Below are 1,153,433 nucleotides of genomic sequence, written 5' to 3' on the forward strand. Positions count from 1 at the left end.
AGCACATTTACTAAAAATGTGTTCCTAAAATGTGAAGAGAATATTTACAGTGTGAGAATATTCTGTCAAAAAGATAATAATAATAATAATAATAATAATAATAATAATAATAATATACACGATTTCCCTAAGAAGCATGGCTAACATAAAAACAAGAAAAGAAAATTAAAGATATATACATAGCCTACACTGACTCTAACTACAATGGAAATCAAAGCATATTGGAAAGAACTGATAGGTCTAGCTGAGAGATTTCTTTTTCTTATCATCAGATGCCTAGTAGCAGGGAAATGAGCATGAAAAGGCATTTAGGAGCCTTGGGAATCAGCTGTATTTCTTAATTGTCTCTTCTCCTATACAACAAAACACTGTATCACCAACATATTTGTCTTGAGTGTGTGTGTTTGGGTGTGTATGTGCACATGTGCATACATGTGCACATGCATGTGCACATGCATGTAAATATATATGCAGAATTTTAAAATAATTGAAATTGAATTAAAATTCTAATGGATCTAATGTGACCAAAATTTCAAGAAACAAATATGGGGTTGAAGGTGGGGAACTAAGCTTTTGGCCTCACCTCCTTGGCAGCTCAGGGTATTTCTGTGCTGCCCACCCACTCGATCCTATGCCAGGAACTAAATGAATGCTTTGTTCCTCCGAATTACAGGTCCTGCCTTGAGGTAGCCGATGAGAGGCAGCTGTGCTCCTGGTCAAACACACACTCACTCACAGACTCAAGCACACACAAACCAGTTGTGTTTGTAGGTGGTATGGGGGCAGAGTATCAATTCACAAATCACCACAGCACTTTTCTTCCTAGTACTAAGAACACTTTGTGCAAATTTTAAGATGAAGTGATTAAGTGGGGTATAATGTTTACTTTCAAAAATGTCAAAATGGCCAAAGTTTATGTTCTTGAATGGATCTGCATATTCGTTTAAAACAACTATGGTCTGGTAGATGTCTCAATAGACTGTTAGGATGGTGGTTGGAGAGCTTCTCCTATGAGGCAATTACCCCAGAATGACCATCCTAATCACCCAGAATTCAAATCAAAGTTGACAAAATTTTATTAAATCAAACTTATTAAATAACTGTGTGTTCTGGCCTGTGTCTACAAAATTGGTGTCACATCAATTTTTAAGATCCAAATGTTCTCGCTCATGTGTCAGTATATTCAGAGGGTCCGACAGTTAATTGTCAGAGTCTCCAAAAGGAGGCTGGACGTGAAACCAAAACTAGTCTGTCAGCTGCAGCCCATGTTCAATGTCTTCCATCTTGTTCTTTATCACCAGCTCCCACTTGTCCGTTGTGTTTGGCCTCGAATTTCCATGGAAACTCACAGATGTTGTTCATTGTGCCCATTGTGAGAACACCATTATAAGTATCCAGGTCCTGTCTCTAGAAGTTTCCAAAGCTGCCAGTGTTTGGGTTGTTAGAGTAATCTGGGTTCTGTGAAGAGTGTGGAAAATGATGTGCTCTCCCACTGTCTGTCTTTCCCATCAGCTCAGACTTAATTCCCTCAAAAATTTCTCTCTGATACCATTCTTTTCCCTCTAAAGAAAAGTTTTTCTTCCCAGAGCCACAAAATCACTGCAATCTCCATTTCAGCTATAGGTTTTCCCAGTACCTTTGTCTTAACAAAACAACGCAACACAATCCCCTTTACACCATTTTTTTTAGTTGCAATCTTTTATCTAAAATAATATGTCTGAAGCAAAAGAGATTTCCAGTCTCTAGCTCTTGCACATAGAAAATTGCTGGAAATTTTGAAATTACAGGGTTTGGGGGTTCTGTTCTGTTTTGTTTTAATTTTATGCCCACCCTCTCTGACCCCAACAAGATTCTTGGTTTAGTTAAAGCTACTTAGAAGGCACTGTGAACTTCTCAGCAGTCTCTGATAATGCCTGATTTTAAATGAAGACCTAAATCCTTCAGTGATGACAGTGGATTCTCAAACGATGGATCCTTCCAAAGGCCTACTCTAGAAATCATGGCCCTCTGCTCTTATGTATTCAAAGCATCATACCAGATGCTATGAAACCTGAAAAACTATCTATTCTTCGTGGTCTTATAGCCTTGAAGAATAGGGAGATAGATATAAATATAGGCATAGATAAACATATACAGATGCATATGCGGTCTGACAATTAAGTTTGCGAACTCATCCTAGAAAAAGTGCTACATACCTCTTTGCTGAATATCACTGCAATCACCTTTGAAGTACTCCCCTTGGGAAGCTATGCCAATATGCCAGCACCTAGTCCAACCTTTCAAAGAAATTTTGGAACTCTTTTTCTGGAACGGCCATCAGAACTGTCACCGTATTACCCTTGATGTCCTGAATGTCATCCACATGTCTTCCTTTCAATATTTTCTTTAGCTGAGGGTAAAGAAAGAAATCACTGGGGGCCAGATCAGGTGAGTAGGGAGGGTGTTCTTTATTGGCTAAACACTCTCTCACAGACAGTGCCATGTGAGCTGGTGCATTGTCGTGATGCAAGAGCCATGAATTGTTGGCGAAAAATTCAGGTCGTCTAACTTTTTCATGCAGCCTTTTAACCACTTCCAAATAGTAAACTTGATTAAGTGTTTGTCCAGTTGGTACAAATTCATAATGAATAATCCCTTTGATATCAAAAAACATTAGCAACATTTTTGCAACAAGTTCGTGAACTTAATTGCCAGACCTCATATACATGTACATATATATGTATACACATACACGTACACATAAATATACATGTATAATTCAATTCCAAGGCAATCTGTGAATAACTACAATTACCTAAGGGAAGAAGAGCATATCTCTGAGTTTTTGAGAAGAAGTCTTAGAAGACTTGACTTTTGACTTAGGCGTTGAAAGATGACTGCTGCATTAACAGACAGCTATGAAGGCGAAGTGTTCTGTAGACAGCCCTGAGGTAACTAGGTAGACAAAGGCTTGGATGCAGTGAGGTGTGAAAGGATGGTAAGGAACGTATACTGTGAAGGTGAAAGGTAGTTAACTGGGATAATCAAATTATTAAGACACTTAAGCAACTGGCTAAGATGTTTGAACTTTAGTCTCATTTAAACAATTGGATGTTGAGTTTTTGGAGCAGAGAAATAGTATGATCAGATTTGGGTTTTAAGGACAATATAAAACCTATGAGCTTAAAAGGTAACTGATAACTGTAAAATAGGGAAAATGGGAGAGGAGAACTATATAACCATTTTTTCTCCCAATATTAAAAGCAAGTGACATACACCAAAGACACATAGCCTATTGGGATTGCCACATGACATCCAACAATAATGATTTTCAATAGGAAGTGTGTACTGGTTCCTGCTTAGCTCAAGATCAAATATCAATTTCTTTGGTTCCTGGGAAGAAAGCAAGGAGGAATGTTGATTGAACCCCATACAGAAACAAATTGCCTTGCTTTAAGGAGTTTTGTCTCCAAATAGTCTCATTGTTTCTATAGCACTAACAATCATGAATTCAGGAATTGTGTTTGTATGATTCTGAATGGACTTGCCTTTAGATACTATTATCTTGAACCATATTGTAGCAGTCTGGAAATATTTTCAAAACTGTTAGTTCTTGGAATCTAGAAATATGTCTGTTGGCCATGATACTGTGAGACCAGCTGAAAAAAAATGCAAATGAAATGCATGTTATTATTCACAGGAACAATTAGACGAGTCATGCTGTAATCAAGCTATCAATCTTATGTTGAGCTACTCACTCTCCCTGATGGCTTCATGATACAGCTGAGTCAGAAGGAAGATACTGTCAGTAAAATGAAGACTCTCTTCACCTAAAATCAAAACCGCTGAAAGTGGGGATGCAGGAAAGTAGAGTAGCTGATTTCTGGACGGGAACATTTTTGCCTTCTTACTGAATTATCGGGGCTGTACATAACTTCAGGAAGTTTAATTCCAAAACCTCTTTACCTTAATAGTCACTCATTATAACCCATAAATGTTGCCTAATGATTAATTCAGGCAATATACACGAGGCATTCATACAGCTCAAGAGATTGAAAGAATTAAATGTAGTCTCTTGACATTTTGCTGTTAGTCCTCAGGGTTTAGTTGGTGTTCTTACAGCTTTTTCATAGGAAATAAATACATATATATATGATATAACATACTGTACATACTGTACAGTATGTACTGTACAGTATGTATACTGTACTGTAAAACATACTGTAATTTAGCATATATATCATATATATTATATATATCATATATATCTACAATGTTGTATTACTAATGCTTTGTATAGCATGGGCTTTCTCTCATAGGAAAAAAAAAATTATAACAGAGGCCAGCAAACCGCAGCTCACGGACCCAATTTGGCTCACTGCCTCTTTATGTGATGCCTACTAGCTAAGAATGGTTTTTACCTTTTTTAAATGGTTGGGGGGAAAAAATCACAGGAAGAATAATATTTCATGGCATGTAAAAATATGAATTTCAAATTTCAGTGTCCATAAGTAAAGCATGATGGGAATATAATCATGCCCATTCATTTATGTGGCTGCTTTTAAGCTACAATGCCAGCCTTGAGTACTTGAAACAGAGACCCTATGACTCACAGAGGCAAAAATATTTACTATCTGTCCCTTGACAGAAAAAGCTAGCTGCGCTCAAGTTTACAGCATTCCTGCAACAAGAAATCAAGAGTCACTTTTCTTTTTTTAAGTCAAGGAGTTTTTCTAAAAAATCATAGCTATCTAACAAGAGAGCAAGAGTTTTCTTTACAAGGTTTTGGTTTGTGTGACAGAAATGCCAGAATTCTCACTCGGGTAGCTGAAAGTATGTGATTTTAAACTGTGCGGAAAAATATGGGTCAGCCAGTAAAATAATACATGAAAGGATATAGTGTAGGCCTGTATTCCCTGCAAGGCTTGAGAAAATAAAGTGAGTTAAGGAACGTGTGCCTGTTTGCATTTCTTTCTGGCAGGCATGTAAAACGGAACTATTTATAGTGAGTCAGGCAGTAGCTAAATGCATGGTAGCTAAAGAACTACCTTAGAAAATAACGAGAATAGTTCTTTGGGAGAGGGGAGGAGGACAAAAGGCTTCGTTAAATGAACCAGAATAGAAAATAGTCTAAGACAAAGAAGAAGGTGACACGTATTTGAAAATGTGAGAGGGCATAGCTAACCCTCTGACTCGAAAAGTCTACTTTTAACCAATTCTAAGGACTTTACTGTCCCTCTAGCATGCAACTGGCACAGCCATGGGATGTTTCCGGGTGCAGTCTTCTAATCTGGTACTTTAAATCCATTCCAAGACACATACCTAGTATTTCCAGTGCCCTGTTCAAGACATTTCTCTGACAGAACTGGGATCGCTCTGTGAGGATAAAGATCAATTAACAATCTTTACTCCATTTACAGCCCCCACCCCCGCCACCAACATAAAACAGAAGAGGAGAAAGAAACAACCTGATGAGGTGTCTGTTTTTATTCTCTACTCCCTACAGATCAAGAAAACAGAACCAGTCTAAATGGTTTCAGGCTTCCATGGCAGCTTGTGGTATTTACTGGCATCACAGCACAAATCAAATGAGCAAATCAAACCGCTACTGCTGTGAAAAGAGACACAGAGCTCAGAGGGAGCCATTTGCAGTCCTCTGACATGACGCAGAGTCTCGCCTGGGCTTCTAGAGCCCTGAGGATGTACCAATTTGAGCATATTTTAATATACGTCACTAGGATTCATCTTTTCCTTTTAAGTCAAAGGACCAGCTCTGTGCATCAGGACTTAAGCCCCCAAATGTCTAAACAATCCCTCTGTGCGGTAGAGCTGGCATTACAGAATCAGAACATGCCGTCTTCAGGGACAGCTGTTGCTTTGGGGCCAGCATCATATTATTGCTTCCTTGGCATAGCCATTAGCTGGTTCTCTACCTGAGCTTTGTGGCTTTATCTGATTTGGATGTGATTGCCCTAATTTATTCCTTCAATTCATTGAGTTGGAGCAGCTGCTCCAACATTCATCCAGCCTTTTCTTGCTACCCTCCATCCTTGCATACAGCTCCTTCTTTCCCAAGTATTGAAAAAAAGAAGTATTTTCCTTTTGCTGAAACAATTAAGTTGTTCTTAACTAATTAGGTTGGTTTAATCTGATAGACCTGGTTTTCACATCTACAACTTTCCCTGGGTTGATTCTACCATTATTCTGCGGTCTGGCTATAGTTGTTATGGCTGTTTCCAGTAATTGAACAAGCAACATACTGTAATTTAGCAATTGCCTTTTAGCTGTGGGTTAAATTTTCTCCAAGTGTACTCCTTCAAAGTCTCCATTTTTCACTCATATGCTTGGTTAGGGCCTTCATTTAAAGTCAGAATTTTATTGTGTGAACCAGTAATATTTTTAGCAATGTTAGAAAATTGGCAATCGCCACCTAAAATGCAGTAAAGATGAAAAAGAAAGCAATAATAGGAGATGAAATGAGTGCTGGAGGTTGGCAATCAGTGAAAAGTACTGAGGACATCATTTGTACCTAACACTTGCAAAAGTGAAGTAGCAAGTCCGGTGAATAGAGAGGAAGATTCTGTATTTATTGGGAGAATTATATGAAATATAGAAGTACAGAGAAGGTATATCAGTTTTATTTTAGAAATACAGCATATAGAGTGGAGATTTTAAAAATTACCCCTCATTCTATTGCATTGTACACTCCAAAATAACACCTAAATTCTCCCATTTTTAGCACAATGTCCAATACAGTGTTGATGGCTGAAAATTAAATTACCTCTTTGTGGAAAAAGGAAACACAAGATATTAGAAAAGAGTCACTGCAAAATCTCTTCAACTAATCAATTAAAAGTGGCAGACAGTGCAAGTAGGTGTTTGTTCCAGCAAATATAGAAGCAATATATGGTACATGCTCAGCAGGTCTTTATAATTATGACAGCCAGCTTGTTATAAGCAAAGAACACACTGGATTTGGAATAAAAGGGCCTGTGTTATTTGTACAAGTCACTTAAATTTCCCAAATCTTAGTTTTTTTGGCTTTAAAGGCAGGGATAGAAATACTGGCCCCCCTCTGCTACCCCCCCCCCCACTGAGTTTGAGGAAATATACATGCAAGGTATTTACATAAGACCAATTTGTAAATTGGGGAGCCACTATATCAAACTGATTTTGATTTGACAGACTTCTCTGTCTGGTGCCAACACTACTGATATTGGTAATAATTGTGTTTCTTGAGCACCTGCTATATAATAGACCTTCTGCTAAGGGCTCATGGTATACTTTCTCTACTCTTTATGACATCCCTGAAAAGTTAGGTATTGTTACTACTATTCTGACTACAGGACACATTTTCTAGGAACTTAGTCTCTATTTGTTAAACATGCACAGCTTCTTCTGCTGTATTGTAGATAAAATCCTCGATACTGAATTATCTCTTGCTCATCCTTTAAAACCAGGCTTTAGGCCCACTTGTATTCCCATGCTAGGCCTAGGACCCTCTGCTTCTCTAGTGGCAATTCTTATTTTCTGTGCGAGTTTAGACAGTATCACAGATAAACAGTACAAGACACATAGGGGTTTGTGTGGAGGAGGGGAGAACACAGAAGTCTCCTCATTTTAACATAAGAGCAGTGATTGGGGAGAAAAGTACCACAGATAAGATTAGAATTGTGGGTTTGGGACTGAAAAATGTTAATGATGTTGTTCGCTAAAGGGGATAAAAACACGTGTGCCTTTAAAAATTGATCTCTTCCACTTATTTTCTCTTTGTTTTACAATGGTGAGAGCAGGTGCTTCCCTGGATGTTTTGCAGACTGAATTCTATAATTTTCTACGTGAAAGAGACATTTTGATGAATGAGTGGGGGGATAAAATAGAACGTCCCCTTCTGTTGTGGTGCCAGAGCAGAGTTGAGGGCACAGTTTCCAGCCTTGCTCTGTTCCCTCTGACTTAATACTGGTTCCAGGGAGTGGCCACCTGAGCCCCCACCTCACGCTGCAGGCTGGGTTATTCTGCTTTGGAATTCACGAAGATTCTTTCCAGACTAAGAATTTTTAAAGTTCTGAGGACACTGGAAAATAAGCTGCTTTTTCTATATGTTATGAAGTTCAATATAGATCTTTTAAATCTACTTTATTAATTACACTATTTAGATTCTGTATATCTTAGATGCTTGGTTTTTCTGCCACATTAATGTGTCAAAGATTAAGGGAAATACATGAAAAATGTCTCCAGTTCTATATTTTTAGAAATGTTTTTATTTAGTGTTTATTCGGTGTTATTATTTTTTACTTTTATTACTTAGTGTTTTATTTGTTTATATATCTCAATGTGACATATTTATTAATTCATTAATCTTCATTAAAACTACATCTACATAGTGATTTGGACTCTTCATCAAGATAACATAATCACTTCAGTCCCACAGTTAACATTTTTTATCCTGCATTATTTTTTGACTGATGTTAACTGTTGCTTTCTTGCTTTCTCTTTATTTACCACTATTTTATATTCTCTTTTTTAATATCACTTTTTGTGTATTTTACATGCGTAGCCTATATCAGTGGCTATAGTTTTTGATTCACTATGAGTGATTCTTTGGGGGTTTTTCTGTTGTTGTTTGTTCCTTTATTAGAGATACTTAACCAATTTACATTTATCTTTTTTAATTTTTTTAGTAAATGTATTGGGATATCCTTAGTTAGTAAAATTATATAGGTTCTAATGTACAATTCTATAATATATCATTTGTATATGCATTGTTTGTTCACCACCCAGAGTCAGTTCTCCTTCCATCACCATATATTTGACCCCCTAACCCCTCTTCTACCACCACCCCTTTCACATTTTTCTTAAAACAAATATTAAAACTTTTTTCTATCATTTGGTCCTAAGATACCTGGGTTGGGTTTTTTGTTTTAGTTTTGTTTTGCTTGCAGGGAATTCTTTATCTTTGTGCTTTTGATATATGGACTATTCTTTTTTATTCCTTTGCTGTGGTCTTTCCTGAAATTCTGAAAGCTATATACTTTATTTCTCATTTTGCTGATATTTAACCTTGCATTTTTTAGAAGTAGCTTTACACTTTTTTTCTCTAAATAAACTGTCTTTTGAATACGTGAAACAAATATATTTAAAACATTTTTATTTATCCTTCCTACGTCTTTAATTTTTAGTCTTTATTAATGCAATTATTTCAAATATAGAATATCACTTTTATTACTACTATTTTTACATTAATAAATTATTTTTAACATTTATCTTTAGATTTTAATAATTTTTTTTCTCTCTTTTCTGTATTTTTACAGGTTTTGGTGGGTGTGGGCAAAATGTTCATGGTTTATTTTCATGTTCTGTGAATTTTCCACTATTGAGCTTACAGTTGGTATCAGATCTTGGTTGGTTGGAATATATATACTGGGGGTGCCAAAAAATGTGTACAAGTGTATATCTTTTCCATCAAAAGCCTATGCATTTTGTACCATTGTCTTTAGCCATTTACTATGACATCAAATTCATCAGATGCCAACCTAAATTTCCCCCTATGTAATGTCACCAGCATGGTACTACTATCTATTCTATCTAGCTATACACCTGATTATCGTGTTCAGCTGCTCTCTCTTCATAGCCAACAACCACCTACCCCCACACCCCCACACACAGCTTAACTGGTGATCAATTTTTCACCCATCCATCCATTCATTATTCATTTATTCAACACATTTTTATTGAGTTAGTTTAAAATGCCCTGCCACAGGAATAAGGAATAAAGAGACATGATGCCTTTTACAAGATGATCACAAACACTGCCATAAACAAAAAGCAGGCAATGATAGCAAAGATGACCTGATGACATGTCCTCGGGCAGGGCAGGAGATGGAGGAGGGCACAGAGGAACTCGGAGTATCTGCACCAATTGCCTCTCTCTTCCACATAGCCATGCTGGTTAGGAACTCCTTAGTGCTTACTGGGACATTCTAGTAGCCTGGTAACAATCACTCTGCCTCAGACTTTTCCCTCTAAATCCAGTCTCTGTCATCACCAAGCAAACTTATCTTTCCAGAACCTTAATATGATTCATCATGGCTCTGCCAAAGCTTTAATTCCCCACGGCCAATGATCCTGTCTTCATTTTAAATTTTATATTTACTATGGATTTTCACATTAATTTTAATTTCTTTTTGAAAACAATGCATGAAAATGTTATTTATCTTGATTACTGGGTTTTTTGGGTACCCCCTAAATTTATTTTGTGCCACCCTAATAATCGTGGGCCTAGCCGAAAGGGTGAAATACAAACTCCCTGGCATAAGTTGCCAAGCCTTTCAAAGCTGGTCCAAATTACCTTTCTTGTATTCCCCGTTCATGACTCTTCCTTAACTTCTCAAAATTCCACTGAAGCTGAACAGTTATTCATTTTATATTATTTTATTGAGATAAAATTAATATGCCATAAAATTTATCCTTTAAAAATATAAATCAGATCTTTAGCATAATCACAAAGTTGTGCAACCATCACTACTATATAATTCCAGAACATTTTCAGCGCTCCAAAAAGAAACCCTCTCACCATTATCAGTCACTTCCCATGGCAACCACTAATGTACTTTCTGTCTGTATGGATTTGACTGTTAAACAGTTATTCTTAAGGCAAGATAAGTTCGTCATTGCCTTTTGCCTGCACCTGGATATGTTTTCCCATTCTCTTCCCATTTCTTTTGGGGACAAAATCATACGCATCTTTTAAGAACCATATTAGATCTTACTAACATTTCCTCTATTCCTGGAAAAATTAGTGGCTGCTTTATTCTTGCATGGCTCACACTTTTTATGCACTTACTACCATGACACCTATTGTATTGTGTTGCCACAATCTGTTTGTCTTTACTTAGTAATGAGGTCTTTGAATGTAGACTTGGAATGTGGGGACAATTTGATCCTTCTGTATTTTTGCATTCCTAGCATTCACATTAAAATATATTTTCCTTCGATTCCTTTGGAAAACTACTTTTCCCACTCAAATTATTTGCCTTGACAGGGGCTGGTCTTCTTGATATTTTCTGCCCACTCATGTTGGATATGCATAAATCATAATACTTTGGCTTCTGAGATTGGCTCAAACTTTGGCTATGTGACCCAATCAGAGTCAATCAGAATACTTTGCTGGAAATTTTACACATGAATCTGATGAGACAGAAGTCCTTCCTTTCTTCTTAACTCAGATGTTATAAATATGTGTATAGCCAAACCTGAGGTAATGAGGCAAGCTTCTCTTCTTAAAGAGAAGCTGAGATAAGAGATGGAGGGAAAAAGAGAGAGTCCTGAAAGTATCACCTAAAGTCCTAGAGAAAGAGATTAACGCTTAAAGCCAGCTCCCCTTCTTTACTTGTATCACATGAGCTATTAAATTCCTTTAGTTAAATACAGTATTGTGCTAATTAAATATACTATTATTCTTTATTTTATTATAAATACTCAGTATAGTACTTACCTTTCACATATCAGGTACTCAATAGGTTTTTGTTAATACAATAGGTGTTGTTAATTTTACAGCTTCTTCTTAGTTAAATGAACTCTTTCTTATCTCAAAACTCCAGTGCCCAACAATTGATCCATTTCATTCATTTCCCCCTATTTTCCCAAACCACAAATGTTTAGAAACATGACTAGAATTGTGGCAGGAGATGGTAGTTCTCCTACCAAATTCATTAGTTTACTGGTATTAAATTAGGGGACAAAAATCATACCTGGGGCCAGTTCAAGATTTGCCACTAATTTGATGTTTGATATCTGTCTTATTATTTTCATCCATCCCTCGCTCTTAATTCAAAAAGACAAGTTCTGGCGTAAAGAGCAACCTCTGGAAAGACTTCATGGCGTAACTGCTTTCATGGGCCTCAGAGCCTGTTGGAAGCCACAGGGGCAGAGTGTCACGTCCCCAATACAGTCTGGACCCTTTGACCAGCTTGTTGTATAACTTGCACAAGTTGTGCGTTTTGGGGTTTCAGCTTACTCACTTAAAAAAATCAGGGCTTGGGTCCTATAATTTCTAAGATTTCTCCCCTCACTGGCATGCTATGATTTCATGAATCTTTGCAATCAAAGATGCTTCAATAAAAAGAATTTGTTTTTATGATAATTATAGTATCTCAGTATTCCTTGTTTTTGCAGATATAGCCAGGTATTGGTATTTGATTTTAAAACATATAGCATACACTCTGTCAACATGAACCACGGAAGGATTGTCATTTGTGTATCTAAAATATAACAACTAAGATACATTTCCATATATATATATATATATACATATATATGTATATATATATATGTATATATATATATTTGACATATATATGTACATATACACACACACACACACACACACACACACACACACATATATGTCAAACGCAATGTTGTGGTCTAACTTATTTCCATTTTAGGGATGAAATTAAATCACTGCTTGAATGGATAGGAGTAATTATGGTGTACATTGTAGTAAAGCAACATTAACCAGAAAAGAAATCTCCTTTTCCTATAGGCTTTCATTTTAATATAAAGTATTTGGCCTCAAGAAAATATCATTCATTAAACTGACAAGAATACTTTTGACAAATAAAAGATTAAAATAGTGTGTGAGGCCACACATCAGACTAGAAATAATAATATTGTGAATATTTTTATTGTGCTTTGTAGATTTCAAGTTCCTTTCTCTAGTGTTAATACTACAACTGAGCCCTGAGAGTTTCTCTCATCTCTGGAACCAGAATTTAATTTTCTTCCTTCTTTTGACTATGATTGAAGAATGATTTATGAAGAAATATTTAAAAAGAAGAAAATATATGTGTATGTATAGTGCCCTAGGCATTCTCTTATCAATCATCTCATGTAATTTTCACACAATCTTTCTATACATATTATATAATGAAAGAAACTGAAGCTCAGAAAAGATAACAAGCTATTAAATGGTAGAGCAACAATTGAACTCAAGATGTATCTGATTTTATTGTATATAACATATAATAAGATTCTAGAAAGAAATGTGGGAAAGTCCTTTTCTGTAATTAGGACAGTGTGAACAGTTTGTTAGTTGGTTTATAGAACATTTAAGAACCAATATCAGCTTCAAAATTGATGACAAATCAAATTTTTTAGTCATAATAATAAATGGCTGCCAAGCACTTAGTGAGAGCCAACCATTGTGTAAAATACTACATGTGTATAACCCCATTTAACTCTTACAAACCCTGTACAATAAGAACATAATTGTCGCCACTTCATAGATTTGCATTTTAGTGTTCTGAGAGGTTAAGTAATTTAATTAGCCCAAGGTGGACTGTTAGTAAGTGAAGAGGGGGAATCTGAATCCAGGTCTCCCTGACTCAAATGGCCAAGCTTAATTACTGTACTATGTCAGGTACTAGATTAAAAGGAGAGCTGGGCTCCGTGGTAGACTTCTGAGGAAGTAGAATGAGAACCTTTTAAGGATTTCTTCCTCTTTTCAACATCCTATGAGTTTCCATCGCATGAGGCAATTCTCAATTGTACAAGGATCAAGCTCTCCAGTCTTTTTCCACCTGACATTATTTACATCTGGAGAGAGAGAGACAGAGAGAGACAGAGAGACAGAGAGAGAGAAAGGCAGAGAGAAGGAAGGAAGGAAGAAAAAGAAAAAAATGGTCTGCAATGTATGAACTTCAGCCCCAAGTCAAGTTTTAATTTGGGAAGTACCATTGGTTTCAAACTGCCTGTAAAATAAATACTGACAGAATTACTGACTCACTTTGTACAGGTTGTCCTCCTGGACATATTTAGAAATTAGTATGAGAGAGTATAAAGTTTTCTAGAAGAAGAAAACTTTATAATTATTACTTCTTAAAAAGCAGAGTATAAACAGAAGAACCAACATCAAACCCATAGAATTTTTTCCTCAAATGTAAAAATTTGGATAGGAAGGAGAACAGTCTCCATCTGTTTTCATCATCAAGGTTGTTGGTTGGTAGCAGAAATCACAAACTGTACTCTTGCAAGTTTCCGCTTGTAGGTTCATTTTATAAAAATTGTGAAATATATACACAAGTGTATTGTACATATATGTGCAATGTATACACATCAACCGTCTTAAGAATAGATTAGAAGGAGCACCTTAGAATTCCCCCGTGTGCTTCTTTCAAGTCACATTCCCCAACCATTTTTCTGAGGTGACCTCTGACCTGAGTTTTGCGTTAATCATTCCCTTGCTTTTCTTTATAATTTTGCCATTTACCGATAATGTAATGTTTAGCACTATATGATTTTGAACTTGACGTAAATGGGTAATCGTACCATATGGGTTCTTCTATTACTTGCTGTTTTTATTCTCCATTATTTCTTTAAAATTCATCTATGTAGCTATTGGTTTTTTCTTTATCACTGATTAATTGCCTTGATGATTAATAGTATTAAATATACTATTTACAAATTTACTGTACAGTTTATCCATTTTACTGTTAGTGGATCTGTAGGTTATTTCTGCTTGCTTTTTTTTCTTTTTTCTTTTTTTTTAGTGGGAGGGGGATTATTTTGCTTTTGTTGTTGTTTTTGCTGTTACAAACCCTGAACATCCATTTATCTGTTTCCTAGTACATACATGCAATACTTTCTCTAGCATTTATACAGGGAAGAGTCATTGTTGGATCTTTGGGGATTCACATTTCAGCTCATAAGCTAGTTTGATACAATTGATAGTTTAAAAATTAATTAATCTATTAGAAATATTTAACATTTTGGAGCATGAAAGAAGCCATAATCCTATTGAACTGTAAAAGCTGGCTTCCTGCCTGTATGTCAAACAAAAGAATAATGTGCCTAGTTATCCTTAAACGGCTTTAACCAAGATGTTAGTAAAGCCTACTAGAAAAGCAAGTAGAGTGTTACCCTGAGTTGGGCTACTGAAAGAAGGAAAAAGTGTTAGTTTGTAAGACTATAAGAAAATCAGCATAGGCATAGATAAATGAAGAATACAGTGAAATTATTTCACACATTCTGTGTAATAATTTTGAAAGATGGGCAGGTCTTGTTTCTTTTCTATTAATAATTAGATATTTATGTTATTTCAACTTCCAGGAGATGACCAGCTTCCTGTGAATTTTGTGTCAATGAATGTAAGCTTTCAAACTGGGAACACCAAACAATTTGTATTGAAGTTGCCTCATCTATCCTTCTCACCCATGCCTTATTCCTCCTCCCCTCCCAACCCCACCATTCCATCTATTCCACTTCAGTCATTATCAATTCCAAGAATAACTCTCTACTCATGCTCTGCTATGCTCCATGGGAGTCATAGTACAGAGGAAAAATAGCTCAGAATTTTCTAAGTAATTGACATCTTAAGGAATATGTTCTTAGAAATATAAAAGACAATACACAGAGGTCATTTTTTAATGAGTTTATGCTTTTTTTCCTTTATGGAGTCTCTTGGAAGTTATTCCAAATGGCCTTCAAAAAGAATTGCCTGAATGTTCCTCGTTGGTAGTTATTTCCAGCCTGTATGCCATGGACCTCAGTAGGCACCACAGGCTGTTCCAAGTGGACAGTAACTTTATGTATACAAATAACATTGTCGGTGAGCTAAATAAAGGTAGTGCACCTCACATACCTATGGACAGAGACTATTCAAATGTGTGTAGATAAGGTTGCCATGATAAAGAGCAAATGTATTTAACATCACAGGTTAATCCTATGTAGCTTTTCATCCTCTTAATCAGTGAATATATAGATTTCAGCTATTGTTCTGGAGGTAAAACATTTTTTGATATTAACAGTGTTTTGGGGAACTAAAAGTGTGGGAACAACTGCTATATCATATACATCTGCACTTCTCACCTCGTACACACACACACACACACACACACACACACACACACACCTCTAGATATATCGAGGATGCCAAAAAAATGCATACACATGACTTGTAGTCGTCTTTTGTTATCGGTATATATTATTACAATTTTAGTAGTTTTTTCCTTTCTTAAAATGTGCATACGAAGTCAAACAATTAAGTTCGCAAACTTGTTGCAACGATGTTGCTAACCATTTTTTGTATCAGAGGACTTATTCATTATGAATTTGTACCAACTGGACAAACAGTTAACCAAGTTTGCTATTTGGAAGTGCTGAAAAGGTTGCATGTAAAAGTTAGACGAAAATGACCTGAAATTTTCGCCAACAATTCATGACTCTTGCATCATGACAATGCACCAGCTCACACAGCACTGTTTGTGAGGGTTTTTAGTCAGTAAACAAATAACTGCATTGGAACACCCTCCCTACTCACCCGATCTGGCCCCCAATGACTTCTTTCTTTACCCGAAGATAAAGGAAATATTGAAAGGAAGACATTTTGATGACATTCAGGACATCAAGTGTAACATGACAGCTCTGATGGCCATTCCAGAAAAAGAGTTCCCAAATTGCTTTGAAGGGTGGACTAGGCACTGGTGTCAGTGCATAGCTTCCCAAGGGGAGTACTTTGAAGGCGACCATAGTGATATTCAGCAATGAGGTATGTAGTATTTTTTCTAGGATGAGGTCACAAATGTAATTGCCTGACCTCATACATTTTTTTGGCATCCTCTGTATTTTATAAAACTCCACAACCTCAGTAAGATGGGAAGATATTAAGAAAATGTTTCTGTAGAAATGTACCTTCTAGCTGTCTCTGAGGCTGCATTTTAAATTATTAAACAGAATAAATAACATTTGTACTTGAACATTTTATTTGTAAACAGATAGATTAGACTATACCATACTTTGACAAGATTTCTCACACTGCAAAAAGAACACAGGGTTCCTTTTAGTTGCATTTTTGTAAACATTATTTATAAATCACTAAATATTTAATAGGGAAAGGATCAAAGAACAACTTGATTAAATATGAATCAGAAAATAAGATGAAGCAAAAATTGTATAGTAGTAATTATTTATTGTCCAAGATTTGAAAGGTTAAAAGTTAAGGTTCATTTTTATTTCATTTTGCCAATTCAGTTGTTACTAAAACACAATTTCTTGTAGACAAGAAAATAAGTAGCAGTCCTGAATATACACGTGGGTACATTTATATTTTCTTCATTTGAGCAAAATTTCCTTGAGTGGAAGAGACTGATCTTTTAAAAATAGCATAAAAATGATACTCCCTCCTTAAAACTCAGTTTTATAATTGAATTCTTCAAAGAAAATGAAAATAACAAGAATGATTCCTCACATGGCTAAGACTCAGCATAAGGATTTCTCTTGCTAACGCCCCTGAGAGAACTGTTATGGAAAATCACTAAACCGGCCTTTGACAGTGTTTTTATATATAAAACAAAATATAAATGACAGTATTTTCATTACTGCTAATAATGAAAATATTGATGTCTAAATGTTTATACTCTGGAGAAATATGAGATGAGAGCTTGCCTGAATAAAACATGTGTTGGTCATTGAAATAGATTAAAAAAAAAAATTGAAACAATCAGCATCTAATGTCCTACACAGTTACTTCTTCTCCAATAGCAATGCTTAAGATAGTTAAAATGAAAAACAAAGTGAAGCACATACACTAAGGAAAATGATAAAGTTAAGAAAAATTCTTAATTGGATGACCCATGAAGTCCCTACTCTTATTTGTTTTTTCCCCTGTGGGTCATTCAATAAATATCATGCTTGAGAGAGTTCATGTAAACAGTGTCTTGGCACCAGGGAAAGGTAAGATTAGCACTAACTCTTGCAATAGGTCCTGGAAGCCTTGTTGAACTCAACAGTTCTTTGATGTGAGTTGATGGGGTAAAGATTATGTATAGAACAGTTTGTCCTTTGTATCTGCTGTGTTTACAGATGTGAAAATGTAGCTGCTGTACAGATACAAACAGATGAATAGCCATTTGAGAACATTTAAATCTGTTGCTCTTTTAACACAGTTTAGATTCTTGCTTTTGCCCTTCCATAGAAACTTTTCTATTCCCATATGGAAACAAAATGTTGCCACGCAAAGACCTGGCTAATGAGAGTTAACGTTTAACACTCTCTGTTTGGAGCATGAGGGTGGCCTTTGTGGAAGAGTTTGGAGTTTCTGGCAAGCCCTATCTGCTAATAAACAGAGGACATCTACAAAGCCAAACTCCTTGTAAGAGGCTGGACCTGAATCCTAGTAGTAACCCCTCCAGAGAAGTTCATCTGTTCAGAAAGATACAATTTCCTTTTGAGCAGGCACTTCCCAGATAGTAATGATTTCTCACTTTATGAAGCCGAGGAAACTCATCTTTCCCTCCTAACACTTCCACACCCACAGGAACAAGATCCCCTTAGCTACCAGACACCTACCTAATGGTAACTTTATCGTTTTTCATCTACTACATTCAATTCATTTTCTCCCCCAAAGCAAGAGGATGCATCTTCTTACATATCTAAACTTCACTTCCACTTAAAAAATATATCACCAACTTGCTCATCATAAATTTGGTTAGTCATAAACTATACCAAGAATGGAAATGCATTACATCTATTTTCTAAAAGAGCATAAGCAAGCGAGTATGAACCACGGTCAAACCATTTCTAATTCTTCTTGGTGTTCGAGGTGTTTAAGTTTCAGTTTTGACTGTTAAAACAATCATGCAGATTCACAGTATTACAGTTTAGATTTGTCTAAATACAATGTTGAATTGTGCCATCTTCAAGGATGTAGGAACAAGTCATTTGGTCCATTTGAATGCCCTGGGGTAAAGAATTCTCTAATTAAAATTGACCTCATATTATACAGTATAATAACTCTCATGAAGTGATAAAAACTTTGTTTCTTAGAAAAAAGATTCCCCACAGAAGGTATGCCTATAGCTGTAGAGATTCTATAGAGAGTTAAGAGCTCCTCCAAAATGAGATGTGAAAGATCTAAGGAGCTCCTTACATATATCAGAGGTCTACTGTATCAATGGATATTTAGAGTTTTCATGGTATAAATTCAACTCCATCTGGAAACTCTTGAAAGCACAAATATTAACACTCTGAGTTATAAATGACAAAAAAAAAAAACCCTCAAAAACCATTTTACAAAATGAAAAGGAATTCCGTGCTTCACATAACTGAAAAGGTCATGGGAGCAGGGATGGTTTCAGGTGGGTCTTAATTTAGCAGAGGATGGTCCATGTCACTAAGACTCTTCCTCTGGGTTGGCGCCTCGTGTGGGTTCTTCTTTCATGAAAGCAAAATGCTTGCAGCATCTGCAGCATCACATCCTTCCAACCGCAAGTCTAACGGAAAAAGGATCTGCCTCTGTCTCAATATTCCCAATTGAGATTTTCATTATTATGTCTCATTGGCTCTGATTAAGTCACATGCCCATCCCTCTGTAAATTACTGTTACCGGGAGACTACAAGAAATAATGTGCTGTGAGACCTTAATCACATGTTCCATTCCTAGAACTGAGGATGGAACCTATGTGGACTAAAGGAAGAGAATGGGGAAGAGAAACTTAAGCTAAAACTGGAGAGTTTTGCCAAAAGGAGGATGGTTACTGGGGACACAAAGTAAAAATTGATGACAAATCAAATATTTTAGTTGTAATAATGAATGGCTTCACAGCTTCACCCTCCTGGAAGTGTTTGCTATCAGCTCATCAGACACAATCACATCTAATATTTTTCTTTTTTGTGACAAAGATGTTTAAAAATTCTTAAATGGAGGTATAATTTTAAAGACCTAATAACATGTATTCTCGCATACAATATTTAATTTTTAATAAAATTCTTAACTATATTAAACTCAGTATTAGCTATTCTTTACGTGGGTTCTTTATATTAACATGCACAAATACTTGCATTTTTAAACCAGTATGTGGAATTCAAATTTTGTTTTCAGTTTAAGGCAAAGGATAATATTAGGATAATTTACAATTGCATGGATGTAAACAAAATCATTAAACTCTTCCCTCCCTGCCAAGATAGCATTATATAATATACTGCATTTTATTTATTTTATTAAACCCTCCTCCAAAATATGAAGAGCAAGGATTGATTACAAACTGTGCCTACAAGCAATAGAGAATACTGAAAAAAAAAAGCATATTACTAGGTGCAAACACTCCAAGTAGAGTATAAAAATACTATAATGTTTAATATATTAAGTATTCATTTTTCATGGCTGGAAAGGACCATAGAGATCATTCAATCTAAAACTTTTTAATAAAGATATTTTCAATATTAATCTAGTGTGCTAAGCAAAAGAGATTGGTTTGGTTAGATATTTTCTAGACAAGTGGTATTCAAAGTATGATCCGTAAAACTGGTGCTCTTACATGAACTATTCACTATGGGTCCATGATAAGGATCCAGAAACTTAGTGGTGGAAGCCATGAAGATCATACTACAATTGCCAGATGAAATTCCCCACAACTGAAGGATCCTTTGTCTAAATCTAAAAGTTTCTGTTGAAAGCAGGACAAACCAAATTGGAGTTGACCAAAGATCAGGACACAAGACTGGTTCATGAAGAAATAATAGAGATCCAAAAAGCAAGCCACAGAAGTTGAGATCCACTGCACTGGATCAGCTCCTTCAAGGTATCCAGCAGCTGACAGAGTCAAAGAGGTTACTCGCAGAAGATCCAGGAACCTGTTACCCATTATTGCAGTCTACAGGTTTTAAAAAAACAAAGCTACACATATTTTCATTATTCACGGTGGCCAAGACATGAAAACAACCAAAGTGTCCTTCTATAGATGATTAGAGAAGATGTGGTATATATACACAATGGAATATTACTCGACTATAAGAAAAGATGAAATGCTGCCATTTGAGACAACATGGATGGAATTTGAGATTATCATACTCAGTGAAATAAATCAGACAGAAAAAGTTGAGAACCATATGACTTCACTCATATGAGGGATATAAAATTGAAAGCAACAAACAAACAAAACAAACACAAAAAAATCATAGACACAGACAACAGTTTAGTGGTTACCAGAGGGTAAGGGTAGAGAGGTGTGGTAGATTAAGGTAAAGGGGGTCAAATATATGGTGACAGAAGGAGATTTCACTTTTGGTGGTAAACACACACTGCAATACATAGATGTATTACAGAATTGTACACGTTAAACTTGTATAATTTTATTAACCAATGTCACTGCCATAAATTTAATAAAAAAAAGATATTTTCTTGGTAAGCATTTGTCATTATTTTCTCCATAAGATAGGCTGGCCAGGAAAACATATTCACACTTAGCATATCACTGTGAAATAGATTAATTTGGGCTGATTCCATAAAGAAATCTGCTTGTCCACGGGGACACAACTGTACTCAACTCAGCTGATTCCTTCCCAGGGCTTCATTCATTCCAAGTGTCCTGAGCCTCTCCATGCCCCTGTCACTGTGGTAAGTGCTGGGATACAATGATGAATGAGATAAATGTGACCTGTGACCATATGATGCTATCAGTCCAGTCAGGGTGTTCATCATGTTATTACACAAATAAATTAATCAATACAAACTGTAATTAGTTTTATAACAAAGGAAAAGATCAGTGTCCTGTTATATGGGTCTCAGAGCTTATCTGGCCCTGCCTGCAGACAGAGAAGTTGCCTTTGAGCTGAGAGTAAGAGACGGATGAAAGTCTGGGCTGCACCACATGCTGCAGGCAGTGACAGCCCCCCAGCTGTCTGGAACACAGAGGACAAGGTAGGAAGTTACTTTGCAGACAGATCATGCAGGAACTTGTCAACCTTAAGGTTTCTGGTCTTTGTTCTAAAGTTTTAAGCAAAGGGGGACATAGATTCACATTTGAAAAATCACTCTGGCTCATGTGTAGAGAACAAATGCAGATGTTGTAAAAATGATGTGAGAAGAGTTAGGAAGCTAATAGAGTAGCCTGGTGAGAGAGGGAGACGTGATGGTGGCTTGTCCTAGAGTGGCACTATTGGAGAGGAAATATTTGACAGATTTGCAAGAGATTTTGAATATAAAATAAAAAAAAGACACCAAGTTACAAGAGTCATTGAATGCTAGCAAGTTTTTTTTGTTTGTATTTTTCAGTGTATTTTCTGAGAGGTCTGAGAACCAGTTTCAGTTTTCCTAACGAAACTCATACAGACTGTCATTCTATGACAGCTGCATTCTGTTAGTTTAGCATGATATGTAAGTACCTCTAGGAACAATGATATCCACACCCTATAGTTTTCTGGTTAGATCAAATGCCTTTGGACGGTCTCCTGAATTGTTGACCTTGCCAATTCAACTCTCTATTTGCTCCTGACTGAACTAACTCATAGACACCTTGGAAAAGTAAAAACGTACAATAATCCAGGGTGCTTATGTGTCTGGAAATTTTGTGAGTCATATCATAGTTTATAAATATCCATTCCTTAAATCCTTACACTAACATAGTCTGGAGGCCTTTAAAGGCAGTAAACATAGCTGACCTGACATAACATATGGATATTTTTCCTTAAACACATGCTATGTCCTGAAATTCAAAGTTCACATATAGACCAAAATGATGTTAGCATGATTATTTGCTTTGCAAACCTTCCATTTTGCTTCCACCTATCCCTTTCCCTACTGCCCCCTACAGTTTTGGTGTTTCCCAGAATCTTGCTGTAGGTCATTTTCTCTTATTCCAAACAAGAGATTCCCAAATCACTGGTGCTACTCCTGAGCTTTCAACCTTCATGCCCAACAACGCATGTATATTTGTTCAGTCAACAAATATTCTTGAGAGCCTATTCTATCCCAACCCCTATTAAATATCTCTATGCTATGGCCCTCCAACAACTCTAATCTACATATCTGAAATTTATCATCCGACCTCCCAGTCACAAGTCCTATGACTCCTCCTCTTAGACCTCTTTCAAATTCACAGTAATAGAGTTGTCTAGAAAGAGGAAAGAATAGCAATAATAAAAGACCTCACAGTGAGTTTTCCTTCATCCAGTCCGGGCTCTCTTGCCAATCAATCTTTCCAATCCAAGCCATCTATTACAACGACTGATCTAATCATGTCATTTCTGTGCCTGAAAATCTCAAGAGTGAAGTTTCCTCATTGTCTTTAAGACAAAATACTAATGTCTCAGTAGTACAGCAAATAGAACCTTTAGGAATATGCTCTTACATCCTTTAGCTATATCCTAACTTCTCCCCCGACCCCACCCACAGACAATAGTCACAAATGATTTCTTGTTCTGCAGTTTTATACATGTTCATGGCTACATATTTGTTCTTCTTTCTATCTTCCTGTGCCTTCCTACAATTCCAACTATCACCTTCAAGATTCAGTTCTAATACTATTTCTCTGATCAGGATTTTCAGTGTCAGGCACATGTGTATCCCAGCCATTCTCCTTTGTCCATCTATTTATTGGGACACTCAGGTCACAGTTTTACTCCAATCATTTGTTCACATCTCACTCTTTCCCACTAAATCCAACCCTCTGGAGCACAGGTTATCTTTTTATCCCCTAGGACTTATTACACTGCATAACATGTAATAAGTGTCCAACAAATAGTTGGTGAACTAGTACTGAGAATTATCATAACACTTAAAAAGTGATTAAGTGCTTAGTATGTGCTAAGTGTTTTAACAAGTTTGGGAGAAGTACACACACACACACACACACACACACACACACACACACACACACAGGAAACAGAAGTAAAACTTGGGTAAGAGAATAAGTAAATGCAAAACCTCATTGTGGGACTCCTCAAACAGAATGAATTTCAAGTATTTTTTTCCTACACAACCAACAGTAAAAATATATTTTATTTCACAAATCCTCCATCACCCAATAATATATAATAACAAACAAACATCTTACAAAAACCATACCATGTTTCCCCAAAAATAAGACCTAGCCGGACCATCAGCTCTAAGGCGTCTTTTGGAGCAAAAATTAATATAAGACCCGGTCTTATTTTACTATAATATAAGACCAGGTCTTTAATATAATACAATATAATATAATATAATATGCACATGGTGGGGGAGGGGAGGTAGGACTCTGCAGAGGCAGCTGTCCAATGCAGGTGCCAGTGCCTGAGTGAGATGAGGAGCACATCTGAAGTGAGGGTGAACATGGAGTGTTGCAGCTACATACAGTGAGATGTGTAAAGAACGGTTCAGGGGACAGTAGTGACAATAGACTGGCAAGTAGTGTCCAAGTCCCTGTAGAGTAAGGAGGGCAACCGTGTATTGAGAAAAGGAGTGGCAACAGTGACTGATGATTGATTCCCTCCAGGGTGTCTGATCAAATAAGAATATAAAGGATGATGAGAGTCAGGTTTCTCACGGTCAGAGAAGGGAAGTACAAATTATGGAAAGGGAGAAAACTAGGATGAATACTGTGGTATTGCATCAAAATTGGACATATCAGTATGAACTCATGTTTTTCAATGTATTTAGGTAACACAGAAATAGACGTAGAGGCAAATGTGTATGTTTTAGAGTTCCTCAGAAAAATAGAACCAATAGGATGTCTCTGTGTGTGTGTGTGTGTGTGTGTGTGTGTGTGTGTTTATCATAAGAAATTGGCTCACATGATTTTGGAGGCTGACAAGGCTCAAGATATACACTTGGCAAGCTAAAGACCTAAGAGAGCTGATGATGAAGCTCTAGTCCAAAGACCACAAGGAAGAACCTATGTTTAGGTCTGAGTCTAAAGGCAGAGAAAAACCACACAAAACTTGATGTCCCAGTTTGAAGGCAGTAAAGCAGGAGGAGTTTCCTTTTACTTGTGGGAAGGTCAGTCCTATTGTTCCATTCAGGCCTTCAATTGATTGGATGAGGCCCCACAACATTGGGGAGGGCGGTCTGCTTTACTCAGTCTACTGTTTCAAATGTCACTCTTATCCAGAAACACCCAAAATAATGTTTGACCAAATGTCCAGGCACCTCATGGCCCAATGAAGTTGACAAATAAAATTACCATCACGATGTGTATGGCTGTGTTTAAAATACCTAGCACCTAGATCTTGGTTACTAAATACTATTCTTCCTTAAAAGGGTTCCTTGGAGAAATGGCTGAATCCAAGGCTGGGCAGGACATGTTATAGATGATCCTAGAACATCTTGTGTGACTTAAAAAATTGCTCAAAGAATTATGAGAACATGTCAAAGGACACAAGGGCCAGCTTGAAAAGGCTTTCACTGGCCAAAGCCAGACAATTTAGCATCAAAAGTAGTAATAATAGCAACAAATTACAATATCAAGTAAAATAAGATTCCATGAACCCATCTTCACATTAATTAATTAATTGAAAGTTTGATCAGACCATCTCTCAAATTTATATAATCTCAAAGTACATGCACACTAATATGTATTAAATACAAAAGGAAAAATAGTAACTTTTCAGTGTGGAATCCTGGCAGACACTACTTTAAACAAATGATCAACATTAACATTAAAAATAATAGAACAAATCAAATCATGTACTGACTGATAGAATGCAATGAAACAAATACAGTATCACTTCTATGGTATTCCTGCAAGAAATAAACTGCATATTGTGAATCTAATTATAAGGAAACACAAGACAAACCCAAAATGAGGGACATTCTACAAAACAGCTGACCTTCATCTTCAAAAGTGTCAAGGTCATGAAGTCAAGGAAAGACTGAGGCTGTTCTAAATTGAAGGAGAATAAAGAATGTGGCAACTAAATGAAACGTGTGATTCTAAACTGGCTCCTTCTGCTACAAAAGACATTATTTTAATAAATAATAAAACTTAAATGGGGTCTGAGATTATATAGGAGTGCTATATTTATATTAATTTCCTGATGTTAATAGTTTGCAGTAATGTAAGGTAATGTCTTCATTTATAAGAAATACTCATTGAAGTACTGGGGGATGATGGATCATCAAGGCATCAACTTATTCTCACATTCAGGAGGAAAAAGTTCTTTACTCTGTTTTTGTAACTTTTCTCCATATATATGTGTATATATATATATATATATAGAGAGAGAGAGAGAGAGAGATTTTATTGCATTGGCAGCCTGAAACATCTCTTGTTTCCTTGAGAATACAGCTCTTTTTATATATTCCCTTAACTATTATGTCTGTTTACTTTGGTGTGAAAAGGCAGTAATTACTATACTCTTCATCCTATAAATTACTACTTATGATTTTTTAAATCTGAAAATCTTGAGTTTGGATTTTCATTATGCAAAAAATTTATCAAGTAGCGGTACTTGCACATAACTAGCCATAGGGAGGACATTCCCATATTTTCCCCTTGAATACGTCTTTTATTTTTTAAGAAATTTTCCCAGTATGGTCAACCCTCCCTGCCACTTCAATGAAACAGCTTTAATAATTGTTATCACTTATCTCTTTTTTCATTATTAAACTCTGAGGATACTCATCAGTCCTTTCATGATGTCTCGGAAACATTTGATACTCTTGGTCTCTGTCTCCTGGAAACTCTCAAGTCACTTGACTCTGTGACAAGGTCGTCTCGCACTCTTCCTGCCTCAGCAGCAATTTCTTCTTAGTGGCATTCATGCTCTTTTCCCTCTGAAAATCCCTAAAAGACTGGTGCTTCCTTCTCTAGGTTCTGGTCTCATCTGTTCCTTAATGCACACTCTTCTTAGATATCTGTTCAAAATCTTGATCGTCACCCATGTGTTCGCTGATGGACTCAAATATCTATTGCAGCCAGGTATTACTCCTGAGCATGGACCTAAATAGCCCACTGCCTACTAAACACATTCAAACCTCTATCTTTTCAGTATGTCAAAGTCAGTAACTACAAAACTGAAATCTACAAAATCCCCATGTCCCATTCTCCCTTACATGCCTGCCCTTCACCGGGCTTGCTGTTCTTTTTTATTCCTCCCTAGTAAAACACAGCACCATACACCTAGTGGCCAATCAGCCAACAAGTTTTTTGACTTTCTTATCATTTATCACATCCATACATTTCTTTCTTTCCCCTCCCACTGTCTTAGTTCAGGCCATCATTCTCTCATTTCAAGTTTATGGCCTCATAGTTGGTGTCCTGGACAGAGTTTTGCCCCTCTCCAATTTGTCTTCATTATGATGCCAGAGCATACACATTAAAGCACAAATCTGGCCATAAAAATTCTCTGATGGAAATTCTGCGTTGTCTTCCCATTGCCTTTGTGCAAAAAGACAAATTTCTCAGCAAGATGTGCATGATCTTTCCCAGTCGGACCACTGCTCACCTCCCCAGCTTCATCTTTTCTCATTCTCTTTCATCAATATCATGCTCCTTGCAGTTCTATAACAAAGTCACATTTTATCCAACTTCCAGACTAGAATACACTTCATGCCCCATTTCCTGTCTCCTTCATCTAGTTAGCTGTTGGGCATTATTAAGAGGCGCCATGTCTTCCAAGGAACCTTCCCTGGCAGCTCCTCAGCCACTGGTTTTTCCCTCAGAATCTTGTAATTATCTCTTATTTCTATCAGAACCCTTAGCATACTGTATTACTATTATCTGTCTCCACTGTCATATCCACAATTAATGTTAAAACCCTTCAATAACTTTCCTTATCTCTGTCACTTTACACCATTTCAGTTCTCTGCATAGCACTCATCACTGCTGAATATTTTCATTAATTATTAATTTGCTTATGTCTTATCTATCTGCCCCCAGCCAGAAGGTAAACTCCATGAGAGCACAGATTTTGTATGCTTTTTTTCTTTACATATTCCAAATGCCCAAAAAAAATCTCAATAAATAATGAGTTGAATGAATGACTCCCTCATACAACTACAGGCTTCTTGAGAATAGACTGTATCTTAATGATCTCCATTTATGTGACATCATACTTGGCATATCAAAGGCAGTAATCTCAATTCACTCAATATTTATTATTTCTATATCCAAGGCCCCATGTGGTGGATGCAAGTGAGAAAAACACAGACCAGTGACAAAAACTCACAATTCTCCAAGCATATACATGCAATTCTATTTTCACAAATTCTCTAACCTCCCAGAATCATCCTCTAATCACATATTATAAGATCAAAAACCCAAGCCGAGTGAAATTTAGTATCCTTGTTGATATTGCTAAGAATTCATCAGAGAATAGGGTTTAATTAGTTTCAGAAGCCATTTGTCACCTCTTGCTCCAAGTCCTTGCCCCAAGCTCCATTCTTTTTTTTTTTTAATTCTTCATTCACATGTTCAACTTTACTTTTTTATTTATTTTAAGTGTGTTTTTCCAGGACCCATCAGTTCTAAGTCAAGTAGTTGTTTCAATCTAGTTGTGAAAGATGCAGCTCACAGTGGCCCATGTGGGGATCGAACCGGCAACGTTGTTGTTAAGAGCACCGCGCTCTAACCAACTGAGCTACCCGGCTGCCCCACCAAGCTCCATTCTTGATGTCTTCATACTGTCTTATTTCTTATGGCTGTTGTCCATTATCCCCCCACAAAATAATGTGCCTCCTTTATTCCACCAAATACAAACTGGTTGCAACTGACATGTAATGAAGATTTGGGGAATTAGAGGGAAATTGTGATTCAAAACAGAAAACAATCTACTATTATTGAATAGTAGTTCCAAAAGCTCACATACTTTTCCCAAACACAAAAACTCTCACTAGCCATTTTTCTCATTAGTCTCTAGCCTGCCACTGTACTGCTTGAGCCTACCTCCACCTACAGAGATCTTTCACCCAGAAAATTCCCATTACTTTATTATCTAGAAAATTTAGCTTCCCTTGTATCACACTTTCTGTCTTCAATAATTCCACACATCACATTCACAAGGGGGTCACTAATAGGTTTTCTTAAACAAAAGAGCTATTCACGCCCCTCGGTGGGGACATGATTCTATTTGAATAGGGCAGAGTTATCATCTCCTTCATTTTAGAGAATTCTTCTGTCAACAATGCCTGATATTACATTTAGTTTTAGGTTAAATGACACAATTGACTCATTGAAACTGTGTAGACTGAAACCTTTAAGCCTTTCAGAAAACTCGCCTTTCAACAGCATCTCTCTCATTTCACACTTGTTTATTTGGAATTTTGACCAAGGTACAGACATTTATCCCTGTTAAATTTCATCGTATTATGTTTGGCCCATCATTTCAGCCTGTCAAGATCTTTTAGAATCTCGGTTCTGGCACGCAACATACTCACTATCCCTGCCAACTTCGTGTCAAATGTAACTTGCTTAACTATGCTCTCTATCTTTGCAAAAGCCACCAAAAATGGCGAATAGGAATGGGCCGTTTCGTTACAGGATTCCAAGAGCTAAAAAGAAGATAAAAGATCACCAAATGAGACATCTAAGGACAGGTACCATTAGATTGAGAGTGAAGGTCTCATATTCAAGCACATGTCTCTTATTTCTCTTCATAATCCCTTCACTACTTATTTTGAGGTGTGGCTTGCTCTGGAGAGGGAATGAGGACTTTAATGTGTAGGGGCCTGAAAATGTATTTTAATGTGGCAGGGCCAGGGCGAGTCTAAGGCAAGTGAGAGATCAAACAACAGAAAGAAGGAACTCTCCCTCAGGGTCTTGCAAGATCAGGGTGGCACTTGCATGACTTTGGGAGTGAGTGCCTCCTTAAATTTTGTGCCCTAGGCTTTCCACTTGTCATCCTACTCAAGTCCCATAGGGAGGAGGAACATTTAACTTGGAGAAGGTATCCTTGTCCAAGTTTATTCCTTAAGCCTAAGCATGAGCTGTCACATTACCACCTTCCTCATTGCGAGCTGAAACCCCACAGTTAATAATCCTAGCAATCTTCAAGTCATTCATGAATTTGTCTTCAGTTCATTTCTCCAGTGATCCAAAGACCCGAATTACTGAGGGCGGGTTCCAGGTATCAGAAATAATATAAAATAGATTTAAACAACCTTTTTGTTAAGAACAGAGACCAAAATGGCCAGTTTTCTTATTCAATGCATTTTTGCAACCTTTTATGAGTATGCCAGCCAATATTAGTTTCTTTGTTTTGCTTTCCCCATTTCCTTGCCGTTCGTTGCACCACTTCCAGGAAAAACAGGTTCTAAACCAATTCTGACCTAGTTAGAAGGTGTATTGGGATTCTCTTGGCAACGCTGTATTGATACATGCAATCAAGTTGCTCTGTCCAGACTTGCCACTTTTTCTGGGGGACTGTATTTCTACTCGATGTCCAAATCTTTGGTTCCCAGAACTGATGCCTAAGTGATCATGTAGCTGCAAGCCATAGCATCTCTCCCTTCCTCATTCCTCTGCCCGTCACTATTATTACACAAGCACTGCTGAGTGCCTGTGGGGGTTGTATTCTCTGTTACAAAATTATGTGTATCTCTTTGCCTATGCTTTTTAAAAAATATATAGCTGTTAACCTGGTCAAATACACACAAATCTTCTTCTTTTTAAATAGTAGTTATTTCATATAGTTATTTGATGAATTCATGAATGAACTAATGAGAATGATCAGAAGGCACTAGGCACTAAAGCAGATTTCAACACTGAGGAGGCCATCATTAAATTACTTGAGCTGTTAATCGACCTTGCAGTGTGTGAATACTTGGGAGCCAGGCAGAAAGCGTTGTGATATCTGGGTATCTTCAATATAGCTACTCCTCACCAACTATAAGCATTGCTTTACTTAAGCACTCTAGTTGCAAAATCATAATTGACAAGTTCAAAGTCTAGTGAATAAAGGGAATTCTGCGAAAAAAATAATGAAAAGGGTATTGTGTATGTATGTGCATACACACACACACACACACACACACACACACACACACACAGAGGTAGATATAAATTCTAAAGGGCAGCCAGTCCCAGAACAAGACAAATTCTTTGCCACTCTTGCTTGCTTTAGTATCACCCCTTTTCATTGTTCAAAAACAAGTAGCTGAGGTAGATTTTCAAAGAATGTAAGATAATTTATTATGCTAACTTTATGTAAGACAGATTGTATCCCTCCTTAACATTTCAAAATTTGATCCAACTGGATTACAATTTAATGGTTTTATTATTGTATTTGCACTTCCTCTGATGATGTTTTCACAAGCCCTATTTTCTCTTTCAGCAACTATATTTCAAGATATCAGACATTACGATAGGCCCTAGGAATACAGCAGTGGAAACATTCATCATCCCTATCTTCTCAGAGTTTAAAAACTATAAAGACAGACAGAAGTAACCTGTACTTAAGGAAACGTTTGGTTAAAGATTCATTTATCTCATTTCCAATCAAGGTCCCCCATTAAAATTTTATGAACTCACCAATTAGAAAAAGAGGAGATGGGTCATAAACAGATGAGAGATTTTAGCAAACTTATGGAATGCATAAAAGAGGTGGAAGAGCAGTAACTGGTGAATTAGGTCAGAGGAATTCTCCAACCGAAAATACACATAAATAGTTATGGTCTTAACTCATCTGTAATGCAGAATCTAGGTGATGTTTGGACTTGAAAAATGCTACATTAAGGGGAAAGTTAGGCATGAGGCTAAGAGTAGGAGTGATAATAGAATGGTTATATGTGGAACAGTGAACTAACCCACACAAATGTATCTTTCCAATTTCCAAGTGAAGCATGCTCAAAAGCAGGCTTCTATTCACAAAGCAAGAGGGTATTCCTCTAAGGAAGTTGAGCAGATCTAGAGAAAATAACTTGTTTAAAGTTTCCCTAGCATAGGAAATTTAAATGTAGGGTACACTCCGCAGCTATGCCACCATTACTCTAAGGAAGTGTTTACCTGTCAGTTAGCACTGTCCACATATAAAGAGCTACCAATCAGCTTTTTTAACCAGCTTATATGTAAAAAAGAAAAACAACAACAAAAATAAAAAACGGTGGACCAGAAGCCTGAAGAAAGTTTTCATTATGAAAGAGTGACCAAAATAAACTAGCATAAAAATATAGTTAAAAAAACAAAACAACAACAAAATTCTTCCAATTGTTATCTTCAGAGATTTGTGAAGGAATTGCATCCACAAAACTAGAATAAGAAGCTAGAAAAAAAAAAACCCAGAAAAATCAGAGTTCTTGTATATGCAATATACAATACTGCCAGTTTCACAGGTGGATTGAAAGATAAAGATGAAGGATTCTTCCTGAATATATAGCAAAAAAAACACACAACAACAACAACAAAACAACAACAAAGGGACTGAAGATGTGAGAAAATCAAAGCATAGAGAAACATTCTAGAAGGTTCTAACATGTGATTAATAAAATAGAATCTCTAGATAAAGAGCAGGTAAAAATAGGGCCAAGATGGCAGAATAGATAAATGCTGTGCTTGACTCCTTTCATGACCACATCAATTACAACTAAACTACTGAATAACCATTATTGAGAATAACCTGAAATCTAGCTGAACCAAAGCCCTACAACTAAGGACAGAAGAAGCCACGTTGAGACTGGTGGGAGGGGCAAAAATGCTGGATGGGCTGGTCCCATGTCCACATGTGACCATTAAAATTGGGGGAATATCTCAGCTGTGAAGGTCCTCCCAGAGGACTGAGGAGTCCCAGGCCCACACCAAGCTCCCCATCTCAGAGTTCCAGTGCCAGCAAGAGAAGTCCTCATAACTTCTGGCTATGAAAACCAATGGAAATTGTGGCTGAGTGAGAGGCCAGTGGCTGCAGTCCCAGGTGCTTCTCTTAAACGGACCACACATGGATTTACCAACAGACTCATTTGTTCTGAGCTCCAACACTGGGGCAGCTGCTTGAAACATGCCAGGGACACACGGGGAGGAACTGAATTGTCTGGCTTCAGGGTGAAAGAAAATAAGCCAACAAAAGGGTAGTTTATGGGGCCTCTGGGACAACGGCAAGCACACCAACATTTGCATCATAGGGACACCAGAGAGAGAGAGAGAGAGAGAGAGAGAGAGAGAGGACTTGAAAATCTGTTTGAAGAAATAGTGATGGAAAACTTCCCTAACCTGATGAAGGAAACAGACATAAAACCCCAGAAAGTCCTAAACAAGATGAACCAAACAGCTGGCACGAAGACACATCATAATTAAAATGCCAAAGCCAAAGGACAAAGAGAAAATCTTAAAATCAGCAAGAGAAAGGCAATTAGTTACCTACAAGGGAACTCCCTTGTAGCTGATTTTTCAACAGAAACTTTACAGGCCAGAAGGGATTGGCACAAAATATTCAAAGTGATAAAAAGTAAGAACCTACAACCAAGATTACTCTACCCAGCAAGGCTATCATTTAGATTCGAAGGACAGATAAAGAACTTCCTAGATGAGAAAAAGCTAAAAGAATTCATCATCATCAAACCAGAATTACAAGGAATTTTGGAGGAACTTCTTTAAGATGGGGGGAAAAAATATCAAAATTATTAATTAAAAAAATGGCATTAGCTACATATCTATCAACAATTACTTTCAATGTAAATGGATTAAATGCTCCAATCAAAAGCATGAAAGATCCTTGCATATGCTGCCTCCAAGAGACTCACTTCAGAACAAAAGTCACACACAGACTGAAAGTAAAGGGATGGAAAAATATACCTCATGAAAATAGAAATGGAAAAAAAAAAGTCTGGGCTAGCAATATTTATAGCAGACAAAATAGACTTTAAAATAAAGACTATAACAAGGACCTATATAAATATCTACTTCTGGGTATTTATCCAAAGAAACCAAAAACACTACTTCCAAGGGAAGTGCATCCATATGTTCATTGCAGCATTATTTCCAATAGCCAAGATATGGAAGCAACCTTGGTGTCCATCAATGGATGAATGGATAAAGAACAAGTGGTACATATATGCAATGGAATATTACTCAGCCATAAAAACGAATGAAATCTTGCCATCTGCAACAACATGGATGGACTTAGGGGATATTATGCTGAGTAGAGTAAGTCAGGCAGAGAAAGAAAAATGCCATATGATTTCACTTGTATGTGGAATCCAAAGAACAAAATAGAAACAAACTCATAGATACGTAGATACATTTTGATAGTTGACAGGTGGTAAGAGGGATTGGGAGGATGGATGAAAAATGGGAAGGCATTAAGAAGTACAAATCGGTTGTTACAAAATAGTCATGTGGATATAAATTATAGCACAAGGAATATAGTCAATAATATTGTAATAACTACGTATGGTGTCAGTACCCACTAGATTTATCAGGGTGATCACCTTGTAAAGTTATGTAAATGTCTAATCACTTTGTTGTTCACCTGAAACTAATATAACAAAGTACAGCATGTAAAGTATAATTGAAAAAATTTTTTAATATTTTTTTAAAAAGCAGATAAAAATAGAAGAGAGAAATGAACAAACAGTTGAAGATAAATCTCCAGAGTTAAAAGATTTAAAGCCTCCAAACTGAGAGAGGCCACTGAATAACTAGAACAATAAATTCAAATAGACCACATCTGGATTCCTTAATTCTGATATTTTAGAGCACGAAATATATAGGAAAGGGTTTAAAACCTTTCAGAGAGAAAAAGTCAGGGCATGTACAAAGGAGAGAGAATCATAGATGAGGAGTATTCTTGTTTTCTTTTGTTCTTTGTTTTTATCAGCCACAGTGGATACTGGAAGATAATTAAACAATGTCATGGGAGTTCTGGGAGAAAATTATTTTCAGCCTAGAGCTCTATATACAAAAGTTGCATCAAATGATACAATAGATTTAAAAATTTTCGGACGTGTGAGCAATCAGAAAATTACCTTCCCAAACTGGCAGGTGAAGGTAAGTGTCAAGATACCAGCTGTGCTCAGGTTTAGAGACGAACAAATACAGATAGGAGCAGAAGGATGGAGGATAAGCATGTAGCTAGGAATGAAGATAATTAAAATGTCCAACCATATGGAATAGTTAAATAATCATGGTCCAGCCATAGAGCCTGATCAAATAAATATCACACAAGACTATTTGTTGACATGTTCATTATGTATGTTAAATAATAAAAACAGAACACAAGCATTTTGCCAGTAATGTATACAAACATATGCCATATATATATGTGTGTGTGTGTGTATATATATATATGCCTTTTCATGTGTAGAAAAATTCTGGAAGATTATGCATTAAAATTTAAATATTAATAGTGTTTTTCTCTGGAGTCACAAGTGTTGTTTTTTTTTTTTAACATCTGAATCCCCCCCAAATAATGAATGCATATTATTTTTGTGATGAAAATATAAAGAAGTATTTATTTGGTTGTTGTTGTTTGGTTTGTTTTTAAGTAATTTAAACATGCTGTGTCTACTTCCTTATTATTATTTTTTATTCATTTACTCCTAAACCTTCTGCTATCTAGCTTCTACCCCCAAGTTTTCATAAAAGTTATTCTTCACCAAGGTAATAAATGGCTCATTATGGCAAAGGCCATGGATGGCTTTTTCATTACTAAAACTTCCCATGCTATTTAATATTATTAATTATTTTCCTCTCCTTTAAATTCTCCCTTCCTTTGGCTTTCTTGACTCCACATACCTCTAGCTTCCTGCCTACCTCTCAGTACCCTTCCCTGTGTCCTTTTTGGGCGTTCTTCCTTTGTCCCACCCTTTCCTTGTGAGTGTTCCCAGCATTCTGCCTTTGGCCTTTGGTTGTTCTCTCCATTCCTTTCCCATATAGTCCCATGAGTTCAATATTATCTCTATGCTGTTGACTCTGCCATCTGTATTTTCAGTTCAGATTTCTCTAGGGGGGTCTGAGAAGCCTAATGTCAAGCTGCCAACCAGACCTGTCCACTTGGGTCTGTAAAACTGGGCTTATTATCTTCCTCCTTGCCTCCAAGCAGTCCCAATTCTTCTGTATTTTCTATCTCAGTTTTACATACCATTTACAAGCCAGAAATCTCCATCTTGGTTTCTCCCCCCTGATTCATTTTACCTGAGGTCAGTCTAGGACTCCTTATATGCCTTAGATCAGCTCCTCCTCACCATTTCTGCTACCATTGCTTTTGTATAGATCCTTTCATCACTTACATCTCCCCTTACAGTGATGTAGTGACTTCGAAATCATCTCCCAGTCTCCAGTCCTGTCCAACTCCTCTAAATCTACCCCCATAACACATACACTGTGGCTAGAGTGATCTTCCTAAAATGCAAATCTGCCTTTCCATTCTCCTACTCATAATTAGTCAAAGTTTACCGATTACCCTCAGTAAAATTCTTATCACATAAGACTTTTTTTGTTTGTTTAATCTTTCCTCTCCAGTCAAGACTCGTATTTTCCATTGACTCCTAGACTCTAGAGATTTCTGTGAACACTTCTTCTCTCCCAGGAAAGGCCTTCTTTCCCAGATGTCTTGTTCACTTGGATGCTCTTACTCATTCTTCTGGAATCAGTCTGAGCACTTCCTCAAGGAAGTCTCCCACAATCCCCAACTCATACTTTTGTTTACTCATATTCCTTGTATTAAATTGTGTTAATGGAAGGAACTGCATTTTTTTTCATTTTTATTAGATTTAAAAGTATAAAATTCTTGTTTTTAGGTCATATGTTAACAACTTCATGTGATTTAACTGGATATATCCCAACACTTAACATGATACCTAGCACTTAATGACTATTAGATAATATTTTGTTGAAAGAAATAATAGGTTTTACCAATATAGGGTAGGGAGGAATTATTCTTGACATCTGGGTTGGAGATTTATCAGTAAAGTTTAGGAATAATAAAAAAAAGACTTCACTGTTATAGGGTAAAATTTAGTATTTTAGATCAGAAGCTAAATTGTCATCTAAGTCAGCAAGGTATTTTAAATTAATGATTCTAGCTATACTATTGTTTTAAACTCTAACACAAAATCTCTCAAACCCAAGAAAGGAATCATTACTTGAAATATTGGAAACACTGAAAATCAAATAAAAATGCAGTTAGGCTCTTAATATATAAATTACAGTGTGTGTTTTGTTTTTTTTGTTTGTTTTTTACATGATCTGCATGAAGAGACTTTTTTCATATGGAAAAGAGAAATAGATGTTATTGAATATTCTGTGTTCTGGCTCCCTGTGGTTAACTTTCAGTTAACAGTATGTGGTAAAATCAAACACTTTTTCAGTCATTCTTGGCTTACATGGATGTTTAAAAGAAGGCTACCTGCTGAATTGGAAATGAAAAAATTATTGATTGAATATACTGAAATCAGTTGGACCTTTTAGTGTTTTATATCTGTTTGTTTCCTACTAGCTTTCGAATGGGTTGACTGATTTTGATCAAATTTGCTGCACTTCAATTTTAAGTATGAAGATCAAGGCCAATGTTAGAAGAAATCTTCCAGTATGCAAAGTTTGTCTTCAGGACATTCCTAACCGTCAGGAGAGACTAGAACATTTCTTAAGCAAAATCACAAAGCAGATCCAATATGTCCCAGAAAGCCTATATCTGTGTCTTCTCCATTTTCTCTCTCTATGGTCTCTTCCTTCCCTCATGGGATCAGATACATTTTTAATCAGAAATTGAAAGGTATTTCTCCTGACATAGGAAGTGTAGGTTTCAATGACAAGAGGAAGAGACACTAACAAAGGCAGGCAGGCTTTCCCACTACCCCTGAAAGCATTTCAAGTTTGATCTTGCCCTGTGGAACATGGTACAATATTAATTGTAGAAACATGGGAAATTAATTTAATCTCCCTGGGCTTCTATTTCATCATTTTAAAAAATGGATGAAAATACTTCCTATCTCAAACAATTAAGGGTTTTATAAGAAAATGCATATATAGCTCATAGCGAAGTATCTGACAGTTATCAAGTATAAAATTTTATATGAAGTATGAAATTCTATATCAAGGATAATATCAATAGGTGACTATTGATACTGAGTGCTACTGAGTCTACTGAGTGCTTGATAACTGTCACCTATTGATATTATCCATCTGCCAACAGATCATGTCTAGCTTATCACTTCACATCAGAAGTGGAGGCTCCACACTTTAACTTCAGTGGTCCTGTGTACAGATCATGCAATTACGTCCAATAATAACTTCTTGAATAACCACACATACAATATAACATACAATCCGTAAAGTTGATATTGGTACAATCCACAGTTTTTACTAGGTTTGTGTGCATATATTTGTATCGGATGCGTGTGTGTGTGTGTGTGTGTGTGTGTAGTTCTATGGAATTTCAGCATGTGTATAGATTTGTGTAATCACAGCAATCAAGATACAGATTGTTTCACCACCACACTCCGTTGTGCTACCCCTTTCTAACCTCACCCGCTCTCCTCTCTTCTCATACCTAAACTCAGACAAGCACTGATCGTACTCTATCTCTATACGTTTATTATTTCAAGGATGCTGTATAAATTGAATCACATAGTATGTAACCTTTTGAAATTGACTTTTTATATTCAGCATAATTCCTTTGAGATACATCCAAGTTGTTATGAATATCAAGGGTTTGTTCCTTTGTATTGTTAAATTGCGTTGCATGATACAGGTAACACAGCTATTTTGACATTTGTTAGGAAATATGACTTGTTTTCAAGTTTTTGGCTATTAGAAATAAAGCTGCTATGAACATTTGTTTACAAGTTTTTATGTGAATGTAAGTTTTTATTTCTCTGGAATAAGTGTTTAAGAGTCCAATTATTGGGTCATAAAGTATATACATATTTAGTTTTGTAAGAAACTGTCAGATTTTATTTCCCAAAATTGCTGTACTATATTTATTCTCACCAGAAATATATGAGTGATCCAGTTTCTCTGGATCTTCAGCAATATTTGGTGTTGTCACTCTACTCTATTTGAGCCATTCTGATAAGTGTGTCGTGATCATTGCATTGTGATTTTATCTATTTGATGTCTGCAGAGCCTGAAGTGATATTCTCTGTTTCATTCATGATATGGGCATTTGTGTCCTCTGTTTTTATTTGTCTGTCTTGCTAGCAGTTCAATTTTATTGATTTTTTTTCAAAGAATTGGCTTGCTGTTTCCTTGACTTCCTCAATTTTTTTCCTGCCTCTAATTTCTGCTCTTATTTAATTATTTCCTTTCTTATGCTTCGGTTTATTTTTATCTCCGTTTTCTATTTCTTAATATAAGGTCTTGATTAGTTTATTTATTTGAGATGTGTCTTCTTTTCTAATGTAAGCACGTAATACTAAAAATTCCCTCTCAGGACTGGTTTAGCTATATCCTATCAATTTTGATATGTTGTTGTTGCTGTTTTTGATTTTCATTCAGTTCAAGTATTTTTATGTCCTTTGGGACTTCCTCTTTGACCCATTATACATATAGAAATGTGTTGTTTAGTTTCCAAGAGTTTAGAAACTTTCCTGTTATATTTCTGCTATTGATTTTATTTTGATTCCATTATGGTCAGAGAACACAATCTGAATGATGTCAATTCTTTTAGATTTGAAGAAGTTTGATTTATGGCCCAGGATATGGTCTATCATGGTAAATTTGTGTAGGTTCTTGAAAGAATGTGAATTTTGCTGTTGTTGTGTGGTGTGTTCTTTAAATGGCAATTAGATCCTGTTGGTTGATGGTGTTTTGAGTTCTTCTATATCCTTACTAATTTTCTCTCTAGTTGTTTTATCAATTATTGAAAAGACGTGTTGACATCTCTAGCCATAGCTATAATTTTCTTTTGTTTTCATTTCTGTCATTTTTTTGGTTTGCTTCTCATATTTTGCGGCACTGCTGTATGGTGCATACACATTTAGGATTACTATGACTTTGTGGCGGATTGAGTCCTTTATCATTATGTAATGATTATCTCTGTCCCTGCTAATTCTTTGTGCTCTGAAGTATACTTTATTTGCTATTAACTTAGCCATTTCTCCTTTATTTTGATTGATATTTGCATGGTATATATTTTTCTGTCCTTTGAACCTACTTACATTGTTCATATGTTTTTCTGTACTTTCAACATACTTATATTGTTATAGTTGACATGAGTTTCTTGTAGACAGCATAAAATTGAATCATGTTTTTTAATCTGCTCTGTCAATCTCTGTCTTTTAATTGCCTCATTTGTATAATTTACATTGAATGTAATCATTCATATTTTAAGGCAAGTCTAGCATTTTGTTTTTGTTTTCTATTTTCTTCTCTCTGTTTTTGATTTCTCTTTTATTTTTTCTGACTTCCTGAGGAGTACTTTGAACATTCTTCAGAATTTCATTTTGATTTATCTATAGTATTTGTGAATTTATTTATTTGTATAGCTGTTTTAGTGATTTCTATAGGTATTAGATTATGTATACATAATTTATCACAGTCTATTAGTGTCATAATTTTACCAATTCTAATAAAGTATAAAAATCTTACTTCCCTTTATGTCTCTTAATCTTTCCCCATTTATATTTGCCTTAAATATTTTCTCCACATACATTATGTACATACAATGTTATAATTTTTGCCTGAATCATAAAATTTAATTTAGAAAACTCCAGAGAGAAAAAAAGTCTATTGGATTTTTCTTTTTTTTTCTTTTTTTTCTTTGTTCCAAGATTCCTTCTTTCATCATTTCCTTTCTCTTCAGAAAAATATCGTTTGGCCATTCTTTTAAGTTAGCTCTTGCTGGCAACAAATTCTCTTAGTTTTTATTCAATTGAGAGTGTCTTGATTTCCCCTTAATTCCTGAAATTTATTTTCACTGGATATGGAATTCTACGTTGCAGTTGTTTCTTTTAGCAGTTGAAAAAATACTGTCTCCCTTCCTTCAGGCCTCATGGTTTCTGATGAATAAATCACTGTCATTCAGATTGCTTTTTGCCCATAAAGAAATTACTACTTCACTCTTGATTTTTTTCTTTGTCTTTAGTGTTCAGAATTTTGATTATGATGTGTCTTGGCATAGATTTCATTGAGTTTATCCTGTTTGGCATTTTCTAAACTTCTTGAATATGTAGGTTTATGTCCTTTGCCAAATTTAGGGAAATTTCATCCATTATTTACTTGAACACTTTCAAATCTCACTGTATTTCTTCTCTCCTTGTGGGACTCTAATGGCACAAAGATTTTATCTTTTGTTGTAATTCCACAGATCTCTGAGGTTCTGTTCATTCTTTTTTTCAGACCTTTTTTTTCTCTGTTTTACCAATTGGTAACCTCTATTGTTCTGTATAAATTATTCTGTGCTCTGTATTCAAATTCCTTCCTCTGTCATCTTTTCTCTGCTGTTAAACCCATCTACTTTTTAAAACTTTGGTTATTATATCTTTCAATTCTAAAATTTCTATTTGGTTCTTTTTTATGTCTTGTAACTTTTTTTTGCAGTCTTTCTTTGATGAGTGTTTCTGTCTTTTCAATGGTTTCAAACTTGTTGAAACATTTTTATGATGGCTGCTTTAAAATCCTTTTCAGATAATTCCAACATCTGTTTAATCTTGGTTTTGTCATATGTTGATTATCTTTTCTCATTTAAGGTGAGAATTTTCTGTGCCTTGGTATAACAAGTGATTTTCTATTGTATCTGAATATTTTGGTTACTTTGTTATGAAATTCTGAATCTTATTTAAATAATCTGTGTTAGCAGACCTCCTCTGACATCAGAGAAACAGAGAAAAAGAAGGAATCTTGGAACAAAGAAAAAAAAATAAAAAAGAGAAAAATCCAATAAACTTTTTTTCTCTCTGGAGTTTTCTAAATTAAATTTTATGATTCAGGCAAAAATTATAACATTGTATGTACATAATGTATGTGGAGAAAATATTTAAGGCAAATATAAATGGGGAAAGATTAAGAGACATAAAGGGAAGTAAGATTTTTATACTTTATTAGAATTGGTAAAATTATGACACTAATAGACTGTGATAAATTATGTCTATATATAGACATTTCACCAAAGAGGATGTACAAATGGCAAATAAGCACATAAAAAGATGTGCCACATAATTAGCCATTAGAGAAATGCAATATAAAGCCATATTGAAAGAAACCCAGTCCAGTCCTGGGGACAAGATTGAGTAAATGCACTTCTCCTTATTATTCCTGCTAAATAAAGTTTAAAACCCTGGATTATATATTGAACAAACATTGGAAGAATTTGAAAGCTGAAGAGAAAGAAGCAAACCAGGTAGGTACCTTGGGACCTGAGAAATTACAGTGGTGAATTCCCTGGGTTTCGTTTTTTTGCCTCACATCTCTGTGTGCTGAGGAAGAAAGGGCTCAGAAACCCCAATGGGTCAGAAAAAAAAGTCTTTTCACAAGTCACAAGATAAGAAAAGGGGTAGCCTAGCAAGATAGAAAACTTTTAGGTAATAACCTCCCTCCCTACTCCAACCAAACACCGTGGAAAAAATTGTAACTGTACTCCATGCTGATAGCAAGGGAAAAGTGAAAGGCCCAAATTTCTACCCTTGTGAGGCTGTAATAAGTTTCCCCCTTCAACACTGGGGTGAAATCAGTGAAGGTGAAGTGGGAAGCTAGACATTTTATCCCTTCCCAAAGGTAACAGGCCCCCATCTCACCCATCCTCATGGTATCAGTGGAGACCATATCAAGAGAAGTAATGAGACCCTCCTTCTCCAAGTCTGAACTCCCACACCCACCCAGTAGCAACAGGCATCCTTCCCTGTGGTATCAACTGAGGTTAGTTGGGAAACATAGACTTTCATTCCCATTTAAATATTTAAACATATATAAAACATTTAAAAATAAAATCCTGTTTTAGAAAACAATGAAATAATAAAAACCATCAAACAATACAATACCATAACTGACAAGATAAATACATTAAGAAATTGTATGCATAAAGGATAAAGTAACATGAATTTAACCATTGGATAAAAGTTTCGAAATGTACAAGTGGGAACTAAAATTTAGTGAAGTGATAAAAATGACTTCATAAGAGGGAGGTATCAGAAAGTACAGAGATGTGCTCTATTTTTTCTAAAAAAATAATCTATGAATTTGAATTTATAAATATGGTTAGAATTAAAAATAATTAATAAGAATTAAGAATTAAGTCATACCAGAATTACCAATTTTCTTTAAATCAAATTATCATCATGGTGGAGGCAAATGAAAACTTTGAAATTGTAACTGAAAAAATATTCTTCTTAAAATACTGATTATTATAGTCTTGAATCTTCTCAAAAATACTGCATTAATTTTTTTTTCTAAAACAAAGGTAATAAAACTTTCTTCAAACTGCTTCTTAAAATACATAGCCAACTTCTAATATGATTTTGCTGACTGTGGAGTCCAAGGGTCATCATCATCATTGTTGATTTTTTTCTTTAAACCAACACCACTGTGTCAGAAGCAATTCATAAAGGAGAAATCTTCGAGGACGGTACAAAATGGTACAACACATAAAAGAATGTGAAAGTGTGATGGCTAATTTTATATATCAACTTGACTTGGCCACATGGTGCTCGGATATCAGGTTAAACATTTTTTCTGAGTGTGTCTGTGAGGGTGTTTCCAGATGAGATTAACATTTGAATTAGAAGGCTGAATAAAGAAGATTGCCCTCTCCAATGTGGGTGGGCATTTTCCAATTTGTTGAGAGGACCTGAATAAAACAAAACAGTGAAGGAAGGAAGAATTCTCTCTGTGTATATTTGACTGCTGGAGCTGAGACATCAGTCTTTTCCTGTCCTGGGACTAAAATTTATACCATTGGCTTGCCTGGAAATCAGGCCTTAAAATTTGGACTAGAACTTATGCCATGGTTATCCTGGTTCTCAGGCCTTGAGACTCAGACTGCACCTATACCACCAGCTTTTCTGGATCACTAGCTTGTGACAGCAGATTGTGGGACTTCTCAGCCTCCATATAGCATAGCTAATTCATTATAATCTCTCTCTCTCTCTCTCTCTCTCTCCCTCTCTCTCTCTCTCTCTCTCTCTCTCTCTCTCTCTCTCTCTCTCTCTCTCTCTCTCCCCCTCTCTCCCTCTCTCCCTCTTTCCCCCTCCTCCCTCCCTCCCCCCCTCCCTTCCTCTCTCACTACTGAGGTTGACTATCTCTGGCGAGAAATGTTCACCCTCCCCAGAATAAGAAGCGGAAACCTTCCATATCTAATTGACTATTTTAGTCCCAAGAGACTTCCTAGCTCAAGGTTGAGCAGAGAGTCATGCTGAAGCAGTTGTCAGAAGTTGCAAAAAATAATTTTCTGCCATCTTTTTAGTTCTTCTAGCTATACTAATAATCAAATTTTCATGAGACAGATTAACCGAAAAAATGAATATTTATTATGTATGTACATATTACACCTGGGAGTTCCATAAAAATATGATACCGGAACACATATTGGGAAGTTGAAGTTTATATGTCATTCTGGACTAAGGAAAAGAAAGCAGAGGGCTGGGATTTCAAGGAGGAAGTAAGCAATTCATAGGTAGATGAGAAAAGCAAATGTGGTAAACAAGTTCTCACTGAGCCACCCAGAAACAATGTGACACAGAAGGGAGTCCCACAAACAGAGTTTTCTAGATTTCACCCTGTCTGCCACACTTAATTCATATATGCTAAAATGAATAACTAAAGTGAGTATCTCCCTTCCTTTAAGCAGGTTTTCTATCTAAATTCCTTTAGGAAGGTAAGAAGGAGTGTCAAATTTTCTTTCTGAGTCTTTTGTTTATTAGTAACAAGCTTAAAATCAATATCCAAAAAGTCATATTTGGGGGTGGCAAGTTCTGGTCCCCCTCGCAATGAAAAACAAAATCCATGTTCAATTTATAATAGGTAATAAGTTACTTTTATCTTTGATTGGACTGTCTCTTATACACATTTTTCCCGGTGAATTTAATCAAAGACTTTATTTTAAGGCAAAACTCTGAATGTGAACAAGTTGTCCTAGCAATAGGCTTTTATCTCCCTAGGAACTGGTCAACAAAAGCATTTTGTGAGTGCTCATGTATGCTGAAAACTGAGCGAGCTGATGTGTAATTAGAAGGCTGTGACTATGATTAATAGCAGCCAGAAAATATTTATGAAGAAGAATCTAGAGTTCCCACATACTTTTCCTTGCACTTCTTTTTAGCCCCTTGAAAAAGTCATAAAGTCGATTATGAAGCGGAAGCTATTAGTAACCAGGATATTTGAGAGAAGAACATTCTGAAATATGACTTCTCAGAGAAATTGATTGCTAAAAGGCTTTAAGTTCAGTACATTTCAGATAAGATTCTTAAAACCAAAGCTTGTCTTCCACTTTATATATATGAGATCTTACGATCACTTCACTCACCTAAGCAGTCATACTGCACAAGAACCAGACAAACTTTGGACTCAAAATATAGCCCTCTTGGAAGGAAGCCTTGAAAAGCTATGCCGAGAAAGCTCTGTCTCCTGGCTTAAGAGCTTTTCAGCTCCTGGAATGATATCCTATTATTTCATTTTGTGCCTCACTGAGTATTTCTCACTTATTCAGTTCTGTTAATTCCCAAGAAGCATTTTACTTTCTCTTCCTCCTTTGGTTTTTCTTCTCTTGTCAGAAAGAAACATCACTCCCACAGTTGTTTTCTTCTTTTTTGCTAGAGTAGAGTTCTAAAATTACTTCATTGTGCCAGGTGGTGAGGTCTTTTCACACGCTAATGAAATGCTATTGACAGAACTTAAGCCACTGTCACAAAGCATATAGTTTACAGACTCCTTCCTCATTTGTAAAGTTAACTTTATCCTTATGATGCACCTTTCAAAAAACTGTTCCAAGCTGAGCTTAGCTACAAAGAGGCAAATCATGTTTGTATAGTGGGGGAAGAGCTCAACGCAATGGCACAGAAAACTGCAGGAGTTTTCCAAATGCTAAAATATCTATACATATTTAGAGAAATATAAGTATGCATTGCAAATGTCAAAGAAAATTTATTTACAGAGAAGAAACATGGTCACTAACTAGATTAAAATTAGGAGAAGAATAATCATATGAACAAATTACATGAAAGAAACATTTATTCTTTCTCCTTAAATGGAGTTTAGCAATTACTTTTTCAGATTCTCCCTTTGAAGAATCTCACAGAAATTCAGGATGGGAAGGCTTAAATAGCCCCCAGATATGACCACATCCCTGGAAAAGGATCTTTCAGCCTATTCCTAACCACCTCTAGTAATGGAAAACACCATTTCCAAAGATCGCCTTTTTCCTTGGATTTCTGGCTTTCCTGGAGTAACTCAGTGCCTTTAAATATAAACATGTCAAATAACTACTGCCTCCTCCCGGGAAGCTGCCTCCTCCTCATCATCCATAATCATTCCTCACAGGGAGCCAATATTTTTATCCCTAAAACTTGGACTCACTGGTTCTTGCTTTGCCTTCTTACACCATACAGAAGAAATCTAATTCATCTTCTGTATAAAAACACTGTACTCAAAGACCACCCACCATGTGCCCTCCCTCTAGTCTTCATTCCTATAAATTAAACATCCCATTCTCCTACAACCATGGGATATGATTTCTAGACCACTAGCTATTCCAAACGCCCCCCTCTGGATACCCTTCAGGAATCTCCTTATTCTTGAACCAACAATTCCTAGTGAGGTCTAATCAACACACAATCCAGCACTACCACTTAGAAACTTTCTATAAACCTAGCCTAAACCACAGAAGCTTTCTTTGCGAACACATCTGCTCTTTATTCATTGGGTTGACAGTTGGCTAAACCAAATATTTTGTATCCTAGAATTGTACAATTTGACTTCTGAACCCAAACATATAACTTTGCATTCAGACCTCTTACATTTCTTTATATTTACCTGAATATTTTAGCCTTTTAAAGTTGTTTTTGATTCCTGCTTCTTTATCCAACATGTTAATTATTCTTCCTAATTTTTTATTCTCTGAATTTGATTCATATGCCATTGGTATATTTGTCTAAGTCCATTTATTTAAACTGTTGAATAAAACAGGAAGAAACACAGAGTCTTTTGTTACATCCCCTACAGAAGTACACCCAGATTGACATCAATCCAATAGCCTTTCCCATTCTCTTTTGGGAATAACCACTGTGGCCCAAATACTGCAGCCTGACCTTCAAAAATAATCACTCTTCTCTACTGTTTCTTTTAAAATAGGAAACTCTATCAACACTATCAATTTTTTACAGACACACCATCACTTCTCCCAAGTACTCAAAGCCATATATAGTGGTGGACACAACTGAGATTGTTATAAATTATGAGTAGCAGGATCCTTTTTTGTGTCCCAGGGTCCTTTGCATAGTGTATTCTGTACGTATATCATCCCAGCTGCCCTATACCCTTTACAAAAAAACAATAAAACAATGTTATATGTGCTTGACCTTAAATCAAATTCTGTGTGGTCTACAAGGGCAGAGTTAGAATCAATGACTCCAAGTTTTAGGGAAAAAGATATTGGCTCACTATGAGGAATGAGTATAGATAATATGGAAGCAATTTCCTGGCTGGGGGCAATGCTTATTGGACGTGTTCATACTTAAACTTACCGTATTATTCCAGTGAAAGGAGACAAGGTTCAGTCTCATTGCATTACCTCCCTGTATTGTATCACGCTCTGCATCTACTCACGTCCAAGAAAATGAGCAGATGTCCTCATCCCAACCACCATCCTTCTACCATAGTATCTAGTCTAAATCCTTCAACACCAGGAAATCTCTCATACCCCAGACTTTTCTTTATTGCACCCATACCCAAACTGAGAGCATACGTCCCATGTTGGAAATTCTCTTAATAGATAACTATATTACTGAGTTAACCTTATATATGCATTTGAGTTAGGTGTGAATGTTGACAATAATTAAAATAACACACCAATTAATATTTGCATTTACTTCTTTGATTCTATATTGTGGATTCTTAACTTCTGTGTCAAAAAATCAACTGTATTCTTCCACTGACTTGTAAACCAGCCCTTAAACCATGACTATCCTTAACCACTGTGTAGGCCCTCATCCAAAGCAGAATGATTGCTCTGTCTTTTATTTTATGCATTAATGATCAGCGCTGTCAACCTTCCCTAGTTCATAACCTTCCCTACTTCAAAATCATTAAATAGATGATTTTATTTCAAAACCTGCCTAGTGAATAAAGAGGTTTTTCTCCAAAGTTCAGTTTTCTATATATTTAAAACATCCTAAATAAGAACAAAATGTCAGAAAGATTTCAAAAGCAATACCCAAAAGGGAATTATCCACAAAGACAATAAAATAATACCAGTATTACCAAACATTGTAGAAACTGGCCTTGGATGTCAGCTTTCGTTACAAAAGATCTCAAACACCACCCCTGAAGCTGCATCCCATCCTCACATTAAAATGTAATCAAGTTTTTTAAACTGTCATAACAACATCTGCTCCCAAAAAACAATTTACCAGATCTTGAGTGTTTTATGATATTTTTCACCCAATTTAATTAACATTAAAGTAGTTCATATGTATATAACCATAAGTGTATATTTTGGATTGTGTAAAAGAAATTTTAGTCAAAACTTTATTAGTTTCTTATCTCTGGTGATCCTAGCAAGCTTACCAATAAAAGGACTTGTTTTCAAAGGTTTGCATCAAGTGGTTTGTAAAAAAAAAAAAAAAGGTGTATATATTTTAAATATATAGATATATAAAACATATATATAAAATACATATATATATGTATATAAATGTACAGCTCACAGTCTTATAAGGATTTAGAAGGGATTTTGAAAAGTCCTCTTAAACATTTAACTCTACAGGTTTACCAAAGCTAACTTCAGAAAGATGAGTAGCCATTTGTTTTCTTACGGAGGAAAGATTTCATAACCAAGAGCATCCATAGTGTGCTGTCATTCCTGTTATTTAAGATAACATCCTTGTCGCTGTGATCATAAAACCCTTACTTTCTGAAACACCCTTTTGTGGCTGTGCTTGCGTCCCAGTGCGGGAAGCAGCAGCTCCTTTTATGCATAATGTACTCATAAGCTCTTCTCAGGTTATCGTGAACTGTTTTTCTCTCAAGCTCAGATTCAGTAGAGATCCCAGAAAAAGATAGAGAAGAAATTTTTACAACTTTTATCTCCCAAAAAGTGTGTTTGTGGAGGCTCAGTACATCTCAGAATAACCATTGAATGTGTTTTACAGTGATAGTGATGACTTACTTTCCAGTCATTCCAGGTTGGTTGGTTATTATCCCCATTTTGCGGGAGGATGGCAGGGAATAATGGCAAGGATTATAGAACCAGACTGTGTAGGTTCAAATTATGAACTATTTATTATAATGGTTAATTTGGCAAGACAATAAACTTTTGTAGTTTCTGTTTCCTCATTCATAAAATGAGGATGGTAATAAGGTTGATGTGAAGAATTAAGACCACGATGTAGGAGGCTTAGCTAGTCCTGAGCAGGTATAAGCACTTCAGAGAGTTAAGTTTCTCCTTCATTATCAGTATCATCATCATAACCATCATCTTCATAGTTTAATTAAATAACTTACTCTGGGTCATAGAGTAAGGGTTTAAGCTAGACCATCAAACTCTAAATCCCAGATTTGCCCCACACCCTGCTGCTGTCTCCATTACGTATAACCTTGGACTATTTAAACAAAGGACAGAAGATAGACTAAATCAAACATCACTGAGGAACTAGTAAGTGAAAAGCACCACTTATCAAGGACGAGTATGCTCTATTTAAGTAATTCTAGTATAAATGTTGCCAAATCAGCATTCCATCAACCATATAGAAGGAGAACATAAAATCTCCAATTAGGTGACGTCGTATCTGACCTTCACAGACAATAAGGTGTGCATCAGACAGGACTGGTAACACAGGTTCAGAGAAGATAAATGTTTGCTCAGATCACAGAGCTACGAAATATGAAACTAGGACCCAAAGTCAGGTGTCAGGCTTCCAAGTTTGGAACTTTTATAACTGCTTATTATTCCCATTTCTTACCATAAATTATTTGCTTGAAGCCTCGCTTTTATTGTTGTTCACATAGTGGGTTGAGCTTGCTCAGTAAAATGGGTTTATTACTTTTCCCAGGAAGCCAACCTACATGTAGAACACTATTGATTGAAAATCCTGTCCCCATTCCAAATGAAAGAGAGGCTTTTGATTTCTATGCTACTCACGAGTTTTTAGCAGATCCTAAATCAACTCTATTAACATGGGCCTTACTGTTGATCACAGTGGGTTTGGATGATTATTTACCAGATATGCAGCCCCAGCATCATTTCCGTCAGTAGCTCATATTAGCAGTCTTGGCCCTGATTGTGAATTTCCTAAATAGTAACCACGTGGTTACGTGCCTGTCAGTATAGTTGAATCTAAACTATGCTGATCAATCTTTTTGCTTCTCTGCCTTTAGCAATCTGTGTTTACAATACAGCCACCCTCGGGAATGTTTTATTGCCAGAGATTTGTCTATATAAAGATTTTGTAAACCTAGTAAAGATGGATTTTTGTACAAAATCAGATTGTCTTAGAGACATATGTAAGAACGTTCACAAGTGCATTTATTAATTGTCGATGCACTTAAAAACCAGAGTGAGGGGGAAAGCATCTGTTGTGAGATGAACATACGTAGCAAATTTGTTCACTGCTTGCTTAATACTGTTGATCTGTCAATATCTATGTTGGGTAATTACTCAACTTGTAAGTGTTAAATCTGAGAGATCTGCTAAGAGAATTACAGTAAAACAGAATAAGTTAGTACCAATAATAGAAACTATTAAAATGTATGGAGAAAGATGTTCCCAACTCAGTTTATAGTTAGTCTTGTTCAACCATGGAAGAAATCATGGATATAAATTGTTTTAGTCAACATTTAAGAATTTGCAACAAGGACATTAGGGAGAGATGATGTTCTCATTTCTTATGAAAAATGCTTCCTGATGAATTTTGTTGCTCATCTCCAAATATTCCATACACTGTAGTCAGTTTTGCAAAGGAAAAAAATAGGCCGTAAGTGCATTAGAAGCAGAATGAATAACACATGAAAGCAAATTAAAGAGATACTGGGGCTTTGGGGAGGAGGAAAAATAGATGTGTGTTTACTTAATTTCAACATTACTTAACCTAGTGCTGATATTATAACTTATATAAGGAATGTGTCTCCTCTGAAAGTCTGAATTTGGACTATAAGCCACCCAGGAGTTTTGTGTTCAAACACAGACATACACATACTCCAGCTACAACCCCATTTCCCCAAAGCATTATTACGTAGTTTCACTTTATGTCTAGATATTTTTAGAAAAATTACATCTTTTGCCAACACTGTATAGAGTGATTATTTAGTTGCTTTGAATCTTTATGTATTCACTCAAAAGGTTGCTCTTGTGCAAATGTATTGTAATAATCCTAATAGAATGTGTGGCTACTTTTCAAGACATGCTATTAAACAGATTACTCATTAAAATCTTTATTGGCTCTTTCCTCTTCACAAGTGGGAGGCAGTTGGAAGTATATCACCACCAGATGGAGAGGGAAATGTATGCTCAAGCTGGGTAATGCTTCTCTGACATCAGGGAGAGAAAAGTTTCCAGAAAACTCCCTAAAAGTGGAGAAAAGTCCTCACTTTACTTGATTTGTCTTTTTGGTACTTATAGAGGACAGCGTATGTAAACAACGTTTCCCAGGTTACTGCCCCTAAGCAAGGGGTGACAGTCATGCTCCACCAGTTGTGCCATCCCTCCCTCACGTGTAAAGTCTCATGGTTACTCACAAAGGTACCTTACCTTTTGTTGCCCCTGCTAACCTTCCTTGTCACAAACATACCCTGGGAAGCCTCCCACAACTGCTTCCAGCGTTGGGGCTTCTTTCCTCTGTAGTAGCACTGTTTCTGACTCTTACAGTTACTAAGAGGATGTTGCTGCGAGAGCCATCCTGCGTCCCTAGCCCAGGGCTCTGCCACTCCCCTTTGACTTCCCCATCTCCACATGTCACACTGCTGACACCTGGCAACCTGGCAGCTGAGCTGTCTTCCTCAGGTAACTGTCAGGGCCACTGCTCTGAGGTAAAGCATGGGCTTTGCCCTGAGGCTGCCTCACAGAAACTCTATTTCTCCTTGGTATTGCTCCAAAGTGAATTTGGATCCTTTAGAGATTCACACATTATTCTCTCCACCCTCCACATTTTCAAGGTTGTAGCTTCTCTCTAGTCACAGGAACTAAGAGGAACCCTCCTTCCACATCACCCTTAAAATTTGAAGTGGCTGGTTCTCCTCTTGCTTCTACCCAGAGATTAATTTCCAGTATCTTATGATTTCTTCCAGCAGTTTATCAGCATCATAATTCTAATTGTTCCTTATGTTTTTCTTATGGATTTACTTCTTTCATTGAAAACCTAAATTAGAGATGTAAAGAAAAGCAAAGTTGATTCAACCCTCCAGGTATATAATATTAGCAAATAAACGAAAAGGAGTAAGAAATGGGAATGAGGTCCTCATCATGTTTTCTTTAGAGTTGACAACTAAGATTCCACAGACAAGCACAGAAGTGCTCACTCATATCTGTTTGGGCCCCAGAACCCATGTCTGTTTTCCCTCTACTCCCGTGTTCTACTGTATGACTCAGATGTCCTCCAGAACCCGTATTATTGAACATCCCCCTCTGTATTCTAACTGTGAAGTGACTATTTCTCTTGATCTTGCAGAAGTCTCCAACTGGCATCCTGTGAGTGACTAAGTGTTGCTTAATAATCTGAATTTTAATGCCAATAGATAGAAGATTTTGTCAGGTTTAATAAGTCTTCACCATTCCCTACTGCAGTATGTTTTGCTGGCTTTCCTTATTTGCACGATCCAAGTTCTGGGCCACTATGGACTATGTCCTTTGACAATCTCAATTGCCTTTTTCACTGGTGAATCACTAGTATGTTAGCACAGTGCCTGGTACACAAGTAGTGTCACTGAATGCATAAATGAATGAATACAAATTTTATTTGAAAAAAATGTATCTGTGGGTGAAGAAGAATATGTAAACATGTCATAAAATAAACTGTCGTAACGAACTATACTAAGATCTGATTACACAGTAATGTACACCTCAGGTTGTCATAGTTCCTCCAACACCAATCCAACACCTTCCTAAGTCACACTTCATTTCTGAAACTTGATCAGTCCCTAAATGTCATCATGTTCCCCCATCCCCATCCTGGCTCAGTTAGGTATCGCTTATCTGTGCTCCCTCAGTACCCTGTTCTTAAGGCTTATAGCAAAGGTATATAATACATTTACCTATTTCCTTACCTGAATCCTTCACTAGTCTGTATCCTACCTGAGGGCAGGGTGTTCTACTTGTGTCCTATTCAGAGCTATATCTGTAGCACCCAGAAAAATGCCTAACTGCCTAACACCTAGTGGGCTCTCCATTAATATCTGTTGAATGACTAAACGCATGCTTGATTGACCCAAAGTCTTTCAGAGTTTTAGTCCCCATTTTATTTTCTTGACTTTTATACATTATATTGAGAGAGATCAGTCAAAAGTACATCCAAGTAAAAATATTTGAGTAAAAAGATGTCTATTTTTCTAGTAGTTTGAAATTTTTAAATATCTCCTCTAACACAATGAGAGATGAAGTCAAGCATGTTTGCGTGTGTGTGGCAAGGGAGGAGGTGCAGGAGGGAGAACTGGCTTGAGCAGAGGAATTGAACTTGCAGTTTCTAGACTATAGGTTGTCTCTCAGGAGTAACATCTCAGCTTCTGATCTGTGAGATGTGAGGTTCTGTCAAGTGAGAGACAGAACAGAGAAACCTTTCCTTTAATGACATCCTGTGTCAGGAAGCTTCTCATCAGGACAAGACCTGGATAGGATAGCTCCCTTACTCTGCGTAGTCCTTCACAGCTTTTAGCTATATACTCGTATGTTCTCCTTAGAGGATCTTCGTACTCCTTAGGGAACTTAGCAAAGCAATACTGCAATAAGGATTTTTTTTTTTTAACTCTAACAGATTTTTTTCCTACTACTTTATCAACTTTTTATTTTGTCTATTTTGTTAGAATCCCAGATGTCCTTTTGAGCTTAAAGACCACCTTTAGGAAAAGGCTGACATTCCCATGGCTAAAACCGTAAAAGTCCTGCTGCTCATAACTCAGCCAAACCATAGTCTAAAGTTTTTCCCAAAAGATATATTGGGGCAGACACAATGACAGCTCAAGATAGCTGCTGAAACAGTGTCATCATGTTATCCTTAGGTCCAGTGAGGTACTAGGTAAGAAAAGCTGGACATTAGATTGCAGTCTCTAGTACGACCATGTTATGGAAGTAGAAAGAGAATGGATTGACAAGAAGGTAGAAACAAAGGAGAAATTTTCAATATACTAAGTGAAGTAGGATATAAATAAAAGCTGAGGCTATAGAAATGGAGAGACACTGATGAGACATCTGGATATGGAACTAAATTGATTTCAGAAACAACTACCAAATTCAGGTCTTTGTTATATCTGTCTCTCCAGTACCAGCTTATGAACCTGGAGATCAACATGGCTCAATCTCAGAGCAATGTTTTTGTCAAAGAAAGATCAAAACAGCCAGCAAAAATTTTGTTTAATTTTAATTTTTATTCAAAGTCTTCAATCACATTTTTCTAAATCCGTGAAGAAGATCCAGATATATAGATTTAAAATTTCATATTTAGATCCCACATGTCTCCTGCCCCCTTCCCTCACACCCTGTGGCACTGCTCCAATAATTCTCTCCAAATTCTCCCCAATCCCTTTCCTTCACCTCTTTTTTTCCAGCCCTGACCCTCTAATTATTTGAAAAGATCAAATTCCAGATATCTACAGGGAGCCTTTTACAGCTGGTCCTTATGTCCTTTTGATCATGTTTCCATTATGTTTTGATACCTTTTTACTTTCTGCTGAAATAAGATGTTCCAAGATCATCTAGTACTTTTCCGTGTCCCACTCCTAAAGTCAGCCTTTTCTCCAAGAAGCCCTGGTTCCTTTAGAAAGAATGATATTTATAAACCAATGTCAGAACACTAAATATACTTATTGATACTGATGTGTCATTGCTTCTAAGGCTTCTCAACAACAGAGCTTTAAAATGTATGTGTGTGTGTATAAAATGATTCACTGTAATTACTCAATTCAATACGACTGGGTATCTCACAGCATTTTTCCTTATTTATAAATCCCTTCTCTAATAATGATAAATTTGGTTCGCATTATTTACCTTCAAAATATTTACTCATTTGCACCAGCATAGACTACAAGAAAGTAGCTTCAGAATTGTTAACCCATAATAAACCTATTAATAAAAACTCTTTTATCTAAAAATGCAGTATTTTGCCTTCATTTTTAAAAATATTTTTGTTGGCTATAGAAATATATGTTGACCACTGTTTCTTACAGATATTTAAGAAATTGTCTCATTTTTATTGAGCTGAATTATTGGCTGTATCATTTCTGAGAGGTCTATTGTCATATGAATCCTTTGTTCCACTGCGTGCTGTTATTTCTGATTGCTTTTAAGATTTTTGTTTTATCTTTGGTTTTCACTCATTTAATAATGATGTTCATAGGTGTAATTTTCTTTGTAATTATAATGCTTTGGATTCATTGAGATGTTAAATGTAAAAATTTATATTTTCAAAAAACGTGGGATATTTTTAGCCCTTATTTATTTTTTTTTTCAAATAATTTTCTGCTTCATTATATCCCTCTTTTTTCAGGACTCTAATTGTACATACATTAAGACAACATGATATTTTTCTATAGGTCATTTTCCCCCTATAATTTCCTCTCCATTTTTCAGAATATCATTTCTCTTGCTCCAAATTCAAATTTACTAACCCTCTGCCATCTCCAATTTAAGACCATCAGTAAAATTTTTTAAGATATTGAAATTGTCAGTTGATAAATTTCCATTTAATTCTTTTTTTCCCACGTCCCTGTAGAGATTCCCTATCTGCTCCTTCATTATGACTCTATTTTTTCTTTCAGTTCTTGAATATGTTTAATATAAGTTCTTTAAAGTCCTTACCTAATAATTCTAACATTTCATATTAGATTCTATTCCTATTGACTTCTTTCTCTCTTCACTATAAGCACATTTTCCTATTTCTTTCCAAATTTACTAATTTTTAAATTTTATACTAAACTTTGTGGACAACCTGTTATACAGACTGAATTTTATCATTTGTTTCTGAAGACTGTTGATTTTTGGTTTAAGAGAGTTCATTTGGCTGGACAGAAGCTACAAGCTCTGTTTTCCCTGCATTTGGCAGCAGCTGAAATTGAAGCTCAGTTCTTTCAAATGTCTAGCTCTATCTCTTTAGTTTCCTTGTGATTTCTCTAAGGCTTGCATAATTCAGGGATCAACTAAGGATATCGTTTTTTGTTGTTGTTCTTTTAGATTTTTAGGGCTTCCACTCTGTAGATCCCTTCTTTTCATCATGTTTCATTAACTTTCCAGTCATTATGACAGTACGTAACATCATCCACTGTCTCTAGTCAACAAGACAGTGGTTTTCTGTTTCCGTTACAACTCTTTATCACTATAGACTGGGAAAAAAAAAAAATCCATGTAAATGGGAATCTCTCCCATTTTTTTTTTTCAAAGATGATTCTCCTCAAATTTCTGCCTGCTTTTATCCTTCTTCCATACCTTCAAATATTGTTTATTTAAGTAGTATTCTGTACAGGGCTTATAATTGTGATCTGCAGTAGTGTCAGCCCAAATCAAGATAATCCATCATTACCAAAATCGGTACCTCTATGTGTTCATCTTCGATAATCTCTTAAGGACCCTTTTCTCTTTTATTTCCTTAAACATATTAAACAAACTCATTTTATATTTAGCATCTCATCATTCTGATTTTTAAATATTTTATAGGTCCATTATATGCCCTTTCTCATATGTTAGCTTATGTTCTTTATCTATTTGTGATTTTTTTTCAGATCATGGGTTTATATTTGTTGGTACTTTTTTATACTTTGAGGTATGCATTTAATGTTCTTGTTTCCTGGAAAGTATCATTCCTTTTGTTTCACTTTCAGTTTCTGGTTTGTTTGTTTTTGTTAGCCATGAAAAAGGATCCCCCAATTCACAATCACTTCAAAATAAATTCTTCTAATTAAGTAGTGAGAATTCTGGCTTCAAACCCACATGAGAAATTTTCTCCCATACCCATTTAAATCTGTGGGAGGAAAGTTTCTTTATTTATGTAGTTCACCCTTTAAGCATGGGTGTTGCCCTTCAAGGGCTCTGGCTTTGTAATGGGATTTCTAAATCAATTTTTTTTTTATGGGCATTAAGCATTATTTCCTGAATTCACCCCTTTCCCACCACCAGTACACTATATGGGGTTCATTTCTAGGTCATTGAGGATTAAAAGATACTCAGAAAAGTCATAGCTTAATGATTGCTTACTTCACTGGATTTCTGTTTACCATATTTTTAAAGTGTAGTTGGCATATAATATTATGAGTTTTAAGATGTGCAACATAATTATTCAGCACTTATATACCTTACAAAGTGATCACAGTGATAAATCTAGTAATCACTGAGCGTCATACGGTGATTACAATACTATTGACTAAATTTCTAGACTGTACATTACATCCTTGTGGCATTTTATGGCTAGAAATTTTTACCTCTTATTTTCCTTCATCTTTTTTATCCAACCCTCTACCCCTCTCCTCTAACAACCATCAGTTTGTTCTCTATAGCTATGAGCCTGCTTTGTTTTTTTTATTCATTTGTTTTGTTTTTTAGATTTCACATCTTAGTGGAATCATACAGTATTTGTCCTTCTCTATCTGACTTACTTCACTTAGTATAGTACCATTTAGATCCACCCATGTTATCACAAATGGCAAGATTTCATTCTTTAGAATTTTAATTATAATGTATCTTGGCATGAGGTCATCTTGGTGTGGGCTCATCTTGGTGTGTTTTCATCTTGTTTGGAACTCTCTGAGCCTCTTGTGGTTGTATGTCTATTTCCTTCACTAGGTTAGGGAAGTTTTTGTCATTATTTCTTCAAATAGGTTTTCAATTCCTTGCTCTCTCTTTCTCTTTCTGGTACCCCTATTATGCGAACATTGGTATACCTGATGTTGTCCCAGAGACCCCTTAAACTATCCTCAATTTTTGGATTCTTTTTTTTTCTTTTTGCTGTTCTGATTGGGTGTTTTCTGCTACATTATTTTCTAAATTGCTGATTCAGTCCTCTGCTTCATCTAATATACTGTTGATTCCCTCCAATGTATTCTTTATTTCAGTTATTGTATTCTTTATTTCTGACTGGCTCTATTTTATGTTTTCTGTCTGTATTTATGTTTCCTATCTCTTTGTTAAAATTCTCACTGAGATCATTGAGCATCCTTATAACCAGTGTTTTGAACTCTGCATCTGGTAGATTTGTTGTCTCCATTTTGTTTAGAGAACTTTTTCTGGAACTTTGTTCTGTTCTTTCATTTGGGACATGTTTCTTTATCTCCCCATTTTGTCTGCCTCCTTGTGTCTGTTTCTCTGTGTTAGGTAGAGCTGCTGTCTCCTGGTCTTAATAGGGTAGCCTTATGTAATGGATGTTCTGTGGGGCCCAGTGGTGCAATCTCCCTGGTCACCTGAGCCAGGTGTTCCAGGTGTGTCACCTGTGTAGATTGTGTGTGCCCTCCTGTTGTATGTGAGCCTTGGTTTTTGTTTGCACATCAATGGGAGGGATTATACCTCAGGCTGATTTTTTTTGTGAGGATGGTTGTAACTACAGTGGAGGAGCTGTTGTCCAGGGACTGACCCCAGGAGCAGGATTCACTTTAGTGGGGCTCTGGTGCTTGCCCTGTCTTCCCTTTAGGTGTGTTGTTTGTGAAGGTGGTTGTGTAGTGCTCTGGTGTGATCTGAAACTGGCAGCCAGTTTTGTTGGTTCTGAGGCCTCTTGTGAGGGACTCTGTTGCAAGCCAAAGTTAGCTGCTGCTTTTGTCCTGTTCAGATCTACTTGGTATAGGCTACAAAGTGATCTGCAAATGGTTGCCATTTACGCTAGGCTGGGAGGTGCCTGGGAGAGACCAAGCTCTGAACTAAGGTTGGCTGCTGCTAGTGCTGGGCTTGGGGCTGCTTAGCAAGTAGTATAGGGCACATCAAGGCCAGAAACTGCTTGTTTGGGGTTTGTGAACCCTTGGGAAATTTTAAGAAAATCTGCAGTGTGAGACAAGACAGGATATTTGGATGGAAAAGTCACCAAAGGAGGCTTGGGTGGGCCTGCATTTGGTGTGCCAGGGTCTCAGGGAATCATCAATACAGGGTGAAAGGCATCACCTAGGTTGATGGAGACTTAGATATGGTGCTTGCCAAAGTCTGCACTATGGGAGAAAAAAAGTTTCAAAAAAGGAAAAGTACCTTCTGCCACGACTTCTGTCTGGGAGAAAGCTACCCCTCTAGCCCTCATCCTGCAGCCAGATATTTTAGTTCCTGCTGATATGTCCCTTGCACCTTTCAAGTAGCTGCCCAGCACTGGATCTCATAGCGAGTGAGTCCGTGAATGAGTAAGTCTATGTGTGAGCCCTTCAAGAGGAATGCCAGGTACTCCAACCATGCTCCATCTCACTCAGCCTCAATTCTTGCTGATTTCCACAGCCAGAAGTTGTGAGGACTTCTCTTTCTAACACTGGTACACTGGGCTGAGGACCCTAGTGTAGGACTGGGGTACCTCACTCCTCTTTGTGGATCTCTGCTGCTGAGATTTTTAAATGCCACACATGGATGTGGGACCAGCCCTTTCCGTGTCTCTGCTCCTCCTGCCAGTCTCAAAGTAGCTTCTTCTGTATATTCTTAATTGTAGGATTTCTGTTCAGCTAGTCTTCAGATGATTCTCAATAATGATTGTTCTTTAGTTTAGTTGTAATTTTGATGTGGTTGTGAAAGGAGGCAAGCACAGCGTTTACCTACTCTGCCATCTTGACCAGAAGCCCTGATCATGCGATTTTTTTATCCTTCATTTTGTTAATGTGGTGTATCACACTGATTGATTTATGGATATTGAACTATCTTTGTATCCCTGGAATACATCCCACTTGATCATGGCGTATGTTTTAATATATATCTCCTTCTAATGTATTCTTGTATTCAGTTTGCTAATATTTTGTTGAGAATTCTTGCATCTATTTTCATCAGAGATATTGGCCTGTCTTTTTTTTTTTTTTTTTTTTTTTTTTTGGTGTTCCTGACTCATTTTTGTACAGGATAATGTTGGCCTTGTCAAATGATTTAGGAAGCATTTCCTTCTCTTCGATATTTTGGAAAACTTTGAGAAAGATAAGTATAAATTTGAATGCTTGGTAAAATTCACCAAGCATTTTCAGCTTCAATGAAGCTGTCTGGTACTGAAAGTTTGTTTTGTGGAGATTTTCGATTATTGTTTCATTTTCCCTACTAGTAATTAGTCTATTCGGATTTTCTATTTCTTCATTATTCAGTCTTGGAAGGTTATGTGATTCTAAGGCTTTATCCATTTCTTCTAAGTTTTCTAATTTGTTAGTGCATAGGTATTTTTAGTATCTCTAATGATTCTTTGTTTTTCTGTGTTATCTGTTGTAACTTCTCTTTCACTTGTAATTTTTTTTAAGACTTCTCTCTTTTTTTCTTAGTGAGTCTACCTAAAGGTCCGTCAGTTTTGTATAATTTTCAAAGAATCAGCTCTTAGCGTCATTGATCTTTTCTTTTGTCGTTTTTGTCTCCATTTTATTTCCAGTTTTTTATTTCTTTTCTTCTACTGATTTTTGACTTTATTTGTTTTTTTCTAATTCCTTTAAGTATGAGGTTAGATTGATTTTCTTGTTTCTTGAGCTAGGCCTGTAGTGCTATAAACTTCCCCCTAGGTACCATTTTTGTTGCCTCCCATATATTATGGTATTGACTTGGTATTGATTTCTCAATTGATTTCTTTGTTGACACAATAGTTCTTCAGTAGCATGTTGTTTAATCTTCACATATTTGTGATTTTTCCAGTTTTACTCTTATAGTTGATTTCTAGTTTCATACCTTTGTGCTCAGAAAAGATGCTTGATATGATTTCAGTCTCCTTAAATTTATTGAAACTTGTTTTGTGTTCTAACATATGGTCTATCCTGAGAATGTTCTGGGTGCACTTAAGAAGAATGTATGTCTGCTGCTTTTGAATAGAATGTTCTGTATATATCTATTAGGTACATCTGAATTAATGTATCATTTAAGGCTGATATTTTCTTGTTGAATTCCTGTCTGACTGATCTACGTATACACTAAAGCAAATGGGTTTTAAAGTCCCCTTCTGTTATTGTATTGCTGTCAATTTCTCCCTTCAGTTCTGTTATTAGTTGCTTTATATATTTTGGTGCTCCTATGTTGGGTGCATATATACAGTGGTACCTCGGTTTTCGAATGCCTCCGTTGACGAACATTTCGGTTCACGAACACCGTAAATTTTATGGATCTATGGTATCATTAGATAGTAAAATTCATGCTAAATTTGCAGTTTTAGGGGTTGATTTTAAAGGTCTGGAATGGATTAATCTATTTTGCATTACTTTTTATGGGGAAACCACACTTTGGTTTTCGAAAGTTTCAGAGCTCAAATGGTCTTCAGGAACCAATTACGTTAAAAAACCGAGGTACCACTGTACTAATGAATGTTATATCTTCTCAATGGGTTGTCCCCTTTATCATTATATAATATCCATCTTTGTCTCTTGTTACATTTTTGGCTTCAAGTCTATTTACTCTGATGTAAGTATGGTTGCACCCATTTTGGTTTTTTTGGTTACCATTTGCTTGGAGTATAATCTTTCACCCCTTTACTTGGAGCCTATATTTGTCTTTAGAGGTAAGATATACCTCCTGAAGGCAGTATATAGTTGGGTCTTGTTTTTTAATCCTTCAGCTACTCTGTGCCTTTTGATTGATGAGATCAATTCATTTACATTTATATTAATTCTTGGTATATGAAGATTTACTGTTTTCATTTTATCTTTTGTTTCCTGAATGCTCTATATCTCTGTTGCGTCCTTTCCTTTGTGTATCTGTCTGTCATGTTAGTTTGGTAGTTTTCTGTGGTGGTTTCCTCAGTTTTATGTTTTCTTCTGTTTCATGTCTGTGATCTAGATTTTAAATTTGTGATTACCAATGAGGTCTGTATAAAACCGCTCACAGATAATACAGTCTTTTTTCTGCTGATAGGATCTTATCTTCGTTTGCCTGTACAACTTCCATCTTTTTCCTCCTTCCATTTTATGTTTTTTTGTCAAAATTGTCTTTTATGTCTTTTATAAAAAAAAAACATTTTTTATAATGTGAGTTTGCTATTAAATTGAAGTAGCTATATTTTTAATGCTTTCCCCCCTAACATTTATCAAATAATTTATTCTGAAATAGCTTAGTAATTTTCTGATTCTATTTATCACATTACTCAAAGTTTTGTATGATTTTGATTTTTCATTTCAGGTAATAGAGCTCCTTTCAACATTTCTTGTAAGGCAAATCTAGTGGTGGTGAACTCCCTCAGCTATTGTTTGTCTAGGAAAGCCTTTATTTCTCCTTCATATCTGAAGGATAACTTTGCTGGATAGAGTATTCTTGTCTGGCAGGTTTTATCTTTCAATATTTTGAATGTCATTCTACTCTCTCCTGACCTGTAGTGTTTCTGCTGAGAAATGTGCTCATGTCTTAATGTGGTAAACTTTGTAATTTACTGTCTTTTCCTTGTCTGCCTTTAATTTTTTTCTTTATTGTTGACTTTTGATAGTTTTAGCATAATGTGTCTTGGAGAGGGTTTCTTTGCATTTTGAGATAATTAGGTATTTTGTTTGCTCCATGGACTTGCATATCCAGTTCTTCCCCCAGGTTTGGGAGGTTCTTAGCTATTGAATATTTAAATAAGCTATCCACACTATTCTACCTTTCTTCTTCTTCTGGGATACCTATTCTCCTTACGTTACCCTTTCTAGAGGTCATGGATTTTTCTCATAGAGTTTCTTCATTTTAAAAAAAATTATTTCTCTCTTATATTCTACCTGAATTTATAGATTTCCATCTTTGAATTCACTAATTCTTTCTTCCATATGGTTGGTTTTATTTCCAATGCTTTTCAATGCATTCTTTATCTCATTTATTTAGTTCTTTACCTCCAGAATTTCTGTTCTTTTTTAGAGTTTCAATCTATCTGATAAAGTACTCTTTGTGTTCATTAATTTAATCTCTGAGCTCATGGAAATGTATTTTTGAGTTTTCCTATAGCTCATTAAGTTTCTTCATGATTGCCATTTTGAATTCTTTATCATTTAAATCTCAATATTCTGTGATTTTAAGTTTGCTTTCTGGAGATTGTCATTTTCTTTTTGTGATACCATGTTACTGTAATTTTTCACAGTGCTAAATAAGTTGTTCTTCTGCCAGCACATTTAAAGTAGCAAACCCCTTTCTTATTTAGGTAAGCCTTTGTTTACTTTGACTCTAGCCATTCAGCAGGTTGGTAATTGTTTTCTAATATTTGGCCTATAGCACAAATTTTTCGTTTCTCTTTCCTGAGTTGCCTCTGATTATATTTGAGAGACAGAACTTTCCATCCTCCACTGCCTCTGCCACAGGTGTCACTGGTATTTTTCTTGTCACTCTTTGTGCTTCAAACTCATTGGTGCCTTACTGATGCTGGTGTCACTGCAGTCACAGGTGTCATTGCAATGGCTACTGTAATGTCAGGTTCCTCCCTTATATCTGTGTTCACCTGGGTCACTGGCACCACCCACCCCAGGGGAGGATTGGGCAGGAGCCAGGGTCACAGGTGCCTCTGCCACATCTATCCTGTTGGCGTAACAGGTGCTGCCACCTCTGCTGGGGTGACTTGGGTTGTGGGCTCATCTGCCACTGTTGTTCAGTTCCCTGTGGCCTTGGGAGCCACTGTATTAAGGGGCCAGAGTCGCATGTACTGCCTCTGCTGCTGCTACCAGGTTCTCTGGGGGTCCAGGTACCACCACTGCTGGCGGCACTGGGTTCACAGGTATCACTGCCCTGCTGGCAGGCCAGAGTTCCAGGAGCCACCACAATTCCTAGAGCCTTTGTTCTTGGGTGCTGCCACATTTTCTGGAGCCTGAGATTGCAGGTGCCACCACTGCTGCTGGGAAAGGTGGGGGATGAGGGGATGGGAGTCTTTGGCACTGCTGCAGTTCCTGTATCCTCCAGTCTCAGGCACTGCTGCAGTTCTGATCATTGGTTGTGACATTGCTGCTTCTCCATTGCCCTGCCTCCATGAGGTCCAACCTACACATCTTCACATGTACTGATGTATGGATCTCTCTGATCTCCTGGTATACTGTGCAGAGTATCCTTTATTAAGCTATGGATGTCCTAGTGGTTGTAGCTTAAATGGTAGAGACAAAGGGAACCGCTCTATGATGCCAATATCACTCTTACTTTTATATTTAATTTAAGTGTTGACAATGTTGTGGAAGAGAGATTTATTGTGCTCAACAGGAAGGTCCTTTGGTGACTTTCTTCAGTCTAGTGGCTTGTATACTGCATATAGCAGAAATTTTGCACATTGATGATACATTTCCATAGTTTGCCAGGCTGATGCTGGATTTTATGTTTCTATCTGAAATGATAAAATTTGTCACCTATAATCAAGCTACTGACTTTCCTGGTACTATATTAGTGATGCTATCTACCTACAAAAATGGATAAAATTAAGTAAGACTGTTAAAGGATTAAATTGTGTCTCAAGAGCACTTCTGCTTCTAAGAGTTTATGAATTTACGAGGTATGATCAAAAATACGGTGAATGTTTAAATAAAAAAATATTTATTACAGTAAAAGACACATTGCTATTAATCCCCCTAAAAATACTCTCCCTCACTTCAAACATACCTATCCCATCATTCCTGCCTCTTTCTGAAGCAGTTCTGGAAGTCCTCTTTTGTGAGTGTCTTCACTAGCGGTTAAGAAAAAATGTGTATAGAAAACTGCCTGAGAAATGGGCAAATAATTTCATTCTCCATCAGGACAACACTTTGTGTCACATATCATTTCTCATATGGCAATTTCTGTCAAACGTTTTTTTAATTTAAACATTCACTGTAGTTTTTGATCATACCTGATAGAGAGAGTTATGATCATAAAAACATTATTCTCCTACTTCACATACATGAAATTTGAGTGATCATCTAATCCATTCATTCCTCTTAAGCAAAATGATAATGAAATAGATTTTTATAAATTAGAATGCATTCTATTTAAAGTTTTCCAACGAAAACCACTTTTTAAAATGTGGTTGTAGTATTTATCATCTCTGACTCTAAATAAGCTTCTTTCTTCTATAATCATGGCCTCAATCCCATCTCTCTTACCCTGTCTGTTACCTCTTAATTTCCAAAGTCTTCTTCAGATCTACCTGAAGAGAAATGTGAAAGGTATTGTAAATATTCAGAAAAAAAGTGAGATTAATTCCCTTTCCTATCTTTGAGCATTAAATAAGAAAAATCATTGTAATTTTACAAGAGAAAGCCCAACTCTTTTTCTATCTGCCACTCTCAGGGAGGTTACTATGGCAAACCCACCACACCTGCCCCACATGGCTTCCACATTTTTTAAGTAGCTTACTAAAATGTCTCTGAGAAAGAAAACAAGATAATCATAAAAATCCAGCATTTTCTCTAGGCTTTAAATACTACAGCATTCATTCACTCGTATTTCCTGAGGTTGTTATGTTCAATATATAACTTGTACTTGATGCCAGCTATTAAACCAGTCTTGAGTTTGTTCTCCACTAGGAAAGTTAATCCCTATTCTTTTCATTTCTTCTCACAAAATATAATTTTCTTATCCTTTAATGATGTCAGTGGCTTTTCTCTGAAATCTTTTTAAGACTATGATCCTCATTTGCATCTCAAGATGAGTCGTCATACACATGCCTGAAATGGAAACCTTTCAGTTGATTTAGATTGATGTTGCTAGACCTTTTCGTTCTAGGCTCACTTATACATTTATAGTGTTCTTTAATGCTGAAAGCAATAAACCAAAGATTTTCTTACACCAAAAGCCATGATGTTTAAGATAGCACTAAAGTGGAACTAGAGTGATAGGTTGAATCATAGAATTTTATAGTTGATAGGCATATATATATATATATATATATATATATATATATATATATGATTTTTCTAAATAATTCCATATACTTTTTGGTGGTAAATATACACACCATAAAGCTTACTATTTTAACCACTTTAAAAGTATAATTCAATGGGATTTAGTACACTAAAAATATTGTACAACAATTACCACTGTATAGTTCCAGATATTTTTATTACCCCCAAAGGAAATCTGGTACCCGTTCAACAATCATTCTCCATTCTCCCTTCCCCAAACCCCTGGCTACCAATAATCTGCTTTTCATCTCTTTAAATTTTCCATTTCTGGGTGTCTCACATGAATAAACTATATTTACATAATATGTAGCCCTTTGTGTCTGGCTTCTTTCATTCAGCCTAATGTTTTCAAGCTTCATCCATGTTGTAAAATGTATCAGTATTTCAGTCTTTTATGACTGAATAATATACCATTGTGTGGATATAACAGATTTTTTCATTAGTTAATTAGTTGATTAAGTGTTTAATACTTTTTGACTATTGTGAATAGTGCTGCTATGAATATTCTTATATAAGTGTTTGTTTGACCACATGTGCACATGTTTTAATTCTTCTGGGAATTGCCAAGTCATATGACAATTCTATGTTTAAGTTATTGAGGAACTGCCAAACTTTTCCCATAGCAGCTTCAGCACTTTACATTCCATGCAGAAATGCACAAGGATTTTAATTTCTCCATATATGTATCAACATCCATTTTTTTAAATTTTAGCCAGCTTAATAGATGTACATCTCGTTGTGGTTTGGATTTGTATTTCCCTAATGACAAATAATGTTGAGCATCTTTTCATGGGCTTGTTTGGCCATTGTATATCCTCTTTGGAGGAATATTTATTCAAGTCCTTGATATATTGACATTTCCCCATGAATCAGGAATGTTCTTAATGACATCTAGAATGGTGAATCCTTCCCAGAAGGTTTTCAATATATTTGGCACAGATCCATCAGAGGAATCGCTATCAGTGACTTAAAAGTTGAAATTATTCCATGATCCATGGCCTGCAGAAAGGACGTTGTGTTAGCAGGCATGAAATAACATTAATCTCATTGTACATCTCCATCAGAGCTCTTGGGTGACCAGGTGCATTGTCAATGGGAAGTCATATTTTGAAAGGAATCTTTTTTTTCCTTTTTTTTTTTCTACACTGTGGAGTAGTTCTCCACAGTGAGCTTAAAATATTCAGTGAACCATGTCATACACAGATGTGCTGTCATCCAGACTTTGTTGCTACCTTTACAGAACAAAGACAGAAGAGATTTAACATAAATGTTAAGGGCCCTATGCTTTTCAGAATGGTCAATGAGCATTGGCTTCAACTTAAAGTCACCAACTGTGTTAGCCCCTGACAAGATAGTCAGCCTGTCCTTTGAAGCTTTAAAACCAGATATTGACTTCTCTCTATCTATGAAAACCTAAATGTCATCTTCTTCCGATATAAACCTATTTCATCTACACGGAAAATCTGATGTTTAGTGTAGCCACCTTCATTAATTGTCTTAGCTAGATCTTATAGGTAACTTGCTGCAGCTTCCACGTCAGCACTTGCTACTTCACCTTGCACCTCATGAACCAACCTCTGCAAGCTTCAAACTTTTCTTCTGCAGCTTCCTCATGTCTCTCAGTCTTCATAGAACTGAAGAGAGTTAAGGCCTTGCTCCAGATTAGGCTTTGGCTTACAGCGATGATGTGGCTGGTTTGATCTTCTATCCAAAGCAATAAACCGTTCTCCATATCAGCAATAATGGTGTTTAGCTTTCTTATCTTTGTGTGTTCACTGGAGCAGCACTATTAATTTCCTTCAAGAACTTTTCCTTTGCATTCTCAACTTGGCTGACTGTTTGGTACAAGAGGCCTAGCTTTCAGCCTATCTCAGCTTTTAACACGCCTTCCTCAATCATTTCTAGCTTTTAGATGTCTGACTCTTCTTTTCACTTGTACACATAGAGGCCATTGCAGGGTTATTAAGCGACCTAATTTCAATATTGTTGTGTCTCTGGGAATAGGATAGAGGTGGAGAAACAGCTGATTGGTAGAGCAGTCAGAATACACACAATTATTAAGTTCACTGTCTTTTATGGGCGCTGTTCTTGGCATCCCATACCAATTACACTAGTGACATCAAAGCTAACTGATCACAGTCATCAAAGCAAATACTATAATAATGAAAACATTTCAAATATTGCAAGAATTACCAAAATGTGACACAAAGGCGCAAAATGAGCAAATGCTGTTGGAAAAATGGCGCTGATAGACTTGTTTGAAACAGGGTTGTCAAAAATCTTCAATTTGTAAAAACTACAGTGTCTGTGCAGCACAGTAAAGCAAAGTGCATTAAAACAAGGGATGCCTGTGAATATTAAAGAATGTTTGTGCCTCATAAGTTGAATTTCTTCTTCACATGTCTATACTGTTTTCCAATCACCTATGTAAGTGTGATAAAGTTTTAACTAGAAATCAGAAGAGATGAGACTGGCAGAGTAGCTAGTGGAAGCAAGCCAGATACCGGCACACGTAAAATTAGATACAAGATACCTTAACCAAGTGGAAACTGTCAGTGGTTACATATGAATGTTATTTTTATGGTGGAATAGTATTCAGGCCCATTTTGAAAACCTCAGATTAAGTGGCAATTCAACTACTCAGGATTGTTAATGAAGACATAATTATAAAGAGGTTACAGATTTGCAAAAGGTATTTTCCCATGGACTTTGAAGTTATAAATGTATATGTTTTCATGAAATTTATGTTTGTTTGTTTGTTTGGCATTTTTCCTACAGCTTTAAAAACAACAAGGAACTCTTAAGCATTGTTCTCCTGTGTTCAGCTCTGTGCCCAAATCTTTGCTTCACTTCATCTGACCTCTCATCTTTATCAGACTTTATTTGCTGTGGAGGGTAATAAGGAATCTGACTGAGGAGGGAAACTTAAAGAATATTAGAAAACATTCTCACAACAACCAACAACAAAATGCTAATGTCATAGATGCAGGGCTAAGATGCAGAGTTTATAAATGAACACTAGTGCCAGATTATATCATAATCATCTATTTGGTAGAGAAGAAGAGTTAGATGATTAAAATTCACTTTCACATACAAGGTTTGACAATTAAGTTTATGAACTTGTTGCAATGGTGTTGCTAATCTTTTTTGATATCAGAGGAATTGCTCATTATGAATTTGTACCAACTGGACAGTTAACCAAGTTTACTATTTGGAAGTATTGAAAAGGCTGCGTGAAAAAGTTAGACGACCTGAAATGTTCGCCAACAATTCATGGCTCTTGAATCACAACAGTGCACCAGCTCACATGGAACTGTCTGTGAGGGAGTTTTTAGGAAACAAATAACTGCATTGGAACACCTTCCCTACTCACCTGATCTGGCTTCTAATGACTTCTTTCTTTCCCCGAAGATAAAGAAAATATTGAAAGGAAGACATTTTGATGACATTCAGGACATCAAGGGTAATATGACAACTCTGATTGCCATTCCAGAAAAAGAGTTCCAAAATTGCTTTGATGGGTGGACTCAGCTCTGGCATGGGTGCATAGCTTCCCAAGGGGAGTACTTCAAAGGTGACTACAGTGATATTTAGCAATGAGGTATGTAGCATTTTTCTGGGATGAGGTCATGAACTTGTCTAAACTTGTAAGTGTAGAAATCACAAACTTAAAAGAGATTTTTAAAAGCCTATTTTTGATGTTTGAGTATGGGTAGCAGTGAGATATCAGAGAAGTGTATGAGAGCTAAGCTGAATTCATGGCTCTGAAATAAGAGGTTGCAGAATATCATAAAGAAGTTAATGGCACTGCTCCTGAAGTTTAGTATGATGAGATTATAATGATACCCAGAACAATTTTGAGAGGATGAATTTAGTGGGATTAACTCCAAATAAATTTGACAAAATTCATAAGGAATAACCATGAGATGCTGGGAAAGGATGACTAACATTATTGGGTCTTCCTTGGACTGTGGAAACCAGGGATGAGTTAGATCGATTTTGAGCAAACGGGTATGTGTCTAGCTTTTGCAAACAATATTAGGTTGCATAAACAGAAACTATAACTAAATACAATGGGGGACAAAACAGAAATGTTGTCACATAGCCATCTTTTCAGCTATATTAGCACTGGAAATAATAGACCAATAGAAACTGAGAGCTGAACAAAACCTTAATGATATTTTGTATCATCACATTCTGGGTTGCAGGGAAGGAAACCGAGGTAGAGAGGCTTGTGGCTTGTGAACCAAATTTGGTTGTGTGTGTCTATATACACATAAAACTCATGCACACACACACACACACACACACACACACACACACATATACACATCTTGTCTTTGATGTGACTCACCCTTTTCCAGTATAACTTTCTTCACTTTGATGATCAAGCCCCGTGCAAAACGTCTTTCATGAGCAGCGCTGTTTTCCCGTTCAACATTAGCAAACAGAGCAGGCTACGCTTGTTAGCATGTATGTAACATACCAAAGAGTCAAATCCCTGTGAGAAAAATGCATTAAAATCATCTGAGAGGATACACACAGCACCAACAACAGGACTTACCTCAAAAGAGCAGATGAAGGGAGAAAAATTAGGGTGATGATCAAAGGCAATCTTTACCTCATCTAATTTGATCATCACCCTAATTTTTCTCCCTTCATCTGCTCTTTTGAGGTAAGTCCTGTTGTTGGTGCTGTGTGTATCCTCTCAGATGATTTTAATGCATTTTTCTCACAGGGATTTGACTCTATGGTATGTTACATATATGCTAACAAGCGTAGCCTGCTCTGTTTGTTAATGTTGAACGGGAAAACAGCGCTGCTCATGAAAGACGTTTCAATTTGGGGCAAAGAGAATACCTTCATATACCACTTGTGTAAATGAAAAAGCAATGTAAAAAATAGTGTTTTAGTAAATATGTAAATTAATCTTAACATATTTACATACTCTTTTGCTTTCTCAAATTTATATTTTCTTAAAAAGCTTGAGGCAGAAAACATATATTATCATCTTCCCCATTCTAGTTGTATTTTCTCAAATAACTATTTCTAATAAGCATATCAAGGGGCAGTTCTTTCCCCTTCAATTTGTACCATAACCTCACGTGTACTTTTTCTAATTGATAGATTACTACATCACAAACCCCACAAAAGACAGATTGTTTTTCTGTGGTACCTATTACCAAACCAGGCACCATATAATGGAAGTTACCATAAATTAAAATTTTGTCTGAAAATTTTACAAACTACCAGAAAACGAAAATACTTATAAAAAGAGAAATAAAATTTCAGATGTACAAATATTTTACGAACACATGCTGAAAATAGACAAACCTAAGCTATTAAACCAGTGCTACCTCCATCAATAATTTGACGGGAACCAGTCTCATCTATAAAGGCTAGCTTCTGATGCTGTCATGTTTACAAAATTAGGGACTAGTATTCACATTTGCATTTTGAAAATTTTAACATTTTAGACATATTGTTAATATCACATTCTAATATAATATGGATAGGCATGTAACAAAAATAGAGTTTTGGACTTGGGAAAGTCTTCTGATTCAGCTTCTTCAGATGAGAAATCAAGAACCAAAAGGTGACGTTAATAGACTTAAAATCGCTCAACAAGTTAGTAATGACTTAAGTCGTTACAAATGTGCTGATCAACATATATAAATGTGTTTTCTTATGTGCAGTCAAATTAGAAAAGCAAAATGAACATGAAAAAGAAAGCCATCACAGTTCATTAAATAGTCTAAGGTAAGCCTAAGCAAAAGCTTGCCTCTAATATAGAATTTTTTAAATATTTTGTTTTTCTGTTTAACAAATTTTGCTTTCCCTCAGTTAATATCCCAGCATTGCCCAGGGCTTCCTAATTGCAATTAAATTCCTAACACTGTTCCTCACAGAGCAGTATTAGAACAAGTGGATTCTTGCCATTTCCTCAATCACTCGTTTTATAAACTTTCTATTTTTTGCTCTCCTCCTGTGACTAAATCAAACCTATGAAGTGCTGCTGTGCAATTCCCTTTTTTCTTGTACTGAAAAGTGCTTTCATCTTGCAATCTGATGTACAATTGAAATTTTCAAACTGCTAATACACAGCTTGGATTCCTGGGTCGGAAAGCAGACCATCTGTGTGCCAAACACCTGGGTGTAAAGAACGAAGCCTCTCATTATTGATTCAAAACATGAATATAAAGTGGAGAACTCTGGAATATGACCAGACAATTCATCAAAAGGTGCTAATAAACTAAAAACTTCACACGGTGCCCTATAGATGCTGTTTCAACTTCTCTTAAGCTTTTCTTTTTTTCATCCTCTTTTATAGAGTTGTCAGATTTAGCAAATAAAAACACAATATGTCTAGTTAAACTTAAATTTCAAATAAACAACAAATAGATTTTTAGTATAAGTATGTCCTACGCAATATCTGGATCATACTTATACCAAAAAATTCTTTGTAGTTCATCTGAAATTCAAATTTAACCAAGTGTTCTGTATATTTTATCTGGCAATCCTATTTGTATGCAAATAGTTTTGAGCTATTTCTGGAGAGAATCTGGCCTTTCCAATGAATTAATATGTGATTTTTCACAACTTTAGGGAAAAGAGATATTCAATGAGCGAACAACTTAAAAAATTTGTCTCCAGACCTAACCAGGGAAATTTGCCAGACTTGTTATGTTGGGTGATCCATGAGTGGGCAAACATTCCTAAAGAGTCAGATAGCAAATATTTTAGGCTTTGCAGGTCATACAATGTCTATTGGAACTCTTCTTTTGTAGTGTGAAAATAGTCACAAGGTAATAAATAAATGAGTGTGGCTGTATTCTGATAAAACTGTATTTACAAAAATCGGTGTCAGTCAGGCCAGTTTGATGGACAGGCTGTAGTTTTCCAACTCATGTCACAACTGAACTAGCACTTAGTGAATATTCCAATGACATTAAATTTAAGTTATTGGAAAATCAGTTCAATTGGATATAGCTGGACTCTCAAAAATCATAAAAGATGGTTACAGCTATGTTCTGAAATATCATAAAAATAGCATGATTGATAAGGGAAACAGAAATCAAGTTTTTGCACATATACTCTGAAAATGTGTACTGTATTCCCCTGTTATTAAAGGGAGATGAGAATAATCATATGATTACTTGGGTTTGAAACACTAATTAGAACTAATTAAATTTATGATAGCATATTATACTATTACTTAGTTCATAATATGGAGAGGCACTGTCACTTAGGCAAATTCTACTTTTAAGAAAAGAAATTAATACTATATCTCACATATGAGTGAAGTCATATGGTTCTTGACTTTTTCTGTCTGACTTATTTCACATAACATGATAATCTCAACATCCATCCATGTTGTCGCAAATACCGTGTTTCCCCAAAAATAAGACCTAGCTGGATAATCAGCTCTAATGCATCTTTTGGAGCAAAAATTAATATAAGACCTGGTGTTATATTATATTATATTATATTAGACCTGGTCGTATATTATAGTAAAATTAGACTGGGCCTAATATTAATTTTTGCTCCAAAAGACGCAATAGAGTTGATTGGCCAGCTAGGTTTTATTTTCAGGGAAGCACAGTAGTAGTATTTCATCTTTTCTTTTGGCTGAGTAATATTCCATTGTATATATGAAAGCAACAAACAAACAAGACAAACAAACAAAGAAACAAAAATTCATAGACACAGACAACAGTTTTGTGGTTACCAGAGGGTAAGAGGGGAATGGAGGTGGTAGAAGAGAGTAAAGGGGTTCGAATATAGGGTAATGGAAGGAGAACTGACCCTAAGTTGTGAACACACAATGCAAGACGTATAGAGAGTGCCAAAAAAAAGTATACATATTTTAAGAAAGGAAAAAACTGTATTAAAATTGTAATACTATACACCTATAACAAAAGATGAATACAAGTCATGTGTATACATTTCTTTGGCACACCCAGTATATAGATGATGTATTATACAAATGTACACTTGAAACCTATATAATTTTACTAACAAATGTCACCCCAATAAATTTCATAAAAAGGAATTAATAGAAATATTTAAAAATAAAAAAGAGGATGGGGGCTAGCAATTTAAAAAAGAGAATTTAAATAAGAGAAATAACTCTGAAGAAGGCAAATGAAAAAGCTTGCTGTTATACAAGGGCAGCTGAAAGGCAGACAAATCACAGAATAAATTGAGAGAGACAAATCTTGAGTAGTTTCCATGACTCATTGCTGAGCCGCAGTAACCAGAGAAGTGCAGACTGATTCAAAATGGATACAGGGAAAGTAAATATGGCATTCAACAAGAGGGACAAAGAGAATCAAGGACCAAGAGAGGATGACATGGGGTGATGTTTTAGAAAGATACCCTTCTTGGCAAGACAAGTGGAAAACAGAGCCACAGAGATTGGTTTTATTTAGGATCTCTTGCCAGCAACTACTTGTTTACAATACAAGGGTTAAGACAAAGATGACAGGTGTACCTGACGATGACAGAAAAGCCTTTTTCACAGTGTGTTTTGCTGTCCTAGGGGTTTAGTCTAGTAGGAAGGATTCAGGCATACATTTGAAATCAATCATGCATGTGACATCCAACAATGTATTTCAGATAATCCTTTGGAACAAATGTTTCATTTGCTAAATCTGAGGCACAGATAAAGAGATGCAAAAGCAAATTGAGTGGAAAAAATCACTTTATTAAGTTTCTTTTTTTCCTTTTCATCAACATCAAAGCCAGAATCAACCTGACACAACAGTAACTGTGGAACTGACTTAAATGCAATAAAGAGATTATTGTCATTAAATAGCTATCCCCATGGCAATAGGAATAGATTGTGTACAATACAGAGTGGAAACAAATGAATGAATAATGAATAAACACAATACGTATTCTGAAAGAAGTTGATGGTGGATAGGCTGTGCCAGAAAAACACCCAGTTGTCAGTATCTCAGAAATGATCAACATTCTGGCTTTGTTAGAATTTGCTAATATGTAAGATAAAATTATTCCCAAAATAGAGTGTGAATTTAGAGGAAATGGCCCAGGAACGCTTTAGCTAGGCATAGCTATTCTCAAGAAAAGAGTATCTGAACTAATCCTAACAGGATAATTTATATACTCTAATCAAATTAACTTAAAAATATTTTTTTCCAGCCCCTAGGTGAATATTTTGCATTTGTCACATTAAAATAGATAAGGAATTCTTTATTCTGATGAAGTCACTAGATAGCATCAAAGACAAAATTTATCTCACTGGAAGCATAGTAAGTAATCTTTATTGAGCACTTTTTAAGTGTCAGGCATGGTGGTCAGTGCTTCTGTATGTCTTACAACAATCCTGGAAGGAGGTATTTTTAATATCTCAATTTCTATATGGAAGAAAAATGAGGCCCAGAAAGGTTAAGTAACTTTCTGAGGAGCACAGCTAAGAAGTGACAGTGCAGGTTATCTACAGCAGGCTGTCCCACCCAAAAGCTTTCCCCCCTCTCCCAAGTCTGTGGGCAGCCCTTGGAGGCCCATTCTTTGTTGTGGATATTCATAAAGGACATCCCAAATTCCTGATGGAACTAATCACAGTGCAATGACTGTTGAGGGCAGTTCTAATCAAAGTATTGTCCTCAAAATAGCAGAGCAGCAGCACCTGCGAACTTGCTAGAAAGTCAGCTTCCTGGGCCCTACCCTGGACTTAATACGTCAGTGTCTTTGGAATCTGCATTTTATCATGATCTCCAGGTGTGTTGCAAGGACATTAAAGTTGGAGAAACATCACCTTAGGGAACTTCCTGTGGCCCTCACTTTTCCTCATGTTTGGAATATCCATGGACACCAGGACCCAGGGCAGCCACTCTCAACCTCAGCGGACTAGAGATTTCCCTGGGTGGAGATAGTAGATGAGAGTTGTAGCCTGAAAACACTTGAAAATATTTCTTGTTCATTGAATTGTCAATTGTATGTTTTTCTTGGAGCCCTAGTTCTCCTCAGATTCCCAGTGAAATCCATGACACAAAAGCTTCACATTGGAGTGAGACCTGTCACATCTTTCAGGTACACCTTGGCTTTGTTGTGCTTTACTGCATAAAATAACTCAAAGCTGAGACTGAAAACCCACACAAAATTCAGTTCAGTGTAAGATGGTGGAAATTATGGCAGCTGTCAGTGAAAGTTTGGTGATAGATTTGTGATCGCAAAAAACCACTCCTGTCTCCCATTCGTTCTCTTTATTCCTGGCTGCCTCAGTAATAACCCTTCCCTGAATGTTTATTTAATATTCCAGAGATTAATTTTGATTAAGTGTCTAGTGCCAAAGTCTTATCCTGCCAAACAAAAGTTTATAGTCTACTTGAAGGGATGCCATGAATGCATAAATTATAGAAGGATAATATAAACAAAACAAAAAGTTGCAAAGAAAATCACTAATTATTTATATTACAGGCTGAATAGAAGCTCTATTGAAGCTTTATTTATGAGCAAACCCCAGCAAACAATCTGTGACAAAATAAGAAAATTAAACTTGAGTTTCAATTGTCTAGATCCAGGGGTCTTCAGTGTAGACTGCAAACAAATCAAGCAGTTAAAAATCTGAATTTTTCAAAAGTGGTTAGTGCAGATTTCCCTTGACTTTAAAATTAGTTTTCTTCCCGTTTTTCATCTTGTACTAAAATTTACCCCCACCTGTCTCTACATCTCACTTCCTCCTTGTCTCTCTCTATATCTGTTACCCTATCCTTGAAGTTTTTGCATCTCTCTCCTTGTGATCACACAACTTATTTTAGATCTCACCAGAGTCTCTTCAGAAGGTTTCAATCTGGACTCCTAACACCCAGAATTTAAATTCATTCTGCATCCTGGACAAAGCAGGGATGAGAGACTTGTAGAGACAGACATAGCATGAAGGCAGATGCCAAACAATAAAGGATTAAGGAAAGACATGTGTTGAGGGAAGCAAAATTCAGGTAGGAGAGAAATGAATCAATAAATACATAAGCAGCTTAAATAGCCAACAAAGAAGCATAAAAACCCTATAAAAAGACCACAGGATTTTATAAAATCTAGACATAAGTCCCTCAACTAATCATGGTCTGGGCATCTGAAATTTAGTACTTATACATGCAGTCAACTTAACCATTATATAAATTTAAATAGCACAATTACTCTTCATTTGTGAATATACTTGACTATTACTGCAGGCAGAATGGTCAAAGTCATTGTTATATCAAAATGTAAGTTAAGTATGTTTTCATTTTCTAATAGTCTATTAGCATCAGCAAAATTATTGCATGTACTGCATGTAACTTCTCAAAAGTAAAGAGGTACTTTGGCAAGTGGGCAGTATAGGATATATGGTCTAGTTTTTAAAAGCATCTCCTAATCTAATGGTGGATCCAAACAGAAGCAGATTGTCAAGTTTGCAGCCAGTAGGTCTGCTAATAAGAACTTGCCATGTAAATCTCCATTTTGTTCCTTATGGGTCTCTAAACATTTTGATATTTACCTCATATTTGAAAAATAAAAAAAATATAAGCAAACACAACTAAATACATTGTTTAGAGATACTTATATATGTGATAATACTTTTAAATGAAAAATATTTTAATATTTTTTGAATAAAAATATTTTTATTTTTATGAAAAAATTAATATTTTTATTCATAAATTTAATAAATTTATGAATATTTTTATTTTAATAAAGAATAAACACAAAATTCAGGATAAAAGTTACCTTCCAGAAGGAAACCAGTGAAATGCAATAAGAAAAAGTGCTATGATTTTGATAATGATCTAATTCTTAAATTGGGAATAAATGTTCATTTTATTACTAACTGTCATTTGCTATATATACACACATGTCCTTACATGCGTAAAATATTACATCATAAAAATTTAAACAAATTATCTAAATTTTATTATGCTGCCAAAGCCATAGAATGCCAATTCAGAAAAACATAGAATTAGGAAAATTAATGTTTGGACACTAATCACGCAGGGATTAAAGGAGGCTTATGCCTTGAAATATTTTTCTAATTGAGTTGAAAGCAGAGAAGACATCACATGCCAAAGAAGTCAAGCAAAGGATACCTGGACCTTCTGTTTCTTGGTTGTTCATGAATATAAGAATGACAATTTTGTTTTTTTCCAAAAGTAATTCTAAGCAATTTTTCCCACAGAAACTGTAAGTTTTGCAGATAGGTTAGGATGGGTTTCAAAATGGAATGTTTTTCTTAAATACTAGAGTGCTATGTATTTTAGTTTGAATAAATGTCTGTAAATGCCAAGAGGGTTCAAAGATCTATCATAATTTTAAAAAAATGTTTCTATTTTTTAAAGGCTAAGTTCATGAGAACAATCATAAAATAATAAAGACTTGAAGAGTTGCTTTACCAGTATATTTCAGTATCTTAGGATATGAATATAAACAAGATAGATAAATGGAGATTGAGCACAATGAGGTAAATTTGTTGAATGACTTGCCCCTAAAATGACTCTGATGAATGGCTGGCAACAGGGCTCTTCTTAACTCAGGTGATGAAGTAAAAGTAATCTTTATCTATGTAGCAGATTACACAAAGATGAGAAAATTAGCTAATAGAAATGTAGGATATAACCAATATCTTAGGGTCCTTCACAAACTAAAATGGTTGATCAAATCCAACAAAATATATTCAGTAGGAGTATATGTAAAGTCTGACACTTAGTTTTTAAAAATATAGTAAGAAAGTATATGTGAAAAGAAAAATTACTACAAATGAATTTGATCTCTGTCTGCATTAAGGGAAGTAGAGTATCCAGAAGAAGTGAGGTGATCATTCTCTACTCTGAACTGGTCAATGTCCACTCAGGAAGTTTTGCACTTATTTCTGAGTGCCTCATCTTAAAAGAAATGTTGAAGAAAACAACCAGGATAATGAGTTGCCTTGAATCAACATCATATATGGGATAGTGGATATCTAAACCAAAGAAAAGAAGAAAGACATAACAAAAAAAGGAAAATCAAAGTTCAGCAATATGTACAATTGCTTCAGAAACACTCATGTGAGTGAGTAATTTGATTTGCATGCTTTTGTCTTTGAGGTTTAGGAGATGCCCAAAGAAAGGAATTATCTAACAGTTACCTTTCCTGGAAATAATTAAACTAAGGTAGAATACTATAAAGGAAACTCAAATATTTGACATAGGGTGATGTTAGATAATTTTAAGATTACTTCTGAATCTAAACTTTGTCTGTGCACGCACATGTGTGTGTGTGATTTTAAATTTATGTACCTTTCTGAATTAATACAATTTTTATAGATTTTGAAAAATTATTAGCTCAATAAAATTTTGACTTAAGCCATAGCATGAAGGCAAAGTAAAAACCAGAATTGAGGAAGTCTAGATGAGTTGATGTTAAGAAAATTATTAAACCAAAGAAAATTCAAATGTGGTGACTAAGACAGCCTTAACTTTTGCCCTCAGCTTGACTAAACTTCAGACAGTTTACTTCCTGACTCTAGTCCCTGACCTCCCTTTTCTTAGATCATTTACTTTAGAAAACTTGTAAACTCTTTCTGCCCCTTTGAGATGTAAATTTTTCCAAGCCTCTTGCTAGTTTTACAACTCAGGAATATTTTTCTCAAGGACCTGTGAGCCACCCTTTTGAAATGAAATCAAGGAATATGGTGCCTCTATTGTCCAGTGCATGTGGAGGGTAGGAGTCTAACTTGATGGCAATCAAGCAAACCAATCAGCAAACACAGATGCTCAATCACAGACGAGAACACTTGCAAACTCAGGAATAATTGGCTATTACAACACCACCATTGTTCAACCTCTCCTACAACTGTCCTCTAGTACTTTCCACTAGCTCACCCCAGCACATAAAAACCCTCCCACCTTTTGTTTCAGCATAATTTAGTTCAGGCTAAGGTCTCTCTCCCACATTGCAATAGCCTTGTATAAAATCTCCCTTGCCTGTTTAATCTTCTCCAGTTCAATTTTTGTTTTAATGCAGCCAAGATCCAAGGATAGAGAGCCAGGCAAGAAACCAGGCACTATGCAAAGTATCACCATTCAAAAAACAATTTCAAATGCCTATATGCTCTCTATACTAGCAGGAATATGTTATTTAGATTGTTAGCCCAATAAGGTTGGGCCATGAATGATTTTAAGGCAGAATGGAAAACACACAGTGGCTTGAGAGATACTATAAAGTTCTATGATAGAATCATAAATTTCTATGATTGGTGCTAGAGAAGAAAGACCCATATGTAAAACCCCGGCACAACAAGAATAAAGCAAGAAACATTTCACACAGCTAATATTAGAGCAGGAGCTAGTTACCAGGCATAAGTAGGAACGGAATTATTGAGTAGGTGATATGAAGTATAAGTGGTGGAAAAAATTGCAAAGCCTGTCTCTCCTCATCACTTGATTAGTATATGGTCATCAAGAGAATGGGGGTTCTCTCTCTCTCTCTCTCTCTCTGTCTCTGTCTCTGTCTCTCTCTCTCTCTGTCTCTATACTCACACACACACACACACACACACACACACACACACACACATACATACATAGTGAGGCTGACGTTTAAACTAAAGCTGATTCTAGAACACATATTCTTATCTAATAAATCCAGTGATCCTCCATTCTAGCTAAAAATTAGAATTATCTGTAGTACTATTTAAAAATATCAATATCTGGATCCCATCCTCAGAGATTCAGATTTAATTGGTTTGGGGTAAGGCCTAGACATTAGTATAAAAAAATAAAAACCAAATCAACCCTCCTCAAGGTGACTGTAATGTTGTGAACTATGGTACTATGCTATTGTGTTTCTTCCTCTACCATTTCTGTGGTAGAAATAATAGCATCAATCAATACCAGCGGAGACAAAACAGGCTTTTGACCACTTCCTCACCTCTAATTCACCTCAGAAAGCAGTCTGGCTTCCACACTCACCATCCACTCAGACTGCTCATGCTAACCCTACCAATTAACTTCTACCTGACAAATCCACTGTCCTTTAAATACTCAGTCTTCCTTAATCATTTTACACTATGCTTAAGCATCATGCTTAAAACTATGCCTCTTCTCCATTTTGTAAAATAAGCTATCTACCTAACTGTCCTGCAGTTCCCAATGGATTTTTTTCTGTAGCTCATCCCTATAATTTTGTCATTTCTTAGGGTTGCTTCTTCACGCTCTACCTTTCTCATTCAACACATTTGCATTTCTGCAGTTATATCACCCACTTCCACATTATTAATTACCCTCTAAGAAAAACAAACTCTTTATTTCTGCTTCCTGCCCAGTCTTTCTCCTGGGCCTCATTCCCACATATCCAGCAGAGTATTCCGAATGTCTCCACCTACTTCATTGCAGACAAAGGAGGATGGCCCAGGAGCTTGGGGTCTCTGTTTTCTGCAGGGTCTGTTGTTCTATACATTGTGTAGGAGCAAGATGGTTACTTACTCCCAGCTCCTGAGGGTGAAGTAAATGCCTTCTAAGCCCACCTCTTTAGCCTCAGAGGTCATTGTACTGATGATGGCAAGGAAACGCTTACTAAGAATTTTATTTTAATACAATGTTAAGGAAAGAGAAATCAGGAGAAGTACATTCTTTTAGATCCTTTGCCTATTCTCAGGTTCACCTATACACAGTTATCCTACCAAGATACAAGCCAAAGGAGAAATTGCTCACACTCATGGTTGATTTCTATTTCTCAAATTTCTTTATCTGACTCTTTGTATTACTAACTAGAACTAGTGTATTCTAGTTTTCCTCCTTTATTCACTTCAAAAGTTTACCATATTTTGCTGTGTATAATGTGCACATTTTTGCCCAACTTTGTAAGGGAAAAATGAGACTGTGCATTATACATGGATAGTACTAATTCCATATGTATATAAATGTTTTTAATTCTTTTATTTATGCTTATGAGTTAAAAGTATAACTCTAGAAATCAATAACAATATCCGTATGCAAAATAATACCCTGGAATACGATAATCAGTTTTGTTGAATTTACAACATACTTGCAACGACAAAGAGTTTTCAGTCTTCTATGATGCGTAAATATCATAAATTTCTTACGGTACATAAAATTTCTTATACCTTGTTTCCGTTCTTGTGTTTTGTAATTATTTATTACACAAAATTTCTGTTCTTGTTTTTGTAATTATTTATTACATAATATGTTAAAAAATAAATGCTAAAAATTCCTTTATAATAAAAAAAAACAAGTACCTAAGTGTAAACACATAAAAATTTTAATTAAAAAATTGAAACAAAAGAATTTTTCCCTGAAAGTTTGGGCCAAAAATGTGGGTGCACATTATATACAAGAGAATATTATACATGGCAAAATATGGTATTTTCAGATTTTCCAGCTATCTTTTTTCTGTTATTGATTTCTAGTTTAATTCCATTGTAGCCTAAAAGCAGAAATTGTAGGATTTGTATTGTTTTAAATTTGTTAAGGTGTGTTTTATATCCCCAAATATGGTATATCTTGATGAATATTCCAAGCATGAGAAGAATATGTAATCTGCTGTTGTTGAATGAAGCAGTCTATAGGTATCAATAATAATCCGCTGTTTGATAAGGCTATTGAGTTCAACTATATTGGTTAGGTCCTTCTCAATAAGTAAAGTTTATGATAAGGAAACTTCAGACATTTTATTTCCATTAAAACTTATCATCTACTTGGAAGTCATTTGTCTTCAGAATAATGAATGATACATTTTGCTCCACCTCTGTTATATGATAGTAGTTAGAGTATATTTTGGTTAAAATTCAAAATGTGTTTTTATTTTAATTTGGGGTGAACATTTTAGTTTCATTTAAATTTTAGTATAAAAGTTGTAATTGGAGAAGATGGAGAAATTGGTGGCTCCACTAACTCCTACTTTTTCAACTATGAACTTGTTACATTCGTCTGATTTTGTTGTTTTTGCAGTGATAAGAAGCTGCATCCAAAACTACAGTGATTTTTTTTTCTAAATCAGAAGAGATGAGATATACTTTTTTTGAAATTGCTGCTCGATTGGCTTTATTGGACCTTGTTTTTTAAGCATTCATCCGAAGAATCCCATTTATGTAAGCAAACTGTTTATTAGATTAAGTGACAAGATCACCAATAATTTTTAAGTTAAAAATTTTACAAAAATACAGTTTGTTTTATTTTTACATGCCCAGCAAGTGTGAATTAATGCTCAAATTGCTATCATTAATGGCACTGACCTCACAAGACTACAACTACCATTCAGTTTTCATCTTTCTTATATTTTAAAAACATTAGCTAAATTTTGAATTAACTTACATCTGCACTTTGAGAATTTTAGAAGTAGAACAAAACCACATTATCATTATTAAACTCTTGAGTAGTTAATGATTTTTAAAGACTAAAGAGACATACTCCTATTTTTCTTTAAGAGAAAAAGGAAAAATGCAAAAATTAAAAGATCGCTTACTGATATTTTATATTCTGCTGTGTATAGTCTTTGAACAACCAAATATCAAGAGCAGACATGGATCCTAAAACAGCACTTTGTCAAAAACTGCTGCTTTAAAATGTGACACTCTAAGGGGCTCTCAAATGCCTAGCCAGTTTTCACTGTGGCATTTACTATAGAAAATCGAACAGAATGTCTGGTTGTACTTTTCCATTCCTAGTGGCTCTCCAAATACCAAATGACGTTACTGACCAGAATGATTCTCAGTATTTGCTTTCTCTAAGCATGAATTTTAAAGCTGTTTTCACATCATGAAGTTCAGCAAGGACAAGTAAGCCATGGTCTCTGCCCTCAAGGAGCTTACATGCTATCGAGGGATAGCATGTAAGAGATAAATAGAAAATTAACTATAGATAGTCAGGTAAATACTGTGCTCTTTGTGGGAACACAGGGGAGGAAGGTAGTAATTCTCCTGAAAGAGTTAGAAAAACTTCTACAGATGAGGTGAGATTACAGTTTACCCTTGACCATTGAATTTATTCCACAGAAAACACGTCTGAGGAAAATGGGGAGAAATTGAAGAAGCAAACTCACACACATTTTTGAACTTATAAGACTGTATAATTGGTTACTAAAAATAACCTCTAATACAGTTATTAGAAAATCAAGAAAGATACTCAGCACTGGAAGCAATGGAGCTATAACTTAGGATATTAAGGAAGGATTCATTTCTTGTTTCTAAACTTGATCATTTTCTAATGAGTATAAAAATCAAAGAATATAAAAATGCTTGCACTCTAGCTACCATTTGAGTATTTATTATAGGCAGGGCATAGTGCTAGTAATTTCTTTAAATGTAATATCCCAATTGATTCGGTCAATAACTCTTTCAGTTAGGTATTAACTATTTCCATTTTACTCGTATAGCTGGAAAAATACCCCACAAAGATTAGTAAAGGTTAAATAAACTTCCTGAAGTCACTTGGCTAGTAGGTGGTATAAGAGGGATTCAAATCCACACTGTCTAATTCCAAAGTTGCTTCATGCTCTTCGCCACTGTGTTGCATTATCTTCATTGGACAAGAGACGTGCTGAAAAGAACATCAAGAAACCCAGACATACCTGATCCCTACTTTCTAGAAGGAAGCACTCAGAGTGGGGTCTTAGCCTGAAAGGAATCTGCAGAGACTGAGTTCAGAACACAAACCACGTCAGCTTTTTTAATTAACGGATATCACTATGACTTTAGCAATCCCAGTACTTGGTTTCATAATTCAGCATATCACACCTCACATCTTATGGTTAGGGTTAGAGGACAGTCTGTTGACCTTCCATTTATTTGGCACATGACTACAACATCCTCACCTACACACATGGAAACCCATACTCCCAGTCTCTGTCCTTAAAATTCCATTGATTTAGTCAATTTCTTCTGTTTTTGATGCTAGGACTCTATATCAAACTAGGAATTCTCCACTATTAATAACTGCAGATTGCACTGCTGGAGAAATGTGAGACAGTGGATGGAGATGGGGGATTTAATTTTGGCCGAATATTCCTAAATAGATAACCAAAGAGAGAAGCACTGGCAGCCAAGGACATTTCTGTCCCAATTTTCGTTTGTGATGACCCACAGACTCCAGGAAAAAGAGTCTGGCAGACTCGCTTGTAGTTGACGCAAATGTCTATGAGTCACAGAAGACCAGGTGGGTGTTGGTCAAATGCCTGACTTCTGGGATTGCCCAAAGCTAGTCTATAATCGATAATTCTTGTTCCTTCACAAAATTATTACTCAGAAATACGTCAATCAGTCACATTTCTCATGAAGCTTTTGTTTTACAGATTAGATATTACTTCTACATTGAAAAGACAAGTGAAATCCATCCTTAATTCACCTATTTCACACTTAATTGAATACCATAAAGAACATTCCGAATGGTGAGTTACCCATGAAAACTGCTTGAGTTTTTCTCTCTATTAATTATCTATAAGAGGATAGCATTGGAAAAGGCAGTAGATTTCAGCAGATTTCAATTTTTTTATCACACATTAGACTATAAACCATCTCATCTAAAGTTGTCAGTTCAGAGATATACTTGAAGTGGAAAAGGACGAATTAAAATATCTTGGAGAATCTTTGCCTTCATAGGCAAGTTTCAGCAAGTCTTACTTGGAGAACAGTGAAATGATGCTTTTTAAAAAAATATATTAAACTCATGAAGCAAAAAGGGGACTCCATGGAATACTTCTGAAGCCAGTGTGCACAGTATGCATATTAACTCGTAAGCTAAAGGAAATTATAACAGAAATTGATTTAAAGATTTAACACTGGGAAGATTATTTTAGTATGACGAAGTTAATATATTCAGTAATGGAATGACTACATTTGCAAACCTCCTAATTGGATTTTTGTCTTTATATAAATTGCAAAGCACTTCCACCTATTGTAAATGAAATGGCACATCTACCTAGATAATTCTTGAGCAAGCACCTCTGAGCTTGTAACTCATATAAATTTGGACTTTTATGATTAAAACAGGTGTTTATATACTTTTAAGTTATTACTCATTTTTAACTCTAGTAAAATAAAGAATGGAATGCTCTAATATTCTTCTGATATATTAGAGATAAAAATTTAAGATGGACACTAGTAATAGGCATTATAAATTATAAAAAATTCATTAAAGAAAAGAACTTACCTGTTACCATCACTAGTATCACCAGTAGCATGACTGTTAAAAATAAGGCTATAAAATTTTAAAATAACTTGTAATAAACTGATTTCTTTCACAGTATTATTACTTTACAGGGTAAAATGAATGAACATTACTTTATCAAAAACAGAGACATATAGCTAACAATTTGTCTTTACTGAAGGCATCATATTTTAATGAATGCGCTCTAAGAAATGAGAAAAAAGCAGGGAAATACATCAACTATATATAATTAAATAATTGGGAAATAAGTTATATTTCTATCATAGTTTGCCATGTATAATGCCCATCCATGTTTTTGGCCCAAACTTTCAGGGAAAAAAGTCTTTCATTTTAATTTTTTCGTTCAAATTTTTGTTTACATTTAGGTACTTGTTTTGTGTATTATAAAGGACTTTTAGCATCTATTTTTAACATATTATTGTACAAGAAATTTTATGTAACAAATAATTACAAAATACAAGAACAGATACAAGGTACAAGAAACTTTATATACTGGTAACAAGTTTACGATATTTATGCATCATAGAAGGCCATAGAAGTATGCATTATACATGGAAAAATATGATACTTAGAGATTAAACAATACGTTTCTAAATAACACATGGTTCAAAGAAGAAATATCAAGAGAAATTTAAAAATATTTTAAACAAAATTAAAATACAATTTATAAAATTTTGTGAGATTCAATGAAAGCAGTACTTAGAGGGAATATATAGCATTGAATGCATGTTCCCTAAGGTTAAAGCTTAGGTTATTGATTTTTGATCTTAAAAAAGAAGAAAGATCAAAAATCAATAATCTAAGCTTTAACCTTAGGGAACTAGAAAAAGAACAAATTAAATCCAAATTAAGCAGAACAAATGAAATAAAAATTAGAGCAGAAATCAATGAAATTGAAAAAAGAAATCAATACAGAAAATCAACAGAACAAAAGCTAGTTCTTTAGAAAGATCAATAAAATTGATAAGCTTCTAGCAAGACTAAGGGGAAAAAAAACACACAAATTATTGACATCAGAAATGAAAAACAGATTTTGCACTATGAACAACCCTGTGCCTACTAATTTGATAACCTAGATGAAATGGACCAATTCCTTAAACAACACAATCTTTTAAAACACACAAGAAATAGACAATCTGAATATGCTTATACCATTAAATAAGTTGAATCAATAATTAATCTTCCAAAACAGAAAGCACCAGACCCAGATCTATTGAATTCCACTAGTAAATTTTACCAAACATTTCAGGAAGAAATTATACCAGTTTTTTACAATCTCTTCTAGAATATAGAAATAGAGGGAATACTTCTTAACTCATTCCATAAGGCCAACATTACACTAATACCAAAACCAGAAAAGGCATTACAAGAAAATTACAGGCTAATCTCTCTCATAAACACAGAAGTAAAAATCTTGATTAACAAAAAATCTTGATTAACAAAAAATTAGATAATCAAATCCAACAATATATAAAAAGAATTATACACCACAACCAAGTAGGATTTATGACAGATATGCAAATCTCATTCAACATTCGAAAATCAATTAATGTAACCTGTCACATCAATGACCTAAAGAAGAAAAACTGATCATCTTAAAAGATGTAGAAAAAAAATTGACAAAATTCAACACCCACTCATATAAAAACTTTCAGCAACTCAGGGATACAGAGGAACTTCCTCAATCTTTTGTGATAAAGAATATCTACAAAAACCCTGCAGCTAACATCATACTTTATGGTAAGAAACTTGAAGCTTTCGCACTAAGATCAGTAACAAGGCAAGGATGTCCCCTCTTGTCACTGCTTTTCAACATCATACTGGAAGTCCTACCTTATGTAGTAAAAAAAAGAAAAGGACATTAAAAGTATACAAATTGGGAAGGAAGAAATAAAACTGGTTTTGTTTGCAGATGACATGATTAAATAGTAGAAAATATGAAAGAATTAACAACAACAAAAGAAATCCTTAAACTAATAAGCAATTACAGTAAGGTTGCAGAATACAAAATTAATATACAAAAATCAATTGCTTTCCTATATACCAGCAATGAACAAGTGGAATTTGAAATTAAGAACATATTAATATTTACATGAGCACTAAAAAAATACATTTCTAACAAAGTATATAGAAGATTTATATGAGGCAAACTATAAGCCTTGGATGAAAATATCAAGGAAGAACTAAATAAATGGAGAGATATTCCAAGTTTGTGGCTAGAAAGTCAATATTGTCAAGATGTCAGTTCTTCCCAACTTGATCTTTAGATTCACCACAATAACAATCAAAATCCTAGCAAATTATTTTGTGGATATTAACAAACTGATTCTAAAGTTTATATAGAGAGGCAAAAGACACACAATAGCCAATTCAATATTGAAGGAGAAGAACAAAGTCCAAGGACTGACACTACCCACTTTGAAGATTTACTATAAAGCTACAATAATCAAGACAGCGTGGTATTGACAAAAGAATATAGAAATATACCAATAGAACAGAATGTAAAACCCAGAAATAGACCCCCATAAATATAGTCAATTGATCTTTGACAAAAGAGTAAACGCAATACAATGGAGTAAAGATAGACTTTTCAACAAATGTATGCTGGAACAACTGGACATTCAAATGCAAAAAAAAAAAAAAATGAATCCAGGCACAGATGGATTCATTTTTCAGAAAATTTTTCAGAAAATTTTTCAGAAAATTTTTCACAGATTTTTCAGAAAATTAACTCAAAATGAATGTAGATCTAAATGTAAAATGCAAAACAATAAAACTCTTAGAAGGTAACATAAAAGAAAATATAAATGACCTCAAGTATGTGATGACTTTTTAGATAGAACACAAATGGCACAATCCGTGAAAGAACTGATAAGTTGAACTTCATTAAAATTCAAGCCAAATAAAAACCCAAAACATCCTTCATTAGGTGACTGAGTAAATAAACTGTGGTACATCCAGACTATGGAATATTATTTAGTGCTCAAAATAAATGAGTTATCATGGAGGATAGTTAGTACACACCGTGTTTCCCCAAAAATAAGACCAGGTCTTATATTATTTTTTGCTCTAAAGGACGCATTAGGGTTTATGTTCAGGGGATGTCATCCTGAAAAATCATGCTAGGGCTTATTTTCCGGTTAGGTCTTATTTTGGAGAAACATGGTATTAGTAAGTAAAAGAAGTCAACATGAAAGGTGACATACTGCATGATTCCAACTATATGATATTCTGGAAAAGGCAAAGCTATGGAGACAATGAAAAATTGCCAGGAGTTACAGGGGAGGCAGGAATGAATAGGTAGAGTACAGAGGAAGTTTAGGGCACTGAAATAATTCTGTATGATACTACAAGGGCAGATTATCATTATACATTTGTCAAAACCCATAGAATGCTCACCACCAATAACGAACCTAGTATACCACGGGCTTTGGGTGATGATGAGGTGTTACTGTAGGTTCATTGATTGTAACAAGTGTACCACTGTGGTTAAGGATACTAACAGCACAGGAGGTTGTGCGTGTGTCCGGCAGAGGGTATATGGAACACTCTGTGCTCATTTTGCTCTACCCTAAAACAGATATACAAAATAAAGTTTATTACTTTAAAAAATCTTCAAGTAACAATGCCATTTATTCTCTGTAGACGAGTACTTAAAAATTGGAAATGTCATCAAACCAAATGTGGCAAAATTGAAAATAATGACTTTGCTACATGTATACAAAAAAACCACTTATCATGTAAGATGGGAAAAACATTTTTTGTTCATGTTTCTCTTCCTCCAAATAATCAGCAGACTTTGTTATTCATGGATCATTGACAACTATAGAATTGCTCTCCAGTTATATACCTCAAACTTATTTGATTCCCAACACAATTTTTAAATTATGATATACTTCCAGAACCCCAATAGGGACATATTAATCTATGAATTTTTCATATACCTTATACATTGAAAATGTTACCATTGTGTGCTAAAGACAGAAAACCAGAAGATACAACATGAGGAGATGGTCAATGTCAATGATCCAGCACCCAAGTATTGGTGATGCTGCCTCTGCTTTAACACACTGATCAAACAGCATGGATCAGGTACTTTCTTTTTTTACTTCCTAACATTGTTGGGAATTTTCTTAAAGTTAGATTCCAGCATAATATATCTATATATCCATATACCTATATATCTATATATCTATATCTATCTGTCTATATATATACATATACACATATATGTATGTATATATATAGACAGATAGATATAAATATAGATATATATATATATATAGATATATATATATCTTAAACTTTTTTTACATTTCAAATACATCTAAAAGGAAAGGTGTTGTTACTACTTTTGCATAGAACACTTATTAACATCTTGAGAAACACTAGTATTCTAGAGAACAGGATTTGAAAAATTCTGCACTAGATGAGTAAGCCCCTCCAGAATAAAGGAGAAATAAGTCTATTGAAGTGAACAAACAGTATTGTCTTTCATCCTGACAAACACTGACAAGGTATTAATAGAGAAGTTTGCTAAGCCATCGTGTTATTTCTACTCTTAGGAGACACTGTTAGAAATAGCACATATTATATTCCTTCAAAAGCTGTGGGTTTTCTGATATACATGTGCATGATGAGCACGTTAGGGCTGGCAGAAATCATTAAAAGCTGTTCTTGAAGATGGAGAACCTTCAAAAAATGATGAATATGAAATTCACAAGTCAGTACTCCATTTGTGTTATAGTTTGATACATAGGGCTCTCAGGCTCTCTAACCTGATCAACCAATGATTTCCTTCCTCCCCCTACACAATTATTCTGGAGAGAATGTTTTCTATATAAGGAAATGAAAGAAGAATGATACTTGATATCTCTACTTCATATGTCTACAGCAGTTGGTCATATTTATTTTCATCTGTGTTATATGTAGAAATAATTTGATTAAAATTTTCAATTAGTAACAACAAAAAAAACACAAAAAGATTTCATAATTGTTAGTTTTAAAATGTATACATGGCCGAGGCCAACTGGAATAACAAAGAGTATTGTGGCACAAGTCAGTCTTTCATGGCAACTGAATATCATTCCGTGATGCAGGTTCACCAAAACGTTCCAGGCTTTGGGTATCCATATCCCCTAATGAATTCATTCTCCTTAAACAAAAGTTCAACTACTGAAACCAGATGGACTAAAATGCTATTTTCCTATTGCATGATAAATACATTTCAAAACTCATAACACTTTATGGTTCTGATATAAATATGCATTATTGATGAAAATACATACAAGTTACTTGTGGACTAAAAAAATTCTTTGATTTTTATTTTCCATTGTAGACATTAGTTTAGTTCAATTTTATCTATGGTTAAGTCATATGTTATGTGGTATCTAATGGTATTGTAACTTAACAATCCAATCCTGCAACAAAGACCAGTTTGCTAAAGAAAAGCACACAGTAGAGAATAAGAGCATAACTGAAAAAAACATTCTACAACACTGCTTCAGTGGAAATACACAGAAAGAAGGAACAAACTGAAAGCATAAGCAACACACTAAGAATCAATTGATATTTGCTTTGCCATCTATCCTACAAATCATCCTTTTTCCTGGAATATAACAATTACACACGTTGTATTTTATGTTTCCAAGGTGAAAACAAATGAAGGTGTTTAATCTTAGAATTAAAAAGTAATGGCTGTGATAGCTCACATTTCAGAAAGTATAACAATATTCTAAGTCTTGAAGAGGCGCAACAAGGTTTTTATCTGTATATTTATTTTGAATATTATAAATTCTTCTGAAATAAGAGGACAGTGTATGGCACTTGCAGTTTCTGTTGTGTAACTTGTCTTGAGCAGGCTGTATTCAGTTAGTTTATCTCATTTTTCAGGCAATTTTCTGACCCTTGAAGAAGCAATTAAGGAAGACCTCTTCCTGGCTGCTTTGCTAAATGTGCTTAGTGCCATCTGCTGCATGCTTCCGGCTACTGTAGCAGGAACTACTCTAGTTAACAAGAGTTTATGAATCTAGAAAGAGCTGGCATCATATATATCAACTTGCAATCCATGTGTGGAAAGTAAACATACTATATTAGTATTCTCACATAGAACACTCTTTTGAAACTTAGAAATAGTTAACAATAATGACTAGCTTTGTGATTCTTACACTACAAATATTTTTTAATGTACTCTATTTCCTCTTTTTAAAGGCTATGTGTAATGTTTCCGTCTGATATTCATCAGTAGCGTCAGCTTCACCTCTTCTACCGTGAAGCTATTATCTTTCAGCTTGCTCCTTAGAAAGTAATGAATCTATTGTATTTGGAAGCACCAACAATAATTTAATGGCACTAATAATAAGTTTATTGGGGGAATTTCACATTGTTCTTTTTTTTTAATGAAAGGTTTGATTTTGAGCTAAGAAAAACAAATAGGAAGATATAGAATGACATCAAAAAATAGATGAGCCCATTATTCTGAAAAGTATTTCCAAAGATACATGTTAGCAGCTAACTACCTAAGTGGAGAGAAAAGTCTGCTTGTGATTAGATTATTTCGTAGAACAGAGCAAATTGCACCCAGGTAAGCAATCCTATGACTTCTTAACCAACAACACCATTTGGAAACAACAGGGTCTGTAACCCTTTTGAAGACTGGTGTACACCATGTAACTATATTACTTTGATACTTTATTTTCTTTCTTAGGTTGTCTTTTTCTGATATTACATTCATTACTGTAAGATCTGGTATATGTTAGGGTGGCTTCTAGTCAAGATCAAGCTCTTGTGTCTACTGTGGTTCTAGTTTGTCCCATGTTCTAATTCTGGTTGCTGTGAATTTCCTTAAGGGTCAAGCAAGCGTGCTGCCTAAGCGACTCTATTATTTAACAGATGTTTTTCCATCTCTCACCTCACCTGGTTGGTCGTTCTTCGGATTACTTGCAAGGGACTCAGTATAAATTTCAACTAGATTTTCATACTTGTGGCAAGCATGATGAAACATGCTCTGTTGAGATAATCACACAGTTTAATCCTTAACAGTCAAGTTTATTACCTAAATATGTGGGTATAAAATGCCCAAAAAGGATTGCCATAGTCTTTATCTCTTAAACTATCTGCTAGCAACAGTTACTCTGTAAAAATCTCTTGAGCTCGTTTTTCTTTTTGTTCCAGAGAATTATACCTTCCTTTCACTCTGTCTACAGAACATCCTCATCTGGCAGATAATTAATTCAAGAATCCTATTCCCTGGAGTGTTTTAAGATCATAGCCTCCGAAAAGTACACAAGCCACTTCCTCAATATTGGAAATGAAGCAGACAGTGTGATAATGCAAAAGTTGTTTAATTATTTATGAAACAAATCACAGTTGCAAAGTGATAAAGAAATTAGAAGCATTAGAGTAAAAGACTTCAAGGATAAAAATGATCAAAGGCTCTGCAAGCTAATAACAAATGTATTGCAAAGATATTTAGATTACCAGGACTCTTGAAAGAAAAGTATCAGTTATTATTTCTAAAAGACAATTGACTAGAGTTGATCAAAATATTTCCCAATCCCTATGAACATAAAGTAATATTTAGATTTTCTTTTTTAGTCACAAAGAATTAATGTTATTTTGTGTACAACAGAGATAGAATTTCACAGTATTCAACGCAAGCCCAACTATTCTCCTTCCCAGGAATTCTTGTCACACCCTACGCTGATTAGGAAAAGGGCAGTTTTTTGCCTAGAATGCCTTTTTGTTTCTAAGACACCTTTATTTAACATTGGTAAAGAAAACCACGAGACAGCTAATGTATTCCATCTGTCCTAAATATCCCTTTGCTATGTTCCATCCAGTCTCCATGTTTTTATGCTCTCCTGATGCTTCTCTTAGATCCAAGTAATCTGATAAATCTATTCTCTCTACACTGCAGTGCCTAGATGAGTTTCCTTTCATGGTAGATTTTACATTACAAGAAACAACCACATGGCAAGGTATTACCTTCCAAACACTTGCCCGTGCACAGTAAACCTGACCATAGCTGTGTGAGGGGCCAGGTTTGCTTATCCATTATGGCTGGAAAATGTGTGCTGCACACACTATTCATTCAAGTCTTTCTAATTCACACTATTTAACCCATAACTGCTAAAAACAAACAAACAAACAAAAAAGTAGTAGTGAAACTACTGTTTTAACCCAAGTCACTTGGGTCCAAAATACATTCCTTTTTCAGAGAACTACACCTACAAATATCAACAGAGCTACATAAAAAATCAGGGTTAGACCCAGAATATCACGAATTTCTGCCAGTGATCTAGCCTATTCTGTTCAGACTTTGTCAAGAATAAAAAGCCAGCATTTAGGCTTATTTTTCACCTTTCAGTTTGACTTAATTCTTTAAACTATCCCTTTACTCAGGCACCTATCTTTTATCCTGACATATTCAACATCTCGTCTAAAACATGGCATGTTATGTTATCAAAACATTTTCTGTTATCCCAGTCTAGGCCCCATTTTAACACTTATTTCAGTCTTTCTTTCCTACTCTTCATCCATTTGCCATCCCTTTTGGACTAACCCACATCTTCTACCATACCACCTTCCATTGTATTTCTTTTCTACCTTTCGGAAAAGGGACTTCTTAAAATATTCTAGAAACGATAGGAAAAGTCTAGAAATAAATTCAGTAAAATAAGTCAGGTAAATATAAGATAAAATTTGCAGGAGTTGGTTGGGGTAATAAAACAGAAAAGAAATTTGGGATTTGCTGTGATGGAAAAATGAGTTGGGCATTTCTAGGTAACAGTGGCTCAACAACAACAAAAAGCCTCTTGAAAACCAACACACCAGTATACAGAAACAAATTGCTTCTGAGAGAGCTCTTTTTTTGTTTTGTCAAGCATGAAATGTCCAATACCTATCAGTAGAAATGTGAAAAGGCACTCCTAAGGCCCTCTTGGATTCATGCTTTGTTCAAAGCCTAAAAATTAAACTTCAGTTCTATCCCATGACAAGAGCTTATACTCAGCTCTCCCCTGGGCTTTGCAGGAATGAGACTTTAGCCCTCAGAGGAGAGGCGAGTAATCTCAAATTCCTCTGTGAGTCTGCATAGGACTCAGGGTAAACATTCTCTGCCCACTGAACTACCTTAAAACACTCACATACCTTGGGTGAGAACGTCTGTGTATTTTGTGCATTTATGTATTGTACTAAATACTACTTTAGAATGGTATATTGCTTTGATTTCTTTCACCGTTCATTTTTCTGATCACAATATTCATTCTATTTTGCTGAGTAAATTGGATCAGATTAATTTTTATGGTATAAGTAGTAGTAGAGTGTAGGAAAGTATTTTTTGTTACGTGAGAGTACCATACAATCCAATATAACCACTTAGTTCAATATTAAAAAGGCACCTGTAATCAGCCTTTCAAAATTACTAATTGATGTGCCTAAAATTATAAGGAATGCTTCTACATGAACTTAGCTATAAAAGTCAGCATTTCCCCCCTTCTCCCACCGGAAACAGAAAAGTCACAAAAACTGAAACCTGCAATTTTATTGAAACTAGGAGACAGATATATTCCAGACTCAACATACATATAAGGTGGCAAAAAATATATTTTTTTAACATGGTTACCAGCTGTGTATGAGAGTTCTAGTTCCTCCACATGCTCACCAACACTTGGTGTGGTCAGTCTTTTTAATTGTAGGCATTTGAATAGGTGTGTACTTGTTTTTTGCTGTGATCTTAATGTGTATTTACCTAATGACCAGTGCTGTTGAGCACATTTTCATGCGCTTATTTGTCATCTGGATATCTTTGGTGAAGTGTCTGTTAAAAGATTCTGCTGATTTTAAAATTGACTTGTTTTTCTTACCATGTTTTGAGAATTCAAATGTTGCCAATCTGGTGGTGGGCAGCGCGGGGTAGTATTGTTATCTTATTATGATTTTAACTAGCATTTCCCTGATTATAAAAGAAGTCAAGCACTTTTACAAAGGTTTATTGGCCTTTTGGACTCTTTTTGAGGAAGTACCTACTCATGTGTTTTTCCCTTGTTTTTCTATTGGATTTTCTCACTTTTTATTGATTTGTACAAGCTCATTGTATGTTATGGAGATGAGTCCTTTATCTGTTGGCAAATAGGTTATCTCACTCTGTGGCTTGGTAATCATTTTATAGTACCTTTGGAAAGACTGAATTTGTAATTCTAATGTAAACATATCTATTGATTTATTTTTGTAAGTGAAAGGACTTTTTTTTCTTCTTTTTTTCTTTCTATTGATCCTTTATGCTTTGTGCTTTGTTTGTCTTATTTGAGAAATATTTCCCTTCCCAGATATTGATAATATATTATGCAAACTTATTTCCAATAGCTTTACCATTGTCCTGTCATGTTTAGGTGCCTCATCATCCACCTGTGAATGGTGTAAGATAAGGATCCACTTTTATTTTTCTCACATAGATAATTAACTATTATTGTACTATTTATTTAAAAGATATCCTTTTCCACTGCTCAATCCAATGTCCATAAATGCATGATTGTGTTTCTAGGCTCTCTCTTCTGTCCCACTGGGCTATCTTAATAATTCCAAACTGTCTTAATGTTACTAAATCATGATATCTGGTTGAGATATCTGGTAACTTGTAACGTGTCATAAACTAACATATTTACCAATTTCTTTGCTTTTTGTCCCTATTCATCTCAAATCTTTCATCTTGGGTTATTTTTATTCTTATTAAGTACATCATTTATAATTTATTTTCAATACAGTTTTGTGGGTGTTGAACCAACTCCCAATTTTTTCTTTCTCTGAAGATTTTACATTCATTTTTAGAGGACAATTCACTGGCTATCTATCTTAAAACTTTAAAGATACTGTTTTACGGACTCTTAGCATCCTTGGTCACTGTTAAGAAGTAAGCTGCCAGTCAAGCTGCTGTTTCTTTAGAGGTAATCTTCCTTTTCTTTCTCTTGTTATGTTTAAGATTTTCTCTTTGCCTTAGGTATTCTGCATGTTCATTATTGTATGTCAAGACGTGTGCTTTTTTTTTTTTAATTCAGACTGTATTGAGATAATGGTAGATTCTCAATACAATAGGCAGGGGTAAGAAATAATACAAAGATCTCATGTACCCTTTTCCTAGCTCTCCCCAATGTTAAAACTTTTAGTATAATATCGCAATTAGGAAATTAACATTTATACAATCCTCTGATCTTATTCAGATCTCTCCAGTTTCACTTGTATTTACTTGTATGTATTTAGTTTTGTATAATTTTATCACATATGTAGGTTTGTGTGTCCCTATCCCAGTCAACATAAAGAATCTTTGCAATACTGTTAGAATCCTTCATGTTGCCTTTTATTAACCACACCCATCTCCCTCTTGCAGCCTCCTGGGTCTAGAAGGACAAACTCAAAATTCAATTACTACCCATGTTGTTTTAGACCTTCTCAGTTTATTTCCTATGTCTATTATAATAGTACGTCATTTACAATAGTACGTCATTTACACACACAATTTCCATCTTTTTGTCCTTTGATGTCGCATTCTGGAAAATTTATTCTAACCTATTTTCTAGCTCACCAACTTTCTTTTCAGCTCTTTCTAGTCAGTTGCTAAATCTTTCCACTGAGTTCTTAATATTAGTTACAGTTTTAGAATGAGAAGGTTGATTTGATTGAAATAAGTATATTTTAAAAATAATTTTCTGTTTCTTAAGTCTGTTATTTTTTATATTTTTAGCTTATAAGCATAATTTGTCTTATATGTCTGTTAATTTAAATATCTGAATTCTTTATGATTTCATTTTATTGTCTACTTTTCTATGCTGGTTCTAATTTATGGTATTTTATTTTCTTGTGTGTCTGATTACTATATATGAAAAAAAAAATAATTGCAGGAATAATGTGAGGACTCAAAAGAGAATTTTCATTTGCTTTTGCCAGGAACTTGGGGGTACTACAAAGCTGTCATCTACTGAGGCTGCAGGTTCAAGTAAGGGCTACTTTCCTTCTGGTTCCCCCTTCCTCAGAGGGTATAACTCTTTTCAAACTCTACAGTCAGGTAGGAATTGATTTTGAAGTCTGTCTTTTTGCCCCAGGAGGCTGCCAAAACCACAGCTCAGTCCCACAGCTATAAAAGCAGCTTTTAATTTTGAGCCTAACCCTCGGAATTTTCAGTTTATGCTAAATTTTGGCTAGGTAATTCTTCATTATCTTGGTATCTCATTTACAGTTTTAGAAAATTTTTAACATTTTATCCAGCTTTTTTAAGTTGTCATTCAGGATGATGAGGACCCACTAAATACCATTATTTTTTTTTATATTTTTGAAAATTTGAATCATTTAAATGTAATACCAATTTAGAAATTACACACACACACACACACACACACACACACACACATTCACACATTATGGAAGGATTCCAAAGATGCACTTGTGAGAGTAGGAAAATTTGGGAGAATTTTATCACAGCTATCCATGCCATAATACTCTGTAAAGTCAACCACACAACCATGGAGTCTGTGTTTTGTTATTTACGTTTGAGGTTAAAAAAAAAAAAAAAGATGTACAGATTGCCAAAACTTCTTGGCACAAATACAACTAAAACACAGAATGGAGTATAGGGGTGAAGGAAAGCAGACTAATTTTCCATATTAATCACATAAGTTCATTTACTATTGGAAGTTTCTAAGGCAGCTGAATTTAAAATAATAAATCAGACTTTTTTTTTTCAGTTTTAAAAATTGTGCCCTCAAATTAGCTATAAGAAAAAATGATAATTGGTACTGTTACATTTAATTTGTCTTCTGTAGCCTGCTGAGCTCGGAAAAGTCACTAAATGGAATCTGTGAAGATAAGAGAGTAAGGGGTATCCTGCACAAGAAAGCTCAGGCCTTGATCTACGATTAATTGAAGGCACATCTGTACAAGGCAGCAGCAACTTCAAAAAGTCATAGTTAAGTAGCTCTTAAATGTGGCTCCTTGAACAGCAATTATGCCGTAAGCCAAGAGTTATAGATGATAGGCTCCTTGAAGAGGGGAACAATTAAGATAACACTAATAAGGAAAGACATAAGGATCCACATAAAACTAAGGGGGGAGAAAAACCTCAAAAGTATATACTTGACAAAGACATTTCTTTTTAATATCCTGTAAAATAAAGCAACAATGGTTGGTAGCTCATAACGTTGACTGAAACATAGTAAGATATTTTCACATAAAAAGAATCAGAATTTAAAACAAAAGATGATGCGGAAAATCTATAAGTAAATCCCATTTAACATTGTCTCTAAGTGCATCCCACTTAACCTTAAAGTAGGCCCAAACAAATTCACTCAGAGATCAAGCTGTGCTTTTATCCTCAAGATATTTCAACGCTCCACTTACAGCAATCTTAGGAAACTCCAGAATAGTAAAGATTTGGGAGCTCTCATTATCCTGTTGTGGATCTTTCTTCTTACCAAAAATGGCTCAGTAATGTCAGAGGAGGGTTACACTGAAAAAAGGTATTTAAGAAGTTGAACCAGGGTTGACTCATTCAGAATGAGATCTTCTACTAATTTTCTCCTTCTAATCCCTTCACCTTCTCGCTATCCCCCCCGCCATCTAGTAAGCACTGCACAACTGAAGCTGAAGTAAAATAATATTGTACGTCAACTACAAGAAAAAAATATATGTACTATATGTACATAAAATATATGTGTGTGTGTGTGTATATATATATGTACTATATATATATAGTAACAGGAGGTGGAATATAGCATAAGAAAGATCGTCAGTGGTAGTATAACAGCTATATAAGATGTCAGAGGGGTAGTAGCTTGGGGGAGGAGGATTATCACTTTGTGATTGGTGGAAATGTCTAACTATTATGTTGCTTTGTACACCTGGAACTAAAAAGAAAAAGAAAAAAAAAATCAGATCTACTCTGATAGCCCCTAGGATGTCTCAGGTAACACTAACGTCTCATAGGAAATGAACTATTAGAAGAATGAACTTATTATACATAATAATACAGTTATTACAGTATGAATATGAGTTTGCTCTGCAGCACTTATTGAAGATAGTTTTTTTTCAATTTTTTCATTAAATATTGTGTAGATTCAAAAATATGAATAAAGTATGTATAAGGTACAAAAATATCAGTGTAATACTTCAATAAACACATGCTTATTGACAGTGCAGTTTAAGAAACCCAGAATTTCTGTCACTTTCTAAGTCTCCTAGATGCTGTTATCCCATCTCATCTGTTTCCCTAGCCCTCCCCACTCTATCCCAAGTAACCATAATCATAATTTCAGTATCATTCCTTTGCTTTTTAAAATTGTTACCAAGTATATTTATATATGCAAATAGTATATTGTTTACTTTTTGCATGGTTTAGTACTTTATATAAATGGAATGATATCAAGTGTGTTCTTGAATTTGTTTTTTTTTCTCCATAGAGATTCATAAACATTGTATATGTGGTTGCAATTCACTCATTATCCCATTGTTTACTATTCCCTTGTATGAATATTCCACAGTTTATTTATTCAATCTAGTATGGGGTTGTTTCTATATTTTTCCTTTTTTTCTTTTTTTCTTTTACTGTTAACAAACAGTGCTTCTAATAACATCCTTGCACATATTTCCTGGTGTCCATGTGTATGTGTTTCTTGGAAATATAGACAAGAGTGGTATTTGTAGGTCATAGAATTGGTATATCTTCAACTCTATTGGAAAATGGCAAATATTTTTGAAGTGATGGTTCCAATTTACACAGCCACCAAGAGCACGTAGTAGTCAGGTGGCTCCACACATTAGGCAAAATATATTCTCACAGGAATTAATTTCTCATTATAGTCTTAATTTCCTTTCCCCTGATTCTTAAAAAGGTTGAGCACTTATATTTTCTGGCTTTCTGTTTCTCTCAAGTGAAATGACTCTACACTTTGTTTTTCTCTTTTTCTCTCTTTTTGATCTATTTTATTAGATTGTTTGTCTTTTTCCTGTTGATTTTGTGTGAATTCTTTATAGTCAGTTATATACACTGCAAATAACTTCCAATTTTGGTTTGTCTTTTTATTTAATTTATGAATATTTTGAGCAGAAGTTCTTTATTTTAATGTACCCATTAATGCTTTTTGGGTGTTGTTTTAGTAGCTTTCTCTACGCTGTAGGCATAAAGATAATTTTCTATTATTACATCAACTGGAAATTATTTTATGTTTGTATTTAGGCCCAATTTCATTTTTCACTATAATTATTCTAATGCCTTTTCTTTTAAAGTCTCTTTATCACCATTAATATGAAATGCCAACTTATCATCAATCAAGTTTATATATATTTCATTCTGTTTCTGGGAACTCTTCTTGACTGATAATTATTATAGTTTTATAATTATTCTTTACAATTTATCTTACTAAGTCAAGTTTGTTCTGTTCAGCAGTGTCTTAGCTATTTTGAACTCTGCTCTTCAATATAAATTTTAGAGCCATTTAGTTTAAGTTCCATAATAGAACAAAACATATAAAACGAAAAAAATAAAATCGTCAGAATGTTTGTTAGAATTGTATAATATTTACCGATTAACTAAAGGAAAAGCTGATATTATATGATGCTATATCTTCCAATCCATAAATATGGTATTTCTCTCCATTTATTTAGGTCTTACTTAGTACTGTTCAATTAAGTTTTATAATTTTCCCTATGAATATCTTGCATATTTGTGATAATTTATTCTTAGGTACTTAATTTTTTAATGACATGGTAAAGGTTATATTTGTTTGATTTCATTTTCTAACTCTTTGTTGCTAATGTATAAAAATGTGCTGGCAGAAGTTTTCCATTGATTCGTGTGTCCAGAAGCTTTGCTAAATTTACTCAAGGATTCTTTAGACGTTTCTACATAAGAAAATACATACGAGGTCAGACAATTAAGTTTATAAACTTGTTGCAATGATGTTGCTAACCTTTTTTGATATCAGAGAGATTATTCATTATGAATTTGTACCAACTGGACAAACAGTTAACCAAGTTTACTATTTGGAAGTGCTCAAAAGGCTGCATGAAAAAGTCAGATGACCTGAACTTTTCACCAACAATTCATGGGTCTTGCATCATGACAATGTACCAGCTCACACGGCACTGTCTGTAAGGGAGTTTTTAGCCAGTAAACAAATAACTGTATTGGAACACCCTTCCCATCATATTTCCCTAAAAATAAGACCTAGCCAGACCATAAGCTCTAACGCGTCTTTTGAAGCAAAAATTAATGTAAGACCCGGTCTTATTTTAATGTAAGACTAGGTCGTTAATATGATATGATATGATATATGATATATGATATAATATAATATAATATAATATAATATAATATAATATAATGTAATGTAATATAATACCAGGTCTTATATTAATTTTTGCTCCAAAAGACACGTTAGAGCTGATGGTCCGGCTAAGTTTTATTTTTGGGGAAACACGGTACTCACCTGATCTGGCCCCCAATGACTTCTTTCTTTACCCAAAGATAAAGGAAATATTGAAAGGAAGACATTTTGATGACATTCAGGACATCAAGGGTAATACGAAGACAGCTCTGATGGCCATTCCAGAAAAAGAGTTCCAAAACTTCTTTGAAGTGTGGACTAGGCACTAGCATTGGTGCATAGCTTCCCAAGGGGGAGTACTTCGAAGGTGACCATAGTGATATTCAGCAATGAGATGTGTAGCACTTTTTCTATTATAGGATGAGTTCACGAACTTAATTGTCTGACCTCGTGTATACCATCTATGAAAAATAAGAGACTCAATCTTCCCTTTTCAATTTTATATCTTTTCTTTTCTTTCCTTGCTGCCCTGATAAAATATAACTGTGGTGATAGCAGGAACTCTTGTCTGTATTATCTTAAAAGGAATGCTTTCAAAGTTTTATCATTAGGTATGCTCTCAGCCTTTTGAAAATGCCTTTAGTTAGGGAAATACTTTTAACTTAGTTTGATAAGTATTTTAACACAAAGGGAAGTTTAATTTTATCAAATCCTTTATCTGCATTCTTTTAGATTATTGTACATTTCTTTTTGTTAATATGGTATATTATTGAAACATATTTTCTATTAAACCACATTATATTCCTGAATGAACATACAGATGTCAGATGTTAAAATTAACATCTATATTCACAAGTTAGTTTGGCCAGTAATTTTCTTATACTGTCCTTTCAGGTTTGAAACCAAGGTAAAGAGAACCACATAAAATAAACTGGGAATATTTCCTCTATTTCTGTAGTTTAGAATAGTTTGTGTTGGATTGGAATTAATTAATCTATTGAATGTTTGGTAGAAATTAGCGGAAAGGTATTTGAGCCTTTTTGGGACGTGCATGGGAGGGGAGACTTTTAACTACTGATTCAATTTCTTAATGAAAATGCTATTTAGTTTTTCCCCCTGTTTCTCCGTAAGTTACTATAATTTGCATTTTTCTAAGAATTTGTTCTTTTTATATAACATCTTACATTTATTAGGACACTATTTAAATATTAACTTTTCATTTAAAAATTGTAATTTCAGATTTGATAAGCTAAGTGGGTATGCTGAAAATGTTAAGGTAACCAAAAAAAGAATAGATATAAAAAGTATAACTTTCAAATCTATAGAATAAAAAAAAAAGTGAGGAAAAGCATCCAATAAATATTTTAATAAAATAAAAGAAACAGATAAAGTGGGACCAATATAAAACAAACAGATAAAATAGTAGAAATAATTCCAAATAGAGATATCTCTCACTTATGAGCTCTCAATATTTAGATATTTGCAATAATGACTTACACATATTTTATCAAAAATTTACTATGTGTTTCCCCGAAAATATGCCCTAGCATGATTTTTCAGGATGACATCCCCTGAACATAAGCCCTAATGAGTCTTGGAGCAAAAATTAATATAAGACCAGTCTTATTTTCGAGGAAACATGGTATCTGAAATTAGAATGAACTATGATAGATCCTGAATATGCACCAGGAAATATGTTACGATCTGTGTATGTTCAGAAAGAGGTTTTACAGTTTTGCAGAAGTATCTCAGCTCTTTTCCTGATATTGTGTTATCTCTTGCTAAGTTATTTTCCTGAGGGTTTAGCTCCTGCATTTGCTTCTCCCAGTTATCTTGGGGAACTAACACCTAGATCCAATTTACATAGTTATAACATTCTTCATCTATCACTTGCATAATGTATCTTTGTTCCACTCTTCCATTTTCAAATTAAATATTGAGGTTTTAGATGGGTTTTTTATTTTTTTTAATCAAAACTAAAAATCCTTGTCTCCTAACCAGATCTTTAATTATATTTTAATACTTTTATATTCTTGCAAATAAAATTCGGAGACAATACAAAAACTGAGATCAGTTTCCCCAAATATCACTAGAACATTCTAAAACTCATGTAACAAAGTCCCAAAGATTTCTACATTACTTTGAACATTTTAAACCCAACTTAATAAATTATTTAGTGCTAAATGGATGTTATTGAATATGTTATATTTAGTGTGTATTTATTCTGCGGAGTGTTGAATGCAAATTACCTTGACTTTCTATGCTTAATATTAAATAATATGTACTATTATAGAACTAAAGAAAATATATGTTAAATATAGTAAGTATACTATGTAAATTGGATCTAGGTGTTAGTGTCCCAAGATAACTGGGAGAAGCAAACGCAGGAGCTAAACCCTCAGGAAAATAACTTAGCAAGAGATAACACAGTATTAGGAAAAGAGCTGAGATACTTCTGCAAAACTGTAAAACCTCTTTCTGAACATACACAGATTGTAACATATTTCCTGGCACATACTTGTATGTGGATCTATCATAGCTCGTTCTAATTTCAAATAGTAAATTGTTGCTAAAATATGTGTACTAGGTCATTATTGCAAATATCTAAATATTGAGAGTTCAGAAGTGAGGGATATCTCTATTTGGAATTATTTCTACTATCTTATGTGTTTGTTTACATTGGTCCCACTTTATCTGTTTCTTTTACTTTATTAAAATATTGATTGGATGTTTTCTCCTCACTCATTTTTATTTCTACAGATTTGAAAGTTATACTTTTTATATCTATTCTTTTTTTTGTTTGGTTGGTTGGTTTTTTTGGTTACCTTAACATTTTCAGTATACCTACTTAACTCATCAAAATCTGAAATTACAATTTTCACTTCTTTAAAACAATGACCTTATTAAACCTTTACATCTGATCATGCCTTCCTGACTTACATAATTGTTACTGGCTATCAGAGTTCTACCTTGTTTTAACTCCAAAGAGAAGTATTGTTTTGTGCATTCAGTATTGTTTTATTTACACACATATTTACCACTTTCTTTTTAATCATTTTTGCATCTGCCCTGTGAAATTGGTTTCTTTAGGCCTGGAGCACATCTTTTGAATTTTTTTTAAAGTGAATATCTTTTGTTACAAACTCTCTCACTTTTCTTCATCTGACAATATGTTTTCCTTTCTTCAAAGTTATTTTGCTAAGTATATCATTCTAGACTGACAGGTATTTTTTCCTCATCACTCTGAAATATTTCACTATTTTCTGGCTTCCATTGTTGCTGAGAAATCAATTATCAGCCTAATTATATTTCCTTTCTCTCTGGTAGTTCTTTTAAGAATTTTCTGTTAGTCCATGGCATTCTCTACTCCAAGCGAGGTTTGCTTATTTTTCACTTATTCTACCTTGGACTCGTGAATCTATAAATGAATATTTTTCATCAGATTGGCAAATTTCTCAGTCATTTTCTCTTCGAATATTGCTTCTACCTCATTATTTCTCTCTATTTATAGAACTCCAATTATTTCAATTACATTAGAATTTTTCATTCTGTTCTACCTGTCTCTTTTCTGCTTTTTTCTTATACTCACTGTGCTACATTCTGGATAAATTCTTCAGATACATCATCCAGTTCACTAATCGTCTCATGAAGTATCTAGTTATCCATTAAACCTAACCACCGTTTTTATTTCAATATTTTTTTTTCATTTCTGAAAATTATATTCCTTTTCAAGTCCACTTGTTTAATTTTATAGCACATTATATTTCAATCTTCTGTCTTTTAAAGCAAGTATTTTTTTTAATGCTAAACATAGCCAGTTTATTGTCTGATAAATCCAAAGTCTAAAAGTTTTGCTGGTTTGATTCAGTTGTTTGTTTACGCTGATGGTGCTCATTCATGTTGTCCTGTTTCCTTTTGTGTCTGTGATTTTGACAATGAGTGCCCACTCTTTGGAATGTCATCTGGAAGTATTTTTTGAGGCCTGACTTGATATTCGATAGCATGTTTTCATTCACTCTTCCAAGTTCCTGAGGACACTAACAGCCCTGAGATATCTTTAAACTAAAATACGACCAATATCTTTTTTGAACTACCCAGATGATATGACTTCAGACTGTTTAGAATTATTGGGAAAGCCTCCTTTCCCATAAAGCTAATGCCAAGTTTTAAGACATAATTTTCCCTTTAATCTTCTTTGAATTAGCCCTTTAATTGAGGATTTAGCCCATTAAAATTCTATGCAAGGAGAATCACCTATTAGACCCCCTACCTTGAATAGTTTTGCCTCCTGCCACTCTCTGCCCCCAACCCTAACACCCTGTGAAAATTGAATTTCAAGTTTACTTAAATTTGGCAAATATGTTAGTGTGGTAACTCCACTTACCTGTTAGTATTCTCATTTTCATTAGCTTTTGGCCTCTGAGGGAGGCTGGATCAGAGTTTATCTTCCTCCAAATGCCAAAACGGACCAGTGGTATGTTTCCTTATTACTGCAATGTGTGTGTGTGTGTGTGTGTAAAAATACCTGTTCTCTACTGTTCATTAAAAATTAAGTAATTATTTGAATTACATATAATGCCTCTCCTAGGATAACATTAAGATACTTATGTTTATTTAACTAACATTTTTGATCACCTACCATTTTCAATCTGTGTTGTTTCAGCGTCAGTTGCATTTGAATCCATAAGAGCCCCTCAAAAAAATCTTGTACATAGAGTCTGTAACCCCTGACAGCACTGTGTAGTGGTTTTTCCCTCTCCTAAAAAGGAAATGAATTAAAACTCAGTTTCCTGTGATGTCTCCCAGATGACAGAAAATATCTAATGTCATCAAATTCCCCATTAAGTCTTTTTGTTTGGTGTTTAGTTTGCTTACCTTTCAAATTATATTTGCTTGCAATTTATGTTTGTATAAAATAATAGAGACAAACAAGCATCTCAGTGTCCCAAATGAGGTAAGAAATTTGTGTTTGGATGTCACTATGGCAGTACAATTTCTGCTCTAGGAAAAGTAATAAAGGGAGTCTGGAATCCTCCATCTTGGACCGGTAGCTCATTCTGGAGGTGAAGACAAAGCCCAGGGTCTTAGAATAAAAAGTAAATAAATAAGTTTTATCTTTCTTAAAAGAACTCATTTCTTCCAGAACAAGGAATTTTACGAATCTTAGTAGATCAGTGAAAGCAAAAATAACGCTAATATTTTAGAGGTTCTGTTTGCTCATGTGTCTATATTCAAGTTGAGTAGGCATATGTATACATAAAAAATAAACACTACTTGTAGAAAACATGTCTTTGATTAAGAAAAGAAAGCTTAAAAACAAGCTTTGCCATTAAAAAAGGTAGGTAAATTTATACTTAGATAACATGATAATAAGAACATGTATTAAGTCACTTCGATTCTTTTGATATTTTTTTCATTCTAATAGATTTTCTTCTAATCCAGTGACCATTGCTATGCAAGAAAATAAGCCGCTATAGTACATTCATGTATTATTAACTAAAGTAAAAAAAATATTGTCAGTAGATATAACTCTTCTAAGGTTATTATTACAATAAGGAATGTGTGTTTTTATTAAATTTTTCAAAAAAGATGCAGCAACCCACAATGGAAATAATTGCATTAAAATAACACTCAGACCAAATATCTATGCTTGAATCTCTCATTAAAATACCTCTAGTGAAGTGGTGAATAGGCAGCTATAAGCCATAGTTCATTTACATTGCTGATTGGCATTTTACCATCCTAATCTAAAGAGCTCTTGCATAAATTAATATAGAATTAGATAAAGCTTTAATAAACCTATAGTGTCAGTTGAAGGATCTATATTCTGATGCAATCAGGAAAGGATGTCTCAAAGAATCCTCAAAACTCTGAAACAACTGGCCATTCATTTGTTCCTTGACACTTTTGCTGTCTCTTTCATCTCTGTCCTATGGTAGGCAGAAAGATGTGTTAATTTTTATGTATAAGTAATACTGATTGTGCTTTAACGTTCTAGACTATTACTGAGATAGACATGCTTACTTACCTGTTTACCTTCCCTGGTATTGAATACATTGAAAGGTTTTAAGTGGTAAGATATTTTTCATATGCATATCTAGCATAATTTTCCAAGGCACAGACTGAAAACTAAAATTCTAAATGTAGAAACAAATGGTACATAGACCAACACATGCTCAGGTAGCAATACTTATACCAGACAAAATAGACTTTAAAGCAAAGGCCATAACAAGTGACAAAGGACCCAGTAATCCCACTTCTGGGTATTTATCTGAGGAAATGCAAAACACTACTTCAAAGGGGTGTGTGTATCCATATGTTCATTGCAGCATTGTTTACAAGGGCCAAGATGTGGAGGCAGCCTGGATGTCTGTCGATGGAAAAATGGATAAAGAGTAAGTGGTACATGTATACAATGGGATATTGCTCAGCCATGGAAGGGAATGTGTTCTCACCATCTGCGGTGGCCTGGATGGACCTGAAAGGTATTGTGCTGAGTGAAGGATGTCAGACAGCGAAAAACAGGTGCAATGTGATTTTGCTTATATTGGAATTTAAAGAACAAAATAAACAAAACAGAAACCACCTCATAGATACAGAGAACATTTTGGTGGTTGCCAGGTAGATGGGAGGGGTTTGGGAATGGGTGAAAAAGGGAAGGGATTAAGAAGTACAAATTGCTTGCTACATAGTCAGGGGGATGTAGGGTATAGCATAAGGAATGTAGTCAATAATACTGTAATAATTATGTATGGTATCAAATGGGTACTAGATTTATTGGGGTGATAGATGAGAAGAGATTTAGGGGACAAAAAGGTGAAGGGATTGAGAAATACAAATTGGTAGTTACAAAATAGTCACAGGGATGTAAAGCATAGGGAATATAGTTAATCCTATGGTAATAGCTATGAATAATGCCAGGTGGGTACTAGATGAGTCAGGGGATCACTTCTTAAATTATATAAATGTCTAACCACTATGCTGTACACCTGAAATTAATATAAACTAATATTGAATGTAAACTGTAATTGTAAAAATTAAAAAGGGGGAAAAAAAGTGAAGGGGAATAAGAGGTTCAAATCTCCAGGTATAAAACAAATAAGTCATGGGATGTAACATTCAGAATAGGGATTATAGTCAATGATATTGTGATAGTGTGGTACAGTGTCAGATGGGCTATTCCAAGTGGGTCAAGGAAGGTCCTACTACTACGAATATCCCCATATGTCCAATACAAGGCATCCTGAAGATGGCCTCCAGAGAATCCTTGTAAAATTAATTCCTTTAAGAGGACAGTCCAAGAACTCACAATCTGGGAATCCATAAACTCCAGGTTTATGAATTGTTTCAGAGTGTCTGTGCACTCTAGCAGTTGTATGCAAAATTATAGGTGCTTTTCAAACATTTTCTAAGGTTTTCACCAAATTCTCAAACCTCTGTCATCCAGAAAATCTTCACAATCATAAATTCAAAGATATTCTAGAGTGATGAATTCAACGTATCACCAAACATCTAAAACATCATATAAATTTTAGAATTAAACACCTATTACCATTTGAATATTACTGTTATGAGTATAATAATATCCAAAGCTATATAAATGTCTTAAGGTTTACCTTGTTTAGTTATATCTAGTAGCCTTTAATAAAGTATTGTTAAATAAATGAATGCATAGCCTAATATATTCTCAGATATGGTCGCTTTCATTTGCTTTTAAATTTCACAGATAGTGCACCTGAAAGCTATCATCTGCAAAATTTAAAGTTTCACTTCTGGGTTATCTCAAGGTTTACCCATAAAAAACATATATATGTTTTTTTTGTTTTGTTTTTTTTTTTACAAATTCATATTTCTATCATTTTCAGTGCCTGTTAAATTTTAGCTAAATGTTAACAAGTACAGAAGTTAGAAGTTAATTAATGTTTTAGAAAATTAACCAGCTATTAGTTTCAAATTACAGGCTAAATCCCCAACTCAATCTAAGGTAAATCTCGATATGCATGAACATTAGTAGTAGCAATTAGCATTTATTGGGCACTAATCATGTGTCAGAGCTCTGCTAGGCCTTTACATGAACTATATCATTTAACCCTCACAAACATTCTGTGGTACAAATATTATCATCCCCACTTTAAACAAGAAGGAAATGAAGACTTAGGGAAATTCAGTAACTCAGCCTGGAACCAGGATCTCACAACTCATCGTTTCGTTTCTGACTCCAAATACAGAGCAGCTTAAAAACAACATATAGGTATTCACTGCTCTACTTTCAATTCTCATCACCCTAAACAATATAGGGTCCGGTGGCCCCCAGTTTCTTCCTCATTTTTAATCTTCCTGTTCACATCAGGAAACACCTTCTTCCTTAAAACGATTTTCAACTTTGTCACTCTTTTTTTCAAAATGCTGCAGTCTCACATAAAAATAACAAGCAAAAACATTGAAAACACTCCAAGTAATACTCCCTCTATTTCACTGACCTTTTCAGAACTTTACACCATAGTATAAGAAACAAACAAACAAAAAATACAGCTTGGTTACAATCCCTCTGTCAGTTTTTCAGGACACTTGCCTCTCATACAAATAAACTCTTTTTACTTTCAAGATTCCTACACAAGGTCCAGGGTCTCTTTGCAGCATTTGCTCCTCACCCTTTCCATAATCCAGAGCATCTCAGCCTCAGTGCTGCAGATCTCAAGATGACCAGCCTTTAGGCCAGTAGCTCTGGCTGTCATTGGCCTCTTCCTTTTGCCCCAGTGGGCCATGAGTCTTACTACTTTGCAGCCATGACTCAAAAATACAGGAAGTGTTACTCTAAGCAGTCCAACAAACAGGACTAGTCTTTTAATCATTGGTTTTCAAAAATAATTTTAGCAGCCCTTTCTGATAAAATAATTTTATTCAAGAAGCCTCATATTTAAAAAAAGGAAAACAAATCTCTGGTTAAAACTCCAGGAACTTGGAAGACCCCATCCCTGCTGATTCCCAACCTGAGAGTCTCCAGGTATTCTCCTACTCTCTCTCTCTCTCTCTCTCTCTCTCTCTCTCTCTCTCTCTATATATATATATATATATATATATATATATATATATATATATAATAAAATATTATATATAATATAATATAGTATAGAATATATTATATATATATATTTATATATATATATATAATTTGTATATTCTGCCCCCACCCCCACTCCCCAGATGACATGGTCAGTTCCTCAGCCTTTCATTATAAATAAAATCAAACAAAAATGTATCATTTATCCAACATGCCTCGTCCTTCATTCCAGGTTAAATTAAACACGAGAAATGCATAATTATTAAATTGAACTTTCTTAAAAATGTTAGAAATAAAAAATGATAGTTTTTATTTAAAATACTATAAAAGTACTGATTAACATCAACAGAAGTTGTCCACGGTGTTTCAGACATCACGATTGACAGTGAAATATTGTCAGTCAAAATTGCAACTCAGATGTCCAAATGCCTGCTCAGACACAGACACAGGACCGATACGAGTAACCATGATGGCCACTGGAGTCTCACAGCATCAACATTGTTTTAGACCGTTCCTCAAACCCAAATCTGCTTGCTACTGCCTCTCTCCTACCCTTCTGAATCATTATCTCCACTCCCTAATCTTCAAATTCTTTCTTTGCCCAGTGTGACCTGATTCTTATTTCTATAATTCTGCAAGAAAACAAAAACAGAAACAACTTCTTCAAATGGCCTCTTTGTTGCCAAATCCAAAATCCTTATCTCTTTTGATCTCTTTCCAGCATTCCCTGTTGAAGCTTCTTTTCTGGCTGCTATGGCATGATTCTCAGTGGTTATTTAGTTTTCTCTCTTTCACTCTCCTTCCCTTCTTTTTCCTTTTCCCTACTCAAAATGCTCGTGTGTACCAGGGTTGGGTCCACAGGCCTTTTTCTTTTTAAGCAAATATACATGATTTCCCAGGTAATCTGATCCCAACCTATCACTTTCATACATGACATGCACATATAAGTTGATAATTCTCAAATTTGGATTCCTAGCTCTCCCTTGAGCTGCAGATCCATATACAATTGGACATTTCTACTAGGCTATCTCAACTGGCATGTCAAACAATACAAAATCAAACTCAACATCTTCCCTTTCCCCAGATCGCCTCCCCGGATAGTCTTGCCTAGTTCAGTGAATGATACTACAAAACCCCAGATACTCATGCCTGAAATCTGAAGGTGGGACTTAACATCTGTCCCTGGATTGGTAGCTATCACTCAGCTCCCAAGTAGACACTTCATCTTTGAGTCCTCGGCTTGGAATAGTAGTGTATGCCACACATAAGTGCTCAATCCACAATTTTTTCCCCATTAAACTGAACTAATATCGAGTGCTTTTCTGAAAGTGGAAGTAAGAACATGTACAGTTTCTTGCTTAATATTCTTCGGTGGCTTCCTACTTAATTCATAACAAAATCCAAAGTTCTTGCTGAGACCTTTAATCATGGAGCTCCTGCCTTACTTCTCTCTCCTCCTTACAGTCACATCTTCAGAATCTTCCTGGGCTCCAGTAGAATCCAACTACTTGTCATTCTCGCAGAACGATCAGCTCTCAAGACTTCACATTTTCTCAAATGTTTTCTTTTTGAACACCCTCCCTCACGTTGTTACCAAAGTCCAATTATTCCTCAAGACTTAGCTCAGCTGTTTCACTCTTCAGGAAACGCTCTATGGCTTCCCACATCCTGTGCAAACCTCTGTGAACTCATCACCACATTATAATTACTTGCCCATTTATCCATCTCCCCCACTGGTCCATGAACATGATACCAATCAAGACAGTTTTTCATTTCTGCACCCACTCCAGGTCCATAGCACCTGATCATTAATGATTGCTTATTGAAGAGATGAATAGGTTTGGAGAGACTCATAAAGGATGCTTTCTTAATTCCTCTTTGGGAAAGAAAAAAATGGTAAAATGTCAGTACCACTAGGGGGCACAGAATTATAACAGAATTTTCCAGTACACTAGCTCAAAGGAGATGTTTTCCTTCTGTATCAACCTCTTCAAACAGTTTCTAAATATATGGATCTTAAAAAGATCAAATATTCAAACTACTTCCAAAAAGAAGTGTTTAAGTAGTTGTTTGAAATAGAGTAGTGCTGCTATACTCACGTGTTGGAAAAAATGAAATCAGGTATAGCCCAACACCATAAACAGGGTTTTAAAACTGAAGGTGGTGTTGGGAAAAAGATCAAAATGTAAATATAATCTCAAGAAATTGATACTACAAGATTTGAGACTGTTTTAAAATTTTCAATACAGGAAAGTATAATATCTACACAGGGAAGCCCTTAGTTGTGCAGGAAAAGTAAAGAGGAATATTGAGACTATTTCTGTGTTTAGAATAAAACCCCAAATCTTACTTTAAAACAACAAACATAAACTTTCCAATACTTCTCTTTTGGAGAGAGAAATTGTCAATATTACTAATACATAATAACAGGTAAGCTTTTTATTTCAAAAGTTCATATAATTCAGTAGTTTAAAATTTGGGTTTGTTTGTTTGTTTTTGTGGATTTTGTTCTGTTTTGTTTTTGCATTAAATACCCATAAGTTTGAGTCCTGGCTCAAATATTTATTAGTTTTGAAAAATTATTAACTTGTCCACACTTCAGTTTCTTCCCTTATAAATTGGATATGAATATAGTGCCTACTCATGGAGCTATTGTCAGAATCAAGTGAAATAATTTTTGTAAATCAAAGTGCCTAGAACACAGTAATGTATGCTAAGTATTTGCTATATTTTGCTTTGCCAATGGTGATCAGCACCTTATTTTAATATTTTTAGGAAAATAAATTTTGATAGTTGCTGGAATGAAAATGGTGAAAGCTTTTGAGCCCTTTCCTGCTCTGTCTGCTCCCATACCCACTTCTCTTCACAAGTACATACACTCAGACATACATATTCTTCCTGCATCCCTGGGGCCAAGGCTGTTCTGAAGGGTGATGCCTCATCCACTGTGTGGGGCAGGGCTGGGATCCCTGCTGTGTTAGGAGCTTCATGTAGTCTGACCAGGCTCAAATGCTGCCCTGGGTTCCCTGATTAATTTCTGCTGGTTGGAGAAACATCTTGAGAAGCTTAGCATCATATCAGATAAGAACTCTTGAATGATTAAAAAATGGAACAGTGTGTACTGTGGTACACAATGCTGATACATGTAAAATAATAAGAGGAGGTGAATATGTTTACTGAACCAGTGGTTATAATAAGATACCTAACAAATACGATTATGGTTGCTATGCTTATTGGTTTGGTTATAACCTGATAGGAGGGAAATAAAAGCTGAGGAAAAAGTCATTCTATTCAGGAGCTGGGCGACTTCACCTCTACCTCTAGGCCTACAAAGCAAATAGCTGAGCCTCGAGCAAGACAGGGAACAGCAGCCAACAACGGATTTCCATTCCTTCATCAGTAAATTTGCCTTTTGGCTCTAAGGAGGGAGGATTTATCATCACCACTCTGATTGGCTCAGGAATTTCACAGTGGATCAAAGTGCATCCACATCACTAAAAAGTGGTGCTTACACTACATTACTCATGGTCGATCAGAACCATGAACGTGACTTGGGGGGTATGTTGAGGTGGTAGGGCTGGGACAAATGGGAAGGTGGGGAAGTGAAGAGAGGATGGAAAGGAGAACAATGGGGTCATGGACATTTTGTGAAACCAGCTCAGATCTAATTATTCTGCCTTAAAAGTCTTTCCTGGGCATCTCTAGCTCTTGTATAGAATTTTCAATGTTAATATTTTAGTGTACCCTTCAGAAGAAAAATACAATGGGATAGAAAACACACTGAAATAAAATATTTCTAGTAAATATTTTCAGTTGAAACCATCTCCATGTAGACTTCAGAGACTAGAAGTCTCCAAGGTTATAAATTTCAGGCAGGCATCCTACAATGCGTAGAGAAGGAATGGCTGAAAGCAGACCATCTCCAAAGGATGGGGAAGACAATCAATTGACAAGCTCTAGACTACCAATAAACATTTGCCTTTGACAAAGGTGGTTGTCTTTTACCTTTAATTCCTCTTTAGAATGCTCTAATAGAATGATTATGCACTGCATATACACTATATTGTTTTACTCTTTGCCCAATATGCCCACCCTCTCTTTTGATATTTGGGTTTTAACATTTCAGCAAAAGGAATGAAAGGCAGTTACCTAGCAACATCTGTATTCAAAGGCACCACAACAGAAACAGCTTAATCACAACACTTTATTTCCCCCACAGTTAATTCCTGCCTTTTGAGGGAAGTTAGCAGGTACTAAAGGAAGTGAGGTACAGATAGCCTGGTAAGGGAGGCTGTGCGCCCTCCCTTGGCCTTCCTTCCCCAGCATGCAAGCGCAGAATGGTTAGAGCTTGCAACTGAACACCTTTCCCAACGGTAGTAGGCAGAGACATTGAAATAAAGCCATGTGCTTTTTAAATACATACTCTATTGGAAATGGGGACAACTGGGTGGAAGGCATACTGTACTGGGAGGTGAGGTTGCGGGGGTTTCTACTAATCCTCATACTACCTACCTGTGTGTGAATGCTTGGGCTGGTCTCCTCTGGGCTCTCTTACTGGAGGTTACACTAGAAGTGATGATCCCAAAGGTCCTTCCCAGCTTTAAACCGCTACTGACCACTGGATCTGGTTTTTTAGAGTTTAACGGCATTTGCTTAATCAACATCACGGTTTCACTAATATTATTGCGGCGCCCCCAGGAAAGCAGCACTGGGTAATTAAGCAGCTGGCTGTCTTCCGGGGAAACGTGTCCTTGTCCCGCCTTCCAGAGACTTCCTGCCTGCATGCTGGGCCCAGACGCACCAGTGAGATGGAAGTGACCTGACCTACCCTGCCGTGGTGGTCAAAGTTTCCGAGAAGGAAAACTTCTTGGTTAAGAGGAAATGGTTTTCATTTTCCTGCCTGCAGAAAAGCCAAGAATTTCAAGTTTTAAGCGTGCACGCGAGTCATTTTAAGTCTCTAGATCTTTCTCCCTGAAAGTCCCTGTACAGAAACTCCGCGGGGAGTCTAAATATAGCAACAGCAACCCCCCTCCCACCCCCAGCCCTCAGACCCGGCCCTCGCGCAGCCGGAGGATTGGAGAGCTTACTCCAGGGCGCTCTCTGCATCTGCCTCGAATAGCAGGGCACGGAACAATCTCTCTTGCACCTCCACAGCGCGTGGGTGTGAAGTGTATTAGAGGAAAACGAGAGCGACGCTGGGTATTGGTGCTTGGTGCACAGTCAATCACGTGGCACCGCTACCAGCTGCACCGAGCGGCTCTGAGCTAGTGCCCGCCGAGAAGCTTGGGGAAAAGGAGGGGGGGCAAGCAGGGTCCTGCCAGTGGCCAGGAGCCGGCAAGAGGGCTTCACGAAAATAATAATAATTATAAAAAAAGTTAAAGTGAAGCATTTAAATGGAACTACTGCCAGAGGCAGAAAGGAGCTGCCGCGGGCGTGGGTGTGTGTACAGGAGGGAGTTGGTAGAGTATCTATCTCCGAGGGGCGGAGATATCTGAAATAAGCCTTTTGCTTTAGCATTGCCTCGGTTTTAGCCTTCGGGAAGGAATAAGGCACACGGAATCACGACCTTACAACGATGCGCTATGGTTTTATAGTGGGAGTTTAGTTCTTCTTTCAGTTTAACTTAGTGATCATTTTCTTTCATACTTTTGGGGCGGAGGGAGTTCAGGGGGAAGGTGAGGGGGGAGAAGTCTGCTCTGTTGGAAGAACTTCCCAAGCCTGGCTTCCTTTCAGTTTCCCCACGCTGACTGTGATGTTTAACTCTTATGCTTTATAACACAGGGTTGCTGAAGGCCAGAGGCCGCAGCCTGTGGCACTGTGGCCTCCCTCCTCACCAAGGGCGGGGGCTTTGGGCCTCCAGAGTGTCAGAGGTGGTGGGGGATCCAGCCAGTCTTAACTGGCGACATGTGTCTCACCGTGTAAGTTATAGAATACAGCAGTAGGGTGGCGACTCTGAGAAGCCATTGTCCTGGGCTCTCCACCCTCCAGGATTTTTCTCCCAGGCACTGGGAAGAGCACCGTCACTGTCCAGACTTTCGCAGTTTTATGACTTTCTCGGACTTAAATGGAAATTTCTTGACGGAGGCAACAGAGTTCGTTTTCCCATGCTTTGAGCCGCTGTCAGGCAGAGCCCCCAGGCAAGTCGTTAACAGCGAAGGAGCCACTTTGGAGTTTTTACGCCCTCCCCATACTCCACCCCCCGGACTGGGAAGGATGGCCAGTTACTCGAAGGCTTGCCGTCTGATGCTGGGATGGAAAGTCACAGCCCGCAAGCTGGAGTAAGCCGCGGGGAAATGCCGGGTCCCCGCCTCGCGGTCTCGGCAGGGGTGTTCTGTGGATCTGCACACTGAACTGCCAAGGACTCCACAGCTGCGTGGGGACCGAGAGCCACTACCCGACGCGTCGCCCCGCGCGCCGGCTCGGGGACTGATCGGTACCTGACGGGCAGGGCAGGGCCGTTCCCGCTCACACACCCCTTGCAGAAGGATGGCAGGACCTGGCCCGGCAGCCTAGCGGCGGGAGAGAGCAGCGACCTGCATCTCCAGTTTTCACTCAGGGCACGAGGCCGACTAACCATCGGGACAGCCCCAAAGCCCCAGAAAGAACCAAACCGAACTCGCGCCTGAGAGGGGCTTCCGAGACCTGTCCCCTCCCGGGGAGGTGGCAGACGCAACTGAGCGCGGAGAGTGGAGGACGAGAAGAAAGGGGGAGCCTGGGGCTGGGTGTGCGCGCGTGGGAGCGCGCCTCGGAGCGCCCAGCTCTCCCCGTTTCAACCCCGGGGGCACTTCGGATGGAGGGAGTGGTAGCCGCGGGAATCGGAGGAAGCAAGAAAAACCTTCTCAAAGTGACGCCTCAACCAGGTCCTGCTTTCGAATTCAAAGCTAACGGCTGCTAGAAATTGGGGCTCCTCTGCCTCCTCCGCACGCCCCCCTCCGCCCCAGCGCGGAGCCCCGATGGTTTGCTAAGCCGCTGGCTTTCCCACCCCCGACTCAGAGGTCGCGGGCCGGCGGCGCCCGCTCCGCCGCGGCTTCCTCCTCGAAACCCGCCAGCGCGCATGAGGCCGCTGCCCCCGCCGCCGGCACTGGCGCCCCCCTCGCGGTGCCCGTGGTGATGCCATGCCCCGCCACCACGCGGGAGAGGAGGGCGGCGCCGCTGGGCTCTGGGTGAAGAGCGGCGCGGCGGCGGCGGCGGGCGGGGGGCGCCTGGGCAGCGGCATGAAGGATGTGGAGTCGGGCCGGGGCAGGGTGCTGCTGAACTCGGCGGCCGCCAGGGGCGACGGCCTGCTGCTGTTAGGCACCCGCGCGGCCGCGCTCGGCGGCGGCGGCGGCGGCGGCGGCGGCGGCGGCCTGAGGGAGAGCCGCCGGGGCAAGCAGGGGGCCCGGATGAGCCTGCTGGGGAAACCGCTCTCCTACACCAGTAGCCAGAGCTGCCGGCGCAACGTCAAGTACCGCAGGGTGCAGAACTACCTGTACAACGTGTTGGAAAGACCCCGCGGCTGGGCGTTCATCTACCACGCGTTCGTGTGAGTACCCGCGCCCCGCGCGCCCCTCGCGCGCCCCCAGCCACGCCCGCTTCGGGGGCCAGTGTGCCTGGCCCCCTGGGACGCGCCCCGTGCCCACGCCCTGGCTCGGCGCGCACGCGTGTGCACACACACACACACACACACACACACTCGCACGCACACGTGGTGGCTTTTATTTCTTTGCACGTGTTTATGGTCCTCCTCATAGAACCTTCCACCTCCTTCAACCCCATATCTCCCACCTCTACAGGCTGAACCTTCTCCCCGAGCACACTTAATGCGCTGTCCGGTAGCTTTAGACACCAAAGGCGGGAGCCAGGCAGACATGGGACCGAAGGAAGCTGCGCTGATAATTGGGAGCGATTAGGTCCCGAGATACGTAAACTTCAACCCAGCCCGGCGCCGGGGAGCTGGGAAATGGCAAAGGGAGGACGTGCGCCGGTGTGAGGCTCGTTCGAGTTTACTGGAGAGGTTCGGAGGTGATGGCAGGGTAGGTCAGGGTGGAGAGTGGAGAAACAGAGGGTTGGGTCCTCTGTCGTGGGGGCAGAGCTGGGGAAGCTGCTTCTTGGTGAGGAGAGCAGCTCGATTTTAAGTGCGCCCGGAAACACGCCTCGCCACCAACCCAGCCACCACCAACGGAAAATCTGTCACTGCATGTAGCCCTTCTTGCCACAGAAGTGGCCAGGGTCTAGAAGAGGCCAGCAGGGCCGAGCGAGGTGATGCTCCCGCGTAGTGGCAGAGGCCAATAGGGAGTCTGGGTCGCAGGAGCCCGGGCATAAGTGCCATAGCAGAAGCGCAAACGGGCCGCCCAGGACAGGGATCAAGGCAGAGGGTTAAGTAGGCATTTGTGGCGCTGAGTTAAAGTGTGTGTGTGTGTGTTAAGTAAGCCTTCCCCGTCTAGCACAGAATGCTTAATGAGAAAATGATTGGAAGCAAATGTTTATTTTCCCCTTAGGCATTTAAAACCTTTCAGTGGATTTCAAGTTTACTACTGTTTTTCCCACAACGTCCATTCATTCGGTCTCCTGGTAGAGTTAGGTTTATCTGGACATTTTAAGGCAATTTTTATGCCACTGCACCCTCTTTAAGTCTTTTTTATTTCTTCTTCTCTTTTTAGTTATTTTTTCTGCTTTTTAAATGTTAAAATGAAATATAAAGACACCAGCCTTAGGAGACCGGTAGAGAAAGTTACAATCACTGATACTTTTCCTTATTTCCTAGTAAATCGGTTTTGACCACATGAACTAGATTTCTTTCAGAAATGAGGCATGCCATGCAAACATAGCTCTCACCTGGGATAGAAGATTGGCAACACCAGAAACATTTTTTGAAATAACATGGAAGAAGGGGCTGGTTTTGTAAATAGGTGAACCTGGAATTTGACCACGTAGGAGTCAGGAAATTGGTGGAGTCTAAAATCTGTGGGGCTCTGGTGTCTGGAAAATTTTACAGTCCCAGATTGATGTGAACATGTAACATTAGCTGGAATATTCCAGCCAACTTTCCATCTTACAATGGACACAAGGAGAACGTTGTGTTGCATTATTATTGCATCAAAAGGTATAACTTTTATTATTCACTTATGTAAGATTCACATTGATTTAGATGTGGTTACTGTAACAAATGATAGACTTAGAGAAACATTACTGATACTTTTCATGTTAATCCACTCTGAGTTGATACATAATTAATCCTACTACCTAATGAGCCTGATAAATTATTTTGACCTATCGAGATGTACTAAAACATTTGGCGATAATGATCTGTGCTCAATTTGGCAGCAAAATATATACTGTATGGATAATGACATATTTTTACAAGAGTATGATTAAAATACTTATAGCTTTGAATGTACAATAGGATGCCATTTATGGCCTTTAATTTTTGGTAAATTATGCATTGCCTATTCAGAGAAGATTAAAAACAAAGTTGGTTGATGGTCTTACTTTATATGTCTTATGTGTTGCCCTTGAATCTGAATGAGGGGTTGGAATGCAACATTTTTTTCAATATATTTGTGTTTAACAGGTTTTTATAGCCTTACAGAACTTCTAAATTTTGACACATGATTTCTTCAAGAGGTTCACGTTTGAATAATTCTCTATTCACCAGGCTTAATAATCAGTCTATAATTTCTTTAGTGGTAGATATGAAATAAATTATGTATTTGTCAGTACAATGTGCTAATGTGAAGTTTTGTGTTATACATTTTTAGAGTCTGAAATTGTAATGTTTGAGTAATTAGATAGGGGTACTAGGTCCACATTAGCACAAAGAGGGATTAAATAGTATCAATTTCTGGGAAGATTGTGCAACTACAGCCGACCCTAGGGGACAGGCCACTTTGGCAGTTGCTGTTTATGATTTTAAACAAGGTTTTAAATAGCTGGACTTTACACACCACATTAATAAAGGAAAGTTACTTTGAGCTGTGAGTCTAACAAGACTATTAGTGCTAAAGGAAATTAGAAGAAAACAATTTCTAGAGGGGTATAACTAACTAATACCCTGCCAGCCTGGGAATCTCCAAATCATACTTTAATAACAGTCTTTGTAGCACATTAAGCTTCTTGCCAAGAACAAGTGCACCATGATTAATGAGGTACTTCGGGGATGGATTTACTTCGTAGACCCATGTTTTCACTGCCAGGAAGCAAGAAAAGCATGTTTAAAGTTATGTTTCAGATAAAGAAAAATATTTGTTATAGACGCAAAAATCACTATTATAATGATATTTTAATGGTATAAAATATGTCAAATGTATATATCCTAGCCAACTGATGAGATGGCTGACAAGAACAAGAGATGACCTACTTCAAATACTTTCTTCCCATCTTTTTAAATTAGTGGTGATTAGGAGAGTTCATTCCCTTCCTGTTCTTTAATATTTACTAGACGGCTATGTTTCCTGTTTCCTGACTTCAGCTGTTCTTCAGTTCAGTAGACAAGCTATTCAAATATGAGGACATATTTCTTTGAATGTTGTTTGTCTGTTTTTAATTCCTCCTCTTTTTCGGAAAAGTGTAGAAGAATAATAGTTGAAGTAGGGGAACACGTTATGGGGCTCCATATATAAATTTGCATTGATGCAGCAAATGTGGTTCTGAGAAATAGCCTGGGAAACATCATGGCCGATACATCTAACTCATCATTTTGTACAGTGTATCTTTGTCTGGTATAACGCCATGGATCAGAATTTCTAACTATTTTAAACTGGAAGAACTAGTGCAGTCACCCAAGCTAGGAACCTGGAAGTCATCCTTGACGCCTTCATTTTTCTCATACTTGCTCCTGCTGGCCATTCAAATGATCATTAAATTCTGTCTATTCACTTATAAATATTGTTTTCAAACCTATTCCCTTTTCTCCTTTGCGACAGCCACAATCTGTTTCTCAATGTCTCTCCATTGGATTATGTGTAATATTCTCCTACTTAATCAGCTAGCTTCTGTTCTCAGCTTTCTGGCTCTCTGTTTTGACACCATAGTGATCTCCCTAAAATGCAAATATTATCGTATCATCCCCTTGATTAAGTCTTTCCATGAGACTTCACCATTCATTCATTCATTCATTCATCCACCTGCAAACATTTGAGTGTCCATTATGTGCTAATCCCCAATTAATAAGGCAAAAGCCTCCATTAGCAACGAGGGAAAAGATTCCACAATGGAATGACTACAAGCTTGTGAACAAGTATAAACCAATGTTATTGGTACTATTATAGAGACAAGTACAAAGTTGCATGTGAAAAAGAGAGGGAAGTAGAGATGAAGGCAGAAGGGTTCAGCACAGGCTTCAAAGAGGAACTGAGGTTTGAGCTGCGTTTTCACAAATGAGTAGTTAATTTTCAGATGGGAAAAGCAAGAGGAAATGAGTAATCCTGGTAGAGAAAAGAGCTTGGGAAAAAATGTGGAATTGTGAATCAATACAGTAATTATAGGTACTGTTAGGTATTTGCAGGATGCGGATAGCCACAAGAAAAGAAGGTAGCACAAAAGGCACACATATCTGAACTTGGATGGTCTCAGATGCTAGCCATGAAATCTGATCTTTACCTGGTAGGCAGTAGTGGTCATTGAATAGTGATAGTTAAAGGAATGATATAATTTTGGAAAGATCTTGGATTGGTTCAGGAAATAAGTTGGAGAGTGCAAAGTGGAGTCAGTATGGCCTATAAAAAGATAATAGCACTTGTCTAAGTTTTCCATTCATTCTTATATTCTTTTATCCATAAATTCATTCTACAAATGTCTGTTGACTACCTACTATATGTCATGAACTGTTCTAGAAAGGTGAGAGATGATTACCTAAGGAACTTAGGCGGTAACTGGGGAGACGAGAAGGAGGAGTTTAGTTAGAGAAATGTTATGTAGATAGCACTAGCAGATTGTTTTCACCAGTCTGATGTGTAGTGTGAGAAGGATGATTCTGACTTGGATGATATGGGAAAGGGAAGTACCCCAAACCACTATTATATGGAACAAAGGATGAGGAGCTCACTTTCAGGGCAATATAATGAGTTCAGATTTAGACTTGTTGAGTTTCAGATTTGTAAGACATTTAGTTGGAGATTGTAAGTGATAAAAACTCAATTGTGGAACCAAGTACACTTGGTCTCTTTCAACCAGAACCATTTCTGGCACGTAGAGAGCACTCAATAAAATATTTTTGAATGAATAAATGCTTTTATAAATCTAGAACTTAATCTAAATATCTAGATTAGATATTTATATTTGGAAGCCTCTAGCAATGTTGTGGTAGTTAAAGCAATGAATAGAATGTGAGATAGCCCAGAGATGCAGAGTAAGGTGAGGGCAGGGGAGAGGATAGAGTCTGGGGAATACCGACATCAAAAAGTGAATGGAAGATTAGGTGTCCACAAAAAAAGCCTGACAGAGCAACCAAAAGGCCAAGGAAAAAGCCAGGAGACCTTATTTTCATAAAAGCAAAGAAAGAAGTTTGTAGTCTTCAGTTTCCAGTGCTGTAGAAAGGACTAGAGAAAGCATGTAAGATTTCATTGGATTGGTCACGAAGGAGGTCACTGAGTGCCTTTGCTACAGCAACTGCAGGGGAATGTTGAGGGTCACAAATGTGATGTAAGTGAATTGAGGATGTTAAGAGTTCAGAAAGTGGAGACAGTAGTGTGAGTTAAACTCCAAATTCCTTGGAACAGCTCACAAGACCTCTCATAACTAGGCCTCTGCCCATCTTTCTTGCCTCATCGATAATTTATACCCCGAGCGCCAGCCTTACATCCTGTGTCTCATGCCATGCCTTTGCTCATGCTGTTCTCTTGGACTCTTCCCACTTCTTCCACGCTGGCTGTCCAGCTCCTACTGTTTCTTCAAAACACAATTCAAGGATCACTTCTTCTTGGGCGTCTCTCCCCACGCCAGAACCCCTTGTCTCAGGTTCCATGGCACTCTAGGAATACCATTATAATGGTGCTTGTTCAACTGGGTTGTCATTGTGTACTCACCACCAGAAGGTGAGCTCCCCACACACAAATTCTACTTATCTCTGAATCCCAAGCACCTACCGTGTTTCCCCCAAAATAAGACCTAGACGGACAATCAGCTCTAATGCACCTTTTGGAGCAAAAATTAATATAAGACCCGGTGTTATGTTATGTTATGTTATGTTATGTTATGTTATGTTATGTTATGTTATGTTATAGACCCGGTCTTATAGTAAAATAAGACCAGGTCTTATATTAATTTTTGCTTCAAAAGACTCATTAGAGCTGATTGTCCAACTAGGTCTTATTTTCCAGGAAACATGGTAGCAAGGTGCCTTGTATCTAGTAGATACTCAATAAATGTTTATGTAATTAGTAAGTAAATAATTTTCCTTGGAATTCTTCCAGAGAGGAGTTTCACAGTGAACCAAAGCTGAAGGAACTACCAAATCTTTTTGGTTTTCTTGGAATATACTGATGATTCATTTAAGAGAAGAACGGTATAGGGCTGGAAGTAGACCAATTGCTTTGCTCTCAACTTTCCCACTCATTAGCTTTGTGACTTGGAATAAGTCATTTCACCCTTTTGGGTCTCTAAATCTTTATCTGTGAAATGGGCACAATAGTGTCTGTGATCCAGCCAAGGTGATGGAGGATACTGTGGACTACCTAAAATGCTGTCGTAAAGAAAAGAAGTATTTGTAATAAGAAGTGAGCTGATTTTTTTTATCATTTCCCTGCCTTATCTCTGAGCTTCAGGGCCATCTCCTAATTGACCACTTCAAATTTACTCTTAATTCCTGGTGAGGTCTATGTGCCACATGTTGCCAAAGTGATCTTTCTAAAAAGTTAACTGGAACACATCACCCCTCTGCTTGGAGGAAGAATCTCTTTATTGACTACCTCCACCCAATTCCTTCAAGTCAAGAGCTCTCTCCATCTTCTTCTGTGCTATATCACCAGCACCCAGAACAGTGTCTGCCACAGAAGATGCCCCAGGCATACAGATTGATTCACTTACTGGTACTCCAAAACTCCAAAATATATTATAGGTTTCCTAATGGGAGATGGAATTTTGCTTTCTGGGCGATTCCCTGTGTCAAGACTCAGACCTGATGAGTGACTTTATTATATATATAATAAATTTATATAAATATAAATATATATATATATATTATATATATATTATATATATAAATATATATAATATATTTATGTAATATATTATATAAATATATTATTAATATAATAAAGTATATATATATTCTATACTGAATTAAGTCTATGTCTATAGAAATGAATTTTTGCATTTTATTTTCCTCTTGTATTTCTTAAAAATCACTGATTTCCTTTAAGACAGAGACCCCTTATACAAGTTATACGGCTTTATACCTTGCTAATATAGTAACATAAAGTGCTCCATATACCCTTCAAATCAATCTGTTTTTAGAAATTTAAATAATGTTATAGTATTTGAGGATAATATTACAATTAAAAATGTTGAAAGTGTTAAAATATTAGCATTTGGGAATATTATGGTCTAAAAGAAATGAAACATGAGAATATTTAAAAATGGAATGAAGTCTTGATGTAAGAAACACTATAAACAAGGATGATAGCAAGCAAGCAGCCTTTTGATCATTGCTTGCAAAAAGGTGGTGCCAGTTTTAATTTTTAATTGAAATGGCTATTTTGGCAGATGAAAATGCCAGCAGAACATATTTTATCCTAGCCCAGTGGTGTGAAACTATTTAAAGTCCAATTTTTGAACAGCCATAGCTCATAGTTATGTTTATGATTTGTAGATGTTTCCATTTGATTTTTCTTCAACCATTTACAAGCCTTCTATCTGAAGTTTTATTTTGTTGCAACTTGAGAGATTGGCCACACCACTGCATTTTTTCATAATTATTGAAATTCTTTGAGGGGTCTTAGAGTTTCGGATGATCTTTTAATCCTTTCTATCAGTTTGTTTAAAGAATGAACTCAATGTATTGAAGTCATCTATTGAAAACTAAATGTATTGAAGTCATTTATTTCTGAACTTAAATATGTGTGTGTATAGATATGTATTATACATATACTCACAAATGCACATACAATATATACATACATACACTGTATCCTTTAGCAGACAGCTTGTTAGTGCAAATATTTACAAATACCTTATTTTTGCTCATCTAAAGGTAAATCAGACATTAGAATAAAAAGCAACTTAAAAATAAAACTAATCTTAAAGTTACTGTTAATAATAAGGAAACTGTATCATAATTTGAAAGATACTTAAATTTAAGTATATATAAAGAGATACACTTTTTGTAAACTTAGTCATAGTGTTCATTATTTCCATTTATAGTACCTTTGAGGTAATTCTAGAATCTCTGTTTCTTCTTCATTCAGTGGCAGGATGACTTTTTGTAATGATCATGTTATAATTTCTCTTTTTAAAAACAGACAGTCCAGTTTAATATTTAATTAACAGCCAAATGTGTACCAGTCAATGTGCTAAATGCTGGTGATTCAAAAGAGGGAATAATGTCGACCTTTACTTCAAGGAAATTCCACTGGGGAACATGATTAGATTTGGATCTAATTATCAACTTTACCTTTACTGATTTGATGATTATGAGCAAGTTGCTTCAAATACCATCTACTTAATCTGTAAAATAGGAATAATAATGTTACATCAAGGTATTATAATATTTTACATATGCAATATATATGTATATATATATATATATATATATATATATATATATATATATATATAATTACACTTAGCATGGTGGCTGTTCTTAAAAATAGAAAATGGAGGTAATGTGGTGGAGGGCTGTATTGCTATGTTAAAGGTTCAGGATTTTATCCTGTGGGTGACAGGCAGTCTTTGAGGTAAGTGACATTTAGGGAGGTAATAATGTCATTAAATTTCTATTTTAGATTGATCACTCTGTCAGATATGCTATGAATGATGGCTTAAAAGAGACCACCTGGAGGTAGGAGATCCATTTTGAGACTGTTGTTCCAACTTAGGCAAGATATAATTAGGACTTAGTCTGGGGCAATGGTAGTAAAGAAAAAGAAAAAAAATATGCTGATAGAATTGAAATATATTAATGAATGAGTGAATGTGGAATATGAGTAAGAGAGAGAGATTTGTTATTTCTCGATTTCTGGTTTGGGTGGTTGGCTAGATAATGGGATCATTAACTGAGATCAAGAATATGTTGGTGAAGCAACAGGTTGAGGAAATGTTGGAAATGATAAAATTAGTTTAGCTTTGGAGCTGCTGAGCTTTCTGTGACAGTGAAACTTACAACTATATATGTCCAGCAGCTGTGAATGAAGATTTAAAACATATAAAAGTACAGACACGAGAGCATGTAAAGAGAGAGAGAGCAATAGCTCAAGGACGGAAACCTGGGGAATACTAACATGTTAGGGTAAACAGAGGAAAAGGGGAATGAAATGGAATAGATACCAAGGAATCGTCGAAATGGAATAGATACCAAGGAATTGTCAGACAAAAATATGGTTAGGTGGACAGCAACCAAGGCTCAACTACAACAGGAGGGCACACACAACCTACACAAGCAACACACCTGGAGCACCTGGCTCTAGTGTCCAGGGAGACTGCACCACTGGGCCCCACAGGACACCTACTATATAAGGACACTCTACTAACAGCAGGAGATATAACAGCTCTACTTAATACATAGAAACAAACACAGGGAAGCAGCCACAATGGGAAGACAAAGAAACATGTCCTAAATGAACAGAACAAAGCTCCAGAAAACAAACTAAACAAAATGGAGACAAGCAACCTACCAGGTGCAGAGTTCCCAACACTGGTTATAGGGATGCTCACTGATCTCAGGGAGAACTGATCTCAGGGAGAACAAAGATATAGGGAACATAAAAATGAAGATAGAAAACATAAAAAAGAACTAGTCAAAAATGAAGACTACAATAACTGAAAGGAAGGACACATTAGAGGGAATTAACAGTCGATTAAATGAGCAGAGGATCGAATCCTCAATTTGGAAGATAAAGTATCTGAAGGCACCCAATCAGAACAGCAAAAAAGAAAAAAAGAATCTGAACAAATGAGGACAGTTTAAGAGACTTCTGGGACAACATCAAGTGGACTAAACTTTGCTTCATGGGGGTACCAGAAAGAGAAGAGAGGAAGGAATTGAAATTCTATTTGAAGTAATAATGATGGAAAACTTACCTAACTTGGCGAAGGAAATAGTCATACAAGTCCAGGAAGTGCAGAGAGTTCCAAACAAGATGAACCCAAACAGGTCCACACCAAGGCACATCACAATTAAAACGTGAAAGTCTAAAGACAAAGAGAGAATCTTAAAAGCAGCAAGTGAAAAGCAGTTAGTTACCTTTAAGGGAGCTCCTGTAAGACTGTCAGCTGATTTCTCAACAAAAACTTTGCAGACCAAAGGGACAGGCATTAAATATTCAAAGTGATGAAAAACCAGGATCTACAACCAAGGTTACCCAGTAAAGGTATCGTTTAGAATCCAAGGACAGATAAAGAGCTTCCCAGATAAGAAAATGCTAAAGAAGTTTGTCCCCACAAAAACAGTATTACAAGGAATATTAGAGGGACTTCTTTAAGATGAAAAGGAAATAAAAAATGTGAATAATAAAATGGCAATAACTACATATCTATCAACAATTAATTTGAATGTAAATGGATTAAATGCTTCGATCAAAAGACATAGGATGGCTGCATGGATAAGAAAACAAGACCCATACATATGCTGTATACAGGAGACTCACTTTAGATCAAAAGTCACACACAGAGTGAAAGTGAAAAGATGGAAAAAGATATTTCATGGAAATAGAAACAAAACAAAACAAAACAACTGAGGTAGCAATACTTAAACCATACAAAACAGACTTTAAAACAAGGCTATAACAAGAGATAAAGAAGGATCCAGTAATCGCACTTCTGGGTATTTATTTGAAGAGATCCAAAATACTACATTGAAGGGACATGTGTATCCATATGTTCATTTGCAGCATTATTTACAATAGCCAAGATATGGAGGCAGCCAGGGGTATCCATCAGTGGATGAATGGATAAAGAAGAGGTGGTACATATATACAATGGGCTATTTCTCAGCCATAAAAAAGAATGATATCTTGTCATCGATAACAACATGGCTGGAGCTAGAGGGTAATGTGCTGAGTGGAATACGTCAGACAAAGAAAGAACAAATATATGATTTCACTTATATGTGGAATCTAGAGAACAGAATAAATGAACAAACAAAACAGAAACAAGCTCATAGATATAGAGAGCATTTTGATAGTTGCTGGATTAGGGGGTTGGGGGACTGAGTGTTGGGAGAGAAGTGATTAAGAGGTAATCACTTATAAATTGATAATCACAAAATAGTCATGTGGATGTAGAGTATAGCATGGGTAACACAGTCAGTAGTATTGTAATAACTATGTGTGGTGTCAGATGGGTATTAGATTTATCGGGGTGATCACTTCGTAAGCTATGTAAATGTCTAATGACTGTGTTGTATACCTGATACTACTATAATATTGTACGTCAATTTTACAATTGAAAAGTAAAACAAAAAATATTTTAAAAAAAGATTGTCAGGTGTTCATGGAATCCCAGAGAGGATATCCAGAGAGTTTCAAAAAAGAGTCAACTATGAAATGTAGAGAGTAGGGAAGATTATTTATCACAAACAACAGTTATTTTAATTATCAATTATGTGTTGAACATTTTTCTAAATTCTTTACACACATTAACTCTTTTAATCCTCAGAATAGCCCTAAGAGATATTATGAGTATCATCATCTCCTTTTAACAGACCAGAATATTGAGGTATGAAGAAGTTCAATAACCTGTACAATGTCAACCACTGAGTTAATGGCAGAATAGGGCTTTGAACTAAGGCAAATTGGCTGACAGCCCCTGTTCTTTGCCCCTATTGTTTGATTGTGGATGGTACCTGTGGGCCCAGGGCCCCTCCTCTCATAATTACCAAAACTACTTTTGGGTCTAGCATAACTCTTAGCAATGTAGTATAGTAAGTCCTCACTTAACCTTGATGATAGGCTCTTGGAAACTGCATCTTTAAGCAAAGCAATTGTATAAAGAAACTAAAATTTTACCATAGTCTAATTGATGTAAACAAGAGTTAAGTTGGCATATTTCTGGTCACAAAAACATCACCAAACTTTTAAATAAACACCCCAAACACTTCTAATATTAAACAGTGAAATAAAATAAATTGAAATAAATTTCTTATACATATGTTAAAAAAATTTAATAAAAAGAAGATAATTATTTTCCAATGCACTTATTCCATGTGTGGGTTACAGGTGCACAAACCCCATCCTGGCAGCTCAGGGTGCAAGGTGGGAACCACCCTGGGCAGGATGCCCTTCCATTGTAGGACCACTCACACTCTCTTAGACTGGGACAATTTAGACACACCAGTTCACCTCCCGTGCACATTTTGTGATGTGGTAGAAAACCCATGTAGACATGGGGAGGACGTGTAAACTTCAAACAGACAGTCGCCCTGCCTGGGAGTTGATATTGAGCAAAATGGTGTTATTTGAGGACCTGCTGTATATGCACAATAAATATCTGTTGACAAAACTGACTGACAGTTAAAATCCCTTATAACATTGTATCAGAGAGTTAGTTATATATAACCTGGTAGTATTAGGAATGCTTGTTTCTCTGTCTTCAAATTCTAACCAGCTCAAGATCTAATTTTTCCATAAAGTTTTTCCTGGTAGTTCTGGCTTATTTCCTTACCCTTATTTACCTCCCATAGCTTTTATTATTTGGACAATATATTTTAGCCCTTAATTACATTCTTGCATTGTCTTCTAATTGGATTATTTATCCAGCTTTTCACACACAAAAAAATTGTGTCTAAAGAAACTAAAGTACCCTCTTCTTTTGTATTTTCTGTGGAATCAAACCCAGATTTTCATTCTTTATTTTTAATCAAAATTCACCTAGCTTATTGCTACCAGGGGCACTATTTGAATGTTATAACTTTTTTTTTTTTAAAGGAATTTCCTTAAGTTCTGCTAGTTTAAATTGTGGAGCAACTTGTGTTGAGGACCCAAATTGTTATAACAACTTCTTAATACCATTTTCTAGGAACATTAAATTCCTAATTTATGCTTTCATTGCAGAATGCCGATGATTCCTTAAAAAGTAACAGCCATTGCTTCATTTAAACTTCATAATGGCTGAATATAGAACCATTTGCTCCAAACTGATTTTATAGGATTTTCTTTCTTTAAACTAATAAATAAAATACTCTTGTTTTCTTTACACTAATATGAATACATTCCATTTATCCTCCACGATTCTTTCATCCCCCTCCCACAGATACATTTTTCCTGGACTTTTCTTCCTTTCTCTCCTGTTCATTTCATTGTTCTCCCTCCCCCCAATTAAATTACTCCTAGTTTTGTTTGTTTGTTTGTTTGCTTGTTTGTTTTTGTTCTCTGTGCATGTGTCTTTCTGGAATGGTGTTTCTCTTCATTGCTTTTTACCATGTTGTATAATTTGATTTCTCTTCCTCTTAAAGCTGTCTGCTCTTAATCAAGAGATGCACTGACCCTGTAATTCCTTACAAGCTCCAAAAGTGCACAGGGTAGTACACAAGTAGACAGGGCTACCTAATGTACACATCACCCTGCAATAATTAACAGAGGCCTCTAGAAAGATATAAGGGTTAGAGAACCCTACTTTTCTTGGAGTTTCAGTTAGGCTCACATTTCTTAGAAAATAAAGGAGTGAAGCCTTAAAATTTCCCTGAGGTTTTCTATAATCTATTATTTCTGAAACCTGGGAATACTCAGATGTACAGTGAGTAATTTTTAAAAGATCATACTTTCTATTTTGGAAGTTGACTACTATATGTAGTTGAGAAACAAATTAGAAATTATTTTCATTCTAGGTGGAATTATTATAGAAAAGGCACATTAAAATCTAAATATGTTTGTAACATAGTTAAATAGCAGTTAACTTAAAAATATTTATCACATAGACTGTTATAGTTATTATGAGTTTCCCTAGTGAGCCAAGAAATAATCTATAATTTGTCAGCAGAAAACTGTAGTTTTCCTGTTTAATTGGAGATTAAAGCATGGACTCAAAATGCAAGTTGTCAAAGGAGTCCATATGAAATTAAAAACCACCTGTATTTTCTCATAGTTGGAAATTTTTTCAAAGCACAGACCTGGTGGAAGCTATTCCCACAACGTTTTATAGAATAGAAACCAAGTTTAGGGCTCCCATTTCTCTAAACCTGTTTTCTCTCACACCTGAATGAATCTAGGATAGGTTGGAGTTGAGAATTGAAATTCTTCCCTCCATGTATTGAGTCATTGAATAAATTTCTCAGCTTTTTAATTTATAAAATTAGGACGTAATTCTTCAATGTTTGGTTAGTAACCTGACCTTATGCTATGTGTAAGTCCCTGAATAGGAAGTACAGGGCTGAACAGAAATAAAATGTAGCTTATTCTCTCCAGGAATTTTTACTCCAGAAGAACATTAGTTTCCTATTTACTGAGCTCCAAAAACCATCTCCCTGAACTGACTTGGGATAAAAGTGAAGGTTGGCGCTTCTCCAGCATCATTTAGCTATGGCTCCTATTGAAGGATTACAAGGTAAACTCTAGGATCACCGTATAAGAACTGTTGATTGCCAGTTTTCTTGACCCCTTGGGAAACTTTGGAGCTTGGTGATCAGCTGCCTGTCCAGGTGGGCGTTCTGCTCAGGGCATTCCCACACAAAGACCAAACATAGGAGTTCCCACTGATCATAGTAATTTCCAAAGAGTAGTAATTAAACTAGTTAAACTAAATGTTCTAGTTAATAAAACATTCTGAGTATGTTTAATTTGCTCCAAAGTATTTTTAAAAATAGGAATAGAAAAACTAATGCTTCTTCATAATACTTTGGGGATGTTATTTTTTTCCCTCTAAAATGGCTTATGAACAATAATGTGAACTGAAAGTTATGTTTTTAATCAAATGAAATGCCTGTTTATTTTCAGTATGCACTCTAATTTTCTAATATTAACTTCTTTATTCTAGTACATGAAAGACAAATATTATACCCAGCCTTCCATGGGGCCTAGAATTCATTCATTCATTCATTCATCCATTTATTCTTTCTTTCTTCCTTCCTTCCTTTCTTTCTTTCTTTCTTTCTTTCTTTCTTTCTTTCTTTCTTTCTTTCTTTCTTTCTTTCTTTCATTTATTCAATATTTGAGTGCCCACCACATACCATGTTCTTGGAACACTTTGGAAATATTCCTTCCCTTTTGATTTTGACTGACTTTCTTCAGGATTGTGAAAAAAATGACTCTTTTCTTCAACTAGAGAATGGCACTTCAGAGTCAAGGTCAGGTCAGTAAGTGTAAGAAGGTTTGTTCATTGTCATCCCTAAGGTGTTCTTGATCCATCTCCTTAGGACTACCACCTAACCCTTCAGATGTATGTGTGAAGTAGATAGGCAGTATGGTTAAGGAATTACATCACGAGATTAAATTCGTTTTAAATTTTCCATGACAGATGACAAAATCCTATAGTAGTTTTGTTTTGCTCCATCAAATGGAAAAGACAAAGAAGTTGAAGGGCAACACAAATGACTTTGGGAGAACCCATTTATGACCTTCAAGATAGGATCTTGAACCCAAGGGGCATCTGTTCTTACTCATGCAGTCCTTGACAACTAGAAGAAATGACAGTCACTATGTTTAGGGGCAACCTTTTTACCAAGCTTGAACATTCATGTTGTCATCCAAGTTGTTTTCTTTTCCTTTTTTTTTCTTCCCAAGTAAAGAGCAAGGTAAGATCCTTTAAATTCAGACCCACCAAGGGATAACCATAATGAGATTGTTTAGAATCAGCCCAAAGGAACCAGCTACCTAGTAACACAGTCTTACCTCAATCGTGCACTGAGATGGCCCTGTAGACCTTCCAAAGGTAGGACAAGAGACACACAGGAAAGAAAAAAGTATCCAGTCATCACATTTGTGCCAGTCATGTTGACTTGTAGACAGTCATTCTGACCATCAGTTTGGTTTGACCGTACTGCAGTGGCCCATTGTTCCCTTCTCTTAGTAAAAGGCAATAGTAGTCGTGCCACTGAAAGTGGGAGTTGTCTTTAGCAGGAAAGATTCCCTTACATGGATCCAGAGCTTTTGCTTCCAGTGTTGGATTTGATGTGTTATTTTACAAATTACTGTTCCCAAACTAGTTGGGTCATGCTGCCGAGAGCTGTTTTCCAGAGCTCGTGGGTATAGAGTTTTGTTCCAGGCTTCGGGGCAGGAAGTGAATAATAAAAATAAGTTTATAGATGGCACTAAATTGAGGTAGCCTAGACAACCTTAAACAAGAATAATCAATTAGCTGTCACATTGTGCTAGAGAAAACAATATTCCTCCAATTCAACGGTAGATACCGTAATTTGTAATTGTCATCAATGAGAGATCATCCTTTTTCCTCCAAAAAAGGTTAAAGGCAATTACCTGATTTTTTTTTTTCTTTTTGGTTTGTTGTTGGTCCAAAGTCCCTTTCCACATTGCAATCTTAATATAGATTGCCAAAGCACATGATAATACATTTAAAAGATATATTCACAATAAGTCTATTATATGATTTGGGGTTTGTTTGGTTTTTTTTCCTTTTTAAATATTTGATTCAAGAGCCACATAGAAAGCTCATGATTGCTCCAGAGTAATGGTGTGGGAGTGGTGCAGCAACATAGCATGGCAAGGGCCTGGCCTGGAGTGTTAGCTCTGAGAATGTGAAGGAAGGAGGACAGGAGAGAATTCAAAGGGAGAACTGGAGTTCTTAGTCCCTGTTTAGTCTGGTAGGCAAAAGAGATGAAAGAATCAAAGTTTTCAACGTTTCAAGCAAATGTGATTGTGACCAAGCAGAAGTGGCTTAATTCTATTTTAGGAAGAGGCTGGGTGCACGTGTGGACACCTGTTTGGGCTTTGGGAGAGAAAGACAGAGGGTCATTAGTTACCAATGTGGAAGTGATGGAAGAAGACATAATAAAGGTCTTGGGAAAAGAATGTAGGGAGAGTGGTTTAGAGAACACTGGCATTTGGGGAGAAAAAAGGAGAAGGGTTTGTGAAAGAGAGCACACAAAGGCTAGGGCAATACAGTGTCTACAGGAGGACCAAGTCCCAAAGAAGGGTTGCAGTGGGGTGAGAGTATTATAAAGAAGAGAAATGAAGATGTAAATGATATAGAAAGGTAGGATAAAGGAGGAGGGGGCAGACCCTAGAAGAAAACTCCATCTCAGAGTGGACAGCACCTAGAGCACCATGTACTAGGAGGACATCCACTATCACAGGAAAAAAGAAATCATGTCCTGGAAAAATGGCCAAAATAACCCTCCAACTAGGTAGTACGCTGGCACAGCAATCAGTGTCTTGAAAGGCACCCCACCAGCTGAGGGGTGTCCCAGGAGGTATAACTGGAATGGGGCCTCCAGGAGAGAGAGAATGGTGTTCAGAGAGCCTCCTGTGAGAGCAGGGAAATCTGGTTTGAAAGCAATTTTGCAGTCCCTTGGAGAGACGCTGATAAGTGCAAAGCAGTTCTAAAGAGTTTGAGATAAGGCACCAAACAGTGCTTGGAGGGGAAAAGGAGGAGACAGATTAGGTTGCCTAACTGACAGTTAAATGGGTGAAGAGAGAGGGAGAATGGTAGATTAGGCAGCAACAGAGTCAAACGAAACCTTTCTTTATTCCTCCAAGCAGCTGGAGGTCTGTACGAATATGAAAGGTTGGGAAAAAGGTCCCTCTAGAAGGGGAAAGATGAAAGTAGTTGGGAGAAACAAGATCCTGGAAGAGGAAAGATAGGGATTGGTGGTAAATAAAAGTGTGGGGTGGCGGCTTTGGGGTGTGATAATGCCGCAGCAGGAGGTGAATAACAGGGTTTCTTGACAACAGAGAAGGCCCCGATGGAGTTTGGCATGACCAGCAAGAGGACTCAGTTTGTGTGGTCCTAGGAATCTAACAGTAGTGTGCAGGGGAAGTGAAAAAAGCAGATGGAGCCATAACCCAGAGCTGGCAAGTGTGTGGCCAAGGTAAAGGGAATGAGAAATGCTCATAGAAGTCCCACACACCGAACATGTGTGACCTTGGGCAAATCACTAACATCTCTAACGCACCAACCATCTGGTAAAGGTGGAAATGTGCGAGTGTGAAAGCTCTTTACATAACTGCTGGTGCACATACACACACACACACACACACACACACACAAATGGTAGTTTTTATACTCCCTAACCAAATATAGTCTTTTAGCCCATTCAGAGGAGGAAACACTGCAATTATAGGCACATGTGGAATATGTTTAATGAATAAAGGACGGAATAAATGAATTCACCTATTATTTATTTTACTATATATAGCATCGTATACAGTACCAAGATTATATGGTCAGAAATTTCTTGTAGTCTATACAAGCTGACTGAGCTTGAACAAGATTTTTCTCAGAAATCAGGAAATATTTTATAATCCCTTAATTTTTGAATACGTGAATAAAGTATAAATTTGAAAAACTACCAGAGACTACTGCTTTGCACATTTAAGTAATAGGGTTATAGAGCTGGAAGGACCTTTGTTCAGCTACTCTAACACTGTCCTTATTTTAGATGGGAAAACGGAGACTGCAAAAACGTTAAGTCACCTCCTTCAGATCAAACTCTTACTGTACTGTGACAGGCAGTGCTGGTGGCCAGGGCTTCCCATTGCCCTTACAGAAATGACTTCAATTTTAAGTCTTGTGAGCTGCCCTAACCTTCCTCTTGTGAAGATTCTCTGTTTTTAAAAAGATGAATAATGACATTCATTTCAAATACTGTTGTTCGTTTAACTATTATATGAAGAATATTCTATTAAAAAGAATTTTCGTACCTTTTCACTCTGTGTATTGACAGATAGACTATTTCTCTCTTTTACAAATTCCTCAAAGCCAGCAAAATATATTAATTTCTATGATTTTTCTTTCTTCTAAAGAAGTCAAATACTGAAGAAAGGGTCTCTTGGGGGGATTAAACAATATATTGACTTGCTCTTTAAAGTCTCCAATAAGTAGATGGATCAAGTAAGAAATAAATTAACATTTATGCCTTCAGTTGCAGCACTGTGGTTTCTTTCTGATATGAAAATTTTGTGAGAAATATCTCTAGAATTTGAGCAAATGAGAGTGAGAGTGGAGAAGAGTACATATCAGTGTTATATGAGGATTCCAAAAGCATCTTCCTCTCTCTCTCTCTCTCTCTCTCTCTCTCTCTCTCTCTCTCTCTCTCTCTCAGTCTCTCTCTCAGTCTCTCTCTTTCATTATACTTGGTAAATTCATTAGGGAAAAGCAAATGTTTCATCCAGAAATTCAAATGAGCTCAATCGTCTATATTGAAATGTGCCATATTAAAGATGCCTAGCACCCAGTTTATATGCCCAAGAGAGCCTGGGCCATGACAGTCAAAAATAGACCGGAAGAGAAGGATGAGATGACCGTAACTTCTGAAAATTCTTTCCCTACTTCATGAGAGGTGAGGCACATCTCCAGCTTTGCAAGCAAATTATATGTGTGTGTGTGTGTGTGTGTGTGTGTGTGTGTGTATATATATATATATATATATATATATATATATATATATATATACACGAATGGTTATAATTTACTTAAACTTGCATTCCACCCTCATGGTCTTTCTTTGTCTATATCTGATAATCTTTTTAAAAAAATCTTTATTGAGAAATAATCCACACACCATAAATTCACCCATTTAAAGTGTCTAATTCAATGCATTAAATATAGTCACAGAGGGGCAGCCGGTTAGAGCGCAGTGCTCTTAACAACATGGTTCCTGGTTCGATCCCCACATGGGCCACTGTGAGCTGCGCCCTCCACAACTAGATTGAAACAACTACTTGACTTGGAGCTGATGGGTCCTGGAAAAACACACTTAAGTAAATAAAAGTTAAAAAAATAATAATCTTTTTAAAAAATACATTATATAGTGTCGCAGAGCATCCATCATCACAGTTTTGGAACATTTTCATCACCTCAGTAAGAAACACTATATTCTTTAGCACCCCTCTAACTCTCCACTCCAGCCTTAGGTAACCATTAATCTACTTTCTGTCTTTGTACATTTCCCTGTTGTAGACTTGCATATGAATGGAAACATATAATATGTGGTCTTTTGTGACTAGCTTCTTTCAGTTAGCCTAATATCTTCAAGATTCATCCATTCCTAAACTGTATAAGTACTTCATTTTTAAAATATTTTTATTAAAATGTAGCTAATATACAATATTATATTAGTTTCAGGTGTACACCATAGTTATTCAACACTTATATACATAAAGAAGTGATCACCATGATAAGTCCAGCAGCCATCTGACACTTGTACCACGCTATCACAATATCACAGTATGACACTTGACTATATTCCCTATGCTGTACATTACATCCCCTTGACTTATTTGTTTTATACCTGGAAATTTGGACCTCTTATTCCCCTTAACCTTTCCCCCTCTTTTTAAATTTTTCAATTCCTGTTGACATTCAATATTATTTTATATTAATTTCAGGTGTACAGCATAGTGGTAACACATTTATATAATTTAAGGGATGACCCCCGACTAGTCTAGTACTCACCTGGCACTATACATGTTATTACCATATTATTGACTCTATTCCCTGTGCTGTGATTTATATCACCATGCTGTGAACTGAGGATGGCTGCCACCAGTACTGGTTCTGGGGTAGCTCCACAAAAAGTCAGGACACACCAAGGCCGGCTGCCACCTGCCAGCTCCCTTAAGGTTCAGTCCCTGATAAAGCCTTGTTTGGTTGGGTGAAGCAGAGTCTCAGGGAGTTACTAGAGTGGTAAGAGTTGTGGTCAACAGGTTAATGTGGACTCTGGTTTGGTGCCAGTGCTGAGCCTGAAGCTACTCAGCAAATCTCAGAAAACACTGAAGCCAGATGCCGCCCACCTGGGTCCTGCGGACTCTGATAGTGTTTCACAAAAGCGTGCAATGCAGGTGGGGCTTGCTGCTCATGGATAATGTGCCTCTGGTGTGGGCGAGTTAGGAGGGGCGGGGCCTCAAGAAGTCAGCAGGGTGGAGCAGTGGAGCTCACCAGGCCAATCAGATTCAGATTTGACCTCTGGGGAGAGGGCTCAACACATTAAAGATGGTGTTCACCTGCTGGTTGCATGGGAGAAGGATCCTACTCCTGGGTAAATGGCAACTGTCCTCCAGCCCTCGCTCCAAAGCCACAGACATCAGTTTGCCCTCTGTATGCCTCCAAAGCCTCCCAAGTCACCGTCCCTCCACCGGAGCCAAAGGTGAGTACCTGCGAGTGAGAGAGTCTGTGTGTAGGCCATTTAAGAGGATGCCTAGGTTTCCATTAGCCTTCCCTCCCACCCATTTGGTTGGAATTCCCAGTTTTTCACAGCTAGATTGTGGGAGCTCCACTTCCTGGCACCAGTTCTCTGTGCTGTGGAGGCTGGTGTGGGGCTGGGGTCCCTTGCTCCTCTGGGGGGAACCTCCGTGGCCTAGATATCCCTCCAGTTCTCAACCTCCACACGGAGTTTTGGGGCCAGCCCGTTTTGCGTCTCCACCCCTTCTACCAGTCTCGACGTGGCTTCTTTGTATCCTTAGTGATAAAACTTCTGTTCAGCCAGACTTCATATGATTCTCCAGGTTGGTTGTTCTACAATTTAGTTGCAATTTTAATGTGTTCATGGAAAGAAGCAAGCGCAGTGTTTATCTACTCCGCCATCTTGGATTGCATCTAATAAGCTTTTTATGGTTAATATTATCATTAGAAAATTAATGGTTTCATTAATGAATTATGAGGAGAAAAGAATTTTGGTAGTTGTTTAAAATTGTTGGCCTATTAGTGACCATTTCTTGCATGAGTCATGTACATACATTGAGAAGTTAATGTGTACTATATGTGCTTCTTCAGGAATCTTCCTTCTTGCTAGAAAATTTTGAGGCAGAGAAGTGACTTGGAGAAAATGAAGGGCTCTCATTTATTCTTATGAACAATTCTTTATGCCCTAAGTTATTTCCATGAGTTTTGAATATCTACAATATTCTTTCTTGGTGGTCATACCCCCCTCAGTGATGGTCCTGATTCAGAGCTACTTCATTCACTACCCAAACACAGCCAACGGGGGAGTTTGGGGTAAAGGACAAGTAAAGGAGAGGCTTGATTCTCTTTGGGACATGACTATTGCTTTTTTTTCCTTATAGAAAAAGGATGGTTTGGTGCCATAAGAAAAAAAGCCCTTTACAAAAGCCTCTCTTCATCATGGAGCAGATTTGTACACAGATGCAGAGCACTTACATCGGCCCTCAAATAAAGGGGCTCTGTAGTCATTAAACCCTGACTTCACCTATCGAAGAAATTCTGATTATGTGTCATTTGTTAAACATCCACAGTGTGGTAGCCCCTTTTCAGCCACATCAAACTCATAAGCCAACTCCCACCCTGTATAGTAATATCAGTCTATGAAATTGTTTGATGGCTTCTAAGGACACTAATGTATTTGTTACCGAGGGCAGAATTTTGTTTCATTCAGAGATCTGTGTTGTTTGCAAAGATATAAGCTCAAGAATGTTTCCTGGTGCATTGTTTCGTCATTAAAACAATACAGAAGCAACATAAAACTCTATCATTAATAACTAGTTAAATCAATGGTGGTAGAATTGTCTAAGGGAAAACTGCATTCTTTGAAAAGAAGGAAATAAATATGCATGACACGTTATGGATGCTTTCTAAAATGAATTATTAGGTGAAAAAAATCAAGGTATAAAACAGTGCATATAGTATACACAAGTATCCGCTTTTGTAAATAAATGAAATACATGCACAGTAGATTCTCATTATTCACAGTAGGTATGGTCTATAAAGTCACTGTGAACACTGAATTGGCAAATACTGAATCATTGCTCCTAGCAGAAATACAGGGGTAGGCTCCCTGCAGCCTTTGGTCACATTTTCATCAACCGATTAATACATAACCTGTTCAAAGACACATTATTTCATTATTTAATACATATTTGATTTATTAAAATTGAACTCATAGCCAGTAGCAGCACTTCAACTCATATCTGAATGAAGCTTATTTTACATATATATATATATATATTACTTTACATATATATATATATTACTTTACATATATATATATATATATATATATATATATATATATATATATTTACTCTAGAAAGTACATCACAGCCTTCTTGTACTTGAGAACACTAGACAGTACTTCACCACTACGGTGGGGACCATTTTAAACAGCAAAATCACCAACAAAACAAAACAAAACAAAAAAGGCAGAAAAATGAGAAAAACATGGCATTAAATAGGCCTTGAAAAAGACACTTGTTTATAATATGAGAACTGAAACAAGAAGGAGAGGGTCACTTTCTTCAATGTTAGCTGGGAAGGCGGACATCAGGAGACTCAGATTTTTGACTGCTCTTTGCATGTCCACAAATGACCATGAATGCCCAGCAAGTGTTGATTTCAGGGTTACAAATAAATTTTAGGAGTAAGCAAATTCCCAAATATAGAATCTGCAAATAATGAAAATCAGCAATATATGTATACATATGCACACTCATTTATGCGTGTATACAAATGGAAAGTTTCTACAAGGACTAAAAGTAACTGCTTGATGGAAGTAATCTTTGGAGAATAGGACTAAAGGGCAGAAGTGGGACAAAATACACCTTTTAGGGTAACTCTCTCTGTCCCACATGACATTTTTTTTTTTTTTTTTTTTTTTTTTGCTGTGGATATAACATATACCTTCTTCTTTGTCCTCTCTCCTTTTCCTCTACCATCACCACCATTTCCATTCTCTCAGCAAGCCACGTGCATTTTCTGAGAAGCTCTAGGACAAGATTTTACTTGAGCCAAATTTATCCCAGTGAATACCCACTGAATCCTGCTCTTGTAAAATTGGTTAATATCGGTTTGCAAATGAAGAGTGTTTTACAAATGCTAAATATGATGCTCAGAACATGAATTCTCAGGGTGATGTCTGTTAAAGAATATTACCGTGTCTTCCAGATCCTGGGAAGATCTGAACTTCAGGGCCCTTCAAGCCTGCCACATATTCTTGCTTAAATTCTTACCACAGGTTACCTAATAAGTAGGAAACAACTTAAATAATATTAATTCTATAATAACTATGAGGTCAGTATGTGGGACATGTGTAGAAATTCCTGTCAGGTAGAACGCCAGATTCTGGTCTCCCATCTCTTCCTGTTTTGGTGGCAGGAGAGGTGGTGAGTCCCAGGTTTGGGCCCCACTGGCTTCATGCTGAGCTCAGCCCCACCTTCTTGAGTCCCATCTTCCCCAGAACATCCAGAACTCAAGAGCATGCGTTTCTGTCTTGTTTTCAGCTTGTCTGCTTGGTTTCTTGGATTAATTTGAAATCTTGCCTTTCATAACTCGTAACTTTAAAAAAGAGGGAAAAGCTTTGATGTTGTCTAATGTTTCATCTCTTGCATGTAACATAGTGTTCTTTTCTTTTCCACCCATGCAAAGCCTGACTAGAAAGTAACCTCTCTTAAAGGCTTTCGTCCTAATTAATCTAGAGATTTCCACTCTCCTCCGGGTACTTCCCACTACCTATAATACTGGTTGAGAGCAAGCTGAAGCTAACCTGACAAGAAAAAGTTGTATAAGGCATGCCCATATCTAATTATAGCTGGGATTTGTTCATATTAATGATCTCCCATGGACTGTCACCTTATGTCCATTGTTAGTTTGTAATCTAAAATAATTCCAATTTCTGTATAATTGGATTCTGCCAGCGGTATTCCATCCCTCACTGTATCTCTTCTCAAACACTGAGAATACTGTCTTTTAAATATGTTTGTATGCATATACACATATATAATCAAAATGTGTGAAAACACCACTTCATTTGAAAAAAAAATGAACAAACTTGTAAAAAATAACTTTAGCAACAAATGGTGAGTTTATTTTAAGAATAAACTTTGTAAATGTATGGACCTTTAAAAATAAAAATAGCAAGTTTTCTCAAATGTTTACTTTTCTTACCAAATATGACAGTTATCCACAAGTGGAACAGATTGTAGTTATTACTGATCCTATGTCTGCAAAACTACAGGGTTTTAGAAAGAAGCCTATGGATATCTATTGATCTGCATAGTTTATAGTTGCATCTGTACATAGGAGCCTTCAGTAAAACTAAAGGGACCTTTTTGGATCAGAACCTGTGCATAGTGAGTGTGTTTGACTGGTCAAGTCTTTCCTGAGTTATTGAGGATGTCTTTTGGCTGATAACTGTCTGGGCTCCAGGTGTCCGTGATTGGTTTAGTGGCACTTGTTTCATGAGTGTACATTATAAGGTGATACTGCTGCCCAGGTGGAGATGCATTGTCCCATTTACAAATCACCATCTAGCCACGTCTGTGAACCCTGAGATATGAGTCACCATTACTTTGTAAACTTTAGTCATATTTGAAGGGGTTCTTCTTGCTTACTAGCCCTATAAAACTCTCTAATGAATTAGACCCCTCACATTTAATTCTCTTTCTGTAGGCAAAGCCATGAAAAACCAAACCATCATCAGAAGGTGCCTTGGTAAACATAAGCACAGAACAATCAGGCCCTGGTCAATCAAGTCTTGCAGCTCTAGGTCCATTGCCTGTTCCTATTCTCATTCTATATAAGGGCTGCCAGTAGAGGCCTCCCATTCACATTCCCTTCTGAGACCACCACTGCCTAGGCTACAGGCCACTTCCAGCCTGCAACCTGTTTTTATAAATAAAGTTTTATTAGATTACCATCATGCATATTCATTTATGTATTGCTCAGGACTGTTTTGATGCTGTAACAGCAGAGTTGAGTAGTCACAACAATGATCTTATGGCCCACAAAGCTGAAAATGTTTACTATCTGGACTAGACCAGAAAACTCTGTTTTCTCTCATGTGTCCTTGCCCTCTGGGCAGGTGACTTATGGAGACCTGGGATGAAAATATAAACCTGGTGAATCAATTGTCAGTAGAGTTGAAATTGGAAGGTTGCCATTGGTTGGAGTTCAGGTCGTGGTGAGTGAGTGAGAGTACAGGGTGGTGTCATAAAGGAGCAGAAACCATGAGTTAAGCAGAGGAACCTGATCAGGAGACAGAGGGGAGTAGATCAAAGCCAGAGAAAAATAGAAATGCCATAGATGAGAGAGAGAAAGACCTGAGACAGAGATTAGCTTGTTCCTCAAGCTTCAAGGGTTTCTTACAGCTGTCCAACTCACAGATATATGTATATAAACCCCCTTTATCTGTATAAGGCAAGGAGCTCTTCTCTTTGCAATTGAAAGAGAGGGAGTAAAAAAGACTATTAGGTATTTAGCCATCATGGAGCAAATTTAGTCCCCGTATTTCTAAATTCCTGTGGTGATAACTGCCCATTTTGGATCTCAGTATTGGCAATAAACACTAATAAACTAGCGTTGGCAGAAAAGTCATTTAATGTAGTGAACAAGTCCATGTGGAAAGGAAACTGACATGTAATGTTGACTGCAGTTATGATACCTCATACTTAATGAAATTAACATTTGCCCTGTTGTTTCATTTGTTCAGTCACTCAGTAAATGTTGGAGACCTACTAAGTATAAAGAACTTGTGCATGACAGCTTGGTGGATGAGAATATGTACCTAACAAGAATATTTACCCACTCCCAGGGAACATAAGCAATATTGTAGGAAAGTTGGGCTAGGTAGACCAACAACTACCATACAGAGAAACCAGTGGTATAATAATTCAATTTAGTAAATATTTATAGTGAGCTCATTATGTACTGAAACATAATGCCAGACACCATGGGTACTGACATGGGTAAGGCTGAGACTCTGGCGTTGGAAGAGCAGTATTGCTGTGCACAGAAGAAGGGAGGGTTTCTTCCTGCCATAGAGACCAGGGAAGCCATCATGGGGTGCAGATGGGTACATGAGATATAGTTAGAATGCCCACTGCAGCATCATTAATAATAGAAAAATTATATATTCATGAAGAGAATAATGGGTAAATAACTGGCAGTGTCATCATACAATAAAATACCATCTAGTAGTTGAACAGAATGAATTAGAACTACATGAATCAATATTGATAAATCTCAAACCTAATATTGACCCAGAAATAAGGTACAGAAACCATTCCTACAGTATGAGAGCAACTATATGATATTTTAAAACATGGCAACCAATACTTATGTATTGCTTAGACTAGCATACATATAATTTTTTAATGTCTAAATTGATCGATACAAGGATAGTTTTAAATCCAGGGAAAGAAAGAGGGAAATGGGATTGAGGGGACTGGTTTGAACTGTATCTGAATATTTAATTCTTTTGTTTGAAAAGCCTAACCCTGAAGGAAATGCAGCAAAATGGTGATGGGTACATGGACTTTTATTTTATTATTCTCAGACCTTTACTATTTGAAATACCTCAGAAGAGAAAAAAAGAAAAACCTAAGTGTGTTTATACGGAGACATATTCTAAAGAAAGGAAATATGGGTGGTTACACTCAGTTAACCTCTTAGGCCAGATAAAATGGATTAGAATCCAGTTTTAGTTCTGAGTTCCTCCATTTTATTGGGTGCTTAATCGTATTAGTCAACCAAGTGAAATTGCTTTGTGATCGAGTCAAGGCACCACTTCATGTGATCAGACTAGTAAATGAAGCCCAGAGATGGTTGTGTTTGAGCACAGGCTTTGTCCTGCTCCCAGCTGTGCAGCTGTGCATATATGGAGAGCAGCAGAGAGGTTCTGAGAACTGAGTGGCAAATATGTCAGGAATCCCTGGCCAGTACTTCTTCCGCAAAGACTAAGGTTCCAAATACTTTGGGGCCACAGCTCCTTTCAGAATATGAGAAAACTATAAGCCATCTCCTTACACAGATATGCACACTTGTGTGTACATACACATCATGATTGCATACATTTCCTCAAATTCATAGACCAGGGGATTTGACAACCTTGGTTAAGGCCCTAATGTATAGACACATTGATTGCCTCAGATAAATTTGTTGAAATCTTCCAATGAAGACAACTCTTGGTGCAATTTCTGTGACTATACACAGGACTCTGGAGACAGAGTTGCAGATTGAGTCAAGATTGTGCCACTCAATGAGACTTCATAGGTGCATTGATTTATATACCCTGCTAGCTATCATTAATCTTGGAGCACAAATGACCAAAATATACAGAATCTCTCCTTGCTCTAATTGTTTTTTTAAAGTTCTTGAATGGTTCTTTAAAGAATGAAGCCACTGGGCATGGAAGATTCTTCAGCTAATTCTGTCACCTCATGTGCAATCATCTAGGATGGTGTAATCCAGCTGAAGGATTACATGTGAAAGGAAAGTAAGATTACAAGCAAACTCTTGGCATCAAATTCTGACCACCAATGCAGAATATGACTAAGGAATGAAAGTTTTGTTAAAAGGTCACAGACAACACAAACTTAGCACATTTTTATTCATCAGGTTGTAAATAGAAATGAAATCCCAGAAGACTGGTTCATTGAGTAAATATTGCAGTGACTGACATATTCAAATAAATTTAATAAAGACAGTCTCTCAATGCAAGTGTTATTTTTTTCCTGACTGTCACACATTTTATTCATGAGACTTAATGATACTTTATAATATTAAACACCATTTTCCATTCTTCTGAAATAAGATTTTCATCATTCTTGGTTTGATTAGACAATTAAAATATACTTACATGAGATATAAACTAAGTTTCTTTTTCTTCTTATAATTTAATCTGTATTAGAGCATTCATCTAGTAATTGTTCTTCTTATACTTTACCCTATTTCTTTTTTTTTCTGAACTGGCTGACTAGCTGGGGTATATAAAATAGTGACTCATGGGCATCTATTTTGAAATAACCAGTATAAATAGGTGCAGTCTGGTTATACCACATTTTAAACAACCGTCCAGCCAAATGAAATGCAAAAAGAAAAAGAGAGTATTGCAAAGACCTTGAAATGTGTGTTTCAAGCTGACTTTTAGAACAGGTCCACATTTATACAGTTGTGTAAAAAGCAAGAAAAAGAAACTAGAAATTCCAGAGTATTTTCAAACTGGCTTAGACATTTTGACACTTTACTGTTTTTCTCTGCCAGGAGAGTAAATGAATGGTTTGCCCTCTGGGGGAAAAATCCATTTAAAAGAGAAAATATTTTAAATTCTTACCTTTAGAGAAAAAAAAAGGTAAGAGGTGAGATTTCTGCCTTCTTGAAGCCCTGTTCTCGTGCCTTTTGTCCATATATTTAATGTAGCTGCCTCTCATTTTACTATAATTACCTGATTACCCTTTCGTCTGCTCAGTACAGTTCTCAACAGCAGGAACAGTACTTTATTCTTCTGTATTCCCTTGTGCCTCGCACAGGGCCAGCACCTGCTGGGTATGAAAGAATGCTCTTTTGGTTGAATTGAATGAATGAATGAAAGGATGGATGGACGGATGGATGGACGGATGGATGGATGGATGGATGGATGGATGGAGGCTCTGTATGTAAAAAGAAATGTACTTGGGTTACGATTGCTTTAATGGAAAAAACAACAACATAGGAATAAAAAATGCAATACACTGGGTGTGGTAGTATGTAAAAATATTTTTACTAGAAATACTCTTGGACTTTATTACAAATTAGATATTATTTCCTCCTATGCCTGGCCCTTCCAGAATTTCACACTCATGCATACACTAGTACACTTGTTAAATTGTTGGACTAACTTCTCCATTGATTTGGAAGTATATTCCTTCATTGATGACAGTTTTCAACTAGTAATGAAAGCTTTCCAATTAAAACACTCTGATTGTGCAACGTGTACCTCAATTTTGTGAAAATAAACTGCCCAGTACACTGGAAAAAATCTTAATTCTGTTAAACTCTTTAAAATGGTATTACATATCAAAAAGTCCACCTTTTAACTACCAATGGAGGAAAAATAAAATAGCTCTGGAGACACAACGAGAGCAAACAGACAGCTGGAATTTTGGGGAAATGTCTGTGGTATTTGGGTTTATTTTTAAGGGAAAGAAAATTTTTCCATTAAATTTTATTAACACAATAACATTTTAAAAATGTATATTCATAAGAATATAATGCTGATGTAAAACTCACATTATATTTTATTCATGAATTATAGTTTGTTTTTCATGGGGGTGGATAGGGTAAGAAACATAGTTTTATAAGCTTCTTCCATCTTTAATTACCTTTTCCTCCTATCTCAGCGCACACACTCACACCTGGATACTCACATCTTTTTATTTTTATTTTTCGTGGGACATACTCGTATGTGTAAACAACCCCACACCACATATAAACTTAAAAATACTCCAGATATCCACTAAGACATTAAAAGGAAAGCAAACATAAAACATTCTGTAATGTGTAGGCAACTTTAAAAGTGCTTGAGACAGAAGGAAAAAAAGACATTTTCTAGCCTTATGTCTTTTTTAGTTAGATGTTTCAGAAGATGAAGTTTTAATTATGTGCTTGCTTAGCAAAGTGGGACATTAAATCCTCTGAATCATTCTCGCTAACTTAGAGTCCCACTCTCATTTTTCTCTCCCACTTCTTGCCCCCACCCAACTTTCTTCTCTCCTCTCTTTTTTTCCCCTATCCTCCACTTCCACCCTCCTCTACCTTCCACAAAAAGCCCGAAGAGCTTGGTGATTCTCGAATGAGCAGAATGGAACTGAGAGTGATTCCTGCTTCCTTCTAGTCCCTCCTTTCCTCCACACATCTTTAAGGAAGTGACGAGAACCTGTATATACTTAGATCCTTTAGGCTTTTTCTGATCCATATCACAGCCAACCTTTCCCCTCACCCTGGTCACAGGAATTGCTCAGGGGTCTTTGGAAGGATGGAGGGCACATTTATTAATATCAAAATTGCTGCATTCTGTTTCAACACTGAAAAGAGGCTCCATACTAGCAAGAAAAGCATGCTCAATCCTAGTCAGAAGTCAGCTTCACAGAGTACTCTGAGTATGACCTTAAATGAGAAAACTTCCAGGTCCCAATTTCTTCAGCTATAAAGTGAGATTGGTTAGACCTACCTCACCAAGGTGTTGTGAGGATTATGTGAAATGGTGTAAGTAAAAAGCCAGGCACCCAAGTGGTGCCTAGTACAGCTTTCCTTCCTTCTGTGCCACTCTGGACATGTTCCCCCTTCTAACTGGTACCATTTACTCACAATCACAGGTATTCACAGATTATAAGAATTATAGTAGCAATTGCTTACTGTACTTTTTTAATTGCACAAGAGTTGTTTTAATTAAGTTTAAGAGACAGCCATATCTCTCCAGTTTTCATTACAATGTGTTTCAGCTGCCACATTTTCTGAATCTTCCATGTCTTGAAGCCTTTGTGTTGGTGTTTAGTAACCATTCTGCAGGTTGTCAGATTCAGTGGAGCAAACCATGTACTGCATGTCTTAGACTGAATGAGCCTCTCTGCTCCTAGTCCTTCAATTTTGCTTCAAGGATCCCTTTTGGTTTGAGTACATTTTTTTTTTATCAGTCTATTTTGTAATTTTAGCTCTATCTCTAATTGTGAAATTTGTTTCATACACGTTAATTTTCTTTCCATGCTATTCAAAAAGGAGAAGATAACGAATGGCACCCAAAAAAGGAACCTAAAAAGAAATGTCTATTTGCATTTTTACTGCATTTTGGTGATTTTTATCAGCTGCATTATTTTATAGTTGTCATTATACTGCTTATTAAAAATAGTTGTTTGGAATAACTGCATTAATGTCAATCTCTGAATAGCATATTTGTGAATGTGGCATTTTATTTTATTAGTGCAAATATGTACTAAGTAACAATTCCTGTTTCTAAGTGTGGCGACAAAAACAGTGAATTCTCTTGCTAAAAATAATTAATTATCGAAGTGACATTATCTTAATAATTTTTTTCAAGACATCTATTTCAAAATGTTTATTAGAGAAAATATTCTAGGCAAAATTAAATTATAGGTATTACATATTTGACTATGTGATGGAAACTTGTACAAACCTATATACTGATAGTTTCATATACAATTACATATTCTTATACTCAATAAATATTTGAAAGACTGTTTTCTCATTTGTAAAATACAAATAATAGTAGCATCTTCTCATCGAGTTACTTTGAAAATTAATAAAAATAGTACCTTCAGAACTTGACCCAGTGCTTAGCATATGGTAAGCACTTAGTAAATGCTAGCTCTTATGATTGAGCTCATGCCATAAACATAGCCCAGAATAAGCCCTTAGAGACATAAGAATAGGAATAATCAACATTTTCGTTCGGTGAGGACAGAAAGGAAAAAAACAGAAATCACTTCTATGTTTTGAAACCATGTAATATAAGAATAAGAATAGGAGAACATTGGGGCCTAGGGGCAAGGAATTGGGAGTGTTTGGGGGAGAAGGGGAAATACTGAGTTATGTTTGGGATACATTGAATTTAAAGTGATAGGTCATTGCGGTGAAAATGTACTATAGCCACTTCAGACATCGGATTAGAACTTTTATCTTGTTAACTTATTTTTTTCAAGAGGTATCTACTGTGGGCCAACTGTGTAGTAGATACTGTGCTTAGGGGAGAAACCTAGGGTGGAAATATGTAAATCTGTGAGTCAGTTTTCTAAGGGAAACTTAGGAATGATGAAGAATGTTCTAGTCATGAAAAGCTGGTCAATGATTACAAATAAGAGGAGGGAAGAAGGAAGGCTTCTCTAAGGAACCAACACAAGAAGCTGAAGGCATATCAAGAGAGAGCAGTATGAGGACAGAAGAGAGTTTCCAAAAATTATGGATGTTCAAAAGAATCACTTTTATAGGCATTGAATATGCTTTTTAGAGTTTAGGATCATTCTTATAAGTTGCAGTGATAGAAAATGAAGATAAAGGTAGATTATTTTTGGCTTACATCTACTATTTACAGATGAAAATGATTACATAGATCTGCTTATTCTAGTATGAAACCATTGTTTTCATAAAAGTAAAGGTGTTGAAGCAGTTGTTCAATGAACAATGAAGGATGTGCTTCTGCCTCAATCCTAATTAAGTATGCTCAAATGTTTGCAAATGCTTAGTTGTGCAATTTTCTGCATAATTTATAATAAACCAGACATATCTCTGATAAATAATGCTTTCTTTCTTTATGTGTAGTAGCAAGTATTTTTTTTAAGAAAAAATTTGTAAGTCTTTTATCTTAGTGGCTATGTGCAAAAAAAAGGGAAAAAATGGGAAAAGAGCCTTCAAAATCAACTGTGATAGACCTATAGTATATATAACCCAATGCCCAATCACTAAAGAAGATCACAGATACTGCTGGATTTGATTCGAATCGGACAAATATGTATTGGCCGCCCATTTTGGAGCAATGTGTTACGTTCTGCAAACAACAGGTTCACTATCTTTAAGTGTAAGGAGACAGGTACAGTATAAATAACCAAGACACAAAGGGAAGTGTGTTGATCACCGTGAGACATTTTCAAAAGACAGTGAAGATTCTAAGGAGAAAGACACCATCTGGTTGAGTGAGAACAAGAAATGATTCATGGAGACGTAGAATTGGAGAGAAATGAGACGTAGGAACTTCTCAGAGTGATGCCATGTCCTGACATTGGGAACAACATGAACAAAGATGTGAAGACGGGATTGGTGCGTGGTGTTCCTGGGGAATGATTGTCCTGTTGCCTGGAGGAAAAGGGACATAAAAGTGGGGCAGTAGTAGGAAATTAGGATAGAGAGGGAGGTGTGGGCATACTGTGAGTGCTAGTGTGAGGAAATTCTGGTTGATTCAGTAGGCAGTGAAGAAACATTAATGGATTTTGAGTAGGGGAATGATATTACTGGAGTAGTAATTTAGAAGACAGATGTGTCAGCAGTGCATAGTGTGTTCTGCAATGAAGACAGATAGGAGTTGGGGAAACTGACTGGGAACCTATTGTTACAGTCTAGCAGTTAATGAAAGTCTGAACCAGGGTGGGATGAAAAGGAAAGAATCTATAGCTGGGTCTTTCGAAATGCAACAATTTGGGAACATTTTAGGTGGAATTCCACAGAGCACATATCTGGATGGTTGTTTTAATTTTTCACTTTGCCCTCAGATATTTGGTACAGACTGACCTGTGGTCTGATTTGGCACAGGTCCATTTCAGCTGTAGAGGACTGCTTTTGTTCTGTGTTAATGGGATCTTCTCACCTTCTCAGGGCCAGGAACATGGATATATAGGTAAAGTCAGTTGCTGTTTCTGGTCTGCTTGTCCTGAACACTCATACAGTCAAATTTCACTGTGGATTCAGGACCATTTAAAATAGTCTGGTGTTATGAACTGGTTGCCCCAGGAGTTTCAGAGATGCTTCTTAATTACTTTAGAGAAACAACTAACTGCTCTCCTCACCTGCTATAATGTGGACATTGCATGTTTGCCCTCTGCGTTCAGTTCCCGAATGCACTTCACCTGGTATTCCATCAGGAGCAATTGATGTGCTTGAAAATTTATTGCTTTGTTTATTTTTCAAGTATCCCAGTTTCCCAGTTCAGTAAAGAGAGTAATCTCTCGGCAAAGAGCATTTCAGTTAGTGACATCATATTATTTATTCATCTATTACATCTTTGAAATATTACAAAGCATTTAATTATAATAAAACTTCTTACACAAATAACTATAAAACAAGAATCAATGGTCAATCATTCTTGGCCTTGATTTTATCTCCCTTTTACCTAATGAAAAGTAAATTTAGTTTTCTTCATTTTAATGAATTAAATAGACATCATAGACTCAAATTCCCGACATTTATGCTCCATAGAGCTTTTGCCACCACACCCGTGACTGTCCACTGTGAGCCCCTTATCTCTAGCTGTGACACTTTTGCTTTGGACTTAATCACGTCCAGTGACCAGTGCATCTGGGATACATTTGGCTGTGTCACTAGGTGCTTTAGGACATTATCATAAAACATCATAAAACAAATTATTTTTTTAACCAAAATCCTATGAATTGAGCCTAATAAAATGATGGAGCAAAAAAAAAAAAAAAGGAAGACCCATCTTTTAAAAGTCCATTACACACTTTTTTATCCTCCACTCAATTATACCAACTAATCAAGTCATGTTTTTAATTGAGAGAGGTCTTACAAATGTAGAATGATTTTCAGTATTTACAAGTAACACTTATATGTAATTACTATATATGGTATCAGGTAGGTACTAGACTTATTGGGGGGATCACCTCATAAGTTATATAAATGTCTAACCACTAGGCTGTATACCTGAAACTAATATAATACTGAATGTCAACTATAATTGAAAAATAAAATACACACATTTTAAATATAAAAAAATTAAAAAATAGAAGTATCATAATTTTTTCTCATTCTCTTTTAAAATATATCTCCTCTTTAAATCACCCGATTGACAGCTGGGGCTTTTTTCAGTGAAATAGGTTTAAGTATTATAATGTACTTTTCAGAGCAAAAGAGAGTATTATTATTATTATTATTTATTTATTTATTTATTTATTTTTGCCTCGTGGACTATTAGAGCCTACAGGAAGAAACAGGGTCTTGTTCACTCACAGTAGATCCTAAGAGGTGCTTAATAAGTTTACTCAGAGTTGCAGAATGTGCCAAGACTACAAGCATAAAACTCTTCCCTCAAAGGCCTTTGTAAATAGAAATTCATAGGTTATTTGCAACTGATATTATGATATGGTCATAGCTTTTGTATTTGTCAAACTTGTATAAGTACTAGGATTTTATAAGATAATTTAATGCAGCCTATAAAGCAACATTAGTTTATCTCTGATATTCCCAAATCTACTCATTCTTTGTTGTTATTCTTACCTTGCAACTTGTCCAACTTCACCTTTTTTGGGGAAGGTATTCAGACCCTGATACACTCAAATGCTATTAAGATATAAATATCACCAAATTTCTCACAATATTTGCATTTGAATCCACTAATTAGATTCCAATGAGTCATCACTACTTGTGGTATTTGGGGCATCTGCAGGCCAGGAAGTATGACGGGCAGTCCAACGAGATTTCCTGGAACTTCTGAAGTCCTTCCCTTCCGTGCTTGGATCACTGATGAAAATTCAATCTATTAATACATTCCAAAATGTTGTCTGTATTGAACAAATAAATGCCCAGTAGGACCCTTTGAAAATAAAATAGGTTTGTTCTGTGAATCAGTTGCATTTATTTGTAGCAGCTTAAAGAGTCAGTTTTTTAATTTTTTGTGATATGAAGACAGTTCAGTTTGAAAAATAAGAATAGAGCAGCTACAGGGGGCAAAGTAAAGCCCATGGAGAAGGCTCTTTTATTGTGCAATCCCTTTTCTAGCATGCTTCTTCTAGTTCACATTCTCAATCTTGCAAGTTCCTAGCTTCCTTTAAATTGCTCTGAAAAATCACCTCCTCTCACAAGTTTGTCCTGGAAATTCGGTGATCCAGGGACTGACTCCACTCCTGTGCTTCTTCAGTACCTTGAGAGCCCTTAGTAGAACACATAGGAATTTCTCCTGCAACACTCATATCTCCTGTGCTAGGCTCCTCTAGGCTCTAGCTTTGACTCTTCATCTTTATTCCCAATGACTGGCTAGCCAAATGAGTAAATACTAAGTTGTTAGAGACTGTAACCAGCTTCCAATCTGAATTGCAGAGAGTTATTTTAATGTTTGAATCTTGCAACCAAGCAATGATTAGTGTTCCTTGGATCAACAGTTGAAATCTTTTGACTAACCTTCTCGCCTTCCTGAGTATTGGCCACTTCCTGTGTTCTTACTCAAATATGCACATTTCATGATAGACGTTTCTTAGAACTGTGACTATTTTTACAGTGCTCTGTGGCTTTAGAGAGTGTGAGGTTCCCAGACATATTTAACAGCATCCAGACAATGCCAAAGTCTGCCATGCATGCAGCTTAGAAATTATTCAGACAATTTTTTTTACCTGTACTTAGCTGTCCACTTGGGATTGCTCTTTCAACTATCATCTCATATTTGGGTCTCATTCCAGGCAATATAATGTAATCAATGGTGAGTCCATTTTTAAGTCTTCAGCCCAGATGTCTGATCTTGTTTATCCAAGTGCCTCCTTAACATCTCCACATGGATGTCTGACAGGCATCTCCACCTGAACATGTACAAAACCAAATCCCTGGTCATCCCCATCTCCTCATCTCACACCTGCACCTATATAATGTCCCCCATGTAGGTATCTTGCTGCTTCAGACTCCATCCTTCTAGTCACTCAGACAAAAACAAATATCCTCCCCCCAACAAACAAGCAAATAAACAGCTCCCTCCACACACAAGAAAGTGCATCATTTTTGCTCATCTTAACTTTTCTCTTTCTCTCAAAAGCCATTTGCAGTCGATAAGGTAGTCCCTTTGTGATATCTCTGTAACCTTCCCACTTCTCACCACTTCCTCCCCTCTCAAGTTGGTAGTTACTGCATTGGCCGCTTACATAATTTTCCTGATTCTACTCTTGTTTCCTCCAGTCTGTTCTCAACACTAAAGTTTGGTGAACCTTTTAGAACTTTAGTTAGATCATATATCTCCTATTCTAGTGATATCATCAAAATGGTATCAACGTTATTAATAATACTTTAAGTTACTTTGTGTTGATCACTTATGCTGTAACAGAGCCTATGCTGAAAGCCTACATGCCTATTCTCATTTTATCCTTACCACAGTCTCTTTTTATCACTGCTATCTTACACATGAGAAGACTGAGCTAACACAAGATTAAATAACTCTCTGAAGATCACTCAGATAGTGAGGCTGCGAGCTGTTCTTTGAACGTGAGCATCCAGGTTCCAGAGCACAAACACTAAAAATCTAAGCTCAATTTTCTCTCCTTTCTTTGTAACTGTTTAACTCTTAACATGGCATATTGTTATAAACAAGATCTATCTGCTCATCCATTTTTATCAATGAAAAGAGCCAACAATAATATGTAATATATTTAGAAGGGTCACCTTGTGATGAAGTTGTTAGCAGTACACTGAGTAATCACCAAGTATTTCTCTTGACACTGATGGCCCCAAGAGTGGTTTTGTCTTGCTGGAGCTACCACTAGTAAGTTTTAATGTTGATTTTGCACCTTAGTCCTTATTGAAACTCTGCTATCAATGTCTTATTTTGACTTTTTTACCATCACTGTATTTTTAAAATCGTTCATTAAAGTGATAAATAAGTATAACTGATGAGTGCTGTTCTAAAAAAATGCATTAATAGATTCTATTCTTTATGAGAACTAGCAGGAGCTAAAAGGAATGTAATTACAGATAAAGAAGAATTTTAGGTCAATTGGGAAGTATTCATTTTACTGTATTTTATCAGACTAATAATAATGATGGTCAAAATCATTAAAACCTAAATATTGGCATATAATAAAAATCACTGTTAAAAATATACAAGAGACACATTTTTGTGGGTGACAAAATTTTTTAAATCACATCTGAATTTTTCCCTGAAGTTTAAGCAAGTATAAATATTATCTACTACCCAGTCCTAATAATTCTATTTCTTTTCCAATATTTATTATGATATCCACATCTAAATAACTGTTCAAAGAAACTCATATATAGCGAGATGTAACCCTCTTGCCAAGAACTGAGCACTAATATATTCTTCAGTCCTTATTGTTTTAGCAATGTAAAATTCTATATAATTTATTATTATTTCTATTTAAATTGTTGTGAATTTCTATTATTATTTCTATTTAAACGTTGTGAATTTATTGAATGGAATACAACATAAAATTGACATGATTTTACACCTTTATGTACTTTTAAAACTGGGTTAATTTTTCTTTAGTGTTAACATGAAGGCTTATAAATTTAGCATGATCACTGTTGCACAATTATATAATAAAAACAATTAAACGTAAATGCTTCCCTTGAGGAACTATGCTTAAATTGAGAGTTACTTTTGCAAAAATGCCAGTTATATTATCAAATTACTCTAGTATAGTTAAAAGCACATAGACAATTTTTCCCCATAGGGTTGGTTTCCTTACATACGTTTTCTATTTATTTGGCTTTACTTTTTTCGTATTGATTTAGGCTTGGACATGTTTTTCATATTGTCCTGGATTTTCAATGACACACCATTGTGGACCACTAGAGTGTAGTGATTAGATGAGCTTTAGAGACCTGAAGACTTGAGCTTAAAGGCTGGCCTGATGCTTACCATATTTTGCCCTGTATAATGCACACTTTTTTTGCCCAAATTTGTGAGGGAAAAATACGGATGCACATTATACATGGGTAGTACTAATTCTGTATCTATAGAAATGTTTTTAATTCTTATGCTTATGAGTTAAAAGTGTAACTCTAGAAATCAATAATGATATCCTTATGCAAAATAATACTCTGGAATACTATAATCGGTTTTGTTGAATTTATGACAAAGTTGCAACGGCAAAGAGTTCTTGTCCTTCTATGATGCATAAATATCATGAATTTGTTACCAGTACATAAAATTTCTTGTACCTTGTATCTGTTCTTGTGTTTTGTAATTATTTGTTATGTAAAATTTCTTGTACGATACTATGTTAAAAAATAAATGCTAAAATTCCTTTATATACAAAAAATAAGTACCTCAATGTAAAGAAATAAAAATTTGAATTAAAAAAATAAAATGAAGGATTTTTTTCCCCTGAAAGATTGGGCCAAAAACATGAGTGTGCAGTAGACATGGGAGCACATTATACACAGCGAAATATGGTAACTAGTTTTGTTGGCTTTGTTAATCGGTTAAGTTATCGAACCTTCCTAAGGGTGTTTTTCATGGGTTTGTGTATGTAAAGCATTTAGTATACTGTTTGGCACATAATCAGATATTTTTCTGGATTTATAGAATCTTATCATGGGTTAAAATAAGCTTAATGAGATGCAGGATGGACGGCTTCTAAATTTTTTACTTATTTTTAACCATTATAGCACTTGATATAGTAGAGAGGGCTGCATTCACAATGTATACAAGTGATACAGGGACCCATGCTCGTGATTCCCTACATATTTGATCGTTTATCATTTGATGTTTGTTTAATATTTTTTTCCTTCTTCTAAACTCTATTTGGCATGATCTTTCTTCCTGTTTCTCTTCTTATCTGATGCATAATTGTTCACCTATTTTGAAAGCAGTATTTATTTTGCTTCTTTTAGTCTCGTACATTTATATCCTGAACCTCATGGTGCAGCTAAGAATTATATTACCATATAAACATATTTACTTTTACTGTTTAATATTTTTTAAAGATTAAAAGTACTACACATGAAGAATAAGCACTTATATTCTAGGAATAAGAGGAAAAGAAAATAAAATTTTGTCCTTTCTTTCTGTAGTAAAATATCTATAGTTAGTTTCATTTTATTCTTTTTAGCCATTCAATAAGTGTGGTAGTGATGTGATGACATGAATAAGTTTTGTGTGGAATTTTTCACTTATTGAAAAGCAGATATGAAGGAAATGAAAATAAAACCACAATTAGATACAACTACGCACCTATTAGAATGGCCAAAATCTGTACCACTGACAACAGTAAATGCTGACGCGGACGTGGAGCAACAGGAACTCTCATACATTGTTTTTGGGAATGCAAATTGATACAGCCACTTGGAAAGGCAGTGTGGAAGTTTCGTGCATAACTAGATAGATTCTTAACCATACAATCCAACAGTTGTGCTCCTTGGTATACACCCAAAGGAGTTGAAAACTTGTGTCCACACAAAACACATAAATCTTATCTAAAGCGGCTTTAACAATTGCCAAAACCTGGAAGCAATTAAGATGCCTTTCAGTGGGTGAATGGAAAAACACACTGTGGTGGTACATCCAGACAATGGAATATTATTCAGTGCTTTAAAAGAAATGAGCTATTAAGCCATGGAAAGACATAGAGGAAGCTTAAATACATATTAACGAGTGAAAGAAGACAATCTGGAAAAGGCTATATACTGTATGATTCCAACTATATGACATTCTGGAAAATGCAAAACCAAGGAGACAGTAAAAAGATCAGTGATTGTCAGGGATTGGGTGGTAGGGATAAATAGGTAAAGCACAGAGGATTTAAGAGGCAGTGAAAATGCTCTGTATGATATTATAATTATGAATACATGCCCTTATACTTTTGTTCAAACCCACAAAATGTACAATACCAAGAGTCAACCCTAAGGTAAACTATGAACTTTGGGTGATTATGATGTGCCAATGTAGGTAATTCGTTGGTAAAAAAATGTACCGTTCTGCTGAGCATTATTGATAATGAGGGAGTCTCTACATATGTGGGGGCAGGGGTATGTAAGAAATCTGTCTACCTTCCTCTTGATTTTGCTGTGAATATAAAGAAAATTCTTGAAAGAAAAAAGCAGATGTGGAGCAGCTACTAGATAGATAACATTACACTATGTCCATAAGAGACAAAAAGAAATTAAAAATTAAATAATATTTACAAATAATCAAACTGAAACAAGTAACTGATCAAAAACTTGGGTTGTCTCATGGAAAAGAACATTTTTTTATATACCTGAAGGTATATGTATTTTTTTACCTCTAGAAAGAGCTTATGGTGTCATTTAGCAAATACAATTTTGGGGAACTTAAGAACTGACTTCTCTTTATCCTTTTAGAAGATTGCTTTTTTGTTGTTATTGTTTTGTTTAAATAACCCTAATTATTGGTAAGAGAAAAATAAAGAAAGCTATTTTTACAGCTATAACCTATAAATATGATGATCTGGAATAATTGCCAAACTTCCTCTGAACATAAAGGCATAAGAGTGCTATTGGTGAGTTCTGTGCCGCTTTTGTAAAAACCTGCCAAGAGGAAATATTTTAAAGGTCTTCCAGAAAACTCATGTATGGTGCAATAGTAGTTCCCTGATCATTAAAATAGTCATGTTTTCAAAGAGGCTTAAAGTTTCATTTCATTAAGATTTGTCAAGGATGTGAAGATCATAATTATAGTTGATGTTTAGTATAATTTATTTCTTAACGGATATCCTTTAGGGTCAGTTGTTTCAAAATATTTTATTCAATAAGTGTGGTAGGATGTGATGACATAAATAACTTCTGTGTGGAATGTTTATAAATGAGTGCACTACTTATAAGTGAGAACACTGAGCTGTACTGAGGTTTATCTCTCTGAGCCCTGTCCTCAGTCCTCTATTCTCACTCCCACTCCTCGTTCCATGGTTTCCAATCTACTCTCTTGTGGCTGTCCCCTTATCAGAAGGGGCTGTTCCAAGCATGGAGATGACTTTGACCCCCACACAGATAGTAGAAGGCAGAGAGGTGAGGACAATTTTAGCGTGGCAAGTCCATGGCACCTTCAACATGGGACCAGACAACACTGCTGACTTTAGTTCATGCTTCCCTTGTCCCACCCACTTCTTTTTAGCACTGTTCTGGCCTCCCCAGGGGGTATTCTACGGTCAGGTAATTGCAGGGCCCCTGAATATCAACAACAAAAAAATGATGTAGTTTCTCTAAGGAATCTCACAACTTGTTTCGAATTCACTCTCTGGACACCTCTCTGGTTTCACAAGAACTGAGAGCAGCCTCATCAGAGATCTGCCTTTCCTTGTTTCCGTCACATCCCAAAAGTGGAATAAGAAGAAAGCCTCATGAGTTATCACCATCCCTGATGTGGTGTAAGAAGGGCAAGCAAGGGAATGATAAGGAAAGGCCCTGTGGAAAATATTGCTGTGGTTGGAGAGAGCAGTGATTCCTGCTATTGGGGAAGCAGTTGTTCTTTGAAGGTGTCACGTGATGCCTGGAATAGGAAGCCTTAAAAGTATATAAAAATTAATTTTAAGCTTGTCCCATATTATATTGTGTGTAGCTGGCATAAGAAAACCAAACATATTTTGGTCTGGTATCCAACACTGCAGAACTCATGGGAGACCATTTCTGAGGTGGGGAAATAAAATGACAAAATATCTTACATTTTCCAAGGGTATATACTAGAGGCAAGTTTACCACAAAATGAATGAACCTTAAGTTTCACCATCCCTCACTTGCACAACCCCTTCCAAGGCTCTGATTTTAATTTCCCAATTTTATAGTTGTGATTTTGCATTTTTTTCCTCAAAGATAGATCTACCTTTGCATATACCTGTGGTTCTGTGATAAATTCTACCTAGTTGTAATGTAACTCTCGTCCAATCTGAAGGAATAAGTTGTATAATTTGTTGAACAGTATAATTTAATTCTACAACACTCAGAATTATTGTACTGAAATGTAATGAAGCCTGGGATTACCTAGACCAGTGTTTCTTCAGGGCTACTTCCTAGTAGGTTGAGCCCACTGACTCCCTGCTCCAGTATCCTTGGCCATCTACGATGTTGACTAAGACTAGGAGTGAGTACTATGAAAATATACCCCCTCTTCCCTTACATACTGCCCAACATTAAGTTTTTAGGATGTCATACTTGTGTAAAATTAAATGGAATTTTCTTAATGTTCAGATTTTGGTTATCCTTACATCCTTATGATGTAAGCCACAAATAAATCTGAAATTGGCCCACTAAATCAAAAAGATCTCAAATATAAATTCAAATGAAATTAAGGTTTCAAAAAGCAACCTAAGTCTAATACTTTGCCACTAAAGTACAGTGTTTTTAAAATGCATACTGCAGTCCTAAAATAAGATTTTCTTTCAAAGGCACATCTTTTTCAAATTTTATGGGGTGAAATACAAAATGTATGCTATAAAAATACAGTTTATGTTAATTAAACACAATTTTAGTAAATATTTGGAAAGCTACATGAGAAGCAAGGAGAATAAATTAAACTCATGAAATGAAAAGCTGAGAAAATAATATGATCAATGCTTGATTTAAGGCCATGACTCAAAGGAAATTTATGGGAATAATGTGAATTAAATAAATAATAATAAATAAGGATTGTTATTTAAAACTCTTACTGTCACTCTTACTATTAAATCTGTTTGTCATTAATCTCATAAATCTCCCATGTTTTAGCAAAAACCATGAAGTAGTTAGCTACATAGATATTTTATCAGAAAGACAGACTGTGGTTTACTATATGCAGATATATTTTAGAATAAAAGCATTGTTTTTGATAACAAAGCTTTTTAAAATATAGAATTAAATCTTGCTTATGAATAAAAATGCTCTCCTTTCACAAGGTAGCATTCATATATTACTTGTGGCAACAATTAAAATTTTTGATTTTTAAGACTGTAATTTGTGGACAGAATCCACTTGGCTATGATGGCTAAAAATTTCCAGAGTCCAAAACTCTATTATCGTCATTTAGATCCACCCAAGAAATGACATGACTTTCTGGAAGGAGAATCGGTAGCATCCTGGTAAGGCGTTAATTAACTCAGTATGGATTATTCATATTGCAGTTGGCCATTACATGAGAAACCACTCTCAGAATCAGGACTCGTATGAGCTCGTTAGAAGCTTGGTAACTCTGCCCAAAGCACACAAGCTACTTCCTTTCCATATAATTATATTTTTCATGGATAGCCCACCTTTTCAAATTTCTGCTTGTTTACCCCCCATTGGTGCAAATGATCAAGAGCTGCTTGTGTGAGGGTAGTTACAGTATGCCAGGCAGGAGTTATATACTACAACCCTGTTGTCCTTGAGGTAATATCCCCAGAGGCTATACTTACCACAGGTATATATTACAGTGGGGGCTGTTTCTCAACTTGGTTGGAATTGTCTTCAGTCACTTAATAAACCACATAAGAATTTCAGCCACTATTTGGCTTCCGCTCATGAATGAAATCCCAAACCTGTCACCCTCCTTCCTCACTACTCTTGGCTCCTACTGGTTTCATCTGTGTTTCCATAACCAAAAGGAAATAATTCCAAAGTAGGAGTTCCACAGGTGGGTTCACATGTGGGAGTACAATAGGAACAATTTCAAGGCTTCTCCATATAATTGTACCTTATCCATGAGCATTCAAGTCTGGAATCCTCAAGGATCTGGTGAAAAAAAAATTAAATATCATTCATTTTTCAGAAGCTAATACAATAAAAAAATAGAGCCTTATATCATATTATAAAGGCTTGTAATGTCATTATAAAACATTCCAACTCCAAACTTGTGTTTATTTAAGCAGTCTATAAAAGGAATATAATAAATGGATTAAATTTACATTTTGATTTGTATCCCAAGTTTTATCCCAACTTCTTGATATTATCAAATCACGAGGATTGATATCATAAAACTTAATCATTTAAAAATGAAACAGGATTTAATATTTTTTTCACCAAATGTAATAGGCTGATACGTGATTTACCCCCATTTTGAACTGATATAGATCTGTAAGTTTGAATCTTATTTATGCCCTTAAAAATTCTTTAATTTCTTTTGGAATAACTTAAAGTATTGAAATTATAAATGTGTATAGGAAAAGATTCAAAATATAAAATATACTGGAAGGTAATCTAAAGTATAGATTTATTAAATGTTAACATGAAAACATGAGAAATATTTTAATAATTCACTACAGTGACTTCCTCATAATTATTTTATCATGGACATTTATATTTTAAAACTTTTAAAGTGCATTATTATAAAATTCACAATAAAGTATAGCAGAAACTTTATGAGGTATAGTCATAATGGTGAACTAACTGCTAGAGTTTCAACTAATCATACAATTTATAGGTTATTGTTTCCATCTTTCACAATTATATGTTCCATTGTTTATAGATACACTGCAATAAACTTTCCTAAAATACTAGCTAAGATAAATCACCAAATAAATCAATTAATAAAAATTTTAAAACACGTATGCTACTACATTCCCAAATACTCATTAAGAAATTAATGAAATGCTAACTTTTTTATAGATGTGAAAAACAGTTTCTGATAAGAAATACCTAATGCCTATTGTCCCCCATGTCCCTCTCCTCCTACACCTATTTTCAGTTGCCTTTATAACAAGCCTTCAAGCTAGCTCAGCTCAAAAATTGGATCCCACTATAAAAGGAGGAGAAAATGAGGGTGATGGGCTTGCTCTATCAAATTAAAGCAGCCATCAAAGCTACTTATGCCTAATATCTGTCCCTGCTCTGCATGTGGATGCCATGAGCCTCCTATTGTGCTGGTATTGATCCCTTAGACTCTTATTTGGCCTTCACCCCTTGTCTCAATATGCAGGGAAGTCAAGGCTTTTGCATTTTGTTTCTCTAGAGAGGGCTGCAGTTAATCAGTTTGTTTTGAAAGTTGACAGTTCAAAAAAAATATGGAAAATAAAAAATCAACATTAGCTAAACACCATAGAAATCACTGTTGCTAGCAAGATCTGCCAAAGGATGCTAAAATGAGTAGAAGAAAGCTAAAGGAAAAATAAGATATTTGCACAGTCTCAAAGCGCCCCCCCCCCCCGCCCGTCAGATATTTATTCATTATAAGGAAAAAATAGTTACTTTATATTGGAGAAAGCCAGAAGACACCACTTTAACCAAACGATCATGGTTAGCATCACCAATAAAAAGATACATCTATGTCTTTTTTCCAAATATGTTGGTAATAGGACATATTAAAATCACAAATCCCTATATGACGGTATTTGTGTTAATAATACATAACCTCAATTTAATAATAGGAAAAACCCAACTTGAGGAATATTTTACAAAATCATTGACCAGTAATGTTCAAGTTTCAAGGTCATGAAAGGAAAGGAAGGAAAAACTGTCACAGATTAGAGGAGACCGAAGAGAGATGATAAGTAAATACAATGTGGGATTTTGGTTTGGACTCTGAAACAGAATAAAGACGTTGGTGGAAAAAATGGTATAACTGAAAACAAAAACAAACAAACAGAAAACCCCAAACAACTACAGTTTAGCTTACCATGATGTAATAATGTTAATTTCTCGGTTTTGATAAATGTAGCCATTTGGGGAGGCTGGGTAGGTGTTAAAAAAATTCAGCTAAGTAAATTTGAAGATCTAATTGGCTTTATTTAGTAATTCGTGAATCAGCAGCATCCCATCTAACAAATAGAAAGGAGCTGTACAAAATGGAAGGTTTTTATCGGCAGAAGGGGCAGAAAAAAGAAAGTTTCTAACAAACAGTGGATTATTTCAGGCAAAGTCACCTTCCTTTGGGGAAGAGTAGAGGTGTATCAAGCAGATTACTTCACTAGTGCTGACCAGATAATTCCAGATTGACTGGTTAAAAGACGCATTCATCGGACAGGCTGAAACTGCAAATAAGTCTTGGTTTGCTAATGTGGGACTTAGTACAAGTGATTCCATTTGGGGCCTGGTGTTTCTTTTTTAACGAGGGTATAATAGGACCTCTCTGTACTATTTTTGCCTCTCTTTGGTAAGTGTAGAATGAATTCAAGATTTAAAGTTATTTTTAAAAAAGGAAACTTGACAGTCAATTGTATTGACTAAACATGATTACTGAGCACCCATTATGTGCTAAGCACTGCAGAGGATATGATGATGAGTAAACACAGTTTCTTCACTCAAAGAATTTATAGTTTGGTGAGAGCAATAGTATAAATTAAGCCAGTGGCATGAGAGCTGACACAAAAGAGGCATAGATAACCTCTTGTTGGGGCTGTGTATGTGTTTGAGTGTGTCCATGTGTGAGTGTCTGTTGTGCGTAATAGGTTTAGAAAAGCTTTGTGTGAGTATAACATGATAGAACTTGAGGACTAGATTGAACTTTGACAGAAAACAGAGAAGAGTTCCAGGCAGAGATCAGCATAAAGGAAGGCAAGAAAATGAGGGTGTTTGGGACTAATACCTAGGTGGCCCAGTTTGTCAAAGCATAGACCATTATTTGTGTGCTACTCCAAGTGACTAGTGGATGTCTTAGTGAGCTCAGGCTGCCATAACCAAATAATATGGCTCAAACCGTAAAAATGTATTTTCTAACAGTTCTGGGGGCCGGAAGTTCCAGATGAAGGTTCTGGCTGATTCAGTTTCTGGTGAGAACTTTCTTCCTGAGTTGGAGACGGCTGTCTTCTTGCTGTGACCTCACATGACTGAGAGAGAGTGTCCTTATCTTTTATAAGGACATTAATCCTATCAGATCAGGACCCTACCCTTATGAACTCATTCAACTTTAAAGGCCGAAGTGCAATCACATGGGGTTGGGGCTTCTACATATGGATTTGTGGAGGACACAAACATTCAGTCCGTAATATTCTATCCCTGGTTCCCCCAAATCCATGTCCTTCTCTTATACAAAATACATTCATTTCATCCCAATACCCTCAAAAGCCATAACTTGGTCTGGTACCAACTCTACAGTCTCAAGTCCAAAGTCTCATCTATGTATCATCATAATCAGATATGGGTAAGTCTCCAAGTACAGTTCATCCTGAGACAAAATTCCTCTCCCACTATAAACCAGTGAAACAAGTTATATGCTTCTACAATACAATGGTGGAACAGGCCTAGGATACACATTCTCATTCCAAAAGAGAGAAATAGGAAAGAAGGAAGGATGACAGATCCTAAGCAATCCAAAACCCAGCAAGGCAAATTCCATAAAATTTTAAAGCTAGAGAATAATCCTCTTGGCTTGATATCCCACCTTCCAGGCCTACTGGGGTGGCATCCTTTCCCCTTTGGCTGGATAGGGTATACCCACTCCTTCACCTGTGGGTAGTGACCCTGTCCCCTCAGCTCCCTAAAGAGGCACCAGGCCTCTGAAACCCAGAGGTTGCCCCTGGACTTGTAGTGGGAGTGGTAGCCCTAATTATCTCAATTGCCTTAGGGGTCAGTCTTCCCTTTTGTTGAAGACTAACCCCTGCTCCCTGCTGAATAGCTCCTTCTTCTGTTCCTGTAGAACCCAATAAATCTAACAGCCTTTTTTTCTCTGTCCACCTTAATTCAAACTGGCAGTGTCTCTGCTGGTATAACCCCATTCCTGGCTTCTGCTAAAATGGCTGATTAAATCCTTGAGTGGAACCCGTAATCTCTTTATCAAATAATTGTTCATCCACACCTTTAGTGTTCTCTTCAGCACAAGCTTTCTCTCTCTCTCTCTCTCTCTCTCTCTCTCTCTCTCTCTCTCTCCCCCCCCCTGCCCCCCCCCCTCGCTCCCTGCCCCTCTCCTTCTCCCTCCCTCCCTCCCTCGCTCCCTACCTTCCTCTCTCATTTTGGAATATGGATAGACTGAGAATTTTCCAAATCTCCATTTTCTATTTGCTTCACAACTCCTTCCTCAATTCATCTTTCTCATCTCATATTTTGCTGTAAGTGGTAAGGAGGATCCAAGCCATACTGTCAATTCTTTGATTAGAAATCTCTTCTGCGAAATATCCAGTTTTATCTATCACAAACTCTCCCTTCCACAAAATACGAGGCCACAATTTAGCCATGTTCTTTGCCACTTTATAGCAAGGATTGCCTTTTCTCCCATTTCCTATAACGTGTTCCTCATTTCTGTCTGAGATCTCACCAGAATAGCCTTTAACATCCATATTTCATAAACATTTTGTTTATGATAATTTATGTGTTCTCTATGAAGATGGAAGCTTTCTTTTTAGCTCTCCTCTTTTGTTCTGAGCTCTTACCAGACTTGTCTTTAAATCCATAGTTGTATAACAGTTCGTTCGTGGCATTCTTGACTTTTTCTAGCATGTACATCAAAACTCTTCCAGTGTCCACCTACCACCCAGTTACAAAGCCATTTCTACATTTTTAGGTACTTGTTACATCAGCACTCCACAGCACTTCAAAATCTGTCTTAACTTTAATTTCTTCCATAAAGACCTTATCTCCAAATACAGTCACATTAGGGGTGTGACTAGGGCTTCAATATATGAATTTTAAGGGGATATGACATTCAGTGAACAATCAGAAGGAAAGGAATAGGGAGACAGTTGAGTTTCAAAGGGAGTCTGCAATGAGGGCTTTCAGGGAGGGCTATGGTGAAGGCTTAGATTTGTTTATTGTCAGAATAGCCAGAAGGGTTTCTCGTAGTGTACTCAGTTATCTTCCACCTTACCTCCAAACCACATGCCTTTGTGTTCTTGGGTTTTGTTTTCTAGAAAGTCAAGATAATGACAGTGAATACATTTTTATTACTTTAAGATTGCGCTGCCTCATGGGTTTAAGTTTTCTAATATTTACATAAGAAATAGCATCAATTTTATACAATATGTAGTAATTTCACCTTTCTACATAATAAAGTGTACTAGGATTAGCAAAGTAACCATGACAACAGGTTTCCTTACAACCCAGTCCATGATGGCAGAGCACATGGGCATGCTGATTCTTAGCAGGAAGTATTTGTTTATGGTGATGATGTAGGATATTTTCTTTGTGCCTGGATCGTGTCTCATGAAACTGAAGAATGGAAGCATGGATCAAGGAGAGGTGAGGAGTTTTAAAAGAGGATAGTTTATTAAAAGTAAAGAGTAAAAAGTCGCAGCTCTCGGAATGAGAGGAGGCCCTGACCGGGTTGCTCAGTGATTCAGGCAAAAGTTCTTACTTTTATACCTTCCCTTGCCTGCTTGTGGCAGGGGGGCTGGCGACTTCTATTGGAATTTGTCTATCAGGTTTGTCCTGTTTGCCCACCCTAAAGGGATTAACGAACAAATCCCTATCTATCAGATCTGCTCCTTTGTCCAGCCAAAAGGGATTTATGAGATAATTTATTAACCTCAAGGTGCATTCTCATATCTTTGTCCTGGAGTGAAGGAGACATTCCAGAACATGGAGTTTCAGGATATGGCCGCCTTTTCTTTATTTCACGAGGGACCTCCCTGTTTACCTAATAACATGCTAACTAACCTGTCTCAGTGATAAAAGTGAACTGGCATCTTAAGATGATTAACCGCAGAGCTGGGAGGACTATGGGTGGAGCTGGGCCCCTTGTTAACTCTCTAGTTCTGACTTCCTGTTAAACTTCCAGGTAACTTCCACGGGGAGGGATTTATATATGGAGAGAGGCCATCTTAAGGAGGCTCTCTTCTTTTTGCATGTGTGTGGCCGATTGGAGCACCAGCCTGAGGTATGCATTCACACACTGTGGGGGGGTCTTGTTTCTTTTTCTTTTCCCCAATAAACAACTCTTTTGGTAGATTTTCTGGAGAGTTATTTTGGCCAGTTGACCATGGTGATACCATCTTTCCCCAAAAATAAGACCTAGCCAGACAATCAGCTCTAATGCACCTTTCAGAGCAAAAATTAATATAAGACCCGGTCTTATTTTACTATAAGACCCGGTCTTATATAACATGATATAATATAATAAGACCGGGTCTTATATTAATTTTTGCTGCAACAGATGCATTAGAACTGATTGTCTGGCTAGGTCTTGTTTTCGGGGAAACATGGTATATGTATATAGATGTAGATGTATACATATATAATTATATACAGTATAAAAATTGTATATGTACACATATATTAACAATATTTTTAACAGAAGAAAGATAAAAAGATCCACTCAGAATGTCTGATAAGCTTTGGCATGAATGGGCAACCTAGTGTTTTTAAAAATAAAAAGGATAAATGTTTTGGTGTCATAAGTCCCAAGTTGTAGTTTAGTTCTTGGCTGTGCATTCTTTGGAAGGGATAACATCCCGGAGCTTCAGTTTCCTCATCTGAGAAAATGAGAGCCATATTCCCTGCCAGACCTACCTTGCAGACTTGTCAAAATCAGCAGACATGCCCACAAAAGAACTTTGTAAAGTATTACATGATTTCACTCATTATTTCATTACTATAATAGTGATTCTTTTCTTACAGTTATCGATTTCACATTTCATATTTAAAGGTGATAGTAAAAATCTAGACACATCAGTATTACAGTAAAAAATGATAGAAGGAAGAAAAAGCACTTACTTTTTTTAAAGGTTAAATGATTTGTAAAGATGGTGTATGAGGAAGAGAAGGCCAGTAGATAATCCAATAATTGCCTTCAAGCCCATGAAAACCATTCCAGAGTTAATAACGATGAGCAGAATGGGAAAGTTCAGCATGAGTTATTTAGGCTAATTAAACAAAATAACTTTGCAGTAGTGAGAGTCACTGTGAAATAGAATTGGCTTCAGGGGAGGCTGTGGAATCCTGTTTGTGGCAGCTGTCCCATTGGCTGGGGACGATTGACTTCCAGCCTTGCCTTGAACTGAGGCTCCAGAGACCTTGACGTGAGCTTTGTGCTCTGTGCTTGCATATAAACCCAAGGTGCTGTACTAGTGAGTAAAGGAACTTCTTATTGTCCTGGTAATGATTGTTTACCTACAGAAAAAATAAACGAACAATGGAAAGTCACACACTGAACACACAATGCATTTTCCCTCCTTGAAAACTAAAATGTTCCATTTTTATTTTATAATATTGGAAAGAAATTTTAATGAGTATGGTAAATATTAAAATATACTTCTTTCCAAGTTTATATTTGTTTAAAGTGACTGTGTAGAGGGAGAACACAAGAAAAACAAGTGAAGGAGGAAGAGAGGGGAGGAAGAAAGGAGACTGGATTGGAGGCATGCAGACAATGAGGGTTATGCATTGAAGAAGAGAGGAGGAGATGGAGAGGAGAGGCAGGAGGATGTGGAGTGAGGGTGTCCTAGATTTAGTAAAGGTCACACCCTGCTGTTCATTTAGACTGTGGAAATCGGCATTGTTATAGCCTATATTTTCTGCTTTTGGAAGCTAGTTACTGATTAATGACTTCATCTAGATTTTCAACCCTCTGATTCCTTTACTTTGGTGCAATAACTTGAGAGGTCCACAGAGTGGACATTGGAAGTTATTTTCTAGGCTGCAGTAGCAGTGACAATGCAGTTTCAAACCAAATGTTTGCAAATCAGAAATTCTCCATTCAGCTGTTTGAAGAAGTTAACAGGAATTAGCCTTTTATGTCTAGAATCCCAACCAATCTTAGTACAATATGTTACACTACAAGCATTAACAAATTATTTATTTTATTTTAATGAAACATTATCTTATAGGCTAACTTTGAAAACTGAAACTACACAATGAATAAGTATCACTCCAGATCCTTTTTGCAAATGGGGGAAGATATATATCTATCTTTTTATCTATATCTATCTATCATCTATCTGTTTTATTTTTTAGGAGAAATTATTTTTTACTTTCTCAAAGCCTTGATAATAATTAGAGTTAAATTTCTTAACTAAATGGGTTGGAGGATGGATTCAAGAGATGCTAAGTGGACAGAAGTTCTTAAAAAGTTTGGGAGTAGGTGTGGCAAATTGTCTTCTGGCAATCTAAGTAAAGCTTTGCTATCAACTCATTTTGATGCTCTGCTTCATAGAATAACTCAGCTTTATTTTTCAGTGAGCAAATATGTGTGTGAGCATAACTGTATGAATGCTACTCAATCTTTTAAGTAATGTAATAATTACATAAAGACTTTTATAGAAAGTTTTTGCTAAGTTGTACTTCACATTTTTCATTTTGTAAGGCACTGTAGTTGTCTTTTAAAAAATCCAGTAGTAAATTTTTGTTTTGCTGAGGTGTTCCTGAGACAAAAACAAACAAACCTTCTCTATTTATATTCCCCAGAAGACATTATATATTGGGACTAGGGGAATCACTTGATTTTTAAAAATTGAATATCCAAAGCACTCTTAAGGACACATAAGACTTAGTCATGAACTTATTTGTTAAGTTATTTAGTTATACTTTCTATCCAAGGGTTTTCAAAAAATTAGAAAATTGTCATCTTTTGCAAATAAAAGTTTAATTCCAAGGGAGTTTTAGAAAAAGAGGTCCAAATTATATTAATTTATTTTGTGATTGAAATAACATTTAAGTTAAAACATTGTGCTTTTGAATCTGTTGTGGAAAGCCAGTCTTTGTTTATGAGTCACTGATTTCAATTTTTGATTCTGGCTCTAGTGTCTGCTCCCACTTTGTCCTGCAGCATTGCGTCTGACACAGACAAACAGCTATCTGAGATTAACTACCATTGGTTAAGACTGAATGACTAGACACTAGTGAGAACTGCCATTGAGACAGTAATTGTGATCTTTCCTGGCATGCTTCTGAAGGTGTGTGTCACAGTTCTCCAGAATGACCTGTAGTGAAACTCTGCCTTTATGGAATTTATCTCCCTTATTTCACTATAGATTCTTATAAAGTAAGCCTTAGGGTTTTATATTCTTGTGGCCTTATACTATTAATTTTTAGAGTGGTGATTTTATGAGATGGGAGATGTGGCTTAGAAGAATCGATCTATTTCAGAATTGAGGGAATAAATTGCTAGACGTTTTAACCTAGTTTACTAGGACAGTCTTTCCATTGTTTTTAAAATATATGCAGCCTGAGCCTCTTGTTGATTTTGAATGTGTGTATTATTCCTTTTGTAACTGTTTAAATAAATTCAGAGCATCATATCTTTGGAGCTACTATTAGTGGATCTGATTTCATTAACTCTTACAAAGACCTTCTGACTTTTGAGGTTACTGATGGGAGGTGACTAACCTGCCATGATCCATAGTACCTCCTGTTTAGTGCCCCATGGAAAGGGCTGATTATTCTGTACTCCTCTCTTGAATACAAAGACAACTCCTAGCATGTGAGCTAGGAACAGGAAAAGTACATGGGGATGCAGTACATCCAAATGAATGGACATTTTTTTCTCTCTCTTTTTTCCTGGATTGTTTAAAGATTGTTTTTCTGTCTTGTGAAGTACTAGAATAAAAGTCCCATTATAAAGTATTTCACTCTTATTATAAACTCAATTATACTGAATCAGAGCATGCTCAGGGATGACATAGAAGAGACAGCATATTTCTGTTGTGTGGTAAGTCTAAGCAGAAGCAGGTTGTATCCGTGTCCCTAGTTACTAAAGTGAATTTCTGGCATAAGCATCTCCAGCTTTCCGAGATTGAAAAAGAATATAAAAATTTCTGTGTGGAAATGATAGAAAACAAGACTTTAGTAATTAGGAAGGAATCTAACTATTTATTTCTTCATATTGCTGTTGTGACATTAATTGACCAGGATGACTTTTTTAAAATGCTGTTACTTACCTTTTCATTAATATCATTTTTACGTCTTACTGTAAATTTGACATTCTCTTTGAAATCTGGGTGAAATCTTTGTTATGCTAATTTTTTTCTGATTGCTTATTAAAATGCTGAGTTTTAAACCTCTTTATGTGGAGATGAAATTGATGTATTTAGATCTTTCACTTTGTTTTTATTCAAAAGCCAGATATGGAATAACATAGGACTGACTAAATGGTAGGAGTTCTTGTCGGCCTAAGTCTGAAGCAGCATTTTTGGATAACAGACAGTGTTTAGGTGTTGGATACAATAGCTTTTTTGATGAGTATTTTTCTTTTCAGCTATGTTTTTGGCTTGGGTGTGTGTGTGTGTGTGTGTGTGTTTCCATAACAAGCTTTGAACATTTTAAGGCTTATCTTCTTGGACTACTAAATCAAATTAGTTCAGTAATTGTAGTCTTAGTTCATTTTGTCTTCCTAACAACGAGACAGTCACAACCTGGCTCACAGGATCAAATGCTCACCACACCACATTCGTTTCTGAAGCCTCCACTGCCCTGCGCCTTGGCTGGGACATGTCACAAGCCAGTTTGAGGTTACTCACATCAGAACCAGCAGTAACTGGTGAGCACTCCAGGCTTCTCCGGCCCCCCCCCCCGCCCCCCCAGAAACCAGCACCAGCCTTTAGGTTTAGGATTCTCTCCAGGAACCGTGCAGGTGGGAGTTTCCAGACAATTTGGGAAGCTTCAGAATGGGAATGCTTATATTAAGATGACAGAATTTTTTTTTTTTTTTTTTTTTTGTAGAAGGGAGGGATCTTGTAAAGATTACCATCACTATTCACTGTACCGTGAACTTTTCTCAGCTACTTAAATTTATCTTGAAATGTGACTATCGTTCCAAAGGATAAATGTATCTGGCATGAACATTTCATTGATGCTTGCCTTGCCTTTATTAAACGTTTCCTTGTAATTAAAGAACTTGCCTATTTTTTGTTCTGAATACAACATGTTTCAGGGTAAGGTGTTAAGGTTTATGTAAGAAAGCATGTTTTAACCTGTAGCTGTGACACCTAGCACAATGCTAGGGAATTCAATTGAATGAGAAATTCATTCTGGGCACATATCATGTTCACAACATAGTGAGTACCTAAGAATTCCTTATAGACTAGATGCAAGGCTACCAAACTGTAAATCAAATATCAACATGCAAAGTTGAGTGAGCAGCCTTGTTTGCTTCTTTTCATTTTTCATTACATTGATGGATACCACATGTCTTTTGTAGGTGATTTTTTGGGGGGTGGTTAGTAATTAAACTGCCATTATTGTCTGTGATACGGTGGTGCTCAGATAGTAGCTATTCTGCTTATAATCAAATGAACAAGATATTATGTTTGGCTTTGTTTATGGAAAAAAAAGACATTTTATGAAATTGTGGTTAGAGGGCTGTTAGCAAAAAAGGATGAGTGGTTTTTCAGAATTATAATTTGAATTTTTGAAGGAAAAACAGAAAAGTGTCTCACTGTAGGACTAAATTGATTTGTGTCATTGCTTCTCTAGCTGAAATCAGTATGGGTTCTATCAGAAGTGTCACTGAAATAAGAAATGATCCTATAAAAGGACATTAAGCAATGCTAAAAAGAAAAAAAAAAGATTGTAAAAATACTCTCGGCTCACTCTGTGCCCAGCATCATATTAAGCATTTTAAATGTGTTATCCCATGGAATTCTCACAACCCTATATGATTATCATCATTTTACAGATAGAGAAAGTGAGGCCTATGGAGACTAAGAAACTTTCTCAGGTGCATCAATAGGGGAATCAGGATTCCAAGCAGTCTGACTCCAGGGCTTACGCTCTTCACCGCCATATTGCTACACATTATTGAACAAAACCCTGCATTATTGGTATTTCCAAATGCATTACACTAAAAAATAAAGAAAAAGGTATCACTGATCATATGTGTGCATGCACTTTTTAACAAAAATTACACTATTCTTTTTGTTTTTCTGGAAATTTTCATTGCATTAAGTTGCTAGAAGATCAAAATATAAAACTTGGCATTTTCCCAGCCAATGTGTATGATGCTCAAGTAAGTGTTTAAGATGTCTTTGGAACAGCATTTAATTTGCGAGATCTTTTTTATTAATGGGCTCAATTAAGTAATTATTTCTTTTGCACTTTGGATATGTTCCACACTTGATCTTCTGCTGCTTTCAAGAAGCAACACAATATAATTCTTACTTAATTTCATTTCGACTCCACTTCATTCCCAAAACAAAAACAAACAAACAAAAAGAAATGGGAAGCACTTCTTTTACCGATGAGAAAAGCCAATAAAAGGGAAGAATCACCCAAGGCAATTTTTTTCACAATTTAAAATAGGTAGGAAATTTTGTTTGTAAAACAATGGAAACCAACTTGAGATTTAAATACAATGATTTTAAAATTTGTTCTTCTAACTCAGTGCCACTCAAGAATTCCCTGAACCTCACAAGATACGCTTGCAGTGAATGTTTGTTTTGGAATATGATGAGGATGACAGGCAAAAATTTCTCCCGTAGAATTTTGAGATACAACTCACGTACACACAATTCACCCTTTTAAAGTATAAAACTCAGTGGTCTCTAGTAAATTCACAAAGTTGTACAATCATCACCACTATGTAATTCCAAAACATTTTCAATTCCAAAAAAGAAACAATTGCAAAAAGAAACATCATCCCCAGTAATAGTTGCTCCCCACCCCTACCACCACCACCTCAGCCCTAGGCATCTCAGATATACTTCCTGTCTCTGTGGATTTGCCTATTCTGGACATTTAATATAAATGGAATTGTTACGGGAGTCTCGGTTCTTCTTGCCGACTCAGTGAAGAATCAAAGGTCAGCCAGCTGCTTAGTGTGCAAGCAGGTTTCTTAGTGATACATTCTCAGGGAAGAGAATGGGCCTAGCTGAGGTGGGAGGGAGAAGGAGGGAGAGAGAAAGAGGAAGGGAAAGAGAGAGAGAGAGAGAGACAGAGAGAGAGACAGAGAAAGAGAGAGAGAGAGAGAGACAGAGACGGAGACAGAGAGACAAAGAGACCTAAGCCCCTTGTCTCGAGGCCTTATAGTTTGCTGGGTGGGGTGAGGGCGTTACATATTGATTTGATCTTGCTCCAGACCACCTCACTTCATCTGTTGTAAAAACATACTTGGCTGGAGACAGTTAATCCGAGTTATTTATGAGCTTTTTCTGTAGGCACTATGGACCCCCTGTACCCCTCCTCCTTCTCCTACATTTTCTAACTTCTACCTAACAGAATTACACAGTATGTGGCCTTTTGTGCCTGGCTTCTTTTACTTGACGTACTGATTTCAAGGTTTATCCATGGTGTAGAATGTTATCAGTACTTCATTCCTTTTTGTTGCCTAATAATATTCCACTGTCTGGATAGATCATATATTATTTATCCATTAATCATTTGACGAATGTTTGGGTCATGTACTTCTGTCATACTAAAAACATGAAGAGTGGCAGCAGGAATATAGCCCATGCTAGTTTCCAATTGGAGGACAATAATCAACATTCCTGCCTTCTCTCTCATATTAACAAAATCACAGCCTATGAACAGAAGATACCTTTAAAAAGGAAAACCCCGATTTCCATTATTCAAACAAAAGAGAACTACAAGGATTGTTTTTCTCACTAAAATACCTCAGCAAGTTAATTTTGCTTTTCTTTACTTTGCTTGACATTTGGTAGTATGAATTCATTGGCTGGAACAACAACAAAAAAAATGCACATTAACAAAAATTTGTTTTGGACCAAACGAGGTCTGAAAATAATCAGTATAGTATTATAAAACCTAGAGTAGAAATTAGCTTTATGTTTTCCTTATTGTCTTTGTTGGATTATTACCAGATAAAAGGAAACATAAATTCCAATTTATAGTGAATTTTATGATCTGATACTTTAAGTGGGTGTTTAGCAAATGGCAATAGAAGAAAGAGCACTAGATTGCAATTACTTATTGCAAATCACAAGCTGCTAGAAATACCACTTACTAATTATGTACCAAAGAGCTTGCATGAAAAAGCATAGACTGGTGATGAAGCTTTGCTCATCATGTTAAGTACTTGCTTATGTGACCACGATGCATGATAAGTGACCTGTGCGGTTATCATAGGTCTCCTAGGGAAACACAGGTCTTGCATGTTTGGGAAATCACAACATGAGGGGGTGCGAAGCAGGCTTGACAGCTTGCTGTGAGATGATGCTTGTCTGTAACTAATATAATGATAACAGCAAGGATGGTCAGAGATAATAACAGAAGCTGTTATTCAGCTTACTTACTATCTGCTGGGGACTTTGCATCTATCTCTTACCTCTTCGCAACCCTGCAAGGTAAGCTTTATTATCACCATTTTACAGATGAAAAAGTATGGCACTGAAGAGTGAAGTGGTTTTCCCTGTGTCACACAGCTAATGAGTAATGGAGCTGGAATTCAAACACGCTTGACCAAATCCAAAGTCTCTCTCTTTGAACTAGACAAAGATGGGTAATTCATGTTTGACATCAAAACTATAGATGTCATACACCCATAATGTTGGTGATAATACAGATTATGCAGCCCAAAAGATGCAGACACTGAATGCATGCCCCAAATAAACCTGTTTTCCTGCTTTGTTCTGAATCTTGCATCTTCATAACTTCTCCTTTAAGCTTATCCCTATGGCTTGCCCTTATGCTGTGGTCTTAGACTACTCAGACAAGGTATGATAAGAGTTTTGATGAAATCAACTTATGAACCATCCCCTTTCAATACCTTCAGTGCCTGTTCTGACTTATAGAATCTAGAATCATCCTAAAATATTTTGATTTTCCTTTGAGGAGTGTCTAGATGTACCCTGGGCTCGCTCCTGGCTTACCTTGGTGAATGGAAAGAGTTTGTACCAGAGGGGGAACTGGGAAACTCCTGGAGTTCTGTAGGATTTGAGGATTCCCCGGCGTGTCAGGAGGTAACCCCGCTTCTTGTGAGATCTTCAGATCTTATCCAACTTTCAAGTCCTTGGGAAAAGAACCTGATTGAGCTGTTTCTGTACAAGTTCACATAATAAAATATTTCCATATATATTTTTAATGCTTAGCAATCCCATTTATAATATTGAAGGGAAGGGATGAATTCCTCTCACAGTCAAGTTCTTTTGGCCAGCACAGTTTTATTATCAATTCCTGTCTTTAGGAACGACACTTGCTTAAGTTCTCACAGTCCCCTCTGGTATCTGTTATATAACATCTGTTCCACTTCCATGATTGACATTTTCTGCCTGACTCCTCAAGACATTTGTTTCTGAATCCCCTGGAAGAGTTAATCTTCTCAACTTCAGTTCTACTATTCTGTGATTCTCTAATTATTTCCAATTCACAAAACAGGACTTGCATTACTTTTCCTTTGATCTCACACATGACCCTCCTTGCTTTCCCCCACCCCACTTCACTTCCTTTCCCTTCAGTGCCCGACACCCAGTGCCTCCACCCACTCTTGCCTGTCCACGATACACATGTATTCTCATCACCTATTACCTACATGTATGATTACCCGGTCTCTACAGAGCAATAAATCAATAGGCCCGCCGCGGTTCTCCCAGCTCTCCTGGATGAGTGTAATCCCACTTTACCCATTCAAGGTTTTTCCTCAGTCAGGTCCAGGAGCTCTTGTTTTGCGCTAGCAGAGACCACATCCCACACTCCCCTGACACCCAGAGGTCCTGACAGACAAGACCTTGGCCACTTTCCCATTTTAAGACACATCCACATAGTGGTGTGAGACCGTGCATTGACGAAGAATTTGGGCTTCTTCCCAAGGTGTTATTAATATTTAGCTATTTCACTCTGACAGACAATAAAAGCTTCCAAAAATGTTTAATCAAGGTCTTTTGGAGCAGGCCAGCCTTTGCCACCAGGCACTGCTCTATTTCTTGTCCGTGTGGTGCTCTAAAAACTTTTCCCTTTGGGCTGCATTTCTTGGACTACAGCATGCTCTCTTCTATTCTGTTTGTTTATACATACGGCCCAAAACAAATAAGTACAAAGCAACACACAGAATGAAAAGCAAAAATGGCAATAAAAAAAGGGGCTTCAGAAATACCATCAAGAACATCTTTTGTGCAGCACAGCACCTTTGGGGGCTATTCAGGACCTCCCAGGTACCTAGGTTCTTCAAGCCACTCTTTTAAGAGTTTTTCTGTTTCCTCCATTGTCTAAGTCTAGACGCATCCAAGGGTTTATTCCCAGCACTTGTTTAGCTTTACCCCTTATCATTTGTGGTTTGGATGTATGGTTTGGGAAAACAGATGAAGAAGCTTGTCAGAATTATACCTAAAAGAAGTTACAGGATCCTTGTGACAGTATGAGGTTCCTCTTACAAATAAAAATGTATGAGTTTTACAGTGCCAGAACATGTGCAATCAATTTTGACTATCATCGGATCTTGTAAATTTATTGTTGATTTTTCACCAAGATTCAATATACTTGAGGTTTCTGAATAAGTTACCTGGTGCTAGGTGTGGTAGGGTCGTACATAAAAAATAAAATATAAAAGATTTCCAGAACACATTTAATGTCATTCTTCAAACCCTTTATTAAAATTGCATCATATTTATCTATAGAAAACATTAAGTTTTTATTGTCTTTATCCATCTAACTTGTTTTAATGGTACATAATGATGTAAAATATCTATGATTGGAAAAAGTGAGTTTTTAAAAATTTCAGTCTTTTGGCATGTTGTTTTCTCATTATACCCAACTTGCAAAAAATTATAAGCTCAGTAAATACTTATCATCTCCAGAAATATTTCCTGTCAAAATAGAGCACATATAAAGGAAAAACAATTCTTAACAGAGAAACATGATAGCTATAAAAATAATTGGAGTTTTTACCATTAAAAATGTCACAGTAAGTCATTAAATATTTTGTGCTCATTCAAAGTTACCGCAGTTGGCAACTTAATTTACCCATGGTCTATCTGTAATTAATTTTGAGGTTTAAAATAAACTTCACAGAGACAGGCCTCTGGAGTTCTCTGGTTAGACTACAGACACTGTGCAGGTACTCCAGTTACTCTCCAAATGTGTGCAGCTCTCTAACAGAAGCAGTTGGAGCAGAATGAGTGAGGGCCGTGACAGGGAGGCAGTGACTAGAGGATCTCAAGCTGTGAGTCTAATTCCCCAGTGGATGGAGGTGACCTTCACAGAAGGAAAACCAAACAGAAAATCTCTAGCAAAAAAAAAAGATGTTCTGCCATCTCAGGCATCATCCCCAAGCTCGCCCGGGCCTCTCACAAACCTAACCATTTGTTACAAGGGACTCTAGGAGACAGAGAACTGAGTGTCAGCTCATGAAGACAAGCATCAGTGGAAGGAGGGTCTGTCTGGAGCAGCATCCTTGCTAACAGACTAAAAGGCATTTGTGACAGATCCACAGAAGATCTCAGTCCCCTAGGAAAGCTAAATTTCAGAGGTGACATGCTTTTATAGTAGCTGAGATGTTGTATTTAAATAAAAATTCAAACACTATCTATACTCATACTTACAAAGTATTAAACAAACTCTAGTTTATCTATGTTCATTATGTTAAGTTTTTTGTTATTACTGTTGAGGTAAAATTTACATACTGAAAAACACTACAATTCAGCAATATTACATGAAGTTTTAAAGTAGTCTAATTATATTTAGTTTTCTTCAGTTGAAAACAATTGTGATACAACTTCAATTTTGAAGGAAAAATGAAAACACAAAACCCCATAGTAAGTTGACAGTATCTGATTCAGTAACTGATTTACTTAAGAGTTATTTAAGAGTTAAAGAGTACAACATTAAATTTGTAACATGTGAATTTTAAAACTTAGCTGGAATAGCTTGCAAAAAGCATGAAATATGCTGTTTCTATAGAATACTTTTGCCATACAGTCGTACGTAGTCACACTCCCAACGCTTATTAATATAATTTCATCATCATCATCATATTTACAAGCTACTCTCCCTAAATTTTTGACCTGCTTCCAATTCTCTGTGCTTTATTTTCCACTCTTCTCTTTGCCTTATCTCCCTCACTAAATTACGTTTTATAAAAGCAAGGCTTGTGTCCTATTTAGGGCTGTGGACAGAGCACTAGTAAAATACCTGCCATACATTGTGGAATTGAATGGTCTTAAACAATATAAAACATTGATGTTAGCAATGACTCGGCATCTTCCTACAGAAGACTTACAATGGATGAAGCAACGCCTGTGTGTGTGAACATAAGTAATGCGGCTACGCATCCTAATGTCAATGTCCGTTCCCCAAGCACACAGAGAACTCTAAAATTGGGTGACACATGACTTCTGGAATCTGCTGGAAAAAAAAAAAAAATACCTAACAGCCCTATAATTTAAATTTCTTAAGCTACAATAGTGGATGTGTATTTTTTCTTTGCAATTCTTTTCATTCTTTGACTCATAAGACAGGTGCTAATGTAAAGTATACATTAAATATCACTGAGAGTACTATACATGAGTTATATATTAATATAAATGGGCTCCAAAGAGCATAAAGAGAATAAAAATTACAGTTATCCTTTATGTGTTTCTTAAGAATAGATTGACAATTGTCATGAATCCAATTATTCAAGCGTATCCAGAATCATTAGCAGTTAAATCATTGCATTTCTTTTTTTAAACTTTTTAATTTTACTAAATTTATTGGGGTGAGACTGGTTGGTTAATAAAACTACATAGGTTTCAAGTATACGTTTCTATAATACGTCATCTGTATATCACATTGTGTGCTCACCACCCAGAGTCAGTTCTCTTTCCGTCACCATATATTTGATGCCATTTACCCTCTTCTACTTCTCCCCCATCTCCCCTTTCATTCTGGTAATCTCCATACCGTATCTGTGTCTACGAGTTTTGTTTGTTTATTTGTCTTGTTTGTTCATTTGTTGCTTTCAGTTTTCACATGTGAATGAAATCATACAGTTCTTGACATTTTCCATCTGACTTTTGCTTAGCATGATATTCTCAAGATCCATTTGTTGCAAATAGCAGTGTTTCATCTTTTCTTATGGCTGAGTAATAGTCCATTGTATATATGTACCACATCTTCTTTATCTAATCATGTATTGAAGGACACGTCAGTTGTTTCCATGTCCTGGCCCCAGTGAATAAGGCTGCAATGTACATAGCGGTACATATATCTTTACAGATAAATGTTTTCACATATTTCGGGTAGATACTCAGAAGAGGGATTGCTGGGTCATATGGTAATTCTATTCTTAATTTTTTGAGGAACCTCCATGCTGTTTTCCATAGTGGCTGTACGAATTTACATTCCCACCAGCAGTGTATAAGGTTCCCTTTTCTCCACAACCTCTCCAACACTTATTATTTCTTGTCTTGTTGATAATAGCCATTCTAACGGTTGTGAGGTGGTGTCTTATTGTGGTTTGGTTTGTATTTCCCTAATAGCTGGTGAAGTTGAGCATCTTTTCATATATGTGTGGGCCATTTGTATGCCTTCTTGGGAGAAGTGTCTGTTCAGGTCCTCTGCCCATTTTTTAATTGGATTGTTTGTTATTTTAATTGTTGATTTGTTTGAATTCTTTATATGTTTTGGATATTAACGCCTTAAAGATGTTGTTTGCAAATACTTTCCCCATTTGCTTGGTTGCCTCTTTGTTTTGTTGATGGTTTCTTTTGCTGTGCAGAAGCTTTTTAGCTTGATATAGTCCAATTCATTTAGTTTTGCTTTAACTTCCCTTGTTTTTGAGATCAAATTTATAAAATCCTCTCTAAGTCCAAGGTCCATAAGTTTAGTACCTATGCTTTCTTCTAAGCAATTTATTGTTTCAGGTCTTATATTTAGATCTTTGATTCATTTTGAGTTAATTTTGGTATATGGTGAAAGTAGTCTAGTTTCTTTTGCACGTAACTTTCCAATTTTCCCAGCACTGTTTATTGAAGAGGTTTTCTTTTCTCCCATGTATGTTTTTGGCTCCTTTTTTGAAAAGTATTTGCTCATATATATGTGGGTTTATTTCTGGATTCTCAATTCTGTTCCATTGGTCTGTGTGCCTGTTTTTCTGCCAATACCATGCTGTTTTGATTATTGTCACTTTGTGTAACTTGAAGTCAGAGAGTATGATGCCCCCAGCTTTGTTCTTTTTTCTCATGATGTGTTGTCTATACAGGGTCATTTGTGATTCTATGCAAATCTGATGAATTTTTGTTCTATTTCTTTTTAAAAAATGCCATCGGGATTTTGATGGGGATTGCATTAAATCTGTATGTGGCTTTCAATAATATACCCATTTTAACTATATTGATTTTTCTAATCCATGAACACGGAATCTCTTCTCATTTCTTTGTATCTCCTTTAATTTCTTTTAATCATGTCTTGTAGTTTTCAGTGTATAGGTCCTTCACATTTTTTGTTAAGTTTATTCCTAGGTATTTTATTCTTTTTGTTGCAGTTGCAAAGGGAATTGTTTCTCTTTTTTTTTCATTTCTCTTTCTGAAATTTCATAGTTAATCATTGGATTTCTTAACCTAAACTAATAACAGACTGCAAATTGGCTTAGCTTTTTAGCATACGTTCTTGAATGCTTGAACTAAAATTAAAGATTAGTAAATTCAAAAGAAGTTATAGTTTCAGAGTACTTGACATAATGTATTTGAAATGAATATGAATTCCTTTCACTTATCTCTGTTTTCATTAAACTTGTGTCACTTATTAGGTTCCTCACCGTAGCCTTACTAATAAAGAGATTTCAAGTTGGGACGTATAGTTCTATTTTTACAAGTATTATTTAGAAACCAATTTATAAGCTGTGTGATTTATGAAATATTTGTGAACAAAACTTCCAATGTGTTTGGAATGATCCAAATGAAAGGGGTCTTGTATTGAGCAATTTGCCAGTTTGAGGCCCCCCTTTTACAATTGCTATGCAGTTGACCCTTTAGTCCTATTTTGAGTTACCAGATGAAAATAAGGTTTCCCTTCAAGAGGTGGTTGCTAAGGGCAACTAGTACTGACGCCAAAAGATGAATACTTCCCCTCCTTAGTATGATACCTACTTTGTGAGCTAAATAAAGAGCTAAATTGCAGAGAAAGGATCATATAAATGTGAAATATCAAGAAAGGAATAGAAACAGGAATAATAAAGATGTGAAAATCAGGAAGAGAATTACTATCAGCATGTTCTCAGTAATTGCTTGGCATTTTGGACAGATATTTTATTCTCCTGGTCTCTCTGCACTGTTACTTGTCATAGCTAGAAAATTAGCATTGGACTTTGTTTTGTAACAAATGTATATCATTCATTCTTAGTGGATTTTGAAAAAATCCAAGTGAGATTCTGATAGAATTTCATACAGAAGTATTTGTCAACTCTTTTATCTTGTATCTTCAAGCACAAATAGTTTGTGCCATCATGAATGCGCCATGCTATTCGGAAAATTTTTGTTGATAATTATCTCTAACTACAGTTGAGGAATAAATAGTTTCGCGAACATCGTGGTTTAATTGGAGAGACTTCACAGTCCATACAATGTGTTTTAGCAGCATTCATAATTTCTTTGACCAAATTGTGCTATTTTAATATAGCCATTGCTATGACTGCCAAAATCCTGAAGAAATGTCTCCTTCATTGTATCCTCAGCATTACTGTTTTTGAAGGGTGACTTCATTACTTGTTTATTGGCATCTGCTCTGTGCCAGGAGTCATGGACTGATTGAGAAAATGGACATTAAATCAAGTAATTATAGACTAATATACTTTGAACTATAATCAAGGCATAAAGTAGATGTTATAGGAACACAGAGAAAGAACCCTGTTCCCTGATTAAGTCAGATTTAGCTTGTGCATGAGAAACATCTGCCTGACGCAGGTCACTTCCTTGATTATCGAGGTTCATCCAACTGATCTGTTTCTTTGAACATCTCTTTCCTCTCCATTTCTGAAGCTAATTTGTTGATTAAAGAAGATAACTAGGAGAGATTCTTCCTCCCAGATTAGGGATTCTAGAATATAGGTTCCTCTACCCACGACTCTGCAAATACATTCTATGTGAGAATGAATGTTTTTCACATTTTCTAAGATGAGGGATGAAGAGAAGAAAGAGTTCTGTAGGCACAGTTTGGAACAGCTTCTTCTTCCCAGGCTAATCCTAACTTCAAATGAGTCCTTTTACCCCAGTGAGACCCTCCTTATCAGACTTTATGTCCTAATGCTCTTGACCCAGGACATATGGTCAATGTAGCAAAGATACAGAGGAATGGAGGAGGACTGGTGAGGCACTGCTGTGGTGTGGTGCAAGGTTTATAATAAAGAGCATTAAGAATTGAGACTAGGAAGTAATACAAGGACATATTGTAGAAGGTTTTCTCTGCAATACTTAGAAATGTGGACTTTGTCCTGCAGGCAGAGTAGCCATCATATTTTTCAATAAGATGTATGATCGTTTTTTAAAACGAGAATAATTCTAGTAGCAAAATGGGGAATCTCGCTACTAGAATTATTGGATTTGGGTTTCAGGAAAGAGATTGAACTTGGAGGTAGAAATTTATGAGTTGCTAACTTATTAATAGTTAAAGTCATGGATGGGAGGATAAAGGGAAAGCAGGGGAAATCAGAAGACAGTCAGGAAAGAAGTAAACAATCTTTAAAAGCATCTGTGATTGCAGATAAAAGGAGGAGGAACAAGCAAGCAAGACTGTGAAAGAGTGGTTAGAAAGAAGAGAACCAGGAAAGTATGTTCAGGAGCCAATGGAGGAGAGCTTTTTAAGATAGAGGAGTTGGTAAGGGGTGCCAGTGCTATCAAGGAGTCAAGTACAATGAAAATTGAAAAAGTACCAGTGGATTTGGCAACTAGATCATTTTTACCTTAGGGCTGTTTGGGTTCACTTCGTAAGGTCTTGTTTGTTAGAAAAAGAAAAAATAACCTGTTAGTAATGGGGTAAAGGATTTTTGGGGGGACAAGAGAAAGAACCTAATGGAGTACAAGTTTTACTTTAGAGGGAAAAAAGAAGGATTACAGGAAAATGAAACTAATCTTACGGCAGTAAAGGAAGCCCTAATCTCAGAATTACAGGACTGACTATTACTGGTTTTTAAATTGTACCACCATAGACCAAGACTCCCCTTAAACTATTTCAAAGAGGTGAATATTTTAATTGCTTATATTGAATCCAAATTATGAGCTAATAAGCAGAGGTATTAAAACTAGCACCCCACTGATTTAATTTGGAGAGAGACATTTATATTAGCTGTTTCTAAGACTTTTCTTTCAACCTTTTTCAAAACCATAGTTATTTCACAAATGGTTCTCATTTTTCAAAGTAGAACTGCTATAGTAAAAGAAAGAAATATAGCTTCAGATGTTTTCGATTTTGAAGGTTTCAGAACTCCATGTTTCTCTTTTATTTTTCTTTTCACTGGTTTTTGGAGAACATTGATTAGCTTAGACTTTCAGATTTAATTTTTTTCCTTTGGGCCCTTACACATGAATGCCTGCTGCCTTCTGCCCAGTGAAAATGAGGGCAGTTCATTCCAGCCCACCTTGTTTTAAGCAGCAAAATCACTGAGGGTGTAGTGAGAAATTGTACATTTTTATGTAAAATGTGGATAACTTTTTTCCTGGTAATTGTTCTTTTCAGTATTTTACAAGGTACCATTTCCATGAGAAATAGTACAATGGAAATATGCAACATCGTGCCCCTTAGATGGGATGCCCACACTGTGGCCCTCAGGGAGGCCGGGGACGTGCCCCTGGCTGGGAGGAGGGCTTGCTCTGCAGATAAACCAGCTCCATGACTGAAGGTTTCTGCTGTTTTGGTCTGGATGTTTGACGTGGTACATGTCTCCTTTCTTTGTGTCTCTCCTTTCTTCTTATGGATTGAGAAATATGGAAGGGATCATGAGCAGACAGGAGTAAATGCTCTCTCTGGCCAAGAAAGAAAAAGTCCTGGGCTCCAGTCCTGACTTGAGCCCATATTAACTCTACAACTGGGCAAGTCAGTGAAGCTTGCCGAGTCTGAATTTCCTCATCTATAAAATAAAGGCAATAAAGCCATCCTGATGACCTCACGAAATGGCTATGAGTATCTAAGGAAAGACTACCTGGGCCAACAACCTGAAGAAGTATGTTGTCATTATATTGGAACTACCTTTCTCTGTTAAGAGGAAAAGTACTATCTAGCTATTTGTATACATAAATAATTATTGTCTTAAAACAAAGCACCGTGTGTCTGTATTTCATGGCTCGGTGCCATCTCAAATAAAACTGAAAGCAAAAAATGAACAAACAAAAACTCATGGACACAGACAACAGTTTAGTGGTTACCAGAGGGAAAGGGGGAAGGGGAATGTTATAGGAGGGTAAAGAGGGTCAAATGGTGATGGATGAGCTGACTCTGGGTGGTGAGCACACAATGCAATATATAGATGATGTATTACAGAAATATATACTTGAAACCTATATAATTTTACTCACCAATACCACCCCAATTAATTTAATAAAAATTAAAACGTAATTTTAAAAAAGGACATTAATTTCTACTTAAATTCAATGTTTTCATCTCTAATTTTTCATTACGAATTTTTAAGCTCACAAAAAATTATACATGTTCTTGTAGTTTCCGTTTAGATAAAACGGTGTTGCCATTTTACCTCTTTTCCTTCAGATTTTCTTATAAATGAAGTTTGCAGATCATGCTGAACCCCCACATTCCCGTCCCAGGCCCCTTTCCTCCTCCAAATGTTACCATTATCTTTAAGTTGGCGTCTGTCTATCAGTTTCATACATGTATGCTTTTGGACCTTTTCTACATGTGAAATTTTCCATAAAGCATATATAAATATGCTTTATGTGGTTGCCATCAGTGTCCAGACACTTCTGATTATGGCAAACTACTGCTTCAGTGTAGATAATATCTCTTAAAATGTGTATACTTTTTTTTAGCACCCCTGGTATAATTGTAACATATGCCAGGGTTACCAGATATATACCAATATATTTAGAATATATACCAATTCTAAATTATATATATATATATATATGTGTGTGTGTGTGTGTGTGTGTGTGTGTGTGTAATATATGTGCACACAAACACATGCTGTTGGTTTTGGAGGTTTTAAATATATACATAAATTGTTTCATTCAAAAATAATGTTTTGAGAGATTAATCCTATTATACATATAATTGTAGTTCATTTTAACTTGAAAAGAGAATGTGGTTTCTTATATTGTTGGTAAGTGGGTAAATTTGTACAAATATTTAGTAGAGCAATTGGGGAATACTGAGCAAATTTGAGAGAATATATATCCTATAACCCAGAAATTCCACTTGAATGTATAATCTTGAGAAACTCTCACACATGTGCAAAAAGATGTATATAAAGTTTGTCATAGCAGTGATTTTAATAATAAAACATGAAAGGAATCTAAGTGTCTCCAAATAGTGAAATGGACAAACAGTTAAAAACTATACAGCAGCTAAAATGCCATTTTAATAAAACAAATTATGGTAATCTTAGAAAAATTATCAAACTATTAAAAACATATAAATGTACAAACAATACTTGAGAAAATCCATGTGTGAAAAATTTAAATATTAGACACTTTATAAAACAAGGTATGTACTCATATTGCACTCACCATAATTTTTATATAATCTATTTCTGTTTTAAACCAGTATATTGGGCTTGCATGAGATAACTACAGGAGAAAAATAAGACATCTCCAAAACAGATGCAGGTTAGTAAATAGGCAAGTCCTACTGTGCAATTTTATTTTATTTTTTAAAGATTTAAAAAAATATGTAGCTAACATACAATTTATATTAGTTTAAGGGGTACACCATAGTTACTCAACATTTATATACCTAAAGAAGTAATCACCATGATAGTTTCGGAAACCATCTGATACCGTACCATGCTATCACAATATTGTTGACTATATTTCCTATGTTGTACATTACATCCCCGTGACTTATTTGTTTTATACACAGAAATTTGAACCTTATTACCCTTCACCTTTTCCTCGCCATTTAAAATTTTTCAAACAGTTGCCATTCGATATTATTTTATATTAATTTTAGGTGTACAGCATAAATGGTCAGACATTTATATAATTTAAAAAGTGATTCCCCGACTTGTCTTGTACCCACCTGGCACTATACATAGTTATTCATATTATTGACTGTATTCCCTATGCTTTATTTTACGTTCTCATGACTATTTTGTAAATAACAATTTGTATTTCTTAATCCCTTCACCTTTTTCACCCATCCCCCCAAACCCCCACCCGTCTGGCCACCATTAAAGTGTTCTCTGTTTCTATGAGTTTGTTTCAGTTTCATTTGTTTAATTTGTTCTTTAGATTCCACTTATAAGTGAAATAATATGACATTTGTCATTCTCTGTCTGACTTACTGCACTCAGCACAATGCCCTGTAGCTCCATCCATGTTGTTGCAGATGGCAAGATTTTATTTTTTGAATGGCTGAGTAATATTGCTTTGTATATATGTACCACCTCTTCATTATCCATTCGTCCATTGAGGGACATCCAGGTTGCCTTCATATTTTGGCTATTGTAAATAATGCTGCAATAAACATATGGATGCACACGTCCCCTTGAAGTAGCATTTTGGGTTTCTTCAGATAAATACCCAGAAGTAGGATTACTAGGCCTTTTTTTGTCTCTTGTTAAAGCCTTTGTTTTAAAGCCTATTTTGTCTGGTATAAGTATTGCTACCCCAGGTTTTTTGTCTGTTTGTTTTTTTGCATTTTCATGAAATATCTTTTTCCATCCTTTTACTTTCAGTCTGTGTGTCTTTTGATCTGAAGTGAGTCTCTTGTAGACAGCATACGTATGGGTCCTGTTTTCTTATCAATTCAGCCACCCTCTGTCTTTTGATTGAAGTATTTAATCCATTTACATTGAAAGTAATTGTTGACAGATATGTAGTCATCATCATTTTATTATTCATATTTTTAATTTTAATTTTAATTTTTTTGGTTTTAAAGAAGTACCTCTAACATTCCTTGTAATACTGGCTTGGTGGTGATGAGCTCCTTTAGCTTTTTCTTATCTGGGAAGCTCTTTATTTGTCCTTTAATTCTAAATGATATTAATAGCTTTCTGGGTAGAGTAGTCTTGGTTGTAGGTTTCATGCCTATCCCTTCTGGTCTTCAAAGTTTCTGCTGAGAAATCAGCTGATAGTCTTATGGAAGTTCCCTTGTAGTTAACTAACTGCTTTTCTCTTGTTGCTATTAAGATTCTTTCTGTCTTTAACTTTTGACATTTTAATTATGATGTGTCTTAGTGTGGACCTCTTTGAGTTCAACTTGTTTGGGACTTTCTGTGCTTCCTGAGTTGAATATCTATTTCCTTCACCAGGTTAGGGAAGTTTTCAGTCATTATTTCTTCAAATAGGTTTTCAATTCTTTGCTCTCTCTCTTCTTCTGGTACTTGATGTTGTCCCAAAGGCTGCTTAAACTATCCTCGTATTTTTGTATTCTTTTTTTCTTTTGCTCTTCTAATTGGGTGTTTTCTGCTACATTATCTTCAAAATTGCTGATTTGATCTGCTGCATCATCTAATCTACTGTTGATTTCAGTTGATTTCATCTAATGTATTCTTCCTTTTAGTTATTGTACTCTTTATTTATGACTGTGTTTTTTATATATTTTTTTAATCTCTATTTTTATATTTTGTATGCCTTTGTTAAAGTTCTCCCTGAGATCACTGAGCATCCTCATAATCAGTGTTTTGAATTCTGCATCTGGTAGATTGGTATTCTCCATATTATTTAGTTATTTTTTCTGGATCTTTGTTCTGTTTTATTATTTAGGACATGTTTCTTTGTCTCCCAATTTTGGCTGCCTCCCTGTGTTTTTTTCTATGTGTTAGGTAGGGCTACCTACCAGTCTTAGTAGATTGGCCTTATACGGTAGGTGTCTTGTGGGGTCTAATGTTGAATTCTCCCTGGTCACCAGAGCCAGATGCTCCAGGTGTGCCCTTTGTGAGGGTTGTGTGTGCCCTCCTGTTGTAATTAAGGCTTGGTTGTTATTTGTACATTAGTGGGAGAGATTGACCCTTGGGCTGATTGGCTGTGAGGACTGGCCATGACTACAGTGGAGGAGTTGTGTTGCAGAGGCTGACCCGAGAGAGCCAGATTCACTTTAGCAGGACTCTGGTGCCTGCCCAGTCTGCCCTCTGGGTGTTTTGGCCTTGGAGATGACCAGATGATTCTCCAGCTTGGTTAGAAGCTGGCCTCCAGACATGCTGGTTCCTAGAGCCTCCTGAGAGGGGTCCCACTGTTGGCCAAGTTCAGCTGCAGCCTGTGCCCTGCCCAAGGTCACCTGGCAAAAGCCATAAAGCAATCTGCAGATGGCCACCACCCACACTGTGCTTGGAGATGTCTCGAGAGTCCAAGTCACAAACCAAGGCTGGCTGTCATTAATGCCAGGCTCAGGGCTGCTCAGCCAGAGTTATGGGACATGCCAAAGCCAGATGCTGCTTGTTGGGTGTTGTGAACGTTTGAGAGATTTTAGGAAAGTCTGCAGCATGAGCCAAGCTAGGCCATTTGTATGCAAAAGCCACTAGAAGCAGCTTGTGTGTACCCAAAAGTTGGGTGGGGCATGGTCTCAGGGAATCACTAGGACAAGGCGAATGAACAGTGTTAATCAGATTGATGGAGACTCAGATATGATGGCTCAACATATGAGGGCTCACCAAAGAAACAATGGCTTCCACCAGCTTCTCCATCCAGGAGAAAGCTACCTCTCCAGCCCTCTCCCTGCAGCCAGACACTACAGTTTCTCCTCATATGTCCCTGGCACCTTTTGAACTGCTGCGCCAGTGCTGGACCTGAAAGTGAGTGAGTCCGTCAGTGGCAAGTCTGTTCACGGGCCCTTTAATAGTAGCACCTGAGAATACAGCCTCCCTCCATCTCACTCAGTCAGTCTCCACAGTTTATAGAAACAATATCACACGTTACACGTTTCAGAGACAATATCACAGTATATTGTCCCTCCAGGGTGGGGGGACATCTGCAGCCAAGATATCCCTCCTGAGTTTTGAAGATCACATGTGGGTGTGGGACCAGCCCATTCCACATCTCTGCCTCTCCTACCAGTCTCAAGGTGGCTTCTTCTGTCTGTCCTTAGTTGTAGGGCTTTGGTTCAACTAGACTTCAGGCAATTCTCAGTGGTAGTTGTTCTGTGGTTTAGTTGTAATTTTGATGTGGTCATGAGAGAAGGTGAGCACAGTGTTTACCTACTCCACCATCTTGACCAGATTACCCCAAGCAGCTACTTTGCAATTTTAATCCAATGTTTTTATGCAATGCTGGGTGGCAGCTCCCTATACTATCTCTTAGTGGTTCACAATCAAAGAAATTCCATAAGTTAGTGTTATTTGGGAGCTCTCTGCTTTAAGAGTACTGTAGTGATAAGCTCAATGGAAGATGAGGATAACCATTTTACTATTGCTTACCCTTCCAAAACCTCATAGTTGTAGTCAATCATGGTATCAGTCTTCATTTCCATATCTTGCCATGTTTATCACTGTGCAGCATATAGGATCGTCTTTTAACTCTTTCTGTAAAACTACTATGTTATAAATCAGATGATCGTTAAAGTCAAGCAGAGTTTAGTTTTGTGATTTCATTCTACTCAAGAATCACTGAGTGACCTTTTCCCTGTGAAACAGTATCTCAACTACAACTCTAATAGAATGATTGTTTTTACTGGCCATTCAGAATGTTCACTTATACAGTAGATCTTACCAATTATGCATTTCTGGGCACCACTTGAAATGAGGAGGGAGCAGGTGAGATGCATGGAGAGGAAGGAAGGGCCATGTAGAATAGTTATGGAATCAAGTAGCTCATGATGGGTCACAGCAGTTTATTTCAGCAGCTTCTTCTGCGGAAGTTTGGAATACAAATTCTAGGTTCATTCCTGGAAGAACATTTTTCTCTAAACTATATGTAAAGAAAGCAGGTGAGGGCAGCAAAACAAACTGCAATCCAAGATGAATTTCAGAATTGGAAATTTTAGAAGAAATTAGGAAGTGTGAAAGTTTTGCTCTACTCTTCCTTGTGGTATGAAATGTTATTTATCAGATGAATGTGTCAGGTTCAAACTAATGACAATCAAAGATGAGATTATTGGCTAAATGTTGACAAGCTGTCATTTAGAGATTTGCTAATTGCTCCAACGGCCATGGAGGAATAAACAATTCCTTTATTCATGCCAGCTGAGTAAGACCTTGCTTAGCTCTCCTGTTGACCTCTAAAATTAATGATTTAGGTCATTTTTTTTCTATGAGAGTTAAATTATCCTACTTGGCTGCTTATATCATCAAATGAATTAGAAGATTGCCAAATCTCTGAGTCTACTGTAAGCTACATAAATATTGTAATTGAAAAATAAACAATAGCTTTATTATTCTTGAGAATTTATAATTTCATGAGTTGAAATTTTATTTACTATAAGAACCATTGGCCACATAATTTTCATTCTTAGCCACATAGCCAGTTTGGTTTATGCTGACATGAAATGACTAATTTGAACTTTGGTTAATCTGAAAATTTAGCATAAGTTGGGCTTAAGTACTCTTATATTGGAGTGCCCCTTAATACTTACACTATTGGAATAAATTTCTGTGTGCAAAATAGTTAACATTTATTAAATCTGTTCCAGACATCATGCTCCCCTTTCATCACACCTTGCTTTTCATGCAAAATTAATTATTCTTTATTTCTGCTTCTTCATCTGTAAAATGGAGATAATAACTAGAGCCATCTCAAAGGTTTGTTTGAGAATTCAGTGAGATCATTTATATAAATCATTTAGAACAGCAGAGAGTAAGCACTCAATAAATGTAAAATATTAAAATCAGATATTTTGATAAAACAACCATATGAGATAGGCATTATTATTATTATTATTATTATTATTATTATTATTATTGGTATTATTATTGGCATTTGTTTTTTAAATGTACACAACTGGTAACTGGCAAAGCTGAGATGCAAACCCAGTTCTGTTTGGTTTCAAAGTTCAGTCCCTCAGCTGCATTCAAAGAGCTAAATAGCAATTAACTTTTGTTTTACTTTAACATATTCCAAATTTTTCCAACAAATGCTACAACAAATAATCCCATTCCTAGCATCACTGTCCTAGCTCTGCTCAGGCCCATTCAGCTCTTTCCAATTCATATTTTTGTTGTTTTTAAAGAAGATTTATCAGATTTAGATGGAGTTACTACATTTAGAACACAATATCTCATTCTGAGGTTCTCAACCACAGTGCCAGTTGTTAGATGTGTCACAGGTAATTTTAGTCATAACAATAAAATAGTGCAATAAAGAACTAAAGTTTATAAGTGACTTTTTAAGTATAAATTATAGCATGTTCAAGATTATCCCTAAAACAATGCCCCATTCACTATATTACAAACATATGCTTTCTTAAGGGGAAAAGCAGGGGTAGAGTTGCAAACAGTCCTCTGGGAATCTTACATAAACTACAGACCTATGATCTGCACATGCATAAGAGGGGTCTTCATGACATCCATTAGGATTGCTGGGGTGAAAGATAAAGAATGGCTGAGCAAACCCACCCTTCAGCTAAAGCTCTACAAAGATTTTCTTCCTAATTAACTGACCTGGTAAGGAAAAAGTATTAATATACCTAGAATCATCCCATACCCTGTAAGGTCAGGACTAAATGACATTTGGTCACTCTTCTATCATCTGACTACATTGATGCTTACTAAGTTCATTCATGTTTCAACTCATTTTAGAAAACCAACAGCACAACAACACCAAGTTCTAGGTGGTACTTTAATACCAAAAATATGGGGGGGAAATTTTATAGTTAGCTGAGTTCCTAAAATGACTCTCTGAGAAGATTGATAGATTGTATTTTGGTGTACTTTGTAGAGTGTTATTTGTACCAGTTCAAAGTAAAAAGATGTTTGATTAAAGCTCTGTATTCATAAAAATTTAGCAAGTAATCCAGAAAATTAGCCAAACTTTTTATATCTATATAGTTGTGCAAAGGTTAACTGAAATTGACATAATATTTAAAGCTTTTAACCCCAACTTGAGACCCTCTGAAAATGGTAAAAACTGTTTTAGCCCATTTTTTTCTTTTTACTTTTGAAAAGAAAGTACCACATATTGTGATTAAAGTTTTGCAAATAAAATACTGTCAAATAACAATAAAAAATTTTGTAATTTTATAAATAGCCAGTATTATTAATTCTATAGTTTAGAATTATTTTGTGTTTCATGCATATGGAGGCGAGACTGGTTTTTGTTGTAGTTAATAAACTATTATATCACTGTATATCACTATTAAGAGAATGTTCAACTAAGTTGTTAAATTCTTTCCACATTAGAAATTACAGAATAATTTAAAACATTAGAATTATAGAATAATCCAAAACAAATACAATATTGTTTTTTGGCTGCTCTTCCTAATTTGCACATATTGTCTTAGAACAATCTTTCAGACAAAACCAATCTTCACAAATTAATGCCTTTTCAATGGAGGTGCAATATGAGGGTGAGAGTGTGGCTCAACGGAAATACAAGTGGGCATTCCTGAGTTATTAGCCAAGCTTAAGGAAATACAGGTGTATTTTTTTTCTTTTTTTTTTTAAGGAGTGTATGAAAAGGTTTAGGAAACAGCTAATTTTTTGCAAGCGATAAATAAGTATTAACTTCTTGGAATGTTGCAATAAGTAGCTATGGTTCAAATAGAAAAAAAAGATGTGTTTTCAAATTTCAAGGAACAAGAACTCCCTTTGTTTTATTCCACTCTCTGTGGAAATACTTTAGGACTCAGCCCCAGGTCTGTGTGAGGCATCAGATAAGTTCGGCTGTTGTTCTCCTCAGCTCGTGACTCATTCATGTAGAACTGACAGACAAACATAGGTTCTTGTTGTCAAGAAGTGTACATTACTCTAGATTTCTTCGCAATTGAAAAAAAAAAAGGTGACTTTACAGTAATATTTCACTTCGTAAAGCTGTATTTGGCAGGTCCAAGTGAAAAAAAATTCTTCATACTTATTATTGTTCCAAGTGTTCAGCCTTTTCATCTCCTTAGAATTAGTCTTCATTCCTTTTTAAATTATTTTCCTAATCTTTCTCCTCTTCTTCACCCTCTGTGATCCCTGACCTGCCTCAGACTCTATTCAGCTCTCTCCCATTCAAACAGTCTCTTAACTGTACGAGCTATTGTTCCTTCTCCACGCCGTCCTCTGCACAGCCACAGCATGATCTATTTAGGGAGCAGAACTGTTGCGACACCCCCGCCATGCCCACGCCAGGGCCCCACAGTGGCTCCCCATGACCAGCAGACAGAGGACAAGCTTTCATCAGGGCAGACCACACAGGAGCAGCCTTCTCTCCATCTTCTCTCCCCTAAGACTCATGACTTCACTCCAGCACCCTGAACTGCCTGCAGTGTCCTGTCTTTCCCATTCTCAGCTTTTGCCCATGCTGCCCTTCCATGCCCTTCTTCTTCTTTTGCTCTAATTTCTGCTTTTAGACTCCCCTCCTAAGTCCCTTCCTGCAGATGTGGGTTGAGTGGCCATCATCCGTGAGCCCCTGTCCTGGGCATGTCTCGATTACTGCCCTTCCGCGGTTGTTTTGTAATTATTTGTTAAGTGTCTGTCTCCCCCAGTAAATTAACTTTTGGGGGATGAGAACAATGTCATACCAATCCAACAAAACCAAAAGGCCTGAAAATGTCTAGTTAAACCATTTCTTTAAAAAATATTTTATTTGGCCAGTATTAAGGTACACAGACTTAAATTCTAGCCAAGAAGCCAGCTCAGTCTATAAACTAACAATTTCAGGTGTTGTAGATGTGTGTCTAAAGTAGTTAAGTATTTAAGTAGTCCTTCATTCGGTCTGATTTTTTTTCAGCATTTTTGCATTTATCTACTTCTGTTAGTAGTGTGTGCTTTAATATTCAGCTAAATTGCAGGAATGTACATGGCCCTGCAAAGGAAGTAATTACCCAAGATGAGGACATCTGATATATTTGCTGTTCTTGTGAAACTTGTAGAACTACTCATTCTAGGAGATTTTTCTCTTAAAATAAGTTTTTAAAAATAGGGCAAATTCAATAAATGGTTTATTTGTGACTGCTTTTAAATATCAATATTTTGTACCACATTTTTGTGTACCTTAAAAATATGGCCAACCCATACTTTTCAATGAAAACAAAAGTAAATTTTACCTGAGTTCTCTCTGAATACTGATAACTGCACATAACATATGGTGTTAATTGTGTTTAAAAATTTTTATCAATAGTTTCTATTCTAGAGTTGCGCTTCATATTTTTAGATATGTTTTCATTATCATAATTAGGTTTGTGGGAAGATCATTTCCTTTTTTATGTATGCAACTTAAATCTTTAGAAAAAAATGTTTCTTCCTGTATTTATGGAATGATTGTGGAATCGTGTTAAATTTATTTTTAAAAAAATTAGTTTTAATACACATAAAGATCAAATTGAAATATTTTAAAGTTCATTATTTGTCTTTAAATAATACATTGATACCATACATATTCTCCTTATGTCTTTATAAATTGCCCTGTTTCTCCTTTCTCAGCAGATTACCCAGTGAGACACCTGAGAGATGTCTGTAAGAGATGCTCAATAAATTCTTTTAGGCAACTGCAATAATGACTTTCTTTACTTAGAATGATATGTTTAGTATTTTTCAAAAAATATATCACATGTAGAATGATATATGCTAATAACAATTTTATAACTTGAGGAATTCCTTCCTAATAAAAGAGGAACATAAATATGAGTTTAGATTTTCCACATGCCTTGTTCTTGCTTTTGAAGAAGGTCATCTTGGTTTTTCTGAAAAATAATTGTTATAAGTGATAAAAAAGTTATTTCCATTCACATAAAATGTAAACTTTCATTTTTGTTTAGAATTATCATTTCTGTAGCAATCCTTTTTAAAACATGCATGCTATTATTTGATCTTTATGTAGCTCTAACTGCCTACTCTATTCTATTACAAATCTCTTGATTTGGTGGTACTGTATAAAACATGCTATTTCTTTCCCTTTTCCTTCCTCTACTCCATGAACTTTATTGCACTTAAAACATGGTTACAATGCTATTTTATTAAATATAAAAGTTATTTACAGAAAAGATGTTACCATTTTAGATTTTATTATGACTCCTCCTTCGGAAACAAAGAAAGGTATTCCACTGCTTACACAAAGGCTTAGCCTGCTTTCAAATTTTTTCCCCACTTGACTCTTTCTTGGTGTCTTTGCTTCAAATAAACTGAATTAGTCAGTGTTTCTCCAGTGATGTCTGCTCTTTTCTACCTCTCTGCCTTTGCTCAATCTATGTCTTCCACCTGATGGGCTTTCCTCTGTTTTTGAGTTCAAATCCCATCCACATCAGTTCCCTTAACCACATAGGGGGTGACTTTCTTGATACTTGGACCCTGTGATGTCCTAAGTAACTACTTACTCACTTCAATTTAATGATTAAGTTGTGAGGACACACATCCTGGATCATTAGAATTCACTGCGTGTCTATCAATCATCAGTAAGATTAAACAGCAGAAGCTAAAACTAGAATGTGTCTTCATATTGAATCCATTCACTACATTTGTCAGTGTTTGATAAGTACAAATAGGACAGGCATACTTTGCCAAGACATAACGGTAGAATTGTTTCAATAGAGGAAAAGAAATACTTGTTGCTTCTCTGAGGAGACTGTTTTCTTCAGAGTAAGAAAGTTTAAGTAGTTGTAGGTTTAAGTGTTGAAGTGTTTTTAATTGTGTGACTATTCTTAAAAATATGCCTAGAGGGTCTTTTTTTCCTTTTTTTAAAAGTTTTTTTTCAATTACAGTTCATATACAGTATTATAATAGCTTCAGGTGTAGTGATTTGACATTTATATAACTTACGAAGTGATCACCCTGGTAAGTCTAGTACCAATCTGACACCATACGTAGTTATTACAATAATTTTGACTATATTCCTTATGCTTTACTTTACATCCCTGTGACTGTTTTTATAACTGGCAACTTGTACTACTTAATCCCTCCACCATTTTCACCCATGCCCCCATGCCCCAAACCCCACCCATCTGTCAACCATCAAACTTTCTCTGTATCCATCAGTTCGTATTTGTTTTGTTTGGTTTTACTATCATTATTTTTTAGGTAACACACAGCCAATAGAATAAACGAAAATTTGTAAACCTTAATTTCTCTTCCTGTAGGATTTTGTAGTCGCTATAAAAAGTAAGCTGGGGAGGAGTAAAATTTTCAAAGCAATTATCACCTCTAATTTTTAACACAAAAAGAGCTGTCAGATTTTTATACCTTAATTACTTCAACTTGAGAGCAAATTTGTTACATTGTTACAATGTTGACAGGCTCAAATTCCCTGAAATAAATGATCAAATAAGAATTGTAGTATAAGATAAAAATTTTACTCTTTTTGATACTGCACTCTTTCTTTTAAAAAACGAGTGTGAAAGAGAAAGAATAGCAAACTAACTATTAAAGTGAGATATTACATTTGCATAAATTATTTTGCAATAAGTATTTGACAGATGTTTTTTGCATTAAGAGCTTGCTTAATTTACTTTGAAATTTTGCTTAAATGAGACAGCCAAAATCAGAAATACTAAACATTATAAATTTAAATTTGGTTAAAATGTTACTCAGTGTAGTTGTATTTTTTCTTTTTACAATGAATTTTTGAGCAATTTAAAAATGAAGCATCTTATTGGCCATTGTAAATCTGGCTATTATTATCTTTCCTTTCATTAAAGCAGAAGCATTTAGATACTCTGAGAACAAACTGAAATGGAAAGGATGTTTTCTGTATAAGTTAAGATTCTGGTAAATTTAATATTTAAAAAAATACCTTGTTGTACTTGAAATATAAAAGATGTCTGTTTTAAAATAAGACTATTAATATATGTATATTCATTCATCCATTAGACATTTACTGGTGCTTTCTCTTTGCCAGATACCGATAGACACTCAGGATCAAGAGATGAATTATAACTATCATTCCTCAGAGTTTTGCAATTCAGGGAGTTTAAACAGACCCATAACCAAATAAATACAATAGAAATAGTGGATGTTATGTAGATGTGTATATGGGGTATAGTGGAAGCACAAAGATGATGACTTACTGCCTTACTTTGCCCATGGCCTTGTGTTGGGTTCTAAAGTATTTATTCTACATGCTATGATATATTCAAAGCATTATATATGCTTTATAATTGCAAAAATCTGAGAATATATGTGAATGTGTATGTATATACTAGGGATGCCAAAAAAATGTATACAAGTGGACACTTCGGTCAACGTTGCTCAAGCAGTAGTTCACCATAATCAGAAGTGTCTGGACGCTGATGGTAACCACTTTGAGCACCTCTTGTAGTTGCAGAAATCAAATGTGACTTGTATTCATCTTTTGTTATTAGTATATATTAAGTATTAAAATTATTATAGTTTTTTCCTTTCTTAAAATGTGTATACATGTTTTATGGCACCCTCTGGAAATATATATATACATATATATATACATACATATATATATATGTATATATATATATATACACACACATTCATGTTTAATCAGTTTATAAATATTAGCCCATAACCATTTGTTTCATATTCTTCCCACATCAAATCATATCTTGATATTAGATTAGGTAAATGAGAAAGCACATTAACTCTGTTAAGCAGATTCTTTATTTTTGTCAGTTTCTAGTGTGGCACACTAATGGTGTCATAATGGCCTTGAAAGCCTCAAGATGCCTTCCTAAAATATCTAAATTAAAACCAAGATGTAACTTAACCAAAAAGGAGAATGTAACTATAGTACAAATGTTCATTAAAAAAAAGTACAGAACAGTTTTCTTACAGTAAGCCACACATTAATGATTATAAAGTGTCATCTTTATTCTCTTCTTCACATGTGATAATTCTCTATGCTCATCCATATTCATAGATATGAAGACACCCACGCCAATATCATTATTCTACTTGTATTAAGATACTTTTAGGGATAATTTATTAATTCAGTTGTCTCTTGATTTTCCGTATCAGGGACAGAGATGTCTAGGTAACATGGTCATACACGCCATGACTGTATGTATGTCTGTATTCCCATGTGTAACAACTAAGGTTGCAAATTGGAACTGGTAATTAGCTAGCTCATAAGTGATGTTTAGATTTGTATGTATATTCACAAAGCTACCTGATTTTTTTAAGTATTGTCCAACTCCATTACTACGTAAAAGTGAAATTTTGAATCTCACAAATGTTGCCTATCCCGCTAGAGAATCAATGTTGACATTCTTAAATATCAAAGCAGAAAGCCCTAACTAAACTGATATAGCAGGATGAATTTGTCTTGGTAATTGAAGTGTTCTATATGTGATCATTCTTCCTGCACCCGCAGGCATTACTCAGTTTTAGATTATGCACGTGTGTGTGTTTATTTTTTAAAAATTAATGACATTGTACTGTGTATCTGGGTTGATCAGGAAATAAAATAAAATTTAAATTTGTCAATTGAAGTGAATAATATTGAAAAAATCCAAAAATAGCCCTTGAGATAAATCGTAGCTAAGATAAAATACTTAAGAATGTTCAAATTATTTCACGATCCTTGAATCTCCTAGAATTTAAACTATACATTAACCTGATAATAGTTCATCTTGAACAGGAGAGAAACTAGATACCAATTATAATTTTTGTATGTACATGTTAATGATTCAGCACCACAGAACTTCTTAATAAAATCTGAATCAAAATGACTTTTTCCCCACTAGCCATCTAGAGCCAGTGGACAGTGGTCAGGGTCCACTGCTGACATCCAAGCATTCAGTCCATCAGCCAGAATTCAAGGGTCTAACTCTGTTCTGGTCTTTTATCCCAAATCAGCTCCAAAACTATATTTCTTCTAGTTTAAGATTCACCGCTTCACCTCCATTTCTCTTTTATCAGTCCTCCCCACCACACAGCCTCAGCATGCCCACCATCTGTTGCTAAACTGATCACCCATCGCTTTGGAGCACCTTTCAAGAAGTCACAGCACTTCTTCAAATTCCAAACGCAGTTTTTAGGAAACTCAGCTCCTCCTTAGCCACACCTTTTATTTTCCCTCCATTAACATCCTGTAATATTTCCAAAGTATCCTCCTTCTGTGAGCTTATAAGGAATTCTCTTCACCTTTTATTTCATTGCTTTCTCTCACACTTACTTCACAGTTCTAATTTGGGCCTTTGCAGACCTCTTCTCCATGACACACGAAGTATACTTTCCACTTAATTTTGTCTTTCCAAATCCCATGCTGTTTTCAGAGGCCATGTGAAGTTGTACCTTCCAAGAATTACCCCCAGGGCTCTCCACTACTCTATATTTTCTAAATCACTGAAATAAATAATCATAGTAATACAGGACATCTAGAATTCAGTGGTATATGTCTTCTGTTTTACTGTGATATTGTCTCTGAAATGTGTAATGTGATATTGTCTCTTTATCACATGTAATGTGTGATATTGCCTCTGTAAAATGGACTCAGATTTTTAAGAGAAAAAGCCATGTCTTATTCTTCTCTTGATTCCCATGCAGAACACAAAGAGACCTATCAGGTACTCAGTAAATTCTCATTTATTGAATAGATAATGAAAACATTAAGTCAATGATGTCCAAGCAGGAGCAATTTTGCCCCCCCCCAGGGGACATTTGGCAATGCCTGAAGACATATTTTGATTGTCACAATCAGGATGGAGGTCCTAGTAGTATCTGAAGAAGTCAGGGATGCTACTAAACAGTCTGGGGTGCCTAGGACACCCCACAAGAAAGAATTATCCCTAACCCCAAAACGTCAGTAGTGACGAAGTTAAAAAAATTCTATTTAAATAGATGTTACATTTCACCGTAAATAATCAAGAATCTTACATATTTCCTCAACAGAAAGAACCCAAGGGATTCCTACAAGGGACACAGTTATATGCAGTTCCCCTCTTTCTTCCCACTACTTACGGAAGATCAAAGAAATACTCAGAGATAGCCAGAAATAATTTGGGAAGTTAGTTCTTTACACCCTCATGTGGCTACCACACAATAAAATCAAAGATAAACTGAGTCTACATTGTATTTATCAAAACATTGTAGGGACTACCTTAGTCCTTTAATAACATCTTTCTTCTTTGTAAAGTTACTCTTTGATCTGTGCTATCCAGCAGCTTTTACCCTTACTTATTTATATGACCTCTTGCAATGAGTTTTTGTTTTTTGGTTTTTTGGTCAAGGTATTTTTTGATAGTTAAATTTTAATTACAACCAAGTGGCAACGTATTCATAACTTGGATTTTTTTTTCAATTGTTACTCATATTAACACATATTTTTATATTTATTGAGATACAAAATTTTTAAAAGTTAGGGTAGAAAAAATTGATTGAAAAAATTTTGAAATGTAAAAGGGGAAATTCTTTTAGATATTCTTAAAGACATGAAATTATTTGGAATTTCATCCTATTGCAAAGACAGAAAAAAAGTTATACTTGAACTTACTGAACAAATACTTTTTTTCAGACTGTCCTCTAGATGGGGAGACAAATCAAAATGGCAATAAGTATAGTTCTTCTTTTGGCTCATGTACTTTTCAACAAATAATCAGTTTCCTCCCAAAATATTTAAAAGAAGAATACAATTCTCTAAAAAATTGCAAATATTACAACTATAGATTATTTTCATTATGTTATATCTGTTTTTCTATAAATTCCAATGTGATACATTATCTAAATATATTGATTAGTTTTCTTTCCCTTTAAGATTCTCTAAAAGTAAAACAGGCATAGAGAACAAATTTACTTTGTCAAAATTACTTTGGTTTAGAGTAGGAGTCCTTCTAAATGTGTACTTTTATTGCCTTGTTTTTAAGACATTTATTTCAATCCATACAAAACATCCAAATAATTTGGTCCTGGAATCCCATTCATTGGTGAACTAAAAGATGATCCAAATAAATAATAGTCTGGGATTACGCATGGTCCTTGGAAAGGAAATATTTCTACAAATAAAAATACTGTTATTCTTTCTTCTGTAATTTTCATAGCACTCTAATGGCAGTTTTATGGCCCCTAATAGAGATTTGGCCCAGAAAAGACATGTTTAAACAGAGGGTGTACCCCTGCTAAGTCAAAATGAATTGTGAAATAGCTACAAATGCCACCACATCTCTTCATGTTCTGCAAATTGTTTCAAGATGTTTTCTATAAACTTTCACTATTTTTGCTTTTTAAAATTTTTATTCTTTCATTCAGCAAATATTTACTAAGGCCATATCACGTACCAGCCACTAGTCTTAAGTGACCAGTTACTGGTGAGCATAACAGACATTCTTCCTGTATGACAGAAACTACAGACTGATAGGGCAAACAGATTAGAATCAAATAGATGGCCTCTCCAGAGGTTATTTGAACAAAGAGCTGAATGAAGAAATGGAATGAGCAGAGAAGAGAATTTCAGGCAGGAAGTGCCTGACATATTAGAGGATGAGCAAGGGGACTAGACTGAGTGAGGGAGAGAGGCCGGAGACAAGGTCAGAGAGACAGGAAGGGGCCAGATCTTATACATGGCAAACAGCTTTGGTTATTATGAACTTGGGAAGTTCTCTGTGACAAATACAAGGTGTTAAAATAACAGATACCTGGGAACCTAACTTAATCTAAGGAATTAAGGGAGGCTTCTGTTAGGGACTGAATTGTGTCTGCCAAATTCATATGTTGAGGTCTTAATACCCTACGTGACTGTATTTGGAGAGAAGGCCTTTAATGAAGTAATTATGTTTAAATGAAAGGAGGAACGCTTATCCAATAGGACTGGCATCTTTAAAAGAATAGGAAGAGATACCAGACACAGAGGGAAAAGGCTACGTGAAGACATAGTGGGAAGGTGGCCAGCCATCTGCAAGCCAAAGAGAGAGGTCTCAGGAGAAATCAAACCTGCCAACACTTTGATTTGGACATCCAGCCTCCAGAACTGCGAGAAAATGTACTTCTTTCATTTAAGCCACCAGTCTTTGGTGTTTTGTTATGGAGGTGACCTGTGAGCTGAAAAGTGAAGATGAATAGAAGTTAAACTCTTGAATTGAAGCATAAGGGAACAGTGTGTGCAAAGGCTCTGCATTTGGAAAGAGCAGAGCATGTTTGAGAACTTGAAAGAAAGCCCACTGGCTAAGCCCTGAGAGCAAAGATAAGAGCAGTATATGGAGAGCTGAGGAAGGCTGAGGAAGGTCAAATCCTACAAAGTCTTGAAGGCTTATGAAGGAGTTTGGCCTTTACCTTAAAGAGGCTGGCATGATCAAATTTGTAGTTTTAAACACCATCTAGCTGTGGCGAATTGGAGTAGGGAAAGAGTGGGTTCTGGAAGATCCACCCCAAAGGTCCCAGAGAAATGAAGTAGCTTGGATTGGGATGGTGGCAATGAAGATGGAGAGAAGTGGATTGATATTTACAGATAAAGTTGATAGAACAAGGATTACTCCCACATTTCTGGATTCTGCAGATGGAGGGAAGTTGATACCATTGCTGAGGTAGGGAACACTGAGCTCATAATTTTATCCCCAAACCTGACCAGTTTCATTGTGGGAATCTTCAATTTGAGATGCTTCTAAAATATCCAAATAGAGAATCTGTAAATGGATGAATATGAAACTCAGAAAACAGATGGAAGCTGGAGATACAAACATGGAGGCCACTAGTGTAGATATAGCGATGGAAACTTGTTGCAGTGTAAGCTGTCTGCAAACAGGGTTTTTATTTATTTTGTGCATTGATGCATCCCAGGTGCATGGAACAGTGCTGACATACAGTAGGCACTCAATCCATATTTGTTGAGTGAATGAGTGAATGAATGCATGCATGAATGAATGAGTGAAAAAACGAACAAATGAATGAATAGATTACCCAGGGAGAGAGTTTAAGATGAAAAGGAAAACAGGTCAAGAATGAAACTTTGAGGAATGCCAACATTTTCAGGCTAGGTAGAAGAGAATGAACTTACAGAGAAACAGCAAAGGAATTGTCAGAGTGAGGAAGAAAATTAGTAAGTACAGTCTGAGATCTGGGAAGCCAAGGGAAGAGAACATTTCAAAAAAGGCAAGTTCATCCTCTGAAGTGAGTGACATGCACTAGCAAGCCTAGCACATGAATGAACACTCCTAAATTCTAACACCTAGACAGGCTTTAAAATACTTGAATTTAGTTATCACTGTTGTCAATCTCTGAATCAAAGAAGATTTGATTGCTTATGTGTAAGATTTACCTCAGATAATAGTCTCTTGGAACCACCTTTGAAAGCACATCTCTGACACATTTCCAGCCTGGGCGTATATATAATTACATAATCATTCTTTGCATTAAATTATGATTATAATGACAGTTGCAAAAAACGTATTAAAGTAATAGAACACCAATAGCTTTTCTTGACAGGTTCACTTGTAGTCTCCTCTCTGGATGAAAGCTTAACCACCTTTTACCTTTCTACCTCCTCCTCTCCCTCTTTTTATTTCACTCTGTGCATCCCCACACTCTGCATGACAAAGATTTTATTAGCTTCATGCATAACCATATGATGAGTCATAATTAAGATTTGGTTGAAAAAAGTAATTTCATTTCACTACCTGTATACCTTATTAAGAAAAAAAAAAGACCGATTAAAAGGGGAAAATGATATTTTGGTGCAGATTGTAATTAATTTCCAAGGTTGTGAGCATAATTTGTCCAATTGTATTTATTCTCATACAGATTCCCTGCCTTGCAGCCGAGCTGTGGGACCCTCTGGGGACCACTCCTAATACTCATGAGCATGGTTTTCTTGTACCTAAATTGGGGTCACAGCTCTCAATTTAGAGATTAAGGATACGTAGCAGAAAGTCCTGCCTTTCTAGCTCATCTGAATGGCTTCTTCCTTGAGGTAGATAACTCACTTGACTTGTACATGTTATTATCTGCAAAGGAAAGAATAAGGAGTAAAAGCATTAATTAGTCCGTGATTTAAATCTCAACTGTAGACTGTAAATATTTAGTTTAAGAAATACTTCTGCCTCTCTCTCCCTGCTTTATTTTTCATCAACACACTTACCTTATTTGAAATTTTATTATATTGTTATATTTCATTTGGTCTTGATCACTCTTCCTTTGAAAGATAATCTGCATGAGAACAAGAACGTTGTTTTTCATGTTTCCTGTATCTCCAATCTCGAAACTATGCCTGACATATTGTAGGTGTTCAGTGATATTATAGAATGAATAAATGAATAGATGCTTAAAGCCTGATGGCAGGAGGTAGATATAAAAATGTTGATTGAGTTTGCAATTCAGTATGAAATGCAATTCCTGATACCATGTCACACTTTTTATTATTATTTTTTTTGGTCTAGTGTCTCTTCTTATAAGGACTCTAATCATTTTTTTAAAGTAAAGTTTGTTGGGATGACAATGGTTAGTAAAGTTATATAGATTTCAGGTGTACAATTCTGTATTACGTCATCTATATATCACATTGTGTGCTCACCACTGAGAGTCAGTTCTCTTCCCATTACCATATATTTATTTGATCCCTTTTACCCTCATCCGCCACTTCCCTCCCCCCTTACCCTCTGATAACCACTAAATTATTGTCTGTGTCTGTGAGTTTTTGTTTCTTTCTTTCTTTGTCTTGTTCCTTTGTTGTTTCAGTTTTATATCCCACATTATCAGTAAAATCATATGGTTCCCAACTTTTTCTGTCTGACCTGAAACAATAAATTGCATAGAAGAGAACATAGGTACTAAACTTATGGACCTTTGGTTCAAAGAGGATTTTATGAATTTGACCTGAACAGCAAGGGAAGTAAAATCTGAAATAAATGACTGGGATTATGTCAAACTAAAAAGCTTCTGCACGGCAAAAGAAATCATCGACAAAATAAAGAGGCAACCAACCAAATGCGAGAAGATTTTTGCAAACAACACCTCCAATAAGGGACTAATATCCAAAATATATAAGGAACTCATACAACTCAACAACAAAAAAAACAGTCCAATTAAAAAAAAATGGGCAAAGGACCTGAATAGACGTTTCGCCAAAGAGGACATACAGATGGCCAACAGACATATGAAAAGATGCTCAACATCACTAATCATCAGAGAAATGCAAATAAAAATCACAATGAGATATCACCTCAGCCCAGTCAGAATGGCTATCATCAACAAGACAAATAGTAACAAGTGTTGGAGAGGCTGTGGAGAAAAAGGAAACCTCATACACTGTTGGTGGGAATGCAGACTTGTGCAGCCGTTATGGAAGGCAGTGTGGAGGTTCCTCAAAAACTTAAGAATAGAATTACCATATGATCCAGCATTCCCTCTCCTGGGTATCTACCCAAAAAATCTGAAAACATTTATCCATAAAGATATATGTGTTCCAATGTTCATTGCAGCTTTATTTATGGCGGCCAAGACATAGTAACAACTAAAGTGTCCTGTGATAGATGATTGGATAAAGAAGATGTGATATAGATACACAATGGAATACTATTGTGCCATAAGAAAAGATTAATTAGTGCCATTTGCTACAACATGGATGGAACTTGAGATTACTATACTAAGTCACACATTTGAAATCCAGGCAACATCTTGTTAACCTCTTTAGCTGAATTGTCCTAAGCTCCAGCCCCACATTTAGATGTTTCCACAAGAAGGTCCAACAGGCACTTTGACTTCAATGAATCCCAAACACCATTTTTTTTTCCTGTCCCCACCCCAAGCCTCACACCTCATCCTCCTGAAGGATTCTTATCTTTGAAAGAAGCATCACTGTCGACCTGCTCATTCGAGTTATAAAACTTCTCTCTCTCCTTCAGATAGCCATCCAATCACCAAATTCTATTAGCTGTGCCTCTGCAGCATTATGTCTGTTATATCCACCTTCCAAATGGCTTGGTCCCTGTCCCACTAGTTGCAGTACCTCCTAAGGTCTTCTGGGGCCTCTAGTTTCTCTCTTGTCCAGCCAATATTCCGTATCGTCAGCTGAGGTCTGTTACAATAAGATAACAATTAACTGATGTGAATATTAATTACTCAAATACTTGTTAAATTCCTTTTATGTGTACATTCAGGCTCAAGGAATCATCTTGTCTTGTAGAAGGGCATAGAGACTAGATAGAATTGCTCACGTCACTGCCCTTCTCAAAAACGTTCAGTAGAATTTCCAGTAGAATAAGACTTAATTCCTCAAAGTGATATCCTTAAACTCTCTTGCCTTTCTAGCTTCGTTCCAGACCATTCCCAAGGCCCTAATCACAAACACTCTCCGTAACTCCTGCATTGTTTCCAGAAGGGGTATGCACTTCTGTCCTGAGTTGTCTTTTTTATCTCATTCCTCTAACTGGGATGAATTCCTCTTTCGCCTTACACATGTGATAAAATCCCATTCGTTCTTAGAAGCCCAACTCAAATGTCAGCTCACCACTACTCCAGGCAGAATTAAGCCTTTTCTGTTTGCTCACAGGCTTCATTTGTTCCTCTGTAAGAGCAGTGGCAGCTGCTGGGGAGTAGACTGTGAGCACCTTAAAGACATATGCTCCTGGTGAGTCCATTGTGTTTGTTTCTTTCAGGCTTCTTTTTAACTAAGTCTTAATTTCTACCTAGTTACCTATTTGAGGTTTCAAGTTTATATCAAATGGCATATTTCTGTGGAATTCCTAGGTTCCCTCTAAAGTGCTAGCCACAGCTGTGTTCTTTTTCCCTGAAGTTCTCTGTCTCTGAGCTGTAGCAATGAAGGTGGTTTTATAGCCTGTTGCGTAGGAAACTTCACACTGTCTTCAGAGTTCAAAATGAAAATGCATCCTCCCCTGAACTGAAAAAATGCCTTCATAGAATGTTCTATGTAACATGGCTAAATACTTTGCTTTCTCTTCTTTCTCTGATGTAGCTCAGGACCAGTTGCTTATGTACTTCATGCCTAATGCAGTGTGGTTACAAAAGGACTTAAAAACCTCTTTTATAATAAATATGAATAGTGGTAGTCTCAGGTGTTGTTTGATAGCCACTGTGCCTTCATCAATGACCGCTGGACTCAAAGCTTAATTATCAACTGATATGCAGAAGGTGCCCCTCAAAAATTTTAAGAAAGGAAAAAAACTGTATTAAAATTATGCTGAGGGTAACCACTTTGATCACCTCTGGTAACTGCAGAAGTCACATGTGACTTGTATTCATCTTTTGTAATTGGTATATATTATTACAATTAATACAGTTTTTTCCATTCTTAAAATGTGTATACATTTTTTGGACACCGTTTGTATGTCAGAACTCCATATACTGGCTAATTTACGTCAGTTTCTAAATGATACCTGCTAATGTCAAGGCCATTCAAAAATAGCAAAAGCTTGATTTCCCCTTAATATCCTGAGGAACGTATTCATGGGCACCAGGGAGTCTAGGCAGTAAATCTGATGGATTTTTGCCATCATATTTAGAATAAACAAATTAATGCTCGAAACAATTTTCTAACAGGAGATAATAAAGGAAATGGGCAAACAAAAATAAATGTTACAAAGAGGAAAAATAAAATCTCAGTGAGCAAATTAGTACTTGCTTTAGTAAAATAGATGGAACTTTTAAATGTAGGCAAGAGTTTTAAAATTACACAATTCAGCTAAATCACATAATATTTGTTCCTATCATTAAGTAGTTGTCTTTCTACTGGGGCCAAAATTAATGTTTAAATATGTTTATGACAAAGAAGTAAGCACTTGCCAAATTATTTACTAATGAATATGTAATTGGACTGAGACGAGTGAGAGTATGATTCATCCCTAAAGTGGCAAACTTCAGGCAGATCATTGCAGGGTGGGTTGGAGGATGACTTTGTCCTTGTACCTGTGGTGAGATCACTGAAGAACAAACAGTGCATGGAGCACACAGCATGACCAGTATCTGCGTGTGTTCACAGGACCACCAAGCTCCCCAAACGTGTCCCACCTCCCTTGGTGCTCTGGCTTTGTCGGGCAAACTTTGGCAATTAATCACAGCTGCAGTCTTATACAGGCTATAGGCTCTCAATAAATGTTTGTCCTTTGATTATTACAAAGGCTTTTTTGGTACAGAGGTTCAGACAATACTCCGAAGCGTAGGATGAAAAGAGAAGTTGCAGAAGAAGCCAATTCTAAATTTTGCTGAAATTAACTCTTGTCTTCACATAATAGGGAACTTCCTTGGTCCCTCCTGACCAGGTGGAAAGAATGAACCCTCTTCCTGGCTGAGGCTACGCACCAATTTAATAAGGTGTACTTTACTCTGTTGGTTTTGTTTTTTTTATTGTATATATTTAAGGTGTCTAACATGATGTTTTGGTATACATACACATAGTGAAATGAATATTCCAGTCAAGCTAATTCACATATTCATCTCCTCACACAGTTAGCTTTGTGTGTGTGTGATAATAGCACCAGGGATTCACTCGTTTAACAAATTTTCAGTAAACAATGTTATATTACTTATTATAGTCACCATACTGTATATGAAATCTCTACAACTTAATTCATCCTGCATAACTGCTTACTTTGAAATGCAGACACATCTAAAGAAAGAAAAAAGGAAATCATAAGATGACATAATATACCTTAAAAATAATATTTGGTTTTGTGCTATGGTGTTTTGATTCTGATAATCTAATACTGTGAAATTCTAATATATTCACATACTGAGTTTTTAAAAATAATTATTTTACAATATCCAAATATTTTAATATTGTCTCAGTTTTTCATCTGTGTTGAAAAATCTTGTATCTAAAAAAATAATTTCCCTTCATAACATATATCAAAACTCAAGAGTTTATAATTGATGTTTATGATACCATTGCTTTTGCATTGTTACATGTAAAATAATGAAAATGTATTGGAGATTGTAATTAAGCATCTATTTTAAGGCAATATGAATTCTTGTACAGTTTATTAAGGCTAAAATGCAATGAGAGAATATTGTCTCATAACATTAGAGTCCACATAATATTTATGTGTACGATAGACACAATAATGCAGCTGATTTTACTTTTTTTTTAGTTTTGAAAAATACTCTCACATAGAGCACTGTTAGTCCATATGATTTATAGTACATTAAAAGATAGCTGATGAGACCATTTTAATATTCTCCCACATTAGTTATCAAACTTAAAACTTTTGTGCTCTTAAACTTTTCATATCCTTTCTGATCTTTTATTTAATGGAAATATTTTCTACCATATGTATACATATTTAAAGAAAATATGTTACCATATTTATAACTTATAACAATAATTTTATGCATGTCACCTAATAAATGAAACACCTATTTTGAAGAACTTCTAAAGCAGTAGGTGAATCGCAGCTGTAGAGGCTTCTCTAGGGTCTTTAATTTTAATCTCAACAGAAGCTTTACTTTCTACAAATTAATCCGGGGCACCGCATTTTGTAAAGGCTGGGAATATAGCCATAAGATTAACTTTAGTTTCATGTTTTTATGACATGAATAAGACCATGTCTGTTTGGTTCACTGGCGTATATGAATGTCACAGTACCCGGTTACATAGTAGGTGTTCAATTACTGTCTGTTGAGTGGATGTCGGATGTCAGACACACACTTTGTCATATTTAGGTTTCCTGATATTGGAGAGAAGTGTTCAACTTAGGTGAGACAAGAGAGGAAATTGTATTTTAACAAAAGCAATTTTTGGAGAAGAGATTTCAGAGATATTAATTCATAAAGTGACATATAAAATTCTTCTTCCTCTTTAGCCAGTTTCCCCTCAAAGCAGCAATTTAAATTTATTTATGCATTTAATCAACACAATGTTTATTAAACACTTACTACATGCCAAAGAGTGTTCCAAGGCCTGGGATAACAGCTACAAACAAAAGAGAGCTTTGTTTTGCATTGTAGTGGGGAGGATGATGATTCTCAGAGATATCATAATGTATTTGTGAGCACTGTTTCTGGTTGTTGACAAAATGTGAGAAATGATCACAGTGTAGTGGCATCTTACTGGCATGATTTTGATAGCTTCATAAACCGTATCTCAGAAGGGAGTGCCAGTTGTCTAGTTTGAGCAAATCTAGACATTTGGATATCTAACACTTAGCATTCTTTCACTGATACTGTAAACGGACTGTTTAAGATGAACAGTTGACCACCTTGAATTTTCCAGGAGTTACCAAATAACGTGTTAAAGAGAACGTTCTTGGATGACATGTGCTTTCAGAAAATAACACATGTCAGTACAGGAACACTCATTTGGGGTACACTCTTTATTTAATAAAGGCTACAGACGTTGGGGCTTTTGATCTTAGCATTAGCCACATAGTTAAAGGATGGTAGGCACAGCATCACCTAAGTCATTGATTTAGAATCCCTCTCCCTGAGGATGCCTCTAGATTTTGCTTTTTTTTCAACAGCCATCTAAGCCAGAAATCAAAACTGGGTGAATACTTTTTTTTATGTATTCATGAATGCCTTTCCCTAAAAGCATGAAAAATATCTCTAGCACTAAGGAGGCGTTAGAAAAATTCCTTTATTTGTCTAGGCCACTTGTTTAGTAGATGTTCACTCAGCTTTGACAATACAGTACTACCAATAGTGGCTGGAATCCTGCCCTGGAGCCTTCCCTGGCACGACCTCACAGGCCTCTCTTCCTCCCAAACAACACACTGCCAACCATTAGCCATCAATCTCTAGAGGGATGATTGTGTTTCATATGAGCACCCCTTTGATCCCCCATGGCCACCCCAAAGCATACACAAAGCCTCACACATTTTGCCAATTGATTTTACCAATTGTTTGTGGCAAAGAGCTGCGGAGAGCTCTCTCTTCCTTGCCTTGAATTGCCAAAAATTTCCCTTGAGTGCCTTTCCAGAGAAACTGAGGTTGCCTTAGCAGCCAGCATTTACTTTTTCTTTAGATACACATGATCCTATAAAAGAGTTCCTCTGAACTGATCTTTAAGAGGGTTTGAATTGTTAATTATGTTACAAATGTAGGCCTCATCCTTCGCCAGTTTTCCATCAGCAGTTGGTGGCATTAAAGCAACAGCTGCCTTATCTTTATCTTGCTTTTCACTTGGAGATTCGGGAGCTAAGCCAGGTCTTGAGACTCTTCCCTTCTGCTCCTTCTTACGGTCTAATCTGAAATCCTTTTACATATTTGGGATACCCAAAAAAGGAAGGACAAAAAAAAAAGGACATTTTCTCCCTACTCCCTAATGTAAGTTTTATCTTAGACCAGCTTTTGTTATGTGCTCATATTTTATCAGTTGCTCTTTTTGTATTGAAATGTAAAAATATTCTAGCTTTGTTTTCTAAAAATAGCTCCTAAGAAGTAATTCAAACATAGATGTAAAATGTAGTCAATGGGGAAAAAAGATACTGCTGGGATCAGAGGAGAGGGTATTTGTTCAGCATTTAAAATTGGATGCATTCATTCAACAACTATTGAGCTTCTACTATTTGTCAGGATCTGTGGAACATGCAAAGATGAACGAAGCATAATTGTGCTCCCTCCCTTAAAGCATGCAGCCTATATGGAAGAATCACAATCTTGTACTGAACCAAGAGAAGTCTGAACTCCCACTGAGATTTTTATATCCCTACTATGCTAGGTTTTCTGATGGAAACGTGTGATGATTTTTTTCTTTGCTCTGAGAAATGTTTTGAAAGACTAATACAGTCTCCCTTCCCCAGTGATGGAGTGTGTAGAGGTAGAAGACAGAGGCAGAGATCCCCCCAGACATTAGATACCTTTTGCTGTTCCATTTACCTGCTGCTTCTAAAAGTAACTCAGAAGTACCTCCTCTCACATATTTCTTCCTGAGTGCATCCAAAACTTCTTACATAATGATAAAACAACAGAAGAAAAATTTTAATGAACTGAAGTGCATCTACATACCAGCAACATTTTAATTCATTTTTCACACCAATGAGCTGAGGTAGATATTTTACCTGTGAAAAACCTGGATACTAAACCCCAAGCCAAGTCAGATTCAAGGCCAGGTCTATGTGACTCCAAAGCCATATGCGCTTTTTTTTTTCAGTTAAAGTTTATTGGCATGACAATGGTTAGTAAAATTAAATAGGTTTCAAGTGTACAGTTCTGGAATGCACCATCTATATATCACGTTGCACTTTTAAAGTCATAACTTTGTGGTGTCCTGCTTAGAGGTCCTTCTTTGTGAGGTGGCATTTTTTGTTGGCAGTGGTGGCCCATCGGCCCTTTATGAGTGGCTCTCCTAGTTTCCTCTCTTGCCTGTCTGTAACTCCCTTGCTTCCTCAAACAATTCCTCGTGGATTAGAAGCTAAGTGCTCTCACAGCGCCATCTCCAGAAGCCTCTAGTGCCAGCAGCAGATCTCCAGACCTCTCCCAAAGCACTTCCTCAAGGACTGACACACCTGATTTAGGCGCTCTTGTCATGGTACCATAGAGCCAGAGTCTTTCACCACTTGTCCCAGACTACTGGCACATCTGGCAAGAATCTCATATTCCTCTTCCTCCTATCCTTCTTATGCCTGATACATAAACTAAACTCTGGTGGTGACTCAGTAAATGCTGAATCAACACTAGAGCCATGATCCAAAGCCATATCTCTCTGGCACGCAAGGTAGTACTTATCATCATTTTCTCATTTGGCCTCTGGAGTGTCCTTTGTCCCATACAAAGGAGCTTCAGACCCATGTTTTTGTGTCATTGTGGCAGCTTGTAATAATTTTACTATCTTCTCCATTGCTTTTTACTGCTGTAAGTGCACAACTCACTCAACCTTCTGGTGGTTTTGCTGCTTTTAATCTGCCATGGAATAGATGCTTTTTCGCATTGTATCTAAAATGAGAAATGACAAGAGTCCCAGGGAAAGACTCCTCTGCATTCACTTAAGTTTCTGAATCTCTCAAATTACTTGTTGTGTTTTCAGAGGCAGTTTTTACCTACTGTATGGCTCTCAGCTATATCATATTATTTGTGTTGCCCCGTCTTTGGAATAAGTGAGTGGTAAGGAATATTCTTTTCTTTGTTATTTACAGATTCTAGGCAAGATTTGAGCATGCAATTTTCTTCAATTTCTTCCTTATTTAGACTTTTTTTTTTTTTTTTTCAGACAGAGGTCTCTGCTAATACATAGAAGTTCTTCTTGGAGGAAACTATGACCAAATCAGTGTGGAGTGATGTCATGTTTGATGTGATTTATAATTACTATAAATCATAAAATTCCCAGAAATGCAAAACAATATGTGATCTTAGAGATTATTTTGTCTGGTCTTCTGATTTTCAAATTGGGAAAATGTAGGCCATGGAGATGAAGGGATTTGTTTAAGGTCTCAAAGAGACCAGAGCCAGGATAAATTCCACCCTCTGGTTCTCAGCCCATAGCTTCTACCTCTTCTCCTCTTATTTCTTTCTCTTCTAAAAAAAAAAAAAAAAATCAGGTATATCTATTAAGTGATTGTAGATTTTCTATTTAAATATATGACTAGAGTGGTTAATCTTCTGTAGGTTAGCAGAGGATAAAGCAGCAGAGTAGGAAATATATGAATTTAGAAGCCAGACAATGACCAAATACTAGTTCTGTGGTTTTCTAGCTGCGTGATGTTGGACACGCTATTTAATCCCTGTAAACTTCAGTTTGCTCACCCACAAAATGGAGATTATAATACCAACTATAAAGGGGATGAAATAAATTCATACTATATAGTGCTTAGAATAGTATCTTGCTCATAGCAAGAGTCCAATAAGTAAAATGACAACAATTCTCAGATGTCTTCTTCCCCCTTAGCCGAAATAGGTAAAAAAATTTTCCCTTTATACTTAAAATAGTGACTTTCTATTATATTGTGATTATTTTAGCTTTTTGATAAATCTAACAAACAAATTGCTTTGTAAATAAGTTTAAATGTACATTTGATTTTCATGGTTTGTTTGTTTGTTTTAATCTGATATGATTCCTTGCAGCAAGTGGGGAAGGAGTGAATGTAGATTTATGAAAGCATTTAAGTGTCATAGACTAGCATTTCTCAAAGCATGATCTTAGATCACCTGTGTCAGAATCACCTGTGGGGATTGTTTAAAAGGGAAGATTCCTGAGCTCCACCACAGATCCAATGGATAAGAATCTCTAGCAATGAAGGGTCCCAGGAATCTCTATTTTATAACAAACTCAAACTGTGATTTTTACACAGTCTATTTTTTACCTCTGCTGTAGATGAATCATCCTAAACACCAGGTTACTCAACCTAAAATATTACATTCATCATGCTATTTTCTTGTTTCAATAGTCTTCAGTAATTATCATGAATGTACAGTTCAGCAAGGAGGGTTATCACTATCAGGTTGTGTGAACCTGCCTGTCTAGTCTTGTGATAGGCTGAAAAATGTTCCCCTAAGATTTCTAATATCCAGATTCTAGAAATAGGGTAACTTAAATGACCAAGGGACTTTGCAGAGGTCCTTAAATGACACACCTTGTGATGAGGAGGTTATCCTGGTTATTGGGGTGGGCCCACATAATCGCAAGGGTCCTTACAAGAGAGAGGCAGGAGGATCAGAGTTAGTATGTGACAACAGAAGCAAGAAGTTGGAGTGATAGCAGGAAGGGCTGCTGAGCAAGGAAGACACGAAACCTCTAGTAACTGAAAAAGGAAACAGATTCTCCCCTCATAGCCTCTGGAGGGAACCAGCCCCTGCTGATACCATCACTTTAGCCCAGTGAGACTGATTTTGAACTTCTGATCTCCAGAACTATAAGATACTAAATTTGTGCTGTGTTCAGTCAATAAGTGGGTGGTAATTTGTTACAGCAGCAATAGAAAACAAATACCTTTATTTTCTCCACGTACTTAACTTTTCAGAACCTCAGCATCTCTCTTACTGGGTCTTGCACTTTTCCTTGAACTAGCCTTGCGTGTTCTAGTCTTGCATCTCGGAGTTATGCTCACTTTCCACCTACCAGGCATACTCTTCCTTTACTTTCTTTGTGGTAATTAAAGTAATTTTTCAAAGCTCTGAATAAATCCTTTCTCCTGTTTGTGTAAAAGCCTTCCGTGACCTTCCTAGCCAAAAGGGATTACTCCTTCACTGAAATTCCAAGGCAATCAGGATCTGTGCAATTTGTTGTGCACCCAGTTATGAAAATCTCCACCCAGCAGTAGTTAAATGCAAAATCTCTCAAACCAGAACGCCTGGGTCTAAATCCTGATTCTACCACTCCCTTGCAGAAGTTTCTAAAACTCTCTAAGTCTCAGTGTCTTCATTTGTATCAAGGATTGTGTGTCTTCATTTGTATCAAGGATTGTGAAGTTTAGACATGGTCCACCTAAAAGTCAATTGACCGGGTGGCTGAATCAGGGTAACGACTCCATATATGTTGGCAATCATATGAAATATCAGTTAGCATATGTCTGATTATTGTCTTGAAGAGCTATTCAACCATGTTTAATTTGTAACATGTTCAGGTTTTTGTTTCCTATTTTAATGTCATGAAAGTAAGCATGATAATAACTATAACAGCAATAATAATAATGATGATAATGTTAATATCAAAGTGATATAATGAAAGGAGCATGGGGTTTTGGAAGGCTGTTTCAGTTTTACCTTTACAATTTACTGGCTGTCTGAAAAGAAAAGAAATTGAGTTCCTTCATCTGTAAAATGGTAGTAATGATAATGGTATTTACCTCTTAAAATTGATTTCAGGATTCAGATGATCAATTTAAAATCTTAACACAGCACCTAGAACATAGTAAGAGTTCAGCACATGTTAACCATTAATGGTAATCAGTATTTAATTTTCTCTTTACTTGTTCTGACTTTATAATATAAATCTTGATATTCCTGTTACTTCATGTATGGCAATAATATGAGAAACAGGAGAAAGAAAATTGGGTATATGTCTAATATCTAATGTCATGCTTTGCTAGCATGTGTGCAATAAACTATACATCTCACAGGCCTTTAGGGCTTGCTGTTGGAGCATGCTCAAACCACAACAGTGTACAGGAAACTCATAAAGCCTCCAGCTTTCCCTCCCTCCTTTCTTCCTTCTTTCCTTCCATCCTTCCTTCCTCTCTTTTATCTCAGGTGACTGTATGAATAGTTTGGTATTTTAAGTACTTTGAATACATTAGATTTTGGAATCATTTTTGAAAAAAAAACAAAAAACGGATTCAATACATTGCCATTTATCATGACCTTCCCTTTACAACCCTTCAAGCTATTTTAGTGCAGATGAGAGCTCTCCTATCCCAGCTAATTTGAATTCATTTTTCAAATGAGAGTTCATGAGCTACTATGCTAAATTAAGGTCTGTTACATCTTCTGCACTTCCTTTGTCTGTTAATGTTGTAATATGATATTTAAGTAATTGAGTTTCTTTTGACATGATTTCTTCTGTAGAAACTCAAGCTTATTTGCAAGTCTTTTATCTCTATACAGGTTTATATATTTTATATAGATATTTTCTCCCTGGTTGCCCTTTATTATAGAGAGACTTGGAATTGCTCATTTTTATTTAAACCATATAAAATAGATCAATATCACCAAGGAAATATGACACAAGAATGCTAGGAAAAATTGGTAGTAATGACTACTTTTGTTGTTAGAAGCAGGAGAGAAAATGAAACTAATTCCTATGAAGAAAAAGAGTAAGTATACTTAAGTATACCAAATAAATGCCTCAGAACTTTGCCCTTGTCGTTTATTATTTTTCAAACAAGGAAAAATTACCTCCTCTTCTTTTTCCTCTGACGATTTTTATTTAAAGGAAGACTTAATTTTGTAGATAATTTAGAGGATTAAACTTACCTAAAAGGCAACTGGGCTTTTCCCCTGTGACCTGTGGGACAGTCTGTTCTTTGTGTATTTTTGCTAGAATACAACAGGGGCAATCCCAGTGATTGTAGGCTCTCCCTGGAAACTTTGTTCAGTAGCCCAGTGCCTTGAAAAATTGTCTATTCTGCTCTAAGAAGTCATTCTGACTCTGGACTACACACACACACACACACACACACACCCACACACACACACACCGCACAAGTGGATTTAAAATGAGAAATGGAGAAGTCATTTGACAAAGTAGAAAACTTTTGCTCTATTGAGAGATTTATGTCCTTCTTGGTCACCATGCATGAGTGCATGGCTCAGAAGTGAGAAGCAGTGCTGAATGAAGCCTATAGACATGGTGACATGTGGTTTTACTTATAAATAAGCAATAGCTCATGTCCTTTAGGTGTGGGTCTCTCTCAGTTAAAAAGAGGCATTTGAAGTCAAATAGAAAATACTGTTTCACTTACCATAGGCTTCAGAGCAGAATACAAATTGTTATACTTTCTAACAAGGTTGCATCAGGAAATGGAAACAACAAATTTAAATAACTCAATATGAACCTTCTAATGTATTAGGTCGCTCAACATGAATTTAACAGTCTTAAAGAATTTGTTAAAAATTGATTTATATACAAAAATAAAAGATACATTTTTTTCTTACAATTGTTCCTACTTTTCCCCTAAACATGATTCATTTAAAAATGACTTATAGAGGAATCATGGTAGGTTTTAAAATAGTCTTTTTAATGCAGTATTAAATTAAATTGTAATCTAATTGATGACAAAATAACACTGAGTTACATTCAACTCTTAATATATAAACATATACTCCCAAAATGTGTAAACTCTTAATATATTTAATGAAGGCCAAGTGGCAATCATTTTTGCCTGTGTTTACACAAGTCTATCAAAAACTAATTGATCATATTGGTTGCTGGTTTGAGGGGGACTTCACTGATTAATTTAAAAGTAGTATATATTGTGGGGCATGACTTTTCTTTAATAAGTGTAGTAGGAAAACATAATTTGTATAAGAGTTATTTTTAATCGCCAAAGATAACTTTTCTTTATTCTTAGCAAGAGCCCTATTTTAGATTAGAATATTTGATTTTACAGTGAGGATAATTTATAAAATCAGCCATATTTTATCAGATATTTTATTATATAACAAAAATCATGATGGCATCTTTCTTAGTACAGTTTCCTAAAATGCCTTACTCCCAAAGTAATTTTCATACAGAATGCATGGATTCATTTATATAAAATGTCTCATCTCACATAATCTAAGAAAAAAATACAAAATATTGTAAAAAAAATTTTACTTAATAACATGATCCTTTAAATTTATCAGAGAAATCCAGATATTTACAAACTATAAAAAAAATCTGTTTTTTTAATATTGTCACTTTCTCACAACCAATGGCTTCTTTTCATAAATTTCAGCATTCAAGATAAACAGGGCACCTTTTTAAATTCTTGTCAAAAGTGACTGGCCAAGGCAGAGATGGCAAATAAGCAGAGATGATTAGGTTATTAAAAAGCCATGTTTTAAGTGGAGAATAGACTATGAAATGTTATTGAACAAGTACAAAAAATATATGTATACTGCTCTTTAATTCTATTTTGTCATTGAAGGAATGGACAAACAGTGAGGAAAAAATTTAAAAGAATGTTATAGATTGAAGTTTGTGGCCTCCCAAAATACGTATGTTGAAATCCTAACCCTCAGTGTGATGGTATTAGGAGGTGGGGTCTTTGGGAGATAATCAGGTTTTATGGATGGAGCCCTCACAAATGCAATTAGTGTCTTACAAGAAAAGACACAAACGTTTGCTCTGACTCTCTGCTCTCAGCGAAGATACAATGAGAAGACAGACGTCTATGAACTAGGAAGCAGGGTCTCATCAGACATTAGATCTGCTGGCACCTTGATCTTGGACTTCTAGCCTCCAAAACCGTGAAAAATGAATGTCTGTTGTTTAAGCCACTCAGTCTATGATAATTTGTTATAACAGCTCAAGCTAACTAAGATGAAGAGAAGATATAAAAAGAGGGAGTAAAGATAGAATGAAGACCGTAAGTTCTGTGGCATGTTGATTAAAGGTAAGCTGTTCAGATCACAGTCATGGTATTCAGGAAAAGTGATTTCTTTTCAAATATTAATCAGTTGGTTAACTGCTATACCAATTCGTTCCTTACACATGGAAAAGATTTCTCAAAAAGGGGCCTATGTAATCATCAACATAACTGTGAGGGACCACGTTCCCTATGTAGCACATCAGGGTCTCAGTGTGACCTGCCACGGACTGGAGATTTCTACTTTACATTGACCAAGATTTATGGGGACATAAAAAGTGCATAAAATGTCAAGCCCATCTTTGAGGTAATGATTTCTAGTTTGTTAAAAAATTTTACTTCATAATATCCAAACATTATTCTTAATATTAAAGAAAAATGTTTCCATACTAAAATTCACTTATAATATTTATATACTCAGTGTCCCATCCTGCATAATTCATCTCCATTATTTTCTGAGACAGCCCTGTGATTTCGCAATTTTTCTGAATCTTTTTGGACTTTTTTAGACATGTGCTAAATAGCAGTGATTTCCCCAAAATTGCCCCTGAAGTAAGTTGGAATCAGTATCTATCAACTGTTATTTCTTCAATAAATCTTCAGATTCCTGGATTGGTATATCAGTTAACTGTTACCACAATAACACTGGATAATAAATTACCTAAACCCCAGGGGCATTCAGGAAGCATTTATTTCTTCTTTATATGTCAGTTGAGATTAGTTGGAGTTCAATTTATCTATTGCTTCTCGGCCTTTTGGCTAAGATCAAGTGTGGAGTTTGGTTTATCTAGGCTGCCCTCAGCTGGACTTGGCTTTAAGTTGCAATTTTGGTCTAGGTCTGCTAAACCTTTCTTTCATCCTCCTTGGACCAGAAACATGGAAAGCACAGTCTTCTCATGGCATAAAGCCCAACCAGGCAAGAACATTTTAATCCTCTGCTCAAGTACTTCTACTTACATTCTACTGACCAAAGCAAGTCACATGGCCAAGCCTCCAATCACTGAGGAAGGAAAATATATCTTGATTCTAATGGGAGGTTCTGAAAAGTCACATGGAATATGGTATGGCTATGGGAAAAGTGGAGAATTGGGAGCAATAATGCAATCTGTTATGCTCGATCTTCTAGACCACAATTATTTACATGCGTTCCACACACAAAATACCTACACCTAATAATCTCCTTTCCCAAAATACCCCAGAATTACCATGAATTTATGGAATCAGGTTCAATATTCAGGATTTTATGATTTATACTGGTTCCAGATGAAGCTCCTCTTGATCTGGATATATTTAAAAGACAAATAGCCTAACCCTCCCCCACAACATACACTCCTAACATACAATTGTAAAACAGGGACAGAATGGTCACAGTGTACACTCTATTTAAACGGCAACAATGAGAGGCACATAGCAGTCACTGGTTCATAGCAATTCTGAAATTTAACTGGAAGGATCTTACCAGGTCTCCCTACCCTGGATTAGGTACAGATTCTGCTCCCTGGGAATTAGCTAGAAAGGAAAGGAGGCTGTATCAACTCTTGCCTTGGTGAATATATTCAGAAACCATGAAGATTTTCAAGAAAAGCAAAGGAAAAAATGTTCCTTTTATTTTTGACATTTTCTGTGCTTCTTTAATATGACACCTCCTAGGACATAATTCCACAGGTCTCTAGATGTTGTGTTTTTTTAATTATGAATGAGGAAGAAGTTATTTCATGTATCTATGAGCTATTTGTATTTTTTTAAACATATAAGCTGTTCTTAGACTAAGACCATGTTCCATTGGGTTGTTGGATTTTATCTTACTGACTTCAATACTTATCGAGTGAATATTTTGTAGGAGCTATATATATATACCAAGGAAATTTGTTCTTTTTTAGGTTAGTTGAATCATATATTTTTCATATTTATTTACTGTGCTTATACATTTCAAAACTATTTAGAATTTTATTTGTTTTTCTTTAATATATGGCCTACTTAATTTTCCTTTTATGGCTTCTAGATTTTGTGTAATAGAAAAGTCTTTCTCTACATTATGGTTATAAAATAATTCTCATGTACATTTTTTCTAATACTTTTATTATTTTCTTTTGTTACACTTGATCTCTGATCTTTTTATAGTTTGTTCTGGTGTATGTGTAAGAAAGAGATTCAACATTTTTTCTAGCAATGCAGCTGTCTCAACATCACTTAATATGTAGTCTATCTTTTCTCCATAGATATGAAATGCCTCTTTTATCATATACCAAAATTCTGTATATTTTGGTGTCTACTTCTGAACTTTATTTTTTCCTTAAGTTTACATCTCTAGTCTTGTAATAGGTCCATATTGGTTTAATTACTGAGGCTTTATGGTGTTTTATGTGGTAGAGTTACCCATTCCTCATTACTTTTTTCCAGAATTTTCATAAATGTTCTTGTTTATTTATTTTTCCATGTAAACCTTAGAATGACCTGATTTTGTTCTAGAAAAAAATATATTGACTTATTTTGACTATTACATTTACAAGTTAGCTTTGAGAAGATTAACGTCTTTATGGTGAATTTTCCTATCCAAGAACATGGTATACATTTCTATTTGTTCAGGTTGTCTTGTATATTCTTTTTCGAAGTATTTTGAAAGTCTTCCTCATATGGTTCTTGCATATTTCTCCTTAAGTGCTTTTCTTTCTGATGCTACTTATGGTTTAGCATAGGGGATGCTGAGAAGGAAAGACCTGGTAGTTGTTTTAACCCAGACTCTACATCCAGATTCTTGCAGGATTAGTACAAACAGACAGATATTGTACTAAGAAGGCAAATGAAAGTTTTCACTGAAAATGAAGGAACAGGTGGGAAGGTATAGAATATTGATTGGGTTCTTAACTAGCTTTTGTCATCCTGCCAACAAAAGCCACCAGATTTGTCTGGCACACAGAGCATGGGCCAAGCACAATGTATATATAAAGGGCATGGAAGGTAGAACAAAGTCATTGACAAGTAGGAAAAAAATGGGAGTCTAAGAATCTTTATCAATTAGGCTTGGCTGTATGTAATAGTTATCCTAAATAACAGTGACTTTTAAACAAGATAGAGGTTTATTTTTCTCTTCTTTATATGAGTTCTGGGTATTGGCACTCCAACATTGGTGTAGTAATTCCATAAATATCAGTGATTCAAGTTCCTTCTTTCTGTTTCTGCTACTGACTGTCCTTAGTGTGTGATTTCCATCCTCAAGTTTGCCTTGTGGTTCAGGGGGCTACTACAGCTCTCGCCAACATTCACATTTTGGGCATGAGGGCAAAGAAAGAGGAGCAGGGCAAAAAGTGTGCGCCACCCAAGCTAAACCAACCCTCTCCTATGACCTTTCAGAAGCCTCACTCTTTTCGTTTTATTCCATCCTTATCTGGACAAGGGGATGTTCCCAAGAATATAGAGATTCTGTTACTAAGGAAAAAGGGAAGAATGGATTTCAGGGAGGCAACTTCCTGTCCCTGTGACAAGGAGTAAGCACTGTTTTTCATTTTCTCCTCAAAGTGTACTGAGAAGGGAGAAGGAAAATACCAATAGGGAAATAGGAAAGTGAATAAAGTGAGTATAGTTTGGTTACTTTTTACATTTTAGGATCATTTAAGACAACCTGATGTTCAGCAAAATCTGAGCTGGAACTCACTGCTTCGGTGGTTTTGTTTCTCAACTCTAAAATGTCTGTAAAAGGAATTGAACCACGTGTTCTGTTTTTCTTCTTTAGAATTGACAAAACTCAATAAGAAGTTAAAATATAATACAGTGTCCAGTTTGTATAGGGCTCACAAAGGGATTAACACAGTCCCTGCCTTTGGATCCACAGGACTGCCAGAAAATATAGATATTTTTTTCTTTTTGAAAGTCACCAGACTGACCAGAGTTACAATCAGCTTCCGGAGGGGGCCTAAGGGAAAGCTTGGGTGGGTATTGGAATGTGTTTTTCATCCTGTGGGTCTTGTAGTAGGGCTTGATATCAATTTAGTGTATAGAGAACAGCACGGTTATGTGTGTGTGAGTGTGTGTGTGTGTGTGTGTGTGTGTGTGTGTGTTTGTACTATTGATCTGGGGAACTTTTCCTGTTTTATTTAAATATTAATGAACTCACATTGAGTATTGACTTTGTTATATTTTTACTTCACCACAATACTTATAGGTAAGTATTGTTTCGTAAAAGTCTCGTGTGTGTGTGTGTGTGTGTGTGTGTGTATGTGTCAGAGAGAGGGAGAGGGAGATGGAGAATATAAAATCTATTATTTATAATTTGAGTAAAAAAACTTTGAAATATACTACCTTAGAGGGCAAAAGTAACCTGTTGATAAGAGAGGACTGAAGACATTGATCCTCCCAAATCCTTCAGATTCAAAACCGTCTCAGGCCCCCGAGGCCTCATTCACCTGGAGGAGGAGTTCTGGGGCTGCTTTTAATTCTTAGAGACATCATTGTAGAACCCAGATATTCTGATGGGTAAAATTGTATTCTTTAAATAACTGTAAGTATACCAAGATGTTACATTACACTTTGGGGTCTCCACTCTAACCATTTAATATTTTTCAATATATCCAAAACTGTATGCAAATAAACTGGTAAGACTTTCAATTCACATATCCCTTGGAATATCATATTTTTCTTGATTTGCTTTTCTCTTTCTGTTGTTGTATTGGTTTTATTATATTACTCCCCATGGTAAATTACAAGAATTTGGATGGTAGCATAGAAAAAGTATTTTCAAAAGGAATTTGTACCAAGGTTTCTTTTAGTAGGTGAATGAATAAATAAATTGTACTACATTCAGACAATGGAATATTATTCAATACTAAAACAAAAACACACACACACACACACACACAAAAAAAACCCACTATCAAGCCATAAAAAGAAATGAAGGAAACTTAAATGTGTATTACTAAGTGAAAGAAGCCTGAATCTGAAAAGGCCAGATACTGTATGATTCCAACTATATGACATTTTAGGAAAGGTAAAGCTACGGAGACAGTAAAAAGATCACTGGTTGGCAGGGGTTGCTGGGTGGGAGGATGAGTAGGTGGAGAACAGGATTTTTAGGGCAGTGAAATGATCTTGTATGATACTGTAAGGATGGATACATGACATTATACACTTGTCAAAACCCACAGAATGTACAACACCAAGTGTGAACTCTAGCACAAACTATGGACTTTGGGTGATAACAAGGTGTCAATGTAAATTCATCAGTTTTTTTTTTTTTAAATGTTCCACTTTGATGGGGGATGCTGATCGTGGGGGGAGCTGTCCGTGGGTAGGAGCAGAGCCGACATGGGAAATCTCTACTTTCTGCTCAATTTTGCTGTGAACCTAAAACTGCTCTAAAAAAATAAAATCTATTTAGAACATTAAAAAAATAAATTGGTGATTAGTATAAGAAATCAGTTCTCCGTTAGGTAATTCCATATAATAACTCTGCTGAAAAAGCCTGACAATAATGCTACATCTGAAGGACAGAAGCCACCATTTGTGATGTATTGTATGGAACCAATAAATAGGATATGAGGAAAAAATTTAAATTTCCACCAACTGCTCATTTTGGTTTTACTCTGCTTGGTCTCTATTGCTTCTAAACTTCTTTCATTTCATAACAGAAATTCTGAGCTTTTGCTGCTTCACTAAATTTCATTTTAAAACCTATTCTTTCCTCCTAGAAAGGGTAATATAGACACTTTTACAAGTACAACATTTAAAGAAAGTCATAGTCCCCTAAATAATTTGTTTCTCTATCAGAGAAGGCAACAGAGCTACAGATGGTATGTTCAGTGAGCCGAGAATTTAGGGCTGAGAAGTTATTAATTCTCACAGCAGCCCTTCTACTATTTTATGGTTCCACAAATTAATGTCATTGAACGTCTGCTTCATACACTATAAATCTATAAAATGATAAAATAAAATTAACTCTTATATTTTAAGAATATCTATAGCATATAAGCTTAGGCTATTGTACTAGCTATCTATTGCAGTGTAACAAATTACCACAAACTTAGCCACTCAAAACAACGTAAGTTTATTGTCTCACAGTTTCTGTGGACCAGGTGTCTAAGCACCGTTTATCTGGGTTCTCTGCTCAGTGTCTCACCAGATTGAAATCAAGGTGCCGGCCACCACAAAACTAAAGTACTTACCAGACAAGTAGTTTTTCCAAATTTTTATTACACTAATCCCATAGCCTTCTCGATAAGTTTCAATGTTTTCCCTGGATAGAGTGGCATCTGCAGAGAGCCACTGTAGTTTTTCCATTCCAGTTATCTTCAGTTCAGAAATATTTATTGAGCACCTCTGATTTACCAGTTCAAGACTCTGGAAACACTAGAGGAGTCAGAAGACCTGATCTCAGGGGATAAATGATCTAGTAGTGAAGTAGAATGGGGGAAGGATGTGAAGGGAGACCAGGCCTGAATCATTTTGTGGGGAGGAAAGAAACTCAGAGTAGCTGCCAGCATCAATTCGTCTTGAGAGAAACTTCCCTACTAGTGAGCAGGAATTCCCTGCCCATGATAGAGTTGCCAATGGGAGCTGTTGTGTTAGGACACTATGAAGCAGGCTGCAGTGGTTATCCAAGTTGGCAAGGACTGACAGAAGACTGAAAAGCTAAAATTAGATGCTTAATAACAGACTAAGTCTAAAAAGCGTTATGACAAGGTTTGTAGTTGGAAGATACAGCCATGTTCACCCAGCACATAAGGAAGGTGGGATTCTGAACAGAGGATTGAAGGGTGGATAAAGACATTTCAAGGCATCATTTTGCAAATGGAATTAAAGATTATAGGAAGTAGAGTTATATGCTGAAAGTTTATCAAAATGCTGGTACCATCTTATACCTCTTATACCTTGAACTCTAGATAGAACCATAGGGATTTTAGCTGCTAAGTGCTGTCAGGTTTTGTGTCCTTATCTAGTCCCTTCCGCTATCCTCTAATTGTGATTGGATTGATGCTGAAATTGAGCATCTTTTGGGAGAGAGATCTAGGAATTGTTCTAGGATTTGTGGTGATTATGGAGGTCACATTCCTGGGCTTTCAGTTTAATGAAACTTGTACCTGAAGTATCACCACTAGAGGGCTCTTTCTGAGGGAAGAGATTAAACATATGAGGGTGAAATTAGTCACCTACAAATTGGGAGTCTGGGTGGAGTCGCTGATGTGTTGTCCTTTCTCTGAGAGTATGAGATAGGAGTCATAAAGTTAAACTGGCAGTGAGTTGAAACTTAGCTGGCTTAAGTTTGGATATAACATTGCCAAGAAAATGGTTAGGGTCTCTCAAGTGTATCCTGAGATCACACAGTTTTTCCTTTTCTGTGGCCTTTCTAATAGTAACAGATAACCAAGAAGACTTTGCTTTAATTGGAAGGAGGGTGCCCCTCAACTTTTTACCTCCTTAGGAGGCAGCCTATGAGAGAGTCCCAAAGGGTGAATGACAGTTGGGGAAGCAAGAGTCCAAATGTCCTTAGGACATTGTTTCTCAATCTTATATGGTCATTTGAATCACCTGGGGCTCTTATTAAAATGCAGGTTCTGATGTAGTAGGCTACAGGGGTGGAGCTGGTGAGAATTTGCATTTCTGACAAAGTGATACTAATTCTTCTGATCCACAGACCTCACTTTAGCAAAACTTTGGAGCATTAGAATAGGGAAAACATATCTTCGAAGATGTGATTATGGTCTTCATAACAAAACCCAAACAAATACATTTGCTGAAGCAAATCTCTAAAAGACATGTCAGGAGAGAACAGGAAATCTGGCAGTTGCTAGAGAAGCAGACAAACCTAACTCCATTATCCCCTACTCTAAAGGATATGATCTCTGTTTAAAGTTCTAGGGGCCACTTATACCAAATGGTTAAAGAACTCTGCCACAGCCGCACATCCCACCCTACTTCCACCCCACCCCGTTTCGTGCCATGCCCTTCATCCCATGCCTGCCACTGGCTCTCACTGGTTTCATATAATAGGGAAGCAATTGAAGGTTCCTTGCTTGTAGAGGAATTTTAGATTTGGTTATCAAATATTATAGAGTGATTTGGCTGGGGGTGGGGGATGGTATATGAAATCTTCCTAGGGGTGGAGTAATGGAGGAAGGCTAGTTAGAAGATAGCTTCGGTATCCTTTAGTGTAACAGGTCATTTGAATATTTAATGCAATGCAATTCAAAGATAACCAAAGAATTTGTATTTCTCTTAAAACTTAATACAGTAAAACTTCCCAAGTATAATAGATGCTGTTATAATGCAATCTTGCAAATAGTTTTCCAAGTTCATAAGGATCGCAACAGTTCTACTTGATCTGCTCACATATACAAATGTGACTTCCCCTGCTCCTCTTTCTACTGCTATTTATATCAGCTGCCCTACAGGAGATCAGCTTTCTTTTCAGTGTCTGATATAAATAACCACAGTTATCTAAGTATGAGCTGCTCAAGATCTCCAGGTAGTTCATAGACTGATATCTGGTTATTTATATTCATGATTTGGCAGTGATATGCTTCTGTTACTAACATAAATTAATACTTTTTATATAAAAATGCAATAACCATTACATCTGGGTGTCAATGATTTATTTAAAACTCTACTATTCTTAATGAGCAAGTAAGTCGAGTTTGGACATTGCAGGGACATTCAGAAACAAGTAGAAGTGGTGGTCTTTTGAGGCCATGCACTTGACTTGGAATTTCCATGAGAGATTTAGTGAAGTCCAGATGCAGAAATGAACATAATATGCTGAAGAGAGTACAGCTGTCTCAGTTGCCCTGGGTCGCCCTGATATCTTTCAGATCTAGGGGGTGTGGGTTTCTGCTTATTTTAATGCCCCTTATACTGTAACCAAAAGAAATCTGAAATATTCTTGCGCCTTTGAGAAAAACATCAATCAACAAAAACTGGAATATAAAACTCTTTTTAAGGGTGAAACTAATCAATAACATTTTTATGTTGAAATGGTCCATGTTAAAGGCTACCCTGTCTAGCTTCTGCCCCAACTTCTTCAAAAACCTTTAATCATTTTCACCATTTTACATCTATCTTGATCTAAAATGATCTCTTGACTTCAAGTAATGTAGCAGCAGTCATTAATACTTAGGAGATTTAAAGATCAAAATATGGAAAAGAAGTAGAAGTGTTGCTATGTATATAAAAGCATTGATAAATTAGTAATCTATAATTTTTCTCTACTGGCCATTAAGTCTAATTAATGAAATCTTTCATAATATAAATAACTCATTTTATTAAGTATTTTTAATTTTAGTCATTAAAATGTAATTTAATTATGTTAATAGAATTTTAATGGAATTTAACATTAACATGCAGCTTCATAATTTGAATTTTTAAATGAATTTGTAGTAAATACAAACCCATTTTATTTTTATTTTTCATTATACAATATAATGGATGAAAACAACATAATGGCAATATCACAAATTCAATTTATTAACATCTCTATTAGTAGTGACCATACCAATATTATGTTGCAATAAACATGCTATTTTAAAATCCAGATCCCATCCTTCCTATTAGGACTATGATAATAATCACGTTGTATCTATTACAAGCGACTTATAAAGGAAAGAATGCTGGACCTAGACTCAACTTTCTGGCTTGTATTCTCACCAGGTCAGTAACACTATACCTTAGCTTTCTCTTTGGTAACCTAATCTAAACTCTGCCTGTCTTATGGAGAAGTATTAATTGAGGTGAAAAAGTATCAGATACAGTATGAATTTTTGTCATTGTTTCTCCCATGACAGCTAGGTTTTGCTTCAGTAACAAAAGAAAAACAAAGCCCCAAATCTCAGTGCCTAGAATAGCGGAAATTTATTTCGCTTTCATGCTTCAGGTCAATAAGAGCTCGTCCCCTGTGAGACCCTGTGAGCCCAGACCCCAGACTCTGTACTAACTCGTGCTTCCACAATCACTAGGTGAGGGGAAAGATGCTGGCAAATTATGCACTGGCACTTAGAACTTTCTCCCAGAAACGGCACGCCGAGTCTGCTCACATGCTTATGTCTCATTGGCCAAAGCAAAGTCACACGGCCACATCAAACTTCATAGTGAGTGAGGAGGTGCAGTTCTACCACACACCTGGAAGGAGAGGGGGACAACATAATTGTGATGCACTCTGATGGTTAGCACAGGTATTTAAATGTGCAATTGGAATTTATTTATCCTGACACGAATTTAGTGAAGAAATTATTTTTGCCGTACAATGGTAGGGAACACGGTTACATAACTTTCTCCTATGAACTTTGGATATGTGCAGAAATGGAGATTTGAGAAAAGGACATGTTTTGAAAGGAAATAAATAAAAATCAGGATACTTTTTTTGAGGCGTATGCACTGTTATTAGGAACATATATGCATATATATTGTATATATATTTGCATGTATACATATATATAAAATATGGGATATACATACATACATATATATATATTCATATATCATATATATATATATATGAAAACAGTAAGAAAGGCAGAGGCACACCACACTTGCTGAGGAATCCTACAGGTAGATTGGGGAAGGTTTTTTGGGAAACATGAGTTAAGAACAGGTATCAAAAAATAGGAGGGACATGGATTTATGGGAAAAAAAGGATGAGCTAAAATAGAGAGGAGAAAAATTCCAACACAGAAATTCTGATTTCAGGGTTATTCTTAATGAGCACATTTATGTTGTTTTGCTAAAATATCAGGACCTTTTAATCTAATGACTCAGCTTTTCTGTGTCTGTTTCTCTTGCACTTTGTCTTCTTGCTTTGCCATTTAAAAGCCCAACAATGAAAGAAATTTTGGAAACTATATCCATTTCTATGTGCACAATTGGTCCTTAAAACTGAAAAGATCAATTAGGAAATCATTGGATCCTTCATACTTCTTTTGTCACCTCTAATCATTTAATTGATTCAATTGTGCTCTCCAGACTTAGCAATTCATTCTAGTTTCAGATCAATAAAAGCTTAAATGTTTAAATCAAGTGAGTGTGTGTAACTTTCACACTTTTTGCAATTTCTAGGAACCACCCCAAATCATTCATCATTGTCATTGAATAATGGCAATAATCAAAACTAGGGTCAGTTTGGATACTTGCAACTTGCATTCCCTATCCTAAATATTAGCCTACATTATGGGACTATCGCAACCATGCTCTTTTGAAACTGAGCTTATATTTTGGTCCAGAACTAAAGCAACTTTTTGAGATGGAAATTAGGTGCCACCTTGACTGTAGTTATAGTGAATTTCTAACTTTTCTGAAAGGAGATGATTGTGTTATTTTTCTTAGGGCTGCCATAACAAATTACCAGAAGCTGGGTGCCTTAAAACAATAGAAATTTATTCTCTCTAAGTTCCAGAGACCAGACGTCGGAAAAAAGGTGTTAGAAGATCATATTTCCTCTGAAGGCTCCAGGGAAGAATCCTTCCTTGCCTTTTCTTAGCTTCCGGTGATTCCCAGCATTTCTGGTGATTCCCTTGACATTTCTCAGCTTGTAGCCACATCACTCCAGTCACTGCCTCTATCACCACATGGCGGTTTCCCTTCTGGCTCCCTTGTGTATCTCTGTGTCTCTGTGTCCAAAACTTTGTCTTCTTAAAAGGACACCACTCATTGGATTTAGGGCCTACCCTAATCCAATGTGATCTGAACTTAACTATATTACATCTGTAAAGACTCTTATTTCCAAATAAGATCATATTCACAGGTAACAGAGTTTGGGACGTTACATATCTTTTTGTGGGGACATAGGTCAATGCACAAAAATGGCAAATTTTCTGTAATTCTCTGGCATTCTGCCTGCAGAATCCTGTGGAATACCTTCCCTCTCAGCCCTGCAATACATGACAGATACTAATTGCATCAAGATTCTGATTGCCAGATAACAATTTCCCTGTTCTTCTGATTGCCACGTTATCTAAAATGCTGCATCATTGTTTACTTGACCTAAGACCTGGTTCCTTGATATCAACTCTCTATTTCTCATGATTTTCTCGGTGGGACTTGTTAAACTTTTACCTTCTTTCTGAAAGTATTGAGAGGCAGTTCAGATGACCCAGAGTAGACATGCCAGTGATTAAGGGTGAATCACTATTTCCCCCCTCCGTCAGGAATCTGCTGACAGATATTAAAGGTAGCTGTCATTGAACTAAAACTGAAGCAATGGTAAAAGAAAACAAGGTTGGCCCTGCTTTTAATGAACATACTTAGAATTGTTTTCCCTTTTACTCTTCAGCAATTATACTGGGTACACTTAGCTAAATGCGTTTTTTGTGTGTGGTGTTTTTTTTAATCTAAGCAAAATCTTGGAACACCACCTTTTCTTTCAAAGTAACATTAATATAATTTTGAGTATAGTAATAAGAGAAAAAGTTAGAAAATTCCATTTAGGGTAATAAATTGAGACCCAACAGTGCCAGACAATAAATTCAGATATGATAGCATCCTTTTATATTATATTGCATGACTATATTAAACTACTATATACCATACATTGTATATACTAATATAGTAGTTGCCCAAAGTAATCAAACTACTTGATTCTATCTAGCAGAACTGTACACCTTTTCAATTGTAGTAACAAAAGTTTATATGTCGCGTGTAAACCTTGCCTAGAAGGAGACCAGCCAATGGATTTTGAAGTCTCTTGAGGGTTATATTCTTTTATAACTCTAATATTTACTTTCTCTAGTTCAAGGGTTCATAACCTAAGGTCCAGACCTTGGGTAGAATTTTTATTTTCACTAACTCTAATATGTGATACATCCTTCAATTATGAATGTAAGCAACAAACCACAATAGTATTGGCACCAATAGAAATCAGATTATTTTTAAATCACATCACAGTTCCTGAAAATACACCAAGTGTAATTTATACTCATCACTACTTCAAACTTATGTTGGTTACTAGACCTGCTGCTAGACCTTGTTAAGAATTCTTTTAGTAATTTAATAACTGTTTCTGTATAATTGTTTTTCATTATAATGTGTTTATTTCATGCATTTAAATAAGTGTTTCCACAGGCTACATGGGACTGCCAAAAGAGGTTAAGAACCTCTGTGTTAGTTTTAGGATCTTCTGTTTCACAATGGTAGGTTAAATGGTCAAATGTTGGCATCACATACATGGTCTGACAATTAAGTTCGTGAACTTGTTGCAACGATGTTGTTAACCTTTTTGTTTTTGTATCAGAGGGATTATTCATTATGAATTTGTGCCAACTGGACAAACAGTTAACCAAGTTTATTATTTGGAAGTGCTGAAAAGGCTGCATGAAAAAGTTAGACAACCTGAACTTTTTGCCAACAATTCATGGCTCTTGCATCACGACAATGCACCAGCTCACACGGAACTGTCTGTGACGGAGTTTTGAGCCATTGAACAAACAATTGTACTGGAACACCCTCCCTACTCACCTGATCTGGCCCCCAATGACTTCTTTCTTTACCCGAAGATGAAGGAAATATTGAAAAGAAGACATTTTTATGACATTCAGGACATCAAGGGTAATATGATGACAGTTCTGAATGCCATTCCAGAAAAAGAGTTCCAAAATTGCTTTGGAAGGTAGACTAAGCGCTGGCATCAGTGCCTAGCTTCCCAAGGGGAGTACTTCAAAGGTGACCATAGTGATATTCAGCAATGAGTTATGTAGTACATATTCTAGGATGAGTTCACAAACTTAACTGTCTGACCTTGTACTACAATTTTATTTCTTTCTCAGTCAACCAATTTATTCATTAGTTGAATTACTTTTTTCTCAGAATGTTATAATATCTAACATTGGACTAAGTGACTGAAGATACAAGGTCCTAAAAATAGAAGTATAACATAATTCTGGTCATTGATGACATTACAGTCTAATTAGTTGCATCACATATGAATAGCTGTTGTTCATATATCTTAAAATAATGACTTATATTTGTATAATGTTTTTAAAAATGGTTTCCAAATCCTATCCTACATAAGAACTCATTGGGCATCTTCAATAGTGTTGTTAAATTGGTAGAGCAAGATCATACACGTTTCTAAATAATGAAGTGACTTTCCCTTAAGCAGAGAAAGATGGAGGAAGAAAAGGGTCAGCTCTTCAAAATGGTGGTTCAGTAGGATTTTCATTTCATATCACTGTTACCTTAGAAAAATCCGACATTAGAAAAGCCCCAGTCTTTTGCAGTATCTAATCCATACATTTCTTAAAAGCATAAGATGGCTTGTTAGGAATAAAGTGGGTTGAAAGACTTCAAAAGAGAAAGAGAGAGAGTGATGTCGGAATTAGGAAATTTGTTACAGTCTATGAACTTTGATACCGTTTATGTGCAATCATTTTTTATCCCAACCTTTTCCTAAATGCAAATACTCACAGAATGAGGAAAAGAGATGATTCAAGCTGAAATAAACGCAACCTGGCTTCCACATCATCTGGATGGTTGGAACCTTCCTGTTAAAGAACTGCCCCGTATCCTTTTTATTCAGAAGGTGTTTCATTAGAGCATTACATGGCAGCCTGTTACGAAGGAGAATCTTGAGCCCCACCCCTGACCTACTGAATCAGAATCTGAATTTTAATAAGATCCTCAAGTGATCAGAATGCACATTCAAGTTTGCGACGCACTGATGACTTAAGTTCAGCCATCGTAACTGAGAGATGACTGCATTCCTACACCTGACTCTGCCATAGTCTGAGTTTTGGGCTGTTATTTGTACCTTCATCAAGAGATATGAGGCTCATACTAACAAAAATGCCTTAACCACTCTGGGTAAAAACATAAAAAACTCTCAGGAAGTCAGGCAAATGTTCCTAAAGCACCTATAAACAAATTTTTATAATGGAGAGCACAGTGTATTAGAAGAAACAGCCCCTGTCAACACTACAGGCTTGCCAGAAGAGCTCAATGAATTTAAGTGGTGACTGTTTAGCAGGAGCAAGAGGTCCCAAGTATTGCATTAGGCAAATCACAAGTGCATAGTATGCCAGTGACAACTTTTTCCTACACCAGCTCTGACATGTTCACACATGAATGTATTTCATTCAAAAAAAGGAAAGGCGCAAGAATGGCAGTCTGGTTTGATGAGAAACAGATGTGTCATGGTTCACCCACTCCCTGACCACCTGTGGTTTGCCCATGACTCAACTTTGTTGAGTAAAGGGAGTTAACTCTTGGATCTGGAACAAATTCTAAATTACATATTTATTTTCTTCCTCCTCATATTTCTCTTCACTACTCATTGCCATGACAGAACCTTACAATTCACAGAAGTCTGAATAAACTACAAAAGAAATTCTCAACACTCCAAAGCATTTTCATTTAAAGGCAAGGACTTGTTCTGATATTTGGACTGTGGTTCTGTTAAAAATTCAAACAGAATACCAACATATCCAACCAATTAGAAAGAGTGATTTTGGTTTATAGTTTAAAGCTACCTGGTTATGAGGTGTTTTTACTTACTGCTTATTTTTTAGTTGGGGGTAGGACTTATTCTCACTCAGAAATACGCTTTAGATGCCATTGGTCAGTCACTTAACCCTCACCTACCCCTGTCCGTGAAACAATGTGGAAAAATTAAAACCATTAATATTCCACAAACTTCTGTACCTGCTGTTAAAACTCACTCTGAACCACTTCCTCCAATTGCTTACAAGTAGCCAAAAGTAAGGACTTGAACTTCATTACATTTTATTTCTCCTGCCATGCTCTGCTTTCCATTCCACAGAAAATGGGCAGGGAAATGGTCCAAACATAGGTAGGTGGATGGAAAAATACAAGGCACAAATAGCCCACATAGGGAATAATAACCCCTTGAACAGTCACTGACAATATTTTTTAAAATATTTTTATTTCCATTTATGTAATCAACTTAAGGTTGTTTTTGACATACCATTGAGACATTGGGGTTTTTTTTCATAGACTATTTTTATTTGTTTCTTCAGAAAGGATTATCAAAGCAAACATATAAATTAATGTAGCCTGTCAAGGAAGTACTCACCATTCATGGGTCAAATTACAATGACAACTTTATAAATAAAAAAAAAGAAAAAAAAAAGAAGCAAAACCTTTTTTAAAACTCATAATTACTTCATTGTTTATAATTACAAATAACATAGAACTTAAATTCTGTAAAACCTTGGTCTGTGTATCTTGCTATCACATGGAAAATTTTACATACTTTTTTGAAATAGGATACTTGAGCAACAAAGAAGTAAATAACCTGGCCACAGGGTGAGTCATTCACAAACTTTGAAAGGGAACTCACAAATGTACTATCTCTATCCAGAGTGAAAGAATGCTCTGGAAATAAATAATCTATCAAGTCTGATATAATTAAGTTTTAATTGTTTAGTAATAAAAAGTTATTAGAATCCAATGTTAATGTCATTTTGAGATTTAGTTTTCAGAAAACAAAATATTCCATTTCAACATAGTAAGTTTGGAAACACAGAACTAAAAAATTTACTCAGGTCAGGTAACCTTCAATGAATTATCAATGTACTTTGGGAGTTATTAATTTTATAAAGCATAAAACCCGATGAGATTAGATTTTGGTCATAGATGAAGCTATAGAAAAGTAATAAGCTTTTAATAAGTAATATAGAAATGATGTTTTTTATGTCCATTTGATTTAAAAAGTCACAATACTATCACTTCAGAATGTAAAGTTATTCTATATGATCAAATATGGTTCTATTTGCTACATGAAAATCTCTGAATTTAAGTTAAAATGCTTTTAATTAAACAGATATATAATAAAAATGTCTGGCTCATTGGTCACACTTATATGACTTTATATCTTATAAGCAAAAGCTATACTGATGCTAAAAAAGTATAACTTGCCCCAGATAAATCCTTTTACCACATTATAGGATTCCTAAAAAAAGTTTTACTGTTCAAGCCTTGCACTTTCATCCCTTCAACATATATTTAATGAGTTTAACCAATTTATGTCACTCAAAACTATATATCTTCTGAGTATGTCAGTTGGCCAAAGATACTACTTTAGATGTTTGCTTGGGTAGAGCTGGTAGTGGAATGCAGAAAATGCTACCATGTGGTTCCTACCATTAAGAAGCCAACGGTTTGGCTCAATAGAAAAACCTGTCCATAGTTAACTTTATAATATAAGAAGAGTTATTCAAAGCAGTGGTGGGAGAGGCAGAAGCACAGAGGAAGAGTGGAAATAGCATTTGAACTGGATCTTAAGGGATAGACAATATTTTGATAGAAATGTTGAAAGGTAATTCCAAGGAGAGGGTATAGTGTGAGCCAAGGCATGAACTCAGAAAGTACTCTGTGCATTTAGATAATGTATCATCTGGTAGGATTTGATCTCAGAGTGGAAAAAAGGAATTAGAAAATAAGGATGAAAGTGTAGGTTGAAGTTAGATTTGAGAAGGTTTGAATTATGTGCTATGGAATTAAGACTATTCTTTAGTAATGGGAGACCAAGAAACAATGGTGAGTTTTTCTGTCATCAAATCACATTCACATTGGTTACAAAAAGGAGAAATGTAAAGAAAATATACATATTTAGAATAGAAAATCATCGCATAGTTTGAACCACTTGAAATTGCCGTTTTTGAATGTCAGCAGCAGTCAAATATCATTTTCATAGAGTTCACCTTAATTAATTTTTCCTTTAATCATACTATATATTTCACCTTTGACTTGTTATATGAAAAGACATTCTTAAAATATAATGTAATTAAGATTGAGAGAGGCATCACTGTAATTTAGTGCAAAAAGAAATGGATTGATTCTATATTTTTGTAACCACCTACTATGTGCTAAGTACACTGTGAGGCACATTACATACTTCTATTAATTGTTACTAGACACATTTTAAGGACAAATAATGGTCAGAATGTTTATATAAATTTCCCCCAAATCATTACCAAGTAAATGATAGTGTTGGGATTCGAATGCGTCTTTTGCTTTTTATTGAGTTTGGGTTTGGGTTTGAGTTTTGGCTGCACATTGACATTAAGCTATTTCTGCAGCATGACCAGCAATCTCCTAGTGGAAAAGTAAACATTGTTGAGCACCTATCCTGAACAGGACACAAAATCAGCAGCGGTGTGAACGGCTGTCAGCAGGGAAGATACTGTCCTTTTTCTATGGAGCTTATAGTGGAGTCGGGAGACAGATTTTAAAAACACTAATCACAAAGTAATTGCGTCACTAAAATCAAGCTATGTGCTACAAGACAAAGTACAGGAGAGTGGGTAAGAGTAGAAACTTGATCCCAGTGCAGGAAGAATGGCCTCAGGCACGTAAGCTAAAACCTGCAGATGAGTAGGAGTTAACAGGAAAAGGAGATTAAAGGATTTTCCACTGAGAAAATGACTTAGGTAAAGATTTCTGTTTTCTTTAAAAATAATAACTGTATCGCAAAGCAAATGAGCTTGGAAGTGAAAAAAAAGAAAAAAACGTTTCACTCTGGTTCTGCCCTACCCATTGATATGGGAACTCATATTCAAAATCAATGCCAATTATTTCTGAGCCTCCACAGAGTATCTCACATGTTTACTACCAACGGTCCATTGCAAGAATAAGATCCCCATACCCTCCTGAATTGCCTACATTCTAATGTGTACACAGTTTAAACTGACCAACTGGGACAGCCAGTACACGTAAGATAGGAAATTAGACTAGGTTATTCTGAAGCTGTATTTCTGTCCTAATAATCTGTAATATTGCATTTCTGAGTTTTATACAGGTATTAATACTGCTCTGAATTGAATAGGTGGTTTTGTCAGCAACAGGTCATAGCAAATATGTGCAGTGACAAAGGGCAGGGAGTGAAAATCAATTGATCCAGATTCTTCTAGATTCTAGAAGAATACTTGCTGAAGAGAGAGGAAAACTGTGTACCCGTTATGAATATTTGAATGTTATCTATAAATTAATAATTAAAATATAATGCATTTTCTTGCCTGCTAAGAATACAGGAAAACTGCTTTCATATGAGAAAAAATTTAATGTATTTGCTATTGTAACAAAGAATGACAAATATTAATTAAAACATACAATGTAACAGGAGAAAAATTTGATATCTTTAAGGAAGAAATCTGATTTTTTGGCTACTTTTCAATTTTTCTTCTTCTAACATTGAATTATTGAATAAAGCAGAATTCATATTTTAGCTTCTCTAATGTACTTAGCTTCATTTAAGGTTTTTATCCCTCTGAATGTTCCACAAAATACCCTGTCAGATGCTATGATGTTTCTAAAGATGCTTCCTTTGTGGTATCATTTTTGTTTTAAGACAGGTTTGTTGAGGTCTAATTTATATGCAGTAAAATTTACCATTTTTAGGCATACATATCATTTGATGAGTTTTGAGAAACTTGCACAGCCATGTAACAAACACCACAATCAAGCTGTAGGTTATTTCCATCATCCCCCAAATTCCTCCATTTCTATTCCCTCATCCTTCCTAGCAATCACTGATCTGTTTTCTGGCCCTGTACTTTTGCCTTTTGCAGAATGTCACATGAATATTTTTCACTCAGCGTGATGTTTTTGAGGTGAATCCATTTTGTCGCACCTATCAGAGTTTATTCCTTTATATTTTTGAGTTGTATTTCATTGTATGAATATACCACAATTTGTTTATCCTTTCACCAAAGGATGAATATTTGGGTTATTTCTAGGTTATGATGATTATGAATAAAACTGCTCTCCACATTCTCATGTCAGTCTTTGTATGGATATTTTATTTGGATAACTATGTAGGAGGTAGAATCCAGGTTTTACAGTAAGTGTATGTTAACTTTATAAGAAATTGCCAAATGTTTTTCCAAAGTGGTTGTGTCATTTTGCATTCCCATCAGCAATATGAGAGTTTCAGTTACTCAACATCTAGAGCAGCACTTGGTAGTGACCGTTTTTAAATTTTGGCCATTCTAATTGGTGTATAATGGTATCTTACTGTAGTTTAATTTGCATTTCTCTAATACTTAATGATGGTGAACATCTTTCCATATGTTACTTGCCACCCATTTCTCTTCTTAGGTGAAGTTATCTTTTTAAATAATTTGCCCATTTTAAAAAAAAGGGATTGTTTGCTTTATATTATTGATTGTAAAAGTTCTTTACAAATTCTGGCTAGAAGAGTGCTTTATTAGATATGCATTTTGCAACTATTTTCTCCAAGTCTATGACTTGCCTTTTCATTTTCTTAACAGTGTCTTTTTAAGTTGTATAGATTCTTTGACATTTCCTACATAGACAATCATGTGATCTACAGATAAAAGACAGGTTTATTTATTGCTTTCTAATAATTTGTATACCTTTTACTTATCACACATGATTGCATTGGCTAGGACCTCTACCACAATGCTGAATAGGAGCAGTGAGAGCAGAGAGTCTTGCCACGTTCCTGATCTTAGCTGAAGGCAGTCTTTCACCATCAGCTGTGATGTTAGTTGTAGGTGCTCTTTATCAGGTTTAGGAGGTTCCTTTCTATTCCTCGTTTACCGAGGGGTTTTATTCTGAATGGATTCTGCATTGTGTCAAATGCTATTTCCATATCTACTGAGTAGGTTATATTTTTATTAGTGCAGCAGTTGCTTTTAATTGCCTGGATATTGAATTAACCTTGCATTTCTGGGATAAAGTTACTTGGTCATAGTGTATTTTTTTTTTTTTGCCATGGGAATTTATTTGCTAAAACTTTGTTGTGGTTTGAGAGCATGTTTTATATCAGAGATTCTTAATTGAGGACAATTTTGCACCCCAGTGGACATTTGGCAATGTCTGCAGACCTGTTTGCTTTTTATAACTGGGAGGAGGGAGAGGGTTTGCTACTGGCATCTACTGGGTAGAGGCTAGGATGCCGCTAAACATCTTAAGTTGCGCAGGAAAGCTCCCCACAACAAAGAATTATCTGGCTCCAAATGTCAATAGTGCCGAGTTTGAAATATTTTGCTTTATAGGTTTCAAATGTTTTAAATTTGTTCAGATTTGATTTATGACCCATATTATGACTATCTTGGTGAATGTTCAATATACACACACACACACACAGAGGAAAAAATGCATTCTCTTGATGTAGAGGAAATGTATAAATGTTAATTAGGTCAGCTTGGTTGATAATGTTGTTCAAGTCTTCTATATCTTTATTGAATTTTCTGTCTGCTTGTTTTATAAATTCCTGAGAGAAGAGTGTTGCAATCTCCAACTATCGTTGTGAAATTGTCACTTATTTTATTTCTATCAGTTTTTACTTCACATACTATGAAGCTATGTTGTTAGGTACATTCAGGTTTTTTATAAGTTCTTGAAAAATTGGCCTTTTTAGTATTATATAATGTCCCTATTGTTCCTAGTAATATTTCTTGTTTTAAAGTCTACTTATTTTATATTAATATAGTCACCCCAGCTTTCTTTTGATTAGTGTTTCTGTGGTGTATTTTTTTCATCCTATAATTTTTAATTTATCCATGTCTCTACATTTAAAGTGTATTTTTGTACACATCACATAGCTGGGACTTGCCCTAATTCAAGTTGACAGTTTCTGTCTCTTAATTAATGTGATTAGAGCATTTACATTTAATGTGATTATTGATATGATAGATTTAAGTCTACCATATTGCTAGTTGTTTTTTTTTTATCAATTCCATATATGCTTTATTCTTTTTTTCTTCTTCTCTTACCTTTGGATTAATTAAATATTTTTATGATTCTATTTTATCTCTATTATCGGCCTGTTAGTTGTTCCTCTTTTAAAATATTTCAGTTGTTCTAGAGTTTACAATATACATCTTTAACTTATCACAGTCTACCTTCAAGTAATTTTATACCATTTCACCTATAGTATAAGAACCTTACATACAATGTGATATATAGACTATGTATTACAGAATTGTACACTTGAAGCCTATGTAACTTTACTAAACAATGTCACCCCAATAAACTTTAATTAAAAAAAAGAACCTTACAACACATTTACTCTTTGCCATCCTTTATGCTATGTTATCATCCATTTTACTTCTATATATGTTATAAATCTTATAATACATTGTTACTATTCTTGCTTTAGACAGTTATCCTTAAAAGTGATTAAAAGTAAGAAAAAAATATTTTATATGTACCTTTATTTTTACCACTTCCAACACTTTATTTCTTTATATAGCTCCAAATTTCCATCTGGTAACATGCATATTCTGACTGAAGAACTTCCTTTAACTTTTCTTGTATTGTAGGTTTATTGGCTCCGTGCCTGTTCCCCAGAGGCAGCAGGTCACCTCCTGCATGTCTCTGCTGCAGCAAAGACCTCTCTCTCTAGTCTCCTGCTCGCAAGCTTTCTCATGAGCACCTGTTAGAGGCCGATGGGAAAGAGTTTATGAGCAAGTGTGGACTCCCCTGTGTCTGCAGTTCCTAGCTATTTCAAAGTGACATATTAGCCCATGCAGTCCTTTATAAATTCATTAGAATTTTAGCTTCTTTCCTCTTACCTCTTTGTAGGGAAGCCCCTTTTTCTCCCCCACTTGGCTAAAGATAGTTTGGCATAAAATACTTTTTATGTCCCTCTTGGAGGGGCTTGTCATTATTTGAAATTTAGTTTACTTGGTTGTCTGCACTCAGCTCTCTAATGGGCTCAAGGAAAGATGTAATTTTGTACCTCTTCTGGCTTGTTCATTGATTGAGGAAGCGACACTTTCTTGTGGTTTTCTACATTCTGTACCTCTCTGTTGAAGTGTAATTCCCCTTCCACCTCTTAAACAAATACAAGTGTTAGCTAACTTTGGATTTGAAATGACTGAAAGCATTTTAGAACTCTATTTTACATGTTTTAGAATGGAGACTATATGCCATGAAATGTATTATCTTAGTTATTAATTATTCAGAAGGATATGTGTCACCTACTATTTCATTGTGGAGTTTTTGATTTTAGAGATTATTTATCATGACCTCAAATGGTCCATTTCTACATAAGCATTAGACTCATTTCCCAAAAAGCAGTAATGGTGAAAGTGCCATAGATTCCATGGCCAGAGATTGGGAGATTTTTCGAGGTGATGGCATGTGATGAGATTAACCTTGTGATGTGCCTAAATTCCTATTTATTACATCTTACATGTTTTAACGCCTGTAAATTTTATACATAAGACTAATAGCCAACTGACTTCTGAAACGTACTTATCATCCCCTGTTTATATGTATTCAAATAATTTAAATATATATATTGATAAAAGCCAATTTAGTTCATTTAAAAACAATACTTATTTTTAATTCCTTTGAATCTGGACTGCATGCAAAAAAAAATTCAGAATTCTCTTAAGATAGCTATATATTATTGAATAATAATTAAGGCCAGCTTCTGCATGTTGAAACCTGCCTTCCAGGTGTATGGAATATAATACAGCAATTCAAGTATAAAGAATAATATTAATGCCCGTAAAACAATTTCACCTTCATTTATACTGGGATGAAGTGTTGTGAAGAACTTTAACATGGTGTGGATTAATATAAAAAGAACCTATTTGGGCTGTCATACAGCACTCACATTGAGTTTTTCATGTAGCACACTCATGTTAACCCTTAAAAAAATGTGAATCAGATTGAATCATAGGAGCAGTGAGTGATGGAGCAGAGTTTGCCAAGGAACTCACCCTAGGAAAATGCCGTTCACATAACATTGCCCAATCTGTGCATTTAAGGCATCGTTTAAGGAAAATATATACATTCTTTGTATATGGGCCTTTGTTATTTTACTTTTTAGAATGTTCCACTATAAAAAAAATTAATATAATTAGGAAATTAACACTTGATTTAACTCCATTTCTGAGAACAGAAGAAAAATAACAAAGTTAATTATGAAGTTACAAGATACATCAATTAGTTCTTTCTGGAGTTGGAGGAGTTTAGCATTTGAATTAAAGTAATTCAAGAAATATTTAACTGCCAGGCACAGTTCAAGTACTTCAGCAGCTGCAGTAGCAGTCTCTGCTCTCCAGCTATGTCCAGTCTGATAAGGGGATGAGGTAAACTCATCACAAAGGACAGAAAACAGAGCCATTAGCATAAGAGCTCTAAGAGGGACACAGCATTCAAAATGACCTGAATCTCCCATTTAGCCAAAGGAAAGAGAACAGGAGGATGGAGACCATTGCAGGAGTGCAGCTTTGCAGGAAGAAGATATAAGAGAATCCCCTCTTCTCATGATACTGTTCATAAGATTATAGCCTCCAAACTGAGCTTATTTTCTTTAAGAATATGGATTCCATGTGCGATTATTTCTCCCATCAGTAATTACCGTTCTATTTTGTTGTTCAGATGAATGCACTTTAAAACTGTGCTACTTTAGATCTATTATTATTTTATTTTTGTGTCTTTGTTTTGTATTATTTTTTCAGGATTCTAAGCCATGTTTATGAGAAGATTTTAATAATTTGTGTGAAAAAGCATAACTTTACCAAGTCTGTAGCCACAGATAACCCAGGGAAGGTTCAAGGGAACAGGTGTAAATTTTCTCTTTGTGTCCTCAACAGTCACCTAACTACAAGCACTTAGGTCAAACCAGAATTTAAGGCAAAGCAGAAAGCTGAAGCCTGAACTGAGAGCCAGGATAGAGCAAGAAACCTTTAACACTACCAGCCACCAATTAGGAAAAGTGTAAGCAGAAGTACACAAATGAGTGAAAAAATAGAAATGAGATTTAGGGCAAATATAATATATTTATTTGGTGCTTATAATCATCTTTGAATGTACTCATTTATTTAGATTATGCACTTTGTGTGACATATTTATTTATTTTTAATATTTTAATTAATTTACCATTATAAAAAGATAGTAAGTTATGCATCTATAAGTAGGAGGTGTATCAGAGCTAGGCGCTGTCCAGAGTTCTTACTTACTTGGTTGACCTAAAGATACAACCAAAGGAATGTAAGCATGCTAGGAAGAAAAGGTTATTAACTTCACCCAGAATGGCAGAAATTTCAACATGAATAATAATGAGTGAGAATCAGTTCAAACTAGTGTTTTAGTAAGGAGAGAAAGTGTATCTTTGGCTTTCAAAAACTTTCAATTGAACAAAGCACCTTAAAGCTAAAATAAATTAAAGGCATCAAGTGATGTACCTTATTTCAGATGAACCTGGTTCTCCAGCACAGAAGCACTACTAAGCAACGATCACAATTGTATCAAATCCAAAATGTGGGGAGATAAATGGTCTCTCTGGAAATGCAAGGAGATGGGGTCTAAATCTGAAAACCGATCCATAAATTTTGGAACTGTAAGTCTGAAGTCAAAAGACATAAGTCTTAGCAAATAAATTTCTTTTTCTCCAAGGCTTTCAGTGTTTCCCACTCCAGTTGTAAGCAAAAAAGAATTATGGTAGAAGAGTGATCAGTTCAAGCTGATCTTGGCTAAGGTTAAAGGAGAAGAATATCTAAGTTAGTGTCATATAATAATAGTCTGCCTCTTTCCATTTTTATTTCATACCCCAATAGAATAATGATCATGCAATTGAACGTTTTGTAATAATTATTTCTAATAGAGGCATTACCTAGGTCTTACCTGTACATAAATGGAGGATTGTGTCCTTAGGGGTACAAGTAACCAGGCTGCCCACCTTATCTGGTACGGTCCCAGTTCACATCCTTTCATTCTCAAAGTATGGTTTAGATGAAAACATCAAACCACAGGTCATCCTGCTAATAGGCCACTCCTCTCGCGATAGCACCACCCGGAGGGGACACTGCCAGCTAAATATATCCACAGGTAGTATTAAATACTGCTGAAAAGTAAACTTTATACATTTTATAGTCACGTTAAAAGAGCTAAAGTAAAAGAACTACAATATAAGTAAAGAGATAAAGAAACACACACACACACACACACACACACACACTCCATTCTTTGTTCAAAATGAAGAGGCTTGGAAGTATGGTAAGAAGAAAAGGGAAGAAAAGGGAAGAAAAGGGAAGATGTGCAAATGCTGCAACCCTTACTAAGGATGAGAGGGCAAGGAGAAGCACTGCTATCCCTGAACAGAGCAGACCGGAACACTCAGCATTCCTGTCCCAGAATGACACGGAACAAATAATTTCATGTGAAGGGGAAAGGAACCTTGTTCCAGATGACATACTTTCTCTTCAAAATGAGGGTGTGCTCCTATTGGACTTTGTCTATACTTGGTGACTTTTATTAATAAACCAAGACCAGTAATTCTTGCTGTACCGAGAGAGGCTCTTGTTGGAAGGACAGCATTAACCACCAGATTTGGGTCTAACAGACAGGGTAGCAAGGTCTCTTGGCTAAAGTTTTAAGAGTAATTAGAGCTAATTAAAAAGACAGGCTTGTCAGCACCTGAACATTGTGGAAAAAGAGCCAGTGACTTGGCTTTTGACTTTGAGCTACACCCAAGTTAAAGCTGAATACCATTGTTTTTCAGGAGTGTGTGTGTGTGTGTGTGTGTGTGTGTGTGTGTGTGTGTGGTACATTCACGGGGGTGAGAGTTTGTAATCATAGATACCAGATCAGCATTGGAATAAAAGTGAAAGGCATTCTTCGCTGCTTTCAAATTTTCTAAAAATATCCACATTTCTCTGCCAAAGCTAATATAGACCAGGATTCCCATGGAAACCCTCTGGGCTAGAAGGGACGAGCGTTGTTTTTTCATCAGTTATTGGTTGAATGACTCTTGCTCATTAACACATCAATCTTCTTCATAACGTAGAACTGTATCTGTTGTCAAAACTGATGAACCAAACCCTAAAGGTGCCTGCTTATCTGGAATACTTATCTAAAGGAAAAAGAAAGTACAGCAGTGACTGTACTTAATAGAAAAATTTCACCAAGAAAGTTTAAGCCGGAAAAAAACCAAAACAAACATAGGCCACCTTGTTTCACATGCTGCGCTTCTGCTTTTAGTTTTTGTAACTAGTTTCTAATTCCTAGTTGGATCCCATGGCCATGGCCAGATCTTATTATATTGTTTCTCTCATATATTTATCTGTGAATATAGTTGCCATTCTTTACATTTTCTCATTTTGAGGGGTGTCTATTTTGGATGTATTTGTCAATTCTGAGGAACTAAGAATTTAAGGACATAATGCAAGCCTGAAATTTGATATTGTGAAGTTAACCCTTAGGAGTTTCATTTTCTTCACTTTCAGAAGGACGGTAGAAATTTCAAAACATACTGAATCAAGAATAATCAATCTATTTGTCTCTTATCTCTTGCATTTATAACACCTGTGAGAAAAGAACTTTGACAAAATAAATAGCTGTAATCGCTATTATTTGTTACCCAGAACCTGAGATAAGAAGAACTTAAATATTTTAAAGATTACATAAAGCAAGGATACAGTAAAATTATAAACATATTTTCCACATAATTTTCAGCAGATAAAAATTATGACTAATTTAGTGACTAATAATCATTTAAAAAATTCTATAGTTTCAAAAGTTCCAGTCAAGATGGTGCAGTAGGTAAACACTGTGCTTTCACAACCACATCAAAATTATAACTAAACTACAGAACAGTAATCACTGACATCTAAAGTCTAGCTGAACTGAAGTCCTATAACTAAGGACATACAGAAGAAGCCACCTTGAGACTGGGCTTGGAGATGCTTTGAGAAGCCAAGCCATGAACGGAGTCTGGCTGCTGCTAGTGCCAAGCTTGGGGCTACTCAGTAAGAGATATGGGCATGCTGAGGCCAGATGCAGGGCAGAGATGCAGAATAGGCTGGTTCCACACCTATGTGTGGTGATTAAAAATCAAGAAGGATATCTCAGTTGTGGGGGTCTCCCTGAGGAGAAAGGGATCCCAGTGCCTAGGGTTCCAGTGCCAGGGAGAGAAGTCCCCACAACTCTGGCTGTGAAAACTAGCAGAGATTGTGGCTGAGTGAGTCAGAGGGCTGCCAAGCATTACTCTTAAAGGGCCCATGCACAGACTTACTTGCTGGTGGACTCGTTCACTCTGGGCTCCAGCACTGGGGCAGCAGCTCGAAAGGCACAAGGGACATATGGGGAGGAACTGAATTATCTGCCTCCAGGGAGAGGGCTGGAAGGACAGCTTTCTCCCAGACAGAAGTGCTAGGAGAATCCATTGTTTCTTTTATGAACCTGCACCACTGGGCTTCACAAGACACCTACTACATAAGGCCACTCTACTAAGACTGGGAGACATAGCAGCCCTATCTAATACATATAAACAAACACAAAGAGGCAGCCAAAATGGAGAGACAAAGAAACATGTCCCAAATGAAAGAACAGAAGTCCAGAAAACAAACTAAACAAAATGAAGCTCTGCAATCTACAAGATGCAGGGTTCAAAATACTGCTTATAAAGATGCTCGGTGATCTCAGGGAGAACTTCAACAAAGAGATAGGAAACATAAAAATGGAGATAGAAAACATAAACAAGAAACAGTGAGAAATGAAGAATACAATAACTGAAAGGAATACGTTAGAGGGAATCAACAATAGATGAGACGAAGCAAAGGACTGAAGCGATTTGAAAGATAAGGTAGCAGAAAACACCCCCTCAGAACAGCAAAAAGAATCCAAAAAAATGTAGTTTAAGGGGCCTCTGGGAGAACATCAAGCATACTAACATTCGCATCATAGGGGTACCAGAAAGAGAAGAGAAGAGAGAGACCAAGGAATTGAAGAAATAATGATGGAAACTTCCCTAACCTGGTGAAGGAAATAAACATACAGGTCTAGGAAGCACAGAGTCCCAAGCAAGACAAACACAAAGAGCCCACATCAAGACACATCATAATTAAAATGCCAAAGGTTAAAGACAAAGAAAGATCTTAAAAGCAGCAAGAGAAAGGCAATTATTTACCTACAAGGGAGCTCCCATAAAACTGTCAGCTGATTTCTCAACAGAAACTCTGCAGGCCAGAAACGATTCGTATGAAATATTCAAAGTGGTGGGAAGTGAGGTCCTACAACCAAGATTGCTCTACCCAGCAAAGCTATCATTTAGACTCAAAGAATAGATAAGGAACCTCAGACAAGAAAAAGCTGAAGGAGTTCATCAGCACCAAGTCAGTATTACAAGTAATGTTAAAGGAACTTCTGGAAGAAAGAGAAGGAGAAATAGATCAAAAATACGAATAATAAAATGGCAATAACTACACATCTGTCAACAATTATTTCAAATGTAAATGGATTAAATGCTCTAATTGAAAGATAGGGTAGCTGAATGGATAAGAAAACAAGACCCTTATATACAAGTATACTGCCTACAAGTGACTCACTTCAGATTGAAAAACGCAGACTAAAAGTAAAGGGATGGCAAAGATATTTCTTGGGGGAAAAAAAAAAAAGCTGGCATAACAATACTTAAACACCAAACAAAATAGACTTTAAAGTAAAGGGTATAACAAGAAACAAAGAAAGAACCAGTAATCCCACTTCTGGGTATTTATCTGAAGAAACACAAAACAGTACTTCAGTGAGCATCCATGTGTTCATTGCAGCATCATTTATAATAACCAAGATATGGAGGCGACCTGGGTGTCGATCAATGGATGAATGGATAAAGAGCAGGTGTTACATATATGCATTGGAATATTACTCAGCCGTAAAAAAGAATGATATCTTGCCATCTGCAACAACATGGATGTACCTGGAGGGTATTTTGCTGAATGGAGTATGTCAAACACAGAAAGACAGGTGCAATAAGCAAGGGATTTTGCTTATTGTGGAATCTAAAGAACAAAGTGAAGAAACAAAATAGAAACAGACTCATAGATACAGAGAATATTTTGATAGTTGCCACATGGAAAGGGGTCTGGGAAGATGGGTGAAAACGGTGAAGGAATTAAGAAGTACAACTTGATAGTTGCAAAATAGTCCTGGGGATGTAAAGTAGAGCATGAGGAATATAGTCAATAATATTGTAATAACTATATAGGGTGTCAGATGAATACTAGATTTATTTGGCTGATTACTTCGTAACTTTTATAAATGTCTAATCACTATTTGGTACAGCTGAAATTAATGTAATATTATATGTCAACTGTAATTTTAAAAATAAAAAATATATTGTAAAAAATTTTATAGCTTTATTCTTTCATTTTATTTTTCCCCGAGCCTTTTTTCTAATAATGTATTTTTATAAGCCTCATTATACATAATAATTAACATGTGCACATGATTCTTAATAACCTACCAAAACTTGTCCATATATATCAGATTTAATCAATCACAAATATAAATATAAAAGGTTGTAAAGTTATATTGTTTTGTAATTCTTCCAGAATTATTAAATAATATACATATTCTTAACATGTCATTTCATATTCTTACGTGGTTACTGTCATTTGACCTATAGTTCTAATAGATGTCTTTGTAGTAACTGTAATTATGCATAATTTCTTGTTTAGTATTTATCTTTACATAAGGGTTGGGGCGAAGACGTAGTAACCAAAAATATTACAGCTTACAATTCCCACATATGTGGTGAATTTATATTTTAGAATATTCTTGTGATCAATAGCCGTAGAAGCAGCTGGAAACAAACCTTTGATAAGCAGAAGTGACCAAGATTTCTAGATGGTATCTGAAAGTTTCCAAGGCCAGATGCTGAAAAGGTCTGGTTTTACTCCCCTGTCACCGTGGCCACAAGGCCAGTGCAGAGGAATTTTTGCATCCTGCACATACCCCTCTTCATCATTAGAGCTGGATTGTGGTTATATCCAAGAAACATTTTCCTTCTTCCCAGCCTCACCTACAGGAGATAGTCACTGTTAGTCCGAGAAAACCCCGGTAGAGGAGCCCAGTCAAGCAAAACTATCTGCTGGCATTCTATATAGGAAGAATTTATTTCATACATCAATTAGCCATTTGTATGTCCTCTTTGGAGAAATGTCTGTTCTGCCCATTTTTTAATTGGATTGTGTTGTTGTTGAGTTGTATGAGTTCCTTACATCTTTTAGATATTAGCTTCTTATCAGAGGCGCTGTTTGCAAATATTTGCAAACAAATATTTGATTGGTTGTCTCTTTATTTTGATTGGTTGTCTCTTTATTTTGTTAATGGTTTCTTTTGCTGTATAGAAACTTTTTAGTTTGATATAGTCCCATTCATTTATTTTAACTTTTACTTCCCTGGCCTTTGAGGTCAAATTTGTAAAATCCTCTTTGAATCCAAGGTCCATAAGTTTAGTACCTATGTTTTCTTCTATGATATTTATTGTTTCAGGTCAGACAGAAAAAGTCAAGAACCATATGATTTCACTGAGATGTGGGATATAAAACTGAAAACAACAAGGGAACAAGACAAATGAACAGAGAAACAAAAACTCACAGACAAAGACAATAATTTAGAGGTTACCAGAGGGTAGGCAGGGAGAGGGTGGTAGATGAAGGTAAATGGGATCAAATACATGGTGATGGAAGGGGAACTGACTCTGGGTGGTGAACAAACAATGTGATATATAGATGATGTATTACAGAATTGTACACCTGAAACGTATGTAACTTTACTAAAAATTGTCACCCCAATAAACTTTAATTTAAAAAAAAGAATTTGTACAATCACATTAAATGTTTGGAGGGGAGAAAAAACAGGATTTCATAATCAGGAAAGAATGCTGAGGGCTTTTTGTTTGTTTGCTTTGTAACTGTACAGATTTAAAAGTATCAGTGCATGGTTTTAATTTTGTGAGAAAGCATAGGGAGGTGAGAAGAGGAAGTACAATGTAAAAAGCATAGGCCTATATTTGAAACACAGCTTTGCCACGAACGAGCCGGGTGATCCTCGGATGTTTTTTTTTTTTAATATATTTTTAATTTGGACCCTCCACATCTTTTGACTGAAGACAACACATTTAATGATATCAGATCATTTGTCATCTTAATCAGACATTAGCTTTCACTTTGGTCAAACAATGTTTGATGCTGCAGAATTTTGAAAACATCAGAAACAAAAAGCAGTACAGCATGGTCAAAAATGTGATACTATTGGAATCTATGAAAAAACTAATTTAGACTAATTCATTCAAAGTTGAGCAGTTTTTCCTAGGCACTAGAATAAACACAATCTATTATCCAAATAAGAGGAGGATGCCACTATGTTGTGATTAAATGAGTAACTAATAGTATACATTGTTTGCTGCTGTTTGAATAAGTTACATTTACTGCTGTGTCTCAAAAATCACTTAAGTAAGTATATTACATTCATCCATTTTAGTTAAAGTTTTGTATGCTTTCTGCTAAATTGGCCTATTATTGTCATTTGAATCTGATTTAAACATTTAATCTCATCTTCCCAAGATATGAAGCTAATTAGATAGTACTGAACCATTTTAGTAATTCTTGTAGTAAACACACACACACACACACACACAAACCCTACACAATTATATTAATAAGCTATTGTCCAGAATCAGATCTGTTTTTATATAACAATAATAAAAATGGGTTCCACAGATGGTAGATTTTACCTATGAACAATGTAATACATCACTTTTTTATAATAAACTTTGTATAAAAATTCTCCGTCAGATAAAGATATATCTTCTTATTTATTTTTCTGAAAAAGTGCTAGTGCCCTGGGCACTAGATGTGTCACTTCCACAGCACATTGAAAAATACTAACAAACCATACATTAATTTATTTTTTAAACAGGCCTAATAGCCCCAAAGGCAGGATGTGTTGGCCTTAAAGGGATGAGTTATTATAAACATTATCTGTGTAGACATTTGCAAGAAACAGCGTGGGAGTATAAATTACAGGTTCAAGAACCTATTTTTCGTCTTTCTCCCACACATACACTCATCTCCTGTCATATTCTTTCCCAAAAGTTTGCAAATTCCAGTGTTTCTCAATAAATCCTTCCTTGAAGTAAATGTATAAAGTGTCAATTGCAAGTCATGCGTGGTGCCCTTTATTGTCTTGTGTCAAGATTCTTCATATCTAAATACTTAAAATATAAATTCTTACAATTCTAACACTTTAGAACCAGAACAAACTGTGTTATCAGAGGAAAGATGTTCATTTCAGTTCTGGGACTTCTGTTATAATCTCTGTCATAAAAGGAAGCCTCCAGCTAGTGCATTCTCTGAATTCCATAGTATTCTATTTAAGATTTGGCAAAATAGGAAAAAGAAAGCCTAAAGAGGAGGAAGGTACATGGAGGAACATTTTCAATGTTTCATGTTTCCAAGTAGTCCCTCGAGGAGTAACCATGAGCTGTTGTAGAAAGAACAAGACATTTGAAGAGAAAAAAGAAACCTGAACTGAGTTCTGGCTCCACCATTTCCTTGTCTTGTATCTTTGGGAAAGTCATGTATCTCTTTGCACTTTAGTGTCCATCTCAATGTACAATGCTAATGAATACGAGGGAGCAGGTCAAGAGCTTGCTTTTGTAAAATGACTCTACTCTGTAAATTCTAAGTCACTGTATGACTAGAAGGTCTTAGGACCATTGTTTTGATAATAGCTACCTAGAAAAGGAAAAGAAAATCTAAGTAAACCAAGTCACTAGAAAGGCTGTATTTGTCAAGGCCATACTCAGGACACTAAGCAAATATTATGAATATGTGACTTCTAATCATGAGGAAACACCGTGCTAGTTTAATTGGAAGTATTTTCTCAATTAAAAATTGTACTCATTTGGAATAACAAAAACAAAATTAAACAAACAAACAAAAAGACTGTAGGAGACTTTACAGAATATCTAGAAATTCCTCTAACTAGAAATTGGTGTTTGGTACCAGATAAGATGGAAAAAAAACTGTTCTATGCAACAAATAAATATTAAGCATCTAGTATGTGCCAACCACTTACTAGGCGCGGGGCATACTGTGTTGAACAAGGCATCACAATCCCTCGTCTCTTGGAGTTTTTATTCTAGTTGAGAAGGGGAGGGGGAGGCAAACAATCAATCATCAGTTAATAAGAAGAATTTCAGGTCAAGACAAGGGCTACGCAGAGAACTAAAACAGAGCAATGGGTCAGAGTGACCAGGGTCTACTTTATACTAAGTGGTCAGGAAAGTTCCTTGTGACGAGGTGATATTTAAGCTGAAGTCTCAGTGACTGAACACAAATCAGCCCTGTGAAGACTGGGGTGTGAGTGTTCCGTTAAGAAGGACCAGTTACCATGTTTTCCCAAAAATAAGACCTAGCCGGACAATCAGCTCTAATGTGTGTTTTGGAGCAAAAATGAATATAAGGCCCAGTATTATATTATTACATTATATTATATTATTATATTATATTATATTATATTATATTAATTATATTACATTATATTATAAGACCTGGTCTTATATTTTAGTAAAATAAACCCAGGTCTTATATTCATTTTTGCTCCAAAAGATGCACTAGAGCTGATTGTCCAGCGAGGTCTTATTTTCAGGGTACTAAAAGGCCCCAAAATGGGAATGAGCTAGAGTTGCTTGAGGCTCAGTATGGCTAGAGTATACTGGTCAAGGTGGAAGTGTGCACTAAGGTAAGGAGAGAGAGGCAGAAGATGGCTCATATCTACCTTTCTATACTACAAGTAAGGAGTTTGGATTGTATTATATGATTTTATTGCATGTGTTGTGTTGTGTTTAGATCAGATTGTATGATGAGTCTCCACTAGAAAGTTTAAGCAGAATGACTTGATTTGATTAGCATATATAAAACATAACACTATCTGCTCTATGGAGATTATACTGAAAGGCAAAAATAGAAGCCAGAAGACCCATTAAGAGATTACTGAATTGTTAGGCAAGACACCATAGTAGCTTCAACTATGATAGTATTAGGTTGGTGCAAGTAATTGCGGTTTTTACAATTATTTTCAACCTTTTAAACTGCAACTACTTTTGCACCAATCTAATAGTAACAAAGATATTTACTGATTCATTCATTTATTCAACAATATTTTTTGATGTCCTGGTATGTGCCAAATCCTGCTCTAGGCATTGGGCATGCAGCCAGGGTCAAAAGCACAGAACCTGCCCTCATGTACTACTTTATATTTCAATGGAAGATATAGACAATCAAGGGAATGATGTGTGACTGAACTGTTTTAGACAGGCTGGTCTGGGAAAACCTCTGATCACACATAAATGAAGTGGGAGATCAAGCACGACAGTTGCCTGGCGAAAGGAAGACTCAGGCCGACGCACAGCAAGAAGACCCGTGAATGGGAATGTGCTTGGGGAGTTGCAACAACAGCAGTATGGCTGGAGCATAGTTGGGTAGGAGGCAGTTGGAAAGAGTTGAGGTCTGGAGGCTAACTAGGGCAAGATTGTTCAGGGTCAGGTAGACCATGGTAAAGACATTGAATCTTGTTCTAAATTATATGAAAAGCCAGTGAAAGGTTTTGGAGAGAAGTTCTACGTTTTAAAAGAATTACTCTGGCTGCTCTATGAAAAAGAGACAATGAATGTGGAATGGTAGAAAGGACCTATCTGGAGACTGTTGGAGTAAACTCGGCAAGAGATGATGGTAGCATGGCCTGGCTTGGTGGCAGTGTAAGAAATGCTCATATTCTGGGTATAATTTGAAGGTAGAGCCTGCAGGATTTGCTAAGCCATTAGGTATTGGGTGTGAGATTAAGGAACCAAGAAAATCCGAAAGCTTTTATCATGAACAATTAAGTGAATAGTGGTACAATTGCCAGAAATGGGAATGGGAAAATGTGACATGTAGGGAGTGGTGGGAGACGGTTGGGGACTACGTGTTTCCTTTAGACATGTTAAGTTTGAGATGCTTTTTAAATATCAAGTGGAATTGCTTGTAAATAGCTGTATACATAAAAGTATAAAGACCGAAGTAGGAGATGAAACTAGAGATATAAATTTGTGTTGTCACAGCATATAGTTTGTAGATAATAACTAATCCATAGAACTAGGTGAAATCACCTAAAAAGGTGAAGATAGATAGAAAAGAGAAGAGAAGATGAAGAGAACAAATTTAATGTGTGTTTTGAAGATGGAGAAAAGAGAACATGGTGATGGATCAGGGAAAGAAAGCAAGCATAAATTATTGGCTTGAACAATTGAGTGTATAATGGTATCATTCACTGAGTTGGGGAAGAATAGAGAAGGAGAAGCAATACGTTTATAGGGAAGAAATCAAGAGTTCTCTTCCGGCATATTAGATTTGAGATGCTTGTTAAACATGCTAAGGAACTTGTTAATAAGCAATAGATATTAAAAACTAGGAAGGGGTAATATCAGCCAGTGGTGCTGGGACAACTTGATAGCTACATGCAAATGAATGAAGTTGAACCATTACCTCACACTATATGCAAGAATAACCCAAAATGGATCAAGATCTAAATGTAAGAGCTAAACCTATAAAGTTCTTATAATTAAACTTAAAGGTAAATCATCATGACCTTGGATTTGGCAAAGGATTCTTAGATATGCCACTAAAAGCATAGGCAACAGAAGAAATATACATATATATCAATTGGACTTGATCAAAATTAAAAACTTTTATGCTTCAAAAGACACCATTAATAAAGTAAAAAAATAAGCCACAAAATGGGAGAAAATATTTGCAATCATATATCTGGTAAGGGTATAGTACCCAGAATATATAAAGAACTCTTACAACTCAGTAATTAAAGGACAAATAACCCAATTTTAAAAATGGGTAAGGCTCTGAATAGATATTTCTCCAAAGAAGATATAAAATGGCCAATAAGTACATGAAAAGATGTTTGACACCATTAGCAATCAGGGAAATGCAAACCAAATAACAAGATACCAATTCAGTTCCCACTAGGATGGCTATAATAAAAAAAGGCAGGTAATAATAAGTGTAGGAGAGGATATGGAGAAATTGGAACTGTCATACGCTGCTGGTGGAAATATAAAATGGTGCAATGACTTTATAAAACAGTCTAATAGTTCCTCAGAACTGGGTTACAGTTACCATGTAACCCAGAAATTCCACTTCTGGATATATGCCCAAGAGAAATGAACATATATGTTCACACAAATTTGAATATGAATGGCCATCACAGAATTATTCATAACAGCCCTAAAAGGGAAACAACCCAAAAGTCCATCAATTATTCAATGGATAAAATATGGTATAATTCAGCAATAAAAAGGAATGAAGAACTAATACATGCTACAACATGGATGAGTCTTGAAAACTGATTGTCACAAAAGATTACATATTGTATAATTCCATTTATATAAAATACCCAGAATAGGTAAATCTATAGAGACAGAATGTGGACTAGAAAAGAAAAGAAATAAGAATTAGAGCCTAAATCAGTGAAATTGAAAACAGAAAATTAATAGAGAAAATCACTGAAACCAAAAGCTGGTTATTTACAACAATCAATAAATCCAATAAGCCCCTAGCCAGACTAAGAATAAAAGTGGGAGGACAATCACTATCAAAAATGAAAGACAGACATCACTACAGAGCCCATGGATATTAGAAGATATCAAAGAATATTATAAACAACTCTATGCCCCAAAATTTGATAAACTAGAAGAAATGAACCAATTCCTTGAAAGACAAAATCTGCCAAAACTCACCCAAGAAGAAATAGACAATCTGAATAGGCCCATATCTATTGAGGAAATTGAATTAATAATTAATAACCTTCCAAACAGAAAGCACTAGGCACAAATGAGTTCACCGGTGTATTCCAAACATTTCACAAAGAAATTATACCAGTTATCTTTAATCTCTTTTAGAGGATAGAAGCAGAAGTAATACTTCCTAACTCATTTTATGAGGCAAACATTATCTTAATATTAACAAATCAAATCCTACAATGTGTGAAAAGCATTATACATTACAAAGAAATGGGATTTATCCCAGGTGTGCAAGGCTGCTTCAACATGCAAAAATCAATTAATGTAATCCAGCACATCAACAGGCTATAGAAGAAAAAAAATCACATGATCATATCAAAAGGCACAAAAAAGCATTTGACAAAATCAATCACCAGCTCATGAAAGCGGATTAGTGACTGCTTAGGGCTGGTGGGAGACAGTTGAAAGGAAATGGAAAATGACTGCTAAAAATACAAGGATTTTTGGTTTGTTTTTTGAGGTGAAGAAATGGTTTAAAATCTATTGTAGTGATGATAACTCTGAATATGCTAAAAATCATTGAATTCTACACTTGAAATGAATGAATATATGGTATGTGAATTATATCTCACTAAAACTGTTACCAAAAATATATATGAAATAGAAGGAGAAAAGGCAGAGCAGCAAATCAGTGGGCAGGGAGCTGGAAGAGGAACTAGTGAAATACATTTACACAGGAGCTGAGAAGAGTAGGTTTCTAGAAAGAGGGAATAGTCAACTGAAATGGATAAAGAGGAAAGTAGCTGAGGAAGGGACAATAGCTACTGATAGCTTCTTCAAGAATTTTGCTTAGAAAGTAAAGAGATGAAACAGATACTGAGTTCAGGAAGGGCAATTTGTGTTGGGCTTATTTTTATTTTGTTTTAGAGCAGCTTTGTTCTCTGATGTGATTGTTTTAGTACAAAAGGAGCGAAATAATGGATACCACAGCAAAGTCTCTGAGAGAAGAGGGAATCCATAGTCTACTTGGAAAAGGGATGAACCTTAGATAGGAGCTGAGACCCTTTACCCAACATAATTGGAAGAAAGGAAGATAGAATGCATACAAGCAATGACCCCTATTATATCAATCCAGTTCATGATGTTTGTGAGCTTCTTTATAGCTGCCTTGTTTGTAAGAACATTGTACATGCATGTGTGAGTGTCTGTGTGTGTGTGTGTGTGTGAAATTTCTTTCAGTTGTAAAACCCAACTTTTGGTTCTCTTTCATCGTGTCCCAATGTGGGACTAGCCCACATGGTTTACATTTATTAATATTTCACTGTCCACTTCACTGTTGGAGCTATGTTTTGGGCTTTAGCCAACAATTCTTGCAGTGGTGGAGGAGAGGAAAGAATTTCATCTTGTGGAAAAGAATCACCCCCCAAATAGCCAGTCTCCCTAGCTCTGTCCCTAGCCAGGTACTCCCCAAAAACTTCTCTTCACCAAATACTTCTCTTCCCCAAATTCTTTTCCCATTTCTATTCATGCAGTGATCAGAAAAGGATGAACTAGCAGTAGAAGAGTAGAAGACAATAAAATAATTTAAAAATTGAAACAAATGCTATGGCATGCCAACACATAGATAGAGAACAAATGCATCTATTTTCAATTTTGTTCAATCTTTTCAAAAGTGATTTTGGATTTTTGAAATGAAGATGGCAGTAAAATCAATGATATAATACCTAATGTTATGTATGTAATAAAAATACAGCCTTGAAGGTAACAGTTGTGTTTTGGGCTGTTTCATAGAATTATAAAGTATCAAATAAATCTAAGCATAATCAAATGCAAAATTATAGATACATCACAGAACGTAAAAAGCTATCTGTATTTTTTAATCTTTAGAGTCATCTGGAGAGGTTTTTAAAGAAAATACCAATGCATAAATTTCACCTCAGATCATTTAAATCAGAATCTCTGGAAGAGGATCTAAGCATTGGTCTTTTTTTTAACCTTCTCTAGGTGATTTCAGGTGCTTCCAGAGTTGAGAACCATTGGGCTGATCATTAAAAATGTCTTGTAGAAATGCACAGAACTGTACCATCAACTGGTACTCTGATCATCACAAACTGCCTACTACTGAAATATGGGAGGAAAAATAAAACTATTAAAATGCAATTCTATATCTTCAGAAACTTCTTATTTCATAGCTTTGTTGAAAACAATTAATATAAATGACAAGAAGTTAAAATAATGGGCTTTTCTCTTGCTTTGTTTCAAGATGGGGAAATGGAATAAAAAGTTCAACAGACTTTGGAGATATAAAGGACTCAACAGTTGTTAATTCAATTGAAGTGGGAAATCAGCTAGACAATTTAAGGACTATTTTTAGGCACTGTACTGACAAGTGATACATTCTATCACACCCTCCTGGAGAGGGGTTGCCTGGAGTAGATATGAGTTTTAAAACCATGTTCAAGAAAAGAAACAAAATCTTGTAAATCTGTAAACAGAGGCTACAGCATGGAAGCCCTCTCAGTACCACCTCAAGCAACAAGTTGAGAAATGGTGTAAAATGGATTCTAATGGCTCATTTGACTGAAATTTCTTTTTAGAACAAATCAGTCCTAGAAAATGTTGGTAATTTCATTAAGTAAAATCATTCAATTATCAATAGTCCAAAAATAGAAGCAGTATGAAGAGAGAAAAGAGGTGTAAGGATAAGGAGGTCTAGTTCTTCGGGTGACTGGCAGGTATTACCTGGAAAGACATAGGGAGACTTCTCACCTATCCTTCAGCTTTTGCATTAAAGACATTAAAGCATCAGTGGATGATTGTGAGAAGTTTTCATGATTACTTGATGTCTGAGGAAGAAGAATGACAAGTAGATTTTCTTCAGGGCTTTGAAAGGAATGAAATATGAAAGTAAATCTTATAATCTTTGAAAGAAATAAAATACAATGACAGTAAATATAATCAGCAGAACAATCAGTTTGGGTTTTAAAAACTGTAAGATGAATTATTTTTAAATCAAGAAAATTCAGTATGAAATCAATAATTATGTCAAATAGAAAGGAACCATTATTCGTATATGTAGTCAGTTTCATTTTCCACACTTTTAGGGTACTCTGTTGCTTGTGGACTTAGATATTACAATCCTTGTCTGTTACTGAGATTCATTTAGTACTTCCATGTGCTATAGAAAAAATTAAACTGAAAATGTGTACTTTAGGACATTTTTTGTGCACAATACTCACCCCTAAAGGAGTTATGTGCCTAGAGTTAATAATACTATATTGCAATGTAAAAATTTGAGAGAGATCTCGTGTTAAGTGTTCTTACCACACTAAAGAAATATTTTTTAAATAAATGTGCAACTACAGAAAATATTTCCTCGTTCATTTATTTATCCACAGACTTTTATTGTTTACTAATGTGCCAAACACTGTATCAGTCATTCAGATATATCAATAAATATGGAATCCTTTCAGCCTTCAGGGGACCCGTCGTCTAGAAGTAGGTAATGGTAGGGGGATTACAATCAAAGAAAGGCAATAAATCAGATGTGCCGAAAGAAGTTCATGCACATCGAGAGGACTTGCAGATAAAGGAGTGGGCAACCTTCCTGGAAAGGGGAGCAGGAGACCAAAGAGTAAAAGGTTTGCTGCTTGCATGCAGGTTTATGGGTGACCAGGAATGAGGGGTGATTAGGGGACAGTAACAAGAGCAGATCTCAGAGTAGGCATTCAAGACTCAGACAAGACGGGCATGGATTCATGTATTCTAACTCAAGAAAATAACAATGAATATACTTTCACTTGAATTAACCTTATTTTTTTGAATAGTTTGAAGAATGGGATGATTAACCCATTAGGAAACAAAATTATTTTCCAGTAATTTTAAAAATAGTTGCTGATGGCAATGAGATTGATGAATTGGAAATTTTTTTCAGACTTCATTAAAATAGGACTTCTGTGATTTTGATAGCAGTTTTATTTAACAGTTTCTGAGAGCTGAGAAGCTGGGGAGGCAGGTCCAAGGGAGTAGAGGATGAAATCTATGGACAGGGAATTTAGGGATAGGGAATAAGGACTTCAAGAATCCCTGAACTATTGTTTGCAAAAAAGTCTGTGTGTGTGTGTGTGTGTGTGTGTGTGTGTGTGTGTGAGTGTTCTGGAGAGGTAGTCTATAATTTTCAACAAATCCTAAAATGATTCATAATTCCAAAAAGCTTAAAATCTTTTGCCTTAAAATAAGAACTTATTTTACATATCTTATGGTGTAGACTTTTCACTATTCTATTTCAGTAACCTTATTATTCTGAATTTGTGAAAAATTCAGAATGCACTATGAAATTTGGCCTTAATTTAGTTCTTGAGATATTTTATCTCTGATACACTTACATTTTAAAAAAATCCTGTATATATTTTAGAATAGTCACTGCAGGAAATACATTGTTGTAAAAGATTATCTGCAAAATTATAGTGTAGGCCTGAATTTGTAATCATTAATTGCAATAGCATACCTTTTGCAAAGTGCAGTGAAGAGAGTTGTAAGGATAGTTGTTGAAAAGGATAATAATTGACAAATTTTAGAAACTGACCAGCAGTTTGTAACATTTGTGCATAGCTCATTGTAAATTGTTAAGTGGTTTTATATAAGTAGTGAAATTCCTTTTTTATTTTGCTAAAATACATTGGCTTCATAGATGTAAAAATTCTTAATTTATTAATTGTTGCTTGTTGAGTAAGAGGACAATATTTCTTTTAAAACAGACCTCACTGAAATTCAGCATTTAAAGAGAAATAACAGCAGTACCCTCCCCCGATTCAAAAAACACTGAGAGATTTTGGGGATAGTTTTTCCTAAGAACGCTGAAGCTATCAAAAAAGTCATATTTATTGAAAAGATAATGTCTTCACACCCACCACACCTGAATTGTGATGGATACTTTAAGGATATCAAGCAGAAAATTTAAAAATAGAATTAAATTTTCAAGGACATCTTTTATGTCAGTGTCACAGATAACCTAGATTTTAGCTTATCAGTGTTGCACTTTATAAGACACACAATATACAGAATATATCAATAAACAAAATAATAATGTTTGAAACTATCCACTAGTCTCAATATTTTTAAATTTCAAATTTATATTCTATTTGAAGCTTTCTTTTTATATCTGAAAATTATATGTTTTTTATATGTTTCTCTAACAGTAAAAATATTTGGAAAATCAATATCAAACTTTCTAAAATGCATATGGAAATGCAAAGAATCAAGAATAGCTTCTGGTGAACTGGTATTACAAAATATGAGATCTATTATAGAACAGTCACATTTAAAACAGTGCAGTATTGGTGCAAGGCAGAACAGCAATAAATCAGTGGAATGGAATCGAGAGTCCAGAAACAGTCTCACACGTACAGATCCCCTGATTTATGACCAAGACAACGCTGTGGTGCAGTGGAAAAGGGATTTTGTTTTTTCCCAGTTAGAGCTGCAAGGTCAATTGGATAGCATTATGGAAAAAAAATGAATCTTGACTCCTTTTCACAACATACACAAAAATCAATTCTAGGTGAATTGCAAATCTAAGTGTAAAGGTTAGGGAAAAAAAGCCTCTAAAATATGAGTTGGCAAACTTTTCTTAAAGGGCCAGAAGTAAATATTTCAGTCTTTGCAGATCACGCGGTCTCCATTGCAACCATTCAATTATCTGCCACTGTAGCAGAAGCAATCATAGATGACATGTAAGTCAATGAGCCTGTCTGTGCTTCAATAAAACTTTATTTATAAAAACAGAGGACAGGCCAGATTTGGCCTGTTAGCCAAAGTTTTCCAAGCCCCGTTCTAAAATATCTTTCTGATCTTAGAGTAAGCAAAGATTTCTTAAACTGAACACAAAAGGTGGTAACCAAAAAATAAAAATTTGATAAATTAGTCTACATTAAAATCTTAAATCTATTCATCAAAACCAGTGGTAAGATTGTGAAAACGTAACCCTATTTTATTAGAATAAAATATTCAAAATGCATATATTCTACAAAGGATTCATATCCAGAATACACACACACACACACACACACACATGCACACATCCTACAGATAGATTTAAAAGAGAAAAACAACCAAATAGAAAAAGGACATACATTCTTTTTCTTTTTTTTTTTTAATTTATTTGGGTGACAATTGTTAGTAAAATTACATAGATTTCAGGTGTACAATTCTGTATCACATCATCTATAAATTACATTATGTGTTCACCACTCAGAGTCAATTCTCCTTCCATCACCATATATGTGATCCCCCTTACCCTCATCTCCCACAGGACATACATTCTTGAGTGTAAGTTTTACAAAAGGAACTCCACAAATGATAATATCCAAATGGCCAATAAACATTTCAAAGTTTCTCAGCTTCATTAATTATCAGGGAAATACAAATAAATAAAACTTCAATATCATACTACAGTATATACACAAATGAAAAAGGTGGGCAATTCTAAGTGTTGTCAAAGATGTAGAACAGATGGAATTCTCATATCCTGCTAGTGAGAGTGTAAATGGGCAGAATGTCTTTTGAAAACCGTATTATCTACTTTAGGTTGATAATATGAGTAGGTATATCCTATAATCCAACAATTCCATTCTTTCGTATAAAATCAACATCATCATCTTCGTATGTTCACTAAAGGACATGTACCTGGATGTCCGTAGTGGCAGTATCCATAATTGTCATAAACTATAAACTACCCAGTCCACATCAACAGAAGAACAGAAATAGCATGTGGTGTGTTCTCACTATGAATACTGTACAGCATTGAGAAAGATCTGCTACACACAAGGAAACACATTGTGGTGTATTCGCAGACTATATAGTCACACTACACAGCAGTAAGAATAGTCTACAACTGCATACAATAACATGGATGACTCTCTCCTCAGCTTCCCCCTCCAAAAAATTATTGAGTGAAAGGAGCCAGACACAGATAACTATGCATATAATGTGATTTCATTTGTATGAAGTTCAAAAACGAGCATAACTTTGCCGTTAGCATTTAGGGTTATGGTTACACTTAGGAGGGAGGACATAATAACTAGAAGGAAACAAACATGTGTAGGGTTCCCAGAGGGCCAGTAATATTCTACTTCTTGAACTAGGTACTAGCCTCCTAGGTTTGTTCAGTTTGTGAAAATTAGCTGAGATGTACATTATATCTACTGTTCCGCGTTTAGTACATTTTGCTATAGTTTACAGGGGTTTGCATCAGTTGGAAAGAATCAGATTAGCATCAAGATGAATAAAGGTGACGCTGCTTGGCTCCCTGTCTCCCTCTCTGCTTCATTTTGATGTTGTTTTCCTTTTATGTACTTCTACTTAATGAAAATGTTATGTTCCAAAAATAACCCACAATCCATAGTCCATACTGATAAAAATAAATAATTGAATAAATTAATAAATGGGAGAGAAGAGAGAAGTCTTCCATGCAGAAGAATTGAAATAATTTATGTAAATACTCCACCCTCAGAAAGGTAGACCATACCCTCCCATTAAGGGGAGGCTGAACATAGTAGCTTCCTTCCAAAACATACAGCATATAAAGAAGAGAAAAGAGTAACTTTACAGTATGAAAACCTGACAGCATTACCTCAGCCAGGTGGTCAAGATCAACATCATCACTAATAAGTCATATTGGTCATTTGTACCCTTAATATGATGTGATAACAGTGATATTTTACCTCTATGGTCTTCCTCCAAAAAACCATAACCCACTCTAATCGTGGGGAAAAAAACACAAAACTCAGACAAGCCCAAATGGAGGGACATTCAACAAAATAGCTTACCAGTACTCCTCAAAACTGTCAAGGTCATCAGAGATAAGGAAAGGCCGAGAAACTGTCAGAGCCACTAAGAGCCTAAGGGTATACAACATCTAAATGTAATATAGTATCCTGGATGGGCTCCTGGAACAGAGAAAGGATACTAGGTAAAAACTAGAGAAATCTGAGTAAAAATATGAGCTTTAGCTAATAATAATAATATATCACTATTATTCATTAATTATGATAAATATACTCTACTATGGTAAGATGTTAACAATAGGGGAAATTTGGTGCAGGATATACCGAAACTCTCTATACTATCTTTACAACTTTTCTGTAAATCTAAAATTATTCTAAAATGAAAAGTTTATTTAAAAGAAAAAAATATCTCACATAATAAGCTTAAACTAGGAAGCATGACTTACAGAATTGAGTTATTAACGATAAGAAAATCTAAGAGTAGGAAACAAAGACTAGTCTCATAACCCAAGAGTGAGTTATAATGTAGTAATTATATTTTGCTTTCGCTACAAGTTTAAATGTATTTGTAGTGATTAAACTTTGTGAATGTGAAATTACTTTCGTACTTTGACACGTTAAGGTGGGAGCTTTATGCACTATAACTTACTCAGAGATATTTTAAGTTAAACCTCATGCAGAAGAGATGAGTGGTGAAATAGGGGATGTTTTTGTTAGTAATTACAGACCATGAAATATAAGTTTTCACTCCATTACACTCTTTCAACAAATACAATAGAAGCATGATAGAATGTTGGAACTGCAAGGGACATTTAAAAGATTAGTTCAACTCCTTAATTTTGTATGAAATAACTGAGTGCCAGTGAGTTTGGGACTTGCCCAGGGTCATAAGAAATTGGTGGGAGACGATTTTCCCAAAGTGCTGACTCTGACCTTAATCAAAACTTAAGCTTTCTTCATGTCAGTGTGATTTTACAGCTTCCTAGCCAATCAGCTGCACACATGCAAGCTTATGCAGTGAAAAGCAATGTAAATTTGTAGTAACCAATCACAATGGAAAACAAGGTACTCTCTCATTCATGCTTTATAAACAGCTGTAACTGCTGAAAGTGAGCTTTCTCCTTGAGCAGTTTGTTTTTTGCTCGATAAAATGTTCATAGTAAGTAAGAAAATAATAATAAATAATAAATAAATAAATAAATTGGTAGGAGAGCTGGAATTCATTTGTTCAGTTGAACAATCATCTACTGAGTATTATGTTTCAAGCACTATGATAGGTGCTAAAGAGATAAAAGTAAGTAACCTTTATCCTTCAGAAGGAGAAGGCAGGGTGGAGAAAGGCAGGCAAATGAATGGATGGATACAGTACAGTGTGGAAGTGAGCCAGCCGACGTGAGTCCAGGGTGCCATTCAAATGAAGAAGCTGATCACCTGACACAGCTAAGAGTCACCTGAGCCTTTGGAAGGTGGTCAGAATTTGTACAGGTGAGGAGACTGGGAAAAGATATTCCAAGCAGAGCTGATCACATGCGCCAAAGGCAGAAGAGAGCAGAAATAATGTGTTATACAGGAAACTGCTATTGCTGTAGCGTAGTGCAAGCAGGAAGCAGGACAGTTCAACTGAAAACGCTAGGTTATGGAAAAGCCCCTTTTGTGCCCCTTAATGAGCTGAGTCTTTATCCCGTAAGAAATGGAAAGTTATTGAAGGCTTTGCGTTTTAGCCAGATGACTTTGTGGAGGACAGATCTGAGAAGGAAAAGACTAATTACTGGGAACTCTGTCAAAGTGGTTCCTGCAGCGCTTAAGAGATGGATGGTAAAGGACTGGTTTCGGAAGGTGGTGGTAGATATGAAGAGAAGGAGGTCTATTCCAGAGATATTTACTAAAAATGACTGGTGATTAATTGGATGAGATGGAGGGAATGGGGTGGGTAGATGAAGGAGCTGGCCCAGGAGGCTTAAGCAGGGCCCCTAGTCCCCACGGCAGGTCTTCAGAATTTCAGATGTCAAGGAGCACACAGTAGTCCTGGGCTCCATCTGCCCAGCTGTCTACCTCCACCATAGGGAACGGCTCTGAATACCAGCAAGTGAAGCAGTGTGAGATGCACATTCAAAGGAAAACAAACAACAAAAACAAAACTCTTATCCTAGGATAAAAGGTATTTCCTTGCCCTGTATTTACAGAATCAGGAGAGACCATGGAGGTGATTCTTTGCAGAGGCAAGAGGATGTGCTTCCAAAGCTTATGTTTTATTATTATTAAATTTATTGGGGTGACATTGGTCAGTAAAATTGCATGGGTTTCAAGTGTACAACTCTATTATACATCATCTATCTGTTGCATTGTGTGCTCACTCTAAGGCTGCAGAGAGCCCACCCTAACGTTCACATACACCCCAAAGGGCACCACCTTGAATCCCTGCCTTAGTGCATCCACGTTAGGCTTTGGTGACTGTGGATGACTGTACTGCCAATAGAGAGAATATGGGAAGAGGATCAGGAGGAAAGATAATGAGTCCAGCTTTAAACAAGCTAAATTTAAAATGCCTGTAGAATATTCAGTTAGAAACATTCAAAAGGCAGTAGGATATTCAACTCTGAAACTCTAGGAAGACTTACCAATTTGAAAGTCGTAGGTATGGTAAGGAAAAAAAATCATGAAAGTGGCTGCCATTTCTCAAGGACAGCCCCTAGGATAAGAAGACCAGTGGAAAGAAAAGCAGGCCAAAGATGCAAGGCATAAAGTCACCTGCATTTGGAATAGAAGAAAGGTCCTCCATAGAAAGTTCAACAAGATAGTCAAAAATAGACCAGGAAAACCAGAAGGGATGTGTATCCCTGAGCGTAGAAATTTAGATAGTTTTCAGGAGAGTTTGCTCAATGGCACTGAATATAGAAGAGAGCCACTAAAAGCAATACCTCAAAACATCCATTAAATTTGGCAGTGAGGAGCTCATAGGTGACTTTAGTGACAGTGATGTTACTACAGTGATTGCCCTTCATTGAAGTGAGGTGGGTGATGGGTATGTGAGTGATGAAAAAGTGGAGACTGCTTTTCTGGACTATTCTTCAACAGTTTGAATAAAATTCAAAGAAGACAAGACAACATCTAAAAGCAGAGCCCAGGGAGATTCTGGGCTTTCTTGTTTTTGATGAGATGAGATGTTTTGTGTATTTGTAGGTGACAAGGAGCGATGCCCACTAGAAAGGCAGGTGTTGATGAGAGAGGCATGATAAGGCAGAGTTCTGGAGGAGACTGTGTTCTGGAGGCCAGGGCGAAGGACACAGAGGAAGGGCTGGCATTTGACAGTTGCAGGAATATTTCCTTCTCAGACCCAGGAAGCTGAAGATGAAGATCACGCTTGAAGACTTTAACTATTATTTACTTATTGATTCATACTTCTAGTAGGAGGTAGAGTCACCTGCTGAGAATAGGAAATCATCAGTAGAGTCATAGGAGAGCAGCAAGCGTTTGGATGAAGACTAAGGCATGTGGGCAAGGGAATTACTGAGGATAAAAAGAAGATTAAACCGAGGCTGTTAAGAGTGGGAGACTTAATGTTTGACAGCAACAATCTGCAAGTGTGTATGGTGCTTTTCAGTTGTGCTCATCCAAGAGAATTTTTTAGAAAGTGTTTATTAAATATCCCCGAATATATTCTTGGGATTATGCATTGCAAATATTACCCCAGTTCCAGTAGGTAGGTATGTTCATTACCCCAATTTACAAATTAAAGTTTAAAATTAAACCTCTCCAAGGTTGCACTTCTGGTGAGAAGGCAGAGCAGAGGTCTCTCCAACTCCAGACACCTATGGTTAGCCAATATGCTATATTTCCTCTCAAGGAGTTAGAGCTTTCAGAATTGATAAAAGGTTTTGCCTAGCCTCAGGGAACTCCTAATCCACAAAAGAAGCTATGTTAATAAATAATCGCATACAAATGCAAGGGGTTAAGATGTTCAGAGAGCAGAGAAGAAGACCTCATTAATCTGACTGAGCCTTCTCGGGGAGCAGAGAAGTGCTGAGCAGATCTGAGTCAGTATTCACCCGATGAGCAAGAAATCAAGGGCCTTCCAGACTCAGGGACTGTATGTTCAAAAGCAAGGAGTCATAAGAAGCCATCATATTTTTGCTCGACGCACCTGAGACATAGGGTGACTGTTGAGTGAGAGAAGGGAGAGTTGAGCAAGATATGGGACCAGATATTAAGGGCATTGTATCTACTGAGAGAGAACTTACTTTATCTGGTAATCATCTGGGTAACGTGTAAGATTTTAAAGAAGAGAATGACATCAGATTTGAGAATTAGAAACATGACCCTGCCAGTGACAGGCAGGAGGGATTATACAACAAGGAAACTAATAATTATAAAAATTATAACCTGCCACTTACTCTGGGTCAAGCACTATGTAAGTGATTTACACAGATTCAATGATTTAATCATCTTAGAAACCCTATGAGGGAAGTATAATTATTCCCATTTCTTAGGTGAGGAAACCAAGACCCTGATAGGTTAAGTAACTTGCCCTGGTCTCAAAACCAAAAAGTGGGAGAGGCAAAATTTGAACACAGACAGACAGGCTAAGGCAGGGATCCCAGTTGGGAGTCCATTGCAATGGCCTGGGGTAAAAGATACTGAGGACCAGGCCTAACACAATAGAAATGGAGCTAGAGAAGCCTAGGACCAGCCCCAGGTTCCTAGATCTGAGCCCAGTGTTCTTGCCATTGTGTTTTGTTTTGTTTTGTTGTAGTTTTGCTGTTTATATTGAAACATAGATCTCATAACACCTGTAGTGGTTTGAATAGTGTAGCCCCAAAATTCACATCCATCCAGAACCTCAGAATATGATCTTATTTGGAAAAAGGGTCTTTGGAGATATAATTAGTTGTTAAGATAAGGTCATACTGAATTAGAATGGACCGTAAACCCAATGACTGTCGTCCTTGTAAGAAGAGGGGAAGACATACAGAGAAGAATGTGAAAATGGGGCCATATTGGAATGATGTAGCTATAAGCTGGTAAAGGCCAAAAATTGCCAGGACCCAGCAGAAGCTAGGAAGAGGCGAGAAGAGTCAGTCCCTAGAATCTGCACAGTGAGCATAGCCCTGATGACCCTAAATGCAGTTCTAGCTTCCAGACTGTGAGAGACTAAATGTCCATGGTTTTAAGGCCAAAAACTGTGTGGTAATTTGTTACAGCAGCCATAGGAAACAAATATACCTTTCTTTACTCAAGTTAAATTTCTACTCAGGGTTACATTTTCATATATTTACAATTGAATGCAAAGAAGTGTGTAGTTCTTGAGGAAAAACTCATTCACAATTAATGATTTCATGAACCTGCCGTCTTTATTGCATTTCAGTGCCATTTGCCCAATAGACTAACCTCATCTGGATTCCCTGGGCAAATCTTGCTTTCACCTTCATATTGTATGTCCACATTTTAAGTATTTGGGATTCCAAAAACAGAATTCTGTTTTACCCGAGCCTGGCAATAACATGAAATTACGACTTAATTTATAACCAAAACATCTACCTGTTGAAAAAGAGGATAAAAGTGCTGAAGCCGTCTTTAGGCTTGACTTTTGCATTGACCCAGTAGTTGACAGAGTCGGCTCTTATGCAAGACACGGAAATATCAGGGGATGTTTGCAAAGCACATGATAAGTAACTGAAGCAATTAAACACAAGGGAGGTCCTTTCACATCTTATTTGAAACCCTGAGTTTCCACCTAGAGTTGTAAGGTTTTAGAGCTTGCCACCTAGAATTGACATGTTACTTCTATGTCACCAAAAGGAATTAAAATCATTTCAGTTTCTGCCCATACAATGGCATTGACTTAACTTTAACCCTACATTATTCTTTTCTCAAACCATTTTTTGTTGTGGTTGATATGTCACTTATTTTGTTACCTATTTCACAAATGCTGTGGGCTTGGTTTTATTTACCATTCATTTTTTAAAGAGAAAAGCTGGACACAAATGTATTTGGGATTTTCTGGGGCTGCTTACTCAGACTCATCAGTCACAGAGACATCCACACACACACACACACACTCCCATAAAGCTTGAGATGCAACCTGATGGTAAAGAGGGAAACTTGGTGACTCAAGCATTCTACTCAGTGCTTCTTCTCCACGTCGCTACCCTGGTCCTAGACAATGTAATTCATTTTATGCTTGCCAGTGAGCAAGAGTATTGTTAAGTGGTTCGTGCATAAGGAGGTAAATGACTACTCTATTCTCCAGAAACACACATACACTGTAACAAAGCATGTACATTTCACTCCTGCAAGGTTTTTGTGATGGTTGTTTAGATGAATTAATCATATTAGGAGACAGAATGCAGGAGGATCAGCAATGAGGGACCTCTAGACATTTAGATTTTAGCTGCAATATCTCCTTCTTATACAGGTCCCTCAACCTTCGTGTCATGTGCTCTCCATTTTATTTTGTTGTAACACTTGCCTGAGTTTTCTTACTTATTAATGTATTGATTGATTGATTTTCTATCTGTCCAGACTGGCAGACTCTTACCACCTTACTCACGGCATTACCTCCAGAGCTTAGAGTGTGCCTCTCGCTGATCAAACATTTGTTCAATGAATGAATCGATGCGTACAGAGTAAATATCCCAGGAACCATAAGGAGTGGGGACTGAGAGAAAGAAGCTGTCATAGAAGCTAAAAGTAGTTGAAGACAGAGTTCCTTAGCATAGGAGTAGGGGACCTGGGGCTAAATCTTGGGTAATGTTGGAAAAGGGTTGGCTTGCCAATCTTCAGAGACAAAGGAGGGAGGCTTCCCGAGATCAGGGGACAAAGCAGTGATGGGTCAGGGACAAAAGGGCATTTCCTAGAGTTATGTCCTTTGGGCAGGTGAGTAGAGAAGCAATGGGGGATATGGAAGCTGAACATTTCTAAAGCTTGCCTATAACATGTGACAAGTAAATCAGGCTGTCACAAAAAGAAGTTGCTAAATTCCCAAGTGCCGTTTCTAGGGGCTTTACAACAAAAATATGCATTTTGAAATCCTATCTTTATGTATATACTCCATCGAGAATGGTATTATAACATAGGAGTAGTGTGCAGTGCAGTAACATTGTTGGGGGAAAAAAAAACAATGGAGACTTCGAAATAAAACAACTAAGTTAAAATATGCAAAACATTTCGGCAAATATTCAGGTAACATTAGCTCTGGGATGTGCCTCTGCCTGTTCTTTCAGCATCTTATCCCACATGGCTTTATATAGGAAACAAGAGAGGCTTATTTCACACAAAATATCCTAGGTATGTATTTTCAGATGAAGAAATTGGAGAAAGAAAGCAGAGGATATCACTGTGTCGAAAGAAAAGTGGAGAACTGTAGTTATACCAACATTACCCAATGTCACCTAGTGACATTAAAAAGTTCTGAATAAACAGCTCGAGGGGTAAAAAACATTTTCTTTTCTGAATTAATATGTCTCTGTGCTGTTGTCTGGGCATCTTTTCAAGTTTCCTTTGTTGACTTAGCTGTTTTTGGATTGGAGGCTTCTTTTTCTTATCTGTGGGGAAGAATGCTTTTCTAACTAGAGCCTGATGACATTGCTGGGGTAGCAAAGTTTGTGTGGAAGTACCACAGAACACAAAAGCCTGTGTCACCCATAAAAACCTGAAATATGTCCTATAGTGCCCGAAGGCTCACCAATGGAGAAATAAGGTGAGCATGCCAACGTGCGGAGCTGCCACCACCACCTCTCCTGTCTCTGTACCTCTGGTGGTGAGTTCACCCTCCCTCCCATCCTGGGCCTGTGTGGCCAAGGCCCTGAGCACACATTCAGCAAACTGTTCCGATGGGACTGCTTTGCGCAGGGAGAGCGTGACCAAGACCTCTGGGGAAGGAGGGAGGGCCAGGGGGTGGGCTGCATGTGTTCCTGACCATGGTTCTAAACCACCATTGCTGTTCGGGGCACTGTGTTTCTCCTCTATGCAACCCTGCCTGGGAATTCTGAATCTGATGAACAAGACTCGATAGAGAGGAGAGAAGGGAGAGAACAGAGGGAACAAGGCAACTGGTTGGAAGATGGAAGAGAGGCAGTCATTGAGAGATTTCCAGGAAGGAAAAGAAAAAAAAAAAAAGACTTTTACTGTAACATTGTTATAAATAATAGTTACTATATTAGTGAAGATTATAGTCATTGTAGGTAATAGAAAATTGGACTAACAGTGGCTTAACAAGTTCAGGATTTCTCTTTTTCACACACACAAGAAATCTGGAAGAAGTAAAGCCTCCACTATATTATTAAGGACTGGGGTTCTCTCTGCCTGACGTGCCTCAGTTTGTCATGCTTATGTTTATCTTCTCACGGGCACAAATGGCTGCCCCACCTCCAACCTCACAGCTGCGTTCCAGTCAGGTAGCAAAGGGACCAAAAGGCTCTTCTTCGCAAGGCTTTGCCTTTTCGTGAGAAAAGGTCCTTTCCTTCCTACTTCCCTTGGGCCAGAATTGAGTCACCTGGTAAACCTTATTTGCAAGAGACACGGAGAACTTGGATATTCACTTCTCCAGCCTCTGGGGAAGAAGGACAGCATAGAAGAGAGATAGGGATGGTTGTGGATTTTGAAGGAATGAACTACAATGGATCAAGACCAAATAATCACCTAACCAAAGAAAGAATGTATGTGAGCGCCAATCTGTGCAAAGATGAACAAGGGTTATGATAATCAAAGGCCATGCAGGTAGAGGAGCCACATCAGCCACTGAAGACAATGGCACAGGCCATTGACTGAAACCAAAGTGCCTTAGACTTTCTTTGCTTAATTTTCCTATCTTGTTAAATGTTTCTATTTTCACACCATTGAAGAACAAATTGGACAACACTACTTTGTAACTTCCATAGGCAATTTTCTCTCCCAGGAGGTTGGAGAGCCACTTGCCCCCCTGAGTGTCCCTGGCACTGTGTGCTCCTGGTCTGGGACAAAGATTCTAGGAGCAAAGATTGGAGACACTGTGAAGCTGAGAGAGTGACTAGACAGGGCCAGGGAGTTTGTAAAGAAACAAAAACAGGGAAGAATGTACATATCTTCCTCTTTGGCACCGGATTAATTTAGCCGTTAAATGTGAGGTGAACCATCACCTCTGCCTCGGCCTGGGCATCGCATGCCCTCTCCAGTGGGCTAGCCGAGTGCACGCATCGCAGAGGGTTTGTGCCTTTATCAGAATAACATTCTTTCCCTCAACAAAAAATTGCCTAGAACCCATCATGTTCCCTGCTCTGCCAGAAGCCCAGGGTTTAGAGCAGTTCTGCTCCTGCGCTCAAGAGCCACGCTGCCCAGTAGAAACACAATGCAAGCCCCATAGGTAATTTTAAGTGTTTTTATTGTCTACATTTAAAAAAGGTAAAAACAAATAGGTGAAATTAATTTTAATAATATGTTTTATTTAAACCAATACATCCAAGATATTGGTGTAAATATTTATTAAATATTGCAATATCAATAGTATACCAAAATAATATTATTTGACATGATAATTATTACGTATAAAAATTATGAGGGAGATATTTTACATTCTCATTTTCTTACTGAACCTTCAAAATCTAGTGTGCATTTTTTTCTCATAGCACATCTCAGTTTGCACTAGCTGTATTTCAAGTGGTCAACAGCCACACGTGGCCATGGCTCCCATACTAGATGGCACAGCTCTAGAGCACATGGACCTTAAATAATGATTTATTATGAAACTCATTAGTTATGCCTAATAAATGTCTCATATAGTGAGTTCATGGCATGTGGTAATGAGGGAAGCAGTCTCCTGTGAGGAAAGCCAGCTGCTCCCCTAGTCAGGTCCTCAAAAGTAGGCATTAATCTGACTTTACCATTGCCCAGAGTCTAGATCTCAGCCTCATACATTTAGAAAGACTTGATTTATTTGAAGTCCTAAAGTTGATTTACTTCAGATTCCTGGCTCCCAGTGACAAGATTCTGAGACTGGTGTATAAAAATGAGAATTCCAGTTCATTTGTAATGAAACATGACAGGAGATCTGTGCATTTGTGTCATCTCCATGGACTAGGGTTTGGCACCCCTGGCCTGTGAGAGAAACCCAGCCCCTCACCTACTTTTGCACAGCCATGAGCTAAGAATGGTTTTTATACTTTTCAGTAGTTGAGAGATTTATATTTTTCAATAGTTGACAGGAAATCAAAAGAAAAGTAAAATTTTGTGATACATGAAAATTGCCTGAAATTCAAATATCGCTGTCTATAAATAAAGTTTTATTGGCATAGAACTGCACTCATTGATTTAAGGATTGTCAATGGCTGCTTTCATGCTATAATGGCAGATCTGAGTAGTTGCAACACAGACCCTATGGCCCACAAAGCCTAAAATATTTACTATTAGGCTTATTGCAGAAAATGTTTGCCCCGCCGTAGACAAGTAGTTCTCATTGCATGTTATATATGTGAACCACTTGAGAAGCTTTCCAGAAGTACAAATATCCAACACCTACCCCAAGTAATTATAATTAATTAGTCTCTGGTGAGTCCTAAGCATTAGTATTAAAAAAAGAAAACATTATTCTAATACTATCGCCAATCTATGTAGGAAGCTAAAATAACCAGAAGGTTGTGTGCACAGCGTGGGCACAGGTCAGGAAAGCAGCTGGAGTGTCCATCCTCTGTCAATCCAGGCCCATCAGCATACAGGCCACTTGAGTCAGCATGCCAAGGCACATTCTTCCAACTCAGAGCTCATCTGGGCCTGCCAGCGTTCGCCTCTTCACCTGTGACTGTGACATTCCACCACTGCCAAACTTAACCAGCTCCTGCTGATTGACGCATTCTTCCTGTGCATTCACCAGTGAATCCGCCCTTATCAGCCTGGGGGCCATCCTGTCTCTAACATGGTTTTGTTTATGTCTGTTCTGATTCCCTATGTGCTGCTTTTATAGCTTTCTCAAGACCAATCTGATTTTTTTTTTTCTTTTTCCAAAATATTTCTTGGTTGCCTCAATGCCTGTGCCTTAGACAGTTTATATTCCAGTTGTTGCTTTCCTTGGGTGTCTTTGAGTCTCCAGCCCAACATGTCACTAAGTGTTTGGTGGATAAGTTCATTGATAGTTGAATGAATGAATGAATGAATGAATGAAATGTCAGAATGGAAGAAAAGTTAGAAAAAATGCATAGGAATTTTACAGACTATGTGTTGTAGGTATAGAGAATTTAAAATCAAATTCAAAATCAGATTCAAATGCTGGCTCTGCTACTTTCCCTGAAAAGCACCATGGGAAGATCACTTCACCTCTCAGAGACAAAGATTTTTGATACTTGTAAGATGGGCAGAGTAACACTTCACAGAATTGTGTGAGAATGACTTATCTTACTAGGTACTTACTAGGTTATCTTACTAGGTACTACTTACCACAGTAGTACCTAGTATAATGCCTGCCCCACAATAGCTCCTTAATAGAAGTGTCCACCTTCCTTCTGCATGGCTGCAGCATCCTTTTGCACCTGCATTATTTACAGTTATAGTTTGCAGTCTTATTTATTAAATTGTGCAATTGAAAGCAGTATTATTAAAGATGACTTGGTTAAAAAATCATTTTTGTGATAAAAATTTTCCGTTCTAGATGATAAAATTTTATACTTGATGTTGTAGTTCAATAGCATGGCTCTAAGAATAGATTTTTTTCCATAATAAAAGCGTCACATAAACGTATTCATTTTGCAGGCCTGTCCCTTTTTATATAACATTATTTTCTTTTTCCCCGAAGACTTAAGTTTTGAGATAGGAAATTACCTGAACTCATGTCTCATATTTTATGTACTTAGGAAAAACATGGTCTGCCCTTAAAAATATTGTGCTTTCCTATTTGTTGGCTCCAGAATAGTTGTAAGATAATGAAGAATTAAAAGCTTCTGCCCCAAGCTTTATGCTGTAATCACCTAAGGAGATAACTTTTAAATTCCAATGCCCAGCCCCACTCCAGACCGGATTCTCTGTGGGTGGAGCCAGAGGGCATCATCTGTTGTCAGTCTTCTAGATGACACCAATGTGCAGCCAAGATTGGCAGCCACTGTCCTATCCTACCACCTATTCTTAACATATGAGGGAAAGTGAAGCCCAGAGCTTAAGTAATTGGAGCAATGCCCCTCAGCTGAACCAGAACTGAAACCCAATTTTTCCATCTCCAGACCAATGTTCCAAACTAATCCTAAGCCTAGAGTTTTAGGATGCACAGTTTTCTTGATACCTACAAAAACTTCACCATATGGAATATTGCTTAAGTTCATTTAAATATATAGACATAAAGAGAATATCAGTGATAAAAGGATTAAAATATTAACTTTTAATCCATTCTTTAAAATTCAGTTAAGTACATTTTATGTGTTAGATATGGTGACTCTTTAATTATTAGGTCATTTTTGTGAGGTGGATATTACCATATCCATTTTAAAAATGAGGAAATTGATATGCAGAGGTCAAGAGACTTTCATTAAGTCACACAGCTAGTGAGTGGCAGCCAGAGAATGAACCCAAATCATAGGACACAGTTCTCTCTCTCTTTTTCCTTCCTAAAAATAGGATCTTATATTTGTACAATTCTTCATCTTTTGTGATTTTTTTTCCCCTACAGACATTATTATCTCAATTGATTTGATCAATAATTTAATTAACTCTATGGCAAAATTCTCTTTATTTAGAAAACTGAAGAAAAATACATGAAAAGGTGAACTTGTAAATTTTAAAACCTGTATCTAATAGTTAAAAATCATCTAAGGAGTCTTAGTAAGATTTTATAAGGCTATTTCTCTGATAAATTTAGTATTCTCTGATAAATTTAGTATGGGGTGTCATTTTTTATTGTTTTGTTGTTGTTGTTGTTGTTGTTGTTGTTTTGAGGGGGAAGGCTGCTGGCCGGAAGGACCCATTGGAGAGGATTGGTGAGCAGAATGTACTGACGTTTCACTAAGGGCTATTTTGTGATGACTTGGATGGGTCCCAGTGAAAAGAATATAAGAGGAGGATTGAGAAGAGGGGATCCTGCAGGGGCCAAATAGAATCAGAACTAGGTTCAACTTGTCAAGAGAAATGTTTGACCCGTCTCTCCGGAATGCATTAAACGTTGATTTAAACATTAACAATTTCTTAAAGTGATATCTTTAGACCCTTAAATCTTATACTAACAAGTTTTTCTTCATTCTCCTTGAAATCTAGACCCTTTGGCTCTCTATAGAATGAGAGTGTCACAAGGAAACCTCCCAAAGTAGTGACGGTTCTTCTGTGTAAATGCAAGGACCAGTGAAGCCCAGGGAGGCCGCAGCCGGCATTGTATGAACTGAAATGTGATGATGGTGAATTCAATGGCTGATGTGCTTTGGCATCAACATGAGCTATAGATTAAATATAGAAAAATAACTTACATAAATATTTCTTTCTGTAGAAGTGAAAACCTACTTGGAAAAACTAAAGTGGTTTTGAAAGTTAAGGAAATTAATAGGATAAAGTACAAAATATTAAATATGAAGATAAAGCACAGAATTTTCAGGTCCAGAGCATTATATTCAAGGTTTGTTTACTCAACAAGGATTTTCTTGAGTGTTTTCTGTGCACCAGGAGTTGTTTGTTCTAAGTTTGGAGGTAAGAATGATAAACAGTACAGACAAGGGCCTCGCCTTCCAGTGGCTTGCATTCTAGTGAAGAGAAATCACCAGCAAACAGCTGGAAAGTCAATAAACAAGGTCGTTGAAGCTTTTTAAGTGCTCTGAAGGAAATGAACGGGGTGTGGTCTCAGACAGTGATTGGTGATGGGTGAGAATGGCACCTTCCATAGAGAGCCAGGGAGGGCCTCTCTCAAAAGATGACATTTCTGTGAGATCTGAAGGCTAAGAGCCGGCCACAGGATGAGTCAGGGGAGGAACATGTGAAGCAGAGAGTTCAGTTTATGTAAATGACTGAAATCGCAGCTTTGCATAGGAGAGGAATAAAAAGGAGGCCAGCATGCATAGTCGTGTGTGTGTGAATGTACACACGGGCGTGCGCACACACACACACACACACACACACACACACACACACACACTGGATTATAACAAAGTACGACATCAGCTAGATGTGTGTACAGAAATTAGGATGTCATATTTTGAGGTGTTCTAATTCCCTTCTTTCCTACCCCTATGTCTTCCCTGATCTCAAACTCACACATGTAACAGGAAAGATTTAAAATATTGACTTCCAGAAAGTCAATATTTCTAGTTCAGATTCCAATTTCTAGTTCAGAATGTCATAGCAAAAGGCTTCTGCCTATGCTTGGTTGGTAGGTGATTTTTTGTAAATTCAACTATTTGGAAACCAACAGCAAAGAAGGTCCTATATTTTCATGGAAAGAAAACTAATATAATATACTGCCTAAACTGAGACTCCCAGAAAATAAATTTCTTTGGATACCATGAGCATAAAAAGTTTTGCCCTTCATTTCTTAGTCATGGTGGCAAGTCAAACTGTGGAACACATTTGTGACCCTATGAAGAAAGCCAGTGTTTTATATTTCAAACTCTTAAATATTTGTTTCTTAAGGAACCCTCATCCACTGTTGGTGGGAATGCAGACTGGTGCAGCCACTATGGAAGGCAGTGTGGAGGTTCCTCAAAAAATTACGAGCAGAATTACTGTATGACCCAGCAATCCCTCTCCTGGGTATCTACCCAAAAAATCTTAAAACATTTATACATAAAGACATATGTGCTCCAATGTTCATTGCAGCTTTATTTACAGTGGCCAAGACATGGAAACAACCAAAATGTCCTTCGATAGATGAATGGAAAAAGAAGTTGTGGTATATATACACAATGGAATATTATTCAGCGGTAAGAAAAGATGAAATAGGACCATTTGTGACAACATGGATGGATCTTGAGATTATAATGCTAAGCAAAATAAGTCAGACAGAAAAAGCAGAGAACCATATGATTTCACTGATATGTGGTATATAAACCAAAAATAACAAAAGATCAAGACAAACAAATGAGAAACAAAAACTCATAGACACAGACAATAGTTTAGTGGTTGGTTACCAGAGGGTAAGGGGTTTGGGGGGTGGTAGATGAGGGTAAAGGGGATCAAATATATGGTGATGGAAGGAGAACTGATTCTGGGCGGTGAACACACAATGGGATTTATAGATGATGTATTACAGAATTGTACACCTGAAATCTATGTAACTTTACTAACAATTGTCACCCCAGTAAACTTTAATTTAAAAATATATATATATTTGTTTTTTTGTTGTTTTTTTCAATGTTTCATCTTACGGTCTTTTTCTTTTACCACGTCCATTTATTTCTCAAAAATCGCTGTTCACAAAACTTTTGCAAAATCTTGTTTTAAAATCAGGTTTCTTCTGCTCTGGTAGGGGAAGATCTTGCCATGTCATTCTTTTGACGTTTGAAGCACAATAAAATAAACATTAGAGATATCCTCTTTTGGATATCAAAAAGCATTTTATTTTTATTGGGGAAGGGAAACAGGACTTTATTGGGGAACAGTGTGTACTTCCAGGCCTTTTTTCTAAGTTAAGTTGTTGTCCTTTCAATCTTAGTTGTGGAGGGCACAGCTCAGCTCCAGATCCAGTTGCCGTTGCTAGTTGCAGGGGGCACAGCCCACCATCCCTTGCGGGAGTCCAGGAGTTGAACCAGCAACCTTGTGGTTGAGAGCCCACTGGCCCATGTGGGAATCGAACTGGCAGCCTTCAGAGTTAGGAGCATGGAGCTCTAACCACCTGAGCCACAGGGCCGGCCCCTCAAAAAGTATTTTAGATATCAGTATTTTGGAATCAATGTTGTTGTTCTTTTTTTTTTTTTTTTTTTTTTTTAACCTGTCTTTCAAGTGCATCAGTTCTTGAATGAAATAGATCTTTAAATAAACACAGCTCTTAAAATGGCTGTATTCTGGTAATCACAAAGTCATGAATCAGAACATTTCAATGACGGGTCCTGTGTTTTTTCAATCTTAATTTAGAATTTTTTTTTCAATTGACTTTGAGCTGTTATTACAGTTCAACCTACCTCTCCTGTTTTATAGGCCTTAAAACTTGTTGCTACCACATAATAACTGGGAGAGCATAACTGCAGGGTTCCAATTACTCTGGCAAAGGGAATTTATTACATTGTCTCCAACTAAGCATGTAATTAATGTCTCTGTTTCGAGACCATTTCAGCAAATTCAAAACCCAGAGACTATGCATACGTATTTAGGGATGCATAGGAACCCTGGTGATGTCTTCATTGCAGTGGACAACAAAGCCAGAGGGATTTGGTGAAGAGTATGGACTAGTTTATCATGTGTTGCAGATATTTTATTGTAACTGAAGATGTGGTGTGCAATAAAACCTGTAACTCTAAAAAGTCTCATCAGGGATAGAATTCCCACCCTCCCACCCCCCCCACCCGTTCACCTCCCCTACCCCCCCCCCCGCCCTCACCCCCACCCAAGGAGTCTTTTAAGTGGGTGAGATGTTTTCAGGTTGTCACAGTATCTGGGCAGAGGTCAAAAACGCTGGAGATCGGTGGGCTGTTGCACTTTGAAATCCTGCTGGACATTTACATAGGTAAAAAGCCTGTTAACCTAGTCTGAACTTAAGCCTAGCTCCGTTTTACAAATAAACACAAAGTATTTTTGCACGATTTCAATACTCATGAAATTTTGCAGGAATGCAACTGCTGTATAAATCAAGAGACAACTGTAGTTAGTTTTATTTGGAATTTTACAAACAGTTGGTTACCATTTTTTTATAAAAGTATTCCATTGATGGCAGGCCCAGCTTGCAGTATTTGAGTTGCCAATAAAACATGCCTATATTATTATACATTTTCAGTACTTGCAGACTCAAAGATTCTGTGTTTAGGTGCCACCATCCAACACTTTAATTACATCTTCTAGTCAAGTGTATCATGCCCTAACATTTATTGAACTATCTTTTTATTATGCATGACTTTCCTTCTATTTTCTTTATGTTGCAAGTTTTTGGAGAATTGTATGTTTCTCCAAAAATTATTTTATTCATGAATTTCATTTCAGGGTAGTAGAGAGGCATTATAAAATAATTATATTTTTAAAGGAGAGTTAGGTGAACTAAGATTAAGAACAATTCTTCTAACATATATCCTTCCTCCTTCCTCAGAAGGGGGATGCTGCACAAGTGCAGACGTGTACACTGCAGTGCAAAGAAAGAAAAGGCAGGAAAGGGGCCTGGGAAACTTGGCCCCGATTTCAGCTCCTACTGTGTGTCAGGCCCTGTGCCCTGCCCTTCAAATGCATGGTCTCATTTGTGTGCGCAGTGCTGAGAAATGCCACGTGTGCTGTGAATCTCAGAGCTCCGGAGTGCCACATTCAGAGCTGTCTGCTTGACATTTGGAGAGCAGAGATTGAGCGGAAATGAGGGGATGAATATTCTTGACATTGCAGGAATCTTAAAATTATTTTAAAGTTCTATTAAGTAAGTGACAGTCTCAGAGCCTGATTTAGGGGAGCTAATGAAATTTTCACAAGGAGGTATTATCATGAAGTTTGAAAAAAATTTATAGTAGATGCACACACGCATTCGTACGCCTATGACTGTCAGTGGGCTCATGCTTCCTATTTATAGCTTCCAGGACACATCCGTAAGTGATAAATGAACATTGAAATGCTACACATATGTTTATATCCACTTTTAGCTATGGAGTTGTTTCAAAAGTAGTGTGTCTCCACTAAGCCAAATCCCAGGCATTTAGAAAGTACAAAAATTTAATTTTCAAAAAAAAGAACCAAAAAGTAAAAAGAAGGAAAACCGAAGACTGAAAGATATGGCAGTCATAAATCTGACACAAAATTATATTTTAAAAAGGACTGCATGAAAAATAAACTTTATCAGAATTCAGTGCTAATCCTTCTTTGTTGGTTGGATATAGCTTTTAAAGACTGACAAAAGGGAACCTTTCTGATACAGAGATATTGCCTAAGCCTTTTTAAGCACTGATAATTTTCCTGTATAACATTTCAGAGGTGTCAATTTAAACATTCTATAATTTTAAATAAGTGAGAGATTGCTTTCTTTTTTAAATGCCCAGGTAAAGCTAAAGGTTAGTATTTAATAAAGAGAAGGTATCTGTGCATCTCATTTTTGACTGACCAGAGTATTCCTTAAGAAGGAATAAAGCTAATGTAGGAGGGGCCGACTTCGAGAGAGAGGGTGCCTAGGCTGAAAATGTGGCATATTGCAGCCATTGCAATAAATTGGAAGATAACTAGAATCGATCTTTACAAATCCCTCTTTCTTAGATTTCCTTTGTTGCAAGTTGTAGAAACTCAAATAAAACTATTTTAAGCAAAAATGAGAATGTTCTAGCTCACTTAACTGAAAGTCCAAGGGTATTATTTGCTTCCGGCATAGCTAGGACTCAAGTTTTATTATTAGATTGGTGCCTTACTCTCTCTTTTCCCATTTCTTGACTCTGCTGTGCTTCCTCTGAATTGACTTCACTCTAGAGTAGACTGTCAACATGTTGGTTAATGGAGGCACCATGCCTAAATTATCCTTATCCAAGCAAAGTGAAACTTCCTTTTTCAAAAAAATATAAATAGATAAATAAATAATAGATGCTAAGATAAGATAAGACAAGATAGTGCTGGGATGGATGTGTTTTATTGAACCAATTTGGGTCCCATGTCCATAAAGCAAATACTATGTGCTGGGGGATGGATGGATGAAGCTAACTGGCCAGGACAAGGTCAGGGGCCTTCCTGGGGGAGGGGTGTCAGCTCCACCAGAACCTGAGCCAAATCACTGAGATTGGAGGAAATGAGGTTCTATAACCTCCAACAGCTGGCGGTCCTGCCCAGGGGGAACAGCCAGATATGGAGAAAATCTGTTTTACATATATTACAGTCACATAAATCATGATTTTATTCATCTTCCTCTTGAGATATAAGAATGCATAGTTAGAGAATGACAGAATTTTAAAACTGAAAGAGACTTTGTAAATGTAATTGAAAACCATCAATTTGAGTAACTTGTGAGAATTTGCTCATCTTTAATTTGAGTATTGCTAATTGCAAGAGGTGTTTATCTTATAGCAGTGCAAAATTCTTGAGTGGAGTAATATAAAATATAAATCAGAATTTTTCTAGAAGCATTCAGTGTGTATTTCAAAGATGTTTTAGTAATGGTTCCTTAAGTGGACTACAGGAGTTAATACCAAAAGTTTACATAAAATTAAAAAACATACCCCATCTTTTTCCCTTCCCAGCTGTGTTATCATTTAAGGTGTTTATTGAAAATAATTCTGATTTTTTTTCTTCTTTGTATTCTTGATTCCTCTGATCACTGTTTCTCCTGATTACTGCAGATAAGCACAATTCATTTGCCCTCTTTGCTAGCAGAAGATAATCATTCCATAAATGAATATGTGATCATTTCAGAAAACATACACCTTTAGAAGAATGTGAAACAAACTCCAAATGGACAAATTCTCCCAACTCTGACAATGATGTGAAGCAGGGGTCATATTCCAAAGCAAGCCAGGACCACGGGGAGCCAAAGGAACTCATTTGGGTCAGTAACTGGGTCTCTCAGTTCCTTATAGCTGCTGATAAGGAGGGCAAGGTCAGGTATCTGACCTCTGGGAGTGGCTACAACCCTGAATCGGAGGCCACAGACCATAGCACTGATTTGAAGGATATGGATAGAGTAAAGCACAACATTCCCCAGCCCTGTAAGCACATCTGAGAGCATTGTGCTAGTAGCCAGACTTTTCATTCCAGGCACATTTACATCATATGGGAGTTACAAAATGATAGGGAAAGTATCAAACTGATTTTTGCTGACCCGTGGAAGTTTAAGTTTTAAACATAATTAGATGTCTTTGTCATATTAAAGACAGTAATATTAAATTTTGCAGGAAATACTGATTGAAAAATTTCCAAAGGTCAAAATTGAAATACAAATAGATACAGTAATAGGATTAAAGGGCAAGAAGAGCTAATGGTGAATCTGTTCATTGAATGTAATGAGATTATTCTCAAGCAGATGAGTCCTCAGCTTAAACAAGAAAATAAGCTATACAGAGCAGAGCAGACATGTAATATTGCACCTTCTATGAACTCACTACCTTTCTGTGTTTTGTTAGCATATCTCCATCCTGATTTCTTTTCGGAAAACAGAAACATTTTTCATAGAATCTCAGCAACGCTTCATGGAAGTAACTAAATTTGTATTTAATCCTAAATTTACCTATGTCAACTAGGTATTAACTATCCTAGTTAGTCAGAACAACATATCAAATAAAAACTCAAAATGACTTTGAGCTATGTCATTTTTTTATTTAATAAAATCTTAAGTATAAATATTATTTGTTAGAGTTACATTGGCAAGTACACAAATACTCTGTCAGAACACAGCCAATTAAGTTAATGATATATTTAATAGGTTATTATAGTGATATTATTTATCTCAAATGAGTTTTAATTCTGTGAATAGGATCATATTAAGAAATTTTACTAGATTTTGATAAAATTGTGACTTCTTTCATTAGCAACAACAGATCTACAATATGAATAAAAAAATAAAAATCATATTTTGGCTAGTATTTTTGGGATAAAAAAATCAACATATTAAGTTATTAGGATCCTATTTACAGTTTTTTAAACTCTCATTAATTCTTTATTAGAATTATATACCTTCGATCTTCATTATTAGTTACCATTAATCAATTCTTGAGTGCCTAAAATAAGAATGTCACTATGTGTAAGACATTAAACCAGTCTCTGGGGAAACAAATAAATATAGAAATCATTGATCTTCTTAAGGAATTTACAGCCTAGATGGAATGCAAGACATAAAATACTTAAAATAACAATTAACAATATAAAGCATTCTATGATACCCAATGAGTGATTTGGAGCAAGACTATTATGGGAACTGAGCTAGGTCTTGAAAGACAAAGATAATTCGTGGAATGTGTTTGAAATCTCACAAGTACGTTCAGATGCCTCTTAGGCCAATATTTCCTTAGATGTGATCAGTCAGTACTTTTGAAACTATCTTTTAAGCTGATATTTCAGTTTCAGGCATGAGGTTTCACTAAGACACATTATAATACATAGTATAATTTATAAATATGAATATTCTCAGGTGGGGCCACAGAATGGGATTTTTCAAGCCCTGAGTTCATGGAACATTGACATCATGAGTCCAAAGGCTGCCTTTCTTTTTATATAACATTTAATTTTTTAAATTGTATTTGTCCACTTTATCTCCAATTTTCAATTCCATTTTCCCACATAGTCACCTCTGTGTGTATATTTAACGAAAGCCCTTATACTCCATATTTATATATAGACATATAGATATAATGGGATATTTTGAAGTTTACAAACAGTTGTTTATATAAATGGAAGAGCATGACATATTAGTCAGAGTTCTCCAGAGAAAGAGAACCAATAAGATATTAGGATAGGAAATTGAGAGACAGACAGAGAGAGAGTGAGAGAGAGAGACTCGTTTCAAGGAATTGACTTACACAGTTGTGGGAGCTGGCAAGTAAGTTTGTAGGGCAGACAGGCAGGCTGGAAACAGGCAGGAGCTGATGCTGCAGTCTTGAAGCAGAATTTCTTTTTCCTCAGGGAAACCTCAGTTTCCCTCTTTCAGCCTTTCGACTAATTGGATGAGGGCCACCCATGTTATCAAGGTAATCTCCTTTACCGCAAGCCAACTGATAGTAGATGTGAAAACACATCTACAAAATACCTTCACAGCAACACCTAGATTAGTATTTGATTGATTACGGAGCCCTCTAGCTTAGCAAAGTTCACACATACAACTAGCCATCACACATGGCTTCTGGTGTCCTGTTCTACCTGACCAGATCTGACCTCGACCCATCAACTAACTTTATTAACTTAAAATTATATGCATAGCTTCGATAAGAGACTACATTGTGAATTTAACTAAGTTGTACACCCCATTTAAACTCATAAAGCAACCAAAATCTGTATTCTCTACAGCCCAGTCTAGTAACATTTTCCTTGAGAGCAAACATGCAGGCTCCAGAATTACAATGTGAAATGGATATGAGGAAGGCACAGAGACCAGTTATTGGCATAATAGTCCTTAACTCTGGGATGGTCCCTGTGCTGTTGTTGAATGAAAATGAGAACTCGCCTTCAGTGAACATATCTCAGGTGCCAGACCCTGGCCCAAGAGCTTTTCATGCCCTTCATTCACTTCTCGCAGCAATCTTATAAAATTCTTTCAAATAGTATAACAATCTATTTGGGCGCCTTCCAGATGATGCTGGAGAAGTATCAAGTCTACCTTGAAAAAATATATTTCTAATTTTATTAATTATCCTTATTGTATCAAAATTTCCTACTTACTGCATTTTAGAGCCATTCACAATAATTCAGACTAAAACGGGACATGCGGTGGGATCTGTTTACTTTGATTGTTAGCACCTATCATTCAGTGCTTTAGATCTCATAATCTTAATAATCAGACTAATAAATAATTATAAGAGAAAGCCTATCTTTATTTCCACCTTCATGCCATAGTCCCCCAAGTTACAGTTTGGGTTTCAAAGAGTAAAGCCACATACTTCTTAATAAAGTTTTATTTAACCTTCCATCCCTTCTGCAGCAAAAAGGGGTAGCAATTTTAAATTAGTCAAGCATTTTATCCAATCAAGTAAGCAGTCCGTACCTTACCTGCTGATGAAATTAACCTCTGACTCAGTTCTTGTCCCTCATGCAAGGAAAGGAGAACGTGACCTCATATCATTGTTTTAACGTACAAAGAATTCTATTTGTGTTACCCATAGTCTCATTTCAGTAGCAAGGATAAAAATAAGACATATTTCTAAACATAGGGTTTTTTTGTGTATTTCTGAATCAAAGCATTTAGTTTAGAAAGAGCCTTGGAGTCCATATAGAGGAATCTTCTTAAGGTCCAAGAGCTCATGTTGTACAGAGAGTTAAAAATAAAGCAGAGGCCAGAACCCATGCTCCCACCCCCTGGTTCAAATGCAGCCCAGTCAATTATGCTGTGTTCTGGTCTTATTAGAGTTCAGTCTCGTAAAAGTCATTTCTCCTTGTAAACTCTTTCCTCTTATAAACATGCATCTCTGTGTTGAACTTAAGGAATTATAACATGATCATTGTATTATAGTAAATAATCTTATTTATGATTCTTCCACTATCAGTCCCTGGGCTGCACCAATGTTAAAGTTTCCAGAGATAATCAGGGAGCTGTTTTAAGAGATGGCACCAGGACATTTGTTCTGGTCTCTAACAGCGGTACCTGATCTGATTCTTGAGACAACCACAGGGTCAAGTTTCAGGCTAACCACGGTCAATACTTGTCTTGGACATAATCTTTGTTCTGATTGTTATACTCCCGTTGATCTCCCTGTTTCTAAAGAAACTCCATTTGGGGAATGGAGGGGGTGTGGAATATCATCATGTGTAGGTTCATTCTCAACATTGTAATTTTGCAAATACAAATAATTTTATCCAATGGACTCAAGATAAAATCTGGGCCAGGAACACACTTAATGGGGAAACAGTTACCACACTGCCTACTTGCTAAGTCGTAAGAGCCACGGCCCCCTAAGTTTGGTATGGGAATTGCCAAGCATATACATTTCTCGAAGGATCTTAACTCTCGTAGGTGTTTCCAAAAGTTTATGCTTAATGGTTTTAGTTTCCAAAAGTAGAGCTTGCTATCTATACCAGTTAGGTCGGCCTGGTGTGTCCACACCAGAATATCCTTTCATGTCTTAGATCTGTCCGATAATTTAGTCTCATACCAGATTTCTCCCAAAAAATTCTGGAGCCTTGGCTACATTGTGTTAATGCTTTAAGTGTCTTATATACTTGCTACAAAAAGAAAACATGTTTCTAATATGTTCACAGACTGTAGTTACTAGGACATATTGGTCCTACTTGTCATCAAATAATTTACTTAATTTGTTCTTTGGCTATAGGCTTAACTCCACAGTCTCTCTCATCTTTCTTATTTTTCCAAAGTGGTTTTCCAGAAATTCCTTAAGAAAGATTTTTCTTTATTCTTAGAAATAATACTTTTGTTTGTGAGAAATATAAGAAGCCCAGTAATCTTCCCTTGATAACTTTAATAGCTATAAGATGCATTTTAGGAGAGGAGTAATGCGTAGCATATTATAAAACTTAGAGTCTTAAATATAAGCAAAAGCATTTTAAGTCACATTTTTATGACTTTACATTTCACTGTTCTGGATTTCTGAGATGCTTCATAGTATACTTAACTCTTTCCTGATACCTAAAATCTACTAAGAGGCAATTAGTGATCAAGACCTGAAGAAGGAAGCAGGGTGGCAGTGGAGCCCAGAAATATCTTGGTCTCTGACTTTATCTATTTTTTCAATAGTCTGCCATAGTTCTCATTTTTTGACTTTCATGATGCGAAATTAGTCCCATGTGCCTAGACAGAAGCTTGCAAGAGTATATTCTCTTTTATTTCTCATTGATTGAGGTCTTTGCCAAAGAGTGCTAATTTCTTAACTATGTTCATAACCAGAAAAGGGGGATAGAGGCATCACTCCGAACAACATTGATAAAGCCAGCTGGCACAAGTAATAAGACAGGCAAAAATGCAAAAGGCGACAAAACCTGCAGCCCGTAAGGAAAGGGTTAGTCACCATGTAAGTAATGCCCTTAATAATATGTTTGATCCCTTATCTTACTGGTTGTAAATATAATATACATTTATTGGGTTAAAGTAGAAAACTGAAAAAAATAAAAAGAACAAAGTTTTCTAATAATTCCACTATTTGAGTAGCACTATTTGTACTATGTTGCTGTATTTCTTTCTGATCTTTTTAGAATATATATGCTTAGACCGTTTACTTAACTTTGCAACATAATATTTATGTTTTCTTCAAAATTCTTCACAAAACTTATTTTAATGGCTTGGTAATAATCCATCATGTGGAATTTCCCTATTGATTATCATTTTGTTTATTTTAAATTTTTCACTATTACAAATTCTACAATGATGAACACCTTTGTACTAAAACCATTGTGTGCGTGTGTGTGTGTGCGTGTGTGTGTGTGTGTGTGTGAGAGAGAGAGAGAGAGAGAGAGAGATTATTTCCCTGGAATAGATTTCTAAAGACGGAATTACTGGTTCATAAAGTTATCTCCACACATATTATAAAATTGATTTTCCAAAGGATCGTAGCAATTTATAATTTACACTTACATCACTCCTTTACTAAAGTCTTAATTACAAAATCCATCTATGCAACAGGTGAGGGGTAGGTTTTCAAGTACTAGTGTAAATGTAACTTTTAAAAAAGAGAATTTATGTAAGAGCTCTTTGGTAATGTGAAACTTACGTGGCATGCCCTTTCTGAATGACATAATATTAAATATGGAAATATTAATATTAAAAGGAGCACTTAATTGCCAGGTACTACTGATTATCGTCAGTGAATTACATCATAAGCTTCACAGATATAAGTACTCAGAATCTAAAAGAATTTACTACAGATTAATGAAAAAAAACTCTCTTTTATCCTGTTTGTTGTTGTTTGTTTATTTCCTCTTAATGTTTGGATGGCTTTTTTAAGAGTCGTAAAGAGCAGGATAGAGTATGTGTCTTTTTTCTCTTATGTTTATCCATAGCTGTTAAATTGTTTTTCACATGCTGCTCTTGTCCCCACAATGCTTCAGATGGGCTTAGGGGAAGACTTTGTGGGTTCCAGCCCAGGGTTGTAAAGTGCAAGAGCAAAACTGGGACTGGCTTGGTAAAATAGTAATATACTTACAGGCCAAATCAACAATATGGAATTTCTTTCCCATAAGTTGATTATAAATACATACATACAGTTATTTCCCAACAGTATGGGATTTATGTCCCAGCATGACATTTAATTCCTAGTTATAAATACATTGGCCAAACATCTTGGTGTCTTGGAATTTTCAGACCAAATTTTATTTCCCATACAGGCCCTCTCAAGATGACCTCTTGAAACCTAAGCATTACTAGTCTATGCTTATTGCCTTACTTTATCTGCTCTCTTTTTTTTTTTTTTTTCTGTCCAGTTTTGGTCCATAGGGCTTTTGCTGAACTTACTCTAACTCCTTACCTTATCTTTTTAAGGATTAATCATTTTCTTCTTTTTAATTTTGTTATTTTTAGTTTTATTTTTCCATTGTATGGGAATAAATCTATTGATGGCTTATGGCTTGAAGATCTCTTTTATATACATAATAAGCATTCAGTACCATAAGCAGCCTTTGTCTCTCTCATTATTAATTACATGTATGTCTCGTTTGCCACAGAGATTTGTCAATGAGCATTCTCTCAGTCTCTGTAGTAAAGAGCTTTATTCCAATTATTGATATCTGTGTTTGTTTATTTTTGATGTCAGAAAATCCTACAGTTGTATTATTTAAATCAGCCAACAGTAGTGTTAAAACAATACAGGTTTTGATATCAGAATATCTTGGTTCAGTACTAGCTACCTCTTGGTGGTATAATATTCATACCATAAAACCTGGCTCATAGTAAGTACTTAATAAATTTTTATTTTTACTTCATCATGTTTATTTAGTATTTACTATGTGTATAACAATAGAAGAGATGTCTCAAAGATATAATTGATTTATGCAATACTCACCTTTTCTCTCAAGGGAAGGTAGAATCTATCAAATTATAAATTATAAATTAAATTATCATCTAAAGTCAACATGTTTTGTACTTTGGAAATATTTCTCTACTTATTATCTTCTATCCTGATTAATTTTGAGCTGAAGCACAGGTTCTCAAAGTTTGGAATACATCACAGCCACATGAAGGAACTTGTCAAATAGATGTCTAAAAAGCATCCCAAATCTATTGGACAGTGGGGCTCAGGCAATTGAATAGCGGGGCTCACTAGAGCTTGCAAACCACTGAGGTAAATTATTATTGTTTAACACTCCTATGTGCATCCAACATACCTGTTCCGTGGCCCCCACCAAACCACCTAGAAAAAGTGGCATCTGAGATAAGACCTGAAGAACAGGAAAGAGTTGCTGTCTGCAGGAGGCTGGGAAAGGATGTGGGAAGGTGTTCCAGGCAGAGGAAGCTGCGAGTGCAAAAGCCTACGGAACAAGAGAACGGGGTCTTTGTGGATAACTGGAAGAAGCTCAGTATGGCTGTTGCATGGAAAAGGATGTAGGAAGTAAGTAGTGTGAATAAACTGGACTTTATCCTGAGAGTTGCCAAAAGAAAAGTTGGCAGGAGATAGATGTGATCAAATGCTTCTTTTAAAAAGATCCTTCTTCTGGCAGCAATATGAAGAGTTGACTGGGGTCAGAAATTGGAGGAGAGTCAGTGGTGGCCTTATCCAGGCTAGTGGCAAAGGAAATGGAGAGAAATGGGCTGATTTAAGAGATGCTTAGGAGTATCTAAGGGAGAAGTCAAGTATGATTTTAAATTTTCTATATCAAACAACTGAATGTACAGTTAAGACAGGAAACAGGAAGAGCATTTACCATTGGGAGTGGGAAAAGTGGAGAGGTGCAACATAAGAAGCAGCGACTGAGTTGATTTCTTTTTTGTTTGATCTCGAATATTCAGTTAAGTTGCCTACATTAACCAAATAAAAAACATATCTATTAAGCCTCCATTTCACTGAGAAAGATGTAACCATCACCAAAGCCATGTTACCTTTTGATTAGCCAAACCTTTATTTCTATTTCTTGGGTAAGTCATCTTGATGACCCACTATATATCTATTTAAAACAAATCGATTTAAAGCTAGAAAAACGAAATGTCCTTTTTATTTGTTATTTTTATGTCTTGTGCCTTGGAACTGACAAAGAAGTCTTTCCCAAGCCAGGTGGTGAATGAAAATGACTGTAAAAGCGACACCACATTTTTTGATTCACATCCATGTTGACTAGGCGAAACCTTGCACACAGAAGAACACATGTAAAAATAATAATCTATGTGGGCTGGATGCTGACTGCGTTTGATGGAAACTTGCACACAGAACACTTCCTTATTATTTAATCCAAATAATGTCAAGACAAAGGAGCATTTACTGGCAGTCAATCTGCCCTGATAACAGAGATATGTTGCTTTCTAATGCTTCCCCTTACTTTCACTTTTTTCTAAAGTTCACAGATGTGCCCTTGATGTGGTCCGGGTATTTTTGTGAACTGCTGGAAAATTTCACTCACACACTAATGGTTCCAATGAACACAAAATACCTCTTCCAGAGAACAGTTGCCAATAAGCTGTATTTTTAGAGGCACATGTCACAGTTTCTGTTTGCCTCTGTTGTGACTGTTAATGGGCCCTGAATGATTAGGAAACAGCCTCTGATAAAAGGCATTACCCCACTGCTTCATTATATACTACGGGCAGTAAATATTTACTACACTTTAGGCTCAAGCTAACATGTCATTAAACTGTGTTCTAGTTAAATAAGTTCCCAGCGCGTAACTGTTACTCCCCTGAATGTGTTCGCCATTTCCCTATGTCTGAAATAGCAAATCTTTCCTTTTGGGTTCCTACAGCTAAATGCCCCTACACAACAATGTTATATCATGTATGCATTCTACCTCGGGTAAGCATTTTAGTTAGCTTTCTGAATTCTTTGATAAACTCGGCTACTCACTCTAGGAAACTATCCCTGTTTCCAATAATATCTTTGCCCTGTTGAGTAAAGGAATCCTTTTCAAAGAAGTAGGAGGTGAAAAACGCAGTACATGGATCTAGACACTGAAGTTGATATGACATTTTATTGCACAGAATGCATGCACTGTGATATTCTGGTATGCTGGGAATAGCTTTCCTCTAGGGGACAGAGAACCAGGATTTCTGGTATCAGACCAGAGTAGAAATCGTTTTTTCCTTTCCCATCATAGGAGTAGTAAGAGTATCAAACTTTCTCACCCTCCAGCTCTGCAAGGAAGCTTTCTGTTTCTTCTGCTGTGTTTGAAAATGGAAAAGGAAGTGCTTGCTATTGAAAACAGTCCCAACTACTATAATGTTAGTGCTAAAAATTATGACTGTAAGCAATTAGAGGGGAAAAGTCATTCAGGTGCCATTTTGGCTTTCTGTAAGCCTGGCTATAAAAATAAAGTGCCTCTTTGGGCATGCTTAGTCATTACTTTGGGGTTAAGAATGAAGACAGGGAAAAAATATCTGAAACATAAACATGTGTTTTTCATTCTGACATATAGAGTTAACATTATTTTCCACAGCTACAACTATGAAGGGTTAGTATCTTTAACCTATTTTCTAAAACATCATGGTAACATTTTTATGCTGGCTAACCTGGAGGTGCTAAGAATACCTTGTGTCTGGTTCTCCTTGGTACAGAGTATTCACTTTTATAAACTGATGAAGTTCATTTCCATGTGTTTACACAAGGGCAGGAAAATGTCTTCTTGCCTAGAGCTCAGGCATGGCATCATCGCACGTGGCTTTGCTCGAGCACAGACCTCGCCAGGTGGCTTCAAAATGCAGGGGGAGCGGGGAGCTGCCAGGGTCGGAGCCTGTGTGCAAAATAAGCTGCCACAGTTGGCACTGAACTTCCATAATAATTCCCCGTGCTGTTTGAAGCAAAGGAAAATTCTGGTGACAGTCAGCATGCTTTTGGAAGAATCGTGGAGGGAGACTCTTTTCTTTCCTTCTCTTCTCAGAAGACTCTTGTATTAGGTTGGTGCAAAAGTAATTGCGGTTTTTGCAATTATTTTTAACCTTTTCAGCCACAATTACTTTTGCACCAACCTAATATTTATGTATGCTTCCTGAATCCAAGGAAGTCTAATAAATTCCCAATTCTAGAGAAGGTCATGAAGTCTCACTTAAATATTATCAGCCAGTCAGCTCTATCTTTCCCTGTCTTAGGAAAAGATAATTTATTTTTCCCGTGTTTATGGGTAAATATATGTTTCCCCGAAAATAAAACCTAGCCGGACAATCAGCTCTAATGTGTCTTTTGGAGCAAAAATTAATATAAGACCCAATCTTATATACTATAAGACCCACTAATAATATAATGTAATGTAATGTAATGTAATGTAATGTAATATACTGGGTCTTATGTTAATTTTTGCTCCAAAAGACGCATTAGAGATGATTGGCTGGCTAGCTCTTATTTTTGGGAAAACAGGGTATAAACGATATATGCAAGCATTTCCTTCCTACTAAAAAAGAACACTATTCAACCAGCAGTTTTCTTAAGACAGGTTCCTCTCGTTATTAATCTTCTGTACCCCCACAGCTCTGTAGCAGTAACAGCATGTCTCATGCTCTGCATGTATTAGTTATTTAAGGATGATTCTTTCTGTCCCACCGGATAATGATCCTGTGGGTGCTAAGCTCCACGGCTCACTCGTCTCTGAAACCCATTCCTACGACTGGGAGCCCCGCTCCTCCTCCAATGCATAGTCCAACACTTAACCCTTAGTGGGTACTGAAATCATGTTTATTGAATACAATCATATTGAACAGAGAGCCCACAGGGAACAGCACTTACTCTACGCTGAAAATATTTGCTGTCAGAATTCATTTCGTGGTAAAACCCCTGTGTGCTCTGTCGTGGACTTACTGCTAAAATTGTGTACACAGAGTAACTTGGAACTGTCATGAGAAAAATAGGTGAGAACGAGCTAAAGAGCCACTTTGTATAAGGAATATCACTGCGGTGAGGAACGGAGGTGGGGAGGCTGATTATCTCTGCGCAGAATGGAGCTGAGCTGACTGAACTGGCTTCAAAGGCTAGACCCACGGGGAAGCCACAGTGAGCAGCTCAGTAAGTGTTCCCAAGCTTCTCTCCTGTTAGGAGACGTCACAAAGGTTTTAGGAACAAGTGAGAGCAAATTATAAAATAAGCAGCAAGCCACGCTTTACCCCAGGACCTACTGTCCTGAGAATTCCTGAATCAAGGGAGGGGCATTTTTAAGTGGAAATATGTATTTGTTTTGTTTTTTTGCATTTTCACCCTGAACATGTCCAATCTCGTTTGACCTCGGAAGCTACATTAAGCAGGGTTGGGCCTGGTTAATACCTGAATGGGAAAAAATTTTTTTTTTAATTTAAATGGACTAAAATGCATATTTCCCTATATGATTTATAATCTATTGAGAATTTATTTATGAGATAGTGTTACAATATAGTGTACCCTGTTTGGGGAACATTCTAAATGTGATTTCATTCCTGGTGAAATCAAGCATTCAGTTTTGCTTTGTTTTGCTCTTCTCTGTTTTATTCCTTACCTAGAGATGCTATTTATTCCCCAGTCAGGAAACTGTGGTGTTTCATCTACTTGATTTTTGCAGTTCACTGTATTTGATTTTTACCAGTCTGAGAAATATATATTTAAACCGAACAAAACTTTTAAAATAGCCTTCTTTACAGGGGCTTGTTTCCAGGATTCTCCCAGCATGAAGGTCTCACCCTGAGAATATGTTAGCCAACTGGAGAAACAGTTATTTTTGAAGCCACTTAAGTCCAGCTTATTGCTGGGTAACAGTAATATGACTGTGCAAGGTATTTCAGTGGTTCATTAGCATGTGGCACCTATGAGAATAGAGAAATAACTCTTGAGCCAACTGAGCCTCTTCCTGTACTTCCCACAATTGACAGACATTGCTTTATCTCACAACTACCTCATGTACCACCTTTTAAAGCGAAGGCTTTCATTTAAGTTACCTTGTGGTACCCCTTGGACCAGGCATTTAGCAACAGTCACTGGGCTATTAATGGATGATCTTGGGCTTGCTGGCTGTATTGAGCCCCAGTTCGTGCTGCCATCACCCAGAGACGATGGGGTCAGGCCGGATGAGAGCAGGAAAGAGGGCAGGCAGGGCTGCTGCCAGAACAAGAGCACAGCCCAGCACGGTGCCAGCCCCCACACTACTAAGGCACAGCACTTTGGGGCAAGGAAGAGAATGGAAGGAAAGTACAGGGGTGCAAGACAAACAGTGATACAGCAAAAGGAGCAGAAAAGGGCCCGGTACCCAGTGTAGGGCCCTCATGCCTCCTACAAAGAGCATGTCTTTGGGGAATGTGGACCCTCGGAGAATAGGATGAGTTAGCTGTTTCACTGCACCCTTCAGCCACAGTGCGATGTAGTAGTTCACTCCTTAGACTGCACCTAAGCTGCCTGGCTTCAAATCCTCACTCTGCTACTTACTAATTGTGCCACTTTAGGAAGATGACTCAAGCTCTCCTTGCCTGTTTCTTCATCTATAAAATAGAGGTTATAAAATCATTACCAACATCATAGATCCCTGTGAAAATTACTTACATAATATAAAATTACTTACTCTCTGGCTCACTCCTATGAAGAGCTGCAGCTGACACTGGGAGTTAAGTATTTTTGCATTGTATTGTCCTTTGCAACTCCAGAAGCATGCTACTGAATTCTTTCATTTCTGTATGGCTTTCTTACACCAGTAGTGTTTGCAAGAGTCTTTGTTTTCTTATCAAATCCTTTGCAGTAAATTAATTTTAAATTTTAAATGCAGAGGTTTACTCATGTGGAACACCTAAGCATGGAGGGATAGTCCCGGTCTTTCCTTTTTTCATCTTGTTAATTGAAAATGGTACTGGGGATACTACCAATCCAGGTCACAGTGACAAAAAGAAGAGTAACTTTTCCTTCGCTGTTTTTGTATGCATTTCTTTTAAAGCAAAATAGAACCCTTATTTAGAGTTCTAAGTGGGAAACAATTTGGTATAATAGTCACAATTTTGCGTGAATCTTCACATAGAACCATAAAATAAAATAGCAAATTCAAAAAAGAAACTAGCAAATATCAAGAGTGCATGGAAACAGATTGAAGGAGTGGACCGTGGTGAGCAAGTTTGGGATTCAATTTTTGGTCATCTATTCTTAATTATGTATGTATGGAGTTCCAGTGCTTGGTGTTTTGAGGGACATAAAAAAGAATCAGACATGCTTTTTATTCTCAGAGAGCTTAGAAATTTAGATAGATGATATGGACATGGGCACTTCACGTCCCCAGAACCTATCACGCACCTGGCAGGTAGGACTTGTGAATTGTTCACTTGCTATCCCCAGAAGACGGCAAAATGAGAAAATACAGCAAAAGATTACAAACAAGTTTTTATACATGCGCTAAGAGAGACGGAAAACTCAATGGAGAGATGAGGGGAAAACCTGGACAAGCCAGGTCTTCACTGATGTGCAGGACGTGGGCTTTGTGGATAGAGAGGTTGGGAGCAAAGCAGTTAGCAGGTGTTAACAGATTTAGGAAACACAGGAGTAATTGTAAGTGCTTCAGTTTGACTAAAGGGAAGTGGTATGAAATGCGGCTGGAAAGTAGATTGGCTCTGGACCTATCAGGAGCTTGAAAGTTAGGCTTGGCAACTTGGACTTGATTCTAGAGGCAGCGAGGACCCATAGAAGATGTTAGAACAGGGTAGTAGCATGATCAGAGTTGAGCTTCGGGAGGATGAATCATTAAAATGGATCAGTAAATTTCCAATGCTGGATACAGTGGGGATGAGTTGAACTATCTGGCACTGAGTATAGAAAGGATGAGACCAGTGCAAGAGGCACTTAGAAGGTAAAACCGATGACTCATTCTGAGCCTCTTAGTGACAGAGGATGCTATGATTAGCAGAGCTAGGCAGCCCAAAAGGGAGAGCTGGCTTGACAGGGCAGATGAGGAGTTTCACTAGGGTCATATTACGTGAAAGGTTCTGGCAGGACATTCAACATCAGAACTCGAGAGAGAGATTTTCAGTGGAGAGGTCATTCACATACAGAAGATATTTGAAGCTTTGGAATTAATTACCAAGCGAGAAAGGCCTAAGAACAGAAGACTAAGGCTATATCCTCAAGAATACTTCCACTTAAAGAGCAAGAACACACGAAGAGGGAATGGCAAAAAATAAAATGAACACCTTGGAGTATCGAGGAAGTCACAGAGAGCGAAAGTGTCAGAAAGAAAAGTGCGGACAAGAATTTTATTGTTGCAAATAAATATAGAACCTGAAAGGAGATGCTGAATTTGGTGACTAGAGGAAATTGGTGGCCTTCCATGAGAGCAGGAGAGTAGCGAAGATCAAACCATGCTACAAAAGATTAAGAAGGGAATGTGTGGGGAGAGAGTAGATTCAATGAACATACACAGTCTGACAATTAAGTCTGTGAACTTGTTGCAACAATGTTGGTAACCTTTTTTGACATCAGAGGGATTATTCATTATGAATTTGTACCAACTGGACAAATAGTTAATCAAGTTTACTATTTGGAAGTGCTAAAAAGGCTGCATGAAAAAGTTAGATGACCTGAACTTTTCACCAAAACTTCATGGCTTTTGCATCACGACAACGCACCAGCTCACACAGTAGTGTCTGTGAGGGAGTTTTTAGCCGGTAAACATATAACTGTATTGGAACACCCTTCCTACTCACCTGATCTGGCCCCCAATGACTTCTTTCTTTACCCAAAGATAAAGGAAATATTGAAAGGAAGACATTTTGACGGTATTCAGGACATCAAGGGTAATACGATGACAGCTCTGATGGCCATTCCAGAAAAAGAGTTCCAAAACGCTTCAAAGGATGGACTAAGTGCTGCCGTCGTTGGTGCATAACTTCCCAAGGGGAGTACTTCAAAGGTGACTGTAGTGATTTTCAGCAATGAGGTATGTAGCACTTTTTCTAGGATGAGTCCGCAAACTTAATTGTCAGACCTCATAGAAGACATTTTTTAGAATGTTTGATAGTAACAGGAAAGAAATCTTAGAATTATCTCAATTTTACTACTCCCTTAAATTTTGTTTGGCAATGAAAGAATTAACTTTGTAAGAAAAAATTAACTTTGTAAGAAAAGGGAGAATGCAACAGGGCTATAAACTGAAAGAACGGGTCCAGGACACCACAAGAGAGTAACTTGAAAATTAATGGTGGATGGTACAAGATCACAAAGCAAGTAGTAGCATATGGGACCAAAGACATAACTGATATGTTCCAATTTTATGAGATTTACATTATGCGTACAGGTTACTGTAATAATTAATGTGGTCTCCCAAGCAGCTCAGAACTGGCCATGAGGAGAATACCAGTGGTGGATGCGCCGTTTTATGATCCAGCCATGTGGTGGCCCATGGATATGGCCTGTCTTCCCATGGATGAATTACCTTACCTCTCTACTACCATTGTCCTTCCATGACCGTTGTCTTAGTAATATCACAGAAATAGCCTGAGTGATCTCTTCACAAGAGAGTTCCTGAAGATGGAAAAGGAAACCAGACTAAGTAGTGCATTCAGGAACGAGCAGGGAGTTCTCCTAAAACCTGCCTTGCATCTGAAAGACAGGAGTCAGTACAATTGTTTCATTGGCCTAAGACTTTCAGAAATATATATGGGGTCCTGTCCAGGGGCTACTAGAATGCATGTATTGCCAATGTCGAGTAAGAATTGCTTCAGAGTAAAATATCGGGGAAGGTATAATGAAGATTTACCTATTTCTCCAACCAAGAAAGGCTATATAGACAACTCCATCTTAAAAATAAAATCATATTCAAATGCTACAATTAATGTGATTGTTATTATTAGTATTATTATCTAATACTAATTATCTAATACTAATTATCTAATACTAATAATAATTAGTATTATTAGTATTATTATCTAATTATTATCAGCACTAATAAAAATGGTAAAAACATATCTTCTCACTTGCTGTAATATATCTAATTGAGAAATGGTGAGAATAAGCTGTAATTTATTCTAGTTTAATAATGATGCAATTATATGAGAAAAATTATCATAGCATGTTCACTTTAAATACCTAAAACCCCAAAATTCCGCTATTTATTTGAGTGTATATGACTCAAAATTAGATTCTAAAAATATGAAACAAACATGTTGCTACAACACAAGTACAAAGGCAGCTAAAAATACAGTATAAAAGTAGGGATAATATTTCAGAAAAAGGCATTAAAATTGAGCACCAGATTTAAAAAATACCATTGAGCACAATCATAGAACCAGAATTAAAGGTGGGTGGGACCTTGGAGTCTCCTCTGGTAGCCTCCTGGTTTTAGAATTGAGGAAACCGAAGCCCAAGGGGTCCAAGAACACCATTAAATGGATACTTGCAGATTAATCAAGCAAAATCCCTTCAATAAATCAGTAGGGCACATTAAACTGTGACAGATTTTAAATTTGTATACTCATCAGTTAATTTTTTTAAAATATGTAAGTTCAGTTTGAATGAAGTTTAACTTACAAGCAATAGAACTAGCTCTTTTAGATCACGAGTTAGAAAAATTTGTCTAAGCATTCACACGTACTTATTTAAACTTGTATTGAGTGTGAAGAAATGCTGATTAATAAAAACATGGCCTTGAGAAGTCGTATGTTAATTTCAACATAGTTATTAGAAATTAACTTGCTTTTTTTGTTTATTAAGACCATAAATCTCCGAATTCAATAAATGTTATGGGCACTACTTAATACAGACTGCATTATTGTGGATATTATTAAGATATTTTTATAATTTTAACAATATGTTTTTGTTTATTACACAAAGTAAGCATATTGCAGAGAAAATAGCTTGGAAGGGTATTTTTCTGAGTGTTATACATTTTAATTGTGTTCTGCATGTGTGACTGTTTTGATTATTGGTTTTATGAAAGGTAAGATCAGCTAATTTGAAATTTACATAAACACTGCCATGAATATTTAACATCTATGCATTACTTAAAATGGATGTGTCATATTCGTCATGTATTTTGCAGAAGTATAAATATTACATCATGTGGGTGATTCTCTTGACCCTTACATGTTAAGAATTATTTGAGGTATTTTGGAATTTTTTAATAACAGAATTATTTGACTTGCATAGTTTCCTATTTCACAGTAATACTGTAGTTTGATACATGCATATGCTTTGTTAGACATGACACACACTCTGAAAAGAGATTTAATATCTATACATTCATTCATTATGGAGTAAAAAGCTCTGCTCCTATTGATATCCATTATTTCATGATTTGAAAACTTGACAAGTTAGTAACATGTACAGTAGATACAGGGAATTAATGTTAATCCAGCAATAAAGCTACTAAATCAACAGTAAATCTGTGACTAGAAATACCAAGAATTGAAAATGAAATCATGACATCATATAACTTAATTCATATTTCTTCATAATTTGGAGCTCTCTCTTTTTTTTTTATAAAATCACAACTAAAATCAAAGCTGTTTGATGTTTCTTCCAAGAGTTTTCAAGAATAAGAATTATCTAATATTCCAAAAGCAATCTAAGTCTGCAACATCTAAGATAAATGCTCAGTAAAACTTGTAGGGCCCTGTAGATGGGTCCCTTTGTTCCAGAAAAGACTGCTCTTCCTCCCTCCTCACCCATATTCTTGTCCAGTGCCCCAGGGACTTTAAGGCTCATCAGCTGAGATGAGCCATGGTTCCTGTTTGGCATGTCTCACCCAGTTGAGTAACTTCTCGCCTATCACGTTTTGCCAGCTCAGCTTTGGCCAGTGCCTCTTGAGCTTCTCTGAAGGTAACCTAAGCTTCCTGTTTGTCTGCCGTTGCAGTAGCACCTGATTTCCACTTCCTTGGCAGCCTGTTGACTTGAGAAGAGAGTCCCATGTTCAGTTCTGCTCTTGGATCCTTTCTGTGTTTCCTCTCTTGTCTCCGCTACTCCCGTTCCTTCCTCTGCCCAGTGCTTTGCAGACCCCCTTAACAGAGGCTCGTCTAGCGGCACATTATGCCGCTTCTCCACTTTCCTCACTCTCCACATCTCGGGCCTTGGAGTCCATTTTCCTTACACCAATGCAGGCCACTAAGCTCCCACACTTCTACTCTCTGCCATAGTAATTGTGTTTTAGTCTATATTTTTCTTTTGGGACACCTATCAACTCCTCTTGTCATAGGGTGTGGACGTTCAGGTTGACCAAATAGAGGACCTCATAACTCTCATTTGAGGGCCAAAATGCTATTGTCGTTAACTGGATCGATGGGAAAACTGAGACATAAAGAGGTTAAGTCACTTGGACAGGCCACGCATCTGGTGGTAATTAGAGCTGGAATTCAAACTCACAGAGTCAGGATGCCCATGCATGTGTTCAACACCTCCCTGGACAATATGAAGGTAAGCAGGAGGGGTGGAATACTGAGGAGACGACTTACAAATCTAACCCATTTCAAGTCACCAGCAGGCCTTTACTTTTCTTTTTTTGTAACTAGATTTAATAGGTTTGAACTTATATATAAATTCTAAAAAGCAGGTGTGTTCTTTAATAATGAGTATATTTAAACATCTCATTTTTCTATAGTAGGGAGAATAAAATGCATTTTAAACAGGAAGACAGAGTAGGCCTGGGGGAAAAGTTCAGGGAAGAAATGGCAGGTTTTTGTGCTCTCTCTGGCATCAAATCAAAGACAGATTCACAAAAGGACATAGGCAGCCCTGGAGATACGAGTGAAATGTATCATTTCCCTCTGAAATGAGGATCTGCCTCTGAGTACCAGAGAAATCTTAGATATGAACGTAAGGGTTTTGCAGAAGTATTATAAGAATTATCATTTTCCGAAGAATTATCCTTTTCTTGTGCGTTTCTCTTGTGATTGCTGGAATATTTTATGATACATTTATAAATGTGAAGGAGCTTCATTAAATTATCCCACTCGACTCTTAGCTGGACTTCTGGGGAAGAGAAGCTGATATACAGATAATGAATATGCATGTTGTGACAGGAATGGAAGGACAAAGAAAGAAAAGTTACGGGTACCACCAAAGACTGTGTGGCTTTAAAGACTGATGGAACAGTGAAGTTATTGTGAGGATGTTGAGATAGACTGATAAGACTTCTAGTAACTATGTTCGACAGATTTTAGAGATGTGGCAGGGGTTGCAACTGTAATATTTGGTAAAGGATGGTGGAATATTCTGCATAGTTACCTAACATTAGTGTTTAAAGCCATTTGAAATCTGTCCACAAAAAGAGCTCTCTACTAAAATTTCTGTTCCATGCACCCTCCTAGCCACCCCACCCCCAATCCAAAACAAAAAAAAAACACTCTAAAGAAGGAATACCAGAGTTCAGTCCTGGGTTCTAATTCCTTTTCTCTAACATATGGATACTTACAGACATTATTCTTTTCCTTGAGCTTAACTGCAGCATACATATACATGAGAGACAAATCTACTTGTCTTCCTCCCAAATTGCCTTGCATTGAATTTCATAAATTATGTCCTATCATCGTGGAAGACATTTGGAGTTAAATATTCCATCACTACTGAAATGCCACAGCCATTTATCTCTCCTCCAAATAGTGTCTTTTTGCAGAGTGGCCACTCACGAAGTTTCCAGGGGTTTAAATGTATATATATATATTACAACTGTTTCCATATTTCTGGTCAGCTGGTAATTTCTGACACTAGCCATCTCTCAAATCGTCTCTCCACCTCCTTTGCTTCTACTTTTATTAAAAACCAGTTATTTTCTACAAAAACTATTATACTTTAATTGCATTTCTTAAGGTCTGGGACTCTGTACTATCTCACTGAAGTAGCTTAGTGTTGCTTTCAAAAATGCCCTCACTGAACTCTGTTTAATAATTTCTAGTTTTCTCTCCAAGCCCCTTGCAATGCTTCTTATTACCTAATAAACCAGGACCAAGGAATTCATTCTCTGCATTCAGGATCTCATCACCCCCTCTGACGGTCCCCCTTGCATCCTGTGTGCCTCTTGTTCGCTACTCTTAAAAAGGCTTTTAATTTCCTGAGCAGTCTTGTCCCCAAGGACCTACGCTCATAGCATGCTCCACACCACCCTTCTTTTTCCCTCAAGGAATCTTGGAAAATCTGTTTCCTGCATATACCCATTCCTGACCAACTTGGGTAACTATCAAATTCCTGAAATGACTGACAGGATGTAGCCTCTCGGGCCTCCCTGCCCTACAAATGCTAATGTGAACTTTGCTCCTATGAAAATTTATTATTACCTGCTGTCTTGATCAGCTCAAGCTGCAATAACAATATGCCATAGACTGTGTGGCTTAAACAACAACCATTTATTTCTCACCGTTCTGGAGACTGGAAATCCAAGATCAAGGTGCTGGCAGATTAGGTTCCTGATGAGAGCTCTTTCTGGCTTCTGCTGCCTTTTTGCTGTGTCTTCACCTGGCAAAGAGAAAGAGAGCTCTGGTCCCTCTTCCTTGTCTTAGAAGGACATTAATTCCATTTTGGGGCCTCACTCTCATGATCTCATCCAAACCCTATTACCTCCCACAAGCCCCATCTCGAAATACCATCGCATTGAGGGTTGGGGATTCAACATATGAATTTCAGACGACACAGACATTTAATCCATAATAGCCAATCAGTTTCTGCTTGTGTGTGTGATCATTTGGGTGATTGTATTTCTGCAAACTCTCCACCAACCACAAAAGACGTGTCTAATAAACACTTAGAGATTGACTGCTTGATAAAGTCGTAGAATGATGTGCCATGTTCTCCTTCGTACTTTCTCCATTCACCTTTCTTCGTGTGGTGTGTGCTAAGCTTTGTTCATAAGGATGGTCTGCACCATGGTACCCAGGGGTTAAATCACAAAGTCCAGCAGTAGGAGAGACATCCACAGAGATGCTTCCCTAAAATGTGCTTCTTAAGCTGTGCATCTGGGAACTTGCGAGTACTTCTATTTCTTTGTGTTTTTTTTTCTTTTTTTAAAATAAGTTTTATTTTCTATCCATTTTTACTGAGCCTCCATCATTCATTGGAAAATGGGAAGACAAATCAATTTATAAACTCCATGCATCAGTTTCCTATTGCTGCTGAAATTACCACAAACTTCGTGGCTTCATCACAAATTTATTATTTTACAGTCTGGATGTCAGAAGTCCAAAATGGGTCAGAGCTAAAGTCAAGGTGCTGGCAGAGCTGCATTCTCTTCTAGAGGCTCTAGGGGAGAATCCATTTCCTTCTCTTTTCCAGAGTCCAGGGGCCCCCTAAATGCCTTGGCTCCTGACCTCATAGTCACTCAGAGCTCTGCTTCCATTGTCACTGTTCCTTCTGTCACTCTGTCCCTCCTGCCTCCTTCATATAAGGACCCTTGTAATCACACTGGGCCCGCTCTGACAATTCAGGATAATCTCCCATCTCAAGATCCTTAACTTAATCACATCTCCAAAGTCCCTTCACATGTAAGAGAACATATTCACAGGTTCCAGAAATTAGGACGTGGACATCTTTGAGGGACATGGAAATTATTCTGCCTACCCCACTCTCCTTGGTTGTCAACATGAACCTGTGTATAATGCTTTTCATGTACTGAATTGAAAACAAACATATTAATATTCAAATGAAGAGAGGAAAGTTGTTTTTTTAAGATCCCGGCAAGCAGGTGCTTACTGATTGATAGAGCATTATGTTGTACTTTTTTTATGGAAGATTATTTATCACATATTCTTAATATACCATGGCGGTTATATATCAAATTATTGATGCATAATAGAATACATGCATATTCGTAGTATGTAGCACTAAAACTGAACAAGACATGAAAAATGCCAGAGTTCCTTTCATACAGTTTCTTAGAGGAATCTCCTAGAATTATGAAATGTAAGGATATGTCAAATTTCTGAAAAATTCTCCCACTGACACTTTTTCTCACTCTGCCTATGGTTTTTTCAGCATTTCTATTTGGACACAAACACTTTTCCCTGTAACACCTCATGAGCCAATGACAGCTGCAGAAGGAGCCCTGCGTGTTGTTGGCTGGCGCTGGGGCTCCGCCAGTCCCTGACCCAGGCCTTTTCTGAGTCTGCCAGATGCTTCCCAGCTCCCTGAACGTCCTGCTTCTGCCACACGACTAAGGTTGCACTCTGTGGGCCAAACCATATGCTAGCTCAAGAACTCAAAAATAGAGAACGTTGGAATGAAAAATATTTTAATTAACTTTGGAAACCAAATATACATGGGTAGATTGTGGATTGTCAGGACAACACATTTAAATACATTTCATATGGTGTGGTCTGGCCAACTTAAATCAATTAGTTTGATCTACTTCATCTACCACATTTGTCTATGATGAATTTTCCTTCGTAGTCTACAACATGCAGAACACTTTCATGTGTTTTTGTTAGATTCATTTTAATTTTTCCAAATTATTTCTAATAACAGGTAACACTTTGAATGGTTTTCCTATAATTCTTATTTAACACGTGAGCACTGTATTCCAGTGCGACAAAAATTAAACATTGAAGGTGTGGTTCCCATATTGTTTCAGAAAACTAGTTTCCCTTTAAATAATTGCTAATATTAGAAGATGATTCTCATAAATAAATTGCAAGCCCCCTACCTACTATTTTAGAAGTAATTGAGCAATAGCAATAGAAATGGTCTTAAAATTTATCAGTTCTCAATCTTTACTAAATTTAGAGGGAGAGTGTGTGAAATAATGAAGAAGAAAAAAAATGACTTTTTATAAAGGGAACAAAAGCGTTAACTTTGTTTGATTAGGAAATTAGGAAATCGTTAGTTTTATTTCTTCTATCAAAATAGTCATTCATTTTGACATTTGTTATGTGTTCTTAAAAGTCATACTTCTTTCATCAGTGTTTCTCCTTTCCCATTTGGCTATTATTGTTATTTTCTATTGCCTGAGTAATTAGCCTGCCTTTCAATTTACACATTTATTTACTAGGGTAAAGTCAATATTTTTGTCAATGCCCTAGAATTGGGCATATGCTTTGCAGTCTAATGGCAAAGAACAAAATTACCTCAGAAGAACAAAGCCGTGGTGGCCAACAGCAGTGACTTACAGGTGAGGAAGGAAGTCTCTTCACCTGGACAGAGTCAGCCAACAGCTTGGTATGTTTACAAGCCAAGCCTGTGTTTACACCTCTCTCTCTCTCTCTCTCTCTCTCTCTCTCTCTCTCTCTCTCTCTCTCTCTCTCTTTCATCTTTATACTTCATGCACTTAATAATGTTTGGATACAGGAAGAGTCACCTCACTTGTTCTAACACAATTCTGCAATAATAATGTGGAGGATTGCCAGCATGGAGAGCTTTCATTGTTTTCAAAGCATCTTCATAGCCATTCTCTTCTTTGATCCTCACAACTACCCTGAGAGGTGAGCAGGAGAGACAGTGATGTTCCCATTTTGACACATAAAGAGACCTCTTCAGCAGCTTCAGCAGCCTTTGAAGGCCTCTGGGCAATATTATCGTCTGTAACTGCCAGGTTAACTTTGCTCTTAGAGCAGCCTGGGGAGAAACAAAAAGCAAAAAACGTGTCGGCCTGATACATCTCTGACATTCCCAATGCCCTTTCCTCCTTTCCCCTGGTATAATGTTCACCACCACCTTCAAATGTTCCGTGTCATCAGGCTGTCTTTTTCCCCATCACTCCTTTGAATCTACTCTGCAAAGAGAATATGGCACCTGCCCCCACTCCCAACACCCTCTGTTCCCCTTTTCTGCTTTGTTTTCCTCATCGCACTTACTACTTTTGGACATACTACATAGTTCACTTGTTCACACAATGTATTAATATTTGTTGTCTGGTTACCCACTGGAATGTAAGATCCTTGAGGGTAAGGATTTTTGTCTATTTTGTACTCATCTCCCCAGTGACTGGAATAGTGCTGGCAAAGGGCCAATCAAATGCTAGCGTGAGTCACTGGGTATAGACTGGAACTAAGGACAAAGAAGATCAGCTGCTGCTCCACTGGGGAGTTCTCTCCTTCTCAGGGACTTGGGTGACAATAGTCTTATAAGCAAGGCAAATACAGCTTGAATTAGAGTAACAAATAGTCAGGCCTTAGGTATCAGCCCTTTACAGAGGCTTATGGGGCCCCCACTATCTACCATGTGGAACCTTGAAGGCCCAGGATAAGCTGAGTTTAGGAGCAGACCCTCCTGCTTAGAGGAGGGGAGTCCCGCAGTTCCAGCTACTTCATTCCCAGGCAACCTGGAAACAGTTGTTAGCATCATTCCTGTTTGTCCACCCAAAATGGCAGGTGGGAGGCACTTCATTTGTCGAACAAATGAATGAATGAATGAATGATAAATGAAACCAGTTATTTGTGTGTGAAAATAAATCAATGTTATATAATATTTTATTTTTAATTGTAGCGAGAAAACCTTAATCAAGCAAAAGTCAGCAAATAAAGGAGGGATATTTGGGGTATGGGAGGCCAACTCATTTGCCCAATCACATCTGCCTTTATGCGGTCAAGGTTAGGTATTGCGCCAGCAAGCAATGGCATTTCCCTAGTTGAAGAGCCACTGTGCCTCTGGGGCCCTTTCCCCACTACTTCCCTTCATAGAGCCGTGGCAAGGAGGTTCAGCTCTGAAGACTGTCGTTTACACATGCCAATTGCAGGTCTAAATGCAAGGCTACAAGTTTGCGAGATAAAGATACCAGTTTAATCTGCTCTAACCATCAAAAGATACATGTATTCATCTATGACATTAGGAATAGTTTAGTCACCCATCATTCTTCCGCAGATTAGTCATTAGACCCTCTGATCAACCTTGTTAATGCCTTGAGGAAAACCAGATAATGATAATGAGCTCTAAATTTAGAAACAACAGTCATTTTTTGTGGATTGGAAATAGTGAAAGTCAGTGTCTCTCTATCAGTCTTTTCACCTCAGAAGCTGCAAGAACATTGTAAGAAATAATGAATAGAAAGAAATATGTTGTGCTTCTAACTGAAAAAAAAATTGCTTTTATTTCAGCTTCTTTGGATGCCTATCTGCGTAAGCATAAGTATATTTATGTTGAACATTATCTCCTAGGTGTTCTATCTAAGATCTTAAGATTTTGTAAAAAGTACTCCTGGTTTTAATATAATCCTCAAAATAAATGAAGATACATAGATAGATGGATAGATTTAGATGTAGATATAGACACACACATACACATATATGTGTATTTATCTATGTATATATTTGTATATATAAATCTGTATACATATATGTGATATATTCATGGTAAATCGGTTTGACTGTGATGTGGCCCCTACCTGCTGGTTCATTTCTTCTCCCTGTGCACCATGGCTTCCCAGAGATACTCTCATATACTGTACTCCCAGGGCCCCAACATATGCCCAATTCTACAGCAGGACCCCTCACAGAGAGGGCCTTGTCAACTACCACTACTTATTTCAGTACATTCTTAAAAATCTGAAAACCTTAAGACAACAAGGGAACTTATTTTTTAAAGTGGGATTTCATGAAGCAATTATATAGATGAGAGATATTTTTAGCCCAAGGCATTTTAGTAGCACTCAACATGTAAAGGAGTCTTCTTGGTTCTGCTTGCAAATGGCTTTCCAATAGTATTAAAAGTCTCTCTCTCTCTATCTCTCTCTCTCTCTCAGTCCTTTATGCATTTATTTAACACATAATCACTGAATACGTTCTATATGTAAAGCACAGTGGGAGAGGCTTTAGACTCATAAGCCTCATACTCAAAATTCTACAGTATGAATTTGCCATGTGAATAGATGTTTGAGACAAAGCATGTTTTCAAGTTTACATGAAACAGAAGTTTTCTGTAAGAAAGTGATGGGAAAGTGGAAGTAGAAAAATTTGTGGCCGCCAGAATGTGGATAATCCCAAACATGGGCTGAGAGCCGTTAGATTTGTGGATTGATAGATAAGTAGAGCCATTAAAGATGTTTCCAAGGGAGTGACATAATTAGAGGGCCCTTTAGTAGGGTTAAACTGGGGATAAGAAGACTGGAGTGGGGATTTAGTGAGTTCACGTGGGCCCGATTTCAGGAAGACTTTAAGAAGAGGCAAAGCTAAGTGATTATGAGGGAGGAATGTGAGTTAACAGAGAGGGAGGAGTCCAAGGTAATCAAGGTATCGATCCCAGATGTCTGATAGGATAGTGGGCCCTTTACTGGGATTGGAAAATCAGGAAGAGGGCATTCTCAATTTCTTACAGGGATAATAGGTCATCCATAAAGAAATATCCAGCAGACAGCAGGAAAGACGGGATTGGGATTTGAGAGTCTATACTGAAGATGAATATTAGGGAGTCATTCCCATAGATATGAGAATTGATGAGATTGGCAATGGATGAGATATTTGAAAGAATGAGAGCAAAGATCATAATTAAGGAAAGGATCTTACTGGTTTTTACCCAAATTTTAATGACCAGCCCTAGCTTTTATATTCTCCCTGTTTTAGATGACTCTCTACAGCAGCATTTCTCAACTGGGGGAGAAATTTGTTAAAAGTGCGGGAGGACGGGTGAGGTGTTACTGGCATCCAATGGCAAGAGGACAGAGCAGCTGGTAAACATCCTACAGTGCACAGGATAGGCCCCCACAATGAAGAGTTATCTAGCTCAATATGTCAGTAGTGCGGAGGTTGAGAAACCCTGCTCCGTGTGCCAAAAGAAAATCCCTTCAACATCTTGTTTAATCAAATGAACATCATCTCCCAACTGCTCTCATCTCCTACGAGAATTAAAAAATAGAAATCCGTTCAAATACAAATAAACTCTCTACAAGGGTCTCCAACTCTTCCATCACATTTCCCGATTGGAAAAAAAAAAATTAAATACTCAAATGAGAATGCCAGTTTTGTACAAATTATTTATACAAAAGCAAAAGGAAATTCATCTTTTTTCAAGCAATTCCAGCTTAACACCTATATGGTAAAACCACTGGTAGGAAAATTAGGAACAAGTTCAGACTTGGACATATTTGTCCAGGGTGTTCACACATGCACGTGAGTGTTCACAGATGCACATGAGCAATAAGAAGTGTTCATGTGCTTCACCAGCCCCAGCCCGCCCTTAAATTTGTGCCAGCCTGCCAATGGCTGTCGCAATCCACAAGCGCTGTGCTGTGCCTGCCATGCATTGCCCAGGTTCCTAGTGTTTCTGCACTTGGAAATAAAATGTTATTTTTGTAACTTTCCTCAATAGATGCCTACTTAATTCATTGTGATGAAATTAGAACAAGAAGTAAATGTGAAAGAGTCAAAATATTTATGAACCCCTTGACAAGTAGACTGTATACTGGTATGTCATTTTTGGAAATATGCGTGTGTGTCTTTAGAGAGCCCCATACTCAAAATATTAAAAGAGTATTAATATTCGTTTAACTTTGTGGATGAGAGATTGGAAGAGACTTTATTTGTCTTTTGCCTGGTTGATTTTTAAATTGTCTCCATTGGAATTAAATTTTTAAGTGAGAAATTGGAAAGCAACAGATTTTTAAAGATGACAAATTGCATTTTGCATGTATTTTTTTTTCAGGATTGCTTTTAGAAAAACCTAAATGTCTATCCATAGGAAAATACAAAATAAATTTTGGAATATTTATACGATGAGATAACTATACAGCAATTAAAAAGAATGACCTATATCTATGGTCAACATCAATGGACCTCAAAAAGATAAAATTGAATGAAAGAAGCAAGTTATAAAATTATATGTAAAATTATATTACTTGTGTAAATTTAATAAGCACTGTTAAACAATACTATAAATGGATTATGGATTATGTATGTAATAATGGTATAAAAATGTAGACTGGAAAGATATACACCCAATTTGTGATATTAATAGTAACTGTAGCTGGTGAGGAGGTAAGAGAAAAGGCTGGGAAGAAAAGAGGGACCTTCACATTATGAAAAGTTTTACAGTTCTTTTTGTTTGTTTCTTTGTTTTTGCTTGTTTATTTCCCCCAACTTGACTTTCATCTTTTTATGAACAATGACCACACCTCACTCATCTTTTTACCCATAATGCTTCTCACTGCATCTGGCAAAAATGGTGGTGGTGGATTATTGTCAAGTGAATGAATGAAGCATCAGTTGAAAAGCATTTTTTGGTTCACAACTTTTAGAAGAAAGAGGCAAATGATAAGTTGTACATTTATTTAAATATTTTTCTTTATTTTTAATTGTGGTAAAAAACACATAACACAAAACTTCCCATCTTAACCATTTTTAAGTATACGGTTTAGTAGTGTTAAGTACACTCACATTGTTGTGCAACGGATCTCCAGCACCTTTCTGTCTTGCAAAACTGAAATTCTATACCCATCGAACAGCTCCCCACCTGCCTCCACCGCTCCCCCCACCCCACACCCCCCGCAACCACCATTCTTTCTAAGAGTTCAACTGCCCCGATTACCTCCTACAAGGGTAATCACACAACACCTGTACTGTGACTGATCTGTCTCACCCAACACAGTGTCTCCAAAATACATTCATGCTGCAATATGCAGTTTTGCAGTTTTTTTATGAAACCAAATGAGTATATATATATAAGAAGCAAAATGACAAAATATGAACATTTCTGAATTTAGGGGTTGAGTACATGAGTGTTTGTTATATTATTCTCTATACTTATCTGTATTTTTAAGCTTTCAAAAAAAAAAGAAGAAAGTATTACGTTAAATGGGACTTGAGTGTAGGAAAAAAAAATTGACTGCAAAGTAATGACCCTTAAATTGGGATCATTTGCCAAGACCTGCACTGCTCGAAAGGTAACACCTATTCCCATTCCTGTAAGAGGTTCAGTATTGAATATTATGGGTAATTATTTGACTCTGAAGTATGTACCTAAACAGGACAGCTGATTTTGTTTTTTGAGTAGAGACTCTAAAGAGAATACACTGAAGATGCTTGGAGAATCTAGGAACTGATTTTTATAATTTGAGAAACTTGATTCTATATAGTACAGTACCCGTCAAAGGTTTTACATAAAATCATCCCACAGACCATAAGCTGCATCTTGGTAAAAAAGGCCAAGATAATTAAATCTTACCCTATTCACTTAAGGAAACGTTAGACTTGGCCTTCTGCTGCAAGACTCTGCAGGCCTTGCTTCTTTTATGTGGAAATGGGATTGTTATACTGCTTGGAAAGCCAAAGCAAGTTCTATAATTTTTTTCTTAAAAAGGCATGTGTAACTTCCATTAACACATATCCCAAATAATATTCCAGCATCGCTATTTTTGTTGTATGGCTCTCAAATGGAATGTGGAAAAATATCCAGGAATGTTGATTTTTCTTTTGATTCCAAGTCCCATTTGCTTTATATCATTTTCCATCTGACCCTCCCCCAAAGAACTGCTGAACTGGCCAGTTTTGTTTTCTTGCTTTAATTCTGACTATAAATTATGTAAATTTTTATAAAGTCACCGCCATATTTTAGCCAACTTCTATTTCAAATATATGATACCACCCCCAAACTCAGAAACATTTTTTTTTCTTTGCAAGCAGGGTGCACCATACATTTTCTACGTACATTCCATATACCTAGATCAAGGATGTTAAATGCATATAATGCTTTTTTTTTTCCCATCCATCATTAACCATAGTGACTATTGCTTATATATTAAAGTGCTCTTTCCTGCCAAGCCTAGAAGCAGCCTCAGAATCCCTCTCAATATACAACTTCAGTCTGATGCTCAGTTAATCAGAATTAATACCTTAAGTGAAAACTCTCACTGCATCTGTATTCCAGAATGTATGGAATTCCTTTCTGCTTTACAGTCAAGCTAATAAAACATCACGTCTATCATATTGTTTGAGTGCATTTTCCCCTTTCAGGTTCTAGTAGTAGATTATCATCTACTATCTGGGAAGCAAAAATCTCCTTGTAGAACACAAAATAAGAAATATTTTCTCATCAACAGAATTTCACTTTTTTTAGCATGAACAAAGTAATTTTATCAACAATGTATTGTGGTATCAACAATGTATTGTTGTAGCAACAATTTATAATAATATATTGAATGAATTATTGTTTCAGACACTGTACTAAATGTCATACAAGTATTTCCTCATATTATCTTTGCAACAACTCTATGAAGTCGGTACTATAATTATACAGATGAGAACACTGAGGTTTTGAGATCAGGTGACTTGACTAATAGTATCTGAAAGTGGCTGAGTCCAGTTTCAAACACGTGTGCCATACCCTTTAACAATTATACTACACTCAGTGTTGTGCTGGAGCCTGTTCGTACTGGCTCATAAGAGCCAACGATTGAATTTTCAGGAATTTTTCAAGCTGGTCATTAAATACAGCCATTATTAAAAATTAAATTATGTAAACAAAACTAAATAAATTACATTAAAAACAAAGACAATAAACATTCTAAGTTCATCACTCAATTATTTACTACATTTTACTATTATGACTCCTTCATTAAAAGATTTTTATTAAAAATATAGCTAACATGCAGTATTATATTAGTTTCAGGGATACACCATAATTATCTGACATTTATATACCTAAAGAAGTGATCACCATGGTAAGTCCAGCAACCATCTGACACTGTACCATGCTATCACAGTATTATTAACAAGATTCCCTATGCTGTACATTACATCCCCATGACTTATTTGTTTTATACTTGGGAATTTGGACCTCTTATTCCCCTATACCCCCCCACTTTTTAATTTTTCAATTACAGTTGACATTCAATATTATTTTATATTAATTACAGGGGTACAGCATAGTGGTTAGATATTTATATAATTTAAGAAGTGATCCCCCTGACTACTCTAGTACTCACCTGCACTATACATAGTTATTACCATATTATTGACTATATTCCCTATGCTTTACATCCCCATGACTATTTTGTAACAACCAATTTGTACTTCTTAATCTCTTCACCTTTTTCACCCACACCCCTCCCATCTGGCAACCATCAAAATGTTCTGTATCTATGAGTCCATTTCTGTTTCGTTTGTTTATTTCGTTCTTTAGATGCCACATATAAGTTAAAACACATTGCATCTGTCTTTCACTATCTAACATACTCCACTCAGCACAATACCCTCCAGGTCCATCCAGGCCACCACAGATGGCAAGAACCTATTCCCTTACATGGCCAAGCAATATTTCATTGGAGTTGGGTAGGGTGGGGTCCCAGTGAGTCAGCAGGTGGAGCAGCAGAGCTCACCAGACCAATCAGATTCAGATTTGGCCGTAAGCGTAGGGGGAGGGCTCAACATAGGAAAGATGATGCCCACCTGCTGGCTGAATGGGAGGAGGGTACCTCACAGGGAAAATGGCGGCTGTTCTCCAGCCCTTGTTGCAAAACCACATGCCTCAGTCTGCCCCCTGTGTGTCTCTGATGCCCACCAAGTCACTGTCTCTCCGCCAGAGCCCAGGGTGAGTACCTGCACGTGAGTCTGTGCTCGCCCCTTAAGAGGACGTTTGGGTTTCCCTCAGCCTTCCATCCCACCCAGATGGTCAGAATCCCCATTGTTTTTCACAGCCAGTTGTTGTGGGGGCTCCTCTTCCCGGCACCAGGACTCAGGGCTGGGGAGGCGGGTGTGGGGCTGGGTCCTTTGCTCCTGCAGGGGTAACCTCCAAAGCCGAGATATCCCTTCTGTTTCTCAGTCGCCACTCAGAGTTTGGGGGCTAGCCCATTTCGCATCTCCTCTCCTCCTGCCAGCCTCAACATGGCTTCTTATTTATATCCTTAGTGATAAAACTTCTGTTTAGCTAGACTTCAGGTGATTCTCCAGGTTGGTTGTTGTATAATTTAGTTGTAATTTTAATGTGTTCACGGAAAGAAGCAAGTATTGTGTTTATCTACTCTGCCATCTTGGATCTCTCTTCCTGTTATGACTCTTGAGGTTATTTATATCTTTTGTGCTTTTGGTGGAATATAGTAGTATATTACGGCACTTTTCTTCCTAACTCGGCATTCAGTGGCATCATAGTGGTAGGTTAAAATCAGCTGTGGATGGAGAATTTATGCTACAGAAATTGGCAAATGCTGTCAGTCAGGGTTTTGATTTTGTTTTGTTAAGAGCCAGTTGTTAAACATTACCAGTACAACAGTGAGTATATTGGTGGAGGTGTCGTCAGTTTTGTTTATTTGTTATTTTTGTAGTTGTTCTTGACATTGGATTCCTCACTACTACAAATTTGGCATAAGTGGATGCGTCTAATCAAAAAGTGAGAAGAATGATGGCCTCATTACATTGTTTAGTCAAGCTGTAGGTTATTAACAAAATAGACCTGAATTTTAAGAACAGAAATATTCAATAGATGAGAAGTAAGAAAATATAAAGTGGGGCTTTTGGGTATAAACTTATGATTATGTGAGCCTCAGGTTAAGTATTTGAAATTTAGATTGTATTTATTAGAGCAAAACTAGGGGAAATTTGCAAATTTCACAGTGTATATAAACCTATTTTTATACAAGCATGATGATTTACTTTATAATGTCCAGTTGTCTGCAATGTCTGGGACCACTGTCCGTACCAGATAATCTGTTATTTCAATTTCTAAGGAAAGTTATGAGTTTTTTAAAATAGGGCCATGTCTTTTTATATTTCCATTTTTCATTCAACTCTTTGTCTTTGCACTATGTATTGCAGTTTGTAGGTGCTGATAAATAACTGTGGAATTCATCTGGTCATAAGATTTATAGCAAGTCTTCTCTTTGTAAATGTTGTTGTATATTGTATCTCCTGGAATTCTGTTAGAATGTGGAACTAAGTGGAAAATGTGCATATTTTTATTATCACCTTGTATTGACAAATGGTATTTTTGTTCACTTTTTATATGAGCCTTCAAAGGAACCATTTAGCCCCTCTTAGAGATGAATATGAGATAAAATTTTCCAGTTAATAAAATTAAGTCATTATTCATTTATTTTTTCATTTAATGAATTTTTTGTCAAGTACAATAATAATGTAAGCACAATAACTACTTTTTTAGTACTTACTGTATTCCAGGTTCTAATATATGCACTTTACTTGCTCTATCTTATACAAAATGTGCAAGAACTTCATGAGATAACTGTTACTATTATTTCCATTTAAAAGATGAGGAAACTACTTTTTGGAGAGTTCAAGTTACTTGTCCAGATGTAAATCTTAGATAAGTGTTTCTTAACTCTGAGCTTCTGTATTTACCACCTGTGCTAGGTGCTGTATGGAATGTCAGAGAAAAATGTAACATAGTTCTGAATGTTGAACAACTTTCAACCTCATAGGAAAAAAGACACGTGGGAGTGGTTACATAAAAAAAGATGAGTGTATGTCCATTGAGCCACAAAAGAAAACCCCACAAATATAAAAGACAGAAATAAAGAGCTTGCCTCTCAATATGTAATACTGAGTTTCCTTTACTGTACAGTTATGTTTTGCTGATCGAAAACATTCATATTATCAATCCTGACAGCAAATTTGAGAAATCATATACTCGTACATGTGTTGCTACCGTAACATTGGGAGGATACACTTCAGATTGAATTAATGTTAAATAGAAACCTGATAATATATAACATGGACATCAAGTTCTTTGATAGCTCTTGTACAGTTTCTTCAAACACCACCTCTCTGAAGAGGAAGGATATCCCATCTAATACCTCAGTAACTCTTTTTGTATGCACAATACTGTTGACTGAATAATTCCTTTGCTTCTTATGCTTCTTATATAGTATGCTAGAAAGTTCTCATCAAAGTGGTTTACAAAATAGATCTCTGTATTCCCTGAAAAAAACAAACAAAATACTACTTTGTAAAAGGAAGTCAGTAAATGAAATTGAGAAATCATTCACAAATACTCTCTACCATCTTTGTTGTGACCAATATATGTAAACCACAACTTAATATAACTTATAATCACATTGCTCACAAATTATACCTTTCATTTTTCATGTATTATGCTTTTTTATGTATTTTGTATTATACAACCTAAAAAAAAAACCAACATTGAAAAAATAAGTTATAGACAAAAAACTTTGTGAGAAATCAACTTTATACCACTTTATGTAGCTGGTATCCTCTTTATAAATGTTGTTATATTGAAGTCTGTTAGAACATGGAACTTAGTGGGAAATTTGCATACCTTAGTTCTCACCTAGCATTACTAAATTATATTAGGTCACTTTTTGTATGGGACTTATTCCAAGTACTTAAAAGTAAAATTTCCTGGGTTAATTTTAACTATTTTGTGACCTTCTAAGGCCATAATATGGCTTTAAATATTTTCCAGGAATATGTATTTGATTGATACTCCATACAGTGCCTTTGTGAAAATCAGTAAAAGATACCCTTTCCTCCAGATACTTTTTCTATTTGTTTAGAAATTGTTATAATGTATTGGTTTTATTTTTTAAATTTTCTCTACAGAGAAAATTCTGTAAAAAAGAAAAACGTCATTTTCTTCTTTACAAGCATATTTTGTTTTGTCACCTTGAGCATATTATAATAGCTGCTTTAAAATCCTTATAATTCTAACATGTGAGTCATTTTGGGGTTGGCATCTATTGGTTGTTTTCCCTTGAAAATAGGTCATGTTTTTCTTTTTGTCAAATAATCTTCAATTATTTGGATATTTTAATTGTCATATGTTGGAAACTCTAGACTATTCTATATTACTTGATGTTTTTGTTTTAGCAGGCAACTGTCTTGTTTGGAATCAAACTGCCAACTGTCTCACCTACAGTAGTTGGCAGGTCAGATCACCATTCAGAAATTGTGTGCCTCAGGGGTTGGTAAGGGACTTGGGCAGAATTTATACACAAAGCTTGGAGTTCACCTTCTCAGGCCTTCTCCTTTCTGAAAATTTCCCCTCACTTTCAAGAGGCTTCTTTATCTGGTTGCTCCAGCTACCCTTAGTGTAAAACTGCAAAAATCTGGAACTCAACACATGCTCATCGTTCCTCCAAGTTTTACTTCCCCTTCAAAATGTTCCTACTTTTGTCCGCTCTTCAGAGTTGTCAGGTAGTTTTTTGTATTTTACCCAGAATTTATAGTTATTTGCAAGAGGTTCAGTTAGGAGCTTGTTCATCCACACCAGAAGTGGAAACTCCTATATTGATTTTATAGAACAAAACATTTTATTGCCATTTGCCAGAAACACATTGCAATAACATATAAATTTATGAAGTCTTTGATTCAAACAGCTCCCTTGAGGGTTAGACAGTTTACAACCCTCTGTGTGCAGCAGCCCTGACAGTGTATGCATATTGTTGCAAGCACACACAGTTACTTTATTAGAGTCACACCATTAAACCTGAGGGAGACTGTTTTACACAAAATCTAAGAATACGTTTCACTTTTGTCCCTGGTCCTCACCTTCTCTGAAACACTCACCTATAGCCTCCAGACTGTTGGAAGTTAATCTCTCTCTCAAATAACTACACAGAGAGTTTTTCCGCCCCTTTGCAAGTAATCCATTGCAATACTTAATAGAGGATTTCCAAAGAAACCTAACTTAAATCTAGCCTACTGCCTCTGTCACTGCCACAACTTGCAATCTACAGCCCACACCTCTTCACATTGTACCTTTTCAGTCACACTGCATGTTGCTCACTGATTTTTTGTAATAAAACTATCATTATTCTTATTAGTTTTGTAAAACCATTATTTTGATAATGAACTGATGATGATGAAGACCAGCAGGTATTTATGACTTAAATTGAGTCAAAATTTCTATCTAGCTTGAAGAGAACTTCTTAAACCGAATTTTTCCATTCTTCCAACTTTCTTAACTACTACTATGTTATGAAAATGCCACCATCCTTATTCTGTCACAGATATACCATGTCACTCCTCATCCAGAACTGTGTTACAAAATGCTTAGGATATTGAAATAAGTCTAGATTTCTACAGTCTTTATTATTTTTATTCCTTTCAGAACCGTAATTGTTAAAGACTGTAGTGTCATATTTCTTACGTGCTGTTTTTAATCACTGTAAATACCTTGTTCTTTCTCTGCCAATATTACACCTGATTATTTATTAAAAACCACATATGCATGAAAATGCCCCTCCTTTCATTTACATACATAATGCTAATTAAACATTGAATCCCAGTATTTATTTCTTAAAAGATGTAGAACTCATTATGTCCACTTGTATCAATAACAGATTAACTTTATACATTATTGCAATTATTATGAAACGTTTAAGTGATGCTGATATTCAAATCAAATACAGCATAAAACAAATGTACCAAAAAGTTGATGAAGTTAAATAACTTTTAGAAGATTGTTTTGGGGTCTTCGTTGTCAAAAGATCGCCAATTGCTATCATATTGCCTCTTGATTAATGCACATAAAGTAGAAATATAATTTTAATCAAAACTAACTCAAGAATAGACTAAATGAGAACTATCAAAGGATTCTATTAACTGGAGATTCCCACACATCATAAATCAAGGGTTCATCAGTGATCAGGCCATAACGTTTCCTGGTGAGGGAGGGACAGCTCTAAGAAATGACATTTGGAAGCTAATGGAATGTGGAAATGAGCATGCCAATATGTTGACATCATCTGTTGAAATGATTTCCTGAAAGAATGAAACATCTTTCTCTCTTATTAAGTTCATTGTCAAATCTCCATTGTCCGTTTACTTTGGCCCTATCTTTATAAGTAACTGGAAAGTATTCATTCTGCCTGTAGGGCTAGATAGCAATAGCAATGATAACAAGAATTGACAACTACAATTCATTGAGTGGGTACTATGTGCATATGCCATGCCCATTTGTGTGGCCAGTCAACCTGTAAATTAGTTATCATAGTCTCATTTTTCAGAGGAGGAACCTACACTCAGACACATTGTAGTTTATCCAAGGTCACACTGATGAAAGTGACAGAACCGAGATCATAACCCACATCCATCTAACTGACAAGCTTGAATTTGTAACTACATCATGACACAGGCCCCTACACTTTGGGGGGATGAGCTCGTCTAATAAGAACATACCTGGTAAACTCTCTCTGGAAAGGTTGCAGCCGAGATGTGAAAATGCTTTGAAAGCCAGAGTCTTACAGAAATGCAAGGCATTCTTCCTTCTTGTCTACTTGTTTTTCTTTGTTTCCCCCCACCCCCTTTCTCTCATCACACTTGGTACGCCAGTAGATGAGTCATCCTGAAAATGTGTGCTTCTCTTCAGTTTATTCATCTCTAAATCTATTCCATAATGAAACATACTCCTCAAAAGCTGAAGACAGTATAAAAATAGTAGAATTCAGAAAAAAATAAACCTTTTAATTCAAGCTCTATTAGCCTATATTTTCTGTTAATCTAGCTTTCTGTAATGACTAACTATAATACAAAAACAAAGGAATCAACTTAAAACCTTACTCAAGTCTTTACTTTCAAGTCTTATATGAAAGCAAAATTATAATGATAGAAGCAAAAAGTTTTACATAAAAATCCTGCGAACTACATAATTTTTAGAAGTAAAGCAAATTGTAAAGCAATTGGTTCTATAGAAATAACATCCCTAACCTTTCCCTAAATTACATGAAGGTTGTGACATTTCATGGCCACTGGCACAGCTAAATATAAACAAATTATTCTGTGCCTGCTCCCTGTGCTTTTACTGACTGACACAACAATTAAGGAAACAAGTTTCCTTTGTAAATTACAGCTCCATGCAGCTTTGAGTAAGCAGAGAGTGTACATTAGAAATATTTTTAGCTTGACATGAAACTTTCCAAAGGCTCCTAATTAAGCATTTAAGCTCGAGAAACTATAATTGCAACTGCCAACATAACTGGGAAATCATACCTTTGGTGGGATCAATCTTAAACTAAAACTATTCTTTGGAAAACCTTATGGAAAGGCTTTATTATTGTTCAATATCTTCTTAAACAAGAGGGTATTTCTAATACTGCCCACTTTATGAGAAATTCAGGTGCATTGTTTATGTGCAGAGAGTATGTACGATAAATGTGTCAGCCCATACAGATGAAAAGAATGACTGTAAATATCAGTCTTTTGTGACTAGAAACAAAGCTCCCAGTCTCGTCCTCCTGAGCTCAAAGCAGAGCACCCCACAGCCGTGGTCAGATGTGGATTCTGGCCCTGGGAGTTCATCTGTCAGAATCACTGGAAAAAGCCTGCATAGAACACCGTCTCACTTATAACTTGATCCAGAACCTATTTAATCTTCATAAATGTGCAACATTTCCAAAAGAATAGTAATGGAGTTTTATGCAGACTACTTCTGTACAGCTCATACTTCAAATATTATTATCTGAAGGCAATATGCTTTTTAAAGTTTAAATGCTGAGAGCTTTCAAATTAAAACAGCAGTTGCTTTTAATGAGGATTTTTCAGAGCTATTAGCATATATGAATTTAAAATAACTGTCATCTAGCTACTATTGTCATAACAAGTCATGTTTTGGTCACTGGTGCAATTACCTAGATAAATTTCCCACGAATATTTTTAGAGGATTTTACATCCTTGCAATTTTAAATAGATAATCATATGAAAGTGATGTTGTTTACTTCGTTATTATTGTTTATTTGAATTTAAGTTATTAACTATTATTATGATTCATTTTAATCCCAAACCTAGAATTTTAGCAGCAAGAGTGAGTGACACAGAATGGACTGTCAGTAAAACTTCGGTAACAGCTGATGTTTGTGAAGTACTTACTGTGGGCCTCGGGCAATGCGTGCATGTACTCTCTGTACCCCCCCAACAACACTAAATTTATACCCAGTCTAGTCAGATGAGGAAACTGAGAACGTCAGAGGGGTTAGGTAACTTTGTCCAGAGTGACAGAGTACAAAGTATCGTAGTTGGATTTGGACCCAGCCTGTCTGACTCAGGGTTCTTCTCTTACTATCCACACTATGTTGATGGGCTAATTCTTGTTACATGAGCAAATGACTAGACGAATGATACTCCGGCTTAGAAAAAGACAGACGCTACAACAGAATGTGATGGTAAAAAATGAGGCTTGTTTTCAAACAAATACATCACATATTTATATACTTTCAGAATAAGCCCCTTGGGACACTCTCATCTCATACTAATGGCACCACCAATTCTCAAAACAGTTGTGGAGCTATCCTTGGGAATTGACTTTAGAGTCAATTTATAAGCCATAAATGGACACAACTTAGCCTAATGGCTTTATAGTCCCACCTTTTGTTTTCAACCACAGAGGATTATTCTGTATGAGTATGCGCCTTCCTCACGAGAGTTGGCTCTGAATGACATTTGGCCGTTAAAGGAGTCAAATCCACCCTCAGAGGGTGAAAATGTGCCAACTGCCAAAGTATTTAAAGGGATCTGTCACAGTTTATTTTAATCAGTTTCAAAATTGTTTTGAGTAATAAAGGCATTGTTATAAATATAGTCCACTAAGTTGGAAACTTTGATGAGAATCCTATTTATTTGGATAAATAAGTTGTTCAGAAGATCCAAAATGGGCCTCATTCTTTTAAAATCCCAGTGTGAAAATCTCTGCCTTGCTCTATGTTTTCTTGCTGAAAAATAAGGGATGGGGTAGAGAGTAAGGAGGATAGCTACTGATTTTCCCCCAGAATGTTAGGAGATTTAGGTCTGAAAAATTACTTGCCCTCCAGCTGAGTCTCTTATTGGTGCCGGTGAGGACAGAAATGTTGTCAACAATGGTTTACTAAAAGTGGAAGATTAAATGATTTTTAGTATAATAGCAATTGGGAATCGGTCTTAGGCAAAACTTAGAAGTAGAAATTTTGTTTTTTGAACCCCCTATTCAATACCCCTTAGCCTCTATTTCCTCCCCCAATGAGATTGTACCCCCAATCCTCCTTCCCTCCCCTCAGGATCTCAATTCTCATTCTGTGCTGGATGTCAGGAAGGTACTAGCTAATGGTAGTTTACCATGTGACCAACCACCCATATTTGCATTATGCAAAGAAACTTTTAAAGAAGGCAAATGCAGTCTAACTCTGCCGCAGATGAATGTTTCCATCCTCTGTACCCGCTTCTCTTCATCAGACAGTAAATCAGTAGAGACTTGCAAACCATCTCTGTATCTCAGAAAGAATGTCAGCCCCTTTCTTAGACGGAGAAAAACCAAATAGCTTAGAAATTTGAATTAAATTTGTCTGTATAACCAGAATAATATATCACAAGCAGTGAATATCTAAAGAGAACCTTGAATTTCTGGCATTGTATGTCTATCCAGAAAAGCTAGGAAAGAAAACCCCCAATGAAAACCATCCAGTTTTAAAGGAAATATCTGAAACTAGTCTCACCCAGCGGAGGCATGGATACTAGAGCTGTGATTTTGGCTGGGCACTTGAAGTGGCCTCTTCATGCAAAACTCTCAGGACAGCTTTTTTATTATTGATAAGGTTTACTATTCACAAGGTTGTAATATTGATAAACACTAATATTGATCAATGCTGATTCATTAATAACAATGAACTTAGTTAACAAGATTAAAATTAAAGTTTTCTTGTGTGATTTGGAATGAACAAAGGGATATTCTGACCTGGCTTTGTAACTTTAATAGCTCCTTACCCATCCCCAAAAGTCTGTCTAACCAATGGCTAGCAGGAAACTTATGAAAACATCATTCTAGCCTTCACATATCTGACAGACAAGGTTAAACATATTTATCTCAATCAGCTCTACTGTAAAACAGCCAACTATGTATTAATTGAAAGAAAAAAGAGAGGTAGGCCAATTTAACTAGCTAGATACCCAACAGAATTTATAGTGTGAATTATTAAATTTAAGTGTTCCCAAAGTAATCGCTAAATATGCAACTAAATGGAAGAGGACCAAAGCAATGATCCAGGGTCAGAGCTGTGAAAATGCATGAGGTGATGAGGCAGAATTCCACCAGAGGCACTGCTCCAGAGGCCTGTGAGAAGGACAGGTCCTAACCTAGTCCTAACCTAGTGCCACAAGGTTCCATCTTGGCATGGGAAAAATCGATGGTGAAACAGGTGCCACTACTGAAGGCCCACCAAAGAGATTCTGAGGAAAGGGGACAAAGAATGTCAGCCCCTTTCTTAGACGGAGAAAAACCAAATAGCTAAGAAATTTGAATTAAATTTGAGAGGCCTAAAAGATTCTAGCGATTTAAAACTGTGCAGCCATACTTCTTTTTATTTGCCCTCCATGATGGTAAAGAGCTAGATCCTCTTCAAGAGTGTTGCATCAACAATGGGAAAGTCCACGAACCATTGATCCTATTGTGTCTTCCCTCCCCACTCAGGAACATTCGTCATCCCCACTCCATGGTAGATTTATTGCTCGTCATTCACAAACAGTTCCAGAGTTTCCAACATCCTGGAATTTGCAATAAACATTCAGGAATAAATCTTAAATACTCTAATGTTTAAAAACATTTTCCAGTATCAAGCCTATTTCTTTACCTAAATATATTGGTCTACTGAGTATGTTTTTGTGTTTTTTTTAAATACAAACTTTTGCTGTTCCCTTCTTGAGAACTAAACCAATTTATGAATTTTTATAGAAAAGAAATTTTATAACATCAGGATTTTTTTCTCAAGAAAGAAAACATTTATTTAGAAGTAGTTATGATTTCTAGGGAGATTTATTATCAGGTAAGAGATGTAAGGTTGGCTCAGTCTTGTATCAGCTATTCACAGGGAACAGAATTGCTGTCCATTCTAATGAAAGATTCAGTGTCTGGCTTTTAGTTTGGATCTAAAAGAGTTCACTTACCTGAGATGATTTTCACAGTTAGCGTGAACTACAATACTGACTTCAGAATTGCTCAAGGTCTGCTTACCATGTAAAAAGTTATCAACCAGAAGCTGAAGGTTGATAAAATTGTTTAACTCGAGAAAAGTGCAGATGCCCTGTAGGACATCCAGAAGGACCTAAAAGATTTGTAAATTCTACGTTCTAGGCTGTAGATATTTAAAAACTACAAGGTGATTCATTGTGAGCCTTTAGTTTTCATTTATCTACATAGATCGCATTTGCTTTTATCTTTCTAATTATATGAATCTGGGCCCATGATTGGTTTAATGCTTGCAATGTGAGCCATTGAACAAATAAAATGATTGGATTGTGAAAATAAAAAGAATGGAAGGAAGGAAAGGAAGGAGGGAAAAGCAGAAAGAAAGAAAAGGAGGAAGGGAGAGAAAGAAGGAGGGAGGGAGGGAGAAGAAGCAGAGCTGTGGCTTGCAGCTCAGGCTGTACTTCAGCTCTATTAAATGGTATTTATTGAGAGCCTACTACATGCACAGAAGAAGCACTCTATCAATTTCTTTGTGACTCCTGGCAAACATCTTCTGCATGACTTTTGCTCCCAATTCTCCTGTGAGAATAATAATCTTTCACACTATCTGGTTTGTGGGGATGCTGTGAAAATTGACAAGTGAATGTTTGTGAAGTACGTGAAACTCTCAGATGAAGTCATATAAACAGGGAAGAATACCACCATTCCAGGCCACAACCAGAATCTGGAGCTTCTCTAACAATCCAGGTTTTTCTCATTGGATGCTACTTGCCTGGGGCTGTAATAGTCTGTGATAATTGACGTGCCTTTCATTAATATGTGTTCATGACTCATGGCCCAGTAGAAGATAAGGATATGAAGATTAGATTCAGGTCAGGATGGCAGAGTAGGTAAAGTCTATGCTTGCAACCTCTCATGATCACATCAAAGTTACAACTAAACTACAGAACAACCATCATTGAGAATGGCCTGAAGCCTAGCTGAACTGAAGTCCTACAACTAAGGACATACAGGAGAAGCTACCTGGAGACTTGTAGGTGGGACAAAGATGTGGATTGGGCTGGTCCCACACCCGCCTGTGACTGTTAAAAATTGGGAGGGATATTTCAGCTATGGAGGTGACCTCCCGAAGGAGCAAGGATTTCCAGCCCCATACCAGCCTCCCCAGCCCAGGGTTCCACTAACGGGGAGAGAAGTCCCCATAACTTCTGTTTATAAAAACCAGCAGAGATTGTAACTGAGTGAGACTAGGGTAGCTGCAGTCCTAGGCACTCCTCTTAAAGGACCAAGAATGGACTTACTGATGGCTTCACTCGCTCTGAGCTCCACTGCTGGGGCAGCAGCTCCAAAGACACCAGGACATACAGGGAGGAACTGACCTATCTGGACTCTGGTTGAGGGCTGGAGGGGCAGCTCTCTTCCAGATGGAGGAGCTGGCAGAAGCCTTTGTTTCTCTGATGAGCCCGCCCCCTCCCTGCATGCAGACATAGGCAGCTGCCATATTTGAGTCTCCATCAACCTGGTTAACATGTTTTGTCTACCCCGTGCTGGTGATTTCCTGAGAACTTGCTCCTCTCAACTTTTGGACACACTGAAGTCTCTTCCAGTGGCTTTTCCATACAAATAGCCTGTCTTGGCTTGTGCTCTGGACTTTCCCAAAATCTCTCAAAGGTCCACAAAACCCAAGCAGCACTTGGCCTCAGCATGTCCATGCCGCTTACTGAGCAGCCCAACCCCAGCACTAGTGGCAGCCAGCCTCAGTTCATGGCTTGGACTCTCAAGGAACCTCCAAGCCCATCTTGGGTTGTGGCCATCTGCAGATTGCTTGGTGGCTCAGGTCAGGTGGCCCCAGGCAGGGCACAGGCAGTATCTGACCTTATCCTGTACCTGAACCCTTTCCAAGAGGCCTGAAAACCAACACACCCATTGGTCAACTTCTGACCACACCAGAGCACCACCCAATTACCTCCATAAATGACGCACCCAAAGGGCAGACTGGGCCATCTCCAGAGCCCCACTAAAGTGAAACCTCCACTGTAGGGTCAGCCCCTGCACTACAGCTGCTCCACTATAGTCATGGACAGTCCTCACAACCAATCAGCCCAAGGGTCAATCTCTCCCATTGACATACAAACAACAACCAAGGCTCAACTACAACAGGAGGACACATAAAACCCACACAAGGGACACATGTGGAGCACCTGGCTCTGGTGACCAGGGAGACTATGCCATTGGGCCCCACAACACCTACTATATAAGGCCACACTCTACCAAGACTAGCAGACATAGAACCTCTACCTAATATATAGAGATAAACACAGGGAGGCAGCCTACATGAGGAGACAAAGAAACATATTCCAAATGAAAGAACAGGAGAAAGATGCAGAAAAACAGCTAAAGAAAATGAAGATAAGCAATCTACCTTATCCAGAGTTCAAAACACTATTTATAAGGATGCTCAATAATCTCAATGAGAACTTCAACAAAGATATAGGAAACATAAAATTGGAGACAGAGATTTGTGGTCAAGACAGTGGAGTAGGTAAACACACTCCCATAAAACTGTCAGCTGTTTTTTCAACAGAAACTTTGCAGACTAGAAGGTATTGGCACAAAATATTCAAAGTGATAAAAAGCAAGGATCTACAACCAAGATTACCCAGCAAAACTGTCATTTAGAATCCAAGACGAAGAGCTTCACAGGCAAGAAAAAGCTAAAGGAGTTCATTACCACCAAACCCTTATTACAAAGAATCTTACAGGGACTTTTTTAAGACAATGAAAAGATTAAAAATATAAGTAATAAAATGGCAATAACTACATATCTATTGACAATTACTTTAAATACGAATTAAATGTTCCCATCAAAAAACATAAGGTAGCTGAATGGATAAGAAAACAAGACCTTAGGTATGCTGCCTACAAGAGACTCACTTCAGATAGAAAGACACTCACAGACTAAAAGTAAAGGGATGGAAAACGTCATTTCATGAAAATGGAAACAACAACAAAAAAGCTGGGCTAATAATACTTATACCAGACAAAATAGACTTGAAGACAAAGGCTATAACAAGAGACAAAGAAGGGCCCAGTAATCCCACTTTTGGGTATTTATCCAAAGAACCCCAAAACACTACTTCTAAGAGGTATGTGTGCATTCATAGTTCACTGCAGCATTGTTTACAATGGCCAAGATATAGAGGCAGCTGGGGTGTCCATTGATGGATGAATGGATAAAGAGTAGGCAGTACATATATGCAATGGAATATTGCGTGGCAGTGGAAGGGACTGTTTTTTTCCGTCTTCTGTGGCATGGATGGACCTGAGGGTATTGGGCTGAGTGGAGTATGTCAGACAGAGAAAGACAGATGCAATATGATTTCACTTGTCTGTGGAATCGAAAGAACAAAATAAACAAAACAGAAACAAACTCGTAGATACAGAGAACGTTTTGATACTTCAGATGAAGGGGGGTTGGAGAGGTGGTTGAAAAGGGGAAGGGATTAAGAAGTACGAATTGGTTGCTACAAAGTAGTCATAGGGATGTAGGGTATAGCAAAAGGAATATAGTCAATAATACTGTAATAACTATGTGTGGTTTCAGATGGGTACTAGTTTTATCAGTTGGATAGATGGGAGGGGACTTGGGGGACAGGGTTAAAAAGGTAAGGGGATTAAGAAGTAAAGATTTGTGTTTATGAAATAATCCTTGGACTGTCAAGTAAACCACAGGGAATATAGTCAGTAATATGGTAATAACTGTGTATAGTGCCAGGTGGGTACTAGACTAGATGAGGAGATTACTTCTTAAATAATATAAATGTCTAACTACAATGCTCTACACCTGAAGTTAATATAAAATAATATTGAATGTCAACTGTAATTGAAAAATTTTAAAAGAGGTGGGGGGGGAAGGTACAGGGGAATAAGAGGTCCACATTTTCAGGTATACGACGCATAAGGCATGGGATGTAATGTACAGCTTTGGGAATATCGTCCATAATACTGTGATAGCATGGTACAGTGTCAGACGGTTGCTGGGTTTATTGTGGTGATCACTTCTTTAGGTATATAAATGTTAAATAACTATGGTGTATACCTGAAACTAATATAATATTACATGTCAGCTATATTTTAATAAGAATCTTTTTAAAAGATCAAATTATATTTTACATAGATTAAATGGCCCCTAATCTTTTTTATTTCTTTTGAGTAGAGTGCCTCAAATCTTTGTGATTCATTACACGTTAAAAAAAAATTAAAAACTTACTTCTTGACTATAAAGCATTCCTTATGTTCAGGAAGATTTTTGCAAAGATGTTGAAAACCTAAAGGATTGCTTGGAAGTTGGTTTATATATAATTGAAGTGAATAATTTTTAAAGTCCTATTGAATTTCAAAACAATTTAAGAAGTTATCACATTAAAATGATGTATTATCAGTTTAAGGATCACATTGTTATCACCTGTTCAAGTAGTTCAAACATTAGAGAGCAATTCATGTGCAGTTTTATTAATAGACTTGCAGAACATTTTGCAAATTTATTTTGTAAGTTGCTGAAAACCTCTACTATTTAAAGTTGTCAACATACATCTAAAATTATTAGTGCAATGACACTTTTTGAAAAATACAACTTTGTGCTTCTTGTAATGTGTGTCAACAGCTACCAGCATTAACATTCAGCAGTCAGGAACTGAGCTCATTTCCAGCTGTTAATCTGGGACTAACTCAACAAAGACTCTTGTAATCTAAACAAGTCTGGCTACTGGTCCTTCAGTTCATAATATGTCATACTTTTCTCGGTAGAGCATTATTCCCTTTTTTTTACAAATACCTACATTGTTATTACTACTGCTTGCAATTTACTGAAAAGGTCACTTTCTGAAGAAATGGGCACATACACGAGAAAATACAAAATCTTACCTAAGGTAGAGTACAGGTTATTTAGATTTTTGATATATATATTCGAGTCTCACTAACTTCTTTCAACCCACTGCAAGTGATTGCATAAAATGTAAATTATTCTGTAAACACTGTAGGGGAAAAGTGATAGTTTTAAAAATTATCTATATATGTTTAAAAAGTTAAGAATATTTATGATTTCTTTATAAAATTATATTTTGTAGTTATTTTCTTGAAAATAATTGAGATGCTTTTTCTAGAACATAGTTTATTTTTACATGTAGATCAATATAGATAGATCTCACCATATTAATTTTTATAGCTAGATAGATAGTAGACATATATTTTATATATATATATATATGTATATATATATATATATATATATATATATATATATATATATATATATATATGGGGGGGAGATATTTTGCTACACAAACACATGTACAGTTGACCCTTGAAGGGGTTAGGGATGCCAATACCCCACACAGTCGAAAATCCACATATGTCTTTTGACTACCCGTGAAGTTAACTACTGATAGCTTCCTGTTGACTGGAATCCTTACTGATAGCATAAATAGTCAATTAACACATATTTTGTATGTTATATGTATTATATTCTGTAGTCTAACAATAAAGTAAGCTGGAGAAAAGCAAATGTTACTGAAAAAATTATAAGAAAGAGAAAATAAATTTACAGTACTGTACTTAGTAATTGAAAAAAATTTATAAGTGGACCAACACAGTTGAAATCCATGTTGTTCAGGGTCAACTGTACATAGTCTTAGCGAGTAATAAACTATCCCTTTCATTTCTCATTTTTCTTCCAGAAAATTACTTATTAAACAGCAGTTTTCTCTGGCCTTTCTAATAATATTTAAGATGAACTCTATAACAAAAGAGAACACAAACAATAGTTGAAGTGTAAGTAGGACATACTGCACTATATTTTGTAGGAACATAAAAGTCTACCTACCCCAGCAGTTTGCTAGAAGTGTCTCATACCATCTTGTGGGTGCTGAATGTTAAATTTTCAGGATTTTTGTACACCAATTGTTAAACACATACATTATTAAATTTTTAATTATTTAAATTTTTTTTAGTTTATGGTCTTTTATTAAATGTACCAGATGGAAAGACAAAACAACACAAAGCAAAACAAATCAAAAACAAAATCTCTACAAAAATATGAAAAAAATAATTGTTAAAACTTGGGAACACTCGGAAAAGAAATCAAGAAATCAAGTAATTTTTGAAAGTTTTCTTTAGTTGGATAAACTGGGTGAAGGAGGAAAGTTTTGTTCTCTGTGGTACATGATGATGGTATAACCATGATGTGGTACATTTTGGAGTATAACTAAAAACCAGTTGGGTTTGCTATGGCTTATTTCAATTTTTTATGTTTGTTTTCAGGAAGATAAATGAGCTACTGATATCATCTACCCCATTTTTGAATCTTCATTCCCATAATTATTTAAATTTTTAAATAAAGTAGCTTTAAACAAAATTAATAAATACTGAAAAATTATCAATCCCTCATTTTATTTTTATTTTTATTTTTTTTAGTAAAATCATATTTTTTTTTAATTAGAGTTTATTGGTGTGACAATGGTTAGTAAAGTTACATAGGTTTCAAGTGTACAATTCTGTAATGCATCATCTATATGTCACATTGTGTGTTCACCACCCAGAGTCAGTTCTCCTTCCATCACCATATATTTGATCCCCTTTACCCTCATCTACCATCCCCCTCCCCATTTACCCTCTGGTAACCACTAAACCATTGTCTGTGTCTATGAGTTTTTGTTTCTTTCTTTGTGCTGTTCATTTGTTGCTTTCAGTTTTATATCCCACATATCAGTGAAATCATATGGTTCTCAACTTTTTCTGTATCACTTATTTCTCTTAGCATACTAATTTCAAGATCCATCCATGTTGTCACAAATGGCACTATTTCATCTTTTTCTTATGGCAGAATAGTATTCCATTGTGTATATATACCATATCTTCTTTATCCAATCATCTATCAAAGGACATTTTGGTTGTTTCCTTGTCTTGGCCACCATAAATAAAGCTGCAATGAATATCGGAGCACATATATCTTTACAGATAAATGTTTTCAGATTTTTGGGGTATTTACGCAGGAGAGGGATTACTGAGTCATATGGTAATTCTATTCTCAATTTTTTGAGGAACCTCCACACTGCCTTCCATAGCTGCTACACCAACCTGCATTCCCACCAACAGTGTATGAGGGTTCCTTTTTTTCCACAGGCTCTCCAGCACTTGTTATTATTTGTCTTGTTGATGATAGCCATTCTAAGTGGTGTGAGGTGATATTTCACTGTGGTTTTTATTTGCATTTCTCTGATGATTAGTGATGTTGAGCATCTTTTCATATGTCTGTTGGCCATCTGTATGTCCTCTTTGGAGAAATGTCTCTTCAGGTCCTCTGCCCATTTTTCAATTGGATTGTTTCTTTTTTTTTTTGTTATTGAGTTGTATGAGTCCCTTATATATTTTAGATATTCACCCCTTTTCAGAGGGGCTCTTTGCAAATATCTTCTCCCATTCGGTTGGTTGCCTCTTGATTTTGTGAATGGTTTCTTTTGCTGTGCAGAAGCTTTTTAGTTTGATATAATCCCATTCATTTATTTTAGCTTTTACTTCCCTTGCCTTGAGGTCAAATTCATAAAATTCTTTTTGAACCCAAGGTCCATAAGTTTAGTACCTATGTTCTCTTCCATACTAATTTTCTTATCTATACTCTTGAAATTATTTATTATATATATGAGGGAATATTATATAATAATGAGCTACTGCACATCTCTCCCCAGCTTCCCATATGGTGACATCATGTTGGTAGCTTGAAATTGGCCATCGTGGGAGTGTTTACACCTCAGAAATCAGCAAATCCTATAGATTGTTTTTTTTTTCCCCCTAAGAGTGTTGGTTCTTAAAACATTTACTGGCACACCATTAACCTATCCTAACTAAACTATTGGAGAAATATCTAATTCTATGGATTCTTTATGTGAATTTATCCTTCTCCTTCAGGTTGACCTTAGTGAAAATGAGCAAAGGACAATATTGTATATCACAGTCTATAAAAAGTGCTTTGAGATTTTATGATTCTAAGTCCTCTTTCTAAACTTGAAAATCAGGTCGGCTCTGACAGCATTAAAAAATTCACTTCAGTGGTAGGTTAGCAAATAATTTTTCCCCTTCTGTAGGGCAGCCCTAGCTCATGTACAGCCAGGTTGAACAGCTTGCCCTTGTGTCCAGTATCAGGAATGAAGCTGAGTTAATATTCGTTGAAAAGAGCAACCTTGGGCACGGGTAAGCGTTCTCAGCCTACATATAGCTCATCCAAGTAACTCATCAGGGGTACTCTTTCCAACAACACTCCAAACCCTCACAATTCAGTTTCCATTCATGTTTGTTTTCTAGTGTATTATCATGTTTCTTGTAGACATTTAGGGTTGCATTATTAATATGTACACTTAAACCTTAAAGTAAAACTATATTTATAACTTACTATACACTTCCTGGATGGGTCAATTTTTCTTTTTGTATAAACCTCATCCGACAGGGAACACAACAGACCAGATCATGCCCATGCCTACTTTGGAGTGAAATGTCTGTGCCGTGAGATTACAATGACCTAATAAATGGAAACACAATAAGAATGCTTTTTAAAAATCTTCGTGCAGCATTACATTCAGGATTTAAATTAGATTGTTAAATGAGTTCTCCTAAAATATAAGACAGGCCTTTATAATTTAGTAGAAAAACATGCTTGTTCTAACTAGTAAAGTAGAAAAAGAGGGAGAAAAGGTGTATGAATGTCAATAAATCATTTCTTTACAATCTGGTTGTATTGAAACTTCAAATTAACCAACTAATGTTACATATATAACACTTGTAATAACATTTTACTGAGACAACACTAATATGAGATGATCAGAATATTATCCATGGTGGCAAAACTGCTAGGAGATTATGTAGCTTTAATTTATGGAAAAAAAATTTTTTTTACTATTAATATATGTTTGTTTATGTAAAAGACATTCAATATTGCTCTAAAATTCTGTCATGGTTTTTTTCAAGTGACCTAAAAATGTTTACAATGTCTATCATTATTTTTTAATAGAAAGAATAATTGTTGAATAAAAGTTAAAGGATTCTTTTATCATATTTTAGTCCTTTGAGGGGTTGTATTTTCTATTCAACTTTTTTTATAGTATCAAAGCATTAAGAAATCATACCTAAATTACTTGCTAGGAAGTTGGTAAAAGAGAATACACACACACATATACACACAAAAGAAAAAAAAACATGTTACATGGATGATCAGAGCAAGTAGATTAATTTTATCATGCCAGATGGGAAGTGTCATTATAGATTCACAATTTTCCTATTGTAATTACATGGCCTTGCGGAAGAGAAGAAATAATTATCATTTTCAGTGTCCCTGGCCTCACTGAGCAAATGGCTCTTGATATTGACATTTTGTACCATGGATAATGATACTCTTGCTTCATTCAGAGGAACAAGAAGTGCCATATAAGCACTCACTCATCAATGGCCATTGTTTTATCATCAATTATCACACATTAGAAAAGAAACATCACCAAGCCTCACCCAGTGCAAATTATCATGTTCTCACTATGCCTCATCATTATTAAACTTTTAAATTAAGTTCATGCTTTTGATATGAAGATAAGAAATTATGCCATGGTGGACCAAAATATTTTTTATCGGGTGTGGCATTTTAAACAAGATAAAACTATTTAAAATTTAAAAGTTTATTTTTAAGGCACATGAACTTGCTAATATAAATTAACTAGAAACTAGAATAATGCTCATCTGTTACATTAAAGGCGCTATTTTACTAAAATGCTGAGTTTTAAAAAAGCAATTATTAGAACAAATAGCAATTCAAACAAAGAAAGGTAATCTTTGTTTCTGACTATATAAGTATGTACACATACACACGAAAAATAATCTAAGCAAAAGTACGTAGGTCTTAATTTTATGTACCACCATCCATTATATTGGTAGACATGGCTAGAATACAAATAATTTCATTCAGCTTGGTTAAGTATTTTCATTTATTTTGATGAGACACTAAGGAAATGATATTCATATGGCTTAATATATAATAGTTTGCAAAGGCACTCTAGTGAAATTTTGGCTATTGTTAGACTAGGAGGAAAGAACTGTTATGGAAACCAAGGGTTTCATGAGTCAGGAGCATATTAAGCTATAGAAATAATGAGTGCTACTAGCTAAGATACAAAATTCATCATGGAGATTTCACCCTCTGGTATAGATAAGATTTTTAATTAAATTTGAGCAAAAGGACTGTCTTCTGAAAATCTTAACTAAAAATGTTGCTTTGAATATTTCAGTATAACTGAGTTTACCTTGAGATTTAATAAACCAGGAAGTCAAACATAGGGTCCTACATAAAACCATTGTAATTTGTACCCATATCTCAAAAGAAGCTAAAATGAAGGGTTTTGTTCCTTATAAATTGAGGAAAGTATACACTCTTAATGTTTAAATTTTGAATGAGAATTTTAAAATACATTTATTAGATACAGCTGCATAGAAGTGGTATTTCTATTTTGGCTGTGCTCTGTTAAAGAGTCTATCATTTCTGTCATTGTCTTTTTCCCGCAACTTCTTCAAGCATTCCAAAAAGAAGTCTTTTGAGAAGTCAACACACAAGAAACTTTGGTTTAGATCACATTGTTGATTTGTTTTGTTGTTGTTACAATAATGCTTGCGGTTGACAGTGACATCAGTTGGGGAAGCCTCTTCCCTTAAAAGGTTCAAAGATTCCCTATATGAATTTTAGTCTTTCAGGTAAGGATTTTTATATAGTTGGAAAAGTATGATTTAAGAATTAAAAAATGAAAGTAGGTCAATTGTAATTTTACCAATCCTTCATAGCAATATATATTTATTATATATACATATGTGTGTATATATGTGTGTGTTTGTGTGTGTGTGTGTGCGTGTGTATATATATATATATAATAAACAATGAAAATGAAAATGCCAAGAAAAATGAAAATGCAACAAAGAAATAAAAAGTAATAATGCTGGAAGTGAAATTCAAATCAAATGTAAATAGAATTATGGTAGAAATAGCTGATAACTGTGGGAATGTTGACATTACCCCATTCAACAGACTGTAGATGTGCAGCCAGAGGGACTTGGTGAAGGCGAACCTTTCGACATACATGAGGAAAGTGGTAGTGATGAAAGGATGATGTCCCAGAGAAAGTGATGCCAGCGGGGGTTGGGGGGTCGGAGGAAGGGAATCACATTAAAGGAATTCTCAGAGATATTTCATGCCACGAAAGTGTAAAGGACAAAATGTTGGAAGCTAATCCAAACCTAGAAAGGAGTATGACAGTTTCCCAAGCCATAGAAACATGTTTTTTCTATATTGCAAGTGTTCCACCATTCACTGGGTGACCAGGCTATGCAGCCAAGGTTAAAAGGCAAGTAAGTGCCACCCAGGGAACAGACCCGTGCATGATTCAAGATCACTGAGAATAGACAACACACAACAGGTGCAAGTGATTCAGCATTTACTCACAGCAAGAGGTGAAAAAGTGCACACGACCTAATTCCTTCCAATGCATCAGTCCCCCATAGCCAGCAGACCCACTCCACAACCCACTCGGGCAATGTAGCTGTACACACCCCACTTGGTGCTGGAGTAGAAGGACCCTAACCCCTCCCTATGGGCTCTGAAATACGGAAACGCGGGGTGTGCTTGAGGGCCGTCCATGAACATAGTTACACAGAACCACGGAGTCTACATCAGGCCCAGATCAGGGAAAGAGACGCCTCCCAATAAGACTAACACAAGCTTGATTGCTGTTTGTCTCCCAGTAAGATAAGGCTAGAATACAAATATTTCATTCAGTTTGCTTAAGTATTTTCATTTATTCTGACAAGACAGTAAGGAAATGACATTCATATGGCTTCAGGGCCGAAAGCCACTCTTTTTTTTTTCCATAATATTTTTACCTTTATTAAGTAGATCTTAAGCATGCTCACACTCCCCCCAAAAAAGTTACCTGTGTTAACTCAGTCGGGTGATAGATGTGTTCATTGCCAAGGCCACTCTTGTGAGGCTGTGCATGGGGTGAGAAGCTGTGCACGTTACGTAACAAGAAGAAGAAAGCAAGCACTATTGACACTAGTGATGTGTTTTTACAAAGAAGTGTTAGGTTGGTGCAAAAGTAATTGCGGTTTCAAAGGTTAAAAATAATTCCCCAAACCGTAATTACTTTTGCACCAACCTAATAGAACACGTTAATTCACAATCCTTTGAAGGTTTTACATTATAGTATACTAAAAATATTTGTTTCGTGCTTTTTTCATTTCTCTATCCCTTTATAACTGACAATGAGAGTTTTAATGTTTTGGCAAAAATTTGTAAAGATCATGGGTCAGTGGTCTTTTCCCCACTGCTTATGAAGGTCCCGGTGCCTGGTTTTAGTCTGCAGTCATTTTCACAGCCCCACACTCCTATGCAAAGCAGAGACTGCCTGCCAGCTCCTACTGTTGGCATCGTCTACAGGAAGAACAGTTTTAAGTACCAAACAAGTTTACAAGAGGAAGCCTTAGCAATTATCTGAGTATTGACCTTGATATTCTGCCTTTTGGATTAAGCATAAAACTAAATGAGCATTTGCCCAATGAAATCATTTGTGTTTATTCCATATTTACAAGTCAAGAGAGAGAAAATAATGCTGATTTTTTTTGACCCAGGACGCTGAGTTGTGAGCAGAAATAATGGGAATTCTCTCAGTGTGCGTTAACGTCATGCAACCTGTTTATGAACAATTGTTTACTAATAGCCCACTATTTATACAGGAGAGGATACAGAATTGCATGGCATGGCCCCCACTTTCAAAAGGTTTGCAATTTAATTAGAGAATAAAAATATATTCATTAGCTTATTTAAGGAACATTTGAATGCCTACTATGTGCCAGGCATCAGGCAAATTCTTGGGATACATCAAAGGTTGAAATGCACAAAGAATGCTGTCTCACAGAACTTGCATTCACAGCAATAAGTAAGAAAAGTATAGTTAAGTGAAAAATGATGTGGATCAAAAAGGAGAACAAATAGTAACGGCTTGAGAGGTTGGGAGAAGTCATTGGAGAATGAAGAATTTGAGCTGAATCACAGCTAATAGGACTATGTAGGGAGTCTACATTAGAATACAATTATTCTAAATTTCCCCCATGGTGTTTAATTTTAAAATACTGTTTTGCTTTGAAAAATATATTTATAAATATAGCAAAAAAGTTTTCAGATACTGATCTATGCTTAAAGTTGTTTCTATATTTCTATTAAAATATCCACATGAAGCATTGCAAGGGAGGCAGCCATCATGAAGTTCTCTCTGCTTATTAGTCACACGACAGCCACTGAACAAAGTAATTTCCATTGGCTAAGTTCTTCTCCTTTAAAAGCCACAATCTAAGGTTAATGGCCTTAAACCATCCTCTCTCAAAATGAATACTCAATTTCATTCTTCAGATGAGTGCAAACTTTTGGTAAAACAGAGAATGTGTTCCTGGAGAGAACTACCATTGTTCATCCTTACTTATATATATGGCATACAGACTGATTCATTCATAATCATAAAGCCAGAAAATGGCCTTTGTCTTGCCAAGAAAGAGCTAACCTCTAAGATTTCCTGGTTCTGAAGTTGAAAAATAGCCATTGAATATATTTACAAAGGAGTAGTCCTAAAATGCACCTTTACATTTTTCTTTTTATTACTCCAGTTCCTCCCTTTTCACACCTGCCTTCAACACCAACACCCCCAAAATAATAATGGATTCTTTTCCATTTCCAAAATAAAATTGTTATTCTTTGCTCATTCTTAGCTTTTGAACATTTCTATTCCATGTAATCATAATTTGTTGGAAGAGATATTGAAGTTAGGGACATAGTGTAGTGCTTGGCATATGGTAAGTATTTAGGGATTATTGCATTACTGCATGATTCTTAGCTGATTGAATTAGTCAGGGTGCTTTGGCCTCAAGTCAGAGTCTGGTCATACTTGACTAAAACAATAGGGTTTTATTTGATCACATAACAAGAAGTCCAGAGACAAGATATATCCAGAATTAGTTCAGTGAACAGAACTGTGGTTCAGCTTCTCCGTGACTCTCTTGACCTCGCCTCATGATTGCAAGACGACTGTAGCAGATTCAAGCATCTTATCTTCACAGAACATCAATAGCAGGAAGGGAGAGAAGAACTTCTTATCTTTTTTTTCCTCTTTCTCGGTCTCATTCTCCTTTTTTTAATACATGAAGAAGTTCTTTCCTGGAATGCTTTCTAACATGCTTTCCTCCAACTTGCATCAGTCAAAATTAGACTGTATAACCGTGTCCCAACTGCAAAGAAGGTTGAGAAAGCAAGTTCAAGTTCTGTAACAGGAGGTGGGCTCTGTTGGAAAGAAAGAAGTGTGGAAAAATTGATACTGTTTGCAGCATTGGCATAAACATTTTTACCAACTATAAAAATGTATAATTCCACTAGGATTTTAAAAAATCCCTATTATAGCTATAGTCTGTATAACCCATTTGTTTTGATTTGAGTAATGATCTTATTTATAACATTTTTCTAAATATCTGTGACCCTGTATCCATAAAAATTTATTTCAGTAACTCTTTAGCATTTCCACAATCAGAAACAAGGGTCACTTGTTTCAAGAACAAAGGCTGTTTTCCCAACACATGTAAAATTTTATTGGGTTAGACCATTCCCTCATTGCGCAACATGTCACTTATACATTTCTATTTCCCAAGTCTTCTGAAGGTAGTAACTTTTTTTTTAATTGGGGTGACAATTGTTAGTAAAGTTACATAGATTTCAGGTGTACAATTCTGTGTCACATCATCCATAAATCCCATTGTGTGTTCACCACCCAGAGTCAGTTCTCCTCCCATCACCATATATTTGATCCTCTTAACCCTCATCTACCACCCCTGGTAGTAACCTTCAAAATATGATTTTTTACATCATTGCTCCTCAATCTTTATATTTATATTATTATATGTTTTCCCTTGTATTTGATTTTTCCAGTTTTTTCTTTGAAATCTTCTGGCATTATAAGGCATTTATTTGTCTTTCCTAGAATAGCTTTCTTATATATAGCATCTCTTTATTTTCTGATCCCTCATTTTAAAGTTCTGTATCTCGATCCTGGTTGGTAGCACAAATCTATACATGCAATAAAATTTCATAATTTTATACATATACATTCAAAAAAAGCATAAAACTGGTGAAATCAAAATAAAGTCTGTAGTATAGTTAATTGTATTGTGTCAATGCCAATTTCTTAGTTTTGATAAAGTATTATACAGTTGACCCTTGAACAAAAAGCAAAAAGATTTGAACTTTGTGGGTCCATTTATACTGCAATTTTTTTTCAATAAATACTGTAAATGTATTTTCTCTTTTTTATGATAATAACATTCTTTTCTCTAGCTTACTTCATTGTAAGAATACAATATAACATACAAAATATGTGTTAATCATTGTTTATATTATCAGTAAGGCTTCCAGTCAAGTGTAGGCTATTATTAAGTTTTGAGGAAATCAAAAGTTATACTTGGATTTTTGATTGTATGGGGGTCCACACCGCTAACTCCTACATTGTTGAAGGGTTAGCTAGAGTTATGTTACCTTGGGGAGAAGCTTGGTGAAGAGTATACAGGACCTCTCAATTTTTTTTCCAACTTGTGTTAAGTCTATACTTATTTCAAAATTAAAAAAGAAAATCATCGTGTTCTCTCCTTCTGATCTTTCTTCAGATTGGGCATGTTTATGCCATGTAAATTTAAAAGGTTTATATACTCAAAGAGTGTATAAAGTTCCTTATTAGAAAGTTCTGAGGCTCTGTCCTATGATAATCAAGTTTTACTATAATAGAGCCCTATAATAATAAAGTTTTCCTTTTAACTATATATGCTTTCTTATTACACAATGCTGTAAGAAAAAAAATTTCCGTCACTGGCATTTTAAAAGTCTATTGATAGGAATAATACTGTTATTTTTTTTAACATGGGTAACAAAAGTTATTTAATTAACTTTATCCCAATGTGTAAAAATGGCTGACAGATAATTTATGATTCTTTTCCTCAAATTTTTCAATTTTTCTTTCAAATTGATTGCGTTACATATCACGTCTTCCAATATGATTTTATTTTTGCTTCTCCTGAAATATTTAGGCTCTGTACTCTTTTTCTTATATCTTTGTGCCTGCCTCCCTCACTTATTCCTGATTTTTAAATACCTATTTTTCTTCCTTTTCTGTTATTTCTTTATAATTTCATAATCTTCTTGATCAAAAATATTGTTCCTTTTGTTGTGTCTTCTTCAATAAATAATTATTAACCTTCTCTGTGTAGATACTGGACAGGACACCAAAGGGAAGATATACTCAGTATGCTCTTTTCTAGAAACCCAAGGCCCAGTAGAGAGATAGGAAAGATAAGTACTCAAATAACAAATGACATGAGGTGCATAATGCTAAGTGTCACAAGCCATGGTGACATTTCCCCAGCCTTACCCCCATTTTGACTTTAACTAATCTTGTCTTCCTCTGAAGTTCCACCTGCAAGGTAGCAGAACACAACACATATCTGAACCCTATTTTTGTTTAATCTTTACTCCAATCTGGTCATTTCAACAAGACCAGTCTTTCTTGGGGAAAAAAGTTTTTTTAAAGTCCTGGCATATAGGAACTGGAGTCCTAGCTTCACCTGACTCAGTGTGTGAGTTTGGCTAGCATAGCCTTTTCTAAGTTTCAGTTTCCTCTTCTGTAAAATAATGGGAGTGATAATACAGAGTTGTTCGAAGATTATGTGGGATAATTCATGGAATCACTTACTAGTATCAAAAAATTGGCCAGCACGTCCCTGTGTATATTTTTTTCTCCTTTTTTAATTTTCAGAGTCAGTGACTTTTAGAGGATCAATTTATTCATTCAATGAATGACATTCATTCAATATTAATCAAACAGTATCCACTTTCTCTGTAAAAAATCCATTAATTCCAGGTATAATTTTCCCTTTAAAAACATTACTGTATTTCATACACTAGGATATGAATTTAATTCCTATGCTCTTTATTTCTTTTTTGTCTTGGAATTAATGTATTGCTGGCTCACTGCTGTGTTTCATGGTTATTCGTGTGTGTGTGTATGAGTTCATCTGTGTTGGAATAAATAGAGGGAGAGAAGAGAGAGCATTCCTCACTCTGAGTAGTTTTCCCTTTGATTCTATTTTTTTGTCCATCTCATGGAGATTAGTATTGACGCATACCATATTAGAAGCTTTATCTGATGTGTCCTGTGCATATTGGGTTTGAGAGCTCACATTTCAGTAGTAAGTGTTACTACTCTGTCTCCTAAAGTATTCTCAGGCTCATAGGATTAGAAGAGTAGCCACAAAACCATTTGAAATTCTTCTAAGATGTGACCAGAATGAAGAAGTCCAGCCGAATGGAATCAGCATGTGCCTCATGCTGATTTTACTTGAATTTACTTTTTTATTGATAATGATTCAAGAAGAAAGCAGATGATTTTAACTATACAACCAGTCAGCAAAATTCCAAATACAGAAAGTAAATATTAGAGATCCCTTTAAAGAATAATTTAAAACACAGGTAAATTCCAAAAGGACCAGAAGTAAAACTGAAATAGTAGAAGGACTAGTGAGGTATGTGGAGAGTTTGAGAATGAATTAGTGAGTGTTGCCCTCAGAATCCCAGGAGCACATAAGGCTTCCCAAGATGGAATGGCTAAAAGAAAGGATTCACCAGAATGTCCCTAATTAGGGGTCTCTAGAAAGATTCCTTTAAAAATCAGTCCTGAGCATGGATGAGTAGTAAATGCTGTGTTTGCCTCCTCCCACGACATCAAAATTACAGCTAAATTACAGAACAACAATCATTGAGAATCGCCTGAGAACAACAATCATTGAGAATAGCTCAACAAATGTCCTATAACTAATGACATACAGAAGAAGCCACCTGGAGAATGGTGGGAGGGGCAGAGACACAAAACAGGCTGGCTCCACACCTGCATGTGGCAGTTAAAACTGAGGAGGGATACTTCAGCTGTGGAGGTCCCCCCATGAGGAGCGAGGGGTCCCAGCCCCACACCAGGTTCCCCAGCCCAGAGTTCCAGTGTTAGAAATAGAAGTCCCCACAACTTCTGACTGTGAAAACTAGTGGAGATTGTGATTGAGTAAGAGGGAAAACAGCTGGAATCCCAGGTGTTTCTCTTAAAGGGCCCACACATGGACTTAATCACTGGTGGACTTACTGGCTTGGATATCCAGAGCTGGAGCACAGTTTGAAAGGCACCAGGGGCATAGAGGAGGAACTGAATTGTCTGGCTGCAGGGCAAGGGCTGGAGGGCAGCTTTATCCCAGAAAGAGTTGCTGACAAAAGCCATTGTTCCTTTGTTGATCCCCCTCACACACACAGTCTGGTCTGATGCACAGGTGGACATCATATCTAAGTCTGTATCATCCTGGCTACCATTCATCGTAACACTGTTCACCCTGCCCTGGTGATTCCTTGAGACCCCACCTAACTTTGGGGCCCGCCAAGCCACTTCCGGTGGCTTTTCCATACAGCCTATCTTGCTTCATGCTGCAGACTTTCATAAAATCTCTCAAAGGTTCACAAGCCCCAAACATGTAGCATCTGGCCTCAGCATGCCCAATACCTCTTACTAAGCAGCCCCAAGCCTGGCATTAGCAGCAGCCAACCTCAGTTTGCAGCTTAGCCTCTCCTAGGCATTGCCAAACCCAGCACAAGTGGCAACTATCTGCAGATCACTTTGTAGCTCATACCAAGTGGCCCCTGGTAGTGGCTGTCCTTGTCCTGCACCAGATCCCCTTCCAAGAGGCGCCAGAACCAACACACCTGGCGGCTAGCTTCAGACCACATCAGAGCACCACCCAACCACCTCCATAAATGGCACCCACAAAGGGCAGACTGGGCAGGCACCAGAGCCCTGCTAAAGTGAAAGCTCCTCTGTAGGGTCAGCCCCTACACAGCAGTTCCTTCACTGTAGTCAAATGCAGTCCTCACAACCAATCAGCACAAGGGTCAATCCCTCCCAATGATGCACAAACAACAACCAAGACTCAACTACAACAGGAGGGCACATACAACCCACACAATGGATACACATGGAGCACCTGGCTATGGTGAACAGGGAGACTGTGCTACTGAGCCCCACAGGACACATACTATATAAGGCTACTCTACCAAGACCAGGAGACATAGAAGTTCTACCTAATACATGGAAACAAACACAGGGAGGCAGCCAAAATGAGGAGACAAAAAAACATGTCCCAAATGAAAGAATAGAACAAAGATCCAGAAAAAGAAAGAAATATAATAGAGATAAGCAATCTGTCTGATGCGGAGATCAAAACACTAGTTATAAGGATGTTCAGTGACCTCAGGGAGAACTTCAACACAGAGATAGGCAACATAAAAAGAACCAGTCAGAAATGAAGACTACAATAACTGAAATGAAGAATACGTTAGAAGGAACAAACAGTATAGTAGATGAAGCAGAGTATTAAATCAGCAATTTGAAAGATAAGGTAGTAAAAAATACCCAATCAGAACAGCAGAAAGAATAAAAAAAATGAAGATAGTTTAAGGGACCTCTGGGACAACATCAAGTGTACCTACATTTGCATCATAGGGGTACCAGAAGGAGAAGAGAGATAGCAAAGAATTGAAAACCTATTTGAAGAAATAATGATGGAAAACTTCCCTGGCCTGGCAAAGGCAATAGACACACAAGCCCAGGGAGCAGAGAGAGTCCCAAACAAGATGAAACCAAAGAGGCAGACACCAAGAAACATCTTAATTAAAATGCCAAAGGTTAAAGACAAACAGAATCTTAAAAACAGCAAGAGAAAGGCAGTTAGTTACCTACAAGGGAGCTCCCATAAGACTGTCAGCTGATTTCTCAACAGAAACTCAGCAGACCAGAAGAGATAGACACAAAATATCAGAATGATGAAAAGCAAGGACCTACAACCAAGATTACCCAGCAAAGCTATCATTTAGAATCCAAGGACAGATTAGGTGCTTCCCAGGCAAGAAAAAGCTAAAGGATTTCATCACCACCAAACCAGTATTACAAGAAATGTTAATGGGACTTCTTTAAGAAGAAGAAAAGAAGGATCAAAAATATGAATAATAAAATGGCAAGCAGTACGTATGTAGCAACAATTACTTTAAATATAAATGGATTAAATGTTCCAATCAAAAAAACATAATGTAGCTGAATGGATAAGAAAACAAGATCCTTAGGTACGCTGCCTACAAGAGACTCACTTCAGATGGAAAGACACATACATGCTGAAAGTAAAGGGATAGTAAAATATATCTCATGAAAATGGAGATGAAAACAGAAGCTGGAGTAGCAATACATATACCAGACAAGATAGACTTTTAAAAAAGACTGTGACAAAAAACAAAGAAGGACCTAATAATTCTACTTCTAGGTATTTGTCCAAAATAACCCAGTACATTAATTTGAAAACACGTATGTATGCATATATTCATTGCAACATTATTTATAATAGCCAAGATATGGAAGCAACCTATATGTCCATCAATAGGCGACTGGATGAAGAAGAGGTGTGCATATATACAATGGAATATTACTTAGCCTTAAAGAAGAATGAAATCTTGCCATCTGCAACAACATGGATGGACCTAGAGTGTATTGTGCTAAGTGAAATAAAACAGAGAAAGACAAGTATCACATGATTTCACTTATATGTGGAATCTAAAAAACAAAATAAATGAACAAGCAAAACAGAGACAAACTTATAGATACAGAGACCATTTTGAGGGTTACCAGATGAGAGGGGGATTGGGAGATGGGTGAAAAGGGTAAAGGGATTAAGAAGTACAAATTGGTAGCTACAAATAATCATAGGATGTAAAGTACAGCATAAGGAATATAGTCAATAATACCGTAATAACTATGTATTGTCAGATGGGAACCGGACTTATCAGGGTGATGGCTTCATAAGTTATATATGTCTAATCACTGTGTTGCACACCTGAAACTAATATAATATTGTATGTCAACTATAATTAGAAACTAAAAATATTTTTTTAAAAATCAGCCCTGATTCCCTCTGATCTACTGCAGAAGATCCCTTTTAGTGTGTTTTTGGATGTCTTCATCAGAAATTACTTGATTCTGTAAGCACAGGTGAATGTAAAGTAACTGAGCTTAAGCTTCAGGGCCCCTGCAATGAATTTTCTATTGTAATTGTTAGTTCTTCTGAAAGAAGGCTTCCAAAATGGTATATGCTTTAAGCCCCACAAAAACATGGATCCACCCTCAGTTGTCAATATAGAAACTCATTTAAACCAACTCAAGTAATTCATCTCTCATGGGGTTTTTATTTCTTGTCTCTAATCCTCTTACTGTGTCTACTCCATTTTCCTACCCTCTGCAAAACAGCTTTCCCGCCTGCTATTGGCATCCTGGACTCACTCGTTCCATGGGCTTGCATGTGGATTTGGCTGGCAGTGGTGCTAAGTTTGGCTCCAACTCTACATGAACTTTCAAACCAAATCCCCACAGGCAAGTAACTGATTCCTGTCCTTATGCTCCAATTCTAAATTCCTCAGTGAGGGACCTGAGTCCAGCTCAAGTCAGTTGTCACCTTCATCCAATCAGCTGTGCGTGGGCTAACTGAGGAAGGTCCTGTCACGGGCTAAGAGAACTGTTTCTTGGGGAGGAGGGAGGCAAATTCTCTAAGGACAGTGAGGAGAGTGAGTGGATTGGCTTGAAAGTTGTGTCTACTGTATTTACAAAGGAAGTTGACTCAGTGTTTTTAGTCTACTTAAGATATACTAATAACTGAACAAGGAGGGGCAATAACAAATGGCTTGCTTTCTCACTGTGATTCACATAGTGCTCAGAAACCTGTTTTCTTGAAATCTTGTTTTTTATACTTTTTAATTACTTTCAAATCTCTCAGCAAATAGCTCCCAAAAAACATTTTTACTAATTTGCAGGATATTTCATAAGCTCATTCTAGTGCTGTAGCATCTTTCCAGTGACTCTGTGACATCTCCAGTGACATCTTTCCAATGTCTTTTTCATGTCTAAAGATAGTAACATGTGTTTGTTTTTCTCTAAGCTAAATAACTTTGCACTATCATTCATAGAAATATAGCCAAAAAAAGAGAAATGGTGTTATTTTCTAGAGAACATAGGCTAAAACCTGGAAGTACCTTATGGCAATCGATTTTATATATATAAACATACTCTGTAATGTGTAAAGGATATATTTCATAACAAGCAGGTATGTCTAACATGAGTTAGATGGCAATATAAGAAAGCCATGATCCCAGACTTCTAGGAAAATCAGCCTTTTTCCGATCTCCTTGTTTGTATACCCATGTGGAATATCCACAGAGAATGTAATTTTTCCAGATCCTCCCTTATATGTTAATCCTTATAAGCGAGTTACCAGATGCTCAAGACAAACAGGGTCAAACAAGTCTGTTCTCAGTAGGCAAGATGTGTCATCCTAACACCATAAATCGTTTCCACTTTAGAAGTAAGTATTTTTTAATCCAATTGTCTTTTTCAGTAATGTATTCCTAAAATTTACATTTTTAGATTCCTGTTTTGCATATGATTATGAAATACTTATCTCATTAAATCCAATGCATTTTATTGAAAAGACTTCTAGAGGGTCTAAGGAAAGGAAAATTTAGCTGCTAAGATAGCCAGCTAGACAATCATTCTGAGAAATAATAAAAAATATATATTTTTAAATAGCTCAGTTGTATATATAGGGGAATAGGTAGACCCAAAGAAGACTGGTCAGTTTCTACCTGGACAACACAGTAGGCCATTAGTTTCCTCCAGGTATAGGTATTTCTGTAACAAACACTTCTTTAGAGAGCTGGATTGTTTTCAATTTTGTGTGTGTTTTATTTATTTGAAAACATAAATTTCTTTAAAATGGTTTTGAATATGGGAAACAAAAAATTACAGCTGAAAATGTCAAATATTTAAATTTATATTACACGAATAATTAGAAGTATTGTGTATTGTAAGTAAACAGTAAAAGTATGCACTTTCTTTCAACCACCACTTTCTCCTTTGGAGAAAGTGCTGGTTAACGGAAAGGGCTGCCTTGTAGCAGCAGTTTGTGTCTCAGTCCATATCCGACTCCTTATTGGCATCTCAGAGGGGTTGCAGCCTCCTCTGCAAGTAGCTCAATGCCCGAATATCAAAACTATATCTCGACCCTGCTTCCCATGTTATACATTTTTTTTCCTCAACATTCCGTATATGTTTTATACTTTCTTTCTTCTTATGCCCTTTTCCCTTCTACTGCCGGAAATGCAGCACGCACGTTGGCCTCGTGTGTCGCATGAAAGCTATTTCCAATGATACCTGGCTCTCTGTGCAGCTGCTTTTCTTTTTATACCAAAAAGTATTAATAGACAGGACTACTCAGGACACAAAGCTACTTATTGCACAAATAGAGTAAACTACTAAGTACTATCCTAGTAGCCTTACTAACCTAATGCCAATTCCAAAATTCCAAACACTTTCCCTAGAAGCAGTGTTTTCATACTGGGAAAATCTGGGTCAGTACCTGACCTTAGTAAACCCACTTGTCTTTTCTTTATCTCACTTTTTTTCCTGTGGTATTATCCTGGTTATTTGGAAACTAACCTAATATTCTCACAAGGTAATTCCATTAAACATTAAAATTTTAGCAGTAACCAGAACTTGAATAAATTTGACTTTATGAAGATATGCAGAATTATTTGAAAAATGCTAGTTTCCATTAGTAAAATAATTACATAATTTTGTTTCACATACACACAGACACACACAGGCACACACACAGTCCCAAAAGTCTTAGTGAAGTTTTAGACTTTACTAACTTAGAGAAATAAATGCGACAAACTTACACAAAACATCATTTGAGTGTTTATTTACTTAGATTTCTTTTCCATTTATTTATTTTGGTGAATTTTGAATAATAAAATTTTAGTTTTGATTTTTCTTTTAATTGTTTTAGTCATTTACCACCTCCAGTCATAGAAACTGTTGTATATTTTATAGAAATGGAAAAACTAGAGCCCTAAGATTTACACAGAGCTTTTCATAACTTTGTCAGTATTTGAACTTTATTTCAATTAGTAAAGTTTCTGCTACTTGGAGAATAACCCCCATGAGAAATATTTCATGTCGTTGACCCAGAAAACACTTGTTGAGAACCTTTTACCATTAGAGTCTACATTACATTGTTTATATTCCTTCCTTTAATTCTTGCAGCATTTTTGGAGGTGAATATCAATATTCTTACTTTGTAGGTGAGGAACCTAGAGTCTAAAGTCGTGAAGTGACTTTACTTAAATGATACTTAAATATATGTTAAAAGCTGGGCCTGAATCCCAAATCCTCTGAATCTGAATCTCAGGTTCTTTCCATGCCATTGTGTTGTCACTCTCCTTTTTGATGATCTACACATAGACTCCATTGTCATTCAAGTGTGGAAGTGACTAAACATCATCATGAAAATGTATATTGAGAGACAGACTTAGCCAAAATACAGAAAATTAATTGATAAACTATCTCATAGATATAATCTCCCTTATCCACCATAATTAAAAGGAACTAAGTGGAAATAATGGATTCACTACAAAATATTGAACCTGTCTCGGGGTGATATAATGATTTTGAAACAATCCTACTCTCTGTAAGATTCAGTGCATTATCTCTTTGAAAGACTAATCTCCATGCTGAGGTCTTTTGATCATAAGGGATCCTGAACAGGATGTTTTGCCATCCAGAAAACCAGCACTACTGGGATGCCAGCTGGAGACATGTCATGAAAACTTGGCCCCAATTCCAAAGCCAACAGTGTGTTGAAATTAGGACATATCGTTTACTTAGGTCCTGGCTACATACTTTACAACTGAAAACTGGAGATTACTGATAATGTCTCCTACGCATATGTACCCTCATCCAGGAAGATTTCAAGTCATCATATTAGTGTGTAGCAGTCATTTAACACTCTGACTATGGGGAGGTTTTAAGTCCCCAAAATCTCTAATGTGGGGCAATTGGAAGAGAAATATTGTTTTTCTCCCAAGAAGGGCTACTGTACACAGCTCCTTTGTGTGTGTGTCAACAGAAACAGCATAACTCATTATTTAAATTGGAAGGATAAAAGCTGGTGTTTCTAACCAGCACTGGAACCAAACAAAAATTACAAATTAAAGATCTAAACCCAGATATCCACTCCTTTAGTCACCTCCTGGTACCATATTTCTTGTTTATTGGTAGACAGATAATAAATATTTCGTTGAACAAATACTATTTGCTGGGAGCTTTATATAATATAATCTTAATTAATTCTTCTAATAGTGCTTCAAAATAGCTATCATTAACCCCATTTTATGAACACAAATACTGACTCAGATAAATTAGATACCTTTGCCAGATGTCACACAGTGTAAAGTGACAGACAGGACTGAAACTATGTCTGTCTGACTCTGGAGTATCCATATTTACAACTTTATTATGTCATCCCATAATCATCATGCTGATTCTCATTCCCTCCACCCTCTTTATTTCAGCCATTTTCCTCTTGGTCCTTCTCTATCTTCGTCTGTTGTACTAAAAAAGCCAAAAAAGATGATACCAATATGTGTTAATAGTTGGACACATAGATCTGACTCCAAACCACACTTTAGTCAGACCCTTTAGTTCAGTTCAGTCCTTGACATGCATCCAAATCATCAGTCAATTAATTTAAAAGCATGGAAACTGTTGCAGAACTCAGATGGTGCCATAATCTAACTACAGTGCCTAAGTATCTGAGAATTCATTACCTCTGTCATCAACAATCTCAATACCACTAAAGGCATATTTAGACGATTCTTCCTTAATATGGAAAACTACTTAAACCTCTTTGTTTTTACCATATCCCCTTCATCAGCATGATCTCAAATTGTTTGCTCCCTAAATAAATTTAAATTTTTTTCTGTCTAGGCTTTATGAAATTACTCTAACCCATTAAGCGCTGACACTGCTACAACTGATACAAGGCACAGATTGCACATTATTTTAATAACTGAATGATAAATATGTGTGTGTACAAAGACTCGAAGGAAGATAGTATTAAAATATGTATGTAAATCAGCATCTGCTTTATGGAGGAAAATAAATTACTAAACCTCAATCTAATTAAATTTATCGCAAAAAATTGGCTTGACTTTTGCTTTCTCAGTAACTCACAACTTTTTTAATTAAAATTTATTGCAGTGACAATGGTTAGTAAAATTACATAGGTTTCAAGTGTATAAATCTGTAATACGTCATCCATAGTGGAGTGTCAAAAAATGTATACAAATGGACACTTTGGTCAACTTTGCTCAAGCAGTAATTCACCATAATCGGAAGTGTCCGGACGCTGATGGTAACCACTTTGAGCACCTCTTCTAATCGCAGAAGTCAAACATGACTTGTATTCATCTTTTGTTTTCAGTATAGATGGAGTATTACAATGTTAATACAGTTTTACTTTCTTAAAATGTGTATATAGTTTTTTGGCACTTTCTATATATTACATTGTGTGTTCACCACCCACAGTCAGTTCTCCTTCCATCACCATATATTTGACCCCATTTACCCTCTTCTACCACCCCTCTACCCCCCTACCCTCTGGTAACCACTAAACTATTGTCTATGTTTATGAGTTTTTGTTTCTTTGTTTGTGTTTTTCCTTTGTTGCTTTCAGTTTTATATCCCACATATCAGTGAAATCATATGGTTCTCGATTTTTTCTGTCTCACTTATTTCGCTTAGCATACTAACCTCAAGATCCATCCATGTTGTCACGAATGGCACTATTTCATCTCTTTCTTATGGCAGAGTAGTAGTTTACTCTGTGTATATACTAGATCTTTGTCAATCATCTGTCAAAAGACACTTTGGTTCTTTCCATATCTTGGCCAATGTAAATAAAGCTGCAATGAACGTTGGAGCATATATATCTTTACAGATAAATGTTTTCAGATTTTTTGGATATATACCCAGGAGAGGGATTGCTGGGTGATATGATAATTCTACTCTTAATTTTTTGAGAAACCTCCACACTGCCTTCCATGGCAGCTGCACCAATCTGCATTCCTACCAGTGTATGAGGGTTCCTTTTCCTCCACAACTTCTCCAGCACTTGTTATTTTTTATCTTGTTGATGATAGCCATTCTAACTGGTGAGAGGTGATATCTCATTGTGGTTTATATTTGCATTTCTCTCATGATTAGTGATGTTGAGCATCTTTCATGTCTATTGGACATCTGTCCTTTTTGGAGAAATGTCTATTCAGAAATGTCTGCCCATTTTTTAATTGGATTGTTTGTTTTTTTGTTATTGAGTTGTATGAGTTCCTTATATATTTTAGATATTAACACCTTATCGGAGGCATTGTTTGCAAATATCTTCTTCATTCAGTTGGTTGCCTCTTTATTTTGTCGATGGTTTCTTTTGCTGTGAAGAAGCTTTAGTTTGATACAGTCCATTTACTTATTTTAGCTTTTCCTTTGCCTTTGAGGTCAAATTCATAAAATCCTCTTTGAACCCAAGGTCCATAAGTTTAGTACCTATGTTTTCTTCTATGCAGTTTCTTGTTTCAGGTCTTATGGTTAGGTCTTTGATCCATTTTGAGTTAATTTTGGTGCATGGTGACAGACAGCAGTCTACTTTCATTCTTTTGTATGTGGCTTTCCAATTCTCCCAGCACCATTTATTGAAGAGACTGTCTTTTCTCCATTGTATGTTTTTGGCTCCTTTGTCGAAAATTATCTGTCCATATTTATATGGGTTATTTCTGTGTTTTCAATTCTATTCTATTGGTCTGTGTGTCTGTTTTTCTGCTAATACCATACTGTTTTGATTATTGTTGCTCTGTAGTACAAGCTGAAGTCAGGAAGTATGAAACCTCTAGCATTATTCTTTTTTCTTGGATGGCTTTTGCTGTTCGGGTTCTTTTGTGGTTCCATACAAATTTGATGATTTTTTTTTTTGGTTCTATTTCTTTGAAAATGCCATTGGTATTTTTATGGGGATTGCATTAAATCTGTATATTGCTTTTGGTAATATGGCAATTTTAACTATGTTGATTCTTCCAATGTCTTTCCATTTCTTTGTGTCTTCTTCAGTCTCCTTTAAAAATGTCTTACAGTTTTCAGTGTATAGGTCCTTCACATCCTTGTTTAAGTTTATTCCTAGGTATTTTATTCTTTTTGTTGCAATCGCAAATGAATTTTTTTTTCATTTCTATTTCTGAGATTTTATTGTTACTATATAGGAATGCAATAGATTGCAGTGCCTTGATTTTGTAGCCAGCAATTTTACTATACTTTTTTATTGTTTCTAGTAGGTTTTTGGTGGAGTCTTTAGGGTTTTCTATATATATAGCATCATGTCATCTGCAAAAAGTGACAATTTAACTCCTTCATTCCCAATTTGGATGCCTTTTATTTCTTTCTCTTGCCTGGTTGCTCTGGCGAGGACTTCCAACACTGTGTTGAAAAGCAGAGATGATAGGGACAGCCCTGTCGTGTTCCTGAATGTAGAGCAAAGGGCTTCAGTTTTTCACTGTTAATTATGATAGTAGTTGAGGATTTATCATATATGACCTTTATTATGTTAAGGTATTTTCCTTCTATACCCATTTTATTAAGCATTTTAATCATAAATGGGTGTGTATCTTGTCGAGTGCTTTTCCTACATCTATTGATATAATCATATGATTTTTGTACAACTCCTTTTTAATATTTGTTTTTAAAAAAATGATTTTAAGAAAATATAAGTATGGTTTTGTTCTGTTTGATAGTTATTTAACTTAGAATACTTGCTATTTGAAGCTCAGAGTTTCTCTTGCCAGCCTGTTCCAACTCTCTGCAATCATAGGCTGATTTAAAAGAAGCATACACTGTTGTAGAACAAAGAGAATTAGAACCTCACTCCACTCCACTTTGGTGAAACCAACCTGGAGCATTGCTGTGTTTGGTTTAGTGTGTACTTGTAGAAAAATGTAGATAAAGGTAAGCATGTTCCAAACAGAACCAACAGGGAGTTGAAGGGATTTGAAAACATTTGTGAGGAGGAATAACTGAAGGAACCTGAGATGAGAAATTATAAAGGGAATATAATAGCTGTTACAAAATAATTTGAGAATTCTCATATGAAAGAGCTATTTAGTTCTGTTGTTTGAGACTTGAAGCCATAGAACCAGAACTAATCCATGGACTACCACATTGAGTCGCCTGGGAAGTGTCCTGCATAAGGACTCCCAGCGACAGCATAAATGCAGGCTGACATTCTGCTTGTGCTCCTTTGGCCAAGACCTGTGGCCTGAATTAGGCTGTTAGATGGTAGAGACTCTTTTTGGAAATTGGTCTGTCTAGACGGGGTGCCTTTTTCTACTTTGCACAAATGCACTGTGTGTGTTATGTGGTCCCTGATTTCAAGTTCATATAATAAAAGCATTTCTATTAGTCATTAATTTTCATACAAAAAATGGAGTTCCTCAAAAAACTGTCGGGTCCTTGGACCTCTAAGTTTCAAGCAATTGGACGACCACTTAATAGACATTACATCCTATTCATGATACAGGGAAGCGCGTTAACCAGAGGTAGTCTGGGCAGGAGAGTATCTGAGCCTTGATTCCAACACTGGCAGAGGTTGTTGAGAGAGGAGGCCTAGCTGGAATTGGAGGAAAGGATTCCGGCAGGTGTCACATTGCATTCAGTGAGTACTATGACAAGCAGCAGGTGTCTGTGTAGTTGCAGCTTTCATCAAGAAGAACCAGGCAAAGGTAACAGATAACTGTAGCACAGTCATGGGAGGAACAGGAACCAGCAAGCTCTAGAGGCAGTCTACATCAGAAAGATAATGTCTGAAGGTAGGAGAACTCCCATAAAAAGGTGGTGGTCTAACGCTGGCAAGGATGTGGATAAAGGAAACCCTTGTGCACTGCTGGTGGCAATGTAAATCGGTGCAGCCACTATGGAAAACAGTATGGAGTTTCCTCAAAAAATTTAAAATAGAACAACCATATGATCCAGCAATTCCACTTCTGGGTCTATATCCAAAGGAAATGAAATCAGGATCTTAAAGCGATATCAGCACATCCAAATTCATTGCAGCATGATTCACAATAGCCAAATCATGGAAACAACCTAAATGTCCATTGACAGAGAAGATATGGTATATGAATACAAAAGAATATATTCGATCATTAAGAAAAAGAAAATCCTGCCATTTGGGAAAACATGGATGAAACCTGAAGGCATTATACTAAGTGAAATAACTCAGACAGAGGAAGACAAATACTGTATGATATCACTTGTATGTGGAATCTGAAAAAACTGAATCCATGGAAGCAGAGAATAGAACAGTGATTGCCAGGGAGTAGGGGGTGAGGGAATTAAGGCAATGTTGGTTAAATGGTACTTCCAGTTAGGAGAGGAATACGTTCTGGGATGTAACGTACAGCATTGTGACTATAATTAATGATACTGTATTGTATACTTAAAAGTTGCTGAAAGAGTAAATCCTAAATAGTCTCACAATAACAGCAAAAAGGTAATTATGTAAGGTGAAGGATGTGATAACTAACTAAATAAATAAAAATAATTTTTTTAAAAGAGAAAAGGTGGTGTTCTGCAGAACCTGAGTAAAGCAGCCCCCATTTCCTAAGGAAGATAATGAAAATAGAGATTCAAGCACAAGAAACAATGTCAAGAGCTAGTTTCTGGCAAGGACTTAGTGTCAGCTACAAGTACAACACCCACTTAGAATTAGTGTTCACTTACAGATGGGATTTGTAATGAGGCCGAGTCTTTGTGACTGTTGAGCCAGAATTCCTTTTATCCTCACCATCTGGGGAGCTAACCTTGGGGCAGACTGACATTGTAAGTGAGAGTCAAGTGACTCTTACCTGAAGAGAGAGCAATCTTGTGAGAGCAGGGAACCAGGAAACATGTGGATAATTCTAGTATTAGCTCAGTGTTTAGACTACAGACTCTCTTAGGTATTTTCCAATCCTTAAATACTCTGATTCTATAATAATGCATGGACATTTTTGCACTTGGTTGTCCCATTTTTACATGTACTTTAGATAAATGCATGAGTGCCTTTTCTTCCATAGGTCTCCTTGCTCATCTTTTACAAGCATAGCACTTGTAAATACAGAACATTTTGACAAAGTCTTTTTGACATTCAGTCACTTCAAGATGTAAAATTTATATATATATATATATATATATATATGTTGAGGGAGGTGGTGTTTTTAAGTAATGAGCACAAGAGCTGCTCATTACTTAAAGGATGGCACTCTGTGCTATCCTTCATGATATTCTCCACAGGGTGAGTGAGACCCAACATCAGATTAAGGCCAGACACGTATTCCAGTGCAACTTCTGGACAGTTCAAGCACCAGGGGTGTGGTGTCAGGGAGAGAATGAGGATGCCTTTTTTGCAAAGAACTTGACATTTTAAGAAGTTGAGAATTTAATGGTCTGCTCTTTAGGGTATATCAAAATGTTCCCTTGCCGAAATTGCTGCATTGAAATGTCCACAGCTCACACTGGCCATATCAACTTCACCTGCACATGCTCGTACTGTAAAGTACAACTATTTCTGAAGCGCAGACATTTTCAATACAGTTTTATTGGACTATTTGTTTTTAATGTTAAAATTTGGAATCATGGTATAATTGTTACACTATGTAATCGGATAACTGGATTTCTGTTGTGACTACAATGACGTCAGGATAACCCTGCTACTCCAGTGATGCATTTTATGACTCTTAATATTTCCATGCTGCTATGCCCTATATGCTTGGCAAAAATATAATAAATCCCTCATAATTATTAAAACATCCAAATATTTAAAGCCATCACTCATTTTTAGACTGATTTACTATAATTCTATTGCCTTGAAAGTATTATGTTATTTCTTTGAATGCCCTTTTATCTAACGTAACCAGATAGAAATTTTATACCCAGGGGAAAATTTATAGAAAGTATAAGTAATCTAGTACTGCACATTTCTTGTGTATATCATCATAATGACTATAATTTACTCTATGTGTAATACAAGGTCTGACAATTAAGTTCGCAAACTTCTTGCAACGATTTTGATAACTTTTTTTGATATCAGACGGATTATTCATTATGAATTTGTACCAACTGAACAGTTAACCAAGTTTACTATTTGGAAGTGCTGAAAAGGCTGCATGAAAAAATTAGACAACCTGAACTTTTCGCCAACAATTCGTGGCTCTTGCATCACAACAATGCACCAACTCACATGGCACTATCTGTGAGGAAGTTTTTAACCAGTAAACAAATAACCGTATTGGAACACCCTCCTCACTCACCTGATCTGGTCTCCAATGACTTCTTTCTTTACCTGAAGATAAAGGAAATATTGAAAGGTAGACATTTTGATGACATTCAGGACACCAAAGGTAATATGACGAGAGCTCTGATGGCCATTCCAGAAAAAGAGTTCCAAAATTGCTTTGAAAGTTGGACTAGGTGCTGGCATCAGTGCATAGCTTCCCAAGGGGAGTACTTTGAAGGTGACCATAGTGATATTCAGCAATGAAGTGTGTAGCACTTTTTCTAGAGTGAGTTCGCGAACTTAATTGTCCGACCTCATACGTATTTGTCATATACTCAACAGAAGATGGTTACTTCCCGCTGCTTCAGTTTCTCTTGTGTTAATTTTTCCTTTTATGTTTTGAGTGCAATACTCTTGAAAAGAACAGGCTTTCTGGCTTATAAGTCGATACCCTGAGAATTCACACACATTGGCCCAGGGTTGGTCTGACTGATGTTTTATACTCGTATACAGTAATAGTCACTGTTGGTGAGTGTCCCCAGTACTATGTACAGAGTCCCAGGTGTTCCACCAACTGTCTCCCTAATCATCACCACATATTTTCAAGAAAAGAACTAGCACCCCCATTTAATAAAAATATGCAACGCCAAGAGGACTTCTTAATTAAATTATTTTTTAATTTGGAAAAAGAGGCAATTCAAATATGTATCACTTCCATAATTTGACTTCTAATTTTTTATTTGACCATGTAACATACTATTACTGATTATGCAAAACCTAGTAGGAAATTCTGGAAACAAACAGAAGTAGATTCCTAGCTTTTCTCTTTTTCTATTATAGTCTACTCTCTGTAATATATTTACATATTTATGTAGTAAATGTTGTGATGATATAGCTGCCAACTCCTTCATTATTTAATCGGTTAAATAAACAAATGTGTGCTGGAATCAATCATTAAAGAACTGGTTACTCACTAAAATTAAAGATTTATTTTACTTTGAGTATAAATAACTCCCCTGTAGTAGTAACAAGCAATATTAAGCAAAAATATTCTAAATTATACTTGCCATATTAATCCGAAAAGACCAATATTTAACCTAAATGTAAACTAAAACATACCTTGTTGGTTCACTAAATGCAGAATAATAAAAGCCAGGGAAAAAATCAAAGAAACTGACCCAGGTTCCATGTATTTACTCTCATTTTGAACGTAAAGAAGCTTCTCCCTCTTCCTCCCACTCCCCTGAATAGGATACTTTCCATCTAGCAGAATCTGGGATTCAGCAAACATTTATTGTCAACTTCAGATTTTTTTTTCTAACAGAGCATTGAGGAGATGAATATTCATTCTAAGAGTATAGGAGAAATTTTACTTTTCCTCCCTCCTTCCAGGATGAGAATGTCCCTTAAAGAGTAAAAAGGGAAAACAAAAAGACAGAGAACAACAGCAAAACAACAAACCTAAAACTCCAGGGAAGCATGCAAACTTCATGGCAGTGTTTCTTTCATCTTTTCAACCCCCTATGGATTTTCAGTAAATATTTGATGGGTAGAAGGATGGTTGGATAGATAGATACATGGACAGATGCACAGATGGATGGATGGACAAATGGAAAAGGAACTGATTTTAATTTAACAACCTTATCCAAAACTGTAGCCTCTTTATCACCATGTATTTCTCTCCCTTCCTTTTACTTCCTAAAAGAAGTGTTGTCAGCACGACTGTGTCGTTATCTACTGTGACATATGCTGTTATTAACCTGCTACTAAACTTAAGTGCTGATGTTTTCAAATTATTTCTTATTTTAAAATAGAATATTTCTTATTTTAAAATAATGTCATTCTTTCTTATTGGCGTTCCAATATGATGTATTACAGTATGTATTAGAGTGTGAACGCTGCTGTGCAGAAAAGGGATCAACAGGGAGTGTTGCTCCTGTGGACATATGAGGTCAGACAATTAAGTTCACGAACTTGCTGCAATGATGTTGCTAACCTTTTTTTGATATCAGAGGGATTATTCATTATGAATTTGTACCAACTGGACAAACAGTTAACCAAGTTTACTATTTGGAAGTGCTGAAAAGGCTGAGTGAAAAAGTTAGATGACCTGAACTTTTCGCCAACAATTCATGGCTCTTGCATCAGGACAATGCACCAGCTCACACAGCACTGTCTGTAAGGGAGTTTTTAGCCAGTAAACAAATAACTGTGTTGGAACGTCCTCCCTACTCACCTGATCTGGCCCCCAGTGATGTCTTTCTTTACCCAAAAATAAAGGAAATATTGAAAGGTAGACATTTTGATGACATTCAGGACAACAAGGGTAATACGACAAGAGCTCTGATGGCCATTCCAGAAAAAGAGTTCCAAAATTGCTTTGAAGGGTGGACTAGGCACTGATGTTGGTGCATAGCTTCCTAAGGGGAGTACTTCAAAGGTGACCATAGTGATATTCAGCAATGAGGTATGTAGCACTTTTTCTAGGATGAGTTCATGAGCTTAATTGTCCTACCTCGTAATCGGTCTTGTGAGTCTCAGCAAAAACAAGGTGTTAGGAACTTCTCTGAAATAATGATAGCAATAGCAGCTTATTGAATAATTTCTATGTGCCAGACATTTTCCCAAGAGCTTCACTTGCATAATGTCATTTAATACTCTCAAGAACTCTCTTAAACAGGTATTTTTAATCCCTATTTTACAGCCTAGTGTGGTTAAATAACTGGACCAAGGTCACACAATTAATAATTGTTTGAGCCAGGATTTGAAACCAGGCCACCTAGCCCCGGAGCCTTTGCTTTGCTGATTTACAAAGAGGAACTTTTTTTTTTTTTTCCAATTTGTGCAAAAATAGGGAGATCTACATTCAAAGCTACATGAACAAAACACTCTTCATTACGGCCATCTCTGGAGAGGATTCAAATTATGTATTCTATGACCAAAATTGGAAAAAAAATATTGAAATTGTTGTTCATCTTTTACATTAAATCATTTTTATATAGAATCAATCACTTGTTTATACAGGTATTGGAGAATCTTGTTGACTTAGCATATAGCTCTTCTACTAAAACAAAATCAGAAGATATGCATGATTTTTCTGCTCTGGAAGTCTCCAGTATGAGAGTGCTCACGTTTTCCTTAGAGACCCTTGCAGGCTTAGAGGAGGAACCTCCTTTCCTTCTTATCTAAACTCTCCTAGCATTAATACAGCTTTCAATTTCTTTTTCAACCTATGAAGTCAGATTTTCATTCTCTTCAATTCAGAGAATTTTCCTATTCACGTTTTCTCTCTGACATTAGTATTACTAAAAGCTAAAATAAAATGTGCCAATTAAAGTGATATTCAAATTCAGTGGGGTCTTTTTTCTTATACCTCCTTACTGGAATGTTCTTCAGCTCAGGTAATTTAGGGACAATTATTGTAGTTTATGGTTCTGTGTTATATCCTCCACAAACATGATATGCCCTTCCTGAAGTATACTATTAATTTTGTGAAACCCCACTAAATAAAGTAGCTCTGCAGGTACCTGCACAATTTGGGTGAAATTTCATGACTCCATTGGAAATCTTATTCTAATACAACCCTCCAAACTGCTATGGATGGGAAAAGAAGAGAAATGCTTACATGGTATTTCTGCTCCAGATATCAGATGTGATTTATTACTAAGGCAGCCGGCACAATGGTTTTAGCTGGCTTAAAAAAGCCTAGCTGTACTTTCTCCTTAATCATATTAGTAACCATCTTAGTATAATATGTTTAATTATATTTCCAAAGTATCTCAATAGAAGTAGTGTTGTTAGTACATTTTTAAAAATCTAGAAAACTCTATTTTTGCTCACTAGACAGTTAGATGAGCTAAGATCTAGCAAACAGAAAAAGTCAAATATAGTCATTTTAATAGGTACATGCATATATTTTGAAATACTTCCCTGATACACCATACGTATATATCTTTTACAAAACTTTAATAATAGTCAGCAAGTATATTGATAGTACGAGTTGAGAAAAGACTGTATAAACCGTAACACACAGTAATAAAGAGGCTTTGAAAAATATCTTTGGATTAATGTTCCTTCCTCATTTTACTCATGTGAGGAAACCTAAATCCAGCTGATATTATACTTAATGTCTTAACTATGATATCATGGGCATTAAAAAAAAATCATAGTTATTTAACCCAGATGAGAATGCCCCTCAACCTAAATAAAAGGACAAATATTTTAATAGTATAAAATATAATTTATCTTTGCTTTATTCAGAGTGGTAAAATTAAGGAATATCATAGTTTTAGTTTTCTTGAAAACATACTATCAATAATTTTATCAAATTAGTTAGACAAGCTAAATATAGACTTGGTGGTGGTGGTTGTTTTAGAAAAATAAAATTTAAATGAATACATTCATTTTCCTGGAGCAAGTAAATATTATCATCATACTGAATATCTTAGAGTAAGTTAGGTGAAAGAGCTGTAGACACAGTGGGGAATATAATTCTGGGACCTAACTGGTCCACCAGCACAATTCTTTATTGCAAATGATTTAACAATCATAGAATGAGATTTTTCAGGGAAATTTATTTTCACTTCAGTCACTGAAGTAATAAAACCAAAACAGAAAAGCATAGTATTTCTTAAATCTAATGTGAGTAATTTAATAAGAAGAAAAAAGAAAACCAACGGGCCATTTGTCAAATGAATAATAACATCATAAAAAATAACAACCATAATCGTAATAGCTATCTCTCATTATCTGCCACAAACCAGGCACTGTTCCAGGTACTTGCCTCTTTGTCATGACTCATAGCCCACTGAAGTCCTCTCATCCCCATTTTACTGATGAACAACCTGAGTCTCAGATACTACTTTAAGGGCAGAACATTAATTTCATCCCTAGATGAATCCATAGCCCATATGATGCATTATGTTATATGCTCCCCTGAAATATTTGTCTTTAAAAGTTCACAGAAAACAGGAAATCATATTTTTGCAAATTAGAATGACAAACTTCTCAAAAAAAGGACAACAGGGCTTATAGTCGAATTTTATTTTTCTTTATATAATGCTGTATACACTTCTTCCAATAATGTTGACATTACTGAGAAAGCTTTGGGAATCTGCTTCTGGAATTGCCTGCAAATCCTGCAGCACACTTTCTTTTACTATCTTTACCAATAGAAAATCTGTCCATTAGAGATGGATTTCATTTTTAGAAGCAGCCTGAAAGCATTTGGAACCCTATTTAATGCTTAAGGTGGATGATTAAGGCAATTAATACAATATTTGCTCGAAAGCTCTTTTATTTTTTTATTTTTTTAATTTTTTTTTTAATCTATTGGGGTGACAATTGTTAGTAAAATTACATAGATTTCAGGTGTGCAATTCTGTATCACATCATCCATAAATCACACTGTGTGTTCACCACCCAGAGTCAGCTCCCCTTCCATCACCATACATTTGATCCCCCTCACCCTCATCTCCCACCCCCCAACCCCCTTACGCTCTGGTAACCACCAAATTACGTTCCCCAGATTAATTTTCAAACCCGTGGCCATCCTATGGTCACCGATTGCCCTCCAATCCCCTCCCCCTCCCCCTCACCCCCCACCCCTCCCGCCCATCTAGCAACCCTCAGTTTCTTTTACAGCAAGTCCATTGTGACAACATCATCGTTGTGAAATCAGCCACAGCCCCTCAATCGCTTGGCTTTGTTTTTTAAGGAATGTCTCAGATGCATCATAATTTCTCCATCACAATAAATTTCAATATTTTACCCAATAATATGAATTTTTCATGAATAATGTCATTGATATCACAAAAATAAATCATCATTCATTTTTCTTAGATTTTGGCAAGTAAACTTTTCTCCATGTTGGCATTTCCACTGCAGACTACTATGATTTATTTCCAGGTTTTATTGGAAAGAACATATTTCATCACCAGCTACTATTTCTCTCACATGCACATTATTTTGTCTACTTTACTTGAAAAAACACAACAAGTTTCAAGTTGTCACTATGGTTGTTCATCATTCATAATGTGTGAGACACCTTGGCAGAAATTTCTCCCATTCTTTTTTTCTTCCAATTTTATTTTTTCAATCTTAAGTTGTTTTGTTTTAAATTAAAATTTTTTGTTATCTAATTTTAATTATTCAGCCATTTTTTTCACAGTTTATTTTAATAGCCCAAGTCTATGTCCAATTCACTATTTTTATCGGTCCCTTAGTTTCTTCATGTATTATTTGAATCTTTACATTACAGATATCTTAATTGAGAAAAACTAAAAACACAAATGGATAATGTAATAATCACCAATGTACCTGCCACCAATAAAAAAATTAAAATTTTGTCATGATTATTTTAGATTTTTTTTGACAAATATATCAGATAAAATTGATGTCTGCTGGCATTCCCCCCTCAGTTCACATTTAAATATTTTTGTTGCTATCTGTATGGTAATCCATACACAATATATGGAGTGGTTTGTGTTTTCTTTATTTATAAAAATTAAATGGCATGTTATTTTCTATAGCTTGCTTTTTTTTCACTTAACCTAGTCAATTGACTTTTTGATGTCCTGGGAGAGGTAGTTTTTATATAGAGAAAAGAATATCTGTAGTTACTTGTGTTTAAATTAATATCCTATTCAATAGAGTTTTCATTTTAAAGTCCAGCTTTCATAAGATTTCAGAGTACTTATTAATCTTATTTTTTAAACATTAATTTTATGAATAAATTAAGCACTAATTTGTATTTGTCCTTGAATTAATATTCAATTTATTTATGCATTTGGTAGATTAAAAATCCCCTCAACACTTTAAAATATTTAAAGAAAATTTAAGCAAACTGTCTTAAACATTTTTAAATAAAACAACAAATTTGATATATCTGATTCTTTCTAGCACTTCAAACATCCAGGAAGGCAGGCTTTCAAATACCTACACACAAAATAAAACCTTCCTAAGCACTCAAACACTGTTTACATATACAATAAATCTAAATGGATAGTTCTAATAAATCAGGTTACCTTGAGCATCTAAACATTGGTCACAAAGTTAAATTAAAACTTCCTTGGATTTCAGTTAAAATCTCAAGTCCTTCATATCAGAATCCTTTAAAAGCCTTCTCTTTAAAAAGCAAATGGTACAAATACAAATTAACAAAGTAATTACAAATTCTTATTACACTTGCACTTAATACAAATAATAGGAATTTGGTTTGTTTCTTTGTCATCGCCATCATTTGTCATACCACCCTGTGTCAGAATCATTTGCTGTGGAAACAAAATGACCATCTCAAGATAGCTGTTTGGTTAGAAATTAAGTTTACAGATTATAGAGTTAGGAACTCGATATGTTTATAGATTTAGATTATTAGCGAGAGTTGAGACCAAACAAAACACAGGAGCCTGGGTGTACTTTCTTCTGGTCCCACAGAGCCACTGATGATTGGGATGGGAGCCTGCTACGATACCATCTGCTGCAAAGTGTCAGTTGGTCTATTGTTGAGAAGTGGTTTCTCACAGCCTGTCCCATGGGCATCCCTTAGTTGTCACCCTTACTCATTTTCTTCTCAGCATTTTCTAGACAACTTTTTAACATAGCTTCCTCCTGAAATGTTTACCATCTGATATTTCCTAATGGAACTGATGAAAATAAAATGCTATATATTTACATAGTTTCGGTTGAAATATGGATTTTCTATAGACATTATTGAAAAATCCATAGATACCTTTGCTTCTATATGCTCATATGAATTACCTAATTTGAGGAAAATTATAAACTCATGGCCTGTGACAGGATTATTTTCTTTTTTGGTGCTGGTGCTCTAATTGTCACAACCCCTGGAGGCATATTTTTCCCTGTAGTACTGCCCCCAGACATCTTTGAAAGCGGTCTCACTTTCTGGTAACAACTACACATTTCCAATACAACTTTATTTATTTATTTTTTTCCTGCTCCATGACAGGGAATTAACTGCTCTTCAAGAAATCCTGGCTCCTTTTATGGAACATAGAGTCCAAAATTTGGGCACCACGGGTGCATGTCGTATTGTGACTCATGATCACTAGAGATAAACACGGTGACATGTTCCCAGGATACTTAATAACAGCAAGGAGAGATTTTTTTGAAGTTTATGTGAACTTCATGAAATTCATTTTACCTTTAAATTCAATTCTATCAAGGTCTGTTACAAATTTTTGTTCTAATATAAAACGTTTTCAGTTTTTCCCTTTCAGACTACCATCCTTTCACCAATCTGAATATACCATGTAATATCATATCATATGATTAAATTATGAGAATGTCTAACATTTGTAAAATAAGATGTGATTTCTGTAGATCCTGTATCCACCTCAGTTGTAACTATTTTCTTTATATAAATTATCATTTTGCATTCATTTTTGGATAAATATGTTTTCAAGATATATATATCCTTCATATGACTGTACTATTATTTATCCATGAGATTTAGACTGTTTCTAACTTTTTCACTATTAGAAAAAATGCTATAAACAACTAACCTCAAATGTTTCTCTGTTACCAGGTGCTAGAGTTTTTCTGGGATCTGCACCTATAAGTATAATTATTAGGTTATATGAGGTATAATAAAAAAAATATGGTGAATGTTTAAATTTAACAAAATTTATTAAAGTAAAAGACACATTGCCATTAATCTCCCTCAAAATATTCCCCCTCACCTTGAACACACTTATGCCATCATTCTTGCCACTTTCTTAAGCAGTTCTGGAAGTTCTCTTTCATGAGTGTCCTTAGTTGTGCTATCGTGGCTGCCTCGATGTCCTGAATTGATTCAAAACATTTTCCTTTCATGGTCATTTTGACTTTGGGAAAGAGCCTGAAGTCACACGGTGCCAGATCCAGTGAATAAGGTGGATGAGGACACACCATAATGTTTTTATTTGACAGAACTTGCTGTACCAGAAGGGATGTGTGACACGGAGTGTTTTCATGATTCAGGATGAAGTAAAGACATGAAAGAGGATTTCCAGAATTGCTTCAGAAAGTGTATAGAATGATGGGATAAGTGTGTTCAAAGCGAGGGGGAGTGTTTTGAGGGGGATTAATGGAAATGTGTCTTTTACTATAATATTTTTTTTTATTTAAACACGCACCATATCTTTTGGTCACACTTCGTAGGCAGTGTTAACTTTCAACTTTACTAGATATTGATAAACTGCAATTCAAACTGGGCTGACAATTTGCACTCCCACCAGGAGCACAAAAGACTTCCAATTTCTCCTTATTCTCACCAATACTTGATGTTATCAGACATTTTAAATTTTTGCCACTTCTGATAACATGAAATGTCTCCCCTTCACTGCTTTCACTGACTTTATTACGAGTGAGATCTTTTCATACATTTATTTGCCATTCGGGGTTCCTGTTTAGTGAATTTGCTGTCCACATCATTGCCTATTTTATGTCTTTTTCTAAATCATGTTATATATTCTAATTTTATACCATATGTTATATATGTTAACAGTTTTTCAAGCACTTTGCTTTTAGCGTGTGGTGTCTTTTATTGTAGGGAAACTTTATGTTTTAGTTAATTTATCCATTTTTTTCTCATCTTGTGTTTTTTTGTCTTATATAAGAAATCCATTCTTGCCTTGATGTAATAAGGTTATTCTCCTACATTTTCAAGTTCTTTCTTCATGTATAGGTCTTTAAATCATTTGGAGTTAACTTTCATCTATGGTATGATAAAGCAAGTCTAATTAATTTTGTTTCCATTTCCAAAGGCAATTATCCCAAAATCACCATTAGCCCATTTTACTATTACCCCAGTTGATTTGTAAAGCCTCCTCATGACATACCAAGATCCACATGTACTTGAGTAGGCTCTTGGGCTCTCTATTCGTTACACAGATATACTTTTTATCTATCCCTGTGTCCACCAATATTCTTGATTATTATATATTTAAAACATCTGGTAGGTCAACTCTCCCTTTCTTGTTTTCTAATTGTCTAATTTTGAACCTTTATTCTTCCATATGCTAAGTAAATCACTTTATTAGTCTGTTTCCCACCCACCTACCCCCCAAAAATAATCCACTTATGATTTATTTGGAAATTGACAGAATTTACAGAAAAATTTGAAAGAACTGTATCTGAATAATATAGTGTCTTCCCATTCATGCATTTGTCCTAGCTTGCCATTCCTTCTGGTCTTCAGTGAATAACAATAACATCACAGATACATGCATGTCTTTGTTGTATTTATGCCTGGGAATCTTAAACATTTTGTTGCCATTGAGAATAGTGTCTTTTTTCTATTCCATTTTCTATTTGGCTGTTGCTGTTGTATAGAAACAGTACTGGTTTTTTTATGTATTGGTCTTATACCCTACCACCTTGTTGAATTACATAATTAGTTTTAATAGATCATCTTATATTACCTTGGATTTTGCATATAGATGATCAACTCTATCCATCACGTCAACTCATTTCTCTACCTTTTGAGCTCAGTTTCTTATCTTATTGCTCCAGCTAGAACCTCTAGTATAAGGACAAATGGCAAGAGCAAAACAATGGGCAGTTGGATTGATTCAAGGTTGATAGAGCAGAGACAATTCAGGATTTAAAGATTATATTTGAAACAGTTGACTGTAAGAATCCAGCAGGATGGTGATAATGATGATGATGGTAATGATGATAGCCAATATCTAATGACTGAGTGTTACTACATATCAGAAACTGAGCGGTGTGATATTTGATCCTTAGGAAAGCCATGTGGGGAAAATAACTGTTAGTATACCATCTTAGAGATGAGAAAATGAATCCTAGGAAGTTTAGTGACTTGCTCATGGTCAGACAACTAGAGATTGCTGGATACAATATGCAAAAATTAGGCTATTTTTCTTAGAACTCTCAACATTAAACCATCAGCTAATTTCTTTAATTCTCTGAAGGACAGAATAGAAGTAATAGACTTCAACTCCAGCACAAATCATTTTAAGCACATTTTCACTTCTTTCTCAAATGTCTCTGATTGTTTTCTCTGGAAGCTTTTAAAAAGAGAGTAGAAACCCGTGTTCCTTACATCCCAGTTAACAAACAATTATTGATCACCAATTATGAGCTAAGTGTGAGACATTCAAAAATAGCTAAAAACACAATTTACTTAAAGAGAAGCAGACAAACGAGAATGTGACCCACTGTAATTACAGGCAGAATAAAAGAAGTATTATAAGTAAAAGTATAAGCAAACTGTTACTTGGGATGAAAGCCAGGGAATAGATTAGATTACCTTTTGAGACTCTTTCCAACTGGTAATTCTGCAATTTAGTTTCTACTTTTCAGTTTTTTTATTGTGTACTCACTGATAAAATAAGAAAAGGATAGAGATAAGTGAATTTCTATGGAGGCTTGCCCATGCACTTGATTTTATAATGAACAGAATGGAAAAAATAAAGAACAGTATATCATTCCACTAAGTAATAATTTCATAAAATATATTATTGTCACTTCAAAAACCAAAATATCCCAATTTAAGTTTTAAAGGTCCAGCACTATTATAGATATATTTAATCTCTGAATTTTAGGGCTACTGTACAGAGAGAGCTTCTTGTTACAAGTGGATGTGGGTGGTTCTGAGATTTATTTGCATAATTGTTAGTAATGCAGAATTGAGTACAGACATCAACTGGGAAATTTTTTTTTTTAAGGGCCTGAATCTGCACAAACAAATCTTGGGTAAACCTCTAAATACGTAAGATGTCATAAAAATAAAGAAAAATGGAAGAATCCGTCAGTAGTCAATGTCTTCAGGAAAAGCAACAACATTGTATAAAGTTGTTAAGAGAATCAGATTTAAATGCTCAGAAATGTTGATACTTTTACTTGGCTTCTCTTTAACTTCAGGTATTCATTTTTCTAAAACTGAGTGCTTTTAAATTCACTATTGAGAATTTGGGAGTAATTGTGCATATCAGGCATATTATTATTGTTGTTACTATTTTATTCTGTTTTTATGAGCACACATCAAACACATTCTAGGGATGGTTTAACTCATTTCTCTGCCTTCTGTTCGGTTTGTGTTGATTGTGAGATGTTTTCCTGAAGAATTGAGAGAAGTTTGACAATAGTGTGTGCATAATTGTAGGAGCTTTATGGTCTTTAATGTTCGAATCCTCTTTTATTTTTTCATGTGGGGAAAAACAGATTTATATCCTATTTATTTTCAACTTGATTTAGATAGAGAGTTTTAATGTGACTAACAAGTTATGACTCATGCAGTTGTTGGTCTGTAATTAATCATAGGCCTAAGATCTATCAAAAAACCATTCTTCTGTGAGATTTCCAGCAGTTGTGAGCTGTAGAGACACCAATCTTCTTTCTCTACCATTAACGTGCACCAGATAATCATTGTCTGATGAGAGCTGCTAAAAATTAGAACACTTATGCTTTCTGCACTTCTCAAAATGTTAAACAAGATGATTTTTCCTCTTACACTGTTTTCATCTATTTACATATACTATCTTTTCCTTCTAGTACAGTTGATGCCTCCCAATGTGTTTTTTTCTGATGTGCTTACTGTCTTTGTAAAACAAAGTGAGAAATTATAATGTGGAAAATCCTGATAAGACCACTTTTCTTGCTAAGCTCATGTTCTATTACAAATCCCTGAAGCATCCACCGTTGGATTTTATAGACTCCTCTTGAAAATTCAGAACCAAAACTTTTTAAAAGGTTTATGAAGAAAAGGCAAAAGAAAAAGAAATGGGGGGGAGAATCCAATATGAAACAAAAACACTTGGGACGGAGCTGACTCAGAAAGTAAGATGAAGTCATCAGAATACAGTATTTGCAAGCAACAGGAAGATATAATGTCAGAAAGAGAGCACTGTGTATGCATAGAGGCCAGAGGTGCAGGAGAACTGAACAGAAAAGTTTCCATTACTACCTGCAGGAAAATCTCATGCTGCAACTCATCATACAGCAGGCAATGAGTGAGAGTAAGAGAAGGCCAGGCAGCCACCTGAGCTGCCATAAAAGATAAGGAAGTGGAGAGAACAAAGAACACAAGAGGCTAGAATCTAAAATAAGGCAGATTAAGTGGAGAGGGGACTTAAAATGTCAAGCTCAAGTGAGGCTGAATAAAGTACAAGTTGCTGCTGGAAGGATGTCATTAATAAATTTAAATTCAACTATATATTGCATAACGATTACTCTTATCATTGCTTGATATATATTAAGAATCCATACAATTAAGGGCATGTACAATATGTCTCCTTCATTTTCTCAGAATTTATATGATCACATAAATCTCTGCCACATCAAGTAGGTGTTTAAACATATGACTCACTGAAAATTCTATGCATGTAAAATAACCGAGGTTTGAATTCTTTTAGCAAACGGTTTCATGCTGTAATTGGAATGGTGTTCTTGGCTAACAATATTCTCTCCTTGATACTGGGTACACCTAGAGCTATGACTGGGTCCATCCTCAAGTAGGAAATTCCCTACTTTCCTTTACATATGTTCAAGTGAATCGCTGCAACTGTGTGTGACACTGAGTCTCTCGCAATAGGCAACCATTAAGAGAATTCAATAGCAAGAGATTATTTAATATTTTTAATTAGATCATGGCTAGCTTACCATAATAACTAGCACACTTCTCTAAGTCTTAGTCTTCTAGCCTTTAAAATGAAATAACAAAAAATGGCCAACTCATAGGTTAATTGTGAAGAATAATATAACACAATAAATATAAAGCATTTATCAGAACAACTGGCCATTTGTTGAACTAGAAATGACTCAACAAATGTTAGCTTTTATTATCTTTAAAGTGTCAGCTGTGTAAGTTCACAGAGCATTTCAATTTTGACCACCTCTGTATATGTAATAACTAACTCAGTGCATCAGTGCCTAGTAAATGATAGAAGCTGAATAATATTTCTTTACTGAATAAACTAGTACATGGTAAGAAACAGTTTCTGCCCTCAGAATGAACACAATCAACTGACAGAAATGGAAAATTTCATTGAAACTTACAAAATAATGTACTAAATGCTATCAAATGGGTAATTCAGAATACTGAAAAAGGGATTTTTTTCTAACAATACAATGGTACCCTGAAATCCCTTTTAAAACATCAAACTAAAAAACTAAACTAAAAAGTGCATAACTGAACTGGCAGGAAAGTAAGGGAAGTCCTCAAAGGCCAAAATTAAGGAGACATCATGAATCCAGAGAGAAGGCAGCTGTCCTATGCCATGTGCTTCAGCCAAAGCCTGTGGCCTGAAGCACCTTAGATCACACATTCACAGGGGAAAGGAGGAGGAGCTTAGGGGTTGATGACAGTGTCCCAAATAAAGAAAGAAAAAGAAAGAAAAATTTCTATTGATTCAAATTTATCAAAGCAATTATTCTGACTCATGAAACTTAACCTTTGACACTTCCTAGGAAGCGTATCTTACATACATCCTTAGTCCTCCAGTGGAGGTCAATATATTACATTTAAAGAGGAAGTGATTTAGAAAACAGCCATAAATACACAGAGTTACCCAGTGCCTTGATATTTTCCTATTCCTCTGCTGGCATTCAACCCAACAGCTGTCACTGTTACCTCCGTAGAAATTTAGATCTTGTACAGATCTTTGAGTGGCATTGAGCTTTGATAGATGGTCATAACATCTTGTTAGAAATTATATGCAGATTTTTCCAACAGATTATGTGTCAAGTTTTTATTCTAAAAGCAAGGGAAAAAAGCGACACAAAAAAAGATTTCTCTGTAAATCAAGTATTAAGAGATGGTGAACATGAATTTCCCTCCAGCTTTGTCTTGGTTGACTATTTTTTTTCCCTCCAGCTTTGTCTTCGTTGACTATTCTTTTGGGGTAAGGTTGATTATTTTTATGACTCTTCATAGAGACTGTCAGATCTGTCTGATTAAGCGAGAACTAGCATAAGGAGATTGTATAAAGAATATGATTCCTATAAAGTCATTTCTTTTAGAAGCTAAAGAGGAAGTTTTGTTTTACATAAAGGGAAATTCATGTACTTTATGTCAGTTGTCATATTTTGATTATCAAAAACAACATTTTGAATTCAGTGTGATAACTTCAGAGGGACAATTAATCTCAGAGAGATTAAATAACACGGTCACTCAACTATCATGTAGTCAGACAGGGATTTGAATGAGATAATCCCCTGGAAACTAATGCCCAAACTCTAAAGCAATCAGACACACATTCTTAGCTATCAGTCGTTTCTTAATGAAAGGGACATGCAGTGGTTGTCACCTAGGGCTGCCCATGAGAACACACACACTTCGGCCTCAGCTCCGTATGTTCTGATACAGTAGATTTAAGGTGGGGTCTGCAAGTCTGCATTTTTTAAAAGCTCCACGGTGATGTGGATTATCATTCCTGGTTAAGAACCACCACCAAATATACCATTTTAACTTCAGCTGGGCTGTGAAATGACAATAATGCTGGCCATACATCTGATGAACAGTTCAGAAGTATGCCATTGTGTGTGTGTGTGTGTGTGTGTGTGTGTGTGTGTGTGGATATCTAGGTATCTATATAGCTATATAAATGTATAGATACAGAGATATATAAATACATATATGCATATACATATATATTGATGGGGGCAGGACCTTCTTTGGAGGAAAAAGACAGCATGCAGTTATAAAGGATTCTTTAAGAAAATACAAAACCAAGGAGAATCAGAGTTAGGAGGAGCATTAACTGGTACAGTATACTGCACTCAATTTACGTGTAATTCAAGCACTGATGATATGTTGATAACCTGTCTGTAAAAGGCCTAATACATTTATTTTGTATTTAACTATATACATTGAAACTGTCCATCTTTTTACATAAGGACAAAAAGAACTTTTAGAGGCTTTTTCATACATCCACAATAATCTGTATTAATTCTCAGAGGAGTTATAATGTGTTACAACTCAGAAAGTGTTTGTATCTACTCCAGAAAATCTACTTACTTACTGGAAGTTCCAGTGAGTGCCTGAAATTCCCTAAAGTCTCCCAAGTGGTAAAAAGTGATGCTCCTAGAATCTTAGACACCCCTCATCTCATAGCCTCTGGTACCTTCAGCTGCATGGTGGTGGTCACGGAGACATCTCCAAAAATTAATAGAAAACTCAAGTATTATAGAAACCACACCAAACGAAGTGTTCTTTAGTATTCTTTTGCTGAGGAATCCTCAAAGTCCTTTTTTTCCCCAGTATGTTCTCAGCTCCCATATTCTGATATTACAGTGATCTTAGGAGGTCATTCCAAGTAAAATGGAAAGCAAGAATAAGAGAGTCAATGAGTCAATGTAGTAAACAGAATAGATTTGGATAATGGTGAGAAGAGCAGAGTAATCCAGGAGTAGAAAAATGGGTGAAGGTCAATAGCCAAGATATGGAAACAACCAAAATGCACATCAATAGACAATTGGTTAAAGAAATTATCGCACATTTATACAATGGATTATTATTCTGCCATAAAAAAGAATGAAATCTCACTATTTTTAGCAACATGGGTGAACCTAGAGAATATTATGCTAAGTAAACTAAGTCAGACTGAGAAAGACAAATACCATATGATCTCACTTATATGTGAAATCTAAAGAACAGAATAAACGAATAAACAAAACAGAAATAGACTTATAGATACAGAGGAAAAACTGATGGTTGCTAGATTGGAGGGGCAGTTAGAGGGTGGGGGAGAAGGTGAAGGGATTAAAAAGTACAAATTGGTGATCACAAAATAGTCACAGGGTTGTGAAATATAGTATGGGGAATATAATTAATAATGTTGTAAAGACTATGTAGGGTGTCAGATGGGTACTGGACTTATCAGGGGGATCACTTTATAGATTATATAAATGCCTAACCACTACTCTATACACCTGAAACTATTATAAAATAATATTGAATGTTAACTATAATTAAAGATAGTCATGGGATATAAAGTACAGCATAGGGAATATAGTCAATGGTATTATAATAGGTATATACGGTGTCAAATGGGTAGTAGATTTGGGGGAGGGTTACCACTTTGTGAGGGGTGTAAATGTTTAATCACTATGTTGTTCTGTACACCTGAAACTAATTTTAAAAATTATTCAGAAACAAGAAAAAGAGGGTGAAAGTGTAATATTGGCTCACTTTGGTGCCCAGAATAATGGGGAAAATAATTGGAATTTCTCTGTATCTGGGATGGAAGTTATTAGAGATTTTTTTTAATAAGAAAATAAGGGACAGTCAGAGCTGAAACTGTTGGTTTATTTTTTTTTGGTTAACTAAGAGGATACACATGAAAATACTTGGTAAACAATAAAGGCTTATGAAACATTATCAGAGTTATTGGGGGTTCAGCAAAAATAGAACCAAGAGAAGAGACAGAAAAAGTAAAGGGAAAAAATGGAAGAAAGAAACAAAATGATTGAAACTAAGCTGGGGCTACAACAGGACAGACCCTGTAAATATGAGGAAGTAGATGATTTTTCTAAGATCAATTTTAAGATGAAATTAACTTTCTAGGAAATATTTTTACCTTATAATTGATCATACACTTATTTTAAAAATGAGGCTGTCCGTCCTAGCTATACTACAAAAATTCTGTCTCTCCTTTCCTTACTACCAATAAAGAGCAAGGTGGGAATATTTTCCTTAGAAATTTTGTTTATCTTCAGTGGTAAATTAAAAGTTCAAGTACTAGCAATTTGCTATTTAATTTAACATGTGTACAAAGTGTGAGTTTTTTTGTTTATTAGAGAGTAATGACACACGAGGGAAGATGTCTATTTACCTATTTTCTGAGAGATTATTGAGCAAATAATTTCATGTCCTGATTTTTTACTTACGTTTCAGCAAAATCATTTTTCCTGATATACCTGTTATTTTTCAAGTCATTTTAATACCCATATACTATTTCAACTTGTACATGTACCAAAATTTTTCAGCAACCATCATCCTTCCTTGATACATTTAAGATTCTTTTTCTCTTACACATGATATTGAACTGAGTATATCTGTGGGTAAGATTTTCTCTTATCTCCAATCATTTACTGAGGATAAATTCATAATACTGGCATTACTGGATGAAGTATTATGAGTGTATTTGATGCACTAATTACTTTGAAAATAGAGTTGTACTTTTTACACATATTCTGCAATAAATGAAGTTTTTCATGTTTTGTTATTTTGATAATGAACTATATTTTTCTAAATTTACATTGCTTCGATTATTAGTTAAGTCTAACCTATTCATAATTTTTCCATCTTCATAAGTTTTCTATTTATGTTATTTTCTATTTACTAATTGAGATCATGACATTTTTCTTTTTTTTTCATTAAAATTTATTGGGGGGGCAATGGTTACTAAAATTATATAGGTTTCAAGTGTACAATTCTGTAATACATCCTCTATATATCACATTGTGTGCTCACCACCCAGAGTCAGTTCTCTTTCCATCACCATGTATTTGACCCATTTACCTTCTTCTAACATGCTGCACCCCCCTTACCCTCTGGTAACCACTAACCTATTGTCTGTGTCTATGAGTTCTTGTTTCTTTATTTTGTTTGTCTTGTTCCTTTGTTGGTTTCAGTTTTATATCACACATATCAGTGAAGTCATATAGTTCTCAACTTTCTCTGTCTGACTTTTTTCGCTTAGCATAATAATTGCAAGAACCGTCCATGTTGTCACAAATGGCACTATTTTATCTTTTCTTATGGCAAAATAGTATTCCATTGTGTATATATACCACATCTTCTTTATCAAATCATCTATCAAAGGACACTTTGGTTGTTTCCATGTCTTGGCCACCGTAAATAAAGCTGCAATGAACATTGGAGCACATATGTCTTTATGCATAAATGTTTTCAGATTTTTGGGGTAGATACCCAAGAGAGGGATTATTCGGTCATGTGATAATTCTATTCTTAACGTTTTGAAAAACCTCCACACTGCCTTCTATAGCAGCTGCACCAGTCTGCATTCCCACCAGCAGTGTATGAGGGTTCCACAGCCTCTCCAACACTTGTTACTATTTGTCTTGTTGATGATAGCCATTCTGACTGGTGTGAGTGATATCTCATTATGGTTTTTATTTGCATTTCTCTGATAATTAGTAATGTTGAGCATCTTTTCACATGTCTATTGGCCATCTGTGTGTCCTCTTTAGATAAATGTCTATTCAGGCCCTCTGACCATTTTTTAATTGGACTGTTTGTGTTTTTGTTGTTGAGTTATATGAGTTCCTTATATATTTTGGATATTACCCCCTTATGGGAGGTGTTGTTTGCAAATATCTTTTCCCATTCAGTTGATTTCTTCTTTGTTTTGTCAATGGTTTCTTTTGCTGTGGTGAAGTTTTTAGTCTGATGTGTCCCATTCATTTATTTTAACTTTTGCTCCCCTTACCTTTGGGGTCAAATTCATAAAATCCTCTTTGAACCCAAGGTCCCTAAGTTTAGTACCTATGTTTTCTTCTATACAGTTTGTTGTTTCAGGTCTTATGTTTAGGTCTTCGATCTATTTTGAGTTAATTTTGGTACATGGTAACAGATAGCAGTCTGGTTTCATTCTTTTGCACGTGGCTTTCCAATTCTCCCAGCACCATTTATTAAAGAGACTGTCTTTTCTCCATTGTACGTTTTTAGCTCCTATGTCAAAAATTATCTATCCATATTTATGTGGGGTTTTTTCTGGGTTTCAATTCTGTTCCATTGGTCTATGTGTCTGTTTTTCTGCCAACACCACACCGTTTTGATCACCGTTACCTTGTAGTACAAGCTGAAATCAGGGAGTGTGATACCTCCAGTATTAGTCTTTTTTCTTAGGATTGCTTTGGCTATTCGAGGTCTTTCGTGGTTCCATACCAATCTGATGATTTTTTTTTTTTTTTGGTTCTGTTTCTTTAAAAAATGCCATTGGGATTTTAATGGGGATTGCCTTAAATCTGTGTGTTGTTTTGGGTAATATGGCATTTTAACTATGTTGATTCTTCCAATGTCTTTCCATTTCTTTGTGTCTTCTTCAATTTCTTTTAAAAATGTCTTACAGTTTTCGTGTATAGGTCTTTCACATCCTTGGTTAAGTTTATTCCTAGATATTTTATTCTTTTTGTTGCAATTTCAAAAGGAATTTTTTTTTTAATTTCTTTTTCTGAGATTTCGTTGTTACTATATAGGAATCCAATAGAACATTGATTTTGTGTCCTGCAACTTTACTGTATTTGTTTATTGTTTCTAGTAGGTTTTTGGTGGAGTCCTTAGGGTTTTATATGTATAGCATCATATCATCTGTAAAAAGTGGCAGTTTAACTTCTCCATTCCCAATTTGGATGCCTTTTATTTCTTTCTCTTCCCTGATTGCTCTGGCGAGGACTTTCAGTGCTATGTTGAATAGCAGTGGTGATAGGGGACGATCCTGTCGTGTTCCCAAAAGTAGAGCAAAGGGCTTCAGGTTTTCACCATTAATTATATTAGCTGAGGTTTTGTCGTATATGACCTTTATTATGTTAAGGTATTTTCCTTCAATACCCATTTTATTAAGTGTTTTAATCATAAATGGATGTTGTATCTTGTGAAATGCTTTTTCTCTGTCTATTAATATAATCATATGATTTTTGTCCTTGATTTTGTTTATGTGATGTGTCATGTTGATGGATTTGCATATGTTGAACCATCCTTGTGCCCCTGGGATGAACCCCCGTTGATCGTGATGAATACTCTTTTTAATGCATTGTTATAGTTGATTTGCTAGAATTTTGTTTAGGATTTTTGCATCTTTATTCATCAGAGATATTGGTTATCCTTACCAGGTTTTGATATCAGGGTGATGTTGGCTTCATAAAATGAGTTAGGGAGTATTGATCGTCTTCAGTTTTTTGGAAGAGTTTGAGTAGGACAGGTATTAGATCCTCTTTGAATGTTTGGTAAAATTCACTGACAAAGCCATCTGGTCCTGGACATTTGCTTTTGGGATGGGTTTGGATGACTGATTCAATTTCCTTACTGTTGATCAGTCTATTTAGATTTTCTAGTTCTTCATGATTCAGCCTAGGAAGGCTATATGTTTCTAAGAACTTGTCCATTTCTTCTAGGTTATTAAATTTGCTGACATATAGTCCTTCATAGTATTCTTGGATAATCCTTTGTATTTCTGTGACATCTGTGGTAACTTCTCCTCTTTCATTTCTGATTTTATTTATGTGTCTTTTCTCTTTTTATCTTAGTGAGCCTAGCCAATGGTTTGTCAATTTTGTTAATCCTTTCAATGGACCAGCTCTTTGTTGCATTAATTTTTTTCTATCGTCTTTTTGTTCTCTATTTCATTTAGTTCTGCTCTGATTTTTGTTATTTCCTTCCTTCTGCTGACTTTGGGTTTCATTTGTTTTTCTTTTTCTTGTCCTTTAAGGTGTAAAGTGAGGTTGTTTATCTGGGAATTTTCTTCTTTCCTGAGATAGCCCTGTAATGATATAAATTTCCCTCTTATTACTGCTTTCGCTGCATCCCAATAATTTTGGTAAGAGGGTATTTTCATTCTCATTTGTTTCTAGGTATCTTTTGATCTCTCCTCTTATTGCTTCTTTGACCCAGTCGTTCTTTAAAAGTATGTTGTTTAATCTCCACATATTTGTGATTTTTCCTGCTTTCCTTTCCAGTTGATATCCAAGTTCAAAGCCTGTAATGAGAGAATATGCTTGCTATAATTTCAATCTTCTTAAGTGTACTGAGGCTAGTTTTATGTCCAATATATGGTCCATCCTTGAGAATGTTCCATGCACACAGGACAAGAATATATAGTCTGATGTTCTAGGATGAAGTGCTCTATAAATGTCAATTATGTCCATTTCCTCTAAGGTGTCATTTAGGGTTGGTATTTCCTTATTTATTTTCTATTTGGATGATCTATCCATAGCTGTCAATGATGTATTTAGGTCTCCTACTATAACTGTGTTTTGGTCAATTTCTCCCTTTAGTTCTGTTAGTAGTTGCTTTGTAGATTTCAGTGCTCCCTGATTGGGGGCATAAATATTGATCACTGTTAGTTTTCTTGTTGTGTAATCCCCTTTATCATTATGAAATGTCCATCTTTGTCTCTTGTTACCTTTTTAATCCTGAAGTCTGTTTCATCTGACATAAGTATAACTACACCTGATTGTCTCTGAATACCATTTGCTTAGAATATCAATTTCCACCCTTTCACTTTGAGTCTATATTTGTCTTTGTACCTGAGAAGTGTCTCTTGGAGGCAGCATATGGTTGGGTTTAGTTTTTTGATCCAATGTGCTACTCTGTGCCTTTTTATTGGTGAGTTCAAACAATTTACATTTAGGGTGATTATTGATATATGAGGATTTCCTATCATTCTATCTTTTGTGTTCGGTGGCTCAGTGTCTCCTTTGTTTCTTTGCCTTTTTGTTGCTGTCTGTTATTTCAGTGTGGTGATATTCTATGATTTTTCCCTCTGTTTCTTCTTTTTTTATATTATATATTTCAATCTGGATTTTTTTTAAGTGGTCATCAATTTAAGTTTATGTAAAAGAAAGTTTTGTATTTAGAGTATTCCATTTTCTTTAGTATGCTTACTTTCTCCATTCCCTTGTGCCGGTTCAGATGTTTACTCTCTCCCCTTTTGATTTCTGTTGTTACAAATTATCCCCACTTATGTTGTGAGTTGATTTCAGTGTTGCAGTAGCAAGTTATTTTTTTCTTCTTTACCCAGTATGTTATGTTTAAGCATATAGTGTCCTATTTAGTGTAGAGGTTGCCATTGCCTGCTTCTGTCTGTCTGTTCATAATACAACTCATAGTTTTGTATTCTTTTGATTTTATTGTTTCAGGTCCAATAGGTTCTTGTATTTCTTGTAATGTAGGTCGTGTGTCAGAAAATTCCCTCAGCTTCTGTATGTCTGGAAAGGTCTTTACTCCTCCTTCTTATCTAAAGGATATTTTTGCTGGATATATTATTTTTGGCTCATAATTTCTCTCTTTCAGTAGTTTGAGTGTTTGATTCCACTCCCTCATTGCTTGTAGAGTTTCTGCTGAAAAATCTGATGATAATCTAATGGGCTTTCCTTTGTAGGTTACCGTCATCTTTTCCCCGGCTGCCTGAGGATTCTTTCTTTGTTATTACTTTTTGACAGCTTCAATATAGTGTACCTTGGAGAAGGCCTTTTGGGATTGAGGTTATTAGGTGTTCTATTTGCTTCTTGGATTCGAAGATCCAGTTCTTTCCACAAGTTTGGGAAGTTTTCATTGACTGTTTGTTTGAATATACTCTCTGTTCCCCCTCTCTTTCTTCTCCTTCTGGTATGCCCATTATTCTTATACTGCTCTTTCTGATGGAGTCAGAAAGTTCTTGTAGAGTTCCTTCATTTCTTTTAACTCTCATGTCTCTCGCTTTTTCCATCTGTGTCATTTCCAGATTTTTACCTTCAATGTCACTGATTCTTTCCTTCATCTGGTCAGCTCTATTACATAAGCTGGCTGTTTCATTCTCTATTTCTTTTATTGAGTTCTTAATTTCCACAATTTCTAATTGGTTCTTTTGTAAAATTTCAATCTCTTTGATAAAATGTTCATTTTGTTCTTTGATTGTGTTTCTGAGTTCGCTAAACTGCCTGTCTGTGTTTTCTTGCATCTCGTTGAGTTTTTTCAGAACTGCAATATTGAATTCTCTGTCATTTAAGTCACATATTTCCATGACATTAAGTTCATTTTCTGGAAACTTTTCATTTTCTTTTTGAATTGCCTTGTTACCTTTGTCATTCATGGTAATTAATGAATTATTATTTCTCTTCCTAGACATCTACAGGAGTGGGTTCTGCAACAGGTTGGTAGGAAGAGGTCTTTCTTTTGCTTTCCAGTAGGTGTTGGTGAAATGTTTTATTTTCTGTCCCACTGAAGCCTTTTATTCTCTCTCATGCTGTACATTATATTTCCTCTTGCACTGTTCCAGCTTCTCATGTGATGGAGGCAGGAGTTCCCTGAAACGTTGGCTTCTCTGTAAGCAGGTGGCCTGGGTCTCGGCACTGCCTCCATGGGGGGATTTAGAGCACTTCTGAAGTCCCAAATTTATTCCTGCAACCAGATTCAGAGGCTCTGGTTGCCCCTGCAGGGATCCGCCCAGATAGCTGGGGGTGGGGGTGGGGATGGGGATGGGGTGGGTTGTGAGAGGTGGCTCTCAGCAATGGTGACTGCCAGCTCACAGTTGTCTTGCCCCTACACTTCCTTCCCTATCATCAGAATTAGTTGCGCTGTGAGTCTATGACTATGGGGCTGCCATTCTCAGAGTTGTATATATTCTGTTCTTTAATCTGACACTGCTACCATTTCTTCTGCTGTCCACTTCTAGCACTGAGAGGGTACGGGGAGGATTCATCTAGGCTCCGTGTCTATGTTTTCCATCCTCGGCTTGGCAGTGAGGGCTTAAACCACTGTTCTCACCCATCTTCCCTGAGTCTTCACTCTGAGGTCTCTGCCATCACCATTGGGTTCAGCCGTGTTACTATATGCTGATCCCTCAGGCAGGACTGTGGGCACTAGCAGGCCGAATTCTTCCCTCTCCCACAACTGCTGTACCTCTGGACTGCAGGGAACTCCCAGCTCCGGTCAGCGTCCTGCAACCTGAGGCCCGAGGCCTGTGTCTCTGCACTTCCCCCTTCCCTCCTCCCCTGCTTGCCCAATTTGCCCTCCTATAGATGATTCAATTTTAAGGTCTCTCAAGTATGCCTGTGTGCCATGCAGGAAGTCCTTTACTGAATTATAACTGTTCAATTTGTTGTAAATGCCAGGGGAGATTTCAAGAAGCACTTCTCATGCTGCCGTTTCTGTGACGTAATAATCCTCATAATGTTTTTCTTAAAGATTTGGAAGAGTTTTGTAGTCCATAGCTGTCATCGTGTTGTTGACCATAGTATATTTTTTCTCACCAGATTCCTTTTAGATTTCAGTGTATTCTTTCAGATCACATAGAAACTTAAAATAATTACTTTTACTGTTATTTCTTACATGGTTTTAAAATTATACCCTCATATTCATTTTCTATAACTAATTATTTACATATTTATTTAGAATTCTGAGCTTCAAGAACCATCATGTGCAAAATAGGTTATTTCAGAGTTCTAAGCAATCAAGTAAAGACTTTCTATAAAAAGTTTTAGGTACTTTTTATTTTTTTAAGAGAAAGAGGTCAATTAAAATACATAGTGTTTCAAACCCACACCATTAGGAGAATAAAGGCTTAGCGGTGCCTTTCTCTGTTAATTTCTCTTACTACCGTTCACACTGTGACACAAATAGAGATGTGGGCTTTTTCTTTTCCCCAGGGATTAGCACATATGGTGAACCATGACGTGTAATTATCCTGACCCTTGAAATTTTAATATATATGAACATTGCCCCAATGTTATTTTTAGACCGATCTCCTAAATTTCTTTTTACTTAATCTTTTCAATAATATATACCCTGAAAATTCTCAGCCTTCAAATTATTTCTAATTCTGCCTGAGTACTGGCATCACATTTTCCCACTGGAGGAAGTGGTCCTCTGCTCCTCCACCTCCCTCTGCACAAATAAAGAATCCTAGTCAGAGACAAGCTCAAGTTTATAAAGCCACTAGTGGCTAAGCCAGGGCTTGAGTCTGCAGCTCCTGCATACCATTTCATTGCTCTCTCAGCCCTGCCTCATGACTCTGATATTTTCCCATTCTATTGTTTAGTTGCCTCATTGAAACAGAGTCGTAGTAGTTTATCAGGACAATCAGGACAGCCATCTGTTTTTTCTTGCGTTGGAAAACAAAAGTAGCATACAGCTCAGTCTGAACCAGTAATACTAATAGAAATGCATTGACAGGCAAAGGCATTTTCTTCCACAGTGCCTTTGCCTAGTATGTACATTTGTTCAACATTTCTATCATCAAGAATTTGGGATTCTGCTCTTTATTTTCCCCTAGACATTTAAAAATATGTGAAAGAATATACTTTATCCACAAGCAGATTTTCCATATCCATTTATGTCTCCAGAAAGCATTTATCAAGAGAAGCTAAGCATATGGACTTTCTAAAATTAAGAAAATCTTTTTTGGAACTTGAAGAGACTTTTAAGTAATGCTGGATGCAACAAGCCATAGTGAATTATTAAAAAAACAGGACAGCAAAAGAGTGAAGGAAACAATTTTGTGCTATAAAATTAAAAGCTCTGTAAATTAATATATGCTGATATTCGGGACCGTTTAATTTGGTGGCATGGAAGAGAATCAAATGACTAAAAGAAATTCTTATAAATCTATCTTCTTTTTTAAAATTGAAGATAACTACTAATTTGAATATACCACCTGTACTTTATTCTGATGTTCAACAGTTTATATAAATTGAGAAAAATGCATTTAATTTTACAAATATTCCTCATTCTCTGCAATTAAAAATATAAACATATAATTTAAATTCTTATGAAATTGAATATATAAGATAGAAAAATCCTAAACAGACCTTATTAGATGAGCATCTTTGTGATGTTTTCAATTCTTAGATATTTTAAAATTGTAATAATAACACTTCAGAGAGGAAGTTTTCAAATGAAAGGTAAAGCTATAGAGGCATAGTCAGATCTTAAGTCACTTGAAAGAAAAACATAGGTGTAAGGGGAAAAGTTACAGGTAATGAGATTTAATGGTTGTGAGAAATATCAGACAAAAACTGATAGTGTTCTTTAGAGAAAATAGCTTTTGGGCAGACAGAAGAGAAATGAGGTGTGATACTGAGTGGAGTTTTAGAAATAAAGAAAACAGAAATAGAAATAGCAGAGAAAGAGAAAGAATTAAAAAGAAGATTAAATCAGAAGAAAGAATATAAGAGATCCCAAATCTTTTTCTTTAATCAATCTAAAGGAACACTAAAGCACTAAGAGTAACTTTTTCCAAAGTAGGAAAGATAATCTTTGGCCAACATCAGATTGTGTCCATGGATGGGGGCTAAAGAAAGGTGACAGTTGTGGCAACTTAGGTGGGGAAACAACCAGCCTGTACTGTGACTCTAGTCCAGGACTGGGGCTTTAAGAACCACAATGAGAACACATCTGGAGGTCACCATGCCCCTATTTGTAGGTGTCTTAGCTTCGTCAATATAAAAGATAGACAATTTAAAGCAGAGATACCTAAAGCAGTATCTGGGACTTTCTAAATAGACTGTGGCTAATGAAAAAAGGAAACAATTCCAAACTAATAATCACGGGCAATTTTACATCAAGTAAGACCAAAGATTTAGGACATCCCATCAGAAGGACTTCAGATACCAAGCTCATATTTAGTGGATAAAGTAAAAGGTGATCATCAGTGAGAAAAAGCCCAGATTGATCCTTTACTGTTAAATGGTACTGAATTTCTTTAATGCAGAGTTATATCTTCTCTGCATTAAATATGCAGATAATAAAAATGTAAGAAAATGTATAAATCTCTTTATCATCTACAACTCATTTTTTACTAGAATTGCATGATACCAGCACATTACTACCACCTGATGGTGATACACCTAAGTTGCAGGAATAGTATTTAACTGTACAGCTAATCTGATCATTTATAACATTAAGCTGTAGGATTCATTATAATTTTATTCCTTACACATTTCTAAGAAAATGCCAATAAAATTATTGAGTCTGGAGCTGGACATAATATTAAAGTTTGTTTCTCTGAACCTTCTCATCCTACAGTTGAGGAAATAAAACATAGAATTTTAAATCTGCTCAATGTTACAGTTAGTGACAGAGACAGAAAAGGAACCACCTGCCAGTACATTTAATCCTTATATTATGAAGTATAAGAATTATATTTCTATTACTATCATCTATCATTCATCACCTGATTAGCTATTAATGTGTGAACATTCATAAATTTAAGCCCTTTCATTTAGAATCACATTTAGGATTTTTTTATTAGCTTGAGGCTGATAAATTATTGTCCCCTGTGTACTGTTCTCCTATATATACTTCTTTCTCTATTGCCTACACCTCCCACTCCTCTTACTCAAATATCCTTGAACCCTGAATTTGTTTGCTCTGAGTCTCTGAACAACTTCCTAAATGAGAAGCTGAACGAGGATAAAAATGAACATGAACAACAATATGTATAAAGTGGCAAACATGAATGTGACTTAGTACTCACCGAATAAGCAGCCCTGAAGCAGGTACAGCGACTCATCAACTTCATATCAACTGATCACCTCAAGAAGCCATAGATGGAAGACACACGTTGTCTTAGACATTCGCAAGGGGGAATGGGTGAGAAAGGCCTGAGGGGGGAAGCTCAGACACAGGGCCTATGTCCATGACTCCAAATAGGGCCAAGGTCTGGCTGTGAACAGCTTTGTTAGCTATACTGAGGAGCTTTGAACTTTATCCTAAGAGCAATGGAAAGCCCATAAATAGTTCATAGCAGGAAAATCACATGACCAGATTTATGTTTTAGCAAAATCATTCTGGTTTAATGTGAAAAATAGAGAAAGAGTAGTCAGAGGATGAGTGGAAAGTAAGACGGATGCCTAGAATGGCACCTGGCAAATAAGAGGTGATTTATAAATGATTGCTGAGTGTGAAAAGAGACCAGTTATGATGCTGTTGCAGAAATCCAAGCTGGAGAAGCGTTTACCAGGCCAGCATGGTAGCTTGTTATTGAGTGTGCATTAGGATTAAGTGTCCAATACAAGTTTGCAAAACTCAGAACATCCTATGTATTTATGTTGTATGCTGAACGTAGAGCAAAGGAAAAGTTTTTGATTTTGTTTGACAAGGTAGCATTTCCCTTTTAGCAGTTTCTTTTCTTTAAAGATGTTGTACTCTTTTGCCACTGAAGTTGCATTATTTCTGAGCTGGCAGTTTTGCTGATGGCTTTTGTGCTTTGGAAGGCTCACCCATCCATTTTCTTCTTCCCCGTTAGGCAGTGCACATTTCTTCCCTCATTCTTCACAGCAAGGTTCAAACACATAAGCTTTCTAATTATTAACATCTAGGAGAGGAAGAGATTAGAGAGCAAACAGGAGAGGGTAAGCAGATCCACACCTGGTGAGTTATTGCAGAGTATTTTTATTAACTAATGTTGTTATCATCCCAAATGTTGACAGATCAAGCTTGGGTAGGATCCAAAATACTCACCATCACTGAAAAGAGTTCATTACTTGGGGGAATTGTGTATTGCTGGCAACACACAGTTATTCAAATAAAAGGCAAATGAAATAGACTTAATGGGTTCATTAATCCATAACTTTTTCAAAATGAGCATTAATGTATTAGATCTGTTCACTAAATTTATAGATACTTCCACTAGAGAATAGAGCTTTTCACTTTCTTGTTAAGAGGGTCCCTCTTGCTTAGTTTCAGAGCTGTCTGTGATTTCCCGGAACTGGCAACAACTGTTTTCCTTTATGCTGAATTTATCAGAGAAGTTTGTAGCCTCATGTAATGCAAAATGCTCAGGCTTCGTCATCATACTGATTTGGATTTAAATTCAAGTTGCTGGACACTTCGGCTTGGCAATTGTGTACCAGTTGTCAAACTTTTCTGAGTCTGACACATACTTTAACATCCTTCGTTCATATAGATAAGCTTAATTTACTTTAGATAAAAATCCTAATTGAAATGTTTGGGATATTCGCTGCAATCTGAAATTCCGGGTGTGTTTTTCCACTTTCTCTTTTCTCGATCAGTAGATTTTAACTAGATTTTAGTCAGTTGTATTTTTCATGGTAAACGAGCTTGGGGAACATTCAGGTTATCCCCTTCAGTACAATTATAGAAATTCAAACCTAAAATTGACCTTCAAGGCCACTACATCATCTTGAGAGTTTAGAATAATAAATGGCACTGTGTCACCCTCACTGTTCCGTGGAGCAGCGGTTCCTGTTGTGTATTCTGAGGACCACTGGGAGACTGAGTCATGGCACGGAGTGTGCAAGTCCCTGGGTCCACGGAGCATTGCCCATAGAAAATCAATGTTAGCTATCTCACATATGGACAGCTGTTTTCCAAGGTGTACAGAGGCTCTTGTGATTGGAAAAATTCACTCAAAAACATTACTAAATTTGAGGAGTGTTTTGTCATGTGCTTTCTCAGCTAACAGTTGTATAAACTACAACTGCTCTCATGTAGAACCTATGGACATTTGAAACAGGGCCCTTGTACTTGAAGGTCAAGGACTTGGAATAGAGCAGCTTGGAACACAAAAACCATGGCATGTCCAGATGGCATTTGGAGAGGTTACTAACTCAGTCCAAGCTGGGGAAGAACAGAATGAGGAACTTCATAAAACAGAATAGTAAAGGTATAGGGAGAAGCTCAGCAGGATGCATAGGCGTGTTTCATTGGTGAGGGAAAGGGAAATAAGATCATTTTTAGCCTACAAATATATGAATTTGTTTCATTATCAGAAGTAGGTGTTTCAGGGGAGTGATTATCAAGAGTCAACAGAGGAGATCTTTCAGGACCAGGGTGCCCTTGTGAACTCAACTTCTTCAGTGCTGATAAGAGGGGGAAGGTGGAGAGTCTCATGTTTCGGGCCCCAGATTCCCACATATCTGCCATGCTGCAGGGCGCCCCTTTCCCCATCTGAAGTGTGAAAATATAAAGCATGATAAAAGCAGGTTTTTTTTAAAAAGTGGAATTAAACAGGAGAACTCCCATTGTTATGATAAAAGCATCAACGCTCTAAAATACTGAAGGATAAATCTTAGGTTCTTTACCAAAGAGAGTGTTCTATGGGAATAATTTGCTTGCTGGAGGAGGGATGGGAAGAGGGAAAGGGGAGGGGCTTTTCAAACAGTGGTGATCCTGGGAGAGGTACTGGCTGAGTCCTTAAGCCAGGTCTCAAGCCAGGATTGGGGCAGTTATGTATTTATGTACCTGCAAAGGGTGGGAGGAAAGGGGGAACCCTTTGGAAGCATGCAAGCTCAGCAAGTCGCCTGATCAAAGGAAGCATACAAAACCCAGACCAAATAAACACACTTGGCAGTCTCTGGCTTGCTCTCCCCACTCAACATAGAATTTGCCTTTTCTGTGGTGCTGCATCTTCGCAAAAAGAGATGGGGAGAAAAGTTACAAGAATAATATAAGGACCAGAAAATAAACTGATTAATTCAAAAAAGGTAAAGGAGTTGGGGTTATTTAGTCAAGAGAAAAGATGCCAAAGAGATGACTTAATAATGACTTTTAGTGAAAAAAATGTTGCAGCAAAAATTCAGGTCTATTTTCTTTTACTACTGAGACAAAATATGAAGGACCCAGAGATGTCAGCAAGATATGTTTGAATTAGACATAAGGAAGAACTTCTAGACTACAGGGACGTCTAGATGTACAAAAAGGATATACAGCTTTGCTATAATTAGAAATCGGACTTCTTATTTTTAAAAAATTGAATACCTATTTGTTCTTATTTTTAAAACATTAAATAACTATTGGTTATGTTTTAAAGAGTAAATAACTTGGTTCTTTGCTCCCAAATAAAAAGGTCCACATTTCTTCCTTTTACTTGTCTAAAATAATCACGACAAAGAATCAGAAAAATTTATTAAATGGCTTCCATACTGAGTAATTTTCCTGAATGGCCCAAAAATAAACATTCCTTAAATCTCCCTGAAAATAGCAGATTCTATCTTAGGTACTTACATTTTAGAAAACATTTCTTTGAAATAAGAAATGTATCTGTCAATGCTAGCGACTTAAAGACTTAAAGGGTAGCAGATCTTTTCTTGTATGATGTGCTTCGTCTTGTGTACATACACACACACACACACACACTCACAATCACAAACAGGTACACTCACTAAATTTTAAGTGCTGTCAAAAACACTCAGCCATTTGACAAAAATGATCAATTCAGTCCTTGTACTTCTGTTTTCATGTTTAACCTCATGTAGTTATTTATGTAAGATCATGTTTGAACATTAACACATGCAAGTGAATCTGGCTTGAAACGTAAGATCTGTGAAATGCAGACGCTACTACCGTGTTTCCCCGAAGATAAGACCTAGCAGGACAATCAGTTCTAATGCATCTTTTGGAGCAAAAAATAATATAAGACCTAGTCTTATTTTACTATAATATAAGACCAGATCTTATATTATTTTTCTCTCCAAAAGACATATTAGAGCTGATTGTCCGGCTAAGTCTTATTTTCAGGGAACCATGGTAAAAATCATAGTACCAAGGTTCTCACTTGCACAGAAATTCTAGTGCAAACAGAGCCCCACAAGTGAATTTGCTAATTGAATCCCTCCCTAGACTGTAGATATTAAGTGTTTGGGTTTTATCCCTGATAGATAATCTTGGGGAATTGAGACATAGTTATAGAATCAGTCTTTTGAAGAAAAGTAATTTATTTTTTATTGTTAATATTAAAACGGAGTTCTTTTATACAACTCCCAAAATTATAGTGACAGAGCAGAATCATTGGCAGTTCCTAAGGCAGCAATTTCTCCTGTCTTCTACCCAGCCGCTTTACTATTTACACAGGATTAGTAATGGCTATTAATTCCCAATACAAAGCAAAAGCAATTCAGGTTCTACCTCCAGCATTATATGACCATAACCCAGTAACTTCCAGACAGTGTGCCTCCCTGGAACTATTTAAAATGAAACTGATATTAGCACATGCTCTCTTAGACCTTTCAGGGAAATAGCTTCAGGAGAAAATCTGAGTGAGCCAGAGGGGAATAATAAATAAGGACTGCCTTGGCACTGGTGATCAGAAGGAAGACGTTTGCAGTAATGAGAGGCCAATGGATTTGGTCAGCTCTCCTCCTGGGGAACACTGTGCGGGCCCCACTGCTCCCTAAGTACTAGGGAACAAGAGCATGCTTGTGCTCAGCTCCATTAACAAGAGCTGTAGATCTCAGCAGCAGAACTTCTCAAGTCTGAAAAGGAAAACATTTTCCCTGTTGTCGGTTCCACTGAAGTGGAAGGAATTCTTCCCTTTCACACCTAACCCTTAAGTAAATATAAAGAGTTTTCTTATATAACTACTGTCTTCTGCAATATTTGGTTTAATAATTTTGCTTTTATTAGCTGAAAAAACGATTGACGTTAATACTTAATTATATTGACAATGATCTATTAAGGAGCAGCTTGAAAGAATGTTCTAGCTTTATTTCATTTAAGCTTAAGCTTGGAAAACAATGGGAGAACTGTCTAACTTCTCAACACCTCCCAATGGCTGTCTGATCTGTGGGAACATAGCTTTCTGTATACAATTGGCCAGCTCTAGTTGTCAACCAGTAGCTGCAAAGGGCCAGGAGAAATGGATAGCAGTGTTATATTGGGCACCAGTCACTCAGTGAACCCCAGTGAGGTGCCAGTGAACCCCAGGCACCTCAGAGTGTTAGCATTCCAAGACAAACTGGGGAACCGCCACGGAGATTGGGAAGACTAGTGATCTAGAGCAGTGGGCAGGGGGAAGTGTCCTAATATGGCTCAGTGGGACAGGGAAAGAATCTACACCCCTCTGCTTCCTGGGCTGTTTCCGCTTCTGGCAATGATGTTTCCTGATGACAAAGAATGCCTCTGAAAGATATCCTCAGATGTCAGAAGTCTCAACTTCTTCAGTCTTCCACAGGACAGATTTGAGAGGTGCCAGGCAGACCCCGCACTGGGAAAAGAAGTAGGGCAACTCCAAAGGAGTGCAGGACACTGAAGGAAGAACTGATATAGAAAGAAGGTAGGGAGGAGACAGTACTCAAAACTGCTCTGCTGCTGCTTATCCCCACAGCGTGTGATAGAAATAAATTAGACCAAGTCAATCTTGAGAAAGTATGAGGCTAGGAAAAAAAAGTGCCAATACTTATTTCACCCTTCCTTTTATGCTGTAAATTTGAAATAGTTTTAAAAGAATGAATATAATAGGACTGAGAGCTGTTAAAAGCATTTTGTTGAACTGGGAACATGGAGGACCTGCAGAGAACTTATTCTGGTATGGATTCTAAGAGATTTAAGGGCTTTTGATAAGGTGTCTTGTCTTAGGAAGGAAGGCTGTGCCCAAGAAGCCTGCTGCCCACCCCATCTTGTTATTGTTAATATTACTGGATCAAGTTAGTATAATCTAGATCAGGACTTCTCAACCTCATTGCTATAGACATCTGGGGCCAGATAATTCTTTGTTGTGGGCAGATGTCCTGTGTATTGTAGGATGTTTGGCAGCATCTCTGGCCTCTGTGCACTAGATGTAATAACAACCCCCAAGTGTGACAATCAAAAATGTCTCCAAACATTGCCAAATGTTCCCAGGGAAGGTGGGGGAAAGGGTAGACAAAATTGTCTCCGATTGAGAACCACTGATCTTGATTAAACTTTCCAAACTGGGTTTTCTGTGTCACTGCTCCCTGAAAAAGTGACACCTTGGAAACTGGTGTATGTTCTCTCCCCTTCTTCAAGATCCCTACTGCACATCAAAATTTTAGAATATCTCAGAAGTTCTGTTTGACTTTGTTTAAACCCAAGCCAAATTTATTTTCCACTAACATCTATCAGTATTTTGTGATGCTCTTTGTCCTTAAAACACACTTTGGATGGGCTTTGACGGATACAGCCTAGTATAGTAGACAGTTTATGTTATTATTTTAATGGTTCCTATGATCAAAAATCTCTGAACATAGAGGTAATCATTTCTGTGAATATGTTTCAATGCCATAAGAAAGGTCTTTTTATAAGGAGAGGAAAATTTTATTCCTCCCAGAAACTTGAGAACTGGGGGGAGAGTCAGAGCAATAGAGAAAAGGCTGGAGCTGACAGTTAAATTCCTAGTCAGAACTTCAAAGGAAATTGAATGTGGCTGCCCTTCATTCCTTTCCATTCCAGAATATCAAACTAAACCAAACAAACTAATACAATGAGAGAGACAGTGACAATACCTGGTTTAACTCGCTAGCAAGTAAAAATTCAGAATCCTATTTATTAATTGGGGATTCTTATGCCATGTATATTATTTCTATGGTATTGTAATATGTTCCAGAGAAAAAACAAAAATTTATGGAAACAAGTAAACAAGTGGTCAGTAAATATTGAAAAGTTGTGTAAAGTCCAGAAAGGATTCATGGAGACTAGAGCTAGGAACCAGGAACACTTCAAGAGCCAAAATACTCTCTTGTCTTATATAGTCTCGTCTCATCTTGCCTCCGCTTCCCTTCCTTTCCCTTTCTTCCTCTTCCTTTCCTTTCCATTCTCTCACTCTATCATAGTCTCTCATCTCTTCTTTTCTCAGCATGGCTGTTACATCCTCCTCTCCATGTATAAGTTTCTGCTTCTTCACTGCTGCAGTTCTCATAACTTCGGTTGGCACATGACTTTATTCTGGCCTGAGCCTGATTTTGGCCTTAATTCTATATGACCTTCTGCCAAATGATTTGAGTATCCATGGCCATCCAGTGGACTCGTTAATAGGCCCTACGTCAGGTATTTGCCTCTGGTATGGTACTCTGCATCTAAGAGAAGAGGGGGACAGGCACAAAATATTTATAGGCTTGCCTAGATCTGCTTATTCAGCAGGCTGCAAGGGCTGAGATAACTCTTATAGAAAGAGATTATAGGTGAGACAGAAACCCCAAAACATAGCTATTACATCTCACTTCTGTGTTTAGTTTACAACAGTGGTACTGACATAAATCATAATAATAATAACTAGCATTTGTTGAGTGGTTGAATGCTACCTATATGTACGTCAGGTGCTTTTCTAAAAGCTTTTTGGTCATTCACTCATTTTATTCTCATGACAAACCTATGATGTAGATGTAATTATTTGTCCCATTTTACAGATGAGGAAACAAAGAAGCAGAAAAGTTAAGTTCCCCAAATCCAGCAACTGATTAAGTGATTAAACCAGGATTCAAACCTAGGCATCTGACTCGGTCTATGCTCTTAGTTACTCTACTGAATTCCTGCCCCGGGGAGGGGGGGGGAAGAGGGAAATATATATAAAATACACACATACACACACACACACACGGGATGCAAAAAAAATGTATACACATTTTAAAGGAAAAAACTGTATTTATGATTTTAATGTTTATTAAAATCATAATACTCAATATATACTGTTAACAGAAGATGAATACAAGTCACATTTGACTTCTGCAATTACAAGAGGTGCTCACAGTGGTTACCAACAGCATCATCTTAATACAGGTTTTTCCTTTCTTAAAATGTGTATACTTTTTTTGGCACCCTCTGTGTGTGTGTATATATTAATATATATGTAATGTATTAATATATACTCTATATAATATATATTATATACAATATATATTAAAATATAATTATATTTGTAATATATATATAAAATATATAAAATCTATATAATATATATATATTTTATATATATATAAAATCTTGGCAAACTACCTTGAGTTTTCAGAAAAAGCATATTTCAGAAAAAGCATTAGCCAATATTAAAGGAAACCTGCCTATAGTTATAGGCCAATCATGTAGCTGTGTCAGAATTTCCGTGCCCATGATGGATGTTCTGTGTGAGTTCACTAGGAATTTCCAGCCCTTGGAGAGTGCCTGCTGCGTGGAGCCCAAGCGCCTACAGCCCAGAGTCTGCTTGGCACAATCCCAACCGAGTCCCACCGCTCACTGAGGCTCTTGCAGAAGCACTGCCTCCACCTCCACCTCTTCAAGGGAGGGGATCCTGCCTCCCTCCTCACCTCCTAGTCTGCCTGTCTGCCTGTGTGATGATCTGTGTCTCTCTTCTTCATTGGTCAGTCAAAAGAATAGCTTGATCCCTTTGAATATAATGGAGCATTCTGAACCAGAGTGTGGAGTGCACATCAAAGACCATCTATGACCTTATGCACATCACTATACTCTCCCTAACTCTTTCTCTTATTAATACTGTGGCCATTAGAGCTACTTACTGAAGACTTCTGCCACTCGGATGTGATGTCAGAATCAGGAAAACTCTAACTTTTAACATTTTCCTGATATACATTTTAGTGAAGACTGACGTTTTTTCTTTTACTGTGTTCTACAATTTGGCTCAGAATAATGTTAATGGTTCCAATTCCTCACTCAATCCCAAGCTGTATTTTAGAATCATTTTTCTTACTAAATCTTAGCCAACCCTTATGTTAACATTTAGTCTGATTTTTTTTTTAAATATAGTGGTTTTGCTCGCTACTTCGAGGGGATGTATGCATCCCTATGTTCACTGCAGTATTATTTACAATAGCCAAGATGTGGAGGCGGCCTGGGTGTCTGTTCATGGATAAATGGATAAAGAGGAGGTGGTACATACAATGAAATATTGCTCTGCCATGGGTGGGAATGGGTTCTTGCCATCTGCGGCAGCATGGATGGACCTGGAGGGTATTGTGCTGAGTGGAGGATGTCAGGTAGAGAAAGACAGATGTACTGTGGTTTTACTTATATGTGGAATCTAAAGAACAAAATAAATAAACAAAACAGAAACAAAATCATGGATACAGAGAACATTTTGATGGTTGCCAGATGGGAGGGGGATTGAAGAAGGTGGGTGAAAAAGGTGAAGGGATTAAGTACAAATTGGTAGTTAGAAAATAATCATGGGATGTAAAGTAAAGCATAGGGAATGTAGTCAGTGAGATGGTAATAACTATGTATAGTGCCAGGTAAGGTGGGTACTAGACTAGAGGGGGAGGTGGGGTCACTTTTTAAATTATACAAATGTCTAACCACATTACGGTATATCTGAAATTAATATAAAATAGTATTGAATGTCAACTGTGATTGAAAAATTTTAAAAGGGGAGAAAAGGGTGAAGGGGAATAAGAGGCTCAAATTTCCAGGTATAAAACAAGTCTTGGGGATGTAATGTATAGCATAGGGAATATATAAATAATATTGTGATAGCTTGGTATGACATCAGACGGTTGCTGGACTTATCATGGTGATCACTTCTTCAGGTACACGAGTATAAATGTTGCATAACTATGGTGTACACCTGAAACTGATATAATGTGTGTTAGCTATATTTTTTAATGAAATCATAAAAAAAAAAGAGTTGGGAAATAAACACAAAAAATATATAGTGGTAGTGCTACACACTAAAATTTGGATAGATCTGCTATCTTGTTTAACCAATAGTCAAACATATGAGCAGAGACACGGAAACAAGAACGCACGTGACAAGCTTAGAGAATGGTGTGAAGGTTGATTGGGTTCAACAGCATGTTAAGTTCAGGAGAAGAGTAGGAGATGAGCCATAAATAATTGACCAGGGGCATTTCTGGAAAACCAAAGTGTGAAATGAGTGGCAAAGAACAATACAGTAGAACCAGGAATATCGGAGTTTGAGTCCTGGCTCCGCCACTAACTAACTTGCACACTTACTAACTTACTTGCTTGCACATGAGAATCTCTTTGAGTTTCAATTTCTTTCTCTGTAAATGCGGAAAAAAAAGAGAATTCATTTCACTACATTCTAGTAAGGATTATATGAGCTACACCATGTTAAATTCTTAATTAGTACTCAATAAGTACTTATTAATAAGTACTCAAATTTTGTTAGCTAATCTTTTATCCTAGAGAAACTTGAATTAAACATTTGACAGTAAATGGACTGAAACAAAACTGTGTGTTAATAATTCATAACTCATGGAGTCAGTGAACCTAAAACTTAAGTAGGCTCTGTGGCCCTAATATAGTAACTTTGTCAGGTAAGGATGAAAAGAAAAAAGTTAAGACATATGGCTTCCTCAGCTTGAAACTCCTGATATGGTCAAAAGACATTTCTCCAAAAGTGAGGAGGAGATTTGCAGAGAACAATGCCAAAAACAAAAAAAAAAAAAAAAAAAAATCCATCTATTTACAGTTCACTAAGCAATGGTAATGTACATAACTAGCATTTCGCTCAAAAGAAATTAAAAGAAGAGCCGCAGTTCTGTATTAAGACTGACTTCATATGTGTGGCCATATTTGTAAATTTCCTAATGAATCTGAGCATATAACAAATGCTCTGTCAATTCTAGTGAAGTATTTAAAAGAGTATAACATTTTCTACCTGTGTTTTTGTTACCTAATGTATACGACTCTACTTTTTTATACATACTTTAAGTAAAAGAGAACTATAAACCCAGCTTTTATCTTTGGGGATTGTTTTGAACACAGTGGTTTCCTTTTCAAGTCATTTAGAAAAAGGTATTAAAATCATTCAATCAGTTTCCTAAGTTAGAACATTTGCTAATACTTTGTAGGCAACATCAATAGCATTCAACTTGGGAGATATTTATACTATTTTCCATTTTAGTTCCTTTTTCTAAAGAATTTTTAATGTGAAAAGAAGTTTTCTTATAGTTCATCTTCTAATCATTACATGCCATAACATGTTCATCTGCAATTTACCAGTCATTTTCAAAACAACTTCCAGTATGGCTCAGATATGAATTCATGACAGATTTTTTTTTTGAAACTATAAAGCAAAATTAGCATTTTTTTCTGTACAGAAATTAGCATTGGAACTCTCAACTCAGTCATTTTAAATAAAAGTCAAAATTAGGGATCACTAAAATTCCACTTAGAGGTATTCAGTGTGAAGTAAAGGTACTCCTTGGGTGCGTCCTGCAGGGGGGGATTAAGTTTACTTCAACCCTCTTAAGTTCCCTGGCTGGGTCTGCAAAGTAAACCGACAGAGATAGATTAATAGGAGAAAAACATACAAGTTTATTTAAGAGAAGTTTTACATGACATAAGGAAATGAAGACCAAAGAACCAGTTAGAACTGTGTATTTTATGGGAGGTCTGATGAAGAGTGGACAATCATAGAGGAATATGATAGATTAAGGAGTAGGGAATTTTGGTTAAACTGGGGGACACTTAGCAAGGCCTGTTTGTTAGGATTCTTCCTGGCATTCCTTTGTCTTTGGAGTTAGGGATATACTCCTTTCCTCCAGGAATAAGGAGGGCACCTGTCACATCAGGGGTTTATGACCTATTTCAGAAAAGAAGTCGGGGGGAGGGGAAGGAGAGTCAGAATGACCTTTCTTCTGCCATCTTCTCAAACTCCTTCAGTACGCCAAGGTGCCATACTTTGGAGTAGCATGTCCTGAGCCCCATCAGTGCGCATCCCCACCTTGGTTAGAGGCTTCAGCCTGTCCTTCCAGACCACACATTCTGGCTGTGACGCACAGCACGTGGCCAGCACTGTGATGAGCTTGGTGTGTCATTTTGAAATCTGCTCTTCAAGTTCAAAGCCTGCCTTCAGGTGGCAGATTCCTCTCTTCCTTCCCAGAGCTGTGCAAATTTTAATTCTTTTTCCCCTAAAGTGTGTGAAAAAGGAAAAGAGGGTGCTTTCACTGCTCAATTATCTTTTTTCTCATATGTGTTCATTTTAGGACATGATCAAAATCCTTTTATAAACCAAGAAAATGTTTATTTTTATTTAAAATGTGTAACAGAAATAGATGAACCTACCCTTGAAAATTATCTTTGAGTAAAACATTAATAACTGCTAATAAGGGGGATAATTTTAATTTTTTTTCAGAAAGATATATAATAAGTATGCCTAGCATCTGAATCAATTAATTAAATGCTTTTAACACAGCTAGTTCTTTTGTATCCTGCAATTATACCCCTAAGAGACAAACATCATCAGAATAGATCTACAAGTTATCATTCACCTAAGCATCCAACCATTTTTAATTGAGCACCTATTATGTGCCAGTTGCTCTTCTAGGCATGATCAGACAAAACAGTCTCTGCGCTTGGCCTCACAGAGCTACTTTTTTATAGAACAAAAATAATCCAATAGATATATAATTAGAACTCAAAATACAGGCCTTGAAGGAAAATAAATGGGTACAGCAGGGAGAAAAAACAAGGTGGTTTTGTTGGCATCTGAAGGTTGAGGTCATCCAGGCAGGGATGAAAGGGGTATTCTAGGTAGAGAGAACAATTTTTGTGAGCGAGGAATTCTCCTAGTCGTGCCAGGAATCTGAGAGAGATGCTGCAGCTGAAGCCTTGCAGGCAAAAGGGAGATCCTGCTGAAAGTGACAGTCACTGATTGCACAGAACCTTGTAAGCTAGGGCAAAGGCTTTGCATTTTATATGAAATGCCATGAAAAGCCATATCAGAATTCTACACTTAGATGCTTAGATGTGTGGTCCTATTGATGTTGATGTTGTATAAAGATTACTCCATCTATCATGGTGAAAACAGACATGGAACCACAAGAGAAATCACAAGGAGCCCAAAGAGCCTGCAGGTAGGCAATATGGTGGCCCAGGAGGGATCCTCTGCCGGTGGGCGGTAGAGAACACAGAGTGTCTGTTGCTCGCTCTTTTGACTTCAGGGATCCACCTTCCTGCACCCCATTAACTTCCAGGGAAGATGATAAACCGCCATGCCCCACAGAATGTTATTGGTTTGGGACACAGAATTGGGTAGAAAACGATTAATTACTATTACTGCTGCAAGAAATTAACAGCTCATGAAAAGCTGCACTGTATTAAAAACTAACGTGCTTGCTTTGTTTATGGAAAACATCTGTCCACAGTGTTTGCTGAGGCATCATTTCTTTCCACTTCCCTCCTTTCTCTCTGGCATTGTAGTCTGGTTTCTGAAAGTCAGTATATTTTGGACTATACTGATTACTTCTAATCATGTAGCTACTTATGTAAACAATGGCACTTAATAACTCCCTAAGCCTCAAACTATATTAAAAGACAATGAGCATTATCTAAGGGGTACCGACAACCCTAATGTTCCTTAGAATTTTCAGTTTAACTCTTTAGAAAGGGGGGGGGGCACACCTCTAAATGTGAAAATTCAAAATCTTCTTCATACATTATTTTTAAGGGAAGTATAGACTTTTTGTTTATTAAAAAATATGTAGGGACAAATGATGTGCTCCAACGAGTTTCTCATTCCCATAGTAAATTCTTATCTTTTAAGTTCAACATCTTTTTTACTATTTAGTATGTGTTTAGATAGAATCAAGACTCAGAGGCTTCATTTAAAAAATAAAAACTGAAGCCTCACTAAACCTTGCCACAAGGAATTAAGTTCTACAAAACTGGCTAATTTTGGTCTCACAGCGGGAAATTTTATAGTAGTTTCAGTAGTATTTAGTGGTTCTTTATTAGCCATGTGGCAATGCTAAAACTTTTACAACCCAGAATTCTGTAGTTTTAATACGTGGCAAATATCCCTGGATTAAGTCCCACTGAGCTTCTCAAATATTTCAACTATGACAAGCTTAAATTTTTTTTTCAGAAAATATGACTTGTTCATATCTCATTTTGGAAAACTATTTAATTTCTGTATACTACAAATCAGAGCAGCAAGTCATTTCTTATTTTATGATGATTTGTATTTTCATATGTTCTCTTATGACTGAAGATCCTAGAGATTTCTATAAACAAAGGCTTTTAGCCCAGTGTAGGTAACAATGAGACTAACACAGTTAGAATTTCAAGTACATTCATACAATCATTTCAGTCTAAGAAATAAGAAAATGGGGTAGGGAGGGAGGGAGGAGAATCTGACTAATTTCTTCCTATCAGAAAAGAAAATATTTAAAGATCATGATGTAAATAGAATGAATGCCAACACCACCTTGTACTTTTCTTTAATATTGCATAATTTCTTGCTCTCTTTAATTGAATTTTCTGTCAGGGTTGCTTTGCATTTATCACTTTGTTTTAAGGAAGTATATTGATATTAATTTGCAGTCATTTATAGGTTACCAAGACAAGTGTTTCCTTCCACTTATTTTTGCAAATGGTAATTCTGAACTCTCAGATCTCTAGGCACTGTTTCTGGTCACAACAGGTATTCAACAAATATTCGTTCCCATTCCTGTACCTGAGACCTTCAAAGCATTGGAGAAAAAAAAAATATGACCCCTGAAAAACTTAGTCCAGGGAATAAATATATGAAAAGGAGGAAGAAGAGAAAAACTGCATGTTTAAAACTGTGTACTACTTAGAACTCTTTAAGCAACAAGATTATTTTTATCAAATGCAGACAAGGTAAGATTACCTTGAGAAGAAAACAAAACCTGTATGTTAATCTCTTTAACATGTGTCAAGTCCTCAGGTACACAACAGATTGCAAAATTACTAGTTTAGTGGTATTCTAATTTAACTAGCTAAATCAGAAATACAGCTTTCATTTTAGCCAGTTATACAGGGTAAATATTTAATTGGATACTTCATTGAATTTAAGAAAGAGAATGTTCCAAAACACGCCCAAGTATCCAATGGAAGGAGAACTACTGTATATGCAATTGAAAGAACCCATTCCAAAAACACTCTGAGAAACGTTGGAGATAGTGTTCGATAAGCACATAGTGGGCTTCATAATTGCTCTGTGGGTTACGTTCATATTAATATCCTTTCTACGTAGGAAGAATGCTGGCATTCAATAATTTTCTGTTAGCCTTTAACCACCTCATTCCATAAAATTTTGGAAACAAATTCACTTAAATCAGTTTTAATATAAGAGAATGTAAACAGAGCCCCATATTTTTCAGATCTGTGGTAGCATGAGAAATCTTCATTTTATTTTTAAAGAAGCCTTAATTTGGCAAAAAAAGAAATCCATAAATAGATCCTACAGAATATACTCTAATATATGTCTACATGTGTATCTACGGGGAAAAGTAATCCTTAGTTTAATTGCTATGGACATGAGACATTAAAATGAACTGCTAATACCCCCAACACAGTTCCCCACTCTGCCGGTGCCAATATGCTTTTGATTGTTTTCATTCATGAATTTCTTTACTCAATCAACCAACGTTTATTAAACATTGTGTCGGGCACTTCTCTAAGTGTTGTAGACATGAAGATCAATAAGACCTGGTCAATGTATTCAGAGACTCACAAAGCATCCTAAGGTTTGCTCCCAATCCTGACTCATGTATATAGGACTATGGGAGGATCGTGTGTATATGAGTTTAGGAGGATAATTACGATTATACAATTAATCAGTTATACAAGTGATATTTAAAACCCTAGCCTAAAAATGCTGACTCCTAACTGAGGTTACTTACCTCGTTCAAAATTCATGAACAAATCCCTTAACTCGCCACTGAACTGAGAAGTTTGAATTATAAAATGTGATGCTGAACCTAAGATCCCTTCTGTATTTACAGGATTGAGCTGGAAGTGATCATTGATCAAAAGCCTCTTTAATGAGGAGAGGAGAAATGAAAGCTTGTGTCAGTTAACCAAAGGGAAGAGAAAATAAAATTCAGTGGAATAAGACTAAATGGACAGTATGAACTGGCCATTTCTCTTAAGCCTCCCACAGGCACATAAATTGACTGCCAGAAAATGTAATTTCACTTGTCTGGCACAAGGAAATATCTGGGATAGTCTCTTATTTATTAAAAGTGAACATATATTAATTAAAAATTTTTCTTTTGGAACTATAAAACCAACTCCATGTTTTGTGAGATTTTGAATTGCAAAATTGTCCATATACAAATGTTTGGTTGTGCCAAATAAAATATAGAGAATACATTAGATTGAAACAGACATTTAATAGAAAATGGCCCAGGACAACAATATGCAAAATCCAGAACATTAAAACTGTTCATTTTATCCAAGGTAATTTAAACCGTATACAATTTGTCAAATATAATTGTTGACAAAATTAAAAAAGAATATCAAGAAAACCATTTGATAGATGTTAATATTAGATACAGCCTTGTGATGGGAAATAACAAGAGCAGAGACTACGTTTTATTCATTTTTTTTTAAATCTAGATTAAACCTATGTAATTTAATTATTTTTTGCCATGAATGTTATTAGGTTGGTGCAAAAGTAATTACGGTTTAAAAGGTTAAAAATAATGGCAAAAACCGCAATTACTTTTGCACCAACCTAATAGAAAGTTTAGTGTAAGATTTGATGAGTGTCACAGTAACTAGTAACTATTTGTTCTCTCCTCCTGTTCTTACATTTGATTTTCTTATTCTATGTTGATCTCATTAGGTCAATGGCCATTTTTATAGCTATCTTAAATCATTTTTGCAAAGAGATGGTATGTAATAGAAAAATGTACCTTTGCATCACAGTTGAACAGTTCTTTATGTAGTGTAGCAGCTTAACACACATTTGACACATTAAATATTAATTTTTCAGTAGAGTCATTAAAAAGTAAATAAAGAGAAAAAGACATCAAATAATGAGTTAAAAGCAATTCAGGTTTGTCTGACAGGAACAACTATGGTATGTTTTATAACCTTAAAACTTACAAAGGGAAGTTTTTCCTTAAATATACAATACTCATATATCAGTCATTTCCAGAAAGATTAATCCTTGCTTTGGCTTTTGTGTATTGTAGCAAGTCTTGGTTTCTAAATCATATTTAAAACAGACAGAGCATTTGAGCCATGTTTGCTGCTTGCCAGTTTCCCCGAAAATAAGACCTAGCCAGACCATCAGCTCTAATGCTCTTTTTTGAGCAAAAATTAATATAAGATCCAGTCTTATATTATATAAAACCTGGTCTTATATTATAGTAAGTAAGACCGGGTCTTATATTATTTTTTTCTCCAAAAGACATGTTAGAGTTGATGGTCCAGAGAGGTCTTATTTTTGGGGAAACACAGTAAGTAATAAACAACAAGGTTTTGGCTAATTTTTTGAGATCATTAACATAATGCAGTTAATCACCTTAGTTAAGACATATGGGCATTTTCCACAAAATCTGTGCCCATTTTCCTCGAAATAAGGTTAAATAGATCTAATTTATGTTAAATTTTAAGTAACCACATGCATTACTACATGATAATGTTCATGCATATGTTGCTTACATTAATTGCTTTCATAAGTTAATTACCGTAATACACGTTGGCGTCAGTTTATTTGAAACTTAACAAATGTTCACACCAGCTGTGGAAGTGATTGAAGGCAATAAATGAATAAGCCATTGGTTTACTTGTTTAAATTAAATCTGCTATCTCAAGCTGTCCTGAGTCTTATACATTAGAAAAGACTCTTGGGAAGTAATGATCATGTAATTCCAATTTTAATCACCGTTTAGTCATACTTAGTTAAGTAATAGAGTTGCAAACCTTTGCATTTGTTTCCATCTTCTGCTCTCTTTAGTTAATTGAGTCATCACTGTGATTTACTTATTGTGGCAGACTTGATGTGTACTTTTTTTTTTTAATTGGGGAACAGTGTGTTTCTCCAGGATCCATCAGCTCCAAGTCAAGTCATTGTCCTTCAATCTAGTTGTGGAGGGCGCAGTTCAGCTCCAAGTCCAGTCGCTGTTTTCAATCTTTAGTTGCAGGGGGCGCAGCCCACCATCCCCTGTGGGAATTGAACTGGCAACCTTGTTGTTAAGAGCTCACGCTCTAACCAACTGAGCCATCCGGCAGCCTCATGATCTGTACTTTTATACAATAGACATCACCTGGTCCTTATACAGAAATGTACAGACTATATCATGCCTGATGTCCTTTATGGCCACTTTTAATTGGATGCTAAAGTTTGTGTTTAGAGAGATGATTCGTACACACAAATGGCATTTTTTTAAATAATAGAACTCATCTTTTATTAAAACAAAAATTTACTTTTTTTGTTACATCATTTTGTTTCCCTGAATCCATGCCATGTTGGCTGATATAGTATGATAATATGTCACTACTAGACTAATTCATATAAAAACCTGTATTTTTCTTAAATATCCCCACCTGACTCCCAAAACATCTACAAAGAGGATTACACCCCTCAGGCACTGGAAGAGCCTTCCCTGGGGAATTTCCATAGCCTAAGAACAAAGACTTGACTCCATAGAAAACAGGCGGGGGCAGAGTAGGGTTTGGAAGAGGTCCCCATGAAAAGGCCCAGCCAGATCATTTATACTAAAGCCTACCTAGCTCCCAGCTCCCACCCAGCTTTTAGCCTCCTCACTGAGAAGCTCAGCTGCAGATAGGGACTGTATGGTCTTAATAATAGAAACACTAAACATGGATCCTACCAAAAACATGTCCTAACTCGATTAGGACAGCAAGAGCTGGGGCACAGAAAGTGTGTGTGTGTGTGTGTGTGTGTGTGTGTGTGTGTGTGTGTGTGGTGAGAGTAGCAGGAAAATGAGGAGAAAGAAATACTCATCTTTCTAAAAGGAAGTCAATAGATAATGCCTGAAGAAGCAGTAAAGAAGCATCTTATTTAGATTATTTTTAAACTAAGGTCAAATAGCGAGTGGAGAATGACGATTCTCAATGGCTACCTTCATGGGGCTCAATAGCTTGTTAGACATTTTATTAAATGATACAACGGTTCCTTAAAAGTGATTCTTAGGTCTTCAGTTAAGGTGTATCGTTAGCCAAGGGCATCAGTGGCAAAAGTTCATTTCATATGGCCAAAATGAGATCTGGATATTTGAAAAACTGACACACAAAATTAGCTGAGAACTGGAAGTAAAACCACAAAATACCAGAGGTTTTGTGCTTTTTTCTTTTTTTTTAAATTAAAGTTTATTGGGGTGACAGTTGTTACTAAAGTTACATAGATTTCAGGTGTACAATTCTGTATTACATCATCTATATTGTGCTTTTTTTTTCTTAATCAGTTAGACTTGAAAACAGTTAGCATGAAAATAGAACCATGTGACTCTCCATTATATACATATATCACTTTGATTAAAAAAACCTAAATTTAATTAAGAAATACAAATTGGTAGTTACAAAATACTCATAAGAAGGATATAAAGTACAACATAGGGAACAGACTCAATAATATTGTAATAACTATGCATAGTGCCAGGTGGGTACTAGACTAATTGGGGGGAATCACTTCGTAAATTATATAAATGTCTAATCACTATGCTGTACACCTGAAACTAATATAAAATAATATTGAATGCAACTATAATTGAAAAAAATAAATAGAATAATAATCACAAAAAATAAAAAAACTGTATTTAAAGTTATAATAGATGCTGACATAGTTATCATTTAAAAAACAAACTTTATTGAGGATAAAAGAAAGTTGTTATTCTTTCTTTACGTTTCTCAGAGTTTGTCCTTTATAACTTATTTTCATGTATATTTTATGATGGACTATCATCTGAAGACCTACAGAGCCCTAGGAATTATCATTTTTGGATGTCCCATCCTACATTATATTGAATAGCTCAAAATGCATCTATATCCTGCATCAAGTTTAAATTATATGTGGAATAAAATTTAAAAGGATTTTTATACTTTTGCTTTTAAAGTATTATTGCTTCAAGGAATTCATTTCCCTTCTGATTTGTTAGCGTTATCAGCTTTTCTTTATATTACACTAAAACTGCTTTTTAAAGTGCCTGGAAAATGTTTCTTAAAAATTCTCGTGAACTAATGTATAACATTTTTCTTAACTAAGAATGTATGTCTGTCAATGGGCTATGATTCATATGAAATACAAATTAATTATATTGCTTTAAAATCGATTCGAGCATGAAAAAAAAATGCAATGCCATTCTTGAGTAACAGTCCTCAGCAAAGCACCAAGCAGGGGGAAAAAAATCTGAATTTTTATAAGTCAATATATTTTGGAGTGTATGTTAAATGAAAATTACCTTTGGATGCTCAGATTGGAAAGAATTCTGAATAGAATTTACTATGTTAAGAATTTCAGTTGAAAGTCCTACTTAGATTAGGATTTACCATGAGAGGTATTATGAAAAATGTAAATGAGAGTCAAAGGGAGCTTTGAGATTAACCTGTCCTGTTTCATCTCTACATCAGGTTAGTGTCTATCATCTGCTGAAGGATGATACGTTTGCTTCTAATCTATGATTCTCACAGGATGAACATCCAGTCTCGGGGGGAGGTGGGTGGCAAGCAGTACCCTTATCCTTCTGGAGATTCGCACCTTGTCTCTGAACACATTATGTTAACTCAGTCTCTGCTGTAAGTACCAATTAGTGATCTTCTATTACTTGTCATAGGTAATTAATTCTACTTGATTATTTCAAATTAGGTCTAATGACTTGACCAGTACTTGTCTTTCACTCCATAAGCCTAAGTCTTGAGAGTTTTAAAATATATGTCGCAATTATGCATCAAAAATACAGCGTGTAAATCAATTGCATTCTCTTCATGTTAGAAACTGTTGCTTTCTTTAAACTGATTGTATGAGGTCATGCATCTCCTCCTGATTACAGCAGTAACTGTAGAGGATTTTACAGTTTACTATTTCATTCATCGTTACTACTATAAGCAAGTCATTATTCTAATTTTTAGATAAAGTCCCTGACCTCATAGAATTTTTTCTTGAAAGAGGCAATACCAATAATAAACAAGTAAACAAATAAGTGTAATTAAACAGGTAAACAGATAAGTGTATAATATTTCCCACAAAAAGGATCATGTCATAGCCATAAGTGCCATAAGGAATAAAACTTGGTGTTTTAGGAATAGAGGATGTTGGAACACAGGGGTTCCACCTTTAATTTGAGTGATTGGGCTTCTCTGAGGAGGTAACATTTGAAATGAAGATTGAATAACCCTCTGAACAAAGATCTGGGGACAAGAGTATTCCATGCAGAGCCAGTAGAAAGGCCTTAAATGAATTATAGCAACATATACGAGTATAGCCTGATAATGATGATGATGGTGATGGTGGTAATGGTGGACAGTGATGGTGGTGGCGATACACTTCTTTTACAAATGAACCTCAAAAACTAAATACAATGTCCATGGTCACCCAACAGTGAAGGACACAGCCCCCAAACCAAAATATTTAGTGACAATAAGATTTAAAATGCTACCTAAACTTCCACCTTTTGGCTGTTATATTAGAGGTGCTCTTAGAGATTTGCCCTATCTCTACAGGACTCCCCAAACTTCAAAACTGCTCTAGCACTTCCCAAACTGCAGGAGCTTATCTTATGCCGAAGGGCCCTAGACTCCAGCTTGATAACAAGCTGCTCTCCTCCTTTTGTCTGGCTTTTCATCACCTGCCAATCAACAATGTCACCACCTCTGAAAATGTTTTAAGCATCTCACTTCCTACCCTTGCAACACTGATTTTGGTATCCCCAATGCCCGTAAATTTTCAGCCCATTGGAACCTCCAGTCCAGTGACGCTAACACTTGACACTACCCATCAGCACCCTCATGTGCTTTCTTCCTTCTTTTAACTTATGTAAATTTTATGTATCTTCACTACAACACTCCCTTGCAATCCCCTCTTTCAACAAAACCCCAAAGTTGACTAAACCCAAATTTTGGCTTTCTTCAATTCTGTGCCTGAGAAACTAAACTACACTTGAGAAAATCACACACCATGCTGATTGTTCTCCCTTTAAATTCATGACTATTTGTCTCGAATGGGACTCCATGCCCCTGCTAAGTGTGTTTCCCAACACTCAGGGACAGCTGTGGCAAATGTTCTCTCCTTTGCATGATTGTTTCCTTTCTAGTTCATCATTCTTATCAGCATTTTACATAATTAATATCTCCCTTTAAAAACAAGAAAAAGCAAAACAAAACAAACACCTTAGTTTCCGATCCAGCTTTTGCCTGCTTCTCTGTTTCTCTTCACAGCAAAACTTCTCAAAGGAATGGTCTGTACTTGCTGTCTCCACTGCCTTGGCCACCCTTTCACTCTATGTCATTCCTTTTGAGCTTCCATCTCTGCTTTGCCCAATTCAATGGCATTGCCTCTGACCTCCTTTCACTTTACCTCCCAGCAGTATTCCATGTACATGATCAGCCTCCTTCTAGAAACTTTCCTCTCTTCATTGTGAGATGCCACGCTCTCCTGGTTTTCTCCTCTCTCTTCTCAGCCTCTTAAGTGGCTTGTCTTCTCTAACCTACGTCTACACTTGGGGTTGTCCCAGGACTCAGCACTGGGCATTCTTTATTTTCAAATTTCCCCTTGCTGCCATATCTTCAAAATCTCATCTCTAGACTGATAATGCCCCTCTTTTATCTGCTTCCCTGGACTTTCCCCTGAACTCCAGGCTTACACCCTAAAAGTCTTTTTGACGTTTCCGTTTATTTGTCTGAGAGTCATCTTAACCTTAACATAGCCAAAAAAGGGCTCTTGAAGTCACCCCAAAAATATTGTTTCTCTTCTAGTGATCTACATCTCAGTAACTGGCACCTTCCATTCCATTCAGTTGCTTATATTGACTAGAAGCATTCTTGATTCTTCCTTTTTCCTTGCTCCATATTTAGTCCCTCAGCAAATCTTGTCCATCCTACTTTTATAATATTTCAAATCTATCAATTTCTCTAACTCTGTTACTTGTCCCCTCCTCCGCCACCATTACAAGCTCCCATCTTTTTTCCCTGGGTTATTGCATTAACTTGCTAACTACTCCCCCTGCTTCAACTATTGCCCCTTATAATCCAATATTGAAACAGCAGCCAAAATGGCTTGTAAAAGTATAAATCAGATTGTGATTCTGTTTTGCTTAAAATTCTTTTGACTTTCTTTTGCCCTAAAAATAACATCCCAACTCCTTATCGTGGCCTGCAAGAAAAATGCAAGATCTAGTCCCTGACTATTTCTTCCCATTCCTCTACCACTTTTCCTCTCCCTCACTCATTTCCAGTCACCTGGTCTTTCTAGTCCTCAAATACATTAAGCTTGTTTCCACCTCACAGTCTTTATACTTGCTCATCACTCCACAATGTCTTGCTTTTCTTAGAACTGTCTGCTCCAGGTCTCAACTCAAATGTCCCTTCCATACAAAAGATTTTCCTGACCCTTTTATTTAAAATGGCCTCCCCAGTCATTCTCTATCCCATTGCCCTTTTATATTTTCTTCACTGTACATGTCGTTATCCGAAAGTCTCACTCATTTATTGATCTTTTTGTGAATGATTTGCCTCCCTACTAGAATGTAAGCTCCATGAGGGCACAAACTTCTTCTGGCCTTAGTCCCAGAACACAGAACAGGGTTCATAGCTGACACTCAGTAAATATTTATTGTGAAGTTAATTAATTAATAAAAAATGAGACATTTCTAATTTTAACCTTAAATTTAACTCAGAAAACTACATGAGGGGTTTTTCTAAATGAGTGAAAGTAGCATAAAATTAGATGTTGTATTAAAATGAGTCACAAACAAAGTTTTGGACTGATAAATTTATCATTTTTCCAATATCTTATAACTGATTTCAACCATGACAAATATTACATTTTTAATTATTTTTATAAAAGATATAAAATATATTTTATAGTTCTTATAGATATATATAAAATCTGGTTTTTAAATTAATAAATCTACTTAACTCATTACAATATAAATTCTATAGGAAATTCTTGGCTTTTGTCAAAACCTCCTTCTTGCCTCTCTCTTCCTCACTTTAAATTCCCAAACGTTATTTAATCTCTCTAGACCTTAAATTCTCTTACTCCATCTTAACATTACCATCCTACAAATGTGTTCGTGTGTTTGCTTGTCTCTGTAATTGCCCCAGATTTTCAATTGTGCATTTTGCATAATTAGGATAGAGCTATAACGGGCTGTAAGAGTCCCCAGAGACCTGAGCGTACACATAAAATAAGCTAACTCATAAAAACAACAATTCATATTGATAAATTATACATGTAAGCTGAGATTTTAAAGGAGTAAAGTAAAAGTTTATTGTATTCGTTTAGAATAATGCTCCATTAAAAAGGAATTATAGTTTTGGGTGCCCAGAGAAGCTCACCATCCCCTCATTTTTTTGGATATTTAAGGGCCGCAGTACGTGAAGGTCCTGTGTGGTACTCTGTCAACCCAGTACCAATCCAGCTGCCAGCTGAAGCCCAGGTCACTTGGGGCAAGGAACTGTGTCATCCTTTGCTTGAACCAGCAAGAATCTACTCTGAGGGACAGGATAACAAACTTCTGCAGGCATGTGCCAACCAGAACCACTTTTAAAGGAAAGTTATGCATGTTTCTGCCACAGAATCATGTACCTGTAAAATATAGCACACAGGTAAATTAAGATAATTTTGCTCAAGTTAAAGTATATTTTAATGAAAAGTATTTTCCTTTTCTTTTGTATACCTGTTAATTATTCTTTGCCATATCACTTTGATTTTATACAAGTCATACCTCCTCACCCAAAATGAAGGGCTAAGTTGAACTACCAACCACACAAAGGGAACCTCAGGGGGGCAACGTGCTCTTGAATTAACCAAATAACAGGAGAAATGTGTGCTTTTAGAAACCTTAAAAAAATTCTTAAAAAAAAAAAAAAAAAAAAAATTCTTCAGTATCCCATGTTATTTTGTATTTGTATTTTAATAGTAATGAAAAAATATTTTTATTGTACTACATCAAATAAATTCAGGGTTAAAAATAGTGGGAGTTTTTATTTTAAACTATAGGTAAAATTCTAAATATGTTTATGTGTTCTCAAAATTCTGTCCCTTTTCTTTGACCACAATGGAGGGACTACTGGCTGTGCAGTCAAAAGGCATCCCTTTGTCACTTGCAGTTGGGTGATTTGGGTACATAATTTATGCTCTCTAGGTCTATTTTCTCGTCATCTTGCTCTGGAGACCTCACAAGTTGTTCTGATGAAATGTGATTCCATATCAAAGTATTTAGTACACAAACGAAAGGTCGAATTTTGTTAGCAGAAAGTGCAGTGACCCTGGCATGCAACTAATTGATTAGTTAATTCATTCATTAATTAAGACATTGAACAAACTTTTATTGAGCACCTACTCGGTGCCTGTTTCCCAAGGCACTGGGCTTCCAAAATGAATAGGACCAAAAAGTAGATTAGTGGTGGCGTGGGCCTGGGGATGGGAATGGGAGTGAAGGCAAATGAGTATGAAGGGTCTATGTCAAATGGTAGAAATTATCTAAAATAGGATTGCAGCGATGTTTGCACAATTCTGTAAATTTACTAACCATAAAACAGTACATTTAAAAGAGATGAATTTTAAGGTATGGATATTATACCTCCATAAAACTTTTTTTAAAAAAATAAGTAAGGCTAGCCCCTACCCCAAAAAAATCTTTTATAGGCTAATGGGGAAAACTGAGATATGAACCAAAAAATGCTACACTGTGCTAAAGAAATATGGATGCTGTTGACCTCCAGTTGTATATAGTTGAAACTTCAAATGATTTAAGTATTAAGACAATAAATATTGACATAACTCTAACGTTGGCAATACTGTTTCAAACCCAGAACAGACTTCAGGCTCTATTGAGAGACATACAATATCAAAAACTTTGAAAAACTCATTAACCCTTGTGCTGAACTTGCCATGCGTCAGACGCTAGTTTAAGAAACAAGGCCATGACATATCTGGAAATGTGTCCAGTATTGTCAATTTGACATTTGTTGAGCATAACAGAGCCTTTAGTGCTATTTGGAGAGTGGGTGGAAGCTAGGCTGGGGAAGACCTGCCAAGCCCTGGCACACTTACTTGTTGGAACCCATCCCCCAGGCAACACTGCCTGGCAGGGCTCCCAGATTATCACAGAGCAAGCGGAATGGAAGTGGATAGGCAGAGTGGGTGACCTGAAACCCACCACAGCTGGAAGCTCTGCTTCCACTCAGAAGGAATGAGTCTGCCATTCCAGTCCATGCTTTCTATCTCCAGAAACACTTTTCTGTTTTAGGAAAACATAAAAGATCCCCTTACTCTTAAGTATAAAGTTGAATCCCTACCCTTCCAAGTTTTCCTGTTCCCAGCGATTGCCCTAGATATCTCTCCATACAGTGTCTGCCTTCCTGAAAAGCTACTGGATGTTATTTTCTTCCTGCTTGATCTGTACACCTCAGATGAGAGGGCCACCACGTATGCTCACTGATTAATTCATGTCATTTTTCATTCACTCAACAAATATTTATCAGGCCTATTATTTATTTAAAGTTGATTCAAGCCTATACGATCATATAGTGTCTCTAGTACTAAACCACGTAAAACTACATAAACATCTCCCAACGGACACCCTTGTGTTTGGCCCCTGACAACCCAATAAGCATGTGTCCTCATAGCAGAGAAAAGCTGGCATTTCTTTATATTCATTTCTGTGCATGATGAATAAAATATGAAAATGAGTAAAAACATTAACAGCAACAGTCACTTACTGCATTTCTCAATTTTGTAACTAAATATGAGGCGGCACATGAAAAATGTTTATTTCCATGGTGTCTTTCTCTCTGAGTCATTTTAAAGTTTGAAAGAAATATTCATTCTGCTTAAACTGTCACTCTGGACCTTAGTTTTCTCTATTATAAAATAAAGGGGTTGGATTTTTTTGCCTCCAAGGCCTCTTTAAACTTAAACAGTCTTTGATACTCTGACTCATACCCAAAACTTAGCCCTTAGCTCCACAGCGAGAAGTAGGGTTCTGAACAAGAACCAAATGCGGCTGACTACCCCGAAGCAAGGCTTAATAACCTGACTACATCTACCAGAGGACACATTTTATCAAGCTGAATTATTTATGCATTATTATTGAGATGGCTGTCATTTCAGTCAATTTATTGAAGTTTCAGCAGGAAAAATCTTTTTGCCCAGCTCTGTTTGTTTTTATAAATAGCATGGGTGTCACCTCATCCAGCCTAATTTTTTTCTGACTGACGACTGTTCCCATCCCGCCTCATGCCATTGGGCTGCAGTGTTCCACCCACTGGTGGTGTGGTCATGAGCCAGGGGGAAGATAGGCCATGTGTGGCCAGGCCTGTGTGTCACTCTGATGCTACCAGCTGTCAGTCAACACTCCCAGATGGGGGCAGAGGTGGCATGTGTGTGTCAAGGTGAACCATTTAGGTAAAAAGAACAAAGACCACTAAGACAAATCTGTGTGCTCTACATGGCGGTGACAAGCACATAGACTCTAAAACGGAATTACCTGGGTTTGAATCACGGCTTCAGCACATACGAGCTTGGTGATCCCGACTAGTAACATGGGGATAATAATAGTGCTGTTTTATGGATTAAAGAAGTAGTATATGCTGGGGGGGGGGCAGTTAGCTCAATTGGTTAGAGCGCGGTGCTCTTAACAACAAGGTTGCCGGTTTGATCCCCACATGGGCCACTGTGAGCTGCGCCCTCCACTAGATTGAAATAATTACTTGACTTGGAGCTGATGCATCCTAGGAAAACACACTTAAATAAATAAATAAAAATGTTTTAAAGTAATAAAAGAAATAATATATGTAAAATATTTAGAAAAGTACCTGGCACATGATAAACACTTTGTAAGGGTTATTAATCTGTATGTCATACCTCCACATGGAAACAGTTTAAACCACAAAGAAAAGAACATTTAGATGACAAAAAAACATGGGGTATAACATACAGGGCTTGCAATGGGTGGGATCTTATAGAACATGATTCAAAAATCCCTGTTCTGTAAGGTTTTCACAACAAGAAATGAGTTTATACAGTGCTTAGACCAAGATAGGTCTCAAGAAGTATCCATTCCCTTCCCTTACCCAATATTTTAAATTTCGTTTCATTTACTTTCTTTTCTTTATCTCCTCCTCCCTTCTTCTTTCCTTCCTTCTCTTTCCTCCTCCTCCTTTTCCTCCTCCTTCTCCTTCTCTCTTGATATCTATCTCTATTTCTATCTCTGTCTCCCTCCCTCTCTCCCTTTCTCTCCTTCTCTCTCTCTCTTTCCTCTTTCAACTAATGATGACTGGTTTCCTCCTCCATGCCAGGCATGCTGGGAACTCTGGGCATAACATTGGGGGACAAACCAACATGGTTCTGACTCTCTGATAGTCTCATGGAGAAGAAAGGATTTCATCAGATTACCTCACTAATGAAGGCGTAATTATTAATACAGCTTTAGATAAGTGTCCTGAGCTAACAGAACACTATTTTATAAGGGCATATATGTCAGAGGCCCCTGACCTATGAGAGAGTGACGGGAGTGTTTGCTAGATCCGAAGCTGTGAGGGACTTTACCAGGCCCAAAGGAGGGGACGACATTCTCTGTGGAGGCCAGAGCTCATACAGAGACCTGTGGCCAGGACGGCCATTTTAAAAATGAGACTTGAGCTCAGGGAAAGATACAACAATGGTGCCAAGGCAAAAGATTGATGCACTGGAGAGATTTGGGGAAAATACCACAATATCTAGCAAAAAGTTGCTTTGCCTTACAGATAGCCAAACAGTATCCTGTGATTTATTTCTAAAACAAGAGTTTCTTTTCCATTTATAAAATCATGCATTTTAATACATATAGTTATTTACTGATTGATCTAGAGTATTAATATTAAACCTATTTCTCTTGTTCTACCTAAATTTGTATTAACAGAAATGTCAATAATTTCCCCCATACATAGCCAAATATTCATCAAGGATTTTATGATTATTCTATAAAAATAGAGAAGTGGAATTATCTTGACGCCTCAGCTCTGTAGCTGTCAGGTAGGCATCCAGAATAGACTCAAAAGTATTTTTCACAGATAAAAAGTTAAAAAGATTGACAGATAAAAGAGTTAAAGATTCATAACCTCAGTTGCAGAGAGATTCTGCTTTCAGTATACTAATTGCTTTCTAACTTTTCAGAGTATTTGAGGAAAACTTGAATATAGAATTGAAGCTTCAAAAGTATACCTGAGTTTTCCAAGTAGGAAGAAATACAGGTTTCTTTAAAATATTATTATTTTTTTTTATGTTCACTGTGGTGCTGTAGGAACTCTAAAGTGACATGGAATGACTGCAGTAGAGGCAGTGTCTAGAGCTAAAAGAACCAATTAAATTAGCCCAAAAGTTTAATCACTTCAGTCTTGGCCTGTATCTATGTGTATAAACCTATTTGGCTGATTTCAGGAAGGAAAACAGTTGTAATTTTTAATGGAAAATAACCTTTTAGAAGTTTCAGTCTTTCACTTTATTAATAGTGTACTTGGTATACCTGGCCCGGTTTCACAGGATGTTTACACTTACAAAGTTAAACTATTCTAAGAGGAAATTTTGAAATTAGATAATCAATTATTTTTATTCATTTCATGATCGTATCATTGATTTAACTAAAGACACAATTTGACATTTAAATGAACACTACTTCTCTTCGTTTACTATTAAATATAATCAGCATTGTTAGAAATATTATACATGTTATTGTCCCACATTATTTTTTTTTTAGTTAAATGTGTGGTTCAACTGAAGGATAACCTTGCCCTTCCTTGTGCTGCATAGAATCTGCATGAATATGTCCTAAACTACAGCTATTGTTGAGGATCCTTCACCTCTGGTGGGCATTGAACATTAGGAGAGTGTAAGTCAAATGAATGCAAAGCTGGTCTCACTGAGATGAGGTATATTTTTAATTACTAACAATTTTTGAAGACTAAATTATAGAAAATAGCAATCATTTTCTTCTGCGTTGGCTCTTAAAATTAATCAGGCAACTGGGTTAATAGCAGCATATTTTTATTAATAACCTACAGAAACACCTGTACTTACTCATCAAATACCTTCAAAATGATATGCTAGTCAAGGAGTGTCAAATCATTATTTGAAAATTATTGAATAAATTTCCGGAGTAGTTTATTAATAAAAGTGAATTAACTACATTTTCAGTGCATTCATTCAGGGAGATATGGGGGTGTAGAGGTTAAGAGCATAAGCTCTAGAGTTAGACTGCCTAGATTCCAAATTTATTTTTTTGTTTGTTTTTTGTTTTTTGTTTTTTAATTAAAATTTATTAGGGTGACAATTGTTAGTAAAGTTACATAGATTTCTGACATACAATTCTGAATTACATCATCTATGTCTCACATTATGTGTTCACCACCCAGAGTCAGTTCTGCTTCCATCACCATATATTTGACCCCGTTTACCGTCTTCTAGAAGCCCTCTCCCTCCTCACCCTCTGGTAACCATTAAATTATTGTCTATGTCTATGAGTTTTTGTTTCTTCATTTGTTTATCTTGTTCTTTTGTTGTTTTGAGTTTTATATGCCACATTTCAGTGAAATCTTTTTCACTACTTTTTCTATCTGACTATTTCACTTAACATTATAACCTCAAAATCCATCCAGTTGTCGCAAATGGTACTATTTCATCTTTTCTTATGGCAGAATAGTAATCCATTGTGTATATGTACACAATTTCTTTATCCAATCATCCATCGAAGGACACTTTAGTTGTTTCCATGTCTTGGCGACTGTAAATAAACCTGCAGTGAACATTGGAGCACATATATCTTTATGGATAAATGTTTTCAGATTTTTGGGGTAGATACCCAGGAGAGGGATTGCTGGGTCATATGGTAATTCTAGTCTTAATTTTTTGAGGAACCTCCACACTGCCTTCCGTAGCGGCTGCACCAATCAGCTTTCTCAGCAACAGTGTATGAGGTTTCCTTTTTCTCCACAGGCTCTCCAACACTTGTTACTATTTAGTCTTGTTGATGATAGCTGTTCTAACTGGTTTGAGGTGATACCTCATTGTGGTTTTTATTTGCATTTCTCTGATGATTAGTGATGGTGAGCATTTTTTCATATGTCTATTTGCCATTTGTATGTCCTCTTTGGAGAAATGTCTCTTGATGTCCTCTGCCCATTTTTTAATTGAATTGTTTGGTGTTTTTTGTTGCTGAGTTTTATGAGTTCCTTGCATAGTTTGGATATTAGCTCCTTATTGGAGGCATTGTTTGCAAAAATTTTCTCCCATTTCATTGGTTGCCTCTTTATTTTGTCGATGGTTTCTTTTGCAGTGCAGGAGATTTTTAGTTTGATATAGTCCCAATCACATTTATTTTAGCTTTTACCTCCCTTACCTTTGGAGTCAAATTCATAAAATGCTCTTTGAACTCAAGGTCCATAAGTTTAGTACCTATGTTTTCATCTATGCAGTTTATTGTTTCAGGTCTTATGCTGCAAAAGAATGAAACTGGACTGCTATCTGTCACCATGTACCAAAATTAATTCAAAATGGATCAAAGACTTGAACATAAGACCTGAAACTATAAACTGCATAGAAGAAAACATAGCTACTAAACTTACGGACCTTGGGTTCAAAGAGCATTTTATGAATTTGATTCCAAAGATAAGGGAAGTAAAAGCTAAAATAAAAGTCTTTGATCCATTTTGAATTAATTTTGGTACATAGTGACAAATAGCAGTCTAGTTTCATTCTTTTGCACGTAGCTTTCCAATTCTCCCAGCACCATTTATTGAAGAGGCTGTCTTTTCTCCATTGTATGTCCTTTTTGGCTTCTTTGTCAAAAATTACCTGTCCATATTTATGTGGGTTTATTTCTGCATTCTGAATTCTATTGCATTGGTCTGTGTGTCTGTTTTTCTCCCAATACCATGCTTTTTTGATTATTGTGGCCCTGTAGTACAAGCTGAAGTCAGGGAGTGTGATACCTCCAGCATTGTTCTTTTTTCTTAGGATTGCTTTGGCTATTCAGGGTCTGTTGTGACTCCATACAAGTCTGATGACTTTTTGTTCTGTTTCTTTAAAAAAAAAACGCCATTGGGATTTTGATGGGGATTGCATTAAATCTGTATATTGCTGTGGGTAATATGGCCGTTTTAACTATGTTGATTTTTCCTGTCCATGAACATGGAATATCTTTCCATTTCTTTGTGTCTTCTTCAATTTCTTTTAAAAATGTCTTATAGTTTTCACATCCTTGGTTAAATTTAATCCTAGGTATTTTATTCTTTTTGTTGTAATTGCACAAGGATTTTTTTTTTCTTTTTCTGAGATTTCATTGTTAGTATATAGGAATGCAATGAAACTTTATATGTTGATTTTGTAGCTGGCAAATTGACTGTATCCATTTATTGTTTTTAATAGCTTTTTGGTGGGTTCTTAAGGGTTTTCTATATATAGCATCATGTCATCTGCAAAGAGTGACGATTTAACTTCTTCAGTCCCAATTTGGATCTTTCATATCTTTGTCTTGCCTGATTGCTCTGGTGAGGACTTCCAACACTATGTTGAAAAGCAGTGGTGATAGGGGACAGCCCTGTTTTGTTCTTGAACGTAGAGCAAAGGGCTTCAGTTTTTCACCATTAATTATAATATTAGCTGGGGGTTTGTCATATATGGCCTTTATTATGTTAAGATATTTTTCTTCTATACCTATTTTATTAAGTGTTTAATCATAAATGGATGTTTATGTCAAATGCTTTTTCTGCATCTATTGATACAATCATATAATTTTTGTCCTTTATTTTGTTTATATGGTGTATCACATTGATGGATTTGTGTATGTTGAACCATCCTTGTGCCCCTGGGATGAATCCCACTTGGTTGTGATGTATAATCTTTTTAACGCATTGTTGCATTCGATTTGCTAGAATTTTCCAAACTTTTTTTTTTCCAAACTTATTTTTAACACCGACTAGCTGTGTGATCCTGAGCAAGTTATTTCTCCGTGCCTCAGTTTCCTCATCTGTGAAGTGGGAATGATAATAATACACAGTGATTGCTAACATTTACATAGATCCTATTTTGCACCAGGCACTGTTCTAAGCAAGACAGACAGACAGACAGACAGACAGACAGATAGGCAGAGACAGAGAGATGGTAGATAGATATTATATGGCTGGTACTATTCTAGGATCAATTATACACTCAATCTTCATAACAACTGTATGAGGCAGGCACTATTATTTTCCCCTTTTCACAGATACGGAAACTAAGGAACCAAGAAGTAAAACAATTTGCCTAGAAGCAGTTCAGTACCAAAGTCTGAATTTAGACCCAAAGTGTCTATTGCTAGTCTCTCCTCAACCACTACCCTACAATGCCTGATAACACACATCAGTATAGGGCTATTAAATGAGATTATATATGTAAAGCACTTAGACCATTGTGTGGTTCTAGTAAATATTCAATGAGCAGTAACTACTATTCTGGTTCATAAAAATTATAAACAATATTTTTGCCATATGATGTCTTTTATTGCACTAAATATTTAATATTTCACTGAAATTATCTCTTTTTGCATCATAGTTAACTGTGTTTTGCGCAATTTAGTAAGGTTACCTTAGGGTCAACATATACTAAAAGCCATCATTTGTTTTTGGTTTCCATAATTTCATATGCCAGAGTGTGAAATAATCAAGGTCAATTTTTAAAAAAATCATTCATTCATTCATTTTTTTCCCCTACAAATACTTATTTGTAGAATAAGGCACCTACTACCTGCCTGGCATCATTCCAGGAACTGTTATAGGGCATTCAGTAGAGAACCAGATGGACCATGTCCTGGCTGTCACAGAGCTTACCTCCTAGTAAATCATTTTGTCATTGACTTGATTCCAACTTGAGCCTTTAATCCTGGGAAACAGTGCAACAACTAAAATTGCAATCTTCCGTTGTTAAACACTTGGGACGTTAGCAGGGTGATGTATTACACAGGCCACAGTCCTCTCTGTCACTTAAGAAAAGGCATTTCAGGATCTCTGAGAACTGTATCCATAAATGAAGCCCATTGGGAAAGAATGTGCTGGCCATATTTTTCCCCACTGGCATATGAGTGGATGTCTCACAAGTCAACCCGTTCGCCTCATCACTGCATGGAGAAAAGCCACCACAGTTCCAAAATAGAAACTGAGGATTTCAAATTCCTGAGAACAGAATTTGACTGTTTATTTGATTTCCTTATGTTGTTTTCTCTTGTACTTAGTCCTTTTAAATTTTATTTTTCATATTATACTACTATCAAATCATGTGAAACGATTATATTAGTGAAGGCTTTTCATATCAGATTATGTCCTTTGACTGTACAAGGAAAAACAACTCTTGTTATAACAATGTTATTATTTAAGATACTTTTTTCAGTCATTTTATTTGAGGGGAAATGACTGAACTTATAGAAAAGTTAGCCTCCTAAAAAAAATTTTTTTTAAGTGAGTGTTTCTTTATTCTGCAATTCTGTGATCTATTCTTAAGAAATGACAGGGGAGAAAGGAAACTTACATATATTGACCACCCACAAATGTAACATAATCCCATTTAATTCTCACAACTCTGGAAATAAGTCCATTTAACCACGTGAAAATAGATTCAGGAAAGCCATGTACCTGGCCCAAGTTCACTGAGGTAACAGAGCCAGGACTATAGCAAGTGTGTAGTATGGCATAGTCCATGAAACCACAGTATTATACTTGAACAGAGATCATGCAGATGTTTATAAAACCACTGCTATTCAAAAGAGAAAGCAGTTCTGAACCATCTTTTATAGGCTCTATTTTTACATATGTCACATTAATATCATGAAGAACCATCTCTACGAGTATATGCTTTCATGTAATTCATCAAAAACTATTGAATTAATAACCATCCACAATAGTTGTAAATCAGTTGTACTTTTCAGATGAAGTGCTACATTTTTAACATATTACTTGATGATCCTATTAAAAGGAATAAAAATAATGCAATTGACATAGATGAAATCAGCATTTTCCCATTCATTTTATGATATACCTTTTAAAGTCATGGTCATCATCAAATAATATTACACACTGTAATTACCAGAAGAGCAAGGTTTTGACTGGAAAACGTAACTGAGATACAAGCAAAGCAAGACATTGATTATTTAATAGGTCATGACCACTTTAACTACAATAGAAATGTTATATATTGATTTGGAAAATCTTTGTATCCATTAGTGGAAAGAGTGAAAACAAATCAAAAGCCTATAGATATTTTGTATGACCAAACACATTTGTTTCTTCCTTACCTAAACATCTATTAAATCTAATTGGGAAAGCAAGGAGAAAAGGAAATAAATATGAACTTGCTTGGTAAAGTGCTTGATCTTACCTTTAATTATAATTTAACTATAGAACAACTTGCATACAGAAATCTTAAAGTATTTAAAACATTTTCATCTCATTTACAACATGGGGGGAGGAAGATTCCTTTCTCTCATTTCCTGCACACGAAAATGAAGCTTGGTAAGGGGATATACAGAGAGTTCCAAGATGAGTAGCACCACTATGCCCAGTCCCCAGACTTTGAGCCCGATGGCCTACCAGCCAGGCGGTTTCACAGCTCTTCATATTCCTAGCTTATGTACTGTTAGTTTTCCATTAGTGATAATTTTGAATCTATCCCTAGATAACTAATATCCACACTAGCCTTTAAACCTCAATATTAACTGCAACTGTATTAGTTACCTGCCAGGGTCTTGTACGTATCTCTCATGGATCGTAATTAATAATAATGATGTTCAGAGAAAAAAGTAAAACCTGTTCAAATGCAGAAACTAATAAATATACCCCCATTTGACATGCTGTTTCTCCTGAGCTTTGAACATGAAACAGGCAATGTTTCGCACTGCCAATGTGAGGTCAGGCAGTTTTTCATTGACTCTTTTGACCCTAAGAAGGAGGGAAAGTTTGGAGCATCTACAGTCATCATCATCATCAAATAATGTTTATTACACAGAAGAGGGGCAAGGTGTAGACTGGTAAACATAGTTGAGATATAAGACTTCTTGCATACGTAATAGATCATGAGCCTATTATGTACCGATTTGGGATACCTAAAAGCCAACGAAGTACCTCTAACGAAACACCAATGGAGGTGTTAAGGTTTCTCACGCTTCATGTAAAATCTTAATAGATACAATTGCACCACATTCAGAAACATTATCTGTTTACCTTTCTGTACTTCAAAAAGCAAAAAAAAAAAAAAAATGTGATTTACCTTATAAAACATTCCATGGCATGTGTCACTATCAGTCTATCATTATATCTATAATGACCACATTTATTCTGTCGAATATTAAGTAATTGATGGATTATTGCAGTCACAAAGGACAGATCTACTTGGAAAGTTATACAGATAATTTACATGGAGATAGTTTATAGCTAATTTAGTTTTACAATATAATGCTTTAACTAGAACTTTGGCTTCTATACAATTTAGATACAGTAAAAATATAAACAACCATTTTTTTTTGTTTTAAGTTAGGAAAATCCTGGGGGGGTCCTTATACAACGTTATGAAGAGGTACCAACTTGCTAGGGTTCTCAGAATACCACAATAAATAAATAAATAACTTAATTAATGTAGCACCCCAGCAGTTTAAAAAGCAATTCTATTTCCCCACCATCTCAGGGTCAAATTTCATGGTGGCCAGATTTTTCAAATTTTAAATTTTAAAATAATGGCTAGACTGAACTTTGATTAACAAACCACAATGAAAGAAATTTGTCAAAGTCCTTAAGGTCATTCTTACAAGATTTGGAAAAAAAGGAATTGACTTCACAAACAGCCAAGACCTTTCTAAAACCAACTGGCTTATAAATTTAACTGACCTGTCGTTGCCGTACTTCACAGTTAAGAATCATGAGGAGAACTTGTTCTGAATCTTCTGGCTGACTCCCATGCAGAATGAGAGAGTATCTTCTATGACATATAAACAATATTTTATTAGGTTTTGGCTTTCTTTCTCACATGGAATGGATAATTCTTTACTCTTTTTCATGGATTTTTGGTCAGTACCAATTTTTCCTCTGAATGTATACATTATGAAAAGAGAGAAAGTGGAGATTGACTATCTCTTACCTTGCCAGTTACAAGGTTGCCTGTTATCTTAAGGTTAAATCAGCTACCCCTAAATAATGCAATGTATGTTTTTATATTTCAGAAAAATATTCCCTTAAGTTATTGTCTATATGTCAGTATGTAGATTATTAATCATACTAATAGATTAATACATGCCTACAGTTTATTTTAGTTTTCTTAAATAAATTCATAAAAGAAGGTCTGAACGAGCTTGAGTTTGATCAAGAGAAGATGAAGATTTCATATGATTATTTTAATAATCAATATTAACTATTATCTTCTTGAAATTCCATAGGACAGGATGATAGCAGATACATGGACCAAAGGAGGTTTTAAATAGCCAACAAATGTACTTAAACAATCTCATTAAAAACTCTGCTACCCTCACTTCAATTCTTCTTTTTCAACTGTCCTCTAGTTAGTAGTTTTATTAGATCAAATTTGCTCTTTGATTGGCAATGTTTATATGTACTTGTATTGACTCAGGAAAAAGCAGAAAGGATCACTTTTATTTTAACTAATTGAAATTAAAATAAAATGCAGATATAAGATCTTGGCTCTCTCAAATGGGTGCGCCAGGTGAGAAAATTCAGCCCTGCCTTGCATTTAATATTAATTCTCTACATGATACAAATCATCTGCCTGTGCTACCTCATGGAAAATATAAATAGTGGAAGTGGTGCTTCCTCTCTTGGAGATATTATGGCACTTGTTTTTCATGGTCTGGAATCCAAGAGTGTAAGGTAGAATTACATGTGGCGAATAGCATTTCCAACCATGTAAAGTGGAGCAGGACACTTGGATCCACCATGTTGGAACAGAGCCTCCTGAGTGAAGTGATGGACACAGACAGCTGTAAATACCCTTGTTCTTTTATGTCTCTCCTGTTTCTTGAACATTGATTATAAAACATCCACATTAGTTAATGCAAGATTTTTCTGAGTTTATATGCTGTATGCATATATAGTGTCAATATTACAAACTGTACAGAAAAAAAAATTTAATTACATTGACTAGTTTTAAAAGTATTCATATACTTTCATTTTCACATATAATTCAAGTCAATATTTTATCATATTCTGTTTTGGCACTTTTGCTCAATGGACAATGAATGGACATTTCTGCAATGGTTAATCAATAATTCTTGCCATTCTTTTTCATAACTCATAATAGAAATAAGTCTAGCTGCTGCTCTCATCAAAGTTACACTGATAAGCAAAAGTAATATTTTCTTTAACCTTCCCCTTCCCCCAATAAACTAAATTTGTTTTGAAAAATGGTTATCAACTTAATGCCATATTCATTTATGAGGGAAGAACAAAACTTCTTCCCTTTTTTTTTTCCAAAATGCTCTGCCCTCTCAAATTGTCTTTTATTCAAATCTATCTTGAACAATCTTTTATTCATCACTTCCTACCTTTTTTAAATTCCCAAAGGAGATGTGAGAAAAATGCTTTTGTTCTTTCAGGAGCAGCATTAGTATAAGAATATCACAGAAATTTCTCTTGAATATTTTTTTCAACAACTATCCTAGTCAGCCAGATTACTAAAAATCAAGAATAGCTAAGAAAAGCTAAAAATTATGTTCTCGAGGGCCACTAGAAATTTGAATCCCTTATTGCCTGGTTTAAAAGTCTGTCTTGATAGTTGTTTGTATTAAAAACTGGTAGAGTATCCAATATCACTTTTTCGTGATACGACACTAGCAGCCAGTTTTGGTAAACAAACTGATTAAAAGATTATCTGTCACCCAGAATTGTATCATCCTTTATACTGATTCACTTGCTTGGAGTCAGGACACAATTTAGTGTCACTGAATGGAGTTGATGAGGCTATCGTTGCACAAGAAAGAAAACTAAAATTGTCCAAAAATCAGGCAGAAAATCCTCACCGATTATTGCCAACTTGTGTGATGCATGAAAGAAAAGCCCAACTGGTTGGTAATATCTAACATTATGGTCTCCATTCATGAGTCACAGGAACCTCGGGTTGCCCCGGAGCCTCTGTCAGCTGTCTCACTGCCTCATTCGGGTGGAAGAGCCAGCTGTTGTGCCCTGCATTCACCTGGCCACAGTGATGATTAAGGCACCCGTGCTTGCAGCAGCGATGACCACAGTGATGACCACATTGATGTGGGCAGTTGGGCCACAGCTGTGTGTGTCAGAGGGGGTTGGGGAAGAGTGAATTCCAAGGGCTGGAGCAGTAGAACAATCACAGTCTGGCATGGTCCATCTTGAATTTGAAGGACATGCTTTCACAACTTGGAGGAAGACCACATCATGCAAGGGGAAATCCAAATATTGACCCTTTTTGCCTGTGATGATGTCATAAGGATTAATCATCCAGATGTGTGTTGCTGTGCTCTACAAAAGATCAGTGCAATGAAACGCTTCTTAATAAGATTAGCTTAGCTGTCTGATACGAAGACCTTAAAACAATTCTTCTCTAGCCTTTTCTATTGCTGCTTCTTAGATCTGAGAATGTAGATTGTTTTTCTGAAATCTTTGAACCTGATGTCCAGTTCCCTCTGCTGCTCCCCAAATGCTGGGGAAAAAAAATGAAAAAAATAATAAAATGTTGAGAATTTGAGTATCTTCACATGCAGAAGAAGCATTTGAACATGAGCAAAAGTGGGGATATTCTCCCCATGATTTGAATTTTCAACTCTCTCCTTTTTCCCAGAGCCTTTTTTCCCAAAAATTATTCTTCCTTAATTTAACCCCTTAGCTTTCTAATACACAAACCTATGTCCTCCTCTAAGATATGTAACCTGGCAGTAATCATAAAAATACTGTATATACCTTTGCTCACATTATATTTGATGATAGTGTTTTTATTTTATCCTAATCCACAGCTGTTTCCCATAGAATATCCCTGAGAACAAATATCTTTTAGGGATGAGAATTATGTACCAGAACAAAGGGCAAAATTTAGTTCTTAATATATGACAAAGATGATCTCATTCCTGAAGAGTACAGGAGAAATGTACTTTTAGAATTTCAGATTCAATCCAAATCCATTAAATTAAAAGAGAGATTGAAGGGACTTGATGGAAAAGTAGTTAATATTTCACCAAATAAAATGGGGGTAATGTCTGTCTCTGAAATTAAATAGTTTGGCTTGAATAACTGTGGTTAGATATGAAAGGATAGTGTTTGTGCCTGACAGCTGAGATCATTACTTAAGAACAATTTGTCCATGTGGAAAAAAATGGCCATTGTAGGTTTGCCAAGTTGAAGTAAATTAGAAGGGTAGGTGGTGAAATGGACGCAAAGAGGAAGGATTCTGTGAGATTAGTAAAGTATTGTTAAATAAGGAAAGCTGCGGTGTCACATCAAGGAGTCATCTTCACAGAAAACATTCCAAGAAAACATATGTGCACAAACGCATACACACACAAAGCTAACACAAACACCCAGTATTCTCTTTTACTTGTGCCAGCAACTTTACCATTTATTTAGTCTAGGAGTTTTTCTTTCTGAGATGCCTCATCATTTACATCACTGAAAAGAAATCTTATTGGACATGATGCTAGATCCATTTTAGAACCTGGCATTGTACACTTCTTATACATAGCTCAGAACTCCTCCTTCTAGACCACAGTATTCTAGAATCTATATCTTGCAACTGTTTCAATAAGCACTCCAAATTTTTTTAGAAAGAAAATATTTTTATAGTGCTGTGAAATCACCTCAAAATTGGAAACTTAACAAAAATATTTTAGCTATGTAGGGGAGGAAGATAATTTTTCCTCTATGCTTCTAGGTTCTTCACTGAGACACCCCCTATAATAAAAGACAGGTTAACATGAGGAAAAACAAAGAGGTTTTGTAACATGTGTACTTCCTGTATACATGGGAGATACCCAGGAAAACTGAATAACTCCCCAAAATGGCTCAAGCCATCACCTTAAAAACTATCTCCAGATAAAGACAAAAGCTGTTGAGGGTGAGGGGAGTGGCCAGTTTTGGGAGGTGACCAGGAAAAGCCCAGTAAACAAAGGCATGGTTGTTTTGCAAATTTAAGTCCTTGCTTTCTCCTTTGATAAGAAAGAGTTCCTAGAGATTTAGTCATCCTTCTCTTCCTGGTACAGAGAAGGAGACAAATGGAGATTAAAAGTCTTTTACAAAAAGGTAATTTCTACTCAGTTTCCAGAGCTTTTCCTATATCTAATGTTCCTTCAAAATAATTAGCCTGAAATAATCTTTGTGCCAAACAGGCATATTTTGGGGTAAAAAATACTTCTCCCCTTCAGCCTCCACCAATGCTAAACTCTAAACCTAAGTCCATTTTATAAATTATTTTCCAGCTTGAACTGAGTTTAGACATTGTAAGACTCAATGTCAAATTATCAGATTCCACCTTCTTTGAAATTCCCTTTTCCACTTTATAACTCTTTCCTTTCTCAGTACTTTTCTAATTAGCAAAGCTCTTGAAGACCTTTCTCAGAGATATGCTGTACCATTCATTCCGTCTTTTATCATCCTGCCGAAATTGTTCCTTTAATAAAGCCTTTTTAAAAAAAAAATAGTTCAATTTTGTGTTTTTAATCAAACGTCATAAACTTGCATCTGTTCTCTTTACTGCTTTTTCTGTTTCTTCTGAGGACCCAGTAATGTTCTCCTGAATGTAGTAAATGCTTGCTAACAAACTTCCAGTAGGTTGGTTTCATATAATTATATTATTTATCTCTTCAGTGATTATTTATTGAGTACCTAGTGTGTGCCAGGCATAGTACTGGCTCTAGATACACCAGGTGAGTGAAATAGACTTGGTCCCTGCCCTCATAGATCTTATAGTCCAATGATGAAGTTCATAAAATGAGAATTTTCTCTTGACACACATTTTATCTAGTAATGATGTAAATGATGTTGGATATGCTGGCAGTTTATGGGTGTGGGCCTGGATCGTGTCTCGGGAAGCCGAAGAATGGACACATGGACCAGGGAGAGGCAAAAAGTTGTAAAGGAAGATAGTTTATTAGAGGCAGGAGAACAGGTTGCAGCCCCTGAGCGGGAGGGGGTCACTGAAACTGGGAAGCCCACTGGCTAAGGCAAAGGCTTTTACTTTTACACTTTCCACCGCCTGCTTGGGGAAGGGGGCGGGGCCCTCTGATTGAATTTATCTATCAGGTTTGTCCTGTTTGCCCATCCTGAAGGGATTAACAAAATAACCCATCCCTATCCATCAGATCTGCTTCTTTGTCCGGCAGAAAGGGATTTGAGATAATTTATTAACCTCAAGCTGCGGTCTCATATCTTTGTCCTGGAGTGAAGGAGACATTCCAGAACCCGGAGTTTCAGGGTATGGCTGCTTTTCTGTTTATTCCACCAGGGACCTTCCTGTCTACCTAATGATATAAGTAACCTGTCTCATAAAGACACATATATTTGTACCAAAACTTTGATTAACCTTTTCCCAAGTGGACTTCAGCCTGACTTGCAGCCAGCTGACAATAAAACAAGAATTTTATTATTTTTTTTTTCTATTAAAGTTTATTGGGGTGACAATTGTTAATAAAGTTACATAGATTTCAGGTGTACAATTCTGTATCACATCATCTATAAATCCCATTGTGTGTCACCACCCAGAGTCAGTTCTCCTTCCATCACCATATATTTGATCCCCCTTACCCTCATCTCCCACTCCCCTCCTCCCTTACCCTCTGGTAACCACTATTGTCTGTGTCTGTGAGTTTTTGTTTCTCATTTGTTTGTCTCGTTCTTTTTTTGTTTTTGGTTTATATACCACATATCAGTGAATTCATATGGTTCTCTCCTTTTTTCTGTGTGACGTATTTCACTTAGTATTATAATCTCAAGATCCATCCATAGTAAAACAAGAATTTAATAAAATAATAATGTCAATTGACAAATTGTGAATCACAAGACCTTTCCACCCTCAGAATAAAAGCTGCTAATTCATCCTTTGGTTCTGAAAGAGATTACTAGCTAAATATTTCCAATGCCATTGGTACGGGACTTGTTAAAGAACAAAAATTCAAGAGAATAAATTTAAAGATCTAATTGGCTTTATTGAATGATTCATGAATCAGGAAGCATCCTATCTAGTAAATAGAAAGGTGCTGAGGAGTTATACAAAATGGAAGGTTTTTGTTGGCAGAAAGAGAGTAGAACAAAGAAATTAAAATAGTGGATTATTTCAGGCAAGGTTACCTGCCTTTAGGGGAGGTCAGGGGATCTTACCAGGCAGATCACCTCACTAATGCTGACCAGGAAACTCCAGACTGATTGGTTTAAAATTGAAGACCAATTTTAAAGAGATTGAAACTGCAGTCAGACTAGTTATTAAGTCTTGGTGGGGTTTAGGACAAATGACTCTATTTTGGGTTTGTTGTTTCTGTTTAACAGACTGCTGTGTGTTTTAGTTGAAGAGTATCTTTCTCTTATTGCAGAAAATGACATCAACAAATTGTAAAATGTTGAATATTACTAAAACAACAATTATACTTAAATTTGCTTTCAAATTCAATGAATCATAATAACCTGTCACTTCTGTCCCCCTCTCCTTCCCACAGAGTAAGAGTTCCTTTCTTAGGATAGCTCCTCCACACCCCCTCTTGAGCTCTGCTACCCCATGTAGGAGTTAAAAGTCCTTGATCTTCTACCCTTCTAAGTTCTTAACTGAGACCCTTGTAACAAGAGAAAAACATGGGAGAAACTCAAAGATGTGGCTTAGGATTTGGGCTTAAATACCATCTTTAGATAAAACAAAGGATGACGGGTGTGGGGGAGGCAAGTGATGGAGAGGTGATCAGAAAAAGTATTGTTAACAAGAGTAAGGTTTGTCATACAGATTTAAGTGGGTGCTTGCTCCTCCGTTCATAAGATTCTTTTCTGATTTAGAGTCAACCTTCTCTTCCTGGTACAGAGGGGATTACACCCTTACAAATGGAGATTTCCTTTATAAATATAAATGTCCCTTACAAAAGGGTGACTTCTACTCTGTTTTCAGAGATGCCTGTGTCTGCTGTTTCTCAAAATAATCAGCTTACAATAATCCTCATACCAAAATGGCATATTTTAGAGTGACATATTCTGGTTTGTTTCACCCCGCCCCCCCCCCCCAAGGTTCTTTTGTGGCCATCCCTTTTCTGTCACTAAGAAATCTTGGTCTGTTTGTACTTGCTTCAAGGAAGGTCTCTCATATTTGTAGTTACCTGTGGAGGTGGGAGCAGGGTCAACAGTCAGGAGTGGAATGAGACTTCCTCGATGTATGCACGTGACAGAGTTTTGACTTTTAAGGTATGAGAATGTATTATATATTCAAAACAAAAGCAAAAAAAATTTAAAAGAAAAAATATAAGGAGAGGCAATATGGTGAGAAAATGCAAATGGACGGTGGAGGCGACGTAGCCAATATTTCTCCACAATCATTATTCTTTATGTCATCATTCTAGGCCCCAAATGTTTCCTTGGAGTGATTTATCTGTCTTCAGTCATAATGACCATCCAACAACAAAGAACAGTAACGAAACCAAGTGAACAAACGGCTGTGCCCACTGAAGTTCAAATTCCTTGGCAATCATTCAGGGTTTTTCTTTGGCAGACCTCGGTATAACCAAGTAAGAATATGTTGTCTCTGGTATCATCTTCAGGTACTTTATGCAGCTTTTGTATCCGTGACACAGTACAAGATTCACTGAGACGATGCCAAGCTTCTGGTGGCAACTATAGGCCTTTGTTAGAGAGGCTCACCTGAAAAGTCAAGTGTGTCACATCTAGGTCTGTCTGACTTCAGTGCCATGGTAAAGTGCAAAGTGGGATGGGGGAGGGGAGAAAGGGAGCAACACGAGGCTGTGGGGGAGGTAGATGGTGAAGAATGAATAAAAATAAGTACAAAATAGTGCTGCAGGAAGACAATTTAAGATAACAAAGGCAGCATTCTAGTGTATCCACTTAAGGAAGGATTACTAATAGTTATACTTTTGTGAACAAGGAATTAACTTAGGGTATAATTGTATTCTCTGAAGATTTTTCAAGGTGTGTGAGTGTGTGTGTGTGTGTGTGTGTGTGTGTGTTGACAAAACTCTCGCTTCCAGTAAACTTAGAATGAGCTATTTCTTGTTAATCTCTTGTCAGTTATAGAAAATGCCACTCTATAATAAAAGTAGCAGGCATTTAAGTTGAAAGCATGATAAGGTGACAAATGTGTTTTTCAAATGTACAGATGTAGCCCTTCTGCACATATCTGGCAAATGTACAGATATGTAGCCCTACCCCAGATGAACTTAGCACAGTAACCTGTTTCAAATGGTTGGTTTTATATGTGTGGTTAACTTGTGTCTGACATCTGTTTAATAAGCATATGATGCTTGTAAGAAAGGGCAAACTTCGGTATTGACCATAAGGGAATCCGGGGGCCGTGACCCTATGTGTGTGTGTGTGTGTGTATGTGTGTAAATTCATAATCTCACAGTTTCCCAGTCTTGTCAGCTTTTACTACCTTTTTATCTGGATATTGTTAACTTGAGATTTGTTTTTAGCTCATGGAAAAAGTCTCCCTTTGTTTTCTTCCTACAGATAGAAGTCTCTTGGCATATTTCTTCAAAGGCTGTTAAGTTGGTAGCATCATGGAAATTTGGCAGTGAGTTGAGGACTAGGGCGAATCTAAACATTGGTTTAGGTTATTTTCACAGGCAATTGTTCCATGATTTTTCATCCCTTTTTTTCAACACTTAACATAATCACTCACAACCATCATCCCTAAAGTGAACCCGCTTATCCATTCTTATCATTGTGTTGTCTGAGTAATCATAAAACTTAAATTTAAATTGGATACATAAACATTATGGTGGAACATGAATAAATCATAAAAAGGCCTTCTGAACTGTTCTCTTTGCACTTCTTTAAAGTTAACACAAAAAGTCAAATTGAGGCCTTTGATTAAATAAAAAATTGAACAACTAGATTACTTTGACATTACTTTGACATATTGCATCTCTGGTAATGTTGTCCTTTTGCCCTTTAAATCATTTTTAATTGCTTTTTAATTTCCAAAATGCATGTTCACTCGAATCTATTATAACTACAAGTAGGAACTTTGTGCATCTAATAAAAAGAAGAGGATGTTTATTATAGGTGACTTAGTCCACCTTATGTTGGTTGTGTTACTTGGGGAATGGTGCAGGTTAATATAGAGGGAATTAGGACCTGGTCCTTGAATAGTGTTGCAGATATTAACAATCTTGAAACTGAATTATTTTGCATTTTTTTCTTTGGAAGCACTGTAATACGCCAAAGTACCGTAAAAATGGGTCTTCTAAGGTTATATTTTCTAAAGGTACTATGCAAAACTAATAGTTCTCAAAATAAGGTTCACAAAGCTAATAGTTCTCATAATATTTTTTAAGTGCTAAATTCTTTAGCCTATAGAGAAGGAAATGAAACTAATAAATTTGAACACATGTTTCATGTTGATGCTGCACTCACTGCTTTACATTTGCTTTTTTTGTACTAAATCCTTTATTTCATTCATCATTTCATACACTACTTGGCAACAACCTGGTGACAATATCTTTATTTTATATATGAAGGAAAAACACCAAGGCTCAGAGAGGTTGTTCAAAGCCACACAGCAAGTCAGTTATCAAAGTAGAGATCCAAACCAGGACTAAATCATTTAACAATTTTATAATTACATTGCTTTTAATATGTAAACCTCCTTTATACATAAACACTCTTTCAAGGACAGGAGGCATAATTTTGTTTAATATCTAAATATCTAAATATTGTTTAATATCTAAATAAGAACTCAGGTCATTATATTCCTTGAGGGTGGGGAGAAGACTTTAATTGCTTTTTTAAAATAGCTTTTTCCTTGACATGAAATATTACAAGGAAAAACCTACATATAAAACAGATAAAAACTGAGATTGTCTGATTGCAGGAGGGGAGATACAGGGCAAGTTGAACTCCTAAATCTCTGGCTTTCCCCTCTCCCATCAGCATCAGCTTTTGACATCTCAAAATTTTAAGTGATGTCAGAGATTCTGAATGGTTCCCCCCCTTTTTCTTCCTTTTCTTGTTTTTATTTTTAATATTTTATTAAAATATAGCTATTATACATATTATATTAGTTTCAGGGTACACCACAGTTATTCAACATTTATATATCTAAACAAATGATCACCATGATAAGTCCAGCAACCACCTGACACTGTGCCACGCTATCACAATATTATTGACTATATTCCCCATGCTGTACATTACATCCTCATGACTTATTTGTTTTTACCTGGAACTTTGAACCTCTTATTCCTCTTTGTCTCCCCCCCCTTTTTTTAATTTTGTAATTAAAGTTGACATTCAATATTATTTTATATTAATTTCAGGTGTACAGCATGGTGGTTAGACATTTATATAATTTAAGAAGTGATCCCCTGACTAGTCTAATACTCACCTGATACTATACAGAGTATAATAATATACATATTATTGACTATAGTCCTTATGCTTTACATCCCTATGACTATTTTGGAATTATGAATTGGTACTTCTTAATCCTTTTTTTTTTTTTTTTTTTTTTTTGTTTTATTTTTTTTTGTTCACCTTTTTTGCCCTGCCCCCAACCACCTTCCCTTCTATCACCTCAATAAATCTAGTACTCATTTGACGCATACAGTTATTACACTATTATTGACTGTATTTCTTATACTATAACCTACATCCATGACTATTTTGTAACAACCAATTTGTACTTCTTAATCCTTTCCGTTTTTCACTCACCCTAACTCCCCTCCATGTGGCAACCCTCAAAATGTTCTCTGTATCTATGAGTTTCTTTCTGTTTTTGTTTGTTTGTTTGTTTGTTTGTTCTATAGAGTCCACATATAAGTGGAATCACATTGTATCTGTCATTCTCTGTCTGACATACTCCACTCAGCACAGTAACCTCCAGGTCTGTTCATGCTGCCGCAGATGGCAAGAACCCATTCCCTTCCTAGGCCTAGTGTTATTTCATTGTATATATGTACTACCTACTCTTTATCTATTCATCTACTGACAGACACCCAGGCTGCCTCCACATCTTGGCCATTGTAAACAATATGGATGCACAAGTCCCCTCAAAGTAGCATTTTGGGTTTCTTTAAATAAATACCCAGAAGTGGGATTACTGGGTCCTTATTTATCTCTTCTTATAGCTTTTGTTTTAAAGTCTATTTTGTCTGGTATAAATATTATTACCCCAGTTTTTGTTGTTGTTTGTTTCCATTATCATGAAATATCTTTTTCCATCCCTTTACTTTCAGTCTGTGTGTATCTTTTGCTCTGAAGTGAGTCTGTTGTAGGCAGCATATTAAGGGTCGTGTTTTCTTATCCATTCAACCATCCTTTCTTTTGATTAAAGCATTTAATCCATTTACATTTAAGGTAATTGTTGATAGAGATATCGTTTTTTTTACTTTATTATTTATATTTTTGATCTTTTGTGTGTTTGTTGTGTCCTAAAAGGTTCCTCTAACGTTCCTTGAAATACTGGTCTGGTGGTGATGAAATCCTTTAGCATTTTATTTTATTTTATTATTTTTTTTGGTCTGGGAAGCTCTTTATCTATTTTTTTATTCTAAATTATAGCTTTGCTGAGTAGAGTAATCTTTGTTGTAGGTCCTTGCTTTTCATCACTTTGAATATTTCCTGCCAAACCCTTCTGGCCTACAAAGTTTCGGTTGAGAAAGCAACTGACAGTCTTATGGGAGCTCCCTTGTAGGTAACTAACTGCTTTTCTCTTGCTGTTTTGAAGATTCTTTCTCTGTCTTTAACTTTTGGGATTTTAATTATGATGTGTCTTGGTGTGGGCCAGTTTGGGTTCATCTTGTTTGGGACTCTCTGTACTTCCTGGGCTTGTATGTCTATTTCCTTTGCCAGGTTAGGGACATTTTCCATCATTATTTCTTCAAATAGGTTTTCAATTCTTTGCTGTCTCTTTTGTCCATCTGGTATCCTTATGACATGAATGTTGGTATGCTTCATGTTGTCCAAGAGGCCCCTTAAACTCTTCTCATTTTTTTTTTTTCTTTTTGGGTTCTTTTTGCTGTTCTTATTGGGTGTTTTCTGCTACCTTGTCTTCTAAATCACTGACTTGATCTTCTGCTTCATCTAATTTACTGTTGATTCCCTCTAATGTATTCTTCATTCCAATTATTGTATTACTCATTTCTGACTAGTTGTTTTTTATGTTTTCTATCTGAGCATCCTTATAACCAATGTTTTGAACTCTGCTTCTGTTAGATTGTTTCTCTATTTTTTTGGAGCTTTGTTCTATTCTTTTATTTGGGACATGTTTCTTTGTCTTCCCATTCTGGCTGCCTTCCTGTGTTTGTTTCTAGGCATTAGTAGGGCTTCTATGTCTCTGGGTCTCAGTAGAGTGTTCTTATGTAGTAGGTGTCCCAGTAGCACAGTCTCCCTGTGGTCATCAGAACTGGGTACTGCAGGTGTGTCCCTTGTATGAGTTGTGTGTGCCTCCTATTGTAGTTGAAACTTGGTTGCTGTTTGCATATCAGTGAGAGGATTTGACCCTCCAGCTGACTGGTTATGCAAATTGGCCATGACTGTACTGGAGGAGGTGTTGTGCGGAGACTGATTCTGTGGAGCAGGATTCACTTTAGTAGGTCTCTGGTGCCTTCTGAGTCTGCCCTTGAGTGTGTCATCCACAGAGGCAACCCAGAGGTGCTCTAGCTTGATCCTAAGCTGGCTACTGGGTGTGCTGGCCCCCGGACATCATGGAAGAGGCCCCACCACAGGCCAAGTTCAACTGAAGCCTGTGCTCTTCCCTGGACCATGTACCATGAGCCACAAAGCAATCCATAGATAGCTGCCCCCCACCCTGGGCTTGAAGATGCCTCTAGAGTCAAGTCGGAAACTGAGGCCAGCTGCCACTAGTGCCGGGCTTTGGGCTCCTCAGTCAGATTATAAGACACACCAAAGCCAGATGCTGCTTGTTTGGGTTTTGTGAACCTTTGAGAGATTTTAGGAAAGTCTGCAGTATGAGCCAAGCAAGTCAGGCCGTTTATATGGAAAAGCCACAGAAAGCAGCTTGGATGTGCCAGCAAGTTGGGTGGGGCAGGGTGTCAGGAAATCACCAGGATGAGGTGAACAAACAGATTGATGTTAGCACATTGATGGAGACTCAGATATGGTGGCCTCCAGAATCTGCATGCCAGGAGGTGGGAGGGCTGAACAAATAAACAATGAATTCTGCCAGCACTCTTGTCTGGGGCTGCCCCACCAGCACTCTTGTCTGATCCTAAAACCAGACAACTCAGTTTCTCCCCAATGTCTCTGGCTCCTTTCAAGCTGATGCCCCAGTGCTGGGGTTTAGAGTAAGTGAGCCCATCAGTGAGTAAGTCTATGCACAGGGCCTTTAAGAGGAATGCCTGGGACTATAGCTGCCTTCCATCTCACCTAGCCACAATCTCTGCTGGTTTTCACAGCCAAAAAGTTATGGCAACTTCTCTCCCCAGCACTGGGAACCCTGGGCTGGGGAACCTGTTGTGGGGCTGGGGCCCTGTGCTCCTCCAGGGTGGACCTCTCCAGCTGGGATATCCCTTCTTATTTTTAACACATGGGTGTGAGACCAGCCCATTCCAAGTCCCTGCCTTTCCTACCAGTCTTGAAGTAGCTTCTTCTGTTTGCCCTTAGTTGTAGAACTTCAGTTCAGGTAGACTTCATGTGATTCTCAATGATGGTTGTTCTCTAATTTAGTTGTAATTTTCATGTTGTCATGAGGGGAGGCAAGCACTGCATTCACCTGCTCCACCATCATGACCTGAAAATTCTGATGTTTAATTGTACTGTTGGTACACTGCCCAATTCCTCAAACAGCAAAAGTCAAAAGTCAGCATGGATAAAGCAGATGTTTGGAGCACTTAGTGTTCAGACCCATTGCATTACAGTGTCCAGGAACTAGTGTGCAGACTCAGCCTGCTCCTACATTGTGGTATAAAGAGTGCATCACTTAGCCTTGTGGATGTAGTTTTTCTAATCTTTGAGATGAGTAAGTGTTGACCTAGAACAGTAGATCTCAACCTGCCTGTACATATATAAAAATCTTTTTAAAATTTAATACCCAAGGATTCCAAATTGCTTTCATCTTTGGATAAAACCTGAACATGAAATTTTTAAATGCTATCTGATGATTCTAATATGTAGCCAGAATGGAGAACCACTAGTCCAGTTGATCTCCCTGTGTCCTTCCATTTCTAAAGTGATTGTTGTTTTATATTGAAATGCTAATAAGGACATTCTTAAATGTCTCAGCCATCCTGCTCCATAACATCAGGAGCTTAAGGAAGGTTCATTTTATAAATTTCACTGTCCTAGTGTCCATATTGGCTTACGCATTGGGATTTAATCCCATGATTGGCCACAGAAAACCTGGAGAGAAATGCTTAAAAGGTTCCCCAAGAAAAGATTTCATTCTTATTCTCGTTTTCCAGGTCATTTCAATGTTTTCTATCAATCATTCTTGAATGTGAAGTCTCACAAATTGTGAAAAAGAAAAATTCTGAACTCTCTTTGATAATGACTACATTATTTTATGAGATTCTTTAGGGCCTTCTGTGCCTTATAAACTGATATGTATGCAGTGCCTAATACAGTGAGTACCTAGCACATAATAGGTCCCCCATTTTTTTCTTAATAAATGAAAGGCATCCAATTTAGCCAATGAATTATTGAAAGCTGAATAGTGTTATATGAATATGGTTCCCTCATGAAGCTTCAAATTACCCATTAGAAGAGAACAGTTTGAACTCACTATAAAACAAATGGGCAGTTGAGACACTCGATGTTATAGCCTCCTCACTCCCATCCCAAGTTTAATAGTTGGAAAGATGAGAGGTTGACTTGATGGAATCATAGTAACAAGGATAGAGATTGTGTCAAATAACCTACCCATAACATGTAGTTAGTAAAAGCACAAAACTGCTGTTGTGTTCAATTTATGAACACTGTTTTCACAGTTGTTTTTCATGTAATATTCTGCTAGTCTAGCCGCAGAAATCCATTGTACACGCCCTCTTAACATACCCATGGGCATAAACAAAGCACTCTCCTCTATCAAAAACATGCTTTCTAGGTTCTCACTTTAAATTAAGTGTCTGTCTGTAAGTTACTACAGTTAAACATTCCCTCTATATTAAACAATATGGTAGGGGGATTTAGATATTTTTATGCTGATATATGAAGTACAACAAAATACGAAAAATATTTGGGTCCTCACACATAAGATACACATCAGTAGATGTTGAACAGATCCTACACTTAGGTCAAGAATCAGGTAACAATTCTATTGATATAAATGGGAGAATTGTCCTAATTTGTACCATAGGACCATGATTTCTTACATTTCCAAAGTTCAATATATTATCTGAAAACAGGAAAACATGTGATGACCACAGACTAGTACCACATTAGGTAGAGATGTTAATGTTCCTATACCACAGTTAGGACCTCTTTTACTAATAACAGTAATGAATACAAAACTTCGTGGAAGCCTATATATGTGCTGCCTATTTACTGCAGAAGAGAAGAGGTGGGCACTTATCCTTCTCTTTTCTCCTGTATACTTCTGAATTATCTTTTAATACTTAGGATCTTACCAACCAGCCGGTACTCTTCCTTTCCCTTTTGAAAATGTGAACTTTAAATCAGGTTTTTTTGCAAGAGAAAATGAGTTTAGTAATCTCTGGGGGTGTTATGAGGCAGAGCCTGCATCGATAAGCAGAATAAAATGCATTTAGCTTTCAGGCTACGTAGGTCTGGACAATAATGATCCTGCAAATCTGAGCTAGAATTTTAGATGCTCTTACTGGGACTCTTGCCCAGGGCCTTTTTGGCTCTTATTTTTGCTGTATCATATTTGCTATTTCATTTATATGCATCAAATTAACACTAACTTCATATTTGGGCAAGAAAAAGAAGATGCTTACAAGTTACTGGAGTTAAGGAACTTTCCAAGGAACATAGCTCCCAATTAAAGTTCAGGTTTCTATATTTTTAGGAAACATGCATAAATATGGATTGTCTACAAATACATTCAACACATATCATTAATTCCAGAATTGCACTACCAATTAAGGATGCATGGAAATATTTTAGGAGACATGGTTTAGTACAGCATATCTGAATCTAAAAAGTAGCAAACAATATTATTTTGGTTGTATGATATGCTGGGCATCCCTGAGATTCAGAAATGTTAAGGAAAACAAAAATTCTTCACCATAAATAGGGAGAGTGAATCAATCACATTTTCTCATTTGAGAGCTTATAGTACAAAATGGTAGCCTTATCATATTTTTAAAAATTGCTTTTGGGAGAACTCAGACTGAAATTGTTGGTGACTAAAAGTTTATTTATAAATTTGAGAATCTAGGTGATTCACAATACAACTCAAATCCAATTACAGGAATGACATCCCAGAGAACAAAAGTATGGGAAGTTTATCTTGAGAATGTTTAATTTTCTAACTAAACAGCCATAACTCTTTTCATCTAAAACTGTAAAACAAATAAATATAGAGTGGTTTTGCACTGCTAAGGATTTTTGAAAACCTGCTCAGCTATGAAAAGAGTGAAAAGGAATGCTTAGGTACACGATATTTTGTGTGTGCTGAGTTTTCATCTGAGATAGACTGGGATTACAATAAAAGAAGCATGACAACACAGTCCTTCTATGGGCATGATAACATCTGAGCCTGTCACATAATAAGAATTACTAACATAATACTGAGAACTTGGGGGAGGGAAGGGGTGTGTGAGGAGACCCATCCAGAGAATTGTGCATGTGGAGAACAGTGATTGACAGAGTAGAATAGAGGAACCCAATCTGGCCATGCTTGATGACTTCGGATGGCAGGCAAAACCTTGTTCAGTTCAAGGGACCATTGGAAACCACTGAAGACTGCTGGAAGGGGAAAGTGAAATGATAAAAGGAGGATTTAAGAGCAGTTTGTAGGCAACAGAGAGAAAGTGGAGCCAGAGAGACTAATAAGAAGCTAATAGCAACATCCAGATGTGAAGCTTTCAGAGCCTGGACTGCACAGAACCAATTTTATTGCTTTTTGGGGCCACACACTGTCCCTCTACAAAAGACTTCAAGCTTGTTATTATGTAATGCCCAACTATAATCAACAACTAGCTTGCATTTACAAATTTTGTTACCTGAGGATTTAGATTCATTTTAAAGATATTATTCTTTTTTTCCCTCTAAAGTGATATGATATATATTTTACACTTTTCTGAGGAAAAAGCAGAATTTTATCCAAATTCTAATGTTTACAAGCTAAAACATTACATAAATTACTAAAAAAAAAAAAAAAAAGTTGATTTACATATTTACAAGAAAAAAACATTTTGTAGTTGCTTGAGTTTAAGTGACTAGAGGTATTTTGCAGTCAGTTTCCTTTGGAGGGCAGTGATACTGGTTTAAGCTGCAGATCTAAAGTAAAATATTGTAGAAGGACTCCTTTCCTTTTTTTATTAAAAAGCAGAAAGTTATCCAATGGAGGTAGAGAAGAAACCTCTTTGTTTGATCGCAGTGCAATACATGGGCTACATATATGGAATTCATATTTGCAAATGATCTTTTTAAAGCTTGAGTGAAAATGTAATTTAATTAATATATTTTAACTCCTGTTTTTCACAGAGCAAACCTTAGCCTTACTGGAATTCCATTTATTATTTATTTTAATACATAACTATTCTTTCCTACTAAATGCCATAGAAAACCAGTTGACATCTGAGTTTCTAATAGCATGAAAATACCTAACATCGAAAGTATTGTTTAGCAAATATACATTATTTAAATGAGAGTAGAAAGCATTCATGTTAAAGACTGACTTTGAAACCTTCAATTAGATTGCTATACCTATTAATCACAGCTCTTAATTTTAAGCTGGCAGGCTTATATTTCTGTCAAGTTTGTCATGATGAGTTTCAGTGTCTCGAGTTCCCACAATTATCCATTGTTTGGGAAAATTTAAAAGGATGGATATCTACTGAAATAGATTACAATGATGTTGTCTTGGCCGCTTTTACAACATCAGTTCTCAAGTCATAGTTCTCCGGCACTCAAGTGAATTCTTTGGCAGCTTTGTTTTTTTTCAATCGATGGACTCAGTAATTGTAATTGTGCCCTGATAGACATTTAAGTGTCAGCTGTGAATCATTAAGAATGATAACATTGTCTAAGTTGCTCGTTTTACTCTTCTGTATGGCCCTTACAATATTATATGTGGATTATTGTAAGGACATGGCCAAATGATTTGTGTTAATCAATAGGAGAGCAGCCTCATTCCTCTCAAGTTCCTTAGAATATTTGCGGCCACCATAGTTTTTCATGCTGAAACTCTTGTATGTTAATTCCTAAACCTTCATCCACAGTGAAAATATGCATTAGGGTATAGAAAGATCTTACTTTTATGTGAATTATAAATCTTTCATTGATTTCATATACACCATATTTGCAAGAAAGTATTTTTAAAGCTCATATTTTATATAAATTGACCATAGTAATACCATTCTGTAGTTGTTAAATAAAAGAAGATATATTTAGGTATTTACATATTTGAAAATTTATATGCAGTTTATACAGAGTCAATCCTCATGATTCATGAAGTCCATATTTCTAAATTTGCTAACTCACTAAAATTTATTTGTGAGATGAAAATCAGTACGCATGGAACTTTTGGTCATTGGCAGAGCAGCAAAAAATTTCACTCTCCTGGGCCGGCCCGGTGGCTCAGGCGGTTGGAGCTCCATGCTCCTAACTCTGAAAGCTGCCGGTTCGATTCCCACATGGGCCAGCGGGCTCTCAACCACAAGGTTGCCAGTTCCATTCCTCGACTCCCGCAAGGGATGGTGGGCAGCGCCCCCTGCAACTAAAATTGAACATGGCACCTTGAGCTGAGCTGCCGCTGAGCTCCCAGATGGCTCAGTGGTTGGAGCGCATCCTCTCAACCACAAGGTTGCCAGTTCCATTCCTCGACTCCCGCAAGGGATGGGTGGGTTGTGCCCCCTGCAGCTGGTAACGGCAACTGGACCTGGAGCTGAGCTGCGCCCTCCACAACTAAGACTGAAAGGACAACAACTTGAAGCTGAACAGCACCTTCCACAACTAAGATTGAAAGGACAACAACTTCACTTGGAAAAAAAAGTCCTGGAAGTGCACACTGTTCCCCAGTGAAGTCCTGTTCCCCCTCCCCAATAAAATCTTTAAAAAAAAAAAAAAATTTTTCACTCTCCTGATGTGCATGTTTCCAGTAAGGTTAGATAAGGCTATATTCTGCCATCTTGTTTTAGTTCCCATACTGAAAACAAGTGTCCTTTTCACAGTCTACTTACTGCCGCATTTTTCACATTTTTGGGCCTTTTGTTGGTGACTTCATGATTTAAAATGGTTCCCGAGAATAGTGCTGTAGTGCTATCTAGTGTTCCTGAACACAGGAAAGCTTCGATGTGCCTTGTATTAGGTAAGCTTCTTTCAGGCAACAGTCAGAGTGCTTCTGGTTGTGAGTTCAATGTTAATGAATCCACACTCTATGTTTAATGTGATGTCTTTAAATAGAAACACACTTGAAACAAGGTTATGTATTGAATGGTTGAAAAAATCTTGTGACCAGAGGGTCACAGGAGCCTAACCGTGTATTTTCCCTAGGAGCAATCGTTGTGTTTGCTAATTCAGCGTTCGCTGCAGCTTTACAGAACACATAATAGCCACAAATAACAAAAATTGACTGTGTCTTCTGTTTGTCTTTTTTAATGTCCTAGAAGATATTTTACCACGAACCATTATGGCCTGGTTGTGAATGTGAAATATGCCGTCTGAGCAGATGATCTTATGCCCACTTTTGTTGGCACTATTCCTTGACGCACAACATTAAATAATTTGCAGGAGAAAGATGGCCCAGTAGTCTCCAGAGTTGAATAACCACTGAATGACCATATGTTTTTAAACTTCAACAATCGGGCTGCTACTAAAGTTTAACTTACTACTTTTGGACTTTATCACTTAAATGTTTAGGGAGTGCTCATACCTGGGGTAGGTACAATAGAATCCTATTGCTTTATCATCAGTAACACCTAATACGTGCATTATGTAAATAGAGAGTAACCGCTTTGTCTATGTATGAGAGGGTCCGGAGCACACTTTTACGTGGAATAATGCTGTCATGGATTTGGTTGTAGCTGGAAGTGATGTTTGAGTTTATGTGGTCAACCTCTTGGTTTCATAGAAGGGAAATGCCAGGCCAGGGAAGTGACGATGCTGCCCAAGTCCAGATGGTAGGATAGAGCTGGGGAAGTGCTGTCTTCCAGGCCTGTGAGCGTGCTTCCCTCCACCAGATCACCCTTCCTGTGAAGTCCTGAGGCCACCTACAGAACAAGAAAATACATTTTTACTCCTTTGAGATGTCATCCCAAGCCCAACAGGAATTTCTTGTTATCACATATACATATTACTTTTCTTTCTCATTAGTTTAAGCACATTTATGAATAGAAGTCAGATATTCTCAATGAACTTAGAATCAGGAATTTTATTTTTATCTTTTTATTTTCAAAGGGAAAGCAATATTTTGAAAAGTAACTTTCTAGTAATTTGTGAGGACACTAAAATATTTATATTAAAGCTAAACTTTCATTAGGAAAACAGAAACTCAACTGTGTTTAGTATGAAACCTATCACTGGATCTTGAGCAGTTTAGATAACATTGCAAAAGTACTGCTTGGAGAAGGACTTACTCTATGCAGACTATATTTGAAAGCCCAGCACTTCTTCTGTGACTCAGTCACTGGCACAAGTAATTGGCAGGGTCTACCAACAGCTGATTTCAATAAAACCCACTCAATTATGCCTTGAAGATTTGTTGATTTTGAAGGGATTTGTAGAAATTAAGAAATGACAACTGATTTGTTTCATATCTTGTAGCAGTCAGAGGAAGCTATACCACAGTAATGCATAGAGGACAGAGATATATTTGTGGTAGAATATTTTCTTCTACCATACAATTTTCAGGGAAATATTATAGGCACTTTTACACCGTTTCCCCGAAAATAAGACCTAGCTGGACAATCAGCTCTAATGCGTCCTTTGAAGTTAATACAAAACCCAGTATTATGTATTGTATTATATTATAATATATTATATTATATTATACTATATTATATTATATTATATTATATCCAGTCTTATAGTAAAATAAGCCTGGGTCGTATACTAATTTTTGCTCCAAAAGATGCATTAGAGCTGATTGTCTGGCTAGGTCTTATTTTCAGGGAAACACGGTATGTTTCTATGTTTTTTGCATGCTTGTTTTTACAATACTTATTCTATAATAGGATAGCTTGTTCTTATAATCAGATGATATTTTTCTAACATTCACTACGGTTTACCTATCAGATTAACTAAGATGTGTATAGATCTTTACTTATAAAATTTATATATGTGTGTGTACACACATGTGTGTGCAATATTCAGAGACAGGTGTGAAAATACAGTATCTTGGCCAAAAACAAGTTGAAGCCTCAAGGTCAACCTGTGTTCCAATTTGGGTGGCACCTGTTGTTTATTCGTCTCTCAAGTGTGGCTGACTTCAGGGATGAGAATAAATAATATAGTCTCTTACTGAGTTTCCTTTCTGGCTAGTCATCTAATCAGTATATGATGAATTTGTACCTGAAACTAATGAGCTGAGGAATAAGCTGAAAATAGCGAACTTGCATTTCCTAACTATAGTTTGGCTTCTGTAAGAACATTTTCGTTGCTCCTCAATTTCAGTGTATTCATTTTTTAAAATATATTTTATTTTAAAAATGGCAGAGTCAGGTATTCCTTATTATTGGATAAGCTACTTGTGCCTAAACCCCAAGATGTTTTCTAATCTGAAACTATAACCAACTTTGCAAGTAACTGAACTAAAAACCCTCTAGACAGAGGAAATGGTTTGTAAACATTGTTGTCAGCTTGGAAAGCTATTTTGCCTTCATCTCCCTAAGATATTATTCTTAAGGGAATTTTCTCATCTGGGAAAAAGATATATATGAGTTTTGTGAGGCATTTGTTAGTAGAAACAGGAGCAATTGTTTGCTATGGCTTTTGCATGGTGTGAAAGCTGTGCTGCCTTCCAAGCTACAGGTAAAGAAATTCTCTAATCATAACAGCATTTGTCACAGCCTCTACTTCTGCAAATCGCTATCAGCCATGCCAGAAGGCTGGTTTTCAGATTCTTCCTTTCAGAAATCTAATGTAGAGACAGACAGTCTTAAAAGGACTAGCATTTTCTATTTACTAGTGAATCAATGAATATTAAACACAGCATTTAACTAATACAAGTTAATGACTAATTATTGAGCGGCTTCTTTGTATAAGGCCCTGGTGGTTAATACTGGTGCCTAGTAGGTGTTCTATGAATTTCTCTTAAATTCAAAGAAGATAAAGGCCTGCTCTCAAGGATTTTATAATCCTCTTACAAGAGTACCATTTTTTCATGTAATGCTTTTATTTCAGCACATACATAATCAAATCTTACCTATGCATGCCAGGTATTAGACTTCTCATTTTACAAATGAGTAAACCAAAACTCAGAAGAGATAAGAGATTTGTATTAGTCAGGGTTCTCCAGAGAAACAGAACCAACAGTATATCCTCTATATATATAGAAAGGATATTTATTATGAGGAATTGGATCATGCGGGCTGAAAGGTCCCACAATCTGCCATCTACAAGCTGGAGACCTAGGAAAGCCAGTGGTGTAATTCAGTCCTAAGACCAGAGAACCAGGGGAGCTGTTGGTATAAATCCCAGACCAGGGGCAGGAGAACATAAGAGGAGATAGATGTCCCAGCTCAAGCAGTGAGGCAGGAAAAAGGGGATGAATTCCTCCTTTCTCTACTTGATGTTCTATTAGGTCCTTAGGGGATGGGATGATGCCCATCACATTAGGGAGGGTGATCTACTTTACTGAGCCCAACAATTCAGACGCTAATCTCATCTGCAGGCAACCTCACAGAAACACTCAGATATAATGTTTAATCTGGTCACTCCGTGGCCAGTTAATTTGACACATAAAATTAACCATCAAACTTTCCAAGTTAGGAAGTAGTAAAGTTAAACTAAAATCCAGGCCTTCTTAATGCCTGATCCAATGCTAGTTCAACCAAACCTCCCTGACTCACTAAATCAAACTGAAAAGGAAGCACCCTGGCAAACAGAAGAAAACAATGTCCATTCATTCATTCATTCATTCATTCACTGATGCCTCAAATAAGTAATAAAAGTGGTCCCACTTAAAACAACATGTGGCCTTCAGTTAATAATTTATTGGTCTTAGATTACTGGTTATCACAGTTATATCACGTTGACATCATTATGAGTATAAACTTTTTAGTTAGTAAAAAGAAAATCCATGTCTAAAAAATTTTTATTTTATGGAAAGAAAATGTTAAAACGTTGAGATCCACAGTACTTTTTAAAGATGCTATGAATTTTTTTCAAGCATTTAATGTGAAAGAGTTATTCTCAGATGCATTTTTAAAGTACGAATGAGGTGTGATCAAACAATATGGTGAATGTTTAAATAAAAAAATGTATTACAGTAAAAGACACTAATCCCCCTCAAAATACTCCCCCTCACTTCTAACACACTTATCCCATCATTCTTGCCAATTTCTGAAGCAGTTCTGGAAGGCCTCTTTTGTGCCTTTAGTTGTGCTATCATAGCTACCTTGATGTTCTGAATCATTTTGACTTTGGGGAAGAGCCAGAAGCCACACAGTGTCAGATCCAGTGAATAATGTAGATGATGACACACCATAATGTTTTTATTTGACAGAAATTGCCGTATACCAGAAGCGATGTGTGTGACACGGAGCATTGTCATGATGGAGGATGATTTATGCACTTAAAAACACACCTTCTCTCAACCACAACTCACACCTGACTGACTGAACCAAACAAGTTGAAACTTGTCACACACTGTTACTAAGGTTTGACACTCTGCTTCTTGTATTGAAGATCCCTGCCTTTCCGTTGGATGGCACTCAGCAGCAGCATTCACCATCTTTTGTGATCAAAACAATAGACTCTGTGTCACACATTGCTTCTGGTACAGCAATTTCTATCAAATAAAAACATTACGATCTGTCATCATCCACCTTATTCACTGGATCTGGCACCAGGCGACTTCTGGCTCTTCCCCAAAGTCAAAATGATTCAGGACATTGAGGCAGCCATGACAGCGCAACTAAAGACGCTCATGAAAGAGGACTTCCAGAACTGCTTCAGAAAGCGGCAAGAACCATGGGATAAGTGTATTTGAAGTGAGGGAGAGTACTTTGAGGGGGATTAATGGCAATGTGTCTTTTATTGTAATAAATTTTTTTATTTAAACATTCACCGTAGTTTCTGATCACACCTCATATGTATACGTGCACCTTATAGCATTTGCTTTTTTATTAGAGGGTAAGGGTTTAGTAAAAATCCTTTAAAAGACTGAATTATTATGGAAAATAATTTTGAAATTTGAGAACAGTAAATTACTTTCTGTTTCCCAAAGCTTCATGGCAAAGAGATACTCTGGAAAATTTTTCAAGCTCTTAAAATTTTACAGTGATGGGAAAGTTGCTTGACACCCATTACACATAATAGCACCTGGTTAATTTCCTATTACTTTTCTCTCAATTAATGTCTTCCACCAAGCAACATTAAACAGAGAAGACAAAGATCAAATACTCTTCTGATCAACTGGGATGCATTTTATCTAATACAAATGATAAAATGGGAATCATTAAGAAAGGAAACTGCTTTTCTCTTAGTTCCGTCAATCTCAAAGTAGTACTGAATTATTTCTGCCAAGAAAAATTTCAAAGTATGTGATATTGCTTTGCCTGCACCTTTTTGTCTGTTGGTTATTTTTGTGTTGAAAGAGACAAAAAGCATTCAGTACTATAAATAATTTTTTTTCCTGTGCTTTAAATTTATTTTGAATGATAACCTTTAAATTTGAAACAAATCCTGGAGTTAAAAAAACACTCATAAAGGGCCTTTACCATAAGGACTCCAATAGGAGGAGACACTCTGAAAACTTTTCTTGAGAATGCATTACAAAACAGGAGAATTACAATTGTCTTCAGCTGAGAGTGGAAATCACATTGTTGACCCTCAACTCTAAATCAAGGATTGGCAAACTCCCGTCCGTGGACCAAATCTGGCCCACCACTTGTTTTTGTAAATAAAGTTTTATTAGAACATAGCCCCACCTATTCATTTACATATTGTCTGTGGCTGCTTTTGCACTACAACTGCAGAGATGAGTAGCTGCAACAGAGACCATATGGCTCAAAAGTCTAAAATACAAGGACCAGATAGTAAATATTTTAGACTTTACTATCTGGTCCTTGACAGAAAATTTTTGACAATCCCTGCTATAAATCTTTCTCCTTTTCCTTCCTCTCCTGCAGATGTCAATAACTAATAGAGAAAGGCATAGCCTAGAAGGTTTCATAGCAACAGGTGAAAAATAATGCATTTTTTTCCAGGTGATACTTCTAGGTCCCAGGAATCAGAAGCCATTTCTGGCTCTTCAGTAGCATGGTCTTCCTGTCACTGCTCTCTGAACAGAAGCAAAACACCAGAGTATCCAGAGACAACTGAATTGTGAACTGATAGTGATATTAGGGTTCATATAGAGCATCCCTGTCACCTTACTGATGAGGAAACTGAGGTAGGTTTCCATTTTAAGATAGAAGAATGGGTGCCCATGAAATCTGAGGATTAGGCCAAAACATCCATACAATTACCACTTCCAATTTTTACCATAAAATCTTCCATCACCACTTAATATGTTTTAGTTTCAATTATGCACCTGAAACAATAACAACAAAATTTAAGTAAACATCTCTCAAATTTTCAGTGAAGGGCATAATATTGCATTAGATACAGTCACATTTTTATCTCCCTGGTTTTTTTTTTAGTTGTGTTTATTTCTACATGGAATCACCACTTCAATGTTTTGGTCACACACAAAAAACATTATGTCTATCTATATAGAAACAGCAAAAGAAAACAGACCCTTTTACTTCCTTACTGGACCCTGGGAGAGTGTCTACACGTTTTTAAGCTGACTGCAAATATGTTTTTGGAATTTGAAAAGACATGCTGTCTAGTGTCTGTCCACTGCTTGCCAACTTTGCTGGTCCATAAAATAGTTCAGTGACTGCACACAGTGTGATGCTGGCTGTCAGCTTTCTTTCAACTCAGGTCAGCAACACCAACAAGTGCCATTGTAGGCCAATCCCGAGAGAAACATGTATCTTCCATCTCCCCTGGGCAGGTACTTACATGTGTCGTAGTTTCAGAGTTTATGGTTATTACTCTCTGGAGACATCTGTCTGCTGGGTTTATTTTATCCGGATGTTGTACCACATCATAAAGTCTACTGCCAAGAGTCTTTTAACTACTCAGGAAGATTTTGTTTTCTGCTGTTTTCGTCACTTTACTACTTTATTTCTGTAGGCCAAATAGGGTAGAGAAAATCAGTAGCAATTCCCCCACTCCAAGGCCATAGCTCTCATAACATAATCTGGCTCCGTTTGGTTATAAGTTCTTATTCCTTGAGAGCTTTAAAACTCTCATTGCATGAGAAGTGATGGATCCCCTTGTGCATGTGTATAACAAAGAGCTGCATGGAGGTTTCCCATGAAGTGTGAATGCTTCAGAACACCTTTCAGGGAAAACCTGTTTTTAAAGCAATTAGAGCACATGTGTTTAATCAGTTGAAAGGAACCAAATTCATAATTGAATTTTTATTAAAATAGCTTTTTGTTTGCAGGGGGAAATAACGTTAAGCCTATTTTTACTCCCTTTTACTTTTGTTCCCAATAATAATATTTAAATAAACGTTCTTCAGAATTTCCATTTTTCACTTTCAGATAATGTAATGGTTATCATCATATATTTACAGAAAACTGCAATGATTAAGTCATTATTTGCCTAATAAATTTACAACCTTTTTATGGAAAAAAAGGATTCAGGCCAGACAACTGTTTTCAAACATCTTTTAACATATGTTTTCAACCTTTGCCATAGCTCACTTTCTTGCACAAACAGACCCTTTGAAACAAAACATGGAAAATTTAATCCACCTGGGTTCATATTATCAAAACTATTAGACTGGATTACTTTCCATGGTATCAACACCAAAATTATCTCTTGAAAAGATGACTTTAAAAGGAACATTCCCATAGATTGCACAGATATTGTCTCTTCCTCACCCTTCACGGATAACTTTTATTTCATTCATGGCTGTAATTAACATGTTCTTCTGATGTGGCCCGTTTCTTGCTCTGTTTGAACAGATTGCCTGTTCTAGCGTGGCAGCCTGGATGGGCAGTCATTCGTGGTCATTTTAGTGATGACTGTCTCCCACGTACTGACTGCAGACCAGCAGCTTCACAGAGCTCCTACCTACTTATTTAGGGCAGCCTCCAGTTGTTTTCCAGAAACTAGACTTAATGAGGGATGGCACATTGAGGTTCAGTGCACCACAGCTGCTGTATGTCAGGCAGATACCGTGACTAGTCAGCCTTGAGAACGCCATCCCACAGGTTCCAACCCAACTATTAAGTCCTCTTTCTTGTGGGTTTGCTTAGACACATGGTCAAATTATTTCAGCACCTCAGACCTTGCTGAGGGTTGTTTCATGTTTTACATTTCAAGTGTCTTATTTTATAAGCAGAGATTTTAGACGATAAGTCACTTTAATTCTTGGTCGTAATTATTATACATGTGAATCAAAACTTGTAGAAGTGGTGTAGCAATTACGTGTCAATGTGATACTCAACATTTTTAACTCATTTATATATTTATTTGTTATGTTAAAACACAAATTCTGAGTTTGACCTCTCATTTACTTCTTAAAACAGCTGTAGGAGAGAGGCAAAGAGGGATGTAGAAAGGAGGCTGAATGGGACAGAAATGTCTCGCGTGGGGACCCGCTGATATGTGACTTGCTGACTTGTGGCTGCAGGCAGGGGAAGCAGCACACAATGGATGAAATTCCGTTATATATCACTTTATTATATTACAGCATGATATTGTGCAGAAAATAGAAAGGAGACTGGTCTACCCAGAGGGCCTCTCTGAAAGAATGAGGAATTAATGTTCCGGTAGGGATCTAAAAACCAGACAAAGGCATTTGGATGTGACAGCAAGAGTGAGGAACTGTAAGTTTTAAAACAAGGAATTGGCGTGATAAAAGCAGTCCTTTAGGGAGCAGAGCTGGAAGGCCTGTTCAGGCTGAATTCCAAATACACCATTGCTTTGGTTTGATGGGTCATGGGATTTCACTTTTACAATTCGATAAATGTCACCTTTTTAGTATGACCTTCCCTGGCACTCTGTCCAAACTCAAATCCCGCAGTGTCTGCATCCTATCCTCCTCTGCTGTAGGTGGAGTTTTTGTTTTTTGTTTTTGTTTTTCCTTCTTAGGAGTTATCACTCTCTAACACCGTGCACATTTTATTAATCTACATTGTTTATGACCCAACCCACCTACTAGAATGTAAGTTCTGTAAAGGCAGAGATTTTTGTCTATTTTATTTTCTACTATACCTTCAGCATCTAGAACACTGTGGTAGTACATGGTAGGTCAATACCAATAATACCAATACCTGTACCGGGCCTGATTCTTGTTACTAGGAACAAAGTGGCAAATAAGAGAAACAAAGTTCCTGTCCTCATGTAGCTTACATTCTAGTAGAGGAGACCAAAATAAACAAACAAGAATTTCAGATGGTGTTGTTTGCTTAGAAGAAATTATAACAGGGTAACAAGTATATAAAAAGAGAATGCTCTCCTGTTGATTGTATTGACTATATGACAGTAGTAAAGACTGTTTTGTTTTTTATTTCAAATTCATTGTCACTAAACAATATACGGTGATTTTCAATCTGTTATGTTGCCTGGAAAAGATACAAAAGTGGACTTGCAAAGGCAAGAACCTAACTGATGGGATTCTAAATTGCAGACCTCAGGTCCTTTAAGAAATAGTGTTCTATTGCCTCGTTCTATTCAGCAAAACTGTTCCCAGTGACTCCATTCAGCCATCGACTGCCTACACTGGCTACCAGGATGAAAAACATGCTTTTTGACCGCTGTCAAAAAAACAGATATTTTTTATTTGATTTTGATAGACTATGATCCATTCAATTCAATCCAGATTGAGTGTCTTCACAGAACTCAGACTTGTGATAGGTACTGGGAGATGGGGCAAAAATTGAAAAGTCTGAACTTTCGCATCTCGAGACCACTTCTCAAGGAGGTCACCATCCTTTTAAAGAAACACAGACTGAAACAGACAGAAAATATAGCTAAAGAAATATAATTATCCATTTGTATGTCCTCTTTGATTCTATATGGTTCTCTACTTTTTCTGTTTTATTTCGCTTAGCATTATATTTAGCATTATAATCTCAAGATCCACCCATGTCGCTACAAATGGTACTATCTCATCTTTTCTTACCACCAAATAGTATTCCATTGTGTATATACACCACCACTTCTTTATCCATTCATCTATCAAAGAATATTTTGGTTGTTTTCATGTCTTGGCCACCGTAAATAAAGCTGCAGTGAACATTGGAGCATACATGTCTTTATGGATAAGTGTTTTCAGACTTTTTGGGTAAATACCCAAGAGAGGGATTGCTGGGTCATATGATAATTCTATTCTTAATTTTTTCAGGAACCTCCACACTGCCTTCCACAGCGGCTGACAAATCTGCATTCCCACTAACAGTGGATGAGGGTTCCTTTTTCTCCACAGCCTCTCCAACACGTGTTGCTATTTGGCTTGTTGATAATAGCCATTCTAACTGGTGTGAGGTGATATCTTTTTGCGGTTTTTATTTTTTCATATGTCTATTTGCCATTTGTATGTCCTCTTTGGAGAAATTTCTCTTCAGGTCCTCTGCCCATTTTTCAATTGGGTTGTTTGTTTTTTTGTTATTGAGTTGTATGAGTTCCTTGTATATTTTGGATATTAGCCTCTTATCAGAGGCGCTGTTTGCAAAAATCTTCTTCCATTCAGTTGGTTGCCCCTTTATTTTGTCAATGGTTTCTTTTGCTGTGCAGGAGCTTTTAAGTTTGATGTAGTCCCATTCATTTAGTTTAGCTTTTACTTCCCTTGCCTTTGGGGCCAAATTCATAAAATGCTCTTTGAACCTAAAGTCCATAACTTTAGTACCTATGTTTTCTTCTATGCAGCTTATTGTTTCAGGTCTTATACTTAGGCCTTTGATCCGTTTTGAATTAATTTTGGTACATGGTGACAGATAGCAGTCCAGTTTCATTCTTTTGCACGTGGCTTTCCAATTCTCCCAGCACCATTTATTGAAGAGGCTGTCTTTCTCCATTGTATGTTTTTTGCTTCTTTGTCAAAACTTATCTGTCCATATTTATGTGGGTTTATTACTGGGTTCTCAGTTCTATTCCATTGGTCTGTGCGTCTGTTTTTCTGCCAATATCATGCTGTTTTGATTATTGTTGCCCTGTAGTACAAGCTAAAGTCAGGGAGTGTGATACCTCCAGTATTGTTCTTTTTTCTTAAGATTGCTTTGGCTATTTGGGGTCTTTTGTGGTTCCAAACAAATCTGATGATTTTTTTGGTACTATTTAACTTCTTCATTCCCGATTTGGATGCCTTTTATTTCTTTCTCTTGCCTGATTGCTCTGGCGAGGACTTCCAACACTATGTTGAAAAGCAGAGGTGATAGGGGACAGCCCTGTCGTGTTCCTTAACGTAGAGCAAAGGGCTTCAGTTTTTTACCATTAATTATGATATTAGCTGAGGGTTTGTCTTATATGGCCTTTATTATGTTAAGGTATTTATCTTCTATACCTATTTTATTAAGTGTTTTAATCATAAATAGATGTTGTACTTTGTCAAACGCTTTTTCTCCATCAATTGGTATAATCATAGAATTTTTGTCCTTTATTTTGTTTATGTGATGTATCACATTGATGGATTTGCATATGTTGAACCATCCTTGTGCCCTGGGGATGAACCATACTTGGTCGTGATGAATAATCTTTTTAATGTATTGTTGCATTCGATTTGCTAGATTTGTTTAGGATTTTTGCATCTGTATTCATCAGAGATACTGGTCTGTAGTTTTCTTTTTTTGTGTTATCCTTACCAGGTTTTGGTATCAGGGTAATGTTGGCCTCATAAAATAAGTTAGGGAGTACTGTCTCTTCTTCAATTTTTTGGAAGAGTTTGAGCAGGATTGGTATTAGATCCTCTTTGAAGGTTTGGTAGATTCACTAGTGAAGCCATCTGGTCCCAGACTTTTGCTTTTGGAAAGGTTTCAGATGACTCATTCAATTTCCTTACTGGTGATCGGTCTATTTAGATTCTCCAATTCTTCGTGATTCAGCCTAGGAAGGTTATATGTTTCTAAGAACCTGTCCATTTCTTCTAGGTTATTGGATTTGGTGGCATATAGTCCTTCATACTATTCTTGAATTATCTTTTGTATTTCAGTGGCATCTGTGATAACTTCCCCTCTTTCATTTCTGATTTTGTTTATCAGTGTCTTTTCTCTTTTTATCTTAGTGAGCCAATTTTATTAATCTTTTCAAGGAACTAGCTCTTTGTCTTATTAATTTTTCTGTTGTCTTTTTGTTCTCTATTTCGTTTAGTTCTGCTCTAATTTTTATTATTTCCTTTCTTCTGCTGATCTTGGGTTTCATTTGTTCTTCTTTTTCTAGTTCTTTAAGATGTAACATGAGGTTATTTATTTGGGATTTTTCTTGTTTCTTGAGATAGGCCTCTAATGATATAAAGTTCTCTCTTAAAACTGCTTTCACTGCATCCAACAAATTTTGGTAGAATGTATTTTCATTCTCATTTGTTTCTATGTAGCTTTTGATCTCTCCTCTAATTTCTTCTTTGACCCTGTCGTTCTTTAAAAGTATGTTGTTTAATCTCCACATATTTGTGGTTTTTCCTGTTTTCTTTTTGCAGTTGATATCCTATTTCAAAGCCTTGTGATCAGAGAATATGTTTGGCATGATTTCAAACTTCTTAAATTTGCTGAGGCTAGTTTTATGTCCCAATATATGGTCTATCCTTGAGACTGTTCCATGTACACTAGAAAAACAATGTATAGTCTGATGTTCTGGGATGAAGTGTTCTATAAATGTCAGTTATGTCCATTTCATCTAATGTGTCATTTAGGGCTGCTATTTCTTTCTTTATTTTCTGTTTGGATGATCTATCCATAGCTGTCAATGTTGTATGTAGGTCCCCTACTATAATTGTGTTTTGGTCAATTTCTCCCTTTAGTTCTGTTACTAGTTGCTTGGTATATTTCGGTGCTACCTGATTTGGGCATAAATAATGATGACTGTTATGTCTTCTTGTTGTATAGTCCCCTTTATCATTATGAAATCTCCATCTTTGTCGCTTGTTACCTTTTTTATCCTGAAGTCTGTTTCATCTGACCTAAGTATGACTACACCTGATTGTCTCTGAATACCGTTTGCTTGGAGTATCAATTTCTACCCTTCACTTTGAGTTTATGCTTGTCCTTGTAGCTAAGATGTTTCTCTTGGAGACAGCATATGGTTGGGCTTAGTTTTTTGATCCAATCTGCTACTCTGTGCTATTTTATTGGTGAGTTCAGTCCATTTACATTTAGGGTGATTATTGATATGTGAGGATTTCCTATCATTCTATCTTTGGTTTTCCGGTAAGACTCTGTCTCCATTGTTTCTTTCCCTTTTTGTTGCTGTCTGTTACTTCTTTGTGGTGGTATTGTATGATATTTTCCCTCTGTTTCTTCTTTTATTACGTTATATATTTCAGTTTTGGATTTTTTTTTTTTGAGTGGTTACCATTAAGTTTATGTAAAGAAAATTTCATATTTAGAGTATTCCATTTTCTTCTGCATGCTTACTTTCTCCGTTCCCATGTTCCGGTTCAGGCCTTTACTCTCCCCCCATTTATGTTTGGTTTTCACAAATTATCCCTATTTATGCTGGTCGAATAGCTTCCTTCAGTATTTCTTATAATGCAGGTCATGTGTTAGAAAATTCCCTCAGCTTCTGTATGTCTGGAAAGGTCTTTATTCCTCCTTCATTTCTAAAGGATATCTTTGCTGGATATATTATTCTTGGCTCATAATTTCTCCCTTTCAATAGTTTAAATATTTGATTCCATTCCCTCCTGGCTTGTAGAGTTTCTGCTGAAGAATCTTATGATAATCTAATGGGCTTTCCTTTGTAGGTTACCATCTTCTTTTCCTTGACTGCCTTGAGGATTCTTTCTTTGTCATTAATTTTTGACAGTTTCAATACAATGTGCATTGGAGGCCTTTTGGGGTTGAGGTAATTAGGTGTTCTATTTGCTTCTTGGATTCGAGGATCCAGTTCTTTCCATGAGTTTGTGAAGTTCTCGTGCACTATTTGTTTGAATATACTCTCTGTTCCCTTCTCTCTTTCTTCTCCTTCTGGTATGCCCATTATTCTTATATTGCTCTTTCTGATGGAGTCAAAAGGTGTTGTAGAGTTCTTTCATTTCTTTTAAGTCTCAAGTCTCTTCTTCCATCCATGTCATTTCCAGGTTTCTATCTTTGATGTCACTGATTCTTTCCTCCATCTGGTCAACTCTACTACCTAAGCTGGCTATTTCATTCTTAATTTCTTCTATTGAGTTCTTAAGCTCCAGAAATTCTACTTGGTTCTTTTTTAAAATTTCAACCTCTTTGGTTAAATTTTCATTTTGTTCTTTGATTATGTTTCTGAGTTCATTAAACTATCTGTCTGTGTTTTCTTGCATCTCGTTGATTTTTGTAAGAACTGCAATTTTTAAGAACTGCAGTCATTTAAGTCACGTATTTCCATGTCTTTATGTTCATTTACTGGAGATATTTCATTTTCTTTCTGAGCTGTCTTGTTGCCTTGGTTATTCATGGCAATTAATGATTTATTATTTCTCTTCCTAGACATCTATGGGAGTGGATTCTGCATCAGGTTAATGGAAAGAGGGCTTTCTTTTGTTTTCCCTTAGGTGTTGGTAGAATGTTTGATTTTCTCTCTGACTGCAGCCTTTTATTCTCTCTTACACTGTAGTGTTAGGTTTTCTCTGCATTATTCCAGCTTCTCATACAATGGGGGATTCCCTGGAAGGCGGGCTTCTCCTCTGTGAACAGTTCACCTGGGTCATAGGGCGCTGCCTCCATTGGGGGATGTGGAGAGCTTCTGAGGTTCTAAAGCTCTTCCTGCACCAGATTCAGAGCCTGTGTGTTTCAGCAGTTCTGTTTACTCCTACAGAGATCTGTCCAAATAGGTGGGGACAGGGGTGAGGTGGGTTGTGAGAGGTGGCCCAGAGTAATGTCGACGACCACCGCCACAGCCAATCCTGCTTCCACGGCTCCCTCCCCTTTGCTTGAACTAGTTGGGCTTTGAGTCTGTGTCTGCAGATCACAGTTCTCAGAATGACAAACATTCTGTTCTTTTTGATCTGACACGCTATTGTTCCTCTTCTAGCACTGGACAGGTAGGGGGGGCAGGTGAGCTATGGGAGGATAAGGAGGGGGTTACTGGGCATAGTGCCTAAGGCTTCCATTCTCTACTCAGCAGTGAGGGCTACAGTTTTCAGCCTTCTTCCCTCAGTCTTTGCTCTGAGGTCTCTGCCATGAGCGTTGGGTTCGGCCATGTTATGTGCTATCCCCTCAGCCCTCTGGGCCATAAGTGGAGCCCTACCAGTCCAAGTTCTTCCCTCTCCTGCAGCTGTGGTAGTTCTGGAATACAGCAATCTTGGAGCACCAAGCTAGGTATGCATCCTGTGCCCACATGGCCCTGTCTCACTTCTCCTTTCCCTCCTCCCCTGCTCTCGTAATCTGCCCACCTTTAGATGATTTCAGTAGTGCGCCTCTTAGTCTTGCCTGTCTGCTGTGCAGGTAGTCCTTTGTGGAGTTATAATTGTTCAATTTGTTTTAAATTCCAGGGGAGATTTCAAGAGGCTCGCCTCACGCCACCATTTTTATGACATCATGCAGCAAATTATTTCTAATAAATTCAAAAGAACAACTATGATGTCTAGAAAACACAAGTTTTCCAAGAGCAAGAAACATTTAACTATGCTTATTTCCTATTTCAGTAGGTTTACCAGTTTGCTGTATCAGGGGAATAGATTAGATAAAATATCTTGATTTCAGTAAGGCATTAGAAAGTGTTTTATAATATCCTTGAGGAAAAGGAGGAGAAATTCAGGCAGCATGATATGACTCTTGGGAGGATTAATACCTGGTGAGAAGTCTCCAGAGATGAGTCACAGGGTTTTTAAAAAAAGAAAAAGAAAAAACTGAAGACAAGTGTAGAACTTTGGAGATTCTTGGAATAGGGAATTGGTAGTTCGTGCTAGGAATAAATCAATAAAAAATAATATTTAAAAAAATGTAAAACTAACAAATGTAAAAAACTTTTCAGAAATCCAAGTGAGAGAAATGTATTTGGTTGAATTTGAGCTAATGGCATCATTTGCTTCTTTAAAAAGAATGCAACTTTAGGATGCATTAATACTCCTGTTCCAAGAGTAGTGATAGAAAAAAAAAACCACACCTTTGTCACTTTCATATTTAGTCACCTATACACCAGATACTTGTATCATCCAAAAAGGACTTGAGGCTGCTAACAAAACACATATGGATAAAAATAAGCAAAGGTCTGTCTTCCCACTAAACTATAACCCCGTTAGGCAGATACCATGCCTAAGTTCCCAGTGTCTGTAAATATGTGTGACTGAAATAATATAGGGAAGGTAACATAATGATAGGGTAATATTAAGAAGTCAAGAACAAAGTTAATCCATAAATATGTATACCAGAAAGATCTGCACCATTGTTAACGTGGGTCCCAAATTCACCTCTAAACTTTCTAGCAGCCAAGACAAAGACAAAATATGTTAAAAGATCACTGTCTCCATAAAGTAAAACCCTATCTTTTTTTTTTTTTTTCCCATAAACAACAGATAATGTTTTGGCTTGATGGATAATGGGATTTCACTTGTCTTCAAGACACTTGTCTTCAGAAATTTCTTACATAAAACTGTGGCTTGTCTCTGGAGACTTCTCACCAAGTACAAATTCTCCCAAGAGTCATATCATCTTCCCGAATTTCTCCTTCTTTTTCTCAAGGATATTATGAAGCACTTTCCAGTGATTTGCTGAAATCAGGACACTTTACTCCCCTAATATAACAAGCTGGTAAATGTATCAAAATAGGAAACAAACATAGTTTAGTGTTTCTTGCTCTTGGTGAGCTTGTGTTGCTATCTAGAAGTCATAGTTGTTCCTTGGAATTTATTAGAAATAATTTGTTTAATATTCTATCTGGAATATTCCTATGGAATTGTAATTGAGCTTGTCAATATACAAAGTCCAGCTCCCTTACTTTACTCTTTTTGTGACACTCAGAATATTTTTCTCTCTCAGATCATTTGGCACCAATTGGATTTTTCAAGATTTATTAAAGTTTGTTTATAAAAGTTCTTCAATTTCATCCACCAATACTTTGATGCTTTATAACATAAATCTAGACCCAGCACCATGAATTCATTAAAACCGACCAATTTGGGGGTGGCCAGTTAGCTCAGTTGGTTAGAGCATGGTGTTAATAACACTAAGGTTGCTGGTTCTTGATCCCCCCAAGGGTTATTGTGAGCTGCACCCTCCTTAAAAAAATATGACCAATTTGCCCATCATATTACAAGATTTTTCTTGCAATAAAATCCTAAGGGAAATTTCTTACATGATAACTCGTTGAACAAATACAATGTGAAGTATGGAGTAAATCAATTGAATGCTTTTTGCTCCTCAAGAAAATAGCAAAATGGAGCGGCTGGTTAGCTCAGTTGGTTGGAACGCGGTCCTCTTAACAAGGTTGCTGGTTTGATTCCCACATGGGCCAGTGAGCTGTGCCCTCCACAACTAGATTGAAACAACTACTTGACTTGGAGCTGATGGGTCCTGGAAAAACACATTTAAATAAATAAAGGCCTTTTTTAAAAAAGAAGAAAGAAAATAGCAAAAAATCAAACAGTTCAGTGAAAGTATTCAGTGAGCAATCAAGGTAATGAGGTCCAACTATAGAGGTTGGCAAGGGTTGGTTTGCTCCAGACCCTGTGGTGCACTAGGTAAGCTGCAGGAAAATAAGCACATGCATATCTTTAAGACAGTTATTTTTGAAACCAAACTTTTACGAATAGCTGGGCAGTGGAAACTTTGAATCTGGATTTCCTGGCAAGAATCGACTATGCAGATATTTTATGTTGGCGACTCGATGCTAAATCTTTTGCTTAGACTGGCATTCAGTGATGGGCCTGAGTCAAACTTCGACGGATGCTGGAACAATCTGAGTATACTTAAAGAACAGTGACAAGGAGAGTGACAAATCTAGACATTGTTTCATATGCAAAGTAAACAAAGAACTGGGCTTGGTATATTTAATCTGAAGACTCGTGGAGAAGTCGTGATAAAACCAACCTCGAATATCTGAACTAACATATGGAGGGGTAAGCATATGTCCTCGGTGATCCAGAGCCTGAATGAGCACCAATGAGTCAAGGGCCCAGATAAGCAGACTTGATTCAGAGGGGAAAAGTCGTCTTCCAATAGTTGGGTGGTCTCTAATGGGACTCTGCTGCCTTAAGTGCAGGGAGGGTTCTGAATGCTGGAAGGGTTCAAAGAGAACCATGAACAACCATCTATCAGTGATGTTTCAAAAATAATCCCCATCTAAAGAGGGAACTCAAACACAATGCTTCTCTTATCCTGGGGTGAGAATCAAGCTGAGCCTGCCCTTTGTCTGTGTTTAGGCCAAGTCCAGGGATTGCTCTGAGAGGAGGCCCTTGAACTACTTTGCCATCTCATGCCCTGTCCTAGCTCATTTACATCAGCCGTGGTCCTCTACAGAAACATTGTGCAAGCAGAAACCATGCTTTCCCATCTTCTCTGACTTTTCTTTTTAAGTTTATTGGGGTGACAATTGTTAGTAAAAATTACATAGGTTTCAGGTGTACAATTCTGTAGTACATCATCTATATATCACATTGTGTGTTTACCACCCAGAGTCAGTTCTCCTTCCATCACCATATATTTGATCCCCTTTACCTTCATCTACCACCATCCCCCTTATCCTCTGGTAACCCCTAAACTATTGTCTGTGTCTATGAGTTTTTGTTAATTCATTTGTTTGTCTTGTTCTTTTGTTTTTTTCAGTTTTATATATCACATATCAGTGAAATCATATGGTTCTCGACTTTTTCTGTCTCACTTATTTCGCCTAACGTAATAATCTCAAGATCCATCTATATTGTCGCAAATGGTACTGTTTCAGCTTTTCTTAAGGCAGAATAGTATTCCATTGTGTATATATACCACAACTTCTTTATCCATCCATCTATCAATCATAGGACACTTTGGTTGTTTCCATGTCTTGGTCACCGTAAATAAAGCTGCGATGAACACCAGAGCGCATATATATTTATGGATAAATGTTTTCAGATTTTTTGAGTAGATACCCAGGAAAGGGATTTCTGGGTCATATGGTAATTCTATTCTTAATTGTTTGAGGAACCTCCACACTGCCTTCCATTGCAGCTGCACCAGTCTGCATTCCCACCAACAGTGTATGAGGGTTCCTTTTTCTCCACAGCCTCTCCAACAATTGTTACTATTTGTCTTGTTGATGATAGCCATTCTGACTGGGGTGAGGTGATATTTCATTGTGGTTTTTATTTGCATTTCTCTGATAATTCGTGATATTGAACATTTTTTCATATGTCTATTGGCCATCTCTATGTCCTCTTTGGAGAAATGTCTATTCAGGTCCTCTGCCCATATTTTAAGTGGATTGTTTGATTTTTTGTTGTTGAGTTGTATAAGTTCCTTGTATATTTTTTATATTAGCCCCTTATTAGAAGCTTTACTTGCAAAAATCTTCTCCCATTCAGTTGGTTGCCTCTTTATTTTGTTAATGGCTTCTTTTGCTGTGCAGAAGCTTTTAAGTTTGATATAGTCCCATTCATTTATTTTTGCTTTTACTTCCTTTGCCTTTGAGGTCAAATTCATAAAATCCTCTCTAAGACCAAGGTCCATAAATTTAGTACCTATGTTTTCTTCTATGCAATTTATTGTTTCAGGTCTTCGTTGGCGATGTTGTGGAGAAAAATGAACCCTCATACACTGGTGGAGGGAATGTAAGTAAGTACAGCCACTATGGAAATCAATATGGAGGTTCCTCAAAAAAATTAAGAATAGAATTACCACATGAGCCAGCAATCCCTCATCTGGATATCTACCAAAAAAATCTGAAAACATTTATCTGTGAAGATATATTAACCTTCATGTTCATTGCAGCATTATTCACTGTGACTAAGACGTGGAAACAACCAAAGTGTCCTTCAATAGATGATTGGATAAAGAAAATGTGATACAATATATACAATGGAATAGTACTCAGCCATAAGAAAAGATAAAAGACTGCCACTTGCAATGATATGGATGGATCTTGAGATTATCATGCCAAGTGAAATAAATCAGACAGAGAAAGTCGAGAACCATATGATATCACTCGTATGTGTGATATGAAACTAAAAGCCACAAATGAAAAAAAAAAAAAAAAAAAAAAAAAACAAGCAAAAACTCATTGACACAGACAACAGTTCAGTGGTTACCAGAGGTTGCGGGGGTAGGAAAGAGTAAAAGGGGTCAAATATATGGTGATGGAAGGAGATTTGACTTTGGGTGGTGAAAACACAATATACAGGATGATGTATTATAGAATTGTACACTTGAAACCTATATAATTTACTTGATTAGTAATTTCACCCCAATGAATTTAGTTAAAAAAACTCTATATCTACTTCCTATTAGCATTCTTCATTTTAATCCCATAATTTCATTCCATTTAAGACACTTAAGATCTCCTCTCTCCCAAAACTTTCTTAATGGTTCTCTTACTTGGACAGTCAGACCATGGAAAGCTTATAGTCCATCAAAATACTTGCAGAGAGCACCTTCTAGGTGTAAATGTGTGATTGTTTCAGTCCACAAAGCCCTGCTATTAATTTGCCTGCTCCACTGAACTAAACTGTTTGAGATGTCTGCTTTGAACACTAGCTCCATTTCTTTTTCCTTCACTATCCATAATTGCTTCTGAGTGGCTGGAGTTGTGTATATGTCAGTGACATTGTGGAAGTTACCATGGTTCATTTGACAAAAGATCAGCAAAGCTTTTCTGAACGCTTTGTTTTCATATCATTTTAATTCTTGCTAAATGAATCTGTGCTTGAAGCCTGAGCTTTGGAAGCTGGATATCTTCTGCTCCACAAGCACCCATGATATTTCCAAGTAAAGCTTTTTATCAAATTAAATCTGACAAATTGATTCTTAATTAACCTACAAGAAAAGCTGATGGTGGTTTTCTTGAATAAACATAGAGGCCTTTGAACTGATGATATTTTTTATCATAAATGCCCTTCTCCTCTTACAATAATCAGCACCATTTAATAAGAAGTTTTGGACAAAAGGTCTGCATCAAAATGAATTTCCTCAGAAATAAAATATAAATGACTGCTTCAGGTAAAATAAAGGCCAATGGAGGTTATAGGTTAATTTTGAAGGAATATGGATCTTATGTTATCTCAGGATTAATGTAAAAGAAAAAATACCCATATTTTTTCAAACTGATCTTAAAACTTATATGAGTAACTTGATGACCCATGCCAAAATGGGTCACTTTCCATTCCAAGCTCCTGCCTTCCTAATCCTCCACCACAGGCATCTAAACTTTTTTGTGTGCCATGGATTCTTCAGTCTGATGAAAGCTATGAACCATTCCTCAGAATAATGTTTTAAAATGCATCAAATACATGTGATTACAAAAGAAAAATTATATAGAAATGCTATTATTAAAATATTAAACAAGTTTCTGATATAGTAATACACATGCTTCTTTATTAATGCATTAGAAAAACAACCCCCAACAGTGAGTCTAATATCTACCATAATCCTGAAATAGTGATGAGCAAAATCAGTATTCAAGTTTCACCTACCACTGTAAAAGGAGGTATGAAAATATCTATAATTTCAATGAGTGACAAAGTAACAAGTACTGCAAATACCATCATGATTTGTTGCCATGGTTAGTGACAAATACAAATGCAATTTTTTTCCATCTACATTCACAGCCCCCCCTCCTAAATTCTATCCACAGATCCCCTGGAGGCCCATGGAGCCTAGATTAAGGCACCCTGCACCCAATGACTCTTGCCACTACTCCCACTTTTATTCAACCAGTAGAGAGAGCGGCGGAGTAGTGGTTAGTCGTCAGCATACGCACCTGTGTGCTGGACCCACACAAGCAATGACATTAGCAGTGCCATGCTCAAACCCCAGCAGTGCACTATGTCACCACCAATAAGTCTGATATCTGGCCACTGTCACCACAGAGGGGTGATTCTGTGTCAGTTCAGTGCTTTTCCTAGCCAGAGAGTCTGTCTCTGACAATGCTACCAAGAGCTAATTCATAGCAAAATGTGTTTGTTGCTCTCCATGATGTCATTCTCCAAGATCAGGAAATGTTCCTTAAACATCCTTTATGCTTATTTAACTAAACCTTCTATGCTTGGTCAGCACTTTCCTCAGGATACCATGTTCCATACATTCACTTCCTTTAGAAAGAAAGTACTTCCATATCTCCAACCAGACTTTGTGCCCAAAATTTAATTCCACAATCTATGTGGATATCTAAAATTGGATTTGTCCTCTTCTCTTCAAAATCAGTTTCCCCTTGATGTTCTTGACTTGTTAGATGTATCACCAATAGCTATGTATGGAAACTTCAGACTTTTTAGCCACCACACCCCCTTCCCAAACTTTACGAACTAATCTAATAATTACAAAAGTCAGAGAATTCCTATATTTACAGTATCCCTCCAATCTTCCTCTTTATTCCATTCTCATTTCTACCGATTACTTTCAACCTCACCTAGATTGCCATTACTCTCGTCCCGGCTACTCAACTATTCAAATACATCCTAACACACACTGCTGCCTACTTGATTTTCCCAGAGTGCAACTCTATTAAACTAAAGACAGACCCTGCCATACAAGCCTCTCCCTCGATCATGGCCCCAGACTCCCAATTCAGCCCAGTGCTACAGTCAAACTTAGTGTCATGTTTTGCTGTCACCATCTCGAAATTCTTAATAATTTTTTTATTATTAGTTTCAGGTGTACAAAACAACATAATGATTAGACATTTACACACCTCACAAAGTGCTAACCCCAAGTCTACTACCCATCTGACACCATACATAGCTATTATGGTACCATTGACTATATTCTCTATATTGTACTTTACATTCTGTGACTATACATTTTTAAATTATAGTTGACATTCAATATTATTTTATATTAGTTGCAGGTGTACAACATAGTGGTTAGACATTTATATAATTTATGAAGTGATCCCCCAATAAATCTAGTACCGATTTGACACTATACATGGTTTTTACAACGTTATTAGCTGTACTTCCCATACTGTGTTTCACATCCCCATAACTATTTTGTGACTACCAATTTGTACTTCCTAATCCCTTCACCTTGCTCACTCATCCCCCCAAACCCTCTCTCATCTAGCAACCATAAATTTGTTCTCTGTATCTATGAGTCTATTTTTGTTTTGTTTGTTCATTGATTCTGTTCTTTAGAATATAAGTGAGATCATATGGTATGTGTCTTTCTCAGTCTGACTTATTTCACTTAGCATAATGCCTTCTAGGTCCATCCATGTTGTTGCAAATGGTAAGATTTCATTCTTCTTTATGGCAGAGTAATACTTCATTGTATAAATGTACCACAATTTCTTTATCCAATTGTCTATTAAAGGACATTTCAGTTGTGTCCATTATCTTGGCTATTGTGAGTAGTGCTGTGATAAACATAGGGTGTGTATATCTTCTCAAATTAGTGTTTTGGATTTCTTTGGATAAATACCCAGGAGTGGAATTGCTGGGTCATAAGGTAGTTCTATTTTTAATTTTTTGAGGAAACTTCATACTATTTTTCTCAGTGGCTGCACCAATTTGCAATCCCACAACAGTACGAAAGGGTTCCCTTTTCTCCACATCCTGGCCAACACTTGTTATTTGTTGATTTATTGATGATAGCCATTTTGACAAGTGTGAGGTGATAACTCATTGTGGTTCTTATTTGCATTTCTCTGAGGATTCGTGACATTGAACGTGTTTTCGTATGTCTATTGGCCATTTGTATGTCCTCTTTGGAGAAATGTCTATTCAAGTCCTCTGCCCATTTTTTAATTGATTGTTTTTTTGGTGTTGAGTTTTATGAATTTTTTATAAATGTTGGATATTAACCCCTTATCAGATGTATCATTGGCAAATGTCTTCTCCCATTCAGTAGGATATTTTTTTGTTGGTTACCTGTGCTGTGAAAAAAACTTTTTAGTTTAATGTAGTTCCATTTGTTTATTTTCTCTTTTGTTTCCCTTGCCTGAGGAGATATACCTTTAGTAAAATATTACTAAAGGTAATAATGTCTGAAGTTTAGTTCTTATATTTTCTTCTAGGGGTTTTATGATTTGGGGTCTTATATTAAAGTTTTTAATCCATTTTGAGTTTATTCTTGTATATGGCGTAAGAAGGTAATCCAGGTTCTTTTTATTTTCCTTTATGTATCTGTACAGTTTGAAATTCTTAATAATTTTTTAACAAAGGTCCCTGCATTTTCACTTTGCACTTGACTCCACAAACTAAGCATAACCAGTCCTGCCTAATCCCTCCTTTCCTGTGTGCTTCTGTCATCCCCTGTATTTTCCCTATCTTTGAAATCATCACTCAGAATTTTGATTTTCTTTACATCTGTTTAGTACTCTGTATCCCTCAACATACCCTAAACTCTGAAGGCAAAAAAAGAAAAAGGTCTTGTTTATTTTTATATCCCCATGGCTCAGCCGAGTATTATATACATCATCATTTGCTGACTGGATAAATGGATGAATGGTTAAGGGAAGGAAAGAAGGGAGGGAGGCAAGGAGAGAGGGAGGAAGGAAGGAAGGAAGGAAGGAAGGAAGGAAGGAAGGAAGGAAGGAAGGAAGGAAGGAAGGAAGGAATGTATTTGTCCATCCATAGCCCCTTGGGCAGCCAGAGCATTGGAGGTTTTTGGCTTGCAGTCTTCAGATGGGGCCCTATAGCAATAACAGAATTCTAGTTCAGAAACTACTCTTGTTAGAAAGGAAAGTAAGATCAGCTCAAGGAAGAAAATGGGCAAAGTAGTGACATGCAGGTTAATGAAGAAGGAACAAGCAAAAGGATTCGTGACATAGATCTGTTTTAAATACAAATGTAGAGGTCATGAAGCTACCACCGGGATACGTTAGGAGGAAGAAGGTGTCTTAGTGATTAAATAATCCCCTGCTTGCTTTCCCTAATGTTTTCTGATAAGTCTGGACCCATGGGCATATCTAGATAACAGACAATCACCAGAGGAGAAATATGTGTCACTGTCTTTATTTGATGCAACATCGTCCTCCCAACTACCTGAGTGATCCCTTAATTTCATCTTCTCATTAGTAATTTGCAAGTCATAAAGGTGCAAAGATAAATTGTGGAATTTGATTTCTTGTTTATAATTTCCATTCCATTAGGGCCAATTTAAAGTATAATCTAAAGTATCTTGAATCATTATACGCATGAGTCAAAAGTATAATGAGTGGTTATTAACATTGTGTACTAGGTATGTTTTGTTAGTGGACTTCTTTCCCTTGGAGACTTCTATTTGGATTGAAAACTACTTACTTCTCAACTTGAAGAGAGAGAGAAATATCCCCCAAAATCTTGCTGAGCCAAAAATGTTATTGCCATTCTCATCTATGATTCTATTTCAGCAACACTGACAGGACAGACAGCTCGGGATAGAAAGTGCTTGAACCCTCTTTCTGCTACACAGCCTTGGATGAGTTACAAAATGTCCTTAATGCTTAGTTTTCATATCTGTAAAATGGAAATAATGATATTTCTATTCTGTAAATTTGTGAGGATAATGTGGATAGTGCATGTGAAAGGGGCTTAGTCCTGTGTCCAGCTTATAGGAAACCCTCTGTGAATGTTAGCAATTGTTATCAGCATATAGAACATAAGCAGTTATGAACTTCCAGTCTGGTTCTGTGTTGGGATAGATATAAAGAAATAAGGAGTACATGGTATCAGTTAGGAGTTGTCAAACTTTTTCTAAAGGGCCAGAGAGGAAATATTTTAGTCTTGTGCACCATACTATTTCTGTCAAACTACTCAGTTCTGCAGTTGTAGCATAAAAGCGGCCATAGACAAGGCATAAATGAATGGGTGGGGCTGTGTGCCAATAAAACTTTATTTATAAAAACAGGCATTAGGGACTAGATTTGTTCCCATGGCTATAATTTGGCAATCCCTGGTTATAGGCCCTTAGAAGCTCACAGTCAACTGCAGTAGAAAGGCTTCTAAGACTCGTCAAAGCAAGCCAAGAGGAGGGAGGGACTGACTCCACTGCCATACTGAAGATCATGGAAACTGGTATTTTAGGGAGATTATTTTCTGAGCTTCTCAGAGATGAGTAAAAGTAAAAAATATGGCCTGGAACAAGTAGTTCAGGTATTGTTGTTTTGGGTTTTGTTTTAGTTTTTAATCTTGCATTTCAGGATAAGTAACTTCCACTTTAAAACAGAGACTTCCCTTTTTATTAGACATTTCCTTGGGAACTTGGCTCCCCTTCTGGACCTCAGAAGTTCCATATTTCTAGGAATAACATTGTCTGTGGATGGATTGGTAGAAAACGCTGCTCCTGACTTCCGCTCCCTATCATTGTGTATGAACAGACAGAGCTGAGGGGTCCTTTCTGTTTGACTGTAAGGGAATGAAAAGCACATGAGTATCAGAAGAAATCATTCCCTTTGTTTTCTATTCTTATGGTTATTATAAAGTAATGGCAAACAAGAATCCATCAGCAATATCAAAAATGAGCCAGTGACTTAGTAACAACCACTTAGAACACTTGATGGCTCACCAAAACTGCTAAACGTGAGGCAGATTCTGCTTCTTTGAAAGGGGAGTGGCTGCAGCATGTGCTTCCCATATAGGTGCAGCATTTAAATACAGCATACAACAGACATACACACAACACACACACACACACACACACAAAACCTTCCCTTCATTAATAAAGCTGCAAAGGACCCAAATTTGCACCGTACATCCCATTGTATTTTTTTATTCAAAATGGCTAGTCCTTTCCAGGGCTTTTATGATTTAATCAATGCCAATTCAAATGAATCTGGTGCTTTATTCATTAGAAAGATGAAATTAAGTCTGCCATGAGAAGTCAAGGTTCTCATCAGATTTCTCTTTTTTGTTGTTTTACAGCTTTCTTCTTGTCTTCGGTTGCTTGATTTTATCAGTGTTCTCTACCATCCCTGAGCACACAAAGTTGGCCTCAAGTTGCCTCTTGATTCTGGTAAGTGAAACATATGAACAAAAATGTACATCAAGTTTATGTAATATAATCACTGTCTATAAATTTATGCACTGCATTATATCCTACAAAAAAAGTTCTATCTAGAAAAAAAAAGAGAGTTACTGTGAAGTATAAAAGTTTCAAAGATTGCTGAAACATTTGCCCACCATTTTAACTTTTAGTCACTCCTCAGGAATATATAAAAATATTCAGGGTAGCTATTACATAGCAATTTCTTGTGCTATCGTGACAGCATAAATAGAAGGCTATACTTGGAAGTAGTTTTAATGATGTTCACCTATGGTAATAAACCAATTATAAAAAGAATCAATGTCCATGAGGTCTCTCATTATAGTGCTAAAAGTTACAGAATAGAGAGCATTTTCCAATAACCACAATTTGGCAGTAGCTAAGTATAATTGGCCAAGAACTATGAGAATATAGCACCTCATTAAAAAAAAAGAGAGAGAAAAAAGAAAAAACAGAAGACTCCTTCATGCTGTTTTCAACCAACAGGCTGCATTATGAGTTTTGTTGCTAATACAGTTACCTGGTGAGAAATTCTACATTTTGCTGCCAATCCTCAACCACACAGAGTTGCTCAATTCATTTTAAAATGGAAAAAGACCCTAAGGTATTTTATTCTGAATTATTCTGGGCTTTTTAAGCTCTTCTACTTTCTATTACACTAAACTATAGCACTGTATACTCAAATCACATCTGATTGAAAGTTTGGTTCATTTACATCTATTTTGACCCAGTGACTTAGTCCAAAAATATCAGACTTGACAGCTGCAGAACTGGCTGAATGAAATCTCAACTGGGACTCACTTCTGCTGTGAAACATGGTGAACTACAAAAGAAAGACAGCGAAAGGGGGGATGGAGTAAGATGGCTGTGTACCCTAATAAATAGAGATGGGTTGTGTCCAGCAATAAGCATTTACTATAAGAAAATTATTCTTACCTTGAAGGTGGAAACAAAGATGTCAACTCATATGACCTAAGTGGAGGGGAGCTGCTCGTCTACCTGTGCTTTCAGATGGCTAGTTTGTACTTGATGTTACCAAGACTTCATCAAGTCTCAGTCTTACATCAAGGGAAAATCATTTGTTTTTAATAGTTTCAGGTGTACAAAACAACATAATGATTAGACATTTACGCCCCTCACAAAGTGATAACCCCCTTCCCTGTCTACTACTCATCTGATATCATATATAGCTGTTACTATACCATTGACTATATTCCCTGTGCTGTACTTCACATCCGTGACCATACATACATACATACATATATATAATTAAGTATATATTTAATTGTTGACATTCAATATCATTTTATATTAGTTGCAGGTGTACAGTGCAATGGTTAGGCATTTATGTAATTTGTGAAGTGATCCCCTTGATAAGTCCAGTACTCGTCTGACACCCTACATAGTCTTTACAACATTATTGACTATATTCCCCATACTGTATTTCACATCCCTGTGACTATTTTGTGATTACTAATTTGTATGTTCTAATCTCTTCACCTTCTCCCATCACCCAACTTCCCTCCTATCTAGCAACCATCAGTTTGTTCTCTGTATCTATGAGTCTATTTCTGTTTTGTTTGTTCATTTGTTCTGTTCTTTAGATTCCACATGTGAGATCATATGGTATTTGCCTTTCTCAGTCTGACTTATTTCACTTAATATAATACCCTCTACATCCATACATGTTGTTGCAAATGGTATGATTTTATTCTTTTTTATGGCAAAGTAATATTCCATTGTATAATTGTACCACAATTTTTTTACCTAGTCAACTGTTGAAGGACATTTCGGTTGTTTTCATATCTTGACTATTGTGAATAGTGCTGCAATAAACATAGGAGTGCATTTTTTTTTTCAAATTAGTGTTTTGAATTTCTTTGGATAAATGCCCAGGAGTAGAATGCTCCTGGTAGTTCTATTTTTAGTTCTTTGAGGAACCTCTATATTGTTCCTCCAATATATTGGCTGTACCAATTTGCAATCTCACCAACACTGCACAAGGGGTCCCTTTTCTCCACATCTTCACCAACACTTGTGATTTGTTGATTTATTGATGATGACCATTCTGATAGGAGTGAGGTGTAATCTCATTATGGTTTTTATTTGCATTTTTCTAATGATTAGTGATGTTGAGCATCTTTTCATATGTCTATTGGTATGTCCTCTTTAGAGAAATGTCTATTCATGTCTTCTGCGCATTTTTTAATTGGATTGTTTGGTTTTTCTGGTGTTGAGTTGTACGAATTTTTTTATAAATGTTGGATATTAACCTCTTATCAGAGGTATCATTGGCAAATATCTTCTCCCTTTCGGTGAGGTATTGTTTTGATTTGCTGATAGTTTCCTTTACTGTGAAAACACTTCTTAGTTTGATGTAGTTCCATTTGTCTATTTTTTCTTTTGTTTCCCTTGCCCAATCTGTAAAAATATTACTAAGGGTAATGTCTGAGAGTTTACTTTCTATATTTTCTCCTAGGAGTTTTATGGTTTTCGGTCTTACATTTAAGTCTTTAATCTATTTTGAGTTTATTTTTGTATATGGTGTAAGAAGGTGGTCTAGTTTCTTCTTTTTTTCTTTTTTCCTTTTTTTTTTTTTTTTTTTTTTTTTTTGCGCATGTATATGTCCAGGGAGAAATTATTTTTCAGCCTGGAACAAATCTATTCCAATTTATTTCCATACAAATTGTGCTCAGCTGTATATCACTAATGTTAGGGTTACTCTTTCAAAACCCAAGGTAGAGAGCAGATAAACCAAAGAGCACAGTGGGGATTTGTTCCATTTAAAAGGTTTCCATTTGGGTCACAAGTGGGCTTTTAGCCTCATGTGCCCCTTTGATAAAAACAAATGTTCTAGGCCCAAGGTCTAAGACACAGCTGCCTTTTAGGTCCATATAGAGAGCTACAACTAGGACTTTTAGAGTGAAAATATAAACCTGATTTTTAGACTTGGGAACACAGCAAAACTGGATCCACTGTATGACCAATGATATATATTATGAGTAAGTCAAGCAAGAGGTATCTCACAAAATGTTCGGTTTACCTCCTCCAAATCTCTCAAACAAATTCACTCATTGTTAATGAGTTTCTAAATGGTCCAAAAAAACACAAAGCTGATTAGTATCTTGATTTTTAAAACTTCCTAAGCAGTGAACAATTGATCAGAGTTTAATAACTAGAGTGAATTTGAGTAGACAAAACGATAGATATTGTCATGCATCCCTCTTTTTTTGCCAGCTTTGTTGAGATATAATTAGCATATAACATTGCGTAAGATTAAGTGTGTAATGTGATGATTTTCTATATGTATATGAGGTCAATTAAGTCTGCGAACTCATCCTAGAAAACGTGCTACATACCTCATTGCTGAATATCACTATGGTCACCTTCGAAGTACTCCCCTTCGTAAGCTATGCACCCATGCCAGCGCCTAGTCCACCCTCAAAGCAATTTTGGAGCTCTTTTTCTGCAATGGCCATCAGAGCTCTCATCGTGTTACCCTTGGTGTCCTGAATGTCATCAAAATGTCTTCCTTTCAATATTTCCTTTATCTTCGGATAAAGAAAGAAGTCATTGGAGGTCAGATCAGGTGAGTAGGGAGAGTGTTCCAATACAAGTATTTGTTTACTGGCTAAAAACTCCCTCACAGACAGTGCCGTGTGACGTGGTGCATTGTCATGATGCAAGAGCCATGAATAGTTGGTGAAAAGTTCAGGTCGTCTAACTTTTTCATGCAGCCTTTGCAGCAGTTCCAAACAGAAAACTTGGTTAACTGGCGTAAGAAGGTGGTCTAGTTGGTACAAATTCATAATGAATAATTCCTCTGATATCAAAAAAAGGTTAGCAACAGCGTTGCAACAAGTTTGTGAACTTAATTGTCAGACCTCATATAGTGCAAAATGATTACCACAATAAAGTCAGTTAATACTTCATCACCTCACATAGTTGTGTGTGTGTATGTATGTGTGTTTAGAATTTTTAAGATCTACTCTCTTAGGAACTTTCAAGTATACAACACAGTATTGTTAACTATAAATACCATGCTTTATATCAAAGCCTCAGAACTTACGTATTTGTTTTATAACTGGAAGCTTGTTTCCTTTGACAACCTTCACCCATTTCCCCTATGTCCCACCACTGCAACTAACAATCTTCTCTCTGTTCCTATGAGTTCACTTTTCTGTTATTATTTTAGATACTACATATAACAAATGAGATCTTACAGTAATTGTCTTTCTCTGTCTGACTTATTTTACTTAGCATAATATCCTCAAGGTCCATACATGTTGTCATATATGGCAAGATAGCCTTCTTTTATGGCTGAATAATATTTATATATATATATCGCAGGGTTTTTTATGCGTTCGTCCATCAATGGACACTTAGGTTGTTTCCATGTCTTGACTATTGTGAATAATGCTGAAATGACAATGAGCATGCTGATATCTCTTTGAGATCCTGATTTCATTTCCTTTAAATACATACCCAGAAGTGGGATTGCTGGATCGTAAGGTAGTTCTATTTTTAATTTTTGAGGAAACTCCATACTGTTTTCCATAGTAGATGTACCAATTTATGAGGTGTCATTAAACAATTCAGTGAATGTTTAAATTTTTAAAAAATTTGTTACAGTAAAAGACACATTGCCATTAATCCCCCTCAAAGTACTCCCCTCACTTTGCATATGCTTATCCCATCATTCTTGCCACTTTCTGAAGCAGTTCTGGAAGTCCTCTTTCATGAGTGTCTTTAGTTGTGCTGTTGTGGCTGCCTCAATGTCCTGAATCATTTTGACTTTGGGGAAGAGCCAGAAGTCGCATGGTGCCAGATCCAGTGAATAAGGTGGATGAGGACACACTGTAATGTTTTTATTTGACAGAAATTGCCATATACTAGAAGCGATGAGTGACACAGAGCATTGTCATGATGGAGGATGATTTAGGGCACACTTTAAAACACACCTTCTGACTTCACCGAACAATTTGAAACTTGTCACACACTGTTACTATGGTTTGATGTGCCACTTTCCATACCAAATATTCCCCCCCTGCCTTCCCATTGGATGACACCCAGCAGCATTGACCGTATTTTTGATCCCGCTGCATACATTCCCACCACCAGTGCACAAGGGTTCCCTTTTAACCACGTACTAGTATTTGCTATCTCTTATCTTTTTTATAATTGCCATTCAAACAAGTGCGAGGTGATATCTCACTGTGGTTTTGACTTGTATTTTCTTGATGATAATGCTGTTGAGCGCCTTTTCATGTACCTGTTAGCCATTCAAATGTCTTCTTTCAGTGTTGAATGACTTTGGATTTTGTCCTTTTATGTAAATGAGGCGTCTGTTTTCAACATAGTAGTGTTGTAGATAGATGTTCTCAGAGAGGTATTGCTACAGGATTTGCTTATCCTCCTATTTTTGTACTATTTTGTGATAAATTGTCAGGGTATATGTTTTAACCCAAAAAGTATTCTTAAAACCTACATAGAAACATGCAAACTATGTTGCAAGTCTAAGATTTTACTGATGTTATTCTTCATTAATGTTTTCTCCCCAGACTATGTTTTAGTTGGACACAAAAATTCAAATATAGGCTTCTTTAGTAATTAATAAACTAGAAAAGCATGCATTTTTATTCTCTTTCATATTTAGTTAACATAGTATATCAGACAATTTCAAACAGTTGTGGAACATTGGGAAAAACAAGAGAAATCTAATGATTTAGGGAATATCTTATTTATTCTTTTAATATGCACATTTGAGATAGTCTGATTTCAAAGTCTGTCTATCCTATGAACTTCTAATCAAGCAGAATTCATAGAACACAGTTCTGACTAGCAGTGTTTTTAGTTCCCAAGATAGAACATAACTAAAGAATTGCCATCCAAATAGTAGTAGGAATGGCTTTTAAAATGTTTGCAAGAATTTATAATAGAGTCACTTTGTGCACTTTTGGTCACAAGTAAAACATCAAAAGAGTAAATTTAGAATTATATATAAATCATATATCGCAATTGTATACTTTTTTCATAACTCTCTCCCATTTTTTTTAACATATTACAAGATGTTACTATATTTTAACTCTAATTCTATTTCTGTGCGAACAAAAGGCCCTCACACTTCTGACAAGGAGCTCACTACAGGCAAACTGGACCCTGGACAAAGTGCTCAGGAACCTCTGACACTCACACTTCTACCTACCTGTTTCCTTGAGGGCACCAGCATAGTAGGTGTAGGCCATTGCTTTGAACTTGTTCTTGCTCATGTCCTGGGGCCCAAATGTGGTCATTAGGTTTCCATCTCCCACCCCAAGGGGAGGCTCTCATCATTCTCATGCAGAATTACACTCCCAGTGCTACTTGTAAACTTGTCACTTACTTGGCTCTCTTCTAAGCCAGATGGGTACGTGTACTGATTTACTCTTTTATTTTTCTCAGTTGTATGAACTGGGGTTTTATACTATATACCAGGTCCCCCTAGTTCTCTCCACAGAAGCATAGACTTAAGAATGTGATTGACACCATGAGTTCAAATTCCACTTCTACCACTTTTCAGCTGTGTGACTTGGGGAAATCAATTATCTGTGTCTTAGTTTTCCCATCTGTTAAAAGTGCATAAAAATACACTTCTTCATAAATCTGTTGTGAAGACTTAGTTAAATTTCAGGGCTTAGAACTATTCCCAGCACAGAGAAAGCTAGAAGATACTATAATCACTGGCTTTTCCATGTATAATGGGGGCCTAATAGAGACATGAGTCCAGGTAGACCGTGAAATATTTAAAAATGCTTTATTTGAGAAAGCATCATACTTTTGTAAAAGAAAGCAAGTATCTTTGCAAGGGTTTTCTCACACGAATACTATTAATTAGGGCAGCTTTCAGCACAGATGTGTTCATTTAACTACAATGACTCAGTGGTACATACGTAGTATGTGTTCACAGACCCACTTATTTTTAGTGACTGATGAAACGTATTTTTATTGTTGTAGTTTTTGGTCAATGCATCCAATGGCAATGATCATGGCCTTATAGGCTCTTCTCTCAGTGTCTGCATCTGCTGAGTGGAGTGCTGGGCAGGGATAACTGGGCATCTGCTGGGGTACTTGCTCTGCCCTCACGCGGGGCAGAAGCCTTATGAACTTTAGATCATGATACGAAGCTGTGTGCCCAAACACCAAGGACAGACACACTCCGATGTTAATATCCTACATTTTGTGAATTCTTCAAAACTAAAAGGGAGCTAACGTTTTTTAAGTAACTTGTATTTATGACTCATTGATACCTTATTGAAACAAAAACAGAACAAAAAAGCTTGCAATATAAGTATCACTCCTCCCATTTTATTGAAGGGTTAACTAAGTTGCCAGCTCATGCACCAAGTGTAACAGAGCCAAGATTCCATCCCAGGCCTGGCTAACTGAAAACCTGGCCTGTCTTTAAGGTTTCCAGCAACCTCATTCTCTTGGTTTAGTCAAGACTGACAGGCCTACCAGAGTACATTTGCCACCACTCAATGAAGCACTGATATCTAACACTTCTTTCTGGTTCCATGTGGGTCAAAAGATGCTACGCCTTTTTACTTGGGATATCAGTTTCTTTTTTCATAAAGATCCACTTACATAGTTATCACAAAGGGTCATATCAGTTTAGACAACTAGAAGTTCTTTGTGTCAAGAATTCTAAATACTATTTTGTAAACCATCAACAGGCGGATCTGTGGGATAAACAGTGCAGCGTACAGCTGTGTCTTCTAGGCCCAGCTCCCTTTGTTCCGATGAGCATCATGCTGTTGGAGGGAGTGCTCCTGTTTCCAGGTTGCACTATCGTGGAAAGTTTTGTTTTGATTTGTTTTGATTTCATTCACCTGAGGCTGTAGACTTTAACATTTCATATCCCACTTTCTTAAGAACAATGCTGTTTGGAGTGTATTTCCTCTCAGATAACTTCTTGCCTCCCAGATTAATTCTAAAGTATTCATTTTAGGCCTTTAATGTAGATTGTTCAACACCTTGAAAATAGGAGACCTCCCTACTTAATGAAAGTGATATAGGTCATTTGCAAAATTTCCACTGAAAGTGGTCATTTCTAAAAGTGTCCACCCCCAAAGAGTAAAAAGAAATGCCATTATCAACTTAGCAAGATAGTGTCTCAACGAATTTGCGCCTCTATCCTCCTACTGTGTTAGAAAGACTCCAAACCACAAATGGATTGTGCTAAGCATCTGGACAAGTACTCAGACATATGGTCAAATATCTAGGTTTGCCCAAACATCTGGGTATTTGGCACCTTATAGACCCAGCATATGCATATTTTCTGGTTTGCAAAGCAAACATGGGTTTACTATTTCTTTGCACAATGAATCCATTCCTGAAAAATGTACAAATCCAATTTAGGCAGATCTAATTATATCTTAAGTGCACTAGTGGAGCTTACTATTTAAAGAAAATCTGTAGTGAATCTTTTTTAAAGTGAAGAGTCCCATTAAAAAGCTAGTAACAGCTACCTAATTAATCTGTGTTACATGTTAGTTTTCTTTTTCTACTCTGAGTGCCCGAGGGGTTTTTTTAAACTGATATGTAACTATCCATGATCTAACATGGTATTGAAGAATTAGAGAGGTTGTTGCCATTTCCCATTTATCAGTGTTAGTAGAGAGGGGGGGAAAATCAGTCACAAACACATTTTTCTGTCCTTGCAAAACAGAAAGATTTGCACATCAAATTATATGGAATTGGTGTGTAAAAATGAGATTACATTAAGTCTTTACATTTAAAGTTCTGGCATTAAACATTGTAAGGGGATAACAGAGAGTGAGGATAAGAATCCAGAGAGACGTCATCAAAATGGCAATGTGAGGTGAGCCTCTGTAAATCTCCCCTGGAATTTACAACAAATTGAAAAACTATAACTTCACAAAGGACTCCCTGCACAGCAGACAGGCAAGACGAAGAGTCTCACTACTGAAGTCACCTAAAGGTGGGCAAATTGCATGAGCAGGGGAGGAGGGAAGGGAGAAGTGTGGAGACAGAGCCGCGTGGGCTCAGAACGCAGACCTAGCTCAGTGCTCCGAGCTCGAGCTCCTTGCATCCTGGAACAACCGCAGCTATAGGAGAGGGAAGAACTCGGACTGCTAGGGCTCAGCTTATGGCCCACAGGGCTGAGGGGACAGCATATAACACGGCTGACCCCAACACTCATGGCAGAGACCTCGGAGCAAAGACTGAGGGAAGAAGGCTAAAAAATGGTGGTTTAAGCCCTCAATGCTGAGCAGAGAATGGAAGCCTTAGGCCCTGAGACTAGCCTCCCCCTTCCTACCCTCCTAGCACTCTCCCGCTGCCACCTGCCCAGTGCTAGAAGCAGAACAGTAGCAGTGTCAGATCAAAAGAACAGAATATTTGCAGTTGTGAGAACTGTGGTCCACAGACACAGATTCACAGCCCAACTAGTTCAAGCAAAGGGGAGGGAGCTGTGGAAGCAGGACCGGCTGTGGTAGTGGTCACCACCATTGTTCTGGGCCAATTCTCACAACTCACCCCGCCCCTGTCCCCACCTATCTGGGCGGATCCCTGCAGGAGTAAACAGAACTACTGAAATATACAGGCTCTGAATCTGGTGTAGGAAGAGCCTTGGAACTTCAAAAGCTCTCCGAAAACCCACATGCACACTGCGCCCTGTGACCCAGATGAACTGTTAACAGAGGAGAAGCCCGTCTCCCAGGGAATCCCGAAATTGTTTGAGAAGCTGGAATAGCGCAGAGAAAACAACACTACAGTGTGAGAAAGAAAAAAGGCTGCAGTCAGAGAGAAAATAAAACATTCTACGAACACGTACTGGAAAACAAAAGAAAGACCTCTTCCTATCAAGCTGTTGCAGAAGCCACTCCTGTAGATGTCTAGGAAGAGAAATAATAAATCATTAATTACCATGAATAACCAAGGCAACAAGACAGCTCAGAAAGAAAGTGAAAACTCTCCAGAAAATGAACTTAAAGTTATGCAAATATGTGACTTAAATGACAGAGAATTCAAGATTGCAGCTCTGAAAAAACTCAATGAGATACAAGAAAACACAGAAAGGCAGTTCAATGAACTCAGAAACACAATCAAAGAACAACATGAACATTTCACCAAAGAGATTGAAATTTTTTAAAAGAACCAAATAGAATTTCTGGAGATTAAGAACTCAATAAAAGAAATTAAGAATTAAATAGCCAGCTTAGGTGGAAGAGTTGACCAGAAGGAGGAAAGAATCAGTGACATCGAAGATAAAAACCTGGAAATGACATGGATGGAAGAAGAGACTTGAGACTTAAAAGAAATCAAAGAACTCTACAAGAACTTTCTGACTCCATCAGAAAGAGCAATATAAGAATAATGGGCATACAAGAAGAAGAAAGAGAGAGGGAACAGAAAATATATTCAAACAAATTGTCATTGAGAAATTCCCAAACTTGTGGACAGAACTGGATCCTGAAATCCAAGAAGCAAATAGAACACCTAATTACCTCAATCCCGACAGGCCTTCTCCAAGGCACATTGTATTGAAGCTGTCTAAAATCAACAACAAAGAAAGAACCCTCAAGGCAGCCAGGGAAAAGAAGACGGTAATCTACAAAGGAAAGCCCATTAGATTATCATCAGATTTCTGAGCAGAAACTCTACAAGCCAGGAGGGAGTAGAACCAAATATTCAAACTATTGAAAGAGAGAAATTATGAGCCAAGAATAATATACCCAGGAAAGATATCCTTTAGATATGAAGGAGGAATAAAGACCTTTCCAGACATACAGAAGCTGAGGGAATTTTCTAATACACGACCTGCACTACAAGAAATACTAAAGGAGGCTATTTGACCACCATCAACAGGGACAATTTGTGGCAACAAAAACATAAAAAGGGGGAGAGTAAAGTCCTGAACTGGAATACGGGAATGGAGAATTATAGGCATGCTGAAGAAAATGGAATGTAGGCATGCTGAAGAAAATGGAATACTCTAAATATCAAACTTTCTTTTACATAAACTTAAGTGTAACCACACAAAAAAAAATCCAGAATTGAAATATATACTGTAATAAAAGAAGAAACAGAGGGGAAAATCATAGAATACCACCACAGAGAAATAATAGAGAACAACAAAAAGGCAAAGAAACAATGAAGGCACAGTCTTACCAGAAAACTAAAGATAGAATGACAGGAAAGCCTCACATACCAATAATCACCCTAAATGTAAATGGACTGAACTCACCAATAAAAAGGCACAGAGTAGCAGATTGGATCAAAAAACTAAACCCAACCATATACTGTCTCCAAGACATGCATCTCGGCTACAAGGATAAGTATAGACTCAAAGTGAAAGGGTGGAAATTGACACTCCAAGCAAATGGTATCCAGAGAAAATCAGGTGTAGCTATACTGATATCAGATGAAACAGACTTCAGGGTGAAAAAGGTAACAAGAGACAAAGATGGACATTTCATAATGGTAAAGGGGACTATACAACAAGAAGACATAAGAGTCATCAATATTTATGCCCCCAATCAGGGAGCACTACAAGACATTTTCATTCTCATTTGTCTATGTATCTTTTGATCTCTCCTCTAATTTCTTCTTTGACCCGGTCGTTCTTTAAAAGTATGTTGTTTAATCTCCATATATTTGTGGTTAATCCTGTTTTCTTTTTGCAGTTGATATCCAATTTCAAAGCCTTGTGATCAGAGAATATGCTTGGTATGATTTCAATCTTCTTAAATTTGCTGAGGTTAGTTTTATGTCCCAATATATGGTCTATCCTTGAGAATGTTCCATGTACACTAGAAAAAAAAATGTATAGTCTGATGTTTTAGGATGAAGTGCTCTATAAATGTCAATTATGTCCATTTCAACTAATGTGTCATTAAGGGCTGCTATTTCTTTCTTTATTTTCTGTTTGGATGATCTATCCATAGCTGTCAATGATGTATGTAGGTCCCCTACTATAATTGTGTTTTGGTCAATTTCTCCCTTTAGTTCTGTTACCAGTTGCTTGGTATATTTCGGTGCTACCTGATTTGAGCATAAATAATGATGACTGTTATGTCTTCTTGTTGTATAGTCCCCTTTACCATAATGAAGTGTCCATCTTTGTCTCTTGTTACCTTTTTCACCCTGAAGTCTGTTTCATATAGGTCTTTCACATCCTTGGTTAAGTTTATACCTAGGTATTTTATTCTATTTCCTGCAATTGCAAAAGGAATTTCTTTTTTTTTAATTTCTGAACACTACAAGACATTTTTGAAAGAAATTGAAGAAGACTCAGAAAAATGGAAAGACATTCCGTGCTCATGGATTGGAAGAATCAACATAGTTAAAATGGCCATATTACCCAAAGCAATATACAGATTTAATGCAATCCCCGTCAAAATCCCTATGGCATTTTTTAAAGAAATACAACAAAAAATCATCAGATTTGTTTGGAACCACAAAAGACCCCAAAGAGCCAAAGCAATCCTAAGAAAAAAGGACAATGCTGGAGGTATCACACTCCCTGACTTTAGCTTGTACTGCAGGGCAACAATAATCAAAACAGCATGGTATTGGCAGAAAAACAGACACATAGACCAATGGAATAGAATTGAGAACTCAGAAATAAAACCACATAAATATGGACAGATAATTTTTGACAAAGAATCAAAAAACATACAATGGAGAAAAGACAGTCTCTTCAATAAATGATGCTGGCAGAATTGGAAAGCCACATGCAAAAGAATGAAACTGGACTGCTATCTGTCACCATGTACCAAAATTAATTCAAAATGGATCAAAGATTTAAGCATAAGACCTGAAACAATAAACTGCATAGAAGAAAACATAGGTACTGAACTTATGGACCTTGGGTTCAAAGAGCATTTTATGAATTTGACTCCAAAGGCAAGGGAAGTAAAAGCTAAACTAAATGAATGGGACTATATCAAACTTAAAAGCTTCTGCACAGCAAAAGAAACCATCGACAAAATAAAGAGGCAACCAACTAAACGGGAGAAGATTTTTACAAACAGTGCCTCCAATAAGGGGCTAATATCTGAAATATACAAGGAACGCATGCAACTCAACCAAAAAAATAAATAAACAACCCAATTTAAAAATGGACTGAGGACCTGAATAGACATTTCTCCAAAGAGGACATACAAATGGCAAATAGACATATGAAAAAATGCTCAACATCACTAATCATCAGAGAAATGCAAATAAAAACCACAATGAGATATCACCTCACCCCAGTTAGAATGGCTATCATCAACAAGTCAAGTAGTAACAAGTGTTGGAGAGGCTGTGGAGAAAAAGGAACCCTCATATACTGCTGGTGGGAATGCAGACTAGTGCAGCCGTTATGGAAGGCAGTGTGGAGGTTCCTCAAAAATTACGAATAGGATTACCGTATGACCCAGCAATCCCTCTCCTGGATATCTACCCAAAAAATCTGAAAACATTTATCCATAAAGACACGTGTGCTCCAATGTTCATTGCAGCTTTATTTACGGTGGCCAAGACATGGAAACAACCAAAATGTCCTTTGATAGATGAATGGATAAAGAAGTTGTGGTATATATACATAATGGAATACTATTCAGTGGTAAGAAAAGGTAAAATAGGACCATTTGTGACAACATGGGTGGATCTTGAGATTATAATGCTAAGCGAAATAAGTTAGACAGAAAAAGGAGAACCAAACGATTTCACTGATATGTGAAACAAACAACAAAAGAATAAAACAAACAAATGAGAAACAAAAACTCATAGACACAGGCAATAGTTTAGTGGTTACCAGAGGGTAAGGGGGGGGGGGGGGGGGAGATGAGGGTAAAGGGGATCAAATATATGGTGATGGAAGGAGAACTGACTCTGGGTGGTGAACACACAATGGGATTTATAGATGATGTAATACAGAATTGTACACCTGAAATCTATGTAACTTTACTAACAAGTGTGTCACCCCAATAAGCTTCAATTAAAATAAATAAATAAATAAATAAAAGAATCCATTCAAGGATGTTAAATATTATGTTAGTGATGGAAGTGGCAGAATCTGAGATACTAAGCCTTCAGGTATGAGGAATGAATGATGCCTCTTTATGTTTTTCACAGCCCTATAATTTACTGCAGAAAGCTCTCAGAATATCCCAATGAACATTGAAAGCTGCAGTTATTCTTCTTTGCTTGTCTTTCATCAATGAAAATGCAAATGTACTTTAAAATGATTTATGGAGACTAACGACCCTCATCAATCTGCTGATGACTGAAAAGAAAAAGCAGAAGTAGTTTAACACCTACACTGAATCTTAACTGAGGGATAACCACATAGTAAGTTGCCCTATTAAAAGTACTTCAAATATTAGGGCAAGGAGTTGTTCAAGTTAAAGATAATGAAATGATGGCTGAAAAAGACCAGGTCTGTATCTACAGTTAAGGAAGGAAAGAACTTCCCACATTTCTGATGCAAGCATTGGTATCTAAGCAGGTGGTCCAGTCTGTGTCACAGAATTGCTCCCTACGATTTTGTTTCCGGACTTGATGAGCACCCAGCAGACATCCTTAGAGCTACTAATGAGCCACATGCAACCAGGTCCACACTAATGCTGATCTCCTATGTCCTTTAAGCTCCATAAAATATATTCAACTGAGAGAGAAAGAGAGACACAAGGTGGTGTGATAAATATCCGAGGGTTGCTAGAAAATAACAGAATCCAAGATGATTGGCTATAGAAGGAAGAATGTCCTTCCCTACTATATTTCCAGGCTTAAATAAGTTCGACCATTTGAAACCTGGGTCAAACATCTCCATATTCCTGGAGTAAACTATCTCTTCCCTCTGACTTCCTTCAGCACTGGCTACTTGATGTTGTATTTCCTACCTTATTCATTTATTCAACAATATTTATGTACCACCCAATACGGGCAGAGCATTTTTTTGGGTGCTGAGGATAGAGCAATGAACAAGACAGGCAAAATCCCTATCCTCCTGGAACTTACAATTGTGTGAGGAAAACATACAGTAAACAAATTAGCAAATCAACATATTAAGTGTTATAAATAAAAGTGAAGCATGAAAAATGAATAAGCAGTGAAGGGGTGTGTTGTTAGTATGTTTAGAGAAGTCCACTGGAAAGTGAGGCCTGATAACAGAGACTTCAGTAAAGTGAGCAACAAGCCAGGCAGAGATTTGGGGAAAGAACATCCAGGCAGATGGAGCTTCAAGGATACAAGGGCTGGGCAGGAGCATACCTGCTGAGCAAAGGAAGGGCAAGAAGGCCAGACCAGCTGAAGGAGAGCAAGCCAGGGGGGAGAGTGGAGAAAAATGAGGCACCAGTTGGACTACAAATTTCTTGAGAATAGGGTCCAAAGCTAATTTAGCGACAGCACTTAGTGTAGTGATATCTGGTGGCAAATTACCCTAAATATTCGATGAAAGAAGATGGCGAATTGTTTAATTGCACAACATTAATACTGAAATTTTCACAGTATCGTGTCTATGGTACCAAAATTAAAACAAGATGCAGTACCTGACTTTAGAATGGACTGGAGTAGGGAAGTCGTAGGATTGAAGCCATTTTCTTGTAAAACATGATGGAAGCCTAAACAAAACAGAGGCAGTGTGAACTGAGCGGAGGGGACACCCTGGAGCAATGAGGGTAGTTTAGAGGTTAAGTCAAAACTGTAAATCCTGTCTAATGGTTGGTACCTCACAGAAAATCTGGGGAGGGCTTTGCTTCTCAGAACTGAGACAGACTGCCCATTGCATACTATATGTCTCCAAATTGCTCATTTCCTGCCTCATTTTAGGTGCTATTTGCTCGATCTGTGGTTCTCATTTGCCCTCTCTGTCCTCACTGCCTTTCTGGTTTAGATCCACATCTTGCTCTGACCTACGTATCCCAGCCCTGGATTTCCCAGTTGGTCTCTGATCCTGTGGATGTCCATAAATTTCCAGGTACTTCCCTGGATCCTGCCTACCCCTCTCCTAATTTCTCCAGTACTTTAGTTCACCACTGTTTTAACTCAAATATATATTCAGTGCTTCATACATTCCAGCCTCTGTGCTGGGGACTGGAGTCCCAAATATGAGTAGATATTGCCCTACCCTGGAAGTATATATGAAGCATCCTTGTCTACAACCTATAGCTGACTCTAGAAAACAATAAAGAGCCTTGAAATCATGGGTTTATAGAGAATAAATGACAAAATTGGGAGATGAAAGAGAAATGGGTTAATTGGCCCTTTTTGTAAATTCCCATTTTAAGACATATGCACATGAGAATTGGCCTATCTCAAGTCATCTATTTCTCATGACAACCACAAATAAGATTATCAAAAATTATGTTCAACATAGGTTACTACTAATCACACCTGTATCTTGAAGATTGTGTTGGTACTGTATAAAGCCAAAAGCTGGAAGCAATGGGGTGGGTCCCTCTGTTCCCATATGGTCATATATCAGGGGTCACAATTAAGGTGAGAAGACATGTCATTCATGCTTCTGCAAAGGAGATTAGAGAAAAAATTTCCAAGCTGGAAATGGCAGCTTGACAAACAACATTACAGGCTGGATTCAATGAAAATGCTGCAGACCTGGTTCCCTAGGGGTCTATAAATCACAATGAATCCACAGAACATTACTGGAAAATGGAGAACAGGAAAGAGACTGTGCGACTGTGACAGGCCCTCGAGCTTTGGCTCACTGAAGACTGATTGAGGGAGATTCAATGCTGCAAAATCTCCGGAAAACCTGGAAAGCCCTCCTCACGGAAGAACACTGCAGAACAGATCCCAGACCCCAACCATCCTCAGGTGAGGCCAGGAGGGGGAAAAGTGAAGGAGCACCACCCCGAGGAGTATGACAGGAGGGAGAACTCACTCTGCTTCTCACTCCCCCTGCCCCCAACTTTCCTGGACATTCTTGTTAAAATCAGCTGAAATCAAGTACAAATTGATCTAAAATACAACCTTAAAAGGAAGAGAAACCCCCACATAATGGGAGAGTGTTATGTAGAAGTGAAGGGGGTTTGGTGAGCTTCCCTGCCTCTTGGATATCATGGTAATAATAATAACTGGAGAACTTGTGAGTCGATGACAAATCTATGGATCTGGAGCGTTTTCTGCCCCAGCTGACAACCCATGCACTTCTCTCCAGCAAGCTCCGTCCTGAGTCACTTTCTGGTTTTGACCTATGGTCCACAGCATGGGAAAATTGCACGCTCAGGGTCACTGTAACCAGGCAGGGATAGGCATTCAGCGAGCTGAGGCAAATGAGCTGATTGACCAGGTTGGGAAGCTTCTTTTTTTCTTGCAGAGTCCGGGAAAGAACAATGCAGAGCTTTAGGATGGGGGCCAGAACTGGGAAACATCCAGCTAGGTTGTTCAGACCTAGCTGTAAGAACAAGTGCTTCCTTGAGTCACCTCTGCAGACTGAAGGATTTTTGTGTTTTACTTTGAGTTGCTCATTGATTCATTTTTCTCACTCATCAAATATTCACCAAGCACCTACCAAGTATGCTGTGAGCGGAGGCACTGCATACATTACACACCAGCTGTACACTGAAATACTCATATGGTCCCCACCCCGTCTGTGATGGTTCTTTAAAATTATTTTTCTAACTCAGTCAGGTGGAGAATTTTGAGTATTATGCATATGTCGTCCCTTCTCTTATATCAACGTTTCCATAATGCAAAGCACTTCATAAGCGATTGCAAATAGAGTAATGATGTCAATGTAACACGGAAGTTAAAGATCATTTTTCCCAAAGAACAGCACCTGAGCATAAATGGTGTCCGCCTAGCTGAACATAGCCAGCCTGAAGTAGTGCAATACTGCCCACATCCGCCTTCTTTAATTTGGACACCTGCTCTGCCTTGGAAGGGCGTATAAGGCAATTCTCCCCAGTCTTTGTTTAAAAGACACAAACATAAAGTGATAAACGAAAGAGATCCATCTTTAGCATCACTACATTTTGTGCAAAGCCTCCGCTTCTCTCTCTACCTGTGACATGTGATGTGGGGCCCTGGTCTTCATAATCCAGCAGCCTGCACTCTTCCCGACGTTCCCTTTCATCAAGCTGTCTTCACGTTGGTGGAGTGAAGGCCAGGACTACTGCAGCACTTCCTGCTAGACTCTGACCTGCTTTTGTTTTTTTAGATTATATAAATATAGCCTTTACTTGGTTAATGTATCTTTTTAACTCTAAAATCTTATCAGGATTGTTGTTTTTGTAAGATCTCTGTTTCCATAGGTGTAAAGCTGTTTGCCCTAACTATTTTATCATAAGCCCTGTTCTTTTTAGGGAACAGTCTTACCCTAAAACCAGGCTTTTCAGCAATGTATTTATTGTACCACAGCTGGAAAGTCAGTATGTGAGTGGGCACAGGCTTATCCATTCTGCCCACTCAAAATCACGTGCTGTATTCTGCTTAGTAATGTGGTCCTTTCAAGTGACAAGCATTGGCAACAAAGTGGGGGGTTAGATCAAATAAGTGAAAAGGACAAAAACCTAGACATCAGATGATGGTTTGGAGTATTCTTCATCCAAACTTTTCTACTCTCCCCTTGATCAAGCTATGTTAAGAAATCTTTAAGCTTTACAGACTTATTCATCCAAAGTTCGAATTTTTAAATTCAGCCTGAATTTTAATAAAGGAAACTTTTATGCAGTTTAGATAGAAAAATAATATTATATGGTACTCCAGGCAGAAACAAATTTTAAGACTGTTACCATCAAGCAGGTTGAGAATATTTTATTTAAAATATAAGATAATTTGATTTAATAATTGTAAACTTCATTTTTTCACTTCATTTAACTCTATGTATTTGGATATCTTTTGTATGTAAAAAGCCTGCAGCATTTGAATTATTCTGTCTTTCTCTGTTTTTAACCTAAAGTAAAATTCCAAATAATTTCAGAATTGAAAGATTGAATTCCTTACCCTGCCCATGCAAGCTTCTCACATATCTCTGGGCTTTCCTATATCTCTAGGCTCATTTCTGCTCCAGTTTCCCTTAAAACTGCCCACACAGGCATCATAGCACGTATGAATACCTGTTGCAGCTGTGCACACACACACTTCCTCACAGTCACACTACATACACTCCAGCAGTACGAAACCAGGCATGCATATTGCCTCTACCTTTAAAAACGATATTTCTTCTATTTGAAAAGCCCAGTTTTACTACCTGTTTTCACTACTTTGGTAATTCCTATTCATTATTTTTTAATTAAAGTTTATTGGGGTGACAATTGTTAGTAAAGTTACACAGATTTCAGGTGTACAATTCTGTATCACATCATCTATATCTTACATTATGTGCTCACCACCCAGAGTCAGTTCTCCTTCCAACACCATATAGTTGACCCCCTTTACCCTCATCTACCAGCTGACAACCCTCTGGTAACCACTAAACTATTGTGTATGTCTCTCAGTTTTTGTTTCTTGGTTTGTTTGTTCCTTTGTTGCTTTCAGTTTTATATCCCACACATCAGTAAAATCATATGGTTCTTGACTTTTTCTGTCTCACTTATTTCACTTAGCATAATTATCTCAAGATCCATCCATGCTGTCACAAATGGCACTATTTCATCTTTTCTTATGGCAGAATTTTGGAAAGCCACGCGTAAAAGAATGAAACTAGACTGCTATCCGTCACCGTGTACCAAAATTAAAGACCTAAACATAAGACCTGAAACAATAAACAGCACAGAAGAAAACATAGGTACTAAACTTATGGACCTTGGGTTCAAAGAGGATTTTATGAATTTGACCTCAAAGGCCAGGGAAGTAAAAGTTAAAATAAATGAACGGGACTATATCAAACTAAAAAGCTTCTGCACAGCAAAAGAAACCATCGACAAAATAAAGAGGCAACCAACCAAATGGGAGAAGATGTTTGCAAACAACGCCTCCAATAAGGGGCTAATATCCAAAATATACAAGGAACTCATACAACTCAACAAAAAACAAACAAACAACCCAATTCAAAAATGGGTAATTCCTATTCATTTTTTTAAGTCCCAGCTCATGTCTTCTCTTCCTGAATGTTTTTCCTGATTTTCCAGGAGATATGATATTGTCTGTGCTCTGGGATTCGGCACATCTCAGAGGGAATGGCCAATAGGAACATTCACATTCCAGTACGATTGTTGGTTTCCAAACATATATTTTATTTCTGTTAGACTGCAAAGCACATAAGATAAGGGATTACTGTTAGTCATCTTTGTATTTCCTCATATGCATGTACCACAATGCCTAGCATGTAGGAGACGCTCAGTAAAAATGTGAAAACTAAACGACCTGCCCATCCAGTCTAAAGACGCCTGCAGTAATTCTCCACATGTAACCCTGTTTTGTTGTCTCTGTAGCATGCGTCACTATTTGATATTTCCTTGCTTATTTGTGACTCTTTCATTATTGGCTTCTATCACCAGAATACAAGCTCCTTAAGAGCGAACTTTTGTTGTTGTGTTCACTTCTCCCAGTGCCTAAACAAAACACACGCTCAATGCCTGGAACAAAAGAGGTGCAAGTAAAAACTATCAATTCCGTGAAATGAATGAAGGAATCCAAATTTTACTTTCCTTGACTAGTAGCAAGCTTTTAAATAAATCAGTATGTAAGTTTAGTGCCTCCAGGGAGACATTAAAATACTCTGATTTCAATTAATCTTTTAATTTTAGCAGTATGAAACTCCAAAACCAATTTTTCACTCATTCGTAAGACTTATAAAGGCAAGTATAATTAAGTAGTGAACACAAGTTTCAAAAATCTAAAATAAAATGATGATTTGCTAACTAGTGCCTCTATTTTTCCACTCATCCTCATTTTCTGCTAAATTTCACTTACCCTTTTGAATCTGGGATAATCAAGTATTTATGTTATTAAAACAAATACTTTTACCTAATATCAAATCAGGCTGATCATTAACATTAAAAAATAACCGGATAACATGAGTCAGTAGCCAACATTAAAAATGAATAGCAGCATAAAGCAAGAGAGAATTACTGCAATGACCTAGCCAGTTATTCAACACTAACATATTCTAATTAAAAAGTCAATTAGTAATGACTGAGTCATTCACTAATGATCTCTAGAGGCAAGAGAAATAGGGACTGATGTCTCTAAACAGCTTCCTATGATAGCATTTTATATAAACTGAGCCTAATCAAACTAAGACATAGTTATCACTCCCTTCTCAGACCTCACGTGATACATTATTTATATTTTACTTTTGATACATATTTAGCTTTAAATCATGAATTAAACAAGCATTTCTTTAGTACCTGTTATGTTTGAAATTCTATTCCCTCGCCTCCTCCTTAATGTTACTTGGATTACTCTATCTTTTCCTGTTTCTAACCTAAAGTAAAATTCCAAATAATTTTCAGAATTAAAAGATCCAATTCTTTACCTTGAGAAAGAAAAGCACAAGTGAGTAAGAGAACCAAAAGTAAGTACAGTTAGAGACAATGTGATCCATAAATATGATGGTTTAATAGAAATGTGTGAAAAGAACAATTGTTTACCACAGAGGCAGTGATTAATTTCCCACTGTGAGTTGGGGGAAGGCTTCCAGAGGTGGGAGCATTTGAGATGGGTCTAGAGTCACAAAGGTCTTGGTCAGTCTGGCTAGATTTGGGGAGGGGTGGTGGTCAGGCAGAGGAACAGAGGCTCGGAGGAAGGTTGGAATCAGACTGAGAAGAACCTAGTTTTCTAAATAAAGTCATGTGGATTTTATGTTGTAAATGATGGAAATCTAAAGGTCTTTAATTAGCACAATGACCTGATCAAACGTAGTTTTGAGAAAGATAATTCCGACTACTCCTTAGAGGATAACTGGAATGGAGAAGGCAGTGAAAGGCAGGAGGCTGCTTCATTGCCCTGAGCCACATAATAAGCATCTGAACTAAAACAGAGGCAGAGGGGAAGGAGGAGAAAGGCTGAATCCGAATAACATTTTTTAGGCTGAGCCAGCAAGGGATGGTGTTTGAGGTTAGAGACTAGGGATGAAGATGCTGGCGCATCTGGCAGGGCTGTGCACCCATAGTGACACCATTACCCAACACAGAACACAGAGCATTCGACAGCTGCAGAGCAAAGCTAGGCTGGTTTTTAAAATATTACATTTCATTCACGTAGGGACCATTAGAGATATTGGAAATATTTATCTATGGTCCAGGAGACGTGGGAGTCTAGATTTGGAGATCATGGTTATGTAGAGGAAATGAAGGAACCCTGAGAGGTGGAGAGTGAGAAAATTGTACAAGAGAATAGTGGCCACCACTATTATGAGCAAACCACTCTGAAATCAGACCCACTATTCACACACTTCTTTATATCATGTCCCTATAAACCTTAATGCCAAGCACCCCTTCTGTTAAAATTTATAATTGAAGCATTTCATTAGGTGACTTCCCAGGACTTGGCTTACCACCTCTGTCACCTTCAACTCTGGCATTTATTTTTATTTCTTTTTTCTGATTAGTTCATTCTTTAGATTTAGATTTTTCTTTAGATTCCACATATAAGTGAGATCATATGGTATTTGTCTTTCTCTGACTTATTTCACTTAACATAATATTTTCTAGGTCCATCCATATTGTTGCAAATGGTAAGATTTCATTCTTTTTATGGCTGCATAATACTCCATTGTATAAATGTACCACAGTTTCTTAATCCAGTCTTCTACCAATGGGCATTTTAGTTGTTTCCATGTCTTGGCTATTGTATATAGTGCTGCAATAAACATAGGGATGCATAAATTTTTTCGGATTAGACTTTTGGATTTCTCCAGATAGATAAATAGGAGTGGAATTGCTAGGTCATAAGATAGTTCCATTTTCAGTTTTTTGAGATACCTTCATATTGTTTTCCACAGTGGCTGCACCAATCTGCAATCACACCAACAGTGCACAAGGGTTCCCTTTTCTCCACATCCTCCCCAGCACTTGTTGTTTGTTGATTTGTTGATGATAGCCATTTTGACTGGGGTGAGGTGGTATCTCATGGTTTTTATTTGCATTTCTCTAATGATTAGTGAGATTGAGCATTTTTTCCTATGTCTGTTTGCCATCTGTATGTCTGTCCTCTTTAGAAAAATGTCTCTTCATGTCCTCTGCCCATTTTTTAATTGGATTGTTTGGGTTTTTTTGGAATTGAGTTGAATGAGTTTTTTGAAAATTTTGGATATTAGGCCCTTATCAGAAATATGATTGGCAAATATCTTCTCCCATTCAGTAGGATGTCTTTTTGTTTTACTGACGGTTTCCTTTGCTGTAAAAAAAAAAAAAAAAAAAAAACTTTTTAGTTTGATGTAATCCCACATGTTTATTTTTTCCTCTTACTTCCCTTGCCTAGGGGGATATATCAGTAAAAATCTTACTCTGGGTAATGTCTGTAAACTTTCTTCCTATATTTTCTTCTAGGAGTTTTATGGTTTCAGATCTTACATTTAAATCTTTAATCCATTTTGAATTTACTCTTGTATATGGTGTAAGGAGGTGGTCCAGCTTCATTTTTACATATGTCTGTCCAGGTTTCCCAGCATTTATTGAATAGACTGTCTTTACCCACTGTAAATTCTTGCTTCCATTGTCATAGATTAAATGACCATAGGGGCATGAATTTTTTTCTGGGCTCTCTATTCTGTTCCATTGATCTATGTGTCTGTCTTTATGTCAATACCATGTTGTTTTGATTACTGTAGGCTTGTAGTATAATTTGATGTCAGGTATCTTTATACCTCCCACTTTGTTCTTATTTCTCAAGATTGCAGAGGCTAGCTATCTGAGTATTTTATGGCTCCATATAAATTTTAGGATTATATGTTCTATTTCTGTGAAAAATGTCCTTGGTAGTTTGATAGAAATGGCGTTGAATCTGTATATTGCCTTAGGCAGTCTGGACATTTTAACGATATTAATTCTTCCTATCCATGAGCATGGTATGTGTTTCCATCTATTTGTATCTTCTTTAATTTCTTTCTTCGGTGTCATAATTTTCTGAATACAGATCTTTTACTTCTGTGGTTAAATTTATTCCCAGGTATTTTATAGTCTTTGAAGCAATTGTAAATGGGATTGTTTTCTTAATTTCTCCTTCTGATATTTTATTATGGGTGTATACAAGTGCAACTGATTTCTGAATATTAATTTTGTGTCCGGCTATGTTACTAAATTCATTTGTCAGTTCTAATAGTTTTTTGGTGGAGTTCTCCATATATACTATCATGTCGTCTGCATATAATGACAATTTACTTCCTCTTTACCAATTTGGATGCCTTTTATTTCGTTTTCTTGTCTGATTGCTGTGGTTAGAACTTCCAGCACTATGTTGAATAGAAGTGGAGAAAGTGGGCAACCTGGCCTTGTTCCTGATCTTAAGGGGAATGGTTTTAGCTTTTCCCAATTGAGTATGATGTTAGCTGTGGGTTTATCATATATGGCCTTTATTATGTTGAGATATGGTTCCTCTATTCCCACTTTCTTAAGAGTTTTTGTCATAAATGGCTGCTGGATTTTGTCAAATGTTTTTTCTGTATCTAAACCCTGGCATTTAAATGGTTGGAGTATTAGTTTACAGCAGTCTTCATCCAAAGCCTTGTGGATGTGTTGGAGCTTTCTTCCTTTGAAGGAACTCTGGATCAACATTGTACTGGGGATCCAGTGAAATTAATTAATTTTTAAAAAGTAAAATTCTTTAAGAAGACTCACTGAGAATTGTTCTTAAATCTAGGATTAAAAAATCCATGAAGCTTTAGGGTGATTCCAATCTCCCGCTGCTGCACATTTTCCCACAGGATAAAGGGATGGAATTCTCCAAGAAATGGAGCATCGTGGAAGATTTGGTTCCTTTCATCTACATAAATGTTCAAGGTTGTGTGAGATCAATGCTTTGTAGAAACCTAACATCTTGCCCAAATACCAGTTTGCTTTCCAACAATCAATGAAGGAATCAAAGTCACCTCCTAACATATCCTGTGTATCATCCTGAGCCCTTGGCAACCACTCGTCTAAGCTGCTGTGAACTGTAAAAAGTCAGCCATTAGCCTTAAACCTCTGATACATATAATCCCGATCAAATATAACACCTGAGCAGCAAATAGCAATTTAAGAGTTCAGTCACTGGCACAAGCACCTGCATCATTAGGACAAAATGACTTCAAAAGAAAACAATTTAAAAAAAAAAAAAAGCTTTAGGTTCCATATGTGTATGTGCTTCCCTTGATATGTCATCAAATGATAGCTGGGAATAAAAAAAAATATCAAAGTTTGGGATTTTCAGGGGATGAGAAAAGGAAAACTGAAGAGAATAATTAATTGCTTGGAAAAATCTTCAAGAAAAATGCATCTGAAATGAGGGATTACTCTTTCTCTTGACTCAGTAATATTCAGAAATACAGAGGGATGAAACAAAATCTCAACATGATTTGACCATGGCCAGAGCCAGAATTCATTCATTCTTGTTTCTGTCAATGGCAGCAACGTTTTTAAATTATAAGATGGAAATTTCTAACCGCAATGGTGACGAGCCACTTTTTATAAGACTAACATTTCAGATAAACAAAAACATTATTCAAGTAGGTTCTTTTTCCAACCCCCAAAACATCACCAAAGCAAATAACTACACTCACTGTCTATGAATCAGATCCCAGCCTCAGGATGCTAAGATGTGAAGAGCATGCTGCGTGTCCAATGGTCATCAAAGATTGCAACGTTTAAGTAATGGTATCGATTATAAGCCGTATGCTTTTCTCTTTTTGTAATTTAAATTATTTTATTTTTTTAATTACAGTTGACATACAATATTGTATTAGTTTCAGTTGTACAACATAGTGATGAGACATTTATATAACTTACAAAGTGATCTCCCTGATAAGTCTAATACCCATCTAACATCATACATAGTTATTATAATATTATTGACTATATACCCTATGCTGTACTTGACAGCCCCATGACTGTTTTCATAACTGATGATTTGTACTTCTTAATCCCTTTACCTTTTTCATTCATCCACTCATTGCCCTCCCATCTGGTGATCATCAAAGTGTTCTCTGTATGTATAATTTTTTCTGTTCATTTTGTTTTTTAGAGTCCACATATAAGTGAAATTGTATGGTATGTATCTTTCTCTGTCTGACTTATTTCACTTAGCATAATACCCTCTAGGTCTACCCATGTTGTCACAAATGGCAAGATTTTATTCTTTTAATGGCTGAGTAATATTCCATTGTATATATGTAGCACATCTTCTTTATCCATTTATCCACTGATAGACACCTGGGTTGCTTCTGTATCTTGGTTATTGTAAATAATGCTGCAATGAACATAGGGGTGCATATATCTTTTCAAATTAGTGTTTTGGATTTCTTCAGATAAATACCTAGAAGTGGAATTGCTGGGTCAGCCATGTGCTTTTCTTAACATCTTGAACGTTCAGCATTTTGTTGAGAGACTGGGGAAGATATTACTATTTTGTCCCTAACCTCTTTAAAATAGTCTCACCTTATGATCACTTCTTTATATGCAGCCCTAAAGTCAGAAAATAAGGGAAATTTGAAGTCTCTTCTCCCCAAATGTTGGCTTAGCTGTCAGAAAAGTTAAAATTGATCTGATTTTCACTATCTTTGTACTATCCCAAAGACTTCTGAGCCAACTATTTATCAAATTTGGAGAAAAGGAGAGCAATTTTACCAAAACTGTTGCAACAAAATTGATGTTCTAGATCCCCAGCAAGAAGAATTTAAGCAGAAGAACAGGATATGCAAGCCTTATAAGGTTTTATATCCTACAAACTTATAAATAGAAACACTTTAAGTTTTCCGCATTTCCATTTAAATTTATCTTGGAAAGAATATACAAATCAAATGTAAGATGATTCTTTGTGTGTCAGGTGTTTTTCTTTACTGCCAATAAATGCTAAATCTTACATTTTTCCCCTCTCCTCAGAGCTCAGGAGCTTGTCAGTTCAGGACCGCACTGAAGACTAGGAGTGAGGCACTCTGGGCTGGCGCTTGGCAGTGAGCAGTATAGCATCCATCTGAAAGTTCTGATAATTATAGGAAATCATCAGATGAGGAGATGACATAATATATGGACAGCTTTGAGCACGTGTCAGGGAAGGCCTTGTTCTTAGCTGAGATCCCCTTGCCTAGAATAGACATGAGTACAGATGGGGCCTTCCCTAGTTTCCATGCCCTGCTTCTTGGATCACCTGTGGGTGCCCAGCTCCTCTCAGAGAGCGCTCCCATCTTTACCAAAACCTAGAAAGTGACTAGAGCAGCTGTGGTGAGGAGACAGCGAATGCAAGCTGGTTCTTCCTGAGGCCTTTGCCCTGGTGCACAATCCCCGTTTTTCTCAGAACAAAAGCCAGAGTTCTTACAGTGACCTACACGACCCTGCAGTCTAGCTCCCCATTCCCATCTGCCCTTAGCTCCTTCGCCTCTCCCCTTATTTGACCTACGTCAGCCACCCCGTCTCCTTGTTCCACATCCACACCCCAGGGCTTTTGCATCAACTGATCCCTCTGCCACAAAGCCTTTTTCATCAGGCTTGGCTCATCTCCTGACCAAGTTCCAGTCTGCTCAGAAAGACCTACCGTGACTCTCCTGTTGAAGGCTGGACAGCTGCCAGCTCTCTCAGCACCTTTATCTTCCTTTGTCACCCTCTATAGCACTTCCTTCTAATGTTCTATAAAATGCACTTATTTAGTAGGTTTATTGTGTGCTTTCCTCACTAGAAACATCCAGAGGACAGGGATTTTTGACTCTGCTCACTTCTATGTCTCCAGCATCTAGAAGAGTACCTGGCACATAGTAAATGCTCAGTAAATATTGAATGGTGGATTTACTTTATTTAGCTGTTAGAAAAGTGGTTTCTATGTGTCACGCACTGTTCTAAGCACAGTACAAATACTGTCATTTAAACCGTGGTAACAACCCTATAAAACAGGGATTTTTATCCCTATTTTATAGAAAAGAAAATGAAGTGCAATGAGGTTAAGTTAAATTCCCCGAATTCACACAGCTAGTAAGTGGCAGAGCCCTTCATGTTCCTAACCCCTGCTCTCTGCTAAGTGAATGAAACATGGTGAAATCTCCATTTTCTGCGTTTTGTCCTAAGCTTCCCATTGTGACCAAATGAATGAGCCCAGTGTTTGATAGTGACCTAATCAAGTCACTGCGCTGGCCCTCTGCATTGTGTTAGGGCTCCAAGGACTGGTATCAGAGAGAGAAAGGCAAGTAGGCCTATCTACGGGGGCAGGTCACAAGAGTGGTACAAAAAGGATCAGAATAGAACACGCAAATTCAGAGCAAGGGACTGGTGGAGACAGGGCTGTAGAAATGGGTCTCAAGCCCGTCGGATCAGCTAAAGACCCTTCCTTTAGATCTACTTTATCATGTTTCTGCTGGGCTGGGGGCTGTGTCCAGTAATCACGGGGGCCTGGAACTACCTGTGGGACAGACTGACACATGTTTAATACTAATTTATGCAGCTAGCTATAGCTTTTGGGGATGATTATATCAATAATTGGAAAACATTTAGGATGATTGAAAGGGGGGATTAGAATTTAGGCATATTTCTTACCAATTTTCCATTGAGTCAATAATTTAGGGAATTTTTGCTAACAAGCTGCTGCCAAATAAAGATCCTGCTGGGTTTTTCTTTAATTAATGAGATGGCTTGGTTTTAATTATTCTATTAATTGTTTAAATGCTAATAAATGCTCTTAAAGATCTTGAAAATTCTTCCCTCTTAAATATGTTAAACCATCCCCCTCTGTCCTCTCATTTCTGTTCTTAATTTGCCCAGTAAATTCTCTTTTAATCAATGGTACCAAAATAAGTGTTACCCAAACTCTAGCAAAATTATCACAAATTCTGAATTAATGGAGTCTGAATGGAAGTAATGAATTGTATTTATGCTCTTGAAGAAGACAGCATTCCACTTAGCCTGTATTTACTATGCAAACAAGCATACTAAAAGTAATGGAAGAGATAGTAAAAATGGGAACTTTCAACGGTATAAACAATTTACACTGTCTGATAAGATACTAATTTGGATATATAAAGCTAGTCTTTGAAAACTATCCCTTCAGTGACTCTTAGATACTGTTTATTATTGAGAAGGGGTGAAATCCGTGCTTTAATACAGTTCTATTCCCTGCCTGTCAGGATATGTGGCGGGGGTGAAGGAGCAGCAGGGAGGTCTCCCCCACAGCCGCACCTGCCGAGAGACTTGGGCCTTCTGCCATGACAAGAGCTGTGTGACCAGACTACCTTGACATAAGCCTGACAGCATTTCCTCCTTGGAAGCTTCATGGACCAGCTGGAAGATAAACAAGGATCAAAAAAGGCAGATAAAGACAAGAGAGAGGAAAGAGCTGTTTCCCTTTCAGCCAAGGAATTTCCCAGGGCCCTCCACTTCTGTGGGCTCCTTATCCCTTTTCCCTCCAGCCTAACACCTCTCTCCCCCACTTCACTCTGAGTGGATTTACTTTCAACACACCTCGCTCTAGGACTTCTTTTGTCTAGATTCTACAAAAGGTCAACTTGACACTGCTATATCACTTTACATCTATTCAGGCATTCCATACTGCTTTCGGAAATAGTAAGGAGTGTACTTTCTCCAACGCATTCTTTTCTGGGGCATAGCCTTACTTCTGAATACAATTATTTTTGCTCAGGGCCTATTTTGTGTTAATGTCCTGTAAAGTCAATATATGGGTCAATATTTCCTTGGCTTTGGCACTAACTGCGTACAAGATGTTTTATTAGTTAAAATTGTGAATCAGTCCTCTCATATATCGTTATATTACTATCATGGTCTCCAAATGAAGTGTCATGTTGCCAAGTAGGAATAAGTCTACAACCAAATAAAAGAGCAGGAGAGCAGAGCAGGGTTTCCAGTTACTGTGACAGATCAGTTTCCTCCTACACTAAGTGATTTTCCAAATCAGTCCATCACCAATCAGAGGTTGTTTGGCAGGTGTGCCTGATGGGTGACAAGCAGGCAGTGGTATATTAATTAAGATTTGCTGGTGACGTGAGCACAGGTGCTTGGCAGAAATAACATTCCAAATACTGTTATGGGCAAATAAGAAAGCACAACAGGAGCTACCTCTATCTGAATTAAAGGTTAGCTGTACCGAGAGAAAGCGTTTTCTCTCCAACAGGGAGACTTCAGAAAAACAAATTGGGATGAGAATATGGCTTGGTGAATAACAACAGAGAAACGGATTGTGACAGAGACAAGGGATGCCCCAAGTACTCCTGCGATTCAGCTGCCAGGATAATTCACCATTAAATCAAATCAATACATATTTGCCATGTGCTATGTCTTAGGGTTAAGGATCATAAAAATTGGTGTTCTAAAACACTTGGAAATTTCCTAAGTAGTTTTCCTGTTTTTATTCTCATCTCAGTTTTTCTTAAGCCAGTTGGTATAGAAGGCATATTCCTTCTCAGTCTGTTGTTTAATGGTTCAAATGAACACCAGGCAGAGGGCTCATTAAATTAGTTCAAGGTTATCTATAGACAGGCTTTCATCTTACTCAATTTAAGGCTATGCTTGATTTATAACATGACTGGTTTTGAGTGATTTTGGCAGATAACTAGAAACAATTAGAGACAGAAATAAATAATCCAGAATCATGACAGACTTCATAAAGGATCCAGTGTGAGATTCACATGGCTAATAAAATTGAAACTATTAAAATAAATGATCTTGCATATATTTGATTTTTCCTCTGTGATCTGACTGTTCAAAAGGGCAGAAATCTTCACATGTTCCTTCAATTTAGAAAGTATTATTAATGGAATATTGTCACAATGCCATTGTTTTACATACTTTGGGGATAGTTAACAGTTTGTGTTTCTCAGCAATTGCACTAAGAGCTGCTATGCACTTTCTATTTGTGGCAGTATGTTCTGTTAATAGTGTCTCCTGTAGATTTTCATTCTTAGATTTTGGTCTCTCCTTTTCTTCTGCATAAGCCTAGAGGACTGAGTCTCAACATCAGTTCTGGAAGCTTTTGTGTAAGTTCACATACGTGTGTATGTGTGCAAGTGTAAGTGTGTGTGCTAGGGTTTGTGCAATAAGCACAGAGAGAGGTGTGTGTTTTCCTACCTCTTGAAGTTCCCCAAAAGATATTAGAGTACACTAACACCAATAACACGTACTACAGTAATGGGGAAAATGTACAATCTTAGGTTAAAAAAATGCACTTTGATGCTTATAAGGAAATATAATTTTCATGGGTAAAAGAGAAGGAAGCCAAGAAACTTTAGAATAAAAATTGTTCCTATTCTGCCAGAAGGTCTAGAAGGAAGGTGGGTCAGATGACCCCAGAAAGCATGGGATTTCCCCCAGTGGCATATGAAGTCTGCAATGCAGTCCCTAGTTTATGGGCATGGCGAAAAAGCAAGGTAATGTCTGATTTCTGCTGGTATCCACCACCACCATGCCCACAGCCTTTCCTCCTCTGAAAGCCCTGGTCCTAAAGGTTTCTGTTTTTTTCTAAGTTATGCCTGCTATTTTCACATTCTGCCAACAAGGGCCCCACTGGACAGCCCAACAGTGAGGTACTCAGAGTCCCACCCCTCCATCAGCACAGCCTCTGCCTTCCTCAGTATTGAGTAAATAAAACACTGGCTGCTTCTGCTCGGCCTTCAAAAGCCACTCTGGCTCCACCCTGAAGTTTCCTCCAAAAACCCAAACATTGGAGATTCTGCTGAACACATGCTCAAACAAAAAACTAAAGTGCCCTCACTTTCTTTTTCTTTCCCTACCCTGACATAAGAACCTTTCTTAATCAGTGGTGAAAAATCCTGTCATTCTAGTAAGATAGTAAAAAGAGAAGCGATATTATCGGATGACCCCCAGTGAACACAAAAGTATCCAGTGCTATAAATCATAGGAGTGAAATTAGGTAATCACTGTTCCTGTCCTATAGCTTAGTTTAATCACACTAAGACATTGACACCAAGACATCTTGCAGTGAGAAGCCATTCACACTCCAATTACAATTAGTGTCAGTAAGGCTGAATAGGCAAATTAGGAAAAAAATCATAAGCCAATTAACTAATTCCAATTTTTCTACTTCTAGCTGGTTCTTTTCCAGTATTTTGATCTTAATGGGTTGATAAAGTAATATGCTAATTGGTTTTTACTGAACCGAAAAATTTTGAACTGAAGGAAACTTCAACAAATATTTTATGAGGGCCTGGCTGGGTAGAGAAGTTACCGCAATGGGTGAAGAATTTCCAAGGAACCACTACTCAGACAGCACTTAATCGCATGTCATTTTGTAGTGTGTGTGTCTTAACATCCCAAAATAAATTATGAACTCTTCAATAGTGGTAGACATTTTGTTCATCTTTATATCCTGCATGGTTCTGGTATTCAGTACACATTTGAAGTGAATTCACGAAGTAGAACACCTATAAATGAAGTAAGTCAGTTATACTAAGCAATGAAAATACCCTAAAGGAAGAGGGAAGGAGCATATTTTCTGGAAGCCAAGGGATCTCTCAGTATAAGAGCAATTTTTGTTGGTCCAAGCAAAGACAGCTATGAGAGACATAACTCCCAAGTAAGAAAAGTAGAAGGTTCTGAAAGTTCTCCCAGAGCACACCCAGTCCTGACCTGCCTCTCAACCTCTCAGTAGCACAGAAATCATCTGTCCTACTCAGCTCAGGCTCCTATAACAAAATGCCACAGATTGGGTGGCTTAAACAACAGATGTTTATTTCTCACCATTCTGGAGGCAAGAAGTTCAAGATGAAGGTGCCAGCCGATTCGGTTCCCCAGTGAGGGCCTTCTTCCTGGTTTACAGAGGACTGCATGCTCACCGGGTCCCAACACGGTGGAGAGAATGCACTGCTCTGGTCCCTCTTCCTCTTCTTATGAGGACATTAATCCCATCACAGGGGACCACACTTATGACTTCATCTAAATCTAATTACCTCCCAAAGACCCCACCTCCAAACCCCATCACATTAGTGGTTAGTGTTTCAACATATGGATTTTGAAGGGAAGCAAACATTCAGTCCATTATACTATCTTAACTCTTATCACAGGTGTCCATCCACCTCAACCCACAAGAGAAATAACCCCAACAGAAGATAAGATTTGCTTTATAGTCAACTTGGCATATGTGTACCAATGTCTCTTGATTGAAATACATTATTTGTATGTTTTGAGGAATTTTATTTAAATTTTTATAAGTGTTTTAAATTTTCATAAGTAAGAAAAATTCATTGCTCTTGCATATTGTCATAAAACTAATAGAATGGCCAAATTTTATTTCTGGTAGCAATGTTAATTTTAAATTGTTATATTGTTTGGATAGAAGAGGGCAAGCTCATATAGTTCTTAAGTGAAAGAAAAACCTGTAAGATAATGAGAAATTGACAAATGGGCAACTTGAATCAAGAACTTGGTTTGATTTCATTCATTCTGGAGACTTTCTTGGTCTTCCCCTTTTAATCTGATTCAGGGCTTTCAGCTTCAATTCCAAGTTTACTTGGTTCATTTGTGATTATTTGGCAAAATCATAACAGACTCAATATCTGGATTCAATTCAAAGTACAGCAAACTGCTTTTAATTTTTTCAACTGAGAGTTCATGATTCAAAGAGTTAGTTCTAATCCCTGCTATATACACATGTGGCTGCATGCAGACACACCCATATATAAACCTCAAACCTATTAAGGTATAATTTAGTTTGGGGTGGGGGAGAGTAGACAACCAAAAAGAACTCAGTGAGCCTGCTTTCTCTTCGTAATGGAGAGAGGAGGAGACTGTGAGGGAAGCTTCTCTACGTACACTGCCAACTTGGGCACCTCAGCAGGGAGCACTGCTGTGGCTCTGTCCCCTGGAGAGATGCCCCCATGGCAGGTGGAGGGGAAGGCCTAAGTCATGCTTTGCCCTGATGTAGGATGAGACTTTGAGAACACAAAACATGACCACAGAAGGGATCATTTGAGTGACTCCCTCAGATGGGCATTACAGCACTTAGCAGCAGCCAACCCATCCTTAAGTGTCTAAAAGCACTGCAAGAGGGCACGAGTCCTCATGACGGCATCCCACCCAGCAACTGGGATGCACGGGACCACTGCTAGGCTGCACAGAGCGGGAAGCCAGGAATGTCCTCTGTTCCTGACTCTTGTGGTACTTCTCCCCAACCAAGGGGCACCCACTTCCTGCCCCTGGTCCATAGCTCTCAACCTGTGGCCCCAACACCTGATAAAAACCTGCCCCCCCTTTACTAACAATTGTCACCCCAATAAATTTTAAAAAAAAACCTGCCCCTGATCTTTCTTTGGTAACAAATTGTAAATCAGTCATTTGGAATGGGACATTTCAATCTCCTCCCTTTCCTATGCCCTTTTGATGACCCTCTGGGATAAATGAATACTGTCACATTAGTGAGGTTACATTAGTCCCTTTTCAGAGGGATATTTACATTTTAACAGATGTGAATAACTTGAAGGGATAAGTTATTTCTAGAGAAATTTCAGAAATCAACCAATGAAAAATAGAAGGATCTCAGAAGGAACTAGATTTTCCTGGTGCTCCTGAAATGAATTCATTTTTCAGTGTCTTCCTAAGCCTTCCAGCCAAAAAGGCCAGCCCCAGTTACACGGGCTTTCTCAATCACTGTTTCCCAAGGCAGAAGCCATTGATGCCACATCATACCTTGTCCCCGTCTCCCCATCCTCACCTCACTCCCACGGCTATGTCCCCCTTCTCTACAGACCCCCTCAGTGTATACTAAGCAACTTGGTAAAGTTTCGTTATGCTGTCATCACCATCTCCCATGCAGACATGATTCTGAAGGTATTGATATGCATATGTCAACACCTGGTCAAATCAGTCCCTTTGATAAAAATACTTATGCCTTCAAATTCTCTTCCAATATAGTAATAGTTAATGTACCATCCTAAAAAGTAAAGAGAAACGTGAAAGTCAGGCAAATTCATGATGGCATCTGGTGGCCTCTAAGTCATGGTTTGTAAGCATGGGTTTAGGGTCTTTTTCTGCTCTTCAAAGAGACAAATATCCAAAAGATAATTTATTTTTGTATGTTTACTTCCATTTTCTGGTTTAAGTGTGGAGCCATCTCTAGATCTTAATTTCATTTCCTTAATATGTATTATACTAACAGAATTTTCCAAATTATAAAGAATTATAATTGCAACCCTTCTGACAGATGCCTTTCTTGGCAATTTATGATTAAGTTTATGTCACAAATCCTTTCCCTGCAGGGACTATGTGAAGAGGCGTGCTGGTCTGCTAACCCTATGTTACTTAAGTATGCACACACAAGAAAAGGAGCAAAAATAGCTGGAAATTGATTATGTTGATATTCTGAAGAAAGGCAATAGTTCCAATTTTGTATGTCTAATTAGCCACGGCTCTTAAGAATCAGTGCAAATGTCACAGGGTTTATAACGTCGGCATTTCATCTGCACAAAATGCTATTTGATGGCATAAAACCAGAAAAAAAACTAATGGTCACAGCAGACAGCTTATGGATTAGACAAAGGTCGCTGTGTTTTAATGAGCAGTACTGTTAATGAATGAGAAAACAAGTAGAACATAAACTGTTAGGCATTGTGAATTTGTGCACCCCTCCCCCCAAAAAAAATCTATCTTTACTGAAAACCACTCTGAGTAACTCAAAAATAAAATAAATGTAAGAAAAGAATTTAAATCTCCAATTATGTAGCAAAGTCATATATATCAATGAAATAGCATCACAGTTCTCTGGTGTGACATATAAAGATTCTTCCTTAATATCTAGAAAAGAGGGTTAATGCTAGATTAGTATTCTCAATAGATGTTCTAGATAGACTGCCTGTTGGCTTTCTAAATTTCTATAAAGCTGTTCTTTGTTTTACCAAAACTCTGTGAGGACAAATAAGGAAATACTATAACTCTTCAAGACATGTGATAAAAATAATCAACATTGCCTTTAGTTCTGTAGAGGGATGGCAAAGCCAAGCTTCTAGAGGCTTCAATAAAGAGGGACAGAATCATTGTTAGTAATACCGGTTTGCATTCCAGCTTTCCTCCAAGTAGATCAAGTACTCTGATTATTATTCACTTACCTCTTTAGCAGTCATTTGAGTAAATAGTGAGCATTTTATTTCAATTAGAAACAAGCAAGGGAAAATGAATTGGTTTATCCTGAAGCAGAGCCGCAAAGGCACCAGAACCTGTCTCATAGTTGGCCCAGCAAGTCAGAAGAACCATCTATCAATCATTAAAACTGAGCATAAAAGATTTTTGTATTTCTAACTTATTTGAAAATGAAATAAGGAGACCCCCTCCAGAGGATCGTTTAGAGAGCGCCATTAAACCAAAACACAGTGGGACCAGATCTAGCATCTGAACTTAACGAAGAACACCTTTCCTCTTATGAGTCTACTCCATTGGCTGGATGATGGGCAATGCATTTTTTTAATTGAAAACTTTTTGAGATAATTGCAGATTCACAGAGATTCCCTGTGTACACTTTACCCTGTTTCCTCAAACAGGAACATTTTGCAAATCTATAGTATAATATTGCAACCAGGATAATAATATTGATGACAATCCACAGATCATAATTCAAATTTCCCCAGTTTTGCTTGGTCACATTTGCATGTGTGAATTTAGTTCTATAAAATGATGTCATATGTGAATAGTGGTATATCTATCACAAAAGTCAAGACACCAAATAGTTTAATCACCACAAGGATCTCTCAATCTGCCCTTTGATAAACACACCCACCTGCCTCTTCCTTCCCTCTCTACCCCCACAATCCCTGACTTCTAGGAATCACTAATCTGTTAAGTGTTTCTAAAATTTTTCCATTTCAAAAAAGTTATATAAATGAAATGTTATAGTATGTAACCTTTGGAGACTGGCTTTTTTCACTCAGCATAAATTTTTAGGGAGTCACCCAAGTTGTGTATATCAATAGTTCATTCATTTTTATTGTTGAGTAGTAGTCCATGGTATGGATGTACTACAGCTTGTTTAACCCATTCACATGGTAAGGACATCTGGGCTGTTTTCAGTTTTTGGCCATTATAAATAAATCTGTGAACATTTGTGTACAGGTTTTTGTATAAATGATAAGTAGTCATTTCTTTGGCATGAATGCCCAAGAGGTCAATTGCTAAGTCATATATTAACTGCTGGTTTCTAAGAAACTATCAAACTGTTTTTCCAGAGGGGCTGTGCTGTTTTACATTTCCACCAGCAATGTATGTATGAGTGATCCAGTTTTTCAACATTCTCCCCAGCATTTTGTGTTGTCACTATTTTTTATTTTAGCCATTCGGATAGATGTGTAGTGTTATTACATTGTGGTTTTAATTTGCATTTCCCTATGGTTAATGATATTGAATATTATTGCATGTGTTTATTTGCTATCCATATATATTCTTCAGTGAAATGTCTGGTCATGTCTTTTGCCTATTTTCTGAGTTTCTACATAGTCTAGATACTAGTCATTTGTCAGATATGTGGTTTGCAAATGTTTTTCTTCAGTCTATACCTTGTCTTTTTGTCCTCTCTATTTTTGATAAAGTCTAATTTATCAATTTTTCCTCTTACTACTTGTGCTTTGTTGTCAAATCTAGCAACTATTTTCTTAGCCCAAATCCCCAAAATTTTCTCCTATGTTTTTACTAAAAGTCTTAGAGTTGAACAGGTGAGCCCATGATACATTTTGGATTAATTTTTGTATAAAGTGTGACGTGTAGATTGAGGTTCCTTTTTTTTGCCTATTGATGTCCAATTGCACCGGCATCGTTTCTTGAAAAGGCTAGATCTTCCTCTGTTGAATTGCTTTTGTGCTTTTATTTATCAGAAATCAATTGAACATATTTGCCTGGATATATTTCCAAAGTCTGTGTTCTGTTCCGTTGTTCTCTATGGGTGTGTCCCTCTGCCAATACTGCATAGTCTTGATTACTGGAGCTCTTAAAATCAGATAGAGTGATTTCTCCCATTTTATTCTTCTTTGTCAGATTGTTTTACCTATTCTGTATTCTTGCAATATAAATTTCAGAATAAGTTCATTTATTTCTACAAAAAAAAAACAGGCTGGCTGAGATTTTGATCAAAATTTCATTAAACCTACAGATCAATTAAGGAGTTTTGTAATTTTCAGCATGCATATCCTGTATGTGTTTTGTTAAGTATACAATAAAGCTAAACATTTTATTTTCTTTGCAATGATGGTAAATAATATTGGTTTCCACAATGAGGTTTCCACATCCTCATTGTTAGTATACAGAAATGTGATTGATTTTTATACATTGATCTTGTAAACTTATTGAACTTATTTATTGGTTCTAAGAGTTGTTTTGCAGATTCCTTGTGATTTTCTCTGTAGACAATCATGTCATCTGCAGATAGACTGTGTTATATCTGCCTTTCCAATCTTTATGCCTTTTATTTCTTTTACTTGTCTTATTGTAGTGACCATATTATTCAACTATTTTGTAAAAGTGCTATCTTGCCTTGTTCTTGATTTTAAGCTGAAGCATTCATCTTTCACCATTAATTATGACATTAGCTGTAGGATTTTTCCAGATGTTATTTATCAAATCGAGGTAATAAGCCTCTGTTCCTAACTTGTGAAGTTTTTATCATAAATGGTAAAGCTGGATTTCCACATTCAGAAAAATGAAATTGGACACTTATCTCACAACATATACAAAAATCAACTCAAAATGGATGAAAGACTTAAATGTAAGGTCTAAAACTATAAGACAGCTAGAAGAAAACATAGGGAAAGAACTTCTTGACATTGGTCTAGGCAATGATTTTTTGGATAAGATGCCAAAAGCACAGGTAACAAAAGCAAAAATAGACAGATGGGATTCCATCAAATTAAAAAGCTCTGCACAGTAAAAGAAACAATCAACAGAATGAAGAGACAATCTCCAGAATGGTAGAAAACATTTGCACACCAAACATCTGATAAGGAGTTAATATCCAAAATATATTAGGAACATCTATAACTCAATAGCAAAAAAAAATAGTAATAATAATAATAACCCATTTTTTAAAAAATGGTCAAAGGACCTAAATAAACATTTCTCAATAGAAGATATAGAAATGGTTCACAGGTGTATATGAAAATATGCTCAGCATCACTAATCATCAGGGAAATGCAAATCGAATCAAAACCACAATGAGATATCATCGAACACCTGTTAGAGTGGGTATTATCAAAAAGACAACAAACAACAAGTGCTGGTAAGGATGTGGAGAAAGGGGAAGGAGATAGGAGCATATATTGGTGCAACCACTATAGAAAACAGTAGGACGGTTCCTGAAACAATTAAAAATAGAACTATCATATGATCCAGCAATCCCATTTCTGGGTTTATATCCAAAGGAAATGAAATCAGGATCTTGAAGAGATATCTGTACTCCTATTGTCACTGAAGCATTATTCTCAATAGCCAAGACATGGAAACAACCTAAGTGTTCATCAATGGATTTTTAAAATGTGCATATGTACAATGAAATATTATTCAGCCTTAAAAGAGAAGGAAATCCTGCCATTTGCAATAACATGGATGAATCTGAAGGACATTATGCTAAGTGAAATAAGCCAGACAGAGGAAAAAAATAATGCATGATCTCAATTATATGTGGAATCTAAAAAAGTTGAACTAATAAAAACAGGATAAAATGGTCTTTGCCAAGGGCTGGGTGTTGGGTAAAATGAGGAGATGGTTCCATTTCAGTTATGTAAGTTTCAGTTATGCAAGATGAATAAGTTCTGGATAACTGATCTACAGTATGGAGACGATAGTGAATAATATATTGTATTCGGAAAACTCGTTAAGTAGATTTTAAATGTTCTCCCACACACACAAAAAAAATGTTAATTGTGAGGTGATGGATATGTTAATTGGCTTGATTATGGTATTTATTTCACAATGTTTGTGTATATCAAAACATCACATTGTACACCTTAAATGTATACAATTTTTATTGGTAATTATACCTCAACAAAGCTGGACAAAGGAAAAAGAGAGAGAGAAAGTGGTCTTCTCACACCTCCATTTCCCACTTATTCTAAATCTGTCAGATTAGGGATGATTTCTCTTCTCTGACTCAATAGCACTTTATTCCTTTTTATTGAAATAAGATGGAAATTTCAGGAACCAGGAGACAAAATCTGCTCAAAATGGTTTTCACACTTTAGTTCTCTATCACATAAGCCCAAGTCTTCAAAAGAGGACATACCCACAGGCTGCAGTTCTGGACCTGAAATAAATGCTCCACAATCTGCTGAGCTCTCATCTCTCACTGTTGCTTACTCAGTGACTGGAGATTTTTGAGGTTATTTTTCACACAGTCTGAAACCAAGCCCACATAAGGAATAATAAGTAATGGTCTATCAAGGAGAAGAGAATTCTAACTCTTGTGCTACTTCCCCCCAGGCAAAAGTTATGACCCCATGGTGAAATCCAATTATACCTTCCTCCTGCTTTATTTGGAAATGAAGGATTTTTTTCCTTCATTTCTTTAAAAAGAAAAAGAAGAAAATATTCCCGAACAAGGGTCCCAGAGTAAAGAATTTGTAGATTTAACTTACCCTGCTTCAGTGCAGCATAGAAATGGTGCAGTGATGGCCTCCCTTACTTTAGAGTAATGGTCATATATTTATTGGTGTCAGCTAGTCCCATGAAAAAGAAAAATCATGATATGGGAGTTCCTGGAGGTTCAGACCACATTTAGGATTTTCTTGAGTATCCCTTCTATTGTAGTATTACCTCTCACCAGTAGAGTGCCAAACTTCCTGGCACAAGTAAGAATTAGGGACAGCAATAAACAAGTGGACCTGCCATTAAACCTGGAGAGGGCACAGGTGCAGCATCTTAAGCCCCAGCATGTTTTCTATACATGGGAAAATGTGCCGGAGGAAAAACGGCTGGTCTGGTACAGTACCCCTTAATGAATGAATAGACCCAACTACCTAGGTACATACTCAAAACCAAAACAAAACCTTCATGTTATTAGGAATACATGCTAACCATAGTTGCAGTTACCTGTGCACAAAGTCATCTTCAGAGATTCATCCTATAGGTAGTTTTAAGTCACTGTAAGTAAGCAGCAATGATATTGGAGATTTATTTTCCACCATGGAAAATATTTGTGGATTGCTTAGTACAATATAACAGAAGGATAGAATGATACATCTATCTCTACTAGGCGTTTCAAAAGTGCAACACATCATCACATTCTCTAACTGAAGAAACAGACATTTGCCTGAAATTTGCAACAAAAATGCCATTTTTCTAAATTTGATAACAGTTTTTATCTTGGTACATGGGGTGGGAGAATGGAAAGTAGATTAGGACCTTTTTTTTCTATGCTTTATATATCTACGATGTTTGAATGTTTTAATAAAGACCATGTATCACTTTTATAACGAAGAAGTATAATAAAAATCAATTAATAAATATTTTTCTACATTATACATGCTGAGTCAACCCTTGTTTAAAACCAAGGGAGGGCATTTTAGCCGGGACCGCCATCTTTCAGTAATTTGCCAAAATGACCAACACAAAGGGAAAGAGGAGAGGCACCCGTTATATGTTCTATATGCCTTTTAGAAAACATGGAGTTTTTCCTTTGGCCACATACATGTGAATCTACAAGAAAGGTGATACTGTAGACATCAAGGGAATGGACACTGTTCAAAAAGGAATGCCCCACAAATGTTCCCACAGCAAACCCGGAAGGGTCTGCAGTGTTACCCAGCATGCGGTTGGCACTGTTGTAAACAAACTAGTTAAGAGCAAGATTCTTGCCAAGAGAATTAATATTCGTATTGAGCATATAAAGGACTCTAAGAGCCGAGATAGCTTCCTGAAACGGGTGAAGGAAAATGATCAGAAAAAGAAGGAAGCCAAAGAGAAAGGTCCCTGGGTTCAACTGAAATGCCAGCCTGCCTCACCCAGAGAAGCACCCTTTGTGAGAACCAATGGGAAGGAGCCTGAGCTGCTGGAGCCCATTCTCTATGGATTCATGGCATGATAGGTGTAAAACAAATAGAAGACCTCTGTACTGTTAAAAATATTTCTCTTAAGTGAGTAGAAGTGTGGTGTTCCCACCCCCAAATAAAATATTAAAAAAAAAACAAGGGAAGAAATTATTTTTTAAAGGAAAACGAATTTCAGTAAACTCAGTCCCTGTCCCTATAGAGACAAGAAGGTGACTGTGATAAGCTGGCTCCAAGAGATGCTTTCTTCTTCCAAATTCCTCATTTTATAACCCACTGCTTAATGAGCCACTTTAGTTGGCCTTTCCCCAAGGTTCACTCACAACTCTTTCTACATAATTTCAAAGTCATTTTGCTGGAGCAGGTGTTATTTTCTAAGCAGCTCTCACCAAAGGGCAGCATAATAATTAACAAGCTTTAGATTCGAAGAATTTAGGATCTCACTTCTGGCAAAGGATACATGTTTCACACAGGCAGTAATGTTTTTGGAATTTTCTATTGTATAACAATATTTGGACACCATAACAAAAGAACACATGCTTCTAAATATTTAGTTCTTTTTCTCTGAGAATAGCTCTTAAGAGTTATGTCACTCCTTGCAGCGATATGAAGCTGTTTTCTGTAAAACTGCAAAGCCGTGTTTTCAGGTTCCTCTCTTTTGTTTCCGATAGTTCACATCAGGTAAAATCAGGTACACTATATATTCCAGACAAGGTAGATCAGCAAGTCAACCTGCACATTTAGTATTAAAACTGACTCCTAAATTTGCAAATGTTAGAGACTTGAAAAGGAACGGCATTCCACAATAGCAAATGCAGACAGTATGAGGTTTTGATGTTCTCCAGGTTTTGTTTGATTTGGATAAGAGGCAATGTTCTTAATTTTAGACATTTAACAAATAAGTGTTGTAGATGAAGCGCCTAAATATCTGGAAACACCCATAGAGCTTCTTGCTATGGTTTGCTCCACAGTACTTCTCTCTAACGTGTATTATTTGGTATTTTAGGAGTTCGTGATGATTGTCGTCTTTGGTTTGGAGTTCATCATTCGAATCTGGTCTGCAGGTTGCTGTTGTCGATATAGAGGATGGCAAGGAAGGCTGAGGTTTGCCCGAAAGCCCTTCTGTGTTATAGGTGAGTGTCAGTGTACAGATACCTGCATTTATGACACCACATCCTTTTCTTCTGTCTCCTATATTGCGACATTTCATTAATATTAAAAGCTAACAATCATGGAGTATTTCCCATGGGCCAGGCACTCTTGTGCTTTAAAAGTGTTGACTCACGTAATCCATTCCGCAGCACTGTGAGGTGGATGTTTTTACTATCCTCATTTTACAAATGAAGAAACTGAGGCCAAGAGTGGTGAAATAAGTTACTAAGAGTCACATAGGTAGTACGTGGTGGAGCTAGGGTTTGAGCCAGGTGGTCTGGCTCTAGACACCAACTTGTATCAATTAAGTTACACGGAACTATATGGTTCTCCAGTGTTGGCTGAATTAGGGAAGTATAAAACAGTGTGTTAGTCCTGGTAGTGCATATCCTTTAGTATTCCTCAAGAATGATTACAAGTATGTTTTACTGTATGCTTTGGTAACCTCAGACCGGATCCATGTTTTAGATTCTGAAATATGAGTCTCCCACCCTGCAGTCCCCAAATAATATCATATCTCGGCACCTACCTAGCTGCTATGCTTTTAGAGGAATTCCATTCACCTGGGTACCAGCTTGAAATCATGCACTTCTTAATGAAGACGCCACATAGCATTCTGGAGTTCAGAGCTGGTATCTTCCAGTAATATAGTTTTAAGTATATCGTAAAACTGAAAACTTTATAAATCATATCTCAATGAAAAATTATTTTTTAAATAGAGTAAGTTGCCTACATCATGGTCCTTTATCCCTATATAGTTCAATATGGATTTCCTTAAAGATGTTCTTTTATCTAACCTTCAGTAAATTGAACATTGATACAATCTTTCAATCTGCTGCTGTATCCCAGGTTTGTCAATTGACCCAATAATGTCCTTTACAGCATTTTTTCCTCACCAGCACATGATCAAGTCTAGGATCACATATGGCATTTGGTGGTCATGTCTCGTTGGTGTCTTAATCTAGAGCAGTTCCAGACTTTCTTTGTCTCATAAAAGTGACATTTTTGAAGAATATAGCCTCACGCTCCCCCTTTTTAATAAATAGAATGTTCTTCCTTTTGGAAAAAAAATAAACTCTCTGTATAAAAGCTATTATTATTATTGTTGCTGTTGTGGTGGTGGTGGTTGTTATTTAACAGCTAAATTTCGTTTTCTTGCTCTTTTTTCCTTCTCACTTCTTTGGCAGCCATTCAAACCCAAATACCGAAAATTCTTGGTGAGGCTTACTTAGTCCAACTATTTCCAATCTCAACAACTGAATTTTTAATTTACAAGGAGGTTTAGGCTATGGTCTTCATCTATGATAGGTTTTCTATGTTGTTTAGGAGTCACGAATTGGTTTCCTCCTTTACCCCTGTTCGCTGTGGCAGGGGCAGAGTGAATTTAAAGAGGAATTGGAGAATGTCTCCCTATCTGTGGGCACTGTTAACAAGAATCGTTTATTCCATCCTTGTTGTGTAGGAAGAGCAGTGTCCCGGGGATGGAAGAATGGGTGGGCTCCCAACACATTCTCTGCCACTGAGGTAATATCATAGTATAAACATTTCAAAAGAGTCACCATTCAATCAAACTTTATAGAAATTTCGCTATGTGTGAAGCACTGGAATGACAACAATGAAATTCTAAACTACATTTTGGCCTTTGCTAGTGTAGTCTCTTTGTCCGGTTGCCTCTGCAAGAACAGGCTTTACCTCTTTTTGAAAACCATTGTGCTAAGGTATGGAGGAAAATAGATAGTAACTTCCAGCCTTGCAGGTCCGTCCAGCCCCAAGATGTATTAGTGAAGGCGTTTGATTTTTCTCCCTGGAGATTTTTTTCTCTTTGAATTCTCTGCTCAAGCAACATCATGAAGGACTGTAACTTGATGTGAAACTACTGACCAACAAGTACTTTCTGTCCTATAAGGGGCCCAAACAAAACAATTCACAAGGCAGATGGTTGGCCAAGACTCACTCAGCTTCTACAGGATAAGCTTGGTTCACGGATGACTGCAGGAATGTTCCATTCCAGATTTTAAAACCAATTAAAAATTGGTCTTGTTCCAGTTCCAGAGGCAATACCGATGTGTTTCTGGCCCCAAGCTGAAAAGAAAGTTCTTTCCAGATGCCTGCTGCCTTTTGATAGCTGTTTTCAGCTACAGATACATCAGCACATCTTAGTACTTTAATCTTACTCTTCTTGTCTCAGATCCTTGCAGGTTTTGATATAACATATCATTCTAAAAATGATATTATGTTATTTGTAGTTTTAGTCATGTATGGATCTATCAATAGTGACCTTACAAATTTAGTGGGGCATGGTGTAGGTGTACTTGCAGTTTAGTTAACACTTTAGGCCTTTTCTGTATTCGGATATTTTACCTCTAGTAAATTAATTGCTTTGGAAGAAAATTTCATGGATAAATATATAATGAATCCCTATTAGAACAAAGACAAGATCTGCACTTACATTTAGGATAACTATGTTTTTTTCAGTGTTTTGTTTAATGTACATGTAACAGTTTGATCCATTGTCCAGCTGAATTGATGTAACAGTGAAATATGTTCAAATGAGGCTCTTCAGTAGGAGGTCAGTAAAATTTAACTTACACAAAGGAACCAAATGTCACCTGTCTGAAGGCAGCCAGTGGTACCAGATGACAAAACCCTTTCTAGGCCTGTTTAATAGGTCCATAAAAATGGTTGATGTCACCGGTAAAATGAAAAAGTGCAACGTAAAATGAACCTTGTAGTTCCCTTGTTCAACATAATTTACCATGGTGAAATGGAAAAAGGAATAACATCTCTATCGTCATGATAATTGTTCTGAGTTTAGAAATGTAATTAAGATTTTTCAAGACTTCATGTATTTGTAAGATTGGATTACTCTGAACATGTCAAATACACACTCAAATGTTTTTAGACGTCTTTAGCAGTCAAGCAAAGAGTATAGAAAAGATTGTGATAGGTTGGCTGTGCCTCCAATGTGGGAAAAGCTTTCTGTAAGCACACCAATGTTGTTCTTTCCAAGTGGAAAGATATTGAAGGGACCTCGATGGTTGGCTAGTAAGCCTCCTATACCATTGAGCCCTAAAGACCAAATGACAATATTTGGACACTGTGATAGAGGGCCCACAGGCTAATTCCCAAGGACTTCAGAAACTTTCCCTCCTAAACCACCCACCTTCTTACCCCTGTATTGTAGGCAGAACCAAGAGCATTTCAAAAACTTGTTGATTTAAAAAATCATAAAATCATTGTATACGTGTGTTGGGAAAACATTTTAAACAACCATAACCTGAGGGAAGAGAAAAATCTATTTAATTTTGTTTAATTACATGCCTTCTTTCGTTACTATATTTATTTGTCTGCTTGGTTTGGGGAGTTTGCTTTGAAAACTGATAAAATGTTTTCTTGACTTACAAAATTCTCCCTCATACCTATGTGTTCAGTATACATCTGTCCCCTAAGACTCTAGAAATGCTGAAATAACATTTCTACAGCTATGAGCAATAATTGCTACCTTACCAATTTGGAGAGTCAAGTACATTTTGGGATGACTACCCAGGTTGCCTTTCAATTATCTGGGCTGACTGCTTTATGATTTCTTTACATTCAAGCACAAATCACTCAGTGACCTCAGTATTGAGATAACCTCAAAGGGTGATTTTGTAGTCATTCTTTTTTCAAGCTTTCATTAATGACCTACCTGAAAATCGCAAATAGTGCCAAAGGCTGGTACTTAGATCAGGATAATGAGCCTGATGTGTCAGGAAGCCAACAAATTACTTCTAATAGTGGCTTTTTTTAATTCCCTGGTGACTTTCTAAAGGCAGATATAACAGGGCCATATTTTTCAGTCTTGCAGTGCATCTCAGGGAAGCAGAAAATACCAGCCTATTATTAATCTTGGATCTGTATTTGATGCTAAATATAAGTTTTTCTTAATGCTATTTTAACAGTTTTCCTTCAGTGTAATATTTCCACAAGAGGACAAAAGAGGCAAACCACAGCACAGATGTTTCCCTCATGAATTGAGCATATATGAGATAGGTTCAGTTTGACATGAGATAACAGCCACTCAGGAAAATGCCAACAAGTGTATTTTTTAATAAGAAAGAACTAACCAGCTTCTCACTTGGCTAAAACAAAATCGAAGCCTTTACTAAAATCAACCACACAGCCAAGGCCATGCTAGTATATCTGTGAATTCATCTCATTAAAAAGCAACTTAAGCTGCTAATGTGTTCAAAAGTTAAATCAGACTCCCAGAACTGCCACTGGCTGCTCAGCTGAAGATCTGAGACATTTTTCTGCTTCTCTGCCTTCTCTCTTGTTCTAAGAGACATCGAATTTTGTTCTAAACCCTTGAATCCCATCATTTTTCTACACATTCTAATCTCTCCTTGAGTAGAAATTCTATTCCCTCAAGTTAGTTCCTATCATATGTTCTTCTGCTGCTTCTGTTTACTTCCAAGTGTTCAAACTCCTTCAGCGCATATAGACTCCTTCCACATGATTCATTGGACCATCTGAGGACAATTAAACCCTGTGGGATTCATTGATCATAAAACATTAAATCCATTTCAATCTCTTTAGTTAATAATAGCTGATATTTATTTAAGACCTGCTATATGCTAGGTACTGCTCTACCGTGTTTCCCCGAAAATAAGACCTAGCCAGACCATCAGCTCTAATGTGTCTTTTGGAGCAAAAATTAATATAAGACCCAGTCTTATTTTACTATAATATAAGATTGGATCTTATATAATATAATATAATATAATACCCGGTCTTATATTAATTTTTGCTCCAAAAGATGCATTAGAGCTGATGGTCCGGCTAGGTCTTGTTTTCGGGGAAACAGGTAAGCACTCCATAAGTATTATCTGCCATTTTATAGATGAGGAGCTAAGAGAGGACTTACAAAACTCGTCCGCAGTTAGAAAGATGGTAGGTAAAAGAACAAGGATTCACTACTTGTGATTTCACTCTAGAAAAGTATACCTACCTGATGAGCCGTTTTTACTCACAACGGTACTTCTGACCCCAAACGTGTGGGGTTTTTCTCGCACCAACCAATTCTCCAACTCTCCTAACACCAACGGGGTGTTCAGCAATTCAATTAAATTCTGATACTAACTACCCAGAGTTAGTGCAGACCTCACAGGTTAAGGACCTGGTCCCACAAGACCCGCCTCTCCCTCCCACCTGGACTTCAGATGCCAGCACAATGAGGTTCTTACACACACTTCTGCTCAGCTGACTACAAATTCAGAGGTTTCCACAACCCACTTCAAGTTTGATAATTCACTAGAATGACTCACAGAACTCAGGAGAGCACTTGATTTACTATTATCAGTTTATTGTAAAAGATTCGATTCCAGAACAACCAAATGTAAGAGATGCACAAGACAAGATATTTGGGAAGGGGGCCTGTGTAACGTAGAGATTTCATGCCCTCTCCAGGCATGCCACCTTCGCAGCACCTCAGTGTGTTCACCAACCTGGAAGCTCTCAGGACCTTCCCAAAAACTTGGTTTAGAAGTTTTCATGGAGTTTCATTACGTAGGCATGATTGATTGATTCATTGGCCACTGGTGAGTGAACGCATCTCTAGGCCCACTTCCCTTCCCAGAGGCCTGGGGTTGCAGCTTAAAGTTCCAACTCTTGAATCATTCTTTGGTCTTTCTGGAAACAAGCCCCAGTTTTCTTTTCTTTTTTTTTTCTTTTTTTAATTAAAGTTTATTGGGGTGACAATGGTTAGTAAAGTGTAATACTAACTATTACATAGGTACATAGGTTTCAGGTGTATAATTCTGTATTATATCATCTATATATCACATTGTGTGCTCACCACCCAGAGTCAGTTCTCCTTCCATCACCATATATTTGATGGGGAGAGAAGGGTGGTAGATGAGGGTAAAAGGGATCAAACAAGCCTCAAGCTTAAAGCTATCTCGGGGCCCTCAACTCCCAGTCATCTCAGGAGCACACAAAAGACACTTATCACTCCAGAGATTCCAAGAGTTTTAGGGGTGGTGTGCCAGCAACCCAGCACCGATTTCCCATAGTACTACACTTCCCAATTGTGGAAAATTGCCCTTACTGTTTATTAGTATTTTAAAATTAAATTGAATTGAACCTTGTCCATTGTCATCAACTCTCAAAGAACTTAGTATTTTTATATTCCAGGGTCTTAGAGAAGTCAGACTTTGTAAAATGATTTCAACGGCAGTATCAGCCTTAATTTTACCAGGTTACCTATTGCTGCTCTCTAACATAATGGGGAAATTAACCTCTAAAATAGACTTACTTGCCCTGTATCTTATTTCATATGCTCTTGAGCAGTATTTTCATGAGGTTCTCTATGTATTTCCCAATTTGAGACACATCCAGGGTAAGTGACGTTACTCCCAGAAAAGCCTTTGAATGTTTGTTGACATCAGTGGGGTATTGAGAGAACTGTTTAGGGTGCACAAATTTGAACTTATAAAATAACTTGATTAGCTGATATGACTTAACCATACAGAAAATGCCGGTAGACATAAATTAATAACCAAAGATTATTTCCCACTCCTCTTTAAACTTCAGTAGAGCACTATGATATAGTGTACTAATATTCTGTACTATGTAATGTAATGTACATGTTATGTAATGTTTCTGTACATGTTATGTAAGAAAACTCATTCACAGATAGAGCACTTGTATGCCAAGCATGGTCTTAGGTACAAAAACCACAAAGATGAATAAAACATGGTCCCTGCCCATAAAAATACAGTCTCCTGTGCCCATAAAGAAGGGCAAAACTAGAAGGAAGGAGACTAATTATGGGGACACAGAGAAAAGGTGATGGGGGTGGAAGTAGTCATGGAAAGACGATACAGAATCTCATGACGAATTGTGTAAGACAGAGGAGCAAAAGGCACCCTGGATTTTGAGCTTAGTCCTCTGACAAATATTTACGCAGTGCCTACCATGTCCAGTTTCTAGACGCTGGGGAGGTTGTGTTGCACCAAATGGATATGGTCCAACTTGTAGAACTAATATCTCAGAGGACAGAAAAAAACAATACACAAACGTATTTTTGAAGAACAAGATAATGTCAACTAGAGATAAAAGCAATGAAGGAAATAAAACAGAGATATTAGGGACTTCTTTAGAGTGGGTGGCCTGAGAGAGTGTTTCTAAGGAGTGGACACCCAAGTTGACCTGAATATTAAAAAGGAGGCAGCCCTGAAAAGATTTAGTTACAGATCATTCCAAGCCAGAAAATAGTAATGGCAAACATTCTTGAGACCCAGTGAGTTTGGTTTGTACAAGGTCACTGTGGCTGGAGTGCAATGAGCAGTGAGGAGAGTAGAAGCTGATGGGGAGACAGGCCAAGTCGCACCGTGAGGAACGTGTAGGCCATGTGAGAGCACTGTGTTGCTTGATACAAGGCAGCTCCTAGAGATGGGCCACCAGGTAAAGGTCCAATAGAGGCATAATGCTGAATATTTGGGTTAGAAAAACAACATTCTGATCAGGCAACAAAAAACATGGCTATATAAGGCTCCAGGTTTTCTAGTCATCTATACCTGCTTGAACTTCATTTCAGCAATATACAAATTTTACCCATTCAGAAGAATATAAACCTATTCCCTCTTTTATTTTTCCATATAGCTATATATCTACCCTTAGAAACATGAAATCTCAAAACTAAGCAGAAAATGTGTTATTTTCTATGAGCCACTAGAATTAGGAGAATATGGTGGAAAACCTTTCACAGCCCCAATCGTAACTATCACAAACAAACAATCCCCAAGAGCCAACTTACCGAAGAATTCTGCTGCATCCTCTTACTTATGATGGTTGCAATGCAGATTTATTTCATTAAAGATTATTTATTTCCTTTGATAAATTGTTCCTTTTTGCCTTGCGATGTATCTGAAGACTTATGATCAATAAGAAGCATTAAGCTGTCACTATGGGGTAAATTTTCAAAGTGGTGCTTGGAATTTGCCAGTATGAGTCCCATTAACTTCAGTGAAAGTCCTACAGTTAAACTGCTGCACATGGCTTTGAAAATGTTCTACAGTAAATCTTTGAAGTGTTTTTTTTTTATTTTTAATAAATACCACGGAGCGACTCAGTGCACAGCTGATTGCGGTATTTAAGAACGTGGATAATGTACTGTGCAGTAGGAGGCTTTTAAAATTAGATTTTATAGCTTCATTCCTGTTAAGAGTCACAACAACAATATAAATACATCTTTAATTCTTCAAAGAACATCTTTCCATGAAGGAATTTGGAGCTCACTTAGAATATAGAACTCATAAAGCAGCACGTACCATGTCCCTCTGCGACATTGTTTATCTCACTCTAGAGACAGAAAATTTGAGGCATGGTGAAGTGGGGGTGCTTTGTATGGGGCCCCTAAGTCAGCAGTAGAGCTAGGAATAGCACGCCTATAGCCCATTGCTCTAAAGCTCTGCCGCTTGTCAGAGTCAAATTTAATTATTGCATAATCCATTTAATCTACCCATGTGAGAATAATGAGGGCGCAGGAAAAATGAATTTATTAACAGGTTGGTGGGAGAACATGTCAGATACATTAGCAACTTTCCTTTCAGGATCCAGATTTTTAGATGGTGTCTGATGCCATGGAAGAGATGATGCTAACTCCACTGGCCACAATTGGCAAAGGACTTTTCCATTTTCCTCGCTTTCAAACATAAGATTCCACCTGAAAATGCTGCAGAACCATCTTTTTTGTTAGAAGTAATTTACTGATTTAAAAAAAATTATGAAAGAAAACAGTGCATTAATTTCCCTCTGTAACACTTCTGGGTTAAAAGAAAGAACCATATTTAATTAAGTGCTCAACTCACAGCCTTCCTTAAAACAAAAGATGAAGTGAGCCCTTGCTTCATTTTTGACTTTTGATTACTTGTCCACTGATTCCTGTGGCTAATCCATCCATTGCCTATTCCCAAAATATACAGTAGAAAAGGGACAATAGTTTAAGAGGTCTATTTAGGTAAGATCTTTCTTTGAAGCAAGGTTAGTAGTTGTGCTGTCTCATGTTACATGAACAGGAATAAAATTGCATAGTTTAAGTTGTAAACCATATTTATGGACTATCTCATATAATCCCTATAACAATCTTATTAAAATTGGAGGAGATTAGGATACCTATTTTATATGTTTAAAAACTGAATCTTAAAGTTCTGATTCTGGGTCACAGAGCACATAAGCAAGAGTCAGAACACAAAAAACAGAGAGAGAGATTAGCTTACATCACATCCCAAGTTCTTTCCATGTCACCACATTATCTCCCTGCACCACCCACTGTGGCCCAGGAACAAATTAATAAACCATGTGATGAGGTCTGATTCCTGTCTCCAAAGCTCCCCCCACCCCACCGTTTAACTAATATGAAGTCAAAAACAAAATAGATGTCAGTATCATAAAAAGTACATTTCCTTTCCCCAACAGTCATCTGCCTAAGATCTGGTCTTTTCTTCTCTACTTTTTGTTGTGAAATAACTTAAGGCTTACTTAGAAGTCACAGACATAGTACAGAGAGTTCTTTGTACCCATGTATCTTCATCCAGCTTCCCCCAGTGATAACATCTGACATAAGTATAGTGCAAGTATCGAAATCAGGAAGTTGATATGGATACATATTACTAATTAAACTGCAGACTGTATTCAGATTTCACCAATTTTTGCATGCACTCAATTATATATATATATATATATATATATATATATGTGTATATATATGTATATATACATATATATATACTGCATTGAAATTTTATCACATGTATAGATTAATTTAACCATCACAATCAAGATACAAAACTTTCCCATCACCCTGAAATATCTGAAGAAAATAAAAGATGTCAAATGGATATGAACAGAGAGTTCATACAAATAGAAATACATATATGCCTCTTCAACATACTCAATCTCACGCATAAAAAAAATGCAAATGACATTTCCTCACCTATTAGATTGACAAAAATCCAAAATCTGACCTTTTTAGGAAGATGGTGAGGAAACAGGCAATTACACCCCATAGAGTGCAAAGTGGTATCACCCTTATGAAAAAGTATAAATATTTCATAAAATTATATGGCATTTATTCTTCAACTCAGAAATTCTATTTCCCAATAGTTTCATCCATTTATCCATTTATAGTAAGTATTCAGTGTAGCTGAATTTTAACTAAGAATATAATAAATAGAATGCAATGAAGAAGATCTTTCTGTATAGCTATAGATGGATCTCAGGATATATTAAGTAAAAATATTGTAATACTGCATATGTAGTGTGCTACATTTTTGTGTAAAAAAAGAGAAATTAGGAGTATATATTCATGTTGCTGTTTATTCTTATGAAAGAAGCACTGGCATATTTTTTAAAAGAATAAAGATGTTCACCTGAAAATAAATAGGGAGGGACAAATTGAATGGGGACAGGATGGAAGCAAGATTGTTCATCATTTATCTCTTTATATCGTTCTGATATGTAAATGTAAACCATATAAACATATTAACTATTCAAAACTTATATAAAAAAGAATGTCGTCTGCACATAGTAAGCACTTAGCATAGGATTTTCATGTGAATATCCTTAGTCCTATGCCAAAGTAACACAGAACAGCATTTTTAACTCTCTTGAATAAAGCCCTATCCTGAAAAGTGTTCTGTGATTAACCGTAATTTGCCATCACCACATTTTTTTAATTTAACTTAGAATTGGAGTTGTACTTTCTCAAAAGATTGCCCAAGAAGACTGAATGAGATAATACACATAAAGTGTTAACCTTAGCGCCTGGCATGTAATAAATACTCCGTAACGGTTAGTGGTGGTAAACTGAATCATTAAAGTAATGGGTTCAGTCTAATCTCTGATCAATCCTAGAAGCTATAACTACAATCAGAAAAAAAATATATCAGCTCGGTAAGACCTCTTTGTATGTTTTCGTCGATTGTTTTTCCTCAAAATGTCTCCATCAATACTGAATTCCTGGAATTTGAGAGTCTATGTATCTTAAATAAGAACAAATTTTATTTTAAAAGAACAGGGGAGGGGGAAGGAACCATGTCAGGCACTTTTTGAGTCTAGAGCTCTTTAGATGTGATCGTCTCAGACATGGTTGTATTAGGGGTTAATGAGAGGGGTTTCTGAAGCTTTGTTTTTGACCGGTTGGCAATGATGGCATAACCTATGTTTCTCCCAGGTTTTCCTGGCCCCTAAACTAGGTTAAGTGACCCTGCACCATGCTCCCTGTGTTTCTCCTCTCATAGCATTCATCACCTTGATTGTGATGACTCCATTCAGTATCTTCTGTGCCAAATGTCCTTTCACCCTTGTGCACGTGGGGTGCATCTGTCTTGTCCACCTATCCACATCCCATCCATGCCCTTTACTATTGTATACCTAGGTCCTAGCAGTTTCTGGCCACCATAGATGTGTATTGAGCGAGCAAAAAATTCACAAAATTGAAAGTTCGTAGACATTCACATGCAGAACCTCACCCCCCACCCCCGCCACTGCACCCTCTACATACACAATGTAAAGACAGTATAAGGAAATGAAGAAAACAATTGACAGTTATCCAAGCCAGGCAAGACCAAAAATACCATGTTTACCTCAATTATCAAGAGTTTTCAGAAGAATAATTTTGGCCTGTATTTTTTTGGTCTAATTGCTTCAGTTCCCTACTTTAATTTGGTCATGTGCATGTGATGATATTTTTTAATAAACTGCTTACTTTGCATTCTTGTCATTGTAGGCTCCTTTACAGGAGGTCCTTCTACACCCATGTGCTGCCTTTCTCTCAATTTTTTTACATCTGCCTTTTGCAAAATGTTTTAAATATTTGATTTTAGCCCCTACCACAGACTCCAAATCTGTGTTTGGAATTTGGAGATCAAAGAACTGTGGCTAATCCTCAGGATATTTGCCATCACGTGACTTAAGAATCCATCTCTTATCAAGTTTCTGTGGTTTTCTGGAGTATTTATTGGTCATACTGTTAAAATGTGCTCATCTGAAACTATTTTTGAATTACGTTTTCCTAATACTTCTCCATATTTAGTGTGTGGGAAAAGATCCTGCTCCCAGACGTCACTGAGCTCTGGCGGGGCATCTGCCGCCTCTAGAAAGGATTCTTAGGTTGTACCATCACATGTTTTCAATAAACCTTGTTCTTTGTTCTCCTTTAAACAGAGCATGTCATATTCGAAAAGCTCACAAAGGTAGAAAAGGAATTGATAATGAAAAGAAAGTGAGTCCACAGTGGGATTTTATCCTCATAGCTTTAGGATTTGTTATGAGAGAATATGTTTCGCAGGCTGAGCTGCAGCTTCGTGAGTCGGTTACCATAAATTCTAATCCTGTCCTGGCTTGTATTATCTTCCACCAGCCTCTCTAGGACACTATTTTTTTCCTTTTAAGTACAGATAAGAATAGCAATATACATGTAGGGTTCATAAACAGTAATACATAAAAGCAAATATGAAATGAGAAAGTTCTAAAAATTGCCCTCTATCTAATGCCAATGAGGGCAATTTGGGGCAAGGATTTTATAATTAAAGATGGAACTTAGATGTGTAATTAAACACAGTGTATTTGGTTAATAATCCCTCTAAACATACAGATAGATGAATATGATAGATCTGCACATGGCAACAAGTAGGATTTCCAAAATTATAATGAGTGTCAGGTATTGATTTGTGGCTTGTGTTTACTCAAATTCACTCCTTTAAAGCACTATCGTTTCATTCTTCACAGAAGGAAAAGTCCATTTTCACACCCCAGTGTTTATCTGCAAGGATTACCCAGAAGCCTAAATTGACTCTATTTCTTATTTCTAAAAATAAGAAATCGTGCATTGAAAAAGATTAAGAGAGCCAGATGTACCGAGCAATTCTCAATTTCCCCAGATAATACGGAGAATGAATTCCCATTCATAGGTGTCCTTTGCTTAGTGACATTTTAGCTGAAGTGGCATGTTTATCTGCAAAATCCAAACAGCACAACATATTCAAAGAACTTCCTGAGCGTGTCCTTTCAAAAACTTTTAGTAGTAGGTGATGATTAATCATAACCTGATGTCATCTAAAAATAATTATCAAGTTTCTCAAAGAAAAATTACAGATCCCAATGCTACAAACATCACCAGGTGCCAAGACTGAAAGAGTCTGTATCATTCAACTGCTTAAAGTAAGTGCAAAAAGGGTGTATTGAAAGTTAGGTATTCTCTTTTCACTCTGTGAATTTAAACTGTAACGACATTGTTCGACTGTTGGCATAAAAACATTCACGTTATGACACCGAACAAGATATCCAAGCATTGGATTTCATCATAGGATGTTAGGGGATTTCCAGTAGAAGTTGCAGCTTTGATCATTCATTGGTGGGAATCCAAATCTTTTTTTAGACCTGCAGTCAAATACTGCTGTGGGGCTGTGCTGAACTGAAACTGCCTGAAGGTTTGCCATTTGGAGTGTGTGAAAATAGGTGGTAGGAGAAATTTTTAAACATCTGAGGACATCAATGTGCAAAATTGCTGCTTCTAAAAGCCTTCCTTGTACTTTCTATATAAAGAAAATAATATACAGCCACTGTGTCATTGGCCTAAAACATGTCCTGAGTCATCCAAAAATACACGTGACTTTTCACCCTTTTGATTTATTGAGGACTGATGGGATTACACCTAAGAGTAGGTAATTTACTGAAGATACTATAGCATGCCTGAAATAGGATGGGTTTGCCTCCTACTTGTTCACAATGATTCTCAGAGGACAAATGCTTCTTTCCTGTTTTATGAAAACAGAAACACAGCTTCCTTACATCCTCCAATCTTTAACCCATATCTGAAATTAAGCATATGTGATCACATTGTGAAGCAATAGTTTCAGAAAATTACTGGTATTGGAAGAAATTAGTCCTGAGGCATTTAAAAAAAAAAAAAAAAAAAAAAAAAAACACTTATTGCCTAACTCCACAGCCCTGACCTCTCTAGAATTCTAGCCTCACCCACTGTCTATCAACTGTCTAGACGGCTTCTCAACTTTAACATGGGCAAAAACAAACTAAATTTTACCCATCAAATAGTTCTCCTTTCTTCTCCCCCGACCCACCACAGTATTTTCCCATTTCAGTATATAGCATTTCATTTACCCAATTGCTCAGGCCCAAAACCCTGACCTTACCCTTAGCTTCTCTTCTTTGTGCCACACTGTACAATCAATCCTTTAGCAAGTCCTGACATCTCCACCTTCACAATGTGTTCCAAATCTAACCCTGTCTCGTCTTCTCCTCACTTTAACCTTGCTCTTCTAAAGCTGAACAGACACTTCTCCCAAGAAGACATACGAACGGCCAACAGATATATGAAAAAAATGCTCAACTTCACTAGCTATTAGGGAAAATGCAAATCAAAACCACAATGATATATCACCTCACACCTGTTTGAATGACTATCATCAACAAGACAAATAATAACAAATGTTGGGGAGGCTGTGGATAAAAAGGAACCCTCATACACTGTTGGTGGGAATGTAAATTGGTACAGCTGCTATGAAAAATAGTATGGAGGTTCCTCAAAAAAATTAGAATAGAATTACCATATGACCCAACAATCCCTCTCCTGGGTATCAACCAAAAAAATATGAAAACATTTATCCATAAAGATTTACATACCCAGTGTTCATTGCAGCTTTATTTATGGTGGCCAAGACATGGAAACAACCCAAGTGTCCTTCAATAGATGATTGGCTAAAGATGTGGTATATATATATACAATAGAGTACTACTCGGCAATAAGAGAAGATGAAATATTGACATTTTTGACAACATGGATGGATCTTGAGATTATCACGCTAAGCAAAATAAGTCAGACAGAAAAAGTCAAGAACCATATGATTTCACTCAGATGTGGGATATAAAACTGAAAACAACAAAGGAATAAGACAAAAAACAAAGAAACAAAAACTCATAGACACAGAACAACAGTTTGGTGGTTACCAGAGGGTAAGGGGGAAGGAGAGGTTGTAGAAGAGGGAAAAGGGGACCAATATATGGTGATAGAAGGAGAACTGACTCTGGGTGGTGAGCACACAATGTGATATTTAGATGACGTATTATAGAAATGTACACTGAAACCCATATAATTTTACTAATCATTGTCACCCCAATAAATTTAATAAAATAAAAATCAATCAATTAATCAATCAATAATGCTGCTCTTACCCTTTGTCCAGACCATGGCAGTGGCTTCTTACCTGGCCTTCTGGCTTCCACACTTGCCATCCAGCCCTCTCCTGATCAGTTTCTCAAAGGCAACCAAAATGACATTGTAAAATACAAATTTGATCCTGCACTCTTCTCCCAAAACCCATTAAACTTAGGACACCTAAAGCTCTTACAAAAGCTACCATGGTCTGACCAGAGCCCACTCTCCCCCTTCCTCACTTCATTCGAGCTGGGTTGACCTCCTCACCTCCCTTTGAACACACTGACAATGCTTCTGCTTCAAGGTCCTAACATTTTCTACCTGGAACACTTCCTCCCAGATATGGTCATGGCCACCACTTTACTTCCTTACCTCTGGGCTCAAATGTCATCTCCTCAGAGATATATTCCCTGACCATCCCACCTCAGACAGCACTCTATTCCTCTGTGATCCCACCTGTCATCCTGCTTTTTAGAGCCCTTGTCACTACCTGACATTGTATTCTGTACCTATTTACTTGCTTATTGTGTCAATACCTACCACAGTAGAACATAAGCTCCTGAGGGCAACAAAGTTTTCCATTTTATTTACTGCTCTATTCCTGTTGTTTGGCTCATAGCAGACATGCAATAAAAAATATCTGTTGACACCTGAAATCTATGTAATTTTACTAACAATTGTCACCCCAATAAATTTAAAATAATAATAATAATAATAAAAGAAAAAGAAAAAAAATCTGTTGAATGAACTAATCCATGAATGAGTAAATTACTTGCACACTTAATTTGAGAAAAATCATTTCTGGAGATCCAAAATGGAGTAGATAAAAGCTGTGGTTGCCTCCTCCCATAAACACCTTAAAATTACAATTAAATTATAGAACAATCAACCTGGGGAACCATCTGAAGTCTAGCTAAAGTGAAGTCTAGTTTTATAACTAAGGATATAAAGTAGAAGGCACATTGAGACTGGTGCTTAGGGCAGAAGGACAGTGACTCGGGGGTGTCAGAGACATATTGGGAGAGACTGAGTTGTGTGATTTCAGGGCAAAGCAAAAACTGGAGGGACAGTCGCCATTTTACCTGTGTGTTGTTCTCCTGAGCAGCCATGAAGTAGTTGCCATCTTTCCTGTGTTGAGCCCTCCCCTGATGCCCATGGCCAAATCTGAATCTGAGTTGGTCTGCTGAGCTCTGTTCACTCTACCCTGGTAACTCCCTGGGACCCCACCCCACCCAACTTGCCCATCACTGGGGGCACTTTCTCAGTGAGCAGCCAGCCCTACCTGTATTGCATTCTTTCTTGGACAACTCTTGGGGGTCTGTGGGCCCCAGGCAGGCAGCAGCTGGCCCTGGTGTGCTCTGAGAATTTTGCTGAGTAGTGTGAAGTTCAGCATTAGCACCAAACCAGAATCTACATTAACATAGTGAACACATCTCCTCCCATCCTGGTGAGTCCCTGAGACCCTGCCTCACCCAACTCATGTACCACACAAGGCTTTATTATCGGCTGAAACTTATGGGAGCTGGCAGGTGGCAGCAGGCCTCAGAGTGTTCTGACTGTTTGTAGAGCTATCCAAGGCCCAGTACTGGTGGCAGCCATCCCTGGTTTGCAGCAGAGTCTCTTCCACACACCTCCACATGTAGCACAGTTACAACCAACCATGGATTGCTTTGTAGCTCCTACCAAGTAGTCCCCAGCCAGTCATAGACAGTGGGTGACCTGGGCCTGCACCAGAGACCCTCCCAAGTGGTTCCAGAACCAACAAAGTTAGAGGTTGGCTTAAGACCACAGCAGAGCACCACCCAATTAGTCCCACAAGCAACACACCCAAGGGACAGTCTCAACAGGCACCAGGGCCTACTGGGACAAACCCCATTCAGTGGGGTAAGCCCCCAACACAGCAGCCTATAAACTGTGGATGTGGCAAAACCCCACAGTCAGTCAGCCTGAGGGTCAATCCCAATAACTGACATGCCAATAGCAATCAAGGCTCAACTACAACAGGAAGGCACACACAACTCACACAAGGGACACTCCTGGAGCATCTGGCACAGGTGTCCAAAGGGACTGCACCACTGGGCACCACAGGGCAACAACTACATAAGGCCACCCAGCAAGAGTGGGAGACATAGCAGCCCTACCTAATACATAGAAACAAACACAGAGAAGCAGCCAAAATGAGGAAACAAAGAAATACATCCCAAATGAAAGAACAGGAGAAAACTCCCGAAAAAGAACTAAATTAAATGGAGGCAAACAACCTACCAGAGACAGAGTTTAAAACAGTAATTATAAGGGTGCTTGAGGAACTTAGAGCTTCAATGGAGAGATAGCAAGTATAAAAAAGGACATAGAAACTATAAAAAAGAACCAGTCAGAAGTGAAGAATACAATAACTGAAATGAAGAATGCACTAGAAGGCATCACCAGCACACTAAAGGAAGCAGAGGATTGAATCAGCAATTTGGAAGAGAAGGTAACAGAAAACACCCATTAGAACAGTAAAAGGAAAAAAGAATCTAAAAAAAAAAAAATATATAGTTTAAGGGGCCTCTGGACAACAGTAAGTGTAGCAACATTCACATCGTAGGGGTACCAGAAAGAGAAGAGAGAAAGTAAGGGATTGAGAACCTATTTGATGAAATAATGATGAAAAATTGTCCTAAGCTGGTGAAGGAAATACACATAGAAGCTCAGGAAGTGCAGAGAATCCCAAACAAGATGAACCCAAACAGGCCCACACCAAGACATATCATAATTAAAATGCCAAAGGTTAAGGACAAAGAGAGAATCTTAAAAGCTGCAAGAGAAAGGCAGTCAGTTACCTATAAGGGAGCTCCTATAAGACTATTGGCTGATTTCTCAACAGAAACTTTGCAGGCCAGAAGGGATTGGCACAAAATATTCAAAGTGATGAAAAGCAAGGACCTACAACCAAGGATACTCTGCCCAGCAAGGTTATTTAAAATCAAAGGACAGATAAAGAGCTTCCCAGACAAGAAAAAGCTAAAGGAGTACATCACTACCAAACAAGTATTACAAGGAATGTTAGAGGGACTTCTTTAAGATGGAAAAACAAAATCAAAATTATGAATAATAAAATGGCAATAGCCAAATATCTATCAACAATTACTTTCAATGTAAATGGATTAAGTGCTCTAATCAAAAGACATAGGGTGGTTGAATGGATAAGAAACAAAACCCTTACATATGCTGCCTACAAGAGACTCAATTAAGATTGAAAGACACACAGAGACTGAAAGTAAAGGGATGGAAATGATATTTCATGATAATGGAAACAAACAAAAAACAAGTTGGGGTAGCAATACTTATATTAGGTAATATAGACTTTAAAACAAAGGCTATAACAAGAGACAAAAAAGGATTACACCAGTAATCCCACTTCTGGGTATTTATCCAAAGAAACCCAAAATGCTACTTCAAGGGGATGTATTCATTCATAGGTTCATTGCAGCGTTGTTTACAGTGGCCAATATGTGTCCATCGATGGATGAGTGGATAAAGAGGAGGTGGTACATATATATAATGAAATATTGCTCGACCAGGGAAGGGAATGGGTTCTTGCCATCTGCGGCAGCATGGATGGACCTGGAGTGTTCTGTGCTGAGTGGAGTATGTCAGACAAAGACAGATGCAATGTGATTTCTCTTATATATGGAATCTAAAGAACAAAATAAACAAAACAAAAACAAACTCATAGATGCAGAGAACATTTTGATGGTTGCCAGATGGAAGGGGGGTGACGGTGACAGGGAACAAGGGGTCCAAATTTCCAGGTATAAAACAAATAAGTCATGGGGATGTAATATACAGCTTAGGGATTATAGTCAATAATACTGTGATAGCATGGTACAGTGTCAGATGGTTGCTAGACTTACCATGGTGATCACTTCTGTAGGTATATAAATGTTGAATAACTATGGTGTACACCTGAAAGTTATATAATATTGTATGTTAGCTATATTTTTAATAAAAGTCTTTAAAAAATAGTTAAAAGCACTATTAAAAATAAAAAGTGTGAATTTCAGAGTTATAAAAAAAAATCATTTCCAAAACACTCCTGCTGATGCGTTCATTCAACCAACCATTCAGTGTCCAAGCAAAAAATGTACCACGTAGAATTCTAGAAACTCAGAGTTAGAAGGAATCGTTGACACTTTCCAGTTCAATCCACTTCGTTTTAAAGATATGGAAACCAGCCCTGAACTATAAGTGGTGATGAAGCTAGTTAATGGCAGAACAAATAGTTAAACGAGGCATATTTCGATGCTCTTTATGCTTCCATACTTTATATCTCTATTCCTTTTGAGAAGTTACTATTTTGTATACATAAGCAAATATAATGGAACCATAAAATTTCAATTCCTCGTTGTTGCTCTGTTGGCAATAAATTATCTGGCATATGATATAGATAGGACACAAAAAATTACAAATTCATGCAGAAATGGTCTCACATAGACAGGACAGGCTAGCCACTCTCTTATATTCTGCTATCTTACTGAGACAAACTAAAATATAAAAATTTGTAAATTATGTGAGTATTGCTAAATTTATCTGAATGTCAACCATTTGCAAGTAGTTATATTCCCTATTCTTAATAATACTTTACTTGTTGGAGTTTCACATTTAAGTCCTGCTTAAATGCCTACATTTTTATTTACTGCTTTTTTTACTAAAGAAAAGTTGTCAAAAGAGAAGCATACAATAAATTATAAGCACTTTGAAATCGGACAGGTATAGATTAGATTCTTGGCTCCATTTATTAGCTAAATAACCTTGGATAAGATTCTTGAACATTTTTGGTATTAATTTACTGATCTATATAAGTGTGTGTGTGTATGTGTGTGTGTGTGTGTATAAAATATTTTTAACTTGAAAAGTTAACATGATACCAAGCACACTAAGGCAGACTAAGGGCTTTGTATGTATTATCTTGTTTAATCCTCACAACCGCCCTATGAAGAAAATGGTTCTATCCTTTATTTACAAGGGAAGTCTCCAAGACACAGCAAGATTAATAAGCCCGAGGTTACATAGCTAGGAAAGGACAGAGTGAGGAATACCTGGGCTCTCTCCATATTCACAAGTTCTGTACCTCCTTGGAGAGCCATCATAGCAAAGGACTGAAATAGTCTGTGTACTAGGCACCCACATAGCCCTGTACGTCAGAGATACTCAATAAATATTGCCCTTTTCCCTTCTCTTTCCCACCACTGACTAGATAAATTACCTTGGCCAACTGCTAACCTTCCTTAGCCATAGCTTATTATTTTAAATAAATAATAATTCCTTTTTTCATTACAAAAGAAATGCATGTTTTTTGTAAATCGTTTTTACAAAAGAGATACGTATAAAGAAGCTGACTTTATACATAATCCCATCACCCAAAGATAATCACTGTTAGAATACAAGTATAGTTACTTTTATACTTTTTATTTTTATATATACTATAAGAACACATAATCCTTTGGGGGGCAAAATTGGAATCTTCTCTCTATCCTATTATATAATCAATTCTTTACATAATGATGTATTGGAGAAAACATTTTTTTATCTCATCATTATTCTAAAACATGACGTTTTGTGTTTGCATAGTTATCCATGGTAATAATACTACTACTAATAAATTCAATAACATTTATTATGTGTTAGTACTGTGCTAAGATCCTTTGAATGTGTTAATTTATTTAATACTCACAATAACTATGACATAGGTACTTTTATAATTATCATTTTACAGATAAAGAAGCTGAGGCACAGAGAAGTTCAGTAACTTAACCAGGGTAACCCAGCTAATAAGAGGCAGAGCTAAGGTTAGAATTCAGGCAGATGAGCTCCATAGCCCATGTTCTGGAATAGACAATATTGTTTTTGATGAATCCATTTTTACTAGAAATTTGGATTGAATCTAATTTTTTGTGTTATTAATAATTATATTAAGCATTCTTATGCAAACCTTTTTGACATCTACAATTTTACTAGGTTCAGTTCCTATGTAGAAGTAAAATTACTGCAATGGCAGGTTTCACATAGTTAATACTTTTGGCAAATAATGCCAAAATTTCCCACCAAAAAAATTATACCATTTTATTCTTACACAAAGTCTTCATGAAAGAACTTTTTCTCCTTTTCCTTGACAGTATTTACTATTCCTTTTTTTTTAACTTTATCAGTTTGATAGGTTAAAATGATCACGTGCTACTATTTTAAATTTTAAAACTAGAAATTATAAATAAGAACTTTATTGCATCTATTTTTTGGTCACTTTTACTTCTTCCTAGGGTAAATTTACATTTATGCCTTCTGTCCAGTTTTCTACCAGCATGTTTTCTAATTGGTTTATTTTTATATATTAAGGATATTAACCATTTGTCCATCATCATTTATGTTGCAAATATTTTTATCAAGTTTGTTTTTTGCATTTCAATCTATGTGGAGTTTTTGTAATATATGGAATTTTTAACTTTTGTATATTTGTGCCTCAGCTTCTCAACTGTCACATTGGAGCTATTTAACTATATTGTTTCTAAACCCTTGAAATTATAAAATATCATTTTATTTCTTTGTTTACTATAGATAAATAAGCCATGAAATAATTATTCATCAAATAAGTATTGACCGTCTACACTATGGGACGTACTGAGCTAGGCACTGAGGTTACAAAGCAAAGGAAGTGCTTCCGCCTACCTTCAATTTCTTACGGCTTACTGGCAGAGACCAGCAGGTAAACAGACTACTAGTATGATCGAAGTACACCTTGGAGCTCTGTGAAAGCTTCCTTGACAAGCTGATGCCTGGGCTGAGTTCTAGAAGCAAGTGGAGTTAGCCAGGCAAGGAAAGCTTTCCAGTAAGAGCAGCAGCATTTTGCACCGCTCTTTGTGAATTTCCCTAATAGCTAACATAAATTTTTCTCTTGCACTTTAAACTCACTTTATCTTGTTCTATCCAGGAAAAATAGAAGTACAACAAATACAATATTCCTCATGATTATATCCTCAAAACATTTTGTAATGTGAAGTTTATTAACAAGTGATTGGCTAAGTAAATTCATTTCCTATCTTAGACAAATAGTCAATGTGTTGATATTTTATAATAGCTATTATTTTTATAATTTTAAAACATACATTTCATTAAAATTATCTTAAGTTTAAGTTTTGGAGACAAAGAGGAAAAACTGAGGGTTGCTAGATGGGCGGGGGGGTGGGGGTTAGGGGGAAGGTGAGGGGATTAGAAAACAATCAGTAACCACAAGATGGCCACGGGGTTTTGAAAATTAATCTGGGGAACGTAATTTAGTGGTTACCAGAGGGTAAGGGGGTTGGGGGGTGGGAGATGAGGGTAAGGGGGATCAAATATATGGTGATGGAAGGAGAACTGACTCTGGGTGGTGAACACACAATGTAATTTATAGATGATGTGATACAGAATTGTACACCTGAAATCTATGTAATTTTACTAACAATATCACCCCAATAAATTTAAAAAACAATAATAATAAAAATTATCTTAAGTTTAGCTTATAGTAAGGCCACCAAAAAGAGCTCAAGGAATTGGAATAAAAGCGGTGGTGGGAAGGAAGGATATCATCCTCAGGAATATTGTATTTGTTGCACTCCTATTTATCCCAGATGTAACAAGATAAAATGAGTTTAAAGTGCAAAAGGAAAATTTATGTTAACTATTAGGGAAAACTTTCTCAGACTCTAGAGTAATTTACAAAAATGTTAAAAGCCTGAAGTCTCCAGACAATTTCTAGGAGTCAAGATGTAAAGGGTGTCAGTGATATGTAAAGGGTGTCAGTAATGTAATGCATAGATGATGTATTACAACATTGTACTCTTGAAACCTAGGCAATTTTACTAACCATTGTCACCCCAATATATTTAATTTTTAAAAAGATATATCCTCTTCGTGGTTTACCTCTAGAGAATTTATCTGTCCTTACAATTATTAGTTTAAAAGTGTTCAACCATGCTTTGTTAAATCCACATGATTTAGTTCTTTCCATTATGATTTTAAATTAAGCCAAATGTAACAAAATACAACTGGCCCTCTGTATCTGCAGGTTCCACATCGGCAGTGTCAACCAACTACAAATGGAAAATATTTGGGAGAAAGAGTTATATCATTGCTGACGTGTACTATGTACTTAGGCCTATGAGGCTTGCACCTGTACTGGACATATACAGACTTTTTCTTGTGATTATTTCCTAAACAATACAATATAACAGCTATTTACATAAGATTCACATTGTGTTCGGTATTATAAGTAATCTAGAGATGATTTAAAGTATACAGGAGATGATTTAAAGTATACAGGAGGATGTGCATAGGTTATATGCAAATACTATGCCGTTTTATGTAAGGGATTTGAGCATCCACAGAGTTTGATATCCATGGGAGGTGCTGGAACCAACCCCTTGCAGACACCGAGGGATGACTGTATACTTTCTAATAGGTGCATTATGTTGTGCAATTGTAGCAACAAAATGCATCCTGTCAAGTTCAGATGTACAATTAACCTTGTTTTAACCCAATCTTTGGGTGCATGATAAGGTAACCTGGAATGTGAATCCACCTTATAATGAAAGCTTTTCAGTATTTCAGTGACTAAGCCCTCTTAAACAAGGTCCAGGGTAATCAATTTATATTGATATTATAAATAATAATGGAGCAAAGTTCCAGTGGAATCTAATAATAAGCTCTTTTGCAAACTCTATGTGGCTTAAATATCATCATAGTTTTCACTTTGTTCAAATCTTTGCAGTCTCCTCAAATCTCAACATTTCATCCATAAATCATTTTAAGTGCTTCAGTGAGTATGTGAGCCTACTTTCTAGTACCTTATGAGCCTATATTTCACACTTCTAATGGGCTGCTTGTGATCAATAACTGTTTCTTCACTACTTCCCACCTTGTTCACATCTGTTTCCTTTGGGAGAGGCCGATTTTAAGAGCTCAGGATTACATGCTTTCTTTTTCATGCAACTTGGAGCTCCTCCTTGTTTATTAGCAGTTCTATTTCTTTCTATAGCACCATTTTCTCTCGATGTATTCATAAAAGTACCATCTGTTTTTAGTATCATTTTATTTCTGTTTTATCCTCTCTGCACTTTTCTTTTCCCTGAATGCTTTATGCAATAACAATTTATTCTTGTTTTATTATCCGCCTGCTTTCACAGTCTATCCCTTTCACCCCGCCTCCGCCACAACTCATGTCACCCTGGGTTTTCTTTATCCAAGGAACCGTGTACCATACCTCTTAAGGGCACGACTTCGGTGTCAAGTAAGGGGCAGCTCAGCCACTTATGGATGTTGGGCCTTGGCTAGCTGACCACTGTAAGCCTTAGTTCTTATTAGGGAGACCAGTTCATGGATGGTGTAGGTGCTTAATCACTGCGCTGTACACCTGAAGCTGAAGCTGAATAATGTATGTCAACTATAATTTAATATATATATATAGTCACAGGATGTGGAGTACAGCATAGGGAATAGAGTCAATGGAATTGTAATAGATATATAGGATGTCAGAGGGGCAATAGATTGGGGGAGGAGGGTTATCACTTTTTGAGTGGTGAAATGTCTAATTATTACATTGTTTTGTATACTGAAACTAATAATAAAAAATAAAAATAGTTCTGTAGATGGATTGTGGTAATGATTGCACAATAATGTGAATGTATGTAATGCCACTAAACTGTCCACTTAAAAATGGTTAAAATGGTTAAAATATTATGTATATTTTACCATAATAAAAAGAATTTTAAAATTTAAAAAAAATTTAAAAAGAAGGAAACGGTAATAATTCTACCTACCTCTAAAATTTGTTTGGAGGACTAAATAAGATAATGTACATCAGAGTTTCCCAGCCTCAGTACAATTCACATTTGGGGCTGCGCAATTCTTTTCCTGGGGGCTGTTCTGGGCGCTGTACGAAGTTGCATAGCAACCCTGGCCTCTACCACTAGATGCCAGCAGCAACCCCCTTCACAGTTAGGACAACCAAATAGTCTGCGGCCAGTCGTTGTTACATGATCTCTAGGAGGCAAAATTGTCCCCATTGACAACCATTGATGTACATAAAGCATTTGGTACAATGCCTGGTATATAGTAGAGATATAATAAATATTTGTAATAGACTGATGAAGAGATGAATGAATGAATATTCATTTCTAATGCAAGTGTCTAATATGATGCTTGACATTCATTAAACTGCTTAACTCTTGAATGGATAAATAAATGACTCTGATGCCAATGAGCTTCAAAGCTTGTCTGTTGTTTCTACCTTATACCAAAATTGTTTCTACCTTAGTGGTGTCTTCACTTAAGAAAAGGCTCCCATGTTTCAAAAAAACATTTTAGACAATTAACTTATTGCACAGTTTAAACTATTCTACCCAATTTTTCCCCAGTTTGTTTTTTTTTTTTTACTAATTTATTGGGGTGACATTGGTTAGTAAAATTATACAGGTTTCAAGTGTACAATTCTATAATACATCCCGTACATATTGCATTGTGTGTTCATCATCCAAAATCAATTCTCCTTCCATCATAATATATTTGACCCTCTTTTCCCTCTTCTCCCAATCCATCCTCTCCCCTTACCCCCTGGTAACCACTAAACTATTGTCTGTGTCTATGAGTTTTTGTTTGTTTGTTGTTTTCAGTTTTATATCCCACATATGAGTGAAATCGTATGGTTCTCAATGTTTTTTTGTCGAACTTATTTCGCTTAGCATGATAATCTCAAGATCCATCCATGTTATCACAAGTGGCAGAATACTATTCCATTGTATACACTATGTACCACATCTGTTTTACCCAATCATCACGACCATCCACCTACAGAACTTTTTTTTATTTTTTATTATTAGTTTCAGGTGTATAAAACAATGCACTTTTGTTGTTTCCATGTCTTGGCCGCCGTGAATAATACTGCAATGAACATAGCAGTATATATATCTTTACAGATAAATATTTTCAGATTTTTGGGGTAGATACCAAGAAGAGGGATTGTTGGGTCAAATGGTAATTCTTAATTTTTTGAGGACCCCTCTACTGTTTTCCATAGTAGCTGTATCGATTTACCTTGCTACCAGCAGTATATGAGTGTTCCTTTTTCTCCACAGCCTTCCAGCACTTATTATTTGTCTTGTTGACAATAGCCATTCTAAGAGGTGTGAGGTGGTATCTAATTGTGGGTTTGATTTGCATTTCCCCAGTGGCTAGTGAAGTTGAGCATCTTTTCATATATCTGTTGGCCATTTGTATGTCTTCTTGGGGGAAGTGTCTGTTCAAGTCCTCCATCCATTTTTTAATTAGACTGTTTGTTTTTTTTTTGTGTTGAGTTGAATGAGTTCTTTGTGTGTTTTGCATATTAGCCCCTTATCCAAGGTGTTATTTGCAAATACATTCTCCCATTTGATTGGTTGCCTCCTAGTTTTGTTGATGGTTTCTTTTGCTGTGCAGAAGCTTTTTAGTTGTATATAATTCCATTTATTTATTTTTGCTTTTACCTCCCTTGCATATGAGGTCAAATTCAGCTTTATTGAGATATAATTGACATATAATGTTGTGTAAGGTTAAAAGCTACAACCTATTGATTTGATGCACTTATGTATTATAAAATTATTATTGACCAGCACCTCCATTATGTAACATAATTACCATTTCTTTTTTGTGGTGAGAACATTTAGGGTCTACTCTCTTAGCAACTTTCAAGTATATAATACAGTATTATTAAATATAATCCCCATGGTGTACATTAGATCTCCAGAACTCATTCATCTTATAACTGGAAGTTTGTAATGTTTGGCTCCCATCTTCCTATTTCTCCCCATCCCCCAGCCCTTGGTAACCAAAATGCTAGTCTCTGTTTACATAAGTTCAAGTTTTTTAGATTCCACATATAAGTGATGTACAGTACTTGTCTTTCTCTGTCTGGCTTATCTCACTTAGCATATTGCCATCAAGTTCTATCCATGTTGTTGCAAACGTTAGGATTTCCTTCTTTTTCACAACTGAACAACATTTATATATACAATATATATTTTATATTTATAATATGTGATATGTTATATAGAATATATATTTACAATATATATAAGTATCTTCTTATCCATTCATCTGTTGATGGACACTTAAGTTGTTTTCATATCTTAGCTAGTGAGACTAAGACTGCAGTGAACATGGATGTACAGATATCTCTTCAAGATCCTGTTTTAATTACCTTTAGATATATACTCCTAGGTGGATTGCTGGGTCATGTCATAGTTCTATTTTTAATTTTTTGAAGAGCCTCCATACTGTTTTTCTTAGTGGCTGCACCAAGTTATATTCCCACAAGCAGTGTACTAGGGTTCCCTTTTATCTGCATCCTTGCCAACACTTGTTACCTTTTTGATAACAGCCATTCTAACAGGTGTGAGGTGGTAGCTCATTATAGTATTAATTTTAATTTCCCTGATGATTAAAAATGTTGAGCACGTTTTCAGATACCTGTTAGCCCTTTGTATATCTTCTTTGGAAAAATGTCCACTCACTTTCTTTGCCCAATTTTTAATCAGACTGTTTTTTTAATATTGAGCTATATGAGTTATTAATATGTTTTAGATATTAACTCCTTATGAAATATGTGACTTGCAAATATTTTTTCCCGTTTCCTAGGTTCCCTCTTCATTTTGTTAATGGCTTTCTTTGTTGCAAAGAAGGTCTTAGTTTGATGTAGTTCCACTTGTTTATTTTGCCTTTGTTGCCTTTGCTTTTGGTATCAAATCCAAAAATGAAAATATTGCCAAGACCAATATTAAGGAGTTTGCCCCCTTTTAGGAGTTTTCTTCTGGGGGTTTTATGGTTTCAGGTTTTACATTTAAGTCTTTAATCCATTTTAAGTTGAATTTTGTGTATGGTGTAGTTTCATTCTTTTGCATATGGCTATTCAGTTTTCCCAACATTTATTAAAGATACTGTCCTTTCCTCATTATATATTTTTGGCTCTTTTGTCGTTAATTAACCATATATGTATGTTTTCATTTCTGTGCTCTCTATTCTGTTCCACTAATCTATGTGTCTGTCTTTATGCCAATACCATACTGTTTTGATTAATAGAACTTTGTACCATAATTTGAAATCAGAAAGTGTAATGCTTCTAATTTTGTTTTTCTTTCTCAAGATTGATTTTGCAATTTGGAGTCTTGTGGTTCTATATAAATTTAGGATTATTTGTTTGATTTCTGTGAAAAATGCCATTGGAATTTTGATAGGGATTACATTGAATATATAGATTGTTTTGGGTACTATGTACCCAAATTTTAAGTAATCAAAATTATTTAATTAAAATAATTTTAATTAAATTATTAAAAATAATTAATAATTTAATAATTATTAATTACTAAAGAATTAATAATTTAACAATATTAATTCTTTCAATCTATAAGCATGGGATATCTTTCCATTTATTTGTGTCTTCTTTAATTTCTTTTACCAATGCCTATAGTTTTCACTTTTACCTCTCTGGTTAAATTTATTCCTAAGTATTTTATTCTTTTTCATGCTATTGTACATGGGTTTTTTTTCTTAATTTCTCTTTTTGATAGATTATTGCTAGTGTATATAAATGCAAGTGATATTTGTATATTGATATTTGTGTCCTGCAACTTTACTTAATTCATTTATTAGTTCCATTTATATAGTTTTTTGGTGGCATCTTTAGGTTTTTCTATATATAGTATCATGTCAATTTTACAAGTGACAGTTTTACTTCTTTCTTTACGATTTGAATCTTTATGATTTCTTTTATAGTTTTTTCTTACCCAATAGCTCGGGCTAAGACTTCCAATACTATGTTGAATAAAAGTGGTGAGAGTGGCCATTCTTACTTTGTTCCTGATCTTAGAGGGAAAGCTTTCAGTTTTTCACCATTAAGTATGATGTTAGCCATGGGCTTGACATATATGACCTTTATTGTGTTGAGGCATGTTCCCTCTATTTCAATCTTTGTTGAGATTTTTGTCGTGAAAGTATGTTGAATTCCGTCAAATGCTTTTTCTGCATCTATTGAGATGATCATATGATTTTTATCCTTTATTTTGTTATTGTTGTACATCACATTGATTGATTTGCAGATGTTGAACCATCCTTGCCTCTCTGGAATAAATCCCAATTGCTTCCAGTGTATGATCCTTTTAATGCACTATTGAATTCAGTTTGCTAAGATTTTATTGAGGATTTTTACATCTGTATTCACCAGGGATATGTAATTTTATTTTCTGTGGTGTCTTTGTCTGATTTTGGAATCAGGGTAATGGTGGCCTCATAAAATGAGGTTAGAAGTGTTCTGTCCTCTTCTATTTTTTTCTTGAGGGGGATGGGGGAGAGTTTGAGAAGGGTTGGTATTAATTCTTTAAATGTTTGCTGGAATTCACCAGTGAAGCCATCTGGTCCTGGACTTTTGTTTGTAGATAGGTTTCTGAATATTGATTTAATCTCCCTACTAATAATTGGTCTGTTCAGATATTCTATTTCTTCATGATTCAGTCTTGGTAGGTTGTATGTTTCTAGGAATTAACACTTTTTTTTCCTAGGTTGTCTGTTTCATTAAGGTTTACTTCTGGAGGTTTACTTTGTTCTTTTGTTTGAAATACTGTATTCCTCTGTTTCCTCATTTTCCTTGACTATCTCTGTTGGTTTCTATACATTAGATAAAACAGACCCCTCTCCCAGTCTTGACAGACTGGACTTTGTAGGACATCAGCCTCATCAATCAGCCTACCCTGTGCTTCTAATTGTCTCTCAAACCTTTGTTATTGTGTAGCCACCTTTTTGTTCTTAATGGTTCCCAGTAGCTAAGTATGTACCAAGCCTGGCGCCTAAGGCAGCAGCTGGGAAAGTATGTAGTTAGGTGCCTTCCTGTGAGAAACCGGGATTTGAGCATTTTTACCTGCTTCCTCAGTTCTTAGACTAGCTGTATAGCCACAGGGAAGGAGTGCTCCTGAGACCATTAAGATTTTTGTTTGTTTGTTTGTTTGCTATAGTCCTATGGAACTCATGAATATAAACACCAGGTGACCCAGGGACCCTTCCCTCAGGCAGCAGCCTCAAAAGCTGGAGAACTGGATGTATGTACAAGCTCCTTCTAGGGAGATATTGGCAACTTGGAGAGACTAGAAGGAGAGAGCAAGGGAGGTGACCCGGCTTCCTGGGTCTCCAGGGAGGATTGCAGTCAGCCTCTAGATGCTTGCTAAATTAGAAGCCTAACCCTCAGGCAGCAGCTATTGAAGTACGCAAACAGAATTATTTCAGGGAAAGTCGGGAGATGAGCATTTTTGCCTGTTCACTCTCTGCACAGAACCATGGGGGATAATGACAGTGAGTGCTCACACCCATTAATAACTGCTTCTTTGTGTGCTATAGTCTTGTAAGTCTAATGGATGTAAGTGTTGCTAGCTTTCAGAGTTAGGTGTTTTGGGGGGGTCTGTCCCTCAGGTGGAGGTCTTAAAAGTTGGAGCACTAGATGTGGGATCCAAACTGTTAGCCTCTCAGGGAAAAGCTGGGAATTGGGTGTTCCCTCCTGATTATATGGCATTGTACTGGGAGTGACAAGAGTGTGTTTCAACCTCTCCTACCCATTTAGATGTGGATATTTTCTAATTTACCTTATGTGTAGGAGTCCCTCAGCTAGTTTCTGTGTTTCTTTAAAAGGGAATTACTCTATGTGTAGCTGTTCATTTCGTGTGTCTGTGGGAGTAGTAGAGTTCAGGAGCCATCTATGTTGCCATTTGTAAAGACTGTCCCTACTCAATGTTATGGAAAGTAAATCTTAGTGAGATTAACTTTTTATAAACTTTAATGAATGACAGCTATAAATTATTATGCTGCATTTTAATTCAGCGCTAAATATTGACATGATCCTTGATTAATGTAAGAGTATTTTAGATTGATATTCCAGTTATTTAGCCACTGATGTGATAAAAGGACAAAGCTCAAGCTACCTTTAAGTGTTTATTAATCTAAGTTCATTCTATAAACACTTATTGAGCGCCTACCATGTTTCAGGCACTGTTCGAGGCAGTTGGGATGCAAGTATCCAGCTTTGTGGAACCTCCATTCCATAAAGTAATGGACTACAAAAATAATAAATACATAAATAAAAGTAAAGATTACTCATAAATATTAATCTAGGAAATATTCTAGAAGGTACTGACAAATTCCAGTAGATGACTGTAACCCAACCAGAAACATTTTTGTGAATGCATTCATTGATTGCCATTTGGTTGCTAATTTATGATTTAATTTTACTGAACTTCCACTTTCTCTTCTGATCTGAATTACAAGGAGGATATTAAATCAAATCTGTAGTTACCTTCACATATTTTGTGACTTCAAACATTTATGTTATGATTCACTGTGTGCATAATTTTTTAAGTTGTCTCAAAATACCAGTGTTCCTTTTACATTGTCTAGGTTTTCTCTAATAGACTAAATTTATAGCATAATTTTTGTGCTGTAGTATAACAGATCTATAGCTGATTTTTTTTACACTAATACAATATATATGCTTTCTGTCCCTCACCTTTTTTCATCGGTAAAATGGGAGCTGTAGAATTCTTAATCAACATGGTTGTTACAGAATTAAGTAACATAATGTTTGTAAAACACTTTGAACTAAAGAAAATGCAGGCAATATAGTAAATTTTAAATGTTGTATTTTCTGCACCCCAACTAGTCATTTACTATTTCTAGTATTTCTAATATTTTAACATAGTAAATGAAGTAATGTACATTTTTCTTTCCTTTTTACAGTTAGGAGGAAGCAGGATTACAATGAAAAATAAAAGCAAATATATATCCAGCAAGGCCATATATGGAATATCTCTTTGGCTATAAACCACTTGTCTCAGGTGTAAAAGCCTACAAATGATGAAAACCAAGAGAAGTTTTCATACTAATCTCTTTTTTGAAGTTTTTTTTTTTTGTGATCTCAAAAGACATAACCATTGTTATAAAATTCCAACATTAGAGAAATTAATAACTTAGAAAGTGAAAAGCCTATTTATCCATATACACACCCAACTCTCTACCCCTAGAGATAATTAATGGTAATAATCTGTGTATGTTATATATTAAAATAAGATCACATCGTGCATACTGCTTTGCAACTGGCTTTTATTCACTCAGACAGTGTCTTTGGTGTCTTTGATAAGACATTTAGTTTCTTCTCCTTTTCAACAGCTGCAGAGAGCAGTAACTCAAGGATGTACTTGTGGCTCTCTGTGTACCCACAAAGTCACATAGCGTTCAGATCTGATTGAAAAGGTCTTTCAGCTGACGTTTGCACAGCCATCCACTGACCTTCTCTCTCCAAGGTCTGACCCAAAAGGGGCAGCAGGAGAGTGACTCAGAAGATTTCTCAGTCCACACCGGGAGACAAGAGCTTTCTTTTTTTTGTTGTTTTCTTTTTTTTAATTGGGGAATATGGGGAACAGTGTGTTTTTCCAGGACCCATCAGCTCCATGTCAAGTCGTTGTTGTTTTTCAATCTAATTGTGGGGGGCGCAGCTCATCTCCAGGTCAAGTCGTTGTTTCTCACTGGTCCATGTGGGGATCGAACTGGCGACCCTGGTGTTATGAGCACTGCGCTCTAACCACGGAGCCAACTGGCCACCCAACAAGAGCTTTCTGAGTGCAGGGAGGAGGACAGACCTGAATGATGACTCCACATTCTTATAGCAGTTAATCCAAAGGATCACAGAAACATAATAAATGCATCACCCTGAAGTGAAACTCCTCTTGGGAGTGTGGATTCCCAGTAAGGCCCAGTCTACTTGAAGCAGGAAGCAAATTTTATTTGAGGACGTCAAGGTCAAGTTAACTCATTTTAAAATTGCCATAGGAGGCCATTCATCTGTTCACGTCTTCCACCTCAAAGCCTTCTTCTTCCCATCATTCAGATATTTACCTTTAAAGGGATTAAGTCCTCTTTTTATCTTTTCTGTGCTTTCATTAGCTGCATTTTTTTCTCTTTTTAGCTTTCAAAAGGGCAGATTTTTTTTAAGCCAAATGCCAGTATGTCAAACATTAAATATTCATTCCCGTGCAATGTACAGTGTGTATAATGACATACTCTATTATAACATATGAATTATTTAATCAGTGTACCAAACTTACACATAATTGACTGACCAGGTATAAAGAGTACTCTACGCAGAGAGCTTAGAGTATACGGCTTAACTGAGGCCTTTGTTAGACAATATGTAAAGCTGCAGACCCCACACCATAAGGGAATTTTTTGCCTAAAGTAGCTACCAGCTTCTTTGGTAAGAAAACAAGAGACGTGATTATATCAAGTGGCGCTTGCATGGCTGGAAGGCTATGATGCCGCTGTGGCATCCGTCAGGAAGCAGGGGTGTTAGGGCCCACGCTAATGAAACCAGAAATGTTGTGGAAGGCTCCCTGGAACACCAAACTTTCCAAACGCCGTTGTCCAGTTTGTTGGAGGTTAAATAGTAAGCGGTTCGGAATTGCATAGGTAACGCATAGAATGGTCATGAGATCAGAACTAAGGTATTAATAGTAGGTACTGTTCTCTGCTTTCTCACTGTTCAATCATCACACAGTCCAAGTAACACTACGCCGGGCGGGGGTACAGGATCTGGTTCTTTGTTCCTCAAATAGGTCCAAGTAAACTTTTCTGTAACACTGTTTTGAGGAATAAAAATGCCTCGTCATGCTACTGATGACTATTTCAACCTGTTTCTTTCAGATACCATTGTTCTTATCGCTTCAATAGCAGTTGTTTCTGCAAAAACTCAGGGTAATATTTTTGCCACGTCCGCACTCAGAAGTCTCCGTTTCCTACAGATCCTCCGAATGGTGCGCATGGACCGAAGGGGAGGCACTTGGAAATTGCTAGGTTCAGTGGTTTATGCTCACAGCAAGGTAAGGTTTGCTTTCTGCATTACAGAATAAGATTTTTGAAACTTTTTCATTGATTGCTGTAATAGTTGATAAACCTATCACAAACAAACTTCGGCATTTTAGAAACTGGTCAAAGCAATTTTAGGACACAGTATGTAACAGATTATTTAAAAGTCATGAATATCCAGGAAGTAGTCGAACAAATGGAATCATGAATGGGTTTTTTGGGTTTTTTTTTTTTTTTTTCTCTTTCAAAGATGTTTCACCTCTAAAAATCGTTCATTCCTTTTTTATCTAGGAATTAATCACAGCTTGGTACATAGGATTTTTGGTTCTTATTTTTTCATCTTTCCTCGTCTATCTGGTGGAGAAGGATGCCAACAAAGAATTTTCTACATATGCAGATGCTCTGTGGTGGGGCACAGTAAGTATAAAAATCTTTACTTATTGGATGTTGTGAGATTTTTTGCCTTGAGTACAGTGTAATGATTCCTGTGGTCTCAATAAACACATTAACTCCTAAACGGAGTTATGTGAAAATATACAGCACTTAAAATTGTGCAGAGTTTCCCCGTCTCTTTGGTTCTATTATGTATAAGTCATTAGTAGTAATCCTTGAGTACTAGATTGTTGCCAAAATAAAAATATATAATTTTTTAACTGTGATTAAAATGTTGATAGCCTTGTTTGTTTGTTTTAGCTTTGTGGAACACATTTAAATTACGGTGTTGCCATTCATCAAAAAGTTTATTTGACGTTAAAAAGAAAAAAATAATGGTAGCTGAATGAAAGTTGGAAGAGTAAAATTATGGCACAAAAAGTGAAAAAGAAACGCCTGGTAACCATCTGTGAGATCAGAGATTATAGACGACACCTCATTTCAAAAATTTCCACTCAAAGACCTAACCTTCTTTATATTTTCATTGAAGGATAGTTTTCCAGACAAAGTAACCATGACTCTCATATATAGAAAGAAAATAAACACATACTAAAGATTTTATTTCACTCATTTTTTTTGTTGTTATTTGCAACAAAAGTATTAATGAGGGAACCAGTAAGATGTTATAAGCATTCAAAGGACTATCCAAAGTGCAGAAACATATAAAGATCAGAAATATTGAACGAATGTGCAAATAGAGACAAAAGTGGCTTCTTCCACAGTGTGAGAGGGAAGTTAATTGCCACCACTAGAAATTCTGCCACCACTAGACAGAATTTATTTACATGTCTATAGACAAGAATTATTTTGCATTGCTACTTGTTGTCTACAACTTACAGAGTTGTAAAATAACTCAAGGGCCATGAAGGATGCAGAGCCCCACAAGGTCAGAATTCAGTAACCTGGACGTGGGTACTCTAAAGAACATACAGTTTTTTCCATGGAAGCAAAAATGTCCCTACATTGTAAACAATTTAAAAACCAGTTATTAAAAAATGTGCCCAATAAGAATGTCACAGCATAAAGAAGTGCTTTATGCAATGTATACACTGTATTTGTTTTTATTTTATTCTTTAAGACATTCCAAAAAGGTATTATGTGAAAATATACAACAATTTATAATTGTTTAAAGAGTTTACCCATCTCTTTGATGCAACAAAGTTAAGTTCCCTCATAAAACACCAGTAATATTTCTTGAGTGCTAGATTTGTTGCCAAAATAAAAATATATCATTTTCTTAAACTGTAATTAAAACATTGATAAGTTGTTTGTTTGTTTTAACTTTGTGGAGCATAAGTAAGTTACCAGTTGTTGCACTGTTCCATTATTTGTCAAAACCTCGTCAGCAGGAACTAGAACGCTTGTCAAGGTCACAGGAAATTTTTCAGGACTGTATTGAACAGAACTTGATATATTTGTTGGTTGTATAGCAGCAATAAAATGAGTAAGAATCAGAAATGTACACCTGAAGATTAAGATTTTTTTCTTAAATTATCAGAGTATGTGACACTGATAACAAGGCATTCTGTTCGTTTCATAATTTAGTTTCCAACTCCACTCCCCTCCACCAGGCCTACTAGCAAAAATGGACATTTTGAAAGAATGAAAGTGGAAAACCCAAAAAAGGGCAGTCATTTGGCATTCTTAAAATACTTTTTATTCGTTGAGAGTTAATGAAAATCTATGACTCATGGTGGGATAAACTGTTTAAACTGAGAAAACAGGAGGCTTTTCCAGCCGGTGAAAGAAAGACAATTTATTATCCCAGCCTTCAAAGCACAATTTGAATTTTAGTTTTTGCTTCTCTTTGATTATTCTATTTAAACTACTGAGACACCTCTTCCCCTTGATATGCAGTTGTTGATGAGTTTAGCCAAGCAGTTCTTTATCCTTCTTTCCATTGTCTTCCTTTTCTCCTTATTACTAATAAGAATTGCTGTGTGAGAAACTCTTAATATACCTCTCAGTTAGTCACCAGTTGGTTTCTTTTGCCAGAATAACCCAAATAGAAGGTTTTTAAAGGTGATATCTGTAACTTTCAGGGGAGAAACAACATATTTTCATTGATTTCCATTTCAGTAGTGCTATTTTGACTGAAGCTGAACCTGTACTTAACATGTTCCTTGAATGGGCTAATTATGTCTCCTTTTTTTTTTTTTTTTTTTTTAAGAAAAGAAATCTGATCTTGAATATGAGAGTAAAAATCTTGTAAGCCATTTAAGTTTCTAGGGATAAAAAAGGCCTTGTTGGTCCACAGTGGGTTTGTTGATATTAACTGACTCCTGAATGAAATTTTCCAAAGCCTACAAAGACACAAACATCAAACAGAGGGCTTATTATTTCTATTCGTTATAAGAAGAACATATACCAAGTCTCCAGTGTGAAATAAAATAAAGTTAGAATACTATACCTTTTATTAGGTATTAATCAAGAGCTTAAGGAATATATAGTTGGATACTTTCTTTTCTAGTTAAAGTTGTCCAGGTTGCATATAACAGACACCTTGCTGACTATGGAAGTATCCAGAATAAATAGGGAAATAAAAGCATCCTGAATTGAGTATTTCTAAGTGCTAAGCTTTGGTGAAAAAAAGGAAATTTCCTTTATTAAAAAAGCCCAAAGTATCAACATTAAGTATCAAAATGCAATTTGTCATCCAGGAATACAGTATCCCAGTGAATTCTAAATTGTTAACTAATGAACTCTCTTCATTAAGATGCTGAGGGCTATTTCCAGGACAAACTTTTGGAAAAATACAGTGGTGTGATCAGCATTGCTCAAAGCCAATAACAATTCAAAGAACTTTGGTCTCTAAAAACAATTCCATACTAGTGAATAATAGTACCTAGCTCATTGAATGAGTGGGATAGGGATTTAAAGGGCCTGGTACGAAGACCATAGCCAGTGCCCAATCAAAGATGGTGGCTACTCTTGGTGTAGACATTGCTGTTGTGGATGGTAGATAAAAATTTAGTTAGTTAGTTAGTTAGTTAGTTAGTTAGTTAGTTAGTTAGTTAGTTTCAGATGTACAGAGCAATGTAATAGTTAGACATTTACATCCTTCACAAAGTGATAACACCCCCCGCAATCTACTACCCCTCTGACATCGTATACAGCTGTTGCAAGACCATTGACTCTATTCCCTATGCTGTACTTTACATCCCATGATATTTAATTCTAGTTGGCATTCAATACTATTCTACTTCAGCCTCAGGTGTATAGTGCCGTGGTCAGGCATCCACACAATCTATGAAGTGATCCCCGCAAAAGTCCAGTGCCCATCTGGCACCCCACATAATCTTTATAATAACATTATTGATTATATTCCCCACACTGTATTTCACATCCCCATGGCTATATTGTGAGTACTAACTGGTGCTTTCTAATTTCTTCACCTTCAACCCCATCTCTACCCCCCTCCTATCTAGTAACCATCAGTTCTTTTCTCTGTATCTCTGAGTCTATTTCTGTTTTGTTTGCTCATTTATTTTATTCTTTAGATTCCACATATAAATAAGATCATAAGGTACTTGTCTTTCTCAGTCTGATTTATTTCACTTAGCATAATATTCTCTAGGTCCATCCCTGTTGTTGCAAATGGTAAGATATCATTTTTCTTTATGACCGAGAAATGCTCCATTGTATAAATGTACCACAGTTTCTTTATCCAATCGTCTCTGTCAATGGGCATTTCAGTTATTTCCATGTCTCGGTTGTTGTGAATAGCACTGCAATAAACATAGGGGTGCATCTATTTTTTCAAATTAGTGTTTTGAATTTCTTTGGATAGATAACCAGCAGTGGAATCCCTGGATCATAAGGTAGTTCCATTTTCAACTTTTTAAGGAACCTCCAATCTGTTTTCATAGTGGCTTCACCAATCTGAAATCCCACCAACAGTGCATGAGGGTTCCCTTTTCTCCACTTCCTCGCCAGCACTTGTTGTTTGTTGATTTTATTAATGATAGCCATTCTGACTGGGGTGAGGTGATATCTCATTGTGGGTTTTTTTTGCATTTCTCTAATGATTAGTGACATTGAGTATTTTTTCATATGTCTGTTGGCCATCTGTATGTCCTCTTCAGAGAAATTTCTCTTCATGTCCTCTGTGTATTTTATAATTGGGTTGTTTGTTTTTTTGGTGTTGAGTTGTATGACTTTTTTAATAAATTTTGGATATTAACCCCTTATCACATGTATCATTGGCAAATATCTTCTCCCATTCAGTAGGATGTCTTTTTGTTTTATTGATGGTTTCCTTTGCTGTGAAAAAACTTTTTAGTTTGATATAGTCCCACATGTTTATTTTTCCTTTTTCTTCCCTTGCCCGAGAGGATATATCAGTAAAAATGTTACAAAGGGTAATGCCTGCGAATTTACTTCCTATATTTTCTTCTAGTTTTATGGTTTCAGGTCTTACATTTAAGTCTTTAATCCATATTGAATTTATTCTTGTATATGGCGTAAGAAGGTGCTCCGGTTTCTTTTTTTTTTTAGCATGTCTCTGTCCAGTTTTCCCAGCACCATTTATTGGATAAACTGTCTTTACCCCAGTGTAAATTCTTGTTGGAAATACCTTTATAACAAAAGGAATACGAATAGCTGTATGCTTCATTGCAAACCCACAGCTTAGCTACAGAAGGGGCTTGGGAACTAGGGTTTGCAATGAAAAGATGTTCTAGGTTCTGAAGTGGTCACAAAAGAGGAATTGGTGACAAAGGAAATGGAGGAGGGCCAAGGGGAGGTAACTCACTGGAATCTACTGGAAAAAGAGGATCTTCTGATTGTTGGGCGGAGTTCCATTTAACGTTATTTCCTGTTATTATTTTCCTCGTTTTTAGTTGCTTTAGATTTATTCTGAAATAAATTTTTAACAAGTTTTTCTGGAGTTATTTTTATTATCTTATTTCCTGTTATTATTTTCTTTCTCCTTTTGATTTGCTTTAGATTTGTTCTGAAATAACTTAAGATCAGGTTTTCCTGAAGTAATTTTTTTCTGGTAATGACCTGGTAAAGGCCAATTTGTTCTCTTTCTATTTACTGCTATTCATATGATGAAGGTAGTGTTATGGGTTTTTTAAACATGCATACAGCAGCAAAGAGTATAAATCTACTCTTAAGTAAGCATCTGAATACAACCTCCACCTAAGACTATGTGCTTAAAATGATGACTTCAGGCGTGTAGAAGAATTCGCTATCAGCCAGAGTTAGTCCTAGAATTCATGCTGAAAATCTTACAATCTTTCTCAAAGCAAACAACGAAGAAGGCTGTGTATATCATGCAGTGCCCTGCGCATTCAACAGGTCACACAGCACAAATATATGCCATGAGTTCCATCCCACTGCAAAATCTAAGAATAAGAAATGGTGTAAATTTTTGGAATGAACAAAAATACCCTGTCCTTGATAATACCAGCTATAATTCCAAGAATCAACTCTCCTTACACTGGGTTCACCAAGACAAAATGTTATCTGCAGCCTCTTACAAGCTGTTGTTTTCTGATTCGGTGCTGGTACATTAAATAAAAGTTAACAAGTGTTTCTTGTATTGCCTGATGGTATCAAAGCTTTACTTGGCCATGAGATGATCAATACACCAGTTCCTAACTCTTCACAGACACTGCTAACTACCAAGCATATCCTGAGACACAACCCCAGCCACTATCCACCAAAACACACTAGCTGTTATGAGCATCTGTAAGTCCCATGCCTACCTTAGTGGCATGCATTCATGAAGGACATTGGTCATAAGCCTCTTTGGGGAAGTCTGTCCTAAGAAGTCTGTTCCTTTTATAATGTCATCTCATGCATGGCTCTGCACACTTTTACTGGGTATTATTCCATAAGCATTGAGCACATGCTGTGGGGAAGATAACAGAATTATAGTCAGGAGACCTGGGTTCCAGCCCTATCATTATGATTTAGTGGGAATGTAATATTAAGCAATCATTTAATATCTCTGTAAAATGGCAATAACAATATTACCCAAACACAAAGTCGCTGTGTGTATTAAATGAGATTAGGACACATAGACGTGCTTTATCAAGCACTAGACAAATGTTGTTGCTACTATCATTACATATCTGACCACAAGCCTGGAAGAACAATATAGGATGCTAATGCCCTGAGCTACCTGCCACAGCAGAACCCAAATTACATGATGCCACCACCACAGGAGTTTCTGATGTCTAAGGACTGAAACCTTTCTGATCTACTCATCCAAGGTGACTAAATTTCAAAATTAACTGTACAGGTTCTATGACTACCCACTACCTGAAGCCAAGTGCTCAGGAAGTGGCAAGGAGAGAAGAAGAGAAGGGAGGGGAAGGGAGGGAAGGGGAGGAGATGAGAGGAGAACAGGGAGAGGGAGAAGAGAGTAGGTTTTTGACAAAGTGCCAATGTGAATCATCCTCCTTAAAGGACCCCCGTTGGGAAATTATACTGTACTGTGGAAATCTCCAAATAGTACATAAACTTGTTCCACGAATTCATTAGCTGTAAACTAGTATTCATAATTGAATTCCCAAAATCAAACCAATAAATATTTTGTTGATTTTTTGCTTGAAGGAAAGAGGAAGGATTTATATCTCCTGGTCTAGAATTAATTCTGCTATTTAAAAGTAATAATAATAATAATAACTGTAGCCTAACTGATGCCTAAGTTATAATCTGACCACAGCCTCTACCATCCCATAAAAAATAAAACCAGAATCTGCATTCAGTTTGCAGTACTCTTTCTGAAGCAGAATTCTTGGTGGCTGAACACACTAAGGTGCCCCCGGTGCACCTCAGACTTTGTTACTACAAATACCTACACCTTTATGCCAATATTTGCAACCCATAGATGTTCAGAAAATATCTTTTCTCACCTTCATGACTGCAGTTGAGCAGATGGAATATGGGGGCAAACATTTATCTGAGCGGTTCCCACCTGCCAAGTCACCTCTAAGTAAATGATCCTGCTGGACAGGCAGCACCAGGCTACCAGGCTTCCTGAGGCTGACATAGCGGAGCGACAGTTGTCAGCGGGCCCCTCCCTCTCAGGTCCTGGTCTGTCCCTCGGGCTACAGCCTGTGATGCATCTGCCAGCTTCCACATGGGTCATAAGTGTGGGTAATAAATGGCATCCTCTCACTTAATAAGAGCATTGCTCTGCGTAAAAACTGCACTGAAAGAGATGCTAGAAATGTGTTATATTTATCTTTGAATTTTTAAAAGTAAGTTCAAAGTTTCATCACCTTTCCAATGACAACATAAACACCGTAGTCAAACATCAATGCGTAGCGTATATAAAGGTATACCTCTGTGAAAATTTGGACTTTATTCCTCTCATCTCCCCTTGCCTGGAACAATACTGTGATTCATCTGTCATTTGTTTAGAGTATAAGTGTGGTTTCTTTATCTGGTTTATTAAGAGATATTATCCTGTGTGCTATTGGCTAGTGAATTCATTATAATTCCCACAGCAAACTAGTGCTAAATAAATTGCTGGGAAATTTTTTAAAAAGTCAATGAGTAGGAAGCAATAATAAATAAACAAGGGCATAAATAAATACATAAATAAATATTTAAAATTTAATCTATCCAGCATATGTTAACTAGCATATCTCTTATGAGCTCTGGAAAAAGGTCAGAAATGGAATTGTGCCCAGTATAGTCAATTTCCTCCAGGCGTGATTTCCTCCAATCCCCTGACGGTCACATATGCCTCTGCTTAAGGTTCCCTGAAAAAGCTGCTGTTCCAGGAGCTCCCTGAAGAGCTGGTGTGTCTTTGGGGTCCTGTGTGAGCGTACATTTCTCTAACTTTAGATCCAAATGAAACTAATCATTACTGAGTTCAGCCATGAAAAGATTCACGAGATTTCTAGAAGACCAAAATGGGTTTATTATTTAGCACAAGTGGGGGAGAAGCGGCACCAAGAGGGCTTCTGCTACTCAGTTCGTGCACAAAGGGCCTGCTGACAACCATTAGCAGAGCCTTCCAGGTGCCAGGAAAAGCAAAGAAACATTATGTGGTTGTACCGTTCCAAGGAGACACACTGGTACTTCCAGGACAGCTTGCCCTAAAAGTCCAGAAAATCAATGACCATCTATGCAAGCCTCATCTAAGGATGGATTTATCAAATGCAGCCAGTCATTGCCTTAGAGAATTGACAGCTAGATCAAGCCAGTGTGAATTCATCGAGAAGGCTCACATCTTTTTATTGTGTTTATCTTAGAAATGTCATAATATCATCTCTGGTGCTACCTCTCTTTCACCTCAGGAAGCCTAGTGGTCCCCTATCAGTCACAAAAAGTGAAATGATGCACCCAGGAAACCCCCCCACCAAACCCCTCCCTGATGTGGAGAGAGACAAAACTGCCCCCATGTTGCCAGATCCTTCCCAAACTTAGCCTGGCAACAGAAGGCCCCTATGCTTTCAACCAAGTAACACCCTGAGAAACTTTGACTTTGAAATCGGGGTGGAGGAAGTTGCTGCACCCCGTGGAGCTGCTGGTCATTTCAGTCCCCTGCACGTGGTGAGACGCGACCATCCAGAAGCCTGAACCAGAGTACGGAGGTGGGCAGAGTCTTTGCTGCCCCCAGAGAGACTGCAGCGTGCTGCTCTCAGAGTTCACCATATTCTCTTCTCCCCCACAAACCCCTGTAAGAGAAAGGGCAACCCTCGGAATGAGAGAGAGCAAGTATTCTCAGAATAAAACACTGAGTACATTGTCACTTTGCTGCGTCTCATCATTCGGAATTAGAGGCAATAGTTTAAAACCCACTCTCTGAGCACCGGTCCAAGGAGAATAACTCAAATGTATTATTAGAATGTAAAGCAAACTGTGAAATGTAACATTATTGCTATGACCAAACCATGAAATTTCTCCTTCAGGTTTTTATTATTATTAATAAACTGCCGTAAAAAGATTAAGCAATTTTGCAGGAAAATTATAGTACATTATAATCGTTTCCACATATTTAAGATTAGGAACCAGTAATAAAATTGAGCCGGAAGATTTTTCCTGCGATTCCAAGGAATGCCTTTGAGAACACCCTACTGATTTTGCCAGTGGCATTTGATTAATTTGGCGACTAGGTTCTACAACAAAGTCCCTCTCTCCAAACTTGAATGAGCTTCCTCTGCCCAGTAGGCCCCTTGTTGACTTGTATTTGACACCCTCACACACCCGCAGAGCCCCAGCAAACCTTTCACTCCCCACAGAAGATCCTGCCTTCTCTTTCACTGGAATGGAAGGGAACGGACTCAGCATTCCCAGTCCTGCCCTCCATTCACACTGTGCCCACATCTCCCCCCACAGTGGAAGAGGTGTCCTTTCACACTGCCGAGGCTAACCCCTCCAACTGTCCCCTGGATCCTGTTTCCTCTGCCTCCTCGGGTACCTTAACCCATCATAAAACCACCACCCCTTCCCTTTTCCATCTCATCCTCTCTGGAAACATGCACGAATACATCCTAGAAAGCCTCCCCTCAAGTTAGAGATTTCAGGGAGCTCCTGCCCTATGTCTCTCATTCCATTTGTCACCAACAATATTGAAAGGATACTTGATTGATTTACTAAATATTTCATTGAGTTCCTTCTACTTCGTGGCAAGCATTATGCTAGATATTAAGGAGAAAACGGAGTAAAGACATGGTTCCTCCTTCTCATAAAGGAAATAAGGACCCATCCACCAAAGAAAAATACAGCACACTACTAATGACAGGTGACATTAAGAAACAAGGATCTGAAATAGAGATGACCAGAGGCGCTGTTGTAGACCAAGTGGGTCGGGAAGGCCTCTCTGATAGCAGGATATTTGGGGGAAAGACCAGAAGGATGAGAAAGAGCCCGGGGAAGAGTGAGGAGAAGAGCAATGCTGGCTGAGGGAACAGCATGTGCAGAGGCCCTGAGGCAGAAATAATCCGGCTTGTTTGAGGAGCTGAAAGGACACTGTGGTTAAAACGCAGTGAGCGAGGGTGAAGTCAGAATGATCTTGAGGAGACAGGCGGAGACCGGATCATGTAGGCCATAGTCAGGAGCTTAGAACTGATTCTGAATTCAAAGAGGAGCCATTGAAGTTATCGTTACAGGGCAATAAGAAAATGATGCCCCTTGCAAGTGTGTGGAGAAGAAACTGGAGGGAGGCAAGAGCAATTAAGAGACTGCTGCAGTGGCCTGGTCTACCACGGTCCCTGAATGTGAGAGGGAGCGAAGGGGAGGAATTTGCAGGATCTTTGGGAGATAAAATGAATGGGACTTGCCGAGATTCAATGAGGGGAGTGAGGGAACAGAGCCATTCCGATGACTCTGAGGCTTCTGACATGAGCAGCTGGATAAATGGCGGTGCTCTGGATTCAGGGGGGAGGGGATACATTTGAGGGAGTAACAGGTCAGGGAGAAACAAGTGTTCTATTTTCAATGTGTTAACTTTAAATATATGGAACATCCAAATAGAAATATCAACCACAGATTATGGATCTGGAGCTCAGAAGGGTGGTCTAGCCTGGAAGTAAAATTTGGTGTGTTCAGCTTAAAAATGGTATTTAAATCCATGAGAACGTTTAAGACCACCTGGGAAGAGACAAAAATAGAGGAGCTAGAAGAGAAAGGAAAGTTGGAGGGAAGTAGAATTTTTAAAAACAGAAAAAGACACAGTACCAAACCTCAAGAATCCAATGAAGGTTGACTAGAGAAGGAGGGCTACATAAGAGGAGCCACCAAAGATATAAAGGGAAAACCACGGAAGTGAGGAAAGAAGAGAGTCCAAGAAGGGGTGGTCAGCTGAGTGGAATGCTTCTGCAAGGTCTGGCTTCATGGAGTTTATCTCCTTCTATCATTTCTGCTTCTCAAAATGTTACCCGCCCTTCAAAGCCCAGGTAAGATGACATGGCCACAGCAACCAATTTCTTAGAAATCACCAGTGACCGCCTATCTCCATAGCCAACATCTTTTCTCAGTCCTCATTCTTCTTGTTACCTATGAGCCTGTGACATCAGGTGTCACCTGGTCCTTTGTGAAACTCTCTTCTCCATTGAGTTTCTGTTTACATAGCCCATTCCTACTTCTCCTACTTTTTAAAAAATTTATTCGTCTCTGGCTTTCCTTTCTCTTCTATTCCTTAAATGTCTGTATCTCCTGAGGTGTCTTAGGATCACTTTGTGGAATGCTCTGCAATCTCATTTATTCACAAAGCTTCAACAATCACCGTGTACCTGATTCCAAAACCCAAATCTCATGCCAAACCCAATCTCTCTCAAAGACTCAGGCTCTCAATCTTAGTTTCCTGCTCAACATTTCTAGATCAGAGTCAGACTGACATTCTGAAAATCTGTCTCTGCAAAACCAAACTCTTCATCTTTGCTCCAAAACCTTCTCTTTCTCGTTATATTTTTGTTTATGGTGCGGCCATCTTCCCCTTGAAATTGTCAAGTCCTTGCTCCCAGATAATCAATAACTGTATTTCTACTGAACTTCCTAAACACGTCTCTTTATTCTCCAGTACCACATAGTACTGTTGTCACTGTTCCAATTCAATTGCCCCATCATTCTGCCACGATCACAGGCCCTGGAGAGGAGTTAGAACTCCTAAGTGGCATGGGAAACTTCTGGAGCAGTTTGACCAGGGAAGAGACATGATCTAATTATCATTTTTCAAAGACACTCCCTGATCCAGCTTTAGCATATCTAGTTAACCTCCTCTTTCACTAATCCTCTTCAGACCCACCAGGCTCCAGCTCAAATAAACAACTTAGACTTTCTAGAACTTACCCTATTTGTTCTCAGTGCTGTGTAGCTGGTCACCTGATCCCCTAGCCCACTCCAGATCACCCTCTGTCATCTCTGCCTCTCAAAATATTACTCCTCTTTCAAAGCCTTAGTATGATGACATCTCCCCAATAAAACCTCTTCAATCCCTCTAAGCCAGTAATAATCTGTTTTCTGAATTCCCCTGGCAGATTAATTGTGCATCCATCATAATACCTGTCTTGCCCTATTTTGTGTTTTAATAATTTGTGTGTGACATTTCTCCCCTCTTATGCCATAAATATCCTAGGACAAGAACTGTGTACCTCTAGTTTTTGTTCCACTACAAATCATAACACGTACCTTGTATGCACGAGAACTTCAGGAAGTGCCTGCCAAGGTAATAAATGGACAGCCATAATTAATGTAAATAATTGCTTTGTGTACCGATCGAGTCCTAAATCCGTGGTGCTATCATTTCTGTATCACTGATGGTTATCCACTTACTTAAATAACCTTTCTTTGAATACACTTTAAAAAGATGGAAAATTGTGTTATAAGGGAGAAACAAGTATGTAGGTTATTCCCTATCTTAAACAAAGAGAAGTTCTGTTATGCGTCATGGAAAATTAAAGCACAGTAATAAAATGCGCCAACAAGTCTTGTGGAAGAATGATTTAGTGGAAACGTTGCTTTGCCTCCTGTTCATAGGTCCTAACATTCACGTACTTAAGCTGCACATTCTATTTATTTTGTTTTTAGATTACATTGACAACGATTGGCTATGGAGACAAAACTCCCCTAACTTGGCTGGGAAGATTGCTTTCTGCAGGCTTTGCGCTCCTCGGCATTTCTTTCTTTGCACTTCCTGCCGTGAGTATCTTTGCAAAAACAAAGCAGTTTAAATAAGATCTTAGAGGTTTATTAGTGTGAATTTTCACAAATTCATATGCCCGAGAACATATCTATATCATTTACAAACATAATTTTTCTGATATAATGTTGACTTTTCTACATATATCTATGTGGATAAATTATAAAATATACTCTTCCCTTGGAGATGCTTAACCTGAGAGTTTTATACCAGCTAGATTTTTATGACCAAATAGTAATTCAGATGGCATCACCTTTCAGTCAACATGCTACTAATACATTAGAATCTTTATAAAGACAAAGATTTCTTTTTAAACTGATCACTCCAATTTGGTTTATAATGTATGCTACTGAAGAGATGGATGGGCACAAGTGGAGTATTTACCTCTTCAGACCCATTTGAGTGAAAATCATATGACCTTAAAGAGTTTTCAGTGTGTCAGATGATTTATTCTTTGTGTCATCATCATTGATTTTTCATAATGAGCAGTTTCTGCATCTTATCAGAATGAAGAGCACATTTATCTTCTCCCAAGCTTCTGATTATTTTCTCCTTAATAATTGAAGCTTGTCTTTCTGATCATTTTCTCCTCTTGTTTCTTTAAAGGAAATTGGTCAAAATATTACAATTTGCCTCAATCCACAAGCTCTCACTTTTGTTCAGGCCACCACTCGTGGGGGAACAGAGCCAACAAAAAAAGAGTTGTTTTTTTTAAAAAAAAAACTTTTATTTATTTTAAGTGTGCTTTTGCAGGACCCATCAGCATCAAGTTAAGCAGTTGTTTCAATCTGGTTGTGGAGGGTACAGCTCACACTGGCCCATGCGGGGATCGAACTGGCAACCCTGGTGTTATAAGCATTGTACTCTAACCAACTGAGCTAACCGGCCACCCCAAAAAAACTTTTTAAAGCAGTGGCAGCAGTCATTCTTAAGGAACAATAGCCCCAGTCTTGCTCTAGACATGAGCTGACTCACCTCACTGTGTCTGCCAAGCAGAGACCCCAGATCACCCCTCCAAGGGGAGCCAAGGCAGTGGGGATTTTCACACCACAGCCCTGAACTCGCGGGGCTCCTTCTGTGCCTACGAATGAGTGCAGAGGATGTGCTTATCCTTCCCATGGCCACTGCCCAACTCCAGATTGACCAGCTCATTCTGTCCCAGACACAAGGTCACAGAGAAGAGACTGAAAACACCATTGCAAAAGCTTGAGCATTAGACCCCATTGTGAATTCTATTGTTGTCACATACTATCTATATGACTATTTTAGTTTCATGGGGCTGCTTATCACAGATTGAGTGGTTTCACCAACAGAAACGTATTGTCTCTGGAGGCTAGAAGTCCAAAATCAAGGAGCTGGCAGGGTCGGTTCTTTATGAGGGCTATGCGAGAAGGATGTATTCCAGGCCTCTTTCCTTGGTTTGTAGGTGATCTTCTTCTCCCTGAGTCTTCACATCGTCTTCCCTCTGTACATGTCTGTGTCCAGATTTCCTCTTTTAAAGACACCAGCCATAAAGATTTAAGGCCCATCCTAGTGGCCTCATTATAACCTGATTACCTCTATGAAAACCTTATCTCAAAAGAAAGTCCCTTCTAAAGGATTAGGGATTAGGACTCTCACATATGAATTTTGGAGTGGCACAATTCAGCCTATAGCAACAACCTTGGGTACATTTCTTCATCAATATAGTGGAGGAAGAATTATTATGCTCAGAGAAATTTTGTGAAGACCTACACGATAATGTAAGTCCAGTGCTTGTCATGAAAAAAATAAAAATAAAACCTTTTTCTGTATGAATCTAAATATATGTGTTTTCTGTTGTAAAATGACAAAATCAAGGAGCATCAAAAAAGCATCTCACTTACTCAGTCAACTTATCTGGCAATGTCAATAATTTTAAACATAGCCGAGATTCAATCAATAATCAGATTCCGTATAGGAAAATAAATTTATAAATAATAAAATGCAGTCTTGGGCTTTTTTCCCCAAAATAATGGCACAAGATACCTGCTGCTTTTGTGTTTATACTAATCGTAAGGCCACATACGTAACAATCTCCATGATCTAGTGACAAACTACAAACAGGGAAGTAGGCAATCTCTAGGCTGTTAAAATCGTAGTAGTACATGTGCTGTCCTCGTAGGAGAGCCTCCTGAGACCTATACATAACCTTTTCTTAATTTAGAGAAAATTTTGATGAGCTTAGCTATATAGTTTCACAATTCTTTGAAGATTATAAACAACAAATATTGAGGTAGGCTGATAGAACAAACATAACAACAGGAAGAGATGGTGAAAGACTAACAAGGGAAGGAAAAGAAAATCTGTAAGAAGCAAGCTACAAAAAGTGTTCCAAATGAGTAAAGACCTAGGGCCAATTAGTGTTAGGGTCAAGCCACGTCTGGGAGCTGGCTGCTTCCGGCACAAAGAAACACCTGGTCCTCATCAAGAAACTCTGGGCATCACAGGGAGGTTAAACTGTGTCACTCTGTTAGGTTCAAGATCAGAGACTAAATAATCGTTCTCGGAAAATTTTCCTGATAAAGTGATTATAAATTTTTATATGTGCAATTAAATTAATACGTGTTGGAAATCAAAAAAGTTGCTTTCACAGAACAGAACATTCCCTAACAATGCCAAGAAAAGTAAACTTTACCATGGGTCTTTTTACTGCAACCTCACATTAAATGCTGAGTTCTTGTATATTGAATGAAAGACTAAATAGTTCATATATTCCTTAAGAAAATAAAATTTTCAAAACAAAATATGTGGCTGGAAATGCCATTATGTCTTGTGCACCCACCAGCTGACATGTTTGATTGAAATTTAGGAGAGCACATTGGCATTTTGCCAAGAGAGTTAGACGTGGATTCTGGGCCACCCCTGTTTGAGGTTTCTCCCACCCAGGAAACCTGAGGGCCATGAAAGAGAGGAGCCTTTTCCCATCTTTCCCTCAAAGTAGAAGGATTCTCCTGCACATCACAGAGTCCTGCAGACCAACCAGCCTTCCCAAGCTCCACTGCGGGGTTTCTTTCCCCGAGGCCCACTGCGTGCTGAGCTTACAAACTTGCTGAGGCAGCTCCAGCTCCTGGCATTGGCCTGAGGGGCAGGCCCTTCTCTTCGGGATGCTTCCTTCCCTCCTGCTAGACGTTCCTACTAAGAGTATCTTCCAGTCTGGTCTGTTTGCCATGTGTGGGGTGCAAATTAGGCTCATTTAATCTGGATGATATCGGGGATAAATATTTTAAATGCTTACCACAGCATGTTTTCTTTCCATGTGTTGTTTATGTAGCACTTCTTGGCATAGTATTAAAATTTAAAACCTAAAAATTTAAGTCATATTATCTTAGAAAATGGATTAAAACAAAACTCAATTTCTAAGAATTTGTATCTATTGATGTCAATATTTGAAGGGATGGCACATAAATTATATCTGTGTGTGTTATGTATATGTATATATACAAGTATATAAATATAATAGACTGTATTTTAATAAACTTCCATTTAGGTTCACCGAGCTGTGTAGTAAGAGAGGTGATAGAAAATTGGAATGGAGCCATAATGAGACGATAAGCAGATCTGGTTTAATAACTGTTGTAATGTACAGTATGGTACAAGAGATATATAGCAAATATTTACCATCAACTAATACATGTTTCTAAGCAATACCAATGTGACTTTCAGCACATTTTGGTTTGTTTGGCAGATGTTAAGTTTATGCTATATAGGGTCTGTCTTCATTTTCCAAAAGGGGTTTAACTCTGAACCTCATATCCACATACTAAGTGCTCCAAAATAGTAGTTATTGCTATTCATTCAACATCTACAAAATCTGCATTGTGTTCCATCTGAGTGGATTATACATAATACATAGTATAAATATATGCTATACATTCTAATGTTTCACATTCTCTTACATGTTTATACTTCATGAAAAATGACATTAAAAAGAAAATAAATAATTTTTTCCTAAGTGATCTTAAATAGCAGGAAAAAATTAGGAGTTACAAATGCCTATAGTTGATCTGGATTTGGAAATGGAGGGCCATATTTATAACCTCCAAATGGAGGGAACTGTTGTTTAAATCTGAAAACAAGATCATACAGTTCAGGTTTTTATAAAGTTTAGTTTGTGTACTCACAACCTGTATGAGAAAAAGATCTTAGCATGAGACAGTCACTGAAAAAGAGATGGAAAACAGAACCTATGACATAATTGCTAATTTTATGGTGCAGTCATTTATCCTAATTAGTAATGGAGTCAAACATTACTCATTAATAGCAAATAGTATTATCATACAACTGTATTTTAAACATACAATAGTTCCCCCCCTCCCCATTACCCGTGGTTTCACTTTCTGTGGTTTCAGTTACCCACAGTCAACCTTGACTGGAAATGGAAAAATCCAGAAATAAACAATTCATCAGTTTTCAATTATATGCCATTCTGAGTAAATAGCGTGATGAAATCTCCCATCCTCGCGCTCAGTTGTGCCGGGATTTCCTCCAGGACATCCACACTGCATATGCTATCCTCCCATTAGCCACGCAGTGGCCCTCTGCATTATCAGCTCAGTTATCAGAGAGAGAGAGGGAGGGAGAGAGAAAGAGAAAAAGAAAGACCACATTCACATAACATATTACACAATATTGTTGTAACTGTCTTATTGTATTGTTGTTGTTGTTCATCTCTTACTGTTCCTAATTTATAAATTAAACTTTATCAGAGGTATGTATGTATAGGAAAAAAATAGTACATTTGGGTCCAGTACTACCTGCGTTTTAGGTGTCCACTAAGGGTCTTGGAACATGTACCTGTGAATAAAGAGGGGACTACTGTAATCACATTACTTATTATCTGGTTACTGTCACAAATGGACTTAGAATTGTGGATTCTCAAGATAAGAGGAAGATTAAAGGTTATCTAGAGCCCAAAAATATCTCAGCCAAGCAGTCATCCAGCTGAGCCTTAACACCTCTAAAGATGAGAATCCCACCACCTTTCCAGGCAGCCTATACTATCTTTGAGCTACTTTAAAGATATAAAGAAAAGAAAATCAACCGTTGCTTATCTGTGATGAATACTGACTTAGTACTTAGCCGACACCCTGTCTCTCACCCAAGGGTTAGACTCCTTGAAGTTTAATAAAAAGCTAATAATTTATAGCTAGGAAGTACACTCCATAGACTTGAAAGGAGTAGAGTTCATGTCCCATGCCAATAAAGTAGACAGTTACAGACAAAACCCAGAGATGGAATTTAACAAGCTCCAAAAGCCAGCCCAAGGCTGAGACCTTGATTCCACAATGTTAGACCAAAGCAAATTGAAAAGAGGGAAACATTTTAAAGGGCCGAAATTTTCGCAGATCAAGTTGATGTACAGAAGGAAGCAAACCAGCCAAAAAATTAACATAAACATAGGAATGGCATATAATTTTACTAACCCTAAAATCTGAATAGATGAGCCAACATCAAAAAGGTAAAGAATGCCAAAAGCGTGAGATTAAAACTCAGAGAAATAGGAATGTACTTTGTACTAACCCATGCTCTTATCTCCATTAAATAAAACAGGCAAAATGGGAAACCTTCTATGTCTTCAAAACTGAGTGTTTGTGTTATCTGGATAACTGTCCTCTTCCTACTCCCTTTCACTTTACTTTGGTAGATATAGAATTATAACATCATGAGGATTCAGTTGGGACAGATTTTAAACACTCTCCCCCACCATTTCATAAATGGAAAACATAAAATTCAGTAATTTCATCAAAGTGCTAGAAAAACTCCAATGTCCACAGCAGTGAGACTTCAACTATCCTAAATTTAAAATCCATCTCTGTCCAAAACCAGAATTCATGTCCTCCATGTTCCATCACTGAATAGTGCCATTTATTCTAATTTAGATATAAAGAAATGTTACAGAGAAGATCACACAAAAAATATTTTTAATGGTGATTTTTATTTGTAATTATCATGCCTCTACTATACCACAAGACATGATAAATGGCAATGCCTGGTTGATTTACTAAAGAACAGAAGTTGTTATATTTTTTGGCAGTCTTGCCCAACAACTTGCCATTAGCCATGGTATTATACTAGAGGTAAATAGTGTTTGTTTTAATTAGTATGTTTACAGACAGGTTGCATACTGTTTGTCTTTTCTCAGACTCATTTTAAAGGGTTACTTTTTAATAGTAGTAGTATTTAACAGTGCTTTTAAAAGATTTAAGTACTATTTTTGTGTTTTGTTCCAGGGTATTCTTGGCTCAGGTTTTGCATTAAAAGTACAAGAACAGCACCGCCAGAAACACTTTGAGAAAAGAAGGAACCCAGCTGCCAACCTCATTCAGGTAAATGTCAGGTAATAGGTAGACGGCAACATCTGTCCCCATTGCACTTGCTGGGTCATTTTCCAGTCTCTGTTTCTCATTGCTTAGTAGAGCTACTGTTCTGTTTCGTTGTTTAAAATGAAGCTGGAACTTAACGTACAGTATTGGATTTGGGCAAAATTTCCCTGCTCCCAAACAGAAAAATAATATATATTTTCAGTAAATAGTCAATGTGTAGTCAAGGTTAATTAGCCATGCCAGCAAGGCCATGCAGAGGTTAGCAGCTGTGTTGCTCCTGGAATAACCTAGTATGTCTTATGAATAACTCGGTGAAACATAATTGATCATTAAGTGATGGAGCAGAACATAGCGTTGTTCCCTGCATTACAATTACCTTCTCCAGCTACACGGATGCCACTGTTGTGAAGAACAACATATTTGTTTAGAATGTCAAGGTTAAGTACCTGTAGAATTACTTTTAATGCCATCCAGAGCAATAACTTGAAATGATTATCCTATTGTAAGAGCTGGTAAGATGATGGAATGTATCGATGCTTGAGAATATCAAATCAGAAGCATATTATTTGAAAGTTAACTCATACAGGTTGTTCAACATGTCATTTTCTTGTCAATGGATCAGGATTTGCTTCAAACACTAAAAGGAATGCTTCGCCTTTTGCCATCCATATCTTTTGGGAGTAGCACCATCCTAGAACCAGGTTGTTTAAGAATCACAAAATATATTTTTCTATAGATCCATAAGGTAGAGTTGGTATTTAATTATAGAATCTAGTTACTTCCCTTCCTGTCAGTCAGTGGGAGATCCAGAACCCCTCATTGAAGGAGTTTGGGGTGATCTGACGTGCTAAGAGACTGGTCTTCATGTTGTAGTAACAAGCAAAGTGTTTTAATTTATACTGCAGGTTTAAGGAAGTGGGTTGCGGGAGTGGAGAAACCACTACACAACCCTACCTTTCTTAGCCTTTACCTGTGATATGAAGTACTTCCAACAGAAACAGAGCAAGGGATAGATGTGGGTGAGGGTGACTCAGGTACACTATGAAAGACATCTGTTTTGTATCTGATGATTAAATGAGGATATTCATTTTTAAATCAACCTATTCTGCAACTACTGACAAGGAAATGGACTATTGGGCATTACTTTTAATGCAAACCACTGAGGGTCTCTATTTTTTAAATTTCCAGGTTTTAAAAGAGTATTAAAGATAAAGTAAGCTTTGTTTTCTTGAAGGAAGAGATCCCTAAGTAGTAGGAGTTTAAGATCTGAAACCAAATGATGATCGCCATAATGAAAAGAGGTGTCACACACTCTAGTACGCACACAAGATCCGCCGGTGCCCAAACTGATAGCCTTCCATCCTTTGGCACTTCCTAGCTAGTTATGAGGTGTTTCCATGCTTCTAAAGAATTTTTCTCCTTACTATTTTTATCTTTTAATTATCCTTTATTTTTTATCTTTTGATTCTAGAACAATGTTTTCCAACCTGTGACTATAGAAGTTATTCCATGGGTTCCTTGCATCCATTCGGGCACCAAGCCCTGTCTACATATGGAACCTATGATATATCTTACACATATCTAGGTTACTTGCTCTCAGGAGAATGGAGATACCATTGTCACGAATTAAGTTCACATTTATTTAAAACCCTTACTAAGTTACTTATTAGCTTTTTATTGTATATTTTCTCAATCACCACATATTCAAAATACAACCACTTCTGTGTACAGATCCTTAACACTTCTGGATATTAAAAGGGGACTCTATATCAAAAACCATCTTAGAATATCAGCTGTTCTGTTAGAAAGGGAGCCCTTGTAGGAATTTCTTATGCATGAAACCCTTGTGATGATATAGAGCTATGCTGCGAACACAGTTGCCACTAGCTACATGTGACTGTTTAAATTTAGAAATTCAATTCCTCAGTGGCACTAGACACATTTCAAGTGTTCAGTAGCCATATGTGGCTATTAGCTGTCATATTGCACAAGACAGCTATAGAGAATAACAGGAGGGACTTTCCTTAGCTAACTTATCATTATCAAATACTAAATTGTGCAGAAGCAATTTCCAATTGAACTTGAAAATAGATTACTGCGCCTGCAGCAAATCACTGGACCACAGACATTTATGTATCCACAGTCAAAGCAAGGCAAGGCCTTCTTCATCAGTAATCTCACTGGTAGACAAGAGACTGATGGAACCATTTTGCCTGGAGATCTAGAATTTTATTTTATTGAACTCGGTTATATAACATTGTGATCAATAATTGAACTTGTACAAACATGGCTAATAATGGAGTGAAATCATTAATTTTTCTTTTACTTAAAAACTCTAGCTTCTGTGTTGTCTGAACAAAAAAAGTGTAAAATGAAAGGATTGAAACATTCAAGAATACCTAATCGTGGTTTCAGTAATCAAGTAGAATCTACTAATTTGAAGAGCAATTGTTTTCCCCATCCAAGTGCAGTTTATTTATTAGACATAGGAATAATTATATAAGTGTTAAGTATATTTATTGCTCTTCTTTGCTTTGACACTTAGCCAGAATTCAGGGCTTTAAGCCTTAATTTTATATTGCAGAGATGTATTTCTAAGGATGCACTAGGTTGAAAAGCTGGCCTCCTTTGCTGATCCATTCATTTTCTTACCCAGTAAACCTGCCTTGTGCTGAACACACAAAGCTTCAAGACCAAGAACAATCTCATGTGTTTTAAGCCAGAGCCACTATCTTTCTAAAAGGGTGCTGAAATGCCCAAAAAGCTTTGTCATTTGGTTGATGAGACAACTAAATTAACCAGCATTTCAGAGTTTTAGGAAAAAGTTTAAAACCCCAGCAGATTGCGGCAAATTTAGCTATGTTAATATCTTTGCATTATTCATTTAAATTAACTTTTCATTTCAAGTGGAGCAGTCTGGGAAAAGAAAGCAGCTCTCACTAATGTTTTGAATACCTGCCCGAATGTCGCAACTTTTATTAATAATGCCTAAGACTTGTGAAGTGCTTTCTAGTTTGCAGAGTGTTTCTAATACATTATGTCACTTGATCCCCAGGATAAGCCTAGGAAGAGCTATGACTCAAATCCCTGGTGCCTGAATCTGAATCCATTACTCCTTTAAAGTAGCAGCAGTTGCATCCTCGTGTGTGTGTGTGTGTGTGTGTGTGTGTGTGTGTTCCCACATATATGTATGTATATATGTACACATATAAAAACTGAAGCCTTGTGATCAGCATTTAAAGGTACTTCAGAAGTTCCATGTTAGAGGATTAATTCTGGAGAGATTGGATCATTTCAGGGTGGAGCCAAGATGCTTTACTGGAAACAGAAAAAAGGGAATTAAGTGAAAGTTTGTGAAATGAATGCTGACAGATGGGGTTATTTTTCTGAAAGGAAGAGATTAGAAGATGCTGCTATGGAGAAGCTAGCTGGCCCAAAAAAATATAGATAGACAGATAGATAGATAGATAGATAGATAGATAGATAGATAGATAGATAGATAGACAGACAGATAGACAGAAAAAAAGATAGATGATAGATAGATAGATAGATAGATAGATAGATAGATAGATAGATAGATAGAGTAGATAGGAACTTTGGCTCATGTTATGACTAGTGAAATAACTGAGTTTTCACCCAGCTACTTTAAAGTGAGGCCACCAATCAATATACTTTAAGCACTCATACAGAACTTATAAATCTTTTTTAGTGCTTCAATCATAAATAAGAACAGAATTAGGGAAAAAATTCTTAAATATGAAAAATATGACAGCAGAAGAAAACAAAGGGGAGATGAAGTTGTGAAAATCTCCTAGAAAGTAGAATTAAAAACACAGAGATGGAAAATAAGACAAAAAAGATAGGAAAATTGGATAACCCTTCCAGGAGATCAAATATCCAACTAACAGGAGTATCTCAAAGAGTACAGGGAGACTAAGGGGAGGATTTTATAAAAACTGTATTACATTGTTATTCTCTGGAACTGAGGGGCCACAGTAAGAAGGCCCAGCAAGTGCCCAGCCCTCTGAACAAAACACTTCACACTGAGGACATCACAGTGAGATATCAGTATACTTGCAAATAAATGGCATCCTAAATGCTTTCTGAGCAGGAAGTATCCAACGGGTCAAGAATCAGGATTGCGTTGTTGGATTTCTCATTAGTAACCCTAAAATTCTACCAGAGTGGAACAGTACTTTTTGAATTATGGAGAAAAAAATAGTTCCCAACCTAAAATTCTACTCAGCTAAGCTATTCATTGAGTATAAGAGTAACATAAAGACATTTTTAGACATGCAAGATCTCAAAACTTTCCTTTCCTTTTACTCTTAAGAACCTACTTGAGATATATATACACACACACACACACACACACACACACACACACACACATATAGATATATATAGATATATATATATAGATAGATAGATATAGATATAATATATCTCACATCGTTTTTTTCCATTCATCCATTGATGGACACTTAAGTTGTTTCCGTGTCTTGGCTATTGTGAATAATGCTGTAATAAACATGGGAGGGTAGCTATCTCTTTGAGATCCTGTTTTCATTTTCCTTGGATATAGTCTCAGAAAATGGGATGATGGGATTGCTAGATCATATGGTAGTTCTATTTTTAATATTTTGAGGAACCTCCATACTGTTTTTCATACACACACACACACACACACACAATGGTGTATTATTTAACCATGAGAAAGTAGGAAATCCTGCCATTTGCAACAACATGGATGGACCTTGAAGGCATTATGCTAAGTGAAATAGCCAGACACAGAAAGACAAATACAGCATGGTATCACTTATATGTAGAGTCTAATTTTTTTTTTTTTTTTGTAAGTTAAACTCCTAGAAACTGAGAGTAAAAAGTGGTTGCCAGAGACTGGAGGGTGGGGCTACAAACTTTCAGCTATAAATAAGATGAATAAAATCTTTGGATCTAGTATAAAACACAGGGACTATAGTTGATAACAACACTGTATTATATAATTGAAATTTGCTAAGAGAGTAGAACTTAAATATTCTCACACACAAGTAAAGATAAATATGTGAAATGATGGATATATTAATTACCTAGATGGGGGAAATCATATATATATATATATGTTCACCACTATGTACACTTCAAATATCTTACAACTTTGTAAGTCAATTATACCTCAATCAAGCTGACTTTAAAAAGAAAAAAAAAGAAGCTATTTGGATAGAATTATTCTTCCAAAACAAAGAGATAAACCAAGAAAGAGAGACGTAGCCATCCAGGAAACAAGAGATCCCACACAGGAAAGAGCAAAGGGAATTTCTAGGACAATAGGGAAGGGAAGTCCCAGGACAAAAGCTATAACAGGCCTAGAGAACAGAGTGAGCATGCGGCTGGAGAGCTCCAGGAGAAAGATCCTCAAGGAAGTGCAAAATGCAACTGACCGATTTCATTTCATGATATATGTAAACTAGTGGAATTTCAGAGTTCTTTTGGAAAGTTCAGGAATGTATTCATAATAAATACATAAAGGCAAATTAAGAAATTAAGTAGGGCAATAATAACTCCAAGAAAAAACAAAAAATATATATAGGAAACAAAAGGTCATGTTACATCACATTGCTGACCTAGGAATAATAGTTACAGGGCCATAGAAAAGCAAACACTAAATAATAACTTAACTAAAAATTGTTGGTAGGATGAGAGGAAGGGAAGAGAATGTGTAAGTGGGATGTCACTATTTTTCATGGTAGGAAGTTAACTGATAGTGCCAAAAATTGAAAAATCAAGAAATATATGTATGAGGACAACCCTTAAAACCTAGGATTTTTAAAGATAGAAGGAGCATCTATAAGAATTGAAGGCAGTTGCCTCTAAGGAACAAAAATTAATGAGAAGCAAGGTGGGGAAAGGGATTACTGGTTTTCATCCTGAATCTTTTAATTATCTGACTTCTTAAATTCTGTACTCTGAAAATAATCAGTTCCATGTTAATTATACCTTTGCATGGTTCAGCTGAAATTAACATTTTCAGAAAGGGTCAAATGTGTGCCATAGCTGTAATACTCCAGACAATGCAAACTGAATACTCCCCCAAAACTTAATTATACTGACATTGTAGTTATAGAACAAATTTTGATTTTGTTTAGCTGCCTAAAGCACCAGGGTCACCTGATAAATGGTAAATTCATGGTAAATAAATGGGAAATGGCTTTCATTCTGCTCCTTTGGCGTGTATATATGCCATGTAAATTAAATCCCTCTGGAGCTTTTTTTCTTTTCCTTGCCAACCACTATGTGATTTTGGCCTTTAAGTATGGCAACATCAGCTACTTGACCATATGGTTGTGGCCATGAGGTTCAGTTGTTAGAAGCAAATATCTGAGAGAGAGAGCGAACTAAGAACGGAACAAAGTAACTGGAGTTTATACTCCAATATACTCTTATAAGTAACAGAAGTACCCTTTCTACTTCCATTTTGACTCTTAACTAGCACCAACCCTGAGATAGATGCCACTTGCTCCTTCTGTACCTCCCATTTATAGGACATTTTTAGAAGAGTAATGAAGGGAATAAGAGTTTAGCCATTGAGATCAATTTGATAAAGGAAGGTGGGAGGGAGGGAGGGAAAGAGGGAAGAAAAGAAGGAAGGAAAGAGGGAGGGAGGGAGGGAGGGAGGGAGGGAAGGAAGGAAGGAAGGAAGGAAGGAAGGAAGGAAGGAAGGAAGGAAGGAAGGAAGGAAGGATGGAAGGAAGGAAGGAAGGGGCCAGGTCTCATTGTTAAAAATCTTCAGTTTTCTAAGAGTAGCCTCTTTCACCTCCAATTCTTTATATAACAATGACAGGTAATGTCCAATTTTTTGTTGTACTGTTGTTTGGGATTTTTCTCACTGATATCTAATAATGTGCAGACCTGCTGTGTGCTTCTAGTTCTACATGAGTCTTGCATTCAAAGTATTTGAGTTCACATATATTTGGTGCCTTCTATGAAAATTGCTTAATTAAAGCAGCCATCTATGCCGTCACAACATTGGAGGTTCTCTACGCCTCACAACAGAAGAAGCTGCAATGATAAATCCATGTGTTTTCATTGATTACTCTGGACCACTTTGTAAACTGTGTTTATACAATGTTTGCAAAAACTAACATTTCAGGATTATACAACAATAACTGCTTTATTCTCTGTAAGATGTCAAGATGCTTAGCATAAGTTTTCACAGATTTGTAAGATAAATCAACATGAGTCCTGTGAGCAAGGCTCCAGGCAAGGAACCCTGCTTCAATTATTTGAACATTCCTTAATAACATTTTTTTTAAATATGCTCAGGCCTCACTATATATTTTTCTAGATTTTTTTATATCACTTCTTGAACATTTTATTGAAGTATAATGTACATACAGAAAAAAGCACATATTCTAAAAGAACTGAGCACTCCAGATAAACAATATGACCAGTACCTCTACTTTACCTTTCTTAATCACTGTCCCCCAAAGGGTAACTGCTGTGCGGCCTTCTGAAAATTCCTTTTTCTTGGTTTCCGGTTGGTTTTTTTTTTTTTTTTTGTACTTTATAGAAATGGAATCACACAGTATGTACTCTTTTGTGTCTTGTTTCTCTCACTGGTCATTATTCATTTAAAGTCCATCTATATTATTGAGTGTAGTTGTGGTGTACTGTTACTGTGTACCATCCCATTATGTTAATATTCATAATTTATCTATTTATTCTACTTTTGGTAGGGGTTTGAGCATTTCCAGCTTTGGTTTGTTAAGAATAGTGCTGTTTTGACCATTGTTGTATGTACCGTGTTTCCCCGAAAATAAGACCTAACTGGAAAATAAGCCCTAGCATGATTTTTCAGGATGACATTCCCTGAACATAAGCCCTAATGCGTCTTTTGGAGCAAACCTTAATATAAGACCTGGTCTTATTTTCGGGGAAATATGGTATTTTTTTGATGAACATCTATAAACATCTCTATTGAGTACATATGCAGGAGTCTGTAGCTGTATCATAGGGTATGTATGTATTCAGCTTTATTAGATACTGCCAAGCAGTTTTCCAAAGTAGTTGTGTTGATTTTTAACTTTTTGTTCAGCACACATTTATTCAATTATATTCTCAGGGAAAAGAATATTATTAGATCACTGCTTTCTTCATTGTAGGCTTCACAATCATGAATCATGGTTATATAGTAAGAATAAGACCTGTTTAAACTAATTTGAACTAAACTATTATTATGAATTATAATAAAAAAATTTCTTTCATTCCTGAATATTGGTCATTAGCAATATTTCCAGACTTATTACAAAGGAAGAAATTCAGCAAAGTCTATATGGAGAGTCAGTTCAGGCAATCTCTCCAATAGACAGTTCAAAGGGAAACTTTTCCCACAGTTATCGAGCAGTCAGCAAAGGACTGGGAGGAGTTCTAAGACCAAGAGCCAGGCAATCTGAGATGATGTCTCAACTCTACCAGCCTTGTGTGAACCTATTAATTTACCTGAGCCTTTATTTTCTCATCTACAAAATAGGGTCTCAATCCACACTCTGATTGTGAGGATTGCATGGAAATCCTTCATATTATATATGTCAGGTATAATTATATGAAGTAGATAGAGCTTATGTTTTACATCAAGGATCTATAAACATATTCTTAGACTATGACATTAAATCCTTAAGTGCTTTCCAGTTACATTCCTAGAGAATACATTTTCCTCTATTTTGTTTAGCCCTGCCTTTTGTTATCACTCTTAATCTTTAGCTGGTTCAACTTTATAGAATTTCAGTAAATCATTAACATAGCCTGGTGGTCATTAGTTTACGACCTAGATGACCAATTAGTTTACTAGTTGCATTGTGGGTTTTTGGTAGTTCTTTGCTTCCATCTTATCAAATAGTGATTAGAGATGTGCAGTTGGGTCCCGGATGCATGTTTGTACTCAGGTAGCTTACCTTGGATAATGTCATATCTTTCCCTAACCAATTCAAAAATTGCTTTATGCTATACTTATTGGTACCTCTGTTCTTTGGTGTGAGTTGTTTTGAAAAGCAGTTCTACTGGTGTGGCGGGATATGTTTAATAGCCAGTGGAAAATGCCAAAGTGGTCATCCCCCTTTGGGCATTTATCAGGGCTAAGTATTACAAGGAAAATATTCTTAATGTGTATTAACTTAGAAATCTCCCTTTATTTCATTCTATCTTGTTTTATTTTTCTTCTTTATATCTCGGCGTATGTCACATGCAGTGCGTTTGGCGTAGTTATGCAGCTGATGAGAAATCCGTTTCCATTGCAACCTGGAAGCCGCACTTGAAGGCCCTGCACACCTGCAGCCCTACCAAGTAGGTATCAGTGTGACAGCTGGTGCTGTAGTCAAGTCTTTTCAAGGTTGTGAAACAAACCACACATACACACACACACACACACACACACACACACACTTTTGGCTTGTGTATTCCCTGCTGCTCTTTGAGAAATTCAAACCTGTTCAGTAGCAACTCAGGCCCAAAGCAATATACTCAGGAAGTCAGTACCATTCCTCACCACTCACAGATGGGGCTTAAGGATTAAAGGGCTCTAAACTTTTATAGAGATTTATTTCTACTCTTCCATGCTTATTTTCTAATATTTCATAAAGCCCACCAGAATTCTAAAGGTAAGCACCATAGTTCTTGAAAAACAGTGATTGTTTAAACTCCATCCATCACCTGTCCCCAAGCAGGGAGTTCTTTGAGAGCAATCTATCTTTGCACAATTAAGTCCCTCAAAGTCATTTCTCATCTGGATCCCCTTACAGAATAGTCCTCGAGCTTTCACTTGCAGATCAAACTGATATCAGTAGCAAAATAAGAGAAGAGTTGGATCCTAATAGTATTATAGTTAATAAGGAGGCAACGGGACCAAACAGATTATAATTTGGAATTAGCATGCAGAATTTAAAAGTAATATTACTTGCGTTCACATTTTATTGGCCAAAGCAAATCACCTGGTCATGCTTAAACTCAAGGAGGATGGGGAAGTACAATCCTACCCTGTGCCTGGAAAGAGAGAACTGGAAAAATTATGAATAGTCCTGATGGTTACAATGAACTTCACTTTTCAAAAAAAAATCCTTAGTCCTGGAATCCTGGACTCCAGTTCAACTAGCAGAATGCATATTAAATCGTTATCTAATCTAATTAAAGAAATCTGCCTTAATACAACCAAAGCAAATAAGTCCAGGAAAAGGCTTTCTGTGAATCACCCAGCTTGATTACAATGGTCACTTCCTGGGGTGGTTCAAACATTATCAAATTGCTCATCTGACTTAGTGTTTGAGAGCACCTGCTGTTTCTCATCATAGCCCAACAAAACCTTAATTCTAGTGGCTTCATGGGATTCAAGGCACCTAACTACTGTGACTCAGTGAGAGAAACCTCTTTCTTACTGATATGGAAGAGAAATCAGCTGGAGAAGCCTTCATGGCATTGCAGTCTCAAAGGAGGTTTGTAAGGCAGCAGAATACACCCTGTTGGGGGCAGCAGATCCATCATTAACTGCTGGGATCCGCTAGAGTACTTCCTTATCCTGCCCTGGGCTTCAGTTTTCCCATTCACAAAGTGCAGGACAAGAGTAGGGCAATGTAGCTTCTAAGCTCTCTGGGACATGTCTCCTAAATGTTGATGTCAAAAATTTGTCAGCAGCTATAGACAGAGATAGTCATAGAATGCCAGGGTTTAAAAGGGGGTAGAACCTTAGCAAGGACAGAAGCAGGGGTGCTGTTGAGTGAATGTGTGGGTGAGAATCCTCCTTTCATTCAGATCTTAAATGTTAGTTAAATTCCCTTTACTGGGTATTAGACTCTTTCAAAGTTGTAGTATAAAACATTTTTAAAAATGAATATAACTCTTGTGCCATCTATTCCTTGGGGGTATGAATCAAAAATTACAGAAAAACTGGATTCATTGTCTTCATGAAGGTTGCCAGGTAAATGTGTAAGAGGAAGGCTAGCAGAAAAACCAAAAGAAAGTTCTCACATGACAGAAGAGAGTGATCTGCCACCGTATGTCATCATTGGGCTTCCCACTTCTGCAGTTTTTGGATTAAAAGTCATTCTGAAGTCTGGAAAAACTACTTAATAATGAGTCAGTATCTTCCAGTGCATAAACTATTATCTTACTCACGTAACTTCTCTCTTTTCCTTTGATATTTTCCCTGTTTTACGTGGGGGTAGGAATGGAGGAGAATTTATGCAAACACCTGCATTAATCCTGTTCCACTGTGGCTGTCAAGCATCCCCCTCACTGTCTTTTCCCGCACCCCTCATTAACCCCTGAGTCTCAGCCCCGTCTACTGAACAACAGGTATTTGGCCAGAAGGACCCAGCAGTCACTGGCCAAGTTCATGGGAACCTAGATGTCCTAACATCTCTCCTACCGGACCCTACTTCATTGTTCTAAATTGTAGTGGTTCTTAATGTCTTGTTGTTTTTGTTAAACCATTGAGAACATGATGGTACTTATGGACTCTTTCCCAAGAAACATATTTCACTGCATAAAAAATTAAAACCTTGCCCACAATTTTAATGTACTCACCAACTCCCCGAAGCCAAGTTCATAACCTTTGCTTTAGAAAGCAAACCTGCTTTAATCAAGTATGTAAGTTTGTGAGGAAAATAATTTGTAGTGACTTAGAGGGATATTTTTACATTTATAACTAACTGGAAACTTCTTTTTATTTACATAGTATTTCCCTATGACACTCAGGTTTTAAAACTTCTGAAGGGAAAGATCATTCATGCCATCATTCATTCATTCTGTCATTCATTCGTTCAGCAAGTATCCATTGAGCACCTGTTCTGTGCAAGGCACTGTTGCAGGCATTACAAATGCTGCAGTGGGGGGAAAAAACAAACAGGTAGAATCTCAGACCCCAGGGAGTACATATTCAAGGGATGCTGGGAAGAGACAATAAAAATAAGTAAACCATATAAGAGATTAGATGGTGATAAGTGTAAAGAGAAAAGTAAAGTAGGGAAGGAATTTAGGGAGCATTAGTGGCTGCACTTTTAAATAGGTGGTCAACAAAGAGATCATGCTATCGATAGCATTATCCTGATTGCCATTGTCACCAGTATTGTTATCGTTAAAAAACACCAAGCCTCGCTCTTGCAGATACAATGGGATGCTTTGACTCTACACCCTCAGCCTGTGGAGTAGGAGGGAAGAGAGGCGCAGGGTGAGGAGGCGTGCCATACCCACGCAAACTGCCAGGGATAGACCCGGCATTTCTTACTCTCTCCTCTCTGGTCTGATTTATCTCTTACATTTCCTCTGAGATCTCCGCAATTGCTAGTATTTCAAATTTTCATTTTAATAACAGAAGGATGTATAGAGGGAACATATTTTTCTTGATTTTCTTCTTCAAGGGAATGAAGGCTAGGCAAAGGGTGAAACACAGGTAAACATGCTATTTTAGGGAGTCAGGTATTTTATGAAGCTATAGGGAATTATCAAGCTCCAAGGATGCCCACTGGTACCTTAAGAAGTCAGAATTTAGATATTATCTAATCCAAGGCCTTCAGTTTATTCATAAGAAAATCAAAACCCACGAGAACGTGAGTTGTTTGCCAAAGACACACAGCTCATTTGTACCATGTTGCATAGACCTGAATTTGCTAAAATGCGTTGCTAAAAACACTACCCATCACTGGACTAGAAGAGTTCTGGTAGATTTTCTCTGTGCCTAATATGCTCCAAGAGAACTCATACTTCATACAATAGGAAAACAAAATCAGCCTCAACAAGTGATTGAAATACAAGTCAGACATTAATGATTCCAGATTAAGAAACCCAAAAGTCTGTCTAAAACCCAGGATTACAGCTGCAGTGTAACCAGCACCGTTCTAAGAGTCTTTGTTAATGCTGGTTAGATCAGAACCACTCTTTTTTAACCACGGATAACTTTGGTTAATGAAGAGTCTGTAGCTTTGGTTACATGTGGGCAGTATTGGTTTGCTACGTAGCGGTTATGCTATCTCCGGTCTGTGCCACAAAGCGTATGTGTTAAAAAGTTGGGTCCATTTAGTATAAAGAGTACTGCTTCCCTGAATCTTGCTTGAAAAGAATTACTTAAGGTACTTGAGTCCCCAGTCTCCAATTTGGCCGTTATGAAGTGCTATAAATGTATTCACCAGTTTATCATCATTTCTCTTCTGTCTGCACGCACCTGAAGGAAAGAGCAAGGGGAAGCATCAAGCAGGTTTGTGATCTCTTCTGCTACATGTTTGTTTATATATCTGTGCCTAACAGAGGTTTTAAATGTGTCTCATGTGAGTAAAATCAATCAACAAATACAAGATGATTAAAAGTGACCTTTCACAAGATTGCCTGCAGAGGTTGCTGTTTTATTGATTCCCCCACCCCACCCCCTTAGGAGCATAAGTGTCTTTCCCTAACTCACTCACTGCTTTTTACAATCTGCAGGTCATGGAATATTCTGAGGGAAAAATAATAATTATAAGCTTTGGTTATTCCTTGCTACCGTTTTCCCAAACAGAAGTCTCACCCAAGTATTCAAACCCCGAGAAGTAGTATAAGATATACTCCCTTCATTAGGGTCCTTCTTTTAGAGTGAGAAATTGTTTTTTGTGGCAAAAGGAACACTGTGTACAGGAGGTGAGAACAGTCTCTCTGTGACATCATGGAGCTCTGAGGTTTATTCACTCAGGTGACCTGATTCAAAAGAGGAGTCCCCCCACTTCATCCTTCAGGAAGAAGATAATCCTCCCAGAAACTTCACCAAATAATTTATGGTCATTCTTTCATGCCTTAGAAGGGAATGCTGTATCAGATTGAACAGCAGAGAGCTAGGCCTGGAGGGACTAGGGAGGAGCGACATCATTGTAATCTGTATTAGTGAGAACCAGTGTGTACCTAAGGGCCTGAGTTTGGAAGCAAAGCCCTGAAGGACAGAGCCAGGTGATGGTGTGAAACGCAGTTGAGGCAGAACCAGCAGGAGAATCCCAGGTGCCTGGAAGGGAAGTAGGGTAGCCAGTCTTTTTCCTGTTAGTGCTTCAGTACTGACGTAACAAAAGCATCCCTGCCCAGAGTTAGCTCCCAGGTGGGGGCCAGTGTGGGTCCAGGGATTGTTCTTTTAGCTTTGTTATACTAACGGCATTAATCAATATATTTATACAGTACTGAAATCAGTTTGGGAAGTTCACTTGGGGTGATGAGGCTGTCGGTCACCCACTTCTGCATTATACTAACAATTTAAAAGATGCACAACCCAAAACATCAATGCATTCATTTATGATGGGTGATAGACGTAGTAGGATGTTTATCATGCGGGGGACCCTGCTCACTGCGCCATGTGTCATGCAGGGTGTCATGTGGGGTCTCTGGTCCCGCTCCCCACATAAGAATGCAGGACATGGTGAGGCCAAAAAGGAACACCCACGGAGCCATAGGTAGGGGAGTCATACCACTATGTTCTCGCTGGTGGCTGGGTTGGAGACACAGGAAGCAGGAACCACACGATCTGAAACCCTCACTCCACCTCTTGCTAGCTCGGCCACCATCTACTTGCTAGCCCCCCTTTTTCTGCTAGCCTAGCCACAGCACTTATATTAGTGGCCAATGGCTCACTGGTTACAGCTGATGGCCAACTAGCCACAGCTGATGGCCATCCAATCACAGTTGATGGCCATTTACTACCTGAGCCAGCACCTTTCTATGTGAGGCCGAGAGCCTGGAAACTGCACTCCTGGCTCTGTCCCCACAATGTTCAACATCAAGCACCCCTTTGGGGTAGGTAAGCCTACACAGGGGAGGACATTAAAATTAAAGACCTTTCTCTTAATTGGGTAGACAGAGCAAACCCCACCGTCCTTTTGTTGTGACAACTTGAAAAAAGTTACACAACACAAATCATGGACATTTTGATCTGTTTTACTGTCTTTGATGATGTTTGAAAAGCTTTCCTTGTCTCAGGAGTTATCCATTTACAAATGACCTCAAAGAGTGATTTGTCTCCAGATCCTGAGGTCAGAGACCACTTTTGGCACAAACCTCGTAGCTACCTGAGAGTAAGTTCCCCTGTCTTGGTTGCATCCTCCAAATCAGAGCTGTTGACGCCTAAAGGGGAAGTTTGTAAATCATGTGAAGGGGCTTGCTAAAGCGTGATCTCGATGGCAGCCCGGAGTGAGGGGTCACCTTGGGCTGACACATTTTGTCCAAATGTTAGCAAGGCAGAAAGCAATGACAGGATTAAAGTGTAACTATCAAGCGTCAACTCCTCAATCCAAAAATAAACCTCCAAGTCAGCCGTCAAGATTCAAAAAGACTGCCAACCAATGTTTTTTTTTTTTATTTCATAATACTTACGTATATCTGAAACATTAAAATTTATTTTGCATGCTTGTGCCTGAGGTTGTCAAAGATAACTCACCTGTAGGTTTGAATATATACAGGACAACTAACCTAAGTTATGGACTTAGAGAATCACACAGAGATTCCTTGCTTCTCTGTGGACATTGGGCAAAAACCACCTTGAAACATGTCGTGTGTGTACTATTATTTAGCATGCATGCCTTACTTAATGCATCATACTTCATACACTTAGGTCTTTTATCCCCCAAATATGTGTCACATCACCCTGTGTAAAGCTCTGACAGAGAATGTGCTCAGTAAATAATTCTTGGATAGTGTAATAAAATGTCTCTGATCTCAAGTAGTTCATGTAAAGCAAGAGAAAACATCAACAAAAATGGGAAAGAGGAGAAATATAAAAGACATAAAATGAAAAACATTTCTATAATCTGAAGAAAATAAGCTGACGCTCCCATTTTAATGTTACCTTAGTTTTCACCTTGTGTTCCATAAGCAGTGAAATTTATAACATTGCATAATGACTGCAGGAAGACTAGTGTAATAACAATCGCAACCATACCATCTCAATAAATAGCAAATTTTCCCTTACTCAACCAAAATATGCACAAAGGAAAATGAACTTATAATGAGAATTCCCCCTTAGCAGAGAGCAGATCTGGTTCCAGAATATTGTTGATTAATGCTTGACCTGATTTCAAATTGACTGATGAAAATCAGTCAAGTGCAGAGCCTTTTGCTGTTTGGGGCCATTGGGTTATTGGTGATTCAGATAAACAAAATAGATCATCTTCAGCCAACTCTCCTGGTATCTCAGAGCCTGGAATCTCCTAAATCCTTCCTCCCGGTTATTCATTGTGTTAAAAACTGGGGGTAACCCAAGTGTAGATGAGGAGTACAGCAGCCAGTACCCGTCTCCTAGAGCCTGGCACTCGCTCGCTGTGAAGGAGAGCCACATCTGTAGATCAGGCCATACACGGAGAGGTTTTTCTCTCTGCAGACTAGATTGAGGCATCGCACCCGTAGTTAACTAGGTTCCCTGCTCTGGAATATTCTTGTTAAAGCATCGCACCCGTAGTTAACTAGGTTCCCTGCTCTGGAATATTCTTGTTAAAGCATCGCACCCGTAGTTAACTAGGTTCCCTGCTCTGGAATATTCTTGTTAAAGAGATTTTGTCTTTCTGCACTGAGGTTAGGGTTTGTTTAAACAAAATTCATCTATGGCATCTTAGGCCACTAAGGAAGACATCCAGTTCTGAGATGGCTTTGCGTTGTTTGTGACAGATCCAAACATTTTCTTTAAAAATACAAACCATCAGTCTCAAGAAGAGTTCAACTGAACAAACGTGAAAATAATGTTTCTTGAACTCTCTTTGGTAGAGGGTCAGATGCAAATGACTGTTCGTCTCCACGGAGCCTGCTCTGCTCTTCTTCCACTGAGACCATAAATACAACCTCTTCAGCATCATTTTCCATTTGTTTTCCTCTGTCTTCCCACTTCTAATCTCATATGTGGTGGTGAATGTGTTTATTAATTTTATTCTAATTAATCATCCCATTAAGTCATTTTTCCAACTCACTTTTTAAACTGGACAGTTTTCTTTGTTTTTAGTATAAATTGTCACTTTCAGAGAATAGAATTGACCTGTACACCCATGGAGCCAGATTAAGCCAGTATTGTCACCTTGAGTTTTTAATGTTCTCCCCTTTGCTCCTGGATGGGGAGGTCAGTTAGCCATCAAGTAGTTTGTGAGTTAGTCATCACACTGGTACAGGAAGACTTTTCCTTCTTCCGACCTGTTAAGCTTTTATTGCTACAGAATAGATCGTACCATCAGAGGTTTGGGGATTATCTGTGAAACTCACTGCCTCTTTTTACCCCGTCTCCTTAATCAACTACTGTTGGCTATATGCCTGCTTCTCAGTTAAGCTGCCTCCCTCTCAGTCTATAAGGTGTTAATACAACCCTGGCAGACTTCTTAGTAGACTACCAAAAGTTGCTTTAACAGGCACTTCTGAGACTGTTGTAAAGATGCATGTCTTAAAAAGTTAAAGCATAAATGATATTTTTTTATTATATCACAATCTTGTGCTGTGACCTGCTGAGTGCTTTGTCCAAATTGCTCCTAGGCCGTGGTTGGCTTTATTAGGTTCTGAGGAGATGTGTGGCTTTTAGGAGAGAACTCTAGAACACTGATGGAAAAGACTGCGTGTTCTTATATTTCTTGTGCATTTGTTTTCCATTATTTAAATTCTTTTCTTCTGTGTGCAATGAATGATCTGCATGTGTTGTTAAACTAAACTCAGTAAGGCTAGACTTTTTGTTTCTCAGAGTAGTCAACTTGTGTCCTTATTAGCAAAATGCGAGATTGTTTCAAAAATAATTTTTTCAAAACGGTCTCTCCTTCTGTTAACATTTATTGATAGAGGGAAGGGAGTTAGTCTTTTAAAAACACATCACAAGATTTAAAATAAGAAACTTTTTTTAACAAATTAGCAACCTAAAATCTTTTCTTTAGTGGCTTTTTTAAGATGTATTCTATCTGACCATTGGTTTCCTATATTAATTGTAACTGCAGGTGTTTCATACAAATCAAGAACTTACTTTATTATTTGAAAGCAATTAATGTTATCAATTTCATTGATTCCTATAAATATTTACTTTTTAAAGTTCTGAAATATTTTGTTCCTCAATCATTTATGCTATGTTGCATTGCTATTAGTTGTAAGGGTTGCTGTATTCTAAAACATTTATATTCTTTTCATATGAATCAGATGCTAACACATAGACTACCATCATTTGTAATGCCTATTTCAAATCTAATTACTTCAACCTAACCATTAAGAGCATTAGATATGTTTCAAGCAGCACGATTAAACTACATAGTCTTTACTGCTTAAATAGTTTGTATACTTATATCTGAAAAATATAGTCAAATGACTTCGTTTTTGAAAATGGAAAATAAAATCCCTCAGCACTTTCCTGGTGGTGAAATGCTTAGTAATGTGCTGCTCTATTTCCCTCACTCCAGTAAGTTCTGTAATAATAAGCAGAAGCTCTTCAGAATGTACACCTCATGGAAGCAGAGGTACCCAGCATCCCAGCTACTGACATGAGATTTGAGAATGCCGACTAACCACAGGTGCATGACCAGGTTACACCACCCCCCTACTTGAGCCCTGTTCAGAGACTCACTCTTCCTAAGGACTTCTTGAATGAAGTTTTCAACCTGCTTGTAATTCCCCTTGTTGCCTGTTGCCTGCTTTGATACTCTGTACCCCAGGGACGTATTTGTCCCATTGGCAGAGTCCCGCGCAGTCCTGGCAGTCAGCCCCTTGGCGCCTCCTTGTGGTGAGACAACTGCTGAGCTGCTGCACGCACTGGATGTTATGGCTCAGTTGCCATATTGTGCCTGAGGCGAGAATTTGTAGAATGCTTATCCTATGAAGGGCTAAAACCCTAATTAAGTATAATAATAACTACAGCATTCTAAATCCAAGAGGATTACTGTGGGGTTACAGTGATGCCACACAGTTCCCTGGCAGGGAACACCCAATAGTAGACTGCATGCTGGGCCATTGGAGTAACGTGTACATCTGGTTCCTAGAGAGGGAAGAATGCCCGTGCAAAGCGGGTGTGCAGCCTCCCCTGAGTATAGTTTTCAGCTGGGACTGTGGGACTGCAGACTAAGAAAGATGCTGCAGTCGGTGACCACAGGGACCTTTGGGTTACTTCCTCCAAAGGGAGACCTCCTTGTTGGTCTCCTGGGTGTAATCCTTGGCATTCTTCCTAAAAACACTATTAACATAAATCTTCTTCAAAAATCATGTTTATAGATGTAACAACAACCGTAAAAAAAAAAACCGAAAAATAATGAAAACTTCAGTGGGCCAGTGAAGAATCTATATTTTTTTAATCAATGTGTGTTTTCAATAACAGCCAGCTAATCAGTTTAATAGCCATCTAATCAAGATGCTCTGTTGATTTCCAAAGGGAAATGAAGTAGAAAAACTAATAAAAGGGAGCTTTTTGTAAGAGGACACAGAAGAGATCTTTGCCTTGGAAAAGAAAATTTTGCCTGGTTAAAAAGTTCTGGATTCCGATCTTATTCTTAACTTTCATATAATCATATAAAAAGATTGAGTGAAAATATTACACATTTTTTTCTAATTTAGTGTGTGATGTTGAGTTCACTTTAAAATAGTTCTTGAGATTTTTTTTTTAGTAGACATTGGCAAATATTCATGTAGTTCAGAAGGACAAAAAGGGAAATGGTACCTAGAACTCAATTTATATCAACTTTAAGTGCTTTAAATGGTAATAAGATTCAGAGAATAATATTATTTCCACTTTCCATTAATTCTTAAAGATAATATCAAAATATTTCAAAGGGGAAATTTTTAAAAATATTTTCAAAGGAGTAATCGTTTTTAAATATTTTGTTATTATAAATAAGCCATGGTGGATTTGATGATGATACTCATTTTAGATTTTCTTTTTTACTTTTTTTTTGGTAACTGAGATTTTTTAAAAGGAAAAATTAAATTTCACATTTAATGGTTTAATGGTATATTTATCAGCTTCCTGTACATTTAGTTGGTATAAGAAAGATATATCTTGAAAGCCTGAGACATAATTCGACATTAACTAAACCCTACTTTCTGTAGTAACTGACATGTGCTAGTTCCAGAAAAGGTAATCGATTAGATAAAGCATAGTGAGAACACTTGTAATGATAGCTATGTCGACTTAAGCCATTCGTTTATCTAAATAAAGGTGCAGAAGTGAGCACACATTCCTGAACCAGATCATCATAAACTTCAGTGATGGAACAGATGTGCTGAAACTGAAAAGACATTTGAAATTTTTATTAAAAAAACAAAACGAAACAAAGAAAAGCTTGAGAAAAGTAGACATTTTGGGCACTATCCCTTGGAGAATTTGTTTAAATAATTTGAAGGCTTTGGATGACATGGACAACCTAGCCTGAAAATAAAAAGATGCAGTTTTATGATGTTATTGTTGCTGTTGTTTAATGTAATCTACCATTTATTCACACACTTGTCAAGTACAGAAAAAGCCTCTATGACTGATGGGATTGTTTTAAAGAACTCTTGAACCCAACTGACCCCATCGCAAAACTGCCCAGCCTGTTATCTGCATGTGCCTCAGCTATTCATGCTGGATTTAGCTATGTCTGCATTTCAAAGGAGAGCTGTCAGCTGCATGGTCAACTTGTTTATTATTACCAGGACTCTGATCACCATAGTTCATTATTTGATTTGTTTTCATGTAAACACGCATAAAACATGTTGTCTTTTTAGAATATCATTTGTTAAGTCACTAGGCATGGAAAAATAAATGTTACTCTTTCTTGTTAGCTACAAAACACATAACAACTAAACACATTTGCTGTTGGCATGCTGCAGGTGGGGACACTGGACGTGGTGGTAAGTGGGAAAGACAAGGCCTCCACTTCACCTCAGATAATCTGTCTCCATGAGAACGCTACCTTCCTGCCCCACAAGGCTGCAGCACAGCTGCGAGTCTCAGCCTCTCAGAATAGCTGCTCCCCAGGATTCCCCTCAAACCCATCGCCCTTCATTGCTTCAGGCCCTGGAAAATCCTGGGCCTCTCACTTGAAAATGAATTCACTTTCTAATGAATAACACAGTAGTTTATAAATGAAGCAAGAACATAAACAAAATGGATACACAAAGCTTCTTACACGTTCATTGGATTCCCACAAAAATCCCTTCACTATGTTGTTATTTTTGTCTCCATGTGAGAGATGAGGACTCCAAACCCCAAGTCTGTGGGATTCCAACCTGCCCTTCCCACCACCTCACACACATCTCTCGATTAAAAAAGTGTAGATATGCACTGCGGATTTTGCTGTTGTTATTAATGCTTCCCTTATCAACCCACAACAGTTCAATCCTAGCTGGCATCTGAGAACTGAATGTCTGAACAAATATAATTTACCAGTAGCTGCCACAGCAAATCAATAACCTGTTTAATAGCAGGAAATTGTGTTGGTGAATATAACGTTTCACTCTGTTAATCAGTCATTGCATTCATTATATGTTGGGGCTGTTCTAACCGTGTGTGGTTTTGTCTCACAAGAATGAATGTAAGCATAAAAGAAATGTGGTGTTAAGTGTTGTATATATAATATGTGTGCAGTGCTGCTAACTGCTATGAGATTGCATGAATTTATGGATATCATAGTCTTGCCTGGGATATAAAATGCATGCAGAATGTAGATATTTATGTATATGTAACTGTCTCCCTGTTTTCCTATAGAAATGTTTAGAAATTACAAAGAGAAATCCTCCCAAGTTTAAAAAAAAAAAAAAACCTTGTTTTACATCTCAAAAGTTGAGGTTAAAGCTAAAATCTGTTTTGAAAGTGAGTACCAAACCAGTTCTTGGTATGTCCAGTGTAATTGGGCACAAACTACTGTACTTGACCTCAGTCCTTTCTATGGTGAATGCAGGAAGCGTGTGTATACATGTAGTAGGAGATTGACTTCAAATGAATGCAGAGATTAATTAAACAAAGCTCAAATTTTCAATAAGGAAAAAAATATATTTCTATGTTCCTACTTGCTGAAAACATTTCATTTTTTAAAAATATATGACCGTATACCATGTCATCAAATTATTTACCCAAGTAGAGCGGAAGAAATTGCTTGAAATAGAGTAATTGTGCCTCTGTTGTCCACAGTCAGAAGCTAAGTTTTAAGGAGCGAGTACGCATGGCTAGCCCAAGAGGCCAGAGCATTAAGAGCAGACAAGCCTCAGTAGGTGACAGGAGGTCCCCAAGCACCGACATCACAGCCGAGGGCAGCCCCACCAAAGTGCAGAAGAGCTGGAGCTTCAACGACCGAACCCGCTTCCGGCCCTCGCTGCGCCTCAAAAGTTCTCAGCCAAAACCAGTGATAGACGGTAAGCGGTTTTTCCATAACCATGTTTAATTTGATAGACGCTAATGAGTGAGATTATGAAGTAATTAATTCTCCATCATACCCCTTGAAGATAGAAAGAAACAACCCCAGAGAAAGAATTGTCTGTTTGTTGTATTGCAAATTTATTCATTGCCTTGGGCAAATGTACAAAACATACGTTTCCTTTTGGAAGCAACTTTGGCAGCTCAAGCTAAATTTCAGAGAAATCAAACCCAATGTTGTTAATCCTTCACTTGTATCTACAATGCATTATTATTTCTCAGACAAGGTCTGTATCAACATCGACATGACTGCCCTTCTGAGGTATGGGTTATATCTGATCAGCAGAGGCCCACGGCCCAGACGAGCAAGTGCTCTGTGAATGTCTTAAAACACGCTCAGAAGGGTAACAGCACCTTTTGGGACAACATTCCCCTTTCTACTGCGCTCAGTCCACCACTGAGTCAGACACCACCTGCCTGTCTTCCCTGGAAAGATTCCTGCTGAAAGTTCTCATCTAATGATAAGTGGAAGCCAAGGTCTTCTCCCAAGAACAATTAACCTATTTTTTATTTATCGTACTCTGTGGCAGAAGTGTACTTGCCAACACATTTTATTAAGTGCCACATAATTTTCATGTTTATAAAATAAAACATTTTCTTTTTCATTTAAGATCAGCTTGGCTTTCCTTTTAAGTATGCCTCCTGGGATCTCTTATACTGGGCAAAGAACCAAAATCAAATAGCATCTTCCATTAATGCATAAAAACTGCAAAGGCTATCAGTCCTTGTGTTCTCATTCCCTAGCATAACCTGTATTTTCCCAGGCCCTGAAAGCCTGAGGGATAAAATTAACAACGAGGGGTCATAATCACAGTGATCTCAGACTCCCTGCAGTGAAATCCCTGGAACCTCAGCCCCTGGGTCCCTCCCTGTCCATCCTGACATCCTTGGGCATGTCTCCCACTCTCAAGTAAGCAACATGAGTCCCCTTTTCACACTTCTTCATTCTCCACAAGCCAATGGGTGCCAGGCTCTCCAAGTAGACACCTAGTGACTGACCCAATGTGGCCCTCCTGGCTGGGCGTGCAGCTCCCATCCCAGGTGCAGCACATGCTGATCCTGCCCGGCTTCCCACCACCTGTCACTGTGCTAAGGTAGGAAATGCCCTCTGCACCAGCACTGGACACTCCCCCATCAACCCCTGTGTCCTGAGTCCCTAGCAGCACAGATTTTCAGTGTCCTCTGGTTTCCACACTCTCCTCCCTAGGAATTTGGCTGAAAGCCCATGAACAGCTGAGTCAAGAGTTACCAGTTACAGGCTTTGTGTTGCACTCAAAATAGATTTTCTGAATATAAATGAATGTCTCATTTCTGGAAGGCAATTTGGCAACATATATCAAAAGCCTTTACATATGCCTAAGCTTGGACACAGCCCACCCACCAATTCCATTTCTAGGATATAATCAATACAATAAAATAATATTAGACATTAGGAGTAATGCTATAAATTAAAAATTATTGGCATGGAAAAATGATCACAAAAGGTAAATTGTTCCATTTTTGCTGTGTGTGTGTGTGTCAATTTATGTATTTATAGGAGAAGGTCTGGAAGGATTTACAGTCTATGAAGTTACCTCCAAGTGCTGAAGCCATAGTTATATTTTGTTTCTTCATTTTGTTCACCTGTATTTCCTATTATTTCTATAGGGAACGTGTAAAGCTTTTTTTATAAGAAAGCAAAAGAGGATTTTCTACTAAAAAATCGGGCCTTCCTTTCCCACACTGCCCTCTCGCCTTCCCCGACTCTGGGGGCCCTACTTCTAACTGGTGGTCACCAAGCCCCTCTCCCTAGGTTGATTTCCTCCCAAAGCATAGAAGCAGCACCAGGTCTTAGTACTGGAGACCAGCCTTCATTGACTGTAGCCGTGGATTGCCTAATGAGGTTTATCAGCTCCTATACAAACAGAGCTGCTGTATTCGGCTCTAGGGCTGCCATAACAAAGTACCACAGACTAGACAGCTTAAACAAGAGAAATTCATTTTTTCACAGTTCTGGAGACTAGAAGTCTGCGATCTCCTTGGCTCACAGATGGCCACCTTTTTCCTGTATCTTCACTTACTTCATCTTCCCTCTATGTATGTCTGTGTCCAGATTTCCTCTTTTTATAAGGACACTGGTCATATTAGATTAGGGCCTACACAAATGACCTCATTTTAACCGAATGATCTCTTTAAAGACCCCATTTCCAAATAGGGTCACATTCTGAGGTACTGGGGATTAGGATTTCCACCTATGAATTTTGGAGGGATACAGTTCTGCTCGTGACAGAGCTCCAGCTCACTCCCGTCACAGTATCCCTGCACAAGCTGGGGTGTGTGCATATCTTTAGCCCTAGCCCTGAGTTCCCACTGTGCTAGAAATATATACATCACCCACAATGGCTCCATGCTCTTCCAATATGGGCTTCAAAAAGCATTCCACTCTATGCTATGAGGTCCTTACAGTTGGCTAGGCACATCTAAATATAAAATTCATAGAATCTGGATTCTGAATATGAAAAATGAATTCTAGTATGTTTGGCCAGAGGGAAAGCATTTTTCAAAGACTCCTAAAGTCGATGCTATCCATCACCGTATTTTCAGTTGTGCAAAGATGTCTCAGCGGTCAGACAGAAACGGAAGTCCTAGTCTCACAAACTGGAAAGGTTTCCTGCCATTTTCCACATCATTCCATATAAGTGCGACTTTGTTTGGTTAGGAAGGAATTGCTTTTCTCTGGTTGATATCTGTCTCAATTGGTTTTGAGTTCCCCAAGTGACAGGAGGCCTGATGGCTGTACTGTTGAAGTAGCTTTGTTGACTGCCCACCTGGAAGAGATCATCATTCCTGACTCGTTTTTTCCAATAGTCCCGAATCTTTATCTCTGGTTTAACTCAGCATTAGATCTTGGGAAAACAGAAGTTCTATTTTTATAGAGAAAAAAAAAAAAACTCAAGTAGCTTCAATTGAAATAAACTTTACTCCTGAATTATTCATTTTTATTTATAGTGCCTCTCTAGGTTTTAAGTATTTCTAAATTCCACTTACTACTCATAGAAAATAATATAACCGTACAGCCAACTCCCAATTACTCCAGATCTATTTGCTCATTCACATCTCAGGTTCTTTTCTTCTACTTCTCTTTCCTTTACGTATTTTGGGCATTTCATTGCCCATTAACAGATCAGGGTGAGTGGATGAAGAGTAGAAAGAATAATGGAAATTCAGATTGGCTTTTTTTTTTTAATTTATTTTTAATTTATTGGGGTGACAATTGTTAGTAAAATTACATAGATTTCAGGTGTGCAATTCTGTATCACATCATCCATAAATCACACTGTGTGTTCACCACCCAGAGTCAGCTCCCCTTCCATCACCATACATTTGATCCCCCTCACCCTCATCCCCCACCCCCCAACCCCCTTACGCTCTGGTAACCACCAAATTACGTTCCCCAGATTAATTTTCAAACCCCGTGGCCATCCTGTGGTCACCGACTGCCCTCCAATCCCCTCACCCTCCCCCCCACAGATTGGCTTTTAAGTTAATATCTAAGTTACATTTGGAAAACAATGGACCTATAACTAAATGATGCTATAATAGAAAAACAAAAGAAATCTATAATTCCTGTGAAATCTGATACCCTTTTCTACAGATGGTATTATTTTCATGATTTAATGACTAAAGGTTATTAAATACCCCGTGTTTTCTTTGCTATAATTCTTTATGAAATTTACATATTACACTTAAAAAGGCCACAGTTGTCTCCTAATATTCCACATTCATGTGTACCAGAGCAGTGGAAAGTAGTAGGCAGATGTGGAAGGCAGAAATTTACAAATGGCAAAAAGGAAGAAGTAAACTATAAGGGACAGGTGTAGTGTTGTCATAGCAAATTTATTTTGACCAATATGATATGAATAGTATTTTTAGTTTTTAAATCCAATAATAAGAGATAGAAATGTTTCATTAGTCAATCAATGGTATTTAAGCCTCTTGATATAATTTTTTAAATTAAGTAGTACATGACTTTTAGATTCCACAGGTAAGTGAGACCATGGAGCTGTTTTCTTTCTGTGTCAGCCTTATGTCACTCAGCATAATGTCCTCCAGTTTCATTCATGTTGTTGCAAGTGACAGGATATGTTTCTTTTTTAAGAATGAATATTGCATCGTATAATTATACCACAACTTCATTTCACTGTGTATGTGCATATCAGATCATCATGTTGTACACTTTATAAAATAAAAAGAAATTGGGTAGGATAGAAATGACATTCTCATCTCAATATGTAAGAATAATAATAATGATAAAAGTACAGTTATTAGATCCTTCTCTGTGGCAGATATTGTTCTAAATGCTCTACTATTATTTAATTCTGCTAATACCCCTATTATTAGCCCCAATTTCTGGATGAAGAAACTGAGGCTTGAAACTAAGTAACTTGCCCTAAGTCTGATAGGCGTAAGTAAGGGAGCCACAGTACACACCTAGGCAGTCTAATTTCACAGTCCTCCTGTAGGCACATTCTCAGCTGTGCTCCCAGATACCATATCAGCTTCCCTTTAAGCATCTTTCAGGTCTCCGTTTCCCCTGCCACCCCTTCTCCCCCACTGCTTTCACTCTTCCATCTTCAGCTGGTCAGATTACCTTCCCATTTAAGCCATTTGACTTTTCCACTATCCCAGCCTGTCTTTCTCCCAACCCAGCTGCCAAACCTCTGAACTACATCACCTTTAAAGGCTGCCAGAGCCAGCAGATTAGGCAAATTGGAGAAATGGTTTTTAGATGGCCCTTCTCTGTTCTATCAAATATCTGGGAAGAGACTCAGAATAGCAGTTGTGCTGCTGCTCTTTGTCTGTTTACCCAGAAAGGGAGGGAGGCAAATGGTGAGATCATCTTGAGGCCTGTTTCATGATGCGAAAGGTAGTGTCAAGAGATGGACCACTGTCAACAACAGACGAGTGAATGTGGCAGACTATAAGAGAAAGGAATACCAAGCAGCCAAAATCCACAAGAATGAAACTAAGGTAGAGCTAGGGGAAAGTCCAGATTTCTGGTGACTAATTTGCTACCAAGGAGGGCTATACTTGCTGGACCCTGCTACACTTGGGAAAGCCTTCCTGAATTACACTCCGAGTATAGTAATCTTTATAGAGAAGGATAAGGAGGTAGCTCCACCCTATAGTGCTTTAAAAAAAGGTCTGTCCCCCATACATGTATAACCTGCCTGTTTTAACATACTTAACATTGTTTCCACTTAAGGGGAACATATCAACTCTGGGGGGCAATCCTCAGGGCTCATGCTGGCTGCTATGGGAGGTGCATCCTCACCAGGTGTTTATGAGGAAGACTAGCCCGACCCTGGGTGCAGGAGATGTGTGGGGTTCACCTGAGCGGAGGCTGGGTGAGCTGAAGATGCAGAACACCTTCCGATCGATTGTGGGGGTCCCTTGAGGCCAGTTCCCTTGTTCAGGCACTGCTAATGTCTCTGCTCTCTTCCGTGTTTCTTTCTCCCCTCAGCCAGTTAGGATGCATTTGGCTGTGGGGCAGATTCACATCTGAGAAGCAGATTCAAATACCTTAAACAATAACGAAATGTATCAAACCCCGTAAAAAGAAGGTCAGAGGTAGGACAGCTCCCAGCAAGGACCATCGGGGTCCCAGCTTCACTCCTCTATGTTTCTCGAGTCTTCTTTTGACTCTGCCAGTCTCTGGGCCACCTCCTCCCCAGGTAGGAAGCAAGATGGCTACAGCAGCTCCAAGCATCTTTTCCAGACATAATACTTTGAGAGGCAGAAAGGGGACCATCTTATGTTGGTAACTCTTCTTAAAGTGAGGAAAACTGTCCATTCACATCTTTGTTTTACATAAGGGGGTTTTATGCCTGAAACGGCCACTGATGAGGAGAACGGGCATTGGCCGTCACCAGTCAGGATCCAGCACCTGAATCTGGGGCCCGATGCCTCTGAAGCACATGGGGGGAGGGGTGTAACTGGATAGATTTGAGGAGTTATGTTCAGAGATTGGCTATTGGGAAGCAACCTCCAGCAGTGTCTGGTACAGCCAAGAAATATTTTCTACTTCATGGTGAAAGTGAGGAGGAAGAATGCCCTTAAACGTGTTTTCTCCCAAATAGTCCGTCTATATGTCATTTCTGTTCCCCTAAGTGGCTGTGCTTTTTAAACGTAAAAGCAAGATTTGGAATTCTTTTTTTTCTCTCCTTTCTTTTGCCACATAATTTCCATGAGACAATGAGCACAGACTGGCCTAACTCCTTGAATTTCCAAAGGACAAAGTGGGTGAAGGAAAATCTAGGGGAAAGTAAATGAATTCACATTTAGATAACACAATCCCTCCTCCCGTACAGGGAGCGCGTACACTACCACCCAGGGAAACAGGTGCACTTGCCTCTCTCCCCTGCTCACCAGCTCAGGATGCCACACTCCTCGAGCTACTTGCCTTGGGGACTCCTTCTTCCCTTTCAGGCAAATGATAACAACTTGGTCTCCCCTAAAGATGTCAAAAGAGTAGAAATGCACAGTGGGAGCTGCTGGAATCCTCCACTCCTCTTGAAGATAGTTAAGTCCAGGCCTTCCCCCTCTTCTTTAACCTCTGTCTCTGGATCCACCGGTCTCCTAAAACCCTTGTTTGAGATTATCAGTGTAAGATCAACAAGCATACTGACAAAAAAGGAAGCATTTTAGTACAGTGGTTTTGACAACCATCCTGAACTAGCAGACTCCTTTACCAACAATGGGATGTTTTCATCCAAGCAGTATAAACCACAAACTGTCAATATTTTTATATTTGACTAATTTACGCACATGGGCCTTTCACCTTATACTAATCCTCTTTTACACTTGTTTTCCAATCTTCTTCTCTCATGCTTTTCTCAGTCTGAGCAGGAGACATTTTTGGTGTTTGTACAAAAATGCCAAGCACTGCGCTGCACTTAACATTTTTCCTGTTTTTCCATATGGATGGCCCCGCTTCAGCTAGATTCTGATTATAATTTTCCACACTAGATTATGCTTCCTGGCACTTTCGGAAACGGCCTGATAATGATGCTGTATTGTATGGACAGAAATAATTCTTGTTAAAGCAGTATTCTATTAGGGCTTCAGCTTAACCTGTTTGCACACACCCCGGCAGGGGATCCCTCCTGTGAGCACGCCCCCTCCTGTGAGCTCTGTCCGGAACAAAACCTGAGGGGTTTCTTAATGATAGAGCAAAGGATTTTTTGAGAATGACTGACTCTAAGCTCTGGAAACTAACACTCTGTAGTTCACGGTCGACCTACCTTAATCATTAGCATCATTTACCGTTTTTCCCTGAAAATAAGACCTCGCCGGACAATCAGCTCTAATGCGTCTTTTGGAGCAAAAATTAATATAAGACCGGTCTTATTTTACTATAAGACCGGGTCTTTGATATATGATATGATATGATATGATATGATATGATATGATATGATATATGATATAATACTAGGTCTTATATTAATTTTTGCTCCAAAAGACACATTAGAGCTGATTGTCCGGCGAGGTCTTATTTTCAGGAAAATAAGGTATGCCAAAGCCTCCAGAGGGTATTCAGTGGGATTCCGAAACAGACTTGCAGTTCTCCTTCACTAAAGTGGTGAAACCCATTACCTGGAGGAATTTCCTGAATCCTACTGCATAGGTTTCTTTTCCCTTTAGTTGTCCAGGTTCCTCACGCAGTCAGTCATTTCTTCATTCAAGGACATATCTTAGCCTTCGCCTGTGTGTCCTACACTGTTCCTGCCCCCCTAAGATCCGCGTCTGTATTCCAAGGCTCTTAGTACTAGGATGGGCAGAGGGGTGAGGAGAAGAGAGCTCTCACTCTCTGGTTATAGACTCTAACTGACTAAGTATTTATTGTCTGTGTGGTAAGGGTTGCTTTTCCAATACTCTTGTGAAATGCCTGTTCCTAGTTTTTAATTACTAGGGAAATACATTTCTATTTTAATTTTACTGGAGTTTCCTATTCTAATCCAAGTACTCCTTGTAGTTATAGAACTGTATTCAGTGCAGATTTTTATAGGTTCTGCCACAATATTTGTTGTCACAAATATAGTGATAGGGAAAAATATATTTTGTTCCTCTTTGTGGGATAAATAGTTCCCTTCTGAAGATATGAGCTATAAATGGATTCCATCTCCTCCCTTCCAATAGAATCTAAGCTGCCAAAGGACCTCAAGCCATACCCTTCCGGCTTCCACAGATCCCGGGTTTATTGAGAAACCTCAGGCTGTAAACTGGAGCTCTGAATTTTGTTTCACCAGAAGAGTAAAGTGTGTGCGCATGTATACACTGGTGCTTCAAAATGAATTAGAATGCTGTACTACTTATCTGTTGTTACATAACAATTTGCCCCAAACTTGGCAGTTTAAAATAACAGACAATTAAAATCTCACAGTTTCTGTGGTCAGGGCATCCAGCCGCAGCGTGGCTGGCTGAGTGCTTCTGGCACAGAGTCTCTCGTGAGGTTGCAGTCAAGCTCTTGCTGGGCACGAAGTCCTCTCAAAGCTCCCCTGGGGGGAGGATCCGTTTCCAGGCTCACTGAAGCATTGGCTGGCAGGCCTCACTTCCTCACTGCATCAGCTACTCCATCCATAGGTTGCCTGAATATCTTCATGACATGCAGCTGACGAAGACAGAGTACACACTTGAGAGAAACAGAGTACCCAAGACAGAAGCTGCAGTCTTTGCTAGCCTACCCTCAGAAGTGACATACCACCCCTTCTTCCATGTGCTAGTGGGCACCCCGACCAACCCTGGTACAATGTAGAAGGGGACTGTACAAAAGAGTGAATACCAGGAGTGGTATCACTGGGGACCTTCTTAGTGGCTGGCTCCGACACATGCCTTTAAATTGGGTACGTCTTTCAGGTGGCATATTTCCACCACTCCCTGTTGTGTTCCCCAGAACCCCAACCACCAGCTCCCCATCCCTTTCAAATGTTTCCTTTACCTGCTACCTCTAAAAGCATGTGGGTTTGTGACCTCTAGTCAAACCATTTCATGTCCAGTATCCTATGTATTATAGTTCAAAAAAAAAAAAAATCACATCCTGGCCCTCAACCTTCATCACCATTGAACTGGACGATTATATTCCATTCTTAGCGCAGCCTTTCAAACATACTATTAACAACATATTGAGCATTCTGTTAGTGTGACAAAAAGAAAAGAAAATGAGAACGCAGGAAACCAGCTAATCAGTAGCAAAACCAAAGTGTTCTGACCTCTACCCCAGTGTCCTTTTTTTTTTTTTTTTTTTACAACGTGCAGCCAGTCTTCAGCTGCTTAAAGAAGTTGAAGAGCTGTCCTGAGTTGCTTCAAAGGGCAGAACCAGAACCAACAATGCACTACTAATTTTTAGCTCAATATCATGACAGTCTAGCAATTAGAGACCCACACCAATGGAAGGGAGGCCATCATTGGAAGCCTTCAAACCAAAGTTGGATGATCAACATTTAGGAATTTCTGGGCCCTTAAGGAGATCAAGCCAGACAATCCCTAAGAAATGTTCTTCCAAACCTGAGTTTCTGGAACTGCTCCAATGGCTCCTCATTAACTGTTACCTCTTATCCCTCCTGAGAATTCCAAACTGAAACATGGAAGACGGATGGAAGAGTTGGCTGGGGAATGACGGAGACACATTTTCTCTCCTGACCTTGGATTCATCTTGCTTTGACACAGAGGAAAATGATTCCCATGGCTTCTTACTCTTTCTCTACCCCTTTCACTGTCAGCTGTAGCCCTTAATTTCCTAAGAAGTGTATCCCCCTATGGTTATGAGGTATACGTGTCTGCTCTGTAGTGGAGCATTCACAGAATGTGGGGAAGGCTTCAACTAGCGGATTTCAATTCAAACCAACAAGTATATATTTGGTGACTGCTGCTCAGGGCTGGCATTGTCCTGGGCACTAAAGAGAGCACAGTGAGTAGGCATAATGACTGCCACCTCAGAGAACTGGCCATTTGTCTGTAAGTTTTACTGCCCAGCCCCACTCTACTTGCAATATTGATTGAAACCGGCAGGGAACAAGGCATCTTCCTCACTCTTCAGACTTCACACTTTTCATAAATAACCTGTGGGTGACCTCTGAAATTCGCACAAAATAAGCCCAAAGTTACCCATTACACAAATCACAGAATTTAGCCCACATTCAAGAGAAGTACTTTGCAGCTGCATGGTGATTTTTCACTCGTATATCTCAAATTATTTCCTTCAAAGGCACACTTAGTTGTCTGCTTCACAAAGAGAAACCAATATGACACAATTTTAAAATTATATTTAATCGCTTTCATGGTGTGCTCTACTTGGTAAAGAAGGAAAAAGAAAGGTTAGGGGAAGGCCAGGATCCTTTTTCTGCAATGGATGGCTGACACAGGAAAAAAGACACAATACCCAGGCTCTGCTTTCTGCTACCTGCAGTATGAAACTCACTTACATTGTCCCAAATTCCTTTTATTTTGTTTTCAATGTCTAATTTTTCCCAGCATTTCTTCTCTTGCCATCTTTTTCCTCTGTTGCCATGTACAATGCAGGACAACAGTTCCTGGACTCTGAAAATATAATAACCTCAGGAGAATATTACCTGCAGAAAATTAATCTCTGTACCTCCAGTTATAAAGATTCATTTGCATATGAAATCCTTAATTCCCAGTGATGAGAAATGTCCATCTTTCACTAATCTAATACAGTAGCAACTGCTGTACCATGCCATTTTGTTGGAGGCGATGACTAAGCTTTACCAAAATTGTTTTGAACCAGTGTTCCCATGATTTTGTTTTGGTTGAAAAATGTCATGACCTCATTTTTTTCTTATATTTGTATAAGTCATCTATTGCAGCAAAACTATTGCAGCAAAATCCCCCCACCACCACCACTCCAATTTAGAGTGGTGGCAATCATTTAGTTAGCCCACCATTCTGTTGGTGGGCAATACTCCTGGTCTTGGCTGACCTCACTCATACATCTGTGATAAGCTGCTGGGTTGCCTGAAGGCTGACTGGCCTAAGGACGCCTCAGCTGGGCTGACTCATCTCTGTTCCATATGGTCTCTCAGTCTCCACGAGGTTGGGCTGGTTCCCATGGTCGTGGTGGGTTCCTAAGAGCAACAAGAGTAAAACCTGCAAGACCTAATGAGGCTTAGGCCCAAACTCTCACAGAGTAATGTGCACTGCATCCTGTTGGTCAAAGCAAATCACAGGGACAGCCCAAATGCAAGGGGTGGGGAAAGAGACTCCACTTAAGGTAAGGAGCTGCAGATATTGTGGCCAGTATTGCAATCAACCACCCCAGCTGTTTGTAGCTTATTCACTTTTATTCTTTGCAATTTCCTATTGGGTCTACATCTGATTCATTTTTTTATTCCTCCCTATAGTTTCCTTCACTTCTAGAGCCTAAGAAGGAAAGGGAAGGAAAATAGCATTATTTGCACCTAATACATGCCAGGTGTTGACTAGGCACTTTCGGTGGGTTCATTCAATACCTGCATAGCCATTTTGCAAGAAAATCGAGACCATAACATGAAAATAACTTGCCCAGGTAGCTCAGTCTAAATGCCAGAGTTCGGGCTTGAAATTGCATTTAGGTGCAATTCCAAAGTTCTTCATGTTCTACCATGGTGCTTAGCATGTTTTCTTACAGTTAAGTCACATCACTAATAAATGAATGAAACAGTACAAATCAGCTGTAAGTTTAGTATTTGTCAAATGATTTATCTTGAAATATGACAAATCTATTCAAGCCATGCTCCTCTGTCATTATGCATACACTACAAATAGTCTCTCTCTACCCCTTCAAGTGTCAATTAAGGTAATGCACCAGTAATTCCCATTTTTTTTTGAAAGCCACACTTAAACATTGCCATCTCTGGCCATCCTAGTCCAAATGCTATCCAGGTTTACACACTGGCATTTCCTGGCAGTATTACTGCTAAGCTAATAAGAATTGAAAGTTGAGAAAAAATTTACCATTGTCTATTTTGAATTCCCCAAAAGATTTGATTAATGAATAATGCAGATTTGTAATTCTGCAGTTTGTCAGACATTGTAAACCATGAGTGCTTTGATTGAAGTCAGATGTCTCTGAATATGATTCAAAGCAGACAGATCTCATCTTTTTTGGAGATAAGATTAAATAAGATTTTTGTCACTGATTCAAAATGTTTCTCCCTAAGACTGTCTTAGTCTAGAACGGCACAAGAGCAATCCATTGATCTCTTCTAATTTGTCCTAGTTCAAATATTTTGCTGTGAACTGAGGGAGGGTGTCTGAAATGACACTGTCAGGCACGGACCAATAACTATCCCAGTTATATGCATGTGATTGGCCTTTGCTTTGCTATAATCACTTGGCTTTGCGAGGATTACCCAAACAGTTTTTCTAATGAAGGCAGTCCTGCTAGACTATGAATTTCCTTTGCATTGATTACAAACACCTGGATGACTTACTAGTGGAATTACAGAAGTCTACAAAAGTCCATTTGTGTGTGTATGAGTAAAAACAAAAATGTTGTCACAAAACTGGGAGTTTTACGTCTTTGTTTTCAGTTGGAAAGACTTAGTGCCTTGAGTATGGTGAATTCTCAAGGAATTTTTTATGAAAATTGAATTAATTTGACACACTGGTAAGAAAACCAGTCTTGGAATAAAATAGAACTTGGTTCAAATGCTAGGTCAGGTCCCCCACTATGCTGGGCGAGATGAGGCAAGTTACTTAACCTCTCTGTGCTGTCATCTATGTATCTATCTATCTATCTATCTATCCATCTATCTTTAAAATAGCAGGAATAATACCTACCTAATTAGGTTGCATGTGAAATAATGAGATACAGTGTGTGTAAAATCCTTGTTCAATGGCCAGCACAGAATAGGTACTCAATAAATTGAATGCATTGTTATTATTTATTAATTCATTAATGCTAATGTCTACATTAATGTTCATGAGCTAAAGTGCTAGGCTTGATTAATGTGCATGTTTTCATCTTCCCTTCCTCCTGTACCTGATGGCAATTCCTCTCCATAGTAAAAGGAAGTTTAAAAGTTATATGTTTATACAAACTTTGTTCCTTCATTCTTAGACTGAGTTTTAGGGGTCTTCCTGTTGAATAATTTATATAGTTACAAAAAGAATGAAGTATCTTTGTTATATGTCATGCTATTACTATTTATCAGGGATCGTTGCCTTTATTAAAGATGACAGAAATAGTTCATTTGTTATGGAAGAGAGGTATTATGTGTCACAGTGTGTGGCACATAATAGTTGCTTAAAAAATACTTGTGAATAAATGAATGATGAACAGCTAATGAACAAATAAATCATTTATTATTTAGCTACTCAGGAGTCAATTCGTTAAAACTTATTGATAAAAATTGCTTTGGGATTATAAAAAGCCCCCACACAAATGAGACGTATCACTGAAGCATACAGTGTGATATTATTATGTCTTTATTGCTGAATCATTGCATGCTGAGGTGTTGGTTAAAATGGGTGTTTGACTGATTTTTAAGAAGTTAATGAAACTCCTGTATTGCTTTGTAGTTGCAATAATTTTAAAAGAACCTATAAAAACACACTTCAGTTTTCCCATTTAAATAAATATAGTGAATATAGCAACATATGAAATTAAAAAGAAGAAAGAAAAAGTTTTTATATTTTTTTTTCTTTTTTACTTTATGGGCAGTTACTACTAAGCCATTGTTATGATGTGATCAGCAATTTTAGCAGTAGAGACGATACTAATTATTTTTGAAAATCCCTAGTGCTTCATATCATCACTCACAACAGAAAGACTCCTTTTAATTAAGTGTCAGGAACTAGTCCATGAAACTTTGCCAGCATTTCTGCTAACCAGTAAGTAAGGTTAATTGACAATTCTTAATAAAGAATCTTAGAGAAATTCGTATCATAATTAACGTAATGTAAGATGCTGATAATGCATGAATTATCTACTCAATCAGTATAAGTGGAATCTTTGATCTTGAAGAGAAAGTGCAGTGGTATCTTACATTAGTAAGATCGGCCGTTCGTATAAATTAGTATTTCCGAATGTTCCTAATTAGCAAGTCTGAGAACAACCACAATAAAAATCAAGTTTGCCAAATAGAAAGGGTGGTGGTTAATGTATTTGGTAAACGTGGTTCGCTACTGATTGAATCCCCCAGTAACCAAGTTTTCTGTGACTGGCAGTCATCATGCAGAGAATGCAAAGCCACCCAACCGTTAGTCACTTAGTAGCCATCTAGGTTATCAGATCGACTGTCATGATATCACAATGTTTGTGTTCAAGTAACACTTATTTTACTGAATAAAGGCCCTAAAGTTGCAGGATAATGATGCTGGCAATTCAGGTATGCCAAAGAGAAGTTATAAAGTGCATGTATGTGAGGGAAAAAACAGAGTACGCGTATATGTAGGATTTGGTACTGTATGCGATTTCCAGCATCCACGGGGGTCTTGGAACGTATCCGCCTCGGATACAGGGAGACTACTGTACTTGAGGACTCTTATGTTGTGTACGTTGCAGACTGTGTGCATATTTGTGTACCTCCTGTAGTGAAACATGTGAAAATGGAGCAATAATTCTTCCCACATCTTCCAATAATCTCTCAGTAACATTTTCCACAAAGTCAATTGCATCAGGGAACCCAATCCGTTCCACTGTGACTTTTCTTGGAGAAGTCCTCCTAGAAGCCTCCCTCCCCCTTTTAGCTAAGTTGACTGGCCTCCAAGCCTGCTGCTGCATGCCTATTACCTTTCGCATTTCTTTTGATTTCCTTTTGGATTGAATTCCCAGTTGAGGGGTATCATGTTCTTGTCATTCTTGATATATTCTTATTTCAGAAAGTACAACTCCAATATTTTTTCAGGCAAAAAGATGGTGTGATGACAGAAAGCATGATGCTGACAGCTGTCGACGTGCCTGTCCCTTGTTAATCAGTCTTACCTGGACGGATTACCCTCTCCACTTCCGCACTGTGATGGCACAGGGGTTTTCCTTCACCGTCGTCCTGTGCTTCCTGTTGTCTCCTGTGCCTCTGTCTTCCTCTCTCTTGGGTCTCTTTCCCGTTTTGATGAGGTACCTCTTCTAGTGCATTCCTGAGAAAAGGTGCAAGGAAAGCCAAGTGTTTTGAGAACGTTCATGCCTGAAAATGGCTTTATCCCATCCTCATGCAACTTAATTGTTTGGCTTGTGACAGGACATACGAGGGAAATAATGTCCCTTCATCATTTTGAAAGCATTACTCCCTGTGTGCTTGTTTTCAGTATCGTCATTAAGTCCAAAGCCATTCTGATTTTTGCACAGGAGCAGTGGGGTTTTTCATTTGTTTGTATGTATGTTTATCTTTAGAAGCTCACAGAATTCACTTTTTGTCCTCAGTGTTCTGAATTTTCATAATATTTCTTGGTAGGGGTGTATTTTTATCCACTACAGTGGATACTCAAGGGGTCATTTTAAACTGGTAATTCATGACCTTCTGTTCTGGAATATTTTATTGTTTGTTTTGTTTTTTTATGGTCTCTTCCCTTTAATTTCTCTGTTGTCTCTTATGGAAATCCTTTATTTGGAGGTTGAACTTGTCAACTGGCCCTCTGATTTTCTTATCTTTCCTCTCCCGTTTTCCACCTCTTTGTCTTTTAGCTCTACTTTCTAGGAGTCCTTACTGAGATTTTTGTTTCTGCTATCATTTCTAAGGTTATTTGTTGTTGTTGTTGTTGTTGTTTACTAAGTGTCCCTCTGTTTTAGGTTCCTATTTCTTTTTTCATATATATAGTATATTGCCTTATCTCTGTGAAGATATTGACAGTGTTTCAAAATTTTATTTTCCTTCGTTTCTATTTCCTTCTAGTTGATTTGGATCTCTGTCTTTGTATGGCAAGATTTCTTCAGATATTTAGTAAACCTTGGATGTCTCCTCATAATTAAGTGTGGAAGATGACATGGGTGACTGGCATTTCCGACCATATGGTTGGAGCCAGTCAACTTTGATCTTCACCGTAGGTTGATCTGGGTCAGCCATTTCTTGGAAAATTTCTGGTGTGTTGGTATAAATTCGTTCTTTTTTGTTGAGCTGCTCATATTTCCCAGGAAGTACTTATCAACTCATAGCTGGAAGGTAGAAGTCCTGCTGCCATTGTTAAGATATGATGCCGTGCCAGTGGGTTCGCAACGTCCAGACTGTGTATGATCACTTGATGTCCTGGGTTTTGGTGTAATACCACCCTTCAACGGTGCCCGATGACGCTTCCCCCAGACACTTCCAGTCAGTCCCCTGCTGGAAAAGGCGAACCGCGTCTGCCCTGAAGGTGTGGGGCAGACTGCACACAAGCTTCCTTATCTTGTTATCCCCAGAAGGACCAAGTGCTGCCAATTCCTGAGACTTTTGAGTTTTCTGAAGTGTAAATTTTGTTGTTTCTCAGCTTTTCCCTATGTTGGCACAGGGTTTTCTCTGGTATCAGTCAGTTACCTAACTTGTCCATCTGCTTTCCCACTTCCAAAATTATGCTGTTGCTGCCTCCTTTCCCATTCTATTCTTTATGAGCTTATGTGTTTTTTAAGAGCATCTTGTCACTGTAATTTTGGTTGGTTTTTCAGAGGGATCAACATTAGGTGTGTATGTTCAATGTACCACTTTAACCCAGAAAGGAATTTGTATGTGTGTGTGTGTGTGTGTGTGCACGCGCGTGCTGGATCACAATAGTAAATGTATTTCTTATTGTGGATGGAAATCAAAACATTTGAAAACTACTGCTAGGCCATGCCAACAACAAAGTAGTCAAGTCTATACAAGGCTAATTGTATTTTCTCTCTACTATGAAAGTCTTCCATAGAACTGAGGGAGTTTTAAAGATGTATGGGACCTTTTTTTTTTTTTTCAGAATGTGGTATTCTCAGGAAACTCTAGATCTAACTCTTTTTAGGAAAAAAAAGGTAAGCTGCACTTCCTCTGATAGTGTAGTCAAATGCACCTCTTCATTTTTATTCTGGGTAGTAGGATTATTTATTCTGGGTCTCAAATTTTGTTCCATGTCATAATACCAAAAAAATAAAACAAAATGAATAGCCGGCACACATAAATTATGCAATCTCTATCAATCTATAATCTTCAATTGTGCTAACGTTTGCTATATAAATTGTATCTACTTTGGTAAAAATACACAGGAAAATGAAATTACCTTCTCAAAATGTTAAAACTATCTCTTTAACCAGAATATTGCTTTAAAAACTCAAAAGGATATTTTATATATCCAATATATATGTTACAGATATGAATACTTTTACTTTTTTTCAATAACAACAATATTTTTGTTTACCCAATTTTGTTTCAAATAGTATAGCATTTTAATTCTACAGCCGAGAAAATATTTAATGGGAATATGTTCACAGATGCATCAAAAACTTTCTTATAGCATAATATTTTATTTCTATGGGAATTCAATAAGATTTTCTTAGTTCTTAATATGAACTTAATTTTAAGCTATTTACTCCAAATCTCCTAAGATTCAGAATTGAGTGAAAAGTGGTCACACGACTGAAATTTCACTATTTGCTCAACAGTACTAGCAATATAAGGTACTGGGATAAAGGTGATATTTAGGAAAACATTAGAGAGTGAATATCCAAAAGTGACATATGAAGTTACACTATATCTCACTGTGATATATTTCCATTTCCATTAATGTTACACAGTTTCTGAAGAGAAAAATAAGTATTATATTAATATGGATGATATAGATAGCTAGTGAGAAATCCCTATTGCTTGTTGTAGTAATGTTAAAATTCTTCTATTATTTGTTAATCATAAACTTATAGAACCAAAAATGTAAAGTGGACCTATAGGTTGCATTTCAATCTAAAATAAAATTGTAGAGTATGATTTTATTCAACAAATATTTCCTGAGTTCTGCTATAGAAGTTATCCATTCTTTTGCTTTAAACTCATGTTGCCTCTTAAATATTTTTATGGGGTACTTGGGGAAATCCTATTTTAAAATCCTATAAAAATTAAACTTTATGAGGAAAATTGGACTTTTATTTTTCACAGTAGGGTCTTGAAGTATATACCTAGTCAAGGAAGATTACCAAAAGTAAAAATAAAAAAGCCACAAGAGGACACTATAACGCCAAAATCCAGAGGTGAGCTAGTGACTTCGTCTTTGTAATCAATATGATATATAGTACGGAGGAGTATTACTCTCACTCTGATTGGTCCCTACAATAAATATCAGCACACTATTCTAAGTGCTTGAGATACATCAGAGAACAAGATCCTGCTCGTTGAGGAGATGACATTCTAATAGGGAAGATAAATAATGAACACATACAAGTACATTGTTTAGTATATTAGAAAGTGACAAATGCTATGAAGCAAAGAAAAAGGAGAGCCAGGGCTGGAGATTCAGATTGGTGGAGGGACGAGGTACGTAACCTTAAATAGGGTGGTCCAGGTGGTTCTCCTGGAAAACTGATATTGAACTAAGGCAGCTCGGGAGCCTCGAGGCTATCTGGAAAGGCACATTTCCCAAAGCGAACCCTACGGACAAAGATGCTTGGCTCCTTCAAGAAGCAACTAGGAGGCCTGGCGTTGGGGGCCTTCAGGGAAAGAGCAAGTGGGAGAGTGATGGGAAATGAGGTCAGACAGGAAGTGGGGAGCAGGCAGACATACAGGGCGTGTAGGCCTTGTAAAGACTTGGGCTTTTACGCTGGGAAAAATGGGGCGCCTTTGGAGAATTGTTTGCAGAGACACATGATCTCAATTTTAAAAGGATCGCTCTGCCTTTAATAATAACCCTATGTCTTGGGCAGGCCACTTAACCTTGCTGAGCTGCAGTGTCCTCGCTTGTAAAATGAGCATAATATTTCCTATCTGACAATATTATGTTTTAAATTGCAGTCCATATCTGTAAACCACTTCACCTGTGAGAACGGAATAAATTGCAGCTATCATTAATAAAAAAGGGCCCTTGCCTCCATGCCACAGAGTGCTGAAGGCAAAGGCCTGAATTCAGCCATCTCTGAACACAAAGTTGAGAATCAGGAGCCATCATGGCCTCTTATCTGGCAACTTCTTCAGTGAAGACACTCGTCCCTAGACTTCTGGGAAATTTCCCACCAAGTGAACAAGAACACAGTGAAGGGCCATCTACCCAATGGCAGAGTTCATGTATTTTTCAAATCCTAAATCCGGACATTATTTAAATCAAGGAACTCCTGTCATGGTGCTGAGGGGAAATTCTTTATTATTCATGAAGCAAACAAGTGTTGAGTGTCTCCTTTGCACCACCCAGTGTTCCAGGGGCAGAAGGTACATGGATGAGAAGATATAGGGTAGGTAAATAAATGGATAAGAAGACATGGTCCCTGCCTTCACAGAGGTTTCTGTCTAGCAAGGAAAGGGGCTTGTAAACAATCAAATATAATATTGTGAATAACGATCATCAGAGATAATGTGTCCACAGGACAGGAAGTCAGGGCTGAGCTGGTCTTTGGGATCAGGCTGAGTTTCGTGGAGATGATAGACTCTAGAAGGGCTTGTAATTGCAGAGTTGAAGCTGAGGCTCTAAACTCTGTCATGCTTCCCTCCACACTTCATCCTCTTTGCTTCGGATAACTCAAAATAAAAGTAATTGCTAAACTGCAAAATATATTTCTTGTTTTCAAAATGGCACAGAAGTTACATGCATGCTGAAATTTAAATGGTTTGTTCTAAATATTCTGATAGTCTCCCCGTTTTGGGTGCCCCTTGGTTTTGTGGGACCGTGTGCATATTATAATCTATTCACTGCAAATTCAGCACCCAGAGAGTGCCAGCCAAAAAAGGGAAAGGAAAGGAGACTGAGCGGGGGATGTATAGATAGTAGCCCTTGGGAAGGTATCCAAAGGTAATGATTCTTAAACAGCACCTCGAGAAACCGTTGGTAGTCTGGTGTAGCTGGAGCGTGGAATGGAAAAGCAATAATAAGATGAGGCTGAATGGGGGCTTCTGAGGTATCAGCATAAAGTTCCCCCACATGACAACCAGAGATGTTCAGCTTGACCTTGACATTAAACATCACTCAACGCAGAGGAAAAGAGACTAGAAGAAACTATGTTAAAATTGAATAGGATTTGCCTCAGAGGGTTAGAACTATGTGAATTTTTTCTCATTCTTTATGATTTCATTTAAAATTCAAATGTTCAAAGTTTCTACAGAAAACAAGCATTATGATTACAATGAAAGAAAAACAAAGTTAAAATAAAGAGTATTAGAAAAGAAAAAATTCTACAACAAAAAAAAATATATGGGGCATTTTTCTGGGCTCCTTATTAGTGCCTTGAGGGCCCAGTACGTCTCTTGGTGACTTAGCAGCATCTAGCACAGAACAGAAAACAAGGGCCTGAGCCAAGGACAGAGCGAAATGAAATTGTGCTACTACATCAGAGCCCAAGCAGTTATTCTAAACTCCAGCTGGATTAAAGGAATTGCCTTTGGACTAACACATGACAAAAATGGAGCCTCTAAATTTAGGATGATATTTAAGATGTTGGGAAATGATAGCAAGGAAAAGGTAATTGAAATACAACCAGCGGCAGAAGGAAGGAACCCTTGGAAAATAAATTATAATTCATAATAGGATATAATTAATGTGTCATGACCACCATTAATAGTAACCATTTTAATGTGTATTCCCCATAGCACAACAGAATAGAATCATTACACTCTTCACTTAAATTCCGAAAATAAAAATGTGTTCTGAACTTCTAGCCCTCACATTTTTACTACAAGAAACATTACAGTAGTGGTTGCCTTTTAGTTCTGGGACTCAAGGAGATTATTTTTCTTCATTCTAAAAGATATATTATTTTTGTGATGGAAAAGCATCTTTAAATTATTTATGAAATTTTAAGAGAAATACAAATCATTTTTAATCTCATATGCTAGTATTAGCTAATTTCACTTTACATATTCTCTTCTGGTTGGTTTTCTTTTCACATATCATTGTACATAGTTATAATCAATGTGAGTATCCAGCTTCATAGTTTAATTTTATTGAACATTTAAAAATACTTTTATATTATGATAGTCTATTAATAATTCTCTTTTGTAGCTATTTAGTACATCAATATGGATAAATACTATAATTTATAGTTTCCTACTTTGAGACATTAGAATTTATATAACTATTTTTCTACAATGGGCTATCATGCAATAAGCATTATTTCATTAAGCTACCTTTATTTTTTTTAATTATTTTCTGAAGAAAATTCTCTTGTGGAAACTTATAAATTGCTGAAAATAAGATTTTTATTATTTTTTATTGCCATAAAAAATGCTCCAATTTACATTATCACTAGCAATGTCAAAGTGTACCAGGTTCACCTCAATTTTGTTAGTATTAGTTGTTATTCTTTTGCTAATTAACTAATTATAAGTCCATATTTTCACCTAATTTTTATTTATTTCTTTATTTCTAATAATGGTGAATAGTTTTCAGTCATTCTTTGTAACTAGTGGTCTCTCCAGATTTACTTATTTGTGCATTTGTATTTTGGATTGTGATCTATTCAAATAAGTTCCTTATACATTATAAATATTAAGCCTTTTTATATCTTTTGATTTTTTTTTTCTAATCAAGCATTTTTGGCATTATAATTTAGTTATTTCAAGTAGTAACATGATCAAAGCTGTCAGGTGTCTCCTTTATAATTTCTTCTATTGGTTCAAACATTAGGACATTATCATTCCTCTACAGACAAACCAGGTGGTTTCTGCTGGGTTTTGACAATTTGATTTTATTTTGGTCTATGAACTTGTAAGCTTCCTATGTGTAAAAACAGTAGTGACTCCTTTCAAAGAGAACAGTCCCAAGTCCTGAAAAGAACGGGGTTTCAGATGGCTGATGGGTAGAGGACAATAACCAGAATTCAGAAAGCTGAGGCCTTTAAGTAGAATAAAAATATGATAAAACCTCGTTCCTATATCACCAATTTCTCCAGGGATTTTTTTCTGTTTTTTATGATTCAGTCATTTTCTGTTGTCTTGTGAAGCACCTATGTTGTCTCAAACTGTTCTTATAGAAAATATACTAGCGGCACCAGGGGAAACATGGTGCCATGGTGGAATTAGTCCAAATCCAATGGCAGGTTGTCAAACACACTCCTCAGCTTCAGCTGAGAGAAACCAGAACACGTCATTTTTCCATACACAGTAGTGTCCTGGACCTTGGCTGTACTGGATTCCTTTGGGGACCTTAAAAAAACTCTGATGCCTGGGTTACAACCTTCAGTTTCCTGATGCCACTAGTCTTCAGGTCATTATGGGTATTGAGATTTTTTTTTTAATGTTCCCCAGGTGATTCTAATGTATAGCCAAGGCTGAAAAACATGGTAATCATTTCATCAAGAAATGTAAAAAGGAAATCTAATGTGTAAGAGGAGGTGACCAAGAGAAACAACTAGAAACTACCTGTCCTTTTTTCATAAATACCTGCATCTTGGTGGCAAAATTTCAGTGGGAACAGAAAAATGGGCTTTGGCCATAACGGAAGTTTCCAGAATGTTTCTTTACCTCCTCCCTCATCATCTAAGGTTCAGATGGACTTTTCCAGACACTATAAAATAGATTTTCAAAAATGTGGGAGAACAAAATATTTGAAAGCAAATCTTGAACTCTGATAATTAATAGGAAACAGAATTGGGCTGGGAATGATAAATTCTTTTTTTGCAGGCAAGGATTGTGCACTAGGGTAGGCTCATCAACCCTAAGAGGATTACCCATAGGGAACACCTCACTCCACTGGCATTTTGCCCATCATGACTGGGTTTTTTCCAGATTGATATTCGCATAAGCTTATGGTCCCATAACCCTGGTCTCCCAAAATACCAGGGCAGAGGGCCAGATGTGTGGTTGGAGAGCAGAGAACCAGCCTTGGCTAAAAATTTAGCTCCACCCAGCTGCCATAGAGTTCACAGAGGGTTTTAAGCCTCTAGGAATCATAAGAAAGACATTTAATGTGGTGTTAACCTCACTGGAAAGAAAATTGATATCTCAAGATACTTATAAAGCAGAAAGATGGCATTTTTGCGGCTTTAAAATAAGGAGGAAACTTTTCTAACTCAGCCCTTGCTTCAATACATGCTAGCAAATATATATTTCCTTATCATTTACTCTGACCAAACCTAAAAAGAAAAAAATTTTAAAGACTGAGAGTTTATGCCATGAATCATCAAGTTTAAATGGTATAATAAAATTCCACAATAAGATGCATTTGGATCTGAGGCAATTGGTGACTGACTCCCATCTCCACCTTCTGCCTCGTATGTTCCTCAACAAGATGGACAGACCGAAGTTCTTGTTGGGGTACAGGACAGAGGTGAGGGGGAGCAGCACCAGGCCGGAAGGAACTCATAATCCCTTGGGATGTTCCCACTTCCATTTCCAGTCAGTGCAAACATTATAGCTTCACTATCTTCATTTTTGTTCTTTATTTTTTTATTATTATTAGTTTCAAATGTATAAAACAACATAGTGATTAGACATTTACACCCCTCACAAAGTGATAACCCCAAGGTCTGCTACCGCCAGACACTGTACATAACTATAACAATACCATTGATTATATTCCCTATACTATGCATTCTATAATTTTTTACTTATAGTTGACATTCAATATTATTTGATATTCAGTTGTAGGTGTACAGCATAGTGGTTAGACATTTATATAATTTATGAAGTGATCCCCCCATTAGTCTAGTACCCATCTGACACTATACAGTTTTTACAACATTATTGACTATATTCTCCATACCGTTTTTCATATCCCATGAATATTTTGTTAACTACCAACGTGTACTTCCTAACCCCTTCATCTTTCTCACTCATCCCCCAACTTCCCTCCCTTCTAGCAACCATCAGTTTATTCTCTGTATCCATGAGTCTATCTCTGTTTTGTTTGTTCATTTATTCTGTTCTTTAGATTCCATATATAATGATCTGATATGGTATTTGTCTTTCTCAGTCTGACTTCTTTCACTTAGCATAATACCCTCTAGGTCCATCCATATTGTTGCAAATGGTAAGATTTAATTCTTTTTTTATGACAGAGTAATATTCCATTGTATAAATGTACACAATTTTTTTATCCAATCGTCTATTGATGGGCATTTCAGTTGTTTCCATTATCTTGGCTATTGTGAATAGTGCTGCAGTAAACATAGATGTGTATGTATCTTTTCAAATTAGTGTTTTAGAATTCTTTGGATAAGTACCCAGGAGTAGAATTGCTGGGTCAGAAGGTAGTTCTATTTTTAATTTTTTCAGGAACCATCATACTATTTTCCACAGTGGCTGCACCAATTTGCAGTCCCACAACAGTGCACAAAGTTTTCCTTTTCTCCACATCCTGGCCAACAGTTGTTATTTCTTGATTTATTGATGATAGCCATTCTAACAGGTGTGAGGTGATATTTCATTGTGGTTTTTATTTGCATTTCTCTGAGGATTAGTGATATTGAACGCCTTTTCATATGTCTGTTGGCCATTTGTATGTCCTCTTTGGAGAAATGTCTATTCAGGTCCTCTGCCCATTTTTTCATTGGATTGTTTTTTCAGTGTTGAGTTGTATGAGTTTTTTATGGATTTTGGATATTGACCCCTTATCAGATGCATCATTGGCAAACTATCTTATCCCGTTCAGTAGGCTGTCTTTTTGTTTTGTGTGTACTTTTTTGCTTATTGTGATAGTACACACTGGCTGAAAAGTTTTGTCGTTAATTTCATAAAAGGACCCTGTATTTTATGTTATTTAACTATTTGGACCTGCATCATCATGTCATGGTTGGTTATACTGTATTTTCCAGTGGCTAAGCCATTCATACAGGCATTGCAGGGTCTGCCTTCTCTGTAACCTCTCCACAGTGTTCCTCGGTTTTCTGAGGTATGAGATGGGACCATGTTTGAAGAGGTTCTCACTAGAGTTCAGATGAGGAAAAGCAGTCACATGCTTCTATTTTGAAGGGCAGTGGAAGGTACTCTTGTGAATTCTGTCCTGGGAATCCTGATAAAGTGCGTTATTCGATATTTCCCTTGGGGAGCTAACCTCCCAGGACTCCATAATGGTGCCTGATGGCCTTGGCTCTGTCAGCCCCCCAGCCTGTATGTGAGCTCTCCCCTCCCCCCACCTCCCCCACACCATACACACCCTCCTTGCAGTTGCAGTGTGTGTGTATTTCCAAGTCTCCTTTGAGGTGTGGACTGGCTCAGCACGTGGCCATGGTAACCACACTGCTCCAAATCTGATCCTCTATCGTGTGTGGGGTCCCTTTATCTGAGACTAGGATAGCCAGGTGCACACAGCCATGTGAAGGAGAATGTAATGCAGGAGAAGGGACACCAGATGCCAACAAGAGAGGCAAGAAAGACAAATCTGGAAGGAGTCAGAAGTGAGACTCAGGGTCGGGCAGTGTTTAATAGTGCAGCACCAGAACCCAACTTCTTAGATTTAAATTCTGGTTCTGTCCCTTACTCTCCATGTGTCTTTGGCAGCTATCTTAGCCTTCTGTGCCTCACTTTCACAATCTGTAAAACAGGAGGTAAAAATAATACATACCTCATGGGGTTTGTAGCAATTAATTAAAGTTCTTGGCACATAACTTGATTTCCATAAAAAGCACTTATTATTATTATCATCATGATTGTTGTTGTTTTTTGGGGTTTTTTTAATTTATTGGGGTGACAATTGTTAGTAAAATTACATAGATTTCAGGTGTACAATTCTGTATTACATCATCTATAAATCCCATTGTGTGTTCACACCCAGACTCAGTTCTCTTTCCATCACCATATATTTGATCCCCCTTACCCTCATCTCCCGCCCCCCACCCCCCTTACCCTCTGGTAACCACTAAACTATTGTCTGTGTCTATGAGTTCTTGTTTCTCATTTGTTTGTCTTGTTCTTTGAGTGAAGAATTAGAAACCATGAAGAAAAGTTTTCCCACTTGTATTAGTTTCCTAGGGGTGATATAACAAATTACCACCAACTGGGTGGCTTGAAACAAATTTTTTTTCTCACAGTTCAAGAAATCAGGTTGTCTGAAATCAGGGTGTCACCAGGGTTGGTTCCTTCTGCAGTCTCTAAGGGAGAAGCCATCATGTGCCTCTCAGTTTCCGGTAGTCGCCAGCCATCCTCGGTGTTCTTGCCTTGTAGATGTATCATTCCAGTCTCCGCTTCCATTTTCTCTGTGTTCCTGTGTCTTCTCCTTTTTGTCTTATAGGGACACTTTCATTAGGTGGAGGGCCCTGCCGCCCGCCCTAATCTAGTGTGATCTCATCTCGAAAGTTACCTTAATTACATCTGCAGAGCCCCTTATTCCAAATGTCATATTCTGGTGTTCCAAGTGAACATGAATTTGGGGACAACACTATTTGGCCTACTACACCAACTAAGAGCGGGTTGGGATCAAATCAGAGGAAGAAATCACGAACAGTTCCTAGAAGAACGTCATCTAACCTTGGGCATGATGTTATTGTGTTGTGTGAGTGGTCAGTCAAGCAAAATGGGCTGGATACCCTCAAGGTCATCACTGAGTCAGAATGAGGGGTCAAACACAGAGTTAACCAAGGTACTCTCATTCAAACTGTGGCAAACTTCTCTGGAGAGAAGTTGAATGTACCCAGCAGGCACAGGCTGCACCCATCAGGCAGTGCATGTGCTGAGCTCTTCTCCTGCCCTGTCCTGACATGTTACATGACACTAGTGAACCCACTATTGAACACATTCCGACACTGGGTAATGCGATGGCAAGGTCAAGGGCTTTGGCGCCTCTGGGAACTGGATTTTCATAACATGCTCTACAACTTACTAGCTCCACTTATCACCTTTGTGGCCTCAGGTAAGATACTTATCTTTTCTGAGCCTCAATTGCAACATCTAAAAACAAGGCATAATATCACCACCAACTTGTAGAGTTGCTATAAGTAAGAAAACTAATGTATGCAGAAGCTTCACCTAAGTGCCTGGCATAAATTTCAGTGACCGGTTGCTATTACTATTTTATGGTGAGGTGGTAGTTCTGACTCTTCCCCTTACTAGACTTCAGGGCACCGAGTACAACGGTGAAGACCCATCTGCATCTCTTTCCCCACCATCACCACCACTCTCAGCACCCAATAAACTGGGTAAACACACAGTAAATAGTCAAATTAAATGGCACGTCAACTGCATTTCATTATAACCTCTGCTTCGGAATGGACCCTTATATATAGTCTTTGGCCCTTTATAGCCTATAAATGGACCAATAGCCTTTCAGGGTTTTAATCCAACCAGGACAGTCCATGGACAGTCCATGGCAAAGTACCTTTTTTTGGGGGGTAGAGGGGAAGGGGAACAGAACTTTAACAGTGTGTATTTCCAGGATTTTTTTTTGGGGGGGGGGGCAGGGGGAAGAGTAGTATGTTTTTCCCAGGACTCCTCAGCTCCATCCAAGCCAAGTTTTGTCCTTTCAATCTTACTTGTGGAGGGTACAGCTCGCTGGCCCATGTGGGATCGAACTGCAGCCCTTTTTGCCCAGAGCTCACGCTCTAACCAATTGAGCCACCCGTCCGCCCGGCAAAGTACCTTTCCTTACTTAGCAAATAGAAACTAGGCAGAGCAAAGGCAACAGAAAGCCATGTTAGTCCTTTAGTGTTTGTCAGCATTTAAAGAGGCTTAAATAGAATTTGGAGGCTAAATAAGTCATCTCTCATGAGTGAATTTGTATGACGTTATTATCAAAGTAATACATGTTCATTGTAGAAATTTTAGAAATATAGCCAAGCGAAAAAAGTAAAATCATTCTTAATCCCAGAGAGATGTATAGATTTTTTTCTGTAATAAAATATTGTGAATTTTATTTTCCAGTCATTAGTCTTCGACATCATTTTTAACAGCTTCCTAATATTGGACTATATAAACCTACTAATATTTATTTAACTCATTCCCCATTCCAGGAATTTTAATTTGTTTTCAATATTTTGTTGCTGAATCTAAAGCTGTAATGATATGAGTGTATTCCCTGTTAATTTTATAAATCTTCACTAATTTGGTATTTTTTGTAACCCTACCCCCTTTTCCAAACTTTGCAATTAACCCAAAAGTTCATTCGCTCGGTTTATGAGGAACTGATTTTATTATCCACTCTGAAAATCTCCCAGTGCTGGCTGTGTTGTCTTAAGCAAGCTGTCTCCTGGGCAGCCTGTGTCCAGTAACTGATAAGTAATCAGTGTTCTTGGGTCTGACTACTCACTTGTTCAGGGCATGGGGCTAGTGGGGTCAATGTCGTGGGTTTCAAGCTCTGTATAGACAGGCCGGTTAGTTAAGTGTCCATAGACTGTTTCCCTAACTCCAAACAGCTGTTATTTAAACACTGGCTGTTAGTTTCAAAGAACTGGGCAAAAGAGCATGGGTGGATCAACACAAATCCATCACCACTGAAGGAAATACAGTGTGTCAACATTTTCATCTTCCCCGTGGAAAACAGCTCAGGAAGGTATTCGTGACAAATCACATAAAATTGGTGAGATTGTAGAAAAAGGAGAAGGAATAATTCTGGGAAAAACAATTGGCTGACCTTATACAGATCTTGATTTATAAGCTCAGTCTGTGAGTTCCCCCTATTTCTATGTGAGACAAGTTCAACAGCACGTTTCAAATTGCTGGTGGTAGTATTTAACTGGCAGTTTTCTCTTGCAGCGGACACAGCCCTTGGCACTGATGATGTGTATGATGAAAAAGGATGCCAGTGTGATGTATCTGTAGAAGACCTCACCCCACCACTGAAAACTGTCATTCGAGCTATCAGGTTGGTGGAAAACCTTTGACAAAGTGATTCAGAGACCTACCTCTGATTATTTGAATTACTCTGTTGCTGAGTTGCTTCTCCTGCCAGTAAATCTCCTGAAATAATTACTTCCTCTTGTCCTATTCATCTACATGCCTATCAAATTCTGAAATATTTTTTTCTTAATACAAAACTCTACTGTGTTCAACACAACGTATGTGATAAAAGGTGGGTGAGATTTAAAAAGCCAGGCCTTGTCAGCGAGATTACACAAGAATTGACTTGTCATGTCAATTGGTTACCTTCAGGACATTTAGTGTATAGATACAACTGGATGTCTTAAATTATTTTCATGATTTGATGTTCCCATTCCATGTTCTGTACTTTGTACCAGAGAAAAGGCCCTCTAGGTTATTTCAAAACAGGTTGAGTCTGAAAATGGGAAGAAACCTAACATATTCTGCAGTCAGTTGCTCCTATTCTGCTGAAATATAACTGTTAAAAAGCTGACCTTAACTTACTTCCTCTACTGATGGCAGAAAGGTAAGCGTGTACCCAAAGCAACTTATTTCCAGGACCCACTCCCTACAAAAAAACCAGGATCTGGACTAAATGAGGTGCTGTATGCTGAGTCTGCCCACTCCAATCCCTTGGAGAGGATGTGTGTCTGTCAGGGAATGCTGAGTGGCTGTCTTGCAAAGAAATACCGCTGATCTTTTTGGCTCTCTGCCTTTTACCAAAAAGCCAGAGGAAGAGCTTAACTATGCAACCCAATTTAGCTATTCAGATACTTGGTCTAAACTCAGATATCAGTATGATTGATTATTTAATTCTGTTTTGAGTTGGTCATTTAGGATCGTGTTAGACATTGCTTTACTTAATAATTGGGAGTCACTGGGAAATTAGAAATGAATTATAAATATTTTGGTAAATGTTTATGGGGACAAAGAAAATCATGGTATGGTGAAGTGTGTACCCAGAAGATGCTTAAACATTATCTATAACAGCAACCTAAAATGAAGTGAGGTAAAGCCCAGTTACTTCCCGATAGAACCTTCAAGAAACAGTCCCTGTGAGTGGAGGGACGAACCTTCTTATGTGCCCTGGACTGTCCAGATTATGCCTCTTTCTCACCATAATTGTGAGTAACACTCCCGGTCTTTCTCAAAGTATCCCAGACTGGGGATACTAGAAGCCTTGGATAATATTTACTCCCAGAAAACCCAGGGATATGAAGTAAAATGATGCCTGAAGACTTCAATTAAAAGGAAAGAAAGGATCTAGAACTGCCTTGCCCAATACAGCAGCCCCTGGCCACATGAGGCTATTTAAATTTGAATTAATTAAAATCAAACAAAATTTAACATTCAGTTCATCAGTAGCATTTAAAGTGCTCAATAGCCACAGATAGCTAGTGGCCACTGTATTGGGCAGAGAAGGTGTTCAGTACATTTCCATCATTGCAGAAAGTTCTATTGGGCATTGCTGGTCCAGAAGTCACCTTGAAATTCTTTACATTCATTCATTACATCCATCAAAGACTCTAAAGTGAAGGTGGGGCAATTCATCCAGGGATTAGCCTGACTTGCAACAAGTACAGTAAAAATCTTATCTAATGGGAGCAGATTAGGTTTCCTAAAAGTCATATTTAATCCAGTTTGTGTCATTTCCCAAGACCTGCCAAAGCTTTCTGCTTTTGCCTTGCAACCTATAAAAAGAATTGTGAGCTGCAAGAAAGGAAATGAAATAGGTTTATTCTGCTAGCTAAGCACTTTAGCAGCAGTTTAAGATTTACTTTCTTATACTTTCCTCTTGAAACTTGACTGATTTTTTTGTAAAGCCCTTTGCATAATACCCTTCTTTTCAGAATTCTTTCTTGGTTCTTTTTTTTAACAGAACTTTATTATTTACACGTACCTCTTTTGTGTGGATTTTGGAAGCTTTCTGCTTACTACTTTGTGAAACATGAGGGGCACATTTTTCTCCCCCATGTTATGATTCTGATTAGTAGGTATTTTTTCCTCACTTCTAAGTTCCATTTAAAATTGTTGGATTTCATTCAAACATAATTGCCACACGCAATAGTTAATAACTAATTGGAAATCTTTGACTCATGATAGTACCTAATTTCTAAAAATACATGATTATAAGACCAACCAATACAATTAGTAGTTCTAAAAAGGAGTTTGCAGGTATATGTCCCTAAATCTTACACAAAAGTATCCTTTCCCTGAGTTTAATTACATAAATAAACTGAAAGTCAGTTGACTGGAATATTTTCTGCCAGAACATGCTCACCTCATACAGCTCACCTGAAAAAGTATTTTACATGTATATTATCTTACTGATTGCAAGTGTCAACCACCGATTATCCATCTCTAACATAGCGACTTTGTTTTGGCATTTTCCTTGATATTTTCAGTTGTTTCAGTATTTAATATCACTACTTGAACATGCCTTTTGTCTTCCAGTAGCTCTTACAACAATAGTTCTTCTTAAAAACCAAATAAAAAGTAAAAGGTGTATCAAAAAATATGTATTCCACTGCAAGGATGACAGCAGGAAAATAATATTGTTACCTTCACAAAGAGCAAAGTAGGAATTACTATTTTCTGTTATTAATATTTATTACGCATCTGCCATTTTATAGTTATTTCTGAAAGTAAAGATTCTCAGGTAATGAGGTGATTAAGGCCACTCTCCAAACTTATCTGGATTCTATTACCCGAGCGCACTTTGAGACTTTTTTTTTTTAGTGAATGACAGCAATTTTTATAGTACTGAACAATGGCTAGCCTTAAACATTTCCAAAATATGTCTGAAAAGGCAAAAGAATGAGTAGTTTTGTATAGTTACTGCAAGATTACCACAGATTATTCTCAAAATATTAGTTAATGGGAGTGCACAAAGTTACTGGTTTTCAAACTCATCTCTGGGAGTGAAGACTATAATTATTTTTAACAAAAGTTCTATATCTTGTTAATGATTTAATTAAAACAATGTTGTCTTTTCATCCATTCAAATTAATTTCTACATAGAAAAATGAAGTAAATAGATTAACAAGCAAATTGATAACCATTCTACACACTCTCTTTTCACTATATTATAGTATATTCACTTGCAAGGGCTGCCCTAACAAAATACAACAGACTGGGTGGCTTAACCAACAGAAATTTATTTTCTCACAGTTCTGGAGGCTTTCAGTGCAAGATCAAGGGTTCAGCAGGATTGATTTCTTCTGAGGCCTCTCTCGGCATGCAGATGGCCGCCTTCTCACAGTCTCTTCACATGGTCTTTCCTCTGCACCCCCACGTATCTGTGTCCAAATTCCCCTTCTTCTGACACCAGTCAGACTGAATCCGGGCATACCCTAACAGTTTCATTTGAACTTAGACACCTCTCTAAAGGCCCTGTCTCCAAATACAGTCACGTTCTGAGGTAGTAGGGTAGGGACAGGGCTTTAACATAGGAATTTTGGGGGTACACAACTCAGGCCATAACACATGGCAAGACACCTGTTTTCACATCACTGAAAAATATTTTCTCAGGCACAATATCAGAATTTTCAGATTAAAAATCAGCCCATCAATTATCCAACATCTAGACATTTGGGACTATCTGAAGAGACAGGGACCAACTTACCTGTAAAGCTTGCACTTGGCATTGTGTAAACACTAAATAAGTGTGTTTAATCCCGGGCAAAATTCCACACAAAAATTAATATATGTTCATTTATCTGAAATAACAAATAAATGTTAAAAGTCATATCCAGTACATCTCAATATTTATAAAAGGGTAACAGAGAAATAATTTTTCTAAGTACAAAAGAAATGTTTGTACTTGTTTTCCCACACCAAACTGGCTAGATCAGTTCTCAGATATGCCTACCCAGGCTACATACAAGTGCTATGTAACGGACTAGGCAATTGGGAAAAGAGTTTTGTCAGTTAAAATGTTGCAATGCAAAGCGTACCTGCTTCTCACCAGTATTTTTTCATAGAATTACTATATCCAGGATCAGGCCACACTCAACGAGATCCTCAACCACAGTTGTACTCTCGTCAGCTTGTTTCATTTAATCATGTTTTGTGCCAGTTGTCAAGAAATAAATCAGAATATCGTACAACCTGTTTTTCTTAGGAAGATAACTGAAGCAACCTGATGGAGATTTCTCATTATTTTGAAGAGAAATGACCAAGAAGCTGTTCATTGTAGGATGTTCTTGGCTTCTCTTAACATCTCTGTGCTATAATCACAGTGCCTGCTATGGCTGCACTAGTATGCAACCTTTTATTTCCCAGGCCAAAGCAGCCTTCTAGAGAATCAAGTGAGTAAATAAGGTCTTGGGTGAAAACTCAAAGAATTCTTTAGTTGAAGCGGCAGCCCAACTTTACCCTGGCACCACGGGCTACCTCTTCCCCATGCCCAAACCCTCCCCAGGGCTGCTCAAGGTAAGTAGTCCAAGAAACGACAGCCTCTGTGTGACCTTTGGCAACTCGCTTCACCTCTCTGTGCCTCGTTTTCTCATTGGTGGAGTGAGGATGGTAATACTATTGACCTTGTAGGACTGTGGTGAGGATTAAATGAATTCACATTTGCAAAGCACTTAGGGCACCCGGTAAGCACTATGTAATGCTATTACAGCCTCCAGGTATCAGGGCTTCTTAGTGCCTTCCCAGCAAGCTGCCTCCACTCCCATCTTCCACTCAGGCCAGACCCTTTCCTTTCTGCACTCTGCCCACTTCCATGGTGTGTCACATGAGAGGAGCACCTCTTTCTCTTTTCTGAGGGGGTGCTCCCAACTTCCAAACATTTGCAGCCTTGCTTGCCTGCACCTTCCCCAGGAAGCATTTGCTGTTACCCATTAAAGATACCTCCTCACCACCTGCACTGAGGAATCACTCAGAGCCATGCCGCTGAGGCTGGAAGAGCAATTATTTCACCCAACCGTGAAGCGATGTTCCAAGTAGCTCTCCCCTTCGTCTTCTGGGTGAGTTTGCTGCCCCCGCAGGCACCCTCCCAAGAAGCAAGAGGACAGTGACAGGTAGAAGTTACCTGTCCCCTCCCTCCCCCACCCACACAGAGGCCTGACTACAGACCCTTTAAAGTTCCTCCCAGAGGGCAGTTCATGCACTCAGAAAATATGTATTGAGCTTCTATTCCGCACCAGGCACAGGGATAAACATTAACAAGAAAGATGGATGCCTGCTTAGGTTCATGAGGGGCTGCCAGAAAAGTAAAGAGTCAGTAAAGTTGCAGAGCAAAATATCACTGCAATAATAGAAGTCCAGGATATTTGGGCAGACATAATGTCAGCACTTACCTGGGAAGTGTCATTCAGGAAGGCTTTCTGGAAGGAAGGGTATCCAAGCAGAGATCTGGTAGATAGGTAGGTTCCAGGCAGGTTATTGAAGGGGTACATATTTGAGCAAAGGGAAATACAATTGCGGGGAACCAAAGCTGAAAGGGGCATTGGAAGGTATGCATGCTGGAGGAGGACAGAGGATGTGGGGACGAGAGTTTAGATCGAAAAGAGGAGTAGGGACCATTATAACAAGCAGGAAGACATGGAGGCTTTTAAGTACAGAAGTAAATTTATCAGATTGGAGCTTAATTCTAAAACTTAGAAAGATGCCCTGATTGCAATGAGAAGAATGGACTGGAAAGAAGCGACTACTGTTGTTAGTACAATACCTGGATCTGCTGGGGGCCTGAGCCAGGCAGTCACGGTGAACAGTGAAGGATGCATTTCAGAGCTCCTCAGATGTAAAAAATAATAGGATTTGCATATTTACTGGTTGGAGAGGATGGAGTAAAAAAGGAAGGGAACTCAAGGGTGATACATGTAGTTGCCTGGTCAGACAGAGGCCAGCTTGAGGGAAAATAGTGCATTGTTGAGAGTGTTGAGTTAGGGGGTCACAGCGGGGCCCAGCAAGCAGATGAATCCCTGGATCTGAGGCCCAGGGTAAAAACCTGGAATGAGAACAAACTTGGTCGTCGTCAGCACAGAAATAGGTGGTTTACGAAAGTGTCACCCCAGGGAGAGTGTGGGAGTAAAGACGGAGGATGGTCAACACAGAATCTAAGGCTCACAGATCCGGAGGAGCTGCAAAAGGAAGAAGGCTCCGATGGAAACGACCAGACAGATGGGAGACAGCGTGGAAGAAGGGCAGCCAGAAGAGTGTTTCGAGCAGGAGCCAGTGGTCAACTGTGTAAATGCTGCTAAGAGGTCACGAAGATAAAGAGTGAGAAGACCCTTTGAAAGTGACAACAGAGAGGCCCCCAGTGACTTTGGAGAAAAATTTAATAGAGGCATAAAAGGAAAAGAATAGATCAAAAGATACATAGAAAAACTGAAAATGGAAATATATCAAAATTATTGGGATGCTGTGAAAGTAGTATCAAAAGGGAAATTTATATTGTTACAGGCCTATCTCAAGAAACAAGAAAAATCCCACATAAACAACCAAATATTACATATTAAAGAACTAGAAAATGAAGAACAAACGAAACCCAAAGTCAGCAGAAGGAAGGAAATGATAAAAATTAGAGTAGAATTAAATGAAATAGAAAACAAAAAGACAATAGAAAAAGTTAATACAACAAAGAGCTAGTTCTTTGAAACGATTAATAAAATTGACAAACCCCTAGCTAGGCTCACTAAGGAAAAAAGAGAAAAGACACAAATAAACAAAATCAGAAATGAAAGAGAAGTTACAACAGATACCATCGAAAAACAAAAGATCATCCAAGAATACTATGAAGGATTATATGCCACCAAATTCAATAACCTAGAAAAAATAGATTTCTTTGAAAGATATAGCCTTTCTAAACTAAATCATGAAGAATTAGAAAATCTAAACAGACTGATCAACAGTAAGCAAATTGAAACAATCATCCAAAACCTACACAAAAGCAAAAGTCCAGGACCAGATGGCTTCACTAGTGAATTCTATGAAACATTCAAAGAGGATCTAATACCTGTCCTGCTCAAACTCCTCTAAAAAATTGAAGAAGAGGCAACACTTCCTAACTCATTTTATGAAGCCAACATTACCCTGATACCAAAATCTTGTAAGCACAATACAAGAAAACCACAGACCAATATCTCTGATCAATACTGATGCAAAAGTCCAAAACAAAATACCAGCAAATAGAATACAACAACACATTAAAAAGATTATACATGACAATCAAGTGGGGTTCATTCCAGGGGCACAAAGATGGTCCAACACACACAAATTGATCAATGTGATACACCACATAAATAAAATAAAGGATTAAAATTATATAATATCAATAGATGCAGAAAAAGCACTTGATAAGATACAACATCCATTTATGATTGAAACACTTAATAAAATGGGTATAGAAGGAAAGTACCTCAACACAATAAAGGCCTTATATGACAAAGCCACAGCTAATATCATACTTAATGGTAAAAAACTGAAAGCTTTTCCTCTAAGATCAGGAATAAGACAGGGAGGCCCCCTATCACAACTGTTATTCAACATAGTACTGGAAGTCCTAAGCCGAGCAGTCGGGCAAGAGAAAGAAATAAAAGGCATCCAAATTGGGAATGAAGAAGTTAAATTGTCACTCTTTGCAGATAACATGATTCTTTTTATAGAAAACCCTAAAGACTCCACCAAAAAGCTGTTAGAAACAATAAACAAATATAGTAAACTTGCAGGATACAAAATCAATGTACAAAAATTCATTGCATTCCTATATACTAACAATGAAATTTCAGAAAAAGAAATGGAAAAATCAATTCCTTTTGCAATTGCAGCAAGAAAAATCAAATACCTAGGAATAAACCTAACAAAGGATGTGAAGGACTTATACACTGAAAACTATATTATTAAAAGAAATTGAAGAAGACACAAAGAAATGGAAAGATATTTCGTGTTCATGGATTGGAAGAATCAACATAGTTAAAATGGCCATATTACCCAAAGCAATATACACATTTAATGCAATCTCCATCAAAATCCCAATGGCATTTTTTAAAGAAATAGAACAAAAAAATCAACAGATTTGTATGGAATCACAAAGAGCACAAATAGCCAAAGCAAACCTGAGAAAAAAGAACATGACTGGAGGTATCACACTCCCTGATTTCAGTTTATACCACAAAGTGACAAAAATCAAAACAGCATGGTATTGGCAGAAAAACAGACACACAGACCAATGGAATAGAATTGAGAACTCAGAGCTAAACCCACACATATATGGGCAGATAATTTTTGACAAAAGAACCAAACTACACTATGGAGAAAAGAAAGCCTCTTCAATAAATGGTGCTGGGAAAATTGGAAAGTCACAGGCAAAAGAATGAAATTAGATGGCTATGTGTCAACATATACCAGAATTAACAGAAAATGGATCAAAGACTTAAACATAAGACCTGAAACAATAAATTGCATAGAAGAAAACATAGGTACTAATCTTATGGACCTTGGATTCAGGGAGGATTTTATGAATTTGACCTCAAAGGCAAGGGAAATAAAAGCAAAAATAAGTGAATGGGGCTATATCAAACTAAAAACCTTCTGCACAGCAAAAGAAACCATCAACAAAACAAAAAGGCAACCAACCAAATAGGAGAAGATATTTGCAAACAAAACCTTCAATAAGGGGCTAATATCCAAAATATATATTAAAAAAAAGAAAGAAAGAAAAAAAAAAAAAACCTCATACAACTCAACAATGAAAAAAAGAAAAACAATCCAATTTAAAAATGGGCAATGGACCTGAACAGACACTTCTCCCAAGAAGACATACAAACAGCCAACAGATATATGAAAACATGCTCAACTTCACTAGCTATTAGGAAAATGCAAATCAAAACCATAATGAGATACTACCTCACAGCTGTTAGAATGGCTCTTATCAACAAGAGAAGGAATAACAAGTGTTGGAGAGGCTGTGGAGAAAAAGTAATGTTCACACACCGTGGCTGGGAATGTAAATTGGTACAGCCACTATGGAAAACAGTATGGAGGTTCCTCAAAAAAATTAAGAATGGAATTACCATACAACACAGCAATATCTCTTCTGGGAATGTACCCAAAATATCTGAAAACATTTATCCATAAAGATATATGTACCCCTATGTTCATTGCAGCATTATTCATGGTGGTCAAGACATGGAAACAACCAGAGTGTCCTCGATAGATGATTGGATAAAGAAGCTGTGGTACATTTATACAATGGAATATTACTTGGCCAAAGAAAAGATAAAATACTGCCATTTGCAATAACATAGATAGATCTTGAGATTATCATGCTTAATGAAATAAGTCATACCAAAAAAGCCAAGAACCTCACTAATACATATGTAGGATATAAAACTGAAAGCAACAAATAAATAAGATAAACAAAGAAACAAAAACTCATAGACACAAACAAAAGTTTAGTGGTTACCAGAGGGTAAAGCGGGGAGGGAGGATGGTAGAAGAGGGGAGAAAAGGGTCAAATACATGGTGATGGAAGGAGAACTGACTCTGGGTGGTGAGCACACAATGTGATATATACATGATGTATTATAGAACTGTACACTTGAAACCTATATAATTTTACTAACCAATGTCACCCCAATAAATTTAATAAACTTTTTTAAGCTTGAAGCCAGAGTGTAAACAGGACACTTTTTTAAATGATCTATCAGAATCTTTCACTCTAATTTAAACATAGATGAGGTAGGTGTCAAGAATTTTTTTGAGAACTAGCAAAGACTCATCAACTCCTCTAAATTGCTCAGATCTAATATCAAAGAGAACCACTGCTGATGTGTCCGAGTTTCTGAGATGGCTTATGCAAATCAGTCCTCGCTGTAACCCTGGGTTATGTGATGAGGTTTTCCAGTTTTCTTGCCTTGTGTTCTTCCTATTCTGAAAAGCACGGATGGGACCATTCTCTTCACCATCCCCGAAAATGCATTTTCAACTCTGAATTTGTCTTAAATCTCACTTGGTACTTCAGACAAGAATACTCCACAAATAGAAAAGAAGAGGCACGTGTTTGCCATTGTGGGTTTTTGTTAAATCTACAAGCTGTTTCATCATCACCAGTTGTTAATTGTGCTGATGGCATCTCCACTATTTTTCACGGAGGTGAGCAGTCTTTGTTTGCAAGTCACTAATAAGACATTCCCAACAGCAAGTATATGCCATGTTACAGTAAAGGATGCTGCTGGAAGAACATTTTATAGATCATTTAGAACATATTTTTAAAATCAGCTAATATAGTCCCTGGAATATTCTTTTCATTTGTTTCGGTTTTGAAGATAATTGTGGCCACATCTTGCTTTGAGGCTGCTTTAAACTAGTGTTTTCACTAAAGATACACTTACTTTGCAGCATCTAATTTTTAACCTTTTATTTGGTTGTAATTTAAACTGAATCTCTTATTTATTGCCATGACTGAAATTATTCAAGAGCAATCAACATGTGTGGTACTTTTTTTACTTACGTATTACTAAGATTTTATACTCCTAGGAAAATAAAATTCCCCAATTTAGTTACTATATCAGTGTTCACAAAATTCTCGGAGGAAAATTAACCATTGGCGGATTTGCCTGGATCCAGGAGTTCTCACTTGGGTTTTACTTCCTCTCTCTTTAAAAGAAAACCCAACAAAATGTACAGGAGAGCCTACTAGATCCTGAATATAAAGCACAAGCATTAGAAGAACAACCCTACTGCCCGTGGTGGAAACAGTGTGGCCACAGAACTTTCCTGATCCCTTAGTCAGCCAAGTGAGGCATGTGCTGGCCCCTGCAGTAAGGACATCTTATAGACGGTATAGAAATGGAACTAATTTGCATGTATCAAGAGTTGAAAGCAAGAAAATGAGATGGGTCAGTTATATCCAGGGACTCCTGGGATTCCTTAGTCACTGACTAGGAGCCCGATTTGAGATGAAAGAAGGGTGAAGCAGTCGTAGAGATATAATGCTCTAACTAGTTTTGACGGGTTTTCAGAGTCTAAATACTATATATTTGACTCTCAAACAATGTGGGGTTAGGAGCACTGACCACCCCTACCCCGGGCCCCGTGCAGTCAAAAATCTGCATATAACGTTTGACTCCCCAAAAAACTTAACTACTAATAGCCTACTGTTTACTGGAAGCCTTGCCGATAACATACACAGTCAATTAACACCTTTTGTATGTTATATGTATTATATACTGTATTCTTGCAATAGAGTATGCTAGAGGAAACATTATTAAGAAAATCATAAAGGAAAATACATTTGCAGTATTTGTTGGAAGAAATCTGCATATAAGTGGACCCACGCAATTCAAACCCATGTTGTTCAAGGGTCAATGGTATACACAAATGCAAATCTGTATTATTGAATCATGTTTATGAATTGATAATAACATTAATAAATCATCCAAACAAGTAATACGTATGCCTTCAATAGTGATTCAAATTATCAACTTCCATAGTACTCATTGTCTGCTCCATTTGCCCTGTGAGCAATACTACCCCTTGACCAATCTCTAAAAGGTGAGAGAGGGCTACCTTGGGAGAAATTCAGTGATCAAAAGCCTCTGAATCACCTCAAGAATGAGCCCTAGGGCCCTTGCTTTGAAAGCAGATAGAGGCTATGTTTCTCACAGAGCATCAGAAATCAAAGGACAGAGTTTTCCAAACAGGGAATGAGGGTGATATGGAATGCACATCTGTAAAGTAAATCAACCCAACTAGCCAACATAAAGTAAGAAGAGGGATTGGGAGGAAAAACACACATCCACACCAAAAACATAAGTTCTGGGAATATAATGGGGCCATTTCTAGAGCCTGGAGAAATTTGGTAATCTACTGCAGAGATGGCGGTGCAAAGTGGGTAAAGGGCTGGCATCTCCTCCAGCAACTGTTTCCCATCACCTCTACCGGTCGGGGTAAGCCCCCCTCTCCTGCACACCCACACTATTCATGCTCCCCACACCTTCCATGCGCAACATGGATTGTGACTGTTTGCCTACTTGTCTGTCTGCCCTACTAGACTGGAAGTGCTCAAGCAGCAGGGTTTATTTCTTCATCAATGTATCCCCAGAATCTAACACAGGGCCTGGCACATAGTAGGCATTCAATAAATGTCTGATGGGTGAGTGAAGGAATGAATGAGTTCTGGAGTCCCACTCGGCAGCTCCGTTGGGGAAGCAGCTGCATTGAGCTCATCTAAGGAGTTCCAGGCTCTGATGAAGCAGGTTCTCAAACCCTCTCCGTGCTCCCGGTGCAGGGCTGATGCCTCCCACCAGGACCACAGAGGGAAAGACACTGGACACCAAGTGAGCCCTGGAGGCTTCTTTGACTCCTCCTCAGCGGTCAGTGCTCCTCAACGCCTAGCACAGTGGCCAGCCCCTAGGAAGTGCCCGATGGATACTTACTGAAAGACTGAGTGAATCAGTCACCCCGCACTCCTATTTGCGTCTAAAGTAGTCCTTTGAAAAACTAATTGAACTTCTTAACTACTTCCTGCATGAAAACTTCAAGCCTGACTCAGGGGAGGAGGGCCAGGAAGCATTTGTGTTCTGACTGGAGGCCTGACACCCAGGCACACTGCCCCTCTGCCTAATAGGTGTGATTTGTGTGACCCCGAAGACTTATGCAAAATCCATCACTCCATGCATGGAGGCAGGGATCATGCAGATTGTTCTACCCCCACCACCCTAACCCCTCTGCTTCAGTAATTCTCAGCCTGGGCTAGCTGCATGTTAGAATCACCTGAAGAGTTTTATAAAATCTCTGGACCACCCCCTGGATCAATTAAAACAGAATTTCTGAAGGTGAGACCCAGGCATCGGCATTTTTTAAAGCTCCCCAGCTGACTCCAGTGAGCAGCCAAGCTTGGGAAGAACTGCTGTCTTTACAGTCAATCAATCTGCCTCTTCAGTTCACAGTCGGCTGAGCTCTCTCCACCCTGCCCAGGGTTTGGCTGCGGGCCGGGCCCGTCCATCTGTTGGGTGGCGGCAACAATCACTGCCTCTGCAGTTTTCTAATCATTCTTATCTCTGCATATTCATAGGCAATGTTTTTTACCCTGATGTAGAGGACTGAAACAAGACTTTTGCAAGATTTTGTAACTCATGGCAGCACCACCACAAATGCACCTACATTTCCTTATAAGTGCACATATGTTTGTGTGTATATATAGATATATTCTACCCAGAGTTTAACTTTGCTTTATTTTTTCATGCTCAGAAAATTGTATGAGCAGACTTCCTTCAGTTTCAAGACCAGGTTCCAGTTTGGGTTTATGATGAATCTTTTTCCCCCTCTAGTGGTAGTACTGGGACACGTCGGCTTTGTGCAATAGGTTTCCTTCTCTTCGACTCCTAGCCTCTTAGTTCCCGACAGCATCAGAGGAGACTGGCGTTAGGGCCTTTTGCTCTTTGCTGCTATATTAGTTCTGGGGGTGCAACTTATCCTTATGAAGAGAAGAAGCCAATGAGAATATAACTTACTCCTCAGCTTTTATCAGTCCTCCAAAGGGCCTTCCAATAAGACCAGTAAGAACAGGCCATTCACTTAGCAAAATTTCATTGAGCATCTATTATGTACCAAGCATATGTGAGTAAAAAGAGCCATTTCATAGCAAAGTATCTTTTCTGTTGTTGTTATTTTGTGTTAAAATATTCTCTTAATATTAAGACAATAGTAGAACACTGTGATTAAGAGCTCAGCATTAGAAATACTGAATGTCAACTATAATTTTAAAAAAATAGTCACAGGGATATAAAGTACAACACAGGGAATATACTCATAGTCAATAATACTGTAATAACTATGTACAGAGTCAGATGGGTACTAGACTTACTGGGGTTATCACTTTGTGATATATAAATGTCTAATCACTACGTTGTTTTATACACTTGAAACTAATAATTTTAAAAAAAGGAGATCAGCACTGGAACCAGATTGGTTCAAATTCCAATCTCACTCTTACTAGCTGTTTAACCCCAAGCAAGTTACTTAACCTCTCTGTGCTTTAGTTTCTTTATATGCAAAATAGAGATGACAATAGTACCCTTTTTGTAGGGTACTATTCATAGGATACTGCCTGACATTATTATCGTATTAATCATTAAATGTATTTACAGGTCCTAATTTTACTCTAAAATGATTTGCTCAAACCTCCTTTCTACCAGACAATACACAAATTATATTAAACTTCTTTTATAAGCCTGTAAGAGGCCATCAAGATCTTCTGCCTGTTTTTTCCAGGCCAGTTCACAGGCCTCGGTTTATTCCCAGTCTCAAGGCATTTCCTCATGGCTCTTATCTAGAACAGGGGTTGGCAAACTACATTGGGGGCCAAAAGCCAACCTAATGCTTGTTTCTCTAAATCGTTTTACTGGAACATAACACTCACTTATGTATGTATGGTCTCCCATGCTACAATGCAGAGTTGAGTGGTTTCAACAGAGACCATACACCCTATAAAGCATAAAATATTTACTGCCTGGCCCTTTACAGAAAACACTTTCACCTCTTATCTAGACTAGGAGTTGCTCTGGATTTATGCCCCGCTGCATTTGGAGAATAAAGGTCCATAACATTCAGGCTCGCCTATGCGAGAACCAAGATGGAAAATCAACATTCCCTCTTCTCCCTGGACTCCCCTATCCCAGGACTCCTCTAACCCCCAGCTTTCCTTCCTCCCTGTCACTTTGTAGCTAAGTCTTAGTATCTGAAATGCAATGGTCTTAAAGAGAAAAGAAATTAAAAGCCCTTTCAAATTCAGTCTGACAGCTATTTGTGGACATTTTCTTCAATTTTCAGCATCCTCATATCTTGCCTGAAGTTGAGAATTGTTGAACTCTGGGCGTCATTTCTTCCTGCAAATAACCAGAAAATGGCCTACTCATTCCTTCTGTTTGCCAATGTTCGTTGTGCAGTTGTAGCTAGTAGCTGGGAAATACACACTGTTAAGCAAAACTAGCAACTATAGTGAGACAGATATGAATATCCAACAACCAGGGTATAGTAAGTAGAGGGCCCCTAGAATTTCTGGTAAAAGGGAAAATATTACAAATTGCGGGTGGGAAGCCCACATTAGCCATGGACTAGATCCTAGAGAGGACCCTTTGAGAGAATGGAGGTGGCAAATGTGAAGGGCAGAACGCATTCCAAGCACGAGACCCCCTGTGGGAAGACTAACATGGATTTGAGTTGAATATACTAACGTAGCCTTGGATTGATTGTTTGTGAGTGTCGGGAGTACAGGAAACAGAGGCGGTCAGACCAGTAAACAGCCAGACATTCTCCCTAACCTTCCAGAGGTTGCGTGCCATGACCCGCCCTGTGATGCCAGCTTAGTGGAGTGGTAACAAACACAGGCCCTGGCGTCAGCAATAACCTGCCTGTTACTAGTTGTGTGACTTTGGGCAGGTTATACAACCTCCTGAGCTTTTACTTGACCCAATTATCAAAGGTGGGAAATTCTTACTTAAAGTTGACACGATGCAGGTAAAGTCCTTAGTGTAGTGCCAGCCATCCAGCAAGGGCCTCACCATTGGAGAGCCACTCAACATTAAGTTGAGGAGCACAAGATATGTGTGTCCTACACACCTTCATATCCCCGCTATACAGCTCTATGTCCAGTAGGTGGCGACTGGGCGCTCGGGTGAAGTTTGTTGCGTTATAGAGATAGAAGTAGTTTTAGACATCCCTGTGATGGTGGAGAAATGAGGAGACACTGCAGGAAGCAAGGATGACAGCACTAGTCACAAGTGCTTTCTCGGGCTTCGCTTAGTGTCTCAGGTGTTCTCTCTACCTTCTGATTTTGACCATTGAAATCATGTCCAGTCCCTGGAGAACTGAGTGGAGGGAGGGAGGCTCAGGTGATTGAATGGTACACACGTCTTTAATCACCTGACTCTGATGACCAGGGGTCTTCACTCAAAAAGATCATTGTGTAATGGCTAAAAGGTCAGGAACCCCAAGCACTGTGCCCCCTTAGAGGGACATGATTTTTGGAAGCACTTAGAGTAATCTGTTAGGAATAAAAACTGAAGTTTTACCTTTTCAGACTTTAACCACATGTTTTCATCTCTGTTTTCTTGATGGTCCTATGATACTATGAAATTCATTCAGCCAACATTATTATATCCCATCAAACACATCCCCCTCCACTCCCTAGACAGTTTCCTGTTGCTATTAGCTCTCTCTTCACATTTGGCACTTACTGGGTGACAGTATGATTTATTCCTTGACTTTGAGTGTTTTTGTCTTTCTCCTTACTTCCTCATAATGACAGCTTATTGTGGTGACTTTAATGGCTTTGTGAGGTGCTAATTATATTAGTTATCTAAGGGAAAAGAATATTATATTCTTATGATTTTCAGAAGTTCTATTTAAATAACTCTTTTCTAAATCAAGCAGGGTCGTAACTATTAATGAATGAACATTTCTTTTACTTTAGAATGTTTTTTGTATTTGCGCAAGAGAGTCAGCGGCTTATGCTGTCCCTGAAATGTGCCTGAAGACTTCAGATCTATCCTAAGGCATTTTTTTAGATCTCTACAAAGAGTCTGAGCTTGTCACAGAACACAAACAACTTTGAACAACTAGAGAGTAGCTAAGTCTCACTCATTTCTTCAGCAAGCATTTATTGAATCTGGAATACTTGCCAGGGATTATGCAAGATGCTATGGTAAAAAAACACGGGCTCTGACATCAGTAAAACAGTGGGTGAGATATAATGCCGCAGATCTAGCTCCATGACAGCGCATTTGAGAACACAGAGCAAGACCATCTACCGCCATGGGGGAGGTCAGGAAAGATTTCCTAGAAAAGTCAATGCTTGAACTGAATCTGGAACAGTTAGCGTTTTAGGGAGAGTGACAAGACAGAATCCTGAGAAATGAACACTTTGGTGACAAGAAAATCCAGAAAGGCTGGAGTGCATGCTGTGTGCAGAAGAATGAATAGAGATGAGCATCTGGGGAGAGAAGGCAGGAACTCCCGCCATCTGTTACCTTTTCCCTCTCGAGTTACCCAGCCAGTCTCCTCGGTAGAGCTTCTAGACAAACAAACCTCTCTTGCTTATTAAACTCTGTACCAAGTGTTGGATTCTCAAGGGGAGAAAACATAACCTTGCATTCAAGGTCTTCATATAATCTGGAGGCTGCCATATAAGCAAATAATTACAATGTGGTTTGTTAGATATTAAAATGTAGAAGTTGACAGACAAGTGTTAACTGCTTTGGAAGAATCACAGAAATTTCCATAAAAGAAGTGACTTTAGAGCTAGGGTTTAAAGTGGTATTAATGTTGAAAACACTAACGACAACCAAAAAGCCATCTAGGGATGTATAAAGATGATTTTCCCTTGTCCCTACCCACCTAAGCACCACTAGCTACTTTGAAGACAAGCAAAGAAGGTTTCTGGGCTATTAGATTAGATTTTCTCCTGGTTTTATTCTTAATGTTGCCCAGATTAGAGGATCTTTTCTTTTTCTCTTTCTTTCCTTCCTCCTCGTCTTCAACAAACGTATCTTTCCACTGTGCATCAGGACTATGCTAAGCTCTGAGTACAGGATGCTAAAGAACAGGAGCAGTACAGACGTGGTAGTAATGGGAGTAACAATAGCTAACATTTTTTAAGCACTGACAGTTAAATAAAAGAAGTCCATCCCACCTTCACGTGGCTGACAATCTAGTGTGGGGAAGCAGATAGTTTTTTATATGATCACTCAGGGCCAAAAATTTCACAGGGCACCTATTGCACTATTTTTCTCAGTTTTTCAGTATAGGAGACTGAGCCCCAATCAAACCCACATGTTGATAAACAGAAAACCTATCCTGAATGAAGAGATTGGTGGAGAAAATGTGGTAGAAAGAGGGAGCAAGAATATTATGGATATCCAAGGATATCCATATTCTTATTGGTACTATGTATGGGGACAGATATTAACTAGATGTATTGTGGTGATAATTTTGTAATATATATAAATATCAAATCATTATATTGCATAACTGAAACTAATATATGTTATGTGTCAATTATACCCCAATTTAAAAAGAATCCATATTATAGATAAATGATTCAGGAATAATTAGGATACAATTAATTTAAAGTTAATACAATTACAAGTTAGAGTCTGGGGCTTTTTAACCAATAAAGCAATTTGGATTCCTTGCAATCAGCTCTCATTTAGAATGGGTAATGAGTATTTTCTATTTAAACTCTACATTTGTTCCTAATCTTCCCACGTTCCACCAAGGGACAATAAATTTGGGTTCGTAGAGCCTCATTGACTGATTTCCAGCCTGGGATCCACAAGTGTGATAATGGGAGTCTATGAGCCATTTAATAGTTGAAAAAACACCAAGACTTAACATTTACCTGCACAGACTCATTAAAATGTTATGCTTCTTTGCTTTCTTCAGGAATTATATCAAGTTACCGCAGTCACTGGTTATTTTAGGGAGCTTAGCTATTCATGGCATCGTGGAATTTATTGGTAAAATATTGTTTTAAAACATGGGGTAGGCATTGTAATGAAAGAGATCTCTGGTTATGAAAAGCTTAGACATCCAAGCTTAGTTGAAACAAAAGGAACTTGGCCAGCTAATTGAGCAGAATTCTACATAATTAATTTATGAAACAAAAATTTCATAAATTTCTATACAAATGTACATTTCTCTAGAGAGTAAGAGAGTTTTGCGGATACATCTGCATCTCAAAAATGAATCATTACATAAAAGACCATTTTAACAACTTTTATATTTTATAAGGGATGCAATCCCTAGATGTTATATCTTGGACTTCTGGGGGTCACATAAAAAAGGAGAATTGCTTTTTGACTTTGATTTTAATTCAGGGTTTTCAATGAACATTAACAAGGTACAACACTTAGTATTTAGTCTCTTTTTTCAGTGTCTACTTCCAATATGTGCCTCACATGAGATATTCTTACATTGTCCACTATAATCGCAGGCTTTCATGTTGCATTTCCATAAAATAATGTGATGCATGACTTTTTTCCCCCCGAGTTTCTTATATTTACTAGGAAGCTATTTTCATAATTTCTTTTAACAAAGTTATGTAGATTAATATGTAATATGTTGCTCTTACAGAATTATGAAATTTCATGTTGCAAAACGGAAGTTTAAAGAAACATTACGCCCATACGATGTAAAAGATGTCATTGAACAATATTCTGCTGGTCACCTGGACATGTTGTGTAGAATTAAAAGCCTTCAAACACGGTAAGCAAGGAAAATGTTACCTGTTGAAAAGGAAAGGCATAGAAACTATCTGGGAGGAAGTCTGTAGCAGAGAAAACTCTTAAATCCCGTATTTCTAATTCATTTTTAGTGGACAACTGGACTTTACTTTTAACATAGATTGTATTTAAGGATGTAAGTCAAGCATTTAAAGTCTCCAACTGTACAGTGTGTCTCAGTTTCCTCATCTGTACAAATAGGCGTAATGTTAGAGCTTGACTCATAGGGTTGTCATGAGGATTGAATGAGTTAACACAAGTTAACTGAGCACTCAATAAATGTTAATGTTTGCTCTGGTGTCATTTAAATTATTGCTGCTGCTGCTGCTATTGTTTTTGCTATTATCTTAATCCTAACCATCCTTCAGGAATAAGCTAGTCTTTCTCCTTCGTTAACTTTACCCGACTATCCAGCCCACAAACACAGACCCTCCCCTTCTCCAGCCTCCTACAGCATTTAGAATCTAATACAGGCCATAAAAGCACATGGAATCTTGGTACCCTGTGCCAGAGTCGAGACTGGAAAATGACTGGTTGGCTTTTGTATTGTTTCCTGGTTGCAAGTTTGTTCTCCTTGCTCATGCCTAAGACTGGTCCCCTCCCTCCCTTCATGTCCTGTCCTATACGATGCTAGATTCACACTGTCTTTTCCAGTGAGCAGCTTACTGAGTGATTAAAAGGAATGAGTTCAACATGTTATTCCAACTGTGTGATTGTATTATGTTGAAGCCAAAATATTTAGTCAATTCGGTTTTTGGGGTTTTTTTTAAGAATCTTGCTTTACTATCAGGCACAAATTACCAGCATTTGTGATTGAATAGTTCTTAAAGTACAGGGACTGAGTCTGAAACATTTGTTTATATGCTCACAGCACTCTTCTCCCAGGGTGAGGCATATACTAGGCCCTTAGTAAAACACCTATTGATCAATTACAAAAAAAATTCACAATCTGTTCATTCATTCATTCATTCATTCATTCATTCAGCAGATAACTGTTGAGCCTGTAAAGTGTGCCAGGCATTGTGGACATCCAGATATTAATAAAATAATGACCGCTATCCTTTTGAGCTTTCACTTTCATAGACTAGATATCATGAGAGAAGGTAGGCGCTGCCTCTATTTTTATGCAGACAAAGTAAACTGGAAAGTCGAGCCAGTACTCCTGATAATTCAGTTGTAAAAAGAAGAAAGTACTGTAATCCCCATTTAGGCTGATCAAGTCTCCTTGGAAATTATTTTTACTCATCCTGTGATCATGTTACAATCTTCGCCTAGGTGGTTACGGTCTTCTAAGTCCTTTAATAGAAGTATCCGAGGCTCCAAAGGTGTTTATAAAATTGAACTGCTAAAGAATTTGCAGAACTAACCCTGAGTTTCTAGCTCATGGAGAGTATATTCTCCAACTAGAATTCCAGTAGCTTTCTTATGTGCTTATCTCCCACATTATGAGAAGTACAATAAATGTTCATGGAATAATCTATTCTATTAACGTGAAATAATCATAATTATGAGTTTGTAATATTTTAAGTAGTTGAATGCAGGAACTACTTGGTCAGAGATGGCAACAGACAAATTGCTTTGTAGTTTAAAACAATTTTGCATCATGAACCAAAATAAAGAGAAAATTAATCTCACGTGTAATTCTCACATTAAGAAACTAAGCAAATCAACTGGAACAAGTTCATTTTCATTTCATCGTACATAAATTAAAGATAATTGCATTTAGTTTTTCTTTTAGAAACACTTCTTTCTGGCCCAGAGCAACCTCTATCTTCAGCATTCATAATCAGATCTCCTCTTTCTCTGATAGCGTTGATCAAATTCTTGGAAAAGGGCAAATCACATCAGATAAGAAGAGCCGGGAGAAAATAACGGCAGAACATGAGACTACAGATGACCTCAGTATGCTCGGCCGGGTGGTCAAGGTTGAAAAACAGGTACAACTCAAAGATACTGGTTAACTTTTTAGCCAGAATTTTTTTTTTTTAAATCAAAACTGATTATAGGCAATTGGATGTATTTTAATGATTAGTATATTTAAAAAGAAATAAAATCAAGAAAGAGTGAATGAAATGAAATTTTCTTTGTGTTAGACAGTGTTCTGTAACACATTTGGATTTCCATATAAGGAATAGAAAATGTCATCTCATCAAACAGGAAGCAGCTGTAGATTTTCAACAGTAAGATAAAAAGTATTTTTTATTTGTTTTGGTTATTTTCATTGTCTCTCTTTTAGGTCAGTCTTAAAAAAAAAAAAACTCATTATTGCTGTTGTGATACACTGAATGTTTGTTAACCCTGAGGCTGTACCTCATACAAAGACAATTTTCTAGAAATCAAATTGCTCTCCCAATTTAATCATAAATATCCTAGGTATTAATTCTGAAGCATTTTGTGCCTTTATTTTTAAATTCAGAATCACCTAGATTGATGTTTAAGGTCTTGATTTTATTAGAGAACAAGTTCCTTACTACAGTGCAGTGGAGGTCCATAATGTCCGCAGAGAAGAGGCTTAGGACAGGCCACGAGTGCATTTTAAAGAATTGGGAGAGAGGGGTACCAATGGAGCTTGTGTAGAGGCCGATGCATCCCCTGCTCCTAGATCCTCCCACCACAGTCAGACATCACATTCTAAACTGGTACTAAGTGTCAGGACTGCATTATACCTTACACTCAATATTTAACTATATTGGCACAACTTGACTTCATTTTTTAACTCTAGACGTGAATCCCCTTCTTAAAAACAGGTCCTACTCATATGTAACCATTTTCCCCATTTTTAGGTACAGTCCATTGAGTCCAAGCTGGACTGCCTACTAGACATATATCAACAGGTCCTCCGGAAAGGCTCCGCCTCGGCCCTCACTTTGGCCTCATTCCAGATCCCACCTTTTGAATGTGAACAGACCTCTGACTATCAAAGCCCCGTGGATAGCAAAGACCTGTCCAGTTCCGCACAGAACAGCGGCTGCTTAACCAGATCAGCCAGTGCCAACATCTCTCGAGGCCTGCAGTTCATTCTGACGCCAAATGAATTCAGTGCTCAGACTTTCTATGCGCTTAGCCCTCCTATGCACACTCAAGCTACACAGGTGCCAATGAGTCAAAGTGATGGCTCTGCAGCGTCAGCCACCAACAACATTGCAAACCAAATAAACGCGGCACCTAAGCCAGCAGCCCCCACAACTTTACAGATCCCTCCACCTCTCCCAGCCATCAAGCACCTGCCCAGACCAGAGACCCTGCACCCAAACCCCGCAGGCTTACAGGAAAGCATTTCTGATGTCACCACCTGCCTTGTTGCCTCCAAGGAAAATGTTCAGGTTGCACAGTCAAGTCTGACCAAGGACCGTTCTCTGAGGAAAAGCTTTGACATGGGAGGGGAAACTCTGTTGTCTGTCCATCCCGTGGTGCCCAAGGACTTGGGCAAATCTTTGTCTGTACAAAACCTGATCAGGTCAACAGAGGAACTGAATATACAACTTTCAGGGAGTGAGTCAAGTGGCTCCAGAGGCAGCCAAGATTTTTACCCCAAATGGAGGGAATCCAAATTGTTTATAACTGATGAAGAGGTGGGTCTGGAGGAGACTGAGACGGACACTTTTGATGCCATGCCGCAGCCTGCCAGAGAAACTGCCTCTGCCTCAGACTCTCTAAGGACTGGGAGGTCACAGTCATCTCAGAGCATTTGTAAGGCCGGAGAAAGTCCAGACGCCCTCAGCTTGCCTCACGTCAAACTGAAATAAGTCTCTCATTTTCTTTCTAGGCATAGCAGTTCCTTTAGCCATACATATCATTGCATGAACTATTTTGAAAGCCCTTCTAAAGTGGAATTTGCAAGAATCGGGAAGAACATGAAAGGCGGTTTATAATCTTTTAATTGCATGAAAATGCATGTTTCCAGATGGCTGAAATTCCAAGGTACATCAGCATTAACCGCTCATTTAGGAACGTACCTTGAGTTAAACATACTGAGAAACCAAACACCGCTAATGCTGTGGGGTGTATGAAAATTAGGTCGTTTAGAAGATTTGACTCTGTATTTTGAAATTATGGGAGTAAACACCTTCAAATTTCAGCCATTTCTGCTTCGCAATTAAATACAAAATGCATTTTCAAAATTAGGCCATCATGTATATTGAAACACAATGGCTATCATCAATGGCTGCTAACAAGGTATCGAGTCAAGCAGAGTTTGGGAATCATAGAAATGGCTGCTTATTTCAAGATATATTTGCCAACCCATTCCTACTCAGTCATGTTATTATTAATGTAATTCGAATGTCAATTTGTGTGCTTTTGGTGATTTAACGCTGTGGCAAGCAATTTTGCACATCATTTTCATGTTGTTCTTTATGATGAGAATGTTCTTCAATAAGAAAATGTGCAAATCCTGAAATTCAGGGCCAGGGGGCATTTAGACTGACTATTTGACACATTTGACTTCATTGAAACATATTCCCTAATGGCTGAATCAATTTTGTAAGTGGTCAACTTCCGTACAAGCAAGTGAAATGCTAATCAATACAAGGCCAGTGTGCCTGAGCTGATCTCTCTGCAATGGCACCACCCCAGGCTTGCCAATACTGCCCACGGAAAGGGGAAGTGTGAGGAGCTGTTCCCACTAAGTTGATACATAGGAAGGATCCCAGGGAATGAGGCATGTGAGTGAGAGTGAGATGGGAAAGGCTTGAGAAGAGCCCAGACACAATACCGGGAAGTGAAGTTCAAGAAATTGACTTCCCCTGAAAGGGCAATGAGAGAGAAAGAAACCAAAATAAAAGTACTCAATTTTTTTTAGAACATGAATACTGCTAAGGAATTCAACTACCTAAACGTCTTATTCTTATATATAAACAGAGAATTTTGCAAGGTATTTATTTTTTAATATGCCCTGAATGTTTTTTGCTATTATGTAGTACATTTTGCATATGAAAGACTCAAAGTAAACCTCCTTTACCTTTTATACCATAGTGAACATTTTCTATTCTCCCCAAGAATGTTGCCCCAAATCTTGAAATTAATGGTTCAGCTTCCTGGCATAAACATTTACAGTTGGAAGCCAGGTAACACTGGCAGCGTCCGCAAATCAAAACACATCATCATATACAGTGACAGCAAAAAGCCCAAGAGAAACAAAATGAAAAATTACTGACCTGAAAGCAAGCGATGCTGACTGCTCGTTAGAAACCAGTCTGGCGGTCTCAGATCAGTAGAACTTCAGGCAGGGTGATGGCCTTCAAAAGGGAAGAAGTAAGGTAGCATTTTAGTTCAGTTCAACTCTAGCCACAGAAGGACTTTAAGAAAGTGCCACCCCCCCACCCCCATTCTGTGGCCAGTTAGCTCAGTTGGTTAGAGCCTGGTGTTAATAATAACAATGTTGCCGGTTCGATCCCCACATGGGCCACTGTGAGCTGTGCCCTCCTTTAAAAAAAAAAAAAGTCTCCCCCCACCACCCCCTCACCCCTTGGCAGATAGTGCTGCCTCCAGAAAAACTTCAGCAGCCCCAGAAGATCAACTAGGCACCCAAACGCAGGAGGAGGCCCTGAAATCCACCAGTCCTTCCCAGCTCTCCCACAACCGGCCTTCTCCATCCCTGATTCTTTCCTTACTTTTCTTCTCCATAACTACTTATCAGTTTCCTGCCACTATTTTGCTTCTAAACTTCACCAGGCCTTAACCAGCTTCCATACCCAAGTAAACCACTTCTCCACTCTACCTAAAATGTGCTTCTCAACTTTTTAAAATCCTTGTCCCTTTTGATAGACACTGAAATTCTGAAAGCTCCCTCTTCTCACCTGTCCTGATTTCTGATGCACTCCCCTGGGGTGTATTGTTCAGAATCTTCTTGGCTGCTAGAGACACACAGAAGATAGAGTCTAAGTTTTCCACTCCTGTTAAAAAGAGTTTGTCAAGCTTTTAAAGCATGTATTTTCATTTTGGAAACATAGAGTCTTAGTAAATTATTAAATGCAATTTTAATCTACCCATGTCTCCACCCAACCTGAAGTTGTGATACACCCTCCAGAAGGGATTGCGCGCGTGAGCACACACACATGCACACCTCCCCTGACAGAAAGCCAGACACCTGCCAGGCACTCAAAGGAAGAGGAAGGAGGCAGCAACTTTCAGGGAGCACTGATTCTTGGACATATTCTGTCCTGGGTCAAACCCCACTGGCAGCAGGAATTCTGAATGTATTGGGGACCCCTCCATACGCCTCTTTAGGCCTCTAATGCAGGACAGTTCATCCAGCATTGCCGAAGACAGAAGATTCAGAAACAAAACCTAGAAACATCAGTGAGGTCTTAATCATAGAAAAATGTAATAAACCATGTTATGAAAAACTTTTATTCATTGAAGCCATGGCCATTTTGTGTCTATCTTATTCTGGCACAAAAATTCTTGGATGTTAAAAGATAGTTGTATTGTGTGAAACCTGCAGGGTTCTGTCTGTTGTGTTACTCTCTGTGGAGTTGAGGGGTCTCCCATTTACACTTAGCAAAGTCCCATTGGTCGATCCCAAATGGCGTCTTGAAGCAGTTTAGCTGAGCACTGAGCAGCCAGCCACATGCTTTCTCAGTTCAAGTTGTCTGCCTTCTTCAACATGCAGGGTTGATCAAGCTGATACTTAATTGCAAACATCCCAGATATGAGGTTAACTTAAAAATGTTGCTATGTGTGATTTAAATGTTTGCATTGTGTTCAACTAAATTAATATCTGTACATAGCAAGTTTGTTTAAAGATACTTTATTGAGTTTTAAAGTCGTTATCTCCTGTTCTAAGGTGCCTTTCTCACCTCCCATTGACTCAGTGACTCTGAAAGTTCTTAATTTGCAGGTAAAATAAGTCTAACAGAAAAGGAGGAAATCAGGCACAAAGTGACTAATATCTCACGCTCATGTGCAAAGCAAAACTATAAGGAATGATGAAACCTGAGCAACTAAATTAATGGATCACTTAAGAAAATATCATAAATATTAACTTATCTCCCCAGAAGCTGATATTTTTTGCCTTAAAATGACTTGGTTGTGTTTTTGTAAGAGAAACTTAATATAATTATGTGCATTTAAGTGAGCAGTTCTAAAAGTCATGTATGACAATGCAATTGTCTGTTTCCTGAAAACAAATCAGGAATACCATATCCATTTCAAGCTACCATTAAAATGTAATTTCCTTTGCTCTCTTTTACCGGGATTATTTGTTTTAAAGTAAAACATTAAAAAGATGTCTATAAACAGCTAATGTGACTGTTTTTATCTGGAACTAACTGGTTGGTGCTGAACTGAGTAGTGGCAGTGAATCAAACTGCCTGTATACCAATTTTGAGCTAAAATATAAAAAATATTTTTTCGCAATGTTGCTGAAGAAATAATTGGTAATTTGGGGAGAGGTTTGTAAATGTTTTTGAGGGGTTCATTAGAAAAATAATTTGAAATTAATTTGATGGTTTTTTTAGTTTGATATGTCAAAACTAAGATACCAATGTATGTGAGCTTTGTGTTAACTATAATAAAAGGGTTTGTTAAACAAATGATAAGAAATGGGGACCAGGCAGGTACCCAAATACTGCAGTCCCTTGCTACTCAGAATGACCATTTTTAGCACCTACTCAGCTCTGACTTACCAGGGAAGGGCTTTTGCTCCAAAAGGGATTTTCTTCCCTCTTCCCTAAAAAGTCCCATTCTTTCTGTTTCTCTAGCAATTTTACACTGTGTCTCCATGATTAATTCCAGGGGAATTATTTTAATGGACGCTGAGAATGTTAGACCTCTAGAACATAAAGCAACAAAGCCCTAACACAGGTGTTTTAGACAGGAGGAAGAAGACTGAAGGAGGGTTACCCTGGGGGGTAATCTGAGGGGACTTCCCGACATGGTTCTAATGAGATCAAACCGGAGTGTGCCTATTCTGCCACCTTCTAGAAAGACGAGTGAAAATAAAACTGTGTGTGGAACATGCTTGCTTGACCAACTTTAAAAGTGTAACCTGCTTCCAAACACTTTAGGAACTACGTTAGCAGTACCTCTCAGCACTGCCATTTAAAAGGAAAATACACTAACAACAATTATTTTATCCTAACCATTGATAAAAACAGGCTCCCAGACCTTGAAGTGGCCACTTTTATTAACCGGGTTTCAAATGCTTTAAGACTCTAGTACAGTAAATACTGTTTCTTTTAAATTTTTTCTATTTTCATTAATTACAATAAGACTTCACCCTAAGCCTACCTAATTCCAAATCATTGAGGTTTTTACTACATTTCAAATCAGAAATTTATCAGATGCATTATGTGCAAACTATAGGTTTATGCACTGACCTGGACATCACAGCACCACAAAACTGGTGAATGGAAAAAATTTTCTTGTTCCAACCAATAAATAGTAACTCCAAAGTTACGTTGCTCTGATATATTTCTCTTTGCCCATTCGCATGAATCACTTCATTTCTATCACAATTTTGTTGACCATCCTAGAGTATGCTCTAGGATAGACAGGCGGGTTCTAGTTTTCCCACACACTGTCACAACTACACCAACTTTTTCAACTTGACACCAATATGCTTTTTCTCCCCCCTTTCTTCCGCCTCCCCCAACTCCCACCACTCTGGTACAAGTGGTTGTTTCTCAGTCTATTTGTGTAGGACACAGCTACCTGGCCCATGCTGGTATGAGGAGCCTTGCACTCCCCCTGGCTGAGGCAGTCTGTCGCCAGTAGTCAGTTGGCCACTCACGGCAGCTCACGGCAGTCCCACGGCAGCACTAGATGTAGAGGGCACAGCTCACTGGCCCATGTGGGAATCGAACCAGCAACTTCTGCATTAGGAGCATAGTGCTCCAACCACCTGAGCCACCAGGCCGGCCCCATGATATGCTTTTTTTCTTATTGTTTGGGATGCTCATCTCTCCATTACTTGCTGTTTCTTCCCTCCCTTTCTTTTGCCTACACAGCTGTGACTACATTCCAGGATTGCCAATCCCCTGCGCAGCCCCGCGGCCCCAAGGAGATACTCACACCTTCTTCTTGCTACATACAGCTCAGGGCACAACTCACCCTCACGTGAATCATGAGAACATCACCCACACACATCCCAAGTCATAGGTGATTCTGAGCATCTCCGAAGCTTCTCACCTGAGCCCTCTGGGCAGTGTTCCAGCACTGCCTCCCATTACCAGAGATCCCACCGTGGGCAGGACTTCGTGGGGAAGCCTCTGCCATTCCAGGATGGGAACTCCCTACCTTTAAGGAAGTCTGTTCTGCTCTGGATCCCCAAGGCCCTGGGGGGCTCCTGTCACCCCTTTCCTTCCCCAGATCTGCAGCCTCTCACTCTCACTCTTTCCCCGCATAAATATGAATAAGCTTCTCCCGTGTTGCCAGTAACACTCGAGAACGTACCTTTCTGTAGTTTACTCTATATCTCACCTTTCTTTTAGAACCAAATTATTTATAAAATAAATTATATAACATTTTTCCATTTCTACATCATCCATCTACTAACCAGCACGTGACAGACCCCTGCTTACCCAACACCACAGAAAAACTGCTCTATGAGTTAATCCATGACCTTCTAGAAACTGATTCAATGGACACAGTCAATCAGCATCCCTTTTGTCCTTTCTGAGGTAGTTGACACTGTAACCATTCTTTCTCTTATGACTGCTTCCCAGTTTGTCTCCTACCTGTCTGGCTCAATCATCTTTATTCACTTTTCCAACTTTCTTCTTGTTTTTTACCACTTAGCTGTCAGTGTTCCCACAGATTCCATCATCCCCCTCTTCCCTTTTCTCCTCACCCCTCACGCTCTCCCCCAGGTGGTCTTCTCTGTGATCTCAACTACTAATGCAGGATGAGCCCCCCAATCACATATTTCCTGCTCATATTTTCCTCCTGAGCATCAGCCTTAAATGTCTTCACTTGGGCCCAAAGTCACTCCAGATCCGCCAGGCATCTCACTCACATTACAACTTAGGCTCCTTACACCGTACCACGCAGTAGGCACTCAAGGTTGAAGGAATCAAAGTGTCTTGGTCTCCCTGCGCCTTAGAGTAACTTCCAACCCGCAACTTCAGAAGCCTTTCAGTCAAAAGGAGAGTGATCATCAAGCTTCATGCATACTGTCACAGATTTAATCTGTTACTTCTCCTTTGTACTTTTCTTTTTTCTTGTTTTTTTAATTAAAGTTTGTTGGGGTGACAATTGTTAGTAAAGTTACATGGATTTCAGGTGTACAATTCTATAATCTGTCATCTGTATCTCACATTAGGTGTTCACCACCCAGAGTCAGTTCTCCTTCCATCACTATATATTTGGTCTTCGTACTTCTCTAAAGAGATCTGAGAGGAAATTCATTAATGCCAAATAACGAGTCATCACGTTTCGACAGGACCTAATAGAGCAGCCCCTCTCTCATTCCCACCTAGGCCTCAGCATCTTCGGCCTCCATCCCTCTCCATCCCCTGAACACAGTTGGCTCACACCCCATATATGATGCCCCTGCCTGGACTTTGCCCCTTCACTGGGAAGACTGACTTCTCTCAACTTCACTGTGGGCTCCGAAGAAAAAGGGGAGTCTCATCACCCTACCCCTGTACATGAGCCCTATAATACCACATTCCTGCTCCCCGCTTCTCTTTACTCTGTATCCTACCAGTGCCTACCAGGCCCACAGCCAGAGCCGGCCTACAGAGTCTTTGGGTCCCAGACTTTAGAATAACGACCCTGTGTCATGCAGGGTCTCTGGCCCCGCTCCCTGCACAAGAACACAGGATATGGTGAAGCCAAAAAGGAGCACCCATGGAGCCATAGATAGGGAAGTCATACCACTATATTCTCACTGGCAGTTCGGTTGGAGACACAGGAAGCAGGAGCCACAATCCACCATCCGCTTCTCTGCCAACCAACCCACCCACCCACCCTCCAGGGTAGCCACTTCAGTTATATCAGTGGCTAATAGCTAACTGGTTACAGCTGATGGCCACCCAGCCACAGTGGATGGCCATCTCATTATAGCTGATTATAACCGAGCCAGCACCTTTCCACGTGAGGCCGAGAGCCTGGAAACTGCTCTCTGAGACTCTGTCCCCATACCTGCTTAGTTACTGCCCAGTATTGTGCCAATAAATGCTTCCCAAGTATTATCTCATTTACTCCTCACCACATTACCACAGGCTATCGGTATAAGAAAACCCTGGCTGAAACAACCTTAAACATCAAAGACATTCTATTATCTAACATAACTGAAGTCCAGAGATAGGATGGCTCGAGGCAGAGTATAATTTGCTCAATTACATCATCAAGGTCCCAGGTTCTTTCTCTCTCTGCTTTCCTCCTTGTTTGCAGGATATTATTAGTGGTTCCTCTCATGGTCCACAAGATGGCTTCCAGTGGCAATCGGTACCACATACCTCCTGGATCACATCTAAGAGAGGTGAGGAGGTGGGGACCCCTCCACTCAACTGTGCACTATCAATCCTTTCCTGACACCTAATTAGACTAATACCGGTCACATGCTCATTCCTGAACCTGGTAACAGTCACCATGTGAAGCCAATCAGAACTCCCCCTTTGAAACTAGTAAGGAGAGACCTACAAAATTATAATTCTGTTAGAAGAAAGTCAGTGAATGGATGTAGGCAAAATACATATATTTGCTATATCTGTATAGTTACAGGTAGTTACTATTAGATGAGAAAACTAATGCACTGAGAAATCAGTAACTTGCCAAAGATCATAAAGCTATTTAGTGGTAGAGATAAGGTTTAAATGCATTTAGTCTCGCTCCACTGTTTGAACATTAATACTTGAGCTGTGCCCACACAGCTATCTTTGTGACTGTGATTTAGACGTCAGAATTACAGCTCCAAGCAGGTAGAGTGTTAATTTAATAATTCTTGTGTGAAACTTAATTGAGGGAGAGAATAGTCTTTTTGCAAGTGTCTTTAACACATGAAAGTTTTCCCTTTATTTTATGAGCCATTAATCTTAAATTATCAATTAGGGAGTAAGCATGATATTTCCTGTGAGAATAGTATGCTTTGGTTTTCTTCCAGACAGATTCGTGTTTTTCTACCATGAACCTGATCTAACTTTTGTGTAATAACTGGCCAGAAACCATGAAATTAGCAAATCTTGCTTGCTTTGAAATGTATTAAAATTCAACCATTGCTTAGCACTTCCACTACTCCACCGCAGTTACGGCACCATCTTCTCTCCCCTAGAGTCTACAATAGCCTCGTGATGGACAGGCTGCTGGGGAAAGTTGAAGTGTTCAAGTGAGGACATGTTTAGCTTGCCATAATCTTGGGTAGAGAGCTCCAAATATGGATTTGGCATTCAGGAAAGTTCTGGGATGAAGATTCAGGAAGCGTTACTAATCAATTTATTCATGGCTTGTGGGACCTCAGAATCCTTTGTTCCAGAAACCACCCCCTTTGCCAATCCTACCCCCAAACTTCTGGCAGTCAAGGACGATGCCTAGGTACGTAATGTTCACCAGGCTGCCTGGCTGCCTACGTACTTCCCCAGGCAGGTGGGATGGGACCATTTCGTCTCATCTAGACACACCCCTCCACAAACCTTTCTTCTCTCATTTGTCTGTTTTTTAAGGTACGGGGTTGTGGGGGGTGGTCCTGGAGTTCTTAGGCGGGTCCTTTCTTTTCTAGAAGCCTCTGTTTTCAACCCGGAGCAGCCTGACCAGGCTCTGGGTCTGAGAGAAGCAGTTTGTGAAAGAGCTGTCTTTTCTGTGTCTTACTCCTTTACGGGGCTGCCTCCCAGAGGCAGCAAAGGTGGTGCATCACTGTTCCCCAGATCTTAGCAGTGGACCAGCCCAGAAGCCCCTGCTGTGCCAGAGAAGCTTATCCAAAGGAAAGATGACAGCACGCCAAAGGCTTTGCATATTGGCTCACTTATTTTATTGGATATCTTTGCCCATAGAAACATTTTCTTATGTTTAGGAGACATGTCTCTCAGACATGCTTATAAGGTCTGAGAACAAGATTAGGCCACAAAATCAACATAAACGCCCGTACATCTTTCTCAGTATAGCTAAGCCAAAACTTCCCCTCACATCTCAACACCCAGGGGAGATCAGTCTTTTATTACCTACAGAGTGAAATCTAATGGAATCTAGAAGAGCCAACCGATTGGTAAGGGGAAGCCTGACAAAGCCTGGGATGGACAGTCCTGCCCATCCTGACTGGCGAAGACTGGGCCGTGGGGTAGAGCTGCATGCCGGCGGCAGCTGCCAGGTAGTCCTTGGTCAGTGGCTGGCTCCGGACATGCTGCAACATCTCGAGACCTGTGGGGAGTGTCCTGGTGAGGTAGAACTCACAACTGGGACCCCTGCCAGACCAGGACCCCCAAGGGAACACTGAGGGGTGTTGCCCTAGCCCAGGCCTTCCTGGATGCCTCATCCATATCTTGCTGTTACCTTCCCGTAACTCCCAGACTGTATACCATGAAAATAGCTTTGGTTCCAGGCCCCTACTTCTCAAGGGCTCCAGGCAACACCTGGATTTCCCAGCCACCCAACTAATTCTTGAAGAAACCAAGATGCCATGCAACTCCACCATCAAGCCCTCCACCACAGTCAGCCAAGGACGTCTACCTCAGGCGTGCTGATCGGGGTCCCAGCTCTCCATGTTCCAGATGATGAGCAACAGCCGCTGCCTTGCCTCCAGTGGTCCGACTACGGTGACACGCTTCTGGCCTGTGGCTGTGAGCCACCCTTCCAGCGAATGAGGGTGTGGCTCTGTACTTCAAGGCGGTGAAGGTCTGCCTCAAGGCGGCCCGTTAACCCAAGGAGAGACCGCAAACTGCCAGCATGGGCAGGAGGTGGTTCCGGGATAGAGCCCTGGGACGGATGGAAGGCTGGCAGCCCCAGAAGAGAGGGATGGGGTGGAGCATAGGGAAGGGTCACCCACCAAAGAGGCACTTCTCCTGCTCCTCTTCCATGTAAAACACCAATGGAAGCTAAAAGTTTTCAGGCGTGGTCCACCATGGCTCCTCCCAGCAAGCACTTGTTTCCATGTCCTGAACTGCTCCTACCTGATCCAGAATAGGGGCGAGCTCAAGCCACCTGTCAGAAAAGGACTTTGAAGTCAGGAAAAGCCCAGATCCTGTGCATCTAAATAACCCCACTTCTTGGACCACCTTAGGGAGTAGTGGCCTATCCCTATGCTTCTCAAGAAAATCCATTCCAAGCCTAATTCTTTCGCGCCAAATTGGATTATCTGATTAGTGCTTGCCTCCCTGATGCCCAGCAATTCAAAATTATCTTCACTATAATTTCAAAAGATTTGGGAGCAGGGGTGGCCGGATGGCTCAGTTGGTTAGTGTGAGCTCTGAACAACAGGGTTGCCGGTTCGATCCCCACATGGGCCAGTGAGCTGCGCCCTCCACAATTAGACTGAAGACGAGGAGCTGTAACTGAGCTTCCAGAGGGGTGGCCAGATGGCTCAGTTGATTAGCGCATGAGCTCTCAACAACAAGGTTGACAGTTCAATTCCCACATGGGATGGTGGGCTGTGCCTCCTGCAACTAAAGATGGAAAACGGCAACTGGACTTGGAGCTGAGCTGCGCCCTCCACAACTAGACTGAAGGACAACGACTTGGACCTGATGGGCCCTGGAGAAACACACTGTTCCCTAATATTCCCCAATAAAAAGAAAAAATTAAAATAAAATAAAAAAGATTAACAGAAGCAAGTAAGCAAAGGTGGAAAGGATATTCCAGAAAAAAAAAATATATATATATATATCTATAGATAGATAGATAGATAGATAGATAGATAGATAGATAGATAGATAGACAGATAGATATTTGGGAGCAAATCTTTTGGGCATGAACCAGGGTAGGGTTTGAGGGATGGAAAGTAGAGCAAGAAGGTCCTAAAATGGCCTCCCTAGATTTAGATAGGAACTGTTTGTGTCTGTTCACATTGCTATAACAAAATGCTACACACTGGGTGGCCTCCGGACAAGTATTTATTTCTCACAGTTCTGGAGAGTGGAAAGTCCAAGATCATGGCACCAACAGATTTGGTGAGTGCGGAGAGCTTCCTGGTTCACAGACAGCCTATTTTTCAATGTGTCCTCACATGGCTGAAGGAGCAAGCAAGCTCTCAGGGGCCTCTTTTATATGGGCATTAATCCCATTCATGAGGCGGAGCCCTCCCACCTGCTAGTGCCATCACCGACATGTGAACTGGGGGAGCACACAAACATTCAGACAATAGCAGTTACTGCCCGCCAACCAGTGACTACACATGAGTAGCTGGCCAAAGCTGAGTTTATTCAGTGTGCTGCACCGAGAGAGAGAAACAACACAGGAGTACAAAGCCTCTTCATAGGAAGGAATTATAGGGAGCCTGTTACAGGATTTGGCTGGGGGAGTCTAAGGAATGTTTAGAGAAACAGGCCAGTTTTGTAAAAATCAGGCAATTTGATGGTTAGCTTAGCAATTTTTATCCAAGAGACAGGGAGATCCGTGTGGTCTTCATAGCAGAGTGTCATTGTCACTGTCTGGTTTCAAACATATGTATAGAGCGGTCTTTCTACATCTTGTTCCATCACAATCACTATTCTGCAAGACACATTTATGTTTAGTAAGGAACATTGGCGTTTACCGGTCAGCTTCCAGCAGCAAGCTCCTAGGTCTGTTTTCTTTTTACTTTTCTTTCTTTTTTTTTTTTTTTTTTTAAAGATTTTATTAGAGGTCTTTATAGAGCGAACATCCAGACTCCAGATCCAGCTGCAAGGAGACCCTGCTAAGCTGTGGGTACTGGCTGGGGCATGGCAGGTGGCTCTGGCTTTCCACCATTTTGTTCCGAGATGGGGGTGGTGGGTGGTATCTCATCTTTGGGTTCCACAATGCTCACATGGTCACGCAGGGCTTATTAGGGCCAATCTTACCCCTTGGGTCCCAAGGAAGCATGCTCTTCACTTTGATGCCCAGCACACCCTGCCTGAGCAGCACACAGCGCATGCCAGTGTCAACAAATAGTTAACAGGGTCATCAGACCATCAACAAACATCATGGATTTAGCCCTCTGTCCTCGGAGTTTCCCAGACACCCCGACCTCGCCGCCTTTGGCCCCACTCTCCATGATGAACTGCAGCACACCATAGCAGGTCCTGCGTACAGCAAGGCCTCCTAGGAGTTTGTGATGCAGAGACTCTGCCTGGCCAATTGCACACAGACTTCTCGTGGCCACCTTCTCGGCATACAGCTCTACACTGCTCTCAGGGAAGCCAAACCTCTTCTGAACCACAGCAGTCAATTCCCGGATACTTTGGCCCTTCTCACCAAGAACGTTCTGTGTCCTGGTGGCCAAAATAATGATTTCTGTCCTGGTCAGTGTAAGACTGACCTCAACTCCAGAGTAGCCATCTTCAGCCAGCTCCCGCGTGAGAAACTCGTACCATTGGGCTTTGAAGATGCCATCAACAACAAACTTCCACTTCTTGGAAATTTGCGTTGCCATCTTGCCACCCTGTGCTGCTGAAAAAGAAGCGCCTTTTTACTTTTCAATCTCCCCTTTTAGCCAAAGACAAAGTCAGCCCTCGGGACATTCATTTGCAGGGTTCAGATCCACATCAGAATCCATTGATCACAAGGTTATTTGGAGAACAGTGTGGGCATCTGCATTACAGTTAGTCTCTCATGTGCCTTTTATTGCAAGATGAAATGTTGAAACATGTAAAAAGACAATGAATGCACAGCAGCATTTAAGACTGGACAAGATGCATGGATCACTGGAGTTGTACAATACAGTTAATTACTAGAAACAAAGCGATTACTAATGCTATTAATGCCCTGCAAAGGAAAGAGCCTAGATTTCAACACCTGGCCACGAAATCAGGTCCTTAAATCCATCTCAATCTGTTATAGAGAGCCAGGTAGTCTTTTCTTTTAATTTAACCACAGACTATTCTGCCTGACCAATAGTGTTTTAAGTAGCTCCCACGAGCAGTATAAAACCAAGTTCTTAGCTAGCCAAGAAGAGGCTAAAGTCTATATAATCATCCATATCCACCATGAAACTTTTTAAACTAGTTTATTGGACCTCCTGAGCAGAGGTAGTGTCACTCATGACTTCTGCTAGGGTCAGAGACAAATTTTGTACCATCTTTTCTTTTTTTCCTTCCGCTTTTTTATTTTCAATTACAGTTGACATTCGATATTGTTTTATATTAGTTTCAGGTGTACAGCATAGTGGCTATATATTTATATAATTTACAAAGTGATCCCTCCAACTTTTCTATTAGGTTGGTGCAAAAATAATTGCGGTTTTTGCAATTATTTTTAACCTTTTAAACAGCAATTACTTTTGCACCAACCTAATAGTACTCACCTGGCACTATACAGAGTTATTACAACATTATTGACTTTATTGCTGTAATTTACATAACAACCAACTTGTACTTCTTACTCTTTTCAACTTTTTTACCCAGCCAAGAGGCTTGAGCAGATGCTAGGGAGTCACTCAAGGCAAAAGATTAATAATGCAAAGAGAGCCTCAATATTTGTTTCTACTTCTGTAAGCTTGGTTCATCAGTCAGCATAAACGTTTTGTTATTTGGGATCCATTTCTAATTTTTATAGAACTGAATGTTAGGATTAATACTGTGAGTAAAATTCAAATTCCAGAATGTACCTGTAGAAGAAAATCTACCTTTTGAAGTGTTGAAAGGAACAGCTATTAAATTTTTGTTAGTCAAATCAGGTAGAGGATGATAAATCCATTAATCACTTACATTTAGAACAATAGCTATAGTCCAAGAAAAAGACACAGAGAGCTTCACTGTTCCTTCGGTGGCAGAGAAATTAGGATAAAATGTGTAGACATATGAATCATGAAAACTTTTGGTTGACCTCTAGGGGGCACCAAAGTACAATGATAAGTAGAGCAGAATGAAAAAAAAAAAGGAGGGCGAGATATCAAAAAGCCTACCTTGTTTTATTGTCTTGAGTGGAAGCTCTCTGGGTCATCTATGTCATCATTGGCATGATCTGAAGACCTTGATTTGTTAGTTTTCTTCCAAAGATTATTTACTTAAGAATCTCCAGTTAACTTAAGAATCTTGGAGAATACTTAAGAATCTTCAGTTTAGGGGTGGCCGGTTCGCTCAGTGGGATAGAGCCTGAAGCTCGCAACACCTAGATTTTCAGTTTGATCCCCGCATGGGCCAGTGTGAGCTACGCCCTCCACAACTAGACTGAAACAACTACTTGACTCGGAGCTGATGGGTTCTGGAAAAACACACTTAAAATAAATAAAAGTTTTTAAAATAAATCTTCATTTTAAGTTTTTCCAATGAAGTCCTTCCCATCAAGTCCAAGGGTTGTGTTTCCCGATTTTTGGAAAGTTAGTCTCTTTCAAAAGACAAAATTTCCAGGTTTCCAATCATGCAGAGGCTGATTAGGTGGATATTTGGGGGATACTGCATATACCTATTGATGACAAAACTGGATGAGTCCTTTGTAATACCTAGAATTTTAAGCTTTTAGCAGAGTACAGGTTTAGAAGTAAATTCCTAAATGAATCCTCTATGAATCCCAGGAGTTAATCTCATCGTTTATATAAATATAAAACCATAACAATTGCTATGGTTAATAGCAATTCTCAGACCACGGAAGTTCAAGAGTCTTGGAGAGTATTTTCAATTTTAGTTTTAGAGTTCATTTTTTCTTTCTAGTTTTTCTCAACATAAATTTGGGGAAGTGAAGTTTTCTTTAATAAAGAACACTTGTGAGCTGTTTTTCTGAAACAACCACAGTGAGATGTGTGCTTCACATCACCAAAGAAATCACCTGGAATTCCTTAGGTGCAGAAAAAGTCAAGCAATTTATCATTAGAACCTTGGCTATCCATCAGAAATCTCCTTGATCCATCCTGAAAATAAGCAAACAATAACCAGCACATACTTATAAGCCCTCACCGGGGGCAATTGCTTTGGTCAGTGCTAGTTGCTTAGCATAGTGGTAAGCTAAAGTATTCAAAATTCTCGGTCATCCCACCATGAAAGAGCCTCCACTTTTTTTATGATGGATATTTCCTTGGGAATAGCAAAGCTTCTAAAAGTTCTTTAATTTCTTGCCATTTTAATGAGATTTCCACAAGAGGTCAAAAAAAATCTCTCTATTTCCAAAGCTTCTTGAAATGGACCGATCCAATTGCATGCCTACACAAATATTTAGTTTTTTAACCTCTTGTTACCTGCCATGCTCAAGTGAGGGAGAACAATTCAGCCATTAACAAGCAACATTAAATAATCTTAAGCAAAGGAATTTCAAGGAAAAAATAATAATTGTAGCCTAACATTGGTGAAATAATCATGAACTCTGCTTCCTTAAGTAAGAAGAGTTAACTTAGGTTATTAACAAACACCCCGGGACTTTGATTCATCCTATCGATAAGGGCCAAATGAAAGGGCTTCTCACTACAGAAATTCTAAGTGTTCTTTCTTTAGTGTTTTAACTCCATTAGTTTCTTAATCGTAAATAATAGATTGTTTTTGTTCTTTTTGTTTTTTGTTTGTTTGTTTGTTTGTTTTGTTTAGATTGTCTTTAACCTGAATCATAGAAATCCCTTACCCCCTGCTTTAGATAATTGCCCTGAAACATTTATGTTTGTTGATTGTAATTATTGAAGCCTACTGTTCTCTCCTACCCATTCAGGGCCTAACTCCTGGACAATTAACAACACCTGAATAATTGGTTAATTGGCCACAGGCCCTAGAGCACCGACAGATTTTGCATCACATAGCCACCTCACATTAATAGCTTTGAGATCTGCTCTTTAAGCCAACACTTTTAAATTTATTAATTAAAGTCTATTTTTCCTCATTCAGGGGCCTGGAGGATACAGATGACACCCCAACAAGATTACCAGTCCCAACCAAAGAAGCCAACGTGTTCTTCCAGGCAAATCTCAAGACCCCTTCCTCTCATCTGAGATCAAATAGGGTGAGAGTTCCGTGGATCCCCCAATAAGTAGGGACAGCTCTATGCCCCTGCCCAGCACGAAGCAGATACAGAAGAAAAGACCTGTCCCTCAACTTCCCATAGAGATTTTATGGGGATCACATGTCTCAAGGAGAAAACAAGGCAGGCAGTTAGAGACAGGCATTGGGTCTCTGCGTCCCTGCACGTCCCACAGACCCTGCCTCTCTGCCGAAAACTTCCCCTTTTCATTGTAATTATCTCCCCCTATGAGGAAACAAATGGGTACAAAATACCAACTAGATGAAACCGGCTGCTCACACCTGCACAGTAAAGGCCACAACGACCTTCATTTCGTCTGGGCCTTATTATACCATCATTATAATATGATGCATATGCCCGGAAGTTCATTAGTATCATTATAACGCTGAACTCTGGGAAGGAACATGCGCAGATTTAAAAAATGAGGTAATAGCCTCTTGTCATTCACAGGTATCAATCAAGTGGTCCCACACCTGGAAAGAAACAGCCCATTCTAGAAAAAAGGATAAAAACTCCAAGTCCTCGCCAGTCAGGAGCTTGAGCTTGAGCCTTGCCTTATTCGGGGCCCCTTTGGAGTGTACTTTTTTCCCTAATAATGCCACGTTGGGCCCTTGAGCCATTCTCTGCTGCTCGGGTCATTCCTATTTCTTTGGAGTGTATTTATCTCTTCTAATAAACTACTCTTGCACCAGTTTATTTTTGTGCCTCGTTCAACTCTTTGCTCGAGATGCCAAGAAACTGGACATCGCACCGACAAGAGCCCACTCAACCGATAACACCATGAAGTGTATTATGTCACCAGTTGACAAATAATTTTCTTTTTTAAAATCGGTGCGTTGACAGTTAGTTATTGTGTCAGTCTACAAAATGAGCAAGAGGTTTTTTTAACTTTAAAGTACACAATCATTTTATTATGATTAACCTAGGAAAATTCAACTTTCATTTTGATTTATAAGTTTTTTATATTTGGTAACCAAATAATATAATACCATAGTATACCAAATCATATAATTATATAAATTATATAATTATATAAATACCAAATTATGTAATTTGGTAACCAAAAAAAATCATAATATGTTTGAGTTACTCAAAATTTGGAGAATGTCAAGGAAATCTTGAATACTCATTATTTCCTCTGTAGACTGAAAGAGCAAAAACCCAAATAAAATGCATCTTAATGGTTTAGTTATTTTGGATTTGTAGCCTGAATTTTAGGCGGGGGAGGGAATAAGGTACATCTTAAACTAGAGTAGTAGTTGTTGAAATAGTAGGAATTTGGGGTGTCTTTTGAGCCAGGACCAGCTGGGTGGCCCTGTAAAACCACCCGTACACCCACACCCACACTCCCCTTTGGTGTTGCACGCTGCGCGTCCAAAAGTAGCGGCAGCGAGACCACGTGTGCCTCCAACCCGTCTGCGCAGGGAGAGCAGAGGGGACCGAGCCGCCCGCCGCCTCTTGGTCGGTCCTCTGCTTAAGGCAGCCAGACGGCGGGGGCGACTGCCATGGCGGTGCCTATTTATTAGAATCCGTCCCCGAGATTTTCTTCCTGGTACACCTGGTTTTGGTGGTAGCAGACTGAAACCCGGGCAGGGACTCCCGGTGGCCTATTCTGAGAAATACAATGAGACCCCATCTGCATCTCCTGGAAAAGCGCTTTGCCCCCCGCCTGAGACTTAGAGCCTGGAGCACCCCCATCTTCCTGCTCATTCTTTCCTGCTCTGATTCTCCTAATGCTCACTCTCAATCTCTTACCTCTCTCTCCTTCATCCTCCTCCCATCCAAACAGCACGTACAGGGTCTCTTCTTCTGGAGAACCGAGGTGGGGTGAAGAAAGGAGAAAACTAGAAAATTCGAGTACTGAACATACAGTAATTAAATTGGATAAGGGCCATCCTGCTCCTGTTGTCAGAGGGGAAGCATCAAGTTTGACATGATCTCCTTGGGAGAGACCAACTCTCACCCGATTCCTTCATATAGAACAAAAAGTACCCAACAGTCCAACCCACTTTCGAGTAAATGCTAATTTGCTGTTGTTGGTAAGTGCCAACCATCAGCTTGTCATGTTTCCATCTGTCCTGTGAGGCTATTTGGTGGTGTACGTCAGTGTCTGAACTTTGAGGGATTTCTTTAAAAATCGATTATTACTTTCCTGAGGTTCCCTGGTGTGGCCTTTATATTGGGGGGCCTTTATTATTAACATAATATCTATTCTCTTAGCAAATCTCAAGTATTTAATACATTGTTATTAACTATAGTCACCATGCTGCACATTAGTTCTCCAGAACTTGTTCTTATAAGTGAAAGTTCCTACCCTTTGACCAACATCTCCCCATTTCCCCCACCTCCAGCCCTTGGTAACCACCATTCTACTCTGTTTCTATGAATTAAACTTTTTTAGATTCCACATATAACTGAGAACACGCAGTATTCGTCTTTCTGTGTCTGTCTGATTTCACCTAGCATAATGTCTTCCGTGTTCATCCATGTTATCAAAAATGGCAGGATTTTCTTTTTCAAAGCTAAATAATAGTCTATTGACACTTAGGTTGTTTCTATATCTTGGTTCTTGTGAATCGTGCTATAATGAACATGAAAGTGAGACTATTTCTTCAAGATAGTGATTTAATTTCCTCTGGATATACACCCAGAAGTAGCATTGTTGGATCATATGGTAATTCTATTTTAATTTTTTTGAGAAATCTCTATAGTGTTTTCTATAATAGCTGTACTAATTTACATTTTCATCAGCAAGGTACAAGGGTTCCCTTTTCTCCGCATCCTCACCAACACTTGTTATCTTTTGACTTTTTGATAGGCATCCTAACAGGTGTGAGATATTTCACAGCAGGTTTTATTTGCATATACCTGATGATTAGTGATGTTGAGCTCCTTCTCAAATACTTGTTAGCCATTTGTATGTCTTCTTTGGGAAAATGTCAGTTCAGGGCCTTTGCCCATTTTTTAACCAGGTTATTTGGGTTTTGTTTTGTTGGTTTTTTTTGCTATTGAGTTGTACGAGTTCTTTACATATTTTAGATATTGATCCCTTATCAGATCTATAGCTTTCAAATATTTTCTCCCATTCTGTAGATTGCCTTTTAATTTTGTTGATTGTTTCCTTTGCTGAGCAAAATTTTTCAGTTTGGTGCAGTCACACTTCTGCCTGTGCTTTTGGCATTATATCCAAAAAAAACTCATTGCCAAGACCAATGTCAAGGAGCTTTTTCCCTGGTTTCTTCTAGTTTTTAAAAAACTTTTTTTTAATTTTTCAATTACAGCTGACATACTATATTGTATTAGTTTCAGATATACAAGAGTGATTAGACATTTATAACTTACGAAGTGATTGCTATGGGAGTCTCCGTTCTTGCCAAAGCAGTGAAGAATCAAAGGTCAGCAACCTGATTAATATGCAAACCGGGTTCATTAGTGATACATTCTCAGGGAAGAGAACAGGCCTAGCAAGGTGTGTGTGTGGGGAGAGAGAGAGAAAGCGAGAGAGAGAATGTGTGAGCAAGAGAGCTGGTGCAAAAAGGGCGAGAGAGCGCCTGTGTCCTGAGGACTTGAAGTTTGCCGGGTGGGATGAGGGAGTTATATATCGATTTGGCGGGAGAAGGTGGTGCATGCTCTTCCATGGGAGGGCGTGACCTCCTAAGATGGATGGAGGTCTTTTGACTCAGATCCTTATCTTTCTCTAGACCACCTCTTATCATCTGTTGTAAAAACAGGTACGTGGCTGGAGGCAGTTAATCAAAGCTGGTTATGAGCTTTTACTGTAGGCCTTATAGACCCGCCTCCCACACCTCCTCATCCTATATTTTATAACTTCTACTTGACATGATCACCCCAACAAATCTAGTACCCATCTGACACCAGAGTTTTACAATACTATTGACTATATGGGCCAGGCTATACTGTACATCCCCATGATCATGTTGTAACCACCAATTTGTACCTCTTAATCCCCTCCCCCCTTTCCCCACCCATCATCCCCCTCCCATTTGGCAACCACCAATATGCTCTCTGTATCTATGAGCTTATTTCTGTGTGTTCATTTATCCTGTTCTCTGGATTCCACATATAAGGGAAACCATGTGACATTTGTTTCTCTCTGTCTGACTTAACTCCACTCAGCACAATACCCTCTAGGTCCATCAATGTTGTTGCAGATGGCAAGATTTCATTCTTTTTTATGGCTGAGTAATAATCCGTTGTATATGTGTACCACCTCTTTATCCATTTATCCACTGATGGACACCCAAGTTGCTTCGATATTTTGGTTATTGTAAATAACTGCACCAATGTCTTCTAGGAGTTTTATGGTTTAAGTTTCTACATCTAAGTCTTTAATCCATTTTGAGTTGATTTTTGTGTGTGGTGTAACATTAGGGTCTTAATTTCATGCTTTCGCAGGTGGATATCCAGTTATCCCAACATCATTTATTGAAAAGACTATCTTTTCCCCATTGTGTATTCTTGGCACCTTTGTCAAGAATTAGTTGAACTTACATGCATTGGTTTATTTCTGGGCTCTCTATTCTGTTTCATTGGTCTATGTGTCTGTTTTTTATGCCACTACCTACTATTTTAATTACTATAGCTTTGTGATATAATTTGAAATCAGGAAGCATGATGCCTCCAGTTTTGTTCTTCTTTGCTCAAGATACTTTTGGCTATTCAGGTTCTTTTGTGATTCCCCATAAATTTTTTTTCCCTGTGGAAAATGTCACTGGAATTTTGACAGGAATTGTTTTGTATCTGTAAATTGCTTTGAGTAGTATAAACATTAACAGTATTAATTCTTTCAACCCATGAACACAGTATATCTTTCCATTTGTGTCTTCAATGACTTTCTTTACTGCTTTATAGTTTTCAGTGTATAGATCTTTTACCTCCTTGGTTACATAAATATTTGATTCCTTTTGATGCTACTGTAAATAGGATTGTTTTCTTATTTTTTTTTTTTAGATAGTTCATTGTTAGCATATAGTAACACAACTTTTTTATGTTGGTTTTGTATCTTGCAACTTTACTGAATTGAATTCACTTATTAGTTCTAAGAGTTTTTTGGTGGAGTCTTTAGCGTTTTCTATATATAAGATCATGTCATCTGGAACCCACCTCTCCTGGTGCTGAGGTTTATATTCCTTCCACTAAGGCAGGTGCTCAATGTGTTCATTTGTTTCTTTCTTTCTTTCTTTTTAATGGTAAATGCTACTCCACCATCTTGACTGGAACTCCGACTTCTCTCTCAATGTTTATAAAGTAATATACTTTAAGCAAATTCTCTAGAGGCGTATGTACCTGAGTTAGTGTAATTAAAAGTGTCAGCTGATCCTTATAAAAAATTCTTCAAAAATGTTATGACTAATATGCATTACAAAGGCATGGCCTTTCTTAGGTATTTGGTTTGTGAATTCTCTAACAATGGTAAGCAATTGAGGCTATCTGTGGCCATGGTTGAAAATCTTTTGTCTTTGGTTCTTGTTTATGATTTCTTCTTAATAGCTAATTAGCAACTTGTGATGTTTGATATTTGTGACCAATTAAAACTCTTTGACCCTTGGACAAATACTGTATGATTCCATTTATATGAAAGAAAGCAAATTCATAGAGACAGAAAGTAGATTAGAGGTCACCAGGGTTTAGAGGGGAGAAGGGAATAGAGGGTTTGTGTTTAATGATTAGACTTTCTATTTGAAACCGATAGTGGTGATGGCTGTGCAACAGTGTGAATGTAATTAATGCCACTGTATTGTACACTTTACAAATGGTTAAAATGGGGGTGGCTGGATGGCTCAGTTGGTTAGAGCACAAGCTCTCAACAATAAGGTTGCCGGTTCAATTCCCACATGGGATAGTGAGCTGCATGCCCTGCTACTAAAGATTAAAACGGCGACTGGATTTGGAGCTGAAGCTGAGCTGCGCCCTCCACAACTAGATTGAAGGACAACTACTTGGAGCTGATGGGCCCTGGAGAAACACACTGTCCCCCAATAAAATTTATTTTTAAAAAAATGGTTAAAATGGTAAATTTTATGTTATGTATGTTACCACAATTTAAAAAAATAAAAACAAAAACTCTGACCCTCAAAGATGCAAACTTCATAGTAATAAAAGTTGACTTTGATCTTAATATATCAGCAAACTGTCTCTCTAACTACTGCTTGGCCAATGAGAGTCACAGAAGTGTTAGCGCCATGGAAATGAATGTTGAGGCTCTACCTCACAGCTGACGCTGTTGGTGAGAGAGGTGTGCATCTAATCATTCCATCAGCTTAGAAAACTTTTTATAGGGAATCCAAGAGATGAAGGAGGCATGATAAACTTTGAACTCTAGATTCAAAAAGCATTTCTATATGACTGCAAAGAAGTTATTAATTTCTCTGAACCTCAGTTTCCTTACCTGCAAAATGGCAATAATAATTCCTAATTCCCAGGAGATGTTGGATCACAAAAGTTAATGTGCCTAAATGCCAGGCTGTTCTCGGTTTCACCCTCAGACACAGGTGAGCTGCTTATGCAGGCACTCGATTCCCGGGGGGAGACTGTGTGGTGGGGACTGTTGGTCCTAAGCTTTGAGTTGTTAGGGGCCCTGACTCTGTGGGAGCCCACTGGCGAGTGGAGTGGAAGTAATTTTCTTGCATGAAAAATTTTAAACAGGGCCTGCTGCTCAGGGCTCTTCCTGAGCTTCCCTGAAGTCTGCTTCTTCCTGCTCCCAGCCAGGGCAATCTGGGGGCCCACAGAGCTCCTAGAGGAACCTGGTTCTGAGATAGCGTTCTACCTTCAGTGTGATCCCAAGTGCATGTCCCCACCTTCCTCATCTTGGTCATGGGAAGGCTCCCTGCAGACAAATATCCAATATTGTGACTAATTTGGAAGAAGGATGATGTTGGGGCTCTTTTTATTTCTCCTTAAGAACACGTCTGGTCCCCAATTTTTAGAGCAAAACTTCTTACATTCAGATAGCTCTGGATAAATCAAAAAGAGTGCCTTAGGGGCCGGCCCAGTGGCTCAGGCGGTTAGAGCTCCATGCTCCTAACTCAGAAGGCTGCTGGTTCGATTCCCACATGGGCCAGTGGGCTCTCAACCACAAGGTTGCCAGTTCAATTCCTCGAGTCCCGCAAGGGATGGTGGGCTCCACCCCCTGCAACTAAGATTGAACACGGCACCTTGAGCTGAGCTTCCGCTGAGCTTTCCAGATGGCTCAGTTGGTTGGAGCACGTCGTCCTCTCAACCACAAGGTTGCTGGTTCGATTCCCGCAAGGGATGGTGGGCTGCGCCCCCTGCAACTAGCAACGGCAACTGGACCTGGAGCTGAGCTGCGCCCGACACAACTAAGATTGAAAGGACAACAACTTGCCTTGGGAAAAAAAGTCCTGGAAGTACACACTGTTCACCAATAAAATCTTGTTTCCCTTCCCCAATTAAAAAAAGAAAAAAAAAGAGTGCCTTAGAAGCAGCCACACACTAGTTAGAAGCATCAGGAAAGTCATCTTTTAGATTTATTAACTTCTTGTTATGTTGTTCCCTCACTTGGCCTCTTTCCCACATTTTGAAACTAGCACGTTATGGTCTAAGTTGAGAGCCTGCCAAGGTTTTGGCCATGGCGGAGATATCAATCTCTTTTATAATTGAAATCGATGCTCCAGAGGTGCTGTGAGACAGCCAGGACCAGGCTCTTTGTGCCCTAACTAGACATTAACATATTAACACAATAAGAAATTGGCCCGTTGAAGTATTTCTCCTTAGCCAATTATCTGGCAATTTCCTGTCTTCATTAAAAGCTGTTCAGGGAGTAGGGCACCAATCTTTGAGAGCATATTTAAGAAGCCAATTTCTTTACATTCTGTGACATATAGGTCATCCAGGCAGTTGGGACATCTGCTTCCTGCTTTTCTTGATGTTTGGTATTGTGAAGCCATATTTAGGCTAGGAGCAGAAATCTCATCTTAAAAGCCATCTTGTCTTGATCCCGTCTTGCTTAATCTTCTAGGGGCCTATGATCAGTGGGCCTGGGCGGGCCTGGGCAGTCTGGAAGGCAAGCTGGGGCCAGGGTGTGGAGCTGGGAGACTTGGTCATCCCCTGAAACCCTTTGTCACGAAATCTCCCTGAAGTATTGCAGGGGGAACAGCCTCCTATAAAACTCCATACCCCTCTTTGCTCGGGGAGGTTATGATTTTCTCCCTCTGCTCTAGCCTGACCTCCCGCAGCTCAAACACACCAAATAAATTCTAATAGATCAATTTTGGTCTCCCACTAATGGAGAAACTGAGCTAAAATGGTGGCCTCAGCGGAGAGAGAAGTCCCCAGCCTAAGCCCCAGCCCACGTCCGCATAACCCCCTCCAAGCCACACCCCAAACCAATCACCAGACGACACCTACCGCTTCCCCAACTCAAGGAAGTCCCTAACTCATAAAAACCTGCTCAAAACCTTGCTGGGGGCTCAGTCTTTGGGAAGGATCCTGCTGAGCCCGCGGCATAATAAAGCTGACTCTCCTAACTCTCTGAGTGCCACTTGGGTTCTTTCCGGTCCTGGTATCCGTAACACCATGACTCATTCCTCCGGGTGGCCGTGCCTAACAGGTATAGGCATGGAACCCTCCTTTCCAGCTTTCCTCATTCCTATTTTAGAATTTTCTATTGTGTCTTTGTAGCTTCACATTGGAGCAAACCTAAATATGTATAGAAACAAGTTTTTGTTCGTGTAATGGTTATATGGGAGTTGAATGTGATTTACAGAACATGTTGAAATCATTCTATCAAAGACCTAGAAAAGAATTACAGGGGAGAGTCTGAGCTGTAAATGGACTCTTTACATGGAAGGTTAGTCAACCCCTGCCTCATCCTATTATCTTCCTCTGGTTCTCAAAGATAATCGTCAATTTATTCTCAATGATCAGAATGATGCCTAGTACCTAGTAAGCAATCAATATTTGGTTAGTGTGAGAGGGAGTAGTTTGCCACCTCAAATTACGTCTCTTTAGGATACTGATTATTTTAAGCTGGTTATTTTTAAGAAACAAAAGACTCAGAAGAATCTTTGACCTTCCCCGTAAATGCTTAAAAGAATTTAGATAGAGGACCTGCTCCGGGAAGGGAGCTATCACCATAGACAGCTATAGTTTAATGTGAACTAGTGGGTGACAGGGAGGAACCTAGCAAGGCTCATTTGATCCAAGTCCTCTGTCCCATTGTTAAGAGGGCCCAGCAAACATTTTCTTACCAAACATTTGCCTTTCTATCTCCATGTGAATGACTTGTCCTCAAATTTCGTATTGTTATGGAGCTCCCATATGTACATACATAATTAAATTTGGTTATCTTCTCCTGTTAATCTGTCTTATGTCAATTTGATTATTAGATCAGCCATCAGAACTAAGAGGGAAAAGAAGGGAAATTTTCCTCTCCCCCACAAGTGAATGAGTAAATTATTACCATAGTTTATTTCCCTGTTAAAATTCAATTTTTTTCTAATTTTAAACTATTATGCAAAAAGTTTCCAATTAAATATTTTGCATATCTCCTTTGGAACACCTATTTATCTGTAGATATGAAAAAATGAAATTAGAATGTCTAAAGCAATGTTTTTAATTATAATCAACATTATTTTAAAGATGTTTAAATTTTAATATTTTAATTTGAATTAATACTGCCAAAATATCTTCCCAAGTAGCTATACTGAGAGATATATTCAGTATATCCACTTGACCTTGAAATCGATATTTTCAATATTCTGTTTTGGCCAGAGTGGGGGAAAACGGCATCTCTGTAATTTTGCTTTGCATGCCAGCAGTCACTAGTGCAGTTAAGCATCTTTTTTATTCGGTCATTTTTATTTCATTCTTCCTTCCTCATCTGTGCATTTCCTATTTGTACATTTGCCCATTTTTCTATAAGGTTATTTGACTTTTTCTTTTATATTTTCTTCCACTGTTTATTCTAGATATTAATCCTTTGTCCACGATACATGTTTTAGCTCCCTTTTAACTGTATTCCTGGTATCCGTCCTATGCAGTCTCTTAGTCTATGCCCTCTACCTTCTATATAGAAATGAATTGATCCTTGAAACCTCTCTTATTTACTGCCACTCGGTAGCATCAAATCCAGTTGATTCAAATCTCATTCTCTCTTTCAGAGGAAATATAGTGTGGTGTTTAGAAACACAGACTCTGGAGACAGATTGCTCATGTTCAAGGACAGGTTTAGATATTTACTGTGTAACCTTGGACCCGTTGCTTAACCTCTCCAGACCTAACCTACCTTCTTTGTAAAACTAGAGTGACAGTAGTACACCCAGTTCATAGAGCAATGGTGAGGATTAGATGAATTTAAGAGCTTAAAACAATGTCTGATACTTGGTAAGTGCTATGCGAAGTGTTAACTCTTTCTGCCCTTTTCATATGCTTCCTCTTTTCCTTCTTTCCTCTTAGTGTTCTTTCTCTCTTTTTTCCTTACTATTTCTTCACTATGCTTTTGACTCAATATTGTCTCTTAAAGAAACTGCTGGTCCAACAACAGCCAATGTTTTATGTCATTATTTTAAGTGACTTCAGAATAATACAACTATATCAAAATTTAAATGGTTTACATTTTAAAACTGTTCAACCCATTTTGAGATGCGTCGGTAGAAACCCATATTTCTGTTTTTATTTGTTTGTTTGTTTTTTCCTTGATTTAAAATGTCCGGAATCAACTGACAATAGAGTGGAAGTCAGGCTATCTGGGTTAATTTTCTCTTTATATTGCTATCTTCTATTTCCACTATTTCTTCACTTCTTTGGAGCTCAGTTTCCTCATCTGTAAACTATCTTTAAGGATGAAATTAATAAGAAATGTGCAAGATCTAGATGAACCCACCAGATAGAATGTTTTCTGCAGACCCACAACTCAAACTGAGTCAATCAATGAGGAAGTTATCGCACAAAGCATATACTCTAATGGAGAGCAAATCGAGGACTGAGCATCTCAGTGATGCCACCAAGACCCAGACATCTCCACCCCTTCAGCAGGGCTGACCCGAGTACAAGATCACTCGGGGTCTGGTCACCACCAATGCCAAGTTTGGCAGGCAGGAGCATAGAGGTGAGAGCTAATTTCCAGCTGCCAGCATGCAAAAGTGAAAGTCTCATGTTGCTGGATCACGTTGCTAGGAAATGCAGATACCAGTGTTCGTCGGTGGGCTGATCTCTTTCACTCCAGCTGTGTGGTTTCTTAGCCCTGCCTCGGAGTGCCTGGCCAAGACAGGAGCTAATGCTCCGAGGGTCTCTGGAGAGCTTTTAGGTTGCCAAAGGGTCGCCTCACCCGAACTGAAACTCTCAAATCAAATAGTCCTCACAAACTCCAAGTATATATAGTCTAAATGTCCCCTTACCATATTTACTTCTCCACACGTTCGTTCTGATCCATAAGACCCCAGCAGGGCCATTCAGCTGGGCTGCTATCAAAACCAGATGCAGAATGACGACATCCTGGCACGACTTACTTCATACTTACCTATATCAAAGAAACTTTTCTTTGTCATAAACAAGTGGGTTAATACAGCTTCACTTAAATCATAAATAAGTGGATTTGAAATCATATTAAACCAATACACTACAATCCGCCCTGCGATTTCAAATCACTCACACACTAATTAATCCTAAGGGCTTAATGCCTGATATAAATCTAAATTCACAAAAATATCAGTCCACCGTGTGGTTATATATCAGTTACCCTCAGATATCTTTCACTCCTAGGTCAAAGGCAAAACTAAGGCCCTGAGTGAAAGAATTTCTTAAACCCAGGGAGAATCCTCGAAAGTTATTGTAAATGGATTACCTCCTGAGATTAGTAGATAGATGAAAAGACAGTGTAAGATGCAAGGCCAGCAGTCTGACTGAACTTGTGGTAAAAGCTGACATATCAGAGCCTGATAGGAATTTTTTTCAGGACTCCTCACTAAGCTAAAATGAAACTATGTAAAAGGATTTAGTAAAGAAAGATAATGTAGTTAGATAAGTGGATCATTTTGCAAAGTCATTTAGGCAGCAACTGAATTCTTTGAGGAATTAAAAACGGTTGTCCTTTACAAATCTAATCTTTACAGGACCAGGGTTGTGGCACTATAAACAATCCAAAGCCCACCAGTCCTTTTTACCATCCCCAAACCTCTAAAATTACTCTAAAATACAGGTTTCTGATAAACTTTCAGATCTTACCATTGAACTGGGTAAAAACTTGCAGATCTCTAATGGAAAAACTGATGGCTTCATAAAACTGCTAATAAGATCAAGATACACAAGAATTAATTATATGGGACTGAATGAATTGATGAGGATAATTATAATTTTTATGACTTGTTTGAAACATTGTTATTTTTTTCATATTTGTCTTCCAGATTTACAGATTTTTTTTTCCTCTTAAGCTACCTATGACTTACAGCAATTTGGTAAATTATATCATTGTCATGTTAAAAAACAAAATTCAACCAAGTGAATTTGAAGATCTAATTGGCTTTATTCAGTGATTTATGAGTCTGGCAACATCCCATCTAGCAACCCAAAGGGCGCTCTAGTTGCAGGGGTTGTACAGAATGGAAGGTTTTTACAGGCAGGAAGAAAGCGGGACTAAGAAATTCAGAGAGGAGAAGGAGGGCAAAAAAAAAAAAGAGAGAGAGAGAGAGAAATTCAGAGATTATTTCAAGCGGGAACACCTTCCGTTAGGGGAAGGCAGGGGGTCCTATCAGGTAGATTACCTCACTAGTCTGGATCAGGAAATTCCAGACTGATTGGTTTAAAATTCCACTTCTGAGGGGGTGAAACTGCAAATCTTTAGGTATTAAATCTGAATTAGGTATCATGGGCTTTTATGGCTTAACCAGGGAAGTAAGAGGCTTCTCTACAAGACAGTGGAATGGATGCAGCCCTCACAAGATGTAAAAGGTTCCCTTCCAGAGTAGTCTAAGACAATAAAAGCCCTTTATTGCTACAGGCAGTAAAGCAACAAGGTTGAGATGACAGTGGCCCCTTATGGACTGGGACACCTTTTGACAGATTCTTTTGAGAGCTGCCACAGTGGGGCACAAAGATGAAGAGACTCCACTTGCAAACTCCAGGGCATATCCTGTGCAAACTCCACTTGCAAACTCCAGGTCATATCCTGTGTTTCCGACCTAGTGGCAATAGCTGATCTAGTTGGAAGCCCCAGGTAAATTCCTGCGCACATGTCCTCTTAGATACTTGCTACTGTCTATTGTTCCCTTGCCTTTTACAATAGTGTTTAAAATGTTTATTATAGAGAGGCTTAATAGAGCATTATAAATTCCTTTTAACACAGGAAAGCAGTATGAAGGCAATTATTGCAGCCAGCATTAGCACTCAAACTATAACAGCTCTACAAATTTGTCTATTCATAAGCTGTTGATTATTTCAGTAGGATGCCATAGATGGGAAATTGTGTATTAAATTTAAAATTTGTCAACCAAGTAATGGGTTTTACCAGATTTGGGTCAATTATAAATTTAACATAATTTATCAACCTGTATTTCAAATTTGGCATGGAGTATGATATATCCCACGGCACCAACCAATTTTAATTATTATTACTTTGGGGTCGGTTGTCAACTACGCCAATTGTTTAGTTTTTGTGCTGTGGGAGGCAGCAAAAGTTATACTCAGAGACTGATTTCTGTCTTTGCCCACAATTTATTTAGCACACGTTTGCTATGGGAATTACAATAATTTTATAAGCCAACAGCATATATAATAAATATCTTAATAAACCAAACAGAGAAATAACATACTCCAAACAAATGACTAATGAATCACACTATTGTTCCAGGCAAAGGGAGATGAGAGGAATAAAGTCCAAATTTTAACAGAGGTATACCTGTTTATAAGAGTAGACATTAGGGAGAGAGGTGATCAACAGGGGCCAGTGCAAAAGTAAAAGCCCCTGTTGCTAGAGCAAGTTGCTAGGGAACGAAAGCTCCAGTGTTGGTAGGTGGGCTTATCTCTTTCATTAGGCCACTGGGAGGTTTCTCACCACTGTCTACAGGAATGCCTGGCCAAGACAGGAGTTAACGCCTCAAGAGTCTTTGGAGAGTTTTCTCCGTATTTACCGTGTTTCCCTGAAAATAAGACCGGATCTTAGATTAATTTTTGCTCCAAAAGATGCATTAGGACTTATGTTCACGGGATGTCATCCTGAAAAATCATGCTAGGGCTTATTTTCTGGTTAGGTCTTACTTTCGGGGGAACACGGTATAGTCCACATATCCCCTTGCCATGCTTGTTTCTCCACATGCTCTCATCCATAAGCCCCCAGCAGGGCCCCTCATCAACTGGGCTGCTAACTGCTGTATCAAGGACAACAGATATAGAACGATGACATCCTGGCACAACTTACTTTATACTTATATCAAAGCAACTTTTTTCTTTGTCATATACAAGTGGATTAAAATAACTTCACTTAATTCATAAATAAGTAGATTTGAAATCATATTAAATCAATACACAACATTTTAGCTAGAATATTTCTTTTTTTTCAATTAAAGTTTATTGGGGTGACAATTGTTAGTTAAGTTACATAGATTTCAGGTGTACACTTCTGTATTACATCATCTGTAAATCCCATTGTGTGTTCACCACCCAGAGTCAGTTCTCCTTCTGTCACCATATATTTGATCCCCTTTACCCTCATCTACCAACCCCCTCCCCCTAAATATTTCATTTTTTTAATTAAAATAAGTTTAGTTCCTCAGAGTATCTTTTTGCAACAATAAATATGTAAAGTTATTTTAATTGCAAAGTCATAAAAGAAATGATTAAAGGAATTAGAAATAGTTCAACATTAAGAGAGACTTGATAAAATTTATGAAGAGACCTTAACCTGGAGTCTGTGGGAGGAGTTCTCACACTATGTCATGACACAGCCCTACAGGAAGAACTCTGTTTACAATAGAGCTCTATGGTTATAACAACACTTCCCCTTAACTTCCTCTTCCCTTCTACATGCGTCCTCCATCTTTGTCCAGTTCAGTTTGTGCACAGAATTCACCATGTCTGCATGCACTGGACTGCAAACTTTTTTTCCCTGAATAAATTCTTTTGGTGACAGAATACCTAGTTGATTCTGGTTTTCCAGTTGATGCTAATGGAAAGAGAAAAGACATATAAGACCTAATTTTATCTCATTGGACTTATATAAGAAGTGGTCAGTTTCAAGAGTTAGATTCTGGCTCAAAATGGAGAAGAGCTCCTAACCAGGAGAGCTGCTCAACAATGATATACTCTGCTGCCATTGTATAAAGTAAATGATGGAGTGGCATCTTTTGTGGAGCATTAGGATCTAAAGTCAGCACCTAAGTGAACCCTTGATAGTTTGTGGTTAAGTAAAAAGGTGAATTGACATATTGAAACATTACAATCACACTTACCAGGGTGAATAGCTCAGAGTGGGCCGGAAAAACCAAGGTGACAACAGAGTCACTTCCCATTTCACACCTGCACATTTAGAAAAATGGCAGGAAGGATTACTTGCACAGTTTATTGTTTCCTGTGTGGATCTAAGAACGTCCAAACCTGTAGAGAATTTTTATAACAGTTTATTTGAACCAAACAGACAACATATGCCAGAGAGCAAGATCTCAAATACTCCGGAGAACAACTGTTTGGTAGTTTCTTTTACGCTTTTGAAATTAAGGAGGGAAGATTACCTGGAGCTCAGGGAAAGCAAGTCAGGGATCAGATTACAGGATAGTTTACAAGATTCTGTGCTCTCTTGAGGGTGGTTACCGCTTAGTTCAATGGTGTGTTAACCTTGAGGCACAGAAACAATGAACAGGGCTTGCTTAAGGCAAAGACAAGGCTTTTTACTAAAACGTTATATGCCTGGGGTGTGACTACCCACCATGACCTGCCCAGTTAGGAATATATGATCAGGTCACACTGTGAGGTTACTTTCCTTAGAACCCCCTTTTTCATCTACACTTGTAATTATTTACTTCCCTCCCTCCCTTTTCTCCTTTACTCTTTACTTCTTTGGTGGAATTATGGTTAAGTTTAAATATACATATGATGCAAATCCACTTTATATCAACATACTGCAATCTTTCTGAAAGGATAAACAATAAACCTAACAGTCGTTGCCTCTGGGGAAAGAAATGTGATTCTAAATTGAGAAGAAAATCCACCATATACTTCATCTCTTTTTAAGTTCTTTTTTATGTTCTTGTATTTTTTGTTAATTACTAATCTTCCTATCTTAATAGTTCCTGTGAAGACTATTGACTTTTTAAAGGTAAAGAAACTATTATCCTTTTTTTTAAATGATGAAAACAAAAGCAGAAGAATGAAAAGAGTACTATAGTGAACACCCACAACTTCCATCTTTTTTTTTTTTAGGTCAATATTTAATTTTTAACTTTAATGTGCAAAAAAATAACTTCCATCTTGACTCAACAATTTCATCACCTTTTTGTCCTTTTGGCTTTACATTTATGTGTGTATCTATAAGTAAATATTTTTTACAAAAGCATTTGAAATAGTTGCCAACATTGTATGTCATACCTCAATACTTCAATATGTATCTCCTAAGAATAAGGGGTTTTTTTGTTTTGTTTTGTTTTAATTCTGATAAGGTTTTAGGTAGTCAAACATGTAAACTTCTTTCAGTGGCATAGTATATAATCTATGTTCTTCAGTTGTTGCAGAAAAAGCAGCAAGGACCGAGAAACTCAAGCGGCACGCAGAGATCAGGGAGAACACAGCTTTATTACGCAGGCAGGCTCAGCGGGATCCTTCCCAAAAGACTGAGCCCCTAGCAAGGTTTTGAGCAGGTTTTTATGGGTTGGGGACTTCCTTGAGTGGGGGAAACGGTAGGTGTCATCTGGTGATTGGCTCAAGGTGTGGCTTGGAGGGGGTTATGCAGAAGTGGGCTGGGGCTTAGGCTGGGGACTTTTCTCTCTGCTGGGGCCACCATTTTAGCTCAGTTCCACGTGGCAGGGAACCATTTTAAGGTCAGTTTCCCCATCACAGTGACAGATGGAATTCCCCTGCCCAGCCAGGCTTTTGGTCAAATACTGTATGTAATAAGATTAATTCCTAACATTTGTTTAGTGCTTAACAATTTATATGTTATTCTGCCTTGATTCATTAGACTGTACAACATTCCTTTGCAATCAAATATTGTCTCCTAAATTATATTTAAGTAAGCTGAAGCTGAGAAAGGAAAATGAATTGTCTAAGAACATTCAAGTAGTAAGTGAGCAAGTCACCCGAAGCTTCCTGACACCGAGTCTACTGTTTTTTTCCTACTAGAGCAGTAGTTGTCAAACTGATTTCAGAACTCCCATATTCTTAAAAATTATTGAGGATCGCAAAGGGCTTTTGTGTGTATGAGTTATATCTATTGATACTTATTGTACTAGAAATTAAAAGTAAGTTTTAAAATGTTCATTTATTCTTTTTAAAATAACAAAATAGACATATTACATGTTAACATAAATAACATTTTCATGGAAAATAGCTATTTTCCAAAACAAAAATGTTCCATTGAGAAGAGAGGCATCATTTTACATTTTTTGCCAATCTCTTTATTTTCTGGCTTAATAGACAGCTGGATTTTCAGAGCTGCTTTGCATTCAACCATGATATCACAAGTCATATTGGGGTGACCTGTTGTAGAATGGAGGGCTTCTAGGGATTAGGCAGGATGGGGCAAGGCTAGGTGGTAAGGAAGTAAGGAGCTTACTGTAGCCTCTGGAAAAGTTCACTCCCAAAAGTTCATATTGGGGAAAGAATAAGAGTAGGAAAGGTTAATAAGATCTTAGTATTATGAAAATAATTCTGACCTCATAGATTCTCTGAAAGGGTCTTAGAGACTCCCAGACATCCTTTAGGCCACACACTCTGAGATTCTGTATCCGGGTGTATACTAAAAGATTTTGAAATAATAAGCTATAGCAATATTAAAACTCCTGACACGACATCTTTAGAAAAAGAGGCTTATAATCAAAGTGCATTATAAACGCACGGCCATTGAAGTAGGTGTTAGGTTTATTGATTCCATAATATCAGCAAGGTATGTGGGGACACTTTTCAAATTTTTGTTTGGTATAACAGGCAGCCCTGTTATTTTGTGGGCAAGCAAAACTCTGGTAACATCAGAAGTGCCAATCCTCAGAAACAATGAAATCCATAGTCTAGCAGGGAACTCACCAGCCTACTGCCTGGACTTTTGTTCCCATCCCACCACCTCCATTTCCTAATCTATAAAAATGGAAATAATAAGTATACCTTCCTCATTGGGTAGTTATAAAGTACTCAGCCCACAATAAAAGTTAAATTAGCTGGTTGATGCTGTAGAAATTATCCTCATACTAGTGCATCCAGGGCGGGGACATGAGTCTCTGAACTATACCTAATGTTGGTGAGCAGTGTGTCTTTCATAAGCTCCCAGTTTTGTAACACTTATTATTGGGGAATCAAATGGAACTCAAAGACCTGATCCAATCTAGGTTCCTCCACCCTTAACCGGGAGACCACCAAATGGGCTGACTGGAGGTTGGCAATAGGCACCACTGAGAGCCTGTATTGGCTTGCAGGGTGAGGGCGCCAATGAGCGAGTGCCCCTGGAGGGGGCGGGGCATACGAAAGGAACTAACCTGGAGCTTTGGCCGAACTGTGAGCAGACTTATCCTGCCCCTATCTACATGGGGTTTTCCTCTTCCTTCAGATCCCAGCCAGGATACAAGTGATGGCACCCAGCCTAAGGATGATCCTGAACAGATTGCACAGCCCAAAAACCAAGAGGAAGAGTTTCCATTCCAGGAAATGGCCCCTTTTCCATACAGATTTAGATTTAAGTACTTTTCTGAAATCCTCAGTGCTTCACATGGAAGCGTGTCTGCTGGAAAAGGTATTCAGCGAGAACACTGGAATCTTCACCACCCGGCCCCACCGTGGTCTCCAGTACCCACCCCGAGCCACCCACTGCAGACCTAAGGCAGTGCCCAGTATCCTGCAGGCCAGGAGCTCAGTGACATCCTTCCCCACTCCACCTAGCCTTGCCCCATCCCGCCTAATCCCTAGAAACCCTCCATTCTACAACAGGTCCAAACAGAGTCCTTCGCTCAGCATTCGAACAGGAGCTTAAAGTCCTCCAGATGGCACAGCCAGACCCTGAGGGCAAGGTTGAAATCAATACCATGGGGAGGCCCTGGTCCGGAAGCGTGCCAAACAGCTAATTCATATCTTGACTGCAAAATCCCGAAGGAAACGGTACGGAGGTAAGGAGCTTACTGTGCCAAGATTCTGGTGCTGCAGATCTACGCTGTGCTGAGGGATCTTTCACTTCCACCATACCCCTCCCACAAGACAAGGGTTTCTACACATCCTGGGACACTAGGATTCCTGGGTCTCCAGGGTAAGGCACTATAGGAGGCAGCAAGAAAACCCAAGGAAGACGTTTAAGGAAGTCCTAGCTCAGCCCCTTCCCACCGGTCTGCCCATCTCAGGTTGGGGAGGATTCCATGACCCCCACTGAATAAGAAAGAACTCCAGCCTGGGAAGTCCTGTACTCAGTGATTCTCAGAATGAACCCAGGAACACTGTAAAAATGCAGATTGCCCAGCAGGATCTTCTTCCCACCCCACCTTCCACCCAGGAGTTAAGCATACTGACAAACTATTCATTCAGTCTCCTCACCTATAAAATGGGTCTAGTGATAGTAGCAAACATAGAGGTGATGCTCAGACGAAACCATGAAGTATCTTGAAGGAGAGAATGTTCATTCCAGTGCTTTCTTCTCTGCTATGGTGATGAGCAGACTGGATGAAGCCACGCAGTCACTGGAAATAGGTCATAAGACTGTCCAGGAACCTGTTTCCAAGACAGGGTGATCTTTGTGATTACCTAGGTGCAGGGTGTGGGGCTGGGTCTGGAGGCTTGGCCTGAGAGACCCAGTCTGAATCCTGCCTTGGCTCCTTGACTCAGGGGAAACAAGTGTTGTCGGTGCTCGACCGACCTTCTGCACAAACATGAATTACAATAAGTAGATTTTTAAAAGATGTATGCATATATAGGGAGTAGTATTGATGATCGACAAAAGCTTCTTTGCTTGGTCCAAGATGGGAAAAGGCTAAGCATTACAAAAGATCAGTTCTGCTTTTCATAGTGTTTTGTACTAGGTAGATGTGTGTGGGGACAGAGCCAGGAGTGAAGTTTCCAGGCTCTCACGTGGAAAGGTGCAGGCTCAGGTAGTAAATGGCCATCAACTGTGATTGGATGGCCATCAGCTGTGGCTAGTTGGCCATCAGCTGTAACCAGTGAGCCATTGGCTACTAATATAACTGCCGTGGCTACGCTAGCAGAAACTGGGGGTCTAGCAAGAAGATGGTGGCTGACAAACGCGGATTGCAGTTAGCACAGCGGATTGCAGCTAGCAAGTGGGGTTGGTTACTTGGCAGAAAAGCGGACGGCAATTTACAGATCATGTGGCTCCTGCTTCCTGTGTCTCCAACCCAGCTGCCAGCGAGAATATAGTGGTATGACTCCCCTGTCTATGACTCCGTGGGTGTTCCTTTTTGGCCTCACCATGTCCTGCACTCTTATGTGGGGAGCGGGACCAGAGACCCCACATGCCACCCTGCGTGACAGAGTGGGTAGGCTCTTTAATGGCCCAGGGAGCTTTTGTAGGTAAGAAATAACATTCCTGTTTATTCTTTCATTAGTACTAATTTTGAAAAATTGTTTCATTAATGTAAAACAAGCTTTATAAATCGAATGCTTAAATGTTGAAACATCGATGACAAACTGATTCCATTCTCCTTAGCTTTTAGTTAAAAAGTGTACTGTATTTATTATTATATCATCAGTGAGTATGAAATTTATTACACGACTATAACAAAAGCATCAGTATGTGTTTCTTCATTATTCTTATAATCTATATAAAATAAGACAGCTTTCCTGGATTAAATAATTTTATTTATTTTTTCTGAGCATTACCATAAATAAAAGTATTCCATCTCAGCCCAGCTGAGGTTGTACATTCTGGTTCACTGACAATTACTTCAGGTTCAGATGCCAGACTGGACTGGCCAGCCTCTTTTTTCAGTCTTTCCCTGCCCTTTGCTTAGACATAGATTTTCAGTCCTCGGACCATTCCCTGGGTCTGTGTGTACTAACAGCTAACAGCTGGAAATCACCTAATTGGTTGGTTTTGAAATGGAGTGAAATTAGATAGATCTGTGCCATCTGCCATTTTCCCTGGAAACTCTGGTTTGGGATTTTTATTCTTCCTAAACCATATCCTTTAAAAGTTCCACTCATGAGGCCTATTAGATGGTAAACTCTTACTCCCCACCCTCTACCCCCTCGGCCCCAAAACAATGCCATCATTTCATCCATGTTCCTAAAGGATAATTTTTCTACATACATAATCCTCAGTTGACTATTATTCTCTTAGCCCTTTGAAAATCTCATACAGTGAAGTCTGGTTGCCATTGATATTAAGATTTTTGAATGGTCTAAGTGTTTTTTGATGGTTTGTTTTCCTGAAAAGGTTCTATACGCACAGAGTGGGTAGGGGGCTCAGTATATGGCAGCTGATTTCCTCCTGGCGGCCAGGACTGGGCTGAGCTCCTCTCTTACTCTTGGCACAGATGTGCGTCCCCACCCTATTCTTGATGAACTGGAGAGTCCACTTGCCCTTGGAGACCTTGAGCAGCCCCATGGCGCACTGCTCACACTCAGCAAAGCTGACACCTCCCCGTCATGTCCCACAGGACCTTGGTGAGCTTGCAGAGGCGCTGCAGCAGAGGCTGTGTCTCGGCTTGCTCACGGTCCAGGCCACCTTGTGGTCCTTGTTGAGGTCCACGTTGACCATTGGGTAGCACAGAGCCCCAGGCTGTGGGGTAGGGGTCTAATTGTTTTTTAATCCCTGTCATTATTCACCCCTCTGTATCTTCTGTTTCTCAGTAAGTCTCGCCAGAATTTTCCTACTTTTTCTTTTTAATAAGCTTTTTTAGAATAGCTTTAGATTTACAGAAAAATGTACAGAGAATACCCATTTACCCACACCTAGTTTACCCTGCTAAAGAACCAGCTTTTGGTTTTTGTATTCCATTGGTTTCTGCTTTAACCATTTGATTCCTTGCTTTTGGTTTCCTTAAGATTATTCTGTTTTCCCTATTTTGTGGAGCTGAATGCTTACCTCATTTGTTTTCATTCTTTTTGATAACTGCAGTACAAGGAAAGGTCAACAATTCTCCCCCACCCCACCCCCTTCCAGCCACCCAGGTATTCCTCTCTGGAACTCCGGAAACACTGAGGGATGACAGCAGTCTCATCTGCCAGGCTTAGATGTCAAACTCCAGGTCTGCTGTCACAGCTGCCCTCTTTCTTGGGTATCAGGCTCCTTCACCACTTCTGACCTTCTCCTTTTCAGGACTACCTATGAAGAACTGTTTCTGTTACTTTGCATTATAAATACCCCTCTCTCTTTAAATTTCTATAGGGCTTGTTTTGCCACTGAAAGACAACTAGTTACATTTTATTTTTCTTCTTTTAAAGCCTTGGCAATAATCTCACAAAAACCCCTGACAAAGACTGTACAGGACTCTCAGGATTCGGCCTCCATGACCTTTTATCTGCTTATTATGATTTTTCCTCTATTATTATTTTTAAGAGAATGGTATTTCCAAATTTGGTCAATTCCTAGTTCCAAGAGCAGATCCCAAAGTTAGCCACCAGTTGGGGTGCAATCTTATCTCAATTACATTCCAGCAAGTTTCATAAAGGTAAAATGAATGGCTTTTTGCCTCAGAGTTTTTTAGGTTTTTTCTAAAGCATTCCAATTTCTTTTTAAATTTCCTGTAGATAACCATATTTAGAAAGGGAAAAGACAAAGAAAAACGTTAATCTTATCTATCCACATGATTCAGCAAGAATGTCTACTCAAGATGGTACAACTTACAACCCATTTATTTGAGTAGCCAGTGAGAATTTTGCACTTATTCCCAGCCTTATCCTGCAGCCAGATCACACCAGAATGTCTCAGGGACTAAGAGACCCTGTTCCTTGCTTAGTCTTAAATGAAAATTTTTTTTTTTTTTTTGGCAGTAAAGGAAAAATTCAGAACTCTGACAAATATTTCAGAGGATGTCCAAAAACGTCCCATGAATAGTTCACATAAGATATTGGTAATAATTAGATGTTACCCACACTGATTTCCCACTCTCTGCTCTTGAGAATTTCTTTCCTTGAACTGTATCAAAATTCAGAACTATGAAGAGAAGGAAGAGACCATCTTCCCTCATTTATACCTGAAATAATGGACAGTGTCACTCACAAGATCAACTTTTCATTTATCAATTACAGCACTGAACGCCATGCCTCTTCTATTGTCTAAAGAAAGATTACAAAGATGAGCATGCAGAACTTCTCATAACAAAGAGCAGTATGTAAACCTTTTGAAGAACCATATGATGCTTTCACCTTCCCACATTCCTCCTCCTGCTTGCGAAAACTTATCTAATCTCTCGTGAATGGCCCAACATAAACCTTGCTTTTCTAGGCTCTATTAGTGATATCAAGCCTGTCCCTGCCCCTGTCTGGAATCAGCCGCAGCTTAAGGGAGCACTTGAGGCAGAAAGCCCTCAGCTGTCAGCAGTACGGGCCTGGCCTCACTGAGGAGGACATGGCCCCTTCCCATGGCACCCCACATCCAATGCCTGATCCAGGTGGGGGTATAAGGCCTGGATACCTCACAACTCAGGATAAATATGAAAGGTCTTCTTTGTTCCAGTGAGGCCAGTGTGGGGTCGGGGTAGAGGCTCATCTATCACTTGGCCTGCATCTAAGCTCCATTTCTCCCTCTACACAGTCCTGCTTCCTTCTCCCCATCCATAGATGTTGCTCCCAAGAGCACTCCCTAATAAACATCCTTACATGCTACCACCATCTCAAAATCTGTTTCCTACAAAACTTAACCTGCGATAATTATGTCAGGAGTGGTCCCAAAATACAGACAATAGGTTGGGGGCGTGGAGCTGGATGACTACTGCCTGGCTAGTAATGAGAACCAACCATCTCTGTTGGTTGTTGGAGCACAGCCAGCCTCTGGCACAGGGTCATCACTAGTCATTTTAGATAGTGTACAATATCAAGGAACTACAATGACAACAGAATTAGGTGGCTACTGCTAAGCTTGATTGACGCTCTAACTTAAAACAATAATTCTCAACCGTAGAATGCATCAGAATCACCTGGAGGGCTTGGTAAAACACATGATTGCTGCATCCTACCCCAAAGTTTCTGATTCAGTGGTGGATTCTGAATCAGTAGTTCTAACAAGTTTCCAGGTGAAATTTCTAGAAAAAATCAGTGCAAGGCTGAGTGCACTTAACACAATTGAAAGTCAAATGTGAAAGCCAGAAGGCCTCACTGGGAGTAAAGACGTTCTCATCTTCTGCAGCAGGAGAGCAAAAAAAGCTGAGTCTCAAGCCTTCATCAAAAAAGAGTAGCCAAGCTCCAAACTTAAACTTCCAATGAAGGGGGAACTGCTTTGCACGGTTTGGAAAAGAACGGGACCTTGCTATACGGCATGGGTCATCTGGGTTGAGGCCCCTGAAAATCTTGGAGTTCTCAGATTCCTCTAAGCCTGTATAACTGACTTATCTGAAGACAGCCACCTCGCCCAAGGTCACACTCCATTCCTGGACCCACATCCAATGACTGATCAATGTAGGGGAATAAAGGCTTGGCCCTCTCACGCCAACTCAGGACAACTCTGAGGGCCATTCCAGCTCCAGAGATCCCCAGGGGATCAGTTGGGGCCTCCCTGGGCCTGCATTATCATACCTCAACGTCCCCCTCTACCCAGTCTTCCTTTCCCTCCCCTCCACAGATGTTGGTCCCTAATACGCATACTGCATGTGAATCTCTCTCACAGAGGCTGCTTCCCAGGGAACCTAACCTGCAACACGGGGAGGCAGGACTGCCCAAGTTTCCCTGATGCCCTCGTTAACAGCCTCATGGCTTCAGATTTGCCAGAGGTGTGACACCACATGGGTGTCACACAATTCCAGTCAAAAATAAGAAAAAAGTCAAAACTTGTCATTGTCTACTAGGCTTTTTCACTCCTTGCTTCATGGTAGGATGCTATAGAGCCCAAATTTTGGAAACTGCCACCCTCCCTGTGTTATAGGTCCTTCTAGAAGGTTATATATGAGAGACCAAAACTTGGGGGCCAGGAAGGAAAAACGAGTACTTCACAACAGACTAAAACCATAAAAAGGTGTTTAATTTTATTCAGGAAAATACAAAATAGAATCACTGTGAGACACCATTAGTTGCCCAGGAGAATAGTTAAATTTAAGACTGAAAATACCAAGTTTTGGCAAAGATTTTGAAGACATGAACTCTCATTTCCTGTTGGAAAAAGTAGAAATGACAAATTTGGAAAATACTTTGGCATTTTCGAAGGTTGAAAAAATATACGTGCTGTGGCTTGGCAATTCTCCTAGGTATAGCTAGCCTCTAGCTAGGTATATATCTATCCCCCAGGAGCTATGCATGTGCATGTACACGGGCAGAGTGCTACGGACTGAACTTTAAACTGCTAAGTAGTGTTCCAGTGTACAGCTCTTGTATGATGACTTATTAAAATAAGATGACTTATTTTACTGGTCTCAGTTGATGGGCACCCAGGAAACTTAATCTTTTGCAATGATAAACAACATACATGAGAGGACAGTTGTAGCATGAGTTCCTAGCAAAGTGGTTTTTCTGGATACTTTGTTGTTCCGAGAAATATTTAAAATTTTTTTTATTGTGAAATATAATACACAAGTAGAAAAGTGCCCAAAACACAAACGTATAGGTTAATAAATTTATCACAACGTGACCATCTATGTAATAACTGTCTCGGTTGAAAAAAATAGACCACTGTCAACAAGCACCCTACAAGTCCCTCCTTTAAAGTCCTTTTATGGTAATTACTTGTTTTTCTTCATGATTTTATTATCTAAGCATTCATTCCTAAATATTATACTTACACTTTGCTTTATTTATGAATGTTAAAGTAAAAGAATACATATTGAATGATTTTGCATCTATATTTATTCAGCATGGATACATTCATTTGTGAGATTTATCCATTTTGTTGCCTGTAGCTATGTTTCATTCATTTTCCTTTTTGTATAGTATTCCATTGTAGAACTATACCACAATTTATTTATCCATTCTAATATTGATAGGCTTTTGGGTTGTTCCCAGTTGGGGGCTATTATAATGAATGCTACAATGAACATTCTTGTATATGTTTCTGTACTGGTCAGCTAGGGCTGGCATAACAAAATACCACAGACTGGGTGGCTTAAACAACAGAAACTTATTTTCTCACCGTTCTGGAGGCTAAAAATTCAGGATCCAATGTGTCATTAGGGTTGGTTTCTGGTGAGGCCTCTGTCCTTGGCTTGCAGATGGCTGCCTTCTCACTGTCCTACATGGCCTTTCCTCAGTGTGCACTGAGAGAAAGGAAGGAGTGTGAGAGTGGGAGCTCCAGTCTCTTCCTCTTCTTGTAAGGACACCAGTTTTAGCAGGTTAGGGCTCCACCCTTATGACCTCATCTAACCTTAATTAAGCCCTCTCTCTAGAGTCACACTATGGGTAGAGCTTCAACCGTACAAATTGTGGGTAAGAACGCAGTACAGTCTGTAGCACTCTGCCCATGTACATGCACATGCATAGCTCCTGGGGGATAGGTGTATAGCTAGCTAGAGGCTAGCTATACCTAGGAGAATTGCCAAGCCATAGCATACACATTTTTTCAACATTATAAAATGATGCCAAAGTATTTTCTAAATTTGTCATTCATACTTTTCCTAACACAGTAAATGAGAGTTCATGTTTTTGACATCTTTGCAAAACTTGGTATTTTCAGTCTTAAATTTAACTATTCTCATGGGCAAGTAATGGTGTCTCACAGTGATTCTGTTTTGTATTTTCCTGAATAAACTTAAACACCTTTTTATGGTTTTATTCTGCTGTGAAGTACTCGTTTTTCCCTCCCCATTTTTTGACTGGATTGTCTGTAGTTTTCTTACTGATTTGTTGGAGCTCTTTATATATTCTGAATATGAGCCCTTTGTTCATCGTTTGTGTTGTAAATATCTGCTCTGTGGTTTGACTTTTCACTTTTTTTTCTTTTTTTTTTTAACTTTTTATTATTTTAAGTGTTTTTTTCCAGGACCCATCAGCTCCAAGTCAAATAGTTGTTTCAATCTAGTTGTGGAGGGCGCAGCTCACAATGGCCCATGTGGGGATCGAATAGGCAACCTTGTTGTTAAGAGCACCTCACTCTAACCAACTGAGCTAACAGGCTGCCCTGACTTTTCAATTTCTTAATGGTATCATTTGAAGATGTTTTTAAATATCAATGCCCTTTAATTTATCCATTTTTTCTCTTGTGGTTGGTGCTTTTTGTGTCCTGTTATAATAAGTTTTTCCTGTCCTTGAGATCATAAGGCCCATTCGTCTTCTAGAAACTTTATTTTGCCTTTTGTATTTAATCTATAATTTACATAGAATTTCTTTAATTGCATTGAGATCATTGGAGATTCACATGCAGTTGTAAGAAATAATACAGAGATTCTTTGTGCACTTTCCCAATTTCCCATAATGGTAACATTTTGAAAAATGTAGTAAAATATTACAACCAGGATATTGGTATTAATACAGACCTTATCCCCCCGTTTTATTTGTAGTTTGTGTGTGTGAATTAAGCCCTATACAATTATCTCACCTATGTCGGTTTGTGTATCCACCACCAAAAACAAGATACGGAATAGTACCAATACCACAAGGATCCCTCGTTGCCTTTTTTATAGCCACAACCATCTCCCTTCCCCAAAGTCTCCATATATGCACAAGTCTATTTTAGGGTTGTGGTTGTGGTTATAAAAAAGGCAATGTGAGGGATCCTTGTGGTATTGAAACTATTCCGTATCTTGACTTTGGTGGTGGATACACAAACGAACATAGGTGACATAATTGTATAGACCTTAATTCACACACACAAAGTACAAATAAAACTTAAAAAGAAAATGGCACCTGACCTCTGTAATCTTCCTCCCAAAAACCTATAATCCCAGTCTAATCATGAGAAAAACATGACACAAATTCCAGCAGAAGGGCAGCCTGTAATACATTTGGCCAATATTTTTCCAAATTATCAAGTTCAGCAAAACGAATAAAAGTCTAAGAAAATGCCAGTCAAGAGGAGACTAAGAAGACAATGATAATTTTTTTTTTAATTTATTGGGGTGACAATTGTTAGTAAAATTACATAGATTTCAGGTCTGCAATTCTGTATCACATCATCTATAAATTACATTGTGTGTTCACCACCAAGAGTCAGTTCTCCTTCCATCACCATATATTTGATCCCCCTTACCCTCATCTCCCAGACAATGATAATTAAATGTAATGGGATCCTGGAACAGAAAAGGAACAGTAGGCAAAAATTAAGGAAATCTGAATAAAGTATGGATTTTGATAATAATGTGTAATCACTGGTTCATGAATTGTAACAAATATATATTTGTTAACAATATACTCGTATATTTCACTTAATAGTAGGGGATAAAAATAATAGGGGAAAATGGGAGGATCTAGTATGGAACTCTAACATCTCCTCAATTTTTCTATAAATCTAAAACTGTTCTAAAAAATAAAATATATTAATAAAAATTAAACAGGAAATATTTACAAATGAACTATGTCTAGAACTTGCCTCAAAATAATCTAGATACTATAGGGAATATGATAGAATAAGATTATTGATAATTGTTGAAGCTGGATAATAGATTGGGGTTCAATACACTGTTCCCTCTACCTCTGTTTATGTTTGAAATTTTTTAGAATAGAAAGTTTAAAAAAAAAGAATAAGTTAAATCTGTATGCCCAAATATGGAAGAGAGAAAAAAAGAGTCTGAGAGTAAGTTATGAATACAAATGGATTTGGAAGGAGAATTTTACTTGTCATCTTATATCCTTCTGTACTATTTATATTTGTATGTGCATGTTAAAAAAAACAACATTAATTGGATAACTTGGCACATGTCCTATAAAGAAAAGTCTGTTCCAATGACAATACATTTTAGTTGATTCTCCAATCTCAAGGTGTCTTTTTTAATCCCTTAAACAGAGTAACATGCTTCCTTGTAATAAGCAGACCATAACTCCCATGAGTCTCCTGCCTTATGTTTTAACGGTGTAGCTCACTTACCCAGCACGTGCCTGGAACAGTGTGGAACACACACTCACTGAATTAAAATAAACCCAATCACATCTTGTTTCAGGAAATGTTTGTTTTAAATACAATACGTAATTTTCAGATGCAAAGAGGAAATAAATCTGCCTGAATGCCAGCCTAGCTTACTGCTTCATAAAGTGGGATCCATGAAAGTGGTAATGAAACCTTGGAAGATATTTTAACTGAAAAACCTCAACAGAGGTACAGAGAATAAAGCTGCTCAAGATAATAAAAGTGCCAGGTAGTTTGGGGTATTTTTTGTTGTTGCTGGTAGTTGATGCTGTGCTTCTTGCTTTGCTTTTGTCTGGAATTATAGAGGACTGTGTGGTAACTGCTCCCCTTTTGCAGAGCCAAGGTTCTAAGCAGCTGTTGTACCAGGAAGCCCTTGTACAGGCTGTTTTAGCAGGTTGAGACTCATGGCCTTTCCCCATGTGACAATTCTTCTTACATATGAGCATATGAGGAAAAGGATTTGATAAATAGCAACTACTAAGACAGCATGGTACTCTTGAGCCATTCTCTTCTGAAACAATTTACACGACTTACAACCCATAGCACAGAGGGCAGGGGGGATGAGGAAATCGAAAGTGCTTCAAAATCTTCATCCTGCTCTATACCACGATCCCACTGACCACTTTGTAATGTTTCTATAAAAGTATAAAAAAGGCAGCATATCATTGCCCTGAATAAAAGATAAACTGTTATGAATGTCCCCACTATCTCGGGTATAAAAATTAGAAGCAGTTTCCTCATCCCCAACAGATCTATGACCAGGTATGACCTGAGAGCCTGACCATCAAGCAACCTCTCTTCCTACAGTTCTACCACTCCAAAGAGGGGACAAGGACTTGGACCTTCTAAATTTTTAAACAATTCAAGTCAACAAAAACTTCACTAGCAGGGGCTGATTGAGAAACCAATGTAACATCTGATTATTACTGGATAATATCCTCAGTAGCAAATAAAAGGACTTTCACCAAAAAACTTTTTTGAATAGTATGTCTGTAAAGTTCTCAATCTTACACGCATTGCTATTTTAAAAGAACAATCGATTCGTTTAGGACCCGATAAGGAAAAGGAAGTGTTCTTCACCTTTGGCTACAAAGTCCCTTAAATCATCTTAGACGGAACTCCCCCAGACTCTGAGCGCAGTTGTGAGACTTGTCCTCACGTAAATGATCATTATTATGCTGAACCGGGATGAGTAGATGAGCTTGGAAACTCTTCCCTTTCCTCTTACCCCTTTATATACTTGATGATCTGTGGGGAATTTTAGGATGAAGACCGCTTTGAAAAAGTTCCCTAAGAGGGGCCGGCCCGGTGGCTCAGGCGGTTAGAGCTCCATGCTCCTAACTCCGAAGGCTGCCGGTATGATTCCCACATGGGCCAGTGGGCTCTCAACCACAAGGTTGCCAGTTCGATTCCTTGAGTCCCGCAAGGGGTGGTGGGCTATGCCCCCAGCCCCCAGCAACCAAGATTGAACAGGCACCTTGAGCTAAGCTGCAGCTGAGCTCCCGGATGGCTCAGTTGGTTGAAGCATGTCCTCTCAACCACCAGGTTGCCAGTTCGATTCCTCGAATCCCGCAAGGGATAGTGGGCTGCACCCCTTGCAACTAGTAACTGGACCTGGAGCTGAGCTGCGCCCTCCACAACTAAGACTGAAAGGACAATAACTTGACTTGGAAAAAAGTCCTGGAAGTACATACTGTTCCCCAATAAAGTCCTGTTTCCCTTCCCCAATAAAATCTTAAAAAAAAAAAAAAAAGTTCCCTAAGAATTCTTACATCAAAGGCCACTTTACCTCTTAAGTGGGACACCCACAAACAGGGAGCATAATAATCGGCATAAATAGGATTCTAGCTCTACCTAGCGGCCAACAGTGGGATTAACTCCTGAAACAAGAAATTTGCCCAAGTCGCAAAGATGTGAGCGTTAACAGAAAGTAGGGGTGACCGTATGTTAGGTTAAAGGGGCACTAGGTAAAACAGCGTGATCAAATGTTCAGTCTTGTCTTAGGCAGCACTTGTATTATTCAGGTATGCTCTGAAAAGAGAACCAAGAAGAATTGACTATCTGTTGTAGAGTTAGTCCCTAACTAAATGTAGAAAGAATTGGCTGTTTACAACATGTAATCATATTAACAGAAACAATCCTTCATAGGAAATCCTTGCAGAGAGGAGGGTCTGGAATAGGAAAAAAAAAAAAAAAAAAGCCAGGATTGCCAGATAAAATACAACATGCCCAGTTTTATTTGAATTTTAGATAAATATTTTTTTTGTATAATTATGTTCCAAATACCTAAAAGTTAAGGATTTTTTTGTTCAACAAATGAGAGGTTGCCAGAGGTGGGGGGTGGGCAAAATGGGTGAAGGGGGTCAAAAGGTACAAACTTCCAGTTATAAAATAAATAAATCCTGGGGATGTAATGAACAGCATGTTAATTATAGTTAATAATACTGTATTGTATATTTGAAAGTTGCTAAGAGAGTAGATCTTAAAAGTTCTCATTCAAGAAAAAAATTATAACTATGTGTGGTGATGGATGTTAGTTAGACTTACTGTGGTAATCATTTCACAATATATACAAATATTGAATCATTGTCTTGTACACCTGAAACTAATATGTTAAATGTCAATTATACCTCAAAAAAACCCATAAAAATGACATCACAAAATTATCAAATGGATGATTGATTTGAAGAAGATTTTTAAAAAATGCAGCCCAAGAGAGCTCCTTGGAGTGTAAGGGTCCATTCCAGACTCTATTTCAGTCCTTTTGTGGGTTCCTCAGAGATCCCTCCAACTGGGTCCTTTAACTACATGTCCCCGGCAAGGGTGACTCTTCCTCTGACAGAACATTTATGACTTCCTCTAGTCCCTGGGTGATAAGACACTGGACTGGGCATTTTAGTACCTGCAAGTGACAAAATTAAGTAAAAGGCTATGGAATCCACCTGAGATTTCATTCAGGGGGTGTGGAAGAACAATCTGAGCAAATTTAGTGAGAGAGAAAAAAAGTTACTTCTTGTTTGCACAGGATCAAGTCCAATCCAATAAAAAAACTGGCTCAACATATCTACTAGATTAAAAAAAAACCCAAAAACTAATAAGTAGAATGAGAAAAATAACAGTAAGAACAAAAATAAGAATAGTAAATATTTGTTGAGTGCTTAATACCTGCCTGATACTTTTCTAAGCCCTTTAAATTTATTATCTCATTTAATCCGCATAATTTCATGTGATACTATAATTATTATTCCCATTTGCAGATGGAGAAACCAAAGCACAAAGAAATACACATGGGCCCAAAACGGTATCACTTATGCTAAAAGCCCATGATACCAAACCTAGATTTAATACCTGATCTAATTGTAGTTTCAACCTCGCCCAGAAACATAATCTTAATCAACTAGTATGGAATTTTCTGTTGAGCACCAGTAATCTGTCATATGGGCCCTCTCCATTCACCATAAAAAGAACAATCTGCATGATAAAAACCCTTCCTTTTCTGTTCCCCCAAAGAAGTGTCCCTGCCCAAAAGCAGTTCTTTCTTTGTCAATAGTTCCCTTGCCCCACCCTTCTTCCTATTAAAACTGTCCATTTGGTACAACCCCTAAAGGCTCTTCCAGTTGCTGGATGGGATGCTACCTGATTCATGAACTGCTTAATAAAGTCAATTAGATTTCTAAATTTACTGTGTTGAATTTTAATAGCACAAAGAGCATATATAACTTGACCAACGTCAAGCAGCTACTAAGTTTTCATAAAATTCAGGCATTTCCTTATATAGAGAATAAACAAAGAAATCTCTCCTCATCAACAAAAACAGGGCAATTCTTTTCTTTTTTAGGCTCATGTTTGAATGATTTAAATAAAACATATGCTGGTGAATGGTAATGCAATATTTTGACTTAAAATAAATCTATGTTTGCTCATTTAGAGGATCAAAATATATTTCTCACATATATTTGGTCTTCATCCACAGTTGTTGGCTCACAGCTCCCAAAACCCTCGGAATGTTTTGTGAGGAGAGCGATTAAAGGGGGGGTCTCTTGTTATGTAATAAGGTGACTTTTGGACCACACCTATGGATGGGAGGCGGTTCCCTGGGGAACCAATCATGTAATTCGAGGGTTGGAACATACAGTCACACCCCTAGACCTCCAGGGAGGGGAGAGGGGCTGGAGACTGAATCAACTGGCAGTGGCCAACGATGTAATCAAGATAAGGTAATGAAGCCTCTGGAATAACCCAAAAGGAGAGTTCAGACAGCTTGTGGGGCACTCCATGCCCTATCGCGGTACCTTGCCCTATGTATTTCTTCTATCTGGCTGTTGCTGAAATAAATCTTTTTATAATAAACCAGTAATCTAGTGAGTAAGAATTTCCTGAGTTCTGTTAGCCGACTGGCAAATTAAAGAAACCCAAGGATCAGAGACAACAAACCAAAAGATCAAGTCCTGCAGCCGAAGCACGAGCAGAGGACTTTGACCTCCAGCTGTACCCAGAGCCAAAATCTCACCCCTACACCCAAAGACACATGCAGAACCAAAGGATAAGGACATAACCGGAACTTGAACATGGGAACCCTTTCAGAAGCAAAGGGTCCATTGTCCAAAAAGATTGTGAAGGCATGCGATGTTGACACCTCTTTACAATAAATGGCCAAGTTCCAAGGTCTTCCAATTAAAACTTTACCCACCAGTACTTCTGCATACCTGTTCCCCCTAACACTCCAAAAAAATCTTTAACTTAGTCCAGCAAGCAAGATGAAATTTGAGGCACTATTAGGTGGTCTCCTATCTTCTCGGTGCGTGTCTTCTCAATCAGTAAACTTTTCCTTACTCCCCCCACTCCCCCCCCCAAAAAAAAGAGAGACAGAAACAGACCAACCCAAGGAAAGGGCCATGGGAACCTCTAATTTATAGGCAGTAGTACAGGTAACAATCTGGACTTGCAATTGGCATCTGACATCCAAGGTCATCGGAACCTCCAATCTGTAGCCTGTTGGTCAGAAACCCCTGGGCTTGTGACCAGCATCTGAAGTGGGGGTGAAGGGGCAGTATTGTAGGACTGAACGCTTAACCTGTGGAAGCTGATGCTATCTTTGGGTAGGTAGTGTCAGAATTTAGTTGAATTGCTTCTTGGTGTGGGGGAAGCTCCCGTACTCCATGATGAAATTGGGTTCATGAACCCAAAATAGGTAAGAATTGAGAACACTTGTTCTCTCAGCATCTGAATTAGAAATGGAAATAGGGTCAAATTAACTGAATTAATATAAATCAATGGTTCTCCATCTTTAGTGCCCAGCTTACTGAACCACAGGTTGCTGGGTCCACACCAGAATTTTTGATTGAGTAGATCTGAAACCAGAGGCCAAGTCTGAGGCTCGTGCTGCCAGCGCCGCTCAGCAAGTAGACCAACACAGGAGTTGGGTCATAGAATAAATGTTTAGAGCACCAGTGGTCTGAGAAGGCAGACTGCCTTTTTTCTCCAAAAACTGCCTTAATACTTTCAGACCAGCTGGGGATATTTAAGAGAAGATCTGGGCGTTCCTCTAAAGGCTACCTGATGGTTCTGGGGGTCTGCAGGGAAACTTCCCTCTGGCAATGGGATTCTCTGGTGGAGTCAACAACCCAGGAACAATGATGGGATTAGTTTGGAAAGAATGCTAGACCAGAGATTATGATCAAGAAGCCTAAGGGTATTAATCATAAATTTCAGGGTGGGGTAATTTTCTAAAAGAGGGAACTGGGTGGGACAGGGAACACTCCGGAACACTCCCAGCTCAAGCAGCTGGGAGATGGGTACTGTTAAGCTATAAATCAAAAAAAGGTGAGGCCCGAAAATTGCGAGGGGTCCCAACTGGCCCTACTTCAGATCTGGGGTGGATCTGCAAGGTTGAATTTCTAACACATTTGGAGGTCATGCTGATACTGCTGACCCCGGACCACTTTGAGAATGTCTGACTGTATTACCTAGGACTCTTTTAAGCTTCCTCAACTTGGATTTTCTCACTGGTACAGTGGGCATAACAATCGTGATGAGTGGATTAATGAAGATAAGGACGTGGAAGTGCTTTGTAAATCCAGCACTAGAGGAAAATGGTAGCAATTACTATTATTACACATTTGGCTTCGAGAGTGAATGCTAATGTTGCTTGGGAAGTGTTGTTTGGATATTTTATCTTGCTATAGTAGTCCATATTAAAAGACATGGGCATGACAAGGGATTCAAACAATATCAAATGGAATGAAGAGGGGGGAGAATACCTTCCTGTGCTAGAACCCCATCCAATCTGCAAATATAATAAGCTTTCTTATGTCCTGCCAAAAATAAAAATGTTCCATACGCATACACACTGGAGTTGCGCTATATGTAAATTTAACTTACTGAAGGCTAGTAAGTAAGAATTCCCTTCAGTTACCCAAAGTATGAATATCCCACTGGGCTGAGTGTTGAAGACATATATTATTCCAATACCTAGGCACTAAATGTAAGCAAATTAATTCATGGCATGTTCAACTTTTACGGAAACATCTAAGCTATGAGTTATTACAGATAATGTTGTACTCACATATTTTTGCGCCATGGCCTTTAAACTAAACCCCCTTAGAAATGCAAGTACCCTGTATCTCCTTTTACATCCTGCACACATAATTACATTTGTTTAACAAGCGTTAGTAAGTTGTTCTCCACAAAGAGCCAGAATCTGCTTCCACAAACTTCTAAACAATGGACTTGTTTTGGCTTCCAGGATATGACAGAATAAGTCAAATGCATCTTATGTTAATGACAAGCCTTCAAGATCTTAGACTAACATTTTGTCTTCTCTCACTCCACCCAAATCATTCTTCTTACAAAATTATCTAAAAATAATTAGGTTTCCTGCTGAAGAATATCATTCAAATATTAAGCTTGCTTTTATTAAATAAAATAATTAATTGCCCTCCCCTAAGAAATACTGAGGTTTTTGCCTGAAGGACATGACCATTCAATCCTTTTTACATTATACTCTAGAGATAAATGGTGGCTTACTGGACAACTGTATCTGAATTTAAAAGACTAGTTTTCCTTTGAAGTGAAAATTAAACAATGACTACCTCAAAAAATTCCCCATAGCTTCTAGATCTATAAACTATATATATTTTTCTTTCACACCCAACACAACTCAGCCATCCAAGTACCCAAGCAAGGAGCCATTTCAGAGACCAGAAATGGGCCCCGCAGAACAAAGTGGCCATATGTATACAGCCCTAGCTGTAGTTCCAGGAAAAAGGTTTAGTAACAAAGTATGAGAGCCATTCCAAATAATGCTGCAAAGAACATCCTGTGAGGAGGCAAGGCAGAGGGATTAGAGAAGAATCAGGATCTAAACTGAGAACCTAGCTGGAGGAGACATAGGAACTAAACTACTCTGAGTGGTTCTGAGGAACTAGAAGCTTTTTATTTTTTCTTTTGCCATGTCAAAACAATTTCACTTGCGGTCTATTGTGAATGTTCATATCATTAAAATGACAACTTAATTTGGTTGTAAGTTTCTTTGATCACTGCTCTTGTTTTTAGAGGTGCTGATGTAACACAACTTAAAAATTAAAGGGATCATCGGCTTACAAAATTAGCTGATCATCAAATCCTCAGTTTTGATTTTCTATATTTTTTAAAATGTTCTATTATATTTGGCATACAATGGTATATTAGTTTCAAGTGTACACATAATGATTTGATATTGATACACCTTACAATGTAATTACCACATTAAGTCTAGTAACCATCTCTCACCATGCAGTTATTCCAGTATTGTTGATTATATTCTGTGCTTTATATTACATATAGAAAACCCTAAAGACTTCACCATAAATCTATTAAAACTAATAAATGAATTCAATAAAGTTGCATGATACAAAATTAATATACAGAAATCTGTTGCATTTCTATGCACTAATTACAAATGATCAGAATAATTAAGAATTCCATTTACAATTACATCAGAAAGAATAAAATACCTTGGAATAAATTTAACCAAGGAGGTAAAAGACTTGTACTCTAAAAACTATATGACACTGAAGAAATTGAAGAGGACACAAATAAATGGAAGGATATACTGTGCCCATACACTGGAAAGATTAATGTTAAAATGTCCATACTACCCAAAGCAATCTATAGATTCAATGCAATCCCTATCAAAATACCAATGGCATTCTCAGAACTACAATAATCCTAAAATCCATATGGAACCACAAATATAAACTTGACCCCCAATAGCCAAAGTAATCTTGAAAAAGAACAAAGTTGGAGGTATCATACTCCCTGATTTCAAAGTATTAGGTTGGTGCAAAAGTAATTGCAGTTTAATAGGTTAAAAATTGCAAAAGACCACAATTACTTATGCACCAGCCTAATATATTACAAAGCTATAGTGATCAAAACAGTATGGTATTAGCATAAAAACAGACACAAAGATTAATGGAACTGAACAGAGAGCCTAGAAATGAATCCTTGCTTATATGGTCAATTAATCTATGATAAGGAGGAAAGAATATACAATGGAGAAATTGATGAGGCAGAAAAGGGTTAAGAAAAGTGAACCTGAATGGGGACTGCCCAGGCCTGCATCCCCTCCCCAGGAACCGCCCAGGCTGATCCCCTAGAAATAAATCTAAGATGTCTAAACCCTCATAAGAAGAGGCGATAAGGCCCAACTGGTTTTAACTGGTTTTTCACACGTGCACAAACTGCCCAAATCTGCCCGTTAGTTGAACTCTAGCCTAATTATAATGCAATTAGAATGGAATGAACATTAAGGCTTGCCCTCCCCTGCACCGTGGGCTTTTCAGTACGCATTCTGGGTAAGAGCATGCGCAGAAAGAAACCAGTTATATAATCAACATATGTCAATCAAATGACCTCAGTCAATGTATCACATCTCCTGCCATAAGGAAATTTCCTACACTTTCCTATATAAGAAAAAGCTAACCTGAAGTTAGGTGCAGTCCTCATCTAGGCTGGCTTCTTCCTTCTTGAATAAACTTACTTCCTTGCTTTCCTCATTTCAGGGTGTCTGTGAATTCTTTTCACCTTTTGCAAACGACCAGGGTTTAATTCCAATGACACAACAGAAGTGACAGTCTCTTTAGTTAAGTGTTGTTAGGAAAACTGGACTAGAAGCTTTTTAGACAACTCACCACCTGCTTAAAACTCTAGGTGGCTTCTTAGCATGGGGCCCTGGGCCAACCTGCCTCCCTCCCTTTCTGGCCTTGCCCCAGCAGCCACAGGGCTCTACTGTCAGACCGCAGGTCTTCGTAGGGCTGTCCATCCCCTCCACCTGGCCAGGCTCACTGCTGCCAGCCACCCAGCGCTCACCCAGAAGTGACTTCCTCAGGGAACCTTCCCTGACCTCCCGGGTCCAATATCCACTGCAGTTTCCGAAGCACCCTCCAGCTCCTCAAAACACAGCACCTTCATAAACTAGTGAACTCTTAGATCCACATAACTCCCCAACCAGGCTGAAATCTCCTGGAGGGCCATGACTGCCTGTCTGCAGAGGCTGGTAAACTTTTCACAGCCCACCCAGAAGCCAGAGCAGCGGAGGGCCCTCCTCCCCCAACCCCATGAGGCCCTTGGTCCCCGGAATCCTGGCAATGGGTCTGGGTCTGCTGAGGGTAGGGAGTGAGATCAGTTTGGTTGTTGCTGGAGGGTCCCCATCAGGAATGCATACACAGGCTGGGAATCTCCCCCTTCCCCACTCCATCCAAAGTATAAAACCATTTCATTTGACTCTATTTCAATATATATTTAATGTAAATATATGAACCCTGGGGACAGAGTGAATGTTGGACCTTGATTTTCTAATCTGTAAAATGGCAATTATATTGTGAGAATTGAGTTAACGCAAGAGATGGAGTTCCTGACTGACAATGAGCGTTGGCTATTGTTAAACACGTTGTGGCCAAAGGATTTCACTAGATTGGATTTTGTTTTTATCAGCTGTTTTGTAAGCAGCCCAGCCTTTTCTGGACTATGTTATACCCTAGTTTTACCTCCCCTCCAACTCTCTTTAGCCCTAAAGTCTGACCTTCTTTAGGGCACTCATCTCCATTACAATGAAAGCTTGTTTTACTTCCCATAATCCTTTCACTTAGCCTTGGTGGGAAACTAGTTAAGAGCTTCAAACTTAAAAAAAACGGGGGAACCAAGACAACCCACTTTTAACTGTCAGGCTATTACTTCCAAAACTTTTCCTATGAATTTTCTCAAAGCTTTGTTTGTATTGTTCTAGTTTGGGGTTGAAAAATCTTCAGGCCAGGGCATGTATGAGGTTTATGGCACATTCTTAAATTTCCAAATTTTGCTACTTTGACACAGATGAACCTAAAGCCATTTTCTACACTTAGAAGCACTGCCCTTAGGATAGAATTTCTAGACTTAAAGGGCAAGGGCAGTTTTCAAATGCTTCAATCACACTGCAGAATTAGAGTTCACAACTCTCCAGTTTGTAGTCACACATACAATCATTCACTGCCAACTGACTCTTTGAAGGGTGCACTAGCCGAGGGTAATTTGAGCATGCCACAACTGTTGGTCCTTAAAGCCGACTCTAGCAATTAAGTACTGAAAACAGGAAGACTGTCCACCTATCAGGGAAAAAAAAAAAGTTTGCCAATTGTTTCTGGGTGAAGTTGTGGGGAAACAGGCAATCTTAGATATTGCTGCAGGGGAAATTATTTCAATCCCTTAGGAAGGCAAGTTGGCAATATCTAGCAAAATTATATATGTTCTTCCTCTTTGGACCAGCATTCTCCTTCTGGGAATTTAGCCTACAGTTGTTTGATGGACATGTATCATTTGTCTCTTGCAGAAAACAGCTCATTGTTAGTTTTCTCTACCATTATTGGGTCAATCTGTCCAAGAAATAGTCAACACTTGTTACTACTATGTGTGATGCCTGTTCTAAATGCCCTACATATACAGAGGGTGCCAAAAAAATTTATACACATTTTAAGCAAGGAAAAAAAACTATTAAAGTTGTAATAATATATATCAATGACAAAAGATGAATCCATGTCATGTGTATACATTTTTTTGGCACCCCGGGTATTAATAGCTAAACCTCACAAATTTACATAGAGTCAGATACTATTATCTTCAATTTGGAGACAGATGGGGTCAAACAATTGGCTAAGGTCATAGGGCCAGAAAGTTCCCTAAGTGGGACTCATTCTGGTTTTGAAGTACCAAGGAGTCTCTACTAGGGAAAACTAGTCTCCATGCTATGACCCCTCAACCATCAGGAGTGAGCCTTTCCTACAGTACTGCCTTCATCTACTCCCAATTCCACTTACCTTTTGGGGGCCTAGTGCAGCAATTCTGTAAGTGTGAAAGAATCCCAGAGACCCGCGTAAGGGGTCTGTGAGGTTCTCCTTTTCCACATACCTACCTGTAAGGTTGAATTTTCTTCAAATTCCAACCTAAATATTCTGCAGCAGATTGAATGCAGATGAGAACCCAGCCAGCAGACTACAAGGATAAAAAACTGCTATACCGAGACGGTACTGTTGCTTCCATATTTGTTTTGGAGAATATATGGTTTTCATTTTACACATATTATGTTAATCTACTATTGAGTTATTTTTAAGAGTCCAGGTCAGTTCCAGACAATATCACCTTCTCCCCTAGATTGACTGGTTTTTTGGTCAGAGCTGCATCTCAGAATTGGGCTCCCAGACCCTTTCTTTTCTTTTCTTTTCTTTTTTTTTTTACCTTAGCTGAGCGTGCTCCTGGATCTCTATACCTAGCTTTGGGGGTTCCAATAACAGTTAAGTACAAGGTCCATCTTGGCTGTGATGTTATCTCCAATACTTCAACCATATGTCAAGGAACTATTTATTTAAAATTTTATTCTTTAATTAGCAACCTTGTGGGAAAGTCACATCAGGACTCAGAGGCAAAGGCAGAAACCCAAAACCAGTTGTTTTCCCTTGTCAAGTTGGAGCAGAGATTAAACCAGGCCAGACCCACTCGAGCTCTGTCCACAGCCTACTTTCCACATCCTGGTCCCAGGTACGTTGGTTGCAAACTGGCTTCACTTCATTGAAGGGCCTAGCTCAAGAGCATTCATGGCTTCCTCAAGTTTGAGCATCCCTGCACCAGAAAGCAATAATAGGTGTTTGTGAGGAAAGAGGGTAAGAGCCTGGACAATTCTCAGGCTCTTTCAAAATTCCTTGTTGGGACTTCTTGGCCAAGCGTTCTGATCCTAGGATTCTCGAGAACCTCAGAACGTGGGGCCACTAGGCCCATTCCAACATCCTCCCAAGAAGCTGGGAGTAGAGGTTAGGAACCGGGTTGCGATCTCAGATAGCCCTACCCTGTGAGGCCATCCCCGGGCCACCTCTCATCAGGGTCCCTAAGACCGACCCACAGTACTACCGAAGGAGTCTCAGGGACAGCCCAGACACCAAGGGCCTCCCTGGCGATGCCTGAGGTGCGGGTGGTGGTTGCCAGAGGGGAGAGAAATGAAGGGGTGAGAAGACCAACTGAAGGAGAGGGAGCGAAGCTGTCCACACCCCACCCCAGGGCACCTCCTAACCGGCCTCTCACCTCGCTCCTGCCTCAGGCGGTGCCTCTCGGCCATGGACTGGAGCATCCACTTGGTCCGGAGCTTGTACAAGTAATTGCCGTAAACCACGACCTCGGTGAGGTCCGAGGATTCCAGAACCTTCAGCTCAAGCATGGCTTTGCTCACTTGCTCGATGTATGGGATTCGAGATCCGCCTGGACCTGTTCGGGGATGAAGATGAGAGCTCCAACCCCCGGAGGCCCAAAGGCCGAAACACCCAAGTCAAGGCACCGGGGTCAGGACTGGACTCACTCACCAAACATGGCTTCCAGCAGCCGCGTCTGGACCTGAAACACCTCGGGATCTTTCAAGTCTTCGGGAACTTTCACCCATGGTGGGATATCTTTCCGTTTTGGCAGCGTCCCCATCTTGAGTGCCTCGAAACCAAACTCACGCTCCCACTCCGGATAGGCCTAACACAGTCGCCCAGCTCCCCCTCGCGCGTGAAAATTGAACACCTGGGAGGGCCCAGGCCACAACCAGGCCCCGCCCCGGAAGGCCCCGCCCCCTACCTGGCCGCCCAATCCCGCGCTCACAACGCTCCGCTCACCTTCCCGCCTGCGCTTTAGGCAGTGGGGAGACTTGGATCGCTTTACCTTCTCCCGAGCACTGGTGGGCCCAGCTGTCTCGGAGCTTACAAGGGTTCCCACTGCATTGGCTCGTTTCTTCTGCACCCGAAAAACTGGGTTTGGGGAATGCGTGGTGCGAAGGTGCTGGTAACTTTTCTCGTAGGAATGAATGGTTGGACCTGAACTTGGAAAAGTGGGACACCAGGTTTGAGGGTGCGAATCACCCGGGAGCTGCCAAATCGAGTTCCTGCCTCCCATGTTCCAAAGGATGGTCCGTTTCCCCTCGGCCTAAGGGGGCCAGACCCCAGTGCTTCATATCGCAGGCAACCCCTGCAACTTCTGGGGACTCAGGAGTAATTCCTCCCATTTAACAAAGAGGAAAACGAGATTCCAAAATTCATTATCTTCAAGGGACACAATAGTGCCCCGACGGTTCGAGTTCCTTGAAGCCCCTGAGTCGGGAACTTCAGAATCTACCCGGATTTTGAAGCTCATCTGTGCCCTGCCTGGCCACTCCATCCCAAGCTGTGTGGTCCAGCTTCTGACTCTAAATAAACTTGTTTTATTCATTTAAAAAACATATTGCTTGAAGTGATGCACTAGATTCACCCGATGAGGGCATGATTTCAATGTTTTATAGCTTCCTAGGTGGAGATAAAGCTGGCTTTTCCCTAGACCAAAGTTCTGGTAACAATCTAATAGCCCTCAGATGGCTATTATGACCACTTCTTAGGGCAGATTTCATCACATTCCATCAAAAACTGGGGATTCTTTTGCAACCACTAGTGTAACCAATTTTAGTGATAAATGGCTAAAACTCTCAAATGAAAGTTTACTAAGAAGCTGGATATTCAAAAGGTGTGGAAGTCCTAGCCCACAAGTTATGAATTACAAAGGAGAAAATGTTTCTTTACTACAGAGACTTGAAGGGCAGGTGCCACCTTAACCAAAGACCGAAATTAGTATCACCAATAACAGCACAAATACACTCCTGATTTGTCAATGTCATGAAAACAAACAAACAAAAAAAGCAGAAGACTATTTTATTCATAAGGAGACAACTACCGTGTTTCCCCGAAAATAAGACTTAGTCGGAAACATCGAATGCATGTTTTGGAGCAAAAATTAATATAAGACCAGGTATTATATTATATTACATTATATTAGACCCGGTCTTATATTAATTTTTGCTCCAAAAGACATATTAGAGCTAATGGACCGGCTAGGTCTTGTTTTCCGGGAAACACAGTAAATGTTATGCGTGACTCAAATCATGAATCAAAGACAGAGAAAGGACATTTCAAGACAGTGGAGGAAACTTTAATATGTCCTATATTATAAAGTAGTATTTGATTCCATGTTCTATAATACAAAACTTCTAGAATGTGATGTTTTGATAATGTAAGAGAAAGTTCTTGTTCTCATCAGAAACATGCTGAAATATGTAAAGTATTAATATCTATAATTCATTTACAAATAGATTGGCCCCCTAAAAAATGAAACCCCATCATTTTCTATGTATATACCAGATAGAGAGAGCCAGTGGGACAAATCTCAAGTTGGTTCTTGGTGAAGGATAAACAGAACTCTTTCTACTTTTCTGTAGTTTTGAATTTTAATGAAATGGGACAGATGAAGTACTAGTATGTTAGGTAGCTAATAAAAAGTAACTTTGGAAGGGGAAAAAGGTGTAAGCCATCTCCCCAGTGAGGACTTCCCTTATCATGCTTTCTAAATCACACACACACACACACACACACACACACACACACACACACACCATTTCTTTGCCTGGAAGTTCAATGTAGTATTTAAAGAAGCAGATAGAGGGGTGCAGGAATTGTGTCCAACTTAAGGGTATTAAGAGGAAACCTGCAAAACTATACAGTCTTGCTTTAAACTTATAAAACTGCAGATTTATAGGATAAACAACCAGGACTCACATTGCTGACTCAAAAAATATGTCCATCAAAATTTTTTCAATAGTAATGATTAATGTCCCTTCTAAGAGTTAATAATGTACAATGACATCAGCACAGCTGTGTCACATTAGCAGTTTATAAGAGCCCACCCATTTCCCCACTTCAGTGATTTTCAATTGTTTGCCTTGCCATTGGGATAAGTAAATAAGGATACCTCGTTGCTTTTTCATTTACACATTTTGAACCTAGAATCTCAGAGTCACAAGTTGCTGGTTTAGGGAACTGGTTGGAGAGTGGAGTGATTTATTAAGGGGAGTTAGGTCCCTCTCCCTGGCTCCTCCTCAAAAAGGTGCTACCACCAACTCCTTCCTGCTTGGGGGATAACTACCTTCATTTTGTCTCATCAGAAGAAATTATTTATGTGTCTCCTGGCAAACCCTTAGCTTCCCTGCCTGATCCTGAGCAACTGCTGTGAGTATGTATGAGATGAAGCCACTAAAAATTCACTCTCAATCCCAAATATTACCTGCCTGCAGCTTTTCATTTGAAGCAGGTAGGCTTCAAATCCAGAGGCCCTGGAGCAATCACAACCTCTGTAGCCTCCCTTTCTCCCACTCTGAATACTTAGGCTGCTGGGCCTGGGAAAGTGAAGGTGGACGGTTGGCTGGGAGCTCACAGACGTCCTCCACCACCCACCTCAGAGGCAAAGCAGGTAAGTGCCGGGTGCACTGAACCATAGGTGTCAGAGGCACCCAGGGCTCACCCTCTGGCTTTCTAGAAACTCACTGAAAGTCTTAGTCAGCTACACCTAGCCGGGGATCTGGCTTCCTTCCAGCCACCCACTCCTAGGCATGGCCAGGTGGGCTGGAGGAGACCCCAGAGCAGACGGCTGGGCCCAGGCTGGGCCCAGTCCCCAGAGGGGCATGCCTTCCAACCCGAGGACACACGGATGCCTTCTATCTGAACCACTATCCAGAAAGGGCCTCAGGGCCTCTCTATCTTGTTCAAGATACCCCTCACACTGAGCAGGAACAGAAAGAAGGCTACAGAATGTTGGAGACGCTGCAGCAGGAAAGGCAGTCTCTACAACATTCATTCCAACCCTTGCTTTCTCAGGAAAAAGCTGCTGTCCAAGTCCGGAATCTCTTTGGCCAGGGCTCTTCCGCCAAGCCCTGGGCACAGGATTTTATGGGAGCTTCAAGGAAATGGTTCTCCATGCCCAGAGCACACATAGCAGCCAAATACCCTTGACCAGGCCATCTGCCTCTTCCCTCCACCCGGTGCAAGGTTCTCGCCTATTATCTTGGATCTTTCCAACGGTTGCACTGGGGAATGACGTACAGCCCACGTGAGCTTCGCGCTTGGGGCTAGGAGCACACCCACAGAGCCCAGAGCCCACCTTGGCAATCCGCTCAGCCTCTTTGGCTTCAGCAATGCGTCTTCTCCCAGATCCGGGCGCTCACCTAGAGGGCTCATGGCTCATTCAAGTGCCGCAGCTCGTTGCCTGGACGGAGAATCCAGGGCTGGGAACGCACAGGCCCCCATCACCAGAGCAGGGACCCCATACCGCTCAGGTGGGAAAGGGGGACCCGACTAATGGAGGGTGCGTCCGGACATTATTCCCCACTTTGTCCTGAAGACAGTGTCCAGTCAACGCCCGAACCTAGGTTCCCTGGCTGGCAGGGGCAGAGGAGTTGGGTAGCAGATGGAAGCCCACGCCACCAGCCCTCACTTCCGAAGCGGTTGTCAAGGTGCCTGCGGGCCATGACCCGCAACAGCCACTCCACTCGCTTCCTGTGCCATGGCGCCCATAATGGCGATCTCCAGGTCGTCCAGCAGGTCTGCCACTTTCAAGTCCAGAAGCACCTTATGCACCCTTCAGAAGAGCCCAAGGAGATCAGTGCCAGGCCTGAGGAGAGCGGGGCTGTGAGCTAGTGGAGCCCGCAGCCCCGCACATCCCCCAAAAGGCCGCGGGAGCAAGCAGGATTACTAGCCAGGGTCCAACAGTGTGGGATGGAGCCCGCTGAGCCTGGCTGTAAGCATTGCGTGAGACTCAAGGAAGGACCGTGATGCGGAGAGCGGATGCGAGGTCCACCGCAGGGGAGAGGCCCCTGCCCGACTCTCTCTCTCTCTCTCTCTCTCTCTCTCTCTCTCTCTCTCTCTCTCTCTCTCTCTCTCTCTCTCAGATGTGCCCGAGCGGTGACACCTCAACGTGCGTCACCCGCGGACTCCGTAAGTGCGTGAGCTGCAGCCACCACTCACACTTGTGCAGTTTCCTCGGCCGTGGGAGCCCAGGAGGATGATGTACCTCCATTCCAAGTTTGCTTCTATTTCAACTTGTTCTGCCTTGGCTTCGGCCATGCCCAGGCTGTGGTCAGAGAAAGGACGAGCTCTTTTGGTGAGACTCCTGGGAAACATGGGACCGGTGATCGAGCTAGGCGCTGTGGTTCAGAGCGAAACCCGCCCCTTCCAGGAGGCCTAGCCTATGCAGACAGCCCAACGTCAAGGCTTGTTAAGGACCCTGAGCAATGACAATCACTGACTGACCGACTCTCTGCTGCAGGCCTACCCCTGCTTGCCTAACACTTCCATGATTATCGGGGACATCTATTTCTTCCTCACTGTAACCCATGGGCAGGGGGCTCAATGCCTCTGCATCTTGAAACTTGAGGGGAGAAGGAGGACTACCTGGCTAAAACAAGAGAGTGAGAATTTTCCAACAGGATAGATTGTACTCTTCTGATTTGCATCTTATTTATGAAAGATTTCTAATTGCTTCTATACGGCTCTGTAATATTAAATCCAAGTTTACTATTAGATTTTGTTGGCTTCTATTTATACACTGCCTTGAATAAATGAGAAGACCATTTGGCTGATGAACCATATTTGGGAGTATCTCCTTAATATAAGATGGATGCCCACAAAAAGAATTATGGATGAAAGGGCAGGATAATTTTTAATACTCTAGCTCTTTATTAACCTAATGTTTTTCAAAATGCCCCTTGAACATTTGGGGGGAAATAATCAGTTGATTGGATGCTTGAATTGGCAACAATTTTTGTCCTAGATTTCAGTTGTTACTTTATTGTAAAACATTATTTTTAAAAATAATTTGGTTTTAATTTATACTCCAACCAACTAGAATCTGTTGTTCCCTGGACTTTTACATATTGCACCCTGAAGTATTAGACATAAGTGCTCCTCAAGCTTGAATGTATAAAAGAGTCACTTAGGGATCTTGTTGAATGCAGGTTCAGTAGGTCTACAGCAGACCTAAGATTCTTCATGTTTAACAGTTTCCCAGGTAATGCTGATGCTGCTAATTAATGGATCAAATTTTGGGTAGCAAGGTTACGATACCTTAACTATCTACCTAAGACCACATCTAGAAGATAAAACTCAGTAGACAGAAAAGTGTGAGGTAATTAGCAAATTTTCTAATGAGTGCTCTCTCAAGCTCTATATAACAACTTGTGTTGTTTTAACATCCTGGGCCCCATACCTTTTCAATAAGAGGGAATTCTTTAAACAGCCTGTCTTATCTCTGACCCTACCAGGTCCCTCCTCCCAGTCCCCAAATAAAAGGGGGACTACTCATTACCATTGATCAATTGCCATGCAGCGATGTGAGCCCCAGAACTGGCAGATATTCTGAATTTTTTTAATGAAATATCCCATTTTTATAATGTTGGTACCTGATTCAAAAGGTAGAATAAAAAATGGTGTGGATAAAACAGAACATACTTGTGGACATCACTAGGCCTGTGGAAACCAAATAGCAACCTTCAAAGAATGTTGTGCCTTCTAGGTCCACCTATGTCCTCAGCCTCCAGGAAACAGTCTGCTTCTAAAGGAGCTGTGAAGCTTCAAATCTAATCCCTCACCCCTTTCTCTACATCTTAGATGCTTCCCTACCTTCAGAGGTACATAACCCCCTTTGCTCCCATCTTGTCCTCTACCATTTCTCTCCAAATTGATACACAGGCTTAATGCAATTCCTATCAAAATGCCAGTGAGATTTTTTTTGTAGATAGAGTCTAGATTATTTTAAAATTTATATGAAAAGGCTAAGGAATTAGAATAGCTACAATAACTTTTTGGGAAAAAACTAGTCTGCCTAACTTTAATTGTTATTACATAGCTATAATAATCAAGATTGTGTGGTATTGGCAGATTAAATGTCAAATGTATAGCTATAAATACTTTAGGAAAAATACAGGAGTAAATCTTTGGGAACCAAGGCTAAGCTAAGAGTCCTTAGCCTTGTCATCAAAAGCTCAATCCATAAAAGCAAAAATTGATTAATTGGACCTCATCTAGAGTAAAAACGTTTTTTGTGAAACACCCTATTAAGAAGATGAAAAGGCAAACTATAAACTGGGAGAAAATATTTGCAAACCACATATCAAACAAAGGACTAATATTGAAGAATATATAAAGAAGTCAAAACTCAAGAGTAAAAAATTAAATAATACAATTAGAAAATAAGCAAAAGACATGAAGAGACATTTCACTGAAAAGGATATACAGATAGCTAATATGAACATGAAAAGGGGTTCATTATCATTTGCCATTAGGGAAGTGTAAATTAAAACCACAATGAGAAATCATTATACAAATATCAGAATGACTGAAATAAAAAATAGGGACTACCCCAAAGCTGGTGAGCTTTCAGAGAAACTAGATCACTTATACATTGATGGAGTGAAGGTAAAATGATTAGGGTTTCCAAATTCCCGACATTTTGGAACTTTCAGGAATCTAGAATGGGAAATTGTATTTCCTGAGAAGTCTCGAGAATTCACGAAATAATCTTTTTTATTTAATTTTCATTGATCATCTGTAATAATGGCTGTAACAGTAAATGTTAATAAACAGAAAAGCCATAGAGAAGGTGGGCAATCGGGTTTTGTGGCCCTAGCGCAGTCTTTCAGAGGTTTCAAGACACTCCTATATGAAAAAGGTCAACGCAAAACTTGAGTAAATAAAATTTCCTAAATGGAGGTCGACTGGAATTTCATGACTAATGATTCTCTTGCACTGAGCGCTAAACAGGGGTAACTACGTATCATTTTGGCTAGGTTTCTGTTATATTTCAGGTTTGCTCAAAATATAAACAATGTAATTAATACAAACTTTATTTAACCAAACCTTAAGGTATACAGTGAGTTTTTACATATATCACGCAATGTATTAACATTCCCAATCTCATTTAAATATTTTATTTATTAAATTAAACATTAATAGAAAACAAATGCAAATATTATTCATTTGAAAATTTAAAAAATACTTCAAATAGTTTTTTTTGTTTTTTAAGATTTTATTGGGGAAGGGGAACAGGACTTTATTGGGGGAACAGTGTGTACTTCCAGGCCTGTTTTTCCAAGTCAAGTTGTTGTTCTTTCAATCTTAGTTGTGGAGGGTGCCGTTCAGCTTCAAGTTGTTGTCCTTTTTCAGTCTTAGTTGTGTCGGGCGCAGCTCAGCTCCAGGTCCAGTTGCCGTTTTCTAGTTGCAGGGGACAAAGCCCACCATCCCTTGCGGGCGTTGAACCAGCAACCTTGTGGTTGAGAGCCCACTGGCCCATGTGGGAATCGAACCGGCAGCCTTTGGAGTTAGGAGCATGGAGCTCCAACCGCCTGAGCCACCGGGCCGGCCCCTTCAAATAGTTTTTATTTGTCATTTTTAAAATGAAACTTTAAGAAACAGAGCATTAATTGCCTGATCAGACAATCGTGATCTTCGCTTTGTAACAAATATACTTGATGTGGAAAAATTTCTTTCATTTTCTGTAGACGTTGGTTGAATTATGAGTGCATCTACAAGCATCTTCAACTTGGGAGAGAATGCGTTGCTTCATATAAGCTCATTTCCTTCCTTAGAGAAGCAAATATTTTGTCTGCATGCATAGGGCTAGGCTTTGATGTCAAAATTGACATTGCTTTTGTCAATTCACACTTCAGATCAGATTCTGATTTAATGTCAGAACGCTCTGTAATGACATCCTTTATTTCTTCTCTTGGAACTTCTGCTATAAATGTTCCTTTAAAAAGTCTTCCCATTAGTGACTTTGCCGATCGTGCAATTTCATTCTTACTTGACAAGGCAAAAAATTCCTCTTCCATCTCACATAAACAACTAACGTTGCTCAAGTACTCTGTGAGAGATACAAGATCTCTAATTCTATGTTTAAACAATTCAAATTTTATTTCCTTTAAAAGCATTTGGCTCATTGATGAATTCTGTTTTTCTAAATTACTGAAAAGGAACTTAAAAATTCCTTCACTTGTGAGAATATTAGCTTCTCTATTACTTGAGGCTTCAACTGCTAATCTTACAGGTTGTAAGCAATTCAACATACCTCTCAATATTTCATAATACTCTTCTTTCCATAAGTGATCGAGTGTGGTTGGTAGTATCGGCCATCACTTTGGGAAAAGATTCATCGTGGAGAACAGAAAACAGTTTGTATTTACACAGAGAAATATTTATTTTCACAACCCAGGATTTGACTACAATGTCATATTAAGGTAAACTACCTTAGATTTCCTTAGTTAGTTCACCTGAAGATGACTTTGTAGTCAAATCCTGGGTTGTGAAAACAAATATTTCTCTGTGTAAATACAAACTGTTTTCTGTTCTCCATGATCAAACGTGCTCGATTTACAAGAGCTAAAATTAGTTGGTGCCATGCGGAGAGTCACTCGGAGGGGTCTTTGGTCCCGCTCCCTACATAAGAATGCAGGACATAGTGAGGTCAAAAAGGAACACCCACGGAGCTATAGATAGGGGAGTCACCACTATACTTTCGCTGGGTGGCTGGATTGGAGACACAGGAAGCAGGAGCCACTGAATCTGCAATCCACACTCTGCCACACTACGCGCTTGCCAGCCACTATCTGCTTGCTAGCCCCCATTTTTGCTGCTAGCGTAGCCACAACAGGTATATTAGTGGCCAATGGCTCACTGGTTATAGCTGACGGCCAACTAGCCACAGCTGATGGCCATCCAATCACAGTTGATGGCCATTTACTACCTGAGACAGCACCTTTCCACGTGTGGCCGAGAGCCTGGAAACTGCTCTCTGGGGCTCTGTCCCCACACTGGTCATGTGATATCTGATTCTGGTGTCACGTGTGCATCTGGTGGCATGTAACATTGTAACACAATGTAACTTTAGATAGCGATAAATAGGAAAAATGTCTAAGAGATACATTGTGAGTAGTACGTTTTTTTCCCATTGTGGGTATTACTGGGTTCAAGGAGCCGATTTTCCCGATTTCCCAACCAACTTTTCTCAGGATTCGGGAATGGGAAAATGAAAAAAATTCCCAAGAACAGGCGGGAAGGAATTCCCACCCGGAAACCCTAAAAATGGTATATTAAATCTGGAGACAATATGACAGCTCTATGATTAAACATAAAGTTACTATATGACCCAGCAATTCCTCTCCTACATATATAACTAAGAAAACATTCATGTCCACACAGAAAACCTGCACATGAATGTTCATAGCAGCTTTACCTGTAATAGCCAAAAGCTGGAAACACATATGTCCTTCAACAAGTGAATGGTTAAACAAACTGATACATGAATCACGTGGAATACTACTCAGCAATAAAAAGAAACAAACTTGATAAGAGCAACAACTGGATGAATCTCCAGAGAATTATGCTGAGTGAAAAAAAATAGTGCTAAAAGTTATATACTGTATAATTTCTTTTATATAACATTCTTGAAATAACAAAATTATAAAAACGAAGAACAGATCAGTGGTTGCCAGAAATTAAAGAGAGGGTGGGGATTCCCCCTCTGGCATCCAAACCATATGCACCACCTGCTGTTGGGTGTGCTCAGCTGTCTCTGACAGGTTAAGAAACCGTGTTTCCCCGAAAATAAGACCTAGCCGGACAATCAGCTCTAATGCATCTTTTGAAGCAACAATTAATATAAGATCCGGTCTTATTGATTGTCCGGCTAGGTCTTATTTTCGGGGAAGCACGGAAGAAGGCTGGAAATATGGTGGCCTCTGGGGAAGGAACTCAGTAGTCAGGGTTTAGGAGGAAGTGGGAGACTTAATTTAGCCTTTGAGTACCTTTTTTACTCCTTGAGTTTTTGCTTTTTTGATGTATTTAATTAGATTTTTTGTTAAAAAGTTATTACAGCCCGTCAGGAATGATAAACTTATCCCATTAGAACTGTCTGAAAAGCACCCGAGTCTCCACAGATGTCAGTTTGCTTCTCTGCGGATATTGTCCTGTACTTGGATCTTCCCTGCCTGTCCGGAGCTCAGCCTCGGGGCTAGAACCCACCCACCTCCGGGGAGAGCCCCAGTGCACCTGCGAGAGCTCAGGAACTTGCCCCGCGGCTGCGGAGTGGGGGAGGTGAGGCCTGGTATCCAATGAAAAGGGCGTCGGTGGGAGGGGCTTGCCCAAAGCCTGTGAAGTAAGGCCCAGGCCCCAGTGCAACCTTCAGGCTGGCAGCCCTCCCGCAGCTCCTTGCGAGGCATGGCCACCCCCAAACCGTTCCCGACGCTCGTACAGCTGGAGCAGCGGGAAGGGACACTATTCCAGGTGCTCGGTAACCTCACCAAGCGTCCCCACTGGTTCCACAATGAGTACCTGAAGACTCCGAAGACGGTTCACCTCGAGGCGTGCCTGGTGGAAGCGATCTTCGGTGAGTGGCCAGAGAGGGGAAGCCAATGCGGCCTCCTGCCCCACTCCTACCCCTCCCTGCCCCGGTTGACTGCACCCCAGGATAAGCCTGTCCTGTGGCCCTGGCCGCAATCCAGTGCCCCTGTTGCTTGCACGTCCCGTTGCCTCCCTTTCCCAAGTCCCATCCCTCATGGCCTCTTTGCCTCCTGCGCAGGCCCGGGCGGAGAGCACATCCCGCACGTCGAGTGTGTGTCGCAGACATTGCTTCACGTTAATCAGTGGGACCCCGAAGGCGAGGCTGAGATCTTGGTATTTGGTCGGCCTTCTTACCAGAGGGATGTGTCCAAGATGATCATGAACTTGGCTTACTATCACCGCCAGCTCCGGGCGCAAAGTAGGGGCCCTGGGATGAGGGGCACCCTGAGCAGCCCTTGGGTTCCTTGGGAGGGATCATGATGCGTCCTGGCCTTGCCTGGGCAGCGGTCTCAATCTCTTCGTCGCCCGGGTGGGGGAGTGTGGGTTGCCTCGTTTGCAGGGGAGCTAGAAGGCCAAATTGACCCCGTGCTCTCAGATTCCGGGCCCCCAACCCCGCAGCCCGGACGGATGACTCCTTTTGTGGAGAGAGTATGAAGGAAGACACAGGTGTGATCTCTTCACACTGCTCTTTCAGGCTCACAGAAGGACGCTGCCCTGGAGACCGGGACTCAGTGGTCTCCGGACGCTGTCGGGGAGGCCGAGACCAAGATGCCCCCGGTCGCAGTCCAGGAGGCGGCCACCCAGCGCTCCCCCGACGCTGTCCGCGAGGCGGCCACCCAGCGCTCCCCCGACGCTGCTCGGGAGGCGGCCACCCAGCGGTCCCCCGACGCTGTCCGCGAGGCGGCCACCCAGCGGTCCCCCGACGCTGCCCGGGAGGCGGCCACCCAGCGGTCCCCCGACGCTGCCCGGGAGGCGGCCACCCAGCGGTCCCCCGACGCTGCCCGGGAGGCGGCCACCCAGCGGTCCCCCGACGCTGCCTGCGAGGCGGCCACCCAGCGCTCCCCCGACGCTGCTCGGGAGGCGGCCACCCAGCGGTCCCCCGACGCTGCCCGCGAGGCGGCCACCCAGCGGTCCCCCGTCGCTGCTCGGGAGGCGGCCACCCAGCGGTCCCCCGACGCTGCCCGCGAGGCGGCCACCCAGCGCTCCCCCGACGCTGCCCGCGAGGCGGCCACCCAGAGGTCCCCCGACGCTGCCCGCGAGGCGGCCACCCAGCGGTCCCCCAATGCTATCCGGGAGGTAGCCACCCAGAGCTCCCGCGACACTACCCTGGTACTGGTTCCCAGGATATGAAGGCTTCTCAGGGCCCAGGAGCGAGAGCCAGGCAAGATTCATGTGGAAACTTCTCTGGAGCCCTCTTTTTCTAGGTCCTGCTTCTGCGCAGAAGCTGGGGAAGGTGTGGGTTGTTATTGGTTCTTCCACCTCACCCCAATGTTAAATGTGTGCAAACAGGAATCTAAGTTCTAAGAATCGAATTTCCATAATAAACACTTAAACTTCCCTAAGGTCTGTTAATTGGCTGGTAGAAGGAGAGGGAGAGGAATATTCTTCCAGAAGCCAGTATCTGCTCTAGGCTGCTTGCTATCTACGTCGAGGCAAGTGAGACGTCTCGTATTTCTTCCCAGGCACCGGCAGGTGCTTCCCTCTGCTCTTTATTCGCACACCTGGCTTTTCCGCGAGAGGCCTCTCAAGGCCATCGAGTCCATCCTCAGTTGGGAAATCTCTCCAAACCTGAGGTGTTTCTATTCAAAGTGACGTGGGATGCGTAAACTTGGTTCCAACAAGGCATGCGGCTGGGTCTGTCGTGTCGCTGCAAGCAGCGACTTCCCAGGTCTAGCAACCGTGGGCAAAGGGAGTGAAGTGGGAGAGCCAGGGCTGCTCTGCTGTCGTCCTCAAGTCTAGCCTGAGTCACCCGACCCTCAGTGAGGTTTGACGTAAGAAGCAAGCAGTGCTGGCGACGACTCTTCCCTTAGCAACCACAGCAGCAAGCTGCAATGGAGCCCTCTTTGTTACTTTTGAAATACATTTGACATAAAACATTGTGTAAATTTAAGGTGTTAAACACTTTAATTTGATACATTTACAAATGATTGCCAATTGTAGCGATAAGTAGCACCTCTATCACATTTAGCGTCCTGCTCCAGGCGGCTAGGACAGGGATGCCCTTGCTAGAAGAAAGCAAACAACAGCTGACAGCTGGGTTCTAGGATGAAAAAACAGTAGCACGCATCAATCTCAGTGTTATGGAAACTTTCATTTAAAAATTCAAGGAAACCTGACTGTATAAAGACCAGGGGAGTGGTATGGTATGCCTGTCATGGACCCTTTGGTTACCACTAACGGGATCACTCCAATTTTAAATAAGCATTTATTTTATAAGGGAAATAAAGAGGCAAAGCTGAATTTACAATAGCTTATTAACTATTTTTAGAAGAGGCAAGAAAAGCCTAAAATCAAAATCAATGCATACTCAAAAGTGAGGCTTCAGAGGCTTTTGAGACTAGTAAGACTTGATTTTTCCCCCCTTCTTAGTATCCACACGACCAGAATGTCAGATTCTCTCCTTTACAAGATTACTGAGCAGCAGATAGCAAACCAATGGAACATTTAGGAGTCTCTGTGACTCTTCCAAAACTTTTGACAAAAATACCCTACACACACACACACACACACAGACACACACACACAGACACACACGATTTTGTGAAAGTAAATGGTAAGATGCAGTAAACATAGTTGGTTGGAAATTGGAGGGAGCCAAGAAAAGGGAGGTTGAACTTTAAAATCATTTAGGTGTGATGACACATAAAATTCTTTCTGCATATATTATTTTTAAGAAACAGATTCTCCTGAAAGCAGGGCATGAACCAGGGCCACCAAAGTTTTCACCCAGATCAAAGTTCCCAGACCTCCCTATCTGGTCTCTCAAATGTACTCTTAAAGGAAATCACTTTTAACAGCTTAACTTGTACTTTTACATAATTGCACATACATTTTTTCTTCTAGCAGCTTGATCTTCCTTAGTATACTTTAACCCTTCCCTTACTACTGATTAGCTTGTTTCCCAGATTTCTCAATTACAAACTGCTGCACAGAATTCCTACTTACAACTTTCTGTCCATGTTGGAATATTTCTATGAGAGAACTTCCTAGAAGTGGAATTACTGGGTTAAAGAATGAGCACCTTTAAAATTGTTATATTGCCAAACTGCCCTACAAAAATGGCCACACCAATTTGTTTTCCCACTATATGGTATGAAAGCTATACTCACCCAATCTATTTTATGTCCATGTGTCACTTTTTAATTTTTTCTTAATATTCATCCCACTGTTTTAACCATGTAACTTTATACAACGTTTTCACATCTGAAAGGGAAGCCTACTCTCACAGTTCAATTGGCAGTCTTGGTAATTTGTTTTCCAGATGCAGCAACTTGTTAAAATACATAAATAGTTAAGGGAAAAGGTATATATAGATATGGCTTCCAAAAATATTGATTTTATTAAGGTACACTAGAGTGCTTATTTTAGTCTTTAAATGACATGTACATTATATATGCATGGAAGCATGTCTTTTGCCAATTAAACGAAAGTGGTGAATTAGATGGGGAGACTGGTAACTGTGGCCCAAGGCAGTCAATGGAGAGTTGTCAAGGAACAACGGCAAAAACTACAGGAGTCTACAAACAGTGACTCTTTTCTGTACATTTTTTGGAGGTAAAATGATTGATAGCTAGTGAAGTCAGTCTGGACAGTTTTTTTAATAGGCTGATTAGAGGCATCAAAGAAAAAAGTTCATTGTTGATAGAATCTGTAGAAAATTTCTGAGTTTAGCTGTGGAGCACACATGACAGCCTGTCTCCAGGTCTTCTTGCAGCACCAATTTAGTTAAGCCAGGTTGCTACTACCGTGTTTCCCCGAAAATAAGACCTAGCCGGACAGTCATCTCTAGTGTATCTTTTGGAGCAAAAATTAATACAAAACCCGGTCTTATTTTAATATAAGACCCAGTCTTATATACTATAAGACTGGGTATAATGTAATATAATACCAGGTCTCATATTAATTTTTGCTTCAAAAGACACATTAGAGCTGATTGTCCGGCTAGGTCTTATTCGTCGGGAAACACGGTATTTCCCCTCATCAGAATTTCTCAACTCCACACTTTTGATCAAAACAAGGCCTTTTTAAATATCACTAAGAGTGGGACAAAAAACAAAAACAAACCATTTGCCTCCTGATGTGATGCACTGAGGACACAATATGATTTATTTAGTATTTTTGCAAAAAATGTATAACCTAGATCTAACCATGAAGAAACATCAAAAATAAAAGCGGGATTATAAGTGAAGGAAAGAAAACTATAGTCAGTCTGAAAACAGCGAATTCTGCTTGCACACTGAGAACAGGGTAAACTGGTTGGCAAATACCGTGTTCCCCCGAAAATAAGAACCAGATAATAAGCCCTAGCATGATTTTTCAGATGACATCCTGTGAACATAAGCCCTAATGCGTCTTTTGGAGCAAGAATATAAGAGCCGGTTTTATTTTCGGGGAAACATGGTAGTTTAGGGCAAACAGTCTGTCTTTGGGCTCACTCAAGTTATCAAAGAATACAATTTTAGTTGTTTATGTATTCTCTGGAAAATCTTGAGAATTTAGTCGTGGAGCAATGTGACAGGCTATCTCTGTTATGTCTGCCTGTATACTTCTGTTAGTACCGCAATTTAGTTAAATTGCACTACGGCTAGGAAAAGCCTTTTTTACAGCCTTCCCAAGTCCTTCTGAAGCACCTGTATAATCAGGCCGTATAATCTCACCCTACAGCATCAGCCCCTTAAAAAGTGGTTGTGATTATAATTAGAATTGCATTGAGTTTTTAGATTAATTTGGGAAGAATTGACCACATCTGTGCAACACTCAAATTTACCTCTGGAGAAGGTAGTATCTCCATTTATTCAGCTGTTTTTCCTTCCTCCCCTCCTTTTTCCTCCATTGTCCATTTCATGTTTATTCACAGATATTTCAATTAAAGGAACAAAGTTTCTATATTTTATCAGAAATAAATTTTCATTAATCTAAGATAGAATGTAATGAATTAAGATTTTTATAATCCCTAAGGCAAAATCATCTAAAAAATAATAATTAAATGGCATATAAGAATTTAAGGGTGGCCGGTTAGTTCGGTTAGAGCATGGTGCTACCATGTTTCCCCGAAAATAAGACCTCGCCGGACCATCAGCTCTAATGCGTCTTTTGGAGCAAAAATTAATATAAGACCCGGTCTTATATCATAGCAAAATAAGACCGGGTCTTATATTAATTTTTGCTCCAAAAGACGCATTAGAGCTGATGGTCTGGCCAGGTCTTATTTTGGGGTAAACAGTAATAATACGAAAGTTGCCGGTTGGATTCCCGCATGGGCCACTGTGAGCTGCGCCTCCTTAAAAAAAAAAAAAAGAAAGAAAGAATTTAACACAAAATCATAAAAGAAAAAAAAAAGAAAAAAGACATAAGATAGGAAACAAATAGCAAAATGGAAGACATAAATCCTATCATTGATAATTACATTAAATTTGAATAGACTAAACTCTCCAATCAAAAGATAGAGATATTCTAACCAGATAAAAAAGCCAGATATAAAAAACTACATTTATATTATTCTATTTATATTACATGTTCGGAAAAGGAGACTTTGTAGAGACAGAAAGCAGACTGGTTCCCTGGGTTTGGAGACAGTAGTGATGATTGACTGCAACGGGCATAAGGAAACTTATTGAAGTAATGGAAATGTTCCAAAACTGGTTTGTGGTGATTGAACTATACACTCAAAATTTCAGTTATGTAAATTGTAACCAATTAAGCAATTAAATTTTTTAAAATTGTAGTGCAATAGCACCAATACCCAAAGTCTCTAAAATGAATATTCTGACTGGATAAAGACATAGGACAATAGGAACCTGATATATTGCTGAAAGAAATGTAAATTGGTTCAATCACCTTGATAATTTGAACTTATGCACACCCAATACCCAACAATTTCAACCTTATATACTCAATTGAAATGCATATAGCACCAATAGTCATGTACAAAAATTTTCATAGTAGCACTATTCATGATATACCCAATAGGAAATAACCAAAATGCACATCAACAGAGTAGAAAACTAAATTATGGTTTATTCACACAATAGAACTATAATTACAACATGGATAAATCTTACAGTAATTCCATTTATATTTAAATCAGAATAGTTACCCTTGGGGAAGATGCAAGTGGGGGCTTCTGGAGTGCTGGTAATGTTTTTTGTTCTCTGGGTTTTGGCTAAATGAATGTGCTCCCTTTGTACTGTCTGATTTTATGGTCAGAATTTTCACACTTTGGATGTGCATGTTCTTGTATGAATGCTATGCATCAATAAAACATTTACGAAAATAACAGAAAAAATATCTGGAGTTATGGAAAGCTACTTGAAGGTAATATATGGGCAGTGAGATTATTTGAATAATTATTTTAATACTTTATATAGTGCCTTATTTAAAAAGAAATTAAGCATGTATGTTTATCATCACAAAAATCAATAATGCTGTTTTTATTTTGAACGTGGTACTAGTTAAATCTTTATTTTAGCAATTTGTTAGAAAAAACATGGTCTTTTCCCTCAATAGAACAAACACTGTGGTTTCTTCACAAATTAAGAGGTTTATTCTAATTCCTCTTAAAAATAAACAAAAACAATGAGAAATGAGTCTAAATTCAGCTTCAGAGAAAAATAAAAGCAAGTGTGAAAGTAGTGTAGAGGTAAGGATTTGAATCTTAGAATCAATGTTTTGGTTTAAATTTCACAGACCCCTAGCTTTGGTTTAAATTTCACACATCTTAGCTCTGTGACCTTAAGCAAGTTTACTTATGCTCCAAGCATCTTACTTAGGTGCCAGGCACAAGGGCTTGTAATAAATAAATACCGGGGGTGCCAAAAAAATGTATACAAGTGGACACTGGTCAAGGAGTAGTTCACCATAATCAGAAGTGTCTGGACACTGACGGTAACCACTTTGAGCACCTCTTGTAATTGCAGAAGTCAATCGTGACTTGTATATATCTTTTGTTATCGGTATATACTGAGTATTACAATTTTAATAGAGTTTTCCTTTTGTAAAATGTATATACATTTTTTTGGCACCCTCTGTATATCGCTAATATTACCCCAAATTCTGAAAGGTAGAATGACAGGGTAACTACCCTTTTTAGACATTAAAATGTTATGGAAGTAGTAAAAATACTGTATTGGCATATGGATGAAAGGGAACACAGAAAAACCTTATAGATGTTGTATTAGTTTGCTAGAGCTGTCATAACAAAATAACAGATTGGGTGGCTTAAACAAGATATTTATTTCTCAAAATTCTGGAGGTTAGAAGTCCAAGATCATGGTGTTAGCAGGTTTGGTTTCTTCTAAGGCCGCTCTCCTTAGATTGGGGATGGCTGTCTTCTTGCTGTGTCCTCACATGGTCCTTCCTCTGTGCTCAAACCTATCTGTGTCCATATTTCCTCTTCTTTTTTTTTTTTTTTTTTTTTTCCCCCATATTTCCTCTTCTTATAAAGACAACAGTCATTGGAAAAAAGCCTACCCATATGACCTCATTTTACCTTAATTACCTCTTTTAAAGGTCCTATCTCCAAATACAGTCACATTCTAAGACGATATGGATTAGGATTTCAACACATTAATGTGTATAAAGTATGGAAGGAGTGTGGATCATTTAGTAATTTAATTTTGGATAATTTTTGGGAAATTGGAATAAGTTTTAAGCAGAACCCTCTTCCTCCAAATAATAGTCCAAAATGTTCAATGGTTTTGGAGAAATCCCAACAAGAAAAACCTGTAGGCATATTTATTTATCAAATTTCTTCAGAATGCAAAAAAGCAGGAGTTCCTAAGCTTAAAAGGGGTGAGGATGAGGGGAAGTCACCCAGAACACGTAACTGGTTTAACTACATACAATAAACATTTTTCATATGCAAAAAATTTGAGAAGCAAAGGGATAAAAAAATGTTAGTTATAATGGACCATTATTTGTTACAAACGCTTATACAGATAATAAAAGTCCTTATATTCAGAGTTAAAAGAAGTAATGATAGGAACAAATAAAGAAAATGTAAAAGCGTTTTACAAAAATGTGAAGCAAAGTAGGTACACGATTAGTATCACTTGTAATCAAAGAAGCACATTTTAAAAGATTTGTGTATGTGTATGTTTAAAACCCTCGCAAATGGCTACAATCTATTACCGCTAAGGGGTGAAGAAACTGAGTTAAATGAGCTCCAACTTTGTGTCTGAAGCCATACACCTCTGGTAACCTCTCAAAGTGGAGGCAGCAAGGGGTTTGGAGTTGTTTTCCACAGATTGGTCATGGCATTGTAACTGGTAATGGAAAACCCATCCAGCCCACGTAGGACACCTGTGCAGGCCTCAGGGGAAAAGGAGACAGCTGGCTTGGAGGTCAGATGCCTTCCATGGGCCGAGCTGCCCAGGACTCCGACTCTTTGGTGAATCACAGCACAAGCAGGATGAATGTTGATCACCTCATTTAGTGTTGGAACACCCATCCATGTGCCCAAAGGAAGGCTCCACTCTAAGAAAACCCACACTCAAATCAGCAGCTTGAAAGTGCGAGCCTCAAAGAATCATTAGCATTACCTATGGAGCTTGTTAGAAATGCAAATTCATGGACCCAATGTACTAAACCACAATCACTTAAGGAGCCTAGCAAACAGTATTTTAGCAAGTTCTCAAGGTGATTGTTCCACACTTTAAAGTTTGAGAACAAATGATGCAAAAAAAACCAAAGCAGAACTGACCCTTCATCTCTTCTCCCTGTGCTTGAGGGCCTGACTCTGACCATAAAATCATAGAAGGGTTAGTAATTTCAAAATGGTAGAAACTAAGAAACAAAAAGAAAATCACTACCTCTCAGGCCTTTTACCCACGCTACACATCAAGATATGAATGAACAGTCAGTCAATCTTTTGTAAATTTACTTAATTTTAAGCGAGCAAAGATCTTTACGCCATTGGACAAAAAGGAAATTCATTTCTTTACTAGATGGGCAACTACAAACTCACACTGGCATCAACATAATCAAACCATTACCCATCAAAGCAAAGGAAAAAAGAAATGTAGGGATTTAAGAATACTTGCTTCTCTTCAATTTTAACAGCAGAAGCAGGATTGTTCTCATAATGCTCCTGACAATCCTTATGCAACAGGATGCTGGACCGTATGGAGACCTGATGCGCGGGCCTTCAAGAACTCCTCAAGTTGTTTCATCTTTTGAGCTGCATAGGGAAAAATGCTGTTTCAAACTACTCCATCACTGGGGGGTTAGGGGAAAGTGCTGGCAACATCATTTCTCAGGCTGGAGGCTCCGAACCTGGGATCTGGAAATAATGGCTAACCAAGCTGAGGGTGGCATGGGCAGTGATAGGCCTGAACGTGTAAGATGTCATCTTACTCTCCCAAGGTCTTACTTGGATTCCTCTCACAAAGGGATGCCCAGGGGCTGCGTGAAGCATACTGGAGTTGGGAAACTGCAAAAAATATTAGGAAGCTGAGAGAGGTTGGGAGGAAGTCAGGTACGGCCAGATGGCTCACCCGTGGCTCCCTCCACATGCAGGTTTTCAGACCCTCACCTCGGGCACGATGTTGGCGGTGCCTTGATGCCAGGCTCAGGAGCACGCTCTTCACCCGATTTTGCACACGGGGCTGTCCAAAGATGGTGATTTCGACAAAGTTCCCGTCGTTTACCATGTCTACCGTCAGCAGGACCTGGTTCATCCACTCTATGTCCGGAATGATGGCTCGGTCTGCGCCTAAATAGAAAAAGAGAGACTCAGGGGAGGCACCGTCGAAGGTCAGGAGGAGCTAGGTTTGAAGGGGATGTCAGCCGGGGAGGGAAGAGCTGGAAGCTGGTATCATGGCTACAAACGTGGCCTGCGAATCTGGGAAAGAGGCTGTGACGAGGTTCTCTGCTGGCTTCTCTCAGACTGTAGGGGCCTAGGCCACCCATGCACCCCAGGTCGCTCACCGAAGATTGAGTCAGCCAGCCATGCCTCCATGTAAAACGCCAACGGGTCTCTCAGTTCCTGCACAGGAAACCACCACGGCCGGGTGCGAATCCGTGGTGGTTGAAGTGGTACCTTCATTAGCACGTCCAGGGAGTGGGCGGGCTTGCAGTCGTGCCCTTGGGCCCCCGCACCTCCGTGGTCCGCCATACTAGGACCAGTAGCCGGAACCAAGAGCCAGGCAACGCGGGCGGAACTCCAGAGAGGAGCGAGGCCTGTGCCCCTTTTACAGTTCCGGCCAGCCCCGCCCCTTCCGGCGGAGTCCCATGGCCCTTTGGGGCAAGTGGGCCCATTGATTCTGGGCACCCAGGCCTGGTGGGTGCCGCAGGGCGCTTCCTGCTCTGCGTCAATCACCAGGACTTCCTCTTCGACCTTGAATTAGTATTTATTTGAGCTCCAGCTGGATCTCAGAAGCTGTCTAGCCGTGGTTTTCTCTGCCCAATGAGGTATCAGCCTCGAAGGCCTCCTCCACATCACAGTTATCAACAGATAGTCTCTATAAGAGGAGATAGTGAATCAAACTTTAGTGAATATTTTATTTCTTCAATTTAATTTTAAAATTCAACATAAAAATACGTGTACATTGTTAAAAAAAAAAGTCTTGAGGATCATAAATATGTGAAAGTTCTCCCTTTCATGTATCCTCCCTCAATCTCTTACTAATCCTTTAAAATTTTTGTTTATTGTGAATATGTTCTAGTTTAAATTGCCTTTTCACTTGCTTTAAGGTGACTTTTGATGAATAAATTTTTAATTTTAATATAGTCAGTTTATCAGTCTTTGTAGTAAGTGCATTCCATGTCTTGCTTAAGAAATCATTTCCTGTCCTGAGGTCTAAAGATGTTCACTATACTTTCTACTAAGAATGCTGAAGTTTCTGTCTTAACATTTAAATCCTAGAATCATTTGGGGTTAATTTAAAAAAAAAAAAAAACTGGGCATTAGGTAGGGAGATAACTTCATTTTTTTATAAATTGATCATTTTTTTACTTGAGCCATTCTCTTGAGAATGCATCCAACATGAGGCAATTTCATTTACCTCCTTGAAAATTTTCAGACTCCTACATATAGCAAGAGTTAGCCACAAGCCTGGTTTGTGGTAATTAATTATTAGGTGAAGACATACTTGAGAAAGGCAAAATCAAGACAAGTTCCTTTGCCATCCCCATCTGGATAACATAGTTTATTTCTGATTTAGTTTTATTTTGGAAGTGTAGTCATTTGGGGTCCTAGCTTTATGCAGAGACCCCATATTAAGGTTCCTACATTTGGCAAGCCTCAAGTTTTATTTGCTGACCCCATGCCAGCTTCAAAACTTCAGAATTGCAAAGTTATTAGGAGTTAGCAGAATCTTCTAAGATGAATCAGTTTTATCACTGTTATCTGCAAGTTTCCTGATTTGACTCTGATGGGTGGGGAGTGGGCATGATTTGAATACTGGCTCCAACATTTTCTAGCTGTGTGATTGATGCAAGTTATTAAAACTCTTCTACCAAGAAGACTTCCAGAGGATCATATGCTTTCATTTTCTCTGTTTAGCCCAGGAGGAAACAGTCTGAGGGGCTGTGGATTCAGCCAATAAAGTATGTGAGTGAATTGGCTTTATAATTTCTCCCTGAGAAGCTTTCTTCTTCATTACTTCACTTCTTGTAATCTTCAACTCTTAAGATGAAATCTTTATACAATGAAAAATGTTACAAAGCATAATGAAGACATAACACCAATTTTTTTGTACCAAATAATCACACCAAAGTGTATATCACAGATAGAAAAATGAGGAAAGTAAACTCCTAAGGAGATATTTAACAAATTACCGTCAGACAAGAAGCAATCATGTGGAAAAGGAATACAATAAAGCCCTAATAGTTCTGAACAATAGAGTGCATTCTTGTAATGTTTAAGAGCATTTACAAACAGTAACTATACCATACTAGTTCCCTTGGATGGATGGATGGATGGATGGATGGATGGATGGGGAGACATTATATCACACTACTAAATAATATTCAAGTAAAGTAAGAAATGAAAAACATCACTGACAAGCTATTTAGAATGTAAGAATAACTTACAAAGTACATTTTAAAAACATTTTATTATAAACAACATACATTCAGAAAAAAATCTAGTTTCAACCCTTCTCATCTATCCTGTTCTCTCCTTCACAATATAGTTAACTATTAATAGATTTTGTATTATTTTTCTATTTTAAAAAAGTACATAAGAATCAAAATTTTTGCTTTTACTTTTTTTGTAATATTGCATATAGTATTTTCTTGTATTCTTTTCACACCAGTTTTTTATTTTGAAAAACTTTAAACCTATGGAAACATTGTTAAAACATTAAATTTACATTCTATGCCTTTCATTTGGTTTCACCATTTTAATATTTTTATTCATTTATTTTATCTCTCTACCTATATATAACTTTCATGCAATATTTGTAAGTAGCAAACATCATGACACTTTATCCCAGATACTTCAACATCATTTCCTAAGAACAAGGACATTCTCCTATGTAAGCATCTACAATTATTCACTCAGGAAATTTAAATTGATTCAATATTGTTTGATATACAGTCCAATTTCAGTTTTTCCAATAATGTACTTTATGGCTAATATTTTCAAATCTACAGTTCAGTTAAGGAGCATGCATTGAATTTACTTGTCATGTCGCTAGTCTCTTTTAATCTAGAATCATTCTCTGTTGTTTAATCTTTAATGACATTGATATTTTGAAATATTTTAAATTTTTTATTGTGGAAAATTTAAAACATTTACAAAAGTAGAGAAGGTAATATAAATGAATGATCACATACTGATCACACAGCTTCAACAAATAACTGATGAATTATCTTGTGTGGAAATAAACAAAGACCAAAATAAAAGAAAACAAAACCAAAAAAAAAAAAAAAGAACAAGAAAAACCACCCAAATGGGAACAAGGAAAAGCTACATATTCAGTGTTTGCTGTAGTGCAAGGGAGTCAGATACCGTCACTGTGTTTCTCAGAGACTCAAAGGCAGGCACAGGAGTGGGAAAGCTTTAAAGTAGAAGAAAAGGAAGGCTTCAGGTATGACTGAAGAAGGAATGTATTGGCATGGGGAGGCTCTAGGTGGGCTAACAAAGTGGGGGAATTTATGTGATTGGTTAGGGGTACATATTTGGCTTTCTCCAGTTGGTCCTAAGTTGAAATAAAGGGCAAAAATTAGGAAAGCTGTCATTACTAATCAAGTCCTGGCCATTTGGTGTTGATAGCCATAGGTGTTGTCTGGCTTGCTGGACTAAGTGCTGCAGATTGTGGGTTAGAGTTCTATTTTTATATTTGCTCTGGACATTGTCTGCTTATATATTCAGTCTGTCAGTCCCTACTTTTGGCCATTCTCTAATTTTCGAGGGGTTGACCAATTCAGGGAAAGCTAGATATCCAGATTGTCACTGCTTAGAGATTGTTCAGTTGTCCTTATAGTCAACCAGATCACAAGATCTTCTTTCCCTTTTTGTATCATCATTGAGATCATCTGTTGGAGAGTGACTATGTAGAAGCATTTAAGACTGCATAGAATATGTTAAAAGAATATTCAGAGAGCTGTACTTGAGATGAATATTTTATTGAGTGAGAAACAAACTTTGCAAAAAACAAGTGGCTTGAAACTTGGATCTCAGCAGTTATAGCTCAATTTATAAAATATGAATGAGGAAGTGCATTGTTTTGTATTGTGACTGACTATTAGAAACTAAATTCTTATTAGGGTACTAAATAAGTACTAAATAAGCTTATTTGTTTGTAGCTGATTAGCTAGGAAGCTATAACATTATGCTGACATGAAGAAAGCTTAAGTTTTGTTTAAAGTCAGAATCATCTCAGGGAAATCAGGACAGTTTTAAGGTTTGGTTACGTGGCTATGAGTGTTTGGTCTAGGGGTATATTCAAACTGTGGCCTCCATTTTCTCTTTAACAAATGCAAAGGGTCAGCCTGACTACTATGACAAAAACAAGAACAATTAATAATCCATATAAAATGCTTTGGAACCAGGAATCCTAATTGCCCCACCTAGGCCAAGAAAACAAATTCCATAGACCATACAACCTTCGAGTCACATAGCTTTTTCCTTAAGGTGATATATAGCTTGTTCCACCTTGCCTGTTTCATTGATCCAAGTAAAAGAAGAAGTATTAGCCATGGCACAGATGCCACCATAATCAGCCAAGAAGAAATAAGCAGTACAATTGTCCATCACTACTTAGGACAGTGAGTTATGACTGATCTCTATTCCATCTAGGGCGGAGGTGGTATCACTAATAACTTATGCAAAAGTTAGTGATAGGCTTCTTCTAGTCTTTTCCAAGTGTATGGTTCCTACTGATGGGAACACTGCTCTGAGCTCTCATAAACAATGAATGAGTCAGTAATTCCCCTAGGTAATGTGCCTGGAAAATCAAGACTGGCCTCATTTTGGAGCTCACATCTGAGTCAGAATTTCCAGCCTTGGTGATTTATAGACTCAGGGTCTCTGTGTACAGACAAGATTCAGAATACTGTTCCTAAAGTGCACGAGATGTTAGTTTGAGGCATATAGGACCAGGCATTCTGGTCACAAAGGAAGTAGTATCTAGTAGGGGCACATGGAAATCCAGGAAAAAGGAAGTTAATGAAATGAAGTTGGAACCAAGGCCTTACATTAGCTAGGTTACACATCTGGATCTCTGTTAGTCGCTTACAAGTGGTATTTGGCCCATTGCCCTATAAAGATTGTTGAATCCAAATTTAGAATTACCTTGGGTCAACCAGTAAGTTATAATAATTTGTTCTTCTGGAAGAGAGTAACACTAACAAAGTCACAGATTGATTTGTTTAAGGTCAATTGTCCATGTAAGAAGTGAAACACCATCAGCTACATAATTCTGATGTTTTTATCGTGGGGATCTGGCGATGGCTAGCATATCCAGCAGTCACTATGAGTGAGGTCAGTGGTTACTGTTCAGGATAATCTAAGAATGGCATTAGAATGAGTATGTTCTGACCTAACAATTATAATAAGGAGGGGGAAAAAAAAGAAAAGGGGCAATTTATGGGTAGATGACAATAAAGGTCTATAGAAAATGAGAAGAATGATTACAAGAAGGCAGATAAAAAATGCAACTGGAATTAGATAGGTGTCATGGTCCAAACAGCAGACTATGGCTTGTCTGTGGTCATCTGTTTGTTCCAAAGGTCTGGGCCAGCTGTCTGCTTCCCAAGATTTGCTTCTGGAGGATCTCTGAGGTGCCTGAGTTGGAGGTCCCATATTGGAGTTGCTTTCCAGTTGTGTGTAATTGTAAATTGCTTTTTTAGTTAACAGTACCTGATAAAGGCCCTTCCAACAAGATTCAGAAGCAATTTTTCTGTTATTTCTTCAAAAAGCTGAAATCTATTGGTTGAAGTTCATGAAGAGGCTGTTTAGGAAGACATGGGGAAAGTGGGCTTAACCTGTTGTTGATAGAACTGGGAATAGCACATGAATCCCTTGCAGTATTTTGCCATATCTGCATGCATTTGGCAGAGTCCAGTAATGGAGATGAAAAATCTAAATGCATGGGCCTTCCAGTTTCCAATTCACAGCAGGATAAGTAATGTGTCCCTAAGGGAGTAGACTGAATGGCCATAATGGCTAGTGGGAGTTCCTTTAGCTAAGGAAACTCAAGGGTTCCTGAAAGTTTTGCGAATTTTCATTTTTAAGAATGTTGTTGATCCTTCAACTTTTCCAGAAACTGGAGTTTGTGAATAAGAGATAACATCTTACAAAGTTCTTTTATAATAGTATTTGTAAAGTGTTTGCCTCAATCACTTGATATAAAAGTTGGGATGCCCCAGGTTGGAAAGACAAAATCAAGCAGCTTTTTAATGACTGTAAAGGCTATAGTTTTTCAGCAAGGAAATGCTTCAACTCATCCTGAAAAACATATTCAAATCCCTTACAGGGTGAAAGCTAGATAGTACATCTGAAGGTGCTCAGAAAGCCCTTGATGCTTTGGTTCCTGCCATGTCCCACCTTTACAGTGTTTCGTTATTATTGTTGTTGTTTTAGGATTATGTTGTTGACAGGTGACACATAATCTGAAAATAACTTTAGCTGTCTTTTTAAAGGTTCTCTATCAATGCTGATTTAAGATAGTAACCAATCTGTCTATCCCATGATGGATAGTTTCATGGAAAAATTTAGCTAATGTCTATTTAAAATCATATGGAGCCATCAAATGGTCATCTTGAGAGTAAAAATTTTTACCATCTGGGCTGATTTTTCCTCAGAGGACTATATACTAAAGGAAAGATTACATTAGTGATAGCATAGCCTGCTTGATAACCTACACTTTCACTTTTGAGGAATGATACATCAACAAATAATATTAGGTCACATTCACAACGGGAGCCTCTAATAAATCTGAGAAAGGTACAGAATATTACCTACCTGAAGTAAGACAATCACGAGAGGCAGGCAAGTGGCAGGATTCAGGGTATTGGAGCAGTGAAACATAAGTAATGTGAGAGGGAGACTGTAACGGAATTTCACAAGATGTTAAAAGGCTGTTTGACAAGTGTGTGCTCTGTCACTAGAAATGGTTGTACTGTATGAGGAACCATTTAGATGGAGTCAGAGCCTAGAACTAGTTCAGCGGAAGCATCAGTTTTGCAGTGGCAGCTATTGCCTTAGGACAGGGGGATAAGCCTTTGCAGCTGGGTCCCTGGTAAAACTATACATAGTAAGCAATGAGTTTTTGGTGGTTTACATGAAGTTTATTAAAAGAGCTTGTCTAGATCACTCATGTAAAATTACATAAATGGGTTTTTGCAGTTAGGGATGCCTAGGAAAGGAGGCTATCAGAAGCTCACCTTACCTGGGAGGGAGGGAGGGAGGGAGGGGAAGAGAGAGAGAGAGAGAGAGAGAGAGAGAGAGAGAGAGAGAGAGAGAGAGAGAGAGAGGGAGAGAGAGAGAGAACTGAGCTGCCAAGTGTCTGAGTAGCCAATTAAAGCAACAAGCCAAAAAAGAGTTAAACCTTTAATCATCTACTGCAATTGTATAAGCTAGAGGCTAAAACCAAGGAAGCGCTGCCTCCCACTGTTCCCGCCAGTCCATCAACACAGAACTGTCCTTTATTTTACCTCTTCAGATTAGTGATGAACCCTGAGATAAATCTATATGCATCTAGAAAGTGGAAAGTCAAAGCAAGGCTGGGACATGAGAATACTTGTTTTTCTCCAACTTCCAGGGCTAGAACATTAAAAGTATATAAATATTGGGTAAAATAGAAATATGTGTCTACATCCATGAAATTAAATCTCTTGATTGGGTTAAGGTTTTAAATGTTTGTTGCTTCAGAGACACAGCTAAATCTTGCTTTCCTGAAGGTATGGCCTACACAGCTGATATTCAAGTTTTCTCAGAAATTGCTATTTGAGAATGAAGGAGTGGGCTGGAGGCAGAGTCACCCAGGCCCAGGTGACTCTCAGGACTCAGCAACATGCTCTCCACTATTTCAGGATTTTTTCCAATCTGTTTGTTTAATTCTCTTGTCCAGTATTCATTTTATTTTATTTTTCCTTAACCATCAGCTCTTGGTATAATACAAAATTTCAAGCATTTTAAAATTTCATTTACAGAAGTTATTTATGCCCTTATTTAATTTGTGCTGGAGGAGGAAGGGGGTTACTCTTTTTCTAAAGTCATGTGTTCACAGTTCATTTATTTCCTCCCATTTTTAAAGACTGAAAGCATTTAACATAAGACTCTAGAGTGCAAATTTGGACATATTTAATTAACTTTACACATAAAATACAACTTAAATATTACTTAAACTTTAAATTCTATACCCACATTATTCATCAAGTATAAGGGAAGATTAAAAATACTAAACATGAAAGACCTCAAAAAAAATGGCAGATTGAAACACACAGCATTCATCAGGCACCCTGCAAAAATCTACAAATTCCTGAACAATACCCAAAGAATCTAAGCACCAGGAGGTGAAACAGACCTAAGGGTTAACTTGTTTCAGAAAAGAGGATGTCGAGAGGACCAAAGGTACTTTCCTATTGTTGCCTATCTCTTTGAAGAGCAGGAACTGATGCTCCCCACCTTGAAATTACCTCTTTTTCTAAACCCACATTTAATAAGACTCCCATGTTTTCTTATTTAGCCCAAAGAGGGGGTCTGCAGAGATTTTTAGACCTAGGAAGAGAAAACAGTGATGTAGCTGAATGGTGGTTCTTTCACCCACACCTCCACTACCTTTTCAGGTATGGACATTGCCTGTTAGTGGGCCATTCTTCTGTGTCCCTGCCCCTCCTCCCGTCTTTCCAAGGGAAGGATGAGGGAAACCATTTCTCTCTCTCTCTCTCTCTCTCTCTCTCTCTCTCTCTCTCTCGCTCTCGCTCTCGCTCTCGCTCTCGCTCTCACTCTCTCTTTCTCTCTCCTGTTCTTATCCAGATTCTGCCGCACTTGATGGTTTCTACAGAAAATGAACAATAGTTTGGCTTGATTAGATGTAGCAAAGCTTACCTCTACCGAGAGGGGGAGGCAGATGGGAATTCTTTGCTCTTATTGACATAAATGGAATATAATGTCTGTTTGTGCCACTTAGGAAGATTCAGTTTTGCTATAGAAAAACAAATAGCCGGTTCGATTTCCACATGGTCCACTGTGAGCCGCACCCACCTTTAAAAAAAAAAAATAAAGTCAATAGAGCTTACATGTCCTAAATATAGGAACAGAGAAGAGCAAAATGAATTAATACATTAATAAAGCACAGATCATATTACCTCCAGGTTGACAGTTAATCATTCCTAAATGTGACACCTATTCTGACTCCATGTGTTCGCTGCCCAAGAAACGCAGTCAAAAGCCATAGCTGCTGAGCAGGTTATGGGTGAGGTACAGGCACATTACAACAATGGCAAGGAGGACTTGGCCCTGTGTCTCTCCAATGAAGCAAATGTGTGCTGCCTCCAGTCACACAACTCAGCCCCCATGCTTACTCTCAACACTGGCCTTGTAATCACACCATCAGATGGGAAGGAGAGAGACAGAACACAAGGCTACTGAGTAGCAGAACATTAGGTATGATCTTTCCACCCCACTTGCACTTATCCTAGGTGTATTAGTCTAGGTGTTCAGGGAATTAGATAAGTTCGATTCATGCAAAGAACTCAGAACAATCTCTTGCTCATAGTATTTTCCTAACTCAATAAAAAGTATTTCCATTATATAGCACAACATACATGTTCATTTAGACTCTCTTCGACATTCAGCAGTCAACAATGACTAATTACTGTGAATTCTGGCTCTTGCTCCACTTCCCCCTTTCTCTTTTTTTGGCAATCCTCCTCCCCAGCACCACTTAATAGCTGTGTGTGACCTTAGGCGAGATGTCTTATCTCTCAGTTCCTTAGTTTTCATCTGTAAATTGGGGATGGTGATAAAAAGTACCTCCATCCTAGAATTGTGAGGATTAAATGAGTTAATACATGTAAAGCCCTTAATTGTGCCAAGCAAAAACCTCAGATAAGGGGCACTACTGTAAAGAACAAGGGCAACAGAAAACAAATATGGCAGATATTAATCCAATTATATTGGTAATCACTTTAACATTAATGGTCAAAGTATACCAATTAGAAGTCAGAGATAGAGTAGATCAAAAACCAATACCCAACAATATGTTCTTTACAAGAAGCTTATTTGAAATATAAAGATATAATACATATAATTGTGGAGGAGAGAATGTTCTGTGACATGAATGCTGTCTGTCCTGTGAGGGACCTGGGCCAGAAGGAAAGTTGCTTTCCTCAAAACCCCCCTAGAGACTGTCTGATCGTAATTGATGTTCATTCTGATATAAATCAACAATCCTCCCTTATCTCCTGTTATGTGACGGTTCCTGGAACAGGCTGTTGACCTAACCTGGTTAAGCATAAAGTAATTTTCTGTACCTGGTAGCATTTACGTACTAGTACCCATGACTATCCTCCTCTTTATTCTATATAATTCTTTGGTGACTGCCAAGTGGCACAGGGATTCATTTCATCTTGCAGCCACCCAAGACATGCCTCATATGTAAGTTGCCCTTATTAAGCCAGACTGGCGTGGACTGCTTTATTCTTCAGTCTCTCTTTGCCTTCTGTTCACAGAGGTATATATTCAGTCTCAGGGCTTGTCCCTGAGTCTGCATGTACAAACAATGGTAGTCCCCCGCTACCCATGATTTTGCTTCCCAATTGTTCAGTTAGAAGAAGAAAGATCTAAAATCAGTCATCTAAATTCTCACCTCAGGAAACTAGAAAAAGAAGAGCAAATTAAATCCAAAGTAAGCAGAAGAAAATAATTAAAATTAGAGCAGAAATCAATGACATTGGAAACAGGAAATCAATAGAGAAAATCAATGAAACCAAAAGCTGGTTCTTTGAAAAAATAAGTAAAATCACTAAAACTCAATCCAGGCTAAATAAAAAAAGAAGGAAGACACAAACATCAGAAATGAAAGAGGGGACATCACTACAGATCCCATGGACTTTGAAAAAGATAATAAAAGAATACTATGAACAAGTCTATGCCATGAGTTTGATAGTTTAAGTAAAAGGGAATAATTCTTTAGACACAATTTGCTAAAACTAACAACAACAAAAAGAAATAGACAAACTAAATAGGCCTATAACTATTAAATAAATTGAGTCAATAATTAATAACTTTGCAAAACAGAAAGCATCATGCCCAGGTATGTTCACTGTTAAATTCTAAAAAGTATTTAAGAAATTGCACCAATTTTCTACAATATCTTCCTGGAAATAGCAGAGAAAAAAAATCTTTGTTGTTGTTAAAGGATCTTTAATTGAAATATTGTCCTTTGTAGTTCTTAACTAGCTGGGCATTCCACTGCACCACTGTTGATGTCATCTGTCATGTCATGTCATGAGGGTGGTGGTCATCAATATTGGAACCCACAGACTGGGCAGTCCCCAAGATCTCTTTAATGGTTCCAGAGAGTTCTTGGGCTAAAGACCAGTGCTGCGACTGTTGGGCAATGTTAACAATGTCATCAAAAGTGATATTTCCACTGTGTTTAATGTCTTTTTGCTTCTTTCTGTGTCTTGGTGGTTCTTTGAGGGCTTTGATGATCAGGGCAGAGGCAGAAGGTACTACCTCAATCTGGGCTGTCTGTTCCTAATGGTCAGTTTTACTGTGATCCTCACACCTTTCCAATCACCAGTTGCTTTGACAATCTCATCATCAACCCTTTTTGGAGACACACCAGGGGGACCGATCTTAGGGGCCAGGGAAGATGTGGCACCTCAGATACATGACTTTGATCTTGTTGGTGGTTGAACTTTGGGGGCATGGAGTAGGTGGCTGGTGTCGAATGAACCCAGATTCAGGAGGATGGAAAAAAGTTGCAGCTTCGCTTCCTCTGAGCGGAAAGCCGAAAAGAGGGAAAACTTCTTAACTCATGCTATGAGGCCAGCGTCACCCTTGTACCAAACCAGATGAAAACACCGCAAGAAAACCAAACTATTTCTCATGAATACAAATACAAAAATCCTAAAAAAAATAGCATATCTAATCCAACAAAATTTCTTTCTCAAGATCATTAATATTATCCATTTTAGATTAAAGATTAGAGAATTGAACTAAATACATAACACATTTTTCTTTTTATATATTTCCTGGGTGCTCCAAAAGTACTGTAATCCTGTTTGTTCAGAGATGATCACATTAAGAGTTATAGTAATACGATGTGAGTTAATCCATTCAACCTGGGATGGACCAGATTCAATCCTGGGCACAGACCATAGTGCCTAACATTATAACAGATGTCTACTGTTATGGATGATTGACATGAGATTTGTTCAGACAATTTGAACATCGTAATCAAAGCAGGGGCTCTCCCAGCTGGCTTGACGGCCTGGAATATGTCCACTCACAGAACCAGGTTGCAATGATTGGGAGTGCTTCAGGCATTTATTCAGTTTATTTCATTAGCTCTAACACTACGCCAAACATTCAAGTCAAGCGTTGAGTGACGCCTTGAAGTTTTACCTCTCAGGCCAGAGATTTTTAAACTGTGGGTCATCAAATTTGTGGATTACGACCAACATTTAAAAAACTAATGTAAGATTAAATATACCCAAGTGCTACTCACATAGCAATGGCAAATGCTGTTTTGTCAACTTTTTGTTTCAAATGTTTTATGTATGTATCGGGTCACGTTGTAAAAGTGACTGATATTTGAGACTCACGGTTAAAAACGTTTCAGAGACACCGAGACGTGGAGTATCAGGGGTGGGAATTTGTAGGTCAAAGCACGAAGACCTCCAGGGAAGTCCCACGCCTAAGAAGGTACAGACGTCGGCGCATTGACTCGTTCCGGCGAGCTCGCATGGTTAAGAGAGAGGATTGGTCAAACTGTGAAGCCCCCGCCCACAACATCTCGTCCGCCAATGGCTGTGAGGCCATGGAGGGGCGGGGCGAGCCTCGAGCGGGCTCCTTAAGTAGCGGCTGTGTGATGCCCTGTATACTATCCCTGCGACGCACAGCCGGGTAGTGCACAGCCGGGTGGAACGACGTCCGACGCGCCGGATCTTCTTCACGGAACCATGTCTAGGAAAGAAGCAGGCGCCAACGCCTCTTCCTGGGTCGTTGCTTCCCGTCGAAGTTCGGCACTGTCCCAGGCTCCGGCAAGGAGGCCGGCGGAGGAGCCGAATCGAAGAGGTCGGGGAGGCCGTAGGGGCGGCAGAGGTGGCGGCTGGAGGGATCCCTCCGGCCCCCAGCAGCCTGTAGCCGATGGTCCCCGGGAACCGCCGCTCTGCTTTGGATTGAAGCAAGACTGGGTTGGCGTAGTGATTGGTGAGAGCAAGAGGATGGGTGCGCTGGGCAGGGCCAGGCGAGGAGAGTGGGTGGGGCCAGGGGCGGAGCCTGAGCAAGGGCCGCCGCCTCACCTCGCCTTCAATCAGCTGCTCCCTAGTGAGACTCAGGCCTCTCCCAGTGATATTTGAATACCCGCTGGTACTAGAATGGTGTCACGTAACGCACCTTTTGATTTTTATAGAGACGATATTTTGGGAGAGCAAATTCGTAGAAAACTTTGGGCTAAAAGATCAGGCCTTTGACAGATTGTCCCAAAATGAACAAAACGGGTGCTGAAATCAATCTGAACACCGTATAGTCATTAACCAAAGATAAGAAGGTGGATGATATTATTATAGGGTGCTCAAAGCATTAGCCATGTCTTGTACTTACGTAGTTTAACTTAAATGTGATTTATCTGCTGAAAAACAGGCTGTTGTTTTCTTAGTATATCTTGAGGCTTACAAATTCATTTTTGAAAAGCGTTTAGAAAGGATTAGATTTGCCCCATTTATTACCATTAAGTCAGGATAAATTCCAACATTTGCCCATTAGGTATGGCATCTAATATTTTATTTTACCCCCTTTTAAGTTGCTTTGAATAAATGAACAGATTTTGTAGACTTTTTTCTTTCTTTCTTTCTTTCTTTTTTTTTTTAAAGTTTTATAACAGCCTGTTTGAGCCCAGTTTACAACATAATGCTAGGGAGCAGGATTTCAAATACTCCAAAGAATAACAGCTTTGCAGCTTATGTAGGCTGCTATTACTTAGAGCACTACCAAGACTGATTTCTAGAACAGCCAGAGATTAATTGACCCCTCAAGATGGCTCAGTCTCAAAGATCTGAAGAGTGATGCTCCTTAAAAGCCACTAGGTTTGCAATCAAAAATCACTTAAGTGGTGTCTGGTTCGCTCAGTTGCTTAGAGTGTGTGGTGCTCATAACTCCAGGGTCACCGGTCTGAGTCCCTCATGGGCCAGTGAGCTGCGCCCTCCACAACTAGATTGAAAAAAAAAGACTTGGAGCTGATGGGTCCTGGAAAAACACACTGTTCCCCAATAAAATAAAATAAAAATCACTTAAGCACCTGTGAAGCACAAGCACTGTGCTAGAGAGCACTCACTGAAAAGAGTGTCCTGAAGCAGAAGTCACTTGGTGTTGGTTCTGGATCCAATTTTTAAAAATAGTGATAAATTCAACTTTACACATAATTTTAAGTGTACAGTTTACAGTACAGTATTAATTATAAGAATAATGTTGTATAGTAGCTGTCTAGAATGTTTTCATCTTGCATGACTGAACCTACTCATGAATATCTCTCCATTTCCTCCATTCCCATCCCTGGGAACCACCATTCTGATATGTTTCTCTAAATATGATTACATTAGATACCCCATAGAAGTAGAATCATGCATTATTTGTTTTTTCATGATTGCTTTATTTCACTTAGCATAATGTCCTTAAGATTCATCCATGTTGTCACAAATGGCAAGATTTCTTTTTTAAGGCTGAAAACTTCCAGTGTACATATATGCCCCATTTTCTTCATCCAATAATCTGTTGACATTTAGAATTGTTTCCACCTCTTAGCTATTGTGAATAATGTTGAAGTGAACATAGGAGTGCAGATACCATTTTGAGATCCTGACTTCCATTATTTTGCATAAATATCCAGAAGTGGGATTGCTGGATCATACGGTAGTTCTATTTTCAATTTTTTGAGGAACCTCTGTACTATTTTCCATAGTGGCTGTACCAATTTACATTCCCATCAACAGCGCACAAGGGTTCCCTTTTCTCCATGTCCTCCTGAACACTTGTTATCTCTTCTTTTTGATGATGGCCATTGTAACATGTATGAGGTGATTTCTCATTGTGGTTTTGGTTTGCATTTTCCTAATGATTTCAGCATCTTACCATATATACTTTTTGGACATTTGTATGTCTTCTGTAGAGAAATGTCTGTTGAAGAACTTTGACCATTTTTTTTAATTGGAATTTTTTGTTGTTGAGTTGTACTGTGCAAGGTTTCCAATTTCTCCACATTCTTGCCAACACTTTGGATCTAATTAGTTTGCTTGGGCTGCTGACAAATCCTTAGTATCGACCGCCAGAAGAGGATCCTCCTACTACCCACTAAAATTTGGAATAAAAAACTCTTGCTTCCCTTTTTCCAAACTGAAAGTGATTATTGGACCCTAGGAGCTTTTGTTTGGATGATTTGGGAAAGAACTAGAGAAGGTTCTTTGAGAAAAGTAGGTAAACCCCCCCTTTAAAAAAAATTCTTTATTTTTAAAAACAGGTCGTGGTGGATCAAAAATAAGAGACATCCAGAGTACAACAAATACCAAAATAGAGGTAAGTGATCTGTGTTCTTAAATCCTTAAAGAGTATATAGTTCATTCCTAACTCTAGTTTCTGCTCAGTTCTGATAAGTTAGATGAGTTGCCAAAGCTCTTCATACTGCCATTCTTTTCAAGAACTCACCTAACCTATCGTGCATTCCAGGTCTAGGTTTTTTGACTCATAGAGGTAAAAATTTTTAGAGATAATCTGAAGAATGAGGTCCCTGGGGACTATTTATCATGCCCTTCCTGACCCCCACTCCTCAAACCTTGAACTGTTTCTGTTCCCAATCTCAGTTAGCAGCCATATCATTCACCAAGTTCCCAAGCCAGAAATTCTCCATATCCCAAAACCAGTCCATGATTGAGTCCTTTCATATGTCCTGTATTTCTCAAGGGAAATCACATCATTTGGTGGCATTTCCCCCTAAGTGAACCGTACTGCTTCCAGTGTATGTCCTCTGACCATTCTCCACTGTGTCCAGAGCAGTCTTTCTAAAATACAAGTTATGGCTGTTCATGACCTTTTCCTGTATAAAAGCCTTTTATCTCAGACACTGATTGATAGCAATCCTATGTTTACTTTATACTTTTGTACTACTTGAAGTTGAATGATTGTTGGAGGCAGTAAAGGTGAGGGGACTTCAGTCACCTATTTTTCCCCTTGTATCTAGATAATAAAAGGGTGTCCTGAAGCAGAAGTCAAAATTTTTGGCAGCAAGACAATGCAGACAAAAGCAAAAGCAGTGATAGATAATCTTATTAAGAAACAAGAAAATTACAACTCACAACACAGAGTTGGTAAGTAAGTTTTGCCCATTAGAGCCCTGTAAAATTTTTTAAAAATTCATTCATTGTTATAAGCCATATTGTAGCTGATATTCTTACTGATAACAAAGCTTTAGGTTGTCATCATTAAATCTAGTCTGTTATAGGACTTTTTTCTGTGGAATCCCAGGATACTTTTTCTTCAAATGAAAACACTTAATCTCTGTGATTAAGCCTAGCAGTTTTACTTGTAGCAACTGATGAGTGAAAAAACAAAATAACCTTTTCAGTATACTTCTCTTAATGATAGAGCAAGGATTAGTCCTGCTGTCCTGTCTCTATGGTCTCTTCCCTGGAACATAACTGACTTTGAAAATTGCCTAATTATTTGGTATTTATAAAATCTCAGATCTACTTGGACTAGAGAAAAAGCCATTATCGAACCACTTCCAGAAGCAACAAGGAATTAAATGAATAAAGTCTTGGGTTCAAATGGCAGCATTGGCTCTTAGTGTTTCTTGGGAAGAAACCTCTAAGAAGCCTGTAAGACTCCATTTCTTCATCTGTTAACCTGGAGTAACATCTGCCTCACAGGATTATTGTAAAGATTAAGTGATATGTGTGATTTATTAGTAGACACTGGGCTCTCATGCTATTTAACTGTTCTTCTCCAGTAAGTTAAAAATGTGTCCATTTCATAAACCTGAAGTATATAACTGATGCCAGAAACCATGACCAGAATTGTCATGGTAATGTAACAGTAAAACTCTAAATATTGCAAATATTATTGTCTGGTTGTTAAAACACAACATAGTCAAATGGCTTTGGGGATTTTGTATTGGTAGGATTTATTTTGAAACTAATTTGGTAAAAATATTTTAACAGATTTTGTTACATTCCAACCTTCTGTTGGAAGAGATGTAAGGACAGACGGCAGTGTTACAGATCAGCCATTGATTGATTGGGATCAAATTCGAGAAGATGCTTTGAAATGGGAGGAAAAAAAGTGGGCAGGTTAGTGCTGCAGTCTAACATTTACATGTGGTGTTGATGTTTCTCCTAATTGAGGTTTTTATCCTCTGTAAAATGTGTTACTTTCAGTAATAAGCTCTGTATGAAAAATGACAGTAAAATTTGCAATGCTGCAATTAGTCCCTAGGACATGATACTTTCTGTTATGATTTATGCTATAAAATATTAAACTTATTTACACCTTATTTGAGGTTGGAAAAGTTTAACAAAATAGAAAGAAAATTGGGCCCAAGGGGAATATGAAGGGAATTAACTTTCTGACCATAAGTTGTTAACATTGTTGCTGTGATTGAGCAAAAGTTGATCTTGGAGTATCCTGGCAAAATAAAAAGAGAACAACATTTAATAGAGCATACTGTTCTTGAGAAGACACAGGTTTTTAGAATTTGTTTAATTTTAAATGAAATTCTCACTTGGAATAATATATGGAGTATAATGTTCCACATTATAGTTACCAAATTCCAGAGTAAATTTGACTATCAGAATGAGGCAGCAAAACAACATTGTTCAAAATAAAAAAGTGAATGCACTAATATGCGGCAATTATTAATGATGATTAATACTGCTATGGTGGTCAGCCTGTCTGCACGTTGTTTTTTTCATTGCCACCTCAACAGTATATGTGTTGGGGAGATTTGGGATGGGAGACGAGAGAAAGGATTTAAGTTTGGAGGACGTCTGATAGGCATTTAAGAAAGAAGACAAACTAGCTTCTGAGATTAGAGTAAGGATACATATTTTATTTCTAAACAGTAATGAGATGGACCTTCGAAGAAAAGATAAAATCAGTTTACTATGTTTGAGAGAAGACGTATCAATTGTGATGGTTCTTGTAAAGCATAGTTTCTTGTATTTTATAGTTAATTAATTTTATACTTAAAGATCTCTTTCTTGGGTGAAAAAACATAACTGAAACACAAACCATAATGGGAGATCTCCTAGAGTCTGGCATAAGCCTGGCTGGCAAAGTGTAGAGCAACTGTGTAAAAGTGTATGTGTCCAAGGAGAACTTGATATACATTTTAATTTGATTTCTGTTAATTGAATAAGTGTTAGTGAAGTGTAAGTTCTCATTATTTATCGGAGTTTGAATTTTCACGTTTGTCCCAGATTTACCTCCTATTAGGAAAAACTTTTACATGGAGTCAGAAACAACAAGTTCAATGTCACAAGCACAAATAGACAATTGGAGGTGGGTAGTTTGATTACTTCTTTAAGTGAGTATTTGTGTAGTTATGTTCTTAAATTAACTCAATAGGCAAAGATTTGAGATGATTGCATTTGAAGTTTATATCTTTCATATTCAAATGAAAACTTGATTGCATCCTACATGGTATGTTTTAGAGCATTGCTATCCAATAAAACTTGCTGCAGAGATGGAAAATGGGCTATATTTGTGTGTCTGCTAGAGTAGTTGCTATCCATATATAGGTATTGAACACTTATAATATGGCTAGTATAATTGAGGAACTGAATTTTCAATTTAAAATTTTAAATTTAAAGACATGTGGTGAGTGCCTGCTGTATCGAACAGTTTTAGAGAATTATTTTTATACAGCTGTTGGAAATCATAAGGAATTGATCTGATATCTGAATAGTAGAATAATTTCTTACTCTTCAGTCCTTATTATCTGGAATTAAAAGGTCCTAATGGCAACATTTTTTTTTCTATTAATATCTGTTATAAAAGTAAGATAGTATGGTATAGCAGAAAGAACAGTTATTCTGGGATTGGAGTAGGGCTCAGACCTTGGACAAGTAACTAATGATCACCTGTCAAATGAGAATAATTCCCACTTCATAGGATTGCTGAGGATAACTTAAGAAAATATGTGTGGAACATTGTCGGCCCTCAAGTGTTTGCCAAATCTGATTTTGAATCATGAAGCATATAGTTTTTCAGGCTCTATTCTTAACCTTCCCGTGAAACTTTCCTTGGCCCATTCATACATACAATGTAATATTTTTTCTTTTCTCTGCAACTATTCTGATAAGAAAAAAATGGGCTTCTATTTCTTAGTAGTTACATTTTATTAAAACTTTACTAACAGTCTGGTTTTAATTAGTTGCAGTTGAATTTCTAGATATGACCTGAACTAATGCTGGAAGATTTCTTGCTTAGGGAGTAAAGTGACCAAAGCCACTAATATTTGTTCTATTTTTCCTTAAAGGAAGGAAAATTATAATATAACGTGTGATGACTTGAAAATTGGTGAGAAACGTCCTATCCCCAATCCTACTTGTAAATTTGAGGATGCCTTTCAATGTTATCCTGAAGTTATGGAAAACATTAAAAAGGCAGGTTTTCAAAAGCCAACACCAATTCAGGTATGCTGAAGAATTTTTTAATTCTAATATTTCACTGACCATTTTTGTCCCCCAAACAATATCTGATTATTAGAAGTTAAATCACCGGGAAGCAACTGTCTCTAATGAGTACTCCCCCAGCACCTCCTACAGCACCAGTACCTAGCACTCGGAGAATACTTGTGGAAAGAAGATAGGGGTTGGGAGCAAAGGGACACTTAACAAAAAGAAATGCACTTTTTATTTTACTATTTATCATTCTGTTTCAGTCACAGGCATGGCCAGTAGTTCTACAAGGAATAGATCTTATAGGAGTAGCCCAAACTGGAACAGGGAAGACATTGTCCTACTTAATGCCTGGATTTATTCACCTTGACTCTCAACCAGTGTAAGAATTTCTACAACTGGGTTCTCTTTGTAGGGGTTTAATCGATAGGGATACCAAAAAAAAAAAAAATGCAATAAAAGTTTCTTTCATATATTGCTTTGGTCAAAAGGTAATGCAGGGAAATGCACTTGTATTGTGCTCGTCGAAGTACAAAGTGACAAAACATTTTGGGAAGCAATAGGTGGTATCTACCAAAAGTCTTAATAGTGGACTGGAAAGGAATTTTTTACATTATGTCCAGTACAACTGTATGAGAGAATGGTTGACACAGGAAAGCATTGGCCATGTCAAATGAAAAGGCTTTATCTGGGCCCCTGGATTTTTTTGTGTGGCTATTTTTCTATATTTCTCCACTTTTAATGGTGAATGTATGTGACTTTGACAATCACTTCTACCAATTTTCAAACACCGAAGGAATGTACCATGTATCTGAGACAAGTACTTAAATCTGTTTTCTCTCCTAAGAGCCAGAGAGAAAAGGAATGGACCGGGCATGTTAGTCCTTACACCTACCCGAGAATTAGCTCTTCAAGTGCAAGCTGAATGTTCTAAGTATTCATATAAAGGTCTTAAAAAGTAAGTCATTTCTTTGGCCATCCCTGCACCAGCATCTTAATCATTTTTAGCTTTATACATTCTCCCATTCTTTTTCACACATTTCAAGAATCTGATTGGCTCAGCATGGATCAGGGGTGGGGTCAATAACGATGCAAATATGGCTCTTTCGGGGACACATCATTGTGGGTTGATGGCTGTGAATAGTTCTCAAAAAGGGGCATATATTACCAAAGGCATCAGATACTTTTTTTGATTTTATATACGTTTTATTTTGTCACATTATACCCAAAATGCTTCGGTTGGTTGGGATTTTGAGTTGTGATGGGATATTCGTTACCTGAACATTCACCTCTATTTTTTTAAAGTGTTTGTATATATGGTGGTGGAGATAGATATGGACAAATACAAGACCTGACAAAAGGTGTAGATATCATTATTGCAACTCCCGGAAGATTGAATGATCTGCAAATGAATAACTTTGTCAACCTGAAAAGCATAACCTACTTGGTAATCAAATGGAGTAGGGGTTTGGGATACTGGGAGGAAGAACCGAAACAGTGTTTTAGAATGGCTGTCCATTTTATAATGGTTTTTTTCCCTAGGAATATTTCCCATTCCCTCTCATGTGTTAAAGATTTTAAGACAATTGTATTTTAATGTTTTTTTATAAATGCTGGGAAATATAGATATGTACAAGAATATTAAAATCCACATAAGATATTTTAGACGTAATTTTTTTTCATTAAATAAATTTAGAATCTATTAGCCAGATTTAGAATCTATTTAAATTCTATTAAAAAAAATCAATTTATGTTACAGCTACAGACAGCTTTTTTTCTCCTAGAGAAATTAAAACAGTGGCTTAGATAATAGGGGAAATGAGAAAAAAATTACCTCTTAGTGTTATGAAGAGAGAGCATACATAGTAGCTACCTCTCGTATCTAATCTAGCCACAAACATTTTTAATGCAGGTATTAGATGAAGCTGACAAGATGCTGGATATGGGATTTGAACCCCAGATAACGAAGATTTTATTAGATGTGCGCCCAGACAGGCAGACTATTATGACAAGGTAGATATATGCCTAATTGCTAGTCTGCGGAATAGAATCTGTTCTTTTTGGTTGATTTTCCCACAGGATTTTTAGAGCATTACTTGAAAGTATTTCAAGATCCTTAGGTGAAAGATATCATGTCATCACTTACATAGCAATTCAACGTAACAGTGTAACAAGGACTATTGGATTTCCTAAGTTACAGATAGAGACTTCTATAAAAACATAGAGGGGACTCTTGGAGGGGAAACTGTTTCATAGTGGGGTCTCATATTTGAAGAAGTGATCACCTGTCTTTAGAGGTCAACATTTGATTACTGAATATGTTTTTGCCCAAGATAAAACTCAGGAAGTAATGATTGCTATTTAAATGCAGAGTGATCTGTGCTCTATTTTCTCCTTTGTATCATTAGCATAAAAAAGAATAGTACATAATTGAGGAAATATACAGAAATTCCTCACTGTTTTCTTATTAATCTTCTCATCAGTCACTACTATGAAAGTATAAAAGGTGGTTACTTACTTGAAGAAACATTTGAATTTACATATCCTTTCATCAGTACACTTTAAAATGTTTTTATTTGGCATAAGCACTTAGTTTTGCCTGCTGACATTATATGAAAAATACAAGGTTTTTGGTTTTTTTGTTTGTTTGTTTGTTTTTTTATAAAGACCAAGAGAAAACTAACACTTGAATTCATTTTGCTTTTTCAATGGTTGGAATTTAAAGTATAAGTCTCCTTTACCTTTGGTTTATAAACCTATTTATTAAACATATTTAAAGGTTTTATCCGGTAGCTTCACTATAGTTGAGCAAATTTTTGTGAAGTATACATTTTCTGTAAAATCTGTTTTATGGAAAAATACTAAATTTGTCTTTCATGGGCAAATTGTTTCATAGCATTCTTAGGGAAACTTAGTAATGTCTGACTTATAATAAATTTTTAATGTTTGTGTGTTGTGTTTTGTTTCCAGTGCAACATGGCCATATGCTGTCCGTCGACTTGCACAATCTTATTTGAAAGAGCCCATGATTGTTTATGTTGATACTTTGGATCTAGTTGTAAGCCTGTTTTTTTATTATTATTAAAAATATTTCTTATTAATTATAGAAACTTTAATACTTTTTGTTTTGGCATGTCTCCTCTGCCTTAATTTTAGAGCAAATACTAGATACATGATTTTATCTGTAACTCAGTATCTATGTCTAAAAGACTAGTTTAAACATCTATAGTACAATTATCTCACACCTGAAATTTTAATAATCCTTTAATACCATCAAATATCCGATCAGTGTTTTTATTTTCCTAATATTTCATATCTCATTTTAATTAACCCTGCTAGAATCAGGTTCTAAACAAGGTCTACATCTGTGCATATATTTAACTGGTGTTCTCTGTGAAGTTAGGATAGATCAGTAGGTGAAGACGTTGTTAGTAGTTATACAATTTATAATTAAAGATCTCCATTATATCTCTCTTCTGCTATGAATTTCTCTGGCCTTTCACTTAATAATTGTAATTTACCTTTCAATTAATCATTAATGAGAATTGACCATTTTTACTTACTCGCTAGTAATAATGGGTCATTGCCTAGGCTCATTTCATTAGGTTTCGTGAAGGGCAGGATAAATGCCTGGTTCTTTCCTTTCATTAAATGTTATTTAAATCTATTTTATCTCTGTGTCAAAAAGTGGTACCAATGATATTTTGAAATTTTGCATTAAATTGTCAAAATACTCATTGAATGGAAATTCTTGTGTATAAGGAAATCATCTTCTTTCATTGTAAGGGCTATACCCAAAATTCATGAATGTTTTTGTAAGCTTAGCCTCACCCCATGGTTATTTCTTTTCCTAAAATGATAACCAATTACTTTCAACATTCAAGAGTTTCCAACATCTCTTGAGTGAATAAATAATAAAAAGTGAAAAGCCAAGCTAAAAATCCTTGAGTAGAAACAGGTAATTTTGCAAGGATCTGCCTTTTTTCCTGTTAGCAGTTTATGAAAACATTAACCAATGATAGAAATAAGATGTATTTTGAGCCACAATATGGGATTTCCCCATCAATGCTGATGTACTATGATCTTTGAATCTTTTAGGCTGTAAGTACTGTGAAACAAAATATAATTGTCACTACAGAAGAAGAAAAACGATCTCATATCCAAACTTTCCTAGAGAGCATGTCTCCCAAAGACAAAGTTATAGTGTTTGTCAGCAGAAAAGCTGTGTAGGTATTTTTTTCTTTTACATCCTTAATCATCAGTCAAATTGATTTATTTAGCATTATTTCTATTTGTATACTAATTTCAAGTGGGGGTGTATATGTCTTACAGTATGTTATTTCAGACTTTTGCTAATAAAGGTAAAATAGTGAATTGATGGTGGTGTTAGAATAAGCACTTACAGTCACTGACTATCTTTCGTTTCAGTGCTGATCACTTATCAAGTGACCTGATTCTCCGACATATATCAGTAGAGTCTCTGCATGGTAACAGAGAACAGAGTGATCGAGAGAGAGCATTAGAAAACTTTAAAACAGGTACATTTACACAATTATTATTTGTTGCATTGTATACAACAAATGCATGTGGTTGGCTAAGTGATAGCTCCTTTTCATGGAACCCATTTCTAAGTTCTGTCCTCAGCTTACAGGTGCCAAAACTTTACTTGTTAGAGCTCTAAATATTAATCAGACTGTCAGAACTATCCAAACTCAAAGAGCTAATGTTTAGACCTGGATGTCAAGGTAATAATTTGCAATGGGAAATTATTTCTATTAATTTACCTGAAAGGCTTATATCTCTGTGACATAGCTCAGATGATTCAGGGACCATTTGCTGAACCGTGGTATCTATTGTGTTGTAACTTGCCCGCAGTTAAAAAGAAAGACTAACTATCCCTTTCCCATTTTCACTACCTTAAGTGTTTTAATATTATAGGCAATAATAGTTCACCTGACTAGATATTAGGGGAAAAATACACTTTCTGATCGGTCTGGGGTTGGTTTATGCCAGAAAGTGTCTATATTCTTTTGTCTTTACTCTTTAGGTAAAGTGAGAATACTGATTGCTACTGACTTAGCATCTCGAGGTCTCGATGTCCATGATGTCACACATGTCTATAATTATGATTTTCCCCGCAACATTGAAGAATATGTGCACAGAGTAGGGCGCACTGGAAGGGCAGGGTAAGTAAGCGTAGTCTGCCCATGAACGAAGTCAGCCCTGGCTCCTCATTACCTCCTCAGACGTTTTGACCTAGAAAATGGCTTTGTTCTCTTGCCTGTAAATTGAGCTGCCTTACAACATGATTTGCTACTTGATTCCTATCCAGTTGGCCTGTTCCAGGTTCAGCCAGACCTGTCTATGATCAACTGCATGTAACTTTCCGTCCACTCTTTGCTTTATACCTATAGTGTCACAAAACTGACTGACAACCAGTGGGTACTCCGTTGTCAAAGCTGGCGTGTGTAAGAGGACCTTTTCTCTCTTTGAGAGCACTCCTCACATAAACCCCTTCTAACGTGCTGTTTAAACAACTGCAGATTATTTAGATTCCAAATTGCTTTTTTAATTTTTTTTAATTTGTATTAGAATTTATTTAAGCCAAGCTGATGACAACTACTGGGAAGCAAGATCTCAGATGCTCTCCCAAATTGTTCTTGGAATGATGCTAAATCCTGATATACAATACATATTTGGTCTTATGAAAGAGTTGAGGTTTTACTGCTGCTGTTTTTATTTCAATTCGCTAACTGAATAAGATAAATTGTAAATCAAATTACCTGAGCTTTTTCCCCCATTAAAGGAGGACTGGAGTGTCCGTTACCCTGATCACTAGAAACGATTGGAGGGTTGCCAACGAATTAATTAACATTCTGGAAAGAGCAAATCAGGTGAGAACAAAACTCATTAGAATTCTACCTCATCTCACTTATCTAATGTTCAAATAATTTCATTTATTCTAAGTACTGGGGCTTACTACTTACCAGGAAAGACAGATATTTAAAAAGGAATTGAACATGAGGGCAGAGGTAAGCAACTATAATATCATATAATTGCGGAACCTAATCTCATGGGGGTGAGCATCGCTGAAAACCCTGCTGAGGAAGAAACAGTGGTTTGAGAGAATTGTAGAAAAACGGGATAAGTGTTCCAGCAGGGGCACATACTCAGGCCTGGAGATGAGAAGGAGCACAGAGTAGCACCAGGTGAGGCATGCAAAGGTCACTGGGAAGCAACTGGGGGCGATACAAGCAGTGGATTAGTATAATGATGGGTGTTTTTAAGATCAGTCTGATACCTTAGCTTGAAGATAAATTCAGAGTTTAATATGGAAGGAGACACATCTCATTCTGTTTGAAAGATATTATGTAATCCGTTATGGAGAAGATTCTCTGATTGAAATGATTTGGAGGCATTTTAGCAGATTGTAGAAAAGCTGTTATACCAAAAGAAAAATCTCAATACTAATAACACATTTAATGGTTTCAGAGCATCCCAGAGGAACTTGTGTTGATGGCTGAGAGATACAAGGCAAACAAACTGAAAAAAGAAATGGAAAAAAAGTTGGGAAGACCCCAAGGAAAACCCAAGAAGTTTTCTTATTAATGTCTTTGAAAAGTGGTACCAGCCTACTTATAGGAGGTAAAATTTGCATAACACATGGACTTTCAGATGCCTGTTTTCCTTAACGAGGCTTTGTTAGTATGTTTATTGTAATAGGCATTATCTCTTGAGTCTTTAGCATAATAAATTATTAGGTGTTATTCTTTATCTGTTACCTAAATTCCAGTTAATATCTTTAGAGTTAGAAGTATTAATTCAGAGTTGAAAAAAATAAACTTTAAATTGTACAGAAAAACCAAGAGTGTAATGGACTGATGGAGGTATATATAAATTGTCATAACCTCTTCTGAGCAATTTGTTAATGTACCAATTAAAACATATACCTTTCGATCCAGCAGTTCTTCTAGGAATGTATTCTATAAGTATGTCTACAAGTACAAGTAAAGATTTATTATAGCAATATTTGTAGTAGGACAAGACTATAATCTAAATGGCCAATAGGGCACCATATGAATAAACTATGGAGAAAATATTTTTGCAAGTCATATCTTGTTAAGGGATTAATACCTACAATATAGAGAATTCCTAAAACGGAACAAAAACAACCAATCTGATTTAAAAAATGAGCAAAAGACTTGAACAGACACTTCTCCAAAGAAATACACATATGGCCAACAAACATATGAAAAGACCGCAACCTCACTCATCACTGGGGAAATACAAATCAAAACCACAATGAGATCACTCCACACCCATTAGGATGGCTCCTGTAGGATCGCTGTTCCCAACTAAACAGAAAATAAGCATTGGCAAGGATGTGGAGAAATTGAAACCCTTGTGCGCTATTGGTGGGGATGTAAAATGGTGGATCATCCACTATGCCAAATATGGCAGTTCCTCAAAAAATTAAAAATACAATACAGCAATCCCACTTCCGGGTACATATCCAAAAAGAATTGAAAGCAGGGTCCCTAAGAGATATTTGTACACCCATGTTCATAGCAGCTTTATTCATAATAGCCAGAGGTCGGGGCAACACAGGTGTGACTAACTGGATAAACAATGTAGTATGTAAAAGCAAATTATGACATAAGCTACAACATGGATGAACCTTGAGAACATTATGTTAGGTGGAAGGACATTACGCTGAGTGAAATAAGAACAAATACTGCATGATTCTACACACATGAGGTACCTAGTCACTCAGAGACAAAGTAGAATGGTGATTACCAGGAGGTGGTGGGAGAGGGGAAATGGGGAGATGTTTAATGGGTAGAGTTTCAGTTTTGCATGATGAGTAAGTTCTGGCAATTGGTTAGAACAATAAATATACTTAACATTTTAACACTACAACTGTGCACTTAAAAAATTGGTTAGGATGGGAAATTTAGTTATGTGTATTTTATCACAATTAAAAATTTTTTTTTAATTTGAAAACAGCAGTTTATGTTCTTTTACTATTTATTTTTCAGGACTCAAGGTATTTTAGAGATACACTACTTAAGCTATATGGAAGTATGGAACATACTGGCAGTGTGAAGCCTGATTCTTAATAGTGTTTTAAAATGTAGAATTCAATATTTTATACTTTCTGTAATCAAAAGTATTTAAACTGGAGTTGAAAACATTTTTCATGGATATTAAGGAATGTAGCAATTTTTTTTTCACTTTTTACTATCTTTTTATTAAAGTAAATTTTGTCTCTTGTAATGTTGCTGTATGAAGGCCAGTCTGGAAAAAGTTTAAAGCTTGTCATGGCAGGAAAAAAGATACTGTTAATGAAATAAAAATTTTCTATGATAAAAAGATAAGCTGATATCTGTCTTTCTGAATAGCCTTTTAATTTTGTGTTTGCTAAATATTTATTCAGGGGTACTTTTCTTAAGAGATTACACTTTACCTACATTGAAATGAAACAGTGAAAAGATTTCATGCGACCAAAATATACAACAGCTATTTCTTACATTTTAGCCGGTAGTTCTCTGCTAAAAAAAATCTTAGGAAAATAATTTCATTTCCATGAAACTTTCTTTGACTAATGACATTCCACAACTTTCCTTTACAGTTTTCTCTTCCATATATGATGGTGACTTGTATTAACATTTAGTATTTTTGTAGGTATTTATATTTGTGTATGATTAGGTCTTCATCTAATTTTAAATTATTCATGCAATAATAGTTTTCTGGTATTAATGATAAAGAGACTAATAAGAAAACAGAAAATAAATCGATGAATTAGAAAATATAACAGTTGATTCTTCAGTAAGATCTATCAAATAGACAAATTTCTGGTAATCTGAGTGGGAAAGAGGGAGCAGCTCTCCCTGCTCTACCTACCTTAGGTATGTATGTGCATAAACTATAAGAACACTATGATATTACATCAACAAATATGAATTCACAAGATTGACTATATTTTCCCAAGTTACCAAAATTAACTCAGGTAGTTAAGCTGAATAGACATAACAGAAAAAACATGAAAGGTAATCAAGGGCCTTCAACAAGACAGTAAATCCTGCATACCAGAACATTAAAAAAGATGAGTTTCAAAACTCATTCTATAAAACTAGCATAACATATCAAAACTGAAAAATAGCTATAAATCAAGTCATTCTCACATAAATCTCTAGAAAATGACAGCAATCTGAATACTGCAATGGAATAAAATGTAAAAACTAGAAAGGATGAGGCAGTTCTATCTATACAAATGGAATGATTTGAAAATAAAGTGAAAAATGTTTTATTAGACTATAGTCGTCCCTCTGTATTGCAGTGGATTGGTTCCAAGGCCCCAACCCACCCTCCATCCCCATGGATACCAAATTCATGGATGCTCAAGTCCCTTATACAAAATGGTGCAGTATTTGCATATAACCTATGCAGATCGTCCCATATATACTTTAAATCATCTCTAGATTACTTATAATACCTAATATAAATACTGTGTAAATGTTATACTGTATTGTTTAGGAAATGACAAGAAAATTTAGTACATGATCAGTATAGATGCAACCATTGTAGGCCTAACCACTGTATATGTCAGCAACAATGTAACTTTTTCCAAATATTTCTTTAAATTTTATTTTAAAATTTATTTTTAAGGAGGGTGCAGCTCACAGTGGCCCATGCAGGGATCAAACCAGTATCCCTGGTGTTATTAGAACCATGCTTTAACCAACTGAGCTAACTGGCCATCCCCTTTCAAATATTTTTGATCCTCTGTTGAATAAATCTGTGAATGTGGAACCTGCAGATACAAAGAGCCAACTGTGTATGTGTACAGATAAGCATGTTCTGAGAAGGATATATAAGAGGTATCAGTGATTGCTTTTTGGAAGATAAGTGGTGTCTGAGTAATTGGAGTGGAAATACTTTATTAGGTTGGTGCAAAAGTAATTGCGGTTTTTGCAATTATTTTAATGGCAAAAACCACAATTACTTTTGCACCAACCACATACTTTCACTGTCCTTAGGTACTTTTGGAGTTTTTTTTTTAGCATGTGCATATATCACCTGTCAGAAAAAAGTGAGTAGTAATGAGGAAATACATTCATAATATAAAAATCACAAACATCTACCAAAAAGTGTATAACAGGAATAAATTTTTGTAAGAAACATTTTATTACATGAACATATTTAAAATAAGTAAAACATACTATCATTAATGTGTTAGAGAAAAGTTTTCAGTGAAGGTGGGCTAGGCTAACAGTGAGGAGACCACCTTCTTAAAACAGAATTAAATATAAAGTGTTAAGTACAGGGTTTCTTTTGGCGTGATGAAAATGTACTGGGATTACATAGTGGTAATGGGTACACCACTTTTGAATATACTAAAAACCACGGAATTGTGCACTTGAATGAATTGTTGTGTAATTTATATCTTAATAGAGTTGTTATTTTAAAAATCTTAAAAGCAGAAAAGCTGGCAGGATAAAAGGAACTAGAAATCCAAGAGTCCAAGAGAGTGAAGCAGAGCACAGACAACTCCAAACCCTTCTGGGACGTTTGATGACCGTATTCTGCTAAGCCAGTGGGGAGGGAGGCAAGGTGGCATTTTCCCAGGCTAAACTAAACATTCAGACTCATAATACCACAAACAGCCACGCTTAGCATCAGAATCACTCAGGAGCATATGAGACAGGAAACTCAGCTTGCCAGCAAGGCACTGTCAGGTGTTCATGGGAGTAGCCCTCGCATAAGTCCATATAACCACCCTGGAGCTAGTCTCATTGATGCTCCCAGGTGACACTTCAGAGGCCAGAGACTACATCCACCTCACTGGGTACGAGGTCCACCTTGACATGGGAGCTCCATAACCCAAAGGAGCCAGTATCTCTTAAAACAACTTCACAGGCATAGATTACCATATTGAAAAACTGAATATTGACTTTGGTGACAAGAAAAAGAAAGTCAAGAACCAAGGTCCATTTAAGTTGAAAAATTTAAATAACACCCTCTTCACATTAAATTAGGACACCAAAGTGCTATTACCTTAAGGTAAGGTAAAACAAAAGTAAACCTTCCAGCTTTCTGCAAGCAGGTGGCCCTGGCACTTAGAAGAGTAGGAGTCAAAATGAAAAGTGAAAAATAACATTGAGAAGTATTGCCTCAGTTTATATAGATGTGAAACCCATGTTCACATTGACTCGGTGGTTCAAGAAGCTTCCAGAAGTAATCGTGATTTGAGGTGCTTCATTCACTGATTGCTAATGTCCCCCAGAAGCCTGGCAAATGCAAACAAATCCTCTCTAGAGGGAGGCATCTTCATACTAGGCCAAAAAGAATCTCCACAAATAATTCTTCAAGAATAATAAATAGCACTCAGTAAAAAAAAAAACCCCATGCACCACAAAGAAGAGCCAGAAGAAACAATAGAAACAGCTGTAGTAAACTACAACTATTGAAATTATCAGATTATAAAACTACGATTACTATTAAACAACACAGGCTTCAAAATACCTGCCAGAAATAGACTACAGGAAGTAACAGCAGATGAGAACGAGAACCAGACTAAACTTCTAGAAATAAAAAATATATACAATAAAAAATTTCAAACTCAATGACCACAAATGAAAACAGAAAAGTGGAATGATATTATTGAAGCAGGGTATAGAAGTGAGATATATTACCCTAATTTTGTATATATATATATATATATATATATATATATATATATATATATATATATATATATATGGATATTTTCATAATAAAAAATAATTTTTAAGGATGAATTAACCAGAAGATTAGACATAATTGAACACTGAATAAATGTACTAGAAGATAAATCAGAATCCAGATTGCAATACAGAAAGACAAAAAAGATAGAAAATACAAAAGAGGGTTAGACAACAGAAAATTCCTTAGACGTTCTAACATGCATTTAACTAGCGTCCCAGAGAAGACAAAAGATTAGGGCCAGGCCAATATTAAAGAGATAATGGCTGAGAATTTTCCAAAACCAATAAAAAATAGCCACAGAATCAAGCTCAATGAATCTCATGCAGGATAAATAAAAAGTTATACACAACTATACATATAATAATGGAATTCCAGAATGCCAAAGACAAAAATTCTAAAATCAGCCAGAGAAAAATATTAAGTTAATAATGCCATCTCTCTGGTAGTGGAATTATAAGCAATTTTAACTTTCTTCTTTACATTTAAACATGAGCATCTGATTTTGTTACCTATTACATTTAAATGGACACATATTACTTTCAATTTTTTTCATTTTTGTCAAAAAAGTCATTTATGCATGTAGTATACAGGAGCAAATAGTTCTACAAAGCTTATTTAAAAAAAAAAAAAATAGTCCCCAGCCCTTACCCTTCATTTTCTATTACCAAGATGCAACCATTTCATCTTCCAGTCATTTTTAAATAACATGCTTACATTTTCTTGGTTTTTCAAATTTGGTTATTTCTACTGATTTCCCACTATAAGAGAGAATTCAGCTTTCACACCTGTGATGGTCAAACTCTTAGGGTGGACTCATAACCCCCACTTTCTGTGGTTCATATCAAGGTATAATTTAACCTAACTCAAAAATGGGTCTTACCTTTGCTGTTGGCTTCTGGGAGATAATCACTAAGGCCTTGGAACATGCCAGAAAGTCTAACTGTGATTTATGGTGGGCTTTTGGGCCATATCACTTGGCTTCAAGAGGGGTTGGAGACTGAAGTTAGACATGTTGGCAACAAACCAATGGGCTCTGATAAAAACTCTGGATACTGAGGCTTAGGTGAGCTCTCTTGGTTGGCAATATTCCATGTGATTATACATTGATGACAAGAGAATAATGCATCCATGACTCCACAGGAAATGAATGGAAGCGCCGTGTTTGGTACCCTCCTGGACTCTACGCTATGTGACTTTTCCCGTGGCTAATTTTAATCCGTACCCTTACTCTGTAATAGACTGTAACCATGAGAACAAAGGTTTCACTGAGCTCTGTCTTTCCAGTGGATTATTAAACATGAGAGTGATTTGGGGAATCTCCTGAAACTACAATTGGTGGCAGAAGTGAGGGTGTTGCTTTCCCCAATGATACAGTTGGATAAACTGACACAACATTCTTGATTCCCCTCCCCTTTAGTATGCTTCCAACCAACTAAATATGGTAAAAGCGATGAGATGTACATGATTATGTGTATGTAATTATGTTTGTTAGATTGTAGTGCTGCTCTTGCTGGAGTCTCTCCCTCCCTTGCTGATTTTGAAGTAAGCTGCCAATGTTGGGAGATTCACATGGCAAAGAACCAAAGGCAGTTTATCAATACTCAAATACGCTGAAGTCCTCAGTCTTCTAACTGTAAGGAGCTGAATACTGCCAAAAAAATGGGATCTTTTTCCAGACATGCCTCAGATGAGACAACCCCAGCTGACACCTTCATTGTAGCCTTGTGAGGCCCTGTCTAGTGCAATGCCCAGAATCTTGACCCACTGAAACTATGAGATAATAAATGTGTATTAAGTCAGAGTTTGTGGTAACTTGTTATGCAGCAATAGGAATCTAATACAATCTAACCCTCTCTACCACCATCACCACACAAGCATGCAGCCTGTAGCCCTATCCTTTCCACATAATTAATCACAATTTTTATAAGATTAATAGTCAACAGTTATGTTACTTTGACTTTATAAATACTTTACAGGTGAGCAATATTCTCAAATCAGACTATGATTACTTTTCTTTTGTACACATTCATTTTTTTCCTTGAGTTAAAAGTAGCTTGAATTTTTTTGTTTCCATTGTTTTCTATTTATCATTCATTGTCCCCAAAACTCTCCTCCAAATGTCTAACTTTTCTCTTAATATGTTCAAACATAGTAGGTTGTTAAACAAGATGTATAAAATAAACAAGCCATAAAAGACTGATAAATTCAACTACATTAAAATTTAAAAACCTTGTTTACTAAAAGAAACTAAAAGTGGTAAAGACAATCTACACAGTGGGAGAAGTTATTCGTTAGTAGACAACCAACAAAGTGTAAGTACTGTCATGCGCCACTTAACAGGGATACCCTCGGCGAAATGCGTTGTTAGGCAATTTCATGATTGTGCAAACATCACAGAGGGCACTTACACAAACCTAGATGACATAGGCCACTACACGCGGAGGCTGTATGGCATAGCCTATTGCTCCTGGGCTACAAACCTGTACAGCGTGACTGTACTGAATACTGTAGGCAACTGTAACACAATGGTATTTGTGTATCTAAATGTAAAAAGGTACATAAAAATATGGTATGAAAGATAAAAAATGGTCCACCTATATATGGCACATACCATGAATGGAGCTTGCAGAACTGGAAGCTGCTCTGGGTGAGTCAGTGAGTGAGTGGCGCGTGAACATGAAGGCCTAGGGCATTACCAAACACTACTGTAGACCTTATAAACACTGTACACTTAGGCTACATTAAATGTATAAAACACAAGTTTAAATCAAGCACAGAAGAAAATAATGTAATCAAGAGACTTAGTAAACATAAGATTTATGAGGCTGCTTCCAGTGTAACACAGCATACTGTTTTACAGCAAACATTTTTTTAAAAATAAATTTTATTGGGGACTATTGGGGAACAGTGTGTTTCTCTAGGGCCCATAAGCTTCAAGTCGTTGTCCCTCAATCTAGTTGTGGAGGGCACAGCTCAGCATCAAGTCCAGTCTCCGTTTTCAATCTTTAGTTGCAGGGGGCGCAGCCCACCATCCCATGTGGGAATCAAACTGGCAACCCTGTTGTTCAGAGCTCTAGCTCTAACCAACTGAGCGATCCGGCCGCTCCCAGAAAACATTTACTTGTAAGTACAAAGAGTACACTTGACAATAATGACAAAAAATATAGTACAGTAAATAAATACATAGATCAGTAACATAAACATGTATTACCATTATCAAGTATTACGTGTACGCTTTTATACGACTGGCAGCACAGGTTTGTTTAGACCGTGTTTCCTCAAAAATAAACCGGACAATAGGCTCTAATGCGTCTTTTGGAGCAAAATTAATATAAGACCCGGTCTTATTTTGGTGTTACGTAATATAAGACCCAGTCTTAAGTTAATTTTTGCTCCAAAAGACGCATTAGAGCTGATTGTCCGGCTAGGTCTTATTTTCAGGGAAATGCGGTACCAACATCACCACAAACACATGAGTAATGCATTGCACTATGACATTACCATGGCTGATAGGAATTTTTCAGCTCCATTATAATCTTATGGGACCACCGTCATTGTGATCTGTCATTATGTGGCACGTGAGTGCATCTAAAATATAAAACTTCTACAAAACAATGAGAAAACATTCATTAAAACAGCCATAAAGAAAATGTGCAAAATACAGGAATACAAAAAATGAACAAACAACAGTTGCCTCTAGGTTAAACAATGCCTGAGAGGGTGACATTTTATTCCATACCTGTTTCTTTGAATTATATACCATGTGTATGTACTGCCTTTTCAGGAATACATACAAAAGTGTTACTAAAAATAAACATAAGAGGGGTGGCCGGATGGCTCAGTTGGTTAGAGCGCAAGCTATGAACAACAGGGTTGCCGGTTCGATTCCCACACGGCTCAGTGAGCCGTGCCCTCCACAACTAGATTGAAGGACAATGACTTGGAGCTGATGGGTTCTGGAGAAATGCAGTTCCCCAATATTCCCCAATAAAATTAATTAAAAAAATAAAATAAAAATAAGAGAAAATGTTATGTTTTATATTTAGCCATGCATACTAAATTACCCAATATTTTCCTAGATTATGAATTTCTTGAGACTTGTAGAGACAACGTAGAACTTAGGTTTTCATTTCCTTACCTATATTACTACATTGCTTCCAAATATGTTTGTGCATTGAACAAAGCCCACCAGATTTATGTAAGCCACAAATAAGAGCTCGCGCTCTAACCAACTGAGCCATCCAGCCACCCTATACTCATTGGAGTTTATTTATTAGTAAGACAAACTGAGCTGAATAATTAGTTACATTCATTTTCATCAGTCATTGCTGTGAAAAATTTCGAACATGCCAATTATAATAAAGTCCCTGGAATTCTTGATTCTTTTTAAAAATATAATTTTAAAATTCACTAAAAACTGGAAATCCATTATTTCTTTCATATTCAATTTGATTTGACAGAAATTCTTTACTCGCTCTGTCAATGAGGTCTCGAGAGAACAGATTGAATCCAGGAATAAAATAATGCTTAAGATCTTCTGTCCTGAGGCACTTAAGAAAGTATTCCACACACCGATCAAAGTTGATTTTCAGGTCCTTGGTTTGCCACTGATCATCAGATGGGTCCAGGGTACATACGTGAAAGAAGGCAGTTTTCACATGATACGAACAGAAATCATCCAGGTGCTTTCTGTTTCCAAACTTGTTTTTCAATTGTTCTAAAAGATGTTTCATTAGTTTTAAACAATCTTTCCTGTTGAATAAAAAAGAAAACCATTTATTTTTACTTATTTACAACCTGCTTTATTCCACAAAGAGCATTAAGCATGTTACAGGAAAAACATATAAAGATACAATAAACAATGAAGATATGTAACAGGGGTACCAAAAATATGTATACGCATGACTTGTTTTCATCTTTTGTTATCAGTATATATTGAGTATTACAATTTTTATAGAGTTTTTTCCTTTCTTAAAATGTGTATACATTTTTTGGCACCCTTTGTATATATAATTATAGTCACTCTAAAACCTCATTATTTTTTTCAAATATATGCTTTCAATTTCAAAAACATATGGTTCTTCCCTCTTCCCCATTCCTAGCTTAAATATTTTATTCTATCAGGATTAATTCAACTACATGAAACTGGAAGATATTTGTATTATTCATCCAGTTACTTAGTATTCACAAAAACCTTGTTTTAATTTGTATACAATGATTTTGCCTTATTAGGCTACAAATATTTACATTATTCATCCAGATATTTCACAGACAAATTTTAATGTTTTTAAAATTATTTAGCCTTATCAGCAATATAGTTCTCTTAACGCTGGTTTCAAAGCCTGTACATGAAGCCTGTGCTTGCATGTTGTGTATGCTTGTTTTGATCTTTAAACTTTTGAGACCTTTATACTGGACAACATTAGAAACGGAGATTGAAAAGGAATTGTTCATTCAAGTTTAGCCAGTCAGTCCCTGGCCTTCAACGCAGACAAACCACCTCAAAGCAAGCACCAGTACCCAACAAGAGTGATCTGTTGGCACCCTCTCATTACGTGACATTAATATTCATTACCTTGAAGTGACCAGAATACTAAGACAATTGTGCTGGCTAATCATGGCTAGTGTTTACACTCTCTTACTCTGTTTTACTTTATACATCTGTCTGATCCAGGTTCAGAACTATGCTCTCTGGCCTTGCCTTCTAACAACACTCTCTCCTTGGTCCCTTAGATCTGGCTTCCCTGGTTTCACGCTCACCCTCTAGATAACACTCCAGGTCAATCTAGCCATGAGCTTCCCCCAGAACTCAACCCAGCAATGATCACCTTCAAGTTTGAGCTATGGAGTTAAAAAAACATTTTTTTTTCAAAATTGAACATTCCATAGATAATCCCCCATTTAACAAAAGAAGGAAATTACCTGCAACACTTCACGCCATCACTTTCACAGCATGTTTTAGAATTTCCATGATTTTCCAAAATGTGCTTTTCAATGTGAGAGAAAGACAGCCGCCATGTTTCTTCTTAATTTCCAAAAGAAAAATAGAAAAGCACTTTATCGAAATGTCAACATATAAACAACACAATATTGAAGTAAATTCCTTTATTAAAATATCATTCTGAAAAATTTCTAGGGGAAGATAGACTAAAAGAAGTGAACATATAAATAATTAATTACATATTAAAGGAAGTAATTTGAAGCAAACAATGGACCAAGATAGGAAAAAATGGGCGGAGAGGTTAGAGCTTAATGTAGTTAGTGACTGTAAAAAGATGTATTACCTTCTGTATGTATATTGCTAAATTCAGTTTGTTAATATTTTGTTTCACTAATAATTTGAATCATTGGATTCAAAAATTTTTTATGCCATCCTTGCAAATTTTGGTATTCATGTAAATGAAACAGGGAATATTTCCTTTCTTTCTATTCCTTGGGAGAGTTTGTGTAAGATCAGAATGATTTTCCCCTAGCTTCTCCCCAAGCTATACCATGGCTATAGCTCTTTTAAGCTCAGACTATCCTATTGCCTCATTGGTTTTATACCAGAAATGCACGATTTGTTTATAATTTAAAAATCAATGAATACAATCTGTCACATTAACAGAATCAAGAAGAAACATGATCATCTCAATAGAAACAGAATATGCAACTAATAAAATTTAACATTCATTCGTTAAAAAAACATCAGCAATTTAAATCTAGACAGAAACTTGATCTGACGAAAGACTTTCAAAAACACAACATGATAATATAAGGTAAAAAATTGAGGGATTTTTTTCTTGGGCCAGCCCCATGGCTCAGGTGGCCATGCTCCTAACACCCAGGTCGCAGTTCGATTCCCACATGGGCCAGTAAGCTGCACCCTCTACAGCTAATATTGTGAACAACAGCTCGTCTTGAACTGGAGTTGGGGGGCGAGGCAGAAAAAGGGGGAAAAAAATTGAAGTTTTTCCTTTGAGATCAGGAAGGCAGATGTCAGCTATCCCTATTCCTGTTCAACATGCACTAGCTATCCCAGCAAGCATAGTAAGGCAAGGAAAAAAAAGATTATAGCATTGGAAAGGGAGAAACAAAGCTACCATTATTACTAAACGATACAATTTGCATAAGTAGAAAATACAAAAGAAGCTGGGTGACAGGTATATGTGAATTCATATAGTCTTCAGTCTACTTTTCTATTGGTTTAAAATTTTCATACTAAAAAGCTACAATTGCCTATGAGTAAATCTAATACAAAATTTCTGTGGAGAAAACTCTGTATTAGAGAAAATCTAAATGAATGGAGATGTGTACTTGTCCATGAACTTGAAGACTCATTATTGTAAATATATCAAGTCACCCAAATTTATCTATAGATTCAAGGAGCTCGCAATAAAAATTCCAAAAAATGTTTTTGTGGAACATAACATGATACTGATATGGGCCAAGCGAGTAGACCCCCTCCCACTGAAAAACTATGTTTTCTTTCCTATAGAGATTTTAAGTTTCCTTTTTCTTGTTTCCTTTTCCCCAGTTTCTTAGCTCTTACCAACACCCCCGCGTACTCCCACTTAATTATTTTGTAAATCAGTTTCTTAATCTTAGGCAACAGATTGTTGCCTAAGAATCATAAGGAGTGTTTTTGCCCCTGCTTTAGATAATTATCTTGAAACTTGTGATTTGTACTTGTTGATTGTAATCACTAAAGCCTAATGTTCTTCCCAACCCGTTCTGGACCCAGCTCCTGGACAATTAACACCACTGGAGTGACCAGTTGAATGGCCACAGGCTCCGTAAGAACTGACAGACTTTCCATCATGGACTTAGCCACCCCACATCAATAGCTTTGAGCTCTGCTCTTTAAGCCAACACTTTTAAATTTATTAATTAAAATATATTTTTCCTCATTCAGGGGTCTTGGAGATACAGATAATATGCCAGCAAGATTACCAGTCCTAACCAAAGAAGCCAACACGGTCTTCCAGGTGGATCCCAAGTTCCCTTCCTCTCATATAAGATCAGATAGGGTGAGAGTTCCGTGAATCCCCAATAGGTAAGGACAGCTCTACACCCCTGCCCAGCAGGAAGCAAATACAGACAAAAAGACCTCCTGTCCCTCAACTTCCCATAGAGATTTTATGTGTCTCTCAAGGGGAAAACAAGGCAGGCAGTTAGAGACAGGCATTGGGTGGGCATTCCTGCACGTCCAACACAACCCACTGAATGCGACCACCCAAAATACCTCCCCTCTCCACCCAAAACTTCCCCTTTTCACTATAATTATCAACCCCTATGAGGAAACAAATGAGTACAATATCCAACTAGATGAGACCAGTCACTCACACCTGCACAGTAAAGGCAACAATGACCTTCATTTCATCTGGGCCTCATTATACCATCATTATATCATACATATGCCCAGAAGTTCATTAATATCATTATAACAGACTGAATTCTGGGAAGGAACATGGGCAGTTTAAAATGATGAGGTAATAGCCCCTTATCAATTACAGATGTTAATGAAGTGGTCCCATCCCTGGAGAGGAACAGTCCATCCTATAAAGGAATAAAAAGGATAAAACCACCAAGTTCTCGCCAGTCGGGGCCTTTTGAGCCTTTTTGAGCCACGCTTTTGGTCAGGTCTGCTCCAACCTCTTTGGAGTGTACTTTTCCTTCTAATAAACTGCTCTTTCACTACTTTACCTCAGTATCTCGTTCAATTCTTTGCTCGAGATGCCAAGAACCTGGATACCACACCGAGGATGGCCCGCCCTCTGGCAATGTACCAGCTAGGATTCCCAGTTTTCCTCCAGGAGGCCTGGGTTCGACCCCTGGTGTGGGTACCTAGCCTGGACATCACCGGATTCAACCCCTGCTGTGGGAACAAAGTCCGGGCATCATGTTGAGAAGGAGCTGCTCTCCAGTAATTTTCATAATTTTTATGAAAATAAAAAGGGTCAAGAATATCTAAAACACTCTTAAAAAAAGACAACGTGGGAGAACTTGCCCTATCAGATATCAAGACTTATAAGACTACATTGTCTATGACAATATAGTACAGTGCAAGGGTAGACAAAGATTTTAATGGGACAGAATAAAGAGTGTAGTAATAGCAACACAATATATGGACAATGAATATATAGAAAAGGTGGAATTGAGCTAAATGTACTCATTGCTACTGTATATATCCATTTATGACACCCATTCATGCCATTCTGAAAAAGGCAAAACTGTTAAGATGGTAAACAGATGAGTAGTTGCTAAAAGTATGGGATGGGGAGGTTTGAATAAGTGAAACACAAGGGACTTTTTAGGGCAGTGAAACTATTACTTAAGGGTAGCTACATGATACAATGCATTTGTCAAAACCAGTAGAACTTTACAGCACAAATAATGAACCCTAATATGCGCAAACTATTAAAAAATCATTTAGGAGGTCAAAGGATTCTAGAAAATACTGCAGACTGTGGAAAGGTCTCTCTGTTACAAATGTATAAAACAACCTTCCTGAAAGGGGTGGGGGCAAAAGGTACTGACCTAAATTACTTTGGAAATAGGGTCGGTAAGACCCTGTACATAAGAGAACTGTACATAAGCACTGTACTCTAGTTGATAAATGTTTCCCATGGGGAAATGGGTTTACAATTCTGAAACAACTAGGTCTTACTCCCCAAAAATAAGACCTAGCTGGACCGTCTTTTGGAGCAAAAATTAAAATAAGACCCGGTCTTATTTTACTGTATTTTTTCTATTTTACTATAAGACCAGGTATAATATAATATAATATAAAATATAATAAATATAATATACCATAATACAATACCGGGTAATATAATATACTATTATACCGGGTCTTGTATTAATTTTTGCTCCAAAAGACGCATTAGAGCTGATGGTCCGGCTAGGTCTTATTTTTGGGGAAACACGGTATACATGTATACTGGGACTGAACAATTAAGTAAATGGGTGGCAGACGTGGGAGTCAGGTTTTTCACTGTTGGAATGAGAGGTTACAGATAGCAAGGAGAGAAAGAATGATCCGTGTGGTAATGGATTATAGTTAGACAATATAAACTCATGTATAGCTTAATATAGATACAAATGGTTAACAAAAACATTTATAGATATGTGTGTACACTAAGGTTAATAAATATACATATATTTCCTTGTTTCTTCAGGTGAGAGGGTTGACACCCTAGTAACAGAGCACACATACACACAGCACCCAGATCTTGGTTTCTAGTACATTCTCCAATAAAAAGATCCAGGGCTCCTTGCAAAAATGGCTGATTGTAGGACAGATGCAGAAAGTACACAAGATGAGCGTGGAGCATCTTTGTAGTGACAGAAAGTGAATTAGTGCTCAAAACAAAACAAACAAACAGAAAACTCCCACAATTATGGGAAGCCTGTCCAAAGGACACAGGAGCCAATTGAAAGAGCTCCTAAAGGCCAAAGCTGGAACAATTGAAACAATAAAATTATTAAAGTAGTATTGGAACACAGCGCAAAGTATAAAACAAATATCCACAAGCCCATATTGATATAAATTATTAAGTAAATTAATAAATGGGGGAGAAGAGACAAATTTCCCAAGCAGAATTCCCAATAATTTGTGTAAATACTCTGCCCTTGAAGAGGTGGAGCATAACTCCCCACGCCCTAAGTGTGAGCTGTGCACACTGACCTCCTTCAAAATAGTCCAGTATGAAAAGGTGGGAGATAGAGTAACAGTGGAGAAACCTGACAAACACTACCTCACTCAGGTGATCAAGGTCAACATAAATAGTGCTAAGTCATGTTCACAGCACGTACCCTTACCATGATGTGATGGAAACGGCTCTTTACTTCTCTGGTCTTCCTTTCCAAAACCCAAAACTCCACTCTAATCATAAGAAAAACATCAGATATGGGCCACATGAGGGACATTCTATAAAATATTTGACTCGCACTCCTCAAAACTGTCAAGGTCATCAAAAACAAGCAAAGAATGAGAAACTGTCAGTCAAGAGGAGCCTCGGGAGACAGGATGACTAAATGTAATGTGGTTCCTACATGGGCTCCTGGAACAGAAAAGGGACTTTAAGTAAAAACTAAGGAGATCTGAATAAAGTATGAACTTTAGTTAACAGTATCTCCTTGACATTGGTTCATTAATTGTGACAAATATATATAAAATTAATGTAAAATGTTAATAATAGGGAAATAGGTATGGGGTATATAGGGCCTCTCTGTACTATCTTTGCAATTTTTCTGTAAATATAAAACTATTCTAAAACTAAAAGTTTATTTTAAAAAGCTACATTGAGATGTCATTTCTCATTTTTTGGATTATTGGCAAAAATTCCAAAGTTTAACGAGTTCTGTTGATAAGGCTGAGGGTGAAATAGGTACTCTCAAATATTGTTTTGAAAATGCAAATGGTACAATTCCCTATGGAGGCGATTTGGGCAATATCTAGCAAAATTACATATGGATTTACTCCTTGACCTGCTGTAAAAATAGACTGTAAAAAGGAATGGGTGCTATTTCTATATATAGTTATGGAGTGATAGCCAAGATATCTTAAGTGAAAAAAGGAAGGTATACTTTTTATCTTAAAAAAGGGGGTAGCATTTATATATATATATATATATACACACACACACACACACACATGTATAATATATATGTGTGTATATATATATGTATATACATATATATATGTGTATACATTTTTTTAAAGCGAAATGTAAACCAAAAACAATTTGATTTGCCAATCAGGGAATGAATGGAAGATATATTTCTCTAAGAGAACCTTTTTCTGGCTTTGACTTTAAAATCATGTGAATGTCTTATAAATTTATGAAACAAAATCAAAATTTTAAATCCAGAATCTAAAACTAGAAATCATAATGAAACAAATGAATTTAATTATGTTGAGTTAGGCAGCTTAACAAGCTGGAGAAATTTTTTCAAGTGAGTTTCAACTTGATATTTTGATAAACTTGGTATTGTGTTCTTTTACCTTAAGAATAAAAGAATGGCAAAGAAATCTTCAACTTTTTTTTATAATTATACTCTTGGTAATAATATTAGTATTATTATTTTGAAACGGATAGGTAGAAAAATTTTTTTAATTTTTCAAATTTTAAATTAAAAATCAAATAAATAATATTCTAAAAAATACATCTTGAGTCCAGGAAAATTCCTAGTAAAATGTTTAGAAAGAGAACAGCTGGGCCAGCCTGTGGCTTAAGTGGTTGGAGTGCCATGCTCCCAATGCCGAGGTCGCTGGTTCGATTCCCACATGGGCCAGTGAACTGTTCCCTCTACAGCTAAGATTGTGAACAACGGCTCTCCCTGGAGCTGGGCTGCCGTGAGCAGCCCGAGGTTGGCATGAGCTGCCGTGGCCTGCTGAGTGCTGCCGTGGGCTACCGTGTGCTGCCATGAGCGGCTAGCATTGAGTAGCCAGCAGCCAGAGCGACTGGTGACCGACTGCCTCAGCGGGGGGAGTGCAAGGCTCATAATACCAGCATGGGCCAGGGAGCTGTGTCCTACACAACCAGACTGAGAAACAACCGCTTGTACCAGAGTGGGGGTGGGGGTGGGGGGAGAGTCAGAAGGGGGGAAAAAAAAGAAAAGCTAAAACAGGTGTTATAAATGCATCCAATCTAGTGCACGTATTTTCATTGCTAATCTGCCTTTTTCAGTCACTATCACACACACACACACACACACACACACACACACACACACACAGTATTTTGCCTGAATATAGGTCATCTGGAGTAATGGGGTTGGAAAACCACAGCCAAGGGTAACAGAGAACAGAGGTTAGTTGAACACCCATCACCAGCCTCCACTTTCATCTTAATGCAAGGATGTGAGGAACTACCCAACCACATTGGTCTTTGGACAGCCACAAGGCCAATGGAAAACTCTCATATCTAAGCTGATTTGTTTCCCAGGCTTTCCCAAGAGGTTGGTATAGGGCCAGCAAGAGGGTGGTATGGGTGCCGTTGAAATATCTGTATCATATACAGTAAGGGTTTCTTGGGGCTGCCATTCTAGAAATTGTTCAGGGATGCAATCCCGCTTTGCAGGAAGCTATGTTCCTTTTACAAAACCATGAATAATGATATATGTAATTCTCTCTTACAAACAAATTTTCTTGCAGAAAATGACTCCTATATATATGCATATGCAATATACAAAGTTATGGTGTATGTCCACAAAAACCCAAGCCTTCAACCTAAGCATGACCTATTTCTAGGATTTGTTCAGTATACACATTTATAACTTGGTTCATTTGTTTTGTGGTCTCCTCCAATTTCCCTGGAGTCCAACAGTAGTAGGTACCAAAAGTCCTTATATAACTTTATGAGAGAAAAAGAAAATAATCAGCTAATTTTTTCTGCCACCTGAGAAAATATCACCATTATTTAGTTTTATCTATAGACTAACTCAGCCCAGTTCTCAGAACTGGACTGTTACCCAAGAACACTGCCTGAGAACCTATCCTGACCTGAGCCTGGGGTACACAGGCAAGGAGGAGACCTAACCACTGTGCTCTACTGCAGCTAAGACTGCAAAGGTCTAGCTGCATGAGGAGCAGTGGAAGAGGAAGATGAGAGAGACAAATATGGCTGAGAACGAGAGTCCAGGCTCTGATGATCACAATAATACAGGGTCTGACAATTCCGTTTGCGAACTCATCCTAGAAAAAGTGCTCCATATCTCATTGCTGAATATCACTATGGTCACCTTTTAAGTACTCCACTTAGGAAGCTATGCACCGATGCCAGCGCCTAGTCCACTCTTCAAAGCAATTTTGGAACTCCTTTTCTGGAATGGCCATCAGAGCTGTCGTCATATTACCCTCGATGCCCTGAATGCCATCACAATGTCTTTCTTTCAATATTTCCTTTATCTTCGGATAAAGAAAGAAGTCATTGGGGGCCAGATCAGGTGAGTAGGGAGGGTGTTCCAACACAGTTATTTGTTTACTGGCTAAAAACTCCCTCACAGACAGTGCCGTGTGAGCTGGTGCATTGTCGTGATGCAGGAGCCATGAATTGTTGGCAGAAAGTTCAGGTCTAACTTTTTCATGCAGCTTTTTCAGCACTTCCAGATAGTAAACTTGGTTAACTGTTTGTCCAGTTGGTACAAAGTCACAACGAATAATCCCTCTGATATCAAAAAGTTAGCAACATCGCTGCAACAAGTGCATGAACTTAATTGTCAGACCCCGCATATAACTGCCATAGACTGAACTAGGGATTTTACATACATCTTATTTTTATCTTCCCAGAATCTTTTAAGTAGCTTTGATTATTAACCTAGTGTACACATGAGCAACCAAACAGGTTTTGAGAGGCTTGGTAACTAGCCCAAGATCACACAGCTAGTAGGAGAAGCCTCATGGTTCAGATCCTGAGCAGTCTGACTCCAAAGCCAGTACTGCCCTTCTTTATTAAAAACAAACAAAAAGGACAACATTCAAATGTGGGCTAGTAGACATTTTAAAGCTGAGTATTTGATATTACTACTATGACTATGCCCTTTTCAACTCCATCTCTCACCAAACTCCCATCTTGTGGCCTATTTAGCCTTATGGCTCTTGAAATGCCAACAGCAGTTGATCTTTTACTGCCCTCGTATGTAACATTAACGACTCTTTTATATGCCTTTAAATTAACCTTCACATTCAAGATACCTTGCAAACCACTGCCTTCCTCTGCAGGCTTGGGTACCAGGCAATATGGCTGTAGTTTTAGAGCTTTCTTAACTTTTCCTCCAAGCCATTGTTTGATGGGTAGGCCTTCCTGGGTGCTAGGTGGCCAGCTTTGGTTTGCTTCCAGAGTCAAGACTACATCCACAGATATTTCTTTAGGTTCTCTAATAAGAAGTGTTACAGCAGGGCTCCTTGTCTTCTTCCTCTCCAAAATGACATCTGCATCTGTTTAAACATATAAAAGGGAAGAAAGTGTTTATCAATCTAACTTTCGCAAAACTATATGGACAATAATATATCTATAATTGGAGATGTATAAAGTGGTAAGGTGAAAATTAGTTCTGAGGCGGAAACTGACCCCAAGGCAAAGTGCTTTACTCATTTAACCAGTATTTATTGATATCTATCATGGCACGGAAGCATTGTCAAGATTCTATCTGGTATATATGATAAGGAGCCCCTGAAGATTTGGAGTTTGGGAGTAGATCGTAAATATACACAATTTTTACTTTTTAAAAAAGAAAAAGATAGCAGAAGTGAGAGCAATTAAAGAGGTTCAAATCAACAGAACTGATAGATGGACTGAATCTGCGAAGTAACGAAGAAGGTAGGAGTTCTGGAATGCCATCCCAGGATTTCGGCCTGGGAAATGATGGATGTTGACTCCATTCTTCAATATAAAGTAAGCAGGAGGAAGAAAGGTTCAGCTAAGATGAATTTCGTTTTAGATACACTGAGCTCTAGGTGCCTGGTGCCTATGGGACACCCAAGTGGAGATGACCACTAAGCAGTTGGCTAAGGTGGTTAGAAGTTCAGGAAAGGCCTCTAGATGAGAGATACTGGCTTTGGGATTTGGGGATGTACAAGCAGTTGTTAAAGACTACTCCCAGATAAGACTTCTGGAAGGGAGCACAGTGAGAAAGAAGATAGAGCACCAAGGAGGAAACCCTAGAGAACGCTGTCATTTTCTTATCATGAAATCTGTAAACCTATCCCCTTTACCCATTATATCCTTCTTCCTAGTACCAACAAGGGAGTGTCTACCATCTTTCAAAGGCCACCCCCGCACATGGCCTCTGGATCCTCACCTTCTCAAGCACCCTGCTCCTTCAATTGTTCCCCCTCCTGCATCAGTGGCCTTCCCCTTCCTGCTGGATCATTCCTGTCTGCATACAAAGGGTTCCAGTGTCTCTCGTTCTAAAATATACTTCTCCTTTGACCCTCCACCTGCCTCCTCCTCACGCTTACCTGTCTTTCTACTTCCTTCTCAGCCAAAACTTTCTGAAGTGTTACCCACATAGGCTGTTTCTACATCCCTGCCCTTTCTCTCTTGTGTGCTCATGTCAAATTTACCAACAATCCCCATAAAACCAAAGACCAAATCCAACGGTTTTCTGGATGTCAGTAGCATTCTAAACACTGACCACTCCTGCAAAACACTCAGTCTTCTTTTGCTCCTTCTCTTCTCTCCAACCTTTAATGGGATCATTTTCTTACCCCTCTACTTAACATTGCAATTCCCCCATCCCATCCAATTCCCAACACTCCCTATCTCTCTCACTTTACTATCCTTCTTCATCATAGGACTTACTATTTTTCAGTATACAAGATAATTACGTTTTTCCATTTGTTATTAATTGTGCCTGCCCTTATACGATAAATGAATGAATCTACACTCTCTGCATAGGTGATTTCATTCATTCCCAATGCCACTCGTATATGTTGACAGTAGCCGAAATGTATCCTCTGAACTCCAAACCCATATCCAACTACATAGTTGACACATTCACTTTAACACATCACAGGAATCTCTAACTTAACGTATCCAAAGCCTAACTCTTAATTCATTCCCCACAACGTGTTTCTCCTACGTCCTTCTCATCTTAGAAAACAGCACGATCTACACAGGTGCTCAATCCAGAAACCTGGGAGCCTTCTTCAATTCAATCCTCTCTCTCACCCCTACATTTAATCCAGAAGCAAGCACGGCTACATCTTGGATGTATCTGCTTCTCTCTGTCTCCAGCGCCCCAGAACACCTCCATCCTTTCATCTGAACTATTATATTTTCCTTTCTAATCTCCTTATTTACCTTCTTATAATATCTTCTCCATAGAAGCCAGAATAAACTTTTTTAAAAAACAAAGCCAGGGCCGGCCCAGTGGCTCAGGCGGTTAGAGCTCCATGCTCCTAACTCCGAAGGCTGCTGGTTCGATTCCCACATGGGCCAGTGGACTCTCAACCACAAGGTTGCCGGTTCAATTCCCGCAAGGGATGGTGGGCTGTACCCCCTGCAACTAGCAATGGCAACTGGACCTGCAGCTGAGCTGCGCCCTCCACAACTAAGATTGAAAGGACAACAACTTAACTTGGAAAAAAAAGTCCTGGAAGTACACACTGTTCCCCCAATAAAGTCCTGTTCCCCTTCCCCAATAAAATCTTTAAAAAAAAAAAAAAAAAACACAAAGCCAATCATTACTTCCTAATTAAAACCTGGCTTCTCAATGAACATGGAATAATATCTCCTTTCCAGGGTGCACAAGTCCTTGCAGAATCTGATCCCTGGCCACCTCTTCAACTTCATTTCAGGTCATTCTTCCCCTTGTTCACATGGGTCCCTTTTTATTCCTTGAGCTTGACAAAGTCTTTTGTGTCTCAGGACCTTGCTCTACCACTCGCTACTTCTCCCAGTTCATTCTCTGCAGAGTACTCACTGCAATGTGTATTTACAAACCTCAAGTTTCAAGGGGGGAATTCTATAATTTTACTCAACCACATATGCACAGTGGTACAGCAGTTCAGTGAATATTCAATGGAGACCAAATAGAACCAATCAACATTTAGGAAGAAAACCAAGAAAATGTAGTAGACTAAAATCAAGGGCAAAGAGTTATTTCTAGGAGGCCGTAATTAACAGCATGCTGCAGGGAAGTCAAGAAAGATCAGGAGAGGAGTGTATACTGGCAATAAGTACATATGATTAGAACTTTAAGAATCAAAAGTCAAAAATCTTACCTTCAATGTTTTTAATTTCGTCCTTAATGATTTTCCTAAATTTGTTCAGCATCAAAGAAGCTGATAATATTCCGTCTTTTACAAATTGACTCAGAGGATTTCCTGCAGGATTTCTTTTGAACTCCACAAGGTAAAAGGCATCACTGTTACAATATGGTTCTAGCTTAATTCTGGGGACCTCCAGTTTGAACATAACATCAAATTCATTAGGAGCAGAAATCTAAGAACAAGCAAAAATAGCAGTGAAATGTTTGCTTGTGAATATTTTCCAAGCAACTGCAATTTTTTTTCTTGAAATTTCCACTTAAAATCCTACTTTGAAAAGCAAGATTCCTAATATTTATACCCTCTGGGAGTAGGACTAGTGGAGTTGAGAAAGTATTATTGGTTTTAGTTTGTAGGTTCTATACTCATTTCTTTTTACTATGAAAATTGTCATGCAGGGTGTCATGCGGGGTTTCAGCTCCCACTCCCCACATAAGAACGCAGGATATGGTGAGGCCAAAAAGGAACACCCACGGAGCCATAGATAGGGGAGTCATACCACTATATTCTCGCTGGTGGCTGGGAGACACAGGAAGCAGGAGCCACACTATCTGCAACCCGCCATCCACTTCTGTGCTAACCAACCTCATTTGCTAACTGCAATCTGCCTCTCTGCAATCCACAATCCACACTCCACCATCCGCTAGCATAGCCACGGCAGTTATATTAGTGGCCCATGGCTCACTGCTTACAGCTGACGGCCAACTAGCCACAGCTGATGGCAATCCAATCGAAGTTGATGGCCATTTACTACCGGAGCCAGCACCTTTCCACGTGAGAGTGAGAGCCTGGAAACTGCACTCCTGGCTCTGTCCCCACACTATGCATCATTTTTATAATTTAAAACAATTTTAAATGATATCATGTAAACTTAAAATCTGTACCAGTTTTATTCTGAGTTTAAAGCCTAACAAAATTAAAGACCTTTAAGGTGCGACTTGGTACATCACGAGATACACACTGCAGCCACCCTCCTGTCACAATAGTCTCAAAAGTGTTTGTAGTCACTGCTGGGTAGTTGAGCAAGGGCCATTGTGGGGACAGAGCCAGGAGTGCAGTTTCCAGGCTCTCGGCCTCACGTGGAAAGGTGCTGGCTCCGGTAGTAAATGGCCATCAACTTCGATTGGATGGCCATCAGCTATGGCTAGTTGGCCGTCAGCTGTAAGCAGTGAGCCATTGGCCACTAATATAACTGCTGTGGCTACACTAGCAGCAGATGGGAGCTAGCAAGAAGATGGTGGCTGGCAAGCGTGGACTGCAGTTAGCACGGCGGAGTGCGGGTTGCAGATTGGAGAGAAGTGGATGGCAGGTTGTGGATAGTGTGGCTCCTGCTTCCTGTGTCTCCAACCCAGCCGCCAGCTATAGTCGTATGAGACTATAGTGGTATGACTCCCCCATCTATGGCTCCGTGGGTGTTCCTTTTGGCCTCACCATATCCTGCGTTCTTATGTGGGGAGCGGGAGCTGAGACCCCACATGACACCCTGCATGACAGCCATCTTGTTATAGCTGCCAGTCACCCAAATGGGAGCTCCAAGTCAGGTACTACATTAGTGTCTTTGAACCACAGCATTTGTAAATCTTCAAAGAATCTTTTCCATTCTCACAATAATTAAAGCAATTATAATAAATGCTTGTTTTTACTACATTAAAAATGCCACACGTCTTTCATTAGTTGGGGGTGTACCTCAAGTCCAGCTATTGGGCTGCACAGTACCTAGTAGCCACGTGCCTACTGACCATGTGAAACGTGGCTAGTGCAAATTGAGATATACTGTGCTGTTCTCCCCACATTCATATACTGAAGCCCTAACCCCCAACGTGACTGTACTCGGAGATACAGATACAGCTTTTAGTAGGTAATGAACGTTAAATGAGATCATGAGGATGGGGTCCTAATCTGATAGGATTGGTGACCTTATAAGAAGAGATTGCTTTCTCTCTGCACACATGCACCAAGGAACACAGTAAGGACATAGGGAGAAGGTGGCTATCTACAAGCCAGGAAGAGAGTCCTCATCTTGGACTTCCAGCCTCCATAACTGTGAGAAAACAAATTTCTGCTGTTTAAGCCTCACTCAGTCTATGGTATTTTGTTATGGCAGCCTGAGCTAACTAAGACATACTGTAAAGGTGATACAAACACTTATGTCAGTGGGCATGAAATAAGAGCCTGTGAAAATCCATCCTTCCGTAAAGCAACAGGAAACATGGGCAGAAAAATAGTCAAACTCAACCCTTTCAAAACTGTAAATTAACCAAAGGCTTGCAACAATCCAAGATTCAAGAAAAATGACTGAATCCTAGTAAGACCAGTGAGCTTTGTGGCATTTCAATTGCCCTATTCCCATCCCCAGCAGCATACAAAGTTCCCTCATCCCCGCTCCCTGTTGGAAACCCTCCACCAAGAGTAGCCACTACTCTGACTTCTAACACCATAGATTAGGTTTACCTGTTTGGGAACATCACATGAACTGAATCATATAGTATGTACTCTTTCATATCTGGCTTCTTTCATTCAACATTATGTTCGTGAGAGTCATCCATATTGTTATGTGTATTTGTAGTTTGTTCGTTTTCATTCTATTTAGTATTACACCAAGTTACTGGAATATACCAAAATATATTTACTTAGTATGTTGTTGGGTATTTGAGTTGTTTTTATTTTTTAACTATTACAAATAGTTCTGAGTTTAACTATTATAAGGCTGTTCTGAGCAGTCTTATATATGCCTTTTGGTGGACAAGAGCACCCATTTCTATTGTATGTATGCCCAGGAGTAGAATTGCTGGACCATAAAGTAGGCATATCTTTAACTTTAGAAAAAACTGTCAATTTTCTAAAGAGGTAATACCAATTTATCCTGTCATCATTGATGTAAGGAAGCTTCAGTTGTTCCACATCTTCTCCAACAGCTGGAATTGTCAAGTCTTTTAAAATTTTAGCGATTCTAGTGGAGAATGTCATCATGGTTTTAATTTACATTTCTCTGATGATTAATGATGTGGAACACCTTTCATGTTTATTGCTATTTGGATTGCATACTAAAGTGTCTGTTCACTTCTTTTGCCCAATTTTAAATTGGCTTGTCTATCTTTTTCTTATTGGTTTGTACTAGTCCTTTGTCAAATACACATATTGGAAAATATCTTCTCCTAGTCTGTGGCTTGAATTTTCATTCTCTCAATGGTGTCTTGTGATGACTAGAAGTTCTTAATTCTAAGGAAGTCCAATTTATCTATCTTTTATGGTTAGCAATTTTAGTGTTCTATTTAAGAAATATTTGTACGTCCCAAGGTTATAAAGATATTCTTCTTTGCTTTCTCCTAGAAGCTTTGTTTTTCCTTTTACCTTTACGTCTATGATATATCTTGAATTTATTTTTGCATATACTGTGTGATAGGTGTCATGGTTCACGTTATTTGCATATGAATATCCAATTGACCCAGCACCAATTACAGAAAAGACTATCCTTCCCCTATTGAATTATATTACTACATATATTGTATATTGTATTGAATTATATATGTAGGTCTGTTCCTATTTGTCTATCATTGCACCAATAACATCTGCTTAATTAGGATAGCTTTATGGTAAGTCTTGCTCTTTGGTAGGTTAAATCCTCCAACATTTTCTCCTACAGAATTGCCTTGGCTATTCTAAGTCCTTTGCATTTCCATATATATAAATCTTATAATCAGCTGGTCAATTTAAACAAATTATTGATGGGATTTTCAATGAGATTACATTGAATCTATAGATCAATTTGAGGACAACTGAATATAATGCAGTTATCCACTTATTTAGTCCCTCTTCAAATTTACTCAGTAATATTTTTAATTTTGACCATCTTTAATAAGATTTATTCCTAAATATTTGATGTTTTTGATGCTAGTGTAAATATTTTATTTCATTTTTCACTTGTTTCTTTGCTAGTATATTGAAATATTTTTATTTTTGTTTACTGACTTCGTATCCAATAACCTTGCTAAATTCACTAGTTATTTCTAATAGTTTGTATAAAAATTCAATCAAGTCATCTGCATTTAACAGTTTTATTACCCCTTTTCCCACCTTATGCATTTAATTTCTTTTTCTTGCCTTGTTGCATTGGCTGTGTATGTTCCTTTTTCTTGTCTTTTTTTGTTCAACATTATGTTTGTAAGATCCATTCATGTTGCTGTAGTTTATTCCTTTTCTTTACTGGTTAATGTACCATTGGCTAAAACCACTATAATTAGTTGATTTCTATATAACATTTCACTCAGTCTTAATGGTAGAAGTAGTCAAGGGCATTAACATCTAGGACAAAAAGAACATCATGGACTGGCAATTCTATCGGGAATTTCTACAAGAAATTTTCAGATTTTCACCTAGAACTTGACAATATTACAATAAAATATATGAATGAGAAATGTGGCAATATGGAATCATGTAAATAAATTACTGAGAAGTATATTTTGTCTATCCTTTCACCAATTATAAAGAGCTTGGAAACCAATTTTGAAATCCAAGTGTATGCATAAAAGAATAAAACACACCAAAATGATAACAGTGAATAAAATAAACAGGAATAATATTGTCTTCTATATGCTTTTCTGAATTATTCAGGCACATCAACATGGTACAGGGGTGAATATGGGAGAGGATAAAGAAAGAGGTAAGAAGGGAGGGGCTGCTTTTGTGCTGTGGGAGCCTGCTGGAGGAGCCTGCTGGAGGGCAGACAGTGGGTCAACTCTACAATGAACACATATACCTTTTATGATCAGTTTTAAAAAATCAATACGTTTTAGATAAAACAAATTTCGCTGAATTTCCATCAGTGTGATTTTAAAAAGGAGACTGTTCTTTAAATATCTTATCGTTCTCTAGTTCTAACTAGTAACTTTCTTTTTCCTTTGGATCCTCTATATAATTGAAAAGATAGATATTTGTGTAATAAGAATCATACTCAAGGAACAGATAGTCTGGTGAAAGTTTTGCTCACTTGGCTTTCAAGAAACCTCAGATGGAATTATATGAGTGGTTTTCAGTGATAAAAGAGTTTACGATCCAAAGATCAACACATACACTGCCTTTTTGACAATAAACAAATATTGCTAAGTCCACACCAATGAAATGAGAAGTTATATAGGGTACAAAGTTGTGTAAAACATACTGCAACAATGGAACTTACAATCTCTGTGGGAAGCCAAAACAAAAATTTATGAAAGGTTTAATCTCCACTGAAGGCTACCAGGCTAAATGCTTAAAATGGGAATTGAATCTGAATTTACTACCCTGAGAAGACAAGGGTCTTGAGACAGATCACCCATTGTTTCTTTTTGAGACCATTCATTCATTCGTTTGAATGCTTCCTATGTGTTAAGGCTTAGAGATACAAAGATGCTAAGAGTTTATAATCCTAAAACCCTAAATCTAGAGTTTTATCACTGTCTACCTTCTGGAGAAGGGCAATTAATTGGTTAAAGCCAATATGTAACTCTAAAGATAGCCTCTATTCTGTTCAGCCTTTATTTCTATTGATGCTACAACCCAAGAGTTTACACAGAGCTAATGGAGGTGCCTAAATAAGCAAATAAAATAAGGAAATTGACAGATTAGGCAAAAACACAACCAGAGAAATCTGCCACTGGTCAGGAAACCAACTCCAGTCAGGAACCTGCTCCTAAATCTTCCATTTATACTGAAATGATGATTTTAATGACAACCACCCACAAACAAATGGAGCTGTGACATACTTAAAAAGAGTTACATCTGATGTGTATTTAGGAAGTATGCTTTTTAGTATCTGTAGGAGATTCCTCTTTAAAAAGTTTTAACATCACTCACTGTGAGCTTCCTATTACATCCATATAAGAAAATGGGGGAGAGGGAATCTGCAGGGGCTGGAGGGAGACACTGAAGATATTTTTCCTATAGAGTATAGGTGTCCTCATAGGAAAGTTTCTTACATATATTAATTCTGTGGATTTTTTTGCAGATCATTCCTAATCAATCATCTGAGTCATAATTTGACTAGGGACCATATAGCACTGTTACAGAAACACAAAACAGGTCTACTTGACCTGTATGAATGAATCTATACATTTGCATTCCCCCAACAGTGTTTTAACAGTAGCTGGCAATCAATATAGGTTGGCTCTATTTGTTGGATGTAGAGATGAATAAACAAATGAACGGTTTGTCATTTTCATTAGAACTAGAGAATTAAGAGTCTGAGTTACTTCCAAAGGGAAATGAGGGGCCATGGGAAGTGCGGAATATCAGGGGGGTTTGGGAGAGGGATGAGGAAGCCGGCCCACGAGTCGCGGGAACTGGAGGACAGGATCTGGGCAGCTCACCTTCACGTGCTCGTAGTAGCTCCCTGTGCACAGCCGCGTGACACCTTTGAACTCAGACTCAAAGCTCTGCAGTCTTCGTAGCAGATGGTTCACGACTTTATTCACAACATCTGCCGCCTCTGAGATTTCCTCTCGGCGCAGCCTCAACTTGTCCAGCACATGCTGGAGTTTACGGCTGCCGTACACCCCCGTCCCCTGGCGGAGACTAGGGGCTCCGAGGAGGTCAGGGACCGCCGTGGGGGCGGGAGGGGGTCTCTGCTTCTCAGCGGCGCGTGCACCCCCGTCGCGGCGAGATCCAGCCCTGGAAAGGGGAGCCCCTGGGGCCGCGGGAGGCTCCGGCCCCTCCGCCAGACCCGCCTGCCCGTCCACCGCGTCCTCGGCGCTCTGAGGCGCCTTATCGGAGCCGGCACGTCGCGCGCCCACCTGAGGCCTCTCCACGGGGCCAGGGGCGCTCTTCTTCCGCTGGGATCCCGATGCCCTGGTGGAGCCGCATCTCTGCGCGTTGGGCCGGGCAGCCTCGGGGACGACCCGAGACTCGGTGGGCTTCGTTAGGGCGCCCTTCGCCCTCGGCGCTGAAACCTTGGGTGCGGCAGCCCCGGCATTCGAAGCTTTCCGCGTCCCCTTTCCGCGCCTAGAATCCATGCCTGGCGCTCTCTGCTACCAAGAAGTTGACTCCGCTTCGGGAAAAGGCGGCAGGAAGAGAAACCAGTAGCTGCGGTTGGAAATGAAACTTAAAAACCTGGCGGGAACACAGCTGGGGAGCACGCGCCGGAAGGGGAACCCGCGCCCGGAGGTCGGGGGGCCACGCCCCCGCAGTGGCGGGACAGATCTCCCTCGGCGCTGGGAGAGGCGCTTTGGGCCGGCCTCTCCCGTGCCATCGATGCCACTGGCTCGGGAATCACTCAAAATGTCACCGAGCGAAGCAGGACTCACTCTCAGGTGCTGTAAAAGCCAGATGCATTTGCTGGCATAGCGCCTAAAAGAATTTTGGGAAACTACAGACTTTCTCGCCCACTAAAGTTGACAGAAACTTAAAATCTCAGTTTAAATAAGGGTATTTTTTTAAAAAAATTTTTATTGGGGAATATTGGGGGACAGTGTGTTTCTCCAGGGCCCATCAGGTCCAAGTAGTTGTCCTTCAATCCAGTTGTGGAGGGTGCAGCTCAGCTCCAAGTCCATGCCATTCTCAATCTATAGTTGCAGAGGGAGCAGCCCACCATCCCACTTGGGAATTGACCACCAACCTTGTTGAGGGCTGCTCTAAGCAGCTCCTTGCCTTCAATCCGCCTGTGGAGGACACAGCTCACTGGCCTATGTGGGAATCGAAAGGGAAACCCTGTTTCTAACCAGCTGAACCGGCTGCCCCAAGGGTATTTTTTAAATTAAGGGAAACGCAAGGTGAACTTTCACGAGAGGGAAAGGGATGAAAACTGACTGTAACAGAAATAAATATTTAATTTTATTTGAATTTTTAAAGGCATACTCATTAAAGACATTGTGTGAAGTTCTTATCCTTGAGCTTTATCCATTGGTTCTCAAAAGCTCATCAAAAAATCATACATTTTAAATAACCCATGCTGCTTCCACAGTTGAGATTCCAAAGTATCTCAACACAGGCTTTCAAATATCTTTCTAAATCCAAGCCATTTATAGAAATACAAAGGAGACAGGGACCCCTTTGGGTTTAGAATGCTTTGAGTACTGTTTTAAGCCATCCTAACCATTTTAAGTGTACAGTTCAGTAATATTACGTACATTAACGTTGTTGTGCAACCATCACCGCAATCCATCTTCAGAACTCTTCATCTTGCAAAAGTGAAACTCTGTATCTGTTAAATAATAACACGCCATCCCTGTCTCTCCCCCCCCCCCCCAGCCTATGGCAAACACCCTTCTTCTTTCTGTCTCTATGAATTTGACTACTCAAGGTACCTCATGGAAGTGGAATCATACAGTCTTTACCTTTTTGTGACTGGCTTATTTCACTTAAGATAATGTCCTCAAGGTTTATCCATGTTGCAGTATGTGTCAGCCTCCCTTTTTAAGGCTGAATAATTCCAATCTTTGTGTGTGTGTGTGTGTGTGTGTGTGTGTATACATATATATGCATATATATATATATATATATATCACATTTTATTTATCCATTCATCTGTCAATGTACAAAAATGGTTTCATCCGAAATCTTCCCAAAAGCAAAAGTCCGGGACCAGATGGCTTCACTAGTGAATTCTACCAAACCTTCAAAGAGGATCTAATACCTATCCTACTCAAACTCTTCCAAAAAACTGAAGAAGAGACAATACTCCCTAACTCACTTTATGAGGCCAACATTACCCTGATACCAAAACCTGGTAAGGATAACACAAAAAAACAAAACTACAGACCAATATCTCTGATGAATACAGATGCAAAAATCCTAAACAAAATTCTAGCAAATCGAATGAAACAATGCATTAAAATCATTATTCAGGGGCTGGCCTGGTGGCTCAGGCGGTTGGAGCTCCGTGCTCCTAACGCTGAAGGCTGCTGGTTCGATTCCCACATGGGCCAGTAGGCCCTCAACCACAAGGTTGCCGGTTCAATTCCTTGACTCCCAGTTCGATTCCTCGACTCCCACAAGGGATGGTGGCTGTGCCCCCTGCAACTAAGATTGTTCAGGGCACCCTGAGCTGAGCTGCCGCTGAGCTCCCCGATGGCTTAGTTGGTTGGAGCACGTCCTCTCAACCACAAGGTTGCCAGTTCGACTCCCGCAAGGGATGTTGGGCTGCACTCCCTACAACTAACAACAGCAACTGGACCTGGAGATAAGCTGAAATAGGACCATTTGTGACAACATGGATGGATCTTGAGATTATAATGCTAAGTGAAATAAGTCAGACAGAAAAAGTAGAGAACCAGGATTTCACTGATATGTGGTATATAAACTGAAAACAACAAAAGAACAAGACAAACAACTGAAAGAGCAAAAACTCACAGACATAGATAATAGTTTAGGGGTTACCAGAGGGTAAGGGGGAGGGGAGAGCAGGGCTCTAGAAGTGGATAAATGGGGTCTAATATATGGTGATGAAAAGAGAACTGACTTTGGGTGGCGAGACAATGTATTACAGAGTTGTACACCTGAAATCTATGTAATTTTACTAACAATTGTCACCCCAATAAACTTTAAAGAAATAAAAAACAATCCAAACGCCAAGTAATTGGAGCCCATTAATTACAGTTCCCATACACAATCGAAGATTATGTACCACTAAAAAGTGAGATAGATTCCTATATACTGGCATGGAGAAAGTCAAAAATACATTGCTAAAAAAGAAGCAAACTGAAAAACAATATGATCACAGTATTACATGTGCAAAATAATAGTAGCATTAGTATTGTAAAAAAAGCTAGAAGGCACTAGCAACAAAATGCTAATAATATTATAGAGGTGGAGATTGGGAAGGCTTCATTGAAATTATAGGTTCTTTAACTGTCAAAAGTTTTATATTTCTGTAAGGTTTAAATTGTGTCTATAGAACGATTATTAATGTTATAAGACAACAAAATTATGTTTTTGATAGATTTTAATAATCAGAATAAAACTCCCACACAGGTTGTTTCACTCTTTAACCAGTCAAGTTTCTTAAGGAAGGTTTTAAAAATAAATTTCAAAAGGCTGTACGTTTTACCTTCAACCGTTGGATTTCCCTTAATTAGCCATCATGAATCTTTTATCCACAGAGGTACTTGAACTTTCGAATCTATTCCTATTCAGACTGTAGTCTTTATAAACAAACAAAAGTCAAAGTGATATTGCACCAGAAAATTCAAAATATCTGATAAAGCAAAGTGATCAAAATCATTGTTCGTAGGTGGCCACCTGGAGATTAGGGCTGCAACTCACCAGAAAGGACAAACAAATGACCGAGTTAGACACCCCAGTTCACAGCCACATAAGATCAAACAGCTTGCACAAACCAAGAACAAGCACACACTCGCGCCCCACTAGCGCCCTTACCAGGTCTAGCTTTACTAGTGAAGTCGCGCCAAACCGCCAATTAGCGGCGACGCTGGACGGAGACGTGCTACGCCGTGACGTCAGAGCAAGATGGCTGCGCCCTGAAATTTTTCTCTCGTATCCTAAATTTTTGCGCCTCGCTTGGGTGAGGTTCACAGTCAGAATCTGCCTTTCTCCAGCCATGTTCTCCTTCCGAGGTTGTGGTCGCAGGGTTGCAGCTTCTCTCACCAAACAACACCTTCCATTGGTTCGGTTTAGCGGTGACAGCGCGGCGTCCTGGACTCCGCACTTCGACGTGGTAGTCATCGGCGGAGGACATGCCGGGACCGAGGCAGCCGCCGCTGCTGCTCGGTGCGGTTCCCGGACTCTGCTACTTACGCACCGCGTGGACACAATCGGTGAGGAGTGCAAGTGGTGTGGAGCTTGGTGTAGACAATCTGCTAATAATCCCCTTTTCCTCCAGTGCCTGATGTGGACAGTCCCTTCCCTCTCCCAAGGCTAGTAAGAATTCAGGTGTCTCTGGTTTTAGTCTGATTTTTGTCTTACTGGTCAGGCGGACCCATGCCAAACTGTGGATTAGGCTATTCTGTGGACCACGGATTATGCTGCTGCTGATAAAAGTAGTTACTTGGGGGAGGTGGAGATGGTGCCTAGGGAAAGGGGGAAACTAAAATTACTATAGTAGGTGACAGGTTCTTATTTCAATGTTGCCATTTACCCTTTACTACCGTAGCTTGTTGCTTTGGATAGAGTGAATTAACATTACTGAAAGTTTATTAAAAGTTTAATGAGATTTTGTGAAGCCCTTTTGAAGAACGATGCCACCTTTTGTTCCATGTTTCTACAGGATGTTTGTTCCCCGGTTTTGAGATTAGGACTCGACCATACTAATTTTGCCCTTAATTAATGGTTGGACGACCATAATTTAAAGCAAGACTGCTCTCTTAAATCATGATAGATGCTAGCTAAAACAGTATCTTGTAAATTGTGCGTGCCTATGTCTTTTCTCCTGCATTTTGCTTAAGAGTAAACAGTATTTAAAATATTAACTGTATTAACTGTTTTATACAAATTGTTAATAAATCACATATCAGAAAGTCAGAAAATACATGCAACTCATCTGGAATAGTGCCTGGCCCATATTAAATGGTCAGATATTAACTTGTTTTACCGTAAGCTTTCCTACATAACTGACTTAAATTCTTCAGTAGAGTGAAAAATGGACTTCATTTATATATTTCTACTGCCACTGCCCACCCCAACTACTCACACTTAGGTTGTTAGTAACCTCTATTTAAGAGCATAGATGACCAAAAGAGCTTATTCCAACTCCAAATAATTGGGAATGAATGCTAGCATCCTGGAGTTTTATGTTGGGAAAAATTTTGAGCACTAAATAAAAGAGAGTGACATGTTCAACTTTTATGCCTATAAGGAGAGGGGCTCAACATTGATACACGTATTTCTTTGAGAAAAAGTTTTCAGCAGTTTGAAAAGATGAGGATTTATTTGCACTTGACTTCCACAAATGTTAATTTTATAAGTAGGTACACTATAATATAGTACACTAATTCAATAAAGTGCCTAGAAGTTGTCTAGTTTAATGACATGAGAAAGTGGTGGAATTTCAATAATTTATTAATTTTTGGGGGGTTTTTTTTTCCCCTTGTGTATCGAGGAGACTCATTGCTGAGGACAAGAGTTTGAGAAAATGTCAGAAATTAATGGGATGCAGAGATTTTTAAAAAGTTAACTGATATATAAAGCTGATTCCTTTTGATGAGTAGCAGTATTTAAAACAGTGATTGTTTTAAAAAGTGAAGGTCAGAAGCAAACACTATTTTACACTGTAGGAGCCAGACACATAATTTAAATGTATGAGGTTAAGTGGATGTAGAACAGCACAGAGTGCTGGCAATATCGGTGAGTTGGAAAATATATTCCTATTCATTGTTTTGTTTATTTTTAACAAAAGCCTTATGTGTACCAAGCAAAACATCACAGGCAAACTATTGGGTTATGACCTCTAATCTAAAAGTATCTGAAATGTGTCCTTGCTAAAGATGGGAAGAGGATTACTTAAGAGTGGTACAGAGTAATAGAAAAAAATCAGACTTAGTGATGTCCCACACTTCCAGTTTATATTTTGGTTACTTATTCATTAACAAACAATTCAAATGTTTCAGGTGTGATTGAGGTATTGTGTGTGTGTTTCTAAACAAAAAAGTCCTTGTCTGAAATATTTAGAGTTGATATGATGTCTAGGAGAGAAGGAAATGGGTATAAAAGACGTAAGATTGGACCTGAGTCAATAATTGGGAATTAATTACAGTATCCTCTGTACTTCTTGTTTTTTATATTTCTTTTATAAAATAGTTTAACATTTATATGTGAAATAATAAGTTGACTTAGAAACTCAGGAGTGCAAATCTGTTGCTTTCATATAAACTCAATGATAGGCTAAATATTTACTGTTTATGCTTATTGAGTTTATACACAATGTTTGGAGCACTTTTCTAAGATATCCATATAAGGATATTTGTTACACATTTGAGAAAATAATCAGAATTTTTTAATGGTGCTGGTGAAGGAAAATTATTTAATGATTAAAATAAATAGTGGGAATCAATATTTATTAAATTAATTTAATTAATATTTATTAAATTAATATTTGTTGAATTAATAAAACCCAATTCAAAGAAATTATGTGATTGTTTTAAAAAGTGAAGATCAGAAGCAAACACTATTTTACACTGACTTGGAAAATAAAAGTTATTACTAAATGTTCTTTATTGCTTATTCTATTCCAGACACTTCTTTTCTAACAGCAAGTCTGCAGGTAGAGCAGCTTTAAGGTTGGTTAATTCAGCATTGTCACAGTATCCAAGGATTCAAATTCCTTCCACTTCCCCATTGTGCCACTCTTGGATTCTCTTCATGCCAGCTATCCTCATGATTGCAAAATGGCTGTAGTAGTTCCCGGTGACAACTTTCAGCAGAGGAAGGGTTTTTTTTTCTTCTTGTACCTCTTTAAAGAGGAAGAAAAACAAACCTGTCCTAGAGACCACCTCCCCAACAGATTAACCCCTCAGGACTTATTTTCCACCCTTAAATCAGACACTGGCAAATAGGAACGGGATTACCATGATTACTTTAGATCAATAAAGATCTACCCCTAAACTGAGTTCAGGTCACAGTCCCTAAATACAGAGCCTCGTAGAGACTGCTTACTTCAATGAAATGGTGATTCTATGTCAAAGGAAGGAAGGAAATATTCTACAGCTATCATCCCTGTTTTTACAGTAGGCAAGCCGAGGTACAGAAAACTAGATAAATTGCCAAAATCACAGATTATAAGTAATAGATATAGCAATTGAGCTAAATCTTTCACTGACTCCTAACCCATGCTCCTAATCACAGCACTACTTAGTCTTCCTATGGAGACTACAAACACTTTCGGAGGGCTTGATGGTGGCTGCAAAGCACCTGCAGATGTTGGCATAACTGTCCCACGCTTCCACCTCCCAGAAAAACCCTTGAGGTAACCACATGAGTTTAGACCTCCGAATAAGACTAGGGGAATTTAAAGAGAAGGTATAAAATATGGTTTGTACTTTGAGGAAGCTTATTTAATTATTTCTACAAAATAAGCAAACACAAAACAGCAGATGGCATTTATGGAAGGCATAATTGTTTATGACAGTGAACTATTGCCGGGGGACTTCTTAAAAGTATGTTTGATTTGATGGTTTCATGAGATAACGATTTCAAAACTACATTTTAAAGGAAAAAGCAACCTAATGAAGTAGTGAAAATATGCATCAAGGAAAAGATTGAAAGGAAACTACATGCAATGGTTTGCCTTCCAGAGTGCCCTGAGTAACTCTTGCATCCCATTGGAACTTTTGAAATTTTATTTTTAGTGTTTGTTTCAAGTTTTTTATTTTTTACCACGCGATAACTCTAGACACTTTACAGACATTTCCCTGTTAAACACCCACTGCTGCAAAGTGCTCATGTATTTATTTTCTTTCTGTCTGTTTTCTTTAGGTCAGATGTCCTGTAATCCTTCCTTTGGCGGCATCGGAAAGGGGCATTTAATGAGGGAAGTTGATGCTTTGGATGGCCTGTGCTGTCGAATCTGTGACCAGTCTGGTGTACATTACAAAGTATTAAACCGGCGTAAGGGACCAGCTGTTTGGGGTCTGAGAGCTCAAATTGATAGGAAACTCTATAAGCAGAACATGCAGGTAAGAATAGGGCGTAAAAACAGGAACGACCGTAGTGATTGTTTAACTGTTGTTTCAACTTGCATTCTGTTTTGATAGAAAGAAATCTTAACTACACCACTGCTTACTGTTCAAGAGGGAGCTGTAGAAGATCTTATTCTTACAGAACCAGAACCTGAGCACACTGGGAAATGCCGTGCCAGTGGTGTTGTTTTGGGTATGTACGAGTTATAGACGATGATGACAGTATCAAACTTCATATAAGCAAGTTACTTTAAAGTGGAGATGTTTTGCTTATTCTAGGAAATTTTTGTGTGTTCATGGATGAGGAAAACTGTATAAAAATTCTTTCATTGGCCTTTGTGAGGCTTAGTCAAATCATGGGCTCATCTTGACTGTCTTAGTGTAGGAACTTATAGCCTGTATAATTGTGTCTTTTTCTCTTGGTCTTTCTGTTGTATTTTTTATTTTTTCTAGTTCTGACTTTAAATTTTTTAAATTTATATTTTATGAGATTATATGTTTTTTATTTAAAAGAGTTCTGTATTAATTTTTAATCAAAATAACACATGACTGTAATTTTTACAAAATCAAATAGAATTTAAGTTTGTATGGATAAACAATTATCTCTGTATGTTAGGTCTGTATAACCTCTACAAACCTAACTGCTTCAGCTTTTTTAGCTGTCACTTCTGAGCTGTACTTAATATTTCTAAACAATATGCTTATATTTTAACTTCCTAAGTCATCAGTCTTAGACATTATCTGTTAACTTTTTTTATGGTAGCTCTCTTTAATCCCCTACTTTCCTGCCCTCTATCCTCCCCATATAATTATACCACAAAGTTTGGATGATAGTGTTTACATTATTATGATTAAATATTGTTCACTGCAGGTCCAACTAGAGTATTATGTTTGTTTTCTTTCATGTAACTCTTTATTTTGCCTTGGGTTAATTTTTATTTGCTTATTTTACCTGTGTACCTGTTCAACTTTTTCATCAGAAAAAATTCTTTTTCTCAATGCTCAAATAATCTATCAGTTCTTGTTTTTCCTTTGCTGCTTCCCTCTCCAAAATAACAACTTCCACAACCCATCTGCTATGAGTAGGACAATTTCTATCTAGGCTTTCTGCACAGGTGTCATTTTGAGACTTCCTTTCACTGCTTTGCTGTTACATAATTCCTTGTTTCCTGGGACTCTAGTCAGTCTCTTTCTTACTATCTTGTTGTGCTGGAGCATGTCTCCCAGTAGCTTCCTAAGAACAGATGCATGGGAGATAGGTTTTATGAGTCCTTGCATATCTGAAAGTATATTATTCTTAAACTTGACTCTTAATTTGGCTGAGAATAGAATTTTAGTTTCAATATGTTTTTCCTGAGAATTTTGACAGTCTCGCTCCACCATCTTCTAGCTTTCAATTTTGCTGTGAAGAAGCTCAATGCATATTGACAAAATTGTTTGAAAACTTCTTTGATCTTGTATTTGTATCTGGTGTTCTGAAATTTTAAAATGATGTCCCTTGCTGTGGTCTTCATTGATTCATTGCAGTGAAGTACTACGTGTCCTTAAACTAGAAGTCTGTGTCCTTGATTTCTGGGGTATTTTCTTCTATTATTTCTCCATGCTCTCTTTCTGTAACTCCTGTCCTTTTCTGGATTGATCTTTTAGATTTCTTCTATTTTTATTTTTTGTCATTTTTGCCATATTTTCTTAGGAGAATTCCTTAACTTTATTGTCTAAATCCTTACACCTTTAAATTATTTATACTTCTATTACTTAATTTAGTATCTTTGAATGCTATTTTTTTATCCTGTCTATAGTTTATAGGCTCCATAATACAGTTTTTTATTGTGGTAAAATATACATAATATAAAAGTTTGCCATTTTAGTTATTTGTATAATTTAATGCCATTCAGTACACCTACAATGTTGTACATCTGTCACACTATTTCCAGAACTTTTTCATCATCCTAACTGAAACTCTGTACCAATTAAATAGTGACTCCCCGTTGCCCAAAGAATAAACCTAAATTTTCTTATAAGGTAGATCTGTCTGCAGATAAAACCTTTATACATAGATTTCAATTAATACTTCTCTTAATTTTAGCCCCAAGCTTCATTCCTATGTTCCTCAGTTCTCATTCTCAGTTCTCTAATTTCTGAGCCTTTGTAGGGCAAATAAGTTCATCCTTATTGGAGTGTTCTCTTCAGATTCTTGAGTTATGGTCTTCTCCCCCTTGCTAAATCAGTTATTACTCTTCCAACCACTTTCTATCTTCCAAAAATATTTTGAAATTTCTCACCCTTTGACAGGTTCTTTCCCATTACTATACCTTTTTTGCCCCCTTTATTTCATTTTCTTGGAGTTTTAGCAGGGAGAAAGAATCATGTGAAATAGTCTGTCATATTTAACCAGAAGTCTAAAGTTAATTAATTTAAAAATAATTTAATCATTGTTGAGTGATGGTGTGATTTTAGGGACATATGAATTGTTGATAGCACATTATGTTCTCCCAGCTTTCTTGGATTCTTGAGCTTGATAACATATAGCCTTCTTATTCATTTAAAATTATTTCTCAAGTTTCTAAAGACAGAGTTTTTCTGTAGTTCTAATGGAAAATTGTAACATTCCAATTTGATCCGTGGTAACAATTAGAATACAATTTTTACTCTCTTTAGCGGATGGAAGCAAAGTATATGCGGACAGCGTGATTTTGACTGCTGGGACGTTTTTGAGAGGCATGATTGTAATTGGATTGGAGATGCATCCAGCAGGACGTTTAGGGGATCAGCCTTCTGTAGGGTTGGCTCAGACTCTAGAGAAGTTGGGGTTTGTGGTGGGAAGATTGAAGACTGGAACTCCACCCCGAATTGCCAAAGAGTCCATTAATTTCAGCATTCTAAACCAGCAGACACCAGATAATCCATCCATACCATTCAGCTTTCTTAATGAAACTGTGTGGATAAAGGTAAGATAATTTATGAAAATCTGGCTTTACAGCTAATATTAGCTATTCACAGCAGGATATAGCCGAACTCTTTTTCCTTTCCATTCTCTTCCCCCTTCCTCTTCCCTTTACCTCTTCCCCCTTCTTCTCCCTTCCTCCTTCCCTCCCTCTCTTTCATTCTTTCTTTTCCTTTATTTTCAGTAGCAATTCACTTTACATCACTATTAGGGTGCAAAAAAGTGATCTTTAAAAGATTAGCTAATTTGGTTAATTGGGGTTTTCCCCTAAGTTCTTAAATTTCATTACTTCAATAACTTTGCCTATTTAAGCTTTTTGAAACAGTCTCAGACCTACAGAAAAGTTGCAAGACTGTTAAAACAATCTCCTGTAAGCCTTTGAAATTCACCCATTGTTAATATTTTACCATATTTATCTTTCTCTCTCTCTCTCTCTCTCATTTTACAAAACAGTAGTATACATATTTATTCTTACTCCTTTTTTTCCTGAAACATGAGAGTAAATTGCAGAGATCATGACCCTTTATCTCTAAATACTTCAATATGTATCTCAACTAAACACAAAAACATCCTCTTATAACCTCAACGCAGTGATGAAATTCGGGGAATTTAACATTGATATAGTACAATTTTCTAATATAAAGTCCATAGTCAGATTTTGCTGAGTCCCAATATTGCTTCTATAGCAACCTTTTTTTTCCAATCTAAGATCACATATTGCATCTATCATTTCTCTTTAATTTGAAACAGTTCCTCAGTCTTCCATGATATTTTGAAGAATACAGACTACTTTTATCTATCTTTTGAATATAAAAAAATATATATATTGTGTGTTTAGAATTGAGGACTAATAATTGAGGTCCTAGTTTCTGGTGAATGTTATCCTGATGAATGACTCCAAATATTCTATTATTTTGAAAAATCACTTTTATATTTTTGCTTTGGTAAAGTATAAATTGTGATACTTTCTTAGTATGTATTTTTTAAACTGTTTATTAAAAAAATTTAAGTTTACAGAGAGTAGAAAAAATAGTATAACGAATCTATGTGTCCATCACCTAGCTTCAATAAATAGCATTTTTGGCATTCTTGCTTTATCTTTCCTCAACACTTTATTCTTGCTGAGTTTTAAAGCAACAGTCCCAGACATCATATCATTTCACTTATAAAATCAACTACTATATCATTATCACACCCAGCAAAACAGTTTCTTTAAGGTCATCCAATATTTAGTGTTCAATTTTCACTTGTTGTTTTTTTACACTTGTTTTAAAATATTTAAAATGTTTAGTCTATTTTAAATGTTTTTGTAGGTGTTTTATTTGAAGCAGGAAGCAGTAAGTTTTATACATTGCATTGGATGCCATGTCTTATGACAGTTCTCCCTCTTTTTTCACCTGGCATTTGTATGTGAAAGAAATAGTCATTTATTCTCTAGATCCCACATTTCAGATTTGTGTGATTTTATCCCTCTGGTGCCTCAAACATGTTTCTCCATCCTCTATATTTTCTGTAAACTGATATATCTAGAGGCCTGCTCAGATTTAGGTTCATCTTTTGGGTTGTTTTTGGCAAGAATACTTCTTAAGTAGTACTCAGCATTATGAATACATTTAATGTCTATGAAAATAAGTGCATATTATGTGTGCAATTTCTTTGAATAAGAGGTAAACTAGTAGAAAGGCAGTGTTATAATGAGTTCCTGTGTTTTAGCCAGAAGATCAGCTGCCGTGTTACTTGACTCACACCAACCCTAGAGTAGATGAGATTGTCCTTGAGAACCTTCACCTTAATAGTCACATTAAGGAAACTACAAGAGGACCCCGGTAAGGACAAAACATCACTGCCAATTATTTTAAGGAATGATGTCAACCCTGTTTTGTTTGTTTCATTAAATTTCTTTATTTCAATGTCCTGTTCTAGATACTGCCCCTCCATCGAATCAAAGGTTTTACGTTTTCCAAATCGTCTACATCAGGTTTGGTTGGAACCTGAAGGAATGGATTCTGACCTCATCTATCCCCAAGGGTTATCTGTGACGCTACCAGCTGAATTACAAGAGAAAATGATCACATGTATCAGAGGCTTGGAGAAAGCTAAAATGATCCATCCAGGTAAAGAGAATCACAGCTGCCCTTCAGTGTGAGCCCAGCATCTCCTTAGCAGACAGAGAGGAGATCTTAGCTACAGTCATGTTTGCTTAAAGCCTCAGAAGACAAAGCCCAACGTTTAAAATAATCCTTGATTTTGAAGAGAATTTAATGATCATCTTTCCATCACTACCTTGAGGCAAATCCAGTTCCTTGTCCCTTATTTTGTACCATTTGTTCTTTGGTCAGGCTACGGTGTTCAGTATGATTACTTTGACCCCCGTCAGATCGCTCCTTCTCTGGAGACTCATTTGGTGCAACGTCTCTTCTTCGCTGGGCAGATAAATGGCACTACTGGTTATGAGGAAGCTGCAGCTCAAGTAAGAGTTTGTTCAATTGTTAATAAACAGAAAGGGACTATTTAGCTGGTGTTCCTCCTTTCAATGTCTGTTACGATAATTATGTAGGTCTTAGATACAACTCATAACTGTAATAGAAGACATTTCTGTTCCAGGGTATATGGAAATGGCTACTGTATACAATAGGATTTTAAAAAAAGACTTGTGGTTTTATTACTCTTTTAACATAACTTTATTATTATATATTATATGTTACTCTTTTAACATAACTTTATTATATATAAAAGGAAAATTATATTACTCCTTTTAAGTGGGAAGTTATATTTTTACTTGTAAGTGGGAAAAGGCTAGAAAAGTTTTACAGGTGGATTTTTTAAAAAAGATTAGTCCATCTTAACCTTTCTAGAATATATTTTGAAAACAATGAATCATTGCATTGTAAAGTGGTACATTGCCCATATTCTGAAATAGGGTCACATTTTCTACCTCTATTTCCGGGTAGTGTTCCGAGTAGCATAGCTCTTTGTGCGGTTCATAATGGCCTTTTAAACATTTCAGTCCTCTTATAGGGTGTGATAGCCGGAATCAATGCAAGTCTTCGGGTCAGACACAAGCCTCCTTTTGTCATAAGCAGAACAGAAGGCTACATAGGAGTCTTGATTGATGACCTCACAACAATGGGCACCAACGAACCATACCGAATGTTCACCAGCCGAGCAGAGTTCCGTTTGTCACTGCGCCCTGATAACGCGGACAGCAGACTCACGTTTCGAGGTAAGTCTTCACTGAGTCTGGCAACCAGATTTGCTCTTCTTTCAAACCTCTCATTATATTCTCTCCTTCCCTCTTCTAGGGTATAAGGAAGCTGGCTGTGTGTCCCAACAACGATATGAGAGAGCTTCTTGGATGAAGTCGTCTTTAGAAGAAGGCATTTCCGTGCTAAAATCCATTGAGTTTTCAAGTTCTAAATGGAAAAAGTTAATCCCAGAGGCTTCTATAAGTATGGGTAAAAGTCTGCCTCTCAGGTAAACATTTTTAATATAAACCTTTCTCACTTTTTACAGAAAAATGAGGTCATTTCAGAGAGACATTACCTTTAGACTCCCTACCTACACATTTTAAATGAAGCTTACTTTTGGCTTTTCAAAATCCTTTAGATGTAACTTATTCAGTATTAAAAATATTTATTATTCTAAATTATTATTTTTACTTTTTATATAATTTCTCTGTAGCTCCCACTGAGTTCTGGCTTTGCTAAGATTTGGAGGGTACGAACCAAGACATATAGCATATAGTTTTCTGCTTTCCTTTACAGGCATGGAACAATTTGGGTGGTCTCATCTTGTCTATGAGCTATATAGCAAGGAAACTTCTTTGATTAAGCAGAGTGTTATAAATTCTTTGGACTTACTTGATGTGTCCCTTGTTACATTTTAGGAGGCTTTTTTTGTCCTCGTTTTATCATTCAGGTTATATGGACTCTGAGTCTAAATGACATTAATATAGAACTTCTTGCTTCAGAGATATGTGTCTGGACCTTGCATAAAAAGTCTGCATATTTCATTGCTGATTTTTCTTATTAAAAAAAAAGCTAATGAGGGGAGTACACAGAAGGCATAAATCTGAAGTTATTGTGGCTTAGAAGCTCATATGGGGATAGGGGGGCATTGATCGTACAGCTGTGTCTCCAGTATATTTTTCCTGTTTTTTAACCCTTATTTTCCTTATGAGGGATTTTTGTCGGACTTAGTGGTATACCCATTTTAATGCTGCTTTTTATTATCTCTAGTCTTTGCAAATACTGTTTCCCAATTAATAGCCTCCCAAATAATAGATCCTTGTTTGGCTTTCATCTCATGATGGTGTTTTACAATTTCTGTTCCCAAGTTTTGATTTTCGTGGGAGTTTCCCAAATCTCTGGCCCCTCTGTGAGAGGATATGAAGCAGATTTTTAATGATAGTAACAGTAAGTATTAGAGAACCTGCTCAGTAGTCACCAAACCAGAGGATCTCTCACAGGAATGGCGGCAGGATTCACTGAGAGATGGTAATAACAGAAACATAGCTTATAATTGTAATTCACTCAATTTTCCAGCTGTTTTGTTTAAATTTAGAAGGGTTCACATTATTTCAAACTTTGTACAAAGAATTTATAACATTATGCTGTTTTGATCAACTATTGCACTACTTCAAATTTATATAATTAGAATTGCATTAAATGTGACTAATATGTATTGAGGTCATAGTGAGAGTAGGGGAAGTGATCGTTTTCAACTCAGTTTAAAATACTAATTGATGATAAAAAATATGAAAAAGGAAAATATGAAAAAGGATGATAAAAATATGAAAAATAAGAAAAATATTTACAATCTAGCATTCAGCCTCCCTAAATGAATTCACTTTATCAATGCCAAGATGTATAAAGCTATAAAGTAAAAAGCTAGAAAGCTAGTCAAAATACATGAATTGTATTTATTGCATACATGCCAGGCTCTGTGCTAAGCACTGATAAGTCGAGCCAAGCTTTGGTTGAAGTAGGCATGTTAACCAAAGAGATACACAAATGCATGTGCACATGCATTTCCTGTCAGAAATTGTTTCTGTGTTCTGCTGAAGTGTACTAACTTGTCCTTCCTGAGCCAGACCTCTATTCTGAGGCTTAGGCTTGATTCAAAACGTGTATGGAAGTTTGGACATGAAACAGCTCCAAACCTTATAAACAAATGATTTAAAATTTTTTCTTAAAGTTAGATAGTCAAGGGCTTTTCTTAGAGGTCACCATCCTGCTAGATTCCAAGGTAACTTTTTTGGTTAGTCATTAGGAGGTATATTCCACTGGGTTCTGTAATTTCTGAAATTGAGAACCATTTTCCTTTTGGAGCTTAGGGTTATATGGTTTCAGTGTAGCTTATCTGATGAGGCCTCTGTAATTAGTTGAACAGTTCCTTGTGGGGAGAGAATTTCTAGACTTTCCCAGAACAGACCATCTGAGGGGTGAGGAATCAAGCATGTACAAAGGGTGATAATGCATGGCTGTGAGAACAGAATGAGCTGTTCTCACACAATAATGGCTGGTGGGAGGCCTGAGACGACTTGGGACCACTACATGGGCAGATCTCACTTTCTGTTGACTGGATAATTGATTTAATTGGTTTTGGGTGGACAAAATTTATCTAAAAGTCAAGCTTTTAAAAGAGGGAAAGATCAAAGTTAGTAAATAAAATAAATTCAGGCAGTAAATGTAGTACCTGCACAGATCAGTGAGGCCTTGTGAGAACCAAACAAAATGAGAGGGAAACTGCAGACTATTTTGCAGTCTTGGCGCAATCGCTGGCTTTGAGCATGTAAAAGGATGACTCATTCACGGGAGTGGGCTTAACATGGTTTAGTGTAAATTCTTAGGGAATTCTGTCAAGCCCTTATCAGATTATATTCTGTCCTTACAAGAAAGGGAGGACAAATGGATTATAGCAATGCAACCTTTGCCAACAACTTATTTGTCAGGATAAAGGAAGAGGGTTGGGGAGAATCACACACTCATCTTACAGGGGTCCTACTGTGTTGTAGATGCTGCTGCATTTGCTCACTGTATTTGGAAAGAATTAGGAATATCTTGATATTATTTGTTCTGAGATTATTATGTCCAAGGAATCTCGTTCTTTATCTGCCTTATGTGATATGGACCCCTGTTAATGAATTTTTTATGTGTTTGTAGAGCTCTAGATGTTCTGAAGTATGAGGAAGTTGACATGGAGTTGTTGGCCAAGGCTGTTCCGGAACCCTTGGAGAAGTACACTAAATGTAGAGAGCTGGCTGAAAGACTGAAAATAGAAGGTAACAAATACTTTTTTAACTTAAGATGCCTGTATACTTTCTTTTCCATTTGAAAAAATTATGAATGGACAGCAGATCCGTTAAGAGTTCTATATCAAGAGAAGCCATTTTTAATTACCATAGGACCAGCTTGGTTTTAGGCTGGGTGCTACTCAAAGTGGGGTTCCCAGGCTAGGGGCATTGCCACACATGGGAGCTTGTTAGAAACGCAGAATCTCAGGCTCTACCCCAGGCCCACAGAGTGAGCATCTGCATTTTAACAAGATTCCCCAGGGATTTGTGTGCAACATTTCAAGTTTGGGAAGTGCTACTGTAAAGCTCTCCTTTAGAAAAAAAACAACTTAGGGAAAGGGGGTTTAGGGAGGGCAAGAGGCACGGGGATATGAAATAAGTATGGGGAATATAATCAATATGTTGTAAGATCACATAGGGAGCCGGATGGGTATTGGACTTGGCGGTGAGGATCACTTTCATAGATGTGTAGATGCCTGACCACTGCGCCGTACACCTGAAGCTGAAGTAGAATAATGTTGAAGTAGAATTATAGTTGAATGTCAACTATAATTAAATATGTGTGTGCGTGTGTGTGTATCGTCACAGGATGTTAAAGTACAGCATAGTGAATATAGTTAATAGTATTGTAACAGCTATGTATGATGTCAGAGGGGTAGTAGGTTGGGGGGGTTATCACTTTGTGAGGGGAGTAAATGTCTAATCACTATGTTGTTTTGTATACCTGAAGCTAATAATAAAAAATAACAAAAAATGAAGTACTGATACATGGTACAACATGCTACAACATGGATGAACCTTGAAAACATTATGCTTAGTAAAAGAAGCCAAACACAAAGGCCACATATAGTGTGAGTTCATTTATGTGAAATATCCAGAATAGGCAAATTACAGAGACAGAAAGTAGATTAATGGTTGCCAGAGGCTGGGTGGAGGGGAAATGGGGAGTGCCTGCTTAATGGGTATGCGGAGTTCATTTGGGTTGATAAAAAAATTCTGGAATCGACAGTGGTGATGGTTGCACAACATTGTGAATGTACTTAATACCACAGAATTGTACACTTTAAAATGGTTATAATGATAATAAAAAAGGAAGAAACAAAAAATTTAAAAAGTAAAATAAAAAACACTTATTTTATTTTTCCTTGAGCTTTCTTTTTACAGTTTTCCCATCTAATGTTCTAATAATGAGGAAAACAATACTATCTTTGGCTTTGACAATATACTTTACCATTAACAGATACTTATTTTATATTGGGCAAAAAAATCCAGAGTTTTCCCAGTACATTGTAACACATGGTATGCTCTGGGTCAGTGTCTTGACAGTCAAAGCCACAGATGATTTGCAGTTGCAATGCCTTTTTTTTAAAAAAAATGTTTTTCATTGTGAAAAATTTCAAACATAAAAATACTGAAAGTAGTATCAGCTTCTGTATTTGATAGATGTTTTTTCCTGGGGTGAAAATTATGTGGAGAAAAGCAGGGAATACAATGAGAGAGGGAGAAGGGTAGAAGTTGGATGATGATGTACTATTCAAATAGGAAAGGACTTTGAGCTCCTTGGGGCCCAGCGAAGGTGGTAAGAATACTGCATTCCTCCTAGCACTGGCATTTTCTTTCAGTTCCAGAGACATCTGTCACCTTGCCATGCTTTGGCTGCATTTATAGCTGCATATATGTCCAAGTGCTCCCTACCATCCCCACCATGCAAGTTAACAAAAATCTAGCAACATAAGGAAACCCACCCAGACTCTAGAATCATTTTTCCAAATGACCAGACCCTAGGAGTATACTCATGTATAAGAAGTAATGTTAACCATTTATTTCAACATCATGATGTCTCTCTTGGGTAAAAATTACTTTATTGAATATTTAGGCTCTTAGCACCTGGGAAAAAGTGACTAAATTCTGTATTTTAAACTTGGTTTACAATTTTAGGTTGTACAGTAAATCACCAGGTTCAGGTTAGAATAATCCAGAATAATTTCTCTTGTTAGTAGATAAAGGCTCTAATCCAAGAAACCACACTAGGTTAAATTGTAATACATACGGTGGTTTTCAAATTACTACACAGATATGGATACTCCACTAGACAAGTTTCTTGAAAGCAGAAATCAATTTCAGATACTTTGTAGTATCTTACATGTTTTGCTGTATACATATTTAAAAGATTAAATAAATATACCTTTAACATATATATTACCTCCTCGTTTCTATTCCGTGATCCCCGATGAGTCTGTTCATGAGTCATAAAATTAAATTACAATTTGTTGTACTAAATTATTATATTACAATGTTGTATTAAGTCCTTTACATGCATTATTTCATTTGATACTCAGAACTGTCCTGTAAAGGATAGGTATTAGCATTCTATTTTAATTTTACAGATAAGTGGTAACTTGCTCAGGGTCACACCTGCTGGCAGAGCTGGGATTTGAACTAAAGTTGTCTGACTGGAAGGCCTGTGCACTTCACAATTGTCCTTTGTTGCCAGAAAGACCTCAGAAGTCATCTAGGTCCCTTAAAATTCTAGATAAAGAAGGTGAGGTCCAGAAGAATAAGATGTGCCTACAGAGGATAATTCATTGGTAGATGCAGGCTCAGAGCTGAGATTTTTCTGGCTGCTAGTCAAGTGATGGAAGCAGGTGTTACCAAAACATTTAGGGAAGACTCACTTTCTTGAATAGGACGGAATGACCACCTTAATTTAGGTTTTAAAACAGGTTTGAATTTATTTTTCTAAGAACAGAATGCTTTAATTACAAATAATTGCTGAATTATCTCTGTAACATCATTTCTGAATAAACCATAGTTAAATTATTTAAATTATGTGTTATCATTGTTATCATCTAAGAAGCTTTAATCTTTTAAAATTACAGTTTTATATGGACATAGTTCAGAAACCGTTTTCTTGAAGAAATGTCCTCTTTAGAATGTTCAAATTCAAACCCACAGCCTATTTATTGAAGGATGTTCACTAAAATTTGCACTGAGAGGGAAAGCAGTTTCTTTTCTTACTTTTAATTTTCTAGATTTTTGAAATGAAAAGGACATGCAATAAACTACCAGACAGAATGTTGTAGGTTAATATGTAAGATGTTCACTCCCTTTATTTTAGCTTCAATTTCCTCATCTGCAAAAGGGAATACCTACCCACCTATCTCATGGTATTGAGATAAGTGTTGAATGAGATAATTATGCAAAAGCTCTTTGTAAATTATAAAAAGCTATAAAAATGTAAGTTGTTAATATATCTGAGTATCATACTTTTGTTCATCAGCTGCTTATGAATCAGTGTTGTTCCATCAGCAACAAGAAATAAAGAGTGTTCAGCGAGATGAAGCTCTCCAGCTGCCAAAAGACCTAGAGTATTGACTCTCCAAGGATGTATCTTTGTCCTGTGAAGTTCGAGAGAAGCTACATTTCTGTCGCCCACAGACGGGTAAGAAAACAGGCAGTAGATAGAAACAGGTTATAATAAGAGCCAGTGCTTAATTTTTTAAACTTGGATATATAATGGGCCACATAACTAATGTTTTATAATATTTCATCATAAAAAATGTAACCTCTTTTCAATATTTCTTTGTATGATACGTGTCAGTATGTTTTTATGAAAAATGAAAAAGGTTAGTCTAAATAAATAAGTAGAGGTCAGGATTTGGGTTGATTATAATCCAGTGGTTTTCCAACCATTAGTTGGATCCCTCTCTAGGCGTTCTGGAGTGTTGTCTTGGGAGCTACTAGGAGAAAGGGGAACTAAAGAAGTTCCCCACCCCTTCTTTAGCATGTGTGTACACGCATGTGTGCATGCATGTGTACACACTTGCACGTCTGTAAACAAAAAACTTCATTATATAGTGTGTAGTATTGCACTTCTAAGAAATATTTAAAGACCGATATGCCGTATTTATTGATTCTAAGACACATTTTAACATGTCTGAAACTGAGTTGTACTTAAAAATTGGTGGTGTCTGATAGTTAACGGGCAGTGGATTTTATATTTTTTTTAGTAGTCGTTCATAACATAAAGGAACATTTAACAAAAATCTGGTCTGTGAAAAAAATTTTTATTGTTTTTTTTTTAAAGGGAGAAGTGATTTCTTCAATATAATATGGTGTTCTTAGCAATAGTCATAATGGAAACCTTACAAACAGGCTTTAAATTTTATAACTATACACTATTCATTTTGGGTTATGTCTTTATGGATAGTTATAGGCTTCACTGACCTGGATTATGACCACTAGCCAGACCACATACTAATTAAAATTAAATAAAACTAAAAGTTCAACTCTTCAGTCATATGAGCCACATTTTTAGTGCTCAGTAGTCACATATGGCTAGTGGCTATCATGTTGGACGGTGTATTATCACAGTCAAATGGCATAGAAAATTTCCATTATCACAGAAAGTTCAATTGGACAGCAATAGTCATTAAGTTTCACAACCCTATCCACAATTCTAAAATAAAAAACATTCCGATAAATGTTTGCTACAGACTCATTTGGTGGCAAAACTGACGTGAACTGACATGAGGCTATTTAGTCTCTATACCACTTAGAGTTAATATTCATACGTTTTGCTGTAAAAATACACTGCAGAAATATTGAGATTAATTAAAGGGTGCTGCCCAGTACACTGCTGGGGACATTATGTTATTTTAATGAAAAGAAAAATTAGGCATCTAACATCTGTTAGTTATGTGGTCTTTGACAAGTCGTTTTAATTTTGCTAAGCCTCAATTTTCCCAGTTTGTACTTTGAAAATACATTAAGATAATAGTTTTGAAAATATTTGACAAACTATAATATACAAATTATCATTGGGAGGAAAATGGAGTTGATTTGATTTAACACAGCTCACTTTGTTTCTCTTGTGGTTTTAATTCATAGATTGGGGCTGCTAGTCGTATACCTGGAGTGACACCTGCTGCCATCATCAATCTGCTCAGATTTGTGAAGACCACTCAGCAGAGACAGGCAGCTTTGAATGAATTGCCCCAAACTGATCACTGTTTATGTGATACAGACAAACTTGAAGAGAGACAGTTATAACTTTCTATTCATGGGAGACATTTAATTAACATAGGTGTATAGGAGATGAGTGTTTCTCTTTAGCACCTGTTAAAATAACCGTATTAGTTATTATGGCTTTGTCATTAATTTGTGAAGAAGATGGATTATCACTGTGCTTTTTTGTATATCTGAAGAAAAAGTTATAAATTCTTAATTTATAACTCTTTCTCTCAGGTGCTCTAATACAGTGAGCCTATTAATATAACTTTGTGCCAGGTTCATTAAAGAGAGATAGTGGCCCTAAAACTAAAGCTGGAAAAAAAAAAATTTAACTTGCAGATTTGCCTGCTCATAAGGACTTTGTCCATTAAATTTAACAAATTGAAAGTCTTGTCTTTCAACTTGTTTTGAACATTATCAGTCTTCTGCTTGGTTATACTAGGATAGGAGACAATTTCAAAGCCCTCAAGTTCTTAGGACTAAAAGTTTGAAACTATGCAAAATTACCCAGAATCATTCAGCTAATTTCCAATATTGGAATGTAGTACTATATAGGGTGAAAGTTGACTTCTAAGATTTCTCTACTTTTTTTTTTTTATTTATTTATTGGGGTGACAATTGTTAGTAAAATTACATAGATTTGAGGTGTACAATACTGTATTACATCATCTATAAATCCCATTGTGTTTCACCACCCGGATCAGTTCTCCTTCCATCACCATATATTTGATCCCCCTTATCCTCATCTCCCACCCCCCCCCCCAGATTTCTCTACTTCTGCAGGAAATTCTCACCAGTAATTATCTTTGAACATTAATGAAAACCCTATAAAAAGAAAGATTGGAAATCATCATAGTTTCCTATCAGTCACAATGTGAAAAATTTTTTGGTAACTTGGTTAAAGGCAGAATAAAGTAAAGGAAGGGAGAAAGAAGTAAAAGGTAGTTAGGTATTTTATATCGTACAATATTTTCTCATGAAACTGTCATAGCCACAATTTCTTAACACTGAAGACAAATCCATAGTAACTGGTGACTAGTGTTTCCCTGTTTTTAAGTCAGAATTGACAGAAAAGTCAGAATGGTGCTGGCATCCCTGTTCCTCTCCAGGACTTCCATGATATGTAGCCACAAAGTTAGGGTGGGACGACCAGCCGAGCCCTTTGGCTGGCTCCTTAGACACCTTGACCTTTCTGGATAGACTAGAGGAGAATACAGTCAGGTGGGCCAGAGGGCCCTACTTGTCCCTGGAAATGCCAACTCGGATCTCTTAATCAGCCTATGGAGACGTTCCCATCTCAGCTTCAGGCCAAAGCAGATACTAAGACAGTTTCCAAGGACCCTGAAGTCACTTTGGCTACAGATCTAGGTGTTAAGCCTGATTATAGATTGAGGCAGCCAAATATCTTGTTGCTATAATTATATGTGGCCAGTGGACATAGCTCAGTTTTCGTGGATTTGTTTCATCTGTTTCTGGTCTTTCCATAAAGTAGTCAAGATGAGTAGCAGTGAGAAAGTACTTGTAATACTGCATCATTTAGCAGTACTCATTGATACTTGATTTAGTAATTTCAAAAAGTGATAACTTTTCTTTTAGTTATTGTGGTGATTCCCGGGCAGACTTTTTACAGAGGCAGCATTGATTACAGTATATTTTTAAAAAGAAGGTATTTTGCACTACCTGTTTAGCACTAGAAAGAAAATCACTGTTATTAAACTTTTATTTTTAAATACAGGAGTAAAAACAGTGAATGGGGGTGCTTATTAAATGGAATATAACAAAAATTTATCTTGAGGGACTAGAAAGTTCCTAAATGCTTTGAAAGGTTCTTGACAGCTGTAATTTGGGACTAGTGACACTACACATATAAAGAAACTTAAGTTTTGTAATGCAATTCCATTACAATAGTAGCTGTCTCACTGAAAAATGTTTGATGAAAAACATTTGTTATAGGTCCTGCCATTTAGTTTAGGGTGTGAAATTTCTTTAAATCTGCAATTTAAAGTAACATGTTAACATACAAAATTACCTCACTTAAAAGAATATTTTAAAACAGCCTACCTCCTGGTGCTGCTAGCCAGCAATGCTAGAGTCTGTGATGCCCTAGGAAGAAATCAGTTGAAAATATAACCTTAGTCCAGTTACTTCATATAAACTCCCCAACAAGGACAAGAGTCAGCCTCCCACAGTCAGCCACACTTGTGATTTCCTCCACCACAGACCACACTGACTAATAGAAAAGCTAGGTACTAAAGTTCATTTCAACAGAAGTACCAAAATAAAAAGAGGAAACGGCCAAGAAACACTAAATATTTGTAAAATCACTGGGGGAGAGAGAGAGGATAAAGATAGGAACCCCTGCTAAAGTGAACCATCATGGGCTTGAATTATAAAGTTACATTTTGGCCGAGAATTTGAATTTTATTACTGATGGTTTTAAAATATTTTGTCATTTTTGACTTTCAGCCTAAATTGGAATAGCCATGGATTTTCTACTTCAGAAATTTCATCTCCTGGTAGAATGCCCTGTCCAGGAGAAGTGGTCAGAAATATCAGGAAAGCCACCAAAAGAAATCAGACACTCATTCAGAGCCAGCAGAACTGCTTATGCTGCAAGGCATGCAGTGAAAATTGTTCCTCTTAGGCTCTGTCTTCACAATACTTTTAGTATTGCACTTCATTCCACCTTAATTTTTAATATCTGTCTTACTTAATTAACCTCTTAACAAAATAAAAGCCTCTTGAATGCAGGCACTGCCATAGTTGTAGATACTCATGACATGCTTTTTTGATTTAATGAATGAATATTACTGAAGGCAAGAGATGGCAAAATTAAAACTTAACTGAATAACTAAATGGAATAAAAATATTTATGACACAAATATTAAGAACTATATACTTTTGTGCTGCCTTTCTCTTGTAACTCTTCTGTCTGCACATTCTCTTCAGTTTCATTTCCTCCCTATCTTCTGTACTGTCCCTGCTTTTCACTGCTCCTAATATATTGAAGCTTATTTTTATGATACTCATTTTATTTAAGCAGATTCTTACTATTTCCTAATTTAAAAGCCAGATGAAAGACACAACACAGTAGAAAGGCAACCCATGAAATGGAAAGAAAATATTTGCAAAACATCTGATAAGTGGTCAATATCCAGAATATATAAGACTCCTGTAGCCCAATCAAACAAACAAAACCAAACAAACCAATTTAAAAAATGGGCAAAGGACTTGAATAGCTATTCTACAAAGAAGATCAATAACCACTAAAAAAATGCTCAACATCACTAGTCATTAGGAAATGCAAATTAAAACAATGAGATGCCATCTCACACCTATTAGGATGGCTATTACCAAACAGTAACTAACAAGTGTTGGCAAGGCTATTGGAACCTGAAAATTGGAACCTGATGTACTATTGGTGGAAATGTAAAATGGTACAGCCACTGTGGAAAATGGTATGACAGTTCCCTCAAAAATTAGAAGAATTAACTATAGGATCCAACAATTCCACTCCTAGGTATATGTCCAAAAGGACTGAAAGCAGGGAGGGTCTTCAAGACCCTGTTCAAGGGTCCTGTTCATTGTAGTATGAGTCACAGTAACCAAAAGGTGGAAGCAACCTAAGTATCCAGCAGATGCATGGATTAACAAAATATATTTAAAAATGGCATATTTTTCAGCCTTTGAAAGGAAGAAAATTCTGATATACTACAACATGGATGAACTTTGAGGACATTTCAGTAAGTGAAATAAGCCAACACAAAAGGCCCAATACTGTATGATTTCATTTATGTGTGGTACCTAGAGTAGTCAAGTTCACAGAGACTACTTGGTTGCCAAGCGTTGGGAGGAGAGAGGAATGTGGAGTTACTATTTAATGGGTAGAGAGTTTCAGCTTTGCAAGATGAAAAGTGTTCTGGAAGAGGATGGTGATGATGGTTGCACAACAATATGAATGTACTTAACTGCCACTCTGCACTTAAAAATGGTGAAGATGTCAATTTTATGTTGTGTATATTTTACCACAATTTTTTTAAAAAAACCAAATGAATTTGTATATGTATCTCAAGACTCCAAATCCTATTTGATTTATTTATTGATAATTTATCCCCTGCTTATTTCTAAAAATATAGTTGAGACTTTAAAGAAAACAGAACAGTTCAAAATTAAGAATCATCTCAGAAAAAGGCCAATTACATTTATAAACATTCTAGCTCAGAGCTTCCTGGAAGTGACACAGTTCTGTCTCATCAAGGGGACCAGGAGAAAACACTTTCCTATTACTAAAACCTAAGAGAAATGTATCACATGATCCCTTAGGGAAAACAATGCTTTTATTAGTGATTTCATAAAAGATAAAAGTAGGTACTACCTAATAATTATTGTGTGGCCGATAAAACGTTAAGTGCTTTACCTGAATTATTGCGCTTAACCCCATGATAAAGCTGTTTCCGTTCTAGAGACAAGGGAAACAAGATTTGGAGATAGTAAGTAACTTGCTTGATAAACAAGTTGATAAACACTGCTGGTGGTTTTCCCAATAACCACGTCTGTCCACTGCCCTGTGCATTGCCAAAAGAACCGTGATTTTGTTTTTACTCCCGTCTGAAGCCCAGGAGCTAAATCTTCATTAGTTTAAACCAATCTTGGTCATAGCAGTCCCCCCAGCATTTGGTCTAGTCCTGAGACTGGTGTGAAACTGACCCAGTGGATTATAAATGGAGTCTTCTGGGTGGCTTTGCCATTAGAAAGGGCACTTCTTTTTAAGGTGATGAAAGTGTTCTGAAATTAGATTGTGATGGTTGCACGATTCTGTGAAGATACTAAAGACCATTGAATTGGACACTTTCAAAGGGTGAATTTAATAGTATGTAACATACTATACATCAATAAGCTGTTACTTTAAAAACAAACTAAAGAAATGTACGATTAGCAAGACTTGATCAGTAATTCTTAAATCTGACTGGACCAGAATTCCCAGTAGAGCTTATGAAAGTAGATGGCCAAGCCTTACCGCAAGCAATTCTGATTCAGTTGGCCTGGAAAGGTCTTGGCATCCATGTTTAATGAGCTCCATTGGTTATTCTGATGCTCAGTCAACTGTGAGAACCACTAGCTTCCTCAATAAATATCCATTGTCTCAGCTGCTTCTGGCAGAAACTAAATTGCAGTTAATTTTACAGTGTGTGCTGGCTCAGGAGCCTAGAATACAAATAATCTGTACTGATGACTGAAGTACTAGAGCAGTTCTATTGTTCAGAAAACTGAACTTGCATTCTATTACAGAAATCCAAGTCTAATGGAAAGCCATTCCACATTCCAAGGAGAGGTGGGCTATGATGATTTGTGGGCAAGACCAAACTTTTTTTTCAAATGTAAGCTTTGGGCCGCTTGAATGACTACCTGGACAAGTAATAGGCTGAAGAGTAAGTACTGTTCTCTGAAACGTGTTTCAGTAATTCATATACAAGCTATATCTCACCAATTTGAAGATGCATATTTTTTTCATAATTTTATCATCTCTAAATTGGTGTATATCCTATAATCATGTCCTCGTATCTTATAATTGGCAGCATGTGACTTCCAATTGAAAACCTCTTAGATACAGTGAAATACAGTATGTATTTATACTGTGTTGCAGTAGAAAATATATTTCTTTCTGTAGATCCTAGTCAAAAATGTTTGAAAAAGACTAATCTATTTGAATAGCACTACTACTCCCTGTTGGGTAAACTCCAATACATTAGGATTCTTTGACATTAGTGTATTTCTCAAAGTAAGAATTTTTCTAAAAAGCTTTTAAAAACAAGTCTTATTTATCACTTCCTATGCTGTAGCTTGTTAAAAGATGTGATTAAAGTATTGCAAATTGCTGGTAAGTATAGTTCTCAGGTATTGACTTTACCATACCTTTCTGCCACTTTCAGTGGGTTTTTTCCTCCAAAGGACCAGAGGTCCTCCACTAGATACAAAGTTTCTCCATTCTCCTAAACAATCTAGAAGTCTGTTTCTCTTGGTTTAACCTTCAATCCCCATCTCTGCCCCTTGTAGCCTATTTCATGCTAAGCATTTATGGAATCGCCCTGTTTAATGAGCCATTATAGCACTCAATCTAATTTAACTGTTATCCCAAAGCTTAGAGGCTATATGGGGAATTTAGAGTGTGACTTTCACTTTGAACAGTATCTTCTCTCAACTTAAAATACTCTTTGTATACTTGAAGACAATAATACATTTTTAATGTTTGCTAGGATAAAAAACAATTTTTTAAATCCAGTGTCTTGTAATCAATTCATTTTTAGTCTTGTTGGTTGCTCTTTGAATTCTCTTTTAAAGTTAGGCTCTACCTTTTTTTTTTTTTTTTTAAGATTTTATTGGGGAAGGGGAACAGGACTTCATTGGGGAACAGTGTGTACTTCCAGGGCTTTTTCTAAGTCAAGTTGTTGTCCTTTCAATCTTAGTTGTGGAGGGCGCAGCTCAGCTCCAGGTCCAGTTGCTGTTGTTAGTTGCAAGGAGTGCAGCCCACCATCCCTTGCGGGAGTCCAACTGGCAACCTTGTGGTTGAGAGGATGCGCTCCAACCAATTGAGCCATCCAGGAGCTCAGCAGCAGCTCAGCTCAAGGTGCCGTGTTCAATCTTAGTTGCAAAGGGTGGAGCCCACCATCCTTTGTGGGACTCGAGGAATCGAACCAGCAACGTTGTGGTTGAGAGCCCACTGGCCCATTTGGGAATCAAACCAGCAGCCTTCAACGTTAGGAGCGCGGAGTTCCAATCGCCTGAGCCAGTTCCAATCGCCGGCTGGGCTCCACCCTTTTAAAACATGGACAATACAAATTTAAAACAGCATGTTAAGATACATAAAAAACACACTGCCTAAATTTAAAAGGAAACATTTCTAGACTATACAAGGTCTGACAATTAAGTTCGCAAACTTGTTGCAACAATGTTGCTAACTTGTTTTGCTCTCAGAGGGATTATTCATTATGAATTTGTACCAACTGGACAAATGGTTAACCAAGTTTGCTATTTGGAAGTGCTGAAAAGGCTGCGTGAAAAAATTAGATGACCTGAACTTTTCACCAACAATTCATGTCTCTTGGATCACGGCAATGCACCAGCTCACACGGCACTGTCTGTGAGGAAGTTTTTAGCCAGTAAACAAATAACTGTATTGTAATACCCTCCCTACTCACCTGATCTGGCCCCCAATGACTTCTTTCTTCACCCAAAGATAAAGGAATATTGAAAGGAAGACAGTTCGATGACATCAAGGATAATACAATGACAGCTCTGATTGCCATTCCAGAAAAAGAGTTCCAAAATTGCTTTGAAGGGTGGACTAGGTGCTGACATCGGTGCCTAGCTTCCCAAGGGGAGTACTCTGAAGGTGGCCGTAGTGATTCAGCAGTTAGGTTTGTACGTTTTCTAAGATGAGTTTGCAAACTTAACTGTCTGATCTCGTATTTAATACAAGACCAGATTCTGTGTGTGTGTGTGTGTATACGTACACACCCGTTGTTTCAAACAATGAAAGGAAACTTACTGAATTTTCTATATTTCCGATTTGACAAAGAAGAACCTCAGGGTGGGGGGGTGCACTTCAGCAGACTTCAGAGACAGGTATTAGAGCTTTGAAGAAAATACCCATGAGCAGTTATACAAAATATGAGAAACATTTCCAAGAGATGCATTCCTTAACTTTGACATAAAGACTTAGCTATGAGAAAATGTTCTCTTAACACAACCATAATTGAATAAAAACTACCTTATTTCTCATTAGACATTTAACTGAGTTGCCAGCTCTATGCAGAATTCTGTAGGAAGCTCAACGGAAGTCCAAAGGGTCAATCCAGAATATAGGGCCGGCCCGGTGGCTCAGGCGGTTAGAGCTCCAGGCTCCTAACTCCTAAGGCTGCCGGTTCGATTCCCACATGGGCCAGTGGGCTCTCAACCACAAGGTTGCCGGTTCAACTCCCAAAAGGGATGGTAGGCTGTGCCCCCTGCAACTAGCAATGGCAACTGGACCTGGAGTTGAGCTGCGCCCTCCACAACTAAGACTGAAAGGACAACAACTTGACTTGGAAAAAAAGTCCTAGAAGTACACATTCCCCAATAAAGTCCTGTTCCCCTTCCCCAATAAAAATCGAAAAAGAAAAAGAATGTATGACAATAGCCTAAGAGAGTGCCTGCAGGTCAAGGCTGTGTCAGGCCCTTCCTTTTGTGCAGTGATATAGCTGTACTCCTTAAACCTCAATGGTCACAACCCAGGCCCCAGAAAATGTTGCAGATGCCCTCACTAGAAGGCTGAGAGAACCTCAGACTCCAGACGGCACTGGAACTCAACTTCCTTGTGTGGCAAACCTACAATTTATTACAACACCAACGAGGATATTTCCTGAATCACATGATTTTACTGAAAACTTAACCAAGTAGAATATTCTGTGGGTTTTTTTTATTTTTTAGCCATCTGTCTTTTAACCTCTGGAAACTACACTTGCAGGATCACACCACACTGTCTTCTGTCAGGTTTTGCTGCCAGTAATTCTCACTAGAATAAACAAAACTACCTACTTTTGACTATTTTTAAATCTATTCTACTTTATACAAGCAATAACTTATATTTTAGACAGTGTCTCAAAGAAATTGTGTTAAAGGCAATATCCAGACTGCATATTCTTTGCTTTGATCTGTTCTGAATGTCAAGTTTGACAAAAAGCCAGAGCTACCTGAACTCTTTTAGGGAAACCATGATTGCTTAAAATAGAAAATTTAAATTCCTACGTAGTACAAAGATTTTACTCCCACTTTGACCTTAGTAACTTTAAGTGGCACAGCAAATTATTTTTGTCTGCCCAAAGAAGGAAAGCAAATTTAGAGCTATCACCTATTTCACCTTGCTTTTACCAAACATTTGATAATTTTTTCATCATGATTATGTTGTGATTAAAATGGGGAAATATGACCTAGGTTATAGTATTAGGTGAATTTGCAATTGGCTGGACCATAATGAAAGAACAGTTCTCTAGAGCAATGCTACAGGTCTGTTTTGGGATCTCGTTTGTTTAGTAGTTACCAATAATTTAAGTAACACTACAGAAACATAACTGTAAGTATCAGAGATGTAAATGGAAAAGCCCACATTTTTATTTAACCTGCTAGACAGCAGGCTCAAGATTCAAAATTATCTCAACAAGATGAACTATAGCAGAGATACATGTAAACTCCCAACATTTGATTTCTTAAAATTAACCATACAGTGGTGTCTTGGATTGAGTTGATCCTGGAACAAGAAAAGGCCATTAATAGAAAAAAAATGGCAAAATCTGAATAAAGTTTGGAGAGTAACAGTAACATACCAATGTTGGTTTCTTAGTTTGACAAATGTACCTTGGTAATGTAAGATGGTAACAGGAAACAAACTAGTAAGTGGTATGTGGAAACTCATCCTATCTTTGCAGCTTTTCTATAAATCTAAAGTTACTCCAAAATAAAAGGTATATTTGTACAGAAAACAAATTACCTATGCAAATTATTTAAAGGGTATCTTCTTAAAATATAATTTATATTAAAAAGATCGCATGTTTGTTCAACCATAATCCAGAAGCACAATGGAGTTGCTTAAAGCAACTGTGATCTTCCAAACAACTGTAATGATAAAAAACTGTATCTTTTATTGGCTGTTTACAATAGGCCAGGTACTGAGCTAGAATCTATATCCACTAGCTCATTTCATCCTCTCAACAATCTTTAGCGACTATTATGTCCATTAGGTAGATGATGAAATGCATCAATTTAGGAAACTAAGGGTCCAAATAAGGTGATTTATCTCTTGGATCACATTAATAAAAGCACACTCTAGATTAAGAGATCAGTCTTTTATGTATCCACAGCTGTATTTAATTTTGTTGAAAACACTTTAAAAGCTATACACTGAGAAGAACATCTTGGGAAGAATCTAGAAACCATGTGGCCTAGGGCTAAGAAACTGCTGTAGGAACTGAAAAGTGTTAAGCTCGTATGTGACTAACGGGAATTGATTGGTGTCGTCAAGTAAATTGGAGGCTCTTGTAGAAAAGACAATGGTATTGTTCAGTTATTCTAGAGAAGAGCCGAGGTATAAAGATTGTTACCAGCAGGCAAATTTAAATAAATATCGAGAAAAAAATTCATCCAGCATTGGGATGACTTAGGAGCCTCTCTGCAGATACCTGTCAGTAATCTGTAATAGGGGTACAGTCCCTGCCCCCTATGAAGGTTGTGAGGATTCAGTGAGATGTCTCTGCCCTCCAATAAATGACATACACATCAATGCAAAGATTTCAATGAATGTATTCAAAGGCGATTTCAGTGGGTTTGATTAAAAGGCTTTTAGATTTTCTTCCTAGATTTTTCTGACTCTATGTAGTTGTTAGGAGGCCAAGTTAAGCCTCATATATTGAGATGTCTAAGAAGTAATACAATGTTTTCTATTCTCCAATTCACTAACTGCTACTTATGCTTCAGGCTTCAGCTATTCCTTCTCTAGCCAATCCAAATTATGATCATTTTACTCTTCTCCCTCATAGTGTCTCTTATCCTTCATAACGTTATCACAACTCAGAATTATCTACTTATTTAGTTAAAATCTATCTTCCTCACTAGATTATAAACTCAGAGGGCAAGAACTGTGTCCATTTTGTTCACAACTCTATCCTTAGTGCCTAAAATAGTGCCTGACACAGTGACACGATTTTTTAAATAACAAATTAGTTCTTTACTACAGCATCTCAGTGTAGCAGCACTTAAATTATTTTTCTTCCTTAAAAAGATTCATAGCAAAATAAAATTTAAAACTTCACTTAAAAATTTACTACTAGTGGTTCAGATACTTTGGAAAAGTTTGGCAGTTCCTTATAAAGGTAGGCATACACTTGCCACACGATACAACATTCCCAACTCCTAGGTATTTATCACAAGTAAAATGAAAACATAGTCAAACAGAAACCTTTATGTGAACGTGTATAGTGGCTTTATTCATAATTGTTCCAAACTGGAAACAACCAATGTCCCTTAGCTGGGAATGGATAAACTGCATTACATCCATTTAAAAAGAACTATCACTGATTATATACATGTATGTGCAAAATGGATGCATCTCAAGTGCATCATGCTAAGTGAAAGAAACCAGACTCAAAAGGCTATACATATACTATATGGATCCAGGTATGATATTGGTGCAAAAACAAAATTATAGGGACAGAAAATAGATCAATGGTTACGAAGAACTAGGGTAGACGGAGATGTTGACTACAAAGAGGCACAGGGAAAGTTTGGGGGCCGGTGATGGAACTATTTTATACCTTGATTTTGATTAACTGCATACATGTCAAAACTTGCAGAACTGTATACTTTAAAAGGGTGAATTTTAGTGTATGTAAATTGTAGTGAAAAAGTGGGGGAAACTTTAAATCTCTTAAGTTTTCTAATCTTTGTTCACTTAGGATATAATTATTGTTAACAGTAATGCAGCATTATCTTTGTCGTCATTATGTCTTTCCCATAGAAACCAAACTGAGCTCTAAATACTTAAGAGATCCCGGGACCTACTAAAGGCAGTCCAAGGTAAATGACAATGCTCCTTATTTCACTCATTGCTGCTGGTGACTGCTGGACTACATACCTGTCTACTTAGAAAACAAAGAACGAAATCATATGGTACCTCTTAGAGATTTCCATTGATTCAGGGTCAACAACCTTTCAAGAGCAATGAGGCAGTTTCTTAACAAAGTTAATATGTACTTCTAAATCACTACTGGCTGAGCAAGTAGTATATTTACAATAGTTAGGCTTCAATTCTAGTTTTAACTAGTCATGGAAATTCCCAGAGACCTGCAAATAATGGAGGTGGCTTTGATGCCACCTGCGTGAGAGAGAACCTATGAGTTTATATGTGAAAAAAGTAGTTGTGAAAAGCAAAACCAGATCAGGGAGAAAACTTCAGAAAGATAAATAGAAAAAAGTGGGGAAATGTAATCCACCCCACTCCACCCCCATCTGAAACGCCATGCTCTTTTTCCCACAGCAGGATCTAGAATTCAAACTATTCACTCCCTTCAGGATATGGGTCACACAGAGCTCCAAAATGCAACTTTCTCAACTGACTGTATTTCTGCAGTTTGTGTGGTGACAAATGAACATTTATCAATCTAAAATATGTAAGGCCCTCTTGACACACATGAAACTAGTTGTCACCCTTGATCTAGAATTTCCCTTTTCAGGAATTGTGAATACTGCAGCCAAAAGAAAACTTTTGGCACGAGTTCGGTGCAAAACGGTTACCAACGTAAATAAAATCCATAGTCCAGGTAATATTCTTCAGTAATTTTACACTCCATATGAAAATTACTGAAAATCAAGAACACTTCACTATTAATTTGTCTTATATTAAATAGTCTTTATTGGGCAGAACCAGAACTCAAATAATCAGGTGTATTCCCATGTTCTTGAAAAAACTGTTCCTGCAGTTTCCAGTCTTGCTACATTCAACCTCAGTCAACCTAGCTTAGCAATTTAAACATTTAACACTTTCCTGCAAAATTTATGGTCAGTTTACATTTATCTAAAAATATTTAAATACCAAATATTCAGAGACTGATTGTGGTTGTGTACTGAATGCCATGGGGAAACTTTGTGAGCTGCAGATAAGTCTAATCAGAGCCAGGGATATTTAAAAATCAGAATCTCAAATTGAAATCTTTTGGAATTACCACAGGAAGATTTAAATGCTTAGTCACTAAAACCCCAAGTTTTGTCACCAAGGTCATGTAGGTAAGGTAATAATTCTGGTCTATTGACAATTGTCAACATTCTTTATGGAGAAAGCAGTTAAGACTGGGCTGAATGTTAGGACAGAATAGATTGTCACTACTAGATTAAGTTCTTGTTCCATCTGAGAGTTGGGAGGTTAAGTCAATAGGATTTATAGGAGAGGGCATACATTCTGAGTTCTGAAATGACCAAAATCCATTTATTTTGGATTGCCCAAAATAATTTTTAAAAAGATGCCTTACTGGCAGCCTGAACCAGAATGCCTCCCCCATTTTCTTGCATATTCTAAAATCATCAATTCCTTGGAACAGATTTCAACGAGATCCCATTTGAGATTCTTTACAAACATGATGGAGAATACAGCAGCCGGGGAACTTAGTATGGTTTAAGGTCAAGCACCTGTTTAATATGGTAATGTTAGAAATCCAGTCACTTTGCTTTTAATCAGTTAAAACAAGGAAATGCAGTTAGTGTACAAACTCAGTACAGCTAAAGTAAAACACTATCAGTGAATTTAAAATTCATGTTTTAAACTAATTTGTAGTTATCACCAGTAGGTGGTGCTCAAACCAGACAATTGTCTTGACAAGCTTAGTGGGTTCTCTTAAGTATGGAATTAGATAAACAAGCTTTTCCTGGATTCTGGTGGTTGTCCTGCTCCTTCCTACCCTTCCCTAAACTGGGAGAAATTCTCTGCAGTTGAACCTTGATGGGGTGGCATGAGGGGGACAATGTCAATCTACCCTGTTTCCCAGAAAATAAAACCTAGCTAGACAATCAACTCAAATGCGTCTCAGAGCAAAAATTAGTAAGAACCGGTCTTCTATTAATTTTTGCTCCGAGACGCATTCGAGATGATTGTCCATCATAGGTCTAATTTTCGGGGAAACACGGTAGTAAATCTTGCAGCTGTGTCAGGTTTGCTTTTGTATCAGCTATTGGCTAGCTTTGTAGAAGAACCTTACCTACCTTGTCTCATAAGCAAACATACTTGTAAATAAAAACTTAAGGGTAAGATACTTGACTCAACATTTATAATTCACAACCCTTATCAATGCCTCAGGTAGTATAGTTAAGGCATTTCACTCAGTATTAAAATGAGTTTCGAACTGTTAATATGAAAATCATTGTCATCTATGGCGTTTATTTCTAGGACACATTCCACTTAGCATACATTTACCTTAGAGAAAACAAGGTTTTCTCTCCTTTTTGCCACTTCAGGATTAAAAAATTTCCTTCCATACAAAGCTTCTATGTATCAAAGTGTCATACAGAATTTAAATTTTCAAAGACTCATGTAATGTTTCTCAAGTGTTCTGAACCGATCTAGCAACTATCAAAAACCAGCATTTACACTAGATGGCTGACATTTACACTCAAGGAAGTAAATTACTGAACTTATGACCCCTTTGTAACCAATCACTGCCTGCAATCCACGTTTCAATTACCAAAATTACCCCACTAGTTTTAAAGTGCTTTCATCCTGTCCAACTATCAAATTTTAGCGATTTAAAATTATCTCTCAATTATTTTCCATTGTTTTTAATCACTTGGCAAAATTTCTACAACTATCAAATTACAACCTTCCCCTACATACTCACAGCCTCAAATGGGTCCTTCCCTCCACATTTAGGCTAATTTGCCACTGTAACTTTCAACTTTGGGCTTATTTCCTGTGGTAGTGTTTCTTCACCCAACCTTGAGACTTTGTATAGGGAAATAGATATAAGTATTTAAGTGACAAAACACACTCAACTTCCAGTATCATTTATTTTTCCTAGAATCTGTATACAATTAACTGTAGCAAGACAGTGTTCAGTATTACTTAACCCTCATTTACTTAGGCTCTTTTAACTACCTGTCTTTATTTGTAAATGTGAGAATTCACATTCAACTGAAAAACTAAAATTTGACATACCAACAAATTTACTCAATATTGATGTTAACTATACAAAATTTTATATGCAACATGTGGACTTTATTACAGAATTTGGCCTTTGTAAACTAGCTTACACATCAAAGTTACTCTTTGCTTATCTGTCCTAACCTATTAATAAGTGTTGTACCAACAGACCCCCTCCCATAGCTTTATGTAAACAGATGATTCCTCCCCTCTTAAAACAAGGTGAAAAAACCCCAAGTTCCCCACCCAGAAAATGTTAACCCCAAATTATCAAATTCTAGTTTCAGCAGATGTAACACCAGAAATAGGTTATAGGCAACTCTAAGTCTTACCTAAGTAGTACTATATGGGAAGTTACAGTGTTGACCAAAAGAACACACAGGTTTCTCATTAAACTTTGTTTTAATGGGTCTCAAAATTCTGTGACAGATTTTTGGTCAAGTTGTTTCCATTAAAAAGTACTGATTTTAAAAACTAATAACTTAAAAACTGCCACACAAAAAAACAAATGGTCCACAAAACATTCTCCTTTCCTTCTGAAGGTTTTACGATGCATTGTAATCATTAACCAGTCTTTTACTATTACACTTAAATGGCCAATTGAGACAAACAGTTCTGAGACCGTTCTTCCACCACTGATTAAGACTGGGGTGGCAGGTATAAGGGATAATATTCATTTAGCCTTCTGAGCTTTCTGGGCAGACTTGGTGACCTTGCCAGCTCCAGCTGCTTTCTTGTCCACTGCTTTGATGACACCCACGGCAACTGTCTGTCTCATGTCACGAACAGCAAAACGACCTATTAAAACAAATTTACATCATTAGAAACACTCAGTTCACAAAAGTAATGCTTTTCACCGTAAATAAAATTCCTAATCACACTTAATACTTATCCTTACCAAGAGGAGGGTAGTCAGAGAAGCTCTCAACACACATGGGTTTGCCAGGAACCATGTCAACGATGGCAGCATCACCAGATTTCAAAAACTTGGGGCCATCTTCCAGCTTTTTCCCTGAACGACGATCAATCTTCTCCTTCAGCTCAGCAAATTTGCAAGCAATGTGAGCTGTGTGACAATCAAGCACAGGTGCATATCCGGCACTGATTTGGCCTGGATGATTCAGGATAATCACCTAGGAGAAAAGATTTACATGTAGTGACTCTCAGACAGTTAAAGCTCTGACAGTAAGTAAAAACGTGTCACTTTGAAGTGTTACCTGAGCAGTGAAGCCAGCTGCCTCCATTGGTGGGTCATTTTTGCTGTCACCAGCCACATTGCCACGACGAACATCTTTGACAGACACATTCTTGACATTGAAGCCCACATTGTCCCCAGGAAGAGCTTCACTCAAAGCTTCATGGTGCATTTCAACAGACTTTACTTCAGTTGTAACATTGACTGGAGCAAAGGTGACCACCATGCCGGGTTTGAGAACACCAGTCTCCACTCGGCCCACAGGGACAGTGCCAATACCTAAAATGTTTAGAGCAGTCATAACTATCGTGTGAAGGAATTACAACAAACTATACAAGTTACATTCTGATAGTAGTGTTCAACTTACCACCGATTTTGTAGACATCCTGGAGGGGCAGACGCAAAGGCTTGTCAGTTGGACGAGTTGGTGGCAGGATGCAATCCAGAGCTTCAAGCAGTGTGGTTCCACTGGCACTGCCATCCTTACGGGTGACTTTCCATCCCTTGAACCAAGGCATCTAAAAGACAAGACTGTCAGTGTTACCGCCAATCTTGCCCTCTCCAGGGCTCTTTCAAGTGTCTTAAAAGTCACTTACGTTAGCACTTGGCTCCAGCATGTTGTCACCATTCCAACCAGAAATTGGCACAAATGCGACTGTGTCAGGGTTGTAGCCAATTTTCTTAATGTAGGTGCTGACTTCCTTAACGATTTCCTCGTATCTCTTCTGGCTGTAAGGCGGCTCAGTGGAATCCATTTTGTTAACACCAACAATCAGTTGTTTCACACCCAGTGTGTAAGCCAGAAGGGCATGCTCACGGGTCTGCCCATTCTTGGAGATACCTGCTTCGAATTCACCAACACCAGCAGCAACAATCAGGACAGCACAGTCAGCCTTTGAAAGAAAACAAGGTCACATCCTGTTAAAGGAATGCTCTTCAAAGGATGAACCCAATGTTGAAGACAGGCCCCCCCCAAATTTTCAAGGTTAAGCCCACAAACCTGAGATGTGCCTGTAATCATGTTTTTGATAAAGTCTCTGTGTCCTGGGGCATCGATGATGGTCACATAATACTTGCTGGTCTCGAATTTCCACAGGGAGATATCAATGGTGATCCCACGCTCACGTTCAGCTTTCAGTTTATCCAAGACCCAGGCATACTTGAAGGAGCCCTTTCCCATCTGTAAGGATTAACAGTTACTTGGTAACTAAAACACAATCAAACTTCAGCTTTCAACTCCTAACTCCCATATTTAGCAGAAATGCTAGATCCCACATTACCACTGCTAAGTCTGGGTAGCTTTACCTTAATCTCAAAATATGCTTACAAAGCGGATTCCATGCAAACACTGGCTTATACCTTAACTAGTATGACACGCAGATCTATAGATTACCAATTTTACCATTTAATGTACTTGTTGGCATTCAGCTTAATTTAACTATCTATGTTACTACCTACCTCAGCAGCCTCCTTCTCAAATTTTTCAATGGTTCTTTTGTCGATCCCACCACATTTGTAGATCAGATGACCAGTAGTGGTAGACTTGCCGGAATCTACGTGTCCAATGACGACGATGTTGATGTGTTCTTTTCCTTTCCCATTTTGGGTTAGATTCAGCGGTGGTTTTCACTACACCTAAATTGGGGAGAGCGGGGGAAAACTTGAAAATCACCGAACCACAAGTTTGAGAATAAGCCCCGATCTAGACTCAAAGGGCAAATTCCAAGGAGAATTACAACCAGTGCCAAACTGGCCCAACTCTCGTCTCCACCCACCAAGTGTGGAGAAACTCCATCGCTAAGTCCCCTCCCCCAACCAGAGGAAGCCCCGCTCAAAAGGCCGCGAGAAGAAACCGAGGTGCCCGGACGCTGCCGGGCACACCACGGGGTCACAGGAAGCAGCAGCTGAGAAGGCAAAGGCCCTTTTCCTTTGTGCGGGTGACTCACCCGCCCCGCTCTCCCGTGCCGCCGCGTCCTCCATTTTGAGCTCCCTGCACGGGGCCGGCGAGCGGCCATCTTTCCGCGCACGCAACTGGTGCCGAGCGGCGGCCCACGGCGGCGGGAGCCTGGCCCCAGGACCGCCCGGCCCTCTCCGCGGGACACCAGCGGGACATGTGCTCCGAATGGAGGACCCCGCCGCCGCCCTCCGCTCCTCGCGGCCGCCCCGAGAACCCCACGAGTATGAAAAAGCCCATCCTGTCGACATCCTCGGCTAAACTATCTCGACGGTAAAAACCCATCAGTGCCTTTTATGAAAATTCAAAAGGCCGGCGAGTTCAGGCGACCAGGGCAGTCGAGAAGGTGCGGCAGGATCCGCACGCGGCAGCCACGGCGCGCCAGCCAGGCCTCAACCCAAGCACGAGGCGACGGGGCGCCTGGAAAAAGCGCAAGGCCTCGAACTCTCCCCCCCACTTACACCCCGAATTTGGGGTCAAGAACATGGCCAAGTGGGTCAGTGGCGCGGCACTAGGGAACCGCACACAGGGGTCGCAGCCAGCTCGGGGAGGCCTGGCCCGCGGAAGCCACGCCCGGCACTCACCTGTGTTCTGGCGGCAAACCCGTTGCGAAAAAGAACGCTCAGGAGGACTACGGCGTTTATATATGGCGCTCCCCCACCCTCGGGGAAAAGGGCGGAGCCAGTACACGACACGACTTTCCCAGTTTACCCCGCGCCACTTCTACCGGGCACCCTTTCAATCGCCGTCCCCTCCCCCTACTTTTCGGGGACCGTGGGCGATGTGCGCCCAGCTCACTAAAAAGCACTTGTCGCCTCGCGCATGCTCCTCTCCACCCCGAGGATGACGACAGCGAGGGGTAGAGGGTGGGGACGAGCGATCCCTGGGTTGTAGGTTAGTGGGAGTTTACCGACGGTCCCTGGGATTCCCAGAGGCAAAGGCGAGCCCTCCTTTTGTATGAATTACTCTCAGCAGCAGCTGGGGGTTGGGGGGGCGGCGAGTGGACGGCTGGGTGGGGACCCTCAGAATCTCCCCTCTATCGTTCCTGGTTTATCTGTGAAGATGGTGTCGAGATTGGGGTATCCCTTAAATCCGCAATACACCTCCCGTCCTCAGCTTTGTCCTCTTGCATGTCCAGGACAAACCTCTTGAACTGCTTCCTCTGCGTGTCGCTTACCGGCCGGGTGCTGGCTCCTCCGCGCCTCTGGTTGGAGTGGCGTACCAGGCCCGGGACCTGGGGCAGCGGACCCTGGGGTTCAACTCAGTGTCCATGAGCCCGACGAATATGCCTTGGGCCGGCCACTTGGCTTGTTCCAGTTAAAGCCAGCTGCTTTTATCGAAGTGTGTATCACACATTCAACCATGGTACCCCAGACGCCCAGTTTTCAAGTTTAGAGTAGACTTCAATCCTACAGTTTGCCTTACTTTTAATTTAGTTTTATTACACTAAAAGAACCATGAGTGTGTGTTACCCTACTGGTACATTTTTTCCAGTATACACTCATTTGATTGCAAGCATGAGAAACCTAAAAAGAATTTTTCAAATTCAATCTTTCCACATGATCTCATGTAGAGAGTAAGCTCTACAACATCAGCAAGGTTATCCACCCAGTGGGAAATCACTGCTGCTCAAAAATGGCCTATAGCATTTAAATAAATAGCTTCATTTTCTGTCATCCTATTGGTTGTGACCGAATTTTAGCATAAGTCTAGGGCGAAACTGGATAAGGCCTTTTTTGTTGGCAACCCAGGGCAGACTCAGAAATAGTCCTGAAGAAGAACCTCTTTTTTAAAAAAAAAAAAAACAACAACTAATCACTAGATCATTATGTCTCTTCATCCATGTGTAAAACATCCCTGCAACTTCTCCAGTTGATTCTTTAACAAATATTTGAGAACCTACTATATGTCCAGTGCTAAGCAAAGCTCTGTGGACTGTGCAAAAGAAATACTTCCTTTTGGAGAGGATCTACAATCAAATTGAACAGGAAAACTAACATATAAAATAATTGGAAAGCAGTCCAAGGCAAACGTGTATTTCATTGCAGAATATAGTTATTCTAGTCTTAGCTTTCAGTTACTTCTCACAATACAAATGCCTTTTTTTAATGAAAGAAATCTGAAATAGCCTTCTTATGTCTTCTTGTTTCACCACACTTTTATAGACACAAACTTCTAAAAATCAAGTTTTTATGTTTCTTTATTAAGAGGTTTCTAGTTTTCACTTTGAGATAGTTTTCATGAAAGAAACTAGGCCATGTAAAAGTTTCCCTAGAATGCACATAACAAATCTTTTTCTAGCAACAAAAGCCTTTTCTATAATGTTTGTATGTGTCTAGCTTCTCTCCTTTCACAAATTCATTTTTCTCGTTGCATTTTCCTAGTGCCCTTGCTCAATCATATGCACGTGGAATAAAATTATCTTGATATGCTAGTCCATGTTTGTAATAAGATAAAGATGGAAGAAGTACCAATAAAAATCACTAGTATAGAACAACGTGAATATCTCTGTTCTTACTTATTTCCTTGAAAATATTGTACTAAATAATGATTTTATTAAATTGTTAAATAAATTAAATTGTTAAATAAATTGTATTAAATAGTTAAATAAACTATTCTCTTTGGAACTAGATTCCTACAATCAGCCATACTTGTGTAGCACAGTAATATTAACTGCACACTGTTATTTCAGATTAAAATTAGGGTGCCACACTAGATTTATTGTTTTCCATGCCTTCTTTAGCAGAGTATGCCTTAAATGGTTTAGGCTTGCACATTTTTGGAGGTAATATTAAGGCATATAAGCATTTTAACAGGAATGGCAAATTTTTGAAACTATGAAGAAATGGTATTTAGTGACAAGAGGGAAGGAAGCAAAGATTAAAGACCAAAAGTTCAGTATTTGAAAGTTTTACCTGGAATCCAAAATTATAGTTAACACCTAATCAAAGAAAGAAAGGTCAAAATGAAAAGTGGATTTTGGTAAGAGGAGAAAGTATCAAATTTCAGTTTAGTAGAATAAGTTATCTCTGAAATATGCACGATTAATTAAAATGTTACATTGCAAACGTTAAGTACTTTTATACAATAAAACTGTAATATGCTTTCAAGTGAATTATTCTATTTGAAAATATGGACTACTATAATTGAAACAGTAATTTTTATAGTTATATGTGTGTATTCAGCACTATGTTGGACACTGAAATTCTTTAAGATGACCACAAACATTTCCACAGAAGCTTATAAAAACTATAGCTCCTGATTAAAATCTCACCTTTTCATTTTTCTAGTACGTCAATCTTACTGCTTTGGAAGGTGACAAAAAAAAAAAAAAATCCAACATTCCAAACATAATTAAGGTAACAAAATGGTCCCAAAGTGTTCCAGGACCAAATAATGTCAGCGGAAGTTTATTATGCCCAGAGAAAAAGAAAGGCAAATTGAAGAAGCACGACTCCAAAAGTACCCCTGGTTATAGGCAAGTTTTCCCCAAAGCCCTGTGATTGCAGGTAAGTGTATGCACTTTATAAGTATACAAATATCTTATAGAGAACCCTTACTGGGCACCACCGACTGGGTACTCTTATTAATGTTGACATAATGGCTAAGACTGTGTGTTGGGGGGTCGGGGTCGAGCCATATAGTGAGTTAGGGTTAGACACTGGCCCAAAAGCCTTATCTCGGGGCAGAGCTCACATTTCTGCTCTCGAACAGGACCGGAACGGGCCGGGAACGCGGGTCCCAAGGAAGCCCCGCACGACTCGGGGCGCACCGGGGTTCCGAGAAAGGCGGGCTGGGGCGGCGCCGGCAGTGCGCTGCAGTCCCGGGCGTCCCGACACGTGTGGGATGGCCAGCACCCCGCGGCAGAGAGCCGGGGGGCAGGCCTGCGGGCTCGGATGTCCGAAGGACTGAGGTCACCCCGGCCCGCCCCCGGATACGCCCCCACCTTGAGGTCACTTTCTTTGGTGCCTGTACAGCGGAAGGAAGCTCTCGGGAGGAGGCAGAAAACCCCACGTGGCTCGGAGTGGGGGGAGATTCTCGTCAGCGTGGCGTGGCCACTAAAAGAGTGAAACAAATATCTTTACTTTTTTTTTTTAAAGCTCTTTTCCCTAGGCCCTGTGTTTTGAACATAATCCTAGAGCGTCCCCCACCCGCACGACTTTACAGCAGATACAGTATGCCTTTTACTAACTTACATGTTAAAGTCGTAACAGTAGCATTGTTGAGACTTGTAAATGTGCTTTTCCGTCGTAATCTAAGGTCGTATTTTGTTTAAGATTTTCTTTAAAGTTGCTCATATCATTTAGAGTAACAAACTGTTAAAATACAGTGTATTAACATCAGCATGACCTCTTTTAGAAAAAAAAGAATTTTAGTTAATTTACTTAGTAAAAGGGTAAAACAGTAATAGTTCTTTGATATCTGTGATTCAACAAGCATCTTTGATAATTGTGATTCAACAAGCATCTTTCAGTATTGGCTAATCACTGTTATTGGGCCTAATTTAAAGCAGCTTTAAGTGATTTTGCTGGGGCTTGCCACGTTTGCATCTTGCCTGTGCCAACTGAAAATGATTTTTAAAAGGGTATTTTAGAATATGATTAAACCAAGGAATATTTGGCTATTCATTTTAAATATTTCTGTCTTCATAGGTAACTTAGTGGAAAGAACACTGTACTAAGAAGAGTTGGTGTCTATTCCCAGCAATTTTATTTATTAGCTGTGTAATCTTGAATAAATCCCCCTTGACCTTATCCTACTGTAAAATATTTAATAGTACCTATTTCACTCAACTGACCATAGGATTAAATGAGAAAATGTACCTGAAGATGCAGACCATTTTTACAAATGTTAGTATTCATTATAATTATAAAATAATCATTAGCTCTTTCAAAAAAGAAAAATCTGTTATTGTTCAAAATATAGAGAAACTTTATCAATTGTCATTTTTCATTCTAATAGTGAGTACTATTTTGTCCATTTAAGTATAGAACTGTAGATTCACTGATATATGTTACACTGTGTGGTGTGTGTGTGCGCGTGTGCTTTCAAATTATGGCGTTCAGTATATATTGGTAATTGTACAGGACTTCAGAGGTCAGTCTTAATTCATCCATCCATCAGCATTCATTAAGCAGGCACTTAGCTAGACATTGAGGAGACAAAACAATAATCACTGTTGGATGGTGTGTGTGACAGAAACTTGGAGAGGGAACATTGACAGTAAACAGATGACTCCAGGAGAGCATGAGTGCTGGAACCAGGTAAGCCTAGTTGCTTTTGAGCACTCCGGAGGGACCCATACTTGGGGAGGGGATGAGGACAGCAGCAAGGAAAGCTTCTCAGGACAGAGAAGGTCTCACCTTGTTTGGGTAGAAACTGGGAGTCAGCCAGTGGAAGGAAATCTTGGAGGGTGGGTGTTTGGGGTGATTGCCCTAAAAAAGAAGGTGGGAGGCGAGTTTGCTCCTCCAAGGGTAGGAACAGAGAGCAATATATATCCGTGTGGGGTGTTCTCTGAGACCCCTGAGGGACCTGTGAATAACATTGGGGCTTCAAAGACCGACGGACCTGGCTGGATCCAACTCTTGCATCCATCGCTTACTGAATGTGTGGCTCTGGGCAAGTTACTGGGCCTCTTTGAGCTTTAGCTCCCTCATCTATAAAAAGAGGATACAGTAGTAATACCTACCCCATAAGACTACTGTGAAAATTAGATAAGAAAAGCATCTCAAGTGCTGAGCATTGGGTTTTTGCACCAAGTTAGAACAATAATCGGTGTGGAGCTTTTTTGTTTTTTTCCTTTTTGTTTGATTTTACCCATTGTGTATATAGTATAGTGCTTTCAGAGTGAGGCAGCTTTGCAATCAGAATGCCTTCACTCAAATCCCTGTTGGCTCTACCACAGCTAAGGATGGGATGTTTGGCAAGTGATTTCACCTCTCCAAGCCTCAGTTTTCATATCTATAAAGTGCAGATAATAATAACTAATATTACCCACCCTCCAACCTCAGAATTCTACACTTTATTAACCAACCCCAGGGTTGTGGTGAGGATTAAATAAGACAATCAATGTAAAGTACTTAACACAGTGCCTGGCATCTGGTAATCATTCAATAAATCTTAATTGTTGCTTATTATATATTATTATTATTATTATTATTATTATTTTATTTAAGAGTCCTCATGAACTGGAATCTTGTCATAGAATCAAGTTTCTTTACTAAGAAAATGCCACAGCGACCTTGCTTTGAGCTCTGTGTTTAACGTCCCTGCATTTTAGGTTTGCTTATTAATTTCCCTATCAGTTCCATTTGTAGAATCTTAAAGATGCCATGTTTAAATATCGTGAAGTTAGAAATGTTTAAAAACCAGTTTTTTTAAACGAGGATTTTTAAAAATCAAAGGCAGCATAAATAGTCACCCCTCAGTCTAGAGTCCTGTCACATCCTTGTACTTTCTAAGATTAAACGTCCTGTAGTCTTAAAAAACAATGTTTTGGTTTGGTATTTTTGAATTGTTGCTATGTCATCTCTGTTTTTTCTAGTACCATCTGCTTCTGGTAAATCTACTGGCAAGATGTTCTTGCTGCAAAAAGAACTTTGCAGAATTATTTTTTTTAAAAAACACTCAGCTATTTTATATGTCATGATTGTTATGGAACTAGCATGTCATACACATCATCAATGAAAAGGAAAAACCAGGTCTCCATAAGTGGGGAACCACTATGGTAAGCTACTATTGGATCACCTTCTTAGTTTTACAACACACTAACTCAAAATGAAAGAAGAATCTGAAAGCCATCATGTGCAAAAAACTGTTGATAATCTCTCTGTACGTCTGTATATCTGCCACCTGTGGAGCCACTGCAAAATAACTACTGTCCCTTTTTATACAGTATATATATATTTAGCATACATTATATATGTAATATACATATATATTATTTCCATACTTGATTTCATTAAATCTAGTTAACCTGTACCAGCCTTTGCCATCAAGGTCTACAATAATAAACTCTCCAAACTGGAAGAGAGTTTAGTCTTCATCTAGTGAATCCCACTAATTTTACAAATAAGGAAAAGTGTCAGGATGACTGACTAATTTGCCTAGTGCTCCTGTAGCTAAAGATAAAGGCTGCCCATTCTATGGCCTCTATTTTTTGCCTTTGGGGGTAAAGTAGTAGGGATTAAAATTGCACATTCTAGAGCCAGACTAGCTAGGTTCAAAGTCTATCTCTGATATTTACACATCTGTAAATATCAGATGTGATCTGTAAATATCAGATGTCTGTGATCTTAGACATCTGTAAAATGCGGATGATATTATTTATAGAGTTGTTAGAATTAAATAAGTTAATATGTATTTTTAATGTTCTTTCCATTCTTTAAGAATTGTTATTATTTTGTCTGTCTTGTTCATTATTCTAGTCTCAGCACCTAAAACATTACCTGCACAATATCGTTTTCCCCTGAAAATAAAACTTAGCTGGTCAATCAACTCTAATGCATCTTTTAGAGCAAAAATTAATATAAGACTCGGTATTATATTATATTATATTATATTATATTATATTATTATATTATACCTGGTCTTAAATTATAGTAAAATAAGACCCGGTATTATATTATATATATTATATTATATTATATTATATTATATATATATTATACCTGGTCTTACATTGTAGTAAAATAAGACCAGGTCTTATATTAATTTTTGCTTTAAAAGACACATTAGAGCTGAATGTCCAGCTAGGTCTTATTTTCTGGAAAATAACACAGTGTTTGTTAAATGAATAAGTGAATGGATTAAGGATAAGTTGTGTCTCTGTGCCATCATTGGCTAATTGACTCAAGAAGTGTTTTTCTATATTTTTGTGGAAGGATGGTCCTCATTGTCAGACATGAACAGATTAGTTTTAGTTGCAGAAGGTAAGTGAAAGCGGTAGGTAGAACTACTTAATTTTTTTGGTCTGCATTAATAGATGTGTTATGGAGAAATAGTGGCTGAACATTTTCCAAGTTTGGTGAAGGACAGTCAATCCACTCAGTGAAACCTAAGCAAGACAATAAGACCTTTCTTAGGTACATCATAGTTAAACTGCTGAAAACCAAAGATTGAGGAAAAAACTGAATGTGCTCAGAGAAAAATAGGGCAGCACATATGGGGAGCAACAGTTGAAATGGCTATGGACATCTCAAGAGAAACAGCAGCAAAAAATAGATGAGCAACATCTTAAATAGCTGAAAGAAAAAAATAATCAAACCTGACAACCTACAATTCTTTATCTAGTGAAATATCCTTCATGAATGAAAGTGATAAAATCACAATGAGATATCACTACACATTCACTAAAATGGCTAAAATTAAAAAGACAGACAGTACCAACTTTTGGCAAGCAATTGGGACTCACACAGCTGGTGAGAATGTAAAATGGTACAATCTCTTAGGAAAACAGTTAAGCAATTTCTAAAAAAGTTAAATACACACCTACCATATGATCACTTCTAAGAATTTACTCAAGACAAATGAAATCTTATGTCCACACAAAGACTTGGGGGCAAATGTTCATAGCAGCTTTATTTGTAATCACCAAAAACAGAAAACAACCCACATGTCCATCAACAGGTGACTGGATAAACAGATGATGGCATATCCATACAATAGAAAACTTACTAATAAAGAGGAATGAACTACTGACATGCAACATGAATGACATGTTGTGCTGATTGAGAAAGTGATTGTGCTGATTGAGAAAGCCATACAAATGAATACATATTACAATTCTTCATAGATATAAAATTCTATAAAATGCAAATTAATCTTAGTGACAGACTTTTTAAAGTTTTATATTTCTGTTGGTATTTTCAACAAATTCATAATTAACATTGTACATTAATGAAATAAAATACAGTGAAAAAATGCACAATAACCCAAAGAAAGCAAAAAAATATTTCACTATATAACGATCTTCTAAATAAGTTTCTACAAAATGAAATCGCTATTTATTAATCTTTCTACATTTGAAAACATTTTATTCTGACACCAAACTTTAACAATCAAATGAAGCAAATGAGAGCCAGACAACAGAAGGAATCTATTATTAGATTCCTAACCTGAAGCAAAAATTGTCTACAGAAACCCTCGTTAGACATGGGCATGTCCGTTATATGACAGAAATGTAGGAGAACATAAAAAAGAATTGCAGCTATAGGATGGAAACTGGGAGACTTCAGTGTCAGAATGCTTACATGGAAAACAGGATTCTGTGAAAACTGGGGAAAATGCGTTTTCTCTTGATTCACTGTCATAAAATGAAACAATAAGTACAGGAACATTTTGCTTACATAACTTTTTTTACAGCACAAACAGCCCTAGAAGATGCTAAAATGAGCAAAAGACAGGACTCAGGCATGGCTGGCTCCACCTCTCCCCTCAGGTCGGTCTCATTCCATCTGCTGCATTCTCAGAGAGATCCTTCTAAAAACCTTCCCTGTTATTTTTCCATTATAGTCCCTTCTTTGTTTCCTCCTTAGCACCTATCACAACATGTAATTATTTTATTCAGTTGGCTCCTGTTTCAGCTTTGCCTCCTCTACTTTAATGTAAACTCCATGACAGCAGAGATCTTGTCTGATGTTCCTTTTTTTTTTTTTTTTAACCATGGTATCTGGTGCCCGGCACGTAGTTGGTGGTCAATAAACATTTGTTAAATGAATGAATAAATGAGTGGAGAGGGAATCTGGGAATTCAATCTGCTTCTCCTCAAGTAAATTTCTTCTTCTGACACACATACTCTGTCTTCAGTTTGAGAACCAACCATAAAAACCTTCCTTTGGTATTAAAAAAAAATCATTCCAAAATTCATGTGTTTTCCAGGGAGCCCTCCTAATGCGCCCTGGTCTTTCTCTTTTTCTAGTTTGGACTTGCACTATGTTTTCTTGTTTGTTTGTTTCTTTGTTTGTTTTTAGGTTTGACTAGGAGTAAGGGGTACACGCTGGCTGTGGTGGGGGCAGGGAACATCCCTAGACATTGTTGCCCTGATGTCTGCTTAGAAAATAGAGTGACATTTTCATGTGGCCTGAAAAGAAGAGTTGATCACACTCATAACTGGGATTGGCTTAGAAACAAGTAGGGGGTAGTGAGGGCTGAGAGAATTCATTGAGAACAAAGACATGTCCCATTTTTTCATCCATCCACCCATCAATCATCCTCTCATTCAGAAATTATAGCATTTACTGAGCTCAGACCTATACCAGGACTGTTCCAAATGGTTTATGCATATTAATTAATTTAATCCTTACTATTACCCTAAGAATCTGGGACTGTTATTATCCCCAGTTTATAAATGAGAAAACTGATAACCACTTTTTAAGCATTATTGCTCAGTGGTCTTTGAGAAGGAACTGACCATCTTTCTGATCAGATAGATAATGTATTATAGTGAAAACAACAACAACAACACTGTGATAATTTTTGCAATCATTTTTAAGCCATGTCATCATAATGGAATAGGATTTAAGCAAAATTACATATACAGTCCTAGAATTATGGGAAGTGTTGCCATATAATAATCTTAGGATGGAGTCAGTGCTAAGCAGGAGAAATGAGCAAAGTGCTATAGAGAGGACGCTGGAGGAATGGAAAGAACATGGCACTGGGTTGGAGAGAGTTGGGGTTGAGTCAGGTCTCTGTTCCTCATGAACTGGGTGATCTTGGGCAATGTGCATAAGGATCACCTGTGAAGTGAGAGTGCCAAAGTCTCTACAAGTCTTTCCTGAATTCCCACGGCCAGACTAAGTGCCCGCCTCTGTGCTTCTCCGTCACCTTCTGCAACATCTTGCATGTCCTTTAGATTACAAATTCCTTCAGAGCAACAATGTCTAGGGATGTTCCCCATCACCCCAGGGCCCGGGTGAGCACCTCATTTCTAGCTAAATCTGACTTGTTCCTTAGATCTCAGCTCAGTCATCTTTCTATGGAAGTCTGCCCTAACTCTCTCCTCACCCACTCTACTGCTCCCTCTCCCCTCAAAGCTAAAACAGTTTCCTTTACATAAATTTTTGTAGAACTGTTAAGCAGAAGGTAGGCATGAGCGACAGGAGAGATGGGCCATAATGAAACCAGTGCTTTGCACCTCGATGTCCTGAATCATTTTGACTTTCTGGGGAAAAGCCAGAAATCACACGGTGACAGATCTAGTGATTAAGTTGGATGAGGACACACCGTAATGTTTTTATTTGACTGAAATTGCCATACCAGAAGCGATGTGTGACATGGAGCATTGTCATGATGGAGGATGATTTACAGCACACTTGAAAACACATCTTTTCTTAACCATAGCTCACATTTGACTGACTGCCCCAACAAGTTGAAACTTGTCACATACCGTTACTAAGGTTCTATGTGCCTCTTCCCATATGGAAGATCCCTGCCTTTCCATTGGATGGCACTCGGCAGCAGCATTCACCATATTTTGTGATCACAACGGAAAGGCTCTGTGTCACACATCGCTTCTGGTACGGCAATTTCTATCCAATAAAAACATTACAGTGTATCCTAATCTGCCTTATTCACCGGATTTGGCACCATGCGACTTCTGGCTCTTCTGCAAAGTCAAAATGACCATGAAAGGTAAACGTTTTGAATTGATTCAGGACATCGAGGCAGCCACAAAAGTGCAACTAAAAGCATTCATGAAAGAGAACTTCTATACCTGCTTCAGAAAGGGGCAAGAATGATGGGATGAGTGTGTTTGAAGCGAGAGGGATCAATGGCAACATTGATCTCTTACTGTAATACTTTTTTTTAGATGTAAACATTCACCATAGTTTTTTATCACACCTCATATATAGTTCACTATTGGATTCCCTGTGCCTGGGGAATCCTCACAGAAAATATGGGTCTTGAAAAGAAGGATTTCTACTATCATTCAAGGCTGAGAAAACAGCAATTCAAGACTTTTAAATCCATGGTTTGTTTATGGAAAATTGAATAGTCTTGTGTGTTTCTAAAAGTGGTTCTCAACCAGTGGTGATTTCACCCACCTTTCTCAGGGGGCGATTCACAATGTCTGGAGACATTTTTTATTGTCATGACTTGGGGATGCTACCAGCATCAAGTAGGCAGAGGCTAGGGATGCTGTGAAATATTTTATAGAGCTCAGGATAGCCCCATACAAGAAAGAATTATGTATAACTTTAGCTCGGTATGTCAATACTAGTGCTGAGGTTGAGAAACCCTGTTCTAGAATAAACAAAGCTGGATACACAGTTTGAGGCTTTATCATGGAATGCCCAAGTCCATCTTTACAATCTCCAACACTGATTAGGACACACTTGTACTAACAAATACTATGGAATGGATTTAAGACTTGAAAAACCAGTTAAATGTTAAATTCAGGGTAACTGTTGAAGGACATTTCACCAGATACAGAATGAAAGAGGAAGTACTTTTCTTCTTCAGTCAGGCAGATGAAAGTTCAGTTCTCTCTGGACACATATAGTCTTTAAAAGGGCCTGCCTTCCTCTAAAAAGAATGACTTTTGGACCCTCACCTCGGGAGAGTAGGGGGCTAGTTGCCAGGAGAGTCAACCACAGGATAGGAGGATTGCAACTTTCCATCTATCTGTGATCTCCAGGGAGGGTTAGGGGCTGGAGGTTGAGTCAATTGCCAATGGTCAATGATTTAATAAATCATGCCATGTAATGAATCCTCCGTAAAAAGAAAAAAAAACCCAAAAGGCTAGGGTTCCAAGAACTTCTGGGTTGGTGAACACTTTTTGGGGAGAATGGCATGCCTGGAGAAAGCATAGAACCTCTTCGAACTTTCCCCATACCTTGCCCTGCACATCTCTTCCATTTGGCTGTTCCTGAGCGATAACCTTTTACAACAAACCAGTAATCTAGTAAGTAAAATGTTTCTCTGAGGTCTGTGAGTTGCTCTAGTAAATCCAACAAACCCCAAGAAGGGGGGATGGAGTGGTCCTTGGAACCTTCATCTATAGCTCTGTCAGAAGCAGAGGTGACAACCTGGACTTGCCTACTGGTGTCTGAAATGTTGGGGAGGTGGATGGCAGTCTTGTAGACTTGAGCCCTTACACAACCTGTGGGATCTGACTCTATCTCTGGGTAGATAGTATCAGAATTGACTTGAATTGTAGAACCCACAGCTGCTGTCTGAGAGTTGGCTTGGTGGTATGGCATGACTATCACTTACCACTATCAGAATAGGTGACCAGAATCCTTATTGGCAGAATCCCATTCCTTGTACAGTAGTAGTTATAAAACCAGTCCCATTTGGTTGCTGCCTGTCAGTCAGAGACTGCTTGGTCTTAGCTCCCAGAGGCTATCCAAACTGTTTGCCACGTGGTCCCTTCCATCTTCTCACACTTCAAATCTCTCACTTCCTCTTCTGTCACCAGCCAGAAAAAACTCTCTGATTTTAAATGACTCATGTGATTAGGTTAAGCCAACTTGGGTAATCTCCTATGTTAAGTTTGATTGTAATGTGTAAAATAACCCAATCATGAGAGTAAAATCCATCATATTCACAGTCCTGGGATTATGTAGGCATATACCCCAAAGGGACAGGAAATCTTGGGGCCATCTGAGAATTCTGCCCTCTGCAAGGGTGGGGTATTTTCATTTTGTGCTTTTTACATATCTGTAATGTTTGAATTTTTTGGAAAGAATATATATTACTGGTTGTAATGTGAAATGTTTGGAAGGATATACTCTAATATTTTAACAGTGTCTAGGTTATGTCTAGGTGGTAGGAGTACAATTTTCTTATATAAGCATATAGTAATCAACTTTTACCATGTAACTATAGGAATATAAAAGTTATTTCCCCTTTGAAATAAAAATTCATGCTGGTTATAACAGTTAATGGTTTGTATTGTAGCCAATTGGGCTAACGATAGTTTTTTGCAGTGGTTGTAAATCCGCGTATACATCCTGGCCAAGAGGTAAAACTATGAATGGATTTGAAGAGCGTCTACATAAATTCCTCCATGACAGGCCATCAGGAGCACTGCAGACAGAGAGCATCAGAGGATAGAACATCACCTGAGGTCTTACGTTCCAGGGCCCACTGACTGGCTGGGAGTGGGTCTTGAAGTTTTCCTGAATCCCTTTCCTCTCATCTGTAAAATGAGGGGGTTGGACCAGATGAACCCTAAAAATCCATGTTTTTCCCCTCAGTTTTTTGAGAGTGTTACCATGGTTTCTGACAAAATTCTCCTAGTGTTGCTCTCCTAAATAAACACCAAGATGGAAGGATTATTAGCCTGATACTGAGAGGTGGGTTTTATGTTCTTTTTATCAGTGCATTATCAGTGTATTCCCTGAAAGGAAGGGTTGACAGTGGATTAATTTGGGAAAACAAAGTACAAATACAGAATTTGAGAACCTGAACGAGCAACTCAGGCACGATGCGCTGTAAGACTGTGGAAGGTTAGAGGGGAAGGATTCTCTTATATGATCCCTTATAACTCTGGGGACTGAGGAGTAAAAGTAGTTTTCAGCCAATTCAAAGAAAATATGCTTCTCTGAGTCAACACTGAGCAACTCACTCTTGGTCAGGAAGAGAGAATGTGTTTGGGTCATTTAGTATTTGTCATATGCTGGTCAGGGAGCAAAATCCGTAAGAATGGCGATTCTGTTGTTGTCCTAATGAAGGTTTCAGACCTTGTTGTTGAGAAGGGATGTGTAAAACACAGCAAAAACAAACTGCTAAACTCGATTGACTGTTTATTTTCTGTTTTTTGCCCCCAGTAGGTCTTTTTCCCCTGAAAGGAAGGGCTGATACTGATTAATTGGAAAAAACAAGTTCAGAATGATACAGTGCTTCCCACACATTCCTGCCAATCTGTGTATATCCAAATTTGCACACATTCTTACATCTCCCCCCCCCATTCCTCTTCCCCCTTGTTCCCCCTCCCACATCCCTTCTCAACCACAAAGTCTGAAACCTTCATTAGGACAACACCAGAATCACCATGCTTGCTGAGATCAGGAGTCACGTTTTTATAAATAAAACCTCTGAATCTAATGACAAGAGCTGGGGCCTGGGAGATAGCATTCCAAACTCAACCCCCTGACTAGTTCACGAATTTATTGAGTACCTACCATGTACCAGGCGAGGCACTGTTCCAGGTGCCAGACACATAGCAGGGAACCCAAAGTAGCTCCTGTCCTCCTGGAGATGACATTCTAGTGGAGGGAGAACAGCAATTAACAAAGAAGTCTCGTCGAGTTAGGAGATAAAGGCTATGGAGGAGAAAAAGGGAGTGTGGGCCGTGGGGTGAGACTGAAGGGTTCTCAGATGTAACTTGCATCAGAATCACCTGGCAGTGAGGCACTTGCTAAAATACAAACTGCTGCGGAAACATACTCTCCCAGAGTTTCTGATTCAGTAGGTCTGGGGATTTCTAGTTCTAACATGTTCCCAGGTGATGCTAATGCTGTGATCCGGGAACCACACTTTGAGAACCCCTGGGGTTTATGATCACATAACATAGAACCATAGAATCTCCAGGGAAAGCTTCTCTGAGATTGTGACCTACAAACAGACACCTAACGAAGCAAGCCACGTGGGAAGAGCAAGAACATTCCAGTCAGAGAACAGAAATTGGGAGCTCCTGAGGTGGGCATGTACTTGGAGTGTCTGAGAAATGCAAGAGGGCCAGAGTTGCTGGAATGGAGGAAAGCGGAGGAGGAAAAGAAGATCATATAGGTTTTGATGGCTAATATAAGGACTGATTTTTACCCCAAATGAGGCAGAGCCAGGAAAGGATTTTGAGCAGAGGCATGGTGTGGTCTTTGTTAAAAGTATTAGGCAAATGTAAGGTATGGCTGGCTGTAGTAATAATGATTACTTTCACTACATTGTAATAAGATTCATACTTATTTCATCTTGTAGATGGATAATTAGATGGAAAAGAAAACCTGGAATTGTTTGACAACTACTATAGACTGACTGTGTGTGTCCTTCTAAAATCCATATGCTGATGCCTAATCCCCAGTGTGATGGTACTTGGAGGTGGGGCTTTTGGGACGTGATTAGGTCATGAGGGTGAGCCCTTGTGAACGAGGTTAGTGCCTTTATAAAAGGACCCCAGAGAGCTCCTTGTCCCTTCTGCCTTATGAGGATGCAAAGTGAAGACGACCATCTATGAACAAGAAATCAGGCTCTCACCAGACACCTAATCTGCTGGCACCTTGATCTTGGACTTCTAGACTCCAAAATTGTGATAAATATATTTCTGTTGTTTATAAGCCACGCAGTGTATGGTATTCTGTTATAGTAGCCTTAATGGACTAATACAATGACTCAATTGAGTTTCATATCTTGAATACTATTTATAGGGTTTGTGGCACTGTAGATGAATAAACTGTTACCGTATTCCTTAAAACAGTTTACTTTCCTGTACCCCATTATAAAATCTACAAGGGTAGGGGCCATATGTGTGGATAGGGTGTATATTGTGCACACATAGTCTTATTTAAAGTTGTTTCTGTATTCTTGGTGCCTCATATCCTATGATGCATAGTAGGTCCCCAATTATTTTTTGAAAGATGAATGAATGAATGAAATATTAATTTCTATATAGAATTGTACATCATCAACAACTAAGCCACAACATTTGTATGAAAAGAGTTTCTTTTACCCATTTTCTCATTTGATCCTCAGGATATTCCCATCTGGTAAGACCAATTATTCTCTTTTTCAGTGGGAGACAGAGCAGCCCTAAGAGGTGAGATGATGACCCACGACCGTGTAACTGATAATGGCTGAGGTAAGTCTTCAACCAGAGTCTCAGCTCTAGAGCTCAGGATCTTTCCACTATATTACACTCTTCCATCATAAATCCACTTGAGGAGTACTCTTTATAAGTTCTTAAAATGAAATTGTGATGGAAATGTTCTAAAACTGGGTTATGGCGATTGTTGCACAATTCAGTAAATTTACTAAAAATCATTGAAACATGCACTTAGAAATCAGTGAATTTTACAATATGTAAATTATTTCTCCATAAAGTTGTTTTAAAAAATGAAATTATCTCAACTACTCACCTTCTTCCCAAAACAATGTAATTCTGTTGGCAGGATACTGTTAAAATCTTGAATTCCTTTCCTAAAGTCCGTCAGGTCACTAAGTTACCATGTGTAACTGAGAGTCTCTCCTTGGCCAAACTCTAGCCACACCCATCTCAGCCCTCTTCTTGACTAGGCCTCAACCTCAGCCTGTAAAGATTTGAACAAAACACTAACATGTTTCTAACAGTTCAAGGCCACATCCCTAGGATGACCCGAGCTCCCCCTAAAAGTGCCTGCCTGATTAAACTCAAGGCTGCCGAAAGAATTTAGTGTTTGTTCTAGCCAACACCTGAAGATAAGGCCCCCAGCTCCCACCCTCTGTGAGAGGTTAGGAGCCTGACTTCCATAAGGGCCAGTTAACAAACCCAGATGATTTCACATGGGCCAACCCCCTTTCCCATGTTTTTGTAATTTTTCACTTCCCTGAGTATACAGAGCCCTCACTCACCCCCTTCCCTAGTCCTTCATTCTCTCTGTAAAATTCCCAGTCACCTCTGTATAAACTGAAGTTGAGTTCAGTTCACACTAGACTCTTCCCTATTGCAATGATATATTAATATTACTGATTAAAATACGTCCTTAGCACTTTAATTAGTATCTGGCTTTGTTTATCTTTGACAAAATGCACAAAATACACACTATCCATACATATGTACTTAATTTAATTTAACCTATTGGGTATCCAGTCATGTTATAGTGAGATTTTTTTTTTTAATTGGGAAATATTGAGGAATATTGTGTTTTTCCAGGGTCCATCATCTCCAAGTTGTCTTTCAATCTAGTTGTGGAGGGCATAGCTCAGCTCTAAGTCCAGTCGCCGACCTCAATCTTAGTTGCAGGGGGCGCAGCCCACCATCCCATATGGGAATTGAACCTGCAACCTTGTTGTTGAGAGCTTGCGCTCTAACCAACTGAGCCATCCGGCCTACCCGTGAGATTTTAAATAATGACTATGTTGCTAGAAATCACATTATCAGTTTTCAGGCCCAAAAGCTGAAGTCACTCTTTTTAATAAACAATAGTGGAAAGGAAGTTCCTAGAAGCCAATAGAAAGCAGCAGCTATCAATCACATTCCTTCTTACCCACTTCATTCTTCAAGTTCCTCCTATATTTATTGGGCAGGCTTTTGTTTTTAGTTCTGATATTGATTTTTTTTTTCATATTTTGTGGTTGTGATGTTTGAGTGTGAGAATTGAAGAGTAATGGATTTCTACTTCAAGATAGAATAAAAATAACCATAAAGAATGAGCTTGAAGAGGTCAGGTAGCTTTTCTCCCTTCCATGCTATATGTAAAGCACAGGGTCAGGTACTTTCCGTGTAGAAAATAATCAAGTTTTGGAAATAACCCAGAAGAGCTTTTAGGGGGGGGGGTGGGGTATAGGGTTCCATTGTGGTAAAAAATATAAAACATTGTGTCTTTCATTTTATCCATTCATAAGTGCACAATTCGTAGCATTAAATACATCTGTAATATTGAGGAACCATCTCCAATATACCTAAAAGTTTTTCATTATCCCTACAACAAAAACTCTGTGTCCATTAAACAATAATTTCCCCTTCTCTTCACTCTTTGTAGGCCCTGGTAACCTCTACTCTTTATACCAGAAAGAGCATTTCTAATAATAGATTGATTTTTAAAAGTTATGTTTAAACAAGTTGTTCAGGAAGTCATTTTTATTTGTTATATCTTGTCATTATGGATTCATCTGACCATATTCTGACCTAAGTGCTGGCAATATGACTATGCATGAGATACTTACTACATTGTAACCTGCAGGATAGCAAGTCAATCACACAAACGAGTAACAGCTAAAGTATGATACCAAGTGTGAAATAGTGGAAAATGTGTATGTTGGCCTCTGACCCTGGTTCCATGGGTCTGACCATGTTGCAATATGAGTTTATTTAAGGAGACTGAAACTTGAATTTCATATGAATTTCATATAGTTTTCATATCATAAAATTGTATTCGTCTTTTGATTTGTTTTCAACTATTTAAAAATGTTAAATTAAAGCCTTTTTTATCTCTCAGGCCATCATAGTTTCACTACCTCTGCTGTACTAATTTTTTTGTTTGTACTGTAGTCTTTCTAGCTTATTTAGGTCCATTGAGTTTCACAGTGTGTGTAATATCTTGACATTTCTTTAGAATGTCAAGTCCCACTCATGTTTGAATAGTGAAAGTACTGACCAAAAAACAAGATCTTACTCAGGCTAATAACTTATTATTCTTTAATATAGGACTACACATTGCACTTTAATTAAAAGTCTTGCTAATTGTTTTTTTCTAATAGCTCTTTTTGAAGTCATTCACACGTCTGGTCACACATCAGGCATAATCTCATCCTCTTTATCCCCAAATTCATTCACAGTTTGTCTCACTATCACTTTTTAAGTGTATCTTTATCAGTGTTGAACTATTCCAGTGCAGGAAGAGTAGTTCTGTAATAATCTCATTAAATAGGTGGGATTTTTGTCATCCTCATTGTTTTTAAGCTGAAACATTACTCAATTTGTATGGCTTATGTTGCAACTGTGACAGGTTTTGGTGAGTATCACCTCATGAGTAGCTTTCATTAAAATTCAAACCAGTTGGTAAGTTGGGGACTAGGAATGCAGTAATAGAGTCATTTAGAGTTTATCCCCTGTTCAGTGCTGTGCTAGGGTCTGTGGATACACAAGAGAACTACTCTACCTTTGAGGAGCTTATAATTCAGTGGGAAAGACAAGATGAATGTACAAGAAACCACAATGAATTCCTTCATTAATTCATTGAGAACTCCCATTTGCTACAAGTCACTGTATTATATACTATGTCATTTTGTCCTAATGTAGAAGAGAGAAAAATTATTTTTCCTACTACCCTCCTACGTTCTTGGGCTGGAGTTTTGTAAATTGGTCTGACAAAAAGCAGATTATCAGGAGAAAAATATACAGATTTATTTAACATAATTTTTATGTGACACAGAAGCCTCCATAAAGAAATGAGGACCCAAAGAAATTTTTAAACCTGAGTGTTTTTATACTAGGTTTGATGAAGAGTGGAAAGTTGTGAAAAAACATGGTAGGACAGAAGGGTACGAGCAAAGGGTAGCAAACTGGGGAAACATGGCAATGCCTGTTCATTCAGATCCTTCTCAGTGTCCCTCCGTCTTTGTAGAAATCAAGCGTGACTTGTGTTGATCTTTTGTTATCAGTATATATTGAGTATTACAGTTTTAATAGTTTTCCTTTCTTAAAATGTGTATACATTTTTTTGGCACCCTCTGTATGTCATGAACTCTTAAGTAAATGTCTTAAACAAAATAGCTATTTAGTTTTCTTTCATGTAAAAGAAATGATGAGCCTGTGTAAGGGTAGTTTGGTAGCTCCATCTCCATGTAGTCATTTAGGACCCAAGATCCTTCTTTCTTCTCCATCATCATAGCGTATGACTTCCATATTCAAGGTCACATTGGCCTCCCAATTAACACCTTGAGTTTCATTAATCACACATCAGTGTTCTAGGTTAGAAGGAGGAATCAACAGCCAGTTGAAAAGGTACATGGGGCAAGGTCTGAATCAAAGGAGCTTCTGTCTTCCTGGAGCTTGGGGCATAGCACGGTGGCATGGTGGCATGTGGAAGGAAGCATTCATCTTCCCCAACATGGAAGCTCTCCAAAAAAGGCAGGAAATGATAACTCTGGTACAGAAAGAATGAGGAGGAAGGGAACCCAGCCTAGGGTGGCCAGCAAAACAACCAAGATTATGTTACAGAATGTTGTGATGAATGTTCACATGTAACAAAGTGCTTAGGTAACTTTTTAAAATAGATCACTCTTCTACTGAGTGAGGGTATATGGGAACACTCTGTACTATCTTTGCAAATTTTCTGTAAATCTAAAATTATTCCAAAACACAGTTAAAAAAAATCTTTTGGGGAGGCTGGATGGCTCAGTTGGTTAGAGCGCGAGCTCTCAACAGCAAGGTTGCCGGTTCAATACCCACATGGGATGGTGGGCTGCACCCCTTGCAACTAAAGATTGAAAACGACTGGACTTGGAGCTGAGCTGCGCCCTCTGCAAGTAGATTGAAGGACAACTACTTGGAGCTGACGGGAACTGGAGAAACACACTGTCCCCCAATAAAAGAAAAAAAAATATTTTAATGACATCTTAACTACTTCCTTTCTTCCTTTGGTGGGGAGGTGGGACGCAGCTCCCTTCCCCAACAACGCTTTTTGTAAGCCCCATGAAATCCTAACGGCCAAATTTTATTGTTAGAAATAAAAACACTGGGAAGCTACCCCAAGGGATTAACCACCCTATGTGTAAACCTAAATAATCACTATTTGTTCTCAATGAGAATGAATTTTAGTTTCAAATTTATTTATATTGGTAGTATAATAAACCTTTTTATAGTTCAGCTGTAAACTATAGACTGTTAACAATTTCATTATTTACAGTTTTAAACTGAGGCATTATAATAATATAAAATTATAGCAGAAAGATTGTAATGTTTTATGTATGTAAAATCCAAGTATCTCCTCCCACCTGACTTCTCTTTTGCTATATGAACTTAAAAGAAAGTTTCATCACTAAAATCTTTACCATGGTAGTCAACTTTTCCAGTAAACAATTTACAAAGAAATGAAACTTTGATAAGGGGAGATTAACATTTGTTTACCGTGTTCCAGGTGCTTTACAAATGCCTTCTCATTTAATCTTCACAAAAGTGCCTGACAGTGTGATAAGTATTATTATCCCCACTCTATCTGTGAGGAAACAAAGATTCTGAAACATTAACGAACCTTTTACAGATCTGCAATCAGTAACAAATTGGAGACAAATTTTGATCCCAAATCTGACAGATTCCAAACCCTTTTGCCACCACCCCCACAAGGTTAGCAAGAAATGTAAAACTCTCCCACTGATGTACAATATAGTATTCTTCCTACAATGACTACGGTGGGATTCCCTCATATCAGTATCATGCTGCTTTTACTTGATAGGTTAGAAAATGGCATATTTATGGAAACAAACTAAAGAGAAAGTTCTTGATTCTCCTTATGTTTTATTACTGGAGTATCCAAGAAGAAAGTAATTCTGAAATAAACCAGCAATGCCAAGTATGTTCCATAGAGCATTAATGCAAAGATGTTCCTTGGGGAAGAAAAAAGTCTTTCTCGGTGAAATAAGTTTGAGAAATTTGGCACATTATACCCACTAGAATATTAATAGTGAACATTAGTTTAGTAAAGGCTCTGAAAAGTCCTGTAGTCAAAAATCTGTTTAACTCTGTTTCAGTTAAAAAAAATTATCCCTTACACTTAAGTGATTGCTGATTTTAACGCTATGCAGTATTTCTCAACGTGTGGTCCATCACCAATATACATTAGTATTACCCAGGATACAGGCTAACAACGCACATTTTGGGCCCCTGCCCAACCTCAAAGCAGTTGGATCACAATCTCTGGGGAGAGGCCGGGAAATCGGCCCATTTAACCAGCAACCTAAGTAATTCTATATATATTCAAGCATGAAAAAACAGAAAAAACAGTTGGCATTTTTCAATTCTCCATCCACTCTTCTAAACTCACACTCTCCTACAGCTGCTGCCAAGAACCCTCAGAATCAATCTTCACTTTGATGGAGCTTTGTGGGCAGCCTTGCACTCCAGGTTGTTAGGGGAAAGCAAGAGTTTCCAGATTAGAAATGCAAATACTATCAGTTACAGGGGTGAGGAATTACAGAACATTCTTAAATGCAAACAGACACAATTCCTTCCTTTTCACCTTCCATTGTTTTATGGGACTCCTTTGAGAGTTGGCTTTCCTACACAGATAGCAAGGAACACGCAGCGCTTAATAATGCTATTGATGATGTAAATGTATTCCATCTGTCCCTCCCCTTTCATTTTCCTTCCTCTTTTGTTTCTTTTTTTTTTCTCTCTAGTATGGAAATGCTAGAAAGTGATACACTAAAACGTTAACAGTGGTTGTCTTTAGTGAATGGGAATGTGAATAGGTGATTTTCTTCCCCTTCCCGTCCTCCCCCGTAGTACTTTCAGGTTTGCCAATGTAAGCCAGTCAGTCAACATAAAAACACATGTGTAGGAGAATGGAGAAATCTGTGGAGGCAACCGTCCTAGCCAGTGACTACCTTAAAAGGACGGAGAGTAGAGTGAGACATTACTTTCTATCTTTGTGTTTCTTCACTTGTTAGGTGTATATTTTGAAAATTGTAAAGAAAAATCATACTGTCTCTTTATTTTTTTCCCCTTCTGCCCTGTTTATCTTTTTCTTGCTGATCCTATCTTGTCCCACCAACTGTGAATTCTGTGTTAGGGAAGCAGCTGGATGACACTTGCTGGAATGAAAGAGCCACTGTCTGGTCTTGCTATGTAAGGACAAACCACACAGCGTTTATGTATGGCCTCTTTCTCCTGGAGCGCTGCGATTCCTCCTTATAATTCCACTGCTATTTTTAACATCCCTACAGGGGAAGGAGAAAGCTAGGCCCCAATCTTGAGCTGGTCACAAGGTTTCTAAATCTCGGTTTCCTCTGGAGCAAATAATATAAAACCCAAGAAATCATCTACAGTTTAGAAAGTGGTCTTGGATAATAATTTCTTTTAGGGAAAGCAGGAACACATGTGTATATGAATTAGTATTTGGGGAAGGATCTAATAATCATTTGTCTCTCTGCAGCAACACTCCACTTTGTCCTCTGAGCATGAACAAAACAGCCTAGCATGTGGCAAAGGGAAATGAAACTGTGGGCCCAGGCACTCCAGGCTCCCAGTCCCTGGGCCAAGTGGCCTTGATAATTTCCCTCATTACTCTAGAGACTTAATTTCTCAGTCTGTACTTGAAATTGGGCTATAACTGTCCACTGCACAAAGGGAGATGCCAAATAAATTGCCCCCTGGAGAAAGCACCGCTGAGCCTGCCCGGTTGCCACCACGGTTCCAGGCGCATGGCCCGCTGCCCGTGGGCTGCTCTTGAGAGCAGAGAATTACACCCAAGAATTGAAAACCCCTGCAGCTGCCTTGGCTGCACCCTTATTACTAATAGGGAAAATAATTTTATATCCACACGCAGCACTCATTTTTAGGTATTTGGGGACTATTTTAGCGCTAAGTCTGGGTTTTCCTTAGAGGTGTGAAAACCTCATTTAAATATATTAAACTAGCACTAACAGGAGAAGCCTCTGAAGACTCTTCAGAAAAATGGGAAAATACTTTTAGGCATTTTCACCATGATCAACGGCTCTGGTGGTACATTCATATTTATTGTTGTTATCAGTACTATTGGGGGACAAGGGGGTTCACCCTTTATAAAGCTACTAAGGGTAGACTTCAATCACACTTAGCCTCAACTTTCTTTGGATTTGGGGTTACTCTTTTACATTAGAGACTAAATGTAGGCTAGTAGTGGGTGAGATTTCAGTGAGACCCAGACATAAGAAGTTTTAATCAGGGTTTTAGATTGATAGAAAAATTTTAACTTGAATTGCCCAGTATACATATAAACCAAAAATAAATAGAATTGGAACCTCACTATGTACTACATTTACATATAAGAAAAAACCTATGTGAGATTAGATTCTCTAAGCAACAGAAACCTGTATGCTGACTTTTTCCAATTAAGAGAACTTAAGGGACCGGCCCGGTGACTCAGGCAGTTGGAGCTCCGTGCTCCTAACTCCGAAGGCTGCCGGCTCGATTCCCACATGGGCCAGTGGACTCTCAACCACAAGGTTGCCAGCTCAACTCCTAGAGTCCCGCAAGGGATAGTGGGCTATGCCCCCTGCAACTAGAAATGGCAACTGGACCTGGAGCTGAGCTGCGCCCTCCACAACTAAGACTGAAAGGACAACAACTTGAAGCTGAAGGGCACCCTCCACAACTAAGATTGAAAGGACAACAACTTGACTTGGAAAAAAGGCCTGGAAGTACACACTGTTCCCCAATAAAGTCCTGTTCCCCTTCCCCAATAAAAATCTTTTTTTTTTTTTCTCATTTTCCCCTAGGGAGGATGTTTTATCTTTATTTTTTTCCCCAGTAAAAATCTTTAAAAAAAAAAAAAAGAGAACTTAAAAAAAAAATAACCTAATGACACCCTGGTGAGTGTTCCAATGAATGACCACCGATGTCACTCAACCACATTAATCAAATCAATGTGTTTCAGGCAGTGGCCTTAGCGTTAGTGATCTAGAAACACAAAAGACCAGATCTTTCACTTTCGGGAAGGCTGGTGGGGTGAGGTTGAGGTCACTGGAAGAGACAAGCACGCATACGAATGATAAGTATTTTCGTACAGTATTAACAGGCCCAGTACATCCTCCCACCCTCGAAATAGATGGTTTCTGGGCACCTCAGGGTTGTGGGTATCTAGGACTGAGCTCAGCGACTGTCTGGCTCTGCCGAGGGCAGCTCTGCAGTATGCAGGAGGAAAAGCCATAGTTTCCTGGGTGGGCTTGGGGACAGAGCAGCACCTGGCGTCCACAGGGAGCAGCTCACCTCCACAGACGACAGAGGCTGATCTATTATCTACTTTTTTTTCTTCACTGATTTTGACCTCTGCTATCACAGTTGTGTTCTTTTCCCATCACCACGCCACTCCTTCCTATTGTCTCGCTAAACAAAAACAACAAAGGTGCAATGCTTTAAGTCCTAAGCTGGGGTGTGCAGCAGGCAGCTGGCTTGGTTCTAAGAGGCTAGAGTCTAGGGCTACTGCCCTTGTCTTCTCGTTTGTCTCTGAAAGTTTTCCAACTGACATTCTTGTACATTCACTCTCTTTCTTCTTCTAGGTGCTTTTCAAAATGTTAGCCAACCCTTCTGGTTTAGTTTTGTTAACAGCCTTTACCTAGAACACAGTTCTTCCCAGTGTTGACTACTGGAATTAATGAACAGAAACACATGTTCCATTGATCCAGGATCTGTGGCGTCATCACAGAAACCCAGGAAAAGCCCACAAGAATCTATGAGGCAGCTGTGAAGGATTTAAAAAAGAACATTACTTGGTATTAAGCCTAAAAACTTCGGTGAGGTTGGTGCTGTTGTTCCCCATTTGAAGTACCAGGGAAATAAGGCCCAGAGGGTTGAGGTGATTATCTAAGATTTGCACAACAGAAAGTAGTAGAACCAAGAGTCAACCAGGGTCTTTGATTTTTAGTCCTGGACTACTCTCCCCGTCACCATCAATTACCACCAGGTTTTTCAACGAACAGTACATGTGACAAAAATCCATTTGTTTCTTTTTCTTTTTGAATTACCTAGCCTTTGAATTATTCAATCTTTTGCCCTCTTTTGCTTTGTGTTTTCATACCATCCTGTGCTCTAAGAGAGTGCATACATATCTTCTTTGAGTAGCCTTTGTATCCAAGCACCCAAATGAAATTCTTAGGGACAGTTACTTTGACTTTAACAAGAAAACTCAGTGGCCATTTTGGTGAGAGTGTCCTTTGTCAGTGGATAGAAATGGAGAGAAGGAGGCACCCAAGGGAGAAAGGAGAGTGAACAGTTTCCAGAATTTTCTACTTCTCTCCTTCTTCAAGAATTGCTAATCACCACTACTTATAACCATAATAGAAATCAGAGATGTTACTTACCCCCTCCTCCAAAAAAAGCCAAATTCAAAAGAATCTCACTTTTATTTTTCAAAGACCTCTCCCAAATCCAGTTTCTGGGATAAAAATCATTGAGCAGCCCTCCTTCCTACTACCCTCTTCCTAATCCTAGTTTTGTCATTGAAATGAGCAGAGTCAAATTTTATATGTGATAATTATAATCCTGTATTTCCCTGTCCAAAGTTTAAAATGTTTGACAGTAAACAAAAAGTCAACTTCAAATCCATTAGGTATCAAAGTCTCAGGAAATACCCTAATCCCATCATTCGATTACCTCAGTCCTTATGATTCTTATCTGTTGTATTTCAGAGGGAAATGTTCAACTAAATGTCAACACTAATAGCTCAAGTTTTATCTCTAAAGTTTAGAATTTTCTAAATCACGCAAGCCTTGAACTTTCTAACCATTGACCCGAGACATTTGACAAATGCCCCCTTTGTAACTGTAAAACTATCATTGCTACTTGAAAAATAATAGTGTTCACAATATTGTTCATCTGCTACTAGAAATTTTCAGAGAGATTATTTGAGTGTTTCTAACAGTGCACGAATGCCAGGAACCAATCTGGGGCTACATGGGAACATTTTAGGGGCAGTAACTGTAGTGATCTTACCAGGAGGTGGATAGAGAATGGGCAAGCAAAGGATTCCCCTGCTGTGGCCTAAGGACTATTCTCCAGACAGAATGAATAGGATCACATTCCCACTAGGATTTTTTTTTTTCTTTCTCTGAGGGGTTGTATAATGCAAGAAAGGAATTGGATTTCTGTCCCTGGACATGATAGCTTTAGGAATTTAGTATCCATTCTCTAAAGTTCACATCCATGACTATGTAAACATTATTAGATTATTTTCTTATTTTATTTGTCCACAGAGTATGACTGCAGAAGTATCATAAAACAGAATGAGTAAATCTCCGTTGGGATCTGAAACTTATTCAGTTAAATCAATATTATTCATCCATCTCCAACATCCTGGCCAATTGGTTGTCCAGCTTATTTTGGAATGCTTCCATTGACAGGGCATCCATCCCAGTTTTCAAGAACATTGATTCAGTCTTTTAGAGCCCTTTTGCAACAAATATAATTATTCTTTACCACAACTAACACCTTCCTTTCCACCCTCTCAAATACATCACTGAATTTCAGATACACAATATCATTTCAGTTTTCCGGATTGACAAACCAGTCATAGAAAGAAATGCAGTATGTTTCATTGAATTCATGAGGGCCAAATGATAGTTACTTTTTTTCCTATGTGCCTGCAATCCATCCCTTTTAATAATTTATGATAAATCTTCTCAAAAATTATAGTCAAACTCACTGGTGGTGACAATTATTTGAGCATGGTAAGGGGAGAAGGGAAACCTTTTTCCTAAAGTTAGAAAATGGGTCTTATCAAAATTAGGCCTACTGAAAATCACCACTAGACATTTGGAATTTGTGATTCAGACCCTGGATCTAAATCAGTCATTAAATGTGAAGCCACCTTTTTCCTCCTACAAAAAGGGCAAAATATTCTTCAGTGTTTCTCACTATGTAACCGACCCATCCTCTATTTTAGATTTCCGTGTTTTCCAATAACTGATGAATCAGTATCCCTGGGATGAGGACTCAAATTTGCATTTCAATCAAATGCCTCAAGAGGGTTTAAGAGCAAGACTCCAGAAAATTATATCTCCCCTTAAAATATATATATTTGACATCAGTGATGCTTTAGTCATTGTTTTTAAGGTTACAGTGTTTAATGTTTATCAAGTTAAATTCCTACAACTAGCAAGTTAACAGATGAGTTACTAGGATTCAGCCCTCATCCTCCGGAATGTTTATTGGGCGATCCCAATTATACCACAGACCAAACGACTTCCAGTATTTCCTGTTCTTTTACTTTCATCATTTCCACCTTTGCCCAAGTCATCTGGTTTTTCATGGACCACCATTATGCCGCCAATGATGAAATGGCCTCCTGAGTGTGATCATAGAATCTTCAGTGGACACATTAACCACATTGTCTTAGCCAGCATCACGCTGTCCAGGTCTTCAACATGCTCTCTTGGTCCTTTCACCCATCATGTGTTTTGGACAGAGGATTACAGTGAGGATCCGCACTGGGATAGCCTTGTGTATGGTCTCCAAACTGATGGATGTGGAATCCATGCTCGCCTTCAGCCAATCCTGTGATGTATCCCGTGACCACAACTGTCCCATTTCCCTTGTGCTCGTTAGATGGTGTCCAGCACTGGGCCGTCGCCCCTCAGCACACACACAGCCTTGGTCGCTGCTTGAATCGCTGCTTTAGTCATTTTTAAAAAGAAATTGCTTTGAAAATGTTCAACAAATAAATATATATAAATATTTTTAAAAACTTTTGTATCCTGAAAGCCTAGAACAGTATTTGACTCTTAATGAATACTCATAGATAATAAATAGATATCTGTTGAATAAATAAATAAATGTTCTTATAAATGATCCTTTTGGAAATGAAATTGATCCCTAAATTAAAGTGAACAAATATGACTAAAAGCCATCTCATAGTGCTTGTACAAAGTACCAACGTGGATATATTTTACTGCCTTGACCAGGCAGAGACTATTCAAATAATTGTTAGTCAAGAAGTTCATATATACGGATGGGAGACTGTGTGTTGGAAATGGCCTCTGGAAAACAATCATAATCCTAAGGTCAGTGTTTATGGAGGATACAGAACTGAACTGGGTCTTACGTGCTTAGTTTGCAGTAAGCAAAGAGGAGAAGTAAGACTATTCCAGGGAGAATGGGAGAGCTGCTTAAACTGAGAATGGGAAGTCTCTGAATAAAGTGGGGAAGGGAGTGAACTCAGATTATGGAGAGTGTTGAAGGTCACACAGAAGTGGTTGAGCTTAACTCACTGGGTAATAGGGAGCCACAGAAGGTTTTATAGAGTGAGTAACTTAAGGAAAATAATGTATAAGGAAGTTAGGCTGGAAACGCTGATAATAATATTGGTTTCCTTCTACTGAGGGTCTGATGTGTGCCAGGCACTTGGCCAACAGCCCTAAGAGCATGAGCACAAGAGTTATTGCTCCCATTTAACAGCTTTGTAAAATGAGACTCTGAGAGGTCAGTGACAGTAAATAGTTAAGTTAGGACGCACAGTTGCGTCTCTGCCTCTAAGTTTTGTGCTTTAGAGCAGAGGTGGACAAACTATGGTGCACCTGCCAAATCCAGTTCACTGTCTGTTTTTGTACTGCCCTTAAGTATGAATGATTTTTTATATTTTTAAAAGGTAGGGGGAAAAATCAAAAGAAGAATAAAATTTCCTCATGTAAAAATTCTGTGAAATTCACGTTTCAGGATTCCCAAATAAAGTTTTATTGGAACATATCCCCACCCATTTTGTTACCTGTTGTCCATCAGGTTTCATGCTACAATGGCAGAATCAAGTGGTTTTGTCCACAAAGCTTAACATTTTACTATTCGGCCCTTTACAGGAAGTCTGCTGACTCCTGCTGTAGTTTTGTTGCTCAAAGTGTGGTCTGTGGACCAGGAACAAGGAGTATCATCTGGAAATTTGTTAGAAAGGCACAATCTCAGGCCCCACCCCAGACCTGCTGAATCCAAATCTTTATTTTAGCAACATCTCAAAAGATTTGTATGCCCATTTAAGTGTAAGAAGCATTATTATGCTAATGTGCTGTTTTAGTGCTGAAGGGTTGGAGGAGGGCAAGTCTACCCACTAGGAAGGACATCAGGTGGCCAGAAGATTAGGAGAAAGAGGGGGCAGGGACAGGGTCCACAGACATTTAAAGAATGTCTGCCATTTCAGCATGCACAGGCAGCCACACATTCCTGCTCCGGGCCTCTGGGATTCCTGCATATAAATCTGCAGAGACTAGGAAGCCATATACAAGTTAACATAGAAATCTTCATTGCTTACTATGAAAAGTGTGTTTTTTACCCTGGCATTTTGAATAAAGCTAATCAACAGGAGGATAATCAAATTAGTCTGCATCCAACACGCCATTTCCACCTTCCATTTGCCATTTTTGGACAGGAAAAGAGCTTCCTGACAGCAGGAACACCCAGTCTCCTAGAAATTGGCCCGAAGGCTCTGCTGTAGGGAAGCTTGGAGAGGTAGTAGCTCAAATATTTTGCTAAAGCATTTTGGCAATCATAGTTGTGAATAGATGGTATAGTCCTGAAGTCCTCCCTCAAAGATACTCTGCAAGGAAATGTGCCATTTGAACCACTTTCTAATTTGCATTTTTAATCATTAGTCAGATTCAAGGAAGTTTAGTGCTCCATAATTTGAAAACCACACTGGAGTATACAGCTGTCACTCTTATTACAACAACGCCATGTAAATATCACAATATTTCTATTCTCTGGGGCTATAGTCCCAGTTGACTACTAGAAGTTAACAAACGTATATATTTAAGGACAATTGCATTTGCTCAATTAGTGAAGAATGTGTGAGGCTCGAAGATATACAGATAAATAAGGCAGAACAAAAGGGTCTGAATTCAAGAAGTTGACAGTCTAAAGGGAAGATAGACATGTAAATAATACACAACAAAACACATTTTGGACCAGCACAGGCAATATATATACATACATATATTTTTCTCAGCATTGCCAGTCAGAGTCATTTGCCTCCATTCTCTATGCTCGTCCAAAATGTTTATTATTATCGTTGTTATTACTACTACTACTGTTATTATATATCATTTATTTTTAAAAACATCTTTATTTTAAAGCATTTATTTATATACACATACTTTTAACTTTTCTTATGGACAAGTTCAAACATGCAAAACTAGAAGGAATGGGAGAATAATCTAATTCTTCCCTCACTCCCTACCTCCCATATACTCATCCGTCAGACGCAACTGTTAATAACACATGGCCGGTCCGTCTTCTTTCAATCTTAACCCCCACCTACTTACCCTATCTCCTACAGAAGTATTTGAAACACATGCCAGGCATTCTAACGTTTCTGGAAACATGGTGTTTTCTTCAGTGAGTATTTGAAAGACACCTAGGCATTCACTGGGCTAAGGAGAGGACAGGGATCCTTCAAGTGGAGGGACTGGCCTCTAACCAGCAGGAGGCAGAGAAGTGTAAGCCGGAGCCCACACCAGTCTAGCTTGAGGGAATAATTTTACAGGTATTGTGAGAAATCAGGTCGAAAGGCGAAATGAGGTGGAAAGCTAGAATGTAGCTCCATGAGGGCAAGACCATGCTGTATTTTGCGTCCTTGTATGAAATTTCTTGAATCCCCAAGTGCCTGATGGAGAGTAGGGCTCAAAGGCTGTGGAAAGGATAAATCAATGAAGGTGGGGGCAGACCACGGCAGCCTTAGAATGCTAGGGTCTTGTACTTCATTCTGGGGCCATTGAATTCGTTTAATTCAATTAAACGGGGAGGAGGACTGTTACATGATTAGACGGTGTTTGTGGAAGAGGAACTCAAACAGAAACAAACTGAAAGAAAAATGAGCTCGCCAAATTCCATGTGGGGATTTGTCCTGCGGGGCCTCAGCAAGAACCACCCGATCGATGCAAAGCAGCTCCTCCCAGCTGAGCCTGCAGAAACTGGGAACTTTACCGAAACATTTTTTTTTACTTTTAAAATAATAGTAATAATTTCCGATTTTTAAGAATTTCATAGCATAACCTCAGGATAAAACAGTAAAATAAAACATGAAAAATCTTTTCAAGTGCTATATAAATGGAGCACACAGCAATGTTTTCACATATTTTAAAATATAAGTTACGATTGCTTTGTGTAATTTGATTTCCTACTACCAGGATAACATCCTCCAGGCAGGCCCTACAGGGATTCCTCTGAGGGAACTTTCTGCCTAAGGTGTCCCCAGCCTCTTCTCAGCTCACAGGAGTGACGTCCGGTCTCCCTGTGCTCAGCCTGCTTTGTGGCAATTATAGGTTGCGTAAGAGCAGGGTACACAGTACTTCAGTTTGCATTCATTTGGTCTGTTGCACATGTTATCTGGAAATTGCTCAGAGGTCAGTGGCCTGAGGGTAAATTAGAACAAGACTGAGTGAGTGAGTGAGTAAATGACTGAGCGAGTGAGTGGAAGCTGAGCAGAGCTGGGAAATGGGGTGGGACTAGCGCTGAGGTTGACAGTGGGTTCTTGCAGTGGCTGTGAGTACAACAGGCCAATTGAGGATGCTTGTTTCCAAATGCCATGCAAGCCAGCATGACCCTGATCTGACTCAGGGTCTTTATCCTGGAGCTCCTGCGCTTTAGAGTAGCGGTTCTCACACCTCAGGATGCAGTCTCATCACTTGGAGGTCAGGTGAAAACACTGGCTTCTGGGCCCCAGAGTTTCTGATTCTGTAGGTTGGAGTGGGGCTTGATAAAATGCATCTTAACGAGTTTCAAAGTGATGCAGATTCTACTGGTCCCTGTACCACACTTTGAGAACCACTACTGAAACATGATGACACGTTTAACAAATCATCTGTGTTAGAGGTCAGACTCCGAAACCTAGTAAATGAATAATAGTCACAGAGCATGTCTCCGGGCCAGTTTCTACACGCTACCAAGCCTCTCCCTGCCCTGAATCCTGCCAGCCTTCAAAAGCCATTTCAGAAGAGGTTATTTCCCAGTCTTCTTGCACTGTTCCAAGTCTCCCAGTTAATTTATGTGCATGTCGAATACAACAGTTGAACAAGTAGGTTTTTAGATATAAATAATGTCTATAAATCAAGAATGCCACTAAATAGACTGTAGGATAATCTGAAAGGGTTCATACTTGTAAAGGGAAGATTAGGCCGCTCTCCTAGTGGGACTACTGTTTGAAAGCAGGTGGTTGAATCCTGCGGGCTCCAGCGGAATTCGAGCTGTAGCTAATCTTGCTGATGTAACCTGCCCTTTTTCTGGCTCCCTGGGTGTTGCTGTTTCCCGTTTGCTCACCTTAACATGCACACTAGCCTCCAGTATCTGGAAAACTAGTGGAAACAACAGTTTGGGAAGGTAGCAGCAGGAGTCAGACAAGGCATGATGAGCAAGCAGGCTTTCAGCCAAGAAAGTCCTTCATCATTGTAAAAATTACTACTTTGCATTGAGCTTTCTCCAAACTCCAGAGGCACATAGCCCAGGGGACTGAGCAGGGCCAAGAACCGCAGCGCGGAGGCCCAGCTCTGTTCACATATAACTCGCAGTCTTCCTGTTTAACTTAAATGGATCCTTGGTTAAGTCCGTTCTCTTTGTGTGTCCGTGCAAGTTACTTAACCATTTCTCTGTACATTCCCTAGTGGCATGTGAGCAAATGATTTTAAATGTAGCTTTGTTGTGTCCTATACATTCATTTAATCCATTTATTCAGTTACAGCTATTCGTTCGCTAAATATTAATTCAGTAGGTCAGATGCGATACTTGGCATTAGAACTACACAGACAAGTAAGTTTCAGTTTCAGACCCCCAGCGACTTTCAGGGCACTAGTGGAGACAAGACCTGGGAGGCAGATAATTCCAGCAAAGAGGTGAGTATTGAAATAGAAGGATGTCCGATGATTGATAGAGCAGGGAGGGCTCCGAGAAGTTCCCCAGAGGAGGTGACAATGGACCTTAGTCTTGGGAGATGAGTAGAGACATTCTAATGTAGGCCAAAGAATAATACATGTAAAGGCAAGGAGATCAGACAGAGAATGACTTACTCAGCATGGCTGCCTTGCAAGGTGTGGTGAGGGAGAGGCAGCAGATGGGACTGGAAAGGTAACAAGGACATTAATAAAGCAATTGCGCCCAGAACCAGATGTACCAGCTTTTGTCTTCGATAATATCATTTGGAATAGATTGGCTGACTGTAAAGTAGGGGAATTTCAGGAAGTGTGGCAATAACCGATTATGAAGTTTTTAGCATATTTATTTTAACCTTGAAGACAATTAATTGCCTTTCTTTATGAGACCGAGAACAAGTATTGAGTTAAATATGTATTAGGAAGGGCAGTGTAGGTGAACAAGAAAACTCAATATGCTGTAGGATGGCGGGGAGTTTGACTCTACTATCTGATTTCAGTCATACTGGTTGAATATTATAACTATAAAATAATAAAAATGACAAGAATCTTATCAAAAGGGGTTTGTTCTTGTGTACAAACAATATAAATCTTCTCCAAGTGTGTAGACCTTTGTCTTCTGAACAGAGGAACCGTGGCATGAGACCGATTGGTTGGATTATCAATGTTAAAAAGTTAGCATCTTTCTTTTCTTTCCTCTCTCTCTCTCTCTCTCTCTCTCTCTCTTTCCTTCTCTCGCTCTCTCCTCGCTCTCTCTCTCTCTCTCTCCTCTCTCTCTCTCTCCTCGCTCTCTCTCTCTCTCTCCTCTCTCTCTCGCTCTCTCTCTCTCTCTCTCTCTCTCTCTCTCTCTCTCTCTCTCTCACTCTTCCTTTTTTTGTGTGAATGGTATTTTATTTGGCTATTTTTGTTTACAACTGAAACTTTGGTAATTCAAAATTAACATCCTTGCGAGTGAGCTTCTTATATACCTCAGAAAAAGTTTCATCCTTGTATTCCACGTTGTTCTGCTGTGCTTTACCCAAATGAACCTTTGTAAGCAGTCTGCCATCCAGTTTCACCCCAATTCTCTTGCCCACAGTTTCACTTGGGAAAACCAAGTCCTCCAAGATCGCATGGTGCACGGCTGTCAGAGTGTGGCTCTTGTGATGCTTTTGCTTATTTTTTCGTATGGCTTTTTCGAGTTGCCTTAGGCAGATTTCTCCTCTGAACAATAAAGACAACATGCTTCCCACTGAACTTTTTCTTCAGTTCACGTGCTAGCCCCGCTTGGATTTTCTGGAAAGATTTCAGTTGAGGAACAGGAACAAAGATTATAATAGCTTTCCGACTACCACCAACTTCAATTTCCTTGGCTGCTGTTATATTCAGCTCCCGTAGCTGCATCTTGAGGTCTGAGTTCATTTCCAGCTCAAGGAGAGCCTGGGAGGTGCCAGACTCGAACTCCTCAGGCTTCTCGCCATTGGGCTTCCTGATCTTTGCGCTTGAACTGCACATGGACTTTTCCTGGGAAGAGCAAACAGCAACCATATTTTCAAATTTGTATTTACAGTCTTGACTATATAGAGAAAAAGTGATGTTCTAATTGAGTTTGCCTTTTCTTTTGCAGTTTTAGTATATGTGTCTTAGTCTATTTGAGCTGCTATAGCCTGGGTGGCTTATAAACAGCATTTATTTCTTAAAGTTCTGGAGGCTGGGAAGTCCAAGATCAAAATTCTGGCAGATTTGGGGCCTGGTGAGAGCCTGCCTCCTGGCTTATAGACAGCTGTCATGCTGCTGCGGCAGAAGGGGCAAAGGAGCTTTCTAGGGTCTCTGTCATAAGGGCATTACTACAATTGATAGGTTCTTTTTTCATGACCTAATCACTTTCCAAAGGTCCCACCTCCAAATACCATCACTTTGGGGATTAGGTTTCAACATATGCATTTTGAGGGGGACACAAATATTATCTGTAGCACCATGTAAATCAATTTTAAATGAAGCAGTTCTCTGATATGTGACTATCAGATTTTACTTAGCCATAAAGAGTTTAAACATTCAGAGAAATTTGTATCTAGTGCAAAAGAGAAATGGAGAGGAGAAACAGTCTTGGTGAGGAGAAAAGGTTCTGGTTGTTGGTGAAGGCTTAGAGAAAATCTAGAGTCTTTCATTCATATTAATTTACTTAGTTTAATTTCCTGAGACATTTATTAAGCCCGACAATATGACAGGGTTGAGGCTTGAGGAGGAGACAGAGATGAAGGACTTGATTCCTCCCCTCAAACTCAAAACCTGGGGTAATAAGAAGTTATAATGAAATGTAATACGTGATTTAACAGAAGTTAGCACAGTGTCACAGAGATACAGAGAAATAGTCTCTGATTCAATGTTCGGGATGTAGTATATGGAGGGTTGCATCCAAGAGAAGATGTTGATACTTGACTGAGGCCTTTTAAAAAAAATTGTCGTCTTATGAAACATTTCAAACACTGCGAAGTACAGAAAGTAATATGCCTATCATCCAGATTTAACAGATGGTAATATGTCTGTCATATTCTTTTCTGTAGTTTCCAGTGTTTGAAACATTTCAGAAAACAGGAGTTGGAGCCCACCCCCGGACAAGCTCTTTTGCAATTAGCTGCTATAAGTATTTTGGAGGCGCTACTCCCGATTCATAAGCTCTACATCTTAGTAGAACCTTGTGGATCTGTAACCTCGTCTGGCCATCACGCAGTCCTCTGCAGAGTGCAGGACGAGAATCGGAGCTGTCATTCTGTAAGGCAGGAACTAGAGGCCACAGAGAAAGTTGATCGGAATAAATGCTGTAAGAACATACAATTTTATTAAAAACACTTATATGTGTCATTTATTCTTCAGAAATGCATAATAGGTAGTAGCTTCTGGATATGAAAAACCCACTAGAACTAATTTTTTTTCTCATAAAAGACATCATAACAGTGAATATTCACAGCGCTTATAGCTGATGGGGGTTTCATGCACATTTAAAAACACACAAGCCTCACAAAGCGGTGAGACTGATACAATGATGCTAGTTTTAGAGACTGAGCCTCACAGAGGCCTCATAACTGGCCCACCGTTGCACTAGCCCGAGTGGCAGATCTCAGGTCCTGAAGCCATATTCATCTCACTATACCATGTGGCCAAAGTTTCACCAACTGGTGCAAGGTGCATAGTCTCTGGGGCAAGAGGCTTGAGTATTTGTGGCTCTGCCTTCCCTTCCAGTTTTGGGGCTGTAAGACCTGTGCATTGTAAGTGAACTGCTGGTTCTGTTTGACTCAGAGCACGTTCGTTCACATAGTGCTGCTACTTGTAAGCAATGCAATTTTATCTCCCTCCTGCCGTGGCATTTTTTCAGTCCATTTTCCTTGTTGCCGCTTCTCTTCAATTCATGGCCCTTTAGTTATCAGTGCTCTTGTCGGCCCTTCTGACCTTTCTTCTAAATTTCTCACACCAGCAGTTAGCATAGGATACTTAATCCTATCTTTAGCACCCTGCCAGAAAAAGCTGCCATATCACAGTGTAAAGTGTGGCTTCCTGAGCTGCCTCCTGGCAAAGGGCTCGTGCTTATCCTCCTTTGGTCCAACCCCAGGGTCTATGGGTTCCAGGAGAGGTGATGAAGGGCTGTGACAAATGTCTGCCCTGGCGGACGGAGCAAGCGCTGGCTAGCTTGTGAGGTCAGTGCGGCCACGGCTGTCCCTGCGAAGGGCTTTCTATGCCTTCATGTGATGACTGCACCTGCACTGACCCACCTGCTGGGTGAGGCCTTCACAAGTGCCAGCATGTTTGGGGGTCTTTACTTCTAATCCACTGGCAGTTGCCACCGCTAGGCCACTGAAAGAAGCTAAGAAGGGTCCAAAAGAATTAGCTGCCAGTCTTGAGAGACAGCCTGAGGGAGAAGCCTGGGCCTAGAGAAGGCTGCAGACCTGCATTCAAGGGTTGGCTCTGAGGTTGGGATGTGGGGAGGCTACAGAAAACTCTGACTCAGTATGGCTCAAAAGGGAAATTTATTATTTGTCATAGCCACAAGTAGGGTGAGCTCAGTCCTCATGTGATCAGTGAGTGCCTCAGTGATGTCAGTGAGGATACAGGGTTTTTCTGCCTCCCCATTCCTGCCGTCCTCAATGTTCGTGTCATCCAACACCAGTCCTGCCAGTTCCCCTCATGGTTCCAAGATGGTTCCCACATAGACTGCCAGGCAGTCAAAGCTACAGGCTTCCCTTGTCACTACTAGTAGGCGGACACCTCTCCCAAACACGGACTATAACTCCTCTGCTTCAGTCTGATCGAGCCCAACTTAGGTGCCCAGTCTGCCACTCCTGGACCAGTATTGATGGCCATGGGAAAGCCAAGTTGAGGGGCTTAGACTGCTTTGTCCCATATAGAAACTACTAGTCACATGTGGCCACTGGGCACTTGAAGTGTCTAGTCTGAATTAAGATATGCTTTAAGTGTAAAATACTCACCATGTTCTGAAACCCCTCACCCTCTCAAAAAAAAATATCTATAGATGTAAGAAATGTCCAAATTTGTAGAAAATTTTTATGACTTTATTTGAGCCAAACTAATGACAATTGCTGGGAAGCAGGATTTCAAATGTTCTTAAGAATAAGTCTTGCAGTTTCTTTCTTGCATTTGAGATGAAGGACAGAATGTAAGGAAGATTACACGAAGGTGGGAGAAAGCAAAGTGGGGATTGGATTACAGGATAGTTAAGCTCACACTTTCACTTATTAGGAGGGATCTGAAAGAGGGCATTTCAAAGATGTGTGAACCTAGGTGCACAGAAACAATGGACACGGCTTGCTTAAGGCAAAGAAATTTTCCTAAAGAAGTTACATGGAAAAAAAGAAAAGGAAATACAAAAAAAATTTTTTTATTACTACCCACCATGACCTGCCCAGTTAGGAACCTATGATCTGATTACCCTGGGAAGTTATTTTCTATAGAAACCTGTTTTTGTCCACATATCTCTTTAATGTTTTTTATATTGATTACATGTTGAAATGATGACATGTAGGGTATACTGGGTTAAATAAAATTTATTATTAAGATTAATTTCACCTGTTTATTTTTACTTTTTTAATATGGTTACTAGAAAATTTAACATTACAGATGCAGCTTGCTTTATATTTCTATTGGGCAGCACTGGCTCAGAACTGGAGAGGGTCAGATACCTGAATAAAATCGTGGTTCTTTCAGAAGAAGGAAGTCTTCTCTTTGAAATAATCAATGCATCATTTTTCTTTGCAGGTATTTAATAGAGAGGGTGGATGAAGTGCAAACAGTGTGGGGCTATGCTTTCACTGAGAACCATTTATGTGAAAATGTGCTGTGCTGTTGTGGGAAAATGAAATTGCTGACTAAGTAGGGAAGATAAGATATGTAGGCATGTGAGTGGTGCTGATAATAAAGACTGTAGGATTTCAGATTTCGGAGAGAGTTTGTCTTGTGTGATGATAGAATGCCAGTTTGATCTGAGCTTTAAAGGTAGATGGAATTTCAATAAAAGAAGTCAAGTGGCAAGAACTGGGGAGACTTGAGAGATGGAGAGACTTGGGAGGTGGAGAGAAAAGCACAGGGAAAATGTTACGGCAGGAAAGTGTAAACTGGAATTGTAGTTTAGTGGGAGCTGAGGGTTAGAGGAAGACTGGATCACACTCCTGAAGGCCTTATACCACCACTGTGGTGAATCCTACTAGCGGCTTTATTCTGGAATGGCTGATGGGAACATTTAGTAAAGAGCTACGGGCACCAGTAAAATACATCTTTAAGTACTTTAGCAAATGAGCTTACTTAAGCCAGTTCTCACATCTCCTATTGTTCTTAGGAAGTGTTCATAGTCGGGTCAGCATAGTTTAGTACTTGGGTGTATGTAATCCTGGGTTGCAATCCCATCTGTGCAATTTACTAGAGGTGAGATTTGGGACAATTTCCTTAACCTCTCTTTACCTCGAGTTCCCTTTCTGTAAAATGGGAATGATAACACTATACTTCAAAGGGTTGTTGTGAGGATTAAATGAGTTAATATACGGAAAGTTCTTAGAACATAAAGTGCCTGCACATAGTATGTGCTATGAGTTTGTTTAAAAAAAAAAATTGGTAGGCTATTGCTGACTACACGAGCCAGGCAGCTAGAATGCCTCTACTAGGGGGGACAAAAATTATTTTTTTCAAAATCTGTATATATGTAATAACTACATGTACATAAAGATAATGCACAGATTGCATCCCGTGGGAAGTAGTACCATCGTCAGGTCAGGCTGGCACAGTCAGGCTACTTCCACATCCCCTGCAACACTTGCGAACCCTGCTTTGCTGATGTCCACAGAAATTGTTGCAGCGTTTCCGAATAAATCTCCAAGCATTTAACAAAAGTGGTGCAAAATATACTAAGTCTAAGTGTTTCTAACAAAATAGGATATTTTTCAAAATGTCGTGCTGAATTAGGCTTTATTTTCTTTTTAACATGCACCTCCACCAGCTTCCCTGCCTCCTTCCCTTTCACTGGGAGAAAGTGAGGAATGAAAACATGTTTTCTGAATTTAGATACATTGCCCAAATCCCCTAAGGCGATCCTGGCTTGCCCCAGCCAGATTTTCTGTCCAGGTGTAATCATTAATAGCATTCTTTTCCCTCTTACAAGTCGTGGTTTGGATGGTAAGCCATATGGTCATCTCATCTATGGGACAAGGAGAGGGACTTGCATATGGGGCCTTAGGGGTATCAGTGTAGGGGGGGTATGTGTTCTCGGGTATGAGCAGAGAGATTCAGAGGTGCAGATTTCAGTTTGGGTGGCATTCTGGGCTTTGGGCCTGGCAGGAAGCTGTTCTGGCAGGGCGCGGGGTAGCCCCGACTCCAGGGGTCGAGGGGCAGCGCAGTTGTACGCGGAGGTGAGGTCCCCTTTCCTCGCAGGGCATGTCCTCCCTGACCTCGTGCCATTCCACTCGGCTCTCAGAGCTGGGGCGCGACCCGCAGGACTGCCTGGGCTGCGCTCAGACAGGACTCCTGGAAACACCTGGGCAGCTGGGGGTGGTCGTGGGGCCCCCGCCCACCCTGGGGACACTGGTGAGCCCCAACATATTCAGAGCTGGCCTGTCCCAGCGAGGACAGCTTTTCATCCCCCACACCGGCAAGCACGCCAACAACCAAACGAGGGTATTAAACATTCTATTGATTTTCTAAACTTGGCTGCAGCTACTGTATTCCTCGAGAGTAACTGAGTCCCGGGCAAGATTCCCTAAGCCCGACACATTCTGTAGGAGACACTGCATTTTCTAGAAACGATTTTCTAACCACCAGGCCTCAAGCCAGCGTCTTCCCCGCGTCCCTGCTCCTGCCTGAAAGGACAGATTCCTGTCCTGTACAGTCGAAGCTGGCTCTTCCAACTTTAGTGAACCCTTTACCCCTGGCCTGGGAGCAAAGGTTTGCCATAGTGCCTTTTTTCAGGTGAGTTACGAAAACGGGTGCAGGCTGGGCGGGGTGGCGCGGGAGCGGGAGACGAGTCGGTTTGGGGTACCCTGGCGTCTGCAGTTTGCTAGTGCGGTGACCCTGGCCTCTGGAAACGAGCCCCGGGACCTGTGCTTTTGGATTCCATTGCTCCTGTGGGTTTTACAAATTTATCATTGTTATATTGTAATCTTAAGAACTAGTTCTGCATTTTCGGTTAAAAACCAACAAATGGGCGTTGTTTTTTAGCGTCCCTGCTGCCGCGAGCTGCGGGCAGCCCTTCCCTCCTCCGGCGGGTGTAGACGCGGCGGGCGGGTGTAGCTGCCGCCAGCGGCCGGTTCCGAGGCCCCGCTGTGACTTTCCATTGTTCCGGAGGCCGGGCCCGCCCCGCCGCCCCGGCTGAGTCATTCTCAGTTCTTCTCTTTGTGTTTCCTCTCGGTGAGCGCGCGGAGATGGTTGCTCTAATAATCATCTCTCCTCGGAGAAAAGAAATCTAGTCTTTGGTAGTTCTGATTCACGAGTCAGCTAAAATATGAGTCAAATTCAAGTTTCCCGAGACCCGTAAATATCTGCTCCGCCCCACCCTGATGGGAAGTGCCCGTACTTCATGTTTCGCCACCAAGTGGCTCAAATCTGGAGGACGGCTGTGGTGTCCAGCGTAAAATGATCCGCGCGCTGTGAGTGGTTTCTAGGGCAGTGAAACTGCAGTGTATTCCAAGCTTCCGAAGAAAGAGCAGAGGGAGAGGGAGAGGGGGAGGGGGATGGGGAGGGGGAGTGGGAGGGGGAGGGGGAAAGGGAAGGAGGGAGGGAGGGAGAGAGGGAGGGAGAGAGAATGCTTTAATATTTAGTTCTTTAAAAGTAGTTTTTAAAAATATAAAATCTTTACAGTGAATATATGGTGGACATTATACTGGGATAAGGGAGTAGAGAAAGTAACAACTGAATGGCATTCGCCAACGGTGTCTGGTTTTTTTTTGGCAAGTAAACGTAAGTCATTTGACATGGCCTGTGGGCTGACCTGAATATCAACAAGGGCCACTTTGTAGGCCGAAGAAGCCACTCTAGCCCAGGCTGAGGTGTAAAATTTATAGGGAAATGAAGCTGGAGGGTGGGGAACTCCTGCCTAGAGTTTGGGGTTCAAAAGCCAGGGGAACAATCAGTTCTGGGGCTGACCCTGAGTTTTTGTAGTTTTTTTAAACAATGTATTTTTTCCTGATTAAAAGAAATAATTTTTATTTTTGAAAATTAAAAAAAAAAAGCACAAAGGAGAAAACATTTTTAATTACCTGTTATGCTACTATCCAGAAGTAATCTCTGTTAACTTTGGTGTATATATTTAGGTTTTTTTTTAACCTATGCATATTTTATTTAAACAAAAATGGAATCACTGTACTCAAGAGAATTGTAAACGTATGCCCACACAAAAACACCTGTAAGTGAATGTTCATAACCGCAGTATTCACAACTGCCAAAAAGGAAACAACCCAAATATGTCCATAAACTGATGAATGGATAAACAAAAAGTGGCACATTCATTCAATAGAACATTATTTGGCAATGTGTGATACATGTTACAACATAGGTGAACTTTGAAAATGTTGTGCCAAGAGAAAGAAGCCAGACACACACAGACCACATGCTATATGATTTCATTTGTATGAAATGTCCAGAATAGGCAAATCTATAGAGATGGAAAGTGGATTAGCTGTGGAATGGCCTGGGGGGGGGGAAGGGGGGGTTGGGGGGGATGGGGAGCGATTGCTAGTGTATAGAAGTTTCTTTTTGGAGTGATGAAATGTTCTGGAATTAGATTATGTGGTAGTTGCACAACTCTGAATGTACTAAAAACTACTGAATTGTACATTTTTAAAATGTAATCACACTATACCTAGTACTATATTATGAACATTTCTCTAATAGTCTCCAAAACTACTCTTCTGTAACATTTTAATTATCAAAGTAATGCACATTCATTGTAAAAAAATTTAAATAATGCAGAAGGCTAAAAATGAGAAAGTGAAGTATTTTGCCCCTGCCCAACTTCAACACCTGCAGAGTACTGCTTAAAAATTATTTTTATCTCATACCCTTCTGTTTATAGAATCTTATGTTTAGTGCAAACCCACTGTCTTGTTTTTAATTCCCCCCTCCCCCCATCTCTACTCATTCTCTACCCCTGCACTGCCACTCACTCTAATGTATTTACTATGTGTTCTAAATTATGCAAGTATCTTTGGAAAATACCATATTTTTTGTATGGGTTCTTAAATTTCAGAAGTGGTATTGTGCTATAAGTGTTCTTTTCACTCAATACTTTTTGAGGTCTCTGCATGTTCCTGAGTGGTGATATTATTCCATAGTAAACATTCACCACATTTAACTCATATATTTCTCTAGTGAGGGACATCTTGGTTGCCTCCAACTCTGTCACAATAAACAGTGTGTTATATATGCTCCTTGAAGGATTTGAGCAAGAATCACTGTGACATATACCCAGCTGTGGGACATTATACAGAATCAAAATGTGTATTCTTATTTAATTTAAATACAAATATTTTGCTTTCTGGAATGGATATGCCAGTTTATAGTCTCGCTTTTCTTCTTGTAGACAAGAATTTTCACCTTCCCACATCCTTCACCAACACTGGGTAGCATCAAACTTTCTAATTTATGCCAATCCTATCTAAAGTAATATCTCGTGATAGTTTTAGTTTGCATTTCTTTTTGTTTCTATAATTACTAGGAGTTTGATCATCTCTTCATATACTTGTTTGACATCTGGCCTTCTGTCAAGTGAATTGTCTTTTCATTGCTTGCCCATTTTTCTTTTTGGGTTTTCTGCCTTTTTCTTGTTGATCTGCAAGAGCTCTTTGAATATTTTAGATATTAACCTCTTATAGTGACAAGATGTTATAATCTCTCCTACAGTCTGTCATCCATTAACTTTGTCTGGTATTTTTTTTTTTTATTAGTTTCAGGTGCACAAAGTAATACTTAGATGTTTATCATTTACATCCCTCACACTGTGGACCCCCCGCCCCCCATCCACTATCTCTCTGACATCGCACCGAGCCATCCCATTTCCACTGTCTCCACTCCCAATGCTTTTTTTTTTTTTTGGTCTGGTATATTTTGATGAACAGAAATACTTAATGTAGTGAAATCCATCTATTCCTCTCTTCCCATTCCAATGCTATAAAGATATTCTCCAACATTTGTTCTTTCTAGTCACTTTCTAATATCACTACTCTTAACAGATCTTTTTCTATGTACATATCTTTATATCTATATCTATATCTATCTATCTATCTAATTTGCTTTTTTGTTAACAAAAATGGTATAAAACAATTTGTATATTGCTAAGTAACTCTTTCTCATCATTCAACAAAATGTATGACCATTCTCCTACACCTCTATCTCAGCTCTTTCTCATTCATTTTAAGGGCTGCGTAGTATTCTCTACTATGAATGTACCAGAACTTATTTAACAATTTCCTTATTGATGAGAAATTGACAATATTCCAAAAAATGTTTGGTGCTTGTTTAAGTATTTTTTAGGCTAATTTTTTAGGCTAATTTTTCTTTAGGCTAGGTTGCTATAGGTAGAATTGTGGGTTCAATGAAAATGTTTATTTAATTTTGATGTACTGCAAATTACTCTCCAAAAAAATGTTGTAATAATTTTTGTGCTCATCAACAATGTACAAACATGATTTTTTTTCCTATTGTAATGAGGCTGATTCCTTTACTTTAAAAAAAATTAATTTTATTGGGGTAATCATCGGTAAATAACCATTATGTAATTTTCAGGTATATAAGATTATAATTCGACATCTATGTACTTTATTGCATTCTCCCCACTTGAACTCTAATTTCCTTTATTAACATATTTTTGACTCCCTTTACCATCTTCGCCCTTCCCCCACCAAAATGATTTTTAATAGAGGCAGCATAGCATAGGACTAAAGAAATTCTGCTCTAACATCGGAGAGACCTGATTTGAATCTTGTCGCTGCCACTTAGCTATGTGTCTTTCTCAGTTTCCTCATCAAAAAATGGTGGTGCTGAAACCTACATGATAGGGCTGTGGGGAGAATCAAATTAAACATTAAATGAAGAGCCCTCATATAATACCTGGCACCGATTCTCTACTCTGAGAAATTTACAAATATTGTTATTTATAATACTACAATAGTAGATACCACTAATTCGAATTTTGAACATGTCTTCAGTATTTCCTCATTTATTTTAGGTTTTATTCAGTTGACAGTCTCAGATAGTCCTGGTTCAGTCCATTCTACCCTCCTCCTCTTCTTTTCAACCTGCTCAGAATTCCAGTGGAAGAACAAGGACTCAGAATATTTTATAATGTACACCCCTCAGGCCAGTCTAAACTGGAGAGAAACTCACCATTGTTCCTTACCAGCCTTCTTAGATTGTGTTTCACTGTGTGGGTCAAAAAGTAAGGGTAGGAAGAAGGGCCGGTGTCTGAGGAAAACTCCCAGAAAGAATGGAGAAGCCAGGGGCCCTGGCAATGACTCTGCAGCTAACATTCCTGCTAATAGCGAAGATTAAAAAGAGGTGATGGTTCGAGCTCCCCATCTGTGAGGGAAGCCTGTCACAGAGGCAGGAAGTGAGGACGATGTGCGGGGGGAGGCATAGAAAACACAGGCTGAGGTTTCTAGACTTACTTTTCTCCTGCATTCTCAACTTAAACTTCCCAATGGCAACAGGTTCTTCCCCTCAAACCCTTGTTTCCTATCTGCAATTTGAAATAACAAGGTTCATGCAACCGAGAATGGAATGTCAACAGCTCTTCTGGAGGGAGTTCATTTTTCCATAACAGCATAGAGTGGGAGGGTTGGTCTTTGGCACCAGATCAAAGTCTCCTAATCTTTGGAATTTTCAAACTGGTGTGTTAGTAGAAATAATGAGTTAAATTTTTTCACAGAAGCAACTACATAGTATACTGGCATGCCTAGGTTTACAGAAAACACTGAAAAAAACTCACAACACTACAGAATAAACATAGAACAATTAAATATTCCCTAATATCATACATGAAGCTAAGATAATGTTACAACAAATGCCCAACAAATTGCTTTGGGGCTCAGGGTGAATTTTACAACTTATTCTGGGAGAAGGTAAAAATCTCCAGTGTGCCTTTATGCACAAATCTTCTTGTAGGATTTAAAAAAAATAAACAATTTTCTTGTAAATAACCATTTGAATCCGTGCTAGGGACAGATATCGTTAAGGAATTTCTTTGGTCTAATATAATGGGTTGAGCCAGTGGGCTTACTGGGTTGAAGCTGGCATTGAGAGCCAAGGTTACTGGGTGGGGCCCAAAACCCTCTATAAACAGTCAGAGAGTATATCGCTGACCCAGGTCTTGCTCCCCTCATATTCAGGGTTATTGGGAGGATTAAGTGAGGTAATGTATGTGACAGTGCTACACAAATGCTGTTATCTATCATATGGCTTCTCTGTAGCTGGTGATGGTAAAAAAGAGAATCTTGTGAATGCCCCAGGATAAACTTTCTGCCACCGATGATAGAACAACTGAAAGCACTGCAGACATCTGAAGTGTTTTCTTGGTGTTAAAAAAAAAAGGGTCAGGGAGCATTATAATAGATATTGTGTAGGTAATTTATACAACATGCACACTTGAATTTCCTTTAACAGCATTCTAGCACTTCACACACAACGGTTCTTCAGCATTAAAGAGACCAGACTACGTATATATCCCAGCCAGAGAGCTTTTGATCTCAACCAAACTTCTGTGGGAAGCTCAAGTTTCAGATTGTGGAGTGACTGTGAAGTTATAAAATGCTTAAAACGGGGGCTATTTGTGCTGCTCTAAAGAAAGACTGGGGTCATTGTGCACCCTTGATCCTGGGAGGTGATGGCTGTTGGAAATGCTGGCGTATCTCAGTTGTTTCTGCCAAAAAGAGCACTTTGGGAAAAGACTTACTACAATATTTAGGAAGGTAGGCTTCCTCTGCCCCAGAGTACAGCCCGTCCTGGCAGGACAGTGTGTGTGAGGGGAAACGGGTCCTTTAAAGGCTTTTTCAGCTCAGTTGTGCAATAATGGCTTCTTCCTGACAGGCACAGTGACGTGGAATTTCTAAGTTTCCTCCTCCACGACGTTAAGATAAAGTGAAAGTAAACAGGCGCTTGGAAAATTACTGGTGTTCTTCCTCATCCAGGCACATGAAAAAGGGTGGCAGAAAGTTTGTTGTAACTCATTTCTTTCCAGTATTGCCCGTACTCAGCGTTTCCATAGCAGAGCTCCTGGAAAGTATTTTCTATATAACCCTCGCAGAGCACAAACTTTTATAATTGGCTTTTCTGCTTATGGTTACTCTAAAAGACAGAGGCATCTGGAAAGGCTTTGTGATCCATCTTAATTTACATTTCTATGAGAAAGATAATTTATTCTTTAGCTGAAATGAGACATTTATTTACCTCACGTCTATTCATCTGAGGCAGTTAGTTCCGTGCTTGTGCTTTTCCTGAGAGGAACCAGGCCATTTCTTATAGCGGTCTGCCTGCTATCAATTTTAAGTACTCTTATCAATATTTTTCTATTGGGGGGAATTTTATTTTGAACAGCAGTGAGAAGCCTCACTCAGAGAGAAGAGTAGATATTTTTAACTTTGCAACAGGGTCTAAATTCAAACATCTCTATTTCTGATTCTTGAAAATGAGACAAAGGCTGAAGTAAGAAAGACATTACAATGGTTAATACAAACTGCTGACTTCAGTGTCTGTCTCAATTTCTTTCATAACTCTGACTCTCAAGGTCAGTTGACATGCTCATTCCCACTGGATTTGATTGCTTAGTGGATAATGACATTTTACATGGAAGGTTTCAGAGGCTGGAACCTATGAAGAAAAAGGTTTGATACATTAGAATGTGAGCTCCATGAGAAAAGGGACTGGCGTTTTTTTCACTGCTGTATCCCAGGTGCAAAGAACAAAGCCTGGCTCATAATGAAAGCTCAATAAATATTTAGTGCATAACCGGGAGGAGAAGTCTTTTGCCTATATAGAACTAAGCTGCTCTCAAATTCTTTCAAAACCGTTTACCAATGACTGCCACTTATAACATTTTGAAGTTAGGATATTATTTCTTCACTAAAAGGTGTTGGCACATTTACTTTACTATTTTTTTGAGAAGAAAACAACACTGAATAAAATATATATGAGATAAGAAATTCAATTTATAGTCCATTTAACTAAAAGGTTATTTTCTAAATATTTATTAAGCAACTGAAGTATAAGACAAAGCATATGTTATGAGGAAGACCACGCTGAGATGAATCTAATGGAGACAGACACAAGCGCGGGCTCTTATACATTATAAAGAGAAGGCCGTGGAGGAGAAGGGATCAAGTAGCCTAAGGTCCAGGGAGGCCTCCAGGGAGGGAAATGACTGTGTCAGATGTATCTCTATATCCTCATTGCCTGGCAAAGAGTAGATATCCATGTTTGGCAAATGAATGAATGTATGCATGCATGAATGAAGAGATTCTCTCGCCCTCATAACTGAGCCTGAGTCCCTGAGTTTAAAATAAAGAAGGGAAAAACCCCTCAAAATAAATAAATAAATAATGTGGTGTTTCAAAGGCAGAGACCACATCGATATCAGGGAGGGTGGAAGAAATCAGGGGTCATGAAGAGTGAACTTCCCCGTCCAAGGAATGAAATTAGTAAAGGTATGGAAGGGGAAGGGAAACTGGAAAGGCGGTGGGGTAAAGTAGCTGAATATAGCTGCAAAACGGTGTAGTGGGAGATGAGGGCAGAGTAGGTTGGGCCTAGAAGTGAGGAGGGTAGGCTGCCTGGCCTGGTAGAGTTTATTGGGTCGATGGCGAAGGGAAGCCAGGGCAGGTCACCCCAGGAGTGCGTCCTGATCAGGGAGATGCGGAGTATCGGGAACACTACCCCTGCACTGGTGGGAAGTGGGACAGAGGAGGACCTGACTACAGTGAGACCACTTAACTTTGCCATTCCAGGTGGAAGCCAAAGTCACAAGACTTATGTAGGGGGTAGCAGAGGGAATAGAAATAAATTCCAGACACTTGAAAAACTGGAATGGAAAAGACAGGTAGTTAATTAGACACAGCGCTGGGGCTGGGAGAGGAGGGAGGAGGAAAAATAAAAAATGACTCCAGGTCCAAGTCTAAGTAACTGGGGAAGTGAAACTTTTAACAGAAATGAGGAAAGTGGCGGGAACAGCCACTTTTATTGGGGATGGGGGTGAGAGTGAGGATGGATGTAAACAAGCCTTAGGTACAAGGAAGAGAGCCAGTTGGGGGTGTCCATCAGGCAGTTGAAAACTTGGTGGTGATTTTACAGTAGCTTGAGCAACAAATGAATGTGTGTGTGTGTGTGTGTGTGTGTGTGTGTTTTAACTGCTGTATTTATTCAAATAGGTTATACTGCCACATTTGGTCAAGTGAAAATTAATTCTCCTTCCTACCTCTGGTTGCCTATTTTCGCCACTTATTCCAGTTTCTTGAGTGTCATTTTTGAGCTATTCTCTGTGTGTGTGTGTGTGTGTATGTGTGTACGTACATATATATATACATTTGTATATATATATATATATAAATATATATATATGTAATACATATGTTTTTATATTCCCAGGAAAGTATTGTATTTTCATTTTTCAAAGGCTAGAGAAGACTTCTGTGTTTTTGAGACAGAAGGAAAAGAACAAGAAGATTGAAGGAGCAAAGTAAAGAGGAATTATTGAACTACCTCCTCTAAGAGGAGGCAGGACAGATAGAATCAGTGATGTAGGTTTACGCTTTAGCAAGAAGAGTGGACCCTTTCCCGGATGAGGAAGGGCTGGAAGGTGGCAATAGAGATTGCTGCTGCTCATCACTTAGATGGCCCCGGTGTGCTCAGTCTGGGATGGCAGGGATACATGTAGAAGTAGGTTTGGTGGCTTGAGGAGGATGGCAGAAGAGATGTAAAATAGCCACTGTGCACACCAGAAAATATCATCAAACTGTCAGATCCAAAAATCAGTCCCAAAAGGTTTATTTTGATGATTTATAAAAGAAATACTAGTATAGCAACTTAAAGCTATTTACACATTTAAAAATAAATTTACAGAAATGTATTCACATCATATTACATTAACCAGTTATTAAAATGTTACAGGTAGTGTTGAACAAACAAAACAAAACATAACCCAACTTCTAAATCACATAAATGCCCTCAAAGCATGTTCAAAAAACACTGGAAGGTGGTCCAGGAAAAAACTGGAAAAATATGATTTCAGGAATCAATGGAAAGATAATTACACCTTTACATTACAACTGGTCTCAGGTGATATGACCTTTAACCTGCAACCAGAATCTTACATGTAGACAAACAGAAGAGACGAAGTGTTTTGAAATTCTGGTGCAGCTCATAGAACATAGGACTTGGAATTTATACTCTGATCCACGCGAAGGTAGTTTTAATCAAGGATGCCATTAATGTGGTTAACAGAGCATCACACTTTTCTTGTGTAGGTCACACGCCAATCAACATCTCTGGGAGGGGAAATCGGAGGGTGCAGTGGGACCAGGGTTGTGGGTCTCCATGCTCCCGACCACTCAGGGCTTGATCTACACATGGGGAAGAACACGGTTCAGACTTGGCGCTGACCCTGGTCTTGGATGCTGCCTCTGGTAAATGCTGGGCACCATCCCGGAAGCCAGAAAGGGAATACTTGGCAGCTGCCTGGGCATGTGTCCCTCGGCCCGCTTGCCAGGTGAAATTATAGAATGGTTGGCAGCTCCACGGAGGTGCTAAAGTTTGAAACCTAAGTGTCAGGGATTGCTGATGACAAATAATTCTTATGAGGAAAGTGGATAAAAATGTGTTTACCAAGACCTGAGAATTATTATCTAGTTTAATTAAGCAAAGATATAGAAGGGGCCATTTCAGCTCATTCCATTAAGTATAGCCCTGAAAAATAAGTAGAATCCCCTTACTTTATATTGCCTGACTTGCAGCCAGGTAGGTAATCCTAAGGTTTAAGTTCCATCATACAGTTATTAATAATTGAAAATAGCTAATTTTACTAAACTGGCAATTAGTGACATTTCATGATTATAAGCCTTCAAAATTTGATACAAGTACAATTTTTCTTGTATACAGAATGCTTACACATTAAAATATCAAAGGCACTTTTAGGTTACATGATAAACATACATTAATAGAAACAGGATTATTTATTGGTTCCTTCAGTTTCTGTGTCCATGATGGTCACTGAGGGCCCAGTTTTGCACTTCACCTTTGGCGAACAGTGCGAAGAAAATGGCACCAAATACATTAATAGCAGCAGCGATACAGAAAACAGTTTGCCATTCTCTAATAGTGTTCTGTAGAGAAAGGAAAAAAATGCATATAAAATTTTTGGATTGGAGTCCACTTTACAAAAAGGTGGTGTCACAAGACAGTTACAGTAGTAACTATTCATAAAAGAAGCAATCCCAGTGTCCATCAACAGTGAGATTGTGGTATATTTGTTCAATGGAATACTATATAGCAATGAGCATGAGTGAGCTACAACATAGACACATCTCACAAACAAAATATTAAGCAAAAGAAGCCAGATAGAATAGAGTATACATACTAAACCATTCCATTTATATAAAGCTCAAAAATCAGACAAAACTAATTTATGGTGGTAAAAGTCAGGTAGTGGTTCCTCTTGGTGGGGGTAAAACAGGAATGGTGGGAAGGGGTACCTGGGTGCTTTGCAAGGGAGGTAATGTTCTGTTTCCTGATTGGGTGCTGGTTACATGGATGTATTAACTTTGTGAAAATTCATCCAGCAGTATACTTAGGATTTGTGCATTTAAAAAATACATGCCATACTTCAATAAATAGTTTAGTAAAAATAAAACGTGGGGCATGTCCTTGAATTACGAATTACGAGGAAAGTATCACGCCTGCATATCATCTCCCAAGTTCTTAGGTGGGAAGTGTTAGGGGCAGATCAAGTAAGGATGAGTTAAGATGGACTTTGCAGTTCAAGTTTGAGGCCTGACCTGAAAGATTCGGCATGGCTCTCAAATGGCACATAAAACAGGACACGCATGGGATTTGTCAACAAGAGATCAACAAAATACAAATGTTCAGTGTATAATCCAGTGCTATAAAAGCATCAGGCAGTTATCTAAATTTCTGGGTCATGTGTCTAACAATCATTTTTTGGATTTTTACAATTTCAGTCTAACCATCATTTAACAAACAAACAAAAAACCCAGTAGAACTGGCACTGAGAAAGAAAAAGAAAGGCAGTAGGAAGCTAGTATAAGGTCATTTATTTAGGAAAAAAAGGAAAAACATGAAGAAAGAAGCACTCTGTGGTTAAGTTATCTGAGATGAATGTCTTTTAGTGATAAGAAATAAATCTTGGAAATCCATGTTAAATTTTAGTGGCTGGTTAGATATGCTACAATAACGTCACCATCCTAGAGAAGGAGTCAGTCAATAATTACATCATATACCAAAAATAAATGTTTAAGACAGCTTCTTAGGATTCCTAAGACAAAGCTTCTCTGTGTGATCTACAGAATAAAACACCTCAAATAACCTTCCCAACATACCTTTTTATTGAGTGAGAAAAATAGTAACAAGGAGGTACTGATTCATTTAAGTAAGGAATTAGAAATGGTGTTATTTGGAGGCAGTGAGTGACTTAAAATCAATCAACTGTACCAGAAATCTCACCCAGCTCCTAGTTTGTTAACAAAAATCCCACCAGTTTTTAGAGAATGCTGTTTTGTTTGTAACAAAATTGAACCTCAGACACACTTTGACTGTTAATTATTTATGTATGTTCTGACTCATTCCACAAAGTTTTTGAGGTGGTGCAGAAAATTTTAACTGTAAGCAATTGCAATTGTAAAGGCAAATGTGTTTTTTCTTTTTAAAAATAATATCCTTTTAATAACATTAAACAAATGCTCTAACAACATATCCAAAATCCAGTTCAGTTCCCACTTTACGAACATTCAAGATTTTAGTTCAGGAATCCGTATTTCCCTAGCATGAATGCTAGGATCATCAAGAAGTGAAATTAATTCATGGTAGTATGTTGACTTTCCCTCTTTTGTCACAATGCTCCATGAAGATAAGTTTAAACATTTCTGATGTATCCATAGTGAGATACAGAATTTTAGGAAAAAACTTTCCCGACATACCTTTTTATTAAGTGAGAGAAAATAGTAACAAGGAGGTACTGATTCATTTAAGTAGGGAATTAGAAATGGTGGGAATAGAGAAGAAATAACATTATCTGTGGTGAACACATATATGTCTGAAATGACTACATTTGGTAATGAGAAAGTTTGTAAGTATATCATATTAAGCATTAGATAGTGTTAATTTAATTACAGAAACGAAACAAAGAGAAAATTAAGTCTCTTTTAGAGGTTTAAGTCAGCTTCTTGAAGTATGTATCTCGCCAGTCCTTCAGAGTTTTTTAAACAGTAGCAAACAGGAGTAGGAAAGGGCCTTTGAGGTCATTTGTTTTGATTTCTTACACAATGTAGGCAACCTTTTATACTGCAGAGTCTCTGCTTACTGATCCGGCCCCCTGCTGCCAGCTTCAGGCGGGACCAACCTGGGCCCACCCTGCTTCTCAGGCCTGAGTGCCAGCCTCCCACACCCCTCGCTCACTCCTGTAGCGCTCCTTCTCCACAGACTGGCTGTTCTCTCTTCTGTGCCCATAGCACTCTGTAAGTATTGTTTTCTACAGCATTCATCATGCTGTCTTTTAACTATTTGATGCCATATGATCTCCAAATAATGAGTTTCTCAAGTGCAGAAGCTTGTCATTTTGCCTTTGAATCTTCAGTATCTGGCATATTAATAAGTCTCTGGTAATCTCAGGAGACCTAAAGAGTCCAACCTAGCTCCACCATTAACCATCTGCGTGACTTGGACAAGTTAGTGATAGATTATTTCCCTTATCATCCCAAGAAATTCCTGTTGAATACAAGTTTGACTATTTCAGGGCTCATTAACTCATAAGGCAGCCCATTACATACAGCTTTGAACAAATAACTTTCCTATTGTCTCCTCATAAGTTCTGTCCATCTGTCTTTGTGGAGCTGCCGAGAGTATGTCACCATCTTTTGTATCGGAGTCCTTCAAATATGTGAAGACACCTATCATGTCTTCCCAAGTCTTCTGCTCCCCTAAACATTCTCAATTATTACAGCTGTTCCTTATTCATTCTCACATGATTTCTTGACACCTTACTGTTGGGGATCCACTTCTTGAATAATTTTACATCACCAATTTTACTCATTCAAACAAATGACACAAATATTATCTGGTGTAATATCACAACTTTTAAGTACTATGTGGATTCAACTACAAGATCTTCATTTAACTTAGTTCTATTGTTCTGTCTAAAATCCAAAGAGTGTTGTTTGAAAATATATTTTCCTACCTATTAAGGCATTTACTTTTTGTTGCTATAAGGAACTGCTTAAGAATAAACATTCAGAATTTTATCCTTAATTAAAATATACTCAACTTTGATGCAGATGTGCAGCTTCAAGTGAACTGTTTAGACTTTTCCAGTTTACAAGTTAATTATCTACTTACCTCAGGGGTCAGACTTTTAGCAATGACAGGCCCAACCATTCCTGGAATAGTGCCAAAAGTATTTGTGATGCCCAGGAGGATACCAGCATACCTGCAGAAACATTTTTGTAGAAGTTTATTATTGTTTTACACATTTAAGTTGCTTTTTTCAACAGATACCACTCCCAGGTTTTATTCTTGTGAAATTTTATGTTTAAATGTAATGTCTTACTGAAATAGGACTGAATATTTAGCTGGTGAAAAACTTGCATTTCAATAGTTAATTAGCATTCTAATTATAGAGAGAAACATGGCCATTGAAATAATCCCTATTATAGTGATATAGAAAAGTGCTGAGATACGACTTTCAGACATGAATGTATCTAGATAGGAAGATTGATGTGTCTTAATATTATTTAAGTTAAAAAGGAAGAATTTATTGCAAAATTTATTTCATTGTTGAAAACTTAAAAGAAAAACATTAACAAGAAAATAAAATTCTCTACAATCCTTCCATATATAGATAATCAACATTAACATTTTGGTAACTATCTTAATTATTTTTTCTATTTATATATTCCTTATATATTATTATAGAAATGAGATCATGTTGAACATCATTTTCCCAACTTATTTGCTCTATTTATTACATATCTGCTTCTAGCTAAATCTTTGCACACTGTCCCAGAAATAGACAAGTTGGGTTTACAGTGTGTGTGTGTGTGTGTTTGTGTGTGTGTGTGTATGTGTGTGTGTGAGACAAAAAAATGCATTTTAATAAGCTCAGAAAAAGTTCTGATTATTTTAAGGTTAAATCTTCGGTGAGTGGGATATTTTTATCTATGTTTAGAAACAAATCTTTAAAGAAAGAATTCCTGCCTGTATTTGGGAAATACTCATGGTCTGTTGATTGCTCCAATACATAAGGAATGTATATAGACTAAGGAAGGCTACTATAGTCAAGATCTTAGGTGCCATTCTACAAAGAATGAAATGCTTATCATTTTCTGTAAAGAAGTCATAATACTCTGGTAATCTCAGGAGACCTAAAGAGTCCAACCTAGCTCCACCATTAACCATCTGCGTGACTTGGACAAGTTAGTGATAGATTATTTCCCTTATCATTCACGGGTTCATAGATATATACATGTAACATATCTGGTGTCCCAGCTGAGCTCCCTGACATCCCACATTGTATATGAAAAAAAGTTTTGAGTGTAACATATATATGGAAATGTGTAAAAACCATAGGTGTACAACTTGATGAATTTCCACAAAGTGAAGACAACCATGTCACTAGCAACTGATCAAGAAACAGAACCTACAGGTAGAAGCATTTTCAGACATTTTATATGTGGTTGAACTGCCTCTCAGACTGTATAAACTTTAATTTGAATGATCATAATTTTGTCGGGTCACCCCTTTCTTACTCAAAAACCTACAGGGATGGTTTAATGCTTACTGTAAGAAGATTGTAATCTGCCTGATTTGCAATGGCCTGGCCTGGTCCACCTACCCAGCCTTATTTCCTAGTCCCGCACAATATATAGTTTCAGATCCAGACAACTCTCATTCCAGCTGATCCCATCTGTCATGCTCATTCCTGCCACTTATCTTTATACTATATTCACTATCTGAAATCCATACTCTTTCCATCCAAACCACTTGCTTGGCATCAACCTCTTCCATGAAACTTTCTCTGTCTCATTCAGATCATATTGAGCCGTCTTCTCAGAATCTTTATTGTCCTTAAAGCGAATACTATGTGTTTTAAGAAGTAATTGTTCTCTAATTCTAATTTGTTTGCTAATTCTGACTCCATAGTCTCACTGCAAACTCATGGTGTTTTCTCCTTCAGTTTTTCCACCAGCCACTAACTACAACATTTATGTTTACTCAGTACATGCTGACCAGAGAAGTGACACATGACCCACAGTTGTTCGAGGCTCCATGCATGGATCCATGGGGCTCTGGCTGCATTGATTGCTGGAGCCGTGTCCCATGGAGACTAGCACACCTCGTGGGCATTGGCTCAGAGGGTGCCGATTCCTGACCAGAAATTTCACATAAATGGAATCATACAGTATGTAACCTTTGAATTGCATACTAAGGTTGCTGAGCATCATTCCAAGTTGTGTGTAGCAATGGTTTGTTCCTTTTTCTTTATTGTTTTCTTTCTCTTTGATTGAAGAAACTGGGATTTTATCCTGTAGATAGTCCAACTTCCTAGATTTTTGTAGATTGCTTCCCTGAGGTACTATTTAACATAGTTTCATGTGCCCTGTACTTCCTGTTCACTGTACACAGGTATATGTAGACTCTAGATCCTAGAGGGTTCATTAGCTTTAGGTTTGATGCCTTTAATAAGAAAACTTAAAGGTGGTGGTACAGTTAAAAATTAGTTAACCAAGTAAATGGCATTTATTAATTTTCATAAAAATTATCTACACATAGAAAAAGTCCAGTTAGAGCTTTCAATTTTTCATGAGATGATCAGTATTGTTATAAAATTCCAGTCAAAATGAATGAAGCTTGATGTTTACTAGTCTGTATCATCTTACTGTGGGGTAATACTATTTCTATAAGGCTTAGGATCCTCAATACCTAGGCTGCAGACTACTGAGCTGAAATTCCTCTCCCTGTTTTAGATAAGAAAGAGTGCCTGTTATGGTCTGAATTGTGCCCTCTCAAAATCCATATGTTGAAGTCCTAACCTCCCAATGTGACTGTATTTGGAGACAGGGCTTTAGGAGGTAAATTAAGGTTAAACAAGATAAGCATGGGTCCTAACCCAATAGGATCGGTGGACTTATAAGAAGATGGAGAGAAAGATCTTTCTTGATCTCTGTGAGCAAATATCAAGGAAAGGGCATGTGAAGACACAGGGAGAAGGTGGGGAAGAGTCCTCACCAGAACCTGATCATGTTGGCACCGTGATCTCGGACTTCCAGCCTCCAGAAGTGGGAGAAAATACATTTCTGTTTTTTAATCTACTCAGCCTATGGCATTTTGTATGGCAGCTTGAGTTGACTAATATGTACAATACCTGAATAAAAAAATCCCATTGAACCTAATTGTCTACAAACATCACAAACTTTTATGTTCAAAACTCATGCATACAGGATACAATAACAAAACCATGTGGTACAGATCTTTTTGGCTTATGCCCCTTAGAGAGTGTATCTTAAATTAACCAAGCTTGGCAGAACCTGTCTCTCTCTTTTTTTTTTTAAACTATTAACACCTTGGCAGTAGGAGGAAGTGACGGCAATGTTGCCAGGCCATTTCAGTGACAGATATTAAGTGCAGATGAATGTTGTGAAATTCTAAATGTCAGCACCAAGAAGCTCATTCAAGTATTTATGTTACACTTGGCCAGGAAGGGCCATGAAAGATTGATGACTGCTTGGAAAAAACATGTTGTACGGACTCAGTCTGGATTCGGTGCTATTGGAGTACTTGACTTCTGTGGGATTAACAGTTAAAAATTTATCCAATTCCCTTGAATCTGGGCAACAAAATTTTCCATAGATAACCTCTATTTCAGTCTATAGAAGAAAAGGCTTAGCAAATACTATCTGCACATTTATATGTTAAAAGGAATACTGACTGTTTATTGAAATTTCTTATGTCAGGCATGGTTCTAAGTATCATATATATATATCCATGTATTTAATATATATATTAAAATTAAAAATTTTAACATATGTTAAAATCCCATTTTAATCCTAACCCCATGAGGTAGGGAATATTATCTTCATTCTATAGATGAAAAAATAAAGACCATAAAATGTTACTCAATTTGTCTGATTCCAAATTGGTACTTAATATTATAATGTTATAATCTCTAATGCTGCCTTGTTAAAAACATGGTTATCACTTAATTCAGTCTGTAGGAAAGATCACTTTTCTTATGCCTAATTTTTCACCACAAACCCCAGTGCTGAATGCTTTAAGGTCTGTGGTCCTTAGGTGTTCTTGTTCTAAATAGCAGAGTGTTATCCACTGCATGGGCACTTAGCTGTTACCAAAGATGAATAGCAACTAAGCAATAATATGGTCGTAAGATATGTAAACCCCCAGTTAACTAAGACACATGGAACTAGAAACAACCAGTATGCTTTGAAACAAGAAATTCTACTTGGAAAATAAAAAATGAAAGCTCATATGTAGGTTTGAATTAAAATATAAGGGAGAGAAATAATTTTGACTTTGATGAGATCATATCTTACATTTATATAGTTGTATAATTTAAAAAATTTCATGTGTTGTTCACCTACATACATATGTTGGTCAAATCCATCCATCTGGTGCCTCGGTCAGCTTAGAGCAAGTACAGCACTGTTCACTACCTGAGGCATATAGACACTCACCATTCTCCTGACTTCTACAACTACTTGCCGGTATCATTTATGTTACTCAATGGTTTAGCTTCATACCATATCTAGGTAAATGTCTTTCTGACGCACAAGCCTCACAGAATGTCAGGGCTGGATCAGGGTCTTTAAGATGTAGGTGCTTGAAGCCCAGTTGCAGGACGCCACCTCCAAGTTGTCCGGTATGTGCTTCAGGACATGACCGTACCACCATCCATGCCAGCACATGCTTATATAGATTCAAGCAGGGAGCCCGTTACTTTCATGTTTGTGTCTTCAACATTCGGTACAGTGCTTGGCACAGCGCGTGTTAAATGACCGGATCTGTTAATCAGCTTGCTATGACACCGAAATTTGGTAATTGCATATCTACCTAATTGCACTTTTTTTCCCCACCCTGTCCAAAAAGATATTATGGGAGACCTTGTTGAAATCCTGATAGAAAAAATATAAAGTGTTTCCTCTATGTATGAAGCTAAAAATGACATTGAGAAATTTGACTGTTTTGCCATTTTGGCTCTTAATGATCTAATGGTAGCTCCTTAGTAATCAATATTTTCTTTTCTAAGAGCTCACCAATCATCCATCCCTTTACTGTTATACTTGGATTGATTTGTCATGGCCCCTGACTCAAAGTTTGCCAGAAAATAATAACTGAATTGTGTGCAAATGCATTTAGTACATATATGCTGAATGTTTTGTGTCTGTGTGTTCTATTTAATCCTTACAACACTCTTTGAAGGTGAGTACCATGCATATTTGTTCTTTTCTTCTCCAGCATCCACTTTCATCTTCTTTTAACAATAGCTGCAGCTTCTATTTCTCGATCCAATTGCCCTTCATTGCCAATTGAAGAGAGCAGAGTAGGACCCTTGACAGATTCCAGAACTCCTGACAGACTTCAGGCACCTGATGAATACTGAACTACCTTTCAGCTCCATGAAATGGAGTGGGTGGCTTACTACCTTCCTTTTGGCTGGGTGGTTGCTAAGCCAATTTTATGTCCCCTATCATTTTTACATCTTATATTCACTTACTTTGTTTTATAATAAACTCACATTAACTGAGGCAACCAGAGTATGTATCTGTTCTCTGCAATGAGTTCTTTTCCCTGAGTTCTCAAAAATAACTTCCAGTTCCTCTACGATGACCAATTTTTAAGATCTCCCAAATAAGCATTTGAGAGGCAACTTAATGTAGCAGAAAGACACCTGGACCATGGAGTTGAAGACCTGGATTCAAGTGTTAGGTCTGCCATTTACAAGTAGTGATTTTGGACATCACATAACTTCTCTATGCCTGAGTTTCTTCATCTTCAAAATGAGTCCTTTGTGTTCACATCTTCATGTGTTGTAATTGATGTTACCGATGGCCTCCTCAGCGCCCATTCCCGTGAGGTTTGAGGGGCATTGACTCCTTTGCTTCTAACTTTAGGGGTGGGTGCTGATTGTCCTAACGTCAAATGGCATTCCTTGGGTCATAGGGATTGGTTCAGGGGTGGATATGTGACTCAGTTTGATTCAATCAAAATGAAACCCAGGACTTATTTCCATGGAGAGAAAATGATCCTTTTCTTTCTTGCTTGATGTAAATGAAGAAGTACGTAATTCTGGTCGTGTGATTTTATAAGCAGACCCAGCCCTAGTATAAAATTAGTATGATGAAAGGCAGAGTAGAGGGTAGAAAAGAAACAAGTCTGTGGTAATATTAGTAGACAGCTGGATATCAACTCTTGCCTGTTGCTTCTGGACTTTAGTAAAGTCCAGATAGATTATGAATCGATGCTCTTTAGCCATCTTAAATTAGGATTTCTATTATTTCAACTAAAAGCATCTAAGAGATAACACAGCCTAGACCTCTTTTGTGCCCAAACTCTCAATTTCCAAACCACTTTGACTGTTCATCAACCCTAAGCTTGTTAAAATCTCAAGCCTAGATCAATCCAACAGCACATTTCCATCCTACACGTGGGCTGCTGAATGCTACAGAAAGAAACAACAACTTAGTACGATAGTGAGAGTGCAAAATTAATCTCTAACTTCAGCGGATCCTTATTAATGACAAAAATCCCATCTATGAGTTCTTAGTGACTATTTTTTTCAGTAGCTATTTCAAACCTTTATCATTCTCAAGTCTTTTACTTTGCCTATCTTCTTTCTTAGTGATTTTTATGTCACAGAGAAATCAAAGACTAACAGTTAAGATTTTTCAATCTACTGCTGCATCTGACACTATTGATCAAAGCCCTCCCTTTGGGGAATCCCAGGCTCTACTTATTTTCCTTATCTTTCTACTGTTGCTTCTTATCAATTACCTTTGCATCAGGCTCTTCTTTCTCTTAATGGAATCCCAAGGTTCTCATCACAGTTTGCTGAGTAATTTTATCCAATTTCAGGGCTGCATATACTACTCATATGTTGATGACTCCTAAATCTTTATCTCTCGTTTAGATTTCATTCTTGAATTGAAGACTGGATATTCTTGGCTTCCTTGACACCACATTCTTGATTTTCCTTCTATCTCTCTTGTATCTCCATTTTTAGTTTTCTTTTCTGGTTATTTCATGTCTGATCTCCAAAGGTCAAAATCCAGTCCCGGGATCACTCGTCATTCTACCCTCTCTCCCCAGGCAATCCTTGTCTTTAAATACCTGATATGTGGATTATTAGTCCCTAATTTTCATTTCCAGTCAGATTGCTTTTCTGAGTTCCACTAGTACTACTACTATTTCCTAGATTTTTAAAAAACAAATATCTAAATGTTAACATGTCTGAAATTTTTATCTTCCCCAAGACTCTTCCTCCTTTAGACATCCCAATTCTGTAAATGGCACATTTATCTACCCAGTTGCCCAAGTAAAATATCTGGAAATCATCATCCTTGATATCTTCCTTACTCTTCAGTTCTAATAGATGTCAAGTCCCATCTATTGTATTTACAAAACATCTCAAATCTATCTACTTCTTTATATCTCCTATTATACACTACCATCTCTCATCTGGGTTATTGCAATAGGTTCCTAATTGGTTTCTTCTACTTGTACTCTTGCCCACACACAAGTGATCTTAAAATACAGAGAATGTTATGTCCTACTTGCTCTGGATACAATATAAAATGCTTACTATAAGCTCCTGCTTACTACCCAGTGGCTTTCTTCTCGGCCTCTCAGCCACAAATGGTCTTCTCTTGGTTAACTGAAATATTCTGCTATGGCCTTATAAGAAGAGTAAGAGATACCAGAGCTCTCGCCCTCTCTGCACACATACATGCATGCATGCACACACCTAGGAAAGGCCATGTGAGCACAAGGCAATAAGGCAGACCTGCAATCAGGAAGGGAGCTCTCACCAGAAACCAAAACCATGTTGGCACCTTGATCTTGGACTAGTAACCTGTAGATCTGTGAGAAAATAAATTTTTGTTGTTTAAGCCACACAGTCTATGGTATTTTGTGATGGCAGCCCAACTAGACTAAGACACGCACAATTTCTTTTTTCCTCTTATGTGAATTCTTCTGTCAGGGATACCACTCCATTTTTGCCTAGCTAACTTCTTACTTATTCTCAGAGTTTAGCTTAAATATCACTTCCTCGGAGAGACTTCCCTGACTCCCTGAACTATATTATATCCCATTTTATTCTTTCACTTTTTCTTCAAAAAGTTGGTTTTCATTTGTGTGATTCTTCATGTCTACCACGCCAGACTAAAATCTCCACAGGCCAGGACTGTGTTATGGCTGGCACTTGGCAGGCAGGCATTTGATAAGAATGGATTATCATAACATTACAATTGTTTGTTTTCTATTGTTTTTTTCCTCAAGTAGATTAATCTCCTTGCAAGTAGGAGTAGGTTTTATCTTTTGTAGAGTCATGTAAAGTACTAAATGTATAGTAAGGACTCTATGGATGTTTGTTGTATGAGGAGAGGACAGGACTAGACCAGAGCTTCACATTTGAATGTGCATGAGAATCACACGAGGATCTTAAAATGTGGATTTTATTAATAGTTCAGGAAGTCTGGGGTGATGCCTGAGATTCTGCATTGTTCATGGGCTTCCACATCATGCTGATGTCACTGGTCCATGGACCACACTGTGAGTAGTAAGGGATGAGATTACTCTCATCCCTTCCTAGTTCTAACTTTCCTTCCTAGTTCCAACTTTCTATGATTTTATATACCATGTAATTGAACAATGTCATTTATTTAACTTACTTCAAGTGAACTCCTTCCTAGATTCCTTTTCTACTCAGTAGCATAAAGGAACATATTTCAGCCCTTTAATAATATGCTATTTCCTTGAATCCTTTTTTTAGTAATCAGACTTAGTTTCTACTTTATAAACCTCAAATATGTGCTTCAAATCCCTGTGCAGCAATTTGTTTAGGCAAGTAGGCTCCTTCCTATCCTCTTTTCCATGGAAATGACTTCTTAGGCCTTTACTCCTTCAACTTCAAGGGTTCTTTATTATTTCAGTTGTGTGTGTGTCAGATCTTTCAACTTACCACTAAGTTTAACCAAGTTTTCTTGAAGTTCATTTGCTTTTCAAGTATTCTTTTCTTTCATCATGTTAAACTCTTTCAGTTCTTAACTCACCAATATGTATTCTCAATAAACATTTCCTAGCTTGTAAGGTTCACAAAATTCTTCCCTCTATTTTAATTTTTTTTCTTTTTGACAAAAGTCTCTGCTGTATTATAAATACTTCCAATATTAGACATTTAGTCCTGTGATTAAAACTAGGGATTCATTCATTCAACAAGTATTTACTGAGCACACCCTATGTGACAGGCACTATAATAAAACGTCCATGCGTGACCAATCTTGGGATGTGAAAACATGATTACGTTGCTAGATTGGATAAAAGATACATTCAAAGAGTTTTTTGATCACAATAGACTTCCCACATAGTGTAATAGTTTTATTATTATTCTGATGATCAGATCCTTATGCATTTAAAAATGTAATTCAGCCACTATAGTCATATTAGAAATACAGAATGTTTTATATTTAACCAGGATTAATGTAAACTTCTAGTTTTAAAATAAAAATCATATAAAACTGTACAAAGGATAAATTTGAAATTCAAAATTTAAACACTACAAAGATTGTAACTAATGGGTTTAATAAGTAATCGATTCTATTTCTAGTTCTGAAAGTGTGAGTGTATTTTTGGAAAATAAAGAGTAGTTTAGTTCAGCTAGGGCAAAGAATAATTAGAAGGTGAGGTGAGAGAGGGAGGAATAAAATTATAAAGATAGGCTGGGGCCCTACTGTGGAGGATTTTGCATGTTGGCTGAGAATTCTGTATTTAAATTTAATAGAGAATATAAAAATTGATTTTATCGTACATAAATAGAAAAGAAAGAGCTTTAAAGAAAAGTGTTGAGAAACAGTAAGGTTAATACACAAATAGTTTTTCAGAAAGAATTTTAACATGGTGCTGAGTTTGAAAGTCTATTTTCATGCTTCTATTCATGCAATTGACTGCACACTGACCATGGATGGGCCAGCACAGGCCCAGGTGCTGGTACTGCTGTGGTAATTAACATAGATTTGGCCCCTGCACATTCAGAGCTTATAGTCCCAGAGCTTTTGCTTAGGTTACCTTGTATTTCAAATAGTTTCTTGGTCCAGTGCCTAACTTACTGGTTTCCTTTCCTTGGTTCCCCACTGTTAAGGGTATATGTAGAACTGAAGCTCCTACTTTCTTGGTATGATGATATAAATCAACTACTCAACAAGTAGGGACTGGGTGTGCATCTCCTTTTGCAGAAGCTGTAATACGGATATATAAGATGTTTCAGTCTGAGGGAGCTTACATCCCAATTGGGAGATAAGAGTTACATTTAGAAATATTTACACATCAAGGTAAGGCAGTGAATACAGATGCATTTAGCATAAAATTATAAATGGAATGCAGTGAGAAAAGGAAGAGATAAAAGTAGACAGTAATGGGCTGGAAAGGCTTCATAAAGAACTGGGAAGGATTCAGATGGATGGACAGGAAGAGGCATGGCCACAGGGAGCTGAGAATGAGCCTTAGTAAAAGGCACTACAGATTGGCAGACAGGAGCTGGGCACACTAAGACTCTAACTCTCCGGAAACTTCTTGGACTTCTTATATAAAATAAGAGATTGGATTAGAATTTCAAAGGTCAGTTTGAGTTCTATGAAGGTCAGCTTAGTGGAACTTATCCTGAAGTACTTACTGAAAGGATGGGAGACTGAGGAGTCATAGGAATCAGAAGATTCTGAGGTAGTCTAGGTATGAAGGATTTGGGGTAGGGGAAAGATGGTAAGGGCCCACCTGCCTTCTCCAAAAATTAATTCATATCCATTATTTAAAACAAAATTAAGTGTACCAAACCTTCTGGATTAAATTATTTACAGTCCCCTCCTCTACCTTGTCAACTGGCACAAAACAAATTCTAGAAGTATGTAGCTCAAAGAATATTTCCAGAGAAATAGCTGTAGAAAGAATTCTGGGCTTAACAGTAAGAATCTTAGGTTGAATTTTGGCTCTGTCATTTATTAGCTGTGTAGTGTAAGACAAATCACTTAACTTCTCCGAATCTGAGTTTCCTTAGTCATAAAATAGCGCAAGAATACTTGTAAGAATGCTCGAAGGATAAAGCATGTAAGGGTAGAATGGTGGTCACCAGGGGTTGGGGAGATGGAGGACGGGGAGTGCAGAGTTAGTGTGTAATGGGTAGTGAGTTTCAGTTTGGGAAGATAAAAAAGTTCTGGAGATGGATGGTGATGATGTTGCACAATGATGTGAATGCACTTAATGCTACAGAACTGGACACTTAAAAATGGTTAAAATGGTAACTATTAGGTTATGTACATTTTAACACAATTAAAAAAATAATTTGAAGTTAACCAGAGCCAGTCTTTAGACTAGTACTTACGAAGGAGCAATATCCAGATGATTGATGCTAAATCCAGAAGTGCAAAAGCCTCCCAGTGTTGTCGATATGGTTAGGAATGCAACAGCCAAAGAATAATCACAACCTATAAATCCCGCGGCTACGAGGAACACTGCAGGTCCAATCATTCCTGAAGTCAAAAAGTTATGAAAAGAAAAAGAAGCCCCAGCATTAATATTTGCTTCCTCTACCTTAATATGCTATATATTTGAGATTGGATATTACTGCCACCTACTGTGGAAACATTGTACTGCCTAGAAGAGTCTAAATTTAAATGACGTAGTTTCGTGAAAAAACTTCTGGAAAACATATAGGCATACTGCAACTAATATAAAAGGAAAAGGAAAACCTCATTATGCAATGTTATTAAATCTACATGTGACCAGGACTCAGCTAAAGTTCTTCAATGTTAGAGAAAAGAGCAAGAAGAGAATGACTGAAAAATATGGTCCCAGAGAGAGGCAACAGTGGACACAGTGTGATTTAAAATTCATATAACCAAAGAAGATAAACTACATAATAAACTTTGTTGGATAAAGTTATTGAACACTCCATCTAGGTTTTAACAACTGAAAACAATATGCGTAGTTTATTACAGGCAGTTAAGCATAAAATACAAGTAACACAGGAAGTGACCTCATGAACGGCTGCCATTTTTTCTTTGTCTGCAGTAGAGCTATCCAATAACTCTTCGTTATGATGGCAGTGTTGTATTTGTATGGACTGTAACTGCAACCAAGGACCTTATTGTTAAATTTCATTTAGCTTTAAATAGCAATATATGGCTAGTTGCTACCACACGGGACAGAGCAGGTCCACGAGAAGCCAAAAAAGACAAAGGCCTTTTTTTGAATCTATAGGGATTTATTTACTTCACTTGCAGATGTGGAAAATTTCTTGAGAATCAAGTAAGTAAGCAGTGGAACAGGACAGCACCCTTCAGTGGTACCAGCTCAGGAGGTGTTCGTAGAATTATTCTGAATAGGGTCCTTTTACAATGTAATTACTAAAGTATTGCCATTAGCAACTTCCAGGGTCTCTACTTACTCTTTAAAAAAATTGAATAGTTATCCTAGATAGTTTTAAAATTTACTTTTCTGAAAGCAGGGTCTGAAACACATGGTATTTTAAGTTCCTTTGAGTTCTTTGATTTATATCTCCTCTTTTGATATAATGATGTTAGTAGATATTTTTGGATTTAAATTTAAAATGTATTCACTTAGAAAAGGAGTGGAATCTTAAAATATTATCTTCATTGCAAACTCAGAGCTGAAAACAAAGTGACTTATAAAATTCTAGAGATGATATTCAGCAAAGCAAGATATTTTTTATAGTTTTAAGACTACGGTAGAGATAATAAAACTTAATCCTCAAAATGCATAGTTCAAAAAAAGCCATCTTACACAGAAATGTACTACATGCATAAAGACATACTGTTTTAATATGTGAACAAAATAATGACTAGTATCATTTTCACTTTGTCTTGCACTGTAAACACAGTAGTAAATAACTGCAAGCCAAAACAATACCTGATTCACTTCACTTACCTATCAGGCTAAAAATTCTTCGAACACATATAGTTGAAAAATTCCATTTTGCCCTTAAATGGTCAGCGGCTTGACCAGATAGGATCATACATAACCAGCAGCCGAAATAAGGCACTGCAGATAAAATCCCGTCCTGGAAGGAACAAGATACAGGGTTAATTATGGTGGGGAGAAGAACCAAAACAACACACACATCTTCTACCACTTGAAAACAAAGGAAATACAAAGCAGTATACTGTTACTTTTTATTTGCTATTGTATATAAGTTTGGTTTTTAGAAGGATTTGGGGGGATTCAGGTCACGCAGACTCGAAGGGAACCAGAGCTCAGCACAGTCCGGTCTGCTCAAGGTAATCTTGACTGTTATTGTGGGACTTGGGCTGTAGCTTCAGTGAGTGAGGCAAGTCTTCCTATTGGCCTATGGATTTCCCTACGGAACAGTTTCCGTCTTCAATTTTCACGTATTTAGTTATTTTCAAACTATAAAATAAAACGCAGATACAGAAAAACACATGAATCACATGTGTAGCCTGATGAATTATTCTCAAGTGAGCACGACCTGCGGCAGGAGCCTCGCGGCGTGGCCCACGCTTTGAGCAGAGGACAAAGGCAGTGAGGTGATAGGGAGAACTGTGTTTTGCGCCTCTTTTCCTTTAAGTTACCACCTAAACAAAATGAAAACACCAGGAGATATGAAACAGAATTTATCATGGAAATGTGTCATTTGCTTTGTAGGAAATGATTTGGCAGTTTTTTAGGAAATCACAAGTTCTGTAAAATGAAGAACACATACTTGGAAAAAAAAAAGAGAACTTTCTTTTATTCATTTTACCTCAGCTTTGTGCTAAATTGCCTAATTCTGATAAATACAAATGTTTTTACAGTCGAAGAGAGATGGGAACACTTGTTAGTGTTTATAAACACAAAAAAGGCAGAAAGATATTTATTTTATTAGTGATATTTAAATCTTGCAATAATTCCATTTAAGTATCACTCATGGTGCAGACCAGAAAAAATGTGTTAATATTTTAAATTTAAGTGTGCTTAAGAAAATGTTTAATTTTTTTCATCATGGTTTGTGCTCCTCTATATTCAGATGGTGTATGCTTCCAGTTCTACTTCTGTAGCTGAAGAATTTTGTTTCTTTCTGGTACTCAGCTGTGTAATTTCCTCTTTAAATTTTGTTCTATTTAGACTTCTGCATAGTGGAATCATGTCTATTGTTACTTGTGGCAGAATCCAACACGTGAGTGAACTGTAGCAAATGAAGAAGTGAATTTTTAGATCTTGGTCTTGTTCCCCGGTGGAAAAAGACTGATAATTCATCAGAGTTACTGATTTTTTTCCACTTAAAGTTCCAATGTTAAAAACTCCCCCAATAACCTAAAACTACTAAAATCTTCAACATTTATTCTTTCCATGGGCATCTTCCACAGTTAAGCTTTCTGTTCAAGGATATGATTCCTTATATTCATTTATTTAAAAAATTGATTCCAAAATATTAATATGCAAAATAGGGTAATAGATATTGCCCCAACTCTCAGTGAGTTGTAAGAAATAGGACTGCTAGAATTGGAAAAAACTAGGAGAAAAGAAAAGTGAGGATAACTAATGAAACTAAACTTATATGAAAAATCAAGCTTATAACGGAAGATTAAGAGCTTTAAAATTTTTAATTAATGAAAGATTATAATTTTATTTTCTCTTGAACTATTTGCTCTATTATTTTCTTTAAGATTGTTATTAAAATATAGATAACATATAATATTATATTAGTTTTAGGTGTACACCATAATTATTCAACATTTATATACCTAAAGTGATCACCATGACAAGTCCAGCAACCATCTGACACTGTACCACACTATCACAATATAATTGACTATATTCCCTATACTGTACATTACATCCCTGTGACTTATTTGTTTTTTACCCGGAAATTTGGACCTCTTATTCCCCTATACCTTCCCCCCTTTAAAATTTTTCAATTATGGTTGACATTCAATATTATTTTATGTTAGTTTCAGGTGTACAGCATAGTGGTTAGACATTTATATAATTTAAGAAGTGAACCCCCTGACTAGTCTAGTACCCACCTGGCACTATACATAGTTATTACCATATTATTGACTATATTCCCTGTCCTTTACATCCCGATGACTATTTTGTAACTACCAAATTTGTACTTCTTAATTTCTTCACATTTTTCACCATGCTTTTAACTCCCTTCCCATCTATCACCCCTATAAATCGAGTACCCTTCTGACACCATAAATAGTTATTATAATATTATTGACTATATTCCTTATGCTGTACCCTGCATCCCCATAATTACTGTGTAACAACCAATTTGTACTTCTTAATCCCTCTCCCTTTTTCACCTACTCTCCAAACCCCCTTTCATCTGGCAACCATCAAAATGTTCTCTGTATCTATGAGTCTGTTTCTGTTTTGTTTATTTTGTTCTTTAGATTCCACATATAAGGGAAATCACATTGTATGTGTCTTTCTCTATCTGACACTCCACTCAGCACAGTACCCTCCAGGTCCATCCATGCCATAGCAGATGGCTAGAACCCATTCCCATTCCTGGCCAAGCAATATTCCATTGTATAAATGTACCATCTCCTCTTTATCCATTCATCCATCGATAGACACCCAGGCTGCCTCCACATGTTGGCCATTAATAACAATGCTGGCATGAACATATGGATGCACATATCCCCTTGAAGAAGCATTTGGGTTTCTTCAGATAAATACCCAGAAGAGGGATTAGTGTAGTGGGCCCTTCTTTGTCTCTTGTTTTAAAGTCTATTTTGTCTGGTATAAGTATTGCTAATCCAGGTTTTTTGTTTTTTTTTTTCATTTTCATGAAATATCTTTCCCCATCCCTTTATTTTCAGTCTGCTACTTGTTTAGGTTTTGTGAACCTTTCAGAGATTTTAGGAAAGCCTGCAGCATGAGCCAAGAGAAGCCATTTGTATGGAAAAGCCACTGGAAGCAGCTTGGATGTGTCTGAAAGCTGGGTGGGGCAGGGTCTTAGGGAATCACCAGGATAGGGCGAATGAAAGGCCTTATTCAGGTTGATAGACACTAAGATATGGCATCTGCCTGAGTCTGTGCGCAGGGCGGGGGAGGACTCAACAAAGAAACAATGGCTTCCACCAGCTCCTCCCTCCAGAAGAAAGCTGCTCCTCTAGCCCTCGTCCTGAGGCCAGACAACTTAGTTCCTCCCTGTATGTCCCTGGTGCCTTCTAAGCTGCTGGAGCTCAGAGTGAGTGAGTCCATCATTGAGTAAGTCTATGTGCAAGCCCTTTAAGAGGAGTGCCTACGACTCCAGTATCTCATTCAGCCACAGTCTCCACTGGTTTTCACCAGCCAGAAGTTATAGGGACTTCTCTCTCTGGCACTGGAACCCTGGGCTGGAGAACCTGGTGTGGGGCTGGGACCCCTCACTCCTTCAGGGTGGGGGTGGACCTCCACAGCTGACCTATCCCTCCCGATTTTTTATGGTCATATGAGGGCATGGGACCAGTCTGTTCTGCATTTCTGCCCCTACCAGTCTTGAGGTGGCTTCTTCTGTATGTTCTTAGTTGTAGGGCTAAGGTTCAGCTAGACTTCAGGTGATTTTCAATTGAGAGATTATAATTTTAAATACAATGCTTCTCAAAGCAAGCTTTAGCTTAAGCAAAGGCCATTTATAAAGGTAATATATTGATTTTCAAGAAAAAAAATTCATGTTCAAGAGAGGTTTCTAGGGGGTCAAATATATGATGATGGATCGTAACTAGACTTTTGATGGTGAGCATGCTATAGCATATGCAGATATCAAATTATAATGTTGGATATCTGATACTTATATAATGTTATTAACCAATGTTACCTCAATAATAAAAAAAGGCTTCCATACAACTAGAGAATTATTTTCAAACTCTAGTCACGTTGCTTTTAATTTTGATTCAAAAAGTAAATGTCTTTTTTATTTGTACGAAAATGCAACACAAAAGATTCTTGTTTTAAAGTCTCTCATTATAGAACTTAAAATCTCTCAGTGGAATAATCTTTAAATTTGCATGCAATTCATCACTGCAGTAGTAGATTATAGTCAGGCTCTATTAACATAGAATTTAGGAAAAATAATGTTGCTAACAACAAATCCATCCCATGCTATTACCAAAGCCTTCTTCCAGTTTAACCTCTGTCAATGCCATTCGTAGATATGTTTAGGAATAAGTGATCCTGTTTTTCACCAATAGGCAGAGGATTTCTTCACAGCATACCTGCCTGAATGAAGTTCAAGGTTTGGCCCATGTGGCCTATGTTTTCAATATGCTTTGAAAGATGGGTGACTAAAGAGTCACTTTAATAGCATTTAAAGCTGTCCATGTAGCCAGTGCAGTTGTGTGTTCAGCCTTGCTATCTTTACATTCATCATCCAGGCTGCTTCTTTACTTTTAGGGTGTCAGGGCCCAGGACAGGCCACCGCAACATATCCCACAATGGCATATTGATAATTTCAAACTAAAATCACCTGAGAAGCAGCAGGAGTGGGAGGTGCTCACTGACTCTTCTCTGTCTCTCTAAAAGCAGGAAATAAATCTCCTCCTGTTTCTGAGAGCTGAGAGACATCCTTATCACAAGGGTTAAAAAATCCTATATAAGCAAACCTTGAAAGGCTTTTACCAATTTACTACCTAACTCCAAACCTTGCTTAGATTCCTTACTAATGAGCACTAACTTTCTTTGTCCTGTCAATTTTTCAAAAAGTTATTGTTTTGTTTTTGTTTTTGTTTAAAAGGTATAAAACGGTGCCTGGTTTGGTCATTTCTTTGAGTCTCATTTTATGATCTGAGCATCATATTGTGATTTTCCCGTGGGCATATATTAAATTGGTTTTTCTTTTGTTAATCTAGTCTCGTGTCAATTTTATTATTTTATTACTAATCCAGCCATAAGAATTAAAGAGGTGTAGAAGAGGGGGAATTCTTCCCTCTCCCGGATAGTTTTGGCTAGTCAGCCAGGAGACCTCACGGCTGGGAAAAACTGCCTTTTCCTGGGACTGCAGCAGCGAAGAGATCTTGGAAAACCTGACAATGAGATGGCAAACAGGGAAGATTTTTCTTACCTTGTCAGCCTCCTAGAATCTCCGTTCGCAGGTCCAGTGGAAAAAAAAGGTGATGAGACTTTTATTCTCTTTTTCTAAATTTAGAATAGCAGGAGAGTTAGCTCTCCCACCCCAGCTACTTTTCACATGATTTTAGTTAGAAATAATCACTATGCTATTGTAGGGTATCTTTGGGTGCCCTGCCCTGGGCCCCAACAAGGGCTATCTTTCACTTTGTGGCGGATTAATATTCCATTGTATTAACATACCGTCTTTTGTCTATTCACTAGCTGACGGACATTTAGGTTGTTTATACTTTTTGGTTATAATGAGTAATGCTGTTATGGACATTTGTGTAAATGTATTTCTGTGGAACTATGTTTTCAATTCTCTTGGGTATAGACCTAGGAATGGAATTTCTGGGTCATGTGATAACTTTATGTTTAACTTTTTGAGGAATTGACAAACTTTTTTCCACAGTGGCTGCACCATTTTAGATTCCCACCAGTAATATCTGAGGGTTTCATTTCCTCTATATCCTTAACACTTGTTCTTTTCTCTTTTTTTAATTCTAATAGGTGTGAAGTGGTATCTTGTTATGGTTTTGATTTACATTTCCCTAATGACAAAGGATGTTGAACATCTTTACATGGGCTTATTGGCCATTCGTGTATCTTTTGGAGAAGTATCTATTCAAATCCTTTGCTTATTTAAAAAATAGGGTTATTTGTCTTTTCATTATTGAGTTCTAAGAATTCTTTATATATTGTGGGTACTAGGCCCTTATCAGATATATGATTTGCAAATATTTTCTCCCATTCAGTGAGTTTTCATTCTTGATAGTGTCCTTTGATGCACAAAAGTTTTTAATTTTGATGAAGTCCAATTTATCTGTTTTTTCTTTGGTTACTTGTGCATTTGGTGTTAACGTAAGAGACTGTTGTCTAGTCCAAGGTCACAAGGATGTATACTTTCTAAGTGTACAATTGTTTTAGCTCTTATTAGGTCTTTGATCTAGCCTTCATTCTGAAAGCAAAAATACCATCAATTTCCCTTGCAAACTGTGCCTCTTTCACGTTAGGCTTTTTCTCAATCTCTTAAAAGACAAAATCCATCAACATAGAGATAATAGGAACTGCCTCAATTTGATGAGTTCAAAAGGAACTGGCAGTTTCAGGAAGGCCCTCCTTCCACAGCTTTACGGCTACAGCTCTTCCAGTGCCTCAGCAATGCTGCACAGCAGCCCCGGTGCAGGAACCCGGCACCTCCCGACTCCCCTCTCCGCTGCTAGCACAGCCCCACTCCCATCCATTTTAAAAGTGAATATTGGTACCACTTGAGTTTGCCATCTGATATCCTGGCATGTTATTAGGCATTAGTAGGACTTTGTGGTTAAGGGGGTACCAGCCAAACTCTTGAATCAAGAGTAACACACACTGAGAAAAGAAAGGACACTTGTGAAGCAAAGCAAGAAGTCTTTAGAATTTAGTATATCAGAGTAAATGGAAGATGCAAAATAAATGAATTTCATATAGATAAAAGCAAATTCTGTGTGTAATTAAAAATATGTACTTTATATAAGAAGCATAGGATTATATTTTCTTACCTCTTGAACATTGAACCTTAGGATCTCCTTCATATAAGTAGGCAATAAAGTCAACAAAGTATAAAAACTCCAGTTGTAAGAAAAGTGTGCAACGACAATAGCCCAAAGTGGCAGGGATTTTAGCATGGGTATCCATGGCACTGTCTTCTGTGAAGAAAGCTGAAAAAAACAAGCACAATTAGGATAAGCTATAGCTATGTTTAGCTGTACCTTATCAGCCAAAATTCATTTAGAACACATTATCAGCCTTGATTAGTAAATTCCAGATTTTTAAACCAACTCTTTTAAAATATTAAACATCAATAGAGAGTCCGTGTTCAGATTGGAAGAAAAATAGAAAAGTAATTTGAGAGCTATAATAACCTCAGACACTCCTGATGAATGTCAGAAGTCACGTACAGTATTGATTTCTCCATCTATAAAATAGAGAATAGTTTCATAATTAAATTCAGACATTGGCATAAGGGCAAAGGAAAAAGACTGGAAGTCCTATTAGAATTCATATTTCATTATTCAACCTTTATTTAATTACAATGATTTATAAGAACTGTGTATAGAAGGTTTTTTTTAATGGAGCTATCTAAAGTAATGGTCTTCAAAGTAGGAGGGAAGCACCCCAGGAGTATGTAAGATGATCCAATGGGGTGTGGAGAGACATATTAGAACTTCTATCTATACTCACTTTTATTCTAACAAAAGATATTAAACTCTATTAATATTTAATAAATAAGTTGGTCCTGGAGTATGTTAGATGTAAAAGAAAAACAGCAAAATGGAGCTGATATTGTCAGAAGAGCAATCTAAAATGGAGCCTGGAGGGTGAGTTAATGATACGTCACCTCCATGTGAGACTACTTTTGAACTGGGCTAAGCCAAACAGCTACATTCTAATACAGCAACTAGAACTGACTCTGCATCACTAAACTCTCTATTAAAATATAAAATTTTCACAATTTTAGCAACAGATATAAGCAATTAATCACATATAGCATAGAGTAAATCTGCTTGCTAGCACCAATCACTGCTCTTTCAAAGCAACATACATAACCCCTTTGGAAGTCACCCTTTTTCTGTCTTTATAACTTCTGTCCCTTTCTTTCCCCCTTGGACCACAGTTGGGTTTCTACACAAATCTGTCTCCTGGATTTGTAATTACTAAAAAGACCCCCAAAGCAAGCTTTTATTTGCCTTGCAGCTCTTGGTTAAAATTGATTGACACAGATAATCACATATCGTATGACCTCCCCAATTCACAGGGGTTAATGATGGCGTCCTCACTTATTGTTTGCCCTCAGTGTATTATAGCATATTACAGTTTATACCTGCCTTTTAAAGTAGAATTTATGGATTTTATTAGCCAGTTTTAATGAAGACAAACTGACAGTGTATTCAAAAGATTCTTATAGAGAAAGAGTCAATAGAAGAGAATTCCAATAATGTAAGCAGAAGCGAACACTAAGAAAATAGTAGAGCTGACACTTTTCCTCATATAAGTTGTCAGCCACCTCAGCAAGAAAAATAATGGCAGGCTCATCAAATGCAACATATTCCAACACATTGCTCCCATAAATCACATTATTATTACTGATTTTTAAGTGATAAAAAGGTTTTTCCTTTAAAAATTTAAATTTATATATGTATTGTTTATTTCATCTTATTCACCGTCTGAAAAGTCTATTTTTATCTTTCATAATGTACAAAAGCACAGTAGTGCATGTAGATAACTTATGAATAAATAAATACATATATATTCAAACAGCATCCCACCATTTTATAGATGCATGATCAAGAAAACTTGGAGATCATGGGTCTTGGGATCACATTATTACATTTCCTATATACTAAGGCTCTGCAGTTTTTATCTCAAAAGCTAGAGCAATCTATGTTTCTGTCTCCTGGGTACACTGTTATTTCAAAAAGAGGAAGAACCAGTATTAACCTTGCAGACTTTTTTCAGGTATATTTTATTTGACTTGGTAGCTATACTCTTGTGCTCTCCACTGTGTATCAAAGTTGTAGAAGATACAGGGGAAGAGAAGGAGAGGAAACACTTATTCTTAATTCTGGCTATGCTTCAGAATCATCTTTGCCACTCAAAACTTACAGATGGCTGTCCTGTACCCTAGATCTACCGAATGAAAAACAAAAACAAAAACCTCTGAGTGTGTAAGACTGAGGCGTATATTTTAAAAGGCTTCACTGGTGATTGTGTAGAGCAATCGTTCCCAAACTTCGCTGTATGTTTAGAATTACTTGGGGAGCTTAAAAAACCCTGAGGCCTAGGTCACCCCTCACACCAACTAAACCAGGTTGAGAGTGAGTACAAGGTAGGGGACAGTATTTTAAAAAGATACCCAGGGGATTTCAAAATCAGGGACCCACTACTGTAGAAATTAAAGAAGTCTGCAAACTCCCCATTAAACCCCATTGCTTGAAAAGCTCAGAGCAAAGAGGAAGGACAAGACTAATTTAGAGATTTTAGAGTTTAAAGGGATTTGCAACATAGCTCCTTTTTTATGGCTTTGAAACCAACAAAGGAAGTAAAAGTCACACTTCTGTGTTGGAAGGCATGAACTTAACTGTACCTGATCTCTGAAAGCTAAGTGTATTCTGAATAATGTATCCCCCCTCCTGGAAATAAACACTTTAGCATGAAATATGTAATAATTTTATGATTCCTGCTGTATGTACTTAAATTTATTGACAGTGGTGTTTTAGAAGAATGTATGGCTCTGATAATAGCTTTTGTAGCTTTTTGCCAGTATTCAGGCATAATCTTGTTTGTACAAATGAAGCAAAAATGAAGCAAATTTAGGTGTATTAGAGTATTTTCACAGCCTATAAGTATCAATTGAAGTTTTGATAATCTGGGACATAGTAAGTCCTTAAAAATGTTTAAAAATGAATGAAGTGCAACAGATGACACATATCTTTTGGATCTAAGATTTAAAGGTGGGGCTTCATGTAACATCATTATTTTATGACATTTTCAACTATAACATCATCTGATTTAAGAATGTAGTTTGGGACTCTATGAAACTTAATCCTCCTAACTCCTCTTGCTTCTGAATATTCTACTTGCTGAAGTATATGAAAAAACAAATTAATCTTAGGTTTGATAATGGACAGATTTAGACATACATAAAGGAAGAGAAAGCTCCGAAAAAATCTAGACAAACTAAAAAGTTTCATAAGTCCGTAAAAACAATAATAATAAAAATAATGTATTGGAAGAAGCTAGCTGTTGCCAATCAACGCTGAGAAAAATAACAAAACATATCAAGTTTTATGTAGCAAGACATGTTTTCAGAGAATAATTTTCAATGCAGTAAATTCTTTTTATACGTTCTTTAAGGGATAAAGGTAGGTGATTCATTTGGTTAACACGTGGAGGACACTAAGATCGCAAAGTAACTTTCTTTATTACACTGCTGATTTCTTAAAAGTTTTTGCTGACCTTTGGCAAAGATCAAGAGATGCCATACTTCTTAAAGTTCAGCAGTTTGTAAAGACATTTGGAGCAAAATTTAAAACTTAAAAGAAATGTGAATGAATAAATTGTTTCAGTACTGCCTGGCTATACTACCTATGCAAATTAAAAATATCAATAATAATAACCTAATGGGCAAGAAAAGTTTTCAATGAAATATTTTATGTTCTTAAACTAATAAAGTGACTATAAAGCCATTAAGAATACTAAACAAAAGACTGTATATATTTTAATTTTTCCTAATGTTTTCATATTCTTCTCTTACCGCTTCCCACCCCCTGGCAAATATTTTGTTTGGCTTGAGAATTTACTATATTAAATTATGATGGACTTTTATTTCTGATTTGCTCTTGTGCTTGATTAAGTGATACAAATCTAGCTTTAATAAGATATGTGTTTCTAAAGATCTACTGTAGATGAGCAAACAAGTATATGTCATATTATGTTACTGTGTATCATAATAAATGTGCTGTCCTTATTAAATCATGCTCATTTAAATTACAGATAAAAACACACTACCGTGTTTCCCCGAAAAAAGACCTACCTGGACCATAAGCTCTAATGTGTCTTTTGGAGCAAAAATTAATATAAAACCTGGTCTTATTTTACTATAATATAAGACCAGGTATAATATAATATAATATAATATAATATAATATAATATAATATAATATAATATAATATAATATAATATAATAGAACATAATAATACCAGGTCTTATTTTACTATAAGACCAGGTATAATATAATATAATACTGGGTCTTATATTAATTTTTGCTCCAAAAAACACATTAGAGCTGATTGTCTGGCGAGGTCTTATTTTCGACGAAACACAGTAGTTTTCTAACTAACATTCAGAATGTAGCTATAAGATTCCTTTCATAAATAGCACATTTTATTTTCTACTAATTAAGAAGGAAAGACAAACTTAAGACTTACTTGATAATCATTACTCTAAAAGGTTTAAAATGACTTAAAAAAGTAATTTTCACAGATTTAATCTAGAAAGAGAATTTCTCAGACAAAACAAACCAGTACTTTGCACATTTATTTCATTTGCCTGTTCTACTTTGCCTAGAGCATACACAATACAAATAGCTACTAAAAATTGGTATATTAATTCTGAAGAAAAAAAGTTTCTGAAATTATGTTTAAAATATGTCAAAGTCCATACCTGATTTTTTAATGATGAAAGAATGTATTCCTTTTCACTATGGGAGATTGACTTATGAGTTTCTGGTGAATCACTAACTAACCAGATCCATAAAGCAAACCAAATGATTCCAACTATACCTTAAAATAGAAAAATAACACAGTTAAATAAAATCAGACTGCACCAACAATTTTTATATGTCTTGAAAATATTATGTAACTCTAAACTCAATGTAAAATTGCTTTCAGTTTAGTTTTCATTTCAAATTCCTCTCATAATTCTTTAATGGGATAATTGCTATCTGTATTATTTCCTATAAATTTTGAAGAGAACAACATTTAACCATATGGTTGTCTATCAGGGTATACCAGACAAACCTTTTAAAATATAAGTTTTCACAATCTAGTATTTCCACAGGCATCTGTTATTGTTTATTGATTTGTTTTTTGTTTTGATTGTAGATAGATTTCGTGTATGATATGTTTTCATGGCAATCTAATTTATTAAAAACATGTATCATCATGCTAATGAGATTGAGAAATGAAAGGCCCTGGGACTAAACAAAACTAAAAAATAAAAGATTAAAATTACCAGTGAAAGTATCTGTCCTACTTTGTTTGAGGAGAAAATGTTCAAAATATAAATTTTTATCATGTCCAACAGAGTAAGTTTTGATAGTAAATATAACATTTAAGTCCTGGATTTAACAGCAGTTTCTATTGAGAAATATTCCAAATAACAGCTAGATCATTTTAACCATATCAACTTGATAAAAGGTTATCAGTAAGTGTTTTAGAGCTTTGTGGTTTAGGAGATGATTACTTTCGTGAGTTGGAATATATATTTTAACCAATTATGAGACTACTATTACATTTTGGATTTGTTACATTATAATTTAGATTAAATTTTTCACTAAACTTACCAAAAAGGTAGAAGACATAAGTCCAATTCATATAGAAGCAAATTATTCCAGATAGAGGAAGAGAAATTACTGTCCCAAGCTGTGCTCCTAGAACAACAACAAAGACTTTATAAACTTTGGAGAGAGATGAACAAAGAGGGGACAGGTCTACTGTTTCAAGAAGATGGGTAACATAATGGAGAAGAGAAAGAACCATTCAAATCCTACAGGAGCTGAATCAGTCACCTACAAATATAAACAATCCATTCTCTTAAGGAATCATTTGTTAGAAAACCCACAATATGTAAAATGTGTATATTATATATATGTTAATACATAGTTACATTAGTTACAACTATGTAGCTATTGATGAGCTAGGGCATCAGTCAATGTAAGTCCTATTATGATATGAGATAGTAAATGCCACATATATTAGAAACCAGGTATCTGGGGAAAGGTTCAAAGGTGGTATCTCAGGCTGATAAATATGACCTACTGCAGCATATCTGATGAAATAAGCATGAAGCTTTTCATAATATAATTTGCCCAAAATATATTAGAAACAATTGTAAATAAATAATAAAATCTATTTTAACCACCAAACGTAAGACATCTTAGTAGGTACAGTGGGTGCTAAAATAATCAGACATTGTTTCTTGCCTCAAGTTTTTGTTTTATATAGGATAAATATAAAAAAAGAATTATTACGTATTAGAAAGTGTTAAGTGTCACAGAACAATATGGGACAGATTATCTATGTCTGATTTTCAGAGGTCAGGAAAAGATGTAAGAAGCAGCAACAGAGTTTGAAAAGATGGGTAAGATTTAGTTTCATTGAAACAAGTTAAGAATGAAGATAACAGAGGGAGCTGTAACAGGATGAACAAAGGAGTGGAACTAGAAAAGCAGAGAGTGGGTTTGGGAACTTCATTTGGGTGCAGGAAAGGAATAGGAGATAAAAGCTGAAAAAAATAAGTTGAATAGTTACTAATATCTACCCCATGCCAGGTACTATGTGTCAGGGACTAGGCTAGCTGAAATCAAGTAGTGAAGAATGCTGACCACTAGTTAAAATTTAGACTTTATTCAATTGGTAAAGGGGAACCACAGATAGATAGTACCTTGATAGTTCTTGAACTTCTCATCAGATTTCTCATGTCAATTTCTACACAGGTGCAAGAATCATCTTCTTAAAATATAAATTGGGTCATGTCTCTCTCTTGATTAAAAACCTCTGATGTCTCCCCATTACATTTTGAGAAAAAAAATCCCCATTCCTTCCTGTGGTCTGTAAGACCTGATATAATCTGGCCTTTATCCCCCTTTTTCATTATGTCTTAGCCAATCACAGTGGATTTTCATTTCTTTGAACCCAGAAGTATTTCCTGCCTGAGACATGCTGCTCTTGTACATGCTGTTCTGATTGGCTGAGATGCTCTTCTTTCTGCTGTTTGCATGACTGGTCCATTCTTATCCTTCAGAGTTTAGCTTAAAAGTTACCACAGAGAGGCCTTTCTCAACCACTGTATTTCAAAGTAGTCAGGTCAAAAGGTGATCTGGTAAAATTATAACTCATATAAAGCTCACGCTTTCTCACCTATTGATCAAAATGATGGCAAATCAATGCATAGAAAAAATATAAAGAAACGTGTTGAGAGTCATGATATGGGCATTAGATGATAAAATTAGAAATCACAATTTAGGGACGTGTTCAATTCTCCAGCCACTGGACTTTTTCAAAAAACACGGCATTCTCAATACCAACATCTGAAAAGGCAATGTTTAAAATAAATGATGACAGATGAAGAAAATGACATTAGTCAATTAAACCACACTGCTGTATAGAGTTGAGCCAAAGAAAACAATTAATAATAAAGTTATAACCCCAAAACTTAATTTTCCCCAAAGCAGTCATCTGACATTGCATGATTCTGGTATGCCGGCACTTTTTCTCCAAGGTTGATATGTACATAACAAATTAGAGCAAAATTTTTAATAAAAATAGTTATCTTACCTGCATATGAAATGCTAAGAAGCTTGCTTCTTTCAAGAGGGGGTGCCCATGAAGACCACATGGCATGCATGGCTGGAAATGTAACTCCCTAAGGAGGGGAAAAGGATATTTCTAATGAAATATAAAGTAGTTTTGTTAATGTTTTAAATTCAGTCGAGTATTTTGTTGCAAGAGAAATTTCTGGATAACAAACTAGAATCATGTTCCACGAAGTGAGATGTCTTTAACAGTGTTAAGTGAAAATACCTTATAATGAAGTACTTTCAAATTCTGAGCAAAGATTTGTGGATTCTGTCAACTGGTTTGAGGACTACAAGGTAAGGGTTATAATAAATCTAAAAGAATATACTGAATTATGACATAAAGGGATCCCTCCCAAAGGTAATTTTACTCAGTCACGTTATTAATGGCCTGAATGAAATGGGAATGTTACCAATATATAACTTGAAAAAATACTGAGCTAATAATACTTTGGGATACTGGAACAAAATTCAATAACCTTAATCCACAGGAAACATGGTCCAAAAACAAAAGGATGAATTCCAGTGGTTATAGTTGTTTTTGTTTTCCTTGTGATAACTAGCCTCGTAAATGCCAATTACTGATACGAGAGGCAATGGAACAGAGGAGGCTGGAGATTTATGGAGACTGGGAAGAGGAGGAGATGCTGCAATGGAGCAGAGGGAATAGGTTTTGAAAGATTGAGAGGAGTGGATTCACAGCTCTACTTGGCCACTCACTAACTGTGTAGCCTCAGAAAGACCTGTTAATCTCACTGAATTTCAGTTTATTTATCTGTAAAACAAAGATAATACTCCCTATTTGTCATGTTTGTTGTAAAGACAAATGGTAACTAGTGCTATTATTAATGGAGAGAAGAATACATGCTTTAATACTTTTTACTTTTCTGCTGATTCTTTCAAAACAGAAAAAGAAGAAAGAAAGAAATACCAGTAGAAGATAAAAATGATTTAGGCAGCATTCTAAATCAGTAAGAATCTGTATCATGGAGCATCCATAGGAGGAGTCATTATAAAATACAGCTCAAGACGTTCGAAAATGTCCACAGTGATTATGTTATGGGAAACTTTACTATAAAACCCTAGGGATAATGTAGGTATATTTATGGTGAATCAGGTGCTACCGTGTTTCTCTGAAAATAAGACCTAATCGGACAATCAGCTCTAATGTGTCTTTTGGAGCAAAAATTAATATAAGACCTGCTCTTATTTTACTATGATATACGACCCGGTCTTTAATATAATATAATATAATATAATATAATATAATAAATATAATATAATATAATATAATATAATATAATATAATATAATATAATATAATATAATATATAATACCGGGTCTTATATTAATTTTTGCTCCGAAAGACGCATTAGAGCTGATTGTCTGGCTAGGTCTTATTTTTGGGGAAACAGGGTAGGGATGAAAGATGCTGACTTGAGTTTATGGACGAGGCAATGTACATGTGATACATATTGGAGGAATAAAGAAAGATAAAAGATCCTAAGAATAAACACAGCTTAAATTCTATTTAGAAATAAAACAGTCACATGAGCTAGCAGTAATAATACAATTGATATACTATAATGCTAAATTAACGGCATAGACAGGAACTTAAGATATGGGAATACATTTAGGAAGAAGATTCAATATCTGGACCAGAGAGAATATACTACAATTCAGTATAATTTACTTAGGTAAGGAGAAGAGAAACCAGATAATACAGGGGTAATTTTTATTTTGTAGTCACGAGGGGTTTATTTAATACACCTCTATTTGATAAGGACAAAATAAGAATGTTCAGATGAATGATCAGAGCTTCAATTTAAATAGCACTTGGCGATTTCCAAAGTATTCTAGCAATCATTATCCAATTTGAGCTGTGACTGAGGATGGGGCAGCTATTTTAGTCCCAATTTTAAAAAATGATGGAATTGAGGCCTAGAGATTAGGACTGAGGTTTCACCGTTAGATACAGTGAAGCTATTATTCAAACTCTGCTTTTATGAGTCAATTAGTGTGTTTCCAAGATAGCGTAATACATTGCTCCCTAAAATAATCTTCATGCTCCACACCAAACCTGGAGGCTACTATCTTGCTTGGGTTAAAGAAATATGAAGAGAGAGCAAACTAAGTCTATGCCTCAGTTTCATGGGTGGAAGTTCAAAGTTAGAAACAAAAAGAGATCATTATTTAAAGATGGAAGTACATGTGATGAAATGCAAAAGAGAAGTGGAAAGGAAAGATAAGGAATTAAAAGTTTCAAAAGTGATAAAAATCTTAGAAGGAGGGGGGGAAAACAAGACATAAAAATTAACAACAATTCTAAAAGCAACAGAAAGGCCAGAAGAATCATAGAACCAAAGAAAGATAGTTATATAAAATAATAAATAATTTGTCTCTAAATTAGAGGACCAGAAAAAGAACAAATGATAAAGAGGAAGATCTATGAATAGCAACAAATTTAAAAGTAAAAAAAGGTAATTCATCCATCTACTGTGTAAAATGTCTTTTAGATCTGTACCATCAATGATACAACAGAGATAAACTGTGGCAAAGTTTAGGAGGTACGGATGGTCCATCTTCATTGTTTTAATAATAGTTTAATTTCTTATCAACTAAAGTAAAAGAGAGTAGGGAGAGCTGTACTGTGTCCCCTAGAAAATGTTTTGTCTGCTCTTTGGGTAACGCTTTCAATTTCAGGGTGCTCCCACTCAAGACCTTATTGACCACAGACAGAATCTACTCAGGTTATTTTCTAGTTAATCATTTTTCTCATTAAAAAAATCCATATTATCTTCCAATGTCAATCTTTGAAGGAAAACAGAAAAGAGGAAACAGTTACCTCTCCTAGTCCTTCCAGCGCTCTGAGTACAATGAGAGCTCCCACTCCGAAATCTGCAGCAATGGGAGTAAACAGGGTGAAGATGGAGGTGCCAAGGATCCCCAAACCTAGCAGCAGTTTACCCCCGACTTTGCTGGCAACGTATCCTCCAGGAATCTGGGTGATGATGTAGCCATAAAAAAAAGAACCGAGAATCCATCCTTGAGTTTCTGCATCCCATTGGTACCTTTTGCCCTATAAAGAATAGGAGGAAGAAAACAAAACACCAACCTTTTAAGACCTTGATTAAACAGCTCCTGTATCTTATTGGCATGTAAGAACAAATAAATATCATTTTGAACCACTGTTTTAGACTGAAGAACATACAAACTTTCTGAGTCACCATGATACAGACATGCAGTTTCTAGAAGTGAATGGGAAATCATTGAAAGTCATAAACTTCAAGAAGCTTGCTATTTTATGAAACTAGACTACAGAACTAGTTGCAGAGACTTTGTAATGACCGTGATCAAGAAGGCCCAAAAAAGAGGCACAGGCTTAATCCAGAAAGGTATTAACCTGGATACCGTAATGGCTGAGCTAGGCTTTAGAGCTAGGCCTGAGTTCAAGGCTAGCTCTATTACTTACTGGATTTATCATCTGGGAAGATTAATGAAAAAGGCACATAAAATAAGTCCTGACGACACACATTAAGTATTCATTTAATGGTGGCTATTAGTATGCATAAATATAGATCATTAATATCTTCCCATTTCAGACCAGCACTTGAACAAGCATATAGAACAATAAAAAAGAGTAAGAATTTAAATCAAGCCACAAACTTCATGTGAACAGGAAATGTCTTTTAATTAGTAGGAGCACATAGTAAGGTAATAATGAAGAATTAGTGATTGATTTGAATATCTGACATTTTTAATACACATAGCTGGATAACCGAGCCAATGTGTCAAGAACCATTCCAGCATTTCTTTTTAGTAAGGCAGATAAAAATAAGTAGCTTGCTCAACAAAAGCACTTCCCAATGGGAAAGATGTAAAGCAAACTCTGAATTATCCTTGTTTCTGGCACCAATTTGTAGCTTATCTGTAGACTTCTAGTACTTTATGAGTACTTTACATAGTACTTTGTGAGTACTTTATATAACTAGCAGTTATATGTCATACGAGTAGGTTGTAGTGGGGAAAGTGGGTGATGTGTACGCAAATATGTATTTAACAACATTAGTCAAGTCAAATGTAAAGAGTTTTTGATAAGTCATTATTTTGTACACGTGCTTATTTGGGCAGAAAACCTCTTCCCTGCTTAAATAAATAAGCAGAGCAGACTCGCTCAAGTGTGATCTGGCTTCTTTGTGAGCACTGAAAATGGATGAAAATACATATACTCACAAAAAAAGACACCAGGCTTTGCTCCCTGTACTGTCTCCTTGTGTGATAAGCAAAATAAAATATAGTCACGGGACACATAATGCCATTTCAGTCAATACTGGACCACATATAGGACAGTGGTCCTATAAAATTATAATGGAGCTGAAAATTCGTACTGCCTAGTGACATTGTAGTGCAAAACATTATACAAACACTTAACATTGTGTTATAATTGCCTAAAGTATTTAGTATAGTAACATGCTGTACAGGTTTGTAGCATAGGAGCTGCAAGGGAACGGAATTTGTCATCCTAAAATATGTCTACTTTGCATAAGCATTATTTCAGTCTGGTTAATTTTAAGAAACAGCAGACATGGGAGAAGTTCTGAAAACAAAGTAGAAGTTATCCTTTGTAAAACACATTCAGATTTGTAAGGGACGGCTCCTTTTGTAACAGTATCTCCCTCTCTATACCTGGAAGGGGGGATGACTTTATTGCTAGAAACTAATTAATGCAGAAGACAGCGACTTAAATCTCGGTCACAACCTTGCCCTTGTTTACTCTCCATAACAACCATACCACTGTGTACTGGGCTGTCCCTTTCAGACTGGCAAAAACAAAAACTTTCCACAAGGTAGGTGAGTCACCATGATACAGACAGGCAGTTTCTAGAAGTGAATGGAAAAATAACTGACTTCCCCGACTCCCAACATCTTTTGTCTTCAACTGAAGATGGTATTTAAGGTGGTGGCTTCAGCCATTTTGTCAAATTACTGTTTCCCTGGGTCTTTCCCATGTATATAAGAAGTACACATGCTATTAAAATTTCGTTTGTTTTTCTCTTGTTAATCTGTATTTTATAACAAGGATGTCTAGCCAAGAATGCAGAAAGATAGAGGGAAAATTATTTTTTCTCCCCTACCATATAGAGCAATACCATATAGCCTAGGTGGGTAGCAGGCTACACCATCTAGACTTGTGTAAGTGCTCTTTATGATGTTCACACAATGAGAAAATCACCTAATGATGCATTTCTCAGAACAAATCCCCATCATTAAGTGGCATGTGATTGTATTTAAAGTGTGTAAAACTCAATTCTGAACAAATGATAAACAAAACTTACCAATTCCGCTATAATACAAGGCAGGCAAAATGACTTAAATAACTTAGGTTAGGCATGTATAAATTTTGGAAAAGAATGTCCTAGAAATTGACCTGATCTCATTTTTCATCCTGCAGTGCAGATTATCTAAGCTCTCCTGCAACAGTAGCCTCATAAGAAAACAGCTATTAAATAATAGTCCCATAAAGACTATTTAGCAGCATCTAAAACAATCAAATTTTCTGGTGTGGGGGAGGAAGAAACTTTCTTCTACTCACCTAGGTTCTTTCAGCTGGTCTAAATAATTAAATCTACATGAGACAGATTAAAGAGATAAAAACAACCAAATTTAATTACATAGGTGTGTATGGGAACCCCACATACAGGAGAGAATCAGACAGGAAGGGAACATGAGGTATATACATGAGGAATACAGGACCTTCTGCTAAGGATAAGGTAAAGTACCTTGGGGCCTCAGAGGGGAGGAAGGTCACTGCAGGATGATAAGAAGAGTAGATGTTCAGTAACTAGAAGTTTACCTTGCCCTAGATAGGTCATAAAGTTATTTCTGGTAATAACTCTTATTATGGGCAAGGCCCCTAATTTAAATTCATTAAGAAAGAGGTAAAAATTTCTCATGAGGCTGCAGCTCAAAATAATTCACGTGCCCATGTGGCACATCTTGGGGAGGCCTGCTCTGAACCCCTTCAGCCCTGCCTTTGAAACTTCCTGATGAGTTTCACATTCCAAAAGTTGGGTTGATGGATCATTCCCTATCTCATTAAACCAGTCTCAGTACTGAAAATAGTTCAGTTCAGTTAAACAGTTTTTATCTCATTTCAGAAGCTGGCGATGCAGGTGGGTTCCCAAAGTTAGGACTATGGTGCAAACAATCAAGTATTTAGTAATAAGAGCTATCCCTATGGAAACAAGAAAAACAATGATTATTGATTGGAGTGGACTATACTTCCACTTTCTGAGTTCTGAAGGCAGGCAGTCAAGGATTCTAAATGTCTGGCTTGAAGCATATTCAGATGGAGTGATGGCAGGAAGTAACAATTTGATGGATTTTCCTGGTCTGTAGTTTGAGTATCTCTGGTGATCTTTCTGCAACAGGGATGAAAGATTGTCCATACATGAGTTGTTGTGATGATTGTCCTGAAGTTTGTATCAAGTTGTCCCATTTTAGTTTGCATGGCTTTGGGAAAAGGGAAATTTTAGTTCTCAATTGTTCTGAGTCACAGGATAGGAGAAAAATTGAAAATGTTAGTTTGGGGAGTCATAACTAGATATTGGAGAAAAACTGAAAAAATTCAGGATCCAGTCCAGTTTCCAGGTAGGAACAAAACCTCAAAAGACAATGCATGGCACTAGAATGTAATATCCACAAAGGTGTATTACTGAAACAAAATTTTTCTCTCTCTAATCACCGCCATTTTTACCAAAGATAGCCAAATTAAGACTGATTTATTTGCAAAATAGTCATTTCAATCAACTTGGCCTGATTATTTGTATATATTCAGCAAGAATAGTAATTAACCATATGGGCTCTTTTAAATCTGCATTGCTGGATTTTTTCATAAGGAATCTACAGATTTAACTTTAAAAGGCCTTTCGAGGTCAGAGAAGCCACGACAAGGACTTGCCATCAGAAGTCGCCTGTAATACTTATAGATTTGGGTAAGTTCCTCTCTTCTTGAAGTCTCCAAAATATTTTGAGATTCTAACATCTGCCAGGAAGTGACCTTCTTTACTTATCTGGTAAGGCTGCTGGGAACCCTGTAAGTAAAGTACCAGGCCTATATTTCCAAGGGTTTTTATTGGAAATATTGGCTTCCATAAGGCAATCTTAATTCCTTAAAGCTGTCTGGTCGTATCTGAGTCTATGCATGTCTCTCTTAAATATGACATTCTAGTCAAAGCCTTGGTAATATGACCAATTTCCAATTGTGTCCTGTCACAAGAATAGATTCCTATTGAACTTATGCAAATAATAATATTGCCATGAAAATGAGGATACTCACTAGCAGTTTCCAAATTCTGAAGGGATCAAGTAGGGAAGCTACCCGGTCCCGGACTTCCATTTCTTTTTTTTTTTTTTTAAAGATTTTATTGGGGAAGGGGAACAGTACTTTATTGGGGAACAGTGTGTACTTCCAGGCTTGTTTTCCAAGTCAAGTTGTTGTCCTTTCAATCTTAGTTGTGGAGGGTGCCGTTCAGCTTCAAGTTGTTGTCCTTTCAGTCTTAGTTGTGTCGGGCGCAGCTCAGCTCCAGGTCCAGTTGCCGTTGCTAGTTGCAGGGGGCACAGCCCACCATCCTTTGCGGGAGTTGAACTGGCAACCTTGTGGTTGAGAGGATGCACTCCAACCAACTGAGCCATCCGGGAGCTCAGCGGCAGCTCAGCTCAAGGTGCTGTGTTCAATCTTAGTTGCAGGGGGCGGAGCCCACCATCCCTTGAGGGACTTGAGGAATTGAACTGGCAACCTTGTGGTTGAGATCCCACTGGCCCATGTGGGAATCGAACCGGCAGCCTTCAGAGTTAGGAGCATGGAGCTCTAACCACCTGAGCCACCGGGCCGGCCCCCCATTTCTTTTAGGTTATAGAATTTGGTGGCATTTAGGCTTTCATAATATTTTTGTATAACCCTTTGTACTTCTATGGTGTCTGTTGTAACTTCTCCTCTTTCTGATTTTATTTGAGTCTTTTTTCCTTAGTGAGTCTAGCCAGAGGTTTATGAATTTTCAAAGAACCAACTCCTTTTACAGTAAATTTTTCAATCTTCTTTTTGTTTTCTATTTCATTTAATTCTGCTCTATTTTTATTATTTCCTTCTTTCTACTGACTTTGGGCTTCATCTGTTCTTCCTTTCTAGTTCTTTAAGGTGTAATGTTAGATTGTTTGAGATTTTTCTTGTTTCTTGATGTAGTCCTGTAATGCTATCAACTTCCCTCTTAGCACCACTTTTGCTGCATCCCACAAATTTTGGTATGTCGTGTTGTCATTTTCATTTGTCTCTATGTATCTTTTGATCTCTTTTATTTCTTCTTTGACCAAACAGTTGTTCAGTAGCGTATTGTTTAATCTCCACATAATTATAGTTATTCCAGCTATCTTCTTGTAGTTAATATAGTTTCATACCATTGCAGTTGGACAATATGCTTGGTATGATTTCAATCATCATAAATTTATTGGAACCATGTTTTTTTGGGATGGAAAGTTCTATAAATAGTGGTTAAGTTCATTTCACTCTAACGTGTCATTTAAAGCCGATATTTCCTTGACTTTCTATCTAGATGATGTATCGATTGCTGTCAATGGGATATTCAGGTCCCCTACTATAACTGTATTTTTGTTAGTTTTTCCCTTTAGGTCTGTTAGTAATTGCTTTATATATTTTGGTACTTTCAGGTTGGGTGCATATATGTTGACAAGTGTTATGTCTTCTTGATGAATTATCCCTTTTAACATTATAAAATGTCCATCTTTGTCTCTTGTTACCTTTTTTATCTTGAAATCTATTTTGTCTAATATAAGTACTACTATACCTGATTTTCTCTGAACGCCACTTGCTTGAAGTATCATCTTCCACCCTTTCACTTTGAGCCTATGTTTGTTTTAAGAACTATGAGTTTTTAGAACTGCAGGCAACATGTAGTTTTATATTGTTTTTTAATTCATCCCATTACTCTGTGCCTTTTGATTAAAAAGAGTAAATTAAATCCATTTACAGTTAGAGTCATTATTGATACATGAGGACTTACTACAGCCATTTCATCTTTTGTTTTCTGGTTGTCTGCTTTCTCCATTGTTTCTTTTCCCTTGTGATTCTGTCTATTTTAGTTTGGTGGTTTTTCTATGATTTTTTTTTCTCTGTTTCCAATTTTTTTTGTTTCATGTCTCAGCTCTGGATTTTTGTTTTGTGGTTATCATTAGGTTTGTGCAAAATGTCTCTCACGTGTGTGTGTGTGTGTGTGTGTATAATAGTCCTTTTTCTTCTGATTGCCTCTTATCTTCATTCACCTGTACCCATTCAGTCCTTTTCCATGAGTACTCATACCAAATAACCAAGAGTCACTAAGCCCAAGAAACTAGTTTCACAAGTATCTTCTCCTCCTAATCTCAATTTAGAATAGGAAAAAAAAGGACTCTCAGCACTTTGCTTTCACTGAACTCTGCAGGTAGAGATCCGGGAGTCTGACTTGGCAAGAATTCTTACCTTCTTTTGCTGGCTCCTGTTAGAGGTCCCAGGATCTTTCTACTGCAGTAGCTTTGGGGTGAGCAGTGCCCAGCCGGTGAGATATTCTGCTCACGGTGCTAACTGTGTGGGAGGAAGAAATTTCCTCTACCCTCAAAATTCTTTTGGCTGGTCTAATAATTAAATCTACATGAGATAGATTAACAAGAGAAATAACCAAATTTAATTACATACATACACATGAAAACCCCACATACAAGATAGGTTCAGAGACAGAAACTTCAAATGAGGTACATCTAGCACTCTGAGATAAGGATGAGGTAAGACACCTTTGGGCTTCAGAGCACAGGGAGATCATTGCAGGGCGGTAAGAAGAGTAGATGTTCAGTAATTAGAAGTTTGCCTTCCTCTACAGATAGGTTATAAAAAGTTACTTCTGGTGATAATTCTTATTATGGGAAAGACCCCTAATTTAAATTCTTTAAGGGAGAAGTAAGAGTTTCTTGTGAGTCTGCAGGTCTTGATTGCCTTCAGCTCAAAATAATTAACATGACAAAGTGGCACAACCTGGGAGGCCTGTTCTTACTCCCTGCACTGGTATGCCAAACAGGTTTTTCCAAATTTTCTTCAAGGATGAAATGCTTATAGACGAAACTGACAAATAACTTTTTAAATAGATCAAAGTATATTACACATACTACACATATTATAGCACAGCAGCAATAGCTATAGTTATAAGTTACTGTCCAGGCAGTTCCTGGGAAAACACAAAAGAAAGTGATTCAGAGTTTACATTAAGAAATGTCTGTGGTTTCTATAGGATGATGAAAGACCTTTTAATATTTTTACTTGGATGTATTTTAGGATTAAGGTTGTTTGCTTAAAAATAGAACTTACCATTTGTTTGTGAAGAGCTTTTTTGGAAGCAGAATGCTCTGCACACTCCTTGGATGTTCTATTATCTGCTAAAGTTGTATTTGAATCTACCATATCCACTAATGCAACACTCAGATTCACACGTAATGCATAGAGAACGAAGAAACCAAAAAAGGCCAACACCGCTAAGTTATAACGAGCAGAACAGCACACTGGAGCTGAAATAAAGATTGGGGGGAAACTTTCATTACAAAGACTAACTTAGAAGATATTGTCTAAATTACTAAAAAGGTTACTTTTTAGAAGTGCACAAAGGAAGGAATCACGAATATCTTCCAGAGAATAGAGAATATTCTCAGATTAAGCATATCTAAAAACACTTGTCAGAAAGAATTTATTCCCAGTATCTGTAGTTTTGATAAACATTTCACACATGACAGCCTGCACTGTAAGACAGTTTCTTAAAACATGGAAGCAATAGCTTTATCAACTTTGCTCAGAAAGCTTTCCATTCCAGAGTCAATACTGAACCCCTAATCTCTGTCAGCTGGCAAAGATATGAGAAAGGTAGATAAGGGAGTTTAATGGCATCACTATTTCTAAAAAACTAAAATAAAACATGGACAATATACTTGAGTACTCACTACAGCATAGCATGTATACTACTGACTACAGATTAGTAGCCATCTCATTGTAAATGTAGCACAGCACAAAAAATTTACTGTTAAGGATAGGGCATGAACCCCCTCTTGATAAATTTCTTACCTTGAAAAGTATCCTTCGAGATTGGGTTTGAGTCAGAAGCCATGATTAATACTTAAGGTTCTTCTAAACTAAATGTATTTAAGAATCCAGAAGGAAATTTGCAGAATCTATGACAGTAGCAGCATCTGTGACAGTTGCTCAGTTGATCATGCAAAAAGGGAAATAATTGAACATACCACAGAAAAAAAAAAAAAAAAAAAAGGAAGGCAGAGTAGGTTGGAGGAACCAATGAAAGAAGGATCATGCAAGAGGAGGAGTTTGGCCTATTTTTAACTCTCACCATAGGCTTATGCACATGCTTTCTCTTTTTTCTTTTACTGAGTTGCATAATGGGTGAGGAAATGGGAATTCAGGAAGGGTAAGTGACAAAGAGATATTGACTAATCCATGGTCTTACACCTTTAAGTTTGGTAAACACTGAATGTGTGATAAATATCTGTTAAAAATATAAGTATTTCATTTGGTAATGACAAGTTACACGTGTGTGTGTGGTGTGTGTGTGTGTGTGTGTGTGTGTGTGTGTGTGTGTGTGTGTTTTCCCCTACTCAGGAATCATGGTGTTTTCACTGACCAAGAATACATTTTGGTACAAAGGTTTTGGTACTGATTCAGACTGACTGATTCACAATGAAGTATTAATGAATAGGGCAGAATTATACTTAGGTATATATTAATATACTATGAACCAACTCACTTTTCCATAAATCCTAACAAACTTAAACAGCTGCTATCATTTTTACTCTGGACAAGATTTACATCTTTTAACAGAGAACTTTTCATTTAGTATCCTTTATCAGGAGTACAGCTATTACAATTACGTCACCACAGACATGGTTAGATCCAGACCTGTGAGAATTGCATTTCTAAGGCTCCATTCACAGTATCTCTGTTAACTGAATCTAGACACATTTGCTTTCTGCTCCAACCAAATGGGTTGTGGTCTAGTTAGGAACAATTTGGGTACTGGTAGGCATGTTTTATAGGAGAGCACTTTTTTTTTTTTTAAATCAGCACTTTGTGTCAGACAATAACACACATAAGTCAGGATGAGGACTCATGATCTTGCCAAATTTGGGCTATTAGAATGTGCTACTTTGAGTAATTTGGAGCAAGAAAAACCCAGATTTATGTATTGTTTGCTTTGCCAAAGTACGTTTACGAAGTTCATTGTCTACTTCAGCAGAGGCGTGACAAGATAATGATTTATGGTTTAAAGAGCTTCTGTGGTTGCTGTGTGGAGATTACAAAGGGGAGAAGTGTGAATAGTGGTGGGGGGTGCAGACTCAGGGAGACTACTACCTCAGGAACTATTTCAGTTTTCCAGGTAAGAGATGAAGGTGGCTTAAACTAAAATAAAGCAGAGACAGTGGAGAAAAATTGGCAAATTTGAGATAAATTTAAAGGCAGAATTGACAGGCCTCGCCTACATATTAGCTATGGGGGAAGAATGAGGTTATTACTAATTCTTTTTCTCTAAATAACTATTTTATGCTGCTCTGATTTATAATGTTATTACTCCATTCTATCCTGATTTGCAGTTACTTTATTTTGTTGTATGTTATTAGTTTCTCCCACATGTTGCTTGATATGGACTATGGTCTGTCTCACCATGTGAATAAGATGTGGGACTAGAAGCTTGGGAAGTGAAGGAAAGGTAAGTAAAATGATTTCTAATTATTAGTGATATTACTTGAAAGTTATGGATCAAGCAACTTTAACTTTTTGGGGCACAGTCAATAATCAGAAAATAAAAAACCAACATAGATGTTGAAAAGTATATGAATATTAAGTTTTAAGAAATATTAAAAATAAGTGGTTACGATCTTTTAAAAAATGGTTGATTACAAATCTGTCAGAAAAATTTTATTTCGAAAACATATGGTGATAGACCAAAATGTGCCTGTGAATTTGGATAATGTTTGGAATTGGTCCAACGAAAGCATGCTTGTAAGATGAAGAGAGAGAATATCCACTGAGCATCTGCCGCATTGAAATCAAGTTCAAAGCAAAATCATGCTTGCATAACGAACAGAGCACCCATGAAAACAAACATCAGCTTCTCAAATATGGTTTAAACTTAGGAAATGTAGAATGGGTGTAGCTGAAAGAACACAGGCTATTTTAGAGTGAAGCAGACCTGGGAATGACACTCAGTTCTGATTTTCACTGGCTGTGTCTTTGGGGAAGTTACTTAACAGTTTTCATTCTCATGTTTCTCAGCTTTAAAATGGGGTGACCATTATCTACCTCACTAGATTTTATGTGGATTAAATGAGATACTGTAGGGCAGTACAGTAGACACTCAGTAAAAGCAAGTTCTTTTCCTGTTGACCCTCGAGAAAGTTATACCAGTAAGATAAGGTGCTACAGTATATGTGTGTAACAGGGGACAAAAGAGTCAAAATAGTGTGTGTGTGTGTGTGTGTGTGTGTGTGTATGTGTGTGTGTGTGTGTGAGGGAAGTCCTCTTAGAGAAAGTTCATTTGCACTGACTCTTCACCAATGAGCAGAAAGTCACCAAGCAGGTTAGAGGAGGAAGAGCAATGCAAACAAAGACAGCAGTACGTACAGAAATATGGAAATGAGACAGGCAAGCACAGGGAGAGCAGGAAACTCCAAATGATCTGACGTGGCTGGACTATGTATTGTACTGTAGTAACTATGAGTGGGACAGTGGGTATTAAGTTTGACAACAAAATTAAAGAGCTAATGTTTATTGAGCACTTACTATGTACTTGGCACCAGTCCAAGTGTTTTTGTCTACATAAGGGTTATAAAGATTAACTGAGTCTGTATATGTAAAATGCTTAGAACAGTGCTTAGTACATAATAAGCCTTCAATAACTGTGAGTTATTAGGTTGGTGCAAAAGTAATTGCGATTTTCACAATTATTTTAAATCTTTTAAACCTCAATTACTTTTGCACCAACCTATTGTTATTATTGCTTTTTCTGGATAGTAGGAATTGAGGTTGTTTGTTAGGAGTTGAGGTTATGTCTCATGAGAAATTAAAGATTGGGAAAAGAAGATAAGTTGTGGAAGAGAGTGGGGGTGTGAAGCTCCCAGTGAAACACACAGGGTTGCCAAGTGAGTAGACACCCATACAAAACTGGTAGGAACAATCTGCCCTAGTGTGTGACCTGGAAGAACTGCACACCTGTGCTCAGAGGTAGGCACTGGGAAGGAGATAGAGCACTGAGATGGAGGTGGTGACAAAGCATAGGGCAAGGGACTTTAGAGTACTGGCAAGAAAATAAAGTGTTTGACTGTGATTCTGACCCAAGAAGAAAATATGGAGTGGGCTAGTGGTTTAGGAAAATGGACACTAGAATATAAAAGCTCTGTGAGGGCAGGAAGGAAAGACGTCATTAGACATGTAGGAGTTCAGAGAGCTGAGGGGACATGGTGTTAGATGAAAAGTCACTCAAGATAATGGCAGGAATTAGTGTGTAGAACATGGAGGTGTGTCATATGGCAAAGCCTTTGATGAATGAAGCAAAGAGCCAGGAAGTGGGTAGATGACAGACACAACAATGCAGGAGAAAAGTGGTCTAGCCCAAGGCATGGAGGGTGGAGGGGTAATTGTCTGGAAGCATCAATGTGTGACAAGGAGGAGTCTATCCCATCAATTAACACAAGGCAAGAGAAAATTATCTCCCCTAGAGAGAGCAGTGGGGAATGAAGGTGGTATGCCCAGAAGGCCAGGTTTCTGTTAAAGCAAGGAGGTGCAGGTGGTGAGGCAAGACTGGTGACAACCTGAGGATCTGGGGCATTTATTCCCGGCGAAGGGTTTGCCAGAGGGGAGGTGTGGGCCTGGGTGAGGAGCAAGTAAATACTAAACAGTGAGGCGCTGAGACTGAGGTGAAAAACCCATGGCTAGAGGCCCTGACCTAAGCAAAGAGGACGACTTCCTCTCGAGGAGGGTGCGCGCCTCCTTGGCCAGGGAATTGCACTGGAAGAGTTCCTATCTAAAATGGATCAAATACGTTTTGCTTTTAAAAACGGTGATAGTCAACTGGTCTTATGCTACCTTATGGGTAATAAATCCCTGATAAATCCTTATGGATTCCTAGCTCCCAAATTAATACCCATTTATCAGAAAACACCAAATTCCATTAAAATGGAATCAGTACTTTAAATATTAACATTGGTTATCACAACATGACCAAGGCCATTTCCCTGTGTTCTACAATATGGTCACTCTCTACCAGCATACCATACCTTATATTTAAGATTATCTTCACACACAAAACATATTTGTGAAACTCGATGCTTGTGTAACTGAACCTGGAATGTAAACCACCCCTAACAGAATAATAGAGGCACCCCCCCCTTCAAACCAAAAACAAAATCAATGAAAACAAAGCCCAGGGTGCACTATTTTAAGCTAGACAATCACAAGTTCCTATAGGTGTGACAGTGAAAAATGGGGCCCTGATTTTGTGGTGCCCAGCTTCTCTGAGGAATACAAAATTCAAAGGGTCTTCACTGATGGTGGTGGTGAGGATGATGATATAGTGGTAACATTAGTAACTAACACATATGATGTGCCCAACTCTATTCTAAGCACTTCCTATTAGCTCATTTAATCCTTGCAATAACCCTATGAATGGGATGTATTATCTTCCTTGATTTATAGATAATGAAGGCATGAGAGATCAGGTAATTGCTAAACTTACACAGCTAATTGGTTAGTGGAGCTGGGATTGGCAATTAGGCACTCTGCCTTTAAACACAAAGAAAGGTCTTAGAAGCCGTAACAGTGATTTCTCCAACACGAATGAGCACGTTTGGTGCAGTAAGAAGTATTTTGAAAATCCTCTTAACAGAATACAAGACACATTCATACAAAAGTAAACCCTCAACTGGTGGAAAGCGTGAGGAATAAAGAATTTCTATGTGTGGGAGGGGAAGCTTTGCCCTTCCTTCTTTAATTTCCTCCTTTCTTTCTACCTAAATTAGGCATGAAAATTTATAGACTTCCTATTGCTTATCAGCATGGAGCCACCCTTCCCCCATCATTTGGTGTGCATCTCTGAAATCCAACTCGCTAAGTACTAGAAGCGAATGCTTTAGAGGCAAATCATAGTAGGGTTACTGAGAACTCTGCCATTATACTTGTATCAACCTGAGAGGTATTACTTCTCAACATTAAAGAAACTATAGCTTTCTCAATAAAGAAACACTATGCATAATTTAAAACCATGTCCTCTTATTCATAGTGGAGTGGGGAACTTTCAAATTTGTGAAGGATCAAGTAAAAATGATTAAGCATTTTGCAAACAGCATTTCTCAAATATAACACAAATGTGGCAGTGTTGTGTCAAGGACGGAGGATGGGACTAAAATCCAGGAGAACTCTGAGGTTAGTCTTTAATAGGGCTACAGGCAATCTCTGGGAACTTAACTTCTTTGGCCCTCAGGTATTTGTGTACAAAATGATGTGCCACCAGATAGTAGTTAGTGTCTAAGTTCTTTTAAGAGCCGTAAAATTTTATGACTGATATTTTATCAGCCTTTCTATCCTGAAAAACAAAACTATATATTTAGGCATAGATAAGGTACAGCTAATTTCATATCAGTTTGTTACAGAAACAAACAAACGATAAATAAAATGTGTATATATATATATATATATGTACATGTGTGTATATGTATATATACATATATATATGTATATATATATATATAGAAAGAGAAATTTTAAGGACTGCTAAAGATTTGCTCCTTTAGGCATCGAAGCTTGAAAAATAAAAAATCATCTGGATTGTGGCAGAGTGACTCTTCCACGATATGATCAATGCCGGATCCTGGTGCTGGACCTGGGCCAGAATGGAGATTGCTTACTGTACCCCCTGTTCCCCCAAGCCCCAGACCGTCTGATCTACTTGATGTTCATATTGATATAAACCGGCAGCCCTCCTCTGCCTCCTGCCACATGCTGGTTCCTGGAACAGGCCATTGTCCTGACACACCAGTTAAGGGTGTGAAACATTTATGCCTGGGAGACTGGTCACTTACCAGGAACTGTGACTATCCTGCCTTGTTCTATATAATTCTTTGGCATCTGCCAAGCAGCATGGGGTCTATTTTGTTTTGCAGCCGCCCAAAACGTGCCCCATATTTAAGTTTACCTTAACAAATTCTATGAATTACCAGACTGGAGTGGCCAACCTCATTTTTCTGTCTTTCCCTTCCTTCCCTGTGCTTAGGGAGGTAGATTTTCAGTCCTGGGAACTTTCCCTGGGTCTGAATGTACTCACGTGGATGGGAAGTTTTTTTAAACACCGACACCTTCTTGAATGTGCCAAGTGAATACAAGAACATAATTTAATTAAAAATATATACCTAAGGGTTATCTTGTGTCTCCTACTAGATTGTACATGGCAGATATTGTTACTAAAGTTAGAACATGAGAGAGTAAAAGGAGGCCCCTGCGCCTCCTATAAAGCTATGCCCATCTTTACCATCGCTTCTCTCCTAGTGTTCCTCGCTTGTCCTCCTGCTCACAGCACTCCACACACACAGCTTAATTTAAAATACTGTTGACGAATGTAATGCCCTATGATCGTAGGTTCCTCTTCTCTAAAACCTTTATCATATTTTAGATAGCAAAAAAAAAAAAATGTGTTGCTGCTATTTTTACTTCACTTTTGCTCTCTAGTAGGTATGTCAAGAGTAACAATAAGAAAGGAAGGGCTATAATGAAGACAGTCACCTCAACTCAGGAGGGACAGGGCTAAGATCTATACACTGAACCCCTGAATCAAGCTGGGATTGTTTTTAAAGGCAATGCTATGAGTAAATTTTTTCTTTTCCCATCGACTTTATTGAAGTATAATTTACATACACTAAAATGCATCCATTTCAAGTGCGCAGTTTGGTGAATTTTAGTAAATGTCTACATCTGTACACCCTAGTCAAGACGTAGAATTTTTCCACCACCCCAAGAAATACCCTAGTGCCCCTCTGCAGTCAGTTCCTTCCTATCTGTAGCTTCCAGGCAGCCACTGATCTGCTTTCTGTTATTACAGGTTAATTTTGCTTTTCTAGAACTTCATACTGATGGAATCATACATTAATATTGTGGCTTCTTTTGCTCAGTATTTTTGAGATTTATCCAAATTGTATTATGTGACAAAAGAAAAAGTCTGAGAAAAATTCTAAATTAAATTACAGCAGGCCAGAGGAGACAAGGGAGGTTAATCAGTTAGTAGAACTGCGGGCAGAAACCAACAAAACACTGCTCACAGTCCTGAATGTATGTTGAAACTGTGAACCAACATCCAGGTGGCTATTTCATCTCTTATCTAGAAAGGGATAGCAAACCACCAGATGGCACCTCATCCTGCTTATGCTTGAACTTTTCCGACTGTTGCTCACAACCAATCCAAAAGCAGCAAACACTCCTTATGGATGATGCTCCTATCCCAAAATTAGCTCTGCTTCACTTCTCCATCCTTCCCCATCTATAGCCAATGTAAATTCTTTCAAAACAAACTTATATCTTTCTTCTCCAAACTCATTGTATTAGAGAGCCCTGTTAATGCCAGGACAGAAATATGTCCGTCCTCTCCGTCTAGCCCTGCTACTGATGGTTTAGACTGTATGTCCCAGGGTCTGGTCCTTCTCCTGGCTAGCATACGCTCAATAAACTCTTTCAGAAAAACTTTTGGCCTTAAAGGTTATTGTTTAACATGTGTATCAGTAGTTTCTTTTGATTACTAAGTAATAGCCCATCGTATGGACATACCACAATTTGTTTATCCATTCACCTGTTGATGGGTAGCTAGGTTGTTTCCAGGTTTTTACTATGATAAATAAAGCTGCTGTATTATGTTAATGTATGTTTGACTTTAAAATAACCAGTTTCCAAAGTAGTTGTACTATTTTACACTCTTACCAGCAAAATAGGAAAGTTCTAGTTATTCCATATCTTTGTCAACACTTGGTATCTTCAGCCTTTTAAATTTTAGCCATTATAGTGGGTGCATAATACTCATTGTGGTTTTAATCTGCATTTTCTTGACAACTGTATGTTTAACATTTGAGCTACATTTATACTCGTATACTCGGATAACTTCCCCAAATTGCAACAGAATATAGTAGTCTCTATAGTATAACATTTATTTCTGTATTTCCATACTAGATTATTTTACAGAAGAAGACTATAGAAATCTAACACTATATGCCACAGAAAAAGATCAGTTTATGGAACTAAGTCTAACTTCCAGGTAAAACTGTACTGCGGTACCGTATTTACATGAGCTTCCACTAAAGCAATCTCCCAGCTGCCAGATGGAGCTATTAGGTTGGTGTAAAAGTAACTGCCGTTTAAAAGGTTAAAAATAATTGCAAAAACCGCAATTACTTTTGCACCAACCTAATATAATGTTGCCACCTCTACTGCTGCCATCTAGTAATGTTAAATAAAAAAGATATTACAGGACTATACTGTTCTCGGTCAGGAAAAGTAAAATTTCTAATTCAACTCTGTTTCTCACGCACACATCTTTGAAACTATAGGATGCATGCAAACTGATTTGTTTAGCTTTAATTATTTTTAAATAAGTAATATTACAAAAGTATCAAAGAGCAAAATATTTTAATTTCCCCAAATTCAAGGAAGATGCATTGTGAAGTACCTCCTTTTCTATTTGTTGGAAGACCTTGGCTAAGTTACCTTAGAGTTTAACACATACCATATCTTGAGGATAACCAAACTATTTCCTAACTTAAATCGCACGACACAGAAAACAGCACACAGCACTTTTAATCTCTTACTGCACAATTTCAAGATATTCGCTGGGTGATGCAATAATGTCCTCCGCATACTCATAAGTGTTAACCTCAGTCCTTTTCTGTGTCCCATCCTCGCCCAAGTTGCTACCAGATCACATGCTGGCGGACAGGAAGCTGCGGAAACCTGGCAGTGACACGCAGGGAGAGCCAGCGGCTCTGTCCAGCCCTTTGCCCATCGATTTGCAGGTTTCTCCCCCAGTTCACTCTTACAGCCGGTGCTCCACCCGGCTCTTTGCCCACTGACTTGCAGATTCTGCTGCCCCCGTCCGTTCTTGCATAGGGTCTTACGCTCCATACTACTGAAAATCGCCAGGAGCCCAGTGCTGGCGGCGCCCAGCAGCTCCAGTCCAGGCCCCACGGGGCTGCACTTACCGAGGTCCCACCCGAGACTCCCACCGCCCGCCTCGGGGCCCCGGAGCGGCTTCTGGGCACCGGGGGCAGGTGCGGGGTATCTGGGGCCCTGAATACTTTCCCCTTTCCCGAGTCCCCTCGCGCCCTGACTTCCCAATCCCACAGCCCCGGGGACCCTCGGCCTAAGCAGCTCTGGCCCCATCGGGTCAGGGCGCGTGTGCTCTGGCCACACTCTCTGCGGGACCGCCGCCCGCCCGAAGCCCCTGGACCGCTCCGCTGCTCACCGGCTTCCGCCTGCGGGGCGCCCTGTAAGAGGGGTGTGTTGTCCGAGACCTCTTCGCCATCGATCGGGGACAGGCCCCGAACCGGGGACCTGCCCCGAACCGGGGACCTCATTACGCCTCCGCGATGCCGGTGTGCGATCCAACGGCCCAAACGAACGCAAGGGCCGACAGCCAAAGCCCCCAGGGAGCGATGGCCCCGCAAAGCTGCGGCGCTAGTACCGCCCCCGGCCAGGCACCGCCCCTCGGCCACGTCTTGTCACCGCGGCCCCGCCCAGAGGCGGCCGCGCTGACTCCGCCCCTGCCGCCATCTTAGCTTTGGGCAACTCCGGAGTGGAAAGCAGAATTCTGGGAGTTCTGGCCTGTTGGGGCGTGGTCCACATTTAGTTTCCCGCCAAGCGGGTTCTGGGCTTTGCCTGTCAGTGTGTTCTGGTGAACAAGTGTAGGGATGGAGTCCCAGAGAGCAGTTCTTAGGCTCTGGACCTCCTGTGGAAAGGTGCTGGCTTGTGTAGTAGGTGGCCATCAGCTGTGATTAGATGGCCATAGGCTGTAACCAGTTAGCCATTAGCCACTAATGTAAGTGCCTGGCTATGCCAGCAGGCGTGGATTATGTCTAGCAAGTGAGGTTAGCAAGCGGGTTGTGGATTATGTTGATCCTACTTTTGTGTCCCGACCAGCTGCCACCGAGAATATAGTGGGATGACTCCCCTAGCTATGGCTCCGTTGTTCCTTTTTGGCCTCACCGTATCCTGTGTTCTTATGCGGGGAGCAGGAGCTGAGTCCCTGCATTACAACAATTCACTGACCTCTTGCACTCACTTGTAAAGCCCCAGAGCGCCTCCGGGATCACTGATGAGGGGGAACTTGGAGGCTGCGCATGGGACACTGAGTCATGCATAATTAATTGAAGGGTTTGGATCGAACTTGGGCTATGGATGGTGTGTATTTGATGTTCAGTTATCAGTAGTAAATTGCCATAAATATTAGCAACTCTGGTATTATTAACCTGTAACAGCATATTGTCCCTAAAATAGCTTTTGAGAAGGAAAAACAGTAAGTAGAAATATTGTTGAGTCCTAACAAATTGCCAATTTTCTAGGTCGAAATAACCCAATACTGGCATTTTCATATGATACAACCTATAGATCCTTTCATACATGTATGTTAATGTCTCCACAGGTTTAATGTTCAAAACAGCTTATCCTGGTCTTTGCTGACTGAGAAAGAGGAACTAGGGAAATGGACCAGCCTGCCTTGGGGGGCAGGTGGAGGTGGAAGTGGGATAAATCTTGAGCCTCTGTTCTGACCACAGGTTTCAGTTTATCAGTTACTGTGGGTAATAAAGATCTAGAGATTAAAGGAAAAATATGTGGTAGATGTCCTTGGGGACTTCATTGTAGCCAGAGAAGACTCACAAGACAATAATTCAATAAACCAAGTCCGAGGATTGGTGAAGTCCATCTGGGAACAAATGGGAGGGTCAACCTTGCCCTGTAAGGAGGGTGGGGATTTCTGAAGGTATCCCTAACCTTGTGATCAGTAAATGCTAGGAAAGTTATCGAGTTAAAACAACAAATCAAGCCTTGTTTCTGAGTTTTACTGAAATACCATGTAGATTTTAAATTCTCTGAGGGGGTGGATTCCAGCTTTTTTAGGAGCTTGTAAAGCAATGCCACTCAACTTGAATGTGCATGAAATTACCTGGCAGATCCTTTTAAAATGCAGATTCAGATTTATCAGGTCTGGTGTGACAATTTTATGTCAACATGGAGGGTGTTTTTGGATGAGGGTTTTTTTTTTTAAATTTATTGGGGTGACAATTGTTAGTAAAATTACATAGATTTCAGGTGTACAATTCTGCATTACATCATCTATAAATCCCATTGTGTGTTGGATGAGGGTGTTTCTAAATGGTGTTTTACCATTTCAATTTGTGAATTCTGGGTAAAACAGTTTGCTTTCCATAATGTGGGTAGATTTTATTCAATCAAAGTCTCGAATAGAACTAAAAGGCCAACTCCCTGAGCAAGGGGGTATTCTCTACAAGACTGCTTTCAGACTGCATCTGCACCACGGGCTTTCCGGAGTTTCCAGGCTGCTTGCCCACATTGCAGATTTGGACTTGCCAGCCTTCATAATTACATGAGCTACTTCCTTATAATAATTTTTACACACCCACGTCCTGTTAGTTCTGGTTGTCTGGAAACTCTGACTGATACATCTGGGGTGGACCTGTGATTCTGAATTGCTAAGAAACTCAGGGTAGGGGCAGCTGGGTAGCTCAGTTGGTTAGAGCATGGTGCTGATAACACCAAGGTTGCGGATTCAATCCCCGCATGGGCCACGGTGAGCTGTGCCCTCCTTAAAAAGAAAAAAAAGCTCTCACTCTAGTAATGTATTGCGCTCATGCGTCATCAGCCGGGTGACAGCTCAGAGCTGCTGTCACCAAGAAACTCACAGATGACCACACTTTGAATAGGTAGGTTATAGAGGACTTGGACCAGGGAATAAAGATTCCAACAGATTCGAAAGATTTCAAACCAGAGGTGGTCCTTTTCTTAAAAAAATATACTTTTTATTTTAGAAGTTTTAGGTTTACAGAAAAGTTACAGAGATAGTGTAGAGTTCTCCATACCCTTTGCCTAGTCTGACCAGAGGTTAAGATCTTACATTAGTATGATACATGGGTCACACCTAATTAGCCTATTGATAAATTTTTATTAACTGAAGTTCATACTTTATTCAGTTTTTTTAGTTTTCACTTTTTTTTTTTTTTTTCTGTCCTAGGATCCTATCCAGGACACCACATTACATTTAGTCGTTGTGTCTCCTTAGGCTACTCTCGACTGTGACAGTTTCTCAGACATCCCTTATTTTTGCTGACCTTGACCATTTTGTAAAGTACTGGTAAGTTTTATAGAAAGTCTCAATTTGGGTTTGCTTGATGTTTTTCTTATAATAAGGCTGGCGTTATGGTTTTTTGGGAAGAAAACCACAGAGGTATAGTGTCATTCTCATGTAACTGCAAGGTAATGTGCAGTCCGTATACTTTGATCACAAATGATTATCACTGGTCACATTAAACTTGCTCACATGCCGAGATAGTGTTTGTCAGGTTTTCCCCCTCATAAAGTTACTCTTTTTCCCCCTCCCTATCCATACTTTTCTCTTTGGAAGGAAGTCAGTATGTGCAGCCTCTACTTAAGGCATAGGGAGTTATGCTCCCCCTCTTAGAGGGGCAGAATTCTTTTGTATGTGAGTTTTGTCTGTTTTCCCCCATTTATTTATTTATTATTTATTTATTCATTTATTTATTAGTATTGGTATGGGCTCATGGTTACTTATTTTATACTTTGGGTTATAATCCAACACTATGTTACTTATTTTCTTGTCCAAATTGTTCTAGCTCTGGTAATTAGGAGCTCTTTCAGTTAGCAATTATGACCCTTTTGCATGGCCCTGTTGTGTTTTTTGACCACTACCTTACTTCATGGTATAATAAGATGTTCCATATTCGTCCTGTATAGTCTCTGCTCCTGCCATTTCTTCAAAGTGAATGATATTAGAAAGCAAGATGAGCGCTGGTGTACTTCTTGCTACTGCGTTGTCATTGATTCTAGGCCCAAAAGTACCTCTCAAAAGAGGTACTTTTGTTTTTTGTTTCATTTTATAGTCTTCCCAAGAGGATTTAAAAAAAAGTATATGATGACACCATTTTCTTCCTTATATCTGGCATTTACTTCCTGACTGCTCATAGCCATAGAAGATTGTTGTTGATGTTATTTATTTTTTGGTTGACAATTCCTTCCTCTACCAACATTCTAAACTAGTATTGTGCCATAGAAATACAATGCAAGACACATATGTAATTTAACATTTTCTAGTATCACATAAAAAATTTAAAAAACAAAAATAACCCCCAGAAGGTGTACTGAATTTTATAATACACATTATTTAACCCAATATAGCAAACATTTTATTAATTCAATAACTAATCAATATAAAACTCTTAATGAGATATGTTACATTCTTTTTTTGGTACTAAATCTTTGAAACCTAGTGTGTATTTTACACTTACAACATATCTTCATTAGAACCAGCCACATTTCAAGTGCTCTTGGGCTCCCAGATTGGACAGGGTTTATTTCTCCCCTCAAATCCTCCTGTCTTTGGATGGCAAAAGAATGTCTTCTGAGCTGAGTGCCTAGTTCAAAAGATTCTAGCTGTTTTCCTCCTCTGTAACATGAAGATAATAATAGAAACAATCTCATACAGTTGTTGTAAGGATTAAATAAGATAATGCATGTAAATCACACTACATGATGGGCAGTAAGTCTCTATATACATTAACTATTATAATTTTTATTAAGTTTGTTTTCCAAAATGAGCTTACCCATCTTAGGAACTCCCTTTTGATGTTCACTATACCTATATTTTAAAACATATATCACATTCTATCTGAACTTATGTTAGTTAGTATTTGACTGTGTAACTGTTGTAGTTCCCCTTTTTGTGACTGTAGGTTTGGCTCTTTCACTGTGCTTCACATGTTTCACAGTGCCTTATCATGTTGGTCTTGAGGAGACTACCAAGGTGAGAATTTCAAATAGATAGAAATATATATAGGGAGTAAAAAATTGAATGGAGGGGATGAATATTTGAACCACTAAATTTAGAAGTAGTAAAACTGGTAAAGGAATTTTTGGATGAACAATGTGACACTATAAAATAATCCTGTCTTTATTCCACCTTTTCCTCTAAAATAATTATAATCACAATTAAAATGATTATTGAGATATAATGGTTATTGAGGTATTTTATTCAATGTTTAAATTTGTTTTTTGCCAACTTGACAGTTAATCATCTGAGAGTTGATTACTTTAAGTTAATTTCTAAATTCTCTCTCATTTTGTGATTTTGAATCTTTAGGATTTATTAACTGTTTTCTTTAAGAAACATTTCACTGTTTGGAGACCTTTTCCTCATAGAGTTCTGTCAATTAAATTCCACTACTCATTTTTTTCTCATAATATCTTTGTAACTTATAGAGAGTATTAGTCAAAATATTTGCTCAGAAAATAGATTTATGCAAAGGAGAAACACTAAAAAAAAAATCACACAAATCAGCCCAATTAAAACTATGACCTCATGTAATTAAATAAGGAGTTTTAAAGTATTTTAAAAAGATATGATTAATAGGAAAATTTTCTTCAAGTCTGAGGTTTCTCTTTACTCATGTATTCTCCTTGCAATACTTTTTCTTTTCAAGCATCACAATTCCTGATTTCAAACTTTATTACAAAGCTATAATAATCAAAACAGTGTGGTACTGGCCTAAGAATAGACACATAGACCAGTGGAACCCATTAAGAATTGAGAACCAAGAAATAAATTGAGACCCCAGAAGTAAATCCATGCATATATGGTCAGCTGATATTTGACAAGGGCACCAAGAATATTCAATGGGACAAGGATAGTCTCTTCAATAAATGGTGTTGGGGAACTAGAAGAGGAAACTGGATCCCTATGTCACACCATTCACAAAAATTAACTTAAAGTGGATTAAAGACTTAAATGTAAGACAGACTGTAAACTTCCTAAAAGAAAACAGGGAAAAAGCTCCTTGACATTGATCATGGCAATGATTTTTTTGGATATGATACCCAAAGTACATGCAACAAAAAATAAGTGGGCTACATCAAATTAAAGAGCTTATACACAGCAAAAGAAACAATCAACTTACAGAATGGGAGAAAATATTTGCAAACCATCTATCTGATGAAGTGTTTGTATTCTAAATATATAAGGAACCCATGCAACTCAATAGCAAAAAACCCAAACAATCTGATTTAAAAATGGGCAAAAGACTTGAGTAGACATTTTTTCAAAGAACATATGAAAGGCCAAAAAGGTACATGAAAAGATGCTCAGTATCACTTATCACCAGGGAAATGTGAATCAAAGCCTCAATGAGATATCGCCTCACACTTGTTAGAATAGCAATTATCAAAAAACAAGGAAATAACAAGTGTTGGTGAGGATGTGGAGAAAAGGGAACCCTTGTACACTGTTGATGGGAATGCAAATTGGTACAGCTATTTTGGAAACCAGTATGGAGGTTTCTCAAAAAATTAAAAATAGAACTGCCGTATGACCCAGCAATCCCACTTCTGAATGTATATCTGAAGGAAATGAAAACACTATCTTGAAGAGATTTCTGGACCCCCATGTTAATTGCAGCATTATTCACAATAGCCAAGATATGGCAACAACCTACATGTCCACCAAAAGATAAACGGATAAAGAAAATGTGATATGTGGTATAAGATGAATGAGTTCTGGGGATCTAATGTACAGCATGGTGATTATAATTAACAATACTTTATTATATACTTGAAAGTTGTTAAGACAGTAAACCTTAAATATTAGCACTACACACACTCACACAAAGAGGTAATTGTGTGAGGGGATGGAGATGTTTAACTTTAGTGTGGTAATTATTTTTAATATACGTGTGTATCAGATCATCATGTGCACCTTAAACTTACATGACATGTTATTAATACTTCAATAAAGCTGGAAAAAAGCTTTCTCCTTTCTCCTGTTAAAATATCATCTATATGTACCTCATTGTTATCTCTCTATAATACTGCACTCAGCAAACACTCAAAATGAAACAGGATGAGAAAAGATAGATACAAGTAGATGTGCTGATTTTTCCCTGAATCATTTTGCATAGGTATGCTCTTCGGTGAGTGCACCCCACTTTGGAGACAAGTGTGTCTAGAGGACAAAATCCAAATTCTTTGGTATAAAACCCTTACAAACTGGCCCCAGTTTCCTCTCTCTTCTTTCACCACTTCCTGCTACCTGCTGTGTGATTTACACATTGGACTACTCACTGAACCTTATATGTATCATCTTTGTGTTGTTCCCTCTACCTGTTCACTTTTTTTGTGTATGGTGAGTTCTTATATGTCCTCAGACTAAAATATCACCTTTTCTTTAAAGATTTTTTGACAATCTTTCCCTTTTCTGTGCTCTCATGTATATTGTATATACCTTTATTATAGCACATTGTGTTAACAGTTATCTAAGACAGTTTAATAGTGTGTGAGTCATTCCTTGAGAGCAGGAACCTTGACTTACTTATCTTCCATTCCCAGCTCTAAGCAGAGAACAGCTTAAAAAATATTTATGGAGCCTCAGATTATATGCAGGGCCCTGTCCTGGTTGCTCTGGGAATATACAGAAATTATATAAACATGGTTTCTGCCTTCAAGGAGTTTATAAGTAAAATGTACCTCTAAGGAAATGTTTCTTAGTTACTGTCCAATGGAAGTATAAATATTTCTCTAACAATTATGAAAGAGGACATATTTTTTATTTATATTTTCTAGAGAGCAAGTCATGTATGATTAATGTATTCCACAGGGGGAGAACAATAATATTTTTAGGAAGGAATTTCAAAAATGGATATCCTGTTTTTTGTTTCAGGAAGCTGTACTGTCATATGTCCTCAGACAGTGATCAAAATGTAAGTAAAATAAGATAGATAAATGTTCATAGTTTTATGTCATGTCTATATGATAGCATGCACTCAATTATTTTCATAGCAGAGTTTAAATTTCTTCAGTGTTTAACAATTTATAAGTTGGGTAATTCTTGTAACATGCAGACACATGGGTATTAGCATAAATATTTTAAAGAGGGAAACTAATAGATGGCCATTGAATGAAGTGATTTGTCCAAGGTCAGTGAGAGTCACTATTACAATTCAGATTTATTTCCTTTTCTAGTATTCAAATCTTAATGATAGTGCTTCTTCATAATTTCCTTTATTTTTTTACCTTCTATGTTACCTTTGCACCTTAAAACTTTTGAATATAATTTTGTATAATTTTTGTTTAGTCTTGAAAGTCATTTCAATGCTAAGTATATATGTGAAGTCAATTGCTGTGTACAACTTATATGTAATTTTCTTTGTCAATTTTATTTCATTTGCTCACTATAGGGGAGCTGAAAAAACAGCTACATTAAATAAAAGATATAAGTAATGTTGTCTCTGTGAAAAGCCTAGAAGAGACTGATATGTAAAATTTAAATACACCGAAAAATTTAAGAAGATATGTCATAGTTTTATCTCTTCAACTTCAGGGAGTTAAAAATAAATCAATTTTTGCAAATGTTGTGAACATAAGTGGAGCAGATAGTAAATCAGGCAGGAAAATTACACAAGAAGCACAAGATACAAAATGACCTTCAGAAATCATCTAAAAGTGCATGCAAAGCAACTCAAAATCGAATGACTCAGGCAGATTACAAGATTAAGGTTCAAATCTGTTCTACTATGTGAAGCTACAGTGCTGTTGAGCCAGACCTTCCTGATAATCCTTTTTGGTCAGATTTTTTTCCACTTATACATTCGTATTTTCTGACTAATAAAACACATACTGGCTTAGAAACGAATTGCAGTTATAATAGAGAAGACAAAGCAGTCAATGGAATCTTGATATTAAAAAGTGTTACAGCATCGTGAAAACCTGCCCATTAATACATCAACACCTTATTTTGCCAACGGATGTATTATTAATGTTTTATGTAAATCCAACCATATTTAAGATGGCACATGAGAGTTTGCTGGTTTGTAGAGAAGCTATGATTAATCCTTTTGTAGAGGGGTAGGTGAATTTTCATTTTTAACTATTCTTTTAATAGGGCATATTTATACTGGTTTTCCCTACCAGTAATTTAAAGACAAAAATGCAGTTATGTTTAGGTTATATTTCTAATTGAGTTCTTCAGGAATAAAAATTGCAAACATATAAATCATTAATTATAATGCTAATAAATCAGAATACTAAAATTTGTTTCCTTCTATTTTCAAAAATTCCATCAGAACCAGTTACATCAGTTGGTGAGGGGAATCCAATCTCCATCAAGAGACCCCTTTTTGTTTCTCTACAGACAAACAAGCATCAAAGAACAAAAATCCAACAACAAACTCAATATACAGAATGAGATTGATCACCACCCCCACCCCCAATCTCAAATATAAACCAACAGCAAGATATATAATGATGGAATGTAGTGACATCATTACATAGAAAGGAAAGCACTTAAACTAGGTCTCAGTTTTAACGTATAAGATGAGGCTATAAAATAATGAGATTATGTGAAAGAGAGATTTAAGAATTGTCTCTTAAGAGAGTTTTAGGAAGAAAGTTCCAAAAGTATTTTGAGGGATAGAGAAATTGGAGAAAAGGTAGTTAATCTGTTAAAATTTGTATTGTCTTTTGCGTTAGTTTCTGTTTATTTGAAAAAAAAAATACCAATAGTCTATTGCTTTATGGTCACATTATTGTCTCTCATGTAGTCAAGCTTAGTTATAGTGATGGCAGCAGAGGCAAACCCCATACAGCACATTTCAAGGAGAATAACATCAGTGAATTGACAAGGAAAAACTGTCTTTTATGGGAACTGCAAGGTGGGGAGGACTTTTACCCGAAGAAAAGATGGTCAAAGTTAAGCCAGAATCTAAAGTTTTTAACTTCTTAAAACAACACAGTGCCAACAGTACTTGCAAGCTATAACTCCTGTGGTAGAAACACACCCACCACCACTTGGTCCGATGTAATAGGATACATTGGACACAGTACCTGCTATGTATCAGACACCATGGTAAGCACTTACACATTATTGAATTCTCAAAGCATCTATATGTCTATGTATATTAGTTTCATTATATAGCTAAGGAAACCTGAATTCACAGAGAGGAACTTGCTTAAGCACAAGGATTAGAAAGTGTGTCTGTCTTACGAGTACTCCAAATCCCATGTTCTTTCCCTGCTGCCTTCTAATAGATCACCTATGTAATTCCTTATTCACAGGCTGCTAAAATTTGCTTTGGTTCAGGTATTAGTCCGCCATTTAAGCCCACCATCAATGGGAAGGGTCTGAGGATGAGAGCTAATTGGTATGCTGGAGAGTGAATAAGAAGAACTTATAGAGAGAACCCCAAAGATTCCACCAAAAAACTGTTAGAACTGATATATGAATTTAGGAAAGTAGCAGGATACAAAATTAATATTCAGAAGTCAGTTGCATTTTTCTACACCAATAACAAGCTATCAGAAAGCAAAATTAAGAAAACAATCCCATTTACCATTGCACCCGCACAAAAATACTTAGGAATAAATTTAACCAAAGAAGTAAATGACCTGTACTAAGAAAATTATAAGACATTGATGAGAGAAATATAAGAAGATACATATAAATGGAAGCATATACCATACTCATGGATAGGATGAATTAACATAGTTAAAATGTCCATACTACCCAAAGCAATCTATAGATTCAATGCAACTCTTATCAAAATACCAATGGTATTTTTCACAGAACTAGAGCAAATAATCCTAAAATTTATATGGACCCATAAAAGACCCCAAAATAGCCATGGCAATCTTAAGAACAAAGCTGGACAGGTAACGTGTTATCTAATATCAAACTATGTTACAAGGCCATAATAATCAAAACAGCATGGTATTGGCATAAAAACAGACCCATAGATCAATGGAACAGAATAGAGAGTGCAGAAATAAATCCGTTCCTACATGGTCATTTAATATATGACAAAGGAAGCAAGACTATACATTGGGGTAGAGACAATCTATTCACTAAATGGTGCTGGGAAAACTGGACAGATACATGCAAAAGAGTGAAACTGGGCCATCTTCTTACTTCATATACAAGAATAAACTCAAAATGGATTAAAGACTTAAATGTAAGACCCGAGACCATAAAATAGAAGAAAACAGAGGTAGTAAATTCTCACACATTACCCTTAGTAATATTTTTACTGGTATATCTCCTTGGGCAAGGGAAACAAAAGAAAAATAAAAACAAATGGGACTACATCAAACTAAAAAATTTTTGCACAGCAAAGGAAACCATCAACAAAATGAAAAGATATCCTACTGAATGGGAGAAGATATTTGACAATGATACATCTGATAAGGGGATACTATCCAAAATTTATAAAAAACTCATAGAACTGAACACCGAAAAAACCCAAACAATCCAATTAAAAAATGGGCAGAGGACCTGAATAGACATTTCTTCAAAGAGGACATTCAAATGGCCAATAGATATATAACAAGAAGCTCAACACCATGAATCGTCAGAGAAATGCAAATAAAAACCACCATGAGATATCACCTCACACCTGTCAGAATGGCCATAATCAGTAAATCAACAAACAAGTATTGGCAAGGATGTGGAGAAAAGGGGACCCTTGTGTACTTTTGGTGGGATTGCAAATTGGTGCAGCCACTATGGAAAACAGTATGGATGTTCCTCAAAAAAATTAAAAGTACCTTATGACCCAGTAATTCCACCCCTGGGTATTTATCCAAAGAAATTCAAAACACTAATTTGAAAACATATATGCAACCCTATGTTTACTGCACTGCAATTCACAATAGCCAAAATATGGAAACAACTGAAATGCCCATCAATAGACGATTGGATAAAGAAATTGTGGTACATATATACAATGGAGTATTACTATGCCATAAAAAGAATGAAATCTTACCATTTGCAACAATATGGACCTAGAGTGTATCATGCTAGGTTAAATAAGTCAGACTGAGAAAGACAAATACCATATAATCTCACTTATATGTGGAATCTAAAGAACAGAATAAATGAACAAACAAAACAGAAATGGACTCATGGATACAGAGAAAAACTGATGGGTGCTAGAAGGGAAGGGATCTAGAGAGATGGGGGAGAAAGGTGAAAGGATTAGGAAGTACAAATTGGTAGTTAAAAAATAGTCACGGGAATGTGAAATACACTATGGGAAATATAGTCAATCATATTGTAAAAACTCTGTATAGTGTCAGATGAGTACTAGACTTATGGGGGGATCACTTCATAAATTATATAAATGCCTAACCACTATGCTGTACACTTGAAACTAAAATAATACTGAATGTCAACTATAATTAAAAAAAATAGTGATGGAATGTAAAGTACAGTTAGGGAATATAGTCATTGGTAATGCAATACCTATGTACGGTGTCAGATGGGTAGTAGATTTGCTGGGGTTATTACTTTGTGAGGTATGTAAATGTCTAATCACTATGTTGTACACATGAAACTAATAAAAAAGTGAACTTTCTGTGTTTAAAAAATACACATTTTATTTGTTTGGAAGGAACAAATTACTCTAGAAAAATAAAGATTTTATTTAGTGAAAACTGTAGACTATAACTTGTTATCACTAAACTTCCCATGTCATATGAGTATATATTTTTTGGGATTGACAAATTTTTATCAAGATGTCTAGTATTTCTATGGAAACTGTCCTTCAGTGTAGGCAAACCTGCTGTTGCAGTTCAGACTTCTACACATAATGGGTCTCGTTAATTCTTCCCCCCATTGCAAATGAGGGAAGCAGTTCACTGCTGTCTCCTGACCAGGGTTAATCTATGTTAATTTACTAACAATTTAATAATTTGGACTCTGTGTAAGTTTAAAAGAGATATGAAGGTATGGTATCAAAGCTTCTCACAGAAATATACTTGGGACTTCTGTGTTGCCTAAAGAAACCGTGCATTTTTATAATTGGATCCTTACATGAATGAATGAAATTGAAGATAGTTTTAGCTCTCTTTGTACTAGCAATTATTTCCTCAAATTTTAGGAATCTTAAAACTTTCTAGCTCAGTCAGTTAGAGCGTGGTGCTCTTAACAGCAAGTTTGCCGGTTCGCTCTCCACATGGGCCACTGTTAGCTGCGCCCTCCGCAACTAAATTGAAACAACTACTTGACTTGGAACTGATGGGTCCTGGAAAAACACACTTAAAATAAATAAAAGTTTTAAAAAAACCAACAAAAACTTTCTGACAGGAACAGGGGAAAGGTAGAGAAAAGGGAAATTTTTTTTTCCTAGTAGCTCATTATAAACCCAGTATGTGTAAAAACAAAAACAAAAACAAAACAAACAAAAAAACAAAAAAAACCCAGACAGACAAACCTAGGTCACCTGAAAGGAGATTTTAGAAATATATTACCATTTTATTTATTTTCTATAGTAATCAATGGAATGATAGCTATTATGGTTTCCATATGAGTCTAATTGTAGATTTTCGAAATAGTGTTCCTCTTTTTTTTTAAGTTGTAGTGAGTTTAAAACAATTTAGAACTGATATTTTTTATCATCCATAAAATGGAATTAATACCTGGCTTCAGTTTAATAGCATTATGGTGGATTATGTGATTATTCTGTGGCAGGCTCCTTATCTCATTCAATCCTCATGGCTCCCTTCAAGATATCACCTCCATTTGACATTCAAGTACCCTGAGGCTTGGAGGTGGTCAGCAGTTTGCTCATGGACACAGATGATAAGTGGTAGAGGAAGGCGCTGAACCTTGAGAGTATCTTCTCAAGTTCAAAAGTTAGTCTGAAGGTTTAAGTAACATACAAGATGGCAAAATGCCTGGAGCACAATAGTGTTCCGTGAATGTTGATTTGCTTCCTTCCCTTTCTGCTTAGGCCATGGGGAAAAGAGATGCCCTCTTCATACGTGTTTCTCTCTTTCCACAACTTTGCACCTAAACATGTAAGATCAATTTGTTATGAGCATTAGCCTTCAGTGGGCTCATCTTAATATATGATTTCCAGTCAACAAAAGTAAAAATATTTTCTGGCTTAAAACCAAAACAAACAAAAAATGAAAACTATCAAAACTCCCAATACATCAGAGGGTAGCACTGATTAATTCTAAATCAGAGACCAGCATCATCATGGAGTTTTGGGTTGTTGACAGCTTTTGAGTGCATGTAAATTAGAGGTGAAGGTATAAATGGGCCATGAGTAAAATCTGCCATGGATGACTTTGCTTGTAAAAGGCTCCACATTTATAGCTGGGGCTTCATATTGCTGCAGAGTCTGCCTGCTGATTTGCTGCTCTCCAGAGTTGCCACTTCTGGAGACACCTAAAGTTGGGAGATCATTCATGTCTATCCTTAGAATCCATGGTGCTGGTCCAGATTAACCTCTTTTGACAGCAAGTGTCTAAATATAATGGAAACTCTTTTAGAATAAGTAACCTGGCCCTACTTTCGGGTTCTGGAGAAGTACAAGTGAAAGGTATTTTTAGAATGGGTGGCATTTGTCCTAAGGTTGAGTTTGGTGCTGAGTTGAGGTCATCTTCAATTTTTATTGAGGGAAGTTGAAATTCTTTTGTCCACAGTGATGAATACAAGGCTATTCATGATCAGGGTGGTAATTCTGACATCCCTCTGGTCTCATGTTCATGTCCTTCCTAACATTCTATATGGTGGAGCCTATCATCTCTATAGTATACGAGGTCTGACAATTAAGTTTGTGAACTTGCCACCGTGTGCTTACATTGGCAGCACTGTACAAACAGCTCAGTAAGGTTTCATAACCTTGGTATATCATTACCTTGGTATGTCTCACAGTTGTGTTCCTGTAGACATGTGGTGCTGTCTTGCTGAGTGGTGTTCATTATTGTTGTTACGTGTTTTTGTGTGCCATCGCGAGAATATCTGAGCTTGAATTAGAGCAATGAACAAACATTAAATTTCTTGTTAAACTTGGCAAGAGTGGAAGTGAAATCAGGGACACATTAGTCCAAGTTTATAGGGATAATGCCATGAAGAAAATGGTAGTGTACAAATGGATTAAACATTTTTCTGAGGGAAGAGAATGCCAAGGTCACTGATGAAGAGAGGTCAGAGGGTGGCCAGTAACGAGCAGAACTGATGAAAACATTGCAAAAATTTGTTGAATTGTGCATCCAAATCATCAGCTGACTGTGAGAAGTATAGCAGACCAAGTAAATATGGATAGAGAAACAATTAGGAAAATCTTAACTGAAAATCTTGGCATGAGAAAGGTGTGTGCTATAATTGTAAACATCTATTTCTAAGAATTTTATGAGTAACTCTTTTGCTATTGTCACATTGTAACAGGAATATTTACTCCCCACCCCCAGCCCCTTGGTTTGACCCAGTTAAGTATCCTCTCTGAAGCACACACAAAAAATGAGGCTATAAAGTCATGCACTGCTTAACGATGCTTTGGTCAAAGATGGATCACATATAGATGGTTGTCCCATAATATTATAAAAGAGCTGATATATCCTATCACCTAGTGATGCTGTAGCTGTCCTATTGTTGTAGCGCAATGTATCACTTATGTGTTTGTGGTGATGTTGGTGTAAACAAACCTACCTCGCTACCCAGTCATATAAAAGTATAGCACATACAGTTATGTATAGTACATAATTCTTGATAATGATAATATTTATGTTACTGGTTTATGTATTTACTACACTGTACTTTGCATTTTAAAGTATACTCTTTCCACTTGTATAAGAAAGTTTGCTGTAAAACAATATGCCATGTTAGCTGTCAGTAGCCTCATACATATTCTGTTTGTCATGTCTTTTGATTGCATCATTTTCTCTTGTGCTTGATCCAATCTCATGTTGTTTTGTAGCGTAACATTATATACAGGCTTGTAGCCTAAGTGCAATAGGCTATATAATATGGCCAAGGTGTGTAGTGGGCTATGCCATCTAGGATTATGTAAGTGATGTTCACACAAGGACAGAATCCCCTAACCAAGCACTTTTCAGAACCTTACTTAAGGGGCACATGACTGCATATGGATCATGTGGTCACTCCAGTAACATGCTGCATTAATTGCTGTGACCACTAGGTGACAGGCTGGTGCAGAATGGCAGCACCATAGGAAACTACAGGGTTCTATGTCTGGCTTCTTGTCTGGCCAAAAGCATGATGATAAGATTTATAGCAGGCTTTCCCTGGATTCCAAATACAAGCTGGATGAATAAAGCATCTGTCGTCTTATGGATCTACAGCCCCAATTACCATTCTTCCTCATTTCTGCTTTTCGACCTTCAAACACAAAAAACTAAGAGTCCTATCTCAGATAGTAGAGCTATTTCTTCACTATGTTAATGTGATTCCAGAGCCTCATAGATAGACATCTAAAACTCAGAGGGGTCACAGTCTAAAATTTTGAGTCCTTTCTGAAAATTCATATAATCCTGTAATGAAAATTTAAAAATACCTGTAGTGGTGATGGGAATTGTAAAGGAAGGTTTATTAAATACAGTCCTTGGAAAGACCCTGCAGCACAACAAAATTACCTCCCTTTTCAGTGTTTGTGAGAAGTTAAAAGGTTTCAGTCTAAATTGGTTCCTAGTGTTTCATCCCTGGTTGGGATCCAATTCTTTTCTCCTTCGCCATACTTTCTCCTGCTTTGCAGTGGTATCGACTTCAATAGTGGCATCCAGTGTCTCAAATAAGATAAAATAACTTCTGCTTCCATGTGTCTTCAGACTGGAAAAAGTCTATTTTTGGCTCAAACTGATCTGCCATAAATGATCTCCAAAGGAGTGATGTTGTCTGGTTTGGGTACTGTCTCTGATGCTTGAATCTTCTCAGACGCTCCATTACCCTCCGTGCCTCCACCCAGTTCCGGTTTCATGGCCCTACCTCTGGCTCCAGGGCTAGCATATCTCCCCGAGGTGTGCTAGCGTATATCCAGAATTCCAACTGTGCCTTGGTAGTCCTGTCATCATGTTACTGATTAGGCTCTACTACGAGCGCCTGAACTTCTTGCCTATACGATTCTTCTGTTTCAAGACTCTTGATGCTGGCACCATCAAGTCAATTCAACTCTACTTTTCTGATGTCCCTTTGGTTGCTTGATGGAAACTAATTCATAGGAAATTCAAGAGACTCTACATAAAAACTCTTAGAATTAGTAAGAGTTCAGCAGGGTTGTGGAATATAAGGTCAACATACAAAAATTAATGGTATCTTTTATACCATCAATAACCCATTAGGTAATGCAATAAAAATACCATTTACAATAACATGAAGGACTATAAATATGACAAAGGACATGCAGATCTTTGTGGAGAAAAAGTACAAAATGTTATTGTAGAACATAAAAACATAAGTATAGAGCTATACCATGACCACCTATGGGAACATTCAATTTCATAAACGTGTTGATACTTCCTATGTTAATATATAAGTTAAATAAAATGCCATCATGCTTTCCCCCATGGAACTAGACAGATTCTATGAACTTCTCCAAAGTTCATACGGAGGAGTAATAATCAAAGAACAACCGAAAACAATTTTGAAATGGAGCTAGGAGAAGCAATTTACCTATTAGACATCAAAACTTGACACAAAGCTATCTTAAAGTATGTGATGTCTGACCCAAGATAGACAAATAAATCAATAGAAGAGAAATGAGAGCTCAGAAGTAAACTGAAGCATTTATGGCATTGATATAAATGTGATATATTAGAATTTCTTTCCGTGAGTGACAGAAAACTCAGAATAGCAATGGCTCAGACAAGATAGATATTTATTGCTCTCTCACCTAGTAACCCAGTGGAAATCAGGGACCAGACTTCTATCTTCTTGTGCAACTGTGCATGGCCTACTTTTCTAAACTCTACTAATGGCTCAAGATGGCTTTTCCAGCTTCAGTCAACATGTCTGTATTCCACTGGAAGGAAAGAGGTTAAGAATGGGAAAAGGCATGTCTCCTCCCTTCGGGGACATTTCCTGAAGGTGCACACACTACTTCCACTAACAACTCATTGGCTAGAACCCGGCTGCAACTAAGGCTGGACAATGTAATTAATTCTGGATGCCCAAGTTTCCCACTAAGGAAATGGAGAAAAGATATTGAAGAACTAGCAGATTCTGCTCAGGTGTCAATACAAATCAGTGGAAGAAAGATTCATTATTTAACACATGTATTGGGACAGTAAATTCATATGGAAAAGTAAAATTAGATAATGTTTCTCACACTGAACATAAAGAAAAGATTTAGATGGATCGAAACCTAAATGTGAAAATAAAACTTTAAGACTACTTGAAGAAAATATAGGAGAATATCTTTGTAACTTTGCAGTAGGGAGAGATGATTTTTTAACAGAAGACCCATAAAGCACAACTCATTAAGCAAAACTTTGATAAATGTGTCTGCATCATAACTAAAACCTTCTGTTCCACAAAGGACAGAATAAACAAAAACAAAGGACAGAGGAAGATATTTTAACTTACATTGTTAAGATAACATTCTGGAACCAGAACATATAAAGTTCCTACAAATGTATAAGAAAAAAAAAAACCTAGTACAAACTGTACAAAAGATCTCATGAGTTGTACAAAAGATCTCATGAGGCAATTTATAGAAGGTGAAAATAGAATTACAATTAAATCATGAAAATATGTTCAACCGTACTAGCAAAAACATTGAGTAGAAGGATGCATTCTAAATTACAATGGTGGTTGCTTCTGGACAGACAGTATCAAATATCTAGTGAGGGAGAGGAATAGGATTGGAGGAGAAAACAGAGGGGAGTTTAACTTGTTACATAGCTGCTAGTCTTTAAGAAAAATGAAGAAAAGAACAAAACCAAACCACAAAGCCCTCTCAGTAAGGCTTTTCTCAACTTCATTTGCACAATTTAGATGGGACCCACTGAGATCTGCCCATCCGTTAGCCCCTGTCTGCATGGCAGTGAGTAGAGGGGACATTTGGAGGGTTTCAGCACTTTCCCTCCCTGATAATTCCATTAATCCTGGCCCTTCACAAGGTCATACTGAGGAGGGTAACCTACCATTTGTGCATAAGCCTTGTGGCTCTTGTCTCTTTGCTGCCATATCTCTATGAAGGGAAATACAAGGATCCTATGTTGTTTTTGAAGAGGACCCTTGCTTATTCCTTAAATTTGCAAAAGGAGAGCATGACCTTTCTCTGACATCTTTAATAAGCTCCCACTACTCTGTACACAGGATACCTGAGTCAATTTGTTCTCTCTCTTTGGGAAGGCTGTTCTCTCTGGTAAAGCCCAGGAATTCTTGATAAAGATGGTCATCAGATAAAAATCTGATGATTCCTGATCCATGGGTCATGCCTAGGTAATAAAAAAAAATGGGGAAAAAATTAAAAAGAAAAAAAGAAAGTATGCAATAAAATTATTTCAGTAATTAAAAGAACATCTGAAATGAAGTCCTCATTAATATATGATTAACATATCTAAAATGAAAACATCGTCTTTCTGTGAGAGACCACACACAAGACTAGTTTGGTGGTGGTGGTGGTAATGGGGTGACAAGCTCCCTGGGAATCAGAGTGTATATCTGGCGCTTACGAAAGCATGGAGCTGAGAACAGCAACTGTTTGGCTGTGGTCTGAGCTCATCCTGGGAGAGTAGCAGAAGCCAAAAGGAGCTAAATGTGTATGAATGAACACAGGCTCAGGGTGAGTCTCGAGGTGGGGATTGGATGGCAAAGTAAATCAAGTGTGGTTGGAGGACATCAGAATTAAGTCTAAGGTCTGGAGGCAGATGGCTAAAGGGAGTAAAACTGGGGACCACAAACCCAGGGATATGGGTGTATTCATGATTTATTTCTATTTTGTTTGTTTCTGTTCCATTGACTATTTGGTTTATATTCTAAATGTATTAGGTACAGATTTATGTAATTATATATATTTATTTGTTTATTAAGATTTTAATTAAAAATATAGCTAATATACAATATTATATTAATTTCAGGAGCACACCATAGTTATTCAACATTATTATACCTAAAGAAGTGATCACCATAAGTCTAGCAACCATCTGACACTGTACTATGCTATCACATATTATAGGCTATATTCCTTGTGCTTTATTTTACATCCCCATGACTATTATGTAACTACCAATTTGTATTTCTTAATCCCTTCACCTTTTTCATCCTGCTCCTCACCCCCTCCCATCTATAACTCCAACAAATGTAGTACCCATCTGACACCATACATAGTTATTACAATATTATTGACTATATTCCTTATGCTATACCCTACATCCCCATAAGTACTTTTTTTAACAACCAATTTGTACTTCTTAATACCTTCCTCTTTTTTTCACCCACAACCACACGCCCTCTCCCATCTGGCAAACATCAAAATGTTTTCTGAATTTATGAGTTTGTTTCTGTTTTTCTTTTTTTCTTTTTCTTTTTGTTCTTTAGATTCCACATATAAGCAAAATCACATTGTGTCTGTCTTTCTCTGACATGCCACTCAGCACGACACCCTCCAGGTCCATCCATGCTGCCACAGATGGCAAAAATCCATTCCCTTCCATGGCCAAGCAATATTCCATTGTATATATGTACCATCTCTTTATCCATTCTTCCATTAATGCCAGGCTGTCTCCACATCATGGTCATTGTAAACAATGCTATAAATGAACATATGGATGCACAGTTCCCCTCGAAGTAGCATTTTGGGTGGGATTACTGGGTCCTTCTTTGTCTCTTGTTATAGCCTTTGTTTTAAAGTCTATTTTGTGTAAGTATTGCTATCTCAGCTTTTTTGCTTGTTTGTTTCCATTTTCATGAAATAACTTTTTCCATCCCTTTATTTTCCATTTGTGTGTGTCTTTCAATCTGAAATGAGTCTCTCATAGACAGCATATGTAAAGGTTTTGTTTTCTTATCCCTTCAGCCCTCCTATGTCTTTTGATTGGAACATTTAATCCATTTACATTGAAAGTAATTGTTGATAGATGTAGCTATTGCCATTTTATTATTCATAATTTTGATTTTTTGTTTGTTTTGTTAGAAGTCCTTCTAACACTCCTTGTAATACTGGTTTGGTGGTGATGAACTCCTTTAGCTTTTTCTTGTCTGGAAGCTCTTTATCTGTCCTTCAACTTTAAATGATAGCCTTGCTTGGTAGAGTAGTCTTGGTTGTAGGTCCTTGATTTTCATCCCTTTGAATATTTCGTACTAATCCCTTCTGGCCTGCAGAATTTCTGTTGAGAAATCAGCTGACAATCTTATGGGAGCTCCCTTGTAGGTAACTAACTGCTATTCTCTTGCAGCTTTTAGGATTCTCTCTTTTGTCTTTAACTTTGCCATTATAATTATGATGTGTCTTGGTGTGGGCCTGTTTGGGTTCATCTTATTTGGGACTCTCTGTGCTTCCTGGACTTCTATGTCTATTTCCTTTGCTGGTTTAGGAAAGTTTTCAGTCATTATTTCTTTAACTAGGTTCTTTTTTTTTTTTTTTTTTTTTTTTTTTTTTTTATTTATTGGGGTGACAATTGTTAGTAGAATTACATAGATTTCAGTTGTGCAATTCTGAATCACATCATCCATAAATCACACTGTGTGTTCACCACCCAGAGTCAGCTCCCCTTCCATCACCGTACATTTGATCCCCCTCACCCTCATCCCCCACCCCCCAACCCCCTTACTCTCTGGTAACCACCAAATTACGTTCCCCAGATTAATTTTCAAACCCCGTGGCCATCCTGTGGTCACCGACTGCCCTCCAATCCCCTCACCTTCCCCCCCACCCCCCACTCCCCCCGTAACTAGGTTCTTAATACCTTGTTTACTGTCTTCTACTTCTGGTATATCTATTATGTGACTGTTGTTACACTTGATATTATCCCAGAAGTCTCTTAAACAATTTTCTTTTTTTTTTGATTCTTTGTTCTTTTTGATGTACCAATTGGGTGTTTCCTGCTATCTTGTCTCCCAAATCGCTGATTCAGTTCTCTGCTTTATCTGGTCTGCTGGTAATTCCTTCTAGTGCATTCTTCATTTTACTTATATTCTCCACTTCTGAATGCTTCTTTTTTATGGTTTCTATGTCCTTTTTATGCTTGCTATCTCTCTTTTGAAGTTTTCACTAATTCCTTGAGCATCCCTATAGCTGTTGTTTTGAGCTCTGTATCTGGTAAGTTGCTTTACTTCCATTTCGTTTAGATCTTTTTCTGGAGTTTACTCCTCTTCTTTCATTTGGGATGTATTTCTTGGTTTTCTCATTTGGGCTGCTTCTCTGTGTTTGTTTCTATGTATTAGGTAGGGCTGCTATGTCTCCCAGTCTTGGCCGAGTGGCCGTATGTAGTAGGTGCCCTGTGGGGCTCAGTGGCACATTCTCCCTGGTAACCTGAGCTGGGTGCTCCAGGATTGTCCCTTTTGTGGGTTGTGTGTGCCTTCCTGTTATAGCTGAGTCTTGATTGCTATTGATACGTCAGTGGGTGGAATTTGACCTCAGGCTGATTGGCTGTGGGGTTTGGACAGTCCACAGCTTATAGTCTGTTGTGGGGGGGCTTACCACTCTAAGTGGGATTCATTCCAGTGGGCTCTGGTGCCTGTTGAGACTGCCCTTTTTGTGTACCACTTGTAGGGCTAATTGGTCAGTGCTCTGCTGTGATCTGAAGCCCACTTCCAAGTATGTTGGTTCTTGGGCTTCTTGGGAGGGGCTCGCGTGCAGGCCCAGGTCATGCACTGCCTGTGACCAGTAGGGGACTACCTGGTAGGATCTATAAATCTATCCGTAGTTGTTCGCTGCCTGTACTAAAGTTGGAGTGACATAACAGAGGACACACTGCAAACCGAGGATGGCTATCACCAGTACCAGGCCTGGTAAATCTCTGCAAAAAGCCAGAATACCCCAGTACTGCTGCTACCTACTGGATCCCTTAAGGTTCAGCCACTTACAAAGCCTCATGCATTAGTGAGTTGGGTGAGGCAGTGTCTTAGGGAGTCACTAGAGTGGAAAGAGTTGGGGTCAACAGGTTAATGTAGACTCTGGTTTGGTGCCAGTGCTGAGCCTGGAGCTACTCAGCAAAAGTCTCAGAGCACACTGAGGCTGGTTGCCGCCTGCCTGGGGCCCACGGACTTTGATAGTTTCCCAAGAATTACTGTAATGTGGATGGGGCTGGCTACTCATGAGAAAGTGCCTCTGGCATTGGGGTAGTTGGCTGGGGCAGGATACCAGTGGAGCTCACAAAGCCAATCAGATTCAGATTTGGCTGTGGTGGGGGCGGGCTCAACACAGAAAAGATGGTGCCTGCCTGCCGGCTGCATGGGAGAAAGACCCCACACAGGGGGAAATGGTGACTGTTCTCCAACCCTAGCCTCGCAGCTACACACCTCAGTCTGCACCCACATATGCCTCCAACGTCCAAGTCACTGTCCCTCTGCCAGAGCCCAGGGTGAGTGCCTGTGAGTGAGTCTGTTTGTGGGCCATTTAAGAGGATGTCTGGGTTTCCTGCAGCCTTCCATTCCACCCAGATGTTCAGAATCCCCAATGTTTTTCACAGCCAGATATTTTGGGGACATCTCTTCCCAGCACCAATACTTTGGGCTGGGGAGTCTGATGTGGGGCGGGAGCCCCTCACTCCTCCAGAGTGAATCTCCATGGCCAAGATATTCCTCCTGATTCTCAACTGTGACATGGAGGTTTGGGGTCAGGCCGTTTTGCGTCTCCACCCCTCCTACTATTTTTGATGTGGCTTCTTTTTATATCCTTAGTTATAAACTTCTGTTCAGCTAGAATTCAGATGGTTCTCCAGGTTGATTGTTCTATAATTTAGTGTTAATTTTAATGTATTCACAGAAGGAAGCATGCCTTTTTCTTGTCTACTCTTCCATCTTAGAACTCTCCACGTATATATTGTTTTTTTTTCTTTCTTTCTTTTTTTTTAATACATTTCCTCTTTGCAAAAATCTATGATTTGATAGAAATTCAGCAAGCAAGTACATTTTAGCCCATGGAGGTCAATATACTTTTATAACAGTTCCTGAAGCCTGATTGATGGTACTTATGATTAAAATATGACAGTGGAAGGGTATGCTATACTCAAAAGTAAAAATATTGAGAATGGGTGGAGAAATTGCCCTCTATGCCAAGAAGGCTTAATCTTGGTGAAAAATCATTGACCTCAAGGGTGTGTTGTGTTGTGACAGGATGTGAAAGATCAACTTTCATGTTTTGGACAAGCAGTGAGAGGGAAGTGGCAGGGGAGAGATTTGAGGGAATAGTAGTCTCACTACACAGCTTGCCAAGCTTGCCTGAGGGGAGAGTCCCAAGTGGGAAAGGCCTGAAAATCTGGCACTGACTCAGGAGTTCCCTCCCACAAGGAGGTGGATTAGTGGGGAAGGAGGCTTTTGGAGGAGTCCAGGGCTGCTGCAGCTGCTTCCGTGTGCACTCAGGGATCCAGGTGCTCTCTACCTTTCTTTTTATTTTGCCCTCCTTGGGTGCAAGGTCTTTCATCCTTTGAGTTGCAAGGTCTGATGCCAGTGTTCTGGACAGGATGAAAATGGAAGAGCCATGGGCCTGCTCTCTTGAGGTGTTGCTTTTTTATTGAGGAAGAGAATGCTTTCCCTGCAGTCTTTTTTTTACACCTCATTGTGCAGACTTCGATCACATAACTGCATCTTGTTGGGTAGAGCCTCGAAAGGTATATTTTAACTTTCCAGCCTATCTGACAAAGGAATATATGACAGAGGGAGGCAATAGATAGCTTTTTGGTAACCAATCTATGGCGTTCATTTCTAAGGCAAGTAGGTAGCTCCACAGGTGTCCCAAAACCAAAAGTGAACAATGAAAATGTAAAGCAAAGAGAAGCCAAGAATTTAAAATGTGGGTAACAGAGCAAAGCAAATGTATTAGGTCATGTGACAATTAACTTTTGGTGTGTGTATAATGTTGGCCAGGTTTTAAAATCTTGACCATGTTGGCTTTGTCTTCTTTAAAAAATACACACATCTTAAATTTAAATTCAGTGTTTTAAAAAATTACATATGAACGTGGTTGAAAGACTCAAATAATTTACAAGACTTAGTAGAAAACCAAAAGGAAATCCCAAAGTCCCTTTTACCTTCAATTGTCTATTTCCAGAGAAGCCATTTTAAACAGAGAATTTTCTTTCTTGGCATTTCTTGCTCACGTTTTATCTTTTCTATCAGCTCTTTATATCTTCGTAGAGGTCTTAACTAGATATCTTTCTTAGGCTGTGGTAATCTGGGATATAACTTTTATCTTTTCTGTGATAACATTTTTCTGATGAGTAGTATTAGCGAGTTTTCTGTTTCAGTTTTTTTCTTTTAAACTGAGTTTTCTTGTATCTTTGTATATATGTCTTGTTTTGGTACGAAAATATTTTCGTTATGGATCATTTCAAATATATACAGAAGTAGAGAGAAGAGTACAATGAATTCCCATGGACCCATCACCCAGCTTCAACAATTATTAACTCACAGCTTGTCCCTTCCTGTGTTGTTATTATTTATAATAAAAGACACATAATATAAAATTTACTATTTTAGTTATTTTTAAATATACAGTTCTGTGGCATGAAATATATTCTCATTGTTGTGCAACTGTTACCACCATCCATCCTTAGAACTTTTTAATCTTCCCAAAGTGAAACTCCTTACCCATAAACACTAACTCTATTTATGTTTCTCTTTAGCCCCGTGGAAACCACCAGTGGAATGTACTTTCTACCTCTATGAATTTGACTACTCTAGGTACTTCATATAAATGGAATCATACAATATTTGTCCTTTTGTGACTTGCTTATTTTTCTTAGCATAATGTCTTCAAGGTTCAAACATGTTATAGCATGTGTCAGAATTTCCTTCCTTTTTAAGGCTGAATAATATTGTATGTATATGCTACACTTTGTTTATCCATTTATCTATTAAGGGACACTTGGGTTGTTTTTACCTTTTGGCTATTGTGAATAATGCTTCTATGAACATGAGTGTACAAATACCTGTTTGAGTCCCTGATTTCAATACTTTTGGGTATATATACCCAGAAGTGGAATTGCTGGATCATATGGTAATTCTATGTTTAATTTTTTGAGGAACTGCCATACTGTTTTGCAGTGGTACACAATTTAACATACCTATCAGCAATGCACAAGGGTTTCAATTGCTACACACTCTCTCCAACACGTCTTTTCTCTGTGGTTTTTTTTTATTCTTTTTTTTGGGGGGGGTAATGGTCATTCTAATGGTTCTGATTTGGTTCCTGTATTATTTTTGAAGCAAATCCCAGACATCCTAACATTTCACCCACAAATATTTCAGTATGTATTTCTAAAAGATAAAGACCCATTCAAAAAATGTAACTCCAACCACAATTAATAAAAATTATTTAATATCAATATTCACAATTTCAACTATTTCAGAAATCTAATAATTTTTCTTCAGTTTTCTGTTTAGATTTGGATTCAAGTAATATTCATACATTGCTCTTAGTTGTTTTCATTTAAGTCTTTTTAAATCTATAGTTCCTTTCAATTCTCTTTAATTTTTCTTGAAATTTATTTGTTGAAAAAGTTGTATTGTTTCATAAAGTATTCCACAGTCTGGATTTTGCTAATACAATTGCATGATATTTAGTATGTTCCCCTATATTTCCTTGCGGATTGGTAGTTGAAGCTAGAGGCTTGATCAAATTCAGTTTCAATTTTTTTGACAAGACTACTTAGGTGGTGTTGTGTTCTTCCATCGGAGACTTACAGTATCTGGAAATCTCATTTTGTGATACTAGCAGTCATTTATTATCATTGTTTAGCTCTGCTTCATCCAGTATGGTAGCTATTAGTCACATGTTACTATTTAAATTAATTCCAATTAAATACAATTAAAAATTCCGTTTTTCAGTTGCACTAGCCATATGTCGAATGCTCAATAACCTCATGTTGCTCATGGCTACTGTGTTAGAACAGATATAGAATATTTCCATCATCACAGAAAGTCCTATTGGAGAATGCTGGTCTAGATCTATTAATTCATTAAGGGTTGTGATACAGTGCTATTTTAATTCTAACATTGTTTTATATTTACTAGCTGGAAAACTTCTACAGAGTGAAATTTCCCCATATCTACTATTTGGTTACCAGTGACACAGTTTATATTGGAAGAATGGAGCTTTATTTTTTCCCTTTAATGAGATTAATTATATAAGTTAGAAATCAATAAATCATTCTGACATCATCATAATTATGTAATTACTGTTCGCTGTAGAGCCAGCTAATAAATTATGGTTACACTTTTCCCCCCAGCTTTTTCTTTTTCCTAGTTTCTAAATTCCCTTCCCTTTCATTGCACTATTTTACATTATCAATTTTCTCCCCCAGTTCTGTATAACGTTTATCTATTCTATCAAGATTCTTTTTTTCCCCTTGAAGCCTATTCCTTGAATTTTTCTTCCTGTTGGAACTTCTCCCTTCATTGCTCTCTGGGGTTATATATCTTACATCTTCTTTTTTCTTGGCTTATTTCATTGGTTTGCTAAATATGTCTTTCTAAAGTAACTTTCTAAAAAAAGTTTGTGGAAGTCAAAGTTTCTGAGTAATTTCATTTCTGAAAAGATTTTTATTCTATATTCACTCTTGTTTGATAGTTTGGTTGGACAGAGAATTCGAATTTTAAACTCTGGACTCTCATATAGAAAGTTAAATACAAGCCTCATTATTATTATTCCTTGTTAATTTTAGTATCATTCCCTGTCTTCCAGTGGACAGGGATTTCCTTCTCTGCGCTTGGGTAAGGTAAAAGAGATTCTCAGGGAGTATTCTGGTGTTCTGTGCTAGATTCTGTCTATCTAAATAGTTCTCAAATAGATGATGAATGTAAGTAGATATTAATTTCATACATAATATTTCTGAAATGTTACAAAATCTGAATGTGTAAAAATCAATCAACAGATAAAATGTGCTATGTGCTATAACTCAGTAAACTAATGTTTCTCCTGAAGCCAGCTTCATTGGTCTGAGAATAATGCAGTAGAAATAAGTGTGGTTCCTCTACTACCCCTAGTGATTCACTACTGAAATTTTTGCTTCCCATCCCTGCAACATTGGGCTCTGCTGGTCGAGAGGTCTCAGTTCCCAAGAGAGGAACTCTTCCACTAGGGGACACTGCAATGGTTTATTTAAACTGGCAGTTGAGATTGCCACCTGGGTACTTGGAGCTCCTCATGCCAGTGAATCAGCAGCCAAAGAAAGAGTTACTCTACTGGCTGGAGTGATTGAATGATCCCGATTGTCAAGGAGTTACCCACTAAGCAAAGGAAGAAAGGAGTGTATCTGGAATGCAGAAGATACACTGGGCATCTCTTACTCCTTCCAGGTCCTGTGATTAAAATCAATAGACAACAACAGGATAATACCAGGAGAACTGCTAATGGCTCAGACCCTTCAGGAATGAAGATTTGGGTAACCCCACCATGCAAAGAACCGTGACCAGCCTAGGTGCTTTACTGAGGGCAGAGGAATAGGTAGTGGAAGAAGGGAGTTATAAATATCATCTATAACCATGTAACCAGTAGCAGAAATAAGGACTATAATAGTTATTTGCATTTCCTTCTTGTTTTGATATATTTGTGTATATATTAACCAATATTTTTCCTTCTCCCTCTCATTCCTCTACCCTCTAATGTGTGTTAACAGTCGTTAAGCTTATACCTCAGTATTGAAGTTACAGGATAACATAGGAAAATGTGATTCAGCTAGAAGAGGCATGGACAATATCCAAAGATGGTTAAAGGGATTTTGTATCCTCTTGGAGAGAGGGTTAGGTTGTTTTTGGTTGTGTGAGGGATAGCTACATTATGTTAAATGAAAGCATGGTTTTTCTATTGTCTTTTTTTTGAAGTAAAGTATGATTTAAAGGGGTATATACAGATCCAAGTTGACAAGGCAAGTTAGTAGCTTTGCACAGTGCCGGATTATCTAAGATGGAACTGAATTTCTCAGAATTGCCCTCCCTATATGGTTCTGAATAGGTGTTGTCTGAAAGAGACATTTTATGTGAATTTGGAAGCCAGCAGTGAAGCAGAGCTGTATCTGTCACTCTCTGAAGGTCAGTGCAGGGTATGAGGCAGGTGGGCCCAATATTGTCACTGATCCTCTAGCTGACTTGGTACCCACCACGTGCCGTGGCAATGGGGCCCGTAGCTCCTCCAGTTCTCAGAGGATCTCCTCCTTGAGCTTTTCTGAGTTCTGGGCCCAGTGTATATGCAGCTTTGGGGGAAAAGTATCAGCTTTTCTGGCAGGTTACCCAGGACATCAAAGCTGGAGGTGGTAATAGAGACATGAGTTCCAGTTCTCCCTCATGTTTCTTTGCTCTCGTTTGTGGTTGGCTTTTCTTCCCTTGCTGACTTAGAGCGACTTAGGCTCAACACTAGATGCAGAGGCAATGACTGCTCCACCAGCTCCCATAATTGCATAGAATCCATTTCATAGTGGTTCTGCTTTTCTCACTGAACCACACCCCTAAAGCCAGGTCAAAGGGATATGGGAACAGAGTGGGATTTTTAAGCCAAAGGCTGTTCAATTTTCATGGGAGGAATATACAGAATCTCTTCAGTATCTAAATTCATGAATTTTATTCCAGAGAATTTCTAAGATGCTCTCTTAAGGACTTACTTACTAAAACAATACAATTTTTGTTGTTTCCTTCTTAAAAGAAAAATAATATATATATACATACTTTTTAATTACTTCACAGCATACTGTTGCATAAGTATACCATAATTATTTAACCCAATCTCTTATTACACTATTTTGTTTTTCTTAAAACACACACACACACACACACACACACACACACATATGTATGTATACATATACATATATATTAGAAAACTTGGCAGTTACAGATAATCACCAGGATACTGATAACATTTTGGTGAATATCCTTCAAGTCATTCTTCAGTGCATATATCTATAATGTATACATACACATAAACATACTTTATTTTTATAAAAATGCAATCACCTTTAAATTCTGTTTTATGAAACAGATTCCCCCAAGAGTATATCATGAATATTTTAATCTCTAGTCTCCAATTCAAGAATATACTTTTTAATTACTTCACAGCACCCTGTTGTGTAAGTATACCATAATTATTTAACCCAATTTCTTATTATTACTCTCAGACTATTTTATTTTTCTTAATTAAAAAAACAACAACACTGAGATGAACATTTTTCATTAATCCTTTTAACAAATTTTTATTGAGTAGCTACTCTGTGCTAGGCATGTAATAGCTTCATTTCTGTGCAAATATACATGGCTAAATTTCTGTATGGTTAATCTTTTCAACAAGTGTGTATTGTGAGAAGGAAGGCATAAACAGGGAGGATGCATCAATTTAAAATCTGCACAGATTTAACTTTACAAAACAATGAGGTGGTTCTAAGTCTTTCTAGAAGACATTTTGGAATGCAACATTATCAATGACTCTTTTGGATTCCCTCTTATGTTTGCCTACCTCTAGAGCAAACCCTGAATTTATTGATCCATCATATGAATTGAAGCTTGAAAAGGACTTTCTCCATATTCCCAACTTCCTTTTCTCAGCAAAGTGCCTCCAATTGCCTCTACCTGTAGATGCACTGTGGCCCACTGTAAACTGAAGTAGAGCAAGCAGAATCTCAGTCCCAATCCCAGACCTGCTAAATCAGCATCTGCATTTTAATGTGATTCTCATACACGTTAAAGTGGGAGAAGCATTGATTTAGACCTTGATATTTGGCCCACATTTGACCCTATTCCTCCTCTCTGAACAGCAGAGGTGAGACCAGACTAGCAGTAACAGCTGTGTCGGACAGGATCTGTACCCAAGGATCCACTTAGATATTTTTCACCATCCCCAAGCCCTGCCTGCACAGGAAGTCAGCCACTAAAGATAGGCTGCCTGTAGGAGACATAAGGACCTAAGGGACCTCTGCAACTTCTTCAGCAGGGTAAAAAAGGGTGGAACAGGAAAAGGTGGAAAGTAAGCTCCTGAATTCCCCAAACCACAGTATGTCTAGGTGCTAACTTTCCCCGTTTAGCACATAGCTTTGTCATGAGACATCCCTTTGCTGACCGACCTCTTTTCCTTTTGCATTTGCCGCATGTTAAAAAGTCATCATCTAAGATTTTTCTTCATGAATTAGAAACTTTAAGTTGTCAGGGACTGGATGTGCCTGTTTTTCAACAGTTTCTGGCAGTTCCTTGCTTTTATGGTGTAGTCATGGTGAAACGTGAGTCATCTGAAGATGGTGGCAGTGCCAAAGAGCTGGGGAAGGAGCTGCTGACAAGCTGGGACTGTGATGAGCTGGAAATCAGTAACGCTGGGCAGCAGGGCCACTGACCATTAGGACAGGAGAGCTACCCCAGTCCTTATTGTGTTTATACAAACTGCTCCATGCTTTACAGTTCTAAAGAATACTTTCTGTAGCAAGTGTGGTTAGACAGCCGAAAGTATAAAGCATCTCCTCAATTGTTTCTCAGAGTTCCAAGCAACAACACCTAACTCTTGCATGCGCAAGAATTCTTCTTTTTCTTTTTTAAGCTGAGAAATTACATTTTCCTGGCAAGGCAAACAATATTCCTCGATTTTTGTTTTAAAGTAATAAAGTTCTGCAGTGCCCATGCATATAAAGTAAAACAACTACTCAATAAATACTCCCGGTTGGCGTGTGTGTGTGTGTGTGTGTGTGTGTGTGTGTGTGTGTGTGTGTTTGCTATTTCTCTAAAATTCTGACTCACAGTCTGGAGGACAATGATTAATTTTTTTCCACTTCACATAGCTGCTATGAATTTCTCCTCACGAGGATGGGCCTGTTTACTCAACTCTGGGCATCGTTGGTAAAGCGCTAGGGTAAAGAGTCCGAGGAACCGGGTGGGCTGGGGAAGTGGGAGCCCTGTGTTCTCCGCGGTAGCAGGGATGCTCGGGCCAGGTTGGGCTGACCCCCCTGGATTTGCGATGTTTGTCAGAGTAGCAAGAAGCGCCATTGTGATGCGGGTGGGAGGGGTGGAGCCACCAAGTCCCGTCTCAATTTAGATCTCTCACTCCTCTTTTAGGCGCGCCCATTTCAGACTGCTAAACTCCAGGGTCAGGGGAAAAAAAAATCAGGGAGGAGGTAGAAAGCCACACCCCGCGAATTTCCCCAGGAGCCGAAGGTCGTCCAGGCAGACGCCGCTGAGATGCGGACCCCACGGCTCCTGACCGCTGCCCACCTCGTCTGCGTGTGGACCGCAGCGCTGGCAGCAGTCCCGGGGTAGGAGCGCCGAGGCGCGGGGCGCGCGGGGCGCGCGGGGCGGGCGGGCACGCGAGGCGGGCGGGGCCGCGCGGTCCGCCTGGGCCCGGGCTGCGGGAGGCGGCCGCGGCTGTGCGGCAGCTGGTGGGAACGGCCGCGCGGCGCGGCCCCCAGCCAGCCACTGGCCTGGGGTTTTGACCATGTGTCGCTTCAGCTTGGTTCTCCATGAGACAGTTATTTTCTCCACAGATGAAGTTGTTTAAGCCTTTTTCTGGCCATAACTATTTTCTAAAGAGAGTCATTTTATTTTTAGTACACGTTGCCTCTGCATTTTTCTCAACTGTTTGCTTTCAAATAATGTGCCTTTTTCTCTCAGAACATATGCTACTATTCTTTCTAAACAAGGTATCTCCACTTTGGTATGGGCAAAAGTGTGGCTGAGGTGACTGAAGTGTGGGTTCAGGAGCAGACATTGTAGGAAGGCACCCAAATAATGGGGGAGTACCCCACTCCTAAAGGTTTTTGCAGCTGAGCCCTAACCCCTAGCTTGGGCAGAGAAAAGTGCTGTTTTAGTGACTTTTATGTTCTGCTATACCTGGAAATTTCATCACTGAATAGTTTAATTTCTGATGGTGTATTGGTTAGGTGATATTTTCTTGGGCAAATGCACAAACAAAGATTTGAATAAGAAACAGGCAAAATCGTAGCGTGTGTGTGTGTGTGTGTGTGTGTGTGTGTGTGTGTGTGTGTGTGTAAGCCAAGAAAAAAATCATACTGGGATGAAGTCATTTGTAAAGGAGAAGTTTAGAGGCCTGTACATTGCCAATAACTTTTGCCTGCCCCAGTGTGAGCCATTCACATGGAGGCTCCTCCTGTCCTGTTTGTGGTTGATAAAATGGAAGTAATAAGACAGGTCCTACTACAGTGGGGTATGAATTACTGCATTAAAATTGATTTATGGGACTTATTTCAATAGCATTTCAGTGCAATTGTTAAATGGAGCCACGGGGCAATATTAATTGGAACAATTGCAATTGGCACAATATAGGGAGTCTGTCTCATTACTTAGAGAATTTGAGGATCACAAAAGAATAGAGATGTGAGGAGAAGAAAATTTGTTTTTCCCTTGTTGGGAACTCTTTAGGCCCCGGTATCTGGTGACAGCCCCAGGAATCATCAGGCCTGGAGGAAATATGACTATTGGGGTGCAGCTCCTGGAACATAGCCCCTCACCGGTCACTGTGAAAGCAGAGTTGATCAAGATGGCAGCAAACCTCACCGTCTCTGTCCTGGAAGCAGAAGGAGTCTTTGAAAGAGGTAAGATAAACAGCATAGAGTTTTACCCTTTTGCTGTAATAATTGGAATATGTTAATAAAGCCATGTGTTTCGTATGGTAACAGAGAAACCCCACATTTGCAATGGCTTATGTAATAATTAAAAGCACTTCTTCATAAAAAATTAAAATAACTTTTAATTCTTACTCATGTAAATTCCAAAATGGTGTTCTTAGGTGCTCTTCCAGGTGGTGATTCAAAGACCAAGGTTCCTTCCGCTCTTTGGTTCCATCACCATCATCAACGCGTAGCTTCCAAGTCTTCAGGGGAAGAGCACAGGATTTCTCATGTGAAAATTTTTTATGGGTTAGACCTAGAAGTGGTTCATATCACTTCTGCTCCTCTTCTGCTGCAAAGGAGGCTGGGAATGTAGGCCATTGTCTGCCCACAAGAGGAAATGAGTGTAGTTAACAGTTTGACACAAAACTATTTATTGGATGTAGGAGATTTTACTAAATAGGCCTGTGAGAAGGAAAAGAAGAGCTGCACAATGCTTAAAATGTTGCTTTATGGAATATTTCTTAATATTTAAAGTTACAGAAAAAAAAGAGAAATAATGTAAAAGTGAGAGCCATTTGTAAAAGAACCTACATATCTGTTTCAAGTTTGGGTTCCAACCTGGCCCAAGGTTAAATTGGGTCATTGAATGTTTTCTTTTTCAATAATATTAAGGGAAAAATAATTTTTTTGGTAAATACTTAAATAGTTAAATATTTTTTCCATTGAAATGAACATTTATTGTACTTTTTTCTAGTTGAAAGAATAATATATACTTAGTGTTTACAACCTGATAAACACTGGAAATAAAGGAAATAAACTCACATCACTCTTAATCCAACCACCCAAGTATAAACACTGTTAACTAGAAGCATGTTTAGATGTTTAGTTAGAGGCCAGAAGTTGAGGCATAAATTCCTATAATGTTAAGAGTTATCTTAAAAACAAGTCATTTAAAGGCACATAATGAAGGATGGATGGGATTCCACAGCAGTTCATTATATAAATGTTTATACTCCACCAGCATAGAGAAATTAACACCATCATGAAATGAGATAAAATCAGAGTTGATTTACATCCATGGTTCTTTCTCCACTGGAAGTTGATTGACTGGGTGGATAAGTTTGGGATAGGAGTCAGGACTAGGTAATGTGTGTAGGGGCCAGGCCACTTTGTCTTTCATAGGTGTAATATCTAGAAAAAAGGAGGTGTTCCTGGAGAGGAAATGTAGGTTAGTGCTTAAGATCTGAGATTGACTCTTACTGCTAGTTTGTATGATCTTGGGCAGGTTACGTAATAGCTCTAATCCTCAATATCCTCATCTGTAACATGGGGATAATGAAACTTAATTCCCAGGACAGTTACCAAGTTAAAATCATTATCTAGAACCTATTAAGTACTCAATAAACAACAGCTGTTAATATTATAAATAGTAATAATACTGAAGAAGATGAAGGAAACATTTCCTTTTTAAATAGAGGTGGACCTCTGCTTTTATTATTGAACCATTGTTTCTGAAAATGAATGAATTTGGGTCTTGTGATAATGGCTAAAGAAAATATTGAAATACTGAATCACAACAGACAATAAGGTAGTTCCACATTCGTTATTGTTTCTTAAGAATTATTATTTTGGCTCTACACTAGGTGTGGGAGTTTTACTGCAATGCAGAGGTCCAGAATAACATGGATGATTTTGATAAATATTTGGCTTTTGCTTGGACATACTCTTATTCTAGAATTTTCCCTGCATTGTGTTTTTCACAATTTGCCTTATCAGTCTCCTTTTTTTTTTTTTTTTTTTTTGCAAATAGTCCCAACACTAGGGGTGCATTTTATTGTGGCTTGATTTTTAACTTTATTCTTAGATTTTTCTCTTGGGAAGAGAGTCCATCACGTGCCTCTGGGAAGTCTAAAGTGCTCAAGACTGGGTCGCAGAACACTATCCTGGGAGCAGAATAGATCTTTGAAAAAGAGAGAGAAAATACACTTCTTTCAGGGGCTGTTTTTGACTTGGTTGACATACAGTTTCATTGAAAATACCATTGCTGGGAGCGCGCTCTCTCTTTCAAAGGAGAATTACACTCTGTTGTCAGAGGCTGTGTGTCATTGTTCTCAGAGCAGATGCTTCCTGCCTGGAATGTGAGGACTTACGGATCAAGACATTTCTCCCTCCGTGTCTTTACATCCTTTGCTTTATCTGACTTCTCCAGTTGTAACTGTATGTAGACAAAAAAGGACTTCTAAGTCAGAGGCTTCTGGATCTTCCTAGAATTCATTTTTGATCTTAACCACATTAACACAAACAAATAATTACATTTTAGGTCTGATTATTTCATCACTTTCTTATGAGGCCCTCCAAGAAAAATGTTGATTTTAATAAAGATTCATCTTCTAGCGGACTTAGGTAAGGAAGGGGACTGTTTCTTAGTGGCTGTTTCTAGCAGTCCTGGTCTTCTTAGAAATTCCTGGGGCAGGGCAGCATTTCACTAGAAACAGAATGAATTTCTAGCTTAATTTGTGTCAGAAATAGTAATAGCTAAAGGATTTGAATTGTAGAATATACTTTAATAAAGGCAGAAAAGTAGGGCTTGTCCTCAAGGAAGAGTTCATTTGTTTGTTTGACAGACATGGGGAAAATTTTGTTTGCGTCTTTATCCTTGAAGCTAGCAGCATTGATTATAGTTAGTTTATTCATTTTTAAATAAATTAATTCTACATTTATTGGGGATCAATTATGTTTTTTTTTTTTTTTTAACAATAGCCCTTTAGAAGAAATGGTTCTACTAAACTTTGTGGAGTTCTCTGAAGATGTATCAGTGCCTTTTTGGTGGTGAGATTCAGACATTTAAGGGTACTTGTCATTATCGCCACCAGCACCACCACCACCGTCGCCATCATTGTCATTATCACCATCATCATCTCTATAGTGAATAGAATTAGGTTCATAATCTTATATTCCATTCAATATAAGAGTAGGGCATCTCCTGGTGAGTGCCTGCTGGTCTGGAGCACTGGGTATTTATGGTGCCAAGCCTACCTCCATCTTCCATTAAGGTATTGGGGTGAGATGTACTTTATTAGTGTGTCTATATTCTTTAATAACTTGCCTTTTCTTTTTGTCCTAAAATCTTGGAGAGTTAATGGGGTGTTTACCTTCTATTTCTAAGAATTAAAAATTCTTCTTTGTTCTATGTTGTCTTTCTGTCTTTCTCACATTGACTATGGGCTATGCTATTTTTCATCATGATCCAGTAAGGGTGGGAAATCAATATTTCTTTAATTTGAGGTATTAGCTGAAAAACTTAAAAAAAAATCCCATTCAGTCTGGATGGTTTTGTGGTAGAAACAAAGCTCCTGAACATGTATTTCATGGCACACAGATCAAAATCAGTCCCATGGTTTTCATGAGAGTAGATTAATGAGTATAGTGTTTGGGCAGATCTCCCAGGGCAGGTTTTCACAGGCAGCTTTGCCAATAGAACACGGTTGGAACTTGTAGTTACTTGAGAATTGTTTTTCAAGGGAGTGAACTCTTCATTGATGTGTCTTCGCTATTGTGTCTGATATGTATTGATAGGTAGGTGGTGCCTGAGGTTAAAGGACTATCGCGTAATCCTGATATGCCTGGGCTCCGCAGCCAGGCTACCTGAATGCCCCTCCATTAGTGCTTGTGTGGCTGTGGGCAGTCATGATCTCACCAGGCTTCAGTTTTATCATCTGAAGAATGGTGGCTCCTGCCCTATACAATGACATAGTTATTGGGAGGATTAAATGAGGTAACATGTTTAAAGCACTTAATACATAGGAATTATTCAAGAAAATGGTAGCTGTTGTTATTGGAAGAGGATTGCAACAATCATGTCAGAGGCAATTATTAATCACCTATTGGGATGATCTTGAACTGGGAACTCTAGAAAAGGCACATCAGTAGGAAGGAAGGGAAGGGACTTAATGTGTTAAATATTGAGTTTCCCCATAGTGCCAGGGACTTCCTGCACAACATTTAACTTCAGTGACGCTATAAAGAAGGCACTAGTACCCTCATTTTAGAGATGAGGAAAGTGGAGCTAAGAGAGAACAATTAATTTTCCTGAGTTAACACACTAAATGGCAAAGCCTGAATTTGAAGTTGGGTCTGTTAGTTCTTTTGGTTCCGAATTTGAAGGTTGTCTACTGCCTGGAAAAGTATGAAATATTTTTTGTTTGCTTGACTTTGGGATGTGAATACAATGTTGTATCAGTCATCTTCGTCTAAAATCATTTTCCTGTTTGCTGGTGGTAGTTTAATCTTGGATCTAATGAACTTTAAACTGGATCTAAAGAATCACAAGATGCAGTGCTAGCTTTCCTCCTAATTTATTTTGAGCTTCATAAAATTTTGAGCAATCCTCCTAATTTTGAGCCTTTATCATAATTTATTTTGAGCTTCATAGAGCTGAGCAGGGTCTCAGAGATAAGCAAATTCAATCACCTAATTTATGGCTGAGGAGTCTGAGGCGTGTTTAGTGACTTCTTCAAGGTGACATTCCTTATTAGTGGGGAAGCTGGAAACAGATTGCAGGTCCCCAAGTTTGAGTTCAGTGCTATTTCCATTGTACTATAGGAGACTTTCCTAACATATGAAAAACTGTGTATAAGATGGAGAATATATTTGCCAATGTTGATTTTTTTTTTTTAATATGGAAGAAAATAAAACTAAGGAGCTTAAAAATGCTTACCTGCATTTTTGTGCAAGTTTCTTATTTCAGCTCAAGGTGGAGTTTCTCTTTATGAATTAATGATTCTGCATGCTAGGAGCTTCATAGATGTTTCTAAAACTAAATTCTGTAGCTGTGTTTCTCAAAGTGTGAGTCATAATGATTAAAAACGCAGATTCATGGCCACCGCCTCTAGACATAGGTAAAGTCTGGGAATCTAAACTTTATTTTAAGCAATCACCACAAGTGATTCTTAGACACCTTAAAATGAGAACAACTGCCCTTCATTATCTCAAGAATTGTTCTTGAGCTAGTACCGGAAAGCCTAAGAGTGAGAGGCGTGCCCTTTCAGGTCTATGATAATTCATGGCAGCTGAGAGAAGGCTCCTCCCAGACTTCTGTATTTGCCTTTCAGGCAGCCCCTAACCCTAAGCATTGGTGTTAATTTTCATGTGTTGGGGTTTGATTATGAATCGGTGATTGAGTGAAGTTGAAAGTGAACATACTGATTCTTTAAACTCCGAGTTAAACATCTGCAGCTTCTTTTCTAACATGGAGTGAGTCACTGTGACTCACTTAGGGGTTGTGGTGGAAACAAATCAGATCCTAAGAATTTGGGCTGAGTTACTGTTTGATCCTTTACGTTGTTAAGAGGGATTTGCAATGCTGAAACTAGTTGTTTCCTCAATGACGTTCTTCCCATTGATTTATTATTTATTGATTGTTTGCTGGTATATGTGAAACATGAATGAATGAGGGGGCGGAAGAATAAGAAAAAGAATGGCATTAAAGGAGGTTCAGAGTTTTCAGAAAGATAACATATAATATTAGAAGTGCAGAAGACTGGAGAGTTTTTATTTCTTGTTTGTATTAAAAATTCAATGTGGTTTGTAAATAGTGCTCCTTGTGTGTGACCCTGTGCCTGGTACTGTCACCTTTTACATCCAGAGCTACACAAATGTCCATTCATAAATGTTCCACCTCTGCTGACATATTTGGCATTTAGTGGGAACAGTTACTTCACATATTAGAAAAGGGAAGGGTGTGCCGGAGGAAAGAGCCGATGGCTGGGAGTGGCAGTCATGAGAAGAAAATAAAGGTTTGTGTGTGTGTTTTTTGAAAAGATGTTACACTCTACTCTGCTTTAGATGTAAGTTTTGGGAGACATCCAGGTGGAGATATCCACAGATAACTTTGAAATTGTAGCTAGGGAGAGAGTTTAAGGCATTGTTTTCATAGAGGCGGACAATATTGGAAGTCTTGTTGGGATTGCATGAGAGACACAAGAGAGACAGTGCTTATAGAGAGAACAAGACTGATGACAGATGTTTGGGAAGAGGAAAATAAATCAATGAAATGGATAGACAGTGAGTAGCCAGAGACAGGGATAGTTTGAAGATGGTGAGGTGTCTCAGAAACCAAAGGAAGAAAGAGTTCAAAGGTGCCAGGAAAAAAGTTCATACCGGGCCTGTACAATACGGCTAATTCAAGTTTTAAGAGTGACTTTAGTACTTGGACATAGAAAAGGTTTTATGTGTTGGAGACCAAAGTCTAACATACATTTCTAAGCCAGACAACCCTAAATAGTGCCAGGAGGTCAGAGAAGAGAAGAGAAGATGAGGACCAAAAAAAAAAAAAAGGCATTGGTGATCCTTAAGGGAATGGTTTTGAGTGTTGGGAGCAAAAGCCAAGTTTGAAGTAATAAATGGGTGGTGAAAAATATAATTATATGGCTTTTAGGAAAACTTTGCCATAATTAATCTACCTGCCTCTAAATTGTACAGATTGGTCATCTCTTTATTGGAAGTGGGAATAAACTTTAAAAGAGAAGCACAGATTGGAGATATTCCCTGGTGGTACCCTAACCTGGGTCACTGCTGGATCGTAGGATTTTGGAGTGCAAAGGCTGATACTTGTATGGGAAGGGAACACAGGAGATGAGAGAAGAGAAAGGGGCTGTTTGTAATGGTAGCGTGGTGGAGGAAAAATAATTTTCTTTCCTATCTTTCTAAGTTCTTCTGGCTGGACGAATAGTCAAATTGACATGAGACAGATTAACAGAAGAAAATAACCAAATTTATTATATATGTACATATGAGGGTTCCATAAGAATATCAGCCTGAGGACAGATTGGGCGGTTAAGGCTTACACATCATCTTGAGCTAAGAAGTGCGGTAGAAGGTTGTGGTTGGGACTTCAATGGGCAGGAAGGAAATTCACGTGGAGATGCAAAAGCAAATGTTTGGTAAACAAATGTTTGCTGGGCCATCTTAACGATGGGGCAGAGAGAATTTTGATCAGATGGGCCTTGCTCGGTTCCTCCTTGTCTATCACACACTAGTTCATATTAAAATATAGTTATCTATGATGATAGCTCCCTTCCCGGAGCAGGTCCTCGACCTAATTTTTTTTAGGCATTTAGGGGAAAGTTAAAGTTTCTATCTGACTCTTTTGTTTCTTAAAAATAACCAGCTTAAAATAATCAATATCTCAAAAGGCATATTTTGGGTGGCAAATTATGCTTCCCTTCAGTAGAATGCCTCACTTGAAGCTTGAGGGGAGGGGGTAGAGGTATACTATTGTTGCCATGGCTGTCGTTATGAGTAAGAAGTAGAATTGTAACTCATCATCTCTTGGTCTGAGCTAAGATGACCATCAGGCCAAAGGTGCAGTGACAAAACTTGAGAAGGAAGTAATTTTTGGTGGGTCCTGGTCTTACTTTTTCTCTTTTACTTTTTACTGCCCTAGGAAAATTCCATGTCTTGACTTTCTTTACTTGCAAAGGTGAGGGTGAAATCGGTCAAAGAAGATTTAATGGAGTGAGTCAAATAGGGAGGTAGTAGGGAGGTCTGTGGGTCCTTAGTTCTGAAGAAATGATTCATGAATCAAAATCTGAAAAGCAGAGTGGTAAAGAGCTTGGAAATAAATGGGGAGGACTTTTTTTCTTCTTTTCCTTTCTCAATTTCGGCAAATGCCCACATGTCGTTATAGAGAAGGACTTTTTTTAAGAGCACCTAGTAGCTTCCTTTTGGCAGGACAATGTTAGGAATTTACATTTATGAAAATGTAGCTGGCAGAAATGATTTAGTATTATAAATTTAAATTTCACTGACATATGTGTTAAATCTCCTCAGGAATATAGTTAGGACAAGACATTTACTACTTTAAGAATCTTGAACATTTATTAGGCACCAAATTATATGTGGCACAGTATTAGGTGGCATCAATATTTGGTGACCACACAAAGTTCTTGACACCATGCTCCTCGTAGGGAAGCGACGTAGGTTTCATTTCATGTGCCACCTTTAGTTGATGGCAGTTTGGTTTCAAGATCAAGTCTGGGCTTACTAGAATAGGGAGTAGATGTATTAGCTGTGTTTGCCATGGGCATGGGAATGGGGAGTGTGGTATGAAGTCTGCAAAGGAGCCTGTTGGGTTGAAGAAGGATGATTGCTTACGGGGCTACGCAGGGGCTTAAGGTAATAACAACAGGGATGAGATAGAAAAGATGGAAGAGTGGGTGTGTGCAAATACTAACATGAGGGTATACTAAGCTACAGGGAGGGATTATGAGACTTTGTTTGGACTAATATTTTGGAAGGAAGAGCTGGGTCTGTCTTACATAGCTTGGGAGACACAATGGATCAGATTGGGGGCTCTGGAGACACGTTGGAATTGAACCCTTAGCACTACTTTTACTGTCTCTGTGACCTCAGGGCATGTCATTTCATCTCAGTTTGTCTCAGTTTCTTTATTTCTGTAATAGTAATAATAATAGTACCTGATAAGACAAGTAAAGAGTTAGCAGGAGCGGGTTTGTGAGCTGGCAGGATGGGACGGGCAGTTAACAGGAGCGAGCTTGTGGGCTAACAGGAACAAGTTTAAACATTAACCTCTTGGCTCTGAATCCCCTGGCTAGCACTGCACCTGCAAGCTGACAAGCACCTTACATCCATCATAGGTAGGAACAGAATAGTTCCCAATCGCAACGGCAACCCCCTACAAACTGACATCCATCATAGATGGGAACGGGACAGTTCCCACGAGAAGACAATTGTAACGGCAGCCTCCCTGCAAGCTGACAAGCACCCTACATACTGCATGGAAAAATGTAAAACCCCGGCATTCCTTCTCTTTGGAGCAGCTGTCCCTATCGGGCTCTGTCCTGGCAGAACTTCCCTTTGCCAGAACTGTCTCTCTCTTTGACTTTCAACAATTGTTTTCTTACTCTTTTAGAGTCTTGTAGATTCTTTTATTTTGCAAACGACCAGGAGTTAATTCTATGCCAAGACAGTACCTACCACAGAACATTGTTGTGAGATTTAAATGAGACAATGCTTTAGAACTGCATTGTCCAGTGCGGTAGCCATTAGCCACATGTGGTTTTTGAGCACTTAAAATGTGGCTCATACAAATTGAGATGGGCTGTGAGTATAAAACACACACTGGATTTTGAATACTTAGGACCAAAAGAGGCAACACAATGCAATCATTTTTTTTGTATCAGTTACATGTTCAGTGGTAATATTTTGGATATATTGGGTTAAGTAAAATGTTATTAAAATTAACTTCACTCATTTCTTTTTTCCTTTTTTAGGTGTACTGCCTTAAAATGTTTATCATAGCGTCGGCACATAGTAAATATTCGGGATTGTCAGCTTGTTGTACCTAGCAGGTCTGGGTATAAGATATTAGCTTCTATGCCTCCCTCCTGAGCAGAAGCCTGTGGCATGAGGCCAGCTGTCTTTGTTGATGGCTGTTTGATTCTGAGTCGAGTGGGCCTCCAACCTTATTCCTCGAGAAAGGAGGAAGTCTCCCTAGGAAGAGAACCATATTATAAGGGTGGAAAAGGGCAGATGGTAAACATTGTAGATTTTGCTGGCCTTACGGTCTTTGTGGACGCTAGTTGGGCTTTGCCTTTGTGGCACGAAAGCAGCCATAGACAGTGTACCACAAACGAGAGCGCTTGTGTACTATCAGGACTTTATTTATGGGCCCTGAATTTGGAGTTCATATAACCTCCGTGTGTCACACAATATTGTTCTTTTTATTTTTTCCAGCTATTTAAAAATGCAAAACCATTTTTAGTTCATGAACTGTACAAGACAAGGAGTGGCCAGATTTGGCCCGGGGGCCGTAGGTTGCCGCCCCTGCCATAATACATGCCCTGTGCATTTAGCAGCCCGGAACCTTGTCTGACTCTTGGTTTTGCATTTGTATTGAACCTAACATCTAGTCTATACTGTACCATTTTATTTATTTTGCATTTAGTGGGTTTTCATTTGACCTAATTTACACTCAGCAGTCTAAATGGAACAAAACGTTATTTATGAAACTCTATTGAGATGTGTGTAAGCAAGGGGAGGCAAGAGAGAAAAAAAAATGAAAGGAGTATGTAAGGGACTAACGGAGATTTTTTTGTTTTGTTTTGTTTTGCTTGAAATACTTATGTTTCCTGTATAGATTGAATTCACTGAAGAGTTACTTAGCTTTAAAGTGACATTCAACTGTGGAGCAGAAACATTATATTTTCAGGTTTTGTCTTCCATGGATTTTGGTGGAAAAACCCCAATTTTTCACTTTGTCCATCCACGATTGAAGAAATTGCTGAATAATGAGAGAATATTTAGTAACTTGGTAAAGAGGTCAAAATTTTCAGATAAAAAGTGATATACCTAAGTTTATTATTGTATGGTATATTACTGAATAGCAGAATGCTGCCAGAAATAAGTAAGCAGTAAATACTAAGTCAGACATATATATTGGGGAAAAGCCGTTTTTTCCTTCCCGTAGAGAATATTTCTGGACCTAGTGGATTTCCAATTACATACTGCTCCTTCCTTTCAACGATTCTCTACAGAGCTATTTGGTAAGCACAGATGTCAGTAGAGGCAGCATATGGTGTTACAGAGTGTGTTTAAAAAGTTAAGGAAAGGTTAGTTTTTGTGTATGCTTATTATACAATTTAAAAATAGCTTTGACTCTATTTGTAAATCAGAAGGCCAGCTCTCAGGCCGTTGCCAAGCGTGAAGCCTTAAAACAAGTTTCCTTTTGAGTGGCTTCGCAGCGTGGGGCAGGAGAAAGCACCAGAGAAGTTTAAGATTGATTGACTTCCTCTGGTTATACACAAACATGATCTGAGCATAACCGAGTCATCTATAATAGATTAGGAAGGACTTGATATAATGGAGTGTGTCTTTACTCAGTGATTTAAAAGAGTGCCATGCAGTTCACGAAGTGGTGACTATTTCCTGTGTCTGAGTGGAGTCTTGCCAAAGGGGAGAAAAAATGTTTACAACTTGTAAATACTATCTATTTCGTCTTCAACCTAGCAACAGCAGAGAAAGAGATTACTATTCCTCATTTACACTCCTACCACCCCACCCCCAATTTCCGGTTTTGGTGGTGTAAATTATTGCTAGAATGTTAAGACTTTTAAGTAAGACTTAATAAGTGCCTAGGAAATTCTAAGCTGCATTTGTAAATGTAAAGGGAAGTCGGAAAAAAAATATCAGGTCCTTAAAGTTGACCTTTTACTAAGGACGCATGAGACCAATGAGTGGGCCTGAAATTCACTCCCTGAATCCAGCAAGAATTAGGGGGGTGTGGCATCCCTACCCCTACACTCTAGCTTTTGGGTGCAGCTTTCGTTTCTGGCTCTGTGTCTTTCCTGGGTCTATGAATGGACATGGTCACATGTCAGAGCAGTGGGATCCAGGCATGTAGTCAACTTCCTCTTCCAATTTCTCTCTAATGAGAAAATCCCTCAAAGGTTTGACTCTATTAAGAACTACATTAAAAAAAAGTTCTATGAAACGGGATCTCCTGCACTTCAAATCTGGGTAGCCGGTTTTGAATTGCTAAAAGGCTTGCCTTCCGGTTAATCAACCTACTAGATTTATTTGGACTGTAAACTCGCAGCTGTTTTTTACTTTCTCCTTTCGTGTTGTCACTTAGCTAAACATAAATTATGCCTTCCTTCCTCCCCCGACTTAGTCTTTGTAAATTTGCCAGCAATGGGAGGTAGACCGCGTGTCAGGCCATGAGAGAAAGGAAGCATATTGTTTCCTCCAGTCATTAGGCTGACAAAATCGTCAACCTCCATGGTTTATCCTAAAGTAATGAAAAATAGGTAACTCAATAATTGAGGCTGGTGGTTTGTTGGGGCTTAACTCACTGCAGTTTTATTTTTCGGTTTTCTTCCACTGTGGGACCTAGAGGTGGATGCCCCACTGTACTGCCCAGGTACAGTCCTTCTCAGATGAAGGACTCATTCCCTCAAGCTCTGGGGGTGTGGCCACAGATGCCCTCAGGGCCAGCCAGATTGCATCCGCTAAAGAGAGAGCCGTGCCTGGGGAGCGCCCTTTCTTGGGTTGGGGTCCACCCCTCCTTGAGTGGAGGTGCAGCCAACTCTGGACAGCTCTTGAGGGTCATCACTGCTTCTGGGTGCCCCTTGTGGACAACTCTTGAGTCTGCATTGCCTTTTCCTCCCCCTCCCTTCTCCTTTCCCCTTCCCCGCCCTCCCCACCAGTCTCCTTCCCTTCCCTCCTCCAGGTGCTGATTCCAAGAGCACGCCCTACAAAAAAAAACCTCTTGTGCTTGAATCATCTCAGAGTTGGAACACATGTAGTTATTGTTTTACTTTCTTTTGAAGAGAGCTTTTTCAGATCTTGAAATTAACTTCAAACATCAGAACTATGTAGAGTGAAGAACTGATAGAAAAGTTGGGAAAATTCCTAGTTTTTGTATCCTTTTCAGAAGTTGTTGCATAACATGAATTATTTTAAAATCATCTCCACTACTGCAGTACTTATAGTATAACTCTAAAGGTTGGGAGAAACATTATGGAAGAAGAATCCATAGGTTCTGGTGATGATTGGTACAGAGTTGAGGAGAGGAAGGAATCTGAGATGATTGAGATTTTGAACCTCTGTGACTGAGGGAGTGGTGACATCAACATACACCAAAGGTCTCCAGGCTGTGGAACTTTTACAATAATCAAAGGTAGGTGAATAAAAGAACAAAAGTACAACTCTGTTCTTGTACGGACAGGTCGTACAGAGTAGTGTTCAGAGATCGGCCCCAAGAGCCAGGTTGGCTGGGTTAGAATTTTGGCTCCATTACTTCTTTTCTGTGTGACCCTGGGCAAGTCACTAAATGTCTGTGATTCAGTGTTCTCATTTGTAAAATAAACATAATAATACTTAATAGGATTCTGGTGAGTATTAAACCAGTTAATACATGTAATTATTGTAGAACATCCTAAATAGTATCTATTATTATTATATTCACAAATTAAAAAAAAATATATGCAGTTAGATCTGTTAGTCATTTTATTTCTTCTAAGCATCTTCCTTTAGATCAGCCCTGTCAATAGAAGTATAAAGGTACAACCCTGTGTATTGTAACATTTTCTAATAATCACATTAAAAAGGCAAAAAGAAACAGATGAAATTAATTTTAATATTTTATTTAACGCAATAATTCATAAATATTATCAGTTCAACATGTAATCACTATAAAAAACTATTAATGAGATAGTTTACATTCTTTTTTGTTTTAAGTCTTAGAAATATGGGGCGTATTTTACACTTGTAGCGTATTTCAGTTGTTCAAGAGCTACTTCTGTCTAGAGGCTACCGTGTTAGACTGTGCAGCTTAGAGGTTTGCTAGTTAACTTTTTTTTTTTCATTTCAAAAATGTTCCAGTTACCTATTGCTGTGAATGAACCAAACCCAAAACTTAGTGACTTAATTATTTCTTAGTGGTTTATTATTTCTCACGAGTTTCACTTACTCAGCTTGTATACATAAGATTGATGATTTTTGGCAGAATCATTTTTTACTATGATAGTTGTGAAATTTTCTAATTCCATTTATATTTATTAGTTGGAATTACATGGTTAAGAAGAAATTTTTCTTTTCCCTCATTTAGTCATCTATTTAATTACATAGCAATATGAACTCATAGACTTTTGTTTTTTTCAGTAGTTTATAATCCATTAATTATTTGAATGCTCAAGTTGTCTGACCATTATATATATCTATGTAGCTATATAGTCATATTAATATATATGACTTTATTTTCTTTGCTGATTTTCCATATTACCCCTGCCCCCACACATGTATAAATTCCCCCATTAGCAACATCACTCTCCAGAATGGTACCTTTTTTTTTTTTTTTTTTTAGCAAGGGTGAACCTGCCAATATAGGTACATTGTAATTACCCAAAGTCCTTTGGGTTCACTCCTGGTGGTGTACATTCTATAGGTTGGGATGAATGTATAATGATGTATCTACCCATTATTGTAATATCATACAGAGTATTTTCACTGCCCTAAAAATCCTCTGCCTGTTCATCTCTTCCTGCCACCCTCTGGCAACCAGTGGTTCTTTTACTGTCTCCATAATTTTGTCTTTTCTACAATGTCATGTAGTTAGAATCGTACAATATGTATACTTTTCAGATTGGCTTCTTTCACTTAGGAATATGCATTTAAGTTTCCTCCATATCTTTTAATGACTTTATAGCTCATTTCTTTTTAATGTTGAATAAATTCCATTGTCTGGATGTAGCACAGTTTACCTACTGAAGGGCATCTTGGTTGCTGCCCAGTTTTGGCAGTTATCAGTAAAGCTTCTGTAAACATCTATGTGCAGATTTTTGTGTGCACATAAGTTTCCAACTCTTTTGAGTAAATACAAGGCGTGTGAATGCTGGATCTTATGGTAAGAGTATGTTTATTTGTGTAAGAAACTTCCAAACTGCCTTCCAAAGTGGCTGTACCATTTTGCATTCCATCAGCAATGGATGGGAGTTCCTACTGCTCTATATCCTGGTCAGCATTTGGTGTCATCAGTGTTTTGAATTAGGGCCATTCTAATAGGTAGGTAGTGGTATCTCATTGTTGTTTTAATTGCATTTCCCTGTGAGGTGGAGCATCTCTTATAATTCTTATTTGCCGTTTGTATATCTCCTGTGGTGAGGTGTCTGTTAATATCTGTAGCTTATTTTTTAATCAAGTTGTTTTTTTAATTGTTGAGTTTTAACAGTTCTTTGTATATTTTGGATACCAATCTTTTATCAGATGTGTCTTTTGCAAATATTTTCTCCCAGTCTGGATTTTCTTTTTATTCTCTTGACATTTTCTTTTGCAGACCAGTTTTTAATTGTAATGAAGTCTAGCTTATCAATTATTTCTTTCACGGGTCATGTCTTTGGTGTTGTATATAAAAAGGCATCACCATACCCAAGGCCATGTAGGTTTTCTCCCTATGTTATCTTCTAGGAATTTTATAGTACTGCAATTTACATTTATGTCTATGATCCATTTTGAGTTAATTTTTGTGAATGATGTAAGTAAGGTTCCTTTTCTTGCATGTGGATATCCAGTTGTTCCAGGACCATTTGTTGAAGAGATTATCTTTGCTCCATTGTATCGCCTTTATGAAAGATCAGTTGACTGTATTTATGGCGGTCTGTTTCTAGGCTCTCTGTTATCCTCCACTGATCGATTTGTCTATTTTTTTTCAATACCACACTCTCTTGATTGTTGTAGCCTTATGGTAAGTCTTTGCATCAGGTAGCATCATTCTTCCAATTTTATTTTTCACCTTCACTACTGAGTTGGCTATTCTGGGTCTTTTGTCTCTCTATATCAACTTTAGGATCAGTTTGTCAATATCCACAAAATAACTTTCTGGGATTTTAATTAGGATTTCATTGAATCTATAAATCAAGTTTGGAAGAATTGAGAACTTGACAATATTGAGTCTTCCTGTCCGTGAACATGGAATATGTTCTTCATTTATTTAGTTCTTTGATTTGTTTATCAGAGTTTTGTAGTTTTTCTTATATAGATTTTATACATATTTAGTTACACTTATAACTATTTCATTTTTGGGTTGGTGCTAAGGTAAATGGTATTGTTTTAAAATTCAAATTCCACTTGTTTATTGTTGGTACATAGTAACCATAATATTATAATTTAAATTGAGGAACCACTTTCTCCACATATGTTCAGGTATCTGGTAAGATCAGAGAAAATTCTGCTACATGGAAAATACTCTCAATTCCAATTCTTTTTTCAGAATTAAATTTTACATGTTTCAGCCCAAATATTTCACAGGGTCTCTCTTTTTGCTTGTAGAGTACCATGCCTCTTTTTGTCAAAATTTTTTTTTTTTTAATTGGGGAAGGGGAACAGGACTTTATTGAGGGAACAGTGTGTACTTCCAGGACTTTTTTCCAAGTGAAGTTGTCCTTTCAATCTTAGTTGTGAGGGTGCCGTTCAGCTTCAAGTTGTTGTCCTTTCAGTCTTAACTGTGTAGGGTGCAGCTCAGCTCCAGGTCCAGTTGCCCGTTGCTAGTTGCAGGGGGCGCAGCCCACCATCCCTTGCGGGAGTCGAACCCTGCGGGAACCGCAACCTTGTGGTTGAGAGGACGCGCTCCAATCAACTGAGCCATCTGGGAGCTCAGCGGCAGCTCAGCTCAAGGTGCCTGTTCAATCTTAGTTGCAGGGGGTGTAGCCCACCATCCCTTGAGGGACTCGAGGAATTGAATTGGCAACCTTGTGGTTGAGAGCCCACTGGTCCATGTGGGAATCGATCCGGCAGCCTTCGGAGTTAGGAGCATGGAGCTCTAACCGCCTGAGCCACCGGGCCGGCCCCGTCAAATATTTTTATGAGACAATACTTGTCAAGTAAATTGTCTCTGTGATTCTTTTGAATGTTTCACCAAGTGTAGTTGCTGCAATATCATAGAGTTTCTCAATTTCTCTTCAATTCAGCATAGAATATGTCTATCCTATTAAAAATAAGAAGTAATGGGTAGAAGTTTCTTCCCAGAAGATGAAATATTTCCAAAGCACAATTACAAAATTTCAAAGTTAAATCTTGTGCAAATGAAACCTGTCTTATATTAATATTTTGCTAAACAAATCAAGATCCAGTACAAATGCTAAATCAGGATGGTGGGATAACAGCATAACCTGGGGCAATCCTGGAGAGGGCTCGCATATCTAAAATGCCTCTCCTGATCTGGTCCTCATCTCTGCTATCCTCTCCCTGCCTCTGGTCTGGTCCCATCCAGCTCTCTGCCTTGGGAGACTCATGTTGACTTCCACTCCTTTGCATTTACTGCTGCTCTGCCTGGAAACTCTGCCTCTCCTTTCTCACTGGGCTAATTTCTCCTTATCCTACAACCCTAGACTCTGGCATCATTTTCTCTAGGCGCTTTCCCTTGAATCCTCCTATGTGCTCCCTGCCTTATGGTGCAGCCCTTGTTTAATTGTTCCTCCTCCTTCACTTTTTTAAAAACTCTTTTGGTCCAATGTCCTGTTGCTTAAGAGTCTTGCTCTTTGCTTCTTGTGGTGACAGTTATTGGATAAACTGATCTGTGCAAGGTAGGATAAGTGATTTTGATGAATTGTTTATCTGCTCCTGAAAACATTGGTATTTCATTGAGGCCCATTTGGGCAGTGGTGTTCATAGCAGGTGTGCACACATTTGAGAGTGCATAAAGCCCACTTATAAGGGTATAGGTAGGAAACACACTAACTTTTACTTCTATAAAATTTTGTTGAGTAAAGTTAAGAAATTGAGGTTTTCTAGTATTTAATATTTTGTTCACAAAAATTCATGTGTATGACTTTGTAAATCTAAGTTGACACGGGTAATGTGTACTAAATATTTTTATTTGTTGAATGCTCCATCACAAAAACTTGAAGAGCATTGCTGTAGAGGCGTGCTGACACCCTCAGTGGATAACTCTTCAAGTCTTCTGGCACTATAATGGCTTACGTTTATCAAATGTTTCCGGTGTGTCAGACACTGTTCTGTGCACATCACAGGCATCGACTGACGTACTTATTCCTTACAACTACCTTACGGGATTAGTATGATTATTAGCATTCTCATTTTATGGATGAAACAATTGAACCTGGAGAATCAGATAACTTGGTCAGGGACAGGGGTAGTGTATGGCTGATTCAGGACAGAACCAATGTGGTCTGATTCTGGCGGCCCCTTGCTTCACCCTTGCTCTGTTCTGGGCTGCGTGCCTGTCTGTTCCCCTGGGATAGACATGTGTGGCCTCCAGCAGGAGATGTACCATGTGGTACCCTTAATAAATATTTCTTAAATGAATGAAGGAACTGAGGGCCTGTCACCATCTCTGAATTCGTGTCATTTAAATGGGAACTTTGGATAAGTAGTCTTTTATTTTTAACATGAGACATTTTTTCCATTGAAATAAATGGTTCTGATGAGAAATTGGCACGAGTTAAATTAGCAGTCCTATGTTTAGAAACTTTACATGAAAAAAAGGCTGCATCATTCTGCTACTAATGAGTCCTAGCTCACTACTGACATGAGTAATGCCTTCCTTTTCTTCCTTTATCATGAGGGTATGAAACATATGAAATAAACCTCAGATTCCTTCTGTACATTATCTGAAGTATCGCTAAAATGTGTATAACTTTAAAACAGCAACAAGAGCACCAGCAAAAATGACAACAAAAATGATACTGGAAAAGAGAAGCAGAACTTACTAATTTTTTGGGGAGGTTTACTCACTGATAGCCTTTTAAGTCTGGCCCAGTTTGCCTTAATTCTTTGGTACAAGGATATGTAATAACCTCTCAGGTATTCTGGGTGTTAATAAATTGTTTTGGTTTGACCAAATAAGGTTGTGATTTCATAAGTTTAGGATATCCTCTAAGAATCTTAGGGGAGTCTTGTAAGTTCTATATTGTATCATCAGATTCAAATTATGACTTTTTTCCCCCTCATTTTCCTTTTAGGCTCTTTCAAGACACTTACTCTTCCATCAGTAAGTATCCATTTTAAAAAAATTCGATATTTCAGAAATATACATTGCATCAGTGAACTAAATAAATTAATATTTTATTGGTTTTTATATCAACTTAAATATTCCTTGTGAGTTTGGCTTGTGAGTTCAGTTCCATCTTCAGATTATTTAAGAATAATACCCCTTCAGGGCGATTGGTTATTAAGCCCTTTAAACTCATAGCGGAGATTTTCCTTTTGTAAAACAGAACTTCACCGAGGGAAGCCGGCCTGGACTAATAGCACAGGAACCTGGGCTGGTTTGGTCTGCTTCTGCCTTAATGAGCCTGGAGTCTTGAGTGTGGAACTAACACTCCGTCCCTCCGTTTCCTTGTCCTGGAAAAAGGCAGAGCCTTGCTGAGCCGTATCAGAACCTGAGGCAAAAGGAAACACCAGTGATACGGATCCTGTCTTTGTCTAAAATTTTGATATTTTTCATCATTTAATTTTTTGTATTACTTTTGATATTTAAAAATACTTAAAATATTATGAAAGTATTATTTATCTTGACTTCTGAGTTTTTTGGCACCCCCTGAAATTTTGTACCTGAGGCAAGTACCTCACTCACCTCACCCTAGTCCTGGCCCTGGCCCTTATTTCATATGGGTTACCCTGGAGGTGAAATGAGATGTAAAAGGGCTGTAAAATTTGATGTGGAAGGGGGACGGGGTTATTATTTTGTTGAGAGAGTCATAAAACATGATTATTAAACATTGGTTGTGAATTAAGCCTATTTCCCATAGCTTTGATTTGGAAGTTTGTACATTTATTATTATGTTTTGTTTTGGAGCTTCACATGTTTGAGGTACAAAGAGTAGACCACAGCATCCAGTAAGAGGTGCAGTTTGATACACTCTTCTGAGAATAGATGACTAATAACTTTGATCCTGACACATTCTATACATACTTATGTAGAATCAGCATTACTTGATGAGCTGGGTTCCCCCATTACCTCTAGAAGGTTACTTGTCAAGCATGTTCAGAAACTACATTCATTTTGAGGGGTCTTCTGGAGAAAATGGTGCTCCCAAACAGTACCTTATAAAATGACTTACATTTCATAGCTATTCTGTTTGTGTTTTCCTCACAAAGAAATATACTCCTTTTTTTTTTACTGTTAAATAGAAAAGGGAGGAAGGACAGAGTAGGCAGAAGTGGGGTAGAGGGATCATTCTTAGTGACAATAAAACATGAGTTTGCATTCATATAATGTAAAACATTGGATGCTCGCCACCAGTGCCTTTGTACATAACACCGTTGAAAGAGCACTCCAGTGAGAAGATTAAAATAAATTTTGTGTAATATAATTGCCCTCTAGCAGAAAGGAGTGGGATTTAAGTTCAAGAACCACAGCTTAAAGCACAATAACTATCTGGTTTCTTTAAAGAAGTCTGCAGTTACACTGGCCAGAAGTACAGAAAGGCTGAAAGGAGAAGGTACATAGATGGGATAAGGGCACTTGGGTTAATTCCAATACTGCTAGTATAAACTCTACTCACCCGAACCACCATTAGCTGGGAATGGGGCTACTATCATTCTTTTAAGTCTTAACTATTTGAAACGCCAACTCCAACATCCTAGATGTGTCTTTCATATTATGCTATTTCTGTTGCATGCAGCTATAGCAATTATTTATTGAACGCTTTACTAGAGATTATGTTTAGGACTATATCCCTTTTTAGTAAAACAATTTTAAAGACTTAGTCATAAAGTGTCTGGGAAAATTTGATAATGCTTGGCAAAAATAGAAGGTTCTGCATTTTTATGAGTTTTCAACTAACATAGACCCAACTGTCAAAGTGAACTTGCATTTTGATGTTCTTAAATGTAATATTTGAAATTGTTTTTGAAGGCCTTCATGAATTTTTGCTCTACACTATGAATATTTTGACTGCATTAAAACAAATGTGTTTTTAACATCTGATTACTCATTGTTCTATTTTTGATACACTACAGTGAGCCTTTAATAAGTAAATAAAAGCATAATTGATGCTTAATATAAAGACTATTTTTTGTATAAAATAGGCTAGAAAATTTTGTTTTATTCTCTTTGTAAATAAATTCAACTTAACATGTAGGAGTGATTTTTAGAGTTAGAAATGTTTCTAACATTTTAAGTACAATTACTAATATATTTTAAATAGAAATAATCATTTTAAATTTCTCAATTCTATTTTGAAGATTATTTGAAATCTCTATTTCTTTAGTAACTGGCGTTATTAATGAAATAAAGTAGGATAAATACTATCACGTTGTCTCAGTTTCCTTAAGACAATTGATCTTTCAGAGAAGGTGAAATGGCTTTAGACAGCTCAGATTAGAATACAAAATCCATTTGCTGTCCACCAACAACCTTTTTGACCATGCCTTCCTTACGTATCTTGGGCAGAGAGCTGTTATTTACTCAATAGAGTTTGCATTTATGTATACACAAAACTGACCTAGCATAACTGAGAATCAACCATGCCCAACTCAGATGCTGAGTGATATTTGGTAGCTCAAAGCCCCTCGATATTGTAAACTCCCAGACTTTCACCCTGCTGCCAGAGAGAGTCATGTCCAACTGTGGGACCTACATCTCTCTCTAGCCCTGTGCCCTCAGCTCAACACGTAGGAGTCCAAAAATCTCAGTGGGTAAATAAGTGGTTCTTGCATAAGAGATAACGAAGTCTCTTATGAAGGAACCCCCAAACCCTTTTCTTTTTACCAATTCTGGGAACGCTTTTCAGTAATTGTGGCCCCAAGAATGCAGAAGGCATTTGATCAGCAGAGATTTGGGAGCCTTTGTTACAGTCTGGTATCCTTTCCGCTGTGGGTGGCAGGTTTCAACTCCTTCCAGGTCTGGTACAGAGAGAAATTTTCATAAAGATTGCTCAAAATCCACCATGTTTTCTTCAGTCTTCCTCTCATTATGTCCCTCTGTTTTTAACAATGGAGGGCTAAGGTCTGTGCTGACAGCTCAGAATCCGCAGTGCCACCCAGAATCCACGGTGCCACCCCAAACCATGTGGTGATGCCCCATGGTTCATAGAGAACCCCAGGTCTGTTGATCCCAAATTCATATTGTCACTTCTGACTTTCCAGAACTGGGATTAGAGCTAGGCTTTGAGGATCCTAGATTACCTAAATTTTACATATGAGGAGGTGAGATTTCTAACAGGGGAGATTTGATAAAGCAAACTAGGGGATCTGAAAGGAGCAGAAAGATAGTTAGTACCACCCCCTCTTGAGACAGTGTCAGCTCCCTGAAGGAGAATGCAGTAGGGGACAGAGTACATGTTTTTGGACACATTTTGTGTTAATTCTAATTTTCCAACTCTCCTCGTGGTTAATAAGCCTCTTTAGTTTTAGGCCTCTGCATCATTAATTTGACATGTCTTCACTCTACTATCTGTTCTGGAGCCTCTGTGCCACTAAAAATGATCAAATTATATCCAAGTCATAAAGAGCAATCCCATCAAATATCGTATTTCTAAACATGAAATATTTATAAATTTTGCCATGTATAGGCAGATGACATGCTGGTCCCTGGCATATATATCGTAGTTTCCTTCTTATAGTGTTAAGGAATCTGTTTAAAAGTATCTGAAGACTGAAGTATCATTTGAGAAAATAGAATATAAGAATGAATGCAAGTTTCAGGCTAGACACTCAGCCCCACTAGGGCATATATCTTTGCTTCGTCACGTTCTATTCCAAGCACTTAGAGCAACCTGGAGCTAGAATCTGCTCAATATATATTTATTTATTGACGAAAAGCAAAAATTGACCCTAGAGGTCATTTGAAGGTGACATTATGGATTGTTTTTCCTAATATTTTGTTGTGAAATTTTTGAAGGTACAAAAAATGTGAAAGGATTTCATAGTGAACATATTTACATCTGCCACTTAGAATCTTCCATTCACATTTTACCACACTTGCTCTATAACATGTCTGTCCATCTACTCATCTCTCTATCCATTCATTCATCTTATTTTTAAAATGCATTTCCAAGTAAATTGCAGACATCAGTACTTCTCTCCCCAAATATTTCCTGCTGACCGTTTTACGGGTGGTTTGTCACATTTCCTTCATATTCTTCTCCCTAATGTAAACTTTATGGTGGCTGCTATTATTGAAAAATCTCTGAACTTTCTGAGGACAAAACTTATTTGCAAAAGGGAGTCAGAATGTAGTTTCAGAATCTCTGGTTTATTCATCTGAAAATGAACTAAAAGCAAGGTGTGCTAATTATCTATTGTATAACCTATTATCCCCAAACTTTGGTGTAGTACACCAATTAACTCTTATTCTCACCATTTCTGTGGTTCAGGAATTTGGGGACCACATAGTTGGGCAGTTCTGACTTGGGGGTCTTCCGAGGATGCAGTCAAGATGTCAACCAGAGCTGCAGTCATCTGCTGGCTTCACTAGGGCTGGGATCTCCTGTGAGGTAGTTCATTCACACAGCTGGCAACTTGGTGGTGGTATTGGCGGGAACTCAGTTCCTCCCCATGTGGGCTTCTCCACAGCCTTCTTGAGTGTCCTCAGCACATGGCAGCTGGCTCCCTCTAGAGCAGGGGTGTCAAAACTGCAGCCTGCGGGCCACCTGCGGCCCATAATCCATTGTTAATTGGCCCGCAGCAAATTCCAAAAATATATTTAGTTTACTTAAATAAACCAGGTGAGGCAATACACACTTCACCCCGAGTGAGTGGCCCGGCTGTTTGTGTATTTTACTGCATATGGCCCTTGGTAAAAAACGTTGAAAAAAGTTTGAACACCCCTGCTCTAGAGCAAGGAATCAACGAAAGAGTGAACCAAACAGAAACCATCCTTTTTGTCACACAGACTTGTTCTGTTCTTGAGAAGCAAGTCACTGAGTCTGGGGAGTTAGGTTCTATCTTTTCAAGGGAGGAGGGTCAGAGAATTTTTGGATCTATTTTAAAGCTACCACATGAAGGCTCTTAAGAGTAGTATAGTTCATCTTAGGTTGGAATCTCAGCTAGTGACATGGAACAGCTTCCTTAACTCCGCCACGCCCCAGTTTCCTTGTTTGTAACATGGTGCTAGTGAGAGCATCCACCTGAAGATGGTTGTGAGGTAAAAGGACCCAGCACATGTAAACTGTTGAGTATGGCTTCTGATCTGTTAATGCTGGAAGGTGGGATTTCTGTTGTAATCGAACGAGTAATCACCGTTACCAGGACTATGACATGTGATTCACAAGGTGCAGTCAGAGAGTGCCTTGTAGAATAGCACTTGAGAGAGTATAGCAAAAAGACAAGTCGGGTGAGGCGTGGAAAAGAATGTTGAAGGATGTTAGATATTATTCTGACCCACAATGACTATTAAGTAGCGAGGAAGAATTTGCACCTGGAATATGAAATGACAAGGTGACTGCTGCTGAGCGAGAGCTGTGGGATGTGCTTCCCACATTCCAGAAACCTTGTGATTTAATCAGAGAGCAAAATACAGGATGTTACAAAAAGGAAAACAAATTGTTTAACTTTAGTGCCTAAGAGGGGCAAATTTTTCAACACGGCAATTACTTTTGGTAATACTATGTAGTTACATTTTCTACTCTACTTATAATTAAAAACATTTTTGAGGTAAAATAATGAGACCTTGATATGTCTGATCTCTTATTTTTCTAGCTCCCTCTGAACAGCGCAAATGAGATTTATGAGCTACGTGTAACTGGACGTACCCAGGATGAGATTTTATTTTCTAATAGTACACGCTTATCATTTGAGACCAAGAGAATGACTGTCTTCATTCAGACAGACAAATCCCTGTACAAGCCAAAGCAAGAAGTGAAGTTTCGCATTATCACACTCTTCCCAGATTTTAAGCCTTACAAAACTTCTATAAATATTCTAATTAAGGTAAGTGCCAGACAGAAATGGAGCAAGGAGTTCAAGCCATCTTACTGAAGCTCTCTTGTAAGTTCTGCTCATGTTATCTTAGAATTCGCCATGGATAAGCTTCCCTTCCAACGTGGGAATTCTCTCTCTAGGAAAGAAGATGGAAGAGTACTGAGTTAAGAGCTCAGGCTCCACAGTTGGCTTCGTTGGGTTCTAGTCCTGGCTTCTTCATTGATTTATTCATTTGTTAAACATTTATTGAACTTTTGTGTTCCAGATACTGGAGTAGGGCAGTGAACAGAACATATTAGGTCCCTCTTCACATCTAGCTTATATTTCAGTGGCTAGTGGGGAGACAGACAATATATACACACACATAAAGGGATAGGTATGCGTGTGTGTGTGTGTGTGTGTGTGTGTGTGTGTGAGAGAGAGAGAGAGAGAGAGAGAGAGAGAGAGAGAGAGAGAGAGAGCGCTTAAAGGAAGTAAAAGAATGAGGTCATACAAACAGAAAGAACACCATATGCCAAGGCCGTGAGGTGGGAGCTTGTTAGGTGCCCTGGGAGAACACAAGCTGACAGAGTGCTGGAGCCCAGGGAGTGGGGGGCAGATACTAGGAGAGGAGGTCAGATACAGGTAGGTAGGTTGGAGGAGGGGGTCATACAGGGTCTTGTTGGCCATTATGTGGACTTTCATTTTATTCTGAGTGAAATGAGAATTCACTGGAGAATTCTGAGAGGCATGATGTAATTTGACTTAACATCTTAAAAGGATCATTGTCTTCTCTAAGAATAGATCTGGCTGTGTGACCTTGAGGAAATTAACTAACCTATCTGTAAAATGTGTAATAATAATATTTCAGACACTTTTTTGTGAGGATTAAGTGAGATAATTTAAGTAAAGCATTTAGAACTGTGCCTGGTGTTTTCCCAAAAATAAGACCTAGCTGGACAATCAGCTCTAAAGTGCCTTTTGGAGCAAAAATTAATATAAGACCCGGTATTATATTATATTATATTATGTTATATTATATTATACCATATCTATAGTAAAATAAGACTGGGTCTTATATTAATTTTTGCTCCAAAAGGCACATTAGAGCTGATTGTCCGGCTAGGTCTTATTTTCGGGGAAACATGGTAGTACATGTTCACTAAACATTAGCTGTTATTATTATAGGAACCTCCTTTGGCAGGGAGCTATTTGGCCTCTGCTGCATCATCCTCTCACGGCCTGGAGGCGGCATGGTTAGCAGAGTGAGTGCTTTCCTGTGAGAACCAAGTTGCAGTTGAGATCCTGCTGGCCCTGGTTTCTACATTTAAGCTGAGGAGAATACTAGGCACTAGATCATTACATGGAAATAGGGTGAGCAACTTATCCCCGCTTGCCTGGGACTCTGTTGATTTTAAAACGGAAAGTCCCTGGTCGTGGGAATGTCCTCAGTCCTGGAACATAGGTTACCCTCAATGTTCAGATGAATAACATTGAATGGAAGGTAAATTCAGGCTTTTTAGTTCAGTGTCTTACTACTCTTAGTTTCTTTGTTGTTATAAATTAAACAAACAAACAAAAATCAAGCAAACACACACGGGTACATATGACTTCCAGCCAAGATGTGCTTGTAGCAAATACCACATTGTTTGGCATGGTGCTCAAAGCATATTTATTGAATTGAACTAGGATTACTTCAGAGTTTATGGCTCTGTGAATTTCTGCCTTTGCTGTGTACTGGAATGTCTATAAAGCACGCTGACATACTGAACAGCATTTCTAAATTCATGTAATGCGGAGCGGGGCTTTACGAACTCCCTTCAGACCACCCTTTATCATTTATCCACACGTACTGAGAACTTACTATATGCTAGAAAGTATGGGTGAAATGGAGAATTTAGAAGTAAATGCCTGCCTGTCTCCGGCTGTTTGCATCCAATTTGCCTCCTTTTATCTTAGCTGAATGAAAGTCAGCACTGAACAAATTGCCTGTTGTAGGTATTAACCCAGAACTAATCCGGCTAATTCTGGACAGCTACTCTGTGCATTTTAGTAATTTTGCCTCTCTATTCTGCTCTAGTATCTGCTTTGGAAACCTCTGATTTGTAGATTCTTTGTGTTCTTCTCTCCAGTTCTGGACTTAGCCTGTCACATTCAGCTTTCCCAGAAACGCTCAGACAGACCTTTGTCTTGTTACCTCAGGTCCTGAGGGATCCTACTGGCTTGTCCAACATGTGGCCCCCTTGGCCAGGGGAGGGAAGTTTAGACTAAAACTCCACCCGGAATGCAAAGTGTTTGGGAACAGTGAATGAGGGGTGGCCTGCGGACAGAGCCAGGAGTGCAGTTTCCAGGCTCTGGCCCTCACGTGGAAAGGTGCTGGCTCAGGTAGTAAATGACCATCAGCTGTGGCTAGTTGGCCGTCAGCTGTAACCAGTGCACCATTGGCCACTAATATAACTGCCGTGGCTACGCTAGCAGCAGATGGGGGCTAGCAAGAAGATGGTGACTGAGCCTGCAAGCGTGGATTGCAGTTAGCACGGCGGATTGTAGGTAGCAAGTGAGGTTGGTTGGCAGAGAGAAGTGGACGGCAGGTTGCAGATAGTGTGACTCCTGTTTCCTGTGTCTCCAACCCAGCCGCCAGCGAGAATACAGTGGTATGACTCCCCTATCTATGGCTCCGTGGGTGTTCCTTTTTGGCTTCACTATATCCTGCATTCTTATGTGGGGAGCGGGAGCTGAGACCCTGCATGACACCCTGCATGACAGGTTGCTATCCTCTATTCTTTACATTCAGGCAGTGAGGCTGTGTTATGAACTCAGGTCAAGCTGCCTCCTTCCTCTTAACGTGCAGAGGCCAGGTCATAGCACGGATGTGAATGCCCACACCGCTGTACTCCTCCATCTGAAAACAGTCATTTAGGCCAGTCTTCACCAGACTGTGATGTTTTCTGCATCTTTCAGTGTGGAATAGTTGGTTTCTTATCAAAACCTCCTAGAAAAAGTGGAGCTTAGTTTAACCAGCGCTCCTGAGTTGGTCAGTCGTATTCCCTAACGCAGCACCACCTGCAGGCTAACATGGGGAAGTGCATCTGATGGCTACGAGGCTACCCTTTGGGACATGTCTTGTCCAGCCAAGAATGACTGTAGGAAGTAGCTGTATTGACCGTCACAGCATATTCAGGGCTGTTCATATACAGGGCATTTCTTTTTAATCATTGGGTATTATTAATCTTTCCTGCCTCAGTAACTTCTCAGGCAGGAAAGGTGCTTCAGAGGCCTCTCAGCAGTGGGGAAAACATGCCTAACTTGGTCCTGATTTTGGCCGCCTCCAGCCGGTCTGGCTTAACACTATGGAAATAAGTGCCTCCAACCCTGTGATGGCAGCTGGCCTGGCTGCCTTTTACCTTGACCTCCGTTCTTGAAGAAGTTGTAGCTCCTGGTACAGGTGAACGACCGTATGTGGGAACAGTTGTTGGCGTCGGGGTATATCCTATAACTGCCCTGACTTCTGGCCTGGAGCAGCATAGTTAACCCAGAACCTCATCCCTGGCCAGGTGAGGGCGCCACCTTTTTAAGTGATGTGACTTCGCTAATTCTCCATGCTGGACAGACACTGTGTGCATAATCCAGGACGCCAGGAAGTGGCAGGAATACCCCTTGGACACTTTCTCCAGACAGCGAGCTCACTGCTCAGGACAGTATGATGCAGGCAGCTGGCCCTGTGCTGTGCTGGGGCAGCTGGTGGAGATCCAGAGCCACCCAGGGGTGACTCAGAGGGCACGAGGGGCTGCTTTCCCGGCATCTCTGGCATGTAGCTGTTCTGGCTATGACAGGGGCACTGTCCACATTGTACGTGGCTGTCCTGTGTGTGTCCCAGTGGGAGATGACCACGTGCAAATGCTGAGTTCTGCTGTGATGCCACCATGAATGGCCTGTTTCAATCGTGATGTGCTCTGTAAAGACTTCTGGTGTTTCTGTATTCTCTGTGTCTTCCTGATGGTGACATTTAGGCTTAGGTCCAAGATAGGCTTGGGAAACCAGAGAGATTATCTCATTCAGTCCCAACTCTCCAGATCCTCTAGGTGCAATGTCATCAAAGACTTCAGTTTGGAACACTGGGAATTACCATTATTATTACTTTTTATCTTTGTCAGTCTAGGAGAAAAATGGCATTCCATTGTTTTCATTTGCATTCTTTTAACTATTAGACAGCATATATTTATTAGCTGCTTATACTGCTTCCTTTGTCTTTGAGCTCTTGAACTCCGAAGGCCTCCCGCGCTTCACGCTGGACAGCACAGTCACGCCAGCTGCTGATTGCAGTGACTGTCCAGGGGTTGGCCAGGACAGTGGCCTGCTTATGCCTGACTTGCTTTTGGTCTTTGGTTTTAACAATTAGTTTCTGGTTCTCAATTCCCAGAATTGTACTTACCCCTGACTTTCACATTCTCCCCCCGTTCAGGGAGAGAGATTTCTTCTGGCTTCTAATAATCGGACCAACGCACTATCTCTAGTCAAAGGATAGAGAATAAGAAGAATGAGGGAAAATTTTGATCTTTGCTCTCAGGAGTTCGCAGTAGGGAGCAAACAAACAAAACACCGAAAACCCTCAGATAACCAGTGCTATGTATTCAAGGGAGATAAACTCCAGATGCACTAGGGCCTCTCCAGGAAGTGGTCATTTTTGCCTGTTGGAGGCATGTATAGAAGGCAAGACCTGGGCTTATTTCACCAGTTGGACAAGGAAGGGAGGGCATTCCATGCAGTAATTGTAGAGGCCTAGATGCATGGGCTTTTAGGGTAAATCGCAAACAAATCTATATGTTTGGAGGAAGATGAACCTAGGGATGTAGATGGGGTCAAATTCCCAAGCCTTGTAAAGTGTGCAAAGGAGTGTATCCCTCATTCCATAAGCCAACAAAAGCTGTCGTTATCTAGTGGTCCAGCCTAATGATCATAGCCAATGTTTATTCACTACTTGTTATGTACCAGGAATTGTGCCTACCATTGCAACCACTTTGTCTCAGTCTCGGATTTGCATTTCAGAGGGATAACTTTGTTAGCAGTGGGGAAGATGTATTGGAGGGGAAAAACTGGAGGAGGGAGATTTTTTGCAATAGTTTGAAATCAGGACAAGGAGGGAAATTAGATATTAAATGCATAGAGTCGACAGGGCTACGAATGTGAGAGGAATCTGGGAATACTGCTGGTTTGGCTTGGAGGAATGCTGCATGAAGGGATTGTTGTCCGGGAGAGTAGAGGAAGGCTGACGTGCTTTCACGCGTACCCTGGGTTAAACATCTCTGTGATACACTTTTGTTGAATTAAAAGACACCTGGGTTCGAATCCTGAATTCCCTCACGTATTGGTGGTGAAATATTGGATCATGCCAATCGCTTATCATTGAGTACTTACCTAACCTCTCTAGGTATCAGTTTTCTCAACTGTACTGTTGGATAATCCTCCCCCAAAGGAGAATTCTGATGACTGAATGATGTATGAGTTGTAATGATAAGGACTGTAATGAGTTGTAACGAGTGCCTGACACATGGTGGGCCTTTCATACGTGGGGCCTGTTATCGCTGCGGTGGAATTTTCTTTTAGCAACAGCAATAACAACAACACAGGTTTGGTGATGTGCACATTGTAGTGTTTCATGTAGAAAGAAATGTGGTGCCAGGAATGAAATGATAGAGCAGAATCAAGATATTCTCAGTATATGAGCAAAGAAAAAATTTTGATTTGTCTTCTTTAGTGGTATAGAGCTGACATTTTCCAAAAACTATCTCTGTGCCATGTTTTGGATGTGCCTGGGAGTGCTGATAGGATTATTCATAATTAGATAGGATGCATATGTACACAGGGAGCTTTTATACAGTTAACATGTATGGTTTTCATTGTAGGACCCCAAGTCCAATTTGATTCAACAGTGGTGGTCAGAAAGAAGTGATCATGGAGTCGTTTCCAAAACTTTTCAATTATCTTCCCATCCAATACTTGGTGACTGGTCCATTCAAGTTCAAGTGAATGTGAGTATAAACATATTATTAGGGGGAATGTTAAAATGATTTTAAATAGGTCAAGTGGAGAAATATCTCCAAAGTCATTTACTCAGTGAACAGAAAAGCATTAATTTGAACATCTAGATAACTTAAGTGGTTTATTTTATAATTTGCTATGTTTTGCTATAGGTTAGCCTACATTATAGCGTATTAGAGTTTTAATCATTATTGTCTGTTTCTATAATATAATGTTTCAAGGTTAAAACATTTCACATTTCAGTATAAAACTGATCAAATCATATTTATTTTACTTAGTTATTGCATACATTGAGTATTTTAAAAATAATGAATACATAGCTATTATTTGGCAAATTTTATGTCTCAGAATAATGACTCCTGATGAGATTGGACTAACCTACTTTTATCTTTGTTTTGAAAAACACAGTGACTTTAAAGTCACATCAGTCTTCTCTTCCCCAATCCTCTTTCTCCTCACCATTTTTACCTACTTCCCTTATTTGCCGCTAACTCATGTAGCTCTGAGATTTAATAGGGCAGGGGCATTAAAACACCCTCATGTCTCTGCCACAGGTTTTCTCCTATGTATCACTGTGTAATGTTTGAAGATTCATTAAATATTTTCCCATTTTTTCCCTTTGAAATTTATTAAAATAAATTCATGAATAAGAGCTTCAAAAAATAATTCTGTTAGAACAGTTGACATTTTGGACAAAGATGCTTTGACATTTTAGAGAAAAATCCTTTGTTGTGGGTATTGTCCTGTGCATTGTAGGACGTTTAGCAGCATCTCTGGCCTCTCCCCACTGGATTCTAGTACTAGCTCTCCCCTCTCTCCAACTTGTGGCAACTAAAAATGTCTCCAGACTTTGCCAACCATTCCCTGGGAGAAAATACCCTCCCCCACTTCCACTTAGAACCACTGTATTAGAAGGAATAATCATTCATTAGCATAGGACCTGGTAAGACAAAAGTACCAAATACTTAATAAAGAGAAAAATAATTTTTTTCCCTTTAGTTAACATTATTTGGGGCCACATCCCCAAAGCAGAACTAGTCCACCTTCGCCAGCACATGGTTTTTGAGCATCTCCATAAAGATGAAGAGTACACTGGGCTCCTGGAGAGGTTGTGCCACAGAGGGGAGACCGCTAGGAGGTGAGAAAGTGTAGAGGCGTGTTCCAGCAGTTACGGAAACCTAGAGCAGGGTTGATGAACACTGGGGAAAGCAGATACCTGAGCTCGTAGACAAGCAGGAAAGAGGAGACATTTGTGAGACTTAGGAGAAGTCTTGTGCAGAGGCATGGAAAGTAGAAAACAGCCTCCTGTGTCTGGGGATTTGGGAGAAGTCTGGGGGTACTGGAACATGTGGACATTGATGGGGATTGAGGATTAGGGAGCAGACTGTGAGTTTTAAGGAGTTAGGATTTTATTGTCAGTTCCCACATTTTGATTTCACTATAAATTCTCCAGGAATCAGTTGTTTGTTTGTTTGTATCCATCCATCCATCCATCCATCCATCCATCTTGTGTTGAGGGCTTACAGTGCTGTGATGAATACAAGGAAGCTAAATGTGATCTCTCTCGTCAAATACCATTGTTGTGGTGAGATGAATAATATGATAAAAGTTAAACCACACATGGTGACAGGAAAACAGAAAGCAGTGCAATAGCAGAACAATCATTTAAGGTGCTGAGTCAGTGAGGTCCATCAGGTACCTCTAAGGATGGAGTCTCACTGGGACCACTGTGGGATAAAGCGGGTTTGTTGTAAGGATGAGCACTGATGCTTTTGGCGCCAGCTACTCCTTCTGTCTCTTGAGGTCTGCTCCATTTCCGCCTCACTCTTCTGCCAACCTTTATGGTGGTCTCTAGTCCAAATCTGGACTGGTCACATTGGCTCAGCTATTTAATCATTGTCCTCAGGACACTATAAGCAAGACTCTTCGTGGGTGGATGGGCTTCCCTTGAATCAGGTGTCTATTGTTGCTCTATTCACACACGTGTGTGTGTGTGACTGTAATTTTTTTTCTCTTTCAGTGGCTGTCTAAAGTATTTTTTACAAAATACTTAATAATCAGTGCGTTCAAAAGCACTGGTATCCTATAAAGTGGAAATTTAGGTTCTAGAGCCTCGGATGTGAAGTTGAGGTCATATTGTTCTGTTTCATCATCTGTAAGTAAAATCTAGTCTGGGAAGCTCAGGAAGGCTAGCAGACACCCGGGCACAGTGGCAAGAAGCCAGTGCCACCATCAGAAAGAGGGAGAGACAGACCCATATGGCTGGGCCAGCCTTGCATTTCCATTTCAAATGGGAGACAGTATTTTTTAAAATAAGGAGCCATACTTTTTTTTTTTTAAAGTTTGAGATCTGAATATGATTTCTAATTGTTTCAGACGTGAATGTTTTAAAGCTGTAACAAAAGTTTATTAAGTTGGTGCAAAAGTAATTGTGGTTTTTGCAATTATTTTTAACCTTTTAAACTGCAATTACTTTTGCACCAACCTAATACTAAAGTGTTGTATGTTGATGGGGAAGTATTGTTTCTTCTCTTAGCATTTGTTTCTATAACCAGAAATAAAATTAGATACTAAGGAAATGAAAAAAAAAAAGACTAGGCAGAGCAGTCTCAGGTGAATGGCAGCCTCTGAGAGATTGATTTGTTCAATGAGTGGTGAACAGGATAAGTACCAGAGGAGAGAGGAGGATAAAATCGTGGAGAAAAACTTGTGGAAGATGTGAGATTGTAGGTGGAAAGAGTTGTACGGTTTCTCATGAAGTGGTTTGTAGACTTGGCCTGCCATATTGCTTTGGTATAAAAACAAGATAAGAAAATGTAGGTGCTTAAAAAATTAAAAGCATTTACAAGATCTGGCCTTTGTCCACCTCTTCAGTCTTCAGGCTTCAGCTTCAGTGAAGTGCCACCTTCACCACTGAACTCCATGCTTTAGACATACATCCTTAAGTTTCTTAAACTCATCACTCTGTCTTGTACCAGAGCCTTCCTGTACTGTTCCCTGGAACTCTTTTCTTCTACTGTTATTCAAGCGACTTGATTTGCCCTTCAGGCATCGTCTAAAATGGCTTAACCGCTTCAGACATTCCAATCACAAGCTCTCTGTGCTACTTTGGGTTCACTCATGTCACTTTCAATTGGTGGTACCTCATAGGTTATAGTTTTGGGGGGCTTGTTTACCCCTGTATCTCTGGGACCTAGCATAGTGCTTTGCACATAGAAGTCAGTATTTATTAAAAGAATGTATGAAAACTATAGTGTGTAGTCATTTGTCTTGAACTAAATATAACTTTCCCATTTCCACATTCTCTACAGCATCCTTATCCTTTTGAAGACAAGCATGTTGGTCAAGTCCTTATTATTGCTGATGTAATGCTTTTTTCCCATAGTTTTATTGAGGTACAATTGACAAATAAAATTGTAGGATATTTGAAGTGTACAGCATGTTAATTTGGTATATGTATACATTGTGAAAGGATTTCCCCCGCCTGATAAGTTAAGGCATACATTCAAGAAATATAAGCCTCTTTATTAAAAAAATAAAAAGAATCCTTCAAAGGCCACCAGGGGTCAGTATAATCAAAGAAAAGTTATGAGAAGCAACTGGAGGCAGCCTTGATCTCTGCTTGTTTTCCTTCCTTGACTCCAGCATAGCAGATTGTATATTGCTTATTATTAAACTCCTTTCCTTTCAGCAGTGAATAATGACTATGGTGGAAATACATTTGTTATTTAAATAGTCCACCATTGTAAACGATATTTTGTTTTTCTAGGGCAGTAACCATTCTCAGTGACCAATCTCAGGGAGGGGAAAATATTTATTTTCAGGAGAGTGTTTTGAAATCCCATTTTGTCTCTAGAAAGAATATGGACTGATCCTAGTATTACTACCGAAGGACAATGTATTAAAAATACAGGACATATCAGAGCTTTGATTTGTAGTGACTGTGCAGATAAAGGGGCATTTTAAACTGACCCTTCCACTAGGTCAGGAAAAGGATCCTAGGTAAAACATACTTGGTGGGCTCCTTGGCATTTCTGCAACAGTAGAATGTACCTTTATAGAATAAGTGAGCACGTTTTCTGTGTCTTCGTAGACTTACGCTTTTTTTTGAAGTTTTATTTTTTAATTAATTTATTTTCCAATTACAGATGACATACAATATTAGTTTCAGGTGCACAACATAGTGATTAGACATTTACGTATATACTTATGAAGTGATCACCCCTGTAAGTCAAGTACCCACCTGGCACCATATATAGTTATTACAATACTACTGACTATATTCCTTGTGCTGTACTTTATATCCCCATGACTATTTTAATAACTGGCAATTTGTACTTCTTAATCCCTTTCACCATTTTCACCCATCTTCCCAACCTTCTACCTCTGGGTATTTATCTAAAAAAATCTAAAGCACTAATTTGAAAAAATATATTCACCCCTATGTTCATTGCAGCATTGTTTACAATAGCCAAGATATGGAAGCAACCTAAATGTCCATTGATAGACGAATGAATAAACAAGATGTGGTATATACAGAGGACACCAAAAAAATGTATACATATTTTAAGAAAGCAAAAAACTGTATTAAAATTGTAATACTCAATGTATACCAATAACAAAAGATGAATACAAGTTGTATGTATACATTTTTTGACACCCCCAGTACATATACAATGGAATATTATTCAGCCTTAAAAAAGAGTGAAATCTTGTCATTTGCAACAACATGGATGAACCTAGACAGTATTATGCTGAATGAAATAAGTTAGGCAGAAATTGCAAAGCATCCCTTGACGATTTTTTTTTAAGCTCTCTTAAAATTAGTAAAATTTAGTGAGAACACTGACTTTTTTGCATATACTTAATTTGTATACCTGCATCAAATATGAGTAGTTCTTTGCTACTTTGGGGAACATATTTTTTTCTCTTTGGGCAATCACCATAGCGTCTACCTCTCCCAGCCCTTTCCACCATTTCTCCCTTAACTTCCTTGAGTAAAAAGCCCTCTCCTTAGAGGTGTATTTTAGCTGTAACACCTCTCCACAGACGCGAGTTTTACAGAGCTGTTATACTTCAGGCATGTTATAGGACAAGGGGGGAAAATGTGCTCCAATTTGATAATCATTTTACAGATACACTTTGGGAAGATAACTTGTGTTAAAAGTTAAACACTGCTTATATTTTCATTTTTTGCAGTACTTCTCTAGGTGCCTTATCTTTAGGTATCTACCTCTTCACTTAGGTATCCTTTGTTCTCCCAAATAGTTGCAAATGTTCTTACATCTATGATTTTAAAAAGTGTATTCCAGGTTATCAGAAGGCAATTTGAGAGGCTCTATAAGAGAAAGGCTAAGGTCCGGCCTCACCTTCCCTCTCCCTGTGGGCAGCCCACTGCCCAGAGTTCCAGGCCTCTGGGTCATCCAAGCCCTGGCACTCACGCTCCCCTGGGGGACAGCCCTCATCACTGAGAGTCCTGCTCACAGCCCTGTGCCCTCTTTCCTCAGTGGCAGATGGAATCCTGTCTTCCCTTCCTGAGCAGCTCATGCAGCTGAGTTTACCACTTGCGGCCTCTGCTAATAGAACTTACCCGTTCTTCTCAAACATCAGTGTGCTAAGAATCAACTGATTGGGAAGCTTGTTCAAGAGCTAGTCCAGGCCCCATCCCCAGAACACAAGTCAGTATTGCTGGCACAAGACCCAGGAATTTGCATTTTAAATACGCACTTTAAGAAATTCTGTTTGTTTTCTGAACCTTATTTTGAGGAATGCTGATTTGTGCCCAGGCATCTTTAGTTTCCATCGATTCCGCTGAGAGGCAGTGTTGGATAGTGGACAAGGTATCGAACTGGGGGCAGGGTTCCCATTTATTTTTTGAACTCCCTAATGGTGAGACTCTGAGCTACTTTACCTTTCTAGGTGAGTAGCTCCATGAAGCCCCCTGACACCCAAGATTTACTGAAGCAGAATCTTTTTGGGACAATCTGTATTTCTCACAACAGATTCTCTGGTGATTTGGATACAGAGCCAGCTTGGGACACACTGAACTAGATAATGTTGTGGTCTCTTCTACCTGTAACTCACTGTGGTTTCTCCGCCCTTCTCTCACTCAGAAGCCAGTGCTGGGCTGCAGGACAGGAAGAGAAGGTAGAAAACTCAGTAGCTCTGAGGCTTGAAATCCCCCTTTTGGAGCCCCATATAAGACATGGTGGGTGTCACCTTAGTATGTAATTCAGAAGCAGTCTCATTTGAATTGTTCCTTTGTTTGTAAGTTACGTCTACTTGAGCTAGTTGTTGTGGAAAGGTTAGGTAAGGGTTGCCAGCAGCCAAGGCTTTTTATAGCCTTTGAGAATGCTCCTTATCTTTCCAGCCTTGCCTGGGTCAGTTTGCTTCTGCTGTCAGGTTTGTCTGGAGCTGTTTGTCCTTTGCAGAAGAGCACATCTTTGTTTGGACAGTTCTCGTCCTTGAAGCACTCTACAAGTAGCATCTGGTCAATCCCCCTGGCTTGTGATGACAGCTTAACAGAAAGCATGGAGCAAATTGTGACAGGTCAGAAAACAGTGGCATCCTCTCCGGAATGTGGATGTGGTTTCCACAGTACTTTTGTTAGCCTCTGCTTAAAAGACTGTTTTTCTTGGGTAAGACCTCAAGTTCTTGCTTCCATGTGCAGTGAGAAAGGGAAGGAGGAGTTGGTTTAAGAATATTGTTTCTTAGAGTATCAATTGACAGAGGTTAGCACTTCATTCTCTGTTCTCCCATGGTCCTTATACGCACCTCTACTACAGCATTTATCGATCAGTGTAGTTTTTCCCTTTTGTTTTTTATTGTGGCAAGATATATATACGAATAACGTGAAATTTACCATTTTAACCTTTATTAAGTGTGTAGTTCAGTGGCATCAAGTATAGTCACATTGCTGTGCAAGCATCACCACCATCAGTTTCCAGAATTCCTTTTATCTTTCTGAACTGTGATCAAGTGTAGTTTAAAAAAATGTGACTACCTAATTTATTAGTGGGGGGAGGGTGGGAAAACTTTCCTGTACCCTTCTAGGTTCTTCACTTGGTCTGACAATCGACATGAGACATATTAACAAGAGAAAAATCAAATTTAACACATGGATATACACAGGAACCTCACATACGTGAGAGAGTTAGAGATTAAGTCAAAATAAGGTATCTATGACCTTCTGAGGTGACTTGGGGCTTCAGAGGGGAGGAAAGTCATTCATTGCAGGATGATAAGAAGAGCAGATGTTCAGTAATCAGAAGTGCCCTGTCCTACAGATAGGTCATAAAGTTATTTCTGGTAATAGTGCTAATTATGGGCAAGGCCCCTAATTTAAATTCATTAAGGAAGAGGTAAAAAGTTTCTTGTGAGCCCACAGGGTCTCGATTGCCTTCAGCTCAAAATGATCCATGTGCCAAAGTGGCACATCTTGGGGAGGCCTGTTCTGAACCCCTTCATTAGACTGTGAGCTCCTTGAAGACAGGAGTTCTATTTTATTAATTTTCATATTTATTTCCTCTTAATATCTGACCTGTTGTAGGAACTCATTTATGTTTATGGGATGAAAGAACGAGTGAATGGAGTGAATGAACCATTTCTCTTAGTCTACTGCTATTGATTATTATCCTTTGTGATGTTCTTTGACTTATAATTCCACTCTTCTATAGGATACTACAACTAAGTAGAAATATGTGCATATTATTTTGTGAATATATGTAGAATATATATGGTGCACCTGTGAGCCAATGGAAAATCGGTTTTTGGATTTAATGTTCTGGACTTTCTAATTTTGAAAACTAAAAAAAATTTCAGTCAAGAGCTGAATATTGTAATTTCTTATAAAATTCAAAGTGCACTCACGGTTTTTGTGCCATATTATTCCTGTGACTTTATTGGGTCATTTGATTTGCTGTCATCAGTCCTATTACTGGTGTGCATTGAAATTTCTGGACCCCAAACTAATTTTCTTTTGAAGATTCTTCTTCTTTCTCAGAAACCTACAGTATTGATCATTTCTTCTTTCTCCTGAATCTTCACCTGGGTCTCCCTTTCTCTCCTGGATCTTTCTACAAAATCTAATATCACATTAAAAAGAGAGGAAGGGAGAGAGAGAGAGAGAGAGAGAGAGAGAGAGAGAGAGAGAGAGAGAGAGAGAGAGAGAGAGAAACAGTGATCTTTTACCTTACTTCCCCCTCCAGTGACTTCATTTTCATTATTGCTTCCATTCTAGTTGATCCTCTAAAAAACAAAACAAAACAAAACGAAAGTTGTCTAATCTCTGCCTCCCACTTCCCCAGCTCACTCCAGCTTGGTACCCAGTTTTCTTTCTCCTTGTCTGGATTCTTCTCTTTTGTCATTTTTTTCTCTATTAAATATGGGCCTGTTGTAAGGTATGGTTTTAAGTTTCTTTCATTTCTCACTCTAGGCAAGCTCATCTATAGACATGGTTTCATTTTGCATCTATACACTAATGACTCTCAAATTTGTCTCTCTGAGAGAACCCAGATCTCTGAGTTCCAGACTTATATAGCCATCTGCCTACTTAATGTCTCTACTTGGATGTTTTAAAGCTATCTGAAATTCCTCATGTCCAAAATCATTTTTATGGTCTTCTGCCACTGTACTTAGCTCTCCTCCAGCATTTTTTATTTCACTGAATTACGCCACCATCCATCCAGTTGTGCAAGCTGGTCACCTTGGAGTTTTGCATGATGTCTCATCCTGTCTTACCTCTCATATTCAGGCTCTGACCAATACCCATAGATTTTACCCTTAAGTATATTTCAAATCCATCCAGTTCTCTTTATTTCCACCTCTACCTTCTTTGTCCAAGCCACCATCATATTTTCCCTAGATATTTGCATTGTCTCTTAATCAGTCTCTCTAAATTTATTTTTTCCATTTTCAATCAGTTCTCCACACAGCAGCAAAAGTAATCTAAACATTAAATTGGATCACATTATTTCTCAGCTTAAAACTCTCCAAAGGCTTTCCATTGCCCTCAGGATAAAATTCAAATGTTTTACTGGGGCCTACACAAGGCCCTGTCTGATCTAATGCTACTTTTCCAGCCTCATCTTCAGATTTCATAATTTCCTGTAAGTTTAATTCACTTTAGTTCATTTCATTATCATTTGTGTGTGTGTGTGTGTGTGTATGTATATATGTGTATACACATATATAATACATATATATATATATGTATTCATGTGTGTGATTATTTGGTAAATATCTTTCTTTCCACTAGATCAAAAGCTCTATGACAGAAAAGTGTATCCCCATCACCTAGCACAATACCTAGCACTTAGGTGCAATAATTCTCTTTCGAAGGAATGGATGAATGAATGCATTTGCTATATTTGGGCTGCAGCCCTGTTAATTCTGACTCAGTTGGTCTGAAGTGGGAACCAGGCATCTCTATTTATCGATCCTGATAGTCCAGGTTGAAAACCCCTAGAGAAACATGTTGCATCTGCAGTGTAAGCCACAGATGTTTAGGTTCCCAACAGGAAAGGAAAGGACAACATAAATGTTAGTAAACACTTTCAGTCACTTTGCACATCGCTCCTTTCTCTAAGTAGGTCAGTATACATCTGCTGACACATTTACTGGATGATATTTACACTGTGATTTCTTGTTAATTTTAAAGGTCTTTGCTAATCTTATGATAAAAATAAAAGAGGCAAAAAGTGAGGTGTTCCATGATTGCAGTTCTGTAGATATTAGGGTTAAACACGGGGACGTTAGTAGGGATCTGAACAAAGCTGAAGATATGGAACTTTCCAATTGTAAGTTAGGTGGAAAGAAATACCAGTTAGTAAACATCTAAAGATGGTAAGACACAGACCTTACTTTGAAGGTGCTCACAGTCATGGAAGACTTCACGTCATAAATGCAAAGGGAATTCAGTTGGCTGTCACCCAGTGCCTTGTGCTTTCATCGAGTGACTGTGGCCAAGTCATTCCAGCCCTGGATCTCAGTTTCCCCAGCTGTAAAATGAGGGGCGTGGATCAGAGAACTTGTAAGCCTCGCCATACCTTAAGAATTCCATGCTTTGACTAGACGGAGGTAGAGGGCGCTCCAGGACTTGAGTGGGGACTGTTGGGGGTGGACGTGGAAGGAGGTGGGAGCTCCATGACAGCTCTAGAGTTGGGAGCAGGCACTTGACTTGCATGGAGGCCTTATAGAGAGGAGGAGTAGAAGAGGAAGTTGGAAGAGTTTGTGGGTTAAGTTGTGGAGAGTATGTATTGGATATCAGGCTAAAGTTTTACATTTCATTTTGTAGATAGTGAGGGGGGCCTCTAAAAACTTATTTTACTTTGAATTTCAATGTTATAAATTTCATATAAGGCTTTTGAGGACAAAGAAAGCAAAACTGTTCATGAATGAGTCTCTCAAATTAAAAAGATATAAAAATTATACTTTTATTATTTTCCTCTGATTATAAAAGTAATGCATGCTCAGTGTAAAAACACCCAAACATTATTCAGTAGAAAGAAGGAAGCACTTATGATAAACCCCCAAACAAAAGAAATCATAAATATTTATTGCCTTGTTGATTTTTTATAGAAGTTTTTAAGCAATAGTATGACATAGTATTTTAGGAAGATCATAGCATGTAGGATGATTGAAAGGAGAAGAACTGAAGTCGGGAAGCCTTCAAGGAGGTTAGTATCATTGTTTAACGAATGCACGCGTACCTTCTAGCTTAGGTTATAATACAGTCCAGTCTGTGATAGGGGACTGATTTAGGGGAGCAGGAAAAACTAAGGTATGGATGCATTCAAGAGACAATTTAAAAGAAGAATCATTAGGTTTAGTTACTGATTGGATCATGATTAGGGCAAAGGAGAAAGAGGAATAAAAGGTGTTAAATTAATTAAATAAGGAGCCATTAGAGTGACATGGTGATCTACATAAGCAACCCAAAATCTAAGCAGATAAATGCCTCAGGGTTATGAAGTGAAAACACTAAGGACAACCAATCACAAACAGCCACCTGGGCTTTAAGCTTTAGCCAATCAATAATTTCCTTTGCTTCCGTCTTCTCTATAGAAGTACCTCCCTGAGCTCTTGTCAGGTGAGTGCTTCTGGTTTGGTGCTGCCTGATTCTAATTGAGTTTTGTTCGAATATACTGGTAAAATTTTTAATATCCTTCAGTTTATCTTTTAACATTGGTGACTCTGGGATTTCAGTGTGGTCTTGGGAAGAATCTCTGATTTACAATTCTAAGGAGGTCAGAGCTGGAAGTTCGGTCTGGGGGAGAGAGATAAGTAGGTGGGGTTTGGAATGATCTGTCAGAAATCATTACTTATTCAGGAGCTAAGAAGAGTAGCCACCCAAAACCATAGAGAAAGAACAGCCAGGCTTGGGAAGAGAGAACGAAGAGAGAGTGGTCACAGAGCAGAGGAGAAGGGATTCAGAGAGAGTGGCCCAACTCAGGTGCTCAGAGGCCTCCAAGGAATGAGGCCTGGGGTGTGGATGGGGGTTGTGATGGGCAGGTAGCAGAGGCAAGTGACCAGTACGTACTGAGCACTCACCTGTGCCCGTGCAATGGTAGGCGTGGAATCCAGATAACAAGGGCAATAAAAAATATAGGTTGTTCCTAGGAAGGAGAGAATTAGTATAGTACCAAGTGGGGCAGCAGAAAAATTACCATATAACTTCATTCACGTTACATATTAAGTAAACTTTTGTGGATCAGTCTAGAACTTTAAACCATAACTCTTTCAGTGGGGAAATGTCTTAGGAGTCAGAAATGTGGATACCCTGTATATCTCCAGCCTTTCTTAGCATGAACAATTGGCTGGTGTGGCATGCCCAGTTATTTGTGTGTAACTGTGGAGTGGAACATGTACTACTTACTGGACAGGTGCAATAAAAAATACCCGCAGTGTTCTTTTGCCAGTTAGTCCTGTTCTTTGGGACCAATTCTTCCCCATTCCTTGGATGAAATGTAAGACAAATCCCACTGTTTTTCTGATTCTTCTTTGGTAATCAACGATACTGTCATTTTTGGTTACATGTGCACACGCAAAACAGTTTACATTCGGTAGCTAATATATCCAGTCCGATAAAATTGTGTCCCCATCTCTCAGCTTGGGATTTCTCTGGCCTGGCTGCCTGTTCCCCACTCACTAGGCTGTGTTGGACTCCCCCAGGATTGAATTGGGTGGAGGGAAGAGAGGGCAATGGTAAAAAATTCTTACTAAAAAAAAAAAAAAGAATTAGTCATGAATTGGTTAGTATTTGTCCTACAAACATGGCAGCTTAATATGGATCAATGTAATATTGTTGTTATCTGGTATCAGAGCTCTCAAGGCCAGCAGGCATTTAAAACTAACACTTTTCCTTCTTTGAACTCTTTGGTGGGTTCTTTGGAGCACCTCTACCATTTCTGGGAGGTCTCACATCCAATGTCTTTGGTGCTTTTGAATCTGTCTTCTCCATCTGGAAGCTCCATCTTCAGCTCCTGTGCATCTACACTTCCAGCTTCCATCTCCTGAGGTGGCCTTACCCCTGAGGAGGCTGGTTTCAATCACAATAGAAGGCAGTCCCATGCTGGCTCTCCCTTTTCTGCATAGTTAATTGAGGGAAAATGCTCAAGCTTTCTTTGCTCCTTGAGACTCAGCAGGTACAGACCACCCCATTCAGCACACTCTCTTAGAGAGCTCAGCCATATATGCACTTGCTCAGTAGCAGTATTTGCTCTTTAGGTTGTTCAGGCATGTCAAGTGCCTGTCCACTGACAACTTGAGGACACTCCCAGGGATACACATCCAGCTCTTTGGAGTGTCCTATTGATGCCCCTTTCCTAGACTTGAAATGAGGAGCAAACAACTTCCACCTGATCCCTGGGGATGGGGTGTGTGGGACTCATAGGCATCAAAAGCTTTCTCCTAAAATTCCTTCCTAGCTTATTTTCACCTTGACCCCTTTGGTTGAGAGTTGCAAAACCAGTTTTTGGAAACTTCCTTTGCAAGTCCTGTATGCTACTTTTACACCTCAATTTGGACAACCTCAAGTTGTCTTGGGGGACAGAGCCCAAACTGAGTCTGAAATAGTTCCATTTTAACATCCTGTTATATATGGATATAACAAATTTCGTCCCTTTCTTAATCTTTAAATAAAAATTAAATCTAGACAATGGAGATCAATGCTGAATCAGACTTGGGAAACTGAAATGATCCTAAACGTGCAAACAAAAATAGTCCCTCCTGTACCTTAGTTCTGTTTCCGGCATTTTTTTTTTTTTTTTTTTCTCCAGAAGCAAAAGTTGAAAGAAGTTGACCTGGATTTTAGAAAACAGCTATTTTAATGGTCATGTAGTGTGCCATGTTCCTTCAAGTTTGTTAAAAATAGAAATCCTTTCAAGAGTTGGATGGCTTCATGGTTAGAAGAGGGAAATTCTGTAACTGGAATAGACAGTTTTATAATTCATATGTCTCCAATTTGCACTCTAGTCAGTATATTTCCTAGGAGGGTAGTAAAAATAGTGTTTTCTCTCTTTCTCCCTTCATTTGATTAATTTCCACATCCACACTGTCATAGTCAACTATTGACTTAGGGATAAGGGGATAAAGGAATTGCAAAGATTACTGAGAAAACATCCTGGTTCTTCTCCATTTCTGCTTTAGAAGTTGTTTAGAAAATCTAATTGAATCAAGTTTACATCTAATACAAATAGAAAGTGAATATATGTGCTGAAGAGTAGGTTTTTTTTAAGGAAGTGCTTTTCTCATGGAATGGTGACCATATTGGGGAAAAAAGAGCTCAGAAAATGTTGATGAGTTATGCATTTTCTTTCCTGGAAAGGTGTTCGCTTAGAAGACATGCTGCCCAATTATTTATGCCTTCAGGTCAGCCTCTTTCTCCAGTTGCTGGCAGAGTGAATGAGCACAAATTGTATTTGATGAGCTAGAATAAACAAAAACTTATTTTGAAGCAGATTGTTTCTTTGAAACTGAAGGAAAATTGTTTAGTAAATACAACTTCCTATAAAAGGCCTCAGGTTGATTTTGCTGCATGTTTTTAGTTAAGCTTAATCAAATTTAATTTAGTTCAGCTATAATTAGCATAGAAAAATTTGGAAATGAATTTTATTTTTTAGACCAGGATCACCAAACCCTGGCCTATAGGCCAAATCCAGCCCAGCACCCATTTTTGTAAATAAAGTTTTATTGGAACACAGTCTCATTTGTTTCTGTGTTGTCTCTGGCTGCGTTTGCACTCCAATGGCAGAGTTGAATAGTTGTAACAGGGACCATATGGCTTGTATGGGGAAGAGGAAACTTTGCCCTTCTAGGTTCTTCCGATTGGGCTAATAATCAATTCGACACGAGACAGATTAACAAGAGAAAATACCAAGTTTAATCACAGGCATATGGGAACCCACACACATCAGAGAGTCAGAGACAAAAATTTAAAATGAGGTATATATGGCATTGTGAGCTAAGGATGAAGCAAGTCATCTTGGGGCTTCAGAGGGTCACTGCAGGATGATAAGAGTAAATGTTCGGTATTTACTAGTTTGTCCTGCCCTATAGATAGGTCATAAAAAGTTTTTTCTGGTGATAACTCTTGTTATGGGCAAGGCCCCAAATTTAAATTCTTTAAGGGAGAGGTAAGAGTTTCTCATGAGCCTGCATAATTTATTTCTTGACTGCCTTCAGCTCAAAATAATTCACATGCCAAAGTGGCACATCCTGGGAAGGCCTGTTCTGGACCCCTGGACTTGCGAAGCCTAAAATATTTGCTGTTTGGCCTTTTTTAAAGAAAGGTTGCAGGTCCTGTCTACACTCATGAAAGCACTCAGTATCAGTGTTTTTGTGGTTATATGTAGCTAAAATTGCTACTAGTTCTCTGGATTATTATTAATTTTAAACATTTCAGTGTCTTCCACCATTCTTGATTATATGTTTTGTAAATTTATTTCATAAAAATAACTAAACTCATTGTGAAAATTGTTATGGCTTGATTGCCTAATAGACGGTATGTTGAAAATTACAAAATCCATTTTTGCTTTTCAAACTCCTTGGACAGTAAAATAATTTATTTCTTGAATTGCATTTCACCACTTATAAACACCCTGGGAAAACCTCATCTGGTACAAAGCACACTGTCAGCACTCAGTTACAAAATGATTTTTTGATTTATTGGAAGAATTTAAATGACAATGAAATAAGCACTTTCCTCTTGCTTTTTCTTCAGTTTTCCTTGATGGCTGACTTCTCCCACACATTGGCATTCATATTACTTCCAAATATAGGGCAGAGAGTTAAGGTTATTCTGTGGGTCATATGACAGATAACCATGCCTGTTCAGGGTGGTCTGATTCTGCTCATGAGAAGTTTATTTTAATTTCTTTCAGGAGGCTAACCTGATGAACCCTGTAAGAACCAGCCTGGGGTCAAGAATCAACTTGTTCATTCATTTATACATACATTCATTCAGCAAACATTGAAGGCATGTTGCATTAGGTGCTGTGCCTTCAGTTGTTTCATATTCTATTACAGGAGATGGACACAAAGCAGATACTTATAATACGTTGGGTTAAGTAAAATGATTCAGTTATACACAGGATAACATGGGAGAGAATGGGTATCTAACAAAACATGGGGAGATACAATCAAGAAAGGGTGCCTGGTGGAGGCTAATACAGATAAAGTAGTCCAAGATGTTCTGTATGACATTCAGGCAAAGATATGTAGAAGGTGGATTTGAGTCAGAATCTCCAGGTTGAGGTATGGGCTAGAGATGACTATTTAGGAGTATTTAGTATAGAGATGGCAGTTAAAACCATGAGAGTTGATGAGATCATTAAGGGTCTGGGGATTGCAAAGAGCAATGGGCTCAGAAAGAGCAATGGCCAACATTTCAGGATCAGAGAGAAGACCACTAAGAAAACAAGGAAGAAATCAGAAAGACACTTAAGGAGTACCAAGAAGAGAGAAGACTTGAAAATATTTATAGAACGGGAAAGAGACAGTAAACAGATATGGAAAATTCGGGAGTTATTAGGGATGACTGGTAATGTAGGCGGTAGGGAGGGAGAATTCATTTCAAGTATTATCTCTTGTAACTACTTATGTGTTAAACAAATAATTGCCTAAAACTTGGTTTCAAGGCTGTTTAAAATAGGCCCAAACACCTCTGGGTCAACATCAACTGTACCAACATTCTCATCATAGGGGTACCAGAAGGAGAAGAGAAAACCTATTTGAAGAAACAGTGACTGAAAACTTTCCTAACCTAGTGAAGGAAATAGATATACAAGATCAGGAAGTACAGAGAGTCCCAAACAAGATGAACCCAAAGAGGCCCACACCAAGACACATCATAATTAAAACGCCAAACGTTAAAGACAGATTCTTAAAAGCGGCAAGACAAAAGCAATTAGTTACCCATAAGGGAGCTCCCATAAGACTGTCAGCTGATTTCTTAACAGAAACTTTGCAGAAGGGATTGGCACAAAATATTCAAAGTAATGAAAAGCAAGGACCTACAACTAAGATGACTCTACCCAGCAAAGCTATAATTTAGAATCGAAGGACGATAAAGAGCTTCCTAAACAAGAGAAAGCTAAAGGAGTTCATCACCACCAAACCAGTATTATAAGAAATGTTAAAGGGACTTCTTTAAGAAGACAAAAAAAGATTAAAATATGAATAATAAAATCACAATAACTACATATCTATTAACAATTACTTTAAATGTAAATGAATTAAATGTTCCAATCAAAAGACATAGGGTGGCTGAATGGATAAGAAAGCAAGACCCTTACATATGTTGCCTAAAAGAGACTCACTTCAGGTTGAAAAACACACACAGACTGAAAGTAAAGGGATGGAAAAAGATATTTAATGAAACTGAAAACAAAACAAAACAAAAAAGCTGGGGTAGCAATACTTATACCAGACAAAATAGACTTTAAAACAAAAGCTGTAACAGACAAACAAGGACCCAGTAATCCCATTTCTGGGTGTTTATCCAAAGAAAACCAAAACACTACTTCTAAGCGACTTGTGCATCCATATGTTCATTACAGCATTATTTACAAAAGCCAAGATATGGAGGCAACCAGGGTGTCCATCAGTGGATGAATGGATAAAGAGAAAGTGGTGCATATATACAATGGAATATTACTCAGCTATAAAAAAGAATGAAATCTTGCCATCTGCAACAACATGGATGGACCTAGAGAGTATTATGCTAAGTGAAATAAGTCAGACAGAGAAATGCAAGTACCATGTGATTTCACATATGTGGAATCTAAAAAACAAAATAAATGAACAAACAAAACAGAAGCAAACTCATAGATGCAGAGAACAAATTGGTAGTTGCCAGATGGGAGGTGGGTTGGGGGGCAGGGTGAAAAAGGGGAAGGCATTAAAAAGTACAAATTGGTAATTACAAAATAGTCATGGGGATATAAAGCATAGGGAATATAATCAACAATATTGTAATCACTATATATGGTGTCAGATGGGTAGGTACTAGATTTATTGGGGTGGTCACTTTATAAGTTATATAAATGTCTAATCACTATACGTACACCTGAAACTGATATAATATTGCATGTCAACTGTAATTGAAAAATAAAAAAATATTGAAAAAAGAAAAGCCACCTTGAAAAAAGAAAAGCCACCTTGAAAAAAGAAAAGCCACCATGAAAAAAAATAGTAGGGTCAAACAAATTAGTTGATTTCCTACATTTGTCAAAGCTAATAATTTTTATATAATCTAACATTTATTGAACACTTTTTGGTCTCAGGCACTCTGTTAGGTTGGTACTGCAAGGGATAAACTCTGAGGGATAAAAAAATGATCCATCAGGGACCTACCAGGCCCTCAAAGAACTTGCAGCAAGATAAGCCATATACTTAAATATTTATGATGGGGGGTAAAATGACAAAGAAGGACTAAAGTACATGGAGGTAGAGAGATTACATTTAGGTTGGGGATTTGAGGAAGCAGTAATATTTGAACTAAGTCTTGGCAGATGGGTAGAGATGGAAGCGTATGTAAGTCAAACACACGGGAGAGTCAGAGCAAAGTACAGTGCACGGAACTCCATGACATTGTCTTGCATTATTGCTTTTGATTCCATCTGTCTCCATCTCCAGACCGACCCTCTGATGCTGAGGACTGTAATTTATCTTTACAGAGCCTCATATAGTGCTTTGCACATAGTACTCAGTGTTTGCTGTATGATTTAACTTGACAGACATCATCGTCAAATTGCTTATTTTATGCCTCACCTGTGCCGGCCATAGTAGTAAAGCAAAAAGTAATTTAAAGACTAGAATTCTTATGTTTACCACTAAAATAGGTAATACAGGTAGATTACTTTCTTGATTTGATTTTTGAGGAGACAAATTAGAACTCATAAATAAATCAGATACATGTAATTTATAGCATTCCTATATATGACATAAAAAGGGTTTAAGATATAAAGTCACATATGTGGAGATTCTTAAAGACTTTGATCAACACAATTTCTTTGGGATCTACTTTAAATGACAGCTTTGAAGCCAAGTTTTAGATAACTATTTTGTTAGCATATAAATAATTACATTTGTTTTATACTTTGAAATTAACTATATCCTTTTAGGATTAAAAAAATAACTTGGTTTACAGTTGCTTTAGATTAACCAAGGATGATTTTTTTTTTTTTTAAAGCTAATATTGTGGCTGCATCTGTGTATTTTCTTTGGCAATTTAGGGAATCAGAATTAGAATACAGATTTTATTAGTGGAATTAGCTGTTTTGAAGTGGTTCTATTTAATGTATTACCTATGATTTAAAATGGACAGATAGAAATATGAGGAGTTAGGGGAAACAGTTATAATAGACCACATGTTTTTTGTTGATTTGGAAAATAATGAACAATATCTGTTAAAATAGGGTAAAATGTATTGATTTAATTCCTAGAAATTAATTCCTAGAAAATAATTCCAGGAATTGGGAAAGTAGAGGATTTTGGTCCATGATGATTTTGTATCCTTGATTATTTATAAATATTTGAATTATGTGTAACTTTATTTATTTTCCATTATTTTTTTTGATAGTGATCTTCAAAACAAATTTGAAGTCCTTTCCTGTTAGTTTACCTCATGAATTCCTGAATTACCTAGTTTAATCTAATTCTCACTTCGTAAATGATGGAAGCCAGATAAAGCAGTTTGTTTGAATAACCTACAGTGAATTATAGAATCATGTTACCTTTTTATGTTAGTGTATTAGCAAGAAAAACACATGAAATCTCACAGACTTCATGTTGTAGAAGACTAAAAATAAACTTCTGCAAACGAAAATAAATCATTAAATCATTATAAATGTAATTAAATTTTTTTCTAAATCTTTTTGTGAGGTAAGTAAGCAAGCAAAATAATTAAATAACTCATATGTTTTCTTGTCTTTTTTTTTCTTCCTCTCAAATAGGACCAGACATATTATCAATTATTTCAAGTTTCAGAATATGGTAAGAGTTTTTCAATTTATTTTTAAGGAAAACACATTTATTACCTTCTACAGAGATAAGAGACATTTCCAAAAGATGTGTTATTTAAAATAAAAATGCCAGTGGAGGTAAAATCTTCATGTTTCTTATAGATGTAGTAATTTTTCCTTTGTAAAACTGAAAGTTATAAAAAATCATTATAAAGAGTAAAGGAGGGAGTAGATCACCTATCGTCCCATTCTGCTCGTCTTTTTCTTATGCACAATTATTCTATTTTCTACTTTATTGTGATCATGACATATACGTTTAAAATTTTGTATGGTATTTTTAAAAAAAAATCCGTTGTTTCCCATAGTTTTCATTTGGTAGGCATGGCAAAGACCATCTCACCTGGGTAAATCCTCTTCTTGCAGATGCTACATTTATAACATCACAGTTAGGAACACCTAGATAAAAACAGTGTGACCCAACTATGTTGTTGGTGGACAGAGAGGATGGAAAGATGACGGTGAAAGCAAAGGAGTAGTTATAATTTGAATAGCTATTTTGAAGTTATACACAAGCTTTTTCATTTGATTTCTGTCACCTTTTGAGGTTGTGTCTCATTCAGGCTTTAGAAATTCTGGAAAGTAGTTTGCTTACATCTTTGTGGCTCATGCTCCACGTATAACATACCGCATTATCACATCTAAGTCTTGTGATCAATTAGAACAGGGATCAGCAAAGTTTTCCCTATAAAGGGCCAGATGGCAATAGAAGGCCTGACAATTAAGTTCACGAACTCATCCTAGAAAAAGTGCTACATACCTCATTGCTGAGTATCACTACAGTCACCTTCGAAGTACTCCCCTGGGGAAGCTACGAGTCTCTGTGGGCCATATGTCTGTCATAACTACTCAGCTTTGCCATTGTAGCACAAAGCTGTGGACACTATGTAAGTGAGTGTGGCTGTGATCCAATAACATTTTGTTTATGGGCACAGAAATTTGAATTTCAGTAATTTTCACATATCATGAAATATTCTTCTTTTGATCTTTCCCAACCAATTAAAAATACAACAACCACTCTTAGTTCATCCTGGTCATTGTTTATTGACTATTGATCTGGAACTCTGTTGTCTAGTTTGGGGGTCACTCACCACGTGTGGCTGTTGAGCACTTGAAATGTGGCGAGTCCAAATGGAGATGTGCTCTAAGTGTGTAAAAATACAAGATTTAGAAGGCTTAGTTCAAAAATAAGGAAGAAAAACACTCAATAATTGTACTGTTGTATATTGATTACATGTTTACATGATACTATTTTCGATACGTGGGGTTAAGTAAAATATTATAAAAATTAACTTCACCTACTTCTTTTTACTTTTTAAAATGTGGCTACTAGAAATTTAAAATTATACCATGAGGATAACATTTTATTTCTTTTGGACAGACTTGATCTGGAAGAACAAATCAGAAATGGCTAAGGTTTTTATAGGCTATTTTCATTTTGCATAGAGGTGGTACTGGGTGGTGGTATGTTGTTGAATAGGGTATAGTGGGGAATTGATTGCCAACCTGTGATGATTGAGGAGGGGATATTTGAATTTCCTTGTTCTAAGGAAATTCTACCTCTGGGTGTCCCCTAACTTCTGTGTTAGTGGAGGGCATTGGAGGAAGGTCACACACAATAGACCCATGTAGCTTTTTTGACTCTCCAATCCTAGAGTGCAGTCCAGAGTGCAGGAGTGTCTTGGTATACCGAGGGTGTTCAGCCTGGTTTGGAGCTGGAGATCTGCCATATGTTGTTCACCCATTCGCCTTCATATTTCTCTTGTGTTAATTAAATAGGTGTTTTTTTTTATGAGACTGATCTGTTTCTTAGGTCAGTGAAGTTAGAGAAAAAAATTTCTGTAGACTGAAAGAAAACAAAAATTTTATACTCTGAGGAAGTGCTTTATATGAAATACTGATAAATTTTATATCTTAATTATGTAAAGCTGACCAAAGTAGGGGTTTCTAATTTTGGAATTACCTATCAGTACCTGACACACAAGAAAAATAAAATCATTATTTTGTAGCCATATCTTAGTTATTAACTAGAAATCCTACTACACAACTTTCTCCTTATAGCAATCCATTACATTAGACTATTACCAGATTGCCTTTGATTGTCTCAAAGGACAAGGATTCTCTATCTCTATGACTACATATATGGCATCATGCAGAAGAAGGAGAATCTTGGGGCTTTAGGATGTGCTTTAGTAACCAAATTGGGTGAAGGTCCCAGGGAAGGGGCTAGAAGCAACTGTTTACCAAGTGATATGGAAGTAGTTTAACAAGTAGTAAGGCCACACCAATGGGTGACAGCTGAATAAAAGCCTGGTCTTTTAGCACTCAGACAGCTTTGCATCCAGGGTTCTGGACACAATGTAGGTACGACCAATGGGAAGCTTCCACTAACACGAGTGTCCACAGTAACTGGCCCCCACTCTCACTGTCTAGTCATCAGCCTCGTAGAAGTGTCTAATTTTGGGTGAAAAGAAGTGCTTTTCATTTATGTGTTAATGTGTATTTGAATCATATTGAATCTAAGTTCAAATAATATCAACTATCAATTTCTTTAGAAAAATTCTATTTGTTATTTTGTTAAGCTGAAAATGATAGTAAAACAGATTCTTTAAAATATTTGTCCTTGGTTTTTCTTTTCAGTATTACCAAAATTTGAAGTTGTCCTGCAGACACCATTATATTGTTCTTTAAATTCTAAGAGTTTAAATGGTACCGTCACAGCAAAGTAAGTATCATTTTTCTTTTCATGACTATAAACTGTTATAAAACTGTATGACAAAGAACTCATTATATGCCCCAGAATATCAGCACAGTGTTCTGCCTATTAAAATACCTCAATGTGTAGGAAACAAATATCTGTAATAAATAATTAAGTTGGGAACATGTCTTCCCAGGTCTTTGTACCCATCTTTCTGCTTCCAAGTCTATCCAGTTCTAAAATGTTTTCCAATGTCTTTCCAAGTCTTTCCAAGACTAATCAAAAGATTTGCATTATAGATTATGCCAGATTAAAAAAAAATTTTTTTGTATCTTTTTTTTATTCATTCAGCTGGCATGGATTGAGGTGATTTATTTCTTCTCAAATCCAGTTTTTTTCTCTGTCGGTAATGGAGGTTGAATCTTGGGGCAGGGACTTGGTTGTCTTATTACAATTAGTAGATGAGTAACTAATTCACCTTCGTTGTCCGTCATCCATTTCAATATATGTACACAGAGACTTCCAGTACCCTGTGTAACAGATGTGGCGCGGCTCTCCTGGTATTGATCCCCTGGCTTTGTTGCAGGAGGCTAGGCAATGCTTTCCCCCAGAGAGGTCCAGAGAAGGGCTGCAACCAGTGGTTTCTTGGCAGTGCTCAGGAAAGAATTTAAGCACGAGCGGAAATGAAAGTGAAGGAAGGATAAGTTTATTTAAGCAGAGGAGAGGCAAGAAACAGGCTGATCCATAGACAGAGCAGCCCCATTCATGCTGGGGAAATGAAAAGTAAAGCAAGGGTAAGTTTATTCAAACAAAGGAAAAGGAAAAGGCAGGCTACTCCATAGACAGAGTAGCAGCACTCCCCCTGGGGTTTAAGCCTATTATTGGTGCCCCTTTAATTAGGGGCTGTATGTTTAAATTTGTAGGAGGAATAGTCAAGGATTTTCTGGGAAAGGGTGGAGATTTCTCAGAAGGGCTCTGTTGACTATTTTATGGCCTTCTTTTAGCATGTTAATGTATTGTAGTGAGCATATAATAAGTCTTAGGGTCACTGCTAGGTGAAATCTGTTGCCATGTTGGTTCTAGTTGGTTGCAGCGAATCTTTGTGGTTCCCAGATATACTGTTTATCCTGCCTTGGGGTCTGGGGATAAATTTCAAGGACAAGTTTCAAAAAGGGCTGAGATTTTTTGTTCTGCAGCCAGTTCTGCCTTTTATCTACCTCAGTTTGAACACCATAGCACTTGGTTTTGCTGAGGCAGAAAGCATCCTCAGAGTTCCAGATTAGCAGTTCTCAAAAGTACAGGCTGGGGTTGCCGTCAAGTAATTCCAGGACGGGTCTCTTGTAGCTTTTATTTTTGATGTGTCAATATCTGTGCTTTGATTTCTGAAATTTATTTAGTTTCAGAATTTATTTGTAATAGCTGATAAAAACTGGGCCTCATCTAAGTGCTATCTCTTCACCACGTTGCTCTCCTGGTGAGGGTTTGTGGCAGTGGCAAGTGATGGGCCACGAGTCTTCTTGTGGAAGCAGTCCACAGGCCAAAACGTTCTGAGGACTCCTGTTTTAGATTCTATCTGGCAAAAAGTATGTGAAACCCATGAGACACAAAGGCAAAAACATGTCTATGATTTGTGTATCAAGTTAGCTTTCTGCCTGTGCTCAACTAAGAGTAGTAGTTTCTAATGTGAATGGATTTATGGTTTAGATAACACACAAATGCCTGCATGTCACATAATTATTATCTTGCCCTTGATCTTAGCTAAAATTTAAGCATTTAGTCTGGCTTTTATTTGAGTTCTTTGACTAATGTTTATAAAACGTAGTGAGTGCAAATCCATAGAACCATCAGTGTTTGCATGGATTAAATTGAGTGTGGATATCTTCTTTGCTCCTGTTTTTGGTCTTCAGGGCTGTGCCAGACATTTAGTAGTCAGTTAAAACTGTGGTTCTTAAACTCTGGAAACTCTTCAGAAAATTTTATATACAGTTTTACTGGGTGTGGATCCCCTGAAGCCACACCATTGATACCCTCTTTCCCCTAGCCCAGTAAGAACCTTTGTAGTTTCATCTTGATTCTCATTTGTTGGGGCTCTTCGGCTGTGAGTGATATGACAACTGTGATGGCCCTTTGCCATTTCCTTTAGTGTTCACTGCATTGTATTCTCATCATTTTCCTTAGTATGTGTATCAGTCAAGGTTCCATCAGAGAAGTAGAACCAGTGGGAGATATACCGGGGGTGCTAAAAAAATGTATACAAGTGGACACTTTGGTCAACATTGCTCAAGCAGTAGTTCGCCATCATCAGAAGTGTCTGGACCCTGATGGTAACCACTTTGACCACCTCTTGTAATTGCAGAAGTCAAACGTGACTTGTATTCATCTTTTATTATTGGTATATTGTTGAGTATTACAATTTTAATGCTGTTTTCCTTCCCTAAAATGTGTACACGCTGTTTTGGCACCCTCTGTATGGTAAGAGATTTGTTGCAAGGAATTGACTTACAAGGGCTGGTAGGCTCGTCCAAAGTCTGTAGAGCAGGCTTTCAGCAAGAGGGAGCTGGAACTCTTAAGCATGGGCTCAAGTTGTTGTCAAGATGCAGAATTTCTTTCTCTTTAGGGAAGTCTCAGCTCTTCTTTTAAGGTCTTTCAGCTGAGTGAATCAGGCCCACCCAGTTTATTATCCAGGATAATCTCCTTTGCTTAAAGTCAATTGATTATGGACTTTAATCACAACTATAAAATATTTTCATCTACACACCTAGATTAGTGTTTGAAGGACTGGGGACTTTAGAGAAGTTGACACATAGAAAGACCCTCTCAGTATGTTTGCTTTGTCTGTTGTGGATAGTGAGCCACTTTTTGCCACTTATAGTTCTCAGATCTGGCTAGTTCTGATAATCGTCCATTCTGAGTCTTCTTCCTTCAATCTTCAGTTGCCAAGGCATGATGTCTGTGGATGTGGTAAAGGAATGTAGGGTGTTTTTTAAGTCTCAAATTGACATAGTTCTATAACTACTGTGTCCCAGAAAAGATAGAAATGATGACGAAGATGATGATCTCATGTCTGTCACATGGAAAGCAACATCTCTTCTCCCTTCAGAGGCTGGGTCTTGGATACTGCCTCCTGTCAGGAGGACCCCGGCTCCACTTCCCCTCTCACCTGTGTCTTGATTTCTTCCATTTTGTTCTTCAGTGGCATCTTCACTATGCACTTAAACATTTCTGTCTTTAAAAGAAACAAACCCTCCCTTGACCTCCATGTCTTCTTCCAGCCACTGCCCTATCTCTCACCTCTTCACAGCTCAGTCAGAGTTGCGTTTTCCACATTTTCCATTCCATTCATTCTCCAGCTTCCTACAATATGCCTTTCATCCTCACCAGGCCATTGACATTGTTGTCCTCTCCCATTTCCTTTCCGTTTTTTTTTCCTTTCCATTTGAGACTCTTAAATATCTTCGGTCTATCTTTTAAAAGTTCTTGTTCCTCAGAGCTCCATCTTTTGCTCCATCTTCTTTCTTTTCACATCTGAATTTTCTTCTCCATGGGCAGGGCTTCTGCTACTGTTTGTAAGTTGATGACACCTAAATCCAGATCTCTCGTTCATATTTCTGTCTTGAGATTCAGATCCTCACGTATTGCTGCCCAATATACGCCTCCCATCGTATTGTATAGCCCACGGATACTTTAAACTAAGCATATCATCTTCCCCCAAACCTGATTCTTTTCCATGTTCCTATCTTGGTGGACTGAACCACCATCTATTTAGCTGCCCAAGTCAGGTGCCCTCTTCCCACTCCCTCAATCCTCGTATGCAATTAACATTCAACGTTAGTGATTCTGTCTCTTTAACATCTCTCAAATCCATCTCCATTGCCCCTTCCTCGATTCAGGTCAACATCATCTTTCTCTCCTCAATTACTGTTGTCGTTTCGTAAAAGGTTTCCTGAGCCCACTTTTACCCTTTCCGATCTTTTTTCTACGTTGTATCCAGAGTTCTTGTTCCTCCTCCTCCTCCTCCTTCTCCTCCTTCATTTTCTTTTCTCCTTTTTATTTATTTATTTTTTATTTTTGGCTAATGTTATGACGTTTTTGCATGAAAATTTTCAGACCATTGCTTTGAGGATGAAGTTAAAATTTTAAAGTATGTCTTAGAAAATTCTTTTCTAGTTTCATGTATTTTGAAATATCTCACCGAGCCCCTTCTCTAACTTCCCAAATTCTTTTCCCAAACTTTACATGTGCTTCCAAGAATGCAAAATGCTTTTTCTTGACCAATAGGCTTTTATAAAGGTGATTTCAAGGCTTGGCTCCTTGCCCCTAGCCCTTTATTCTTGTACCTCTCATAGTTCTAGTCACACATTGCTGCTCTTGACTAATCCACCTCTTTGTGGGGGGGGGGGTCTGTCTCTGGTTTACTTCTGTACCTTTGGGCCTTGTACTGTGCCAGCCATGGAACAGGCATCCAATAAATACTTATTGAAAGAACAAATGGATAAACTAAAGTTTTAGTTCCAAGCTGTATGTAGCTCAGCAAAGGCCTTCATTCTCAATCAAAAGCCTTCTATTAGGAATAAACCAAATTGAGTTGTATGGGCGATAGGTTTGGGCTTGTCACTGAATTAGGGGGTAGAGAGTAGGGCTTGAAATCCAGTTGTTCCTTGGATGTATTTTGAAAGATGAGTTCTGTTGTCTTACCACTTAGATGGTTGTTATTAAGTTATAGAAATGATTTGAAAATATTTATTTCATAATAGCTATTATGAAATAATAGCTATTATATTAAAGAGTAACCTGAATTGTTTATTATCCACTCATAATATCTATGAGTAGCCATCTGTGAGATCAAGACATAGTCAGTGTGCAGAGCATTGCTAGAAATTACTCAAAGAAGGTTAACAGTGTCTTTAGTTTTTTTTTTTTTTTTTTAAAGATTTTATTGGGGAAAGGGAACAGGACTTTACTGGGGAACAGTGTGTACTTCCAGGACTTTTTTCCAAGTCAAGTTGTTGTCCTTTCAATTTAGTTGTGGAGGGTGCTGTTCAGCTTCAAGTTGTCCTTTCAGTCTTAGTTGTGGCGGGCGCAGCTCAGCTCCAGGTCCAGTTGCCGTTGCTAGTTGCAGGGGTCACAGCCCACCATCCTTTGTGGGACTCGAGGAATTGAACTGGCAACCTTGTGGTTGAGAGCCCACTGGCCCATGTGGGAGTCGAACCGGCAGCCTTCGGAGTTAGGAGCATGGAGCTCTAACCGCCTGAGCCACCGGGCCGGCCCAGTGTCTTTAGTTTTGAAGTCTTTAACTGAGAGGAATAAAAATCTGCATTTGTTTATTAGCTTTGATGTGAACATCTGCTCACTATTCCCACCTTATTAAAATAAATAACCAGAGTGGCGTCTAAAGAATTGCAAAGAAAATAACATAGTGTACATCGAGTTACTTCCATAACTCCTGCGGACAGTAGAAATTTAAAAATATTACTTAATCTAAGGTTTATTAAAATGTATTTATTATTTGAAGAATCGATACATTTGTATCCTGGAAATGACATAGAAAAAAGAAGGTGGGGAGAAACATGAATTATACTAATAGGTTCAATGTTTTAGGTACCATTGTATAAACTATAAACCAGCTATGGCTGGTTTTTTAAAATTAAATTTATTAGGGTGACAATGGTTAGTAAAATTATATAGGTTTCAAGTGTACAGTTCTATAATACGTCATCTATATGTCACATTGTGTGCTCATCACCTAGAGTCAGTTCTCCTTCCATCACCATATATAGAGGGTGCCAAAAAAATGTATACACAGGAAAGGAAAACAATTGTATTAAGATTGTAATACTCAATATATACTGATAACAAAAGATGAGTACAAGTCACATTTGCTTTCTGCAATTACAAGAGGTGCTCAAAAGTTGTTACTATCAACATAATTTTAATACAGTTTTTTCCTTAAAATGTCTATACATTTTTTTTGGCACCCTCTGTATTTGATGATATGGCTATTTAAAAAAAAATCCTTGTTTTATTAATACTATCACAGAATATCTTTGATTTGCATTTTTAAATGTTGTCAAACTACTGTTTCCTGAAGAACTAGTTTATGCCAAGTACTTCCAAATTCTGTTTACGATAGTAACTGTCACTATCCTTGCTTCATAATTGTTGTAATTGGCTTGGGGCTTAGGAAGCTAAATCTGCTTCACATTTAAATCAAAATTAAAAATATTTGTGTCCGAGAATACTTTAAATTATGTCTGGATTTTCAAGTTCTTTGTACTATCATGTGGTATAACTCTTTTAAAATACGATGTTCTGGTATTCTAGTTATGCATTTATTTAAACTTTAACAAGATACAACAATATTAGGTTTTGAGGACTTTCTTTTGCATGAATGAATTTGTTATTGAGGTTGCCAACCAGGATTCCACTAACTCTGCTGTTTTCATTTGTAAGGGTGGTGTACTTGAAGATGGATTTGTTTTATTCTTTTTAATTTGGAATATGCTATATTTTACCATTCACTGTTGCGTTGAGTTGATCCAGACGAAGGGCTGTTTCTGTGTTCAACTAATGGATTCAGGAAGCAGAAGCTACTGTTAGATTTATAGAGTGCAAAGCAAAATTGACTTTCACATCTGGCTGAGCACTTCACAATAGAGATGGAAGCAACTCAGGAAACGCATTTAAAAAAGGCTTTCTGGAAATTAAATGGTTTACCAAAGATTGCCTCTCCTTCACATGAAGAGACTTTCTCATCATGAGAGGGAATAAAATTAATGCATAGAATTCAAAGCAGCAGAGATGAGATTTGACTCAAGAAGGTAATGTTGGTACTAAGGATTAAAAAAAAAAATACTGTACTCTTATTTTAAATTTTCCCTCCAGAAAAAAATTTTTGAGAGCCACGAGCCCATTTGTGTCCTAGTATGTTTGGTTTAATAAGCCCCTCTAGTTAATATTGAAACATGCAGCAATGGGCCATGGCGATTGCAGTTTCAAATAACATTTAAAGATGTTCAAAAGCTGTGTGCGATGTCTCCTGGGCATGCAGTTAATGGGCCAGTCCAGATTTCTGGAATAAAGTATTTTCTTAATCTTCTAAAAATCTTTGGACAGGAAACTGCTACTTCCACTTATTATCAGATTTTTCCTGGGGTGTAAGATGGTTAGAGGCTGGGTAAAGTATGTATTAGGCATTGTTTTGTGGTATTGTAGTTAAAAGTCTTCCCATTTTGGAGACATAATTTCAAGGATCACCCTTTATTATGGACATTCCTAGTTATGTTTAATTTTAAAAATTTGTAGTAAAAGCATGTTTTTATTATAACTCTTTTAAGTTGGATTGCCAGTGTATGCTATTGAAAGTACTATTTTCATTGCATTAGTTTGAAAATATCGGTTGAAAATCTAAAAAAACCCCATTTATTATTTTTCAGGTATACATATGGGAAGCCAGTGAAAGGAGATGTAACACTTACATTTTTACCTTTATCTTTTTGGGGTATGAAGAAAAATATTACAAAAAAATTTAAGGTAACTTTTACAGATATCTTATAACTTGTAATGGGGAAAACCACAGTGTTCTTTTTCTAGAAAGAAGATTTGTACTAACTTAACACAAAATTGAGTGTAATAAAATCAAGAGCTTTTTGGCATTTTTGCCATTTATTGTGATTAAAATAGAAGCAGAGCCATTGTATTGTTTGATATGACTTAGTTTGAGTTTTATTTCTAAAACTTGAATTGCTAAAGTGAAGAATAAAATTGAAATTTTTTAACAAAACAGATAAATGGATCTGCAAACTTCTCTTTTAATGATGAAGAGATGAAAAAGGTAATGGATTTTTCAGATCGTCTTTCTGAACACATGTCTCTGTCTTCCCCTGGGCCGGTAGAAATTTTAGCCACAGTGACAGAATCACTTACAGGTTTGTAGACTTTGAAGTGAAGGTAAAGCTATTTATACAGTGCTGCTCTATCATCTTTTATTATAACTAGCACGTTGATTTGGGAACATCATTGCCTTTGTAAAGATGCTATGGAATGCTGAAATTGTCCTGATGATTAATTAGCCTAGCTTGCAGAATGTTTTCATAATGAAGGGGAAACTTATTTTCTATGAAAGTCTGTATTTCAACTGTATGTGGTAGATATTTGTAACTTTTTTCATTTTGATTCTTTCTTTTCAGCCTGAAAACTACAAGGAAAGGCTTACCTTTTTAGCTGACTAACCATCTTTTTCTTTTTTGTTTTTTGTTAATCACTTAGCATCTTCTGAAATCACACCTGCTCGTAGACAGTTTTCTCTTTTAATAATAAAGGTTAATTACTTGGATCATTCTGTTGCTATTGTCAATAGTTTTCACCAAATCCCTGAAAGAGCAAAAGACTCTTCTGCCAGTGGCCTTAGTCTGCTGGTGCCCGTGCCATTGATGGGGATGGCAGTAATGGTGCTTAGGAGGACATAAAGGACATAATGGTCACAGAAGCTGATGTGGGAATGTGCCTTCTGTGTCCTGATATTTTAACCCCTTGGGGAATTAGCTCAGATGGAGAAATTTTGTGGATAGAATCTGTTGGTGAACTATAACTTCGGTTTTCTAAATGATGCCATTTCAAAAACAGGTATCTCAAGAAATGCAAGTTCCAATGTGTTTTTTAAGCAACATGATTACATCATTGACTTTTTTGATTATGCTACTGTCTTGAAGCCATCTCTCAACTTCACAGCCACTGTAAGTTGCCATATTTATTAATGATCTAGAAGCATTAAGTTCAATTTAATGAAACAGTATGAAAAGTAATATTTTCAGTGCTTTTTAAAAAATTTAAGCCAAAGGTACATAAATCCCTTTTCCATTTAGATATATGAGGTATATAGAATTATTGCCAAATAATCTTTATCTAATGTTTCTAAAAAAGTAGTTTCCAACAAAAATACTTTCCTCAAATATATTGAATAAGCAATTTAACTTAGATTTTGATTGCTACATTGAAGCTTTTTTAAAGTAATTGAAGGAATTAGATGGTAGTAACATTTTTTAAATTTTTGTTTGATTTTTATAATGCTAATTTTAGTTCTTGCAAAGATGTAGCATTAAAAAATTATCAACTAATCTACTGACTTTTTTGTGTGAGAATATTGAACTAACACGTATTGTGTGAATTTTGACAATGTGCAAGGCATGGTGATAAATTGGGCTTAAGAGGTGAGAAGGACTCAGGCCCTACCCTGGATTCACAGTTTTTGTGATAGTGACAAGAAAATATATACACAACTGTAATTCAAGGCAGGATAAGATCAGTGTCATGAATAAATTTCTATAGGGATTTAAAATAGAGGTTGGCCAACTTTTTAGGCAAAGGGCTAGATAATAAATATTTTTAGCATTGTGGGCCATGTGGTCTCTGTCACAACTTGTCTCTGCCATGGTAGCATGAAAGCCACCACAGCCATTTTGTATCCAAGAGAGGGTGGCTATGTTCCAATAAAACTTTATTTACAAAAAGACTGGGTTTGGCCGTCCTGTCTGCCATAGTTTGTTGACCTCTGGTTTAAAGAAAGGAGACGTCACTTGTTGAATGAATGAAGAGAAATTTTAGATAGTTCCTGATTTCAATGATCTTATACTTTAAACAGTTTGAAAAGGTAACAAAATAAAAACAAAAATCAAAACCCAGAAAACACGAGGTTGCAAATAGTAACTTCCAAATGAATAGAGGGAAACAAGGAGAGTTCAGGAGGAAGAGTTGGCTTTGGGATAGAGATAAGGGTCATTAAAGGGATGCTTTATGGAAGGGGAATATTTAAGCTATTTGTTAAAAGATCAGTAGGATTTTAAATGTTTGGGTGCGGGGTTGGGAGTTGGGGAGTTAGATGAGCTGAGACACAAGGTGAGAGCTCTCTCTGGCTGGCAAGTTATGGATGCATTCAGGTGACTTAACTGGAGTAATTGCAGTAGAGAGCTTGAGTCCAGGAGTGGTCAGAGAGAAAAGAGGAGGCAAAGTTTGGGGAGTTGTAGAGGATCCTAAATGGCTCACATAGGTTGTTGAACTTTATACTCCAGGCCATGATGAGACTAGGAGCCTTGTGAACGTGGGAGGGGTGTGGTGAAAGCAGTATTCCAGGAAGACTGATCAGGGCTGTGTGCAAAACGATCATAGCAGCTTGGGTGTAAGGTGACCAGGAGCCTCGTGGTGGTAGATGTGGGATGTAAGAGAGAAGGACAACATTTGGTGTACATTGAGGTTGGGATGTGGGAAGAGACAAGGAAAATTCAAAGATGTTAATTCTGGCAGAATTGTGATGTTAGAAAAAATAGGAAAGGCAAGATGGTTGCTCAGTTTTAGATGTACTGAACTCGAGATGACAGGGATATACAAGTAGAAATTTCCTGCAGGGGATTGGAGGTTTTGAATATGAGCTCCAGAGCAAGATGTGGATGGCAGTAAGAGTGCTGAGCCCTTTGAGGAAGACAGAAGAACAGATAATTGATCTTTTGGCCTTGACAAATCCTTTATTTTTGGAGAGGGAAAAGGAACCAAGAAGGACACTGAGAGGGTGCAGAAAGAAGAGTATGAAGGGAAGCTAGTTTGTTGCGGAAGGCAAGAGAAGCCATAATATCAAGAAGGCAGTGGTCAGCGGTGTTGGATGCCTCTGAGAGAGACACCACGTAATCTGCAAGTTATTGTGCTACTAATAATTGTTGAGAGTTCAGTTTTATGGGAAAAACACAGATTGAAACTGGATTCAACTAAACTTAAATCCTTTGCTTCTCTTGTTACCTATTTTATAAATGTTGTGTTTTGACAATTAGGTAAAAATAACCCGTTCTGATGGCAATCAACTGACTCTTGAAGAAAGAAGAAATAATGTAGTCATAACGGTGACACAGAGAAACTCTACTGAGTATGGGATCAGATGGAACAGTAGAAATCAGGATATAGAAGCTATCCAGATCATAAATTATACTGTCCCACAAAACGGGGTCTTTAAGATTGACTTTCCAATCTCGGACAATACCAGCATGCTACAATTAAAGGTACCATCTGTTTCCCAGCATTATGTTACTGCAACAACATCATTAAAATTGTAATCTTGTGGTAGGGACTCAACCTGTAGGAGGCCACAATGCACAGGAAATGGACATGTGTTTCTATTTTTAAAAATGGGGGCAGTGTTAAAAGTAATTTAATGACAGTGACTGAGGGTTAGACTGAATGCTTCCTTGTAAATTCATTTTTGAAGAGCACAGTAAAATACAACAACCTGAAGATATGTTGGAGAAGCTCCCCAAACTCCCAGCCTAGGTTGATTTTTAATCATTTGAAATTGTATTTTGGCAGGAGCTGAAATGAAAGAGCAATATATAGTTTTTACACTTATACTCCTTTGCTGAGCTCTTTCCCAGAGCGGTTCATCTAAGACTCCCCAACCTTCCTGTTACCTTTCCTTTGGTGACTTGGCTCTGCCTCATGTGTGGCCTCTGAGTTTTACTCTGACTGTTGGTGGATCAAATGGACTGATATTTCTTGATGGTAAATGAGCCCTGTGTTGTGAGGAGAAGGAAAGGAATCTTTTTTTATTTCATTCTCTTTCTCACAGTGTTTCCTGATAATATACCTACCTTTGTTTCCGAAATAAATTAGGACTATGCTTTTTTTTCCTCTTAGATCATGATGATGAAGTCCCTCTTCTGTGTTTTAAAGCTATCAGTTTCTTTATATAGGATAAGCTATAAAACAATGAAGATCCAGTGTCTGGGGAATGTATTTTTTCCAGCTTGAAAAAAAGTAAAAGTGCACTTGCTTTTCAGCAATTGTTCAGCAGGTAGCATCTTTTCTCAAGTTGTTGCTAAAGATGAAAATTTACAGCTCCCTTTTCTTTCGTTGTAGGCCTCTTTTCTTAATAGTGTGAATAGCATGGCAGTTCATGATATATTTATGTCTCCTAGTAAAACATACATCCAACTAAAAGCAAGAGATGGAAATATAAAGGTAATGCTTACAATCACTTGATAATTACAATAGAATTATGCTCGTTTGCCATCAATATGTGTATATTAATTAAGATGTCTTTTCTAGGTGGGATCACCTTTTGAGTTGGTGGTAAATGGCAACAAGCAGATGAAGGAGTTAAGCTACCTGGTAATCTGTTATAGAATCTAAATTTATGATCTGTTACAGAATCACCTTAACTGATGTCTACCTTACGTCTGGACTCAACTTACTAATTTTTAAAATTCAGCCTCGTACTTTTTTAGCCTTTCCTTTTTATACTGCAATCAAAATATCTTGTTTTCTTTCTTTACCTGTATTTGCATTTCCAATTAAAGATGGATAATTCAGTGCTGAATTATGTTTAAAATTTAAACTTTAAAATTTAAATTTCTATTAGATAAACCATATACCTTCATTGTAGAAAATTATAAAATATAAGAAAAACAAAAAGTAAAATAAAAATTGTTACCCACGGCCTTTTAATTTTGCTAATCCAACTCTTCCAGTGGTGCTCTGTATTCCTTCCACTCAAAAATTGATTGTTTTAATTAAAAAATTCTTTATTTATTATAAATTAAAAAAATTATAGTTGGCATACATTGTTATTTTAGTTTCAGGTGTGCAACATAGTGATCAGACATTTATATACCTTACGAAGTTGATGACCATGGTAAATCTAGTACCCATCTGGCATCATACAGAGTTATTACAATATTATTGATTTATTCCCTCTGCTCTACTTTACATCTCCGTGACTAATTTTATGACCGGCAGTTTGTAATTCTTAACCCCTTTCACCTTTTTCACCCATTCTTCCAACCTCCCTCCCTTCTGGCAGCCATCAGTTTGTTCTCTGTATCTACAATTTTGTTTCTGTTTTGTTATGTTTGCTCATTTATTTTGTTTTTTCTTAGATTCCACATACAAGTGAAATCATATTGGCTTTGTCTTTGTCTGACTTATTTCACTTAGCATAATGCCCTCTAGGTCCATCCATGTTGACACTAATGGCAAGATTTCATTCTTTTTATGGCTGAGTAATATTCCATTGTATATATGTACCACGTTTTCTTGATCCGTTTGTCTATCGATGGGCACATAGGTTATTTCCATATCTTGGCTATTGTAAATAATGCTGAAAAAAATAGTCTTGATGGTGAAGCTACTGTTGCTTTATGTTATCTTTTTCTGTTTCCCAGCCTGTATTCTCTGTGTTGGTCAGGGGAGTTTTCTGGCATTCAGAAAGACTTTGATGTTGATTTAAGTCAAATTTGTGTGTAAATAGTTAAAGTTATGGTAAATGTAGCTGCAGTTGAAATTCTTACTCACTTTAGCATGAAATAAAACTCGTCTACTATTCTTTTCAGGTAGTATCCAGGGGACAGTTGGTGGCTGTAGGCAAGCAAAATTCAACCACCTTTTCTTTAACACCAGAAAATTCTTGGGCTCCAAAAGCCTGTATAATTGTGTATTATATTGAAGATGATGGGGAAATTATAAATGATGTTCTAAAAATTCCTGTTCAGCTTGTTTTTAAAAATAAGGTAAGATTACAGTAATGTTTAAAACTTCATATTAATGAAGTCTGAGAAATGTAACATTTCTTTAGAAAAGTATCACTAAACCAAATTGGTTAGAAATTTATAGGTATTCATTTCTAGAACTATAGTTAAACCTCTTCATATTTAGTTACTATGTACTCGTGTGTATTTTTAAATATGCGACTATTGCACATGTGCAAGTTATAATTCTTGGCTTTCAGATTTTAAGTCAAATCCATGAAGCTATTTCAGCATTTCTCAAATGGTGGAGCCAGTGTTGCTCTGGCGTGGAATTCCAGTGGCAATATCAAATGTGTGTGGTGTTGATATTGGTGTGAGAGTTAAATCAAAGGTGTTGGAGGGAGTGAGGCTGTCTGCAGTGATATGTGGAAACAGAGCCAGGCTTTGGTTCATTCATCAGCTTGGAAACTAACCCAGGACAAATTTGCATTAAGCTTGGCTACTTTGCACATGGAGATCTGTGGAGTCTGGTCTCCAAACACGACCCGTGATTTTTATAGCTTAAGGTGTATAGTTTGCATAGGAAACCCCCTCAGACCCCACTCTGAAAAGTAACCTGATTGCAAGATTGCCAAGTGGAGTTGAATCTTCTCATGCATATTGAAATGAGCCATTTTTCTCATGAAAACCTGCTGTCTTCCCTGGGTCTGCGAGATCCTGCTGGCTGGGATGGGGAAAAAGGGAAGAGAAAAGGTAGAGAAGTGGAAGATAATTTAGATTTATGCCACTGCGAGAAGTTCCATCATTTGCAAACACTGTGGTAGTAAGATTTTTTTTTTAAATTCCTTTCCCTAGAGAAGGTTTATGTATGGGTTTAGAATGATCCCTGAGACAAGACAAATGTAGAATTTTTGCTAGGTTTTGAGTCATTGATCTGTTATTGGTAAGACATATAAATAATGCTTTAACAATTAGTGAAATAAATCAATCCTGTTTTTCTCCCTTTCTTAGATAAACCTGTTTTGGAGTAAAGCTAATGCTAAACCATCTGAGAAAGTGTCTCTTAGGATCTCAGTGACACAGCCCGACTCCGTAGTTGGGATTCTAGCTGTTGACAAAAGTGTGAATCTGATGAATAATACCTCAAACGATATTACAATGGAAAATGTGAGTTTAGCTATTTTTCCTTACAAAAATACATGTTAAAAGGGAAAGAAAGAAACTATTGCATTATTTCATGTAGGTAAGGGAAATTTCATTAGTTCCTCTTCAAGTATAAGTCAGTAATCAGTAAAGCTTCCAAGTAAAAAGGGGTCTGCATTCTAGTCATTATGTTGGAAAGAGGTTTATGTGGTCAAGTGTCTTTGTTGTTTTACATGAGAAATGCTGCCTGGAGTTTTCCCTTATTTTCATACTATATTTTAATGTAAGACTTTTCAGGATATACTAGGAAATTGACTTGCCCATTTCTGGATGACATTGGAGAAGAGAGCTTTTGATAGTTTTGAAGTACTTTTTATTTTGGCTACACATAATGGTTATAAATAATTACAGTCCCCATTGAATCAGGAATTTGCAATATATTGAGGGAATGAAATCATATTAATCTGCAGAAAATTTACAAACTAAGAAGTATATGAATATGTAGAGTTACAGAAACTAATCCCCTATTCATTAATCATTTCACTTGTATTTTTAAGTTCTTGATATATCCACCTTCAGTTTAAATCTAGATTGTATAATCTATGTCTATTAATGAAGTGCAGTGATTAACATAATGTCAGGAAGAAAGATGTATGTTTAGGCTAACTTACAAGTATGGTAATTCTTGTTCTAATTAGGACTAATTTATGCTTTTTTATTTTATATTTTAAAATTTAGACTATTCTCGTTTTATTTCTTTTTATTCTCCTTTCCATGGGCTAGATCAGATTTTTTCTGCTGGTTTTGAAAGTTATACATTTATTTTTGCTCCCGATGAAGAGACAGGTCAAGAGTTAACAGGAGCGAGTTGCTAACTCACAAACTTGCTCCTGTTAACTCTTTACCTGTCACATCATATGATAGATGCCCTTAACTCATGAACCATACTCATATTTATTTATTCTTATTGATTTCTTAAGGTTATCAATATTTGTATCTTCATTTAATAAGACAAGCGTTTTAGTGTGTTCTCATATTCTTGCATATCTTTTTGTCTCTTACCCTTTCCCTACCTCCTTTCCCAATCCTGATTAGATCATGTTGCTATTGTATAGAATTTTAGTTCTGTATTATTGATTGCCCTTACAATCTATGCCTTTCCTTCATTTTTTAGTTCTGGAAGTTCAGTCCATTATTTATTCATATGTTGCTTCTTCTACATTTTAATTTTTTTTATTTTTTGGGACTCATTATGTAGAGATTGGCACTTCTACTTCCTTTCTCCATATCTCTTAGCCTTTTGTTTTATGTTTTCTATCTCTTTGTTTTTTCTGTGGTTCTTTGGAAGAGTTACTCAATTGATTTGGAAGAGTTACCCAAATGATCAGTCTACTTGCTGATCATTTGTCAGCTATATTTATCCAACTTTGATCTCTTATACTGGATTTTTAAATGTCAGTGATTATATTTTTAATATCTATTATTTTCCTTTGGTTCTTTTCTTCTTGTTTTATATTGTTAATATTTTACCATATCTCCTTATGTATATTTACTGTTTATTTTAAATTCTTAAGGTATTTTTTCACTATTCTGCTTCACATGCTATATGTCTAGTTGGATGTCTTTTACGGAAGTTATGCTTTTTGGATGTCTAGTTGATTTGTAGCTACTCTAATAATGTCTGTTGGGGAAGAATGAACACTCCGTTCCAAGCTGTTTAAGTCTTGTGAATTTAAAGGGAGGGGAGGAATCGAGCTCTAGGGGTTAGAGAATTACGCTTGATTCTCCCTGTGTTTAAGCTCCTTAGTCAGTGTTTAAACTCTTAGGAAAAGCAGCACTAGGAAAAAGTATCTTGAGATTATGATCCACCACCCTGAGGGTTTGGAGGAGAAGGGGGGGAAGACTGAATGTATGAGGGCCATGCATCTGCCCACATGTTTTCCTCACTTTCTCACACCAGAAAGGCAGAGGTGCTGACGTGGTGTTATCTTCCTGACACCTGTACAGGCAGTTTGGGCTTCTGCTGACACTGCTGATTTGGGGAATAGTGAAGGATATCTTGAATTGTTGTGTTGGGAGAGAGTGAATGGCTGAAAGCTGCTACAGGCAGCAGTCAGATAACAGGCTGGAGGAAAGGTTGATTTTCTGTCTAGATGATCTATCCATTGATGTTGATGGGGTGTTAAAGTCCCCAACTATGACTGTATTACGGTTGATCTCTCACTTTATGTCTGTCAATATTTGCTTTATATATTTGGGTGCTCCTACACTGTGTATGTATTATACATGTTTACAAGAGTTTTATCCTCTTGTTGGATTGATCCCTTTTCATTATGAAATGTCCTTTGTCTCTTACTACAGGCCTTGTGTTAAAGTCTATTTTGTCTGATATAAGTATTGCTACCCCAGCTTTTTTTTTTTTTGTTTCCATCTGCATGAAATATCTTTTTCCATCCCTTTACTTTCTGTCTGTGTGTGTCTTTCGATCTGAAGTGGGTCTCTTATAGGAAGCATATGTATGGATCTTTTTTTCCCCCCATCCATCCAGCCACCTTGTATCTTTTGATTGGAGCATTTAGTCCATTTACATTTAAAGTAATTATTGGTAGGTATGTAGTTATTGCCATTTTATTGTTTTCCGATTGTTTTTTAGTTCTTCCCTGTTTCTTTATTCTCTTGCTTACTTCTCTTGTATGTTGATGACTTTCTCTAAAGTCATGTTTGGATTTCTTTCTCTTTATTTCTTGTATATCATTTGTAGATTTTTAAAAAGTAAAAATTTTATTAGTACAATTCAATGGCATTAGTTGCATTCATAATGTTGTTCAGTCATCACCACTTCTATTTCCAGAAACTTTTTATCACTCCAAACAGAGACTCTGTAACCATTAAGTAATAACTCCCCATTTCTGCCTTCCTCCAGTCCTTGGTAACCTTTAATTACTTCTGTGTTTATGAATTTGCCTGTTCTAGCTACTTCATGTAAGTGGAATCATATAATATTTGTCCTTTTGTGTCTGCCTTATTTCACTTAGCATAGTGTGTTTTTCTTTTTTTAATATTTTAAATTTATTTTTTATTTATTTTTATTTTTTTATTAGTTTCAGGTGCACAAGACAAAGTAATACTTAGACGTTTATCATTTATATCCCTCACACTGTGTCAACCCCCCTCCCCCCATCCACTATCCCTCTGACATCGCACACAGCCATTACATTTCCACTGTCTCTATTCCTAATGCTGTACTCCGCTTCTTGTAAGTATATATATACATATATATACATATATATATATATATAAAATCATAGTTGGCATTCATTATCATTCAGCTTCAGGTGCACAGCGCAGTGATCAGGCATCCACATCATCCCCGAGGTGGTCTCCCAAATGGGACACGTGTCCATCGGACACCCCACAAAATCTCCACAACATTATTGATTACGTTCCCCAAATTAATTTTCAAGACCCCGTGGCCATCTTGTGGTTACCGACTATTTTCTAATCCCCTCACCTTCCCCCTTATCCCCACCCCCCCGCCCATCTAGCAACCCTCAGTTTTTCCTCTATGTCTCCAAAACTGTTTCTGATTAGTTCATTCACTTACTCTTTTCTTTAGATTTCGAGCATAGTGTTTTTAAGGTTCCTATATACTGTGGCTTGTATTAGAACTTTATCTCTTTTTATGGCTGAATAATAGTGCATTGTATGTATGTACCACATTTTGTTTATCCATTTTTCTGTTGCTGGATGCTTAGGTAGTTTCTACCTTTTGTCTCTTGTGACTAATGCTGCAATGAACATCCAAATAAGTACCTCCCTGAGTCCCTATTTTCAGTTCTTTGGGTATACAAATAGGAGTGTGATTGCTGGGTCATATTCTAATTCTGTGTTTAACTTTTTTAGGAAATGACAATGTTACTCACTTGGTTAGATCATTTTACTCATTCTTGCTAGCAATGAGTACTGCTCTTAAAAAATAACACTGCTAATGTGATACATGCAAATATCTCATTGAAAAAACTTCTTATTGATGTAATTTTCATTGTTTTATCAATGAGGTTGAATATTCTGCTTATTAATAATTTGCATTCCCTCTTTTGTGAATTGTCTCTTCATGTTAATTTTTAAAATTTAGTTAACTGACATTTGGAGAACTTATTTTAACTATCAAATTTAGTCTGTTTATCTCTGCCAAAAATATGAGTCATTTTTAATGCTGACCTCTGTGTGTTGGTCTTGTCAACCAATGACATTTAAGTTTCTCTTGGGCAAAACTCAAGCCCACACTTCTTATGAACTCTGGATTGTAGAGTAAAAATACGTTTAAATAAGAAACATAATTTTGGCTGACTGAATCATGAACAAGCTATTCACATATTCATCATTCCTCCATTTGTGTCATTTTCAAATTTGATAAGTATGTGGGATGTGTCTTCTATAAGTTACATATGAGAAATGTTGCAGAGGGCAGAACAGGTTGATATGAATCTATCTTCTCCTTAGGTGCTCCATGAGTTGGAACTTTATAACACAGGATATTACTTAGGCATGTTCGTGAATTCTTTTGCAGTCTTTCAGGTATGTTTACTTTGCTATACAATTTGAAAAGATATTAATATCTTTTGTTATTGCAAACACTTTTAGAATTAATGATCTGAATTATGAAATGTTAACCTTTTATTAAATGTGTTGCTGAAGTGCAGTATGTTATATAAGTGTAATTTGAAATGGAAAGATAATCATCCTTCCAGCTTTAAAAGCAAATGGAAAAATTCACTGTTAGAGAAATTAATGGTATTGTCATTCAGCAAATAATTTCTTTCCTTTATGTCACTTTCTTTGTCTTTGAAATGGCTCTTTGTGTGTGTGTATGTGTGTGTGTGTGTGTGTGTATGTGAGAGAGAGAGAGAGAGAGAGAAAGAGAGAGAGAGAGAGAATATGTATGCTCACGTATGTACATAAACTCCAAAAATTAGCAAGAGGGAAAAGAAAAAGGGAGTATTTTAACATTCTGCCTAAAAACAAATGAGCAAGAATAAGTTAGGAGTATGGGAGGCTACTGTGACAATTTAGAAAGTATTTAAATTTTTAAAAGAAAATTAAAATTTTCTTTCTAGGAATGTGGCCTCTGGGTATTGACAGATGCAAGCCTTCTGAAGGATTTTATTGATGGTATTTGTAAGTAAAACTTGGCAATGTGCTTTTAAAGTATTTAAGTATTTCGTCTCAGGTTTTTGAAATTACTTATATAGATATGAATATTTTCTGGTTGAACAGGGATATTGTGATTTTTATTTTCTGTTCTCTTATCCTAAAGTGTTTGGAGTTTAATGTACTTGGAAGTCTATAACATGGACTGTTCACCTGGGCCTCTGTCTACATCTTTGAAAAGAATGTTTTACACTTGTTCTCTGTAATTGTTTGAGGTGGTCAGATTTTTGGATGTATTGGAAGATCCTGTGCTTCCAATTTGTACTGCAAACTGCTGTTGTTTTGGAATTAGATAAAAGGAGCAACATGTTTTTGTAACATTTTCATTCTCTAGCTTTTTGATGTTCACCTAGAATATAGATCAGATACTATAAGGAATGTTGGCGCATGCACATGCTCTTGGGCGCACACACACACTTCTCATCAATCTGAGTTCTTCCTGGGCAGGGTCACATCTTTACAGCCTAACCCCAATGCCCTGGATTGATAAATAGAGTTGGTCACTGAACTAATAATAAGAAGTGTACTTTTAAGAAGAAGTCATAAAATGTTTTGACTGAAGGAAATGTATAAACGAGAATAGGTAACTGTAGAAGTTGTTCTTTTCTTTTAGGTAAAATTTATAGAAATCATTTTGAAAAACTTTAGAACTGTCACAATTTCTATCCCTGAATTCCCTATTTTGGTCAAGTGTTCTCAGTTTCTACACATCAAGCCCCAGGTTCTCTCCAGCATTGTGTTGCTTCTTGTCACCACAGGACACCTTAGCCTCTGTCCTGAAGCTAACAAGAGAATTTTATAGTCTTAAAGATTTTATGACATCATTATGATCTCTATGTATTAAAGACATATGGCACATTTAGCTTTCTTCATATAATTGTCTATCCTGGACAACCTTCCAAGCAATCTGCCTCTTTTCATTCTCTCTTTGTCAGTCTCAGCTTTTACTCATCTTTGTTCATCTTTACGTATCAACTCCTGATACCCATTGTACTATTCATGCTATTGTTAGTAATACTTATTGTATCCTTTACCCTTTATGAGAAACTTCTTCTTCCTTTTTACTATAACAGAAGAAACCTGATGCATTTGCGAGCAATATTGTGTTCCTAGAAACCTTCTCAAGTGATCAACATTCATTTTTTGGATCAGGATGAGTAGGTACATAGAATAATTTTTTTTGACTACTTTTTCTTGGGTACTTCAAGACCCTTGGTCAACACTCCTCCATTAAGGCCCCTTACCATCTGAAGCTCAAAAGTTTCAATTATAGCTCCTTCCATCAATATTCAGGTCACTTTCTTTCCCTTTCCCTTTACATACATTGATGCTCAAAAGATTCAGAGTCTTGCTCCTGTTGTCATCCTGGGGGATTTGAATGTCCATGTGGTTGATCCATGTAGACAATAGTCACCGAAGGTCCTTATCACCTGCACTGCTCTACTCCTAACATTTCAAATGCCTACCTTGTACCTTGTATATTCTGTCACTCCCCTAAATCTGTTAAATGTCTTCTTTGGTCTTGACTTCTGCTTATTCTGGGGTTATTGGCTCCTTCTGCCTTTTTCCCCTCCAGTACCTGGATTGGACCACATGGTTAATCAATTTGATAGACTCTTTCCTTAGTCCATTGTCCTTCCATGTCATCTTCCCCATTAAACTCAACTATGGAACAAATCGACTGTTTATCTTACCCCTCTGTTTCTATACCCTGATGTCCCACAAATACCCTAAGTTCAATATGTCACAAACCAAGTTTATGATCTTCTTTCTCTCTCCTTATAACCTAACTCTTTCTTAATATATTTTGATTGATATATAATTCCTTGAATTGATATGATCTCATATCTCGGTTAATGAAATCATCGTTTACCCAGATGTCCAAATCAGAAACTCAGAACTCATCCTTGATTCCTTCCTCTTTTTCTGTCATATGTGGAACTGCATAGTGGAATTTGCCATCAAACACTTCTGTCGTTGAATCTGGCTTTGTGACCCTGAGAAGATCAATCAACCTCTGTAAGCTTCAGTTTTTCCCCTGAAGTATAGAACTAATAATATTACTCACATTATAGGATTGTTATGAGGTTAAATTCAAAAGCATATACAATGATTAGCACATGTTTGGCACTTATAAGTCTGCAATTACCTATTATCTTATCCCTCAGATGCAGTTTGTCCATTCATTATTCAGTAGATAGTGATGATATAAATTGCATGCCTAGCATGTATGAGGCAGTGGTGAGTCCAGCTTGGTCTAGTGGGGCAAACCAACACATAGTTAGAAGAGTGTGCTGAGGGCTGTGATGGAGGAAGTGCCATGGGCACACATAGAGTTCATCCAATCAAGAGGCAGAGCAGAATCATCTCTCAAGACTATCTGTCCTCTCTTCTGCTTCGTTTCAGACCCTTATCAGTGTCTCCTGGACCACTGCTATAGCTACCTAACTAACTGTTGTGCCTACCTCCATTTTCCCCCAGCTCTAAACCATTGCTCACACTGAGGCCAGGGTTATCATATAGAACGTGGGTTAGGTCATGTTTCTAATTGATTTAAAAGCCTTCACTAGGTCATCATTGCTTAAAGGATTATGTCCAAACCCTTTAGCATGGGATATTTTATATTTTAAAATCCAGACCCAACCATTCTTTTTCTTCTCATTGTATGCCACTTCTATCTAATACTCACTGTCATATTCTAGACCTGCCTTTGTACTTAGCTTGCTTATTTTTTCCTGTATGAGGAACTTCTTAAGGGAACTGGAATTCAAAAGACAATATGAAATGAATTTTTTCCCCTAACCATACTCTTTACATCATTCAGCCATTCTTTGCATAATAGACATTTTACATATGTCTATTATTACTATTAACATGTTTGCTACAGGTTTCTATTAGTGTGTCTCTTCCATAGACTGTAAATGGAGCTCATTGCATTCATCTTTGTATTCTTGGCATCTGCTATGGTATAATTTTTTTACATTTTATTTTGAACTAATTTCAGAATTTTGGAAAAGTTACAAAAATAGAGCTAGGTAATCCCCAGTCTGTATGGCATTATGGCTTTTTTAATAAGAATAAAGTTACTGGATGATTGTAGCGTCTTATAGCTGGTGTAGCCAATGGTAATCAGCACTAGACAGCTAAAAAGAAGAAGAGAACAGCAAATTGGAGGTAGTTTTAAAAATGTAATTTAACTTATTTTTTAGCAACTGTACTGGAAGTAGTTTTTCAGGTATTGGCCTTAGGGCACAGGGTAGTTCTTTTTTTTTTTTTTTTTAGTTCTTGCTTGACCATAACTGGCCATGTGGCCTTGGGTATGTCACTTGATTTCTCTGGGTCTCAGATTTCTCATCTGTAAAATGAGAGGATTGGGTAAGATGAACTCAAATGTCCAGTTCAGCTGAGTGTTGCTATGATTTGTGGACTAATTTTATAATCATGCTTTACAGTGAATTTTTCCTAACAGTTGTCAATGTTTATTTTTAGATGAAAGTGTAGCATTTGTTGACGACTACTTGGAGGAAAAAGAAGAATCCTTGGTAGATTTATATGACTTTTCAGTTAGTAATCCACGTGTCAGAAAGCATTTTCCAGAGACTTGGATTTGGCTAGACACCAACATGGGGTAAAAATTTATAAAGTTCTTTGTCCACATATATTTTGTTTAGTATTAATTTTAAGTAGGTTTTGCCCTCTTTCTAGTTTAAGTACAAACATAATATGATTAAGAACTAAAAAGACCAAGAGGTTTTTATTTTAAAATGTTTTTCGTATCTGAATATAGCATTTAAGAAAGCCACAGGCAAATTATGGCAGTGAGAGTATCATTAAGGAGAAGATAAGCTTTTTTCTAATACAGGGCGATTTTAACTTCCTTGAAGTCTCTTGATTCTCTTTGGAGACAGTTGCTGAGAGTACATTTGTTGCCCTGGGGTGAGAAGCACTCATGGTCACTCTCTCTATCTTGTGGCTCTTCATAAAATATCCTCAGGAGCCTTAGGGAGAAGGCATGTGGGTGGTGGAAGGGATTCAGATTAGTTGACAAGCCTTGTGCTATTTGGTTTGATGACTGAGCAGGTGAATCATGAAATCTACACATTTTATAGTTGGCCATTTATGGAAACTTGAAATAAGACACAAGTCAAACCTAAAAAAACAACAAATAATAGCATTGATTGGGATGCACAGGGAAACTTTTATGAAAATTGAGAGACATAAATTGGAGTTATTTGAAAAAAAAATTTATTATATATATGAAATTTATGAAAATAATCTTCATTTTGAAGATACAAACACTGTAGAAACTTTTTATTAGAATATAGATCAATATGTAGTGTTATAACCTAATGATGACCTATTCCCTGGGAACATAGGATCTTCTATTTTATATTTAAATCTTTAAAATAATTTAGATATGTAAATGAATTGGAAAATTAATATTCTTCTAAAAAATGGGTTAGGTTATGTTGACTTATTTTGAAATGTGTCAGTTCTTGATTTTGTGATTTTTATGTTTATCTTGACTTCAGTTCCAAGATTTACCAAGAATTTGATGTTACTGTACCTGATTCTATCACTTCTTGGATAGCGACTGCTTTTGTGATCTCTGAGGACTTAGGTCTTGGACTAACAACTGTTCCAGTGGAGGTAGTATATTAAAATGCAGCTTCTAAATGTCATAGTACCGTGAAGCAAAGAGTGAACTACTCAGTGGATTATGATGTTGATCATGGTTTACAAGTTGCTTTGTTTTTCATCTGTTTTATATTTTAAAATGTGAACTATAGTAAGCTGCTAAATGTGCTAGGTCCATATTAAAACTTGGATGGAAAGTTTATTATTGACCGAATCCAACTACTTCCAAAGGTCAGAAGAGAGAGTATTTCTGTGTGTCCCTCTTTCAAGGACAAGCAGAACTTCTCAGGATGTCCCCTAGCAGACATTCCTTCATATCTCTTTTGTCAAATTGCATCACATGTCACTTCCTAAACCAGACTGGCAAGAGGAATATAATAACTATCATTGCTCTAAGACCAGTAGTTCTCACCTCTGTCATACCTGACGCCTCCTTTTATAATAGATATTTTGTTTTGTCCCTTTACCACCCAAAATGAAATTCATAGACGAGATAATGCACCTACATACTAAAATAAAACAGTCAATATGATGCTGTAAGTGAAATATTAAGGGGAAATAAAAGGAAAGAAATGTATAATAAAATAATATATATTTCAGGATATAAGTGGCCATGCATAGCTGCACGGGAAGGCATAGTAACACATTGAAGCATGTACGCGTGTATAGAATCACCCCGTGTGTAGCAGCTGTAAATGCAGTTTGACATCCATGTTTTGTTTTAGCAACTCAAAAGCCTTGAGTGGTCCTGCCTGTGGTGATATAAATTTCTGAAACCATGAACAACTTTTGGTAAAGTTACAAATAAAACAAGTGCAGTCTTCTTTTGATTTACAAAATAGTTGTATTCATGGCAAATTTAGTGTGTACTGAAAAATGCTTTGGGTTTATATATAAGTTGGAATTATGTTGTAAGCTCAGATCATTATAAGCAGGTACTTTATCTACATGAATTTTTGAAGAGACATTCAAGAATCCTGAGGTACATGGGACAATTCTTCGTTGGCTGGGACTGTTCTGAGCATTGCAGACCTTCACCCACTAAGTGCCGATAGCGCCCTTCAATTCTTGTGACAATCATTTGGACACTTCCACAAATGTCCAAATAAACCTATTTGGGAATTAGTGCCGCCAGTAAACTAACTGAGGTTTATCCTCAGAGGCAGGGGAGGGGTTCCACTTCCCCTGCAGGGCTTGGCCTACAGGACCAGAGTTGGGTCACCAATGAGGAGGTACATGTGTACGCATGTGTTAGGAGATAGTAAGCAGAACATCATTTAGACTTTCCACATGAGTCTAAAACAGGGGCTGTTTGATTTGGCCAGTGGCTTTTAAAGCAGATTGGTGGAGTCAACATAGTGTTGCAGAATTGGAATTTGGCTTTGGCGTCAGACACACTGGGATCCAGTTCTGGCTCCCCCATGTACTAGCAATGTGATCTTGTACTAGCTGCAGACGTCTCTGAATTTCACATTTCGTTTCTGTAAAATTTGCCCATAACACTTGCCTCACAGGGTTGCAATGATTAAATGAAATAATCTGTGTAAAGTACCTGGTTCCTAGTGGGCACTTAATCAAATGTAGTGATTACTATGTTAACTAATGTAAATCAATTTATCGTCATTCATTTGGGATAAGTTGCTGTTTGTTTTTTGTTGATATGTAAGTGGACATTTCTGTGTGAGGTTATAAGCTTCATTGGTTTTTTGAGATTTGCTTTTAATTGCATAAAATGTGAAGCATGTTGACTTGAATAAAATATGTGTTCATTGTGTTCTTTCCAGCTGCAAGCCTTCCAACCATTTTTTATTTTTTTGAATCTTCCCTACTCTGTAATTAGAGGTGAAGAATTTGCTTTGGAAGTAACCATATTCAATTATTTGAAAGATGCCACTGAGGTAATATATTAAAGGTTTTTTTAATCACTTATACTTCAGGGAAAAAATGGAGAAAGCATGCAGGGAATGGGTTGTGTGGTGTTTATGCTCTGGGTCTCTAAGCCTTTTCTACATTTCTGGGGGATGGAAAATAAGCATAGTTTGTCAATGATTTCTTCTGCCTGTTAATGTCTAAGGATGTTATTAGCGTGGCTAAGCATTTTCTCTTCTTTGTCCTTTCCAGCACACATTCTCCACTTTTGCCATGTAACTTTCGTGTTGTCTGTGAGGCAGGTGTTTTCCTAGTCTTACCCACATCTAGAACGTGTTGCCACTTCCCACTGCCATCTGTGCCCACTGCAGTTGGAAAGAATTTATGCCATTCAAATCCTGGCTTGAAACTAAGATGCTTTTCATTACCCATTCTATTATGTTTGTTGTCCCATGGTTATACCGTGTGTTCTATTTTCAAGGCTTTGCTTTTTGAGTCATGTGCCTTGTGTCTCCTTCATCAGTTCCCTGGAAGGCAGGATGTTTGTGTTCTGTTCATAGTAGTGTTAATCAAATGACTGACCCACCCTCACCCAAGTACGTAAGGATATGTAATTAACCTTATTAGAGTACTACATGAAAATGCCATAATCTCTTTAAGCACTAAGTCTATAGAGGAAATTGTTTCTGATTTTAAAATTTTATTTTTTAATCTAATCAACATGGTACAGTGTAAAGAGCAAAAGCTCGAGAGTCAAGGCCCGCATTCAGTGTCCTGCTCTACTAATCAGCAAATAATTGTAGTTTCCTTATTTCTAAAACGGGAATAATAATTACTGTCTCTACAGAAAATATTTTGAGAATCAGATGAGAAAATAAATGGGAAAACAATTCATGAGATGCAAGGACTAGAGAAATGCTATTTTTGATGAGACTGGAACTTTTGACATATTTTACAAAAGTTTATGCTGTGACATATTTTACAGAAGTTTGTGAACCAATGCATGCTTCAGGACTCGTGTCTGAGTCATACTTGCCTTGGAATATTTTCAGCAGAAACTCTCAATGAATGTGATAACATTTGATCCTGTTTGTCTCAGGATTTTCTAACGGTACCAGTGTCCAGGATGACACAGTTAAATTAGGCTGGTGGCAATACCATGACATGAAATAACCTTCCTGGGCACCTCCTTGCTATTCAAAGTCTTCAGATAATGAGAGAATTAAATGTTAGTGGGAATTTAATGTTAAAAATGGAACTGAATAATGTCCTTTCCCCACATATCTTAAGGTAGACAGGGAAAGCATAGGAAAGAAATGAAGTTTTCTCTGATGCTCTTTTATTTTCTCCTTGGCTGAATCTTTATGTCATCTTTCTCTAGTCTTGGGCCTCACAGATAAATAGTACTTAGGGTGGTGAGGAAAGTACACTTTACTAAGGAGCATTTATGATACAAAACCTTTGATAATCTTTTTTTCCAGGTTAATGTAATCATTGAGAAAAGTGCCCAGTTTGAAATTCTCATGACTTCGAATGAAATAAATGCCACCGGCCACCAGCAGACCGCTCTGGTTCCCAGTGAGGGTGGGGCGAGTGTTCTCTTCCCAGTCAGGCCCACGCATCTGGGGGAAATTCCCATCACAGTCACAGCTACTTCACCCGCGGCTTCCGATGCTATCACCCGGAGGATTTTAGTCAAGGTAAATATTTAAAGGCTCACAGAACTGAAATGGAAGTACGCCACTAGGAAGGAAACAGAAAATGGTTCTTCTTGGTTAGACTTGTTGGCAAGATTTGTTGGCAAGGTCATCTCCTCCACCCTCTTGGTAAGGCCTAAGTGTGCTCTCATCTGTATGTAAAAATGTATCACAGTTTGGAAGTCTGAGTAATTACCAGTTTCCCCTTTCAACTTACAGTGTGACTGTAAAGCAAGTCTCTTTTGCAGTCAATCACATTTACAAATTGTGTTACATTGGGATCCTATTAAATCAGGCCAAGTTGACATGTAGATTTTGAATTTTGGAATTCCTCAATACAGGTAGAAGAGATCTTTTTAAGAGACAACACTGTGCACAAGAAAAATCTCAGCTTAGTGGATGAACATTTCTGTTCTGGGTTGAGGCAGCCCTGGGCTCGAATCCCAGGTCTGTCAAGTGTGACTTTGGACAAAGTAATCTCTCTCTTGGATTATACGAGGACCTACCTCAGAGAGTTTTTCTTAATCACCTTCTCATTTGCTCCTTTGTCATTTCCATTGCCATTCTATGAAATGTTTTGTCTAATTTAACTAGAAAGTAAACACTTATTAAAGGATTTGAAACAAGAATCAAGAAATGGTAGGTACTTACCAAACTGTACATACACTGCAGACACGATAGGCCAGATATTTGTCTTATTATCTGCACACAGTTCTCTGTAAACAAATAGTTAGCGACCATGTTAATTGTGTTGCTTTTATTTCAACAGGCTGAAGGAATAGAGAAATTATATTCACAATCCATTTTATTGGACTTGACTGACAACAAGCAACAAACTACCCTGAAAACTTTGAGTTTCTCCTTTCCTCCTAATGTAGTGAGTGGTAGTGAAAGAGTGCAGATCACTGCAATTGGTAAGAATAGAGTATATCATCATCACTACTGGTTTATTTGTAGATGATGTATATATTTTCATCTATTTATAGATATACCATATTTTCTTATTTAGTTATGATGAGACGAGGTTGCAAAGGGTTTATTTTTGTACCAGTGGCTGATTACAATAGAAAGGCTAGTATGATATGTATCTCTAGACCAGCTCTTCTCAATGTTCAATGTGCATATGAATCACCTGGGGTCTTTGTTTAACGGCAGATTCTGGTTTAGTAATTCTGGGGTGGGGCCTAGGATTCTGCATTTCTGACAAGCTCCCAGGCGATGCTGATGCTTCTGGTATGCAGACCATTCTGAGTCGTAAGGCCCCAGGATAATGTGGCTGCATGAGGAGGTTCTTTCTTTCTTTTTAAAAACAATGATTATTGTTTATTTTTCAATTGTAGTTGAGATTCAGTATTATTTTTTGGGAGGTTATTTCTAAGAGCAGAGCTTCTGGCTTTGGTGTCTCTGGCAGATAGCAGAATCTTCTACAGTGCTTTGTAAAAACACAAATATCTGGGCTCTACTCTCAACCTACTCAATCAGAATCTCTTGGGCTAAGGCTAGGGTATGTATGTGTATTTTGAAAAGGTTCCACAAGTGCTTCTGATAACCAAAGGTTGAGAACTACTGCCTATGGCAGTTCTCTGCAGGACACAAATCACCTTTACTGTAGGAAGCTCCCCACTGACTTTAGGCACCCTCTCTTAGTGCGTCCCTCTGCCTAAAAGTACTTTTGAATCATCTATTAAACAGAACTTCCACACAGTTTGTTTATACAGTTGTGCTTTACAAAACACCGAAGGAAATGTTTAGACTAATGACATCCAAATCCTTCGGTTTTCAAGGTGGTAGGATCTAAGGCACTTTTTCAGAGGTTCTTTTAAATCTCGCCTGCAGGTGTAATGCTTTTTATTATAACCCCAAACAACCAATTCCTCTACAGAGGACTTTCTTGGGAGTGTTCGATATAATTCTTAAACAGAATTAAATCAGCTCTCAACTAGGGGAATAAATTCTGCCTAAGCATCTCTTAGTGTTGGGGTGCTGGGAGATGCAGTGCACACGTCCACACACGAGCACGCGTGCACACACGAGGAAGAAGCCTTGCATTTGAAATGTATACCACCACCACTCCTTACACTGGAATGACTCTGTCTAGGGTCACTGAAGTGCTCTGAGGTTTACTTTTTAAGCTTGACACAAAGAGTGATAGTTCAGGTTTCATTTTTATATGTCATTTATTTAAAAAGATTCTTTGGTAGCCCAGTATGTGAGACTATTAGCTTGCTTCTTTGAGAGTCTAAGTTTATGTTCACTCTGAATATTAAAAATATAACCTGCAGTGGTAATAATATAACCTTTATTTGTTTCTCTGTGTTAACATCTATAGTTTAAGACATCATATGGCAGCAGGGCTGCAGCCTACTCATGTGGAAGAGGTCTTCCTCTCCTTTTGGGATTCGTTTTTTTATTTTTTTAGGATCAGGTTTTCACTAGGTATTTGGACTTGGAATAGTATAAGTTTCTAAACTACACAGAAGAATATTCTTGTCCATACAGCTCAGCCATAGTGGGGTCCGAATTAGAACTCAGCCTCTCTATTTCTGAATTTTTACTTATTTTTCTGAGTGATGGTTTTAGAATGTAGATAGTGAAGTCTTTTAAGCATGTGCTTTGTTTGATTTTATATTACTAACTTTGAAGAATTATTCCTAATGCTTCTTGATCCTGAGAGTCATTGAAATATTTCTGTTTGTTAGTTCTACTTTGTTGTTGCTAAATAAAGCACATTGAAAACTACCACAATTCCTGCCCCTTTAAAAAATTATTTCTCAAGTATTTGTAGTATATTAGTAAGAAATCAGAAGGAAGTTCTATTATGTGAAGAGTACTGCTAATAAAACATTTCTTTCCTGTATAGAATGATGGTTTCCTAGTGGTTAATTCCTGCCATTTTTGTTCAAGAATTATTTTTTAAACTTATTTTTTGCTTAGTGTTTGCTTACATCTTTAGCTGAGCTAAAAGTGCCCAAGGTTGTCACATAATCTACAAGTTCAGTATCACTGTATTATCATTTATTTGAGCAATTGTCCTAAAAATTTGATGTAAAGTTTCTACTCTGTTCCGGGCAGTGGATGTGTTGCATACTCAGGGGAAGTCTCTGCCACCAAGTACAGGTCTTGAGTATTTGCTGAATGTGTTGAATATCTTGTGCTTTCAGGAGATATACTTGGTTCTTCCATCAATGGCTTAGACTCATTGATTCGGATGCCTTATGGCTGTGGTGAACAGAACATGATAAATTTTGCTCCAAATATTTATGTTTTGGATTACCTGACTAAAAAGAAACAACTGACAGAGAATTTAAGAGAAAAAGCCCTTTCCTTTATGAGACAAGGTAAGCATTTTAGAAACATACTTTTATTTGTAAATAAATTTTTAGTTTTAGGCAGAGTTCACTCTAGACCATGTTTCACAAGAGACACATTTTTTTCTTTGCCATGTGCTTGTGGGACTAGATGGTCTTGAAATGTGCTGAAAGTGCGAGCAACGGGAAGCTGCACCATTCTTCCTTCAGTGAATTGTATACTAATTGCTGCTTGTTTGTTAAGGAGTTTGTTTCTGGAGGGGTTTATATTTTAATAAGGGACCTGAAATTTAAAGCTACTGAAAGATCTAAAGGGATGAGTGTTCATTTATTCATTACACATTTATGGAGTACCCCTCAGCGCTAGGGTCAGTTCTGGTGCTGAGGAGAGAGCAGAAGTCAGGGCGTTTCCTCTCAAGGAATTCTCTCTTCAGTGGAGAAGACAGTCAACACGGGGTGCTGCATGGTGGGGACCTCAGTGCATTTAAAATGTCAAACAGATGGTTAGGAGAGAAATATTTGTATGGAGAGGCCCTGCTTGACCCTCAGGAAAAGCCACACCAGTGATGACTGCACTCTGACTCCCCGAAAGGCTGATACTGTCTGCAGACACCAGATGCTTTGTGTCTGCAACTTGTCAATACCAATAGTTCACGTTAGCTGAGTGCTTACTATGTGGCAGGCAGTGTTCTAAGCACTTTTATCTAATAGCTCATTTAATGCTCACACTTAGTATTAGCATTCCTCCTAGTTCTGCGGGTGAGGAAACTGAGCCACAGAAAACTTAACTAACTTGTCCAGGGTCACATAACAAGTGAGCGGCAGAGCTGGGATTTGAACTCCAAGTGCTCTCTGTGGTAAAGCGTATGCCATGCTAACAACAAATGAGATCTTTGCACATTGTCATAACAGTTCTATTTGAGGAGATGAGTAAAAAATATTTGAAATTGTCATGATTTAACTCTGCACCTTTAAAAAACAAGATTCCGACTTGTATTCAAAATCTAATTTGGCTGGTTTCAAGTAGATAGTCTGTAGGAACTAGACTGGTATACATTCTTTGGGATATTTTAATAAAATGAAGTAAAATATTTTGGGAAATGCCACATCATTTCAAATTTTATATGCTTTATGAATTGTAATGTTGGCTAATCAAATATTAATGCCTTAAAATGGCAGAATATGTTTTTTAAATTTATTTTTCAATTACAGCTGACACACAATGTTGTATTAGTTTCCTGTGTACAACATAGTGATTAGTTAGACATTTATACCTATTATGCAGTGATCACCCCGGTAAATCTAGAACTCATCAAGACAGAATAAGTTTTATAGTCTGAACCATTTAAGGAACAATCACTCATCCCTTAAAAATAATTTGAATTTGTGTCCTAGACACATTGTTGTGGGTCAGCAGATGGTCTAAAAAGTGAATGGTCTAAATCTTCAGAATCTGTTTTTTCCCCCAGAAGGAGCCCTGTTCCCTCAGGCATTCCTAGCCATGTAGGTGCCAAACGGCAGTTTTTCAAAGCAGCCCTCCAGGTGGCTCCATCTCCTTGATTGCTTGGGAGCCTTTCTCACATTTGCTGTTGTTAAGAACTTAAAGGAAATGCTCTTATTTCCTCATAAACTTTTGGAGAAGGCACTGAACAGCCAGAGCAGACAGAGCACTGTTGTGTAAATGCCATATAGTCTTTCAAATTGTCAGAATGAAGAGCACCAGTGCTGTAAAGTAGACTAGTCCCACCTTGGGAGGTTACGGCACCTGCTATGGAGGCCAGACTTGGGCTCTTCATCCTGCCTCTTGCTTTGGGCCAGTTTCCCAGAGCTTGGAGCCTCATTTTCCCTCCTGTAAGACAGGGGACATAAAGATTACCCCAGGGGTGACTGGTTAGCTCAGTTGGTTAGAGCGTGGTGCTAATAACACCAAGGTTGCTGGTTCAATCCCCGCATGGGACACTCTGAGCTGTGCCCTGCTTAAAAAAAAAAAAAAAGATTACCCCAGTTTTGAAGATTAAATGAGATATTTTAGCACTTTGTTTAACACACAGTAAATGCCCAGGAACTGTCAGCTATAGTGTAGTTAGTTGCATCGAACTAGGGAGTTAGGGTCTAAAGTCAGCAGATAAATCCTGTCCATTTTCCCTCTAAAAACAAATGTCAAATGCTTCCTCTTCCTCCATCTCACAGATAATTGTTCCATTCCAATGCCTTCACTGCTCACCCGGACTCCTCCAGTGGCTGCCTAAATAGACTCTCTGCTTCTATGTTTCTAGTTTCCACGTAATATAAAAGAGATCTTTTGAGAATATCAAACTCATGTCACTTCATTGCTTAAAATTCTCTGGTGGGTTCCTGGCCTCAGCCTACAGGTCCTGCGTGAACTGGCCCGGTCTCCATCTTCCAGCTCCTCTGAGGCTGCCCTTTCTTGGCTCCCCATCTGCCTCCATCTGGAGCTCTCCCAGCACCACAGTGCTGCAGGGCCTTTAAACTTGTCCTTCCTTCTCCCGGGAGGCTCTTCCCCCAGATCTCTCCATAGCTGGCTCCTTCTCGTCATTCATGTAGTGTTTTCCTCAGAGTGCCCTTCCCTGACCATTTAGTAACTCTCATTTATATTACTCCAGTTTATTTTGTTCGCCACACTTCACATTATTTAAAATTCTCTCTTATTTTATTTTATTTTTTATTATCTGTCTCCTGCACTACAAGGTAAGCTCCTCGACAGCAGGGACCATGTTTAATCTCTTCTCCACTGTATCCCTCGATAGGCATCTCAATAAGCGCAGAGTGGATGAATGCGTTATTATCAATATTAACTTCTTTGGGCCTTGGGTTCGTCATCCTCATGTGGAGATTGGACCTAGAAGAGCAATCAAGTGCTTCCACAATGCAGAGATTATTTATAAACATTAAAGGTTCTACCTGGCCCTGGTATGTTCTTGTCACCCAGGAAATGTGACCCGTGGTTTCAGTGTGTCACCTTTTGAACTGGCAAAGTGGTTGGTGGAAGTCAGTCAGTACAATGGAGCTCCCCCAAATACATCATTTCACATGCTGAACTGAATTATATTTCAAAGTAGTAGACAAAAACTTCTTGGTATAATGATTTTCATTATGAAATCAGTGTCTTATTTCAGAGACTCTGTTTTTTCTTTTGCCATCACATTTGCCAAAGTCCTTTAAATATACCGTAGTTGTTTTTATTTTTTAAGAAATTAAAGTGGCTTTGGAGCGAGTCATGATTATATTATTTAAATGTCATTTATGAAGAGCGCATTGTTTTACTTAAATCATGCTTGGCCCAGGAGCCCTGTAACCTAACCCGTTGTTTTTTTGGTCAAAACAACAGCTACATCATTGAATGAAGTGTCTTTTGCTGTCAAGAGGAAAATAGAACCGTAAAATGAAAGCTGTTTTTGATAAGGACTGGAAATCCTGAATCTGTTAATTGATGATTTAAAACACTTGTTTTCCTCAAATATTTAAATCATAGTGCCTGAAGCTCAATTTTTCAAGTGAGACTCAGACCAGGCTTAGTTGAAAACACATTATATTTTCTCTATTGAAATGAAAACAAGAAAAAAGCAGGTTTCAGAATTCTGATGCTGCATTTAGTCATCACAAGAATGGCTAGAGGCAATAGAGAAGATGCTACAAAAAAAAAACAAACACCCAGTAAAATTCTCACTTTCCATTTCATGTCCTAGGGAGTAAGGAAGTTGATGATGATTACTTATCTCTTAGTACAGAGAATGCTTTTATCAGTGTTTTACCAGAGAAAGTGATTGGTATAGTCACAAGGAGCTGGTTTTACTTCTTTTATTTGTATGCAGTTTTGAGACTTGAGGTAAACGTAGTCAAATTATGGTTAGAATGTTACTTTTCTGTGTTTCTATGAATAGTACTTTCATCTTTGTTATGATAAATTGTAAATATTTTACATCTGTGGCTATTTAAAGAAAATTCATGACCCAGTAAGTATCTTTTCTGGCCCTTTATCAATGACAATTCATATGGCATTATCCCAACAGCCTCTGGACTTCTTCTGTATTTCAGATTGTCTGTTAATTCTGAGTATTCTATTACGTTCTAACTCAAGAGCTGTTCATAAAACTGTGAATTTAAAGGGAATACTCTTATTTCCTCATACACTTTTGGAGAATATCACATTTTTGCTTTTCTCACCTATCACGATAACAAGTCTCCAACTTAGGTGTCTATACCAGAACATCGAATTGTTGTATTGACAATAATCAGCAGAGTCAACAATGTTATTTTCTGCTTATGGAATGGATGATTTGGAGGATAAGCAACCGAGGGTCCTTTAATGATGCATGGTTGGTTTAAGACGAGGCAGGGAACCTCCTAGGAGACTCCCACCAGCAGAGTCACTTAAGCTCCTCTCTCTAGGTCTTGATTCTCTCGTTTGTTTTGCCATGGGAGCAGAGTTGGTGGTTTGGATTCTCAGTTTTATCTAAACCAGCTCGAGAAATGCACTCCCAACTTGACTGTCCTTGAGTCCTCCTCCTCCTCTGGGCTGGTTGCCCCTAGTAGAAGAATGGCGCTAGTTGTTGATATTAATGGGGACTGTTGGAGGTCAGCCACCAGAGGGGTAATTTCCATAAGCACTGATCTCATCTCCATGAGCTCATCTCTCTGACTGGTCTTACAATAACTCATACTTGGAACTGCAGTTGTTGATGTGATTTGGGGGCTTGGAGGCACATGGTCTTCTCCTTGACATTGGTCTTTCTTCCCACAGAAGCACCTTCTGTAGTGATGGAAGGCCCCAAACCTTTTTTCTTTTCTTTTCTCTTCTCTTCTTTTCTCTTCTCTTTTTTCTTTTCTCTTTTCTTTTCCTTTTCTCTTCTCTTCTCTTCTTCTTTCTCCTCTCCTCCCTGTCCCTCTCCTCCTCTCCCCTGTCAGATTGAGTTCACCGTTAAACTCTGCTCTCTGGTGGATTTAGTTCTGATCGGGAAATCGAGGAAGAATGTCTTGGAATTTTTAGCTAATATCCTTTGGGAATATTAGAAAATTATTCTGCTTCTCTGTGATCCCTGACTGGCTCTGAAAAATGTTGTGTTTTTTTCAAGGTTAAATGAAAACTAAAACATGTTGAAGTGAACTAAAGTAGTGTGAATAATACCTATTGTTTAATTTTTTTCCATTTTTATTTGATTTTTTTGAATATATAGAACATTAATTTTCTTCCAAAAGTCAAACTTACTCTGAAAGGTATATGCGAAGTATGACTGTGCCTCTTATATCCCTTCTCCCTACCCCTTGTAGTTCATTCATTTCTAGTTTCTTTCTCTTTCTGCAGAAATTAATACATATATACATATATGTTTTCTTATTTCTATTTTTCTTACACAAAAGGTAATATTTTAGACTTTGCCCTTTTCACGTAATATATCCAGCATGTTTCTCTGCATCAGTTCAGAGAACTAGTCCTTGTTCTTTTCTCATAGCGGTATAGTACTGCATTGTATGTATGTACTACAGTTTATTCAACCAATGTCCAATTTGGGGGCGTTTAGGTAATTTCTAATATTATTATAATTACAAATAATGCTGGAATGAATAATCTTCTGCATGTGTATTTTTGTGTCTTCAGGATAGATTGTTAGAAATGGGATTTTTGGGTCAAAAGGTATAGACATTTTCCCACATATTAATTGTACCATTACGAATTCTCTCCAGCAATGGTTGAGTACAGGTCTTCTTACAGCCTCTTCAACAGAATGAAGGGTCAAGCTTTTGAATCTTTGCTAATGGGATGAATGAGAAATGGTATCTCAATGTAGCTTTCACTTGCATTTCGCCTATTATGAAGAACACTTTTTCATATATTAAGATCTATCTTTCTTTGTTTTTTATGAAATGTCTGTTTTTGTCTTTTATTCATTTTTGTTTATAGGATTTTAAATCTTTTCCTCTAAATTAAAAAAAGTATATATGTACACGTATAGATACATAGTAATAATATTTAAACATATACATAAAATTTCTATATTCATACAAGTATTAGGGATATTAGTCATTTATCTCACTTATATGTTGCAAATATTTTCTTTGAATTCATCATCTGTCTTTTAACTATGCTAATAGTGTGTTTTGCTATGGAAAGTTTAAAACAATTGTTTTTGGTAATCAAATTTATCAATTTTTTTAAAACTTGGATGCTTGGAGAGCCTTTCCCTGTGTCCATGTTATGTATGATACCTATTGCTTCTTGAGAGCATGCGATGTTAAAGGCACTGTGCTAAGGACTTTTCATACATTAATCATCGAAAGAGCTCTCTGAATTAATAGGAAACAGCAGTTTTGGAGACAAACAGACCTTGACTAGTGCCTAGTTTCAATACCTACCAGCTGTGTGACCTTGCACTTGGTGTATCCTGAGTTCCAGCTTTGTCATTTCTAAAAAGGGAACAATAATGGCATCTACATCGTAGGGTTGTTGTGAGAATTACAACATGTGAAAGGGCTTTGAAGAGGTCCTGACACATAGTCAGTGTTTTAATATTTGTATGTGAAAGGGCTTTGAAGAGGTCCTGCCACATAGTCAGTGTTTTAATATTTGTATGTGAAAGGGCTTTGAAGAGGTCCTGACACATAGTCAGTGTTTTAATATTTAGATATTTAATATTAGATTTAATATTTAGGCTATTTAATATTTTAGATTCAAATTCAGCAAAATTCTGTCATCATTTAAATGTTATTTATATTTCTTTTACCGTAGGAAGATCACCATGAAACAGTGCCTTGTTTTTCGCACATTTTGTCTTACTGTAGCTTAAATCAGATACTCAGATATGGGTTTTCTTGTGGAAAGGCTCAAGAAGAAAAGTTTGGGATGTGGCAAGAGCAGATTAACTTAAAAGTATGAATGCTCATGTTTTGTTTGTCCAATATGAATAATTACTTGTAGTTATTGATGCTTCTAAAATGTGGTATGCATAAAGTAAATATTTTTTTATTACTAGAACTTACTAGGGATTGAATTCAACATTTTAGAAATGTTTCTGGTTGCCAGGCTCTACGTGGCCATAGTGCAGGGCTCAGTGTGTGTGCTGTCACTTGCCTGTAGTGGAATCCTCTAATTTTCAGGAAGAATTCTTGCTTACCAGAGAATCATTGATAATGCTTGGAGTTGGAAATATTTTTGACTTACTTATGCTTGATTTTTAATGATGAATTATTGCTATTTTAATTTCATTTTTTGCAAGTTAGTCTGTTGTGGGTTATTTGGTGAATCTTTAGTATTTGACCTATGATTTTTCAGTCACTGGGCTTTGAGAGCTACATGCGTGGGTTTGCAAATATGAAACATCTGCCTCTTATTTGCAACCATTTATTTAAATATGAAACATCTGTTTTTATTAAAGCAGACACATGAAACTTAAGACCCTCCCCAATTTACTTCTATAGTCAGACTTTATTACCACTACCAAGTTCTTTTTTTTTTTTTTTATTGAGAACTTGGGATTGATGTGGTGTACAGACTCGTTGGTCTTTTGGTTTATCTCAGTTGGCTATGACCAAAAAGTTTTAGAGCCATTGTCTTAGATTATTTAGCAATTTCCACCCCACTCCCCACTGTTGCTGGCCTAAAAATAGAAAGCATTTTTACTTTCTGTTTTAGCCTTAAAATTTAATTATGATACTATACATAGTTTTTTTATGTAGCAAACAATTTTAGATGACTGAGCATTGAAACCATTGTAGTGAAAACTACGGAGTTAAATAAAATAAAACTCTGCCTTTACCTTGCCTGCTTTTGAATGACTGGAATTGTTCTCTATGTTATAGTATTCTTCTGAATTTATTTTAAGTTGGGGATATCTCAGTTCTTATTTTACACATTCTTCTTGAAAACTTCTGGTATTTTAAAGCTCTCACAGCACTTAACATAGAAGTATTCAGTATTAGTTGTTGATTTGATGTTTCCTTCTTTCCAATTCTCTGCCCACATTTCCTCAGTACGAAGTCATGATTAGAAACTTCCATTCATTGCAAGTTGATCACATTGATTGTCTTTTTTGGTGTCTTCAGGTTATCAGAGAGAACTTCTCTATCAGAGGGATGATGGCTCTTTCAGTGCTTTTGGGAATGATGACCCTTCTGGGAGCACTTGGTAAGTGTTTCTCCTAATGGAACAAATCCTTGTTATGGAATGGGCTCTCACTAGGTCATGATGGGCATGAAATTGACAGACGTGTTGTATCTATAGGCTCAGAGGTGCTTTTCCTATAGCCTGGCTTTAAAGGACATTCTACTTTTTAAATATGATTTTGAAGCACTAACAAATCAAGTGTTTTTGTTTAGAAAAGAGAGGTCATAAACCTCTTTTTTTTTGGTGGGAAAAGCAGCAATAAAAATACCTCGTGATGAGGGTGCAACTGACAAGACAAATCAGTTAGAAATACTGGATGATTGCTTAGTTCTTAGTTCTGGATGAACTTAGTTCTTTCTTTAATCTGACATGATCAACATGAATTGTGTTAATGCAGTCAACGTAGTTTCTTTAAGGTGATTTTTTGTGAAAAACAGTGAAGGAATTAAGTAATAAATATCAGAGATTCCTCCAGAGTGGAATCTGCATGGCTGATTTTGGATGATTACTCTTTCTTCTTGCACTATTCTGTTCTATATTTCTCTCAGAAGAAGATTGGCAAACTGTATGAGGTGGGTTAGACAAAGCATGCTGTGGTATCAAACAATCCCTTAAATCTCGGGAGCTTCTTTACAACAAAGACTTTTCTTCCTCATGCTGCATTTCCATTGTGGGCCAGCAGGGGTCTCTGCAGGCTTTGCTTCAGCTGCCGCCATCTATCTCCCCATCTCACTGGGAGGCTCCAGGCAACTGAATGCTTCAGCCTGAGTGTAACATTTCTTCTCACTTGATCATTATCAGAGCTGGTCACGTGGCCATCCCTAACTTCAGCGGGGCAAGGAAGTGAATTCCTCTGCGTACTCAAAGTAAAGGAAAACTGGATATTATCGAATATTAGTAATGTTTACCACACTAAAGCTTTTATAGGATGAACCAGATCTGCTTCAAATTTTCTTTTGGCATGAGTCAGGAGGTAGATCCATAAATAGAAAAGTTTCAGTGTTTTATTGTCTGACATTCTTTTCCCCTTAGCATTTCGTGTTCTGTAGCAAGGATCAGAAGACTTTTCCTGTACAGGGTCGGAGAGGAATCCGTTAGGTGTTGCGGGCCACACCGTGTCTCTGCTGCATATTCTTCTCTCTCCTCTCACCCCTCTCTTTCTGTCCTTCTTTCTCTCTTTAAAAACCATTCGTATATGGAGGGTGGGTGGTAGGCAGAGGTATTATAAAGGACCCTGTCTGTATTTGGCCCAGATTTGGCTCACACGCTATAATTTGGTGACTCCTGTCCTAGAGGAGAGAAAATACCCCTTTCCTCTGCTTACAAATAGGCCATGATTGTGAACTATATATACTTCATCTATGGCTTTAGGGATGAGTGAGGTATGTAATATCTTCCTAGGTAAACACCCAGAAGAGTCCAAAAATGAACAATCTTGGACAATTTATTTAACTCTCTTGGAGTGTCAAATTCTCAATCTATAAAACAGTTAGGCTGGATTAGATGATTTCTGAATTCTTTCCAAATCTGATATTTTGCGAGTTGACCTGAAATTTCTTGGCCACACTCAAAGGTCTACCAGCTAAAGCTGTTTATGTTGTCTCTTTTTTGTCTTTCTTCCCTTTTTTCTTCAGTTTGATGATTTTTCCGTTTGATGAATCTTCTGATGGGGGAAAAAAATGTTGTTATTGTTTTTCTTGCTCAGCATTGTTTGGAGGACTGTTTACAATGTATTTTATGGAATTTTCCCCTCTTTTCCACCAAGGTTGTCAGCTTTTGTTTTAAGATGTTTCCTTGAAGCTGATCCTTACATAGTTATTGATCAGAATGTGTTACACAGAACATATACTTGGCTCAAAGGACATCAAAAATCCAATGGTGAATTTTGGGACCCCGGAAGAGTGATCCATAGTGAGCTTCAAGGTGGCAATAAAAGTCCAGTAACGCTTACAGCTTATATTGTGACTTCTCTTCTGAGATATAAAAACTATCAGGTATTTAATCTTTAACTTAACAAATGAGGGTGGGAAATTACAAGGAAGGTAGGTCTTGATGGGTCAAATATGTGCTGGGAACTTAAAGAGTTTTGCAGTTTTATGTCACATTTGAAGTCTGAATTTGGGCACCTTTTTGCTTTGCATGTGTAGCCACATTCCAAAATCTGAGAATAAAAATATTGATCCAAAAAAAAAAAAAGAAAAAAAATATTGATCCACTGTTTTAGAATAATGAAGAAAATCTTAAAACTACTTTCTAATCTGAATGTTGTTGTACTTACTGTTTGTAAGATAAGTCAATACGTATTTTATCATTGGAAAGGTTAATTTCTTGGGGTACAGAAAATTCTTCAGAATTTGGGAATGCATTTTAGCAAATTTAAATTGTGAAGGAATTTTTTATTTCTAAAATATCATGGAGCAATTATAATGTCTGCTAATTTAATACAAAGTACACCCACACTCTAAGAAGCATATTAAATAAATGAGAATGACTATGCACAGAAAGTTATGCCAAAGAACTTAATTTTGCTCTACAGCTGTCTCAGGGACTGATGCGTTACTGCTTCATGCTGACTGCATGTCACATGATCAAAACCAGCCCTTCTCTGTGTTAAGCTCCTACTGTTTTCCCATCCCAATACTAGTCATGTAGAAGATAAACTTTCCCCTGAACTTACAGCTTCAACACCTGAGAGCAAACATGAGAAATATCTTTCTCAAGCTGTATTTTGTGCTCTCATCTGAGTTTGTGATATTCAATGTGAGAAACACTGGCAATAGTTCTACTTCTTATTTCTTATTGCCTATGACTGGTGCCTATTTACTTATGAAAACTGACAAGCAGTGGTATTTTCAGAACACATGGCAAATCTATAAATGTCAGTGATCATGTGGAGTCCCATTACCTAGGACAAAGTCAGGTGCTTAATAGACACTGAAATTATTTTTTGAATGAATGTTTGAAAATACTATTCAGGTTATTTTGAATGGTAAAAATATATATATATTTTCTTTCAAGCCTAATATTGATGTGCAAGAGTCTGTCAACTTTTTGGAGTCTGAATTCAACAGAGGAATTTCAGACAATTATACTCTAGCTCTTATAACTTATGCGCTGTCATCCGTGGGGAGCCCTAAAGCCAAGGAAGCTTTGAATACGCTGACTGGGAGAGCAGAACAAGAAGGTAATGCATGGGACCCATCTGCGATTGTTAAACTGTTAAGCATTATGAAATATATAAATTATGTGAGAAAGTTTTAGAAGACAGATATGAAATTGGGTACATTTACATCTCCTGAATGGGATGAAAAATGGAGATGAGATCAGATGGGCCTGACGTGGCCATGCTGCTTCTACCCTCCCCAAGAGTTTTCTAGAGAATTTCAGGGCTTGGGTGTTTCCTTATTTTAGATGTGTTCTGCCAGATGTCAGTTACCCTTTGAGTTCTTTGATCCCATTTCTGGTTTGATGGCCTTGAGGGGTCATTAAGTCCTTGGGTTGTGAGAGACTTGGGTTCAAATTCTGGTTCTGCTACTTTCTTTTAGAGTTTCAGTTTCCTGAACTGTAAAATTGGAATAACACCAATTTTAGGGTTGCTGTGAGGATTAAGTGAGATAATATAAGTGCCTGCTGCATGGCAAATGTTCAAAAATGTGAACTAAAATGCTAATTAATAGAAATGCAAATGCCAAAAAAAGCTGTTAGTGAATTATATGTACGATTTTTTTTTCTTTTTTTTTTGATTGCGGACTGCTTAGGGGGGCAATGGCCTCTACAGTCAGGGATTCAGGTGTGTGTGTGTTGGGGGCATAGCATGGGGGGATGGGTGGGCTGAAATAAGTTTAGGTAATATCTTCTGATTCAGAGTTCTGTTAATTCAAGAAGGGATAGCTGTACAAAGTGCTTGGAAACTTCTGAGACTATAAAAAACATTGCATTCATATTAGCAGTAACTTAGATTGAATGCTTTCAATCTGTTACCCGTTGCAGTGCTGGGATCTAGGAGATTATTGCAGAGAGGCTGAAGTAGTCCTTGACATTTTCTTCCTCTCTACTTGGCTAAGTGGTAGTTAGTTCACAGTCCACCTAAGTATAATAATCATCTAAACAGTGACATCTGAGAGATGGGGAGGAGGCACCCTGTGGGATGTGCCTCCGGGGGCTAGTGGGAATGATCTCTAGGAAGACTGGTGAGTCGGCCAGGGTCCCTCATTCTCTCTTGGAGGCTTGGATGTTTGAGCTTACAACACCAGCTTTCAGAGAATGAAAAAAGAGAGGTTTCCCAGGACGTTAGAGCTAGTTAATGGCAGATTCTCAGAACAAGGTTCTTTCCAATGCGTCCTAAAATTTTTGGGATGACCTGGTCAGAGAAGTTATGTACATTATCTTCTAATATTTTTTTCTTTTCTTTATAGCTGTTTAGTCTCGAGCCAAACATATGGAATTTTTCTTGGGAAAATGTTTTCATCAAAACATCTTCAAATATAAACAATAGGAAAAGGATGAAAATTTATAAGTTTTATTAGTTTGCAAAGTGACATAAATATGTGTTATGTGTGTATACACATACTTATATATTTTCTTTGCATAAATATGTATATGTATAAAAAATATGTATAAGTATACATATATATATATTTTATGCTAGTCAAGTAGAACTTGGATCAGTGTAAGAATATTTCATGGTATGAAATACAGTTTTTTTATAATTGGTCAGACCGTTATTACTTTTCTCTTGCAGGAGGCATGCAATTCTGGGTGTCATCAGTGTCCAAACTTTCTGAATCCTGGCAGCCAAGCTCCCTGGATATTGAAGTTGCAGCCTATGCACTGCTCTCACACTTCCTGCATTATCAGGTTTCTGAGGGAATCCCAATTATGAGGTGGCTAAGCAGACAAAGAAATAGCTTGGGAGGTTTTGCGTCTACCCAGGTGAGTGATGGTAGTTTTTTTTTTTTTTTTTTTTTTAAATCTATCTATCTATCTATCTATCTATCTATCTATCTATCTATCTATCTATCTATCTATCTATCTGAAATCTGTCTATGTGTTTAGGAAGTATGTGGCTGCTTTTTTTTATCATGACTTCCCCAAATTACTTTGCAGTTTAAAAGTTTAGTAACTTACGTCAAAGGTTTAAGTTACTAATTTTAATTATTTGTCATCATGTATATAAATATGTGGAATACATGGGTTCCCAGTCTGTATCAGCCATTTTTCGTATGTGGTAACCGGCACAGTAGATGCTCAGTTCCATCCAACAGATGTTTTCTGAGCCTCTCCTGTATTTCGTGTCAAGGAGATTCAAAGATGAATAAAGGAGAGTTCCAGGCTCAGGAAGGTGGAACAATGTATAGCAGGGGTCCTAAACATTACTCAATTGACTCTTTGGAGACCTTGATATATACTTATATGCACAAACATTTTTCTTTCCTCAATAGGACACCATTGTGGCTCTGAAGGCCCTCTCTGAATTTGCAGCCCTAATGAACACAGAAAGGACAAATGTCCAAGTGACCGTGACAGGGCCCAGCTCACCAAGACCTGTAAAGTTTCGGATTAACACACAGAACCGCTTTCTCCTCCAAACCGCAGAGGTGTGGAAAGGGGTGGTTATTTAAAATTCTGGATAGATGAATCCTTATGCTGGAAAACGGACTTATTTGTTTTATTGACTTCAACAAAGACTTGCTCCCAGTGCCCTTTGGAGAGACTGGCAGGAAGAAGTCGCTCCTTTGGTTGAATTTGCTGAGCTGGCGAAGGGAGGAGGGGATGGGAACTTTGGAAAAGGAGAAAACATGGGCACTGTTACACTGGGAAAAGAATGAACACCCGTTGAGTTCCTAGTTTATGCAGGCACTGTGCCAGATTTCTTTACATGTCCTATTGCATTTACTTCTCAAACCAACACTAAGAATTAAGCACTTTTATCCAGATTGTACACATGATAAAACTGCGCCTGAGAGAGGCTAAGTAACTTGCTCAAGATCATATTACTAGTAACAGTAGAGCTAGGATTTGACCCATGAGTTCAAAGACCATGTTCTTTGCACTACATGTCCTCCTAGGAGAATTGATAGAACCAGTAGTAGAATTCTTACTTTGAAATGGAATAAAGGCCTATGCTAGACCCTAACTTTATTCCCCTGGGTAACCTTGTAGGAACTTGAGAGTCATGGATGAAAGTGATAACTTCAAGGCTGGAAACTGAGGAAGAGAGATAATGGCAAAGGAAAAAGAAGGAAGAAACATAGTCAGTGATGATGTGTCAGTGTGTTCTCAGGAAGGCCAGAGGATTAGACACTAAGGGAGGTTAGTGGAGGGAGATAAGTTGTTTCTTGTCTTCCATGCTTCAGCCTCCGCAGAGGGGCAGACCTGTCCATAGCACTAATGTTTCCTCCCCAAGGGCAGAGGTGAGGGCGTGTGGGAGTGTGCACTCCCTCTGCCTTCACCTCTCCAAATGGTTGACCCGTAGTTTTTGAGCTTTTTTTTGTGTAAAGTTCTTAGAGCTTTCCACAGATTGCTTACACTTTTAGTGAAAGATAACACTAATCTCTTGTGCTATGTGGAAGGATGTAGATATGGAAAATTAGCCTTATTCACTTCTTTCTATCCTTATTCAGCTTGCTGTGGTAGAGCCAACTGAAGTTAATATTTCTGCAAGTGGTTCTGGATTTGCTATTTGTCAGGTATGTAATAATGTTTAGTTTTGTTTAGTTAAATATGACTTGTTATAATAATTCTTTGGTTTGGGGCACTGCTAAATCTTTATCTCAGATAACGTATAAAATTCTTAATGATTTATTTCTATGAGTTAGGCAAGATAAATAACTCTTTTAAATAAGAAGTACTAGAGATGTTATTAGCTAGTGAGTAGACAGCAACTATAAGGGTTGATAATCTATTGGAAAAATTTTCTTGACTATTACATGCTTTTTAAAGTGAGGATTAAAATCCTCCAATATTATTTATATGAATTGTTGGGAATGTCCACCTTGTTTTATGAAAATACAGCTCAGAATTATTGTAATGCTATGACTTGATAAACAAATATGCATTTTACTTAGAACTTACTATTCATCTAATAATGTAAAGTTCAACATGGTATTACAAGTAATTGACCTAAAGATAGGGAATATGTCCCTTGAGTGTAAAATCTTATACAATAGTAAGTAAAATAATTAGAGCATGATATGCTCAATGCTCTGGCAGAGGAAGAAAATCCAAAGAAATCTACCTGCTATGGTGCAATAGGGACTAGAATAAAATGGAATTAGGATGAAAAATACTGAATGAAATCATTATTATACTGCATAACAAATGAAAATCATAGGAACTAAAAATTATCTTATTGGAAACCCAACATAATATGTGATAAGACCAAAATTGATTATGTGCTTGATTAGAAAAAAAAACAAACCAAACAAACCCTGAAAGATTTACTGAGAAAGTGAAAAAAACAAGGCTATTATAGAGAAAATGTACTTTTTCAAAAACCAGTACAATTGTTCTTCTGAAGAGAACAGGTAGGTACACTTGCTAATAAGTAGGGTAAAGGGTCAGATATAATTTGGAAACTTCCAAATAATCCTAAGATTATTTTATATGGTACTCAAAACACAGTAAATGTTTTCAAAAAATCAAAGAAAAATGTTCACAGTTAAAAAGGAAAGGTGTTCAATGAAAGGATAGAAAAAGAAAAGAGTGAGTAATTTGTATTGGTCTTTACTAACAAAGACCATGTGAAAATTCTCATTCCTAAAGTGTCTTTCAATGCAAACAGTAAATCCAAAAGTAAATACACAGGATGTTTTAGATATGGTTGAAAAATTTTACCCACCGGAGTCACCAAATTGGTTGGGATTCTTTCTTGATAAACCCAACGTAGATAAATTACTCAAGCCACATGATTTTTACTTAAGGTTTGAAGGGCACAGAAGTAAATATGGTACCTACTCATCAGAATGTTCACCAGTCCCGTGTCTATATCAACATGTAGAAAACGAAAGGTAGGGACCAATAGGCACTTCTTGTGATGGAGAAAAATATTGCAAAAGCTGATCACTCCCTGGGAATAGGTACTGTGAGATTGCCTTTAGTTGCTATTTTTGTTAAGTGTTCTGCAAAAAGGAAGGCAAAGAAAATTCTCAGGTTTGCAGTAAATGTTAACCTCTCTTTGGTAATAATATGAAGCCGTTGGACATCAACTGCAAGATCTCTTAAAGTTTTCTGAGTGAACAGTTGAACTTTACTGTGGGCCAAACAGAAACAGAAACCCTAATCCTTAGTAACAGACAGGTTTAGGAACCCTAATCCTTACTAATCCTTAGAAAAACCCTAATCTTAAGTAATTATGACCCAGGGGACAAAGTTGGTCCTTGTTTGTTTCCTGATGACATTGGTTCTTGAAGGACAATTACATGCCACTGGAAAAGGGATGATGAAAAATAATAGAGACCATCCTTCCAATTTTATGAAACCATTCTTCAACTGCTCCAAGAATACTCTATAATTTAATTGCAGTTTAAGAAAGAGTTGGAGAATGTCCATAAAGAGTTGGAGAATGTCCAGAAATAACCAGAATGATCAAGGGAGTAAAGGGTTATATGAGCTAGGTGTGGCAGAATGAAAAGTTGGAACGCTTAGGTTTGAAAGATGAAAGCTTAGAGAGAGGATTTTTTTTTTTAAGTATGTAAATTCACAGTGAGCACTAGAGGTTTAGGGGTGTGTGTGTGTGTGTGTGTGTGTGTGTGTGTGTGTGTGTGTGTGATTTAAGTATAAGTAAAAGAAAATACATTACATACCAATAAGGTTTATGAAGTTTGGCATCAAGAAAAACGGGAGGTAAAAAATTTAGATTCCGGTTCAACTTGGCATGAGGCAAGCCTAGAAAATTTTGAGTACATTCCCAAGCTTCTGATCTTAGGATCCCTTTGAGAAAAACACTGGTGCTCACACTCCACCAGTGTCCCCACAGCACCTTTCACATTAGTGGTAGGCACAGAGTACATTATGCTGAAAGAGACCCAGTTGACTTGGAAACCATCATTTATTTTATCATCTTTGAAAAAATGTCGTATGATCAAAAACAGTCCTCAGCATTTGAACAGGTTTCTGTTCAACTAAGGCTCTTAGATGTTTTGGTTTTGATTTAACTTAGAGTTTCTAAGGTTCCAGTTTGTGAAAAATGACTTCAGTTAGGCAGCGGAGCTTAGAAATTAGTGGATACTCTCAAGAAAGTTGGCAATAGTTTCACTTTTTCCCTATAGGGAATGTTTTACATTCTTTGAAAAAAACAGTGGCCATGAATATCATCCATGATTGTGCGTGACACATGTTTTGGAATGTTACCTAACAATTTTCTCAATTTTTTAAAATCATTGCTTATAAACTTCCATAACGATGTTTGTTAATAATGATACTTTGTTAGCTGGTAAATCTAAATTTTTCTAGGTTAAAGATGGTAAATCTAGTTGGGTTTGTCCCAAAGAGAATCATCACCTAACATTTAGAATACATAATGATGTCAATTTATTGCTAATAATATGTTGCTAATTTATTATTTATGCTAATTTGTTATTTATTGCAGCTTAATGTTATTTATAATGTGAAAGATTCAGAGTTTTCTAGAAGACGAAGATCTATCCAAAATCAAGAAGCCTTTGATTTAGATGTTGATGTGAAGGATAACAAAGATGATGTCAATCACTTGAATTTGAATGTGTGCACAAGGTTGGTGTCTGTTTAAGTCCCTCCTCCTCCTGTTTCTCCTTTAAAAAGATGAGAAGATTTAATAATTTATATATAGTTACCTAGCTATATCAATATATAAGGAGTTACATTTAACAATGATTTCACTTATGCATTACACTTTAGATTACAAACTAGAAATCCTGCTGATTATATTTAAGCATTTTTCAATGTGTCCAAAATTGTTTACAAGTTTTCCTTGTATTTCTAATAAATTTGAATAGAAAAATTTAATAAAATTCAGGTCTAATTGATGAAAACTTGAAATTAACCAACCGTGTTTAATATTCCAAAATTGGTTATTTCTTGTTGTTAGTCATTCTTCTGTTAGTTATTCCAGGTTCACATTTAATCTTTAGTGTCATACTTTTTAACTCAGTACTTCTTAAGAGCATGCAAGTTCAATGAAGAGAATAGTTTTTCTTTGTAGACACTGTGAAAATATTCCATTTTAGAAGGTCCTCACCTTGGATAATTAGGCACTTCTAGTTTGGTAAGTGATTTGTAAATACCTTGTTAGCTAGTAAATCTAATTTTTTAGATTTTTGTTATTTATTGCAGCTTAAGATTGTTTATCATGTGAAAGATTCAGGGTCCTCTAGAAGATGAAAATCTATTCAAAATCAAGAAGCTTGGTAAGGTGCTTTGTCAATCTGGTCTGTGTCCAAAGCCTCTGAAGATCTTGTTAAGTCATAAGGAAGAGGGGCTCCACCTCAGCCGTACTGACTTCACAGCTGCAGTGTCTGCAAAGCTGCCTTCTTTAGCTTTCTTGGTCATTCTAGTGCACACACAAGTTTGAGAACAACTCCTTTAGAAAGTTGTTGAATCAAGAGACTTTACAATTGGGATTGCTGAGCCAGCTGCATGCAGTCAGCAGTACTGTATGGCTTTTCAATCAGTCATGTTTGGCAGGCATCCGTTCTCTGCTCTGAAAAGCAAGATTTTCTACCAGCCCTGCTTGCATTTGCCGGGTGAAAGGACAACAGGAACTAACTTACTGCTATGATCCTTTCACATTGCAGACAAGCGCCTTTCCATAACCACGCTGGGCTCCTTTTGCCCCAAACAAAAAGCTCTTGCCAGCTATTCATTTTAGAAAAATATTTATTTTAAAGGAGACAAAATGTTGTTGGTGCTCAGGTCCTTTGATGCTTGCATTGTATACAGCAGGGTGAGAGAACGATGCAGTGTGATAAAACTTTCCAAGGCCTGTAATTCTCTCAGGGTGGCCAAAGAAAACACAGAATGTGCTCCAAGTATGTGGTAGAACAAAGGGAAGGTCTCTCCTGATTGGTCTTCTTTTTGTAAAACCAGATGAAGAAAAGATTGCTAAAGACTTGGCCGCGGTCTACTGCTAAGTGGTCAAGTGATGCCTCTTTTTCAGTTCCTGGCTTTCAGCTGGAAAGTTTAGTGCTGTCAACTTTTGGGAAAATGAAAAATACAATCCAGTTTGGAATCACCACTACAAAATAGAGTGGCCTGCTGTAAGGGCAGCTACGTAGGTTGTACTTGTTACAACCTGCAGGCACAGGCCTATTACGGGGCAGGCGTTTCATACTGTCTGTCAAATGAACACATTGTTATATCATTATTCCTTATATGGTTGAAAGTTCTAAGGATTTCACACCTGGCAGGAAAGGATTACCTGTTTTACAATTTTCAGTAGAGATTTTTATTTAAACGAAACAGTAACTACTTGGAATAACACTTGGCAGTTTGAAATAGTTTTCCAGCAGCGTTAGGTTTTTCCTAAAGGGTTTTCTTCCATCCTTTTCTGTTTGATTTAGGTTTTTGGGCCCAGCTAGAAGTGGCATGGCCCTTATGGAAGTTAACCTACTCAGTGGTTTTACGGTGCCTTCAGACGCAATTCCTCTGAGCGAGACAGTGAAGAAAGTAGAGCATGATCATGGAAAACTCAACCTATATTTAGATTCCGTAAGTAGTAAAACGTGCATGTAGGTATCTGCTGACAAAGCTACCGTTTGTTGTGTTCAAAGTCTCCTTTACTTCACGTAGGTTTTCTTTATTTCAGCTTTTTGTTTCCCTAAATGACTTTAACATGGTAACCATGTATTCGTTCCTATTAAAAAGACATCAGTAAAAAATTAATTTAAAGAGAGTAACTATTAATGATGAACATGATGAAAGTCTTGATAACTAAATCATTATTTAATGCCAAATGTACAATATATAGAAACAGCCATATTATAATTTCAAAAATTCAGTCCAGATCTCAATTTGAGAATCCCTTTGCCTCAGGGAATTGCTAAACATATTTGTTTAAATGCTGCTGATGAAAGCTTTAATTGTTTTAAAATGCTTTCATGACGCTTTTCATAAATCCCAAAGGGGTTTAATAATTGAAGTTAGGTGTTTAAATCATAGAAGAATATTCTCAGAGGTTTGGTCTTTACACATAATTACTGTATAACTTTCATACATACTTCCTGTTGCTGTATGAAAATTACTCATCCAAGAATAAGGTGAATAAGATATGTGAGAATACTGTAAGTGAAGAATTCAAGACTCTACTTGTTATGTCTCTGTTACACAACTGCTGTTGTGTAACTTCATTCTTTTCTTTTAGCATCTACATGAAATTCATAGGTTGAATTGAAATTGAGTTTTAGATGTTCCTAGGATTTCACGTTACATGGGCGGAAGAATATGTATGCTTCTTATTCCAGTTTTGTCACTTTAGCAATACATCTGCTTTTAAAAAGCTAGTTCCTGAATGTTCTCATTGTTTTAAGACTTCAGAAAGCACTCTGGTTACACACCTCTTAAAATACTTCAGTCTCTAGGTTGTTTTTGCTCTTCAGGAACTTTCGTATATTAAATACTGCTTGAAAGCCACAGGCCTGATTTGGAACTTGAAAAAAAATTTAAAGTTTTTATTTAATTAATGTAATTGGTTTTGGAGTTTGTCCTGCACCTGTGATGTTCTTGTTAATGGTTAACTTAATTTGCATGTTCATTATGTTTTTGACAGATCTATTTGATTTCTCATTTACTGTTAGTTGATATGTAATGGAATGTTTGAAGGAATTTATCAATTTCAATTTTCTTAACTAGTATTGTTTGCCAAATTGGCATAAACTACCCCTCTTGGAAGCAAGGAGACTGGCCTTCTGTGCCCCATATCAGTCAGTTACGGTTGTGGGGTGCACCCTCATCCTGGGGTTCCTTAACTTACTGGGGGAAGTGGCTCCTGTGAGCTGAGGGTAATTCTCCGGAGAAGGGGGCAGCAGCTTGGGCGAGTGGACTTCTTGAGACGGTATTGGGGTGAGGCACCCGGGCCCGGGAGCACACATCCGTGGGCCTGCTGCTTGCTTGCCCACTCAGTATCTGGCCCTTTCAGTAACATGAAGCAAGAACAAGGCCTATCCTGTAGGGATAGTTTTATGAGTTAAATGAGATAATTTATTTAAAGTGCTTATCACAGTGCTGGGCACATACTAGAAGTGTTCCCTAAAGGTTAGTTTCTGTATCTGTTTTCCAAAATAAAAAAAAAGGAATGTCTTTTACTTTATCGTGAACACATCGTCTGCCACCCTTTAAAAGTCTTTTGTATTTTTCAAGGTAAATGAAACCCAGTTTTGTGTTGATATTCCTGCTGTGAGAAACTTTAAAGTTTCGAATACGCAAGATGCTTCAGTGTCCATAGTGGATTACTATGAACCAAGTAAGTGTGTTCTGGAGTTCCTAGTATTTTTAGAGTTATTCCAGGCCTCCATTCATTCATTCATTCATTCATTCATTCATTAAAAGTGGCCACCGACTGGATTGGTTTTGTGTGGGCGGGTGTAGTTGGGGGCAGTGTAGGAGATGGGGGAGCAGCAAGTGAGCTTCCATTTAAATGAGACCATTGATAATGTACAAAGGTCACATGATAGCATTTAGCATATAATATTAAAAAGTGATGCTTTTGCTCATAATATTTTAGGTTTTTAACTCACAATTATAAAATTTACAAAGAAAAATTGATAGAGTCCTGTTATGTTTAGTTTTCAAGGTTTTGCTCCAGGGCTCTGAACCCACTGCGTCTGGTTCCTGTTTTAAAATGGGAATTCTTTAGGAGAGAACATAACAGCATTTGCCGTGGAAAGCCTCAGCTAGGTTTAGTGTTTCTTCATTAAGAGGGTCTGTTGTTTTGTTAAAATTTATATATTATAAGAGATTTTTTATTTTTAGCGTATGTATCAGGAAGAAACATAGTTTGTTTGGAAAATAACTTGAGCTTCTTTGATTTTACTGGTGTTTCTTACTTTATAAAATGTTAAAAATTTAGGACGCAAAAGTAGAGATCTGGTTTGGAGATCACCTAAGTTAATTAGGATGAATCTACAATCAGTCGCAGAGTGACTTTTTGTGGGTGTTTGATCTTGGGGCTGATGCTTCTACTTGTGATCAGACTTATTCTGAATAAACATTCCTGGTGGCTCAGAATCATCAGAATGCATGGGAATCATGAACATTTTTATGTGTTAAGTAGTTGTAGACAATTACACTTTAAATAAAATGAACTTGTTGACATTGTTAGTAGTTTTTGATAGGATATACCTTTAAGACTAAGGTGTAGCACCAGTTTTCTCTCCTCCTACATCAACAAGCCAGTTTCTCTCCTCTTTGGTCTCCTGTTGGAACTGGGGGAGAGAATTCACCCACATTCTTGTGGGACATTTTGGGGAAACACTGATGTACTTTTTTTCTGGTGGGAGGATGGGATATGCTGTGGAGACTCAAGGACAGTGCCTAGTTATCCAACTTTGTTATTTTACTTCGTTGCAAAATTCTCCAGTTAATGTTTCTTAGGTATGTGGAGAACGTCTTAAATATTTAAGAAACATAAAAGATTCAGTCTAACTGGTGCAAAACAACTTATTTATGAAGGTCACATTTTAAAATGGACATTTAGGAAAGATTAGATTAATCAAAACCTACCAACCCATTTTTAAAAATCCTAAAGTTAGAAAACATTAAAAAATTGGTGAAAAATCATGAAGAAATTTGCATGTAGAATATTTTCAAAATTGTAAGAAAGTCATTTATGTTTTCAAGTAAGTCTATTACAGTGTTTAAGTGCTTCATATAGATTTTTCATGTTAGCTTCTTCTATAAAATATACCAAAGTTGAATAGTTTTTAGAGACTGTGTGCTCAGTGTTTTAAAGCATTGACACCATGTATTGCATTGACAGGGTTTTCTTCATATTTTTGTATTTTTAAATAAAGCCCATGGCAAATATCTCTTTTCTTTTTTTAAAATTCATTTGGTTTCCAATTACAGCTGGCATACAATGAAAATATCTTTTCAGTAGTTCTAGTGATCAGAACTTTACATGAATGTATAGAAAATGTCACCCTAAAATAAACTCTCGAGGAGGTGAAACAGTCCTTAGTTTAAAATCTTTCCTGTTCCATAAGAGATTCACGTGGTGCTTGCCGTTGCACATGCAGCTGCACTCTATTTTCTCTCTTTTAATGCTGGCCAACTGCTAGTGGTAGATAGATTGGACTAAAAGCATTGTTTCTCTCTTGGATTTGGTTAGCAGTTTGGGCCCCTCTGGAGCATTTCAGTTGTTTCTTGTAAAGAAAAATAAAATTATATGAAGAATGGAAAACTCAGGAAAGTGTATTGAAATGCTTTTAAGTTTTGGCGAGGTAAATGTTTCTAAACAAGGGAGACGTGTAAACTGATGCCTCTTTGAACAGGGAGACAAGCGGTGAGAAGTTACAACTCCAAAGCGAAGCTGTCCTCTTGTGACCTCTGTGGAGACGTCCACGGCTGCGGTCATTGCGAGAATGGAGCTTCGGCCTCCCTTCCTCACTCTTCAGTAATTTTCGTTTTCTGTTTCATGCTTCTGTTCTCTTTGCAACATTGGCTGTGATTTAGTTTTTGAGGACTCCATGTAACACATTTCCAGAAGTCACAAGTGATTATCTTGTTTTCGTAATCCACTATTGCTTTTGACTATTTTGAAAAACAATTTTCTTTTCCTTTTTTGGAGTTTTGGGGGGATGGTGTACAACAGATCCTAGTATGTATAGCTGTATAGATTTCTTCACTCGACTTCTGTGTGGAACAAAATTCAGAATTACTGCAGTTGTATGTCTTTATTTTTCCCCCCTTAAAATATTTTAGGATTTTTGTGGGACATGATTTCTCCAGAATCAATGTGTTATTTTAGATCTGTTATTCTTTGCATTTTCTAGAAGAAATGAGCCTAGGTTCTTACGCTTTGTTAAACATCAGTGTTTCCTTTGGTATTGATAACCTAACAATAAAAGGCCCAAATGAGAGGCAATAGCATTTATTTGGGATCAAAAAGAATAGCTATTTGGGAAGCACTGATTCAGGCAGAAGACTAAATAGTTAGTGTTCATATTAGGAGACAAAAACAAGGGGTATTTATGAGAAAGGGAGGGGAAACAATGACATCAACAGAAGGAGGGCATTTCTGTTGATGCAGATAAGCCGACAGAGTGATGTTAATTCTAAACAGTGTTTTTCATTTTCAGTTCCGTAGCCATCAGTCTGGTAGTCATAATATCTGCCTTCTTGTTAGCCTTTCAGTCAGTTCTTTCGGACACAGTGTTGCTTTAGGCCCAGTCCAAAGGTTATTTTGCCCTGACAACATTCCCAAGGTTTGAAGCATAAAATGTGCAAGGTAGTTCCTCTGGGATGGCAGCTCTGACTCCATTTTAAAGTGGCTCATTTTAAAGTATAAATATAATACTGTATTATATTTTAGTATTAAAGATGGATTTCCTTGGGGCTGGGAGAAAACAACCAGAAAACAACTCTTCCCTTCCCACATCCACCTTAACTCTACTCTCCACCCCACCCCATCCTTAGTCGTCGTCTCAGTAGATCCTTCGGAATTGGTTATTACATCCTTCTTTTTAGAATGTAGGTGGTGAGGTGTTTTTTTTTTTTTTTTTTTTAAGCAAAATGGTGTTTTTCCACTACAAATGTAATCACGTACCCCAACCTTTACTCTTCCTTTACTCTGTCTTCTGGAGAGAAGAATGAGAGAGAGACGCGCTTTGCTGGCTGGGTCAGAGGTTGAGGAGTGCACGGAAAACTGCCCGAAGGGGTCCTGGGTGCTCAGCTCTCCCTTTTACTTTTCCAGCCCCGCACACTGGCTCTGTTTCAGGGGGGAGGGTTGGAGAGCATTGCAATATGTGCCTTATGTGATTTAGATGAGAAGATCCTAGACCAGGAGGCACAGTTTTGTTAGTAACAGGGGACAATAAGCCAGGGGGACAGCAAAATCTTATAGAAGACACAGCAGACTGACCTCTCTGTGGTCTGGAAAAGAAGCTGAGGTTTGATGGGGACAGAAAGCCTTGAACATGACTGCTGACCTGAAGTATTGTAGAGTGTTGTCCGGGGTCCTGGAGAGGCTCTTCTAGGCTCAGGTGTCTGAGTGTCAGACTGCCAGCTATCTGGTGACATCTCATGCTTGCTGTGAGTCTTTAAGAAGTTTTCTGAATTTTGAGCACCAGGATCATTGGTTACCTTGTATTCTGAACAATAATATTCATTTATCTGAGTAAAAATTTTAAAGAAAAATTTCTTTCTCTTTCCTCCTTTTCCTTCTTCCCTCTTTCTTTCTTCTCTTCCCTTCGTCCTTACTACTTTCCCTTCTAAATATATTGAAATGTATTAGATATATCAAAAAAGAATTAAAGATCTTTTACCAAATCTAAGAAATGGTTTAATTTTGCTCTTTAACTCCATGGCATATCTCTCAAACGGACATGGGAAAAATAATTGCCATGGGCTCCAAAGAGTCTGCTTTGCAATATTTTCAACTGTTTAAAAATAAATCTATTAAAAACGAAGTATGCAAATATATCTTTTAAAGGGAATTTTAAAAAGAATTTTATTTTTAGTGAATTTTAAGAAATTGTAGTGGAGTGGATATTCATGTATTGCGTAGGGATATTTTGGATATCAAGGCAGAAATTACCAGCATTTAGCATTCCTCTGTGTGAAAAAAAGATCCTCATGGAGTACTCCCCGGAGAGAGAGCAGCTAAATATCAAACAAATACTTTTCTTGTATTTTTTTTCAAGTGGGGAAAAGTTTTTAATTCTGTTACACCTCTGAGACACTCTGATATAAAATAGGTACTTGTTATGTTTGGGCCTTCTCATATGGTGGGCTTTTATATACCCCAGGACTTCTTATAAGATGAAAGTATCTTATAATGAAGCTGGTGGGGCAGGGGGTGGTGGGGTGCTGGCAAAGATACTACCCTCCTCTGCCCTGCCCAGCGAACCTTCTGCTGAGCAACAATACCTTATATTCTTCAGTAAATAATTCATACTGAACTTGTAGTGTACATTAGGACACAGCGGAATGGACAGACGATTGGAAGACAGCTTATATCGTTTTTAGACCATAGTTCCTCATTTAAAAACTGGAATTTGAATACTTTATTGTGAAGCAGTACTTCAGATTAAAAAGTCATTTTATAAGTCATCTCTTTTTATTATAAATTTATAAAAAGGGAAAAGGAAGAAGAGGAGGAGGAGGAGAAAAACAGGTCAGTGAGCTCTGCCTCGTGGTGCGTGGGGCTGTAGCAAGTGAGGCTTTGTCCTCTTCTCCTGCATATTTCTCTTAGAGAACTGGCTGTGCTACAAGTAATGGGTTTGGATGAAGAATGATTAAAAAGCCACAGCCATAAGGAGAAAAGGAGGACATGTAGTAGTAATAATAGTATAGACTTTTCCTCACGTGTTAGGAGTAATAATATTAAAAACTCATTTTACCGTTAAGTTTGCTTATGCTGAAACTCTTCCATTTAGAATGCCATCAATTTTATTTACTGATAGGAAGTAATTTAAAGCCTGCCAACCCCTCCTTCTTTTCCATTGACTGGGAACCTCATTAAGACACCAGCATACGTCACTTCCAGGTTTGACTGGTTCTAGAGAACTGAACACTGGGAATCACTAGTAGCCAAACAATTCAAGGACAGAACAACACTTTTATATTTGGTTTCACCATCTTGCTACCTTCCGTTATAATTCTAAAAAAGAAATTAAAGCTCATTAAAATATTCCAGGTCAATAAAATGTTTCCTTCCAGTATATTCTATTATACTTTATGTTTTTCCAAATGTTCTAATAATAATATCTTTGGTTTAGTATTTTGGTTATATTATAATCTGAGGACATTGTGCTGGTATAAAATTCAGATTTATCTTTGATAGCTTCAATAAAATATTGCTTTATTCTGGTCCTTCTATCCTTTATGTTTCAGATTTTTAGTAGGATGCAGTTGATGTGGTAGAGTCCATTTCTTTTGTACACAGGAAGCTTTATAAAATTTTACTCATAAATCCCCTATTTTGCGATGCTATTCACATCTATTACCTCATTGTTTGTTACTTACATATGCAATACCATATCCTAAAGGTGGAAATCTTCAGAACTGTAGATAGCATAATTTTCCCTGCTTCCATTCTTTTGAGCCTGGGTTTAGTTATTTTTGAAAAAAGTAGTTATATTTAGTCCTAATTTCTGTTTATGTTAAATATAGTTATAAATATTCTGGCAATATAGGACCAGTTATCTTTATTTCGATATAATTCAAGTATTTCATTCAACATTTCTGGCTGTCCTATGACATTTTAAAAAAACTGGAACTGATTTTTCATTGTTATTTTTAAAAGAAGCCATTTTATAAACCTGTTGGCATATAATCTGGAGTTATTTATAACAGCCTTTTTTATAATTTGCTTTATTGAAGTTTAATACTGATTTCTGTAAAAATATGTTGTAAATACCTCCTTGACAAGGTTTTTAAACATAAGGACAGTACATATTTTTAGTTTACCAAGTGGCTACCATGAGACCAGGTCCCATTATATATTCTCGTGTGCATCATTTTCTTGCACATTGTAAATCTGATACCCTTAGTAAGTGGACTCACTCTTGGATCAGCCTCAGAACCTTTTATACTCTCAATAAAGGCTTACGTTAAACAGAAGAGTGTACTCATTTTTCTTTGTTTTCAAATTCCAGTAAAGCATAGCACTCTTAAGCACTTAAAATGTTTCTATCATCTATTCAAATGATGTTCATGTTGATAGTAAATATCTTACGTTACATTGGGAGTAATTTGAGGTACAGTTATTTTTATCATTACTTTGAAGAGAGGACTGTTATCCTACTTTGGGAAACTATGCAGTAAATATACATTTTTAATTAAGTACATAACAGTGGGAGTAGGCTGGTGTCAAAATTATTCCGAGCCAATGAGTTGTGTTTTCCTGTGCCTCATCAAAAGACAGTGCCACGTTGTGTCATTCCATAAAATGTTGTCATTTTCATTTCAATTGTAACACAGGAAAATAGATGTTCCTAGATGATTTGTGAGTTTCTCACTTATTTAACAGCATAATATTTAAGAATAAATTCCATCTTGTCATGAAGCCACGGTTTACCACTCTTCTGCCAGTGTATTTAACCAATGGTAGAGGGTAGTTCCATGTTCCATTTGTAGATCTCTAAGATTTATCTTTGATAGCATCAATGAAATATGGCTCTATTCTGGTCCTTCAACACTTTATGTTTTAGATTTTTAATAGGATGCAGTTGATTTGGTAGAGTTCATTTCTTTTGTACACAGGAAGCTTCATAAAATTTTATTTATAAATCCCCTATTTTGAGAAGCTGTTTGCATGTGAGAGGGATATTGTTGAAATGAAACATTATTTTCCCAGAAACTAAAGCTTTATATATTGATCAAGGTAATTCTGAAAGTGTAAATTTCAAATGTTAGAATGTTATATTATTGTTAATTGTACTGTATTATGTGTTCAATAGGAATCATGGATTATCAATAAAACTTAAAATTCACATCTATTATCAGTGTTCATTTATTTTAGCTTATTTATTTTAACATCTACGACACATCTCCATTACTTAAACCTATTTATTTACAATTTTCACAAGAGTTTATTTGAGCCAAACTGATGACATATGCCAGGGAGGAAGATATCAAATGCTCCTACGTAAACCTATGTAATTGTGAGAAATGGGATGTCTGATGGTAGGTTAGAGTAGGCATTATTGTGTGACAAGAATTTGACATGAATGAGGTAAAAGAAACTTAATCACAAACCCTTTCACTTCCTTCCTCATTCTTTGCTTTTGGTTTTGGAGTGGGGTCTGTGGAGAGGTAAGTGATATATAATTAAAAAATGTGAGGTGAAGATTTACTCATTTAATTTGTGGAAATTACATAGAAATAAAGAATGCACAGTTTGTGTACACAGGAAAATGGAGGCATGGATTATTGCATCTAAAGTGTAATAACACTTCAGGTACATTATCTTGATTTCTGTGAATTTTCTGGGTTTATGTAAATGCTGAAGATAGCATAATGGTTCTTAATTGGAGATGATTTTGACCCCAGGAGATATTTGGCAATGTCTAGATATAATTTTCGTTATCACAACTGGAAGTGGATTCTACTGGCATCTAGTGGTATCGGCCAAGGATGCTGCTAAACATCTCACAATGCACAGCCCCACAACAAAGAGTTATCTGACCTACGACATCAATAGTGCTAAGGTTGGGAAACTTTCTCGCTAAGTGATGCTGGGCTCGTCTAGATCCCCTGTGAGATGTGATCAAACAATATGGTGAATATTTAAATAAAAAAAATTGTTACAGTAAAAGACACATTGCCATTAATTCCCCTCAAAATGCCACTCACCCCACCTTACTTCGAACACACTTATGCCATCATTCTTGCTACTTTCTAAAGCAGGTTCTTGCCAGTTTCTGAAGCAGTCCTGGAAGTCCTCCTTTAATGAGTGTCTTTAGTTGTGCTGTTGTAGGTGCCTTGATGTCCTGAATCATTTTGATCTTCGGGAAGAACCAGAAGTCACATGGTGCCAGACGTGGTGAATAAGGTGGATGATGACACACTGTAATGTTTTGTTTGACAGAAATTGCTGTATACCAGAAGCAAGGTGTGACACTGAGTATTGTCATGATGGAGGATGATTCATGGCACACTTTAAAACACACCTTCTTTCAACCATAGCTCACACCCAACTGACTGCACTGAACAAGTTGAAACTTGTCACACACTCTTACTAAGGTTCCATGTACTGCTTACCGTATTGAAGATCCCTACCTTTTTGTTGTATGGCACTCGGCAGCAGCATTCACCATATTTTGTGATCACAAAGGAAAGGCTCTGTGTCACACATCGCTTTTGGTACAGCAATTTCTGTCAAAAACATTATGGTGTGTCCTCGTCCACCTTCTTCACCGGATCTGGCACCATGCGACTTCTGGCTCTTCTCCAAAGTCAAAATGACCATGAAAGGTAAACGTTTTGAATTGATTCAGGACATCAAGGCAGCCACAACAGTGCAACTAAAGACACTCATGAAAGAGGACTTCCAGAACTGCTTCAGAAAGTGGCAAGAATGATGGGATAAGTGTGTTGGAAGCGAGGGGGAGTATTTTAAGGGGGATTAATGGCAACATGTCTCTTACTGTAATTTTTAAAATTTAAACATTCACCGTATTTTTTGATCACATCTCATTTTGTCAATTAATGCCATCCTTACACAACAAGCGTCATTAGAATCACTGGACAGGTATTAACAACTAATTCTATACCTCAATTCTAGGAATTTAGGTTGGAGACTGGGAAAAGATGTAATTACGAATTGAAAATGTCTATAATGGTAGTTTCCAAACTTGGTTGATTATCAGCTTCCCCTAAAGAACTTGGTTTAACAAAAAAACTTTGGTTTTACTTCTAGAAATCCTAATTCAGCAAGTGTAGCAACTCTAAATCTGAGTTGTTAAGCTTCCAGGTGCTTCTAGTGAGCACATCGGTCTGGGAACCACTGGAATATGTAATGGCTTTCATGCCATTGTGGATCTTCTCCCCTTGAGTGTGGGTGTGACCTATGACTTGCTTCTTAGACAGTAGAATAAAGCAAAGGTGACAGGATGTACATAAGATCATAGCACATCTCTTGCTGGAGTCTCGTCTGTCTTTCCTGGCTTTGAAGATGTGAGCTGCCATGTTATGGCTGTTACCTCGGGAAGCCCATGTGGCAAGGAACTGAGAGTCGCTTTTCGGAGCTGAGGGCAGCTGCCAACTGACTGTCTGCCAGAAAATGAAGCCCCTGTCGCTGTAAGGAACTGAATTCTGCCCACAAAAGTGGATCCTTCTCCAGTTGAGCCTCAGTAGAGGCTACAGGCCCAGTGATGCCTTGACTGTAGCCACATGAGACCTAAACAGAAAACTCCATCAAATACCCAGACTCTTGATCCCCAGAAATTCGAGATAATAAATGTGTGTTGTTTTAAATCACTACATTTGTTACACAGCAAGAGAAAACTGATACACAGGTTTAAAAACTGATTTCTGTTAAGTGCAGCTAACTGATTTCTAACAGGTACACCTGGCGTTGCCATCTTTTCTGTAGCTGAGCGGCCTGTAAACACTTTCGTGTTAGCCCTGGTGCCCAGCACTCCCTCCATGGACACTGCCACTTCTGTCACAGTACCAAGGAGGAGCTATGTTCTCTGGGGTCCTCCTTGCTCCTAAGCCACACGGACTCCCACGTTGAAATAGAGAGGTTTTCTCTCCCTGACTCTTTGCTATATATCTATATCTTGTGCTTCAGTGCTCACAGTGTTTTCAATGAAACTGTTTCTTTCCATTTCTGTCTTTCTGTCTCTCCTCCTCTCTGTTTCTCTCTCTGGCTCACACTTCAGTCCAGGAGGCTGGGCTGCATGCTGTGGGGGAAACATACTATACTGTCTTCTCAATGTACCTTTTTTTCTGACATACACAGTCCATCTTTCTCTCTCTTTCATCTTTCAACTCTCCAAAGTCCTCAAGCAAATTTGACTCCTGGTCGCCCTCCCTGCCAGTTCGCTAGACACATATGTATATAGATACCATGGTTGATTAAGAGTGTGGGCTTTATTGCCAGGCAGGCCTTGGTTTGAATCTTGGCTCTGCCTCTTGTCAGAGGAGGGAGCCTCTTCCCTTCTGGCGTAGGTGAGGTGGAATTTTCCCTAAATGTTCTTAGGTTCTCTCTTTCCCTTAACTCACTCCAGCCAAAAGGAAACAGTCCTTTTCTGAATTGTCAGGAGGGATGAACAGGCAACAGTAGACTCATCTCTTCTCTTCTCCATCTTGGGTCCCACACTGACATCTTTCTCAGTTCCCTTGTGCTGCCGAGGCCTTCCTGGACCCCGTGCTGCCGGGTGTGGGGGAGGAAGTTGGCCAGAAATGGGTTTCAGTGGGCAGCTCCACTGGCTTCTCATACCAGGCCAGATCCTCCAACTTGGTCTTTATGAGGAAGAGTGAATATTTTGGTTCCTTCATCTGTTGATGTTTGTACACCAGATGAAGTTGAAGGATGCTATTTATTGCCTTCCCTCAGAGAACCTGGCACCTCTACCAAGAGTGTGATCTTGGGAGGTTTTGCAATATCTGGTACATATTAGGTGCCTAATAAATTATGGTTGTGACTATTTATCTGTGTACGTCAGTGGATATAGTTTGGGCTCTAGCTGTATATGCATAACTGTTGGTAGGAGGGAAGGGAACTCTCCTATTCTCTTGCTGAGTTGTTCCTCTGGGTGGGTTCCTCTGATGCCTGTAGCCTGCTCTGGTGTTATATCTAATGCTCACAATGGTCCAGAGGTTGTGCTTGGCTTGGGGGTTGATAGATTCTCTTCTCCCTGCTACTGCTTGGGACATCATGTCTGCTTAAATGATTTACAAATGGAATCTCCAAGAAGGTTCAAGTAACAATTTATTCCAGGTCACCAGCGATAAAGCCAGATTATAGAGGTTCAGATGTGGGGATAGTGTGCCCCTTAGTCTAGTTACGTTGTCCCATTAGGCTGTACAGGACCAGGAAGCATCACCTCCCACACTTTGGCAGTGTCCCCACTGCCAAAGGATCTCTCCTATGCTAGCAGAGAAACTTGTAGGTGGAGTCCTGTGGCTTGCTTTAGGTCCCCTCCCTCTTCTTCCTCTGTCTTTAATCTCTGTTCTCCATTCTCAAGTTTCCACCATCTCCACTTTTCCTATCGATTATTTCCTTTCAGAAATCAGCAAGTACTAAGTCTCCCCTTTTGCCTTCAGTTTTTTCTTGGTTTTACATGAGCTGTGACTCAAAGCTTTTAGTTCTCTCTTCTGCATGTTCTGCTGGAGGTCACTTCCCTAGGGTGGAGGAGTGATAAGAGAACTTTGGGTGATTCTCTACTCTGATTGGTAGTTGGCCTTTATTCTCTCTCTCTCTCTCTCTCTCTCTCTCTCTCTCTCTCTCTCTCTCTCTCTCTCTCTCGTTTATTGGGGTGATAATTGTTAGTAAGCCTTTATTCTCTTTTATGTTACAATAATTTAAAAGATCAGACAACTGCATGAGTTGAGGATGAGAGAGACATTAAATGGTAAAATACATAAAAAAGATGTATGGTTAAACAAAGTATGAGTCAGTGAAAAGAGAGCAAATACGCCCAGTTTTTGAACAAGGGAGGATTAGCTCTAGTATAGCCTGCATGTTTCATGGTGTTATGCCTGGTCACTAATGTCACAATTTAAGAAGGTAGACCTATTGGAAAGCCTATGGGGCAGAACAGCCGTAATAATGTTAAGATGAAAAATGAAAGGATGCGGGAATGCTCAGCTGGTGAAAGCAACAATGTGGACTCAAAGTTTTCTTCAAATATCGGAAAGGCTGTCACCTGCAAGCTCACAATGCAGATTACCTGGCAGAAGCTGCTGATCATTAGGGACTAACACTTTTTTAAGTTGGTATCTTATCCATCACCTTTTTTTTTTCATTGATTGATAGGGGTTAAAAGATTTTCTAGTTTAGCTCCTATTACAGATTGAATTGTGTTCCCCCAAAAGATATGTTGAAGTCCTTACAACCCTTAGTACTTCAGAATGTGGCTATTTGGAAATAGAATTGTTGCAGATGTAACTAGTTAAGATGAAGTCATACTAGAGTAGGGTGAGCTACCAACCCAGTGAGACTGGTGTCCTTCTGAGATTATAACAAGACGGCCATGTGAAGACAGATCCAAGGGAGAATGCCGTGTGACAACAAAAGCAGAGATTGGACTTAGGCAGCTACAAGCCAACGAATGCCAAAGATCACCAGCAAACTCCTAGAAGCTAGAAAGAGGCAAGGAAGGATTCTTCTATAGGTTTCAGAGGTAAGCATGGCCTTGTTGACACCTTGATTTCAGACTTGTAGACTTAAAAATTGTGAGACAGTCTCTGTTGTTTTAAACCACCGAATTTGTGGTACTTTGTTATGGCAGTCTTAAGAAACTAATAAAGCTCCCCAATCTTACTAAGATCCAGGGAGGTGACGTGCATTCCACAAGTCATACAACTTTTTTTCCCCCTCTACAAGTTAAGAGCAAAATTGGGACTTCTGCCTCATGGGTAGCAGTCACTCAGTAAACATGGTGGAATGAATAAACCCAAGGCCTTACCTGGAGTTTGAATACTAGCGTGTTGATGGCTTTCCCAGTTCTTGCTTCCTGTCCTGTGAGCCCAGTGGTAATGGCTAAGTCCCCCACATTTACCCTCAGCTGTCAGCATTCCTGCCTCCATGTCTTCACTCACAGGTGGAAGGATCGGATTGCCATCCTTTCTAGGCTAACTTTTTTTTTTAAAATAAACCTTGTTATAACGGTGATGGAAACCAGAGTTCCCCTTAAACACCAGCTGTAACCATTTGATAATGACTGCCTTGAGGGACTCTGCCAGGGATTCTGAGGCAATGGGAACAAAAGAACCCATTGGGAACGAAGCTGGAATGAGCTGTGAATGTCTGCATGGGTGAGACAGGGCCGGGTGGTGGCACTTAACCTGGGAATTTGCCATTCCTGCTTTAGAGTCTGCAAGACACAATTTAGTATTTTATTATATTCCCTTGCACTGTGAACTACTTGCTTTCATTGTTGTTGGTCTTGATTCACTTACCACATTGTCAGCCTAATTAACAGAATTTTCTACTCTTCACCATAGACTATATCTATCTATCTATCTATCTATCTATCTGTCTGTCTATTATCTAAATATTTACCTATATCTCCATATTTATGATAAATGCTATCTGACTGAAATATCCAGTGTATTCTATAGACTCTGAACTATATATTTATAAATAATAACATCATAATAATAAAGTTATGCACTAAAGGTTATGACATTCCAAACAAATGAAAACAAATTTTCTCTTTTGTTTTCTTAAAAGGTTTGATTTTCCAGTTTTAGTGTTTTGTTTTTTTGTTTTTATTTCCCTCTGTAAGTTACTATGCATTTTGTTTTCTTAGTAACAGGTTAACAGAAATTAAAGGAGCAGGAGAAGTTATTTAGGCATGTAAGATAATTTGGTAAATTGGCAAGTAAAAGCTTGTGGTTTGAAAGTTTTAATTTTCTTTTTCATTTTTTAAAAAAATTTATTGGGGTGACAATGCTTAGTAAAATTACATAGGTTTCAGGTGTACAACTCTGTAATACATCATCTATATATCACAGTGTGTGCTCACCACCCAGAGTCAGTTCTTCTTCTATCAGCATATATTTTACCACCTTTACCCTCTTCTATGCCCTCTCTTCCACTTACCCTCTGGTAACCACTAAACTATTGTCTGTGTCTATGAGTTTTTGTTTCTTTGTTTCTTGTTCCTTTGTTGCTTTCAGTTTTCTATCCCACATATCAGTGAAGTCATATGGTTCTCGACTTTTTCTGTCTGATTTATTTTGTTTAGCATAATAATCTCAAGATCCATCTGTGTTGTCGCAAATGGCACTATTTCATCTTTTCTTATGGCAGAGTGATATTTCATTGTGTTATATATACCACATATTCTTTATTTAGTCATCTATTGAAGGACACTTTCATGGAATCAACCAAAGTGTCCTTCATTTTCATTTTAAAGAAGCACACTGGAAAGGATATTTTCTCTGTTTGGGGGAAATTCAAACTAAATTTGTGTCATTAGACTAGATTTTTCTCATTAGCTTCTGAGAGTCCTATGCTCACTTCTAATGTTGCCTCCTTTCCTTAATCTTTATGCTTTATTTCTTGATTTTCAGTATCTGTACAGAGTTTGGCATGTAGTAGATACTCAGTATGGTACAGTCCAAAAAAATTTAATTTTTTTGGAATGAAGGGAATACTTTTTTTAAGGCCCATTGCCTGGTTCCCTCCAGAACCTCAGTTAATTAATTTAGATACTAAATGTATGTTCTGGTCACCAGTTCCAACTAGTGTGTGGGGTTCCCTCTCACTAAGCAATTCTCGGACACCAGCTGGTTGTCCTATAATTCAACTCAATTCTGACACTATCTACCTGGAGATAGCATCAGATCCCACAGATTAAGGGTTCAGTACTACAAGACTGCCCTCTCCTCTCCCAACCCCTTCAGATGCCAGTAGCAAGCCCAGACAGTTACCTGTTACTTCTGGCTGACTGGCTATAAATTAGAGGTTCCCACAACCCCTCCTTGGCTTAGATCAACTTGCTAGAGTGGCTTACACAACTAAGGAGACCTGTTTACTCACTAGATTACTGGTTAATTATAAAAGGATATAACTCAGGACTAGCTAGATGGAAAAGATTCATAGGGCAAGATATGGGGAAAGTACGAGGAGCTTCCATGTCCTCTCTCCAGGTAAGCAACTTTCCCTGCATCTCTGTGTCCAGAAGCTTTTGGAACCCTTGCTTTTTTTGGGTTTTACGGCGGCTTCATTACATAAGCATGATTGATTAAATCATTGGCCACTGGTGACTGAACTCAATCTCCAGTCCCTCCTCCCCTTTTCTATGTACAAGAACTAGAGACTGGAAATCTCTTTTGCTTCAGACATTTTATTTTAGATAAAAGATTGCAGGTAAAAAATAAAATTGGTGTGAAGGGGATTGTGTTGCTTTGCTTTGCTTAGTCATAGGTACTGTAAAGCCTATAGCTGGAATGGTGATGGAAGTGATTTTTGTGGCTCTGGGAAGAAAAACGTTTTCTTTAGAGGAAAGAATGGCATCAGAGAGAAACAAGTTGGGAGTGGGGCTAAAAGTTCCACCCCTCTAATCATGTAGTTGGCACCACTGTCAATCAGCCCCAGTGCTTAGGTGCTTTCCAAAAGTCACTTTATTAACATAACAAAAGACACCTTTATCATTCTCATCACTTAGGAAATTCCTAGGGTTTTGGGAGCTGTGAGCCAGAAACCAGGGATGAAAACCAAATATATATGAGAAATATATTTTGGTCATCTGAATGGCCAAATATACTTTTTTCTTATAAATGACAGTATTGCAAATATTAGTTACAAGGAACAATATCACACTCATGTTTTCTCTCTCACAGCACTTAACACTACTTTTAACACTGTAGATATTAAAAAATGTTTAACTGAATAATATAATTTGTAGTACCTGTAATTAGGACTTCTTCACATGAATAAATAAAAAAAAACAGGACTAGAGGTAGAGGAAATAAAGGCAGGAAAAGGGTAGAAAGAAAGAAATGCAGGAGATACAGAAATACGGAATAGTTCTAATCATAACCGTTATGTGGCTTATTAAATTTCAGTTATGGGGACTTGGAGAATTTTAGCTGATTCTCAAACACTATAGATATTTAAGTCATGTGTTTTAAGTGCTAAATGGACAGTTAACCTTAATTTGTAAAGTTATGAGTAAATGCAGCTCTGTGTGTTATTGCATTATCTAATGTCTTGCTGCCCTTGTCGAAATCTGCAGAAGTAAAAAGTTTTCCATTCTTCTCAGTTTTAACTAATTTTTAGTAATAAATCTCGTAGTTATGAGTTACTGAATATGCTTTTGGAGTATTGAATTAATTATTAAATAAGTGATATCCTGAAAGAATAGCAATATGACTCATTAGTAGGAGAATTTTTTTAAATCTTGAGGCTTTGACATATAAAAAACTCTGTGGCGCTGTCAGCTGTGACTATCTCTTTTCCCTTTATAACTAATTTTTTGGATAGAATTTTCTCTATTTATTATCTACACTTCCTTACTTCTCATCTATTCTTCAAACCCATGAAGCCTGGACTTACAGTATAAAAGTCACTGTAAGTAAAGGGATCACCTCTCTTCTTTTTCTCTGCATCTAAAGGACAGTTTCCTTCCTTCTTTTCTTGACATCTGGTAGCATTTGATACTGTTGACTACTCTCCTTCCTGAATATTCTTTTTCTTTTGTCTTCTATTTCTATACACACTCTTGATTTTTCTCCCATCAGTCAGATATGTTGTTTTAGTCTCCTTTGAATTCTAATTTCCCTTTGTATGTGTTTAAAATGCAGACTTGAAATATTATGGAGATATTAATCAGGAAGATTTTGGAATAGATTAGATGTAGGAAGTGAGGAAAAGAGGAGTCAAAAGTCTGGCCTTAGCAACTAGGTGATGGAGAGGCATTTATTCAGATGAAGAAACGACTGGAGAAAGAGAAAGTGTGTTTGTGTGTGTGTGTGGGGGGGTTTATCAAGGATTCTGTTCTGTGCTTTCCAAATCTTGAGACCAGCACATTAGCATTCTTTTTCTCAGAATATTTCCAGGGAAAACATTTTGGGTAAAGTTGTCATAAGTTAATACACAATTTTATATTCTAAAATGGCATGAAGTTTTATCGGACAGTCAAATGTGTTTAATAAATTTTAAGGGTTACGATAGGCATAAAATGTAATAGAGTTACTCTATAGTAGATACATAACAACTGAATATTCCTAATGGCAGAAACGTCAAACTCATAGAACCAGAGAGTAGCGTGGGGGCTACCAGGGGTTGGGGTGGGAAACATGGGGCAATGTTGATCAAAGGGTGCAAACTTTCAGTTATGAGGTAAATAAATCCTTGGAATTGAAGATACATCATGGAGACCATTTGTACACTTGAAATTTGCTGAAAGTGTAGATCTTAATTGTTCTCACCACACCAAGAAAAAAAGGTAGCTATGAATATATTAAGTTTATTATGGTAATCACTTCACAATATATACATATATCGGATCATCACATTGTACACCTTAAATATACGCAATTTTTGTCAATACTTCAATAAAGCTGGGGAAAAATAATCACATAAAAATATACTGCCACTAGGGGGCACAAGAGGATTAGAGTAAAGAAAACTTCCCGTAAATTGTTGCCTAATTTTAAAATTCCTGTTGTATACTAAAAATGAAATGAGATTGGAGAGCTTTCTCTCCTTTCTGTGCAAACAGATAATAAAATTATTAAAATGTTCTGCTTACTCCTATTACCATATACTCTTTAGGATGCATTCTTACCTCTGGCATGTAATTTATGCATGTTAATTTGTTATTTTTGGAGTAAAAAAACATATCCAGAGTGGGATCTGCTTTTTGATTTTATAAAAATAAATCCTGGTTTTCAAAACCCAAGAGATCATTAACGCTTGTACAGTTTAGAAAGATCCTATTGCTATATTCTGCTCTCATTCTTCTAGCCAGTTTTGGTTAGGGAATAAGTTATGGCAAGTAAAGTTTGACCTAGAATTTGTGGAATTTTAATCTCCTTATGGAATCAAAGACTCTCCATAAATCCTGTAACGTGTATTTATTACTCCCTTTTTTTCCTCCCACTTTTGCTTTGTGCTTGAAGTACTTTCTTTCCTCCTAATGTTTCTTTTATAATTACAGCTGGAGAAGAACAAATATAACTGAAAAGGTAGCAAAATGTACTTGTTAGTGGTTTGGTTGCTTGGTGAGCTTTTCAGAGGCTGTCTCTGTACAGCACCAGCCTCCCATGTGTTCTTTTTTGTTATGACCTAGCTTATCTGAATAAAAATGTTTTGTGAGAATCTAAGAAACTCCTCCCATTTAGGAAAACTGTCTAGAAATTCCCCAGTAAGAAATTGCATTATTATGTTTTGTTTTTTTAAATTAAAGTTTATTGCGATGACAATGGTTAGTAAAGTTATATAGGTTTCAAGTGTACACTTCTGTAATACATGATCTATATAGCACATTGTGTGTTCACTACCCAGAGTCAGTTCTCCTTCCATCACCATATATTTGACCCCATTTACACTCATCTACCACCTCTTCTTCACCCCTTACCTTCTGGTAACCACTAAACTATTAAGAAGGGATCTCCCTCCGTGGGGCTCACTGCTTTCTTCTTCCCTTCCCTAAAGTGAATGCCTGTTTGTGATACAATTTTTCTAATGAGGAAGGTCCTAAAATGGGGATTGCATCTCCCTGAAAGGGACAGCCATTCCTGGGGCCCATAATCTGAGGAAATTGTGGGTCCTTAGACAGGAAAATGGAACTCAGGAGGTGGGAGAGGAAACTCTTGCCTTTCTCTGGGTAGTGCCCTCTTGGGTCTGGATTTTGGGGTATTTAGACATGTTTGAGGTTGCTCCCAGATAGGAGGGGTTTAAGATGGCTGCTTCGAGGAAGGCTGGGAGAGAGGGAAGAGACTGAAGATGGTGAATTATACCACATAAAACAAATTACCTAGGTAATTGCCCACTTATTCTCCTTTTGTTACTGCTTAGATGTTAGTGATTTCTAAATGTTTTGGCTTTTTTCAGTTGCACTGAAGGGAATTTAAGGAAGAGTTAAAATTGTTAAGTAAGAGCCATGCCTTCCTGTGATGCCAGTATGGAAGTGGTAGCTTTAATAGAGGAGACATTGAAAGCAGGAATTTGAATGTTTGAGTCACAAGGCCCAGCCCTTCTCCATGAGCGACCTTGTTCATTGCCATTTGAAGGGTAATAGAGTCCTGTCAGATACACAGATTAGGACATGTGGAAAGCTGGGACGGTAGGGAATAGTAGGGATTTCTTCCCCTGCAAAATGCTGCAGAGGGCTGCCCCCTAAACTTTTCCCTTGACAAAGTTCTTTCAAATCTATCAATTAATAGGATGAGAAGATTAAGTAAGTGATTTAACTATATTTATTATCAACTCAGAATTGACTCCCTCAACCTACTGTTTTCAAGTGAGGAACCCAAAAACTAGTTAATAAAGCTTAAGTGACTCCCAAATCACAGAGTTAAAGTTGGAGTGGGAAGCTAAAACTCAGGTTTCTGATATCCAAGTAGTTTTGACACTGCCCCAAATAGGGAAGTTTCCATTTTCTGCAATGAGATAGATGTTTTAGGATACCAAGAGACAGAGACCAGTCAAAAAAGATTTCTACTATTTCTTTATTTTCTACCCAAGACAGTGTTAATATTAGATATTAATTCTATGGTCTTCAACCCTGTGTTGAAAGTGGAATTCTGTCAAGGACTCTGGGGCGTAGAGATGTGTGGCTCATTGGTTAAAGGGACAGACATAGAAAGAGTCTCTTGCACCCCACAGCCAAGTCCTGAAGGTATGACAAGATGAGTGCTTCAGATGTGTGTATGTGTGTGTGTACGTGTGTGTGTGTGTGTGTGTGTGTTTGTGTGTGTGTTTCCTTTTATTGCCTTTTTGGGAAAGAAATGATCGGCCTGAGGACATCAAATCATTACTCTTTTTCTCATCCAATACACTGGTGTCCTTTTTAGACATGAAAGAAGCAAGCTGTCTCATTTCTAAAAAAAACAGGGACATTGAGCAGGTGTTCCATTTTCACCTCCTCAGTGAAGTTTATCTCCTGGTAAAGGAACACCAAGATGTGGATGACAATGATAATGATCATAGATTATTGATCTCATGTGTTCCTGTGTAACAGGAAAATCATTGGATGGCATTGTCTGAGGCTCTTCCATAACATCCATCCAATCCTCTTTCCAATATGTCAGCTCTCTCTCGATAGCATGTCTCATTTGTGGCAGCAGCTAATTGATTGCTTGCCTACTGTTTGTGCGTTGTTCTAAGTTCTTTGCCTGTTATTTGCTTGGAAATCCTTCCAAATGCCTTATATGATAGGTGCAATATTACAGATGAAGATGCTGACAAAATGAGGTTAAGTATATACCACATAATAGGTGGAGAGCCTGTACTTAAATCCCAGCAGTCTGATTTCAAAAGACGTGCTCCTAACCCTGCACTGCCCCACTACCTATTAGCATTCTTCTGACGTCCACAGAATCTTATGGACCTAGGTTAAATCTTTCAGCTGTTACCCACAGTTCTTAGGTTCTGGTGTGATCACGTACATGGAAATTACTCTTGTTTGGGGAGAGCAATCTACAGTAAAAACTGGAGTTTGATGATAAAATCACCTTAGTACTGACTCAGGAAAAAATGTGACCAGAGAAATCATTCCCTGTATTTGACTCATTAATATTATTTTCAAATGATGGAGCTATTATTTATTGAAATATTATTTAATATTTAACTAAATGTAAAGCAGGTGTTTTACATGTATTACCTGTTAATCCACCCGGCAACCAAGTAGGGTAAGTACTAATATTATCCCTAGTTTAAAGATGAGCTTAGGGTTATCGGTTGAGTAATTTCCCAATGTTACATAGCTTCTTAAAGACAGAAGTAAGATTTGAACTCACCGCTATGACTCCAGTGCCCACATTGTTATCCACTGAGTTATATCGGTACCTAGTTAGCTGTTCTGCAGTTCAGGACAGACATCTTCCCAATCAGTTACTTTTCCTGATAAATTGTGAGCAGTGAAAATTTGGTTCTTGTGTTCCTGAATTTAGTTTTGCTGATTCTGTTCTGCTCTTCAACCATCTGTGTACCATTCTTTCTTTCTTTGGTATTCAACTTTCGTCATCTGACTTTGATTTGCTCAAACTCTTTCCTCTATGAGATTTGTCTTGTTTGATTTTTTTTTCCCTATGGAAACCATTTTTGTAGTTAATTTAATAATACATGTTTTTAAGACTCAAAGTCTTTCTTTTGCTATAATAATGGAATTTACATAGTGCTGTGATTGATATTTTTAGTAAAAAGTATATGTGTGTATATATATAATTTTAAATTTATAAATTTTTGGCCCTACAATTATCCTTATGAATTGTTCATGAAATACAACTGATCCAAACTTACTTGCTGATGTCACTTTTTCGACGTGCCATGATTTGAGGGTGTAAGAAAGTGTCTGCCTTAAAGTACTTGCTAATGGCATAGAGAAATATAGTACTATATCCAGAAAGTCTTCTGAAAAGGCAAACAGGGACATCCCAGGAGGACTATGCATTAACTGAAGAGTATTGTATTAGCCAGTGAGTTGCTTCAGTTTGCAGAGAGTGGGGTGGAACCCTTGATTAAAGGGTTTGGGACGGGTAAATTAATCACCAGTACAGAGCCTTTTACTTTAGGCATGCATGAGTGGGTCAGTGAGATGGAGGGTATATGAAACTTGAAGAAAGTGGGTGGCAATAGGAGCAAGGAGAGGGGAGAGAAAAACAGAAATCTGAAGTGGGAAAAGCTAAATGTGTATGTGGAGTTGTGGTGAACATCCATCAGTTATCTGCCCAGCTCACAGTATTTCCCCTTCCATGCCTTGTCCCTTCTCCCCACCTCCCAAGTGATTAGAGTGGGAGCAGTCAAGTTCGTACATTATGTCTTTGCCTTCACAGCTGATTGGGCAAAAGTGGGCCAATATGTTCCTTCTAAAATCTCAGATTAAGAGATTCTAGACAGTTGGCTGTTCTCTCAAACAGAGGAGATATAAACCAGGACGTTAGTGAGAGAGAAGAATGAGGCAGATGCTAGAGAGATGACAAATAGAATTTCTTAGTTCTTTTCATTCATTGTACCAGTCGCTGTCTTTTCTAACCCGTTTTCTAGGACCATTTGTAACTCTGTCCAAGGCATTGACAGATTCCTCTGCCTTTTGCTTAATTTATTGAACTTCTTTTTAAAAGATTTTAATTAAAAATATAGTAAACATACAATATTATTTTAGTTTCAGGGGTACAGCACAGTTATTCATTATTTATATATCTAAAGAAGTGATCACCATAAGTCCAGCAACCACCTGACACTGTGCCACGCTATCACAATATTATTGACTGTATTCCCCATGCTGTACATTACATCCCCATGACTTATTTGTTTTATACCTGGAAATTTGAACCTCTTATTTCCCTTCAACATTTCTGCCCTTTAAACATTTTTCAATCACAGTTGGCATTGAACATTATTTTATATTAAGTTAATGTGTACAGCATAGTGGTTAGACATTTATATAATTTAAGAAGTGATCTCTCTGACTAGCCTAGTACCCACCTGGCACTATACATAGTTATTACCATATTATTGACTATATTCCCTATGCTTTACTTTACATCCCCAGGACTATTTTGTAAGTACCAACTTGTACTTTTCAATCGCTTCACCTTTTTCACCCTACCCCCTAACACCCTCCCATCTATCAGCCAAATGAGTCTAGTACCCACCTAACACCGCACATAGTTTTTACAATATTATTGACTATATTCCTTATGCGCTACCCTACATCCCCATAAGTATTTTGTAACAACAAACCTGTACTTCTTAATCCCTCCCTCTTTTGCATCCACATTCCCTAACCCCCTTCCATCTGGCAACCATTACAATGTTTTCTGTATCTATGAGTTTGTTTCTGTTTTGTTTGTTAATTTTGTTCTTTGGATTCCACATATAAGCAAAACCACAGTACATCTGTCTTTCTCTACCTGACATCCTCCACTCAGCATGATACCCTCCAGGTCCGTCCATGCTGCCGCAGATGGCAAGAACCCATTCTCCTCCATGGCTGAGCAATATTCCATTAAATACATGTATCACCTCCTCTTTATCCATTCATCCATCAGTGGACACCTAGGCTGCCTCCACATCTTGGCCACTGTAAACAATGCTGAAATGAACATATGGATGCACAGGTCCCCTCGAAATAGTGTTTTGGGTTTCTTCCGGTAAATACCCATAAGTGGGATTACTGGGTCCTTCTTTGTCTCATTATAGCCTTTGTTTTAAAGTCTATTTTGTCTGGTATAAGAACTGCTGTCCCAGCTTTTTTAAAATTATTTTTTAATTTTTTAATTTCCACTTTCATGAACTATCTTTTTCCATCCCTTTACTTTGTGTGTGTGTGTGTTTCTTTCAAACTGAAGTGAGTTTCTTATAGGCAGCATACGTAAGTGTCTTGTTTTCTTATCCATTCAGGCCTCCTATGTCTTTTGATTGGTCATTTAACCCATTTACATTGAAAGTGATTGTTGATTAATATGTAGCTCTTGTCATTTTATTATTCATAATTTTGATTTTCTTTTTCCATCTTAAAGAGGTCCCTCTAGCATTCCTTGTAATATTAGCTTGGTGGTAATAAACATCTTTAGCTTTTTCTTGTCTGGGAATCTAGTTATCTCTCCTTCAATTTTAAATGATAGCCTTGCTGCATAGAATAGTCTTGGTGGTAGGTCCTGGCTTTTCATCACGTTGAATATTTAGCGCCAATTCCTTCTGGCCTGCAAATTTTCTGTTGACAAATCAGCTGATAGACTTAAGGGAGCTCCCTTAAAAGTTATTAGTTGCCTTTCTCTTGCTGCTTTTAGGATTCTCTCTTTGTCTTTAACCTTTGCTGTTTTAATTATAATGTGTCTTGGTGTGGGCCTGTTTGGGTTTATTCTGTTTTGGACTGTCTGCACTTCTTGGACTTGTATGTTTATTTTCTTCACCAGATTAGGAAATTTTCCAGTTATTATTTCTTCAAATAGGTTCTCAATCCTTTGGTTTCTCTCTTCTCCTTCTGGTACCCCTATGATGTGAATGTTGTGACACTTGATATTGTCCCAGAGGTGTCTTAAACTATCCTCATCTTTCAATTTCTTTTTTCTTTTTGCTGTTCTGATTGGGTGTTTTCTGCTACCTTGTCTTCCAAATCACTGATTCACCTGTGCTTCATCTAGTTTGCTGGTGATTCCTTGTAGTGCATTCTTCATTTCAGTTATTGTATTCTTCACTTCTGACTGTTTCTTTGTTATGGTTTCTATGTCTTTTTCAATGCTTACTATCTCTGTGTTGAAGTTCTCGATAAGTTCCCTGAGCATCTAAGGATCCCAATGTTGTTTTGACAATTTCTCTTTATTGAGTATTTGTTGTGTGCTTAACTCAAACAACCCCATGAAGTAGGCGCGGTTTTACAAGTAAAGGTTCAGAGCCATTAGGTCACTTGCCCAAGTGCTTAAGTCAATGATGGAATCAGGATTGGGACCCAATTCTTTTAATTTCAAAGACTGAACTCCTAAAAACTACGCAATAAGGTGGAAGAAAACCCACCCAAATGTGGAAGAAAGCCCATCCAAAACATTGCCAAGTGGTTCTCTCTGTTAATGGGATTATGGATGCTTTTCATTCCCTTTATTGTTGTTTCCTATATTTTTGACAGCGAGGACATAACAGAACTTTTACAACCAGAAACAAGGATTTTTGTTTGTTTTTTAAAGAAAAGAAAAACAAATGTCAGAGACTAGGTTGGCTCTTTGTATTGGTAGCTGGACATTAGGAAGGGAAGAGTGGCCGAGAGGGAGAGGATGGCCAGGAAAGATCACTTGATCTACAACCCATCTTGACCTCAGTTTCCTCATATCTGAGATGGATTTCCCACCATCTATCCGTTGGGATTACCCTGAGATCCCATCAGAGTGTGCCTGAGGCACCACTGGGAGCCCTCTGGGGCAGGGTGGGCGAGGTCTTGGGATGGCGCTCTGAAGGCTTAGAGTCTGGTGATGGGGAGCTCAGTAACTGAGGTCCTGCGCTTCCACCTCTGAGAGGTGGTGGTGTCCTTTGTTCTGCTACTTCAAACAGGAAGTTGTGGTCGGGGGAAGTTCCATTTTCCCGCAGTTGTACCCCTGCCAGGGCCTGTGCTGAGGTTTCTAAGCATGCTTGGAGCAGGGACATGGGGTGGGGAACCTGGCATGGAGGCTGCAGTGAAGGGAAAGGCAAGTGACCAGCCCTGGCGGGACTGGGGCTTGAGGTCCCAGGTATGGTCACCTGTTCATCTTTGTGGATGTGCAGTGGTGGCCACTAAAAGGGGGATAGACATGTAGATGTACTTCCCTCCAGTACAGGGCAGGAGAGAAGCACCTGGAAGGGAGCAGAGGAGGTGGTACTCTATCCTGGTCCACTGAACATCCATTTTTTGAACTCTGTCTCTGGTAGGTTGCTTGCCTTCATTTCGTTTAGTTCTTTTTCTGGAGTTTTCTCCTGTTCTTTCATTTGGGATGCATTTCTTTGTTTCCTCATTTTGGCTGCCTCTCTGTGTTTGTTTCTGTGTATTAGTAAATCTGCTATGTCTCTAAATCTTGGCTGGGTTGCCTTATATAGTAGGTGCCCTGTGGGGCCTTGACAGTCTCCTTGGTCACCTGATCCAGGTGCTCCAGGAGTGCCCCTTGTATGGGTTGTATGTGCCCTTCTGTTATAATTGAGCCTTGATTGCTATTGGCATATCAGTTGATGGGATTGACTCTTAGGCTGATTTGAGGTGGGGTTTGGCCATATCCACAGTTTATGGACTGCTGTGTGGGACTATTGTGTGGGATTTGCCCCAGTGAGCTCTGATGCCTGTTGAGACCACCGTTTGTATATGCTGCTTATGGGGCTAATTGGCAGTGCTCTGCTGTGGTCTGAAGCCAACCTCAAAGTATATTTGATCTGGGGCCTGTTGGGAGGCCCACGTCACCCACTGCCTGTGACTGACTAGGGGCTACGTAGTAGGAGCTACAATGTGATACACAGTTGTTTGCTCCCTCTGCTAAACCTGGAGGTTTGTGGGAGAGGCCATGCACTGAACTGAGGATGTCTTCCACCAGTACCGCGCTTGGGGTAGCTCCATAAAAAGCCAGGAAACTCTGAGGCCAGCTGCCTCCTGCCAGCTCCCTTAAGGTTCAGCTGCTGATAAAGCCTCATGTATTTCGTGAGTTGTGTGAGGCATGGTCTCAGGGAGTCATAATAATGGGAAGAGTTGTGGTCTGTTCACCAAGGTAATGTAAATTCTGGTTTGGTGCTACTGCTGAGCCTGTAGCTACTCAACAAAAGTCTCAGAGCACACTGAGGCCATTTGCTGCTCACCTGGGGCCTGCTGGACTCTGATAGTTTTCCAAGAAAGAATGCAATGTGGACAGGTGGGCAGGGCTGGCTGCTCGTGGAGAAAGTGCCTCCAGCAGAATTGGGGAAGTTCTTGGCGGCGGGGTCCCAGTGAGTCAGCAGGGTGGAGCAATGGAGCTCGCCAGGCCAATCAGGTTCAGATTTGGCCTGTGTGGGTGGGCTTAACACAGGAAAGAAGGTGTCCTCCTGCTGGCTGCAAGGAAGGAGGACCTTTCACAAGGAAAATGTTGACCGTTCTTCCATCCTCTCTCCAAAGCCACACAACTCAGTCTGCCCCTCGTATGCCTCCAATACCCCCCGAGTCACTGTCCCTCCACCGGAGCCCAAGGTGAGTGTCTGCGAGCGAATGAGTCTGTGCGCAGGCTGTTTAAGAGGATGTCTGGGTTTCCTGGCAGCCTTCTGTCCTGGATGGTTGAAAACCCCCCTGTTTTCACTGTCAAATGTTTTGGGGACTCCTCTTTCTGGCACCAGTACTCCAGGCTGGGGAGCTTGGTGTGAGGCTGCAATCCCTCATTTCTCTGAGGGGAACCTTTGCAGCCACGATATTTCTCCTGATTCTCAACTGCCACAGGGAGGTTTGGGGCCTGTTCTGCTTCTCTGCTCCTCCTACGAGTCTTGATGTGGTTTCTTCTTTATATTTTCAGTTATAAAACTACTATTAATCTAGACCTCAGATGGTTCTCCAGGTTGATAGTTCTATAATTTAGTTGTAATTTTCATGTGTTCACAGAAGGATGGAAGCACAGTGTTTTTCTACTCTGTGATTTTGGTTCCAGATCTATTGAACTTTGTGTCATTTATAACTAATCACATTTTTTTTTGTGGTAAAATACGTCTAGTATAAAATTTACGATTTTAACCATTTTTAAAGCGTACAGTTCAGTGGTATCACGTACATTTATATTGTGTGTGACCATCATCACCAGAACTTTTTTCATCTTTCTAAACTGAAACTTCGTACCCATTAAACAACAACTCCCCATTCTTTTTTCTCCTCGGCCCCTGGCAACTACTATTCTTTTTGTCTCTATGAATTTGACTACTCTATATGCCTCATATAAGTGGAAGCAATAGTATTTGTCTTTTTGTGACTTGCTCATTTCACTTAGCATAATGTCTTCAAGGTTTGTCCATGCTGTAACATATCAGAATTTCCTTCATTTTAAAGGCTGAATAATATATCCTTGAATACATATACCACATTTGTTTTATCCATTTATCTGTGGATGGACACTTGAATTGCTTTCACAGTTTGGCTTTTGTGAATAATGTTTCTATCAACATGGATGTGAAAATATCTTTTTGAGTCCCTGCTTTCTATTCTTTTGGTATATACCCAGAAGTGGAACTATTGGATCATATGAAAATCCTGTTTAATTTTTTGAGACAGTGCCATACCATTTTCCATTGTGGCTTTGCAATTTTAGAATCCCACCAGCAATGTTCAGGGGTTCCAATTTATTTGTTTCCTTGTCAACAGTTGTTATTTTGATAAAGTGAAATCACATTGTGGTTTATATTTGCATTTCCCTAATGATTAATGGTATTGAGCATTTTTTCATGTGCTTATTGGCCATTTGTGTATATTTGGGAAAATGTCTAGTCAAGTATTGACTTTTATTGTTGTTGTTGAGTTGTAGAAGTTCTTCATATATTCTGGATGTCAGTCCCTTATCAGATTCATAACTTGCAAATATTTTCTCCCATTCTTTGTGTTGCCTTTTCACACTACTGATAGTGTTATTTGATGCATAAAAATTTTAAATTTTGATATAGCCCATATTATCGATTTTTGCTTTTATTGCCTGTGCTTTTAGTGTCAGATCCAAGAAATTATTGCCAAGTCCAATGTCATGAAGCTTTTCCCCTTATTTTTTCTTCTAAGAATTTTAGTTCTAACATTTAAATATTTGATCCACTTTGAGTTAATTTTTGTATATGATGTAAGGTAAGAGTCCACCTTTATTCTTTTGCATGTGGATACCCAGTTTCCCCACCACTATTTGTTGAAAAGACTCCTTTCCTCATTGAATGGTCATGGCACATTTGTTGAAAATCATTTGATTAAATATGTGAGGGTTTATATCTGAGCTCTCTGTTCTTTTTGATTGATCTATATGTCTGGATTTATGCTAGTACCATAGCTTTGTAGTAAGTTTTGATATCAGGAAGTGTGAGAACTCCAACTTTGTTCTTTTCTTTTAGGATTGTTTTGACTATTAAGGGTCCCTTGAGGGTCCATATGATTTTTAGGATGGATATTTCCATTTCTTCAAAAAAGTCATTGAGGTTTTGATAAGGATTTTCTTGTTTGAACTTTTGCATCTTTGCTTTGAGCTTCTGTTTTACAGAAGTAATTAGTTTGTTAAGTTTTAAAATTTGCTTGTATTTGTTCCATGAAAATTTTTTACCCTTTATTTTCTATCTCTCCCTGTCCCCGTCCTCTCCCCTCTCCCCCACTTTTTGGTGGTATTATGTTGAAGTTTATACAGTGATTCTGTTTTATTTTTTTCTTCACTCATCCTTAAATGATTAGAGTTCTTTCTGCACCATATATTTCAGGAAGTATATGTAAAAGAGGGGTTAAGAAATTTTTCAAGCTTGGAGAAAAGTTCCATTACAAGTAAAATTCTTGTGATCTTATGATACAGGGTTGTATGAGTAAATTATTTTAGCCTTTATTTCTTCCCAACCACCTGAGATTGGCAGCCACATCACTGTTCATAATGTACTCTACTCTGTCTTCCTAAAAATATTGTATGCATAAGTGATTCCTGGTTTACTCCTACCTTCCTTGTTTCTTCTTGATACAGTCTACACACCGCTTAGGTTGCTCTGGAGGCTTGCTCTGACAGCTTTGTTAGACATCTTTAGGTAAATCTTCTCTGGGTGTCCTCCATACCTCTGTTTAACCTTCAATGCATTTGGTGGCCCATCCTCATGTATTATAATTTGGAATTATAAAAGTCTCTGAATTTTATTAAAAGTAGAGCTTAACTTTCTGTTTCTCATTCTCCTGGTTGTTTTGGGGTGATTTCCTGAGGAAGAAGAGGCCAGTAGTATAGTTTCCAACAATGAATCTGGGACATAAGAGCTTTACTTGTAGTTGCATAGAAAGTTGACTTTCACGGGCAAGAAATGTGAAGAGAATGGATAATCACAGAATACAAAACAATTTCTTTATGGTGAATTCTAGCTAAGTAAAGACACCTGCATAATCTGCATGAATGACAACATATGGAACGCAGAACTGATGTGAACTGTCTGCCATTGCCCTACACAGGCAACCTTAGGGTGCTCTGGAGATCCCCGCTCTAGGCTTATGTGTATTTTTCAGAGTTTGTTTTTGAATCTAGTAGTGTCATTTGGTGTGTCCATCTCTAAATAGCCTGGCTCAGTGGACTTGCCTCGTCCATTGACTCTGTTGTCTTTTCTTCCTTCCACCTAGCGCCAATCAATAAGTATCAGCTTTGGCAGACTGGGTGGATTTCTGGATTTTCAAGGTACTATGAATGTGACAGGGAAACAATTTTCATTTTCATTAAGACTGGAATTATAAAGTAACAGATTATAAAGCAGAGATAAGAAATCTATAGTTGTACCTTACATTCAGGATAGGAACAGAAGTTGGAATCAGGTATGAATAAAAAAGGTTATATATTCCAGGTAAGACCAAAAATGTTTAGGTAATAATCATGTTTGGCCAGCCAAGGAGTGACATCCTAAAGGAGGTGGTATGACAGAGAGGCTTATATAAGTGTTTGTTTTCTTTGTAGATAGCACCTGCAGGAATAGTATTTAGGACAAAGTGCTCCATAAAATGCCTTAATGAGTAATATCAAAGTGCTGTGTTAAGGAGGAGTGATTCACTGAAGCAGTGGATTCTTCCAGGTGTTGGCATAAAAGAGTCCATAAAACATTCTCTAAGAAATTGAGTGGGACTTCCCCTTTCCTTTTCCAACTATGCTCTTCTTGTGATACCATTTCCTCTTCAGATCTGTCCTAAGTGTTCATTTTGATTTGTATAAACTAGTGAGATGTGGCAGATGATTGAAGAGGTTGGTGAGCTCACCCTGGTAGAGATGGCCCTATCTTAAGCCATACAGACTCCTTAATATTACAACAGAATATAGAAGAGTTATTCAACCAATGTAATAAGGTTAGCATTTCAAATATTAGAAATAGAATACTTACATTTTAAAGTTCCCCTTTAGACATCTACAACTCTAATAGTAATTATGTTAAAAATATTGTTTTAAGAGATAAATACTATGCCCATATATAAGGAGAAAATAAAGGTGTATACATTATTATCAAGGCAAACATAAATGCACATGTTCCAAGTTCTATATTAATTAATTTAATTTTTTTATGAAGAGGAATTTCCATATCTCAGCTTAGGGTGCTGACCATGATGTACTTTCTAAATGAAGGAAATCAGTTATATCAAAATAATTAAATAAAAAGATATGTAATTGTTTTTTAAGTGAAATCACATTGTCACATTCTCTGAAAGATAATTAAAAATCTTTCATATACTATATCTTTTTAATTGATCTCATTCCTTTCCTGCTACGTCTCTTTTTATTGTACTGAATATATATTTTTCAAGTTCTAAAAAGACTCTTTGTCCAATTTATATTTGGTATCCTTAGTCCGCAGAGCTTGTGAATGATATCAGACTGGGAAGTAATGTAAATTTTTCCAAATACAGAGTACCTCGGTTTTTGAACATCTCTGTTGACGAACATTTCGGTTTACGAATGCCGTAAATTTTATGGATCTATGGTATCATTAGATAGTAAAATTCATGCTAAATTTGTAGTTTTAGGAGTTGATTTCAAAGGTCTGGAATGGATTAATCCATTTTGCATTACTTTCTATGGGGAAACTACACCTCGGTTTTTGAACATTTCAGAACTCGAACTGTGTTCCGGAACAGATTACATTAGAAAACTGATGTATCACTATAATTGGAACTTTGGAAATAAAACTAGTGCCCCATAAAAGTAAAATAATTTTTTTGTCTGAAGCACATTAATTCTAGTTTTACTGACCATCTAATTTGTAAAATTTCTCTACTTTTTATGTGGAAAAAGAAGGATAGAATGGCTATGCACATTTCAATTATGAGGAACTCTATAGTAAAATAAGCTAAAATTAAAGAATGTCTTCCAGTTTGGGAGCAAATATTTCCATCTCTATTATATAGAAAGGAAATCTATCAGTCCCATTTCCCAAATGAGATTTCCCTTTCTTAATGGCACATGCCATGTAGATGATAAACCCAGATTCTGGAGGATTAGTTCAACTTTTCAAATGTGCAAGATGAGATAAAAATCCAGTGTTCTAACCAAGTTCTCTTCCTCCTAAAGGAAAAATGGAATCCCTACATTTTTCAGTCACCTAACAGAATCTTAGAGTTGGCACAGGTCTAATTTATACTTAAATCCTCAAAGGTTGCTTTTCCAAGCTATTTGATCCAAGAATGATGGATTTCTTCCTGATTGTTTAAATTTGGCCATTTTGGAATCTGATTCAGAAGTTAGAAAGTCCTAACGTAGTCAATGGTTGCCAAACTATAGCATCAAAGAATTAAGCTGAGTTCAAAAATAAAAACTGTGAGTTCTAATTGAGTGCTAAACTTGGCAAATGTCTTCATGCAAATCATCTGCCTTCCATAAAATGGATTTGACACATTTCTAGGAAATGATGCCTGCTGGCTTTTTAGATTGATTAGATGCAGTTCCGGATCAAAGTTGATATTTCCATTTAGTGTTTGTAGTATAGCTATTAATACTGAAAATCTGGGCTGTGACTTATAGAAGAAAGTAAATATAACAAGGTGAATATTGTTAAATATTATATAATCATTAGAAAAATATATTAGGTGTTTAAGATAAAAAAAGACTCCTTTTACTTGCATATTATAGTACATATGTGCTTCTATATGACACACTACTTCCATGTGTAAGATATATCAATCTATCTTATAAATTTATAGTAGGTTTATAAGTATCTCATAAATGTGGTAAATTGAGCTTATAAACTTCATATACTTGGAATATCAGGTTAGTTTTTAAAAAGTCTTTAAAAAACAAAATATGCACAAAGTAATACAATGGTCACAAAACTTATGAACATCAGTACTTAAGCCAATCCCTGCCTCCCTCCCAAATTTAATACTATGTGATTGATTAATTTTTTCATAACCTCTATAATTATCTTTACCCCTTGCTGTAGTTGCAAGGCTACCTACATAACCAAGAGAAGAATGAACATTTAAGGCTGCAAAATTGCTCGTTTAGGGATTTGAGTTTGGAATATGGCACCTAAGTATACCTTCTAGGATAATTTTATCCAAGCAGGTGCTTTTCAGGATAAGCCTAGGAAGGTAGGCTGATACGAAATTGTGTTGAATCTCAAATCCAAGACTAAAAATTTGAACTAATTTTGGTAGGAACTATTGCTGATATTTGAGTAGGGAAAGTACGGAATGAGGGCTGGGCTTTAGAAAGATTGATAAAGCTTCAAATTATTTTCATTTACTTCAATATACAAATTCTGCTTAACTTTACTGAAGTATAAGTCACGAATGAAAATTGTATATATTTAAGGTGCACAAGTATATATACTTAAGGGGTATAATTGTATATATTTAAGGTGATGTTTTGATATATGTATACATTGTGAAATGATTATCACAATCAAGATAATTAACATATCCATCACCTCATATAGTTAACATTAAAAAATTTATTTTCCAACTACAGTTGACATACAATATTATATTAGTTTCATGTGTACAACATAATGATTAGACATTTTTATACCTTACAAAATGATCACCCTAATAAGTCTAGTATCCATCTGACACTATATATAATTATTACAACATTATTGACTATATTCTCTATGCTGTACTTTACATCCCCATGACTATTTCTATAATTGGCAATTTGTACTTCCTAATCACTTTCACCTTTTTCACCCATTCCCCCAACACCATCTGGTGACCATCAATTTTCTGTATCTATGAGTTTGTTTCTATTTTGTTTATTTTGTTTCTTAGATTCCACATATAAGTGAAATAATAAGTTACCATATGTTTTGTGGTGAGAACAGTTGAACCTACTCTCGTGTCTGTTAATACATTATGTTCTGAAATTAAAAAATAAAATCAGGATATTTAACAGGAAAAAACAAGAAAGTAGTAGAGAATTAGTAAACACCTCTCTCTCTCTCTCTCTCTCTCTCTCTCTCTCTCTCTCTGTCTCTCTCTCTCTGTCTCTCTCTCTCTTTCTTTCTCTCTCTCTGTCTCACTCTCGTCAGTTGGTATAGCACTGGTTCTCAAATAGGAAGATTCTTTTCCTTCCTTCCCAGAAGATGAGCACAGTGTTTAAATACTCTGCCATGTTGACCGGAAATCCCAAGGTAAACTTTTAATAATGTAAAAAGTAAACTAAAAAATTCTAAAAAGTTGTGATAATGTCTTTAAAATGTTCTTAGAAAGTCCACCTAAAGATGTATTTCATTTTGAAGTCAATAATCTTTTGTTTTGAAAAATTTCAAACCTTGAAAAAAACAGAACAATGAATTCATGCATACCCTTCAGCCAAATTCACCAACTGTTAACATTTCCCCCATTTTCTTTGTCTCTCTTCTTAATATGTATGTATGTACATATTTTATGTGTGCTTATTTTCTTTATCTTCTAAGAACAAGGAATTCTCTTATATAACCATAACCACCATTTGAACTAACGGTATAGACTGACAAAAAAAGAAAAAAAATAAGGAAGAAAAAAGAGAGACAGGTGTTTATTAACTTTCGACTATTTTTGTTTTTTTTTATTCTGTTAAATATTCTGATTTAAAAAATACTTTTCAAAGCATAATGTATTGTAGACTTGAAATTTTCTAAAAGAGTAGATCTCAAGTGTTCTCACCTCACACACAAAACATGGTAACTATTTGAGGTTATGGATGTTAATTATATTGATTGTGGTAATTTCACACTGTATACATATATCAAAACATTACTTTAAATATTTAAATACATGCAATTTTTATTTTTTAATCATACTTCAGTAAAGCCGAGGGGGAAATTGTCAGATCTCAACAATTATTCAAAGTAGAATTTATATATGGAAGTAAATGAAAACAATTTGAAACTTTATCAGTCTTCCTAAAGCCCAGCCTTCATTCTATATTTCCCCTACTCAAATGTCAACAATAGTTCCTACCACAATATGTACAGTTGTCAAGTTAAAGAAGTATAAAATCTATATAATATTATCTAAATATAGTCCTTATTCAAAATTTGCCAACTATGCCAATATTTTCATTTCTAACATGCCGTATCTCCTTCATTTCCTTTAATCTGGAATATTTTCTCAGTGGGTTTCTTTTTGGTGGGGGGGAGATGTTGATGTTTACGACTGATATTTTGGGAGAAGAGAGGCCAGTTGTTTTGTAGACTATCCTTCAATTTGGATTTGTCTGAGGGTTCTGCATTTTCATTCAGTTCATGCATCTTTGGAAGTGGGTACTACTATGTCAGCGATGCTGTGTCCTTCTCACTGAATTATAGAAGGAGGTACCTCAGGTCAGTTTGTCTTGTTATTGGTGGTTACTTTAATCACCAGGTTATGGTGGTGTGTTCCAGATTTCTCACTATAAAGGTATCATTTGCCATCTTGTAATTAATATATTATCTATGGGGAGATATGTGAAGATTGTGCAAATAATCTGTTCCAAACAAAATTGTATTCAATAATGTTAGCATCCAGTGATGGTTCTTGCTAGAACCAATTATTATAATCATAAAAGAGTAGTTTTCTGGCTCTATTATTCCCTCTACATTTATTAGTTGGCTTTATATTTTAAAGGACATTTTTTCTTAATCAATTTGTTATTTGTTTTGATATCAATATAAACTCAAGGATTATTTTTATTCAATGTGCTGTGATCCATGACTTTCATAATTCATTTTGATGTTCAAACTATTGCAAGTTTGGGCCATGGGAACGAGGTAGGCTGGCTTCTGTGTTTGTTTGTTTTTTTTGGAAAAGTTTCCCAAAGTTTTTGACCCTTACCTTGCTTTCTGGCACAATAAGATATTCCAGGTTCAAATTATACTTTCCCTGAGATCAGCCTTTCTCCTTTTAGTTGGAAATGGTATTTAAAAAAAGAAGATTTGGGTGTCAGCTGTTCCCACTGCTACTGGTGTATTTTTGCTTGTAGGCCCTTTCAGCAGGCAGTTAGAAATTGATTTCTTTCTTTAAAATTTTTTTAGAATTATTAATTGTGGTAAAATATACATACAATTTTACCATCTTAGCCATTTTTTAAGTGTATTGTTGAGTAGTCTTAGGTACATTCGCATTGTTGTGCAACCAATCTCCAGAGCTCTTTTCATCTTGCAAAACTCAAACTCTATACCCATTAAACGGCAACCCTCATCCCCCCATTCCCCTGCCCCCGACAATCACCGTTCTATTTTCTGTCTCTATGAATGTAACTGTTCTAGGTACCTCCTATAAGGAGAATCATATAGTTTTTATCTTTTTGTGACTGGCTTAGTTTACTTTAGGTTTCTTTTTCAATCATGAATTCAGTAAGAGTAGTTTTGAAGAATTATGTAATGGAGTTTTATTAAAGTTGATGAAGCTTTGTGACAAATGCCATTTTAGAAACAGGTGAAATGTTCAGGTATATGTTTTATATTTGAGGATGTTGATCAAGTATTTGGTGTCTAAATATTTGTTAGTTTTATTAAGTAAGAAGTGCTTGGCCTTGGTAACTTATGAATCTCATCTACTTTTCCTGAACCCATGTTATTTTTTTTTCTTTTGGAATTATGTGAGTACTTAGGAAAGAGAATATTATTTAAAATCTTTGTCTCTTAAAAAGGAAAGGAATAAACAAATTTATAAGTAGTTAGTAAAACTATCCCAGATGAGCATAAATTTTATGTTACATTTTTCTAACGGGAGCACTGAAAAGTCACCTAATCACTTTTAAATAAATATCACATATATCTCTATATCTATGTGTAGGACAGTCAGATATATTGAAATGTGAAATATCTAGCTTTCTAAGGGAGTGTTTCAAGTATATGAAGTGATGCTTTGAATAACTGACAGAGGACCCTAAAATTACTGGGTGTTGTAAAAGATAGTAAAGATGTAAAATCACATGCGTTGGAACTGCATGTGACTCAGAAGATTTTTGGATGGGTTCCCAAAGTCTGTCCTAGACAGAATATTTGAACAAATTTGGATTTGATTTGTGAAAAAATTTCTTATCATATTGTATAGTTATGTATTTATTATGTAACAGTAAAAGTTGCTTGAACATCAGTTAAATATAAGGAAGACATTCTAACCACTCACTATCTCTTTATATAGCAAAACATTTCAGTTCTACTACAATGTACTGGTTTTTGAAAGTGATGTAAATTAGCACTCTTTTGGATTTAGACTGAAGAGAGCTGATGAAATTCACTGTGAAATGTGAAACCAGTCAGTGGGGAGTGGAAATTGGTTCCCCAAAACAAGTTTTTTATTAGGGTCACTTAGTCACTGGCCTAGAAGGCACCTGGCACCTTAAAGATCATCTAGTCCCCAATTTTTTTACTTTCTCTTACAGACATTGCCAAACCTATATCCTCATTCTTACTTAAGGCTTATCATTCCATCTTTAGAAATCTCCAACTGCTAGAAAATGATCTTCTTATAGCTTTCACCCAGTTAAACTGGTCTGATTCATTGGAGCCATACAGAAGGGTCTTATTTCTCTTCCACATGACCAGCCTTCAAGTATTTAAAGACAATATGACTTTATTTTCATAAGCTAGAATCTTTCATCAATGTAGCCCAGGACTCAATCTAAGTGGCAGAACAGATGCAGAAGAGGAAAACAAAGAGAACTGGCAGGGTTTAGGACCTGTGTCCTCCATGCCATAGATCAGAACAAGATGTGCTCATTCTACTAGCCAGGTGTAGTCCCCACCCCACTACCTCTGTGCAGCCCCTTTTGTCAGTCAGCCTATTGCAGATGTACTCCAAATTCCATAGCCAACCCTCAGGGTGCTTTTTTATTTTTAATGGAAAAAATTTGGCACTTGTGGATAAATAAAATATATATGTGTACTTTCCTTGTAGCAACTGAAGGATGAGCATAACTTATTGTTCCACAGCTAAGCAGGGCCCTGGCAATTATCATTCTTGTCAAAATAGTATGGACTAAATGTAAGGTCATTACATCCATCCTTTCATTCCATTAGAACATTGACTTTCATCATGTATCACGTTTGAAGTGCTCATTGTTATAAAATTATATAAAAACTGGGTGAGATATGATGTATGAATTGAAAACTTCAGGAAAAAAGAACAGCTTGAATTCGCTTCCAGAATTCTCACTCTCTTAATGTTCTCACTTGCTTGCACTCCATAGTAGGTACTGATGGTGTTGCCTACCCAGCAGAACTCTGGTTTTCTTCCAAGACTCACCCTCCACAGGATCATGTGCTTCAGGGGAGTCAGGCCCTGTACCCAAGCCCAGGGGCCAATGCTGGTGAGTTTTAAAGTTGGAAGGAAGATACTTTAGGCATTTTTGGTAGGTTAATTCTTTGTTTTGTGGAAGTATTTCATGCATTGCAGAACATTTAACATCCATGATCTTCATTGTATAAAATTCAAAGCATCTCTTCCCACTGTGACAACTAAAAATGGTCCCAAACAATTCTAGATGCCCCGTATGAGCAGAAGATGGGGGGAGGAGTGCAAGAGGCCATGCTGAGGGGGTGCGTAATGGTAGTCCTATGTGAGAACCCTCAGTCTGGGGCAATCCTCTTGCCAGTGATTGGTATAGGCGTGGGGATCTGACACAATTCCGGCCAATGAAATGAGAGAGAAAGTATTCTGGAGTGCTGCAGGGAAAAGTTTAACCTATTGATAAAATGAGAAGAAGCAGTTCCTTGTCTGTGTCTGGCCATTGTAATACAAATATGATATCTGGAAATTGTGGTTCCAATTGCTTGTGGATGAGGTGAATTTGCTGAAGACAGCTGAGCAAAAAAAGGGGAAAAAAACCTGAGCCTTAATGGTGTCAGTGAGCTGCTAAATCATTTAGTCCTGGAACTATTTTGTATTTTGACTTCTTACTATGTGAGATAATAAATTTCTTATTGATTGAATCAATTGAGTCAAAGTTTTTTGGTAAAGTTAAAAACATATTAAATAATATGCCTCATCTTGCTTTTTTCTTCCCATCCTCTAATCTTTAAGATAAGTTTATTGAAATAAATTAAACTATTAAAAATGAAAAATTAACACAAATTAAAAATTGAAAATATTCACACCTCAAGCAAATGCCAGTGTTCTTTGAGACACAGACCTGGGTATATCTTCTACACTATTCATTTGTCAGGTTGAAATAGGTCAGAATAATAAAATCTGTGTCCTAATTCCAACAAAGGATTCCAAAACCAAAACTAATTCTACAAGTAGCTAAACATTTTCCTTTTAAAAATTTACTGTTATTTGAATAATATTCATATGACATCATGTCATGTCACAATGTTCAGTCATGGTGGCCTTTTTCTTTTATCTTTGCACACTTACTTGAATCATAACATTAAGTTTTGATGTTTTTTCCAGCTGGTGTTTCCCAATATGACCATGGCTTTTGCCTGAAAATAAACACATACTTGGAAATTAAGGGCAGTGGCTCATGAATGAGTCTATTAGTGATGATCTTAAGTCTTATTTTAATAAGGTTAAAAAATTTCCACAGATCGGTGGAATGTTAGAGCTTGGGTAGACATCAAAGGTAATCTAGCATGCAGAAAGTCTTTTCAAATCCTTAATTGGAAAGGGGAGATTGGGTAGCATAATGTATTTTAAAATTAGTATAAATTCTTCAAGTGATAGCATGTCTTGTTGAAATAAAAGTCACAGACAGGTATTGGGATTAGACCACTAGTTGTACTGGTCCTGGCTTTGGCATTTCATAGGTGTATGACATTAGACAAACTATTCACCTCAGTTTCTTTATCTATAAAAAGGTTAAAAAAATATTAGCTCTGCTTGTCTTGGAGGGTTGTTGTGAGAATCAAATGGAATGATGTTATCCAGATAGCAGGTATTAACAACCACCACCACTAAAACATCCTGTTGGATGAATTTATTTTGAGTAAGAACCACTGCAGATTAAAATAAGAAAATAAAAACTCCATTGCTTGCTGGAACTACAGTCTGTCTTTTGTCATTTGGTTAACGCTTCATCCATTATCAACTTCGACTCAGACGTCTCTTCCTTCCAGAAGATTCTCTGCTTCTCCTCAAAAGCAGCCTAGGTCAGTTGCTCTTTCTTGTGCTTCTTCAGTGTTGGGGTCATAACTCTATCACAACACTTACTTGTCTTCATCTTGCTCTTCAGCCATGGTTCTCAGTGTGCCTCACCATACCTGGGAACCCATTTAATAAGAGATTATTGGGACACACCCAGAGATTCTGACGCTGTAGGTCCTGGGACTTGGGAGTTGGAAAATTTAATGGCTGATGAGACAAGCTTTGGGCCACACTTTGAAATCTCACTCATCTGGAAGATGATGTCCCTGAAAACCAGGCTCTAATTTTCTTTTTTGTATCCCCTTTTACCAAGAATGATGCTAGGTACATAGTAGGTGTTCAGTAGACAAAAGCATAATAAATGCCACATTTTTCCTGAAATTCACTTTATAGAAATATATTATTCCTTTCACATACCACAGAAAATTTATACATATTGCAAAAGGAATATATTCCTAAGAAATTTTGCCTTTTGTGGTCCAAACATTCAGATTTCTGAAATTATTACCATTGTATTAAATAGAAAGGAAATCATTCAGCATTTTAATTTATTTTCTTGTAGTGCTTATAAATGATTTTGAGTTTTATTTATTTTTTGACATTCAATATTATTTTATATTAATTTCAGGTATACAGCCTAGTGGCTATACATCTGTATAAGTTAAGAAGTGATCCCTCTGACTAGTCTAGTAGTCACCTGGCACTATACATAGTTATTACCATATTATTGACTATATTCTCTATGCTTTACTTTATATCCCCATGACTATTTTGTAACTGCCAATTTGTACTTCTTAATCCCTCCGCCTTTTTCACCCACCCCCTCAACCCTCCTCTCATCTGGCAACCATCAAAATTTTCTTTGCTTCTATGAATTTGTTTATTTTGTTCTTAAGATTCCACATATAAGTGAAATCACATTGCATCTGTCTTTTGCTGTCTGGCATACTTCACTCAGCACAATACCCGCCAGGTCCATCCATGCTGCCACAGATGGCAAGAACCCATTCCCTCCCATGGCCGAGCAATATTCCATTGTATATATGTACTACCTCCCCTTTATCCATTCATTCATCAACAGACGCCCAGGCTACCTCTACATCTAGCCATTGTAAACAATGCTGCAATGAACATGTGGATGCACACATCCTCTTAAAATAGCGTTTTGGGTTTCTTCAGGTAAATACCCATAAGTGGGATTACTGCGTCCTTCTTTGTCTCTTATGACCTTTGTTTTAAAGTCTATTTTGCCTGGCATAAGTATTGCTATCCCAGCTTTTAAAAATTTCTGTTTTCATGAAATACTTTTTCCATCCCTTTATTTTCATTATGTGTGTAACTTTCAATCGGAAGTCTCTTATTGGCTGCATATGTAAGGGTCTTGTTTTCTTATCCATTCAGTCATCCTATGTTTTTGATTGGGGCATTTAATTCATTTGCATTGAAAGTAATTATTGATAGATATATAGTTATTGCAATTTTATTATTCATATTTTTGGTATTTTTCCAACTTAAAGAAGTCCCTGTAACGTTCCTTGTAATACTGATTTGGTGGTTATGAACTCCTTTAGGTTTCTTTGTCAGGGAAGCTGCTTATCTCTCCTTCAATTTTAAATGATAGCCTTGCTGAGTAGAGTAATCTTAGTGGTAGGTCCTTGCTTTTCATCACATTGAATGTTTTGTGCCAATCCCTCCTGGCCTTCAAAGTTTCTGTTGAGAAATCAGCTGACAGTCCTATGGGAGTGTCCTTTTAGGTAACTAACTGCTTCTCTCTTGCTGCTTTTAGAATTTCCTCTTTTTCTTTAACCTTTGCTATTTTAATTATTGTGTGTCTTGGTATGGGCCTGTTTGGGTTCATCCTATTCGGGACTCTCTGCACTTCTGGGACTTGTATTTCTATTTCTTTCACCAGGTTAAGAAAGTTTTAGTCATTATTTCTTCAAATAGTTTCTCAATCCTTTGGCTTGTCTCTTCTCCTTTTGGTACCCCTTGTTATACTTGATGTTATCCGAGAGGTCTCTTAAATTATCCTCAGTTTTTGGTATTCTTCTTTCTTTTTGCTGTTCTGATTGGATGTGTTCTGCTACCTTGTCTTCCAAATCACTGATTTGATCCTCTGCTTCATCTAGACTGCTGGTGATTCCTTCTAGTGCATTGTTCATTTTAGTGATTGTCGTCTTCACTTCAGACTGGTTATTTGTATGGTTTATGTATCCTTTTTTGCACTTGCTATCTCTCTGTTGAAGTTCTCACTAAGTTCCTTGAGCATCCTTTTAACCATTGTTTTGAACTCCATCTCTGGTAGATTGCTCGCCTCCATTTTGTTTAGTTCTTTTTCTGGAGTTTCCTCCTGTTCTTTCATTTGGGACATATTTCTTTGTTTCCTCATTTTGGCTGCCTCTCTGTGTTTGTTTCTATGTATTAGGTAGATCTACTATGTCTCTCAGTCTTGGCCAGGTGGCCTTATGTGGTAGGTGTCCTGTTGGGGCCAGTCTCCCTGGTCACCTAAGCCAGGTGCTCCAGGAGTGTCCCTTGTGTGTGTTGTCCTGTTATAGTCGAGCCTTGATTGGTTTTCAAATATCAGTGGGTGGGGTTGACCCTTAGGCTGGCTGGCTGTGGGGTTTGGCCATGTCCACAGCTTATGGGCTGCTGTGCAGGGGCTTATCCCACAGAGCAAGATTTGCTCTAGTTGGCTCTGATGCCTGTTGAGGATGCCATTTGTGTGTCACTTGTGGGGCTAACTGGGTGGTGCTCTGCTGTGGCCTGAAGCCAACCCTCAAGTATGTTGGTTCTGGGTCCTCTTGGGAGGCCCTCTGGTGTGGGCCTAGGTCAGCCCCTGACTGTGACTGGCCAGGAACTACCTGGTAGGAGCTACAATGTGACCCATGGTTGGTCACTGCCTTTGCTGTACCTGGAGGTGCGTGGGAGAGGCCATTCCATGAACCGTAGACAACTGCCATCAGTACCAGGCCTGGGGTAGCTTTGCAAAATGCTGCTCTGAAGCCTGCTGCTACCTATTGGCTCCCCATAAAGTTCAGCTGCTGATAAAGCCTCCTGCAATATGGAGTTGGATGTGGCAGGGTCTCAGTGAGTCACGAGGGTAGAGTGAGTGGAGCGTACCAGACTAATTCAGATCAGGTTTGGCCATATGGGGAAGGACTCAACACAGGGAAGATGGCACCCACCTCCTCACTGCGTGAAAGGAGCACCTCACACAGGGACAATGGCAACTGTCCCTCCAGTCCTCTCTCTGAAGTACACAACTCAGTCTCTTCTATATGTCTCTGATGCCCCCTGAATCACCATCCCTCCACTGGAACCCAGGGTGAGTGCCTTCACAGGCCCTTTAAGAGGACATCTGGATTTCCCGCAGCCTTTCATCCCACCAAGATGGTCAGAATCCCCAATATTTTTCATAGCCAAAAGTTGTGGGGGGCTCCTCTTCCTAGCACCAGTACTCCAGGTTGTGGAACCTCATGTGGGGTTGGGGTCCCTCACTCCTCCATAGGGAATCTCTGCGGCCAAGACATCTCTCCCAATTTTCAATTGCCACATGTGGGTGAGGGACCAGACTGTTTCACATCTCTGCCCCTCCTACTAGTCTCGACATGGATTCTTCTTTATGTCCTTAGTTACAAAACTTCTGTTCCAGGTTGTTCTGTAATTTAATTGTAATTTTGATGTGTTTTGGGATGAGGCAAGCACAACATTTACACTGCCATCTTGGATTTCCTTTCCAATATCTCAATCTTTCAGTATTTTTAGATGTCAAAGAAATGCAGAGGGAGTACTTATTCATTAAAATGCAATTTATCAACTACCTTCTTTTTTTAAAATTAAACTTTATTGGGACAACAATTATTCCTATGTTTTCTACTATGCAGTTTATTGTTTCAGGTCTTATGTTTAGGTCTTTGATCCATTTCGAATTAATTTTGGTACATCGTAACAGATAACAGTCTAGTTTCATTGTTTTGCATGTGGCTTTCCATATCAGGTACTTTCAACATGCTAACATTTTGTTGGGTGCCACAAAGATGGAGGAATTACAAATAAATTTAAACAAGATTTCAGTTGCTCGGGAACTGGATGTCCTGGGAAAATAAGACAAAGCCATACAAAAGAGCTCTCCATCCATTAATATAAATGCTTGAATGGAAATTAGATGGGATACAGGGGATATGAATGTTTAGGAAGGGATTTGTGGAGTTGTTAATTCTTGAAGAATTGGCAAGTGTGAGGAAGGTAGAACTACCTAATAAAAGGTTTAGAATCAACAACGGGCATGGCTCTAGCAGATAGATAATGTTAGCAGAGTAACTGGAATCTCAATAAATAGCAATACCCCTTCCCTCCCCAAGTGTTGAACAAACAAAAATAAGGCAAAGAAGTAGCAGATGAATCTTCATTAGGATATTTTCTTCATTTCTGATAAAGGCTAAATCTGAGATTCTATTCAGTGTGCTCCCCTGGAGGAGTAGCACAATGGATGATGTCCATGGACAGCTTATTTCTAAGAGAGGGAATGAACTGATCTGGGCATGCTCCACAAATTTGCTAATCACATAAGTCATTGTATCTCATCTGCTTCGAGAGAGGAAAGTGGCAGCAGGACATCAGAAGTGTGACTCCAGTAGACTTGCTCCCTCCACCTGGAAGGAAACAAAAGGAGTGTGGAGAAAATGTTCACCCCAATTTTCTGCTTCTTTGTGCTCTCTTGATCATTGGGCTTAATCATTAAGCTCAAGGTCATTTGGGGCATAGTTACCCCCTTTGAGTGAGAAAATCTACTATTTTTCAGGACAGTCCTGATGCTACTTTCACATAGCCACTCCTCAATACTAACTACTGCTCCTTTAGATCTCATTCTGGGACCACTGGTGAGCAATATAAATTTTGACCAAGAAGGTACAGAAGTGGATTAAAATATATATTAACTAAATAAACACAAATACAACTTCGTGTCCAAGGATGAAAATCATTTCCCCTTCTTATTCCCCTTTCAACTTATATCCAGCTATGTGGTCCACCATTGTCTGTTGAAGTTTCAGTGAAATTAAATGGGATTATTAAAAAAATCCAATAATAAAACCCAACATAAATCCTTTGCCTCTAAAGCGGTTATTAATTTTGTTCTTTCCACAACAACGTAGAGATGTTCAAAATCCAAATTTAAACTCTTCCTCTTGTAAAACTCCCTGAGAGAAGTTATAGACCCACATCAAAAGAAATTAAGGTCCAAAATCAGATTCTCTTGCCTTTGTGAGTTAAAAGTATAAATAAATCACAGTCCTTCCCATTTCCCATGCTACTCAGTCTTAGTTAGAGGTTCTTGGCCCTTGTGTGGGCATCTAGACCTTATGTGTCATTCACATGAATGAGTATAACTGGTTTGGGACTTCAGAATCTCTGACACCAAGTCTCTGATAAACTTCTTTCAAAAGAATTGAATGAGTCTGAATTATTTAGCTTAGCATTATAATCTCAAGATCCATCCATTTTGTCACAAATGGTCCTATTTCATCTTTTCTAATCACCGAATAGTATTCTATTGTGTATATATACCACAACTTCTTTATCCATTCATCTATCGAAGGACATTTTGGTTGTTTCCATGTCTTGGCCACTGTAAATAAAGCTGCAATGAACATTGGAGCACACGTGTCTTTATGGATAAATGTTTTCAGGTTTTTTGGGTAGATACCCAGGATTGCTGGGTCATATGGTAATTCTATTCGTAATTTTTTGAGGAACCTCCATACTGCCTTCTATAGCGGCTGCACCAGTCTGCATTCACAAATAAGTCAGACAGAAAAAGCAGAGAACCATATGATTTCACTGATATGTGGTATATAAACCAAAAACAACAAAAGAACAAGACAAACAAATAAGAAACAAAAACTCATAGACACAGACAATAGTTTAGTGGTTACCAGAGGGTAAGGGGGGTGGGGGATGGGAGATGAGGGTAAGGGGGATCAAATATATGGTGATGGAAGGAGAACTGACTCTGGGTGGTGAACACACAATGGGATTTATAGATGATGTAATACAGAATTGTACACCTGAAATCTATATAACTTTACTAACAATTGTCACCCCAATAAACTTTAATTAAAAAAAAAGAATTGAATGAATCAATAGGACCTCAGAGCACTGGTCCCACACCCAACAATGTCAGCAAGTAACTTAGGTAAATTATATTCTCAGGACCCAGTACACAGTTGTCAAACGTGATGGAAGGAACTTCAGTAGTATCTGATGCAAAGAATGCAGACAAACAAAACAAAACAATAACAATCAACCAATCAAACTTGGTTTTACTTTCTCTAGGATGTCAATCAGTGCCCGTTGTTCAGAAACACAATGAATGAACTTAAAATCAACTGGGAGAAATTTCACACCAGTTTTGGTTGGGGGAAAAAAATCCATCCTGTTTCCATTCTTAGAAGGTGGTACTTGAGACAATGCTACCTTCTTTCAAAGTTTAGAAATTTGCAGTGGTGACAGCCCTACTGTCCTCTCTTGGGCATAGCCATTTTGGTCCTGTGCTCTAGTGGCTGTTACCACTATCTCTTTGTGTGGAACTACTTAGGCTTGTAAAATCTGCTCCTGAGGAAGGCTTCTTTCTCATGTGTGCTTAATTTTAGAACCTACTGGATAGCCCTTGCTAGTGGGCGACTGACTGTAGACAGATTGAAAAAATATGAAGTTGGTGATGTGATAGCTCCCTCCTTGGAAATGCAAAATGAAATTCTATGCACCAGGTTAGTGCTTCTTACATAGTCTCGACACTGAGGAGTTAAATTTAGAACATTGAGAGTGCTCAGTATCACATATACAGCTCTGCTGTCTTGCAGAACTGGCTGAGAAACACAGGAGGCTAAAGGACTGGGAAAGAATCTATTCTACCTCTAACTGAGCACATGGGGTACATTCCTGGCTCACTGGCTTTGGTTGGCACACCTCTGGCACACTCCCTCTTCCCACTGCAGGTTCCCTTAGATGAGCCAGTTCAAGGTTAAGCTCTGTAGCTGTGTCCTGAAGCCGCCTGTGAGGGCTCAACTATCATTTGGCTCAGTCTGTCCCTATATATCACTCACTCTTTGATTCAAGTCTGAGGCCCCATGTCCTTGCCCAGGTTGCTCACAGTTTTACTCAGGCTTCTCCCCACTCACCCCTCCTTGTATGTACTTAAGGCCAGGCTTATTCACAATAGCCTGGAAAACCCTTACCTTTGCTGATGCCCCAATAACCCATCAAAACCTAAAGAGATCCCATCCAACTCCAGGCTGTCCAGGCCAAACTGTGTCTGTTTGCCTGTGCTGAGGTGAGTTCTGTCTAATAATCCAACCCTATGGTTTGTGGTCAGGCATTTAGGATAGAAAGCCTGGGGCTAGACTGGATATTGTGATGATACATTTGGACTTTACAAACAATGTTGTTAATTGTTGTCATTTAATTAATCAGTTAAAAATTGTTATTGAGTTGGAAGTGTCAAAATGACTTTTTTTTTTTTTTTAAATAAAGGCAAATGTGGTATGCGAGTTGATTTGAAGTGTATAAGAGTGTTGATTTGGAGTGGATGTGGAGTTTTTCGAAGGCTATTCCAGTAATCCAGGCCAGGGAGGTGGCAGGGACAAAAGGCATATTTTTTGAGACATTTCCATGAATTAGAGTGAATAGGTGACAGGGTCAGTGGGATGCAAAATCCTGCAGAGCAGTCCTGACTGTGGATTTGGGAATACTCCCCATTCCTTTCTCTCTGCCCTTATGGCTCTTGAAGGAGAAGGATGCATCGCCTAGGGAGCCAGAGAGGAAACGTTTATTGGGCGACAGTGAAGTGGTTGTATCAGATGTCATGGAAGATTCTTAGCATGCTTTGAGTTACTCTGAGGTGCAGCATTGGAATGTGTGTCTGTTTTTCTCTCTCCAGTAGTTGCCCTCCTGGCCTGAGATATGATCCATCCTGAAGGTAGTTCTAGACATCTGGTGCTAAGACAGTGATCTCGACACATGGCTAACATTTTAAATAGAGGAAAATATTACATCAGGGGGTTCCACTTATTTCTGAAAACCGAATGGCCTCGAAGCCCCTAGATGTGTCATTGTTAAAGTCTTGTGGACTCTAGGGAGGCAATAGTACTTTTCAATTTCTCCAAATTTCTAAGCTCTAATTTAAAGAGCATCCCCTGACAGACTCATCTTCTTGCCTCCTGTGAGGGGAGAGAAATTACTTTTTGTCCAGTGAATATTTGGCCATCATGTTAATGACGTCCACCTGTGCTCTACAAACACAGCTGTTTTCTTTCATTTCAGGAGAGCTGGGCATAAAGTGTCTCACCCACTGTCAGCACTTGGCTTCTAGGATCTGACCAGAATCCAGATTGACATAAATTCCTAGCCATTTCCTAATGAAACACAGCCTTACAATCCACAAGTGATGTAAGGTGTCCTAGATGAAACTGGGCCCCATGAAATTCAATGCAGAAGAAATGGGGATGAGACATTTTTGTCTCAGGGGACTTTCCCACTTCTGCCCCCAGGGCCATTTGTAACCCATCACTGAGATATTTCAGTTAATAAAATGTTTTACTAAACTCTTCCTTGTTATAAGAGAAACATCTGGAGGAAAACAAGGGTCACTTTTTGTGTTATTTAAAGGAAAATGCCGTTTGATAGCAACCACCAATGTGCACCCAGGAAGAACTGTGCGTTGCTTGGGTCTAATGCTGAACAAGATCCAAAAATAGAGAAAATCTAGTTCCTGCCAAAAGGAGATTTGCAATGTAGGTGAGACCTTCCTACTGTCGGCCTCTGGCTGGACCTTTCAGACATGATCCCCTTGGCAGGCTGCTGACTCCCCTCTCTACCCCGCAGGCTTCAGGGAGACATTTCATGTACATCCTGTGCCTCAGTCTCCCCTAAACCACCAAACCAATTGTTCAGGTGTTTTCAATTTTCTTTATGAAAGGGCTCAGGCAATTTTTAAGAAAGGGAATTTAAACAAAAAAAGGGGAAAGAAAGATTATGTATTTAGTAATGGATTTTCTCCAAAGTCCAAAGGGCAAATGAAAGAAGTTAAGCCCTTTCTTCCTGAGAGGCTTTGGAGCACAAGTCTCTCAGTGGGTCCAGAGTGGGTGAGGGTCCCCCTCTCTAGCGTTGGTGTCCTTTGTGATGGATGGTGAGTGAGCTGGAGGCCTCGTTTGTTACCATTACTCCTGTGAAACCCAGGACGTCCTCACATATGTCCCAGGGCCGAGCTTTCATTCTCAGGCACCGGAAGTGCTAAACTTCTAAAGAGGATGACATGGTTTTCTTGTTTTATAATTTGCAAGCCGTTTCTCTCTTTCTGAGTGGGATAGTATTCTTTTTGTTTCTGTTTCCAGGTCATGCACCTTAGGGACTGCAGGAATAGGAAAGACTCTAATTCTCTTTTCTGTCTCTTTCTTTGCATCTACAAAGGCAATCTGTGAAACGACTGTTCTAGCGAGGATTTTTCGTCGTCAAGGAGTTAATTTTCCAGTTTTCATCTGGGGGAAGGCAAGAGAAGTGCCACTAGTCCAGTCACATATTTTCTAATCTTGCCAATAAGCTTACATATCTTAATTATTTAATTAGCACCTTTTGGATTACTAATGAAATTGAACACGTTCCCATGCATTTGTATGCTCCTTTGTATATATTTAGAAAATTGCTTGTTAGAGTCCCTTCCCATTTCACCATAGGCATGTCATATTTTCCTTACCGATTTGTAAGAGTCTAAACACCAAAGTAGATAGTGCTTGCTATCATGCAAAATCAATGCATTTTTTCCTTCTTAATGTATAGTAACTATTGTGTTCTGAGAAACTTAGGCCTGATAAAGCCCTTCCAATTCTGCTTGTGGTAGAATGTCTTAATTTGGAGGAACAGAATGGAGGATCTGTATTGAATAAGCAGTATGATACCTTGTCTATATATTATTTTATACTTTAAAAAGATCATTTGTATACACAATCACATTTGGAACCAAATGAGGTGTTCTCTGAGTTCTTAGACCAAAAGGAATGAAGTCTCTTCATATATCTCACAAGGGTTTGAATTGTACTAGTTTGTTATTGTTTATATTTCACGGGACTTTAGCCTATTTGGCACTGGGCCTTGTATGTCCACTAACTGATAGAACTCTGCCCCTGGTTAATGCACATTGATCATGAGAATGGATGTTCAATTTGGCAGATTCAGGATTGTCTGGGATTCAGTGTATTTCAATTGCATTTTTTTTTTTTTCAAGAGGGTGCAGCTCAAAGTGGCCCATGTGGGGATCAAACTGGCAACCTTGGTGTTAGTAGCAACGCGCTCTAACCAACAGAGCTAACCGGTCACCCCGAATTGCATTTTAAAATATTATTTTTAATTGTGATAAAATGCACATAACATAAATTTACCATCTTAACCATTTTTAAGTGTACAGTTCAGTGGTATTAAATACATGTCTTAAATACATTCTTGGGCAACCATCATCATTGTTCATCTCCAGAACTCTTCACATCTTGCAAAAGTGAAACTCTGTACCCATAAAATAAAAACTTCCTATTTTTCTCTATTCCCATCCCCTGTCAACCACCATGCTTTCTGTCTCTATGAATTTAACTAGTGTAGGTATCTCATATAACTGGAATAATAAGTATTTGTCTTGCTTTGACAGCTTTATTTTACTTAGGCCATTGGCATTTTGGGAGAGACAATTCTTGGTTGTGAGCAACTGTCCCTTGCATGATGTTTGACTCTTTGGGTGACCTTCTGACACTAGATACCTATGGAAACACCACTGCCTGTGACAATAAAACTGGAGGATGATGGTAGTGCTCTTTTAACTGGGTCTCCAAATAAAACCTTCAAACAATCTGAAGTTGATTCATTCAAAGGCAAATATGTATTTGAAATGTAAATAGCTCCTTATTTCAATCTGTGTAAACAGCCCCAGATGCCACTTTCCTAGACCTGAGAAAGCCAAGCCAAGTTTCATCAAAGGCTCTTTCAAAGTTCAGTTCCTGACCAGGCACTTTTAAACAAGTCTAAATGCTCTGCTTGGAGTGCGTGGTTTGCATCTGGGCAGCTAAGATCCATAGTCCTTGACTTCTTCCAGGGGGAACAGACTACATAGTCAGCTTCTTGTCCTTAACTCCCTTCCCAACCAACCGCTTTTGATAGTTCCACTTAATGTTCTTTGTGTAGTTTACCGCCATGTTTATTGCTTATTGCATTTTTCAATATTTTTATTTTAAAAGAAATACCTCTTATAGCTTAGAAATGCTGCAAGTAGTGAGTTTATCTTAAATGCCAGAGTGGAAGCTGGACTTGAGACAAATGGGCCCCTCTGAAACGCTGGGCTGTCAGGATCCATGAAGAAAAGGCAATCTCGAGGGTCTTACCATTATTACGGCACATACTCATCAACAAAGCTTTATTTTTTTAAAAGATGTTTTATGTTATGAAAGTAATAAATGCGTATTATTAAAATATAGAAAGTAAACAAAATTATGCAGAGGAAGAATACGAAGAAAGCAAAGGAAAAGTAGATCATATGTAATCCCAGCTTCCGTAAATAGTTGTGTCTTACCCACTTATTTACTTCTAGTACATTTAATGCATTTAAAAGAGAGTTCCCACCTATTTCCTACCTTCCTTTTCAAAGGGAACATTCTATTTTTTTAACAGAGATCTTTTATTTTTTTACACTTATGCCATGAATTCACAGGGAATGGGCTCCAGCAGCTCAGGCTCCTTCCCATTGGTTCTTGCAAAGTGTGCTTCTCTGGGTGAGGCAGGCTGGCATTTCAGTTGAACCCAGGGACCTTTCTCTTTGGCTTCCTTCTTTTTCTGATCATTTACCTTCACCCGTTTCAGGAAGCTATCTCGGCTCTTAGAGTCCTTTATATGCTCAATACGAATATTAATTCTCTTGGCAAGAATCTTGCTCTTAACTAGTTTGTTTACAACAGTGCCAACCGCATGCTGGGTAACACTGTAGACCCTTCCAGTTTTGCCATGGTAACGTGTGTGGGGCATTCCTTTTTGAACAGTGTCCATTCCCTTGATGTCTACAATATCACCTTTCTTGTAGATTCACATGTATGTGGCCAAAGAAAAAACTCCATGTTTTCTAAAAGGCCTAGAGAACACAGAATGGGAGCCTCTCCTCTTTTCCTTTGTGTTGGTCATTTTGACGAATTACTGGAAGATCAAAGGGAACATTCTTGAATTCAGTTGTGCTAAGTTGATTGATCATAAAATTATGGAACTAAAATTGAATTAGTGATTGGTCCATCTACCTCCTTCATTCTATAATGAAACTCTTTGGAGGCAGTTAAATGTCTCGCCGGTGGTCACACCACCCTCTGTAATGACATTTGGTAATTTTTTAATTTGTCCAGTTGAGAATTTTAATGATACTTTGAAATAAGTTTGGAAAATTTTAAAACCTGCCACTTCAGGATGTGTTATAAGCTTTGTGTGCTATTTGCTAGTCTTTGTGGCTCTGACTCTCTGCCTGTGAGGTTTTATCCCAATTCTTCTTGATCATATCTAATAATGCATTTCCCCTATCCACTCTTAAGAACTGCTTTTTATGTTTTATCTGACTAATTAACTAAAAGATAAGTTGCAATATGTCATGATTCAATACCTTGAAAAGAACAAACTCAGAGTACGAAGGCCCAAGTCTGCCTTTATCTTGGGCAGTCAAAGGATTTCTCTAAGCTTCAGTTCCCGTCTGTAAAATGGAATGATAATGACTATTTAAGAGTTTCTGTTAAGGATTAATAAAGTAATTACAACAGAGTACTTTGTAAGCAAATGCTAGTGTAAATGTATTATGCCCTAAAGTATGGCTCTCATGTGAAACTGATGAAGTTCTTGGGTAACCTGTTCTAATATCAAGTTAGAGTTTTATTCAAAATTATTTAGTTAATAATAAATAAGAGCCTCTATGATGTTGAAAACTGTAAGAGGCGTTTAAAGTTATACAGAATTATTAGATGTGATTCTCATCTTTGAGGAAGGAAGACAGAATTGAAAAACACATGGTCAAAATAACGTGTCTAGGTTAATCAGCCATTATCTACCCACGGTGATGTTTCCTTTTTAGAAACCCCTATTAATGTGACTTAACTATGTGGTTAGTCTCGAACACATGGGTAATGCACATCTTCTTGAGGAAACTCTGACAGTTATTTGTGCATTGATTCTTCCTATCTGGACCATACATTTCTGGAGAACTTGACCTATAACTTATATTTTTCATATTTGCCTTGTAGCACACAACACAGACACATGCAGGGTCCCATGTGCATGGGTTCATGTCTTCCGGCAGTGGGGTTTTCAGTAGAATGGTTAGAAAAGTACTGTATTGTAGTGTAACTTACATTCAGGGTGGTAGAAATGGAAAGACGGTGATAAGTAATTTGGGAATACAAGATTAGAAATCAATAAAGGGTACGGAGGGAAGAAAGGATGGGTGGAAGGACTTCAGGCTCCCAGGACAAATTTCACCTACACCCAATTTTGCCCCGAGGCAGTCCTGGAGGAGTAGAGTTTGTCTTGTGTCTAGCCATTTGAAGAAAAGCTACTTGGAGAGAAGGGCATGTGTGCCATCTCACAGGTCAAACCTTGCCTGCCCTGCTGTCTCTGCTGAAATGCTTGTCCTGCCGGCATCTTGTCATTCAGGTCTGGGCGCAAATGTCATTTCTCTGAAAGGACTTCCTGTCCACTCAATCTTCCATAGCCATGAAACAATCACTTTCTGTTACATTGCTAATTTATTTCTGTTTGGTCCTTGTCATCAGTTGAAATGATACAAATTCCTATATAAATTTGCTTAATATTTGAGTGATCTACTCTCTTGTTCATAGTAAGGTTGCTAACTCCTAGAATCTTAGGTGGTTAAATAAACAAATGAATTGCATGCATTCAAAATTAGCTATAAGGAGAAAACCACATATTTTCTTGACTTAAAATTTTATTGTTAAATATTTTAAGAGTGGACCATGTGGGTAAGAATTGGAGCTGCTTGAGTATATATTTTTTGTAGGGTAGTGAAACTTGAGCTATTTTTATTACAGTATGTTATTACCGGATGACCATAAATTATTGTGGTTAGTAATGAGAATGGGAAAAAGCAATAAAATGTTGGGGGACTAACAATGGACCAGGTGTAAGGCTCTCTTTATCTCAGTTTTCTCAACTGTCGGGTGGCATAGTTGGAGTACTGATGGTCTCAAGGGGCCTCTATAATTCTGTGAGCTCTTTGTGAGAGGAAATAAGAAGGAACAGAGAGTTTTTAATGCATGCATATAAACAGACATGTCAAAACATCTCTTTAGAAGAAAATAGGGCATCCTTTTAAGCCATTGTGAAGCATGTCTGCTGATGAACTGATTACGGCTCAGTCTTATAGGAAGAGCTTAGAGGGAATATGAGATAGGAAACAATTTCCAAATAGCTTTCATTGTTGAACAGACAGCTGTCTAGTCAGTACAGGAATTTTCCTTTAATTCAGACCCTAGTTGATGAGATAAGTTTGCTAGTCCAAGCATACAGGGAAATTTGTAGGCAAATTTGAAGACTTTTTTATTTTCTTTTTATCATTTGTTTTAATCAGAACTCATGCCTCTAAGTCAAAGAAAAAGTTGCTGTTGCTCTCCTTTCTAGCTGCAGGCCATTGCTTTTAGTTTTATATGATTATGATCTTGGCACTGAAACTAGGTTTGATAAGTGTGCTAACAGACGAATTTGAAGTGGAAGATAGTGGAAGGCCAATGCTTCATTTACAGATGCGGGCAATTTATTCCTCCTTCACTTTTAAAATCTATCACAAATGAATAAACAAAATAATGGCAATGCTTAATGAATGGAGTAGTTAGAAAAGCATTTACAGTGGCATTGTAGTGGATTGTGACAGCAGCATGACAAATAAAGATGTGAAATTATGTTTAACTTACAGGGACTCTAGACGGGTAATTCACTTTTATAGGTACTAGTCCTTTCTACTCTCTCTGTGGTATTACATTCACCATTTGAGAAAATGAATTTTCATCTTTCTTATGTTTCTAAATGTTAATAAGCATTAAGGTGATTTTTATCTAAATAAATAAATAAAATTGGCTTTACATTACAAATCCAGGCAGGAAATTCTGATTAGTTAATTATCATTTATTCCTGCTGTATTTATTTAAGTACAGCTATAAATACCATTGATGGTTTTATAGAGAGACACAGATGTGTTCTAATTGTTCAGCAAAATTACTTGGTTGTGAATTAAAATATGATGACTTTAAAGAGATTTCCTTAAAATGTATCCTCAAAAATATGTATATGTATCATTATTAGAAAAGTAACAGTCGAGTGAAAGAATTCTGGATTGGTTGTCAGAACACGTGGGTTTAAGTCCTGGCTCTGTCCCCCACCTCCAAACAGGAAACTTTTCATGAGTCTTTCTGTAGCTTCCTTATTTATAAAATGTTCCGATTTGGACTACTTCCTGCCATACAATTCTGTAGGGCTTATGATTTGTGTAAAAATTGTATTGATCTTTCCAAAAACAAATTTGAGGAAATGAGAATGAAATGGTCTTAAGATTGCCATTGATTCTTTTTGTCAAGATTTCTTAATTCTTGTCTTTTTGCAATGGAACACTAACGCCCTATAAGCTTTAGGAAAAAAAGTTTTTTTCTTCCCAGATGAGGAGTAGAGTTGATTTGTTCTAGCAGTGGTTCTCCTTGTTTTAAACATCATTCAAATGATCACTCTTCCCTTGGCCTCTACCTGAAAGGCGGAAAGAAACTGAAGAATAAACTAGAAAATCCTAAGATGTGGTTTGGCAGCCCCAAACCTTGGTGCCTTCCGGACTCCTCTGTACTGTGTGGCTTATGGGTTGTGCCAGGAGCATCCTCTGTTATAGAGTCCCTGGTCGTGTGTGTGTGTGTGTGCGCGCGTGTGTGTTTGTGTGTAGAGGGGAGTGATTTGAGTAATTCATCTTTGTCTGCCTGGCAGGATAGGTTTGATTTTGGCCTTCTTTCTCGAAGAATTAGCTTCATTAAATTTTGAAATTTATTACCTCTGAAAAAAGACAAATGAATAAGCTCTTTTCCAAAGAATTACCATTTGGTGCCAGCAATCAGGATGTGGTCCGATATTTAATCTAAGTACATGCTCCACTTTTTTCTGGACGCAGGAAAGGGACGTATAATGCTCTTTCTTATGGAATGACATCTTAGAAAACTGCTTTCTCTCCTCCTTAAAAACTAGAATTACTCAGACTAGGATAAAAAAAATCAGTCGTGGCATTTAAGCATTTTGGTAGAAGCCATTTTGATAGAAGGTGATGAATGTGTTTTAGTGGTTTAATATTTCTGGAATGTGAGCAAGGTCAGTCTACAGCATAGTCAGGAGGATAGTCACTCCAGGGATGCAGTACAGGACGGCTGACCTCACTGCAGCATCCAGTCTTTCTGGGAACAAAGCCTAACCTCTCAATGCCCTTTCCTATTTCATTTCCTTGGATTTTACCCAATGGAAAATGGATGGTATTGGGATAAGTGGAATGAGTGTAATAAATCTTTTCATTCATTTATGTTAGCTGTATGTTGTCCTTCTGTGTAATAAAGTTGCTGTAAGATAGTTATTGCACTTATCTAGAATCTCACAGTCGATGGGGAGATATTGGTTGCATAAGGTCATTTCCATGCCCATCAAAGGAAAGCAATATAGTTATACAATTTGTCTACAGATATGAATGGCTGTTGATATTTTAATCAACTTGCTGACGTTCTCCTTAAATTAACAAAACACAGAACATCATCAAAATAGTAGAATAAGTAGTCCCCAACTTCCGTCTCCCTCACAGAAAGACCAGCTAACAACCATCTATAGACAAGACACTTTGTGAAAATCCCAGACCCTGAGGGTGAGACTGAAGCACTCCCATGGACTGCAGAGACCAAGAAGGACTGAATTAGATGGGTGATCAGAGTGTTTTCATTTTGACTTCATTGTCCCTCTTCCAGGATGGCACAGTGCCACACCTAGAAGGCCCCCTGAGCCTATGGTTTCTCTAGGAGTAAAACAGTGCCCAAGGTGGACATCCAGATTCCACTGCATGCTTCCTGGGAAGCCTACTTGGGTCTTGTCTCACAGGGATCCCTAGGGGAATTGGTGGAGCTGGACCCCTGGGATCAGGCAGAGATAAAGAAGAAGGTGGGGCTTTTAGTAACAGCCTACAGACCTCGGTGGACCACATTCTTACTGGCAGTGGTGCCTCAACAGAGATCCCAGCCAGAGGCTCTGCCCATTTGCAGAGCCAAGCTGGTGGTCCCACCTGGACAGGTAAGCAAGTCAGCAGTGAAACCCATCTGCTGAGAATACTTTCTAGTCCTGCTTGACCAGGAAGAGTGGCCAGAGACTCTGAGAAGCAATGGAGGCCATCCTGCAGCCTCACTGAGGCAGACAACCATGTCAGTAACTCTGCACAACTGTGGAACATAAACTCTGGCCCTGCCTGTCCAGGGAAATTGAACAGTGCTGGGGCAGCCTTGGAACAAAGCCTACAGTACTGCTTGGCTACAGAGCCCAGCCTATACCACAATCTGATTGCTGAGCACAGCCTGTGGCCTTGGCCAGAGCTGGAGTCCAGCCAGTGACAATGGCCAATCGCAGTGCATAGTTGGAGGCCATATCTGATCAGGGAACCTTGATAGAGACTCCATTTGGACATAGAGCACAGTGTCCAGCCCCATCCAACTGTAGGGTACAGCTGGAGGCCCTGCCTGACAAGGGATCCCTGCCAAAACTTCATCTACAGTGAAACACGCAGCCAGCATCCAATGGTTAATTTCAAACTATACTACAAAGCCATAGTAATTGAAACAGTATGGCACTGGCATAACAACAGACACATACACCAATGGAACAGAAGAGAGAATACAGAAACAAATCCTTGCATTTATATCAATTATAATAGTATTTGACAAGGGAGCCAAGAACACTCAATGGGGCAAGATCATTTTTTCAATAAATGATGTTGGAAAGGCTGGATAACCACATGCAGAAAAATGAATTTGGGCCCCTATCTTACATCACTCACAAAAATTAACTCAAAATAGATGAAAGACTTAAGCATAAGACCTGATATCATAAAACTCCTAGAGGAAAATAGGGAAGAAGCTACTTGAATTTGGTCTTGGGAATAATTTTTGGATATGACACCAGAATCACAAACAGCAACATCAAAAATAAACAAGACCACATCAATCTAGAATACTTGTGCATAGCAAAAGAAAAAGTGAAAAATGAAAAGGCAGCCTATAAAGGGGGAGAAAATATTTGCCAACCATATATCTAATAAGGGGTTACAAAGTATATATATATATAAACCTACAGTTCAATAGAAAAAAACAAATAATCTGATTAAAACAATGAGTCTAAGAACTAAATAGACAACTTCTTCAAAGAGGACTTCAAAATGGACAACAGACACATGAAAGGTGCTTAACATCACCAATCCTCAGGGAAATGGAAACCAGAACCACAATGAGATGTCACCTGTCAGAATGGTTATCATTAATAAATGAACAAACAACAAGTGTTGATGAGAATGTGGAGAAAAGGGAACTCTTATGCACTGTTGGTAGGAATGTAAATTGGAACAGCTACTATGGAAAATAGTTGGAGTTTCTTCAAAAAATTAAAAATCAACTACTTTATGATCCATAAACCCACTTCTGGGTGTATACCTGAAGGAAATGAAAACAGGATGTTAAAAAGATATTTGCACTCTCATGTTTATTGCAGCATTTTTCACAATAGCCAAGACATGGAAACAACCTAAGTGTCCATCAACAAATGAATGGATAAAGGAAATGTGGTATATATTATACCCAATGGAATATTAGTCAACCATGAGGAAGAAGGAAATCCTGTCATTTGCAACAACATGGATAGACCGTGAGGACAAGATGCTAAGTTAAATAAGTCAGACGGAGAAAGAGAAATATTGTATGATCTGACTTATGTGTGAAATCTGAAAAAGTTGAACTCAGAGTAGATTGATGGTTGTCAGGGCTGGGGTTAGGAAAATGGGGAGATGTTGGCCAAAGGGTATAAACTTCCATTAATAGGATAAATAAGTTCTGGGAATCTGTTATTGGTGCAGTATGCTGACTATCATTAACAGTACTGTATGTATGCTTGAAAATTGCTAAGAGAGTAAAGCTTAAATGTTCTCACTACCCACATATAAAAAGGTAAGTATGTCAGGTGTGGGGTATGTTAGCCAACATTACTGTGGTAGTCGTTTCACTATATATACCATGTTTCCCCGAAAATAAGACCTAGCTGGATAATCAGCTCTAATGCATCTTTTGGAGCAAAAATTAATATAAGACCTGGTCTTATTTTCAGGGAAACATGATGTGTATATATATATATATATATATATATATATATATACACACACACACACACACACACATATATATGTATATATATGTATACATACATATATATGTATATATACACACACACATATATGTATATATGTATATATACACACATATATGTATATATATATATATACGCATATATATAAGTATATATACGCATATATAAATATATATATTTAGTATATATTAGATTTATATTTATATAGCTATAAATATTGATATATTTATATTTATAATATATTTATATTATAAATAGATTATAAATATAAATATATAAATATATAATATAATAGAGTTATAATATAATATATATATAATATAAGTATATTATAGAATATTTATAATATAATATTATAATATAATATAATAATATAAATATATTATATAATATAATATATTTATATATTTATATATGTACTATTTATATATATACGTATATATATTTATTATATGTATATATTTGTATATATATAAATATATACATATATATCAAATCATCATGCTGTGCATTTAAACTTACACAATGACATACGTCAACTATATCTCAATATAGCTAGAAATAAAAGAAAACAAAATCATTAAATAAAAGCTTTTCTGGGGTCTTTAAAATTTCTAGGGTTGCATTTTATCCCCCTATATTATTTTAGTTACTTCTGTTGGCTATAGTTATGTTTTAAGTGATGAAGCTATGTATTTGTTTTCTTGTACTGTCCTTACCTAGTTTTAGATAAAAAAATAGTCTGATTGGATAGGCTGACATTCTTTTACTGTTTTCTACAGCAACTTGTATTAATGTAGAATTTAATAGTTCACTGAAAGTTTGGTATAATTTACATACAAAACTATTTGGTCTTGTATTTTCTTTTCTTTTTTTGTGGTAGAGGGGACATCTTTGACTACTCTTTCAGATTATTTAATTCTCTTTGGTTTATTCCAGTTTTTTTTTTTTCTTGCACCCATTTTAACACTTTAAAATTTTCTAGCAATTTTATATTTTCATCTGGGTTTCAACATATTAATAGATAATTGTTCATAAAATGTTTTATTTTTAAAATTTCCAGTTTCTGTAGTCTCCATTTTTTAATTCTGCATTTTGTTTATTTATGATTGGAACTTATGACTATGATGAGATATCACTTGCATGATTATGTCTTGTTATACAGCAAAAGGAAGATTATCCTGAATGGGCCTGACCTAATGATGTGAGCCCTTTAGAAGCAGAGGATTTTCTTTGACTGTCTAAAGAATAAGAAGTCAGAGAGATGAGCTCTGGATGGTTTGGAAGAAAGCAAACATATGCTGTGAACTGCCTATGGTGGCCATGTGGTGAGGAACTGGGAGTGGCCCCTAGGAGCTGGGAATGGTCCCTGGCTAAGAGCTATCTGGAAATCGGATACCTCAGTCCTACCACTAGAAGGAAATGAATTCTTCCCACAACTAACGAGCTTAGAAGAGGATCTAGCCCTGGCTGACCCCTTGGTTTCAGCCTAGTGAAGACCTGAGCAAAAAGTATAGCTACACCATTCCTGGATTCTTGACCTACAGCAAATGTGAGATAATAAATTTGTGTTGTTTCAAGCCACTAAATTTGTGGTAATTTGTTATGTAGCAATAGAAAACTGCTACATTGTCGCGTCCCACACAACGAGAGTTGTAAGGAGCGAGAAGGGCAGTGCAGGGTTAAGAAAACAAAGTAGCCAATAATAGATTATAGGCAGAGCCAAGAGACCCCCAGTCTCAAGGAATGGACGCCCTGAATCAGGCCTATGCATTAGCTTTTATTAGTTAGGTGGGGAAGTAAAGGAGATAAAGCTTGTCAATCTCAAGATCTGTGAATCCCACACATCATAATAGGAAACTGATTCAAGCCAATCACCCTTGCCTGCAGGCAGCAGAACTGTAAGCCTCAGGATGTTTGTACCTCTCCTAGGGACAAAACATATATGCATATGAATAGATGGAGAGCACATCATTGAATCACTTCCCTTGCAGGTTTTGGGAAGGAATGCAGCCACAGAGGCAGAGGCTCTCCTTAGCCATGGGGAAGGTGGGGCGCTGTGCCCACCTCTACGAACCCTGTGGGTTCTCCTGTTGGTCCCCACTCGACTACGCCTGGCTTGAGTTGTTCCCCCCCCCCATGGGGACTCTTACTTGTCATTGGCTGACCAGCCGTCTTTTTGGGGCCAAACAGGGAGACATAAGGTACAAGCACAAAGGTGAAGCAAAGTCCCTGAAAGGATCCCTCTCACAGACTCTCCTTTCTTTAGGGGCAGGTACAAGGAGACAGACGGGTAGGCTGCTGTGTGGCAACACTATATAAATAGGAATAAAAATAGGAAAAGGGCATTCAGAACAAAAGGGCAATGACAGTTCTGCATTTACCCTGTGGTAATGATACATATCCTGATGCTCTATACTCATCTGGTTCATTTCAGTAATATTGGCTATTGTAGGCTAGATATCTACACTCTGTGAAAAAGCATAAATTCACAGGTTTAGAGAACTTTTTGGAGTTTTCTGTTCTCTTTGGATCTTCATTGGGGCCCCACAAAACTTACCCCTCACCCAAATACTACAATTGGAATAATGGAGAAGATGTTTATTTATGTGTGTAGCAAAAGCAAAGGCATTCCATATTCTTTCTTGCCAAACCCTTCAAAAATTCTAGGTGGAGAGAGTTCAATATGGAAAATCTAAGATGCTTCATTGCTAGGTGAACAAAAAGGTGATAAACTTAGTTGCTCTCACAATCAGTAGAATTTAAGGTGTATAATATTCTAGAGGAGAGTCCAAAGTCAATAAATTGCAATATCATTACATATAAATGTGCTGAGAAGACAATAAATACCACAAATAAAAGACTAGAGATCACAGGAAAGTTTTCCATAAGATCTAAGTCCTAGAGTCTTGCTGTTACAGATTGAATTGTGTCCCCCAGAAGATATATGCTAACCCCCAGTACTTTAGAATGTGAACTCATTTGGAACTAAAGTTGTTGTTGTTGTTGTTGTAAATGTAATTGTTAAGATGAGGTTACACTGGAGTCTGATGGGTCCTTAATTCAATATGACTGTTTATAAGATGACAGCTGTGTGAAGCTGTCAATAAGATGTTTATAAGAAGACAGCTATGTGAAGGCATACATACAAGAGGACACCATGTGGGAAAAAAATGGAGGATTGGAGTGATAGAGCTACAAGCCAAGAAACTCCAAGGATTGCTGTTAAACCACTGGAAACTACGGAGAGGCATGGAAGTCTCCCACAAAAGTTTTAGAGGAAGTGTGGCCCTGTTGACACCTTGATTTCAGACTTCTACCATCCAGAATTATGAGACAATAAATTTCTGCTGTTTTAATCTACCCAGTCTGTGGAATTTTGTAACAATAGCCCTAGGGGACTCTAAAATGCCTGCTAAAGCCTTTACCACATTAAGAAAGTATGACCCAGGAAAATCCAGTGAAGATGGTGGAGTAGGTAAATGTTGTGATTACCTCCTCTCATGACCATACAAAATTACAACTAAACGACAGAATAACCATCATTGAGAATTGCCTGAAGGCTAGCTGATCTGAAGCCCTAAAACTAAGGACATACAGAAGAAGCCACCTGGAGACTTGTAGGAGAAGTGGTGACATGGAATGGGCTGGTCCAGGATTTCAGTGCCAGGGAAAGAAGTCCCCATAACTTCCGGCTGTGAAAACCAGTGAAGACTGTGGCTGAGTGAGATGAAGGGCAGTCGCATTCTCAGGCTCTTCTCTTAAAGGGCCTGTGGATGAACTTACTCATGGACAGAGTCACTCTCTCTGAGTTCTAGTGCTGGGGCAGAAGCTGGAAAGGTGGCAGGGACATATGGGAAGAAACTGAGTTGTCTGGCTACAGGCTGAGGGCTGGAGGGGCAGCTTTCTCTCGGACAGAGTTGCTGGTGGAAACCATTGTTTCTTTGTTGAGCCCTCCCACTTGCTGGTGTGCAGGTGCAGGCAGCCACTATATCTGAGTCTCCATCAACCTGGCTAACACTGTTCATTCACCCTGATTCCTTGAGAACAAGCCCCACCCAACTTTCAAGATCGAATCAGTGATTTTAAAGATAAGCTAGTGGAAAACAGCCTAACAGAGAAACAAAAAGAAAAAAGAATCCAGAAAAATGAAGGTAGTTTATGGGGCCTTTGGGACAACATCAAGTGTACCGACATTTGCATCATACGGGCACCGGAAGGAGAATAGAGAGAGCAAGGAATTAAAAACCTATTTGAAGAAATAATGACAGAAAATTTCCTTAACCTAGAGAAGGAAATAGACATACAATCCCAGGAAGTACAGAGAATCCCAAACAAGATGAACCCAAAGAGGCCCAAACCAAGACATATCATAATTAAAAGGCCAAAGTTTAAAGACAGAAAAAGAATATGAAAAGCAGCAAGAGAAAAGCAGTTAGGTACCTACAAGGGAGCTCCCATAAAGCTATCAGCTGATTTCTCAGCAGCAACTTTGCAGGCCAGAAGTGATTGGCACAAAATATTCAAAGTGATGAAAAGCAAGGACCTACAACCGAGATTATTCTACCCAGCAAAGCTATCATTTAGAATCGAAGGACAGATAAAGAGCTTCCCAAAGAAGAAAAAGCTAAAGGAGTTCAAACCATTATTACAAGGAATCGTAGAGGGACTTCTTTAAGGTGGAAAAAAAAATCAAAATTATGAATAATAAAATGGCGATAACTACATATCTATCAAAAATTACTTTCAATGTAAATGGATTAAATGTTCCAATCAAAAGATAGGGTAGATGAATGGATAAGAAAACAATATCTGCCCCCCCCTTTTGGAATACCAGGACTTATATTTATTATTGCTGTATATCTTTCCCACTTTTTGCACTGCAATTTAAGCTGAGTGAGCTATTGCCAATGGGCACCACTTCTCCAAATCCAAGTGTGAAAGGGAAACAGATCTGTATGATTCTCTTTAATAGAAGATACACCAGACAATCTGTTTGCTTTTGTTCCCCAGAAAAAAAGTAATTAGGAGGGCTGCATGACTGGAGGGGGATCAGGGTGGGAGATGGCACCCACCCTCAGTTGGAATCCACTGTGAACAGCTGTATGTCCTGTGGTTTCCAATACAGGCCTACAGCTGAGATGTAGACCAGAGACCAGACATACAGGATGAAAAACTCTGGTTGCTTATCTTCCACATGTTTGAATTTTAGTTCTGAAATTTCTTCAGCCTGTCGTAGGGCAGTGCAACAATTCCTTTCTAAGACCTGTTCTACTGACAGTTCAGCTCTAGTTCATAGCAACCTTGAGCTAAAGAAGGTAATCACCAGATCAATATTTTGTATTATATCCTAAAATGGAGGATGAGTTTGAAATAGTTCAAAGATATCTCATTTGTAAAGCCGTGCATATACCAAGTTTGGATTGTGGTGAAGAGAATTTGTCAGGCAGGAATTGAGGATCTTTAACATCATCGGAATCATTTCTTCAATGGCATTTAGGTCTTGTGCATAATCTGGTAGAGGAACATCGTTGGAACTTAGTGAACCTCTCAGGACTGTGTGGCTTGTTCCAGAAATTTGTTGTGTTTTTTAGACAGCAAGGAAAACAAACTGATGATCCTCTGGGCAGCATACTGGTGGAGAGAATGAAGCTGTGCTGACGTATTTGCTAGAGCGGCCAAACAATTTGTGTGAAGGTACTTGTCTCTTGTCCTTGTCATGTTGTATTGAATGGTTCTTATTATGACCAATGAGACTCCCCAGTGAAATTTCAGTTAAAACCCATTCTGAATACCAAGTAATATTTTTTAATATCACTTGGTGAATGGATCTATTGGAGCCATCCTCTTCTGTAAGGATTAACAATATTATAAGGGCCATATACACATGGTGTAAATTTCTTTCTTCAACATAATACAGAATCTCTAGAATTGATAAGACAAGATTTTCCACATTTGTGAGAGCCAACATATATATTCTAATATTATTATTTCAATGGAGCAATGTATACAAGAGGAGAGTTGCTTGATCAGATGTCTGCTGTTCACATAGAGCTAGGTAAAAACTGTTAAAATTAATCTGGAAAGCCTGTGGAATTGACGAGGGGCAAGGACTTTTTTCGGTGTCTTCTTAAAGGATGTAATAGCCTGTCGGTAGGGGTTTGGTGTGTCTGCAGCATCTGTCAGGTTGGCCAGCACCAGCAGAAGCAGGAGACTCTGGTTGGTCAAAGGGGAAGAAAGTTCTGTAGCAGCAGCCGCTTTGCTGCCAACACTGCCCAGTGTGAAGACAGTCCAGAGTCTGGTTGCTACATCTGATGCCAGTCTATATAGTGATCCTCCCCTATCTGATGCTAAGGAAAACATGTGTTCCTGGAGGAGGTGGCTTTTCTTGTCTGATAAAGTTATATAATAAGGTTTTCACAAGTTTGCTGGTGTATGGAAGATATCAGCCTCACATCAAATACTTGTGACTGATGCTCTATCGCAAAACTTCCTTGTGGAAGAGTTGGCAGGAAAGGAAAACAACCATTGTTCATATAGCTTCTGCTGATGTTTCATATGTAATATCTAACAGTGAAATATCAGAGATTAACTACATAAACAGAGAGTAATTCTTCCAAAAGATCTTCTGAGTCACAACTGTAACTGCCAGGAGATTTATCTTCATAAGTAAAATGAAGTTGTAATTCCTCCTTAGACATCCTACCAATGAACACTTTCAGCAAACAGCAAATAATAAACAAAGCATTGTGTGTCTGCCAAATGAAGATGTGGTTCTGACATTCTGCTGAAAGTTTTAGTTCTTTGTTTCTAGAAAGGAAGACCTTAATTAATGCACCAAGGTTTCCTGTTTGAGGATTGTTTTCAACTAAAGACCTGCAGACTGAAATAGTTGCCTCCTCTAAGAGCTTCAACTCAGTACTGCTGGTTGGTGCAGGAAAAGAAAATGAAAGAAGCTGATTCCAGAATGGGTCATTCTCAGAGACAGATTCTGTGCCTTCTATCTTTTTTAAGTATTCATTTTTAGGTAGATCACCAATTCTGCTGCTGTTTGATCCCATCTTCTAATCTGGTAGAATACTTGCCCTTAAACCTTCATTTCCACATGACATCACGTCTCAGCCCACCGGGAGATCTGCTTGGAGCTCACCAACAGACCAGTGAGTGGCAGATGGGGAACAGAAGAAGCCGCGGTCACTGCTGCTGCTGGGGTGGTGCACACCAGATCAGGCCTCCACGAAGAAAACAAGACCCTACATATGCTGTCTACAAGAGACTCACTTCAGATTAAAAGACACACACAGACTGAAAGTAAAGGGATGGGAAAAAGATATTTCATGAAAATTAAAAAAAAAAATCTAGAGTAGCAATACTTATACGTGACAAAATAGACTTTAAAACAAAGGCTATAACAAGCGACAAAGAAAGACCTAGTAATCCTACCTCTGGGTATTTAGCTGAAGAAACTCAAAATGCTACTTCAAAGAGACTTGCTCATCCATATGTTCATTACAGCATTGTTTATAATTGCCAAGTTGCAGAGATTGCCTGGGTGTTTGTCAATGCATGAATGAATAAAGGGGAGGTAGTACATATATATATATACACACTGGAATATTGCTCAGCCATGGAAGCGAATGGGTTCTTTGCTTATATGTGGAATCTAAAGAACAAAATAAGCAAACAAACAAAACAGAAACTAATTAACAGGTACAGAGAACATTTTGATGGTTGCCAGACAGGAGGGGGTTGAAGATGGGTGAAAAAGGGGAAGGGATTAAGAAGTACAAGTTGGTTGTTACAAAGCAGTCATGGGGGTGTAGGGTATAGAATAAGGAATATAGTTAATAATATTGTAATAACTACAGAGGGTTCCAAAACAATGTATACACATTTTAAGAAAGGAAAAAACTATTAAAATTGTAATACTCAATATATACTGATAACGAAAGATGAAAACAAGTCATGTTTGACTTCTGCAATTAGAAGAGGTGCTCAAAGTGGTTACCATCAGTGTCCAGACACTTCTGATTATGGCGAACTACTGCGTGAGCAAAGTTGAAGTGTCCACTTGTATACAGTTTTTTTTGTCACCCCCAATATACAAAGTCTGACAATTAAGTTCATGAACTCATCCTAGAAAAAGAGCTACATAACTCATTGCTGAATATCACTATGGTCACCTTCGAAGTACTCCCCTTGGGAAGCTATTCACTGATGCCAGCATCTAGTCCACCCTTCAAAGCAATTTTGGAACTCTTTTTCTGAAATGGACATGAAAGCTGTCCTTGTATTACACTTGATGTCCTGAATGTCATCAAAATCTCTTCCATTCAATATTTCCTTAATCTTCAGGTAAAGAAAGAAGTTATTGGGGGCCAGATCAGGTGAGTAGGGAGGGTGTTCCAATACTGTTATTTGTTTATTGGCTAAAAACTCCCTCACAGACAGTGCTGTGTGAGCTGGTGCATTGTCGTGACACAAGAGCCATGAATTGTTGGTGAAAAGTTCAGGTTGTCTAACTTTTTCACACAGCCTTTTCAGCACTTCCAAACAGTAAACTTGGTTAACTGTTTTTCAGGTTGGTACAAATTCATAATTGAATAATCCCTCTGACTTCAAAAAAGGTTAGCAACATCGTTGCAATAAATTCACATACTTAATTGTAAGACTATATATATATATATATATATATATATATATATATATAATTACAGTTGACATTCAATATTATCCTACTTCACCTTCAGATGTATAGTGTATTGGTCAGGCATCTACACAGTCTATGAAGTGTTCACTCTGATAAGTCCAGTGCCCATCTGGCACCATATAGAATCTTTTAATAGAAACGTTAAAAGAAAAGAAAGTCTGACCCACTTACATCTCGCTTTATGTGGTCTGAAGGTATTTATGCAGGGGGTCAATCACACTACAGAGTTTGGATCACTGCTAACTGAAAAGTGGAAGGTGGCAGGTTTATCTCCTGGAAATGCTTCCCTCCTCCTAGCCAATCCTTCCAGCTTGAAAAGGGTGTGACCCTGATTAACAGTTTAATACATAAACAGTTTAATAAATTAACAGTTTAATAGTTTATTAAGGGATCTATTTAAGTTTCTTTCACTTGATTAGCGCTGACTTTGGCTCACAAAATGCTAGATCTTTTCCTAGTTATTTACACATTATCTAGAAACTGCTACTTCCTTCCAATTTTTAATAATTCCATTTGCTTAAGAATAATTTTCAAACACCAACATTTTTGCTAACACATTGAACAATATTTCTCAAAGTTTGTTCTATGTATTGTCAAGAGGTACAATTTAATGAAAGACCTCTGAGGCCAGATACATTTAGAAAATGGTGAATTAGACAAAGCTAAGCATGTTTTGCCCTCTCTTTCTTTCTTATATGTTTTCTCATAGTCTTTATTATGTTGCTATCTGTAGGGGACCTCTAAGGTATAGGATAGATGGGGAGAGATTTACAGTGTCTCTCAAAGTTATTTACATACTTTTAATTTTGAAGGAACATTCTGAGGGCCAGTGTCATCCAAAGTATACTTTGAGAAATGCTGGCTGAATCATGGGATTTTTAGAGCTGGAATATAGTTGAGATGATTTATTATCCTAATCTTGAGACTTTAAGTCATCTAAAGTCACACACACAATTAATGGTAGACCTGAAACTTAAAACTCAGGTTTTCTGAAGACCAACATAGTTACTGTCAATCATTTTGTACAACTTACATTTAAAAATAGAGCTTTTAATATCACGTACTTTTATTGTGTCAAAGCAAAGGAATTAAGCCTATAGTTTTCACATTTAAAGTAAATATAAAACTGATGCTCTGTCTTTCTTTCTGTTATCTGAATAACACCCCCTAAAATTGTTAGCATTTTCTTTTTGATCAGAACTATGCCTGCTTTTCATGAGAGTAAAGTGTTGCCATTAGCTTTTGGCATTATCTGTCAATGCAGAAGGCAATTCAGAAACAGATGGGGACCAGAAGGTCTATGGATGGCTGTGAGGAGAGTGGAGGAGTGGGAGACAAAGAAAGAGCCTTCCAAATGAATGATGTAGGAACAGCTGAGTCAAACCTGAGCTTCATTAAAGTTTCCCTTTTGTGTCCTGAAATTTAGAAACATTAGCATTCTGCACTACCCCTCGGGGTTTCTCCTTGCCTTTTCACAGACTTGGGAGGCAGTGGCAAGCAGCCTTGCTCCATTGTCAGTCCCAGTGAGGCCCTCACACTCTGTGTGCCTGCCAGCAAGTTGATAACTCCAAGAAGCTGATCTCATCCCAGGCACTTGGGAAAGTGTGTGTGTCCTAGGACTGGGAAAATCTTTGTCAGAGGAGTCTTTTGGGAAATATCAAAGATAACCATAGCAGTCTTCTCAAATCATTTCCCTTCAATATTATTTTCCTGACCCACTGTAGGAAAACTCACAAAACTTAATTAAATAGACCTTTGGAGATACGTGAATCTAGTCCACAGTCTCAAAGCATCAGTTCATGGGCCATTTGAAGGACTGTGGATGAGCTTCAAAGAGTCTGAGAATCCCTGCAATGGTATGAAAAATTTTGTGACTAAGCCAGCCCATTTTTTCTTGGAAAAGAATCCATAGTTTTCATCAGATTCTCAAATGAGTTGGTATCCCCCCAAATTTTAAGAATCATTGAGTTAGCCTAACTTTCCTAGCTTACAGAGTTGAGGAAACTGAGTCCTTGAGAAGCTGAATGACTTTAATAATAAAATTCTACATTTTTGAATGGAGGTTAGGCCTGTAGTACTCTTTAAATCCAACTCAAATTAATCATGTAGCATTAAATGAGCAACTTAAAACAAAACGAAGCCTTTCTCCATATTTGGGCATTCATTTGGAAGAGAATCTGGGTTCCATATGGGGCTGTTTATTCCCAGATGAGGGTCTTAATAATTATTTATAAGATATTCAGAAATGAGAAGACAGAGTTACTTCCTCTGCTATGTTATTGCACATATTTTTTTTGTTCACTCCTCTGCTCAGCATCTTCTTTTTCTAACTTAAAAATAATCATAATGAAGTAGTCTCATTATGTAGGGTAGTCTCATTTTGTGTGGTGCTTGGCTTCTGTATCAGTCAGAATGCAGCTCGGAAACAGTATAATCGCTAGGATTTTTAGCGGAGGGAATTAATAAAAGGAATTGGTTACATAGGTGAAGAAAGAACTCAGCCCCCAATTGGTAGGAGAGGCAATCCAGAGAATAGCAACAGCAACATTCTTCTCCCTCTATTGTAGCAGAGGGAGAAGTAGTGTTTTCAGATCCTAAAATTTGGGGCTTTGTGGAAGGATCTAGAACCCTCAGGAGGTCTGTCTAGTGGGAGCTGGAACCACAGAGGAGACATAGCTATTGTCACCAAAAACAGAGAGAGAACGAGAGAAATACTTGACCTTCATTACTCCAGCTCTCTAGTCTTCTGCCATTTCCTCCCACTGGCCACACGTACCTGGAAAGCAGAGAGCAAGAGACCTTGGGAACTGTAGTTCCCTGAAATACAGAACACAGTAGGAGACGGGGTAGGATGGACACATCCAAAAACAGCAGTCATCTGGCCTAGGTTCTAAAGCTAACAGGAAGAGCTAGGTTGTGAAGAGTCAAAAGCCCTTAGGAAAATGCCGCTTTGGAGACAAGCTCACATCCCTATGAAGTTTAGTTCTGCCACTTTTACCTCTGGTGTTGAAACAGAAAATTCTTTTCCTGATTGATCAGTAGATGCCATATTTGGTTTTGCTCTGGGGTCATTTTCTATGAAAAATATGAATATTTCAAGGCTAAAATTGTTCATCTCACTGATATGCTCATACCTTGAGAGTTTGCCAGAAATTAAGAAGAACTGGAGTAAAAGCAGTTTCACACCTTCCATTTCACACTCACTTAGAAATCTCTCTCTCTCTCTCTCTCTCTCTCTCTCTCTCTCTCTCTCTCTCTCTCTCCCTCTCCCTCTCTTCCCTCTCCCCCCCAAGATATGCAATATATAATAGAATAGGTGGAAGAATTACCTACCCTATATAATTGCTATCATCCTTGTCCTTTTCATTCTTTCTCTTTTTCCAGAGACCATATGTTTGAAACTCATGTAAGTTAAATGCTGCTATAATGCTGCTCGATTCCATTGAACTCTACTATATACTAAGTGAGTATTCTGCTGAGGTACAGAAATAAAAAAATTGTGAGACATGGTTCCTGAATTTAATGGGCTTGTTTGGAGTCAGTAGAGTTAATGCAGACTATTGAAAAAGAATTCAAGAAGAGACAATTGTACAAGAAACTAGTTTATTTTGCATGGTAGACTATTTTTCTTCGCAGGAAATATTTTTAAGAAATTCATAATTTAAGGTGTGTTGATTCCCTCAGAACAGGCCTAGTGACATGACACATCAAGGAACCAAATACTACATACAAAGCAATGTCCAGTAAAGACTGATAATTTTGATGACTCCTTGCCCACATAAAAATTATTCTAAAAGAATGGTATGTCACCCATGATGTTTTCCTCATCTGTCTTGTGAATTAATTGGTAACATAATGTATTAAGGGAGTGACAGGATGTTACTTGGACAAAGTCAGGAAGAATCAGCCAGGAGCCTTCCCTTGGTTGACTTAAAGAAGAAAGAATCTTGATTACTGGTCTAGTGGGCACTCTTCATTATTAACCAGTTACTATTAACTAGTCACTGATTATTATTTAATGTGGTGTGCATTCAATAATGCAGTAATATAATTTCTCATTGACCATAACCACAGGCATTCTAGGTAGATATTTCCCCCATTTTCAGGTGAGAAAATCAAGGCTCAAAGGGATTAAATAATTTGCCAAGAGCCATGCAATTTTTTGTAGCAAATCAGGACTCAAATCCTATTCTTCTGACTGTAATGACCTTGTTCCATGAGATAACATGATTTTATAAAATCTACTGGTAAATTGACAAAATTTGATAATATACATGATTTTATAAAAAGTGATAAAATATTTTTGTCACATTCACCTGATTTCTTATAATAAAAATGGCTGATGTGACTTTCAGCTATTAATTATTAAAATGGGAACATAGGGAAAATATGTGATCCTTTATAAATCTTTTAATAAAAATTTTAAAAGTATTTGGAAAAATCATGCCCACAGGACAAACAGAATGTAAGTTTATCAGAGGACAGATTTGACCATGTGTTAATCACACAAAAATCTCAGTGATATCCATAAAGTGAAAATAATACATGTTATATTCTGGACACATCAAAGAAAATAAAACTAATAAGAAAGATAAATAAACCAACCTGTACATTTGGAAGTTTAAAAATAATCTCTTAAAGCCTTTTGTACTAAAGAGTTAAATAAAAATTAAAATTAAAAATTAAAATTAGAAATAAATAAAAATTAGGCCACTTAATACCACAAAAAACCTGTAAGACACTGCCTGAATAACACTAAATATTTCAGTCTTAAAGAAATTTATTAGGAAATAAATATTTTTATGATTTTCAGATGAGGAAAACTTATGAATACCAGAAAACTAAAGTTTGAGAAAAAAATATTGACAGATTTAATTACGTAAAATTTTATAACTTTAATACGGAAAATGATACCAAAATCAATGTTGAGAAACAATTGACAGAGATTCAAATTTGTATATTTACATATAAAACAAAGGCTTAATACACACAAAATATAAATATGCCATACTTAATCAATAAAGAAAAAAGTTATCAATGTAATAGAAAAATGGGTGAAAGATATGAATAGGCAATTCAGATGAAACACAAATGTCCAAAAAAGCTTTTAAAATATGTACATTAAAAGAAAATGAAGTGATATTATTTGCCCATAAAATTGGCAAACATTTTAAAGCTTGACATACTGGTAGAGGGTAAGTGTATGGAAAAACATATAGTCTCATAGACTGTAGGATGGTGAGTAAATTCATATGGCATCTTTGGTGGGCAAATTGGCAGTACTAATTTATATTAAAACTATGCATGTCCTTGAAACCAGTAATTTAAATTCTATAAATTTATTCTACAGTGTTTGTACAAGGATGTTCATTTTAACATTTGTAATTGAAACAAACAATATAAGAAATCCCTCATATGTGCGTAAATTTAAAAATTGTTAAGTAAATATGATGTATCTATATTATAAAATGCCCTTTTAGAAAGAATATATAGCTCTATATATACTGAAATAAAGATGACTATTAAGATAGAAAGGTAGTTACAGAACGATGGTATAATATGATTTTATCTGGTTTTATATATACCATGTTTCCTTGAAAATAAGACCTAGCTGGACCATCAGCTCTAATGAGTCTTTTGGAGCAAAAATTAATATAAGACCCAATATTTATTATATTAGTATATTATATTATATTATATAGACCCGGTCTTATAGTAAAATAAGACTGGTCTTATATTAATTTTTGCTTCAAAAGATGCGTTAGAGCTGATGGTCCAGCTAGGTCTTATTTTTGGGGAAATACGGTGTATATATATATATATATATATATATCCAACTTCTAAACATTTTTCTCTTCTAAATACGTATCTGCAACTGCAATGCAGTGTTGTCTGCCAGATACAGGAAAAACTTATGTCTTAGTTATTGTATAGGCAAGAGCCAGGCTATGCACAGCTGTCATCACTTTTTTAATGGTTATCACGTCAGTATAATTATGCCATTGTTGCCTCCACACATGGTTGAGTTTTAAATCTGGATCCTTGTCACATAAAACATATTCAAAAAAGATTATATCATAATGTAGCAGTAAAACAAAAAGTTGTTTCTGTGAAAGAATGAGTGTTATTCTGTACACAATGCAACGCAATTGCCAATTACACAAGAAATTGCCAAGTATCTCAGAATATATCATTGAATTTTCAAAGCTAGAAGAGATTGTTACGCTTTTGTTTTTCAAATGTATTATGAGAGCTTATTGCACAGGTAAGTAACATTTCCCTACCCAAAACTTGTCTGGCTTTCAGGAAATGTCATTTAACTTCACTTGATGAAGTTAATTGAAAGTGAAAGTCAATTGAATTGAAAGTCAATTGAAGGCAAAGAAAACCAAATCAGAAATGAAGATCTTGATCTTCAATATGCTTTGAGATTCTATTGTCAGATGTTATAAAGTCAAAATTGTCATCTTGGGTAATAAAGAGCAGAGGTCACCCATGCTGCTATGCACATCTGTGATGGTTCAGAAGCGATTCAGAAGAATCATTAGACTTTGTTAATGAAGAAGCCTGAGACTCAAGCTTTAATTGTAACCTGATCGACCTTGTGACTGTGATTGCTGGAGAAGATGGTTTTAACCAACAATCAAGTAAACTGTTGGAACCACTTCAAGGTGCGTAAGCTATAGCTTTAAACCCCAAATCTCAGGTTAGTATACCCCTTATCAATACTTTAGCCTGTTCCAAGCTTATAGTTTGTTCTCTTTGGTTTCAGGTTTATATATAAAATTTTGAAATCTTGTGATATATGAAAAATTTCCTTCTAGGTCAAACTTTGTCCTTTCCTTCCTGGACATGATGATATGTTACCCTACTTATGGGTCTCATGGCAACAAGCGATAGTGGGGGTGGGTCTTTATGAAAATGGACACCCCCCATAAGACATCTGCCCTAGGTGAGGCATTATGTGAGCTTCAAGAAAGAGATGGCTAGTCTTCTTAGACATGGGAGGCCAAGCTGCTTCCACTATCAAGGACAGAGTATCCCTGCTTAGATGTTAAATACTCAAGTAGGGGAGTGGTGAGAGCTAAAGCTGACTCAGTGTTGTGTAATAAAATAATTGACTATCACAGGTGATAGAGTACAGTTTCCAGATGAATTATATTTCAAAAGTCACAATGCTGCATATACTTTATACCATCTTTCTGAGAAAGAAGCAAGTTGTGGAAAACCAAACCAAAACCAACAAAAAACTTTGATCGTAGGGTCATTGTTAAGATGGTAAGTGCAGCGATATCCACTGAGCCTTGTCCCATTCAGTCTCAGGACTGCTTCAGTTGCTAGAATGTTATCTTTAGAATATGTAGTTCAACCAGAAATGCTCATAAAGACCAGGTTCAAATACAAAAAAGGGCTAACTTACATAAATTTCCTGTGCTTTATTCATTTGCACAAGCTTTAAAACTTTCACTTTCTGTTAAACCCACTTATCTCAGCAGTTATTGACAATAGAAACATCCCTGAATTTTTTTTCTTATTTCCTACATTCTTCATGAATCTTCCCCAAACCTGTATCCCTCCTATGTCTATCCCAGCTGAAACGTTAGTAGATAGATAGCATATAAACAAGAACTGCTTTTGGATATTTCCATTTTTCTTTCCATTTCCTCTTTCCCAGGCAAAAAGAAAAAAAAAAATTATGGCTTCTTGCCTTTTATTGGAGTATAATTCTCCCTTGTGTACATTTCAAATTCAGCTGCATTCTAACAGCCTAACAATTACTTGCATTCTTTTCGTCTTCATTTTTTTTTTTTAAATTCATTTAAAAACAATTCACCTACTTTACAGATTCATAATTTTTGGACAAGGAAAAGACCTACCACTATATCATCTGGTTTGATTCTCCCACTTAGTGCCAGAGCAGTCCCCACAATTCATTTGCCAGTGATAATCTTAGTTCATTTAAAAAGTTTCAAACACTAGTATTTATAATATTCCCTTGGGTTATGATACACCGGGTAAGAGGCTTCATTTAGGAACATTTTCTTCTTTTCCCATTATAGATGTAGTTAACCCCCACAAGAAAATTTAAGAACAGACATACATGAGTAATATTTTGACTTGGTTCCTATTTTAAGAATTTTCGTATTCTAGGACTTTAAATTGAATAAACTATCATCTATAAATTATCTTAAAATTAGATGTTTTCTGCTTTATATGCAGCTACCCTGCTTTCCCCTCTTTCTTTGCTTTTTTCCTTATAGTTTTATTTTAACATCTTTAGAACTGTGGTAGGTGCTAAAATGTCAAATATTATTAGTTTTCACTTATTTTCATGAAAATTGCCCCACAAGATAAAGTTAAATCAGGGAGATGACAGCCTTGATTTTTAAATCTTTCTCTATAGAGTGTTGGCTCTTCCCAAATTATCCTAAGCCTCTCCTTCAAGATACAGTTTGGTTCTTGTGTCCTTTGTGAAGTTTTGCCTTGCTTATTAGACCTTATTAATCGCTCTCTTGCCTGTATCTCTTACATTACTCCTAACTTAGGCAGTATGTGTTCTTATTTACAATTTCTATGCATGCTTGTGCTATAAAGTGGAATGTAACCTACTGGAATTTAGGGACTTTGTCTTGTCCACTCCTGTCAGTCAATGAGCCATATAGTAAATCAACCCAATAAATGTGCTGGGTTGGGTAGGTGGATTAATTTTTAAATTCTGTTTTCTTCTTACAATTTGGTCATTTTTTATGACTGGCTTAAAAAAAAAAAACTTGAGTAATCTAATTGTTAACTAATTTAATGCACTTAGATTTATTATTTATTTATTTTTCATCTTTGTGATGCCATTTATTAAAATGAAAGAAAAAGAATATAGTAAAAAGAGATTTACCATTTGAAAACTACATTTTCTTCCTCAGCACTGGATGACACTGAGGTGAAAGTAGCTTTCATGGTCCTTGATTTCCCTTTGTAAAGGAAAGCATTATGGGACTTAAGCAGTGAGCGTTAGCGGGTTCCTACTCAAACCCATCTCCAAGAAAATGGGAGAGAGAATCTGAGATAAAAGTTCTGTTCAAGGTAAAAAGATTACAATCCAAATATTTTGTTGCAGCAAACTGTTATGCCAAGTTTTCCTTCACTGAATGATTACTAAAAATGAATGATAAGAGGTTCCTGCCGAATCTCCCATCCACTTCCAGTCATCACGGTGGAGACATCGGAATAGGAACTGCCAGTGGGGGTTTATGGGCCATAGGATTCCACAGGGATAAAGGAGATGAGCTGGTTGGGAGCAGTAGCTTAAAGAGAGCTGATCCAGAAGGACTTGTGAGCCTTCAGAGGTGCAGACTCAAGAAGCATATCTGGGTGCCTCTGGCTGAATTTAGGTGAGCCCTGGACATATATGGTTGCTTTTATAAAGATGAAGTTGGGAAAACAGTCCCTCCCTGTTGTTTGTATGGCTGTTTGGATGGTGGTAGGAAGCCTGAGGGCAAAGATGGTGTCTGGGCACATTTAGTTCTTTAAGAGGTCAAGCTTTATTCCAGTGCCACATGCTGAACCACACGTACCAATTACATGATTGGTATTACCAGAGTTGCTACTAACTAGTCTTCATCTCCAATCTTGGCCTGACTTTTGTGTTCCCTTGCACTTCACTTCCTGTTGCTATTTTTCTTGTCTTGGATTAGTTCCTCAAGCTTGCAATTTCCTTGGCTCCTGTTTCAGTTTTTGACATTTGGCTCATTTTCTTTTGGCAAATGTGTTTCCAATGACCTATGCTTTGGGATGGTAATTATGAATGATGTAAGAAGAGGATCTGAACAGATTGAGAAGATACTTTACTTACATACTTTATAAATATTTTTATTAAAATATAGTTAGCATAAAATACTACAGTAGTTTCAGATGTACACCATAGTTATTCAACATTTATATACCTAAAGAAGTGATCACCATGGTAAGTCCAGCAACCATCTGACACTGTACCATGCTATCACAGTATTATTAACAAGATTCCCTATGCTGTACATTACATCCCCATGACTTATTTGTTTTATACCTGGAAATTTGGACCTCTTATTCCTCTTTACCTTTTAACCCCCCTTTTTAATTTTTAAATTACAGTTGACATTCAATATTATTTTATATTAATTTCAGTTGTAAGCATAGTGGTTAGATGTTTGTATAATTTAAGAAGTGATCCCCCTTGACTAGTCTAGTACCCACCTGGCACTATGCATAGCTATTACCATATTATTGACTATATTCCCTATGCTTTACTTTATTTCCCTGTGACTATTTTGTAACTACCAATTTGTAGTTCTTGATGCCTTTATTTTTTTCACCCTGCCCCCTGAATCCCCTCCAGTCTATCATCCTGATAAATCTAGTATCTACCTGACACCATACATAGTTATTACAATATTGACTATATTTCTTATGCTGTACCCTACATCCCCACAACTATTTTGTAACAACCAACTTGTACAACTTAATCCCTTCCTTTTTTGCAGCCACCTCAACACACCTCCCATTTGGCAACCATCAAAATGTTCTCTGTATCTATGAGTTTGTTTCTGTTTTGTTTGCTTATTTTGTTCTTTAGATTCCACATGTAAGTGCAATCATACTGCATCTTTCTTTCTCTGTCTGACATACTTCACTCAGCACAATACCCTTCAGGCCCATCCATGTCACCACAGATGGCAAGAACCCATTCCCTTCACGGCTGAACAATATTCCATTGTATACATGTACCACCTCCTCTTTATCCATTCATCCATTGACAGACACCCAGGCTGTCTCCACATCTTGGCTATTGTAAATAATGCTGCAATGAACATATGGATGCACATGTCCTCTTGACCTAGCGTTTTGGGTTTCTTCAGGTAAATATCCAGAAGTGGGATAACTGGGTCCTTCTTTGTCACCTGTTATAGCCTTTGTTTTAAAATATAGTTAACCTACAATATAGTTTTAAAATATAGTTAACATACATAATTATATTGTATAGTTAAAATATAGTTAACATATATACAATTTTGTCTGGTATAAGTATTGCTACCCCAATTTTTTTATTTATTTGTTTCCCTTTTCATGAACTATCTTTCTCTGATCTTCAGTCTGTGTGTGTCTTTTGATCTAAAGTGTGTTTCTTATAGGCAGCATATGTAAGGGTCTTGTTTTCTTATCGATTCAGCCACCCTGTCTTTTGATTGGGACATTAATCCATTTGATTTTAAAATAATTGTTGATAGATATGTAATTATTGCCATTATATTATTCTGTTTTGTTGGTGTTGTTTTTTTGTCTTACAAAATTTCTCTAACATTTCTTGTAATACTGGTTTGGTGGTGATGAACTCCTTTAACTTTTTACTGTCTGGGAATCTCTATCTGTTCCTCAATTGTAAATGATAGCTTTGCTGGGTAGAGTCATCTTAGTTCTAGGTCCTTGCTTTTTACCAATTTGAATATTTTTTGCCAATCCCTTCTGGCCTGCAAAATTTCTGTTGAGAAATCAGCTGACAGTTTTGTGGGAGCTCCCTTGTAGGTAACTAACTGCTTTTCTCTTGCTGCTTTTAAGATTCTCTATCTTCAATCTTCAGCATTTTAACTCTGTTGTGTCTTGATATGTGTCTCTTTAGGTTCATCTTGTTTGAGACTCTCTGTGCTTCCTGGGATTGTATGTCTATTTTCTTCTCTAGGTTAGGGAAGTTTTCTGTCATTATTTCTTCAAATAGGTTTTCAATTCCTTGCTCTCTCTCTTCTCCTTCTGGTACTCTTATAATGTGAATGTTGGTAAACTTGATTTTGTCCCAGAGGTTTCTCAAAATAGCCTCAGTTTTTTGAATTCTTTTTTCTTTTTGCCATTCTGTTTGGCTGTTTTCTGCTGCCTTATCTTCTAAATCACTGATTCAATCCTCTGCTTATCTAATCTACTGTTGATTCCCTCTAATGTATTCTTCATTTCAGTTATTGTATTCTTTACTTCTGTCTGGTTCCCATTTATGTTTTCTGTCTCTATTTTTATGTTTCTTATGTTTTTGTTGAAGTTCTTCCTGAGATCACTGAGCAACCTTATAAGCACTGTTTACTTGTCTCCATTTTGTTTAGTTTTTTTTTCCTAGAACTGTGTTCTGTTTTCTTATTTGGGACATGTTTCTTTGTCTCCTTATTTTGGCAGGCTCTCTGTGTTTTTTTTCCTATGTATTAGGTAGAGCTGTTGTATTTCCTGGTTTTAGTAGAGTGGTCTTAAGTAGTAGTTGTGCTGTGGGGCCCAGTGGCACAGTTTTCCTGGTCACCTGAGCCAAGTGCTCTAGGTATGTCTCTTGTATGGATTGTATGTGCCCTCCTGTTGTAGTTGAGCTTTGGTTCCTGTTTTCATGTCAATGGAAGGGATTCACCCTCGGGATGATAGGTTGTAAGGACTGACCATGACTACAGTGGAGGAGCTGTTGTGCTGGGGCTGACCCTACAGAGCAGGATTTGCTTTAGCAGGTCTCTGGTGCCTGCCCACTCTGCCCCTTGGGTATGCCATCCTTGGAGATGAGCTGTTGATGCTCCAAATTGTTCCAAAGCTGGCCATTGGGTGTGCCAGCCCCAGGACATTCTGGGAAGGGCCCCACCACAGGCCAAGTTCAGCTGCAGCCTGTGCCCTGCCTGAAACCACCTGGCATGAGCCACAAAGAAATCTGCAGATGGCTATCACCTGCACTGGTCTTGGAGGTGCCTCAAGAGGCAAAGCGTGAACTAAGGCTGGTTGCTACTAGAGCCGTGCTTAGGGCTGCTCAGTCAGAGGTATGGGACACGTTAAAGTCAGATGTTGCTTGTTTGGGTTTTGTGAGCCTTTGAGAGATTTTGGAAAGTCTGCAGCATGTGTCAAGACAGGCTGTTTGTATGGAAAAGCCACTGGAAGCAGCTTGTGTGGGCTTCCAAGTTGTGTGAGGAGGTGTCTCAGGGAATCCCCGGGGGTGGTGTGCAGATGAATGGTGTTAGGCAGGGTGATGGAGACTCAGATATTGTGGCTGCCAAGTCTGTGTGCAGGGAGCAGGGAGGGCTCGACAAAGAAACAATGGATTTTGCCAGGACTTCTCTCTGGGAGAAATTTGCTCCTCCAGCCCTTACTCTGGAGCCAGATACTTCAGTTCCTCCCCATATGTCTTTGGTGTCTTTTGAGCTGCTGCCCCAGTGCTGGAGCTCAGAGCATGTGAGTTCATCAGTGAGTAGGTCCATGCATGGGCCTTTTAGGAGGAGAACCAGGTACTGCAGCTGTCCTTGTCTCACTCAGCCACAATCTCTGCTGCTTTTCACAGCTAGAAGTTGTGGGGACCTCTCGCCCCAGCACTGGAACCCTGGGCTGAGGAGCCTGGTATATGGGACCCTTCGCTTCTCAGGTGGGGGAACTTCTGTAGCCAAGATAACCCTCCTGATTTTTATTCATCACCTGCGAGTGTGAGACCAGCCTGTTCTGTGTCTCTGCCCTTTCTGCCAGTCTCAAGGTGGCTTTTTCTTTGTGTCCTTAGAGATAGGGCTTCAGTGCAGCTAAACTTTAGATGATTCTCAGTGATGATTGTTCTGTAGTTTAGTTGTAATTTTGATGTGGTCACGAGAGGAGGCAAGCACAGAATTTACTCCACCATCTTGAATGGAAATGCCCACTTTTCTTACTTTATTATGAGGATTTTATTGATAATCCAGTTATAATGAATTGGTAGTAACACCAAGCTTTAATATCTGTGTATAAATATTATTGCTTTTTTTGTCTTTTGTAGTATTTGCTTAAACATCAAATATTTGAAAAGCATTCACATTGTCAGTGAATGCACAAAGCATTCAGTAGTGTCAGTTCTATAATTCTCAAGTGATCCTTTTGTTTTCTTTATAAGGCTTTGAATTATAAGCATACCTTGAGACATCCATGAAGAGGTCCCCATGATGAGTAAATCTAAGTTTATATTTAAAGTATTATGGTCCAGGAAAGAAAATCAAACTGAAAGGTGTCTAACAAGGTCTTTGCTTGTTTGGCGGTGCTATAAGTAGAATAGTCCCTGCTCTTTTTGTAAATAAAAATGTATTCTATAGTGTTTCCACTATTTTCACTAGTCTTTCATAATAAGATTTTTTCCCCTTATTTAAATATTTATAGCAATACAAACAGCATGAGACAGTCCAATAGAATGTTAATAAATTTTTCTGTCAAAACAGTTATCCATATTTTAGAGATGCTTTAAATAAACATAATTTTTGATAACGATATTCCATAAACTAAAGACCAGAAGACATTTTAATAGCATGAATAAAGATCATTCAGCCCATCCCACCTTTAAAAAATACTTCATTTTTTAGATAATAGCATTTTGTTTTGGGGTCTTCATACATATTTCCTACAAGTTACACAAATGTAAAAGTAATTTCTTTCATATTCATGCATATTCCTTGTTCTTATTTTATATTTCAGGAATCTCTGTCCTTAGGACCTTATAAAACATTATTAAGATGTTTGAAATCATGCTAGAATCTTTAGATTTATTGTGTATCATTTTTATCTTTCATAGCCATTCTATGAGCAGGATTTAAATACATATTTTGCTAAAAATGTTTGATAATGATTAATGCAATTTAAATATACACAGGTTCAAAGATTAGATTTCTAAACATTTTATTATTTTAGCACTTTTATATTACAGGGTTAAAATTGTGTTATGTACTCTCTCTGCAGAAATGTGTAGGGACCCAATTTTGTTCATCCTACCAAAATGAATTAAGATCTTGAGAAATGGAGTTAAGATGATTTTTTTTTTGGATGCTGAAAGTTAGTCATGTGTTGAAACTTCTGGATATGAGTATACCTTAATCCTTTTTGGAATTTGAGCACATTTTGGTTTCCTCATGTTCTGATGCCAGAATTTAGTCTGGTTAATAGTATTTTTGATTTGGATTTTGTTTTCAAACTCTTTCAATATAAGTAACTGATTGGATAAGTGAAGTTTGCTTGAAACAAATTGACCAAGGAACATTCCCACCTATCTCCTCCAATATCTCTACTTTACATTTTGGTGCCACAAAGACAGTTTGGGAATGCCATGCCAACTCCTGTAGTGTCTTGAGGTACTCTTTTGATCGAAAATCTATAATAATTTCACAATTATTTTCCAATTAAAGTTCTTTGAATCAAGGTTTCAAAAGAGAGTGTGTAGGCCTCAAAGCTCATAGAGCTCAGGTGCTAACGTTCTTTATCACCAGTCTATAGATTAGACTACTACTTGAACCACTGTACACATGGACTCTTCTTTGACTGGATAAATTATTGATTAAATTGATTGGTTAATTTCTTAAAGCAAGGTGCCTGCATTAGTGGACTAGATTTCAAGGACATTTATTAAATAGTGAGTCTATTAGAGAAATCACTAGATTATCATTACTGCCTGATAGCAGATTGTCCCATGTGTATGGCAGAAGGAGTTTGATCTAATGGATGAACTCAAAATCACAGTGTGTGTGGTGTTGGTAAGTGAAAAGGTAGCCTGGCTCCTAGGATGGTGGCGAGATATCCTGTGAGGGCTATATATTTTGTTACTTCAAAACTGCAACCTTTAAGTTTTAGAGTTTAAAGCATTGTTTGTTGAAGTATGATCTATTGATCACCTGTAGGTTACTTGGGGTGCTTGTTAAAATGAAGATTCTCAGGCCTTACTCCATACCTTGTAAATCAGAAACTGGGAGGGTCAGGATTTCCAACCCTCATTTCCAACAGACTCCCTTAATTAATCTAATGTGTTGAGAACAACTGAATTTACAAGTAAACAAGGCCTTTTCTGCCTTCTGTCACTTTAACCACTAATATTCCATCTGCCCTTCTTTTTGCAGTCAGAGAGATTTTAGCATGGCACTTCAGAATGGCAACCCATTGGGTCACTACAATAAAACACTTGGAGACTTTAATCCAAGTAAAATGCAAAAGGGTTATAGAATCCTAAAATCCCTACTGTATAGTAACAATCTCATTATTTTTGCAACAAAGAGATTTTAATCTTTTCATGTTAAATATCTCTTTTGCAGAAACTCTTATTGCCTCTTGTCTGCTAAGCAAAATGCAAATATGACAGTCCAGATTGACACAGAAAAGCAAATAGAAGATAATCATACATTTAACAGTAGAGTTGTTTGCATTCCAAAATGATTTATAATACTATTCTTTGGAAAGCAAGCAAATTTATTACATTTAAAATGGAATTCAGCCTGGTAATATATAGAATTCAAAACCATTTTTTCAGGACCACCTCTATTATGTAAATGGAGATACCTTTTGGTTGGTATCTCCAACCAAATGGTTGGTCGATGGCTTTTTTTGTGAGGACCCTGGAAAAGTCAGGAGGTTTTGGTGGGAAAATGTATAGATAGCTGAGGATGACCTGGGATGCATCTAACTTCACCATCTTGCCACAGCTGTGTGTTGTGCGTCCTTGCTCATGGGTTGTTGACTAGCCACTTGCTGTCTAACATCACTGTGCACTTGAGAGATATGATTTCTAGAGGAACAGTCAAATTTTATTACTGTACCTCTTCAGATCTTACACAGGTGATGCTCAACTCACTGCAATTCTGGCCTGAGATTCTTTGTCTTTAAAATTTGGGGCTCTTAAAAAGACTTTCCTTAAGCACTAGAGAGCTCAGCTCAGATGCTCCTTCTGTCAGTGCTTGCAGCAGAGGACCTCCTTATGGGCAATTTGCACACACATTTTACCTCTGCAGATCTGTTTTCACTTTGAGTTCTTTACTTTTCTGCCCTGGCTTGCATTTTGTATAATCTTATAGCAACAGAGAAGATTAAGTTTGCCTCAGGCAGTTTGGAATAACCACAGGGCTAAAACAAAGGGGGTTTTTGTTTTGTTGTTATGGCATGTTTGAGATTTCAGTAGTTGGTCTAGTAATAAATTCTAAATATTTAAATATTTTAGAAGTTTGAATCTATTTTCCATTTTATCTTTTCAAATATTGCTTTTACTTTAATCATATTATTCTGGATATGACCTTTGAAAAACAAAATTTTTCTGCTTTCAACACTTGCTTCTCCCTAGAAAAAGAACCAAGGATTTAGCTTCAGTAATTTATATCTGTTGATTGATAGCTTGATTGCATTTTGACTGAAACTCACTCTCTATAATGCAGTTACCACAATTAGCATATGTCTCTGACAATTTTCACTCTAATTAAGATACAAAAGGTTTTATTTTTCCTCTTAAAAAAATTTTATGTATTTGTTAGATGAGGAGATAAAATATAGACAACACCTCAAGATTACAATTGATTTGGTATTTTAAGGGTAACTGGGATGGGAGTTGGGATGGTAAAAGATAAATGGCACAAGAGATGGCCCAGAGCATCTTCTCTGGAGGGTTCTCTGCACCCCAAAGGAGAGGAGCCCATCTGATTTAGTGCAGGATGCTGGGAGTCTTTCATTTGTCACCAGATTCTTCTAGAACCCAGAACTATATGGCTGTGACCCCAAATACTGGTGCCTTAACCAAGTTAGAATTTTTTTCTCCATCATACAAATTTGTAGGCAGGCCATTGTTGTGGGTTGACTTGTGTCTCCAAAAAGGTATGTTGAAGTCCTAACTCCTCATCCCACCTCAGCACCTGCAAATGTAACCTTGCTTGGAAATAGGATCTTTGCAGATGTAACTAAGATAAAATGAGGTAATCCTGGATTACAGTGTGCCCTAATCCAATGATTGATGTCGTTGTAAGAAGAGGGAACTTTGGATGCAAAGATAAACAGGGAGAATGCCACGTGAGGTTGGAGGCAGAGATGGGGGCAATGTATCTACAAGCCAAGGAATGCCAAGGATTGCTGGGGTAAGGGCCAACACAAATTAAAAATAAGAGTCTTCATTTGAAAATAAGGATAGAGACTCTCTCTCTTTTCTTACAGCACTTACTTTAGAAAACTTTGAACTATAAGTTCTTTCTCTATTTCTTTGACATGTATGTAAATCTCTTTAAAGGCTTAATACGCCTCTTGCCAGCTCTCTGCCAATTAGGAAGGTCTTTTCCAAGGATTTGTGAGCCATCTATTTGAAATGCAATCACTGAGGAAGATAGTATCCCTGTCTCCCAGTTTCTTGGGAGGGTAGGAGCCTAACTTCAGTAGGAGGGTAGGAGCACTTCACTCCAAAACTACCTCCTGTCATAAAGATATGAGAAGTCTATTTTTCCTTTGGTTAAATTCCATTAGCAAACAGATGGCTACCCCAGTTACCAGGTGAATCTAGATAAACTGTATGTGCCAAATGGAGTTGTCAAGTCCTCTTATTTGAGAACTAGTCATTGTTTATCTCAATAACATGTATGGAATGAATTGCATCTGCTTGGTTATATAAAATGGTGAGATTTCTTTGTCTTTTCAGTCTCTTAGTGGATTGTCTGATGGACATCACATTCTGATTGAATGCTTTATTCAGTCATGAAATTGTTTCTTTTTCTTCTACCTTTATGGAGAGGTTTTTCTGTGTTGGGAGAAGGTTTTGTTTTAATTACATTTCCTCAGTACCAGCAACCATCAGAAGCTAGGAATTGGCAAGGAAGGATCCTCTCCTAGAGGTTCTGGAGGGAGCACAGCTCTCATGATACATTGATTTCAAACTTCTAGGCTTCAGAACTTGTAGTGGGCGGGTGCCTGTAAGGCACCATCACATGACTGAGAAGCATGAGATAGAGGAAGTTACTTGGGTCTTTAGGTAACACCCACATTCTGTAGGGTATGTCCAGATGGCTTAAGACCATCAGCCTGAGGCAACCCTGCTTACGTTAATGCCCCTCCACCCAGCACAAAAATGTATATAACCCATGATTGAGCTGCAATAAAGAGAGACTTGATCAGAACTCCTGTCTTGTCTCCGGTCTTTGTGTCTCCCATTTTCCTCCCTTCTAGGTACTTCGGGGTCCCTCGTGTAGTGTCCCGCGGGTCGGGTCAAGAACTGTGAGAGAATAAATTCCTGATGTTATAAGCCACCCAATTTGTGATAATTTGTTTTGGCAACCCTAGGGAACAAAAAACAATAATCCAGGGATAGTGTGGCAGCTTAGCTCCAAAAGGTCCTCAAGACTGAGACCTCTAGCCTTTTGTTTTGCCAACCAGAAGGTGTTCTCCTTGTTCTCATAGTTCTAGATGGAGAGCAAACCATCACATGTGCATTCCAACAGCAGGATGAGGCTAATACCAACTCTTTCTTAAAGAAGATTCCTGAAAGTTGTCACAGGAACTTCTACTTCAATCTCCTTGGGTAGAGCTTAAAGGTCACATAGCCACCTTTAGCTACTTGGAAATATAGTGTTTATTTTCTGTGCCCATGTGCACAGCTGAAAAGTAGATTACTTTGAAAGAAGGGGAAAGATGGATATTAGGGACCACTTGCATTCTCTGAATGTTGCCACCTGCCTTCCTTTTTAGTTTCCCTGCTTGAATACATTACACATTCTTTCTTACTTTCCTAATCTGAATTTACCACTTTTTCACACTTTTTATCACCCAAAACAATCAGATCCATATTTTGTAATTTTCCCTCGGTCTGATGTTATTTGGTTAGTTTAAAAATGTTTTCATATGCATAACACCCTCATGCCACAATTTGACATCCTAAAATGTACTCTCATGACTGACAAATTAGGTCCATTTCAAAGAGTAAGAATACATTTTTTTTTTATTAAGAAAACATATTCATGGTAACAGTACCTACCATATTAGTGAATTCAAGAGAAATAAAAAATAAAACTGATCTTAAGTTATCTGTACATGAACTAATTAAAAATAAATCTATTACATTACAGCATGTGGTACAGATTTTAAACTAAACTTCTGTCTTCACACAGGCATGGCTATTCTAGAAAATATAAATGAGAAGATCTTCAGAAAATACTCTGAAGAATTTATGTGAGAATTTATAAACTGTAGAAATATTGAATCTTTAGCTTTTATTGTACTCTAAAGTTGGTGTAATCTCATAAAAACATCTGTCTAAATTTAGTTATAATTGATAATCAATTTTCGGGGGTGGAATAAATGTTTGTGGTGGAGTTTCTGTTTTTCTAAACTTTGTTCTTCAGTTTCATGTTATTTCTAAATCTTCACACTAAATAAAGTTCCTATCTGTTTCACAGAACATGGAAGGACATTTAATTAGTGTTCCTAAGTACATCTTTGAATGAAGAGGAGTTTTACTCTTTTTTTCCACATGCATTGAGTCCTCAGTTGAGCTCTTCTCTCATTTGCTTCTTGGTGTGTTTCTGTTTTGTTTCAGCAATGTGTACAGCACATTCCTGTTTGCACTAAAAAATTGTCACATGGATTGTTTTGACTGTTTCCATGACATGCAAATGTCAAGGATTTAAAAAAATTGTTCTTGTCCCTAAAACAAACCATATTTATTTACACATCTAGGTAACCAGAACTCTTAAACGTTATCATTTGTTCTTCTTCAGACTGAAAAGAGAATATTTTTTGTACTTTTATGAGAGATTGGCAAAATGCCTGTTAGCTCCCTGACCTCCTGCTAAATATCACTGTGGGCTTTTACATGTTTCCCCAAAAATAAGACCTAACTGGAAAATAAGCCCTAGCATGATTTTTCAGGATGACATCCCCAGAACATAAGCCCTAATGCGTCTTTTGGAGCAAAAATTAATATAAGACCCGGTCTTATTTTTGGGGAAACATGGTACCTGCTTTATAGCTTTTTAGCTATTAATAGTACCTTGAGCAAAGTTTACCATAGGCCTGCCTACAGCCTTTGAACAGAATTTCTATCTAGTAGCGGGTATTGGCAAATGAGGCTAGAACCGGAACAGCGGGTCAAAGGGCCTTCAGATTTCCACATAGCAAAATTCTCTGAGGGATTCCTAAGGTCCAAGCTACCTGTTTGGAATATCAGAAAGAGGAAAATGTGAGGAGACTCCATCCAAGTTAGTTTCACAGTAAATGATCCTGTCGTACAAGTAAGTCTGAAGGTCAGAGCAAGTTATGAAATTTGGGAGCCATTTATGTAGAGATGATAACTGAAGCTTTCTAAAAAAAAAAAAAGAGAGAGTTCAAACAAAAACCTGAGTGGTACCCAGAGGAAAAGGAAATGGGGTCAGAAATGTCAATGATGATCATGAGTGAGCTAGACCTCTGGGTTTACTGGCTAAGAGAGCAGTTTCAGTAGTGTAGAGGAAAACAGGCCTGATTTTCAAGGGACAAAGAGACAAGTGAATGCTGAGATGCAAGTAGGGGTGCAGATGGTCACTTGAGTAGGTGTGTGGGGAAGGGGAGGGACAGGATGGAGTAGCTAGTGGAGGTTCCCCAGAGGCAGACACTTTTCAGGCCAAGAAGGTTCTCAGTAGCCTTGTGTGCGGAAGCAGAGGAGAGAGTGATGATGCAAGAGAGCGGGAGAAGGTCAAGGGGAGGCTGTTTGGAGTAGGGGACAGAAGCACGGGCTTTGGACCCTGACAGTGCTTGCTGGAACCCTGAAACTCTGTGGTGGGATTGGGCAAACTACTGACTTCCCTGATTCAGTTTTTTCTTCAGTAAAATGAAGATATAACATAGTACAATAAACTGACGCCTGGTATCCCTACGGGCCTGGGGAGAGATGAAAAGGTTTTAGAGAGTGTCTATTTGACAACATGTTTACTTCACAAACAAGGAATCTAGACGCAGAGGAATAGAATGACTTGCTTAAAGTGATGCAAGTAGTTAGAGAACTAGAATTTGCACACGGAACTTGATTCTTAGTCTTTCTCTGTTTCGTCGAACAAGTGCAGTATGAGCCAACAGCACCGCCTATTGATGAAAAGGTCCTGCAGGCCTTTCCCTTCCCCCACGGGGGAGTGCCCCGAGTCAGGAGTGCTCTGTCCAATAGGGAGCCTTGGACAGGCACCCTGTTTAAAGAGGGTCATTGGCAACTTGATGAGAAACTAGAGGTTGGTGAGTAGGGGGTTGAGGTGGAACTTTACATTGGATAAGGGATGAAATCATGATTTTAAAAAAATACTATTTTGGAAAAGCAGGCAAACTTAATTCCATGTATCTTCACAGGAAGCTTTGGACAAAGGAGAGTTTGGCTGAAAATGAGGAAGAACTCAGAATTTTCGGCATTTAAAACATGGAATGGAATTACTTCCCTGTGAAGTAGTGCTTGTGGGAAGATCAAATGAGTATCTGTCAGGGATCATGTAGGAAGCCACTTTTTTTTTTTTTTTAAATGAAGGGTAGTTTAGAAAAGTTTTAGAGTTACAGAAAATTTGCAGAGATAGTACAGAGAGTTCCTGTCAACCCCACACCCAGTTTCTAGGGAGCCACTTAGAAAGAGGAAAAACACTATCTAGGACAAAAAGAGTGAAACTCAACTCAGAGTAAAAAAGGAAAAAGCAACCCAGTCATTCATCAGGCTGGGACACACCCAGATAAACCAGAGGCAAAATTAACAGGAGACGCAGTTTCTCTCAAGGCCATGCAATTGCTGTAAAATGCTGTACTGACCTGGTCTTTGAGTGATTGCATTTTTCCCAACGATGCCCCAGCTTGGCTTTTTATACCCATCTTATTACTGGGACTATCCAGTTGCTAAACTGACCCTACCTCACGATAGCACTCAGTCCCTTGTTAATCCCCATTTTTCCTAATCTTGCCCCAGAAACAGCAACCATTATAGAACTGGTTCCTACTTTCCTTGGGGCCTCCTCAGAATCTTTCACAAAAGTCACACTTTTGATAGGACTCTTCCTTGTTGAGTAGCATGCCATGTTTCCCTCCTTTGCTGCCTCTAGTCAATAAGTCTGAGTTTTCAGGCTATGGCTTGTCCCACGTGGTCTTTGCCTGATGAGGTGTTAGCAGCTTTTATAAGAGGTCTGGTGGTATCTGCAGTACCTTTTAGAGATTTAAAGTTGACTTCGTGCATGAGTATATTGGAATGGCCTATTTGATGTGATTCTGGGGGCAATAGTTGAGTGAGACATCAAGCAGCCTTCTGGAGTGTCTGAGGGGATGATTTGGTTGGTAAAGACAGAGCAAGTCTCTGCTCTACTAGCTTACTATTTTTAGATACTGCTTCTATTTTGGTCAATGGACAATCAGTGATGGCTACAACACTAATAGCCCCCTTTGCTTCTGTAAATTCCATTTATTGAGCAGATAGAATGTACCAGGTGGTGCGCAAATGCTTCCAGACATTATTTTATTTCATCCTCACAATATTCCAGTTTTCAAATTGGGAAATTGAGGTTCTGAGAAGTCAAGTTACTTCTCCCAGGTAATAAGTAGCAGAGTTAGGATTTGAACTCAGGGCCCTCTTACTCTGTGTACTCTTAGCTACCATTAAACTATTTCTTTACAGATTCTCAGTAGCTCCCAGTATGAGAGGTTTCAAGTGTGGGTTCTCCCCACCTCATCCCCCAGATGTGTTTCAGAAAAATCTTTTAACTTTTGTTAATTGTAGAACAGATCTTCAGTAGAGAGGGTTCCTCGTTTTCCTGGGTATTTCCTGTACTAATGGAGAGGGAGCAGCCTTTGCTGAAAGTAATTCTGGCTTTTGCTTTCTGTGCAGAACAGAGATCAGTGTCACCAAAGTAATTAAACCCCCACCACGTTGCCCTAGTATCCCTCTCAAGTTTAGTGACTTAGAGTGTGTATTTAACATTATTACAAGTTTTTAAATCTCCGATACCTTTTTGTAAGCGTCTTGCTTAATCAGGAGGGTCCAGTGGTAGATTCTGCTACTTTGGCTTTCGGTTCATTTCCTAGAAGAAGCTTGAACTACCCTCATCCTGGATGAAGTTGCTTGGGACACAGTGCAAGCTGGTTCTCAGTGTAATTTGTTTGGCTGTGGCCTAGTGAAATACTTTTTTTTTTTAATGTTTGGGAGACACCTGAAGGGAACTTGCTTCTCTTTAGGAACCCTTCACTGATTTACGCTGTTTCAGTGGGCTAGCCAGTAATTCCATAAGGACCAG

General features: G+C 37.6%; 11 protein-coding genes, 1 long non-coding RNA gene and 7 pseudogenes across 15 annotated transcripts; 7 read left to right on the plus strand and 12 right to left on the minus strand.

Annotated features, from left to right (window-relative positions):
• The first annotated feature begins 117,138 nt into the window (after window positions 1-117,138).
• KCNQ5 (potassium voltage-gated channel subfamily Q member 5) lies at window positions 117,139-649,487 on the plus strand. Of its 2 annotated transcripts, XM_033102968.1 has the most exons (14): window positions 117,139-118,925; window positions 473,601-473,691; window positions 516,777-516,903; window positions 550,920-551,095; window positions 551,373-551,498; window positions 564,009-564,119; window positions 570,372-570,467; window positions 579,709-579,803; window positions 583,675-583,701; window positions 592,561-592,781; window positions 621,570-621,678; window positions 640,758-640,889; window positions 642,717-642,843; window positions 643,690-649,487. In XM_033102968.1, the coding sequence occupies exons 1-14, from the start codon at window positions 118,519-118,521 to the stop codon at window positions 644,650-644,652; spliced, it is 2,808 nt and encodes a 935-aa protein (XP_032958859.1). In that variant the 5' UTR covers window positions 117,139-118,518; the 3' UTR covers window positions 644,653-649,487. The 2 variants fall into 2 exon arrangements, with proteins under 2 accessions (XP_032958859.1, XP_032958860.1); XM_033102969.1 differs by lacking the exon at window positions 583,675-583,701.
• A 5,025-nt stretch (window positions 649,488-654,512) lies between these two features.
• KHDC1L (KH domain containing 1 like) lies at window positions 654,513-654,933 on the minus strand. Its single transcript, XM_033103294.1, is given in 2 exon segments — window positions 654,513-654,678; window positions 654,824-654,933. Coding segments are annotated over 2 exon segments (276 nt in total).
• A 1,739-nt stretch (window positions 654,934-656,672) lies between these two features.
• On the minus strand, window positions 656,673-657,389 carry LOC117020496 (40S ribosomal protein S3-like; annotated as a pseudogene).
• A 22,106-nt stretch (window positions 657,390-679,495) lies between these two features.
• LOC117020644 (uncharacterized) lies at window positions 679,496-680,778 on the plus strand (annotated as a pseudogene).
• A 21,481-nt stretch (window positions 680,779-702,259) lies between these two features.
• DPPA5 (developmental pluripotency associated 5) lies at window positions 702,260-703,203 on the minus strand. Its single transcript, XM_033103625.1, has 3 exons — window positions 703,067-703,203; window positions 702,792-702,971; window positions 702,260-702,335 (listed from the first exon to the last, which is right to left on the minus strand). Exons 1-3 carry the CDS (start codon window positions 703,176-703,178, stop codon window positions 702,277-702,279), a joined length of 351 nt encoding a protein of 116 aa, XP_032959516.1. The 5' UTR covers window positions 703,179-703,203; the 3' UTR covers window positions 702,260-702,276.
• Window positions 703,204-713,806: 10,603 nt separating this feature from the next.
• Window positions 713,807-715,279, plus strand: KHDC3L (KH domain containing 3 like, subcortical maternal complex member). Its single transcript, XM_033103295.1, has 3 exons — window positions 713,807-713,975; window positions 714,168-714,347; window positions 714,624-715,279. Exons 1-3 carry the CDS (start codon window positions 713,807-713,809, stop codon window positions 715,277-715,279), a joined length of 1,005 nt encoding a protein of 334 aa, XP_032959186.1.
• Window positions 715,280-723,161: 7,882 nt separating this feature from the next.
• OOEP (oocyte expressed protein) lies at window positions 723,162-724,262 on the minus strand. Its single transcript, XM_033095209.1, has 3 exons — window positions 724,076-724,262; window positions 723,681-723,860; window positions 723,162-723,326 (listed from the first exon to the last, which is right to left on the minus strand). Exons 1-3 carry the CDS (start codon window positions 724,260-724,262, stop codon window positions 723,247-723,249), a joined length of 447 nt encoding a protein of 148 aa, XP_032951100.1. The 3' UTR covers window positions 723,162-723,246.
• A 10,732-nt stretch (window positions 724,263-734,994) lies between these two features.
• Window positions 734,995-736,565, minus strand: LOC117020646 (60S ribosomal protein L12-like; annotated as a pseudogene).
• A 135-nt stretch (window positions 736,566-736,700) lies between these two features.
• DDX43 (DEAD-box helicase 43) lies at window positions 736,701-750,079 on the plus strand. The gene is made up of 16 exons (XM_033103169.1): window positions 736,701-736,982; window positions 739,285-739,340; window positions 740,002-740,128; window positions 740,981-741,109; window positions 742,238-742,319; window positions 743,299-743,455; window positions 743,704-743,822; window positions 744,288-744,398; window positions 744,746-744,887; window positions 745,353-745,453; window positions 746,411-746,498; window positions 747,539-747,666; window positions 747,869-747,978; window positions 748,488-748,626; window positions 749,247-749,334; window positions 749,933-750,079. Exons 1-16 carry the CDS (start codon window positions 736,733-736,735, stop codon window positions 750,047-750,049), a joined length of 1,944 nt encoding a protein of 647 aa, XP_032959060.1. The 5' UTR covers window positions 736,701-736,732; the 3' UTR covers window positions 750,050-750,079.
• Window positions 750,080-759,177: 9,098 nt separating this feature from the next.
• CGAS (cyclic GMP-AMP synthase) lies at window positions 759,178-783,026 on the minus strand. Of its 2 annotated transcripts, XM_033102536.1 has the most exons (6): window positions 782,965-783,026; window positions 779,291-780,002; window positions 772,902-773,121; window positions 769,869-770,111; window positions 761,111-761,213; window positions 759,178-759,940 (listed from the first exon to the last, which is right to left on the minus strand). In XM_033102536.1, exons 2-6 carry the CDS (start codon window positions 779,930-779,932, stop codon window positions 759,589-759,591), a joined length of 1,560 nt encoding a protein of 519 aa, XP_032958427.1. In that variant the 5' UTR covers window positions 779,933-780,002; window positions 782,965-783,026; the 3' UTR covers window positions 759,178-759,588. The 2 variants fall into 2 exon arrangements, with proteins under 2 accessions (XP_032958427.1, XP_032958426.1); XM_033102535.1 differs by lacking the exon at window positions 782,965-783,026 and having other exon boundaries at window positions 779,291-780,212.
• A 351-nt stretch (window positions 783,027-783,377) lies between these two features.
• Window positions 783,378-802,215, plus strand: MTO1 (mitochondrial tRNA translation optimization 1). Its single transcript, XM_033102447.1, has 12 exons — window positions 783,378-783,691; window positions 787,344-787,543; window positions 787,622-787,739; window positions 790,205-790,494; window positions 792,204-792,316; window positions 792,414-792,604; window positions 792,830-792,960; window positions 793,509-793,713; window positions 793,793-793,964; window positions 796,655-796,773; window positions 800,066-800,226; window positions 801,676-802,215. Exons 1-11 carry the CDS (start codon window positions 783,475-783,477, stop codon window positions 800,158-800,160), a joined length of 1,851 nt encoding a protein of 616 aa, XP_032958338.1. The 5' UTR covers window positions 783,378-783,474; the 3' UTR covers window positions 800,161-800,226; window positions 801,676-802,215.
• Window positions 802,216-808,476: 6,261 nt separating this feature from the next.
• On the minus strand, window positions 808,477-819,332 carry EEF1A1 (eukaryotic translation elongation factor 1 alpha 1; the record flags this gene model as incomplete). Its single annotated transcript, XM_033103296.1, has 8 exons — window positions 808,477-808,611; window positions 817,224-817,309; window positions 817,410-817,644; window positions 817,729-817,985; window positions 818,074-818,224; window positions 818,303-818,599; window positions 818,707-818,886; window positions 819,165-819,332. Coding segments are annotated over 8 exons (1,509 nt in total), but the record flags the coding sequence as incomplete, so codon positions are not given.
• A 28,867-nt stretch (window positions 819,333-848,199) lies between these two features.
• On the minus strand, window positions 848,200-848,676 carry LOC117020648 (superoxide dismutase [Cu-Zn]-like; annotated as a pseudogene).
• A 6,128-nt stretch (window positions 848,677-854,804) lies between these two features.
• On the minus strand, window positions 854,805-855,390 carry LOC117020737 (40S ribosomal protein S7-like; annotated as a pseudogene).
• Window positions 855,391-870,981: 15,591 nt separating this feature from the next.
• Window positions 870,982-922,916, minus strand: SLC17A5 (solute carrier family 17 member 5). Of its 2 annotated transcripts, XM_033103150.1 has the most exons (11): window positions 922,681-922,916; window positions 912,501-912,697; window positions 904,938-905,171; window positions 902,072-902,159; window positions 900,079-900,165; window positions 899,178-899,296; window positions 894,513-894,671; window positions 887,803-887,935; window positions 886,238-886,385; window positions 874,972-875,062; window positions 870,982-871,727 (listed from the first exon to the last, which is right to left on the minus strand). In XM_033103150.1, exons 1-11 carry the CDS (start codon window positions 922,790-922,792, stop codon window positions 871,590-871,592), a joined length of 1,506 nt encoding a protein of 501 aa, XP_032959041.1. In that variant the 5' UTR covers window positions 922,793-922,916; the 3' UTR covers window positions 870,982-871,589. The 2 variants fall into 2 exon arrangements, with proteins under 2 accessions (XP_032959041.1, XP_032959042.1); XM_033103151.1 differs by lacking the exon at window positions 912,501-912,697 and having other exon boundaries at window positions 922,681-922,878.
• A 2,556-nt stretch (window positions 922,917-925,472) lies between these two features.
• On the plus strand, window positions 925,473-936,087 carry LOC117020564 (uncharacterized). The gene is made up of 3 exons (XR_004422719.1): window positions 925,473-925,584; window positions 930,175-930,214; window positions 935,977-936,087. It is a non-coding gene; the product is annotated as an uncharacterized LOC117020564 (long non-coding RNA).
• Window positions 936,088-954,174: 18,087 nt separating this feature from the next.
• Window positions 954,175-1,064,012, plus strand: CD109 (CD109 molecule). The gene is made up of 34 exons (XM_033103133.1): window positions 954,175-954,235; window positions 954,439-954,635; window positions 955,759-955,931; window positions 974,447-974,475; window positions 980,130-980,360; window positions 986,234-986,359; window positions 1,005,824-1,005,863; window positions 1,008,530-1,008,614; window positions 1,016,021-1,016,117; window positions 1,016,371-1,016,512; window positions 1,017,210-1,017,319; window positions 1,019,402-1,019,626; window positions 1,020,480-1,020,581; window positions 1,020,669-1,020,731; window positions 1,021,952-1,022,128; window positions 1,023,098-1,023,253; window positions 1,027,733-1,027,807; window positions 1,028,347-1,028,407; window positions 1,031,930-1,032,068; window positions 1,032,973-1,033,090; window positions 1,034,863-1,034,976; window positions 1,036,429-1,036,647; window positions 1,037,414-1,037,558; window positions 1,039,806-1,039,982; window positions 1,048,011-1,048,092; window positions 1,049,837-1,050,065; window positions 1,051,090-1,051,255; window positions 1,052,813-1,053,003; window positions 1,053,513-1,053,668; window positions 1,054,695-1,054,760; window positions 1,057,661-1,057,803; window positions 1,059,609-1,059,756; window positions 1,061,404-1,061,506; window positions 1,063,536-1,064,012. Exons 2-34 carry the CDS (start codon window positions 954,562-954,564, stop codon window positions 1,063,709-1,063,711), a joined length of 4,338 nt encoding a protein of 1,445 aa, XP_032959024.1. The 5' UTR covers window positions 954,175-954,235; window positions 954,439-954,561; the 3' UTR covers window positions 1,063,712-1,064,012.
• A 48,966-nt stretch (window positions 1,064,013-1,112,978) lies between these two features.
• LOC117020649 (60S ribosomal protein L21-like) lies at window positions 1,112,979-1,113,470 on the minus strand (annotated as a pseudogene).
• Window positions 1,113,471-1,125,810: 12,340 nt separating this feature from the next.
• Window positions 1,125,811-1,127,794, minus strand: LOC117020501 (dymeclin-like; annotated as a pseudogene).
• Between the last annotated feature and the right edge of the window lie 25,639 nt (window positions 1,127,795-1,153,433).

This window comes from Rhinolophus ferrumequinum, chromosome 3 (genome assembly GCF_004115265.2).
Source record: "Rhinolophus ferrumequinum isolate MPI-CBG mRhiFer1 chromosome 3, mRhiFer1_v1.p, whole genome shotgun sequence".
NCBI lineage: Eukaryota > Metazoa > Chordata > Mammalia > Chiroptera > Rhinolophidae > Rhinolophus > Rhinolophus ferrumequinum.

Coding starts and splice junctions, on each gene's coding strand:
- KCNQ5 (XM_033102968.1), top strand. CDS start 118,519: ATGCCCCGCCACCACGCGGGAGAGGAGGGCGGCGCCGCTGGGCTCTGG. Junction 516,904..550,919: donor AAAGCCCTTCTGTGTTATAG/GTGAGTGTCAGT, acceptor TGTTTCTTTCAG/ATACCATTGTTCTTATCGCT. Junction 583,702..592,560: donor CAAGGGGAAGCATCAAGCAG/GTTTGTGATCTC, acceptor TGTTGTCCACAG/TCAGAAGCTAAGTTTTAAGG.
- DPPA5 (XM_033103625.1), bottom strand. CDS start 703,178: ATGGGGACGCTGCCAAAACGGAAAGATATCCCACCATGGGTGAAAGTT. Junction 702,972..703,066: donor GCTGCTGGAAGCCATGTTTG/GTGAGTGAGTCC, acceptor ATCCCCGAACAG/GTCCAGGCGGATCTCGAATC. Junction 702,336..702,791: donor CCGCCTGAGGCAGGAGCGAG/GTGAGAGGCCGG, acceptor TTTCTGGTGCAG/GGATGCTCAAACTTGAGGAA.
- KHDC3L (XM_033103295.1), top strand. CDS start 713,807: ATGGCCACCCCCAAACCGTTCCCGACGCTCGTACAGCTGGAGCAGCGG. Junction 713,976..714,167: donor CCTGGTGGAAGCGATCTTCG/GTGAGTGGCCAG, acceptor CCTCCTGCGCAG/GCCCGGGCGGAGAGCACATC. Junction 714,348..714,623: donor CCGCCAGCTCCGGGCGCAAA/GTAGGGGCCCTG, acceptor CTGCTCTTTCAG/GCTCACAGAAGGACGCTGCC.
- OOEP (XM_033095209.1), bottom strand. CDS start 724,262: ATGGCGGACCACGGAGGTGCGGGGGCCCAAGGGCACGACTGCAAGCCC. Junction 723,861..724,075: donor GCTGGCTGACTCAATCTTCG/GTGAGCGACCTG, acceptor TTTTCTATTTAG/GCGCAGACCGAGCCATCATT. Junction 723,327..723,680: donor CCGCCAACATCGTGCCCGAG/GTGAGGGTCTGA, acceptor TTCCCTATGCAG/CTCAAAAGATGAAACAACTT.
- DDX43 (XM_033103169.1), top strand. CDS start 736,733: ATGTCTAGGAAAGAAGCAGGCGCCAACGCCTCTTCCTGGGTCGTTGCT. Junction 736,983..739,284: donor CTGGGTTGGCGTAGTGATTG/GTGAGAGCAAGA, acceptor TTTTAAAAACAG/GTCGTGGTGGATCAAAAATA. Junction 747,979..748,487: donor ATTAGAAAACTTTAAAACAG/GTACATTTACAC, acceptor TTTACTCTTTAG/GTAAAGTGAGAATACTGATT.
- CGAS (XM_033102536.1), bottom strand. CDS start 779,932: ATGGATTCTAGGCGCGGAAAGGGGACGCGGAAAGCTTCGAATGCCGGG. Junction 761,214..769,868: donor GGAAGGCAGTGGTTTGCAAG/GTATCTTGAATG, acceptor TTGGAAATTAAG/AAGAAACATGGCGGCTGTCT. Junction 759,941..761,110: donor GATGGCGTGAAGTGTTGCAG/GTAATTTCCTTC, acceptor TTTATTCAACAG/GAAAGATTGTTTAAAACTAA.
- MTO1 (XM_033102447.1), top strand. CDS start 783,475: ATGTTCTCCTTCCGAGGTTGTGGTCGCAGGGTTGCAGCTTCTCTCACC. Junction 787,740..790,204: donor TGCCAGTGGTGTTGTTTTGG/GTATGTACGAGT, acceptor TACTCTCTTTAG/CGGATGGAAGCAAAGTATAT. Junction 792,317..792,413: donor GAAACTACAAGAGGACCCCG/GTAAGGACAAAA, acceptor GTCCTGTTCTAG/ATACTGCCCCTCCATCGAAT.
- SLC17A5 (XM_033103150.1), bottom strand. CDS start 922,792: ATGAGGTCCCCGGTTCGGGGCAGGTCCCCGGTTCGGGGCCTGTCCCCG. Junction 905,172..912,500: donor AAGCTCTTCACAAACAAATG/GTAAGTTCTATT, acceptor TATTCTTTATAG/GGCAAAAGGTACCAATGGGA. Junction 871,728..874,971: donor CTAAAAGTCTGACCCCTGAG/GTAAGTAGATAA, acceptor CTTTCTCTACAG/AACACTATTAGAGAATGGCA.
- CD109 (XM_033103133.1), top strand. CDS start 954,562: ATGCGGACCCCACGGCTCCTGACCGCTGCCCACCTCGTCTGCGTGTGG. Junction 1,028,408..1,031,929: donor GGATTTTATTGATGGTATTT/GTAAGTAAAACT, acceptor GTTTATTTTTAG/ATGAAAGTGTAGCATTTGTT. Junction 1,033,091..1,034,862: donor TAACAACTGTTCCAGTGGAG/GTAGTATATTAA, acceptor TGTTCTTTCCAG/CTGCAAGCCTTCCAACCATT.